Genomic DNA, 1,153,433 nt, shown 5'->3' on the forward strand with positions numbered 1-1,153,433 from the left:
ACTTTTAGATCTATTAAAATCATATTTTTGTCTTATTTCAAGGCCTACCTGCGACACACTTTTTTCCCGATACCAGCCACCCCAACACTCGTGGCACGGCGTGAGCATGGCACGTACGTCAGGGGCACGGCTCAAAACCTTTCAACCGAGAAACTTTCGACTCTAGAGCATCATCTATTAAACGGAGGCTAAGAGGCTGCGAGGCTGCACGTGAATGGCCTTTTGTTCCGTTTAATTAACTCTGGACACAGACGGCAAGTGAGAGAGTGCGAGCGAGAGAGAACGATGAACCCTTTGTTGGCCATATTTACAAGGTCATTATCCAGTATTTTGAGGAGCCTTCTGAGATGCCTTCAAATATTCCCTCCATTTTCAATTCAAACCATTGCCTTTTTATTTCTTTTTTTTAAGCAAACGCTATATTTTAGTTTCAGAGAGATAGAGAGAGAGAGAGAGAGAGAGAGAGAGAGAGAGAGAGAGAGAGAGAAAGGCGGCAAGGTGTTGTGCAGTGGTCGAGTGTGAGTTAATGTCGTGGCAGGTTGCAGGGTTGGGGGCGACGAGGAGGGGTGTGTTGCGCAGGGGGGCGACTAATGCAGAGTGGCAGTTGATAATGCCAAGGCTGTGATATCAGCCAACATCGGCCCTGCGGCACACCTCCACTGCCGTCGTCATCGCTGTCATCATCGAGCATTTCGGCACGCAAATAATGACACCCCCCACCCTCGCTATGCAATGTAATCAAATAGAGGTTGTCATGCGATGCCTTAAGGGTCTGTTTGAAATCATAGCCTCCCTCACACAGCTCTACTAACAAAATATCGATTTATGTATCTATCCATTGTCGAGTGTTGCCTTCTTGGACATTCTAAAAATCTTATTTTTTCTCACAAAACTGACCCGCTAATTAAATATCCATCCATTCAGACAAAGACCAGTGTTGCCCTTCTACCTCGAAGCTCTGCTAGGACCAAAAACAAAAAAGGAGTTCCGCCGCAAATATGCTTATTACAGCTAATGATAAACTTTCCCAAAAACGACAAAGGAGTGCTTATAAGGGATTTTTAATACACTGTTAGATGTGTAATGTACATATAACATGATAGGTTTGAAATGCTTAGCATTTAGCTGTCTCAAATTCTGTACACCAAATTTATACCATACACTCAGTACCAACTGTAGTTTCAGTTTAAGGATTGAAGTACATCCCTTACAAATAAGCTTAAAATGCATGTTAGTAGTATATATATATATATTTAGTAATAATGGGGAGGGGGCAATTATTATTCAATTATTCGATCAATAACCAATAGGAGAATCTATTCTAAAATAAATTCGATAGTGACAGCCCTACAACCAAACAACCAGCCATCCATTCATCTGTACGTCCATCCATCCATCCATCATCAAATGCTGCCTTCAGAGACAGTCTGAAATCATCAAACATCTATCTATGGTCTGACAATACGGAAAATGAAGAGTAAAAACATATTTGCTGGAGTCTGCAGGCGTCGCTGTGCACTTTTTAAATGACTCAGCTTCCACTTTGGTCATGTCGGCCTTTGTGCATCAAAATGGCCTCCGACTACGCCAAACAACAGAACTTAAAAAAAAAAATACAAATTTAAAAAAGAAAGAAAGAAAAATGCCCGGCTGACCAATAAATGAAGCCAGAAGGAAAACAGGCGAACAAAATGGCGGTGGCATGAGTCACAATGATTGACAGGCAACAGTTGTTTGTCAATCATATCAGAGTCAACAGACTACTTTCCTTCCCCACCTGTTGACGTACGCTTGCATGACTCTCATGGATGAATCAATACTAATTAAAAACATTTTCAAACAATACAAATCACAGCCAAGCTGGGTGTTGCTTTCAGGGACAGTCTGAAGTCCTAGCTTTCCTTGTGCAATTAAATTGCTAACTAAATAAGTACCCATCTAAAAATGGGTGTTGCCTTCAGGGGCGGTCTCAAATCATATCTTTGCCAGCACAACTGATCTACTAACTAAATAACTGTCTTATTTCTGTACGGTGGATATAAAAAGTCTACATACTCCTGTTGAATGGCAGATTTTTGTGATATTAAAAAAATTAGACCAATATTAATCATTTAAAAACTTTTTTGCATGTTCTCCCCGTGCCCGTGTGGGTTTTCTCCGGGCACTCCGGTTTCCTCCCACATCCCAAAAACATGCATGAATTGGAGACTCTAAAATTGCCCGTAGGTGTGAATGTGAGTGTGAATGGTTGTTTTGTTTGTATGTTCAAAAGCCAGCATCTGCGATGGTATGGGGCTGTGTTAGTCCCAATGGCATGGGTAACTTACACATCTGTGAAGGCACCATTAATGCTGAAAGGTACATACAGGTTTTGGAGAAACATATGCTGCCATCCAAGCAAGGTCTTTTTCATGGACGCCCCTGCTTATTTCAGCAAGACAATGCCAAACCACATTCTATACGTGTTACAACAGCGTGGCTTTGTAGTAAAAGAGTATGGGTACTAGACTGGCCAGCCTGCAGTCCAGACCTGTCTCCCATTGAAAATGTGTGGCGCATTATGAAGCGTAAACTACGACAACGGAGACCCCGGACTGTTGAACAGCTGAAGCTGTACATCAAGCAAAAATGGGAAAGAATTCCACCTCCAAAGCTTCAACAACTAGTGTCCTCAGTTCCCAAACGTTTATTGAACGTTGTTAAAAGGAAAGGTGATGTAACACAGTGGTAAACATGACCCTGTCCCAGCTTTTTTGGAACATGTTGCAGCCATAAAATTGTAAGTTAATGATTATTTGCTGAAAACAATCAAGTTTATCAGTTTGAACATTAAATATCTTGTCTTTGTAGTGTATTCAATTAAATATAGGTCGAAGATGATTTGCAAATCATTGTATTCTGTTTTTATTTGTTTAACACAACGTCCCAACTTCATTGGAATTGGGGTTGTACACAATGGAAAATATCCACTTAAATAATTCTTCATTTTTGACATTGAAAACAACACAAATAAATATCAAATAAAAAGTGTCTGCAATGTTGTGCACAGCTTTCCTTGGACAACGGATCTATTCACCTAACTTTCTGCGTACCTTAAGTTGCGTGTTGCCTTCAGGCACATCCTGAAATGACAGCAACCAACCCACCTACCTACTTGAAGTCAGATGTTGCCTTCAGGGACAGTCAGAAATTATAGCCTTCCAACCACAACTGATTTTCTGCCCATTCCCCCAACCATCCATTGTCAAGTGTTGCCTACGGCTACATTCCGAAATCATAGCTTTCCTCCCACAACTGATTTTCTATCCATCCATCTATTCATCTATCCATCTAAGTGTTGCCTTCAGGGATAGCCTAATAGTTCCTCTTGCCCAATTTAACTACCAACCTACCTAAATTCAGCTGTTGTCTTCAGGGACATTCCAAAATCTTAGCTTTCCCCCACACAACTGATTTTCATTCTATCCATCCGTCCATCCAAAGTCAAGTGTTGCCTTCAGGGACAGCCTGAAATTACCAAACAGCTCATATAATGTATTAATTTCAAAAAGCACAAAGGAAGGAGATGTGGCGATAGCAAAGTGAACAACGCTGCTTAAGTGCACTTAAAGTGAGCATCCACACACACGCACGCACACGCACAAGATCCACACACACACACAAAGGAGCACTAATTGATAGCTTGTTAACGAGGTCACCCCCCCAATTTTAGTCTAAACACTGGTGCAGAGGAAGCCGTGTAAAATGACTGCTCCATCCATCCCTCACTCACTCTCTCGTCATTGAGGAAAATTTCATTCATGCCATTTCCCTTCATTCATGCTGGAGGGAAGGGAAGTTGGGGTGGGGTGGGGGGGCGGTGGGTCGGTGAAGGGAGGGGGGCATGAGGGGGCGTCGGTGCCATCTCCACACCAGCGTTCTTATCAATGGACGTGACGTCAGCAGAGCGTGCTGCTGGGGGTGGGTATAGAGCAAGGCAAAGGGGAGGAGGACGTCGGCTGGTGGTGGGGGGGGGGGGGTCTCTGATGTAGTCACGTGGTTCCACGGAGGGTATATACAATAAAGTTGCGCTGGCCGTGGTGCTGAAAACATCCACTACAATACATTAGCTGCACGCGCTAAAGTGACATAAAAATAGTTTTTTTTTTTTTTAAAGTGTAACCTTGTTAAAATAATATTCTTAAATGTCGCGCATAGGCTGAGAAGACGAAGAAACAAATAAAGAAAGAGAAGAGTGTTCAATACCCACAAGTCTTGATGAGATTAATCTTTTTGGCTTTATTTTGACTTTTTTTTCCCTCCCCACAACCACCCCCCCCCCCCCCCTCCACAACGATTGTCCACCCACCCGCCACCCTCCCACAATAGTGGGACCCCAGGTAGGTGACAAAATTCATTCATCCATTTATTCATTCATTCATTCATCATTTTGTGGCATTATTAACGCTCTTTGTCAACTGCGCGTTTTATCGCCACACATCTCCTATTTACATTTTATTTAATTGGGAAAAATGAATTTGTAAATAAGCCATTGTATTTCATGTTTCCTCATGTTTTATAATAATGAAATATGAATAATAACCAAACGAAATTTGTTTCGTTAACCACTTTTAACCCGCAATGGCACGTGCCACATTGCGACAAATTGATTTTTTTCCCCAACACAAAATGACACCAGCTTATTTTTTTTCGTTTTTTTTTTTTTTTTTTTTTTTTGATCAGCCCAGCCACGACATTTAGTCAATTAAATCGTGTAGAACAAATGTTTATTTCTATTTTACAGTAACGGCTTTTAAATTCGATTAACGTGCCTTGATGACGTAGAGAGATGGGAATCGGGTGGGGAGGGGGGGCGGGGGGCTAGGATACGAAACAGGGGGGTGCAATTGTTTCGTTGCACGAAATAAATAGTATTGAGTTACCAAAAAAGAATCGGACGAAAATTGTGCTGCTGTGTGGAGCGGATAAAAAAAAAATTGGGGTTCGGTGTGCATTCCACAGCACGCAGAGGGAGAAAAAAACGGCGGGGGGGGGGAGACTAAGCATGTTTTTTCCCTCTCTTTTTTTGCAGTTGGCGGGCGGGGTGTGGGGGGGGGGGGGGTTCAAATGGATCATCCAAATAATTTGCCATTTGCTTGGGAGGAGGAAGAGGAAGGTGGGTGGACGTGGGGGGGTTAAAGTCACTCGAGCGTGATGCCGCGCATCTTTTTTACGCATGACTTCCACACTGCGTGGCGCCATCGCTTTGACTCACGGGACCTATGTAGGATTTAATTTTCTTGCTTTCTTTTTTTTTTTTTTTTTTTTTTAAATACAATTTTTTCCCCCCCTCCCATGCACTCGTAACAAATGATGGGTGGCCGGTGCGCACGACCTCCTCTCGGCTTTGTTGGTTCGCGTGAGGAGGAAGAGGAGGTGAGACCCGCATTTTACTAAGCATTTGCTCGGTTTAAAAAACAAACGTATAATTTGTACAACTTAATCCAGACCTGACGGCGATAAATAAAAATGGTGCTGGGACGTGGGCGCATTGGAGAGAGAAAAAAATGGGCTCCATTGCGTCAATTCCGTTAGTCAAAATAATTGCTTCTCTTGAAAAAGTGTTGGTTAAATAGTCTTAAATTGTACGTATTATCAAAGCAGAGGCGAATCTACGAAATAGAAGCAAATCTTCAAGTATCCAACGCACCGAGAATGAAAATTAAATATAGAGAGAAGAGAAATTGAGGATATTTCTGTGGGGGCTCTGTTAGGAAACGACTGTCCCCTTAAAAATATTTCAACATTGCCTCCTCATTGTGACAAGCTCAACTGATTTCGGAAAAAGGGTATTCATATTCGAGAGCTACTATTTGTTTTTCCTTCATTCTGTCATTTTAGTTAAGTGGAAATACATTTTTTTTTTAAATCCAGATTTAATGTTTTGATTGGAAGTCTAACTGTCCTGGCCTGCGTTTTGTCCCCCCACCCTACACCCCATCTCCCCACCCGTCCGCGCAGGTGTTTCACCTCACTCCTGTCTGCCCTGCATGGTCATGACCAGTCGTCACGCCCCTCCCTCAGCAAGCCTTGTCCTATTGGTCCTGCTCACCATCACTCTGTGGCTGGCCGCCGATGCCGCCCCCGCGTGGGCGGAACCCAGGGACGGAGGGGCGGTGGAGGGAGGGGTGGCGGAGGAGATTGCGCTCGTTCCGGCGCCCCGAGGTGACGACGGCGGTGGCAACAACGCGTCATGGAACCAGGACAAGCGGCCAGAGCTGGGATTGAATCCGGCGCGGGTGCTCGTTGTCCTCCTGCAGGCTCTGGATCGGACGGAGGAGGAGGATGCGAGCCCGGAGGGGGACACGAGACAGGAGGGGGATGCAAGACAGGAGATGGATGCGAGCCAGGAGGCATCCTCTAGCCAGGTGGAGGCCAATGAGATAAGGAGGGAGTCTGAGGCTGATAAGGTTATCCAAGACTTTGAGGAGGACCAGGCCCAAGGGCGCTCAGCCGAGGACCTCCTGGAGAAGGCATCAGTTGAAAGCTTCCTCGCTGCTGCCCCCCATGGGGAAGACAGCTCCCTGCAGCGCAAGATCCGTGGCTACTTCCAGAACATTGACTTGGGCCTCCAGGACAACGAGATCCTGCCACCCCTAAAGGGTTACAAAGCGTACAACACGCAGTTGGCCAGAGCCGGAAAGAAGCTTCACTGGCAGGGGAATTCTGCTACCCAAGCCGGCCCTGTCAAGGGTGGCAACTTCATGGACGACTTTGAGGATGAGGGCGGCAAGGTGGAGGAAGAGGTAGAGGAGGAGGACGAGAGTCTGACCCACGTGGAAGAAGAGGCGAGGGCCCGGGCCGAGAAGCAGGAGGTACTCCAGCAACAGGAGGAGGCGGAGCGGGCCCGCGAGGAGGAGCAGCGATTGGCTGACGTAGCCTCTGACATGCTGCTACAGTACATGGGCCGCAAGCAGCAGGCCTTCCTCAAGCCGCGGCAGAAGAGCAACAATGCTGCCGAGGACAAGCGCTCCGAGGAGGTCCTCCTCCCCGACCAGGACGAGGACGACCTGGACCAGCAGATGATCGACCGGCTCATCGAGATCAGCAGCAAGCTGCACCTCCCGGCCGACGACGTCATCGAGATCATCAGCGACGTGGAGGAGAAGAAGAAGAAGCGGAAAGAACTTCAGCAGCAACTACCTGCGGTTGCTGCTCTGCCTGTGGTACCCCGCTTTAGGCCCCTGGTGCCTCCCCCACTGCTGGGGGCGCCCGTCTACCACTACACGGCCTCCAAAAACCCCAAGAAAGCTCCCTTCAAAGCCCCCTACAAAGCCTCCTACAAGTCTATGAAGAAGTGGCAGAAGGACAAAGGCAAGTCGCGCAAGCAGGACTTCTGGTACCAGCCTCAGACACCTGTCGACTACTGGTACAAACCCCAGAAACAGTTCCTAGCCTTCCCTTCCTACCCGTACTACCAAAAGCCATATCGGGCGTACTACCCAGTGTACTTCCCCTACCCCAAGCCACAGTACTACGGCAAGGCCTCTCCCGCCCGAGACCACCCATTTAGCCCCCAGGAGCTCGACCCCCAGGGCCCCAGGCGCAGGCACAGGGGTCAGGGCAAGAACCGGGGACAGGGGTGGAGGCAGAGGCCGGTGACCCGCCTGCCCGAAGCCCCTTACATCTCTAACTATATCCTGCCCCACCCACGAACCTACCAGCCCCCGCCGCCCCCCAAGCCACTGGCCCCGCCCCGAAGAGGGAGGCAGCCCCCCTTCTATTACCCGCCGGCCACGCCGCGGGACGACTACGAGGAAGACGGCCTGGTGCCTCAGCTGGACAGTGAGGAGGAGCTGGAGAACTTTATCGAGAGGATCTACATGAAGCGCAGAATGTACTGAAGTACTGGTTTGGTTGGGTTTTTTTTCGGGGGGGACCCACGGGTGGGGGCATTGTTATAAAAAGGCTACAAATGTGTCATTTGGAGGGTCCAGGATGGAGATTCTGGTTTGTTTAATCCACTCAACTTGTTTTTTTATTTTGTTGTTGTCGATAGGGTTCGGTCAGAGGAGGGGACGAGACTGGCTGGGGGATGGGGGATGGAGGGGTGGGGGGGGGGTTACCCTGCACACCGCCATGTTTACATTGTGAACACAGGGGGGCATCCGCCTCCATTCAGGTTTTCTACAACACAGCGTCACGGGAACCATGTTTACAACAGGTCTTTGTACATCACATTACATACACACAAAATAAGACGACCGAGCCTTTGGTTGTATCGGATGTGTGCTGGTGCCTTTACAATTTGAGGGAAGGGGTGAAGAGGAAAAAAAAAAAAAAAAAAAAAAAAAAAAAGGTGCCACAAACACACATCCCTGCTTTTTTTCCCCTGAATTTTTGCCTTACACACACTAGTCTCATCACGAAGCCCCGCGGACCCCCCCAAAGCACAAAACACTTCCAGACCTGGTGGGCCGAGGTTTCGCCATCATTGTTGTGATCCAATTGGATGTATTTTTGGACATTTTATTTTGCATTATGATTCATTTGGTGTTTTTTCTGTATTGTATTCATGACCTTTAGGGCCTTCGTGGAATCTCTGTTTTCGTTGTTATTCCTCCGACCCATAAATCGGTTTCATGGGGACTTCGAAATGCTTGAGAACTCATGTATCCCGATAACCAAAAATGTATGGGTCCTGATTAAAGGTGACTGAGTGGTGCCCCCTGGAAAGTTAGAAAAAATTAGCCCCCGACACTTGTTTCACCAATCGACATGAAATTCAATTGACATTTCTATCATAACAGGACGGACACAAAAGTCTCAAGGACCCATGCCTGAAATTGACCAGGAAGTTGGCCATTATGGCCTGATTCCAGGACTCGTATTTAGACAAATTCCTACAATGGAATTCGTTCAATTGAGCCCTGAAACAATCGGCTTTTGAGGGACCACAAAATTCCCAAAACTTATACATTTTTAAGGCGCATCTATCCTAGTGAAAATGTATGGGTTCTCAACAGGCACCCTCAAAACTCACTTGGTAGCGCCCCCTAAAAAGTTAGAAAAAAATTATCCCCCGACATTGGTTTCACCAATTGACACAAAATTACGTGGACATGTCCATTGTAACAGGACACACGAAAAAGTCTCACGAACCCATGCTAAAAATTAAACATCAAATTGGCCTTTTTTGTTTGAAGTAGCCATTTTAGGGTGAACACCTACAAGGAATTTGCCCATGGGTGACATTAAAATGAGCACAGCATGGCATCAAAGGGTGATCATTTTGAAGGTTTACCATGCAAAAATTGCTGCGAGGGCCCGTTCATCACTTTATTTTTGTTTCATTTTAAAAATATACTTGAAGTCAGCTGCCACCACCGCCAGAGGAGTGGGTTCGGTGGGTGGGGGGGGGGGGGGGGGGGGCGACCAATTATTTTTGTTAATTTCCTGAAGAAATTCAGTGATGAGTTTGCAGTCGGGTGGGGGAAGTGTCAGGGATTGTGCTATTTAAGAAAAAGAAAACAAAACAAACAAAAAAACAACAACATGCACGTCTTTCTACTTGCATCTTCAAAAAAAGAACAAAAAAATATGGAAAAAAATAAAAGTGTGTAGAATTCAAGATGGCTGTCTTCTCTCATTAAAACTGTGAACATAAATAACAAAAAATAAACAACAACAAGGAGGAAGGCCTGGTGATGCCATCTGTCTGGATGAATGTTTGTCGTTGATGTCACCTTTAGCATTGTAACATGTACAGTGTGAAATAAAAACATGCCCGTGCAATGTGTACATAGTAACAGCATGATGATGATGATGACCACTAGTTTTGCTATACTATCCAAAAAAAATCATAAATAAAAGCAATTATTTTATTAAAGGTGAATTTTTTTCATGGATTCCTGCTATTTCAGCACAAAATAGTATTTAATCGTTAACGTGTGTATATAGGACCATAAAGATGGAAAAGCAGCACAGATGGGGACAAAGGTGGAAGGAAGGAAGGAAGGAAGGAAGGAAGGAAGGAAGGAAGGAAGGAGCCGTTGATTGACGAGTCACATGATTGGCCTATGAGTCATCCAGCTGCAGGACCACACACACACGTATTACTATAGAGGACATTGCCCAGACTTGCAGCCTCAACATCGCAACCTTGTCATGCTAAAATGAGTCATTTTCATGTCACTGTGACATGCATACACACACACACACACACACACACACACACACACACACACACACACACACACACACACACACAAGAATTACAAGAATTCAAATATACACACACATGGACAGTGGACACGCACGCACACACATGCAAAAATGTTTAAACTCAATAAGTCATGTTTTGTACATTGTGATTCAATTCGCTTCAATACAATTTTTATTCCGTAGGAAATAATGGAAACGAGAAATTATCTGCTTCCGGGTCAAACCGCGGCCACCAGAAAAACAAGCGCACAGACCAAGGTGCAAACAAACACACACACACATATTACTTTCAAGGACCTCCACATCACAACGTTGTCACACGAAAATTAATTATTTTCATGTCACAGTGACATGGCAGGCGCACACACACACACACACACACACACACACACACACACACACACACACGCTAATTACTATCTATTACTTGAGAACAATGATTACCCAACCTTTATAAGCCCAAAGCACGTATTTTACATTAAACAAGATTTCACGGCACACCACCAAATTAAAATGTTGTAGCCTTGCTAGCTTGTCCAGATAATATTAAACAAAACATCCAATTTGTGTTCATCCATCCATCCTTCCATCCATCTTCTGAGCCGCTTCTCCTCACTAGGGTCGTGGGCGCGCTGGAGCCTATCCCAGCTATCATCGGGCAGGGGCTGGTGTACGCCCTGAACTGGTTGCCAGCCAATCGCAGGGCACATACAAACAAACAATCATTCGCGCTCACATTCACACCTACGGGCAATTTAGAGTTGTCAATTAACCTAGCATGCATGTTTTTGGGATGTGGGAGTAAACCGGAGTGCCCGGAGAAAACCCACGCAGGCACGGGGAGAACATGCAAACTCCAGACAGGCGGGGCCGGGGATTGAACCCCGGACCTCAGAACTGTGAGGCAGATGTGCTAACCAGTCGGTCACCGTGCCGGCCAATTTGTGTTCATTAGGATGTAAAGCAAACCTACTTCCAGTTTACATTCGAGTGAAAACACATGGTTTATTGTGGGGCTTGGAATTGTTACCAACTGAAACACAAACCAATCATACCAAAATATGGGGGGAAGGGAGGGGAAAAAAAAAAAAAATAAAATAATTTATTAATCGTCGTAATTACTCGTAGCTACCACATACCCCTACGGACCTCCCCTAGTGTCGATTCTACACTGTCGCTTATCTAAAATGTACGCTGCCACAATTCCGCCATGAAATCCTCAGCGCTGAAGAGCTATAATTCAATAATAAAGAACTCCTTAACTTTCACTTCCTGCGTTCTTATCACAACAGCGCACCGCCTTACAGGCTGACACCGGCGTACTGTACAAGCGCAGAAGAATTGACAAAAGAAGATTTTAAGATTATTTAAAAAAAAAAAAAAAAAAAAAAAGCATATTACATTTTTTTTCCTCCAAAAGAGGGAGGGAAGCTCTTGGTCACATATTATTTATGCTAAGTGTAATTTATGTAAAAATATGCTATTATTACCTTTTTAAATGCAGAATTTTCATGTAAAAGCTCAATTGGATTTCTGGTGTACCTAATGTTGGGTCTAATGAGTCACATGTCAATACAAGATGTAAAATGATGCTGTTATATGTTGTAGTAAATAAGTCTTATACCAAATACGAGACTTTTAAAAAAATATATATCTGTGTGAAGGCTTGATTTTCAGAAGAAAAAAAAAACTTGCTAATGGTTTTTGGGTGTACCTAATTTTGTGTCCAATAAGTCTACATGCTAAGTGTTGTATACGAGATGTAAAAATATGATATTGTTACCTTTTTAAAGGCTGTATTTTCAGGTAAGCGTTCATGTATTTAATCTCGGGTGTATCCAATGTTGTGTCCAATGAGTCAGATGTCAATACAAGACGTAGAAAATATTACCATCCATTTAAAGGCTGAGTTTTAAGGTAAAAGGTTTTTATTGGATCTTGGGTGTACCTAATATGGTGTCCAATGAGTCACATGCCAATACATGATGTAAAAATATGCTATTAAGTTAGAATTATCACATAAGACCTCTATTATTGGGTCTCAAGTGTACCTAATGGTGTGTCCAATGAGTCTACATGCAAAGTGTTGTCTCCAAGATGTACACATATGTGATTATTATCAGTTTAATGGCATAATTGTCATATAAGAACTCTCATATTGGAGCTCAGATGTTCCTAATGTTTCGTCCAGTTGTTTTACGAGGTTGTGTGCGCTACCTACTTCCGATAAGCCGCGCAAAGAGGGAAAAAAACAACATCAAACATCTTTCTCTGCGCTATTTGGGTGTTTGGACATATTACGCCTCATCAAGCCAGCTTTCACCAACCGTTAAGTTGTAAGTTTTTTTTGTAAGTTAAAGAGTTTTCTATATTGTTATATATAAGTCGGGCAAAAATGTTTACAGTTTAAACAAGAGTTATTTATTCACTTTTATTTTTATTTACTTCTCAAATAGTGTGTGTGTGTGTGGGGGGGGGGGGGGGGGTCACGTTGCAAGGGGTGGCGTGTGAGACCCTGAAGAACATGATTTGCCGCACAAGAATAAAGTGTAATTGCACATCCACTGCAGTAGATGGCAGTGGTGCTCTCATTGCTCTCGGAGTATTTGCTCTATGGCGTAGTAGTGTTTATTGCAATAGTACGTGCAGTTAAACTTGGAAGACACCAGTGAGAAAAATTTAACGGGGATAAAAAGAAAGGCAGAGACAGACGGAGATTGTGTAACACATGAAAGTCACCCAAAAGCTAAGACGAGGAAGTTTGACGAAGCGTTTTTAGCGCTTGGCTTCACAGTGACTACGGTGGGAGACGAGGAAAAAACGGTGTGTTTAATATGTCTAAAAACGCCGGCAGCGGAGAGCATGAAGCCTAACAAATTAAAGGGCCATTTGAATACAATACACCCTAATCACGCTGATAAGTCCCTGGAGTTTTTTCAGAGAAAATGTGCTGAATATTTTCAGCAATGTGAATAGGTGGCGCACCAAATTGCTCAGTGCAAAAAACCTCACACCACAGCAGAGGAGCTGATACTCCCTGCACCAATTGACGTGGTCTCCGTCATACTGGATGACGCAACCGCTGCAAAACTAAAAACCATCCCGCTGTCCAACTACACTGTCGCCAGACGTATAAAGGACATCGCAAATGATCTCCAAGAACAGCTGGTGGATCAACTCAAAGACAAACGTTCTGTCTTACAATTTGATGAAGCAACCGACAGAAATAAAGACTGCTTGTTTATTGTACGTTACGTACAATAAACGTACATACGTATTGTACGTTTTCATTTTTCAAATTCCCTGTGTGAGGATCTACTTTTTTTGTAAATATGTCAGAGATAGAGCCACAGCTGAAGAGTTATTCAAAATGCTGAGCAGCTTCTTGTCTGAGAATGGGCTAAAGTGGGAGAACTGCATTGGTGTTTGTAGTGATGGTGCTCAGACCATGGTAGCGATGAGAAAAGAACTTCGAGCACTCATCAAGAAGGCCTCACCTAATGCTGAGTGGACACACTGTGTTATACACAGAGAAGCACTTCCATCAAGGCACCTTTCCCCTGAATTAACTGAGGTGATGACTGATGTTATTGCTGTAGTATATTTTATAAAAACCAGACCACTAAAAACAAGAGTCTTCTCTGCTATCTGCGAGGAGCTGCGTGCTGAACGTCAAGCGGTGTTGTTCCACAGTGAAGCAAGGTGGCTGTCACGAGGAAAAGTCTTTTCCTGTGTTTTTTGAGCTCAGAGACCAGATAAGAGTGTTTTTGGAGCAGGAGCACAAGTGTGGAGTCGCAGAGAAATTTAGCGATGAGAACTTCCTGGGAAAGCTGGCCTATCTGAGTGACATATTTGGAAAGCTAAATGAATTAAATCTACAGCTTCAAGGAAAAGACAAACACCTCCCTGAGGTCACAGACAAGATCAGCTCTTTCACTCGAAAGCTTGGAATCTGCTGCAAATTTGTTTCTTCTTCCTGGGGGGGTCGTAACAGAAAACAATTGAGAAGCACTTGAGAGGAGCAAAGGAGGCCTCCATTTTGCCTTGCCTTCCCTTTTGTCTCTCATCTGCGTTTTTTTCCACCACATTCGTTCATTGCCTATTATCCCGCCACTACCCCAAATTTACCGTCCTTTCCCCCCCCCCTCCTGCCTCCCATTTTCATCCTCTCTCGCCATTTCTTGTTGCAAAAAAAAAAAAAAAAAAGAGCGCGCAAGGGAAGGCGAACGGGGTGAAAAGCACTCTCACTGCTGCACCGCTGGCACAATAGACTGGTGGTGAGTCATCGCCACTTATGTTTGCGCCGTCGTCCTCCTCCCACCAAACACACACACATGTACAGGGAAGGGGGGGTCAGCGCCCACTCCAATTACTACCTACCTGCCATGCACTTAGAGGACACACACACATATTCCAGTTCTGCACAATGACCCTGAAAGCAGCAACCGGCTCACTGTGCAATTTAGTTGATTGTGCTTTGCAAATGGCTGCCTCGCTGCATCAAAGTGGAGACAAAAAAAAAAAAAAAGTGTGTGAATGTGTGCGTGTGTGTCTGTGTGTGTGTGATGAGGAGGGGGTTGCGGGGGAGGACGGGGGCAATGGGTGTCAGTAGGACAGATTTTTTTACTTCGGCAATGGTCAAATAATGGTGGTGGTGTGCACAAGATCGCACCGTTGCCAACACTCTTAAAACGCCTTAATGAGCATATGGGGCTGTAAAAAAATAGATTTCTTCCGAGTTAAACGAATCAGTCCTAGAAGGCTATCAATATATAGATAATTAATAATTAATAACTGAAAAGTCAAGTAGCCACACAGTTATGGAAACTCACACAACACAGTTGGAAAGAACTTTCTGAAGAATATTTTGATTTCCATTTTAGAGTTAAGATATACAATACATGTTTTTTAAGGCTGTTTTTTTAACAAAAGTTTTTTTTTATTATTATTACACTTAACTTCTATTAAGGTTTGTCAAGACTTAACGATAATAGGGAAATGGGTGCCAGGATGATAACAGTTAAGAACCACTGGGTCAGGGTGGGTTTGGGTAGGTGGTTTAATAATCAAGTGTGAAATTGTGCTGCATGCTTTGAATGGGGGAACGTGGCGCCATCTGGTGGACAAATATAAACAGAAGCAATGACAATGTTTTTCTTTTCCTGGTCTTTTCTATACATATTAGATTACATTCCTGTATCCTTTAACATGCCTGTCAAGTTTTTAAGGACACACCATTATCGAACATCTACAGCGATGCATGAATAAGGTGTGAAAACAACTTTCCCCTTTAAATGATGTCTTGGGATGGTGCCAAGTACTCCCCTCTAGATTGTTTACATCCAAAGTGGTAGGACACTCGAGCCTCGGCCCACTATGAGTCTTTTCAGCTAGCTGCTTGGGAGCCATTCGAACGCATCAAATATTGAACACCTGTAGTTTCCGTTTCACACAGTCAGGTGCAGGATAACTCTACAGACTTGCGGGAGAAGGCATGCAGGGATGCAGCGAGGCAGAAAGGTAGGCCACCTTGGCATCTGAACTCACCCGTCTGATAATCTTCTAATAGAACATTTTGTGAAGGGAGGATGGGGTTTAATGATTGTCTCTCACCTGAGCAGGACCACCTCCAACCTGGCTGAGACGACCAGAGGGGAGGAAGAGGGCGGCGGGTTCGAAAAGTTCTCAGAACCAGAAGATGGTGGAGGAGAACAAGTTGAGAGCGGGGCCTGTGATGGAGAGACGGAGGTCAGGTTTGCTCGGTAGCAAAAATACAGTGGGTGGGCATCAACATGGGTAATTTTGATTTATTATTTACAGAAAATGTTTTTCTAATAAACTACAGAGTAATTTATCGAGTAAATGATTTTTAAATAAACATTTCATTGTTTTATCATTAAGATGCATAATTGTATTCTTTATTTAAATTTAACATGTAAGTTTGACCAAACATTTCAGAAAACAATATTGGAAAATTCATTCATTCAGTCATCTTCTGTTCCGTTCAATAAATAAATTACATTAAAACATGATGCCCAATAAAATAATGCCAAAAACTAACAAGCTGAAAAATTGATGCAGTGGAAAACATATGCATGCCATGCCACAGATAAATCTGATTATTATTTTTTTTTAGCATTTCAATCAATGACAATAAAAGTTCAAGTCTTGTTCAGGTCACCGATCCAGAGAGCTCACAAGATGAAGTGGAAGGCACTGAAATGCAAAGTGGTGACCCCCTACCATGCACGACACCGACAGAGGCAGAGCTGACACCTATGGTACTGTCGTCACCTCCCTCCAACACGCATGGTAAAATCATAACAAACACACACATCAAAGTATAAACCAATAATAAAACGGTTACAATGTCATGAAGATCAAAACCAGTCGATTAGAAATCTCATAGTTGAAATATTATCAAATAAATTGGCTGAACTCACTTTTGGCTTTCCCATGGCCTGCAGAGGAACTGAAAGATGCAACTTCCGGTGGAACATGTGACTTGGAAAAATAACAATAATAAATTTAAAATATTTTAAACATTTACATGGGATCAACCTTACATACTATGCTGTGCATCCTACTTAACGTGGATTGTTTTCATTTAGGTTTTATTATTTATATATACACAAACAAATTCCGATTAGTATAATTCAAGATTCTTAAATTCCAAAACCAGATGTATATGCACATTTAGTTGGGTTTCTCCCTTTGCACTGCAGTGCACACTACTTACTGCAGGGGCACTCACTCCATGGGTAATTGACGCTAGAACAACTACCTCACAAACCAGACAAAAAAACAAAAAACATCAAAACTATTCAACTTTGTTCTAAGGCCAACCAGTAAGCAAATGTGTCTGTTTTGATTCTGTTTCCATGGTGACATTTGTTTATAGATGGCCCCTCAGAAGCGTGCTGGTACTGTCTCAGGTCCCTTGACCCAGAGTATCATCCCCCACCTCCTCAGGTTACCACACATCTGTAAAAACAAACAAACAAACAATTTTATTCAGGAACTAAACCGTTGGCTACGATACTTCTCTGCAGTTGCAGCAGGTTTCGGATTATTCGTCTCTACTGCCCTCTGGAGGATTGAAGATGAACTACCAGACGGACCCTCGCCCCCACTTCGGCGTGGCCTGGTCCTCGCACGCGCCGTGTCGCCCCCTGTGGGGCAGCGAGGGGCCAAGCTGGGGGTACAGGGTGCCCTCCGATGGTGAGCAGCAGCAGACGCAGCGAGCGTGCCCCCACTGCCACCTGGCATTGCCCTCGGACACGCTGAGCTGGCATGAGGTGGGCATCCGCACACGTCTCTTTACTAGGTCCACCTGCCCCTGAATAAAATCCAATACAAAAACAATATTAATTTGCAAGGTGTCGATCGTGGAAGTCACTTTTATAACATTGGGAAAATTTTAGAACATTTTCCTTACATTTTAATGGAATAAAGCACGATACTAGCCATGCACGTCATTAGGTGTTACACTTGACGCCGTGCGCAATGCGCATGCAACACACTGCAAATGACCGAATGTGTTGTTTCTCCCTGCAGACAAAGTGTCTCCAATTTGACGGACTGCGCAACCCCAACAAATAGGATTTTTTCATACAGCACCTGAATGTGTCAACAGTCGTGGAAATTAAAAAACAGTTGTTTATTGCTATGTTTTTCCGATTTTTGTTTGTTTATGTGAATTTAACTAGATGCACCTGAATGTATAACTGTTGAGTGACGTCACACTGTCTGCTGATGAACAGGCCAGAGCATCGCTTAAAAAAAATAAAAAAAATAATGAATCTGCATCCTCTTCCTCATTGGCCCACAACGGGAGCGCCAGGTCATGTGACCGAGCCGCGCCAGCCCAGCCAATGGCGTGGTCCCTTCACTGACCCACTGCCTTGCATACTGACACCAACCCCAGCCAGTCTGTTGTTGTTGTCGTTGAAGCGGCGCCTTCTCTCCAGCATGCCGCTCGACAAGCTCTCTCCCCCGGGTGAAAACGGCGACAGCAGCGGCCGGCGGCCGAGAGCTTGTGGCGGCTCGACGCCCTCGCCTCCGCCGGCCCTGAGGTGCTCGTACGTGGCCAGGAGTCTGGCGGCGGCGGCAGTGGGGGGTAGGAAGATGACGCATCCCGGGAAGGCCATCCTAGCAGGTCCGCTTTTTTTCCTTTTTATTTTAACGCTTCAATCTGAGCCGATTGTATTACTGTAGAGCTGCTTTGTGCACAAGCTGGCGCCTATTAAGGCGAACTGGGTCACTAAGGCAATCCAGCAGTGATGCTCATGTACTGTCGCGTCTACATCTATCCCAGTGGTTCTCAAACTGGGGGCCCCAAAATAATTTGCAATAAATTAAGTCGTATTATTTTCTTTTAAATGCGTATACAGACCTATGGAGACCTGCGTGCTAATAAATGGATGACAAAAACCAACAACAGAACCATACTCACCAGAAATTCTATTAAATGTATTAATGTGTGTAGATTGTTTTACAAGTTCAACTTACTCTGACCCACCAATCATCAGTCGGAAAAATGGTGACGTTATCTTGGGCCAGCTCGCAGGCCCTCTTGAGGTGAATTTGAAATCTGATTAGTTAAAGAAACAGTACTTGCAAGTCGCTTTTTTGAAAAATAGTCACTAATGCGGTGTGGAAAAGTCACCAAGTGATATAGCCAAATCGCCTATATTTAGCGTGACTGACTGCGCTTTTGTAAACTTCTTTTCGGAGCCTGTTGTTTGGAAGCAGTACACGTCAGCCTGCAACAATTGATACATTTTGCAATTTTTGCAAGTTCCTTTCTGTTAAACAGGGCATGCATATTTAGGTTGAAACCTTCAAAAACCAAATAATTCCCATAGCATTTAGCAGTGCACTTTGTAGTTATATGTTTAATAGGTTTAAGGATTATGAGGGGCTCCTTGGAAAAATGTCTCCCCTATAAGGGATCTCTGGAATGCATGACAATTACCAAATTTCTCACTTTAGGTGGGATTGCGGGCGGAATCGAGATTTGCATCACCTTCCCGACAGAGTATGTCAAGACTCAGCTGCAGCTGGATGAGCGAGCCAACCCGCCGCGTTATCGGGGCATCGGTAGGTTACAACTGGATGCCGTCAACTACCCACACCCTGTCTGGGCTCGTCTAAATGTCCATGTTGTTGGCAGGTGACTGCGTAAAGCTGACCGTGCAGGATCACGGTCTCAGAGGCCTGTACCGAGGGCTCAGCTCGCTGCTCTATGGCTCCATCCCCAAGTCGGCAGTTAGGTTAGATTTGTGTTCCAAGTGCATTTGATAGACCTCCGCCAACAACCCTAAATTGGATCAGTTTTCACACCCGGCATGTCCAAACAAACTGGGAATGTTTTGCACTCCAGAAACGTTCAGGGAGGGAATGGAGCCTGATCCGGAATGGATCCCAGTTTGGTTTGTGGTTCACTTAACTTGCAGTGTCAACACAAAATAATTGTGATTCGCAATTTGGTATCTCTGAAACAAACCAATTTGAGACCAAACTCAACTTGCTCAGCTCCTCTTAGGGTGCTCTGAACAGCAGTTCGGTCCTATTCAGGTCTGGTGAGGCCTCGAGGAACTTCACACACTTCGTCAAAGAGGACTAAGTGGTCATTTTGTCTCACTTCAGGTGTGATGAGGCCTCGGGGGAAGACTTAAATGTTAGACCTGCTACAGTTTTTAGCTTAGGTTAAGCAAACCAAACTGAAGTGAGACGCCCTCTCTGAGACCACCTCTCATTCTGGTTGACTTTAGGTCTGAGGCATCACGCAAAACAAGCTGATCCTGGAGAACTTTTGTGTGTTCACATTGCTTATGTTCACCAAATTAAAACGAGACTAAATCTCAATGTAATCCATTTGGGTAGGAAGTAAAAACAAGATCAAAACAGCAAACAAGTTGGAATACCCACATACTCATCCCCCGCAGATTTGGCACCTTTGAGATCCTCAGCAATCCAATGCGGGACGCCACGGGCCGGCTGGACAACACACGAAGCCTCCTGTGCGGCTTGGGGGCGGGCATCGCCGAGGCCATCGTCATCGTGTGCCCCATGGAGACTCTCAAGGTGGGTGGCATAGCAGGAAAGGGAGGAGCACATTTGTGACGGGACATTCGTGTGACTGTTGCGTGGCCCGCGATCCCTCACAGGTGAAAATGATCCATGACCAGTGCTCGATGAGGCCTCGCTACCGGGGTTTCTTCCACGGTGTCAGCGAGATTATCAGAGAGCAAGGTAGGACTTCCAAGAAAAGCCCTGAGGATGACTGTTAGCCATTAGCTTTATCCAGTTTTCACCCCTTTAGGTGTCCGGGGGACCTATCAAGGTCTGACGGCGACCGTGCTCAAGCAGGGAACCAATCAGGCCATCCGATTTTATGTGATGAACGCGCTACGCAATTGGTACAAAGGTAGGAATCGCACAGAAGTAACCAGCAAGCTGCGAAACGCACAATGATGGACAGGAAGGAATAGGGGGATTAATAACAACAAATGCGATGAACATTCCAGGATGTACCACACCTCTTGCTTGAAGTCAGGTGGGATGGCGACGTCAGTGCTTGTCTCTGGTCCTTGTCCTGCAGATATAATTGCTTTCAACACAGTCATCTTTCTGATATTTCCTAATACTACCTCCATAGCTGGGAAATTCACAGGTCAACATCATTCCCATTCACAAAGGTAGCCTACTAGCTAACAAAGGTTAAAGAATAAGGGCTAATAATTAGAAATCTGCTACGTATGACCATGGCTCTGACAAAAGCCCCTTTCACAGTTTTCAGAAAACTGGTGTAGTAACAGAATATCAGCCAGTGCCAGTGTCTGAGACTTCTCCGGCAGATACAATGGCTTTTAACACAACAGGAGTTTGCTTTCCACTCTTCCCTTTCACATGGCCTTCGATACTACATCCAGGAAATTTGCAGGTCGCTCTCATTAACAATTCCCCAAAACTGGAGGGCCACAGGGTTTCAGATACAAAGCGAGACAGGTGGTAGATCACAAGTTCAGGGAAGGAAGGGAGCTGATTTACCAGGAAACAACAAAAACTGATAAAGTCATAAGCCACAAGGACTGACGGGTCTTGCACTGACCTGGAAATCACCAAAATTTGGTTGGAAGATCAGAAACCTGACGGTCTTGTGCGTATTTACACTTACATTTTGGTTCTCGTCCCTAAAGGGGATGATCCCAGAAAGGAAATGCACCCGATCGTCACGGCCATGTTTGGAGCCACAGCGGGGGCCGCCAGCGTTTTCGCCAACACACCTTTGGACGTGGTCAAGACGAGAATGCAGGTTAGTTCCGACATTTGTTGTTTAACCTTTAAAGTGTTTCTAAAGACCATGTTTTAAAGGGTCTGGATGCCCATCGCTACAAGAACACGGTGGACTGCGCCTTCCAGATCCTCAAGCAGGAAGGACCCCAAGCGTGAGTTACCTCAGCTCTTCGCTTGACTAACTACTAGCTCAACTGTAGCTAATGTCTTCCTGTCCTGTCTCAAAAGGTTCTACAAAGGGACCATTCCCCGGCTGGGCCGTGTGTGCTTGGACGTGGCCATCGTCTTCGTTATCTACGAGGAGGTGGTCAAGCTGCTCAACAACGTGTGGAAGACCCAATAAGAGGACCTAAGAGGATCCCCTAAAAGAAGACTGGCAAAAACCTCTGGAAATCACCAGACCAGATATTTCCACGTCGCTTTAGGAACACTTTCCAGCACTAAAACATGGCAATGGAGGATTGTTAGTGCAAGAGCGAAGTTTATTAAAAAAAAAAAAAAAAAAGACCAATCACTTTAAGCGACCACAGGTTTTAAGGCACTTGAGTGGAGTCCAAAAAAGTGATAAATTGGTAGACAAAAGACAAAATCTCTGTGGTAAAGTTTTTTTTCACTTGAGAGATCAGAAGTGATGTTGGACCTGCTAGTTCATCGTTGAGGAATTCTTCCATACCAAACTCATCCAGGCACACCTTGATGGACCTTGTGCACTGTGAACAGTAAAAAAAAAGGGAGGGGGGGGGGGGTCTCCTAAACCCCACATGGGTAGATGCATACAATAGTCCATACCTTCTTGGTAAGAGGAATAATTAAGAGTCAGTGGTCTAGTTAATTCCTTTGACTGTCCCAATGCTTTGGTACATTATGTTTTTACCTTCTATTAATTATACTGTACGTAGGGTGGGGGTGAGCGCTTAGTACTGAAACCACAAATGTGTCTTTTGGTTTGGGAAAGACATAAAAAATGGTGGCACAGTTTTAAACACGCACACGAAGTCCAGCTGTCTTGCTCAACGCTAACAGACTTTTTGTCACAGCTAAATTGATTTGATGCTGCATTTTTGGTGAAATTGTTTTGTTAGCCACATGCTAAGTCAAGCGTTTGATGCTAACAGGCCTGTTGTTGAGACTTACATATGAAGCTTAACCCCAGAAGCTATTTAGCACACACAGCTTTAAGAGCTCACTTTTTAATCACTGGTAAGTTGATTCACGTTGCTTTTTTGGGGGTGCAAAACTGTCCGTTAACCTCATGCTAAGTCCATCTGTTTCGTTCATTGTCACGCTATTCTGATGAACTGTATCCTAGAAAGCTAATTAGATCCGACTTTTTGTCATCGAAAAGTTGATTGACATTGCAAAATTGTCAGTTAGCCACATGCTAAGTCCATCTGTCTCATTCGACGCGAATAGGATCATTGTAGTGCTGATCCGACACGTAGGCCAAATATTTGTAGTAGCCAGTTAGCACTTAGCGTTAAGATTTCACACCATTGACCTTATTATCATGGGTTTTTATGTTTTCTAAATGTTATCAATTTAACTGAATTGTTTTATACACTTATGATCCTCATTCTAGTTTCATGTATATAAGAACATCTAAGGGGTTGGGGAGGTGAGCACACATTTGAGAGGCTTACTGTGGAAACAAATTAGTATCGAAAACCACTCTGCCTTACACAGAAAGCCTTTTGAGTCTTTTTTTTTTTTTTTTTTGCCAAACTCCAAACATGAGACGCCATTATGCATCTGAATGTTGTTTCCAATTGTGTGTGTGAGTGTGTGACTAACCTGTGCAATCGTTTCGACTGTTAAAAAAAAAAAAAAAGAAATCAGGAAACAAACTGATGTTTTCACGGTGTAATAAACGTTGCTGGTGTGGAAAATCTGTGGTGTACATATTTATTTGTTGAGTAATTGGGGTTTGACTGTATGTGACAATTGGCTTCGCTGCAGTTCTGAGGAGCTCCACAGGTTGAGGCTTTGAGGAGGGAGGAGATTAAAGGCTGAGGGCGTGGGGGAGTTGTAAGCAGTCCCAACTGTTACAGACACATACCACCCGAGGCAAAGTCTTCATATTCTGACCTTGTTTGTGTCAGCGAGTCACCATGACGATGCTTTTCAACGCCAAATTAACTATGAAGCATCTTTACTCTGGCTTTTAGATCACTTGGTGGGAAGGAAATGGAGGTTGTGGCCATTATAGCTATCTTCTCCATCTGTAAAGACACACGAAATAAGTTAAAATGGTTGATTTGAAAAGACAGAAAGGTCTCTTGGTATTTTTACTTACATTCTGAGGCATTTGTCTTTACCACCGCTGGCCACTCGTTGTCCATCAGGACTCCAGTCCACAGCAAACACCTGAATGAGAGCAAATAGCTTTCATACACATACGCAGTGGTTAACAAACGTATTGGACCAGCACTCAGTCTAAGCTTTGCCACAGCAGCCCTAAGCGAACAGCACATGGCTAATTCTGAAGTATGTAGAATCTCTTAAAGATATTTTTTTATGCTGAACTAGAAGTTTCTTTATTAGAAAAAAAACAGGTTAAAAAAAATATTAAAATGTCAAATTTTTAAATCGTTGAAAGGTACGATTCGTTACAAATGCATTTTATTTCTGAAAATATATAATTATATATTAAAATCTAACAACCAATCTGGAAAAATAATTTTATACAGAGTATATTTTTCATCAAATATTAAAATCTAAAAACAAATTCAAATTGTTGATTAAATTTCCTTATTTATATTTTAAATAGATACAAATTGAAAATAGTTTTTAGTTTACAGGTTTTTCTAAAAACAAACCTCAGATAAAATATATTAACCGAAAATCTATATTTTGAAAAAATATATACATTTATTTAGATATATGCTTACTGATTTTCTAAATAGTATATATTTAAAAATGTAAATGTTCCCTCACCTCATCTGCATGGCCGGGAAGATCCATATTGAGCTTCCCACTCTTGACGTCCCAAACTTTGAGCGTGCTGTCGCTGCTCCCGCTCACCAGCAGCCGGCTGTCGGCTGACCACGCCACCTGATATACGGAGCCCACGTGGCCACGGAGGGACATCAAGTACCTACGAGGATCAGGTGCAAAGGTGTTAGCTTAGCAGACACCCACAGATCACCACATGGATAACAGCAGTATTACTTACTTTCCAGTGCGGCCGTCCCAGATTTTGACTGACTTGTCGAAGGAGGCCGAGGCCAGCAGCCGGGTGTCAGGGGAGAAAAGCACCTCGTTGACCAAGGCGCTGTGGCCCGTCATCCGGGCCAGAGGCTTCTTCTCCTCAGCCGGATTCCACAGGAACAAGGTGAAGTCGTCCGAGCCTGATACCAAGCGTTCCGGGTTGGAACCCTGCAGGACCGGCCGGAAAGTCACGTCATTTTTTCCAGGGATATACAGACTTAAAATTAGAAGAAAAAAAAAAACCACATACGAACCCGAACATTATTGTATCTCTGCAAGGCTTTGTCCTTTAGTTCCTCCACTAGGAGAAGACAATGTTAGAATTCAGACTTTCTCAAGCTTCTTAAAGGTCCCGTATTTTGGCTATTTAGACCTTCATAGATTGACTCTCTACCATGGACATTGTATAAAAGTGACAATTTAAAAAAAAATAATAATAATAAAATAAAAATAAAAAAATAAACCTTGGTTTTGTCATTGTGTCCAGAAAAGGACCCTCTGACAGCTCTCTCTGACAGCTCTGTTTGACCCAGTTTTGTATCTGCTTTGTCCATATTTGGCTAAGACTGCCCCCTTTCCTCTGATTGGTTGCCTCCGTGTAGAAGACCCACTTGTGAGGGCACACGTTTGTTATGTTGACAACGCTGGCTCGGGAGCGTAAAGGGAAGGCGGAGATCTTCGCTAGTGACGTAGATACGTTCGAGAAATTCGAATGACCTGATTTCAGGCCTCTTGGCAGAAAAACGTCTGCGTGGACGATTTTAATTAATATTTCACGTCTATTGAGGCACCACAGAGACAATATTACATCCCAAATACTAGAAAAAGTTTGGCAAAATATGTCCCCTTTAAATACAGGGTATTGGGACCGAGCCTTGCTGTGAATAATTGACAGCCCCCCCCATAAAAAGGTTTATACAGTACTATAATAGATGCCACAAGATGGCAGCAAAGGACTACTTTTGTCTAAATGTAGCGCAACTGACTTCAACAGTCCCTTGGCACCAAGATGCCACCAGAAGGAACCAAAGCAATACTGTTATTGATTTAGGTTTAAGGTTAGGGTGAGTTTTTCAACAAATAAAGAATGATTACAAAATTGACAATTGAAAAATGAAAAAAAATGACAATCTGGAAATAGGGGAACTAGCAAATGCCAAACCAAAAATATGCAGGGGTTGACAGTTACCTTCAAGGCATCCGGGGACTTTTGGTATTTGTGTTGCGAGACCGGATAGTACCATTTTTTTCACTTTTGTTACATGCCAAAGGGAAAATTAATTCAGGCCATTAATTCCTAACAACAAAATGTACGTTAGCTAACAAGCTACTTCCTGGTTCATGTAAGACGACTGGATTGTACCATTTTTCAAGACAGGAGTGCAGAAAGCGCTTCATTCCTCGAATAAACGTATGCACGTTCGTTAACAGGTTCCTTCCTGGTTCATGGAGAATGGTACAAGATGATTGTATTTTACCATTTCTTATTAAATGCAAGTGTACGGGTCGCGTTTGTTTTTAAAATGATTGACAAAAATAGAACACAAGTTTCCATAACTAAAAAATGTTTTATTATTATTAAAAAATATATATTTTTTAAAAATCATTTACTTCTGACATTTCTGCAACATTGCATGAAATTGACTACTTGATTTTATGTTGTAGACCAGGGGTGCTCAATGCGTCGATCGACGGTAGTATTGGTAGATCGCATGACATCGCGTGAAAAAAAAAAGACATCAGCCTATCATCCATCCCGTTGCTTGATTAATATACATTAATATTCGGCGGCCCAGAATTTTATCTCACTGGTAGCGAGCGCTCTGCGCTCTCAAACCGGAGACATGGTCGCGGCCCCCCCGCTCCCAAAAAAAGGTAGATCGCGGGAGGTTGGCTGCTTGAAAAGTAGATCTCGGGGCAAAAAAGTTTGGGCACCCCTGTTGTAGACTGACAAGTATGACTTTTAAGGGCATCGTGGGTGTCATTACATTTTTATTTTACTTTTTTAACTTAAATATAACATCTTTTGTTCTTACGTGATCCGGTGAGGTCCTGTGGGTTAACGGTGGCGCTTGCCGGTTCAAAGGCGCCTGTCCTTAGCACGTAGTCGGTGCTGAGAGCCAACGTGTTGACCCAGTGAGCATGACCCTGCAGCGTCCTGCACTGGACACCCTAAAGAACAACAAATCGACGCTCGTTCGAAGTCACATTTACCCATCATACCCAGCGGCGCGACTCACGTCTTTGGCCCGCCACACTTTCACGGTCCTGTCCTGGGACGACGTGTACAGGAGCCCGTCGCCGCCCCACTTGACACAGGTGACCGACTGCGTGTGGCCCGTCAGGATCTTGTCGCAGCGGCCGAGCACCACGTCCCAGATGCGCACCGAGCCATCTTTGGAGCTGCTCGCCAAGTAGCGACACTCGGCGTTGCTGGCGAAAACACAAGAGGATTCATCGATTGAGGTACGCATACGAACAGAAATATTCAAACACCTACAAGAAGATGGTGTAAGGATGCCAAAGCAGATTTATGGAATACGTGTCATTTTTTTAACCGGATTTCAGGAGGACGTGTCATTTTAAAGATTAAATATAATTATTAAATCAGATTTAGGGATTACGTATCTTTTTTATGGCATCATTAAGGATTCCATAATTCCAGGATTTTTAAGGGAAACTTAATGATTATATCTCATTCATTAGGTTTATTTAAGGTTTGTGTTTTTTTTAAGCAGGTTTAAGGATTACTTGACATTTTTAAGGCAAATTTATGGATTGTGTGTAATTTTTAAAGAAGATTAAAGAATTATGTGTCAATTATAAGGTTAATTTAAGAATTACATACAATTGCTAAAGTAGACTTAGGGTTAGTGTTATGTTTAAGGCCGATTTAAGGTTTACATGTAATTTTTAAGGCAAATGTAATTATAATTTTTAAAGGGATGACAACATTTCTCACAGGCTGATTTAAGGATTGCATATCGTTTTTATAGCAGATTTAAGGATTACTGACTATTTAAGATGATTTAAGCATTACATATCCCTTCTAAGGCAGATTTAAGGATTGCTTATTATTTTAAAAGATGATTTAAGTATTACATATAACGTTTAAGGCAGATTTAAGGATGCCATATAATTTTTAAGGTAGGGTTTAGGATAATGTGTCTTTTTAAAGTGGAGTAAAAGATGACATTATTTTTAATATGGATTTAAGGATTACTAATGTATTTTAAAGTGGATTTAATGATTACACATCATTTTTAAGGCAGATTTAAGGATTTAATGTCAACTTTAAGGATAGTGTTTGGTAAATTAAACGGAAAGATGTGGCCCAATACTTTCGTCCAAACATTGGACCAGTCGGGTGCACCGATACTTACAGGTGGAGAGGTTCCCAGCAAAGCCAAGTGATCCATTTGGTGTGTCCGGTCAAGGTCTTCCCGATTTGTGTGCCTGTCACTGGATTCCACAGAAAGATCTATAAAAAAATATATTACAACATAATAAACATATACGTGTGACAAGGTGAGTGGTAGTGCGTGTTGCCAAGTCACCTGACTGTTTTTGCATCCTGACGCAAGCTTCTTGCCATCAGGCGACCAGGCGATGCTTAGAACCCAATGTGAGTGCCCTGTCAGCATAAAACACGAGCCAGCACAAGTAAGCGTGCTTCGCTAATGGTTTATCTTAGATTAGCGTATACGGCACAGAGCGGCAAGCGTACCTTTGGCAGTGTGATGCGGTGTCTCGGTCATCAAGTCCCAAAAGCGCACCGTGGTGTCACCCGACCCGCTGGCCAAATATCTAAAAACACCCAAAACGCAAACTTGTTCCACATTTTTTCAGTATCAAAAACAGCAGAGAGCGGACAGGTCCTTAAAAAAGAGGCCAGGTTTTTGTGTCAAGACGTTAATTGCCATTTTCAGTTTAAGTTTACAGTAAAACTAAACATAACTGCATTGCATTCCCCTACAGCTTAGTACCAATGATCGTCTTCTGTGCTTCATCATCAAATCTATGTGTAATATGCCTGTCTGTATTATACTAAGCGCGACCCTAGTGAGAAGTGGTACGGAAAATGGATGGATGTATTATACTGCCCCTGGTGGCCCAGGCACACACTTCAGAAGGAGCCACACAATGTCCTTTGAATTCAAACATGAACTCATGACTCACAAACTGTTTATTCTTTACATTCGAATTAATTGTGATTATTGTATGTTTTTATAAAGAAGAATACTGTGGAGTGGTATTTTTCTTATTAAAAATCCCATTCCAAAAGATTTTGTTGGTGTTTTTTGGGAGAACAGATGAATGGCATTTGCATTCATTTTAAAGGAGAAAGATGATTTGAGACACGAATGTTGGCTTACGAGCGTGGTCACTGAACGAATTAAACTTGCGAGTCAAGGCACCACTGTACTATCTATGTAAAACGAGTCCCTCTTTTGTGACACTCACTTTCCGGTGGGACTGAAAGCGGTGGAGATGACGGCTTCGGTATGCCCCTGCAGCGTGCTGGTGCAGCGGGTGACAGCTCGCACCCGGAACACGGCCTGGGGCTGGTACATCACCGGCAGCACCTGCTCAGTCTCCCATGCCAGCTCCTTGACACAGACACTCAGACTGGACACAATCTCCGTATCACCACGGGCAAAAAACGCCAACGGCACCGCCTCCTCCTGAAAGGGAAGAAGACGACATTTTAAATAGTCTGCTCATTTGTGTGTGCAATTTTTGGGCACGCATACCTTCTGCAGCAACACATTGCAGACCAGCTGCAGTTTATCAGGAGTGATGTCGACAGGAACATCGAAAGGGGAGCCCAGAAACTCCCCGTTCTCATCCTGGAAACGGATCAGCAGCCGCTCCACCTCATCACTCATCTTCAGACGCCTTAACTGAGACCTTTAAGCCAAAGTGAACAAACCATGTCACTAGCGGTGCAACAATTAATCAATTAATCGACAATTTATCGATTATCAAATTAATCTACAACTGTTTCAATAATCGATTAAAGGTTTCGAGATCTTGTTTAACTTTAAATTGTCCAAATCATCAGAATTTAAGCCTCTCAACAGTAAATATTGTCAGATTTCTGTAGTCCTCCATGAGAGCAGACTGATTATCTTTGTGTTGAATCAAAACAATACATTTGCAAGCATCTGCTTTCAATGATCAACATTTTTGCCTATTTTCTTACATTTTACACCCCAAACCAGTACCTGAATCATAATAAATATATGTCTGTGTATTTTCTGTATTGTAATTTTAAAGTCTTTTTTTTTTATAAAGGGATTGAAATTATTCTTTTATATCCGATTCATTGATTTATTGAAAAGATAATCGACAGACAAATAAATTATTAAAACAATAGTTAGTTGCAGTCCTACTAGGCTTTACACGATCGGGATTTTTGGGGCCGATCACCGATCAGCGAGTTTAAAAAAACGATAACCGATCACAAGATGGAGGAATGTGTCTATATAAATCACCTGTTCATTTACTGTATATACGTGTGTACTTAATTGCTCAAAAAGTCTTTGTTCCTCTATTTATGCCAGTGAGGCATAGTGACAGACACAACAAATAAAGGGTCTTCTATTAGATGGCAGGAAGTAAATACAGTAATTAATGTATCCACTTTTTGTGACATTTTTGCTTGTTGGTGTCCCGTGAGATTTTTCAACTGTAAAATATGTTCCTTGGCTCCATAAAGGTTGGAAATCCCTGCTCCAGTCAGATCGTGTATTTTAATCAGTCAGGTCAAACCAACATTACATGACAGAAATAATGGGTGCTAACTTACTGTAATTAAATTACTTTATTTTTAATTAAATGACTTCACCCACACCGAAACTTTAGAGCATGATTCGACAGAACGGCGGCATGTTTACGTCCAACCGTTCGTGCTACCACTAGCTTGCTAGGCTACATCACATTTTATTGCCTGGTTGTGAGCCGTATCATATTAAAAGTACGTGAACATACCACAAGCGAGCCTTAAACGAACGTCCTCTCCTGTCCTGAGCACCGGTGACCACCAACACACGTTTTTCCTCATTTTGTCCTTATAACACAAAGTTGACGCGCTCCACGCTTGGTCGTCGCCACGGTAACGAGTGTATCCGGTCGCATTTGAGTTGACAAGATAAAGCCCAATGATCGTAAAAAACGGGATACGGTGGTATCGGAATACAAGATTTTATTGCAGTAGTCTGACAGTGCAATCGCGAAAGAGCAAATTTGTCTTGTAGTCTGATCGGGCATTACGTGTTTCCTGTCTCCGACGTGTTATTTGTCCCACACCGCCGACATTGTTTTTGTTGAAAAACTTAATTGGCCGCCAGATATTTACAGTTCTACGTCAAAAGACACACGACAAGGCTAAAAATAAATTAGCTTTTGGATTCAAATAGGCGGCACGGTGGCCGACTGGTTAGAGCGTCAGCCTCACAGTTCTGAGGTGCGGGGTTCAATCCCCGTCCCCGCCTGTGTGGAGTTTGCATGTTCTCCCCGTGCCTGCGTGGGTTTTCTCCGGGTACTCCGGTTTCCTCCCACATCCCAAAAACATGCATGAATTGGAGACTCTAAATTGCCCGTAGGCATGACTGTGAGTGCGAATGGTTGTTTGTTCCTATGTGCCCTGCGATTGGCTGGCAACCAGTTCAGGGTGTACCCCGCCTCCAGCCCGATGACAGCTGGGATAGGCTCCAGCACGCCCGCGACCCTAGTGAGGAGAAGCGGCTCAGAAAATGGATGGATTCAAATATACTGTGCACACGGCGACCCGGAGGAAATGTCTTTTGCGGAGCCGGTCAATGACGTCATTGATCGGATCAGCGAATTATGACATTAAAGCCGATCAGCATAAAATGCTAAATATCAGCCGATACCGATCAGCCCGATAAAATCTAAAGTAAAGTCTAAGTCCTACATGTCACTTTAGTACATTAAAATAAGAGGCAATAAGGGCAATTTTTAAAAATAAGTTTTCTAAAATAATAAAAAAAAGATTTTTGAATCACGTTTTTCCTCCTCACTTATACAAAATGACAATGACATTATTTAAATCAAGTTTTGCTTTTGTTTTGTAGCTCACTTCTAGGATTTGCTTTATTACTCCTGATACCAAACAAGCGTTGAAACCATTATTTATTTAATGAGTTATTCATTTTTCACCTGCGCATCAACTGGCAACAACTTCAACAAAATTAATAGATTTTTTTTTTTTGTATTATTCACAGATAATGTGACGATCCACATTATGTTGTCTGTTACTTTGCTGGAATAAACGTCGTTAGTCGCTATATTAATAAAGTAGTCACTAAACGGGTCACTGACTGCTTTTGTAAAGTAGCTCCTCTCTGTTCACGGTCATGTTATTAGTGCAAGCAGTGCACGTCAGCGGAGGCGTGCTTTGAACTACGGAAGCCACAAAAATAATAATAATCATCCTAATAAATAAACTCCATTTAATCAATTCATCTGCCAGCCCTACTTTAATGCGGCCCAATGTGTGTTAAAACAACACTTTGGTGATCTTCCGTTTAACGTAACAATAGAAGCCATAGCTCAGACTGTGTATTATAGAACTATTAGAAACTCAGTTAGCGCTAGCCCGTCAAGCTAGCTCGGTTAGCTAGCCGCGAGCCGCCACAGTGTTTTGGGCCAACTAAATGGTCAAAACGGCACTTACGGCAACAATATACTATCAACAATTGCTCACATTCCTCAGTCGGACTTCGTATAAAGCAACTTTAGTGTTAAAACTTTACCTTAGAACGAGGAAGCAATATGTTAAAACTCCACACGTGTGTACATGTACAAAGCTGTTATAAGGCGAAGAGGCCGGTCCATGGAGCTTTCGTGCCTGGTGACGCAAGGGCTCATGGGAAATTGGAATGCGGAAGTGAGCGCTCGCTTCGGTGGCGCATATGTAAAAGTGGTAACATCTCTGTTAAATCCTCCGTTACTACGTCAAGGCTCGCGAAAATGGTAAAATGATAAATGGTCAATGGGCTGCACTTATATAGCGCTTTATCTACACCACCACACTGCTCAGAGCACGTTACAAAGTCTCACATTCACCCATTCACACACATATTCATACACAAATAATGGGCAAAATGTCTAAAAAAATATATATAGTTCAAATGTTTTTTTCAACTCATTTTAAAAATATTTTTTGTTCCTACCGTCTGTTACATGACATTGAATTTAACAGTTAATAATAATAATAATAATAATAATACATACATTATATCCAATTCTCGTAACTTTCGCATCGTTTCCCCATTAATTTACCATGATTTTAATACGGGTGTCCCTATAATCTGCTAATTAGTTAAGTAACTCTTTTTGAATAATATTTGTTGTCGTGATCCTCTGTTACTTAATGTTGAATGTAACGTTAAATTGAAACGATAACGACAAAATTCAAACAAAAATATCCAGTCTTTTCCTGGTAATTTTGCCACTTAATTCTTGTAATTTAACTGTCATTTCCCCATTGATTTACCATATTTCAAATACAGGGTGTCCCTAAAATCTACAAAAGTAAAAATGCATATTTTCATAAAATGTACACTTTTAACATTTTATTCAGTTGGAATACGAACAAATAACCAATATGATTTCCAGCATTTGTGTTGCAAAGGTTGATGTTTTTGAAAAGATTCACATGAACTTGATGCAATATCTCCAAATTGCCTTCAATTGCTTATGAGGCCAGACTTTATTAACATGTGGAATGTAAAATAAACAAACATAATTTTCATATTAGTCAGTTGCCCAGTTTCTGCTTTAATTATGCACATGTGTAAGTGATTTCCAGCACTTTTACCGTCACATAAATTGACAAAGTAAATACAACGTCAGAATGTCATCAGCCACACAATTTGACTAAAACATGTCCACAAATAGGCATAATTAATTTGATTCATATTGAAAAGTAATATGAAGAGAATTAATTCAGAATACAATCACTGTTCTCCATCATTCCGTGCTAAGAATGTACCATTAAGTCCAAATAACATATTACTATCTCAGTTATTACATCCTTCTGAATTAACGTGGATAGCTAAATGTGAACAAGCCTTTCCACTGGACTATACTGACTTGTCATTATCTTTTCATTTTTTTATTGGCTTTTTTAGATTTCGTCTGAAAATCACATGATGAGACTTCTTGACGTTACAGTGCTTTGATCTCGGATCAAGTTTGAGGCTAATAAGACACAAGAGTTTCTTATTTTTATTTGGTGAGCCTGCTGATGTTGTCCGGCACGAGACCCTCCATGACGGCACGTTTTGACTCTAAGATCTGCAAAAGGGACCAAAAAGAAATCTTATAATCCACAATAAAATCCATAATAAAAGTACAAAATGAGCTGCATTCACCTGGAAGTTGGCGCTGAGGCCGATGATGTTCTGCATGTTGGTGCTGTAGTAGCCCAGTACGTACTGTCCGCCCAGCAGAGGGATGTCGTCCTTATCCACGGAGATCTGGCGACAAAAAAACCACATGCATATTTTCAATAAACAAAGATGAAACGTGTAGAATGGGGGAAATAATAATTTTATCTGTAAGTGTGAATATGTTTTCTCACTTAGTTCTAATTGTCAGTTGATTATGGTAATAGAATCAGTCAAAAATGCCTGAAACAGACAATATAAAAGTTGTAAAATTAGTATTTTATTGACCGCAAAATAAATTTGATCTCTTACAACTCAGCCAAAATTTTGGCTCCCACAGATTGGCTGATGCCCATGCGGCAAAATCACCCAAATACTTCTAATCTCAACTGGTCATGTGTGCAAAGCACAGCTGTTCTATGGATCAAGCATTGGCAAGAGTAAAAGAACTCCCAAAATATGTCAGGGACCAGACTGCACACAATGGTGAAGAGGCAGCCTCAAAGTACATAGCGATCTGAAGACAATTGGGACCTCAGTCACCAAATAAAAGTTGGAAACACTGCGCCGTAATCGCACATGTACAGGCCTGCCTTAGGATAGCCAGTGAACATCGAAATTACTCAGTGAAGGCTTGGGAAAAAATTGCTGTTGCCTGCTAAGATGTACAATTGAATCCATAAAAATCTTTATAATGGTGGGACGGTGGTAACTACTAGTGCCATTTTTCCAAAGTGGAAGATACACAAAATTACCATCAATTGCCCTCGTTCTGGAGTTCCGTGGCAGATCATGCCCCGTTGGGGTGGGGATGAACACGATAAAGATAAGGGAGCAGCCTCACAGTACACTTAACTTGTTAATGATCTGACGGCAATTGGGACCTCAGTCACCATGAAAGCAGTTGGTAGCACGCTGTATCTTAATCGCACACGTACAGGCCTGCCTTAAGTAAGCCAGTGAACATCGAAATGAATCGGAGAAGGCTTGGGAGAAAGTGATGTGGTCAGATGGAACCAATGTTATGCCGTTACGTATTAAAAAGCGTTAAAGTCCACTTCTTTCCTTGGCGTTTCGGCTCGTTTACATCGTCTCTGAGCATACACACTCAATTTCTGTGAGTAAAACATGCTAGGCGCTAATGAGTCACCTGAATGGCTTCGTCAATCTCTGGCAGCTCGTCCTCTCGAACCCACACAAAAGTCTCGTAATCGCTCGAGCTCTTAAAGCCGACCTGCGATTCAACAGCAAGGCATCTGTTTATTATTACCTCCGCCAAGCAAAAGGAGTTTAAATTCTCTCCTGGGATGTACCTTGTAGAGGCCGATCCAGTCCCACGTGGAAGACAGGAAGTCTTGCTGCACAGTATAGTTGAGGAGAGCGTCCTGGTCAGCGCTCCAGACGCCCTCAGGGGACACGTGAACCAGCGGAGTGTCAAAGTGTTTCCTCAGCTATGGTGACAAGAGCGTTAAAGTTTAGATTTGAATACGTTTTTACTTGTCATGATGGTTAAACTGGCCTTGGATAAAGCGATGCAGTCATCCGGATAGTTATTTTGAATCCCTCAAAAGTCAACAGGCAATTTTTCTGCTCCAACGTAATAAATTCCATAAAAGTACAACCCCAATTCCAATGAAGTTGGGACATTGTGTTAAACAGAAATAAAAACAGAATACAATGATTTGCGAATTATGTTCAACCTATATTTAATTCAATACACTACAAAGACAAGATATTTAATGTTCAAACTGATAAACTTTATTGTTTTTAGCAAATAATCATTAACTTAGAATTTTATGGCTGCAACACGTTCCAAAAAAGCTGGGACAGGTGGCAAAAAAGACGGAGAAAGTTGAGGAATGCTCATCAAAGACCTGTTTGGAACATCCCACAGGTGAACAGGCTAATTGGGAACAGGTGGGTGCCATGATTGGGTATAAAAGGAGCTTCCCTGAATTTCTCAGTCATTCACAAGCAAAGATGGGGCGAGGTTCACCTCTTTGTGAACATGTTTGTGAGAACATAGTCGAACAGTTTCAGGACAATGTTCCTCAACGTACAATTGCAAGGAATTTAGGGATTTCATCATCTATGGTCCATAATATCATCAAAAGGTTCAGAGAATCTGGAGAAATCACTGCATGTATGCGGCTCGGCCGAAAACTAACATTGAATGCCTGTGACCTTCGATCCCTCAGGCCGCACTGCATCAAAAACCGACATCAGTGTGTAAAGGATATCACCACATGGACTCAGGAACACTTCAGAAAATCAATGTCAGTAAATACAGTTCGGCACTACATCCGTAAGTGCAGCTTGAAACTCTACTATGCAAATCAAAAGACATTTATCAACAACACCCAGAAACGCCGCCGGCTTCTCTGGGCCGGGCGGTGTTAGTGCCAATGGCATGGGTAAGTTACACATCTGTGAAGGCACCATTAATGCTGAAAGGTACATACAGGTTTTGGAGAAACATATGCTGCCATCCAAGCAAGGTCTTTTTCATGGACGCCCCTGCTTATTTCAGCAAGACAATGCCAAACCACATTCTGCACGTGTTACAACAGCGTAGCTTTGTAGTAAAAGAGTATGGGTACTAGACTGGCCTGCCTGCAGTCCAGACCTGTCTCCCATTGAAAATGTGTGGTGCATTATGCAGCGTAAAATACGACAACGGAGACCCCGGACTGTTGAACAGCTGAAGCTGTACATCAAGCAAAAATGGGAAAGAATTCCACCTCCAAATCTTCAACAACTAGTGTCCTCAGTTCCCAAACGTTTATTGAATGTTGTTAAAAGAAAAGGTGATGTAACACAGTGGTAAACATGACCCTGTCCCAGCTTTTTTGGAACGTGTTGCAGCCATAAAATTCTAAGTTAATGATTATTTGCTAAAAACAATCAAGTTTATCAGCTTGAACATTAAATATATTGTCTTTGTAGTGTATTCAATTAAATATAGGTTGAACATGATTTCCAAATCTTTGGATTCTGTTTTTATTTATGTTTAACACAACGTCCCAACTTCATTGGAATTAGGGTTGTATAATACAAGTATTATTTGGAAAATAATGCTATGCTGTCGGTAGCTAGTGACCCAAAATGCTAACATAACAATGTGTAGCGCTGGATGAAGCTATGCGCTTGGCTGCAAACTCGTAAAGTCTTTTGAATCCCCCAGAAATCACAGTAACAGGAAGTTTGTCTGCACAATGTGAAAAATTTACTTGTATCATTTAAAAACGAATGCTATGTTGTCATTAGCTCATTAAGAAAAATGCTAACACTCTCAGTTAAAGCTCAGTTATTATCGGTGGATAAAGCTATGTGGTGCACCCATAGAACAAAAATGCTAATGTTATGATACTAATGTAAGGCCTGGTTATGATCGGTGGATAAAACTATGCGGTTGTCCGTCTAGTCTCTCACCTCCAGACTGAAGATGGCTATGACAGGCTTATGGTCGCTAACTCCATAGCTCATGTCGCTGGTGTATTTATCCTGGTTGACCACCAGGGGGTACTCATCCAGGCTGTCGTCCATGGCAGCCGACGTCTTGTCATTGTCGTCGTCTTCTGATGCAGAGTTTTTGGGCTTGACTCGCCACAGGATGCGGTCAGTCCAGGCCGGCTTCCTCTTCTTGCCGCTGTGTGACACAAAACAAGATTGAGGTCTATCATGAGCTTGTTATCCAATATGTTAACCTTATGCTACTAACATGAAGCCTACTACCTGTGGATAAAGCTATGCTGTTGTCTGCATAGTCATATGATTCCCTTGGAAATCAACAGCCACACTTTTAATAGCTGTAAAATAATGCTATGCTGATGTTAGCTCAAAACAAGATTGAGCTCTATCATGAGCTTGTTATCCAAAATCTTACCTCATGCTACTAACGTGAGGCCAAGTATCCATCCATCCATCCATCCATTTTCTGAGCCGCTTCTCCTCACTAGGTTCGTGGGCGTGCTGGAGCCTATCCCAGCTATCATCGGGCAGGAGGCGGGGTACACCCTGAACTGGTTGCCAGCCAATCGCAGGGCACATACAAACAAACAACCATTCGCACTCACATTCACACCTACGGGCAATTTAGAGTTGTCAATTAATCTACCATGCATGTTTTTGGGATGTGGGAGGAAACCGGATTGCTCGGAGAAAACCCACGCAGGCACGGGGAGAACACAGGCGGGGCTAGGGATTGAACCCCAGTCCTCAGAACTGTCAGGTAGACGCTCTAACCAGTCGGTCACTGTGCCGCCTGAGGCCTAGCAACTACTACATAAACTAGAAACGGGGTTCAAGCCATAAGTCGTTTGAGCTTCGACAATTGTGAGATAAGACAAATTCGTCAACAGATTGTGCCAGTGTACCTAATTTTTTTGTCTGGTTTCTAAGGGCTGGGGGAGGGGTTTGTTAGAGGAGGTTGCAATGGAGACACCCACCTGGGTGGGTTTACTAGCCAGACAGAGAGCAGTGCCCAGGTGAGGGAGATGAGCAGGAAGAGGAGGGTGGTGCTGCAGCGCTGCGGTGGTCTGGGCCTATATATTGTTAGGGTCAGCGCCGCAGTGCTATTGCTAACAGACACACACGCACACACACACAACGACGTCACAAAGTAATTAACGAGGGGGAATGTGGTGCTTGCGACAATAACGCTATGCTGTCATTAGCTTCCATCCATGCATCCATCCATCCATCCATCCATTTTCTTTAGCTTGTTAGCCAAAATGTTTATTTAATGCTACTAACGTGAGGCGCAGTGTGTGTATGTGTGTGTTGCTCGCTGTAGTGTGTGTGTCTGTGTGCTGGAGAATATCATTTGTCTACGATGCAAGGAACTTCTCCCCAACGTGGAGCCAGCGATCCCCTCCCGTAGGAGATATTTACGGGGACGAGAGCCGGCGCTGAAATGAAGTAAAGTGAAGTGAGACAGTGGACTAAATGGTACAGGAGAGTTGAACCATTCCTTCTGTACGTGTGTTATTCGCCGAAGTATGAACTAACAGCTGTTTGAAAACTGCAGCTGTTTGTTTAAATTCAAACTTCAGCTTGCAGCCGACGCAAGTAATGTCATGGCGCGAGATTACAACGCACAACTTCACACAACTGTGTGTGTGTGTGTGTGTGTGTGTGTGTGCGTGCGCATGTGTTACCCCAAGTCGTAAGCATCAGAGTTTCGGCTGAACTTGTAGGTGGGTTTGAAATCCAAGGGTCCCTCCTCAAACTCCTGCAGAAAGGCCTCCTTCTTCTTCATGGTGAGCAGCTTGAGGAAGAGGAAGTACTGTACATCAGCATGCGTGTGTGTTGTGTATTTGTGTGTGTGTGTGTGTATGTGTGTGTCACCTGGTCCTTGCTCCACAGCAGGTTAAGACGTCCACTGTTGATGGACGAGCGCAGGAAGTGCAGGCCGTGGTCGGCGATGCGGAAGTTCAAGTCTCCAAACCAGAACACCAGCCTGTGTGGTGAGACGTAAAGCGAGACGTTCCTAATATTTTGACCCTCTCGTAGCTAAAATGAGGTGGCCAAAATATTAGAAATTGCCCTCTCTGATATATAAGTTTCTTTCATTTTGTGTTTATTATTATTATCATGACATTTCTTTGCTAATTGGCTGGGTGAAGTCTATATGGAGGTGTACAATGAAATTTTAATGATTGCGCTTTGGGGGAAATTCTTTATTTTTGTATATATTTTTTTGACTGACTTGTGGTCCAGCACTCGGCGGGCGTCTGCCGTGTCAAACTCCTGTGTTTCCAGGATGTGCTCGAACTCGTCGACACGCTGCAGGGCGTTGCCCATGTGCGCGGCCAGGTGACAGTTGACAAAGCACACCTTGTGGCCGTAGAAGGAGAATCGCATCGACACCGCCCCTTTGTTACCCTAAAATAAAAATAAATAAAAATAATTCAACACATTTATTTTGTTTTAAATGAATCTAATTAAATTTTACGTCAATACCCAGTATCCGAAAATCCCAGTGCGGGTGTATGTGCTGCGGATGTCTCGGATGTAAGGCAGGTGCGACTGTTTGGCGAACACCAACAGCAGCAAACCCTGCATCCTCACTGACGTCACCTGCATGGACACAAGGAATTACACACATTAGACTACGCCCAAAAAAGGAAATAGTAGTATGTATAGGCCTATACTTCACCTTGACGAAGCTTCGTGGCGCCAGGGTATCCATGAAGACGTGACTCCACGAGTCCTCGACGATCAAGTCCGAAATGAACCGGACGGGCGTGGCGCATACTTCCTGCAGCCTGACACACGACAACGCATTTGAACTCACTTCTTTTTACAGGACATCTGCTTTTAAATCAGTTTCACATTTGTTTCTCACACTTTTACAAACATTTCCCATAGCTGTTCAGATCTGTTTACATTAAAAATCAGTTTCATGCTTCTTTTTTTCTTCTTTCTTTTTTTTTTTTGGTTATCTTATACATCACATCTGGTTTAAAATCAGTTTTGTGTTGGTTTCACATGGTTTTACATCCATTTTTCATTAACTTTTGCATGTTTACATCACATCTGGTTTCAGATCAGTTTCACCTTTGTTCTACGTTTTAAAATCCATTTTCCATTAATTTTCACGTTTACGTCATATCTGGTTTCAAATCAGTTTCATGATTGTTTCACGCATTTATACATCTGTTTCGCATTAATTTCCCACATCTGTTTACATCACATCTGGTTTAAAAATTGGTTTACTTTTGTTTTCACCTGTTTGTACGTCCCTTTGACGTCCATAAAAACATTCCTTTTCATTTTTTTCCCCATTAGTTTCACATCTGGTTTCAAATCTCTCTACATGTCAAGGTCAGATCTGGTTACATTTCTGCTTCCATTTAATCTGGTTTCACATCTGTTTTCAGATCTATTTCACAGTTGTTTTCACTTTTTACACCCCTTTTCGTGTCGATTTTAAAATGTTTTTTATCCAATTGCCATGAGTGATCACATATCGTTTTACATCTGCTCCCAGATCTGTTTTTCAATTTGTATTGATCTGTTTACTAGCCTTTCACGTTCACTTCAATTAAATGATTTGTGTAATTTCCACATAACATTTTACATTGCGTTCACATCTATTTGCATGACATGCGGTTTCACGTAAATTTCTCACCCAATCACGTAGATATCAGTGGGCGGTTGGATGTCGAGCTGCAGCAGCGAAGTAACGTCATCAGGAGGCTCTGCTGTGGCCACGTTCCATGTCACCATGTGTAGCCTATCAACATGATCAATATTCATAAATTAACAGTGTATTATTTGTAATCATACTACCATTAAAGTTATATTGGTAGGATGAGTTCAAGCAAATTAAACGTCCTCCCCTACCCCACATTTCATATCGTTTGTTGACACCTGTTTTTACATCCCTTTCACACCAATTGAATTTGTCCATTTAAAATGTTTTGACTTCTGTTTCATTTATTTTCCCATTGGTGTACACCACAGCTGGTTTCATATCTGTTTACATAATATTAGGTTATGAATTTTTCATTAGTTTTCATAAATTTTTACATCTTTTTCACATCCATTAAAATGTTTTTTGCATCCATTAGTTTTCACACACGTTTGTTTATACTCACCAGGCACTTTATTAGGTACACCTGCACAGTCTAATGCAATCCGATACAAACATCCTTCCCGCCGTTTACAAAATACAATCATATTAATGCTCATTTTGATTGAAATGTATTAATTGAATCATACACTTTCCACTTATTGTACTGTGTAGTATTTTGACCCAAAACAAAAAACACACGTGCACATATTGGAGCCTTGGTGGAGGTCCACCTGAAGGTGTGGGTGGGCGGTGCGAAGCGTGAGCATAGCTGAAAGGCATCATCCAGCGTGCGCGACATCTCCTCACTGGCCTCATCCTCTGAGCTCATGTCATCGATGCGGCTCAGAAGTTGAGCCAGCCTCTGGCGGAGAAGCATTCTGGACGACGACGATGACGTGGACGCGCTGCTTGCCACGCTGTCCGAGCGTAGCCGGTCCCCACCTGACAGGAAGTCCATCTCCGCAGGGTAAACTAACTTCCTGTTGTCCTCAAAGGTCCGCTTGGAAAGAAGCGTTGCGATATGTCCTCCGCGAGCTTCCTTCCTTACTAAAAGCGGCGGTGTGGTTTTGGCGAAGGAGGTTTAAGTGAGGAATGTGGAGGCTGGTGTAATAAGCGGTTTACCCGGGAGGCCGCCATTCCGCAATCACGGGCCGCCAACTAATGAGGGGACAATGGCATTAGGCTTCTTTTGGCCACGTTCCACTTTTCCACTCATGTGGGTGACAGGTCAAACAGTGTGCCGACATTCTTGTCGGGGTGCAAGCACAAGTGCTGTCCCTTTCACATCCATTTCAAATGGTTTTACTGAACTTAATTTTCCCATTTATTTTCAAGTCTGTCTACATAAACAATTTTGACGTTTCACATTTGGTTTCACGTCTGTTTCCATGTCATCTGATTTCAAATCTGTTTCACATATTTTCACCTCTTTTCATCCCTTTAAAGCCTTTTTAGATCAATTTCTCATTCATCTTCACATCTGGTTTCACACCTGTTTTGATAACATCTGGTTTCAAATCTGTTTCCAAGTATATTTCGCCTTTCTTATGGGCCTTTCAAATGTTTTTTACACCCATTTCAAATTCATTCCCACATCATGACATCTGATTTCAAATCTGTTCACATGATATCTGGTTTCAAATGTCCATCATGTTTTGTTCTTATTTTACATTCCTATCAAATATTTTGAGATCCGTTTCTCGTTTATTTTCACATCAGAAGATTTCAGCTCTGTTTACGTTACATCTGGCTTCAAATCTGCATCACGTTTTCAATTTAATGTTCTATTCAAATGTTTTTGACATCCATTTCTCATTCATTTTCATATGTTGTTTCACTTATATGTATACATTACATCTGGGTTCACATGTTTTCATGGCATCTGGTTTCAAATCTCATTATTCATCTTTTTACCGTATTTATGTCCCTTAGGAATGTTTTGATATCTGTTTCTCATTTATTTTCACATCTGGTTTTATATCCATTTACATGACATCTGGTTTTCACATCCCTCTCAAATAGTTCTACATCAGTTTTACCTTCATTTTCGCATCTAGTTTCACATCTGTTAATATAACAGTGTCACGTTTGTTTTTCGTGTCTTTATGAAATGCTTTAAAATCTGTTTTCCATCTTTTTACAGTACACCTGATTTAAAATTTGTGTAATCAATTTTATTTAATCAGTGTTAATTATATTAGGTCATAACAGCATGATCTTTCTTCAATTTTATTTATGTTTTTTATTTAGTACATTTTAGTCCATTTAATTTTTTTCACATTATATTGGTTAATTATAATGAAATAAAACACATGAAACTATTGAGTAATAATGGAAAAAGTGAATATTATATTTTCTATATTTAATAGCATATTTTCCCTAATACTGGAGGTGGGGCTTGAAGGAGAGTGCCTGGTGGCCGGGCCTGCACCCATGGGGCGTGGCCGGGCACAGCCCTAATGGGTAATGTGGGTCCCCCTTCCCATGGGCTCACCACCTGTGGGAGGGGCCATAGGGGTAGGGTGCAGTGCGAGCAGGGCCGATCCCCGGCTACAGAAGCTGGCTCTAGGTACGTGGAATGTCACCTCTCTGGCAGGGAAGGAGCCCGAGCTGGTGTGTGGGTTCGAGAAGTTCCGACTAGATATAGTCGGACTCGCCTCCACACACAGCTTGGGCTCTGGTACCAGTCCTCTCGAGAGGGGTTGGAGTCGCTTCCACTCTGGAGTTGCCCACAGTGAGAGGCGCCGAGCAGGTTTGGGTATACTTATTGCCCCCCGGCTCGGCGCCTGTACATTTGGGTTCACCCCGGTGGACGAGAGGGTAGCCTCACTCCGCCTTCGGGTGGGGGGACGGGTCCTGACTGTTGTTTCTGCCTATGCACCAAACAGCAGTTCAGAGTACCCACACTTTTTGGAGTCCTTGGATGGGGTGCTGGAGAGCGCTCCCACTGTGGACTCCATCGTTGTGCTGGGGGACCTGGAAGGGCATGATTGGGAGGAACGGCCCCCCGAGCGGTGTTCTGTTATTGGACTTCTGTGCTCATCACGGATTGTCCATAACGAACACCATGTTCTAGCAGAAGGGTGTCCACACGTGCACTTGGTACCAGGACACCCAAGTTCGCAGTTCGACGATTGACTTTGTGGTCGTGTCATCAGACTTGCGGCCACATGTCTTGGACACTCGGGTGAAAAGAGGGGGCGGAGTTGTCAACTGATCACCGACTGGTGGTGAGTTGGCTCCGATGGTGGGGGAAGATGCCGGTCCGACGTGGCAGGCCCAAACGTATTGTGAGGGTCTGCTGGGAACGTCTGGCAGAATCCCCCTGTCAGAAGGAGTTTCAACTCCCACCTCCGACAGAACTTTCCTCATGTTCCGGGGGAGGCGGGGGACATCGAGTCCGAGTGGACCATGTTCCGCTGAGGCGGCCGACCGGAGCTGTGGCCGTAAGGTGGTCAGTGCCTGTCGTGGCGGCAATCCCCGAACCCGTTGGTGGACACCAACAGTGAGGGATGCCGTCAAGCTGAAGGAGTCCTATTGGGCCTTTTTGGCCTGTGGGACTCCTGAGGCAGCTGATGGGTACCGGCTGGCCAAGCGGAATGCAGCTTTGGTGGTCGCTGAAGCAAAAACTCGGGCATGGGAGGAGTTCAGTGAGGCCATGGAAAAAGACTTCCGGACGGCTTCGAGGAAATTCTGGTCCACCATCCGCCGTCTCAGGAGGGGAAAGCAGTGCACCACCAACACTGTGAATAGTGGGGATGGGTCGCTGCTGACCTCGACTCGGGACTTTGTGAGTCGGTGGGGAGAATACTTATTATCTATATATCTATAATACTCCTATCTCTGGGGTTGATGTCACCGAGGTGGTTAAAAAGCTCCTTGGTGGCAAGGCCCCGGGGGTGAATGAGATTTCCCCGGAGTTCCTAAAGGCTCTGGATGTTGTGGGGCTGTCCTGGTTGACACACCTCTGCAACATCGCGTGGACATCGGGAACAGTGCCTCTGGATTGGCAGATTGTGGTGGTGGTGCCCCTTTTTAAGAAGGGGGACAGGAGGGTGTGTTCCAACTACAGGGGGGTCACACTCCTCAGCCTCCCTGGTAAGGTTTATTCAGGGGTTCTGGAGAGGAGGGTCCGTCAGGAAGTCGAATTTCTGATTCAGGAGGAGCAGTGTGGTTTTCGTCCTGGCCGTGGAACAGTGGACCAGCTCTACACCCTCGGCAGGGTCCTCGAGGGTGCATGGGAGTTCGTCCAACCAGTCTAACACATGTGTTTTGTGGACTTGGAAAAGGCGTTCCACCGTGTCCCTCGGGGAGTCCTGTGGGGGGTGCTTCGGAAGTATGGGGTACCGAACCCCCTGATACGGGCTGTTTGGTCCCTGTACGACCGGAGTCAGAGTTTGGTCCGCATATTCGGCAGTAAGTCGGACTCGTTCCCGGTGAGGGTTGGACTCCGGCAAGTCTGCCCTTTGTCACCGATTCTATTCAAAACTTTTATGGACAGAATTTCTAGGCGCAGTCGAGGCGTAGAGGGGGTCCGGTTTGGTGCCCTCAGTATTGCATCTCTGCTTTTTGCAGATGATGTGGTTCTGTTGGCTTCATCAAGCCGTGATCTCCAACTCTCACTGGAGCAGTTTTCAGCCAAGTGTGAAGCGGCTGGGATGAGAATCAGCACCTCCAAATCTGAGACCATGGTCCTCGGTCGGAAAAGGGTCGCGTGCCCTCTCCAGGTCGGGGATCAGATCCTGCCCAAAGTGGAGGAGTTCAAGTATCTTGGGGTCTTGTTCACGAGTGAGGAAAGAATGGAATAGGAGATCGACAAGCGGATCAGTGCAGCGTCTGTACTTTGTATTGATCCGTTGTGGTAAAGAAGGAGCTAAGCCGTAAGGCGAAGCTTTCGATTTCCCGGTCGATCTATGTTCCTACCCTCACCTATGGTCACGAGCTGTGCGTCGTGACTGAAAGAACAAGATCCCGGACACAAGCGGCCAAAATTAGTTTCCTCCGCAGGGTGTCCGGGCTCTCCCTAAGAGATAGGGTGAGAAACTCGGTCATCCGGGAGGATCTCAGAGTAGAGCCGCTGCTGCTCCACATTGAGAGGAGCCAGATGAGGTGCTGGGGCATCTGATTCGGATGCCTCCCGGACACCTCCCTGGTGAGGTGTTCCGGGCAGGTCCCACAGGGAGGAGACCCCGGCCACGACCTAGGACACGCTGGAGAGACGATGTCTTTTGGCTGGCCTGGGAACGCCTCGGGATGAAGTGGCTAGGGAGAAGGAAATCTGGGCGTCCCTGCGAAAGCTACTGCCCCTGCAACCCGACCTCGGATAAGCAGTAGAAAATGGATGGATGGATGGATGGATTTTTCCTAATAAATGTAGCAAAGAGTGTTGCATTGAGGTAAGCAAGTCACATGCAGGGACTAAAGCGAAGGGTTTGTAAGGGGATCAGTGAGGTGAAGAATGGCAGTTTTATTGCACAAACCTACCACAAAGCCTTTTACAATGGTCAGGGTCATGTGAGTTCCTAACATGAAGAACAAGAAGTACAAAAATCATGAACTCACCTGCACTTGTCTCTTCCTCCGCTTGGGAACCTAGCAGCACTCATGTTGTCCCCTGCGCACACAGACACACACACACACACACACACACACACACACACTTTTAAACCTCCATACCGGTCGCCATGGATACAGTCAAAGCTGCACATGTCATCTGTGAAAGTGATTTTGTAATCACCCAGAGTGTCATCGTCGTCAAAGAAAGCAAAGCCCACAGCAGGCACTGAAAACAAATTCATTCATTCATTCATTGTCCGTTCCGCTTATCCTCACTCGGGTCGTGGGCGTGCTGGAGCTTATCCCAGCTATCTTCGGGCGAGGGGCGGGGTACACCCTGAACTGGTCGTCAGCCAATCGCAGGGCACATAGAAACAAACAACCATTCGCACTCACAGTCAGACCTACAGGCAATTTAGAGTCTTCAATCAACCTACCATGCATGTTTTTGGGATGTGGGAGGAAACCGGAGTGCCCGGAGAAAACCTACGCAGGCATGGGGAGAACATGTAAACTCCACACAGGCAGGGCCGGGCTTTGAACCCTGGTCCTCAGAACTGTGAGGCAGATGTGCTAACCAGTCTTCCACCGTGCCACCCACTTGCAAATTAATAATAAAATAAAGTAATAATAAAGAAAAATGTTGTGAAAGTTACTGTTTATATCAGACGTGGATTCTATTTTGTGGTCCAACAGGATTATTATGAAATTATTATCAAAAACGCAATATTTCATTTATAGTTTCGATCAGGGCTCTTCAGAATAGCTCCATGTTTGTGTTTTAGGTCTTTACCCAATCTTGCTGACATTTTGCAGCCGATTGTTTTGATAGGTCAAGACATTTCACTGTACCACGGACAGATTCAAGACACCCCGTGCCGGATGCAGCAAAGCACCCCTACTGTATATTACATTCTGACACTGGGAGACACATTTTTGAACCAGAAATATCTTTTTAGGTCTTGACATTTCATTGTGCCATTCATTGAGTCCAAAAAAATCCTGCGCTGGAGGTAGCAAAACATCCCAAGAACATACCTTATCCATAGAGAGTCGATGTTTTTTTTTTTTTTTGGGGGGGGGGGGGGGGGGGTCTTGAGATTATATTATATCCCGTACAGACTGAAAGACACGGATGTGGTGAAGCAACCCCAGAACAGGCTTTCTGACACTGGGTAGCACATTTTAGTGCCAGAAATGCCTTGACAGGCTTTGAAATTTCATTGTACCATTCACAGACTCGAAAGCAAAGCATCCCCAGAACACAGATTGTCCTTCGCCAATCTTTGATGGTTTGAGCTTTGTATTTTGTGCCTTAACCCAAGATTTCTGACACTGGGCATCACATTTGACTCCAGAATGCCTCGATAGTCTTAATATTTAATTGTGTCCTGTATAGATTTAAAGACACTAAGTTACGGATGTGACAAAACAGCCCCAGAACATAACCTCGCCTCCTCCGTGTTTCACAGTAGGAAAAACAACCTGCGGCTGAGACTGAGCTTTCTGACACTGGCAGCACGTTTTAGCTCCTGAATGCCTTGGTAGGTCTTGAGATTTCATTGTTTCCAACACAGATTCAAAGACACCCCGTGCCGGATGCAGCAAAGCAGCTACAGAACATAACAAATCATTTTTAAGTGACAAGAGAGGCATCCAAGGGTATTTTCAGCACCTGTGTCTTGGTTACTGGTGTGGTGAGGCGTCCGGAAGAAGCTGCAGACACCTTGTGCGCAGATAACGAAGATCTCCAAGGAGGAGTCCAGAGTCTGGATCGGCGTACTTCCTGACACTCCCGTCGTTGGAGCCGTGGACTCGCTGTTCTCGCCGCCCCTGCTGCACACAACAACAGCAACCTGCTGTTGCTGCATGGGGGACTTAAAGGTGGGATCAAGCTTATGTTGTAGGTTGCTTGAGAAGCATTATGTCATTTGTGAATGGACACATTTGTTGAGTCAACATGACACATGCAGTTTGACGGGGAAGTTGAATGACTTTTCAGAAATCAGGAACACATTTTGAAAATTCAGCCCCCAAAGCCAGTTTCACTTAGCAACAACAGATTGCGGTAGACTCTCATAAGGAGACACAAAAAGTCTTAAGAACACATACCCTAAAATGAGGTGGCCATTTTAAGTTCAGTTTGGCGATATTCAAGTGTCCTTCAAAGATAACCTTGTCCTCGAGATTTTGTTCAATTGCTTCCAAGTTTGAACCTTGTATTTTGTTTTCAACATTTTGTGAGTGGAGGATTGTGGCGGAGTTGGTTGACTCAGCGTTTAAAAAAAACAACTAATGAGTTGTGTTTGAAAAATCAACCCTCAAAACCAGTTTAACTTAGCAACATTAAATTTGGTAGAAATGTATATCATGAGTAGACCCGTAAAAAAGTGTCAATAATCTATGACTTAAAAATGACAGGAAGGCAGGCCTTTCAGTTTGAAGCTGCCATTTTTGGCCATTTCCAGGTGTCCATCAAAGACAAACTTGCCCAAGAGATTTTTCCCAACTGCTGCCAAATTTGAACCATGTATGCTAGACAGACAAATAAGGCTAGGTTATGAACGAATTTAGTTTTCAAGATGTTGTGAGTGAACAGCATGGTCGATTGACTCAACATAAAAAAAGGCCAGTTTGACTGATTTGTTGAATGCGGAGCATGGCACTGAAGTTGGATAACTCACCACAAACAAACAAAACTGATAAGTTGTGGTTAAATTTACCACCCAAAATTAGTTTCACTTAGCAACATGAAATTTGGTAGACATGTCTATCATGAGTCGACCCACGGAAAGTAACCTACAGTATACCCTCAAAGGCACAGGAAGTTGACCATTCGAGTTAGAAGCAGCCATTTTAGGCTCGGTTTGTCCTTTTCCAGTGGTCCTTCAGTGGTTGTGAATAAAATCTACACTCCCATTAAATATATGTAAGATAGATATTTTCAGCTTCGAGGTCATGAACTTGTCACAAAATGTCTCTGTAAGCAGGATTTGATGTAATCTTTGTGGACCAAAGCCTGATTAATTTCACCATTAGTGTGCAAAGTGTGTGTGTGTGCGTGTGTGTGTGTGTGTGTATATGAGTGCATGTGTTTGTGACTGTGAGAAATAGAGATTCATATAGTTGGAATTTAATATTCACGCGTGGAAAAAAAACTGTAAAATACATTTCTTCACTTCTCTTTTTTGTTTTGTTTTATTCATTTTTTCAATTCACGTTTCCAATGTACAGTTTATGTTATTGGAAGATAACGATGACAACAAAAAAAAGGCACAAATCCACAAGAAAAGATCTAGAAAATGCAAGGGGCAAGCTAACACACGAGTGAGAGAGTTGAAGGAGATAAAAAATCATTTTGGGGGTGTTACTGTTACAATTTTGGCCTTTAAATGTGAAGTTTAGCTTGGAATGACAACAGCACGACGACAACATTTAAAACAACAACAAAAATGTTTTTTTTTTATGCCGTCCTGCAATACAGTACAATACTTTATGGAAGCCTGGAGATGGCTTGGAAGTCCGGAGAGTGGACAGCGAACGTGCTGATTTGTTACCTTAATCATCTTTTCAAATTATGTATTCAAATATTTTTAAGGGTTTTTGACATATTGCACAAAAATGGTATATCAATAGGCTTCTGGCTCGGACAGTTTGTACAAACGTACAACAAAAACAGTCACATCACTGAACGCAACACACACACACACACATGCACGTACGCTCATGCACACATCTCAAAAACAATAGGCCAGAGGTCGATCTAAAAAAAAATAAAAATGAAAAAATCCCCCGAAGCAGAAACAATGGAGTTGGGACTTTTCCGTCATCATGGCAGTTATTGCTATCGCTGGATAAGTTCGTTTATCCAGTGGAGAGAAGGTGACTCGCTAAAGCCTAGTTCCCACAGCGGTCCAGTTCGGTCCAGTCTCAATACGATATAATTTTGCCAACAATATCACAGTTTCACGATACAGCTATATTTTCATGACATCTATGTCACAAAAAAAGTTTATAGGCGTTATTAAATATGATAACACGTTTTAGTCCGACATATAGCTGATATTTTAGCATTTTGTTTTCTGTAGTCATCATTGTATTTAGTATGTGTACACATTTAATACGTAATAAATCGTGTTTTCACCAATTCTCATAAAATTTAAAGTTGTCGAAAAGTTGTCGGTCCGCTACGATAATGATATTTTTGATAACAATACTGTATTGCATGATACATCGCGATATTATTGTCGCGCCTTTGGTGTATAACCATAGCCCAGTATGGTACCCCATCATAAATGTGCCAAAAAATGCGAAAGTACAGAACATTTCTTTTGTTCAATTTACAATATTTGGCAATGGAAAATGATCTGTCCTTCACTTAGGAGTTATTGTGTTGACCAAATTTTCTGCATTAACTATTTACGAGAAGTGTACCCAAGGTGCTGAAGTACATCATTTTTTTTGATACCCTCACAACATCCTTCATGTAGTATCAAATTATTGTGTTGAAATCCAACTTCTCCTGTTTGGCATTATGACTCACACGCAATTTTGATCAAAATACCTTAACAATTATTGATGATGAAAACACAAAATGTACTTAGCCTGACATCAAAGAGTTGACCAAATTTCCCCTGTTAACTTTTAACTGTTAACTGCCAATGGAAACATTCTAAATTGCGTACCGAACTGTGCTTCTCGGTGGAAACGGGGCTTTAAAAATTGAATTAATTGGAGAGTAAGCATGTTTAGTCCTCATGCTAAATGAATGGTAATTCCTTCATTTGGAAAAACTTGTGAGATCACACACACAAACGCACGCAAACACACAAGGTCACAAAGCAGCAGAATATTACCAGGGCAAAAAAAAAACAAAAACAAAAAACACAACTTTTGACCTGGCGATTTGTACCACTGTAGCAAAAAAAAAAAAAAACAATGACGCTAAAGGAAAGAAAAGATGTAATGAAAAAATAAACACACAGCATCTGGTGGGGAGAAAAAAAAGTCCAGACTTACAGACAAAATCATTTTAAAAACCCTGTTGATATATTATCTATATATATTTATATGTACAGTATATAAATACTGCATTATTCAACACATTGACTCCACCCCACTCCCCACCCACCCAGCATAGTGTGTATATATGTACAATTTCGGAATAGCTTCAGTAAATCCTACATGGCAGAGATAAATAACTTTCTGTGGTTCTGGGAATGAATTGACAAATAAATGAATCTATTGATTTTCTACCGGACGCCTCAGAGCTGTCAGTGAACGGGGGAAGGACGAAGACTAGAGACGAGGACTTTACTGGGTCCAGCTACCTGAAAACCAGGCAGTACCGAGCGAAGGAATTTGGGACGGAGGGTCGTCACGTCAGGATTGGGAATTTGAAGGGGACGGCCAGATGTCGCGTCGGTTGAAATGGGAGGAGGACTTCAATCCGCTGGTGTCTCGGTATTCGGGTCTGAAAGAAAGAGAATGCAGCATTGAGGAAAATGCTCGATTTTGGCTCAGATATCATAAAAGACTCATCAAAGCCTACAACGTTGACCAATTTCCCCCAGGGTAGGTGGAGTCGGTTGGTATAAGCATTGGAAATTAAGGCCTGCCGCACACTGAGCGATGCGGCCGAACACGCCTGAACTGGACAATCGTGCAAAAAATTGGCAACTCACACCCGCACAACTGGCAATTGACCCTCGCACACATACTTACTGTTTCAACAGAACAACTGCTATATATATATATCCATCCATCCATCCATCCATTCATCCATTTTCAACACCGCGTATCCTGGTTAGGGTCACGGGACGCTGGAGCCTATCCCAGCGAAAGGCGGACTACACCCTGAACTGGTCGCCAGTCAGTCACAGGGCACATTCGCACTCACATTCACACCATCACTGAGTGGGAACTGAACCCACGCTGCCCGCACCGAGTGGCAAGTGTACCACTACACCATCAGTGACCATATATATATATATATATATATATATTTCAGAGGCCATTCATTGACTAGACTTGCACATTTTGGTGACAGAGACTCGCCCAGCTTCGCTTTTTAGTCACATGTACATATACAATTCTAAATATAGTTAAGTAAGTATAGTTAAGGCTTGGTCTCCCTTTGTATCCAGAAATAAAATATTTATTAAGAAAGCTCTGGTGCATTTCAGTGACAGACATATATGCCCGGGAGTATTGTCGTATGCTCTTTCTGCACGTGTTGCTACTGCTTGTGTTCAAATAAAAGTTTTTTTAAAAGACAATAATTACCGCTTCATCGATGCTACTTTCGTTAGCCCCTCTATGGTGTTTTGTATAGTGTTAGCATTAAGCTAGTGGATGTTCACAGACGAAGTTGTTAATGAGGTTTGGTTAAATACACAACGTGTAATTCTCTTTGGTATCTGTTTCGTTCTACAGTAAACTTTAACTGGAAGTGGCAATAAACAACTTGAATTGTTCATTATCTGCCACACTGCTCTTTTTTGTTAAGTTTGCTGCCACCATCTAGCCCTCGTAACTCAAATTGTTGCTCGCAACTCAAGACAAAAGATTGGCCCTATCTTGAAAAACCTTGTAAGTTGGGTTACTCGCAAGTCGAGGTACCATTTTCTTTTCTTTTCGAGAGGAATGACAAGTTTATTTTTATATTCGTCCACCAGATGGCACTAATTCCCCCCCTTTCAAAACACACCACAAATAGTGAGCGCCTCACTATTGAACTGATACCGTGATCTCTCACCTGATGAGCAGCAGCATTCACCGTGTTGGGGGGGGGCGACCTCAATCCTCTAACGCCACCATGCCTTTCACCGGATCCTTCACTCGCATCTACAAGACGAGCCACACTCAATGAAGATATTCCACTTCCTCGCGTCCTTCCCTTCAGTCCTTCCTTCGTTCCTTCCCTCCATTACCTCGTCCAGCTCCTTGCGCGTCTCCTCCTCCATGCGGCGGATGTCCTCCATGTTCAAGTCGATCCACTTGTCAATCCAGCAGAACAACTGACGGTGGAAGTTGGTGAACAGGCGCTTCTCTTGCTGCGGAGGCACGTAAAGGAAATTGAGTTGCTGCGTTGGGTGGCGGCCGACCCAAAACCACCAAAACGGACCTTTTGGATGAAGCTCTCCACTTTGTTCTGCAGGCCCCACCACTTGAACTTGACCGTGACCAGCTTGTAGGCACACATGTGTGGGCAGTCTTTCTTGTTAGGGAGCTCCTTCTGCAGGAACAAACATGTATGTGTCAATTCCTGCACAACGTTTAGACAGCGTTAGTGATCAAATATATTCATAAATGATGGCTGAAATACAGGTGTAGCGACCAAACCACTTAATGTCCTAGTTATGAATACTCTGCATTGAATTTCATTCTCTGTTTCTTTATTGTTTTGATTTCTCCAGCAGCATGTTTAGGTGGCAAACTTGGGCCAGAATTAATTGCTCTCTGCTGGGTTCTGCCAGGTAGGAAGCGACCATACAACATTATAACTTCGCAACTATTTATGTTTGCTATTATCTTGTCTTCAAAATGGTCCATAAAAGACAGGTTGAGGCAGCAAACTGCAAACCTCTGCTGTTATTAAATACATGTACAAATGTCACGATTGCTTCAAGACACGGCCATCATACAACATGACCTCATTATGAACATTAGATCGTTTTTTTTTTTTTTTTGTTCTAATTAGAAAAGGTTCAGCAACAAACATTGCGTTTAGCCTCAAATACAAGCCTTAGCGAACTTATACGATGTAAGTCCGTACCCGCCAGTCTGGTCCTAGTGGGCCTCGTCCCGTCTTCACCGACTTGTACCTGCAGGGATCCTCCTCTGGCTTGTAGTCCTGCCGAGAAAATACAAAGAACACTTCACATCAATATGGTGTGCTTCAAAGTCCACACCAGTGGTTATCGAAATAGATTCTCAACCTTGGGCTCCACTTGGGTTCTGTCGGCAATGTCAAGGTAGACCACATCCACCTTCTTCCAGGTTTCTGCATCCAAACTGTGCACCTGAAACAATGACACGGCTGCTTTACGAATGCATGGCTTTCTGCGCTCAGCTCACATGGGAAAGCAATTCACAAGTTCTGACTAGAACTCGGAGAATGGATCGAACAGTGTATTCCACGTCTTAGCCGCCATTCATTGGATTCCTGTAAAATCTAGAAGAGAATGTCGACTCAATTTCTGTGGTCAGTTCACTCATGAAAACAAGTCATGAGTGCTGACTAGACTAGACTCGAAGGGATTGTACAGTTTACTTCCTGTATTAGCTGCCTTCCATTGGTTCTCTCAATTCTCGACAGTCGACTAACACGGGAAAACAAAGGGTCACAAGTGGCGACTACAACTCGAAGGAGGGATCATACAGTTTGTTTCCTGTTTTAGCTGCTTTCCATTGGTTCCCAATGGAACTAGAATGTAGAATCGCGTTGTGATGTCAGATCACACGTGAGAACCAGTCACGAGTTCTGACTAGAACTAGGAGACAGGATCATACAGTGCATTTCCTGCATTAGCTTCATGGCATTGGCTCAAGAATTCAAATAACATGAAGACATTTCCGACAACACCAGCAGCAAGGACACTCATGCAAAGCTCATTGTTACGTTATCCTGGCGTCCCAGGTCGGGTTTGTGCCACGTTTCGATCTTGATCAGGAAGTTGTCCTTCATGTATTCATTCTGCCGAGGGAGAAGAAACAGCGTTGGCGGTGACGGTGAAGAATAATATGGACAGACTGACAGACAGACAGACGCACGCACGCTCACACACACACACGGTCATGGTGCCTGACTACCATTGCTGTCTCTATGAGATCAAATGTCTGTCGTCAGCGATTGTGTTCTCTCAAAGTACATTTGAACATTACATTTACATTATACTTACAGTGATAACTATGTATCCAGGTGGAAGAAAGCAGCCAAAGAAAAAGAAAGAAAAAAGAGAAGACGATTGAGGGATTTTGAGACAAACAGAAAACTTGACGATACACTGTATTTCTTTTGCGTGTGTCCGTCCGTGTGTGTGCATGTGTGTGTGTGTGTGTGTGTGTGTATGTGTGAGAGAGAGGATCAGGTGATTGCATGCCTCCTCTCTCTGGCTGGACATCCAGTAAATTATTCAGGCCCTCCATCAGGGTGCCGCAGAAGCAAGAGACTAAGCCGACGTTACATGTATTCTGTTTTTTCATGTAAAATGGACAAGAATATGTTAAACCACATCATTAACATTAGCCTGGAGTATACAGGAGTGCATTGGTGTATGCTCGTTAGGACAACTGTGCTGTGAAACATGATGCTGTGTTAGTGTGAGTGCATGTACATGTATGTGTGTGTGTGTGTGTTACCTGTGCGACAGTATGGGTACGCATTCCAAGCTTTCTCGTGGATGTTGAGGGCCGAAGCCGGAGCTAACATTCTGACGAAGGACGGCACTTTACTGCAAGACGAGAGTGAAATACTTTTTGTTTCGGGACATGGAAATCGGGGTGTCAGTAGCTGAGTTAATGGAGCTATATTTTTTAATAAGTAGGGATCACCTATGAATATCTTCAGAGTGTGAAATTAATCTCAGCTGTCTAATATACTAGGTTCAAATTGGGTAGCAATCAGAAAACAATCTGTAGGACAGGTTTGTCTCGGAAGGACCCCTGTAAATGGCCCAAAACACTAATATGGCCGCTTCAAACCAAAATGGAAGACTTCCTGTGTGTTTTCCGGCATAGCTTATTGAGACTTTTTTTGTGGGCCTACTAGTTTTGGATATTTCTACCGAATTTCGTATTGCTGAGCAAAACTGGCTTCGAGGGCAAAATTCTCAAAATTATGTTTTCTGGGGAGTCCTCAGGAAATACAATGGCAGACTTCCTGTGTGTTTTCTAGCATGGCTTTTGAGACTTTTATGTGGGTCTACTCATGATAGACATGTCGACCAAATTTCATGTTGCTAAGCAAAACCAGCTTCGGGGGCTGAATTTTCAGAGTTGTCATGTTTTATGGCGAATAATCAAACTACGCCGCCATGCTCCACCCACACAAAATGCCAAAAAACAAAATTCCTCAACAGCTAGATTCGCCATCTGTCTTGTATAAAAGGTTCAAGTGTGCTAGCTATCAACCAATATCTTTATGACAAGTTTCTCTTTGAAGGACCCCTGTGGAAATGGCCATTAGGAGCCTAAAATGGCCACTGCAGTACTTCAGTGCTAAATGGCAGACTTTCTGTGTCATTTCCAGTATGGCTTCTTAAGACTTTATTGTGGCTCTACTGGTGATAGACGTGCTACCAAATTCCATGTGGTTAAGTCAAATTGGCATTGGGGGATTGAATTTTAAACCCCTTCTCCCCCCTCCTCACCCTTCTGTTACAGCTGTCATCCTACCTTTTTTTGTGATTAACATGTACATGCACATCCTTACCTCTGCAAATGGTAGATTTTGTGCGTGTATTGCCCCTTCTCTCCATCTTTCTCATAAGGTTCGTTTTTTAGCACCTCCACGCCTTCGCCGCCTCCTGTCTCGTTCTTGCTGGCCTCGGCCACCGAGTACAGCTGGCCCACTTGGTACTGCCAAGGGAGACAAACGCTTGCATGTTATTTATTGCTTAATTTTTTAAATTGACTGTATTCTTTATCAAGCTCTTATCCCTCCACACACACCCCAACATCTTGCTGATCCATGTGACTGCGGGAAGTGCAGAACAATGGCGGCCTTTCTTTCTTAATCGCATCTAATCCACTGCGTGCGTAACCTCGGCGCAAATCCGGACACAGGGCTTGGCGACGTCTTTGTTAACGCGGGGTCACAATGCGTTCAATGACACCACCTGCAAGCGAGGACTGCTGTGTTGACAGTATGATTTGGTTTTAGAGTCAGAAAAGCCTGGTTTCATGCTGCCTTCCTGGAAAATTTGTAAAAGTAGAGTACAGCCCTTATGCCATGATACAAATGCACATCGACAGCCTTTGCAGCCACTGCGTCTTGACGCATTTAGATAATTCGATGCATGGAGACCTCAGCGCAACAATTGCTTGCAACACAAAAGTGGCGTAACATTGCGCATCTGATATTTCCTCAGAAATTGATGGATTTGTGGGTCAATTTTAACCCCATGTCCCACATCTGCACATTATATACAGTGACAGCGAGCCAGGAAAAAAGATTTTAAAAAGAAAAACTGTGTGAAAAGGGCTTGTGTCAAAGATTTTCATGTGAGGCAAACGCATCCAAAATGGCGGGTCAACTTCGAGGGGTAAAGGATTCAACTGTGAAATGAACGCAGTTAAATGCCTTTTTCCATGTTCGTTGCCAATACCGTTCTGCCATCAGGTCAAACTGTTGCCCCAAAGGCGTAATAGTAGTCAATATTTATTCGTCTGTGCAATTTCAGGTAGAACTCGCCGAAGTGTGTGTTCACACAGCCACTGTTGCTTCACGCATTCAGATACTTAGATGCACGGCGATGTCAGCGGGACGATGACAGTTGTTTTCAATATAATAGGGGCGTCCAATGTGTATTGTATATAAAATACTGAGTAGTGGTTCATCTATGAAGTTAATATGTATAAACAACACATCACCCTCTATTTTGTCACGGGTGTGACTAGCATCTCAGGAATTTTGCCTAGCAACATGCAGCTGCACCATACACACAGGACAATGAAATGGGGAAAAAGTGTGAATGGATGCTTGTCACTAGTGACAAGGGGGTACATCCAGTTTGTATCAAGTAGTCTGCATTCTTTATCTTTTGTTCCAATCTATATTTTGTGTTTAATACAGAGTAGTAATCCTTGTCATTTTTACCCCCACGGGGAAGTGATTGCGTCTCTACATATTCTGCCTAGCAACGAGCAGCTGAGAAAACGTGACCAAGAGAAATACATTTTGTTGAGTGAAAATATCACGCCGCGATGACGCTTTGGGGCTGAGCAATTGTTAACATTAACAGACTGGAAATGAAACACACAACCGCTTCTTGAGGGAATTTCAAATCGAGGCCGGGTACTGTCTTTGTGGCACTTTCTGCCCCAAGGGAAAACCGCTACATCGCACATTTGTGTATGACTGGTCCGAGTAGATGTGAAGGTCAAGAATGGAGGAGATGCATCTCAGAGTCCTTCAGGCGCTTCTAAGCTCAGCTTGGCGTTGGCACGAAAAGAAAACAGGACCGACTTTTACGAGCCACCGGAGACGGATTTAAAGTCTTAAGAGCTTGTTCGATTGAAGATGTGCGCTTTAACGAGTTTCTTCAACGCCAAAAATCAACAGAGGTTTGGATAGAAACAAACCAAACCACTTTCACTAAAAATGAAAGAGCCCGCAATAAAGCACTTCTCTAAGACAAATGGATAATGGTGGTCTTGTATATTTGGATATATACAGATAAATACTTGTTTGTCGTGTGCTCATTTAGTTATTGTGTCTACCTGTTCTCGTCAACCTTCTACCTTGTGTCGACCAATCAGCTCTCTCCAGCCACTCGTGCCTTGTCCAGGTGTTCCTAGTTGTCTCGTCAATCTCTTTGTATTTAGTTCCCTGCTTTCGTTCGATTCATTGTCATTGCAGTATGTCATTGTCAGGTATCGTTGTCTCTGTCTGTGCCACGTCTTCGTTACCAGTCATGTTTTGTTGACAGTTTTAGGTTTATTCAAGTGTTTCTTTGTTACTTTGGTTATCTGTTGTGGGACTTTGTTTAGTTTTCTTTATCCATGTCCCTTGTTTGCCCCTTTTTTGGGAAATTAAATATAATTTTTTGAGACTCCTGCCTTGCCTCCCTGCACTTGGGTCCGCCACGTTTTTGCCTTGCCTTCCTCTCCTTCAAATAACCTTATATATATATATATATATATATATATATATATATATATATATATATATATATACACACACACACAGATATAAAAATATCTGTAAATCTGATAAGCATTGTATATAGTACAGTAAATAAACCAAGCGGCAACAACCTCGGCTAATTTCGTTAACCGTGTTACGTATGATGCAAAAATTAGAAATTTTAACTTACCTCTTCCACTGAGATAGGAAGAATCACCCTACTGCAGGACAGAAAAGAAGATGGCTATTAATACAAAAACATTGACTATGCGTTTCATTTTACTGAAAGACACATGCTGACGAATATGATCAATAATCAGTGGGAGAGTCGATTCTAAAAAGATTTGATAGTGACAGCCCTAATCATGACGTACCTAATTTGTGACTTCTTACTAATTGAGCTAACCGTCGACAAAGTGTATTCTAGATCATCCGGGCCACTTTGTCCACGTAGTTGTCGCAGTGATCTTTATGAATTGGGCTGTGCCAAACTACAGGCAACATCACAATGTACCCCTGTACAATTGTAACGCATAGCGGCTTTAATTCTTAGTGAATGAGCTAACTATACAATAGTCACAGTCCCAGACAACATTGTATTCGTGACATGGACGAACGTGACAGCTGCGAACTACACTATAGGCAACATCATGATGTACCTAAATTGTGGCTTTAATTCTTACTGATTGAGCTAACTGTTGACATGGCATTCTCTCGACCATCCCGACCACTTTGTCCATCGGGTTGCATTTGTGACCTTGACGAATGGGACAATCTCAAACTATCGGCAACATCACGATCTACCGGTGTTTAAAACGTGCTACCATGCTATGCTAGCGCCTGTACGGAAATACACTGCCTATGCCCAGTTCTATACTGCCCAACACAAATTATTTTCAAGCTACGGTTTTACGGACACATTGCGGCTTTAACTCTTACTGATTGAGTTAACTGTATAATGTTTCATGTATGTCTAAAAAGAACCGCCCAGACAACTTTGTATCGGTGACATTGACGAATGTGACCATGGGCAACATTACGATGTACCTAAATTATAGCTTTATTTGTTACTGATTGAGATACAGTAACTGTTGATATGAAACAGTATGAAACTATAGGCAAAATCACAATGTACCTGTCTTTAAAATGCTATGCTAATGGCGGTACAGAAATAGGCAACATATGCCCAGTTTGGGATTAATGCTGCCTTCGCTGCATGCCACAAATTATTTTGACGATGCTGTTTAACGGTTAACCACGACACATTGCGGCTATAATTCTAACTGTTGACATGGTGTACTCCGATCCATCCACACCACTTTGTACCCTGTTTTACAGTACAGATTGAGTACACATTGTGGCTTTAATACTTACTGATTGAGCTAACTAACTATACAAGCCACCCATACCACTTGGTCAATGGGGTTCAATCTGTGACCTTGACGAATATGACATTCCCAAATGATTGGCAGCATCATATTGTCCAATAGTTTGAAACATGCTAGCGCGCTACGCTATAGCGAAGTATGTCGCCTTTGTCCAGTTTGGCATAATCCCACTTTCTCTGTTGTCTAATCTGTGGCCCGACCCCGAATTGACACAGCTGCTGCTTGCAGGATCGTCCGAAAATAACAGTAATAATCATAATTAAAGCCAAAATACCAAGAAACAAAGTGTCAGATCTTGATACCAGGACTTTTTGCATTAATTGTAACTCATTTGTTACGATGTTTATTTTTAATCCCACAACATATCTGGATTATTCTGACAGGTGTGAGCATGGCAGCTATCGCTATTAAGAGCATTTAACACTTTTTAATTCACTTCCAGGCGCACCTCCGAGGGCCAGACTGTACCTAATCGCTACATGTCACTTTTTTTCCGTGTGGCGGTGGTGATTTATTGATTTAATCCACGTGATCACGCCATTAAAAAAAACTAACAAAAAAAAACAAAAAAAACAGGGCGCTGTACTAGGTGTGAGAAGATGGCCTTGCCCTTGCTCCTAAGTAGGCCTCAGGTACTAACACTAATTTATAGCTATAGGATCCTGACAAGGGCTCTAAAAAACCTAACATGATCTTTTTTTTAAAATTATTATTATTGATTTTGCTTCCTAGCTGCACACATTCCTCCAGAGTGGCCCCGTGAGGGGTTTCACCTTCACCGTGCATCCATCAAGAACATGGGAGCTGGAGGGAGAGAAGGAGGAGTGGGAGTCATGTCTGTTTCGCATTCCTTATGTTTTAGCATGTGCACAATGTGAAGGGCACAGCCGCCGCATGCCTTCGCCGGATGCTGCACGTCAGGATGAGGAGGATGATGATGATGATGATGATGATGATGATGATGCAAGAGCCTTCATCATCTCCCGCGCTTTATGCGGTGAAAATATGACATCCAACCCCCTTCCTCCTCCTCTTCATCCTCTCATCCTCCATCCTCAATGTCGCGCGCACACACGCATACTTACAATTCTTTGATGAGCATCGTTGGGCAAGCTGCGGATGTACAAAGGCTTTAAAAAAAAAATCCGTCAAATGCCTGTTTTCTCCTCTTCCTCTTCCTCTTTTTCACCAGCTATGTCATTCTAGCTCCACAAGCCGCCGACAGGCTGCTGGCGTGGACGATGACTTCCTTCCTGCGCGCGGCCTGCTGCTGCAGAAAGGGGACGCCGTGCATGGGAGGGGAGGAGGGAGGGTGGTGGTGGAACGGGCGGGTCCATGTGGGACATAATGAGGGGGAGGGTGGAAATTAAATAGCAGTAATTAAGCGGAGAGTTGAGCCATTAAGTTCCAAAACGCACGCCACGAACTAATAATTCATAGTAATTGTAGTGAGAAGTTGTATGGCCTTGGTGACTGGCCCTTTAAGGATGTGCCGTGGGCGTCATCGCAGGTTAGCTGACGTCACGCGGCAAGGCATCGTCGGCGTCATGAGAAATGACGCCTATCAAGTTGCAGCTCGATGTGACGTCAATGTGACACGTCTGCGTGAGAGCTCGTGCACTCAACATGGACACAACATTAGGCACACCGCTTAAAAAAGAAAAAAAGTAATGAAATGAGGAATTTATTATGTCGTTTAAGCAAACAAATCTGCCAATCAAAGAGGAACATTTGACTTGGCATCATTTAGGTAAGCCTAATGAAATAGCAGACGTCTTAAAACTAGTGAATTTACTACTAATGCCGGCAGAATTGTGGTATTTCTTATTTTAGTGTATTTTATTTTAATTTCCTTATTTTAAGGGACCTTATTTTCTATCTATCTATCTATCTATCTATCTATCTATCTATCTATCTATCTATCTATCTATCTATCTATCTATCTATCTATCTATCTATCTATCTATCTAGTGGTGGCGATTACCTAACTTCATGGGGAGGTCGACCTCACAACTGTCAATCAAAATTGAGCCTTTCTACCATTGTGAAAAGCAGGCTATCGCATTCCATTTATGTTATTATATGGTGCAGGGTGTACCTAATATTTCGTGTGATGTGTGAGTAAGGGTCAAGTTTTACAAGGAGAGTGACCTCAGTCACACCAGGGACCTCCAGATGTCCCCCCTGAGTCGGAGCGTCTCAGGTCTTTTAATCGGCATCCCAGAGGTCAACGTGTGCGTGCGTGTGTGAGTTAGTGTGCGTGAGACTCGGCCATTATGTAACAGCGAGCTGCTGTTGTATTTATAGCGCATCTGCATCCACCGGCCAGCATCCGCTCGTCATCATCCTCGGCTTTGCTGTCAGGAAGCATGTCAGGGCCACCGTCGTCCAATGAATGAATGAAGGGAGCAATGACAGCCGATCCATTGTGATAATCCCGTGCCGGATGCAGGAAGAAAACGTTAGCTCGCTAGTTTGTATACAAAGTCAATTAAGACGGTACATTCCTTTTTAACACCGTCAGGTTTTAGTAATTGTTATACTGAGGATGCAGCCAACTCCTTGTGATAATCCCGTGCCCGATGCAGGAAAAAAAAAGTTAGATCGCTAGTTTGTATGTAAAGTCAAATAAGACTTTTTAATTCTTATTTGGCATTGACAGGTTTTAGTTGTTGTTATATTTGAAGATGCAGCCAACTCATATGCGGCAATCCCGTGCTGGAAGCAAAATAAAGTTTGATCACTAGTATAAATTATGTACAAAGTCATTTAGTGTGTGTTTAATGTTTGTGTAACACATTTTAGTAGTTATACTAAGGATGCGTCCAACTCTATGTGATAATTCAGTGCTGGATGCAAAAGAGTCTGATCACGATGTAAAAATTCAATGTGTATATTCTTATTTAACACTGCCAAGATGCAGCCAAATCCATGTGATAATCCTGTGCTGCGTGCAGGAAAAAAATTACTCTTGTGTACCTGTATTTACAGTCAATTAAGACTTTCTATATTTTGTCTTAACACTTTCAAGTGTTTGTGGCCATTGAAATCATGTGCCAGATGTAGACAAAAAAAAAAAGAAAAAAATCAATGTTTGATCACTCGCATGTGTACAAAGTAAATTAAAACTGTATATTATTCTTCAGTATTGTCAGGTTTATTATAGTTATACATTTGACGAATACAATTTAATGGGATAATCCCGTGCCGGGTAGAGGAAAAAAGTTAGATCAGTAGTCTATGTACAAAGTCAATTAGGACTCAGTTTTAAGACTGCCAGGTTTCTATACTGAACCAAATCAATGTGATAATCCCGTACCAGATGCAACTAAAAATATTTTTCCCTCACCCGTATAACTGCACAGTCAATTAAGACTCACTTTATTCTGTTTTTACACTGTTACTGTCTACTAGTAGTTAGTGGTTTAGTGCTAAATTAGAACCCAGTGAAATTTAAAGTGAGTCACTGATGGTGTAGTGGTACACTCGCCTGACTTTGGTGTGGGCAGCGTGGGTTCAGTTCCCACTCAGTGACGGTGTGAATGGTTGTCCGTGTCTATATGTGCCCTGCGACTCACTGGCGACCAGTTCAGGGTGTAGTCCGCCTTTCGCCCGAACTCAGCTGGGATAGGCTCCAGTGCCCCGCGACCCTAACCACGATAAGCAGTGTTGAAAATGGCTGGATGAATGGATGGATGGGTGGATGGATGAAATTTAAAGTTGCAGGATGGGCGTTAAACCAGCGGGTGTCACTGTACACACAAGAATTCCTGTACGATCTAGTGAGAACTAATACAAGAGAGGTGTAAAATTCTGCCTTGGAAAAGATAATAATGCTCACTATCACTGCACCTTTCATGCAAAATTATCAGTAAATTATAACTCCTGTGTCTCAGGCAAATAAGGTTCAGGACTCCAGTCCAACCTAGTCTTGTCTAGTCCAGGACACAGTTGGCCGTAACCTACATGGAAAATGCGAGTAGATATGTCATAACTTATAAGACCATTGGCTGGAAACAAACTCCTTTTCAATAGCCTGTTAAATCTGGTGTCAGATCTGCAACACAGGTGGGTCAGCACCTGTGTCTCAGGTAGACTTAAATACAGGGATCTAGTCCAACCTAGTCTTGTCTAGTCCATGACACAGGTAGGTAATCAACTACATAAACATAAGTAATAAAGTTGGAAACAAAATGCCCTTTTACACACCCTGTTAAAACTAGGATTTATCCGCCTTTACTCCGCATCATTTTCATACCCAAGCATCAGGTTGTTGCTATAAAAAAAAAAAAAAGCGGCGCAAAGTATGCGATTACTCACAGGGAACTGAATGTTTGGCATGTCACACATCCAGACACTCAGAAGCTAATCAAAAGAGCTAAACACCAAGCAGCCACTCACAAACCATGACGTCAACGTTTTACACAGGCGTCATGTTTTGGAGTGTCACACGCCTGTGTACCACTTATAGCCCCTTTGTGTTCGTCCCGAGTTAAACCTTTCCAGATGTTTCCAGCTTGTCCCGGCCCGGGTGGCTCCTGGAGAAAAAAAGTTCTGACTTGACCTGTGGCTGATTGAAGGTGAACACACACCTCCCACGTTTCGGGTTTCGCTCGTTTTTAATAAACGTCATTACGGCACAGGCGGCAGCTGTGCTGGATGCTGACTACAGCTGGTGAGGCATTACTTTCCAGTCCTGGTGTGTGAGCCTGGAGACATAAATCTGTCGTCACATTTAGCGACAGGCTACGAGTTCTATTTTTAAGTTAAGTTTCGGTTAGCGGTTACGGTCCCTTCGCAAGTTTCCCAAGCGATTAAAAGTCATTTGACGTGATGTCGTCATTGCAAAATAAAAAGGGAAATGGATGAGAGAGTATGATTCTTTCCAAAGATCCAAAGGGGGCAAAAATACCTCCCGAGATGCTGAGATTCATGGTGTGGATGCAGCTGTGCTCTGGTGAGAACAGAAGAGCTAGTTGAGATTTATTAAACTGACGAGTGGAGAAAAATATCTGTAAAAGAGTGAGTTACAAAAAACAACGCACACCAACACCAACAAAATTGAGCTGAGCAAAGCAGGTGGTTTGGCTAGAACGAGGAGCCTATCTGACATGGACTGAATTAAGAAATGATACACAGGTGGATCAACGAAAAATAAATACATAAATAAACAAACAAAGCTAATCACATAACAAATCACAGATGCGAGAAGCTAGAGTGAAGGTGATTGATTCAAAAAAAAAAAAAGAAACACAAAGATGACATGACATAGGGTAAAAAAAAAGTAATGACTCAATCTCAACTCAAGGAAGAATGTACGTCAAAATGGACAAAAATGTCCAAACACTCCCATCACAAATTATCTTTCCCTTCTGAGATGAATGCAAATGCCATCCATCGTTACAGCCTCCTGCCCCCAAAAAAAATATTGTAATGTTTTTTTTAATTTAAAAAAAGCACTGTATAATATTGTACTTTATACAAACATATTAATAACATAATTAAATACAGTGAAAAAGTTTGCGCATCAATAATTCAATGTGATGTGCGGCTCCTTCTGATGGGCATGCCTTGGCCAACAGAGGGCGGTATGATGCAGATTTAAGGATACAGTAACTAGAGAAGGTCACAACTCCTCAGTAAGATGCAGTAATTAATATCAGTACTTCTCAGACAGGATAATGAATATATCCTTGTGAGTATTGTTATATTGTCTGTCTACACGCGTTGCCCCACCATTTGTGTTCAAAGATGCATTGCTTAAGGGTTATGATACACGACACCGATGCTTCTTAGGCATTCTGTATTGTTTGTTAGCATTAGGCTAAGCGGACTTTCTATGCGGCTCTTTTCAATCCACAAAGTGTAATTCTTTTTGCTTTAAGTTTCGTTTGACACTAAACTTCAACTGGGAGTGACAATCAACAGCTTGTGCCTCTTTTTAGAAGAATCCTTCACTATCTGCCAAACTGTTATTGTCAGACAGTGAACAGACAGCAACAGCTGAAATGAATGACAGGTCGGCATTTTACGACCATCAATTCGTGAATGTCAAATGGTTGTAAAAAAAAAAAAAAAGCCCATAAAACAAGAAATCAAGCTGTGCTAATGGGTAAAAAATTTTTTATGTTGTGTTGTTTGGAAAATGCAGTGCAAATATTCTGTCCAGACAACAAACACCTGCATATTGCAATGGTATTTTACAAATAGACTGAATTTGCCAGAGGATATTCATATTCTTTTTTTAATTTGGAATTATCTTTTTTTTTTCTTTCTGTAAATTAGCCTTAAGTGTTAAAAAGACACAAAAATCGACACATTTGCTCGTAGCGAAATGTCTGAATAAAAATATCATTTTCTAATTCCACATTTATCTTAAGAGAAACTAATGTTTAGGTTTTAATTTGGACTACTGGCTATCAAGGTACACAAGACTCCCTCTATTCGCGGGGGTTAGGGAAATAGCAGGGATATGCCACCAATGAGCATTTTTACACGAAAAACAGGACTTGGTTTCTTTGGGGGGATGCTGAACCACAAATGTGCAGGGTTCCACTTTACATCTTTTTATAATTATCTACCAGATGAAGCTACTTTTCCCTTTTCTTGCCCATATTCAACGCATGCAGCAAAATCCTCCCTTTTACTCTTTTCTGTAAAGTTGTTATGTTTTTACGGGGGGATAGACTGGAATATAATTAATGCCATTTCCATCCATTCCAGTGGGGAAATATGATTTGAAATATGAGTGTTTTACGTTATGAGCATGGTCACGAAACAAATTAAACTCATCTCTTAAGGCAACACTGTAGAAAAGATTTTTATTTTGGGGGAGGTGATCATTTTTGTCGAAAGGGACAAATGAAGGTGACTGTCCAAAGGACCTCTCAAGGGTTAAGAAATATTCTTCTAAGGATGTTCTGATAACATTTTAAGGGAATTCAGACATTTGTGACAGCTCTAAAACAAAAAAACCCTGTAAAATAAAATGAAATTAGCAGGTTGAACCGAGTTTCATTAAGAGAGCAAATTAAAGATCCAGATCAGTGCAAATGCTCGTATCTCAAATCTCACTGTTGTTTTTCAATGTGGACTCTTATTACACAGTGAACAAAATTGGACAAGACAAAGCAGCTCAACTTCAGCAGACATTTCTCACTAGTTCGATTAATTTGTGTCATGAAAATTAATTCAAAATTCAAACAATTTAAAGGTTGAACAGTTTCAGTCTTCAAAGGCCCATTCTAAATCAAGAGATTTTCCTTTGAGTTATTAAGATCCCACTTGCAGATGTTCACTAACTCATTTTGAAAGTCTTGGGGGAGGGTATTCCATAATTCCTACCTCATAAGTGACTAATCATTGTCCTCCCTTGCGAGTACATCCCACAGAATGTGTTTCCACATGTCCTCTTTGACTAAAAGGCTGCCGTCACCGCAGCATTGTGCCACTGGCCGACACATAAACGCGTGACTTACAGCTTAACCTAATATTGACACAGCGAAATGGAGGGGGGGAGTCGGATGAGAAGCGTAAACAAGTTCTGGTCGTTCATGACTGTAAAAAGCAACGGCTATAGGATACATAAACACGGTCTGGTTCACAGTGGAATTTCTTTTTAAGTCTACGTTAGCTGATGATTGGGCCCTCGCTCCGAAACTGTGATGCCACTTGCCGCCAACATGTTAGACGGAATAATCAAAAAAGCTTGGTAATTTTGCATCACCCATCTGTTGAGGATACCTGTGTCTGATACATACAGTCGTGTTCAATTATGGGCATGGGTCCTTGAGACTTGATAGACCTGTCCACCTAATTTGGTGTTGTTCGGTGCAACTGGTGTCGGGACTACGTTTTTCTAACTTTCAATGGGGCGACTTCGCTCGTTTTCAGGGGTCTTGTTTGAAACCCCTAAGATTCATACATTTTCACAAGGATACATGTGGTTCTTGCACTGCTTGATACATCCCAAACGTGGTAAATCCCATCCGAAAATAGAAATCAAAATGACAAAGCAATGCCCAACCCTAAAAATGAATGCAATGTTTTTCAAAGAGGGAAGTTTATGGCCTCCATGTTTTCCCATGAGAGGAGCTCACCCTGAAGTCATGCTGAACTACACATCATGTACACAACACACCCCAAGTCAATTTATTGCACCAGTGACGGCCATGTTGGGGGAAGATCGGGCAAGTAAAGATAGGATCGTCGGGGGTTTTAATTCCTTGTCTACAAGAGGACTGGTGGCTTTGTCAGCCCACAGAAGGAAATGGAGCCTCTCTTTGCTCTTTAAAACATTTCCCGCAGTAGTAAAAGATTCAAATTTGAGGACACTCAAGAGGTTTATGGTCTGTCTTTGTTTGGTAGCGACCGAAGGAAGTTTCCTTTGATGGCACAACACTCGTTTGAAATAGACACGACATCTCGCTCTCGAGGAAAGTGTAGCATTAGGAGTTTGTTGTTCTTTCAGAAAAGTGGAACATCAATAATTTGAATTCTTCTTAGGAAAGTTCAACATCAATAAATTGTCTTCTTTTTAGGAAAGGGTAACCAGTAGTTTGTCTTCTTTACAGGAAAGTGCAAAATCAGTAGTTGGTCTTTTTATTAAGAAAGTGAAACGTGAATCATTTTTCTTTAACAGTTTTTTTTTTCAATTGCCTAAACACAATTTTGAAAACGGAGCCCATTTTCTCAAAACAATAATACAAATAATACAAAATAAATATGTGGTCGCTACTTCACCTATTGTGGGATAAATGAGGGATTACTGTACACAGAAAAAGTGCAAATACACAATACGTAAATTCACCAAACAGTGGACAAGACCAATGCTGCAGAGTGATGAAAATATCATTTATTTATTTCCATATACCCAAATCAGGGAACATGTCAACATGGAGAATAACAAAAAAACATGTCCCAAAAAAAAACACGAACTACTGTATCCGGCAGAGGTTACGATTACAGTAAAAAGGAAAAAAAAAATCTAAAAAAAACCAAACTGAAAATACTTTTTTTTTTTTTTTTTTTTTTTTTTTTTTAGGTATGTGCATAATCAATAGTTTGTCTTCTTTTTGGAACGCAAACAATGCAGACAAGTGCAACATGGAAATTTTGAACAGCGTGACATTTGTTTTGCCTGTACCAAACGAGACACACGTTTTGTGCTTTGAGCGACTTGACATCTTTCACACTCGTCATTTTCCTTCGTCTTACAATTCCCCAAACGCTCGCGCAGCTCATTGCGTTGGTTTCCGTCTCAGCCGCCCTCGTCGACCCCGTTTCCACTGACGGCAGCGCGTCTTTCGATCGCCGCTTAAGCTCTAACATGCCCATTAAATTCGTCAATCCGGCACCGAGCGGCCTTAGAACCCCTCGCTGCTCGGCCAAGCGAAGCGTGTGGCTGCCAAAGAGCTGACAAAGAGGTGAGACGTCGGTCAATTTGAGGGGAACAATGGAGACCAAAAACACAGACTGATGTGAAGTAAAATTCAAGAAAGAAGTCACTCAAAAACTTGTTCATTTCCCTCCTCGAGTTAGTGTCTGGGTTTGACTATTTAAGTCGATGAAACACTCGTTTGTGTTTTGAAAATGCGTGAGACAGATTTGCCACAACAAGCCGATTAGGCGCGAACGGTCCCTTTTAGCCCTCAGCTAAGTCTGTTTATGAGGAAGAATGTGAATTAAAAACACGCTCTTTGGATCTTTGCGAGTCGTTGGGATGTCGCGAGACATATTATGCATTTTTCTTCACAATTTCAAACAGTTCCCAGGCGTCCCAACTCATTCACTACCGTGGACGTTTATATTCATCAACTGGAATCCAACTTGTCACTGCCACCAACGAAGACAGTATATTTGTCATGCATGTTTTTCAACGGGCAGGTATGGAATGGGGTTTTGCCCAGCTTGTCTGTGAAATTCAAGTTTCTGTGAAACTGTCATGACTACACACTAGCGTCCCGGGAATACATCAAATACATATTTCCTTGTGAAGACATTCAGGAGAGGGTGCGGTTTCTAACTTAAGGGCGTATGCTTTGGACCAAAGCGTTCCCGCGAGGCGCCTAAATCCTCGATTGCAGTAACTCTAACGTTCGCCGGGGGCGGCGTAAACATGAACAGCTACCGGTCGGAGCACACGCGCGGTTTTTGTATAACACTGGATGAAAGATTGCATATCCGGTTGCCCTTATTTGAGTCGTAAGTATAACATTTTCCCAGTCCTGTGGTCTAAAGTTGGAATGTTCCAACAGCAGAAACGTAAAAATGAAAACCAAACCCATCCACCTCCATTTACTCAAACAAATGTGCACTCCCAGGAAAATGACGCGTCTGGCTTTTGTTACCTTTGTTTTTATCTCTCCATGGCTTGTTTGCCTATTCAAGCTAAAAACTAAACTAAACAAAACCAGTGGCTGTTAACCTTTCCTGTCAGTCCAAGAGCATTGATTACAATTGAGATTGGTTGTTTCATGTGACCAACTAAGCCCACGAATGTGATTTGGATTAACAGTTAGACAAATGGGATAGTTTAACGTTTTCATTCATGCTGGGTCACGTTTTTGCGGCAAATTTTCTACAGTTCCAAAATTTCTACACTACTAGTTATACCTACGGGCAATTTAGAGTCCCCAATCAACCTACCATGTATGTTTCTGGGATGTGGGATGAAACCGGAGTACCCGGAGAAAACCCACCCAGGCACAGGGAGAACATGCAAAATCCACACAGGCGTGGCCGCGATTTGAACACCGGTCCCCAGAACTGTGAGGCAGATGTGCTAACCAGGGTCCACCGTGCCGGCCATACAAATACAGTATATACAATATACATATATTGTGTTTTACAAAAATACTATTGATAATGTATCTGTGGTTGTGATTGCAAAGCTATCTGTCAGCAACATGTACGCGAGCAATGTACAGTATGTACCGCGCAGTACATTCAAGTAAATGGGATCAGAGCCTCTTAATATATCCTCGCCCATGGCCTCTCTCTGTAGCAACTCGCTTCTTCATTGACTGTTACTCTGTCTTTTATGGTTTAATAAAAATGCTAACGTGCAATATACTGTATATGCAGCCTCAAAAGCCTATACAGGATCACCATAGGCAAATCGCTCAATGTGCGGGTGTGAGTCGCCAACTGTCATTATTTTATTTTTTTGCAATTGTCTGGTCCAAGTCGGGTTCCGCCGCATCACGTGTTGTGGGCGGACCTTAGGGCCTTTCAGAAATAGCACAAAAAAAACATGAGGAGGTAAATTGTTGAAAAGTTAACTTTAAATATGGAGGTGATTACTGTAGGATTACTAGAGTGTAACATGCAAGATTCTCTGACAAACTGAATTCGGTATTAATGCTAATGCGATTATCTAAACTTTCATCACGGTATATCAGTAAACGGTTTCATTTTTGTCATTTTCATTTTTTCCAACTCTTGACTACAGAAATGCAAACACTGACACATTCAAACTGAACCTTTACGAACAAGTGCTTATCGCTCCTTGGTTTGTTTAGCATAGTGATTCACCTTCAGTTTATGCTCGCTGTGCCAACTTTACACTTGCGAGGCATTCAAAGAACCTGACTTTACAAGGAGCGGGGGACGGAACGTTCCTTGGCGTAATGACTTCCAGACGATTGTGTTGCGCTCTTAGGGCCGCATACCCCTGTCAGGTCATGTCATCGGTTGAATCTCTTGGCGAAGGCAAACGTTTACGACTCAGAGAGTTTTTAGATTCTTGAATTGACATCCCAGTCCAAAGTGGTGCCGAACCGCAAAAACGATCAGGATGTCGGTGAAAACGCAAAGTGTTTTTTGTTTTCTTTTGATTGAATGGCAGTCAGGACCTAAAATGGGTCAGCTGAGCTTTGGGTTTTCCGGCGTAAAACCAAACCCCCACCCACCCACCACCCACACCCCCACCCCCACCCCCAGGTGCCAAGAGTAAAAACATGCCTTCATTACGCCGGGCCCCAGGTGGACGGGAGCTGTCTTAAATTCCATCAAGTCCAAAGGACCTTTTGACTTGGTGGTATCACCACCAAAAGGAATGCCGATGGCAGAAATATAATACCATAAAAAGAAATTTTAAAAAATCCCCCACGAGGATCTTAACAATCCAACCACTGTGTAACTTAATTGAATCTCCGCTCCTCTTAAACACATTTTGCTAAATGCTTGCCAACCGGCGGCAATTTTCCTAGCTATTCCAAAATGGTGACATCACGTCTCGTGTGGAAAGGAATTTCGAATACCTTCGAAGGGTTAAAACCTAAGAATTACAGGAAAGTATTTCAAATCTATTGAAGCCGCTATCTGATTGGCACCGTTAGCTTCCCAGTTGATGTAAATCTTGTCGTGGTCTGTGTTTTGGTTTGGGTTGTGTTTAGTTTTGGTCCATGTTTTCCTGTGTTCCACGTTTGTCGTGTGCTCATTTGGTTGTTGTGTCCACCTGTTCTCGTCAACCTTCTGCCTTGTGTCGACCAATCAGCACCCTCCAGACTCTCGTGTCTTGTCCAGGTGTTCCTCGTTGTCTCGTCAATCTGTTTGTATTTAGTTCTCTGGTTTCGTTCAGTTCTTGTCAGCTCATTGTGGTGTGTCATTGTCTGTCTGTCCCACGTCCTACTCACCAGTCATAGTTTGTTTCCAGTTTTAGGTTTGTTCAAGTGTTTGTTACTTTGGTTATCTGTTGTGGGACTTTGTTTAGTTTGCTTTATCCATGTTTGACTTTTGTTTGGGAAAATTAAATATTTTTTGAGAGTCCTGCACTTTGGTCCTCCACATTTTTGCCTTGCCTTCCTCTCCTTCGACAACCCTAATCGTGACAATTCTCGCAGTAAACTGGATTTTTTTTGGGGGGGGGGGGCTAAAGTACCTCACGGGGGTGTTTTCTAAAGACGACCTAGGGGGCTGCACTCTTTCTGCTTAAGCTCCCCTTTGAAAGGGTGCCGCGTTCCCTGATTGCTTCAGCACATGTAAGGAGTGCATCGCTGGTCAACCCAACCAACCGCTCAAACCAGATGCAAACAAAGTGCTGCAGATGTCAACGGAACTTGACAGAAAGCAGCTATAAACTCGAGGTGATGCAAAACAAAAAGTGTGTTTTTTGTGGATTTGGCGGGATGGTAAATTACACGGTCAACGTGGAGTTTGAAGACTGCCAAGTCGTGAGTCGGTTGCGTTTCATGCGTCACTGTTAAATCATTTAAAGAATTGGTTTATTTAAACTGATTTGGGGGAAAAAAGACACTTAAAAGTGAGCAGTGGTTGTCTCTGTTTGCCACTTGCCATACTGCAGTATGGTAGGAAGGATTTTGTGGTAATGAAGAAAAAAAGCAAACATCCCTAAAGAGTCAAATATTTAGTGTATTTTCAGTCTTGGAGCATTTCATCACTAAACTCAAGAGTTGCAGCGTATCTGAAATTATATTGTACATCAACTTGTGGCTCACAAAGCAAAAAAGTCTATCAGATAGCAGCTCCTGACTTAAAAAAAAAAAAAAAAAAAAAGTTGGGGCGCTCTTAAGTCAAGGCATCACTATTTTAATTTGTTTGTGAACAACAAGTTCATAGTAGACTGTAGGGGCGAAAAGTTCAGTGGCGTAACACCGTACGACACATCAACACGACGATGACGTGTCGTATGGTCATGACGCAACACGATGGCGTCTCTTGCACGTACATTAGCGGCCGCAGGTTGACTCAGAACTTGAGATGGTCTCCCTGTTGTCAGAAACAGACGCCGCGGAATGTCTGAGATCATCCCTCCGCAAAGTAAGAAACTCAGTGACTCACTCATAACCCGACACGAACGATGAGAGAATCCAAAAGTGACGAATGTAAAATAATATACACTTACCGGCCACTACATTAGGTACATGGCCTACGTTTTTGAATGAGGTCGCCGTACTTGTTAGGGCCTGAACACTGCTTGAGATTTTCAGATTAAAATAAACTGGTGCATTGAGATATGAGGGAGTTTTTCTAGTCATTCGGATGATTTGTTTTTGTTTTTTTTGCTTTGACTTGTGAGCTAAAATTTGAGATACGAGCGCGATACGGTGGCAGTGAACTCTACTCACCTAACACGCAGCAGTTTAGCAGACAGAGAGCAATTCTTCAAAAAAGAGGCTTCAAACTGTTAAATGCCACTCCCAGTTGACGTTCACTGTCAAACTAAACACAAAACAAAGAGAATTACACGCGTATTTAAAAACAACCACATGACTTTGCCTGAAATTCTGCAGGTTTAATGTTAACAAATAGGATATACCATAGATGGGCTTTCAAATAGCATCTATGTGGCGGTGCTATAACGCTTTAAGGCATAGATATTGTAACACAAATGATGCAGCAACACATGGAAACAGACAATCTAACAATAATCGCAGGCATATATTCTTGAACCTTTGTGGAAAAACAACAAATACGGCAGGTGCCAAGTCACAGTCGTTAAAAGTCTTCATCGTTCGTGTCTGCGTAACAGTATTATACTGCCACCTAATGGCCAAGTCAATACATTAATCATGATGCAAAAAGTGTTTTATTACTATTTCATCTAATTAATTATATTATTACTATATGTTTGTTGTTATATATCACATTACAATTTTTTATTTTTTATTTTTTTTGGAGGGGGGGGGGCTGGAATTAATGCAATTTCCATTCATTTGAATGGAGAAAGATGATTTGCAATAGGCTTGCATGTCACGGCGCCACTTTATGTGCTCAATAAAGGTTGGGATTATTATTATGATGATGATTATTATTATAGATTTTATAATGAATGGAACAATAACATGGGAGCACATGATATGGAGGATGGACTTGTTGCATGACGCGAGTACCGGGAGTGTTGGAGCTTCCCTCCCCCGTGTGGGAGCCTCCCTTCCCGGTCGAGGGCGGGCTGCTCGGCCCCCGTCAAAAGGCGTCACAGGCGGTTCTCGTTATTTAAACTTGATTCTAGACCTCGGGAGAGTTTTTGTCAGGCGGGAGCGCGTCGCCTAGCAGCAGACCAGAGCGGGACTTTCTACCTTCCTCCCTGCGTGGATATTTTGTGTGGTCGCCGTTTCCAGGCCCACCGGCACCGGCATGCCCTACAGCGTGACTCTCAAGGGACCCTCCCCGTGGGGCTTTCGCCTGGTCGGGGGACGCGACTTCAGCACGCCGCTGACGATCTCCAGGGTACGTTTCACGCCTCGCGAAGCATTCATAGCCTCTCGTTTGTTTGCCAGGAAGTCGCCCTAAAGTTGAAAACGAAATATAACATTTGACAGACATTTGACCCTAATTAGTCATTAATTAATCGTATTTAAAGTACTTAATGGGTCGCGTGACAGCTGCCAGATGGCGTGCAGGTTTTCTTTCCAGTAGCTATCAGTGACGCAATTCATTATCCATCATGTTAACTTTTATTTGGAATTATTTAATATTGAAAAATATATTCTAAAGGGATGATTATTGGTAATCAGATTATGACGGTTTTTTTCTTCAATTAAGTTTTTAATTGTTGTTAGTTGCTTGATTTAATTTTAATTATTAAAAAAATACATTTTATATTTTTGTGTAATATTACCTCAGAAAAAAGACAAACACCTATTGGCATCTCATTAAACAGGGCTATTAAAAAAATCAAAAGGCATGATTATCATACATTTGGATATTTTTGTTTAATTACATTTTTAATTAGTCATTTTTATATATTTAATTTTGGTTTGATTACATTTTTACTGAGTAATTTATATATTTTATTCTTGGTTGGATTAAAATTTTCCAAAGTCACTTATGCATTTTGATTTTTGGGTTAATTAAAGTTTTAATGAGTTGTTACTATGTGTATTGTATTTTTTAGTAGTATTTATTTTTTATTTTTATAGTTTTGATTAGTTTGTAATTAATAATTATTTTATTTTATGGTTTAATTTTTAATGAGTATAAATCGTGTAGATTTCATTTTCTGTTGTAATTTTTAATGAGAAATTTTATTTTTTGTTTGTTAAAAATGTTGAGTTTTAAAAATATTTTCATTATTATAATTCATTCGGGTTATGTTTATTTATCTATTATTTTACTTTCATTGAATTTATGTTATGTTATTAAAATTTTAGTTTCATTTCATTTGAAATGAATATTTATTTTTTGTTTAGTTTTAATTTGTATTTATTTTACATATTTTTATTTTCAGATTTTTTTTGAAAAGTAATTTTATATTTATTCTTGTTTAGTGTTATTTTTCACCATTATTTTGTTTAATTCTTTGTGCTCAATTAACATTTTACATTTTAAGCAATTATATGTAATGTTTTTTAAAATAATTTTGGGTTGATTAGTAATTATTTTATATGTACATTTATTTTTTTGTGGAATTAAAATGTTAATTAGTAATCATTTAATGGTTCTGGAAAAAATGCTGTGCTCGTACATAAAAAGACCAAAGACAAAATAACAACGATACCACGGCATCGCCACAAGATCAGAACACCTTTAATCGTGCTCATTTGGAAATGGCTATGATATGCTGTGATGTTTGATTGGAGAAATTCAAAAAACAATTTTTCCCCACGCTAGCTCATCAAAAGATCTAAGACAAAATAGCGAGAAGGTCCAAATAATAATCCCATTAGCTGGCTCTCATCTCAAAACCACTTGGGGATTTTCTTGGAATTGCTTTGACATACTGTCATTGATGATAGCATATTTTCTTTCTTTGGTATTATTATCTTTAACTGGCATCTAAGCAATTATATGAACCTAATCTAATGCATTCATTGTGGTGCGGAACCTCCACGAACTCTCTGGAACCCCCTCGGAATATGGGTCAGCCGTCAGCGTGCTTGGCAACGGTTCCGCCAGTAGCCACTTGCTTCATCCCGGCCAGGGTAAACACATGGCGCTGCCGCTCGCTGCGGGGCTTGTCGAAAAGGCAAAAATGGAGTTAAGGGGAAGGGGAGGGTGGAGGGAGCGCTGACATTTGTTTTTCATCAGTGCTCATTTGTGCCGCTGAAGGATTCCAGGTGTTCCACTCCAGCCCCCCTCCCCTTAAAACCAAAGCCTGTAACTACAGGGCCCTGACATTTTGGAGATTTATGGTGCCCCCACTCCTGAGGGGAGTGGAATCACGCCCGAACGCCAGACGCATAATTGGAGCCCAAACGCAAAGAGTCCTGATTTCGCCTTCCTAACTTGTCCTCTACACTCCTCACAAAAACTTTGCGATTTGGGGCTTTATAAGTGAACCTACTTTGACCTTCTCTAAACTTTGAATTCAGTCCATGAATCGACCAATAAATACATTCCAAGGACGTCCACTTCTATACCTTTCTGTGGCTCTTCCGGTCTCTCTGTATCTCTGTTGCAACCAGCTGATGACACTATGTCATACTCTCAAGCTTTGATCCATAAATGGACCAATACATTTCCTGGTTCGATAAGAATTTTCATTTGCAAGGGAGACCTGGCAGAAGACAGCAGAGTAAAACAAAGCAAAATAAAAGAAAAATACAAATCCAAATACATTGACAACAAACCGGACAGTGGAATATAGTTACATTATACATTCCATTCCATCCATAGCGCGGTGAAAAACAGGTGCAGCGATCATGTACAGTATCTCTCACTAATTTTTAAAAGAATGGTTTTGGGTTGATGGTGGTGAGTTTTATCATTTGCTCATGAGTACTCCTGTCGTATGCGGTCAGAAAATTGAAAAGAAGATCAACCGAAACTTTGGGAACAAATGGGTTAATAAAAGTGATGGAATGGAGAGTGCGGGTGGTGGTATGCATGGTGAGCAGAAATCGAAGATAGGGTGGGGGCTTGCCAATGAGTGTTTTATAGATAAACATGGAACAGTGAATTTAACCGGTGCAGGGAAACCCTGGTGGATTTCCAATCCATTGAATATTCCACGGTTCGTTATTCATAATAATATCCATAATCCATTGAATATAATTGTCATTTAAGCAGTCCTCTTCATCATGTTGTTTACATTTTGACAATGTGTGACCAAAACAACACCTAACAACTCATCAACAGCGCGAGGCTTCAAACGGGAAGTGGCCACTGAGCTAAAGAGAGTCACAGAGTGTCATTAGCAGCTTGGAACAGAGGGACTGGAAGAGTCACAGAAAGGCATTGAATAGGACATTCTTGCAAATTAGAAGGAAAAAAAAAAAAAAGCACGTGGTGAATTTTGCAGTTTAGATCCTTGTTAGAAAGTTGTGCAAAAAGTACTGGAACATTGAACAGTTGGACATTCAAACGTTTAGAGAAGGTCAAATTAAGATTGGGGATGATCCAGGACACGCTGGAGAGACTGTCTGACCTGGGAATGCCCTAATCAATGAATGGATGGAGGGAAACTATGTATTGGGAATATGTAAGAACATTAACTAGCACAAGTGCAGATGCTAAGTGCAAAAATATGCGTGGCTGAGCAAGATTGTATGACTTGACTTAACCTATGTAATAACGTGAGTCGATTTGCTTGAATTTTAGTGGGGACTACACCTGACTTGCTTTATTTTTACCACAGAAACTTTAAACTTGCTTGAAACTTGTGCCTTACTCCCACCTCTGGTACTTAACAGTTTGTTTACAAACGTCAACGTACCAGAGCTCCTATTATCACGGCATGGCTGGAATTTATGAGGCAGCAATAAAAATAAAAATGCATTTCCAAGACTAATTTGGCTGAGTGGAACAGCAAGATGTCGTCCTGTAAAATGAGACAAGGGAGCAGCTGGTGCATGTGTGTAGATTTTGTGTTAAAAATCTTTTGGCAGCGTCCATTTCGCTACATTTGTTTGAGTATTAGCAGCTGTAGACGTCAAAAGAGTTCTGACAAAGAGGGTTTGAGACAGATATTTGGCTATTCATCAAATAATTGTGTTAACATACACAACAGAGAAGGCGACTTATTTAAAGGCTCATTTACGCTCTTAGTACGAAAATAGATGCTCTCATACGAAAATAGATGCGTGCATCCTAAACTGTGTCATTGTCCCTGTATTTCCATACGTCCATATCGGGATTAATATGACAACATATCGTAGAGGTTTTCCCCCAATATATAGATTATCGCGTAATCGTTGTGTTGTAATGCCGCTATTTCAGCAAATGTTTCAAATCCCTTAACACTGCCCCGCCATGGTTTCCGGCACTAATGCAACACTTCTCCGTAAGCTTATTTCAATCCTTAACAGACGTGCCTTCCGCGAAGTAACGTCTTTAAAACTTTTAAGAGAGTTTACCAGAAAGCTCGTCGAGATGGGGGCAGCCGGTTCATAGCAGAAGGTGCTAATATGCCGGGAGAAGCCTGTTAGCCTTGTGTGTGAGATTCCAAAGCGAGACAGCCGCAAACGAGAGGCGTCCGAGAAACATCAGATTTTGTCACTGATGTGACAGCCGAGGCATTTTGAGAAGACGTGTTAAATACGGCAGCAGTCTGCTGCTGGGACGCACTCGCACAAACACACCAGCCACAAATAATGACGTCAAATTTAAAGTCTATCAATCACAACTGAGCGTTATTACTTCTATCAAGAACTAAAGTCGAGAAGAGAACACGTTTCAAACAATTTTCATTTAGCTAGAAATATTTTGCGTAAAAACTACAACATTGCCACCTTCCCTTTACATTGTACACTGGCGGCATTCCACTTCTGATACTGCCTCGGAAGCCGGCAAATTCATGGGACAACTATGCAACTTTTGGGGGATTTACGGTTGATTTATTTTAACCTGTGCAACCTTTTGGGGATTTACAGTTGTCATATCTTAACCTATGCAACTATTGTGGGATTTGCGGGGTTATTATTTTATCCTGTGTAACTTTAGGGGATTTACAGTAGTCGTTTTTTAACCTACGGAACATTATGGACTTAAGGGCGGGCACCCCGCTGGCCACCCCCCTCATCCGTGGGCAGTCGTCAGAGAAAAAAATAATAATCAAAGCTAAAATATTACATGTAATGGATTGCTTCAGTTTTTTAAGTTATGCAGTGTTTAATTTTTTAGTGTAGTGAGCCACCAGATCCAGGAAATCCAGTATCTCCTGAGTCCTGATTTTAAATTTTTTTTAAGGTCCCATATTTTGGCTATTTAGAGTGTCCAGAAAAGGCCCCTCTGACAGTTACTTCTGGTTGACCTAATTTTGTATCCGCTTTGTCCATATTTGTCTAAGACCGCCCCATGGTTGCCTCCGTGTAGAAGACCCACTTGTGAGAGCACACGTTTATGTTGACAGCGCTGGTTCGGGAGCGGAAAGGGAAGGCAGAGATCTTCGCTAGTGACGTAGATAAGCTCGAGAAATTCAAATGACCTGATTTCAGTCCTCTTGGCAGAAAAATGTCTGAAACTCAGGAATGTGTGGATGATTTTCATTCATATTTCACATGTTTGCTGAGGCACCGTAGAGACAATACTGCATCCCAAATACTAGAAAAAGTTGGTTTGGCAAAATGCGTCCCTTTTTAAAATCAAACTAGTCAGATGGAAGGACACCTGTTTCACCAATTGAGACTAAATTGCATACATAACAAGACATCCCAAAATTTTTCAAGAATCCATGTTTGAAATTGAACTGGAAATCCTGCAAGAGACTTCGCCCAAATGAGCCCCAATGAGAAGGAGGTATCCTCGACAGACGGGCGATGCAATTTTTTTTTTCTACTTACGACGACTAATGTAGGTGTGTTTGGCCATCATTTTCGAGGATTCGCCACAAAAAAAAGGGCTGCAAGGGCCCTTAATGCAGTTTCTTCGAGTGTTCCTTTACTTAAAGTTATGTCATGATTTTAAATGATGATAAAAGAAACCGCAACAACATCTCATGAACTCCATGTCCTTCTACCTTTGAACTCTTGTCTACCTCATTCCAGAGAAAAGGACATACAGTATGACCCAAAGCCACTCTGGACATTTCGCTGACACGGCCGTTTAATACTCAGCTTTTGGAGGCTTGGCATTTTTTTTTTGTCTTTCTGGGTTACGATCATAGACTGCCACGACCTGCATGTCTCCTCTACGAGCTAAGAGAAAGAATTTCCTGGAGAACAATGTAAGGACGGTGGTGGTTTAGTAAATCAATGATTGAATGAGCAATTTATTAGTCTTATTTTATCCTGTGGAACTACTGTTGGTTTTATAGACTGATCTCATCTTATTTTAACTAGTGCAACTTTAGGGGATTTAAGGTAGTCTTTATTTAACATGCACAACATTTGGGAGTTTAAAGGTATAGTCTTAATTAAACCTGTGAAACTTGTTAGAGATTTGCAGTTTACAGATTTTCTTATTTCACCTTGGGCAACTTTTGGGGCATTTACAGTATTCCTGTGTTAGCCAGCAAAACGTTTGGTTGAGATTATCTATAGTCATATTTGAACTTCCATCATTTTGGCAGCTTTTACTATCGCCTTATTGTAATTGACACAATTTATGGGTGATTGATGGTAATTTTATTTGAACCTGTGCAACTTTGGGGGGGGATTTACGGTCGTTTTATAGCCTCCTGTAGTTTTAAACACGACCGTCAAAAGTTTTGTAGGATAAAAAAGAAAAACAAAAAAAAAAGGGGACCACCATAAACCCCACACAATTCAATGTGTTCACTGTATAATCAAATTCTCACACGTCATTCCCAATCCTCGTGGATTTTGGTTGGCTTTGTGTTTTCCCGTCACGCTTATGCTCATGGAAGATTATCACTTTGATCGGTGAACTCCAGGGCAGCCTTCTGGTGTGACGCTCTCATGCATCACAAATATATAGTATGTAATATAAGGCCCAAAGAGGAGGTTAAGGAGAAGAAATTCACAAGACAAGAAAAAGGGAGAAGGGACGTGGGTCTCAACATTAAGAGAAGCTTTAATAAGGACGACGTAAAGTGTCAATTTAGAGACAGTCGGGTGCCTCAAATTATAACGGAGACACATAATCGCGCAAAGTTTGTTTGTAGCAACGTGATGTCAACAAACATGAGCTCCAGATCGGACCTCGGCCCCTGGACAATCTGTCATTTTACAGCAAAGATTAGACCTACTCGATACTTTGCCCTGTGAATGATGTCATGGTGGTGATGTAGGATTTTGAGCCCATATTGCTAATTAGAGGTGTATGAATAGATATGCATCACTTTCCATCCCTGTTAGCAATGAGTGGCCAACGCCTCCCCCTGCGGCTGCTTGTAAAACAGCACTCTTGAAATTTCTGTTGAATGGATTGCCTTTTGGGGGGTCTTCAATATGCCTAAAAACTCACAAAACTTTTTCAAGCTCGTGTATCCTAGTGAAAATGTAAAAATTTTAGGGGTCTCGTACATGATCCCAGAAAACTAGTGAAGTGCCACCCTCTGGAAAGTTTGAACAATGTAACCCACAACACCAGTTTCACCAATTAACACAAAAAAGTCTCAAGGACCCATGCCCGAAATTGCACAGAAGGATGTCCATTTTGGTTGGAATTAGCCCCTTTGGGGGGAATTCCAAGGCTTTGACGAATTCCAACTAGGGAATTCATACAAATGAGCTCCAATCGTAGACAGATATCCGAAACAGATGGGCAACGCTAAATTGAGAGGCTTTTTGCCTGCGCCATTTAATTTTGGCAGAGCATGACATCAAACTTTGACTATCCTTTCAGAGATTCTTGATTGAAATGATGTAATAAACAAGACCATTGGACACTCAGTGTAAGCCATGATAATGGCAATACTAGGGGCAGGAATTGCGATACGATAGAAAAAAAGATTAAAAAAAAATATTACAGTTACTGTATGTGTTAATCAATATATTGGGAAATACAACATACTTTCTTTGCAGCTGGGTGTCAGTATTGAAAATGGATGTTGGTGTGCTGATACTATAGTTAATAACATTGATGATTTGATCCAAACCCTATCGAGGTGTCCTGTCCTTCCAGGGGACACTTCAATAAGTACACCTACACGATCTAATGTCTACCTAACAAAATCTCTGGCTGCTTCACAATGACATTACACACACACATACACACGATGACTGGAGGTGGTTAAATGGCGTGGGTAAACGGTGACCTCCTGTCGGGCGATTGTCCACTCATGCAAGACTGAGCTGGTTCTACTTCCACTCGGACAAAAAGCACATAGTGTTGCAGTGTTGAGGTTTCATGTTTGTTTTTACACACACTTACTTCCCACAATGACCTCTCAGTTTACTGGAACTGAGGCACGGGTAAAATGGCTGGGGGTGGGGGGTGGGGGGTTAGAGGGAGGGACCAGTGGGACGTGCGGTGCAGTCAGAGGCCGTAAATTAGGAATTCCACATCTGAACCACACGACTCAGCTATTAGCACTTCATGGAGCATGAACTTCAGCTCTTTCGTTCTTAAAACACTTAATGGCTCGGCGCGTAAGGGGGTCGCAGCAGGGACCAAATTGTAACCCATCATGTTGTTTTCGGGACCAATTTACACAAATTTACACATAGTTTAGTCAAACTGTGATGGAGACGTTAAATCTGACTACATGCGTTGTCCTCGTATATACAGTATGAGGTGTGTGAAAGGTACTGATATGGAGTGGGGGGCTGGAGTCAACCCACAAATCTTCTGGTTTCGGAGTTAGCACCAGAGGTTTAACTGAGGCTGTGTGGAAGGTACTGTTCTGGAATGGAAGGTTGAAGTCAACCCACAAACGTTAAGGAAGGTACTCATACGGAATGGGGGGGGCTGAGGTTGAGCCACAAATTTGACAGCTTCTGAGGTAGTATCCGAAGCGGAACTGAGGCAGAGTGAAAGCGATTGACACAAAATGGGGGGCAGAGGTCAAATCGACTTCAACCCTGTTATCAGTACCGTAGACATGCTGCAGTGCGTCACGGGGTGTTAATCGTCACCCTCCCTTTACATTGCACACTGGCGGCATTCCACTTCTGATTCTACTTCGGAAGCCGGCAAATTCATGGGATGACTTCAGAAGCCCGTGCCCCATTGGTATCTTAAACGTAAGGCAGCGAGCCAGGAAAAAGTTGTCTTACATGGCTACACTAACCCAATAATTTTCGAACCTTTTACTGGATTTCCTTTGGATTAGATTACTAACATTACTTAATTTCACAATTTCATGCCTGGGCGACAACACACAGATGAGAGGAAGAAGAATTGTCAGTACTTGACAAACAGGGCGCTTGTTAACTGCAACATCATACCAATTCCTCCACTCCGGGCACAATTTGGGGACGTGGGTAGTAATTTTGTGTTGGAATCGGATGCGTCTCAACGGCGTCTAATTTCCGAACAGAGATGACTCAGTCGTGGGGCCAAATCTCTCTGAAAAAGCTCACAGTAATATACTTGCTAAGGTTCTCTGTTTAGGTAGTAATGTTCAAGATTGGAACAGATTAATCACAAGGCCAGACTATGGTGCTGCGTAATTAATCAATTGATCGACTTTTGATTGTTCTGGTGTGGGAATTTATCCAACAACAGTGTCGAGGTTGGGTTGTGTCATTGCTCAATCTTGACACAAAGGAAGCATAATGAATTTCACAACTTTTCAGCAACCATCAAAGGCAGTGGAATTAGCTCGCTGCCTAAACGGCTTCTGTCGAAAGGGAAACCAGGGATAGCGTAAACACTGGTTAACCACTTTGAGTTTGTTGTAACCGCATCACAGACTGGTGGAAAGGGGATGGAGTGAGGTTGCCCAAGCTGGTAACGTTAATCACTTTCATATGCTCTTAATCCATTCAACAAGACATTCCTTTAAAATGCCCATCCCAATAGTACCCCAAGGGTACCCCCACTCCCTCAAAATTGAGAACATTTATATCACATATGGTTCAGTGTGTCCCACCTCACCCCTTGGCCTCCCTTGATTGGCATCGGATGTTCACGCTCACCGTCGCAAAGGCATGACGGATCACAGGGAAGCGAAACTTGCAGGGAACTAGTCCAAATTGATTCATGTATTACCTGGGGGGAAACGTTTTGCCGCTTACTATGCAGTGCCTAAAGCGGGGTATAGGACACATGTTCTTCCATGTGGCAAAAGCCTTAGCTTTCTCTGATAGCACGTCTAGTAAACAAACCTTTCATGTTATTTGACCAATGCAGAGTAATTGAGATAATAGGGGAAATGGCTTGAATGATGATTTTAGTCGTCTAATGTACTGCCGTAGTTCGAATGTGTGAAGTGTCAGTCGAAAAGATATTACATGAGGTAAACTGCTTATTAAGGCAAACGGAACATCGACTGCAAGTTACATTTCAACAGATAAGTTGATTAAAAAAATAGACGTGGAAATTCAGACATAGTTAACATGATCCGTGAGGACTTTTCTGTTGCTCAGATTAATGGCACCGACATGGTCTTTTGATTCTGAATTGGATTGCGTGGTGTCGTCTTCTAGCCGGCTGGACATTATGTTTTGCTAAATTACTCAAGGACAATCAAACCAAACATTTTATACATACCTTTTGAGAAATTGCCTTTGAGGTTTTGTTCCCTGTCTGTCCTTTTACAAGTAGCTGCTACGTCACTAGTCAGTCTTGCGATCTTCTCTCTACAAATATTAATGGCATCCATTTCTTCGTCACCCACAGGTTCCAATGGAAATTGTTTTTATTTTATTTTATTTTTCTTTTTATTTCTTTAAGGAAATCTTAAAAAAAGAAAAAATGTAAACCTTTTTGGGGCATATCTGGCCTCTCATCCCCAGTTGCCAGTTTTTGTCATCGTTTGAGTTCAGGTCAGCAGTATTCAATCACTTTTCTGCCACCCAGAGCTGGTACCTATTGTTTACATTGTTTACATTATATTTCAGATAGTGAGTGAGCCGAATGTACAGGGTGTTACTGTACCTCCCTTAACGCAACATTTAGTCGTTAGTTGAGTTTGTCCTCGCAAACGCAACTTATTTAACCTGATCGTTGTCTCCAGGTGACGGCCGGCAGCAAGGCGGCCCAGGGAGACCTGTGCCCGGGCGACACCATCCTGGCCATCAACGGTGACGTCACTGAGCACATGACCCACATGGAGGCCCAGAACCGGATCAAAAACTGCACTCAGCAGCTGTCGCTCGTCATTAGCAGGTATTTGCGGGCGCTCTTTAACACAGTGAACTCTCCAAACCCTGATGAGCATAGCGACAAATGAAAACCTCACCCTAAAAATGTGTATAACTGCCAATGTTAATGATTTATACCAGAAATATACCCCAGACTATGATCCCAAAACTTTATTTAAAACTCATCTTACAACAGTAAAGGTAAAATAAATGTATCACAGATGATTTGAGTTTGAAAAAAATGCAAGGATGTTGGCGTGTATGTTGCAACCCATAAAAATACCAATTACTAATTTCCTATTAGCCTTTGGATGTTGGATGTGTGCCTTTAAGGGGCGTGGCCTAGGGAGTGACAAGTGGAGGATAGTCTGCACGTGAGTTGTGACCAACAGCAGCTCCTTGCGAGTCTTCTCATTTTTTATTTGACCGTTTAGCCCGTTCGATAAACGGCTGAAAGTGCTCCAGCGAATGTGGCTCTCCTTGCCCACATGCAAAGGCATTACAGTACTTTAATTATGTAATTATTGTTCCGTTTCACTCGAGCAGTGGCTATTCTGAATCTCCCTCAAATTGTGGCTCGAAACACAAAGGACCGAGCTTACAGTAATTGTAAGTCAAGGTACCGCGGTATCTTGTAACTTCTACTTAAGTACAGAGTATGAGTACTTTGACAGCCTGTATAAATGGCGCATTGCGAACAGCAGGGGTTCCCTGTATGTACGTGTTGCGTGTTTAATCTGAAAGAGTTAAACACCGGAGAGGCAGGGAAAAGTTGCAACTTGAAGAAAAACTGTAGTTTATGACTCGTTTACAAGTAAAAACTGCCAACTGGCAGACAACAAGGACACTCTCTCGCTCTCTCTCTCTCTCTCTCTCTCTCACGCTCTAGCTCTAGCTCTCTCTCAGGTTGGAAGTTGACTGTGGAAAGTCAAAACCCTAAATCAGGAATTTTTCTTCCCATTGTACTCGACTTTGCTCAAATGCCTCCAACACCCTCTTCCGTCCAAGCAGCTGAGCATGAAGTGGTTGGTGGTTTGTCCACGTCGGAATGTTATTTTGGGAAGTGGGAAGCAGTGCTCGCTCACGACAAAGGTGCAGCTTCTGTGCAGCTGCAGCAGCTTTTCCTGCACTTAAGATAACGCTGCCAAAGTGTGGCTTTTTTTTTTTCCTGCTTATACGTCAAGAAGTGTTTTCATACCGCACAGAGAACGTGTGATTCAGCGTAATAAAACAAAATGGTGCATTAGGGATGACAAGCTTTTATACCATTAGGTTGCGATTTTACTTATTTGACTGCAAAAGGTTTACGCGAGAAGGAAATATGAAATTTCAATTGGGAATTGACGTCTTTCAGGAGTAGTCATTGGCGTTGCTTTGCGGGTCTCTTTGAGGGGTGGGGATCTCGGTAAACCACAATTTGACAGTTCTTCAACGATAATGATCAGTGATTGTAGGAGTGATTAATCAATTGGAAAAAAGTATTTGAAGATGGGAAAACTTGTAAAAAATGTAAATTTTTGTACTTTACATCGATACTTTAGCCCGCACCTAATCTCTTGAACCACTACCTGCTACTGTCATTTTACTTACATGATATGTTCAATTAGACTTTTTTGTCTATCGAACTTTCTCTTTATTTTACCAAGCCTGTCTGGTAAACTTGGACGTCAAACAACAATAGTGTCCATAGCTGAACTGGTGTATCACTATGGTATCAATAATTTGTCCCACCCCTAGTCTCTTCAATCAATCAGCTCCCTGACTGTGATCACATCCTGCAAACATCTTTTTACTCGCAGAGATTTGTCCAATTACACTTTTTCATCGTTCAAAATTATCTGTAGTTCAGCAGGCTTGTGTGGCAAATCCGGACATCATGCATAAACACAATCGATATCTGAAGTTGATGTATCACTTTGTCATCAATACTTTACCTAGTCTTTTGTCTCTTCTGACAATTAACTAACCCTACCTGCGATCATGTCCTGCCATCAGCTTTCTACTCAGTTGGACTTTTTTATCCTTTCAAACCGCTTTCACTTACCGGGCCTGTCTTACTTGACAGTTATTGGTCATTTAGTCTATTGTTTAAATTCCTTGTTGAAAATATAACCTCAAGTAAGTCACCCCACACCACAGTTTCATTCATTAATCACCCTGAAATCTTGTATAGTGGCTGTCAAGATAGCGGCTGGCCCGACGGAGGCATATCAGCTGGTGTGCGACATTGTGGCGGTATATTGCTTGAATAATTACAATGTGACTTTCCCTGCTGCTGGACAGGAAGGCGGGTGAGGCGTGCACATTTGGGATATTTAGCACCGACGTGAAATGAGCTGTTGGTTAAGTGGAAAGGACAGGCTTCTGAGAAAAGTTGCCTATGGATGGCTCTGTAAAGACAAGAAAAGATTCCCCTAAGTTTTCCCCAAACCGTATGTTGCAGCCACACTGATCCAGAATTTCTGGTGAAATGAATTCTCGCAAAGGAGGGAAAATAAGAAGAGATGCAGTTATTGCTGGCGGACTGGAGGAAAGCGATATGGCAGCACAGCAAGATTATGAAAAGCCAAGAAGAAGCGCAGTGAATCACAAATCCGCACATCACTGGAAATTCAATCAGACGCCGAATCAGCTATCACTGAAGGTTTCCATCATTATCAGAAGGTAAGTGAGGGAACAAATGGAGTAGCACAATAGATGGGTGGTAAAGGCCTGTGTTGACTTGCATTTTGAAGACATCTTGAGACTTTCTGTTTTCATGAAAGTATTGGTCTGCTGCCACATGAAATATTTAATGGTAAGTAATTGCAGCCATTAGCCTCCTTGTGCTGACTCACAGGAACATAATCCCAATGGAGGACAACACTTCTCAGCCCCCACCCAACCCACTCCTTTAAAAGCCGATGCCGTAAAATACTCCAAGTCAAAGTAGGAGAAATGGGAGACCTGTAATTTGCTGCTGCTGGACAAATATATGAGTGTGCGCGTCTGCCTGGGAACCCAAATTACAGTGTACTCCATGGATCTGAGGTCTACTTTGTAATGCAAGAATGTTTCCCTGGATGTTTCCGCATCCATTACCGTCACAGGCCGCATTCTTCAGAGCATTTTGAAGGTTGCCCCCCCTGGATTATGGGAGTTGGTGCTCAAAAGTCAATGACGGCTGCATGGTAACGTTATCTTATGTCTTATTATTCTTGTTTGCTGTAACGTCTTCCTTGGAGATCATCTCAAAGTGAAGTTGCAGTGTCTCATAATGAAGGAAACCTAAAGGGTCAATATTGATATCTACCCGTATGAATCCATTTTCCTTCAAGAAATTTACCAGAGGAATATCAAGTTGGCCTTGAACCTTGAAACTTATGACTAGTGACCAACTTCCACTACCTAACCCACCAAACTGACCCCGAAACGCACAAATCCTAACAACTAAACTCCCTAACCTTATGTTGACTATAATAAAATCATGAGAAAAAGAAGAAATTTATACCTATGAGAAAATGAGAAGAAAAATCAAGTTCCAGCTTCTGTCAGGCCTTGAAGCCGATCACCAGGGAACAACCTCCACTGCCTTACTCACTAAACTGAGCACCTAAACCCACAAATCGTAACCCTACCCTGCGTAATAGAAAATTACAAGGAAGAAAAAAAAAAACGTGTCAGCTTCTATCAGGTCTTGAACCTTGAAGCCCTATTACTAGTGACCAACCTCCACTCCCTTACCCACTAAACCAACCACTACAGATCCTAGTCCCTAAACTCCGCTTCTGGTTTCCTATTCATCCAAGTCATGTTAGTCAATGACGGTAGAATCGAAGGCCACAAGGCTTCCCCTTCCTTCTTGACGACCCTTTTCCTTATTTTCTGTCTTACACTAGTACCAAGGTTTTATACTTGTACTCCACATGGATTAGAGAGTCTTTTAGCTGTATGAGTCAGCTGTGGAGTAAAAACTCTTCCATTCTGAAGATATCGGTGGACTGCCTGATCCCTTGCTTCCCTCAACCCCCCCGTGTACCTGTTGCCCTTGTCAACCTCAAAACCACTCCCTCTTCTTTTTATATTCCCACCTCTCTCTCTCTCTCTCTCTCTCTATGCTGCTTCCACTTCTACCAGAGTTTACTGGCGAAAGCAGTGTGCTTGCAACGGCCTAAGAGGCAGATGGTGGTTGGGATAAGTACCAGGCCGTTGGGATGGAGTCCCCCGCTGATGGATGTGCTGAAATCCCGGACTGAAAGCATGTCTTGTTCATAAAAGGACATCCCTGCCGTGCTTCAATTTCACTGACATTAAAGAAAAATGGCATTATTCAGTCTAGACTTGGAAATGACAGGTAGAACACATCAACGGTACTAGAAGGGCTGTGAGTAGAGCACAGACCTCTAAGAAGAGCTCAGATCTATGCATTATTCCATGAGAATTTAAGGAAGGTAAAAATAAATTCCTGGATCTGCTGGTTATGTCTCATGGCCTGTCGCCCAAACCTCCACCATGTTCTGTGTAAATCTGTCAAATCATTTAGGCGTAATCCTTCTCCAGACTTGATGAAGTATATTAGCCGAGATGTTTTTTCCAGTGTTACAAGAACATTCATTTCCAGAGCTTAAGAATTACAGACAGCAGGCAGAGAAAAGACAGTCCGGGTTTCCCTACCGCTGGGGGATCTGACCCGTGACTCACCGCTGAGGAATTACGCACAAGGCTGCACCGGACCAAAGGAACACTGAACTCCAGCGGGGACAAAAGGCCCAAAGAAACTCACTTCTTCCCCTCCCCACTTCTCAGGCTGTCGTTTGTGGTCAGTAAAAACGCCATATCAATAGATCTTCGGGGCCAAAGTCCATCATTCGTTGTTGTCATTCCCATGATGCAGGACTGGCCCACAGTTACTCCCTCTCAGGTGCTCTCTTTATAATTGTCTCCACTTACCTACTAGGACAAAACCTTTAAAAAATACATACACTACTCACAAAAAGTTAAGGCTATTCAGCTGCAAACACCTATTGTGAATGTTGCTGTTCAGCTCCTTGTTAGAGAACAGCAAGTTGCGTAAAAAGCATTAAAGGTCCCGTTACATCATTTTTTCAATGGATCTTATAATCTTTGATGCCCTTTTATTGGGTTTGCAAGATGATACCCAGAATGCCCCTTTTCAAGCTATTCTAGTTGGTCTTTTCCGCCTAGCCTTTGAGGCGGCCGGATTTCTCATTAATAGCCAGCCATCCATTTTCTGTTCCGCTTAAACCCCGGAAATGCCGTGTTGCTGCTCAGCTGAGTTGAGTGGGTGGGTACCAACCACGAAGTGGGCAGGTACTTGAATAAATAGTAACTTTGTACACAAACACACTGAATCTGATCTGGTCGTATGCGAGCCTCGTGCCGTTTATTGCCTTTTGCATTCAATCGACAAACCGCATCGATGTCAAACTTCAACCATGTCACGGATTTATTTTGACCTATGTTCTGTTTATAACAGTGGAAAACGAATTTTGGTGTAAGGGGACCTTGAAAAAATTGAACAGTTGCACATATGTATTCAAAGATTTCGAGATGATCATATTCAATTGTAGAGTGCAATGCATTTTCTGTTTCTCTTGCAATTTCACCCGAAAGCCAAATATCCCTAACTGTTTGTGAGTAGTGTATTATGACTTGTGGAGACTTTCTCTCTCCAGAGCATGAGATGTTCACCCCGTCTGCTTCCAGACAGCAAATGAAGTCACTACTGGCTAATTTAACCATATCTTGAGTGCCCATAAATATTTGATTGCATTTTCACTTGTGGGGGCAGCACTTCTTCACCAAGTCGCCTAGTGAAACTGCAATTAGTGTCGTGCAGAATTTAAAAATAGGCAACTTTTTTAATTCATGTGGTGTTTAAAATTTGCACAGGGTAGTTATGTTTAATTGCCGTTAGGATTATGAGGGGTCCTTGGGGAAAAAAATCTTCCTTGTGAGAGGTCTCTGGAACCAACATGTTTGAGAACGCATCACATCGGACACATCGCCAACCACAAATACCCCCTCGCCCACATGTCAGCAACTTAGCTGAACATTTGAGCATGTTCCAGTTAGCAAAGTGTTAGAAAAATATATGCTCTCATATTTGTAAAATGTATTCTATGTTAACTATAAATTCATAGAATTTTTTGTTTCAGTGCGAGGATAAGAAAATAGACCTTGTTTCTCTCTCTGATGTCTCATTATAAGATGTCTTCGGTTGGGGGACGCCACTTGCATAATGCAGATCATAACTACCTGTCAGAAGCAGCCTTCAGATTGTATTGTGTCACATTGCACGTCAGTTTTTATAGAATTATTCTCAAAGTCCTTGTCCTGTCTCTTGTGTATTAAACATTTTTCCCTTGACACAAAGCTCTGCTTACCTTTAGGCTTTGACATAATAACAAAAGATTTACTTGTTTAAATTCATACTCGATGAGTGGGCAGGCCCTCTAGAGACCCAACTATTTGTATACAATCAATAACAAGTACATTTTCCATAATATATGCTTCCTTTTAAAACTCATCGCAGGTTAGCAAACAACCCTGACTGTGACAGACCGATGACCTTGTCCTTTTTTTGTGCAACGAGGATTTGAGCGGACTAGGAAATATTCCGTGAGACGACGCGTCTCAATTTGGGGATGATTGCTTTCTAGCCGTGCGTCTCATCCTCGGCATGGAGCGCGGCCTATCTTGAGAAGCCAAAGTAAACTTATCCGACCGCTGCAAAAAAAAAAAAAAAAAAAGACCCTCAGGAAATTAAACCTGGTCAAGGGGTGGAAAGTATGACCACAGGAAAGACAGGGAAACTCATCCTGGGAGTCTATGATGCTCCTCTAGAAATTGTTATAGTCTGTGTCCTTTTATGTCTTGTTTGTTGGTGATGTAAACAAGCTAAAAATATGAGGAGCTAATGGCTGGAGTGGGACAACCCCCCCATTCCCCAGACTCAACAAATCTGCTGCAGCCATCAGAGAGAAGGGAGCAAAAGGAGGTAGAAATAACAGGATCGTTCTTGGCACCAACAGCTGGATTTTGATGCAAAGTATCTTTGTTTCCATCAGCCTCAAAGATAGCAGTTACTGCTCAATGAATCAAGGTTTTTAACTTCCTTGCAAGGCCTTCAGTGCTGAGACGGCTTTAATCCTCGGGTCGGACGGAGCAAGATTTAAAGAATGGATGACGAATAGAAGCCGCTGTCTTGCCGGTCAGAAAGACCATGCCGTTCATCTTTGTAATCTCCTGGAAAGTCATCCGTCCGCCAGGTTGTAACTTATTGTTGACTTCGCTTTAAGATGTTTCCACTCTGGAAAAAAACACTACATATTGAAGATGTGTATTGTAAATGAAATAAATTGAACCGCCACCTATTTCACCAGTCACAAATTTATTTATTGTTTTTTTTTGTGTAGAACCTAACCTATAAGATAAAGCCCTGTCTAAATAGGAAACTAGTAATATGGAAAGCAGAAACAAAGTACTGTATGTTGAAGTGATACATCTCCGCTGTGAGACAAGCTTAGTATATCAGGGAAGAGTTTAGCCTGGGTTATTAGTGGAAGTTACAGAGAGGCTTTATTTACCGCATTTGCATGTACATGTGAACCTGGTGTATTTTTTTTCAAAATCACCTGTAAGCCATTTTTTTTAAGGGTAATGTAGGATGAGTTTGAAATTATATTAAAGGGTTTTGGGGTGGTGGAACACTGGATGACTGATTAGCACATCTGCCTCACAGTTCTGAGGTCAAGGGTTCAAATCCAGGCTCCGGCCTTCTGGTTTGGAGTTTGCATGTTTTCCCTGTGCCTATGTGGGTACTCAAATTTCCTCCCATATTCCAAAAACCTACATGGTAGGTTAATTGAAGACTCCAAATTGCCCATAGGTGTGAATGGTCATTTGTGCACTGTGATTTGCTGGCAACCAGTTCAGGGCGAACCTTTTGTTGTCAGAGTAAAATCTTGGAATTCTCTACAGAACTATTTGAAGGGTTGTACAGATATTTTTCATTTAAACAAAACAACAAACAAATGATAAAATATGCTTTGGAAATTTTCCAGGTTGAGATGTTTTACTTTGAGTTGATTCGGTCTTATAAATTCACCATTATGGGTTGTTTGGTTTGTAACAGGCGGCACGGTGGACGACTGGTTAGCGCGTCAGCCTCACAGTTCTGAGGACCCGGGTTCAATCCCCGACCCGCCTGTGTGGAGTTTGCACGTTCTCCCCGTGCCTGCGTGGGTTTTCTCCGGGCACTCCGGTTTCCTCCCACATCCCAAAAACATGCATTAATTGGAGACTCTAAATTGCCCGTAGGTGTGACTGTGAGTGCAAATGGTTGTTTGCTTGTATGTGCCCTGCGATTGGCTGGCAACCAGTTCAGGGTGTACCCCGCCTCCTGCCCGATGACAGCTGGGATAGGCTCCAGCACACCCGCGACCCTAGTGAGGAAAAGCGGCTCAGAAAATGGATGGATGGATTGATGGTTTGTAACATACCAGGATGCTTTAAATTTGTTATGATGAGACATGACTTCCAGCAACAACAATGATCTGACCAAGACTCAACAAACCCAGGCAAGTAAATCCAAACAAATTGAGGAGACAGTGAGGCACACCTGAACAAACACGAGTGGCTGGAGGGAGCTGATTGGGTGACACACGAGGCTTGTCGAGAACAGGTGGAGACAAAAACCAAAGTAGTCGACGACATGAACATGTGACAAAGGAAAACTTGTCAAAAAAAAAAGCAAAGCTAAATCTAATCAGAACCAAGTCAACAAAAACACAGCTCATGACCGTTTAAGTTAGTTGCAGACATAAATAAGAATATATTCTACTTACTATTACTTTTCAATCATGAAAAGCGTTGATTCAAAAGTTATGGATTTTTGTAACATAATTTTATATTGTAAACTCTACTTTCGTGAAAGGAAATAGATTAACCATTTACAGTTTAAACTATTAATATAGTAAATTATAAAAATTTGGGGGGGGGGGGGGGGGTATTCATTTCGTTGAAGTGTTTCGCTATTCGCTTGGTCCTTATCCCCTGTGAATAGTGGGGTTTTACTGTATTTGTGGCTATTGATCGAGAACTTCTTCCTGGCAGCGGTCTTTGGTCATACTATGAATCCCAAGCTGGTTTTCCTCCCATTTTACACATGTCTTTGTCTTCGCATTCCCATTATTATTATGTACAGGAAATAAATGCGCCTTCTTTGTACTCCCCAAAATGGCAATTCAAAGTAGCTCTGTCTCGGTACAAACAAACAGCGCTTGTGTGTGTAGTTGCCATCGAGAGCAAACAGTCTGAAAAACGACAGCAGTACTGGCCAACACCTTGTGAGAGCGCACTTGACGGCGGTGGTCCATATCTGAAGCGTGGGCGGACTGGCTGTTCCGTGATGGCGTCAACTGATAAATCTATTACACGTTGACTGAGCTTCTGTGGGCGAAAGGGGTCCTTACATAAAGGCAGTCATGTGTCTTCGCTCCAGGTCAGCTCCCGTGCTCGCCCCGTTTCTTCAATCCTTTCCCGCTTGACAACCAAGACCAAAGCGATGAAAAAAGCCCTCTGAGCTGACGACACGACAAGTTGTTTGTCACAGCACCCCCAATGAAACCCAAGATTGCGGCCATGACTCACGAGATTTTATTAGCTTGGACCTCACCGAAGGGTTGCATTTTCTGCCTTTCAAAAGGGAAGGCATAAATTATCCGACAAGGCCTGCTTAGCTCAGCAGCGTAGCTAAATGATGTATCTCGTCACAGCTGCCAGTCAGTGAGTCATGTTCTTTCTTGTCAGTTGACACAACTGGAGTCAATTACAAGCAACCTAAAGATATATGCAACAAGTTATCACCCCACTTCTGTAGAAGCCAAAGAATGCTTGATGGCTCATACTGTGGAGTATGACGTGCTGATGACTTTATCTAATGTATCAATCGGGGGGGGGGAGTAGATTGGTTCTCTGTTCCTGCCAAAAATCTGCAGACTGACACTTGAGAATTTCTCATTTTTATTAGCTCGTCACTCTACTAAATGACCACACTACAGGTATATCAGATTTGACTCTGGTTCATCGCGTCCTTAGAGGTACTAGCAGTCGTAATATCTCAAACCTTTACGTATGGCATGCACTAGTTTTGGGGTTGCCAAAAGACGTACTCTTGTGTCAAAATCGTCTTGACAGAATCAGGTCATCAAGACTCTCTCACTGGTATTGCCTTTCAGGTCAGGATCGGGAGAACGAGTGTGGTCGCCAGCAGTTAGCGAAGACGGCAAGACGAGCCCTTACATGGAGTCTGACTCGCAGGTAAACACCAATTTTCATTATTAAAAACACTTCCGTGAGATACATTTCCAACACACTTTACTAATCGGATGCCTTGAGTGAATTTTGACAGTTGAAGCCCTAAGATGAGAGACGGTACAAAGCCAGAACTTAGATGTCTCCCTAGACTTAGTATTTAGTGTTCTCGTGATCTAAAACTCAATCAAAGCAATGTCAAGTTAAACTGTTAGATTTTTTATTTTATTTTTTTTAACATTTTCAACCTCTTGCTGTGATTATGATTCCCCCAAACCCTAAAGACGATTGACTGGATACAGGCGCTTTCAAAAACTGTTGCGTTTTCAAGCATGTTCAGGCTCCCAAAGCCCATTCATTAGGGGTTAATTTGGGTAAAAGTGCCTAGTAGAAGTTCATTAAAATATGACCCTACCCAAAATATCTGCTTCCAACCAAAATGGCTGACTTCCTGGTCCATTTCAGGCATGGGTCCTGGAGACTTTTTCATGCATCCTGTTACAATACACATTTCTACCCAATTTTGTGTGAAAGAAAAACCTTCAAATTTTCCAGGTGGCGCAATGAGTGAGTATTGGGGGGGCGGAGGGGGATCATGTTTGGGACCCCTAAAATCCATAGAATTGGACCAGGATACACACACTTGCGAAACTTGGTGAGTTTTGTGAAGGTCCCAAAAAAGGCGATTTATTCGTAATAAATAAGAAATAGGAATGAGTACCAATTCTTAATTTTCTGTAGTCTTTTGGCAAATATGGCGTTTTATTGTCTTCTTTTCTTTTGTTCATTCAGTGTTCAGAGGTACTCATCGTGGGAATTGCTCTTTTTACTGCTTTGATTTCACAGCGTGTAACTTTGATCTTGATTCTAAAATCCATTAAAACTAGATCCTGGTCTTTTGATGGCCCCAACTTTCCATGTGGGGCTGTAAATTAAATGTGAGACTGTCTCTCACTGTTGATTATAAACAGCATCCATAGAAACAGACAAACCTCGCTTCAGGAATGGCGTGTCCCCGGATAGTGTATTAAAAATGAACGAACACATCCAGTGTTGAAAAAGTCGATTGTTCTCCGATTGTACCAGCTGCCAGGATATTCCAGGCACAATGAAGCCTATTGCAGATGGTTTTTTTTTTTTTTTTTAGTTTTCCACTGGTTTCAGAGCGTTTTGGAAGGAATGGGAGGTTTGCAAGTGCCTAAATGCGTACACATGTGGATGGAGCCTTTGAAAGAGACAAAGAAGACACTGTGAGAAGTGTCTTTTGTCCAGCTTCTTGGCTGTGGATAGACTGGGGGCAACCACACAAAGACCTGAGGTAGCATTTATTATTCGTCACCTCATCGATAGACGCTTGACGTCCTTCCAGAAGGGTATTGTTTTCAGCTCGGGAGACGCAATGAAAGCAGTCGTATTGTCTCGTGTCGTTCATCAGGAATTGCGGTAAAGGGGGATGAAATGTTTGGTCTTTTGCAGTAATGCCAGAGGGGCTTTTGCTTTGAAACAGCCAGACTTTTGAAACTCCAGTCAAGGTCAAGTCTCGTCTAGATTTCGTCATATCCGGACATCATTGATGGATGATCATCAATACACTTCAAAAAGGTGCCCTGTACCTTAAAACGTGAATGCCGCCGTTGTGACGGTTGTATTGGGAACTGTAGATTACGTCATATCTGGCACCATCGACAAATTACACATTATTGGATGTCTAACCTCCCTCGAAACTTGAACGCTACCATTATACAAGTCAGAAACAGTCAAAGATTTTCCAGACAGAGCGGCGTCAATTGCTAACATTAGCCGAATGGCTAGCTGCCCTTCATACAGGCATCAGTTGTTTTCAAAAAAATTATTTATTCAGTCCAGTATAATAGTCTTGCATTTGTGTCGGAAACTACAGTCGAGATCAAGTCTTGCATAGATTTCATCTGGTCTAAATTAGACATTTTCGGATGAAGATCAATACACACACCTAAAAAATGTACGAATGTGGTAACTCAAAACTTTGTACAAGTCAGAAACAGACAAAAACATTTGAGACAGAGGCAATGGCGTGCACTGCAATTGGGTCCGAATGTAGCGGCAGAGCTAATACTAACTTGTAATTCAATCCTGTGTTTGTGTCGGAAACTTCCGTCAAGATCACATGCGGCAAAATAAACAAATTACGTATTTTTGGATGACCTTCAATATGCCTAAAAGATGTATGCGGTACCTCAAAACCTGAACGCCACAAGTCAGATGCAGATCCAAAATTCAAGACAGAAGCACTAGCATGGATTGCAAACATTAGCTACTAGGGCTAACAGTCATTTTCATCGTCACTTATTATTGAAAGATGGCATGTTTAAGTTCTTTTTACAACAAGCCGTTGATTCGCAAAATCCAGTTGAGGTCAAAAGTTAAAACCAGCATAAATTTTATCATGTCTGGCTCCATAGACAAATTACACACATTTGGATGACCATCAATACATCTCAAAAATGTATGTGGTCCATAAAAACTTGGTACAAGACCGAAACAGACCAAAATTTGAAATGTAATTGTAACGTACTAGAGCTAGCTTGCATTTGTATCACAAGTTTTTTTTTTTTTTTTTTTTTTTTAACAAGCCGGTGGTGTGCAAAATCCAGTCAAGATTTAGCACTTTTGGATGACTATCAAGACACCTAAAATTTCGTACATTTAAGAAACAGGCCAAAATTTGGAGACGGGGGTATTGAGGTCAGCTGCTAACATTAGCTATTAGGGCCAACTGACATTTGCGTCATCACCTGTTATCAAAAGGTATCGTGTTTAAGTTCTTTTTACAATAACCCAGTGGTTGGCAAAATCCAGTCAAGGTTAGAAACAGACCAACATTTCGAGACAGAGGTTACTACTAACAGCCAGACTCGCTTGCTGCCATACTTATCACGTGTTCTCCAACTTGTGTCGTAAGTAAGGAAACTAGTAGAGGTCAAGACTCATCTAGAGTTCACCATATCCGGTACGCTGGACAAATGACACATTTTTGGATGTCTAACGTACTTCAAAACTTGAACGCCATCGTCTAACAGGCTCAATTGTAACAAATAATCAATGCGCTATTGCAATGGGACATTTTGACTGACATGCATATGTACTGCATTCATATTGGAGACCATGTTATTTACATTGGTGACTCACACTGAGCTAATTACTGGATGGAGATAACAGCACATGTGTGACTCTTGGCAAGCTGCTACATTTGTGTCATCATCATCATCATCCACCACAGTGTGTGACTGGCAAAGCTTCGTCTGCTTCCTACTAAAACACAGTTTATACTACACGAAACCAAAGACACATGCTGACACGCTTGTAGCCCGAAGCAAAGCTCATCTGGAAACAAAATGGTGTCGCTGTCATCCATCAGTGCTACTTCAAAAGCACCTCCCCTGGAGGCATCGTAATCATTCTCTCCTTTACTTTTTAGAGCCAAATAAAGATTTTAGACAGGAAGAGAAATGGAAACAATTGGAAGTCATTAAAATGCAGCAATTGAACAAATAAATGATGACCATTAAGACTTTTAGGACAAAAACATGGGAATGGAGAATTCCATTCACCGACAGGTGAACCTTTTCGAAAGCCTCGGAGGGAGAAACCAACACCCACAAATTCTTTGTTGTTGTTAAAAAGTCGCCTTTTCTTACTCTGTTTTTTCGTTTACTTTCAAACATTTGTTCTAACTGGATTTTTGTACAACCCCAATTCCAATGAATTTGGGACGTTGTGTTAAACATAAATAAAAACAGAATACAATGATTTGCAAATCATGTTCAACTTACATTTAATTGAATACACTACAAACACAAGATATTTAATGTTCAAACTGATTAACTTTATTGTTTTTAGCAAATAATCATTAGCTTAGAATTTTATGGCTGCAACACGTTCTAAAAAAGCTGGGACAGGTGGCAAAAAAGATCCCACAGGTGAACAGGCTAATTGGGAACAGGTGGGTGCCATGATTGGGTATAAAAGGAACTTCCCTGAATTGCTCAGTCATTCAGCATCAGAATCATCTTTATTTGCCAAGTATGTCCAAAAAACACACAAGGAATTTGTCTCCGGCAGTTGGAGCCGCTCTAGTACGACAACAGACAGTCAATTGACAGAGAACGCTTTTGAAACATAAAGACATTGACAAAAAACAGTCACTGAGCAATAAAGGGTTGCTAGTTATCTGGTAATGCCGGGCCCTTTCTTTTTTTTGACAATTGTGCAAAAAGATGCAGAGTCCTCTAGCACTTAGAGCAGTTCGAAAGACTAATATTGCAATAGTCCGGTGCAATGACCATTGTGCAAAGGGCGCCGAGACTTCAAGTGAGTAGTCCGATAATCTGGGACAATGTTGATTGTGCAAATGTTGCAGATACTCCTCAGTCAGTGTGCAAATAGAACAGATGCTACTATGGCATGAGTGGCCAGTATTGGTCAACAACAAATATGCAAATAGTGCAGCGTGGCGAGACTACTACAGTGAGTGCACAAGTAATGTATAATTGGCCCCACAGAAATGTGACAACAAACTCAAGTAAAAAAATTGCCAGGATGTTGGAATGGAATTATAGGTTAGGTGTTTAAGAAGTTGATGGCAAGAGGGAAGAAGCTGTTGGAATGTCATGCATGCTCTTGTCTTAGTTCTGGCAGCATGCAAGTCCTCAAGGGTGGGTAGGGGGGTACCAACAATCCTTTCAGCAGTTTTGAATGTCCGTTGCAGTCGGAGTTTGGCCTTTTTTGTAGCAGCACCAAACCGGACTGTGATGGAAGAACACAGGACTGATTCGATGATCGCTGTGTAGAACTGCCTCAGCAGCTCCTGCGGCAGGGCGTGCTTCCTCAGAAGCCGCAAGAAGTACATCCTGTGTTTGGCCTTTTTGAGGACGGAGTTGATGTTGGCCGCCCACTTCAGGTCCTGAGAGACTGTAATTCACAAGCCAAGATGGGGCAAGGTTCACCTCTTTGTGAACAAGTGTGTGAGAAAATAGTCGGACAGTTTAAGGACAATGTTCCTCAACGTACAATGGCAAGGAATTTAGGGATTTCATCATCTACGGTCCATAATATTATCAAAAGGTTCAGAGAATCTGGAGAAATCACTGCATGTAAGCGGCAAGGCCGAAAACCAACATTGAATGCCCGTGACCTTCGATCCCTCAGGCGGCACTGCATCAAAAACCGACATCAATGTCTAAAGGATATGACCACATGGGCTCAGGAACACTTCAGAAAACCAATGTCAGTAAATAAACTCTGGCGCTACATCCATAAGTGCAACTTGAAACTCTACTATCCAAAGCAAAAGCCTTTTATCAACAACACCCAGAAACGCTAAGATGGACTGATGCAAAGTGGAAAAGTGTTCTGTGGTCCGACGAGTCCCATTTAAAATTTTTGGGGAAATTGTGGACGTCGTGTCCTCCGGGCCAAAGAGGAAAAGAACCATCCGGACTGTTATGGACGCAAAGTTCAAAAGCCAGCATCTGTGATGGTATGGGGCTGTGTTAGTGCCAATGGCATGGGTAACTTACACATCTGTGAAGGCACCATTAATGCTGAAAGGTACATACAGGTTTTGGAGAAACATATGCTGCCCTCCGAGCAATGTCTTTTTCATGGGCGCCTCTGCTTATTTCAGCAAGACAATGCCAAACCACATTCTGTACGCGTTACAACAGCGTGGCTTAGTAGTAAAGGAGTGCAGGTACTAGACTGGCCTGCCTGCAGTCCAGACCTGTCTCCGATTGAAAATGTGTGGCGCATTATGAAGCGTAAAATTCAACAACTGAGACCCCGGACTGTTGAACATCTGAAGTTGTACATCAATCCAGAATGGGAAAGAATTCCATCTACAAAGCTTCAACAATTAGTGTCCTCAGTTCCCAAACGTTTATTGAATGTTGTTAAAAGAAAAGGTGATGTAACACAGTGGTAAACATGACCCTGTCCCAGCTTTTTTGGAACGTGTTGCAGCCATAAAATTCTAAGTTAATGATTATTTGCTTAAAAACAATAAAGTTTATCAGTTTGAACATTAAATATCTCGTCTTTGTAGTGTATTCAATTAAATATAGGTTGAACATGATTTGCAAATCATTGTATTCTGTTTTTATTTATGTTTAACACAATGTCCCAACTTCATAGGAATTGGGGTTGTAGTTTACAAAAGTACAGTCAGGTGCCAATTTAGAGATTAGGTCGCTATATTTAGAAATGTTTTCGACCCCTCTAACGGCAGTTTTTCCAAGATCCAAGGGTGAATTGTATTTTATTTTTTCAAATGTTATTTTTTTAATTGATTAAGGATCTTTTAGATTATAAGATGTCCTGTATTATACATATATTGTGTGTTTGCACACATTTTTTGACAAAAGGGAAACATTTTGCAAAGAAAAAAAAATATCATTAGCCTAATAGCATATTTGCCTGTTTATATTTGAACGTTTTCAGAAAACAAGAAAAAGCACAATTTTTAGTAAGTGCATTGGTATTTTTTTGATGTTGTTAGCCTAATAGCATAATTGGCAAAGTCATATTTGAATAGTTTTGGAAAAGAAGAAAAATAACTTTGTTTTAGCATTGTGACAGTAAATTAAAAATTACTTGGTCAACTATGCTATTCGGCTACTAGCATTATTTATTTATTTTTCTGTGGAAGTTGATGGAAGTTAATGTTTGGGAAAAACAAAAAAAAATAATTTGAAAGCCTGTTTGGTATCACGAGGAATGAAGCAAATTCCAGAAGGGTAAAAATGACCAAAAACTTCTGTCGTTTGCTTTTTCTACAAGCAAAGCGGAAATGTGATTTTACTTTAAAGCCATATCACCGACGTCAACGTTGGTCATACATGTAACCTGTCCTTACTACTGGACATATTTTCTACCATTACCTTTCAACAGGACTTTTGGTACAGTAGAAATATATTTGCGGTTATTGAAACCCACTGTGTACTGTATATGCTACATTTCTTTTAACCTTGAGAACACATGATGTTCCCATGTCAATAAAATGACTCAATCGGGTTTGACGTCACTACACAGTTGATTTTAAGAGCAATGTTATTAAAATAACATCATGTCTATCCGCCCCCTTATTTTCCAGTGAGAGAGAATTTTTCTGGGAAAGTCTTTTCCACCCTAATCTCTCGTCAGCAATTTAAGTTTCAAGCATCCACTTGTGCTGTCGGAAAAAAGCTTTCCACCGTAAACTGACATTTCCAATCCTCCCCTTAGCTGGAAGTTCTTGGGGCTAGCCTGTCGGTCGGCGTTAGATGATAATTCCTGGCACGAAACGTCGCGTTGCGTTGCGTGGCAGTTCGGAAGCCGGAGCGTGGAACTTTTCCAGGCTTGGCAGGAACTGACAGGTGAAGTCCTTGCAGGAATTTTTGATATTAGAGTTGCCCAAAGTCTTGTCCAAAGGTAATTTGTGACCCGCTGCGCATTTTCTGCCCTGACTCATGTTCTATCTAATACAAGGGTCCCGTGCTCTATCGAGCTTCACCTAGTGAAACCCTGCTATATCGCAGATTTTTTTTGGGTGAAATGTATCTGCTTGCTTATCACAGAAATCATCACTAAATATAGGACAATAATAAAAAACTGTGCTTAAATAATGCCATCCATCCATTTTCTGAGCCGCTTCTCCTCACTAGGCTCGCGGGCGCGCTGGAGCCTATCCCAGCTATCAACGGGCAGGAGGCGGGGTACACCCTGAACTGGTTGCCAGCCAATCGCAGGGCATCTTAAATAATGATGCAATTCAAATGTTGCACAAATATTTAAATAATACCTGCAGTAAATAAGTGTTTGAAAACAAACTGCTCGACAGATAAAATGCAATTGTATTGTACTTAAAATTTAAATACAACTGAACTGTTCTTAATAAATGTACGGTACGGGATTAAAAATAATTTTTATCCACTGTTATGCACAGTTTTAACATTGAATTTGGTGATTCTTTTGCATACCACTAGATGGAGCCTGCACTTTGATAATCACTGATATACTGTACGGTATATTGTATCTTTAAAAACATACTTAACTCCACAGTGTTTGCCCGCTATATTGCACTTCAGGGCACCATGGGAAAGGTGGTAGAGTGGTCGTCTCTCAACCCAAAGGTTGTGGGTTCGACCCTCAGCCGTTTGTGACCGTATCAACGTGTCCTTGAGCAAGCTACTGAACTCCAAGTTGCTCCTGATGCTGCATCATCAGTACGTAAATGAGGAGAAAGTGTTGAAGCGATTTGAGGACCTTGAAGCTAGAAAAGTGAAAACCCCTTTAATGCTAATAAGTTTGCTTTGTCACCGATAACGCCGAGATAAGATTTAGACAGTTTTTTTTTCTCCTTTCAATATGTTTACCTGTTTAGCATATGCTGACCTGCAGCATATTGTACTGGTTTTAGCATGTTTCATTAACCCAAGGTGAAGTGCCCCCCTTTTCCTCTCATATTTCTAGTGGCCTTCAGTGGAAAAGGTTTGGACGTTGCGCTCAGTTGTGTTTTATGAATGGAATGAGGCTGTGTGATTCCAGGAAGTGCAAGAAAATCAAAGTTGTAGTCATTCCAGCTGACTGGCTTGTAATAATACAGAATCACTTGAGGCTTTTAGTCTCGTGTGTTGCCAAAATGTGTTTACAGGGACCACCGGTGCTTAATCCCTTGCCAGGAAATCCGCCGAAGCATGATATATATATATATATATATTTTTTTTTTTTTTTAAAGAGCTCAACACCTGTGACCCGCTTTATTCGCTTGTTTGTGTTCGCCCTTAATCTGCTGAAATCTGCCACTAAAAAGTGTCCAAATCAGTCTATGGTTCCTCCTGATGGGGTCAGGGTGCTCTCTGCAGGGCGTAAGAAGGCCACAGAGGCTCGGTCATATGCGGAAGAATCATATTTTACGGTTTTATTTTCAAGGATTAATGCTGGATCTGGCTAAGATGGCTGGTGTTGTGTTGAAACACAGGTCTTCTGAGTCCGAGAGCTTCCTGTCACTGACCTCCACCAAGGAAGGTTGCATTTCCATTGTTAGTAGCCAGGCCCGTACAATATATATTATTTAAAAAAATAAAATAAAATAAAAGTAAGTTTGCTTATATGCTATTATTATATGCTTACTTATTATTATTCTGTTTTTATTAGTATTTAGTTTTTACTTTTTTGGTGATGTCATTCTTATATTTTCGACATAAAGAGCAATTTAAAAAAAAATAAATTTAAATTTTTAAAAAGCGCCTCCTATAACCTCCACCAAGGAACGTTGTGTTTGCTTAGCCTTTTGTTAATTTGTTAGGACAGTCTCACTTCCAATGAATTTTCTGGAGTAGTGGTGCACGGGCCAAGTGAGAATGTGGAAAATTTTAGTGTAGCTCTGATCTCTGATCTCACCAAGATGACTGCTGTTGTGTTGAAACATGGTTCTGAATCAGGGAACTGATAATCCTTAACCTCCACCAAGGAAGGTTACGTTTCCAAAGCCATTTCTTTGTTTGTTAGTGGATAAGCTTGTGCAAACACTCAACCGACTTCCACTGAGTTTTATGGAGGGTTGGTGCGTAGGCCGTTAGAATTTGTGAAATTTTGGTGTCGATCTGGTCTCTGATCTCAACAAGATGACTACTATTGTATTGAAAAATGGGCTTTCCAAATCCGGGACCTGATTTTCCCTAACCTCAATCAAGTAAGGTTACGTTTCCATAGCAGTTTGTTTGTTTGTTTGGTTGTTTTTTTAGTAGGCAGTCTCGTACAAGCCTTAAACTGACCTCCATTGAGTTTTGTGGAAGTAAGAATCCCTGAAATTTTGTTGCAGATCTGGTCTCCATTGTTTCACTCAGTAATCCAGCACCCAGATGCCGTGTTGTTTTCCTGTCTTTTTGACCTGCCCTCCCGCTCTGCCGCCCATCAGTCTGTCACCTCCTCTCCAGCCCGTCTGTCTCTCCTCCCCTGAATGGCTGGTTTGTGTTTGCTTAGCGGAGCAGAGCGCCATGAGAAGGGGCTTCATTTTGAGGGTCCGTAGGGATTAAACCTCACGGGAGAACTAGATTGTGTGTGTGTGTGTGTGTGTGTGTTTGGGTTTCCGGTCAATCAGGGCAGAGACAGGCAGGGGTCTCAAGGCACATGATTTCAATTATGGTCCCCCACCTTTACTCCAGCCCTTCCTCCCTTTCACACTGTGTCTGTTTGACCTGAGGTACCATCACTAACCTCTTTCCCACAGGGATCCTGCAAAATTCTTTAGCGCTGTAACAGAAGAGCCGATATTTTACGCCTTTGATTCAGAATCCGGTGAGACGTGAAATAGTTGTTAGACTGCGACAATTGCTTTCAACACAAAGGGGAAGTGAGTGTCAGGTGTTAAACTTGAAACCCATATTCCACTTTCCGGTATTTCCTTGCACGCAGGCGGTTTCTCGTCTCTGATACGACCTCAGAAGCTGGGGAATTGGCGAGTCGACATCAACCTGCCCTTTTTGTTTTGGTACCTTTCACACAAAACTGTGACACGGGGGAAAGCAGATTTTGAGGGCTTGTGTGAAAGGGGCTACGAATATGCATCAATCCACAGCCTCATTCCAAACAGAAAAATATTGATTTTGTCAGGTGTTAAACTTAACACACCAATCGCAGAATTGCGTAATATCTTTACTCACTGGCATCATTCTGCCTCCCGTTACGGCTCAGATACTGCGTCCAAAGGCCAGGTAGACTTTGTACCCCCATTCGGTATCTTTCTCACAGCGACTCCAGAAGCAAGCGGAAAATTCCCGACTGTAACAAGACAGTGTGAAAAGTGCGACAGAGAGCCATTTACATCTATTTCATGCCCCTATCCCGGCATTGCGGAACATCCTGATACACAGGTGTTGTCCTTTCTCTGTCACAGTTTTGAAACTACCCCCAAGCGGAAAATGGAGACTTTCTTCACCCCTTTCAATGTTGTTTCACGCAGTGACCAGCTGTAACAGCCGACCCGGCATTTCCGGGGGTACCCCCGCACCGACGAGCGGGGGTGGGGAATTCTGGAGTTGACTTTCACATAAACGACAATGCCTTATTGACTTTTTGACAGATATGTTTGAATTTGCAAAGGTCCTACTGAGTTCAACCACAGGAACCATATTGATTTTGAATGTGGTTATATCAGGTCACATTGGTTTTGAATCTCCTTACGCCATCCAATTATGACGACCTGGCCTGTCAGAATGATTGACGGGGTCTTCGAGTTGCTTTGGCCTATTTTATTTTTCAAAGCGTCCATCTGGAGAGCACCGCGCGATAACAGGGAATATTTTTAAAAAAAAATTTCCAAGATGTAAACTTTCCGATGCGGAGGAGAGAAAGCTTCCAGAAAAGGTCTGATTATGGAGGACCCGTGTGTGTGTGTGTGTGTGTGTGTGTGTGTGTGTGTGTGTGTGTGTGTGTGTGTGTGGTCTAAGCAAGTGTCTTGACAGGATGAAATCCATCTTTGTTGACGTGACTCATCTGAAGGAGCTGCGAAGCTACTAGTCCAAAAGTATTGGGACACGTGGTCGTTCCTCTGAAAACAGAGTTATTCTCCTCATTTTAAGAATTCGTTCTCAAAAAGACACGAAATGGACAAAGGTATTGGGACTTGGACGCGACAGGATCTTGTAGTGTCTGTGGGAATTCTTCAGATGACACCACGTGAACAGAAGCTTCGGGACACCAGATCGTTCACTGGAAATTGCGTTTTTCTCTTGTTTTTAGGAATTGCCTCTGAAAAAGTAACTACATGGACAAATGTATCGGGACAAGAAAACTACATGATGTTGGACCGTGTCTGGAAATTCTTCAGAAGACACTACAGTACTATTGGGATGCCTGGTCGTACCACTGGAAATGGAGTTGTTCTCTTCTTTTTAAGAAATCTCTCTCAAAAAGACACAAAATTGAGAAAATATTTGGGACACGACAACTATACGATCTTGGCCTGTCTCTGTGGGAATTCTGCAAAAGACACTGTCAACAGAAGTATTGGAACACCTGGTCGTTCCTCTGAAAAATGAGTTATCTTCTTTTTAAGAATTCAATCTCAAAAAGTAACAATACGGACAAAAGTATTGGGACACGTCAACGACATAATCTCAGAGTGTCTGTGGGAATTCTTCAAAAGACACTACGTGGACAAAGGTATTGGGACATCTGGTCGTTTCACTGGAAATTGAGTTGTCTGCTTCTTTTCAAGAATTATTTCCCAAAAAAGACGTCACATGTACACGATCTCGGTCGGAACGTGTCTGTGAGACGTCTTCGGAAGACACAACATGATTGAAAATATTGGGACAACTACAGGATCTGAGAGTCTGTCTGTAGGGATTTTTTTCTTAAAAATTCACTCGGTGGGCAAATGTATTTGGACGTTAGTCCCGCAGGAATTGAAAATGGAGCATTTTGTCCACCTGTGATGTCCTTAATGGACTTTGCTTGTTATTTTGTGGTACCAAGTCCAATCAGGAGTTAACCTCAACCTAAACACTTTGACCGTGGTTGTGTGTAGGCGCGTGTGCATCTGTGCCTCATTAGTTCGCCGCATTCCTCCAACCTGCTACAGTTAAGCGAGAATGTTCGAGGTTTGCCTTGCACCGCAATGGAGGATGACACATTTTCTTTGCCATCATTTGTTACAAAAAGGAAATATTAACCTATACTTGCAGTGTTTTTCTTCATTAACAAGTAATTTATTTCGCCGCAGAACTTCCGGCCCATCACCAGCGGCTACACCAACTACAGTCGCAAGCCCTCATACACCCCCGAGCCCCAACCCCCGCCGCCTCAGCTGCTCCCCCAGCAGCACCATCAGCAGCCGCATCCCACCAACCACGTGCTCAACGGCGACTCCAAGACCAATAACGGCCACAGCTACGTGTACGGCAACGGGCACGCTCAGTACAACAACCCGACTCCGCTGTACGCCCCCAACGGCAGCACCGGGGACCAATCCCTCCACAGCAAAATGGGAGGTCTCAGCCTGAGCGCCCCTCACAGGTGAGGACATGACCTGCACCTAACCCCACCATTTGGGATGATTTTCTTCACTTTTCACTTCCTGTAGATGCCCTAATCCTATGCTAATCATAGCAGTACCCTAACCGAAAGACTAATCCCTAGGACTAAACCTGACCTCCAACCCTACTCTAACATTAACCCGAACCCTTTAAAACCCAGTTAGGTGAATTCATAAATCTGTTTGTAGATATATTATCCATGTTTGAAGATAATTGCTGAACTTGTGCCAAGACTGAAAACTATGTACAATGTTGTAGCACTGAATTAAAACTGATCACCATTTCAGTTTTCCTCATTTTTGGGGTGTGGCTAAAACGACGGCGTGGGACGCACTTTGGAGTCCAGCATGAGTCGCCACTTCCACACTATTTAGGAATTTGAAGGAACTTCTTTCGCATTTGCGATGATCTGGCACAATTGCAGTTAGCTAGATTGCTATGCATACACCCTGAAAATACTTCTTCCCTTCAAATAGTCCGTTGGCACGACTGCTTTAGAGCGCCTTGTTGTCGGCCGTGTGTGCCCACACATCAAGCAGAGAAAGACGGAAGAGCGATGACGGGCAATTTTTTGGGATTTTCTTCTTTCAAGTCTGACTTGACAGACAGCGTGTTGAACGAGGCCTCATTTTCTATAACTGGCCATTTTTCACTTTCTTTTGATGAAACATGTATGTAAACACGATCGTTAATCAATTAACAATTTAAATGTTGAAAAATCAATACAAATTAATCCATAAAATGTGTTAATTGCCTAGCCTTGTGCTGCTGTTAGCAGTTAGCAAACATTAGTGTGATGGACACCAGTGCAGGACTCTCCAAAATAATGTCCCCCCTTCCCCATCTTGTCTTTTCTAGCCCCGAACCTCCCGCACCCTCTCCCGTCCAGAGCCGCAACGGCGTGGACATGCAGTCGCACGTCTACAAGATGCTGACGGACTATGAGGAGCCCTCCTCGGAGCCCAAGCAGTCCGGATCCTTCAAGTACCTGCAAGGGATCCTGGAGGCCGAGGATGGCGGTAAGTAGCTTTTTAACACAACAATTTTCACATATTAATACAGAATTTAAAAAAAAAAAGGTATACGAGTTTTGTCTCAAACATTAAAATAAATTTAAAATAAATAAATGTCTGTAAAAATATATATTTTCCATGGCAATCTTTGATAACATATTAAAATAAGTATAATTAAATTAAAAACTTCATTAAAATTAAGTAATTTATTCAATAATTAAATAAAAAAGGTAAATTAAAAAAACATTTTGGAAAAGACAAAATTAAAATGGCTGTCTTCCCTGAAATATAAAATGAATATTATTACAAAATCTAATTCAAATGCAGTCTTATCTTAAATGTAAACATCTTGAAAACATAAATGCAGTTAAAATGTCAGTATTTTCCCAAATAATTAAATTTAAAACGTAACAAACATTTTTTTTAAATAACATTAAAATTGTAGGCTTATCTGAAATATTTTTAAACAATAACTACATGGCAGGCTTCTCTCAAATATTTAAATAAATAAAAATGTTTTAAAAATCATAAACACATAAACATTAAATTTTAATGCAGTCCTCTCTCATATATTAAAATAAATCAAAAACATTCCACAACACAAATAAAATGCAGTCTTGTCTCAGATATTAATTCTTATAAAACCATTTGAATGCATCCATCTCTCCAATAATGACTTTCTTTTTAAATACAGAAAAGTGCTTTGCTTTTTTGTATGAAATTCCTGTAATTTCTCATGAGAAAGAATTCTTATGATTGTTCCATTACAATGCGATACCCGAGCTGCAGCGTTCGTCGGACGCAAGACGACGAGCACCTGGGCAAGAAGACCTTTTGCGTGTCTGGGCATTAGTCACATAACGACGTCGTAAATCCTCGCTTGGTTCATCCGTCTCGCTGACATAGTTTTCCTTTTATAGAAGGATGCAGTAAAGAGAGGGAAAACATGGAGGAGGAGGGGGGAGGGTGGGAGGAAGACGAGGGCTTTTCAAATAGCTCAGATAAGGAGGGGGAAACAACGATTTAGGACAATAAAGTGAGAAAAATGTCCTGTCTGACTGGAATTCCCACAGCTGCAAGCGTTTAATAATACCTATCTTTGTAAAGGCAGGGAGGATTTAGGACGAAAATATTCACGATGGAACATGAAGTGAGAAAAATGTATGCCGGTTCGGAATTTTCACTTGAGAGCAATTGATGGCTACTTACTACTACGATTTATTTTTTTCACCTAAAGTTCAAAGATGCAAATGCTTAATAATAACCAGGCGTTGCTATCTTTGTAAAGGTCGGAACGATTTAGTGCGAAAACATTCACAAAGGACAATAAAATGAGAAAAATTGCAATTCCCACTGGTTGAGTACAAGTGATGGGTTGTGCATACACACGACTATATTTATTGCTGCCAAAGTTTTAAATGTTAGATCATAACTAGGCAACAATATGTTTGTAAAAGTCCAATTTTTAACGTAGGTCTTGTGTTAGATCAGTCCAATGTGTATCTAATGAAGTTGACATACAGTAACTAGTGTGACTGCATTCGTGAAAACAGATACTATGAGTTCATAGTTTTACTAGATAATGCACATTGTGGCTGTCCGGGTGGTGGATAAAATCCGTCATGTTGACTGACAGGTTGAGACCCCACTGAGAGAAGGATTGATCCTTTGAGGGGCTTTTGGAACCAAAGCAAACACCAGTGTTTGATTTACTGGAATTCTACAGACTCCTGGAGATGACGGCTCCAGTTGGAGGAACAAGACTGCACCGAAAAAAACGGATCCACTCTCTATCCGGGAAATTATGAACAGTTCCAAATACCAGTCAGTGTTAGCACGAAACCTTCAGGCTTCTGCTAGAAAGCCAAACAATGTCAGGAAAAGCCTACTAGAACAGCTGAATTGGATTTGTGGTGAATCCCAGGCCCTTTAACTGCTGACTGAGTTTGTATGTGATTGGATTATACTGAACACAGCCGCATCCCTAGGCTGTAACCACGCAACTGCAACTGTACAGCAAACCAAGATTTGTATTGAATTGATTGATTGATTTAGTAACTGGTTGACCCTCCTTTGGCAGCAATAACCTCAACCAAACGTTTCCTGTAGTTGCAGATCAGACGCGCACAACAACGATCAAGATGAATTTTGGACTATTCCTTTTTCCAAAACGGTTGCATTATCAGCAAGATTCCTGTGACGCCTGGTGTGAATAGTTCTCTTGAGGTCATGTAACGTACTTGCCCTTCACGAAAAGATTTCATGAATTCATATCACAAAAACCTGGAATTTGAACAGGGGTGTGTAGACTTTTTGTATCCACTGTAGCGAGCTGACTCAGCTCGCGCCATCACGCTGCGTAGCACGCGATCGAAACACGGTTGACAAAGAATCCCACAAAAGGGGTTTTCCGTGAGAATGTGTTTTGACTTTCCAGACGTATCAAAGCAGCGTCAGCTCTTCAGACATAACGAGCCTCCCTTCTGATAGCACAAGCATAAAATACTCCCGCTGATAGGCGAAGACATTCATAGAGACTGGAGTGAACGCGGCGCAGTTAGCAAGCGCGGCATCCTGGCAGGCCTTTCCGCTGATTGATGGTCCGTTTCACGTGGCGTGCCGAGCGGTTTGGATGTCATTCGAGACGCGAAACCCGAGCATGCAGCACAATGTTTGCGCTCAAGGGCCACATTTTAATTTTGAAAACGGACAGATGGGCCAAGTCGTTTGTGCTACATATGAAGTCATCAAAAAAAATAACCAAACTTTAAATGTCTGTGTAAAATATGTGAAATGGTGTATTTTAATAATGAAACAAAAACAATTAATTCTCAAGTTTTAATTGTATTATTTATAGTCAATTTAATGATGTATATAATTCAACATTTTTCAATAAAAATGTGAAATGCATATGTACAATTGTTTTACCTACATTTATAATAATTGCAATGAATAAATAAACCAAATATTTCATAAAATAAATGAATAATAATTAGATGTTAAATTTATACAGTATATAAAATTGTTCAGTTAATGTTTTGTTATTAAATAAAATAACCAATGATTTAATACAACACATTTAAAAATGTAAAATCTATATGTATTTTTTATTTTACTATCATTTATTTTATTTTTATATTAAATAAAAAAGTTGATGTACTGTTACAGTATAGTGACATTGTTTATTATAATATTTTTTCTTGTTTTATTTAAAATGGAAAAATCACTTTAATTTAAAAATATATATTTTACTAATAGGTTTTTCTTGTATTATTTACAATAAATAAATTACCCAATTATTTACTCAAATCAATGTAAAAACATTTCAACTTAATGTAAATTGTTTTTACAATTAATTAAAAGATTTTTTATTTAATTTTACTATAATTTTTTGTTTTCTTTTATTAAAACATGTTTTTAGGCGGGTCCCCGACAGAGAGGATGAGGAACCTGAAGTCTCCCGTCCGATCCCCGGTCCCCAAGCTGGGAAGCCCCATCCCGAGTGGCGTGTCGGGCCTTCAGAAGCTCCCACAGTGTACGCGCTGCTCGAACGGCATCGTGTAAGTACGCTCACGCTAACCACATTAGCGCTCTACATTCGCACACAAGTGTAAAAAGAAGTGAACCTTTTTAATAGTTATAAAAAAATAAGAATAAAAGAGTCAAGTTTAAAGTTGACGACAAATTCCGACTTTTTTTTTTTAAATCACCTTCTTCCTTTAACCTCTTGTCCCCCCCCCCCCCCCCCCCCCCCCAAAAAAAAAACAACAACAAAAAGCACCCAAAACAGTGCAGTTAATTGCAGTTGTTCTTAATGTCCATTTTAATCCTTTAATCCATTAAACCAGTACATATCAAAGTGTGGTACATCCGCTCCCTCTAGTGGTATGCAAAATAATAAATGCCCAAGCACTTATTCAATTTTTAGTGCTTTAATCTTTAAGAACTGTTTGTTTTTTTAAACTTATATTTAGGCGCCATTTTTGTTTAGCTTTTATGTGCACTACATTTTAACGGAATTTTTTTTTTCAAGTTCAAAGCTAAGTATTTTTATTTGTTTTCGTTGTTGTTGGTACTTGCTGTGAAACCACTGCCTCAAACAAAGGACTTCACTCAGTGGGGTTGACATGCACCAACAGGTAAAACGACCCAGGAAGTTGGGTCTTATTCATCAAGGAAATCATGAAAACACACACACACACACACACACATACACATGTGAATACAAAAGGTGGTACCCAACCCTCCTGCTTGTAAAAGCTTGTGAGGTCCCGGGAGGCAGTGATGTCATTGCCGTGCATGAGCTATGAACAAGGAAGTATTATAACACACACACACAAAGGCATTTAAGCTACTCTAAGAAAAATGTCCTTAATATAGCAGAATCTTAACATTTATGCATTTGCAGGTAGGGGATGGGAAGAGTACAGTGGATATGAAAAGTCTACACACCGCTATTCAAATGCCAGTTGTTTTTTTTTTTCTTTTTTCTTATAATTTATAAAATAAAATCAAGATAAATGATTTGAAAACTTTTTCCACCGTTGTTACCGTTTATCTGTACAACTAGACTTTAAAAAAATAAAAATAAAAAAAAATAAAAACTTTTCAAGAATGGACGTAAAAATAAACAGCTGCAATAATGTGGTTGCGCAAGTGTGCACTCCCTCTTACAACTGGGAATATGGTTGTTTTCAGAATTAACCAATCACATTCAGTCTCATTTTAAATGGTAGTCAGACACACTTGCCACCAATTAAAGTGCCTTTGATTAACCCCAAATAAAGCTCAGCTTTTTTTTTTTGCTTTTTTTTTTTTTTTTCCCCCCCCCAACATTTTTTCACTTAAAGTTAGTTACTTAGTAACAGTTACTTCATTACAGTTACTGAGTTACAAACTGGTGATGTCCATAATTAACCAATCACATTCAAACTCAATTGAAATGGGAGTCAGAAGTTAAAGTGCCTCTGTTTACCCCAAAATAAAGTTCAGCGGTTCTAGTAGACATTTCCTGACTTTTTTTTTTTTTTTTTTTGCTCCTGCAGCATAAGCCTGAAAGTTTTTACCCCTCTAAATTGCATTTTGACATGTTTTTAAGCAGCATTTTGACATTTTTCTCACCCTCTACATTTGGATTTATTTTCATAGTCTCAGCTACTTTTTTACATATTTAACCCTCTCGACGTTCCCCTCCAGGGGCACCATCGTGAAGGCCCGCGACAAGCTGTACCACCCCGAATGCTTCGTGTGCGACGACTGCGGCACCAACCTGAAGCAGCGCGGCTACTTCTTCATCGAGGACAACCTGTACTGCGAGACGCACGCCAAGGCCCGCGTGCAGCCTCCGGAGGGCTACGACGTGGTGGCCGTCTACCCAAACTCTAAGGTGGAAATCGTGTGAGGCGACCGGATGAAGACACTGAGTACGCGTGTGCGCGGACGTTTTGGCGAAGGGCTTTCTAACACTCCATCGTACCTTCAGTTTGTATTTGGTGTTTGGGGAACGTCACTTTTTCCTCTTTGTAGCAGCGATGCATCACAGGTGTGTGTCACGGAGAGCACTGGCGGAATGTCAGCGTGTTGTTTGGCTGAACTCTAACCCCGGCTAAACGGCTCCATATGCAAGCATGCCAGCTCCACCTTTGCAAGTGTAAACAAAAAAAATCCACAGGAGAAAGAAAAGAACACTTTTCCTTTCTTTTCCAATTCTTTTTAGCCGCATTTCCCATGCTGTGTTTACCCGACAGGCTTCGAGTGACACCCATTACTAAACATGCGGAAAGCGATCCCGATCAAGACTGGAAAAAAAATTGTCAATTCTAGCAATGAAATAGTCATTGTAATACATTGGTGCCTCGCGTTTTTGACACATTTTTTGATTCACTTCAATGGACATTGCTGTTCCTTCTGCTGAGCACGTCTTGGTCATCTGGGGGCAGTATAATGCAGACATACGGATATAGAGCACATGGAGATGTCTTAGCTCCTCAGCCAGCAGCAGTAATATGAATGCCTCGTCGCAGAGGATAAAGAATACATGCCTGTGAGTATTGCTAGATTATCCGTGGACATCTATGACTCCACTGATTGTGTTCGAATAGTCATTGCTTAAAGGGTTATAACACCACAACCGTTAGCCCGTCAATGGCATTTTGCATTGTTTGTTAGCATTAAGCTGAACAGACTAATCTAAAGCAAAGCTATTTGGTTGTTTTAAATACATAACGTCTCATCGTCTTTGTTTTATGTTTTGTTTGACTAGTAAACTTCAACTGGGAGTGGCATTAAACAGCTTGAAGTCTCTTTTGTGAAGAATTGTTTTCTATCTGCTAAAGTGCTGAAGTTGAGTTCACTGCCACCATAAGGCGCTCGTATCGCAAATGTTTTATCACAAGTCGAAGCAAACAATCAGCTGGACGACAGCCTTTATATAAAAACACTCATAAGTCGGGTCACTCGTATCTCAAGGCACCACTGTAGATAAAACCGTACAAGAAATAAATTAATAACAAATAAATAAAAATAGTCAAGTTTGGGGACCTAACAAAATTGATGTCATCCATTTTTTTCAATGAAATCTACTTTTATCATAAAATATGAGAACTTTTTTTTAGAGTGCAATTGTAAATGTTGAAAAATGTATATTGTCGCCACACTACACTTTTTTGCTGTTGTATATATAACACCTTCTCCTCTACTTTTGTAGTTTTCTCTTCAGTACGTCTTCTCGTTTTGTTTATTAACTTATTGTTGTGCCAACACTCTCAACACACACAAAACTGTTCAAAAATAACAGTGCAAACATTTGAGAACCAGTTATTGTGCTGTAATAATTAGAATGTGAATAATAATACGAATAATAAGGCTTTATTATATGTGGAGTCCCTCAGGGTTCCATCGTTCATGTGCCTGAACGCGCCCCCTGTTGATGTCATTCACTTGCCAACTGTCTTTTTTTCTGGATTGTTTTGACTTCATTAAATGATTTGATTAAAAAGCGTGTTTCTTTTGAATACACAATTATTTAACAGTATGATCCAAGACTAATATGTGAATTTATATTTGTATTGTTTGTGTTTTCTGTTGAGTTATGTTTGCTTTTTCTCAATTCCAAAATGTTCATAAATTTATATTTTTATCTTAAAGTATACAAAAAATGTACTGCTTACCACAAATGTTTTAACTTTTTTAAATTGAATTTAAAAAATGTACACCACAAATTTAACTTCCTTAGGATTTTTGTAAATTATGTTTTTGTATGACCTGAGTTACATTTACTATTATATATAAAATGGTGTGATTATTTCCATAAATTCTATTTTTAAGAAAATATAAAGATACTCATTTTTTTCCACATTTAGGAAAGTAATAACTTTTTTTATTTAATTTACAGTATTTTTGTTCAAACTAGTATACTACAAATTGGACTTCTTTAGAATTTTACTTAGTACTTTTTTTTAATTGATTGAGTTATGATTATTTTCCAACATTTTCATAAAATTGTATACTTTTACTTTCAAATACACATTATATTCTTTCAATTATTTTTAATTGATTTCCGATTAGTTTTCTAAATTCCAGAATTTTCCTAAATTTATATTTTTCATAGCCATGTCCTTACTCTGTATAAGTGGCGACACTACCACAACTACGCAAAGTTCCAGAACTTATTGGCAGCTTGTCGACAAGCATCAGAAAGGACTACACACACACACACACACACACATTCGCACACACTGACACAGTGGGTCTTTTGTGTTTGTGTGCTGACATCTGCTTACTGGACCGTTTTATTCTCTCGTAATTCAAGGCAGAGCTGTCACCATGGTAACAGTGAGAAAGGAATGTTTACAACATTTTCCTTAATATTCCAGTGAATAAAACATTCATGCATAAGCAGGGGGTGGTATAACTTGAAAGTGTAGAATTTGGTGCAGATCTGTATCAAGCTGGCCATGAAAGGAATTTACCAGATATTTTCATTAATACCCCAGTGAATAATACGAGAATGTTAAAGACAATATGTATAAATTCACTGTGCATGAAGGAGGTGGTATATCTATGAAAGTGTACAATTTGAATCTTTCACAATTTTTCACAATATTTTCTTTAATATGACAGTCAGTGACTAATGCCATAATCATGGTGACAACATTTAAGCATATGCAGAGGGGTAGAGTGGTATATCTATGAAAATGTGGACAATAATTGTGGTGCAAAATTGTGTGAAAGGGTAGATACAATCTGTCTGAAATTGTGTGAAGACCTCGACAAAGGTGGGACAAAGGAACAAAGGATTTTTTGTTATCTTCCTTAATATGCTAGTGACTAATACTGCGAACATAATAACAACATGCATGCATAAGCACATGAGAATATCTAGGAAAATGTACAATTTGGAATTGGGTGCAGATCTGGATAAAGGTGCGCATTAAAAGAATTTTCCCAACATTTTTGACAACATTCATGCAAATGCTGAAGGTGTTTATCTAAGAAAGTGAACATTTTGGCATGTTGACCATGTAAAGTCCGCCAAGTATGGGTTAGTAGCTCTTTCCACTAGTCCATCTGCTAATGCAGAACCCCCGTAATTCCACCTACACATGTTCTCACTTGATGGTGGGTCAGGGGGGTCTTAGCAGCCCACCCGTCACCCCATTAAACACTTGAGGGTGTCACCTCTACCTCAGTGTAGTCATGTTCAAATCACATTTAGATGCCAAATAGATATTAATAAAAGCCACAGTCAGCTATTTCTTCTTTTATGATCAGGGCCCAAATCATGTATAAAGTGTAAGTCTAAAGCAAAAGTGCATACTGTATTAAAAGCACAAGATTCAAGTACAAGTACAGGTTTAAAGCAGGCCCATCCCAAAGAAACACTCATTCAAACTCATAACTAAAGAACATTTTACTAACACAATAAGAGTAATCTTGTGGTCATAATACAACCCGAAATGGTGTAATTTGACATGACAATTAAAATAAGTATTATTTTTAAAAACCAGCATTAACTCAAGAATTTCTATCAAAGCAGTTCAGGCCCATTACCATCAATATGGCTTTTTGGCGCCGCCGTGTGGTCAATAACGATCAGCGCATCACGGCACTGTTTTAAATCAAAACACGTCGTAAAAAAAAACCCAGAAAGCTTGACGTAGCTTTCTTAATCCTTACGCAACTGTTAACTTTGACAAAGATTCTGTGAAGACCGACACTCTTGTATGCACTTGAACGTTGAGCGATCGTGCCGTATCGCTGTCAGGGACAATCTGAAATTATAAACGTAAACACACAAACACAGATGAACACTTTTACAAAGTTAAGATGTTGATGGAATAACTGACACTTTTGAATGTACGTGAAGGTTTCACAATGCTTTATCAATTTGTTTTTTACATTTTTCTCTCCATCGACAACTGTTGCCTTCTGGGACAATCTGGGAAAAAAATGTTTACCTTTATTTATTCTATGTTTAAATTCGTTTGTACCGCCTTTATTATGTAGTACTTACTCATATCGCCCACTTTTGGAGCTGCTGAGGGAATGATGAAAATAATTGCACTGTTGCATGTACTTGAATGTCTCACAATGTTTGTTTTTCTATCCATCCATCCAGATGTTGCTTTCACCGACAGTCTGAAAAATAATACACACTGAGTGTGAAGTCATACCTCTCCTTGAACATTAGATCACTTTAACAAAGCTTTTTGGAAAATGCCTGAATGATTGACACTCTTAAATATGTGTAAACATTACACAAAGTTTTGTGAGTTTCTTTTGACATTTCTCCAAAGTTGGATTTATTCATCACCAGGTGTCGCCTTCAGCAACAGAGCTGCTGAGAGGATGGCGTAATGACCGACACTGTTGCATATACCTGAACAACTCACAAAGTTTTGCATGTTTATATTTACCTATTGTCACGTGTTGGCTTCAGGGACAGCTTTCCAAATACCCTTAATACTTGCATGTACCTGAATGCCTCACAATGTTTTGCCAGTTGGTTTTTAACAATGATCTATATCCAGGTATTCCCTCCAGGGTCAGTCTAAAGTCGTAGCTTTCCTCACAAATCTGATCAATCTGACGTAGCTGTTTCGAGGATATTCTAATCGCCTACACTCTTGCATGCACTTGGACACCTCACAATGTTTTCGTCAATTTGTTCCTAACACTCATCTTTCAAGTCGGGTTGTTTGCAATCGCGGATTTCCTAAAAAAAGTGATTGTTTTGATGCAGCTGCAGTGGCGGTTCTAGGGGTGGACTGGCAAGGGCGAGTATCCCCGTAACACTGTGCCTAGACCCCTTTGCGACCCCCCCCCCCCCCCCTTCCGTATAGTGACAACGCGGTACTGTCGAGAGATTAGAGTTACAATAGATGCTTGTTGCAAAGAACTCACTACACAGAGCACAACCTGCACTACAGTACAACAACACAACGACAATGAAAACCGACAGGTGAGTAAAACACACAGACAACTATCATTATGGAGAAACAAACGAACAAACAAAAACAGCGAACATTATGATTGACTCATAATTATATTAGATTGGTCTAAAACCGCCACTGAGCAGCTGCCGAGTGGGTGATAGGAAAAGGCCAACACTGTTGCGTGTACCTGAACGCCTCACCACCCATCAGACGCGCCTCAGGCTGTGCTCAACAAGCAGCTGACGTGATCTTCCTCCTCTTCCTCCTTCTGTACAGAACATGAGACGCACACTTCTTTTCTTTTTTTCTTCTTCTTCTCATTGCTGTCCACGCTTGGGCGTGTCCTCGGCAGTCACGAGACAGACTTCTTATCTTCATCTTATTTGGTTGTTTGTTTGTTTGGTTGTTTTCCTGCGGAGTCAGCACTTTGGAAAGAGGCAACTCGCTCACGCGCATCCTCGCGTGATTGACAGGCGCTGCCTCCCGGGCGGACCGCCGGAGCGTTCCCGGAGGCAGGCGGAGTTCGATTGGCAGTTTCGGAGGCATGTGGGGTGGATGACAGGGCGGTGGCTACTTAGCTTGCTCGTGACAGAAGGACCTAATTGTTTTCCCTAGCGAGATGGGGTCTATTATGTTCGCCGCTTAAATTAAAACAAATAAACAACAACAAAATAAAATAAAACAAAATATCAACTTTATCCCTCGCCATGAAGAGTTACCCGGAGACCGTCGCCTTCTTGGGGCAGTTCGGACGCTTCCAGCAGGTCGTTTTTCTTTTGCTGTGCATCAGCATCGTGCCGAACGGCTTCGGTGCCTTCACGCTCGTCTTCCTGACCGACACGCCGACACACCACTGCCGGGTGCCGGACGTCAATCTAACCGAGGACTGGCGCGCTGTCGTCATCCCGGTGCGGGTGAGTTTAGGCGACTAATGTGATGGGTACTACCGCTTCCGGGATGCTTCCATCCCTTTAAAAAAAAAAAAAAATCATTTAAACGCCAAAAACACAGCACCGATTGTCGCCGAATAGCGTGACATTTACAAAAATGCACCAAAAAAAAACGTATTTTAATAGTATTTTAGCACCTTCGCGTGGAAATGGCGTAAATGAGCTTTTTTTCTAACGAGGTTCGGCGGAAGGCTACGCGCGTTTGCTGCATCGGTGGAACGAAAAAGCGGGCGAGTTGCGACAAATTCGTAGCCCCGGATTGCGAGTTCATGTACTTGAAGCATGTTCGAATTTGTACTAAACTTTACAATGCGGATCATAATAGTCTTCGGCAGCGCCCTCTACTTGAAAGCGTGCACAAACAGATGTATTTAAAGAGACATATGGCATTCATTTCCCGTATTTTGCTATACAAGAGAAACTCACAAGACCCTCACAGCTGAAACCCATTTGCATGTTGCATTCTGGTTCCCCAGCCCAGTCTAACGGGATCCAACACAAAGATATTAAAAATGTTCAGTTTTCTTGCAAACGATCAATCTTCTTCTTATTATTTTCCTTTCGGCTTGTCCCTTTCGGGGTCGCCACAGCGCGTCATCCTTTTCCATGTCAGCCCATCTCCTGCATCCAACCTGGTCACTCCGAGAGCGAACCTCAACATCTTCATTTCCGCCACCTCCAGCTCTGCTTCCTGTTGTCTCTTCAGTGCCACTGTCTTTAATCCGTACATCATGGCTGGCCTCACCACTGTTTTCTAAACTTTGCCCTTCATCCTAGCAGAGACTCTTCTGTCACATAACGCACCTGACACCTTCCTTCACCCACTCCAACCTGCTTGGACCCGTTTCTTCACTTCCTGACCACACTCACCATTGCTCTGGACTGTTGACCCCAAGTATTTAAAGTCCTCCACCTTTGCTATCTCTTGTCCCTGTAGCCTCACTCTTCCCCCACCACTCCTCTCATTCATGCACATATATTATGTCTTACTTCGGCGAATCTTCATTCCTCTGCTTTCCAGTGCATGCCTCCATCTTTCTAACTGTTCCTCCACCTGCTCCCTGCTTTCACTGCAGATCACAATGTCATCTGCAAACATCATGGTCCACGGGGATTCCATTCTATCCTCATCTGTCAGCCTATCCATCACCACTGCAAACAGGAAGGGGCTCAGGGCTGATCCCTGATGCAGTCCCACCTCCACCTTAAATTCATCTGTTACACTTACAGCACACTCCACCACTGTTCTGCTGCCCTCGTACATGCAAACGATCAATAATATGTGTATTACATTAATATTACAAGTTGTTCCTATTATTTTGACTCTTATAAATATTCACAATGCAGCCACATACAATCACAAAGGTAATAAACATACAATATTGTTAAATGAAGCAAAAGTGAGCCGTAGTATCTTTGTTAGGGGCAAATTTTGTTTATTTCAAGTGAAAAGTGCATTTTTAGCTGCATTAAATCAACAGTCGATATATTCCCACAGGATGCATGCATTTAAAAAACACATTTTTCGAACGTACAGGTGATGAATGGCAAAGAGGTGCGTAGCAGCTGTAGCAGGTACCGGCTCGATGTAGTCCGGAACCTGTCAGACCAGGGCTACAGTCCAGGGCGGGATGTCAACCTCACCTTCCTGGAGGAAGAGACGTGCCAGGATGGCTGGATCTACAGCAAGGAAGTCTACCAGTCCACCGTTGTCACTGAGGTGATTTGTGTGTCACTGCACTGCCATGCTCCAGCCTACAGGCCAAAACAAAAACTCAAATGGTTTGAAATTTCAAAGCAAAATGGCAGCTTTTTTGTGTCTTTCCAGGCATGGATCGTTCAGACTTTTTAGTGGGTCTACTTGTGTCTACCAAATTTCATGTGCCCAGGAATCTGGATTCTGGGGCTGAATATTTTTGTAAATATTACGTTTGTATGGGGAGTCATCAAAGAGCCCTGAATTGGCTGCTTCAGACCAAAATGGCAGACTTTCTGTCTTTTCTAGCGTGGCTTCTTGAGATTTTATTTTGTATTTTTTTGGTGTGTGAGTCTACTCATATTAGATATGTCCACCAAATGTCGTGTGCCTAAAGGAATCTGGCTTCAGGGGCTGAATTTTCAAAGAAAATGTTTTTGCACCTTGAAAGTCTGTCGTCATAATTTGACATGCACGATGGGGTTGACCAGTCGAGTTGGTCAATGGTGACATTCCCCCCCCCCCCCCCCCCCAATAAAATCCAAGAAAAACAGTGCATTTGCACACTTCACATGGAAATGGTGGAAATCCGGCGTCTATGGTGGCTGCTCCCACTCCTGGCCACCCGCTGGCTCCGCCCCTGAATATATGATGCTAACATATGGCGCCAACAGCGACGAAGCAAAATACGACCAAACGTTCATCATTGCATTTGGTCTCTGACGCTCACATAGGAAACTAACATGCTATGACGCTAAGAAAGATGACAATCCAAATCCTGCATGTATTTCTCCATCTTTTAGTTTGACCTGGTGTGCAACAACAAATGGAAGAAACCATTGACTACCACCATTTTCTTTGTGGGCATCCTGGCCGGATCCTTCTTCGCGGGGCAACTTTCAGACAAGTACTGCAAGAAGATATGTTCTTTGTGTATTTAGCACTGTACATATGAGAGACAGTGTATGTCCCTAAACAGATTTGGAAGGAAGCCTATCCTTTTCATCACGCTGGCTCTGCAGACCGTCTTCAGCTTCATTCAGGTTTTCTCTGTATCCTGGTCCATGTTCACCGTCCTGCTGGTCATCAACGGCCTGGGACAGATGTCCAACTATATGGCGGCCTTAGTACTGGGTAACGTATTGGCAGTACAATAGAAATAAACACAATGACTAGAAATAATCCAGTCCAAAGAGTCCACGGCACACTCGCTCACATTTCATACAATGACTTTACTGTGGTCACTTCTTTTACCAGTTATTAATGATAAACGCCAAAATACACAACAGAAATAAACTGGACAGCCAGAAATAATCCACAGTCAAAAGTACACAGCGCATGCGCAACCTACTATTAAACAATTGGGATGACTCCTCTTGCCATTTGTTCATGATAACTGCCACCTGGCATTACACAAATCAAGGGAACCACTAGAAATAATCCATAGAGTAAAAAAAAAGTACACTATGTACTAGCGCTTGAATCAAGTAGTCAACATGTCGACTTTACTACTATGCACTGACAATGATAGTTTTAGGTCGATTAATCACCAGTCACGTGTTTTGGCATTAAGGACACGGAGGCCTCACTGAAATCAACAAGCAGTGGCGCCTCAAGTGTATATAAATATGAACTATTTTATTCAAAATGAGACCGGTTGAACAGCCACATGCAAAGGATGCAAATCTATTCTCAAATATAAGTAAAGCACCAGTGCTATAACCAGTCATCTGAAGAGGCATCCACTAACGCTGGCTGACGAACGGCGTAAAACTTCATGTCAGCCGTCAGCGAATTCACCAAACGCCCTCCTGTAACAGTCAAAAGGCAGACAATATATGTGCTTGAACGACCAAACGAAGACAAGCGGTGGTAGAGCGATAATTTCTTTATTGTGAAAATAAATGCTTAAAGTTGCCAACAGCTAATGTTTTGCTCAAGACTTCATTCCGCAGACACACAACAAGCTCTTCATCCTCCTTCTAGTCGTCCCACCCATCCAATCACAAATCCCATTCAGACACCTTCATGGTCTCACAACAAGTCGGATCTAATAAAGTTCTTACAATAATCCATGAAACACAACTGCAGGTTTGCTATGATACATCCTCCTGTATTTTCTTTATTATATACTACTATTATATACTGTAGAACCCTGCAGTCGTGTTACGTGAATTAGTTTATTGTTTTATAATTTCCTACTGGCTGCGAGGCCATGAAGGTATCCGATTGTGATTGGATGAACGAGGCGGCGGGTAGGGCAAGTCTAACCGGTGGGGAAAGTGAGTGAGCTAGCTTGCGCTTGCAACGAAAGTGCGCGGAGCGAGTTAATGACTGAAAAATAAAAACATGATGTCATCGATTAATCGACGTCGACTCGACTATCATCACCTTAGCGTCAACTGCAAAAAATGTCGTTTAACCCCTACGCTGTACGCTCCATTGTAAATTTGAAGCGATGACTCCTCTCGCCAGTTGTTCATGATAAGCACCACCTTGCACTAACCAACACAACGGTTTCAAATTTCCTCATTTGTGTCTTCACAGCACTTATTTATTTATTTTTTATTTTTTTTATGTGCTGGCTATTTCTGTGAGCAGGCGCAGAGATCCTCACAGGCAATGTGCGGCTGCTATACTCATCGCTGGGAACCTGCTTTGGTTTCGCAGCTGGCTACATGATCCTGCCTGTGTGCGCTTACTTCCTGAGGGACTGGAAGTCTCTCATGCTGGCCTTGTCCCTGCCCTGCCTGGCCTTGTTCCCCTTCTGGTGGTCAGTTCTAGTAGAATAGTGCTTCTAACTGGTCGGGCCTGACTTTGGCTTTTGTGGCGTGCAGGTTCATCCCGGAGTCTCCTCGCTGGCTCCTGTGCCAGGGACGAGTGGAGGAGGCAGAGGCCATTGTGAGGAAGGCGGCCAGGATGAACAAAGTGCAAGCCCCACAAGTCATCTTTGAAGACTACATTGTGAGTGACAATGGATGAAAATGTTTTTTTAATTTTCACATAATAATAATAATAATATTTTGCCGGGTTGCATTTAAAAAAAATTCATCCATCCATTCATCAGCGATAATACGGTTTCCTACAGGTGAGCAAGCCCAAAGATTCACAGGCTAAAGAACCGCACAGCATTCTGGACCTGGTTGGCAACGTGGAAATCGGTTTCATGACAATAATTCTCTGCTATGTGGCGTGAGTACGTTGTCAAACACAGTTTTTAGTGTACAATGAGATACTGATGTATAACTGATGATAGATGAGATAATTTGCTAGACGATGGATGGATGGACTCACATTTGTTTGTTATTAAAAAAAAATTTGAAATGTATCAGATTAAGCAATTAAACAAAAATAATTTATTTGTATTCCAAAAATAAATTGTTGTTGTTCTTTTAAAAATAATCTTAGTTTTAAAAAGGTATGTCCTTAAAAATATCCATCCATCCATCCATCCATTTTCTGAGCCGCTTCTCCTCACAAAGCGGGGGTGCTGGAGCCTATCTCAGCTATCATCGGGGAGGAGGCGGGATACACCCTGAACTGGTTGCCAGCCAATCGCAGGGCACATATAAACAAACAACCATTCGCACTCACATTCAAACCTACAGGGAATTTAGAGTTGTCAATTAACCTACCATGCATGTTTTTGGGACATGACAGGAAACCGGAGTGTCCGGAGAAAACCCACGCAGGCATGGCGAGAACATGCAAACTCCACACAGGCGGGGCCGGGGATTGAATCCCGCTCCTCAGAACTGTGAGGCTGACGCTCTAACCAGTCGCCCACCGTGCCGCCCCTTTAAAATATAATAATCTTTTTTTTTTTTGGATATCCCTAAAATGTGTTATTTTCTGTTATTTTTTTTCATTGTATCCCTCCAAAAATACCTAAATTGTATTCATTTTTTTAAATGTTATCAAAACATCTTAATATTCTATCTGAAAAGAGTCATCGTATTTTATTTGTTTTAATTTTTATCCCCAAAAATTATCTTCACTTTTGTATTCATATAAAAATAGAGTTTTTTTAATTTATTTAAATGCATCCCCAAAAATATTTGTATTTTCTTGATTTTTTAAAATTTTATTCACCAAAATACTTTTCTTGTTTTATCCCCCAAATATATTTTTTATGCTTCTTCATTTATATAAAAAAAGTTATCTGAAAAAAGTCTTTATTTTTCCAAAAACATTTATACTGAAAAAAAAATGTGGCTTGTTTAAAATGTTTGAAATTAAAGAATAGTACATTGGATTTTTGTTAGACTCTGAAAACATTTCATGTATCCATCAAAATTGCTCACAACCACAAATTATTCGTCTCTTCATCTCTATGACAGTACATCATACAAAGGAATTCTAAAGGGCGTTTACCTGCAGAGGTGACACCCTGCCACACTTGACACAAATACTCAGGTGTTATGTGTCCTGCTGTCTAGTGTTCACAGCGCTTGTTTATATTCCCTCTTTGCATTCAAAGCACCAACGTAAGATGAAACTGTCACACGTCCAGGAAGACAAACTGGTTTATGCGCTACACCAGCTGCTGTAAAAATGCCTTATGGTTACATAATGTTGTGCTCAAGAACACACTGTCCGAGACCAGAACTCACAAGACCAAGACAAAACCAAGACTTTTGGGAGTCAAGACCAAGACCGAGAAAAGCCTAGACCGTGACAAGACCAAGACCATAAAAACCTATTTTAAAAACCATGACAAGGTTGACTAGTTATAGAGCATTATCCTTTTAATTTACATTTTCTTTTAAATATATTTGACAGCCAAAACATGGTGACTGGAACTCTTTCAAAGCACAACATGCAAATCTCTCAAATTTTGACAATTTTTTTCCAACTAAATTCCTCAAAAGTATTTAAAAATGAAAATTTTAAGAAGAGCTTGGTTGCATTTAAGAAACATAAGAGACTGCAGCATTTTGTGCCCTAAATCTGCGCAGTAGGGTCTCACAATAATGCCAATTTAAGGGGGAATTATAACCTCTTTCCAGAAATATTAATCTCAGAAAGAAAAAAATGTATTTAGTTACTGGAGTTACTTCCCGTTAAGGTTAGCTTACCTTTGTTTGTTTTCTTTTGAGATGCTGCCTAAAGTTTGACATTGTCCCCGCCATTTCAGGGAGTTGAAGACCACATAATTTGCAAACCGCAGTGTTTTCTTTTGCATGTCGTTTTACATATGAACTATTTGTGGTTGAGGAGCCCAAATTTATTTACCACTGCGTTAGCCAAGACCGGTCTTGAGGTTTATAACATTACGGTTACTAATCGCAAAGATAAAGTACTGTAGCAGTCTGCATTCTGACTCAGTGCTCCTTCTTGTCTCAAATATCATAAACTTCACAATTACTGTACATTCAGGACTCAACACTGGACTAAAGTCTTTGGACATCGTCTGGGCATCATTGCTTTAATTGTCAGCGGCCAGCGAGCATGCTAATTTCATGTGGCAGGCTAAATCCTAAAAGTGCTCTTTGTTGTCACAAACCGATTCAGGACACAAAAGCTAAGATAACACTGGACAAAAGTTATTGGACACCAATCAGGCGTCTTTGCTGCATTTGTTGTTAGTGGCTAGTTAGCGTGCTAAGCTAACATTGTCTATTACGTCCTCACTTTTTTGTCACAGACAGATTCAGCATGCAAAGTCATTGCTAACACAGGGAAAAAGTACTCAGACTGGAGGGTTTATTGCTTAACTTGTAGGGGGCTAGCTAGCGAAGCTAACTATGACGTCACTCAATCAGTGCAAACAGCTCGCACTAAAAACAGGAAGTAGCAAGCTACCAAAATAACAAGTGACAACAGCATGGTTTAACAGAGGCATATGGCTGATAACTAGTCAGTGAGTAACTAGATAGCTAAGTTAACGTAGCAGTGTAGGTTCTCACACAGGGCTCCTTGTTGTAACATATCAAATAGGTAACCTATTAACATAACCTGCTAAAATAAAAGCAACAGTATGGCTTAAGCAAAGCATAGGGCACGTATTCGGTCGGCAGCTAGCAAGCTAAGCTAAAGTATCGGTCTACGTCATCACTGCGTGCTCCCATCTGCCAGGTTCACCATGTCCGCAGGCTACTACGGCATCTCCTTCAACACGACGCAGTTCCACGCCAACGCGTACGTCAGCTGCTTCATCTCGGGGGCTGTGGAGCTTCCGGCGTACGTGTCCAGCTGGCTTGCTCTGCGCTATGTGTCGCGTCGAATGTCCATTATCGGCTCCCTGGTACTGGCTGCGGCGCCGCTCTACTTCATACAGCTGGTGCCCGAAGGTGGTTGGAATTTGTTGTGTTTACCCCCTTAGTCTAACACCTAAACCCTAACCGCAACTCCTAACTCTTAATCCGAACCTCTTAATATCGAACCCTAACTCCCTAATTTATATCACCTAACTCCCTAAAAACAACCCATAACCCCTTATTACCATAACCTTTAAACCCTAACCTAACCCTTAAACCCCAACGCATGAGTTGAACACCCAGACATAGTGTAAGAGCGCCCGTGTTTGGCCACAGTTTACGAAAACCCATCCAGGACGTCTGAATCCCACTGACTGTCTTTCCTGGTCCGACAGGTTACTCTGGTCTATCGCTCACTCTGGAGATGGTGGGAAAATACGCCATCACCACCGGCTACGGCCTGATGTTCCCTTACACCACCGAGCTGTACCCGACGGCGCTACGAAACACGGCGGCCGGGATCTGCAACACAGTGGCGCGGATGGGAAGCTGCATCACGCCATACCTGCTGGAACTCAGTGAGTTCTTTATTTGGGGTTTTTTTGGTACCTGTAGGGTAAAAACAATAAAACATTCAGTTTTCCGTTTTATAAATGACAAAGGCATAACTCAAAGTTTGGGAAAATTCAGCCCCCAAAGTCTGTTTCACTTAGCAACATGAAATTTGGTAGTCTTGTCTATCATGAGTAGACCACAAAAAGTCTTGCCCAAAAAGACACAGGATGTCGGCCGTTTTTGTTTGATGCTCTCATTTCCAGGCGTCTTTCAAAGACAAATTGTTCTATTGCTTTTGAATGTTTTAAGAAAATTATGCCTTGAAAGCCCGTTTTCCTTAGCAACATGAAATTTGCGAGGCATTGATTACACCCACAAAAAAAGTCTCAAAAAGCCATGCCAGACAAGACACAGGAAGTCATCCATTTAGTTTTGAAGCTGGCATTTTAATCATTTTTGCTATTTCCAGTGGTCCTACAGATTTTGTCTGATTGATACCAAATTTGAACCTTATGTAATAGAAATATGGATAAAGCTAAATTATGAAGAATTCATGTTTATATGAATGCGTGTGGGCTGAGCATGACTGCAAATATTGGTGATTTGCTATTAAACCACTTCTTTAAAAGAAATTCCGTCCCCAAAGCCAGTATCACTGAGCCACATGAAATTCGGGAGTCGTGTCGGTCATAAGTCGACCCACAAAAAAAGCCTCAAAAGACATGCGCAAAAAGGCACAGGAAGTCAGCCATTTTGGGTTGATGCCACCACTTTCTGGTCATTTTGGCCATTTAGAGGAGTCATTCAAAGATGAAATACGGTACTACTACTACAAACGACTACACATACACTTGGATGTTGTTTACGGATGTCATCTGATGTTGAAACAGGGTCCTACTCGCCATTCCTGCCTTACATCATACTGGGCAGTCTGGCCGTTTTGGCGGCCTTCGCAACCGTCCTCCTGCCAGAGAGTTTCGGGCGACCGCTCCCTGAATCCATCCAACAGATACGCAAGAGAGAGCGGTACGTTAAGTGATCACCACGCACAGCAAACAAGTACTGTAAATGTAATATCAGTAATCTAGATGCACATGTGAAACAGACCAGGCCAATTTTAAGATTTTTAAAAGGCCACTTTGATTTAATTTAATTCAATAAATATGGCCATTTACTTGACATTTTGTGATGTTGATTTTTTATATAGTCCCATCTTTGTTACGTTAAACACTGATTACATTACAGTGAATGCTCGAGATGATCGTCAAAGTTTGACACCATGGTCTGCCCACATTAGAAATCGTAGGCAAAGCAATTTAGCATCGCCTGTCAGTCTCCTGTTATACTTGCTTCTGAATGGGGCTCAATTTAGCCAAATTCCCTAGTCGGAGTGTGTCAAAGTACGAGCTGTGTAATTCACCGAAAAATGGCTGCTTAATAGCAAAATAGTCCATTTTCTGTTAAATTTCAGGCATGGGTCCTTGAGACTTTTACATGCGTCTTGTTACAATAGACAATTAATTCCGTGTCAATCTGAGAAACTGGTGTGTGGGGCTGATTTGTTTATTTGTTTTATTTATTCATTTTTTACTTAGACACTATTTGGTATGTTTCGTGTTGTGTTGTGTGAGTTTTAGAAAATCCAATGTATTTCAGGATCCTGCAAAAGATGAAAAAAATTTGTAATTTTCCTTCACTTTCCCAGCATCAAGTGTCCGTGCATCCCGAAGGCAGAGACCCCCGTTGCTGTGGTTCTTTTGGAAAATCCCAAATCTTAGTAAACTGCAGTGTGTGGATTAAAAATGCAGTTGTTTACAGGGCTATATATGCAACTATATATATATATAGAGAGAGAGAGTTGCATGTTATTTTCCATTTTCTGGGGATTTTATTTGGAAATAGGTCATATCAGGTTGCTTTTTCAAGTGTAATTTCTACTTTACAATGTCATTGAATATAAATGTGAATACTGTTGACAAATGCTGATACTTTATGTGAGGACTGGTCTCACTTTACTATGCGCACATGTATGTATGTTCGTGGCATAATATTTTTGTTACTATGTTATCGTCATTCCGTATGTACGGTAATGGTGAGTGTACGTTGTGTGATGTGTGCATGCTTCTGGGCATGTGTCGCTTTGTATGTGTTTTTTTCCCAATGCAAACCATTTTAAAAAAATCGAAACCAAAATGGAGTGGTTTCAGGTGCGGAGAGCCTTAAAAGGTAAATACAATCATCTTATTATATAAACTGTGCAATCAAGCAATACACACTCAGTGTACACAAGTATTGTATGTGATTCTGTTGCTTTTAAAGTGACAATAAAAAGAACTGTTCTGTTTACCTTGAAATGTGCTGGTGTTTTTTTCCCCTTTGTGCTTATTTTTGGTTCTTTTAAACATTTCTAGCTGTTATACAAGTGAGTGTGAAATGCTGTGAATGGGTCAGAGTCAGAGTGGGGAGATTGTGAAGGGAATGACAGCGATGGTAACAGTATGGAGGTTAGGTGTGAGAGTGGAGGAATGGGAAGGAAGAGGACCAATATGAGGTAGTTGGCACTAAAAAACAAAAGATTAGGACAAGCAAAATAAGTTTTGGAGAGGGAATTGAAAGCTATACTTTGGTTCGGTGATGATAAAAAGACTTTTTTCTATGAACGTAGTCAAACTTTCCCCAATTGTACAAAATCAAGTGGGGATAGATAGATAGATAGATAGATAGATAGATAGATAGATAGATATGTTTGTGTTTATAGTGCCCAAGAGATAGCGTGTGATTATACAATTTTTTTTTTTTTAATTATTATTTGGGTTTGCTCTTTGTTTTGCTCCCAGCGAGCATATACAATCAGTGGTGTCAAACTCACAGTCAGGGGGCTAATTAAGGTCCACGAGATGATATTTTGCGGCCCACTAGTTGACATTAAAGAAGAAGAAGAAGAAGATGGGACATCTTATATAACATCGTTATATATGGTTATGGTACGGTTGCGTACAACGCCATGTAATTACGATAAGGGAACTGGGAGTAACCCTTTACATGTAACAATATTTTCTTTACCCAAATATATTGATATCGCACGCTTTCGCGTTTACAAAAACGTAAACATCATAAAACCCGGTGGAGAAATGAGCAAGTTTCAACGTCCATACGTTGCCCTTGATGGGAATGTCGACCTTTCCAACATGGCCGACATATAGGAACGTCGGTTAGCCGGGCTGCTACAGCGCGCTGTCATCTTCATATCGATTTGAGCAGAAACACCGACACCTGTCGGCCAACAGGTGTAACTACAGCGTAGACTTCCCAGGATGCTTTGCCGCGCCCGCCGACCTCGCACGCATAGCTAACCTGCTCCGATGCTAGGCTAGCCGCCTTAGCTACGAACGGCGGACATGTTGTGGTAACCCTCGCTGGGATAAACGTCGCCGGCAGCAGGTGCGAACTGGGGGGGGGACGTCGCCGGTGGGGGCCGCTGGACCACCATGGACGCCGTCAACGCCTTCAACCAGGAGGTAAGGCCAGCTTCCCGGTTCACTTGGGAGGCGTTGCAGCCGCTCGGGGGTCCGGCGGAGGAGACGTGTTTGACCACGCCGAGAGGGCCTCGCTTGTGGCCGTCGAGCTCTCTGATAATTTAAACACGCCTTAGCGTTTGTTGCTGTAAACTGGTGTTTAAAATAAAACCAAAAACGTTTGTATCATTCTAAAATAGAAAGAATTGTGCTTGCTTTGCTAACACTTGGCCCGCTCGGTGACGTTGCCCCACAACGCGTTAAACTCGCATGACCTAACATTGAGCCACAAAGCTAGTATCTTGACTTTATGGTTATGATGGCGAGATATGAGTGCATGTCACGAATCGTATGTGATATTATAAGCAGGAGATATTGCTGTAGGAGACCTAATAACAACATTAGCACGAATATATGCATGTCGTCCACCACCTTTTGTTGTCACGTCCACCAGCTAGAAACTCGTACTGTAGAGAAGCGGGACTGGGGCGTCATTAGCCGCTTAAATGCTGGCCACTTCCACACTGCCTTCCAAGCAAGTACTGTCATAGTAAGGCCTGCATTTGTGCGCCGGTCACTTTTTTAATGCAGAACTGCTTGAAGTGGTGTGCGTTCCCTCACGCAACCGATGCAGCTTCACACATTTAGATGATGAAATGCGTGGCAATGCCAGCGTCTGGCACCGCATTCAACACAAAGGGGCAACGCCAGCGAGTCTCAAGTGTTAAACTTCACACTGTGATGGTGGCCCCTCACAAACTGGCAATCTGAACTACCTTTTTCCCTGCTTGCTGCTCTGTTGTTAAACTTCACACTGTGATGGTGGCCCCTCACAAACTGGCAATCGGAACTACCTTTTTCCCTGCTTGCTGCTCTGTGTGCGAGATACAAATGCGGGACGGAATTGAAGCTGATCCTTAATTTTACTCAGGACAGTGAGCAAAAAGAAGGATTAAATGGCCTGTGTGAAAGGCACTGCTCATGCCATTACACAGGCTGAACACCACTTTTGTGGAAAGGGGTGTGAGCATGGTGTGAAATTTTGCCAGTGACCCCTTCACATTGTCCATCAAAGCAGACTTTTTCCCGGCTTGCTGCCCTGTGTGTGTAAGGTACCAAGTGGGGAATTTGGCAGGCTTCTGGCGTAGTGTCAGAGGCGTAAGGTGATGGTGGGAAGCCGCGAAAGCTGTTGTCACTGTCCCGTCTTAAATTGCATGGAATTATATGAATGCGCATGGCAACGTCGCATCTCGGTAATTTCTTATTGAAATGAACAGACTGTACCACTATGCCTCTGAAGTGCCATTTTATGATTTTATTTGTCAATTAGTCAGACACACTTCTGCACAAGTGGCTTTTCATTAGTTAGTGCTGATGTTTACTGATTAAATGGTTTAAAAGGTGCATTATATTTTAATTTCCTGTAAAGTTATTCTCCTTGATGGACTCTAAGCCGCCAATATCTCGCGCCAAGATGATCTCCATCACCAAGTCGGCCATTAAGGCTATGAAAGTAAGGACGCCACGTCATAATATAACCAATATGTACAATATAATATACGTACGATATGTTATAACTTGACTTCTTTGGTCAGCTCTACAAGCACGTGGTCCAGATTGTGGAGAAGTTCATTAAAAAGGTGAGACCAAAAAAAATTAAAACATTGGACAAAATGCTTAATAATAATAATGAAACGTGATCTTTTTTTGTGTGCAGTGTAAGTCTGAGTACAAGGTGGCAGGCCTGTATGTGGTGGATTCCATCGTCCGCCAGTCGAGGCACCAGTTTGGCGCTGACAAGGATGTGTTTGGACCCCGCTTCACCAAAAACATTGTGGGCACCTTTGAGAACCTTTGCCTCTGCCCGCTGGAGGACAGAGTAAGAAGAACGATGTTTTTTCTCTCCCTGTAGGAAATATTCATTCATTCATTTGTTTTCTGTACCGCTTATCCTCACTATTGGAAATGGAAAATAATCCATTCCTACTGAGTTCGTCAAGAGGAGAAGCGGCAGTAAAACAGGCCAAAAAACAGATTTCTTAAAAAAAAAAGTCTGTGAACGCTTTGGATTTACCAGGATTTCTGCATAAATTAAGTTAAACTTACTTATCTTAGTATACTTGGTAACAGGATTTCCTGTGTTGTTTTGACAGAGTAAGCTGGTGCGCGTACTGAACCTGTGGCAAAAGAACGGCGTATTCAAGAGCAACGTCATTCAGCCCCTCCTGGACATGGCCGCCGGCACCAGCAGCGGCCCGGCGCCTCACGCCGGCAGCTGCCCTGCGGCTTATGCAGAAGATCCAGGTGATTGTCTGCCACATGCAACCGTCCTTGTGTTTCTAAGTAGCACTGAGCTAATAATGGTGATTATGATTATGTTTTTCACGGCAGCTTCCTCCCCGCCAACCCCAACCAAAGACCAGGCGGCCGCGGCACCCAGTGCGCCGCCGCAAAAGCAGGACCCCTTCACCACCGTGGCGCAGCTCTTCCAGTCCACGCAGGGTCAACAGGTGAGTGTACTTTTTTTTTCCGAGGGTGGGGGCATGCAATTGACAGCCTGCCAGTGATTTTACAAAGAGATTAGTTTGAAACAATGTTGGTGTGGTCTGAGATAGTTGTTATGAAATGCATTGCTTGTATATTTGGACATACAGTCCTCTCCAAAAGTATTGGAACGGCAAAGTCAATTCCTTTGTTTTTGTTGCATACTGAAAACATTTGGGTTTCAGATCAAAAGATTAATATGAGACAAAGGTTCGGAATTCCAGCTTTTATTTCATGATATTTACATCTTACAACAGAACAACATGGTATTTACATCTCAGGACAGAACACCTTTAGTTTGAAGCCATCCACTTTTCAAGTGAGCAAAAGTATTGGAACAGCCATTATTTAATTAACTCAAAGTTAATAACATTTAATATTTGGTTGCATATCCCTTCCTCGCAATAACTGCATCAAGCCTGCGATCCATTGACTTCAGCAGACTGTTGCAGTACTCATTTGAAATGCTTTTCCAGGCCTTTACTGCAGCCTCTTTCAGTTCTTAATTTCATAGTTTCTCCCGTCAGTGTCCTCTTCAGGAGGTAAAATGCATGCTCTATTGGGTTAAGGTCTGTGATTGACTTGGCCACTTTTTATCCCTGATTAAGTCCTTTGTTGTGTTGGCAGTGTGTTTTGGATCATTGTCTTGTTGCATGATGAAGCTTCTCCCGATTAGATTAGGATGCATTTTTCTGTAAATTGCCAGACAAAATGGTTTTATAGACTTCAGAATTCATTCTGTTGCTACCATCATGAGTTACAGCATCAATAAAGACTAGTGAGCCTGTTCCAGAAGCAGCCGTGCAAGCCCAAGCCATGACATTACATCCACCATGCTTCACAGATGAGCTTGTGTGTTTTGGATCATAAACAGATCCTTTCTTTCTCTATACTTTGGCCTTTCCATCACTTATAGGTTAATTTTGGTCTCATCACGTCCATAAAACTTTGTTCCAAAACTTTTGTGGCGCATCTCTTCTTTGGAAAATCCAATCTGGCCTTCTGATTCTTTTTGTTGAAGAGGGGTTTGCATCTTGTGGTATGGCCTGTATATGTCTTCTATCAAAGTCTTTGAACAGTGGATTGTAATACCTTCACCCCTGCCCTGTGGCGGTTGGCAGTGATGTCACTGACTATTGTCTTTGGGTGTTTCCTCACATCTCTCACAATGTTTCTGTCATCAAGTGCTGTTGATACACTTGGCCGACCTGTTTGATGTCTGTTGCTCAGTACACCAGTAGTTTATTTATTTTTTGGGACATTCAAAATTGTTGCATCGGCTATGCCCAATGTTTGTGCAATAGCTCTGATTGATTTTCCCTCTTCTCTCAGCTTCAAAATCGTTTGCTTTTCTCCCATAGACAGCTCTCTGGTATTCATATTTTCTTAACAGAAAATGCAGTTTCTACAGGTGAAACCTAAATCTAAAAACAAGCACTATCTAATGTATAAGCAATCAATCTTAAAGGCAACACCTGAGCAACTAGAAACACCCATCAGTCACATGTTCCAATACATTTGCTCACTTGAAAAGTGGGTTGGTTCAAACTAAAGGTGCTCTGTCCTGAGTTGTTTAACACATCTAGATGTAAATACCATGGAATAAAAGATGGAATTCTGAACTTTTGTCTCATATTCATTTTTTGATCTGAAGCCCAAACAAAAACAAAGGAACTGACCTTGCACTTCCAATACCTTTGGAGGGGGCTGTAGTTTTTTACCCATTCCCTACTAGATTATATGCTTTTAACTTCATTAGCTCCAGCAGATGCTTCAGAACTTCCAGCAGCAGCCTGTGCAAGCAGAACCCACCCCTCAGCCTCCACCCGCACCCCACTCCGACACCTCAAGCGTCTCTCCCGTTTTCAGCAATGTCCTCACACATCCTTCCCAGGCCGCCCAGCAGAAGACGGCATTTGACAAGGTGTCATGCTTCACAACTGTTAATATATCCTTCACAACAGTTGCTAACGTGTTAAAAATAAACTACCTTTCCCCTAGACATTATTGGATCGTTTTGACTACGACGACGAACCTGAAGGCGGAGACTACGCCAAGGACAATGTCTCACAGGCCTTGTAAGTCCTCGATTGATTATATTACATACTCAGAAGCATGTTTGTCTTGAAAGTTAAACAAAAAAGCGAAGCTAATAATGATGATGTCGTTTTTGTTGTCATAGTGACAGTATGCAGCCGCCTCAAGCCTTGCAGCCACCTGTGATGAGCATGACTCAGGACTTCTCACAGCAGGTGATCCTAAGATTTGCTTTCTACAGCTGCTTGTTAAGCCAGAAAACTAGTTCAACCTGAAATAATGGTGTCATAATACTTGCTGTCCAATGTCCATGCTTGCCGTGTTCTGATTTCTTAACTTTCCTACAGCAGCCCTTTAACAGGGATCCCAGACTTGAGAAACTCAGTGCCCTTAAAGTCCTGCCTCCGCCACAGGCAGGGCTTCCGCTTCTAGTAACCCCCCACCCCCCATTGACAAATAGTTTTCAATCGGAAGACCCCATCCCCAACCCTCCTGTTGACAAAATTCCTAGCCCCCCCACCAACAAATACTTTCCTGTTTTCTGCAGCAGCCCGTTAAGATGGCAAACTACCTTGAATTAATGGCACCCTCTGGCGTTTACTTTCAGATGTTGAAATAATTTCAAAATGGTCGTGCAAATGACTGCCCTCTCCTCCTGTATACTTTGTTTTGATTTCTACACCAGCCCGTTTAGGCAACAATGAATTGCAGTCAAAAAATGTCATTTGTCTTCCTTAGGGTCCTCTCCCTCCCAACGGCCAGCTCCCGTCTTATGGACTAATGCCAGGACAAGGCTTCACAGGAATGATACCTCAGATGGGGCACGTTCCACCGGGCCAACCCTTCCCTGGTTCTGTGGGACATCCTGGATTCCCAGGAGTTTATCCTCCTCCTCCTCCTCACTCGGCCCAGCAACAGCAGGTAATGTGGAGGATGAGCAGCAGCCCTCTGAGCTTATGAGTGTTTAAAAGTTAGCAACCAACTCAAACCATCACCTCTTGGTGACATTTTTAGGATTCAACAGTTGATGCAGACCGGTCCTCCATGAGGGATGGCAGACATGGTCAAACGTCACGATCAGGCTCCAGGTAAACCAGTGGAGGATCATGGGAGATGAGGTTTCAGACACTAATTAGATGTAAATTATAGATGTGATAAAGTGTGGGTAAACCAGTTACAGACAGTGGGAAATGAGTCCCAAACACTAGTTAAGATTCAATTTTGTGTATGCTGGTGGCGTATCATGGGAAATGGAGTCCCAAACACTAGTTTTACATTTAATTACAATGGGTACGCTAATGGAGGAATTCTGGAAAAAAGAGCCCCAAGCACAGCTTTAGATTCAGATGTGGGTTAGCCAGTGGATGATTTGGGTTATTGAATTTTATTGCTAGTTTTTTGTGGTGGAGGATCATGCGAAACTTTAGAACAGCCGCCACAGCTGTTACAAAGTATTGTACGTAAAACATAAATCACAATAAATGCAATAATATAAGCAAATATAAAATAAATGTTATTTTCTCATTAAAGTTTACAGGAAGAGCTCCCTTGGCATTGGCATACAGGAGGACCAGAGTTTTATTCCTTCTTGTTGCACTGCCTACATGTGTCAAGCTGTTAGTAGATGAGAGAGCGGAACATGATTAACATCCCCAACCCCTGACCAGTGTGAGGGTGTGCATGACGTCACTTGCGATGGCTGCGAGCTGAAGTTTGATTGTAAACATCCATCCATCAATTTTCTGAGCCGCTTCTCCTTACTAGGGTCGCGGGCGTGTTGGAGCCTACCCCAGCCATCATCGGGCAGGAGGCAGGGTACAACCTGAACTGGTGGCCAGCCAATTGCAAGACACATACAAACAAACAACCATTCACACTCACATTCACACCTACGGGCAATTTGAGTCCTCAATTAACCTATGATTGTAAACACACAATTGCTAATTTTCCAATAGCCGATGTTGGACCGTTGGCTAGATGCTAGATTGCATTGCATGTGGATAAGTTAGTGTAGGATCAAGAGAATGTATTGGTAAACCATTTTTATTTAATTTGACCATCCAGGTCCCCGAAAAGGAGGCGATCGCGGTCCAATTCCCGCACGCGTCGTTCCCGTCACCGGCGCTCACGCTCGCGGGACCGACGCCACCATTCCCCGCGCTCTCGCTCGCAGGAACGCCGGGACAGGGAACGTGAACGGGAGCGGCGACAAAAAGGTCTCCCGCCGCCCAAAAATGAGACGCTGAGCAGTGAGTACCAATCCTTTAGTGTGAATGCTTCCGTGTTTGTTGTAACTGGGCTTAATTGTGTGCTCTTCAGTCTGCAGTACAACTCTATGGGTGGGCCAGCTGGACAAGAGGACTCAGCAGCAGGATGTGGCGTGTTTGCTGGAGGAGTTTGGACAGATCGACTCCATCAACGTAAGCAGACAAAAAGGGATGTGAATGTGCTTTAAAGGTCCTGTGAGTGGTGGAAACCTCAACTTTGTGCGTTATCTGTAGATGATTCCTCCACGAGGCTGTGCCTACATCGTCATGATCCACCGACAGGACGCCTTCAGGGCCCTGCAGAAGCTCAGTCGAGGCTCCTCCAAAGTCAACCAAAAAGCCATCAAGGTATTAAACACTATTGCTAAAGCTTCATCCAAGCGTTGACAATGGGAAAAGTGACACTTGAATGGCCGCTTCAAACTAATACGCCATCCGGGCCATGAGGAAAAGCCACTAGTCTTTTAGTGCTTTTCAAGTGCAGGACCCCGGATCTAGGGACCAATTTAGTTAGAGGGTAATTTTTCAGAGCTCTGTTAGGGCTAGTACTTTCTAAAGATCCAGGAACCTTTTGGGTGGGGATACACTGATACTATGTTATCAGGGCCAATACTGTGCACTGTACTCCTACTCAGACCCGAACAAATGCTCCGATACTACGCCACCAATACCACTTTACATTTTCAACATAAACATACATTCATTTTAAGTGGAATAAACACTTTTTTCTGGGTACAGATAGCATGGGCTCTGAACAAAGGCATCAAGGCTGATTTGAAGCAGTTCTGGGACGTGGAGCTTGGTGTCACCTATGTGCCCTGGTCCAAAGTCAGGGAGGAGCAGCTGGAGGAGCTCAAGGAAGGAGGAATCCTGGATTTGGACACTTTATCGCCAGGTAGCACACACATGTTACACAACTCTGCTATGCTTTTAACATGTTAATTGGTCTTACTTGTATGTCACTTACAGAGTGGAGCACTGTAAAGAAAGCTCTGGAGAACCCAGAGGAGCTCACCCACAACGGTGGAGATGATTCGCAGCAGCCCGAGGATGCCCACGTGTTGGCTCCGCTTCCTCCTACACAGGTTCTCTAGCTATCTAATGAGTTCTATACAAATCTGTTGAACTGTTCTATAATCGTGGTCGTTTTCCCCAGGTTCCTCCGATGCAGCAGCCGATGCTCGGCATGGGCTCGGTGCCACCACCCGGTTTCCCCACTCCCATGGGCATGCCGCCACCTTCCTTCCCACCGGGCATGCCCCCACCACCATTCATTAGACCAGGCTTCAACCCGATGCAGATGCCTCCAGGTATCTAAAACACTCCCACGTTAACATAATATTCAATAATAATAATCATAATAATTAAAGCTGTGGGCAGCGATGAAAAGGTCCTTGGAGGATTCAGTGCTACTTTCAAGGATGGTAATTAATTCATTGTATGGCGAGTCATATGCTCCACTCACACGCAATTACAAAAACTAAAATGGTTTGTAATTAAAGCGTCGGCCAAACTCTAGCCTTGAGGAGTTACTAGTTTTGTGTTGTATGGCAAGTCATCAAACTTTGCTGCCATGCACTGGGCAGAGCACACAATGACAAAAACTAAAATTGTTCTCACTTTAGCGACATCCATTTGTCTAGTATATGTGGTTCAAATTTTGGAAGCAATCGGACAAAATATTTCATGACAAGTTAATCTCTGAAGGACAGCTGGAAATGCTACGTAGCAGCACATCCGTGTGTGACCACCTGTACTGACGCTCGCAGCCTTTTCACATAATCACTTGCGTGGTACTTCATGGAGAAACACACCAGGGACCTACTTTAAAATGGCTGCTTTAAACCAAAATGACAGGCTAATAACTCTTCCTCTCGCCCCCAGGTTTCCCCCCACCAGGGGCCATGCCTCTCTCCATGCCGCCGCCGCCCTCCAAAGGCGAAGACATGCCTCTGGTCAGCAGGAAACATGATGAGCTCCTGGACGCTCCAAACTTCTACAACAACCAGATGGGAGCCATGTGTTAGTTACTCTTTCTTCTCTTTTCATATTTTTTTTTATGTTAACCACTTTAAGGTTGCTTTTGTCGTTTGCGTTCCCTGGTCCTGGGTTTGAAAACATTGGTGGCATTTATATAGTAAAAATCCCAAGTGTACCCAAATGCGTCACAACAAACAACATGATGCCAATATTATTATTATTATTAGTCACAAGAATGTAAACAGGAAGGTTTGCTCGTGAAGTGGTAAGCGAGTAAAGTGCACAAATAAACACAAAATGAAGGAAAACACAGCAAATAGCCAAATATATTAAAATAACTACTCAGGCCCATGAGGCTTGTTCGTCTGTGGGTGCTAAACGCAAACATGCCAATGACATAAGTTAAATGTCTACATTCCATTTGGAGTTATTACATCATAATGACTGTCTAGAGTGGCAGCAGCTTATCAGTAGCACCTCGCTTCGTCCTGTTAGTCGCGGACAGTCAGAAACTATTGCAAACGTTGTTGCGTGACAGTATGCTAAGAGCAGCTGGCTGCAAAAAGCCATTTCAAGTAAAAATCAACACTCTCATTTCCAGGTTGTGCTATGTTCGCACCTGTCCAACTTAGGCTTAGCATTGGTAGCCATCCGGATGCTAACTTTGCATATGTTACATACAATGTAAATGTTTTCGTTGATAACTTCAATCATGTGGACAAGCTACCAGGCTAAAAGTTGCAACACACCAGAAAATATCCGAAGGCGATTAAAAAAGATGACGTGTCGGTGCCAATAGGCTAACTGCTAAAATGATAAGACTTGTCCAATAAATCTTTTATGGCTTGTAACTCGAAAAGGTTGGGGCACTTGTAAGTCAAGGTGCCACTGCAATTGCATGAAATCTGGTTGTTTTTAGGCAGGATTGGGACAACTAAAGCCGCAGCTATCGAATATTTTTAGAAGAGAGTGTTCTACCAATTAGTACCAGTTAATCGAGTAATTGGGGAAAACATTATTTTGCATTATTAAATATGGTAATGTGGATTTCAGGTGCAGTTTTTTTTGTCCCCTTAGGGTTGCCATCCTCATGTACTATTGTACAATCTGGGACTTAGTGTGTATGGCTTTAAAAGAATCAAATTATTTAAATTAACCTGGAAAATTCCTGAAATTTTGCAACCCTAGTAGCATATGCTTAAAATGTGTTTTTATGTTCTCTGCAGGTAACCAGGTGGGCATCCCCCCAGGTGGCAGCATCCAGCCCCCGACAGGTGGTCTGCTGGGAGCCCGGCCCGGTTTGATCCCGCTGCAGCGCCCCCCGGGCCCTCCTCTGCTGCATGCACAGCGTTTCCCACTGCCGCCCGTCCCGCCTCCGATGGTGCCCAGAGGGCCCCACCACCCGCCCCTGATGCGCCACGACGCCCCTCCGCCCAAAGGAACCTTTGCGATACCCCACACCATGAGACCGCCCTTCCCGCCCCACGGACCGCCCCCTCAAGGTCCCCCCTTGCCTCCTTTCCTCAGACCCGGTGCCCCGCGTGCGGTCGAGGACGAGGAGGTCCGCCCTTTCCGGGCTGAACGCCCGGGATTCAGGGAGCGGGACCGCGAACCGGAGAGAGAGCGAGGATTCAGCGGTGCGGCGAGGCGCCCGTTTGGCGGTGACCGCTCAGACGCGAGGGACAGGCTGGACGGGGGCGGATGGGACCGAGACAGACGGGACTGGCGGGACCGGGGAGAGTGGGAGAACGGCAGCAGGGAAGCCCGGGAGAAAGGGAAAGAAGGGGAGCGGCCCAAGCGGCGGGAGAGAACCACCCGGTGGGACCGCAACGACCGCTTGGCCGAGCTGGAGAACATGGACAAGCTTCGGACCCCTGACGCCATCGCCGAAGCACCCCAAAAAACTGACGAGTCGGCGCCTCCTGCTGCCGAGTCCCCGGGGGCGCCGCCACCCCCCGTCGAAGCCAAACAGGAAGCTGTGTCGTAGTGTGCCCAATGTCTCCATCTACACAAACTGACTTGTGCGCCAAGTGAACATGTTGCATAATTCCCCTTTCTGTACATTGTGTGAATGCAGCACTTTCATCTTTTACCTATTTAATCATGTTTGTAGATTTTTTTTATAACTTCATTGTTTGCAACCACTCCATCCCAAATGACATTTTTTTTTTTTTTCCCATCCAACTTCAGTCAGTCATCTGCTCCCCCCCTCCCCCCGAGTCCCGGCTCCGAATGTCCGTTGTCGAAGTGTACTTGGGCAAGACACTGAACCCTAAATTGCTCCCACTGGGCCTGGCAGCGCCTTGCATGGCAGCAGCTATCCATTGCTGTATGAATCTGTGCATGAATGGGAGAATGTGAGCGGCTGTAAAGCGCTTAAAGCACCGATGGTGTAGACAAAAGCGCCATATAACTTCACTCCATTTACAAATTGGCATACATTTGGAGTACCTAACATGTATGTTTACCTTTAACCCTCCTGCAATTGACCCTGTAGGAAAACAAAATTTAAATGTGAAAAAATAGCACAAGATATCTTCTGCTGGCCTTTTTTCTTATTTGATTATTTTTTAATTCAACACTGGGGGCTAAAGGGGAGCAGAAATATACACACCTTATTTCACACCACTGGACTTCATGGTTTGCATACTCAGCAATGTGTGTAGGCCTATATTTTATTTTATTTTAAAAATTTCAACTTCAGTCTTTTTTTTTTTTTTTTTTTTTATACACTTTTGAGTACAAATTGAATATGGTTGACTTTTACCCTGCTGTTGGAATTACCCATTTTAAAGTTTAGAAATCTAAAAAAAAAAAAATGTATTTTTAATTTTTATTTTTCCCTTTTCCCCTCGGGCAGTGACATGAGGCTACATGTACTAATTTCACCCCAGTTTAACAAACATTAACCTTCGATAAATGTTTCATCAGTTTGTACATTTTTCCTGCATGGTTTGCATACCCAGCAACATTTTGTATGTATATTAACTTTTAACTTTTTTTGTTTTTTTTTTGTTTTTGTTTTTTTTTTTTAAACAGTTTTCTTCACTTTTACCTTTTAAAATTGAAAAATCTAGATTTTTTTTAATGTAAAACAATGCTTAGGTTAAACTGTCTTTTGATGCTCTAAAAGTGGTGCTCAGGAGGGTTAAAATATCACGTGCAAAATGTAACTTTCAGAAATTATTCATACTTTGATTCGATTTGGATTTGAGAGTAAATTCTCGTGAATGGACAGAACTTTATGCAAGCTTTTCCTCTGAGTTGTCAGCTTTAATACTACATAATTAATTTGCCTAATTGGATATTTTAACGGCGGACGACTGGTTAGCACATCTGCCTCACAGTTCTGAGGACCGGCTTTCAAATCCCGGCCCCACCTGTGTGGAGTTTGCATGTCCTCCCCGTGCCTGCGTGGGTTTTCTCCGGGTACTCCGGTTTCCTCCCACATCCCAAAAACATGCGTGGTAGGTTGATTGAATACTCTAAATTGCCTGTAGGTGTGAATGTGAGTGCGAATGGTTGTTTGTTTATATGTGCCCTGTGATTGGCTGGCAACCAGTTCAGGGTGTACCCCGCCTCTCGCCCGAAGATAGCTGGGATAGGCTCCAGCACGCCCGCGACCCTACTGAGGATAAGCGGTACGGAATATGGATGGATGGATAGTCTAACAATGGCTAAGGCAATCCCAACTATCAATAATTTTCAATTTATTCTCAAGTAGATTGCTGTTGTTTTTCCTCGCACTTTTTGTTTTGCATTGACAAACTACTGTAACATCCGGAATCCCCCCGACTTGAATCATTCAAATCCCGAAGGAAAACCGAGTCAAGCGACTGCCAGGGCTCTCCACTGTAAATATGCTTTTCACTGTCACTAGCGCAGTTATCATGATGATGCTATTCGTTTGTCATCTGAGAGCACATCTTATGAAGGACCCAGAAGGAATCTCTACTTTTGCTTTAAGCTCTTCGGCTGTGTGAACGTTTTTGCTAACCCTACAAAAAGACATGGATGTAAAATGTTCAACATTTCAGCCACAAAAAATGTTTTTAATAAACTATTTTTCTACCAAATTGTGTGTTTTCATTTGATGGTTGTAATCTCTTAAAAACCTGTCATACAAAGTAATGCAAGACTACAGTGCAGAAGGTCTACAGGGACGACAGATACAAATAGAAATCAAGTTGTTTATAAATATATAAGCAAAATGTTACTAATTTCAAACCTAATTTAAAAAAAACTACATATTGTTTAGAGAATACATTTTCAAATGTCTACATAAAAATAATAGAGAATAATACATTTAAAAAAATATACAATTAAAAGTACACGTTTAAATTTAGTGCAATCCCTCATGTGAATTACAATTTATTGACTTTTTGTTTACATTTGAATTATTTAATAAAAAATAGTTTTAAACTACAACTGGAAGGAAAAATTGACATTATCTTGTTTAGAAAATGTGTTTGACTTTTTATTTAATGACACCTGATTGTATATATGTTTATTTAAAAAAAACAAAAAACGTTTTAAACTATTGAACGAATGTAAATCAATGTGGGCACAAAAACAACTCCGGAAAGACAAATAATAAAATTACAAAGATTGTAACGAAGAAACATAAAGCATAGCTCGGGCTCATATTTACCAATTAACTAATAAATAGTTTTGCTGCGCTGTTTTGCTGTATGAATTTAAACTATTTTGTAAAGTATGCTATTTGCTACACAAACATAATTTGTAACGTTGATTTTGATGATATTCTTTTATTGCAACATTTTTCACAAACAACAATCACACAAACCCACAAGAATATATAGTACATCACATTTGTATGTTGTCAGCCAGGGGGAACGAAACACTTGATTATTGACACTACGTCACCGGTTTCTGGTTGCGCCTACGTATGCACAAATCGCCCAATCAGACATCGAGGTTTTGGCGGTGGTCTCGCTCTGATTGACTGGCTAGAGCACCCGCCCAATGAGAGCCACCGGTAGAAAAGCTAGGTTGCCTCCTTCTCTCTCTGTTAGTCTCTCACCGACTTTCTATAGCTTTAATCCGAGGTGGCTACGCTTCAAACTACTGCGAACAAAATGGTGCTTAAAGCTGTTTGTGTGCTGAAAGGAGCCGGCGAAACCACCGGGACGGTGTACTTCGAACAGGAGGTAACAGGTGTTACAGTTATATGGCGTAAAAAGACCATTTTGTCATGTTTTAAGGCACATTAACGGTGTATTGGAGCTCGTGTGCAAGTTAGCTCGCTAAATTCTCAATGTTAACTTCACTTTGTTTCCCCGCCCCAACAATATTTTTGCTAGTTACTTGCATAGCGAACACTTTCGTCGTTGCATAGCGAACACTAGCCGCGTCGTTCTAGCTTCCTAAAAGGACGTCATTTCCTTACATGTACAGTGTCCTTCAGTCGAACGCGTTAAAGTCAATGGTTGGTTATCATTGCAATGTGTGTAGTTTGTTAGTAATTAATAGTTAAGAAACGAAAAAGTAAATTGCGTCATAACCTTTGTACGCCGAAGGATTGATGATTAACGGGCATCTCCACACCTGTTGCGTAATTCGGACATTTTAGTCGCGTTTACGCTTAAAAAATGCAATTTTCGCCTTATATAAATGACCACGTCTCTTGCTTTAAATATAGTTTTGAGGTGTGCCCCGCAGAGTGAAAGTGCTGAGTCACGGCCATATCTTATCAAACTGTCCTGTTGACAAGTTACATCAGTGAATGGCATCGGGTCCAGCCAACCGTCGATAAATCCGATACGATTCGGTATAATAAACTCTGAACTTTCGGTTTTGCTCCTGTTTGCAATGCTTCTGCTTTCATCAAGCACAGTGAACCCTAGCTATCTGCAGGGGATAGGGACAAAGTCCTGAAACGAGCAATGGACTCCTTCCTGCTAAAAAGTTTGTCATGTCTGCAATTAAATTAAAGCCAGGGATTTTTATAAAGGTGACAAGTCCATATCGTGGTGCTACAACCTACTTCATCCCCAAACAAGGGGGAAAAGGCACCAGGCCACTTCCTGTCCGGTCACTTGGCAACCAGTGACAAATATGAAAAGCTTGAACCGGGCTGTCATCCTCCCTGCGCCTTACGATGCGTTGAACCTCACGCAAAACAAGTGAGGTGTCTGCTTTGGCTCTCGATGGTTTGGCCAAACTGGGACTAAACAAGCTTTTCTGTGGTGTTTTAAAAAAAAAAAATTTAAAATACGCCTCACCAATTGGTGCCTACGTCTGCCGGTGGAAGTTGTCATCTGGCCTTGACAGGTCTTGTGTTGCTGCTGTTCTTGACCCCGTCAGAGCGACTCCAGCCCGGTGAAGCTGACTGGAGAAATCAAAGGCCTCACTCCAGGCGAGCATGGCTTCCACGTCCACGCCTTTGGAGACAACACTAACGGTTGGTTATAATAGACAATCGCATGTGCTGTCTAAATAGGAAATGTCACATGAGGGCATTACTTGTTTGTCTTGGCTAGGGTGTATCAGTGCAGGCCCTCACTTCAACCCGTTCAACAAATCTCACGCTGGTCCAAAGGATGCAGACAGGTATGTCTTGTTCATAGTGGTGGGAATGAAGTACAAATATGTTGTTACTGTACTTAAGTAGATTTTTCCAGGTATCTGTGTTGGAGTATTTTTAAAACTTTTTCTCCCTAATATTGAATACATATCTGTACTTTCTACTGTTTATTGGAAAAGTCAGGCTTTTTTTTTTTTTTTTTATTATTATTTTTTTTTATAAACCCCCCCCCCAAAATTATTGTAAAGGCATCAGACTGCTGTAGACTTAGTTGGATCTGGAATAACTGTGCCCTTTGCTGATGTGTTATCAATCATTTGCTTAGGGAATTGTCTTTGAAAAATAGCACTCCTCTAGATTACTGTCTGATTTCTGTTTTTATGGCTCTTTTATATTTGATGTCAGCCCATTTAGGCAGCTGACTACAGTGTAGTTAGATCTGGAAAAATTGTGCCCTCTTAATTATCTTTATTTTTTTAATGGTAGCACTTTTCCGCAGCCTACTCCAGTAGTTGTGTATGGAAGAATTGCGTCATCTGCCATTTGTCTTGCCATCATGCTTTAGTGAGTTTTGTCTTAAAATGCTTGGACAGGCATGTCGGCGACCTGGGCAACGTGACCGCAGGTGCTGATAACGTAGCCAAAATTAACATCATAGACAGTGCAATCTCCCTCACCGGCCAGTACGCTATCATTGGCAGAACCATGGTGGTAAGTAATCTTTCATCTTTGCTCTTCCACAGACTTGACTAGAATTAGTATTAAAAGTCCTGTGTTTCAGATCCACGAGAAGGCCGATGACCTGGGCAGAGGCGGTAACGAAGAGAGCTTAAAGACTGGCAACGCTGGCGGACGGCTGGCTTGTGGTGTCATAGGCATCACCCAGTAAAAACACCACTGTGGAAAAGATAGAACCTTAAACCACTTAAAAGACCATCTTGGCTACTCTGTGTTCTTTTTTTTTTTACCATTTAATGAGCCAGCATTTATGCTATTCTTAAAGCACTTGACTGTCTGCTGGGACACCAAAAAGACGTTGTTGCGCGCAAGTTGTAACTGACAGCAAACAAACATAATAAAGAGTTCATCCTTATGCTGAATGTTTGTATGTTTAAATTGTTGTGAGGCTACTTTTTTGTTGTACAGTCAGCATGAGCAATATATGTGACTTTAATTACTGTATGTTTCCAGATATAATAATTTTTTTCCATACTTTTTCTGCATGGTTATCCATTTTACAACAGTAGTACTTAATTAGCCAATTGACTCAGCTTTGATGCTAACATTAGCTACTCTCTGACTCACAACACAGACTACGCAACTGCTCATAATGTTAATAAATTACGTTGTATTGAAAACTATCAATAGAATGGTCTCCTTTTAGAGTGTAATTCCTCTCCCAGAAGAGGGGCAAAGAATCATAACTCAAGTTCTTGCTAGTTAGCTTGGGCTTGTTGTTAAACTGCAAATGCCCACTTCTGGTAAGAACGAAACACCTTATTAAACCGTTTGCAACCGTCTAACTGAAATTTTGAGAATGCATTACTTTTTATTTTTTTAACCCCACAAAAAGAACGCTCAATTGAAATGGAAATATTTAAAGTTGCTTGGTGGCTGACATTGATGCTAGCATCAGCTATGATGCAGCAACACTGCCCAAGGTTTGCATCCCACCTCTCGCATGGACGAAGCATTGTAACTGAAGTACTCGTTCGCTAGCTTCATAGCTAACAATATTGCTGATATCAGCGTTGACACAACAACAGTGATTTTCAAATTGGTGGCTCAAATCATTGTTAGGGTTTCAAAGTAGGATTTTTCGCCGAGCAACGTGCCATTCATAGTGTATGTGCTGGGGGCATTTGTTATTATGCTGTCAACCACCCTCAAAAAAACATCCAAAAAAAACCCTGGTTGAGAGCAGGTAGGGTGGCCAACCCCCACGTGATTATTTTCGGCCCGGACGAGTAAGCGACGTGAAAATGCCTTCGAGAGTTTCTGTGGTTCAGCCACAGCAGCCTCGGTTCGGCTTTTGAACAAGTTTTAGGGTTTCAAATTTGTGGTTGGAGCCACAGCCTTCGAATTTGGGTTCTTGAGCCTCAGTTAGGGTTTTAGGATTTTTGGCTAACATTGATGTTGGGATTAGCTGTGGCGCAGCAAGACCGCCACAGGTAAGGAAGACATTTCATTTAGATAATTATATACAGCATAAATAATGACACACCTGGTAAACGAAATTTAAATACTGTGCATTGCTGTATACTGTATTATCGTTTGAGCAGACTTGGTTGCTTTTGTTTGGCCCGTTTCTGTTTTTATCACATTGCTTTTTATCTCTTAGTTGACATACTTATTGCAATGTTGTTGTTATAATAATAATAATAATAATTATTATTATTTATTTATTTATTCTCCAGAATTCAAACGTGTGTTGCACTACACTGTAACTTCCACTAGGTGGTAGTGGTGTCGACCCTCCCACCAGCCATCCCATGCTTCACCATCACATCATGGAGAACGTCTGCCTTTTTTCCCCCTCCTCATCCAAATGCATGAAGCCGTTTGCTTAGTAAGAGAGAGAGAAGCAGTGAGTACCAATGTGCGTACGCACGCACACACACAAACGTGCAGACAAAGATTGATGACAATTATTCACTGTAAAATATTGATGGCTGTTGCACACACATTGAAAACATTTCATGAACATAGAGCTGCTGAAATATGAATAAGATTTTATGATTGCAAGTTTTGGATGCTGGAATTGGCTCTTCTAGTGGTTATTACAGTGAACAGCTGTACCCTGCAGACTCACACAAGCACAGTCGAATCACTTACTGGCTTCACATTTCTATTATTGTTTTTGTTTTTCTGTCCTTTTTATGTTAATTGTCCAGACATGACTTTACTCTGTGTTTTGGAGAAATTTTAGATGCAGAACTTTGAGGGAAAAAGTCCAAAGTTTACGAGAATGAAGTCCTGTTATGACGAAAGTGTCATGATTTTAGAAGAAAAACCTTAAGTTGCGAGAGTGGGACATTTTTTTATATTGTTACACTAAAGTGGTAATAATGCAAGAATCAAATCTTAATGCTGAGAGGAAAATACATTGTAGTGTTAAAAGCATAAAAATTATAAAAATTTAATTTTGCAAGAAATAAGTCGTAATGTTGCAAGAATAAGGGTGTACCATTAAAGGTAAAGTGGTAATATCATGAAGAAAAAAAGAGACTCCCAATATTACGAGAATAAAGTTATAATGTTACGCATAAAAAGTGGTAATTTACGAGAACAAACGAGCAAAAATGGTAATGTTGCAAGCAATGGGAATGTTGTGATAAGGTGAGGAAAAAGTTCTTAATTCAAGTTTTTTTTCTTAATTAATCTAGATGGTGCAAGAAAAAAATATTACGAGAGAAAATAATGTTGCAAGGAGAACAAAGTAGTGTTTCGACAGTGAATTTGTTCTAAGAGTAACGCTACGAGAATTTTTTTTTATGTTTTGAGGAAAAAAGTAGTAATGTTACGAGAATAAAATCTGAATGTTGTGAGACAAAAATGGTAATGTGACGATGAGAACAAAATTGTCTTACGAAAAACAAGATGTAATGCTATGAGAAAGTTAAAAAACAAATTATGGCTTTTCTCTCTCTAAAATATACAACCCCATTACAATATTTTCTTATGGGTCCAATGCTCTTTTGTAATTTAATTATACCAATAATAACAATCGGGCTTGAATTTGTATTCCTTTGAGCTAGCACAATGTTAGCCCCTTTGGGCTCCTGCAGTGATGCTCATCAACTACAGTTGGAGATGAAGTGGCTTTACAGCCTGACTGAGAGACAGTAAAAGCTGTTATAAATAGCCTTACATGCTGAGGTGATGAAAAATGGAGGCTTAAGAGGAAGGCCTCTGGAGGTCTAAAAGTGTTTGGAATGTAAAGAAAGAATACAGTATTCCATTATTTGCCTTTGCGGAAGCATCCATCTGACCTCCACCATATTAGCGAGAAAGAGGTAAAAGTCACGCTCTCGCCCGATATTCATCACCCGCTTACACATGGAGGTGGTAATGGCAGTTACATAAGTCTGGAAAAGGAGCCTCTTGCTTCAGGAATGTGTGCCTCGGTGACAAGCTTTTATTGTGAAAGTCTCGACGAGAACCGGAGCGGTGGCATTCTGAGACTTGTCCCGGCGGGCCTGGCAGGCAGTCGAGTTAGGCTATTTAATTAAAATATGCCTCAGAAGTAAAAAAAAAAAGAAGAAAAAAATGTAAAACGTAGCTCTAATCATTGCGTCAGCAAATTCCGTGACACTTCGACTCAATTCTGGAAGTACCTACAAAACACCAGTAGTTGTAGTAGTACAGTAGTAGTAGTAGTTAAGTAGCACTTCCTGAAACAAAAATGTTATTGGGGTTTCCTGTTGGTGTTGTTTATTCCTGTAATCACCGTTGCTGCTGAAACGATACGAATGTCCCCATTGTGGTACTTATAAGGGTTCCAACCCCTGAGCAGGACCGTCTTTCGGTCCTGATAAATTACCCCAGAACTAAATTTTGAGCAGTTCCCGAATTCCGAACACACAAAGCTCCTCCAAATGTTCCTACCTCTGGTCAAGATGGATGCCAACACTGTAGATGTTTCTCATGTAGGAAACTACAAAGGGTCGAGATTACACCGTCTGCCTGATAATTGACCCCAGAACAAATTTGGAGGGTACTCTGCAGACTGAAGAGATTAAGGGTGAGAGGTCAAAATTGGTACTCAGCCGGCAGACTAATTACGAGAACCCTATGACCTGACCTCTGAACCATCAGCCGGGTCTCATGTGAAAGTGGAGCTCCAAGACTGGTCTTAAATGTGAACACGAATCATCTTATCACGTGACACTCTGCCCTCCATTTCGCTCCCAACCTGTTGTTGTTTCCATCTCCAGGATGCTTAGCGTGGCTATCGCCATGACAACAGGTGCAGACGGTGACTCAGTGCAGCATTCCGGGGATGATTTGGATGTCAGACTCTGGCGGGAATCGATCAAGTGAGGGAAATTTGTCAAGCATGCGTGACTTTTCACTGAATGCTCACCAAGAAATGGAGGGTGGGGGGGGGGGGGGGGGAAACAAACCCAAAGAAGTGACTTGCGGCTTTAATTCTTAGAAAGAAACAGACAACATACACATTTTTATTTATTTATTTATTTTTACAAGAAATGGTCAAATAAAGCCATATTGTGGCAAAACTAAGATGTTAAACAAAAATTGCGACGTTATGAGAATTTTTTTTACAAGATGACAGCAGTATAAGCAATTTCTGTACACTATAGTTTTTTCCTAGGAACAAAGCTTTCACAAATTAAACTGCTCAATATTACCTGCGGCCATTTTTCCACTTGCCCCACAAATGGACAATCGCCACTTGTCAACACAGCACCTGATATGAAAAAGTTATTTCAGCCATATACTGTACGTGCTTCATTAGCCAGCATCTTTTGTTCCTGTGAATCAGATGGATGGTTTTTTTTTCCCTGCAGGGAGTTCCATTATGTAAATGGTTCTCTCCCGCCCCCTTGCTCACTCGCATGTTTCCAAAGCAAATATGTAGCAGAAGAGGAAGTGGTGAGCATGAAAAATGAAGAGAGGAAGTCACTTTGTTGTGTTTGTGTATTATTTTTATCCCTTGGTGTATTTATTTTATTTTTTTCTCATCCGGGTGTGGGGGTGAGATTCTCCAGGCGGCCACTTTTTCCCATTGAAGTCTGTCGCGTGTGTGCGTGACATATGACGCTCCGGTGTCAAGTATTCTGCTGCTTCCCAGCACTCCTTACTCGCATATACTGTACATATACAGTAATTTTGATGATAAAATTATATTTTGGGGCGGTAATGTTCCGAGAAAAAAAATCGTAATGTTAAAATAATTATTTTGGAGAAAAAAGTTATAATCTGATTGCAATAGTCGTAATTCTAATGTAAACACAAGTCAAATATAAAAATATAACTATACAATACAAAAAGAGTCATAATGTTGCAAGACTAAAGCAGCAATATTACAAGAATAATGTAGTTTTATAGGGGAAAAGTCATAATATTGCGAGAGTAAGCAGTAATGTTACAAGTCGTAAAGTTGTGAGAAAAAAAAGGAAGGAAACTTTTGTAGAAGTCTTATGAGAAAAAATAGTAGTGGTTGGAGAAAATAGTTATAATGTTATTAAAAAAAGAAATTATTTTATGAAGGGAAAAAAGGTCACAATTTTGAAAGAAAAATATCGTAATGCTATGGAAAAAATTCATAAAGCTATAAGAAAAAAGTTTGAATGCTATGAGAAAAAAAGTTGTAATGCTACAAAAAGAATTTCATAATTTTATGAGAAAAAAAGCCATAACGCAATAAGAGAAAAGACAGTGTTACATGAAAAACGTTTGTACTGCTTTTAGCAAAGTGTCGTAAGCTTATGAGAGAAAATGTGGCCATGCTATGAGAAATGCTGTAATGCCGCAAAGCTAAAGCAGTTATGTTACGAGAAGAAAATAACTTTATGAGAAAAAAGTTGGATTGTTTTTCTGATTGTTTCTTTTTTCTTTTTTAATTTACAAACTATATTGACTGATGATCAAAAAAGTGCATGTCTGTGGACTGTAAGCCTCTGTCCCGCTGAAGCGTCCGCCTCCGTCATGCGAAATCTCCCAGGAGAATGCCACACCTTTTTCCCACAAGAACCCCCCCCCCCCCCCCCCCCCCCCCGGTCATCTACACCATCATCTTGCAGCGGAAATGGCCGAGACACTGAGTTAGCTTCATGTTCCTCAAGGCGAGCGATGTGATGAGACACAACTAGGCGACTTAACAAGATCCACTTGTGACTCTTGTGCTGTTTGACCCGGAAACTACTAACTAGGCCGGAATACTGACATTCCAGTCAGAAATAATCATATGAATTTATAATTATGACCAATAGTACAGTTGCTTTGTGGCTAAATTAGGATATATAGTGCTTAGTATAGTACTAAGTCTTCACGTTTAATTGGACTTTCTGTTCCTTAATATTGCGCTCTGAAATGCTTTTTGTGCATCCAGCTGTCTTGTTCCCCTTCAATCTGTGCTCAACCCAGACATAAATGACAAAATGTCTTAAATTAACAATGCCCTTTGAAATGCACGTTTTATTATTCATTTTGTGACATGATGAATTTGTTATGATTGATTTGCCATTCCTCATGTAATAAGGCATTCTGTGCATGCAGTTATCATGTTTCATCTCTATTTTCTGCTCAATGTGGACATATCGCTAACATGGTTAATTTGTGACATTACACATTTTTATGTAGTGTTCCTCTTCAGTGATCAGCACAGATAAATAAGTGGCATGATTCATTTGTGACATGTTGAATTTGGATGTATCCTGTAATTTGGCGATCCCTAATGTGCTCTAAAAGCCCCTTTGGGTATCTCATTCCTCCTCCCTTTGTGCTCAATGCAGCCATATACTGTAAGTGTCATGATTCATTTTGTGACCTTTTTAATTCAAATGTTTTAAATTTGACTTTACACATGTGCTCCATAATAATGTGCTTTGAAATGCACTTTTTAAATGCAAGTGTCATTATTACTTCTTAGTTTGTGCTCGAGGCAGACATACTGTAAGTGACATGATTAATTCTGGCGTTTCATGTGCTGTTCCTTAACAATGCCCTCTGAAATTCTCTTTTCACGTGCAATGAAGTGTATTTGTGTTTAATTATAGGACATACTTTTGAAATTGTTTTATTTTTTTGGTTTGACTTTTATAAATGTGGGTGGCGGCAGTTCCTTTGGCGTAAATCTTTAATTAGCACTCGCTAATACATGTTGGAATGGGTTGTTGCCGGACCGCTTGGTTTATATGTGGCGCACTGATGTGTGTTAGTGAGGCAGCGTGTTTGTGACGAGGTCAGGACGCTACAGTGTATGTGCGCATTAGCTCTCTTGCCATGCAGCTTTTATCTGTGTCACTCGTCTGAGCTCACACACTGCCCTTACACACGCACAATTTGCTGACACTCCTTGTAAATGTCTTTATAGAGCAAATGTGTCAGAAAGTGGAGCGATGAGAAGAACCGCGCGCTAATTGAGGTTGAAAGCGAACATTCCCGTTCAGCCCGTGTCTTGGTCTTTTCCACAGCTGGATCGTACCAGCAGTGTGCTTAGTTTTAATGCCATTTTTCGGAGCTGGGTGAAAAATCACTATTTGTGAGGATTTATGTAGAGGTTCCTTGAGATACGAGTTGAATTCGTTTCATGACCATGCTGGTAACTCAACACACTTATATATCTCCTCTGAAATTAATTGAAATGCCATTAATCTGTTCCAGTCCCCACACCCCCAAAAAAGTATAATGTGTTTTTTAATAAGAAAAATATCCGTTCATGTCATCCATCCATTTTCTGAACCGGTTATCCTCACTAGGGTCGCGGGCGTGCTGGAGCCTATCCCAGCTATCTTTGGGCGAGAGGCGGGGTACACCCTGAGCTGGTCGCCAGCCAATCGCAGGGCACATATAAACAAACAACGATTCACACTCAACTTTCACACCTATGGGCAATTTAGAGTTGTCAATCAACCTACCGTGCATTTTTTTGGGATGTGAGAAGAAACCAGAGTACCTGGAGAAAACCCACGCAGGCAAGGGCAGAACATGCAAACTCCACACAGGCGGCGCCGGGATTTGAACCCAGGTCCTCAGAACTGTGAGGCAGATGTGCAACCAGTCGTCAACCGTGCCGTCAATATAAAAATATAGAAGAAAAAGAGCACTCTATAATATTGTACTATAGCAATGTATTGTAATAACATAATTTCATAGAATGTAAAGAATTAAACAGTAAAGAATAATGTAATGTAAAGAATTAAACAGTTTGTGCATCATGATTAATTACTTGTGACTCCTTTTGGTGTGAGCGACTTGGCCACCGGGGGGCAGTATAATACAATCATGAAGACACAAATGACGAAGGCTTTCACAAGTAACTCAGTACTGTGGTAATATTAGTCATTTTTTGCAGCGCATAAAGAATCGAGTGTCGAGTGTTGTTACGTTGTCTGTCTACATGTGTTGCTCCACTGTTTGTGTTCAAATATCTGTTGCTTAAATCGATATAACACCACTATATAGATGCTATTCGTTCGTCTTTGTTTCATGTTTAGTTTGACAGTTAACTTCAACTATGAGTGGCATTGAAAATGTTGAAGCCTGTTTATTGAAGAATTGTTTTCTATCTGCCAAACTGCAGCTTGTTGTAAAGTGAGTTGAGTTCACCGCTACAATAAAAGGCTGGTATCTTAAATGTTTGCTTGCAAGCCAAAGCAAAAAATCAGCCAAACGACAGCTCGTATCTAAAGAAAAACTCGTACGTGGGATCACTTGTATCTCAAGGCACCACTGTCTAATGGTTCTACTAGGGCTGGGCGATATGTCCTTAAAATAAAATCTTGCAAGGCCAAACAATATGAAAATGATTTTGCTCAGGATGCCTGTTTCATTGAAAAAGTCGCTACTTTGGCAACACTGACTGTGCTTTTGTTAACTAGCTCAACATTGTTCCGCTAAAAAAAAGCTTTAAAAACATTTAGAACATCGATAAAATAGATTACTCGCCCAGACCTCGATCCTAAGATGAATGTTTAGATGGGACACGTAATTGAAATTTGTCTTTCAGTTGTTTGTCTGCGTGCTCACGTAGCTTGTCTGATTGCAGCATTCCTGGTTAGCGAAAGCCTTTTAATGAGCTAAGCGGCTCCCAATGAATATTCATGAGTAGCTGCAGGCTGCAGACGTGTGCGTTGTATGACCTTGCGCTAAAAAGCGTGTGTTGGTTGGTTAGCATAATGTTTGCAAAAAGAGCACCTGGTACGTCACATGTGGTGCTTTTATTTTTTTTTATTTCAAGTCACGGCCTCTAATACCACATTTCGACAGCAGGGACCCCAGGACTAGGAAGTTTGTTTGGACTGCTGGATAGAACTATTGTCTACAATTAGATCTGGGATCAATTATCAGGACCTATAGAAGACCATGCTAGGGGAGTAGTAACAGGAACCTTCGAAGTGGGGTCTGTAGCTCTGATTGGAACTTTTTTTTGTTTTTTTGTTTTTTTAAGTTCCAAGAAGAACTACAAAAACAAGAAAAGGTTTCTGGTATTTTTAGTTCAAATGTGGCTTTGAAAATTGTCCTGTTTTCCCCTACAGGTTGTCTTTGACTTACAATGGTTTTTACAAGTTTTCTGCCCCTAGCTTTACTCTTTTAATTTGTAACCTTTTTTACTTGCGCTATCGTATAGGAAGTACCAAGAACAAAAGGTTTCTGGTACTTCTGGTGAAAATGTGGCTTTAAAAGTTGTCCTTTTGGCGTACACATCGTTGATTTACGATAGTTTTTACGTGTTTTACTGTGATTCTTTATCCTTCTGTATGTTACTGGCACTATCATATGGTAGCGATATCGTCATCCTCAGGTGTCTCATTGTTATCTCTTCTGGTACAGTAACAATATGCCAACCTCAAACATCGATACTGCTATTTTTCGATGTCTCTGTATTCTTATTTAAATATTAAGACTTTTTATATTACAACTTTTACTGTAGTGCAGCGAGCCACAACACAGTCAAGAATGGAGCAGCTCCCTTTAGTTCTCCAATTTACCCCCTTTTCCTGTTACTTAGATATTGCAATCGTAGATGTTGTTTTTTGCATAATTGCTATATGATGATATCTCGTTTTGACTTAAGAGGAAAAAAGTGAGTTCAATTTGCCACTAGCTTTGGTTTTCCTGCTAGTACGGGGACTCACTGGCTAAGGAACAACTGCTACCGCTAAGAGTCGTTCAGATTTACGCCCCAAGATGATTTCATTTATTGGAAAACAACGTTGTTGTAAATCAACGACTTATAATATATGTGCCGTGATGGCGGGTGAAGTATTAAGAGCCTCCAGGTTTGTGGAACAGCTCCGTTGAGCTGCTAGCCCAAGTTAATGTTTCATCTTCTTTAATTGGCTCATTGACCATCGCTCCCTGGGGGTCATCTGCTGTAATGGCTCAGTGGCCTTGGATAACCTGGCATAATTTGTCTTAATATCGAGAAACGTTTCTGTGACACCGCTTTTAACTGAAAGCAATAAAAGGTTGTTGGTTTAGGCCCCGATGCAATGTTTGAAAACTTCAAAGCGCAAGTAAAATTTTTTTGGGGTACTGTTTCTGTGTAAATACTGAAATTGAACGACTGTGAAAATAAATGGAGAAAGTGTGTTACATATACAGTGTAGGCAGGCATGACTTACTCTGGTACTTCACCAAAAGAACAAGCCATAAGACAGCCCTGATACTAAACCTTTTCATCAAAGTGTAAAATAACACGACTGCGACTGTTGGCGTTATTTACATGCAGTATGTCAAATTGTAATCTCCCTGTTACGGCCCAAAAGAGTTGTAAAACTCACAAAAAAAAAAAAAAAGAAATGTCAATAAACATAGTGGGCTACATAGCCATCTTCACTTCTGTCTGTCTGTCCATCTTCATATTTGTCCATACTCTTGTCTGTCCATCTTCACATCTATCCATCTTTACGTCTGTCCATCTCGTTTGTCCATTTTCACATCTGTCGGTGCATCCATCTGGTCATCTTCAGGTCTGTCTGGCTTCACATCTGTCCATCTACAGTACATACTGTATCTGTCCATCTTCTCATCCATCCATCTTACATCTGTCTTCACATATGTCCATCTTTATGTCTGTCCTTCTTCTCTTATTTTCATCTTCTCATGTCTGTCTGTCTGTCTGTCTGTCCATCTTCACGTCTGTTCACGTCTCTGGGCGGTTTCCTTGCTCTTAAAAAATATTTTCCCTAGATTGTTGTCATGTAAACGTACCCTAAGATCCTCAATTTATGACATCCCAGGTCTCGTACAAGACTCTCTACCTGATGAACTCTCTTTCTTATCATACAACACCTGATGCCTGCATTCTCCGCTTTGACGTTGTGGCGGCAGCGTCGTGTGTCACTGAAAACGAACAATGTAGTGTCTGTAGTATTGCGTCCACATTAGAATGCACGGCGGTGTTCCACGCTAATGGAAAATATAAGTTGGCCAGACAGGGATTAGCTGACATGACACGGGGCGAAAGGCGAACTCGGCAAGCCGCCGTGTCGTACGAGAAGTCAAGCGCGCATGTGCATCCTGCTTGGCCCAGCAGTATATGAATACATATATTATGCATTCAGTCTACTCGCATGGCGGCTGATTAGAATTTTATCTGGCAAAGATGGTGAAAAAAACTGGGTGACGAGATAGTTCGCTGCCTTTGTTGATGCCTTTTACTTTGCCTATGACCCGGCACGATTGCTCATGCTCACATACAATGTAGAAATGTAGTTACTGCAGTGGCACCGTGCACATCACAGACAAACAGAATGACTAGAAATAATCCACAGAGTGAAAAAAGTCCAAAGTCACCTTGCGCATTACAAATAAGCAAAACAACTTGAAATAACAACTTGAAATAATCCACTGACTAAACCATAAGTCTATGGCGTGCTTGGTCACGCATGTGCGAACACAAAGTGCATGTCCTATAATTGAAGGGGGAGTTTGCAGTGTTGAAACTGCTTCCAAGATTTGAACATTGCCTCACTTCACTAATCCCTCCCTACCTCGAGTCTCTGACCAAAGCCGAGCCCCTCACTAACATGGACGTGGTTCTCAACCATGGGAATTCACAATTCCATGCGATTATGAAAGTGCGTAATCGGGATAAATAGTCACAGCGAAAACATATCCAGCTTCAACAAAACAGCAGCGCTAGCAATACTAAGCTAGTGGTAGCACTGGATACAAGCCGATGTTAGCCCGAGCGGCTACGGTGGTAGCATGACCTTATTTGTAATGGTGTGGGACTATAACATGAAATGTTATCGTTTGAAGTTATATTTTTTGGAATCTACAAGCAATTAAAAGTAAAAAAGAGGCGATGAAAGTACCTCTCGCGAAGAAATTTTGCTAATTCCTCATCACTTCTGAATCCTTTCAGGTGACTTAGATTCCTTCGCTCTGCTTCTGTTTGCGAGTCTTACAGTATGCCCAGTTGTTGGCAAACGAGGGATGGGCATTTTTATATTTTTTTTTCCGAAGGTAGATATTCCACCATCGTTTCAGCAAAGCTCCTAAAGCCCTTGGTAACAGGTCAGCGCAAGGCTGCTTGGGTTTGCCCGTGAGTGCATAGGCCATGCCTTCTGTCTCTGATTGGTTGTTTTTTTTCTTGGGTGCGGTGGTGTCTTAAAAATCAAATTGGAGGTACAAGATGGGGCCAGAGTGGGCTGATATTTTTCACAGATCATTTTTATTTAGATCATTTTTATTTCAAATTGAACTCATGCACAAAAGTTAGGAAAGTTGCAGTCATCCAGCATTATGTAATAAAGTGACGGCACGGCTAAAGGTAAGTGGTGCTGGCGGCTCGTCTCAGGTGTTGCGGGAAACCACAAACAAAGCGAACAGAAAACGTCTGCCTGGCATCTACTCTTATGTAACAATCCTCCACCTGTGCCACAGCTTGTCACGGCATGCCATCACGGCCTTTATTCCGCTAAATCGCTTCCACGCCACTCCTCGCTAATTCTATTACAAGCCAATAACGCCGTGTTTGGCTAGTGCTGTGGGAACCGGTCTTCTAAGCCCCGCTTCATCCCGCTCGATCGCCTACTTCCTGTTGAGCCTGGACCCCACGGAGGGTCGTGTTAGGGGAACGTACACGCGTACGTGCTGTGACGCTGTGGTATGCAACTGTCTTTCCCTGCACTTTGCAGCCGCCATGTTTTCCCTTCTAAATGTTCAATGCAGAAGTTTGGTGTCCGACTGCAGCTGACAGAGAGAATGAAGATCAGTATCCTGTTATGTAATTTGTCTCAGACACTTCTCGCAAGCAGCATCTCACTTTTTTACCCTAATAGTCCTCATTGAGTCTAGACCTCCAGGCAAAAAACAAACCAAATAAACTCAATCTTTCTAGTATACAAGCTTCAAATTTGGTAGCCATTGGACAACATCTCGAGAAAGCTTGTCTATTTTTGAATGACTCCAAACTGAGCCTAAAATTGTCGGTTCAAACCCAAATGACAGAATTCTCGTGTCTTTTCGGGCGTGGCTTTTTGACACGTTTTCGTGGGTCTAATCACGACAGCAACTCAAAATTTGGTAGGCGTGTCAATTTATCGATGTCTGTGTGTCAAAAACTGTTTCATATTTTACATTCTATTTAATTAAGTAATTACTGTATTTTTTTAAATAGTGTAACATTATAGGGTGCTATTTTCCATACAGGTATTACAAAAAGTATGTATTTTTTGTGGGGGCCGAAACGGATTTCCTTTCATTTCAATAAGGAATGATGATTTGAGATAGAGGTGTTTTGAGTTACGAGCGTGGTCATGGAACGAATTAGACTGTTATCTCAAGACACCACTGTACTTTTCGAAAAAACATTTTTGGGGTGAGCCATGAAATGTTTCTAATGTCAAATACCGTATGTGCCTTGGCTTAATAAGAGGCTGGGAAACACTGCCCTACATAACTTTTGACTTTGAAGCAAAAAAACAAACAAACCCCAAAACAATCATTTGTGTTGTGTGTGTGTGTGCACGTGCGTTCCTCTTGAGGCAAATGAGCAGCAATTAAAGGGAGGACAGATACACACACACACATGCTGGCAGTCCACTGCGAATTGAGGGAGGAGTGTAAGTGTGTGTGGGTAGGCGGGCTCTAGCACACACACAGACACACACTCACACACACACACTCCTCTCTTTCTCTCAACACACAGCTCTCAGTCTGGTCTGGGCGTGCAAGGAGGCAGGATGTGTGGGCTTTGATGTGTGCGGGACTACCGCCTGTATTCTCCCGTCTTGAGAAACCGCTGCACTGAGGTACCGCCGCATGCTTTTTATTTTCATTTTTACCAGATTTTGGAGGGATTTCGACCCATACGTGTGTGAGACATGAGCCCACGTGTGTGTGTGTGTGTGTGTGTGTGAGGGATAATCCCATCGTAAAGGCAAGAGCGCCACTACTCATTTATTTACGTGCATGCTCAGTGGGCCGAGCGTTTATCAATCATTCATGTTCAAAAGTGGCACACACACACATACATATGCAGACTACAATAACAACTGACTGACTGACAACCCTCCTGATGCACTTTGCATGTTTTAGCGCCAGTACAAAGCTCAGTTATGCTCAAGATAGTGAATTAAGATGCATTTTGAGTAAGAAAAAAAAGAAAGTAGGTTTGAGACACGCTTTTACCTCTTGTGCCCTCTCTTCTACCCTCATTCTGCACATATGGTCCAGAAAAAGTAGCAAAAATGCATCTTTGAACAGAATATATGTGTCGATAAATTCTAGTAGTTGACACTTTATATTACTAAGTAGTAGTAGCAGCAAGCTCATTTATGCTCAAGATGGTAAGTTAAGTCATGTTTTTGCATGGAAAAAAGGAAGTACAATGGTACCTTGATATGCGTTACCCGACCTTTTGTTTTGACTTGCTAGCAAAAACGATATACGAGCACTGTATGGTGGCACGTGACTAAACTCACTTCATAATGAGCAGCAGTTTGGCATATAACATTAGTAAATATTCTTCAAAAAAGAGACTTCAAGCTGTTTAGTGCCATTCCCAGTTGAAGTTTACTGTCAAACTAAACATCAAACAAAGAGAATTACAGGTGTATTTCAAACAACTACATATTCTCTGCTAGCTTATAACAGGAAACACAGTAAAACAGCACACGTAGACAGATAACATAACAGTACTCACAGGCATTTGCTTTATCCTCTGCGAAGAAGGACTAATATTAATGCGGCTTACTGAGGAAAGAGGAGTCTAGATGTATATTTGTATGTCTGTATTATACTGCCTCCAGCTGACCAAGGCGCACTTATGAGTAGGAGCAGCATAATGTCCATTGAATTGGAACAAAAAACGTGGCAAAAACTGTTGATTCTTTACATTTTATTTAATTCATTACTGTATGTTTGTATAAAGTAGATTTTTATAGTGCTGTTTCCCTGATCAAAAAACACTTCGACATTTTTTGTTTTGTTTTGTTGTTTTTTGGTTTTTGGGAGAGGCTGGACCTGACATCCTGGCCTGGCATTTCCATTTATTTCGATAGGGAAAGATGATTTGAGATAGTGTTTTGACTTATTAGCATGGTCACAAAGTGGATTTAACTCATATCTCAAGGCACAATAGTGTCAGATTTTAGACACATATTTACCTCTTGTGCCCTCTCCCCTACCTCCATTCCACACATATGCTCCAGAAAATGTTGCAAAACATCACTTTTGAACATTCTTGCCTCAATAAATCCTAGTATTTGCCGCATTTTACGCTATATTACCTGTTATGTAAAATATCTAATAGAGTAGATACTTGCTGTTTATTTTTCACACACTCTGGCTCCACTATCTGGTGTGTTTATATTGAAAATATGTCACTTCCTGGTCAGTTTGCAGTGGTGTCTTTCAAAAGAGGTGACCCGTGGAAGGATTTATAGCGGCGGATAAAACCGGCGCGTGTGTGTGTAAAAGTGCATGTGTCTAAAAGTGAGCGCAAATGTGTGTACTTTGTTTTTAGACTTAACTGAAGCCCGGGGCTGTGGAACGGAGGCAAAGAAGTCATTATCTCATTCACTCTGATTATCCCTGTCAATGTGTAGAAGTGTGCGTGTGTGTGTGAGCGCGCGTGTGTGTGCGCACGCGCAGTCGCACAACCATGTGCTGTGTGCGTACAGTAAAGCTAATATAGTGTGTGTGTATGCGTGCGTGTGCAAATGTGTGTGTGTAAAGGGGGATGGGACTTAGTGAGGCAAGCCTTGCGGCGTGTGTGTGTTTGCATGTGCATGCGCACTTGTGTGTGTGCGTGTGTGTGTAGTGAGTGACCCACTTTGATACTCTGCCCCTTGCTGCTAAGTCACCTATAGCGCTTATAAATACAGTAAGTGAGCTTGTTTAGGCTGACACGGAGGACAATGCCTTAAGGTACTTTTGCCTCTTCACAGATCAATAATGCATCAATAATCCCTCCGTTTGTTATATGTTACAATAGGCACTTGTTTGTACAGTGGGGATGCCCGTTAAATACACAGGTGTGCTATAAATACAAATCACCCAGTCAGCAGTGCATGAACGCATCATGTGCACGGTAGAGGGATGCCTTAAAATCAAAATATGAATATGGATGAATATGAATAGTAAATACTGTATATGTGTCATATTGAGGGAGGAACATGAGCTCGTCTTTCCATCCTTTCATGTTCATATTCCTCCTTTTTTTCTACTGCTAAGCAAATACGAGGCTTATGTACACCCCCCCCCTCGCCCACCGTGTGCACGTCTACACACATGCAATCAAGGAGTGTTTGTGGTGTGTGCGTGTGTGTGTGTGTGTGTGTGTGTGTCCTCGAGATAGTAGGCTTGACAGAAGTGACAGTCGATGGCAGTAATGCGCTGGAATGTTTCTACTCGATGTTCATTATAGCAAAGGTTTGAGTGCTTGTAGACAGATAGATATGGTAGACAGGATGGATGGACGATAGCTTGATAGATTTAGCTGTGGTATGACTGTTAGAAAGATAGATGGATGGACAGATGGATGGATTGATTGACAGATAGAATGACAGCTAGACAGAGAGATAGATAAAGATGGATGGAAGACAGACAGACAGACATACATAGATAGATAGATGGATAGAATGGGTTTGGTGGAGAAGAGAAAGCTGTAAAAGGCGGGAACAACTTAAAACTTTTGACCGTGTCGAGAGTGAGAGAAACATTGCGCAACACACGCCTCATGGACGTTGACGTGCACGCTCGTGCGTGTGTGTGCGCGCGTCGGTTTGCCATGCGACCCGTCCGGTTGCGCAGGTTGTCGTCTTGCTAGCGCGCACATGACTTGACGTGAGGAGTGACGAAGTGGGGAGGGGTGCGTTCCCTCGTTCATTTCCTCCCTTTTGTCTGCTCCTGATGACTGTGGACTTTTCCCTCCCTCTTTCCCTCATTCCTTCCTTCCTTCCTTCCTCCATTTTTGTCCATCCCTCCGTCAGCATGACAGTCCCGCCGTGTCCACTCATTATCTTCAATGAGTGTCGTCGCCTTACAGCACACATGTGTCCACATGCCAGCTGATGCGCTTGTTTGTGTCTACAATGCGTGTGGATGTGTGTGTTTGTGTGTGTGCGCGTGCATTCCTCTACCTTCATCTTCGAAGCTTAATTTGCATTTTTTTCAACGCTGATTATAATTATTACATGTAAAAACACCACAAACGTGTGTGTGTGTGTGTGTCTTTGTATGTGTTTCACTCTGCATGTCAAACTGGTGGGAGGGAGAGTTCGAAGTAGAGCTGCAAATTTTCCAGTTTGGCAGGTAATACCCAATACGCTACAGAGGTGGGATGATGGGCATGTGAAAGCCGGGATCAAGTGGTGAAGTTGGGCGAAAAAGATGAATCAAATAACTAAAATAAATAAGAATAAATTTGAAAAAGAGCGACGCTTCGCACTGAGCATTTTTCCACACAGACTAATTATACTGCAGACTCACGCACCACTCTGTGTATTAGTTGATCTTATGGCAACGAGCTGGGAGGAACAAGTGCATAAAAGACAGAGAATCTCTACAGTTTGCGATCATTTCTCACCTAAAAAAAAGAAGATAACAAAGAGTAATTTGTCTACTGCAAAGCAGAACTAACATATTACAACATCACGTCTACGATAGCCAACACAAGGTATCGATGTTAGCTACTTACTTTGATGAAGCCTGCCACCGCTAGTTAGAACATATTGTATTGCAATGGGAGAAATGATAGACACAGTCGCCGGTACACTTTCAATCGATTTCAAGCAGTAACAAAATAAACACGTAATAAGCATATGCATACATGAATAATTGATTGGGATAATCAATAGAATGATCGATTTTAAACATTTACGATAGTAATCGTATATGTCCATCTCTACTATTTTAATTGTCACACCAGATGCGACATTGTCCCATTTCGCTGGGTTCTGTGTGAAAAACACAATGGCTTTTTTACTGATGCCGCTGTTCTGTGTGAAAGGTTCTGCCCCGTGAAGTTCCCTGCTTCGGTAGTCCGAGCAGATGTGAGATGGCAGATGCATGTAAGGCAGTAATGGAACGCCGAGACCAGGAAGTTTAACACTCACTTGCCTTGTTACTTTGAAAGCATTTGTCGCTGAGTTTTTTTGTGCAAAACAGGTGAACTGATGCGCCAATTTTGCTGAAACCGTAAGGGGCTTTAGTCTCTCTCCTCTTCTGTGACGTCCACGGCGGACTAGTACGTGGGCACTTTCCGCTCCCGCTTGTTGACCTGGAAGTGATGCGAGGCACTGCTCTCCAAAGGCTGTGATGATGGCTCATTGTGGCGCATTGGCTTTCTATTCTTTACGGTGTTGTTTGATAGTGCCATGTAGTTTGCCTTTTAGGCACGTGTGTGTGTGTGTGTTTTGCTTATTTTTGTGTGTATATAGGGTCATATTGCCTTTGTCCTCCCCCCTACCCTAAGGCCCTGCACTCAGTGTCAGTGTCACATTGAGCTCATGCGGGTCACTAATGCACTGAGAGGCCAGGCTCCATTCAGCATAGTGACGAGGCCCAACAATAAGCAAGAGTGTGTGAGCGTGTGTGTGTGTGTGTGTGTGTGTGTGTGTGTGTGCGCGCGCTCATGCTCTCTATACCAGGAAATGGACCCACTGACGTGGATCCTATGCCATCCACTTTTGTTTTGGTCCCAAGACATCTTTAAAAAGCTGGCCTGCATGCTAACGGTGGTTGCTTTAAGTGAAGCGTTGAAGCAAAATTTTACTTTGTTGACTTGAGTGGGTAAAAAACAAGTTCCATTATAAACTTTTACCCCACGTAACCTCAAGTATTTTGTCTTGGATGGACACTTACGGATGGTACACGGAGTGAACTTTGGTGTGTCCAGTGGTTAGCACTCAGGCTCGCAAGAAGGTTCTAGGTTTGAATCTGTGGGAGGATTGCATCTCCTCCCAGAGTTAAAAGAAAATACATTGTTAGGTTCATTGAAGACTGTTTACAGAAACATGTTAAGTTTGTTCACTACTCCATGTAGTCTTCAATGTTGACGAAAATATACGTTAGGTTTGTTGACGGCAAAGCTGTCTTCAGTGTTCCCCAAAATAGTAAAACAAATATTTTGTGTTAGGTTTGTTGAAGAGTTGTTGTTTTTTTATTCAATCTTAACAAAAATAATTAAGTTGGATTGACTGTCCTTTTTACAAAGCACATGCTGACGACAAAGTTCTGTTCAGTGTTGACAAATATGTACGTACGTTAGGTTTGTTGCCGACTGACATTGACATTTGTTGACAAATCAAAATTGTCTTTGATGTTTACAAAAATACCTAAAAAAGGTTGATGACTTCAGTTTTTGTGACACATATGTTCCATTTGTTCATGACTCAATTGTCTTAAATATTCACAAAAGTACATACTTTAAGTTCCTTGACAACTCTTAAGTTGTCCTCCATTTTTTTATAAAAAGATTTGTTGATGGCTCTCTTTTTTTAAAACACGTGTTACATTACTTGATAACTCTAAATTGTCTATTTGATAGCAAAATGTTCTTTACTGTTAAAAAAAAAACACGTATGTTAAGTTTGTGTGCTCAGTTTTTTCAAAAGGTGTATGTTACATTCGTTGACAGCTAAATTTTCTTTAATGTTTATAAGAACATCTAGTGGAAGTAAGGTTAATTTACAACTGTATTTTTACAAAAACACGTACATTAGGATGGTTGAAGACTTTCAAGTGAACCTTAATTTTTACAAAACGCAAATGTCCTATGACTCTAAATTATTGTCAACATGTACACGAGGACTCCAAATTGACTCCAAATACTCAACACTAGGTCAATTGGTGGAAAATACGTACATCGACAATTTGATCTGTAAGTGTCATTGATCAGCTGGAATTGGCAGGAAAGGTCGTACAGAAAACCTGGATGAATTAGGAATAGGTACTATTTTCTTAGCTACAAAGTCAAAGTTAGAGAATGATCCGTTGTGTATTGTGTAAATGTCCTGTCACTCATACAAGTGCACAGTGACTTTGAGTGAAAGTGGGATCATGTTCAAATTACATCTGGAAGACAGGAACCCAACACTGAGTTTATTGTAAACGAGTGTTTACAGTATTTGGTAGAACCAGTATCATAATGATCTTGGGTGTAGGTGCACACTATTTGGCTGCACCTGACTACCACGCCCTGTGAACGCCTGTAAACGTACAAACAGAAAAAAACAAAAGCGGCAGATGTGCACTGAACAGGAAGGTGGGTGGCGTGCATGCGGGCATTCTCACATTCCCTTTTCTAAAATAAATCGTCAGCGTTGGCATCAGTGGGTTCAGAATAGCTCATTAAGTTTGTTAACAACGGCGCTGATTTGTGTTCAGGTCTTTCCAGTCGGAAGGCGTTTGTCTGCAACATTCTCGCTGAGAGTTCCTCGCCGTCGCGGTGTATTGTCCTCTGTCTCGGCTTCATTTTGTTTGAGAGCGCTGTGTTGACTCAGGTGCAGGGACGCGCGAAGATAACTTCCCCCTCTCCTCCCCCTTGTCCCCTAGACTTCTCTTTTACTGCCAAATACCACCTGCTTTGTTGCAGATAACAGCGGGCTTAAGCCCCTTTATCACAAAATTGGGGTATCAGAGATGTATACGCCTGTGCATTTTGCACAGAACCCAACGATACAGGTCACTGTCGTGTCTGTGGGATGGATAAAATAGTTGTTGGAAAGCCACAATTGCTTTCAGCACAACAAGGCAGGAGAAGTCTTAAACTTCACATTCAGGTCTGGCTTTTCCCCATTCCATTCCACACAACTGTCGTTCTCGCCTTTGTTTCGCCTGTGGTACTACTGATACAATATGTTTCACACAGAATAGCAACATAGGGAAGCTGGCCCATTTGCACAACGACTTCAACACCATGTTCCTTGGGAATAACTTTTATTCAGAACTGAGGCATAAGGGAGAAAAGCTAGCTATGACCGGTGGTGGGAAAGGGGCTTCTGGTATGCGTCCTGCACTACCGCAGAAAATTGTGGAGTGCGATTTCAACACTATGTTCCATATAAGTACCTTTCACACAGAACAACAATAGAGGGGAGGAAAAAGCAGGTTTTGACAGGCAGTGTGAAAGGGGCCTCTAATACTACCTCAGAAGTTGGCCAATTTGCACTTCTATTACAACCCCACTTTACATACCGGTACCAACATGGTCTTTTGTCTAGAAGTGACCATTCTCTGTCCAATAATCAACGCACTGCACTTCGCCGAGGTAGCCTGCCGTGCCTTTTATAATCCTCCTCATCCTCAGTAAAAGTAAAGCCAGGGCTTTTCGTTGTAAAGGTGACAAATATGTTGCCGAGCTGCAGCTTTTACTTCCAAACAGGGAAAAGGCACCAGACCACTTCCTGTTCGGTCACTTAGCAACCAGCGACAAATACGGCAAGCTTAAGTCCGGCCGCTGTTTTTGATGTGGTAAAGGTTTGGGGAACCTCCATCAACAGCTCTGCTATTAGCCGTTTGTCGTTGGTCTCTCCAGACTTGAGTTGGTCTTTCCCAGCCTGTGTCATCCAACCGTAGTTTTGTATGATGCACAATTGTGAAATTCACTACTTTCTTACACACCAGAAGTATCGTCAACATTGTTATTGTTGTTGTGACATCAGCTTTCTCTCAGCCCCTCCCTTCCTCCCTCCGTGTCTTTGCTGACCGTGCCAAAGCGTGGCATGCTCTCTCCAGTTGGAGAATTTTTTTCCTTTGCAAACCTCAGCAATATTTGCCTAATTCACTGAGCGCTAACAGTGTCGCCTTGTTGTATCGAGTTAACTCGCATTTCAACAAATGGCTCCCCTCTCCCCTTGGTTTAGGTTCTCAGCGTGTACAAATCCCACTTAATATTTCAGTTTTCTGTTCGGTTCCAGCAACATCGGATTCAGTTTCTTTAAAAGGGGACATAATAGCCAAAAGCTAAGCAGATCTGCAGAGATCTTGGATGCACAAATAAGCAGCACAATATAAAATTGTTGCTTTGTTTCATTTTCTCATTTTTTATTTGTGTTGTCTATGGTCTTCTTTATTTATGAATATTCTTTACATTGTTGTATGTAGGATCGCTTCGAAAACAAGATACCTTAAGTGTTTACTCTTCATAATAAAATAATTTACATACTGTATTATTATAACGTTACATGGAAGCAGTCACTAGTGGAACCACCACAGACAGGAAACCCCCCTGACCCTGTTACCTCATGGCTCACCTTCCCCCAAACATCATTCCTCAGTCTACCTGCGCACCTCCGTTCCATCCTCTCCCCTCTCTAACAGCCTCTCATCAGTCCATCAACACCATCTATCCCTCCACCCCGCATCCATCATGTCTACCTTTTTGCCTAAAACCCTCTTATCCCGGGCTTTCGCCCACTCAGCCTTCTTGTTATTTCGCCGACTCTTCAGAGGACGCCGAGTGGAACAGGAGGTATTACCCCACCATTTGCTGACATGCATACCTGTCTGGCTGGCAGCGGCGCGGTTAAACTGTTGTGGATTTGTGGAGATGGGCTCTCACGTGGGAAAATACGCTGGACTGTAATACAGCTTCCTTTTTCATAGCAATTACTCACCTTGGTCCTTCACGCAAAACCCAACAGAAATGGCAATTTTCTGTGTGCGCTTTCACATAGTCCAGACAGAATGCCGCATTCAGATAATTAGATGACAATAATTAATTCTGTCTTTCTGCTAATCCCACGCCTTTCCATGCCAATGTTTTTTGCCTTCGTATCTGGCAAATTGGCGGGTCTCCTATGTCCCCCACCATTCCGTGTCGGTATGTTTCCCTATTCTTTTCTTTTCTTTCCTCTGTTCCTTTTCACACAGCCACCGTTATACATCAGATACTGTCTTAAAAAACAGGAAATTGTTTTTGTTACTACCTCCGAAACCAGCAAATTGACAGGTCATCTTCGTCCTCCTATTCCCTCTCATTGTGTTCCGCTTTTCACTTTCACGGCGCCACCGTTACGTCTCAATAGCCGGGAAATTGATGGGTTGCATTCACCCCCCACTTTTGTATTGGTGTTTACGCTATTCCCTTTCACATAGCTACCATTGTACCTCCCATAAACATGTATCAGATTTTTTCATATCAGTGTGAACTCTACAATTCCCATTTTTTCATATCCGACCCGGGCTTTTTTCATATGTGGATATAAATTGGATAAGTATCTGACGCGAGTGCAGTATGGATGCTCACGCTGTGTACGTTATCAAAAGGCAACAAACGTCACAATTGTTCAACAAAACATACACACCACAAAACGGCACCGGTGGATGAAGCAGCAGAAAACAGTCAGTGGCGAAAAGAAGATGCTTTAGAATTGATAAATATAAGAAAATGTGGGCACTGGTTGCGCAAAATCCTTGAAATTGCCACAAATGCGTCATGACGAGACCTCTGCGAGGGGCTACATTTACTTCCGTAAACACGCAGTCTCACAGTTGTGTGCATGCATGTGATGTCACGGATGTGTTCCGTCCACAGTAGAAGCCGCATTTGTTTTTGTAATGTGAATGACTGCATAAAAAGATGAGATTTAACACAAATCAGAATTGGGCATCATGCCTTGCAGTGTAAACGTAGCCTAAACCGTTCCACCTTTGTTACTACCTCCAAAGCTGGAAAATTGGTGGTTCTCTCATCAGTGAAGGTTAAAATATTTGGTGTTTGGGATGTAGGATCTGTGCTTATGTAGCGAATTGTAAGACACACTCGTCCCCCCACACCACGTTCAACAGGGGTACTTTTGCCCGAGGGGATTTTATTTTAAATTATGGTAATCCCCGACTGTAACGTGGTACAGGCGGCAGTCGGTTGGACTGGGAAGCGTGCGGCATAATCTCCCGGCTCGACGGAGGAGCGTCTTTAATGAGGTTAGTGCCACTTGAGGAGCAGAGTGGAGGGAATTGGCAGTTAGCGGATCCCGCCATGCCGCTTATCATTGTACTTGATTCTCAGATACTTTGACCCTCAAGTGTTGTCATTTGGTTCCCCTTTCCAACTTGTTTGACTCTGTGGTTTGATCTCTAAAGACTACTAGCGTGCAGACCTCAGCCAAGGCCTAACATTCTCACATGCAGTCGGCGTGAGCTGTCCCGTTTGGCCACGAGCTCCCTGACAAGGGTTATGAGCGTCTTTAACACCACATGACACAGTGGTGGCAGCGGTGGCAGCGGTGGCATGTCATCACCGAAATGGCGTGCACAAACGATGCCACCGGGATTTAGGACAGGCTGTCACAATTCCCGTGAGATTGGCTTGGCTCGTTGACAGCAATTGGCAGCGATTGCGCGTCTCAAACTCTGTGACGGTAATCCCGACTCCCGCCTAGTGTTTTTGTACTTTTATGTGGAAATGGGAAGCTTTGTTGTGCCACTCATCACCGGACTGATGAAGCTTTAAATGCTGTTTGATTTAGGCAGCAGGGACGCTGTTTGTGCGTCGGGAGTCGAGCCTGCGAGGAAGGGAGGGTGGCTGATTTGCGCATGTGATGGTTCGTCAGATCCCGAAAGGATGAATAAGAACCTAATCTCCCTCTTTCAGGGAACCCAACCACTGATGTCTCAGATAGAGGGACTGTGGGTGTGGAGCCTGCTTGACTACATATCACTATGCTATGCTAAGCTAGAGCTAGTCTTCATGTATCTATTCCTGGGAAAGCCTGCATGCGTTTCTGATCTTGAATTTCTGTGTAACGCTGCAGGAGAAGCTGCTTCCCATATCCCAGTTTTGTTCATTCATTCATTCATTTTCCAAACCGCTTATCTTCACTAGGGTCGCGGGTGTGCCGGAGCCTATCCCAGCCGACTGTGAGCGAGAGGCGGGGTACACGCTGAATTGGTCGGCAGCCAATTGCAGGGCACATATTAACAAACACCCATTCACACCCACATTTGCACCTACAGGAAATTTAGTGTCTTGAGTTAACCTACCATGCATGTTTTTGGAATGTGGGTGGAAACCGGACTACATGGAGAAAACCCACGCAGGCACAGGGAGAACATGCAATCTCCACACAGGCGAGGCCGGATTTGAACCCGGGTCCTCAGAACTTTGAGGTGGATACGCTAACCAGTTGTTCACTGTGCCGCCCCAGTTTTGTTCCATTCAGGAATTCCTGCCCCCCCCCCCCACAGAGAGAGTGTTAACTTTAGTCACTTGCTGTAATGGACAGGGGTAGGTGGGGGAGTTAACTATGTGAGGAATGTCAAAGGTGCAGGAAAAGGCCCAAGGGCAGGGTAAACCCAGGGACGACGTCAGTGGCTTTTGGGTTTCGGAGGGGCAAAAGTGTCCCAAGGGTCCCAGGGGAAATCAGTCAAGCTGCCAAGGTCTCATATTACAACAGGTTCAGGACTGTTACTTGGAGTACTTTGCAGTTTCAGAACCGGTCTTTCTGTGCTCACCAGGTTCAGAACAAGATAATTGCACGATTGCCTCCCTGGTTCGGGATGCTATTGGATTTTGGGGCTTCGAGGGAGTAAACATAGCCCAAGGGTGCACGTGGAGGTCAGGGGAAATCAGTCAAGCTGCCAAGGTCTCATGTTACAAATGGTGCAGGACTGTTAGTAAGACTACTTTGCAGGTACCAGGTTTAGTAGTGGCTACTAGCGCTACAACTTACCAGCTGCTCTAGCTTCTGTAGTTTAGGACAGGCTACTGTCACTCCTACATTATTTACTTGGTCTACGAAACCAGGTAAATGACTACGAGTGCTACTTCTTACCAGTTTATACTGAATGCTATCACTGTGACTAAATAGCTTACTAGCACTTAGCAAATTTAGGAGCAGTCGCTTTCCAAACCACCCAGCAGGTTCAGAACTGGTTGCTAAGTTACTCCTTAAAACAACCATTTAGCAGAACATCCAGCCCATCAAAGCAATACATTTCTAATTCTTCACAGATGGTACAAGTTGTTGTTGTTGCTCCAGGAGGCGATGGCGCTTAGTCATGCGTACCTCTCTATGATGGATAATTTATGACTGTGGGTGGAGTGCAAAGTGTCGTTATACAAGAATGATTCACATTGGGACCACTTCTTCTTTTAAGAAAGCCAATGTTGTACACCAGGAAGCATCTCCACAAAAGACGTAACAATAATAATAATGATAAGTCTATGTGTTGGGGAAAAAAAAACCTTTCCTCACGGGAATGTTTGTTAGTGTTTTATCTGCCATCAGCCTTCTGACACACTGACAGTTTGACAGTCGACTGTGAGCAATTCATTAGCATCATTATTAAATGTCGCAATCTTTTTTTTCCCTCCAAAACAAAGGCCTTAATTATCCCTAATAATGACACATAATCTTAAATCAGGTGTTCAAAGGTCTTTAAAATGCCACATTGTCATCCAATCCCCTGTCAAGAATAATAAGGATAAAAGTCAATGTTTCCTTTTGTTGTAGTGGATGAGGTAGAGTTACCTTTACATGAATAAAAGCTGCTACCTGCAAAAATATTAATACAAAAAAATGCCACGTTGTTGTTGAACCAGCTGACAAGAATGATTACAATTAAAGCCAAGAGTTCTTGTTTTTTTTTTTAGTGTTGATAAGATAACTACGAATAAATGCTGCTACCTGATAAAAATGCCACATTCTCGTCCCTTTGTATTAAACCATCTGATAAGAAAAATTATTTTAAAAATGTCATGTTGTATAGATATAGGTTGAGGTAGTTTGCATTGATATTTAGTAAATCCTAGCTGACAAGAATAATAAGAATTAAAGCCGATATTTCATTTTCTTGTGTTAGATTTTGGTAGCTCTCACGATTAAACTGCGACCTGTTGGGGGTAAAAAAGAAAAACACATTGTCGGCCAGTTGTATTAAACCAACAGACAAGAATAATAAGAATTAAAGTCAATATTTCATTATGTAAGGTAGATATAGGTAGTTTGTTTGAAGAAATGCCGCAACCTCCTAAAAATGCCACATTGTCATCCAGTCATATCAAAGCAGCTCACAATAATAAGAATTAAAGCCAATATTTCATTATCCAGCCATCCATTTTCAACACCGCTTATCCCGGTTAGGGTCGTGGGGCGCTGGAGCCTTTCCCAGCTGACCTCGGGCGAAAGGCGGACTACCACCTGTACTGGTCGCCAGTCAGTCGCAGGGCACATATAAACATGGACAACCATTCGCACTCACATTCATACCGTCACTGAGTGGGAACTGAACCCACGCTGCACCAAAGTCAGGCGAGTGCACCACTACACCATCAGTGACCATATTTCATTATTTTGAGTTTAAATACTGTAGGTATAATTTGTTAGTTTGCATTTTTTTTAAATGCCTGTAATACTGCGAGTGAATACACTGCCAGGCTCAGGCAGAAACACTTTGATCCACTTAAAGCTCAGCAACAATAACCTCAACCACCCCCTCACCCAGTATCATCGTCTGCTTCTATCTCACACACCTTTCTATTCATAGCCACGCACGCACACACACACACACACACACACACACACACACGTACTTCGCTGTAGGGCAGATACAGAGAAAAGCCAATAAAAGAGAGTAAACACTGAGAGGAAAAGCAACACTTTTGTCAGTGCTGCTGTGTAGTCGGACAGCTTTACTACACAAAGCACACATGTTGGATAGATGCAGTATGTAAATAGCATGGAAATTGAAAGTCCTCACGGGGTCATGTTTTGCACAGGAAGTAGTTGTAGTTTGTTCAATACGTAACCTTCGCCAAAAGGTTTTGCCTTCTTGGTTTTGTTGGTGTGTTTCCGTTTCAGCCTCCCTACACAAAAAACAACAACAAAATCGTTTGTAATGTAATTTTTAATAAGAAAAATAGAACTGTATGATATTGTACTTTATAAAAACATAGTTTTGCCATTTCTTTCTTCAATTAAAAGAAGTCATTCTTCACAGAGGATAAAGAATAGATGCCTGCGAGTACTATTATATTATGTCTTCATGTGTTGCTCCACCATTTGTGTTCAAATATTCATTGATTAAAGTGTTATTATAACACCACTTCACCGATGCTATTCGTTAGCGGCGTGTTTGACATTGTTTGTTAGCTTGAAGCTAAATGCACTTTATTAAGCCAAAGCTATGTGTCTGTTTAAATGCACAATGTATTATTTTCTATGCGTTATGTTTAGTTTTTGCAAGTGACTTATGTAAGCTTTCCGCTCTTTTTTGAAGAATTGTTCACTATCTTTCAAACTGCTGCTTGTTGTGAGTTGAGTAAACTCCCACCATGCAGTGCTCATATCTCAAATTTCTCCTGTCAAAGCAAAAGAATTGGCCAAACAACGGCCACTCGTATCTCATGACATCACTGTAACTTCCTGTCTACTTTTTATTATACTGTACATACAGTAACAACTTATTTTTTTATTATTGTTTTGCCACATAACCTTCATTCAGTTTTTACTTTGATATACAACTACAGCTTGTTTGGTTGCTTCTTTTTGTTTTTGTTTTAAATAACCTACTTAGAGTAACTAATTATGTACTGTAACCCAAATATAATTTCTCCTTAATATCCCCCCCAAAAATTCTGTCATAGTTTATTCAGTTTGAATAAATAAAACAATTCAAAACAAATTGTTAACCTAATAGCATAATTGCCTAAGTCATTTTTAACTAATTGTCACAATATCAATAGAAATACCAATGTGCTTGCTAAAAATTGTGTATTTTCTTTATGTCAGTGTAGATCCTCAGTCATCCAGGTTATGGTATTCCGCAAAGGTTAAATCGAGGCAACTGGACTCTTCTTGTTTGTTGAATTAGTTGTTTTTTTCTTGTTTTCCGAAAACGTTCAAAAATGTCTTATGCAATTATGCTAGTAGGCTAATGGAATAAGAATCTTGTCAAAATAGGATTTCACATGTTAAAATGTGCAGCTGCTGGATGAAGTTTGCTTTGACGTTAACCTGAGCTGCATAAACAAAGCGGTATTATTTAACAAAATGTTCCTTTCAAATGTTTTTCTTTAATACGACACCACAAGGACTGTGCGTCTCAGTTACACAACTGATGTCGCACCCCGCCACTTGCATATGAATAATTAAGTTACCATTTGTCCACCGTGGTCTTTTAACTGTTACATATTACACGCATCACATAGCATCATACTCGCATATGCGCTTTCATCCTTTCATTCTGCTTGCCGTGCTTAGCTGTGCACGAGTGTTTGTATTTATTTTTTTCAAGATTGCAGGGCGGCCGGCGTTGGCGTGTGCACACATGCCCGAGCGGTTTGCGGTTGAAGCTGTGAGTTTCCAGGGTGTAGTTCAAAGAAATGTGGCTTGACGTTGGGACTTGATGTACTGCGTGCAAACGTCTCACTCTTGTCTTTACTTTTGACATGATTTTTTTCTCCCTGTGTTTCAGGTCATCCGAATAAGTCCAAGCAGGACTTGGAAATCCGCCGTAGGACACGCCCACGACTTCAACCTGAACATCCTGGAGGTGAGCACCTGAAGGATGTCTTTTAAGACATTATTAAGGCTCAGCTTCACTAAATGTGACCTCTAGAAGTATATGTGCTCAATTTCATATCACATTTTAGCAGGACATTTTTTTTATATTTAAGAGAAAAGTCTTTTATTTTCAGGAAGAAAAAAAAGACGCAATCTGCGTTGTGAAAAAAATTGACATTTTTTTTCTTTTTACAAAAGGTGCCACCATGCATTCATTCATTCATCTTCTGTTCCGCTTAACTCCACACAGGCGTGACCGGGATTTTAACCCCGGTCCTCAGAACTGTGAGGTAGACGTGCTAACCAGTTGTCCACCGTGCCGCCAGGTGTCACTATATACATCCATCCATCCATTTTCTGAGCCGCTTCTCCTCACTAGGGTCGCGGGCGTGCTGGAGCCTATCCCAGCTGTCATCGGGCAGGAGGCGGGGTACACCCTGAACTGGTTGCCAGCCAATCGCAGGGCACATAGGAACAAACAACCATTCGCACTCACAGTCATGCCTACGGGCAATTTAGAGTCTCCAATTCATGCATGTTTTTGGGATGTGGGAGGAAACCGGAGTACCCGGAGAAAACCCACGCAGGCACGGGGAGAACATGCAAACTCCACACAGGCGGGGCCGGGGATTGAACCCGGGTCCTCAGAACTGTGAGGCTGACGCTCTAACCAGTCGTCCACCTTCTCTAATACAATTTAATAAAAAAATAAAACTTAATTCTCATAAGATCATGACTTGTTTTTATATTTATATTTTTTTCCACAAAAATATAATACTCAATTGTTAAGAATAGACACAATTTATCCTAAATTTATACTATTTTAACCCAAAATTATATTTTTTTTACTAAAAAACTACTCAACTTTTTCTCTTTTTTTTGGCCGGCCGGGTATCGCTTTCTTAAAAACCGGAAATGTATTTTTTAGCGTGTGAAAGTTTAGATGCATTTTGATTGGCGGTAATCTGCTAGTTGCAACACCACACAACTGCGATTCAAATTTTGAATCGCTGCAAAGCCAGGAGCTGAGTAATCAGCTACTCGTGAAAATAGTTTACGAATCACGTACACTGCGTGGGAGTTCAGTCGGTCGGGTTTGGTCGCAACACTCAGTGTGCGGCAGGCTTTAGACTATTTTTGTTGATGCTTTTTAGGTCATCGTGATGTGTGCTTGGTCGTCTTAATATTCCCACCACAGCGCAACCTCGTGAGCGTGACGTGTGGAGAATCATGCGCTGGCAAGATGGTGAGGCCGAGATGCCGCTGAGGCCCAGACCTTGACAACAGGTAAACATTTTCCCCACAGGAAACAGTTGCCATAAAACCTTTAACCGTATAGGCAATGTTTTGAGTCGAATTTAAACATTCTTACAAGCGTAAAATTCTGTCAACCATTGTTAATTTTAAGAAAAAGAAACTGTAAAAGCCTGGATTAAGGGCACCAACATGAAGTACAATTTTTTTGCTTTTTGGTTAATAAGAAGATTAGAAAAAAAAGGGAAATTGAACTAATTCTGTTCCAGGGTCAAACTCTTGCCATAGTAATAAAGCCCAATCTTGTAAGTCACATACTGTTTTACAGGTGTAAAAATAAGTTAACCCAACATTTTAACCAGCACGTACTATAAACTGCAACAATTATAACACATACTAAGGTAAAAAAAATAATGTATTTCATTGTGTTTTTTTTAAGTCATATGTATTGCAAAGGTTATACATTTCAGAAAATTCATACGTAAAAAATCTATAAAAAAAGTTGTATATTTCCCCAAAAAGTCACATATTGCTGAAAAAAGTCTTACATTTCCAAAATGTACATTTATGACAAAATTAGTAAATTGTTGAAGAAAAAAGGCAAATATTTCCACAAAAAGTTATATATTTTCGAAATCAAAGTCACAAATTCCCGTAAAAAGTCGTATGTTTTCTCATTAAAAAAAGTTTTATCATTCTGAAACAAGTTATAATTTAATAATAATAATAATCTTTCTGGAAAAGTCATAGAAGAAGTCATGTATTTGTGAAAAAAGCCTTATATTTCCAAAAAGTCATGTATGCCCGTAAAAAAAGTTGTATATTTCCATAAATATATATTTCAGAAAACATTTTTACATTTCTGATTTAAAAAAATCTATTTTAAGTTATATATTCCTCAAAAAGTTGTATATTTCCCACAAACTACTATATACATTTCCAAAATAAGTAGCATATTTTTGAAAAACAATATATATACACAATATAAATATATTGTTCCGTAAACAAAAGTTGAATATTTTCAAAAGTTACATCTAAAAAAAGATCTATATTTCCAAAATGAAGTCGTATAGTTCTTAAAAAAAACCCACATTTCTTTTTTTTCTTCAGAAAATTTTTCACATTTACAGAAAGTTGAATACTGATACTGATAAACGTCATATATAATCTGCAGTTGCACGATGGGAAATGTGGAGAGCCAAAACGGCGAGAACGCCTTCCACGGCGTTTCGGCCGGCCACCTCTCCCGTAAGCACGCGTCATCACGCTCTCTCCGCCTGTCCTCCGCCGCCAAGCAGTCGGTGGCCCGCCGCCCTCGCCACTCCCTGTCGGCCAAGCAGCCGGAGCGGCACCGCAACTCGGAAGCGTCCACTCGCTCCTCCAGCACGCCCAGCATCCCGCGCTCGCTGGCCGAGAGCGGCCCGGAAGCCTTTGATGCCGAGGATGCGGGCGGCCTGACCGACTTAGGCGTCAACCCGCACTGGACGCAGCGCGTGGCCATGACCTTGAGGCCCGAGGAGCACGACGCCTCGGCCACGCCCACGCCCGACACGTCCGAGGCGGACACACTGGCTCACGATGACGAGCCCGCCGGTTTCAAGAAGATGCGCTCCAAGTCGGCCGACATGTGGAGGGAGGACAGCCTGGAGTTCTCGCTGTCGGATCTCAGCCAGGAACACATGACCAGCACGGAAGAGATGGTGGACGGAGGCGAGGAGGAAGAGGAGGCGGAGGAAGAGGAGCCGTTCAGCCGATCGCCCCGAGGACCCAAAGGTGCGACGCGCGACATTTATATAACTGTATTTACACAAGGCTGCACTGATTCATAATCTTTAGGTACTCAATTCGCATTTACTGAAGTAGAACCAATCAGATCATTGATCTTGTCTACCACCTCCTTGATGGGTGACTGACTGATTTCATTTATTTCATGCTGAGTTCAAGGATGCACTGTAATAAATTAATAAATAAATGAAAATGCCATTTAATAAATGTGAAAAAATACAAGATTAATTAAAACTGTAAATAAATAAAAACAGAATTTAAAATACACATCATTTAATTTCATTTTCATTAATATTAAAAATAAAAATTGCCATTAGAAATGCAAACCATCCGTCCATCCATTGTCTGAGTCGCTTTTCCTCACTAGGGTCGCAGGCGTGCTAGAGCCTATCCCAGCTATCATCGGGCAGGAGGGGGGGGGGGTACACCCTGAACTGGTTGCCCTCTAATCGCAGGGCACATATAAACAAACAACCATTCGCACTCACATTCACACCTACGGGCAATTTAGAGTTGTCAATTAACCTACCATACATGTTTTTGGGATGTGGGAGAAAACCCACGCAGGCATGGGGAGAACATGTAAACTCCACACAGGCGGTGCCGGGGATTGAACCCAGGTGCTGTGAGGCAGACGCTCTAACCAGTCGGTCACCATGCCGCCAGAAATGCAAACTTCATTCTTAAATATAAAAAACTGATGAAATGAAAGGTTTATAAAAATGTATGAAAATGCCATTAAATAAATCCAAATGAAATGAAATTTAAAACAATGTTTATTTCTACAAATTATATTAAATGCATAAATGTGGCATTAAATAATAATTAATTGAATACATTTGAAAGAATAAAAATGCGACGACTGGGGTCCCCCTCACAGTTCTGAGGACCTGGTTTCAAACCCGCCTGTTGGCGTTTGCATGTTCTCCCCGTGCCTGCGTGGGTTTTCTCTGGGCACTGCGGTTTCCTCCCACATTCCAAAAACACGCATGGCAGGTTGACTGAAGACTCTAAATTGCACGTAGGTGTGAATGTGAGTGCGAATGGTTGTTTGTTAAATGTGCCATGCGATTGGCTGGCGACCAGTTTATGGTGCACTCCGCCTCTCACCCGAAGATAGCTGGGATAGGCTCCAGCACACCCGCGACCCTTGTGAGGATAAGCGGTACAGAAGATGGATGGATAAATGAAAATGCCATCAAATGTAAAAAAAAAAATACATCAATAATTAAACATGTAAATAGATACCATTAAAAATACAAATTTCATTCATAGATATAAAAAAGTTATAAGTTCTAGAAAATTAATTCATCTGCTTGATTACTGCAAATTAAACATGGCATCAAGTAAATATAAAATATAATTTAATAATAACCATTTCAATAAATAAAAATGCCATTAAATAGATCATGTCATTAAATAAATACAAAAAATAAAGAAAACGTAACCAGATGTGTTTAAATAAATACAAATCAGATAAATTAATAGTCATCAATTGAATAAATTGTGAAATTATAGGAACTTCAATTAAATAGATAAACATCCCATTATATACAAATGTCATGTCATTTAATTTAAAATATCCACTGAATAATTACAGATTTCTATACAAATACCAATAAAAAAATAAATAAAAGAAAATATCAGCTAAATGAAAAAATTAGTTAAATGAAAATGATGCTGCCCGCGACCCTAGTGAAGATAAGCGGTATAGAAAATGGATGGATGGCTGGATTGATGGATGAAAATAATGCCATTAAATTAATGAAATTACCATTAAATAATTAAATACGTCATGAAATATGCATGTATCAGTCATAACAAATGATTATTAAGTTGAATGTAATTTTCGCCATTGAATTACTAAATGTACACCATATTTAATGTCTAGTCACCTCCAATATTCCATATTTTCGTCATATTTAATGTGACACTAATGAAGCATATTTACATCATTTATAATGCTTTATGGACTCCTCATGCGTGTGTGACAGGTGTAGCAGAGCGCGCCTCGTCTTTGGACCACCTGTGCAGCCACCAGAGTGCGGGCTTCCGGGATCAAAGGGTCCGCCGCAGAGACGTCGAGCAGGACGGCAGCGGCGGTCGCGATGTCAACCCTGAGACTGGGCCGATGTCCCCGAGTGAGGAGGACGGCGGCGGCGGCGGCGGCGCTTACGGAGCCTTCACGCTCCCCTGCCGACGCTCACACTGCCTCTCGGAGGGCCTGAGTGGGGTCGGCTTGGCGGCCCCACAGACGCGTCCTGTTTTTCAGGGACGCCGCGCGCAAACCACTCAGGTAAACACTGCCGAGCATTTTAACAAACGTCTAAAGAGTATGACCTCATCACTCATTTGCTGTTTAAATTCAAATGTATTTTTAGTTTTAGTATGCTTATTTTTATGTGAAGGAAAAGTCATTTTGCAGGCTTTAAAATAATTGTTTTAATTTAATTTAATTGATTATTAATTTTATTATAAAACATTATGAGGGAATAATGTATTTTTAATAATGCGTTGTTCCATCCATCCATCCATTTTCTGAGCCGCTTCTTGTCACTAGGGTCGCGGGCGTGCTGGAGCCTATCCCAGCTGTCATCGGGCAGGAGGCGGGTTACACACTGAACTGGTTGCCAGCCAATCGCAGGGCACATAGGAACAAACAACCATTCGCACTCAGTCATGCCTACGGGCAATTTAGAGTCTTCAATTCATGCATGTTTTTGGGATGTAGGAGGAAACCGGAGTGCCCGGAGAAAACCCACGCAGGCACGGGGAGAACATGCAAACTCCACACAGGCGGGGTCGGGGATTGAACCCGGGTCCTCAGAACTGTGAGGCTGACGCTCTAACCAGTCGTCCACCATGCCGCTCTAATGCGTTGTTATTTAATTAAATAACCTTTTAATTAAATGTGTTTATTTTCTAAAGCAAAATGTTTTATTTTAATAAATATTTGTATTAGATTTGTAATTATTGTACTCATTTCTAGATCGGGAGTCTATTTTTGGTGTCATGAAAAAGTATAACAATATTTTATTAATATAATTATTTAATTGTCTAAAATATATTTTAATATTATTATTATTTATATTATGATTCATAATATTTTTGCAGATGTTAAAGCTCCTAATTTATTTACACATTCGTTTTTATTAAATTCTTAAAATGTGGTCTTGTACAACATTTGTATTTTATTTATTTCTATGAGTAAAACATTTTTTATTACATCTACAATTAAGTTTTTTATATTCAGTTTTTAACGATGAAAAAGTAAATACACATGCATTTAGTATTTATCACAGTTGGTTGCGCTGGCCTTGTTTCCGTTCTCTCCAGACTTCTTGCACACACCAGACGAAGGCTGATGCACACTTGTGCTTTAAATATTAATTGAATTAGTCGTTTCAATTTAGCCAAAAGCTGATTGACTAAAAAGTCACCATGAGATTTGTTAAAACAAGAGTTTGTGTCTTAGTCACATTCAGTAGAAAAGTCCATAACAAGAGAAGTTTCCTTCCCAAGAACCACCAAGCTGCACTCAATAAGTGCACATCACAAATTCACCCGGCTGTGTTTGTGCGTGTGTTGGTGTGTCTGTGTGTGTCAGGGGGGTTGAGCAGCAGCTATAAATAGACGCACAAGGCGGCAAAACATGGAGGAAAATGAATAGAGTGTCTCAGTTTCTTAAAAGACGAACTCTGAGGAGGACACTGAACCTCTCGTGGAAAACTTTCCAGCGGAAACAGATGCCACACACGCACACACACACACACACACATACTAATGCTCTAGCACATACACACATTCTATATATAACGTAAATGACCACATTGTGTTTTGACCAACAAGCTCCGTCTATATGTTGGGTGACGTACCATCATCATTCCATTAGTGGGAAAGTTTCACCTTCAGTTGGCGCCCGACTCCCCCCCCCCCCCCCCCCTTTTTTTACTTTATATATCTTTTTATGTCCTTATACATTAGGCTATATGATTAATCGACTTCGACTTGATTTTCATCTTATTGTAATCAACAACAACAAAACATCTTTAATCATATTTATATTCCTTAACATATGTGTAGGTGTACTGTATATGCGAAGGTATAGCAATATGTGTATATGTATAGATATTCAAATCTCTTTGCTGTTAAAGATGTGTAGTTTTGGGTTTGTATTTATTTATTCATGTAGTTTTTGACGTCTTGAATGAATTAAAAAAAATAAAAATAAAAAATTTCTTTTTTTAAATCAACCCCTAGTTGGCGCACCATCTTGGGCAATGTAAATTTGTAATTGTTATTCCAGGTCACATATAAACAGATTAAAATGTTAGTCTTGCGTACCCCCTGGAGAAACCACACCCATTTTCAGTTCTTGTTTGAATTTTTCAACCAAAGGGTGCACTTTTATTGGGTTAGTCCAGGTGTCGGCAACCTTAAACATTCAAATAGCCATTTGTTTGTTTCTTGTTGGTACAATTTGAATTTTGAGGGTCTGTTTTATTGGGTTAGTCCAGCCTTTTCATAACATTGGCGTACCTCCTCCCACCAAACATCCCAATTTAAAAAAATGCTCCTTTTGAATAAAAATTTAAAAAAAATAAAAAATAAATAAATTATTTGTTGTACTATATCGCATATACTGATAACCAATGTAATTCTACGCACCCATTCGAGGACCCACACACATTTCTGCCCAAATTTTACTCAAAAATTTAGGTTAAATTCTGTACAATTTCAATTCCAAGGGCCCTCTTTATTGGATTATCCCTGCCTTTTCCCGAACAATTTCACCTCAATGTCCCGACTGAGTTGGCATTCCCACTCTGCCCAGCGCACACCCTTGAAAAATGTCCAGAAATTATTACTTTAAATATGAATTATGTCTTACATGTACCCTGTATAAGCTACACACAACATGGCGTCCTCCTCCCGACAGGACATTTCAGCCGCGTTGGGAGAGGGCAGTGAGTATGGCGACAGCGGCATTGATGGCGTGGCGGCCGAGCCAGATGTGCCGGCGGACGGTGAGCAGTTGTCGCGGCGCTGCAAGGCCATGTCGGCATCCTTTTCCGTGTACTCTGCTGTCGAGAACGCCCTCTTTCGCAACGGCAGCGACAGCGGTAGCAGCAGCGCGGCGGAGGCACGAGGAGGTGGCGGAGGTGTCTACGAGAACTTCCGCAAAGAGCTGGACAATCAAGTCTGGGTCAGTTACATCCATCCATCCAGCCATCCATCTTGTTTTACTGCTTATCCTCACTAGGGTCGGGGGCTGCTGGACTGCTGGAGCCTATCCCAGCTATCTCCGGGTGGGAGGCGGGGCACAGCCAATCGCAGGGCACATAGAAACAAACAACCGTTCGCACTCACATTCACACCTACGGGCAATTTAGAGTCTTCAATCAACCTACCATGCAGGTTTTTTGGATGTGGGAGGAAACCGGAGTGCCAGGAGAAAACCCACACAGGCACGGGGAGAACATGCAAACTCCACACAGGCGGGGCCGGGATTTGAACCCCCCGGTCCCCAGACCTGTGAGGCAGATCCAGAACTGTGAGGCAGATGTGCTAACCAGTCGTGCACCGTGCCGGCTGGGTCAGTTACAATTATACTTTATCACATTATAGCTAATTGTTCTGACTTAAAAACAATAGAGTATGTGGCGAAGCTTTGAATGGCTATGAAGTAATTTTTTCATTTATTCTTACTATTTTCTTTGACGTTGTCATCACTCAACCCCTTGTGATACGACATGTGCATAAGAGAAAAGCCCCAAAATAATAATTGCTATAATAGACAAAATAGACAAGGAGAATGATTCCTGTTCAAATTTTAGACCTAATTGTCCTTAAAATTTGAGGTTGAATTCCAAAATGTTGAACAATTTCAATTACAGGGGTTATGTTAGTTGTTCATTACTGAGTTGTCGCACCCACGCTCTCTCGCCCACACGCAAAACAAAATGTTTTTGACTTTGAATTTAAACAAACAATATTAAAAAAACAATGTAATTATACTTACTCAATTATTTGTATTGCATTTTATTAAATCGCATTTTTAATCTTGCTCACCCCTTGCAAGACTCTCATGCATTTTCAAGTCTTCCTTTGTGTTTTGGACAAAGTGTTGCATAAATATTTTGAAAAAACCTCCAAGAACAAAAAATTTAATTCCGAGGGTTCTCTTTATTGGAGCAGTCTTGTCTTTACCAAACTTTTTAAAGCGCCCACCCCCTTCAACATCCACATTGAGTTGGCACACCAACTCTCACCTGCAACACTCTCACGAAAACGTAAAAAAAAAGCTTATTTTTTGACTAAAGAGTTACATTTTTATTTTTTATTTTTTACATTTTAAAGAATGTAGTAAATACAGATTGCAAATTACACTTTAAAACATGTGCACCTCTGCAGGACCCTCACACCTTTATTTATTTATTTATTTATTTATTTAGGAAATGCCATTTTTTAACCTTTATAGACCTCATATAAACTTTGTTTTAGTGTGAAGATAAGAATGTTGACCTTGTCTCTATCTCTGGCATTGTACTTTTTTGTGAGACAAAATAAGATAGAAGAGAGAGAGAGAAATAGACAGAAACTTCTTAGAAAGCGGCCAGCAGGTTGTATTTAAAATGTTTATTAATCGTATCATTCTCCAATTGCTTGCCCTCTCTCTTATCAAATAAAGGATTCATATTTTGACAAAATAAATCAGTTTTTATCCCATCATTTCTCCCCCTTCAGGCGCACCGAGGCTGGGACCGCTCAGAGGAGGCGAGCTCGGCGGTCAGCGACGAGCAAAGCAGCGGCACACTCAGCAGCGCCTACCCGTCGGAGTCGGCGGTGGCGGCGAGCTGCGCTCACGGCACGGTGCGCAAGGCGGGAGCGCTGGCCGTCAAGAACTTCCTGGTGCATAAGAAGGGCAAGAAGGTGGAGCCGGCCGCCAGACGCAAGTGGAAACACTACTGGGTCTCGCTAAAAGGTCTGTGCACCCTCAAACTAAAGACAACACAGTCCCTGTGACCTTGAGCGGGGTTCTTTGCTGTGCCTCCTCCTCTGTGTTTTGCGTTTTCTGTCCTCTGCCTCGTTTAATTTCATGCCGGCATCCGTGTCTAATCCATCTCATCCCCGAGCGATACACAACAACCGCCTGCCTCAGGAAAATTGAGACTGCGGAGTATAACGCTGTACTTTCCGAGAGGAGACTTAGGGCCCAAAATGTCTTATCTACTGCAGAAAAGTCGAGACAGTGAATTATAATACAAAGGCACCCTAACAGGGTGCAAGCTAATGTATATGAGGGTAGACTGACGTTTCCTGCAGCAAAGTGGAGATTGCAGTGTATAATACTGTAGTGTCTGGAGCTAAGGCACAGCAACAAACGTATTCGAGGGGAGACTGCGGAGTAATATTAAGGAACAAGGGGAGGCTAAGTGCCACTGCAGTGAAGTGGAGACTATGGAGTATAACACTAAGACACAGCTACAATGTAAGACAAATTATCTGGGTTGAGACTGAGGCCCATAGCAGTAAAATAAAGATTCTGGAGTATTCACTTAAAGTAGAGATTTTCTTTCTTGATGTGATTTGTAAGGCATGAAATGAATGACCGGTGTTTGCGTGCGTTCCAGGCTGCACGCTGTTCCTGTACGAGTCGGACGGTCGCTCGGGCATCGATCACACCAGCGTTCCCAAACACGCGCTGTGGGCCGAGAACGCCATCGTGCAGGCGGTGCCCGAACACCCCAAGAAGGATTTTGTGTTTTGCCTCAGCAACTCGGCCGGAGACGCCTTCCTCTTCCAGGTCAGCGGAAGTGTAAATATGTATGATATGTACGGTACGTATGGTATGTTGATGTGTTTAAAGGGCGCGCTGTCACTGAGCATTGTGAGCTATGACAATTCGTCATTTGTATGCTGGCACCTGTCACGTTCGCAAAATGGAGGACAAAGATGCAATGAATACATTTTATTAGGGTGGCTGACTGCTTTGCTCTTATCACACGTCCTCATCCGTACCTCATTTACATACAACCTGACTTTTTAACAATAGATGTAGCTTAATGTTATTGGTTCACTTTTGTTATACTTTATATGTAAATTAATTTATATTCAATTAACTCTAGCAACAGTTCTTGATTGTTGCCATTATTATCAATGATATATTGTCAATAAATGTAAAACATTTTGTTTAGTTTTTGTCGGGGCTGACAATCTTAACTCTTGAACCCGTTAAATATTGAATATGAATTGTAACGTGAAACGTGAATGTAGCCAATCAAAGAAGCGACCTTGCTGACGAACAAGCCCACCGGCCACAACCGCTTGCCTCGTCAGTCACGAAAGGTCCGGCGGCAGAAGAACTCAATCAGCCCACCCCCCACTCGATGATATGTCCGGCAGCAGAAAAGGTCCATTAGCACGCAGTTATTATGTATTTGTATTATTGCTGTGTTGGCTCGTGTGGATTCATCCTCCTGTCCCAATGACAATGAAGATGAATGTATTCCGTCGGCACAGAACGGAGTCCTTAATGTGACTGTGCGCGTTCGTCCCTTCAGACGTCGGGTCAGACGGAGCTGGAGAACTGGATCACGGCGATCCACTCGGCGTGCGCCGCCACCCTGGCCCGCCAGCACCACCGCGACGACACTGTGCGCCTGCTGCGCGCCGAGATCCGCAAGCTGGAGCAGAAGATCGACATGGACGAGAAGATGAAGAAGATGGGCAACATGCAGCTGTCCACCGTCACCGACGCCAAGAAGAGGAAGACCATCCTAGAGCAGGTAGGCTAAAATGGTGTTTTGTCTATTGCCTTTGGCCTCCACATGTCGCACAAACTGCTTTTTCGGCCACAAAAATCTGACCTTTTGGAAAAAAACAAAACAAGATAGGGTAAAGCAGTTGGTGGGAATTTTTTTTCATTATTTTATTGAGGTTAGTAGTCAAGTGTGCTTTTCAGGAATAACTCTACGAGTAGTATGATTTTTCCATTCGCATTGTTGTTCATGTCTTTTCCCTAAATTAAATTATTCAGGCTGTACAGTTGGGGCTTATAGCGCCACCTGTTGGCTTTGGCATGCACCTGACAGCTTAGAAAATAAATTTTTTAAATTGTGAATTTTTCTATTCATCATACACAAATTGTCACAAACTGGCATTTAGGTCTTTAAAAATGAAACTTTTGGGAAATATTGTGACCATGAAAAAAAAAGAAAGAAAGAAACCCCACAATGGGCGATATATAAAATTAAAATATATATCTGTATTTTTTATTGTACCGTATTACGATTTTAATTTTATTAAGATTATTTCTATTTTGTTTTGCTATTATTTACATTTATTTTATTGAAATACATTACTATTTTTCTAAAAAAAAAATTATTTTACTTTATTTATTTTAATTAGTTTTTAGTCACTGATGGTGTGGTGGTGCACTCGCCTGACTTTGGTGCGGGCAGCGTGGGATCAGTTGCCACTCAGTGACGGTGTGAATGTGAGTGTGAATGGTTGTCCGTGTCTATGTGTGCCCTGTGACTGACTGGCGACCAGTTCAGGGTGTAGTCCGCCTTTCGCCCGAAGTCAGCTGGGATAGGCTCCAGCGCCCCACGACCCTAACCAGGATAAGCGGTGTTGACAATGACAATTAGTTTTTATGTTGTTTTTCTTTCATTTAATGTTTTTGTTATTTATTTTATTGTTTTGTTTTTTTATTTAAAATTGTATCTTTTTAGTTTACATTTTATTTATTTTAGTTTTAATTTCAATGAATGTTTTGCATTTAATATACTTAGCTTTAATTTTAAAATGTACATTTGCTTTTTTTTAGTTTTAATTATTTTATTACAATTGTATTTAATTATAATATTTTTATTATGTTTTATTTACATGTATTTTATTGCATTTTAATATCTTTTATTAATTTAATTTATTTTTAATTCATTATTAGTATTTTATTTATAATTACTGTTTTATTTTGTTTCATTTAATTCATTTTTGGGCTTAATTTAAATTTGTTGAATGGCATTTAATATATTTTGTTTTAATTTAAAAAATGTACATTTACTTTTAGTTTTAATGATAGTTTTTTTTGTTTGTTTATTTTGTTTTAGTATTATATAGTTTTTTTAATTATTGCATTCGATTTTGTTTGAATTTAAAAATCCTTAATACCATACAAATATTTCTCCCTTGACCCATTGTTGTTAATGTGTATTTTCCCGAAACAACTTTCTGCAGGCGTCTGATTGGCTAAAATAGCCTGACAGTTAGGTCTTATAGAGCACCGCCCATTGCTTGAAAATGTGGCTTTAGCCTTGTGAAATAACATCAATAAAAGACAACTACAGTACATTCTGTACTTTATTTATTTATTTATTATTGTTATTGTTATTATATGTGCTTCACCTCCCACGGCCCAGATTGTGATGCACCGCACAGTCGGGGGCTACGTCATCATCATCATCATCATCATCACTCCCACGTCTCACTTCTCGAGCAAGGCGGAATGTTCTTTTCTCGCCTCAAAACTGATCTGGCCTTTTGTCCATTCAGATCTTCTTATGGGAGCAGAATCTGGAGCGTTTCCACATGGACCTGTTCCGCTGCCGCTGCTACCTAGCCAGCCTGCAGGGAGGCGAGCCCCCCAACCCCAAGCGCCTCCTGGGCTTTGCCTCACGGCCCACCAAGCTGGCCATGGGACGCCTGGGGATCTTCTCCGTGTCCTCCTTTCACGCGCTGGTACCACTTCGAGACACAAAGAAATGACTCAATTGTACAGTATGTTTGTCATTGTGAGAGAATGGAAATTTACAATAACAGGCTGCTACACGTGATCAGATTATTACTTGGTGAAGCAGCATGTCGCTCATTACGCAAGGTTAGTCCCGTTTGTAGGCAATTGCACGTCTGTTATCACAAGGAAAATTAAATACAACCAAAAACGCTGCTACATTGGATCGCATAGTAATGACTTGGTGAAGCAGCATGTGGCTAAGTAGGCAAGGGTGTTCGCATACGCCATGTTCCAAGTTACTGTAAACAATTGTATGTTTGGAATCCCTAAAAAATAGAAATTTACCAGAGCAGCCTGCCACAAACGTCAGATAATAATAATCTTTAGAGTTGGTTTAAGCAGCATGTAGCATGTAGTTGGTTTAAGCAGCATGTAGCTCATTAAAGTTATTTTGAAGGGACCCTTTTCCCAAGTATCTGTAAACTATGTTTGTAATCACAAAGTCAGATTACAGACTATTTTTATGCCATAGTCAGAAGACTTTGTGCGTCGATGCAATTTCTCCTCTTTGCTAAAACCGCAGTTGTATGGTTGTAACCTCGCCAAGACGGCAAAGACGGAGTCAACAATTGACGTCAAAGCTGCGAGTTTTCCAGGAAGCGGAGAGTCCTGTCCAGGAAACAAAGAACTTGCACATACACAAACACACACACATATATACATCAGAGTTGATGGTGTTGATTGGCAGATCAATATGAACTGTCCCTGAGGCGCTTTCCCACAAAACAGGCTTAACTCTCTCCCCCTCTCTCTCTAACCTCCGTCTTTTCCTCCCTCCCGCCATCCTTTCCCCATGACTTCCTTTGTCTCCTTATCTTCTTCACACCCCCCTTTCGCCCCCTCTCTCCTCCCTGCTGTCTCACACTGTCAGACATCAACACACAATTGATTTTTTTCAACCATCCATTTTATTTGCAGACGTTATTATGAAGTCTTTAACAGTGCCAGTCCTCCATGTTAACATGGATATCTGAATTCAACAGCAGTCAATGGCAGTGAATGAGTTAAATCTTTATTGTCGCTTTACATATTAATGTTGACAATAGATTTTTATAATGCATTTTTTTTGGTGCAGTAATCTTTTAGTATACATATATCACCGTAGTTATTCAAAATATTCATCTCTGAGTGCAATACCATGTATAAATCTGTAAAAGAGCAATATTTCTAGCATTTGTACAGATACCATATATTTTTTATATTTGTATACAGAATTTTTAAAACTGTATATTTTTACAGACTATTTTTATTTCTCTCATAATATTTCAATTTTACATTTTTATACATATATATTTAAATCTTTTACACTATATTTTATTTTTATAGTTGAATACATATTTTATTGTAGTTTTTGTTTTTAGTATTACATAATATATATATTTTTTATATTATACATACTATTTTTTTACAATAGTTTTTTTATATGTTCTTGTAGAAATAATAATAACAATAATAATATTTTTTATACAAATTTTCCAGTTAAGTTTAATTTCCAATCAAAACATTTCTTTAGGAGTGTATATTTTTCCTTAATAACAATAACAGTGTGAGTAATGATAAAAATATTTTTTTATAGAAGATATTTATGTAAATGTATTTACATTCACAGTCCAAATATATCTTTGAAGTATATCCATCCATCTTCTGAGCCGCTTCTCCTCACTAGGGTCGCGGGTGTGCTGGAACCTATCCCAGCTGTCATCGGGCAGGAGGCGGGGTACACCCTGAACTGGTTGCCAGCCAATCGCAGGGCACATAGAAATAAACAACCATTCGCACTCACAGTCATGCCTACGGGCAATTTAGAGTCTCCAATTAATGCATGTTTTTGGGATGTGGGAGGAAACCGGAGTGCCCGGAGAAAACCCACGCAGGCACGGGGAGAACATGCAAACTCCACACAGGCGGGGCCGGGGATTGAATCCCGGTCCTCAGAACTGTGAGGCTGACGCTCTAACCAGTCGGCCACCGTGCCGCTTTGAAGTATATAGTTTTCTTTATAATAGTAACTATTTTTGTTCTTAGTGTTACGGGCACCATATACTAATTATAAAATAGTAGCTTTTTGGATGTTTATAAAGTTTCTTGGGGACTTTTTTTTCTAATTTTATTTTCTATTTTCTATAATTTTCTTCACGATAATAAACATAATGTGTTAACTTGTACACACCGATAATTGTGTCAAATTTGAATTTATGAAATGTACTTATGCGGTCTCACAGGTGTCTGCGCGCACGGAAATAGGCGTGAAGCGGCGTAGCCACGCCACGCCTTCTCGCACCTTCAGCAAACGCCGCAGTCGCTTCTCGTCTCTGTGGGGCCTCGACACCGCCTCCCGCAGGAAGTCCAAGGCGCAGCACCCAACCATCAGCCAAGTACACTGACAAACACGTACAAAACCTCCCTGCATCGTGCATCCTAGTTTTCAGTGCGCTCATCGTGAATCACGTATCTTAACAGGTGTTCGTTGACGGTGTCGAGCTGGCTAAAGCGCCCACGGAACCAACGTGTGAAGACTCGGCCAGCGACAAATCTGTGAGATTTTATTTGATTTTTTCTATACTTTGTCAAACGCAAATTCATCTCACTAATGTACAGTCATACAGAAGTTGAGTTTTTTTGTGAACAATGGACTGATTTGGATATTCTGTATCTGGTTTGGGGCTTTTATTGTGATAGGTTTGCTACTTCCTGTTTTTATTCCATTGATTTTGGTTTGATGGGACTTGCAACTGGGAGCTTTTTGTAAACAAAGGGCTTTGATTTGGATATTTTGTGGCTGTGGCTTACTGCTATTGAACGTTGCTATTTCCTTTCTTTGTTTAATTGCCGTTGACTTGATAGAACGATCAGCCAGCATATAGAGCAGCTTTTTGTTAACAAAAAGACTTTGATTTGGATATTGTGTGACTTGTTTAGTGCTAGTACGGCTTTTATTTTGGTAGGTTGCTACTTCTTGTTTTGTTACGTTGCCATTGGTTTGAGAGAACGCTGGTTTTTGTTCCCAAAAAAGACTTTTCTTTTTCCTCACTTAGCGTCTGATGAGTGTTTCTGTTTGTTTAATGGGTCACAAGCTTCTCCTCTGCCCCGAGGCCGTAAGCAGCAACATGCTGCAGTTTTCCACCTTCTTTCACTCAGATCCCTTTTGTGATTTCTTTTTTTTCTCTTTTTATTGTGTCATATTTTGGGAACCTTGGCTGAACCCTTCCACATCCATGAGCATTCCTCTGAGGTTCTGTCTTTCGCTTGACGCTATCTGCCGGATTAACTCTCTCGCTAACCACCCGGCGTCTGATCCACACGTAATGCAATTATTTCTATTCGCAGCCATCTTTTCAGCCTGTCAAACATCACATCCTCATCCCTCTTTGACACTTTCTCGTCTCTTCTTCTCCTTTGCTCGGGGCGAGCCAAAGTTGACGGGTTTCGGAGGCTGTCAACCGGACTTTGTCTGCCTGATAATCCCACTGAGGGACTATCTTCACTTTAATTTTAGGTTGAGTTAAGACCCCTGGGAATGGCCAAAATGAGCATTAAAGTGACAATGGTCACTTTAAAGCAAAATGTCTGAATTTCTGTGCGTTTGAGAACATAGTTTCCTGAGACTTTTTAGCGGGTATACTCACAAATTCCATGGTGCTAATTAAAACTGTTAAGGGGATGCATTTTCAAGACCTTGAGGAGCTAGCTTGTTAAGAGTTTCGTGTTTTATGGCGAGCCATCCAACTTTGAGTTCACCACCAAACTCTGCCAACACGCGAGGACAAAAACTGGCAGACTTGCTGTCTTTTCAGGCCGGTTAGGGCGTAGTACTGTAACACACCAATGCTACAGTAGTCCAAATGGTCACAGCTGACGGCTTTTTCACGTTTTTTTTGGCAAATCCTGCTGACGGCGGAAGCATCTTGCAATCTTGCCAGATGGTGCTGAGCTGCGTTAGGGGGAGTCAAGGACCAGGGGGGATTCCCCGATGCGGACCCCTTCGGCTGTTGAAAAACATGTATTAGCAAAGGGAAAAGGGAAGAGAAAATAAGGTGGTGGAAGCTGTCACGTAATATGATCAGAAAGATTTGCATGTGTGAGGTCCTGTTGATGCGGATAGGGCTGCCAGATCGGCTGCACTCACTCACACACACACACATGCAGGCTTAAAGCCACTTGGGGAGCTCAAGGGGATCACAAATGAGATTTTGTAATTAGACTTCCAGAAGCTTGAGACCACCAGCAGCTTCCATTGGCTCTTCGGTGAGATTATTATTATCTAGTATATCTTATAAATGACTGTATTACTATAGAGTGTCTAGAGGAAGTTGTCCTGTTAAACCACTGCTTGGTCTTCGCCACCATATTGCAGCTCAGTTTCAGGGTGTTGGCAGTCTTCTTATAACCTAGGCCATCTTCTACGTAGCGCAGTAACACAAACTTTTAACACACCTGCTCCCCATTCACACCTGAGAACGTGTAACACTAAAAGGTGACATGAGAGTGGAGGCAAAATAGCTAATTGGAGCTAGTCTTTTTTCACTCACTTTTGTTGCCAGCAATTTAGACATTAACTCATTCACTGAGCGATTTTTGACTAATCATTCATTACCCATAGAATATTGCTTTCGGTTACTATATACAGTCAGCACCAAAACTACCAGAAAAAATAGTTTGTTTCTAGCTTTTTCCATTCTTTGGTAGTCAGCAGTAGAACATGGGATGGTTCTAGCAAAAACACCAGTTTCTGACCAAAGTGGAGAAAACAAGCTTTTTGTGAAAAAAAAAGATTTTTTGCTTTTGTGAAACTCTAAAACAATGAAAGCAAGACTGAGAGAGGGCTTTTGATAGCAAAATAGTAATTTATTTGCAGCTATACAACTAAGAAATGCGCCGTGAACGACGCTGACTCACCGAATGGCTCGAGATTGGCTCGAGTGTGGCTTTTTTTACATGGTGTTTGCCAATCACTCCATGAAGTGTCTCATCGTTTCTCACGATCACGCCACACACTTTCTGCTACCTACTGCATCACATAACTCATTTTATACCATACATACACATACTCTGTTTGAGTATGAGATGCCTAAACTTGTCCAACTTCCGTGTCGGCATTTCTCTACCTCATAATCGTTGTTACAAGCCGAGATTCACCCTTTAATCTTTATCTTCGAGTATAAACAAATGTAAAAATCCATGGCAGTGAATGAGTTAATCAACAAAAATACATGTATATATTCATTGGCCTGTTTTCAGAAGGACCAGGAGAGCTCAGTAAAAAGTCTTCCCCAGTTGGCCCTGGACACTGACGTATGGCTCCCAGAGAGCCTGGCCCCCTCCTGGGTGTGCCTGCCCGGCGACCAGCCAGTCCTGGCCGTGGTGCAGCCCGGCGACACGTCACTGGAGGTTCTAAGCGCCGTCTGCAAGGTGATCATAAGAATCCAAAAGTTTTAGGATCCATGCATGTTACTTCAGAAGTTTTTCAATGTTGTTGTTCTCCTGCAGAAAAACAAACTGGATCCCTCCGGTCACTACCTGCGCTTGAAGGTGGCGGTGGCTGACCGCACACTCCTCTACGTGCCCAAACCTGACGAGGACGTGTACGATGTGGTGAGTTATTAAAATGGTACTCTATCACTGACTTAGTTATTTAAATATTTAAATAGAAACCCTTATGATGGTTAGGCATTCTTTCATAAATCTTTCCATTACATTATGGTGAAAATCCACACTTAGCATATAAAAATGATGACAAAAAAATTATACTCCACATCTGATTCAGATTTGGCATTTGTCATCAGTGTAACCAGTGATACTGTATATAGTCCTCTTTAAGACGCTTAGATGCTGATATCTTGGTTAAATGTCATCAGGTCATTTAAAGTGTGTTTTATTGATGCAATCTTGATTTTTACATCCCGTTACTTCATATTGGATTTTTTTTAAATATCCAAGTAGCCTGCTATTAGCTCTTTAACAATAATCATCTAGTTGAAAATGTGATGTTGTGTGATGGTGATCATTATTTTTAAAAACATTTATGGGCTATTTGCTGAATATTTAAACATTTTCAAAATACCACTGTCAAACATTATTTGATTTAGATAATGTGAAAGCAGGGCCAAAAGCCTGTAAATCCAAATTCAATCCATATCTGATCCAGATTTCTCATTTGTCATTAGTGTAAACATTAACATTCCAACGTCACATTTAACACCTTTAGACACTTATATCTTGGTTAAATGGATCTGAGACAGCTCCCTCATCAAAATTAATGCGTACTGTGTGTGATAAATTATGCAAACGAGCTTGTTGAGTTTGTTATCTGACAGCAGAACAACGTGAGCATCCATATTATTCAGTGCAGTTGTTGAAGCCCTATGACCACATAGCGACCTTCACCTGGAGTTCTCTTCATCCTCTATGATCAACATCCACGCTTATCACATTCTCATTTCACATCTTGACATACGGACGCACACACACACACCCTGACCTCGTGACCTTTGATGCACAGTTGCTTTGTTAAGGATGATGAATAAAACATAAATCTCAAGTGCGATGACCGTCACACCGTTGTTTTTTGTTGTTGTTTTCAGCTGTACCAGGAGATTGAGATCTGTACCAAGACCACCAGGCTGATCCAGTTCGACCGAGACGAGTCATGCACGCTGGGCTACGGTAGGCCGCCTTGACGCAAAAGACTTGTTTCAAAACTGCGACGACGGGGCGTGCTGAATTGGTTTTGTGACAGTGCTCATTAGTGAGCGCTGGTTGTATCAAGCGGATCTAATCGCTCCGTTTCGGCTGCCACGTGGAGCCTAATGGACTGCATGCCTCTGTGGTAGTTTCACACGCATTCTGAGCAAGGAAATGGATGAAAGAATGATTGGATGGTCAAAAGTTACATTACTGTTGCATTTTAAATGTGACAATAGAGGTTCAGTGTAAGGTTCTTAGCAATGATTATGGTTTTAAGGCTGTGTTATGGTTTCAAATGAGGGATCTAAGACTGTGTTAGGATTTTAAGTTGGGGATAGGGTATGAAGTTAGAATTTAGGGTTTCAAATTAGGGCTTCAAGTAAGGGTTCCATTTTCAAATTGGGGATTCAAGCCTTGGTCAGGGTTTTAAACAATGTTTAGGGTTTTAACGTCAGGTTTCGAGCCTGGAATAGGGTTTGAAAGTAGTGTTTTAAGCCTGGGTTAGGATGTAAAACAAAGGTTAGTCTCAAAAAAGGGTTTCAGTAGTTCAGTCATTTTTCAAGGCTGGTTTAGTTTAAATTAGTGCTTCAAGTCTGGGTAAAGGTAAGTAGGGTTCCAAGCCTAGTTTAGCGTTTCAAATAAAGGTTATGGGTTCAAATTACGGTTATAAATTATGTTTTCAAATCAGGTTTAGGGGTTTAAGCCAGGTTTAAGGTTTCAAGCCATGGCTTTTCAAGTTGGGATTTTGCGCCTGGTTTAAGGTTTCAAGCCGGGGTTAAGGTTTCAAATTAGGATTTGAAGCCAGCTTTGTTGTTTCCCATTTCCAGGTTTCTCTGTGTCTGTTATGGACGAGGACGGCACGCAGCGGCTTCACATCACTGACGTCAAAGCGGGAGGACTCGCCTCCGCTAAAGGTGCCAAGACCCTTCTCACTCCAGCTAGCCTAGCATGACGCTAACGTCGCATCCTGCTGTGTCACACGCACACACGCTCACAATGTTAGTGGGTCAGCCAGCATGTTCCATTGATCCACTGAGCAGAATGTGCGGAGACGGAACGAAATCACGTAAGAAAACCAGGCCAACACTGCAGGCGTTACCCCAACCCCGTCTCTCTTAATGTAGTCACACGCACAGAGCGGCCGCACAGTCGGGCCTGGGGGCTTTAGTTCTCTCAGTCCGATAAAGGCTCCACTATACAGCTGACATTTCACATTGCAGACAAGTAGGTCATAACTTTAGGCTAAATATGTCATTTGTGTACAAAAGTGTGTGTGTGAGCATAGGTGACCTGTCTGTCATGTCTTTCTTGGCTGCTAATTGGCTGTCAATTAGCAGTACAGGTGGCTGGAGGAGATGTTTGTGTTCCTGTGCTTTGTGCTTCCAAACGTCATGACCGACTGTTTTAAAAGTAGGATTTCGAGGCAAGGTTCGGGTTTCGATCAAGGGTAAGGGATTCAGTTTAGGCTTTCAAGCCAGGGTTAGGGTTCCAAGTTGGGGGATATGGTTTTACTTTGTTGAACGTATATGAACAGTCGGTTTCAAGCCTGGGTTAGTGTTTCAATTAGTTTCAAATTAGGGTTTGAAGACCAAGTTAGGGTTTAAAAGTAGGGTTTTAAGCAAGGATGAGGATTTTAAATAAGGTTTATAACCCTGACTTAGGGTTTTAAGTTGGTCGCCAAACGACATTTATGGTTTCAAGTCACAGTTAGGGTTTCAAACCAGGATTAAGATTTCAAGGCAAGGTTAGCGTATCAAAGAGCTTTGAGTGAGGGGTAGGATTTTAAACTACGTTAAACACGGTTTAAGGTTTCAAATTGAGGTTTCAAGTCAGGACAGGACAGGAGCCGTTTTAGCATCGACAGAAACAAAAGGTTCATTTTGAGGTAACGCCAACTGAGTCCTCTTCCCCAAACCCCCCCAAAAAAAGGCGTACGAGCTGGTGACGAGATCCTGCTGCTGAACGGCAAGCCGGCCGCCGCCCTGCAGATGGATGACATGCGGGTGGCGTTCGCCTGCCATGCCCTGACGCTGAGCGTGGGCGCCCTACCCCGCCTGGACCCCGCCGCCTTGTGCCCGCCCCCGGCGCCCCGACGGTCCGACGCCGAGCCCGGTGCTGCCACCACGGACATCTTCTCACAGAGCCAAGGTAAATATGTCTGTCAAAGGCATCTATTAGGAGCAAGCACCTTTATTGGTACAAACATTTTGAAATAATACTAAACAATATTACTGATAGGATAGATAAGGTTAGCTTTTCAAGTAGGATTTCAAGTTAGGTTCAGATCCAAACTGTGATATTTAGTGCTTTGATATTTCATATGCTTCTATACATGTACAAGTTACATGTTAAATTTTGTGACCTTATTAAAACCCCCTTCTAGATGGTCTCTTTAAAGTGGTATGTGAGCTAATACTAATTATTTACCTGTCCTCTTTATCCATGCACAAGGGCACCTCTTTTTATTTATTTAATAAATGACTTGCAGGACCCTCATTAATATTCATGAGGTACTGTCACATGTCAGGACAGATGGGAGTAAACTCTCCAGCTGGAGGTTATTTACTCATGACGAGGTAGACATATCCTGTGGGACCAAAAGTAGGGACTAACAGATGAAGGCCTTAATTATGGCTAAAAAAAAATAGCTTTAATAATGCCACAAACACAACATTTTTATATTTGTGTGTCCGCAGAGGACATCCTGGACGACGTGTCGGGTCTGACGGTGGATGAAAGTTTGGACGAGGGCACGTCACAGAGTCCCAGAGATCCTCCTGAAGAGAAGATCTACGTGCAGAAGGTACAATGTCAATTACCCCTGTTACACAAATGTTCTGGAAAATTATCTCATCAGACATGTAGAATTTATTCGCTTGTGTTTTTCGCACAGAACCCAGTGAGCAGGACATGGCCGTGTCTGTGCCAGTTCACACATGACCAAAGCTATAGAATTCGGAGATGTGACAGAAGAGACGTTAGTGATTTGCTTGTGTCTTTCAAGGAGAACCCAGCAAAAGTGGACATACAATTCTGTCTACAAGTTCAGTCACAATGTCTATATTGTCCCTTTCACTCAGAGTTTCTGTAGATTTGGCATATTACAAAAAGTAGAGCCAACATTTATTTACTTTGTGTTTCACACAGAACCCAATGAAGCAGGACATTGCCATGTCTGTGTCCGTTTGCATACATAATTTATAGCCCCTTTCACACAGTTTTTCACACAATTGTCACTTTATCGAGGCAACAGTAGAGTAGACATTTGTCTGCTGTCTTTAACACAGAACCCAGTGAAGCAGGACATTCTCATCCCTGTGCGTGTTTACATACAATATTTGAAGCCTCTTTCACACAGTTTTTTGAACATTTTAGCATCGAATACATAACCCATTTATTTGCTTGTCTTTCACACACACATCCAGCAGAGCAGGACCTTGCCTTTCCTGTGTATGCATTCACATACAAAATCTGTTGCCCCTTTCACACACAGTTTTTCCATAGAATTGTTTTAACAGGAAAAACCGGCAAATCTTCGCCACTGTTTTTTTTTACACAGAGACCCAGCGAAGCAGGATATTACTTTGTTTGTGTGCATGTTGACACACAATAGCTATATATTTCTACAGCCCCTTTCACACAGTTTCCAAAAGATAGCCATAATACATGTTACAGTAGACCCGGTGTGTGTGTGTGCGTGCATGTGAGTGTCAAATTTTGACAGACAGGTGAGAGATAGGTGTGAGACGAGCGTATGATTTAGTAATTAAGCGGCCGTCGCCTCTCATCAGCGTGTCTGCATTGTGATGGTTGCTGCTACCAGGATAGCAGCAGACCTCGTTGCCCCTTACCCCGGATACGCTTGTCACCTCTGTCACCATGGCAACAGCAGTTACCTTTGTGGAGGATTTTTTATTTTTACATTATGAGCCTGTTGGAAGGTTAGGCATGCGCAGAGGATGAATGACAAGACAAATTTTAGGTTGTAGTTTTGTTGGCTTGCTAAGGCTTATGCTGTATATAAAACAGAAGTGTGCTGTAATTGTGTTAGATGACTAAAGCTAACGCTGTGTATGAACGTGCCAGCTGGCTTAAGTTAAATATGTGATGTACTGTATGTCAAATAAAGGTGGGTCGTGGTCGTCTTACAAAGCTAAAGCTAACCCATGAATGAACATGTTCACTGACTAGCGCTTACGGTGTATGTAAAATAGGAGTGCACTTTGGTTATGTTAGATGGCTAAAGATAATGCTCTATAATGGTGTAAAACACATGTAAAAAAAATAAAATAAAATAGAGATGCTTTGTGGTCATGTTAGGTGGTTAATTCTAAAGCTAATGCTGTGTATGAATGTTAGCTGGCTAAAGCTATTGTTGTATTTAGATGAGATGCATTGTGGGTAGCTGGCTAAAACTAACACTGTAAATGTGTTAGCTGGCTAAAGTTAATGGTGTATGTAAATAGTGTGCATTGTGTCGTCTGTTTTGTTAAAAAGAAGTGTCATCTTGTTGTTAGATGGCTAGAGCTAAAGCCAACTAATGTTGTATGTAAGATGTGCGCTGTCATTGTGTTAACTGGCTTATGCTAACACTAACTGTATATGTATAAAAGAGGTTCCCTGTCGTTCTCTTTGACGGCTAAAGCAATTTTTATCTATGCAAGAAAATGTTAACTGGCTAAAGCGAATGTTGTATGTAAAATAGAGCAGTGGCTAAAGCTAACACAAGCTGTATGAAGGTGTAAGCTGGTTAAAGCTAAGAGTGTATTTCAAATGGAGCTGCGCTCTGATTGTGTTCACTAGCTAAAGCTAATGGTAGATGTAAAATAAATGTGTGTTGTATAAACTGGCGAAAGCTAATATTAATAGTTAATGTAAAATGGTTGTCTTGTCAGGTGGCTGAAGCTAACGTTAACGGTTTCTTTAAATTATAAATTTTAGCCCTTAAAATTCTACCTTCGCTGCTCATTAGGATACAGGATTTAGGAATTCGGATGCTGTCTGGGGACAAACTAAAAAAATCCTGGCAAATGTCTTTTTTTCTCCCCATTGTAATTTTCTATATCTTGTCCCTGCTTTGTCTCACCTCATCTCACCCGGTGGCGAAGGCGGCACCGTTTTTAATTATCCAGACATGGTCGTCACTTCATTGTCATTTAGCGCAGACAAATGAGTGTGTGGCGCGACGGCGAGCTTCATTATTTTAGACAAAAGCACCATCGCTGCCTACAAATGTGATAACCAGAGGGTGAGAAGAGGAGGGCTATGTAGTCGGGGAGGGGGGCTGATCACTTGGGATAACAGCAATCACGGAGATGATGATAGTGGTGATTGTCGTCATTCCCAGGGGAGAAAAAGTCGAACTGCTCATCATTTATATACTTCTTTTTTTTTTTTTTTTTTTTTTTTTTTTTTTATACCTGGAGGCTTTTGAAAAATGTGCTATTTAAGCTTTCAAGGGGTTAGGGTTTTCTTTGATTGACAGACATTGCTTGCTTCCTTTATTATTTTTAGCATCTTCTCAAATGTCACTTCTTTTTTTACATTTTTAATCTCATCATGTCTAATCATAACTGGTGATTGTACTGTCACAGTCTGTCCACTAGAGAGAGTCCTGTCCTCATGAATTAATTCAGCAGTAAATAACTAACAATTAATAGTTTTATTTTAATAATAATAACTTATATTTATATATAGGGCCTTTATTTCAAGATAAAAAACATAGAAGTTCCAAAATGATGGCCTTAATTATCCACTAGTGACACAGTATGCTCAAATCCTCCTTTCAAAATGTTTTAATAATGCCACACCCCACAATAAGAAAAATACTGCTCTAATTTTGATCAAAAATCCCCCCAAAATGTAATTCATTCAAAAATAATATTGCAGGATTTTCTTAAATTATTGTCCACCCAGAGTAGTCATATTTTAGGTGAATGAGAGGTCTTAAATGTAATCAGTAGCTTTAATAATGCCTTAAATTTCTTCAAAAAAAATAAATATACATTAGTGTTGCCACAGTTACCTTGACAAAGTAACTTGGTTACTTTACTGATTACTGTAGCTGAAAACTAATTTGGTTACTTTACTGATTACTTGATTTCAAAAGTAACTAAATTAGAAAGCAAGTAACTTTTTACTTACTTTCAGCAGCTGTCAAGTGGCAGGATTATCACTTGGCCACAGTACAAAAAAAAGCATTAGCATAACCGTACCCATTACTTGGTAATGTACGCCACACAAATTACAAAATGATGTCAGCAACATGGAAAAATAACTTAAATATGAGTGTAGTTGAAGCCACATTAAATGAGCAACTTAGTGCAGACTTGACATCCCAAATAGCCACCTAAATATAAACAAGCACACCATTCTCAGTAAACTTTTCGCGCGCATAGTATACAACGAACCTTAGTATTGTCCTCTTTGGAGAAACTCAAAGTAGTGACTGTATTTCCAGTTTAAGGATGCCAATCCCTCATCACCGTCCATTGTGTTTGCGTCGCTGGCTGCTTGGGTACACGTGAGTTGACTGTGTACGGAAAACGTGCAACACGTCACGTGACATCATTGACCCAGACGGCTCAGTCTATAAATATTTCGCCCTTTTTCTATATTGTAGTTAGTCGTTGTGTGCATTTTAGTTATGGATAGTTAAGAATACAGTATTTTTTTGTCTGTTTTATTCGTCATTACTAAAACAGAGGCTGAAAATTGGTTTACACTTACGACATGCTCCGTGACTGAATCAAGTGTCTTGGTTATTGACTTGCCTCATGTTCCCAAGCACTGTAGTTTGTTAATGATAAATATCTGTTGTCTAAGCAAAAATAGCACATTTTAATACCAAAAGCATATTAAGCGCTGCTTTTCATGAACAAAAAAGGTAACTATTGGCAGATAAATCAAAGTAACTGTAATCTGACTATAATATAAAAAGTAATGCGTTAGATTACGTATGATGTCACCAGTGGAGATTACGTATGATGTCACCGGACCACATGTTTTGCATCACTGTATAATTATAAAGAAAAATAATATCCATCCATTTTTTCTTCTGCTTATCCAAGGTTGGGTCGCAGGGGCAGTAGCGTTAGCAGGGAAGCCCAATACACCCACTTATTCACATTTTTTTAACCCAATACCCTCCTTTTTCGCGGTGTTTTGACCCAAGCCCCCACTTATATTCTTATTTTCTTAAATTGTTTTTTTTCATGCATGTTTTTTAGAATTATTTATTTCGCTATTTGCGGTCGGGCCCAGTCGCTATCCCTCGTGAACAGCGGGGGTCCAATATATCTAAAAAAGATATTTGTTAATAATAATAATAATGTCATCAATTTGCTATAGTTTGTAAAATGTTTAGAGTTCAAACACAAAAGCCGTGAAGAGCGATTTAGAGAAAAGTTCGTCCTTTTAGTGTAATTTTGTAAAATTTTGGACTTGTCTGTTTTTGAACAAAATTATTTGAGTTGTCTGATTTTTGCGATGAAATTACATGAAAGACAATAAAAAAATTACCCAAATTAACATCTTAATTTCTCATTGATTTAGAATACCCTGAGTAAAAATTAGCTTTAACCTAAAATCAGAAATGAAAGAACTCGTACTTAATTCACAAAAGATGAGATGTCTGCTTTTGCATTTAAACTCTTGATTTGTAAAATACAAATCATTTCATTATTTTAATCTAGGTGAGTCATTCTATAATTCAATGAAAAATATCAGTTCATCAACCAATTAAAATTTTATCCAAGTGGCTTTGTCATCATTGTCAAGTAGACACTTCTGAGCAAACATTCATATACACTGTATTTAATACATGTCAAGCCAAGAGCTATGATATGCTGTGCGTAACTAATCTCTTTTATCCCACTTTTCGCTGGCGGGCGCGGCGATCGTGACAGGTTGCCGCTTGCCTCCCAGCTCCTCCCTCCACACAACACTACTTCCACACTCACATATACACACATGCACTCGCTCCATAGCCAGAGGTGCAAGACCTGCTTTGGGGATAAGGTAATGCTTTTTTTTTTTAACTTTGAATTCATGTAATTTACCTGTTGTGCTTCACACATGGCTTTTTTTTTTTTTTTTTTTTAGGTTTTTGTAACATTTGTTTTCAAACGGGTGGTCCTCCAACTGCCTGTTATGCAAATGAGGTGTCATAAAGAGACACTCGGCACATGTGTGCATCAGTCAATTGGAATTAAGGCGTTAAGGTGTTGCATAACCGTGTATGTGTGAGAGAGGTGCAACGCCAGGTGCGGTCTGGTCTGTGCAGGTTTTGTAGACTTTGGAATGAAATTGTGCAGCCAGTGAGCGTAAAACCTCCACCAAGGAAGGTGTCATTGCAGTTAGTTTGTTTTGTAGTGAGCTTATGCAAAAATGACTGAGCAGACCTCTGCAAAAGTTTCTGGGGAAGCAGGTTGATGGGTCAAGGGGGGAAAATACATTTTTGGTGCAGGTCAGGAATGGAACTTTTTAGAGGACATTTCTCATAGAATTTTAATGAGACAATTCAGAAATATGCAGAAGGGGATGAATAAAAGGACTTGCTACCTGTTGGTTTGTCTGTTAGTGGATTAATATTACTGAACGGGCCTCTGGAAAACTTGCCAAAGTGGGGTGACAGGAAACAAACATGATTTTCTGATGCAGGTCTGGAATTGGGGCTATTTCTCATTTTGTAACACATGCATCCAAATGAAATAAATCAGATACATTATACCTCCACCAAGGAAGTTATCATGGCCGCTTGTTTGTCTGTCCGTAGGGCAAAAATTACAATACAGACCTCTGGAAAACATTGCCGACCAGTGGGGCGACGGATCAAAGGAAAATACATTTCTTTGATGCAGGTCTGGAATGGAACTTTTTAGATGATTGAATCATGCACGAATCATAATGACAGAATTTAGTGCTGATCTAATCAATCTTTCATCTTGTCTGTTGTTGCTGTCAGTTCTGCTTACATAACCAAGTGAGTGTATGCACTTCCTTCCTTTCCCTCCTCCTTTCCCTGCCTCCTCCTCTCCGGTTTCTCAACTCACAGAGGAGACGCTTCTTCTCGACTTGTTTGTTCCACCCCGGAGTGAGACGGGATTTCTTTTTGTCAGTCTGAAACTTGAAGGCTTATGAACTCATGTTCGGCGGTTTTGTTGAATACCCCTGGACGGAGGTTTTAGCTGTGATCCGACCGCCAGCATGTCTGTCTTCAGGAGGTCAAAGAGGAAGACGAGGATGAACTCCAAGTGGGCGTCCAAGTTGCTCTGTGATGTTTTACACCTGGTGAGCTGCCCTATGTTTGTGTTGAAGGCTCATGTTTATTGTTATGATGTGCAATGGATAGCATGCATTAGCACGTCATTAAAGGGGTAGCAGCAGCTCGCTTGTTAATGTGCTGGCGGTGAAGTGGCATCTCCATTTCGCAATGACATCTGTCTCTGCTCCACCATCCATCTGTCAGTCCACTGATGCTCATTCTTCTGAGTGACACCTCACTTAAGGGAGTCATACGCTCTGTTTAAGGACCTCACGGCAGTCGCACACTCTAGTTTCAACCTTGAGTATTTGAGGGTGTCATACACTTTTTTTTAAACTTCATTTCAGTGAGCCACATGGTCTTAGGGGTGCACGATACTGGGGAAAAAAATGACATTGCGATTTTTAGGTTTTTTTTGTTGTTGTTTTTTGTAACCATGCGTTATATATTGAAATCTAACAATAAAAATACAGGATAACATAACTGCAACGTGAAACCTAGCACACATTTCTCTTTTTCCCCTCTATCTGTTGTTTGGGCAGTTTATCATCCATTTTCTGTACCGCTTATCCTCACAAGGGTCACGGGCATGCCGGAGCCTATCCAAGTTATCTTCAGGCAAGAGGCGGGTTACACCGTGAAATGGTCACCAGCCAATCGCAGGGCACATATAGACAAACAGCCATTCACACTCACATTCACACCTACGGGCAATTTAGAATCTTCAATCAACCTACCACGCATGAGTTTGGGATATGGGAGGAAACTGGACTCCCCGGAGAAAACCCACGCAGGCACGGGGAGAACAGGCAAACTCCACACAGGCGAGGCCGGCATTTGAACTCCGGTTCTCAGAAACAAGTCGTCGTCTTTTTAAATGCACTGTAGTACAAAGCAGGTAAGAGTCCAGCCAGACATAAAGTTAAATTCATTTCTTTTCATGCACAGTTATTCTGTAGTCATTAGCACATTCCTAACACTATTCATGTTTACATAATAGGCATAATTATTTACATATTTCAGTGCATTATTTTAAACGACACGTTGTGTGCACCTTAAGTTTTTTTCCTTCAAATTTAGTCATAGCAATTTCACCCCCCCCACCCCCGGTGTAATCTGTTGTGTTCATTCGTTGCATTCTGAAGAGCTTTACTGCACATTAAATGCAGTCATGAAATTGTTTCCCATACAAGAAGATTGGTAAATAACACTCTGGGCTGTTCTGTGTGCAGTGCATGTTGGGTACCAGAGTTCTTTTGCCTCAGACATCGCCTGACCTTGCAATGTGACTATTGTGCATGGCACATTGCAACGACAATTCTCCAACAATACATCAGACTACCCGTCAGGTTTAGATCTTGCCTAAGGGAGTTATGCACTCTGCTTTGTGTCTTAGATTTGGTCTTTTCTATGAGGCTGGCTGTTTGTTGTGGTTTAGTTGAGAAGGAACAACAGTGGATGCATGGAAGATCACTATCTTTGTGTGTGTCCAGATGCGGTCGTGCTGCCAAACGGGTTTGAATGCCACTACGGAAAATGGGCTTTGTCATTAGCATAGCGTGAACGCAAGACGAGGCATGCAATCCGCTGAGACGGGTCTGTCTCCACCCCCGCTGCCCGTCTGTCATTCTTAATTGTATTCCACCTGGATACGTCTCGCATTTAAAACTCTACATTAGTAAGTGTGCGCAACGTGAGGCACAATTTGTACAAAGGTCAAGGTTGACACTCTGCTTTCGACCTTGTTTAACAGAGTCATACGCTCTTAAGTTTAGACCACATGTAAGGGGATCATGGATGTTGATGTATAATTTGTTTAAGGAAGTCACACAGACTGGTTTAGACCTCCCTTAAGGATATCCTACACTGATTTAGACCTTGTTTAAGGGTGTCATACACGGTAAACCATCCTTAAGGGAGTCATACAGTGGCTTAGACGTTGCTTAAGTGAGTTGTCCACTCTGGTTTAGATCGCACATAAAGGTCCTGTATTTTGCCAAACCAACTTTTTCTAGGATTTGCAATGTAATATTGTCTCGATGGTGCCTCATTAAACGTGAAATATGAATTCAAATCATCCACGCATTCCTGAGTTCCAGACATTTTTCTGCCAAGAGTCCTGAAATCGGGTCATTCGTATTTCTCAAGCTTATCTACGTCACTTGCAAAGATCTCCGACTTCCTTTTCCGCTCCCGGGCCAGTCCTATAAACATAACAAACGCATAGCCTCTCACAAGTGGGTCTTCTACACTGAGTCAACCAATCAGAGGACAGGGGGCAGTCTTAGCCAAATATGGACAATGTGATATAAAACTGTGTCAAATAGAAGTAGCTGTCAGAGGGGCCTTTTGTGGACACTCGTATGGTAAAACCAAGGTGTTTTTTTTTTAATGAAATTGCCCTTTTATGCAAAGTCAATGTTAGAGAGTCCCTTTATGGAGGTCTAAATAGCCAAATTATGGGACCTTTATGGGTGTCATACATTGGTTTAGACCTTGTTTAAGGGAGTCTTATGCTCTGGTTTAGACCTCCTTTTAAGGTTCATTTCATGCACCCTGGTTTCTACCTTGTGTAAGTGCTTTAGACTTTGTTTAAGGGTGCTATGCAATCTGGTCTAGACTTGGTTTAAGGGAGTCATTTGCATATTTTTTACTTTGCTAACTTTGGTTAAGACCTGCTTAAGGGAGTCATACACATTGGTATAGACCTCACTTAGGGTGTCATTCACTGGTTTAGACCTTGTTTAAGGGTGCTATACTGTCTGGTTTAGACCAAGAAAGTCATACACTTATTTTCAACGTGGTATAAAAATAAACTGGTTTAAACATATTTTAAGGGAGTCATACACTATGGTTTAGGACTTGTTTAAGGGTTCTATACAGTATGGTTTAGACCTCATTGGAGGGAAGCATAGCTTCGTATTCTTACTTTAGGCAGTCAGTCTTCTGGTTTAGACCTTAGGGGAGTCATACACTCTGGTGTTAACTTCGCCAATGGGAGTCAGTTCCCGTTAAGACCTCGCTTGAAGGAGTTTTATACCCTCGCTAAATTCCTTGCTTAAGGGTGTGTGTTTTTTTTTTTTTGTAATCACTACAATTCCGTTTGTCTTTGACATCTCTCAGCATGCCTGTATACTGAATGCATCCGCACCTCCCCTCAGAACACTGCACAGGTGTCCTCCTTCCACCACCGCAGCCTCCATGACGCTCCCGAGTGCCAGATGTTGTCTTCCTCATCCTCGTCTTCCTCCTCGACATCCCTGTCCCCCAGCCCGGTGTCGGCCCTGCCGCCGTCCTGCACTCAGCGTCAGCTCTCACACGCCGACAAGCTGCGCAAAGTAATCAGCGAGCTGGTGGACACGGAGAAGACTTACGTCAAAGTCGGTGGTGACTCATCCCCGTGTACCCTCCCTACTTGTTCCCCATTGGGGCGTCTGAGCTTGTTCCTCCTCATCTGTGCAGGACCTGCGTTGCCTCATCGAGTGCTACTTGACGCCGCTGCAGAAGGAGAGCTTCCTCACGCAGGACGAGGTAAGATCCGTCAACTGCTACCAGACCGTGATCATGTTTTTTTTATTTTTTTTTTATAACATCTGCAATCTTCTGTGGCAGCTGGACATTCTGTTCGGCAACCTGGGCGAGATGGTGGACTTCCAGGTGGAGTTTCTGAGGACTTTGGAGGACGGAATCAGACTGGTACCCAATCTGGACAGACTGGAGAGAGTGGAGCAGTTCAAGGTGGAGATAAAAAGAAGCTTAGACCTTGTTTAAGGGAGTTGTACACTAGTTTAGACCTGATAAGGGAGTCATGCGCTTGTTTACACCTAGTTAAAGGCTGTCATACACCGTTACGGCTCACTTAATGGAGTCATGCACTTTGGTTTAGACCTTTTTTAAGAGAGTCATACACTGATTTTGCTAGAACTAGAATCATGCCGCACACACTTGTCTAGACCACACTTAAGGGAGTCATACACTCTGGTCTAAAGCACGCCGATTGGAGTCATACACTTGCTTCCACAGAAAGTGCTCTTCTCCTTGGGCGGCTCGTTCCTTTACTATGCCGACCGCTTCAAGATCTACAGCGCCTTCTGCGCCAGCCACACTAAGGTGCCCAAGGTGCTCGCCAAAGGTAAACAAGCCTTTTTCCAGTCTGTAAGTGGTTTCTGGTTTTGAGCGTGAACATCAAAGGCATTTCTGTAACTCTTCTAGCAAAAACAGACCCGGACTTCAAGGCGTTCCTGTCCGAGCGGAACCCCAAGCAGCAGCACTCGTCCACTCTGGAGTCTTACCTGATCAAGCCCATCCAGAGGGTCCTCAAGTACCCTCTGCTGCTCAGGGAGCTCTTCTCTCTCACGGACCCTGACAGCGATGAACACTACCACCTGGACAGTGAGATTTGTCACACATTGCTTTATAGAACTTACTTAAAGGAGTCATGGATATTTAAGGGAGTCATACACTTTTCTTAGACCGCACTATACACTCTAGTTGGACCTTGCTTAACAGTCATACACTGCAGTTTACATTTGGTTTATATTTTGCTTAAGGGACCCATACTTTACTTTAGACCTTGTTTAAGGGAGTCATACACACTGGGTTAGACTTAATCTAAGGGAGTCATACACATTGTTATAAAGGATTTTAAGAGAATGATTCACTCTGTTTCAAACCTCATTTAAGGGAGTCATACACTTTGCTTTAGACCTTGCTGAAAGGAGTCGTACTCTGTGGTTTAGACCTCACTTAAGGGAGTCATACACTGCTTTAGACCCCGATCAAGGGAGTCATATATTGGGAACTTGCCTAAGGGTGACATACACATTTTTTTTTTTTTTTTTTTTTTTGTCCTGTTCGGCTGTTAGGTCAAGCAGAATTGAAAATCTGTATCACTTTTTTGCCGGAACAGTTTTACTGTGTCACAATGGAGTTTTTAAGCTTCCGCTGTGTTATTATAGTTGAGGTTTATTGAGAATCAGACTTGATCAGTCGAAAAGAACAAAGTTTCTAGAAGGGAGAGCGAAACAAAGACAAAAGACAAAGCACTAATTGTAAACAGGATGCGAAAAGTAAATCATTACATTATCTCCAACAATGCAACATTGAGTGTTGCATGGGGCTGTAGTGCTACACCCTGTGAGGGAAGGACAGGACAAGATAGAATAGGACAAGGAGAGGAGAAGAAGCATGAAGGACAAGGGTCGTGAACCCGACTGTACAACTGAAGTGTGGTGGCATTAATTATGTAAATTATAAAAGTCTAGAGGACGAGAGTATAAGTGAGGGGATACACAAGCGATTTGCATATTCATGAGTTATTTGTCGCAGTAAGTGCGTGACCCCACACCCAGTGAAAGAGTCCTCGGGGTGTGTGCCTGCGGATACATGCAAGTGAATTGATACCGTTTTACATGCACTAAGACTGACAGAAGTGTCCTGTAATTGCTGTGGCCGCACCGCGGCGGCTGAGGACCCCACCCAATCAATCGAGGGGCGGGATCAGGCCCAGGGGTCCACCCGAGAGCAGCCCAGCGGACGGCACACGTCCCACACCGAGGAACCCCGGGCCGGTCCGCCGGCCCCAAAGAGGCGCCCCGACAACCGGCCACCCAGTAGGGGCTGCGGGGACTCAATGCCAGCACCCCCAACCAACCACCCTACCCCACCTCATGTACCCTGCTTTAAACCTTGCTTAAGGGAGTCGTACACTTCAGATCCTGCTTCAGATCTTGCTTAAAGGAGTCAAACTCTGGTTTCGGCTCACTTAAGGGAGTCATACGCTGTTTCTAGTGTTGGCTCATTTAAAGGAGTCATACGCTGTTTAAGACATTGATGGAGGGAGTCATCCACGTTGGTTCAAACCTCACCTAAGCCAGTCAGAAAACTGGTTTTGACCCTACTTTAGGGAATCATACATTGCTTTAAACCTTGATTAAAGGAGGCATACACATTGGTTTAGAGCTCACTTAAGGCAGTCATAATACTCCTGGATTAGACCCTACTTGAGGGAGTCACATACTGCTTTAGACCTTGATTAAGGGAGTAATACACCCAGGTTTAGCTCTCACTTAAGGGAGTTCAGACACATTGGTTTAAACCTCACTTAAGGGAGTCGTACACTTAATTTAGACCTCACTTAAGGTTGTAAAGATTGAGGCCTACTGTCTGTTTTATACCTTGCTTAAGGGAATCATACACATTGTTTGGATCTCGATTAAGGGAGTCTACACACTGCTTTAGGGATTCACACATGACGTGTGTATGCATGTTTGTTCAGTGGCCATGAAGGCGATGAACAAGGTGGCGAGTCACATCAACGAGATGCAGAAGCTCCACGAGGAGTTTGGCGCCGTGTTCGATCAGCTCATCAGCGAGCAGAAGGAGGTGGGAGACCTCTCCATGGGCGATCTGCTCATGCACTCCAGCGTGGTCTGGGTCAACCCTCCGGCCTCTTTGGGAAAGGGCAAGAAAGACCCAGAATTGGCTGCCTTTGGTAATCTACACCTACAAAACTATAGAAACATGGTTCCATTTTCAATCAAGACGTCTGTGATGTACCCAAGTCCCCCTTCTAGGTTCACTATTCAAACTCTATTTTAAAGCTTATTTATAGAACATAATTACCCAAACTAAACTGGTATTTGGGTATGTTAAGTGCCCCATGCATTTTTTAATTATTTTTTTAACATTTAAAATTTTTACCATAATATATCAAAATATATTGTAGGGCTATATATTTAAAACAATATATTGTGTAAAATGTTTTTAAATTCTTTAAAAACTATATTTGACAATTATTATTTTAGTAATTTTGATAAAAAAAAGGTTAAAGCTATGTATTGGTTTTTATGTATATTATCTATTTTTATATTGGAGGGCGGGGGGCATAGTGGGTTAATGTTTTAAAAATAAATGTTTGCGTCTATATCTAACCCTGTATACATGAATAGTTACAGAAATACTTAAGTGTTTACAGTAGAAATGAGAACTTTGCACACAATATGATCTTTGCACTACAATTTTATCATGTCATAAAAGAGAGAGCCTCCCTGCGTTGCCCTCTTTTATTCTTTTGCACCCTGCTTGGCCTCCATACAGAGAATTAATATTTCGACTATTACATCATCGTCACGGCAAAAATGATTGTCCTGGCACGGCCCCGTGGAAGTGGATTTATTTCTACATGATGTCCTGACTCATATTTTTGGGAAATTATTTCTGTCCCTTAGTTTTCAAAACCGCTGTGGTGTTTGTGTACAAAGACTCGGCCAAGCATAGAAAGAAAGTGGTGAGGATCCATATTATTTTTTCTTAATATAAATATAATGTAAAAATGAAGTGTACTGCAGTGCCCCCTGTTGCCATGTTAATGTAGTACACTCCTCTTCCTCAGGGCGGCTCTCACCGATCATCCATGAACGATGACCGGGATCCATTCCGCTTCCGTCACATGATCGGCACCCACTCGCTGCAAGTCCGCGCCCTCACAAGTACGCTAACGCTGCAGCTGATAATAAGTTACATCATCACCATTAATTGTTTCGTCTGCTAATGGCCTAGCAGTTAGTGGGGAAAATAGATTAATGACTGCAATTGTTTTCCTTTGTGAAAGCAGGTTACATTTCATCTTTGTCTTTTATCTGTGTAGACTCTGAAGGCACAGCTGTGTGTGAAATAGTTCACACCAGGTCGGAATCCGAGGGGCGACCGGAGAGAACCTTCCAGTTGTGCTGCAGGTTTGAACTTTTATTAACCAATTAAAGACTCTTACTATGTTTAATCTAGTTGTTTTATTATTTAGTAATATATTTTTGTTGGTATTATTTCATCCCTTTTATCTTTTTTATTTTCTATGTATTTATTTTTCTTTACACGAAATCAAACAATTTTTACTTTTTAAATTGTATCTATATAATAAACTCATTTATCACTGATTCATTTTTGTTCTTTTGTTTTTTGTGATGCATCTTTTTTATTTTGGTCTTTTATTTTTTGTAATTTCTGTAGTTATTAGTTTAATTTCATTTGTTTTATTTTAAATACACTCATTTCATTTTATGGTTGTTTATTTATTTTTTGTTTGTTTTTAGGGAGAATTTATAACAAATGTAATTAGTAAAAAAAAAATTACATTTAAAAAATAATGAAATTAAATGGTACATTAATTCATACTTTGAAAAATGTGTTTATTTCATTATTTATTCATTCGTTCATTTATTTAGCTGCTATTATTTATTTTAAGTGTCCCAGAGTTCTTGACTCAATGTTTCGGCTTTAAGTCACCACTTGGATTTTATAAAAAAATTTTAAATCCATTTTTATCCATGTTTTGTTTTTCCTAGCCGTTTTGAATGCACCGATGCCCCGTTTTTTCTTTTTGTGATCAGTTCTGCGGAGAGCAAGAAGGATCTGCTGAAGGCGGTGCACTCCATCCTCAGGGAGAAGCAGCGGCGGCAGTTGCTCAAGACAGAGTCTCTTCCCCTCAGCCAGCAGTATGTGCCCTTTGGGGGCAAGCGACTCTGCGCCCTCAAGGGGGCACACAGGCCCGTCGTCAACCGAGCAGGTGACCTCAACACTTTTCAGGAAAATAAGCTGTTACGTTTGTATTTCGTTCAAATCAATACTTGATGTACATCCCTTGTCACTAAGTACAATACTAGCGCAAGATGCTAATGTAGCACTCTGTCAAGCCAGCAGCAATGGTACATCAAACCGAAGCAGCAACATACCAAAATAAAAGCATTAATACTGAAGCAATCACCATTTCCAATATATTATATATATATTCAGTCATTTATTTACAAAAAGCTACCTGAGAGTTGAGTTCAATCAACGGCAATGTTGATCACAAAAATATACTGAATACCAATAGGCTGACTGAGTGTCCTATTTAGTCAACAGCAATTGAACAAGGACAGGAAGTAGCAAACTTACCAAAATAAAAGCTAGTCACAGAATATCCTAATTTAAGTCAGTTGTTCAAAAAAAAGCTAAATGGTAAGAGTTCTAGCAAGCCAATGGCTATGGGAGGAGAAAACAGGAAGTAGCAAGCCTTCCAAAATAAAACGTGTCTAATCTTCCCATGTTTTGTGTACGCAGCTTCGGCTCCGTCCCGCTCTCTGGCTCGCAGGAAGTTGCTGCGAAACCGCTTCACTATCGACACAGACCTGGTCTTGGACACAGACCCAGTCTTCAACAACAACAACCACCACCGGGACCCGGACTCGGCCACCCTTGGCGCCCCCTCGCCGCCGTCCCAGCACGCACCTGTGCCTTCGGAGCTCTGGCTGGAGCAGCAGTTCGACCTGCGACCCTACGAGGACGCCGCCAAGGTGAAGGAGACGGACATTTTGAGCGACGACGACGAGTACTGCAAGTCGCGGCGCGAGGGGGCGACCGCCACGCAGGCCACCGAGCTAGACGCCAAGATGGACGCCATGGAGATCCGCGGCGTGCTGAAGGCCTGCGCGGCGCAACGGGGGCCCGAGCGCGACACCGTGTGGGTGCGCAGGGAGGACTACGGCTGCAACAGGGACGTGTTCTGACACCGCCTGTTGTTCGACCGCCAATGGCGCCTGACGGGGTGCACTGCTAGTTCATTAGGTACACCTGCGTCAATGCGGGTGTGCGTTTTATACACTTCTCCCCTCCATGAGGATCACCAAGTATCAGTCTAGCCCCTTTTTAACTTCACTGTAAGAATCCTCTTGATTTGTTTTTTTTAGTTTGCCACCTTGGTACTCAGAATATGCTCTGTTCGAGCCCTATTTATTTTGAAGGATAGACCCATCCTGTTGGTTTTTAACGATACATGATAGCCCAGGTGGCTGAGACCAATGTTGTTTGTCACCTCAAACTTACAGAATTTACTGTTACAGCAAGATCCCTATTGATTTTATGTCAGAACCTCACTGGCTTTTTTTTTTTTTTTTTTTCTTTTTCCGGGATATAAAATGCCAGTCCTCAAGGACTGTGATGTTGTTCGGCCCTTGCCCGATTGTAATTCTCAACACTATGTTGAAGCAAGAACCCTATTGCGTTTAAAGGATATGCCTAAATCCAGTTTACCAGCAAGAATCTTAGTGATATTTTTTTTTGTTGTTGTACAAAATTGCTAAGGTTGCTGAGATCAGAGGCATTTGTCGCCTCAAAACTTCCAGATTGCACTGTTAGAGCAAGAACTCTATTGATTTTGAAGGCTAGACCCAAATCTGCAGTTTACCAGCAAGAATCCTATTCATTTTAGCAATACAAGCTGGTCAAGATTGATGAAATCAAAGGCAGTTGTCACCTCTAACTTCTAGAATATACTGTTAGAATAAGAAGCCTATTTATTTTGAAGGATAGACTCAAATCCATAGGTTACCAGCAAGACTTCTGTTGGCTTTTAGCAATACAGGGTGGGCCAGGTAGCTGAGATCAAAAGCACCGTGATTCAAAACTTTAAAAATATAATCCTGTTGATTCTGAAGTGAAAACCCACATCCAGTTTACCAGCAAGAATCCTATTGGTATTTAGCACTACAAGATGACTTATTTTTAGGGCCCAAAAGTCTATTTTTCCATGCAAAACCTTTAAACTTCTCTATTTTTATGACTAGTTTTTTTTTTTTAGTTGGCACACAAAGGCTGCGAGTCGCTCACTTTTCCCCGCAGGAGGTTCTTGGCCACCGTTGATGGAGTTTGTAGTCAGGATGTTTGTATTTGTAAGTCCCAAAAACTCACTTTTGATGTAAAATTTTGTAAAAAGATAGTTAGGATTGACTTTATTCCCTTTCTGCTCTTGTTGTTTATCACACAGTCTGCTCTACAGTCTTAAACCACCCTAACATGCCAATCGGCATCCAAATCAAAGTAGTTTGTTCGCAAAAAGGCCCTTGATATGCAAGCAGAATCTAATTAAGCAAATGGCAATGGAACTAAAACAAGTGGCAAGGCTAACAAAATTGTTAGTACTAAGAGCTAAAACAAGGAATATCGAAATTTGTTTGCAAGAAGTTTGCAAAAATGTACTGATTTGAGGGTCGTGTCGAGCCAAAGGCAAAGGAACAACAAGAGAAAGTTGACAAATTCACAGCAATAACGGCACCTAACCTGTCACAAAATATCCAAATCAAACCTATTTGCTCACAAAAAGATGGTCATTAGCCAGTGGTAACGGACAAAAGCAGGAAGTTGATACCGGCTGAAAAAAGAACGCTAATTAACTAGTCATGGAAGATCTAAATCAAAGTCCTTTGTTCACAAATAAAGTTCTTATCCGCGGTTGAGTCCAATCAAGCTAACGGGAAGGAAATAGAAACAGGATGTTGCCACCCACCAAAATAAAAGTAATGCTAAACCAGTCAGTATCCAAATCAAAGCGCTGTATTCGTGAAAGGCCGGGTACCATGAACATAAACGAGGTAGCAAAACCTACCAAAATAAAAGCAATAGCGCTAAAGTTAGGGTAGCAACACTTGATGCTAGCTTACTATCCCCAATTGTGGGTGAGGCCTAATTTACAGTGAATGCCTCTTGCTAATGCCCGTCAACAAAATCGCGTCATCCCACAGGACATGCCCCCTTTGAAACCCTACTACCGTTCTACCACGATCCTAATTTACTTGAAGGTCATGCCTGCAGTTGCTCCTCTTGTCCACCTGGTGCCGCTGTTTCACTGCTTGTCGTTTGCACTTAAGAACAAAATGACAGTCACATGAAGACAGTGAGCTTTTGCTTGGATGGAGTTTCTTTCAATTTTTTTGTACAAATAATTGTGATGCAGTTTAGTTTTGGGACTGTGAGGCACAATCACGCGCGTGTCCCCCTTTGACTCGTCTTTGTACTTTTTGCTACACACGTGGAGTATTATCCTTTGTATGACACCAACAACAATAAACTTTCTACATTTACACTTTTTGTACGTGCAACTCCACTTTATTCTTTGGGCTCTATTGTATTTTTTTATTTTTACTATTCTTATTTGTATGGATTTCATATTTATTTAGAATGTTTTTTATTTTAACTTGAACACGTATTTCAATCGTGCGGCACGGTGGCCGACTGGTTAGAGCGTCAGCCTCACAGTTCTGAGGTTCAATCCCCGTCCCCGCCTGTGTGGAGTTTGCATGTTCTCCCCGTGCCTGCGTGGGTTTTCTCCGGGCACTCCGGTTTCCTCCCACATCCCAAAAACATGCATTAATTGGAGACTCTAATGTGAATGTGAGTGCGAATGGTTGGTTGTTTGTATGTGCCCTGCGATTGGCTGGCAACCAGTTCAGGGTGTACCCCGCCTCCTGCCTGATGACAGCTGGGATAGGCTCCAGCAAGCCCGCGACCCTAGTGAGGAGAAGCGGCTCAGAAAATGGATGGATGGATGGACGGACGTATTTCAATCTTAGTACACTGGACTTTGCGTTTATTTGTAAATATTTTTAATATGATATTGCATTTTAAAATCATTTTATAATTCTCAAATCTTATGAATTTATTCATTTTAAATTCTTTGACGATTAAAATTTTAACCCTACATTGGACACATTGTTAGTATACTCTGAAATATACATTTATAGATATACATTTTCAAATTATTTTAAAATACATTTTAAAATCAACTTTTGCATCAGCTGCATGTATCTGTTGTTTATAATTTAAAATACAATATTTTGTGCTTTTATTGCTACTATATATTTTATTTGTATAGCAAGTGTTTTATTTTTTAAATTGTGCCATATACTTAATATTCCATGTAAAAATATGACAGGCCACTTCTTATTATGTGAGACGTTCATGGGCCATTGGGGGGCGTTGTATAAATTTTGTGTGTGTTTTGCAGGAAGTGATCCAGTTGTGTTGCTCAGGAGATAATCTGACATCTGGCGTGTAACCTGAAGATTACTACAGCAGATCTGCTGCTTAAAGCTCAACACCAACAGGAGACAGAAAACACAAACGCATCACAGGATTTCACCTCACTATGCTACCTTCAATCGAAAAACAAATGGCTTATTTACTATATTTTTAATGCATTTGTCTCACAATATCATTTTGATGTAATTGATTATCATGACCCAAGGAAGAAGCCACTCAATTTTTCATTTTGTTTATCTCGTTAGTTAGCTAACTTGCTAAGTAGTTATTTAGCTAGCTGGCTGGTGAAGTGTTTAGCTAGTTAGCCTGCTAAGGTTTAGTTAGTTTGCCATGTAGTGTTTTCGTCAGTTGGCTAGATAGCTTGCTTGACTATGAGTTAGTAAATTAAAAATAAAGCACACACAATATAGACAGTTGTCAGTACAGTATTAGGGGTGAAACGAATGTTCGTACGATGACTTCCGGTTGTGTCTTATTTTGAAGAACTCTGCCGGATGTAGCTTGAACTCGCAGCGTTTGCTTTGTGCGATTTACTCAGCAGGAGTCAACTGTGTGTGTTGACACTTCGCCAATTTGTGGACTTTTAAAGACTTTATAAGGATTATGTTGGGCCGGGAATTGGGCTGACAGACATTTTGCACTTTATTCGTGCAGCTTCTCTGGTTGTTTTCAAGTTGTCATGATGGCTGTGGAGGAGATGGTGGAGGTGACCTGCATCATCATCATCATCATCATCGTCATCAGAGGAAAAGAAGAGGCTGGAGAGAGTTCCAAATGCTGACTGCACGGCATTATCACCATGGACATGATAGACCTCCTGGTTCTTGTGGTTCCGGTTCTGCTGGTCCACATGTGGCTCGCCGAGGCTCAGGTTCTGCGCATTGGTGAGCTCAACACACACACACAACCCACACGCACACACACAAGCGCGCGCGTGCGTTTCATTATTGCAATCTCACATTAGGACTTTATTTTTTAAATATAAGTATATGACTATTCGTATTGTATTGTATCTAAAATGTGTATTCCCACATATTTTCTTTTTAAGTCTACATTTAAAAAATTGTATTTACTTAATATTGATACTATTTTAATTGTATATAAATATTTTGATCAGTTCTTTTTTTATTTTCAAGTTTTCTGTTTTATTGTATTATTAACTATTTATAAGAATGATTGATGGCTGATGATTAAAAAAAATAATCAACAAGTCTCCTAAAGTTTTACTGTACAGTATTTCAATATTTAGAATTATTCATTGCTTAATTTTGTAAGTCTCTATTTTATTATTACATATTTCTGGTAGTTCTTCATGTTTTTTAAAAGTGCAACTCGATTGTTTTTTTTCATGAAAATAATGTGCAAGTCTCTTGTTTTTATTGTTAAATATGCATAATAGTTCAATATTATATTAATAATTAAGAATAAATATATTGTTAAATATGCATAATAGTTTTTATTTAAAGATCTACTTAGTCATATATTGCATTTATTAATTATTTACAATTGATCATATTTAAATTTTTGCAAGTCTGTTAATGATATTTCATTGTTTATTAATATTTTATAATTATTTAATTGCAAATCTGCTAATTGCATGATTTAATTATCAATTAATCAATCAATTATTTTGAACTATTAATATTAATTAACAAATGCAAGTCAACTTTTATTTACTTATTTTTCAATGAATCAACTGACAAAAAATATGCATCTAAAAATCGTTTTTAATAAATTTTTTCACAGGCAACCTTAAGAAATAGATTTAATTTGTTTTTGGACTTGTATGTTAGTGATGGTGCTATACTATATTCTGTGATACCAGGCGGGATCCTGGAGACGCGCGAGCGTGAGTTGGTGAGTTTGGACGAGTTGGCGTTCAAGTTCGCCGTTAACAACATCAACAGGAACAAGACGCTAATGCCCAACGTCACGCTCACCTACGACATCCAGCGCATCAACCCCAAAGACGGCTTTGAGGCCTCGCGCAGAGGTAACTACAAAAATATTTTCTTCTTATTGATTATTATATTTAATTTCACCACATCAGGGTACCTAACTAATTGGCAGACTAAGTGCTTAGATAGCTAAGTAATTGCAGAGTAACTATTTGCTTAGGATGCTAACTAGCTGACTACTTAGTTACTTAGCTAACGAGCTGAGTAGCTAACCAAGTGACAAGTATCTACTTAGCCTGCTAACTACATACCGAGCTAGCCTGCTAACTTACTACATAACAGACTAACTTACTAGTTAACCAACAAATGTAATACAAACAAACTCACCGAATAACTGGTTAATGTCTTCGAAAGTTAACTAACTAGCTAGCTGCCGACCTAATACACAATAAATGGAAGTCGTTATTATGAAGTGGACTATACCAATTGTGCAATACATTCTTACTTGGCCCATGATAGCCAGCTAACTAACTAACCAACCAACTAACTAATGAATTTGTCCCTTTGCTTTGTCCAGTGTGCGACCAGCTGTCCCTGGGCGTGGTGGCCGTGTTCGGTCCGTCTCACAGCTCTTCCGTGAGTGCGGTTCAGTCCATCTGCAACACTCTGGAGGTTCCGCATATCCAGACGCGCTGGAAACATCCGTCGGTGGACAACAGGGACACCTTCTTCATCAACCTCTACCCCGAGTACGGGGCGGTCGCCAGGGCCCTGCTGGATGTGGTCAACTTCTTCAAGTGGAAAAAGCTCACCGTCGTCTACCAGGACAGCACTGGTACATCGTGACATTTTACACGGGCAGCACAAACTTTATTAAGCAATGGATCAAACATTTGCAGTTCGCTATATATTTGGCAACTTATCTGTTTAACTAAGTATCATTACACAACGGCCTGGCGCTCCATTAGTGCTTGGTTGAAGTGAACAAAATCAACTGTTGTGTTTGTTGTTTAGGTCTGATGCGCATGCAGGAGTTGATCAAGGCTCCCGCCAAGCTGAACCTGAAGATGAAAATCCGCCAGTTGACGCCCGGCAACCAGGACGCCAGGCCGCTCCTCAAAGAGCTCAAGAAGGACAAAGAGTTCTTCATCCTCTTTGACTGCTCCTACAGCATGGCCTCGGAACTACTCAAACAGGTTTCTTTAGAAGACAATATTATTTATATACAGTCGTTAGTATTTGTTGTTAGCATGAGCTGTGAGGTCCTCAAGCAGGTCTCAGGTACAGTGTAACAAAATTGTTTACTGTATATGTATGTCTATATACTATATAAATATTTACTTTAATATTTTTGTTGCAATACGACAGCTTTCGTCCATGGGAATGATGACAGAATATTACCACTTTTTCTTCACCACTTTGGTGAGTAGCGACAAGGAATACCGATGTACAATTTACTGTAGCCTATGTATAGAAAATGTATGGAAGGAAGCCACTACTTCCTGCTTGGTGTAGGACTTGTTTGCGTTGGACCTGGAGCCGTACCGGTACAGCGGGGTGAACATGACGGGCTTCAGGCTGCTCAACATCGACGACCCCTGGGTAGCCTCCACCCTGGACAAGTGGGCCTTGGAGAGGTTGCAGGGGCCCAAGCAAGATGGCGGACTCATGGACGGCGTCATGACCGTAAGAAAATGCACTAGACTTTAACACGCTGTGCCCTACTAATTGCAAATGTTGGTAGGTAGGTAGGTAGGTAGGTAGGTAGGTTAGGGACAGGGGCAACAAAAGACTGGGAAAGTTGAGGAATGCTCAAAAAACACCTCTGGAAAATTCTACAGGTGAACAGGTTAATTGGAAACAGGTGAGTATGGAGATGGACTGACACAGAGTGGAAAAGTGTGCTGTGGTCTGACGAATGCACATTTCAAATTGTGATGATATGGAGTTTGCACATTAACCATCTTGTTTTCATAGTGCCTTCAATTGAATATAGGTCGGAAAGGATTTGCAAATCATTGTATTCTGTTTTTATTTACCTTTTACACAAGGTCCCAACTTCATTGGAATTGGGGTTTGTAATATTTGTAGCACTGTGGTCTCACCATGTGTCCGTGTTACAGACTGACGCAGCTCTGATGTACGACGCCGTGTTCCTGGTGTCTGTGGCGTCTCAGCGTGCTACTCAGATGACCGTCAGCTCTCTGCAGTGTCACAGGCACAAGCCCTGGCGATTTGGACCTCGATACATGAACCTCTTCAAGGAGGTACGGGACTCCAGAGACAACATGTTTACTCACTTTTGACACCGGACTGACTGTTAACTACCAGACAAGTAGAAACAACTACCACTAACTCCACTATCTAACGACATAGCTAGTTAACTAACTAACTAATCAATGCAAACTAACTGCTTCGGAATGCAGATAACTAGCCGACTGATTAACTAACTACCACTATTTAGCAGATTAACATCTTAAGCAGGCCAACTAACAAACTAAGTAACTAAGTACTACTACTGCACAACAAGTTAACTAATTACATGGTAACCCAGCTAGATAAATGACTTAGCTAGCTAACTAACTAATAACTATATAAATGACTAACTAAATAACTACTTACCGAGCTAGCTAGCTCACTAAGTTACTAATAAACCCACTATTTTAATCGTCATACAAGTGTAAAAGAAGTTAACCGCTGTCATAGGCACAGTGGGACGGCCTGACGGGCCACATCGTCCTCAACAAGAGCGACGGCCTGCGGCGGGAGTTTGACTTGGACATCATCAGCCTGAAAGAGGATGGCAGTGCCAGGGTGAGGGAGTCCACCTGCTCCCATGATGCATTGCACCATGTGAGCACAGTAATGCTAACCCATGTCTCCCCTTGTCCACTCAGGGTGTCGTGGAGGGCGTAAGTCGCCTCACCAAAAGGTGGATGAAGGTTTGTTTCCAAATATGGTCACCATCTTCCTCGTTTACAGGAAGTGAAAAGTGTAAGCAAGCCACTGATGGTGTAGTGGGACACTCGCCTGACTTTGGTGCAGGCAGCGTGGCCTCAGTTCCCACTCAGTGACGGTGTGAATGGTTGTCCGTGTCTATATGTGCCCTGCGACTCACTGGCGACCAGTTCAGGGTGTAATCTGCCTTTCACCCGAAGTCAGCTGGGATAGGCTCCAACGCCCCGCGACCCTAACCAGGATAAGTGGTGTTGAAAATGGATGGATGGATGGAAAAGCGAAATACCATAATCAATAACTAAACAATGAAGATTTACCAGAACATTCTGCTACATGTGACAGGTGCCGCCTCAGTTGTTTAGTACTAGTCAGACCGCTGCTGCCTCGCGTACTGCATTCTGTGTCTGCTTGGTACAATCTCACCTCTTTGGTTTGCATTGAATGATCTAGAAAGTCAAGTGTGACTTGATGACATGTCAAGTGTGCTTGTTTAACGTACGTAATATTTATCGCATCAGTGGCTTTGCTCTTTAGCAGCTGAGAGGGGGAGGGAGGGATTTGAGCGTCCAGCTGTCACATGCCTCGTCCACTCTGTGTATGTGTGTGCGTGCGCATATGTGTGTGCGTGTGTGTGTGTGTGCACGCACGTGTGCACGTGTGTGTGTGGATTACTGCTAGCATACGCTCATTCACAGTCTAGTGAACAGATGGCATGCGCACAATACAATACGCAAGGGCACAGGCACATGAATGTGCCCTATGATTAAAATGATGAATAATGTGACAACTGGCACCTTGTACTATCAAAATAAATAAAAAAAAAATGCTGTAAAAATAATCACTAGATTTAAAAAAGAATAAAGTCCATGGCACGTTCCGTCACCTGTACACCAGCGCCGAACGTTTCCGTCACGAGTTCCAGAGCTACCGGGAAAGCAGGGAGGATAGGTAACTTTTCAATGTAATCGCACGTATGATTGGCAGCTCCGTGGTCAGACTTGCTTGAAGTCGTTTTCATACTGAGGCAGATACAATGACATCATGTTATCGCGATCGGTCGATCGAGTGCGAATCTGTACCGTCGGCCAAATTTATAACGCCATCTATTTGTCTTATCAGCCACCTTGCATAATAGAAATAAATGAACACACTACAAATAATCTATAGAGTGATGAAAAAAAATCCACCTCTTCCCTCCAGATCGCCTCATGGAACTCGCTGAAAGGAATGAACCTAATCGAGAAGTCAACAACGAATAACAACAACGTGACCGACTCGCTGGCCAACAGGACGCTCATTGTCACCACCATCCTGGTGAGGAAGAAGACCAGGATGAAAGTGTAAGTAAGGAGAGAAAAACAGTAACGACTTTGTCTTTTTCATACACAGGAGAACCCGTACGTGATGTACAAGAAGTCCGACAAGGAACTAGCCGGGAATGACCGCTTCGAGGGCTACTGCCTGGACCTCCTCAAGGAGCTCTCCAACATCCTGGGGTTCACCTACGAGGTCCGTCTGGTGGCCGACGGCAAGTACGGGGCCCAGAACGACAAGGGCGAGTGGAACGGCATGGTGCGAGAACTCATAGACCACGTGAGTACAGGGCCAAATCCATTGGGTTTTTGCACTGACAATAAAATGCTAATAGTTACATGTTGGAACGTGAAGTGATATTTGACCTCAGCTACCGCCGTAGGTGGCCGACCTGGCGGTGGCGCCGCTGACCATCACGTACGTACGTGAGAAGGTGATCGACTTCTCCAAACCCTTCATGACGCTGGGCATCAGCATCCTGTACCGCAAGCCGAACGGCACCAACCCGGGCGTCTTCTCCTTCCTCAACCCGCTGTCGCCCGACATCTGGATGTACGTCCTGCTGGCCTGCACCGGCGTCAGCTGTGTGCTCTTTGTCATCGCCAGGTAACATCATTTATATTACATTACGTTACATTCCATTGTTCTGCTCTCTAGTTTTTGGTTTTATCCTTTTATGTCAGGTTTACCCCCTACGAGTGGTACAACCCACATCCGTGCAACCCTTCGTCCACGCTGATCCAGAACAATTTCACCTTGCTCAACAGCTTCTGGTTTGGTGTTGGGGCCCTCATGCGGCAAGGTCAACAAAAAACAACAAGCTAATGATCACGTTGGCGCTCTTGGTATTAGCTAGCTTGTTGGTTACTAGCTTTTGGATTAGGGTTAGTAGTTAACATTTAGGTTAGGGTTGGTAGAGTTCAGGTTAGGGTTAATAAGGGTTAGTCGTGTTTAGGTTACCATTTACTGTAGGTTATGGTTAGTTGAGTTTTGGTTATAGTTTGTAGGATTCAGGTTAGGATTGGTGTTTAGGTTAGGATTAGTAGCAGTTAGGTATTGATGAATGAAATGATTAAACAAATGAACTTTACATGTGTTTAGGTGTTGTTGTAGTAGTAGTAATAGTACTAGTAGTATCAACTTGTTGCAGGCTCTGAGCTGATGCCCAAGGCTCTATCCACCCGCATCGTAGGGGGCATCTGGTGGTTCTTCACCCTGATCATCATCTCGTCATACACGGCCAACCTGGCCGCCTTCCTCACCGTGGAGCGCATGGACGCGCCCATCGACTCGGCCGACGATCTGGCCAAGCAGACCAGGATCGAGTACGGGGCGGTGAGGGACGGCTCCACTATGACGTTCTTCAAGGTTTGTTTATTTTTACGAACAAACACTCTGACCTCTTGCAATTGGGATATGTCTTAGCTGCATCTGTATAGCTATGTAACTCTTATGTAACTTATAAGTAAGTACTCACCATTTAATTGGTGCTAGGGTTAATTAGGAATGTTACGTTGTGCGTTAGTTAGGATTAGTAGCGTTTAGATTAGGGTTAGCTTTTCTAGCAAAATAGTTAGGGTTATCGTTTAAGTTTGGGTTAGTCAGGTTTAAGGGGAGTACCGTTGAAGCTAGGGTAAGTTAGGGTTAAGGGTAAGAGCATTTCGGCTAGGTTTCGCTTGGGGTGGTAGTGTTTGAATTAGTGTTAAGGAAGAGTGTTAGTCGTGTTCGGGTTATGGATAGTTAGGGTTGACATAGTAGCGTTTCGGTTAGGGCTAGTGACGGTTAGGGTGATTAGAGTTTTGGTTAGGGTTAGTAGCGTTTAGTTTAATTGGGATAAGTGCTGTTAGTGTTTAGGTTACTGTTAAGTGTAGAAGCGTTGAGGTTAGGATTGTTCACAATTATTAATGTTTCGATTAGGGTTGGTTTAGGTTGGCAGGAATTAGGTTAGATTTAGTAGTGTTTAGGTTAGGGATAGTAGCATTTGCTGTAGGTTAGGCTTAGTTTGAGTTCTGCTTACTGTGGTTTATGTTAGTTATGGTTAAGGGGAGTTGCATTTAGGTTAGGTTAGAGGTCACTTTTAGGTTAATAGCATTTGTATTGTTGTTAGTGAGGGATGGGGTGGTAGAGCTTTGGTTAGGGTTATTATCATTGAATGTGTGGTTAGTTAGTTAGTTAGTTAGTTGGTTAATTAGTCTAGTTTAATTTAGGGTTCGTTTTAGTCAGTAATGGTTGTGTTAGGGTGGTTAATAATATGTCGTAAAATTTGTGGGTCCACTTCAACACCCCAATTCCTGATCGGTACCTCTCACACAGAACAGCGAAATGGGAAAAAACTGGGCTGGCATTGACTTCACCTGAGCAGTTTGGGGGTTCAGTATCTTGCTTAATGGTACATCAGCAGAGCTTCAGGAGCAAAATGTCTGTCCTACAATTAAAGAAATACTGACTGACGATACTGTATGATCTGGTGTCAGGTCTTTACCAGCGATAAATGTGGACTTGGTGTTCCAGCCTGCGTCTTCACATCCTTACTGACGCAGCACGAGCGAGTCCAGCTGGGTTTTATCCCAGCGGATTGCAGCCTGTGATTACCAGCAGTCGAATAAGACGCTGCTGCCCGTATTGACGGCTCTAACAAATTGAATCAGCCGGATGCGACTTAGAGCACAGCTGCCCCATTTTGTCTTAACAAACACACATACACACAGTTGTGCATATCTTTGTGCAGAAATCCAAGATCTCCACCTACGAGAAGATGTGGGCCTTCATGAGTAGCAGGAAGAACACGGCATTGGTCAAGAACAACCGGGAGGGCATCACACGTGTCCTCACCACCGACTACGCCATGCTGATGGAGTCCACCAGCATCGAATACATCAGCCAAAGGAACTGCAACCTCACGCAGATCGGAGGACTCATCGACTCCAAGGGATACGGAGTGGGAACGCCCATAGGTGAGGAAATACCAGGAATCCGGAAAACACGACTTCTCGCAAATTTTGATGACACGCCATAAAACATGTACATTTTTGGAAATCAAAAAGCCATCCCCGAAAAGACACAGGAAGTCGGCGTTATTTTAGAATAATTTCGATTATATCAGTGGATAGGTAAAAAAAAATTCCAAATAATGAACTTGCAAATCGCTGGAAACAGACCAAAACCTCCTATGTCCAAATTTGGTTAATTTTATATTTTATTCACGAATCAATTCTATTGATCATTCGCCACGTGTGTTGAAAATGGCTTAATGTCCTTTCTTTTGGTTTCATGGTAAGTGATGGTTTTGGCGATACCAGGCTTCTGCCCGTCGCCAACGAAACGCAAATCGCATTTGCACTACCTGCAAATGGGATTACTGTATTCTAGACAAATGGAGAACACTCAGTACATTGAGGAACTTTCTAGTCAATTAAAACTGCTGATTAACATCTTTCCAAAGGCTTCATTATTTTGTACAGAGCTTGCTTTATTGGTCCAGGCTCTCCGTACAGAGACAAAGTGACTATCGCCATCCTTCAGCTGCAAGAGGAGGGCAAGCTGCACATGATGAAGGAGAAGTGGTGGCGAGGAAACGGCTGCCCCGAGGAGGACAACAAGGAGGCCAACGCGTTGGGCGTAGAGAACATCGGCGGCATCTTCATCGTGCTCGCCGCCGGCCTGGTCCTGTCCGTCTTCGTGGCCATCGGCGAGTTCATCTACAAAGCTCGCCGCAATGCTGACATCGAGGAGGTGAGCGAGGCGGGACTTCCTGCCTATACAGGAAGTGTTCTATATAACAGCGTTGTTGTTTGTATGTCTTTGCATGACGGTCGCCCCGTCAGGCCTTCTGTTTCTTTTACGGGGTGCAATCCCGCCAGTTTCAGCGGCGCGGCTCCACCTCCTCCTCGGGCACGTCCTTGTCCACCGACCTGGAGAGCGGCAGGCTGCTTGGCGACGACACAGAGTAACCGTGGCAAAGCGGTGCAAATAAGAGGTTTGTAATACCTGAGAACAGGTGTTCTAATCTCTAATCGTTCGGACCTTGTTGACACCCTTGTCGTCCGCCACACAGCTTCCACTCTCCAAATGTTCCTTTTTTTGTTCATCATGCTACGCCCATATCCATATATGTGGTTGAAAATTGGACAAGCTCATTTTGGAAATGGCCGAAATGAGCCTAAAATGGCCGGTTCAATCCCAAGTGGCCGACTTCTTGTGTCTTTTTGGGCATGGCTTCTTGAGACTTTTTTGTGGATCTACTCATGATCGACTTGCCTACCAAATTTGGTGGTGCTAACTGAAACTGGTCTCGGGGGCTGAATTTTCCAAAAACGTTTCTGATTCATGGCGAGTAATGCTGCCATGCTCCACCCACACCCAATGACGAAAAGTCAAATCCTTCACAATTTATTGTTTTCCGTTTTTCTAATATACAAGATTCAAATTTGGTAGTGATTGGACAAAATCGCAAGGATGTGTTTGATTTTAAAGGACACCTAGTTGTGTTGACTCAAGAATCTCATTTTATGTTTCAGTGTGTCTTTCTGGGCCTGGAAGGACAAAATGGCCGCCTCCCAGCAGCGTCGCCAAACGGAGGACTCTCACTCTTAAAGACTGCAAACAACAAACAATATTTTTTGTACAGTTTTGGATCAATTTTCCCCATCAATTGTGTTGTTTTTCTTTCCTATATTTCACATTTCCACCATTAATGCCAATGGTGATGATAGTAGCTACTTTTCCTTTGGATGTAGTTTAGTTGTACTTGTACAATTGAAAGTCACATGATTGATCAATACACTAAAACTTAAAAAAAAAAAATAATAATCGTGTGTGTGCAAGTATATGATGTGTGTGTGTTTGTATCTGTTTGTTTCTTTTTCATACCACAGGATCCCACAGCAAGTAAGTAATCTTGCATTTTTTTCCCCCCCGTTTGCATTTCAATTGCTAATTTCAATTCCCTCACACGCACACGTGAAACGTTCTTCTTACATAGATTACTGGAACGCTTTCACACACAGCTGAACTTGTTTCGCTAGTGAAACACTCTGACAAACACTCCTGAAATCCTATCACACATCAAACTGAAATGTGCTCATGTAATATTGTATGTAGGAGAGTGTTTTGCTTGTGTATGTAAGAATGTTTCACATTTGTATGAGAGCGGAAATAGAATTTTCTCGTGTATGTGACAGCATTTCAGTGGTGTGTATGAGAGCATTTCATTTTTGTCTAGAAGAGCATTTCACAAATATGTGTTTTCATAGCGTGCATGAGAGGGTTTCACTTGTATATGAGAGCACAAAAAAAAAATGCAGTAGTCAAAGTGAGACCGTTACATTTGTGAGCATGACAGCGTTTCCGTATTGTGTTTTAGTGTTACACTCGGGGGGGGGGGGGGGGGGGTCACCTGTTTATATGAGAGTGTTTCAGTAATGCGTATGAGAGTGTCACTAACGTAAGAGCATTTCAATTGCATATGAGAGCGAAAAATATTTTAGGTGTTTCTCTGACAGCGTTTCATTAGTGAGTGTGAGTGTTTCACTCTTATGCATAAGAGTGTTTTTGTTATGTATGAGAATGTTTTAAGCAATGTGTCCTGTGTATGAGAGGTAAACTCGAATTATGTACCCCACAGCCCTTATATACCAACATACAGGTTAGTTTTCATCCTGAGGGATTCTGGTTAATCTCTTTATGTAATGACTTTTTTTTTTTTTTTATGTATGCCATCCAGATTAATTCTGGGATTGAGTATAATAGCTAGGCCTGTAATCTCGGTGATTCTCGATCAGAACCCCAGGCGGCTGTATTTCTTTTTTTTTTTTTTTTTTTTTTTACCTCCCCTCGCCCCCTCTCGTCAGGGTGTAATCCGTTATGAATGAGGGCAAGGATTACGCCGCTGACCTTGGCATTCAGCACGTCTGAGCGCGGCGCGATGACCTCACCTGAATGACACGCCGTCTATCTTGGGCCCCCCGACGCGACGCGTTCAAAAGCTTTTTGTGGCGCTAAACAGGCGGCGCCGTCCAGATGAGGCTCTCGTGTTGTGAAAAGGTCTTAAAGATAAACACCCGCAGTAAGATGTTTATTACCGCCGCAAAGGAGCTTTTGTTTCTGTTTATTAGAGACACCAGGTGCTTAAATACAGCAGGAAAACTAATAAAATAGGACTAAAGTAAATTAGTACATCATTAATATTTGTGTTTAATGAGTCATGAGAATTTAACAACTTATTTAAAAATGTAAAAAAAAAAAGAAAAAAAATCAAGGAAATTACTGGGATTCTTTTCCTGGTCAAGTTTGTGCTTTCACCTGTTGCTAGGCAGAATTATTAGAACCATAATGATAATACTTTAATAGTTTTTATATTAAAAATTGTAGAGAAAATATCAAATACATGAAACAAAATTATAATAAAATTGTACCATAATGTAAGTAGTTGAATTATTAATTGTTCACAACTGAAATGATAAAGTAAAAAAACAAAATCAAATCAATAAAATTGCTCAGATTATTTTCCCAATTGCCACCTGTTGCCCCGTAGAATTCATAAAATTCAATCGTCATCATAAAAACATTATCATTTCATATATAAAAGTGGTGTAGCATAACATAGTTTATGTAACATTAAAAAATATAATTATTTTAAATGATGATTTCTTCAAAACTAAACAAATTTCACAAAATATTTCCAAAAGCGGTAAATGGTAAATGGACTGCACTTATATAGCACTTTATCGACACCGTCACAGAGCGCTTTGGTTGTTGACTAGTTACTAGTTGGTTGTTGACTAGTTACTAATTGCTAGGCAGAATTGATTGGGCTCAATCATCATATCATTATAATATAAAATCTTTATTTGTAAAAAAACAACAATAAAAATGCTTAGATTATTGTCGTCGTCCCTTGTTGCTAGGAAAAATTTATAGTATATCAATTATGGAACATCCATTCATCCATTTTCTGTACCGCTTATCCTCACTAGGGTCGTAACATATCAAATATATAACATAAAATTACAAAATGACTGGTGGTCATTTCCCCAATTTATGTAGACACATTTATTTAGCCAGATTGAGTCTGTTTTGTTGTTGTTGTTTTTTGGTACAGTCCGTTTACGTTGGGATGAAGCAGGGCAGTGATCCAGCAGACGCAGCAGATGGCGCTGTGTTGCCAACAAAAATCCGTTTCGGAATAGCATGTACCGCTATCTATAGGCTCGTAGTGGAAGTCACGAAAGCGCTATGATGCAATCCTCTGCTGTACTGGATGTCATTAGGGAGTGTCCCTAATGAAGTGGCCCGAAGTGACCCAATGATGTTCCACGTCTTGATGTAATTCCATCACTTTTTTCCCCTCTGTCTGTCATCTTATCTTAGCTATCTTAGGCGTGAGCAGAAATGGGGTGAGGTGTTCAAGTCATGTCATCCGAGACATTTTATTATGAAGGGGAGAGGGGAGAGGGGGGAGGGCGGTGGGCACATTGCTGATGCTTTCGTGTAGTTTGTGTGTAGACGGGAGCGCGTTTAGACGAGACCCCCGAAGCGAGCGAGCGGAGCGAGGAGGAGGAGGAGGAGGTGGTGGTGGAGGGGGGCATGAGAGGGGGGCCCAGCGGCAGAACCAACCCTAAAACTCTGTGGATCGGACCTGCCTGATTAGACTTTTTGTGTGTGTGTTTTTTTTTATGGGAGGGGGTGGGGGGCGGGGCTGCTTCAGGTAATCAGTTTTTGTTTTGTTTGTAATGCATGGAAATTATGTCACGTTTGATTGACAGGAGTCAAATGTTTACTTTAAAGACTAGTAAAGTAACCCATGCACCTTTACATGCACGATTGACTGATTTATTTAGTCATGCATTTTTTTTATTTTTATAAAATTTTATTTATTTATTTATTTATCTCTTTATTTTGCATGTACTGAACACTTTTGTTAAGTGCACCGTCCAAAGGAATCCAATAGAAGAGACGTACCAGAAATTCTGCTGTTTTGATTGACAGTGTCATTGCTGTTTTATCGCAGGGTTATGAAAAAAAAAAAAAAAGTTTATGTGCATTTTCCTTATACGATCATAATCTTAAAAGCGATATAGTTAATAAGTTGGTTAGGTCGTGAATGAGTCGGATTGTCAGTTAGTGATTTGGTCAGTCAGTTAGTGAGTCAAACAGTAAATTGGTTAGTCAATAAGTTAGTTACTTAATTAGGTAGTCAGTCAATCAACCAGGTAATTAGTCAATAAGTCTGCCATTCAGTTCATTCAGCAGTCATTTAGTCGGTAAGTTAGTCAGAAAGTCAATTACTAAGTCGATCAATTAGTTGGTTAGTCAGTTAGTCATGTGTTACTCTTGTTACTCACCAAGCCAGTTAATTTGTCAGTGAGTCAAACAACCAGTTAATTAGGAAGTATGTCAATCACTTTGCTAGTCGGTCGGTTTGTTAACCAGTCAGTCAGTGATTCAGTTCATACATCAGTCAATTAGTAATTCAGTCATTTAGTTGGTTAGTCAGTCAGTTACTTACCAAGACATTTATTTAATTAGTCAGTCAGTCACTCAATCCACCAGTTAATATTTAGTAAGTTTGCCAGTCACTTAGCTAGTTGATCATTCAGTCAGTTTATCAGTGAGTAAGTTAATTTGTAAGTTAGTCAACAAGTCAATTATTAAGTCAGTCAGTTATTTATTTATTTATTTAAATAGCCTGTTAGTTAGCCAGTTAGTCAGTTACTTATCAACTCAGTTAATTCGTCGGTCGGTCAGTCAACCAGTTAGTAAGTCTGCCAGTCTCTTTTGTAGTCTGTCAGTGCGCTAGTTAGTAAGTCAGTCAGTTGGTTAATCAGTAGGGAAATTAGTTAAACAGCCAGTTAGTCAGTCATTTATTTATTAGTAGTAGTAGTTATTTAGTTAGTCTGTATGTCAGTCAGTTAGTACTGTAGTTCACTCTGATAGTACGTTGATCACTCAGTCAGTCAGTTATTTATCTAGTCAGTCTGTTATCAGGTTAGTCAGTCAGTTAGTAAGCCACGTAGTAAGTTTGTGGATCAGTAAGTCAGTTTGTTAGTCATGTAATTAGTCCATCAGTCAGTTAGTTACTTGGTCAGCGAGTTAGTCAGTTAGTGTGTCAGGTAGTCCATCAGTTTGTGGGTCAGTCAGTCATTCATTCACTTAGTAAGTCAGTTTGTGGGTTAGTAAGTCAGTCAGTCCGTTGGCAAACACGAAGAGTCGTCTTTCAAGTTTATTCCTTGCACGATAGAGGAAAAATTGCATTGCCGCTGTGGTGACAAACACACAATTGTTTTAAGTCGCAACAGTGCGTGCGAGAACAACATTAGGGCGGTGAGCCATATGCTGCTTCATCAAGCATAAGGACAATGATGTTAATGAATGCCAATAATTGTGACGCAGGGTTAAATGATCACGTCAACCAGAAGAGTGTCTCCTGATGCACCTGAAGTCCGGATCTCCTTCAGCCTTGACCACACATCAGGTTCATGCACACACACACACACACACACACACACACACACACGCACGCACGCACACACTCGCAGCTGTGTTCCACTCCCTCAAAATGCTGATAACAACTTATTTTAAGTGCCGTTTGATCATTTAAGACGCTCTAAAGCCCGGCTATGTTTTCAGCATGTCTGGAAAACATGCAGCGCATTCTGACTAACAAAATGGAGCCCGCAGGCCCGGCCCACCCCCACACGCGCCCTGCATTCACTCTAGCGATCTGCAGTGAGACAGGTGTTAAACCCCCCACCTCCACCCCGGCACCCGCCACCCGAACCCCCAACCCGGGTTCATCCTGCGGGCCTGTCATGTTGTCACGTCCCGCATAGCAGCACAAATGTTCTTGTTGTTGTTCCGCACGGCCGCGTGGACGCTTTTAGAAGGTTGCGTCACGCCCGGATTGTCATCGTGTGTTTGGCATGACTTCACGCACTGACCGCCTGTTTGATTCCCTCCCCGCTACGACACGCCCACTGCGGCTCCTTTACACCCAGCGGACACTTCATTAGGTACACCAGCACCTGCTTCGGGCCGCCACAACCACCAGGGGCCCCTAAGAGTAATTAAAAGCCAACAAAGGCTAGAGTACTATAACACTGCTATACTTTCTATCTGCACTTTTATTCAGATTTATGTGTGCATTTAAATGAGCAAATAAAGTAAGTAAATTAGCAACGTGTGCTAACCGAACGTGTTTTTGTTTTTCCTTCGACAGACGCACGAGATGCCGACGATATCGCTCAAACGTTCCCGGATCTCGAACAACGACTTCAGGTATGCGAGGCGCACGGTGTGCAGGTCACGGAGACAATATGAATTGTGATGGTGCATTCAAGGAAACTTGGAAATGAGAATAACCTGGTTTAAGCAATGAACACAGATTAATATGCAGTCACTTGATCTCAATTTTGTGGCACTTGAAGTGTCCTTTTCTTGGTGGGAAATTTCAGCTTTGCCATTTTTCTGGCCTTCGGCCAACCGAGCATTTTACATGGTCAAGAGTCGTGTAATATTAATTGCATTAATATCGCCGTTTCCCCCCTCAAATTGGTTATCATTATTTTGTATTCATTTATGCCATTAAACTATTGGGTCATTGATTTATTGTAAATAATAAGATTTAAAAAATAATATCTACATTGTACTTGCAAATGTGTTTTAGTTAGACATTTAAAAAACATTTTACGAATATTTTTGTAAAAAAAAAAAAAACTTTTAGAATAATTGTATTTACGCCTAAAAGTTACATAATTACATGTTTTTAATTTTAACTTCTTTTTAACAAAAACTGTAGTAAAATATTTTTTGTAATGATAAAAAAATTTAAAATATATAGAAAAAAATTGAAAATAAAATCGGAAAATATTTATTTAAAAATAAAAACTTCATATTTTACAAACATTTGTTTTCAAGAAATAGTCAACCTTTTTACTCGTTATAAAATATTTAACAATTTCAATGTTTTTATTTTATTATTTATAGTAAATAAATCAAATAACTATCTAATTTAATAAATTAATTAAAACATATAAGGAGTGCATTTTAAATAATTAATTTTAGAATTTAATTGGTGAATTGATTATAGTTAAATTAATCATACATAATAAAATAAACTCCATTCCATCCACATTTTAGCAACTTTTTCAAAATTGTATAACTATAGCAATACGCTTGTTTTTGTGTATTTTTTTCTTTTTCTTTCTGGTTTAGCCGGTATCGCCGTGCGTGTCCCTGAAGGAGAGCGTGCACGTGTACAAGGAACACTGCAGGATGGCGAGGGAGTTCCACCAAGTCAAACACGACATCGCCGCCCTGGAGGAACGCAAGTGAGTTTCGCCTCAGCCAACTTTGTCAACATTCACAGTAGACAAAAGGTGCTGCCTGCTTCGAGAGGAAATACATGACTCGTCCTCCAGATGGCGCATGTTTTCATCCCAAAGAGGTACAAGAATGTGGTTCAAAATCAATAGCGATCTTGCCGACACAGATTATTTATGCCAGCAAAAATAGTGCAAAACTTTTCATATTTATATCATTGTATTTGTATCATTTCAAGATTTTTCATGTTTTAATATCATGTTTGGATATTTATTGTGGCGGCACGGTGGACGACTGGTTAGAGCGTCAGCCTCACGGTTCTGAGGACCCGGGTTCAATCCCTGGCCCCCCCTGTGTGGAGTTTGCATGTTCTCCCCGTGCCTGCGTGGGTTTTCTCCGGGCACTCCGGTTTCCTCCCACATCCCAAAAACATGCATTCATTGGAGAATCTAAATTGCCCGTGAGTGCGAATGGTAATTTGTTTCTAGGTGCCCTGCGATTGGCTGGCAACCAGTTCAGGGTGTACCCCGCCTCCTGCCCGATGATAGCTGGGATAGGCTCCAGCACGCCCGCGACCCTAGTGAGGAGAAGCGGCTCAGAAAATGGATGGATATTTATTGTTTTTATTATAATTGATGCTGCTGTAATAATTTACACCACTTTAATGTGCATTTATACTCCATCATTAATAGTGCATTTTTTAATTGCTCCTGGGTTCTTAGTGCATTGATTGATGCCATAAAAATACATTTTATATATTTATATATAAACATTATTTATTATATATTTTTTTTAATATTTAGAGCATATATTGATGTCATAAAATATATTCATGTGTATTATACAGTATTCATAATTATACTTATTATATAATATTTAGAGCAATTAGTGGTACTATAAACCGTATATTTCTTTTTATATTATATATACATAAATGGTGCTGTAAAAAGTACATTCCTTTATATATATATATATATCAGAATCAGAATCATCTTTATTTGCCAAGTATGTCCAAAACACACAAGGAATTTGTCTCCGGTAGTTGGAGCCGCTCTAGTACAACAGACAGTCAATTTACAGAACACTTTGGAGACATAAAGACATTGACAAAAAACAATTGTGCAAAAAGATGCAGAGTCCTCTAGCACTTAGAGCACTTCGAATGACTAATATTGCAATAGTCCGGTGCAATGACCATTGTGCAAAGGGCGCTGAGACTTCAAGGAGTGTATGCGATTTAAAGTGACGAGTAGTGCGATAATCTGGGACAATGTTGGTTGTGCAAATGTTACAGATCCTCCTCAATCAGTGTGCAAATGGAGCAGATGCTACTCTGGCATGAGTGGCCAGTATATGCAACTAGTGCAACATGGCGAGACAACTACAGTGAGTGCACGAGTAATACATAATTGGCCCCACAGAAATGTGACAACAAACTCAAGTCAAAAAATTGCCAGCTTGTTGTAATGGAATTATAGGTTAGGTGTTTAAGAAGTTGATCGCAAGAGGGAAGAAGCTGTTGGAATGTCTACTAGTTCTAGTTTGCATTGATCGGTAGCGCTTACCTGAGGGAAGGAGCTGGAAGAGCTCCTTGTATATATATTTATAAATGTTTTTATAGAGTATACAGTAATCAGTGCAATTATTGAGGCCATAAAAGTACATTCATTATGTTATGCATATTGCATACGTGTATTTTTTTCCTCACAAATCATTCATTATGTTATTTCATTATATATAGGATCATTTGATAAAAATTGCTTCTTCAGTTTTTAGTCCATGGATTTATGCCACAAAAATCGCTATTTATATTTGTTTTATTTTTTAAACGTGTTTTTTTTCCCAATATATTTTAAAAAAATATTATTTACATAAACGTTTGTGTACACCTTGGCGTGGATGTATTAATGCAACATTAGCACAACACTGTTGCTACGTAAAATGCTAAACGTCCAATGCACAAAATAGACGCTGCTGAAAGTAACAGCCATCAATCATCCAGACGTAAACAACAGATTAGCCAAACAATCCGCTCTCGTCTTTTAATAGACACTTTATTTACAGTCCGCCGCAACCCGACACAGGGCGCGCACCCGACACACACACACACACATACGCGCGCACACACTCGGACACAATTCAAAGTCACATACTGAGTCATAGCGATGCCGAGCTTGTGTGAGAAACAATGTACTTTTCTATATATACCAATGGGTGAGTCATACCCGTCGAGGCGGGCCTGCCTACTCGCCACCTGCGAGCGTGAATCACGGCTTTCGACGGGATTGTAGCTCGTCCAACTTGTCGGGTGTCTCCTCGCTCGCGTCAGAATTCCAAAGATGACGAAGAGTGACGCTGGCGTAGCGAAAGCCATCAGACCCGTTTGCTATATGTACCCAAGCCTCGCTTGTCCTGTTTGTTGACTTAATTTTAAACGTTCCTGTCATTCCCCTTTCACTTGGCTAATAAGTCCTGATTGGTCACATAGTTTTGCCTGTCACGGATCATATCAAAAGCCTATTGCTTTTCAAAAATTAAAGTCTGCGCTTTAGCAGACCTATCTGACCATCTAGTCACAATTGTTTATTTTCTTTAAGATTTTGGTTTTTTATAACGTAAGAATCGAGATGGCCGAAGGAGAAGAGATAAATGGCAGCTCAATTCCTTGGCTGCACTTTAGTTTTTGGTTGTTATAGTCCTAATGCAAAAACCATATCAATTTTTAATGGCATGTAAGATTCCCAGTACAGATGAGATCAAAGACAGACCAGTTCCTTGTCTAACAATTAATCAGACCCATCTAGTCATGATTCTAGATATTCTACAAACTTTCAGCTATTATAGTTTTATATCTCGGCAGATTTTCAATCACGTATATGTAACTCAAGAATTCCAGGGTGGCTGTGATGGAAGAACAGATTTGTTCCTTGTCTGGGCTTGTGTCAGACCCGACCGAGCATCCTGAAATTGTCATCTTCAAGCTTTGTAAGGATGATACATCGGCGCAAGCCGCTGTTGATTTTGAATAACTAGTCAAGGTGAAAAGTCTTGTTGACGCCTCCCCTCACGTCAACTACAACATTATAAATAACAGGGATTTTTGTTTGTTTGTTTGTTTTGTTTTTAAAGTTAAAGCAAAAAGTCCACTCTTAGGAGTAGGAATGAAATACTGTGACTCTCTGGAGGCTTTGTTTGTTGTTGTTTATTCACGTTTTGTTTAACAAGGATCAATTTCACGGTGTGTAACTCAAAATGGTCACGTTAGATGAGATCAATGGGAGGTCGCGTCCTTGTCCAGGCTTAATCAGACTTGTCTAAACATGCTGGCACATCAGAGCAAGAACCCTGTTGATTTGTAATAACAATTCAAGGTGAAAGGTCAGACGTTAAAGGTGAAATAAAGATGGGTTTTATTGACGCAACGCCTCTAGTCAGAATTTAGTTCACCTTCAAACTACTAGGGATCACTTTTCTAGTACTTAGGAGTGCGAATAACATGCTGAAGATGTCTGGAGGCTACTTTTACATCTGCTAACCTGCTAGCATGTCCACGCTAACATTTTAGCACATTGATGCTAACATGCTAGCACGATGTTGCCTTCATCCGTGCTACCTGTTGTCGTCTTCAGGTGTCAGCTTCTGGCCGAGCTGGTGGAGGACCAGAAGGTGGCGGCCGAGATCTCCCGCCCCGAGGACGACGAGTTCCGGCGTCTGTCGGAGGAAAACCGCACGCTAGTGACGGCGCACGGTGAGCGGTCGCGCCAACTGCAGCGGCTACGCAGGCCCGACTCGTCCTGACCACACGCTCACCTGGAAACTAGAAAATCATTTTTTTTGTAACGATCTTGGCACAAATGCGACATTGTTGTCGGTTTGGTGCTGGGATGTCGGCGGCCATCTTTGTGGAAGCAGAGATTAGCATTTAAGCGCGTGTTAACCGCTAGGTTGTTTTTTTTAATGGGAGCTGCGTAGAGGCAGCCCGAGGTGCTGTGATGTGGTCCAAACAGAGTTTAAGGCGGCATTTGTGCAGTTGAAAACGGGCCTCGATTATATGTGTGTGCAGTATGTGCACGGTGCGTTTGAGGAAACTGGGATTTCCGAAGGTGTACGCCGCTCGAAGTCAGACTTCCTACTTGCTCCCTTTTATGCGTCGTTGTGTAGTTTGTCAGGATTATTGTTAGATTGTGGGGGTGTAGGGTTGACTTTAGGAGATTTGGCTTTAGGTTCAGGGGGTTAAGGTTAGGATTAGGTTATTTTATCATGAAATGGTTGTTGTTCAGGTTTAGGTGATGAAGGTCATGGTTAGGGTTGTTTTTAGGTTGTTATGGTTAGGTTTAGTTACATCATGCATAGGGGGTTAAAATAGGGTAAGGGGAATATTAGGTGCCAAAGAGTAGCCAAAAATTGTACTCATGTACTGTTACTTTACAGTAATCTGACTCAAGTAAAAAGTGGTCCGCCAAATAATTACTCAAATAAGAGTAATGTATTTATTTTAAAAAGTACTCAAGTAACTGGTGTGTAGTTTTAAGATTTTTATTTTTTTGTTTGTTTGTTTTTTATCACAGCATGAAAATCAAATTAACAAAAATATGAACTGGGCAGTGTTGGGAAAGTTCATTTTCTACGCAAACTAGTTCAATGTTCAGTTCACCGTTCCAAAAATGAACTAGTTCAGTTCATAGTTCACAATTAAATTTTTTTGAAAGCAATTCACCGTTCAAAAAAATGAACTAGTTTATAGTTCTTTTTTTGTTGCTGACGGGCTATTTCCCTCAAAATATTGCCATTTCATTTCCTCATTGTTGCCACCCATTCAGCCCAGACTAGTAGCCAGTAGTCTTTTTTTTCAATGGGGAAATAAAACAAAAACAGGAATGTTGTCCTTAATGCGAATAACAATAATACGCAACACAGTGTGAAAGGAACGATGGTGAAAGGACAATGATAACTGCATATTACTGACTGTATTAACATATTACACACTATATTAACAAAATATTTTTTCTTACAATAAAAACAAAATTAGTTCCATATTATGTCAGTGTGATCGTACAGTGTTTTAACTAAAGCATTCTGATATAAAAAATAATTTTCCTAGTAATCAATTTTTACAATTATGTACCAAAGAACACATTCACTCCCATTTACAGTGTCTCTGAACGCACCTCGCGGACTCACGGTGTGCACATGAATGGCGGCCACACTGACCGGGTTGCCCAATACGGCGTTTTTACCCCGACATATGAAGCCTCGTATATAGCTGGGTTTTGTCCTGGAAGTCCCAAACAAAACAGCGCAAACGGCTCCCCAGGCACAGATTATATAGAAAATCGCGAACTTGGAAGTAGAGCTCTTGTAGGCTGAAATGCGGACATTTTTAGGCAGACACAGATGACAACTCACATAGCTGTTGATGTTTTTTCTAGTTTGTAAAGTGAACATATATTGAATGTGAGGCCAGCACTGCGATCGTTGTTTCTGCCAAGCTTCACACAAAAATCTGTCACATAGTAAACGTTGCTTGTGTCTGGGGCCGTGGGGACTTCGCACGCGGTCATGTGACTTCCTGGCTCCGTTTGATGAGTGAAATGAAGTCAAATGTCGCTAGTGATTACGTTGGATTGGCAAAACAGTCATGTGCGAGGCGCCAGAGGCAGAATTCTCTTTGATGACCCAAAACCAATAGATCGCACGATAACAATAAGAGATAAATACAAATAAAAATAGCTAGGGGAATGTAGCTCAATGTAACCGAGTAAAAGTAGTGTTTCTTCTTCATAAAAATAGTCAAGTACAAGTTAAAAGTATGTTGCATTACAACTACTCTCACAAATAAACTTTATTCAAAAAGTTACTTCAGTAAATGTAACAGAATGTATAGCGTTTTGGTTCGGGTTTGGGTTAGGTTATGGTTAGTTTTAAAGGGATAGGGTTATGTGTGTGCATGCATGAGTACATTGAAACACAGTCGGATATGCGGAACTCGAGAGTAGATGTAAATAGTCGAATGGTCCACCCAGTAAGTCATAATCGGCTGCCTGAGTCACCCAAGCCCCTCCATCTTATTTGCCAGTCCACTTCCTGTTACGGCGAGAAGGAAACGAGGCGAGCTTGCCATTGGTTGTCGGATGAAGTGGATGCAAGCACTGATGTGTCGAAGCTGAAACGCTCAACAACAATCTTTGAATAAAGCGAACTTTATTCCAACACGCGCATGCTTAAAGTCTTTCTTCCATGGAAACAGGAAGTTGATTTAAAGCAGTCACCCGATTGGTCGCCGGGACACTTGTTTCACAATCTGACCACACTTCTGCTTTTAGTGGCATCTAAAACACACACACACACGCTTTATTTTTCTTGTTTTCAGCTATATTTAAAACATAAAATAACAAATATTGTTCTTTCAATAAATGTAGATAAGGTTCAAAAACGGAATTTACTTCAGTAGTTCAATTAGAAAAGTAAAACTCTTTCATTGCACACAGAATGATGTATTGTATCGTGATCTGTCTCTTATGATTACAGTTTACAGCTAAGAAAGAAAGAAAAATCCACCCAAAGTAGAAAATTACATGAGAAATAATTGAAAAGATTTTTAATACAGAAATTAGGTAGGAATTGGGAGTTATTTTCCTGTTTTTAAACAATAACACAAATGTTTATTATACTGTATGTATTGACTGTATTGATTAGGTGTAGTTATATTTATGATTATTAATATTAATATCATGATTTTCTTTTCATTATATATTTTGTTTTACTTGTATTTTACATTGTTACATTTATTGTATTTTACATGAATTTATTTATTTATTTATTTCAGCCTTTATTAAAATTGATGGTCATATTCAGATACATTTGTACAAATTATCTAGACTTTTTAAAATAAATTAAAAATTTTGAAATACATTTTGAAAAATTACAATGAAACCATTAAAATTCAGTTAACAAATTGAAAGAAATAACCCACAAAAATTAAATGACATTTAAATAATAACAAAAAAACTGAGAAATAAAAATAATAAATAAAATAATTTTCAATTTAAATTAGAAATGCACTTGGAATAAAATATAAAAATTCTAATAAAAAACAAAAAGTACATTCCATTTCAATAATAACAAAGACAAAAACAAAATGTCAAAAAATGAATCTAAATTGAAGTAAAAACTGCATTGAGTTTAAACAATTCTATTTCATTTTCAAATGAAAACTAAATTTTCTGCACATTTGGTGCGTTTATTTTAATATAGTGGAGTTAAAAAAAAGTGATATGATGATTATGATACAGATTCATGAATGGCCCCTATAGGAGGACTTCATAGGGGGGGGGGGGGGGGGGGGGGGGAAATCTGTCTGTGAAAAATGTAAGGTTTTAAATGTATGTATTTATTTGTATTATGCCTTATAGTTTGTCTTTCCAGGAAGTGTGTTCGTAGAGCGGGAGGGCGGGGGGGAATGGTGTTGGACGGGAAAACATGCTTGCTCATCTTTTATCAGCATGAGTCAGCGCTGTTGCAACACTCACACACACGCGCGCGCGCGCGCGCGCACACTAGCTCACTCCCTCACACACACTTTGACAGATGAGTGTGTGAAGCTCGCTAAGCTTATCTCAAAGTCGTCATAACCTCTAAAGAACCTGGACGAGCCTACGAACAGGTAAGCCTGTCTTATTATTAGCATTATTATCATCATTTAGTTCATTTCTAATGCGTGATAAGTTGCTGTGACACTGTTGTGTGTGTCCATGCGTGTGCGCGCGCGCGCAGATGCCGTCGTACACGTACGCGTGCGCGGCACACCCGGCGCGCGTACTGCGGCGCCTGGACGAACTGCGGCTGCGCGACGCTCTCTGTGACGTCACCGTGCAGGTAGACGGCCGCCGTTTCCACGCCCACCGCGCCGTGCTGGCCTCGTGCAGCGACTACTTCGCCGCAAGGCTCCCACGCACGCAGGCGCCCGAGGACGATGACGTCACGCTGCCACCCGAGGTGAGAGCTGCCTGAGGGCGACGTCACGAGTGATTACCCCTGAAGGACGACACGTGCGCTCCCTGGTCCACTTGATTAGGTACACCTGGATGTTGAGGGTGTAACTAATTAAGTGGCCAATGTAGAACGATGTTTGTTTCTGAGAATGACGCCTCTTACCGGACACCTCATTAGGTACACCTAATTCTTTTGTATTGGGTGTCTTTAAGGATTTACCTAATTAATTGGCCAATGTATAACAATGGTTTTTTTTCTGAAAATGACGTCACTATGCTGAGCCTACACGTGTGCGTTGGCTCGCTGGACACTTGTTTAGGTACATCTCCCACCTAATAACCTCAATCATGCTTTGAAGTTTTTTTTCTTCAAGTTGGAAGCTGTACCTAATAAAGTAGTGATGTTTATAAAAATGCTTAAACCTATGCATGATGTCACTTAACTTTTTTGTTTACGCTACACGTTGCTCACTGGACACTTCCTTAGGTACACCTAAAAAAATAAACAAGTACTATGAAGATTTTTTTGTTTTTGTATTAAATCTTATTGGAAGGTGTACCTAATGAAGGGGACAATCCATAAAAATGTTTGTTCCTGAGGATGAAGTCACATTGTTTATCCATTGGACACATTAACTACGCCAATCCTTTGGTGTATTGGATTTCGTTGGGTGGTGGACCTAATGTAGCAGCCACATTTATTCGGCATGTTTCACATTCCAAAAAAAGTGGCAGCAGACAACCATGATGTATATTTTCCTGTCTCCATAGGTAACCGTGGGCGGATTTGAGCCACTGCTGACATTTGCCTACACGTCCGAGCTGCTCTTTGGTAAACACGACATCCTGGAAATCCGCCAGGCAGCGTCCGTGCTGGGCTTCCGAGACCTGGACTATGCCTGTTTCGACTTCCTGCTCCCCAAGTTCAGCTCGGACCCGCCTCCGCCGCCATCAAGGAGGAAGAGGTGCTGTATAAAGAAGCAGAAGAGCCAGGACGATCACCACAAAGCTGTCAAACCGCTGGCGAGGGAAGCTGTTCCACCTGGCTGCATGGAGGGGAATGACAGGAGGGCCATATTCTCATTTTTTCCAGATGGGGGCGCAGGAGGACCCAAGTATCGCAAGTTCCAGCTGGCTTGTGGGAAAGAGATACCTCAAAAACATTGCGGATTAAAGGAGGCCTTTGAAGAAGGAACCAGGTTCTGCAGTGGTGCCAATCTAATACCAGAAATTACTGGATGCCAGGACGCAACGAAGCCTTCGGGAAATGGCAGCAGCAAGGGAGACAAAGTGGACAAGAGTCCCAGATCCAATTCAGGCCCCTTTCATCAGGACACAATATCAGAAGATGTTGAACAAGGACCAGGAACAAGGTCCTCAGGTGGTCCCGAGCTAGTACGAGGTACCACGCAGAAAGCTGAACTTCCCAGAAGACTTACAGGGCGCAAGGATCACGACCATCTTCCAAGAAATTATGCCAATGTGAGTCCCAGGTCCGACGCAGTCCCCTATTATCAGGACCCCATCACAGAAGACAGAAAACAAGGACCGGGACCCCTATTCTCTGGTGGTCCCAAGATGGTTCCAGCTGCTACCCAGAAAGATGAAGATCCTGGAAGCCAAAAAGAGGGCAAGAATGAAGCAGAACCTTCAGGAAATGGTTCCAAAAAGGGTCCCAGGTTCGACTTGGTCCCCTCATGTCAGAAAAGCATCATAGAGGAACAAGGACCAGGAACAAGGTTTTTTGGTGGTCGTGTTCTGGTACCTCGTGAAACCCGACTAACTTCAAGACTAACAGGATGCAAGGAGCTGGATGGGTGTCTCGGGTCTAATTATAGCCCCTATCATCAGAAAACCTCTACAGAAGAGAGAGAACAAGGAACAAGAAGGAGATTTTCTGCTGGTCCTGATCAAGTTGAAGGTGCCATCCAGAAAGCTGAAGCTCCCAGACACCAATATGGACCAGAGTATCTCAGGTCCGACTCTGGCCCCTCTCATCAAAACACTATCACAGAAGATGACAAAAAAGGACCAGGAACAAGTTTTTTTCGTGATCCCAAGCTGGTTCCAGGTGCTACCCTGAAAGATGAAGTTCCCAGTAGACTAAAAGGTCTCATGGACCTAGCCGAGGATTCAGGATATGGCACCAGCTTGGAACCCAGGTCCAACTTTGTCCTCTCTCATCAAAGCACTATCACAAAAGTCGAAGAACAAGGACCAGGAACAAGGTTCTCCGGTGGTTTAGGTCTGGTAGCAATTTCCGCCCAGAAAGTTGAAGGTCCCAGAACACTAACGGGCTGCAAGGACGTTGACATGTGTCCTATGTCCGACGCAGGCCCTTTCCATCAGGACACCATCGCAAAAGATGGTAAACAAAGTCCAGGAATGAAATTTTCTGTTGCCACATGGAGAGTTGAATGTCTTGGAAGACTGTGCAAGGATGGAGCAGATCTTCCAAGAGATCCCAAAGGAGACAACCTGGACACAAATTCCGTGTCCGACTCTTCCCAATTCCATCAGAAAATCACAGAACAAGAACAAGAACCAGGAAGACGGTTCTCTAGTGATCCCAGTCTAGTCCCAGGTGTCACCCTGAAAAGTAAAGCTCTGGGAGACGAGGAGGGAGCAGAGTACCATGGGTCCGACCCGAGCCCCTCTCATCAGAGCTGGCTCCAGGTGGACCTCAAGTACCCCTTCCGAGCACAGAATCAGGACCCGGAGCGAGGTGGAACTCATTGGAAAGGAGGCATGCTGTCCGAGAGTGAGGGAGCCTCCCAGTCGGGCCTGTCGTCTCTCAACTCAGGTGAGGATGGAGACTCGGAGACTGATGGCGACGGAGAATGGTGCCCCAGAGAACGGGCCAGACAGGTGAGTACTGACCAGTACAGGCACTATCGACTAAGACCCAACTAGTATGTTGTCTAAACGGGCTGCTGGAGAAATACTGAAAAGACCTACAATTACTGTTAGTCATGGATTTCTTGGAAACTCGTTTGCAAATGTTTGCATGGGGTTGCTATGGTGACCAGTTAATTATTTACTCGTAAATGTGTGTGCATATGTGTGTGTGTGTGTGTGTGTGTGTGTGTGTGTGTTCGCGTGCGTGCACTCACAGCCCTTTGTTTGTTTATTGGCTGGCAGAGCTTGGTTTGATGATGTCATTGCCAAGTCAATCCCCAATTTAATGATTGACAGTTCAGTCACAAATGTAACTGAGCTCATGCTAAGCTACCGTGTGTGTATATGTACCATAAATTATGTTTTTAATCATGTCTTAAGTGCACAAGACTGATTGTTAGAGTGCTAACAAGACTGTTCAAGTGTTAACCGTTAGAGTGCTAATAGCATTGTTAGAGTGCTAACAGAACTGATTGTTAGGTTGCTAATGGTGCTAACAAGACTGATTGTTAGAGTGCTAGCTGTGCTAACAAGAATGTTTGTTATACTACGTTCACACTGGAAGCAAAGTGAACTTACGCCTTGCGTTACTTGCAAGACTTTGATTGTGAGAGTGATTTATACTCTCATTTGCCTCATTTTCCCTGACGTCGGTGCGCTGTGAGTGGCCACGGCCAGTGCTACGCACCCCCAGGCTGGTTCCTATGATTTTTTTTTTCCTTCCTAGCTTCCTAATTCACTTCCAGCCTACGACCCCATGACCTTTGCAGCCGGCGACGATGTGCTCTGAGTGGCCATGGGGGCCAGCGCAACACCCCAACCGCCAGACTGGCCCTTTGCTCACCATCCTCCAAGTTGATTGGCTCTCGTGATGCGATTTGTGGCTTGAATTTCACATTTTCCAACCTGAGTGAATGGGCGAAGAAGCAAATTTTCATGTGCTCACCCCACTAGCATTGCGCATCATACGTCGCCCAGCACAGTTTTGTGCCTATTTATGCGTTTGCATTGACTTTATATGTAAGCATGTTGCTTGAATGGTTCAATTTGCGTCTAGCATTTGAGAGCTAGTAAGACTTATGGCTTGCATGCCAATCATTAGAGTGCGTGCAAGATTAATTGTTAGAATGATAGTTGTTAGAGTGCTAACTACACTATTATGGTGCTAAGTGTGCTTACAAGACTGTTAGTGTGCTAATACAACTGATTGTTGGCATGCTAACCGTTAGCATGCTAACTAAACTGATTTTTAGCGTGATAACAGGACTGATTGTTAGGATGCTAACCCTTAGGAGGCTAACAAAACTGACTGTTAAGAGTGCAAACATGAGTGATCATTGACACGCTAACAAGAATGTTAGCGTGCTAATGCGACTGATTGCAAGTGTGCTCACAAGAGAGACTGTTAGCCTGAGGGCACGACTGATTGTTAGAGTGCTGACACAGATAGCACGTTTGTTGTGGTGTTTGTTTATCAGGTTAATCTTCCATTCTCTGTGGATTACGCTGTGCGTCTGAACCGCCTGGACCTGCAGAATCTGCTAAGTCAGCACGCATTGACACGCCAGCAGCTAGATTTGATCCATGATATCCGGCGGCGTAGCAAAAACAGACTGGCCGCACAACGCTGCCGCAAGAGGAAGCTGGAGTGCATCGCCAACCTGCAGGAGGAAATCAACAAGCTGGTAAGAGCCAAACAGACACGAATAATCGATACGTCGGTCTTCAAGCAATAGAGGGAACAGGAAATGAGACAATGTTGTACAATTTTATAAGACAGAGTCAGGTGATGAGTTAGTTAGTCAGTCATTTATTTAGTTAGCCAGTTGATTGAGTTGAGTTAGTCAATTAATTTATTAGTTGGTAGATCTGACAGTTAATCAGTTAGTCAGTTTGTTATCTGGCTAAGTAGTAGTCAGTTGTTTGCTTGGTTGGTTGGTTGATCAGTGGGTTAGCTAATGAGTTAGTCATGAAGTCAGTGAGTTTGTCAGCGTGTTAGTTACTAGTTAGTTAATTAGCTAAGTAGCCAGTTGTTTGGTGGTTGGTCAATCAGTGAGTGAGCAAGTGAGTGTGTTATTCAGGCGGTGAGCGAGTTAGTAAGTCTGTCAGTCAGTTAGTCAGTCAATTAGTTAGTAACTCTGTGAGTGAGTGAGTGAGTGAGTTTGGTGGCTTGTTAAGTAGTAAAATGGTAAATGGAGTGCACTTATTTAGTGCACTATCAGAGCCTGTAGTAGTAGTAGTTGGTTGTTTGGTTGGTTTGGCAGTCTGTAGGTGAATGAGTGAGTGAGTGAGTTAGTTTTTTTAGTCAGCTGTTTAGTCAGTTGGCAGTTGCTTGAGTAAGTCAATCAAGTCAATCAAACTGCCCATTACACGAGTTCAGTACAATGCGTGTGTTTGTGTTTGTGCCTCAGAGGTGCGAGCGTGAGAAGCTCCTCGTGGAGAAGAACCAACTTCATCATCTGGAGACCACCACGCGCCTCAGCGTCACAGCACTCAGTGAGCGCGTCTGCGGCAAGGCCCGAGACCTCAGGCCAGAGCAGCTACGACTCCTTGACCCCCATAGCTCCCTCGTATCACACCTTGACGCCCTACTCTTGACGCCTCACTCATCTTCCGCAATGCCAGCCGAGACTCAAGAACATTTAGAGAACATGAGAATGGACATGAAGGATTCCTGATTTTTTTTTAAATCAGTTATTTCTTGTCTTATTTTTCTTTTTTTTTATGTCATAAATATGAACTTCCTTGACCATATTTGGAAGTGAACACCAGCATCTATATTTGTACGAGGCACAGTTTTGATCATTTAAAGCAGGGGTGGGAAAACGTTTGTGTTCAAGAGCCAAATTATATTTTAAAATACACAGGCGTCATTCGTAGAAAGTTAAACTGTTTATGTATGCTGTAATCATTTTGTTAAATAACAATTATTTGTCCTTTTTTAAATTGTATCATTCACCGAACAATTCAATTGTTTCAAAATATTAAATATTTATTGTTATTATATTATTTAAAATTAATTAATTAAACAAATATTTCATGAAATAAATGAATAAAACAAATTAACTAATTTTAGGAAAAGCGCAAATTACTGCAGCAAACATTACAAGATGTAAATGCTCCGGGCCGTACTTTGCCCACCCGTGCTTTAACGAGTACACTCACCCATTAATGTCCAGCCAAGAGTCAGGAATTGACAGATTCTAGTATATTTATATTCATTTCTTCAATGGTTTTTGTTTCTGTTATTTTTTTTTCTCCTGTAAATGTTTTACTACCAACTTTTCATCCTTGGCAACTTTTACATGTGCAAATATGTACGGATTTACTATCAAACACAGTATTTCCAGTTGGACCACTACAATGTGTGTAAAAGTAGCAACTCAAGTTGATTTGAAGAATTGTTGTGTTTTCTAACAACAGTGGTGCCAAAGACGTTTCTTCATTCTCTTTCCTCTCAAAACACACACAACACTTTAAATGTTCTAACTTATGACGTATATAGTCACCAGTGTTCAAGTAAAACAATTAAAATGTTCAGTTGGGCTCTTTTATTGGGGTAACAAAAAATCAACTCTTCGTTCTCATAGGGAGTCATTAAATGTCCGACTTTCCGTGTGGTCATTAAACGCGTCGCTCTGAAAAAGTTGTAAGGTGACCACAATGCCACCAGAGGGCGCCAGAGGTTTGCGAAAGGGGCGACAACGCGTTTAGTTGAAACGTTGTCATCTATGGGAAATGTTGCTGGTGCGTGAGAATGGGATTCTAATCCCTGTCAAAATGGTGGAGCAATTCAACAGGAAGAAGATCCCGAATGCGTTTCATGACTGTTTGCATGTTAGCATTGACTACAGGTGCAAGAGTATAAAATCCTTATTGAGCTGCCTTTGCACGTACTCAATCGTTGTCCGTTAATCTTGCTGTATGTTAGAATTTTAGTAATTCTCATTACAAATAGTAAACGACTACATGGTGAGAGATAAAAAAATCCTCATCAATCTGCGTTGGCATTTTCTATACTCAAACTCAGGTTGCCGTATGTTAGCAACTTTTAGCACGTTAGCAATTAACACTTGCAATAGTAGGCCTACTTGATTTTAGGGTTTGACGCAAACTCCTCAGAATCTGCCTTAGCGCTTTCCCTTCTCAGGTTGCTATCTACGTCTACATGTTAGAATTTGTGCAATTGACATCAGACATAATACACAAGTACATGGAAAGATGTCGAATCCTCGAGGACGCGTATTAGCACGTTTTGCATTTGCTGCACTCAAACTCAGGTTCCTAGCTTGTTGTTTTAGCATACCGACTGTTAACATGTAAACAAATGTCACGTGAAATACCCGTTCTACCGTTGTAAGATTGTAAACTTCTACTTGATCTGCCTTAGTGCTTTTATTTGTACTCGGATTTCTATCTTGCTATATATATGTTAGCAATTCTCACGACACACAGTACCTAAATACAGGTGTAATGGTGTAGTGACTTTCTGCAGTGAGGTGGCTATCTTGCTATATGTTTGCATAACAACTGTTAGCATTTGTAGCGATTCTCATCAGAAATAATGCCCGACTTCACAGTGAGATGTATAATTCTTATCAATCTCCCTTGGGAATTTCTGTAGCTATTTTTTTCTTTCTTTCTTTGTCCTGTTCAAATGTTCGGTCAAACAGAAAGGAGGATTTGTATTCTTTTTATGCCGGAAGAGTTTTGCTGTGCCACAGTGGACTTTTTAAACTGCCACTGTGCGTCTTTGTATTCTGATGGATTTTTTTTATTGCAATATTTCTGTCACGCAGAACAAAGTTTTAAAGGGGAGTGACAGAAAACAAAACAAAAGGGAGAGACATTCAAAAGATGACAAAATAATATTAGCATAGCAGTTTCTGTACTTAAACTCAGGTTGCTATCTTGCTATATCTTAGCATACCAACTGCAGGTTAGCATTTTAGCTATTCACATCAAATGTAGTACACAACTACACGGCAAGATGATTTTTTTTTCCCTGTCTGTCATCTTGCTATGTGTTAGCATACCAACTGTTAGCATTTTATAATTATTTTGCTCTATCCTTAGAGCTTTCTGTACTCAGATTGCTATCTTGCTATATGTTAGCAAACAAACTGTTAGCACGTTAGCATTTCCCATCATAAATTTTACCCGACTAAATGCACAAAATCTTTTCTCGCACTGCCTCTCATTTGAAATAGCAGCAGACTATAAGGAAAGAGGCGGCACGGTGGACGACTGGTTAGAGCGTCAGCCTCACAGTTCTGAGGTGCGGGGTTCAATCCCCGTCCCCGCCTGTGTGGAGTTTGCATGTTCTCCCCGTGCCTGCGTGGGTTTTCTCCGGGCACTCCGGTTTCTTCCCACATCCCAAAAACATGCATTAATTGGAGACTCTAAATTGCCCGTAGGCATGACTGTGAGTGCGAATGGTTGTTTGTTTCGATGTTCTCTGCAATTGGCTGGCAACCAGTTCAGGGTGTACCCCGCCTCCTGCCCGATGACAGCTGGGATAGGCTCCAGCACGCCCGCGACCCTAGTGAGGAGAAGCGGCTCAGAAAATGGATGGATGGATATAAGGAAAGATGTAAAATCCATATCCCAGTACATTCTCTACTCAGGTTGTCATCTTGCGGTTACCGTAGCAACTATTAGCACAATGTAATGTGGGGAGCTGCGCAACTGTACAATAAATAGAGATAACATTCTATATTATGTTTAAAAAAAATTTTTTTTTATTTAATGTAAAAAAAAAAACAACAAAATAAATAAATTGTATATTTGGAGAAATATGATGTGACTTAATGTATGTGTGGGACACGCATGACACACTGTTTTAGCCATTTAGTGTCCTAATGCTGCAAACAGTAAAACACACACACACACAGCAGCCATGACATTAGTACAACTGCAAAACAGTTTAAAGCCTCAGAAATTGTTTTATACTGTCTCAATTTTAAAAAATACATTTATATTAAGAAATGTAAATTATGCGGATTAAAATTATCACAGTTACAAAAACAATATTTAAGATAATTTATCTTGACATTTTCAGTTTTACAACAAATTCTAACCCATTAAAAAGTATCTTTTAACAATGACAAACTTTGAGTTAGTATAAACAAATTTTAAACTATCCCCAAAAATGTTTTATTTTATTATTTTTTAAACTTCACAATAAAGTATTATACTTCCTTTAAACAATCCTTATTTGCACATCTTCAAAGTGTTTCTTTTTATCTATTAAAAAATATCACTTCCTTTTCACAATATTGTTTTTTTTGTCTTGGAAATGTGTGACTTATTACTTGAAAAAAAAGTACTATATTCTTGTACTACTGCGACTTTTCTGCTGAAAAAAAGTGACTACATCATTGTTTTTAAAAAGTCCAAGAGAAATAATAGAACTAAAATGGGCATCATTGTTCAAACATTCATTTTTTTAAATGATTAAAATCTTCCCCTCTCTCTCTCTCTCTCACTCACTCACACACACACACACACACAGTTCCGTCAGCATTGTTTTTCGTTTTATGAAATTAGAATTTCCTATGAATTTTGATGTGACTAAAGTGACTGATGATTGAAAGACAATCGAAGAAATATTCTACAGTTCCGTCTGCGTCAGTTGTTAAAATAAGGCAAATAAGTAAAAAAAAAAAAAGAGGATTTGAAACTAAAAGGTGTGCAAAATGGAGTTTGTGAGAAACTTCTTCAGGTCACTTGAAGCATCCGGCGCATCCGTCTGACTGGCGGGGTTGTCGGTTGAGTCTCGGTGTGATTTCGGGCGCGGCGGCTCTCCTCAGGAAGGCGTGCTCGCTTGCCATGATGTGCTTCACCAGGAAGTTGGCCGCCTCGTCGATGTTCAGGTTGTCCTGTGACAAGAAGGAGGAGGAGGAGGATCACGTTACAGACTCATGTGACACTTCATTAGGTACACCCTCTAATGGCTGACACTTTTTCAGCTTTTTTTTAATTGAGAAAAAAGTACACGTTTACATTTTCAAACAAAAACTGATTAAAATACAAATTTACTTTTGTTTACAGACTTCAATTATTAATTATTTTTTTTTTGAAAATGTATATCGATTTTTTTCTAATTAAAAACACCTTGTAAAAGTGGCATTTTATCTAATTTTTGTTTAAATCTTAGTAATGACTGATTTTAGTTATTTTGACACAAATTACATTTTTTAACATTATCTACGGTCACTGATGGTGTAGTGGTACACTCGCCTGACTTTGGTGCAGGCAGCGTGGCCTCAGTTCCCACTCAGTGACGGTGTGAATGGTTGTCCGTGTCTATATGTGCCCTGCGACTGACTGGCGACCAGTTCAGGGTGTACTCCGCCTTTCGCCCGAAGTCAGCTGGGATAGGCTCCAGCGTCTCGCGACCCTAACCAGGATAAGCGGTGTTGAAAATGGATGGATTAACATTATCTACCAATTTTCTTTTTCACATTTTAACAGTGATGCAGATAAATATCTAAAAAAAACTTTTTTTTCTCTAAAGAATCAAGCAGATTTTATTTTTTTTTCCCACATTTTGATTTTTAATATTTAACAATTATTTTTTCAATTTATTTCCAAAATGTTTTGCAGTCTTTAAACAAAATAGCATTTAAACGTGTAATAATATGTAAAAAATGCTTTAAACATACCATTTATTTACATTATTTAAAAGCAACTTTCAAAGATCACACAAATTTCAGTTATTTTTGCATTTTGTCAACATAAAAAACATCTTAATCCATCCATTTTCTGAGCCGCTTCTCCTCACTAGGGTCGCGGGCGTGCTGGAGCCTATACCAGCTATCATCGGGCAGGAGGCGGGGTACACCTTGAACTGTCATCCATCCATCCATTCTCTACCGCTTATCCGGGTCGGGTCGCGGGGGCAGTAGCTTCAGCAGGGACGCCCAGACTTCCCTCTCCCCAGCCACTTCATCCAGCTCTTCCAGGGGGATCCCGAGGCATTCCCAGGCCAGCCGAAGGATGTAGTCTCTCCAGCGTGTCCTGGGTCGTCCCCGGGGTCTCCTCCCGGTGGGACATGCCCGGAACACCTCACCAGGGAGGCGTCCGGGAGGCATCCGAATCAGATGCCCCAGCCACCTCATCTGGCTCCTCTCAATGCAGAGGAGCAGCGGCTCTACTCTGAGATCCTCCCGGATGACCGAGCTTCTCACCCTATCTCTAAGGGAGAGCCCGGACACCCTGCGGAGGAAACTCATTTCGGCCGCTTGTATCCGGGATCTTGTTCTTTCGGTCACGACCCACAGCTCATGACCATAGGTGAGGGTAGGAACGAAGATCGACCGGTAAATTGAGAGCTTCGCCTTTCGGCTTAGCTCTTTCTTTACCACAACGGACCGATACAAAGGCCGCATCACTGCAGAAGCTGCACCGATCCGCCTGTCGATCTCCCGTTCCATTCTTCCCTCACTCGTGAACAAGACCCCAAGATACTTGAATTCCTCCACTTGGGGCAGGATCTCATCCCCGACCTGGAGATGGCATGCCACCCTTTCCCGACTGAGGACCATGGTCTCTCATAAAAGTTATGAACAGAATCGGCGACAAAGGGCAGCCTTGGCGGAGTCCAACCCTCACCGGGAACGAGTCCGACTTACTGCCGGATATGCGGACCAAACTCTGACTCCGGTCGTACAGGGACCGAACAGCCCGTATCAGGGGGTTCGGTACCCCATACTCCCGAAGCACTCTCCACAGGACTCCCCGAGGGACACGGTCGAACGCCTTCTCCAAGTCCACAAAACACATGTAGACTGGTTGGGCGAACTCCCATGCACCCTCGAGGACCCTGCCGAGGGTGTAGAGCTGGTCCACTGTTCCACGGCCAGGACGAAAACCACACTGCTCTTCCTGAATCTGAGATTCGACTTCCCGACGGACCCTCCTCTCCAGCACCCCTGAATAGACCTTACCAGGGAGGCTGAGCAGTGTGATCCCCCTGTAGTTGGAACACACCCTCCGGTCCCCCTTCTTAAAAAGGGGGACCACCACCCCAGTCTGCCAATCCAGAGGCACCATCCCCGATGTCCACGCGATGTTGCAGAGGCGTGTCAACCAGGACAGCCCCACAACATCCAGAGCCTTTAGGAACTCCGGGCGAATCTCATCCACCCCCGGGGCCCTGCCACCGAGGAGCTTTTTAACTACCTCGGTGACCTCAAACCCAGAGATAGGAGAGCCCGCCTCAGAGAACCCACACTCTGCTTCCCCATGGGAAGGCGTGTCGGTGGAATTGAGGAGGTCTTCGAAGTATTCTCCCCACCGACTCACAACGTCCCGAGTCGAGGTCAGCAGCGCCCCATCCCCACTATACACAGTGTTGGTGGTGCACTGCTTTCCTCTCCTGAGACGTCGGATGGTGGACCAGAATTTCCTCGAAGCCGTCCGGAAGTCTTTCTCCATGGCCTCACCGAACTCCTCCCATGCCCGGGTTTTTGCTTCAGCGACCACCAGAGCTGCATTCCGCTTGGCCAGCCGGTACCCATCAGCTGCCTCAGGAGTCCCACAGGCCAAAAAGGCCCGATAGGACTCCTTCTTCAGCTTGACGGCATCCCTCACCGTTGGTGTCCACCAACGGGTTCGGGGATTGCCGCCACGACAGGCACCGACCACCTTACGGCCACAGCTCCGGTCGGCCGCCTCAGCAATGGAGGCGCGGAACATGGTCCACTCGGACTCGATGTCCCCCGCCTCCCCCGGAACATGAGCAAAGTTCTGTCGGAGGTGGGAGTTGAAACTCCTTCTGACAGGGGATTCTGCCAGACGTTCCCAGCAGACCCTCACAATACGTTTGGGCCTGCCACGTCGGACCGGCATCTTCCCCCACCATCGGAGCCAACTCACCACCAGGTGGTGATCAGTTGACAGCTCCGCCCCTCTCTTCACCCGAGTGTCCAAGACATGCGGCCGCAAGTCCGATGACACGACCACAAAGTCGATCATCGAACTGCGACCTAGGGTGTCCTGGTGCCAAGTGCACGTGTGGACACCCTTATGCTTTAACATGGTGTTCGTTATGGACAATCCGTGACGAGCACAGAAGTCCAATAACAGAACACCGCTCAGGTTCTGATCGGGGGGGGCCGTTCCTCCCAATCGCGCCCTTCCAGGTCTCACTGTCATTGCCCACGTGAGCATTGAAGTCCCCCAACAGAACAATGGAGTCCCCAGCGGGAGCGCTCTCCAGCACCCCCTCCAAGGACTCCAAAAAGGGTGGGTACTCTGAACTGCTGTTTGGTGCATAGGCACAAACAACAGTCAGGACCCGTCCCCCCACCCGAAGGCGGAGGGAGGCTACCCTCTCGTCCACCGGGGTGAACCCCAACGTACAGGCGCCGAGCCGGGGGGCAATAAGTATACCCACACCTGCTCGGCGCCTCTCACCATGGGCAACTCCAGAGTGGAAGAGATTCCAACCCCTCTCGAGAGGACTGGTACCAGAGCCCCAGGTGTGTGTGGAGGCGAGTCCGACTATATCGAGTCGGAACTTCTCGACCTCACACACCAGCTCGGGCTCCTTCCCTGCCAGAGAGGTGACATTCCACGTCCCTAGAGCCAGCTTCTGTAGCCGGGGATCGGATCGCCAAGGTCCCCGCCTTCGGCCACCGCCCAGCTCACACTGCACCCGACCCCTATGGCCCCTCCCACAGGTGGTGAGCCCATGGGAAGGGGGACCCACGTTACCCTTCCGGGCTGTGCCCGGCCGGACCCCATGGGTGCAGGCTCGGCCACCAGGGGCTCGCCTTCAAGCCCCACCACCAGGCCTGGCTCCAGCGGGGGGCCCCGTGGCCCGCGTCCGGGCAAGGGAAAACGAAGTCCATTGTTTGTCGTCATCATTAGGGGTCTTTGAGCCGTGCTTTGTCTGGTCCCTCACCTAGGACCTGTTTGTCATGGGTGACCCTGCCAGGGGCATAAAGCCCCAGACAACTTAGCTCCTAGGATCACTGGGACACACAAACCCCTCCACCAAGACAAGGTGACGGCTCAAGGAGGGGCACCTTGAACTGGTTGCCAGCCAATCGCAGGGCACACATAAACAAACAACACATTCACACCTACGGGCAATTTAGAGTCTTCAATTAACCTACCATGCATGTTTTTGGGGCGTGGGAAGAAACCAGAGTGCCCGGAGAAAACCCACGCAGGCACGGAGAGAACATGCAAACTCCACACAGGCGGGGCCGGGGATTGAACCCCGGTCCTCAAAACTGTGAGGCTGACGCTCGAACCAGTCGTCCACCGTGCCGCCTAAAAAACATTTTAATGACGCATATTTCAATTGGTATTTGAAATTTTAAAAAAAGGCTTACATTAAAAATGTGTTAAACAATTACATAGACTTTAAAAAAGAAAACAAAATTACCCAATTTTTCAATATATAATATATAATGACACCGTTTTAAAAAGAAATTTTGTCCAATGCAGCATCAATAAACGAGCTCTCAGCGGACAACGGCTTGTGCTGGAAGATGTGCCTACAAAAAAATGTCAGGAAAAGCCTACTAGAACAGCGGAATTTTATTTGGGCTTAATCAGAGGCACTCTAAATGGTGGCAGGTGTGTGCTGATTCCCTTCTAACTTGAGTTTGAATGAGCACACAGCGACGTCCCCATTTATAAGAGGGTGTGCACACTTGTGCAATTACAGTATCCCAGTTATTTAGTTTTACTTCTCTCCCCCCAAAAAGTCATTTGTCAACTGGTTAGAGGTCACGCTAATTTTGGAAAAAGTTTTTAAATAGATTTATCTTCATCTTTTATTTTTAGATCACCGAAATCTAACATTTGAACAGGGGTGTGTAGACTTTTTCCATCCACTGTATGTCATCTACACGCATGGAAAAATATGAAAGGCGACCTTGGCGGAGGTCTCGAAGCAGCCGGCGAATCCGTGCTCCCTGCAGAACTGCTCCATCTTGACTCCGTTGGCGGGGAGCGCGTGGCCCTGCTCGCACTTGTTGGCCAGCAGCACGGTGGCGACGCCGCGGCCGTCGGCCAACGTCAGCTTGGAGTCCAGGTCCTCCTTCCACTTGAGCACCGCCTCGAACGTGCTGGGACGCGTCATGTCGAACACGATGAACGCCCCCGTCGCCTCGCGGTAATACACCCGCGTCATGTTGCCGAAGCGCTCCTGGCCTGCAAAACATTACGCCATAACACGCACATTTATTAACATGTTCGATCTGGGTGGGGTGGAAAAAAAAGTAATTTTAATCATTAGTTTTTACTTTGGAAATTTGAATTTTATCGACTTTGTATCTGAAAAATAATGCAATCATAAAAAGGGCACGCATTAAAAAAATAGACTTAATTCTATATAATATTACCACATTTTCTACAAAAATAAATCTAGTTTTTATCCCAAAAAAATACTACTTGATTCACTTCATATGATGATTCTTTTGGGGGGTAAAATATATTTAAAAAGATTTATTAAAAAATTATTATTTTTTGTAATCTGACATCTTGGAAACATGCTCACTTATTTAAAAAAAAATACTCATTGTCACTTTTTTAAAATGTTTTTTTCTAGATAAAAATAAAAAAAAATACTTTACTCTCGAAATATTACAACTTTTTTCTTGAAAAAACATTTCTTTTAAACTTTTATTTATATATTTTTTTATTTTTGTTGGAAAAGATAACATTTTATTGCATACCATAATTGTGTAATATAGGGTTTTGTAATATTTCTAGTGTTTTGTGTTGAAAAAAGTGAGTTTTTATCAAAAAAAATTTAATAGTTTAAAAAAAATCTAAATATTAACAACTACTTAATATGACTATTATAATATTTTGAGTTTTTCTTTAAAGTATTGATATTTTATCTTGAAAAAAATACAACTTCATTTTTAAATTATGACATTTTTATTGAAAAAAACCCCCAACGACTTAATAGTAGAACTAAAAAATAAAATAAAAAAATACAACTTAATTCTCGGATTATTAAGGTTTTTTTGGTTTATTTTTTGTTTGGTTTTTTTAACTTTCCTGGAGAAAAAAATATAAATTCTTGTCTAAAATTAAGATTTTATTATGCTAATAATTTGACTTTTTTGTCTTTTAAAGAATATATTTTATCTCATAAATATACAAATGTATTTTTATTATGAATGTAAGCTCATTAAAAAATATATATAAAAGTTTATTTCCTTATTTAAATTTAAAACATTTTTTTTAATTCAAATTAAATTGATATGACTTTTTTCTTGGAAAAAGAGAAAGCTTTATTTAAAAAAAAAAAACTTATTCTAGCCAAATTACAAGCTTCAAAAAAAAGAAAAATACGGCTTTTCATCTTGTAAAAGTACACATTATTTGACAAAATCTGACTTCATTCTCATGATTTAAAACTTTTCCCCCCCAAAGGTACAATTTGATTTTGGGAATATTCCGACTTTATACTTGGAAAAATACAATTTCATTTTGGTAACATTCTGTTTTCGTATAACAATGAAGGCGCCCATTGCAGTTGTCATCCGTCACGTTACCAAATCGCTCTTGATTACACACACACACTAATGGACATTGTTGTCGTGTTGATGGTTTAGTTTAAGACGTGGCAGCACATTCCTGCAGTGCACACAGGCCACGCTTGTTGATGCCAACAATGACTATTTACACAAGACCTGCTCGTGTGTGTGTAAGAGCAGGTTTTAGCTGGCGTCGTCATGACATTTTCCATCTGCGAAACAAATAACCGAGCAGCTGAATGACTGGCAGCCATGTGACAGGATGTGCACCCTGCACTTCCTCCTTTGCGGACAAAAAATAAACAGCTACCGTACAGACTTTTTGCCACTGTTAGCTGATTAGTGGTAGTGGTAACAAAAAATAATAAAATAACTACATAAATATATATATCTTTTTTTTTTTTTTCTCATCATATTATGACATTTTATCATTATAAAACTACAACTTTATTCACAGAATATTCCAACTTTTAATTTAAATTAAAAAGAACTTTAAATCCAGACTATTACTCTTTTTCTTCTTAAAAATCATGACTTTTCGTCTTGACAAAAAAAAAAAAAAAAAAGACTTCATTCTCGTAACACTGACTTTTTTTCCAGTCAAAAAAATATGAAGCTAGTCATGTAGAATAGTTTTTCTTGAAAAGAAACATTACTTTTAAACTTCAAAAATAAGAACGTATTCTCATAAAAAGAAAAAGAGAAAAAAAGAGATTTAATAATTTAAAAAAAAATGTTCTGGTAACACTGCAACATTAAATAAAAAATATATATTTTTAAAAATAACATTTTATTCTTATTTTACAACTTTACCTGAAAGAAGTTTTATGTAAAATATTTTTTCTTGAGGAAATACAACCTTTTAACTCGAAAACCCCTCAACTTTATCTTCGTAATACTCGGCTATACTTGGAGTGTGCCTCATTGTGTTAAATGGCGCTGGTCACATGACGGGCACGCAGCCAATGAGGATGTTACGCTCCGTGCAAGCGGGACAAAGAGCGCATTGGTAACCTGCTGTGTATGTGTGTTACATCAATTGTTTCGCAGTGTCCACGTGAAGGACTTTTCTTGACGCTGACAAGCCTCACATGAGCGAAGGAGGCCGACGTTCGTTTAGGAATTAATTACACTACAATTTGAGTCTTGTACTATTGCCACTTCTTGCAAAAGTATCACTTCATTCTGGTTACATTGTAACTGTCTTTAAACAAACAAGCAAACAAAAACAGCTTTTTATCTAAATAAAATCTCTATTTGTTTTCTACTACTACTTTTTACGTGAACATGACTTTTTATTTTAAAATTTTAAAATTCCAACTTTTTATCTTAAAAGAATGAGTTTTGCCATGAATGAAAACACATTTTTATTCTTGTGATATGACTTTTTAATTCATTTTTTTCTTACAAAAAAGGACTGATTCCAAAAAATACAACTATTCTCTTACTTTTAAAATATGATTTTATTTTGACACAAAAATATTTGTTTTTACTAAAAACTATGCTTATTTTGAAAAATAAGCACTTTATACTCATAGTGTTTCTTTTTTTGGGTGTGAAATATGACTAAATAATAATAAAAAAATATAAAATCAATTATTGTAAATGCTAAACTTTTTTTAACACAAAATACGACTTTATTCTTTTAATATTCTAGTCATATATACTGCAGTAATATCTTATCTTACTTTCTGTAGAAAAATGACTTTCTATCTTGAAAATTATGAATATTCACAAATTTAGATTTTTTTAATAGAAAAAAATTAACATTTTATCTTGGAAAATATGATTTTATTCTTGTAATGCTATGACTTTTTAAAATTTTCTTTCTTTACAAACATTTTTTAAAATCTCATATCGTAAAAAATAGGTATTCATTCTTAGCACTGACTTTTTTTTTTTTTTTAAACAGTGCGGCGTAAGGGTGATGCAGCATCTTTTTTTGCATGCTTGTCTCACACTTATTTCCCAAAGAGCCAGAATTTAAAAAAGAGACATTTCTGAGGAAGTCAAGTGAACAAACACGTTACTTGTGTTTGACGGGGATTAAACTAACCCGCAACGCCATTTAATATGTCCATGAAACTCACTGGTGATGTTCCACAGCTCCAGTCTTATACTACTACTACTACTACTACTATTGCTACTTTTCATCTTGAAAAAAGATTTGGTAATATTACAACTTGAAAAAAATAATAATAATAAATCAAAGCTATGACGTTTAGAAAAAAAAAACAATTTCGCTTTGAATCTAAAAATGAAATTTATGTATCTTAAAAAAACTATTTTGTCATATAATTATTAAATAGAATGAAATTGTATTTTTTGAAATAAAAATCTAGTTTTCATTTCAGTGCATTATTTATTTATTTAAAAAAAATACAGATTCATGAAAAAAATACTACATTTATTCTGACAATATTATGACACTTTACATATGATCCTTTATCAAAGAAAATATCACTTTTTATCTTACAAAATATATGTAAACTATTTCTTGTTGACTTAATTTTTTGAATCTTCAAAATGACTATTCTTGTAAAATTATATATTTTTTTCAATAAAAAGGTATCAGGGTCTTTTATCCCCCAAAATCTGACTTTTTATCTTTAAAACAAATATGTATTAGGTATTTATTTTAAAAATAACCTTTTTTTCTATTTGTTTGTCTCAAATAATTACTAAATAATAAATATATATATATTTTTTTTTTTTTGAAAAAAACGAAGTTATGCTTGTAATAATGCGCCCCCCCCCCTAATTGTTTGTCCAAAAAAAAACTATTTCGACTTTTAATATTCAAAAAATAATAATTGACTTTGTATCCCTAAAATCTCCCTAAAAAAAGTCAACATTTGAGGAAGTGAAGTGAGCACACACAATTTCCACGTGTTCGACAGGAAATCATCTAATCATCTAGTCACAAAACTTTTGGTTGATGTAAAAAGTGTGTGTGTGGCGTGGGGGGGGGGGGGGTTGGTCTACTCACCGGCTATGTCCCACAGCTGTAAGCGCACCGTCTCATCGGCGTCCCACTGCAGCACCTTGAGCGCGAAGTCCACGCCGATGGTGGCCCGGTAGTTGTTGGAGTAGGTGTGGTGCACGTAGCGGCGGATGATGGAGGTCTTGCCCACGCCCAGGTCGCCGATCACCAGCACCTTGTACAGGTGCTCCTTGCCGGGGCTCGCCATGCTCCACCTCGCACGAACGCAACTCGCTCTCTCTGTAACGCGCGTGCGTGTGACACGCTCCCGTGGGCTGTCGTGAGCGCGCAGGGACAGCCTCCACCGAGCGCGCAAACTCGTGCTTCCTGCTGGCGAGCTCATTATGGTCATATGAATAATATGGGAATAAGCATGCTGAATAAACATCAGTGCGCTCGAACTCATGTCCTTACAACTTGCATCTTAAATGTCAACTTATCGAAACCCTAAACTTGTGAGCAACTGCAACCCACCCAGGCTTCAAACCCTAATTTGAAACATGAACCCTGTCTTGAAACGCAACATTAAAAACCTAGCCCAAGTCTTGAAACTCTACTTTGAAGCCCCAAACCTTTGTTTGAAACTCTAAACCAGACTTGAACCATTATGCGAAACCTTAACCTATCTTGAAACCCTAATTGGACAACTTAAATCCTAGTTTGAAACCCTCACCTTTGTTTGAAACCTAACACCTGACCCTGTCTTGAAACCAGGGGCTGTGCACAAATGCGCGGTGACACAAATGTATCTACGGCAGCGAAGTCCAACGGCGCAAAAGCAAATTTTGGCCACGGTACGGCGAGGGATCCCGGTTAAAGTAAGCCATTTTAAACTAAAAAGAAAAAAAAGCTTTCGGAGGGGGAAGAGGCAGTCAAAATGCACCAGCGTACTACTCTTTCCTGGTCAAGACATAGTTTTCAAATAATACAATTGGATTTTTCATTTGTTGGACTATTATTTTGGAATGGTACAAGGAGTAACGATTCAATTCTGATTTGGAAGTCATTCGTTACCTTCAACGTGAATAGCGAATCGGCATTTAGGGGACAAATCCAAGCACTACTTGAAACCATAATTTAAAACCCTAACAATTATTAAAGTTCTAACATGTATTTGAAACTTAAAACTAAAAATGAAACCCTAACATTTGTTTGAACCCATGGCTGAGACTTGAAACCCGAATTTGAAACCCCAATATGTAACTCTAATCATAACTTGAAACACTATTTTGAAACTCTGATGCTGGCTGGAAACCCGAATTTGAAACCTTAACCCAGCCTCGAAATCCTAACCCTTGTTTCAAACCTTAAAACAGACCTCAACCTAATCCTAACCTGGACTCGAGACCTTACCCTGACAACCAAAAGGTGATAATTGATCATAACTAAATATACTTCAAAATAAATTGTAAAATGTGTCCATTTGCACAGGAAACAACTCATTTCAATTCACTTAACTTTATTTACACAATGACTAATCACTCAGTGTAAACTAGTATGCTTGAAATAAACAAGTTAATAAACGATTAAAGGTAAACTGCTTTTGAGCTGAGCTAACTCATCAGTGTATAAATAAGATTATAAAGAGTGTCTTTTGGCACAAAGCTACATGCTAACATGGCAACACTGCAGTCAAATTGCACCAACGTGTGCGTGTAAACATGCAGCAAACACACACACTGTAAATCTTAAAAATCACCTCATCAGAAAAAGAAAAACATTTCACTTACGATCAATAACATAAATCATTCCCACCCATCTGGTGTTTTGGGGCTGAATAAAAAAAAAAAAAAAAAAAACATTTTAGTCTGGCGCTGCTTTTACGCCTCATTTGTAAAATGAGCCCATAGTGTACGTACAGGCGGGTCACGTTGCACAAAAAGGTAAAAGTTAACATTTTCAGGTAAAAGACAAAATCTTAAAAAACAACTTCTCATTAATTATTAACATAATTTCAGCACTCTGCTACACTATCGGTCCTGAGGTGGTTTTCGGTCCACTTTAAACCACGCTGACATTCACGCTAATATTTTTTTTTCTTTTCTTTCTTAAACTGCAGCTAAACAAATGTTTGCCTGTGAGCTTGTATAAACTTTTACAAAGTACTAGTCCATAAGAAAAACATACACAAAGATGCAAACAGCACAGCATATTAATATTATTAGCTAAAGTGGAACGTGGGATAAATCCGCTTTTAAAGTTGCACGTAACAAACGGTCAGGAGTCCCCGTGTGACCTCAAATTAGTGAGCATCAAGGCATTAACTCGAAAAAGACACGCAGGAAGTTACGCAAAGTAAACAGATGCCGTCACTTGTTGCTAAGGTCAACGTAGACTGTTTTGTTATTTTTACATTTGACAGGGCTTAACGTTCACATATGCATTGTTTCCAATGGGATTAATAACAAATCTGAATATATCAGATCAGCATTTCAGATTTCAACCTTGGAAATTTTGCTGTAAACACTTCCTGGTCCTCCGAAAAAGTCCCCCTAAATAAACAATAGTTAACAAAAACAATTCTGAATATTAAACTGTACAAAAAAAAAAAAAAAAAAAAGTCTCAGTTAGTTTCATATTTCTTTGGAATGTGAAGCTTCAAAGTGGGGGAAAAAAACATGAATGCGTATGGCATCTTTGCTCAGCTTTCTTTTAACATTAGCATCTCATCTTGACGTTTTCGCCGCCTGTTGCAGTGAATTCATGTCGGATTCGGAACAGGACGTGGAAAGTTCCTGGAAAAGCCGGCATCTCTTTAATTCCCGCTTCAGCTTCCATTTAGTATTAACAAGTCTTCAATGGATGGTTTTTTACATGAATACATGTAGAATCAGGAGCAGGATGAGGGTATTTCCTGGACATCTCTGAAGTGATACATTCACAGTACAAAGTGATGAGGATGAAAGGAAAACCTGCTCTCGCTCAATAGCTTCCTGTTAGCATTAACATGTCGTTTTGAATTGATTTAAAAAAATATCTATTTTACTCCTTGATGCAGTGAACCCATTTTGAATTAGGAGCAGAACATGGAAAGTTCCTGGAAAAATCTATTTGCGCAGCGATAGATTCACGTTCACTCTTTCGCTTCCTTTTAGGATTAGCATTAGAATGGCAGCTTTCAAGTTTTCCTCAGCTTCATATATTCCGCCCCGCGTTATTAGGAGTCCCACGTGGTTTCCAGGCAGGACACGCCCCCCCCTGCAACATAATTGGTTCCTGCGTCGCGGGAAGGGGAGGCTACGCAGATGTAACGCGATAACCATCCCAAACATGCATCACATTTGTACGAAATAAAAAGAACTTTGTAATGGTTACGTTTAGGACTAGGATTTTGGCTAAGGTGGTTTAAAATGGGTTAAGGGTAGGATTAGTTTCCAGGCAGGACACGCCCCCTCCTGCAACATGATTGGTTCCTTTTTTTCCCGTCTGGAAGGAGGTGGTCATGTTCTACCGGGATCCATCAGCCAATCACAGTGCAGGAGCGCGTGTCCTGCAATATTAGTAATGTTGGAGCAGGGTGCGTCCTGCCTGGAAACTATGTGGGAATCCTAATAACGCTTCCGCCCCACTGCATTTCACAATGTCCTTTGAGCAGCAGGACATGGCTAGTTCCTGGAAAAGCTGCCATGTTCTAAAATTCTAAGATATGAGGCACAAGGAAAACACAAGCCTCTCTTTAAATAGTTTCCTTTTAGGTTTAGCATTAGCTTGTCATCTTCCCCGGATGTGTTTCTCAGCCTGATGTAGGATAAGGAGGAGGATGTGGATAGTTCTTGGAAAAGCTGCCAACTTCTAAATTCCAAGGAAGGAAAGCTTGTTCCCGCTTTAGCTCCCTTTTCATGTTACATTAACATGTCATATTCACTTGTTGATTTATTATTATTATTATTATTATTTTTTTTTACACACCTGATTGCGGTGTACCCATGTCAGATTAGGAGCGGGACATGGGTTGTTCCTGAAAATAAATGGCAATTCCGCAGCGATAAATTCACATTCACACTTTCACTTCCATCAGCATGTCCTCCTCACTTGTCCCTTAAAAGTACTTTTCCATGTAAAACTTTTCCCCTGTTTTGAAGGCACCACAAGTTTGGTCCACGGGAGGGGGTTTACAGAGAGGATGCGCTCTGGCTGTAGTGTCTCGGCAGCAGTTGCCCGTATTCCGCTTCGGAGGCGCCGGATAGCGAGCGAGAGGAGCTAGCGTCGCAGCTAGCCTCGGAGCTCAGCGAGGCATCCCGGAATGGCGACGGCGGCGTGAGCACGGCCAGCTCCTCCGTGTCTCGGACACGGCGTGCCAGGCGCTCGTACAGCTTTCCGGCGGGGCTGTCGGCGTGGGCGGCGGCCGGAAGCACCGCGACATCCAGCTGATTGAAACTGTTGACCACGCAGTTGATTTGTTCCATGACGGTGGCGCCCTCTACGGGGCCGCCCATCATGCCGAGCTCGCCCACGGCGACGACGCTGATGTCACTAACAGGGGGCTCAGAAGGCAAAACTTGTGCGTCGTCTCCGTCTTGGAACCATCGAGTCTCGCCACCTGTCGTCACCTCACCCCCGCCGCCTGTGGAGAAAGGCTTGATGATGGCGGTCTGGTTGGCTTCTACGGTGTCCTTCTTCTTGACGTGGAAGGTCATCCTCTTCCAAAGGTTGGGCCTGTAGCTTCGCTCGTTCTGCTCCCAGGCAGCGGACTTCCCGTTGGACCTGAGAACAAAACTCTGGTCACAATCGCAAACTTCAATGCTCCACTTCCTGGCATTACTCCCACCATCCCCCCTTCCCTCTCTCCTTCCACATAATTGTACATTCCCGTCCGTTATCCCTCATCTTTCCTCGAAAGAAAAATCCTGATGAAATTCCCACAGGACCAACCAAAATGAGGCCGTTTCTCAGCTCAGGGACCCCCCCCCCCCCCTGTATGTACTTTGCCTGTCGCTGCAATGTCAGATTAGGATCAGTCCGTGAGTAGTTCCTGGCAATGCTGATATTTCTGTGGCGATAAATTAATTGTACTGTTTTTTTTTTTTTACGTTGGCTCGGACTTATTTTTGTCTTAAATGGTGTGTGCGGGGAAAAGGGGTGTGGTATCTGTCATGATGTTGAAGTGGTTTTAAACAGACTATTAACATTTTTAGAGCGTGTGTGTGGGCGAGACATGGTGTGTGAAATCTGTCAGTTTGTTGAAGCGGGTTTAAACGTGTTTTGGCAATTTGTTTCAGGGTGTTCTTGGTAGTAGGCCAAGTGTGTCAGGATTTAGAAGGGGGTGCAGTGTTTTTAATCTTTTTTAGACTATGCGCTGGAGAGGGGGTGTGCCAACTGAGTCAGGATGTTGAAGGGTGGTTTTTTTAGGGTGCGTGTGGGACACAAGAGTAAGCGCACCTAACTCTTGGTATGTTAAATGGGGGGCATGGCTTTAACCGGACTTTGCTTTGATATTTTTTTAGGATGTGTGCAGGGGAGTGGGGGTGCGGCGACAGGCGCCGTCCACGTGGAACACCCACCTGACATTGTCCTGCGCGGACGAGCGGCGCCTGAACAGGTTGGCCATGCTGCTCGACGGCTTGGCTGCCTTGGCGGCCTTCTTGGCGTCGCCCACGTGCATGCGCACCACCGTGGACGTGGTGAAGGCGCTGCGCACGTTCTTCTCCGGCTTGGCCAGCATGATGTACACCTGATGGCGCGGAATGCAAGCTCAAAACGGCGGGGGATAGTTTAGTGAGGAGCGGCTGCGGTGGTTACCTTAGGCAAGAACATGCAGCAGAGCGCCACGGTGGCACTGAGGCTGACACTGAAGCACATGGTGATGATCTTGTAGTTGGAGCCAAAGTAGATGGGCACAAAGGCCAGCCAGATGATGCAGGTGGTGTACATGGTGAAGGCGATGTACTTGGCCTCGTTAAAGTTGGCCGGAACGTTACGAGTCTGCGCCGAGAAAAGAAGAAACCCTGCAGAGATCGTATCGACTAGACGTAGTTCATGTGCATTCGTACCTTGAAGGCGTAGAAGGTGCAGCTGAGGATGAGCAGGCCGTTGTAGCCCAATGGCGCCACCACCCCGAGAGTGGTCAGGTTGCAGATCAAGTGCACTTCACGTATGCTGGGGTAGTCATGAATCACCTGAGGAGCGCATTTAATGTTTTACATCAAACTTTTTAATACAAACGCCCGCTTCAACATTTGGTGCACCCCCTCTTCCTCTCAAAAAGCCCGGGAAAAAAATGGCAGAGCAAAGACCGTTTAAAGCCACGCACCACCTTCACCATCATGACAAAGTCGCCGCACAGCCTCTCTTCATCCCCGGTGAAATTGTTGAAAGAAATCCACACACCTCCCTTTGACATCCTGCACACCCACCTCTGGGGGCTCGATGACAAGCAGCGCCACAATGATGGCGAGCTGCAGCAGAATGAGCAGGAAGGCGATGACCAGCTGAGCGCAGGCGGACATGAAGCGAGGCTTCTTGGTGCAGATCTTCTTCTTGCTGCCTGCCAGGATGCGAGCGATGCGATTGGTCTGCGTTCCAAAATAGATCAAGTGCTTATTGAGCGGTTGAGCACAAAGATATAAATGCATATATATAATCCCCCTTCCTCACTCCCACTACAACATGTACCCCAGCCAACATAGAACAAATATAATGCAGTCCATGTCGCTTTCATCCTCACATGGCCTCCTACAGTTTATTCTTCACTTTTAGACAGAACTGGAAATAACATGCATCTAAAGGATTAACACCACAATGCTTTTTCATTAGCTTCAGTGTGCTGCTACAGCAGCGCAGATGGTTACCAGCGTTGGCAAAAAGAGGGAAAAATGTGATGATCCAAATAGAAGCAGAAATGCAGATGCTGACGTAAAAAACCCGAATTATCTACTACACGACAGTTGTGTCGATAATGCATCTTGAATGGGTGAGTGGTTTTACTTTGTTATATTAAACTACTTGTTTACGCTTTTTATTTGATGAGGAAATATTTGAATACAAGATCATTTTAAAACTACATATTTTTATCCATCCATCCATTTTCCGTACTGCTTATCCTCACTAGGTCCTGGGCGTGCTGGAGCCTATCCCAGCTTTCTTCGGCCGAGAGGCGGGGTACACCCTGAACTGGTCGCCGGCCAATCGCAGGGCACATAGAAACAAACAACCATTCACACTCACATTCACACCTACGGGCAATTTAGAGTCCTCAATTAACCTACCATGCATGTTTTTTGGGGCGTGGGAGGAAACCGGAGTACCCGGAGAAAACCCCCGCAGGCACGGGAGAACACGCAAACTCCACACAGGCGGGGGCGGGATTTGAACCCGCGTCCTCAGAACTGTGAGGGAGATGTGCTAACCAGTTGCCCACCGTGTCACATATTTTCATATAGTATCTCATTAAAAAAAAAAAAAGAAATATAGTTTTACTCTAGTTTAGTTGCATCTATTATTCTTATATATTTAAAACAAACATTAAAAAATGTAAAATATTTAAATACAAAATCGAAAAATTCCAGCATATAGTTTTTTACATTATTTTGGTTATTTTTAAAATGTATTTGTTATGCAGGTTAGATTGTTCAAATGTTGTTTAAAAACTTAATACAAGTTTTATGTTGCCGATGTTTTGACCCTGGAAGGGATTATTTGTCAGGCTTTTTTTTTTTTTTTTTTTTTTAAAGACTGAGTGGTTTTATTTCATTTCAGTTTTATTATACAGGACTTCACCTATTTCAACGTTAAGAATGTTTAAAAGTTGATTAAATCACATGCACGGTACCACTTTATGATGGTGACAGATTAACGTTTCATTTAGTTCTATTTATTCTAATTACGCAGTGGTTTAACATTGTTTCCTGTGGGAAATTAGAACAACTTGCAATATTTTGTTCAGCTTTGGAGGTGATGGCGGATAGGTAAACAGGAAGTGACACTTTGCACCTTGGTGACCAGGGCGGAGTAGCTCATGGCGGGCGACAGGCCGATGCCGAGCCTCTGCAGGTAGCAGTAGACGAGGTGCGGCTTGGCGATCAGGCTGAACGTGCATGCGTAGCCCAGACAAATGCCCGCCAGGATGATGTAGCACAGCTCGCGGCTGGACGACTTCACCACCGGCGTGTCCCAGAACCTGTCGGCCAAGCGGATGACGGCGAGAGTCACGTGACTGCTCTGGAGTTGCTGGTACCGTATGGACAATGTTGTGTTGGTCATTCATGTGGCCAGGCTTGTTAGCAACCCAGCAGTTTAAGAGAGGAGCAAGACTTACAAAACAAACGGGCCCTTTTGACTTACTTGATGAAGACGGCAGTGACAAAGAACGTGGCCAGTAGGCCCAGACAGGCGAACACGACGGCGGCGATGGGTTCTGGATCTCCCCAGCGCACGTACTGCACCGGGATTGGCTCGCAACCTGTGCGCAGAAAAAACCCGGAAAATTCCATCATTGGGTTTTTGTGCATGTGATTTAAAAACATTTTTTTGGGTAGTATTTTAAATTTTTTTTACCACGCAAGTCGTCAGTGGGCCACGAGCCCAGCATGCAGGCGCGACACGTGTACTCGTCGAAAACAAACTCGTTGTCCTTGCAGGGCGTGCATGTCCAGCAGCAGCTCACCTCACCTTTGCGGATCACCTGCCAACATCGTTCAAAATCGGCTACACAAACACTTTAAATTCTGATTTTGAAAATTGGAAACAAAAAAAAGTCACTGAGGCTTTCAAGATGAATTGTGACGACGAGCGCAGCTACTGCGGTCACTTAAAATCAACAGTTTGCTTGTTTTTATCTGACATAAAGCAGTTAATTACAAATCAACAGTGTTATTGTTTTGATATAAGACACAAATGCAGTGTTGCCTTGAGATATGAGTGTAACTGATTCTGTAACCATGCTTGGAGCTCAAAACACCATGGAAATTCCATTAATCAGTTCCAGCCTCCCCTGCAAAAAATAAATACAATTGTGATGCTACTTTATATTTTGGACTACTGTACTTTACAAAAACACTTAGTAATACCGCAGAAATTTAGAAGAGTTTCACAACTACTTTAAGTTACTTAGCAAGCTGCAGTAATATTAGTCATTATTTGTAGAACATTAAGAATAAGTATTGTTATATTGTCCGTTCCCTTGTTTCTGCTCTGTTTGTGTTCAAATATCCGTGGTTTACAAAGTTACACCACCGCCACATAGATGCCATTTGATAATCCGTCTATGGCGTTTTGCATTGTTTCTTAGCATTAAGGTAAGCAGACTTTCCTAAGGCAACATGGTTGGTTCTTATGACGTTTAAGTGACAAGGAACCTGTTCACATTTCACCATTTTGTGGCAGAAGTGGTTGAAAACCTCGAGTATTCTTGCGGCGGTCTCACCTTGATCTGGGCCTTCTGGCAGGGCTCGGAGCAGACGGAGCGTATGAGGTCGCTGTCGTTGCTCCAGATCTCCTGGTCATTCATGCGCAGGCCGCCCTGGTCCCAGCTGCCCACGTGCACGTAGGCGTACTCGTCCTCGGACATTTGCTTGAAGTTCATGATCTCGTACCTGGGACGAACGCGGCGTCAGTGCGCCGCCGCGTGTGTGGAAAGCGTCTTCCTCGTTCTCACCTGCCAGGTGAGTCTCCGTTCTGGTCAAAGTGGATGACTTCTCCCGACACGCCCGTGAAGTTGGTTTGCATCAAGAAGTCGAGAAGCTGGCGGCCGTCGATGGGCCGCATGGCCTCACACAGACCCTGCACACAGGAAAACCTGAACATTCCTTAAATATACTCGTATTAAAACCCTACTTTGAAATTGAAAAAAAAAACTAAAAAACTATGGCCTGAAATCCAAATCCAGGCTTGAAACACTATCTCTTGTTTGAAACCCTAACCAGAGATTGACAGCCAATTTTAAAACCCTAGCACCCTAAATTTGAAACCCTAAACCTATCTTGAAACGCTAACGTCAAACCTTAATCCATGCTTGGAACCCTACTTTCAAACCTTAACTCAGGCTTGAAACGCTAATTTCAAAACTTGATATATTCTATTCAGTAATTTGAAAACCATAACCCTTATTTGAAACCCTACTTTAAAACTCCAACCACTGTTGAAACCCTCACCCTGACTTGAAACCTTAACCTGAGATTGACAGCCAACTTTAAAACCCAAGCACTTGCTTGAATCCTAAATTTGAAACCCTAAACCTAGCTTGAAACCCTAACGTCAAACCCTAACCCCTGGTTGAAACCCTACTTTCAAACCTTAACCCAGGCTTGAAACGCAAATTTGAAAACTTTATATATTATTCTATTCAGTCATTTCAAAACCATAACCCTGATTAAAAACCCTACTTTAAAACTCCAACCACTGTTTGAAACCCCAAACACAATTTGAAACCCTAACCCAGGCTGGACAACCTCCTTTCAAACCCTACTTTGAAACATCACCAATGGCTTGGCACCCTACTTTGAAACGCTTAACCCTTGTTTCAAATTGTAACTCAAAGACTTAAAATCGTATTTTTGAACCCCAACCATAGTTTGAAAGTATAACATAGCCTTGAAAACCCAATTTCAAACCCTACAGTACATTAAAACCGCACCACTGACTTGAAACCCTAACCCTTGTTTCAAATACTAACTCAGGCTTTAAACCCAACTTTAAAACCCTAATCCAGGCTTAACATCTTCACTTTAAAGCCTATTTTGAAACCCGACTCTTGGCTTGACACCCTAAATCCTGTTTGCGATGCTAATCCAGACTTGAAATTCTGAAATGAAACCCTAGCACTGGCTTGACACCTAACCATTGTTTCAACTGCTAACCCCGGCTTGAAACCCTTCTTTTTAAAGCCCAACCCTAATGTAAAACCGAAATCCAGGCTTCCATTCAAATTCTACTTTGACACCCCACCCCGGGCTTGAAACCTTATCCCTTGTTTGAAACCCTAACACAGACTTGAAATCCTACATTGAAACGATAACCCTAGCTACAAACACTACTTCAAAAGCCCAACCCATCCATCCATCCATCCATCCATTTTCTACCGCTTATCCGAGGTCGGGTCGCGGGGGCAGTAGCTTTAGCAAACCGAGCTTCAAACCTTAATTTGAAACCATAATGTTGCTTTGAAACCCAAAACAAAGCAGGTAAAGAATCTGCATTAGTGTTGGAAATGGCAGAGGGGAATACGAAAAGCCAATTGACGTTTTATGATGGCCACAGTTTAACACATTATTCCTTTCTGTATCATTTCCTATGGGACGTCCATAATCCAATTGTGTTCTAGAGATAGACCGACGTGTTTACTTTCAGGGCCGTTTTCGCTCGGTCGATCCCGATTGTGTTCGTCGTCAGAGGTTCAGCTCTCGTGACGTTCTCTCTATTGTCACGTAAACGTTCTGATCTGGTTGCAGTCCCTCCAAGGATCTACCTTATAGCCCGGGCAGAGGTCCTGCTGCATGGCGTGCAGCCCGTACGCCATGGAGTAGAGGGCGTTAATGACGAAGCCCATCTTGGTGTCCTGGGCGTACTGGTGGCGCAGGGACTCCCTCCCTGCACAGAACAAACGCTCTTACCGTACTGTCACCTGCTGGCACGGGCGGGAAGAAGACGTCTCACAGCTGCACGTGCGGTTGTAGGCGGTGCTCTCCTGCGGGACTCCCCTCAGCTTGCACTGGAAGCGGTGCTGCCAGAATTCGGGGAACCAGGGGTTCCTCGGGTTGGCGTCGGGCTTGAGCTTCAGGTAGTAGTCGTCGAACCACGTCACGTAGGCCGACTTGAGCTTGATGGTGATGCCGCCCGCCGCCTCGCGCTCCAGCCCGTCCGTCACGTCGTAGCGGTCCGCCCAGCCGTCGCTAAGCACGAAAAGGAACGCAATTAGAAACATTTAGTCACTTTTTAAAAAATTATTATTCATTGAACTACACTTACTGAAGTTTACTTATTTAGTTTGGACACACTTTTGAATCTTTTTAACTGTCATACAAGTGTAAAATAAAGATAACCAAAGCAAATAAATAAGAAAAACCTTCTTAACCTTATTAAGGAAGGTTGTTAAATATATTTTAGAAGTTATCATTTATTTGCTTAGCTTGCATTAGTATTATGGACGATTTTAGAAAGTTGGGTGCGATAAATCCAACAAAGGTGTATTGTGAAAATAAGGGTTTCAAGCCAAGGTTAGGGTTTGAAGGCTGGGTTGTGGTTTCAAGCTAATGTAAGGGTTTCAATACTGGGTTGGAGTTTTAAAATGAGAGTTTCAAGCCAGGGTTATGGATTCAAATTGAAATTTGAAGCCAGGTATTAACAATCAGTATAGTATATCAAGCCAAGGGTAGGGTTTTAAATTAAGGTTTGCATGCAGGATGTGGACAATTCCTATCGAGTGTGCTCCTCAATTGAAACAAGCGGTTTCCTATTTCGGTTCATTTCAACAGCATGAGATGATGTTTGTTCTTCTGTAGTAAAAGTGGCTACTCGGAAAAAGATTCGCTTCAAAGTTCAGTGTTGAGCTGAGTATGTGTGCGGATGTGTGTGTGTGTGTGTGTGTGTGCGTGTGTGTGTGTGTGTGTGCGTGCGTGTGCATTCGTGTAGGTGGTGTAGGAACAGGCGGTGGCGTGGTTGCTGCTGCCCCGAGCGCTCGTGTGCGTGGGTTCTGGTTCAGAAGTGATTCAAGCTATCAGAGTCAGATCCCCGCGTGCTTTCTAGCACGAGCGTGTAGCCTCTCTGAGGACGTGTTACAAAATGGACGCCCACGTCGGGCTTGTGTAACTCCAGGACACCGTCGTCAACTTTTTTTTTTTTTTTCAAATTTCTTTGAACAAGTGTGCACGTGTGGAGATGTAATCAAGCGGCGTCCGGCGGGACCTATGAGAATAGACGTGATCTTATTTGGCTGCAGTCCCAGGATGGTCCTCCCTTAACGTGTCAGCTCATGTGCTTTTCAGTCGGCTCGCGCTGGACGTTTCATTAGGGACAACTCCAACACAATAGCAAGATACAAGCGCTCTATCAAACATGCTAATAATACTCAGAAAACGTATTTAACAACTTGAAACCCAAATTTGAAACCTTAACCTGGGATTTCAACCCTAATCTTGGCTTGAAACACTAATTTAAAACCCTAACCCTAGTCTGAAAGCCTAACCCAGATGTGAAACCTTTATTCGAAATCCTCACCCTAATTTAAACCCTAATCGTGATAGCTGAACCCAGGCTTGAAAACCTTATTTGAAACCTTACCTTGAAAGCACAACTCCGGCTCGAAACCCTAATTTGAAACCATAACCCTGATTTGAAACCCTTATTTGAAACCTTAACCTTAGCTTGAAACCTGAACCCTTTCTTGAAACGCATTCTTCAAACCATAAGTTAACGCCCTAACCCAAACTTGAAACTAGAGGCGCAGCAAAAAATCGATTAATCGGATCGTTTAGTGACCTTGTTTAACATCAAATCGCCCGGATCCTTGGAATTTCAGGCTCTCAACAGTAAATATTCTCTGATTTCTGTGGTCCTCCATGAAAGCAGACTGATTAGCTTAGTGTTTAATCAAAATATATATATGTATTTTTTTGTGTGAACTTTGGAAAGCAATGATTAACATTTTTGCCTATTTTCTGACATGTTAGCGACCAAACCAGCAACTGAATCATAATCAATTTATGTTTAAATTTGAAATAATGTGAATAAAGGGATGGAAATTTAAACTTTAAAAAAAAATCCAATTCAACACTCGGTGTGTGCGTTACCATACGGCGAGTGTCGTGTTTTGCGATATGTAGTTCAAGGTTACTTTACATGTTTCTTCTCCTCCCACTGCAGCCCACATGTGCGTCTCCTAATGAGAAGAAGCATTTATAGAACACCGGGCAACCTTAAAATAAAACACCTTCTTGGGAGACGCGGCCAGTCGTGCGGCTCCGTCAACCCCCTCGCTTGCCGCTTATTCCTCCGCCCAACGGCAGCTGCAACCCCCCCCATCATCATCATCATGATCCTTCCCTTCCACTCCTGTGCATGCTTTCCTTCCATCCAACTCTTGAACACATTTAGAAAAAGGGCAACGGAGCGAGCACAAAGAATGGAAAAAGATGTACCTTTGGTTTCCATGGCGACGATGAAGGATGGATGATGGGATGTAAATGATGAGAACGAGCTCTCGTCCCAGTCTCACCTCCCCACCAGCAGGAAGTCGCCTACCAGGCGCTGGCGGCGCATGGCGGCGAGGATGCCACGCACCGTCATGCCCTCGCAGAAGCAGGCCACCACGCGGGCTTTGGGCAGGTGGGCCCGCAGCTTGTGCAGCAGCCGATCGAAGGCGCGCTCGCCGGCGTTGCTGTAGATCTTGTCCGAGTGCGCGATGCAGATGCCCTCCTTGGCCGCCATGTCCTTGAAGGCCTCCATGCCGCTCTCGCCGTAGTTTCCTGTGGGAGGAAAAGTTTGAAGTACAGGAAGTTGACAGTTGAAAAGGTTCAAAAATGCCTCAGGAAGCTTGAAACCTTAACCCAAACATCAAACCTTAATTTGATACCGTAACCTTCATTTGAAACTCCAACAGAGGTTTGAAACAATTCTTTGAAACCCTAACCCTAACTTGAAACACCAAATTGAAACCCAGGCTTTAAACCCTCATTTGAAACCCTAACTCAGGCATTAAAACCCTAATTAATCTTAATCTTTTGAATTCTCCCTGCAAAGACAATAGGGGGCGCTACCGAGCCACGGTCTTACCCTCTGTGTGTATGGCAGAAACGTAGCTCCAGTTGTACCTCTTGACAATGTCCACCATGGCTCTGGCCTGCTGCATGTCCGACGGCACCACCCTCATGAAGTACTTAAACAGGCTCTGGAGCAAGGACAGTCATTAAGATGGACGTGCATTTGGTCTTCAATTAGTGCAGTAATACAACCCCAATTGCGATGAAGTTGGGACGATGTGTTAAACATAAATAAAAACAGAATACAATGATTTGCAAATCATCCATCCATTCATTTTCTTCTCCTCACTAGGGTCGCGGGCGTGCTGGAGCCTATCCCAGCTATCATCGGGCAGGAGGCGGGGTACACCCTGAACTGGTTGCCAGCCAATCGCAGGGCACATACAAACAAACAACCATCCGCACTCACATTCACACCTACGGGCAATTTAGAGTTGTCAATTAACCTACCATGCATGTTTTTGGGAGGAAACCGGAGTGCCCGGAGAAAACCCACGCAGGCACGGGGAGAACATGCAAACTCCACACAGGCGGGGCCGGGGATTGAACCCCGCTTCTCAGAACTGTGAGGCAGACGCTCTAACCAGTTGTCTACCATGCCGCCTAGTTGCAAATCATGTTCAACCTATATTTAATTGAATACACTACAAAGACAAGATATTTAATGTTCAAACTGATCAACTTTATTGTTTATAGAAAATAATCAAATATAGCAAATAGCAAATAATTTTATGGCTGCAACACATTCCAAAAAATGTGGCAAAAAAGACGGAGAAAGTTGAGGAATGCTCATCAAACACCTGTTTGGAACATCCCACAGGTGAACAGGCTAATTGGGAACAGGTGGGTGCCATGATTGGGTACAAAAGGAGCTTCCCTGAATTGCTCAGTCATTCACAAGCAAAGATGGGGCGAGGTTCACCTCTTTGGGAACAAGTGCGTGAGAAAATAGTCGAACAGTTTAAGGACAATGTTCCTCAATGTACAATTGCAAGGAATTTGGGGATTTCATCATCTACGGTCCATAATATCATCAAAAGGTTCAGAGAATCTGGAGAAATCACTGCATGTAAGCGGCAAGGCCGAAAACCAACATTGAATGCCCGTGACCTTCGATCCCTCAGGCGGCACTGCATCAAAAACTAACATCAATGTGTCAAGGATATCACCACATGGGCTCAGGAACACTTCAGAAAACCAATGTTAGTAAATACAGTTCGGCGTAAGCCAGCATCTGTGATGGTATGGGGCTGTGTTAGTGCCAATGGCATGGGTAACTTACACATTTGTGAAGGCACCATTAATGCTGAAAGGTACATACCGGTTTTGGGGAAACATATGCTGCCATCCAAGCAACGTCTTTTTCATGGACGCCTCTGCTTATTTCAGCAAGACAATGCCAAACCACATTCTGCACGTGTTACAACAACGTGGCTTCGTAGTAAAAGAGTGCGGGTACTAGACTGGTCTGCCAGAAGTCCAGACCTGTCTCCCATTGAAAATGTGTGCCGCATTATGAAGCGTAAAATACCCCAACGGACACCCCGGACTGTTGAACAGCTGAAGCTGTACATCAATCCAGAATGAGAAAGAATTCCACCTACAAAGCTTCAACAATTAGTGTCCTCAGTTCCCAAACGTTTATTGAATGTTGTTAAACATGACCCTGTCCCAGCTTTTTTGGAACGTGTTGCAGCCATAAGATTCTAAGTTAATGATTATTTGCTAAAAACAATCAAGTTTATCAGTTTGAACATTAAATATCTCGTCTTTGTAGTGTATTCAATTAAATATAGGTTGAACATGATTTGCAAATCATTGTATTCTGTTTTTATTTATGTTTAACACGTCCCAACTACATTAGAATTGGGGTTGTCGTTCACCTTTAGCTACAACACGACCCCCCCCCCCTCCTCGTAAAGCAGACTGGCCAATCGCAGCGCAGATAAATGTACAGAAAATAATTTTGTTCAGGTTTTTGACACATCTTTGCTCTTTTAAAGGGTATTTCTTGAAAAAAAAATGGAGCGACGACCTTCCGGGTAAGCCCAGGGGCGGGGCTAATTCCACGCCCTGATAATTAAACCTTTATAAACTGGCATCCGGGTGTTTCGGGGACTTTTTCGTTGTCCTGGCTTTGTAAGCAGCTGCTATGACACTAAGGCTTGTTCAATAAATCGAATTAGCCCAAAAGCCAAGTGTCTCGAAGTCTTCATTCATTCCTGCCCAACGGAAGCCGGAGTTCTCCCGGGGGACCATCGACTCAGAACCACAGGGGAAAAAAATCCACCTCACTTGCAAAGCTAAAAAGGCAAGCCATGCACGCTCTTGGTTGCAACATACAGTACAGTATGTATCCTTGTAAAAAATGCATTTAATTGTTAGCTTGTTAAACAAAATGGTAATGCTAGACTACCGTGTTTAGCAAAAGGTGACTTAATCATTTAAGCCAAAATCTTTCCCTAACTTGGCCGACAGGTTAGAGCGTCAGCCTCACAGTTCTGAGGACCCGGGTTCAATCCCCGTCCCTGCCTGTCTGGAGTTTGCATGATCTCCCCGTGCCTGCGTGGGTTTTCTCCCGTAGGTGTGACTGTGAGTGTGAATAGTTGTTTGTTTGTATGTGCCCTGCGATTGGCTGGCCTCCTGCCCGATGACAATTGGGATAGGCTCCAGCACGCCCGCGACCCTAGAGAGGAGAAGCGGCTCAGTAAATGGATGGATGGATGTTTCCCTAACTTTGTCACTGAGAGTCATGCTGGTGGCTGAGTAGGCGATCTGCGGGATGTTGAAGAGCTGCAGCAGGTTCTGCACTTGGATGGCCACTGAGCTGGACCCTGGGCCGATGAGGCCCACGATGGGCTTCTTGCTCTGCGGCAACGGCGCAACGCCATCAGGTGCGGTGCACCTGGCATGGCTCTCCTCCTCCTCGGTGGACACCAACGTGTCCCGGATGAACTCGATGCTCTGCTCCAGGGCCACTGCTGAGTGCCAGCACGAGTCCCTGTGTGGGCATACAGAGGTGTGCCTCAGGGGTCTGTCCTAGCACCACTCCCATTCACTCTTTGTATCAATAGAAAAGACAGTTTCTTTCTAGTGACGATTCAAGTAAAAAGCCAAATTGGATCTTTAAGTGGACTACTTTATACTGTTTGTTGTTGTTGTGCCTTTTCCGGAAATGACTTCCTTTAGATTTCTGATTGGCTAACATTGACTTAGCCTGAATTTTGTTGTTGTTGTGTTCATTTAAAAATAATAATAATATAATAATTGATTTAAAAAATATGTATTATTTGTGTGGGAGGAGATTCCTTTAAAAAATTATATCATTGGTATGGATAAGGCTTTTTAAATATCGCTGGTGTAGATATATATATTTTTAAATAATATCTTTGGTGTGAGGTGGCACGTGGATGACTGGTTAGAGCGTCTGCCTCACAGTTTTGAGGACCGGGGTTCAATCCCCAGCCCCACCTGTGTGTAGTTTGCATGTTCTCCCTGTGCCTGCGTGTGTTTTCTCCGGGCACTCCGGTTTCCTCCCACATCCCGAAACCATGCATGGTAGTTTGATTGAAGACTCTAAATTGCCCGTAGGTGTGAATGTGAGTGCGGGGATAGGCTCCAGCGCTCCCGTGACCCTTGGGGATAAGCGGCTCAGATAATGGATGGATGGATAGAATAAATAAAGTTAGAAAGATGCCTGCTGGAGTAACTATTTGCCATTATACTCCTTTCCACCAAAGCTGTTCAGTCCATTTCTACTGTATTGTAGGTTGATTGAAGACTCTAAATTACCCGTAGGTGTGAATGTGAGTGCGAATGGTTGTTTGTTTATATGTGCCCTGCGATTGGCTGGCAACCAGTTCAGGGTGTACCCCGCCTCCTGCCCGATGATAGCTGGGATAGGCTCCAGCGCTCCCGCGACCCTTGTGAGGATAAGCGGCTCAGATAATGGATGGATGGATGGATGGATGGATCTTTGGTGTGGATAGATTTTATTTTTATTTCATTGGTGTGGATGAGGATTTTCTTTTGATTATTGTTTATGTGGATAGATTTTCTTTTCTTAAACATCCTTAGTGTGGAATAGGATTTTTTTAAATGTAATTGGTATGAAAGGGGGCTTTTTAAAAAAAATGATTTGGTATATGGACAGCGACTTTTTAAAAATGTTGTTGTGTGGATGTTGCATTTTTAATATTGGTGTGGAAGGATAACTTCTCAAATATCATTGGTGTCCAGATTTTTAGGGTATCATTGGAGTGTATGGAGATTGTTTTTTTAAAGAAATAACACTGGTGGAGATGGAGATTTCATTAGTGCGTAATAGTGATTTTGAAATATACTGTATATGTATATATCATTGGCGTAGATGGAGATTTTTTTTAAAAACTGTAATAGTGTGGATTGATTATTTATTTGAAATATTGTTGGTGTTGAATGTACTTTTATTTTCCTTTTACCTGATCTCACAGCCCAGAGTGATATTGGGTAGGATGTTGGGGTCAGCATTGATCCGATCCAGCGTGTGCATCATGGCCTCCACCCTCTGGATCCCATACTGCTCGCGCACCGCCCCGCACTTCCTTTCGTGCACCTGAGAAAGGTCACCGTGCAAACGTCACGTCATACTTAATGCAGACAATCAACAGCACCCACCTTGTCTGCGGGCGGCTGGTGATGGATGGAGAACAGGGCTCCGATGATGATGTCGCCCGGGATGCGAGCTAGCACCCGTCTCTCGTTGTTCTGGGCGCCGACCCCGATCTGATCCCTCCGACCCAGTCGGTTCAACTCGGCTCCCAGTAGCACGCTCGTCGCCAGCAGCCGTGCGTAAACCCCCAATCTCCACACCATCCCGGCGTTCCTCCTCATGCCTCCCGCCATCTTCTCAGAGCTGAGGTCCACATGAGCGCCGCTCGCTGGTATCGGTTAGAGTTCCTGAGGAGAAAGAGAGCAGAATTTTTACATTTGTATAACAGTTTAATATAAACGTTGCACAAATGCAGCAACACACTGCTGTCCATGGTGCTGAAGGCAAACAAAATGAAGCTGGAGTGTGGCCAAAGGGGGCTTGTGGGTGGCAAACGCACACAATGCTCCCTTTTTATTGCCTCCCCCCAAGGAGGTTTTGTTTTCCTCTCCTTTGTTCTCTCCCCCCAAAATTAACTGACTAGCAATTTCCATGGCATTTTACAAGTATATTCTTAATTGCGACAAACCTGTATTTTATCGCAATATATTTTATACACATATTATGCCTTCATTTTCCAAGATTTTCTTCTTGTCCTATTACATCTTTATTCCTGTAAAGATAAGACTAAATGATAGACTTTTGTTTACGTTCCTGTAGACATCCTTCATTCTTGTACATTCTGACTTTTTTTCCGAGCAAAAATATTTTCCTGTGATATTGCAACTAAATTACTGTCATAAAATTACTTAATTCTTGTAAAATGACCATTTTTTCCCTCATAATATTACAACTTTAGTCTTCTGAAAGTAATACTTGTTTTTTAATGGAATGATATTATCTCATCACGTGAAGACTTTATTCTCATTAAATACGACTTCATTTTATTTATTTATTTTCATTTAAAAAACAACAAAAAATTGTGCAAAATATGACTTACTTTGGCATGATATTACAAAACAAATAATAATAATTAGCTGGCGACTTCCATGCAGTTTGGCGCATATGAAGATAAAAGGTGCACATCGAGGAATTTATTTGCCACGTTTAGTTGTTACAGTCTGCTTGCATTGGGGCCCAGTGGTGCAACCAGATCTATTTATCTATTTATTTCGTAATTTGATTTATAAAGGTCCTGATTTTTATTTTTTTACCTTCATACACAATGCAAAATAGGAGTTGTCCCCCTTCCAAATGAAAGAATGCATTCATTTCCATTCTAGTGTGTATTGTATTTATAATCACATTCTAGTGTGTATTGTATTTCTAATCAGCTTTTCGACATATTTATTTATATTTCTTGTCATCTAAAAGCCTATCTGGATTTATCGACGAATTACTTGAGATGAACAATGAGGATACATACTGCATGTTAGAAGCCTGCTGGCAGACGTCCAACTTTTGTGTGTGTGTGTGTGTGTGTTTTTAGACAAGCTTGTTTATGATTTTGTGGAAAGTAGCTGAATATTCAACAATTTGGTCTTTTGTTATTTTAATAGTGCAGGTGCTAGGGGTCGACTACATCTAAATGCAAATCACAAGTGAAGCACAGAAACACGTTGAGCCTTCTGAAATAGCACGCTATATGCTCTAGGGGGTCGATTTATAGATAAAAACATATTACACAGAAAAGAGCTGCTCTGAATTCAGGAATTAGCCACACTCAAAACTTCCTTTCAGCCTACCTGCTGTCCTCCAGCATCCAGGAAGAAGTCCACGGGGATGTGAGGATCTTCATCACAGAGAAATCTTCTACATTCTTAACGCTGATATTTCATCCCGTTTTGTTGGACCATGTTTAGTAAGAACATCTCTACTACCAGCACCTGCAGCACCAGCAAATACCCGTCGCAGCAGACTCTCGGTCTGTCTCTGAATTCACCGCCCCCGTCCCCTCCCACTCACGGACGGCTCCATGAGCACAGCATCACTGAGGAAGGAAGGGTTCGCTCTTGAGCACGGTGAAGGGTGGGTGCCGCACACATTTCAAAGCAAATCAGTAACAAATGCAAAATATTTACACCCAATCACAAAGTTAGCTTATAGTATTATTCATATAGGAATATGCTAATGAAACATTAAAGAAAATCGTATGAGTGATTTGGTTCATCATTTTGTTTAACTGAAGTCAATGGTGCCAACGCACAATAAAATGTAGCTGAAGGCACAACTTGTTGTATGGAACATTATAATGTTGTGATAGGAATTCCGGCTCTTTTTAAGAGAACCGCTTCTTTCGGATCGGCTCACTAAAAAGCTCTTTCGGCTCCCGAAATATGTAAACATCTGCATTCAGATAACTTATCCATAGTCAAGACTGCCGCCGAGAAAGCGAGCGTCTCAACTTTTGAGGAGCTGATCTGCTTTCTTCTGTCGGAAATGATTTAGCAAAATAGGAGACGACAAAGGGACTCTCAGAAGGGACTGTGCAGCCAGCCCGATGAGTGAGATTTTTTTCCCCCCCTCCAGACTTTACACTGCCTTTGTATTGTCAATAATGTTGAAATGTGTCCAGATTTTACTCCTTTTCCTGCTATCGCTCATTTCCTTACCAACACGTTTGTGCTTTCTCTTATGACCACTTGCTGTTTCTCACTCGTCTTCCTTCCTCGTCTGTGTGCTGCTGAGTGCATCCCACACTTCCTCACCTCTGCTCCGCGCAGTCAGAGAGACAAGAGAGCGATGACATTTGACCAATCACGTGCGGGCTGGGCTCTCTCTTAAGTGAACGATGAAAGCGGTTCCCAAACATGAACCGGCTCTCATCGTTCGCTTCATATTCACCTCCTTTATTCGCTGAAAAACTACCCCAAAGCCCTGTTTAATAAAAAAGTATTGCTTTGGCGTCATCTTGTGGTATCTTAGTATAAATGAACTAAGTTTAAGTGAGTAGAGGAGCTTAATTTAGTGCTTTACTTCCACGTTGTGGCATCTAGTTGCCAAAGAACTATGTGGACATGAGCCGAGGAGCTTCGTCGAGTGCTTTGCTGCAATCTTCAACCTTTTGGGCGGGCGTCATTTACAGATTTTTGCCCTATCAGCTGTAGGGCTTGGACCCTACACTGGTTATTCGATAGTGTTTTGGCTTGATTGCAGTGCTTATATTAGAGGTCAGATTGACAGCAATTATCATTTTGTAATAACGGGTGTCCCATCTCCAATGACTGTGTCCAAAAAGACAACATTGGCATTAAATGTCAAATGTAAAATACCATTGTCCCATCTGCCATCTTCCCTTGCTTGAGGTCATTCTGTCCCATCTATTGTATAGTTATTCAATAAAAAGCTTATCGTTTTTGCCTTCCCATTTGTCATGAGACCAAATGAAAATACCTAAAAAAAAATCATCCAAATTATTTAGGCCAACGAAAGCAGCTGGCTCACCCTTGCCCCTTTCTTTTAGAAATGTTAAGATTCTCAGATAAGTTTCTGTGAACAGACACAATGGACACACAATTCGCTCTCACGGTATTGCCTGGATTAATAACTCCTAAGTTAGGATACAATGTGAACTCCTTTGTTCATTATGCCCTTAAGAACATTTTGTCTGTGTGGCATCACTGTTTTTTTGTTTGTTTTACCACAAAAGCTTCCAGTTCAATGGCTTCTACTGTGACTTCTTCTTAAATTCCTGGTGTGGTCATGGGTTACAGTTGTTTACTCAACTCAATTCAACTGTATTTACAGAGCATTTAAAAAAAACAACAACAATACTACAGCAAACATCATTTAAAAAAAAATATATATATATATATATATACTTTAAAAACAAATACAGTCAGTTACAGGCCTACAGCACCTCCGCTGTGTCTTTCGACTGAGTCACTTGCTGTTTTGCCAGCAGCCCATCGGTGGTATCAAAGTGTATAGGAATGAAGTACATGTAGATTCCCCAGAGAAGGAAGGGAAGAAGTGCTCCCTTCACATTGGCATCTAGCGTACAGGAGCTCACAACTTAATTCTGGGAGAAACCTCATAAATTCTCATCAAATGAAAAGAAAACTTGTTTTTTCTAGTGATAGTACAGCTTCAATCTTCCAAAATGACAATGTTTTCTCCGTGACATGAGTTAATTCTTGTATAAATGTGACTTTTGCTCTTGCCGAGTTTAGGCTTTTTTCCATATATTATTACAACGTTTTCTGGCAAAAATGAGAATTTAAAATTGTGACGCAAACAAGTTTTGTTTCGAGATTTTGAGTTACTTGGAAATGGACCAAGTTTCATTTTTTTTGCTGTATTGATTATCATAACAGTCACTGATGGTGTAGTGGTACACTCGCCTGACTTTGGTGCAGGCAGCGTGGGTTCAGTTCCCGCTCAGTGACGGTGTGAGTGTGAATGGTTGTCCGTGTCCATATGTGCCCTGCGAATGACTGGCGACCAGTTCAGGGTGGAGTCCGCCTTTTGCCCGAAGTCAGCTGGGAGAGGCTCCAGCGTCCCGTGACCCTAAGCAGGATAAGCGGTGTTGAAAATGGATGGATGAATGGATGATTATTATAACAATGAGTGGCTTTGTTGCTCATCATTTCTGTCTGAGTGGTTGTAAACTCTCTATTGGCTTCAGTGAAAACCCTACCCTGAGGTAATAAGGCGATAAATTAACTTTCTATATTGATATCATACACACTTTATAATTGTAAAAAAAAAAGCTGTTTTTTCATTTTTCTTGAATTACTTTTTGTTTCTTGGAAATCAGAATTTTAGATAGCATTCAATTCATAAGATTAGCTTTATTCTTTCACAATTCTTATTTTCCCTTTTATTATATATTATTAGGATATCGAATTTAATATAAAACTTAATTCTTATAAAAAATCTTTTTCCTCATGATGTTACGTTATAATCCTAAAAATATTAATTGTATCTGAGAAAAACAATGTTTTCTCATCCCTTTGCTCAAGGAAAGACTCTCTCTCCCTGTAATGTTAGAATGATCATAAAAACCCGACTTTTTCTTGCAACTTTTTTTTGTGATATAAAACCTATGTTCATGTAGAAATGTAGTTTTATGAATGCAAAATTACAACTTTCCCCCTGTGATATTATGTTCTAATTAGGGCTGTAACGATACAGTATCGAAAGAGCCAATCACAATACTCTTAAGATGCGAACCTGTGTCGCGTTTGAAATGGCAGAACCACAACATGCCTCTTCCAAATCCCCCAGTGTGTGCCTCTCATTGAAGTTAGTTTAAAAAATAAAAATAAAAATAAAAAAACCATAAGCCTGGAATGAGGATATATTTCTTCAGCAAGCATACTCCAACTGCGTGTCATGTGAACACATTTTCTCATCATCTGCAAAACTCTGGCTACCGCAAATGGTCGTTTTGTTCAACTATACATGAGGAGAGCTGATCGAGTGGGGGAGCGGAAGTAACATGGCAATTACAACGAGCAGACAGAAATTGCGGACCCTCCAGGCTCACATGACAGCAGTATGGGGGCAATATGGCTAGAGAGGCAATATGCCTCTTTAGAGCAGAAACGGTAATTGTGTAGTTGAATATTTGCCGTAAGTGCATTAAAACATTTCTCAAAGTCACATGCAACATGTCGAACATGTTAATGCATCTTCAAAGACACTATCCCAAAATGTATTTAAGCGGGACACGGACGAAACCACAGGCATTCATTATAAATGATATTTTTAGTGGTGCTTTGAGATACGATATACATTTTTTGCTTTGCCTTGCGTGCAAAGATTTGAGATACAAGCGCTGTATGGTGGCAGTGAACTCATTTCACAACAAGAAGAAATCTTTAAAAAAAAAAAAAAGCCTTTAAGCTGTTTATTGCCACCACCAGTTGAAGTTTACTGTCAAACTAAACACAGATAATTACACTTTGTGTATGTAAAACAATCACATAACATTGGCTAACAAACAATGCAAAATGCCATAAACGGGCTAACGAATCGCCTTGGTGTCACGGTGTTATCTAACCCTTTTAAGTAACGGATATTGGAACACAATTGGTGGAATATTACATGAAGACAGATTGATATCAAAATACTTACAGGCATATCTTCTTTATCCTCTGCAAAGAATAACTAATATTACTCTGCAACTTGCAAAATTTAGACATTTTTTTGTAACATCGCAACTTTGTGTTCGTAGAAGTAGGATTTTTATTCTTCCAAAATGAGGACTTTTTGCGATGATTTTGCTTTAGTTTCTGTGTTTGGGTGGGTCTATAAGTCATTGTTTCAATTTTGATTTAATATGTTTTTTAAGGCGCTCAGTCCTGTTTTTTAAGGTGCTCCTTTTGAAGTTAGAGCAGCTTTTGTCTTTTTTGCTGCATTGATTATTTTCAAAATGTTCAACTTCATTGCAAATCATTTCCATCTGAGCGGTTGTGAGCTCCCTAATGGCATCAGTGAAAGCCTCATCTTGAGGTTAAGCGGCATGTGACCGTGCTCAGCGAGGAAGGAGGGGTCTATGCAGGAAGGGCTTTTAAGGCCTGAAAGTGTGGAGGTTATTCCAGGAATTATTTTCACGCCTGGTGTGATGTGGCGTGTCGTTGCCGTGGGTTTCACGCTCTTTTGGGCGCCGGCCTTTCAGCAGTTCCCGCGCCCGTGTGCCACCAGAGAGGCCCTCCTGGCCAAGGAGTGCTGCCCTCCTTGGGAAGGGGACGGCTCGCCGTGCGGGGCCAGCTCCGGTCGGGGCTTCTGCTGGGATGTGGTGGTACCCGACACCCCTGACGGGACACAGTACCCCTTCAGAGGGCTGGACGACCGGGAGAGGTGGCCCTTGGTGTTCTACAACAGAACCTGCCAGTGCACAGGGAACTTCATGGGGTTCAACTGTGCCGACTGCAAGTTCGGCTACTTCGGGGAGACCTGCCAAGAAAGGAGGGAGTCCCTCAGGAGGAACGTTTTCCACCTGACCCAAGCCGAGAGGATCCAACTGGTGTCCTACCTGAACCTGGCCAAGCAGACGCCAAGCAGTGACTATGTGGTTGCCACGGGAACCTACCTGGAGATGGAGAACGGCTCCAACCCCACTTTTGCCAATGTGTCTGTGTACGACATCTTTGTGTGGATGCACTACTACGTGTCCCGTGACGCGCTGCTCGGCGGGCCGGGAAACGTGTGGGCCGACGTGGACTTTGCCCACTGGGCACCCGGGTTCCTGCCGTGGCACCGCGTCTACCTGTTGCACTGGGAGCGTGAGATCAGGAAGGTAACCGGGGACGACAGCTTCGCCATCCCCTACTGGGACTGGAGGGATGCCCAGGAATGCGACGTCTGCACTGACCAGCTCATGGGGGGCCGGAACCCCCGGGACCCCAGTCTGCTTAGTCCCGGCTCTGTCTTCTCCTCTTGGAGGGTTAACATTTTATTTTTTTAATTACCTCCAGCAAGGAGCTTGCTTTTCTTTTAATTACTGTTATTTTAAAAAAAAATTACTTTCAACACATGCCAGTTTCGTTGATGAAAAAAAAAGTCTGTTTATAAAGTGAACTTTACGTGAGGTTTGTTGAAGACTTTAAATTTTCTTTGTTATCAAAACATTAAATGTGCTTTAAGTGCATCTAAAAACATGTACACAAGAATTGTTGAAGTCAAAATTGTAAAAACGTAGATCTTTGAAAGCTCATGAAAAATGGGAGCAAAAACATCCATCCATCCATCCATTTTCTGAGCCATCCATTTCTCCTCATTAGGGTCACGGGCATGCTGGAGCCTATCCCAGCTATCATCGGGCAGGAGGCGGGGTACACCCTGAACTGGTTGCCAGCCAGTCGCAGGGCACATACGAACAACCAACCATTCGCACTCTCAGTCACACCTACAGGCAATTTAGAGTCTCCAATTCATGCATGCACCGGAGTGCCCGGAGAAAACCCACACATGCAAACTCCACACAGGCAGGGCCGGGGATTGAACGCGGGTCCTCAGAACTTTGAGGCTGACGCTCTAACCAGTCGATCACCGTGCCGCCGGAGCAGAAACAAAAGCGCTGAATTGTTTTTGCTAATGAAAGCACGTTCAATTAGCTGTACCTTAAGACTATTCTAAATTATCTTTCATGTCGACTCCTACTTGTATGTTAGGTTCGTTGAACACTTTAAATTGTTTGATGTTTACAAAGTCTTTAATTTTTGTTTTAGCCGATTTAAAATGGATGTATTGACATTGTCTGCCTCCGTCCTCAGTCCCTCTGCTCCCAAGTGCAAGACTACAACGCTCGCGGCGTCCTGTGCAACGCCCTGGCGGAGGGCCCTCTTCGCCGTAACCCCGGCAACCACGACCGCAACCGGGTGGAGCGTCTGCCCACCTCCACCGAGGTGGCCTTCACCCTCAGCTTGGCCAACTACGACACAGGCACCATGGACCGCACCGCCAACATGAGCTTCCGGAACACCATGGAAGGTTGGAAAAGCGCACGAAAAAAAAAAAAATAATTTTGTGTAAACAATGTTCTAATAGATCATGTTTGTCACTTTCCAGGATTTGGGGATCCCCAGACAGGCTTGGGGGGCAGCCCCCGTATGGGCATGCATGCTGCTCTGCATGTCTTCATGAATGGATCCATGTCGTCAGTGCAAGGCTCGGCCAATGACCCGATTTTCCTTCTCCACCACTCCTTTGTGGACAGGTGAGACACACACACACTCCTAAATGCAATCACACATCTTTAATTAATCCATCCAACCATCCATTTTCTGAGCCGCTTCTCCTCACGCGGGCGTGCTGGAGCCTATCCCAGCTATCATCGGGCAGGAGGCGGGAACACCCTGAACTGGTTGCCAGCCAATCGCAGGGCACATCGAAACAAACAACCATTCGCACTCAGAGTCACACCTACGGGCAATTTAGAGTCTCCAATACATGCATGCTTTTGGGATGTGGGAGGAAACCGGAGTGGGCCGAGAAAACCCACGCAGGCACGGGGAGAACATGCAAACTCCACACAGGCGGGGCCGGGGATTGAACCCTGGTCCTCAGAACTGTGAGGCTGACGCGCTAGCCAGTCGTCCACCGTGCAGCCATCTTTAATGAAATTATGGGAATTAAAGTTTTATCATGTTATCTTATTAAGGGCTGCAACTTGCGAATATTTTTAGAATCGATTATTCTATTGATTATCTCATCGAGTAATCAGATATATATATAAAAAAAAAAAGGTTTTGCATTGTAAAGTGTCCAAATCTGCATGTGAGGTGCAGGTATTATTGTTGTCCACTTGGGGTCGCCATCCTCATGTTCCACACTAGCTGTGACTTTGCGTGTGTGCGGCTTTAAAAGGTGCGGCCTGGCCTGAGGGACGTGGGAATTAGAGAATGAGAGTTTAGAGTTGGCTGTTGTGAGCTCAGGTTAGCGGCTGGCTGTAATTTAACAAAATGTGGAAAAAGTGAAGCACTGTCGATACTTTCTGGATGCACTGCACACTAACACACATTTTCCCATGTCAGTCTCTATGAAGAGTGGCTCAGGAGGCACAGACCTGACCCGTCCCAGTACCCAACTTCCAACGCTCCCATTGGACACAACGGCGAGTACCACATGGTTCCCTTCCTGCCCCTGCACACCAACAGAGAATACTTCCTAACCAGCAAAGAGCTGGGATACGAGTACTCACGTCTGCTGGGCGCCAGTAAGTTGTTGCCTTTCCTCATGTCCAACAGTCTATATTGTCTTTGATGTTTACAAATACATGCACGTTACATTCTTTGAAGACTTGAAATGTCTTGGCTTACAAAACAAAAAAATCCCCCCCCCCCCCCTAAAAAAAAAAAAAAAGACTGGACTGAACAGTTAATTAAACACTAGAAATTGTTTAGCATGTGTTTGTTTGAAGACTAATCCTTGATGTTTACAAAAGCACCATTTGAGAAATTAACTTTTTGTTTGTGAAAAAAACAATTCTACAAAATCTTCTGTATGATTACTGTCAAAGACTAAAAATTGTCTTTGATATTAACTAAGCACCTATTGAGAACTAAAATGGTCTTTGATGTATACGAAAGCGCATACGTTAGTTTCCTCGAGGACTAAATTGTCTGATGTTTACGAAAACGCTTATTGAGACCGAGAAAGACTTTTTACGAAAACCCGTAAGTCAGTTCAGCATTAACATGAGAATCTGTTCACGGTTGCCTTACCTGGATAAATGGTTATATAAAATCATTTGTTTAAAAAAAAAAAAAAAAAACTCTCCGGAAGGTCAAATTCTCATTGTTTACCTGCAAATTTGTTTTGACGACAATAAATTGTCTTTGGTATTCACAGAAACAGATTGAGAACTCCATCCAAATTGTCTTTAAACACACGCTAGTTTCGTTGACTACTCTCAATCGCCTTTTGACGTTTATGAAAAATGTACTAAGCGAGGTTTGTTAATGACCACATTGCCTTTTAACATTTATTGAAAACCTATATGTTCATTTTCCTGGGAAACGAAATTGTCTTCCATGTTTGCTCCTTTGAATTATTAAACCTCCTTACTTGAATGCCGCCGACCTGTGCGGCCACACATATTGCTCACACCACAAAGCGCCACCGATGTGAAGGAAAACGCCAGTTGAGAAGACGAAATTGGGTCTTGTTTAGGAATCCATGCACACAAGCTTCTTTTAAAAGCTGTCTTTGATGTTAGCAAAACATTTTATTTTCTCAAAATCTTTGTTGTTGTTGAAGACTCTTCAGTTGTGTTTGACGTGAACAAAACACCAATTGAGAACTAAATTGTCATTCCGTTTCCTCCTCGCCTATCCAGACCAGCGTCTGTCCGAGTCCTTGCGTCCTTACCTGGAGGGCGTCGACGCCGTGTGGCCGCTGCTGCTGCTCGCCAGCCTCTGCGGCGCCGGGCTGGCGCTGGGCGTGGCCGCGGCCGCCGTCAACTTCAAGCGGCGAATCCCGGCGTGGCCTCCGCGCCAGAGAGGTTTCTCGTCGCTCCTCGCCGCCCCGGAACAGCAGCCTCTTATCGGGAGGGAGGACGAAAACAAACCCCGCGTGTACACAGCGACCATGTGACGACGTGTCAATGTTACAATAAAGACTTTCCTTTCTTTCCTCAAATGTCCCCTACCCCGATATAAACAATATTGTTCGCGCGCACACTGACTCGTTAATGGTGCAGTACCTGTACTTCAGAATCCTCGAGGTTTCCTTTGGCTGTTGTTAAAAACTGCATTTTCTTGTCTTCACTGCCACGAGGAGGACAGAAACACAATCACACGAGTAAAAACAAACAATCCTGATTTCAGATGCAGAAAATAACTTATTCAGTTCCTTCAACACATTATGCAGGTAATTTTTTTTGGGGGGGGATCATTTTTCAAAAAGTTATTTTAATATTTCAGCATCCTCACAAGAACATTGCAGTACGTCATTGTAAATACCTACATTTTCTTGTCTTTACTTCCACCCAGAGGACAAGAGAGACAATTACATAACAGCAACAAAAAATTCAAACAAAAAACTCACAGGAATCCAACGTATTAATTCAAGTGCAAAACCTAATTTTCAGTTCTTGAACATTTTGAACCATGATTGACTGCTGCTTAATCGGCACTGAAATCTGAACTGGAATGAGAGGTAAAAAACAAAGTGGGCTAAAAGTCAAGTGGAAATGTGGTCATCCAGCATTATGAAGTCACACCTGGCATTTTGTGGCTATACAAGTTCAGAAATAGTGGAATATTCCTGCAGAAGTTCCAAGGTGTCTCCCTTCGTATCATTCGTTCTCCTCCTCGTCACTATCGCTCTTCTCCTCTCCTTTATTCTCGTGGTCCCGCGTGGTTGGAGCCACAGGCGGCGGAAGATCCAGGCGAGCCCACGACATAGCCCCCGACTTCCTCATGGCCACCTCGATCTTGGCCGCCATCATGTTGACGGCGCTATGGCTGACGTCGATCACCTGGAAAGACGGCGATAAAGGCGTCAACGGTGAGGTTCGTAGCGACCTTTTCCTCCATTTGTGGACTTACTCCCCACAGGCTGATCTTCTGCTCAAACTCCTTATCGCCCTCGAAGACCACATGGATGTGCAGCGTGGTGCTGTTGGCGTCCACGAAGCTCAACTCGGGCAAAGCGTTCTTGGCGTAGATGGAGATGATGACCTGCGAGCCCGTCTGGTGCCAGTCGAATCGACAGGGCACTACCTTCTTGCCCTGAGTCAAGCAAAATTTGGACTTGGAATATAATCATCCCGTCACTAGAAAGCTGAAGCGAACTTCAGAACATCCAGCCACTACCAGTTTACAAAAACTTTAGTGCTTGCATTTTCATTTTTTTTACAAAATGATAAAACTGCGGACCTCGGTCAGAGAAAAGATGGCGCGTGGCAAAAAAGGTGAAGATCAAGTGCATTGAAAGTGAAGTGAAAACAAGTTTATTCACATTCCATTTTTGTATGTTATTACTAAATGATTTAATACTTAACAATACAGCCCAGTGCTATTTTTCTTAAAAACAACACAAAACGTTACGTAAAATGTTGAGTCTTCTGGGGGGCTGGAACAGATGAATGGCATTTCCATTCATTTAAATGTGGAAAGTTGATTTGAGTTGCGTGATCTGAGTTACAAGCATGGTCACGTAACGAATTAAAATCCTAAATGAAGGTACCACTGTATTTTGGGGGGTGATTTCACAACACACCACACGGTGACGCCAAAGCACTGTTTCTAACTACCTACCTCGTCCTTTTTCCTCCACAGGTGCTGGCCCTTGGTACAGCCCACCTGGGAGAGGAAGGAGTTGAAGTCAGAGGTTTTCTTCTTGCAGCAGCTCCAGTACTTCATCCTGGACACGGAATTAACAACATGTACTTACTTCTTTTCACAATAGACAGATAGATGTACAAAGTGCAACCCGACCGACCCTTCGTGGAAGACGGGAAAGCCACAGTGGAAGAAGCACGCGTCAGAGTCACTGGAGGGGCCAGCATAGCTCTTAAAAAAAGAAGAAAAAAATAACACTCATCTGTAGTTTTTCGCGAAAAAAAGTCATTTCTTTTTAGATAAACGCTCGTAAAAAAACATTTTGGGGGAAAGAAATTGTAATCATGGGTCTAACGCAATTCTCATTATATTAGTCTTATTTAAAATTTTGGATAAAATATTTTTTTTTCTTAAAAGACCAAAAAAAAAAAAAAAAGAAAACCTAACTAATATTCCAGTTGTATAGTCCCCCCCCCCCACCTTCCCGTATCATAGCCCAACACACTTTGGTACTCAATTAATAGGAAAATGCAGATAATTCCGATTACTTTAGTGCATCCTCTGTTTTTGCAGGACATTCCGATTTTGACCTCATCGCTGTCGTCCTCTGCGGGGATGGAAAAAAAAAAAACACACACACACACACACAGTTAGTGCTGTGAGAGACAGTTATGATCCATCAACGTCAGCTTTGACTGCGCTACAATGACATAAATGGAGGGCAAATTCCCAGTGGTGGTCTTTTAACTTTCCAGCTGCGGTTTACTTCCTGTTCTTGGTGAACTGAGTGACGCCTCAAAACAAAAGAGTTGCGCTCTCACCTTGTTTGAGTGCATGTGAGTTGTCTGTCAGCTTGAGCTTGTCCAGAGCTTGCTTGAGAGAGGACGACACGTTGTGCTGTAACCTCACCACAGGCTCGTCGGCGCTGACGCGGCACAAGGGAACACACCTTGTTAGCCACGTGGAATTTTCAGAATTTTATGGCTGCAACACTTTCCAAAAAAGCTGGGACCGGTGGCAAAAAAGACTGAGAAAGTTGAAGAATGCTCATCAAACACCTGTTTAGAACATCCCACAGGTGACCAGGCTAATGGGGAACAGGTGGGTGCCATGATTGGGTATGAAAGGAGCTTCCCTGAATTGCTCAGTCATTCACAAGCAAAGATGGGGCGAGGTGCACCTCTTTGTGAACAAGTGCGTGAGAAAATAGTCGAACAGTTTAAGGACAATGTTCCTCAACGTACAATTGCAAGGAATTTAGGGATTTCATCATCTACGGTCCATAATATCATCAAAAGGTTCAGAGAGTCTGGAGAAATCACTGCATGTAAGCGGCAAGGCCGAAAACCAACATTGAATGATTGTGGCCTTCGATCCCTCAGGCGGCACTGCATCAAAAACCGACATCAATGTGTAATGAACCCCGGACTGTTGAACAGCTGAAGCTGTAAATCAAGCAAGAATGGGAAAGAATCCACCTAATGTAACACAGTGGTAAACATGACCCTGTCCCAGCTTATTTGGAACGTGTTGCAGCCATAAAATTCTAAGTTAATGATTATTTGCTAAAAACAATCACGTTCAAGAGTTTGAACATATCTTGTCTTTGTAGTGTATTCAATTAAATATAGATCGAACATGATTTGCAAATCGTATTCTGTTTTTATTTATGTTTAACACAACATCCCAACTTCATTGGTATTGGGGTTGTACTACTGTGAACTACAAGCACAGTAATACCTACACAGTGGCAGCCGAGTGTGTCAATCAAAAAGGCATCGCTTTTCTATTCTTTTTAAGTTCCTCTCGAATCAATAGAGAGTGCCTCGGACGTGAACGCTATTGATTCGAAGCGAAGGTGTTGGACAACCTGGGTCTGCAAATGGCCTCCTGGGGCTTCGGCGCCGAGATGATGTACTCGCTAAATTTGGGCTTCTGTTCGTCGCCGTCTTTCTTCTGTCCCGATGAGGTCATGTCAGGCTTCACCGGCTCGGGGGGTTTCTCTTTGTTGTGGGGACCTTTCGTGCAGCCCTGCGAGCACGAGAAAGAGCGGCGTTAAAGCGACACACGCATGCGTGCACGGATGCCCTGAGCAGGAACAAAAGCTTACCGCAATACCGAGGAAGTCGGAGAAGTCGGTGGTTCGTCTCTTGCAGCAGGACCATCCCTGTGGGAGGGAGAGAAGCGTGTTAGGGCGGGGGCGGGACACGGGGAAGATTTTGAAAGGGCTTTTACCTTTAATGCATCATGAAACACAGGAACGCCGGGGTGGTACGTGCAGCCTCCTGAAGCCACAAAGAAAGAAAAAAAGAATAATAAAGTGTTCCAAATAAAAAGTCAGTGTGTGAGAATAATCTTACTTTGCCCAAATAAAAATATTTATTTTTTTAGATTAAAAAGTTAGAATTGTACAAAAATAATTCAGAATATGTAATATTTTACAATCTTATTTTCAGAGTCATGATACTATGAAAATCAAGTCCCAATATCCTTCCCACTCTTCCCCTTGTGAAATTACAAATTTATTGTCTTATTATTCCTTCTTTCTTTAAAAACAAAAACAAAAAACATGGCGGCGGTGTGGGACAGACAACACATAATGCCTGGATCAGACGACAAGACTTTTGCTCTTTCACGATTGCACTATCTCAGACTACTGCAATAAAATCTTGTATTCCGATAGCACCGCATCCCGTTTTTTACGATCATTGGGCTTTATCTTGTCAACTCAAATGCGACCGGATACACTCATTACCGTGGCGACGACAACAGGAGTGGAGCACGGCAACTTTGTACTACAAGGACAAAATGGGGAAAAACGTGTGTTGGTGTCACCGGTGCTCAGGACAGGAGAGGACGTTCGTTTAAGGCTTGCTTGAGGTATGTTCACGTACTTTTAATACGATACGGCTCGCAAGCAGGCAACAAAAACGTTATGTAGCCTCGCAAGCTAGCGCTAATGGTTCTACGTAAGCATGCCGCCGTTCTGTCGAATCATGCTCTAAAGTTTCGGTGTGGGTAAAGTAATTCAATTACAATAAAGTAATTCAATTACAGTAAGTTAGCACCCATTATTTCTGTCATGTTGTAATGTTGGTTTGACATGACTGATTAGAATACACGATCTGACTAGAGCAGTGATTTCCAACCTTTATGGAGCCAAGGAACATATTTTACAATTAAAAAATCTCACGGCACACCAACAAACAAAAATGTCACAAAAAGTGGATATTAATTACTGTATGTACTTCCTGCCATCTAATAGAAGACCATTAATTTGTTCTGTCTGTCACTATGCCTCACTGGCATAAATAGATGAACAAAGATACATTATTTATTGTAAATATAAGTTTTTGAGCAATTAAGTACACAAGTATATACAGTAAATGAACAGATCATTTAAATAGACACTTTGCTCCATCTTGTGATCGGATCGGTAATCGGTTCTCGGTTTTTTAAACTCGCTGTGTTTTTTAAAGATTGTATTTAGAAATAAAATATTTTTGGGGAATAAAATCTTATTTTTCTGAAACGTAAAAATCGTATTCTTGGGAAAAAGTTGTTTTTTTAAGAGTCAGATTTTTTTTGCAAAGTCATAATCTTATAAGAAGAAAGCATTTTTTGAGGGAAGTGCTAATATGAGAAGTCTTTTTGTTACGAGATGCGCCATTTTTTTAAAGAGAAAAAGTATGTTTAAGAAAAAAATTCAGAATATGTAATATTTTACAATCTTATTTTCAGAGTCATGATACTATGAAAATCAAGTCCCAATATCCTTCCCACTCTTCCCCTTGTGAAATTACAACTTTATTGTCTTATTATTCCTTTTTTCTTTTAAAATGTTGACTGTTTATCTCGAAAGAAATACCACTTTGATTTTCCCTTTGAAACTTTTTGATTTTATTGTGGTAACAATACTTGGTGCTACATGCAGCCGACTGCAGAAACCAAAAAACAAAACACACCTTTAACTAAAAGTGACAAAGAGTAACAAATTTCCTGGGTAACCTTAGAAAGCAACAATTTCCTCTCAGCCCAGTCCTCCATCAAGCCTTAAGGTAATGGCACTGCAATGTACCGCGCTGTGATGAAAAGTGACATGCAATTAAAATGGAAATTAGACTAGTCCTGCCCGGAATTGCTGCAGATGAAGACGCAGGACGACGTGCGCAATGTTTAATCACACAAAACTAGGCAGACACTCGATTGAATTTCAACTACAACAATAAGCCGTCAAGGAATTGCATTCAGATGCATGCAAAACAGTCACTCTTAACTGCCAAGTCTTAGTATTACACTCATTTCCCTTCTTAACATCATCCTCACTGAGTTTGTTTTTGGGCCACACTGAAAAGAAATAAATTATACTATGATGATAGTCTAAGATTTTTTTGCAAAAAAAAAAAAATACAGTTTAAAGAAAAAAGTTGTTTTCGTTAAATGGTAATCTTACATAATAATTTCAGTCTTGGAACAAAAAGTCATGTTGGCGAGGGTGGGGGGGCATATTACCAGAATATTTTTGTTCGAAAAAAATTGCAATCATAACACAGATTGACATACATGAATAAAGGTTGCGTGCTCTTTTTTTTTTTTTTTTTTTTAAACACTGACATTTATGGATGGCAGCGTTGCATCGCTTTGGATTGTAAAATCAGCACAGCTTGAGTAGTATACAAAGCCTAGGTGGTGAATCTGTGTTTATCACAGATTACGAGGGAGAGAAATGCCAACACGTTGGAAGTTGGACAAGTTTAGGCACCTGACACGCGAATAGAGTATTTATATGTATGCTATAAACAGAGTATGTGTCGTGGTAGGTAGTAGAATGTATGTGTCGCGATGGTGGGAAAAGATGATGCAGTTCATGGGGTGAACAGCAAACGTCACGTACAAAAGCCACCGAGCTTCAACTCGGGTCATGTGGTGAGTCTGCATCGCTCGCGGCGCATTTCTTAACTTTCTATTTATAAATAAATTAGTGTTTTGGCATAAAAAGGACTTTCTCTGTCTTGTTTTTGTTGTTTTATAGTTTGAGGCGTCACAAAAGCCTAAAATATTAGCATCCAAATCCCTGTTCTGCTTGACATGTTTCTTCTCGCAAAAAAATGTTTTTCTTTGCTTCTTGGTCAAAAAACAAAACAAAACAAAAAAAAAAAAAAAACAATTTTGAGTGAAACCAACCCATGTTCTACTGCTGATTACTAAAAACATAAGTCAGAGACTTGTGTTTTTTTTTTTTTTTTTTATTTGCTGGTGAAATAAGTGAGTGAACTTTTTTTTTTTTTTTTTGATTGGTTCGGTTCATATATTGTCACGGTCCCCAATAATCTTTGGGTCTTGAAAGATCAGTCAAAATGCTCTAAAATGACTGGCAATATGGGGAAACTCTTTGCTGAAAACTTGCCAGCAATGAATGAGTTAATGTTGACAGAGGTAACATTCTATCGATCAAGGAAATGCTAACAAAGAACACTTTATTGATCCTGGAGGAAAATTGATTGACACTGTCAGATGAATATTCACGCACATATTTATAAGATTTTCACCCCTCGTGTGGCTAAACTGGCTGAAAATTAGCAACAACTCTCAAACTACAACCAAAATCATCAACCTATTCTTAAATGACAAGACAAACTGAGCCTTATTATTATCTCTGTAAAGGCATTTTTTTTGCACTGGATATCATTAAATTATTTTAAAAGTATATTTAAGGTTTTTAGCAACATAGCGTTTTAAATGTCATTTATGGAAGCGTTCACCCTTTCCCAATTCTTTTATGTGCACATGTATGTGAGGCAGACCATAAATGACGAATTCGAACTATAAACGTAAAAATGTCCAGAAATGGTCTTTTCTGGAACTTTAAGCAGAGGCCAACCACCACCCACACCACGACAGTCCGGCAACCACATGCTAACATCGGTTTCCAAAGTTAATAACCAAGCCTAAGCTTAATTAACCTGTGTCGTCAGCTAAAATAACTTTTACAGTGATTTAGAGTGTGACATTTTGGGGTGAGCTTGCTTGAAATCGTGTCAGTTAGCAAGGCTCATTTGATTTTGCCTCATAGAATTTTCCAGATGATCTGCTAGCCTCGCTAGTCACATTAGCTACTCACCATCCGGGTTGTTTTCCGGATCGAACCGCTGCCCGCAGGCCTTGTTGTAGCACAAAGTAGACATGGCGACGAGGAACTGTACTTTAAATGTGGAAATGAACCCGTAAAAGGCAGCACATAGAAAACGAGAGACCAGTGCGGGGAGACACAGCAGATGCCGCACACGAAGCTGCCCTCGCTCACTTCCGGGTTTGCTCGGCTTTTCAAATTAAGTTGGATTCTCACGCGAAATTAATATTCTGAATAAGAATTCGCCATATTACGATAATGTTTATTTATGTATTTATTATTATTTTTTTTTTAGAAAGTCGTATTTTTTATATATAAAAACAATTTTCAATACAAGAATAGTTTACTTTTTCCTGAAAAACGTCAGAAAGAAAAAAAATCGGAATATTATGAGTAAATAGTTTTATTTGATTTGATAAAACTGTCGTAATGTTACGAGAATATTCATTTTTTTAAAAGAAATGTCACTCGGACAATATTAAAAAGTATTTTTCTGTCAGTATTATTGAAAAAAGTTTTCGATAGTTAAACTTTCAGACATTTTTTAGTTTTTTTAGAGAAAAAAAGTAGAATCTTTTAATGAATTTCTTCGGAGAAAAAAAATCAGAATATGCTCTTAACTCAAGTAAAGTTTTATTTCTAGAACACTTACAAACACGGCTGTAAAATATTACTGTACATAATAAAGCTTTAACATCAATGATAAAACCCCAATAAGTAAAGAAATATTATTTTTCTAATTAAAATATACTTATTTAACTTACTTGTGTTGGCCTGCTGCAGTTCCGCCAGCGACCTCTTGGTGGTCTCAAGGTGTATCAAATTGTGGTCAGATGCCCCTAAGGGGCAGAGAATTGCTTCCTTAACATCTTGCAAGAGTTCGAGAGATTATTCCTTATCGTTTCACAGTCTAACTATGAATTTTCTACAATAAACACTCGTATGCTACAAGATGATTTTTTTTATTTTAGATAGTCATCATAATATTTCTTTTTTATAATTTTTTTTAAAAATTTTGTAACGTAAGACCATCCCTCCACCCCCCGAAAAAAAGTCTTAATAGCCGAAAATGCCCTCGTTCACTTCCGTGTTTGTTCGGTTCCTTTCGGCAAACATCGGCGCTCCCTCTCTCGCTCGCTCGCCCACTGACACCCACCCTCAACCCATTCGCGGTCCCAAAGCGGCGGCAACTGATGCTGCTGGCCGGTCTCTCTCGAAAAAAACTTACACAAAGCCTTTTTCTTCCCCCTTTTTCCCTCCCTGTCGTCTTTTAATTATTTTTTTTAAATCTCCAGTTAATGCAAATGAGGACTCGGGTTCTTTTAACGTCCATTTTGTGTCGCGCTCGGCAGGACGCAGGTGCGTGAAAACTGGGACAATTGGCGTGTTCTTTGACGGCGGATTGCTGCGGCTCGAGACGAGTGCCTCCTGGCGGGATGTAACGTGCTCGTCTGAGTGATTTTGAAGACTTTTTCCCTCCTGGGAGGATGAGAGAGGATGCACTTTTGAGTGATTCCGCAAAAGAAAGGTAGGACAACCTGAAATTTGTGAGTGACAGTCTATCCAGGGTTTTGTTTAATTAGGCTGCAGACTATTCTCAACCATGTAACCGTCATATTGCAATTAAAAAATATTGCACGCCCTGGCCATGATCAGTCTGACCAGTATTATGAATTATGCATTTTAACTCCCCCCCCCCCCCTCCACTCTACTCGAAAAAAAATTGGCTTATTGTTAAAAGAGACAGATTATGCATTTTTTTTCCATTTAAAAAATAACAGTTCCCAGTTTTCTTAAAGGGAACATATTATGGAAAATGTACTATTTAATGGCTTGTATGCAAATAGTTGGCTCATTGGAGCCCAACTGTTCAGTGTCAAATTAAACAACCCATTTTTTTGTTGCCTATTTCTGAAAATGTGTCTGTGACGGAGTTCCCACCACAATTTAGCTGAACAATAACCTACCCCACACCGAGTTCCTCCGGTCATGACCTGCACAGCAAGGCTGGGCAAAGATCCAGAGCAACTTTCAAGCCACTACATTGTCTGAAACACTGTGATGTGGAACTGCCTTGGGTTTTGTTGGACGAACAGAATTGGCTTGTGATAAGCAGCAGATACTTGATTGCTCTGTGAAGTTGTCGACAAGGTGGTGGTCGGGGCGTATTTGTGTACACTGCATGTACCACGTCCACAGATCCGCACAATAAGTGTAGTGTATGAAGTGCTGGCACCACTATTAAAAATGTTTTGTTTTCTTTACAGGCGCTTGCTCCCCCCCACCCCCATGCAAATGCAAAGTATGGCTTTTCGTTGCCATGACGACCAAGGGTGGAGCTAGGGTGTTGCGTGGAAGCGAGGGATACTACTAGCTCGGGGTTTAAAGAAAAAAGCGCGCGTCCAAAATTCGTTTTATAGTTACGCTTACGAATTACACTTTACATTTTAAGTGAAACTTCATTAGCGTTAAAGATCTGTGCGTGTGGCACATGCAGCGAACATGTCGGCAAAAGCAAATACATCCTTGTCCCAATATTAACAACTTAGCCGAATGTTAGCGTATGTGCCACTTATCAGAATTTAATGCTAAGCACTGCAGCTTGACTTATCTTTTTGTTTTGACACGATAGTGCTTCCATGTCCATCACTTAAAAATGGCAGATCTTCACTCAGCCTAGCTTTCAAGTTGTAAGCATAAACACTAAGTGTGGATGTGGGAATGGTGAATTCATAAAGGCTCTCTCAGAGATGCATTCTGGGAAATAAGCAGCAAGCAAAAGATTGACTTGGTTGTTTAATTTCACACTAGATGGGAGTGCATGCCCTCCAGAGAACCAACTATTTGTACACAAGCAATTAAAAAGTCAATTTCCGTTTCAATTTTATCAGTCTTTGCGTTAGAAATACCGGTTAGAGGAAGAGAGACTGCTGAATGTTCTGATATAGTTTGCTCTTTCTTTGCTTTTGGGCTGCGTTTGGATGGAAACACGTCATAGAGTAAACTTCAATATGCAGTCACATCCCTGTAATATTAGGGAGGACCCCTGAAATGTCTTTGTTACCGCAGTTCTCTATGAAAGTTGTAAGAAGCAGTGAGAATTCCAGCCCATGAAAGAGTTGCTTTCTTCTTGCAGGATGACTTGGTGATGTAACAGCCATGAAGCCTAATCTGTGGGGAATTATGATGCGCTTCCCTTTTCTTTTCCGTCGTATTTGCTTTCTGCTCACCTTCCCCTTCCTGACGCTACATGGCCAGTTGATGCCGGAGGCGAGGGCCGGCCAAGGCCTGCTGCTCTTCACCCAGCCTGCCTACAACGCCTCCATCTTTGAGAATTCCGCCGCCGGGACCTATGCCAAAAGCCAGGTCAAAATGGGCATTGTCCTGGTCCCATCGTTTGAGATCAAGTTCTCCATTGAGCCCGGCGACAGCGAGGGAATCTTTCAGGCGGAGGACTTTACGATGGGGGATTTCTGCTTCCTCCGTATACGAAGCAACAGCGGCGCCATGCTGAACCGGGAAGTGCAAGACAATTACACTCTGACGGTCAAAGCCTCCGCCCAAGGAGGCCTGGAGGCACTGGCCACCGTGTACATAAACGTCCTGGACACTAATGACCTCCGTCCTCTCTTTTCCCCGACCTCCTATTCCTTTGTGGTGTCAGAGCGTGCCCCTTTGGGTGCCAGCATTGGCCGGGTGACGGCCACCGACGCCGACGTCGGCGCCAACGGTGAGTTCTACTACTTCTTCAAGAGCAAAGTGGACCTCTTTGCCGTGCACCCCACCAGCGGCGTGGTCACGCTGACCGGCCAGCCCAGGACGGACAAGCAGGACCGCTTCGAGCTGGAGGTGCAGGTGGTGGACCGAGGGATGAAACTCTATGGAAACAATGACATCAGCAGCACGGCCCGGCTGGTGGTGAGCGTGATGCAGATAAATGAGTTTGCACCCGTCCTGAGGGCGGTCGCTGTGGTCCCATCGTGGACTGACGAAAATCCGGTCTTTGCCAAAGTGACAGTGGAGGATAAAGACGAAGGGGTAAGCGGGTACATAGAGTGGGTGTCCATTATTGATGGTGACCTACTTGAACAGTTTGTGATTGATCTATCGCCTCTTGTTGCGAATGAGTATTGGGTCAGAGCATCACAGCAGGTTGACTGGGACAAATACTCCTATGGCTGCAACTTAACCCTCCAGGCTAAAGACAGAGGCGTCCCTCCTAAATTGTCTAACACTCAATTGCTTCAGTTGTTGGTCACGAAGCCCAAACCGACACTGAGGAGTTTCGAGAAAGACGTTTATGAAGTGGTGCTGAGTGAAATTGCTCCCCCGGGCACTGTTGTTGAGGTGCTGAGAATCTCCCCAGCTCCCACGAGTGTGAATTACAGCTTCTGCAGCCTCTCAGAACTAATGTACTTTGATATCAATCCGTCGACCGGCGTTATTATGACCTCAAGGAGGCTGACAACGATATCACAGATTTTCATGGAGATGGAAGTGTTAGAGGCTGTCAGCCGGCTGAGAGCAAAGGTCCGGATCACTGTGGAAGATGCTAATGACAACTCTCCAGTCTTCAGCAGGCCGTTTTATGAAGTTTCCATCAATGAACGCTTGTCTGTTGGCAGCGTTGTTCTCATCGTGTCAGCCGTGGATGAAGACAAAGGAGAGAACAGCTACATCACGCACACAATTAATGGCGATCCGTCACTTCCTTTCACTGTGGACCAAGACACGGGGGAGCTGAGGATCACGCGAGACCTGGACTTTGAGTCGTCAGAAGAAATCTACATATTTGCCGTGCGAGCCTCAGACTGGGGCTCGCCCTACAGAAGGGAGAGCGAGGTGAACGTAACGGTCCGTTTGATAAATATAAACGACAACGCACCTGTCTTTGAGAGGGTGTCCTGCAGAGGGATGATAGGGCGGGATTTCCCCATCCGCCAGACCATCATCACCCTGTCCGCCGTAGACATGGATGAGCTTGGAATGGTGAAGTATGACGTGGTTTCCGGCAACGAGATGAACTACTTTAACTTGAACGCAGAGTCCGGCGCCTTGTCGCTGAAGAGATCATTAGTGGGGGCAAACTTAAAGAATGGGATGTTCAACTTGAAAGTCGTCGCCACTGATGGAGAGATTTTCTCTGAGCCTATGTTTGTGAATATATCAGTCGTGAGGGGTTCGATACCGCCCCGTGGGCTCAGCTGCAAGGACACACAGGTGGTCCAGTTGATGGCAGAGAAAATGCTCTCAAAGGCCATGGCGATGGCTCGAGTGAGGCAAGATGACAGAAGTCCAGATGTCTTCTCTGTGAACAAACAAGCGCCGCAGTTCGAGGCCTTGCCTACGAGTATCCTGGTTCGGGAGGACCTCCCAACCGGAGCCAGCGTCTTCCAGGTGAGGGCGCGGGACGGTGACACCGGCTTCAGTGGCCGACTTCTCTTTTCCATATCTGATGTCAGCAAAGAGAACTGTTTGACCGTGGACATGGAGAGCGGCTTGCTGACCATTCTGCGGCCACTGGACCGCGAGCGAACCGACCGCTACTTCCTCAACATCACTGTCTATGACCAGGGTGTCCCCCAGATGTCCAACTGGAGGCTTCTGACCGTCATCGTGGAGGACGCCAACGACAATGACCCGCAGTTTGCCCAGGATTCGTTCACTAAGCTGGTCGCCGAAAACGCCCCCTTGGGTACTCAGGTGGTCACCATCACTGCCTTTGACAAAGACGCCGGTCAGAACGCGCAGCTGTCCTACCTTTTGCTGAACGGCGTCCCTCAGTTCGGCATTGACAGCGAGACCGGCGGTGTCTTCGTGGCTAGCCACCTGGACCGCGAGAGCTTCCCGACGTTCACGCTGACGATCGAAGCCAGAGACAAGGCGGAAAGAGGCAACCGGCGATCGGCTGTGACCACGTTGAACATAATCGTGGAGGATGTCAATGACTCCGCCCCATCCTTCATCCCAAGCATTTACACCACTCGAGTGCTGGAGGATCTCCCTCCTGGAGCTGTCATTACTTGGGTGCAGGCCAAGGACCCGGATATCGGACCAAGCGGACAAGTCCGGTACTCCCTCTTCAGTGACTTCAACGGCACTTTTGAGGTCTGTAATGCTTTATTTTATTCTTTGATTATCTGACATAGATTTGTAAAAATTGTTTTAGTATGATAAACCCCTTGAACTGTATCATCTCCTATTTGATTGGGTACTACCATACGTTATAAACATCACAGTAACTGCAGAACAAAACAAGGCTGCAAAAAGGCAGACCGAAACAAGCCAAAACAAGACAAGAGCGAAACAAAGTACATAAATAAAATACAGCACAACAAAACACAATCAAGAGACTAAGAAATCCTTCTAGCCACAGGTAGGCCTGAATGGAGTAAATTGGATTATTAAATACAATAGATATTAGCACAGCACAATTAAACACAGATAGAATTATTTGGGAATAGCGAGTACTTGACGCCTCCCCAACATGTTTGTAATTGCCTATTTTAATAGTTTAAATCATATATATACACTACAAACTATGAGTCCCAAACTCATCTTACGTTACCTCTAAAAATAAATAGCTTTGCCTACAGGTGATTTGATTTAGAAAAAAATCTAACAAGCTACTACTTTCCTATTTAGAGACTTCTTTAGGCAGAATATTGTGGCATCTTTAGGCGTTTCCGGGAAAAGGTTTTTCAGCGAATAGTAAGGGATTTGTTCAGCAGGAAAAAAAAAAAACATTTGTGAATAGTAAACCACGAATATGCTGGGAATTATTGCACAGCGTACAGTATCATCAAATCTTACAACCACAGGTAGACCAGAATGGCAAACAGAAAGTACATCACAGCGTGAACTGGGTCAGCAAGTACATTTTAGCACAACATACACAGATACTACATGACCATCAAGTATATTGAAAGCAAAGGCAATGACAACAGATTGGTTTAAAGAAAAGTAATTGGATTAAGTCACCGATGGCATGGTAGTGGTACATTTGCCTGACTTGGGTGCAGGCGGCGTGGGTTCACGTCCCACTCAGTGATGGTGTGAGTGTGAGAGTGATTGGTTGTCTGTCTGTGCTCTGTGACTGACTGGCCACCAGTCTGGAGTCAGCTGGGATAGGCTCCAGCTCCCTGTGACCCTGAACAGGATAAGTGGTACAGAAAATGGATTATCCGTCCTACATATGGCCTACATATTTAAATGCTGCTTTTACTGACTCTTGTACATGTGTGTGTGGGCGTGTGTGTGTGCTGGGCAGATGGACGCTGTGAGCGGCGTGTTGAGGATCAGGAAGGAGCTGGACTTTGAGAAGCAGCCGTTTTATAACCTGACCTTGCTCGCCGAGGACCGGGGGATGCCCACCCTCAGCAGCCTGACGTATGTGGAGGTGGAGGTGCGCAACGCCCATGAACATGAGATATGAGTTATGTTAAGGTGGCAAAAGTACTCACACTCTGTACCTAAGTAGAAATACGGATACGTATGTAAAAAAATCCTCTGGTAAATGTAGAAGTACTGATTCAACTCCTTTACTTAAGTACAGACTCTTAAATGTACTCAAGTATGAATGTTAAAAATAAAAACAAAAAATGCCCATTTTGATAACTTGGCACAAGGCAAAAAAAAACAACAACCTTGTTTTCGGACAAAATAGTTTCCTTCTTTTATTAACTTATATATTATTGCTCACACCGAGAAGAAGACAAAAAAAAAAAAAAAAAACTCCCAGGACACAGTTTTGTTGCAAGTTAAGAAAATGGAGTTTAAAAAAAACTAACAAGCCTATTTTGACAAAGTAAGGAGTAGAAGGTAAAGATGTCTGTTTTCAAATGTTGAGAGTAAAAGTAAAAACGTAAAAAATAAATACCCAAGTAAAGTACAGATACCTAGAAACTCTACTTAGGTACAGTAACAAAGTGTGCGTATCATGTTAATTGAGTCAATATCACCATATGGTGCATTTGGGACTTCCCCATTCTACCCAAAGAAAGTTAAGATTTTCCAATCAACTTCATATTCATTGGAGATACTATGTTGTTAGAAATACATATCAGTCAAGCTCCCACATTAACAAAATAAAATAAAAAAGAACAGCAAGTAGACAATATACATACAAACAGTAAAATATATGCGCATGCTGACAGTATGGATAATGACAGGGTGGACATTTTTGGCCAATGTTAGCATTTTATGAGTTTCATTTTATGGACTTTCACTTAGCAACACGAATCAGTTAGCAGGTGGACTGTGTACTCTTTAACAGCTATATTTTGAATTTCTCAGTTTTTTTAATTTTTTTTTTACATTAATTGTTATTTCATACACAGGGTGGATATATTAAGCTTGATAACATCCAAAAACACATAATACGATGAAAATTACTAAACATTTGTGTAAATGTTCATTTTGCAATGTGTCAGCCTCCACTGAAGAAAGACAATATGCTTGTAGTTATGTAGTAAATGGGTTTCTAAAGTCCATAATGACAGGGCAAACAGCAATTTTAGGGATGTGTGCAAAATGTTCAATAGGATTATGAAAAAAGAAGATACAGTACATCATAAAAATGACTCCTATCAAATAACGTTGTGGACACAAAACCATGTGAAAAAAAAATGTTGATTTAGTTTCATTTAAACAATTATCACGCACACTATTTGTGCGGAAATCACGTACATCCAATGAAAAAAAAGGCATTGAATGAAAACAACTGATTTTAAGAGAAATTTTACAGAGAGTTTCATTACTCTGCTACATTTTCATGATGACACCAAAGGCACTTTATCGTGATATTGACCCAGTCGTTCTATTGGTTTCCAGGTGGTGGATGTCAACGAGAATTTGTACGCACCATACTTTCCCGACTTCGCCGTGAGAGGCTCGGTGAAGGAGAACTCCCGGGCTGGCACCAGCGTGCTGGCGGTGGCTGCCAAGGACGATGACAAGGGAAAAGATGGCACCTTGAAGTATTCCATCCAGGGCGGCAGCGGGTTGGGCGCCTTCATCATCGACGAAGACACAGGTTTGATGCACCAAACCCAATTAACATCCAATACAAGTCATGTGCTTCGCGCCGGATGTTTCCATTTATTCGTAATTGGTCTTCTATTAAACTCCTGTTGTGTTTTGGAATTCAGCAGCTGTGAGATACAAGGAATCAAACGATGCATTATTACTTGGGTTATATGAGTGGGACAAAAGTATCCGGACGGGCATTTGTACAACATTTGGGAGTATAGTCACTGATATTATTCAGTGGCGTTGTTCTTCAACACCAAAAATCCAAGCATGGTTTTATGGATCTATCTGTGTGCACTGGAACACAGAAAAGGGCCTTCCCCAAGCTCTTCCCACAAAGTCGGATACGCACAATTATTTCACAGATCATTAAAGGCTCAAGTCAAACTAACTACCTACCTCTTTGGTACATCAAAAATGTTAATGAGTCAATGTGACCCGCTCCATGTTTAATATGAAATAAAATGATCTAGTCAGTCATTATTGGAAAGGGTCAGAAATGGAAGCAATACATTTTATGTGACAGTTGATAGTTTTATACGGTATTAATTTGTTTTTATATTTTAGATTGAAAAAATTCAAATTGGGGATGAAACACATATCTGTGCTTTTTGTTTGTTTACTAAAGTGGAGTGAAATAAGGTGTGTGTGCATGTGTGGAAGATTAATATAGAAAATAATTTAAATTTGAATCAGGTCAATTTGACCAGCAGCGTAACAGCAGAGTCGGTAATGTTCGCTTCTCAGCAACAACATTAATATTCCTGGGTCAATTTGACCCGAGCAATTTTAGTTATCCAAAAATGACATCCATTTATCCATCCATTTTCTGTACCGCTTCTCCTCACTAGGGTCACGGGCGTGCTGGAGCCTATCCCAGCTATCTTCAGGCAAGAGGCGGGGTACACCCCGAACTGGTTCCCAGCCAATCACAGGGCACATATAAACAAATAACCATTTGTACACACACCTATGGGCAATTTAGAGTTTTCAATTAACCTATCATGTATTTTTTTGGGACGTGGGAGGAAACCGGAGTAAAGCCACGCAGACACAGGAAGAACATGCAAACTCAACACAGGTGGGGCTTTGAACGCCAGTCCTCAGAACTGTGAGGCAGATGTGCTAACCAGTCATGCGCCGTGCCGCCCCAAAAATGTCAGATATAAAAATAAGTGTATATCTCAACTTCATTTCCTGTATGTGGAATTTTCATTGTAGATACAAAAGAAGTGGGTCAATTTGACCCACAACATAATGTTTGTTTCGTAGCAACAGCAAAAATCTTCCTGGGTCAATTTCACCCAGGGACATTATCCAGAATTGTCAGAAATGAAAAAACAAAAAAAAACATAAGACTGTGCCAATACCCAAAAGTTAAGATTCGATTCATACTGTATTTACATTTCTGAACCACGGTTCGATACACAATTAGATTTTTTATAAATCTATCCATCCATTTTCTGAGCCGCTTCTCCTCACTAGGGTTGCGGGCGTGCTGGAGCCTATCCCAGCTATCATCGGGCAGGAGGCGGGGTACACCCTGAACTTGTTGCCAGCCAATCGCAGGGCACATACAAACAAACAACTATTCGCACTCACAGTCACACCTACGGGCAATTTAGTGTCTCCAATTCATGCATGCACCGGAGTGCCCGGAGAAAACCCACGCAGGCACGGGGAGAACATGCAAACTCCACACAGGCGGGACCGGGGATTGAACCCTGGTCCTCAGAACTGTGAGGCAGACGCTCTAACCAGTCGTCCACCGTGCCGCCATAAATAATGCATTGTTTTTATAAATACATTAATATAATAAATATAATATAGTAATATTTCTATATTTATTATATTAATTGATTTATAAAAATATGTTTGTTATATTATGTTATATTATACTGTATCAGCAATTATATTCACGCTCGGCTTACGTAATTAAAAATTATAAGAATAATACTATTAATTATATTGAGTTTGTCACTGTGAGTTCATATGGCTGTATTTGGATTGAAGTTTTATATTTTATTATCCATTTCAAATACAGTTTGTGAAATGTAAATATTAATGCACTTATTAAGCCAAGCACAAGTTCCATACAGAAAAAAATTGGGTCTACATGATGTTTAAAAGGTGTCTCTCAATACTTTCTTGTCCTTATAATGAAGCCAGGTGATGAGGGTGACGTCAGAGGCGTCGAGTTGCTTGTTCGCGGCGTGTCGGGAGATCATTATTTTAATGAAGGCAACATGGCAGCAGTACTGGCAGGGCCTGGGAGTGTGCCCTGCAACTGATCGCCAACTCGGATCAAGCCTTTCCTGTATCCGTGTAACTCTGTGTCGTCGAACAAAACAAAAACAAAAAATGCCAAAAGGTGTTTGCGCAGTGCGATGGTGTCACTCTCCGCATACAGTGTTGACATTTGCTATACACGACCTCAGTCGGCACATGTGGATTAGATGAAATCCCAGGCTTTCCCACTGACTGACCGCTGAAAATGCCACGCATGTCTGCACATTCCATATTTGCATGAAAGTTGAGTGTGCAGTAACGTACACTTTGCTATCAGAGTTCATTTTATTTTCTGTCAGCTCTCGCTGCAATAAATTACATTTCCTTGTCTGTCTTTGTGATGTGCAAATATTCAAATATCAAACATTTTACCTTCACCTTTTCACTGTATGACATGATTCTACTGTGGTGGCGTTGTCTCAGCCTTGATCCACAACGCTACACAATATATAGTAACAACATGAAAGACGGTACAATACACAAAATATAAACACAAGATACAATCCATGAGAAACAGAATATGGTGCACCTGATGATCTATGATATGATACGATAAGTTTCAGTATGATACAATGCGGTAACATTCTACTTATATGATACGACATGCGATACAATACAATAGGATAGGATTCAATAAATCACAATGACTAGAGCATTACAATGCGATATTATATGATGCGAAACGATACACTATACACTACATATTCAACATAATATGAAATGATGTGATATGACACATCACAATATGACGTTTCTGTACGATACAAGACTAACTTTCTATATTATTTGATACGATGCGATATATACTATATGTACTGGATGTTGTGATATGATACAATGGAATAGCATTCGATATGTCACGACATGTTGCAATGCATTACAATAAGATATGGTTTGGTAAAATATATAATCCGATACATTGTGCTTCAGTATTATACATAAGATTCAATATGATATGACATAATGTAATATAATACAATCTGATGATTCGACATAATACGATATGATGAGCTATGACGTGTCAGGATATGATCTGGTACAAAATGAAAAGATTCAATACAGCACGATACGATATGCTGTACAAGATATGATACACACGAAACGATATCGTGCGATACAATATGATCTGCTACTATATTACACCATATGATATGATATGTGACAGGATAGGATGCAATCTACAATGCGATACAATATACAATACAATATGATACAGGCTACAATACACATTATATAAAAGATTATTTATGATGTGGTACGATACATTACGATATTGTATGTTCAATAAGCAAAAATTTGATACAATCCAATATAATAAGATTTGATGTGATAGGAATATGATGCAATATGATTGAACATTATACAATGCAATACAGTATAATACAATACATTTTATGACGTATACGATATACGATATGACACACAATATGATGATATACAAAATACATACGATAAAAAAAGAGACAACATGAATACGAGAAACATACAACGTGACATGATTCGATACAATATTACACCATATGGTAATGTATTGATAAGGTATGATGCAATGTGATACACGATACAATACCGTCCGATACAGTACTGTACAGTACTACAACATTACAACATATGATATCAGATATGATAGGATGTGATATGACACAATATGACAAAAAATAGCTACTTAATAAAATGTACAATTTGATCAAATATACAATGATTCAAGATATGATACATGCTATGTAAAAATCTAATATGATTAAATACAGTATGATACAATACAATATTACAATTTGATGTGATATGGCACGATCTGCTATAATCTACCGTGATCTACAAAGCACAATATAAAATGACACACACTACGATACACAATGTACAATTAATGATAAACAATTAACTGCAGTAGGATACGATACACTTTATCACATTATATGATGACATACGATACAAAATTATCTGCACTAATGAAAGGCCTTCACAGGTCCAGTAATACACACATATCTACAGTTATATATATACTTGTGTAATATACACTTAGCGCCGCTCTCATTTTGACACTTGCCCAAGGGCAAGGAGAACTTTATTATCCCCGCGGGGGGAATTTTGTTGTAGCAGCCGCACAGCACAGAGCCATCAAACAACCTCACACAACAACAAATAAAATAAAAGAATACATAGCTAGCTCGGTGCTATTTATTGGTTTGCCACCTCACGTAAAACTAGCAGCCGTAAGCGAGCTTCGTGTCGGTGAAATGATAACAATCATCGTTAATAAAATCAAGCCTGGCAGGGATGGTAAGCAGCTTCTCTCATCTTGTGCGCTCTTCAGTGTCCACTGAAGGCCCATATTGACCTTTAACTAGGCTAATTAGTATTGATTGGCCAGTCAGAGGAGAACGATCAATTGACAGTCACATACAAGGCCTGTTGGCTCTAGTCCGCATTCCCTTTATGCCCACCCTCGTTGTACTGTATGCACATTGTACACTCGAATGATGCAACGTTAGATACAGTTGAGGAGCCTTATCAGGTCCAATACAAAAATGAGGAATGCTCAGTTTTGAGAGGTGCAAAACAGCAACACCGAAGCACGTGAAGTCTTTAAGTGCATGTTTTGCCTTATTTTACATGGATATTTATTACCTTGAAGCAGACCGCATAGCTTTATTCTGAGCCTGCATTTGTCTTTTCTTAAATGCAAAAACATTTGTATAAATTCTCATATTGAGCCTCATTATATGCCGCAGTCAGCCGAAATATAAAGTTGCTTTTGAAGTTAAAGATGTTTCCACCGATGCAATGCCCTGCAGTAATGTGTAACGATAGACAGCTCCATTAGGTACCTTAACATTACAAAGTCAGCGAAGCGCAAAGCTAGCTGGAGGTGAGGCCAAGATTATTCCGGGGTAGGTCCAAGTGAGCGCCCGTCGGAGCAGAAAGTGAAAGAAGATTGCAGGGGAGTGCGGGAAAAAAAGACACCTTATTACATTTTTTTTTTTACGACTGTTTCACATATTTCATAGCCATCGTCCAACTTTATCTCGAAAGGACACGGTCGGCAGTAGTTAATGTCAACACTCCCAGGAGAGATACTGTATTGTCTAGTTGTTTATTTATTTCAGACAGGCTTTTGAAGTTTGCCTTTTAAGTTAACATTCAGTATATCAACGTGACACATGGAAATCATGCAGAACAAAACAAATCAGGATGCTAAGCTAATGTAGCGTTGAGATCGCACAGCCCACTACAATGGTAAGCAGTAAAGCCCTTAGCGCTCTATTTACTATTATAAACATTCAAAGGCAAAAAAGCATTAAGGCTCATTCAAATGGTGAAAGCTGGAGCACCTAGTTAGCATCGTTAGCTAAGTTGGTTTAGGGCCGGTACACACGTAAAGACAATGGACCTGATTCTTCTCGATTTTAGGGTCCGAAACAGGTCGGGGCCGACAGTCTCAAAGGGGACATATTTGGCCAAACCAACTTTTTCTAGCATTTGGGATGTAATATTGTCTGTATGGTGCCTCAGTAAAAATATGACTTAAAATCGTCCACGCATTTCCCAGTTCCAAACGTTTTTCTGCCAAGAGGCCTGAAATCAGGTCAGTTGAATGTCTCGACCTTGGCTATGTAGCTAGCAAAGATCTCCGCCGTCTCCTTCCGCTCTCGAGCCAGCGATGTGAACTTAACAAACACGTGTGCTCTCACAGGTGGGTGTTCTACAGGGAAGCAACCAATCAGAGAAAAGGTGCCAGTCTTAGCCAAATATGGACAAAGTGGATACGAAACTCGGTCAAACAGAAGTAGCTGTCAGAGGGGCCTTTTCTGGACACTCGTACGACATAACAAAAAGTGTTTTTTTTAAATGAAATTGACTTCGTCCATGTTAGAGAGTCACTCTATGGAGGTCTAAATAGCCAAAGTATGGGACCTTTAAATAATGAACGTGTTCAATATTTACGACAAAACCCCCGTTAGTGCCGCCACCCAGCTGGATGCCGCCCTGGGCAGCTCCACCCATGGCCCGTATCAGAAACCGCCGCTGGTTGCAAGGTTTTCAGTTTTATTTCAAATAAGTTAACAAGTTTGACGTACAGCTGATAGCCAGAGGCTGAGCTGCACTATGTTTGTTTACAGATTAGTTAGCATGTCTGCACTGAGTTCATCCATTGATGCTTGTTGAACTGAGCTTTTTTTTTTTAAACTTGTACATTCCCAGAACGATTTGTTCAAATTTGGACTTTTTTACGATGTAGACTTGAATGCTTATGTGGTTAAAAAAAAAAAAAAAAACTCCTTTTCATTCTGCTGTTACGTTGCGGACGTATCGATTGAAAGCAAATAGCACATCCCTCTCTTCCTCCTCGGCGTCTGCTCACGTCGAGGCAATTTCCCAGAGTATTTGCACCTTTTTCCCCCTTGTGGAAAGGCCGGCCTTATCGTTCCCCTTTGGAGATGACTCACTCCTCCCATGTGTGTGCAATGCAAAGATCTTCCTCTCGTCTATCAGTAATAAGCCACGTCCTTGCCGCTCTTAAACCACTGGGCAACGAGAAAATTGATATTCACATCATCTGGTGTCTCTCGCTCCTCCGCATTAGTGAGCTGTTTTAATGTGCTCCGAGATTGGTCACGGAACATGTTCTTGGGAAATATGATGCGTGACGGATGGACACCTTTTGAGATGTAGGGAGAGGGGAATGCATGTGGCGACACCTCGGTTTGGTGTGGAGTGTGTTGTTTATGGTGAAAATGAAGGTTGTCAAGTCACATTTGTAGGAAATTGGCACTGTGCTCCTTTACCAGTTCAAAGAGCTTTTTGAAAAAAGCCGTGTGTGTGTGTTTCTTTCCCCCACACCATCTCGCCTTTCTCTCGACAGAGACGGACGGATGCACTCTGAAAGGGACAAAGTCAAGGACGAGCTAACAAGAGTGCGTCGCCGCCGCAGACAAGAACACTCTTTAAACATAGCAAGAATCTGCAAATAATTGACATCCCCCTCAAAGGGGTTTTGTAATTGCGCTTAAATGCCAAAGAAATGGCAGCAAAACACTCCAAACGGAGAGTATTATAAAGCATCAACACCATGCATCTACCATGTACCAAACCGTGAACCCATGGTACATAAATAAATGTATTCAGCAGTTTAATTATTCAACATAAGTAAATACCTTCATTTGAGGCCCATCGATAGTAGAGTGGTGCCTTGAGATGCGAGTTTAATTTGTCCCATGACCACACTCGGAACTCAAAACATCACAAATCATCTTTCCCCATTGAAATTAATGGAAATGCCATTAATCCAAAAAACATTTTTTGTAATGTTCTTTTAATAAGACAAATATCACTCTATAATACTGTACTTTATAAAAACATACTGAAATGACATAATTAAATAGAATGTAAAGAACTAAAGAGTTTTTGCCACATTTTGTGCTTCAATTAAATGCACTTTGTGATGCTCCTTCTTGTCCTACTTGTCCAATTAGGGGCAGTATAATCCTGACCTAGCGATACATGCAAATTAGTTTTTCACAACTGACTCAGTAAGCTACAATAGCATTAGTCATTTTTGGCAAAGGATAAAAACAAACTTTCACCTTCAGTTTCACTTTACTGTGCATGAGGTGCTTTCAAGGACCGCTCACAAAGCAGGACATCTCAAAGGCAAACTAAAAAACACTATAATTCGATTACATTTTTTCATCGAATATTTTATTGTTCATTATTTTTGAACGTGAAAAGATGTAGAGAAGTTTACTAAAAAGTCTTCCTTCTTCTATGGCATAAACTTTGTGTCACTAATAGCTATTGAAAACACTAAAATGCATTTAGTGTGTTGAAGAATGGGGCCCATTTTAAAGGTCCAGTATTGTGGCTATTTAGACTTCCAAAGAGTGACTCTCGAACATGGACTGAGTATAAAAGTATCAATTTCATTTAAAAAAAACACCTCGGTTTTGTCCAGAAAAGGCCCCTTTTGCAGCTACTTCTGTTAGACCCAGTTTTGTAACCGCTTTGTCCATATTTGGCTAAGAACGCCCCCTTTCCTCTGATTGGTTTCTTCAGCCTAGAAGACCCACTTTTGAGAGCATATATGTTTGTTATGTTGACAGCGCTGGCTCGGGAGCGGAAAGGGAAGGCGGAGCTCTTCCCTAATGACGTAGATAAGCTTGAGAAATTCAAATGACCTAATTTCAGGCCGCTTGGCAGAAAAATGTCCGGAACTCAAGAATGCATGGATGATTTTAATTCATATTTCACATGTTCACTGAGCCATAGAGACAATATTACATCCCAAATACTAGAAAAAGTTGGTTTGGCAAATTATGTCCCCTTTAAATGGCGAATAAAATCAATTGTAATTTATGCAAAAGATATTAGTTATTAAGTAAGTCTACTCATAATTTGTCATCAACTGCTTGCACAAAATTGTATTTTGTGCTGAATTCATTGCATTTGAGTGTTTGAAATACATTTTCATCCAATTAAAATGCTCCCAGAACATAGTTAATAGATTCAAATACCTAATAATGGCACACAGGAAGACATTTTGGACTTTTCGATGATGAATAATTCAGATTGCGGGGGAATTAAGGGCTCCGTGCAACTTTTGAGTCATCGATTAATTAACTGGAATCAGACTCAGACCTCAACAATCCTCAATTGGATCCGCATCGGAGACACAAACCTTCTTGCATATGAATGTATTTCAATGCTAAAAGTCATGAATTATTCGTAGAGAAATTAAGGAAAATGCGATGTTAATGGATTTTACAGAAGTGCACTGACACTTCCCTTTCAGCCCTGCCTAAAATTCTCTGTAAAGTTTTTTGGGACTCATCCAAGTTGTTTTTGGGTAAGCCTGCTACTAAAAAACTAGACAGCTATTGTAATGGATGCTTACATTCCTTGGGGGAGTCCATCAGGAGGCGCGTCTAAATACTTTTGTCTACACTAGCCTATGCAAAGGCTGTCAGTCAGTGGACTTGAATTCAATGCAGTCTGGCATGGAGAACAGAGCAGACAGTCCATTAAGGGGTCAAACCAAAGCTGTCAGCTCCTCATCTTACTTGGGGCCACTGACACATCGTGTGTGTGTGTGCGTGTGCTTGTGCGTGTGTGCGTGTGTGTATGTGTTTGTGACTTTATTGGTGTTGGCACAAAAGTGGCAGCAAGCAAGGGGCGAGCCATGATTGGCTAAAGAGCTGAAGGTGACCACGGAGGCGCCGCTAATGGCCGTGAATATCACTGCAGCCGCCACTGTCAAGGGATTTTCATGGGCATATAAATGTAAAGGCAAATAAAATGCATCATTAAAGTGAAATAATTCATTTGAATGAGAAATGCAAAATATTGAAACTGTCTATTCATTAACTGAAATGTAAAAAAAGAAGAATGTGTGAAAATTAAATAATACATGTACTGAATTACTAATATAATGAGGGTTGTCAAAATCGCTGCCATCACTGAGTATTTTACATCATGCCCTGTATTTATGTTGTATTTCTTATGGGAATTGCTCAAGTGATTACATGCTAATCACATGCTTGAATTTCAAAAGCAAGTGTCCTGAATGAGCTGAAAGATTTGATGTTGGAGTGGTTTGAATCGGGCGCAAAACATGGAAGGAGGAGGTGAATATGTCAAATGGAAATTTTTGTGTGAAAATGTGAAATAAAAAATTTTTTAAAAGTGGGAGTTTGGGTAAAATGCGTCCCGAGATGTCCTAAATCGGTAGAACATTTTGAAGTTGGAATGGTTTGAATCGGTTGAGAAATGTGGAAGGATTAGGTTAAAATTGTAACATTTCTGCATTATTTTGGGGAATTTTGTCTTGGAAGATGTGGAGTGGGCAGCACGGTGGCCGACTGGTTAGAGCGTCAGCCTCACTGTTCTGAGGTGCGGGGTTCAATCCCTGTGTGGAGTTTGCATGTTCTCCCCGTGCCTGCGTGGGTTTTCTCCGGGCACTCCGGTTTCCTCCCACATCCCAAAAACATGCATTAATTGGAGACTCTAAATTGCCCATAGGTGTGACTGTGAGTGAGAATGGTTGTTAGTTTCTATGTGCCCTGCGATTGGCTGGCAACCAGTTCAGGGTGTACCCCGCCTCCTGCCCGATGACAGCTGGGATAGGCTCCAGCACGCCCGCGACCCTAGTGAGGAGAAGCGGCTCAGAAAATGGATGGATGGAAGATGTGGAGTGCGGGAAAAAGTGAGAATTTGGGGAATGTGAAAAAAAAGTTCCATAGATATCCGGAATGAGCTAATTTAATTAGGAATAGATCTAATCAGTTGAGAAATGTGGACGAATTAGATATATTCGTAAAATGTCTCCATTCATTTGAGATTTTAAATGTGAAAATGTTCAATTCTAAGAAAGTGAAAATGTGAGAAATTCCAATATGTCACAAATGAGCCGAACATTTTGAAATCGGAATCGTTTGAATAATGGGTGAATAAGTAAAGAAATACGGAACGATGAGCTCAATTTGGAAAATGTCTCCATGAAAGTTTTGCTCTTCAGCAATCACACATTTATATATTTTGTGAATTATTTAATGAAATTTTCATTTTATTGATCTAACACAAATGCAAAACAGTGTCAAATTTACATTATACAAACATATTGCCAGTTAAATAGATAACTGAAATGTGACATAATTTAAATTAGAAATAATTAAATAGTCCTTTAATAATTTGCAATTGTGAATTATAATATTAATTCAAATACTTTATTTCAGGAGCAATTTCATATATCTCACATTTTTTTCAACCAACAAAAAGTGGCAGCGAGTCGTGATTGGCCGGTAGCGCTAAAAGTGACTACAGCGGCGCCCCTAATGGCCGTGAATGTCACTGCACGTAAAGGTCATATATAGAAATTTACTGTTTCTGATCGGTGAGGATGGGGGCTACCAGTTTGCGTCTTTTGGGAAATGACACTCATATTGTTTCCCACACACACTCAGACACATACACCTGATTGTTATATGTTCCCGCTGCTATTAATATGTCCTCCTTCTCACAGGGGTGATTTACACCGCAGGCATCCTGGACTGCGAGAGCAAGGATTCCTATTGGCTCACGGTGTACGCCACAGACAGAGAGGTCACGCCGCTGTCGGCCTCCGTGGAGGTCTTCATCCAGGTAGGATGCACACGCTCTGCATGACAATGGGAGCCTTCGCATTCAGGCTGCACTCTTTATGTATGGATATACTGCACACTCACTGGCCACAACATTACAGTACAACAGCAAGACATTCATCTAAAAATTCATTCATTCACCTCGACATGGCGAAGTACATAGCAACAAGGTGCCTCACCAGGTACTTTATATGTACAGCGGTGCCTTGAGATACAAGTTTAATTTGTTCTGTGACCACGCTCGGATCTCAAACCACCTAATTCATATTGAAATGAATGGAAATGCTATTAATGCGTTGCAGCATTCCGGAAGAACAACAAAAATTGTTGTAATGTGTATTTTAATCAGGAAACATAGCGCTCTATATTATTGTACTCTCTCTCTATATATATACAAAAAGTAATAGCACATTGAGACAGAATGTAGAGAATTATACAGTTTGTGCATCATGATTTGACACTGCAATCCAATTAATTGTGCTGATCCTTCTGGTGTGCCTGCCTTGGCCACCGGGAGGCAGAATAATATTACAATCATAAAGACACAAACAAAGAAGAATAGTACCGTATTTTCACGTATTTTCTCCAAAATGGACGAGGTGCCTCACAATGCGGCGCGCCTTATGTGTGCACCGAGTTCCAAAATCTGTAAATGTTGTTGTGTGACTTTAATGAGCGCTCCGCTTGACTGACTGGGAGCATTTCCTGCTGACATGCTGCTTATATAGAGGAAGGCAGATAATGACTGAGGACGCTAAAGACACGCCCCCCAGTAGGTATATCGTTCTGGTATGTGCTTCGGTTTAGCTAAGGACCCCCAAAAATGGCACCTACGAAGAGACACGCTTACAAAGCACAGTTTAAACTGCAAGTATTAGTTACGCCGAGGAACATGGGAATCGAGCAGCCGCGAGAGAATTCAAGATCAACGAATCCATGGCTCGCAAGGGGAGGAGGCAGGAAAACGAGCTTCGCCAAGTCAAGAAGACGAAGCTGAGTTTCCGCGGAAACAAGGCGAGGTGGCTCGAGTTGGAAGAGCAACTCGAGCAATGGATTAATGAGCAAAGAACAGCCGGGAGAAGTGTCTCTACCGTCACCTTTCGACTGAGGGCAATAACGCTTGCAGAAGAAATGAAAATCGAACATTTTCAAGGAGGTCCGTCTTGGTGCTTTCGTTTTATGAAACGACGCCATCTATCCATCCGGGCAAGGACTACCGTGGCGCAGCAACGTCCGGCGGATTACAAGGAAAAGCTGGCCATCTTCCGCTCCTACTGCAGTAAAAAGATTGCCGACAAACACATCCAGCCCAACCACATCACCAACATGGACGAGGTGCCGCTCACTTTCGCTCACTTTCGCTCACTTTCGACATCCCGGTGAACCACACTGTAGAGAAGAAGGGGACCACCACGGTAGCGATACGCACAACGGGGCACGAGAAGTCGGCTTTTACTGTTGTGCTTGGTTGCCATGGTAATGGACAGAAACTGCCACCTATGGTGATTTTTAAGAGGAAGACGCTCCCTAAAGAAATGTTTCCAGCCGAAGTCATCGTTAAGGCCAATCAAAAGGGCTGGATGGACGAGTACAAAATGAGAGAGTGGCTGAGTGAGGTGTACGTAAAGAGACCGGATGTTTTTTTCCACGCGTCACCGTCCCTGTTGATCTGTGACTCCATGCGCGCCCATCTCACAGCCGCTGTGAGAAACCAAGTGCAACTAAGACTGGGAGGCAACGGCGGGCGAGTTACGCCACCATATGTGAATGGATTGTGGATGCTTGGGCTAAGGTATCTGCTTTGACTGTTGTCCGAGCTTTCGCGAAAACCGGCATCATTGATGAACAGCCCCCCGACAACAAGACTGACTCTGACAATGACGAGAGGGAACCCGGCGTGTTTGCTGGAGAACTTGCCCAGCTGTTCATTTCGGATACAGAAGATGAGGACTTTGATGGATTAGTGGATGAGGATTGATAAAAAAATAACGTGAGTACATTGTTAAATACTTCAATAAAGTACAACCGAACTCCGTTTTGCTCCCGCTGCCTTTTTAAAAACATTGTTTTAGCGTGCATGCATGTTACCGTATGTTTTAAGCTAGCGTATGTTTTACCATGCCTGCGCCCAATAATACGGTGCGCCTTATGTATGTGTTAAATACAGAAATAGACCCCGTAACTGAGACTGCGCCTTTTAATACGGTGCGCCTTATGGTCGTGAAAATACGGTACTTCCTCTACTACTACTGTAAGTGTGTGTGTGTCTGTATGTTTGTGTATATATGAGTATCTGTGTATATGTGCATATGTTTGTATGTATACATGTACATGTGTAACAGTATGTGTATGTACAGTATAAGGGTTTATATGTTGAGCTCAACCATAAGAGCATCTGCATATGTATATAGAGGGTTGTGTTTTGTTTTGTTTTCCTTTCTTTTGGGACACACTATATGAATAACCTACTATTGTATTAACATGATTTAAGTAAAAAATTTGAAAAAAAACTATGCACAATATTCTTTTTCCATTCATGGAGATAAAAATTCACTAATACAAGAGCTGTATTAAAATCTGGCCTTTGAAAATATAAACATCAGTGTCAAAATAAAATAAAAAAATAAAATATGAAAACAAAAAATAATACATTGTGTAATAATAACAAAAAATCTGCTCATAGAGGTACAAAAATAGATCTAAACCAGCTGCTGTATTAAAAAAAATTTCTTTGACAATATTATAATTGGTAATAAATATTAAGCAACTACTATTTAATATTATTCAGAATAATACAAAAAAAGAAAAAAATTGTATAAATAAATAAATAGTAAATAGTAAATAGTGAAACACATTCTTTTAAAAAAAATTTTGCTCATGTAGGTAGTAAAAAAGTCATCAAAATACACCACAGTATGGTGTGCTGAATGAGTGTCCATCAAAACTAATCTATTTTTTCAAGTAATAATAAAAAATGTTTTGCTTATTTTTTTTTTATTCATTTGAAAAATGGAATCATTTTCCCAATTTAGTAATTCTTCATAGAGTATCGGATGTAAAGTGAAATCCAACAAGAATAAAAATCACAGAAAACTTCGTTTTATATCAATTTTATGATAAATAATTTCTTTCCATTTTTTGTATTCTATTAATTTTAAAATATAATATTTTAACAAATGTTTATTATAAGTAGTATTAGTATTAGATATCATTAGAGTGGGCAGGTGTATCTAACAGAACGGTAATAAAAAAAAACACTATCAATACTTGTCCATTTCATCAGGTGGAGGACGTGAACGACAATGCGCCGCTCACCTCGGACCCCATCTACCACCCGTCGGTGATGGAGAACTCGCCCAAGGACGTGTCGGTCATCCGCATCCAGGCGCAGGACCCCGACCTCACCGCGACGCCCAGCCGCCTCAGCTACCGCATCACCGCAGGAAACCCGCAGAACTTCTTCTACGTCAACCCAAAGACAGGTCAAATACATTTATATTACAATATTACATTATAGATCGATCGATAGATAGATACGTGATAGATAGACAGAGTGAATATAAAAAGTCTACACACCCCTATTCAAAGGCCAAGTTTTTGTGATATACATAAAAAAATGAGACCAAGATGAATCATTTTCCTGATGTTTTTTATTATTATTGCTTAACATATAATAATATGAGATGATTGAAAGTTAAACTGAAATGTGAAATAATTCCTCAAATTAAATCCTTAAATTGTGAAACATAATAATAGTAATTATTGAATAATTATGAACCTTTTCAATCATCATTTATTTCATGAGTGACTTATAGATCTCATGCCTATTTTAAAGTCATAGAATGGTGTTTTTATGTATTGCATTTTTATTTATTTAATTCAATTTTTATTTTTTTAAGATCTCAGTCGTTTAATGAAAATATGATATTATTAATTAAATTGCACATTATGTCATTAAATAGTAAAACAGACTTATTTACGGATGCTTTTATTATTTATATATTTAATAGATGTGTTATTTACTTGATGTTTAAAATTTAATTACATTTGTTATTAATTCATCAAAATATTTATTTGACAATTTTTTTTTAATTCAACAAGATTTCAATGTATTTAATTACTTATTTAGGCGGCACGGTGGACGACTGGTTAGCATCTGCCTCACAGTTCTGAGGGCCAGGGTTCAAATCCCGGCCCCGCCTGTATGGAGTTTGCATGTTCTCCCCGTGCCTGCATGGTTTTTCTCCGGACACTCCGGTTTCCTCCCACATCCCAAAAACATGCAGGGTCGGTTGATTGAAGGCTCTAAATTGCCCTGGGGTGTGAATGTGTGCACGAATGGTTGTTTGTTTATATTGGCTGGCGACCAGTTCAGGGTGTACCCCGCCTCCCACCCTCAGATAGCTGGGATAAGGCTCCAGCACGCCCGCGACCCGAGTGAGGAGAAGCGGAACAGAAGATGAATGAATGAATGAATAAATAATTACTTATTTAATGGTGTTGACACCATTAATCTGTAATCTGTCAAAGTCCCTCCATCACGGAGGTGGTGGGTGGGATCAGCAATCTGATTGGTCAGCAGGGAGCAAACACAAGCACACAAATAGTCTGATCCAGGGTCAAACTGTCACCGCCATGAAAACCTTAACTGAACAGGGAAGGTTTTAAATAATTTTTTAACACTTTTGATAAACATACAGAAGTTAATATTAGTCTGCATGTGGTGTGGTGTGGTTTGTCACAGGGGTTGGACTCCCCCCCCCCCCCCCCCCCCCCCCCGTCTGAGCACCGTCTGTGTTGTTGCTGCTGTTATATCTTGCTCATTCCCGTCCGTCCGTATCGACGACCCTGTCTCCTGATAAATGGACTTTTACTGCATCCAGCGCCGCCTCCCGAGCAGGATCATATTAAAGCGGCGGATTGATATGATAGGCGTGTTATCATTGCGCGATGGGACTGTGTGTCAGGAGTCCTGGAACTTTCCGTGTGTCCTGGGCGGAACTGATTGATGTGCGCCGTTCGACCCCCACATTTTGATTTGTTGTGTGTGTGTGTGTGTGTGTGTGTAGCCAAGCACAACATAAGATTGAAGCGCTGCTCTTTGCTTTAGGAGCACTGACAATCCCCCCACCCTCCACTACCACCCCAAAACCACTTATAACCCCCGCCACCTCCACTCCCACTCCCACTCATCCTCCTCCTCCTCGTTTTTTTCCTCGGCGGGGGAGCAAACACAAGAGATGAGTGTTGACACAAGGTCGAAGACAAGGGGAAAAGCTGCCATGTTTGTCCTCCCCATATGCGTGAGATTTTTTTTTTTTTTTAAATGGACCGTCCAACTACTTTGTATACAGAGATTCATGTCACAAAATGTTGTGGTACAAAAAGGAATTATTGTAATGATAGTGTGTTTGTGGAGTGATTGTTCAATGTGTGTGTGTCACCTTTGTAGTATTCGTTGTGTGTGAGATGGCGTGAGAACAGGCGTGTGACTGTTGCAAGAGTTGTGTATGCATGTGTGTGCGTGTGTGTGTGTGTGTGTGTGTGTGTGTGTGTGACTGAAACATGCACATTTCCACCTCATAACACCCAAAAACACAGGCGCGCGCACAGAATGCTACTAATCCTTGTGCCTTAATTCCGCTGCCATTAAGTAAATGAATCGACTTTCATTATAGTGTGACGTTATTTAGCCTGCATGTATTAATTATTGACACGTTTTTATGCATATTCATGAAAACAAAGACACTACTAAATACGTCTAAAAGTGAAGGAAGGGTCAATGTAGTGTAAACTGACTTGATTACATTTTTGAGGAGGATTAGGAAGTACATTTTATACTTAGTATACGTGTACGCCATTAGAATCCTAACGTGTTCTCACACTGCTGCAACATTGCTGCAGTTAAGTCTAACATGTATAATTTTTGTTATGCATTACAGAACGACCAGATCCATAAGAGGTGCTTTTTCTCACTAGTATTTCTTTTATATTCAAAATGTGAATATTATAATATGCAAATGTGAAATTATTGCATTTGAAAAAAACTTGCCATATTATACTCATTTTCCTTAGTGTTTGACGTCCTGTTCCTGTCAGTTGGGGGTGTGGCTGCCATATGCTAATTTCTTCCGTAGGGCAGTAGTCGCGCTCTACGAACTGCCTTGCAACAAGCAAGAGTGTGTGTTTGTGTGTGTGTGTGTGTGTGTGACGGTTTAAGAGCAGGCATGTGTATCTTTGTATAGGGTTTGTTGTGGGTGCAGCTATGTGTGAAGGCAAGTGTGTGTAGTGCATGTTATCAGCTTTGTGTACGTACGTGTGTTTGTGTGTGTGTGTTTTAGTGCTGCATAGGTGTTTGATGAGTCTATGATGATATACTGTAGGTGTGTATAGATCTTTGTGTCGAATTTGTTGTGTGTGCAGGTTTTTTGTCTTACTGTATAACAAGTGTGTGTTGTGATAATGTAAGTGTATGTGTATACTTTGTGTTTTTGCATGTGTGATTGTGACTGTAATACTATTAATAAACATATTTATATTTATATTAAAGGGCTCCGTGGGTCAGTTATGACTGCGTCCACATGAACTCTGTCAAGCAACAAGTGACGTGACATTTTTTGACTTGAGTTCGTTGTCACATTTCTGTGGGGCCAATTATGTATTACTCGTGCACTCACTGTAGTTGTCTCGCCATGCTGCACTATTTGCATATACTGGCCACTCATGCCAGAGTAGCATCTGCTCCATTTGCACACTGATTGAGGAGGATCTGTAACATTTGCACAACCAACATTGTCCCAGATTATCGCACTACTCGTCACCTTAAACCGCATACACTCCTTGAAGTCTCAGCGCCCTTTGCACAATGGTCATTGCACCGGACTATTGCAATATTAGTCATTCGAAGTGCTCTAAGTGCTAGAGGACTCTGCATCTTTTTGCACAATTGTTTTTTGTCAATGTCTTTATGTCTCCAAAGTGTTCTGTAAATTGACTGTCTGTTGTACTAGAGCGGCTCCAACTACCGGAGACAAATTCCTTGTGTGTTTTGGACATACTTGGCAAATAAAGCTGATTCTGATTCTGATTCTAAAGATGATTCTGATGTGACCTGACCAAGCAATTCTGTTAAAAAAACATTTTAATTTCACTCAAGAACTACAGTGAGCCCCTGTTTATCGCAGGTTATACATTTCAAACCCACCCACAATCGGTGAAATCGATATATGGAGACCATCCATCCATCCATTTTCTGAGCCGCTTCTCCTCACTAGGGTCACGGCGGGATGGAGCCCATCCCAGCTATCATCGGGCAGGTGGCAGGGTACAACCTGAACTGGTTGCCAGCCAATCGCAGGGCACATAGAAACAAACAACCATTCGCACTCACATTCACACCTACGGGCAATTTAGAGTTGTCCATTAACCTAGCATGCATGTTTTTGGGATGTGGGAGGAAACTGGAGTGCCCGGAGAAAACCCACGCAGGCACGGGGAGAACATGGAAACTCCACACAGGCGGGGCCGAGGATTGAACCCCGGTCCTCAGAACTGTGAGGCAGACGCTCTAACCAGTCTTCCACCATGCCGCATATGGAGACCATATAATTATTTTTTTTCATAGTTTTACATCTCCGCACGCTATTAACACTATCAAACGTATTAAAACATACTTAAACTTATTAAAACATACATTTTAAAATATTCTTTAGTGCCTGTGCTCACTTTGTCGCTGTCAAGGAAAGGGAAAAAAAGACTCCAAATAAAAGGCAAAGCATGCTTACTTCAAATTGTTTATTTGTCACCTCCAGTTGAAGTTTACTGTAAAACTGACACTTAAAACAAGATAATAAAATATTGAATATTTAAACATAAAATGTCCAAACAATGTATTAAGCCCCTTAGCTTAATACTGACATATACTCTGGATCCACGATGCTAGCCGATCCTATTTGTTTCACGTCAAAGAGGGAAACCGCAAATAGTAAAAATCTGTGAAAAATTGATGCCGCCCCTAAAAGGCTTTGTCATTGCCTATTGATGTCACTAGATGGCAACAAAGCAATACTGTTATGGGTGAGTTTTTCAGCGATTAACAAAGGATAGGTTCCCCCAAAAAAGATGTGAATAGGTGAATTCGCTAATGCTAAACTGCTATGGAAAACGCCATAGACAGGATAACGGAAATTAGCATCTGTGATTATAAAACTTCAAACAACAGCTACTTTAAAACACACGGAGCAGCAACACATACAAACAGCAGACAAATATACTGTGGAGTATATTTTCTCTGCGCAGTGGGAACAATGACTTCTCCTGGAGTACCTCAGTGCTGCCCGGCATGTTAGAGCACAACACGGTTTTACACTAAAGGCTCTCAACTCTAAATTCGGACTTACCTGTATCCTGTGAAAACCCATAAAATTGATTGCTTAACATTCTGCGAAAGTTGACAGCGTATTATACTTTCTCTCTTCTGTCTTATGGCTGCCAGGCTTGATCACCACGACGGCGCGGAAGCTGGACCGAGAGCACCAGTCGGAACACTTCCTGGAGGTAACGTATGACCGGCGCGGGGGCTCAGGGGTCCACTGGTTTGTTTATCTTTGGGAGCCACCTGCCACGCCGCTAACAGAGCAGACTGGCTAGAGGACAAGCCAGACACCAAGCCCCTCAAGGCCCTTCTGAGACGCTGATGAATGCCTGCGGGTTGGGGCCCGGGCGTGGGGATTTCTTCAATGTAATCGTTCATCATTGGTTATCTCCTTGGCTCGGGCTGGCCAGGACTTTGTGTGTGAGTGAGTAAGTGTTAGATAAGTGCAGACACTTGGCGTCCGGATAGCGCCACGATTAGCATTAACTCAACTCGCGCTCCATGCAGATGAAGCGGATAATCGCAGCGTCTCCACTTCACAGGGAAAACGTCATCCCTGTCGAGACTTTGCACGCAACTTATTAACCGCAGCATTGAAAAGAAATAACACCCCTGAGTGACCCCCTCCGAGATGTTTATCTGTCACCTAACGATGTCACAGCGTCTGGACACGTTGAGAGGACACAGGGGAAGACAATAAAATCATGTACACTCACTTCATTAGGTAGGCAATTTAATGAGATCCAATACAAGAGCTGGAGCAATCATTCTGCCTCGCAAAGATAACTTTAGATCATTTTGTACAGCCAGGAATGATTTAAAAATCCAGCCCCAGGAGCCCATTTCACTTAGCAACTTGAAATTTGGTAGATATGTCCATCATAATTTTAACCATAAAAAAAAGTCTCAATTAGCTATGCCCAAAAGACTCGAAAAGTCTGGGGAACATGGCGGTGCAGAGCATGGTGCTGAAGTTTGATGACTCACCATCACCATCAAACCCAAACATTTTATTTTTTTTGGGGGGGGGGGGGGGGAAATTCAGCACATGAATCCAGTTTAACTTAGGAACATGAAATTTGGTAGGCATGTCAATCATGAGTTGACACATAAAAAAAGTCTTAAAAACCATGCCTGAAAAGACTGAGAAAGACAGATATTTTTTCATCATTGCATTTAGGAAGAAAAAGCATGGCAGCGAAGTTAAATGACTTGCCATAAAACACGAACATGCAAAAGAAAATTCAGCCCCGGAAGCTACTTTCCCTTAGGAACACAAAATGGGGTTATTTTGTCTGTCACTGGTAGACCCTCAAAAAAGTCTGAAGAAACCATGCGCCCCAGAATCTCAGGAACTCAGCAGAGCATGGTGATAACGTTTGGGCGTGTCGGCCATTTCTCGGGGTCCTTCAAAATTGAACCTGTTCGATAGATATTGTCCAATTGCTACCAAATTTGATCCACACATACGAAACAGATTAGTGATGTCAAATTGTGCAACATTTGAGTGTTTGTCTTTATGGCCAGAGCATGGCAGCAAAGTTTGAGGACTCACTGTTGAAATATAACTAGTTTTTGAAAATAAAGCCCTCAGTGCCAGTTTTGTAATTTGACAGAAATTTCTATCATGAGTTGAGCCACAAAAAAAGTTTCAAGTAGCTCTACTTGGAAATGCACTGGAAGTCTTTCATTTTGAATTGAAGTGGCCATTTTACGCACATTTTTCAGGGGTCCTTCAAAAGTAAACTTATCATAGAGGTTTGGTCTGATTACCATGCAATTTTTAACCTCACATACTAAACAAATTTGTAACACTAAACGGTGAAACATTTGAGTTTCCGTCATTGCGTGTTGGCAGAGCATGGCTGTGAAGTTTGATGACTCGCCATAAAATACGAACAGGGAGGCAGGCATTTCTGTTTGAAATGGCACCAAAGTTTAATGACTCACCATCGAACTTGTATTATTAATTCAGCCCCTGAAGCTACTTTCACTGAGCAACATGAAATTGAGTAGGCTTGTCGATTATGAGTAGACCCCAAAAAATGTCTCAGGGAACTCATGCTTAAAAAGACACAGGAAGTCAGCCATTCTGGTTTGAAAAGCCAGTAAAGTTTGATAACTTGACAGTCAGTGTTTTGTTTTTGAAATTCAGCCCCCAAAGCTAATTTCCCTTAGGCGCATAAAATTTGGGAGCCATGTCAATCATGTCTATCCAAAAACTTTACGGAAATCATGCTCGAAAGGATACAGGAAATCTGCCAGTTTGATTTGAAGCGGACACATAAAGTTTCATTTTGGTCAAAAGACAAACTTGCCCTCGAGATGCTCTGACTTCCTTCAAACTCTGCATGCTCACTTGAAAGTGGGTGTAAATAGACAGTCGGAAATGGGCTCTCCATTTAAGACCTGCTGTGTGAGTACTGGTGTGTGCGACTTTGCCCGGCACAGAGTGTAATTAAGAGTCCAGTCAGCAGTCAGGCAGCTCGCACTAGTGATGGGATCCAATCGATGAGACCTTTGCCTCCACCGCAGGCCTCGCTATTACAAAGAGATTTCCCATGAGCTCGACTCCTCACCGCTGCCAATGCGTGTCCGCTAAAAGCGCACAAAAATATTTCACATCCACGCAGCCGTGTCGGTTTCCTAGGTGACGGTCATCGATGGGCCGGTGACCACCCGCCAGTCCACCGTGTGGGTCATGGTCCACGTGGAGGACCAGAACGACAACCCGCCTGTCTTCCCGGAGGTCACCTACCGCATCCGGCTGCCCGAGCGCGACCGCAACCGTCGCGGCGATTCCGTCTACCGTGTCTTTGCACACGACCGCGACCTGGGCGCCAACGCCAACGTCAGCTACAGCATCGTGGACGGCAACCAGGACGAGACGTTCAGCCTGGACCCACGCACCGCCATGGTGGTGTCCAGGAAGGCGGTGGCGGCCGGCAGCTACCACATCCTCACGGTAGGTTGGACTTGCTTTTTGGGCCATTTTTCATCAGGCATAAATCCATATTTTATCATCCCAATGCATTTTTATGAGTTGGCAAAGATAAATTTGATAACCCGCCGATGGAATTGCTTTTATATTTCAGTTTGCTTGCTCTCAATCACGTCAACACAAAGCCTTCATATAAAAAACAAATGTCATCGTAATAAATGACTCGCTTTTCTTCTTTTCAGACCACTTTACTGCAGACATTAGCTTTACATTTTCTTTGATTGGTCAATGCCATGTTGAGCCTGAATCAGAAACGAGTTTAGTCAGTGGAGCGCAGACCTCCGCCAAGGCACATCTATGCATTTTGCATCAATTTTGGTCTAAGGAGTTTTGAGAAGTTATTCAAAGATGAAATTTTGGTATGAAGCATCCATTTTAGCCTCATTAAATGCAATAAATCAGTACATCCTGGTAGAATCCACTCATGTGACATCATTTCCTGTGTCAGATCAAGGCAGAGGACGGCGGCGATCCCCCGCTGTGGTCCACAGTCAAACTTCACGTGGAATGGATCAGCAGGCCCACACCCTCGGCGCTGCCCCTGCTGTTCACCCAGCGCTGCTACAATTTCTCCGTGCCCGAGACGGCCACTGTGGCTCAGCCCGTGGGAGTGGTCGCCGTGGGCCAGTCCAACACTCCCGTTTGGTTCAACATTGTCGGTAAAAGCACTTTGAAGAGTTAATGCTGGAAAATACCGTGACCATTTTTATAAAAGCACAATGGTGTTCCAGCCCGTCAACATCAATAATGCTTTCTATTTTTACATACGTAAGCACTGTGTTCAATTGTATTTATTTATTTTGTACAGTGACATCATGTAATTGATTTCGATGACCTTTCACTGCGCTGGTTGTTATCTACTGCTGCTGTTGTTGTTCAAAATAATCAACACTACGCCGACACATTAATTAAAAATAAGTTGATTAGCTGGTGCAGGGGAAACATTGCAATCGTTGCTTGCATCTTTCATGCTTCAGTGGCCACAGTCTTGTTATTAGAACTTATCAGACTCAACTAGTGTCTAATCACATCATTATAGATCTTACAAAGTTGCTTTAAGTACACTGTTTGGACTTAAGTATTAGGACACTTTGTACAATTGGATGCGGCCAACTTTTGTGGGAACTGTTTTAGGAAGACATTTTTTTTCCCGCTGCCAGGGTACAAAGCAAGGCTTAGATTAGATTCAATTTTATTCTCATTACACATGCAGAGAGTAAGAGTAAGTACTCAGTGAGGAAACTACTCAAGTACTGTGTGACTGGTGAGTTACTTCTGCTTTATTATTTTGTTCAGAGCATCATGACAGTCAAATCAACAAAAACATAGAAATGTGTAACTTCAAATGTTACCCAACAATATCACTTCAACTGAAAAAATAATATAGACATTTTAGGAGACACATACAGTATGACAGTGCATGACATAGCTGCTGTAAAAAGTATGTTGCATTAAAACCACTCTGACAAGTAGAATTTACCAAAAATGTACTCAAGTATATGTAAAGTAAATGTAATGCATTACTATCCACCACTGTAAAGCTCACAAGTACAAGGCAACAAAATGCAGATTGCATGTAAGAAATTCCTAAGCAGTCAGTCCCCAAGTTTCTTTTGACCTCGCAAATATTAGAAAAGTCCTCCAAACATCTTGTAGAAACTCTCAATTTTCCTCACATTTCTCTTCCCTTGGGTGTCCCAATACCTTTGCCAAAACATCACACTTTTTAATTCATGCCATTCTCTGCGTGCAGGAGGACGCGTGGCCAGAGAAATGTTCTACATTCCGCAGAACGCGTGTGGGAGGAACTGCTCTCTCGACACAGGTAAGACGAAAAGCAAATTAGCCACGTGAAAAAAACGAGCAAAACAAAACAAAATGGTAAATTCAGCACAGCAGCTTGTGTATAGCCAAAGGGAATACGGATTGATCTCAATTGGAAGAAGCATCCACACACTCTGACAGTGTGTGGAGATGGATTAGGCCTGCAAATGGGAGAGTGGTTGATGCAACATCAATACGCTCCATTCCAAATCAAAACATGAATAAAAATGCATCACAATGCGTTTTTCCTTGACAAAAAGTAAACAACAATCAAGAGTGGGCTCTCCAAATATTGCAAAGATTCCCTCAAACTCAAATATTCAAATATTCATAACTGAAAAATTCTTGAAGATTTTTTTTTTCTTTCCTGTGAAACACTGGATAAATACAGTATTTTACTGTTTCTGTGAACTGCTTCACATCTGTGTTACATGAACCAACGTTTTGCACAGCTGAGCTGCAGCTCACAGCCCAGTCCATTGGACTGTATATGGTCATTATAGCCTTAAGATCACTGAACTAATATAAAGTTGTATAAACACAGTTTCTGAGAACTGCTTCACATCTGTGTTGCATGAAGTCACAGCAACTTCTGGCAAGGACCATACTCTATATACAGTCGGGGGTATCCTAAATATAATTGAATTGAATTAATATTTCCTTATAAAAAAAAAACACTGTTTTGTGAACAATTTCACATCTGTGTTGTATTGAATCCATCATAAATTATTTGTTCCCCAAGCACTGTTCATGTTAACTGTTTCACGTTTGTGTGGCATTGAGTCCACTGATATTTAGTTGGCATTGAGTCCACTGATATTTAAAGCACTTTGTCTGAGAACAGGGTCCCATATGGGTTGCATGGAAGGCACCAATGAATCTTTAGATGGATAAACACTTTTTTTCTGCTTCATATCTCTGGTGCATGTTTGGTGTCCTCCAATTAATATACTAGTTGCATCAAGATTATTTTTCTGTGAAATGCATCACATCGATGTGTCCTGGAGTCTACCAACTGATATTTAGTCGTATAAGTACCATTTCTGAGAACTGCTTCACATCTTTGTTGCTTGGAGACATCCCAACTAATATTTAGTTACATAAGTAGGCTACTGTTTTTGAAAATTGCTTCACACCAGTGTTGTATGGAGTCCACAAAGTAGTATTTAGTTTCACTGTTTCGAGGAACTGCTTCCCATCTGTGTTGCATGGATTCCAAGTACTGTTTAGTTTTATAAGTACCGCTTCCGGTGGCCGACTGGTTAGAGCGTCAGCCTCACAGTTCTGAGGACCCGGGTTCAATCCCCGGCCCCGCCTGTGTGGAGTTTGCATGTTCTCCCCGTGCCTGCGTGGGTTTTCTCCGGGCACTCCGGTTTCCTTCCACATCCCAAAAACATGCATGAATTGGAGACTCTAAATTGCACGTAGGTGTGTGAATGTGAGTGTGAATGGTTGTTTGTTTGTATGTGCATATGTGCACTGCGATTGACTGGCAACCAGTCCGGGGTGTACCCCGCCTCCTGCCCGATGACAGCTGGGATAGGCTCCAGCACGCCCGCGACCCTAGTGAGGAGAAGCGGTTAAGAAAATGGATGGATGGAAGTGCCGCTTCTGTGAACTGATTCTTGGAGTCTGCCAAAAGAATTTAGTCCTATGAGCACTGCTTCACATCTGTGTTACAAGGAGTCCACCAACTAACATACACTAATATGCATTGCATATTCACTGTCTTTAACTGCTTCATACCAGTGTTGCATGGAGCCAACCTGGTAATATTTCGTTGCAGTCACTGTCTCGTAAATCTTTCACACCTGAATAACAAAAGTCACCAATTAATATTTTAGTTTCTGAGAACTGCTTCACATCTGTGTTGCATTGAGTCACACCAGCTTCTGGCACTTATGAGCTGCTATTCACAGCCCAGGGCAGTTGGACTGTTGGACTTTCAGACTGCTTCACATCTGTGTTGCATGGAGTCACACCAGTTTCTGCTACTTACGAGCTGCAAGTCACAGCCCAACTGTGTATAGTCATTCGAGCATTGATTCTGACAGTTGCCTCACTTTTATGTTGCATGGAGTTAAAAGCTGCTTCTTTGAAGCCTTTAGAATTTTGATATCTCTTTTCGGTAATACTGCGAGACAGCTCACCCCTGAGTGTAATATTGACCATCTTCTCCTCAGGGGGAAACAGCAACAACAAGAACCCCCCCCCCCCCCAAAAAAAGGGAAAAGTAAGCCAATTCCTGCAGTGAGCATCAGTATTCATGTGCTTGCGTATGAAGCGAGAGCCCTCAGATATGTGCAGGGATGAGAGCGAGGATGGCGTTGAATAGCTAAGGCATATCAATTCTCTTGCTCTGTGTGCCTCTAATCAAAGATTAAGCCTATAAACTGTACACTGCCCTGGGCCGTGAGGTGGCTGGTGTTTGGCGAGCGATAAGGCAGATGTTGGCAAGGATGCTAACGGCTCCCGGGCTGACCGGCGGTGCATTGACGCGTTTCACTTCACTTTACTGTGCTCAGTCGCCGGACCCAGATGGAAACAATAATTACACGGTGAGGTCTAGACGTAAATGCTAACTTGCTCGTGTGCGTGTGTGTGTGTGTGTGTGTGTGTGTGTGCAGGTAGCTTCGATATGCAGTTTGACCTCCAAGTGGGCGTGGGCACCTTGGTGGTGGCCAGGGCGCTGGACGCCGAGGTGCAGGCCGTATACAATATGACGGTGCAGGTGACGGATGGGACCAATGTCGCCACCACACAGGTACACACACACAGACATAACACACGCACACACACACACACACACAAACGCTCACACTACACACAAACTACATAAACTTATCACAATGTTTAGTGAGCTGTGAAGAACATCTGATGAAGGACCAAAGAACAAGTTCTTTATGGCTATGGCAGACTTCTTGTGTGTTTTTAGGTCTAATCATGATAGATATTTCCACCAAATTTCATGTTTCTCAGGGAAACTGGATTTGGGGGCTGAATTTTCAAGACGTTTAATGTTTTATGGCGAGTCATCAGAATTTGCTTCCATCGTCTGCCCAATGCAATTATGTAAACGAAAATATTTCACAGTTTTTGTCTGGTGTTCAAGCGCTCACATCTTAAGGATAACTTAAACCAAAATGGATGAATCTTTTGTCGGTCTTCTCATAATAGACATACAGTACCTACCAAATTTTGTGTTGCTAAGGGAACATAGTTTCAGGGCCTGAATTTTCAAAAATGTATTTATTCTCGAATATGTTGCTCTGCCATGTCAGGTGTTTATCCGGGTCCAGGACAGCAACGACAACCCTCCGGTGTTCTCGCAGCCGGCTTACGACGTCAGTGTGTCGGAGGATGTCGCGGTGGACACAGAGCTGCTGCGTTTGCGTGCATCAGACATGGATGAACGGAGCCGCCTCAGCTTCTCCATCTACGGCAGCGTGGACCCGGCCAGCATGCGGCTATTCCGGCTCAACCCGGGCACCGGGGCGGTGTACACAGCCGACCGGCTGGACTACGAGGCCCGGACGCAGCACATCCTCACCGTCATGGTGAGCTCTTGACAGCATTGTTAGCATAAGTGATTTGATCTTGACTACCTTACCTCATGGCTTTCGTCCTTCAGGTCAAGGACCAGGAGTTTCCATTTAACAGGGACCTGGCTCGGATCCTGGTGGCGGTGGAGGACGCCAACGACAACGTCCCCTACTTCACCAGCACTGTTTACGATGCAGTCACCTACGAATCTTCCCCCGTCGGCACCTCGGTCCTGCAAGTCACAGCACTAGACAAGGACAACGGGATTAACGGACAACTCACCTACACCATACAAGCAGGTTGTGATTATGTGTAGTATCTGTTTCTGGGTTTCGTCCATCTGTCTGTGGTGTCCTTGAGCAAGACACTGATACCCTGAAATGCTCCCCGGGCGCTCCAGCTGCCCCCTGCTCCAGTGTGTTCCACTAACATGTGTATCTGTATGTGTTCACTGTGATGGGTTAAATGCAGAGAACACATTTCGTGTGCATGCATGCATGTTCATGACAATAAAAGGTGATTCTTCTTCTTCTTCTTCTTCTGTTTTGCATACGAGGTTCAAATTCGATAGCAGTCGGATGGGTGCTTTAAATCAAAATGACAGACTTCTTATGTATTTCTGGGCATGGCTTCTTTCTATTTTTTGTGGGTCTATTCATGATATACATGTCTACCAAATTTCATGTTCCTAAGTGAAACTGGCTTCGGGACCTGAGTTAAGAATAAAGATAGTTTACTGTCGAGTCATCCAACTTTACTGCCGCTGCAAACCAACATGGCAAAATATCTGTACATTTTCGGTTATGGCTTTTTCAGACTTTTTTGTGTCTACTCATTATAGAACTGTCTACCAAATTTCCTACTGCTAAATAAAACTGGCTCCGGGGACTGAATAAAAATAAAAAGTTTTATGGTAAGTCATCAAACATTCAAACCAAAATGGCGGACGTTCTTTGCATTTTCAGGCATGGTTTCTTGAAGCTTTTTTGTGGGTCTATTCATGATCAATAAGTTTACCAAATTTCATGTTGCTTGATGAAACTGGCTTTGGGGGCTGAATTAAAAAAAAAATTATAGCTTACTGTTGAGTCATTAAACTTTGCTGCAGTTTCAAACCAACACGGCAGACATCCCGTTCATTTTCGGACATGGCTTCCTGAGACTTTATTATGGGTCTACTCATGATCGAAATGTCTACCAAATTTCATGTTGCTAAAGAAAACTGGCTTCAGTGGCTGAAGTTTGAAAAATGTTTTTGTATTTCATACAAGTAATCAAACTTTGCTGCCATGTTCCACCCACATGCAATGACAAAAATTAAAAACTTTCCCCTTATAATGTCACCCAGGTTCAAGCATACGTGGTTAAAATCTCATAGGAATTGGACAAAATCTGTCTTTCATTTCATTCAAGTGTTTTTGTGTGCATTTGTCATTTCTCAGGCAACACAGGTGGCATGTTCAGCATAAACAACAACACGGGCCTCATCTTCATTGCCAAGGACCTGGATGTCACTTCTGTGGGCTTTTACACACTCACTGTGCAAGTCACAGATGGCGGTTTTCCACCGCTAATGGCCACTGCTTCCGCCCGTGTATCCTTGACGCTCTCCAACTTATCCAGGCCTAAATTCTCCCAGAAGGAGTACCAGGCTGAGGTAAAGCAAGTGCCGATCTGAAAGACCCGGAAAACAATAACTTATTGATGTATTGTTTTTGTTTGTTTTTTCGTTTTTTTGCAGATCATGGAAAACAGCACAGCCGGCGCTCACGTGACCACAGTGAGCGCCTTGAGCCGCTCGGCGCTCATTTATGACATCACCAGGGGCAACGAGGAAAAGTACTTCTTCATTAATCGCCACACGGGCGTCATCACCACACGCAAACGCTTCGACTTTGAGGTCAGTTAATACTTTGTGGACCTGTTTAATGTAGATCATATGGTATCATGTGGGTTAACTAACTCAAAATACAGTATAACACTCCAATGAAATATAGAGGAAAAATAGATTTTTTTGTTGGTATGTTGTGATCTGGTTAAGACACCAATCACTTTGCTACCAATCATCCAGATTTTTAAGAAAAGACATGATTAGCAGATTTATTTTTTTCTTAAATTCAGGCCCCAAAGCCAGTTTTCTTGAGCAACCCAAAATTTGGTGGGCGTGTTTATCATGATGACGCCCACAAAAGAAAAAGTCTGCAGAAACCATGTACAAAAAGACACAGGAAGCCGGCTATTTCTGTTTGAAGTGGCCATTTTAGGCTAATTTGGATTTTTAAAAGTCAAAAGACATGATTGGTAGGTTCTTGATTTGAAAATGTAGCCCCAAAAGCCAGTTTCCCTTTTAGAATTTGGTAGCCATGTCTATCATTAGTAGCCCTACAGAAAGTCTCAAGAAGCCATGCCTGAAAGGACACATCAAGTTAGTCATATTGGTTTGAAACGGCAGCGAAGTTTGATCACTTGACATTAAATGTTTTGGTTTCGAAAATTCTGTTGAAAATACCGGTAGTTGACTTTAATCTTTCTCAGGGCATTAAATCAATCGCAGTTGCCCGAAAATTAAATTAAATGGATGGATGACAATACTCAGAGGCTTGCCTTTAATCGTTTTTTAAAAAGAAAGGCAGCTAATCTCTGGTGTCTGTCCCATTTCTTTGCTTTGGTTAGAAAACGTCATCCTACTTCCTGATGGTCCGCGCCTCCAGCATGGCAGGTGCAGAGGCCAGCGCCCCAGTCGTGGTTCAGGTGGGCGACGTCAACGACAACGCGCCCGTCTTCCAGCAATTAAGGTATCAAAACCCTTTGGCCACTGTTTAGACCGTAAGTCTTGACCCTGCTGTCGGAACGCTTGCGGCAGGTACTCAGGGGCCATCAGCGAAGCGGCCCCAGTCAACAGCGTGGTCCTCGGGGACGACGGCGATCCCCTGGTCATCCGGGCGACGGATGCCGACCGCAATCACAACGCCCTGCTGGTGTTCCTGATTGTGGACGAGACCGCTCGGATGTTCTTCAGTGTGGACCCTGGAACCGGATCCATCCGGTAGGTGCCAGGTTTTTTAAAATTCAGCCCCCGAAGGCAGTTAAACTACACACATTTTGGTCGGCATGTTTATCATGAGTTGGCCCACCAAAATTTCTCATAGGGTTAGATTGTCATTTTGGTTTCATGTAGCCATTGAAGGCTTGTTTTGGCCATTTCCAAGTCTTCCTTTAAGATAAACTTGGTCCGAAAGATTTAAATTTTTAACAATATACTGTATATTACACAGACGAGTAACGGTAAAATACAAAGCATTTGAGTTTTCGTCATTATACGTGGGCAAAGCATTGTGGTGAAATTTAATGACTTGCCATTGACCTTCTGTTGAAAATTCAGCCCCCTAACATGAGAAAACCCCACAAAAAAGTCTCAAGAAGCCATAGCCAAAATGACACAGGAGGTCTGCCATTTTGGATAGAAGCAACCATTTTAGGTTCATTTTTCAGGCATCCTTCACAGACGAACTTATTTCTAGCAGTTTTGTCCGAATGCTGCCAAATTTGAACCACAGAGAAATTAACACATCATGGAACAGGAAAGACAGCTTTACAAGGTTGGAGCTTGACCAAACGGTCCAGTCCTTGAGCTTCATCGTCATCTTCTTGTATTTTAGGACGATTGCCAGTGTGGATTACGAGACCTTCCCAGAGTTTGTCTTCAGGGTTCATGTCCGAGACAGTGGACAGCCACCTAAAAGTGCTGACAGTCCTGCTGAGGTGTTTATCAAGGTGAGTGGTCCCTTGTTTGTCTTCTTCTCACAAGCCAATCTACTCACCCTGGTTTGTGAATCTCAGGTGATCAACATCAACGACTCGCCACCAAGATTCTCCCAGGACATATACGAAAGCATCCTGCTGCTGCCTACCTATGCTGGAGTGAAGGTCCTCCACCTGGACGCCTTCGATCCTGACGTGACCCTGGACCCTGAAAACGAGGCTCCCCAACTGGTGTATTCGCTGGTGGACCGCAACCTGGAGCACTTCTCTGTGGAGCGCAGCAGCGGCGTGGTGACGGTCATCAATCAGAACCTCAGCAAGGACCGCTATCGATTCAACGTGAAGGTCAGCGCATCGACACAAAGACAAACCCAGACACTTCATTAGACACAAGCTAATGGCCACAAAATGGCCGTAAACACGCTCTGCACGTTCGTGTTTTCGCGTTGCAGGTTTGGGACGGCCGTTTCTCGAGTGTGGCTTTGGTCACGGTGCTCGTCCGCCAAGCCATCAGCAGTGATCTCTCTTTCGTTGCCCCGTTTTACATGGCCACCGTCCGGGAGAACACCCGCAACGAGAGCGTCCTAGCAGTGGTCCACGCTGCCGGCCAGCGCCTGAACGAGCCCCTGATGTTCACACTGCTCAACCCCGGTGGGTTCTTCGCTGTGAGGCCCACCTGTGGGGCGTTGCTCACCGTCGGCGTCCCGTTTGACCGTGAGGAACGGGACAGCTATGAGCTTGTGGTAGAGGTCCGCAAGGAGGAGGAAGTACTGAAGGTAGCCAGAGTTACCGTCAGAGTGCAGGTGAGAATGAATCTTAGCCTTTCCCACAAAAAGGTCTCAAGAAGCCATTTTCCCAAGTTTGATGACTCGCCATACAACCCGAAATTTTTTTGAAAATTCAGCCCCCGAAACCAGTTTCCTTTAAAAACATTAAATTTAGTATGCATATGTATCTTGAGTAGACACAAAAACTCTGAAGAAGCCATGCCTGAAAAGACAGAGGAATCAGAATCAGAATCATCTGTTTTTACCGTGTATGTCAAAAACACACAAGAAATGTGTCTAGCAGTAATTGGAGCCGCTCTAGTACGACAACAGACAGCCACTGCGACAAAATATACTTTTAGGACATAAAAACACACTATGGAGAGTCACTGAGGAATAAAAGGTTACCAGTAATGTGGTAATCCTGATACAATAACAGTTGTGCAAATGAATCAGTTCTCAAGCAATTTAGAGCAGTTTGAAGTGACTAGTAGTGTGTTTTCCGAATATACACAGGAAGTCAACCATTTTGCTCTGAAGCAGCCATTTTAGCGTAATTTCTACAAACTTGTCCTAGAGTTGTGAATGCGATGCTAGCACTTGGTCCCACTACCTTCGTCTCCTTCCAGGTGGAGGACGACAATGACAACGCCCCCGAGTTTGTGAACCTCCCGTACTACGCCACAGTGCAGGTGGAAGCAGAACCCGGCTCATCCATTTTCACGGTGACGGCCACCGACCGGGACTTGGGTGTCAACGCTCAGGTGACGTACCGTCTCAAGGAACCGCACAGGAACTTTCAGGTAGGAGTCACTCCTGATTTTCAGTGGCATCCTCTTAAAGCTACAGTACATTTGTCCGACCAAGCCCTGTCACGAGTAGTGAATCGAAATCTTTTCCTCTAGACAAAAAAAAAACAAATCTGGCTTTATTCTTATAAATTAAATTTTTTTGTATAAAAAAATGGGATTTAACAGATTAATGGCTTTGAAATTCATTGTGGAAAATTGATTTAATATACCTTACGAGCTTGGTCATGAAATGAAACTGTACTTTCTTGCCACCGATTCGCATTTAGCCAGGTTTTTGGCGGTTTTGGGCATTTCAGAAAAAGCAAAAAATAACATTGAAAGGTCATTTCGTAAATAATTAACTGCAAATACTCTCCATATTCGTGGTTCGGTATTTGCAAATTAGCATATTTTCAGATTTTATTTAATTTTTTACCATCCTGTATTTTTCGCTGATAATATCATCTATTGTCTATTTTTTGTGCTCATCCCAGAGTAACAAAAGTTTTCCTTTGGTGCCATCTGATGGAATCTTGCTGTTTCTGTGAGGTTTAATTCAGCGATAGTGTTTCGTCTTCTGCGTGTGAGATGTTTCTGCTTCTCTCCCGATGCAGCTACTACTGATAGCCTGAGTATTCCACTTTTCCATTACAATTCCTAATATATATTATCTTGTGTAAATGCGAAAAAGTGAGTTTAATGACTCAGTACCATTTGTCTGAAGTGCTAATACGCATTTTTGTTTGCCCACGTGTAATGTCACGTCAGTTTCTGCTGGTGTGTTATTTTTATGCTAGTATACTCGCTAACACTATTGAGTAGCCTCACGTGACGGTGGTTTGTTTGTGTCAATTAATTTAGCTACTGAATAGTCATTTATGTAACGTGTTCATGATTGTGTACATGCTAGATGCATGGTGTTGGTGCTTTATGATCCCCTCCATTTTAAGTGCTTTGCTGCCATGTTTTGGCACCTCTACGCAATTACAAATGTCTTTTGGAGCTGCGTCAATTATTGGCAGATATTCGCTACTCGTAGCAGGACTTGGTCCCCATCCCCAGCGAAAAGCGTGGATCACTGTATGTAACCTTTACTCGTGAACCCTCTTACTGTGTAGGTGAACCCTGTGACAGGCGAGCTGACGCTAAAGCGAGCCTTTGAGGCTGACTTGTCCAGCGGCGAGTTCAAGGTGGTGGTCGTGGCTTCCGACGGCGGCACCCCCTGTCTGTCCAGCGAGGTGGAGCTTCCAGTCAGCGTGCTGAACAAAGCGATGCCGCTGTTCGACAAGCCCTTCTACGGTGTCACCGTGCCCGAAGACGTGGCTGTGTCCACCTCGCTGCTGAGCCTGAACGCCAGCAGCCCGACAGGCCAGCCCATCATTTTCACGCTGGCCGGCGGTGACCCGTCACTGCAGTTCGACATCGGCTTCGACACGGGCACGATCAGCGTGCTCTACCCACTAGACTACGAGACGGCGCCGTACTACCGCCTCACTGCCAGGGCCACTGACACGCTGACGGGCGCCAGGTCTGAGGTGGACGTGGACGTCGTGGTTCTCGACGTCAACGACAACCCGCCTGCCTTCCAGAAGTCAGCGTACTGGGCCGTGCTTCCCGAGAACGCCATGATTGGAACCAGTGTCCTACAGGTTCCCAATTTCTTTTTTCAATGTAAATCTAAGAGTAGAGAATAAAGTCGTAATTTCATGTGAATAAAGTCATATCTTTTCTTTTAACTCTTAGAAATGTAACTTTTTTCTTAAAACATAGACTTATTAACTTCCCCAAAAACTACAACTTTTGAGAAATACCATCTTTACCAAGAAATAAATGAAAAGTTTTACTTTTTTCTTGAAAAATACCACATTTTGTCAGAACAAATCTTTTCCTCTAGAAAAAAAGCCTTTGAATTTTGTAAAAAAAAATGAAAATAAATTAAATTTTGAATGTATATGTATACACATTTTTTCCACAAAAAAAAATCTTTTCATCCTGAAAAAAAACGGACTTTCCTCTCAATCCATCCATCCATCCATCCATTTTCTGAGCCACTTCTCCTCACTCGGGTCGCGGGGGCGCTGGAGCCTATCCCAGCTATCATCGGGCAGGAGGCGGGGTACAACCTGAACTGGTTGCCAGCCAATCGCAGGGCACATACAAACGAACAAACAACCGCACTCACATTCACACCTGCGGGCAATTTAGAGTCATCAATTGCATGTTTTTGGGATGTGGGAGGAAACCCGAGTGCCCGGAGAAAACCCACGCAGGCACGGGGAGAACATGCAAACTCCACACAGGCGGGGCCGGGGATTGAATCCCGGTCCTCAGAACTGTGAGGCAGACGCTCTAACCAGTCGTCCGCTGTGCCGCTCCTCTCATAATATTATATAATATGAAGACTGTTTCTCAAAACTAAGACCATGGGTTAATTCTTGTCATATAATATGACTGAGATGAAAATATGACTTTTAATCTGAAACAAAAAAAGTGACTACTGCTGTAGGTTATTTTTCTAAAAAAAAAAAAAAATCTTGAAAGAAATCTGACTTTTAATTGTGAATAAATTCAACTCTTAAACTCAAATAAATCTTACTTTTTATCTTGAAAAATAATGAATTTTCTTAATATTATGATGTTTTCTAAAAATAATATACCTTTATCTTTGAAAAAATACAAATACTGTATATTGTTGTTACCAAATGTTATGACTTTTAGAATTTATTCTTGAAAAAATAAAATTTAAATCTCATTATTACTTATCTAAAAAAACTGCTTTTTTTGTCATGAATTTTTTTCACTTAATTCTATTTATTCTAAAAAAAATATGAATTTTTATCTTAATACAGACAATATTTTGATCTCAAAAGAATACACCTTTTTCGTATGGAAAACGTGACATATCTAAAAAGATCAAACTTTTTATTTAAAACAATTGACTTAATTCTTGTTATATTAAGACATTTTAAAAATGTATATGATTTAATCTTGAAAAATAAGAATTAATTCTTGTAAAATTCTGAAATTTAACAATATCTAGAGTTTGAGTTTGGCTAATCAGTCACCACGTTATTCCGAAGCAGAGCTGTGCTCGTTCCCTCGGGAAGCTCCCTGAGAAAGAGTCTGACCTTCTCTGAATAATAGAGCGGCGCTGTGGAAACATTTGCTCAAGACGATGTGTAATTAAACTGTCTGGACTCACAGAGACAATGTAATTATATTGGATCACGTCATAAATCATTAAAGCTCATTATTATTGTTGTTGTAATGGAGAACATTTGACATCTGCCACTAAGAATTTATTTAATCTTTCCTGAGCTTTCCAAGCTTGTGTCCCAATGCCAAAACAAGAACTGTGTTGATTTCTTATTTTTTTTAGGGAAATGAGTGCATCAGGAGCAGAATTATTTCAGCTATAAATTTATGCCAGAAGTAGGTGCCTGTTAATCTCTTCAGGGCAGGACCTTCATCACACGCATGTTTGATCAAGACCTGACCTTGTGAAGTTGACTTATTACAGTTTGGTGATTTAGCATCGCCCATCTGTCTAGTGTATGTGGTTGAAATTTGAAAACAATCAAACAAAATCTCAAGGAGGAGTTTGTCTTTGAAGGACCCGTCGAAATGGACCAAATGAGCCTCAAATGGTTGCTTCAAACCAAAGTGGCAGACCTCCTGTGTCTTTTTTGTCACAGCTTTTTGAGACTTGAGAACTCGAGATCGGCATGCATGCCAAATTTCATGTCGCTAAGTGACACTGGCTTCAGGGACTGGATTTTCAATATGTTGGATTCAGCTCTAAAATCAGTTTTGTGTTTTATAGAGAGTCATGGAACATGCTCCATCCATACACAATGACAAAAACTCAAATCCTATGTAATACAGCGTTGTCCTTCTGTCTATTATTTGAGTTTCAAATTTGGTTGCTATCGGACAAAATCTAATTTGTCTTTGAAGGACTCCTATAAGAATGGAAAAATTAGCCTAAAATCGCCACTTCAAGCGAAAATGGCCGACTTGCTGTGTCTTTTGGGTAATGACTTCTTCAGACTTTTTGTGGGTCTTCTCATGATAGACATCCCTCCCCAAATTCATGTTTAAATAAAACTGCCGACTGTGATCTCATTTCCAGGTGTTTGCTCAGGATCAAGACTCGGACAAGAACTCCAGGGTGAGCTACGAGATCGTGTCCGACGTGTACAACAGCAGCGATTACTTCCACGTGGAGCGCGACAGCGGTCTGCTGTTGACGGCGCGGCTGCTGGACTACGAGCTCGTCCAGCGCTTCAATTTCGTCGTGCGGGCGACGGACGGCGGAGAGTCGCCGCTTAGTAGCGACGTCAGCGTCACGTTGGCCGTCGCCGACACCAACGACAACCCGCCCGACTTCAGCCAGACGCTGTACGAGGCCTTCGTCAGCCAGCTGGCGCCCCGAGGGCACTTTGTCACCTGCGTTCAGGCCTCGGACGCCGACATGGGCGATGCCCAGAGGCTCCGGTCAGTTTGAAGTTACAGTGCGTATAAAAAGTCAACACACCCCTGTTCAAATGCCAGGTTGCATGATAAACTATGACTCTACTTGTAATAGCAGCTCCCCCCCCCCCCCCCCCAAAAAAAAATACGACTTAATTATTTTCATATATTAAGACATTTTTTCTTGTAAAATTCAGAATTCTTATCTCTGAAACATGCCACTGTTAATCTAGAAAATTATGGGTTAATATGAAAGAAAATGACTTTTTTCTCATATTGAGCCTTTCCCCCCCCCTTGAACATATTAACTGATGCATACTTAAAAATAATACTACACCATATGATTTAATTCTCAGACTATTAAGAGATTTAAATAAATATTTTCAATCTTGAAAAAATATGAATCAGAGAGTAATTCTGGTAATTTTAAGACTTTTTTCTCTAAATATGCAAATCTTGAAACTGTATGACCTAATGTAACATTTTTATCTGGAAAAATAAAATTTAAATCTCATAATAAGACTTTATTCTTGTAATGTATATTTTCTATATATAATATATATATTTTTTAATTTCTAATTTCTTAATTCCCATACAATTAAGACTTTTATTCCAAGAAAAATCTGACTTTTTTTTCGCTCAACAAAATACAAAAAAATACAACTCAATCCTTCTAATATTCTGACTTTCATCTTGGAAAAACAGACATCAATTTCCAAATTGTTTTCTCCAATATTAATTTGTATCTGAAAAAATAAAAGATTTTACCTTGGAAAAATACAACTTTGTTTATTTTATTTCCTTGAAAAAAATACACATTTCTTCTTTTAAATTGAAAAATCTAACTTTTTATCCTCCAAAAATCCGATTTATTTTGCAAATTTTTTCCTTTTCTTTTCAGTGTGGCCCTAATATGCCATATGTTTCAGTGATCTTTGAGGTGCAATTATCATGAGAGTTGTTGACTCCCCATCCTTTCCCCAGGTACAGCATCCTGTCTGGTAACGAGCGCATGACGTTCTCCATGGAAGCGGAGAGCGGCGTTCTGCGTCTGTCTAACAATAGGCGACAGGGCATGAAGCTGTCGTATCAGCTCAACGTGTCTGTGTCTGACGGCGTCTTCACAAATACGGCTCAGGTGACGCCGCCGTCCCGACCCACGCGCTCGCTCAATTAGCGGACGCCCGACGTTTGGGGAGCGTTTTGACCCGGGTGCGCCGAGGTTAATGCGTGTTCGTGTCACGTCGGATTTACTGACGGGAGCGGCTGCCAAGTGGAACGCTCCGTCTCGTAGTTTTTGCTGTGTCGGCTGTTTTGGAATTGCTTACGTTAAGTGTGAACGCTTCTCGAATGGTAATAAGAGGAACAACTGAGCTTTATTGCAGCAATAGGCCAAAAAGAAAGGCAAAACATCCCAGGTGGATGTTGGCCTTTGATGACAAGGCCAACAGTGTAGATTTATCATGTTAGCAGTTAGCTAGCATCCACATCAACATACTGTACATGCTCAGTATTATCCCAAAACTGGTGGTGATCTTGATGCTGATTTCCAGGTGGTGGTTAACATGTTGGGAGCCAACCTGTACAGTCCGGTGTTCAGCCAGAGGTTCTACCTGGCAGAAGTCCCAGAGAATGCGCCGCACGGTTCAAAGGTCATCCAGGTATCCGTTCATGTTCATGGTCATCTTCCGTAATGTGACCTGCACAAAGTGTTTAAAATCTATGCGTGTCGCGTGCATCGCAGGTCCGCGCCTCCGACGAGGACTCGGGTCTGTTCGGCCAGATCACTTACTCCTTCATCAACGACTTTGGGAAGAGTCGCTTCGCCGTGGACGCTGACGGAATCATTTCTACCACACAGAGACTGGACCGAGAGGACCCTCTCAACAAAGACATCTTGCTCACTGTCATGGCCCTGGACGGAGGAGGTACCATCATCAGGTTCATGCGCATCATCATCATGTACAAAACCTTCTGCCAAGTAGTCCAGTTGGGTTCAGCATACGTTCATTCCTAGGCCGGGCGTCGTTCTGCACGGTGCGAGTGGTGCTGGCGGACGAGAACGACAACGCACCGCGCTTCCGTGCGGTGGAGTACCGCATGAGCATCAAGGCCAACGTGGGCAAAGGCTCCCTGGTCACGCAGATCCAGGCCAGCGACCCCGACGCCGGCTCCAACGGCAGGATCGTCTACTCGCTCTACAGCGAGGCGCGCTTGTCCCTGGTCGACGTCCTCGAGGTCAGTCTGAATTATCAACTGTACACAATTATTAATATCCATGATGTGACAATCCTCTCATAAACTCTGTAGATTAACTTCCATCTACATTTATGTTTGTTTGTTTGTTAGGATTTTCTCTTTATTCTGCACTCATTCTTGTAAAAAACAAAAGCATAAAACCCCCAGACTCAAAACCAACATCTAAACTAAAGCCTTTGGCAAGGCAATTGAACAAGAACAGGAAGCGACAAACATATCAAAATAAAAGCGGTAACAGCGCTAAACCAATCTGAGAACAGTCAAATCAATGTTATTTGTTCGGAAGAAGCCATTGGTTGAGAGTCCTTTTCAGCCAATGGCAATAAAACAAAAACAAGCAGTGTTAAGCCTACCAAAATAATAGTAACACAACCAAAACAGTCACAGGAGCGACAAATCAGTCATTTGTTAACAAAAAGTTCCCATGGGCAAAAGTCATACTAATCCAATGGCAATGGAACAAAAATTTGAAGTTGCAGACCTACAAAAATAAAAGCAGTTACACCACTAAATCAGTCAAAGGAGAGACAAATCAGTTATTTGTTCACAAAAAGCCACTGGCTGACAACCCGATCAACCCAATGGCAATGGAAAAAACTTGAAGTAATGACCTGTTGCCAAAATAAAAGCAGTAACACTGCTAAACTAGTGGTAATATCCAAATCAAAGTCATTTGTTCACAAAAAAAAAAGCTACAGCCTGAGAGTCATACCAACGTACTGGCAATTGATGAAAACCCTGAACTGACGAGCTGCCAAAATAAAAACTGCAACACTACTAAATCAGCGACAAAGTGCTACTGGTTGAAAGTCCTATCAAGCCAAAAGCAATGGAATAAAAAACGAGAAGTGGCACACATACCAAAACAAAAGTGGTAACCCTGCTAAACTAGTCACAGATTCCAATCAAAGTCCTTTGTTTACAAAAAGCTCTTAAATGAAAGTACTATCATGCCAACGGCAGCAGAACAAAAACAGGGAGTGCCAAGCCTACCTAAAAAAAAAAAAAAAAGAAGCAACACTACTTAACCTCTGATTGGGTATCCAAATAAACGTCATTTGTTCACAAAAAGCTACTGGCTGAGAGTTCTATCAAGCTAATAGCAATGAAAAAAAGTGCCAAACCACCAAAATAAAAGCAGAAACATTCCTAAACCAGCGATAGGAGAGACAACTCAGTCCTTTGTTAACAAAAAGCCGTCTGCCGTGTGTCACGTTGCGCAGGTGGAGTCCGACAGCGGCTGGATGATGACCAAGAGCTCGGTGTCCCACCTCCAGGGTACGGTGCTGTCCTTCTTCGTCAAGGCCACCGACTGCGGCTCCCCGGCCAAACACTCGCTGGTGTCGGCCTTCATCCACGTGGTGCCTCCCGACGCCTTCATCCCGTCCTTCAGCCAGCCCCAGTACTCCTTCACCGTCCCCGAGGACACGCCGGCGGGCACGGCGCTGGGGTCCGTCTACATGGGCCCGGGCAAGAGCGCCGCCTTCTCCGCTGTGGCCGGAGAGACGGCCGACAGCAACCAGGGTGGGACCTTCCTGGTGGAGGCCGACACGGGGCTCGTCCGTCTGGTCAAGTCCCTGGACTACGAGCGCATCCCCGTATACCGCTTCAAGGTGGCCGCCGCCGCCCGCAGGGACCTCATAGAGGCCATCACCAGCGTGGACGTGGAAGTCAAGGTTGGCGGAAAGATCGGCGTTGAGTTTTAATCTGTTATGGCAATAACACTATCCATTTTTAACACATTATAGCAAGAAAACGATTGATTTTTCATTATGTAGCAAGATCACTGTTGCTTTTGAATGCACTATAGAAAAAAACTATTGATTTTAATGCTTTGTAGCAAGAACGCTATTGATTTTAAATATGGTTAAACAAGAACCCTATTGATTTTTAGTGTGTCATAGCAAGAACCCCATCAATTTTTAATGTTACAGCAAGAACACTTTTAATTTTAAACACTATAGATGAGCCACACAATGAAGTTATGGGAAAGAGTAGTGGAGGCTAGACTCAGGACAGAAGTGAGTATTTGCGAGCAACAGTATGGTTTCATGCCTAGAAAGAGGACCACAGATGCATTATTTGCCTTGACGATGTTGATGGAAAAGTACAGAGAAGGTCAGAAGGAGCTACATTGTGTCTTTGTAGATCTAGAGAAAGCCTATGACAGAGTACCCAGAGAGGAACTGTGGTACTGCATGCGGAAGTCTGGAGTGGCAGAGAAGTATGTTAGAATAATACAGGACATGTACGAGGGCAGCAGAACAGCGGTGAGGTGTGCTGTCGGTGTGACAGAAGAATTTAAGGTGGACGTGGGACTGCATCAGGGATCAGCCCTGAGCCCCTTCCTTTTTGCAGTGGTGATGGATAGGCTGACAGATGAGGTTAGACTGGAATCCCCGTGGACCATGATGTTTGCAGATGACATTGTGATCTGCAGTGAAAGCAGGGAGCAGGTGGAGGAACAGTTAGAAAGATGGAGGCATGCACTGGAAAGAAGAGGAATGAAGATTAGCCGAAGTAAAACAGAATATATGTGCATGAATGAGAGGGGTGGTGGGGGAAGAATGAGGCTACAGGGAGAAGAGATGGCAAGGGTAGAGGACTTTAAACACTTGGGGTCAACTGTCCAGAGCAATGGTGAGTGTGGTCAGGAAGTGAAGAAACGGGTCCAAGCAGGTTGGAACGGGTGGAGGAAGGTGTCAGGTGTGTTATGTGACAGAAGAGTCTCTGCTAGGATGAAGGGCAAAGTTTATAAAACAGTGGTGAGGCCAGCCATGATGTACGGATTAGAGACAGTGGCACTGAAGAGACAACAGGAAGGAGAGCTGGAGGTGGCGGAAATGAAGATGTTGAGGTTCGCTCTCGGAGTGACCAGGTTGGATAAAATTAGAAATGAGCTCATCAGAGGGACAGCCAAGAGTGAGTATATTGGTAGAAGGATGATGAGGATGGAGCTGCCAGGCAAGAGAGCTAGAGGAAGACCAAAGAGAACGTTGATGGATGTCGTGAGGGAAGACATGATGGCAGTTGGTGTTCGAGAGGAGGATGCAGGAGATAGGCTATCATGGAAAAGGATGACACGCTGTGGCGACCCCTAACGGGACAAGCCGAAAGGAAAAGAAGAAGAAGATAGCAAGAACACTATTAATTTTGAGTGTTATTACAAGACCATTGTTTTTGAATGCGATAGCGAAAACCTTATTTATTTCTAATGCAGCAAGAAGGCAAATTTTATGCTTGGTGTCTTGAGGTACCGTTGGTTAAAAGCCGTAGCAGGGCAGTTTCCTTGTCATTTTTCAGACAACATCAAAGTAAATGTTTGAGGTGAAGCAGCATGTGGCTCACTCCCCAAGCCCTTGTATTTACCGCATTCTGTGTTTTTCTGCTCCACGCAACATCTCCCCTTCCTTGCAACGAATAAAAAAGAAAACTCCTCTGTGCGGCAGGTCCTGGACGTGAACGACAACGAGCCGGCGTTCGAGACAGACATGTACGTGGCCACGGTGATGGAGGGCATGCCGGTCGGCACCCGGGTGGTCCAAGTGCGGGCGCTGGACCCCGACCGGGGCTCCAACGGTCAGGTGGGACGTGCTGTAACAGATACTACCAAGTAAAAGGATAGAAAATGCATTGATCAATACAAATTCATTGGCAATATCTTGAATAAAGGGTTATAACACTGCAACTATTGATGCTACTTGTTAGCCCGTCTATGACATTTTGCATTGTTTGTTAGCATTAAGTTAATGAAAAGCAAAGTTGTGTGGTTGTTTTAAAAGCACAGTGTGTAATTCTCGTTTTATGTTGAGTTCACTGCAACCATACTGTGCTTGTATCTCAAATTTTTTATCCCAAGTCATCCATTCATCCATTTTCTGTGCCGTGCCGGCCCCAAGTCAAAGCAAACAAAAATAATTCGAACGACTGCTCATATCGACTCATAAATCGGGGAAACTCGACTCTCAAAGCAGCACTCTATCAAAATATGCACCTTGTCTTTCCCCGCAGGTGACTTACAGTCTAGAAGAGCCGACGTCCGCCGCCACTTCTGTGTTCTCCATTGACAGCAAGACGGGCTGGATCACCGCCGCCGCCGGTGTGGACCACGAGGAGCGCTCCAGCTACAGCTTCCGCGTACTGGCGTCCGACCAGGGCGAGTTGCGCTCGCTGCGGGCCGCCGCCGCCGTCACGGTGGCCGTGTCTGACGTCAACGACAACCCGCCGCGCTTCCGGCGGGAGCTGTACCGCGGCGCCGTCAAGGAGAGCGACCCCCCCGGCGAGGTGGTGGCCGTCCTCAAGACCAAGGACGACGACGGGACCGACCAGAACCGCATGGTCAGCTTCTACATCACCGGTGAGGGAGTCTTCTGATGCTGCAAACCTTTTACACTGAGGAACAATTGGATGTGTTTCACCTTTGTGTTTATTAAACACATTGAAACCAATCCAATATAGGGTAATGTGTTAAGATGCTGTATGTGAAGAGACAAAACAGCCTACAGATAACAAGGAAAAAAGGAAAAAACTAAAAAAAATTTAATATTTAACTACTACTGTTCTATGCATATAATATAACATAGATAACCCTAACCCTAACCCTAACCTAACCCTATATTTAAAATTAAATCTAACAAATACTTTTAATTTTAAAAATGCATTAAAAACATACAGCATCGACAAAATTTTTTAGTGCAGATCCTGATGAAAAAATATTAAATTATATATTTTAAATATAGCCAGCACAGTGGAGACTGGTTAGCACATCCGCCTCACAGTTCTGGGTACCAGGGTTGAAATCCTGGCTCCGCCTGTGTGGAGTTTGCATGTTCTCCCCGTGCCTGGGTGGATTTTCTCCAGGCACTTCGGTTTCCTCCCACATCCCAAAAACATGCGTGGTAGGTTGATTGGACACTCTAAATTGCCCGTAGGTTTGATTGTGAGTGTGAATAGTTGTTGGTTTCGTGTGCCCTGCAATTGACTGGTGACCGGTTCAGGGTGTATCCTGCCTCCGGCCCGAAGATAGCTGGGATAGGCTCCAGCACGCCCGCGACCCTAGTGAGGATAAGCGGTAAAGGAAATGGATTTGAAATACATAGTTTAAAAGCTTTAATTTGTTCTTAATGGCAACAATATAAAAGAATATATTCAGCATAGTGAAAAGCTGATCTAGTTGAGATAAAAACACATTTTGGGGAATTTGAACTTTTAAAAAAAAAAACTTCTTGCGGACAAAGGTGCAGATCCAAGAATGAGTTTGCTTTCCTGCTTTAGTGCCTTAACTTATATTCTCTTCAATCAATTCCTATCTGCTTTGAAACTACATCATATGAAAGACTTTCAAGTCCTTCCATTATTCTCATTTATCCTCATTTGTAACTGCAATGTGATTTCTGATTTGCTCATTAGTCTCAGCCTCCCTTTCTCGTGTACTTGATTGTTATTCGGCAGTCAGGCGGACTCTTTAGGAATAGGAGAAGTGAGTTTTAAACTGTTCCTGGGATTGTTGTTGTTATTCTTGGCGGGACGTGTTCCGTATTCCGGATGAAGGATGGCATCATGCCGCCTTGTTTTTCTGCCATTTAGTACACTCATTGGCCTAATGGACGCATTGTAATCAAAGGTCACACGCCCAAATGGCGCGTATGCGTCGTTTCCACAGTGACGTGACTGACGCTTATCAACCGCCGACAGCTCTCCTCTGACATCTTGTTTACGACAAAAGTTCCACTCCAAATTTTAATACAAGTTTACCAAAGCACTTACGTAAAATTTTTTGATGTCTTTATTAACACACGTATCTTTGCTGATGTTTATGACAACATTTAAGTTGTGTTGATGAAAGACACTAAATAGTTTATTTTGAACAAAATTTACATTGGATTCAAAATGGACTCTATGGCCGCAACACTTCCGTGTTTGGCGTACGGCGGCGTGCTTACATCTGGTCGCATAGTGACAACTTGGGAAACGTTTTGAAACAACCAAGTTGACGTTTATGAAAGTGTTTACTTTAGCTTCTTTAAAAAGCATTTTGGAACTATGTGTTAGCTTTGCTGAGGATTTTAAATGGGTCTTTGATGCTTATAAATGTTGGTTGGATCAAAGACACACAACTTTTAATGTTTGCAAAATCATGTTAGCTTTCTAAAAGATTCTAAATTGTTCTTGATGTTAGTGACCATATTTAAGTAAATGAAAGAGTCCAAATTGTCAATGATGTTTTCGAACAGCTGTACATTTGCTTCTTTGAAGACTTAAAGAAATTTACAAAAACATTAGCGTTGTTTCTAAATTCTCTTTTTTGTGTACAGAACAATTTAGTTTTAAACGTGTACAGGTATGATACCTTTTTTAAATATTATTTAAGGACTCTAATTTATCTTCTATATTTATAACACATTTTATTTAGGTTAATCAAAAATTAAATTTTCTTTCATTTTTATGAAAATGTTAGTTTCTTTGAAATGATTAACAAACACGGGTGTTTAAATAAAATTTAAAAAAATAGGATAGGCTTATTAAAGAGTAACGTGTTAGCTTTGCTGAAGATTCTAAATCATCTCAAAGAATAAATTGTCTTTACAAAAAGATGTTCGTTCGTTGTTGTTTGTGAAAACACGTGCGTTAGCTTTGGTGTCAATTCTAAAAGGTCTTTTATTTTTAACGTTTATGACGAAATTTAAGTTGGGATAGTACGAGACTCGATTTTTTAGCGGTACCGACTCATTTGCTTGTAATGTTTGTAACAAAATGTAAGATTTGTATAAAATGGTTGTTTTTGTTGTTGTTTGTCAGGGGGTAACGTGGGCGGTGTGTTCGGTCTGGCGCTGGTGCAGGGCGAGTGGAAGGTATACGTGAGCGGGCCGCTGGACCGCGAGCGTCAGGATCGTTACCTGCTCAACGTCACGGCCAGCGATGGCCTCTACGTGGCCCGCGCAGCTGTGGAGGTCACCGTCATAGATGCCAACGACAACAGCCCCGTCTGCAACCAGGTGGGCGAGGTGGCATTAAAACATTGTTATGTCCACCGTGGTTAGAGTTGCACTGTCCAAATTTAATCAAAAACCGCATTGATTATAAATATTTTTTCAATATGATAAATAATAATGATCTTTTTTTTCATAATTAAACAACACCTGGGCAGCATTGTAAAAAAAACTAAATAATAAACCTGTTTATTTTGAATACTAATTACTAATTTATTAATATAAATTTATTAACATATATATATATAACTAATAAATGACAGTAATATATTTTCTATATTATTTCTATTTAAATAATACAATGTATATATACACCTTAGTTTAAAAAAAATGTCCAGTAATTACTAATTGTATCTAAATCATAAAAAATATGAATATTTTATAAACATAGTCCAAAAAAAAACCTCCCTTAGCATTACAAATTAAAATAATAACGATTAGAGATTTTTTTTAAATTTGGATACAATATTATTTGTATTTATATATTTTTAAAAAATGGATATGTACAGATGAGTGAAAAGAGGTATGAAATATTAATATTAAATAATGGCTCACTCCCCAAGCCCTTGTATTTACCGCATTCTGTGTTTTTCTGCTCCACGCAACATCTCCCCTTCCTTGCAACGAATAAAAAAGAATATTAAAAATATTAAATAAATTGTGTTAAATTGTATTTATTGTTGGTGCAGATTAGAATGAGATGACAAATTAGATATATCATATTTTTTTGTAGCAGATATTATTTGTATTTAAATAACACAAATGTAAACAAAGATAATGAAAAGAACATTTTTTCACAGATAAAAATGAATAATACAACAATAATAATAATAATAATAATGAAATATTTTTGGTGCAGTTCTGAATAGAGTCTCACTAGGGTCGCGTGCATGCCAGAGTCTATCCCAGCTAACTTTGGGCGAGAAGCGGGCTACACCCTGGACTGGTCGCCAGCCAATCGCAGGGCACATATAAACAAACAGCCACTCGCACTCACATTCACACCTACCAGATCTGAATAATAGTACATAATTAATTTAGATGCATAAGTTTAAATTAATAAATTATGAGGCTGAATTTTTGTCCCCCTTACACTGCATGATTGATTTTGTGTTTATCCAAACTAGGATAGATAGACCATGGCGTAGATTTACGCTCCACTGACCCCCATTCTAGCTTCCCATTCATTTGTTATCTAATCAGTTCTCACCTTCATGCATTTTTTTCCCCACATAATACAAAGTAAGCGGTACAGAAAATGGATGGATGGATAATGCAAAGCTTCCGTTGGGGCGGTTTACGTTTCAAAGACATTTATTTGTGTAAATGTGCTTCATTACCAACAGAGGATGTTTTGTTGCGCTCACATTTGATGTTTCTACTCCTCACTAACAATGTGTAGCCCTTTAATTTTCTTTCAAAATGTCTGCAACCTAAAGCACAGAATATCTTTACAATGCGTAAAAGCCCCGAGATATGTTTGTGTCACATCGCAGCGGCCTTTTTGGGATGCGGTCGATGGAGACCACTTAAATCTTGTTTTCTTAGCTTTTGTCAGCTGGGATGATGGATGCACGTGTCTCTGTGCGTGTGTGTGTGCCAGGCGGTGTACAGCGCCTCATTCCCAGAGGACGTGGCGGCCAACAAGGGCGTGCTTACGGTGGGCGCGTCCGACAGTGACTCGGGTTCCAGCGCCGAGATCCAGTACTCGCTCTTTGGCATCGGCGTGGAAGACTTCTACATGGATGCCAACACTGGTACTTCACAGCAGCAAGGATGCGTTGGATGACAGACATGTTGGCTTTGTCTTGATGTTTATGACAAAAGTCAGGTTAGATTCAGCAAAGGCAGAATTGAGCTTCAATGTTCGTAATAACAATTAATTTTGATGGACTCTTTTAATTTGTGTATAAAACAAATTAATTGAACTGTAAATTGACTTTGATGTTTCAGAAAAACGTATACATTAGTTTCTTTGGAAATTATTTATGAAAACGTAGGTAAAATTGAATTGACTGATGTTTCGAAAATACGTATGTTAGATTTGTTCAGGCTTCCTTGTTGTCTTTGGTTGCAAAATTCAAGTTAACTGAAGATTCGTTCATTGATGTTTAGTCTTTGATGCTTCTAAAAAAAAACATTTTTAAAAGCCCTGCCCCAAGACCAAATTTCCTTTGAGGTTGAAGAAAAAATGTCAGGATTTGAAGATTTTCCTAAATTGTCTTTGTTTATAAAATAATTGACATTAGATTCAAGACTGCATTGTCTTTGATGTTTTTAATGTAAGTTCGAGACCAAATTATCTTTGATGGTTTAATTTTGGTTTCAATATAAGTCCAAGACTAAATGGTCTCTTTTTTATGAAAATTAAAAGTAGTTACACAATCGAACTGTCTTTGATAAAAAAAATAATTGAAATCAGGTTCAAGACTAAATTGGCTTTGATATTTAGTAAAACTGTAGCATTTTTGAAGATTCTAAATTGTTTTTGATGTTAAAAAAAGATCGTTAGTTTTAAGTTTTTTTTTTTTTAATGTTTTTTTTCTAAGTTCAAGACTGAATTGTCTTTCAAGGTTTAATTTTATTTCAGGTTCAAGACCAAATGGTCTTTGTTGTTTATAAAAAATAAAAGCTTAGTTTCAAGACTGATCTGTGTGCATAGAAATTGATAGCTTGAAGAGTGAATTGTCGCTGATGTTTGTCGCTGATGTAAGTTAAGACTAAATTGTCTTTGATGCTATTTGTTTTCAAGTTAAGTTCAAGACTAAACTGTCTTTGATGTTCATAACAATCGGAAGGAAGTAGGTTCAATTTTTCTGGTAAATTGTTGTGTCTTTGATGGATGTAAAAATCGAAAGACAGGTTCAAGTTTGAATTGTCTTTATTTCAGACAACACGTTAGCTTTTTTGAAGATTCTAAATTATCTTTGGTATTTCTGGAAAAACATTAAGTCAGGTTTAAGACTGAATTGTCTTTGATGTTTATTTTGTGTGTTTTTGTTCTAAAGGCGAGCTTCGCACAGTGGCGCCCTTGGACCGCGAGAGCCGTCCCTCCTACAAGCTCATCGCCCAGGCTACGGACGGCGGGGGCCTCTTCTGCCGCTGCGACGTGTCGCTGAAGCTCCTGGACGTCAACGACAACGCGCCGTCCTTCGCGTCCTCACGCTACGTGGCCAGCGTATACGAGAACGCTGCGCCCAACGCGCTACTCACGCGCCTGCAGGCCACCGACCCAGACCAAGGCCTCAACCGCACCATCATCTACTCCCTGGTAGACTCGGCCAACGGGGTTTTCTCCATCGATCCCGTGTCCGGAGTGGTGGTCCTGGAGAGACCCCTGGACCGAGAGAATCAAGACTCATACCGGCTCCGCGTTCGGGCCACAGACCAAGCCGGGCTGCAGGGGGCGCTCTTCTCACAGGTTGGTGGCCACAAACTTTAAGGAGGAAAATAACACATCTAGACACAAATAAATTACATTAAAGGGGACATATAGCTGAAAATTGACTTTTTAAATGGCTTTTAACTCATTCACTGCCATGAACATTTATATTCGTTATTTGGAATCCAAGCGTTTTCTGCCACCAACCGATACATTTGTCAGTTACGTTTTTCATCGGGTAGGTATGGAAGAGGGTCAGCTTTTGAAATTTTGGTTTGTAAACCACTGTAATGACTGACAGATCCCCGGCAAGATGACGAGAGACAGCCCACGGACACTGTCTAGTCGTAACAAAAGCCAGACTCGTCATTGGTCCAGGACTATGTAGGCCTTGGACAAGAGCTGGCTCGCTTTCATGAGACCGCCCCTTCAAAACAGGCTGTTTTCAGCAAGAGAAGAACCGAAATTAAGCCTGTTTTTAATTATTGATCCTTAGGGATCAATTTTGACACCTGGGAACTGTTTTAAACTATGAATAAATATGAATATTGTGTCTCATTGAAGGCTCAGACCAGCACGAGCCTTGTAGATATACAGTATTTCGGGATTAACGGAAGAAATAGATGGTCTGTCTTCTTTGCCTGTACGCGCCTCCCATCGAAAGGAGGCCACCCCAAGGAGTGGCGATAACAAGCCATGTAGATTTTAATTAAGATCAATGCTTATCACATGAGCACGGAGATGGTAAAATGACGAGAGTTGACACCTGAGGGACGAGCGAATCTCTGGCGCCCACTGGTGTAAATGCTGTGGAAAATCTATATTAATATTTGCAAAGAAAATACACAAATTATGTCGAGAAGCAAGGCTGCATATCAGAAAAGAAACTTCTTTTTGAACAGTGTACGTTCAATATGGTGAAGATGTAAAATTGTCTTTTATGTTTACTAAAACTTGGGTTGGGTTCATTGAAGACGATTGACAGAAACACCGATCTGAGCCCTGTTTAATTTCTTGATGTTTTTGTTCCTTGCTCTTTGCTTTGTTGTCTTTGAAAAGACAAAATTGCTTTCCATGTTTACAAAAACATGTACATTATCTTCATTGAGGACTCGACTTTACGAAAACATGATTGTTCGTTAGCGTAATTTCTGAAAACACATACCTTTGCTTTGTCATTCACATTTGCATTCTTTCATTTTTTTGTGTTGTCTTCTCAGACAAATTTGTTTTATGTTTACTAAAAATATACATTAGCTATGTTGAAGCTTCAAAATGGTCTTTGATGTTAAAATAAACTTGTATGATAGCTACATTGGAGGTTTTAAATCGTCTTTGATGTTTATCAGAATACGTATATTAGCTTCCAATTTCTCCAGGACATTTACAAAAACGAGTTGATTAACAAAAATACATATTGTAGCTTTATGTTCTTTGCGCTTTTTACAAATATTTTACATTTTTCATACTTAAAACATTTTTCAAATTCTTTGATAATTTTGTGTTCCCTGAAACAACATTTGTTATCGTCACTGAAGATTTAAAATTGTCTTTTGATGTTTACTAAAAACACAAAAATTGTCTTAAATATTTACAAAATATTACAAAAACACTTTAGGTACACTGGAGAATCCAGATAGTGTATTAGTTGTGTTAACTTCGCCGAGCACTCTGAATCTGAATTGTTGTGGCTTGTGTCCACCAGGTGGACCTGACCGTGCTGGTCCTGGATGTGAACGACAACGCGCCGGTGTTCCAGCGGCGGGACTACACTGTCACCGTGCCCGAAGACGTTGCGGTGGGCACTGAAGTGCTGCGGGTGCTGGCCACCAGCGCTGATATTGGGCCCAATGCCGAGATCTCCTACAGAATCCGCTCAGGCAACGAGATGGCCAAGTTCTCCATTGACAGGAACCTGGGTGAGCTGTCCAAACCGATATCTGGAGGTCTAGATGTGGTTCTAGAGAGTTGTGGAAGGCTCTGCTCTTACCACCTGGCACTGGGGCCTTTGCATGTTATCCCCATGCCTGGATGGATTTTCTCCAGATTCCACTTCGACTTCCACTTTCCTTTGACCAAGGCAGATTTTAGGTTTAATTATAGTGCATTCCACAATTCGGAATCTATCACCTTTAGTTTTTAATAAAAACAAACAAACAAACAAACAAAAACAACGCATTACTTTCTCCTGCCTCTGCCTCATAGGTTCCCTCTTCGTGGCTGATGATCTGGACTTTGAAGTATGCAAGGACTACTACCTGACGGTGGAGGCCTGGGACGGAGGCAGCCCGCCCCTCAGCGCTGCCACCATGGTGACTATCCAGCTGATGGATATCAACGACAACGCCCCTGTCTTCAGCCAAGATGTCTACAATGTCCTGGTCAGCGAGGACGCCCCGGTCGGCCAGTCCATAACTAGGGTAGTGTGATTGCGTCGCGAGAGGTAACCTGTCGGAATCTCGATGACTGAACGGGCATGTGTTTGTCTAAGGTGCTGGCAGAAGACCTGGACAGTCAAGTTAATGGACGCATCACATACTCCATCCTGAAAGGCGACAGGAGCAACCACTTCTGGATCGACCCGGTGGCGGGGCTGCTCAAAGTCAATAAGCGTCTGGACCGGGAGCTGGTAAAGTGGCCTACACACATACTAATTTTTAACATTTAAACTGATTTTTAAAATGTGAGAGACCCCACACGTGATGGGGGGGGGGGGGGGGAAATGGTCATGTATGTGAGGAAATATCACTCTTAACACATGAAACACACAGCAGCATTATCTTTCAGAGACATATGACCGATAATCGTGCCTTTGCTGACTTTGATCGAAACAGAGGACAAATCTTTTTCAACACACACCACTGGATAATCACTTTGAATCATCTTTTAGTGACATCCGATAATCGTGCCTTTGGTGACTTTAATCAGAAGAGTGGAAAGGTCACTCTTAACACACCCCACACCACTGGATAATCACTCACGATCATCTCTAAAATCACTCTTAACAAACTCCAAACGTGATAATCGCTCAGGATCACTTCTTAGAGTCATCCGATAGTTAGGTCTTTCCTGACTTTGATCGCAAGGGAGGGAAAAATCAATCTTAACACACACACCTTTGGATAATCGCTCAGGATCATCTTTTACAGACACCAATAATTTGACCTTCCCTGACTTTGATCGGAAGGGAGAAGAAAAAAAACAACACACTACACGATAATTGCTCAGGATCATCTCAGGGACATCCGATAATCGGACATTTGCTGACTTTGGTTGCAAGAGAGGAAAACTCACATCCCTCACCGCAGGATAATCGCTCAAAGATCATCTTTTAGAGACATATGATAACTAGACCTTCCCTGAATTTGATCGGGAAAGACAATAAAAATTACTCTATACACACGCCACACTACAGTATGATTGCTCAGGATCAGGATTGCTTCAGGGACATCCGATAATCGGGCCTTTGCTGGCTTCAAATGCTCAAATGTGGCTGGATTGCCGGTACGTGCAGACCCATCTTAAGGACACACCTTCAAGTGCAAAATAACTCATAAGGAAATCGATAGTCATTTTCTGAGTCAGCGCAAGGTCAGCGTGCACTCGCATTATGCGGCCGTAACGAAGCTTGTCGGCAGCTTCGCCTCATGCATAAAGATGCGCTCACTCCCGCCCCGCACAGGTGTCCCGCTACACTCTGTCAGTGCAGGCCTTCGACAGTGGCTCGCCCGCCATGTCTTCGGCTGTCGCCGTCAACGTAGACGTCGCCGACGTCAACGACAATCCGCCCGTCTTCACTCCGCCCAACGCCACTGCCGTGGTCCAGGTAGAAGATCCTATCACTCACTTTTTCGGGTCACCTATTTGTTTTACTGCTCCTGCAAAAGGAATAAAAATATTGCTTTGCTTTGCTGCCATCTTGTGGCAACTTGGTGCCAATGAACTATGTTGAAGTGATATGAGGAGCTTAATGTAGACAAAAGTCGTGCTTTGCCAGCATCGATAGGCAAAATAATATATATATATAATATATATATATATATTATATAAAAAAAATAATTAGGGTAGGAGCATCAACTACTTGCATATTTTCGCTATTCAAGGGCAGTGTTTGGGCCCTAACCTACTGCATGTGATTTTCCAGATTAAACATAATTTTTGAACACCAGATGGTTGAATATCAGCCGTGGAGTTTGAAAAAAAGTAACCATTTTGACAAAGGAGTAGAATGTACAGTTATCTGTTTTCATATGTAGAGAGTAAAAGTAAAACATCATCAGAAAAATAAATATGCACATAAAGTACAGATACCTGAAAATGCAGTGTGAACTGTGAAGTATTTGTACTGCGTTACTTCCCACCACTGTTCTTCATTTTTCAAATTTACAGCTGAACCAAGCGTCCGGCAGCGTCCTGCTCCGTCTGTCTGTCAGTGACAAGGACGCCCCTAGGAATGGCCCGCCCTTTGGGTTCAGCTTAGTTTCCGGGAACGAGGGTGGTTTCTTTACGCTGGACCAGACGGGAACGCTAAGGTCTGACCGCGTGTTTAGCCCGGAGTCTCCCAGGGAGTTCACCCTCGAGGTCCAGGTCAGAAACAATTTAAAAAAAAATGTTTTATGCCCTGTCTAGCCCTGTGAAAACTCAACCATTCAATAATTGACAGAAAATGCAAACTATTTGAAACTGGAGCCTTTATTGCAGGGATTCTCAAACCTTTTGAGTTTAGGGACCACTTAACGGGGAGAATGTTTTTGCAAGGATCCCCTCATCATCACAGTGCCAAATACATTACGACCATGGATACCCCTAAACGCTATGCTAATTAAAGTTATACCTTCACTAATGAGTGCGTATGCATATGTAGGCAAATTATTTTCCAGACCCCCAAGTTATGCCGCACGGACCCCTAGTTTGAAACCACTGGCTTCAGAATTGTCCTTTCGTTCGGCAGGCGAGCGACTCTGGCCGGCCCCCTTTGGTCTCGTCTTCGTGGGTTTTTCTGCGGGTCATCGGGAACAGTCAGTACAAGCCGGCCGTCTCGCCCCTGGAAATCTTTGTGGTGACGGCAACCGACACATTCCAGGGCGGCCCAATCGGTCGCATCCACGCGACAGACCGCGACCCAAACGACGCGCTGTCCTTCACCCACACGCCGCAGGACAAGAGCATGTTTAACATCAACAGGCAGGACGGCAGTGTTATGGTTCTACCGGGATTAGAGCCGGGAAGGTAAATATACTTATCCTTGCTTCGTTCTTTGATCTTTTTGAGTATTCTTTGATCCTTCTCACATTATTTTATCTTTTTTTATGTTCTCAGGTATCAGATGAACGCTACTGTCAGCGACGGTCGTTTTGCTGTGATCGCTGACGTCTCAGTCCGAGTGGAACAGGTGACAGATGTGCTGCTGCGTAGCGCTATTGCCCTGAGGTTCCGCTCCCTGTCACCCGAGGACCTACTGGGCCGCTACCTAAGCCAGATCCGGCTGACGTTGCGGGCCCTCGCTGGCTGGAAATGGTCGGCGGGACAACAGGACCCGCTCCACATCCTCGGCGTGCAGCCGGTGGAGGGGACGTCCGACGTGGACCTCCTCGTGGCAGTCGAGAGGCCAGAGATGTCAGCTGGTGGTGGTAGTGGGCGAATGGGGGGCTTTTACACGCCCCAAGAGGTGGCCGCCAAGCTACGGGAGGCAAGGGGGCAGCTCCGCGGGGTCCTGGCTGGAGCGACTGCAGTGGGTGGCGTCTGCTCCGGGGAGCTGGCATGCGGCGACAAGGTGTGCGAGCAGACGCTGGCCATGGAGGCTGGCTCGCTACTGACGTACAGCACAGAGAGGGTCAGCTTGGTGTCACTGCCGTTCAGACGCATTGAGACCTGCACCTGCCCTCGTGAGTTTTTGAGTAGATTGCAGTAACCCCTTGTTCATCGATCTCTCTTGGGGTACCTAATGTTCTATCCATCATTGTGATTTGCCAATGCTCCAAGCAGGTGGGGCTTGCTCTGCTCCTGTGGAGCTGTGTGAAGGTCAGTCGTGTCCAGCAGACATGCAGTGTGTACGCTCCGGCCCAACCGCACCATCTGTCTGCCAGTGTCTACCTGAGCGTCTGGACGAGTGTGCTGGTAGGATCTTTTTAAGACTTTCTTTAACTTCCTGAACCTATAAGAACCATGTTACAAAAGTCACAAGGTCTGACATCCGTAACCTGGTTCTACATTTGGTACTTGACTTGGTTCATGACTTGGTTATTGTCTAACCCTTTCACACTGATCTGGTGCCTTTGGAAATTGGCTACTGGGGTTACTACCAGTTGGAACCATGTCAAGAACCATGTTAGCAGCTAGACAGAAAACAAGTCAGGAACAAGTCAAAAACTACATAGCCATGTCAAGAAACAGTTGAAAACCAAATCAAGAACTATTTGAGGACCACATCAAAAAACACATTAGGATCCCATCAAAAACCAGTGAAGAAACATTCAAGAACGACGTAGAGAACGATGTCAAGAACTAATTTAAGAACAAACTTAAGGACCAGCAAAAAATTAAATGAGTCAAGAACCAGAAGCAACTTAAGAACTAGTCAAGAGCCAGTCAAAAACAAAGTCAAGAACCATTTCAAGAACCACCAAAGAACCAATTCCACCCCTCTCACACTGAGCTGGTTCTTGAATCGTTTTTCAACTGGTACTTGCTATGTGGATTTTAACTTGGTTTTTGCCTGGTTCTTGATGTGGTTCTTGACTGGTTTTAACTTGTTTCTTGACTGGTTCTTGACTTGCTTTTTTTTTACATAGTTCTTCACTTGATTCGTAATGAGATTCTTCACTTGCTTCTTGACTGACTCGTTCAAGATTGATGATATGGTCCTTCACTCAGACTGCTTTTGACGTGCTTAACTGGTTCTGGACTTGATTTTTGACAGATTGTTTCATGGCTGATGTGGTTCCTGACTTTTGACTTCTGACTGGCTTTAGCTGTTTCTTGACTGGTTCTGGGCTTGATTTTGACTGGTTGATTGAAGACTGAGATGGTTCCTTGGTTCATTTACTACAACCCCAATTCCAATGAAGTTGGGACGTTGTGTGAAACATAAATAAAAACAGAATACATTGATTTACATTTACATGTTTGACCTATATTTAATTGAATACACTACAAAGACAAGACATTTAATGTTCAAACTGATAAACTTGATTGTTTTTAGCAAATAATCATTAACTTGGAATTTTATGGCTGCAACTCATTCCAAAAAAGCTGGGACAGGGTCATGTTTACATCACCTTTTCTTTTAACAACATTCAATAAACGTTTGGGAACTGAGGACACTAATTGTTGAAGCTTTGTAGGTGGAATTCTTTCCCATTCTTGCTTGATGTACAGCTTCAGCTGTTCAACAGTCCGGGGTCTCCATTGTCGTATTTTACGCTTCATAATGCGCCACACATTTTCAATGGGTCCAGACAGGTCTGGACTGCAGGCAGGCCAGTATAGTACCCGCACTCTTTTACTACAAAGCCACGCTGTTGTAACACGTGCAGAATATGGTTTGGGATTGTCTTGCTGAAATAAGCAGGGGCGTCCATGAAAAAGACGTTGCTTGGATGGCAGCATATGTTTCTCCAAAACCTGTATGTACCTTTCAGCATTATTGGTGCCTTCACAGATGTGTAAGTTACCATGCCATTGGCACTAACACAGCCCCATATAATCAAAGATGCTGGCTTTTGAACTTTGCGTCCATAACAGTACTGATGGTTCTTTTTCTCTCTGGCCCGGAGGACACGACGTCCACAATTTCCAAAAACAATTGGAAATGTGGACTCGTCGGACCACAGAACACTTTTCCACTTTTCATCAGTCCATCTTAGATGAGCTCGGGCCCAGAGAAGCCGGTGGCATTTCTGGGTGTGTTGATAAATGGCTTTTGCTTTGCATAGTAGAGTTTCAAGTTGCACGTATGGATGTAGCGTCAAACTGTATTTACTGACATTGGTTTTCTGAAGAGTTCCTGAGCCCATGTGGTGATATCCGATATCCTTTACACATTTATGTCGGTTTTTGATGCAGTGCCGCCTGAGGTGTCGAAGGTCACGGGCATTCAATGTTGGTTTTCGGCCTTGCCGCTTACATGCAGTGATCTCTCCAGATTCTCTAAACCTTTTGATGATATTATGGACCGTAGATGATGAAATCTCAAAATTCCTTGCAATTGTACATTGAGGAACATTGCCCTTAAACTGTTTGACTATTTTCTCACGCAGTTGTTCCCAAAGAGGTGGACCTCGCCCCATCTTTGCTTGTGAATGACTGAGCAATTCAGGGAAACTCCTTTTATACCCAATCCTGGCACCCACCCGTTCCCAATTAGCCTGTTCACCTGTGGGATGTTCCAAACAGGTGTTTGATGAGCATTCCTCAACTTTCTCAGTCTTTTTTGCCACCTGTTCCAGCTTTTTTGGAACGTGTTGCAGCCATAAAATTCCAAGTTAATGATTATTTGCTAAAAACAATCAAGTTGATCAGTTTGAACATTAAATATCTTGTGTTTACAGTGTATTCAATTAATAGGTTGAACATGATTTGCAAATCATTGTATTCTGTTTTTATTTATGTTTAACACAATGTCCCAACTTCATTGGAATTGGGGTTGGACTTGACTTGACTCATGTACACTCAATCCTGTCACACTTTTTGTGTCTTTTGTCTCCACACAGGTCAAAGCTCGCTGAGGTTTTCTGGTAACGGCTACATCAAGTACAAATTGACAGAGAGCGGTCAGAGCGGCGAGATGAAGCTGGGCCTAAGAGTCCGCACGCTGCAGACAAGGGGAGTCATCATGTTCACCAGAGTCAACCCCTGCACCATGCTCAAGGTAAACATTAGCTCTTTAGACTGAAGTTTTGTCCTGGGTGCATGCCATGGCAAAGGATGCTGCTATGTTCTAGATTCAGCCAGGAGCCAACTCTACAACCATGTGAAGAATCAGTCTTAATCAAAGTCAAGAACAACATCAAAAAATAAATCTACTCCTTTCGCACTGAGCTGGTTCTTGATGTTATTATTGATATTGATGTTAACGTCATGTGGCTCTTTACATGGTTCTTGACTTGATTGTTGACTGGTTCTTGACTTTGTTTACGACACAGTTTTTTTCCCCGCTTGATTCTGTTCTTGCACTTGTTTTTGATATGGTTGTCAATGTAGTTCTTAACTTGATTCTTGACTTGGTTCTTGATCTGTTTTTTTTAGCCTGGTTCTTGAATAGTTCCTGACTTCATTTTTGATTCTTGACTGATCATTTGCTTTTTGACGTGTTCTTAACATGGTTCTTGACTCACTTTTTGACTTGGTTCTTGTCTTGGTTTTTGTCTCTGTACACACTTAATCCTCCTGTTCCAGATCGAAGGTGGCCGCCTGTGGTTCCAGTTGGACTGCGACAACACGTTGGGCATAATGGGTATCTCCGGGCGACAGATCAACGACGGGCTGTGGCACGCCGTGGCCTTGGAGCTGACCAGCAACTACACCCTCCTGTCATTGGACGACAGCTACGTGGAGCGACGACGGGCCGCCAGAGCCCCCGTCCGCCTTTGGCCAGTCGCCCCGGAATCCTCTTTCTTCTTCGGGGCGCAGGTGAGGCCCATGACGGTGGCCGGCCAAGGGGCGAGGGCCCAAGATGGCTTCCAAGGCTGCCTGGGCCAGCTGACGCTCAACGGCAGAGAGCTGCCACTGCAGAATAAACGCAGTCGCTACGCTGAGCTCGCCGGGCTGAGTGAGGTAGAGATGGGCTGCGTCCTTTATCCGGACCCCTGCGTCAGTGCCCCCTGCCTTAACGGAGCCATGTGCACCAGCCTGCCCTCTGGAGGTCGGGTCCACTAATTTCACCAGTTAAATACATTTTAAAAAGTCATATTCGATCGACAAGTCATTTCATGTTGAATTTTTGTAACAAACATCTTACACAGAACACGGCAAAGGTGGTAGATTGCTGTATGCGTATAATAGCCTTTTTCAAACAGAGATCCTGCAAATAGCCAATATAGTCGGAACAGAAAATCTGGCATTTATCAGCCTTTTCACACAGAGTCCAGGAAAGACGGTACTGCCATATGTCTACAGCCTCTAGCCTCTTTTATGTAGAAACGCCCCAAAATGTGCCATAACAGCTAGTGAAAAGGCGTTTTCTGCCATTGTCTTTTTACACGAAACCCCAAAAGGCAGGATATTTTCACCTCTATAGCTTTTTTCACACATATAGATCCTGAAAAAAATGTGTCACATCAGAGTATCACAGAAAACCAAGCTGTTATCTGCCTTTGACTTTACACAGAAGCCACCAAAAGCATCATCTTGCCCTATGGTCATCGGCTCTTTCACACTGAGATCCCACAAAATTGGTCTATTAGAGCTATAATGGAACATCCAGCATTTATCCACCTGTGCCTTTTAAACACAGCAAAGGCAGAATATTGTTGATGTTGACAGCGTCTTCCATGCAGAGATTCTGCAAAATTGCTTATTAGAGCTGTAACAAGCCTACCACTTATTTACCTTGGCCTTTTCATGCAGAACACTGTAAATGTTATATATTGCTTTATGTTAATAGCCTCTTTCACAAAAAGATCCTGTGAAATTAGTATATCAGAGTCGTAACAGATCACTTATTCACCCTTTTTACACAGAACACAGCAAAGCAGTCTTTAGCCTCTTTCAAACAGTGACCCTGTAAAATTGGGGCATCAATCATCACACAAAAAAAGCTGGAATTTAGCTGTTTAGTTGCCTTTTCACACAACTAACAGCATAACTATGGCTGTAACGCTTATGTTGTCTCTTTGACAGGCTTTGGGTGCACTTGCATCTCTGGTTTCACCGGAGGACGCTGTGAAAGCCCAGTGATGCCCTGCACACCAAACCCCTGCCAGGCTGGCGGCGAGTGCCAGGCCGTGGGCAGCGGCGGCTTCGTCTGCGGATGCCCACCGGGACTGGGGGGGCTTATGTAAGATCAAAAAACTTTGGACCTTAATGGAGCACTGGCGTGGCTTGTTTACAACTTGATGTGTGATTATTACCGAGAGTTGCCACTCGAGGGCAGCAGCACTCCTTTTACACACTTGTTTTGTCTGCTAAATAATTTAGAGAGTAAGGACCCGATGTTTGTCCGAAAAATGACCCCCACGAAGACCAATTAGCAAGAAAAAAAAAACATATGCAATACATTTTTAGAAAAATGATGACTATGTTGACCTTCACAAGAAGGACATGATTTGTCCCATAGTCGCACAGTGGGAGACTGGTTCGCACAGCAACCTCGGAGTTCTGACGACCTGGGTTCATATCCGGCCTCGCCTGTGTGCATTTTGCATGTTCTCCTTCTGCCCTGCGATTGGCTGGCGACCAGTTTAGAGCGTACAGCGCCTCTCACCCAGAGTCAGCTGGGATAGGCTCAAGCACACCTGCAACCCTAGTGAGGATAAGCAGGACAGAAAATGGATGGATGGATATTATTGTATAAAAATGACAATCCCCCATTAACCACATGGTTTGTCCCACCCAATCCCAAACCATTTATCCATCCATCCATTTTCTGAGCCGCTTATCCTCACAAGGGTCGCGGGAGTGCTGGAGCCTATCCCAGCTGTCATCAGGCAGGAGGCGGGGTACACCCTGAACTGGTTGCCAGCCAATCGTAGGGCACATAGAAACAAACAACCATTTGCACTCACATTCACACCTACAGGCAATTTAGAGTTCTCACTTAACCTAGCATGCATGTTTGTGGGATGTGGGAGGAAACTGGAGTGCCCGGAGAAAACCCACGCAGGCACGAGGAGAACATGCAAACTCCACACAGGCGGGCCCGGGGATCCCAAACCATTAAATAAAATAATTCATACATAGTTTTAATATAAAATATGGATAATAAAATAATATGAAGAATAATCAATGCTTTTTGAAGTATTGACCCCAGTGAACCACACAAATTGTTTCAGACCATTTGTAAATAATAATAATAATAATAATAATTAATTTAAAAAATAAAACAAAATAATACTATAATGCAATTTTATTTTATAATTTTTAATAGACTTTTCCAATTTTAAAAACATATATTGACCCCGATGAATCATGTACCAGCTATTTCACAAATATAAAAATGTAATAAGTAGCACACAATTCTAAAATTATATTTTGTAATTTTATTTTATTCTTATTATTCAATTTTAAAAAATCTATTGGCCCCCATGAACTGTTGTATAAATAAGCAATCACACAATTTGAATAAAAACAATTTAAATTACATTTAAAATAATCCTTAGAATAAAAGAAATTCAATTTAAGAAATGTATATTGTCCCAGCCCATCAGCAAAAGCAGTAAAAGAAAAAACAATATACTGTACAAAAATATTTTCTTACATTTCCTTTTCATTTCAAAACAAGTTACATGAAAGACAAAAATGTAAAGGAATATGATTGCTTTTTTAAAAATTATTTTTTCAGTTAAAACATATATAAACCACAGGATTGATGAGACAATACATTCCATTATAATAAACAACATTTATATATAGAGATACAGTGGGTACGGAAAGTTTTCAGAGTTTTCTCCTTCAATTTTTCACTCTTTGCTATATTACAGCCATCTGTTAAAGTCATTTAAGTTCATTTTTTTCCTCATTAATGTACACACAGCACCCCATATTGACAGGGAGGAAAAAACGTAATTGTTGAAATTTGTGCTGATTTATTAAAAAAGAAAAACCGAAATATCACACAGCCATTAGTATTCAGACCCTTTGCTGTCTATACTGTCTTGTCACCTGTCTATATAAGACCTTACAGCTCACAGTGCAAGTCAGAGCAAATGAGAATCATGAGGTCAAAGGAACTGCCTGAAGAGCTCAGAGACAGAATTGTGGCAAGGCACAGATCTGGCCAAGGCTACAAAAAAAGTGGCCTCCATAATCCTGAAATGGAAGACGTTCGGAATGATCAGAACCCTTCCTAGAGCTGACCGTCCGGGCAAAGTGAGCAATTGGGGGAGAAGAGCCTTGGTGAGAGAGGTAAAGAAGAACCCGAAGATCACTGTGGCTGAGCCTCAGAAATACAGTCGGGAGATGGGAGAAAGTTCTAGAAAGTCAACCATCACTGCAGCCCTCCACCAGTCGGGGCTTTATGGCAGAGTGGCCCGACGGAAGCCATTCCTCAGTGCAAGACAAATGAAAGCCTGCATGGAGCTTGCTAAAAAACACCTGAAGTACTCCAAGATGGTGAGAAATAAGATTCTCTGGTCTGATGAGACCAAGATAGATATTGTTAGCCTTAATTCTAAGTGGCATGTGTGGAGAAAACCAGGCACTGCTCATCACCTGTCCAATACAGTCCCAATAGTGAAGCATGGTGGTGGCAGCATCATGCTGTTGGGGTGTTTTTCAGCTGCAGGGATAGGGAGACTCATTGCAATCGAAGAAAAGATGAATGCGGCCAAGTACAGGGATATCCTGGACAAAAACTTTCTCCAGAGTGCTCAGAACCTCAGACTGGGCCGAAGGTTCACCTTCAAAAAAGACAATGACCCTAAGCACACAGCTAAAATACCGAAGAAGTGGCTTCAGAACAACTCCGTGACTGTTTTTGAATGGCCCAACCAGAGCCCTCACTTAAACCCAATTGAGCATCTTTGGAAAGACCTGAAAATGGCTGCTCACCAATGTTCACCATCCAACCTGTCAGAACTGGAGAGGATCTGAAAGGAGGAATGGCAGAGGATCCCCAAATCCAGGTGTGAAAAACTTGTTGCATCATTCCCAAAAAGACTCATGGCGTTATTAGCTCAAAAGAGTGCTTCTACTAAATACTGAGCAAAGGGTCTGAATACTTATGGCTGTGTGATATTTCAGTTTTTCTTTTTTAATAAATCATCAAAAATATCAACAATTCCGTTTTTTTTCTGTCAATATGGGGTGCTTTGTGTACATTAATGTGGAAAAAAATAACTTAAAGGATTTTTGCAAAGGGCTGCAATATAACAAAAGAGTGAAAAATTCAAGGGGTCTGAAAACTTTCCGTACCCACTGTAGATACAAAAATATAAAGCGGAAGTGTTAATAATTGTATTCCAGTGAATCTGAGGGGTTAAATGTGTATTCAGCATTTTTGCAAAATGAGTTGTTGTGTAATTGTTCTGAGGCTGCAGCTTGTTATCAGTGCATAATAATCAGGCGTAAACGCTCACTCAGCAGATATTATTCAGCGTGATGACATTTCCAAGAGTTGCTGCACACGTGTCGTGTAGCACAACCCAATATCAAACAAATATCATAATCAGAAAAGAGGACGAGGAAGCAGCACGCGAATGCTAATGAGGATGAAGACACCGGCGAGCGCGCGTGATGGAAGTCATCACAAATGAGTGTCATGCGTGTTGGCGGCTGGTCGAGCACCGAGCACGCCCCCACTAAAAGTGTCTAAAAACTTGAATTCATCTACAAAGCACATGCTGTTTTGGTTCATTAAAACTCATTCACTGCCAGCCTTCACTGTTGACATGGATATTTGACTTCTAAAACCGTCAATGGCAGTGAATGTGTTAAATACCCCCTTGATAGTGTTGGAATCTCCTCAGCTCGCGATATTGCCATGTCTATAGCATCTTTTCACACTGAGATCCAGCAAAATTGCCACATCAGAGCCGGAACGTGGGAAAGCCGAGCCACAGTTATAACCCCGAAAAATATTTTCGATAAAAATGATCGTCGATTTTCCAGATGCGATGAAGACGTGGACGAGTGCGAGCGGGCCCAGTGCGGAGATAGCGGCGAGTGCGTCAACACGCCAGGATCCTTCTTCTGTAACTGCACGCCGGGATATGAGGGCGGGGCCTGCGACGGTGGCAGTGAGGCGGGTGATGACACGCAGGTGCGACCCTACAAATTGTTATTTTTAAAAAGCATTTTTATTACAATTTATTATCTTACATTATTTGAGGTCAGAATTTACAGCTGTAGTAATAATGTTTTATGTGTAAAAGATTCGCAATGCCGTCGGTATGATTCAGTGTCAAATACAAGCACCGGACATCTTAAACTTTGTGGCAGGTGTTGATCATCTGTGTCAAGTGTCACTCACGTATGCGGATGTCTCCCAGGCGGAGCCGCTGTCGTACGTCGGTCCCGGCGAGATCATTGGCATTGGCGTTCTGGTCTTCGTCGTCATCCTGCTCCTCATCCTCTTCGGAATCTTCCGGAAGAAGATCCAGTTCCGGAAGGACTCGGCGGGGGCGGCGCCCGCGGGGAGCGTCGCAGTCGTGTCGGCTATCACGGAGACCAGCTACATGCTGCGCAAGACAGGCATGGGCGCGGAGGGCATCGAGTTCGAGGCGGTGCGTGTGCCGGGCTCGCCGGGGAAGGTGAGCGCCATTGGTGGAGGGGATGGCGGCGGCCTGACGGCAGCGCCTCAGGTGGTGGTGAGACCTGACGCGCACTCACCTCTGATGGGGGGGAGATGCAGCAGGGACGCGGATGGAGGCAGGGTAAGTCAGGCATACATACGGTACATCCATTCATCACCCGTCCATCCAACCACATCCACCCATCTCTATCCATTTCTATCCATCCTTCCACCCAACCCTCATCCATCTCCATCCTTCCAACCACCTTCATCCATCCAGCATCCATCACTATGAGTCATACTACCCTCATCCATCCATACAACCCTCATCCGTCTTCACGAATCCATCTCTATCCATCCATCCAACTCTCATTCATCTCCATCCATCCATCCACTCATCTCATGTACCCATCCAACCCTCATCCATTTCATCATCTCTATCCATCCAACCATTTCCATCTGTCTAACTACCTCCATCCATCCAAATACATTCATCCACCTCCATTCATCCATCATCACGATCCAATCATCCATCATCCATCCACCTCCATCTATCAATCCATCCAACCACATCGATCCCTATACACCATAATCCATCTAGTTTTCTCCATCCAACCAAGCACCATCCATTTCCATCCATCTGTTCATATCCATCCATTCATCATCATCCATTTTCATCCATTTGACCATCTCAAATGATCCATCATCCAGCTACATCCACCCATCGGCCATCTCCATCATCCATCCAACCATCCAGCTGCATTCATCCAATAATCGCCCACATCTACATCCATCCAACAAGTATTCATCTCATCCATTCCCAACTATCTAGCATCTCAATCATCCAATCACCTCATCAATCTCCATCCTTCTGTCATCTCTCCACCCGTCCATCCAACCATCATCCAGCTCCATCCATCCATTCGTCCACACAGTTTTCCCTGTGAAAGGTACCAAAATCAACATGGGATGGGTGTAAGGGGATAGCGAAAAGCCATGCAAACTTCAGAGAGAAAGGCCTAGCCCAGATCCAAACCCAGAACCTTTTGATGCAAGGCAAAAATGCTATCCATACCGTGATGAGAGGGATCTGAGTTGGCGGGACATCAGCAGCTGTTTAACATTTGCTCACTTTGTTTTTTCTTTTCTTTTCTCCCATCTTTTCCGTCACAGCTGAGCAGCTTCCTGTCCAACATGTCAAACATGCGCGGCAACTGTCGGGGCGTGGCCGTGTGCAGCGTGGCACCCACCAATCTGACTCCGCCGTCGCCCTGCCGCCGCCTCCACCAGCACAGCCCCGCTCACAAGGTGTCCTGGGAGGGTGGGGACGCCAACACGGCGGCGGAAGCCAGCCGGCAAGAAGAACGCGAGGACCAGTGGAGTCAGAGAGCCTTTGAGATGGAAAGGACAGACGGCAGCGACGGTCAGACTGAACGCGCACACACAGACAAAGTAGGGTTTAAAGCCAAGGTTAGGTTTCAAATTAAGGTTTTATGTCTGGGTAAGGGTTTCAAACGAGAGTCAGGCTTTCACATTTGTGTTTTTAAACCAAGGTTCAGGGTTCAAAGTCAGTTTGAAAGCCTGGGTTTGGGGATCAAAAAAGTGTTACACTTTCAAAGTAAGGTTTCAAACGCGGGTCAGGGTTTCAAACACACAGGCGCGCTGAGGCCACTTTTTGTCTGGCATGGTTGCCATGGAGACGGATTGCTTCCGACTGACCTCAATACACTCGAAACGTTTTCATTGACAATTCTAATGAACACATACGATGAATAAATATGAATAATGAATATGATGAAGAATGTTTGCGTTTCGACTTTGTCCTACTTTGGAGCAAAAGTGCTCCAGTTGGAAACAAGTACCAAAATACAGTAAGTGATCCGTACCAGTTATTGATACTCTGCTGTTGGTGTACGGTTGGCGGTAGGGCAACGGAAGGGCGGGGCCAGACAGCAGTGCCGCGTGTTGATTGGTGGACAGAGTGATCGCTTCCACAATGGCAATGGCTAACAAGTAGCTGAAGACCCTAATTTGAAACTATAACCCAGGCTTGAAACCCTACTTTGAAAGGATAATAATTATTTAAAACCCTTTTCCTTGTTTGAAAACATTAATTTGCAACCACAGACCTGATCTAGTTTGAAACACTAACCCATGTTTAGAAGCCTGTCTTGAAACATAATCACTGGCTTGAAACCCTACTTGGGAACAAAAACCCAGGCTTGTAACCCTAATTTGAAATCATTTGCCTGTCTTGAACTCAAACTTATGTTTAAAACCCTAACTTGAATTACCCCTGGTTTGAAACCCTACTTTGAAGCCTAACCCTGGCTTGTAAACCAAACCCGGTTTGGAAACCCTAATGTGAAAACGTAACTCAGGCTTGAAAACCTAATTTCAAATCTTAACACTGCATTGAAACCCTAACCCTATCTTAAAACCCAACTTTGAAACCCTAATCTTGGCTTGAAACCTTAACGAGATTTTAGATCCTACTTTAAACTCCTAACCCAGTTTTAGAAACCATGCTTTGAGAATCAAACCCAGGCTTAAAACCTTTGCCTAAAATCCTAATGAGACTTAAAACCCTACTTTGAAACCATAATCCAGGGATGAAACCCTAACCCTATTTTATAAGACAAAACTCAAACTAGGAAACCATTACCCTGGCTTGAAACTCTAATTTCAAACACCTTACAACTGTCTTGAGCCACTAACCCAGGCTTGAAGCCCTACTTTAAAACCCTAACCTTTGTTTGAGACCCCGTCCCAAGCTTGAAACCCTCCTCTGAAACCTGCTGGTTTGAAAGAATGACTACGGTTTCAAATTGTGCTTTTGTTGTGCTTGTAGTGCATCTTGCCAGTGTTATTTGAAGCTACCGCAATCCCACATGGTTTCTTTCCAGTCCAAGGAGCCAATCAGAAGCGTTTGTGTTTGTTGTGCTCAACTTGCTGCTCACCATCATTGATTTCCTCCGTAGGGATCAGGATGCGCTCCCCCGCCGAGCAGGGAACGCACGCTGCGGCGGGGATCCGCTCCCGCTTAATTAGCGCGTGATTGAGATGCTTGAACACCCTCGTTAGCGACCGCACTTTGTTTATTAGCGCCGAGCTAAGCGGCAGCTAGCGAATGTGGCGTCACGTGCTGGGAGTTGACGGAGGTGAACGGAGCCAGCTGATTGGCCAGTGGTGCAGCCTGCCAAAACTTTCAATCATTAGCATACAATGAATCATTTAGTAGCAGCAACACTGAAAAGTCACATTAATTCCCCTAAAGACTGTCTCAAAACCCTAACCCAACCAGAAACCATAACTTGAAACTCTCATTTAAACACTGACCCTGACTTGAAACCCTACTTTAAAATCGTAACACAGGCTTGAAACCCTACTTTGAAACCCTAACCCTGGCTTAATACCATAATTTGAAACCCTAACCCTGGCTTGAAACCTTTGTTGGAAATCTTTACCCAGGCTTGAAACCCCTTAACTATTGTTAGAAACCTTAACACAGGCTTGGAATCCTATTTTGAAACTATAACCCCTGATTGAAACCTTGATCCAGATACAAATTTGAAACCCTACCTTAGACTTGATATTCTAGCCCATGCTTTAAACACTAGATCTCGTCTGTATTTGTGCGTGTGTGTGTGTATGTTTGTGTGTTATTGAAGCGTCTGGGGTGTATACACAAGGCGCCCAGTGGCTGCTTGCCTTACTTTGATTGACAACCGGCCTGGGTCCCACGTGGCGGGGTGGGGGGCAGGGGGTGGTCTCTCTCTGTCTCACACACACACACACACACACACACACACACGTTGTTCAAGGGCCTCAGAGCATGACGGATTGTTGAGGATAACAACGGCTCCAGTTGAGGAGCTTCATGTCAACCTGAGTCAAACTTACATGCTAACCACACTGCTAACAAGGCTAATTGTGCAATGTTTTTGTGTGCGTTCGTCTGTCCAGGTGAGCGGTCGCCTACGCAGAGCGACGCGATCGGTCTTTCGTCAAACTCCACGTTAGAGGATCTCAGCTCGTACACGTCAGAGTCCTTCGACGACAACGGTACGTCAACACCGCATTTTTACCCGGATATGCATTTTTCATTACTCTAGATTACAGCGCACCTTGGATTGCGTTAACGTTTCAAAGTAGGGTTTCAAAGGAGGGCATCAAGCCACAGTCAGGGATTCAAGTTAGGGTTTCAAGCCCTGGTTAGTGTTGCAAATGAAGGGTTAGGGTTTCAAAGTAAGGTTTCAAGAGAGGGTTGAGGTTTCACATTAGGGTTACAAGCCTATAGTTAGGGTTTCACAAAAGGGGTATGATTTAAAAATTGGGTTCCAAGCTAGGGTTTGAGTTTAAAAATAGGGTTTGAAGTCAGGGTTTTGGTTTCAAATGGGGGTTTCAAGCCTGTACGAGTTTGAAACAAGGGTTAGGGTTCCAAGTCTGGTTAAGAGTTTCAGGCCTGGGTACAGGTTTCAAATGATGGTTTAAACTGCACCAACATTTGGAATTAGTGGAGTTGTGCTTGTGTCGTTTTACAGAAATTAAAGTATTTTATGAGTAATCTCAGTTAAAAAAAAAAAAAGAAGAAAAGCAAAAAAAAACTCCCTGGTGGAGATAGCAATAATACCACTGATGAGTGAGCCTCACACCAGATTGATAACAGCGACACTTAATTAAGCAAAATGAAGTCATTAAGGAGCCGATTAGAATTGAGAGGTGCAAGAAGAAGGAGATGAAGAAGAAGAACTTTTTTTTCCCCACAAAGAACTCAATAGCATTGATCCTCCCTCTGCTACCAGGAAGGCTAACACGCCAATAGCATGTGTGTGCGTGGCGTGTGTCCTCTCTAATTACTGTAGCAGAGCTGACAACCTATATAGTACACACGCATGCCATACACACACGTGTACAAACGTGATCCTGCGCTCTTAGCACATGCACGCACACATGATATGTTAACCTATTCAAGTTAGTGGTTGTGACATTGTGTGTGTTTGTATTTGTGTGTGTGCGTAGCCTCCATCGTGACAGTCATCCGTCTGGTCAACGACACGGTGGACCACATTGAGAGTGAAGGTAGGAAAACACAGTTTTATACACAGTTTGATATTCAAAATTATACTGTTTACATAATGTATACATAAATCTGTAATCATTATTTTTGTAGTGTCCAACATGGACAATGAGCAGTGGCAGGACAGTCCTGGTAAGTGTCACATTATACATACTGTACAAACTGTATTTAAACAGCTGTGTTCACATTGACCGCTACTGTGCACGTTTAGGGAACACATGTTCGTGTGAAAGTTGAAAGGTCAGCGTTTGGATCAGTAGGTAGTAAGGTCGGGCCGGTGGGTGGTTGGATGAGGAGGAAGGTATGTAGGTGGCTAGTTGGTTTGGTAAGTAGAGAAAGGTAAATGGGTAAGTACAATAGGTAGGTGGATGGGAAGGTAGGTACATGATGTGTAGGGAGGTAGGCATCGGAAGGTTGGTAGATGATAGGTAGGTGGGTGGGTCAGAAGGTTGGTAGGTCAGCAGGTGGGTGTGATGGGTAGAAAGATTGATAGGTAGGTTGTAGGTAGGATGATAGGCGGGTAGTTGGATAGGTAGGAAGGTGGATAGAAAGATGCAAAAGTAGGCACATGATAGGTAGGTAGATACCTTAAGGGGGTAGGTTGACAGGTAGAGGCTGTAATGCCAAACCAAATTTGATCCTGATCTGATCCAGATTACAGTATAAATTCAATTTTAGTCAATTGAACATGTTCAGACAGATCCTAGCAGGTAGACACATTTCTTTGTAAAGGTTTGGTGGAGCTTTTGTAGTTCTGTGCGTGTTCTTGTTTTACAATAGCTTCAATGTCTTGATCGTGTGCATCTCCACACGCGTGTGCATTAAAGAGCGACCAATGATGAAGTGTATCTGCTCGCCTCCTCTCAGTAGCTCAGCAATATCACATAGACTCTACTTCACCTCATCAGTACCATAACTTCTGTATACATCTTACACTCTCTCACACCTCATTAACACCAACCCTCAATTATTCACAAGTAGACCATGTAGCATTGTTGTTAGCGGGAGTCGCTCGCACGAGCAAGGACCTTCCCCAAGCTAGTTAAACTGGATCCGCAGCAAATTGTACAAATTCATAAAATCGGACATTGGCTAATAATTATATGCTAATTCTACAACCAAATGCTAATAATATGTAACTGCATCTGTTGTGTTGCCTTTAACTCAACAGGGCAGAAGAAGTGTTAAACTTCATAACATTTGCAGAATACTCTTAACACGCAGATGGTCTCCTGCTAATGTTACGGCTCTGATACTACCTGAGATATGGACCGGAAATATGCTTACAGTTCTGTGCCAATTCTATGATCAAATGTGAACAATGCTAATTATATGTTAAAGATGCGTGACTACGTGTGTGATGTCACTTTCAACACAACATTGCGGGAGAAGGGTCAAACGTCACACCACTGTGGAAAACTCATACACAGATGATGTTTCACCGATGTTGCGCAACATGCCAATAATGCTATGCTAATGGGTGATGGCAACTGTTATGTTGCTTTTAACACAAGAGGGCGGGAGAAGTTTTAAAGTTCACATCACGGTCTTGGTATCGTGGAATACCCTGAACACACAGATGGTGTTCCGGCTCCTCTGAAACTGAATATATATGCTAGTGATGCAATGCTAATGCTGTAATCAAATGCTAACAATGCAAATAATGCCAATATGAACTTTTAAAAGATTTCTTGACGACATCTGTTGCGGGCAGGAGATGTGTTCAACTTCAAATCGACGTCCAGACATCAAGGAATACCCTTAACACACAAATATTGTCCTGTTGATGTTATGACTCTGATGCTACACTGTACCTCCAAAACCGGACATATGCTAATGCTAATAATTTGCTAACGATGCGTGAGCAGAATACCATTTAAACAAAGATGGTTATGGGTCTGATACTACCTCTAAAATTGCCCCCGCTTTCTGAACCCTCCGAGTCTTCGGCTGTTGACACAGAACAGTGAGAATAACTTGAATTTACAGATGGGGGCTTTAAATTTCATCAGTGGATTGGTCCATCCCGCAGAACCCCAAAACTGGTACCGACCGTCTGTTAGCAAATTAGACAACAAGTCTTACCGCCAGTAATATGAAGTCAACTGCTAAAATTCTCCCATCAGGTTCAGGAAGGTGTGATGGCCCTAGTCGAGACATCGGTTATTGACTTTTATGTCTTGTTCCCTAGCAACCGATGCCACTTCTCCTCATGGCGCATCTTGCGGAGCTCTGTGCCCCCCGCGCTGGTGCAAACAAAAGAAAGAAAAAGAGACTTGAGGGTGTTAAACTTCAAAGATATCAGAGAAACAAGTCTTGACTTCTTTTGTCACAAGGCATCTCTTATAATAATCATCAGTTGCATGATTCCAAGCCATAATCATTAACAATAACAAATGTAATCATCATCATACTCATTCATTACGAGGGAGACTTTAGGTAGAGGGCGAATGTGATAAAACGGTAGATTCTTTCACACTGAGATCTTGCAGAATAACCGAGGATCCAGCATGTACTCCCCCTTTTACTGTGACCGTGACAATTGCTTTTGACACAGGAGCAGCAAAACCTCACACTCTTACACTACCTCCAAAGCAGAAAAATTGTCAGGTTTAGTTTGTCCCCCATTTCGTATCAGTATCGCCCAGAACACGCCGAGACTGAAGTGTCTTTCTTAACGGCAGCTCTGTAGTCCTCAGGAATCAAACTATTTTTTTTTTTGGTATTTGGTACCAGTAAAGCCAACCGTAAAGGTTCCTGGATCTCTACCCCCTAAGCAGGGTCCCTCCCAAAGTTCCTTCATCCTGCATTGAAAGGTTTTTACCTGTCCCTGCAGTCTACCACTGGGAATCCGCCAGGCAGAAATCCATAATTGCTTTCAATGCAAAATGGCTGGAGTAACATGAGTCGGGTGTTAAAATTCACACCAACGCCAAATACCTTTACACACCGGCAATGTCCTTCATAGTTTATAATCCTGATAGTACCGCCACATCTGGTAAATTGTCAGGTCGACGCCCTCCCCCCCCCCCACACTTCATGTTGGTGCCATTTGTACAGCGACACTGGAAAAGGGGTCTGAAAGGGGCTCGTCTCCCAGCCCAGGGGGGTCTAGCTTGGTAGTCCTCACATTCTCTGCTGCTGACCACACCCCAAATGTTGCTAGATCTCTTGAAACTATTACCTCCCAACTAGGGTCCAAATGTGAATCATTCTGGGTAAAGTTCCACAGAGTCTAAAAGTTTCATCCTGTCCCTGCAGCTTACCACTGGGACTCGTCCAGGCATAACTCCAGCTGGTTCTCGCCAACACGCCTGCGTCTGCCCGAGATGGCATCCCACTATGACCTGAGCAACTCCCACCAGAACATCCGCCGGGGAGGCAGCACCCGCTCCCTACAGCTGGACTATCCGATCCAGGTCCCAAGCACCAACAGAGGCCAAGAGTCGGTGCCAGAGGCCGGGCGGAGGGCCTTCCAGTGGGAAAAGAACCAGTCGGGCGAGTGGCAGAGGAAGAGGTGGCTGGATGGGGAAGGGCGGCAAAGGAGCAGCGAGGAGTCGCCCGTCTACGAGGAATACCGGGAGCCCCGGCAAGACTCGGTACACAGCGAAGACTCTGAGGGTCTCTACGACACCCTTCCCCCAACCCGAGAAGCCTACGACGGGTACCCATCCAGCCCACCGGGCCTCAGCTTACACCCGGCCCAGCTGTTGCCTCCCTTGCGGGCTTGGGCCTCTGGGTCTCGGGAGGACAGCGGCGGACCTCTAGGCTCTGGTGCTATGACCGCTTCTGCGGATGAGCTGGAAAGACTGTTGAACCTGGTGTCACTGCGAGCCAGGAGGGCTACGAGGGCCAACAGAACCTCCACTGGGTCAGAACCCGCAGCAGGTTGGCACGGATTCAAATGACCGTCATGACTCTTGACACAAAATACACCACAAGAAAAAAGTGACGCCTCTCTCATCTCGTTAGCGGGGCCTGTTTTTCCAAGGAAAGGACTCCTTAGCCACATGCGGCACGCCGCTTCAGAGATGTTATTAAGATTAACGGCATCTTTGTTTAATCATTTCATTACTCATCAATTATTTATTTCATAAGAAGGTCGTTTGGCGGCCGAGCAGCACGAGCTTCAAAGTGAAAGATAATTAAAAGTGAGACATTTTAAGACCACACACACACACACACACACAGACACAGAGACACACACCCTGCCTCCGATTTATCGCTGTGTTTTCTCACTGTGAATAAATTGTGTACACTAAGTGAAACTCGTTCTTGTCATTTGTGGCTGCACTTCACCTCGCACTAGACCTCCGCCAAGCCTTAATAATTCGAAGCACTTCCTACAAGCCAAGAAAGCAAATGGCAGCTGAGTTCTTCCGTCTGTCTCTCAATCTGATAAATGGATTCTCCATCCCTTCACACTTCACTGGTGTCTCTCTGGCCCGTCAATGTTCCGTGTTGATTTCATGTCAAAGCAAGAAATGAATTGATTTTGTTGACATGGACCAGCATTTTAATTGAAGGCGTTTCTAATAGCTGACATCAAAGTTAAGATTGTCTGCTCTCTTCTCACGCATCTTCATTGTCAGACATTTCTGTGCCACCGCAGGAATGAATGTAATCATATATACGTACTGTATACACACAGTACATACACGTGCATATACAATAATTATTTATGCACGTATACATATATATATACGTCTATGTGTCTGTATATGTATATATTCATATATTGATATACATATATATTTAATGTCACATTGGGCTTATCGCAGTCATCCTCAAACCTCTTTGTCATGCACCATTACAGTATGACATATGACCCTGCACCTGATTTAAGATGTTTCTAATTTTTCTCATCTCCTCATTTGGACAAAATAGGTCTAAATAGACATTTTTTCTATATTAGGAACAGCTCTGACTCTGGTGATGATGCAGGACAACATGCTAAACCAATTAATTACATTACTGCATTTGTATCATCAAATAGGTACCATAGCGCTGTACTGTAAGTCAATCAACATTGAGTGCACCGTATTAAAAAAAATGGGATAAATCACAATATTGCATGGACTGTAACAAACATTGATATGGTACGTTGCAATTTTGGTACTCAATGCTGGTGTATCGATACTGTACCGTGACGTACAACGATAGCATGTCATATCGATATTCGAAAATGTATCGATACTGTGTTGTAAAAGACAAAGATAGTAATCAAAATATCGATTTTTAATGTTGGTTTGTTGATACTGTAATCAAAAGGACAATGAATGATCAAATTATCAAATGTTTTTTTATACAATATATCAGACGGTGCTGATGTATCGATATTGTATCGCAACAGACGGTACCTCACATCAAAATATAAACATTTAATAGTGGTGTATCAATATTGGAGCATAACAGATATTGTTAGAGTACATCACAATGTTGATCTACATTGTTGGTGTATTCATACTGTATCATAACATCAGTGATAAGGTATGTCACAATATCATTATTTGATGCTGGTGTGTCAGTACTGTATTGCAATAGACAATGAAAAGAAACTTCACAATATTGATATTATGTGCTGATGTTTCGATGCTGCATTATAATAGATAACATTACGTTACATCACAATGTGGATAGAAAGTGTTGGTGTACTAATACTGCATCATAATAGGCTGTGATATGGTATATCGCAATATCAATATTCAATGCTGGTGCATGGATTCTCTCTAGTAAAAGATTACATTTCAATACACCACCAAATTGATATTCCATGCTAGTGTATTGATACTGCATCATAATAAATAAAGATCTGATGCAGCAGAATATCAATATGCCGGTTTTTCGATCCTGAATTAATTGTAAGAGATGATAGGATGTGCCAAAATATCGATGTTCAACTCTGGTGTATCGATACTGTATCGTAATACGCAGTGATACGCTTGCGTATTGGTACTGTATCGCAACAGACAACGATAGGGTATGGCGTGGAATCGATCTTGGATTCCAGTGTACTCTATTGTAACAGACAGCAATACATCATATCAACACCATATTCGAAGTATTGAAACTGTATCGTAAACAATAATATACATTGCAATATCATTATCCTGGTGTAGCGGTACTGAATTGTAACAGACAATAGAATACATCAGAATGCTGATACCGAACAATATATAATATTGACATTTGATGCTGGTGTATCGATAAATTATTGTAACAGACAATGACAGGTATGAAATGTCGATTTTAGATACGGCATATAACAATGATATTCAATGCCGGTGTATCAACACGGTATCATAATAGACAACGATACGGCACCTCACAGTATTGATTTTCGATACTGTATTTATTTGTTTTTTTTAAACGATGATAGGATACGTCACAATATCGCCACTCAACACTGGCCTATCTATAACGCGCCGTAACAGACAGCCATACGTTAATCTACTTAAGTACTGTGGGGAAGTCTTTTTGACTTAATTGCATCGCACCATTGGTCCACGGCGATGTTGGTTTGAGTTCGCAGAGAGCAGGACGCATGCTGAGAAATCACATGAAGCAAAGGGGGGGAGGAAGAGGAGGGTTTGCTCTCACTAACACCGGGATTACACACACAGGGCGCAACCTAATCCGTGTGGCCGACATCTGCCTGGCACACACGCTCACATGCGCACACACAGGCACACACGCACAGCTGGAACGGACACAAACAGCATCTCACGCAACCGCTGCTCATGTATTATTCACCAATGCTTTAATTTCAACAGCGTAATCAGCTGCAGCGAGGCATGCCAGAGTTTGTGTGTGCGTGTGTGTGCGTGTGTGTGTGCGTGTGTGTGTGTGTGTGTGTGTCAGATGATTAGCGGGACAATCCTCCGACATATGCCAGGAGCACTGCCGCTGCTGCATGTTTGTTTAATGCGCACTTGTGTGTACTGACTCCCAACCACGGTCAGCAAATTCCATCATGCACTAGTGTTATGTTAGCATGTTAGCATTTTGTTTTCACCAGAAATCACCAATATGCAGTAAAGAGACAATTTAGTCAGAGCCTCCAAAATTCATAGGATTCTTGCTCTGACACGCAACAACGATGCTTGACATTTGGAAGAAGAACACGTTTATTCTTGTAATTCATTTTGTAATATTGACAAGGATATTTTTGTGTGCGTGTGTGTGTGGGGAGGGGGAGTTAAACAAATTGTAATCAGGATTGCAGTTTATTTGATATACTTTTTAATATGACTTTATTACATAACTGCAACTTAAAAAAAGACAAGACTACCAATTATGAGGTAAAAAATATACCTTCATTATTCTTATGTTATGATTTTCTTTTAAACAAAACATTTTTCTTTTATGACTTTAAAATTACAGCTATTCTCGTTACGAGTTACGAGTGACTTTTTTTGCTAATATAGTATGATTTTTAAAAAATTCAACTTCATCATTAACTTTTAATATTAAGCTTATTAAAAGACACATTTATTCTTGTATTTTTTTTACTTTGAAATTTGAGGATCATTCCCGTTGCTTTATTTTTTTTCATAATTTTACTATCAACAATCAATTAATTGTTATGTTTTAAATACAATTGTATTTGCATAACTGAGACTTTAAATAACGTCAAATAAATGTAAAACTAAGAACAAAATACATCTTTAAAATACTTACACAAAAAAAAAAACAATTAAAAAATTTTTTTTGTGTGAAAAAAGACATCTTATATGGTGATATTTTTTCAAATTAACCTTAATCATTGACTAACTTTCCTTTTTAATAATAAACTTTTTTTAAAAAGAAAGATGTAACTCAACATCTTTTTTGGCTAATGACATTTTTTTTCTTTTGATAATATCCAAGCAGTTTTATGATTTTTTTTTCATATTTTACTATGGCTAATCAATTCAATTTGTCATATAGTGCCCTGCAGTTCCATTATAGTAGCCTGGAGGGCTCTTTATTTTTGTAGGCTAATGGCTAAAAATTGGTTTTATTTTTGTTCTGACTGTAATTAGACTGACTAAAAACAAAACTTTATTTTTCCCTTGTTTCAGACTTTTTGTATTGTTTTTTTTATAATACAGAAATTATTTTAATATTATGGCTACACAAAAAAGATTGTTTTTTTCTTTGTGTCGCAAACTATTTGAGTGAATCAACAGTGCCTCTACTCAACCAAGTAGTGCCCTCCATTTTGCCACCCCAGTGATTTCAAGACATGATTAATCAATCAAAGAATTATTCAAACGAAGTTCATTTGCCATGTAATGATCTTATTGGACGTGTTTGACGGGTATGTTAAATTAACGACAAGACAGACGCCCCTAAAACACTCATCTTCATTTTTTTTTTTTTTTACGGGTTTTTTTTTCCCCCTCCAGCAAGCGTCACAAAAGGTTAATGGCTTCCTCTGGTTTTGTAATTATAAGCAGCTGTTTCATCCTAGCCAAACACTCAGCGGCTTGGATGTAAAAATGATGCATCAGTCACTGGTGGAGCGCTAAGTGGCCCAGCGCTTCGTTAGAGCAAACAAAAGCAAACACATTAGCCGTATAAACACAGCGAGGATGTCAGCACTCCAAATGATCAGCAGTGTGCATAAGGAGCATATTGTTTTACTGCATTACACTTGCACTATGATGCTAAATTTTCAACTAAGCTCAACTTTATTCATAGAGCACTTGAACAACCAACCAAAGCTAAAACAGAGTCGTACATACATAAAAAAACAGACATAAAGCTAAAACAATTAATTGCAAGACAAAAACAAGAACAAAGTTAAAAATAATAAAAACAAATAATTCACTAAAACAAGGGCAGCGTCGCATGCTGTGCTACAAGCTAAAGAATAAATGCTCCCTCTTACGTGTTCCAGGCAAACAGCAAACATTTCGGACCAACTGGAGACATAGGAAACGCAAGAGAGGATTGTGAAAGGATTGTGAACATTTGCCAGCTGACAACAATAAAGTTTATCCCTCCATCCATCCATTTTCTGTACCGCTTCACCTCAGTAGGGTCGCGGGCATGCTGGATCTTTTGGCAATACCATGTCGTCATTGTACATCATCTTGACTTCTTCTGATGGTGTTCCTTTCAACGACAAAAAGAAAAATACATTTATGTTAAAACAAAAAATATCCCCAAAAACCCTAAATATTGTCCCCTCCAAAAATGCTGAATTTTGTTATTTGATTTTTTTTTTTTTAATAAAAAGGACCAAAAGAAATATATATAAAACTCCAAATGATTTCTCTAACTTTTTTGTAAAACAAAATACAACTTTCTCACTGGAAAAAAAAATAATATCACTTTTCTGTTGGAAAAATCTTTTTGTTGAAAAATCTTTTTGTGCCCCCACCCCTGTTGTTTAAATTGTTTAAATATTAATAATAATAATACAGGTGATTTCTACAAATGCAACTTTTTGTAAAAAAAAAAAAAAACAACAACAGTGTAACATTCTTGTTGACCTTTGTGTCTAAATACAGTACTTTTTTGTTGTACAAATTCAACAACTTAACATCATATTAACAGCTTTTTTAGGGGAAAAAAAACATGTTTTGATGAAACAAAATCCACATATTTCCCCCCGAAAAATAAAATAAAACAACTTATTTTGCCGAGAAAAAGGTAGCTTTCTTTTTGAAAGTAACACTTCTTCATGATAAAAATATTCCTTTTTTTGTTTGTTTGTTTTTTGTTCAATCTTTTTTGTCTGAAGATTTGTCAACTTTTAAATTTGTATTGCCAAAAGCGACTTTTCTTTTGAAAAATTGCAGTTGTATTGTAAAAATAAAAATAAAATAATTTTCGAGTCGAAATACCACGTTTATCAAAATAAGCCTTAAGAATACAACATTCAACAATGAATAACAATGAACTATTTATACTGTGTATACATGCACAAACTAGTATTAGAAAAAAAGCTTTGTGCAGTGGTGGTCTAAATCAAAACATCCGTCAACTCAATCACTATCTCATGAAAGATGATCAATAACATTCCCATATACTAACATAAAAAAGAAAGAAATGAATTACAAAAACATCTAGTGCAATAGTGGTCTAAGTCCAAACATCCAGCAAATCTATCAATATCTCATGAAAGATGATAAATAATTTTCCCGTATACTAGCATACAAAAGAAACAAACGGATTAGAGAAAAAAATTGTGCAGTAGCGGATCATGAAAGTCATGATTGATGATAAATAACATTCCCATATACAAACATGCATTTCTGCACTTAACTTAAAAATGACAAAAAAGGTGTTAACCCACTTTAGTTCTCAGCGGCTCAATTGACTAAAATTATTACATCCGGCACTTTATTCCTATCTGGCATTGATTACCGCCGTCACTTCTGCTGGATATCCCCCCCACCCCGCTCTCATGTCATCCACATTTCGAGCGATGACACATTGAGGCCGGCGACACCCGGCCGTTGGCGGATGAAAGCGTCCTGACACACATGAGGACGCGAGGCGCAACCAAAAAACCAACACAAAAAAAATGCTTGCAAATTGTGCGTGCGTCATAAAGGTCCAGGGATCAATGACAGCCGTGATGATGCAATTTGTCCGCCCTGACTGAGAGCTCCGTAATGACGCCCGAGAGTGAGTCGGCACGCTTTAGACAAATTGGACACGGGTTTTTTGTCCTCAAATGCTTGTGAAACACAATCTATTGCGGGCTACCCTCAAAGGAACCAATATGACCTCAAAACAGCATTTTGCCTCAAATCAAAAGGATCGTTACGTTTCCACCACAGAAAGTACTCTTTGCAACGCTTTTTGTGTTTTTTATAGTCTGAGAATTGCTTTGCGTTACAACAGAGTCGACAAGCAAGAACGTGCAGTTCAAAACGATTGCGGATCGCGACGTGAGAGTCGATTACGCACGGAGAAGTGCAGCAAAACTCTGAGCTACAATAATTGGCCAGCTAAACTTTTTGTCAAAAAAATATTCCTTTTTTTTCCCAAAACTTTGTCATGTGTTTGTTGAAAAAAAAAAATTTGTCAAAAATTAAAGAGAGTCAGGAAAAAAATTAATTACAGTCATTTCTCCCCTTTTTTGTTGAAAAAAAAACTGGTTTTCTGTCCCCCCAAAAAGCGTCTTTTTGGAGTAAAAAAAATGTTTATTTCGAATAAAAGAAAATACAAAAACAAAATTTTTTTGTTAGGGAAAACTACTTTTTTTTGTCAAACAATATTTTTTGTTGAACAAGATACTACAATAATAACAACAAACGTTTTTGATAACAAAACAACCTTTTCCCCAATATTTTGTTTGTCAAAAAACAATTTTCTTTGTCAGTAAAAAAAAAAAACTTATGAAAAAATATTCCCATTTTTGCTTAAGATGTTTTTATTAGTAGAATAAAAGTAAAATAAAACATATTGTCAAAAAACATTAATTCAAATTTATTTATTTATTTTCTATAACTAATTATATTATATTGTAAAAACGTTATTTTTTTCTATTGTAAAATTTTTTTTTTAATTTTACTTATTTCCTGAAAAAAGAATTCTGAAGAAAATGTTTTTTTTTCTTGTTAAAACGTTTTTCCTGTCACAATATTTTGGACAGCACTCTTTTTTGGAAATAAATACATATTTTAAATTTATTTATTTATTTTATTTAGGTAAAAAAATATTTTATTTTTTTCCAAAGTGTTCCCATTGTGTTTGAAAATAAAAGCTGATGACACATTGCTGAACACATTCACTGCCATTGACGGCTTTAGAAGTAAAATATCCATGTTAACTGGCTGGCAAAAATTTTAAAAGGCTGGCAGTGAATGAGTTTTAAACAAGTATATATAAATGAATGTAAAAAAATATATATTACACAACACAGAAACATCATCTTCCTGTCAGCACGCAGGCAGTTAACATCAAGTAGTTTGAGTGGGAAAAGGTGAATGAATGGCGTCAGTGTGCTGACATGCGTTGCAGATGTTTGCACGCATCACTCGGCATGCTGAGATGGAGAGAGCGAGCGAGTGAGTGAAAAAGAGAGAGTGAAAAAGAACATTAGAGAGCACAAACAAGATGCCTGGGAGGAGGGGATGTGTTAGTGTTACTTGCTCCGTGCACGCCGCCACTTTGTCGTCGTCGCATTCATGACAAAAATGACAAACAAAAACAATAAAATTTAAAAAATCTAAACTACAACTTTACACTTCTCTTTGAATGAAACTTTCTCTTTCAAAAATATACATTTTTGTCAGTATTTTTTTATTTTTTTTTTAATAAGATGGGTCAAAAAATGTTTTGGATGGAAAAATATTACTTTAGTTGTTTTTGTTGTTGTATTTTCTTTATTTTTGTCAAAAAAGACCTTTTCCCCATGAAAAATACTAAATTGAAAATGTATGTGTCAAAACAAAACTTATTTGTGAAAAAACAGTTTTTGTCAGACAAAAAAATTGTAAAAACTAATTTACAAACTTTTTCGTCCCAAAAAAAAAACGTTTTCCCCCGAAAAAATACAAAATTGAAAATGTATTTATTTGATGATTTTTTTTTTTTTTGTGGAAAAACAAACTTTTGTGAGAGAAAAAAATTGTAAAAACAAATTTACAAATTGGCTGCACGGTGAATGACTAGTTAGCACATCCAACTCACAGTTCTCAGGACCGGGGTTCAAATCTGGCCTCGCCTGTGTGGAGTTTGCATGTTCTCCCCGTGCCTGGGTGGGTTTTCTCCGGGTACTCCGGTTTCCTCCCACATCTCAAAAACATGCATGGTAGGTGAATTGAAGACTCTAAATTGCCCATAGGTGTGACTTGAAGTGCGAATGGTTGTTTGTTTGTATGTGCCCTGCGATTGGCTGTCGACCAGTGTAACCCGCCTCCCGCCCGAAGCTAGCTGGGCTACGCTCCAGCACGCCAGCGACCCACGTGAGGATAAGTGGTACGGAAAATGGATGGATGGAAATTTACAAACTTTTTTTGTCAGAAAAAAAAGTCAAAAATACAACTTGTTTTGGGGGGAAAATACTACTTTTTGTTGAAAGAAAGGTATTTGTGGAATAAATACTACTTTTTTAAAGAATTTTTAAAAAAATGGAAAATTACAATTTTTTTTGAATTGTTTTTTTTTCTCTTCCCTGTCTCTTACTCAGGGAAAAGATATTTGCATACGCATGCGCGGCAAAAAAACAACAACAAAAAAAACAATGTCATAAAGGTTTTCTTTTAAATGCGTTTTCTGGGGGAAATGAAATTGTTTTTGTTCAAAAATACAAATTATTTTTCTTGTCCATTAAAAAAATCTATATGTAATAATAATCTCTAAAAAAAAATACGCTTTTTTTTTTTTTTTCTCAATTTATCCCATCAAAATATTTGGGACAGAGACAAATGAAAATCTAATCAAAATATGTTGATAGGTTCAAAAGGTAGGAAACGGCGCCAATGTGCTGCGCTGCGTTTCTGATGTTTACTGAGCATCCCTCAGCATGCCGAGAGAGAGAGAGAGAGAGAGAGAGAGAGAGAGTGAGAGTATAGACCTATAAAGGCGCGTGGGAGGAGGTGATGTGTTAGTGTTACTCGCGGGGTGTCTCCATGCGCGCCTCACCAGGGGGAGTGTGCGTGCGCGTGAGGTGGGCTGAGGGTGGCTGTGTGATGGGGGGGTGCAGTATGAAGGCATCATCGGGTTGGGCGGGCGTTCCTCCGGGATGTTGAGCACATCGCTGCCGCTCTGCTTTGCGTGCAGAGGCGTCACAACGGCTTAGAGCAGACGTCCCCGGTTTGCTCCCCCCCCGCCCCCCCCCCCCTACCCCCCTCCCCGTAATAAACCAAAGAGAGGAGCGGAAGAGAGGGCGCCTCAAAAAAAATGAATGACTTTTTGTGAACAAAAGACGGGTGTAACTTTATGTAGGTCACACGTGAGCGCCTCCCTCTGCCGATCAAGTGTCTTAGCAAGAACAACAACAAAAAGCAGCAGCAGCGCAAGAAGAAGAAGAAGAAGAAGAAGAAGAAGAAGGCTCAGCAGAGGCGCGGCGATGCTCCGCGGGACTTGATGCCCGACACGCTGGCGCTGCTCCGCAACCGCTCGGAGGAGCCGCGAGCCCTGACCGGTGCCGGCGGCGGCGGCGGCGGCGGCGAGGAGGGCGGCCGGCCCGCGTGGGTCATCGGCATCCTGGCCAGCGTGCTCATCTTCACCACCGTGGTGGACGTGCTGGGCAACCTGCTGGTCATCATCAGCGTCTTCCGCAACCGCAAGCTGAGGAACTCCGGTAAGACACGTTCCCGTTGGCATGTTCTCCTTGATTGACTTGGATTTGTCTGCTTCAGAGGTTCCAAAACTTTTTACGCCAAGTACCACCTAAAAAGGTTCTTCAAGTGCCAATCAACGTGGCCAACATTACTATAAAAAAAATATATATATATATATATATATATATATATATATGTACCTAAAGAACTGTTTCTTAAGAGGAAACAATTCTTAAAGATGGAATGCAAATGTATTGAACTTAAAAGTTAAATACAACTGAAGTGAACCGTACTTGGGCAGTGATTTTTTTCTTTTTCTTTTTGCATACCACGAGGAGGAGTTTGCATACTACTACCACTTCGAGAATTGCTGATCTAGGTAGCAAGTTGGTCAGATAAAGGAGGGCGGATGATGCCTTGCTCAAGGGCGCAATTACACTATAATGGAAATTTTGAAGAAGTAATGTCACGTAGTGTTTTTCAAGAAAAAGTCGTAACAAAATAAACCCGCGTGCAAAAAAAAAGTATTTCAAAAAGAGTTTGTTAAGCGAAAATCCGGTTTTTTTTAACCAAAAGTAAAAATGTTCAAAGATTTTGGGGAGAAAAAGACATTCACATTTTACAAGAGAAAAAAGTCATTTTTTTATCGGAAATAAATAACTTTTTAAATTGATTTAAGTGAAGAAAAAAATAATTTGATGAAGTTTTTTGGGGGGACAACAATTACAGTCTCATTTTTAGGGGAAAAAACACTTCTTGGAGAGAAAAGAGTTGTTTTTTAATCCCCCAAAATATTTTTTGCCCCCGCTAGAAATCGGTGTTATTTATTTTTTGAAAGCAATTTTTTGGGCACGGGGGGAATTGTATTTCTTACACAAAAGTTAGTTTTTGGGGGAGGAAAAAAAGTCTATTTTTGCAGCGGGGGGGAGGTTTTGTTCTTTGGAATGCATTTCGCAAAGAAAAAAGTCATATTTTTCCAGGCAATTATTTTGTAAATTAAATCATATTCTTAGATTAAAAAAAAATGTTGGAGGATATTCTTTTCATGAAGAAATTCTTCTTTTTTTTTTTACATAAAAGTAAAGTTATTTCACAACTTTTTTTGGAGAAAATATGATCATTCTTTTTCTGGAATAAATTGGCCTTCTTCAAAAATGATGCTATTCTAATAATATGTTGGTTTTATCTAATAAAAAGAAAAAGTCTTCCCTCTTCTTGAAAAATAATGCTTTTCCCCAAAAACACAAATTATTCTCATATTTCAGTGTTTACCGAAATAAAATGACTTTTTTCACCATTTTTTTAAAAAACAGAAAGTCTTTTTTTTCCTGAAAAAAAAATACTATTTGTCTCAATTAATAAAAAAAAAAAAATGAAAATTATTTCATTGTTGTAACATTACAAATTAGTTCCAAATTAGACGAGGTGAGGGTCCAAAATGTAATTTTCTTTATTTTATTAAAATTTTTTGAGGACCGGTGTGTGTGTTTGGAGCATGTGGGAACTTACTTGCGGCTATTTCTTTGGACCGACCTGGGAACCTTCGGGTCTCATGTTCCACATCGTACTCCCACGCTCCGTCTATTTCTGCCTGTAACGTGTGCATTGCATTGTTACATAAGAAAAAGTGCTTGTAAATATGCAACAACATGAGTGTTGTTTTTTTTTTTATTATTTGTGTGCGTGTATCGAGTCTGTCAGCCTGCAATCAGGGTAAATCGTACTGTCGATTTCAGCGGTACGCATGCACGCACGTTCACTAACACACACACACACACACAGGGTTTGCACCTGTTATATCCGAGGACTGGCCGCAGGCTAATTAAGCCTTGAGCCGCTATTATGATGGCGTATTGACAGCATTGATTGATGTCCGCCTGCACTCCCAACAGCTCCGTTTCTTTTTTTTCCCCCAGCAGCCACTCGCTCACTCACTTAGTGGAGAGAGCATAAAATGATTGCCAGGTAAAATTAGCCAGGAAGCTTAATGACATCCTGGACTGAGTTTTTACGGAATTATCACGGCAGCTTGAAAATGAATAAAACGCCTTTCCTGACTCTTTTAGCATAATGTATATATATGAGAAAAAATACCACAATATAAAAGTCTACTTTGTGAAAATATACAGCAATGGCATTTTCGCAACATTTTTTCGCTTCAATTCATTGGGCATTGTGCTGTTCCTTCTGGTGGTGTGCGCCTTGGCCACCTGAGGGCAGTATAATACACACGCTGCAGTAACATCAGTCTATTTTTTTTACAGATGATAAAGAATATACTGTATGCCTGTGTGTATGGTTATACTGTCTGTCTACATTTGTTGTTCCATCATTTGTGTTCAAATATCCGTTGCTTAAAGGGTTTCAGCACTGCGGCAAAGATGCTATACGTTAGCCTGTCTATGGCATTTTGGATTGGTTGTTTTAAATACACAAAGTAGAAATTTGTTGTTGTTGTAAAGTGAGTTCAGTTCACTGCCACCATACAGCACTCGTGTCTCAAATTTCTGCTCGCAAGTCAAAGCAACAAATTGTCCGAATGACAGCCCGTATCTAAAAAAAAAAACACCCGTATCTCAGGGTAAATTATTCTTTGTATTTTAGCATGTTGACTGCTTTTGTACCCTGGACTAAGTTGACTTTTAAAATTTGGGTCTCATTCTCCCAGGGGCCCGTGCGGCAGGTTTAAAGTGAAAAGGGTTCTGGTGTAATAATGATGATGACCTTCATAGGTAAAATGGGCTGCAAATTGGTGAACGCATAGTTGGAAGCAGGGACAATGGGGAGAGAGTGTCAAATATGGGAGGTGTGAATTTTCAAGGGTAAAAAAAAAGAGCTCGTATTAAAAAATATATATTGAGAGTGAATGGCTTACAACGATTACCTGCGTCACCGCCCCCCAGCCCTACTTTAACTTGCAGCCCCCCACTCCATCTACAAGGTGAGGAAAAAAATAATTATTTTATTTTTATTATTATTATTTTTTTGTTCCTCTCGCCATCGCCTCAGGTGATCGAACGCACGCACGGAAACAGTGGAGGCTCCATTTGTGCATCAAAAGAAAAGAAAAAAAAAAAAAAACACGTCAGTGTGTTTTTTGAATGGAGGGAAGAAAACGTGTTTGCCTTCACTACTGTCATTCAACTTGAATAGAGACTTTCAAAAATTGTGGAAACTTTAATGAAAGACCGCGTGTGCACACACACACACACACACAAATTCACATTCATCCAAGACTTTTTGCTGATTTTGGTTGCTGATTTGGTTCACAACATTGTTCAAACAGCCTCATCAAGAGGTTAACTCCTGTGATCCTGTGCAACTTTGTTTCATGAAGTCCTCAGCGTCTGCCAGCTGTGAGCTGTGACTCCCAGCCCACGTCCATTTGGAATATATATGGTCATTATAGCAATAATATCACTCAATTAATATTTAGTTGCATAATCACTGTTTCTTGGAAGTGCTTCACATCTGTATAGCATGGAGTCCACCAACTAATATTTGGCTCTACAAGCACCGTTTCTGTGAACTATTTCACATCAGAGTTCCATGGACTCCACCACCTATTTATTTGTACAAGCATCGTTTGTGTGATAAACTTCACATCTGTGTTGCATGGAGTCCAGCAACTAAAATCTATATGTATACATATTATTCCTTTCAACTGCTACACCTGTGTTCCATGAAGTTTAAAAGTAATATTTAGTTGACTAAGCACCATTTCTGTGAACTGCTTCACATCTGTGTTGGATGCATGGAGTCGGACAACTACTATTTAGTTATACAAGCACCATTTCTGAGAACTAATTCACATTTTGTGTTGCTTAGAGTCCACCATCTGAAAACAAGCTATATACGAATTATTCCCTTCAACTGCTTCACATCTGTGTTGCATGGAGTCCACGAACTAATATTTAGTTACATCAGCACATTTTCTGAGAACTGCTTCACATTTATGTTGCATGGAGTTCAAATGTGCGTACCGTATTTTCACGACCATAAGGCGCACCGTATTAAAAGGCGCAGTCTCAGTTACGGGGTCTATTTCTGTATTTTACACATACATAAGGCGCACCGTATTATTGGGCGCAGGCATGGTAAAACATAAGCTATCTTAAAACATACTGTAGCATGCATGCACGTTAAAACAATGTTTTTAAAAAGGCAGCAGTAGCAAAACTGAGTTTGGTTGTATTTTATTGAAGTATTTAACAATGCACTCACGTTATTTTTTGATCAATCCTCATCCACAAATCCATGAATGTCCTCATGTTCTGTATCCGAAATGAACAGCTGGGCAAGTTCTCCATCAAACACGGCAGGTTCCCTCTTGTCATTGTCGGAGTCAGTCTCGTTGCCGTGCGGCTCCTCAGAAATGATGCCGGCTTTTACGAAAGCTCGAACAACTGCAAGCAGACACGTTAGCCTTTCGCGTCCTCCTTCACGCGCACTCTTTCCCCTTTAATGGCCGCACGCTGTCCTCAGCCACATCCGCCTTTCCTCTGTATAAGCAGAGTGTCGGCAGGAAATGCTCATCACACAACAACATTTTGGAGCTCGGTGCACACATAAGGCGCGCCGCATTATAAGGCGCACCGTCCATTTTGGAGAAAATTCAAGACTTTTAAGTGTGCCTTATGGTTGTGAAAATACGATATTTATATACGCATTGTTCTTTTCAAGAGTTCAGATCGGCATAGCATGGAGTCCACCAATATTTTGCCATACAAGCACATTTTCCGATGAGTACTTCACATCTGTGTTGCATGGAGCCACACCAACTTCTGGAAAAGTCCAGCACCATATATGGTCATTACAGAATTAAAATAAATTGTACCCGCAATCTGGAAAGAACTGTTTCACATCTTTGTTGCATGGAGTCCACGCCAACTTCTGCCACCCATAAACTGCTATTCACAACTCAGGACTATTACACTTTATTCCACAGCCCACATTGTATTTTTTTTAAGAGGTATTACAGTGGGCGGAGGAGCGCTTTTAGCCACACGCACTCTTCGTTACGTCGCGGCCCACTCATCCGCGAGGGTGAAGCCCTCCGCCCTCCGCGCGCTTCAGGTGGGAAAACACCTGTTTGAAGGCCACTCGCTGTTTACGTGGGCAAACGGCATTTGGTGATGACTAAATATGGGCTTCGCTCTCACCTACATACAGTAGGCTCCACATTGTCATCATAAGAATAGCTGAAGGGAGAAAGTTAAGTAATACACAGCAGGCCACTTTGACTGGAGGTCTACTGTCAATGAGCCAATTGATTTTGAATGATAGCTAGCTTGAACTGTTGTTCTATGTCGGAGAAGGCATCCAATCGGTTGTGAATCAAATAGTCAAACTGCAAACTGTTCTATACTGTGTCAAGCAAGCAATCCATTACTTTTGACTGATATCTGATTGAAGGGCACGTCTTACTCTTAAATGACCTTTTCAGGAACGACTGTTGTCGTTGTTTGTTTGGGCAACCTGCCGATTTTGAACGACATTACGATTGGCAGTTCTCAAAAGGTCTTGAAACTTCCCCCAAAAATATTGCATCTAGCATCCTATTGTTTTTTAATCACACGCTAACTAGACATTAGCATTTAAGAACAAGCCTTGGAAACTATATTGTACTAAGTCAGAGGGAGAAATCTCTAACCTTTGAGCAATTTCTGATACAAGACGCACTTGTTTCATCGGAATTATCAGGGGATTGCTGTTCTCCGCGAAGCCTATTGATTTTGAATGCTATCCAGAACAAGATAGCTCCAGTGGTCATGTCCTCTGTCAGCCACTTTACAGCAAGAAAACTATTGACTTTAAAGGATTAGACCAGAAATTGGCTGCTGCTGCAAACTTGAAATCGTTAACATCAAAGGAAAAATCAACTTTAGAGGGAATACAATTGTCGGTCACGACAAGAACCCTATAGATTGGAAAAATGCGACATCATAATACACTATTGTGGGCATACCAGCTTGGGTGCACCAAAGTGTGTGCATGTACAAGCACCCCGCATGGGTCAGAAGTTTTTTTTGCAGCACTGCCTTTGAAGGGGATTAGCGTCAAAGCGATCAGACGTAAGTCGCTTCAAAGAGACTATTTATTTCAAATCTACAACTCCCCCTCCTCCTCGCTGCCCACCACAGCTACTTTTCCCCAAAGCTCTTATGCGTCTGAACATAATGCTTGAAAAAAACAACTTGAAATGAGGCGCACAAAAATAAACACATTGTAAAGACCGATTGGGGAACAGCGTCTGTTTTTGACCGGGGTATATCATCAAAATCGCCTTTGTTGTCAGTTATTTGCTCAAAACCTTGCATTCATAGTCCACGCTTTTCAAAACTCGGGTCATTAAGACAAAGTGTGTCGTATATCCCTTCACTGGAGATGTTATTGTTATTGGAATCAAACAGCGGAATGCGCTAAAAACGCCATAAAAACTTTACTTAAGTTGAGACCAGTGAGAGGACTTCATCAGGTCAAAACCCCAAAGAAACTAATAAATTGAGGATTATAAGGCTTGCTAATACATCATCACTGCATATTACAGAAATCCTCAGATCCACACAGCTTTTCTGTCGGATATCCTTATGAATCCAGATAGTTTCTGCTTGGATATTGGACCAAAATTACAGAGGAGGAGTAGGGTATATTGCATACTGTTAATTGTCAGTCTGAACAAACATTTGTAATTTCAGAACTTGGTTCATTAAAACAAAGTGGCAGCAATTAGCTGTCCTTCGAGCTTTTGTCAGATATTATTATGAATCCAGATAGTTGCTTCTTGGATATATGACCAAAATCACAGAAAATCAGTACAAATCTAAACTGCATACCTTTTATTGTCAAACTGGTCAAAGATTCGTAATCCAGAATTTTGTTCCCTAAAACAAAGTGCAAGTGATTGGCTTTGCTTCATGAATCCAGATACCGTAGCTTGAGCTTGGATATTGGACGAAAATGACAGAGGATCAGAAAACAACGATATACTGTTTATTGTCTTTTTGTATGTATTTTATTTATTTTTTTGTCCTGTTCTGCGGTTAGGTCAAGCAGAATGGAAAATCTGTATCCCTTTTATGCAGAAACAGTTTTACTGTGTCACAGTGGAGTTTTTAAGCTTCCGCTGTGGTATTATAATTGAGGTTTATTGAGAATCAGACTTGATCAGTCGAACAGAACAAAGTTTCCAGAAGGGAGAAAGAAACAAAGACAAAAGACAAAGCACAAATTGTAAACAGGATGAGAGAAGTAAATCATTACATTATCTCCAACAATGAAACGTTCAATATGAGTGTTGCGTGGGGCTGTAGTGCTACACCCAGTGAGGGAAAGACAGGACAAGATAGAACAAGGCAAGGACAGGAGAAGACGCATGCAGGACAAGGGTCGTGAACCCGGCTGTACAACTGAAGTGTGGTGGCATTAATTATGTAAATTATAAAAGTGTACAGAACGAGAGTATAAGTGAGGGGATACACAAGCGATTTGGATATTCATGAGTTATTTGTCGCAGTAAGTGCAAAGAGTCCTAGGGGTGTGTGCCTGCGGACACGTGCAAGTGAATTGATACCGTTTTCCATGCACAAAGACTGACAGAAGTGTCCTGTAAGTGCTATGGCCGCGCCGCGGTGGCTCAGGACCCCACCCAATCAATCGAGGGGCGGGATCAGGCTCAGGGGTACACCCGAGAGCAGCCCGGCACCGAGGGACCCAGGGCGGTCCGCCGGCCCCACCGAGGTGCCCCGACAACCGGCCACCCAGTGGGGCCCGCAGGCACCCAATGCCGTCTCCCTAGCCAACCACCCCACCCCACCCACTGCCCACACTTAAGACCTTGATTAAGGCAATAATACACCCATGTTTAGCTCTCACTTAAGGGAGTTCAGACACATTGCTTTAGACCTTTATTAAGGGATTCATACATGACGTGTGTATACATGTTTGTTCAGTGGCCATGAAGGCGATGAACAAGGTGGCGAGTCACATCAACGAGATGCAGAAGCTCCACGAGGAGTTTGGCGCCGTGTTCGATCAGCTCATCAGCGAGCAGAAGGAGGTGGGAGACCTCTCCATGGGCGATCTGCTCATGCACTCCAGCGTGGTCTGGGTCAACGCTCCGGCCTCTTTGGGCTATATTGTTGGGCTATATATTTAAAACAATATATTGTGTAATTGTGTAAAATGTTTTTAAATTCTTTAAAAAATATATTTGCCAATGATAATTATTTTAGTAATTTTTATTTAAAAATGTTAAACTATGTAATGGTTTTATATATATATGTATATATATATATATATATTTATATATATATATATTCATTTATCTATTTGTTTATTGTCAGTCTGTTCAGACCATTGTTATCAGAAGTAGGTTCACTAAAACAAAGTAGCTGTGATTATACTTTTCTTCTGTCTTCGATGAATCCAAACGGTCCATGCTTGGATATAGGCCCAAAATTACCAAGGACCAATCAAGAAGCAAATACCTTTTATTGTCAATTTGTTCCAAAATTCGTAATCCAGAACTATCCATCCATCCATCCATCCATCCGTTTTCTGAGCCGCTTCTCCTCACTAGGGTCGCGGGCGTGCTGGAGCCTATCCCAGCTGTCATCGGGCAGGAGGCGGGGTACACCCTGAACTGGTTGCCAGCCAATCGCAGGGCACATACAAACAAACAACCATTCGCACTCACATTCACACCTACGGGCAATTTTAGAGTCTCCAATTCATGCATGTTTTTGGGATGTGGGAGGAAACCGGAGTGCCCGGAGAAAACCCACGCAGGCACGGGGAGAACATGCAAACTCCACACAGGCGGGGCCGGGGATTGAACCCGGGTCCTCAGAACTGTGAGGCTGACGCTCTAACCAGTCGGTCACCGTGCCGACTAAAACAAATAGGCAGCGATTAGCTTTCCTTTTATCTTTTATGTCGGACATCATTATGTATCCAGATTGTACCCGCTTGGATATCGGACCAAAATTACTAAGGTTCAGTAAAACTATGTGCTGTTTGTCACTCATCTGCCAAAATCTTCATGATCCAGAAATTGCTTCAATAAAAGAAAGTGGGGGCGATTGGCTATCCTTTGCTTCTTTGTCAGATACTATCTATTTTAAATCCAGATAGTTCCTGCATAGTCGAAATTTCCTGAGCATTTAAGGAGGATCAATGGAGAAGTACAAATGACAACAAGAATGAAAAATCCCGCCTGGTTTCTTCACAAATAGGTTTTTCCTCCAATCCCCCCGCCCGATCAGAAATTTCCCGCCAGACATTTTTGTGCTGCCGAGACGCTCTGCTTGACGCCGTGTTTCCAAATGGCTGCGTGCAGCGCTGATGTCTGACGCACCGCGGGAAGCTTTCGCCCCAGTCGACATCGATGCATTCCTCAAATTCACATAAAAAAATGAGAGTGAGAGAATTACTTTTGTAACGCAACGCAACTTCTCGGTTAATTTGACACCGGAGCAGCTTAATCCTCTGTGTTTCTCCGGTCCAATGAGTACGCAGGGACGGAGGGTAGGCAGTTAGGATGTTGGCATCTCGTTCAAAGAAATGTTTGCAAGGAATCCTCCTGAGCTCCCGCACGTCCATACCAATTATATATGTCATTTGTCATCCCGCTACGTGATGCGCTCGATGGTTTATAAACGAGCGTGCTAAGACAGGAGGGAGCTCGAGTTTGCTATCAGGCCATGGAGCGCAAACAACAAACGAGAGGCAGGCGGTGTTTCAAATAATCAAAAAGGAAATGAAAAAAAATGTGACACGCATCTGACAAAAAAAAAAAAAGACAAAATCAATTTATTTCAACATGAACGCGAGACATGCTTCTCTTGAAGGTGTGTTTTATCTCGAATGGGATTGTCTTAGCGTAGCAGTGCACAAGACACAATTTGGGGTGTTTTTATTGCACAATATCTGTGAGTTTAATGAAGCCAAACGTAAGAGTTTGTGATGAGACCGTCGTGTACAGGGAATCGCTAACCTACGCTGCAGTACAGTGAACCCCCGTTTATCGCAGGGATACATTCCAGACCCATCAGCCATTGGTGAAAGTCTGCTAGAGAGAGATTATATAAAAGTGTTTTTAGTTTTATCCCTCCCAAATGCTTTAAATACATTCAAACTTGTTAAACACACTTTAAATAATTCCTTAGCGCCTGTTCTCACTCTACCGAGGTCAAGACTTGTAATGCCTAGATCAGACTACAGGATTTTAGCCCCGATATTGCCCCGATTAGCTATCGCAGCCGATTTCCCAGATCGGGCCCGACATATTTTGTCGGGAACAACAAAAATTCTTGTAGTGTGACAGAATCCATGACCAACGATTTGGCCCTACGATAGCCCTACGACGCCAAAATGAAAAGTCAAGCAAGTTTGATTTTGGGGATTTTTCACGTAGTGTGACATATCAACAGCAACTCTCCGACAGCGCACCTTGACATCGACCAATAGGATTGCGCATTGTGACCGACGCATCATTTATTCACATGCACAAACCAATGTTTACTGACGTTTTAGAACATGATTCGACAGAATGCCGGCATGTTTACGTACAACCGTATGTGCTAGAACTAGCTTACTAGGCTACATAATGTTTTGTTGCCATTAATGAACCTTCTCTCCCAATCACCAGTGACGAAAACCACATGTTTTTCCTTATTTTGTCCCCCCACACGCACACACACAGAAACAATACATGGGCGCGGTGCATTGTTGTTGTCGTCACCATGGTAACGAGTGTATCCGGCCGCGTTGACCGGTGACACGTTTTCTGCTTCCACCTCGCCGACAGTGTTTGATTTGACAAGATAAAGCCCAGTGATCGTAAAAGACGGGATACAGGGCTATCCGAATAAATGTCGTGGAGTGTTCCCACTGTCTGCCCGAGAAACGGCAAGATTTGATGGCAGCAGTCTGACATAGTGCAATCGGGAAAGACCAAATTTGTCTTGTAGTCTGATTCAGACCTAATCGTGCTTGCTGCAAGCTGTTTATTTGACACCCCAGTTGAAGTTTACTGTGAAACTGGCACATAAAAGAGAATGAAACATTGTATACTGTATTTGAACACTAAAATCTTCAACCAAAATTTCCTCTAACGAAAGTGCGCAAGCTTAACGCTAACATATTAACTGAAATGCCATAGGCGTTCGAACAACTGCGACTTTAACACACATGGAGCAGCTAACACATTCAACCTGCACGAAAATAGGGAAATAAGAGCTCAAATCAGAACAATTTCCTGTACTTTCACTTTCACGACTGATGGTCACCGGGTGTTGTGAAATTTATAAAAAAAAAAAAAAAACAGCAAATGAGGCACAAAAAGCAAATCAGCTTCGTCGGGATGGCCCATGCGTATACTGTAAAAGTTTGTGATAGAAAGGTTTTGTCGCGTCCTCAGGGGGACAAAAGTCGGTTGCTACGTTTGCAGGCCGTCGCGGGGCAGGTGCCGGAAGGCCAAATGTTTTCCAAATGCACTCTGGGAACTGAAATGTCACCAGGAGGTGGGCCTGCTAAGTGCACTAGCTATAAAAGAGACATCCCACGACCCCGCTTCCCAGCCTCACTTCTCCACTCTTTGCTTTTAGTGCTTTTTAATATTCCCCTCATCAGTTTTTAAAAACGTACTTATGCCCTTCGTTGCATTACTTTTTTTTTTCTCCCCGTCGCGACCCGGCGGGCACCGCAGAGGGGGGAGAGCACCTCCTTCCCCGGCTAATGTATTTTCCCGACCTAGGGGTTTTTCGCCGCCCCGAGGAGGGAGGGGTGGTTGATTTGAATCCATCGGAATCTTGAAAAACGCAAATCAGCCAAGCGGGCAAGTTGTCAGATCAATGGGATCCCGTTTAATCCAGGGGAGATTTGGCCGAGTGTGAAAAAGGCTTCTCCTGACATCCGAAGGCAGGGACACGATTGGAAGCTCTTTTGAAATGAGATGAGGAAGAGTGGAAAAGGAATGGAAAAGGGGGATTTTAAGAAGGGTGGGGTGGCAGATTTGCCGCAGGGCCTGATGAGTATTAATTCATTTGAGTTGAGATTGAATGATTTGGAGCTACACGTGGAAATTGCATGAGGCACCCCCATTATATGTCCCATTGTGACAAATATCCGCCGCTCGCCTTCCTTTTTATCCCGTCCCATTCATACGAACTGCGACTGATCTATAATGCATGCTGCAGAGGGTCCGCCAGGCTTTGGAGGGGATTCTCTCCATCATACAATTCTTTCATCTGGTCTTTGCAGTATTTAGCCACACTGGTATGGCTGACTGACTGACTGAGTGGGACGGTTCCAGTGGCTTTAAGTGCTCAGGGAGGCGCCCACTTGGGCAAACAGGAAGTGCCGAGGACAATGATTCCCAAGCACTTTGTTCATCTTTGTCAGCAACGTATAGTGACAGGCAGATTTGTTAAATACTTTTCCACTAGATGGCACGAGATGCAATTAACCTGTGTATCTACCTGTTGAAATTCATGCAACAGAATAATAGCTTTGTGTTCAAATAAAACAGGCCAAGATTTTACACTGAATAGCGAAGAAACATGAGTAATTGATGCCCCCTTAAATGTTTAGAATTGCCTTTATTAATAGTTTAAACTGTAAACAAACCACAAACTATTACCTTAAAGCACTTTCCTATCATTTCAACCTCATGTTACATTCAAAGTGTACATTTCAATATTGAACTGCCATTAATGCATTCCAGTCTAAGGCATTTAGGAGTGTCTTTGAAAATTCAGCTGGCAGCCTGGATGAATATACGGACACTGTCACATCCTATATCAGGATCACACAGATCTTCAAAAGATCACCGGAACTGTGAGAAGTACCATCCCGTTTCAAACGCTCAACCATCATCCCAGTCCCCAAGAAACCTGCAATCTCGGGTCTGAATGACTACAGGCCTGTCGCCTTGACATCTGTGGTCATGAAGTCCTTTGAACGCCTCGTGCTGGACCACCTCAAGAGCGTCACAGCTCCAGCTCAGCGTCTCGCCTGCCATCTGCCAGCGGATTTATAGCTTTCTGACGGGCAGGACACAGCATGTGAGGCTGGGGGAGGCCACCTCATCCCCACGCATCATCAGCACCGGGGCACCCCAAGGTTGTGTCCTCTCTCCGCTGCTCTTCTCTCTCCACACAAACGACTGCACCTCAACGCACCCGGCTGTCAAACTCCTGAAGTTTGCAGATGACACCACAGTCATCGGCCTCATCAAAGACGGAGACGAGTCTGCATATCGACAGGAAGTGGAGCGGATGGAGCTGTGGTGCGGCCGACACAACCTGGAGCTGAACACGCTCAAGACTGTAGAGATGTTTGTGGACTTCAGGAGGCATCCTTCACAACACCTGCACCTCACGCTATCCAGCTGCCTTCCTGGGAATTACAGTCTCTCAGGACCTGAAGTGGGCAATAAACATCAACTCCGTCCTCAAAAAGGCCCAGCAGAGGATGTACTTCCTGCGGCTTCTGAGGAAGCACGGCCTGCCACAGGAGCTGTTGAGGTAGTTCTACACAGCGGTCGTCGAATCAGTTCTGTGTTCTTCCATCACAGTCTGGTTTGGTGCTGCTACAAAAAAGGACAAACTCCGACTGCAACGGACAATCAAAACTGCTGAAAAGATTATCGGTACCCCCCTACTGACCCTTGAGGACTTGCACGCTGCCAGAACTAAGACAAGAGTGTGCAAAATCCTCTCGGACCCTCCACATCCTGGTCACCAGCTCTTCCAGCTCCTTCCCTCAGGTAGGCGCTACCGATCAATGCAAACTAGAACTAGCAGACATTCAAACAGCTTCTTCCCTCTTGCCGTCAACTTCTTAAACAGCTAAGCTACAATTCCATTGCAACATGCTGCCAATTCTTTTGTCTTGAGTTTATTCTCACATTTCTGTCAGGCTAATTATACATTACTCGTGCACTCACTGTAGTAGTCTCGCCACGCTGCACTATTTGCATGTGTTGTTGACCAATACTGGCCACTCATGCCAGAGTAGCATCTGCACCACTTGCACACTGACTGAGGAGTATCTGCAACATTTGCACAATCAACATTGTCCCAGATTATCGCGCCACTAGTCACTTCAAACTTGCATACACTCCTTGAAGTCTCGGTGCCCTTTGCACAATGGACATTGCACCGGACTATTGCTATACAGGTCATTCAAACAGCTCTAAGTGCTAGAGGACGTGCTAGCATCTTTTTGCACAATTGTCCAAAAAGAAAAAGAAAATTGTACCGGCATTACCCAATTACTAGCAACCTTTTATTGCTCAGTTTTTCTCAATGTCTTTATGTCTCAAAAGCGTTCTCTGTCAATTGACTGTCTGTTGCCGTACTAGAGTGGCTCCAACTACCGGAGACGAATTCCTTGTGTGTTTGTTGGACATACTTGGCAAAATAAAGATGATTCTGATTCTGATCGTGTGTTAGCATTAAAATAGGATTTTTCCAATGTTAAATACTGTCATGCCTCGGCTCAATAAAGATTGGAAAACATTGGCCTAAGAAGCCAGGCGCAAGGCCGACATAACTGTACCACGACGTAAGGGCCGCCTCTACCGATGCTGTCATGTGTCATCACAATCACGCGCCGCTCGTGTGCACTTTGCCGCCGACTCGGGGGGGAAGTCGGGGTGATTCAGTCTTTCCCCTCGCCGAGTGCACCCCCTCGAATGTCCACAAGCGCGGACGGCTGACCCCGTATCCCTCGTCGTCATCCTCCTTACCGAAATCGGTCAAACGCGTTGCGTGCGAGCCCGTATCCATAATAGATGAGCGGCGGTAATTTGAAGCGAGTTACGTAACGGCTCCTGCCAACCTCCAGGCGGCCGTGGGTGAGGAGGTGGGAAGACGAGGGAGGGAGAGGGAAAAAATGAGAATGGAGGAGGAAGAGGAAGGGAGGATAACGATGATGCGATGCCGCCGCGTGCGAAACAAATCCGTAAACAAGGTGAACACAATGTTTGCTCGGCGATGGAATGTAGATGACTGAAAGCATACCTGGAATGTGACTGTGGGAATCCGGAGAAAGCCAAGCATTCATTCACATTGGTGTTGCCATGCATTAAATGACACATGCTGTATTATGCTTTTTTTTTTCTTTTCTTTTTTTTTCTTCTTCACCATTTCAATCCATTCACAGATGTATGACGAAAAGCTCTCTGACATTGGATAAAGAAAAATATCAGTATGATATTGAATTCCATTAAAATCATACGGTAATGACATTAAATAGAATGGAAAGAAAATACTTTTTGCATCAATTCAATGTACAGTGGAACCCCGTATTTTTGCAGTTCAGTATTCGCGGATTCAGCTAACCGCAGATTTTTTGGGGAGAACATATCTGTCGTTATTCGCGGAACCACCTGCTTATTCGCTGTATTTTTTTTTTTTTTTACTGATCCCCCACATATTTGTGCTTTTTACATAGGGAAAAAAACTGATTATTTTTTCATAAAGATTATAATAAGCATCAATCATTCGTTGAGTTGCGCTATTCACGGTCAGCCTGGTCCCTTTTCCCCGCGAATCGCAGGAGTCCAATGTACAATGTGCTGCGTGTTCGCCCTGGCCACCTGGGGGCAGTATAATTCAGACAAACAGATACGTGGAGACGTTGGCAACTGAGCTCAATAAGCCGCAGTAATATTTGGCATTTTTCGCAAAGGATAAATAACATATGAACTTTGAATATTGTTATATTGTCTCTCTACATATGTTGCGCCATTATTTGTGTTCACATATCCGATCATCCAATTTTTCCGTGCAAGTCAAAGCAAAAAATAAATTAATTAAAAATCGACCGAAGACGACTCTGTACTTTCTACTCCTTATTTTGCCAAAAGACAAAAGTTTGGGGAAGGCCCCCTTCTCTTTCCGGTGCATGCTTGGAGGAGTTTGGAGTAGAAGAGCAAGAATGCAAAGCCCATAAAAAGCATAAAAGCTGTACTTCCTGCCAAATTTGCAACACGTCCCACTACTTTTGTCCATTCTTTTTTTTTTCCGTGTCTGATGATCAGCTTAGAAGGGACACAATCCACATTCTTCAGCAGCGGGAAAACAGGGAAGGAATTCCTAATCCTTTTTATTGCATCTGTGAGAATCCAGCAATTCAGAGCTCCCTGCGGAGGAATCAAGCCATTGTTGTTTTCCTGACAGCTGCCATCTTTGTTTGTAAACACACGTCAGCTGTTTTCAAGTTTGCGCGCATCTGTCGGATTTCCTTGTGGTGCATTGTCAGTCTTAGCGGCTTTGTAATAAGGCGACACGTCATTGGGTACGCAAATCACAGCCATTCATTTAACAACATAGCTGAAGTCCAAAAGTTAAACATTTTGGAGTTCAAAGCACATCCTTATGCAAACTATACCTCAAAAGCTCTCAAAAGGGGAAAATGTGATCAAAAGTCACTTCGTTATAACACTCCAGGATCGTAGAAAAAAAAATCTAATCGGATGCCAACACCAGTTTCACCAGTCAATACAAAATTGGATGGACGTCTATCATGGCAGAGCGCACGAAAAAGATCCACGTTTTAAATAGAACAGGAAGTCATACGTCATAAGTTCGTACTTTGAAATAATTCGTACTACTAAATAATTCGGTTGAATGAGCCCCAATTGGAAGCAAGGCATCTTAGACAGATGGAAGACACTAAATTGCAAAACTTTAAGCTAACGTCGTCTAATGTGAGCAGTGCATGGCGTTAAAGGGGAACTAAACTCAAATTTTAAACCCAAACTTTGCTATAATTTTGTTCAAACCATCATGTCATCCACCCTTAGTGGGTACTGGTGATCACAGCATAATTTATTTGACTATTTGCCCAAATGGGCGCTAATCGGAAGCAGCTATCTTAACCAACTTTCACCACTGCCACAATAATGTCAAATAAAATTTGCACAAAACTGAGCCGTATTATGGAAGCAAAATATATGTAACAGAAACCCCGAAGCGATCCAAACATCTTTCACGCAAAAGCAATGCGATTGATTGCACACTGAATATTTCATCAGCTGGCATTCACGCCAAGCGATGCTCACCCAATCTCTCGTCAGCAACGTAAAATGGAAAATGGCGTCTTTCATTTAAATGAAAGATTTGGCCGCTAAGCTGTTTTGGGAAAAATATGAGCACCGGCGTTTTGGCGGGAGTCGGAGCGAGACGGTGCATCGGTGTCGCTGACAATCACGCTCGGGCTGAAGTGCAATCATCAGCTCATGCGAGTAAACAAACTGATTTAAAGCAAAGTCACTTTTGCCCCCCCGAGGGCCTTCGAGTCCTCTGCTGTCTGTTCTCGCCTATCACCAGCTCTGATGGCTTGGCACGGCGGACAGGAAGTCGATTATTTAAAATATTGTCCAAGCTCCACATGATATTAAAGCTTTTTATCACCTGTAAACACAAAAAAAGTCAGAAAATGATCATGAAGTCTGGTAATTTGTTTTAAAAAGGCTATTTTGGGCTCATTTTTGCAGGGGTCCTCACAGACAAACTTGCCCTAGAGAATTTTGTCTGATTGTTACCAAAATTGAACCATGTATACTACACAGATGCAAAACATTGAATTGCTAAGATTTTAAATTTTCATTATAGTGTATGGGTGGAAATTGAAGGAGAACTTTGATGACTTGTTATGAAACAATTTCCATTCATACATATTCTACCCTCACTTGGGTTGCAAGAGGCACTTTGCAAATTCAGTCTTTTTCCCTTAGACACATTTGGTAGGCATGTCTATCATGAGTAGACCCAAATTTCAACTTCATATACTAGACAGATGGGCAACACTAAATAACTATTATTTTTTTTTAAGTTTTCATCATTTTGTGTGTGTGTGTTGGGGGGAGGGATTTGCATAAAACTGGGGAAAATAATAATAATCAGCCACTGAGGCTCGTTCCCTTTCTGTCACAAGAAATCTGGAAGGCATGTCTATCGTGAGTAGACCCAACCAAAAAAAATATCTCATGAACCCATGACCTAAAAGATACAGGACGATGGCCATCTTGGTTTAAAAGTGGCCATTTTAGGGCCAGGCCAGGGATCCTTTAAAGACAAAAGTGTACCAGAGATTTTGTCAGATTGCTACCATGTCCAGTCACCAGACGGGGGCAAAGCTAAAATGAGACAGAATTGAGCTTTTATCATTGCGTGTGGCCCGGGGATGTCAGCAAAATGTGATGACTCGCCATAAAACATGAATCTCTACTAACTCGTCTCCTCAAGGTAAAGGTCGAACCCAAAGCCTTTTTGAGATTCATAGTCTCCACCCCCCCCTTCACTGGCATGAATGCATTTGAACAATTTGAAACCGGTTCCCCATTTGTTCTTTTGTTTGTTGGCATTTCAGCCGGGCATCTCTCCGCGTTTGCACGCCAGAAACTGACATTTCTGGTCGAGTGCAACTCGTCACATGGGGCCTCGAGGGCCCCTCATCAGCGTACGCCTTTAATCCAGATTGTTATCTCCGACGCTATAGCGACGAGCCACGACAGCCTTCCGACTCGATCATCTGCTTGGTTCTCAAAGTTCAGAGGGCGTCTGGCCTGCTCGCGTCAGCATTAAAGTCAGTCCAGCGCAGATGGACGTTAAAAAAAAACGATGTGCGCATACATTCTCCATACTGTAGATTGCAGTGTGGAGACAATCCCAACGATGGTGACACCAGCTGGTGTCTTAAAGCTCCCAGAAACCTTAAAGCTCCCAGAGACCCAGCGCTGGCCTCCTGCTCGGCTTTGGCATTCTTTTGAACAATTCAAGAGGTCCCAGCGTCATAATTGTGCATCTTAAATGCTCAGCATGACAGAACGCAAGAAAAGGTCTCAAGGACTTACCCCTGTGTCTTTTCATTTTCTTGTTGTTATCCGCACTAGACAATCACAATGGGTTTTTTTTCTTTTCTATTCAAAAATGTAATTGCAATTCAGACAAAAAAAATCTGCTCCTACACCAGTTTGACCAATGGATTCCCATCTTTATAATAAAAGTCTCAAGATCCAACCTGAAAGTGATGAGCATGGTGTCAAAGTTTGATGATTAAATAAAGGATTGGCCGTGAAAAAGGGGAGGTGTCTAATGTGGATGACGCATGGTGTTAAAGTCTGTTCACAATTTTGTGCATTTAAAAAGTTTAAAAAATATCATTTAAAGGAGCTCTTTATCTAAGCTCGCCACCTGCTCGACTTTGGCAGCGTTTTGCACAATTCAAGATGTTGTTCTTGTGCGTCTAAAATGCTCGCCAGGTACACGGGAACCGGGCCGGCACTCCCCGGGGCAAAGAGCATGCGGAATGAGCGCGGCCCTGACCCGAGATCCTCTTTGCCCTCGGTGCCAAAGACCATCATTTATTTAACCGTGGAAAGCACACAATTAGCAGTTGGAATGATGCGCCGTAACACATTCGGAAAGATTCCATCTGGCTCGAGGGGGGCACGCAGTTGGCACAAAATGCCCGCATGCTTCACTTGCTTTAGCACAAAGGCAAAGACTCCAAGTGGAGCCTCCAGAGGCAAGTAAGAGCAAGCTTAACAGACTCCCGGCAGCCACGTCTGTCGCCCTCTTTAAAACGCCCTCTTTAAAACGTTTCCACTTGACAGTTCATTTGCGTTAAATCACGACTTGAGGCAAAAACGCGACAAATTGACCAATCCTGCATGCCAGCAGGTAGCAGTAGGCTACATTTACGATTCTAAAACGAAACATAAAAAACAGCAAGTCTACCTACAGTGCAACAATTTAAATTGTGTATGTGTTTTAAATGAAAAATAATCTTGCGTATATTTAATCAGATAAATGTGGAACGTCTCCATCACATTTCAAGTCTATCAACAATATTACAAAAAAAAAAAAAAAAAAAACTGGAGCTACATGGGAGACTTTTCAAACATATTTTCATCCCCAATGTTTTTTAAATATCTACTTTTAATGTTAAAAATGTGTATTTTAAAAATAATCATAATATAATAAAAATAATAGTAAAATATTATATATATATATATATATATATATATATATACACGATAATTTTTGCATTATTTTTTAATCAAATGTGTTTCTTTTTTTAATGCTGACAATTGAAAATGTATAAATTTTGAAGTAATTTTTTTAATTTAATTTAGAAAATATTACACTATTATATTTTTTAAAATAGCAGCTGCCAACTATTCCCTCTGGATTTTCTTTTTTTTTTTAATAAAAGAGGAGCAGTGCGAGGGCTGCGTTTTTTTATTTAGAAAATAATATATAGAAAACACAAAAATGTATTGTAAAAATTCATAAATATATATATTTTTTCATTTAAACAGAATGTTTCAAAATGTAATCTCTGTTATGGTTTCCCTCTAAAATTGGGATAACATATTTTTATTTAAATGTAATGAAAAAAATACACATTATACACGTATCCTTCCAGTATTTGCATATATCAGACTGCTGTTTTTTTGGTTTCTTTTATTACTAAATAAATAAAAATATTTTGAATTTATTTTTATTAATTAATTTATTTATTTTTAAATATGTGGGAAATACAAAAAAGACAATATATAAAATACATAAAATATATTAGAAGTATAACATTTAAATATATAATAATTACACAATAATACAAATACTACAACTGTAAAATTCTGATCAATTGTTCCGATTTCAACTGGTTGATAACAGGAGTCCACGTATTGGCCTGAACTCACACACAAAAAAAGTAGTGCATTCCTACTTTAGTTTTATATTTGTTTGTCAATTTTAAAGCCTGCCCATGACAACATTTTGTGTTCTGGAGCAATCAAGATGAATATTGACTCTTGCAGTTGTCTTGTTTGGTCCATAAAATATTAAGAGCACTTATGACTGCAGGGCTGTGCGATTATTCTGCATGAGTTCTATTTAAGCGTAGCAAATAAACTGGCGAGTGAATGCACACATTTGTTTGCCAGTGACCCCACGAGCACATCCAAATATCCTCAACCTAACCCGACAGCCGCTCACGTGGATTCCTTATCCGTCGGGAGGCAACGAGAAGCCCGTGTCGGCACCCGTGCATGTCGGGCCGACAGGAAATGCAATCACGCCTGATAAAAAAAATAAATAAAAAATAACAAATTGGTTTCGTCTGAGATTCGCTGACGGACGAGGCTTCTTTAGATGTAAGCCTAGAGATGTCAGATGGGAATAAAGCCGCGCGGCCTTTAGCGTGTTGCGCGCTAGAGGCACGAGTAGTCACTTAGAATGAAGCCGATTGAAGTTTTAAACATGCGAGAGAAAGACAAGGAACAAAGGTAACCATTCCTAAAACTAGGAAAGATAACAAGTCCAGTGTTCCCCCACTACATCGCATTCACCTTACAAACATTTCGGACATACAAATTTGTCTTAAATACCTCCCAAAGTCCAAATTTAGAGTTGCGTGCCTACAGTGTAGCTGAGCTCAGCTGGATGTAAATGCAGCGTAATTAAGACCAAGAAGAAGAGGCACAAAAGGTCCCCTACCGAGCCACAGTAATAGTAGTTCATCTCACTTTTTTAATTAACGCAACATCGATGCTAATTTCCATGAGCCCATCTACGGAGTTTGGCATTGGACATTAGCATTAAGCTAGCAAACATCCATCCATCGATCAATTTTCTGAGCCGCTTATCCTCACTAGGGGTGAGGGGCGGGCGTGCTGGAGCCTATCCCAGCTATATTCGGGCGGGAGGCGGGGTATACCCTGAACTGGTCGCCAGCCAATCGCAGGGCACATAGAAACAAACAACCATTCGCACTCACAGTCACACCTACGGGCAGTTTAGAGTCTCCAATCAACCTACCACGCATGTTTTTGGGGATGTGGGAGGAAACCGGAGTACCCGGAGAAAACCCACCCAGGCACTGGGAGAACATGCAAACTCCACACAGGCAGGGTCGGGATTTGAACCCCGGTCCCCAGAACTGTGAGGCGGATGGGCTAACCAGTCGTTCGCCGTGCCGGCCTAGCAAACTCCCGCTAGATGAAATGATAAGTTTGAGTTGAACATTTTGGTATTTGAATATACAGCGGACCCCCATATACTCACGGTTCGGCACCTGCGGATTCACTTGCTTGCAGATTAAAATGTTTTACAATTTTGTTTTTCTTTTCTGTTTTTTTCTTTGTTGGGGGGGAACCAACACTGAAAACGCTTATTGGTGGACCACTTATTGCAGAATTTTTGGGGTTTAAAAAAAAAAAAAAAAAAAAAAAAAAAAGGCAAAGTTTTCTTTTCAATTATAATAGGCACCAATTTTCACCATTCCAAGTGTTAACAACACTCTTCTCTGTGGTGTGTCAAATTTGCAAGACATTTATTATCTCTTTAAAGGGACATACAATGAAATCAGATTTATTTCTCCCAGCACACCTGATGACGTCTCACGGCACAGTGGTATTAAGGACATTTCTAAGTGACCGCCAAACGTTTGAACAGGTGTATTTTCAATTTTCATATTTTCAACAGTATTGACGCTAAGAAAACAGATAAACATTCTCCCGCTTGTGACCATAAACCCGTCAAGGGGCTTTCTTAGGAAGATATTTGGATGAACGGCGCTGGGTACGCTATGACGCAGTTATTGTATCACCAGCTGACCCGATGAGCCCCGAAGATCCGCTTTAATCTCCGACTCTTTGATTACATCTCAGAACCGCCCACCCGCCCCGCACGCCCGCCGCAGTCCATTTCGGAGAGGTCGTAGCGGGAAAGAGGGCTGTACTTACCGGAGATGTCCTTGAAACTTTCCAAGAGTCTTAAATGACGACCCTGAATGAAGGCTGATTTTGCAAACGGCTTTGACATTCCCTTATGGGTTTTTTAGAGATGATGTGGCCCAGCAGAAACGTGTTAATATACAGCACACAGCATATCAACCAATTTACAAGTCGTCAAATGTAGTTTTATGGTGTCATTTTCGTCCTCATATTCCATTTAGTTTACAGTGGACCCCCGCTATTTGTGGGGGGATAGGGACCGGGCCAGACCCCAAATAGTAAAAATCTGTGGATAATTGACGCCCACTATAATTGCATTGAACATTTATTTTTTTTAAACACGAAACATTTTTGAATAAGTGGGGATAAACCACCAATAAGCACTGTTGATTGATTAAGTGAAATTGTATCATTTCGCATGGTTGGGAATCCCTAATTTATTATGTACCAAATGTTCCGGACTGAAAAATCTAAATACATGTCCGTTACACCCCTCATGGATAGTGTGAATTCACAGTTTTGACGTCCCTACTAAAGCTACTGCCCCCGCGACCCGACCTCGGATAAGCGGTAGAAAATGGATGGATGGATGGATGGACAAATAGCAACAGTGTGACTGTTTATGTATGCTCACAGTGGCATCCTTGGATCCTCCATCCCGAATGATTAGCATATATAGTAATATTTATGTGACACCTGGATGGATTTATTTTGCATTAAAACTGCCGCTCCAGTTCCTGCGTATCCTTGGCTGCGAACGACACTAATGTCGAACACTGGCACGGCCGCCGCTTGGACCCGCTCCAGTGGCGTTATGCAAGATGCTGCTCTCTTACCCGCCGTCTTCTTATCCAGCCAATTTCTCATTGTCTTTCTCAAGTCATAAGGAAGCATTTGGCAGTAGCGATAGAGAGAGAGAGAGAGATGTTCTCTCGGGTTTGGCTCAGGAAAAGACAAAAAAAAAAAAAACACAGCAACAGATCAGAGAGAAAGAGAGTACATTTCAGATAGTGAGGTGACATTTCAGCCTTGAATTCTCTCAGGATGAGTGGGGGGGGGGGGGCTCTTACAGCCCGATAACAAATTACAACCACGATAAGGCTTTTAATTACCTTGAGATGTGACGGGGAGGAATTCAAATTTTCCAGGAGAGGATCGAATGACACTCAGTGGAAGTATTTACTGTGGTGCTTGCTCATGTTCGGGGGCTGCTTCGCTGAATCCGGCCCACGGTGTCTTGAATCTGTGCAATGTACAATAAAATGTGTTTTTAAGTAGTTTGGTAGCACACGTTCGATATTAAAGACTCCCAGTTGAAGTTTATTGTCAAACTAAACATAAAACAAAGAGAATGATATGTTACATATTTAAAACGACATAACTTTGCCTTAATGATGGCTACCTTAAAGCTAGAGTGTGTAACTGTTTTTTTGTTCAACTACTCGAGAAAATTGCACTATCCTGAGTTTGTAGGTAAATATAATCATAAAATAATTACTGTGTAAACAAAAAATAATAATTCCCGGAAACTTTGTCTCGTTGCCTGTTTTTTTTCTTTTGTAAGTTGAATATGTTCAATAAATATTAAAAAATGGGTCTTTCCGAGGACCCCTTAGCTGCCTGCGCAATGCATGCGCAAAATGCAGCAATCATAAGGAATGACTCATTCTGTGCGATATCTTCATGCTTCAATGATAAAGGAAAACAATAACAGTCGTCTGCCGCCAACGAAATCCACACATCTTCTCGGGGACCCTTGAGCTGCCCAACAAGGTGCCTGACGTAAAATGAATGAAGCTCAGCACCGTCCGAGCGACGCATGAAACGCAGCAATAATAGGGAACTTCCAACAATTGCCTCTTCCGAAGAATCCACCTTCTGTCCTTCAAAACAGAATACAAATCTTGAAGAATGTTGTAGAATCATCACATAGTGACGTCAAAGCGACGCAACGGTTCTGTTGTTGCAATACTGAATTGCAGCCTAGAGGGCGACAGAATTTAGACATTATAGCTTTAGACGCTAAAACATAATGGGAAATGGCATAGACGAGCCAACAAATAGCGGCTGCTTTATTACATCTGGCACAGGGCGCCTTGACTCAATCTTGTTTATCTTATATACTTAAATACTTTTATCTTTCCCAAGGTTAGGAGCTTCATTTGCATATGTACGCTGTTTATCATACACACTAGATTACACTGATGCTCGCAAAGATGAGCGACTGTGAATAGCTTGCGCGACGCAACCTTGCATCTGTGTTGACTTTTCAGTTGAATATGTAAATGACACATGCCACATGTTTGCATAAAAGATCTATCGAACTGTATTTTGTTGTGGCATTCACCCAGGTGGGCTTCAGCAAACACAGGCGGGGTAAAAACTCCATGTCCGCACATAATGGGGTTTCGAAATCATCTGTGTCCACATAAAAACACATTTGTTGAGAATAGGTTACAAAAGGTAGTGTTTCAAGCCTCAATTTGGGGTTTCAAAGCCTGGTTTAGGGTTTAATCTCGGATTAGGTTTCGAATTTGGGTCAGAGTTACAAGATAGGGATCGGCTTTCGAAGTAGGGTTTCAAGCCTGAGTTAGTGTTTCAAATGAGTGTTTCAAAAAAGGGTTTTAAACAAGAGGTAGGATTTATAATCAGGGATGGGGTTTCATGTTAAATTTTCAAATTATTGCTTTAAGCCTCTTCAACATTTTACACTCATGTATTGTTGACATACTGGATGTTGTACATACATATTCGAGCAATTCAAGCAAGTACGGTGATAATGTGATTAGACATTTTATTATGAAATATAGTTTTGTTCCACGAGATAATGTTGCTCAAAGAACACGAGCCAGAAAGGTTTGAAGCGTCGACACCCGTGTTTGCAAAAGCTTTGTTTTTAACAACAAAAACAAGCTGGCCTTAGTTCCACATTTATATAATACAAAAAACAAAAAAAATGTTTTTAATCCAAAACACATGAATTGTGTCACCTCTGTGGTTTATTCAGCTGGCATTTGTGCTGGTCAAAAGAAAAAAAGAAAAAAACTCCCAGCAGCCCTTTAATTGGCTCCAGAGTTTTGTGGTGAACACAACACGACTGCAATGGATTCTAATAGGAAGGTGATATGCTCGATACGCTTTCTGGACACAATGTGAGCTACATGCTGTTCTTATGAGCTTTTGTTTGGGAGCGCAGATTGACACAAAGTAAAAAAAGAAATAAATAAAATACAAATCCACCAGATCCTGAGAGACCAAACACGATCCACGCCAGGAGGCTTTTTGATCTTCTATTTGATTTGTTTTCTCACCCATAAGAAATCATGGAAATAGAATTTTTTTTGTTCCAGCAGTTGGACTTTCCGGTTCCAAAAAAAAAAAAAAAAAAAAAACTCCCATGAGGTCGTACAATCTGAAATATAACACACATGAGAAAATAATAGGGGGAAGGGGTCCTATGGGTGAGCGGATTGTAGTAGAGTTTCACATGAGTGTTTCAAGTTTGGGTTAGGGTTTCAATTAAGGCTTTCAAATTATGGTTTCCCATAGGGGTGTAAAACAGGGTTAGGCTTTTGATGTAGGGTTTTTAAGCCTAATTTAGGGTTTCAAAAAAGCGTTTTAAACCTGAGTAAAGGTTTTAAATAAAGGATTTCAAAGTAAGGTTTCAAGCTTGGATCAGGCTTTCAAAGTAGGGTCTCAAACCTAGGTTAGTGTGTCAAGACAGGGTTAAGCTTTCAAAATAGGGTTTTCAAGCTGGGGTTGGGTGTTCAAGCCTGGGTTGGGGTTTCAAACTGGGTTTCAAGTCGGGGTCAGTGTTTCAAATGAGCATTAGGGTTTCAAAGTAAGATTTTAAGGCCAGGGTTTACGTTTTAAGTTCGGGTTTCAAATTAGTTAGTTTTTAGTGTTTCAACCCCAGGTCAGGGTTTCAAATTATGGTTCCAGGCCTGGGTTAGGGTTTTAAGGTAGGTATCCAAGTTTGAGCTAGGCTTTCAAAGTAGGGTTTCAAGCTTGGATTAGGCTTTCAAAGTAGGGTTTCAAAACTGAGTTTGGGTTTTAAACCTGGGGTTGGGTTTCAAATTTGGGCCTGAAGCCTGGGTTAGGGTTTCGAACAAGGGCTACCGTAGTGTTGATTTTACACTTGTATAACATTACATGTTAAAAACATTGTCGTCATTGTAATTTTCCCACAAACCCACTTTTGGAAAGTTAACGCACCATCTCGCCACATATTTACTTTTGAGCAGATTTCTCTTGGAATTGTAAACGGTCGGACCGTGCGAACGATTCCGATTTCCGATAATTTGGGCTCAGCTTGTGAAAAGTGATGAGCAAGAAGCGTGGACGACCGCGACACCAGCAAGAAAATCTCATTAGTTTTTTTTTTTTCCCACAGTATTGCAAAATGTCAAGCTCTCCTCCGTTGCTCTCGTCTAATCCCCTTTTCTCCACCGTCTTGAGATTCATCTTTCTTCAAGTCAGCACTTCCTAGATCAACACTTTTTCTAATTAAAACCTAAATTTGTTGCCAGCTATTAACTGGAGCACACGAGGAGGCGGGCGGGGAGGTCGATGTCATTGTCCAACAGAGCAGTTCCAAATTATTTCCCGTCCAACTTTGGATCCTTTTCTCTCTATCTGCAAAGTAAATGCGGCTTTTGTGATTATATTTCTGTCTGCGAGTAAATATTTTTACACACCGCAGGCGATGTTGGTCCTCGCCACACACGCCGGCTTAAGAGTTTAAACCTTAACACCGAGGCTCTGGATTGGCCTCAGGTGGAAAAATATGATTTTGCATACAGTATTCTCCAAGTCCTCACGATGTGATCGTCAAATGTAATCGGAATTTTAAACACTGAAAATCGGACGGTGCGAGTTGGAATTAAAAACTCACACTGTAAAATTGCTACAGTACAATTTCAAAGACATGACTAACAAATGTAAAAATCACGCAGAGCTGGTATGAACACGAGACAAAAAAATACAATTTTAAACTCAAATTGTATATAACACATTTGAAAATGGCAAGTTGGAATAAAGAAAATAATAATAATAATCGGATCATTCGAGTTTGACTAAGACAATTAAAAAAAAAAAAAATTGTACCATGTGAGTTGAAATTCAAAACACTTTTAAAAACCATCTCATGTGGACTGGAATTCAAAACTAACTTCTTGCCTTGCACGAAAATCGGCATCCGCCGGCATTTGCGCCCCGCCACAGATGCGCTGTTGATGAAAATAGAACCCTAATTCATTGTAAAAGTCGTACAGTGCGAGTTTAGAATTTAAAACACTTCATCATACAGTGCACATTTAAATATCACTGTAAGAATCTCATAGTGCAAGTTGGAATTCCAAATTTCGAACAGTGCGAGTTTGAAATTTAAAACAATTGAAAAAAAATGGCACATTGCGAGTTGTAACTTATAAATAGCACGCAACATAACTCTGAGGTTCTTTCCTTCGATGAACGTTTGCTTTCGAGTTCAGAATTTAGAAGATACGTGGAAAAATACAAGACTATCAATCAACCTACCATGCATGTTTTTGGGATGTGGGTGGAAACCGAAGTGCCCGGAGAAAACCCACGCAGGCACGGGGAGAACATGCAAACTCCACACAGGCGGGGCCGGGGATTTGAACCCCGGTCCTCAGAACTGTGAGGCAGATGTGCTAACAAGTGTACAAATCGGACAGTGAGAGTTGTAATTTTCATTTATTTTTTTGAAATCACGCAACATACTGTAAGTCTGGGCTTCTTTGAATGAAGTTTACAATACTTACTTCAATTTAGTCATGAACTGACTTTTTAAATTCAGCCCCCCCCCCCCCCCCCCACATGATGTCTTTGGCTTTCACGAGGAATCATCACGCAAGAAGAAGCAGACCATAATGAATTATTTCGTGAGAGTTTTTAATGGCTCGGGGGCACGTTTGTTTGGACTGAGGTGTTGACATGAAAGCATTTCTCTTTGTTTTTGGTTGCTTTGAATAGAATATAAATGAGGAGATATTTGGTTGGCAGTAAAAGCACCGCTGGAGTGAGGGAACGGCAAGAGGGCAGAGGAAGGCAGACTTTGCCAAGGATTAGTGTTGTCGAAAGGAGGGAAATAATTAAAAAGCACCTTATTTCCTGAGTTTGAGGGTACACTTGCAGGGGAGGGGCACGTTTGGGCAGTGATGTATAGCAACCATGATAACATCATTTATTGCTTTGGCTGCTCAAGCAATGTTTTCATTTTTGTTCCTTGGGCTTCGTGGCAGGCTTAGGGCTTCAAGCAAGGGTTAGGCTCTTAAATTGGGGTTTCCCTCTTGGGTTAGGGTTGCAAATTAGTGTTTCAAGGCAGGGTTTGCCTTTTGAAGCAGCTTTCAATCTAGGGATTTTCCAACTTGGTTAGGGTTTCAAGCATGGTTAGGGTTTCGAGCATGTGTTAGGGTTTCAAATTAGGGTTTTAAGACAGTTAGGCTTTCAAAATAAAGTTTCAAGGCTGTGATCAAGTTTTAAACTGGGGTTAGGGTTTGTAAAATGGGGTTTCAAGCCAATGTTAGGCATTCAATGTAGAATTTCAGGCTTACTTAGGATAGGTTTTCAAATAGGGTTTTCAAGCCTCGATAAATTTAGGCCTTGGACACGCTTTCAAACTTTTTTTTTCAAATTAGAAATTCCAACTAGGGTTTTATGCCTGTGTTAAGGTTTCAAACCCAGATTAAAGCTCTAAATTAGGATTTTTAAACCGTGGTTAGGGTTTCCTTAACCTTTAAACCTGTTTCAATGTAGGTTTGAAAGACATGATTAGTGTTTCAAATTGTAGGGTTCGGCCTTCAAAGTTGGTTTTCAAGCCTAGGTGTGTGGTTTCAAACTCAGGTTAGGGTGTCAATTTATGTTTTTAAACTTGGGTTAGGGTTTCAAACCAGGTCAAATTAGTAAAAGTAGGCTTTCATGAGAGGGTTAGGTTTTCAAATTATGGTTTCAAGACAAGCGGCACGGTGTCCGACTGGTTAGAGCGTCAGCCTCACAGTTCTGAGGTGCGGGGTTCAATCCCCGTCCCCGCCTGTGTGGAGTTTGCATGTTCTCCCCGTGCCTGCGTGGGTTTTCTCCGGGCACTCCGGTTTCCTCCCACATCCCAAAAACATGCATAAATTGGAGACTCTAGATTGCCCATAGGTGTGATTGTGAGTGAGAATGGTTGTTTGTTTGTATGTGCCCTGCGATTGGCTGGCAACCAGTTCAGGGCGTACCCCGCCTCCTGCCCGATGACAGCTGGGATAGGCTCCAGCACGCCCGCGACCCTAGTGAGGAGAAGCGGCTCAGAAAATGGATGGATGGATGGATGGGTTTCAAGACAAGATCAGGGATTCAAGGTATTGTTTAAAGATGGGATTGTTTTTTCCAATGTAGGTTAGGGTTTGATTTAAAGTAGGGTTTGGAGCCTGTGTTGGGAATTTTAGTGTTGGGTATGACTGCGTCTGTTTTCCCCCCTCCTGGATTTCCTCCATCGTTGTCTTTCCATCTCTCTCTCTCTCTCCATCTCTTTCTCTCTTCCCACAATTCCCTGACTAAAAACACATTTAAATGCAAACAAGGCTCATCCTCCCACGGGAAAAAGGCATTCAGTAAAAGAGGGGGGGAAGAAACCAAAATCCTCGCAATCTCTTTCCGGTTGTGCGGCGATAAAGAGACCAATCGAATCGCTTGTGACAGGAAGGATGCCCCAAGTCTGTCCGTCCGGCCGGCTGTCTGGAAATCCAAGTCAGTGTCCATCGAGGCGTGTAAAGTAGGATTGTAAAAATTGCTGTTTACTGCTCATTTCCTGCTCCCAGTGCTGAAGCTGAAGTAAAAAATTAAAAAATTAAAATTAAAGTCAACACTTCAAAAGGACCACTTAATCCCCGAAGTTAGGAAGAAAAAAAAAAAAAAAAAAAAAACATCCCAACAATTCAACGTTTACATTGGAGCAGATTTCCAAATAGGGTTTTGGGCCAGGGTTGGGAGTTTGAAGAGTGAGGTTCGAGCCAATGTTCGTGGTTTAAACAAGGGTCATGAGCCATGTTTGAAGCCAGAACAACAGTTTCAGGGTAGGGTTTCAAGGGAGCATTAGGGTTTCAAATAAGGGTTAGAGCTTCATATGGGGGTTTCAAGCCTGGGTTACGGTTTCAAGCTTGGGTCAGGCTTTCAAATTAGCATTTCAAGACACGGTTTGGGGACTCAAGTTAAGGTTTCAAACTAAGAATTCAAGCCAGAACCTAAAAGGTTTTGAGCAGGGTTACGGTCCAATTTAGAGTTACAATCCAGGGTTAGGTTTTTAAATTAGGGTTTCAAACCTGAGTGAGGTTCTCAAGCCAGGGTTACTCTTTCAAATTTTAAGGTAGGGTTAGGATTTCAAATTGGAGTTTCAAGTCATAGCTAGGGTTTTAAACCTGAGTTTAAGTCAATGTTAGGCTTTCAAATTAGGGTTTCAAGCCACCATTAAGGTTTCAAGTTAGGGTTTCAAACTTGAGTTATGTTTCCAAGCCAGGGTTAGTGTTTTAAATTAGGGGTTGAAGCCAGGGTTCGGGTTTCCAGTTAGGCTTCAAGCCTAGTTTGCGTTTCAAATTAGGGTCTCAAGCCTGGGTTAGAGGTCCAAGCCAGACTTAGGCTTTTAGAATAGGGTTTCAAAATGGGGTTAGGCTTTCAAACCAGCATTAGGGTTTCAAATGACAGTTTTAAAGTCTAGGTTAGAGTTTTAAACTAGGGTCTGGATTTCACATTAGAGTTTCAAGCCGTGGTTAGGTTCTCAAAGTGGTGTTTCGACAAAGATTACTGTTTAAAATTAGGGTTTCAAGCCTGCATTAGTGAGTCTTTCAAAGTAGGGTTTCTTGTCAGTGCCAAATAAGTGCTAACTCCCACTTTTTTCAACACAGTTCCATCTGCTGGACGTGGAGGGTCTCCGCCCCACTAACACAAAAAAAGAAAAAAAAAAAAAAAACTAACCAACAAGTGATTAAAAAGTAGCCTACTGCTCTCTTTTCTGTGCTGATATTTTGTAAAGATTGCCGTTAGCGCCTCTCTCTCATTGTCGTGCCTCAGATGTCAAAATGAAACTAATAGAACATTCCGGCTCACTACGTCCCAAAAGCAAAAAGCGTTTCACACGCGTAACTGCCGTGGCGTCTAGACCCGCTTGAGTTAAATGAATGACACAAGAGTCACAGAGGAGCTTACGTAACGCTCGCCGTCCCTCGTGCCCGACGGGACGCCGCAGCCCACTGGGTCATTTTCTAGGTCAGTGTTGGCATTAAAAAAAAAAAAAAAAAAGCACAGGGAGCTGTCGGGACATGACATGTCCGCTGTGAGGAACGTGTCACTTGAATTCCTTCGTTTTGCTGACTCATTTTCAGGTCATTTAGACTTCAAATGTCATTTCTACCAAGCTACAGTTTTTGATAGTTGGTGTTAGGGTTTCAAATTGGGGTTTCAAGCCTGGGTTTAGGTTTCAAACAAGGGTTAGAGTTCCAAAGTATGGTTTCAAGTCAAGGATGGGGTTCCTAAGAAGGGCTCTAAGTCAGGGTTAGTGTTTCAAATTAGGGTTTTAAGACAGGGTTAAAATTTTTAAAGTTGGGTTGGGTTTTCAAAAGACGGTTAGGGTTTTGAGGTAGGAATTCAAATGTTCAGCTTTAAGGACAGAATGAGGGTTTCAAAGTATGGTTTGCTAGGATTAGTGTTTCAAAATAGGGTTTCAAGACAGGGTTACAATTTCAAGTTAAGGTTTCAAGCCAGGGATCGGGTTTTATAGCAAGGTTTCAAGCAGGGATAGGGTTTCAAAGTAGGGTTTCAAGACCGGGTTGGTGTTTCAAAATAGGTCTTAAAACATGGTTAAGTCTTCAAAACAGGATTTGATGCTGGAATCTGGTTTTCGCGACTGGGCTTGGGTCTCAAACAAGGGTTAGGGTTTCAAGTAAGGGTTTCAAGCCAGGGTCTGGCTTTCAAAGTAGGCTTTTACAAGTTTGGCTTTCAAACAAGAGTTACAGTTTCAGATTCGGGTTTTAAGTCAGGATCAGAGTTGGGGTTTCAAGTTAAGGTTTCAACACAGGGATAGTGTTTAAAAGTATCTTTCAATACAGGGTTAAGGTTTGAAATGAGGGTTTCGGGGCAGGAATAGTGGTTGAGGTTACAAGTCTAGGCTAGGGTTTGAAGCCAGGGTTCAAATCAGTGAGTTTGTGGGCTTTAAAGGACTATTGTAGAGATGTCAATTAAAAACACATCCTAAATAAAACACGATTTCATTGGTTGTTTAGCTAGCACAGAATGGCACAATAAATGTCACTTTTATAGCCGAGAATCAGTTTGTTAACATACTTAGAAAGGTAGTTTGAAGCCTTTACTTAAATTTTTTTTTTTTTTTTTTTTTTTTAAACACGTCTTCTCGAGCCAGAGAAGCACAATTACTCCCATGAACTTTAACCCCAGAGGCCATGGAAGGTTTACTTCAAGTGATTTTCACCGCTAATCGCCAGGGAAAATCTCCTGTCGGTGCGTGACCATGGTAGCCCGGAAGGGAAATTATTCTCTCTGCGCACAAAAGCAAACTTAATGAACAGGAAGCCAATATAATTGTGCCTTTTAGCCAAGCGGCAATAATTAAAAAGAGAGCCTTTTTTTTTTTTTAAGATACAGAATAAAATGTCCCTTTTCATTGTCCCCCGTTGGTCTAACTGCCCATTCCGCACTTATACTGTGTTCAAAAGGACGTACTCTACATTTAGTCTTTTTTTTTTTTTTTTTTTCAATGAAGACATCTTGCTAGAGTAGAGCTGTGCACATCAATCAAGTAACAAAAAGTAAGTTTATAAAAAAAAAAAAAAAAAAAAAAAAAAAAAAAACTTCCTTGTCAATGTCTATTCAAAATGGTGCGACGGCTGCAAAGATTTATTTCTTCATTTTGGTGTGAAGAAAGTTCAACAAAGAAGTCATGACGAGTTCAGAGGAAAGTTGGGAGACTTGACAAATTTGGTTCTCAAGCCAGAATTACGGTTTAAAATTAAGGTTTCAAGCCAGGGTTAGAATTCCAAGTTCAGGTTTCGAGCATGGGTTTGGGTTTCAAACTAGGGTTAGGGTCTCAAGCCAGGTTTCAGAGTTCAAACAAGGGTTAGGGTGTCAAGCCTGGGTTAGCGTTTTAAACTAGGGTTAATGTTTCAAATTATTTTTTCAAGTCAGTGTCAGTGTTTCAAGTTCAGGTTTCAAGCCAAAGTTAGGGTTTTAAAATGGGGATTCAAACAATCATTTATGGTAAGTTAGGGTTTCAAGCCAATGTTAAGGTCTCAAACCAAGGTTAGGCTTTCAAAGTAGGATTTCAAGCCATTCCAACTTCAGGTTTTAAACTTGGATTAGGGCTTCAAATGAGGTTTTCCGCTTTTAAAATGGGTGACAAGCCTGGGTTAGGGTTTTAACTTTGGTTTTCAAGCCAATGTTAGAGTCTAAAACCAGGATTATGGGTTTAAATTAAGGTTTCAAAGAAGGGTGAGTGTTTCAAAGTAGGGTTTCAAGCAATGGTTAGGGTTTTAAATTAGGGTTTTAAGCCATGGTTTAGGTTTTAAGTTAGACAATCAAACCTGAGTTAGGGTTCAAAGTCATGGTTAGATTTTCAAACAAGGGTAAATGTTTGAAAAGCCTCCACTTCCTTGGGCAGCTTGGTGTCCCTCAAGGTAGCCTCCCGAGGCCTCTCCTGTTTTCACCTTATCTTCTACCTTCAGCAGTGTGGATGATTTCAAAGGTGATATGTGAAAGCTATCTCTGCTTATTGATCCGCTCAATGCCGTTGGGGACTGGATGGCTGCAGACCCCCCCCTGAAAATAATTCATCAAAGATTAGCTCCTTTCACCCCTGAGAAAGTTGGAGGTCCTTGCTTTAACCAAAATTAAAGTTTAGTATTTCAACATTAGAAATGCTCATCCATGCATTTCTCTTCTCTTATATTGACTGAGCTGTTTTTTTGCCTGACTCAGCAAATTTTCCCTCGATGGATGCTGCTGCTGCTGCTGCTCTGCCACTTAAAAACTTATTTTATGGTTTTATCTTTTATTACCTTACACCTACCACCCACTGCAAGCACTGTAAAACTTTCAAAACATATTTCACATACACATTGGAATGCATTAGTCAAATATCACCGGTGATCGAAATCACAGGGGGGAAAAAAACAATTAGTCTACTCAATGCAACACGAGCATTGAAGCAGGAGCTCAAAATGTTGAAAAAGAAATTCTAGCATCACATTAACTCTTTTTTTTTTTTTTTTTAAATACGAATCAATTCATTATTATTTTTTTCCAGAGTGGATCAAGCTAATTTTGTCAAATTGTTCATCCCTTAAGCAAAACATCAGGTTAGGGTTTGTCTTTGAGCTAGTTAGATTACTTTGGGGAAAAAGGACTCTTCTTACAAGATTACTCTTTTTTCCTTGAAAAAGGAAAGGTTATCTCTAAAAATAATTTTTTTTTACTTTTTCTCATAAATTTACAGCTTATTCGCATAGTAAAAACTAAATGAAGCTCCTCCCCTCACTTCAACATTGACACCATGATAGCGCCAAAGCACCCCAAAAATTACAAAAAGTTATGTTTTCTTAAAAAGCTGTATTCATATGACAAAAACGTTGAGAACATGTGGAATCTTAAAACATTCATTTTTTAAAAGTTGGTATTTTTCGTAATCTTACTAGCTTTTTAAGAAAAAAATCTTATGATGACAAAAGGTCACGTTTATATTAGACAGCACTTTGGCTTGAGCACAAAGTTCTGATAGTTCTGATAGTTCTGAAAAAAATGCAAGTATGCGGGATAACACAATATCACATTTTATTCTTCGAAAAAAATATGCCTGGTAAGACATTTTTCTCAGAAAAAATGTTTTGTTTCTCATGATACTAATACTTTTTTCTTGAAAGAAATAAAAATGTAGGCTCCTAATTACATTGGTCTGACTCACAGCCTGCATAGAACCCAGCACATTCTGAATGTCTGACAAAGGTTAAAATATGATTTTAAAAAAGCCCTGGATGCCGAGTAGACACACACGGCGCTGTGCCCAACCATCATCGTGTCCTTCCACACTCACACAGCAAATGTGCCATTTCCCGATAAAAGTGTCGCGTGTGTCGCAGGGGCCAGGAACCTTTTTTTCAGCCTCCCCTGCCAACGCGTTCACTCAAACTGGATGCGTTCCCGGCACACGTCGAGAGCGGCGGTGGTGTCCCGTAGAATGAGAACGGCTGAAGGTGCGATAATGCAAAGTAAGCAGCACCTCGGTGCAAAAATACACCACCGCGGACGGATGTGCCAAAATCAACAGCAGGCGAGGGACGAGGGGACAGGGGTCAGTCATTTAAAAATACTTTTTTTTTTTAAAAAAAGGAACTTCAAGGCCAAAGAGGATTTTTCTTGTGATGGCAGGTAACGTGTTTGTGGTGAGTTTGGCCTTCGCCGACCTGGTGGTGGCGTTCTACCCGTATCCTCTGGTCCTCTACGCTCTCTTCCATGATGGATGGGCACTAGGCAACACTCAGTGCATGGTAAGACCTTTAACAAATGTACACTATTCTTGTATGATGACTTTTTTCAATTTAAAAAAAGTGTCTTGTTTTTTGTTTTTTTTTACCAAAAACATTTATTTTAAAAAATGTGAGCAACTCTATTCTCATTGGATAGCAACCTTTATCTTGAAAACTAAGACTTCCTAAAAAACAATAATTAAATAAATTAATTAACAAATAAATAATTATAATAATAATTGTCAACAAAAAAACAGTTTATTCTTGTAAGAGTTTGACTTTTTCTCAAGAAAATCTTTTATTCAATATTATTTTAATAATTTACACTTTTTTCCTCAACAAAATTACTTAATTCTCATATAATTAATACTTTTGGTCCTGAAAAAATGTAACTTTTTATCTTGGAAAAAAATTATTTTTATTCTTTTCAGATTATAATCTTTGTCTCAAAAAAAAATACAATTATATAATTATAATTGTTGTTAAAAATATAGATATTAAATTCTTAAAAATAAGACTTAAGTCTTGAAAAATCAGAAATAAACGTTTTTACTAAAAATAATTTTGGATTTTTTATCTTGAAAATATGTGACTTTGTTTTCACAAGATGATTTTATTTCCTTACAAATACGACTTTTTTTGCAAAAACAAGTACTGTGTTAAAAAACAAAAATTCTGACTATTCTAATATTTCAACTTCTAAAAATAATTTTGACCTTTTAATAGTAGCATTTTTTTAATGCTACTTTATTCTCGCAAGATTTTTTCCCACAGAAATGACTTTTTTTTTTAAGTGACATAATTCTTGCAAGATAACCACTTTTAATATAAAAATATAATAAAAAAGAAAAAGATCAGAGTCCTCCGCCTTCTAAAAATTATTTTGACTTTTTAATATTGAAAAAAAATTATTATTCTCAGAAGCTTCTCCCCCTCCCCCAACAGAAAAAGACTTGAAAAAATGTGACTTCATTCTTGCAAGATTCCTTTTTTTTCCCCACCAAAAATGAAACCAATGAACCAAAAAAACAATGAAAAAAAATCTCACTCATCTCCTAACATTCTGACGTTTGGTTTTCAGTGTATTGCTAACACTTCCCGGTCCTGTGTCCATTTTGTGGTCAGGTGAGCGGCTTCCTGATGGGCCTGAGCGTGATCGGTTCCATCTTCAACATCACGGGCATCGCGGTCAACCGTTACTGCTACATTTGCCACTCCTTCTCCTACAGCCGTCTGTACAGCTACCGCAACACGCTGCTGTTCGTGGCCTTAATATGGCTGCTGACGGTAGTGGCCATCGTGCCCAACTTCTTCGTGGGCTCGCTGCGCTACGACCCGCGCGTCTACTCGTGCACCTTCGCCCAGAACGTCAGCACCTCCTACACGGTGGCTGTGGTGGTGGTGCACTTCCTGGTGCCCATCGCCGTGGTTACCTTCTGCTACCTGCGCATCTGGATACTTGTCATTCAGGTCAGTTTGTTGTTGTTTTGGTGACCTCACAGGCAGCAAATGACTAGAAACGTAACAGAAGCATCCAGAAAAAAAAAGTAATCCTGTGAGGATCAAGTTGTATTTTTTTTGACCAAAGTCACAATCTTATTTTGCAAAATAGGGGCATTTTCTTCAAGAAAGAGAAAGTCGTCTTTAAGAAAATGTCTAATTTCAAGAAGAAAATCACAATCAATATATTTTTAGAAAGAAAAGGCATAATCTTATGATCCAAATAAATTGGATTTTTTTTCATAAGCCGGCGAGAAAGTTGCAGCCTTTCAAGAAAGAAAGGTTTTGTAATCGTACGGGGGAAAAAAATGTAATCATACTGTTCTTACCACAAAAAGTAATTTGAAATTGAATGAATGAAAGTCACAATCCTTTGAACAAAAAAAGTATTTTTTTTGTATTTAAGGAGAAAAGGCGTAAGTCTTTTTTTATTTACAAAAAATATATTTTTTTTATTAATCTTACAAGTTGTAGCTTTTCAAGAAAAAAATCTCATGATACAAAGTCATGTTTTCATACAACAAAAACCTGACTTTTTTATTATAATGTTCTTACTTTTAAAAAAAAGTCATTTTAAAAGTCACAAACCTACGACGAAAAAGTCTTTGCTTTGGAAAAAAGTTCAAAAGAGGTTTTTTTGTTTCAAGAGAAAAGTATTTTTTTATAGAAAACAGTTGTCTTTTTTTCATAATATTACGAGAAAGTTGTTGATTTTCAAGAGAAAAATAATTCATTCAAAATTTAGGTTTTTGTTGTTGTATGATTGTAACAATCATAGAGCAATAACTTTCTGTGGGGATTTGTAACATTCTTAACACAAAAAGTAATTTTAAAATTCATAATTCTATGACAAAAAGTCTCTGTTTGACAAAAGAAAAGCCCTAAGAACTTTTTATTGCAAGAGAAAAGGTGTAATCTTTCGACAGTCTTTATTAGGAATAACCGTTGGAATTTTTCGTAATATTCTAAGAAAGTTGTAGCTTTCCAAGAAACAAATCTCATGAAAAAAATTGGGGTTTTTTTTATTTGAAAATATATATATTTTTTTTTTTTCTATTATTTTTAGTACCACATAAATTACTTTTAAAAGTCCTTGAAAAATAGGTTGTGATGAAAAAGTCCTAATCTTAAAAGAATAAAGTTGTATTATCTCATATGACAAAAAGTCGTATGTTGTTGTTTTTTAATGTAACCTTATGATAAAAAAGTTATAAACACATGGCAAAAGTCAAATTTGAATGTTTTAATTGTTTAATTTTTTATTTTATATTTATGTTCAATATAGATTTTTAGGGAGGACAAAAGTCCCTATCTTGTAAGAAACATTTTTTATTATTTATTACAGTTTTTGTTTTTATTTTAAAAAGCCTGGAATTCTAAGAGGAAAAAAAAAAAAAAATATTCATTTTATCACAAAAAGTCCTACTATTTCGAAACAAAAGTCATGATGTTAAGACAATAAGGCATTTTTGAGCGGGAGAAATGATTCTGAAAATGCTAGCATCTGTAAATAATGCTCACCTCAGTGGACCAAATCATAACAGATCCAAACTGCTGTTTTTTTGTCAGAATGTGGAAATAACGACCTTTAAATTTGTGACCCAACCGCCGCACGAGTCAGGATAATTCTTTAAATGCCACAACATGCCGTTTAAATCCTTCCTGACATATTAACATTTCAGCGTGACCACGTTGATCTTTAACAAGCCAAAATTCAACGCTTTCCTATACCTGTGTTTCTGGGCACGTGCGCCAATGCCAGCGTACGTGTGCACAAGAAAAGGACATTTTCTTCAATTACACTATTGGCGTAGTCAAAATATGATCAGAGATACAATACAGTAACACCAAGATCGATATCGTACTAATAAAATCATACATGACTGCACTTAGCTTATAGTGACATGTACACAAGCTTGTGATAACCTGGCATGAACTGGTCAAAACACCCACAAACAATCCTAAAATGCTCACTGAACTAAAATCTCTGGACATTTGCTAATGGTTCGAAAACAAAGTCGAGAGCAATTTTGAAAAGGAAGTGAAACGTGTTTTGTTTTTTGTGGGTTTTTTTTGTTTTTTACAAAAACAGTAACAATGTTACTATGAAAAAAGTTTTATTTTGGGAGAAAAAAAACATTTACCTCAACAAATCTTGAACAGAAAAACTTACTTTTTGGGGGCGGGGTTGATAAAACTTGCAATCGTAAGGAAAAAAGTCATACTTTTTGAACAAATGTTGTAACCATACCACCTGAAAAAAAAATTATTGTCGAAACATTGCACTTTTTTGAGAGGATTGGATCTTTCTTGACAAATAAACAACTTTTTATTGTATGATTACAAGTTTTTTTCTAAAAAACTTTTTGAAGGTTTTCTAAAATCCATCTCTATCATAAGAGTATGACTTTTTAAGTAAAAATAAAATTATTTTCTAAATATAAAGTATGACTTTTTGTCGTAAGATTTTTTTACAGAAAAAATTTGGGGGAAAATATATATTTAAAAATATATATTTTTAGAGAAAAAGTCTGAGGATAAAATAAATATTTTGTGAGAAAATAAAATATGTACAGTAACTACTCTCGTAACATTACAACATTTTACCCGAACAAAATACTTTTGTACTTGTAAAAGATTATGACTTTTTTCTTGAAAATATGACATTATTCTCATCAGATTCAATTTTTTTTCCTCAACAAATATGACTGTTTTCCCTGAAAGAATAAAACATATTTTACGAGCAAAATTCAGACTTTTCTGGTTGAAAGAAATACAACTATTGCCCTAAGATTCCATTTTATTTTTCAAAAAATTCAACCCTTTTTTCCACACAAAAAAAATGATTTTTATTGAGATAAAATAAATGATTGAAAAAAAAGTAAAAAATTTGTAAATAAAGTTGTAATTGTATGACAATAAAGTCCTAATCTTCTGAGAGTTAAGTAGATTTTTAGAAAATTATTTTTTAGAGAAACAAACAAATGGTTACGAGAAAAAAGTCAGCATATTTTCCCAACAATTTTGTAATTGTGAAGTTTACGTTTTTTTCCTCTGGTCCATGCTTGCAGGTGCGTCGCAAAGTGAAGACGGAGGAGAGCCCTCGCCTGCGCCCGAGCGACTTGCGCAACTTCATCACCATGTTCGTGGTGTTCGTGCTGTTTGCCATCTGCTGGGCGCCCCTCAACCTTATCGGGCTGGCGGTGGCAGTGGACCCGTCGCGCGTGGTGCCACTAATCCCAGAGTGGCTCTTCGTGGTCAGCTACTTCATGGCCTACTTCAACAGCTGTCTCAACGCCGTTATCTACGGCCTGCTCAACCGGAACTTCCGCAACGAGTACAAGCGCATCGTCACCTCCGTGTGGGTGACGCGCCTCTTTGTCACAGAGACGTCGCGGGCTGCTACAGACGGCCGCAGTCTGCGCAGCAAGCAGTCACTGCCGCCGCCGCTCAACAACAACGAGTCGCTGAGGGACCGCGCCAACAACAAAGACTGAGCGTGTTAACGTGACGACGCACAGATTGGTCGCACGTGAACTGCCTGATGAACTTCCAAAGCCTCAAAAACGTCCGACTTGCATCTCTTGAGTGCCACTTTAATAAAAACCAGAGATGATAATCAGGGTATGTCAGAATTTAGTAGGAAACGCAACGTTAAAAAAAAAAAAGAAGAAATAATAGAAATTGCTACAAATATAAAATCCAGGAACTTTTCATTCTTGGTACTTCCTTTGCCAACATTTGTGACAGACTACAGTATCGCTCTGTCAAACTATATTTTTTAAATGAAACAATAAACAGCTAGGATGCTAAAAGTAGTTAAGATAGCATATATCAAGATAGCACACTGACTACACTGACTTAAAAAAATGCACTAAGACGGAGTGATAAAGATTTACATCATGCCCTGTGGTCGGGTACTATTTCAAATGAGTGCTAAATATTTCTAATTATGCCCTGTGGTTGGGTACTATTTATTTTTAAGTGAGAATTGACAAGAGGCTAACAGCTGGCATGCTAACAGCTAAGAGTCATTAAGATAACATACCGTATATGGCAAGATAGCAACCGGAGTACTAAAAGCACTGAGGCAGATTGATATTTTACATTGTGGGCTGTGGTCGGGTACTATTTCGAATGAGAATTAATAAAATACCAACATGCTAATAGTTAGCATGCTAACTACTGCTTTGGACCCCTAATGTTCATTTGGGAACATCCCGTGCCTCAACGGATTACATGCTAGTGTGCAAAAGCAGACTGAAATTGGGAGTTGACTGCTTACATGTTACCAGTTTGTATGCTACAATATAGCATGCTAGCAACCAGCGTTGGAACCATAATGTTCACTTATCAAATGCTCCTATTCTCTTCACTTGAATGCCACTTAAGTCAAACCAGAGATGATAATCAGGAAGTTGCTGTGTGCTCACACCAGAATTTAGTCGGAAATGCTACAAAAATTTCCAGGAACGTATTATTAATTAATTATTATTGTTTATTTATTTATTGTTAATATTTATTCATACTGTATGGTGCCACTAGCTGTCGCTAGCCTGTAAGCTGACAATTGTGACCGACTATAGGCTTGCTTGCCCAGTTTAACTTTTTTTTAAAATAACAATTCTAACAAAACTAACAGCTAGCACAATGGATTATAGGTGCTAATGAAGCCGCAAAACCATCAAAAGCCTACTGAAATATATATGAATGCTAACATGCCAACATTTGTTATGCTAGCATGTAGCAAGGTACCATTTTGAGTACAAAATATGCAGACAGGTTGATAATGTGATGTACCTCTGATTGCACAGGAAAGTATTTCAACTGAGAATTGAGAAGATGCTAACATGCTAACAATTAGCTTTCTAACAACCTTCATTGGACCCCTAATGTTCATCTGGGAACATCCCCTACCTCAATAGACTACCGCCAATGTGCAAAAGTACAGCTCAAATGCCAACATGCTAACATGCTATATGTTACCATATAGCAGGAAAGAAGACCTGAGTACAAAAAGTGGTAAGGCAGATTGATAAGGATTTTTTTCATCTACTGTGGTTGGGTACCATTTCAAATGAGAATTGATAAGATGCCAAGAGCAGGCATGCTAACAACCTTCTTTGCGCCCTTACTGTTCATTTGGGAACATCCCGTGCCTCAGTGGACTCTGTGCTAATGTGCAAAAGCCTACTGTGAATTGATAAAATGCTAACATGCTCACAGTTGGTGTGCTAACATATAGCATGACACCATCCTGGGTGAGCCAACTAGTTTTTGGCACTTGTACTTCGTAGAACTCAAATTTTTATATTTTATTTATTTTATTTGACTTATTCCTGGAACTATAATATTTATGTGGAATTATGTGGGAATGTTAGGGTTTTTTTTGTTGTTGTTTTTAATAATCACCGTGCACTTTTTGTACAAAATTTCTCACAAGAATGGGAAATGAGTTTTCAACATGGCCTGTTCTGATGTATACAGATGTATACTGAGCCGAAATGTAGTCAAACTTAGTAAATAATTCCCAATCAGGAAGTTGTTCTCCACTCACAACGTGTTAGCAAACATGGCTGCTCGCTCGCTGCGTGTGATGTAGCACCTTGAGGATGCCTCACCATTGGACAATCTGTTTCATTTAATTGTTATATGTAGATTACATTGTTCCTGCTTTGAGCGGCTGAAGCATTTTATTTCAAATGTGGAAAATGTAACAATGAAGCAAAAAAAGCTACAAACGAATCAAATTTAAAAATATATTTTGTTTTTGTTTATTACATTAACATACATTACTATTTTGTGTATTTTACTGGTTTTCTGGTTCTATGTAATTTATTTATTTCAATGAATTAAGGACTAAAATTAAAACAATTAAGTAATCCACAAAATATTTTTTTAATGTAAAAATGTACTTTTTATATATATTAATTTAATGTAATTAATGTCATTATTTTTAATAAATCAACAACTCAATGAAATTCAGCAAGACAACAATTACATTAAAAAAATTCTCATTAAAAATAAAATAATTAATTTATATTTCTTATGAATAGAGAAGGAAATTTGTACTAAATTACTGAAATAAATTAACAAAGATAATTATTTTACATGTATTGCTTAATAATGAATGTACAATTTATACATTTTAAAATAATAATAAAAAATATTAATTAAATAAATTTTAATAAATGATTTAGGTAAATTATTCGATTTGATTAAAAAGGCTTACATTTTAAATTAAATCAATCCTACCGCTTCACTTTTTTATTTATTGTATTTTATTTATTATTAAGTAAATTAAGAACTAATTTAAATACTAATTTAAATTACATGACTTTTTTCTTAAAAAATATCAACTTGCATTTTTTTTAGCCACGTTTATTGTAATTCATTAGATTTTTTAAAATAAATTAAGAACTCCATTAAACCAAATGAATTTAAATTCATATTAATAAGGTGTTTTTAAACAAAAATACAATTTGGACATGCTTTTCATTGGGCATAGCCGCTGTGCAATTTACTGTAATAAAGTTCATAGTGTTACGGTATATGTAAGAAAAATTTTAAAGAACAGCTGCTCTACCTTCCACATCACACACAGTCGCCTCATATCTACAGTATATTTTTTGTGGTTAATTTATTTTCATATCAACAAAATATTCAGTGTAATTTATAGTGTCTCTTGTTCTTGTTGTTATTCAATGACATTCATTGCCGCTTCTCTCGCCATCTCAGGGCGCCTTTTCTTGTTTTTTCCAAAATCTTACGAAAATATTTTGTAAATTAGTGTCAGTGTGGACTTTTAATTGTCGTCATTGGACGTGTTTTTTGAAAATGTTGTTTTTAAAACTCTCACGCCGGTGGGAGTTCATGTCACGCAATTAAAAGTTTGCTCTTGGTTTCTGTTTGACCTGTGCTGCCCGAAAGCCGCCCCAACTGCAGGCCTTCACCGCCGCCTGAGCGCTCTGTGCTTTAATTGACCGCTGTGCGTGTCGCCTTCGCGGCGCATTTAACAAATCGTCACGTCAAAGCGTTTGGCGTTCGCGCGTGAAATGGACAAGGCCACATTAAAATCGGGGTGAAAATGTAAAAAAGTCGGATGTCCTCGAAATGCTCAGTGGGCGAGAGAGGAATGCTGGGAAAGGGAAGCTAACATGTCTAGACTGAATAATGAAAAATAGTCCTGCAGCTAATACGCTAACATTTGCTATTCTAGCATATACCAAGATAGCAACCTGAGTACAAAAAAATTAATAATCTGCGGATGACAATTGGTCAAATGCTAACATGTTATCAGTTCGTATGCTAACATACAGCAAGATACCAACCCAGGTAAAAAAGTGATAGGTAGATTGATAGGGATTCTACACCATGCCTTTTACTCACGTACTTTTTCATATGTAAACGGGTAACACGCTAACAGGCTATCAGCTGCTATACTAACATATAGCAAGATGGTAACCTGAGTACAAAAAGCATGCATCGTTCTCTTTAGTCAGGTGCTTTTTAAACAACAATTGATTAAATACTCACATGTTATCAGTTGGTATGATAACATACAGCAATATACCAACCTTGGTACAAAAAAGCATTAAGGCAGAGATCAACATGGATTTTACTGTACATCATACCATGTGGTCAGGGCCTACTTCAAATAAGAATCGATAAAAAGCTAGCATGCTATTAGTTGGTCATCATACCTTTTAGTTGGGTAATATTTCACATTATAATTGATTAAATGCCAACAAGCTTTCTGTCGGTATGCTAACATACATCAAGCTAGCTACCTGCAAAAAAAAAAAAAAAAAAACATTAAGATCCTCCATCATTCAGATACTAGACTCAAATGACAGTTGATGAAATTCTAACATGCTATCAGTACTATTTCAAATTCGAAGTAATAAACTGCTAAAATGCCATCAGTTGCTATGCTAACATAGCAAGATAGCAACCCAAGTACAAAAAGAGCTATGGCAGATTGCTAATCACTTCACATGGTGACATTCATACTATTTTATCAGGACAACTGATAAAACGCTAACGTGTGACCAGCTGGCATGCTAAAATATAGCAAGCTAACACCCGGAGTATAAAAAGTGCTAGGCAGATCAATAAGCACTTTACATGGTTATATTTACACCATTTCAGATGACAATTGATCAAACACTAGAATGCTAACAGCTAGCATGCTAAATATGATGTGACGATCAAAGAAACATTGATATTTTAGTCCCTTTACAAGAATTTGAAGTTCCTTTGAGGTGTGTTTTGCTTTTAGAAGCCAAAGTAGAGACTTTTGGCTAAAGGGATTAGCATTTCATGGAGTAAACTTTGCAAACACCTGAGGTCTTTTTTTTTTTCTTTTTTTGTGGCAAGGTGATAGCTGACACTCAACACAACACTGTCACATTTCAACGCCTTCCCTTTCACTGCATGTGTACAAGTAGACGTGTTGCGGACATTTACACAGTAGCAGTATGAACAAACGTGGAGTAATCATGAGCTATCACTCTCTTTCTCTTTCTCTGGTCTGTTGCTGTTAATGCAGCTCGCCCGCGGCCAAAGTGATGTAACAATGCTCATTGACGCCGCTGCAAACAAATAGGCCACAATGGATGCCTTCAATCTGCATGCCGTGAGTCAAATGTTGCTTATGACGAGCAGCACAAGACGCCTACTGTATAATTAATGATTAATTATTAAAAGCCACACGGTGGAGTTTATGAAGTGGTTATAGAAAATTACTTATTATTGATTGTCCTCAGGCTATAGAGCAACAATATTTAGTTCAAGTCTATGCATTTCGGCCACATGGAAACAGAATAGGTTAGTGAAAAATGATTTGATCCAAGGGGGAAAATGATGACATTTTTATTTATTTTATTGTGTTAAGTTTTCTATTTTACTGTTATATATTAGGCGGAGTGGTGGCCGACTGGTTAGAGCATCAGCCTCACAGTTCTGAGGAGTGGGGTTCAATCCCCAGCCCCGCCTGTGTGGAGTTTGCATGTTCTCCCCGTGCCTGCGTGGGTTTTCTCCGGGCACTCCGGTTTCCTCCCACATCCCAAAAACATGCACGTTAATTGAAAACTCTAACTTGCCCGTAGGTGTGAATGTGAGTGCGAATGGTGGTTTGTTTGTATGTGCCCTGCGATTGGCTGGCAACCAGTTCAGGGTGTACCCCGCCTCCTGCCCGATGATAGCTGGGATAGGCTCCAGGACACCCGCAACCCTAGTGAGGAGAAGCGGCTCAGAAAATGGATGGATGGATGGATATTACATATTATATTTATTTTACCTTATTTGTTTTATATTATTTTTGTCTTATTTTATTTTATTACGTATGGTTTTGGTTTGTTTGGGTCATACATAACAGAACCGCTATTAAACATATAACATGAATACACTTCCATTTTTTTACATCTAAATCCACCAATTTAATTAAAATGTTGCTTTTCTCGCTGTGCCTTTTCCTAAAAAGGACTTTCTTCCACCTTCTAGTTGGCTAATTTGGTAGAGAAGTTAGGGCGGTTACAGCGCCACCTGCTGTAAATTTCTGCCAACGCCTCATCAGCATTCTAGACCTCTCCTTGTTATTCAGTTTTTTGGGGGGATAAATGTTTGCTGCTGTGGAGGAAGTATGTGGGGGGAGGGGTGCTTGCGTCACGCTCGACTGCCGCCGCTCACGGCTGATGTTCACTGACACGAATTCTCCGACAGGTGCGGCACCCGGATGCCCGCAGGACGCTCTGAGTGAAAACATGGACCAGAAGAGGGACGTGTGGAACGTGATCCGTCCAGACATGTGACGGGTGCAAAGGCTCGCCTGTTATTGCGAAGCTAGTCAGAGCCTGGAAAAAGATGTGTGATAATAAAATCAATCAAAGCCTTGCCTGCGGTTCATATGGAATATTTCACCCACTTTTGCAGCTCATGATTCATCTTGAGACTTTGACAAAGCTAATAAAACAATTAAAGACACACAACTCCATCCATCCATCCATCCATTTTCTGAGCCGCTTCTCCTCAGTAGGCTCGCGGGCGTGCTGGAGCCTATCCCAGCTATCATCGGGCAGGAGGCGGGGTACACCCTGAACTTGTTGCCAGCCAATCGCAGGGCACATACAAACAAACAACCATTCGCACTCACATTCACACCTACGGCAATTTAGAGTTGTCAATTAACCTACCATGCCAGTCCCAAGCCCAGATAGGAAAGGGGAGAAGGAGACTTGGTGGTGGAACCTCAAAGTACAGGAAATCACACAGGGAAAGAGGTTAGCTTAGAAGAAGTGGGACACTGAGAGGACTGAGGAGAGGAGAAAGGAATACATGGAGATGCAACATAGGGTGAAGGTAGAGGTGGCAAAGGCCAAACAAGAGGCATATGATGACATGTATGACAGGTTGGGCACTAAAGAAGAAGAGAAGGATCTACACAGGTTGGCCAGACAGAGGGATAGCGATGGGAAGGATGTGCAGCAGGTTAGGGTGATTAAGGATAGATATGGAAATGTATTGACTGGTGCCAGTCGTCTGCTGGATAGATGGAAAGAATACTTTGAGGAGCTGATGAATGAGGAAAATGAGAGAGAAGGAAAAGTAGAAGAGGCAAATGTGGTGAACCAGGAAGTAGCAATGATTAGTAAGGGGGAAGTTAGAAAGGCACTAAAGAGCATGAAAATGGAAAGGCAGTTGGTCCTGATGACATACTGTACTTCCTCTAGAAGAGGTGACTGGAGTTTTTGACCAGCTTGTTCAACAGAATTCTAGCGGGTGAGAAGATGTCTGAGGAATGGAGGAAAAGTGAGAACAAGGGTGATCTGCAGAGCTGTGGGAACTATAGAGGGATAAAGTTGATGAGCCACACAATTAAGTTATGGGAAAGAGTAGTGGAGGCTAGACTCAGTACAGAAGTGAGTATTTGCGAGCAACAGGATGGTTTCATGCCTAGAAAGAGTACCACAGATGCCTGGGGTGTTGATGGAGAAGTACAGAGAAGGTCAGAAGGAGCTACATTGTGTCAGTGTAGAGCTAGAGAAAGCCAATGACAGAGTACCCAAAGAGGAACCGTGGTACTGTATGTCTGCAGTGGCAGAGAGGTATGTTAAAATAATATAGGACATGTGTGAGGGAAGCAGAACAGTGGTGAGGTGTGCTGTTGGTGTGACAGAGAAGTCTAAGGTGGAGATGGGACTGCATCAGGGATCAGCGCTAAGCCCCTTCCTGTTTGCAGTAGTGATGGAGGAGGATGCAGAAGACAGGCTTACGTGGAAAAAAGGATGACACGCTGTGGCACCCCCGAGCCGAAAGGGAAAGAAGAAGATACATTATTTTATAGTAAAGTAGCATTTAGTTTAGTTTAGTTTATATATATATATATATATATATATATATATATATATAGTACTTTAAAATGGATGGATGGACTTTATTATACATAAGAATATATTATCATAATATTGTCCCATTGTTTTATTAATATTAATAGTCTCTTTAGTAATTGGCTGGGAGTAAGAACAGACGTGTACCGCTTAACAGCGTTGCATTTGTGTTCCGTCGGGAACTCTGAGAGAGGAAAAAGAGAACGGTTAGGAGCGAGACAGAGGATGAATAATTCATATCTCTTACTTTAATTGCATCTAACGCGCAGATTAACGACTTATTCGACGTATTATACGGACACGTTTTAACCCGAGTGTTCATTTAGTCCCCAAACAATATGACAGCTATTCATTTGATGGAAAGGACACACATTTATTAAAGTGACCTGGCCTGCTTTATATAACTGCGAATATGATGAGGTAAATGCCAGGCAGATTAACATTGATGTTGGATTTACTTGTAATTACTGGATTCATTGGACACTTCATTAGGTACACCCAAACACCTTTTTTTAAACTCTTCAAGTAACCCTGTATAACCACAAAAAAACATTTTTGGGGATAGAGTTGCACAATTCCAACTCAAATGTCCCTTTGACGTCTCCTCTCTTTAACATTCTGGTCTTGTTCGCACTGGCTGCAACCAGAGTGAACGGCGTGGAATAGGCTATGACTTTATCATGAATCGGTGCAATGTTGAAAGAACGTGTAAAGTTCACCCGGGTTTGAGGGACGCTGAATGTAATGGAGAGGGATTGGCCTTCGCAAAGTTGTGGCAGAAAATAATTGGACGTCAATACCCGATACGGTATTGCTGTGATGATACCAATAGCGATTTTGCTATAATTGTTTGCCTACTAGCATATTTGCCTAAGTCATTTTTGAACATATTTCAGAAAATACGAAAAGAGGCAAGAGTCCAGTTGCCTCGATTCACTGATTCTGGATGACTGAGCATATATACAAACGTAATGAAAAATCTAAATTTCTAGCAGGGCACGTCGAAATTTTTTATTGATATTTTGACAATAATGCGATTAGGCTAATGATGTGCAAGCTGCACTACCATATTTGTGTAACTGAGTAAATGTAAAAGGAAATGAAATTATTGGCTCACAAATTTTACCACGAAAATAAAGCTGGTTATGTTTTTAATGTATTTTATTTTAGAAATATTCGATCGAGTTGTATCAATAGCGTATCTTGAGAGATAACGATACAAGTGCACTTTCATAAAAAGTAGATGACCGGAGCTTGTTTTTGAAGTTTGGCTTTTTATTTTGGGCTTAAATTAGCAAAGCTTAGCCGACTGTGTGTTTTGCTCACAGTGGTTGAATCGAAGCATGGGCCCCCTTTAATGTTCTTAAGAAAATTAATTAGCAATGTGGACTGAATTAATACGCCTGTCTTTTGTCCCGTGCATCCTTTTCACGTGAAATATGGATGAACCTATGAAAAGCGGCCACTCTGAAGGGCCCTTCACGTTGGCACCACCACGCTCCTCCGACGTGGACCCGATGATGTCCCTTTTCAGTACATAATCATTTTCTGGGGGGGGGGGGTTCATTGTGTGGAAATGTCAATAAATAGCCATCTCACCTCCTTTTTGTGTCGCTTCAAATTCATTTTTTTTTCTTATACTCATACAAGTCTTGTTTTTTTCAGTGTGTGTGTTATGAGCTGTTTCTGACTGAGCAGCAAAACAAGATTCCTATTCATTTTGAATATATGCAAAGCAAGATGGTAGCAATTTTTAGCAAACCTTCAACCTTGAATGAATTATTGTCCAATGTCAAGGCGAGAATCCTATTGAATTTTGACTACATGTGACAAGATAGACATAGCAGCAGATCAATAGTGCAAATTGTTTCTAATGTGGAGCAATACGTTGCAACTGATCTTCGTCTAACTTTCTGGAGTTGTAGTGACATTTTAAAGCAAGCGTCCTATCAATTTCGAACAATAACGACAAAAACTTCAATGATTCACTCCAAGTGAGCTTCATCTATACGTCTAGTGAGGTTCAAATTTGGTAGCAATCAGACAACATTTTGTAGGACAAGTTTATCTTGGAAATTAGACTAAATTACTTTAAATGGCAACTTCAAAGCAAAATGGCATACCTGCTGTGTCTTTTCAGGCATGACTTCTTGAGACTTTTTTGTGGATCTACTCATGATAGACGTGTCGACCAAATTTCATGCTGCGAAGTAACACTGAATTTCTTTATTTATTTGTATTTTTTTTTAATTGTGGAGTCATCAAACTTCACCACATTTGTCATTGAAGGACCCCTGGAAATTCAACCAAATGATTCTAAAATGGCCACCTCAAACCAAAATGGCGCGCTTCCCGTGTCATTTGGAGCATGGCTTTTGGAGACGTGTTTTGTGTGTTTACTCATTCGAAAACTACCTCCCCAAAAATCCTGTTCCTAAGCTAAACTGAAACTAACCACAATAATAAATTGTACATGTATTGTTACATGAATTAAAATGGCTGAGTGTAATTTCAATTTGCTTGCAGGTGAAGTTCTGCGGGCCGTCTGGGCGTTGAAAAGAAAATTAAAAGTGAAAACATTGATTTACGTCAAAGGAGGATTGTGTGACTGCAGGTGGTGCGCAGCACATCAAATATGAGCCATAAAAGCCGCGAAGATGACAAATTGTGTATGGAGACGATCAAAAAAGGTAATAATTGATGTCGGTGCCCCTCAAAATGTTTCATTTCTGACGCGTCCCTATCACAAAAGGGGGACGCTTTAATTATTTTTTTTCCTGACCAGCATTAAATTTAAATGTGAGACTTACCCCAAGTGAATATCAAAAAGTTTTCATATGAGAGTGAATAAAACTGGAAAGTGTTATTGTGTAGACAGAAGTCATTTGGAAATTGACACATTTCATTGTGATATGGCGACTGTGGTTTGGAATCCCAATGAATAGTTCTTTTGAAAAATGAACTCAATAAATTTGACTATAAAAACAATGGGGAGAAAAAAATTATTATCATTACATGCAAAATTTTAATCATGTCTTATATATTGTGTGTGTGTGTGTGACAATAGAATAATAATAGAGCTTGGTTTGATTAAACAGGCCTTGACTTATTGTTTGTAGACCTTCATAGAATGGCATACATGCAAAGCTTGTCTGCCATTGATTTTGCATACGTCACATCTTACATATTCTAAATCGTATTTGTACAGCTGTGTTTGTACGCTTGTCAAGGTGACAAGTTTTTATATGAAGAGCTCAAAAGAGTCAATTTTCAACCCCATTTGGTTGCAGTCGGTCGAAAATCTTTTGGACACTGGCTATGGAGGCTATGGAAAGAAGACCCTGAAACAATTTTCTTCCGTTGATAGCAGACTGTGCTTGTCTTTTGAATGGAATCATGTCGGCATTCATCTCAAGTCACCACTGGAAAAAACACAAACATGGTCCAAATGTGCTTGCTATTACTATCATTATTATTGGTATTATTTGTTGTTGTTCATCCTGATGTGTCTTGCCTGTCATCATAAAGTGCATTTTCCACATAAATAGAGTAAATTGTACACGTTTGACAGATCGCAGTAAAATGTGGCACAAAATGTCATTCTTTTGCTTCTGTTGTACTCAAAGGCTCTTATTCACATCTTATACTGTAGATGAATCAGAATTTCTTAAAAATACTGAATGAAAAGACTACTCGACATAAAAATATGGATGTCCTTTTAATGTTTTCCTCATGGCCTTTATTGTTTGTGAATGATCTGTGTTTTAGTTGAAGGTTGGCCGCATTATGGAGATGTATGTGGGGTCGCTTTATTCACCGGCTTCTGAATCTTTTCCACAAGTTACTGCTGTGTGGAAACAGGAAAAAAAAAAAAAAAAAAAAAAAAAACAGAATGAGTGAGTGTATTTTAATATCCCACCCGCCCCCGAGGGACTTTTTTTTACGTTGTGTTTTTGGGACTTTTAATTCTACTTGTGGTCCTTAAGGACAAACAAAAGCGAGTTGTCCTTAAGAGCTTTCGGCGCAGTGTTTGCAAATTGATTGAGCTGTAAAAGCTGTCGGGAATATAGCCTATTATTGGCTGTAATAATACTGTACTTAATAATTATAATGGATGCATGGAGAGGGAATAGTTGTTAGTAGTAGCAAATATACGAGCATAAATAATGCATGGATTCCTGTGACAAAATGAGGACGAAAACACCTTGTATTCATGTTAAATAGTGTAGATTATGTGCGGCTCGAGTTACACAAAGACATTTCAAACCAGCACATGATCCTTTCCCAGAAAAAGAGAATGATGCTTTACGGGTTCTGAGAGCGTGTCGGCACATAAGATCTTCCGCTCGTCCAGGAGGGTTGCCTGACTACTGACCTATGACTGATTCTGATTCTGATTATGACCTATGAAGTTGTTGAAAATCACACTTTTTCATTAGGTGCGCCTAATGCAAAAATAACAATTTCTCAAGCCGTTAATAGAAATAATTGTTTTGCTCAGAGAGCTTCGGGACACCTTCGGCAAAGACATCGAAATTCCTGGTAAGACCCAAAAATATGAAAGAATTGCACTTTCGAAGGGGGGCCATTTTCACAAGTTACGAAAAGTGCGGCTCACGCGAAAACTAACATTTTTCAAGTTGTTAAGAAAAACACTTTTTTGGTCAGGGAGCTTCGAGAAACCTTCTACAAACACATTTGGATTCCCAGTCAGACCAAAATAAGAATTAAAAAAAAAAATGTAAATCACTTTCGGAGGGTGTCTGATGACTACCTGATGACGTTGGTGAACACACAAAGTGAACACATCATCGAACGACAACATCCATTCTCTTTAGCGCTTAATTTTTCTGCAAGGAAGAATCTCAATTAAGTTCTTCTCATGTCCTGTAGATGTGAAAGTTGCTCCTCCAGGAACACGGCATCTAATTAGGAACAACATTTCGGTACCGTCTGCCGGATGCACGATCGATAACGAGAATGGTCAATGCGGACGCAGCCTTTGAACAAATTAAAAAGGCGACGCTCCTTTAAGACAATATCAAAAGATCCAAGAGTCTGCCTGCATTGACTTTTCCCCCCCAAATTTGGCTTCGACCTCACGTCCACCACAAGGAGACTTTTATCCCCTTTTTTCTCTCTCTCCCACACGGGAGAGTTGCAAAGAAGAGAGAATATTTTCCGCTCGGGGGGGTCGGACCACGACGTGTTTGGAAAGTGTGATTGTGTGCTTGAACATGTTGTTGTGTTCTCACGCCTTCTGTTTTTTACAAAAACATAAAGTGTACCATGCTGTAATGGTCCTCAGCATCAGTATGTGGCAACCGATGGAAAATAAATATTTTCCATTGTTTTTCAAATATTCTTATTCAGAATTTTCTCAAATTTTGTTTGTTTTTATTTTATTCATTCATATTAAATTACTGTATATTAAACAGTTATATTATTCATATTTTAACATTTCACAGAAAATACCATCATGTTTTGGATTTTAAAAATATGAATTCATTTTTTTTTTCATTTTATTGATTTATTGATTTTTATAGTATCTTATTGTATTTGTATTATTCCAGTCCATGAGAAATATCAATATTTTCCAAATACAGTATTCTATGTAAACTATGAACATATATAAGATTTCTAAATTTTATACACTTTATTACAGTTTCTCATTTTTCAACTGTTGTTGTTGTTCTAATGTACATGTGTATGTAATGTATAATTAACATTTTATATTATATTACATTACAAATATTAACATCTCAATTGTTTTGTTTTTTGAATGTATTCATTTTATTTTTACTGATTAACATTTTATATCACATTATTTACATGATTTTATTACATGGAAAAAAAATCTATCTAGATTTTATTCAATAAATTTGTATTCTTTGTTTTTTCTTTTTTTTTAATCTAGCTTTTTATGTTATGATTATTACCGTTGATGATGATTATTATAATTGATGAAGATTATTATGATTGATGATGATGATGAAACGAGGTCTTTTCCGAGTTACAAAAATTTCAAATGTAAAATTAATACAGTCTTATGAATTCATCTGCTCATAAGATTCCAACTTGTTTCTACCTAAATTAATACGTTATGCACGTAAAATCACTTTTTTTTTTTCTATTCCTCAGAAGATCGCAACTTCTCTCAAAAATTCTCGAAAAAAAATGGATTTTAATTGTGTGAGGCACCCAATGATGATGCTATAATTTATGCATCCTGTAGGAATGCATATTCAGTCCTGTACAGTACATACATGGCATGACGGATGTTGCTCTATTTGGGTTACGTAACGCTAGCCGCGATGTGGGCAGAAGAATCATCTGCGACATGTGTAATCGCCTTTGACGTCGCTGTCTGGATGCTGCGTGTGTGTGTGTGTGCGTGTGTGTGCACGCGCCCAGTTATATAAGTACAAAACATTAACAACTTCCTTTGTGGTTGTCGCTGGCCGCAAACGCAACAAACGACAAAAGAAGAAGAGAAGGAATGTTGGGGAGGAGGAAGTTAGACTCAAGGATTTTTTTTTTTAATGAAAGCCATTTGATTCAATCCTACGTATGGACAAGGTTCACAGTCTCAATGCATGAAGTCTGACTTTGGAAAGATGATCCTCACTTTTGGTTGACACCGTCACGGACAATTTCATTTGGGTTTTATTAATTTTGGGTTGGTTTTTTACAGTGTAAATTTACTCTTGTCAGATTTCCTCCTAATTTTTTTTTTTTTTTTTTTTTTAAATGATTACTTTTTCTGAAAGAGCGAAAAATCACAATTTCTAAAAAATAATCCAACTTAATCCTTCTCACATTGCGCCTTTTTTTAATGAAATATGAACATTTCCTCATACGAATGACTTGACTGTTTGTTTAAAAAAAATTCAAACATTTTGTCATAAAATTGTGATTTTTTTTTAATTAAAATGATTTTAGAACTTCTGAAAGAAAGTCCTTTTAGTCTCATAAGATTACTTTTTCTCAACAAAATGTTTTGTCGTAAAATGACAATCATTTTCAATTCAATTTAAAAGGATTTCTCAGAAGATTTCAACTTTTTTTCTGAAAAAAAGATGATCGTTGTAATGGGACGTCTTTTTCTCGTAAGATTTTTTTTTTTAATCTTGACAAAATACACTTTTCTATCATGACATTATGATTTCTTTTTTAAATGTTTCTGTAAATTTTACTTTCTTCTAAAACAAATTAAGACTTTCTGTCATACTTTTTTTTTCTCTGAAAATCTCAGCTTTTGCTCAGAAAGACAAAACCTTTTCTTTTGTCAGAACTTTGTGAATTGTTTTTTTAAAGTGAATGTTCTCCAAAAACAATGCTTTCCTTAATTAAATATGGCTTCAATCTTGTTAGATTAAGATTTTTTCCCTTGGTAACAAGCCCACTTTATTTTTGTAGTAGACAGAAACAGAAATTCCGTCTGACTAGCGTCTTTTGCGTAAAAACATGAAGATTTGTTGCCGTAAAACCAGCCATCCTCGCCACATGCTCCACATGCTAGTGCTAACACGGCTACATGGCAAACACAAAGTAGGACACATCAGCAGCTAATCAGCCCAAAGCTATCGCCAAGCCAGAGCCGATGTGGCGGAACAAAACGCGCCTCTATTAGGTCTGACGGGTTGAAAAACATATGTTGAAAAACTACACAGAAGTAGGTTAAGCTTCTCGCGCTAACCTTTAGCACGCAAGCCAGTCCCGTGCTAATTGTCAGACATTAGAGGGGATAGTGAATCAAGCCTTAGCACTCCGGAGCGATATTAGTTGCCCCACGGAGCTTTTTCCTTTTTTCTCATAAAATTACTCCTCTTTTACCCAAGAAAAAAAAATACCACTTTATTCTAATTAGCTTTTTACGTTAAAAAAAAAGGATGACTTTAGTTTAGTAAGATTACAATTTTTTTTCTCTAAAATATACATTCAAAATTAATCACATACAAATTCTCTAAAAATATGACGTTATTGTTGTAAGACTACAACTTTTTTTTTTTTAAACGCAAAATAATACTTTTTCCACTGAACATTATATTTTTCTTGAAAAATATTCTTACATGACTACACATTTTTTTCAAAAATTCCTAATTCATTCTCATGTACTGTAGTTATGACTTTTTGTTTAAAAAACAAAATTGCTTTTTTTCCCCACGAAAGATTACTTTCCATACAACAAAACTTTTTCAAGTAAGACTTTTTTTGTAAATATTGCTCTCTTAAGGCTATGATTTTTGTATTTCAAAGAATGGAAAATTGTGTTGTAAAAGGGATTTTGACTTTTTCCTCCAAAAATATGACTTCATTCATATGAAATGTTTACATTTTCAAGATAACACAATTTTCTTTTTTCATCACATTAGTCTCATAAGATTACAACTTTTTCTAAAAGAAACATCTTTTTTTATAGAAATATATTATTTTTGTAAGATTGCATAATTTTTTTAATGAAACAATACAACTTTATTCTCATAGTTTATTTTTTGTTGTTTTTTTTCTTGTAAGATTATGACTTTTTCTTGTAGGACTATGACTTTTGTATCAAACAAAGCAACTTTATTCCAGACTGTGCATTTCTTCTTTACAATATATATTACCGTAAAACTTCACATTTTTCGTTAAAAAAAAGACATAATTCTTTCTTCTACAAAAAAATACGACTACTGTACATTCTCGTAATATTCTTGACTTTTTTTAAATTGAAAAATACTACTTTTTTCATAAAATTACTTCTTTTTTTTTTAATCTAAACTATACGACTTCATTCTCATTAGATTAGGACTTTTTCCCAAAGAGTAAAACTTATTTTCTGAAAAAACAAATCTGACTTTACGCTCATAAGATTATGACTTTATCGAAAAAAAACTTCTTTTTTTTTTAATAAGATTACATTTTTGTAAGAGTGAGACTTTGTTACTTTTATTGTGGCTCTCAAATTCAAATCTGAAAATCTTCCATGAAACCATTTGTGTAATATATTTTTTTTAATTGTTTTTATTTGTAATGAGACTAGACAAAGTTATTTCGGTACAAACTGATAATGACATGTACAGTATTCTTTTTGTTTAATAAGTTACAGTTGATGGCGCATGTTGGGTAATTGTATTAATCCGCACGGCAGCTCATTTTGCCATAGCCGCTTTCCATTTCCTTCCAGGCTTATTAATAAAAGCAGCAGAGCTTAAGAGGTCCTTTGGTACAAATGTCCCTCTTGATGGAATAATCCACCTTCATAAACTTATTCCACTTTATTAAACTCCTCCTGAGGGAACACAGTCCAAACAATCAAAATATAAAAATCAGGGCTTCAGGGTAATTTGGCACGCGATCCGAGCGTCTCGGCGGAGGAGGACGGCCGTTGGCAGAAAAGGTGGCATGGAGGATTGAAGAGTCGTAGCCCGAGGTTGTCAGCTGTTCATTGGCTTCTTCTTCAATGAACTCGAGACTCTCGGGAGACTCGAGAAGAAACAAAAGCGTCCAGACTTCACCTTTTCATCTCAGGGAAATAAAATAAAAAGCTACTCGTTCTAATTAAAGATGCATTTTTACAATTGCAGACAAAGTGCGCGATTCCAATTCAGCGCCTGTATTTGATTTGGAGCTTTTTTTAATTCAAAAAAATAATTCTTGTTCTTGTAAAACTGATTCTTTTACTCAATAAAAAATGACATTTACACTTGTGAGATTACAATTTCTTTTCATAAAATAATGTTGTTTTTTTAGGAACAAATTAGGATTTTGTTCGCATAAGATTACAATGTTTCTTCCCGAAAAAATAAAACTTTTATTCAAGTATGCTAGCTTTTTCCCGGGGTGTGTTTTTTTTTTGTTGCAAGATTACAACTTTATCCCATATGATTTTAATGTCTTTCTTTTGTTGTTAAAAACTATTTTCCTGGTAAAATAAACTTTTTTTGATTCCCCAAAAACATGACATTAATCTTTTAAACTCAAAATTATCTTCAAATATATGTTTTTGGAGGGGTCTTTAAACATTTCCACTATTTATCTATTATATTTTGGGTGAATAATATTACTTTATTCTTAAGGTTATGACTTTTTTCTATAAAACTAGACAATGAATACAAATTTATTCTAGTAAATTCCAATTTTTTCTAAAAAAATATATATATATATATATATATATATATATATATAACTTCATCATCATAAAATTTGGATTTTTTTTTTATTATAATTTATTGTCGTATGACCATTTTATAAAATTTTAACTTTTTTCAAATGTGTTTTTTTTTCTCATGCACATATGACATATCTGGAAAAAAAATGTATACATAAATAAGATCCAAAATTATTCCTGTAACATGGCGGGGGGTTCACAAAAAAAAAATAAAAAAAAATAAATATTAAGGATGAAAAAAAGAAAAAAAAACTTTTTTGTAACATTAAGAATGTTTTCCTCATAACTATACAGCCATTATCTTCATAACATTTTATAACTATTCTTGTAAGGTTATTATTCTTTTTCTTCATGAATACAAATTTATTCTTAGAAAATCAGATTTTTTTTTCTCGGAAAATATTTTGTTTTAAGAAAACGTGACTTTGTCTCACAAAACTACTTTTTTTTCTTAAAAACTACAAATATTTTCTCAAACGATTTTTGGGAATGATGGTGATAAATGTACAGATGGATGCATGGTGGACAGACCACCGGACGGACAGATAGACGGTTTTACGTTTTCTCCCTTAAAGAAAAAGGGGGGGAAATAAAGATGGTCATGATCTCTCTACCCCATTCAACTCAATTATTAATTCATTTTCCGTACCGCTTATCCCAATGAATTAAAAAAGATCAATCGTGTTCTTGCTTTGTCTACTTTTTCTGTGATTTTGCCTGCACCAGGACATGAAAGTCAGTAAATAATTGAATAAATATATTTGATATATTATGCAACGTTGCTGTCGATTGCATCACAGCCACTTCACATCCTGCACGTCATTCGCACAAGACGGCGCAGGGAAGGGGGAAAAAATAAGAAAAATATCACAGACAGACAGCTTTATTAGTTTATAACAATATGAATCGTAATATATGAACTATTTCATAAATAACACGTTTCAACTCATTTACGCTGCGGATCACTAAAGTGTAGGTTGTCTGCCCCCTGGTGGTAGTATGGCACTAATGTCATTCATTAATGATAAAATGCATAATAAGCATAAACACACATACGCGTGATGTTTCAGCGAAAGAATTCATTTAAGTTACGATAAACTAAAAATTTTGACTATTGACCACCTTATTAGGCACTTCAAAGTAGGGTCTGTTGCAGCTTTAATAAATGGGTTAGGGTTTCAAATTAGGGTTTCAAGCAAGGATTAGGGTTTCTTAGCAGGGTTTCAAGTTCGATTTTCAAACGAGGGTTAGGGTTTCAAAGTAGGCATTTAAGTCAAGGGTGTCAAGTTGGCGGGTTAAATGCGGGTTTCAAGCCAGGGTAAGGCTTTCAAACAAGGGTTAAGGTTTCAAAGATGGGTTTCAAACCATGGTTAGAGTTTCAAAGTAGGGTTTTAAGACAGGGTTAGGGACTCAAATTGGTGTTTCAAGTCATGGTAAGGGTTTCAAATATGGCTTTTAAACTGGGGTTACAATTTGAAAGTTGGGTTTCAAGCCAAGGATGGTGTTTCAAAGTAGGCTTTTCTAGGCAGACCTAGGGTGTCAAAGTAGGGCTTCAAGTCACAGTTTGGGTTTCAGTTTAGGTTTTCAATCCTGGTTTAAGGTTCCAAAGTAGGGTGCTAAACCAGAGTTTCAGGCCGGAGGTTGGGATTTCAAAGTAAAGTTGCAAGACTGGGTTAGGATTTCAAGCAAAAGAAAGGGCTTCAAATTAGGGTTTCGAGCAAGGGTTAGGGTTTGAAAGGGTTTTTCATAATACCAATTCAACTGCAAGGACAATACTAAAGTTGAACTGTGCTGTTCAATGAACACCGCTGAAAACACACTTTTGTGTGTGTGTGTGTGTGTGTCTTACAGCAAACTTTTTCCCTCTACGGAATAAATGCACTGTCCTTTATATCTAAAAATAAATAATGAAGTATAGTGGCTCTAAAGCATAAAATAATCATCAATATTTGTTCACACCGAGAAGCCACCAGGCCAAAGAAGTGATCAATACATCCTGTATCATAGCAACGCACTACACACCTTTCATCTTTGTTATGGATCGTGCTGCTCTCGCTTTTGTTGCTTTGTTGTGCTGCCAATGAGACAATAATCACAGAACAGGAAATTGCATTTTTATGTTGTTTTTTGATTTTATTTATTTATTTATGTATTTATTTTTGTAATTGTATAAATTGGATCAGTGGAAAGTTTTTTTTGGGGTTTTTTTCTCAAATCGGCTGTGTGAGGCGGTTGCCCAAGTGCACGTTTGTGCTGCGACGTCCTGCCGGGTTTGAACCACATCCCGTGTATGTGCGCGTGTGTAGGTGTGTGTTTGTGTGCGTGCGTGTGTGTGGCCAAATGCAGACAATGTGCCGCACAACAACACAACAACGACCGAGAGCCATCATGAACAGCAGAGAAGGTAAGAGAAAAACAGTATACACACCATCAGCATACAGTATTATGCTGAATTGTATTGTATTCTGTTTATGTTATGCATCCATACTTATATATGTACAGCGTTGTTGCTCCTTAAAACGCTGCCGACTATTATTGCTGCTGTTCACATTCAAATCTGCATATTGTGTTTCTACAGTATTACTATGTATAGCTGTGACTCCACTGCTTCTTTTTTTTTTTTTTTTACATAACGTTCATATAATTTTGATTTAATATATACTTCTTATGTATATACAATTGATTGATACACGTTTAGTTGTTTAGCTGCCTTCATGTAGTTAGTTATTACAGTTGTTGTCAAAGTTGTTAATATCGTTTTTGTTACAGTTGTCGTTGTGACTGTTGTTGTTGTTACAGATGTCATTAGTTGTTGTTCAAGTTGGAAACACACTTGTCATTGTTACAGTTGTTGATATTACATTTGTTGTTTTTTAAAGTTGTCATTGCAGGTGTTACAGTTGTTACAGTTGTTCATACTGTTGTTGTTGTTGCTGCTGTTGTTGACATTCTTATCATAGTTGTGAAAGTTACTGTTGTTGTTGCAGTTGCTGTTAAAACTGTTGTTATTGTTTTTGTTGTTATTAAAGTTAGCATTACTGTTGTTGTTGTTCAAGTTGTAATTACAGGTGTTTTTACAGTTGTTATTCCAGTTGCTCTTTCAGTTGATGTTATATTTGTTGTTGTTGATACATTTGTTGTTGTAACAGCTTTTTATACCGCATTGGTTGTGAGAGTTGTCATTACAGTTGTCAACTGTGTTATTACGGTTGTTGTCATTACAGCTGTTATTACAGTTGTTGCTGTTAATGACTAGTTGTTTGTAGTTGTTGTTATGGTCGTTATTAGCGTGTTTATTATTTCAAATGTTGCTGTGGTGGGTTAAGATAAGATTAAGTTTTTGTTGTTGTAACAGATGTTTGCACAGTAGCTTTTGCATTTGTTGTTTATTTGCTAGGCAGCTCACATCGTTATTGTGTGACACACAAAAGAAGTATTCTTTGTCTCTCTTGGAATAAAGGTATGACCATGGAAAAAAAAGTTTTCATTCTACAGTATGTCTTGTTTCCTTCTTTCTCAAGATTGCTCGGATACACTAGCTGCACTGCTGCTGCTGTCAGTGGCCTTGTTCGTGTCGTTGTGCGTCAACGCCACATGTTGCGTCACACGGCGGGCGTCTTTGTGTGCAGGTATGGTATGAAATATGTAGCGCTTAATGAGAGTAGCCCAACATCCCAAAACTAACTCTTTCTTCTATCAAACCAGACCGCTGCTGTTGCGCATACATTCACGCAGCAGACAGGTAATACATTTTAGTTCCTACTTCAACAGCAACAAAAAGAAGAGCTGACAATCATTCCTTTTTTCTTTTTTTTTTGTCAAAAGGCCTTCACAGGAGGGGAGGTGGCATTTTGTTAACGCCAATCGACCCGAGGAGCAAGACAAGGCTGACCACAACCACCAAAATCCCATCTACGGAAACATCAAAGGTTAGCGGTGCCTGCAATTACTTTTTTTTTTTTTTTTTTTTTTAACTCGTCTTTGTGTGACTTAATGAACACAAAGGTGTTTTTTGTGTTCAGGTTCTGGGGATTTTGACACATTACGAGTACCACATGTGAACCCATACTTCAATGCAACACTGCAAGCACAAAAAAAGGTGTTCTTCTGGTCATTTATTTGTGTCCCTTTGAGTTGTTACTATAAAGTTTTTCCATTTTTATATATTTTATGTTTATTAAATGTTTCAATACAGATATTTTACAGACTCTGGTTCACGTCTGGAAAGGAAAAATATTGATATCAGTCCTCAGTGAGAATGTTGGTGTTAAATTAAATTAAAACCCAACCAAAAATAATTTATCACATGACATTGAAATACATTCAATAATAACAATAATAATAATAAAAATACAATAATTTCAACATGAGTATTATTTAATTAGATTAAAGTGACTGAATTCTTTTTTGATAAATAATTAAACATATCATTAAACAGTATTTAATTGAATCTAAAAAATAAGTTTTATTAAGTGATGAAAAAATTCAGAAAAGTGTTTAATTCATTAAACTAAGTTAGAAAAATATTAACTACATACAGTCATTTAAAACAGTAGTAGTAGTAGCTGTGTAAATAATTGAATACATAATTGAAAAACGTTTTAAAAAGAATTACATTTCATTAGATGATCAAAAACATATTCCCAAAATAATTTAATTTCATTCAATTAAGTTACAAACTAATGACTACATGCTGAAATTTTAAAAATCTATTGAATTAAAATAAATGTATTGTATACATTAATATCTGTTTAATGGCAAAGCAATAAATAAAATTAAGTAAAATTTCAAAAATATTTTTCATTTTATATTTGTCATGTTAAATTACACTCAAATAAATTGAATGATTAAAAATATATATTAAAAAATAAATACTATAAGAAATTATCATTTTAAACCAACGAAATTAAAAGTCTAGTGTCATCTACATTCCCACTAAAATTTCTATCAGGCTCGTTCATGCCTGGGCCAAGGAATAAAAGTGCAGATGGAAGAATGTATTTTCACTTCCATGAACCAGAAAGTAGTCTGCTTACTAACAAACATTTATTTTTAACCTGAATTAGCACTTCAGGCTTGCTGGAGGTCTGTGATCTACAGGCTTATTTATTTTTAAGTGTTTTCTAGGGCACTTACACAGGTCATATAGCTTGAATATAATGTAGGGTTGAAAGCAGGTTGATGGAGCAGATTTCATGAAGCAGAAGATTTGATTTCATAGCGGAAAGTGGGTTGACACATTTGTGGTCAAACCTCAGGCAGTTATGAAAAATGAAGTTTAAAAAAAATAAAGTGTTCCAAAAAAAAGAAAAAAAACATGCGGAAATGCGTCAAAAAGCCTCGACAACCACAAGCTGTTCATGTGGCACAATCGTACGTCAGTGATGCTTTTCTGATAAAAGCACATGCATTGATCCATGCCATGTCTTCTAACACACGAAAATGTATCCATGCCATGTCTTCTAAAATGCTAGCATACAGTGCGGTCGTTTAAAATGCAAGCACGGGTTGAACCATGTATGAACTGCAATACAGTATTTTAAATGCTAACATTAATCCAGGTGATGTGTTCTAAAAAGCTAACATACCATAATCCAAGCAAAGCCTTTTATAATGCAAACAGCATGTGATATCTTTTAAAATGCTAAGATAGATCAAATTATGCAATCTTCACCCAAATGCAAACACATGCATTGTATCATGTCACGTCTTCTAAAAATACTAACTTCAGCTGCGTCATGTGATGTTGTCCAAAATGCTGACATGCAGTGATGCCTGCCTTGTCTGGAAATGTCCTGGAAAAAAATGCACCCAATCTTGCAATGTCATCTCAAATGCTAACAAGCATTGAATCGTGTGATGTGATTTGCAATGCTAAAATGCACTGACTCGCCTGAGGTCATCTAAAAAGGAACAATGATCATGCGATAACTTCTGAAATGCAAATGTCAGGTGATGTCTTCTAAAATGTTAACATGCATAGAATCATGCAATATTTTATCAAATGCAAACATGCTCTGAATCATGTGACTTCATCTAAAATGCTAGCATGCACTGATCCAAGCATTCCCTTCTAAAATGCAAACACCATGTGCTGTGTTCTAAAAGGCTAACATGCATTAAATTGTGTGATATAATCTAAAATACAAACATGCATTGAATCATGTCACGTCATCTACAATGCTCACATTCATTGAATCGTGACGTCTTCAAAAAGGCTAACATGCAACAATCCTTGCAGCAGATGTGGGACCAAGTCATTGCTTTGCAAGTCACAAGCCAGTCTCAAGTCTTTGCCTTCAAGTCCCAAGTCAAGTCCCAAGTTGAGACACGCAAGTCCTAGACTTTGAAACTCAAAGTCTAGGACTTGCAAATTGACTTTTGCGTTTCAAAGTCTAGGACTTGTGACGTGAGTTTGAGTTTCGGGACTTGCCTGTCTCGACTTGGGACTTGACTCGGGACTTGAGGGCAAAGACATGAGACTGACTTGTGACTTGCAAAGCAATGACTTGGTCCCACCTCTGCCTTGCAGTATGCTACCATGCAAAGATTCATGTGACATCTTTTTCAGCCCTCAGAGGACACCCTGATGAACTACGCCTCTCTGGATCTCAATGTGGCAAAACAACGACAGCAGAAGCTCCAAGGCAACCGGTCAAAGCAGCTGTCAGTCCATGTGACGGACACCAGCCATGGCCCCCACTTCGGATCAGTGGATTCTCAGAGCAGCGTCTATCTGAACAGCGAGTATATCGCCCAGGAGACGGACACCATCGAGAAACGCGGGATGTGTTCCTATTCAGAAGCTGTAAAGCTCGACCGAGTTTAATCCAGATCTGATCCAGATTCCACACATGCATACAAGTATTCCTAGTCTACTGTGGGAGAAAACCCGGTGTAAAATCTTATCCAATTTAAAATAAAATCTGCTATTTTGTGCATATTCAGAAGCTGTTATTTTTGACCGAGTTTAATAAAAATCTTATATAGATGGCAAAAATGTAAATTCAGCAGGGAAGATCCTATTTAACATCTTTACATGCTTTTGTGTATTTCTATATATTTATACATTCTTCCACAGTTGTTTTCCTTGTGCTCAGATTCCAAATCTGATTTACATTGTACCCTTGGCAACAATGTTCTCATCAGGGAAAATCCTATAATATTTATGTTCTTCCAATGTATTTCTCCCAACATGTACTTCAAATCTAGATCTGGTCCAGACTGCACATTAAGCAACATCCATCCATCCATCCATTTTCTGAGCCGCTTCTCCTCACTAGGGTCGCGGGCGTGCTGGAGCCTATCCCAGCTGTCATCGGGCAGGAGGCGGGGTACACCCTGAACTGGTTGCCAGCCAATCGCAGGGCACATAGAAACTAACAACCATTCGCACTCACAGTCATGCCTACGGGCAATTTAGAGTCTCCAATTAATGCATGATTTTGGGATGTGGGAGGAAACCGGAGTGCCCGGAGAAAACCCACGCAGGCACGGGGAGAACATGCAAACTCCACACAGGCGGGGACGGGGATTGAACCCCGCACCTCAGAACTGTGAGGCTGACGCTCTAACCAGTCGGCCACCGTGCCGCCCATTAAGCAACAATGTACATAAAATGATTAAAATCCTATTAAACAATGTCTTTTACATTGTTCCCCCCACCACCACCACCACCACCACCACCACACACACACACACACACACACACACACACACACACACACACACACACACACACATCACATGCTCTGAATCCAAATCCAATCCAGATTGCACATTTGCCCAGTGTAAACTCTACATGGAAGGTTGCTGATATGGCCATTCTAGTCGATATATATCGATTAATTCTATTCGATATATATCGATTATTCCAAGGTATTTTCCCCACATGTGCGCTGAATCCGAATCCAATCCAGATTTGTCATGTAGCAGCAAAGTAAAATCAACAGGTAATCATTTTTAACATCTTCAAATGCTTATGTGTCTATCATATTAGATGTATATATTATTCCAAGGTATTTTCCTAGTGTGTTCTGAATTCGGATCCAATCCAGATTGCTCAAATAGCAACAATGGAACTTCAAGAGTGTGAATTGCTTATGTCAACTATATTATATATGAATATTCTTTCAATATATTTTTCCCAATTGTGCTCCAAATCCAGATCCAATCCAGATTGCACAATTGGCACCAATCTAAACTCAAGATCAAATGTCTGACAGATCAGGTTGCAATTGTGCTCATGTAGAATCTTAATAGATAAAAGGAATAACATGGAAAAGTTTTGTGTCGCTATGATGTTAATTCTAAGCCATGGGGGAGATCTGCTTTTTTGTTTGTTTTTGTTGTTTTAAACCTCATCTAAACAACAAAACAAATAGAAAGGGCTGCAACAGAGTTGTGAGCACATCCAGTCAGCGTGGGCCGACAGCTCATCAATAGCTAACGTTGGCCTCTGTATGGATCCTCTGCTGGATTTCGGCCAACTGGTGCCAACATTCAGAGACGCTACACACATAAGTGAACTTTTTAAGTGGACAAACAAAAACAAGGACGTAAGCAGAGCTACCACTGATTAGCAATGCTACAAGTTGCAAATTGTACAGCCAATATAGTACACAAGGTCTTCTGATTAGCTGCCGTCAAACTCATACTAAACATGGAGCCGCCTCGTAGTCATCACAAACATACAATTGTTTACTCGGAAAAAGTTCCACATGGTCCTTAACGAAGTCTAAAAACATTATGTAGGAGCCCACTCTGGTATATTACCACTGCCTCGTGAATCACAAATATACACTTGTTGACAATGACTTATTTACCCCCACGTGTCATAATGATCATCGCCAAACATCACAGCCCTGTCATCCCTTATGAGACAGGAAAGTAGTCATCGACAAAGGCAGGAAAGTCTGGAATTCGCCGGAATGAGAGGAGAGAAAAAACACAACTCGTCAGGAAGCAATGCGGTGACCCGATCGCGTCAAAGAAGAAGAAGAAGTCTCGTTACGACGGGCAGCAGCGTGACGCAGAGTCACGCCAAATGGAGAGTAAAATTAAGCTGCAAATACGCTCCTGCCTGTCGAGCCTGCAACCGCGACGTTTCCGGGAGATTTACCGGGTGGGAGAACGCCGACATCACGCGATTTGCATCCGTGACGGCTGGCTGGAGTTCTACCTGACATGTGTGGAGGAGGCACAGCGTAGAATATTTCCCATTAATTCCAATAATTCATTGAGAGACTCAAAAGCCCCAGGAATGTCTGGAAAGGACACAAACTGTTTGCTAAAAGGAGGTAAGAGGGAGGTGAAAGAGAGAAGAGCAGAAGAGAGACATTTAGAAGTGATTGGCATAGGAGGAAATTATGATGAGAAGGAGAATGAAATCGACCTTGAAAAGAACAAGGTGAGTGGTCATGAAGAGGAGGAGAAAAATCACCAAGAGGGGAAAAAAAGTCACAATGTGGAAAAGGAGAAAATGAATCACCAAGAAGGAGGGATTGGCAGGGTGAAGGAGAAGAAATGGGAAAGAAATGGTGACCAGGAGAGTAATGACGAGGAGAAGAACAACAAACAAGAGAAAGAGGAGGAGAAAAACAGTGGTCCTAATGAGGAGAAACAGGGTGACCAGAAAGAGGAGGAAATAAAGGGTTACAATAAGGAGAAAGAGTGGAAGGAGGACATTAACTGGATGAAGGAAGAGAAAGTGGATGATCATGTTGAGGAGGAGAAAAAAGGAAACCAGAATGAGGAGAAAGAGAAACATCACGAAGAGGAGGAGAGAAGGAGCAACCACAAGGTAGATGAGAAAAGGAATGACCAAGAGGAGATTGACTGGATGAAAGAGGAGAAAGGGAGTGATCAAAATGAGGAGGAAAGGGGTGACCAGGAAGAGGAGCAAAAGGACAAAGAGGGTTATCATGAAGAAGAGGAGAATGAAGGAGATGATGTGGATGTGATGAAGGAGAAAGGGGGTGATTTTGTTGAGAAGGAGCAGAGGGAAAGTAGTCATGATGATGAAGAGAAGAATAACCAGGAGGAAATAAGGAGTTACAATGAGGAAAAAACAGGTGACAAGGAGCAGCAGGAGGAGAAAGCGAGTAATCATGAAGATGCGAAGATTAACGACCAGCAAGAGAAGAAGGAGGAGGAGATTGACTGGGTGAAGGAGGAGAAAATGTGTAACCAGGAGGAGCAAGAGGAGATAGAGGGTAATCATGAAGAGGAAGAGGAAGACAGAAACCAAGAGGAGGACAAAAGGAATGACCAAGAGGAGGAGTTTGACTGGATGAGCCATCATATTGAGAAGGAAAAGAAGGATGACCAGGAGGAGGAGCAGGAGGAAAAGGAGAGCTGTGGTGAAGATGAACAGAAGAAGAACCAACAGGAAGAGTTTGACTGGATGAAGGAGGAGAAAGGGAGTGATCAAGAAGAGGGTGCCAAAAAGAGCAAACAGAAGGAAGACGAGCAAGCGGAGAAGATTGACTCGGGGAAAGAGGTAAACCGAGGTCATTACAAAGAGGAGGAGAAAAGGGATAACCAAGAAGAAGAGCAGGAGAAGGAAGAGAGTGATCACAATGAGGAGGAGAAAAAGAGCAACCATGAAGTGGAGGAGAAAAGGAATGAACAAGATTGGTTGAAGAAAGAGAAAGGGAGTAATCATGTCGACCAAGAGGAGGAACACGATGAGAAAAAGGGTGATCGTGAAGGGGAGGCAAAAAAGAGCAACCAGGAGGAGAAAAGGAATGACCAAGAGGAGGAGTTTGACATGGTCAATGATGAGAAAGGGAGTGATAATAATGAGGAGGAGATGAAGAGTGACCAGGAGAAGGATGAGGAGGAGGAGAATAGTCATGAAGACAAGGACAAGAATGACCAGGAGGAGGAAGAAATAAAGAGTTACAATGACGAGCAAGGGGGTGACCAGGAGATGCAGGAGGAGAAAGAGATTAATCATGAAGAGGAGATGAACGAACAGCAGCAGCAGGAGGAGGGGGAGAAGGGTGATCATGAAGAGGAGAAAAAGGCTGACAAGGAGGAGGAGAAAGTGGATGATCATGATGAGGAGGAGAAAAGGTGCAACCAGGAGGAGGAGGAGGGCAGGAGTTACGAGAAGGGGGAGGAGAAAAAGAATGACCAAGAGGAGGAGATGGACTGGGTCAAGGAGGAGAAGGAGAGTGATCATGAAAATGAGGAAAAAATGAATGACCAGAAGGAGGAGGGAGAGGAGAAAGAGAATGGGCAAGAGGAGGAGACTGAGTGGGTGAAGGGGGAGAAAGTGAGTGATCATGTTGAAGAGGAGAAAATGGCTGACCAGGAAGAGGAGCAGGAGGGTGACTCTGCAGACCAGGACAAAAGGAGTAAACAGGAGGAGGCGAAAGGGAGCGTTCAAAATGAGGAGAAAAAGGATGACAAGGAGGAAGAGAAAATGAGTTGCAATGAGGAGGAGGTGAAACACAATAACCAAGAGGTGGAGATTGACAGGGTGAAGGAGGAGGAAGGAAGTGATGTTGTTGAGGAGGAGAAAATGGGTAACCGGAAAGTAGAGGAGGAGAAAGTGAGAGATTATGAAGGAAATGAGAAAAACAGCAACCAAGATGAAGGGGAGAAAAGAGGTGATCGAGAGGAAGAAGAGAAGAAAGAGAGTGTTCATCAAGAGGAGAAGATGAATGAGCAGGAGGAGGAGAACAAAGGGAGTTACAATGAGAAGGAGAAACAGAATGACCAAGAGCAGGAGATTGACTGCATGAGAGAGGAGAAAGAGAGTGATCATGGTGATGAGGAAAAAATGGGTGATGGGGAAGAGGAGAAGAAAGAATATAATCGTGAAGAGGAGAAAGAGAGCAACCAGGTGGAGGAGAAGAAAGGGAGTGAGCATGAAAATGAGGAGATGAACAACCAGGAGGAGGAGAAAAAAGATGAACTGGAGGAGGAGAAAATTAGTTGCAATGTGGAGGAGGAGAAAGAGGAGAACAGGAAAAATGACCAAGAAGAGGAGGAAAAAGCTGACTTAGATGAGGAGAAAATGAGTTACAATGAGGAGAGAAAGAATGACAAAGAAGAGGAGGATGTAAACAGTTGTTTTGTGAAGGAGCTTGAGAAGGAGGAGGCAGAGAAAGATGAGGAGGAAAAAGAGTGTGACGAGGAGGAAGAAAGGACAAACCAGGAGGAGAAAGCGAGTGACCATGATGAGCAGGAGGAAATGAGCTACCAGGAAGAAAAGGAGAACATAAATTACTATGAGGAGGAGGAGGACGAGGAGAAGGAGAAAAAGAGTGACCCTGAGGAGAATGGCCCGGAGGAGAAGAAGGACAAGGAGAAAGAGATTGACCCCAAGAAGGAGGAGAGCAACGAGGCGGGGGAGGCAGAGGAAGGGAGTGACAAAGAGGAGGCAAGCGACCAGGAGGAGGAGGAAGGGAGCGACGATGACGAGGAGGAGAAAGAAAGTGACAACGAGAAGGAGAGTGACCAGGATGACGAAGAGGAGGAGGACAGCGATGACGATGACGAGGAGGACGAGGAGGAGGAAGACACTGACAACGAGGAGGAGCACACTGACCAGGGGGAGGACGACGACGACAACGAGAGTGACAGTGAGGATGAAAGTGACAGCGGTCAGGACAGTGGCAGTGAGGAGGACAGTAACCACGAGGAGAAGACAGATGGCGGCCAGGAGAAAGAGAAGGAGGAGGACACGGACAACAAGGAAAATGAGAGGGCCAATGAGGCGCAAGAGGAGGAGGAGGCGATGGATGTGGACGAAAGTTACGTGCAGGAGGAGGTGGGACGACAGAGCGACGCCAAGGCGATGGGCGACCACGACAAGGAGAATGACCTCGAGGAGGAGGTGCCGGAGGGTCGGTGGAACGAAGCAGTGAGGAGGCTCTGGGTGGAAAGATGGATACGGGCAAGGAGAGAGAACGGGAGGCGCTGGGTGGTCATGAGGGGGAGGAGGTACAGAGCAATGAGGAGGCGCTGGATGACCACCAGGAGGAGGAAGAAGGCGAAGAGGAGTTTGGTCGCAATGAGGAGGCGGGCCAATAGAGTGATGGAGAGCCCACGGATCAGTGAGGCAGGAGGAGGAGAGTGGCCAGGAGGAGAACCAGGGAATTAAACGTGAGCGGTGTGACGAGGAGGAAGAGGAGGAGGTGAGAAAGAGGGCACCTAAGAGCGACCACAAGGAGCTGCTGGAACAACGGGAAGGTGAACAGTGAGGAGCAGAAGGAGCAGGAAGAGGAGGCGGCCTTACCATGAGGCACAACCATTACAACATTGCCTCAGAGTGGAGTAAAATATGTGTAAATATTAAGAGTGTATGATAAACTACTGTACTTGTCATGTGTATATGAACTTGTTAGCAAATATGAATAATTTATCGTGTATCGTCAAAACATAAACAATAAATCCATTTGACCAAATATGAACGATCACAAAGAAAAGCTCACTCATTGTAATTCCATATAAGGAGACTTGCATTATGCTGGCTCGGTATGTGTGAGGTAATCGAACAGTGACGTCGGCGGTATGCAGGCACCAGGGGGCGTCCGAGGTCCATGATTCCGGACCGTGCCCATCCGCCGGCAACAGCCTGGATAATGACCGCCGGGCGGGGCGAACTCGCGCCCGCTGCGCTTCCTCACTTATGGGGAAGAACTTTTTAAAGACTGGGTGGGAAAACTGAAACGGAGCTGTAACGGTAAGCTCCTTTAATTTAATGTTTTGTGCCTCTTGTTTAGTTTTTACCAAAGTTTAGGTACATTTCAGGTTGCGGTGGGTTTTTTTTTTCGTTTTTTTTCCTAACTACATTTCAGGCTGCACATCCCACAGTCCAAACGAAATTTAAAGGAGTACCCAACTGTAAACATGGATGACATCTTCACACTGTGTCGAGAGGGCAACTCCGTGGCGGTTCGACTGTGGTTGGACAACACGGAAAATGACCTCAATTTAGGGTAAGTGGAAAAAAATACACCGGGGGGGAAAAAAAAGCCTGATGTATGTGTGCGCGCACTTCAAATAGTTTCCATACTGATCATGCTGGGTTGTGCCGTTTTAATGATGTCATCGCCAAAAAATTGAGAGCTCAATATAATAGCAGCATACCCAGAAAGGAAGCTCATTCCAAGGGTCTGGCCGGCCCATATATGTATGTTGACAGCCCTCACTTCCCGTGTGGGCGGGGCTACACCAACACTAGGGGGTCTGGTCACTATGCCATGTTTTCCTTCACTGCAACTGGAATGCAATCACGATGAGCTGCTTGGGAATATTTCAGACCCTCAGCCGCTCCTGGATTCTTTTTATAGCTCAGGAATCCACAGACGGTGACGTCACTTTACGGCAGGGATTCCCAAAGTGGTGGTGCGAGGGGTGCGGCGGATTCTAAGTGTAATGGCAAAATAATCTACAGACAACAAAAAGTCCACAGTGCTTGAAATCCACGTTCATACAATTAATGCGATACAGGTACTCATAGCCCGCAGCATGCACAATAGAAATAAACAAAACTAGAAATAATCCACAAAAAAATAAAAAAATAAAATAAAAAAGGATGTGACAGGATTGGTCACAAATGATTATTGTGAACCTTGCCCAAGAGAAATAAACCCAGTGACTAAAAATAAACCACAGTTAAAAAAAAACAAGAAAAAACAATGGGTCCTGTAAATAAACTACAATTCAAATTGATACAGTATTAAAAAAAATCCACATTCTGTCACATGCGTGCATGTAATGTACATGATCACTATAATGCAATATCCACTGCCACTTTGCACAATAGAAATAAACACAATGACTAGGAATAATAGATTACCGTAGATAGAACGCTTAGTCACGTCATGTGAAATGTACTACAATATAGTGTGATCACTCCTCTCATCAGTTATTCATGATAACAGCCACCTTGCACATTAAAAACAAACACAACCACTAGAAATAATACACGTCAAAAAAATTCACAGCCCAACGTGCAATGTATGTCGTATAATCAATGTGACCACTCTTCTCGCCAATAATTCATAACAGCTACCTTGCACAATAGAAATGAACACAACAAGAAATAATCCACAGAATAGAAAAAAGACCATGTCACGTGCACATGGGAAATGTACTATAATACAATTCGTGTGCTCGTTTCCTCTCGCCAGTTATCCATGAAAACAGCCACCTTGCACAACAGAAATAAAGACAACTGGAAATAATCTACAGTGGGAAAAAAAGCATATACATATGAAATGTACTATGATATAATTAGTGCAATCGCTCCTCTCACCAATTACTCATGACAACCGCCACATGCAGAAGAGAAATAATCCACAATAATCCGCCTAATAGTCTAGTGTGAGTGCGCCATTAAGAGTAAGATCGTCTTCTTTTAGCGTTGAATCCTGGCAGCTGTCCAGCTGGCGTAAAATGATTGACAGTCATTCCCCTTTTTCACAGGCGTGTTTATCAGCGCGCCAGGCGTCCGGTGGGCTTCAGACCACCCACAGCGCAAGGAAGCGTGCACTGGAGTCTAAATAAAGATTAGGGAACGAGAGTCAGAGAAAGTCAGGAAGAGCATCAGCTGACCAAAAGAAAACAAGCACCCATATGTATCTGCCTTTGCCTTTCACACAGAACCCAACAAACAGGGGCTATTGCCACAAATCTGTGCGCTTTCAGACAGAGAAGTCTGCAAGTGAGAATATGGCAGAGACTGCACGAATTTCCGGCATTTACCATTGAGCCCCTTTCACACAGATACAAAAAAATTGCCGCATTGAGCTCTTTTCATACAAATTCCGCACAGATCTTAACAGATCTGGGAGGTATCCGCCTTTGCCTTTCACGCAGAACACAACAAAGACGGAATAATGCTGCGTCTTTACGCACTTTCACACAACGACACGGCACCCTATGTGAAAGGGGTGATGTTTCACATAGATCACAGTGTCTGTTGTGATGTATAAAATAGTTGTATGACAGCGACAATTGCTTTTAACACAAGGCAAGAGAAGTGAGTGTCGGGTGTTAAACTTGACAGAACCCGTTCCCGACTTTTTGCTATTCGTTTTCACACAACTGCCATCGTGTCTCTGACACCATCTGGGTTTGCTAACAAATTTGCCGATACTCTGGCCCTTTCACACAGAGCAGCAATATAATAAAAGCTGGTAGCGTGAAAGGAGGCTTAAGTTTGGACGTATAAAACAATTGTTGGATGGCAACAACGGCTTTAAACACAACTGAGTGGGATAAATGAGTGTCAGGTGTTAAAGTCAATACACCCCTGTCCCAGCTTTCTGCTATACCCTTTCACACAGACTGACATTCCACCTCTGATACATAAAAAGCCAGAAATTTAGCTTTTTGTATCTATCTTTCACACAAAAGGATGACATGGGAAAAAAGCTGGGAAGAAGCCGGCTTTAAGAGGCAGCGTGAAAGGGGCTTAACATTGGATTGTCTCAGCTTCCCGCTACATTCTTTCACACAGACTGCCATCACACCTCTGATACGTCAAAAACTGGGAAATATTCATTTCATATCTGTACCTTTCACACAGCATGACACTGGATACGGCTGTCTGTGTTAAAGGGGCTTAATGAGGAAGTGTAAAATAGTTGTCGGGAAGCAACTATTGGTTTTAACACAACAGGGTGGGAGGAATGACGGTCGACTGAGTGTTAGTGTATTAAACACACCCCGGTCCCAGTTTTCCCCTATACCCTTTCACAAAACCACCATCCTGCCTCTGATACTCCCACGGTAGCCGAGAAATTTGCAGATCTACTCCGACCCCCACATTGTGTGTCGGTACCTTTCACACAGAACAGCGACACACGGGAAAAGTTGAGAAAAGGCCAGCTTTAAAAGCCTGTTTGAAAGGGAGTTAACCACACACGAGGAGTTGAAAATGTCTGACATGTGACACGGGCTTTGCTCTACCCAGGGACGACCATGGCTTCAGCCCGCTGCACTGGGCGTGTCGGGAGGGTCGCGGTGGAGTAGTGGACATGCTCATCATGAGGGGCGCCCGCATCAACGTTGTGAACCGCGGGGACGACACCCCCTTGCATCTGGCATCCAGTCACGGCCACGCGGACATTGTGGCTAAGGTATGCTATTGTCACATGCTCATTTTGATGATGTCATAAGTGTGGAGTGACATCATCATCATCATGTTGTGCGCAGCTGATTCAATGTAAGGCGGACCCCAACACGGTCAACGAGCACGGGAACACGCCGCTGCACTACGCATGCTTCTGGGGACAAGAGACAGTAGCACAGGTACAATATATAATACATTTACAGTAGAGTGCACATGCTGTGCATGCCCCTGCTGAAGAAAAATGGATACAACACATTTGTTTTGTAACAATAAAAGCACTTAGAGTCAAATTATTGATAAATATCACTTGATCCTTATAGTAAATGTATTTATTTATTTTTACTATAGCATGTTATTGGTATATTATACTTTTATTTTTATATTACAGTACATATTTATCATTATATATTATTATTATTATTATTATTGTGATATATTTTCATATCGCTTGATCCTTATAGTGCATACAAACTGTTTATTATATATTTGTTACATTTATGTTGTGTATTTTTACAATTGTAAATTTTTTATTATATTATATTCTTCTTACTATACAGTTTCATATCATATTATAATGTTGGTTGATCCTTACAGTGTATCCATAAATATTATTTATTATATACAGCATTTTTATTTTGTATGTTTATAATTTTTAAAAAACATTTTTAATTACAATTTATTATTTTATACTATTAAGTTTTTCTATTTACATTATTTCAATCCCTGAATTGAAATTCAAATTCCACACAAGGTTGATGCTATAAAAATTATCCCAAATAAAAAGTATAAAATAAATTTAAAAAGACTAAATCCTAATTATGGATATTTACAAATTTTTATATAACTATTTTGCCAAATAATTGATATGTCATGAAAAAAAATGTGTGAGAAGCTGTAAATCATTTTGCAAACATTTTTTCCAAACCCATATTCCGTGGACATAAGATAGTCTACACACCCCTGTTCAAATGCCGGTTTAATGTGATGTAAAAAATTAGACCAAGATAAATCCTTTCAAAAGTTTTTCCACCATTAACTAAATGTGTGTTTAGGACCTGGTGGTGAGCGGGGCTCAGGTGTGTGTGTGCAACAGGTACGGACAGACGCCTCTGGACAAGGCTAAGCCTCACCTTAAGCAACTGCTTCAAGGTCAGCAGTGCAATCATGATCAAATATTATTATTATTATCACTGTTATTATTATGAAGCACTGACATATGTTACATATTTGTGGGTGTTTGTATGTTTGATTGATTCAGAGAAAGCAGAAAAACTGGGCCAGAGTTTGACCAAAGTTCCTTACAAGGAAACCTTCTGGAAGGGCACCATGAGGACCAGGCCTCGTCAGTCAGCATACAATTAACAAGCACACATTTTTGTCTTGATAACGAAACGAATATTGTTTTTAAAATGTTGCTTTCAGGTAACGGCACCCTCAACAAGCAGGCCGGTATTGATTATAAACAACTTTCACTGCTGGCAAAAATCAATGAAAACCACTCAGGAGAGGTTTGTGTCCCCCAAACCGCTCAAACCGCTCTCGCGTGTGCGTGTGTGTGTGGGTTCTTAGTTGTGTGATATTTTAAGGTGTCTATATGTGCGTGTTGTAGAGTTGGCAGGGTCGCTGGCAGGGTGACGACGTGGTGGTGAAGGTGTTGCAGGTGAGGGAGTGGAGCACCAGGAAGAGCAGAGACTTTAGCGAGGAGCATCCCAAACTACGGTAACTGACGCAACATCAGTAACCTCCCAAACTACAGCGCTAGACTTAATAATGACATCAATTCACGCGTTTTCAATAAGAAACACGAAAATGTATGCTGGTGGTAGACAACTGCAACGTATCCCACATCTTCAAACTTCACACTAAACATACAACAAAGAGAATTACAGTACCTGTTGTGTATTGAACCAAACCACATTAACTCTGTCTTACAAAGTCCACTTAGTTTAATGCTAACAAACAATGAAAAACGCCATAGATGGGCTAACGAATGGCATCTATGTGACAGTAATATAATGCTTTAAGCAACAGATAATTGAACAAAAACAGCGCATTACAAACTAATTGTTGGGTTTCTGGGGAGGCTGGAACTGATTAATAATTGCATTTCCATTCATTTCAATGGGGAAAGATGATTTGAGAGTGTTTTGAGTTACGCGCCTAGTCACGAACGAATTAAACTCTTAAGGCAGCACTGTACTTTAAAATGAAAGCATAATTAAATAAACATGAAAATTTGGAGTTCCTTTCAATTCAATATATTACAGTTCAACCAAATAAATCAAAATTGTAAGGAAAAATCTAAATTCAAACAGTAATGATTACAATAATCATAATAATATGTTTTAATAATTGAAAAATAAATAAAATTGACCTACGCAATAATGGTCATTATTTTTTTAACAAATTAAAGTAAAAATTTAACAAAAGGGGCCAAACATGAACATGATGTTTGCATTCTAAAAGCTGCGATGAGTTGTCATGGATAACAGGGAGTAGAGTTTATAATATCATGTCATGCTGACTACGATTCGATATTATTTTTGGGTTCAGGATCTTCTCTCACCCCAACATTCTCCCTGTTCTGGGAGCGTGTCAGTCACCCCCGGCCCCGCACCCCATCATCATCACCCCTTACATGCCGTATGGATCTCTGTTCAACCTTCTCCACCAGGGCACCAGTGAGTCTTCTTCCTCTCGTGTGTTATAAATAAAACAATGCAACAAAGAGTAGCCGTGCATCTTTCTCGTGTGGTCTTCAGCTCTGGTGGTGGACCAAAGCCAAGCGGTCAAGTTCGCCTTGGACATCGCCAGTGCCATGACCTTCCTTCACACGCTGGAGCCCATGGTGGCACGTCTGTACCTCAACAGCAAACACGTCATGGTGAGCCGGCCGAGCGCACGGGAGCTCGGAAGTCTTGATTATATGTCAGCTCTCTATAATTCGAGCGTATAGAGCTGTCTTACAAGGGGCCCAAGGATAATTATAATGCATATTGAATTAAATACTATATATTACAAAAGTATAATTATAAATATAGAAAATGTATATTTATGCTTTGTCATTTGTACGTTATCTTGGAAAACACTATTAAACTACTACTATATTTAATTTAAATGTAACATTTTTTAGTTCTATCAAGTAAATTAAAATTAATTCATCAATTGAAAATAAATAAAAACAAAAGCATATAAATGCAAGTGCATATACATAATTTTTATTGAAATATACATTTTGAATTAAAAATTTAAGTTCAAATATTTAATTCAATTCAACATATTTTCAATTTCACAGAGTCAAGTCAATTATCAATTAAAATGTTTACATTTTAAATTCAATTATAATTTGACAATTAATTAAATTTAAATTCAACATATTTCAACTAAACTAATTATTTTTTGAATTACAATGAACACATTTACAAAACAATATTTGTGTTCAACTAACTAAATTACGTTACATTAAACAGTTTAATTACACTAAAATTAAACAATACATTTTTATTCTGCTAACATTAACATATTTATGTTTAGGTAGTAAAAATGCAATTTTATGGAACCACCTGATAATAAAAATATGAATTTATCTTTCAATGTATGTATATTTAGGTAGTTTTTCAATCACTGTAAAAATAATCCATGCTGATGTGATTATAAACTACAGATTGACGAGGACATGACAGCCAGGATAAGCATGGCGGACGCAAAGTTCTCCTTCCAGTGCGCCGGGCGCATGTACTCTCCGGCTTGGATGGCCCCGGAAGGTATATTACTACCTTTCACTACCCACATATAAATACATTATCTAAGAAAAGACATTTAAACACCTATCTTGTGACATTTCAGCCCTCCAGAAGCGCTCCGATGACATCAACAGGAGATCAGCAGACATGTGGAGCTTCGCTGTGCTCCTGTGGGAGCTGGTCACCAGGGAGGTGCCTTTTGCCAACCTCTCGCCCATGGAGATAGGCATGAAGGCAAGCACGTTCACAAGAAAAATTCACCCCTGTTTTCTATATGGCTTGTAACGGTGTGGCCTATTCGCAGGTGGCTCTGGAGGGCTTGCGACCGACCATCCCGCCGGGGATCTCGCCTCACATCTGCAAGTTGATGAGGCTTTGCATGAATGAGGACCCCGCCAAGAGGCCCAAGTTTGACATGATCGTGCCTATCTTGGAAAAAATGCAAGACAAGTGAACCGCGCTGCGATTGGCTGGCAACCAGTTCAGGGTGTACCCCGCCTCCTGCCCAAAGATAGCTGGGATAGGCTCCAGCACTTGTGAGGATAAGCGGCTCAGAAAACAGATGGATGGATGGAAGTGAACCGCGCTCACCTATCTGCACAGTCGCTGTACATGAGGTCTCTTAAACCACACATTTTTCAGTAAAAATATGGCCGTCACTTTTCGTTTGAGTCTCGGATGCAAGCTTGTGCTTTTTTTTTTATTATTTTTATTTTTTTTAATTGCTAGTGGTCACTGTAATATCTGCTTTTAAATGCATAGTAGACTACTCAGTGACCTATTAGCCCCAAAAAAAACAAAGAAATGTGTACAAAGATAACGCTGTAACTCCGCCAATGCAATAAAAAATATATATTTATGACAAAACGTTTACTTTGGTATTGTGTATTTCCTTAATGTCACTGCAATGGTCAATGTGGGTTCTATTTTCACATTTCTTTATTCAAACATGACAAATGAGCCTCATCGTAGCCATACACCGAGGCTGACGGAGCAGCCAATGGGAGCCAAGCATTTACATGACCGTCAGATGAGTTCCCAAAATACTTCCGATAAGAAACAACTTCAACAACCTAAGTTCCTAGATATGGTCAAAATTTGCCCTAATTAAACATAATTTACTTCATACAACTCACACAACTTATAGAAAAGATTATGAAGATTTAAAGCCATTACCTTAACCAAATGTTACATCGTCGTCTAGCCAAGGGAGAAAAAGCGCCGGCATGCCCGATCTGTCCTCTGTGTTCGCTGTTCCGCCTCAGGCGGCAGATCGGTGCTAACTTATTATGTTAGTTAACTCTCAGTGACCCATTCTGTGTGTGGGGAGGGGGATATCTATTTTTAAGTTATTCAGAGCGTAGACTACCACTAAAGTGTGACTATTTCTCGCCAAAATATCGGATTTGTTAGCTTGTCAGTGCGACGTTTTGCAAGCGGCTACTTCCGGGAACACCCGGAATCCTTATACGGTAGGACTCATAACAGTCTGTAACGCTGTTTGGCGACAGACGTAGATTTTATTTTATTTTTTTATTTTTTTATATTGCTATGATGATGAAATTAACTAGAGTTTTACTTTAAGCAAAAATAAATACAATTCATATTTTTTGTTAATAAATAATAATGACATACAGTATGCAGAAATTTACCAGCCATGGAAGCAGCTCATTCACACTAGTGTGATGACGCAGCATCATGACCAAAATAGTCTGGTCTGTGTTGTGGAAATTTTACAATTGACTGTGATTTGTTATTAATAGCGTCGTAGCTTACAAGGTTAAAAATAGAGCAGCGCTGGTAAAACAACACAGATGACGACTACTCTTTCCCACCTTCATCGGGGATCCATCCTCATCTCTCTCTCTCTCGCTCTCTCTCCCTCTCCCTCTCTCTCTTTCTCTCTCTCTTTCCCCCCATCCTCCCCCAACCCCCCACCCCATTCAGTGTTTTGCTCTGCAGTGCTGAGACTTGCTTCATCATCCTGCACCGAAGCACAGGTAAGTCTCCTGCAAAATGTTAGATTTGACTATTCTAAGAGAAAATAAGGGATATCAGGGATGATAAACAAACATTGAATGATTCCTGACTGTGGATAAGATGTGGTGATGATAACACAATCCTACGTCATCTTTTCATCTGATTTATTTTAAAAACTTGCTTTGTATTAAAATTGATGGTGTATGTTTTAAAATACCTCAAAAGTAAAGTTAGAAAAAAATTGCAGCTGACACCAGTTTCACTGATTGACATGAAAATAGGTGGACATGCAAGTCATAATAATGCCATAAAAAATATAATAATAAAACAGGATACATCAAAAAGTCTTAAGGACCGTGGGCTATGCCTGAGATCGAACAGGAAGTCATACATTTTGATTTGACTTCCATGGCTCATGCTTTGACAAACATCTCTGCCCAAATGAGCCTCATTTGGTAGCATGTATCCGAGACAGATTGGCGACTCTAAATTGTGAAGCTTGTTTTGCCTAAACTGGCTAATGTGGGCAGAATGTGGCAGCAAGTTTTTGTTTGATGTTTGATTCAACCATGAAAACGCAGTGGCCTGTTCTTGCAAATATCAGCCCCCGACACCAGTTTCCCCGATTGACATGAAATTGGGTGGACATGTCTATCATAACAGGATGCACGAAAAAGTCTCAGGGACCTGTGCCTGAAATCGGTCAGAAAGTTAGCCTTTTTTGGTTTTTTGAGGATTTGTCATGAAAATGTTTTTTGGTTTTTTTTTCCCAGTTGGATGGAAGCTTTCCATCATGCTCCAGTGTCTGTTTGTGTTCGTCATACTAGGAGGTGAGGAAAATATTTCCACAGGTGTGTTTACATAGTTTAAATGCATCTTTTTTGTGTGTGTCAGTGTTGCTGACGCCGGTACAGTGCGACCTCATCACAGTGTGCAAGGAAGACGATGGCGATCTGCGGGTGGACTGCCTGGTTAAGGCCAAGCCTGACAAGACCAGCAGCTATGAGTTCTCCTGGTCGTCGGGCTCCAAGCAGTCACTCATCAATGTCAACGTGTCCGGACTGGCAGCGGAGGCGCAGTTCAGAAAAGTGAGCCACGTGACGGAGGTGGAGCCGCACGGCTACAGGCTGACGCTGAGCGGCTACCAGGACAAGCTGCCGCACAACACCACCTACATGTGCAAGATAACCGGGGAGGGAGCCAGCATTAATGTGGAGAGAGGTGAGTGGAGGCAGGGAGGAAGTTTTGGGTGAAACTTCTTCATCTTTGTCTTCTTTTGCAGATCAACTTGTCCAGTGCAGCGCTGTCAGCATGTTTCTGCAGAGGTCCTGGACTATTGCTGTCCTGCTTTTCTACCATTACATGTAAAAACCTAAAGTAATGATTCTCAAAGTGATTCTCCCTCTCGTGATATGCAAAAGAGTCACTGAATTAAATGTTACATAATGTTACAGTGGTTTAACTTTTTTTTTTTTTTTTTTTTTTTTTTAAATCCAGTGCAGGACATTTGTTAAGTACAGTTTAGTTGTATTTCACTGTGAAGCCACACACATAAAGCATAGTCTCACAACCACAAAGCTCATCACTAGCACTCATCAATAAAGTCATAAAAATCAAAAATAAAATGTTGACCTGTTTTCATAATCTAGTTTTCATGCCAACTGTAATATATATATATATATATATATATATATATATATATATATATATATATATATATATATATATATATATATATATATATAGCTAGCTAGCACATCCGCCTCACAGTTCTGATGACCCAGGATCAAATCCGGTCTCGCCTGAGTGAAGTTTGTATGTTCTCCCTGTGCCTACGTGGGTTTTCTCCGGGTACTCCGGTTTCCTCCCACACCCCAAAAACATGCATGGTAGGTTAATTGAAGACTCTAAATTGTCCGTACGTGTGACTGTGAGTGCAAATGGTTGTTTGTTTATATGTGCCCTGCGATTGGCTGGCGACCAGTTCCGGGTGTACCCCGCATCTCGCCCGAAGATAGCTGGGATAGGCTCCAGTACGCCCGCAACCTGAGTGAGGATAAGCAGTTCGAAAAATGTAATTAATTTGATACATTGTACATTAATTTAATTTCAACGTCAAATTTACACTGAAGGTTTTATATATTTCATGATAAATGTTTTTATATTATGGCAGACAAAATGATTCAGTTTTTAAATAATTTATTGGATTTACATCATATTTAATTCAAGTTCAACTTCATTAAATTCAAAACTAGCCCTAACTCGATTAAGGTCTAGTAGTAGTAGTAGTAAATACACAACAAATGTTGCGGTTTCTCCACATTCCTTTAACGTTCTCGAAATGGGGAGCGCATGACACTCCGCAATTTACGTAGTTGCCCCACAGCAAGATGGTTGCCTCCGCTGGCCAATAATATTAAAGAAATGCTTATTTCACAAGCTGAATCTTAGCATGCTAAACAAAGATACGTTTATGTTTAAGCAAAATGTATTATTTTATAGTATAAAGTAGCCAAAGATACGCACCAAATGTGAAGATTCTCCGCGGTCATTCGGTATGATTTCCGAACTGATGGGTCGGTGTTAGGACACTCCGCGCTTCCGTAGTTGCCCCAAGTCAAGATGGCTGCCTCCGGTGCTTGCATTAAAGGAGCAGAATTATCCAAAGCGGAGTACCTAAAACGCTATTTGTCCAACGATGATGACGCCAAAAAATCTAAGGGGAAACTTAAAAAGAAGCATCGTAAAGTTCCAGGAAAAGGGTGAGTTCTAGTCCTTTTACGTTGAGCTGTTTCTCTCCGCTTATGTGTGTGCGTGGTTAGCAGCTAGTTGCTAACCTACGGTACCTTTTTCTCTATGAATGGCATATGGTGGCTTCTAACTCCCTTTTCGTCTCTCTTATGCAAGACTTAAAATAGTCGATGATGATATAGATTGGAGACAGATGGTGGCAGAAGAAAATGAGGTTGAAGAGGACGACGAGGAAGCGCCCGTGGTAAGAAATGATGGCCAGGTTGATTTGGCACGCTCGCACAGTTGCTGTTTATATACAAAAATAAACATTTTTTTCGACGTCATTCATCTATAGACTAGGGGAAATGACAACATATATGTTGGTTCCAGGTGTCCCTGGGTTGATTGATACATTAATTTAAAACCCTTACCCTGACGGAAACGCTTTACCACGGTTTGACACGCTAACACCGTCTTGAAACCATAATTTGAAATCCAAATACTGTCTTGAAACACTAACTTGAAACCCCAATTTCAGGAGCTAACCCTGTCTTGAAACCTTAATTTCAAACCATAAAGCTAGTTTGAAACTGTAACCCAAATCTGATACCCAAACCCTGTCTTGAAACTTGAACTGCAACCAAATTAAATAAAATGTACCACTTAATTGCACTTATTTTCTTGGCTTTGAAAAAAAACAAAACATTTAAAAATATATGTATTTTTTTCTAAAATACACAAAATAGTGTAAATAACATTGGTGCCGATGTTTTGGACATTGGAATTGACCCACCGACCGCTTGTTATCATCCAATCAGATCGCTGAAGTGATTGACGAGCGCCCCGATGATGTGAGAATGCTGGAAGCCTTCAGAAGCAGCTCCAGGTGGAAAGTCATTGGAGGTCAGCTATTTTGATTTTGGGGGAACAGACACATAATATGTGAAAGTATACATTCTGTGTTGTCTTACATTATAGAAGACGAAAATGAAGAGGAGGACATCCAGTCAGAAGATTTAGCCAAGCAATCGTCGGGCAGAAAAACCCGACACGACTCACCAGACGCTTCCCCTCCAAGGAGAGCTCGCCACGATTCTTCCGATATTTCACCACCCAGGAAGAAACGCCACAATTCACCTGACATTTCACCTCCCAGGAGGAAACGCCACGATTCTCCCGACATGTCGCCTCCCAGGCAGCGTTCAAGGAAGTCGGGAAAAGTGCAAAGCACACCTGCCATCAGACAAGGTTCAGATTCCGACCAGTCTCCACCGAGGAAGAAACAGCAGAAGGGACGGCGAGATTCCGACTCAGACCAGTCGCCGCCCAGACGGGGGCAGCGCAGTGGGAAAATGTCAGATGACAATCTGTCGCCCCCTCGCAGGATGGGACAGACAGAGGTGAAACACTTTGTCAGTTTGTCATTTGGACTTGAAACCAGTAACCTTTGATTGAAACTCTAATTTCAAACCTCAATTATATCTTGAAACCATAATTTGAAAACCTATTCCTTTAAAACCCTACCCCAGGCTTAAAACATAACTTAAAACCCTACATTTGCCTTGAAACCTGAATTAGAAACCTTAACTCTTGATTGAAACCCTAAACCTGTCATGAAGTCCTAATTTGAAAACCTAACCCTTGTTTGAAAGTCTAACCCAGGCTTGAAACCCTACCTTGCAACGCTAAACCTGTCTTGAATCTCTTCTTTGAAACCCGAACCCAGACTTGAAACCCTATTTTGAAAACATGACCTGGGCTTGACACCCTACTTAGAAAATAGAATGTGCACTTGAAACATCAGCCAAGGCTTGAATCCCTGAATTGAAACCCCAACCTATGCTTGACACCTTACCCACTAGGCTTGATCCACTCCAGACTTGAATCTGTAATTTAAAACCTTTAATCCAGGCTTCAAACCGTGATTTAAAAGACAAAGACGTATGTACTGCGTTCTTCCGTCACAATAAATTCTACTTCCTGTCTGAGATGAAGTCTCGTGAGATATGTGGAGTTCTTATGTGGCACGGCCATTCTGAAATATTGTTGTTTCCAGGGCAGCAGTATGCTCTCGGGCGGAAAGGCGGGTCTGATATCCTCAGATGTTCTTCGCAAGGAGAAGGAAGAGGCACGACGCAGGGACGGAAACAACCGGGAGCTTGAGAGTGAGCATCATGTTGCTCATATTTATTACATATTAGTTATCTGTACAGCATGCTGATGACATGATATCTACACGTGTGTTCCCAGATGCATCCCGCCACGCTCAGACAGTGTTTCGAGACAAGAGCGGCAAAAAACGAGATTTGGAGTCAGAGCGGGAGGAACAGAAAAGGAAAGCTGGAGAAAAGGCTGTAAAGGATGAGAAATACGCTCAGTGGGGAAAAGGGTGAGTGAGGGGCCTTGAAACCCTAACCCAGACTTGACGCCCTAATTCAAAACATGTTTGAAAGCTTGAACCCAGGCCTCAAACACTAACCCAACCTTTAAACCCTGACACTGGCTAGAAACCCCACTTTGAAATCCCAACCTTTGTTTAAAATCGTAAACTATGCTTGAAACTATCATTTGAAACCCTAATTTTGGCTTGAAACCATTAGTTTAAAAGCTAAACCCAAATTTAACACCCTAACCCTGTCTTGAAACCATAATTTGAAAATCTTAACCTTTTCCTAAAACCTTAACATAATCTTCAGACTCTTAACGCTGCCTTGAAACCCTAATCCAATCATGAAATCCTAACCTTGCTTTGAAACCTAATTCTGAAACCACAAATGAAATCTCATTGACATGAATGAAACATTTCGTAGGCTGGCTCAGGGTCAGATGCAGCAGCAGCGTCTGGAGGACGCCGTGCACGAGGCCCAGAAGCCGCTAGCGCGGAACTACAACGACGAGGACCTGGACCGCATGCTGAGGGAGCAGGAGAGGGAGGGAGATCCCATGGCGGCCATGTTACGGCGCAAGAAGGAGCGCAAGACGCACGGGGTTAAAGGTAACGGCAGAGATTTTTAACAGTGTTTTTCCATACATAATTTTGAAAACATTTTTGATTGTTTTTTTTTGTCAGAAAAACCTCAATACAGAGGCCCTCTGCCACCTCCCAACAGGTTCAACATTTTACCAGGTTATCGCTGGGATGGCGTTAACAGGTACAATGTGTGAAAAATAAGGCCAGCAGAAGTGTTAGCCGAATTTCAAAAAGAACATTTAAATGTCCATCATATTGTTGTCATTGGTTAACACTTTAAACTGTTACTGAATGCATGTGTGTCTGTCCCTGTCCTGGACAGGTCCAACGGTTTCGAGCAGAAGCGCTACACAAGGATTGCGGACAAAAAAGCACTTCAGGAGGAAGCTTATAAGTGGAGTGTGGAGGACATGTAGACAGAAGACTGTTAGGTTTAACAAAAGAAACAACCTGTACATAGTTGTCAAGTGAGCATCATTCACTGATGTTGTAAATAGTTATTACACAATGTGGAGCGCAGATATTTTTCAATGTTTTTATTGATGATTAAATAATTTGATTTTTGTAAAGAAGTGTCTTCCAGATTGACACCAAGCAAAATCTTTATTTAAAATGTATCTTTTGCAACTAATAAATTAAAAACACTGAATGAAAACATATACATAAACATACATACATATATACACACACAAAACTTCATTTTTTAAAATTGGAATCTTCAATCAAAGCAAAAATCAAAACAATGAGCTTTTTGCTTAACATGCTAAATAAGGTAACTAAAACACTAACTACAACCACAATTATACAAATATTGAAGTAAAACACTCGGCAGCCTTATTTGTTTAAAGGCAGCTCCTTTTAGGGATTACAATCACAAACAAACTAATGCTTCGGGTAAATTTAGGAGGAGGAAACTTCCGGCGAATTATTTGTTTCCCATCGAATTGTTTTTGTAGGTGCACGCTACAGCAGAATCTGAAAGCTACACGGTTGTTTGACTAGTTGGATTCCGTTTTTAAAGTAAGGTGCCGGGGGAAAAAAAGATACGAAATGGCGGACTGGAGCCCCATCGCCAAGGTGTACGATCCGCTCAAAGCCGGGAGCATCGACGGGACCGACGTGGAGCCTCACGACCGGGCCGTGTGGAGAGCAATGTGCGCCCGCTACAAGCCCAACAAAGCCGTCGAGGGAGACCCGCTGCTCACCCTCTTCGTGGCCCGACTCAACCCGCTGACCACCGAGGAGAAGCTCCACCAGGTCTTCTCCAAATTCGGCGACATTAAGCTGCTCAGGCTGGTTCGCGACGTGGTCACGGGCTTTTCCAAGCGCTACGCCTTCATCGAGTACAAGGAGGAGCGGGCCGTGGTGCGAGCCCGCCGGGACGCCAACAAGCTGGTGGTGGACCAGCAGGAGTTGTTCGTCGACTTCGAGCTAGAGCGAACCCTCAAAGGCTGGATTCCCAGGCGGCTCGGCGGCGGGCTGGGAGGCAAGAAGGAGTCCGGGCAGCTGCGCTTCGGGGGCAGAGATAGACCCTTCCGGAAGCCCATCAACCTCGCGGCCGGGCCCTCGCAGCAGGAGTGGTCGGGTGTCGGTCGCAGAGAGTGGGAGAGGCCCGGAGGGAGAGACCGGGACAACCGGGTTAACCGGGACCGTGGCAGGGACGAGAGGGGGAGCAGGGGGAGGGAGGACACCCGCTACCAAGACAGGAGCAGACACCGAGACAGGAGATGAAACATGGCCTTTTTGTTGCTTTTTTTTTAAATAAATTTAATGCTGTGTGGCTGAGCCAGATGCCTTTATTTTTCATGGACCTAGCCTTTTTGGTTTTCCCCTTTTACTTTTATGTAAAAAAACAAAAAAAAACTATTTGTAACACTAGGTGTGTTTACAGACATTAAAAATATTTATAAAATTTGGTGGCAATCATCATTGCTAATATTTGATGCCAATATGACCCCTTGTGGCTGTGGGCAGCATAAGAATGACAGAGCAATCTGATTGGCCAATGAGTGACTGCTTTGCACTTTTGTCTATGCCATGACGCCGTCTTGCATAAAAATACTCTTCCCAGGTTTTGTAATCTTAGTTTCTTAGTACATTATTACCTTGAATTACTGTCCCAATTTACAAGCTCTTGTGTTGTCCTTTTTGTTGGGGGTTCAAGCAAAATGATTAATGCATTTCAAAATTATTTGGGGAGGCTGGAATGTATTAGTGGGAAAAAAATATTTGACAAGTAAATTGAGTTACGAGGTTGGTCACAAACTTGTAAGTCTAGGTACCACTGTAGTATAATATTCCAATATTTTTGTACCTAATTAAGTGTCATATTGGTGTTACTGGACGGACATTTGGCGATGGTGGACGGGGCCCCTCCCATATCAGGGTTGGGCCAATTGGGATACGTCGCCCCGTGGACAGTCCAAAACTCGATCCTGCACCAATCAAAAAGTTTGGAGACAGTTTCTCATTCGCTAGCATGGTCAGGTGTTTCCAGGCATTTGACAGTGGTCCTCACCTGAAAGCCGGGTTGATCTTGATGTTGTCCGGCTGCGGCAGCGCGGGGGTTCTCCTGCGCCAGGAGGATAGAGGAGGGAAGTCCTTCTGGTACTGAGACAGCATCTCTGGATCTTGGTTTGGATCACAGACATTTGGTTGCTCATCTTCCTCTAAATGCCTACTCTTGCCACTTCCTGTCTGTCTCGAGGATGCTGGATGGAAATGGCGGGTCTCCTGCCGTGAGGTTTGGGCACCTGGAATGGAAATGTGACCTTTTCCGCCGTCTCGTGGCAGGACTCTCCTGAAGCAGCAGGCCTCCCGTGATGGAGTCTCGATCTTGGCAGGGGTTTCGGGGTAGAGGAAAAACCCTACAGGTGTGGAAGGTGTTAAAGTAATTACGTTTGTTCACTTTGCCCAGTCTTGGGTCAGGAACTTAAATTTTCAGGGCAATGTTTGGTTTGAGACGTTCTACCGATCACAATTCTCTACCAATTTCATCTTTAAACTTTTAGAAACTGTTGTTCACCTTGTCTGCTTTGATGGGCATCAAGGTAGCTGCAGTATGCTCGTCTGTCTCCAAGTACTCAACCCGTCACCTTCAATCTTGATGACATCAGACGGGTACTTTACCACATCCAACCCTCCTTGGGTCTCGATTTATGTGATTATTCCACAGTAGCACAAGAGTAGTATTGATTTTGAATGACATCACGCTGGTAGAGATATGATCGACCAACTTTCAATACTCAATCATATCCGCGTGCACAAGATTGTTGAGATGTCCTTCACCAGTTTGAGCCCATATCCAATCTTCTGGGCACTATTATTCCACAGCAGAACAATAACTTTACTGGTTTTGAATGACTCAATATGCTCAAACAATCAGTTTCCACTAACTCAATCGTCTTCAAACTTAATGTTATCCCAAAACCACAAGATTGCTGGGGTACCCTGTACCAGTTCCTAAAAAGCTGATATCCTGTTTCAGATCATTGTTAAATCTACTTTACTGGATCCCGTTCTCAGACAATCCTTTTCTAAGTTTCCCTGACTAATAAAGAACAAGAATGTTACTGGTTTTGAATGGCATCCAGGTATGCTTAACTGACCAGCTTCCAATACTCATCCAGTCGTAATCAAACCTAACTTGGCGATATCCACCTGATTGTTAAAGTCTGCTTTGCTGGTTCCAGTTCCTAGAGAATCATTTTCTGTCCTTTTCCTTCATTATTGTTCCACAGCAGAACAAGAAAATTACTAGTTTAAATTACATCAAACACAATATGGTTCAGGTATGCTCGATCGACCAGCTTCCAATTCTCAGTCATCTTCCAAGGCAGGTTGACGATATCGATACTGATTGTTAAGGTCTGCTTTACCAGTTCTACTTCTCAGACAATCCGTGATCACAGTTCCTTGGTAGAACAAGAACATTATTGGTTTTTAATGAGATTTGACAAAAGATGGCTCAGGTACACTGGACCAGTCGGTTCTGAGCACAAATCCACTCAGATGTTATTGTTCCGTGGTCGAACAGGAATTTTTTTAGATGAAAATCCAGCACAAGACCTGCTATTCTCACCTGCTATTGTGCGACGCTCCCCCCTTTATGGTCGAGCCCGGAGAAAAAAGTTGCAACGGTGCTTGGCGGTTTTTCAATGAAAATGTTGTCTGATGGTTCCATATCGTATCGACTGAACCCTTTGTAAATTAATACACTACTGACATGAGTTACCATCTCAGTGGCCCACATATGGGTGTTAGTAGATCTCTATAAAACCTGTTTACTGCAGTCGTCATGGCGTGATACAGTAAGACAATCAAACAGCTTTGTCATTGCTATGACAGCTGTAGGGTAGTGTAGGACAGTATAGTGTAGTTGCGAGTCAGGAAAACATTTAGCAGTTTCCTCAGAGGCTTTGGCCGTCAGTCAGTAATTTCTTTCTTTGCCTCTGAGGAGATGGCATGGATCCAGGCTCAGTTTATTTATTTACCACAAGACCTGTTCCTGCCTGTCGTATTTCTCTAGCCTATCAGTTTAAAAAAAAAAAAAAAATTCTTGAGTTTGCATGGAAAATGGCTGGTTTTGGACTAACAACAGTTCGTGTGTTGTACTTGACATCTACAATTACAGGGTACATGTTTGTGTTATGTGTGAGGTGGACTTTGACCAATATTGCAGTGAGTACACTGACATGTGACATTTTATTGAAAGATAATACGATATCAGAGCAAACACATGTCATGTTACTGTTTTTACACTCATAACATTTCACGATGATGATGATGATACATTTAGTCGGAATTAGATAGACAGCATTATATTACAACTATGGGAATCTAACAGGACTTAGCAGTACTTGGGCTACTAGTTCCCAAAGCTACATGGACAACTACTATTACTGTGAAGTGATCTACTACTGCAATACTATTTCTGCTACAACTTTTACCACCACACCTAATATTACTCTGAGTAAAATGAATACTTTTACTATCACCACAACTACAACATTCAGCCCTACAACTAACATTACTACAACTTGTAATTTTAGTACTACAACTAATACTAGTATTGTACTTCCCAGTACTCAAAATGACTAATAATTGTATTACTAGTAGTAGTAGTAGCTAGTATTTTTCATATAATAGTGAGTAGTGGAGCAAGAGGGAATTGTAGTAGTCGTTTCCATATAATAGTTAGGCGTGAGTAGTGGCAGTTGTAGTAGTTTCCGTAACATAGCGAAAAGTGGTAGTGGTGTGTATTTTGCTCAAATTTCACCGGGCGCCAGCAGGAGTCTCTCGTCCCCATAGTAACCAGCCGCCCTCCACCAGAGGCTCCTTTAGCTAGCAGCGTCACATTCTTTGCCAAGCGATTCTTCTTTGAATGATTTTTCACCAAAGTTGCAACCTGCGCCTCCCTCACACTTCCAGCATCTGCTAAGTTGTGAGCGAGGAAGCCTGTTAGAGCTTCCGCCACCGGAGTTTGTCGTTCATTTCCATTTTTTTTGTTTTTTTTTGTTTTGTTTTCAGGGTCTGTCAACGCCGCTCGAGTGTCCGGAAGTGGCGAGCGGAGCGAGGAGGGAGAGGAAAGAAGAAAAGAAAAAAAAGCGGAGAAAGGCATGAAAAAAAGGGTCAAGCGCAGCACAATTCTTACCCGAGCACTCACAGCTATCCTCGGCGCAGTCTCGACCGGCGTCCTTTTCGGCGTAGTTTGTTTCGCGTCGCCGTCCGTTTAGCCAGGATGGGTCTGCCGACGCTGGAGTTCAGCGACTCGTTCGTGGACAGTCCCGAGTTCCGAGAGAGGCTCCAGTGCCATGAGATCGAGCTGGAGAGAACCAACAGGTTTATCAAAGACCTCATCAAGGATGGAAGCATGCTCATATCGGCCCTCAGAAGTAAGATTTAGCCACAATAAACTGCATCGTATACGATTTGGATTTCTTCAAAGCCTATTAACAGCCGTGCCGACGTTTACCGTCTCTTCTCTTTTACATTGTCATTACATTGTCTTTTTTATTATAATTATTATCATAATGCTGTTTAATTGAAACGATGTTTTTCAGTATGTGGAAGGGGGGCCACTGGTGGTACCAGCGAAACCGTCGTGGTCCGTGAATGGATTTTTACAACACTGCCTCAAATTGTAATACTCAAATAATACTTCAACTTTCTCCAGTTAATTTTACGATAACTACTTTTGCTTTTAAGTGCTTCGTCAAATTCTACTTTTACTGCAGTTAAAACTGGCACATTTAGTACTGCAACTAATAGTACTACTTTTGCTATAGCTACTACTTATACTTTTAGTACTGCTACAAGAACTTCTACTTTTACTTATAAGATATCGTAGTGCTGACATAACAACTGATTTTACTACTTTTACTATCGACCCAAGTAGTACTTTTAGTAGTATTGTACTTTTTTTTATTACTAGAATATATATACGACTCTTTTACTACAACTACAGCGTTTATATATTTAGAACTACAACTAATACTACTTTTACTTTTGGTACAACAGTCAATATTACAACTTTTAAAATAGCCACACCACAACTGCTATGTTTAATATTAAAATGTTCTTTCTGCTTTCACCGTAGCTATTACTTTGATTTCAAATACTACAACCAATGCTACTACTTTTACTGTAGCCACAACTACAGCTTTTAGTACAAGAACTAATACTGATTGCTGGCACAACTACAACTAACACCTCTACTTTTAGTGCTACAAGTGATTGTTGTTCAACTGCCGCATACTGTAAGTTATTTTACCCGCAAAAGAAGAAAGAAGACAATTCCAGGGGCCCTCCATTCAGTAGTTGAAGTTTTCCTATCGGAGGTGATGAGAGATGTTGCTAATATGGTGGCGGCCCTGTTTGTTGTGCTGCTGTCAGGCCTTTCTCAGGCGGTGCAGCGTTTCTCTCAGTCGCTGCAGGAGTTCCAGTTCGAGTGCATCGGAGACGCGGAGACCGACGACGAGATCAATATCGGTGGGTCTGACTCCATCGCGTGTGTTCATTTCGTCAGCTTTACAGATGCCACATCTACTCCGCAGGCAGTGTGTCTACCTCGATATATGTGTCGGATGTCATATTGAAAATAATTTGCCAGGCTTGAAACCTTAATGTGAAAACCAAACCTGACACTCTAACCCTGACTTTAAACTCTAATTTAAAAGTGTAACCCCTTCTTTAAACCCTAATTTGAAACCTTACTCCTAGTTTGAAACCCTAACCCTTCGCTTCACTTCGCGCCTGCTAGCACACCGGAAAGAACAAAGCGGAAATGACACATTTTACTGAGCAATGGGCAAAGTGCCGGAGCACGGTTCCTTGTCTCCCGTTTGTAAAAAGCTAACTAAACATATTATTGTATGTTTCTGTAGCAGAAAATAATCATACAATAATTACCTTTTCCAAAGAATCCGTCTTTTCTCCGTACCTGCTAGCCTTCAAAACGGAATAAAAGCGTTTTAGAATCACATGGTGCAGAGGTGGGGGCTAGGCATCGCCTACATCATATCAAAGCGACGGCTTGTTGTTGTAATGCAGAATTCCAGTTTAGGAGGTGACAGAGGCTACGCACTGCACTTAAATGCTCAAATAGTGTATAATGTTACAGCGGCTTCAACTTTTTTTTTGAAAACCAGAACAGCATATTTGAAGTACAGTTTAGTTTTAGTATTTAACTTTAAAATACAACACATTTGCGTTGAATCATTTAGAACATGTTGTTTGAATTTATTTTGGTACCATTTATTTAGTTTTGTTTTATATGCAAAACATTTTTTATTGAATTTAAGTCTAGTTTTTTTTTACATTTTGCTATATTGAAACAGAGTGTTAATGTTCAAACTGCATAATGTGACAGTGGCTTACAAGAATATTAAATACACTAAAACCTCTGGCTCGTTTTTGATGAACACTTGGGCCTATTGCGCTACTTTTAATGTTGGTCTTTATAGATGTACTTGAGGTGGGACTTGGTATGCAAATATTTGGGAAACACCGTTAGAGCATTCGAAAGCCCCGCAGTTTCAGAACCGATCATAACGCAGCGTCGTTTCCATAGCGACACCCTGACATGTATTTGCACTCTGCTTGCAGCTCAGTCTCTGAAGGAGTTCTCTCAGCTGCTGAGCACCATGGAGGAGGAGAGAAAGCGTCTGGTGAGTAAGAAGCTCTCTTCACGCGGACCTCTGCGCATTTTGGTCCACCTGTTGTGTCTGGACCCGGACTTCCTGTTTGAGTCCAGCGTGAAAGGTTTTGTCTGGAACCATGACTGTTCGCTTGAGTTCCCTCCACACACACACACATTAGCTCACACACACTTCATCAACCTTTGTGTGTGTGTTTTAGTGTGCTACCTTCTCTACAGGATCCCCCTTTGTGTGTATGTGCGTGTGTGTGGGGCTTTTGTGAAAGTGTGCATGGTCTACTGGTCGAGGAACCATGTGGAATCTATTCCGACTATTCCCCAGTGAGAGCCGAGCCCCTCGCAGCCTGGGAAAGTCCATAAAAAAACGTGTGTGTGTGTGCGCGTTTGTGTGTGCATGTGCTTGCGGGTGTGTGTGTATTTAGTGTTCCACGCTGCACACGGCTCCATTTTCCACGGCTAACGTCGGGTATGGGCAGCCCGGTATTGAGTGGTTAACACATCTGCCTCACAGTTGTGGGATTCTGGGTTAGAATCCGGGTTCTTCCTGTGGCATAGCAGTGAAAGCGACACAAAGTGTTCCTTTCACACAGATGACCTCATGATGTGAAAGTTAAGATCGCGACATGTGACCGGAGAGTCATGTGGTCGTAAACACAAAGTCGAGTGTGGACAACGGCCATCTTCGCACAAAGCACATGCTCCTCGGGCATACCACAGACTCTCTTTTTATGGCTTTTACGACATCATCGCCCATTTTGGGTCCGATAAGTGCAAAGTGTCATGGATGGATCAGAAAGCCTGAAATCTAATTATTCTAGTTGTAAACACACAATTCTGTGTCGACCAATCAACACACATGTCTACTGAAATGATTAGCAATTAGCTACGTCAGCTATGTTAAATAGCGTGACATCATGGGGAGAGGGGGGGACTGGAATTTTACACTGTAAATGACAATGGTGGACATCTTCAGAAGTTTTTGGTCTTTGGGTCGCATTCTGGGAGTGACCATTTTCTGTCCACCAATCAACAAGCTGTCCTGTGTGTAGCCCAGCCGCTTTAAGGACCCTACTACTATGGCTCAAGGAGTTTGTTATTACCTACTGGTTCACAATTACAGGTGCATCTCAATAAATTAGAGTAAGAAAACTTGACAATGTGTTTCTGTAGTTCAATTCAAAAACTCATACTCACTACACAGCGCAAACTACAGTATTTTATGATTTTTTAAATGTTGATTATAGCTTACAGCTAACGAAAACCCACATTTTACCATCTCCAAGAAATAAGAGTTACATAAGAAACAGTAATGAGGTTGAAATTGGCCTTCTGAAAAGTACTTTTGTGTTGAATGAGTGTGTATAATTGATGAGTGTGTATAATTGATGAGTTTAACTTTTGGAATTGCAATGCCTATATACAATGAACTCTCCTTCTCCTACAGTCATTTGTTGAGATGCACCAGTAAACCTTACTAGTAAACTACTGTGCTGTACTAGGAACACATAATAGCCATGTGTCACCCACTAGTAGCCTCTTAGTAGCACCATGACAAGCCGGCGCTATCTTGGTGGTTTCAAATGCTTGAAAATAGCTTGAAAAAGGACATTTTGGGCATTTTCAACCCAAATTATCTTGTAAACCTGAAAAGAGGACATCAAAGATTATTTTTTTCTTTTTAAAAAATGATGGACGGTGACCTTTAAGATGGATATCAAGTATATCGAAAAAATGCTGAAAGGACTTTCCACATGTTATCATTCTCTCTACCAATTAATCCCAACGACTGTAATTGTTGGGTTCTGGTCACCGAGTTTAATGGAGCTAATTTTGGTTATGTCCATGAAATGCTAATTTTGCTACATTCCATGGCCATGCTATGACACTCCCATGATGACAAAGAAGCTTCTATGTCTAATTCTGACTGTGACAACTCTTCTCTGTTTGATTTATTTATTTATTTTTTAGCCTGTGAGCCGGCAGATAGTCTGGCTTTTAGCGGGAATTAGGCGTGTGTCACCGATGACCATGACATCTTACTTCGGTGTTGCGACATGTTCGCCTGACCGCTGTGGCGTTTTGTTTTTTCCTCCCGTAGATCCAAAATGCTGACGACGTGCTAATCTCGCCGCTGGAGAGGTTTCGTAAGGAGCAGATTGGAGCAGTGAAGGTGCTTTTTTTATTTGTAGTTAAAAAACTCACTCAGACGTCACCTCCTGTTGAATTTGAAAAACATGGAAAGAATGGATAGCCCGTGAAGCCAGTTTCACATAGATGGGTATGTGAAATTTGAAGCATGAAAAAGTCTCAAGAACCCATGCCTGAAATTGAAGAGGAAGTCAGCCATTTTGTTTGAAGGAGCCATTTTTAGGTTCATTTTGGACAGGGCCTGGGATAAATTATGATTTATCCCCCGAAGCCAGTTCCCCTTAGTAGCATGAATTTTGGTAGGCGTGGTTATCGTAAATTGACCCACAAAAAAAATCTCAAAAGACACAGAAAGTCTGCTTTTTTTAATGAAGCAGTCCTTTTTGGCTCATTTTGGGCAATTAATCCCAGTATTCGTATTATGCCTCGTATTTTAACAGGGTAATTTGCCTAAATGAGCCCTGAACAGAAACAGGTAGCCTAGACAGATTGGCGATGCTAATTTGCCAAGCTTTTTGGGCTGCGTTATCTATCGTGGGCGGAGCATGGCGTCACATGTTTGAAAACCATTGTGAGGATTCGCCATGAATTACAGGGGGTGAGGGAGTGTTCATTTAAAAAAAAAGAAATCAACCCCCAGACACCAGTATCATTTACCGATCGGCATGTCAGTCATAACAAGGCACCCAAAAAAACTCGTGGACCCATGCATGAAACTGAACAGGAAAACGGACATTTTGGTCTGAACCCAGGGGGAACTTTTTTTCTACCGTAGTTAAAGCCCCAATAAACTGGCCAAAAAATGTCTTGTAAATTTGAAACACCACAGAGAAGAGTATTGTTAACAAGCCTGGCAAATTTGAATGAATATAAAAATTGCAAAGTAAGTGAAATCAGGCTTCAAAATGGTCAAGAACTAAAACGTTCTTGCAGCTTCCAGACACTGGGCATGTCGCTGAATGCTCTGAAAAAAACCGCCCCGCGGAACTTTCAGGTGTGACTCAAATACGAGCCTTCTGTTTTGGCTCCTAAGCCGGAAACTTCCCAGCGATGCACATTGCACACACGCTCATGGGCTGGCTGCTGAGAGGCACTTTGTGGTGGCCAGGCAGCTTCTGAGCCCCGGCGTAATGACCGGCAGCCACGACGGGACAGTTTTCCCTCCTTTGTTTCTATTAAAAGTCAGAGGGCTGCTGTAGCCCCTCGAGATTTCACCATATGTGGCTACAGCAGTGGATGATTTATTTCTCTACTCCTTCTCACCCCGCAATGTCGCGGTCGGCAACTGCGAGGCTGACGGACCTAAGGCCCTTGCGCTGGCGTCGGGCCGCCGGGTCAGCGGAGCCGTCCGCCTGCTCGTCACGTGCCGCGTGTGGGGGCAACACCACGGCAGAGACACTGTAGCCTAAATGACACAAACGACATTACACTTCAGAGAAGATGTATTTTTTCGAGTTGGAGGCGTACTTTGATTGCTAACTGTACGCTGTAGTGGTAGAACTAGGCCAAGTTATTATGAATAAGGAAGTGGCAATTACGCCGAATGGCCACTGCATGGAATAGCCTTTGGTAAATATGTAGTGGGGGAGGGGCGACTCATGCTGTTCCCTGGTTGCGTTAGAGCGGACGCGTTTTAGCCCCACCATAAAATCTGGACAACTGAGATGGTGAAAAAGGGTTTAATGCTGTATCTCAACAATTCAGTTCTGAATAGTTCTCAGTCTTATACGTTTTCAGCACTTATCTTCAAGCACATTTAATGTATATATATAAAAAAAAAAAAAAAGACTTTACTTGGTCTTTAATCAAAATTAAAATCCTTGCGCATTTGTTTATGTCTGATTCGTTATTTAGAGCATTAGGGGTCGGTCCTGAAGCGGCTCAGTCCCAGTCTTGAGTGTATGGCTTTTTCAGATAAACCATAAATGTGTCAGGACGGAGGTCATGGGAACGGAAGCTGGGAGGCGCGTCACAGACTTGAAGCGAGGCGGCGTAAACATGGCCCGGGTCTGGTTTCAGCGGGGGTCCTCTGATTCACATTATCCTCTCTGCAGTCTGCATAGAAGCAGATGACTAGCAGCCACCGTATATGACATCCCCTTGGGGCCTTGCTCAGATATTGAACAATAATCTATGAGTTTAAATAAACTGTTGCCAAATTGAGATAGAAACGTACTAACCCGACCTTTTACCTCGGAGAGCCCAGCCATCTTGTGTCAAACCTCGGCCATATTGTGTCAACACAGGTGTCATTCAAAAATAGAGCTCTTGGAACAGCAATAAAAACAGTAATCTTTAAAGTTTTGAAGAAACTGAGACAGGTAATCTGTACCCACTGGCACTACAAAAGCCATCTTGTGTCAAGACGAGCCTCGGTAACCTCAGGCCTCAAAATCAATAGTGTTCTCGCTGAGAGACATAGAACAGAGATACATAAGGTCCTTGCTCAGGCATAGAACTAGGAGGGTAGAAACCATTTATCAAATACAGTCATTTGAATAATAAAATTTTTAAAAAGCCTAAGCAAAATATCTGTCTTGAAGCTTCGCAGGGAACATTTTTCCACACTGACTAATGTTACTGCTGACTTATGGATTGCTTGCATGTAGAAATAAGTTGTGGTGATGTCGGTGAGCCAGAAGGAAAGAGTGCGTAAAAGACAGAGGATGTCCAAAGTTTATCATTTCACACTTTAAAAAGAAGATGGTGTGCAATGTGTCTACTGCAAAGCAGAACTAACGAATGTACCGCAAAACAGAACGTCTACGATCGGCAACACAAGGTATCGATGTTAGATAATTCAGTATGTACTACCACCGCTAGTTAGAATGTATTGTAATACCCCCACTAGTGGTCAAGGATAGACACAGCCGCCGGTGCACTTTGATTGGTTTATTGAACGAATAGTAACAAAATAAACACATACTGTAATAAGGACATTCATACACTAGCTTCTACAGCCACAACTGACGCCCAGGCACTCACTTAACACACAGATTGGCTAATGGCTAGCCAGTTAACAGCTGGCTGCTAACTTGAGCTCACAACAGCCAACTCTACACTCTCATTTGCTGACTCATACGTCACTCGCATGGCCAGGCCCCGCTTATTAAAGCCACACACACTCAAAGTCAAAGATATTATACTGTGGATTGTGAACATTTTGTTGTTTAATGATGCAAAATAATTTTTTTGCCTCAATTTCTGAATAGTCAGTTCTAAAAGTATTCGATAGCTGCAGCTCTACAAAAAAACAAGCACTGGGAGTTTGAAGACATTTGGACAAGTGAATCGACCAAAACGAAACATGTACCTACTGGTCTAACTGTTTAACTACTTTTTGCCAATTATCCAAAATATATATATATATTTTTGCCCAGATGAATAAAAATAGCCACGTTCAGACTGTTCCTCTTCAGTTATGTCCGCCATCTCATGTTGGGTGCCATTTATAAAATGATCAGGGTTCTTGCTCAGATGTCATTTATTGCCAGGATTAATAGAAATCTGGCGGGTAAAAGAGAATGAACAATACACTGATCTTAGCTTTTGTCCCACAATTACCTCAGCCATCTCGTGTTAAAGGAAGTGCCATGTCAAATATAAATAAGTATTTTCCTCAGATGTCATTCGAAATCACTAGTTTTCTTGCCAGGATGAATTGGAATAGTCATTGAACATTTCCCTTTCTGGAAGTAAAAAGAGGTGACCATGAATTGTACTGATCTTAGCTTTTGACCCATAATTCCAGTACCTCGGCCATCTCATGTTAGGTTCCATTTAAAAATAAGTAGGGTTCTTTCTTAGATCTAGAACAACAACACTGCAAATGGTGTGCTATGAAGATGTGTAGCTAGGGCCTGAAAAAAAATGCACTCTTGTGTGCTGCTTGTAGAATGTAGCACCACCATGCAAGTCACAGCTGGACTCAAACATCTCAGCCTCGTCATTTTTGATTAATTCTGTTTAAGCAGTGTGGCTAAATATTGACGCTTGTCGGGAACAGGAATGTAGCATGGACAATGTCATCTTTTGCTTGCATTTTTGTAGCATCTTATTGTCCGTTTGTCTCACGTAGGAGGGCAAGAAGCAGTTTGACAAGGAGACGGAACGGTACTACTCTGTGTTGGAGAAACACCTTAGCCTGTCCTCCAAGAAGAAAGAATCGCAGCTACATGAGGTAACACACGCACACAAACACTTCCTAACACGCACACACACACACACAGATCTCTGATTGCATTGTTACTGTCGCAGGCTGACTCGCAGATGAGCAAAGATCGGCAGGTGTTTAACGACGCCTCACTGCAGTACGTCTTCAAGATCCAGGAGGTGCAGGAGAGGAAGAAGTTTGAGTTTGTGGAGCCGGTGAGGACACACAAATAAAACAAACAGTAATTATAGTAAAAATGTCCTTTGTTTTCGTCTTTGTCAATTAATTCCATACTTGGGCTTTTTGGGCTGATTTTAAATGTGCTTATTTTGGCTCTGCCAGTTTTACAACACCTGAACAGCCGTACGGCACCTCGACGTCTGACTGTGACGTGAAATGTTGACAATTTGGCCTGATGTGTAAGAAGAGAGACTAGCATGATGTGGACGAGGAATGGCTGGCGGATGAAATACAGTATGTCGATATGTGTCGAATACCTCTCCGGGAGAATTACACCCACAAATCTGAAAGTCCACTTGAGAAGTTGCCAGATTTGCACAAGAAGTCTAACTGCACCCCTCCTCCGAAAGTGAAGCTAAATCCAGACCAGGCTCCTCAGGGAAGGAAAGCAAGACTGACATATCTGTACTGGACATGAGTACTATTTGCGATGACAACTATTATAACCTTGCTATGAACTTGTGGTGACGATTGACTCGAGGAACTCCGTGTAGGTTGAACAAACAGATGTCGTGGAAGTATTTTGGAGCCTATTCCAGCAAGATATCGACTGCACATGCACCAACACCTGTCCAATGGATCAGTTGTTAACGTGTTTATATGAGTTGATAAGATGAACGTTACATGGATCGACCAATACTCTGATGAAGGGGGAAGGTCCAGGGAACTTGTGAAGATGAAATGAGGAGAAGTCGTGGAAAGGCTTTTGGAGCCTTTTCTAGCAAGATACTGACTTCCAACTGTAAAAGCACCAACTCATGTCCACATAATTGTACATGATGTGAATGTTGCATTAAACGTAGCATGGGTCAACCAATACTCCGAAGAATGGGCAAGGAACTCCCAAGGAACTCATTGAAGAGCAAAGAAGACGTTGTGGAAAGTCTTTTGGCACAATTCCGAGCAAGATACCAACATCCAACTGCAAAAACACCAACTCCTGTCTAAAGGATCAGTTGTTTGTATAAGTTGACTATGTGAATGTAGCATGAAAAGATTGTAAACTGAATGTTCCCTCTGGGGGACAATTATACATTCTCTTTATCTTTATCTCATGTAATGACTCTTTAAAAGGGTCCTCTATGTCATCGCATCACATTGCTTGTGAACATAAGTATCATTATGATCACAAGAGGAGCGCCCAAAAAAAAACAGCTGCCAAACACTCTGTTTTGGCTGGCGATAAACATGTTTTGAATGATCTATATCAGTGAAGGCCAATTCCTGTTTCGGCCGCCCGCTTCCTGTGTGGTGATTTCTTCAGCTGGCAAGGGAGCGAAAATCTGTTGTGAACGTAAACAAGAACAGTGACCCAAACAAGCAGCCTACGGGCTTTTTGTTTTGTTTGCTGTTGTAATGATCAATCTACGTTTGTTGTTGTGCTCTTCAGCTGCTGGCTTTCCTGCAAGGCTTGCTGACATTCTACCACGAAGGCTACGAGCTGGCAAGCGAGTTTGAGCCCTACAAACAGCAGCTGCAGTTCAACCTGCAGAATGTAAGTTAAACACCTGCTTCTTCATCATAAAGTACACTACAGTGAACCCTCACTATTTACCAAGCGGTGATGCAAATAGCATAAATCCATGAATAATAGAGACCCTCCCCCCAAAATGTTTTAAATTGCTTGATAAGATTCTTAAAATAAGATCTTGCATCTTAAAACAAGTCTTTTTGTCTCGCTGAAAATTTTGGGGAAAAGATGATCAACGTCGCCATTGCGATGCTTCAAACAGGATCTGGCCACTGTCATCGGCATTTTGCAACAGAGATACAGAGAGACTGGAAGAGTCACAGAGAGACATAGAAGTGGACCTCCTTGGAAATGTATTGGTCAATTCATGGATTAAACACCTGTTGTGAATTTTGCCCTTCAGCTCTTTGTTAGAGAACAGAAAGTCGTGCAAAAAAGTACTGAAACATTGAACATTGGGTGTGCATTTAAAAGTTCCATAATGAGCATAAAGAGTCATTGTTTTTGTGGCTCTTTTAGGCCCGGAATAACTTTGAAAGCACGCGAGCTGAAGTGGAGCGGCTGATGAAGAGGATTCGTTCGGCCGAGGAGGACTTCAAAGCCCCTGGTTGCTTCACCATGGAGGGCTACCTTTACATACAGGAGAAACGTGAGCCAAACCAAACGATGACCTCCCACTTGCAGCCAAAATGGCATCCTGGATGTAGTGTGTCCTTTCAGGTCCGTTGGGAAGCGTGTGGACTAGATACTACTGTACGTATGAGAAGAGCTCCAAGATGTTCACCATGAGCAACACTGAAGCCCGACCGGCCAGCAGACAGGTGAACTGCCGTCCATTTTTATGGATTTGTTAGTTTTTAGGCTGTACTAATGTGAGTCGTTCTGTTTATTTCTCATGTGCAACGTGGCATTTATCACGAGCAACTGGCAAAAAGAGTGATTGCAGTAAATATATCATCATACAGCGATACCTTGAGATATGAGTGACCCAACTTATGATTTTGTTGAGATACGAGCTGTTGTCGGATGTTTTTTATGCTTTGGTTTGTGTCCTCTGTAACTCCTAACCCCAAAAATAACAATAATAAGAAAGATAATATAACAACACTCACAGGCATATACTCTTTATCCTCTGAGAAGAATGACTACTATTACTGCGGCCTACTGGGCAATAGTGACCGTCTCCTTCATGTATATCCGTATTGTCCGTATTGTACTAGATCCAGGTGCCCAAGGTGCGCACGCCAGAAGGAGCAGAACAATGTTCATTGAATTGAAGCAAAAAATTGGGCAAAATCTGTTTGATTCTTGTAAATGATTGTCATTACTGTATGTTTTTATAAAATACAATTTTAAAATAGAGTGCTATTTTTCTTATCAAATAGCACTTTGTTGGTGTTTTTTTTGGGGGGTGGGCTGTAACCGATTAATGGCATTTTCATTCATAGCAATGCATCTGCATGGTGCCAGTTGTTACGAATGACTGGCAAGTAATGATCGGATGACGGTAACTGTGCGACACATTTACATTTATAGAACGGCGTGCTGAACGGGACCCCAGAAATGTTCAAACTTCGCTCGTGCGTGCGAAGAAAGACCGACTCCATCGACAAGCGCTTCTGCTTTGACATCGAAGTGGTGGAGAGGTAACAGAACCATACTAGTCAATAGCGACTATGTATTGTCAACTCTCCTTTTCCCTTTTTGCAGACACGGCGTCATCACTCTCCAAGCCCTCTCAGAGGCCAACAGGCGATTGTGGATGGAGGCCATGGATGGGAAAGAACCTGTACGAGTCATTGTTTCACTTTGTGTGCTTTTTTTCCTTCTATTTATTGATAATGTGTTGACATGTTTGTGGCTCCTCAGATCTACACTCTGCCGTCGCTACTCAGCAAGAAGGAAGAGAGTAAGAAACCAGATTTCTCAGTTCAAGGGCTGCCAGTTTACATACTTTTTGTGTCAAAAGGGCTTTTTTTAATTTGTGTTTTTTTTTTTTTTTTTTTTACAGCGTTCCTCAACGAGACAGGCTTCAGCTTTGTGAGGAACTGCATCGAGCTGGTAGAAACCAGAGGTATTGAATGAGGAGAAAGATTTCACAGAGTTAAAAAAAAAAAAAAAAAAAAAACATGCACAGCCACACTCAGTTATTCACAACCACCACCACTGTGCACAATAAAAATAAACAGCACGACTAGAAATAATCCAGATGTACATTACGCATTAAATTAACAAGTACTAAATCCTGTTTAAATGTGTGCACAGGCCTCAACACTTTGGGCCTGTACCGGACCGGGGGAGTCAACTCTAAGGTTCAGCGGCTGATGACGAGCGTGTTTGGTAAGAAGGGGGCTCGGTCTGATGTTATTTCCCGCTCTCGTGATGACAATGACGATGATGTTGATGATGATGCATGATGCATCATCATGAAATGCTTTTCCTGCAGCCTCCACTTCTGCTTCAGATGTGCGGCTTGACGCAGACGCTTGGGACAACAAGACCATCACCAGCGGACTGAAAAATTATTTTAGGTAACATTGCATATGCAGTGGCTGTTTATGTAGCACATTTAATTAAAACAATCTTATACGCCTGTAATGTACTACATTGACATCTTATTTAATTGTTTATGTACCATTTATATCATATTTAATGTCTATACACTGCTAATGTACCATATTTATATCTAATTTTCTGTGCACCATATTATATTAAATGTGTATACACCAGTGCTGTGAATAATGGGTCATCATGTGTACACACAGGTGCTTGGCAGAACCCGTGCTGACGTACAGACTGCACAAGGAATTCATCAAGGCTGCAAGTAAGTTGGCCTCTAAACAACAATATACACACACATATTTATTATTTTATTTTCTCACAGAGTACGATGACCAGAAGCATCGCGTGAGGGCAATCCATGCGCTGGTCCACAAGCTACCGGAGAGAAATCGAACCATGCTGGACCTCCTGACGAATCACCTCCTCAGGTTTGTACACAGGAGCATACACACAAACGTCTACCAAGGCTAGACGATCCTAACACGTGAGGTGAAATAATACTCCAGTCCTGTGGGTGGCAGTACTGCACATTAAGTGCTAACCACCAAAAACAGCAATGTTTTTTGTTTTGTTTTTAATAGTAGCTCTATCTGCTAGATTGGCTGGGTCACTGCATCACAGTTTTTGCAAGCACACCCCAAAAAACGTCACTCAGTAGCACCCATTGGATAATTAAAAAAATAATAAAAATAAGCCTCCAACACCAGTGTCACTGATTAGCATGAAATTGGGTGGACTTGTCTACCAATTTTGACAAGAAAGGTTGGTGTGAGTACCTGTTCCTAAAAGAAACTGCCACTAGCTTCTCTAATCAACACCATATTGGGTGGGCATGTCCATTATGGACATGGTATTATTAAGTACCCATGCCTGAAATTGAACAGGAAGTCAGCCATTTTGGTTTAACGTTGCCATTCTGAATAAATTTCATGGTTGAATGAGCCCTAACTGGAAGCTGGACGCTAGATGTGGAACGACTTAAGAGTTTTTTGTAGTTGACACTAAGGTGATGATAGTCGAGTCGATGTCAGCTGATTGATGAAGTTTTTCTCAAATCACACATAAATGTTACAACAACAAAAAAATCGCTGGGCACTTAAACCCTCTACCTCACTCACACACCCCACCTCCCTACACGTTCATCCAATCACATTTATATATAGTTCCGGTACCATCGGAATTTATACTCCTCTAACGACAATTCATGTAACACAACAGGATTAACACAACGGGATCACTACTTTCTACAGTATATAAGAATAGTATGAAGTTTAAAACTAAATAAAAGAGAAGGCAACGGTTTTCAACAATGTATTTTAGCAAATCTTCAGCTGTGTGGTACAGGGGATGTTGTTACTTTATAAAATCCGACTTTCTTGTGCGGTCCCTGAATGTATCAGGGAGAGGTCCTGGCCAGAGCAGAGAGCAGACACACACGCAGACACACACACACACACGCAACCTGCAAGTGAGTTAAGACGCAAGGGGAGGACAATCTTTCTTTGACACATTAAGCGTTCATCTTGACAATAAACAGGTTATTAATCGACCGTGGCTTGCCACCATGTCATTCTGAAAGCAAATGCCACAGTGTATTGTGAGACCGTTTAGTGGTGAGAATTTATAGCTCGTCAAATAGGATTCGCTTAGACTTTTCAGCGAGCCGTCGGTTTTAAAAACAGTGTCAAAGTCGGCATGTTGATGAGTCAACTAATTGGGTCAACCCCTACTAGATCCTTCATTTAAGAAGCATGGTGTCACAATTTAGAATCATTTTGAGGATTTGTCATGAATAAGTGGTTTATCCAAGTGCTTGGTGGAGGTAATTAGTAGGCGTTTGTTTTGTTGTTTTGTATGCAGGGTGTCATCCCACTGCGCACAGAACCTGATGACGGTGTCCAACCTGGGCATGATCTTCGGTCCCACACTGATGAGGTCGCAGGAGGAGACGGTGGCCGCCATGATGAACATCAAGTTCCAAAATATCGTGGTGGAGATCATTATTGAGAACCACGACAAGGTACACAAACACAGTTACGTCAACCCAAAAACACACACGTTAACATTTTTTGTTGTGTTTGGCTGTCAGATATTTGGAGAGGCTCCTGACCTGTCGCTGCCATTACCTCCGGCGCCATCCTCTCGGGCAACCCCTCGGCGCAACAAGGCCATCTGTCTGTCGTCGGGGAAGAGAAAGGCCCGCCTCTACCCACCTGCTCTCTGCCTGGCAGACAACGACAGTGAGTGCTCAGCCGAGGTCGCAGACAGATAAGTGTACGATGTAACTGTTTTTTTCTGCTGTGTCTATTTGAGGGAGGCATTTATTTGTCATAAGTGGATGATCATCTATGATTTAAGAAAATAGGGTATTGATGTAAATATTTGTGTTCATGCCTTAGGCGACTCCTTCAGCAGCAGCAGCCCGGGCACTACCCCCATGGGCAGCCAGGAGTCACTGTCCTCGCACTCCTCGGAGAAGAACGGCGCGTCACAGACGTCTCCTTTGTCCTCACCTCCCGCCCAGCTCAGCTCCTCAACTCAAGTCCAACCGCCTCCTTCCTGTTCCTCCAACGGAGACGATAGAAAATGGGCGACAGACAAGGAGACGGCGCCCGTGGCATTGTCCGTGTCGTCATCGGTGCCGTCTCTTCACTCCGCGGCTGAGCGGACGGAATCCACGGTTTCCCTGTCCTCCGCCAAAGAGTCCAGATCTCTTTCCTCCTCATCCACCGTGCAGCTCTCCTCCTCCGGATCCCCGGCCAGGGAGGCTCGATCGGTTCCCAGAGCGTCGTCCGTCTCGTCGCTGAAGAGCGCCCAAGACAAGACGAAGGAATCTTCGTCGCCTCCTCCTCAGCAGCACCAGACAGCGGCGTACAGGACGGCCTCCTCATCTTCGTCCTCCTCTTCGTCCTTGTTCCCATACCCGCTGTCCACCTCATCCTCACTCACCTCTCTGCATATCTCAGAAGGTATGCAACATCCCAGGCTCACACTTGGAAAAGGTAGGTAGGTAGGTAGAATTTAATGATTGGTAGACAGGTAGGCCAGATGACAGTTGATTTGGTAGGTGGATGGTTAAACTGTGAGGTTGGTAGGTAGTTGTGTAGGAAGCCAATGAGGTAAGTAGGTGGATGGTAAACGTAGTTAGGTATGCAGGTTGGTAGATAGGTAAGGACACTTACACTATAAAAAGTATCTTTAACTCATGTGTCTTTGCTTGCTGTTCTAGACTACAGAAGCTGCCACGGCTCCGTGCAGAGTTTAGCGTCGCTGGATCCGCGAGAGGCCACACGGACGCGGAAGAACTCCCACCTACGACGAGGCACCAACGTCCTGACCGCACATTCCTCGTCCACTAACGGCTACCAGAGGCCTGGATCAGTGTAGGTATCCTAAGGGTGTACTCACACTTGGCAAGGTGGTGGTTATCATGAATGACTGTCTAGAGGAGTGGGTATGCCCTAAGTAGTGTTACCATGGCAACTCGGCTCACGGTGACAATATTTGTTTGTTTGTTCCAGGTTGTCCATCCAGGCACAAAAACACCAACGTGAAAGTTCTCTGTTCTCCTCGGCTTTGGACATTTGTACTTCCGGAAGGTTTGTGGAGTCTTGAATTCAAGTTATCACTTTGTAAGATGGCTAAAAAAAAGTAACTGCTTTTAACTTTTTTACTGGTCTCCAAGGGACGCGAAAGCTTTGTACTCCTGCGAGGCCGAGCACAGCCACGAGCTAAGCTTTCCACAGGGGGCACTCTTTTCAAATGGTAAGGAAAGACAGCTACAACATCAGAGAGACTGTTTTGGTTAGCAACTGCAGTGAATCACATACTGCTCGTTTCCTCCACCAAGGAGGCTTTCATTACAGTTTGTAAGCAAATTAGCAGCATTACTCACAAACCTGTTATCCTGGTTCTATGAAGCAGGTTTCTGGATCTCAATCACTTTTATTTACATGGTTGCACATTTTATTTGCTGTTGTTTAATTTTTTTTTTGGGGGGGGGGTCTTGCAGTGCATCCGTCGGTGGAACCGGGCTGGCTCCAGGCGACCTACCAGGGCAGGACGGGCCTCATACCCGAGAACTACATCACATACACCTGACTGTCTGTGATGGTATTCCTTCGCATACTCCTGAACGTCTGTGATGTCATCACTCCGCTGCCTGACTTGAAGAAATCCATGAAGCATATTTGGTTTATATTGAAACACGTAGCTGAAATCACTGAACAGTGCGTCTCGACTGATTCTCATGCATTTACTGAATTCGTCTCACTGCAGTGTTATGTTTTGTTTTACAATTAATTGTAATAATTTAAGTGTTTCTATTGGTCCGGAACACTGTCAATGTTCACACGTGGGATATGTGGAAGTGAACTGTTGTGTTGTCTTCCTACTGCTGCCTGACGTTTTTTCAAGTCCTAATAAAGGACTTGGACGTTCTTCATCAAGACTTTGTGGATTTTTTTTTTTTATCGTTGTCTTTATTTCGCTTGTGCATGGTGGCAGTGATTGATCTGTCCTCTGTATTTTTTTACTTTGTGGATTATTTCTACATCCTGTGATTGACAGTCATCCAGCCCACGGTGTACCCCACCTCTCACCCAAAGACCACTGGGATATGACACAGTTTACCCGTCACACAGAAGAGGATAAAGGCCATTCCACCGAATCAGTGCCGTTTGCTTATTGTAACTCTCTCAAAATAAACTTGAATTTCTGTCTTTTCAAAACTCGAAATCTGATAAAATGCCTAATGAACTACTCAAACTTTATGTCATTGTTTTATTGTGCTGAAACTCCTATTTGAGTAACGAGTGAGTTTTTAGCGTAGAATTAGCACTAAGCACATGACTGATCAAACAAAAAAATTATATGTTCAAAATAAACCAATAACATAAAAAATGTATTCCGGTAACAGGACTGAGACGGAATCTAAATGATGCAACTTCCTGTGGTCATGTGGCTTGTGGAATATTCCACAATTTTCAGAGGGTGAAGGACACGACTAAAGTGTGAATTTAAACTAAATTATTTTCAGACATCGAGAAAGAAAATAAACCTGAAGTATAGTTGGGATGATGACTGACACAATTATGGAAAAATACTAATACTATGTATACTATTACAGGGCTGAAATTATTATATTTAAAGGTAAAGGCTAAGGAAAGTCAAACCAAAAAATGAAATGAAAGATTACTGGCAGAAACTGGCTTACATACATTTTAGGAAGCGGGGACATGCAATAAATGTTATTTTTTTCCCCACTCTTCAAGGAAGAATACATTAATCTTTCAAATTGTATTTATTAAATAGACAATCAGATGGTGTGCAGGACATTTTGCCTGATTAAAAAAAAAATTACATTTAATGTTATGCATATTAATTTGAAGGGACGAAAATGGCACAGATTGGGTGGAATGACACATAAACAGTAGAAAATAGATGGATGCTGACCGAGCTTGCCATGGACTTTTTATTGTTCTGTGGTAGTGCTGGGCTGTATATCTGTTCACACCGAATACCGGTGTATATTCCCGTTATGATGTGTTTTTTTAATATACCGCCATACCGGTGTACAGTATTTTATTACAACCGCAAGGAACTCTGAACCGCGCGTCACCGTTCCAGGCAGGATCCTTTTCAGTGTTACTCTCATTAAAACGCATGGTGAGACTGCGAGGTGGAGGAGTGGATGTAAACAAAACACTTTACAGTGAAAATGGATATGAAAGACATTGAATTTTCTGAAATTGAAATTTCAGAAATAGTAGAAAATGATGACACGGAAGAACTTGTGCCAAAGAGAGGAGCCATGTCTCTTGTGTGGAGGTATTTTGGTTTCAAAAAAGCAGACATAGACCAAACAACAATTTTGTGCAAGATTTGCCTTGCTAAAGTCGCCGCCGGAGGGGGCAACACGAGCAATTTGCTCCACCACCTGAGCCGCAAGCATGTCTCGGAATATGAAGAATGTATGAAGTTAAGGTCGGCGGCAGCACCCTCCACATCATCATCATCATCAGCAGCAGCAGCAGCAGGAGCAGCAGGTAGCCCGAAAACACCCCAAGACGCGTTTTCGAGAGCGGCTCCCTACGACAGAAAAAGCAAACGGTGGATCGACATTACAAACGCTATCGCTTGCCACCTTGCAAAAGACATGGTCCCGCTTAATGCCGTCGAAAAAGAAGGCTTCAAGCAGATCATCAAGACGCTCGATCCCAGGTATGAAGTACCGAGCAGAAAGTACTTTAGCCATGTAGCGATGCCCAACTTGTACCACAAGCACAGAGCTAAGCTGGAAACAGAACTGGCGACCGTCCGCAACTTCGCAGTAACGACTGATATGTGGTTTAGTCGCACTATGGAGCCCTACTTTAGCATGACGGTTCACTTTATAAGTGACGAATGGGTGTTGCGAAGTCATTGCCTGCAAACGAGCTACTTTCCTGAGGACCACACTGGGGAGTTACTTGCAGCAGGCCTGCAGGAGGCACTTGATTCCTGGGGGCTTTCAGAGAAGAAGCTCGTGGCCATCACCACTGACAACGGAGCCAACATTAAGAAGGCTGTGGAACTGAACAATTGGACAGGACTCCAGTGCTTTGGTCACAGGCTTCACCTAGCCATAGGTAAGCATTATATTGTTATTAATATGAACTTTATTGTGTCGCTTGTAAAAGTATATTATCTCTTTTCATCACCATCATCATCATTTGTAATATTATTATTATTTTTTGGGTGTTGTCATAGTACCAAAATATGGGCTTTGATACAATACCTGCATAAAGTAATTCTTCAGTACTTGTACTGAAACGATACCACAGCCAAAACTTAAAACATCAATAACAGCAGCAAAATAATAGCCGGCGAAACAACTTCAAATTCTTTGTATTTTTATTCATTCAAAATAATATTCCGATATTAGGTTACTCATCATTGATTTTTTTTTTTTTCAGAAAGGGGGGAACATTTTTAACAACTTTTGAACACATATTTAACATTTTTAAACACTATTAAATATTTGATCGAGACATTTTGTATCTTATATACAGTATATGTATTATAAAGGTATGCAGGGTGATTGAAAAGTAACTCCCTATTTTAAAATATACGTTGTTATATTTTGCTCAATTTCTTTGTGTATGTTCCATGATTAAAGGAGCAAGTCTATTCTACCAAACCAACGACTTTGGAAGAACCTGAAGGGCGAATACGAGAAGTTATGTCTTCCATCCCACAAGGGTTCCTTGTAAAATCAGTTAATGCGGTTCCCAGGCAGCTTGAGAAACTGGTGGCGAATGCTGGCGCCCATATCGAATTTTAAATAAAACTCCATGCAATACACTTTCTTCTCATCTTCATTTATTGTAAGAATTATTGTTCAGAAATAAAGTACTTAAAAATAGGGAGGTACTTTTCAATCACCCAGTGTGTGTGTGTGTAGCACTGTACCTATATTAAGTGGAACCTTAGTTTTCATAATCTTCCAAAAAGTCTTACTACTAAAACCAAATCAAAGAAAAAGCAAAGCAATATTTCCCATGGGAATTAATGTAAAACCAATTTATCATTTCCAGACACACACACATTTGAACAAAGAAAATACGTTGTAGAGAATAACTATAACAGAAAACAATGTGAAATAAGCATAAATGACTAAAGAAATGAACATTAAACGTCACTTTTACTGAACAATCTTTTATCTTAATGTCGGCAATAAAAGTCAAGGTCCATGTAACTATCTCCGAGTTTGCTGGCACCCTCTATTGTTAAATGGTTTATTCTGTAGCAAAGCAGTGAATTTGGTAGTTCAGTCAGTAAGCGATCAGCCGTGCAAAAGCTTGACTTGAGCAAGTGTGTAACACAGCAACGAGAGTAGGAAAAAAAATAAGACCAGAAAGTGTCTGTGATGCACTGTGGCATGACAACGCGTTCACAAGCCTTACAAGAAAACGCTGCATTTGATTTCTTCCATCGTAACATCACATGTATACGTTTGCTAATTAACATTAGTATAAGTGAACTAATACGATTGTTTTGTCGTTTTTACAGAGAGCGGTGTGAAAGACGACCGCGTACAACGCGCTATAGATGTGTGCAAAAAAATTGTGTCGGCCTTTTCGTACTCGAGTAAGAAAAGGAGGGACCTGGCCATTGTTCAAAACTATCTGGGTCTTCCAAACCACGGTCTCACAACAGAGACGCCAACCAGGTGGGTCTCACGTCAAATGATGATTCAAAGAGTGCTCGAGCAAGAGAGGGCCATTAGTCACGTTCTAAAAGACGACAAGAAATCAAGGCAATTGGTCCCTACCTGGCAAGACGTGGAAGTCCTAGAGGCTGTCAACAAGGTGTTGAGCCCACTCCAGGACTTCACAGACGCCTTGTCTGGAGAACAATATGTCAGCGTCTCCTACCTCAAGCCAGTGCTCAGTCTCTTCAACACGTCCATTTTTGCTGAGGAAGAGAGCGACACTCAGCTGACGAAGGACTTGAAGAGAAACATCCTAGGCGACTTGATTGAGCACTATTCCGATCCGGTCACGCGTGACCTGCTTGAGATTGCGTCTCTCCTCGACCCACGGTTTAGAAACAAGTATATAGATGAAGAAAAGGTGGACCGAGTTTTATCAAGAGCAGTCGAAGAGATAGTGTCGCTAATAAAGACTCAACAGGACACGCTCCCAGGGGCTGCTGGTGCAAAAGCAGAAGCGGAGCCCGATTCTCCTCCTAAGGCAAAAAGAAAAAAGACTTTGGCCAGCTTTTTCAAAAGTCAGAGCGGCACAATGTCAGAAGAGGAAAGCATAAGAAAGGAGCTGACAGTCTACTTACAGACCACAGAGGTTGACAGTGATGTCGACCCTTTGGATTGGTGGAGATGCCATCAGACAAATTTCCCTCGCATTGCCAAGCTAGCGCGACAGTATTTATGCATCGCCGCTACCAGTGCTCCGTCGGAGAGAGCGTTCAGCACGGATGACAACATCCTCCCTTGTCACAGAACCGCACTCAAACCAGATGCTGTGGACCGTCTGGTTTTCCTGGCGCAAAATTTGTAAATGTTGAAGTTAGAATTTGAATTCATTTGGACATTGTGCGGCTCCTTCTGTTGTGTGTGCCTTGACCACCTGGGGACAGTATAATACAGAATTACATGGAACCGTTCAAAACTCCTCAGTAAGCTGCAGTAAATTAGCTCTTCATAGAGGATAAAGACTATATATCTCTTGAGTATTGGTCTGTTGTCTATCTAAAAGTGTTGCTCCACCGTTTGTGTTCAAATATCTGTTAATACCACAGCACCCATCCTATTCCTTAGCCCATTTTGCATTGTTTGTTAGTTGTAAGCTAAACTGACTTCACTAATGCAAAACAATGAGGTTGTTTTAAATACATGTATAATTCTCTTTGTTTTATGTTTTAGTTTGATCGTAAACTTCAATAAACAAAAAGAGTGGCTAACCTCTTTTTTTGAAGTGTACACTGTCTGCCAAACTACTGCTTGTTCTGATGTGAGTTGAGTTCACTGTTTCCATACAGCACTCATATCTCAAATTTGCAAGTCAAAGCAAAAAAAAAACTGTTGAATGATGGCTCGTATCTCAAAAAGGATAAAGCAGAGGATAATGAGAGTGCTTATAAATGTTATTTTTTTATCTAGGTGTTTTGCGCCACCATTTGTGTTCAAATATCCTTTGCTTAAAGCGTTATAACACCGCAACACGCTTTGCTATTCGTTAGCCATTCGATGGCATTTCCCAATATGTGTTAGCATTAAGCTAGATGTCTTTGAGGCAGTTATGTGGTTGTTTTAATACTCATCGTGTAATTTTCTTAGTTGTATGTTTTGTTTGACAGTAAACTTCAGTTGGGAGTGGCATGAAACACTTTGAAGCCTTTTTGAAGAATTGTTCAGTATCTGCCAAACTGCTGCCTGTTGTGAAGTGAGTTAAGTTCACAGCCAAAATACACGCCGCCTAGCTCAAGTTTTTGCTCACATGTCAAAGCACAAAAAATCATCCAAACGACAGATCATATCTTGAAAACTCATAAGTCCTGTCACTTGTATCTCAAGACACCACTGCATTTCTATTGCACACAGTGGTAGTTGCAGTATCATGCATCACTGGCAAGAGGAGGTTTAGTTATATGACAAGTAAATTGTGCATGCATATGACCGAGCTTTGCTAAGGACTTTTTTTTTAATTATTATTATTTTTTTAAATATATATATAGTGGATTATTTTCATGGCCTGTGATTGACTGATGACCAACCCACCCCGTCACTCGCTGGAACAGGTTCTAACTCGCCTGTGACCATAAACTGAATAAATGATAGAAAATGTATCGATTTATGTATGGATTATTTCTAGTTGTGTTCATTTCTATTGTGCAAGGTAGCTGTTGTCACTAAGAACTGACGAGAGGAGCAATTGCCAGTACACCAGCAATGATTTTCAACCAATCCTTTAAATTTTATGGATTATTGAAATTGGAAATTGGGTATGTACTGCATATATTATCACTGTAGTTCACTGTCTCATGTTTATTTGTTGCACTACATTCATACGAACTGTGATCCATTTAAATACTTTGCAGATACACCCGCTGGACTGCACAAGTCTTTACAAACCGCACAAATATAAACAAACTCAATTACAATCATAAAAATAAAGTATAATCAGGATGTTGTGGTGATATCGCCGAGTCTCCTCATCAGCTCCTCCAGTGTCTCTGTGTTCTGAGACTTCTCCTCCAAAAGCTCGTAGCGGAGACTGGAGATGTCCTGCTTGATTTCCTTCAACTCGCCTAAGTAAAATAATATTTTTGTAAAAATATGGACATAGCCTTTCAAATCTGTTTAGTACAATGTGAGCTCACCTTCCGTGATCTCGTCGCTCTCCCGGTCGGCTCGAGCTTTGATGATGTAACGCTTGATCAGACGCTTCATGATCTTCTAAAAAATGTTAAATATGAGCCTTGTAAAAATTTCCCAAATAATAGAAAGAGTTCTAGGGATGACACCTGGTATCTGGAGGGACGGGTGGAACCACTGAAAGCTGAATTTTTCCCTTCTCCCATCTAAAAACAATATGTAAACATAAAAAATATTATGTCATACATATACAGGATGTAGGATTGTTGAATAGTGAGAAGTGACCTTGTCAAGTTGCGTCTCATGTTTGTCGTCGCTCTGTCTTCTCACATACTGCAGCACCAGAGACTTGACGCTTTTGGACAGGCCCATCATAGATTTGGGACTGGGGACCAGGTTAAAAGGCACCGGTAAGGTTCGTCCCTCCTCAAAGTAGGAGAACCAGAGTTTGGCCCGAGCGAACTTCCACTCTACATCGGCATCGTCCTGGTGATGAGAGAGAAAAATGACAGGTTGGTGGCTGCACATTCATACCTGTATTCCTAACCCCATGTGCGCAAATATCGACTCGAACCTCCAAACCTAGCCTCTAACTCTATCCATGAAAATCTATCCCCTAACCCCAAACCCTTACCCCTAACATAAACTGTAATTCTAACCTTAACCCTAAACCAATGGCTTAAGGTTCACCCGTTCGCCTCCCCTTTGCACACCACTGCCTGCTTGCCCCCCCCCCCCCCCCCCCCCACACACACACACACCCACACTCAGATAACAATTGAGTTTTAACTTCCCTTATGATTACACCCTACAGACTATAAGTCATGCATAAATCTCACTAAGTTTGTGGAAATTAACCCGCCTCTAGTTGGCCTGTGCACCGATGACTATAGGTCCTCTTTCCAAAAAAACATTCTTTAAAACCCCTTACTCCTGAACTCTTACACAAATCTTTAACCCAAACCATAGCCCTTAACATGCTAACCTAAAAATAATGCTGATTTGACATTTTTGGGAATGTTTTATCCTAGATGCCATAACAACTTTGACTAATGACACTATCATGTGTTTTGTCCTTTTTTTCCTCCTTTACAAATTCTTCTACTTCTCCGAAGCATAAATATTAGTAAGTGTGATGCGCCTCAGTGATTTGGTGTCTGATCCGTCAAACCTCGATCTCCTGGAAGGAGCTGTTGATCATGGCGATGAGCATGTTGAGCAGCACAATGACCATGGTGACGTTGTAAACGCCATAAAGCACATAGCCGATGTTCTCGATGAATTTGTGCCCGTTGTTGATGACCACCGAGCGGACTTCGGACAGTCCGAATATGGCCCAGAACAGTGTCTTGAAGCTCTCCTCCAGGCTGTTGTGAAATCAAACCACCACAATCACAATATTTAACCTGAATCGCTGTCTGCTGTGAGAAAAATGCAAAAGTCTCACGTGGTGAAGGCGTCGTTCTGCTTGACACCCAGGTAGTAGGAGTACAGGTTGAACATGCCGATCATGAAGGCCAGAAACACCAGAAGGAAGATGACCATGAACTTGAAAATGTCCTTCACCGTCCTGCCCAGGGAGATCTGCAGAGGCCCGAAGCTCTCGTTGGCTGGTAGGATATACGCGATTCGGGAGAAGCTTAGCACCACCGCCACCGCGTAAAGACCCTCGGAGACCAGCTGGGGGTCTGACGGTAACCAGTGGATCCTCGCTGCAAAATACAGGGTACCATATTTGTTTGGAATACTTAAAGTCTGCATACCTGGCTGGCAACGCGATTTTATTTTGCCTACCCAGCGTAAAGTAGAGTATCTCTGGAGGCAGTGTGACGTTTGTCAGGTTGGTGTAATGCGCATTTACGAAAGTCTGAGCATAGCTGGCGTGTCTCAAGGCAGAGAAGCGGCAACTGAAAGATGCCAGAAATATCGCCAGCATACCAAAGTCTAGAAAGTTCCACGGTTCCACTAGGTATTCCCCAGGCCCCAGACTCCAGATCTCCTTCACCTCGGCCCAGATCATTCCTGCAGCAGGAGGACAAGAGGTGACAGTCCAGCTCCATCCATCCATCAATTTTCTACAGCATTTACAATATGCTCACTAGGGTCATGAAAGAGCTGGAGCCTATCCCAGCTGATTTTGAGCGGTACTCCTTGGATTGGTCACCAGCCAATCGCAGGGCACATATAGACAAACAACCATTCGCACCTAAGCTCAATTTAGAGTCCTCAATGAACCTAACATGCGTGTTTTAGGAATGTTTGAGAAAACCCACGCCAGCACGGGGAGAACATGCAAACTCCACATAGAAAGGCCAGAGCCTGTATTCGCACCCTAGTCTGCCGCCTGTCTTCTAGTTCTGCATTGTCTTATTCTTACCTATAACCCACGAGATGATGAGGATCTCCATCCAAGTGAATGGTGTTGTGGTCATGCGGTAGAGCAGCATTGGGTCCGTGCCCAGTCGGGACGTTTCTGGTACATGGTAGTGGGTCATGTTGGGCAACAACGTCGTCCCTCCAAATCGGTCTGCAGCGTTCAGTATCAGCAGGCCCAGGAAGATGGTGAAAGATGAGGCGTGGGCCACGAACTTCATGAAGGGGCTGCGCATCACCTGCCCCACCTGATGGGCAAAGACGAGTCAGGAAGAAATATGGACGGATGGACGTTTGAGATGATTTGTGGAACCTACTCTACTGCACGGCGCAATCCAGTAGGCCAAAGCCAACCCTGGTAGCCCCATCGCCACTGCCAGGACCACCAGGAGTTTGATAGCGGTGGTCTGTTGCCTGAGCCCAGGTAGATTCTCATACCAAATACTCAGTAGCTGCTGCTGGCAGTTGGGATGGGCCACAAACTGAAAAAGAGAGATGATTGTAAGTATAGTTAGCATAGCGGCAGCAAATCAAGCTCAATCCCTTCCAGTCAGACCTTTTTCAGTTCATATTTGATAGCTAACTTAAGGCGTGTGAGAGAAGGGCGACCGGGCGGGTCGTAGCTATCTTCGCAGTCGGTTTCCCCGTTCAGTATGGCCTCCACCTCCTCAGTGCTGCGGCACAGGTCCAGGAGGCCCACCACAAAGTCCTTACACTGGCTGGACAAGCGACAATAGTCGTTCTATGCAAGACACCATGTGGGTTGCATCAATAGATGACCAAGTTAAACACTCAAATATATTTCTTATACACACGTCAAGCTAATGTCACTCTTGAGATAAGATCGAAGCCCTCATCTTTGTTTATGTCTCCCATCTGTGTCATAAAACATCTTGTTTTTACTCGAATCTTTAGTTGGCAGTCAGTTTGGCAGTAGAATGTAAAAAATGTAGATGTTTATATCCTTGGGGATGAGATAATTTGAATGTCACGTGGGCTGTAGTGAACCTCTGTTTATTGCAGGTGATACATTCCAGAACAACCTGTGATAGGTGAAAATCCGCAAAACAGACACCATATGAAAAACCTATTTATATAGTTTTACCCCTCCTACACATTTTAGAGACGTGTACTTATTAAAACACACAAACCTATTAACACTCACTTTTTAAAGTATTTATTAGCACCTATTCTCACTCTCTCTTGCACAGTTCTCCAAATAAGAGGCAAAACGTGGGTGCTCGAATGGTGAGCTGTGATATAGTGGGGGTTAACTGTATTATTATTTAAAGGTACCTTAAACTCCTTCTCAATATTGGCCAGCATGGCCAGCTCGTTGCTGAGCTCCAGGGCAGCCAGCACCGGATCCTCGCTGGACAGAGAAAGGTAGGCCGGACTCGCCAGTCCCCGGTAGGCATTGATGCGGGAGCGCGAGTGGCTGAACGAATCAAACTGCTGCTGGTAGTTGCACGAGTTGCAGCAGCAGAAGTAGTCGTGGGGCGGGTCAATGCGAGCCCCTTTATTCAGCAGGGTGTGGACGATCTCGTATTCTTGGCAGTGTGCCGCCAGGATCACGGGAGTCACATCGTGGGAGAACCTCGGGTGCGTTCAAAGCCATGCAGAGCCAGGTTAGAAATGAGTTTCTTAATGGATTGAGATGACAGATCAGTTGCGAGGACCAGGAACCAACTCCAATCTCAGTGGCGGGCTGTGCATTTGGTACCTTGGCCTTCGGTGATACTTTCCCGACTTAATCTACCTCTTAATACCATCACGATCACATTTACAGAAACCATCAATACTATACCAAAACCCAAATAACAGCATGCAATTGTGCCACATACATCATCTGTCAGCACTACTTGTTAGACCTGGGCAGATAAGATTGACATGGTAGCACATAGAGACTGAAATCTTCTGATGTTTGTGTTGCGGTGTTAAGGCCAGCAGCGAAGGCATTGCCTGACAGCCCACCACTACCTAATCCTAACTCAAGACTCAAATGTCAAGACTCACACCTTGGGAAATGGACTGAGTGTCTTTGACTGACTCCAATCGACTTGAGCAGGGTTGGACCTAATCATGGAAACCCTGGTCCAACCAGAGATTTTTCCCACCTACATGGCTTACCTTCTCCCGTCCTCATCATAAGCGTAAAAGTCATCCAGCATGTCCACTTGAGCAGGGCTGGCCGTCAGACGATGGGCATCTCGGAACGAAGGGTGTGCTAGCAGGGCTTCGGTGATGCGGATGTAACCCTTACCTGCAATGTCCACAGTGTTATTTGGTCTACTTGTATCCTTCATGTGGCTGGAAATGTAACAAAGACGTACTGAAATTGAGCCACCTTAAAATAAGCAACGAGCTTTGGGGTGCAAGCAAAAGTCAAACTTGAGTCTTGAAAATAATAGCGTCCCAACTGTACATTCCTAACATCATTCTCTGTGAACCAAGGTCATAGCCTAAACCAACAAAAATACAGCATTCCACCTTTTTTCATTTTTGTTGGTGGTATCAACTATCTCTTTTTCAGGGGTTAGGGTTATAGTGAGGTGTTTATGTTTGTGCTATTGGGTCAGGTTTTCAGTTAGGGATAGCAGTTTCGATTAGGGTGTCAGTGTTAGGCTAATGCGGTTTGGGAAAAGTCAAACTCGATATTTTGCAAATAGTAGCGTATAATCCTACCGTCATCCTTTATGAACCAGGGAGTAGCCTGGGGGAAAAAACTAACTAACAAAAAGTGCTGATTCCACAAGTACTTTAGTTGGGGATTGGTGTTAGATTTGGGTTAAGGGTCAGGGTGAGGAAGGGGGTTAGGGTTAGAGGTTAAGTGTTTGGGTTTAGGGATAGGGGTCAAGCATTAGGGATAAGGGTAAGGGTTAGGGGATAAGTGCTCGGGTTTAGGATTACGGGGTTAGGGGATTAAAGTTAGGGTATAAGATTTAGAGTAGGGTTTATATTGGGGTTAGGTACTACCAAGAATGAAGCCTGTTATCTTACTGATGGCCAACAGGAGGGCGTCTCCCACCCGAGCCAGGTCTTGCCTCCCCAGGAGCAGCTCAGTCACCTCCAGGTGCTCGTTGGCCACAGCCAGCTGCAGGGCGTTTTGGCCCATGTAGTTGACCGTGTTGACGTTCAGGTGGGGGACATGCAGCAGCATGCGGCGCACCTCGGGGATGTTGCCGTATTCGGCCGCCTCCAGGAAGCGCTGCTCCACCTCAGAGGGGCCCACGGACGGTGCGGTGAACATGTGGGCCGGGCCCCGCAGTGCCTGGCGGCGCTTGACAGTGCTGAGACGAGCCACCAGTTGGCTGTGGCTGTCAGAAAGTCATAAACACGCCATATCTATTGGTCATATGTTTGACTTGTAAACACACGGGATACCTACAAGCTGCTAAATTTCACTTCAAAAACGCCTAAAACAAAACTGAACTTTGTGAGTTTTAAGATTTTACCCATACAGTTTGCATGGTAGTGTCTACAAATGGTACGAAACACAATGGTACAAAAGGGGTAAACTCACCCAAACCATCGGCTATCCTCTGGGATGTCATCGTATGCCAGCAGGTTGTCCTGGCTTCTGGCCCGCGGGTTGTCCGGGCTTGGAGCGGTTACCGTCCCCGCCGCCTGTCTGTGGTTCATCCCGGGAGGAGATCAGACGGACTGAACGGATCATCTCACCAGCAAGAGTGTGGTAGTACTGTTTTCCCCTCCCTCTCCTCATCCCTTCATCCCTCCCTCCTTCTTCACTGTTGGACTCCTTGAGAAAGAATGCATCCTTCATGGTCCTGCTATACTTTTAGTTATTTGGATACTCCTTATGATCCTTGTATTCACAAGGACAGTTTATTAAATTATGCAGACGTTGTTTATGTTCCGTGGTAAAACTTAACCTATCCTTTTCTAATTTAACATGACATCACTCATCGTAACGAATTGGAATAAATCTACCCTAACGTTTGGAAACGTAACATACTGTAGCAAAGCTACATAACCAAAAGTAACATATGTAACATACCCTGACTTTATGTAATAGGTAACCAACTTTCATTCATTCATCTTCCGTTCTGCTTCTCCTCACCAGGGTTGTGGGCGTGCTGGAGCCTATCCCAGCCATCTTCGGGCGAGAGGCGGGGTACACCCCGAACTGGTCTCCAGCCAATCGCAGGGCACATATAAACAAACAACCATTCACACTCACATTCACACCTATGGGGCAATTAAGAGTCTTCAGTTAACCTAGCCTGCATGTTTTGGGTATGTGGGAAGAAACCGGAGTGCCTGGTGAAAACCCACGCAGGCACGGGGAGAACATGCAAACTCCACACAGGCGGGGCCGGGCTTTGAACCCCGTTCCTCAGAACTGTGAGGCAGATGTGCCAACCAGTCGCTCACCGTGCCGCAACTAACCAACTGTACGTTAAAATAACATAGCACAACCTAACATAGTGTAAGGTAAAATGGCATGGCATAACAGTGCAATGTAACACAGAATCAAGTAGCATAGTGTAATGTAACATATCTTAACGTAGCATAGCACAGTGTATACAGTACATAGTGCAACATAGATGAACGTAACATAGCATAGTGTATTGTAACGTAGTGTGACATATACACAATGCAATGTATACATAGCTTATCGTACCATAGCGTAACGTAACATAACACAGCGTAACATAATTAATTGTAACTGACGAAGCTAATTCAACCTAATTGTATATATTATAATTTAACTAAAGGTAAGCAAAACTAAAATTGCCTAATGTAACGTAGCATAACTTAATGTTGTTGCGATTTTCAGCTTATTACATCAGCGAGGGCCACAGCGAGTCACTTACATGATTTGTTTGGCACAGGTTTTACGCCAGATGCCCTTCCATACGCAGTTATTTTAATTAATTTCATTTGATGTGTGTGTGTTGTATTCTTTTCTATTCTGTTCTATTGCGGTCAATTCACTCTTGTGCTGTTCTCAGTCAATAGTCACATTGATGAAAACGTGTTGATTGGCAAAAATATCCCCTCAAATGTTCTTTTTTTATGTTCAGACATTGTACAGCTATTTTAAACTGCACTTCAGTGTGATTGTGTGTGTGTGCGTGCATGTCTGTGTGCGTGCATGTGCGCGCAAGGGTTGACTGATGGCTGATGAACAGCAGATGAGATTCCTCGGGGTCCAAATTCCCAGCAGACTTTTGCTTCCTGTGTCTTCCCTGCACGGATCCTTGTCCACTGTGGGAAAACGGCTTCCCACTTTGCACTACACATATATACATATAAACTCTCATTGAAGACATAACACCTCATCACATCAACATGAGGAGATCTGATAAGGCCTCTGGGCCGCTGATGTGCAGATTGTGGCACCAGGTTGCCTTTTAAGGGCCTGATTGGTAAAGATGACACATTTTGGACTTTTTTTGGCATCGATCTTTATTTGAGGAGTGGTGTGAAGTTGTAGGGAGTGGGGAGGGAAGGGTTCCAAGCGGTGACAAAAGTCAGTGATGTAAGTTTTTGGTTAAAAGTGTGAGCAGAACGTATGCCGTGTGTCAATGTAAACACTGTAAAAGTCAAGCATATACATTGTTAATGGGCGGGCAAACACCTGGAGAGTGGTGGAATGTGTCATCACTCAATAAGTAGTTAAGGTCTTTAGGGTTCCATCACCCAGCATTCAAACCGTGCTGACTGCACAGGAGTCGTGTGTACTGTAGTAATGGAACATACATGATGTTGAACGTAATATAACATAGTAATTAAATCAAACATAATATAGTGCAACTTGACAAAACAATGTAACAACCTAATGAAACATAACAATATCCATGCATCCATCCATTTTCTACCGCTTATCTGAGGTCGCGTCGCGGGGGCAGTAGCTTTAGCAGGGACGCCCAGACTTCTCTCTCCCCAGCCACTTCCTCCAGCTCTTCCGGGGGGATCCCGAGGCGTTCCCAGGCCAGCCGAAGGATGTAGTCTCTCCAGCGTCGTCCCCGTGGTCTCCTCCTGATGGGACGTGCCCGGAACACCTTACCGGGGAGGCGTCCGGGAGGCATCCGAATCAGAGCCACAGCTCGTGACCATAGGTGAGGGTCGGCTTAGCTCTTTCTTTACCACAACGGACCGATACAAAGTCCGCATCACTGCAGACGCTGCACCGATCCACCTGTCGATCTCCCGTCCCATTCTTCCCTCACTCGTGAACAAGACCCCAAGATACTTGAACTCCTCCACTTGGGGCAAGATCTCATCCCCAACCTGGAGAGGGCACGCCACCCTTTTCTGACTTAAAACATTACATAACAATATAATACAACTTAATGTCATCACTTAATGTGACTGTAGTGATGTAATGTAATATAATGTACTGTAACTTGATTTAATGACAAAACAGCTAACCGCTACTGAATGCACAGTAATCTGTTACGGTACTCCTGTATCATTACACAACGGAACATAACATTACCTAACCCTAATATAATTTATTGTAATGTAATGTAAAATAATGTAGAGAAATCAAACTTCATGTACCATTGCTTAGTACTCACCACAACAACTTAGTGTACTTAACTTAAAGGTACAGTTTGCAGTGTATGACCTGACAGTAGAATATTATTAAAAGGATCTTTAAAAAAATGACCCCTCTCTGGCCCCATTTTATGCCAAATGTAATTGTAATTATTGTGGAATCTATTGTAATGTAGCTTAACATAACGTAACATAACATTGCTTAATGTAACATAACTAACAGCTGTCAATCAAATGATGCTGAGTGCACAGTAACCTGGTACTGTACTAATTACACCAGTTGTGAGAGCACAAAAGTTGTTTTTTAGGCAATTCAGTTAACAATATCCTGTATTTCAAACTAAATTTTACATGTTATAAATATATGATGGCTTCTCATTCAAATCCATCAATCATAGGTTCATTTATAGAATAATAAATGTAAAAGAATATAGACACTGAAGTGTGAGGCCATTCATTTGGTTGCTGCAAGGTAAACAACACCACCTGGTGGAGAAGGTTTACTCTAAACAAGCACAAAGTATTTTTTCGCGTATGGACAAAAGTACTGGGAGCAGTCTAAAGTGTTTTATTACTTGTATGTGCAAAAACATCCCGCTATTTATATATATATATATATATTTTAATTCAGTTATTGGTTGGCATCCTCCTGATCTTCATGCTGACTGACTTAATGTTGCGGGCCACTCCCTGGTGCCTCCAGGTGTCCCACAGGATTCATGTCCGAGGCCCCTGGTTTTGCTCACCATCGCCTTCCGGAGATCCTTTGAGGTTGGCCATGCCGCACTGGTTGAACCACCACCCCGTGTGGTTGTGCGGGCACTGCAGCTCTCCACATTGACGTCACCCAGTTCACAGGAGGGATTGCAGCCATCGTTGCCCACGTCTGAGGCGCTGAACGGGGCCGTGTCCTGGTTCTGGTCCTGGTCGTAGCTGCGGAAGCAGTCTCCTGCAAGCACATGATGACAGACGTAGCTATTTATCGGGGGCAAAAGTAGGTATGCACTTATTTAAGGGAGGATAGAAGGTTTGAAGAAAATATGGATTATAAAGGAATAGAGGATGGAAGGAAGAGAGTGACTATAAACGGTAGGAAAAAAGAATGAGTGTTGGATACTATGAACGAAAGGAAGGGAGTGAGGGAGGGAGGAAGGATGATAGGACAGACAACTAAAATGGTATGAAAGGAAGGATGAAGAGTGGAAGGTATGAAGTTAGTGAATGAGGGAGGAAGCAAGGTATGTAGGAGGGAAGGTTGAAAGGAAGCATAAAGGAAAGGACTAATTTGGTTGGTATTAAAGGAAGGAATATTGTAAGGAAAGAAGGGCTGAAGGAGTGAGGGAGGGAGGAATGTATAGTGTGAGGGAGCAAGGTAGGTAGAAAGGATTGAAGGGAGAAAGAAGGAAGGATGGATGGGAGGTAGAAAGTAAGCATAAATCATTCCTTCCTTTCATACTATCCAAGTAAGTTCGAATGAAAGAAGGACGGAATAATGGATGGAAGAAAAGGAAAGAAGGAAGGGGTGAAAGTAAGAAGGGCGGGAGCTATAGGAATAGAGGAATAAAGAAAACTAGAACATAAGGAAGAAGCAAAGGAAGTATATGGAGGAAGGGAGGAAACTAGAATCTTATGAAAGGATTGAAAGAAATATGGAATGAGGGAAAGCAGGGATGAAGGAAACTGCTCAACACCCATTTTGACTTGAAACTGTAATTTGGAACCTTAAACCTTGTTTAAAACGCTAAGCCTGGCTTGGAAAGGTGATTTAAAACCCAAAACCTGGCTAGAAATCTCAGTTTGAAACGCTATCCCTATCTTGAAACCCAAATTAGAAATCCTAACCCTGTTTTAAAACCTTACTTTAAAACACAAAACCTTTCAGGAAAACCCTTACCTTGAAACCTTATTTTGGAGCCCTAACCCTTTGCTTTTTATTGAAATTGATGCAAATGAAAATCTGTGTGGTGTTGCAGTGTTTGTGTATACCTACTTTTGGACCACCCTGTGTTTGAAACCAAACTTGTTCATATTTTGGGGGGTTATTGACCTGCACTACCTGCGTATCGGCCCAGGTGTATGCTGAAGAAGTGAGTTTCATTATCCAGTCTGAAATCATCATAGGATGCATATGACGCGACGTCGTCATGTGACACCAAAGCCACGTGCAGCTGGAAGCGGGTCTCCTTCTGCTTCACGATGTTGAGTACTTTTCCCAAGCCCAACCAGTGTTCGCCTGCACAGAGACACACAGTGCTTATTGGGCCTGAAGAGACGTCCTGTCTTGTTTTGTCTCATCCCGTTCTGTGCCGTCCTGTTGTGTAAAGTACCATTGTGTTGTGCCCTGTGTGTCGTCCAATTTTGTCTTTGAAGGCCTACCCTGCCCGTTCTATTACGGTCTTGTTCTGTCCAAACCTGTCCTGTCCTGCTGTTTCATTTCCTGCCCTGTCTTATTGAATCTTGTCTTGTCCTGTCCATTTCTGCCTTGTCTTTAGTCCTGTCTTGTGCTATCCTGTCTTGCCCTGTCCTGTCCTGTTCTGTGTTGTTCTGTCTTTTCATGTTCTTTCTGTACCTGTCCTGTCTTGTCTTGTCTCATCCCGTTATTTTTTTGTCCTGCCCTACCCTGCCTCCTCTTACCTTCTATCATTTGTCCTGTCCTTTCCTATCATGTTTTGTACCATACTGCCATTTCCTCTCCTATCCTATCTTGTGCTATCCTATCTTGTCCTGTACTGTTCTCCTGTCATTTCCTGACCCGTCCTTATGTCATGTCTTGTGCCATCTGTGTTGTCTTGTAATTTTCTTTCTTTTCCTGTTGTGTCTAGTCTTAATATGTGTCTGTTTTATCTTAGCTTATCACGAGGATCCAAGAACAAGACGAGAGATAACCTGCAAGGTGTTCAAATCCGTCAACATGATCGGCCCAAGTTCTTCTGAAGTCTATCAAGCCTTCTGTCCTGCGCTGCATCACTGTCCATCCTCCATCCATGTAGTCCATCTCACAGAAGACCTGAGGGGGGCAGGTGAGAGGCGATTGTTGCTGGGCGACAGGAGAGGAGTGATCCGTGGGTCGTGACAGGTTAGGGACTATTGGTGGTGAGCAACAGGTGAGGAGTGATTGGTAGTGGGTGCTATGTAACAGGTGAGGAGTGATTGATGGTGGGTGACTGCTGTGGGGCAATTGGGGGTGGTTTACCTCAAATGATGAGTCAGAGTTTTCTGGGTGGATGATATAAATCCCACTGGGAATCTTGGGAACAACGAACAATAGACTGTCCTTAATGTCACTACAGTCTCGCCCTGAACAAATCCATCATTCAATCAACCAACTGATGAACCAATCAATTGATAGATCAATCAGGTGTGTGTGGTTACCATGCAACAGTGATGGTTTGACGGGGTACATCTCCGTGTTGCTCCTCTGTACTTCATTGCTGAGTGCTTGCAATTTATTCATGACCTCATTTACCTTGAATGACATCATGTGTACAAAGTGGATCACTAGAGAAGGAAGTTAAGGGTTGTGGGTAGGAATCGTGTCCTTACCTGACTGCTGAGGACGTTCAGGGCCCTCTGCTGCTGTTCCATCACGTCCCTCATCAACTTCCTGGTGCTGTGGCCAAATGTCAGCAACGACTGATGCAACTGGCCTACACACACATGGTGGGTTAGGTTTATTTAAGGGTTGGGGTTAGAGTGGTTTAGAGTTTAATTTCGGGGCTAAGGTTATAGTTGGGGTAGGGCTTAGTGTTAGACCTATGATGGGTGAATGTTTTGGTTAGAGTTGGGGTAAGGGTGGGTTAGGGTTTTGGTAGCTTCAGGTTAGCCTTCTTCTGGGGTAGAGTATATTATGTTTAAGGCAATGATGGGTTAAGGTTATGCGTTATGGTTGGTTAGGGGTACTGCGGTTCTAGGGTTATTGTGGTGTCTGGTTATGGTAGATAATGGTTTTGTGTTTTTACCACAGATGGAATGTTTTTCATCTCGTAGTAACTTGACAGTGATGTCACAGGGAATAGAGCACGATTCGCCACTTTTGCGCCTCCCCTGTCTGACACGCCGGTCATTGGTCAGATAGATACCAATGACCGGCGTGTCAGACAGGTCCTCGTTGCGCACCTCTGATTGGTCCAGCTTCTTTACTGTGTCCTGAACAAGTATATGAATTTATAGTGCTGTAAAAATGTATTGGCCCCCTTCTCAAATTCTTATTTGTTTGTTACCCCACTTTAATATTTAGGATCATCAAACACATTAATATCAGAAAAAGGGTAAAAGTAAAAATGAAATGCAGTTTTTAAATGGTGATTTTATTTACTAAGGGGGAAAAAATATTCAAAGCTATCTGGTCCTGTCTGAAAAATTGCACCCTAAACTCAATAACTGGTTGGGGCACCCTCAGCAGCAAAATTGAAATCAAGTGTTTTCTGTAACTGGCAATGAGTCTTTTACATCTCTGTAGAGATCATTTAGCTAACACTTCCTTGAAGAATTGTTTTAATTCCGCAACACCGCAGGATTTTCGAGCATAAGCAGTCTTGTTAAGGTCATCCCACAGCATTTCAATCAGATTCATGTCCGGACTTTGACTAGTCCACTCCAAAACCTTTATTTTGTCAGTCATTCAGAAGTCCACTTGCTGGTGTGTTTGGGAGCGTTGTCCTGCTGCAGAACCCAAGTGTGCTTAAACTTGACCTTAACTGAGGGAAGAGAGGCCTGCAGTTCTTTAGATGTTGTCCTGGCTTCCTTTGTGACCTCCTGAATGAGTCATCACTGTGCTCTTGGGGTATTTTTTCTTGGCCGGCCACTCCTGGGAAGGTTTACCACTGTTCCATGTTTTCTCATTTGTGGATAATGGTTCTCAACATGGTTCGCTGGAGTCCTAAAGCTTTAGAAATGGCTTTGTAACTCTTTCCAGACTAATGTTTGTCAATTACTTTATTTCTCTTATGTTCTTGAATTTCTTTGCATTGTGGCATTTTTTTGCAGCTTTTTGAGACGTTTTGACTAACTTCATTTTGTCAAACACATTCTAGTCAAGTGATTTCTTGATTGAACAGGCTTAATCAGGCTTGGGTATGGTCAGTAAAAATGAACTAAAAAATGAGATTAGCCACAGTTAATTAGTGATTTAACAAGGGTGGGGCGGGGGGACATTATTTTTATTTTTTTTACACAGGGCCAGGTAGCTTTGATTAGTTGTATTTTCTTAAATAAAACCACCCAAACAAAATTTTATGTTTACTTGGGTTATCTTTGTCTGATATTTACATTTGTTTGATGATCTTAAACATTTAAGTGGGGTAACTATGCAAAATTATAAGAATTTGAGATGGGTGCCAATGCTTTTTCACGGTACTGTATATGAAAACTATGAAATTCAAAAATCTTTATTTGTCCCCCTAGAAGCAATTCAAAGCACGCCAAGCAAACAACAATCAATATTGTATTTATATATCCTCGTGATGTCACATGATTGCATGGTCTTGTGTTGCTAGAGAGAATAGTATGCCTGTGAAGGTCCTTGCATTGGAGGACAGCGGATGTGTTAAAAGGAGGAGGAGGACAGTCATCCACATGTTTGTCCTGTTTCAATTATTCCCAACTCTTTTCCACTTTTATTTCCCAACAAGGCTGCTCCTTTTTTTCCCCCGTCACCTCCTTCTCACATCAAGTTTTCTTCTCTCTTCTTTCTCCTTGCACCACAACCCCCCTCCCCCCTCCCCTCGTAAATTCCCATGTTGGTATTGTTGGAAAGAGCCATGCTGTGAAAGAGCTGGCTCAGGGCTAGGGATAGGGTGTCATAGTGAATGATTTGGATTAGGGTTAGGGTGGGATTTGTGTGTTAGGGTTATGATTAGATTTATGATCGGTTGGGGTTTAGGGTTATGGTTAGAGATCAGGTTTAGGGGTTAACCGTTATGGGGTTGGGTAATGGTGGGTTATGGTTGAGGGCGTAACGATATGTGACTGGTCAGACCCCAAAACAGAGCGTGTTAAAGGAGTGATACAAAGTCTATTCTAATAAAGTACAAAAATGAGAATTTTTAGTTTAGTTAATAAAAGTGCCACAAATTAGTAGGGGAAAAAATACATAAAGTAAAAAAGAAAAGATTATGAACAAAACACTACATACAAGTAGAGAGAGATAACAATAAATCAAATTAAAACAAACAGCAACTAAACTAGGAAGGACACTAGGAAGGACCAGAGCATGGAGGAATACCAGGAAAACACTAGAACTTACTGGGAGAAACAAAGAGTGCAAAAAAAACATCCAGCTAAGACCAGAATGCAGCATGACAAAGACAAAGAAACAATTTATGGCCTTCCTGGTATGGCCTAGGGCAAATGACTGGGAGCTGATTACCAATTGCTCCGCACAACCTTGCTTCCTGCACCGCCTTGGGGCAACAAAGAATAAACATAGGGAATAGCCAAGTGACAGAAAAATAAAAACACAACTCAGAGGGGATCACGACAAAGGGTTTAGGATTATGGTTTAAGGTTATGGTAAGGGGTAGGGTGTTCTGGGTTTGGCATTAGGGTAAGGGTTTAGGGTTGTGGTTAGGTATATGATCAGTTGGGGGTTAAGGTTCTAGTTTAGGGGTTAGGGTTCGTTTGGGTTTTGGTGGTTTAGGGTTAGTGTTATTCAACAGTTTGTCTTACAGTTGTGGTGGATTACAGTTATGGGTTAGGTTGCTAGGATTTTGGTTAGGATTTTTTGTTTAGTGTTATAGTGTGTTAGGATTGACGGAATTCCCTCGAAAGACTCTTCCACTCTGAATCAGAGGTGCAGACAGTTTGTGCCGATGTGCACATTTGCCAGGAGCGAGACCTGATCCTGCTCATGGAAACCAGATGTGAAAGGGAAACATGGTGGCTTAATTATAACACAAAGCCCCCCAACCCCCCGACCTTCCTGCTCTCGTTTCTTTCTCTCTCGTCCCGGCGTCCACGCGTCACGTTTTCTCATTGTGACGGAAAAGACTTCTCTTTAAGGGTCAGAAGAATTTCTTCCGTTAACTGGGCTATCAAAATGGGAAGCGGGAGAACATTCCAGAGTCCAGATGGAGACGCTCACCTCCTTGGAAAAGAAAACAACTGAATGAAAGATGGGGAACACTGTGGAATGTGCAGTGCAGTCGAAAGTGGCCACACAGCCTAAGGAGCCCCTACCAATCCTGGGGGGCACAGGGGTACACAACCACGTGTCCTATGTTATATGCTAAGTGTGGTGGATGAACTCTGGCTGTTAGCTTAGCATTAACACAAGGATTGGAGGCAGTGGCAAACATCTAGAATAGCCTTAGCTTTGGCTAAAACTAAACTAAACCCAATTTTTAACATATTTAAATCGGCATTTTTTTTCTATTTTAGTCATGTTAAAGACATATAGAGGTCCACTTATCCAGTTTACGTGAGCTATCTTTCCAGTCTTTATTATTAACTACACTAGTTGGCTAAAGCTAGCAGGGTAAGCTAACCCAATTGGTGTTATCACCTATTAACACATTTGAGCTCACGATTTATTCTTTTTAAATTATTATTTTTTTTGTTCAGATTAGTCAATTTAGAGGTGCTTGAATGCAGATTTTGACTCCCTAACCGAGCTCTGTTTGCTAAACCTACTTTTAGCTAACTGACTTCTGTTTGCTAAGCTAACTGGCTAATATCAAGTTTTATCATATTTAGAGATTTTACATTTAATTTTTGCCTTCTTTTAATGGGAATGAGTCATTTTAAAGGCTCACTTAGGCCAATTTGTCCAGTTTATGTTTAGTTTTTATTATTAACTGAGCTAGTTGGCTTAGCTATCAGGCTAAACTCAGTCAAGTAGCATTAAACTCACCTTTCAATGCCTTCAAACTCCAGTCATCCTATTTAGATTGTGTTTTTGTACAGATAAGGCACAGTCAATTTAGAAGTGTATGCAAATTTTGCTAAACCTAGCCAAGTAGCATAAAACTCACCTTTTAATGCCTTGAAACTCACAATTCATTAATTTCCAATTGTGTTTATGTACAGATTAGACAGGAAATTAATTTAGAGGTACACATATTTTGGCTCGCTAGTTTTTACCTTTCATTTTTAGTCTTATTTTCATCAGAGTGAGTCTTTTTATGGTGTATGTAGGTCGATTTGTAAAGTTTATGTGAGCTGGCTTTGAGCTTTCCCGTCTTTATTATTAACTGGGCTAGTGGGGTTAGCTAGCACGCTAAGCTAAGTTTAATTAAAAAAACATCCGTCCCAAATGATTGATAAGATTTCTGGAGGAAATATCTCAGTACAAATGTCCATCCAGTTTTTTAATCCAATTATCTACATACATAAATAAATTAAAACTAATTAAAGAATACATTTAATCCAATCCAAAGAAAAATGTCTATATGTATATTATTGTTTGAGATTCTTTTTTTTACATATTTAATATCTCTAGCCAGTTGGAGGAAAATATGCGATGAGGATAAAATAAATGATAAAAATGTCAGGTTTTCTTTAGTCAATGGCGCGTATTTTCCACTAGGGGGCGCCCACCGTCTGTCTGATTCACCCAAACGGGGCGGATGGTTTTGTTTTTGTACAACTTATTCCAAATATTAAACATGAAATAAAACGCATGAAGATTTGACATTGATGTAGTTCAGCGTTTAGGATGACGTTAGGAGGGCATGTTGGAACACTTTCAAAGATATGTCTTGTCTTTTCTTGTAACTTTTCACACATAAATGTCCCAAACATTTACTTGTAACGCAGTAATTGTTGTGTCTTTTACGTGCAACTTGAACGAAATTGTAGGTTTTTATTTTTCGTGCGAGTGGCTGCACAAGCTAGATGCAGCGGCGGCTTTAAAGGCTGCAACCCCGCCCATGCGCACTATCACAAGAACGTGGATGTGCACACGCACACACGCACACACACACACACACGCACAGACACGCACACACACACACACACACAAAAGTTTGGGCTTCTCGCCGTGATTTGCTCCGCGCACTTTGTTCCACTTCACACTGAGTGGATTTCTTCCTCGAGGAGTGGTGGGATTCGGTGGTGGTTGTTTTGTTTTTAAAATTCCACCCTTAAGAGTGGATCTTTGACGAAGGGAGTGGGGGAGACGGACTGTCTGCGTGAAGGTATGTGGGAGGCATGTTGTGTTGTTTCCAAATTTTTCCACATACCTACGCACACTTTCTCGCGTGTTGATTGCGCGTTTGTAAAGAACTTTTAGGAAGTTCCGATAAAGTTTGGATGGGTGGGGAGACGAGGAAAGTGGGGGAGTTGTGTAAGCAATCAGATCACGTCACGCAACTCCCCCCACGACGTTTACGCGTTTTTTTGGTAATTGTGACGTGTTGTTTTGCAGCTTTTTGTTGTTGTCAATTGTGAGGCACCCCAGCCCCGTCAAAAAAAACAAAAAAAATAGGCCCCCACATGGACGCGCACCGCGGCGGCGGCAGCGCGCCCCCGGCCGGCCAGCAAGTGGTGCACGTCCGCGGTGACTCCCAGAGCGAACTGGAGGCCCTATTCAGCGCCGTCATGAACCCGACCAAGTCCGCCCAGCAGCCCGCCTCGCTGCCCATGAGGATGCGGAAGTTGCCCGACTCCTTCTTCAAACCGCCGGACCCCCGCACGCACTCCAGACAGGTAAGGAAATGGTCTGTTACCGGGTCAAACGGTCAGTGTGATTAAACCCAGATGTTCTTCATTGTCGTTCAAGTGTAAAAATAAGTTGTCATAACAATTGGCCCTTTGAAATTTCCCGTAAAAGTTATGCATGTATGGCAACAATATGGAAATGGGGGGTACAAACTTGACCCCTAATTTGAAACCCAAACCGGTGGTTTGATCCATTGAAACCGTAAATTGAATCCTTAACCCTGTCTTGAAGCCCAACCATGGTTTTAAACATTAACCCTGGTTTAAAATTCTAATTTGAAAAGCCAACCCTGGTTTGAAACCCTAACTCACATTTGAAACCGTGACCTGAGATCCTAGCCCTGTCTCGAAAGCCTAATTTGAAATCTGTGCGTAAGGGAATTCTGCACTGGGCTGTGCGAAGCTGTCCTTTTCCACATTTTATATAAATGACACAGCATGGAGGATGTCAGTTTTCCACTTTTAGAGGTGGTATCAGAAATGGGAAGCCGTCTGTGTGTAAGGGTATTCCACAGTTCAGGGACATGCATTCACTTCTCCTGCCCTGTTGTAAAACCTGATGTCAAATTTGATCCCTCTTTTTTCTTCAATAAGTGTTCCAGAAAACAGTCTAAAGTGTTGATGTTTCATGTGTTTGTGTTGTTTCCCCCCACCCATCAGGCCAGTTCGGACGGCGGCGTGTGCGCATCCCTCACGCCTCACCACGTGCGCGCCCATTCCTCGCCGGCCTCGCTGCCCGTCAACATGCCCGACGCGGCGGCCGCCCCGCCCGTCATATCTGACGACGTGCCGCTCCCGCACGGATGGGAGATGGCCAAGACACCCACTGGACAACGATACTTCCTCAAGTAAGAGGAAGTTACTTCAAGTTTCAAACTTGGATTGAAACTCTAATTTTAAACCCTAATCTAGTCTTGAAAATATAATTTGTAACCCCAACTCTGTCTTGAAGCCCAACTTTCAAAGACTAATCCTGTTTGTGAAACCTGTCTTGAAAACATTACTTTGAAACCCCATTGATGGCTTGAAACAATACTTTGAAACCCTAATCTTGAAAACCCCTCCTTTCAAATCTCAACCCTGGTTTAAAAAAACAACAACAACAACCTAGTGTGAAACCCTAACCCTGGCTTGGAACTGTAATATAAAACCGTAATCCTGGTTTGAAACTCTAAATTGAACCACTAATGCTTTTTGAAACCCTAACCCTGGTTTGGAACCATAATATGAAACCCAAATGTTTGCTGTAAACCCCAATTCAAAGCCCTAACCCTGTCTTGAAACCCTAATCCTGTGTTGAAAGCCTAAATTGAAACCACAACCCTGTCTTAATGCCCCTCATTTAAAAGCCTAACCCTTTCTTAAAACACAACTTTTAAAAAAATCTAACCCTGGCTCTAAACCATCCTTGAAGCCCTAACCCTGGCCCGAAACAAGACTATCATCTTTAACAAAGTAACACAACGTTGTTAGTGCAGAGACGCTCACACAACGAAAATGACAAGTTGTCATGTGAGTTGTTGTGACTTGTGAATTTCACGCATACGTTGTCGTACTGGTCAATCCAGTCCTGCGCCTTCAAGTCATTGTTCTAACTTGCTCTCTGTGTGTGTGTGTGTGTGTGTGTTTGTGTGCGTGCGTGCATGTGTGTGTGTGTGTGCGCATGCCTACAGCCACCTGGACAAGACCACCACTTGGCATGACCCCCGCCTGGCGCAGCTCCAGTCGGCCGCCCTGCCGCACCCCGGCCCCTCCCCCGTCCACACCCACTCCCTCAGCAACCCGGCCACGGCCACCAAGCCGCCCGGCTGCAATCCAGACGCAGGTATTCTTCATAATTCATTATAATTGATCAAAATGAATCATTGAAATGACCCTCCAGTTGTCCAGTTTGCACTCATGAAGGAAAAGATATGACATAACATCTTCCAATTAAAGAAAACAAACGGGGACCGATAAGTAGGTATACTCTGGCCCTTTTATCCTCTAAGATGTAGTTGCTGACAACTTGGCTTGGGGCTGCCATCTTGAAATCATGTGAACGGAGGATGTGTTTTGATTGGCCACCCGAATTTATGCCTTCAGCATGTAGCAGTGCCATTAAAAAGAGTATTTGCCCTTTTCTCAAATTCTTATTTTTTTGCAGTTTCCCAACTTTAAAGTTTAGGATCATCCAATAAATGTAAATATCAAAGGTAACCCAAGTAAACCTAAAATGCAGTTTTTAAATGGTGGTTTTATTTATTAGGGGCACAAAACTGAGTTATTTTGCCCCGTGTGAAAAAAGTAATGGCCCCCTAAACCTAATAACTGGTTGGCCTACACTCAGCAGCAACAACGGAAATCAAGCATTTTCTATAAGTGGCAATGAGTCTTTCACATCTCTATAGAGATATTTTGGCCCACCTTTCCTTGCAGTTGTTGTAATTCAGCAACACTGGAGGGTTTTCGAGCAAAAACCGCATTTAAAAGTCATGCCACAGCGTTTCATTCGGATTCAAGTCCGAACTTTGACTAGGCTAATCCAAAACCTTAATTTTTTATTTTATTTTATTTGTTTAAGCCATTCAGAAGTTGACTTGCTGGTATGTTTTGGATCATTGTCCTGCTGCAGAACCCAAGTGCGCGTCAGGTTGAGGTCACGAGCTGATGGCCGGCCATTCTCCTTCAGGATTTTCTGGTAAAGAGCAGAATTCATAGTTCCATCAATCACAGCAAGTCGTCCAGGTCCATCACACTATCACCACCATGTTTGACTGTTGGTATGATGTTCTTTTTCTGAAGTGCTGTTACTTTTCCGTCAGATGTAGCGTGATACACACCTTCCAAAAAGTTAAACTTTCATCTCTTCAGTCCGTCAAATTTTATCCCGGGAGTCTTGGGAATCATTTAGATTTATTTTTTTGCAAAAGTAAGACGAGGCTTTAAGTTCTCTTTTGTCAGCAGTCATTTTCACCTTGGAACTCTGCCATGGATGCCATTTTTCTTATTGGTGAGGCATGAACACTGACCTTAACTGAGGCAAGGGAGGCCTGCAGTTCTTTAGATGTTGGCCTTGGCTCCTTTGTGACCTTTGTGATAAGTCCTTGATGTGTTTTTGGGGTAATTTTTGTAGGACGGCCACTCCAGGGAAGGTTCACCACTGTTCTATGTTTTTGCCATTTGTGGATAATGGCTCTCAGGGTAGTTAGCTGGAGTCCTAAATCTTAAAAAAATTACTTTGTAAACCTTTACAGACTGATAAATATCAATTACTTTATTTATCTGTTCTTGAAATTCTTTGGATTGTGGCATTTTGTTGCGGCTTTTTGAGATCCAGGTACCTTTTGAATATTTTTTATTCATAAAGGCTCCATGCCATCAAAATCCTCCCCCCCCCCCCATACTGTTTTATGCATACCATAGGTCTAAATGAGACTGTGACTTGTTTTAAGTTTGACATCTATGTGGTTTGTCGATTTGAATGTGATAGCCTTTAAACACGAAAACTGCTTGCAAACAGGATTTGAAATTGCCAACATTGTGACATAGTTACACCTGTTGATATTGAAGTACCTGCCCACTTCATGTTTGATACTCAACTCAGCTGAATGGCAACGTGGTATTTCCGGGTTTTAATCGTGCAAGTCTCAGCCATACAAATATACATAATCATCTATAAGTATACATAGGTTGTGTTTTACAACAGTACTTCACTGTGCTTTAATGTAACTGGTGGATGCAATAGCAAAGTTTGCGATGATTGTCGCGGCAGGTTCAGTTCACATGAATGGGAGGGGACGACAGGCATAACCTCAAAATATCCCCCTCTCTTCTAATTTTCACCCATGTCCCAGTCAGATCATGTTCCCTGTTAGTGGGCCAACAGTCCAACACTTGGTGAATTGTGCTTCACAATGATAGGAAGATATCTAAGGACACGACGTTGCTATGAATGCTTGGCCACCCCAAGTTTCTAGACTCTAATGGACGCTGTGATATGGACCAGTCAAAGCCAAGCTGTTTTTCGTATTTCAGTCGGGAAAGATAAGCAATCCAATCACAGCAAAGCTTATTTACATTTCTCGTATTAATGATAACGCCGTCTGTTTCGACTGCCAGGTGTTAAAGATCAACAAGTATAGCTTGAAAAGGGACATTTTGGACATTTCCAACCCAAATGATCTTGCAAACATGATGAAAGAACATCAAACATTATAAAAAATTAAAAGAAATTTTAATACCATTGGACCTTTAAATAAAATCACCATGTAAAAACAGCATTTTATGTATACTTGCGTTATCGTTGTATGATATTTAGATTTGTTTGCTGATCTTAAACATTCAATTGGGGAAACTGCAAAAAAATAAGAATTTTAGAAGGGTGCAAATACCTTTTCACGGCACTGTACCTCAAGTAGTGCGCACCACTTCAGTTTTCTACTTTGCGAGGTGAAAAATATCAAATGTTAGGTATTTGTCTCAAGGCCACGTGAGGCAGAAAAATTATACCCACACAGCGCTTAGCAAATGGTCCCAAATAAAAACATTTGTTCAGCAGAAAGCTTAATTTGTCCTTCTCAATTTTTGTTCAGCTGTTTACGGTTTCAGTACTTTTTGCAAAACTTGGTGTTTTTTTTTTTTTTTTTTTTAAACAAGCAGCTGAACAGCTGAAGGTGTTTGAGCCATGAAAATTTCCCACAATGTCCACTCCTTTGACTCTTCTTTTGGGGAAGTCGAGTCAGAAGTCTATTACAGTAGTCAAGTCTACTGAAAATAAGCTTCTTGGATGCTTCTCCTGATCTGCTTAGGACAGCAAGAGGGTAGATGGAGAGAAAGAAGATAGAGGCACACCAACTGCCATATCATCAACAGTAAATGTCCAATGAAGACAACGACGACGATGTTACTGAAAGGCATAGAATGTTTATGGATCAGCCATTCAGCTACTCCTCCTTCGAGAGAAGCAAGTTGTGTAGAAGTTGAGTGGTTTAATGAAGTTCACCTGTAAAGGTTATAGTGCATTTTAGGGTCATCCTGAAATTTCACCGAAATATTCTAAACTTTATCTGAGTAATGTGTATGGTTTTACGTAATAGCGGCCATCTGAGGGAAACCATAGCAACGACGCGACTGCAACAAAATGAGTCTGACACCGCTGTTCTATAGATATAAATGACTTGAAATAGCTTGTGATTTAGTTTATGGGGTGTTTCTTTATCCACAATCCTTTGCTCAGAGGAAAGAAAAAAAAAAAGGGGGGTCATCTGGTGCGTCTTCTCCTGCTCATCTGTGCTTTCGCTGCTGTTCAGGTGGGCTGCCTGAAGGCTGGGAGCGGGCTGCCACTGCCGAACGGGAGGTGTACTACATCGATCGCGTAAATAAGAGCACCACGTGGCTCACCCGCGTCGAGGTAGCGCCGCCACAGTCCAGTATTATTTGGGGGGGTTATGGGGGTCTGCAGAGGTGCTTATTTGTCCACCACCACCAATGCAACCAGAAAGGTCGCCAAATAAAGTTGTTTGAATCTCATGGAAATTAATCTTTTTTAATTTTTTTTCCACTCTTAAGTTATTGTGCTTTGTGTGTGTGTGTTGCAGGCCTGCTGAGCTTGGCCATGCAGCAGCGGAAGGAGAAAGAGAGACTGCGATGCAAGCAGCACATGCAGCTCAAGACACAGGTATAATATAATGTATTACATTTGATTTATTCAGATTCCAAAAATGTTATTAATCCCTGCGGATTTACCATGTCCCTGCGCATTTAACACAAGTTTACAACATAAATACATAATAAGGGCATAAATGGGTATGAAGGGTGTGGTGGAATCTTTGCATTGCTACAGTATACGGATGTATTTACATTACTCCACTGATAAGCACTCATTACATGTAGTAACCGTCCCATTAGTGATACACGAACTCCCTCTAGTGGAATGCAAATGAATCACTGCCAAAGTACAGTTCAGTTCAGTACATTTATTAAGGTACAATTTAACTTTTATTTATGTTTGTATTTATCTATATCCTTTCCAGACCCACCCGAAATGGGATAAAATCTGCAACATAAGTAGACCAAAAAAAAAAAAAACTTTTTAAAATAGTTTGTCTCCTGCCGCATGCTGTATTATAAAATAATAATTCAAATTTAAGACACACTTTAAACACATTGAAAGATATTTGAACACCAAAGAAAAACCAATTGCAAGCATGAAATGCAGGAAACATGATATATATTTGTGTGTGTGTGTGTGTATATATATATATATATATATATATTATATATAGATAGATAGATAAAATTTGTCTGTGTACATGCATGTGCCTTTAAGAGGTGGGACATGCAACGTCTGTGTGTGAGTGTCCAGGTGAGCGCTATAGCAGCTTAAAATAAATGGTACAATTTTAGTTTGGGATCAATATATGTATCGTATTGTAATGTATCAATCCATGCACCCATGTGCATTTGTTGTAGGAAACAACCAGAGGAGGGAGAAACCAGATATCTGCTGCATTGGATCATGATAGGAACACACTTGCCCAGTCTGTGGATGTCAGGATCCGAGCTCCCACCCATGAATCAACGCTCAACGGGTGAGTGTCATCATCAAAAACATCGTCGTTCATATCATGTGACGCATTTGTTTGTTCCCATGCAGCGGAGCTCACTCCCGCAACGAGAGTACCGATAGCGGCCTGAGCGTCAGCAGCCTGCCACGCTCGTCTGACCTGACGCTCGCCTCTGTGGACCACATGGAGACTGGTAAAGCTAGTTACTAAATGCTAACATGTTAACATGAGAGAGGTAGAATGCTAACAGTTGGTATGCTAACATGTAGCAAGATGGCAACCTGAGTACAGAAAATGCCAAGATAGATCGATAAGGATTTTACATCATGCACCTGTAGTTGGGTACCATTTGAAATGACAGTTGCTAACATGCTAAAATTTGGTATACTAAAATCATAGAACGATAGCAACCAGAGTAGAGAGAGTGTAGGACAGTTCGATAAGGATGTTAATTCATGCTCGTGTAGTTGGATACTCTTTCAAATAATGGATAAAATGCTAACATGCAAATAGTTTGAATGCTAATATTTAGCAAGGTAACAGCAGTGTATTCAGCTGCTGTTTCGAATTACAAAATTCTAACAGTTGGCATCCAAATATATAGCAAGATGACTGTAGCACTAATGCCTAGATCATTTTACCCCCGATTTAGCGATTTACCAGATCGGGCCCGACATATTTTGTTGGGAACGGCAAAACCTCTTGTAGTATGACATAATCCACGATCAACGATTTGGCGCTACGATGCCAAAATGAAAAGTCTGTTTTTTTGGGATATCTTCCGTGTAGTGTGATATATCAACGACAACTCTCTGACAGCGCACCTTGAAGTAGAATTGCATATTGAGACCGGTGCATCGTGTCCCGTGCTTGCCTTTGTCAACATACTTGCATGCTGTTGTCAACATTTATTCATGTGCACAAACCAATGTTTACCGAAGCTTTACAGCACGATTCGACAGAATGCCGGCATGTTTACGTACAAATGTTAGTGCTAGCACAAGCTTGCTAAGCTACATAACGTTTTATCTGCTTGCGAGCCGTATTAAAAGTATGTGAACATACCTCACGCGGGCCTTGAATGGGCAGCCCAAAACATCCTCTCCAGAGCATGTTTTTTCCCCAACATTCCTGCGGCGATCCATTGTTTGACAACAACTTGTTTTCGCCATGGTAACAGTTATATCCAGTTGCAGTGAAAGGGGACACGTTTCCTGGTTCCCCCTCTCCGACAATGTTTGATTTTGACAAGATCAAGCCCAGTGATTGTAAAAGGCGGGATACGGTGGTATCGGAATACATGTAGTGTACTGTTGCCACTGTCTAACCGAGATACGGCAAGATTTGACGGCAGTGGTCTGACATAGTGCAATCGTGAAAGACCAACTTTGAAACAAACAAGGGACACTCTCCCGCCCTCGGGCTGGGTGGGGACTGGCGGCTTCGCGGGCCCTGCGGGTTGGCGGGGCGTGTGGGGTGGAGGGTTTGGCTGGGGGGGTGGCATTGGGTCCCTGTGGCCCCCACTGGGTGGCCAGTTGTCGGGCCGCCTCGGTGGGGCTGGCGGACTGCCCTGGATCCCTAGGTGTGGGACGTGTCCCGTCCGCCGGGCTGCTCTCGGGTGAACCCCTGGGCCTGATCCCGCCCCTCGATTGATTGGGTGGGGTCCTCAACAGCCGCGGTGCGGCCATAGCAATTACAGGAAACTTCTGTCAGTCTTTGTGCATGTAAAACGGTGTCAATTCACTTGCATGTATCCGCAGGCACACACCCCGAGGACTCTTTCACTGGGTGTGGGGTCACGCACTTACTGTGACAAAAAACTCATGAATATGCAAATTGCTTGTGTATCCCCTCACTTATACTCTTGTCCTGTAGACTTACAATTTACATAATTAATGCCACCACACTTCAGTTGTACAGCCGGTTCATGGCCCTTGTCCTGCATGCTTCTTCTCCTGTCCTTGCCTTGTTCTATCTTGTCCTGTCTTTCCCTCACTGGGTGTAGCACTACAGCCCCATGCAACACTCATATATAATGTAATGATTTACTTCTCTCATCCTGTTTACAATTAGTGCTTTGTCTTTTGTCTTTGTTTCTCTCTCCCTTCTAGAAACTTTGTTCTGTTCGACTGATCAAGTCTGATTCTTACTAAACCTCAATTATAATACCACAGCGCAATCTTAAAAACTCTACTGTGACACAGTAACAAAACTGTTCCGGCATAAAAGGGATACAGATTTTCTATTCTGCTTGACCTAACAGCCGAACAGGACAAAAGAAAGAAAGAAAGAGACCAACTTTGTCTTGTAGTCTGCTCTAGGCATAAGGCAGGTCGATAATGTTTTGTACACATATGTTCCTGTTGTAGGGTCCCCTTTCAAAATGTGACTTGATAAAATGTTAGCAGTTGTTGTGCTAAAATATAAAAAACTGAGTATCCCACAGAAAGTGCTAAGGCAGGTTAATAAGGATTTTACATCATGCACCTGTAGCTGGGTTCAATTTCAAATGAGCATGGATCCAATGCTAGCAAAATACCAGTTGGTATGCTAACACATAGCTATCTTGCTACCCGAGGATAGAAATTTGATAAGGATTGTAGCACTCCCCTCAAGTCTGGTACCATTTCAAATGAAAACTGATCAAATGCTAGCTTAAGAATGTTACATTATTCCCATGTTAGTCAGGTACTGTTTCATATGAGAGTAGTGTAGTAATGCTAGCACTTGGTAATAATCGTAACCAATCCTCTGCTGTAGGGGAGTGCGGCGAGTCGTCGACTTTACAGGACTCGTTGCCCGCGATGAGCGAGGGCGAGGAGTTGATGCCCTGCATTCCGGAGGGTCTGAGTTCCGACCTCCTGATGGACATGGAGACGGTCCTGTCCGGCTCGCACATGGACAGGGACAGCCTGCTCACCTGGCTATAGAGACGCCATTTTGTGTCAGCCTTAAGAACACTTGGTGTGGATTGTTGACACTAACATGAGAGGGACTTCATCTCCCCACACGTGATGGAAGTCCAAAGCTACCCTCCTTCGCCCCCTTCAAATAACCTCACCTCAGGTGATAAAATGCTGGAATTCTTCCTTTTGGGCGGCTTCTGACAGAATCCACATGGTAAAGACACTTATCTAAGGACACATTAGGCTATTTGAACCGGGTTTGAGCCCACTTCAAAGTCAGTTCTTCATGATTAAGCCACCTTGCACATTAGAAATCAACAGAACAACAACAAATAATTCACAAGGTCAAAAACGTCCACAGCACTCTCAACCACGCACGGACACGTGTGCTACGCGTGTCATAATTAATGCAATGCCCATCTTGTACAACAGAAATAAACATGATGACTCAAAATAATCACTGTAGTTAAAAAAAAAAAAAAAAAGAAAAACAAGTCCATAGCGCACAAGCACATAGAGGTCTTATAACAAATATGATGGCTTCTCTGGCCAGTTATTGATAACCACCACTATGCACAATATAAACCAACAAAATGACTTGATAGAATCCACAAAATCAAAAAATCCAGTGAACTCCTTGGTTATGCACGGGCACGTGCGCAACGTCAATTTACAATCATATAATGAATGCGATCAACACCTTGAAGAATACAAATAAACAAAGCAACTCAAAATAATCCATAGAGTAAAGAAAGTCCACAGCACATGCATGCATGTGCAAAGTATTTGCCATATAGTTAATGTAATGCCTCCTCTTTCTTGCCAGTTGTACATGATAACCGCCACTTTGCACAACAGAAATAAACACAACACCTAAAATATTCCAGAAAGTACAAAAAAAATAAAAAAAATCTACAGCACACAGGTGCTCCAAATGCATGTCATGTGATTTATATATGATGGCTCCTCTCACCAATCATGACAATCGCCACTGTGCACAAAAGAAATAAGCATAACTAGAAATAATCCACAAAGTACAAAACAAAACCTCCACGGCACACGTGTAATGTATTTGTCATATAGTTCATGCAATGGCTCAACCACATTGAACAACTACAAATAATCCACAAAATCAAAAAAGTCCATGCCATGCACAGGCAAGAATTATTACTAACTGCCGCCGTGTAAAATAGAAATGAACAGAACATCTAGAAATAATCCACATAATAAATGCTCAGTCAGTGTTATGTAATGCAATGGCTCCTCTCGCCAGTTATTCATTATAACAACCACATTGCACAGTAGAAATAAAACTAAAAGTATGCCACAAAGTCAACAGAGTCCATGCCATGCGTTTGAATCATAACTGCCACTTTGCACAATACAAATGAAAAGAAATCTTAAAAATAATCCATAGCCAAAAAATATCTCCAAATGAAGGGAAGGTGTTAAAGCTTTAATCAAGTGAAGTAATTATATGCATTTGACGTAAAATATGTTGTTTATTGTGGTTTCTCGTACCAATGGCCATTCCTCATATTTTGCTCGTCCGATTGAGCAACTCCAGCGGGTCGAAATATTAGGTACGGCAGTGGAAATCAATTCACTGAGTGAAGTACTGACAGCTGTTCCTAATATTGTGGTTTAGGCTTTTAGTGTGAGGTGGCCATTTTAAAGCTGTTCTTACTGTTAAAGGTGCAGTTCAGCTTTTTATCTTGGCAATAAACAATAAATGAAGACTTTTAAAGGCCGCTTAAAGGAGCAACGTACTAATTGTAGATGCTGCGGGGTGTTTATGATTTTATGTGTATCGCTCATACCCCCTCAGTGCAACACACTAGCTTATTTATCTGAGGATGATGCATGACACTCCCTGTATGGTATATAAATATATGTAACAATGCATTGTATGATTACCATCTATTTAGAGTTTTGTACCTTTTTTTTTTAAATGCATGTGCTTTATATCATTTATTCTCACTAATCTTTTGAAATGCATAATAAACATTTAATAAATACAAACCATGGAAGTCGGTTATGTGTACGTTAAGAATATTTACTATAACTGTACAATATTAACTGTCATGGAATTATAGAGACAAATAAACCACTATATGATCAAAGTCAAAGTCTGCCATTTTAAGATAACAGATTGCTTTTTAACTCCCCACCCTCCCCCTCCTTCCCTTTTTTTTTGTTTTTAAACCATGCTTGTTTTATTCAGATTGTAATTGTTTATTCTTCTCAGGGATATTACAAATATTTATTAACAGTTTAATATTGTAACAATTTTGTTTTTGTTTCAAGTCATTTAGATTGTATTTATTTTATTCACACCACACTGAAAAGTTCCAGGTTCCGCCCCTGGTCTGAACCTCACTTTCTGGGATGTTTTTGCAGGAGGTGAAGGCCTGGTTTCACAGGCGTGGCCATCTTGGAAACGGGAGTTGGCCCACTAATGAATCATCAAGTGCTGAGTGCAGTAATGGGGTGCCCTGCATATGTCAAAATTGAAAAGAAACCTTTATTTAGACTGTTCTGCATCTGAAATATATGCGTTTTCTCTATTCATTTCTGCATGTAACTTAAAAAGTCACCTCTCGTTCTCTGTGGCTCATTTGTAAGTGCTGAAATATTCTGGCCTAATTTATTTTTAACCTTTGGGAACCAATAGCAGGGATTCTTTCTTTTATGTCAACAACTTAAAAGGAACAATAATTCTCATCAGAGGATAACTTAAATGACTAGTAGGGGTCACATAAACACGTGCTTACTTTGATTGACACGTGATAACTAACTTATCGTTGAGGAACTAATTCAGTTACCCTCACAAGTGCCCAAAGTGAGACACATACGGCTCTTTCGTGTAAGTATATATTCATAAATATAACACTTTCGTGTAAGTATATATTCATAAATGTAACAAGACAAGCTAACTACTTGAAAATACTTCGTTTTTGTAGCTAAACCGCCTCCCTCGTGATTTATTAAATTATGTATTTTTAATACGATAATGATGATAATACAATTCTACAGACAGTGCGTGACTTTAAACGGCGCTCATTGTGTCGCGTAGCGTCAAGTGTTTTAAAAAAAATCGAAATATAAGCGTTGGTTTCCTTAGGCCCGAACCCGGAAGTAGCGATGGGCGGAGGAGTGGCTCAGTTAGTTGTCAGCTAGCGGCTATCGCTCGAAGACGGGACTTTCCTCCGCCGCTTGACTCATTACATTTCCCCGCGGTGAGTGTGCCGACAGCTGTGGGAGTTTTTTTTTGTGTGTGTGAGTGTACAAATGCTTCCTTCCTTTAAAAAAATTACAATCTTGACTATTATAACGTCATTAAAGCGTTTGCTGTACTCCCCGTGATAAACCCCGTGAGCTTACGGGAGCTAGTAATGTTAGCAGGCTACTTTCTCGTTTTACGGCGAACGTGAGTGTTTTTATTTTATTTTTGACGTTTTAATTAACTGTGCAGTTAGTGAGTTTTGCTTAAAATGCCACAAAAGATGATTTAGCTAATACTACGTGATGGTTTGTTAACAACAGGAAGCGTTAGTGTAAAGAACCCATCAAAGTAGGGAAGAACCGAACATTTATAACGAAAATGTGACGTAATTCCGATCAGATTTGACGTTTTTTTTTCCATTCTAACTATTTACACAAAATATGGTCTTCAAGCGGTGTTAATGTGACACGTTAACTCAACTCTGTTGAAGCGGCTGGTTCAATATGGACGTTTATTGTGCAAAACTAAATAATTTAGAGTTCCTCTTTCATTTTACTCTTAATCTTAAACCGTCCATTTGCAATACTACTTCCTCTTGATAAAATAATTTCCCTCAAATTTAGCATTCCCCCCCCCCCCCCCCCCCCCCACTCAAACTTGTCTTGATACGAAAAATGATTTTCAAATGGTCTTAATGTGTAATTCTTTAAAGACGAAATTAAAAGAGGAAATCGTTTTTTAAAATTATTATTAATCTTGAACCGTCCATTTGCAGTACTACGACAACTACTTGATACTTGAAATCATGAAATTCTCTTCAAATTTGGGATTTCTTCCACTCGAGCTTGTATTGGCAGGAAATGTTCTTCAAATGTTATTAATGTGATGCTTTGGTCATTACATGTGAAGTTGCTGGTTAATGTTTTATGTTATTATGTTTCTTGTGTTCCTTCAGGTGCAGCTCAGACCAAAAGAACAGGAGTAGCTCTTACTTTTAGTAATTTTTTACATTTTCTCACCGCGGGTTTCATCTCGTGACATGGAGGGCTAGACCCCGCCAAAGGAGATGCCTTGAAGGAGGGGGAGAGGTTTGAGATGTTTGTAGTCTGTATGTGTGTCTGGGAGTGTTTTGTTAATGCTATACAGTGGCGCCTTGACTTGCGAGTTAAATGTGTTCCGTGACTACGCTTGTTACTCAAAATGCTGTTAATCTTTTCCACCAACCCAAAAAATACTGGTAACAAATTTTTGAAACCTGTTTTTATAAGAAAAAATAGCACTCTACATTGTTGTAACAGTGGGTATTGTGCTGCTCATTCTGGTGTGTGCACCTTGGCCACCAGGGGGGTCAGTATAATATAGACATACCACATAGATTTGGTAATAAAAGAAGACTGTCGCAACTAAGATGCAGATTCTGTATTAGTCATTTTTGGCAGAGGATAAAGATTATATACCTGTGAGTTGTTTATGCATGTTTTGCTACCGCTTGTGTTCAAACATGCACATGACAAATGTACAAGAATTTTACATTGATCCGGGCTGATTTGGCGTTTTTAATCCCCTTTTATTTGTTTATTGTAACCTTTTTTTAATTTATTAATTTTTTATAATTTTTTTAAATTTATTTTTGATGGGGATAGATGGGTGCTATAACTTTTTTATCCCTTCAGTTTCCTTTTTACTGTCTGCTCTCAGTGTGTGTGAGTGACACATCTCAAACATCTCCCCCTCATGAGGGGCATCTTCTACTCCTCTTCATCATCCAAAAACATGGAGACTCTCGTTCAACTCAAGAACAATCCATTTCTCATGGGTCTGTGTCGCAACGGACCCCCGCCTGACCTTCACTATGACAACTCCTCAGGTAGCCGTCATTATTTGAGGTCCAACCTCTTGACATGTGCTGTTCTGTATCTAATAATGTCCTACTAGTATGCCAAAGTTGTCCTAATGTACAGAAATGTCTCACAGTAGCGGAGAAAAATATTACTAGTAAGATGCAGTTCTACTTGCGCACTGATTTGTCGTGCTAAAGAGGACAGAGCAAACTAATACGTAGATCTGGTTAGGATGCCTCCACGACGCATCCCACGTGGAGGAGACCCCGGGTAGGACCCAGGACATGCTGGAGAGACTACGTCTCCCGGCTGGCCTGGGAACACCTCGGGGTCTCCTCCGCGTAAGAGCTGGCTGAAGTGGCTGTGGAGCGGGAAGTCTGGGCTTCCCTGCTAAAGCGAAAGAAAATGGATGGAGGATCTCAATATGAAATAAGACTTTTGTGTCTTTTATTCTGACTTTTTTTCTCTAAAAATAACATGTTAGAGAAATGAGACTTTTTTTCAAATGCCTTTAAATTTTTTTTATTGGAAAAAAAAAGACTTTTCTCACAAATTCTTTACTTTTGTCTCTTAAGAATGTTATTTTATTTTTACTGAAAAAATGACTTTCTCAGAATAAAATTGACTTCTTAAAAAATGACTTTTTTGTTACAAAAAATGACTTTTTTTAACTACAGCCTTTTGTTGTTTTTCCTACGTTGCCCCCCCACCCCACCCCACCCAAAAAATTTAATGTGAAACCTATCTTGAAAAAAGAAAAAAAAATTTTTGAGAAAGCTAGAAAAAACTTTTCTTACAAAATTGTATTTGTCTAGGTGAAATCCGCCAATCAGAAAATCACGCGGATAGGCTTTGCGTTTCGGCCATCAGTTTTTATTCTTTCTTAAAAAAGGTACGTCTTGTTTCCAACGTCCTCTGCAGAGCTGTTCCGCATCTCCACCTTCGCCCGCTTCCCGCCGTCGCCCGTCACCGAGCGCAGCCTGGCGCGCGCCGGCTGGTTCTACACGGGCGTGGGCGACCGCGTGCAGTGCTTCCGCTGCAATGTGACGGCCGAGGGTTGGCTGGCGGGTGACTGTCCGGCCGAGAAGCACCGGCAGCTGTCTCCGTCCTGCTCCTTCGTGCAGAGCCTGCCGTCCGCCGCCAACCTGCTCTCCTCCTCGCACTCGGCCTTCTCGCCGCTGCGTGTCGCCCCAGCTGTGCCGGTAAGGTTTTCCCCAACAAAAGAGAGAGCTTGGGCTGATGTCGTTTACTAATTTCTTCTCGGGGATTAATCAAGTATGGTCATTCATATTTGTTTTTCATTTTATTCATTTTAACCATAATTGTTATTAGGCTTTATGATAATTGTCATCATATCTTTTTTATTTCTCCCCCCATTCTATAGCTTCCTGGTCCAGGCCCGGCCGCCCTGAACCCCGCGGGAGGTCCGGGCGAGGAGCCGGCGGGCTACCTGAACACGGGCTTCTCCGGGCCACCGCCACCCTCCAGCCCACTCAGCTCTCGCGGTGTGGAGGACATGTCGCACCAGCGGCCCACCTGCCACAACCCGGCCATGCGGCGGGAGCAGGACCGCCTGGACTCATTCCACGCGTGGTCGCTGTCCATCATCACACCCACCGAGCTCGCCAAGGCCGGTTTCTACTTTCTGGGGCTGGGTGACCATGTTGCCTGCTTCAGCTGCGGCGGGCAGGTGCAGTAAAAATACTATTTTTTTATTTTTATTTTTTTTTAATTCCAAAAACTTTTTTTTTTCCACCCAAAAATTAAGCTGTTATGGGGGAAAAATACTTTTGAAAATACAATTCACAAAAGTATCAGACTTTTATTTTTTTTTGGAACCCACTAATAAAAGTTGTTGGTTTTTTTCTTTAAAAAGGGCTATTTTATATATATTATTTTCTCAAACCAATCTGTTTTTGGAAAAATATACAAAATTATTTTTGGAAAACTTTTTGCTTTTCTAGAAAAGAAAACTTGAAAAATCAATTTTCAGACTTTCTGTGCAAAGAATACAACTTTTGTTCGTAGCCTTGCGCAATAGGAGACAACTGTAGTATCTTGGTCGGATTACTTTAATTATAAAATGAAGGGTTTCTGAAAATAGACAAATTTAAAAAAATAAAACAATGATCAAACAGACTTTTAGCTGGAAAAAAATCCAACTTCCATCCAAAAATACAATATAAAAAAAACAAACTTTTTTTTTTCTCAGACAAATTACTTTTTTAAATTTAAAAATTGTAAAGAAATACGGAAAATAAAAATAGTAAAGAAATGCAACTTTTTTTGAAAACATTACTTTCTTTAAAAATAGTTTAAAAAAACGTTTTTTTAAGAATAAATACAACAAATTATCCAAATAAAAATTGTCTCAAAATAAATACAACTTATCCTTTAAAAAAAAGAATTTTCTTTAAAAAAAATACAGCTTTATTCTGAAAAGATGACAACCGTATGTATCTGCAACAGCTGAGCAACTGGGAGCCGGGCGACCGCGCGTCGTCGGAGCACCAGCGCCACTACCCCAACTGCCGCTTGGTGCGGGGCGACCGCACCGACAATGTGTCGCTGGCAGGCGCGCCTCCCGCCTCCTCGTCCTCGCAGCTCTCGTCCGCTGCCCTCAACAACGTGTCCAACCCGTCCATGCAGCAGAACGACGAGCGGCTGCTCACCTTCGTCAACTGGCCCACGCGCATCCCCGTCAGGCCCGAGCAGCTCGCCAAGGCGGGATTCTACTATGTCGGTGAGCAATTAACATCTCTGTTTGCTACGATAGTGGCCCTCCTCCCTCCACGTTCTAATGGATGCAGCATCTCCATGAGATTAAAACTTGTTTCTCAAAGAGCACAACTTTATAGTTGTAAAATTGCAAGTTTTTCCCCCCTGTGGAGCCAATTTGAACTCTTTTGTTAACCAAAAGAGTTCAAATTGGCTAAACAAATCTCTCAGAAGAATAGTGTGGTTGTAAACAAGTTGTACTAGTTTTTTTTGTGTGTGTGCTAAGGTCGCAATGACGACGTGAAGTGCTTCTGCTGCGATGGAGGTTTGCGCTGTTGGGAGTCAGGAGATGATCCCTGGGTGGAACACGCCAAATGGTTTCCACGGTAACAGAAAATAAATAAAGATGAATTTTGTGCAAACAAATGAGATGTTAATTGTTTTTTGTTGTTGTTCAGGTGTGAGTATTTGCTGCAGGAGAAAGGTCAAGAGTTTGTGCACCAGATTCAGGCGCGCTTCCCCCGACTCTTTGAGCAGGTTTGGTTCACAATGCTAAAATGTCTTTTTTTCATTCTTCTCAAATTGATATTTAAAAAATGCTCATAGTCAGTGTCTGTCTCCCAAAAGCTTCTGACAAATGGGGACAACAGCTCCAGAGAATTTGTGGATCCACCAGGTGAGTTTGAGTTATTATTGAATAGACTTTAGAATTTTTGTTCGTGAAGTGTATTTAGTATTATTGTTAGCCACTGTAGCATTATGCATAGTTTAAACACTGGGAAATAAAAAAAACTGTACTCAAATAATGATTCAATTAAAATGCATTGCACATAAAAAGGGTTCTATTTTAGAGAAAAAAAAGGTTTACAAAAAATTAAAATTGTTGTTGTTGAGTAAGTTGTAATCTTAGGTCTTTTTTCCAAAGAATTAATGTTTTAGTTTGGTTTTTAAGAAAAGAGGAGTTTTAAGTCTTGTGAAAAAATGTTTTTAAGAACTAAATCATAAGAATATATGTATTTTTGGCGGAGGAAACATTGAGTGCTTTTAAAAAAATAATAATAATAAAATGTTTATTATTCTGTGTGCTCCGTAGTAGTGCACCTTGGACCAGGCGACGAGCGCTGTGAGGACGCGGTGATGATGAACACACCGGTCATCAAGTCGGCCCTGGAGATGGGCTTTGAGCGCGGCCTGGTTAAGCAGACTGTGCAGAGCAAGATCCTCAGCAGCGGCGAGAACTACCGCACCGTCCAGGAACTGGTCTCAGACCTGCTTAGCGCCGTGGACCAGAAAAGGGAGGAGGAGCGGGAGATGATGGCCGAGGCCATGGCGTCGGGTAAGACGCTCGGAACGCCATTTTGTGTCTTCTCGATTGAGTATATGTAAATGTACGGTTGTGTTGTTCTTCCAGATGGTTTCACGTTTGTGAAGCGACACCAGGCAGCTCTGGTGCAGCGGCTCAAAAGCGTGGAGCCTGTGTTGGAACATCTCCGAGAGCAAAATGTGCTCAGTATGTAAACTCGCACATATTCACATAAGCCTCCGGCTGCTGAGCCGTGCACTTGAGTGATCTTTTGGCTGTTTTTCCAGAAAAATATCATAATCTAACAAGAACAAAGTCACATTTTTGCTAGGAAATAGGTCTACAATACTCATCTCGAAAAAATACCACTTTTCTAAAAACTAAACAAAATAAATTTATGACTTTCTTGAAAATGACTGAAAAAAACCCAACTTATTTTTTATTGTAACTTTAAAAAAATATGACTAGTCTTTAAAAAAAATCCCTCTTAAAAAACAAGCCTACAATTGTTTTTTGAAAGACGTTTAAAAAAAAAAAAAAAAGTAATTCTAACGTGTTGTATGATTGCTTTTTTATTCTCAAAAGTAGGACAAAAAAATACTACTAAGATAGTACTACTATGATTTTAAAAAAATCTTAATTACCTCAACTTTTTTCTGGAAAAAAAAAAAAACTATTGCGCCAAAGAAAGATTCTTAAAGATGACTTGATGACAAATTTTCTCATAAGATAAAAAAAATAGTGACAATGTCTTGGGAAGAAAAACAATTCTAAAGGGAGATTGTCATGAGTACTTAAAAAATAAATCCTTGAAAATATGACTCCAATAAGATTTGAACTTGTACTATTTTTTTTTTTTTACCAGAAATACTTTTGCCCGTTCCAAAAAAAACACAACATATCTAAAATATCAGACTTTTCTCATATGGCGTTCCCACAAATATTATTGCCATCTGTGAAATGCCGCTAACGATGCGCTTACTGCGCAGGCGCTGAGGAGTACGGCGGGCTGCAGGCGCAGACGTCCGCACAGCAGCAGACGGCTCGTCTCATCGAACTGGTCCTCACCAAAGGCAACGCGGCTGCCGAAGTTTTCCGCAACTGGATCCAAAAGAATGACGTGCACCTGCTAAGAGAGCTCATGGGTACAAAAAGACAACAAAAAGTCTACACTCCCCTGTTCAAATGCAAGGTTTTTGTGATATAAAAATGTCAGGAAAGGTTTACTAGAAAAGCTGAACTTGGAGGTGAGAGGCAGTTTAATGGTGTGTGCTGACTCCCATTTAACATGAGTTTGAATGTGATTGGTTAATTCTGAACACGGTGGCACCCCCCGTTAGTAACTGAAGCAAAACTGTGTCAGGAAAAAACAATTAGAACAGCTAAACTTTATTTGGTGTTAATCAGAGGCACTCTCAATGGTGGCTGGTGAGTGCTGAGACCAATTTAACATGTTTTAATTAGATTAATTCTGAACATGGCAACATTGCTTTTGTGTGCGCGCACACTTGTGCAACCACGTCTCAGTATTGTACTTCCTCTCTGTAAAATATTTGGACATGATTAAACTACCTGGCATTTGAGTAGGGGTGTATAAACTTTTAATATCCACACTATATATATATATATACATACTATTATACTATGGTGATATCTTTTCAGCTCAATCCAACGAAGCAGCATCCCCCAGCCAGGACCTGTCTGGTCTCCCCATGGAGGAGCAGCTGAGGCGTCTTCAGGAGGAGCGAACGTGCAAAGTGTGCATGGACAAGGAGGTCAACATTGTGTTTATCCCGTGTGGACATCTGGTGGTGTGTAAGGAGTGCGCACCGTCCCTGCGCAAGTGTCCCATCTGTAGAGGCCTAGTCAAAGGCACCGTGCGCACCTTCCTTTCATAAAATGTGCCCCACCGCTATCTTGTTCTAACTTCACTGAATGTAACTAATAGCTTTCTACAAGAGCCCCTTTCATACTTACCGTCAAATAAAACACTTGACTCGCTACCCACATGCTTTGTGTTGAAGGCAATTGTCATCCCTGCGCACAAACTTATGTGAAAAGCACAGATGGATTCATTCACCACCTATTTGCCAAGAGGACATCTATTCACCTGTGCCGTACACTTACTCTCGTCCCATTTCCTGGCGCAGTCATGAAAGACCTGGCTGAGCCGACAATTTGCTGCCCGTGTGTAATTGACAAGTGTCAAGAATTAGCATTCGTGCTTAAACAAGAAACAATGCATGTCTTGTCCAATGTTTTTGCAATGTGCATATCAAATAAAAGAATGTGACTCGCAAAGGGGATGGCAGGAACCTGTAACCAGAGGAGATTTAGCATTTCCACTTTTGTTGGAAGCTGCTGTCACGCATCTACTTATCTCAATATGGAAAGGTGCAGCAGCTGAGTGAAAACCCAAGGCAGTCAGAGATCACTCAGCTTTTTCAGCATCACACATTTGGCTAGGATACATGCGGTTATCTGGGACAAATGTTTTCAACAAAGTGGTGTGGGCAGCGAAAGCACATTTAACTTTGATGTGACACCAGCAAGACTGGACATCTCACAGTAATGCCTTTCACTAATGATTAATAAATGAAAGGCTAGTCTAACAATGAGAACAGTCAGCATGTCACAACAATAATACTCAAAAGAAAATGTATGGATTTCTGATTTGTATAAAGGAAATAAACTTTTTCTGCTAACCCTTGTGTGTTCCAAGTTGTAAATACAAACAGCAGTACATATCCAGGCTTGGTTTATACAAATATTTATTAGCCCACAAGTCTCTTCCACCATTTCAGATGATTCCAATCTGTAGAAAAGCAAATAAAAAGGGAAATGTTAGATGGGGAAATAAAATGGTTATTGCAATCTCATCACTTAAGAGTCCTGGCATCAGTGGTTCCTTTGAACACATCACTAACATTCAGACGGAATATTTTGACATCACATGCTCAGAACTGACTCACTATTTATTATTTTTGTTTTAAATCGTAGACTCACCTTGTTTGCGACGTCCAAAGCATCATAGTCAGGCGCCAGGCGGACGTACGCCTTCTTCTCGCCGTCCGGCCTGAAAGCAAGCCCCCGGGATTAAAACTCCGGGCAACTTTTGGTGTCATTGCCCAAACGGCATTTGAACGTACGCACCTGATGAGCGTGTTGACTTTGGAGACGTCGATGTCGTACAGTTTCCTGACTGCGTGTTTGATCTGGTGCTTGTTGGCCTTGACGTCCACGATGAACACCAGCGTGTTGTTGTCCTCGATCTTCTTCATGGCCGACTCGGTGGTCAACGGGAACTTGATGATGGCGTAGTGATCCAACCTGGAGACGGGTCATTTATTTTTAGTCAAAATCTCTCTAATTACATGTTAAGCATTACCTAGTTACTGTTATAGTTAAGGTGCATCAGTCGTATAAAAAAAATTGAATCACAATGGTCATACTTTGATCGCTTTAAAGCATCACTTGCACCACTTTTTCACCATCAGGGAGGGTCTTACTTGTTCCTGCGGGGGGCGCTCTTGCGGGGGTACTTGGGCTGTCGGCGCAGGCGGAGGGTCTTGGGTCGACGGAATGTTGGAGAGGTCCGGATCTTCTTCTTCTTCTGGCTGTGGACGCCCTTCAGCACGGCCTTTTTGGCCTTTAGAGCCTTCGACTTGGCCTCCGTCTTGACGGGGACGGCTGGATGTGTAAAAAAAAACAAAAAAAAACAGGATGTCACGCTACCGTTAATTGGTAAATAATAGTAAAATTAGCAACTCCATTTACAGTTAACATTTTATTTAATTGGTTAACTTCTAATTGTTAATACAATACAAACTAGAAATTCTGAGGGGTTGTCGTACAGAGTTTTCGTTTGTTCGCAGCTATAATCGTTTTTGTTTACAGAGTAATTATTGTATGTTTATTTTCTGCTAAAGAAATGCAAAATGTTTAGTGAGCTTTTTACAAAAGAGAAGGTGCCAGCTCCACCCATTGCTAGGTAAAGTGCATCATTTCCGTGGCGTAATTTTCACTACATCATTTACGGTGCCCCACAAAGTGGGCCAGCGTGAGAAATGAATCGGGCATTCACTAAATATGAAAAACCAAATGTTGAAAAATACAGCAAGATGTTAGAGGAGCTTAATCAATGCTTAAAAGTAAGACTTAAAAAAAGTTACATACTGCAGGTGAAAATACAATTGTAAACATTTGCACATATTTTATTTGTTTGGAGCCTTTTTTTCCCCCACTAAAATTGGTCAATTGGAACACTCCTTTTTACTTGCCTATCATTGAATGTTAATTTATTGTAAATACTAAAAAACTTTTCTTAATTTGACAACCGAAAAAATGCAAATACAATTTTATGAAGCAGCATGAATTCTATTTATTTGATGGAGCAATTGTTCCTAAAATTGGTTAGTTAGAATTTTTCATTTCTATCCGAATCAGAATCTTAATTTGCTGTCAAAAACAAGGAATTTGTCTCTGGTATAGTTGGAGCCGCTCTAGTACGACAACAGACAGCAATTTGACAGAAAATACTTTTGAGACAAAAAAAAAAACACCGTACAGAGTCACTATCATTAAATAACTTGTTTATTGTAAATTCCAAAATTAAACATCAGTAAAATACTTTAATTTTATTAAATACTTAGTTATGTTTTTTAAAATACAATTTTAAAAATTAGCACAAATTTTGTTGGATTAAGTTTTTCCTGAAATACCCTAGTGTATTAGTGTATTTATTCATCATTCATCCCGATAATTGTTTGAGTCCTACCTTAAACTATGAGGATAGACAATTATAAACCTTTTACAGGTGGAGGGCCACCTATTATTTGCAAGCGTTTGCTACTTGTGGTGGATCTTGGTCACTAAACCCCCACGAATAGACAATACTAATAATAAATGTTATCCTAACAGCGCAGAGGTGGGGGACTCCAATTGAACAACTTGTCTTGTTTTAATTTTAAACACAAAAGCTATTTTTTGGTGCCGCTTACGACCAACCCAGCAGTAAGCTATGAAGCAGAGTGCCTTGCTGGACTGTACTTGCTTGAATTTCGAATTTTAAGACTTCAAACTTATAACAGGCACATAATGTTAGCCTAAAGCATAACTGTCCAAATCATTTTCAACTTACTATCTCAATTGCAAATACAAAATACCAATTTGCTTATTAAAAGTTGTTTTTTTTCCTCCTTTATATTTGTGTAGCTTCACAGTTCATTGTAATTCACTAAGGTTGAATCCAGAAATCTTGACTCATGCTTGTTGAATGTTTTTTTTTGTGTGTCTTTTTTATATTTCAGAAAACTTTCACATGACTTAGGCAGCTATGCTACCAAGCTAACGATATGCGACTTACTCCCACCTGATACGTACACACGCAACGTTTCACGATTGTAAATATGTAAAAGACGTGACATGAAATAACGTTAAAGAACAGGAACTATTTAAAAGGAACGACACGTAACAGTTTACAGGTGCTTAGCAAATAAAATTGCTCACATCCTTAGCCTTCGCGTGAAGCTAACAACCTGGCCTTCACGCGAAGCAGCCATTACTGCGGCTAACGGCTACAAACAAACAAAAAGCAGTCGGTGCAATTATTGACCGTTTTACATAACTGTCAAAGTTGCGACAAACTAGTCAAATTGCGGAGCAGCACGAGCGCCATTAGCTAAGCACAAGCAGCATGTACACACGCCGGTGGACTCGCACGCGTCGTTCAACAAGACTGGGGGCCTTTACATGGTTAATTTTGATGTTATCGTGAAGAAGTATGCTTTCACGTTATCTTTTGTTCTTCGCGATGACAATAAAATAAATAAACGTTCATATGTGTCGAAATTGGAGCGTTCAAAGTGTACAGACATACGAACCTGCCTTTTTCACCTTCGGTGCCATGTTGGGGAAAGGAAGACCGGATGGGGTTTCCTCGGCTATAATGCAAGGGCTTTTAGATGAATTATCGCGATACTTGGCATGTGACGTCTCTCCGAGCATAGGACTCAATGTTGCGTTTATGTAGTGAGGGAATGTTTTTCAATCCTTCATAAAAGCTGATTTTGGTTTTTTTTGTTTTGTTTCCTTGTTACCATTGTATAGTCTTAAACTTAAGACTTTTCCTCTATTCGCTCACAAATGTATTCTTATCTCTACAAATGAAACAAGACAGTATCACTATAATGCATCACATTGATAACTTCTTGATTCGTTGACTACCTCATTTAATTAGAGCCATTGTTTTTTGGTTTTTTTTTGCGGGGACGTTATAACACGTTTCCAAATGCAGCACAATGTGCCAGCATCCTCAGTCTTTTGGATTTCTTGCAGTCCACACATTTAATGTCCTGACAACTTTTACCCTCCTAGTTTAGCGTTTCTGTAGACTCAGCTCTAAAGGGGAGTGTCCTGTCTATTTCTACATCTATTCTGTGTACTAATACTACCAACAGCCACTAAGAGTCAGAGAAATACCCAGATTATAATACAGTTTTTTCTTTATTTAGATGTACAAAGAACAAATAATATTGAAATGTTTCTAAAGTCCATCTTCTACTCCTTCTGTAGCTTGTTTTTTTTTCTGCAGAGATGACAAAACATTTAGTGCACACGAGAAAAAAAATAAAGTCACACATTTGTCTCACCTGACTTGTTTTTTCAGAGAACTTGCGGTTTTGTTCTTGCGTTTTTGCATGTTTCCTCCACTTTGCTGCATTTTCGGGACTTTTTTGGGCTGCTTCTTCATGAACTGCGGTGTGGTGCAAATGGTGCTCCGAGTGGGAGGCTTCTTCTCCAGCCTCCTCTTCACTTTGCTAAACACCACCAAAAAAAAAACAAAAAAAACTCAAATTCAAATGATGAAGTGCGAAAAACAAAAACTATAAACTATTCTTTGTACCTGTGTAACTTCTTGAAGCCAACCATGTAGTCCGGTACGGGACAGCCGGCTAGTTTGATGACGTTAGCAATGCTAGCGGTGAAAGATGACATTTATAAAAAATTAGCAACCTGTAACATCTTTGAACGTAGCCTATCATTTACTGAATTTATCATTGTGTTTGTACCTTCGCAGGAGGGGTTTGTCGTTCTCTGTGAAAAAAGTGATGGCTCTGCCTCGATGTCCCGCTCGGCCCGTACGACCTGAGGAGATTGGGTTTGATTAGTGAGCCATTATGCTTGAACGGCTGGCTAAAATGTTCATAAACATTTTTCCTTTACTGACTTAATTTTTCCTCATATTCATTTGAATTACTTTGAAGAATCGTATTCTTTTCAGTATGATACGAATGATTACAAAACATTTAAGAACAAAAACGCTACATGTACATAAGATTTACTGTCTTTAATGTCTTTGTTTTTTTTTATTTTATTTTATAACTTTTTTTACACTTTTATAATTACATCGTTTGAAAAATAATCTTAATTGATGATGAGGTCAAATATATTGACATTTCCAGTATCTTCCCTTATCTTTTGTGAGTGTGGAATTGAAATACATGTGAACTTTGCTGACCGATTCTGTGAATGTATTCGACGGCACTGGTGGGGAAATCATAGTTGAGCACCAGGTTGACGCCTTTGAAGTCGATTCCTCGTGCCAGCAGCGCCGTGCAGATCAGCACCCAGATCTTGCCGCAGCGGAAACTCTCCACTACGTTGTCCCGCTACGAGGAGACGAGGAGGGTCGGCGCCATTTTGTCACGTAAGATAATTTTTTTTTCTTTTTAATATTATACTTGTTGCTGTGTGCGCTCGGCGTGGATGACGTCCACATTGATGCCCTCGTAGACGAGCTCGTGGAAAAGCTCCCGCGCTCGCTCGATGGACTGGACGAACACCAGCACGGGAGGCAGGAAGCCCTGAAAACACAACGATCAGTCTTTTCTTTACGACATTATTTTATTGATGATCACTTTGACAGCAGGAAGCCACATTCAAACCTTCTTGATGATGTCACGCACTGCCACCAGCTTGCCGTTTTCCGTGCCAACAAAGAGCAACTCCTGCTCCACAGAATCCACTGCCGTGTTCCTGAATAAGATTCAGGTCAATTGCATTGACAATAAATTCTATAAAAAATAAATAAATAAATAAAAATACATCTGCAATGCGTTTTAAAAAAGCATGCCACACCACCTAAAAAAAATATAAATGCATAAAAATAAAATGTTAAATATATTACTGTTATCATTAAATGTTCTCGTCTAAAGGCAGAGGCACTGCAGGAGTGTTTTTACAAACAAAATAAAAAATGTTAAATCCAAAAAAGAAATAATATAAAAATACACCTCAATAATTGTGAAGAGTGAGGAAAAAAAAGCTACATCTCCAGTAAATTTAAAGGGAATTATTTTTTTAAATTAAGAACAAGATATCAAGATAAAATAATAAAATAAGATGCAGGAAAAAATAATAAAAAAAATACAACTAAGAAAAATATAATAATTGACAGATCCCGGCCCAAAAAACCGTATGCAAATACAAGGATTAAAAAAATACCAATACAAATTTGGGAAATGGGTTTTAATTATAATTATGAAAAACTTAAATACAAAAATAAAACAAAAACTACAAAAACATACCATATTTTCACGACCATAAGGCGCACTTAAAAATCTTACATTTTCTCCAAAATGGAAGGAGGGCCTTATAATGCGGCGCGCCTTATGTGTGCACCGAGTTCCAAAATCTGTAAATGTTGGTGTGTGACTCCGCTTGACTGACTGGGAGCATTTCCTGCCGACACGCTGCTTATATAGAGGAAAGGTGGCCGTGACTGAGGACAGCATGCGGACGCAAAGGGGGAAGGGTCCGCATGACAGAGGACACTAAAGACGCGTCCCCATAAGGTATATAGCGCCGGTATGTGCATTGTGCAAAACGTCATCGGTTTGGCTAAGGAACCCCAAAAAATGGCACCTACGAAGAGACACGCTTACGAAGCACAGTTTAAACTGCAAGCTATCAGTTACGCGGAGGAACATGGGAATCGAGCAGCCGCGAGAGAATTCAAGATCAACGAATCCATGGTTTGCAAGTGGAGGAAGCAGGAAAACGAGCTTCGTCAAGTCAAGAAGACGAAGCTGAGTTTCCGCGGAAACAAGGCGAGGTGGCCCGAGTTGGAAGAGCAACTCGAGCAATGGATTCATGAACAAAGAACAGCCGGGAGAAGCATCTCTACAGTCACCATTCGACTGAGGGCAATGATGCTTGCAGAAGAAATGAAAATCGAACATTTTCAAGGAGGTCCGTCTTGGTGCTTTCGTTTTATGAAACGGCGCCATCTATCCATCCGGGCAAGGACTACCGTGGCGCAGCAACGTCCGGCGGATTACAAGGAAAAGCTGGCCATCTTCCGCTCCTACTGCAGTAAAAAGATTGCCGACAAACACATCCAGCCCAACCACATCACCAACATGGAGGAGGTGCCGCTCACTTTCGACATCCCAGTGAACCACACTGTAGAGAAGTAGGGGACCACCACGGTAGCGATACGCACAATGGGGCATGAGAAGTCGGCTTTTACTGTTGTGCTTGGTTGCCATGGTAATGGACAGAAACTGCCACCTATGGTGATTTTTCAGAGGAAGACGCTGCCTAAAGAAATGTTTCCAGCCGAAGTCATCGTTAAGGCCAATCAAAAGGGCTGGATGGACAAGGAGAAAATGAGTGTGGCTGAGTGAGGTGTACGTAAAGAGACCGGATGATTTTTTTTCCACGCGTCACCGTCCCTGTTGATCTGTAACTCCATGCGCGCCAATCTCACAGCCGCTGTGAAAAACCAAGTACAACTAAGACTGGGAAGCAACGCAGGGCGAGTTACGCCACCATATGTGAATGGATTGTGGATGCTTGGGCTAAGGTATCTGCTTTGACTGTTGTCCGAGCTTTCGCGAAAACCGGCATCATTGCTGAACAGCCCCCCGGCAACGAGACTGACTGATAATGACGTGAGGGAACCCGCCGGGTTTGCTGGAGAACTTGCCCGGCTGTTCATTTCAGATACAGAAGATGAGGACTTTGATGGATTTGTGGATGAGGATTGATCAAAAAATAACATGAGTACATTGTTAAATACTTCAATAAAGTACAACCGAACTCAGTTTTAAAAACATAGTTTTCGTGTGCATGCATGCTACCGTATGTTTTAAGATAGCATATGTTTTACCATGCCTGCGCCCAATAATACGGTGCACCTTATCCATCCATCCATCCAATTTCTGAGCCGCTTCTCCTCACTAGGGTCGCTGGCATGCTGGAGCCCATCCCAGCAATCATCGGGCAGGAGGCGGGGTACACCCTGAACTGGTTGCCAGCCAATCGCAGGGCACATACAAACAAACAACCATTCACACTCACATTCACACCTACAGGTAATTTAGAGTCTCCAATTCATGCATGTTTTTGGGATGTGGGAGGAAACCGGAGTGCCCGGAGAAAACCCACGCAGGCACGGGGAGAACATGCAAACTCCACACAGGAGGGGCCGGGGATTGAACCCCAGTCCTCAGAACTGTGAGGCTGACACTCTAACCAGTCGTCCACCGTGCCACCCAGTGCGCCTTATGTATGTGTTAAATACAGAAATAGACCCCGTAACTCAGACAGCACCTTTTAATACGGTGCGCCATATGGTCGGGAAAATACAGTACTATATGAATAAATTACAAATGTTAAAATTACAATAGTAACCAAAAACATACAATTAAAAAAAATGACAATAAAAAAAAAAAAGGTACAAATAAATACTTTGGAAGAAAAAAAAAAAAGTATCCTAACTGTTGCCACTATCAACACTATGTCTCTCAGCTTGTCAGCGTTGATGTTCCTGCAGCCTTACCTGTGCCCGATGTTGACGGAGACCAGGTTGTCGAGGTTGAGGCGGCACCACTGTTCCACGTCCTGCGTGCAGGTGGCACTGAAGAACGCCCTGCGCACCTTAGCGCTGGAGCACGCCAGAAAAATGGCGGCCAGCTGGTCCCTGAAGCCCGTCTTGCCATCCTCGAACAGCTTGTCCGACTCATCCACCACCAGCCACTCCACGCTGACCACACACAGAGAAAAAAAAATTCATTTCCGGAAAAGACAACATGGTTAGTTGGGGAAAAAGGGAATCATACATATCATACTTAAGAATTATAACCATTAGACTTTACATTGATTTGATCGGGCTGATCGGTATCGGACGATATTTAGCATTTTATCCTGATCGGTTGATTGGCTTTAATGTCATAATACGCCAATGACGTCATTAATCGATGATTAACTCCGCGTCGCCGCGTGCACAGTATATTTGAATCCAAAAGCTAGTTTATTTTTAGCCTTGTCGCGCGTCTTTTGACGTAGTACTGTAAATATCTGACGGCCAATTAAGTTATTTAAAAGAAATAATAATAAAATAAAAACATGTCGGCGGTGTTGGACAGACAACACGCCAGAGACAGGCAACATGTAATGCCCGGATCAGACTACAAGACGAATTTGCTCTTTCACGATTGCACTGTCAGACTACTACAATAAAATCTGGTATTCCGATACCACCGCATCTTGTTTTTTAAGAACATTGGGCTTCATCTTGTCAACTCAAATGCGACCGGATACACTCGTTACCGTGGCGACGACAACAAGAGTGGATTGCGCCGACTTTGTACTATAAGGACAAAATGGGGGAAAAAACATGTGTTGGTAGTCACCGGTGCTCAGGACAGGACGTTCGTTTAATGACGTCATTGATCAGCACCGCAAAAGACATTAACTCCACGTCGCCGCGTGCACAGTATATTTGAATCCAAAGGCTAGTTTATTTTTAGCCTTGTCGTGTCTCTTTTGACATAGTACTGTAAATATCTGACGGCCAATGAAGTTATTTAAAAAAAATAAAAACATGTCAGCGGTGTGGAACAGACAACACGTCTGAGCCAGACAATACGTAATGCCCGGATCAAACTACACGACAAATTAGCTCTTCCGCGATTGTAGTCAGACTACTTAAATAAAATCTTGTTTTCCTATACCACCGCATCCCGTTTTTTACGATCATTGGGTAGACGAATTTGCTCTTTCACGATTGCACTGTCAGACTACTACAATAAAATCTGGTATTCCGATACCACCGCATCTCGTTTTTTAATCTTGTCAACTCAAATGCGACCGGATACACTCGTTACCGTGGCGACGACAACAAGAGTGGAGCGCGCCGACTTTGTATTATAAGGACAAAATGGGGGGAAACGTGTGTTGGTTGTCACCGATGCTCAGGACAGGAGAGGACGTTCGTTTAAGGCTTGCTTGAGGTATTTTCACGTACTTTTAATACGATACGACTCGCAAGCAGGCAATAAAATGTTATGTAGCCTAGCAAGCTAGGGGTAGCACGAACGGTTTGACGTAAACATGCCGCCGTTCTGTCAAATCATGCTCTAAAGTTTCGGTGGGGGTGAAGTAATTTAATTACAATAAAGTAATTTAATTACAGTACGTTAGCACCCATTATTTCTGTTATGTAATGTTGGTTTGACCTGACTGATTAGAATCCACGATCTGACTAGAGCAGTGATTTCCAACCTTTATGGAGCCAAGGAACATATTTTACAATTGAAAAATATCACGGCACACTAACAAACAAAAATGTCACAAAAAGTGGATACATTAATTACTGCCATCTAATAGAAGACCATTCATTTGTTCTGTCTGTCACTATGCCTGACTGGCATAAATAGAGGAACAAAGATACATTATTGATTTTAAATATAATTTTTTGAGCAATTAAGTACGCAAGTATATACAGTAAATGAACAGGTCATTTAAATGGACGCATTCCTCCATCTTGTGATCGGTTATTGTTTTTTTAAACTCGGTGATCGGCCACAAAAATCCTGATTGTGTAAAGCCTAATAACTATATAATAATAAACATATGCCATGTATAAGAATTTAATGAATGAAAAAACTAATTTGGAGTTAAATAGAAATAACTAAAAAAATACAATATTGACTTCCCTAAAGTGCTCGCACTTCGATATGATTAAAAAAAACTATTTAAAAATATAATTAAAAATGAAAAGAAAAATCTCTATCTTACATAAAAAAGCAAACAAACAAAAAAGGAATTAAAAGATAAAATAAATTATTAAAATTGAAAAAAAATTAAGGAAATTAAAATGACCAAAAAAATAAATAAAAATACAATATCGGTGAACATGATAATACATTCTGGAATATAATGAAAATTAGAATAAAATTTGGGGGGAAAATGTAGTTAAAAATATATTAAATAAAATAACATGTTTAATAAAAAAAAACTAAATTACAAATAAATTAAATATTTACAAAAACAAGTTAACACTCATATTTTGAAAAGTTTAATTACATTCATAAATATTTTAAAAATAAATAAAAAAATTAATCAAGCCTTCCAATGAACGCAAAATGCAACAAAACGGCTGCCGTTTCAGGTGACGCATTACCTGCTGAGGTCGATGGCGGGGGGCTCCTGCTTGAGCAGGAAGACGAGTCGATTGGGAGTGCTAATGAGGACGTCTGCACGGGACGGACAACAAGCGAGTAAGAGAAACAACTCTTCAAGTTCCCGCGTTTCCACCATTTCAACAATGAATTTACCAAATTTTTTGTTGGACTGAGGTCCAAATTTGTTGGCCGTCACAGCCGCTTTGTTTAGGATGTGGATCCGGAAGCTGGAGCCCTCGGACAGGCGCAGCATCTCCCTGTGGGTCTGACAAACAAACTTGGTTTTACTTTGACTTTTTTCAGCAGTTCTTAATGGAACTGAATTTGTATTAAAGCAGCTAATAAATACTCATGTAGTTATTGATTGCTATGATTATGACGAGGTACCTGGCTTGCGAGTTCTCTGGTGGGCGAGATGATGACGGCCCTGAAGCCGAGCTTGGCGGGCCGTTTGAGGTGAGCGAGCAGCGGGAGGCAGAAGGCCAGCGTCTTGCCCGATCCCGTCGGAGCGCACGCCAGAAGCTCGCGACCCTGAAGGACACGCCCGTTGTGATGTCACAGACGCACGTACGCTAACATATGTACGTGTGCGTGTTTGTACAGACGTGCATCATGAGCGGGATGGCCTGCATCTGAATGGGCGTGGGCGTGCTGAGGCCGGCATCGCGCAGGTTCTGAAGGACCCGCGGATGGAGCCGGTACTCGGACTGCAGCTCCTCGAAGGTGCACACGGGGTCCGGCGTGTCACTGCCGTGCACGTTGATGCGGTGACAAGCGCGTACGCGGTTCACCTGAACCCCAACACAACGCAACGTTAGAATTTGTTAGTATATGTAGAAAATTCATTTCAAATAGTACAAATAAACTCTACAGATGCTAAAATATAATTCACAGAAATACCATTTTAAAAAAAAAAAATTTTGGGGTGGAAATTGGGCCCAAATTAAATTCAAATATTAAAGTGAATAGTGACATGAATTCCACAAAAAAATAGAAATATATTTTTTTCATTTAAAAAATAATAGAAAAAAATGATTATAAAAACAAAATTGTAAAAAATAATTCATGAAAAATAGACTATAAAGGACATAATATAGACAATTAAAACAAATGCTAAGAATTAAAAGAATTAGTTTAATTATTATACCAGTATACTACTTAAACATTGCCTGACTAGTTAAAATCTGCTGACCTTCTCCTGATGAAGCTGCTTTAGCCTTTTCAGCGACTTCTCCTCCTTTCCGTCACCCGGATGGCTCTGGATCTTCCCATCCAGCGAGGAGGTCCAGGCGATCCTGTCAGGCTTTGATTCCTTCTGTACGTCAACAGTGCCTGGAAAAAAAATGTAACCTTAAACATTAAATTCATGAACAAGTATGATGTACAGTGGTAGCTAAACTCAGGAGCGACCCCACGAATGAGTTTTGAGATATGAGGCGTGGGGGTGGGGTTGTAATGGAGTATTGGCATTTCCATTTATCTTAATAGTAAAAAGCTGATTTGAGATACAGTATGACCGTTTTGAGTTACGAGCGTGGTCACAAAACTAATTCAGCCAAAGTCACAGCACCGCTGTACGTTAAGCGGTTCTGCAAATCATTTTAAGTTAATGTGACCTGTTAACTTTCTTGTCGACTTTTTCTTCACACTTTTCTCTTCATCCCGTCGCTTTCTTTTTTGGGCCACGGTGTCCCTCTGTTCATCCTCCTCGTCTCGATCCTCAGCTGTGCTCTGCGCTCCACTCGTCACGCCTGCGCCGAAGTAATCAATCGCAGAGAGCTGGTCAGACGATGCGTCTCCCGCATGTTTCCTGACAACCTAGAAATACAACATTTGAAGTCGGTATGTGTACACTTGGGTGTTATATTGAGTCATCCACCCCCCAAAAATAAATAGCGAATGATAATCACGCCGCTCTGACACGTTTAACCCAAATGGAACGAATAGTAGCTCTTTTCATTCACCAAATCACTTTTTCCGTTTAACAATTCAACAAATGCACACGATACACGTACCTTGAAGCGAGAAGCGTCCTGGCCGAACCTTTTCAGGTCGAATTTAGCTCCAGCTCCGAGTTTCTGAAACAACTCGAAGGCGTCCATCTTGGTCTGTCGGCGAAGCAAGTGCGCCAACTGCGCATGCGTGGTACGTATGTTCTTATTCTGTGGTATTTAGTGGCAGTCGCTTAATGTTGCATTACTGCCATCACCTGGACTGGCCTAGATACACTTGGGGGGTTTCTTTCCAAATCATAAGAATCTGAATCATTTTAAAAAGCCGAATTGCTAGTTAATAAAAATGAGGATTATTGCCATTTTACATTATTTTGAGTGCATGATGAATATTTGAGGTTTTGTCGTTCAAATCCCAGATTCGACTTTCTATGTGGAGTTTTCATGTTCTCCCCGTATGCCTGCGAGGTTTTTCCTCTGGGTACTCTGGTTACCTCCCTACACTCCAAAAAGCTTCAGTGAAGATTCTGAACTGTCCATAACAGTCCATTATTTGTCTATATGTGACCTGCAATTGGCTGGCAAACAACCCCGCCTTTTGCCTAAAATCAGCTGGAAGAGGCTCCAGCTCAGCTACCACCCAAATGACAACAAGCGGTATAGAAAACAGATGGATTGATGAATATTTGAGCTCATATCAATTAAAAGTCATGTCAACATGTCAAACGTGATTTTGGTGAATGTTTTTTAATTGAACATAAAAGGCAAACGTAGATGAGCTAGTAACTTTGTTGAAATGATGAGTAACAAAACGTCTCATGAGATTCTGAATTAAAAAACAAGGCAGGTGCTTTATGGAATACTATAAAAAGGGTCCAATAAGGCACGAGGGTTTTGTTGGGAGTTCTTCAAGGTTCCTCGCAGTCTTTCAGCAAATCCCCCAGGAAGCAAATCAGCGCTTCTTTCCCGCGCTCCTCCTCCTCTGTGTCAGTGTCCATCATCTTGAGTCGTTCAACAGTCTGCTGCAGACTTTGGACTCTCTGCTGTGGGTTCTTAGCATCTCCCGCTGCCGCATCCTTCTCTTCCCCCATCCCCTCGGCCCGCAGGTACTTAATCAGGTGCTCCCTGACGCCGCAGTCCTCCTCGCTGACCAGCGAAGCGGCGATCGCGGGCACGTCCAGCGGCAGGCCGAGGCGCAGCAGGTGGAGCAGGGCACGCGAGAGCGTGTGGCGCAGGCTGGCGCTGTACCGGTACTCCAGGAAGTCATGGGTGTCCTCGCTGCTCTGAAGCGCCGCCGCCAGCGACCGCCACACGCGGCCGAAGCGCTCGGCGTCGCCGTAGCAGCGCCGGTGGCCGGGCTCGGCGAGGGCGGCCGCCGATTTGATGCGCACCTTGAAGTTCTTGCAAGAGGCCACAACGTTGCAGAGGGCGGCGAAGGCGTCGCCGGACCAGCACGCGGACTCTACGGGGTCGGGAGGCAGCGTTTAGGCAATGTTGACATACAGTGGTACCTTGACTTACGAATGCCCCAATTTTACGACCGCGCTTCAGAAGCACTGCCACTCGAGTGGGGGGGAGAAAAAAAACCAAAAAAACAACTGTGCTGTTTATTGAACAGGAAAAACAGTCGAGCACACAAATCGAAATTAAAACACTCGCACGGAGCATGAAGACGAGCTGGAGTCATTCAGCTATTCTTTGTGTTTTTTTTCCACAAATACATTTATTTCTATTAAATAAATGTAATTCATAACATTTTTATTTTACTATTTTTCATTGTACCCGTTGCAATAAATACATGAACCAATTAAATAAAAGACAAAAATAAAATGTTTAACATGTAAAATTATTATTTTATATTAAAAAAGTTATTTTTTTCAAAATATTTTTGACAATAAATCAACCTACAATTTAATGAGCTAAATCAATTTAAAAAAATACATATCACAGTAGTCAATGAAAATTTATGTAAATGTGGGGTGCATAAAAGGTATTTTTGCCCTTGTATTCGTTTGCAATTTCCTTCGTGTTTGATATTTGTCTTTTGCTTTGCCTTTTTCTCATTCTGTACTTATCACCTTAATATCTATAAAAGTTACCCAAAAAGGGTAACTTTGCTCACCTCGCTTGATCACATGTCAATCACAGGACTGACACATGCGCAAAGGTGGTTCGCTGTGGTCTACTTACCGAGCGGCAGGTCTGGGTTCCGGAAGGCATTGCCCAGAGCGTAGCAGGCGTTCCAGCGGACCTTCATGGTGGCGACCGACTGCACGGACATGACCAGAGCTCTCACGGCATCCTCCAAAGGCTGCCTGAACAGTGCGCGGCTCAGCTGACCATCGCGCAGGAAGTGCAGCAGGTTTCCCAGGGCTCGCACTGCGTTGCACTTCACCTGGGCGGGCCAAAAAAAGCAAAACAAAACAAAAAAAACATTGAATTTGTGAAAGTAGTGTTGGCATAATGTGTGCAAGAACATCTGAGCTTTATTTGGGGTTAATCAGAAACACTTCAAATGGTGCTTGGTGGAATGTGACTTCAAAGTGGAAATAAAAAGGGGTCACACCTTGTCTTTGTCGGCCGCCGCCCGCGTGGCCGCTTGCAGCATCTTCAGCAGCAACATGTCCGACATCTCCTCTTGGAAGTCCACCTCCATGCAGTCCCTGGAGAAGACGGGGAAACAAAACTTCACTCACTCAGACTCACTCACACCCAAGTTTGATCAGGTCTTACATGTTGACGAGGAGCGTGTCGGTCAGGTTGCCGAGAGACCAAGCGGCCTTGGCGCGGATATTTGAGGATCGGTCGTCCAGGGCGGCGAGGATGACGTTGGCTGTGTCCGCCACAAACATCAAGTCCTCAAATTAAGATAAAACCAATGTGTCGGTTAATTGTTTAGAATCTCATCAATTCAGTGTTTTTTGTTTTTTTAATTATTTTAATTAATGATTAATTAACTATAAATCTGTAGTTGAAATTAGAAAAGAGTATTTCCTTCACTGATTAATTGGGAAATTTTAAACTATTTATATAAAAAAATATGTATTCATTTCAATAGAAATGTAAAATATGTATACAAATATTTAATTGAATTATGTTTCAATGCATAAAAAAATTTTTTGCCAGAAAAATAAACAAAAATAGCAGATCAATCAATTAACTCTGAAGTTAAAATGTATATTATATATTTTTACATATGAATCTACATTTTAAAAATTTATCCATATTTGTAAATATACGGACTAAACTTTCTCACAATTGATCAATTCTTTTTGTGATCCTTTAATCGATCGTTCCGGCCGCCCTTACCTCTCTCAAGCAAGGGAAGAGCACGTAGACGCCTAGAGCCCTGACGGCCGCCATCTTGACCAGGTCGCTGTCGCTGTAGGTGAGCCCCAGCAAGACGGTGATGCACATTAGCTGCGTCTTTTCCTGCGAGCAGCAGCAAATTCTTACACACAAACTAGCGTGACTCCCTTGCAGTCTGGATGTGAAGGGGTGAACCTCTGCTCTGGAGGGAGACGCAGAGTCTCAAGAAGTCTACAATATAACACCGCAAAAAGTCACTAGTCGCTTTTTTATAGGATAGTTCCTAGAGGGATGGCAAAATTCATTAAACTGGACTCACCGACTGTGCATTTCTAAACTAGCTCCTCTCTGTTCGCAGTCACGTCAAATTTAGAACTCAAATTAAAGCCATAAAATCCACGCATCGCCCAGGCGTAAGAAACAAAAAAAAAAAAAAACGTGGAACTCACGGGCAGCTGAGCGAAGGCCTGCGGCAAGATGGAGCTGAGCGTATCGCAGGCACTGGTCTGCAGAGTGGGATGCTGCTGGTTCTGCAGCGCCCCGTTCAGAGGCCCGCTCAGCACCTCCTTCCAGAACTGCACCACCTTTATATGAGAGGCCATTATATACATGTGGACATAAATCTTTCACCATCACTCAATCACTTTACCATAATGAACTACTCACGATATTCGGTTTTATGGTGAAATTTCAGTATGAAGCTAAAATGCACGATTACTTATACACCTTACTTTTACTTAACTTTGACCTTCTCTAAACTTTTGAATGCATGTCCCAAATCTTCAATGTTTCAGTACGTTGTATGTATTATTGTGAATGGCAAAGTTCACAACAGGTATTTGATCCATGAAAATGTATATAACCTATATCTTTGTGTAAAGTTTAGTAAATTTTAGAATCATTCTGAACCGAAAGGCGAATATCCCAAACTATTTGTGAGTAGAAGTGTATGTGCCTTTAAACGCCAACGTACTTGGCTCATGGGGACCCTCGTGCTCTCGGAAACGTCGCTCTCCGACTGGTACTGCTGAATGATTCCGGTTCCGAGCTCCTCCAGCAGCTGCGGAAACACGACTCTTAACACACTCAATGATGATAACATTTCCCGCACCGATGGCAAAAGACATGGTGGTAGACGATCACAATGCAAAGGGTCTATCGGGATGTTGAATCTCAGATTCAGGAGGAGCAGTTTGCTTTTTGTCCTGTGTTCAACTGCAGACATGCTGCTAATACACTGAACAAAAATACATGCTCCTATTTTTCATGAGCAGAACTCAAAGATCAAAGACTTTTTCTATGTACATAAAATATTCAAATATTCTGCACAAATCTGTCTGAATCTGTGTTAGTGAGCACTTCTCCTTGGGGGGATAATCCAGCCACCTCAAAGATGTGTCATTCCGAAATATTAATTAGACAGCATGATTATTGCATAGGCGTGCCTTAGGGCGCCCACAATAAAAGGTCACTCTAAACTGTGCAGCATTACTGCAGTCAGGTGGGAGCTATACTGTACATAAGCTATAAAATACAGAACTCCTTTACTGTGTACATACTGTAGCTAATTTTTTCTAATTCTATATATTCTATTCTATGTATATTTTAGGTTTTTATTATCTATAAAGTGGTACATCTTCCTAGAGAGAAACGGCATTTTTATTCTTCTGCATGACCTGGATATATAGACAAGTGGCAATAAAAATGCTAGTATAATTGAATGAACTCAAAGCCCAAATGTGAAGTGGTACCTTAGCGCCGTGGAGCTGTATGGATGGGTCGCTCTCGGCCAGGCAGCGAGCGCTGAGCTGCCCGATCTCGCACAGGCAGGCTTGGGTCAGCGAGATATAACCTCGCACCAGGAGGGAAAGCACCTGCAGGGCCTCCAGTCGCACCGGCGACGGCTCCAAGGTCGAGCCTCCTCCGCCCTCGCTGTCCGACGGCTCGTCCCTGGGCATCGTCACCAGCGCGGCGCACAGCGTCAGCAGCCAGGGTGGGCCGCCCTCCGTCTCCTTGGGTGTGCGAGGAGCGCGTGGCGAAGGCGTTTCGCCTCCTCGTCGCCAGCTGAGGGCGCGAGAGTCCTGTGGCGTGAAGGAGCCGCAACCGTCACCCGCGCCGCTGCCCTCTGGCTGCTGGAGGAGGAGCTGCACCTCGGGAAGAGGCGCCTGAGTCGTCACCAGAGCGCCATAGAGCGTCAGGGTCGACACTCGCACGTTCGCATCCGAGGACACAGGACAGAAAATGGTTTCAGTCACATTAGGAGCACATGTACAAACAAATGGCATCAAATGGAGCCTAAAATGGCCACTGTGTCTTTTCAGGCATGGCTTCGAGAAATTTGTACACACAATAACAAAAACTAAAATGGTTCACAATTTAGTAGGCTCAATTCAGCCGTCCATCCGTCTAGTATATGTGGTTCCAATTTGGAAGCAATCAGACAAAATCTCTCGGACAAGTTCACTTTACAGAACCCCTGTAAATGGCCAAAACGAGGCTAAAATGGCCGCTTTGAACCATGGGTCATCGAGACTTTGCACATGTCCTAGTACGGAATTAAATAATTACCTCTATGGCGCACATATGGTCGGACCTGCTTCCATAGCGAGCTGAGCAGGCCGGGCCTCAGGCGATGGTATGGCGCGTTGGACACCAGGTGGGCCAAACACTGACAACACAGGAAAGTCTCGCTATTACTCAGTCACACCAGGAGGCAATCTTTTCTATTTTTAACTAATTGACGAGCCCCTAAAAAGGTTTATAAATGCCCATAACTGCCACATGATGGCGCAAAACACTACTTTTTTTCTAAATGAAGCTGCTCAATTAAACATAGTTCCTTGGCAACAAGATGCCACAACATGGCAGCAAAGCGCTACTTTTGTCTACATGAAGCTCCTCAGCTCCCTTCAACATAATTCCTTGGCATAAAGATCCCACAAGGTGGCGCCAAAGCAGAAAAAGTAGTCATACCTTTATGACCTGCGTGAGGGTATGAGGAGACGTCTCGGCCATGAGAACCAGGCTCAGGGAGCGGTGCAGCTCTCGGACGGCAGTGGCCAAAGTGAAGGAGAACGGCGTGTAGGAAGTGCGCGGCGACGCCATATCCTCTGCCACGGCCAGGAACTGCCGGGAGCCATCCAGCATGGCCGACAGCGCTTGCAGGGCGCACGCACGAACCTAAGAAACAGACAACAGGAGTAGAACCAGTTTCTTCCTGGTGGAAGACTATCATTGAGCCTCTCAAGATGAACACTGCTAAAGACATTCAACATTGCAAAATAAGTGATTTACCCACATTTTAGAAACTATAAAAAATATTTTTGCTAATTTTTTTGTTTATGATGTTAAAATGTTCATTTGTTTACATACACTACCAGGCGGCATGGTGAAGGAGTTGTTACCACATCTGCCTCACAGTTCTGCCATATCGACAGCCTAACACGACGCCATACGGCCGAGGTGGAGTGGTGGTCTTGGTCTACCTTGGGCGAGGGGTCCTTCAGTATGATGGTGAGCAGAGTGAGCGGTGGTGCTGTGCCATTTCCGACAGGAGCTTCCGGAATAAAGGAGGACCAGTAGCCGTACAGAGTCCGCTTCTCCACCCACTTGACCACAGCCAGCAGGCAGTGCAGCGCCCCCTGGCGGACGCGAGCGTGACTAAGCCTGATGGGGAAAGAAAAGCGTGATCAAAGACAGTTCATTAGCTACACTCTCCAATTAAATTCAATACAAGAGCAGCTTGAAGATGTGGCGTTACAGTCCACTTGCATCGGGGACTTGTGAAGTCAGTCCTTCAAAAAAAATTTGAGCGTGCCAGTCGGCACTTGCTTTGGTTTGTGAACAGTGAAATTTTATTTTATTATTTGCCATAAAGCAAATTATTTTTTTTTAAATATTGCAGCACTAATAACTATGAATAAATGCATTAAAATATATATTTCTTTTTCCTGTGCAGTCGCCACATTTTGTTTGGCATGCTGTCACCTACAGGTTTGAGGTGGTTTAGGATTCTTTGGCCTCCATTTAATTTTAGAAGAAGAAGAATCACCTTTTATTGTCATGAACATGCATGCATGCACACGAAATTTGTTCTCTTCATTTCCTTTTTAGCATAAAACATTATTAATAGCTGTAAATTAATTAATACATCAAATTAAAAACACCAACAAACAAAATCTAAAAGTTATGCACAATTGTTGCACACTTTGACCTACAAGAGCAAAGTTATTTCGAATTGTTCAGGCTTAGTGGAGTTTCATCAACCTTGAAGCTCAACTCATTACAATTAATCCTCATTTAATTTTACTTTATTTGAACTATTTAACGTAAAGTAAATTATTTCACCAACAGCTATAAATAAAAAAATAAATGAATACATGAGATAAAATAAAAATCAGGAAATCTGGTGAGCACATCTGCCTCACAGTTCTGAGGACCCGGGTTCAAATCTGGCCTCGCCTGTGTGGAGTTTACATGTTCTCCCCGTGCGCGTGTGGGTTTTCTCCGGGTACTCCGGTTTCTTCCCACATTCCAAAAACAGCCATGGTAGGTTAATTGAAGACTAGATTGCCTGTAGGTGTGAATGTGAGTGTGAATGGTTGTTTGTCTATGTGTGTCCTGCGATTGGCTGAGAACCAGTTCAGGGTGTACCCCGCCTCTCTCCCAGGGTCAGCTGAGATAGGCTCAAGCACGCCCCCGACCCTCGTGAGGATAAGCGGTACGGAAAATGGACGGATGGGAAATGAGAAACACAATAAACAAAATTTAAATGTCTGCAATTGGCAACTACTTTGTTTGGCATTACCACCACCTACAGGGCTGGAGTGGAACAGTATTGCATGACTTGGCACCATTTTTTATGGAACAAATCTAATCCTAATGAAAGTCCCATTGGTACACTTAAATAGTAAGATCACATATTTGAGTACCTCAGCTTGCTCTGCGCGCTGCCTTCAGGGTCAGAAAACTCTGAATCAGACGTATTCCGCTTCCACGAGGGGTTGAGAGAAACCGCAGGTTTGGCTTCACTTCCTGTTTTGTGAGGCGCCAACGCCGCTGCCTCTCCGTCGTCCTCGTCGTCCCGCCTGCTCTCCTCTATGCTCGTCTTCTTCCCCTTCCCTCTGGACCTTCTCTTCTTGTTCTACGAGAGGAAACATTGTGAGTCATCACATCTGAAGAACCGTACTGGAGGTCACCGCCTTACCGCGGACCCTTTCCCCCCGCTGTCCTTTGCCGCTTCTGTCGGTTTTGTGACTTCGCCGTCGGGTTTGCGCTCCAAGGGACTCTCGTAGTGCGGGAGAGGAGCTGGGTTGAGAACGGTAGGCCACTCCACGCTGACGCCCGGAGCTCCCTGAAACATGAGCCTCTGAGAGAAAATTTAGTGCATTAATGGAAGAGCTGGCTAACTAATAATACTAAGTCTACCCCAACTAACCCTACCAACTTCACTAATCCTAACATTTAATTAAACCGTAACTAACCCCAACCTTAATCACTTTTAACTAACCCCAGCCCAAAGCCCACACGCTTAACCCTATGTTGGAAATGTGAACAGTTCAAACCGTAATGGAATCCAATGCTAAGAAAGGAACTATGAATTTAAGCAACAAGGCACCACGCCTTAAGCAACGAGGCACCACGCCTTGACTTACAAGTTTAATTCTTCTGCCACGCTCAGAATACATCTCAAATTATCTTCCGCCATTGACATGAATGGAAATGCCACTAATCAGTTCCAGCCCCCAAAATACACCAACAAAAATGTAAAAAAAAATGTGTTTTTAAAGAGAAAAATAGCACTCTACAGTATTGTACTTCATAAAAACATACTGTAATACCAAAAATATGATTTATGATGATGATTTCATGCTTCAGTGACGAATTGAGATGGTGCTGATCCTTCTGGTGTGCGCACCCTGGCCACCAAGGGGTAATGCATACAAAATACACAAAGAAGGCGGTCTCTTCTAAACTCAGTAAGCTGCAGTAATAACAGTCCTTTTTCGCAGAGAATAAATAATATATGCCTGTGTGTTTCCTCCCACATCCCAAAAACACGCATGGCAGGTTAATTGAAGACTCTAAATTGCCCGTAGGTGTGAATGTGAGTGCGCATGGTTGTTTGTTTCTATGTGCCCTGCGATTGGCTGGCGACCGGTTCAGGGTGTACCCCGCCGCCCCCGAGAGATAGCTGGGATAGGCTCCAGCAGCCCGCGACCCTAGTGAGGATAAGCAGTAAAGAAATTGGATGAATGGATGCCTGTGTGTATTGTTATATTCTCTGTCTATGTGTGTTGCTGCACTTTTTGTGTTCGAATATCTATTGCTAAAAGGGTCAGATCTACCACGGCATTGATGATAGTTTCGTTAGCCCATCTACGACGTTTTGCATTGTGTGTTAGCATTAAGCTAGCCGACTTTCTACGACAAAGCTATGTGGTTTAGCTAAATACACGTGTAAATCTCTTTGTTTTATGTTTAGTTTTACAGCAAACTTACACAGGGACTGGCAATAAGCAGCTTGGCCTCTTTTTTGAAGAATTTTTCACTATCTGCTGTTTAATAACAAACCGAGCCACGGCTCGTATCGCGAAAGACACTGAATGGGGGTCACTCGTAAGACAAGGTACCGCTGTATTATGTTCTAACGTATTATTACGTTCAATTTGTCACCTTCAGAGCGGCCAGCACAGATCCGACCACTTCACCGCCGCCAAACTTCCACTTCCCACCCAGGAGGCAACAGTGGAGTCCTTTCAGCGCTGCTTGGATCACCTGCACATACAACACATGCTTAGTTGGGGGTTGAAGGTGAATTCATTTGTGCGCATCCTGGTATAAAAAGCAGGCGAAAACAATCCTTACAATGCAGTAAAAGAGCTCGTCACCATCGTCCGGTCGGGCCGCCTGCAGAGTTTGCAGGAAGACAGAGAAACACACGCTCTTGTGTCTGTCATCCAGCGGCGGCTGACCAGAAATCCTGGAAAGAGAAAGCACTTTTTTTTTAATACAGGAGGTATGTAACAGAGACATTTTCCATTTTAGGTCTATTGCCACCAGTTGCACTTCATTTTAGACTTGTATTACCGACTATGTATGAAATCATAAAGCATTCATTCATGTTGATATGGTGATTCACATTGATGCGGGTACTTTTTTTTTGTGGTCATTTTTGTCCTGAGGCTAAGTGTTTCAAACTATAATTTACTGCAAAAGGGGACAAAAGTTAGCTTTTGTACTCACAATGTGAGTTATATTTTTATGAAATTACCCTTTTTATTGCAATTTTACAATAACTATTTTATAACTTTTTAATATTATTTTCTATCCATCCATCCATTTTCTTTATCGTTTATCCTCACTAAGGTCGCAGGGATGCTGGAGCCTATCCAAGCTATCTTTGGGCGAGAGGCAGGGTACACCCTGAAGTGGTCGCCAGCCAATCGCAGGGCTTATTATTTTCTATTAGTATTTAAATATTGCATTATTTTATATAATTATAAGTTTTATCTCAAAGAATTTGAACTTCAAAACTTCGTCTTTCTGTAGTTCAATTAAAAAAACTTATTCACTACACTGAGTAAACTATTATATGATTTTATTTGTTATTATTCCGATGATTTTAGCTTACAGCTAACGAAAACCAGAAATTTTACCATCTCCAAGAAATTAGACAGTTACATAAGAAACAGCAAAAAATATTTTAATAAGGAAATGAGATTGCAATTGGCCTTATGAAAAGTATTTTCGTGTGCTGAATGAATCTGTGCAATGAGTTTTATTTTTGGAATTGCAATGCTGAAATACAACAAACACGCCTACACTATTCAAATTTAATGAGATGCACCTACCATATATATTTTTGGTAATTGATTTACGATTTTATTATTTATAATATATAATAAATTATTTTAAAGTATTTCCATCCATCCATTTTCTGAGCTGCTTATCCTCATAAGTTGTCGCGGGAGTGCTGGAGCCTATCCCAGCTATCATCGGTACACCCTAAACTAATTGCCAGCCAATCGCAGGGCACATACAAACAAACAACCATTCGCACTCACATTCACACCTACGGACAATTTAGAGTCGTCAATTAACCTGCCATGCATGTCTTTGGGATGTGGGAGGAAACCGGAGTGCCCGGAGAAAACCCACGCAGGCAGGGGGAGAACATGCAAACTCCACACAGGCGGGGCCGGGGATTGAACCCCGGACCTCAGAACTGTGAGGCAGACGCTCTAACCAGTCGTCCACTGTCCCGCCTATTTTTAAGTATTTGCAGATTATTATTGTTACTTTAAATTATATTTCACTGTAAATTTGATGTAAATATATTTTAATAAATTTTATACTATTATTATTTTATGAAATATTCTATTTAGAATGATTTTATTTAATTCAAAATATGTTTTGTGCACCATGTTATTATATTATCAATCTATTTGCATCACATTGTTACTTTTTTTGTTCATGGATTCAGGATATAATGTTGCTTCGCCAAGTCCCATTTTGCTCAATTCCCCGTTAGTGTCTTCTTTTCTTCTTGCTTCTTATCGGCTAAAATGGCCTTTGGGTGCGTGCGTAAGTGTGAGTGTACGCATGATTATAGCGCCACGTGTTGCTTTGGCATGTACGCAACAGCCTGCAAATTTTCGATATTTGTACCCTATAGTTGGGGATATAAAGCCCACCTGACACAGATGTTGGCCATACAGGTGAGGGCCATGTGGCGTAGATCCATATCGGGCTGTGAGGGGGCGCTGTAGAGCAGCAGGACTCCGCCTTCACCCAGCAGATTATTGAGGTGCTAAAAAAAAAAAGTCAAATGTTGAGGTTGTAGAAGTTGTGGTCAGGGAGCGCGTGAGAGGCATGGCACCTGGTGGCACTGCGGTCCGTTGCCGTAGACGACGGTAGCGAGCGCCTGCAGGACGCCGAGGTGCGTCCACGTGCTGCACGCTTCCAACACTGACGTCATGTACTTCAGCATTACGTCCAGCGTGTGCTCGTCCATTATTACCTTACCAAAAAAAAAAACAGTGTCCAAAAGAACAGGAGGCCAGTTTTTTTTTTTCTGATGAAAAAAACTTGTTTATTAGGGGAGAGGGGTTTATTTCTTCAAGGCGACTAATTGAGAGTGTTTATTAAAGCAGAAAGGCACCTACTTGAGGAACTACACTAAAATAAAATGTGTTTTTTTTCTCTTTAAAAAAGGAAATTATTGTCATATTTTTTTCAATATGACAATAATTTTGCTAACAAAAAAAGGGAGGCTTCTATTTGGGGAGTGGCATTTATTTGTTTAGGGCAATTAAATGAGACAGGACAGGGAAGCCACTATTTGATGGTAAATTAACACATACTTGTTCCTTTTCCTGACAAGAAAAAGGAGGAGTCTATTTAAGGAGAGGCATTTATTTATTTTATTTATTTTTACTGACGAGAAAAGCGAGGATTCTACTCAGGGAGAGGTGTCTATTTCTTTAGGGCAACTAAATGAGACACAAAGTGAAGCCAGTATTTGACAGTCGAAAAAGGAGGCGTTCATTTAGTGAGAGGCATTTATTTCTTCAAAGGAGACTAATTGTGACATTTATATTCCACTGTTTGACGACAAGTTACCACTTACATTATTTTCCCGATGAGAAAAATGAGCCATTTATTTGGGCAGAGGCATTCATTTCTTATTATTAGAGGAAATACGGTCAATTACCTTAAGCTGGTTGAGGAGGTGATGTACTAGCTTGCAGAGCTTGACCACCAAGTGTTCTTGACTCATCGGCACAAGACCGCTGGCATTCACGAGCAGGTGGCACACATCCTGAGATTAAGAGATTTTTATTTCATTTTTATTATTACACCACCGGGAAATCATTTATTTCCTGTACGAATGTAGAAATGGATGCATGTACATGTCCTCGCCATTTCATCACGGCCCAAGAAAGGGGAGCGCCACGCAGTTTGAGAAAGTCCCGGACAAGCGCACTGTTCACTGGTAAAGCCAGTGGGGAAGGCTCGGTTCCTCTCAAGGGTCTGCTACGACTTTAGCCCCGGAAACAAGACATTTAAAAACGCCACAAAGTGTCCTCGCCTTACCTCCGGTCGAATGTTTATGTTGGGCTCCAGGCTGCGGTTGAAGTTCTCGGAGATGAGCTGGTCGAAGAGGAGGTTGAGCTCCTCCCGCAGCTGGCTCGTGTCCGCCCGCAGCCCTCGGAGTTTGGCGGCGCAGCGGCAAAAAAGCCGCTCGGCGTCAGTCTGCTGCCGAGCGCAGCGCTGCCGCACGTCCGCCCCCTGAGGCGTGAACGGAGCGGCGTCAGCGGACAGAGCCACCGCGGGGAAAACGGGCACACCACGGCAGATGACGGGAGCAACTGACGCCGGTAACCCGCTCGGCGCCGCCATATTGCTTTGGCTTCCTGAACTTCTTCTTCGTTGGTTTTAAAGTATTTACGCTGGTAGACACTGGTTATAATACCGCCGCATGAGGGCTTGGCGAGTAAATGCAGAAACGAGAGAAGAAATCACTGAAAACTTGGTTTAATTACTTTATTTTAAAAATATACTATGAAAGATATGTCAACATTGTGATTTCTAAAATTGTTCAAGCAAATATTTTGAGATACATTTGATTTGAGAGAGAGAAAGATTTGTGTGGGGTAAAAAAAAAAAAAAATCACAAAGGTGGGAGAAAAAGGCTTTTTCGAACATACCTTTATTCTAAAAACCTAGATCTTAAGGGTAGAAATAAAACAGTTTATAGATTTTTTATTGGTTATTCTAAAATGAATATATATTTGCAGGTAAAAATATAAATCACTCAATTTGCTTTATATTTCTTATGTAAACATATATACCTGTATATTTGGGGCTAACAATAGAAAGAGATACATGGTTTATGATATATCTGTAGTCAAAAACTGGTTCAAAGTACAAAGCTCTATATTATACAAAACATTTTGTCTGAAATACATTTTGCGATACAAGTTTCTTGTCTAAATGTACTTGTTATAGCTTAGATATATCTTAAATCTTTTTTTACTTTATATATTACAAGTTAAGCAGTGTAGAAAATTGATTTTATTCTATTCTAAATTAAGTACTTATTTGTATCATGTGCCTGTGGGGAGTTTGCATGTTCTCCCCGTGCCTGCATGGGTTTCCTCCCACATCCCAAAAACATGCAGGGTAGGTGAATTGAAGACTCTAAATTGCCCACAGGTATGAATGTGAGTGCGAATGGTTATTTGTTTATATGTGCCCTCCGATTGGATGGCGACCAGTTCAGGGTGTACCCCGCCTCTCGCCCAGAGATAGCTGCTATAGGCTCCAGCACACCCACGACCCTAGTGAGGATAAGCGGAGCGGAAGATGAATGTGTGTCTTGTTGATTAATCCCAAAGAAAGACAGAGACAATTTCCAGTAAACATAAGACAATATTTAATTCCAACAGTGTTAATGTGCAGAATGTAAAAAAATTACACCATGCACCGACACAAACAGCAACAACAGTGAGGGGGAAACATGTACTATAGTTGGAAGTGGGACATTTTATTCAGCATAGAGACAACAATCCGGCACAGAAAATGAAGGCTTTTACAACAAAAACACTGCCACTCCTTTTAAGTCAGTGACAAATTAAACATCTATATGAAATAATGTACATACAAGCGTTGGTCACGGGACAACAAAAATACCTCCCAAAACGTGGTGAACACAGCGCCATATTCGCCTTCATTCGTTAACAAAACCTCCCGAGGGAGTCCCCGTCTGCAGCGGGGCTGATGGACAGCATGGACTTGTTTAATGGACAGGGGCATTTCAGCCCGACTTGAAGAGCAGGATGGCCACTTGGCCGAGGTAGAAATAGATGAAGTGCTTGGTCTCGTGCGTCACGTAGCTGCCAAAGTTCCGGCCCACGATACAGTGCCACGTGGGGTTGTACTTCTTGTCAAATTCCTGCCAGAGTCCACAAAAGACAGTTCAGCGGGGTACACACGCTGCGGTAATCAGGCAGAATTATTATTTTTTTTTCTTCCCTTGCGAGCCAACAGCACAGGCCTGATCATCAGATGTCTAAAAATTACACTGAATGATTATCCTATGGTTTAAGGTGTGTTAAGAAGAGTGATTTAACTCTGTTCCGATTTGCTCAGAAAACAATCGGGCTTGACAATCGTAAATGTTGAACCTGTTCTACATCTACAATGGTAAATCCTTGTGTGGTGAACACAGAGTTGGGCAGAGTCACAGACTGCATGACTGGGACGTAAAACAGAATGACAGCCAATCAGGAAGCTGTTCTTCTTTGCATTTTGGTCTGGATGCAGCATGGCACCATACTGCCTCTCACGGGTCAATCTTGGTACTACGACAGACATGGATATGTGCGCGTCGTGTGTTTTGGTCATCTGGAGCACACCGCGCATATAAAATAGCAAGACCACACTTTGCTGGAGTCTCGCACATTTTAAAGATCGGTATGTGTGTATGCAGTACGCACCTTTTTGACATAGGCGGCAATGTCCTTCTCGATGTTGTACTTTTCCATGGCCTGCATGGCGCAGTCCACGGCGTCCTGCTGCATTTCTTCGGACATGTCCGCGTTCTTGATTACAGCCTTCTTGTCAGACATGTTGGCTCTAAACTACAAAAGCAAAAAAAATAAAAGATCAATACAAGACAATGACTACATTCTCCAATTTTCTATAGCACTTGTCATTACAGTCACATGTGCGCTTGAGCCCATCTCAACCGACTTTGGGAGAGACCTTGGACTGTTCACCACTCAATCACAGGACACTTATAGACAAGCATTCACACTCACTGTTACACCTATGGAGAATTTAGTATCTACTAACATACATGGTTTTGGAATGTGGGAGGAAGCCGCAGGAAACCCACCAAGAGAACACGCAAAGCTGAGACTTCAACCCAGAACCTTTAAACTGCGAGGCACACGTGCTAACCACTACTTCACTATGCTGCCTGACTATTTTCATAAAGGAGAGGGGGGGGGAAATGGCTTTGTGCACCACACAATTCAAAAGTGTATGTGGCCAGAGTATAGTCATAAATTACCTTGGAATGTGAGGTCTTTAAAGTAGCTTAATGGCCCGGAATAGTGCGTTTGAGTGCACGACTAACAATATTCACACTTAACAATTAGCATCATTCCACAATCACAGGTGAGCTCTTTTGTCACGTGAAACCAGACTTTAAAAAAAAAAAAAACAACAACAACAAAAATTGAAAATGCCCTAAGATGACGTATAACCTAAGAGGTAAATTGGCATTAATCATCAACCAAACACACAAACAAACTTACCTTTTCCAAGATAAGATGTATAAACGTCACGAGAAGCTGCGAAGTGAGTCGCTTGTCTGAACCACAATGTGCTTTCTTTCCCAGTACCGCCCTTCCCTTCCTGTTTGCTCGCCGATTGGCTGCTGTCCGCAGGCTTTTTCCGGGTATGACGGCCGCATCTTGTTTCCTCCCACAATGCACCGCGCTACCTACTCCCTATTCTCCGAGCGTGATTGGTTAAACCGAAACCATCGGTCCCGTTTGAACATTATGGCTACGCGAGTAACCGCATTCGCGTGATGTACAACATTTTTGTCGCGCTAATGCCACCGCGCTTAAAACGCACGAGAAGCTAAATTACGTTTTTTGAGTAGCGCAGCTATATTGTGACGCCATAAAGAGGCGACAAAATGAGCACGTGACAGCAGCGATATGCCTGTCGGTTCTCTCCAAAGAATATAAAACATCCGTGAGTGTTTTGTCTACTGGAGAGTGACTTAAGAAGGACCTCGGACCAAACATTTAATCGAAAATTGGATTATGTATTGTACCATAATTAGACTATTCATACCTGGAGAGGCGTGAGTACGACGTCACAAAAAGGCGACGACGTTGCACGAGATATTAACGTTTCATGTAGTGCAGAAATTGCAACCTCATTAGCGAACATTAGTTGATACAAAATCTCAAAAGTTAACGCACTAGACCAGTGGTGAATAGAGTAGCCCCAAATTTTTGTCGAGTACTGTTACTTCAGAATACTCCAGTAGTCATGTTTGCAGTAAAAATAATAACCTTAGCTGTATTTATTTTTCAAATCAGTGTTTGAACATCGAATAGACAAATATACGCAAATTCATAAATGGACTAAGTGTCTATGGATAGGTCTGAAGCTGCTGAAAAGTTTGAGGGATTGAAAGCAAATAAATGACAACACTTAAGAGCGGGTCCATTTTGTGCTAAGTTTAACTGCCTTTAAAATAATGCGTTAAAAAGTTATTGAAGGCTCTAATTACCTCATTTCAAACAGATTTTAAAAATATATTTAGTTTTTGTCATAACACAATACTACTTTTCTCCAAAAATAGCATAAGTTAAAATATTTTTGCCTTAAGACAACTAAAATTACACAAAAATGTCACTGCTAGGTTTAGACTATAAACATTACTTGAATTATGTGGATTTGTTAACAGTTCGGTTTTGCAAATGTGCACACTTGTAAAGAGAAATGAAAGTGTATATTCAAGAAGTTGCAGGTTTCATGACACATTCACAACAGAGAACATTCCAGACAATGCATACATTTTAAATTTTTATTAAAAGAGAATAAAGCTCTGATGACACCGGAGACTAAAGAAAAAAAACAGAAACCACCTCGTCAGGAAAAAGCGACCAAGAAGATACAAACCACATTCCCTCCCTCCATCCCTTTCCCCCTCCCTCCACCACCTGGAAGCCCCTCGTGGTTTTGATCAGAGCTCTTCCTTTTCCAACAATAAAAAAAATAAGATGAAAAGTCACAACACTGTTGCTAATTCAGAATTTCCACAAAGAAAAAAAAAAAAAAAAGTCAACACTAAATGTGTTTTTTTAAGGGAACACCGAATTAGTTTGACTATGGAACTACAATGCTTGAAAGGTTGGACGTGGGAGCTTCTCCTGGTACAAACAACAAACAAACACACGAACAAAGAAAAAGCTCCAATGATCCTGCTCCTTGTATCCATCCTGATGCCTAAAAATCCTAAATCCTGATCCGGCTCCGGATGGGGTGACAATGAGCCCAGTCCAAACCTTCAGAATACCAGCAGAACCAAAGAGAAGGAGTTAGAATCACACCTTCGCATTGAACTGAAAAATATCTACAATTTGATGTCATTTAAGTGGGTGCAGGGAAAACCACAAAGAAATTTAACAGAAGAAAAAAAAAAGGGGGGGGAGCCACCACCTACAAACAAAATGGATGCAGTAGCTGTTTTTTTTTTTATGGTGGGGGGGTTGAGTATTGAGAAACAATGGGGCGCCATTTTAAGTGTAAAAACATGTGAACAGCCTCACAATTAGATGTTTGTAAAGGCACAACCATCATACCATTGCGTGCCACATTTGTATCCTCCTCCTCCTCTCCTCCTGTTTATCCTAATTTGAACTGTTTCCTTCTCTTCCCATCCTATCCTGCTGCTCTGATCTCTACAGAGAGACACACAAGAAGATCAGCGGACATAATGCTTTGAGAAGCCAAATAAAAAGCACAGCAATAGCGGCAGCATTTAGGGTGCAGGGAAGAGGGGGGTGGAAAATGGAAATAGGAATGTGAGTAAAATGAAGAAAAAAAAAAGACCCAACTCACAGTGAAAAAGGGGGGAGGGTGGGGGGGGGCGAACGGGGTGGCGACAAAGCACAAAAAGGCGGGGCTAATGAGAAATACATGATAAACGGGATCCGACGCCGAGGTTTCTGTTCCCTCTCTCGACACGGCGCTCTCCGTCAGGGGAGGGCGGCGACGACGACGGCAGTGGCTCTAGGTGCGGGAGCGGGAGCGAGAGCGGGAACGGGAGCGCCGCGGGGAGTAGCGCGGCGAGGCCCGCCCGCGGCGAGCGGGGGAGTAGCTGCGCGACCGACTCTTGCTTCGGCTGCGGCTGCGGGAGCGGTCGTAGCTGGGGCTGCGGTGGCCGTCCATCCTGACGCGGATGTACGCCGTCTCGCCCTGCGCACAAACCACACATTTGGGTTCAAGATACCCTATTGCATCAAACACCCACTTTATAAAACATTTACTACAAAACATGTAAATAAAACGGCTCTATTTTTTCAAATCTTTATTCCAGCCCACTGACAAATTATATATATATTTTGTTACATCATCAAGTGCAATGTAATATTTCTAACAATATAGATCCTAAAATTGGTTAATCCACGAGGTATTTTTCATCCATCCATTCTTTAATTGATTCACTATAAGTAAGAAAATGATAAAATAAAAACAAATTAAACTAATTGGCTAATTATTTAATTCAACTAAAAATGAGAATGAATTATATTTTTAAGAAACCATCTATCTTCCACTTATCAGGGGTATATTTTTCATACAAAAAAAATTGGATAAAGAATTGCTTAAATTATAAATCAAATAATTTCTTATTTTATGACTAATTTATATCTTACACATTCAACCCCCCCCCCCCCCCCCCATTTGTCCATCAAAAAAAAAAATACTTCACCCACCCCCTCGAAGTTACTATTAAAATGTGACTATTTTAACTAACATCCATCCATCCATCCATTTTCCGAGCCGCTTCTCCTCACTAGGGTCGCGGGCGTGCTGGAGCCTATCCCAGCTATCATCGGGCAGGAGGCGGGGTACACCCTGAACCGGTTGCCAGCCAATCGCAGGGCACATACAAACAAACAACCATTCACACTCACAGTCACACCTACGGGCAATTTAGAGTCCTCAATTAATGCATGTTTTTGGGATGTGGTAGGAAACCGGAGTGCCCGGAGAAAACCTACGCAGGCACGGGGAGAACATGCAAACTCCACACAGGCGGGGCCAGGGATTGAACACAGGTCCTCAGAACTGTGAGGCTGATGCTCTAACTAGTCGTCCACCGTGCCGCTGGTGGAATTGTACTGACAGTAAATTACATTTGAAAAAAATCACAAACTTACTTTCTCATTCATTAAATTGTCTCAATGAAAACATGAACAGGTTTTGTAAAAATTTAACATTTAAAATGTGAATATATCTGTTGTTCTTAATGTGAAATTGTAATTTTTTTAATTATTGAAAAACAGAGTACTTGAAAAGTTAATATATGAAATAAATGGTCCAATTAATCATTCACTTGCTGATTCATTCATTAAAATGTGACCTCTATTTGCCAAATTCAAATACATAAAATGTTTTGTGTCCGCTATTCGGGGTTTCCCCCCTCCGCCTCGCCTACCTCGTGGGAGCGGAACTTGCTGTTGTCCAACTTGTGCACAGCGTAGGTCATGTCCTCCTTGCGCACAAACTCCACCACGCCGCTGCCGTCGCGGTTCACGTCAGCGTAGCACACATCGCCCGCCTCTCTCATGTGGTCCTTCAGGTCCTGCCAGCTTCCACTAGGAGGAAGACCTAAAAAAATAAATAAATAAGTTAAGACTTTTTTTTTTTTACACCAATCCGGCAAGCTGAGGAAGCCGCAGCTCACCTGACACAATGACCCTGTACTCGGAGCGTCGAGACGGGGGTCCGTATCGGCCCCTGGGGGCACCCGCCGCTCCGCCTCGGCCGCTTCGGGGGAACTCCACGCGAAGTCGGTAGCCGTCATAGTCGTAGCCGTCGCGGCCGTACACGGCATCGTCCGCGTCCCTGTGAGGAGAGAAGAAAAAAAAAAAAAAACACAGTCGAGTTACATAACTACTAAATGTACAAATTTTGCATGAGTAGTTTGTGTAGATCTGTTTAACAGTCATAAATGTTTAACTTCAAGCATTTTAAAAGAAGATAATCAAACAAAATGTGCAGCTTACTTGTCTTGGTGGGATATACTATCAGCTCGAAGCTATTTACACTTCTATAAATTTAAACACAATTTACTTCCTTATAACTTTTATGGTTGGAACAATAACATTCACTTGCATAAAGGACCGACTTTTTGAGAGCTAAACTCTTCCGGCGTTGGTCTGCCTCATCTTAATTTTATAAAACGTGCATTTTGAAGCATTTCAATAAAGATATCCCCCAGAAATTAATATTTACTTTTAAATTGTCTTTGTTTGATATGTGTAGCCTGACACTTGATTTAATGTATTTAAGCGCATTTTAATAAGTTGTATTTTACAGAAGCAACTCTTAGGGGTAGGCCCATTCTACCTCTTCCAAGTTTACTGTAAACTGTATAAATCCTTAATCTTAACGCCCGATTTAACCAATTAGGCTCATTTTAATGTGATTAAAAAAAACTCGCATTTTTAAATATATACCCTTGAAAGTGCTGAACATTTGGTTTTCATAGGCAAATCTTTCATTTGAAAGCATTTTAAGTTAGACAAGCCCGAGAAATGAAGTAATGTTAAGTTAATTGGTCTTTGATACATTTGTAGACTGGAGCTCGATTTGAGCGATTTAACCTTAATTTAACGTGAGACGGTGTATTGTACAGAAAATAATTGTTCGGGCTAAACCCAGTCTGAGTAGATTTTTGTTGTTTTAAATTTATAAGTCCCTCAATTTGAAACATTTTGAATAAAAATCACAAAAATTACGTTACTCTAAGTGTAACGGTCTTTGTTTGATCCATTTGAAACCTGGAGCTCGACTTAAGCCATATAAGCTTGTTCTAATGTTATAACGAATATGTACATATAGTTTAAAATATATGTTTAATTGAATAAACACCCAAAAACCTGAATTGGAGCCCAATAAAATGACACTTCATGCAAGCTAACTCCATCGCGAGCGTGTGTTGCGCGCTCACCTCGGGTCCTCGAACTGCACGAAGGCGAACGGCGGTCCCCCTCGTCGGTTCTTCAGATCGATGTCGCGGATGGAGCCGTACTTGTAGAACAGGTCTTCGACGTCCTTGGAGCGGATGTCGGGCGGCAGGTTGCCGACGTAGATGCGGCAGTCGTTGCTCCCCGCGGGTCCGCGTATAATGCCTCCGCTAGACATGCTAGCTAGCGCACAATGGACGAAGTGGTGTGGTGGTAGCGTGGAGTAGCTAGCTAGCGTGAACGCTGGGTCCTTCCTTAAGCGAATAAGAAGCGCAGTTGCGGTTCAACTAGACTCGCCTCGCCGTTGGGAACAACGCGGGGAATATTGTGGCACAACTTGGTCGCCGTACAAGTGAAGCGCCTGAAGGTATTAAAGTGGAAAAGACCGCGCTAATTCCCTGTAAGTGCTCGCCTCTCCACTCTCCGCCAACACCGACGTCTTCTTCGTTGGACTATTTGAAGGCAGCTGGAAGGGCGCGCACACTGCCACCTACAGGAGAAACGTGTGAACTACTTCAGCGAGCTCGCCTCCTGTTTCCCGCCAACATTGACTTCTTCGTGGGAATATTTAGCGACAGCTGGACTTTGCTTACACCGCCATCGACAGGAGAAGGATGTACATTGCACGTATCTAAATGGCAATTTGGAGTCTTTCAGTTGTTGTTCTTTTTTAAATTATTATTTATTGATATTTTAGTCACCAAGGTTAAAAAAAAAATACTGACATAATGAATTGGAATTAAAGCGAAATAATAATAATAAATAATTTAGATAATAAACATTTAAAATGTAAAATATGTGAAAAGATTTATTCAATAGTTCCTTATTCCATTAAGATGTGAAAAGGGGGTTTGTGCTTAAAGCTGAAGTCTGTAACTTTTCAAGTCATTTTCACCCAAGCCACGACTAGTGAAAATGACAGTGCTGATCAGCTCCTCTAACCCCTTGCTGTACTTTTCAGTAGAGTATTTGCAGTGACGTGCGGTGAGGTTCATGATTGGTGCGGTACTGACTTGTCACGCGACGTCTGGAGCTCTATGAAGCTCAACTCGAGACGGCCACATGCTGGTTGTGGCACCGTACATACCAGACTCCACTGTGCACTTTTAGTGGCTTTTCTTGTCGATAAGAATGACAAAATGTCACACACTTTCATTAACTATATTAGACAGTCTGTTAAACGTCAGTAAGTGCAGTACATGTGTGATAAAACGTATATTATTGGCGATGTAATGAGGAAACACCAATGTTGCTTGTGTGAAGCCACGGACCAATCACAGCCTGCCTGAATGGATGTGTGCGTGGTCTCTTGAAGCATCATGCGAGCGATGTCTCAACGTGACTCGTAACTGCGCTTCCTATTCATTTAAAAAGGAAATATGGAAATTCAGCTATTTTAAGGATGAAATTATTGAAATGATTTGATTGAAATAGAAAATCAATGTAAAGCACAAACCATAGAACTAAAATGGAACAATTTAATTTAATCATAAGGTTTTTTTTTTTACTGCGTCACTGATGGTGTAGTGGTACACTCGCCTGACTTTGGTGCAGGCAGCGTGGGTTCAGTTCCCACTCAGTGACGTTGTGAATGTGAGTGCGAATGGTTGTCCGTGTCTATATGTGCCCTGCGACTGACTGGCGACCAGTTCAGGATGTAGTCCGCCTTTCGCCCGAAGTCAGCTGGGATAGGCTCCAGTGTCCAGTGACCCTAACCAGGATAAGCGGTGTTGAAATTGGTAATGTTTTTTTTTACTATTCACATGCAGTGGAAAGGAAAGACCACCAGGGGGCAGTGAGGCTCTGCCTCCCTTGCCTACCCTGACCGCACGTCAATGAGTATTTGTTCTTTGATTTTTTGTGCCGAAAAGCGACATTCCCGCTCTCTCCGCTTGCTGACGTACCGGAAATGACTACGTTTGCCTAGCAACGGGCGATGCGCGGGGCTTTTTCTCCCGTTTGTAAAAACCTAACTAAACATATTATATTGCGTTTCTGTCGCAGAAAATAATCATACAGTAATGAATTCTTTCAAAGAATCCCCCTTTTTTTGTCTGTCCCTCAAAACAGAATAAAAACGCAGATTTGGTGGGGACGTGGGGGCTAGGCATGGCCTACCAGTGGTGTGCTGTGAGGCCCTTCAGACCCAAAAGCACTGACCAACAATTACAACTTCATTAAATTATTTATTTATAGTATTTATTATACTATTATTAATTGCAATGTGAATTAATCACAATTTGACATTATTTAAAATGTGAATTTATTAACTTGGCTCTTAACCTAGTGAAACGTGAGGAAAAACTGTGCCAAAATTCAACTGATACAAACCAAATAAAATATGTATTAATTTATCAGAATAATATTTTTAAATGCATTATATTTTCCATTAATTAAAATGTGAAAGGTTGACATGCCATAATGAAATAACTTCAAAGTAAATGGAATAAATATGTTAACATGGGGATGTATTAAATAAAGTGAAAGTGAAAGGATATAACATTATATAAAATTAACTAAATTAATTTGATGAAAATTCATTTTTTTGCCAAAAATAAATTTATTATACACCTTATTACAAAATTCCAAATTAACTGACTGCCTGCAAAAGCCTCAATATCCCTTTTTACGTGAAGCAAACATCAGTGTGTCTCTACAAAAAAACGTTTTCCTCATGTTCTTTGTTTTTTATTATTACTGTGTCATTTGTGGTGCAAAGCATCAAAGAGTCATGAGATAATCAGGCTCATCGTAAGTCATAAGGATGTGGGAAACAAACGCTTCACATCCCTAAACGCTTGTTTCCAATGTCATTAAAATATCATATAAAGAGCATGTTTTTCTTACAAAGCAAAAGCAGATGTAATCTTTCAATTCTTTGGCTGAAATGCCCCAAATTCCTCCTTGTGATAACGGAGAGAGACGGGGTGCGTCAGGTTTTGATGAATCGGGGTTATTTGCGGAAGACATAAAACATGTGTCTCCTTGAAATGAGGAATCCAAATGGACTGCCAACCCCCCTTTTAAGGCATTTTCCTTAGAAGAGAGGGAAGGAGGGAGGGGGTCTGCAAAGGGAAAGGAAGGGCTAGGGGGGTTGGCCCTGCAGGATGTTCTCACAGGATGCTGGAACAAGCAGTCCAAGCCAAGCGGCGTGAGGAGGAACAAGGGCAAAGAGTCAGCTGAGAGGAGCATTGGCGATTCCAGTGGTCGCGCGGTCGCTGTCGATCTGGTTTTGAGGTGTCGGAAGGCGGGCTTGCGCGCACGAGCGGCTGAGGATGTGAAATCGATGTGGTCAGGACACGCAGCAAAGACTGGTCGTCTGCTGGGAGTCAGGTACATGTTAGTTCTGAAATGTGTGACATAAGAATGTAAAACGTAAAGTATTGATAACTTATCATAAATACAGGTCGATAATATACAATGTCTAAGATTCGTGCTCAATAAAGAATTAAAGGGTCAAAGCAAATTGACGGATACTTGACTTTACTGGGACTCCAGCCCAGAAACTTGACTTTGTTCGTGGGCAGGTCTTGGACTTGAGTGAGATTCAATCTCCCAAAGACCTGAGACCTGTCTCAGCATCCAGCTCAAAGACCACTCGACAGATGCTCTGAACTGTTTTAAAAACCTGAAACTGCAGTTAAAAGACTTGAGGCACAAGAGTCGGAACTTGACTTGGACTTAAGCGTAAAGTCTCACGACTAGATTTGGAAGTGAGTTTAAGACTTGAGCTTTGACATGGACTTCGTACTTGACTTTTGACATGAATGCAAAGATTTGTCTTGACTCCAGCTTGGAGAATTAGGACTTGAATTTGACTCGAGTTGAACATTTTGAGACTTTATCGCGACTCCGCTGCAGAGATTTGATGTTCACTCGAGACTCGACTTTGACTGCACCTCAAATATGGTTCTTGACATGAACTTGAAAGACTTGAAACCTGACAGGTACTCAAGCTTGAAGACCTGAGACTTGCCTTGGGCTCTTCCTCAAAGACTTTGTTGAAGGTTTTGTGACTATTTGGACTCCACTTCAGAGACATATCGGACTTCAAGTCAAATATTTTATACCTGACAGGTATTCAAGCTCATACGGCACTTATACTCTGATACTCTTAACTTGTTCTACTCTGTCTCGCTGCTTATTTTATTGCTCAATAGTGCAATTACAATTACTACTCTACTGTATTTTAATGTTGGTCATGATGCTGGTACTTTCTGAGCTAAGTATTTTTTTAAGTGTTACTTGGCATTAAAAGTTGGAGAACTACTGCTCTACTGAACTTTGTGAAAGTCCGCTTTGCATGAAGCAAATTTAGTTTTTAGGCAAATGAGCAGTTTTGGTTGCATTTTGTGTACACGTGCACCTCATGCCTACGGGCATGGACTGCAACTGCGGAATAATGACTCGCACATTGGCAAACGTGAACCTGTTTCAGAGATATTTTGTTCTGTTTATCACTGAGTTACAAAGTATATTTTGTCAAAAGAAGACGTAACACTGTTAGATCAAATAACAACACAATGCTCTTTGGTTTTATTTGCAAAGTCACTGGCTTTCTGTAGAACCAGTTTTTAACAAGAAACCCCCCCAAAAAAGACTCTGTTGTTCACGAGGGTATAAATAGCTCAGTCATAGGTCAGCGCAGGTTTACTTCCTCTCGGCTTCCTTTGCGAGGGCCATAACACTTCCAGTACGCATCCTGTGCCTGTGGATGTGTCCACTGATGATGTCCTTGTCCCATAGCAACATGGCTGCCTTCCCGCTGCTCTTTCCGCTTCTGGCCGGCTGCGTGGCGGCGGCGGTCCACCCTTCCCGCCATCATCCTTCGTGCCGCATCGTAAGTAAAAGTTACTCCCTTTCTAGTGTGTGTTCAGTAGAAGCACATTCCTTATGTTTTAATATAAATAAATAGCGAGGGGTGGGTTTATTTGGACAGGTTGCGCATGGCAACGGGGATGAAATTCCTAATCTTCTTGAGCGGTTTCATTTATTGACTCCACACTAGAGATACTCCTGGTGGATGGATCACGTTTGGCTTTTTGGCCCAGGTTCCCAAATACATACACCCCTTAAATTAGTGACACTAGTCGAGTGGTGTTGTAATTGTGTGACTACTGGGAATCTAAGTCAGCCCTCCTCCTGTTTTATTCATGTTCTAAGGAAATACTCAAAAGATTTTCTGATAAGTGACGAGAAATTGAATCACGGGTGGGTCATAAGTGAAACAAAAGTTCATGTTGAGTAACTTAATCATGAGTCAGGGTGATAAAAAGAAAGTAAAAAAGTTTTTTTGAAAGGTTTCTGGTAAAGAAATGGCAATGACAGAAGTTGGGAATGACACTGCAAAGAACAGTAGGACAGTGCCCCAACCCGAAACTAAACCCTAACCCCCTAAATAACCTGAATAATAAATAACTCAATAATAACCCTGATGACTAACCTAACCTTACAAACCGGAACACGAAACCAATGCTGACCCTTAACCCCCACCCCCCTAAACCCTATGCACTGTCAGGGGTTAGGGTTACGGGGTTTTACATTGGTACAAACACTCGTATATTGTGTATATTTTTAATAGATATTATTCTAGATATTAAAATATACTTACCATCCTCCTGTGCATAGTAGAGTTTCAAGTTGCACTTACGGATGTAGCGCCGAACTGTATTTACTAACATTGGTTTTCTGAAGTGTTCCTGAGCCCATGTGGTGATATCCTTGACACATTGATGTCTGTTTTTGATGCAGTGCCGCCTGAGCGATCAAAGGTCACGGGCATTCAATGTTGGTTTTCGGCGTTGCCGCCTACATGCAGTGATTTCTCCAGATTCTCTGAACCTTTTGATGATGAAATCCCTAAATTCCTTGCAATTGTACGTTGAGGAACATTGTCCTTAAACTGTTCGACTATTTTCTCACGCACTTGTTCCCAAAGAGGTGAACCTCGCCCCATCTTTGCTTGTGAATGACTGAGCAATTCAGGGAAGCTCCTTTTATACCCAATCATGGCACCCACCTGTTCCCAATTAGCCTGTTCACCTTTGGGATGTTCCAAACAGGTGTTTGATGAGCATTCCTCAACTTTCTCAGTCTTTTTTCCCACCTGTCCCAGCTTTTTTGGAACGTGTTGCAGCCATACAATTCTAAGTTAATGATTATTTGCCAAAACAATCAAGTTTCTCTGTTTGAACATAAAATATCTTGTATTTGTAGTGTATTCAATTAAATATAGGTTGAACATGATTTGCAAATCATTGTATTCTGTTTTTATTTATGTTTAACACAACGTCCCGACTTCATTGGAATTAGGGTTGTACTAGAAAAAGTTGGCTTGGTAAAATATGGGACCTTTAACCCCTCACACCCACTTTGAGACACATTTTCAAATGTTTGTGTTTGAAACTCCAAAAACTCTATAAAATGGGCACTCTGAAATTCACTTGCTTGTTATTTTTGGAAGTTACCCACCCCAACCACTCATCACCTTTGGTTCAAAATAAAGTAAAAACAACCAATCAATGCCCTGTGATAGAAAATGCAGAACAGAAAATGAGTGAATGGGTGGAAGGAACAAGCAATCAATGAACATGCTAACATAATCCACTTAAGAATCTTTGACCTTTTAGGTATTCCATAAAGTTCACTCAAATGCAGAGAGGACGTTTTACACGGTAGGTAGTCTTTGTTTACATCAGCCTGTAAGCAATGAGCAGCTTTTTATCTAAACCGCAAGTATGCGGAGAATCTGAAAGTCCTTAGTGAGAAATCGGAGATGGAGGCAGTTTTATGGGCGGTTTTTGGACCAAAGGGGGGCGACGGGTGGGTGGTGGTGGTGAGTGGCGGATGGTGGGGTTCCTCTGGCCATATGTTTCTGATTATAAACTCAATAGGTTTAAAATATATATCTTGTCCCAAGGGGTAGAGAGTTATCAACAAAGAGTTACTTTTTAATAATAAAAGGTACTTTCTTTTGTCGGTACTTCTTACTGGAATTTCCTTCTGGATTTATCTGAGAGATCTTGGCTCAAGGAGATGAGAAGCAGTCGTATGGTGTTATGTCTCTAAAGAGCAAAATAACAGATTTAAAGAGAATTTAGGTTTTCAATGGACCGATGGCCTCGTAAATCAAAAGTACACTTTGAACATGTTTTGGTATTTTCTCAACATGATCCCACCAACACGCTGTGTGTGTTTGTCTGCATCGGCAGGTGGGCACGAGCGTGGTCTGCAGTGATTTGAGCCTCACCAGTGCCCCCGCTAACCTCCCGTCAGGTGTCCAAGTGATGGACCTCTCACACAACCAGCTGCAGAATCTCAGCCGTGACACTCTGGCTGACCACATGGGCCTCCGTCACCTGGACTTGCACTCCAACAAGATCCACTTCATTCAGCCGGGACTTTTTGAAGCCATGAGTGACCTGAAAGTCCTGGATCTGTCCGGGAACCGTCTCAACGTGTTTGCTCTGGCTAAAATTAAAATCGGAACGCTTTCAGCCGTGGAGTCTCTGGATCTGTCCAGTAATGGCTTATACACCGGGATGTCTGACTTTTTTCTCAATGATTCTCCTTCGCTCGTGGAGCTGTCACTGAGCAGCAACAGCATCACCAAGATTGCACAAAACACTTTCAACGGCGCGTTGTCCCTGAGGAAGATCAGCCTCCACAACAACATCATTTTGGAGATCGAAGACGGCGCCTTCGACTCTCTTGATGGCTTGAGCGAACTGGACTTGTCCAAGAACTCCATCGCTTGCATCACCGACTTCAATCTCAGTCATCTGAGAGCATTGAACCTCAGCAGGAACAGCCTGGAGCTCTTCCAGAGCTCCAGATCGGCTGAGCCGTACCACCTCGCCTTTCTGGATCTGAGTGAAAACAAATTGCCTTACTTCCCGCTGCTGCCCACGAACAACGCTATCCGGCATCTGGACCTGTCGCGCAACCGCCTGCAGAGTGTCGACGTAATGGACATGGCTGACACAAAGATGTCAGAGACAGTTTTGAAGCACCTGAGACACTTAGACTTAAGTTTCAACCAGCTCACAGGCTTGCCACAGTCCTTCTTTAACACTATGACGTTACTGGAGGTCCTGAATGTGAGCAACAACTGTATTGTCTCATTTTCTGTCACTGACAAAGACCTCCTTCCCACAGTGAAGATTGTCAACTTCAGCTATAACTCCTTACAGAGACTTTCCCTCAGGGAAGGCACTCTGCAGGCGTTGGAGGAGCTCTTCCTGCAAGGGAACGACCTTAGCACCCTGGCACATCAAACCTTCCAGAGACTTCCTAGTCTGAACCTTCTGCAGCTCCAGGTGAACAATTTACGAGTGTGCCCCTCGGAGACAAAACCAGACCAAAATCCTTCAGGTTGTGTCTCGTTCTCTTCTGTTCCAAAACTGAAGTTCCTTTACCTTTCTCAGAACAATTTGAAGATTTTGCCGTACAGGGCATTCGCCAACACCCCTCTCAGCCTGCTGGACTTGTCCCTCAACCCCGGCTTGGAGATGCACCAAGACTCCCTGGTCGGTCTAGAGCACTCCCTGGTCCAGCTCTTCCTGAGGGAGAATAACATCTCCATGCTGAACAGGGACATGTCGTCACTGAGGAGCCTGAAACTTGTCGACCTGTCCACCAACCACCTGACCAGCCTTCCTGCATGGAACCGAGAGTCGTCCATCGAGACCCTCAACTTGCAGAACAACAGCCTGGTCACACTGGAGCATACCACCATGGCAGCGCTAGAACGCTCGCTGAAGACACTCTATGTGGGCGACAATCCACTCAGCTGCTGCGGAAACCTGGACTTAGTGCGCCTGCTGCAGCACTCAGCTGTGGTGGTGCCCGACATTGAGGCGGCGACATGCATTCTCCGTGAGGGCTTGGAACCAGTCAACATTGAGAAGGTGACTTGGGAAATGTGTCAAGGGCGAAAGAAAGCCAAATACATCGTAGTCATCGTCGTGATTGTGTTCTTGGCAGTGATCGCCTTGGGACTGCTGGTGAAATACTGCAAGTCAAGGAAGCGGAAGCGCATCCGAACATTTCGTGCATGAAAGATAAGTCACTTTGACTAAAGCGGTGTACACACATAGCGATTCTTAAGATCTTAACCGAATTTTAAAATGCGAGAGACGGCGTTCACCACACACATAGGGATTTGTGGTTGTAAATATTTTTAAACATTTACGATCGTGTCAAGATAATATTTTAGACACATCCAATAATCAGGATTTAGCTTACATTGATCGGAAATGGATGAAACATTTTTAAATTGTGTGTGCCCCACTTAAATTATGGTGGAAAACAATTTAGAAGGTATGTATTTTTAAAAGTCCAGAATACTTTCAATCTTGTGTCAGCACCTACTGGTCATTTGAGTTTACGTTTTTTTCTTACAAATTTAACATAGCACAAAGACTGGAATTGAAGGATTGATAAGGAATAGAAGCGTGCCACGCAATTTAGAGCATGAAGGATAATTTAGTTGGCATTCAAACTCAAACTTTGACTATAACGGGGTACACTCACATAAATTTTTAAATGCGAGAGACTTCAAATCAGCCAAACTTAGTGTCGACCCCACACAAGGATTTGTGGTCATAAATATTAAACAGGTTTAAAATTTACAATTGACAGCCCCAACTGTCTTCCGAGTAGATCAGGAAGGGAAAATCAATCTTAACACTCCCACACCACAGGATAATCCCTCAAGACAACCTTTCAGAGTCATCCAATAATCAAGCCTTTGCCGACTTTGATCAGAAGGGAAGAAAAATCATTCTTAACACACCACAGAATAATCAGTTAGGATAACCTGTTAGAGACAGCCGATAATCAGTCCTTTGATGACTGTAATTGGAATGGGGCAGATTGCTCCAATTCGGACCGATTATCAGTACGTGTGTAACCCGCATAATAGATTTTGACGGAAAATTTTACTTTTAACAGTCCAGAATACGTAAATTTTCTCCCAACATCTCGCGGTTATTTGAGCGTTTTTGAACTATATTGAATCCAAATATGAAATCAGTTTTATGGTTTCCATTTTAATGGCGACTCAGAAATGTTCGCTTTCTTATTGACTTAGCATAAAGAATGGAATTGAAAGAGTCCCTTGCCCGGCGTTGTTCAAAACAAATGAAAAAGAGTCATCAAATTGAACACTTGGAGAAAACGAACGCCTGAGTGGACGTTTTGAACTAGCGGTTAGCTAGTCTGGACTCAAGCTTGAAAACAAAGCTGAAAACAAAGTTAACAACACTACAAAATATCATGAAAAAAAAATGAGTGGATGAAGTCTGATGTCATAATCGGACTCCGGCAACCCATCCTCTTAAGACTCTTTAAGTAGTTTTGCACTTTACGCTTCCTCTTATTTTTTGTGTGATCTGTGAACACTAATGACAAATTTAAAAAAATGTTGTATAATTTATTTTTTATAAAAGTCAAGATGGAGATTTTAATATACTACTACTGGACTGAGCACTCGCAATAGCCCAATAACTGTGACACTGTTTTACAATGATGGAACACTTTTGTACCAAAGATTATGATGATGAAAATAAAAGATATTAATGTATACACTGACAATATGTGATTAAACGTAAACGTGCACACTTTATTCTTTTCTAGTCAGTTACTGAGACAAACTAGCCCGGCTCGTACGACAACGCTTGGTGCTAATGTTAGCTCTGGTGTCTGTGCTTGCTTCAACATGTTTTGAACGAAGGTAAAAGTGTTTAGCATTTTGCACACAACCACGCTCTTTGTTTGTGGAAGCTATCATGGTTGCTAACTGACTAACTGTTGAGTAAACAGAAGTGATACTACGCGCTACGCCAACGTAAAAAAAGGCTCGTTTAAGGAGCTGCTTCATCATAGGGAAGCAGAGATGGAATCTAGTCTATTTTTAGCCATAATGAACACAATCAAACGTCTAGACTTTTTTTTGTTTATGTCGCTCTCACAAGTGGTTTTAATCTGTATATACGATCTGTAGAGTAAACACACAACTGTGTTTATTAGCAACACAACAATAAGTAATAACGCTAATAATGATAGTTACAATGATAACAAGAAGAAATGTTTGAGTCAAAATCCAGCAACGTGTTTACGGGATAGTTCGAGGAGGTTTGGAAGAGGCCCTGGGGGAGGTTAATTGGAAGCAGGCCACACTCACTCACTTTCCTGGTCCATGTTGTTCTCAGTAAGCTTGCCGGTGACTCATGGTGACGCTAAGCAGTCCACTTAAGTCCTACTGAGATAATTTAGAAAAAAAAAAAAAAAAAACAATTAAAGAACTGTGACTACAAAAGAACTTACAAACAAACAGCAATCCAGAACAACTGAGGGTAAACTTTTTAGTTGGTAATTATAAGGTCGATGCATGGGTTATTCCAAAACTGGAAGACATTATCTGTCCCACCGTGACATTTCAAGTAGACCTTGCACAAAAATACAGAAACATGTACGCTACTTCTTTTGTAAATTATAGTTGTCTCAAGACAAAACGTATTCAAAGTATATAGGTTTTAAATAGTACTAATTATACTCTAAAGCTCTGTCTCATGACATATACGCAACCGTGTCCCGAAAACCTTTTTAGCTATCTAGAGGAGAAACAAAGGAAGGGGTAGGTAGACCTTTCTCGCTTCTATTTTTCGTATCTTTTCAATGTTTTTAGTCTTAATGGTGTGTGTCACGCAAACCAACGTCACCCTTTTACTCATATTATCAGAAACAGTCATAATAACCTCCTTTTTTTTAATTAGCAAAGCTTTCTCTTGATCAGTTAGCATAGCAGCTAACACAGCTAGGATGTACTCTTTCTTGAGCTAGAACTCTAGCATTAGCATTGATTTTAAACCCGTTACTTGCAACCCTGTTACTGCGCAATACTAAAATTACGTTAACTTTCAAAAGTGGCAGGACGGATTCTGAAGTGTTTCTGGCAATATTATCTGCTCATATTCAGCCAAATGCTTTCAGAACTCATTGCAGATGGACAATGACCGGAAGTAATTTTTTTCTAAGGCAAAATACAGGGAGTGTTATGCACTGGCTAACCTGAATCTGATTGAGCATTATTTCAAATCCATTGCTGTGGTGTTTAACCCAAAAAGAGGAGAATTGTGCCGATGTCCCAGTATTTATGGACCTGACTGTAGGTCGGACCGTGGTTGGTAGATTAGGTTGGTACACTACTAGGTAACAGAGGTAAATCATTACTTTGTAGGCAGTTTTTGAGTTAGGTAGGTACTGTAGGTAGAAAGAAGGGGAGGTAGTTAGCTGGATAGGAAGAAACTTGTTAGACATCTGTCTAGGTTGCTGACTAGATAGGTACTGTGCTGGATGTTTGGTACTGGTTCGGACTTGGTGTAGATCAGTGAACATGCATCCACCAGGGGGCGCTGCTTTCCATTTAAACAATGGTCAGTTGTCCACGAGCGTGTCCTCGAGTCTCCACTAGATGGCGCTCGATACATCAGTGTGTATTTTTAGCAGAGATAAGCAGATCAGGAACAACAATGACTTGAATGACTTCAATTTCACACCGACAGGCTTTTAGCATTCAGCACAATTGCACTAACACAAGCACGCACGCACGCACATCCCCCCCTTCCCTCCACCACATACACAAAAACTTAATTGGCTTTACATGGATGTGTATTTACTGCTAAACAATGCACGGTACACTACCAGGCTCATCATTTCTTTTAGCAAGGTCTGACAATGCAACAATATTATAATACTTACAGTTTTTAACTATATAGTTGACTTTCCTGGAATTGGCTGGTGACTATGCCCAAAGTCAGCTGGGATAGGCTCCAGAATCTCTGCCGCAACCGTCATGAGGAGAAAATGGACAAATGGATAACAACCTTTAATATCTATTTCTATTTGTTTAGGTTTGGATTTTTATCTAAATTATTTTTTCTCTGAAGTTTGTCATTTTGATCAAAATTATTTTGAATGATTTGTTTTGTTTAAGTTGCAATTTTATTTTACATTTTTAGTTGAGTTGTTAATATGTGCACTGTGATTGGTTGGCAACCAGTTCAGAGTGTACCCCGCATCGCATCCAAAGCACCTCGCGACCCTGATGAGGAAAAGTGGCACAGAGAGTAGATGAGTGGATGGATGGGTTTTGAAGTAAGTGTTGTTAATTTTATTTAAATTATTTTGAAATATATCTAATTAATGTTTTTCATTTTTATTGAATTATTTTAAATGAAGTTTGTAATGTTATCATAGTTATTTTTATTTTATTTATTATTCTAAATATTTGTACATGTTTAAATTATTTTAAAAGAAGCAGCTCAGAAAATGCATGGATGGATGGATGATTTAAAAAAAAATAATATATATATATATATATCCATTTTAAATCGAACGTGTTTAAAATGTAACCTCATTTCATTAAGTTCATAGTTTTAATTTTAATACTAAATATGATTGAGTACAGTATTTTATTTTTCATCCAAAATTGATAGTCACATGAATGAACGCACAAACAAAAACTGATAAAAACATAACCACCTTATTTAAGAACTTTGTGAAATATAATTGGAAGAATGGAAAATAGAAAAAAAATGCTGCAAAAACAGTTAACGAGATAATAAGCAGATGATTGTGTGTAGACGCACAAAGCAGCGTGTGTTAACTCAGCATGCATGCCTGTGTGTGCGTGTGTGTGTGCGTGCGCTACCCATTGAAGGTGACTTTGCCTCCCTTGCTTGCCTGAGCCTCTCTTAAGAGCACACCACCTCAACAATCTGACTCGAGGAACCATTTCCCGACACAAAATGGTGGCAATTATCTGTTCCTGGGTCAAACTGTCACCATCGTTATACATTTTTAAGTAACTGCATGGGATTTCAACTCAGATGTAAACACGACGGTAAAAGTAAAATAGAGTAAAACTACTCACCCCTGGAAAACACAGACAGGAAATGGCATCTTTTAAACATAGCAGAAACAAACACAAGCTTTGTGATATTTACGTCATTGCATTTATTAGTCTAATAATCATTTTGTAGAATACTAATAATGTTAGTTAACAGAATTATTATTTTAATTATTAAAAAAATGAAATAGAAACAAATATAAAAAATAAATGTAATAGAAATATATTAGTTAAAACGTTCTATTTAACAGAAATTAAAAAAATTACTGATTAAAAATATATTTAAAATGTTACCATTTAACAAAATATATTAAATATTTAAAAGCATTATTTAACAGAAATATAGTGATTATTAAAAATATGTAATAAAAATCATATTAAAACTATAAAAGATTAATTTAAATATCTTATTTTAAAACAGACACAAACGTATAGAATAAGTAATATATTATATATATATATATATAATATTATGTATATTATTATAATATACACATATATAAATATATATATATTAATAAATATGAAAATATATAGTTTATTATTTTTTATCAAATATAAAAATATTATTGAATAAAATATGAAACATTTAAGAATATTATTCAATATGAATATATTGAATATTTAATTAACAAGGCGGCACCGTTAGCACATCTGCCTCACAGTTCTGAGGACCGGGGTTCAATCCCCGGCCCCGCCTGTGTGGAGTTTGCATGTTCTCCCCGTGCCTGCGTGGGTTTTCTCCGGGCACTCCGGTTTCCTCCCACATCACCAAAACATGCAGGGTAGTTTGATTGAGGACTCTAAAATTGCCCTTGGGTGTAATGTGTGCGCGAATGGTTGTTTGTTTATATGTGCCCTGCGATTGGCTGGTGACCAGTTCAGGGTGTACCCCGCTTCTCGCCCAATGTTAGCTGGGATAGGCTCCAGCATGCCTGCGACCCCTGTGAGGATAAAGCAGTACAGAAAATGGATGGATGGATTTAATTTAAAACATTTTTACATTTTTATTTAACAAAATATATTAAAACCTCATTTGACTATTAAGGGGCACATCCGCAGACGGCACGCACCTCCACCTTTTCGAGCTAACATCGTATATGGACAAATACATGTCCATAAAGGTGTGCTCGGATGAGTGCGGTGCAGAAGAATGTCAGGGTAGGCGGTGTGGGAGTACACAGAAAGCACTGCTTTTATTGGACTGCAATGGACCAGACCGGGTGGGACGCCACCAGGTAAAAGGGGGATTGAGGGGTTGGGGGCCAGGGAAGATTGGCAGCCATGGTTAAGGCAACACACAAAGAGCATGCAGATATACAGTCACAGAGAAAGGACATTATCATATTGCTTGTCAAAGTCTCGCTCCAAACATCCAAATTGTACAAAAAGGAAGAAAATAGGCTTCTCGCACTAATGAAAAATACACGTTTGTTTGTTTTTAAAGTTGTCCCTCCCTCCTACAAAGAAGACTCTAATACAAGAAAATAAATATAGCAAAAAAAATGTCAGAGAAAAATAAAAAATAATTTAAAATAGCTCTTTTTTCTTCTTTTCATATATGTTCAATAGTTCTCTTTGCTATTCACAAATGGCACAACATTCTTTTGAAACAAAAACAAGACAGAAGGATAAAACCCCTGCGACATTCATATTCACGTGTTGAAGAAAGAAGATTTTGATGCAACAGATTGATAAATTATTATGATTTTTTTTTAAGAAGAGTCAGATGCTGATCTGGATTCACACCCGGTTTAAACACAATCTGGATTCTGGTGCTGAGGAAGATGACACTTTCAATGAACACAAGGAGAAACTCTGCTTGTTTTAAGCCAATAAATGCTGAGAAAACATTAAAACCCTCCTGTTATGTTTTGGGTCAAATTGACCCTTTTGAAAGTTTGACAATACAACCAAAAAGCAGTTTTTCATTTTGAAACACCTGCTTGGCTTAAAATTACTATTAACATATCACTTTAGCATCATAAAACACTTTTAAAGGCAAAGAAAAGTATTTTTTAAACAATGTCTATTGTGACTTTATTTTGGTTTGTGACACTTTTGGATCATTTATCGCACCTTGGGACAAAATAGTCCATTTTAAAATTGAACAAATAAAATAAAAAGAGTTTTTTTTTTTTTTTTTTTTTGGATACTTTTGGATAGGTAAAACTTGTATTGGGTCAAAATGACCCATTTAAAAATCAACCAAATCCAACTATAAAAAGTTAAAACTAATTTTCCATCAATGTTTGGTGGAATTTTTTTTTCCATTTTTGACACTTTTGTATAATTAATAATACTCTGGGTCAAAATCACCCATTTTGAAATCTAACAAATACAACAACAACAAAAGTTAAAATTAATTCTTAAATAGTGTTTGTTGGGACTGTCTTTGCTGTTTCAGACCCTTTGGAAAAATCTAAAGTGGAAGAGGTCAAAATGACCCATTTAAAAAACAAACAAATACAATGAAAAGGTAAAATTAATTTTCAAACAATATTTCTGGGGATTTTCTTACTTTACTCGGCACTTTGGGATCATTAAAAGCACACGGATCAAATTTACCCCTTTTAAAGTTGAAGAAATACAATTTTAAAAAGTTGAAAGTAAGTTCATTCAGTTTCTGATACATTTGGATCATTTATGGTGGCTTGGCTTAATATGACCCATTTAAAAATCAAACAAATTCAATAAAATATTGTTAAAATTCTAATTTTAATCAATGTTTATTGGGATGTTTATTCATTTTGCACACTTTTGGATCATTAAACATGCCCTGGGTCAAAATGACCCAGGAGCAATATCACTGTTGCTGAGAAACAAACGTAACAGGAGGGTTAAGTGCTGTTTTAAGGGTTTACTTTAGGTGCTCTCACACCTGTAGTTGGCTTTTTCTGGTCAGAACCAGTCAGTGGGTTTGTAAACTTGGTCCACGGTCCCCCAGGGTTCGGTTCGTACAAATACTGAGTGTGCTAAAACACATCCTTATGTCGCTGTCTTCTCTGATTGGTCAAGAAATTTAAGAGGTAGCGGGGTTCGTAGTAATAAGTATAACACAAATGTCGTGCCGTTTGTTGAGAACTTTAATAACTATGTGGACAAGCTAGGCTAGGCTACAACACACCAGCAAATAGCCTCATTCGCTACCAAAACGAGGCATAAAATAATAAGCATGCATGACAACATGCTAACTGTTAATATGCTAACCCAAAGACACACCCTTAAGTCTATGGTCTAATCTTGGTTTACATGCCACCTTTAGCTATGTTTTTGGTAGGACCTTATCAATAACATCTAATCCATCATCCTGCTAGCCGCTGATGCTATTGCTAATGTTGTTTGTAACTGGGCCGAACTAGCTGATTTGGTCCTGCTGAACCGGACCCAGGGGGAAAGCCAACTGGATTAAAGCAAAGGGTGCTAGTGGTAAAAGCACCTTTAGGCTAAACAGTGCTGAACCCTTTATTTTAAAACCTGAAATTTTTAGTTGATTAAAGGTAAAATTATGCTAAAGTGAAAGGCAAAATGAACTTATAATACCACTTTGTGCCTCGGGGGGGTGGGCGTGTGGGTGCGGTTGAATCACCAACTTGGACCAGTTGATGTAAAAAAGCTTAAAATAATGACATTAGCGTTTCAACCATAGACGTGAACAGTAGACAAGCCATCGCCCTGTAGCTGCCCGACTAACCAACGTGCCTAGGTAGCGGCCACTTTAGGGAGGTCGACGTTCCGATAGAAGGCAATGGCAAGGAAACTGAAATTAAATCGAAACTTGCTCAATTCTCAACCGATTTTCATGAGGGTTACTCCTTTGTCAACGCCAACCAAAGCGTATGCTATCAATACACAATATATGAAAAAAAAAAAGCACATCAAAAATGTTTTCATGTGAAAGGGACTCCCAGTTTCCTTGTCGTTATTGTACGGTGTTTTATGCAACCGTATGCAGTAAAATGTACCGACATCCTTGTTCTTTTGATTTTCTTGCCATCTACGCACATGGAATGCGCTGTTAACTTCGACCTCCCTAGCTTAGCGTAGCCGTCAGGACGGAGCTCAAAATGGGTGTCGTATCTACCAATACATATCTGTGGCATCAACAGTGTGTGTGGGGGACATTTTCTGGCAAAATGCTGCCCCCTACTGATGACAGGGTGAAAATGCAATTGTATATTCAGAAGTGCCATCAAATCATTTATCAGTCCACATGTATTATACCTTTTTTCCCTCCATTCACCATTGTTGTGTCTATTCCCAAAATTACTTTCTTTAGGTTTCTGATTAAATTCTAGAGCGCCACCTGTTGAATGCGTTTTCTATCATGTGGACTGAGATTTCCGTTTTTAAAAACAAGTGTCCCATGTGGAAAACTACGTAAAAATTGAAACTGAACTGAAAAAAAGATCGGAATATGATCCGAACTTCAAAGCCAACAGCGAGTCCAAAGTAGCTCACGACACATAGCTTAGCATCTACTTCACACAGAAGGCAAACACCCCCTGTCTACATTACGCTAGGAAGCTAGGATGCTAGGAAGAAGAGGGCGTGGTCGCCACACTGTAAATATTGTATGATAGCGGTTTGTGTACACTAAGAAGACAACGCGCTGGGTAAATTCGACTCTATTGACCGCCTACCCCACCGTGTCGCCTCGCTACTACGAAGTATGATCTTTGCCGTCTACTTGGAAAGAACAAGCAAACGTCTCAGGTTGTCGTTCTCGTTGCTAGCAGTAATAGTAATAACAATCGCCTCCTCTTGGAAGGACTGCATACCGGAGTGTCGGGCGCGCACACGAGAGCGTCAGGAACGCACACCGGTTCTTCAGGAACGCATTTGGGAGTGTCAGGATCGCATTCGGAAGCGTCGGGACCGCATACACGAGCATCAGGAACGCATACAATACGCAGCACTCATGGATATGCTGTTGACACGCATATCCATGAGTGCTGCGAGCATATACGGGAGCATCAGGAACGCATTTGGGAGCATCAGGAACACATCCGGGAGTGTCTAGAGTATACGCTCTATAGCCGACGCCTGGTCGCATATTCAAACCCTGTAACACCAAACCTGCTTTAAGTGAAAATGTATGATCAGTTCAGCAGCAACGTGACGATAACCGCGTCGGATTAGTGGAGCGACCAAAAAAAAAAAAAAAACCAGGAAGTGAAAACTGGGCCGCGCAGCTGATTGGTCTCGGCGTGGTGGTCATCTGACCACACCGAGCGCTCAGTAGTTGTCCAAACGTGGAAGTTTCTCGACATACACACGTTGTTTTCTTTATATATGTATATATTTATTTATTTATTTATTTATCTATTTATATAGCGTTTGCTAGCTGAACCTTAATTTCTATGCAAAAAACAAAAACAAACGTAGGTCGTTTTATCGAGACATTTTTTTAAAATTATTTTTCTTAAAACCCCTGAGATAATTACAGACGGCCTTCGGTCCAAAAACAGCAAAGTCTTTTTTTGAACGCACAAATTGTTGGACAAACTTCTTCGATGGTACATGGGAGTTTAGCCGTATTAGCCTAGCCACGTCATCTGCTGGCTAAAGTAATGGAACGGGAAATCGGATATGCTAAATGCTGCCCTCTAGAGGCTGCTGACTGGCACTGCTTAATGTTGAAAACACAAAACTTTGTCCGTACATCCTTCGTTCAGGCACTCTAAAAATGATTAAGGTGACACATTCGCATTGATTGTTATAAGTCAGATTGGGCGACGGCTGATTGGTTGGTGATTGTTTGGCTTGGGGGGGGGTGCGACAGAAGGCACAGAGTTTATTCCAGGCAAACAAATGGAATTTCGAATGAGGAAGAATGTTTTCGTTCGTTCTTTGTTTTTAACTCCAACTGCTGTTCTATGCGGAAATGACAAAGCATCTTTTTATTTATTTATTTTGTTTTTTTGTAAACCAGCCAGTGCTAATATCGCTACTTGCTTGCTAGTTGTGCTTTCAGACGCCACCTGCTATTCAAAGACCCTGAAACCAACCTCGGTAAAGATATTTAGAAGAATGCCCCAAAGACTACGATGACTAAGTCTTTTAACGCACAGAAATTGGATAAAAAAACGGACGCCTGTTTCCTATTTCCGCGGTGAGACGCAAGGAGGCTAGTAGCTACATTCAAAGAATGCTCAGGGCACAGGTGGAGCGAGAGCGCTCACGTGTGCGCGGGGCGTTCAGGTTCCTTAGGACGCCATGACGCTCCGCCTCAGCAGGTCCTCGTTCCCGGAATGCAACTGCGCCAGGCGGAGTTTGCGTGCTCCGCCAGGGCGCCTGTCCAAGTCGCTCTGCTCGCCGTCAGAAAAGTAGCCGTCGGCGTGGAGCAAACGCTGTTCCTTTACCTCGGACGCCGTCCCACCGCCGCCTCGCCCTCGGGATTTTACTTGGCGGGACATGCGTAGCCGCGGGGACGGAGCGCCGGGCGTCCGCCCTGACATGACACCGTTGCTGCCCCACGGCTTGCCGTCCTCAGAGATGTGGCAGGAATCCATTTTGGAGATGGGCGGCTGCAGGTCTGAACTCCTGGTGTGGTGAGGGTGGTGGTGGTGGAGGAACCTGGAGGAACCTCTTGACCCCTTGCGGGCAGCATGCTTTTCCTCTGCCCCGCCACCCACCCACGGGCTCTTGACAGTAGAGGCACCAGACCCCGAGCCGGCAGACAGAAGCGTCTGCGGCGGTGGCATGGTGCCAGAGGCGTGCGGGTGTCCACGGGCGCGGGGCTTGCAGCTGCCCCGGGATTTGCGGCCTAGCTGGGGTGTCTTCCACGTGGACTCCATGGAGTTTTCCATCATCAGATTGAGCAGGCTCTCCTCGCCCTGCAGGAGCTGCAGGACAACCAGGAAAGCGCTGTCGTAAAATGAAAATGGCACACTTCCTGTCTTTTCAGGCATTGCTTCTTGAGACTGTTTTTGTGACTCTATTCATGATAGACATATCGACCAAATGTCATAATCCTAAAGAAAACTGGCTTTGGGGGATGATTCATGGCTTTTGAGGAGCATTTCTAGTCCATTTAGGGATACTATTGAATTGTTACCTGGTCGGAGAGCAGGCTGGCGCTCTTGTCCTGGTGCTGTGAACCCAGAGCCCACTTGCTGAGCATGTCGTCGGCCGTGATCTGCACTGACTCAGCCAGCCAGCTGTCGAACAACGAGTTATCCAACGGGAAGGACTTGGACAAACCTACAGATACAAAACAACATTCAATATAAAAAAATAAAATAAAAAAAACCGTGCAGTGAATTCTGCTTGCGCTGTGTAAATCGTCAGGAATGATGTGCCAAGTAGGACAGCAGGAGGTGCTGTTTGGGTGCCTTTGACACCACTGATCCTCCACACAAACAGATAAACACACACATTTGTTTCCATGACGCAGCATGCCGTTGCAGGAGGTGAGGGAGGAGGAAAAATGAGGAGGAAGGGAAACACGCCACCGTGGAAATCATGTGATGCATGTTTTTCTACCACATTACATAGTTACAAATAAGTAATGAATGAAAATTGACAGGGTGTTACATGATTTTTTGGAGAACTGCAGAGCTATGTGTCTACGCTTGCTGGAATTTGTGCCTGCCATAGAGGGGCATCAGCTACCACACTCATGCTTACCATGCTTACCCCACCCCCTCTCCGAAAAAAAGAAAAAATAATTTCTGGCTCCTTTTAAAAAAAAATTGTTATTATGAAAGCTCCAGACCCAAGTGCAGAGACTGGCTGGTACATTTATGTTCACCAAGACATTCCCAAAGTCTCATTCTTTGAAAAAATAAATAAATAAAAATTGTGAGCATTCCAGAGCAAAGTGCCCATACCTACTCAGATAGTTGCCTGCCCAAGAGGGCCCTCAGGTGGGACACTCTTGCTCACCAAGACCCCCTGAAGTCTGGTTCTCATGCGAGCTCCAGACCAAAGTGCTGAGGCCCACACTTACCTGGATTTTTACCTGCCCAAGAGGACACTTTGGGGGGGACACTCAGCCAGACACCTCCAAAGTATGGCTCTTTTTTAAAGGACATTTTTTTTCTTTCTTTTTTTTTTTTTTTTTTTTACAAATGAGAGCTCCAGTGCGACGGGCCCAGGGTTAGGGGCCTTGAGGGGGACACTCATGCACACTCAAAACCCCAAAAGTCAGATTTTTGTGAGAGCTGCACAGCGACCCACTTATGCTTGCTCACCCAGACCCGCAAAATCTGTTTTCTTTTTTTTTTTTTTTAATGAGCTTTATGGCAAAGTGCCCAGGCCGGCTGGGATACTTATGTCCACCAGGACCCCTCAAAGTCTTGTTCTTTAAAAAAATAAAAATAAATAAAAAACAATTTTGAGAGAGATCTCCAGAGCGATGTGCCAAGGCCTGCACGGATTATTGCCTGCCCAAGAGGGTGCTCAAACTGGGACACTCATGCTTAACCAGACATGCCCAAAGTCTGGTTTTCTTCTAGATTTTTGTCAATGAGCGCTCCAGGGTAAAGTATCCAGGCCCACTCTGACTATAACAAAAATAAAAATAGTATTAAAATAATTCATCAATATACAGTGCAGACGTAGAATGTACCTAGCTCTTTAAGCAGAGGGTCACTGTCTGACTTCCATCTCTCCTTTCTCTTGCTCTCCTTTCCTGCACTCTGCTTCCTTTTTCCTCCTCCTCCTCCACCTTTCTGGACTCTCTCTGCGGGAGACACATATAGATATACTGTATATAAATTATAGTATAGATCTTGAGTTAGTTTTTGGCGGTACGGTTGACGACTGGTTAGCACATCTGCCTCACAGTTCTGAGGACCCGGGTTCAAATCCCAGCTTCGCCTGCGTGGGTTTTCTCCGGGTACTCCGGTTTCCTCCCACATCCCAAAAACATGGATGGTAGGTTAATTGAAGACTCTAAATTGCCCGTAGGTGTGAATGTGAGTGGGAATGGTTGTTTGTTTATATGTGCCCTGCGATTGGCTGGCGACCAGCACAGGGTGTACCCCACCTCTCGCCCGAAGATAGCTGGGATAGGCTCCAGCACGCCCGCGACCCTAGTGAGGAGAAGTGGTATGGAAAATGGATGGAGTTTATTATTATTCATCCCTATAAATTAGTTGCTAAATGTTTGTCAAGTCCTGTACACTAGTTATTGATGTGCACCTTTGGAAGCTTTTAAGGAGAGGAGACATAAGGGGAATGTGTGATCAAAAACATACAACTGTTTACTTGGATCAAAGTGGACGGTAATAGCCTTGAGCCACATGCTGCTTCATCAAGTTTGAAAACATTGTTTCTTTTTCTCCATTGTAACAGTCTCTAATCTCCTGTAACCGAATTTGGTCAATATTCTCCCCATTTTCTTGCTCTTTTAATTTCCCTAATCTGATCCTTTTCTTTTGTGTGCATTGCAGCTCAGCAGGAGGAGGGGGGGAAAAATTGTCTTTTTGGGGTTTTCAAGGACAAGAGTGGAAGATTTCCACCCCCTGCGGCTTGTAATCTGTGAACACATCCAACCACATCAGCAGTGCTTTAAAACACCATTTTACAAGCTTTTATGTGCATTATTTAAGGCCCCAGCAAGCGGTGCAAAGTTCCTCTATCTAAGGACTCATAAATCCCTGTTTAGGGTGCTTTCCCATACTCAAAAATTTGCAGGCGTGTTCAACCTGGTCAACATGTACATTTGGCAGGGCTTGCATGGCGTGATTGCCTATAATCGCTCCCCTGGACTTTTTTGAAAATCCAGCCCCCCGAAGTCAGTTTCACAAAAAGCTTCGTAGACACGTCTATCATGAGTAGACCCACAAAACATTCTCACAAAATCATGTCGGAAAAGACACAGCAAGTCTGCCATTTAAAGCAGCCATTTTAATCTCATTTTAGACATTTCCAGGATCCTTTCATAAAACGGGTTTTGTCTTTAAAACAGCCCCGAGGCCACCTTCACATAGCAACATGAAATTTGGTAGAGATGTCTATCATAAGTACACCCAAAAAAAAGAAACCATGCCCAAAAAGACACAGGAGGTCTATCATTTCAAGATCATTTGGGCCATTTCATTCATGCATTACTTCCACTCCTGAAGCTTTGTTTGCTTTCAAACTCTGTATACTCACCTCAGATTTCATTCTTATTATTTATGCTCTTAGGACCTCTCACCTCTCTCTCACTATGCGGGAGATTCACATTATGCACAGTGATTAATGACCTCGCTTTCCAGATGCGCTCAACTGCAGCACAAGAATGTGTGTATTTGTGTGTGTCCTACTTCTTACCTGAGCTCATTAGCTTTTCTTCTTCACTCCCCCCAACCCCTCCTTTCCTCTCTCTCTTATCTTTACTCAGACCGCCATCCCATAAACCTTCCCGCCCCTCTTCTTCCTCATTTCGCCTGCCTTTCTCGTCCTCCGTCATACACACATGCGCGCACACACACACACATACACACCAGGCGAGAGCAGATCAGAGAGGCCAAAACTAACCGCTGTCAGCTCGTCACAGTTGGAATGTAAATGTACTGCACTTCCTGCATAACAATACTCATACTCATACTAGTGTGTGTGTGTGTGTGTGTGTGTGCGTGTGTCCATCCGAGAAAACTGTGTCAGATGATAGTGGCCATTTTGTATTGGATATTGCCCCAAAAAAATCCAAGAGGGCTCTTGCCTGGATCTGTAGGCGGATCGCAATAGATTTGAATATCGTGATAAACTATTTCAGTACGTTGAATTCAAAAAGGTCACTGATGGTGTCGTGGTACACTCACCTGACTTTGATGCAGGCAGCGTGGATTCAGTTCCTACTCAGTGACGGTGTGAATGTGAGCGCGAATGGTTGTCCGTGTCTTTATGTGCCCTGCGACAAACTGGCGACCAGTTCAGGGTGTAGTCCGCCTTTCGCCCGAAGTCAGCTGGGATAGGATCCAGCGTCCCACATCCCAAAAACATGCATGGTAGGTTAATTGAAGTCTCTAAATTGCCCCTAAGTGTGAATGTAAGTGCGAATAGTTGTTTGTTTATGTGTGCTCTGCGATTGGTTGGCACCCAGTTCAGGGTGTACCCCGCCTCCTGCTTTGAAAAAGAAGACCAGCTGAGCTTTGTAACTGGTATAAAAGCATGGACAAAAGAGCTAGAAATGGCGGTGAATGGCTGCAAAGACGAAGCGAAAACACAATGTAAAAGAAAATGCAGGGGACTTAAAAGCCGACGCTGGAGTACAACACAGAGACAGACAGATGCCTAAATGCGTGAAACGTTATGGGCTGTTTACCTCCGGCCATGTCCTCTTCCAGCAGCTGTATTTGTAGGTGGAAGATCTTCTCCTGGAGGTCACACAGACTGTGCTTCATCTTCTCCCGCCGCGTCACCATGTAGCACAGGTTACGCACCTGGAAGCAGATGAATATGCTATAAAAAATGACAAAATGACTGTCAGCTGGCCCTTAGAATTAGAATCCGCTCCAATTTCCAAGGACAAGCTTTTAATGTCGACGAGTAGTTAACTTGATTCATCGGTTCAAACCCTAATAGCCCGTGTAGTCTACTTTGTTATTACAATTTGCCAATATTCCCTACCATTTATTATTGTGTGTAAATGCCAAAAGGTGACTTTTATGACTTAATACCATTTGTCTTAAGTCTCTAGAGCGCATATTTGTTTGCCCATGTGTGATGTCATGGCAGTTTGTGCTAGCGTGTTATTGAGGCTAGTATGCTAGCTAATACTATTGATGAGCCTCATATGAAGGTAGTTTTTATTGAATGATGTTATCTACTGAAAGTTGCCTGTGTAGCATAGATTCATGATCGTGTGCATGCTAGATGCATTGGGTTGATCCTTAATGACCCTGTCTGTTTTAAGTGCTTTGTCGCCATTTTGTGGCATCAATAGAAGGATTTAGTCTCAATTATTCGCACATTTTTAGTATTCATTGCAGGGCTCGGCCCCTATCCACTGCGGATAGCGGTGGTGCACTATTAACGTATATACTTTATGTGAAAATTTTAGTTAGGAGGTGTTGTGTGGGATTTTTCCAATGTAAAATATATGGTTTAGCTCAATAAATGTTGCAAAACACTGCTTTTGAGTTAGCTTTGAAGCTGTAACATTTGAATGCTAAATTTGTCCATTTTAAGCTCTGGATGCAGGCCAGAACACTTGCACCTAACGCAACAAAAACTGGACACTGGCCAGCTGGATAGTACGCTAACTCGATTATTATGTGTCTCTAACCACATCTGTGTGTGTGTGTGTGTGTGTGTGTGTGTTTGTTGGCTGAAGGCTGACTGTTTATCTGTTGATCTTGATTGATTGGTCTGCTCGACCTATCTGGCCTGTTCCATGCCCACGAGCTAGCGTGCTACGGATAAAAATAGCTTCTCAACCGGGACACAATGTGCGGAACCTGCCTTTGATTAGGTTGCTAAAGTGTGTGCGCGCGTGTGTATGTCATTTAGCAAAACAGGAAACCTAAGGGACAGGGAAAGTATCCCTTATTTACAATATACAAGTAGACCCACAAACAAGTCTCAAGAAGCCATGCCCAGAAAGACACAGGGAAGTCAGTCATTTTGGTTTGAAGCTGATATTTTAGTCATTCCATGTGTCCTTCAAAGAAAACGAAATTCAGCCCCCCAAAACAGCATCCCTTAGGCACATGGAATTTAAAAGACATGGCTACCAACAGTAAACTCAAAGTCTTAAGAAGCAAAGCCCAAAAAAACCACAGGAAGTCTGCCATTTTGGTTCAAAGTGGCCATTTTATCAATTTCCATGGGTCCTTCATAAGCATACTTCTCCTAGAGATTAAACCAAATTGCTATCAACATGAGATTTGGTAGTCATGTCTATCATGAGAGGAACCAAAAAATATCTCAAGGAACCATGACCAAAATTTCACAGGAAGTCTGCTATTTTGGTTCAAAGCGGCCATTTTAGCTGTTTCAGTGGATCCTTCAAAAGCGAATTTGTCCTACAGATTTTGCTTGACGGCTATCAGCGTTTTTTGAAGATTCATCCCCCGATGCCAGATTCCCTTAGAAACATAAAATTTGGGGGTCATGTCGTCAGTATCATGAGTGGAACCATAAAGTCTCAAGAAATCATGCCCAAAATCTCATAGGAATTCAGCCAGTGGCCATTTTACCAATTTCCACGGGTCCTGGAGATTTTGTCCAATGGACCATATGCATGGCAAAACATTAAGCATATCAAGGGGGAAGGGTTAGGTGGCACACGAGTTTCCTCTGTCCATTTGTTTCAAGCTCCTGGGACACCATCTCACAGAAAAATAACCGCATTCTTTAAATGTGTCATAACGTGGGGTTGTGTAATATGTATACTTAATAGCTCGGTGCTGGTACTTTTCATGGGGGAAATTTCTTACTTTTTTCCGTTTTTACTTTTTAAAGGCAAAGGGATAGCTCTTCCAGCCAACACTGCAGTCTGCCGCCTGTTCGTTATTTTGAGCGATTCAACTCGGCTTTTTATTTGATCATGTTGAACACTACAAAGGAGATGGGAAGTTAACTTTCGCTGAGACAATTTCATCATCACAACACCAAGAGTCGGCGACGTCTGAAGGGACCTGCGGATGTAATATATATACGCACTATGAAAACGCAAATGGCTCATTAAATCAGATGAGGATCCTTTAATCGTTTTGCTGACACTTGGAAAACTAGCAATTATAAAGGTAACACATCATTCTTTGCAACTTAATGTAATTCCAACAGGCAGCGAGTATACTTTGAGAAGTTTGATACTGTCATTGTTATCGCTATGCATTTGGCTGGCGAACGAAAGTTAGCACACCACCGTACCCCAAACACGAACGTGGTGGATGCACAGAGTCCATGGCAACCATTTTTTGCACATTCAGCCCCCAAAGCCAGTTTCACTTAGCTATATGAAATTTGGTAGGCATGTCTATCATGCGTAGACCCACAAAAAAGTCTCAAGAACACAAGGCCAAAAACACAGAGGAAGTCTGCCATTTTGGTTTGAAGCCACCGTTTTAGGCTCATTTGGATTTCCCATTTCCAAGGGTCCCCAAAGACAAACTTGTCTTAGAGATTTTGCCTGATTGCTACTAAGTTTGAACCTCATATATTAGACATCCTTTAAACTCAATAATTTAATCGACTATGTCTGTTGGCCCTGAACCATCTAAATATCACCACTATTGATCTCTAATTGGCCTGCTATCACTGCACGGACATCCGGCGTTTAAACATAGATGGAAGGTTCCCAACGGAGAACAGTGCCAGCGAGAACATCAACAAGTCATTTGTCAAAGGTTGAATCAGCCATTAGTCACACATCCACCATGTAACAGCCATACATAATCACGTCAACGTCCATTAAACAAACACCTGCATTTAAATTAAATCTCAAGGGAGAAAATGCCTTGTTGGAACGGCCTTTCCTGACTTTTCAAAAGAAAAGTCATTTGAAGGAGCTTTTGGTTTGTTTTGTTTTGGTGGCATTTGTGCTGCAAAGTGAATTAAATTGAGTGATGCAGCACTTTGTGACAGTCTGGGCATCCCCAAGGCTTTTATTGAAATAACAATTTGGCAGCTGATGCTGTTGTTTTGACTGGCTTTTTGTTTTTTGTTTTGTTTTTTTGTTTTAATCATTTTGTGCCGGGAAAGAAAAAAAAAATAGACAATACCAATAAATTGCTGTCCACTGATGTGCACTTTGACATCATAGCTATAGAGGAAAACAACTTTGGAAAAGCTGTCCACTGTAATGACTGACGCACAACTTTGATATTACCTGTATTACAAAACTCACACCTATCGTAGAAAACTGCTTTTTAATAAATGTCCGCTGTAGTGATTTGTGATTTTGACATCAAGACTTGAGCATGTAGAAGAAAAACTTTTCTAAATAGCGGTCCACCGCAGTGGCTGATGAGAAACTCTGACATAAAGACTCATGCGTCTTGACAAACAAACAAAACAAAAACAAAAAAACAAAAAAATTAATCTTTTGAATAGTATTCTAGTATAGTGACTGTTGTGCACCTTTGGCATCAAGACATGTATGTCGAATAAAACAGGTTTTGAATAGGTATCCATTGTAGCGCCTGATGAGCTACTCTGACACCAAGATGCGTATATATATTTAAAAAATTACTTTTGAATATCTGTCACTGTAGTAACTGATGCACAATTGTGGCATTGCACACACATTGTAAAACACTCAAAGCTGCAGGTTAGACTGTGAACATTTCATCTCGTACATGTTTACACGCGGCTGTAGCTCAGCGACACGCAATCCGTATCAAACTTGCGTTTACTAGCATGTGCGCAGTGACGTGTGCGTGTGTATGTGTGCCCGTCCCCCCTATTGTCTTATCAAAGTCGCGTAAATTTAGGGTTTGACTGGCCGTGAATTATTTATCTCCGCCGAGGCCGTGGAAAGACACAAGCGGCAATCAATATTTATATGCAGCCTCATATTTATTTCATTGCGGTATCAGAGGGGCAGCTAGCGGGATGGCGTGAGGGAGGAGGAGGTAGAAATAAAAAACAGGTGAAAGAAATTGAAGAGGGTTACCATTACAGTACAGCATAGCCATGCTGCAGTACATGTGGGAAGTAGGGCAGAGGGAAGAAAGGCTGAATAAAAGATGTTAAATGAGCACAACAGGCTCACCTTATTATCATATTACTACTTAATATGCCTAAGGACCAAGAACTAATACTAACTGGAGAATGTAATTTCTATAAAAATATTGTGTGTCAATGCGAAAAATCTGACACTGAACTTGAAATGCTGTGCAGTTAAATGAAACTGGAAGAATGTTATATCGGAGACTGAAAAACGTTTTTTTTTTAACGATATAGAGGGAACAAAAATATACAGTCATTTGGGAATTTTTGTCATGGAAAATGTGGAATACTCTATTTTGTGGAATATGCAAAATATTTGCAATGATGTTCTGAATGAGCTGAATAGTTTGAAGCGGGAATGGATTGAGAAATGTGAAAAGAGGAGGTCAATATGTCAAATGCATTGCTTTCGGAATGTTGTCAGCAAAAAGGTGGAATACTGAAAAAATGTCGACATTTTAGAATGTGGAAATGGTTAACAAGATGTCCTGAATTTTGTGAATATTTTGAAATTGGAATGGTTTGAACTGGTTGAGAATTGTGGAAGGGTGAGTTAAATTGTTAAAATATGTCATTCATTTCAAATGGGATTTAATTTCATGGAAAATGTGGAATTCGGGCAATTTGTAAAATATGGCTTCCAAGATGTCCTGAATTTTGTAATAATTTGAAGTTAGAATGGTTTGAATCGGTTCAGAAACGAAGGCAAGAGTTGACTTTCAAAAATGTCTCATTCAGTTTAATTTTTCTGTAAAAGTAGGACTTTTGGGAAGGTGAAGATATCCCCATAATGTCCTGAATTTTGTGAATATTTTGAAGTTGGAGATTTTGAATCAGTTGAGGAAAGTGGAAATGGTAGCAAGGAAAAAAAAAAAATCCTGGGATAATAATGATAAATATGCGGTCACTTCTCGAGGTTTCTTATTTTTTCCCTAAAAGGGGTTTTGCGTTTTTCCTTGCCTTATTGGGGTTTTAGATTAGGGGATGTCATCAATCTTTGTCGAACTGTGGGCCTGTGAATCCCCGTAAGGCTCTTTTGTGATTAAGGGCTATACAAATAAAGTTGACTCCTCTTCAGCAATCACACAATAGTAACCTTTAGAACACACACACACACAAAAATATTTTTGTTTTTGTTTTGTTACTACATAATCACATCAGGGTGCACTGACAAAATAATTACACATCTGAAAAACCCTCATCCAGGGGTTTAATTTGAGATACGACTTGATGCAGTTTGTCACCATTTTTTTTTACCTTAATACCAGTAAACGTTTAGGCCATATTCCTGATGTTGTGACAAATAAACAGTTTGATGCAGATTCGCCTTTTATTGGGAGAACTGTGCGAACAAGAGTCTTCTTTTCAATGACTCCAAGTTATATGTTAGCTTCCTAGTTCTTGAGCTTGAGAGAGTGAGAAAAAAGGTGCTAAGGAAAAAAAGTGTTGTAATAAGTTTTGTGTTTATAGCGAGTGGGGGTAAAACTAGAAAGAAAGTAGCAATAATGTTAAAGGGGTATGTAGCATCATAACTGGAAAATGATAACTATTACAATCCAAGGTGTCTTCATTATCCCGAAGGGGCACTTTGTTGATTTTGTGTCTTGTACAACTTCAAACTAGTGCACTATTGTGTGATATTGTTCTACATTTGTTGCACTGTTGAGTGAAAATTAAACTTACATTTTTCCATATTTATTTTATTTGCTTTGTCATTTGCTTTGTTTACTAATATAGTGTTGGGTTTACTGTTTTACATATTGAGCATGAGGAGTATTGTTGTTAGCAAAAAAAATGTGATCAGCGTATTGAGTCCTGCAAATTTTTAGATTGTTACATGTCTTGTGTATTGTGTTGTATTTTAACTTGGAACTATGTAACCAGTATTGTTATTAAAGATGCATGTTTGCAAGTAGCAATGTTAACAGAGTATGTAGCATCATAACTTGAAAATTATAGTATTCACATTTTAAGGCATCTTCAATATCCTCGAGGAGGGCAAAACTTTAGAGCATGATTCGACAGAACGGCGGCATATTTACGTACAACCGTCAGTGCTAGCAGTAGCTTGCTAGGCTACATAATTATTTATTGCCTGCTTGCGAGCCGTATCGCATTAAAAGTACGTGAACATACCTCACGCAAGCCTTAAACGAACGTCCTCTCCTGTCCTGAGCACCGGTGACCACCAACACACGTTTTGCTCATTTGTTTTTATAATACAGTCGGCGCGCTCCACTCTTGTTGTCGTCGCCACGGTAACGAGTGTATCCGGTCGCATTTGAGTTGACAAGATAAAGCCCAATGATCGTAAAAAACAGGATGCGGTGGTATCGGAATACAAGATTTTATTGCAGTAGTCTGACAGTACAATCGTGAAAGAGCAAATTTGTCTTGTAGTTTGATGCGGCCATTACGTGTTGTCTGTCTCAGACGTGTTGTCTGTTCCACACTGCCGACATGATTTTTTTTGTTTTGTTTTTTTAAATAACTTCATTGGCCGTCAGATATTTACAGTACTACGTCAAAAGACACGCGACAAGGCTAAAAATAAACTAGCTTTTGGATTCAAATATACTGTACACGATGGGGACGCAGGGTAAATGTCTTTTGCGGAGCCATCGGCGAATTATGACATTAAAGCCGATTAGCATAAAATGCTAAATATTGGCCGATACCGATCAGCCCGATAAAATCGGTGTAAAGTCTAATATATATATATATATATATATATACACATATATATATATATATTGTAGATTTTCACCTATCGCGCTATCCTGTTTCCATTATTTCCTATGGGATTTTATTGTGATACACACAGCTGATGATGTCATGTTTACTGAAGAGCCAAAACATACATTTGTTTGTATGTGTTTTGGGGCCAAAGGCGTTAGCTTTTGGAGCAGTGTTGCATGCTGGGAGCCATTTGATGCCGATCCAATGGGGTGGGCCCGTCTGCGGACCGCCCCAGCGTCTGGCCCCGCAGCTCCAAAGCACTCTTGTAAGCTGTTTCACTGTATTTGTGTGTGTGTGTGTTTGTGTGAAAGAGCAGGCTGAGTCATTGAATACCTTTTTTTTTTTCCCTTGCCTTGTCCTCTGCCTGCACCCGAAGCAAGTTATATAACAAGACAGTTGATGGCAGACATGAAGACGCGAGATGGGCTTCACTAATACATTTAACCACCAGAGAAATCAACTCAGTTGTCATCTGGCTTCTCTTTCTCCGCTCAGTCTTTTTTCCATAGCTAAAATACGGTGCATCATAAAAAAGCAGCCCTCCCCCAGGGCTTGTAAAAGGAATGAATTGACCAGATCTGGGGTTAGGAAATGGTTGAATAACGACAGTAAACATCACAGAAAATACGGAGTATGAGTTTGACAAGACGGATGCGAACAGATATGAATGGGAAGTTGTATTTCGTTTGTTTGAAATAAAAAGAAAAAAAAGAAGAGTAAAGATAATAAGTGCTCTGCGAATGGCTAGCGACAAGCCAAGGGTGTACTTGGCTTCTCGCCCGAAGTTAGCAATCCTGATAAAGATAAGGGGAACGGAAAATGGATGGATAAATAAAAAACATAATAATAAAAAATAAATACAAATGTTAATTAACAAATTAAAAATATTGACTATTATAATGAAAAATAGTGGACTATATGGGCAGAGATGCATGATATATTATTCTACATAAATAAAAAATAGATTGAAAAACAATTACAAAAAATATTAAATAAAAAAAAAAAAGCCAGAATGTCAAGGCCTTAAGTAATGACAAAATTTAATTTAATTAAATTTCTTCATTTTTTTAACTTCTGGACTCGAAGCATGAACTCTCAATAAACTACACTAGTCAACAACGTCAAGTATCAAAAATTTATTATTCAACCTTTATCCGGGTAAACCCACTTCATGCAAAACATGTTGCAACAAGCACGGACAGCAGACCGCTAACGTTAGTGTCAAGGGTTCTCATACGAGCAAGTCTAGTTTGTCTCGGTATCTGGCTGCAGAAGAAATTCGGTCAGTCAGCCAATGAGATGACTGCTGCTTTGTTGTTAGCTTTTAGCATGAACATCCATAGGCCATAAACAACAGTAATCCCTCCTTCTTGAATTTTTTTGACAGTCACAGTTAGCCAGCGCACTAACAACTCATATAGGACTCAACCAACAACTGTTGTCTACCACTCAGGAGCGGAATGCAGACTCGGCGAAAAAGCTCTCTGATGCATTCGGGGACATCACGGAGCAATTCGTTACAATGGCAGCACTTCAAAGACCAAGAGAGGAGGAAGGGGGGTGTTTAATCCGGGTCGACATTAGCCCCCAGAAATTTACACACACACACACGGATGGTGAATGGAAGGGATTTTTCAATTTGCCAGGAAATCATAGTTGATTGGAAACCTCTCTTGTGGCAACACACACACACACACACACGCACACACGCACACACACGCATGCACTAACAATGGAGACACACAATACAAGACATGCAACACTTTCATCTTGACAGATGCTCTTCAGGGCAAAGAAAAGACAAGGTGAACGATGGAGCGAAAAAAGACGACAAACTGAATCTTGTCACTTGTCAACAGAACAAGTGAGCGGAATAGGTAGTGAGCCTCGCTCATACTAGCTCGATGCTAACATTAGCGCTGGTGTCAAAAAACTAAAGTTGCTTTGTTTGGTCATTTGCTTTTTATATAAGCGAATGGGAAAAATCAATTGAAATCATAAATCAGATTTTTTTTTGAAAAAAGAAATCAGTTTATTTTAAAGTTTATTTAGTCTCCTTTTTTCAGCCAGTTACAAAGATAAACTCGCATCACTTGTACTTGCTTGATGCTAACTTTAGCTCTCCATGCTCTCTGCAACATTTTTACATTTTGGTAAAGCCGGATGGGGCAATTAATCAATTGTATACATTAATTCTAGTTTATTATTGTTTTTATTTGTTATTTAAAAGAGTGGTGTGCAAGTTTTCAAAATGATAGCAAGATTTGAATCTACCCTAATTTCAGTCCCCGCCCCCACTCCCATTAGATGGAGCCAGACAGGGATGATTTTTCAAAAGATGATATTAATAATATTCTGTTGTCAGTTCACAGAGACAGTTTTAACACACAGTATATGAAAAATGTGTTTTTTCTTTTTAAACAGCAAACTCCAGCTTTAAGCAGCTTCCGTAGTTTGAAGCACACTGGGTCTCATTTTATGATGTTAAATTGCTTAACATTTCAAATGTTCATTGACTAAGGATCATGTTTATATGCATGATTTGACAAATAGGCCATTTTATTCCACGAGGAAGCGCTTATTTTCACAATATCTGTCAAAGAATAACATTTCTTTCAAGTTGGAAAAAAGCTTGTTCGGCATCAGGAGAAATAACGCAAACGAAAGAAGGAAAAATAAAATAGAAGCCAAACTTGTTTTGAATAACATCATTGTAATTTGCTATTTCTAAGCAATGGGGGGAAATCAAGTCAAACTGGAAATTGGATTTATGTAAAAAAATGTAAGATTTTGTTTTGAGGCTTATTTATTCTCCCCTATCAGCCAGTTACAAAGAGAATCTAGCAATGCTTGTCCTAGCTTGGTGCTAACATTAGCTACGTTAGTTACGTTTCGCATGAAGTGCTTTGTCACCTTTTCACACACGACAATTTGATCCATTGTGACTTATTTCCTAGTATGGATTTCGCCCCCCCGACCGCCAAACCACCATTACGTCGGCTCGTATAAACAACTCAAATGCATCGATAACAGGGGCTGGGGAGGAGCTGGCGAGAGGCGGGTGGTGCTCGGGAGAGTTCGGTAGCATGTGAGATCGCGACGCCGGCCGTGAATCAATAGACTCTGACTTGTGGGCCACGTCGCTGTGATGAACCCGAGCGGAGTTAATCTTGGCAACGGTGTGAAAGGAGACACTGGAGAGCACTTGTTAAGGTCCCGCTTCCTTCTGGAGAGCTATTGGGCACTTTATCACGATAAGAGTTAAGAAACTGTTAGAGAAAAGATAGATAAAGACTGTAAATCACCCCTTCTACACTCCTTAAGTCAACCGGTTGAGGCTATTTCGTTGCCTGTGTAAGATGTATTTTTCTGCCTTTTTCCCACCATGTCACTGTATAAACAGCACCGGCTTGGGGGGAACAACGTCAACGTGGTAAAATTCCCGCATGCTGAGGTAGCATCACAGGCGGGACAATGCCTGTCTGCAATGGATATCAAAAACATAATGGGAAAGGCTGTGAAGTTTAACACCTGACAAGTGCGCATTCACACAGCTGCTGCGTGTTCGGTCATTGAGATGATTTGATGTGTCTGGGAAAGCGAGAGTTGTCTCACACTCTAGTCGCAGCCCAATTAAAAACACCGACTTGTCCCATTTCGGCGAGATCTATCTGAAAAGCACAAGCGGGTAAATCTAACGTGATGACAATCTTTCCACTTTATGAGCCTCATTGTTGCTTGTCGGAAATAAGTTTCTCCCCCCGCCCCCCCACTCACCCTCTCCAAGTCTTGCCGGAGGTGCGTGAAAAGCTTGAGGCGTCGGTAGAGCACGTCCTGCTCCTGCTGGGCCAGGTTGTCTACCTCGTCCCGCTTTAGAGTCACCAGAGGCTGGTTGAAGTTGGCCTTCCTCTTCAGTTTCCAGAACTGGTACAAGAAGTCCACCTTAGGGAGGAAGGAATACAGTGGTACCTTTCGATCCATGGCCAAGCTTCATTTAATCGCGACCCTTGTGAGGACAAGCGGTACGGAAACTAGATGGATGGATGGATGGATCAAATAAATGTTCGACATTGAAATAAATTGAAATGCGTTTAGTGTGTTAACTACTACTGTAGTATTTTGTGTTAGGTGTGTACCTTTAAACTTTTAACAATCAATACAAAAAAAGTATGCATTTTATATTTCCTTTGGGCAGAAAACGAATAAAATTTACTTTTTTTAAAAGAAATACACAGCTCAAAGATTTAGATTCAGTGTATTTTGTACAGTACAAAGTTATTGTACTTTAGCATTTTTGGATACATTGTTCAGTCGCGAGGGTCCATTTTATCCGATATCCGTTATACCAGTGTCCGTTTTATCGAGGTTCCACTGTATGACCATTGTGACTATTTCTAACTTCATATCATCTGACAAAGTATTAATAACTAAAAAAAACTAAGTTGGGGCACTCGTAAGTGAAGGTGCCACATTACTTCCATTAGCGGGTTCTCCATGATATAAAATAAAAGTTGTTATTCTGCAAGTACCTGTGTGATGGGCAGCGCCATGTTCTCCGCCACCTCGCTGGGGTCCACCAGTCGGTAGAACTCGTCTTCCAGCTCCTGGAGTTTCTGCTTCCTCTGGCTCACCTTGTCTCGTTCTAGCTGGTCCCGCTCGGCCCTCTCGGAAACAGAGTACGATACCGATCTGGGCTCCGGGAGATCGGGCGTCCACTCGGCTCGGGCCACTCCGCCGCCGCTGTGCTCCAGGCAGAATGACTTGAAGCGGACCTCGTCGTTCTCGGCCAGGATGGTCCTCATCTCCAGACCGTGGTCGAAGGCGCACGTCACGTGGAAGGCCACAATACACGAGGGCATCGAACACTGTCGGGATAATAGAACCAGGAAAGAACCTTAGGGGTAATGTCCTTGAGCTTTATCATCTTCATCAAACACAATCTGTTTTGGTCAAGTTTCGACCTCGTGAATTTGACTTTATAGTTTATTTTTTATGGTAAGTCTTCAAACGTCACCATCACGCTCCTCATGCATGTAAAGACAAAAACTAAAATTCTTTGCAAGTTAGAATCATCCATCTGTTCAGTATACCTAGTTCAAATTTGGTTGGTGGCCACTGGACAATGGCCATTGTCTTTTCAGGCATGGCTTCTTAAGACTTTTTGTAGGTCTACTCTTGACACACACGCCTACCAAATTTTAGGTTTTAAGAGAAAGTGGCTTTGGGGGCTCAATTTTCCAAAAATGTTTTAGGATGAGTCAAGACACTAAATGGCTTCTTCATACCAAAATGGCAAGCTTACTGAGTCTTTTCCAGCATGGCTTCGTGAGGCTTTTTTGTGGATCTACCAATGATAGACACAACCAAATTTCATGTTTCTTAGAGAAACTGGCTTTGGGGGCTGGATTTTCAAAATACTGTTTTATGATGAGTTAGACCCTAAAATGGCTACATCAAACCAACATGTCAGACTTCCTGTGTCTTTTCAGGCATGGCTTCCTGAGACTTTTTCGTGGGCGTACTCATGACAGACCATGCTGACCAAATTTCACACTGCTAGGAAAAACTTCAGTCACCAGTACCTGTATGCATGTTCCTGTGTGCTCTCGACACAGGCTGCAGGATAAAGCCCATCGGCTGGCCGGGATGTGGGACACCTTGGTGATGGGCTCCATCTTCTCCGGACAGCCTATGCTCACCTAGGACAAACATTTGGAGCATTTGAAACACAAACACCACACTTTTTATTTCATCATAAGACTGCAATGTTGTTTTTTTCCAGTTTGTTGCTGTGCCGATCCATGACAGATTATCAGTGCCGCGACAAATTGATTTGTATGCTAATTGACCCTGATGTGTCACACACATACGCACACACACGTGCACAAATTGAGACAAGTTACATTACCCAGAGGCTGTAGCTTTGTTTCTGTGTCTTTCCCAGCAGGAAAACAGGAAAAACCTCATAAAAATTGCATTGATGGAGATGCTAGAAGCTTAGCTTGCGTGTGTGTGTGTGAGATTGTGTGCACGTGCGTGTTAAAGTAAGCCCTTGAAAGCTGCCACAAACACAATGCTGTAGGGGGCGTATAATTTGAAAGCTTGACACATACACGCGCACGCACGCGCGCTAGTAAGCAAACACACACACACACACATACAAGCACACATTCCCCCTCTCTCTCTCTCTCCCTCTCTCTCTCTCTCTCTCTCTCTCTCCTGGAAGCATCCACACACATAAGTGGGTCAAATTCCACTAGTCAGACATGAGATGTGTGCGTGTGTGTGTGTGTGTGTGTGTGTGTGTGTATATACTACGTGAGTGGTGTCTGTGTATTTGTGAGGAAACATTGATGTGTGAAGATGTACACGAACAAATACACTTGTAGCTAAAATACTGTATTGGAAGAGACTGAGGGCCACTGCAGCTACTGTAAGTGGAGACTGTCGAATTTAATAGTACAACACCCAGAGCTGAAGCACACCAACAGGGTAAACTAACGTATTGAAGAAACTGAGGGCCACTGCAACCAACGTGGAGACTGTGGAGTAGAGTGAAGAGAGGTAGGACAGTTGCAGCCAATTGGAAACTGTGGAATATAAGAGTGTAGTGTCCAGAGCTTAAGGCAGGGCTACAGGGTAAGCTAAACTATCTGAGCGGAGACTCAGGGCAACAGCAGCTAAGTGGACTCTGTGGAGTAATACTTCAACGTTCAAAGACAGCAACATTAGCTAACATTAGCATTTGTGTTTATTTTGCGCAAGTTTATGTAGTAGTAGCAGCGAGGCTCACCTCGGGGATCCATAAGGCACAGCTGACGTGGACCCACTTGGTTCCACTGCGGGTGGGCTTGAGGGCACCGCCCCGCTTGGGGCACAGCAGACATTTGGGCTGCACGCCCAGGGCACACGTACGACAAAGCCAGTTGCCCTGCGGAACCTTCACGATGCCGTAGCAGGCCTGCAAACCAGAGGTGGAGGTTAGCCAGCTAAACTAACGAGGCCAAACACTGTACATGCTCCCGGTTGCAACGTTTATACATAGTAAACAACAATAGTAGCCCAAAAAAAAAAGGACCGCTAACAAAAACAAGTTGAAAATGTGGGACCTGGTGCACGCAGACGTTGCACTTGTCGCAGAAGACCATCTCGTTGCCGTCCTCGCCTTCTGGCGAGCGGCAGACGTCGCAGACCACATCTTCGTCGTACTCAATGCCCAGGCCTTCTTCTGCCTCGATGGCCTGCTGCATCTTCTCCTCGCACACACGCTCCAGCTCCACCAGGACGCACTCCATGGTCAGCTCATCCAGCTCAGGCAGCGCTGATGAGAGATGGTGGGGGACATAAGCGGCTAACGCTCACTAATTAGTAGTTAGACACTGCAGTTTTTAAATTAGTGGGTGACAGTTTCCACCAATGCTACTCCAGTGAGCCCCCATTCATCACGGGAGTTACGTTCCAGAATTTAGACTCACACGGCAAACAAATGTTTAACAGAAAAATCTGTGATGTAGTGGGGCTGCTATCGATGAACAGCGTTACATTAGCTGCTAACATTAGCGGCTAAAGTTAGCTTAAGTTAATATAAGTGAATTCGTTAAATAATCACAGACTTTTATATTTTTTCCCCTCACTATAATACAATGATAAAGGCAACTGCTAACACTCACCCATTTGCACAAACTCCAGGTTGACGAGTTCCAGCCAGGCCACGTCCGTGTCGTCCAGGTCGTAGCAGCTGTAGACTTGGCCAGGGAGACGTTGGGAGTCCGTCTCGCCCTCGCTGGAGGTTCTGCCTTTTGACTCTGGCAGTAACCTGGACAAAAAAAGAAGAACAGTTCAACTGCCTGGTCCAAATTTTGGTACAAGTGGGGAAAAACTGTAGGACGTAGGATTTAAGTTCGCCAATGGGAAATGGCCAAAATGACTAAAATGGCTGCTTTAAACCAAAATGGCAGACTTCTTGTGTATTTTTGGGCATGGCTTCACGAGAGTTGTTTGTGGGTTGAGTCATGATTGACATGCCAACCAAATTGCATGTTGCTGAGTGAAACCCGGTTTGGGGAATGAATTATGAAAAATGTTTGTTGCTGCCATGCTCGGCCGACACGCGACGACAAAAACTAAAATGTTCCATAGTTTAGTGTCGTCCATCTTTCTAGTATAAAAGTTTCAAATTTGGGAGCAATCGGACTAAATCTCTAAGGCGAGTTCACCTTTGAAGGAACCCTGGAAGTTATCCTAAAACGGCCAAAATGAGCCTAACATGGCCCTTTGTATTTTCAAACATCACTTTTTGAGATGTCAACTTATGAATGACACACATACCACAATTTATGTACCTATAGGAAAGATACTGTCCATCTTTTGAGTATAAGAGGTTCCAATTTGGAAGCAATTGTACAAAATCTCAAAGACCAGTTTGTTTTTGAAGGACTCCTATGAATGGTAATAAATGACCCAAAAATGGCTGCTTTGAACCAAAACGGTGGGCTTCCTGTGTCTTTTCAGGTATGGCTTCTTGAGACTTTTTTTTGTGGGTATACATAATAGACAAGCTTACCAAATTTGATGTTGCTAAGTGAAACTGCTTTTGGGGGCTGAATTTTCAAAACTTCATGAAGCACAACTAAGCCAATTTTTGAGTTTCTGATGATGGGAACACCCTTAGAAGTGTCATTTATTTGGCTTAAAAAATGATAATGATAATGAAACAATGTCAAGATGAGTGCTCGGACCCTAACGAGTGAAAGTGTGTCAAAGTGAGCGGTCGTGGAGGGAAAGCAGGGGCAGGAAGTTCCTCTAGGCACTGTCTGCTCTGCAGCGCTTCCAGACTGGAACGTCGCCGCAGTCGACAAGAGCGGGAAATGGGGTCGGGAACTCTGCGTGACCCAGTGGGAGCCAGTAGCCCACGACTGACATTAAATTCATGTGACATAACAAACACAACAGACACGCAGAGGGAAAATGCACACAATAAACCACACACATACCGTTTTATGTTGTGGTTACCGTTGACACATGGTAAACTCACAAGTTAACATTTTGAGAAGCACTGACGTGTTAAAACAACGGAAAGCACACTTTAGAGAGTATTTTCCGTGGTATAAAAATAATATTCCATATTTAACTTCATGAGATTATTTGGACACTAATTTTTGCCCATGGTCCATCAAGGGAATCCAGTCAAACATCCCTCACCAAAACAACATACCTTGAATCTACCAAATGTCATGTTGGTAAGTGAAACTGGCTTTGGGGGCTAATTTAAAAAAAAAAATGTTTTTAACTGTTTCATGAAAGCTCCCTGGAAATGGGCAAAATTAGGCACATGGGTGCTTCGAATTAAAATGGCTGACTTCCTGTGTCTTTTCGGGCATGGGTTCTGGAGAATTTTTTGTGGGTCTACTCGTGACAGAAATGTCTACTAGATTTTATGTTGCTAAGTTAACTGGCTTTGGGGTTGATTTAAAAAAAAGGTGTTTCATGAAATCCCATGGAAATGGCTAAAATTAGGCACATGGGTACTTTGAACCAAAATGCTTGACTTCCTGTGTCTTTTCAGGGATGGCTTCCTGAGACTTTTTTTGTGGGTCTATGCATGATAAACATTTCTACCTAATTCCTTGTTGCTAAGTGAAACTGGCTTCAGGGGCTGAATTGTGTTTGTGCTGGATTCAACCATTTTTTCAGTTCTGATAGGAATAAACTGTGTAACATTTTGTACAATTTTCTACTAAATTCTCCCCCCCAAAAATAATTTGGACCAGTGAGCAATGATGCCCGTATTAAAACGTGCTTTTACAACTTCCTTTATTAGCTAAAATAAACAGACTGTTCTGATCAGGATCATAATTAAATAACACTGCAAATGGATACCTCACTCTAGGTACACACACACACACACACAGATGAGAAAATGGTCTGTTATGTAAGGTGCAAAGCAGCTTGAGTGTCTTATTTCATCAGTGTGTTATTGTGTGTGTTGTGTGATTTTGTGTTCTATTATAAGACATTTAAGAGCGCCATGTCCACTAGAAATGTGAGGCTTTCTATTCAATCTGTCACTTTCATTGCTTCCATGACTCACCTCCTACATAATGATCACCACGGCCACGCTTTTACTTTGCACACACACACACGCACACGTGCATACACACACACATAATAAAAAAAAAAAGTAGTTTATTTCTATTGTGCAAGGTTGCAGTTGTGACGAATAACTGGTGAGAGGAGCCATTGCATTAACATGTACACTGCAGCGCGTGTTGTTTTGACTGTGGATTATTTGCACTTGTGTTTATTTCTACTGTGCAAGGTGGTGGTAATCATGAACAACTGGCTTGAACCTTTGTCTGCAATCAAATTGTTCCAGTTCTTCGATTAATTGTTAATTGTATAATAAAATATTGTGTGAGTGCATGTGCCTGCCACAGATTTTTATTTTACTCTATGGATTTGATGGATGGATTATTTCTACTGCGATTGGCTGGCGACCAGTTCAGGGTGTACCCCGCCTCTCGCCCAGAGTCAGCTAGGATAGGCTCCAGCACGCCCGCGACCCAAGTGAGGATAAGCGGAATGGAAAATGGATGGATGGATTATTTCTACTCTTAATTTCTATTGTGCAAGGTGGCAGTTATCATAATTAACTGGTGAGAGAAGCAAGCTCACTTTTTTACCACCTTGTAAAACAATCATCTTTTGTCAACTTGAAAGTGTTGACATAAGAGACGTTTTTCCAGCGTGGGCTGAGCTCGGTTGACACTCGGGATGCTTTTGACACGCACAAGCTCCTGAAGAGTGATAAAGTCTCAGAATTTAAAAAATATATATAATTTTTTTTTTTTTTTTTTTATAAAGTGTGTATGTAGCAGCGGGAGTTAGGTATAACAAGCTGGGAATAACATTCGAGAGGTAAGAGTGTCAAGTGATGGATGTCGGACTGACGGAATTAAGGGTAAAAAAAAAAAAAAAAAAAAGAAATTTTACACCTTCAGTAAAGCAGAAGCCACAAAAAGCTCTTTTATGTGCTCTTATTAATTTATGGCTTCATTAAAAGTGCGGCGCAGACGCACACTGAACCAAATAACAACCTTGCGCGCCAGTAAATCACACAGTGAAAAAAAAGAAAGAAAGAGAGCAATTAGAAGAATCCTCTGCCAAACGCAGACATGGCTTCAGAGGAAAGGCATGCACAGAAACAGAAAAAAATGTGAAAGAAACCAACAAGAAGACAAAACACAGCAAAATTCAGCCACTGAGAACTCGAGTGGGCCACCTCAATCTTGTTTGTTTTTTAAATTTTTGCAGGACAGTGATTAAAAGTTTTATTACTGCAATTATATCTGGGGGATTCAGAGCTTGGCGATTTGAATTGCGTCACCTGACTTTCGAAGCCTGGTTTCATCTTGGAAATGGGAGTTGGCCCCGTGTTGCACTGATGAATCAGGAAAGTGCTGAGTGCAATAATGGACTGTCCCCTTTATGTCAATAGTGGAGCTAAATCTTAATTTAGACCAGTATTCATTTGAAAGAAAAATGGGAGATAAGAATTAAATTGATATATTACAAGGTAAAAAAGTTTTTTTCTTTACAATGATTATGTCGTAACGGTATGACAATCAAGTTGGAATGCCACGAAATATTTTGCAAAAAAATGTCATAATGTCTTTTAGCATTCACTTGTTAATATGTAAACTTTATTTTTGTTGTTTCTTGAAACAAATCCAATTTTATTCTTGTAATCTCATAACTTTCTTTTTATTTTACAACTTAATACTCAAAACAATTCAAATTTGTTCTCGTTAGTTATTTTCATAATTTTACGAAATAATTTTCGTGATACTGTAATATTATATTTTTTATTGTATTATATTTTGTAATATTATGACTTTATTCTATTCTTTGATCACTGATATTTTTTTCCCTTCTGTCTTATGAAAACGTAATAGTCAGTAAAAAAAAAAATAATAATTTAGGCGAAGACCTAAAAGTAGATGGATAGATGAAATCATTAAACACACCGGAATACACTGGCAACAAATTGCAAAATGTCGTAGTAGTTGGAAACGTGAAGAAGAGGCCTTCATCCTGCAGTGGATAGATAATGGCTAATGATGATGATGATGATGATATCTATATATATATATATACATATAGAATACAATCACTTTTTCCTCATAATATTACAACTTAATTCCATACCAATACAATTATATACAAATAACATTTCCACTTTTATTTCCCGTAACATTACAACATTTTCCTTGTGATATTCCAACATTCTTACTGACATTACTTTATTATTACTGTCATTAGCTCTGTGATATTACAATTTCAATTTTGGAAAAATTATGACTCGCTAAACCCTGAATTGATCCTCACTAAGTTACAATAGTATTCTCATCATAGTCAGACTTTAATCTGTTACTTATTCATAATTATTCCCCGCAGGCATTCACAGGCATCAAAGCCAACAATGAAATTGCAAACGACAGAAAAATGTGATGTTTGCACTGGAAATTTTTTTATTAACGTCATTAATGTGTGTGTGCGTGCGTGTGTGCGCGCGCGCGCGTGCGGTGTAACAATGTCATTCTTGGAATACCTCTCTGACACAGCCTGACTGAGAAAACTGCAATTCCCCTTTCTTCCCCATAATCCCCCCCTTTATGACCAAACCTTTCACACCACCACAATCTCCCTCTGTGTGTGTGTGTGTGTGTGTGTGTGTCTGTGTGTGTGCGTGTATACCAACAGCCCTCCACTCCATCCTCTGCTCCCACACCAGCATGCAGACTCAAGCAAACTAAACGCAGTATGGCTAAAATACTGTATGTTGATATACCGTATACTGTATATGAGTGGTTAAAGCATTAAACAGCAACATTTAAACATACAGTATTAACCCTGCAGTATTTTTCTGGCCATACGGGGGCGGTAAGAAACAGGAGCGACCCAGCACGGAGCTCGGACGGTGCCCCCGGGATGCTGCACCGTGCTGGGCCCACCAAGCTCCATGCTGGTTGTCCGAGCTCCGGGCCAGTCAGAGCTCCGGGCCGGTTACCCGGCCGTCGCCTGCAGTTTTTTCTCAAACTCCGGGTCGGTTGTCCAGCACGGAGCTGGGTGTCAGAGTACCAGGCTGGAAGTCGGGCGACTCGGGCCAATTCAATTCAGCTCTGATAATTTGTTTTTTGATTTCTTTACGACTTTAGTTCTGTAATGATCCTAATATTATTGAAAGTAAGTCCTAATAATGTCTTAAAATGACATTTTCCCCCCCGAAAATAAGGTTTTAATATTGAGAAGGGATAACCCTTCTCAATGTTAAAACCTTATTCTCATAAAAATTATGATTACGTTTTTATAATATTCTGACTTTATTTCCATAAAATTACAACTTGATTTTTGTGATTTTTTCTAATTTTTTTACATAACCATACTGTTTTCTCAAAAAATGACAATTTGCTAGTAAGAAACCGACTTCAGTTCCTAATATTCCATCCAGCCATTCATCCATTCATCCATTTTTGGTACCGCTTATGCTCACTAGTGTCGCAGGCATGCTGGCGCCTATCCCAGCTGACTCTGAGCGAGAGGCAGGGTACCCCCTGAACTGCAGTCCAATTGCAGGGCACATATAAACAAACAACCATTCACACTCACATTCACACCTACGGGCAATTTAGAGTCTTAGATGAACCTACCACGCATGTTTTTGAGATGTGGGAGGAAACCGGAGTACCTGGAGAAAACCCACACAGGCACGGGGAGAACACCGCACAGGCGAGGCCGGATTTGAACCCCGGTCGTCAGAACTGTGAGGCAGATGTGCTAACCAGTCGTCCACTGTGCAGCTTTAGTTCCCAATATTAAGACTTAAATTTAGCAAAATTACAATTTTTTTTCGTTTTATGACAACTTTATTCTCAAACAATGCTTCGTTTTTTCCCCCCCCCTCAAACAAATTCAATTTAAAGAATTAGAATTTGAAGTTTATTACAGAAAAATTGTGACTATTTACGTATAATATTATGCATTTATTTCTATAATATTTCAACTTCAATTTCATAAAATCCACCCCACTACCTAAATTTACATCTTGTAATATTATGACTTGTTTGGCTCTTAATATTACAACTTTATTATTGAAAAACGACAATCAATTGTTTGTAATATTTCAACTTGAGCTTCATAATATTTGAATTGAGAGTCAGCTGCCATTTTGTGTGCTTTAGATGCCAGTACAGTGAGCTTGTTGTCATGGATATGAGTGCGACTTATTAACACTGCTACTCTAGAGGAGCTGCAGCCTGTGCAAATAATGTTTGACAAAAGGGTGAGGGGGGGAAACCAAAGGGGGAATGAGGAGAGGATCTGGGAGGGAGAATGCGGGCACCATTTGGGCAAACAAGGCCGGCGGGAATGTTTTCATTCATATCTTTCGCTCGGCTAGTCGAGGAATGAGACACAGGAGGCTATTGTACTGCAGTGTCCAGAGATTAAGCCACAGCAACAGGATAAGCTCGTGTATCAGAGAGAAGTGGGCAACTGCAGCCAAGTGGAGACTACGGAGTGTTAAGTTTGGAGCATTTGGACAGCAGTAGGGTGAGCTCACATATCTGCAGCCAAGTGAAGCATCATGAGCTATTACACAGCTATAGGGTAAGATAACATATCCAAAAGCGAGACTAAGGGCAGCAGCAACTAAGTGCAGACTGTGGAGTAGATAACCGAAGCATCCAGATCTTAAGATACAGCAACTGTGTAAGCAAACATATCTAAGAGGAGACTAGGGGCAGCAAAGTGGAGCTTGTGTCGTATAATAGGGAAGTGTAGAGAGCTAACATACCTGAGCGGAGACTGCAGGCAACTGCAGCCAAGTGGAGACTACGGAGTGTTAAGTTTGGAGCATTTGGACAGCAGTAGGGTGAGCTCACATATCTGCAGCCAAGTGAAGCATCATGAGCTATTACACAGCTATAGGGTAAGATAACATATCCAAAAGCGAGACTAAGGGCAGCAGCAACTAAGTGCAGACTGTGGAGTAGATAACCGAAGCATCCAGATCTTAAGATACAGCAACTGTGTAAGCAAACATATCTAAGAGGAGACTAGGGGCAGCAAAGTGGAGCTTGTGTCGTATAATAGGGAAGTGTAGAGAGCTAACATACCTGAGCGGAGACTGCAGGCAACTGCAGCCAAGTGGAGACTACGGAGTGTTAAGTTTGGAGCATTTGGACAGCAGTAGGGTGAGCTCACATATCTGCAGCCAAGTGAAGCATCATGAGCTATTACACAGCTATAGGGTAAGATAACATATCCAAAAGCGAGACTAAGGGCAGCAGCAACTAAGTGCAGACTGTGGAGTAGATAACCGAAGCATCCAGATCTTAAGATACAGCAACTGTGTAAGCAAACATATCTAAGAGGAGACTAGGGGCAGCAAAGTGGAGCTTGTGTCGTATAATAGGGAAGTGTAGAGAGCTAACATACCTGAGCGGAGACTGCAGGCAACTGCAGCCAAGTGGAGCCAGTGGAGTGTAATAGTGAAGTGCCCAGAAAGCGACAGAGTAAGCTATTGAATCCAAGAGGAGACTAAGGGCCACTCCAGCAAAGTGGAGACTGTGGAGTATAATCGTGCAGTCTGGAGCTTAAGGCACAGCAACAGGAAAAGCTAACATATCTGAGCGGAGATTGCAGAGTATAATAGTAAAAGGTCCAGAGCCAAGATAACATACACAAGGGAAGACTGAGGGCCATTCCAGCAAAGTGGAGACTGTGGAATTTAATAGTGCTGCATACAGAGAACCACAGGGTAAGCTAACATAATCAAGAGGAGACTGAGCCATTTCCTCAAAGTGGAAAAAAGCAACAGGGTAAGATAACATATCTGAGAGGAGACTGAGGCCCACAAGAGAAAAGTGCGAACAAGCAACAAGGTAAACAAACACATCCAAAGGGACACTGGGTGCAGCTGCAACTAAGTGGCGACTATGGAGTATAACCGTGTAGCACCTGGAGCTAAAGTGCTGCAACATAACAGTGCAGCGTCTAGGGAGCAGCAGGGTTAGCTAATTTATCCGAGGGGGAGACTGAGGGCCACTGCAACCAAGGGGAGACTGTGAAGTATAACTGCAACAGGCTAAGCTAACGTCCGTTAGATTGTGGCTTTATTTTTGTCATTTCTAGCCCTCTGTCATCAAATCTTACAATACCTACTCAAGTGTGTGTTTACGTGTGTGTGTGTGTGTAGGTGTGTGTGTGTGTGTGTGTGCATGTCAAAGACCCAGAGAGAGATGGAGAGCCCACAATTCCAGGTAATCAGACACACACTTCCTGGTCAGAATGATGTCACCACACCCTTGTGTGTGTGTGTGTGTGTGTGTGCGTGTGTGTAAATTGCTTTTATAGCCCATTGTGGGAAGAGTATGAGTCATGCTGTTGTTCCAGGAAGCAATACAAAATGTATGTGTACACTATGAAGTATAGATGACGCACACACGTTTGCATGCAAACACTTCCAACCCTATGCCGTCACCTTAATGCAAACATGCAAACAGCCAGCAAAGACACCTGTGCTAACATTAGCACCAGCGTTAGCAGGAAGCGTTCTAATCAGACACAGTTAAGAAGAGAATATTGCTTTGTCGTTAGCATTGTGTTTAGCATTAGCACTCAAAGCCTATATACAGCAGAAATGCCTTAACAGGGAAAGCTAACATATCTGTGACAATACTAAGGGCTACAGCAGTAAAGCGGAGACAGTGGAGTATAGTACTGAAACGTCCAGACCTAGGTTAACATATCCAAGGGGAGACTAAGGGGCAATGAGGCCAAGTGAAAACTGTGGTGTATAACAGTGAAGCGTCCAAAGCTATGCTAATATACCTGAGAGAACACTCGGGCAAACCGCAGCAAAGTGGAGACTGTGGAGTATAATCGGGAAGTGTTAAAAGCTAACGTAGCAGAGTGGAGACTGAGGGCGATGTGGAGACCGTGAAGTGAATGCTCCACATCAAAATGTCAGACTTCCTGTAAATAACAAACCATATTTTGCATTATTTGTGCAGTTCTGCTGCACATATTTTGTTGTATTTGTGGTAAGAACCACCAGCAAAGGTGGAGACTGCATCAAAAGCATGAAAATAAAAAATTCTGGCCACACAATGTTCTACCGCAACTACCCACAATGCAACAGTCGCTCTCCATTGCAGCGAAGTGACAAGCAGGTTTGTCTCCAGAGAATTGGTGGCTTCCCTCAGGGCTGCTGATTTGGCGAACATCCTCAAAAGATGAAAAAAAGTGTCTGCTAATAACCTTCAGCGAGCTTTTATTCTCTTCTTTCTAATGCCAGGCGCTGTTTTGAAGGACGCTTTTGGAAAATCTCTTAGTTAGTCAGGCCTAGGGGAAAGTGGGATGTTTGCATGGTTTAGAATGTTCTCATGACAGTTGTCCTTTGAGCTAAAATAAAAAAAAAAATAAACCGAAAAAATCCCCACTTAGCGCCAGTGATTTGCTGTAAGACACAGAGTCGGTGCACTGCTATTCCCGACAACCCACCAGAAAATAAATAAAAACAATCCGAGTTTAGCTCTTAGCTACACTGGTTTGATGTCGTAGAACAGCCATTCCCTCACTTTTTAAGCCGCGCACCCCTTTTTCAAACCCCCAACAGAGTTAGCACAGCACTATCCTGACAACCCACCATAAAAGAAACATCTAAACAATCATCATTTGGCACATGGCTACATTGATTTTTATGTTGTAGAACAGTGTTTCATGAACCTTTTAAACCGCAGACCCCCTTCAACACCCCAGCACCATTGGCGCACCCCAGCACACCTATACGACCTACCCCCCAAAAAAACATACCTGTTTAGCACTTAGCGCGAAGGTTGATTTCATGTCATAGAATAGCCTTTCCTTGACTTTTTAACCTCCTGACAGTTGGCACACCCCAATCCCCGGCACCACAACAACCTCCCACAACCCATTAGAAGAAAAAAAATAACCCTCCAGTGGGTAGCTATGTGGATATTTGTCGAAGAACAGCATTTCCCAAACCTTTAATGCCACGCACACCCTTCAACGCCCATTGTCAGGGTTGGCAGACCCTTATCCCCAGCATGACTGCAGACAAAAAAAACAAAGCCTCATGTCGTTACCTGGTTTGCCTTCACAACCTTTTGAGCCTCACAAGAAGCTGGCCTGGCAATGAGCGTTCATTTTTGCTCCTGACATATTAGTTGGATGGTGATGAGCTCACAAATGCAGGCTGCGGTCCTCTTTGGCTCTCAAAACTGCAGTTGGATTTGAACGCAGCAGCGCTCAGACCGGCCAAAAGGCAAACATATCAAAGTGGAAGTAGACCTGCTGACCCTGCATAACAAAGCACTGAGGAGGACCGAGATTGACTTTTTCATGCACTTCAGTCGCACCAGTGACACATACATCCAATCAAACCCACCCACCCAAAAACCAGGACAATTCACGCACCAATTTGATTCTATTTGTCCCAACCAACAATCCACTCAGCCACTCATCAAGCCTTCCATCCAACTTGTACACCCACTCATCCATCGAAACATCCAATCTATCCATTCATCCTATTAACCAATCTGTACAGGATTAATCAAACCATCCATCCACGGAAACACCCACCGATCTACCGGTCCTATCCATCCGTCTGTCTGTCCATCAATCCACCCCTCTGTCTGTCCACCAATTTATCCAACTATTCTACTATTCATCCGACCCGTCCAGCACCCATTGATTCCACTGATCTATCACAAGTCGTACTTTCACCCATCCAATCAATCTAACATCCATGCATCCACCCAAACACTCAGCAATCTATCGACCATCCATCTATTCATCCAAACAGTTCAGCATCTGATCATCCACTGAAACACCGACTGATCCAGCCACCCATCCAATAAGTCTATACATCCAATCTGTTTGGAATCTCGCATTTCACCTAAATACCCGGGTTCTGTCAACCCATCCATCCAATCCATCAACTGAAACCAATCAGTCTATCCTACCATCCAACTATGAATCCATCCATCCATTCACACAAACACCCACTGATCTTTCCACCCATCTGAGTCCAGCAACCATCCATACATACATCCCTCCGCCCAAACATCCATCCAGCTACTGAAACATGATCAATCTATCCACCAATCCAACCATCCAATCGATTCAGCATCCATCCACCCAAAAACCCATCATGGTCAACCCCATCCATCTATCCCCCAATCCTACCATCCATACATCCAATCTGTCTAGCATCCATCCATCGTTTCAGTTGACCACCATCAATCAGTACTATCTGTGTGATTTACTAAAGTGTCAAACAACTATAAAATCGCTGAAAATAGTTGGGGGTGCGAGCGGGTCAAAGACTGCTGCCTCATTAATCCCCTCAAAGATCCTCTGCCCGCCTGTCATTAAAAGGACGACCATGAATCCTCCTCCCGGGCAGAAGACATTGCCCTTCTACCATTGGACGACATCCAACCAATCAAGCCAGCCAGTTGGATCGCGCTGGCTGACTGGCTGCCTGGCCGACCTCGACGGAATGACAAGCGAAGCTGGATCTGTGGATGGCGCTGGCTTCCAAAGAGTGAGTCAGAGTCCCAGCTAAACCCATTCACCTTTTTTCAGACAGAACCAAACCCCAAAAACCTGGAGATGAGTGCGAAATTTTTGAGCCTGATGAATCCTGATCAGGTGTCCTTGTCCAACGGTCATTTGGCACCGTGCTCTGGTTTTTCGCGAATGACTTGTCTATCTTGATAAATGAATGCACTTTTCCCAAATAATGTCGCAAGGGAAACAAGGCCATTCCACAATTTATTTTAATCACAACACAGTGGTACCTCGACTTATTTGTGACACAACTTGCAGGTTTTTTGCATTACAAGCCAATGCTCAGCCGATTTTTTTTGTGGAGTTGTGAGCAAAAATTAAGAGTTACAAGCCGAGTTATGAGTTGTCATTTAACTTCAAACCAAGCAGCAGGTTGGCAGATAGCTTACAATGCTTCTTCAAAAATGTTTTATTCCCACTGTCAGCTGAAATTTACTTTAAAACTAAACACAAAATAAAGAGAATTACATGTTGTGTATTAAAAACAAACATGTAAATTAGTCTTACAAAAGACCACTAGCTTAATGCTAATACACCATCCATAAAATCATAGACAGGCTAACAAAACTAGCACCGATGTCACGTTGTTATAATCCTTTAACCCCGGATATTTGAACACTAACAGTGCAGCAACACATGTAGACAGACAACATAAGAATACGAACAGGCATAAATTATTTATGCTCTGTGAAAAATGACTAATGTTACTGCTGCTTACTGAGTAGTTGTGACCGCGTTATTTGTGTATATATGTAAGCATGGATTACACTGCTTCCTGGTGGCTAAGGCACACACACCAGAAGGAGCCACACAATGAATGTATGCAATGATATTGGACAAACTGTTTAATTCATCCATCCATCCATTGTCTGTATCGCTTATCCTCACTAGGGTCGCGGATGTGCTGGAGCCTATCCCAGCTGACTCTGGGTGAGACGCGGGGTACACCTTGAACTGGTCGCCAGCCAATCGCAGGGCACATATAGTAAACAAGCAACCATTTCGGACTCACATTCACACCTACGGATAATTTAGAGTCTTCAATTAAATTAACATGCATGTTTTGGGGATGTGGGAGGAAACCGGAGTACCCGGAGAAAACCCACGCAGGCACACGGAAAATATCCAAACTCCATACAGGCGGGACCGGGATTTAAACCCCGGTCCTCAGAACTGTGGGGCAGATGTGCTAACCAGTTGTACACCATGCCGCCCTGTTTAATTCTTTACATTCTATTTAATTATGTTATTACTGTCTTTTTTTTATAAAGTACAATACTACCTTGTATTGAGTGCTATTTTTTTAAGTGTTTTTTTTTTTTTTTTTTTTACATATCAATTTTGGACTTGCCTTTGTCCATGAGTCATTTGTCAGCATGTTCCTGCTTTTCGGGAAAGACTTGGTTTGATAACTGAATGCGCTTTTCCCCAAAATGATGTCGGGAAGAAAACAAGGCAATTCCGCCGGTTCACGACCCCGCGCTTGTGGTTTTTGCGGCAACCAATCTACGTGTTTATATACCGCATCTCGTGTCTTTTGTGGTGTTCTGTGAACTGGGATGGATCCATCCCTAACTTATTTGAGATGTGAGCCATCCGCGGATGTGCAGCATTCCTTCGTCCCTGCTTCAAAGTGAAAGCAAAAACCACAAGTGGAAGATGCTCCGGGACGTGAACTCTGGGACGTTTTATGGCCTTCAGCGTTGGGCATGTGATTACACAGCAAGCCAGAGAACAAATCATATGCTGGAAACCCAGAAAAAGCTTATCGTGTCAAAACAGGAAGTGTCCAATGACTAATACTGAACCTGCAAGCCCCCCGCCCCCCTATGATGAGGGTCATAGTTCACCCTGTCCACAAAACAGCATGCCGAAATAGCTCAGTTGGGAGAGCGTTAGACTGAAGATCTAAAGGTCCCTGGTTCGATCCCGGGTTTCGGCACACGGCTTGCTGTGCTTTTTATGGTTAAACCAGGTTGCAAACCACTTCACAAATGACTTTGTGTCATATTTACAAATGTTTTCCTTCTAATACTAAAAACGTATTCTCATAAAATCACTACAATTTTATTCTTGTAAAATAAAAATAAAAACAGTCTTATAAAATTGCTTGTTTATTTTCACAATAGTGCTGCTTTACTGTTGTTAAACTATCTTTGTCAAAAAATTAAAAAGTATGACCACTTTTTTTTCCCTCATAAAAATAAAAACGCACTTTCACAATATCATCAATATTATCACTCTGCTTGTGAAACTGCAACTCTTTTCCTGCAGACATCTCATAACATACCCATTTTATTCTCATAAAATTATTACTTTTTTCTTTTTGATATGACTACTCTTACAATATTACCAATTTGTTCTGATAATTTATATTTGCAATATTACATAGATATTCTTATCAAATCACAACTTTTTAAAGTTTTTTATCTTGTAAAATTGCATTATTATTTTAATAATTTTTCCCCTTAGGTCTTAAAAAATGACTTTTCCCCTTGTAATATTACATTTTTATTCCCTAAAATCACAACTTTATTGTAAAAAAAAATAATTGACATTTGTTTTGGTAATATAAGAAATCGACACTCACAAAATCACCATTTTACTGGGGTATTTTTCCCCTGATGATATTAGAAATCAACTGTCATAAAATCACCAATTTACTATCATAAAATTATATAGTTTGTCTTGTAAAATTGCAGATTTATTCTCACATTATTACCACTTTATTCTGATAAAATGACAAAGCATTCCTCTTGTTACAAATTTAGTCCCATAAAATCTCATAATTCTGACCAAATTAGATTTTTTTTAAATTGCAAATTTATTGTCACAATATTGCAACTACAATCTCTCACAACTTTATTCTTATAAATTGAATTATTTTATCTATTATATTATCTTTGTATATTATATATTACATTATTAGATCATATTATTTCTGTATATTTTAATCACTTTTGTGTAAAATTACATATTTATTTCTTGTAAAAATAAAAATATATTGCGACATGATTACCACTCCAATCTTGTAAAATAACTTTTTTTTTTTTACACAAATACATTCTCAAATTATTAAAAATTATTCTACTCTATTTTTTTTTATTATTATTTTTTCTCTGAATATGACATTTATTTTGATATTACAACAATTACATTTTCGTCATAATATAAATGTATCCTTGTAATTCCATCGCTTTTGTTTTTTTTTAAAAACAATACAACACTCTCATGTTAAATGTATTCATATAAGACATCTGCTTACACTTGTGGGAACATCAAGAATGTCACAATGTTACTTTAAAGACTTTCTATACAGTTAATCAAAGTGTTGTTTTTTTTTATGACCGCTCCAAACATAATTGACATAAAAATGGTCCGTTTACGACTCAAAGCAAACACAAGACGTGGAAACTAGGAGTTTGACGCCCACTATGCATGCTTGCACTGCTCTGTGTCATTTTTCTACGTGATAAAGATCGAAAAAACAAAGTTTCATCTTTGGGGGATGCCCATGCATTGTTGCTGTGGAGCAAATAAGCAAATGATTCTGGAAAAGACAGCAGCTGCGTCGGTCCCCGAAGGCCTCACCACTCATTTCTACTCTTTCATTTTGATTTTGGTGCATTTATGTTCCCTTCTGACCTTTTACTAGACTGACTACTTTACAAGAATGTCACCATATTGCAACAACATGACAACTTATTGAAGCTATAATGCAATAGAAGAGGGAATTATATAAGGTAATTGTAGGTTGAATAATGAAGAAATCTGATCAAATGTAATAAATCAATAAAATAAATACAACTGGGGATCATAAAAAAAATAGAGAAAAAACAATATGGCGCTTGTAAGAGATAAAAAGTCAGCAAATATAATTTTTAAATAAATTTATTTTGAAACCTTCTGAATACAAATTTATATATATTATTTATATATATATAATTTATATATATTATATTGTATACACGTTTTTCAACATACAAGCCCTCGTTTGGCCAAATTTTCGTTGCGAGTTGTGAGCAAAAATTTTATTTAGGAGCACTATACTGTGTTGAAGTTGAAGTTTACTGTCAAACTAAAGATATAACAAAGACTTACACGTGTATTACACGTAAAATAAAATAATTTCAGACTTTTAAAAAATATTTCTTTAAATGACAATAAACACAAGTCAACCATTTTGTTTTTAAATTGTCATTATTAAAACATTTTGGGATTACAAATGCATTTAAAAATATAATCAATCGATTGAAATAATATTAGAAATCATTGGCAAACAACTCTAAAAAACGATATCAAAAATTTTGAATTGGCACCTTTTTCCCCCGTCTAAATATGCAAAGCATAATTGTAAAAAGAAGTAACAAAGAAATAGTGTATACCGGTATATTTTAGAATGTTGAAGAGCTATAATCAGAACAAATGAAAGCTTGACTCTATGTCAAAGCTTCTCTTTTTTCCCTTTCATTGCTCTCACTGTATTTGAGCCTCAGGCGCAGACATATTTTCCTCCTCCTAGTTTTTTTTTTTTCCTTGCAATGAATGATGACATCATCGCTAAAAATTGTTGGAGTGGAGAGTAAGAAGAAGGGAAAAAAAAGGAAGGAGCTGCGGGCGCGTCTGGCTTTGACAAAATACTCGTCTACCTCTTTCACTTTTCTCCCTCAGCCGTCGCTCTTCATTCCTGGATTAAGTGTTGCAGGCAAAGAGCGAGCTTGAGTGCAAAGTCAAGAGGAACAAGAGGAAGTCTGTACTTCTTTCATTCGTGTTTACCCAACCAAATTTTAAGTTCATGTGGAATTTTCCACAATACTATGCCAATAAATCTGTCATTTTATGAGGGGAAAAGTCATAATTTTACTACAATAAAGTGAGACTAAATGTTCGAATACTAAGAGAAAAAAAGTTGTAATTTTATAAACAAAAACAAGTAATATTGCCAGAATAAATCTGTCATTGTATGAGGAAAAGAAATATTGATTTCACGAGAATGAATTAAAAATCTTATGAGGAAAAAACAATTTTATTTAGATTTAGGTGAGTCTACATTTTTAAGAAGGGGAAAAGTAACAATTTTACAAGTATTAAGTGGATATATGATGAAAATAAATTTGGAACAGTAAGGAAAAAAATGGCAATATCACAAGTTTAAAGTGTCAATTTTAGGAGACCAAATTTGGGATATGACAAAAAGTTTTACAAAAATGTAAAAAAATGGTAATATCGTGAAATACATTTTTTTAATATGAGGAAAACCAATATAATCGTACAAGAATAAAAGTCGCGATTTTAGGAAAATACATTTGTGATATGAGAAGACAAGTCACAATTTTAAGAACAACATGATATAAAAAAATTGTATGATGATTAAAAAAAGTTTGAATTTTCCAAGAATTAAATCGTGATTGTACGAGAATAAACTGAATATAAAAGTAAAAATAAATAAAATAACATGTAATAAATGAATTAAATAAATACAAATATCTGGGGCTTTTAATGGAAAAGTGGTAAAATTGTGATTTGAGTTTTGAGAAATGTGTGTTACAATAAAAAAAGAGGTAATATTATGACTGTACATTTCTAATATGAGGAAATGGTTAATTTGGAAAAAAAAAAAAAAAAAAAAAAGGTAATATTGCGAGAAGTAATTTGAAATATTACCTGAAAAAAGTGGCCATCTTACAAGAATATAGTGGTAATATTTTGTAAAGAAATTTGTAAAATAATAAGAAATAAAAGTCATACTTTTATAGTACAAAGTGGAATTGACTTTCTGCTGCTCCTGACTGGCGACGACAAACTTACGGCTGTCGGCTACAGCGCCACCTGCTGCTCTGGCATGCTCACGATATGAACACAGTTAAGGGATGATTTCCAAGAGGAAAAGGGAGGATGTGGAGGAGCGACGTGAGAGTGACGAACGCTGAATGAAAGACGAAAAGCGTGTGTGATGTGAGTCTACATCCATTCACACTGTATTGCTTGTTTTATCTGGGCATCCTCCATTAGAAGCTGTCATCACATACAGAACATCAAAGGTTCGCCTTCATTCGCACGCACGCTTATCTAGACCATGTGTCTTTTTCTTGACAATCTGCTTCTCCGTCGCTGCCTTCGGGTGCAAATCCATCTGCTCAAACGTGTGTGTTTGTGTGTGCGTATGCGAGCGTGTGCGTGTGTGAGGGAGATGTGAGCCCATTAGCCAGTGTAAAACACTTGGCAAGACATTGATCTCTTCCCGTGTTCGCCCCACAAACGATCATCTATTGATGTCGTCTTTCACCCTGTACTGCTTTTTATTCTTGGGGATCAAATGCACTAAAAATCGCTCAAGAAGACACAGGAATTCGGCCATTTCTAATCAAAATGGCCATTTTTGCAAAGTTGGATGAAACACCATAAAATGGCAAAATAATATTTTGGGCAAATTCAAGCCCCAAAACCCAGTTTCATTTTACATGAAGTTTGGTGGGAATGTCCATCATGATTATAACCAAGAAAAAAAAGTCTCAAGAAGCCATGCCCGCAAAGATATTGGATATGGATATGCTATTTTTATTCAAAGTGGCCATTTTAGTGAGGTTTGATGTCTTGTCATAAAACACAAACATTTCTTGAAAATTCAGCGCCAGAAGCTAGTTACACGTAGCAAGATGAAATTCAGTAGGCTTGTCTATCACAAGTAGCCAAACAAAACCCACGTCTGAAAAGACACAGGAAGTCTGCCACTTTGGCTTAAACTGATATTTTAGTGACTCACCATTAAACAATTGTGTGTACCAGCATGTTGCGTTGGTGTTGTCTTACCTGACCACAGGCTGCGGGATGGCCTCCAGGTTGGCCGGCACCTGGACTCCTTTCTCCCACTCTTGCCTCCAAGGGTCCGACAGCACGTAAAAGTCATCCAGGCCCAGCTGCGCCGAGTCGGGAGCTTCATGGCTGTGATGAAATCGGTGCGAAACACCTGAAAAAAACATGAGAAATGTGTTATTTTCAACCACGCTTGGACGAAACCCAACAAAAAACAAGGAATATGGCACATGACAGCTTTAATCAAGTTGTCAGCCAAGTTTTTTTTACATAACGCTGTGAAGTCGGACCGCTTTCCGACATCCTAGCAGCCTTGAATACATCATGAATACAAGCCAATGTATATTATTAACTGTATTGTTGAAGTGATTTATTTTAGGACAGGTTTTAAATGGAAACAATACTATATATAAACATACAGATAAAATAAAATACAAATACGCGATGAACAATAAAAGTTTATATAAAAGGAAAAATATTACATAATATATATAGGAAATACAATTTTGAATATATAAACTATAAAATTAAGTATATTTAAGTATACATATATGTATATATATATGTATATATACATATATAAAAGAAATAATGTAAAATTTTAATTTCTGACTTCCCAGCAGTCTTGAATTAAAACAGTATATAAACATTAAAAGAATGTTTTTAAAAAGATGCATTTTTGAGAATAAATAAATGTGATGATTAAATATAAACAGACAAACAGTAACAGTATACAAAAAATAGAAATGTATAAAATAAAATACATACAAAATAAAACAAAGTAAAACTAAAATTAAATAATTCAAAGAATAAATATAAAATAAAAAATAGAAAATATATATTTTTTAAAGATATAACTATATAATACAAACTAAACCATTTCAAAAAACAAATAAACTACAATCAAATAAATATTCGAAGAAAAAAAAATGTAACAAAAATATCAAATGAAACCAAAAATGACATGAAACAACTCCACGATTGCCTGGTAAACCCGTGGTTCCCTACCACCACGGGAAACGATCCAGTTTTACTTAATTGGTCGAAGAATTATTTATTAACTTACTACAAAGAAGTTATCTTTTTTATTATGATCTATCTATGCCAGCGACAAATAGTGACAGGCAGAACAAGCAAATGCTCTTCCACTAGATGGCAGAATGTACACTTAACCTTCGTATCCACCTATTTCCATTCATAAACAGAACAATAGCTTTATTTTCAATTAAACAGGCCCAGATTTAAGGCAGTTAGCAAATTTATCAGAAAACTGAGACAGGATCATCATTACACTATATGTACTTTTTGTTACATGTTTTCTTGTTGGTGCGCCCTGATATGTTTCTAATGTAAAAATATGGGCCTTTATCAACAAAAGGTAGGAAACACTTATCGAAGCAATACAAGCCTAGGTTCCAAATTGAAATATGATGGACATTGCTACTTGAAATGATGCAATCATTGCTCATCCGACCACAAATACTTAAAGCCAACAATGAAACCAATACTGCAAGAACACAAACATTACACAAACAACTTCTGCATTTCTCTCACCCTCTGTACATGTGTGTGTGTCTGCGTGTGTTTGAGGGAGGGGAAGGGTGACACTTAAAACTAGGAAGTGCTCACATCCAAATTAATGCACCACGACACACAACAGTGACACCAGGTAACACGCCCACGCAGATACATGCGCACATACACACACACTTTATTCATATGCATGTGTGTGTGTGGTGTGTGTGCGTGTGTCGCTTGCGCACTCGCGCTGACTACACTGCTGAGTCACTTTCCCACAGAGCAGTGACAAAGTGCTCTAAGTGCTTTTAAAGGCCAGCTGACATCACACACACACACACACACACACAAAATTTCCCTTTAACACAGGAAAAACAAAAACTTTGACATACGGCACATAGAGTAATTAATTTTAATGCCTGTCTGCGGCATTTAGGGAGTGCTGTTATTGCACCCATACTTCTCTGCCAGTAGGAGGTGCCTAGGAATTTCTTCCCTTCAGACATTGGGTCAACTCTGACCTTGTGTAGCTGACTTATTAGATTTGTTTGATAGCACGTTATCAAATTTCGCCAAACATATTCCACCCACATGCAATGACGAAAAACACTTTTCCGCAGTGTCACTCATCTGTCGAGTTGACAAGGTTAAAATTTGGTATAATCGGACAAAATCTCTTAGAAAAGTTTGTTGAAGGACCACTGGAAATTGAGGCTAAACTGTCTGCTTCAAACAAAATTGGCAGACTTCCTGAGTCTTTTCAGGCATCGCTTCTTGAAACTTTTTGAGCAGTCTACTCATGAGAGACATGCCAACAAAATTTTATGCCGCTAGGTGAAACTGTCTTTGGGGACTGAATTTTAAAAAAAAAATTTAAAAATAAAAATTATAATTTTTTTATAGCAAGTCAGACTAGAACGTAACCGCTTCAAATCAAAATGGCCAACTTCTTTAGTTTTTCGGGATTTTGCTTCTTCAGACTTTTTTGTGGGTCTACTCATGACAGACATGTCTACCAAATTTGCTGTTGCTAAGTCAAATTGGTTTTGGGGGCTGAATTATTTAAAAAAAAATTAAATAAAAAAAAAGCTAATATTTTCTAGCGAGTCTGACCCCAAAATTAATGGCTGCTTCAAACCAAAATGGCCAACTTCCTGTGTCTTTTCAGGCATGACTTCTTGAGACTTTTTTTGTGGGCCACCTCATGATAGACATCCCCACCAAATGTCATGTTGCTAAGTGGAACTGGCTTCGGGGGCTGAATTTTCAAAACATTCCAGAACGCCGAAGCCAATTTTGGGGGTTTAGTACCGGAATCCTTACCAAATGTCAATTTTCACCGGGATGAAGGCACCTGCCAAAGTCTTCTTAAGGCATTATTGGGAAGGATGTGGAAGCATCATCGCCATGGCGACCCAACAGTACGTCACAGCAGATGTCGCCACTCACACAGAGGAGACTAATTTTAGCACAGGAGCTTGGAAGGTCCACAGGAGGCGAGTGTGTGTCTGTGTGTGCATGTGTGTGATGAAAAAGATATTAATCACCACCATTCAAAAGCACAGTGTGGTGCCGTGCATCTTTTCATTTGGCTTTTTTGCTTTTAATTTGAAACCCTAAACCAGGCTTGAAATTCTAACAAGGAACCCTAACCCGGGCTTCAAACCATAATCATTGATTTTAAAACCCTACTTTGAAAACTTTAAAAACAAATTCCACACATTCATCCAGGATAGAAACCCTAATTTGAAACCCTATCCCTATCTTGAAACCCTAATTTGAAACTAATCCATGTTTGAAACCCGAACCACGTCTTAAACCTGAAATTTTAAACCCTACTTTGAATCCCAAATCCAATCTTGAATCCCTAATTTGAAAACCTAATTGACATATCTTGAAACCTTAATAATTACTTGAGTCCCTAAATAAAAACCCTAAATCAAGTTACTTTCAAAACCTAACCTTGTCTTGAAATCCTCATTTGAAACCCTACTTTGAACACAAACCTTGTCGTGAATCCCTACTTTGAAATTCCATCCCTAGCTCAAAACCATACTTTGAAACTCTAGGTTTCAAGGTAAAATGGATGAGCTAATAAATAAAGTAATAATTAATTATTTACTATTACGGTCTCACTCAAACTTGAAACCCTCATTTTAAACCCTAATCCAGGTTTAAAATCCTAATTTTCAAACCTACTTTGAAACTCTAACCCTAGCTCAAAACCCTAATCCAGGTTTGAAACCCTGACATTGTCTTGAAATTCTAATTCCAAGCCCTACTTTGAATCTCTAACCCAAGCTTGAACCCCTAATTTTAAAACCTAATTTGAAATCTCAACACTTGGTTGAAACCCTGCTGTGATAGCCCAACCATGACTTGAAACCCTAATTTGAAACCTTACTTTGAATCTCTTACCCAGGATGGAATCCAAAATTTGAAAACCTAATTTAAAACCCAATTTAAAAACCAAATCCTTGTTCATAACCCTATTTTGAAACCCTACTTTGAAACCCTGAATTAACCCAGGATGGAATTCCTAATTTAAAACCGTACTTTGAAAAAAAATCATATTTGAAGCACACTTGAACCACAGGATGAATTTGGTGTGAAAGAAAAAGGCCATCAGACATTAGGATCCCATAAAAAAAAAAAAGTCATCCAGAAGGGTGGAAGAAAGAAATGTTTTGGTTTTTTTTCTTGGCTCCTGTTAGCATGAATGAGTCACAATCAAGATGGCGGCTCGTCCTTTTGATTTCTTTCCCCACCGGGACGGATAATCGGCAGACGTGAGGCGTAAAAGCCGTCAATGGACATAAAAAGATGCGATAGAAACATGAATGGGATTTCCTCCTCGGGACGAGAAATGGTGTCACATCCTGCCACTGGGGCGACGCTCGCTAGCGACGCTCCTTTTGGAAGACGCATTGAGACGAAAGACGCGGGGAAAAAAGTCCACGGATGTGTCACTTGCTCAAAAGGGATCATGCTCGCAAATGGAGGCTGCACCTGTCATTATGTGCAATTCATAAGGGGTGCGCATTAGCTTTAATGTTTGAAACCCAAATTTGAAAGCCTTACACAAGATTAAAACCCTAATGCAGGCTTGAAACCCTAACTTCGAACCCTATCCCTGTCCAAAAACTCAAATTTGAAAGGTTAATTTGAAACCCTAACCTTGTCATGAAACCCTTAAAAAAAAAGCTTAAAATCCTAATGAAACTAACTAGAAACCCTTACCGTGTCTGGAAACTCTAATCAGAAACCCAAACTTGAAACCCTAATTTGAAAGCGTAACTTGAAATCCTAACCCAGGTTCAAAACTGCAATTTGAAATTGTTTTAAACCCTACTTTGAAGCCCTAATCGAGGCTTGAATCCCAAAATTGAAACCCTACTTCTATACCCAAACTTAAAACGCAAATTTGCAACCATAACCCTCACTTGAAACACTAATTAAAAACCCTAATTCTTGTTTCAAACCCTAAACCAAACTCGAAATTCTAATTAAAAACCCTAATCCTTGTTTAAACACTTTGAAACTGTAAGCCTCGCTTTGAAACCCTGATTTGAAACACTTACTGAAACCCTAATCCAGTTTTGAAACACTAATTTTAAATCCTACATTGAATCTCTAACCCAGGCTTGAAACCCATACCCATGTGTGAATCTCTAAATTGAAATCATAACCCGTGCTTGTAACCCTAGTTTTAAAAGCCTAACCCTGGCTTGAAGCCTGGCTAGAAATCCTAACTTAAAACCCCAACACAGGCTTGAAACCCTAATTCAGGAAAGCGTGCCTGCCTCCCAGGTGTGAAGGCTGCGTGACAGCATGAATATGAAGCAGAGTAGAGTAAGAGCGTAACAGTGGGTGTGAGGCAGCAAACATGCTCCGAAAACCTACAAAGAAAAAAAGTGGGTCACTGACAGGCTCGAGAATGAAGGAGACTTTAGAGACCCCCCCACCCCTTCTTCTCCTCTCACTTTTTCAGTGGGGTGTAAATAGATGAACGTGCTAACAAACGTCTGCGAGGAAGAAGACGTGACCCACTTATGGAAACCACTGCTTTAAAAATAAAAAAAACAACAAATACATGATTAATTGCTTGTGGGGTTAAAGGCATGCTGGCATCATATCTTCAAGATATCACCAACACTGTCTGATACATAACGGAAATACTTGACATAAAATATCAAATTTTTCCATTCTTAGGAAATGCCATCTGTTCCAGAACGCTGGTCAACAAATGTTCCCTTTGGAAATAGAAATAATAACTTAAATTTCTTCAAAGTGTCTTTGTGACTCTGTCACAGTTTGAAAATGTTTTACTAGCACTCATGTAGTATGGCGTATACTGTAACTGCCTTCAAACTTCAAATGTCATATGATTTTTCACCTCCGTGGGGCACTGTACTTACTACCCCCCTTTAGTGTGTGGATCAAGAAAAGTGCTTAAGGCCCAGTATACACCTAAAGACAATTGGCCCATTGTTGTGCCGATTATGCCTCTTCCCGACTAAGCATGTCAAACGCCAGACAATCTTAAATCTTTTAAGGTTATCCTATAAGATTGTCCTTACGTCTGATGTGTGTCAAGAGTGCATTCGTCCCATTTTCGATTCCGAAACACGTCAGGGCCGACAATCTTAAATAATGAATGTGTTCAATGTTTACGACGAAGTCTTCATGTGTGTGGGGGAGAGCCTACTTCTCCGACTTATGATGCCGTGAATTGTGACATGGAACGGAATATAGCCAATCAAGAAGCACCCTGACTCAATAAAACGAAACCACCGTAATATGAATAAAAACAAGCATGTCTTACCCTAAGTAGTTTTTTTGGGTAAAACCGGATTTCCCAGACAGCAAGATGTATTTTCCAAAGCAAGTTGTTTTTTGTGGACAACGCCATTTTACAAGGCTCCGGGCTCCGGCAACCTTCGGGAACGTTCGGTAAACATTGGCGCAAAGCCGGAAGCATTTCTTCTTCTTTGGTTATGTGAGCTTACACGTGATCGCGCAAGATTTCGAGGTTGGCATTTGAACAGAATCTTTATGTCTGTGTTGATATTATCGAAGCACACCACACAATAAAAACCTAAATGCCATTTTTTTTTATATCTTTACGTGTGGGGTCTGTGACAGATCAAAGATCTTTAAGATTTGAAGTCTTTATCTGTGTATCAGGCCTTAGCTAACTAGCTCACTCAATAACTAACAACCTAACTAACTAAACACTTAGCTATCTAAGAAAGTAAGTACCCAACTAATTAGCTCGCTAACTCGGTAATTCGCTATTTAGCAAAGTAACTAACCACTTAACTTGCAAGCTACAAGTACCCAACGACTTTGAAAGACAAGGTAAATAACTGAGTAACTACTTAGCTAGCTAGATAAGTAATGCAATAACTACTTAGCAGACTAACTACCTAGATAGCCAAGTAAGCGAGTAACTATTTAGCAAACTATTAGTAAGACATAACTAACAAACTGACTACTTAGCGAACTGACAAACTGACTAAATAACTAAGCTAACTAGTTAGCTTGCTTACTAATTTAACACTCAGCTATCTAAGTAAGTACCTAATTGGCTTGCGAACTTAGTAACTAATTGACTAAATATTTAGAAGGGTAACTAGTCACTAACTACCTAGTTAGCTAAATAGGTAAATAAGCAAGTTTCTATTTAGCAAGCTATCAGTACGAAAATTAACTTACTACTGGTGAACCAACTGACTAGCTTGCTAAGTAAGTAACTACTTAGCTAGCTACCTAAGTAAGAATCTAACTACTTAGCAAGCTTACTAACTGCTTAGCTAGAGAGCTAACAAGTTCCTAGTAAGTGACTAACCACTTAACTAGCTATCACACGTGGCTTTGAACGTGTGGTTGTGTTTGTCTGTGTTTGTTAATGAATGTGTGTATGTGTGTGTGTGTGTGAACGTTAACGTGTGTGTGTTAACACGTGAGTGCGCATTTCTGTGTGTATGTTAATGTGTATGTATGTGTGCGCATATACACATTAATGCATACTGCATAACAGCTATTAGTTATTGGAGCAAATACAGATGTTTTACACACACACACACACACATTTCTGTTCCTGTGGTCATCAGGTCACCATGGCGTTGCACAGCTGTTTCTACCAGACCATCATGAGATAGAACAGCTGTTGGCCAGCTAGCACACACAGACACACAGATTTTTTTGTATGGTAAACAAATAAAAAGTGTTTGTTTTGTATAGTCAATAAAGTTTACACAAGCACAAGCTTGAAACCCTACTTTGAAATGCTAACACAGACTTGAAAGTCTAATTTGAAATCCTAATGCAGGCTTTAAAACCTAACCCTGGTCTAAACCCCCAACTCTGGCTTGAATAACTAATTTGAAACGCTAAACTGGCCTTAAAACCCTAAATCTTGCTTAAAACCCTAACTCTGGATTGAGCCCTAACGTAAAAGTAGAGCTTAGAATGAATGCATGCATACACTCCTTGTTCATACTAAAAGTCCACCTGGAACAAATGTGTGTTTTGGGAGGTTTGTGTTTCCATATTGATTTGCACCTTACAACAAATGCTCTATCTTTTCGTGTGTGTCTGTGTGTGTGTGTGTGTGTGTGTCCTGGGGGTATGATGTTGCCATGTTTTGACAAGTGTCAACGGTTCCCCGCGGGCTACAAGCAAGCAGGCACATTTCCCCAGACGTGCTTGAAGCCACTTTGTACACACGTACACGCCGCACACACACACACACACACACACACACACACACACACAGGAAGTTGTTGGGCGGTCTCAGGATGCACACATGCTCCTTTTAAAGAAAAAACAAAAACAAAAAAAAAACAGTGCCAGTAAAAGTGTCGGCCACAAGAACCGAACTCTGCCTTCCTGTAAGTTTCCCGAACGGTCAAAGCTGCGAGGCGGTCGGCCTTCGAGGAAAAAGCTACAGCGGAGGATGAGCAATAAATAGACACGCGGCTCTCTATTTAACTTATGCGCGTGTGTGTGTGCGTGTGTAATAACAGGCTGTCAAGTGTTTGATTCCCACATAGGAACAGAGAAAGACACTCTCTCCTCACTGTTCACACACTCAACGCTGTGTCCCAATACTTCTGTCCCTATAGTGTAACTACAACAAGCCTTATCCTTGTTTGAAACACAAAATTTCAACTCTACTTTGAAATTCTATCCCAGGCTTGAAATCCAAATTCAACACAGTAACCCTTGCCTAAAACCCTAATTAAAAACCCAAACTGGAAACCCTAACCCTGGCTTGCAATTTGAACTATCAAGCCTATCTTGAAACCCTTATATGCACCCTAATCCATATTTGAAAGCTTAACTCCGGTTTGAAACCTTAACTCCCTAATTTGAAAAGCTAAATCCATTTTTACAACCAATGTTGAAACCCTATTCGTAAACTTGAATCTCTGTTTCAAACTCTAATTTGAAACCCTACTTTGAAATCCTAACCCTTGTTTTAAACCCTAATCTTAAACTCTTAACAAGAAACTCTTACAATAGTTTAAAACTGTAACATGAAACCCTAACCCTTGTCTGAAATCCTAACTTGAAACCCTCACAATAGCTTAAAACCCTAACTTGAAAGTAGAAGTGCAACGATTAACAGACAACTAGTCGAATATCTAATGAATCAATAACAATTTGTGATAATCGATTCATAGTTTAGAGACTTTAAAACTTTAACTTAAAATTGTCCAAATCCTCAGAATTTCCGCATCTCAACAGTAAACAGTAATACTTATTGTTATTATAATAATAAAGCAGACTGATTATATTTTTGCTCCATCAAAATAAGACATTTGCAAACATATTTTACTTTGGAAAACAATCAACTTTTGCCCATTTTCTGACTAACGTTATGGACCAAACCAGCAAGTGAATCCTAATCAATTTATGTTTGTGAATTTTCTGCACTGTCAATTTGAAAATGTTTCTTATTTTTAATAAAAGAATGGACATTAAAAAAAAAAGGTTTTTAATCCAATTCATCGAAAAAATAAATCGACAGATTCATCCATTATTAAAATAATTGTTAGTTGCAGCCCGATTTGAAAATGTACTTTGAAACCTTAACCCAGTCTTAAAACCCTAATCGTTGTTTGAAATCTTCATTTGAAACCACAACTTTGAAACACTCACCCCCTAACATTTGCCCCCCTACATAACCTTCAGTTCTTCTTTAATAAGGTTATGCGACTTAAAGCCAATCTGCTGTTGCGGAAACCTCCACCTTCCAATTGCGTGAATGACTCGAGTCTTCTGCCCCATACTCTTCATCACCGTATCTCCGTAACTTCTCAGGCGTAATGGATCTCTTGTTTTAAACACCCTCGGCAGGTGTTTGTGTGTGTGCATGTGTTATTTTAATTACTAGCTCGTGTGGCTGTGGAGTTTTCCATTGTATGCCTGATGGGTCTATGTGGTTGTTTCAAATACACAATGTGTAATCATCTTTGTTTCATGGTTAGTTTGACAGCAAGCTCCAACTGCTAGTGGTAATAAACAGCTGAATGCCTCTTTTTTGTTGACGAATATTTACTAATTATGCAGTGGACCCTCGGTAATCGCACGGAATAGGGAGCAGGCCAGACCGCCAATGGTGAAAATTCCCAGATAATTGACGGTCATTATAATTGCATTGGAAAAAAATGAATAAATCAAATTAGTGTTTTGTTTTCTAACCCAAAAAAGGATGCCAAGGCATTGCTGGAAGAAGCTAGACTTTAGCTTAGTTGATCTTAGCTTAGCAACTGCTAATTGCTTTCACCACGAGATAAAAGTTTCCAAAGAGCAGATGAGTTATTTTTGTAAAGTACGACAAACTTTGTCTCCTTCAACTGGGAGGAATTTGCAAGCCACAAAGCGTCCTTCGGAGCGACCATTTTTTCCGCCAGGGTAGTCATTTGAGAGTCCTCGGGGATCGCTTGAGGCGACCGCTCATGGCGACTGCTCACTGCGACCGCTCATGCAACCTGCCACTTTGTCCGACCGCACTGTGGCGTCCGTTCCAGCGGTTGGTTTAGCCGCGCTGGTGTCAAGAGATGAATGTGTTGACTTTGGACACACCGGGCTAGTTCAATTTAACACACAGAGAGTTAATGTGTGCTTGAAACCCTTATTTGAAACCTTAACCCAGGCTTGAAACCCCAATTTGAAACACTAACCCAGACTTGAAACCCTAATTTGAAACACTAATCCAGGCTTGAAACCCTCATTTTTAAAACTAACCCAGGCTTCAAATCTTAACTTGGAAACAATAACCCAGATTTAAAACCCTAATTTTAAAGGTTTACCCAGGATAATACCGTAATTCCAAACCCTAACCCTTGTTTGAAACCCTAAACCACGTCTGAAATCCTGACCCAGGCTTGAAACCCTTACTCTTGTCTTGAAACCCTAATTTGAAACCCAAATCCAGTCTTAAAACACTAATTTGAAACGCCATTACTGTGTTAAAACCCTAACCATGACTTTAAACCGAAATCTTTGTTTTGAACTCTAACGTAGGCTTAAAACTGTAATTAGAACCCTATTTCTAGCTGCAAACCCTAATTAAAAAAACCCTAACCTGTGTTTGGAACCCTCACCAAGGCCTAAAACCCAGATTTGGAACCCTAATCCTGGTTTAAAACCCTAATTAAAATCCCTAATGCTTGTTTGGAAACCCTAACCAAGTCTTAGAACCCCACTTTGAAACCCAAACCTTGGATTGAAACCCTAAATTGCAACGCTAACCAAGGCTAGAAACCCTTACCTAGGCTTGAAACCCTAAACCAATTTTGAAGCCTTAACTCAGTTTTAAAACCCTAATTTGAAACACCAAACATGGCTTCAAACCCTAATTAGAAGCCTTAATTCTGGCTTCAAAGCTTAATTACAAGCAGTAATACTTGTTAGGAACCCTGACCAAGGCTTAAAACCCAAATTTTAAACCCTAACCTTGTCTTGAAGACCTAAACTGAAACCTTAAGCAAGCCGTGAAACCGTAATTTCTAATCATAACTCTAGTTTGAAACCCTAACTCAGTCTTAAAACCCTAGTTTAAAACCCTATGCCCGCTTCAAATCGTTATTTGAAATCGTAACTCTGGCTTGAAAGCCTTGAAAATGATTAATCATGTGAGTGTTCCTCACCTCTGAATGCTTCTTGTGCTGATGTCGTACCCACGTGATGCTGGTTCCCGCGTTCTTGGATGACCTGGACCACGATGTCACCTGACCTGCAACAATCACAATGACAAAAATCAATACATATATGAACTAATGCCAGGAATAAGGATAAATAAGGCCACAATACACACGCTATCCTTTTGTTCACAAGCGACAAACATAATGCTGCTAACTATCTTCTAGCACGAAAAGCTAACCTAGGAGTCTACATCTTCACTTAGTGCCGATTCTTGGCAAACATGACAAACAAACAGATGAGCTCAAAAGCCCGAAGGCAATTATAGAACATTCAAATAAATCGAAATTTTTTTGTTCACAAAAAGCAACTTTCAACTCAACTTACCAAAATAAAAGCTGTAACAGCGCTAAATGAGTCACAGACTACCAACATTGGTCCTATGTTCCAAAAAGCTACTGGCTTGAGTGTTCTGTAACACCAACAAACAACAATAGAGTAAAAACATTAAGTATCAACCTACCAAAGTAAAAGCGGTAACAGCGCTAAAAAAGTCATAGAAGATTCTTTGTTCACAAAAAGCTACTTGCTGAGCATCCTATCAAGCCACCTACGATGAAGTAAAAACAGGAAGTAGTAACCTACAAAAATAAAATCCGTGACAGCTCTCAACCACTTCCCTTTGTCCCTTTGTTTACAAAAAGCTTGTGGCTGAGATTCCTCCCAAGCATATGGTAGCTAACCGGTAGCTAGCACAACAAGCTAACGTAGCAGTCTGCAGGTTTAATCGGTGCTGATTACTATTAACGTGAAAACGGACGAGCTCCAACGCACCTCACTAGTCACAGGGGATTAAAATCAAAGTTGTTTGTTCACAAAAAAAGCTACTCGGAAATAGACACATATTTGCCGTACGGAGGCCGTGTGTGTGCGTGATGATAAGTCTGTTCAGACTTCACACGTATAACTAGGGTGGTTGCAGCAGTGGAGTAAAATATGTTGAGTGGGAGGCATCACACACACACACACAGAGGCTGCTAATGATCACCCACACACACTCTGCCTCCATTAAAGTCACTGTCTCCTCTTTTCAGAATCGCACATTCCAGTTGAAAATAATCCTCCACTCGTCGATGCTGTCAAAGTGTGACCCTTGCACACTGTGTAATGTGTGTAGCATAAACCCATAACTGAAGCGCGTGTATATACAGTTAGTGTGTGTGTAAGTGATTATTGTCGTTCTTGAGCTCCATCACAACACAGCTGTCGTCAAGATGTGTGTGCACGCAGTAAAAAAAAATTTTGCAAGAGGAGCGCACATGCAATTCAAGTCATGTATTCAGATGAACACAAACAGTTGTATTTTTTTTATTACAATAAAAAAATCATAATAAAAATCATTTGAATGGCTAAAGACTTTTGTCAATAAAAAAACTATTACAATAAAAGACTACACTAAAGTAATCATTACGTCAAACATTTTAACAAGTACTAAAGTAAAATTTTATATTTAAATGAAAACAAAAAACTATGCAATTAAAATAATAATGATCTTAATTAATTTCAACATTAATTTTTTTAAAAGGTGCTGAAATTAAAAAAAAACATTTAAAGATAAACAAAACAAAATAATTACAAATTGTAAAAAATATATTTCCTAATTAATATTAAAATTATGCAAAAACATTAATACACAAGTCATTTAAAACATTTTAAAAAGGACCCCAAAAATAAAGAAAAAAACCTATCAGTAAATAAATAAATAATAGTATTTTTAAAAATACAATCAGAATGGCTATAGTTTAATGGCTGTGTGTTCAGGAACGTTTTCAAAAGCACTACTACATAACAAAAATGGATGTACAAAATGAAGGTAAAAAGATTAAAAATTGAATAAAAACATTGTAAGGAAAATAAAAATGTTTAACAATTACCTTCCACAAAATAAACAAAAGCAACAATCCTAAAATTGGACAAATTTGGAGAAAAATAATTAAATTAATAATTAACACTTTAAAAAATGTAAACAGTTGAAAAAATACAAAGAAACCAAAATACACTTGTGATGTTTTGTATATCGTGTCACGGCTGTGTGTTCAGACAGAAACTTAAATGCCAAGTATGGCTATTTACTGTATGCCATGCGGCCATCTGTTTGGCCACCCTATTTTACATCCCGAAAAAAACAAACTTACTGTCGGTGGTGTCCGAGTCGTTGCTGCTGGTGGAGTATTTCCTCCTCTTAGTCTCGCTCTCCATCTACCACAACACCACCAAGATAGAGAGGAAGAGACAAAAAACATCGGTGAGAAGATGTCCATCACGAAAACACAACAAATTAACTTATTCGTGGGAGACTGACAGCATGTTGCTATATGTTAAATAGGGAGGCACTGATACCAATATTGGGGCCAATATTGTATGTATATTGACGGCTGTTACGGACGAAACCAGTAAATGAATCATAATAAATTTGTTTGTGCATTCGTTGCACTGTTAACTTGAAATCATGTCCTATTTTTGATAAAGGGATGGAAATAAAAAAATGTTTGTTCCCGATTTATTGATCAATCAAAAAAATAAAAGATCAATTGTGAAAATAATCATTAGTTTCAGCACTAACATGGTTGTTTTAAATATACAAGGTGTAATTCTCTTTATTTGATGTTTAGTTTAACAGTAAACTTCAACTGGGAGTGGCATTAAACAGCTTGAAGTCTCGTTTTTGATGAATGGCTCCATATTTGCCAAACTGATGTCTATTGTTAAGTGCGTTGAGCCGAGATCACTGCCACCATACAGCGCTTGTATCTCAAGTCTGCACTCGCAAGTCAAAGCAAAAAAGATCGGCTGAAAAACATTGATGATTGCACATAATGTATGTAATATGTGGAACATTACTGCACAGTGCCCAGGAACATACATAAAGTAAACAAACAAACAAACAAACACACCCACTAGGTAAGAGCTAGGGTCGTCATAGGATACTGACAATTGCATCCATGATAAGCACACATTAAGTAAGTACCGGCAGATGCACAAACAGCTACACAACACAAGCTGTTTGCCTGTGAACACACACACATCTCTACACACACACACACAGATGAGGTAGAGGTCAGTCAGTTTGATAGAGAATCTTTGCATATAAATTGCTTCATAACACTAGTGCAGCTTGAGTGTGTGTGTGTGTGTGTGTGTGTGTGTGTGTGTGTCCTCTTGCCTTGCCATCCTTGTTTTCACCTTCACCTGTCCCTCATCTCTCACTCTTAAACAGGATAAGGAAAAGAAGTATTGGGACACGGCCCACCCACCAAGGCATGCTCAGATGAGTGGGGTGGAAAAACATGAAGCAGTCTTGAAAGCTTACTTTCAAACCCTAACCCCAACTTGAAACCCTAATTTGAAAGCCTAAACTAACTTGAAACCATAAACCCTGTTTGGAACCCAAATTTGAAACCTTAACCCTTGCAAAGGTGCAACAGTGAATCGATTAATCGACAACTAATCGATTATATAATGAATTAATTATCAAGCTAACCCCTTGTTTGAAATGCTAATCATGGCTTGAAACCAGACCAGATAAACAGAAATGTACACCGTGTACATTCCATCATGACGCACCACCAAGCCCCTCCCTTTCCCTTCCCTTTCCTCTTCGTCCTCCTCCTCCTCATCCTCAGCACGTCAGTGCACCATGTGGTGGTCCTTACCCCCTTTTTCAACCAATCACGCTCCAGCACACACATACACACGCACACACATGTACATTGTATGTACACGTGAGTCACGTGATGATGGAGGGATGATGGAAGAAAAGATGAAGGCTTATAAACAACACCCCGCCACATAGGACCCTCAAGGGGCAGTGAAGATATGAAACACACGCACACACATCATGACTCATCTCCTGTTTCATACCCAGCGGGAGGAGGGTGTGTGTGTGTGTGTGTGTCTGTGTGTGTGTGTGTACGTGTGAGCGTTTGAAGAGTGGGTGCGTGAATTTGTGTGTGTGATGATGGGAAAAGGGGGTTGTGGTGGTAGATGGGGGGGCTCGTGTCACAAATGGGAACATTTAACAAGCCTCCAGACGATTGTGCTTTAATTGATTCAAGAGTGCGCTTTACTGTAGAAGAAATGTAACAGCGCAGACCTCCCCCAAGGCACAACAATCCTCATTTGGATGAGCATCGAAATGTCTGCATTTTATCGTTAACTTTCATGCATTACTCACTGAAGCCTTAATCCTGGCTTGAAACCCTACTTTAAAACCATACATTTTACTTACACTCCTAACTTGTAGCCATAACACAGGTATAAAACCCTATTTTGAAACCGTAATCCTCAAACCCTAGCTCTGGTTTGAAACCCCAAACTAGACTTGAAACACTACTGTGGAAGCTTAATCCTGGCTTGAAGCCCTAACCAGAGTTTTAAAACGTGACCCTTGCTTATAACCCTCATTTGAAACCCAATCCCTTCTTTGAAAGGCAAATTTGAAACCCTGCCCCTTTTTTTTGCAACATCAAACCAGGCTTGAACATTTAACCCTAGCTTGAAACTCCAATTTAAAACCATAACCTTTTTCTGAAACCCAAACCCAGGCTTGAAACCCTTCTTAGAAACCCTTACCCTTGTTTGAAACCCTAACACTGCATTAAAACCCAAATCCTGCCTTGAAACCCTACTTTCAAACCCTAACCTGGTGCCACCAAAGAACCACACATGGCCTACCAAGCCAAATGTTGCCCACTTCTGCTTTGCCTTCACACACCCTTGCTCTGTATTAACTACCAAAACCATGCATTCCAATCCATTGGTCATTTTGGCTGCTGTCGCTCTGTTGACGTGGAAAAGGTGCTGCAGTCACTTCCACAGAAGAACCGGAGGTAAACACCCACCAGCCTCCCCACAACAACACCACCCTCTCTCCTCCTCTTCCTCCTCTTCCTCTTCCTCCAAAGCCTGCTAGATCTGCACAGCACGAAGAAGCAGCAGGAGGAGGTGGTGCGGGTAGAGGGGTTGCTCTAATTCCTAGCTTTTGTGTGTGCGTGTATGTGTGTGCGCGCGCGCGCGTGTCGTAGTGTGTGTGGTGGCGTGCTCTGCCTTCCTAAAAGCAAAACTGCACCGCCAGCCCCTCCCTCCTCTGTGCATAAGAACCTGCAATTCCTCCGAGGGCTGTGAAGGTGCACTTCTCAAACACCCACTACCGCTCCCTCAAATGCGCATGCTCACCGCATCCGGTTCACTACCAGCAAGTTTGTGTCGCACGCCACTGCGAATCGTGCACAATTTGTTGCCATTTTCGCACCCTCCACCACCCAGAGACACTTGCCACCGCGCGCCTGCGCACTACTGGACATGTGCGTTTCCTATTTAACCGTGTAACTTCCATCATGCACACACGGAGGATGCCAACAGACCCACAAAGTGGACCGCAACCGTTTTCATGACGTCACTATGAGTACTTTAATATTATATCAACTGTAATTTATAACAAAGTGCCGCATCGGAACTACTAAAGCGCAAATCGAACCGCTTCTCATATCATTGTATGCATTTGCTATTATAATATTAATTATTATGTAATTTAATAAAAAAGGGGGTGTTTACCTTGTTCTGCGGCGGGGTTCCGACGCGCCTGCGTACTACCAACATGTGCATTTCCTCTTTAAACGTGTTATTTCCATCACACACACGTACTACGGATGCCAAAGTGCTGCATCAGAACCACCAAACTCACTGTATTCATATACTGTAATACTAATTGTAATATAATTTCATGATAACGGGGTGTTTACCTTGTTCTGCTGGGGAGGGGGTCCCACCGATTAGGAGACCATCGGGATCCAAGCACATGTAAATGTTGTTCCTCTGGGTTAACTTCCACGTTGGGTTGACAGGACCCTTCCCCCTCCCACCCACCTTGACAGCTTAAAAAAAAAAGCACACAACAACAAGAATTCCAAAGAAAATCCACCCCCAAAAAAATGAGGGGGAAAAAAGTGCGATGGAGGAGCTTCGGGTCACGGAGCCGAGGGGCCGGGGTGTCGCCGAAGCCGCCTTTCAGTGCGCGACGAGCGGCTTGCGGCGCGCGACATGCCGCTCACTGGAAAAAAGCATGTCGCATTTTTTATTTTTTTGATTTTTTTTTTTTGCACGAAAACACACCAGCGTCCCAAAATGGATTGGGAAAAAATGGATGTCCTCCAAAAGATTACAATCCAGTTTGTTTCGCAATCGTCCACCTCTCTTCTTCTTCTTCTTCTTCTTCCAAAACACACTACCAGGCTGCTACCACCTCCTCCTCGTCCCTCTCTGGCCGGGCCGCACGGTGCTGGACGCGGCTGTGCACAAGACAAACGTCCCCCTCCGTCCGGCAGACCTGCACGCTCCTCCTTAAAAAAAGAGAGAGACTAAACAAATGTTGAGGAGGAATGGAGCAGGGGAACCTCTGCTTGAAAACTCTTTTGGCGCCATATTTATGGCGTACTTTGAATTGGGCAGCACGGTTGTTGCACTTCCTCGTCACGCCGAGGCTGAGGTGCGAGCGCGACCTACTGGAAAGCGACGGTACTTCCAGTCAAGTACGTCATACTGTATAGTGGAACAAAATGTTCCATATTTGTCATATATAATCCATGTATAATTGTTAGAATTATATATTTTTACAGTAAAAATCTATTCATGCCTACTAAAAAATACATATTTGTTCGTATATTTCCTAACATTTTTCCTTGTCGTAATTATTTGCTACGTGTCCATTTGTGCCATTCAAAATTATAAATTGTCCATGTTTATTGTATTAGTATTTTTACTATTTATGTTTATTTTTAAGCTAGGTTCTATAACCAAATACAGAGCATAAATAAAATATTGCATAATAATGTAGTTGCAAAAATGTGTACACCCTCATAACTGGGGACGTGGATGTGTTTAGAATTAACCAGTCCCTTTCAAGCTCATGTTAAATGGGAGTCAGCACACACCTGTCCCCATTTAAAGTGCCTCTGATTAACCCTAAATAAAGTTCAGATGTTATAGTAGGGTTTTCCTGACTTTTTTTCTTTTTGCTTAACTTGCTTTAGTTACTTCTAACAGTTGCTTATTTACCATTACGGTTACTTAGTTACAGTTACTCACTTACAAACTGGGGATTTGGCTGTGTTCAGAATGAACCAGTCACATTCAAACTCATGTTAAATGGATGGCAGCACACGCCAGCCAATATTTAAAGTGCCTTTGATTAACCTCAAATTAAGTTCAGATGTTCTTTTCCTGACTTATTTGCTTACTTTACATTGCCTTGATTACTTAGTTACAGGTGTGGCTGTGTTCAGAATTAACCAATCACATTCAAACTCATTTAACGGGAGTTAACACACACCTGCCACTATTTAAAGTGCTTTTGACTATCCACAAATAAAGTTCAGATGTTTTAGTAAGCTTTTCCTTTTTTTTTGGGGGGGGGGGGGGGTTCCTTGAGTTACAGCTACTTAGTTGCAGTTACTCAAGTTACAAATTCGGGATGTGGCTGTGTTCAGAATTAACATATAGCAAATTCAAATTCATGCTAAAGTGGAGTCAGACACACGCGCCACCATTTAAAGTGCCTCTGAATAACCCTAACTAAAGATCAGCTTCTTTAGTAGGCTTTTCCTGACATTTTTTCCTGCTGTGGAAACTTTCTGGGAACCATGTCTTGTGTTGTAAAATGTGACTACACAAATATCCAGAAAAGCCCACTAGAACATCTGAACTTTATTTGGGGTTAATTAGAGGCATGATTTTAAAATTGATTTCAAAGTTAACTTTAATTATAGTTCATTGTGGAAAAGATTGTGAAATTACTAATCTTTTCTTTTCTCTTTTTTTTAATACCACAAAAACCTGGCATTTGAACAGGGGTGTGGAGACTTTTTATATCCACAGTATGTATGCCCTCCCACAGTCCTCTAAGGTTTTGCAGTCACAATGACGTGTTACATTAGAAATATGTAATGTGTTAATTTTATGTCCATATTTCACCTTGGGAAAGGCCAAAGCTGGACAAGCATCCAATCAGATTGCTCCGATGACATCCGCCATGCTGGTATGCTATGATGTATTTACCGTCGCTCTCGTCCTTGGCACCCTACAAAATATTAGGAACAGCTGTGATGATGCAGAGAAAATCTCAGGAGATCTCAGCTCAGCAAGTGCAATGATTAACACCACAAGAATGCTTAGATTTTTTGGGGGGCTTTTTTTTTTTTTTGTAGCACACAAAGTCATTTTAGCAAATGCGCTTAAAAAACAACATTTCAAGCTGTACGATATAAAGGTCCACTTGGTGATAGCATTGCCCTGCAAACACCTTCCTGTCAGGCATCTTCGGAGTGTGAGTAGTTTTGTTTTATTTTTTTATTTGACAATGGTTAACTGTGTAATGGCTTTTTAGTTTTTGCAATAATACAACAAAATGGCGGCAAGGCGGCCGACTGGTTAGCACATCTGGCTCACATTTCTGAGGACCGGGGTTCAAATCCCAATCCCAATCCCAAATCCCGAATGGTTGTTTGTTTATATGTGCCCTGCGATTGGCTGGGGACCAGTTCAGGGTGTACCCCGCCTCTCGCCCGAAGATAGCTGGGATAGGCTCCAGCACGCCCCCGACCCTAGTGAGGATAAGGGGTATGAAAAATGGATGGATGGACAACAACAAAAACAACAATAATAATAATAATTATGGAATGCTGAAGCCTATCCCAGCTGACTATGGTCACGAGGCGGGTTACACCTGAATTGGTCGCCAGCCAATCACACGGCATATATAGTAAACAAACAACCATTTCGCACTCACATTTACACTTATGGGCAATTTAGAGTCTTCAATTAAACTACAATGTTAGTTTTTGGGATGTGGGAGGAAACCGGAGTCAACCCATACAGGCACGGGGGGAGAACATGCATACTCCACACAGGCAAGGCTGGATTTGAACTCGGCTGCTCAGAACTGTGAGGCAGATGTGCTAACCAGTCGGACATTATTTTAAAGATTTTTAAAAAAATTATTCATTGTATAAGTATACCTCCCCCTCCTTTCACTTTTTTACATATATATATATATATATATATATATATATATATATATATATATATATATATATATATATCATCTACCCAGCCATTTTTTATTTTATATTGGAAATGTTATATATTATTTTATTAAATATACATTAGTGGATTTTGATCTATATATACTACTGACAAAAAAAATGATGATATTGGGCTTTCGGGTGACATTTTAGAAGGAACATAAAATGCACCGAAAGAGCAGTACTTACACCCACCAGTGTGTGTTGCTGTGTCCCAACGTGCATGGTGGAAAACAACATCTTGGTTACGCTTGCCCAAACCGGATACCGCCTTCCTTTCCGCCGACTGTGTGTACTCGAGTTTCGAGCTTCTTAAAACCGCATGAGGGAGCAGGAAGATGTCCTCCGCGGACGTCAACGATTTTATCCGGCAAAACCGTGCCGTGGCCGACCAAGTGGAGACGTTCCGGGGACACTGGGAGAGCGACAAGCATTGGGTGCCCAGGAGGGAATTCATACTGCGGAATATGAGCGAGTTCGAGAGCGAGCTGCAAATGGACCAGCTGCTTTCGCTGTCGATGGTGTGGGCCAACAACGTATTCCTCGGCTGCCGGTATACAAAAATAACGTTAGAACTCTATCGACAATACAATAGTATTCCGTAGTTATGCGGATTATATTATATACTATTTCGCTTGTTGAACATAACGAGTCGGCGTTTTGGACCGGTTTACGAATGTTTGTTAGTCTTTAAACAATTATCGTCTTTAAACAGTCTTTTTTTTTTTTTTAAACAAATGCAACCCTTTAATGGTTTATAAATTAAGACTAAGATATTAAATATGTTCCAACATGCTTCACTCTTCTTTCTTTGGGCCACTTCCACATTGACTATTTATTATAAGGGGGAGTAGTCTTCTTCGTGGTCCACCACCGTAACGACGCCACGTCCTGGACTCCCTACTGCCCCCTGATTGGCGCCAGAATTCCAATCAATAATGAATAACAAATCAACTACAGAATTGAAAATAATTAGGGAATTTTTGGAATGTGTTTTGTGGCAGTCATCATGAAGCTCCTTGACATAAAAATTATTGAGTTAAGGGTTGTTGTGTATGTTTTATGGAAGGTACAACAAAGTTCCTGGACATAAAAATGACTACCTAAAATAATGAATACATCCATCCATCTTCCGAGCCGCTTCTCCTCACTAGGGTCACGGGCGTGCTGGAGCCTATCCCAGCTATCATCGGGCAGGAGGCTGGGTACACCCTGAACTGGTTGCCAGCCAATCGCAGGGCACATACAAACAACCATTTGCACACACATTCACACCTACGGGCAATTTAGTCTCCAATTAATGCATGTTTTGGGATGTGGGAGGAAACCGGAATGCCCGGAGAAAACCCACGCAGGCACGGGGAGAACATGCAAACTCCACACAGGCGGGGCCAGGGATTGAACACCGGTATAATGAATACAATTGTTTTTTAAATTGTTTTTGTGTGGGAAGAGCATGAAGCTTATGTACTTTAAATAATGAATTTTAAAAAGTAATTTGAATGTTGTTTTTTTTTCATTTTGTGGCATGTGCAGCACAAAGATGGGCCAGATAATACTTAAAATGAGGGTTTGCTGTGTTTTGTGGCAGGCATCGCGCCTCTGGACAGAAAACAACAAATACATCCATGAATTAAATTGAGTATTTTTTTTTCTGAGGTAAGGTATAGCACAGAGCTCCTGGACAAAGTGAAGGAAATGGCCGAGGGCATTGAGGTGGAGGACGCACCCGTCTTCAAGACAAGAGATGAGATCATAAAGCAGCAGCAGGTACAATCCAGTATGCATATTAAAATACTAAATATATTATGTAAAATATCCAATGACTCGAGTGTTCTTGTGATTTATAGGGCAGATGATGGATTCCTCTTCTTACTCTTGGGAATATACAGGCTGTGCTTGTGTGACCACGTTTATGTGCATTCTCATCAATAGACTTTTTTTTTTTAATGAATCAATGTATGATGTCAGCAATGTGGGCGTTTTACAGTGTTTTATAGTGTCATTTTTAAATAAATGAAAGATGATTCAGCAGTCTCATCTCTTTAGTTCAAAGTAAGATGCCTGCTCAGTAATGAGCGGAACCAGGGATGGACACACCCACTCAGAAAAAAGGGAGTGCCCCCCCCTTTTTTTTCTTGGGGAAAAATGTGACTCATAACTGGGATGTTTTTGAGAAAATACAAAACTACAACTAGTCATGCACAACTTCTTTTTTTTTTTGGTGGATAAAATATATCATTGTGGTAAGATTAACTTTTCTCAAATGTTTTGTGTAGTTTTTAACTAATTTGATGTAAAATACAATTATTTTGCCAGACTTTGTTCTCATTGCAATTTTTCCTACAACTTAATTCTCACACATTTAGTTTTATTACTGTAAGAACTCAACCCTTGCATCCACTTTATCTAGCTTGTCTTCATGAGGGTGTAAAAACAAAATTCATTTCGCTACACGAGCACGTCAAGCAAACGCACCCAAGCCGTCTGAAAAAAAATTTATTACGTTTTTTATACCGTATATTGTTATAAGTATACCTCTTTCTTTGACAAATGTAACACATCCCTTCTGCTCATTCTGAACAAATCCTACATACATGATGCCACAAGGCCAGTCTTTTTCTTTTTGTTGTCTTTTTCATTTGGATATAGGAAGTGACAGCTTTTTTAGTATTTCAGTCTTTTTACATCCGACAATGTCCAAGAAGAAATTTCCCTCCTGAATACAAACTGTGCCTGACTCACCGCACTTTGTCCTTCGACGCGCTGCTTCTTCTATGTCGGGGGAGGAAAAACCTCCGCCATCGTGAGACTAATCTTAAAATAATAGATTGTTCTTTAGAGATTCAAAAAAGAAGACTATATCCAATCAAAAGGCTTTTTTGAAAAACCCCGTTAGGGAGGGAAAAGAAAGAATACAAAAATTAAAAGTTTTGGTCATGAAACTGCCATTTCCAAACAAACCAAGCAGCAGCACAGTGACAGCTTACCAATCAAACAAAATACCCACAGATATATTACAAGTTCTGTTAGCAATAACTTATTTCACAACATGCAATTATAAAAATTCTAATTAAAAGAAAACAAAAACGATTCCTCCTCACTCCCTTGATATAATGTCCGCAGTTCTTTCTTTTTTTTTTTTTTGCAGAGTGGCACTTGTTGAGTTCTTGTGATATGCGCATCTCCACACGCGTGCGCACACACACACACACACACGAGGTAAAATGAACGAGTGGGAGTGGGAAGAAGTGAGGGTTTGGGTCTCACACGTCCACCCAGCTCTGCTCCACAATGGCTGTCACTCGTTTCTCGTATTCACGCTTGTTCTCCTGGTAGAGCTGCGCCGCCTGACTGTTGGCCGGGCTGTTGGGGTTGGGCTCGTCGAGCAACGACTTGGGAAGGGAAAAAAAATTTGATTAGTTCATTAGCGTGGGAGAAGGCGGTCAAGGCCCGTCATTTTCTTGTGGCCCACTAAAGCAACAAAAGGTGTCTACTTTAAGGTTCTTTGTATTTTTCTTCTCATTTTGGTGTAAAATCAGTAGCAAAATCACAAATTGTCTTCACTTTTCATTGTATTTTTCACCAAATCCCTTCAACATAAATTGAACAATAGTATTTGCTTGTCACTATTTTCCATGACTTCTGATTTAAAATTCAATGTCAAAAATACAGTGGTGCCTGGAGATGTTGAGTTTAATTTGTTTTGACTGTGCTTGTAACTCAAATCATCTGTTCCCGTTGAAACAAATGGAAATACCATTAATAGGTCCGAGCCTGTCCAAAATAAACCTTTTTTTTTTTTTTAAACGTATGTAATAATACAACTAAGAGTAACAGCTAACATTGAAGATATGAAAAAAAAAACATTGATTTGTTTCATATTGTGATATATAACATTGATGAGAAAATTGAGATTAGGATTTTTAGTGAGGTTAGTACACAGTGGGTCATACATGCAAATTTACTAATAAGTGGCATTTATTTTGGTGTTTTGTTTCCTTTTGTTTCCTCATTTGTGGTTTCGGCCAAGACTTTATATTTCGGTACATCACTAATCTAAACAACAGTTGAGCATCATGATTAATTCATTGTGTGCCTTGGCCAACAGGGTCCAGTATAATGTACATGGAAACATGAAGAAGATGCTCACAACTGCTCAGCAAATTGCAGTAATTAGTCATTTTTCACTGATCACAAAGAATATATGCCTGTGAGTATTACTGTATTGTCTGTCCACATGTTTCTGCAAAGTTTTAAAAATTAATTAAAAAAATAAACATGCGATGGTTCAAAACTTGTACGTTGGGGCACTCGTAAGTCAAGGTACCACTGTATATGATTTTTACAGTCATTACATTAGTTTGAGGGAAAGCACAACTATGATGTGGCCTGCAATGAAAATGGGTGCGACACCCCTGAATTAGTCGGTCGGTGTGTCTGATGGAGGACAGCACCCACCTGGATGGAGGTGAGTATGGACGAGACGTCATACGTGGGGCTCCAGCGGTTCTGGAGGATATCTAAACATATACTGCCATCTGCGTACACTATAGGAACACAGCAACAAAAAAACCACAACTTTTCACAACGCAGGTGTTATAATGGGAGAAAAAAGTTATTATTCTAGAAAATTCAAGAATGAAGTCATATAGTATGTTTTTAGAAAAATAGCACAATGTTGTGGTTTAAAAAAAAAACAATTCTTACGAGAATAAAATCATCATTCTTTAAGAAAAAAGTCCCAATCTTATGAGGAAACAGTTATATTTCTCGTGACAAAAAAAATCGTAATGAGAATAAAGTCGTAGATTTGAGAAAAAAGGTGTGATTTTATGTCAATACAGTCACACCCGTTAGAAAAAAAATTGTCATATCATATTGGCCAAAAACCTGAGAGAAAAAAGTCATCTTTCGAGAACAGTCTTTTTTTTTCAAGAAAACTTTACATTTAGGGATAAAGTTTAATACTTTTTTATTTAAGTAAAAGTTGTAGTCTTGTAGTCAAGAATAAAGGTGCCGTTTTCTGAGCATAAAGTGCCATTTTGGAGGGGAAAAGGCCATATTTTGAGGAAAAAAGGCAGACTACGTAAAGAAAAAAATAAGAATGAAAAAAGTTCTTTTAACTAGTGAATTACAAAATACATTTAATAAAAATACTTAATGTGTTGAGCATCATCTTACCATTGGGGTGAAACATTCTGGAGACAAAGCGAACCGTGGGAGGCTTGTTAGGGTACTCCTCTGAAAACTCGATCAGAAGCTTAAACGTTCCTGCAGAGACATACAAGATTTGAAATTTTTCTTTCCAATACAGACATTATTGATAGAGAAAAAGTCAAGAGAAAAGCTGCAATTTAGTTAAGTCATAATTTTCAATAATTATTATCATGAATGAAAGAAGTCAGAATCTATCGAGAATAAAGTTGACATTTTTCAGAAAGAAAAACACGGCAAAGAGACAAAAGTTGTATTTTTCCAATAATTATTATTTTTTTTAAATTAAAACAGTCAGTCTTACTAGACAAAAAAAAAGTTAAAAAAGAAAATCACAATCTTATGAGTATTAAGTTGTAATCTTACCAGTTTAAAGTAATATTTTTTCCCAAAATAATTTATTTCGTAAAAAGTCAGTTTGATGACAAAAAAATATTTTATTGTGAAAAAAGTCAATCTTTACAGGAATAAAGCCATACTTTTCAGGGGAGAAAACTCAATCTTACAAGAATAAAGTCAAATTTTATTGTGAAAAGTTTTACGGGAACAAAAATTTTACTTTAAGAGAAAAGTGGTAATCTTACAAGAATAATTGAGCCACTGAGAACTAGTGTGGGCTAACTCCAGTTTTCATTTTGTGGGACAGTGACTTTTATAAATGCCGCCCAAAGGCGGCCATTAAAGGTTTAATTCAACAGTGGTCTAAGTCCAAACATCTGTCAAATCTATCAATACTTCATGAAAGATAAATAACACACCCAAGCCCAAAAAAAGGTGTTGAGAGCAACAATGGACTGCCCATTACATGTAAAAATTGGAACCTAACCTTGATTCAGACCAGTAGTCTGCAAAGTCTGAAAGCAATGCCTTCTATCGATTAATTTCTGCACCGAACTTAAAAATTACAAATATGGAGCGAGCCAACTCTTGTTCTCAGTGACTCACTTGATGGTTAATTTTTCCAAATGATACATTTCTTCAAACATTAATTTCTCGACACATTTGTCAATGAAAGGGCACAAAATGAAGGAACTCACCATCTTCAAATGGCGTGCCCACGGGCCTGTGAAGACAAAAGAAATCAGTCATTCTCATCAATAACGCTGCATGTGACGGAAGTCCAACCTCTGCTGCTTTATTTCTATGTTGACTGTGAAAACAAGGCGCATCCACTATGACATAATTAGTATTTATTATTAGAAGCTGGGGTTGCCGGCTGGGTGAAACAACAACAAGGGAAAAAAAGAATGCAGGGCGGTGCAGAACACGAGTGTGACTCACCCAAAAATGACAGCATTCCAAAGCATGATATTGTTCTCCGAAGGCGCTCCGCTCACGCCGGTGGGAGGGTCCTCTTGAAGTCTGCAGGGGACAAACAAAAGACGTGAACGTCGGCGTTAAAATGTCACAACAGGAGTCAATCAAAGGAGTCAAAATGGAGCTAAAATGGATTGCGAGGAAGCCATCCGTCACTTACGGCTTCCCCAAAGACCAGGGCGCCCACATTTGATGTTTGGTTTTGAGAAAAAAGCTGTAATCTTATGAGAATAAAGATATTTTTCAAGAAAAAAAAAAAAGGTATTAAATTTTTTTTTGGGGGTATTCCCCCCCCCCCCACCAAAAAAAAGTCGTGAGAGAGAATTAAGTTGTATTCTTTCAAGGAAAAAATAAATTTTCCAAGAAAAAGTCCAATTCATTAAATTTAAAAGTTGTACTACTTGAAGAATAAAGTTGTATTTTTCCAAGAAAAAAAAAATTTTTTCCAAGAAAACATCCATCCATTTTCTGAGCCGCTTCTCCTCACTAGGGTCGCGGGCGTGCTGGAGCCTATCCCAGCTATCATCGGGCAGGAGGCGGGGTACACCCTGAACTGGTTGCCAGCCAATCGCAGGGCACATACAAACAAACAACCATTCACATTCACATTCACACCTACGGACAATTTAGAGTCTCCAATTCATTAAGAAAACGTCTTATTCATTAAGTATACTCTCATGAATCGAGGATAAAGTTTTAATTTTCCAGGGAAAAAAATAATAATTTGAGAAGTCATCTTTTTTTAATCAAGAAAAAAGTCATATTCTTACGTAAATAAAGTAAAATCTTTGTGAAAAAGTCCTCAAAGAAATTTTTTTGAATCTTTCAAGAATAAAGTTGTAGTTTTCTACAATAGAAAAGTTGTATTCTTATGGGAATAAAGTCATCTGGCTTAAGAGAAAAATTGCACTCTTACAATAAAAAAAGTTGTAATCTTACGAGAATAAAGTCATTTTTCCCAGAGAAATGTTGAAAATTAGTGATGCACCAAAATGAATATTCTTGGCCGAAACAGACAACCAAAAGAAGAACCCAAGGCCGAAAACACCCAAACAAATTATAATAAATTAAAAACCTACGAAAAAATCCTCAGCTGGATCATTTTGTCCAGTTTGCCAAATTTGTCTAAGCGCTAGCTCTCTGGTTCCTACCAAGTGATGTGCACGCTTTCGCGGTCACCGGAGAGGCAGCCCTCGGCGGCCAGGCAGCCTTCTCGCCCCGGGCCAATGGCCGGCTGCCGCGGCGGGGGAATTTTGGGCTCACCACCCACAGTGGCGCATGCGTGGCCGACTTGGTCCACCGTGAGCAAGCACGGCGAAGTGAATCAAGAATCAAGTCATAAAATATAAGAATAAAGCCGTAATATTATATGAATAAATATAGATTATTTTCAGGAAAAAATGGTAATATTATAGGAATTATGTTCTATTTTGTCGAGAATAAATAAGTATTTTTTTCAGGGGGGAAAACTTGTAATCTTACAGGAATAGAGTCATGTTTTATTACGGAAAATAATTAGGAAAGAAGTAACACTCCTAAGTGAGTAAAGTTGTATTTCTTCCGAGAGAAACGTAATCTAACAAGAATAAAGTCATTATTTTACAAAAACAAACTGGTAACCTCATAAAAAGTCATATTTTTGCGAAACCGGTTATACTCTAAAGAGAATAAAATCATTTCAATAATTTTGTTTTAATCTGCTGAATAAAGTTGTGTTTTTACCATAAAAATCATACATTTTTGTGAGAAAAAATTCTTAATCTTGAACACCTGATGTTAAATCGCCACAGCGACCGCAACACCATGGATTAGGTCAAGCGTCGGATTAATAAGAGCTCTGATCAGAATTTAGACGCCAGGTCCATCTGTGTGTGTGTGTGTGTGTGAACGCTGACGCACTGCAATTAACCTCATTAACCATAAGCTCTATCGAGATCTTCTCTGGCAGACAGACACTGTGCTCGTCCACAAAATGAAGGATTACAAAGTAAAGCTAACAAACTATCAAATTAAGAGGGTAAAATGTACATTTTCGCATATTTAATTGAAATAAAATGTTCCTTATCAAATTTGACATCACGCAAGATGTCATTTTATTTATTGGCATTGCTTTAACCTTTATTTATCCAGGGAAGGCAATTGAGAACAGATTCTCGTTTGCAATGCCAACCTGGCTGTAGAATGTTGCTGTTGAGTGAGATGCATGTATATGCACATTTCTTCACTACTGAATAAAAATGTATATTTTTTTCCTATGGGGAGAACCTCCAAATACAATTCGGACATGGACTAAGTGTATCTAATGCTGTGGTGAGCTAAAACAGACTTTAGGTTGATTCTACTCTACTGAGGCTGACTTTGTGAGCTACGTGGAGAGTGAAACCAGTCACCTGTGTGTTGTGTGTGCACACATACACACACAGGCCAATCCAGGAATGTTGCCATTGTTGACCGTGCTTCAGCAGGATACGCTTTAGCACCTGGGGATGAGCATAGGGTTACACGACACCTAATCTGGTGTCCTCTTGCTTCAGCGGCCTTCCACAATACTATCAGCATCCTCACAACACAATACACACACATGGTGATGGCATATGGAGCATGGCCGCGGGTTAGGTATTGGGGATACCGATGTCATGCATGTGTAAAAATACCAAATAATATGATAAAACACTCAAATGTATGACTCTCCAAGCAAGTCAAGTGTGAGGTTTGAGTTAGCAGGATGTTACTAAAATTACATGACTGATTACCACAAAAATGAAGAAACCATTACTCCCCCTGCAAACCTGGAGTGGAACAGCATCAAGCAGACATGTTACAGAATGTTCTAAGTCTATGTTCATTTTTTATGCCATCTGGACCGATAGACTGTTTATTTTTAAGTTAGCTAGCCAATTGGCTAGTCAGTTACACAAAAAAATATATAACAGATTTTTACTTTCACTTCTCTGTGCTCCCTTGGCGGCACTGTGGAGTCTTGCAGGACAGCCTACTTGTATTATTACACATAAAAAATACACAACCCAACAATCGAGCGGTTGAACGACTAGAATTTTGTTGTTGTCGATGCTAATGTGTTGAAAGTCAAGTCAACCTTGATTAATCAATGACACCATTATTTTTTTCAGCACAGTACGGCAGTCCCTAAACCTTTTTTCGCCGCTGGCCATTTTCACGTAAAGACATATTTCGACTGACTGGCATAGAAACAAATAAAAACAAATTATTAAATATACAACTCACCATACGTTGAATGTAGTTGTTGTAATTAGTGGTAGTTTGCATGTTGCTCAGTTTCACCATGTGTTTCAAAGCATAGTATTGTAAGACGGGACATTGTAGGCAGGGTTATTTAAAAAATAAAAATAAAAAATAAAAAAAATTTACTTGTATTGTAATTGAGAATGGACTTGTATATTTTGAAAGTGACAGTACTATGGATCATGTTGGTTGGTGTTTCTTGTTCCCATTATCACTCAGTTAATGTCCACGCATTACTGGACATAACATTTTGGTGATCAAGATGGAGCTTCATTGGATGGAGCCACTTTTTTCGACACCAAAAACTCAATTTCTCCAATTTCTTTTATTATTATTGTTCTTGGTGTTGTACTCAGGTTTTTGTGACGTGAAGTTCCAATCAGAATCAGCATTTTGACACACTATTCTTTTTCAGAAACGTCGTGTTACTTGTTATAGTCCTGAGAGGGCAACAGACAGGCGAGTTGAAAGTCCTCTGTAAATTGTCCGATTGGAAGACTAGATGCCAAAAATGATTAGTTGACTTCAAGCTTTAAACGTCAATGCAAAGGATAGTCGATCGGTCGACTAGTTAACTATTCGATTCAACTCCTAACACACAAGGGTGGCGATGGATCCCATTGGAGAGATTCAGGAAAAAAAACACAAACCCTCAGGTAATCCAACCTGGGAGCCACATTTCTGCCCAAAATTGCATTAAAACACACGCAAGGATGACATATGGAGCGTGGCAGCAGATTGGGGATTGTAAATACTAACCATATAACAACCATTGACACTCTCAGCCGTTTTAAAAGCAAGAAACCCCTCACGAAATCTATCCTGTAAGACACACTGCTACCCAATATTACCATTAAAATGTAATGTTGTGGCACTGAATGCTGCTTGTCGTCGGACAGGACAGCAGACATAATCCCATTTTGTTAGTTTTGCGAGCAATTCAACTTGTTTCGGTTGGTAGTTCCTGTAATGGTCATCTCATCACGAAACAACGACAAACTGGCACACAAATGCTAACCAGCGGCGTCCCCAAAACAGCTCCGTTCGGTTAAAACTGAGTGGATAATTTCAAGTGTCACTACCAATACAGCACCAAACGCAGTAGTTTATCGCCAAAAGAAGACATTTCGCGTGATAAAAACCACCCTGCGTTCGGTCTGTTCGCCGGTAGCGCTAGCTAAACTATGTTAGCTGGCATTAGCTTCGTCGGCTAACCCTGCTAAGACATACACACAGAAGGGATAAGAAAGGACTGCGGTACCTTTTAAAATCCCTCATAAGACGTCTCCTCGCCGGGGTGGACATTATTGAAAATTTTAAAAATAATTAATGTGTATACAGGAAAAGCAGGATAATCAATCGATTGACGTGCGGTGTTTTTCTTCCGCTTGGAGCCCCCCTTTCCTTCACCCTTTTTCTCGTCTCTCTTTCTCTCTTTCTGTCTTTCTCTCTCTCTCTCTCTCTCTCTCTCTTTCTCTCTCAAAACAAGCGTCTGGCAGGCTCGCTCCATGTGATGACGTCACCATCTGACGGCGCTCACCAGCAGAGGCCCTGCCCCTTTAATGACGCACACGTGGCCATGTAACAGTGTGCCATGAGCACGCTTAAAGCCCACACAATATTAGGGATGAAGATATGATTTATGAATATAGTTTTGGATTGATGGTTTAGGCCGCACTCCATCGTAGACAGTCATCGGTGAACCTTCAAACAACAATAAAGGTCACCCGGCCATTTGATTTATATTTTCGGTTATATTTTTAAGAACAGCAGGTAATAAACCATCGCACAAAGTGATTGGTTCAGCTCAACCATTAAAGGGAATGTTTACAATTGCTCCCCAACTTACTTTTTGTCGTATTTGTTAAAACTGTCAGTATAAACTGACAGTAGTACTTGAGTGAAATGATCTGTGGGGGGGTGTCTCTGGCCCCATTTTGTACCTCTAATTTGATTTTTAAGACACCGCCGTGCCCGAGGAAAAAACAAGTAATCAGAGACCGACCCCGCTGAGAAAACGACTAATATTAGTTCACTTGTGATCCTGTTTCATTATAAAATGTAGGTGTAGTATGCGTGAATTGTAGTGCTCCCTGGTGGCTAAGGCATGCACACCCAAAGGAGACGCACAATGAATTAAAGCATGAAATCATGATGCACAAACTGTTCATTTATTTACATTGTATGTATGTTACAATTGTATATTTTTATTACGTACTACTTTTATACTGTAGAGTGCTATTATTCTTCATAGAAAAAAACACATGACAAAACTTTTTTTCAAATCGACGAAGCGACGGCTCATAGCTCAAAAAAATCGTAAAACGGGTCCCTTGTAAGTCAAGGTACCGTTGTACTAATGATAAACCCCAATTGTTAATAAATTAAAAACGATTCTAATATAAAGTATTTACATTGTAAAGACAAATATAAAATACATTGATTTTTATTTTCACTTTTCACTGTTACAGTCCACTTGCATTGGGGCCTGAGTGGGGCGGTGAAGCAGCAGATCGATCAGGTAATAAAACGATCCAGCTTGGCACCCACTTCATAATGAGCATTATCGCCACCTAGAGGACTGGAGGAGGACACAAATAGTGGAAATGTCTTCACTTCAAAGCTGGAGCTTTTACTGTACCTTACTGGGAAACATGGCGACGTTAGCGCTAACGTTAGCCTCAAGCTTTCTGGTAAAAGTGAGGTTAATAGGGCCTCACTGCGTTGCTTTGTCGTTAGCATTGTTTGTAGCTTTAGCATGCCACTTGTCAACAGACAGCAGAAACGACTTCTTGATTTGTTATGACAGTCGACAACAGTTTGAACTCGGTTTGCATTTCGTGGAACTCTGTAGGTTCAAATGACAAGCACCTCTCCACATGACCTACATTCTCGCCGTGCTAAATGCCTCGCCTTTCTATTGATAGCCTGAAACTCCATGGAGGGAACGATGAAGACTGATTAAACGGACAGATGTATTTGCTGGAGCTTTGACTGGGATTTCACTGAAGTCACCCGCGCCCCTCAAAAGTCATCTCTCCTAAAAAGTGGATGCTAAGTATAGCTTTATCTGATGGATATGCTTGGTTACAGTACTAAAAATGCCCCTTTTCAAATTGTGTCACTTTTCCAGTAGAAGTCAAAATATGAGCCCTGGAATCAGCCCAAAATGGCTACTTCAAACCAAAACTGATGATTTCCAGTTCAATTTCGAGGTTATGATAGACGTACATGCGGAATTTTTCTGTCGCTTGGTGAAACTGGGGGCTAGTTTTTTTTCGGGGTGAATTTTTCCAATAATAATTAATCGAATGCCCTTTTTCATTGGGGAATTCTCAAAATGATCAAACTTTGCTTCAAACCAAAATGACTTTGACCTTCTGTTCAATTGCAGGCATGGGTCTTCGAGACTTTTTTTGTACAACTGGTTAGGGTCATCATGTCCAACGAATTTTGTGTTGATCGATAAAACTGGTGCCGGGCGTAAATTCTCTGAGAACGAATGGGCCATCACCTTCCCTTTTCATTATCAATCTTTACTTCAAACCAAAAATGCCCGACTTTCTGTTCAATTTCAGGCATGGGCCCTTGAGAATTTATCCTCTGTTGTGTCGTGATAGACATGTCCGCCGAATTTCGTATTGATCGGTGAAACTGATGTCAGGGGAAACGATTCTAACTTTCCAGGGGGCGCTACTGAGTGAGTTTTTTTGGTGGTCGTGGGGTCATGGGGGACTCCTAAAATGAATACATTTACACCAGGCTACAAGCGAATCAAACAAATGGGTAACCCCGATCCAGATCCTGAGGTCACTCACTAGGCCACGCCTCTTAATGGTGCACATCCAACCCGGATATAGATATATATATATTTTTTTCAAATAATGTGACTTACATCGTGTTGTATTCCATAACAAAACCTCCATAATAAACCCACTCGTCGCCTGTCCTAGCACGTGACGGGGTGCGCGTCCAGCTCGTCGGCAGCAGGTGGCGCTCGGGGGCCGAGTTGGAAATAGCAACCGGCTGTTGTCATGGTTTCAGGTTTCCCGGAGACGCAGGGCCGCCTCCTAATTGGCGGAAAAAGAGGAGAAAAAGCGGTAGAGGTTAGTGTTCCCTCGCTTTCTTTTTGTTTTAAGACTCCTCTGCTATATTTAGACTCAAGCATCTCATGTGGAACACCATGGAGCTCACTGAACACAAACGGAATAAAATGTGACAAAGAAAAGACTATCGAACACTCACAAATGATAGTGTTGTTTACCTGATCACTTGCAATTGAAAGTTTATCATCCACAGGGAGAATTTAAATCCAGCCACTGTTCCGGAATTAGGTTTTTACGAGGACAATAATTTTGCGGCCATTTGATTGGCCACAGTGATGAAAGCGTGGCGCCTGCACCGCAGCAGCTGACGTTTGTGTTATTTTAGGTTAAGCTGAATGTATTCTTTTGTCTCCGGACTGTGATGTAATAATCGTCCCCATGTCAACACTGTTGTGTGCGGAGACAGACTTTTAGCCTCATGTTTGTCATCACTGGAGATGAAACGAGCCAACCAATATCTACAATGACCTTCAGCATGGTTTCTTATTAAAAGCGCTCACAGGAAAACTCCCTTAATCAAATCAAGTCATCCCATGAGGATAAAGTAAGTGAAGCCAAAAACATTTGAAGAAGAAGAAGAATCGTCTTTTATTGTCATGAACATGCATGCATGCACACGAAATTTGTTCTCTGCATTTAACCCATCACAGTGAACACATACATGTTAGTGGAACACACTGGAGCAGGGGGCAGCTGAAGCGCCCGGGGAGATGGCTTAAAAGTGACCCGTGACATTCTATGTGGTAAACAACATTTAAAACAAATCTCTGTATAAAATGGAACTGAAATGAACATAACAGGATACAAAATATAAACAAACATGATAAGAATCTATGATAATATTATACCTTGTCAGGATTAGAGACTAGGATATGATAGGATGGGCTAGGCCAGGACCGCATACAATAGTATAGGACAGGACAGGCTAGGATAGCCTAGGATAGGATATCACAGGTTAGGCTGGGTCAGGACAGTGAAGCACAGGACAGGAGAGGATAGGCATGATAGAACAGGATAGGATAGCCTAGGCTAGGATAAGATAGTATAGGACAAGGCAAAATAGGATTGGTTATGATAGGATTGGATGGAATATGATAGGATGGGATTAAATAGTATAGGATGGGCCAGGCTAGGCCAGTCAAGGCTAGGACAAAATAGGACAGGATAGATAGAATAGCTCAGACTAGGCTAGGTAGACTAGGTAGTACTGGACCAGGGTAGACAGGCTAGGCTAATTAGGTTAGTTGTCTAGGATCAGAATCAGAATCCTCTTTATTACAAGATTCACAGCATCTTTGATCACAAGCAGCTGAGTTTGCATTTTGAGGCTCAAATGAAAGCAGAACACAACTCTTGATCAACCTCAAACAATGTGACTCCTCCATCTGAATATAATTCTGCCACATGAATACACAAAATTAGCACAATTGTTGCATAATGCATAATATGGTTTTGCAGGTGAAAAGGTCTTCAAGAGAATCCGGGCTGAGAAGTTTTGCTCTAACCGGCTGTGAAGTAGGTCACTTAAGTATACCTCATGAATGATTAACACCGATGTGTCACCAAAGGGGGAGCGCAAAACACAACTCCTGTGATTAGGTTAGGAGGAGAAAGATAATAGCGGCCATACATATTTATTAAACTGGCGCACTGGCCCTGTGGTGATATTCAGTATGTGGTATTCCCTTGAGAAGCACTGACGTAGAAACTTCAAAGAGGCCACGCTTGCTGACGTCAGCAATAAGATAAATAATACCCGCCTGCAGCCTTAGATGTGTGCATCCTGTCTACATTCAAGAGCTTAGACCACAGGAAATTATCAGTGCTCAAAAATAAGTTTGTTAGTGGGCGGGGGGGAATGCACCAACTGAGGCTGATGTGAATCAAAACAAAACTGGATAAGCTAAGATATGACATGACAGGCTAGCATAGAATTGGCTAGGCTAGGCTAGGCCAGGACAGCACACACGTCACAACCCAGACTAGCCTAGGAAAAAACTAGGATGTGACAGGCCATTCTAGGACAGCCACAGCTATGGTTGAATAGGATAAGATAGGATAGGACAGGACACAACAGGCTAAACTAGGGTAAGTTAGCCAAAAATTTAGTTTACTGAGGGGAGTGATGCACTGACTGAGGCTTGTGTGAATAAATACAAAACTGGATGGGGTAGGACAAGATAGTATAGGACAGGGCAGGACAGGATAGACCAGGCCAAAATGGAGTTTGTTTTTAATGTAGTTCATGTAGCATTAAACATTCAGAAACATATCTTTTCTTGGATTTATACATGGTTCACCTATCAGGGTTCGAATAGCTCAATACATCTTGGCACCCGGTGTGGCACAATTTGAGCAACAGAAAACAAAAAAAGCATTTTATTTGAATCTTGCAAAGCACCATAATCTTCCAATGTAGAATTAGAAAATGAATTACACATTACACATTACACAAAATTACACATTATTTTCAAAAGTCACAGAGAGCCACAGCAGAAGGATGAAAGAGCCAAATATGGCTCTGGAGCCACGGTTTGTAGACCTCAGGGCTAGCCCTGGACAGGACAGACTAGGCTAAACACACGGAAAAATGTCTGCTGACTCACAGACTGTAAACAATCTCTGGCGATTGTGTTCTACTGCTTGTCCTACTTCAATTTAGGTGACATCATCTGCACAAAATCACAAGTTCACAGTGATGATGTATTATTGCTGTGTTTGCCGACGTCTCTGGGAGAGGAGCGGGATAAAAAGTAGTGTAAAGTTAAGCATAATGAGAACAAATTTACACAGGAAGTAGTCTGATTCAGTGGAGTTTTAATCTTTAGCATGGATTTTGTTTTGCAAATTAAACCAATATAATAGCCAACTAAGTAAATATTTCTTTAGTTGGCGTTGAGCTGCTGAAATAAACGCTAAAATACATCCACTAAGACTGTGAGAAATACTTTTACTTTCTTTTGCTTTTATTTTGATGATCAAACCCGGACGTATGTGAGACATTCGCTGTTAGGTTGGATTTACCGCTGACGTCTCCTCCTCTCCCCCTCCTCCTCATCGTGCTTTTAATTGAACCCAAGCATCGCCCCCTGGCAGCCGGGAGAGGGGGGAACGACGACGCGGAGTGTGTCGACAGATTAGCAACTGGCACTCGCTGTCGCAGTCTGCTCAACTCCGGGAGAAAGGACTAGAACATCCGACATTCCCTCCTCAAACCCTGTTTCAACATACAGAAAATGGACGAAAAGGCGTTTACAAAGGAGCTGGATCAGTGGATCGAGCAGCTCAACGAGTGCAAACAGCTCACGGAGGGACAAGTGAAGAATTTGTGCGAAAAGGTGAGTTATTTATCTTCACATCCCCCCTTGTAGTTCACTCTTGCCGCCCCTCGCCGCTGCTGCCTTCCACACGTTCTTACTTAAAATGGCGTCTTCGGTTTATATTTCACCGGGCCTTCCCCGGCTACGTGCCTCTTAATAGGGCGGCTTCATGCGGACGACTGAGCCGTCGCATGGCTGGCGTGTTTTGTGGGTGTGTGAGTCGCTGAAGAGGTAGTTATCTACGGGCGTCCTCTTGCCGGGGACCTGTGTACCTCTGTCCGCTAGATGTGACCGGCAAGTCTCGCTGGTGTTCCGACCGCATTTATGGATGAATGTGTGGCTGAAAAGTGGACATACATGCACCTTAACAGTGGCGTTAGCTGAAATGTGAAAGGGACATACTGAATAATGAAAAAGTGACCTTTAAATTTATGTATACGTGTGTGTCTTTAAACCATCAAGTAAATCTTTATCTGGCTATTTCTGAAAATGTGTACGAGGAAGCCCTTTTGGCCCCAGTGTGACGCAACAGTGGGGCTAATTAATTAGCAACGTGAAAGATTTCTCAAAAATGACAGTCTGTCAAAATGTTGAGCCTGGTTGGAATGGCCACTTAAACCCGAGTTCAACACGCCAAGAATTTTGAAAATCAGACGATGGTTCCGGGGAAATAGATTATTTTTTTTCTATGGGGTGCTTTTTAGTGAATGTTTTTGTGTGACATCGCTTATACAAAATCTGGTTTTAAAAAAGAATTAAAATTAGAGTGAAATAGTATAACTTCATTTTTCTCAACATAACTCCTCAACCCTTTGGTGTCGTCTGCTTCTCTGGGAACCCCTTTTCTGATTGGCAGACAAGTTTGAGTGAAAACCACCAATAGCGCGGAAAATATCGAGTTGGCCGAGTCCTTACAACGGAAGTGTGTTGCATATTTGCAATTTACAATTCTAATTTGGTGGCTTGGTGATGAAATGCTGCCATGATACTGTAATTAAAGCAGTAAGCGTGCTGGCTTTAAATGTGTTTGTAATGTATTGTTCAATGGTGGCTTCGTGCACAGTAAGAAATTTGGCACTTGATGGCTGCGTGAAGTCAGCAATTGCTTGAATGTGGTTGAACTTTGAACACCATCTGTCATTCACTTATTTTCTGATTGGACATGACATCACCAGTTACTATTGTAAAAAGTTTCCAAATCAAGTCTGTAAGAGCACACCTCAGTTGTTGTTTTATGAGGTTGCTCAGCATTGTATTGAACATCTTTTTTCGAGCATCGAATTGAGTGCGTGGTTTATTGAAAATATAATCAGGAAATGTTGTTTTCTTAATATGATAAAATTTTCACTTGTTTTAATGCATAATAATAGCATCGCCATTCGATGTGATGCACAGTATTTACGAGAGTTTTCATCTCAAGCGTTTTCAAAGTTTCAAAATATTGAATTTCTGGCAAAAATTTGCATATTTTAAAGGACTTAGACACAGCCCCATTTTGGATTCCGCTCTGGTCTGATCTGGTCTTGCTCTGTTGCTGGGTAGATTGCAGAGTTGTTGTCACCGCAGCGTGGGTTTGACCTTTTAAACACTGGGTTGTTGCTGAGGCAGGAGCTTGATGTTACAGGGCTGTTAAGTCATCTACAGTATATGGATGCCGCTGAGCGCTTCCATTTTGCAGTAACCCCTCTCATGCCACACTTTATGAACGGGGCCGACGATTTGGCTGACTTTTCGGGTCTAAACTGCAGCTTCACCTCGATCATCTCCAACCCCATGGATTTCAAAACTATTTCTGCTTGGCAAATAGAAGGCCGCCGTTTAGGCTTTGGAAAAAGCTATCCTGTAATGTAGCGAACGCCGTTGTAGCTGCACGCTGTCAATTCGGCAACCCACACTACATCCTCCCCGCTGTAAAAACAGTGGGTGGGTTCGATTGATCGCAGGCTGCATCGCTGTCGAAACCTTTTTGTTGCTGGAAAAGGATCAAGCGCATGACTCAGGCTAACGCAGTGAATCACAGGAGTGAGCGTCTCTGTTTTGGGATTCGTGGAGGATGAAGAGGAGGAGGATAGCAACGGGATGTTTTGGTTCAGCCTTACCGACAGTCTCCAGTCGGATGGGTATGATTGACACAGCAGCTCTTAATCAAGATCACATTTATATCCATTGACAAGGTGGTTTTTGTGTGCTGTGTTGAAGCAATTTAGGCCTGATGACAAAATGTGTGCATTTAATTCAGGCCTAATTACATGCCTTGCTGGCTGAATGAGCTATCGAGGTGGATTTTGGTGCAGTGGCATTCCAAATCAACTTTGAAGTTAATTGACATGATTGTACATACAACATAGAGTGGTAGAAAGTGGATGGAGTCAGGTTCCCCAGGCCGGCATTTACAGTAGATAACGTTTGTACCTATTAAGAGTTTTTTTTTTTTTTTTTAATCCAACATTTAACGTTTACAATGATTGCATCTGTGGTCGAACGTGAATAGAGTGAGGTTCTGAAGACTGGCTAAGTTAGCTTGCTGATAAAGTTTGTACCTTTTAGGGCAGGTGTTTTTGTTTGACTTTTATCAAAGCGTTCTTCATGACATTTGAGAGAATGACATAAGGTTTCAGGGCTTAAAGCTTTTAAAGCTCAGGTTTACCTCCACTTTATTTGTCTTGGTGGACTCAGTGTTTGTGTTGCTAAGGCAACAGTTGGGAATGGTTATTCCATTTCCTCTGTGCGATGAGCTCATGGGTGTAGCGCATGATGTCATCATTTTCAAAGTAATTTGCATGACCAGTTTTGGCAGCTAGACATGGTTTCTATTGAATTGTGACACTATTTTCACTCTTGTTTAATATTAGCAACCACTGTCAAACTAAAATAGCCCGCGCGAGGGTTAATTCAGGGGTGTCATGGCGGTCAAAAGCAGCTGGCAAATCTGCTGACTGCGGCACTTCTACCCCTCTAGTAGATGTTCAACCTCAAAGGGCCATCAGGCAGCAGCTTTGAGGGAAGTCATGGCCTGCGGTTGTAATGTTTAATTAGCCCCGGGTTGTATCCATGCTAGGACCTTTGGCCATGTAAAGCTGTCTTTTATAAGGATTATGTTAGTGGTGGGGAAAAAGCGCTGAGTTTGCTTCTCGGCACGGGAGTTTGTTTGTTGGTCCTGTGGGTTAAAATGGTAAAATAGTGGCTGTGACGGAGGTTTGATGCCTTTTTCATGGCGAATCCCAACTTAGATGGGACAAGAAAATATGTATGAACCCTGGAACTCACCTGATAGCTGCTTCAAGCCAAAATGGTCAACTTCCTGTTCAATTTCGAACATGGGTCCTTGAGACTTTTTCATGCATCCTATTGTCATAGACTTAAACAAGGACATTATTTTTTACATTAAACAGGAGTTGAGAATTTTTAAACATTTTTGTTCTTGTTTTTTTGTTTTGTATTTGATTTGGTCATTTTTTATTATTATTTTTAACCTATCCTCTGTTATTCAATGAAAAATTTGCTTTGTGCTCCATCATGAGGCATCTTGGTGTCAAGGAGCTGTTAAAATAGTGTGGGCATTTCATTTCGACAAAATTACTGCTTTTCTGCTATCTTGTGCCGTATCTCTAGCCACGTTTAGTATGTAGTGTGTGTTAAATATAGGTCAACAGTCTGCAGGGTTCTCCCATCTGGCACAGCGATGGGCCAAGTCGAGCGCTTTGTCAACATCAACTCGATGTTGACCTATTTTGACAAATGCTCTTTTCCAAAGGTCTGCTGAATTTAGTGAACTACCACGCAGAAACTTTGTCTATATCAGTAATGATCTCGTTTTATACAGTTTAGTTATCCTCTTATTAGATACACAATGGATGTTCCGAGGATGAACTAAGTTGGCGAAGAGCACTTGTCACAGTTGTGCGCTTGGTCTTGAAAGATCGGTCGCCTTAATGGTCCTCCCTAATGTCCCGACTTGTCTTGCAGGGCAAATGTGAGCGAGGCATTCCAAAACTAGTGAATGTGTTTCCTGGACCACTGCACTAATTGATTTTACAGAAACTAATACACACACATTTCTATGCAGCGGTTGTGGCAATTATGTCTGAGGCAGTGCATTTGTATTTATTTTTTTTTAAGCCATAGCTCCATTTAAAAACAAATAAATAAATAAATTTAAAAAAATAAAAAAATAAAAAATATATATATATTAAAAAAAATAAAAAATTAGGAGCTAACGATCCCACAACGTTGATCAAATTGACCTGTAGATTGCTACAAGACAGCTGCCAACTTTAATTTTCACCATAGCTTTATTTGGAAGATAAGTCACACCAGTCCTGTAGTTGGTGGTAATGTGCGTTACAAAATGGCTACCAACTGCATTTTTTTATTATTTTTTTTTAATTTATTTATTTTTTTTCTCCCCCCAACACAGCTCCATTTTCTCTTTGGTGGGTCAATGTCCCCACTTGGCCCTAAAGTGCAAAAAAAAAAATCCTTGTACCTTCATCCAGAATTCTGTCGAAATCGACTCGTTAACTAACCCACAACGTAGATGAAACGATCTGAAACTGGTGGTGGAAATGCATGTCACGAAAAGGCTGCCAACTTTATTTATTTATTTATTTATTTATTTTCTCACCAAAAGTGAAAATAAATTCCTTGTACCTTTATCCAGATCTGCTCAAAAATTTCATAAGCATAATGGCCGACGTTATTCATTAACCCATCCATCCACCCATCCGTTTTCCGTACCGCTTATCCTCACTACGGTTGCGGGCGTGCTGGAGCCTATTTCAGCCGACTCTGGCGGACTCATTCGGTCATGTTTTTGAAAAACATCTAACAAAAAATATATATAAATAAATAAATAAATAAAATCAACTAAGAAGAGTCGAGTTGCCTTGATTCAACCTTTGTGGATTACAATCGCTTGGATGACCGAGAAACTACACAGACATAAAGAAGAAAAAACATTTTTAGCAAGCACATTGGTATTTTTTATTTTTTTATATTGTGACAGTATAGTACATTAAAAATGACTAATGGCTAACTACACCATGACAAACAAACTTCTTGATCTTGTCTATTTGTTTAGGCCAAGGAGATCCTGACCAAGGAGTCCAATGTGCAGGAGGTGCGATGCCCCGTGACGGTGTGCGGCGACGTCCACGGCCAGTTCCACGATCTCATGGAGCTGTTCAAGATCGGCGGCAAATCTCCCGACACAAACTACCTGTTTATGGGCGACTACGTGGACCGGGGCTACTACTCAGTGGAGACGGTCACTTTACTTGTAGGACTTAAGGTCAGTATACCGTAGGGCTGGCAATATGGCCTTAAAATGCAATTTGTGACTTTTGTCACAAAAATATGATTTCTGATTTTAATCTATTTCTTTTCCCATTCTTATGTAAAAAGAAAATGACTGACATTATTCAAATAAACTTTTTTTTTTTCTCTTTTACCCTTCTTGGTAGGGCTGAAGCTATTGAATATTTGTAGAATCGAGTATTTTACTGATTGTCCCATTGATTAATCAAGTAAATGGATAAAGATTGATTTTGCATTATTAAACACTATTACGTGTGTGTATTTTTTTTTTATTAATTAAACTTGCTAGTCACTAAAGAGGTCGGAAAAGTGGCTGACTATAGTGAAAAAGTGGCTAATTTATCAGCACCGGCTGTGCTTTTGTAAAGTAGCTCTTCTTTGTTCGCAGCCATGTTGTTTAAGCAATGCACGTCAGCAGGAATGTGTGTTGAGCTACGGAAGCCGCAAAAAAAAAAAAAAAGTTCAATTTGTGCCTTTGTATAATGATACTTTGGTGTTTTTGTTGTCATTGATGGGATTTTGTAAACCTGCTTGTACGGTAGGTTCGTTTCCAGGAGCGCATCACCATCCTGCGCGGCAACCATGAGAGCAGACAGATCACGCAAGTGTATGGCTTCTATGACGAGTGCCTGCGCAAGTACGGCAACGCCAACGTGTGGAAGTACTTCACCGACCTGTTTGATTACCTCCCGCTCACCGCCTTGGTCGACTCTCAGGTGAAGGGTGGGCAGGAAGTAGAATTTGATGCTGAGGGGGGGGGGGGGGGGAATGTAGAAATGATACTAAAATACTGATGTTTTTGCAGATTTTCTGTCTTCACGGCGGCCTCTCACCATCCATTGACACACTGGACCATATCAGGGCGCTGGATCGGTTACAGGAAGTTCCTCATGAGGTAAAAAAAATATGTTTGGGGCATTGTTATTATAATTATCGTATATATTTTATTGTACAATATTGTTATTTTGGGGGATAGGTAACTAAGGAAAATCTGCAACTAACTGATAACTTCCCAAAAAGGGTTTATGATTGCCTACGGATGTGGTAAATCACTACTTTTCATTAGACTTTTTGGACTATGCCTGTCTAAATGAAGCTCCACCCCTCACTTAGCATAGTTCCTCGGCACAAAGATGCCACAAGATGGTGCCAAAGTAATACTTTTTTTAATTAGATGAGGCTTTAGCCTCAGCACAAAAACAGCGAATAACGGCTGTTTCTCCCAGCAAAAATCAGCAAATAACGCAAATATTCTGTACTGTATTCATTTTTACATTACTGGATCAGATAATTACTATACTAGTCATATATTGTAAATACTTATTTTAATATTGTTTTGGTTTATAGTTTTGTTTCGTTATATTTTATTGAATTTATTTACAAAATTGTCACTCCATCATGCAGTTCATTTATACATTTTGGTATATATTTTTTCTGTAATTAATAATTAAAAATTAATGTTATCCAGCCCTAATGAATCTATTCTATCTCTAAGGGTCCTATGTGCGACCTCCTGTGGTCGGACCCTGACGACCGCGGCGGCTGGGGCATCTCACCGCGGGGGGCCGGCTACACCTTCGGCCAAGACATCTCGGAGACGTTCAACCACGCCAACCGCCTCACCTTGGTGTCCCGCGCCCACCAGCTGGTCATGGAGGTGAGGCTAGAAATGCTAACGTTGGCAGTTCTGCCATTTCTCAGGATATTTGGCTAAAAATGCTGACATTAGTGTGAATGCTAACCAGACACACTTGTGCTTGCTGTTAGGGCTACAACTGGTGCCACGAGAGGAACGTGGTGACGATATTCAGCGCACCAAACTACTGCTATCGCTGCGGCAACCAGGCGGCCATCATGGAGCTGGACGACACCCTCAAATACTCCTTGTAAGTGCCATGAACACAACTTCCAATTTTTTTTGTACATATCCAGTGAAGCCTATTTATTGTTGTGGATACGTTAGAGACCATGTAATGTATATATATATTTTTAATATTATTATACCACCCCCCCCTCCCCCGCGACAGCTTGCAGTTTGACCCGGCGCCTCGCAGAGGGGAGCCCCACGTGACCCGCCGCACCCCAGACTACTTCCTGTAACCTGCTTTGAACCCCCACCCCTCTTGTACAGTCAAGTCCAGTGTTGCCATGTAATGCTGTGTCCTCCAGCAGCAGCAGCAGCACCAGCACATATTGTACATTCACACAAAGACCTATTGAAGCATTTAGCAAGAAATAATCATGTGTGCGCGTGGCTGTGGACGGACCAAACGGTGTGTGCCATAAATCATGACATTATGAATTGCTGAGGACTTGTATTATGAAATATTGCACCCAGAAGATCAATCAGTCAAGTTCACTTGATGGTTTGGACTGACAATGAGTTTAAAAAATAAATAAATATATATATAAGATGGGAGGATGATCTGTTTGCACTTTTGTAAATCTTAACTGTAACATAAAATAAGGCTGAAGAGAATATTTACATTTTTTTATGACAAAAAAAAAACAAAGCCCCAAGAACAAAGTTTTGTCTTGTTGAATGTGTGAAAGTGTGTGTGTGTGTGTGTGTGTGTGTGTGCGTGTGTGTGAGATCATCAACGCACTGAACCACAAGCTTGTATTAACTGAAACGTGAATAATAATAAACAAAGGTGGCTCCTTCATGACATGACTGTTTTACTGTCATTTTTGTGGGATACTTAATATTTCATAGCTTATTTTACCTCTGAATAATTTCATGAGTGTTTTACATTGTTAGACTTCATAAGGTAAGGAACCATGGCGAAGGTTTATAGTAAATGAACTGTAAGAAAGAGTTACTGTTTGAAATTATAGTAAATGAACTGTAAGAAAGAGTTACTGTTTGAAATATATTTTGGTGATGAATGTGTGTTTTGTTACTGCTCGTGGTAATAAAGTGACTGCACTGTATCAGCGCCTATCATCCTTGACCACATCTGAGGGCATTATGTATGAATGTTATATATTTTTTGAAAGTTAATTCAATGTATTAATACAATTCTTTGTTAATGCTAAAAAGTATTTTAATGCGTGAATGCAGTTTAAAAAAATAATTTGCCCCTATTGTAGCGAAGAAATGGTAACCCAACCATTGGAAATGACACTACTGTTCTAAATCATTGGAAATAATTCTTCTGATCTGGTGAAAGTAGTCCTTTGAAATTATTTAAGAACAAAGTTCACAACAAGCGTTGTTGCCACCCGGAACCTATTAACGAACCCCCCTCATAACCATACATTTTCCCATTTATTTTATTATTGTGAATTCCTTTCTGCGAAATTGTAACTAATATCGTAGTTAAAAATAAACGCTTATTATTCATAATTACATACGAACATTTGTCATATTTTAAAAAATTAACAGCGTGCGTTTGGTCCCTCCCCTCCACAGACAGCGTTACTGACAAAGCAAGCGTCATAGTAGCATACTTCAATAAAGCGTCAACGACTCCTCCATTTTCCCACTAAAACTGACAACAGAGGATAGAATTCCAACTGCGGGTTTGGAATTAACATAATCACGGTACGTATTAACTCTTCCACAGTTAGCTGCATACGAATTGGGCTCGAATGTCGTCCTTTTTTTTTTTTTTAAACTCCCTATCCGCGGGGACGTCCTACTTTGCGATTGCAAAGAGGCCCTTGGCGACTTAGCTTTGAATGCTAGCCTATGCCAAGCTCTTCTATTTATGACGTTTGCGTGTAATATTCTTTACAGTGAGCAACACCAATGTGTCAAACCTGAGCTTTTCATGTTCATATTTACGTATAGTTGAATGTATCGCTGCGGCACAAAAGCCGGTACGCGGTTAGCAACACCAACGCTGGATCATGCTAAATGGTCGTTGGCTGCGAGGCGCTTATCGTTGATATTCTTCAAGGAAGACTCCAAAATGTTAAGTTATAATGAAGTTGGTTTCTTGTTTTATTGCTAAACGACGTCTTAACAACATAACAGAGTGGTCCTTCCTCGCCCTTTTGTGAGAAAAATTGACATCATGTCACAGTGGATAACGTGAGCTAACTATTGCTTCTTGTAGGTGAGTCTAATGTCTAGTCCACTTCATGGACAAAAAAAAAAATAATATATATATATGTATATATATAGTAACAAACCAAAATAAAAAAAAAATAGATTCATTTATTTAAGTGTGTGTGAGACAAAAAAAACCTCAAAAGGACAAAAAATATACGGTAAAGTTTTAGTTTGACTGAAAAAAAAAAAGATTACTTGGATTAAAAAAATAAAAAAAAACCCTACATAAGTTTATGGGACAAGATTGTTGCCGTGTCTAGCCAGCTAACTGAAAATAGTTTTTTTTTTCGCACAAATATGTCGTGTCTAGGCAGCTAACTGAAATAGTTTGTTTTTTTCACACAAATATGTCACTGTTGATAGATTTATGTCTTTGTATTTTTTTCTTTTTTCTTTTCAGAAAATGCCCACAATAAAGTTACAGAGCTCGGATGGGGAAATCTTTGAGGTAGACGTGGAAATCGCTAAACAGTCTGTTACCATCAAAACCATGTTAGAAGGTAACCAGATTTATTTTCAATACCTCAACTCATCATTTAAGTGACGGTTGGAGTGTAATGTCTTAACTGCACCTCTGAATTGACAGATTTGGGGATGGACGATGAAGGAGACGATGACCCAGTGCCGCTTCCTAACGTCAACGCAGCCATTCTTAAGAAGGTAATGTGTCAAGATCATTTAAAAAAATATATATATATAATGTAGTAGTTTTAAAAAGAATTATGTATTTGAATGAGTTTTCTTTTTAATTTAAAATATTAAAGTAAAAACATTAAAAATAATGGAAATAAAAAATATATTTTCACTTATACTGTATTTAATGTTTTTAACCCAGCATGTTTTATGTAATTTTAATTGTACTTGTATTTTTTGTATTTTATAATTTGTGTTTTTGTATTTTTAATTGTATTTTTACTTATAACTGTCATTTTATTTTAATTAATTGGTATTATTTAAGTTTATTTTATTTTTATTTAACCTTTATTTATCCAGATAAGGCAATTGAGAACAATAGTACAAACAAATGTAGTTATACATTTAACTTTTTATTTTCATAAATTTTTATTGATTCATTTTATTGCTCCTTTTTCTATTTTCATTGTTTTTACTTTTATCTTTAAATTCTAATTGTTTCATTTTCATTTTTGTATTTTTTTATTTAAACTTGCTTTTATTTTAATATAGTGTTAATAGTTTTTAACATTTTATTTGTACTAATTGTATATTGTTTTCTTATTTTATTTCACTTTTGAATTTTAACATTAATTTACAATATATGTTTTGTATATGAATTCATTTGCTTTTTATTTTATTTTCATTTATTTTAGTTTTTTAACTTAAATGATTTAATTGAAATTAATTTGTATTGTATCGTGATGTAGACAGATAATCTTCAGACAGTCGTGGCAGAAAAGTGTGATGATAACCACAGAACAGGAAGCGGAACTCAACCGTGACGTGGGATAGCTACTATGAATATTTTCAAAATACACAAATGAGTTTTGACAGAGCTGGCAATGCCAGGGTGTTGGATGTCTTCAAAGACTTGCGCAGTATTACTGTAATTTGGTTAAATTTTTACGATGGCCACGGATTTGACCCGGGAACGGATTGCGTGTGCTTGCGTCAGGTGATCCAGTGGTGCACCCACCACAAGGACGACCCGCCTCCCCCCGAGGACGACGAGAACAAGGAGAAGAGGACTGATGACATCCCCGTGTGGGACCAGGAGTTCCTCAAAGTGGACCAAGGGACCCTGTTCGAACTCATCCTTGTAAGCAACAACAGGTGGTCATGTGACCGCACGGTAGCCCGCTCATTGGTCAGTCAGCGTGTGTACAAAGTAACACAAGCGTTTGGAATGGAAGTTGTTGGCAAATCAAAGATTCCTCTGTGGAGGACTGCCGCCAAGTGAAACAGGAATGAGCTTTTTATAAACATCCAAATTGCTAAATTTGGATTTGGATTGCTAAATAATATAATAATAAATGTTGCAATTCTGTTGGAGGGCCAAGTTTCATTTTAAGCTACATGAGAACATTTAACAAACAAAAAAGCACAAGTCCACAATTGGGAGTGTAGAGTTGAGTTCACTCAAGATTTCTTTTTCAAAGTAACAAAAGATGTTTATTTTAGTTTTGGATAAACATACAGGATAGCAGGAAACGTTCCAAACTAAGAGTACATATTTTTAGTTGTTTTTCAGATAAATTATTCTTATTTTGTGTAAAAAAAAAAAAAAAGGTTTTTTAACAAAATTATACCATCGTACAAAATGTATTAAAAAATGGTAACAATAACACTTAGGGAAACAAAATCTGCACTACAGCGGGAACAAGAAGTGTGAACCGTGATATAGAGGGGGGGGGATTACTTTATCTTGAATACATTTATGTAAAAAAAAAAATGTTGGGCAAAAAAACATACACATGGGATTTTTAAGTTGTTTTAAATATGGTAAGTAAAAAAATGTACCTAGAGAAAAAAAAGCATTAAATTTGATTGCCACAAAAATCTTAAATGTTTAAGGAGTTATTTTTTTTTAAATGTTGGACAAAAAATCTTTTAAAAAATATTTTTCTTAAAAATATATTTTTTCTTTAGAGAAAATTGTGACATCACATTTTTTTTGTAAATCTGAAAAAAAAATTCATTTCCGACACAATAATAAAGAGATAATTGTCACTCAGTAGCACACAGACCTCCACTAAGGCCAGTGATCATGTCTGGCTAACTTTTTGTTTGAAATATTCTTATTTCCAATTATTATTATTATTATTATTTTTATTGTGCCTTGGCAGATGTTGACTCTTTAGCACTCGCCATATACACGTTCAACTTCCGTAGCTGTTTGTAATATATTGCTGCTGTGTCAGGCTGCCAACTACTTGGACATCAAGGGTCTGCTGGACGTGACGTGCAAGACGGTGGCCAACATGATCAAAGGCAAAACCCCCGAGGAGATCCGGAAGACCTTCAACATCAAGAACGACTTCACGGAGGAGGAGGAGGCCCAGGTAAGCAAACGCAAAGATACACAATACACACAAACCTTGAGGTGAAAACAAAAATGGAGCAATGAGGTACTGTAATGCCCTCGCATGCGGGCAAGGATCACTAGAGTCTCCGTTTATAGAACGGGACGGTCAAACGCATGAATGTAAAATGAGAGGACTCGCAAGCAGCTGCTGTAGGCCACGACTCACGCCCCCATGCTCACGCAGAATAACCGGCCACCCTAACTAAAGATCTTGACATCACTCAGTAGGCCACACCCCTTAAAGGCACAGCAAATACAACAGTATGTACAGTAATTACACTATAAAACTGGTTCAATGCGTTACAATCTGTTTTAATACTATAGTGTTATTTTTCTTAAAAACGTGACAAAAAAGCTTTTTGGTGTAGCAACGGATTAATTGCATTTCAACCACAGGTTCCAGGTACCACTGTATTTGTATTAGTGCAATTTTCACAATTGCATACAAATGCCACAAGATGAAGCAAACCATTCTTTTATCTAAGGAAAACTCCTCCACTCACTTCAGCATAGTTCCTTGGTGCTAAGTTGCCACAAGAGGGTACCACTGTAAAACAAAAAAAAGTAAAACAAACTATTCAGTTAAACAATGAATAGGGGATTTTTTTAGCAAATAACTTAGGATAGGTTGCAGAAAATATTTTTTTGCGAATTCACTTGTGGGATTGTTTATCACCCCCTGCAGGTCCGCAAAGAGAACCAGTGGTGCGAAGAGAAGTAGTGCATCCCGCCAACAACAACAACACACACACACACACACACACACACACACTGAATTGAAATGTGTCCGCTTTATTGCTTGCACTGGTCTTGTTCATACTTTAATATTGACTTTATAGCTTACTTCCAAATAATAGAGTACAGTGCACCTCCCCTCTCCTTCTCCAGTCTGTGTATAAAACTAGCATGAGATTTTTAACGCACGTGTCATTATTTAAATAAACAAGACCCTGTCCCTTTCTTTCCCTTGTAGTCATCGAAAGAGAGATTTTGATGACTTTTCCCCCCTTGTGTTGGGATGACTTTATTTTCCTTTTTTTTTTTTTTTTTACTAGACATGTTTGTTGTCTCTTAGGTTGCGAAATTAAAAAAAAGGCTTGGGAAGGGGAATAATGTTTTTAAGGTGGGTTTCAACGTGCACCAATGATGGAAGGAGAAAATAAAATGTTTCAAAAGAGTTTGTTGTTTTTTTTTGTGTCACAAGTCTTCCCAAAGGGCAATGGGTTTTTTTTTTATTTTTTTTTTTATGAAAGCTTGTATAAAAAGATATTTGGTGGCATCTTTTTGTAATAAAGAATAAAAGCAATACAGAAAAAATGGGGGGGAAAAAATCAACCTATTTTTTAATGCCCTTTAACATGTTCACAATAGATATAAATCCCTTTAAAGTATAACAATTCTATTTAAATGTGTGTGTATATATACAGTGGGTATGAAAAGTTTTCAGACCCCCTTCAATTTTTCACTGTTATATTGCAGCCATTTGTTAAAATCATTTAAGTTAATTTTTTTCCTCAATGTACACACAGCACCCCATATTGACAGAAAAAAAACGGAATTGTTGACATTTTTGCTGAATTATTAAAAAAGAAAAACACTGACACTCATATTTAACTCTGGTGGTGTCCATTTCTTCTGATCATCCTTAAAATGGTTCTACACCTTCATTGGAGTACAGTTGTGATTGTACTTGATTATGAAAGCCACATTGTCCTTAACTCTTAAGTGGCATGTGTGGAGAAAACCAGGCACTGCTCATCACCTGTCCAATACAGTCCCAATAGTGAAGCATGGTGGTGGCAGCATCATGTTGTGGGTGTTTTCCAGCTACAGGGACAGGGAGATTGGTTGCAATCGAAGACAACATGAATGCGGCTAAGTACAGGGATATCCTGGATGAAAACCATCTCCGGAGTGCTCAGAACCTCAGACTGGGCCGAAGGTTCACCTTCAAAAAAGACAATGACCCTAAGCACACAGCTAAAATACAGAAGGAGTGGCTTCAGAACAACTCTGTGACTGTTTTTGAATGGCCCAACCAGAGCCCTGACTCAAAAGAGTGCTTCTGCTAAATACTGAGCAAAGGGTCTGAATACTTATGGTTGTGTGATATTTCAGTTTTTCTTTTTTAACAAATCTTCAATAATTTCAACAAATCCAACAATTTTTTTTCTGTCAATATGGGGTGGGGGAGTGCAGTCTGTACATTGTGGAAAAAAATGAACTTAAATGGCTGTAATATAAAAAGATTTTTTTTTTAATTTAAGGGGGTCTGAATCCTTTCCGTACCTTCTGTGTGTGGGTGTGTTTGTATATACTGTATATGTCCAGCTTCCAGTATTATTCATATTTTTTATTGTCCAATCATATTTTAGTTTTCCTGTGTGTTGCCATGTCAATGTAATCTCCCCTGGGCCTTCAAAGTCCCAATCACTGATTGAGGACCAACATGCACCATGAACAGTGGCTGGCTTTTGTTAACCAATCAGATGTCATTCAGCACACGCACGTCACTTTTGGCCTTCGCCCCAGGTTTCGCTCGCTGCATTTTCCGATTCGTTGAATTTCCCGTCCTCTGATTGGTTGATCGTTGTCCTGCCCCCAACGCAATGGGTTCATTGAGTGTCTCGCAGGTGTCAAGACAAATGCTTATCGAACATGATCAAAAATTCATTTTCAAAGTTGACTTTTCAAGAAAAAGTGGACGTTTTGAGGGCAGGGCGGCTGGCTTCTTTGAACCCGGAAAAGGGTTTATTCCCTTCACTTTATTTGCATCACTCCGAGAGCAGCAATAACTTGCTAGTTGTGACTGCTAGCTACAGGTAGCTCTGGCAACCCAAAACAACTCTGAGGGGCAAAGGATTATGGAGGTTGTCTATAAATAATACGCATATTTGGTGAGTACGATGTATTTTATTTAAAGTATTTATGCGTTTGTCATGTTATTAGACGATAGAACTAATATATTGTAGTGTAGAGGTTTGTAATTTTTTTGGGAGGTGATGTTGGAAGATAAAGGTTCAAATATATGTTTCTTGCTTTTGTAATAATGGTAGAGACATCAGGGGTCACCAACCTTGATGAAACGCTGAGAGCTACTTCTTGGGTACGAATAAATGCGAAGGGCTACAAGTTTGATACGCACTTCTGAAATAACATGACTTAAAATGTTATTCATAATTAATTATCTTCATTTATGTAAAGACACAGATGTGGTTAATAATGTAATAAATATCAATATGCACTTTATTTCTATAAATCTCTGCCATTGTTTAAATTTTTTTATATATATATATATATATACTCTATTATATATATATAAAATATATGTATGTTTGCTCTATCAGACCGATTTTCTATCGTATATTTTTTTAGATGAAAAATCCATTCTATTAAAATTGAAAGATTTGAGATTATTTGTAAGTTTTTTTAGGGCACACAGAAATGACAAGCGCAAGATGTTTATTTAACAATTTAATACGTCAACTAAACAAGAATTGATGAAATGTGTATAAAAAACAGCATTAGAGTGAATTCTGGTGGGACATTTAAAAGTAACACTGCAGAAATGAGAACTTGCCATGTGAATGCAAAAGTACAGTTAAGAAAACATACAATATTGCTTTTAAGATACAGACTCAACTAAAATTTTTTTTAAGCCATTTAATTTTTTGTTTTACATAAACATATTAAAGGTAATTAGAACAATGGGAACTTTGACATTTATAAAAAACAAACAAAAAAAAAACACCTTTACAACATGTAATATAATAGTACCCATTTGGTCGTCTTAGAGATTGTGTACAAAATACTCAGTCAAAACAAAGGAAGAAAAAAAAAAAAGACAATTGAAAAAAATAATGATATAAATCCCTCTCAGGTTTGGCCACCAGCAAAATTTCTGACCTTAGAAATAAGCCAGAAGAAAATATGAAACACGAGTGAAAGTGCCTAAAATAGTTGAAAGATTGGATCAAATGCTCGCAGAAGGATGAATCCTAACGTCCACACAGACGCTAAATATTTCTTTTAAAACACATTTGTTCCTCATCTAGTCATCTCATCGAAACTACCCATTTAGGCTATCAGGCCATAGCACTGGGAGGCGGCATAACACCTCACATTTAGTTTTGAAGGCTGAAAAAGGGAATTGCTGGTATAAAGTTGTTGTCCAATAAAAATTATTAGTTTTTTAAATATTTAATTTAAAACACACAATAAATATATTTCGTTTAACTTATCATTTATTTCATTATTTTTAAATATTAAACTGTAAGACTAAGTTCTTGTCTTTTGCGAAAAATACCCAAAACATTTTACTGTCAAAAATCTATTGTCAATGTAAAAGGTTATTTCGAGAAAAGATGTTTAATTTGATTTGAAACCTAACACATTTTTTTATTATAGTTAATTACTATTTTTAAATAATTTAAGTTAAAAAACTCCTAAATATTTCTTGAAAGAAATGTTTTTTTCTCTTTCCCTATTTTTTTACTTTTTTTTAGCTCAAGACAAAAAAAAGGTTTCCTCTCTTTGTGCAAGTATTAGGAAATACAGTTTCCTGATTTTATTTCTATGCACTGTTTTATTATTTCATCACTTTCAGTGGAAGACAAAATCAAATAATCTTTCTTGTCAATGCGCAAAAAATGGAGGAAAAAGATTTCTAGATTTTATTTCATAATTTTAGCTACAAACAAACAAAAACAATTTCCTGTCTACATGGGGAAAAAAAATCAAAGGGCGTGTACAGATTTTATTTACATGCAGTATTTTATTATTTTATCATTGTTTTGCTAAAATGTTAAATCTGTTTCCTGTCAACGTGCAAAAAAGGGTAAACTGTTCCAGATTTTATTTATAGACAATATTTTATTTTTAGCTACAAATAAAAAAATCTGTTTCCTGTGTACATGCAAAAAATGTAGTTTTCAGATTTTATTTATTTGAAGGATTATATTATTTTATAATTTTTGAAGACAAAAAAAATCTGTTCCTGTCTATGCACAATAATAAAAAATGGTGTTAAAAAGAATATAGAAATGTGTTTTTAAAGAAAATTTTGTTAGCCTAATAGCACAATTAGCCTATGCTATTTTTAATTTATTGTCACAATATAAATAAAAAATACTAATGCGGCTTCGTAAAAAATGTGTTTTTTTTGGGGGTCTGTATAGATTCTCAGTCATTGAGTTGCGCAAAAGTTGACTTGAGGCAACTGGAATTCCTTGTTGAATTATTTTTTTTGTTTTCCACAAACATAAAAAAAAACAACAGGCAATTATGCTGTTAGGCTAACAATGTGTGTTTGTGTGGACTTTTTTTTTGTTTTTTTGTTTTAAACACATCTCCTTGGATTATTATTTTTTTGTTTAAATGCAACATATCCCTGCTGTACACATTTTGATATGATTTTCTTCCCCCCCCCTTGGTTGCTGAGGAAAGCGAGCGAGCCGAGTCACGTGGCCAACAGTGGCTGCTCCGGGCGCTTGCGTTTGCCCAGGGCTGTGGAAGAAGGGGGGCGAGATGGGCGCTGATGCTGCTGTTGTTGTAGTTGGTGGTGGTGGTGGTGGAAAGGGGGTCCGCGAGCCACGGTGCCGGGCGAGGGCGGCGGCGTGGAGTCTACGGCACTTAAATGTGAACAAGTTGGGCTCGCGCAGCCTCCTCCTTGAAGGTAGCGAACGCACTTCTTCTTCCTCCTAAGGACAGTCACAGACAGTTATCTGGGAATAAACCCGGATGGCACAACGTCAATAACCAAAGAAATACACACCACACAAAACATACACAAATACAACACACAGCCATGTGGAACAACTATATTAGTTATATATATTTTTTTATTTTTATGAGGAACTACAACTTTGTTCCATTTTACTATGTATTGAAAAAGATGAAAAATGGCAACAGCAGATCACCTTTTTTCTTATTTTATTTTAAAATAAAAATAACTGTCAATGAAAACCTAGTTATAGCAATTTGAATAAAAACAATTCCAAACATTGTTTTCTATTTTTTTATTATGTATGACTGGTGAGTTTTTTTTTTATTTTTTTTTTTAAACATGTTCACAATAAAATCCTGAAGGGATAAAAAAAAATATATATATACATTTCTTACTATATATCTATAGTCCCATGTGTGTGTATATATATAAACATCTATATATATATATATATATATATATATAGATATATAGATAGATATATAAATGACTTTCTGAATTAGAATAGTTAGCATAGAGGCTAGAAGTGTTAGCAAGGAGTTAGCCGTCAGCACCAACAAACATGGAATCGAAGTTAGTCTTCGCCTTGTCAGACAGGCTGAAAAAGGGGCGTAGGGGGCGCTGTGGAGCAGGTGGGGGGGTGGTGTACATGGTGGTGGGTTTTACACACCTGCAGGGACCGCACCAGTCTGTCTGCTGCTCGAGGCCAAAGCGAGCTCGACATTTCTTAGGGGAGCCAGGCTCTGAGCCGCAACAACAACAACAACAACAACACCAGCAAAGACACACAAGAAGAAGAGGCATCAAAATGGCTGCCATGCGGTGAAAACGTTAGTAAGAAACACACACTGTTAATACACACGAGTTAGTCAGACCCTTTCACGCAGAGATCAGAGCTGTAAAACAAGATTTAGCCAGCCTTTTACAGAGAAACCTAGCCAAGCAAAAGTTTCACAAAGCAACACTGCATCCCATAATTATAATTAGGTTTGTGTCTGGTGTAACGGATATTTCCCTTTTCACACAGAGATCCTGCCCAAAAAAACCAAAAAAAAAACATTGAAGCTATAACAGAAGGGCTGTAATTTCACAGGATAACCCAGTCAAGCAGTTTTTTTTTCACAGCACCGCATTCCATAACAACAGTAGTTGTTTTTTTGTGTCTTGATATTCGCAAATCTCTTTTTAATCGATCCCGTCGAAATGGCAGCATCTGCTTTCAGCACAACAGGGTGGGAGGAGTGTCAGATGCTACATTTCAGAGCCACCCCTTTTACACAGATAGAGAACGGTTCTGTCATGTCTTTCACACACAACCCAACAAAGATGGAATCTTCCTGTGTGGAAGGGAATAGCTAAAAGACAAGAGCAAGTCTAAAGTTTCACCCAAAACCCACCGTCTTGTGTGATGTGTTGAAAGCAATTGTAGTCGTTCAACAATGATTTTACCCAACAGCGAAGTGAGTTGCGAGCTGGTTGGCCTCGGTTACCGGACTGATACTTGAGGCTTAAAATTTCCTGATCGGCTTTGGTGTGACAACGACTATTGCTTTCAACACAAAAGGACGGCACAAGTGAGAGTTAGGTGTTAAACTCACGGTTTTTGCCGCTATCCACTTTCACAGATCCGCCGCCCAAACTCTCTTTCAGCTCTGATGCTGCCTCCAAAGGCGGAAAATTGCCAAATCAACATCGGTTTTTGTGTTACAATTGCTTTCAACACAATTGGGCGGTAGAAGCGAATTTCAGGTGTCAGACATTCACTATTCACATTCACACAGGTGCCATTCTATCTCTGTCGCTACTTACGAAGCCGTAACATTGCCCTGTTGACATTGATGGTGAGAATTGCTTTCAACAAAAGCCCAGGATAAGGTGGAGTTGTTACATCATGGTAAAATTCCCTTAACGTAGGCTCTGCTCCACTTTGTTATGGTGCTGATACTACCGCTCAAGGCGGAAAATGACAGCGTTGTTTTTGACGTATGAAATAGTAGTCAAAAGGTGACCACGACATGGGAGGAGAAGCGAGCGTTGGCGTTTAGAGCCCATTAAGTGGAAACCCTGATACTAGCTGGGAAAATTGCTCGGTCAAATCGGTACCTTTTATATAGCACAGTGAAGGATAACGGTGGAAAAATGGTGTCTTTTACAGGTTGCGTGAAAGAGGCTTCTTTTACTTGAAAGGGCACTTTGCTCTGCAGTTGAACTTTATTTTGAATTTTTTTTTTTGAAAAACCATGCTCATCTCAAAAGTATTCTGTTAAATTGCTGCTATGCTGCTACATCAATTTTCTAATTGTACGCAGGGTTGATGTTTAAGATGCAATGTTAGCGTGGCATTAGCATTGAATTGTAGTATCCATTACATAGTATTATATCAGCAAGCTAGCAGTTACACTCCTGGTACTAGCAGGGTTAGAGGTAACGTTGCTAGCATAGCGGGGTCAGCGGTTACTCTGCTTGCGCTAGTGAACTGGCAGCTACGCTGTTAGCTCAATTTTCTATTTGTACTATGCTAACAGTAACGTTAGCATAGTATGGTAGTAGATATATATACATGATAGTATTATACCAGGAAGGTAGTGGTTACACTACTAGCACTAGCAAGATGGTGGCTATGCTGCTAGCACTAGCGAGCTGGCGGTTACGCTCAATTTTCTATTCGTATGCGTATATGTTTAAGAGGTGGCATTACTGCAACGTTAGCATAGTATTAGCATTTGTACCTGTGTTGGGGTCCTGCTGCTTCTCCCTTTTCCTCCTCTTCTTCTTTCCCTACAGGACGACAAACACGAATTGACACACTGGATGATAATTCAAAAGCATTAGTAAATATGAAATTTAGAAATAATAGTACAAATATGCTAATTAGCTTCTGTCACATTTGTAGCGACTGAAGCTCGTTTACAGGACGACACGCTCCGGTCATTTCATTAGGTACACCTGCACAATCTAATGACATCCAATACAAGACACTTTATGTAAGAAATTCAAAGAATAATGATAATCACTTTTGAAAAATATTTTTGGGGCAAGTTTTGTAGGGCATACTTAGTACATTTTTCAACACAAGAACTTTTCCTACACTTTATAAGTAAAAATTTTAAATGTAAAAAGAGTAAATAAGTCTTTTCTCACTATTCATTTAAAAAAACTAATTTAAATTTTTAATTGTTGTAAAAAAGTCTGATTTTATATTAAAACCTTTTAAGATACAATTGACTTAAACAGTAATTTAAAACGGTTTTAAAATAAGTTAACGTTCTCAATAATTATATTTTAAATGGAAAAATAAAATATTAAATACTTTCACCATTAAAAGGAATACTATTTCATAAAACATAAATAAATAAAAAATAAAAAATATTAGTTCATTTTATTTGTACATATTTGATTTATTTATTTTAACCCAAAAAATAATTTGTTAAAATTGTAACTAAAAATAAAGTTTTACTTTTTAAAAGTTTATTTTGAATGTGAAAAAATATATTTTAAATATAGTAACCATTTGTTAAAAATGTAATAAAAAAATTATTAATATAATTTTTCCTGTTAAAAAAGAAAAGGTAATTCATTATTTTTTGTTAAAATGTAAAAAAAATGAAAGCATAACATGACTTTAAAAAAAATAACCCATGAAAAATTATCATGATGAAAATTTTGTATTGGAGATAATTAGACAGAGCAGCGCAGGCGTCCCTTCGTGTCCCACGAGCATGAAGACATCATCATCATCATCATCATCATCACAATCGTCGTAAAAGTGTTTGTGGTGTGAGCTGGTAACCATAGCATCATGCAAGCCGCCGCCGCCCCTCGCGAGGAAGGAAGCATGCGGAGGGAACGTCGTGCGGCCGTCGTTCGTTTTACCCACAATCCCTTTCATGCATGTTGGCGTATTGGCCCCGCCCCCCCAGCACAGACAAGACGAGTCCCTACCCAATCGGCTTTACTCTTTTCGCCTGCCGCCTCCTGCAACAGGTCAACAGCACACTTAAGGCAACAAGTGCTGTGCTGCCATGCGTGTGTGTGTGCGTGTGTGTGTGTGTGTGTGTGTGTGAGGAAGAGGAGGATGATGGAAATGACGAAGCTGTAATGGGGGTCTTACGTAGTTGTCGCGTGCAGACCAGGTGGGGTACAGTTGCATGTGCAGTTGTCTCTCTTTGCGTGCCAGCTCGTAGTACTTGGCCTGCTCCTCACGTGTCAACGCGTGCCACTACACGCACACGCACGCACACACACGACTCATGTCAGACACAGCAATCACCCGTCACTATGACGACCACACATGCACAGAACAAGGGCTTTAAAAGGTAGCGTTTGAAATGAAATTATTACATGTTAACAAGAAAAAACTATCATTAAAAAAAACATTGCAAACAAAATACATTTTTTAGCTGAAATAAAAATATTGAATTATTACAAATTATTATACTAAACTGTGGGGTGGCACATAGCAAATAAAATTAAATTAATGAATGAACTGAGCAGTTGTGACCGTCTTCCTCGTGTATATAAGGTCAAGGTAAAAATGATTAGATGACTCTTTTTTTCTTAATTTCGTTGAAATTCATTTTAATGCCTGATACGACGAATGGTATATTACCTGAAGAATAGAATGAGCACAACAAAATACATCTGATTTCATAATACTTTGTCCTATTTGACATGCTTAAACTTAACTGTATTCCTTGTGATTTTGGTCAAGAAAATCATGGAAAATGGCTATAAAGTATATCAGCTCTTAAATCCCGCTATTATGATCTATTTTTTTTGTTATCATTATATTTGTTCAAACAAACGTACATTTACAGTAGTTGTACCAAGCATTAAAAATGAACAAAACCCTAAAGAGTGGGTGTAATAATTCTTTCCGTGGCATGTATTACACTGCCCCATGGTGGCCAAAGCACACACACCAGAAGAAGCCGCACAATCAATGCATGAAATAATCATGCAAACTGTTTAATTCTTTACAGTCCATTTAATTAAGCTATTACTTGAGGCAGAATAATTCATCAACAACTAACTGATGATCAAATTAATCGCTAATGATTTTTGATAATTGATTAATCAGTTAGACCTTGTTTAACTTAAAATAGTCTACAAGTCTACATAATTTCATCCTCTCAACAGTAAATATTAATGCAGTAATTATATTTATTACAACAAAGGCACTAAATATTAATAGCAAAGCAGAGTGATAATCTCTGTCTGTCTCTTTTACTTCGAAAAAAAAAGATCAACATTTTTGCTGATTTTCTGACAGATGTTTTCAGTAACTGAATCATAATCAATTTAATGTTTGCACATTTTCTAACCTGTTAAGTTGAAAAATGTTTTAGAAGAAAGGGATAAAAAAAAATCTGATTTATCGATTAAAACAAGAATTGATAGACTAATCGATGATTAAAATACTTGTTAGTTGCAGCGCTAGTTATTAGTTTATTGTTATTAATTGTGCTACTGTAGAGTGCTATCTTTTCTATCTTTTCCTCTCTATCCATCTGTGTGTATGAATGTGTGCGTACCCTTCTTCCGAGTATCTGGTTGATGGCGGCGCTCTCCTTGAGCGTACACTCCGCGATGACTTTGGCCCTCATCTCCTTCATGTAGAGCATGAAGGCGTTGAGCGGCTTCTTGATGACGGGCTTCTTGGGCTCCTTCTCCCGCTTGGCATCCATGTGCGGCTTCCTGACCGGAGGGGAGGAGGATGGAGACTTGCGCGTTGGTTTTTGTCTGCTTAAGAGCGCCCCCTACAATTGTAATGTCGAAGTAGTGCTGCTATTTCATAGCCGTTTGTTTGCTAAGAGGTGTCCTGGCTGGGCCACTATTATAGGGAAGCGTTCCAGGTTCAGCATGGCAACAACAGAGGTATTATTTGATTTTTTACAAGTTGACATAGCATCAAAATTACAAACAAACAAACAAACAATTATTACATAGTTCTTAGGTCATAGTTTGTCTTTAAGTTGAAGGAAGGGAGACTGTCACTCTCATATGTCTCTGAAGAGTAACATTAGCACTGACGCTAGTGCTAACACAAAACACGTATAAAGTAGGTGAACCGGGTGTGCAATGGCGAAAAAAGGGATGACATTCTGCTTATGAAAAGCAGTGCAGGGTTCATGAGAGCTGTTTTATGAATCATTTACTTATTCATTCATTTGTTTATTTATACAATTTTTACCAATAAGTTAAGGCAAAAAAAAACAGCTTTAAAGTTGTTTACTCATGTTGGAAGAAGGACAAGATAGATAGAATCATGATCTTAGAACTGGCGCTAGCGCTAACAACAAACAGTGGTGTCCTGGCTGGTCCACCAATATTATAAAGTTTGGTGATCCTTCTACTACTGGCAATGGCATAGCTGTGATTATCCTTATTTAAAAACGAAATAATGATAATTTAATAAAATCAAAAACACACAAAAACAGTAGAGCATGAATGCGAGTTTTCGACAACTGACTGGTACTTACGCATACATGCCTCTGTCATAATGCTCGTGTTCCTGTTTGCCTGAAGGGGGCACTATGGCAGGGTGTGGGATGCCTGTGGGGTGCATGCCGGACGGGCCCAGCATCAGAGAATGAGAGAACCTGTACAACCACACACACAAACAAACCAAATATATATATATATATATATATATATTAATTATAATCATAAGCTTTCATTATGAAAGCTAAAGAGGAGCTAAGCCAAATAGAGTGACGAGAAGGTGAACAACAATCAGGATAACTTCTATCATTTTCTGTCCACCAATCAAAATCTAACTCAGCCCATTTGGTATCCTTCCACTGGCCAATAGCGGAGGGGTACCAAAAGTGGTAGAAATCATTCATTTTGGTCACTTTCACAATGAGGAGAAATATGCTGGCTATGCAGGTAACACTCCACTAGAGGGCGTGCTAGCCTAATGATGTTAGAATAGAGCAGCAACATCAACAATGAAGCGCTACAGAGCCAGACAACCATCCATTTTCTACACTGCTTATCCTCACTAGGGTCGCGGGTATGCTGGAGCCTATCCCAGCTATCTTCGGGCCAGAGGCGGGGTACACCCTGAACTGGTCGCCGGCCAATCGCAGGGCACATAGAAACAAACAACCATTCGTACTCACATTCACACACATTTAGAGTCTTCAATTGAATTATATATATTATGTATTTTTTCGACTACAAAAGCTAACAACTAAAATAAAAATTAAAAAAAGACAAATAACAATACAAAAAACGAATAAATTTTAAAAATACATGTTCGTAATTAAAAAAACAGAAATTAATACATTTTACAAATCGTCTTTAAGCGGCACATGGGTAATTAATAAAACTATAAAACCAAAAATGTAAAAAATACATTTTTAAACTGTATAAGCTATCAACTAGCAAAAATAAAAAAAAATCTAAATCACTACCTTGTTTTATATTTCCCTTTTTAAATGACATTTAAAAAAACACTTACTTTTAGCTAGCAACACGGGGGGGGGGGGGACTGAATTTAAAAAATGACAATAATTGTTTTAATCGTTTATACTGCATGAGCTGGCAACTCCAAACAAAGTGAATCAAATAAATAGATTAAGAAAATTAAAATAAAAAACAATTTAGTCTGTTTGAAACTGCACAAGCTAGCAGCATGAGGGAAACATTGCCATTGGCGTTACACTTTTGCCATCTTATGTTTGTGCATCAAAAGTGGATTAAAGGAAGAATTTTCACAATGAAATTTGGTCTTTTTTTGGGATGCTTTCTTTGACTTGTAGTAAACCCTTGAGTCATTTTTAGTTATCTGGCCTCATGCACGTGTAAAACGAAACAGCAAACAGGCAACACTTGCAACAAATAAGCACTTTGGCGCCACATTTTACCGTCTTTAAAAATGAAAGCAAAATGACACATCAAAGCGGCTGTGAGGGACTCGCACACGGACGCACTTCAGCAGAGGCGAAGCGAACTGTTGCCATTTTTGGGGGAACATTTTTGCACTTTTTTTGCAGCAGCACGTGGGCGCAGCGGCGCTGGCTAACTGCTGCGGTACCTGGAGTAGGGCGAGGCAGCGGGAAGGTTGGAGGGGAAGGACTGTCGAAACCCGGACGAGGACAGTGCGGCGGGGTACACCGTCTGCTTCTGCCTACCACAGCACAGCACAACCACAAACGTGCTTCACTTATACCAGACTACACAACCTTTTAGTGCAAGAAAAACTAAATCAAACACTTATCCATCCATCCATCCGTTTTCAACACCGCTTATCCTGATTAGGGTTGGGGGGCGCTGGAGCCTATCCCAGCTGACTTCGGGCGAAAGGCAGACGACACCCTGAACTGGTCGCCAGTCAGTCGCAGGGCACATATAGAAATGGACAACCATTCGCACTCACATTCGCAAAACACTTAAATACACTGAAAAGAAAAACATAGAACAGGAATCGAATACAATTATAAAATAAAATGTTACAGTAATTGAGTGAAGTAAATTTCATGAAAAAGTACATCAAAAATGTAATAAATACTAAATAAATGCACTTTTATAATTAAAAATCAGTAAACAAGACTATAAAATGGCAAATCCATAAAATAGTAAATACAATTATACAGTAAATAAACAATAAAATATAATCATAAATGAATGAAATAGTAAATAAGAAATAAAGGGCGGAAAAAATGAAAAAGTACATGAAAATGAAGGAAATATAATCCTAAATATATAATACTAATTTAAAATAAGCAATTAAAATAAAAAATGGAAAATAAATAGTAAGAATAATATAATTAAAAATGAAAGCAGTAAAATACTAAATATAACGAATAATGCAGTTTAAAAATTAAATGAGTGAATAAGATACCATTTTAAACAAAAATAAAATAAAAAGTAAACTGGTGACTAGTACAATAATCACATTTTAAAGTAAATAAATGAATGTAATAAAATTGTAAATACGAAGAGACATTTTACAAATAAAATTGCAATGTCAAAATAGGGAATAAACCACAGTTGTACGTAAAAATAAGTAAATATAATAGTGAATAGATAAAAGACAAACAAAAGTAAACTAAATAAAAACAAACAAAATTAAAAGGTAAATAAAAACAAGATACAAATTACATAAAATACTCACAAAATGAATAAACTATAAATAGTAAATAAAACATCTTGATTCGATGGTAAATAAATAAAATGACAAAATAGTAAATCAAATAAATAATACATGTTTTTCAAGAGTACACGGAGAAGAAAAAAGAACACTAAGAGAGTAGGTTGTAGACTTGCAAAACAGTATAGCTGTGTAAAATTACAAAAGATAAAAAAATACATATAATTATTCTATTTTCATCCACACAAATTTATAATCTCTAGGGTTTTGGTTTATTTTAGGTGTTTATTTATTTATTTTATTTTTTTGCTTTCGCCTTGCTCACATTACAATGCTAGGAGTATTATGTCGACAAAAAGTGAAAAATATAAAAATTGTAACACATACTAACTGGAGGAAGTAATTTTTAATTCTTTTTTTCATATTGTCTGGGTATGTGAATGAAGCAAAATAAACAATCGCTTAAAAAAAAAAGGTATCCAGGGAACAAACCGCATGTGTGAAAGAATCTTCTGGAGAATCTAATTTGAAGCTGTGAGGCATAGGGAGACCCTGTAGGGAAGTCCGAGGGGCGTCACCATTGACAGCTGTGTGTCACTATGAGGCTCACACGCAGACCACGGGGGGTGGAGGCGGTGGGTGGGACACACGCCAGAGAGCCTTTGATATGTAGTATGCCCCACCCACCCTTACAAATCTCCTTTTTCTTTTCCAATGAATGCACTCACACATAACGTCACACACCACCAAGCTAATGACATACAGCGTATGTTCAAAGTTTTGTTTGGGACCGACAGCGGAAGCTAAAACTCGGGTTTCAATTGGACTAACATGTCTCGTGCACTAAAAGTTCAGATCTGGACTAACATGTTAACATGGGTCTAGTGGCACGTTTACACATATGATATATATAAATAAAGAGACAAAAATGAAACAACCTGGATGAACAAGAATATTCACACGCATATAACAGAATGGATGGATGGAAAAAATGAACTAAATTTAAAAAATATAAACAGAACAAAATATACAGTAAATAAAACAATAAAATACTATATAAATAGAACGCGTCTGCTAGAAGTTCAATTTCGGTTGGACAGACTTGTTTATGTGAATAAATACAATTAAAATGAACTAAATAAAAAATATACGAAACAAAAACAAATCTATAAAGTGCAATCGTAAATTTAAAAATACAAATGAAATAAAACACGGCGTTGTGGCGGGCGACTGGTTAGCACATCTGCGTCACAGTTCTGAGGACCGGGGTTCAAATCCCTGTGTGGAGTTTGCATGTTCTCCCCGTGCCTGCGTGGGTTTTCTCCGAGCACTCCGGTTTCCTCCCACATCCCCAAAACATGTATGGTAGGTTGATTGAAGAGTCTAAATTGCCCTTAGGAGTGAATGTGTGCACGAATGGTTGTTTGTTTATATGTGCCCTGCAATTGGCTGGCGACCAGTTCAGGGTGTACCCCGCCTCTCGCCCGAAGACAGCTGGGATAGGCTCCAACACGCCCGCGACCCTTGTGAGGATAAAGCGGTACAGAAAATGGATGGATGGATAAATACAACACGTATGCTCTGACTCCAATCTTGGTTGGACTAACTTTTTTATGTGAGTCACTACAATTAAATAGTGAATAAATACCATAAAAAAGAACTAAATAAAAAAACAAAATGAATTTAATAAAAAAATAAATAGACTCATTCACTGCCAGCCTTCCCAGTTAACGTGGATATCAGAATCAGAATCAGAATCATCTTTATTTGCCAAGTATGTGCAAAAAAATGTCGGGTAGTTGGAGCCGCTCCAGTACGACAACAGACAGTCAATTGATAGAACACTTTTGAGACATAAAGACATTGAGAAAAACAGTCACTGAGTAATAAAGTGTTGCTAGTTATCTGGTAATGCTGGTACAGTTTTTTTTTTTTTTTTTTTGACAATTGTGCAAAAAGATGCAGAGTCCTCTAGCATATTTGACTTCTAAAGCCGTCAATGGCAGTGATTAAGTGAAATTGTAAATAGAAAATTAAAATACTAATTGAATAAAACGAGTATGCTTCAAGTCTGATTTTGGTTATGCAACCAAAATCAGACTTGAAGCATACTCGTTTTATAAACACAATAAAAATAGTGAATAAATCAAATAACTAAAAAAAATAGAAACACTAATTAAATACAACAAACCTGAGTCAGATTTGTCTGAATAACTTGTTTATGCAAATAAATACAATAAAATAGTAAATAAACACATTAAAATGGTAAATATATAAATAAAAAAACAAAAAGAGTGACATAGTAAATTAAAAATGAAATAAAATATAAATTTAAAAATGTGTATAAAAATCTAATTGGACTAACATTTACATTTGCCTGTGTAGACTAGCGTGTTCAAACACATGCTAAAAATCATGTTTAATTCAATAAATGATGTGTTTTGTTCTGATGTGATGCGTTCCTTCAGTGCACAAAACGACAATATGCTAAAACCAAGTAGCTAATCCCGGCTAATCTGTCAAACACTGGCGACTACGCGAGTGTCAAAGATAATTGTCGCAAAATAACATGCTTGACATTTTCACCGATCCTTCGCCTTAAAAAGAAACATCATTATGAGGGGCTGGAACAAGTAGATCATCCGGATTAAAGCAGATTAGCTGTTAATAATTCCTCAGTGAAGACTTCTTGTCCGACAAAGATAAAATTGTTGCCATTCGGAAATATCGGGACAAAGACTTCATTTGAGATCCGTGTGACATTTGACGTAATCCCTGAACCGCTCAAATCGTAAATAATCCGCATCAACAGAGGAATGATTTTAAACGGATTAAACCCCCCCCCCCCACTCCCATCTTTTACTTTCTTTTTTAATGTTAACCGTCTAGGTGCAAAAGAAACATTTTAACGTAAAACTGTATTTGTTTGAGGAAAATAAAATCAAATACAATTATAAATGTAATAAAGTCGAATAAAATAAACTAAATACAAATTAAAAAAGGAACATAATAAATAATGGTAAATCAAAACTAATTAAAAATACAAAGTAAATGAATATAAAATAGTAAATGAAATAAAGAAAAGAACATTTAATAAGTAAAGAAACAAAATAGTAAATAAATAGAATACAAATTGCAGTAAATAAATAAAATGTAAAAAGTAAATGATCAAATGGTAAATAAATACAATAAAAAGATATAGTAAATAAACACCGTGTAAAAAAAAATCTTAAAATGGTATAACTTATTTTTAATTTAGTATTTTAATGTATTCACCATTTTATTTGTATTAAACAAATATGTTGTATGTTATAATGTTTCTCTGATGTTGAACGTGGTTGGTTTGCATTCGAGAAACTTTTTACTTAATTCGGTCTTTCATTTCGTATCAAGACTGCAACCTGAAAAAGATAAACATACGACATTTTTCCGTATCATGGATGTTACAAAAATTGCAAGTGCATTGCCACCCTACTTTTGGCTGGACTAACATGTTCAGGTGTTGCATATGGTAAAACTTCAGTTCCGGAGTTATATGTTTACATGCGTTAACTAACTCCATTGTGATGGAGATTTTTAACTAAGCCCCATTTAAAAAAAATTTTTTAGCAACTGCCAAACAAACAACAACTTGTCATTTAAGATCAAAGAAAATCTTCTTTGGCGATAATTCGATTCTTGGCTAGTGAACGATCACAAGACTTTCTTTTGCTCTGCTAGTGCCGCTCGAGTCGTCCACATTCCGGAGATCACAAGTGGAGAGACGAAATGATTTGAACGGCCACGGGACCTCGGGTTAGCAGTGGTGACAGCAGGTGAAGCGCTGATGTAAGGATGCGGGTTATATTAAAAGGGACACTTTTCATGTGTTTATGCAAATCTATTAACATTTTGCAGGAAAAGTTTAATTTTGGTAAGACAAAGACATTGACACATAGCTACTAAAACATTTACTAACACCTTGAAAGTCAAATTTCGCGGTTCATGTGTATCAACTAACAATTTTACATTGGCAGCAAAAGCCAAATTTAGGTCGAACTAACGTTTATGTAAAACCTGAGTATTTACAGTACACGTATGCTACGAATTTATTTTTATTTGGAGTGACGCGTTTACGTGGACAACTAACATATTTACGCATCTCTAATAAGGCTAAAACTAAAATTTGGGGTGGACAAACGTACGCACAATTTATTTAGGAAAATCTATTAACTTTTTGAGTAAAACTTTAATTTTGTCAGGACGAAAACACTGACGTGTAGCTACTAACGTCCTGACATTCACGTTAAAAGTCAGATTTTGTTGTTTATGTATATTGACTAACACTTTTAGATGTGCTGCAAAAGTAAAAATTCAGTCGAACTAAAACATTTACGTAAAACCCAATCTCGGACTAAACGGTATTTACAATACATTTATGCTACAAATGTAATTTTGCACTTTACCGTAAATCTTATTAGAGATCAACTACTTCTTAAAGTAAAATTTTCATGGGAATAAAAAATGTACACGTATGTTTTTCAAGCTACGAGTCATCGTTTGGTCGATTATTTTTATTTTTTTTGGCAGGCTAGTTAAAATTACCATTAGATGTTACAAGAGGGATTTACCTTCAAATAAGGAATATTCACAAACAAACACTGTCGTAACACATACAGAAAACAAATATAATAAGACTCACGAGCATATATTCTCCCCTAAACTTTGGAAAATCGAGTGAAATGAATAAAGTTCAATCGCAACTTTCTTCTACACACAGCAAGAACAGCAGGTATTTATTTTTATTTATTGTTTATTATTGGCACGGTGTCCGACTGGTTCTGAGGACCCGGGTTCAAATCCCGTCCCCACCTGTGTGGAGTTTCCATGTTCACCTCGTGCCTGTGTGGGTTTTCTCCGGGTACTCCGGTTTCCTCCCACATCTCAAGAACATGCATGGTAGGTTAATTGAAGACTCTAAATTGCCGTAGGTCTGAATGTGAGTGCCAATGATTCTTTGTTTCTATGTACACTGCGATTGGTTGGCGACCAGTTCAGGGTGTGCCCCGCCTCTCGTCCGAAGATAGCTGGGATAGGCTCCAGCATGCCCGCGACCCTAGTGAGATTAAGCGGTACAGAAAATGGATGGATGGATGAATGTTTATTATTGCTATTATTTTAATATATTATCATTTTACTTCTTATTTATTTTCTGGTTGTTATTCTAAGTTATATTTAAAGTTGAGTTTTGGTAGTTGAAGAAATGCAAAAGTTTTGAAATCAGTGAATAATCGTTTATTAATCTTGATATCATCCATCCATTTTCTGAGCCGCTTCTCCTCATTAGGGTCGCGGGCGTGCTGGAGCCTATCGCAGCTATCATCGGGCAGGAGGCGGGGTACATCCTGAACTGGTTGCCAGCCAATCGCAGGGCACATACAAACAAACAACCATTCGCATTCACAGTCACACCTACGGGCAATTTAGAGTCTTCAATTCATGCATGTTTTTGGGATGTGGGATGTGGGAGGAAACCGGAGTGCCCGGAGAAAACCCACGCAGGAACGGGGAGAACATGCAAACTCCACACAGGCGCGGACGGGATTTGAACCCGGGTCCTCAGAACTGTGAGGCTGACGCTCTAACCAGTCGTCCACCGTGCCGTCTATCTTGATATCAATATCAGTCAAAAATAATTGTGATTCTTATTTTTTTTCCCATAATCATTAAGCTCAAGTATCTATTTATGCGTTCACGTGTATGGTCAATTGTGGGGGAAGTCACATTTATCTATCTCCTAAATAACGTGTTGTTTGCTAAAATTCTGATTTGAGCGAGATTAGCACTTTTACGTTGATCTACTGAAGCATCAAAGTACAGGACAAGGTCACATCACAGCCAAAGGAGCATAAATAAGCACTTTTACACTTTGTACAAGGTCACCACAAGTTCACACAGGACTCACTCACAGGTGGTTTGTGTTTGTGTTATAATGCATGTGCGTGTGTGTGCTTGCATGCGTGTGTTTACATGACACTCACCAGCCCATAGAGGGCGTAATCTGTCCGACACCGCCTGTAGGGAGAGGGTAGTAACCTGAAAGATCCTGGGATTGATGCCTGTGAACACCTGCAGGCAAACACACAAGTACACGGTATACGTACGTACGTACGCACGCACGCACGCACGTGCACACACACACACACACACACACAATTATGACAACTGCACACGTACTTGTCGTTTTTAAGCACATCATTAGGTCGCTTCAGTGGCCCCCTGGCCATAGAGTCCATTAGGGCAATTAGCGCTATTAGCAGTGTGGGAACCTCATATTAAGGACACACAAAGACACACAGGGGTCACAAACTACCATTACGTGTATTACTGTGTGTGTGTGTGTGTGTGTGTGATTATACAGTGCTTTGCATCTAGGCCTACAGTATCTTAAACATGCACTAGCAACTGTTCGACAAAGACGTTTAATTGTACTGCAGCGCTAACAATTACATTTTCTTGTGCTCTGCAACCATAGGTGGCGCTAGGCCTACTTTCAGCCTCTTGTGCAACAGCCCAGATGAAGGAAATATTTCTTTTTGGGACTCTTTCAGAGACATTTTAATCTCTAAAGTTAGAGTTCCAAGAATGCAAATGAAAAATAATTATTTTCTTTTTAGGAAAGTGTAAGATCAATTAAGAAATTGCAACATCAAGTGTTGTTGTTCTTTTTATGAAAGTGCTACATAAGTAGCTTGTCTTTTTAGGAAATTGTAATAGCCATTCGGGATGCGCAACAGAAATAGTTTCTCTTCTTTTTGTGAAAGTGGAACATTAATAGTTTGCCTAGTGTGTAGTGTAACGTCAATAGTTTGTCTTTTTAGGAAAGTGGGATGTTCTAAATCAATAATTTGACTTTTTTTTTTTTTTTTTTTAGGAAAGTGCACCATCCACACTAGTTTGTCTTCTTTTTGGGAAAGTATTACATTAAGTTTGTGCAGTGTAACATCCATAGTTAGTCTTTTTAGGAAACTGTAACATAAATTAAGGAAGTGCTAAATTAATAGTTTCACTTCTTTTTAGGAAAGTGCACCATTACAGTTTGTCCAGTGTGTAGTGTAACATCACTAGTTTGTCTTTTTATGAGAGTGCAACATCAATAATGAGTCTTCTTTTTAGGCAAGTGCAACATCAGTAGTTCGTCTGGTGCAAAATCTATAGTTTATCTTCTTAGGAAAGTGTCAGATCAATAAGGAAAGTGCAGAATCAATAGTTTGTCTTCTTTTTAAGAAAGTGCAACGTGAATAGTTTATCTTCTTTGTAAAGAAACGGAATAGAACAAAAACATGAAGTATAAAATGTAAGTCAAGCTTTTTATTATTATGTATTTTCTATACAAGTGTTATTTGTTTCCTGACTGAGTTCGTAACTTATGTTACAAGTATCTCAAATTGTGAGTGATTAAAGCTCGCTTGTACCTCAAATTTTGGCTCTCGACACAGAGCAACAACAACAAATTCGGCCAAGCGACGGCTCATAATTTGAAAGTCCAGGTAGCACTGTATTTTTTTTTGCTTAGTTTGTGTGGGTAGCGTAAGAAACATCTACAGCTACAGTTGTGCAGGCCGTCTTCTTGTTCTTGTTCAGTAAATAGTGTTGGGTGTCAGCGCGGCTCTTCAAAGAAAATCATTTGTCAACATGGAGCAGCTAGCGTTTAGCTAGGCCCCGCCGTGTTCGCTAAGCAGTGTTTGCCGCGCAGGAATGCCTGCAGATGACTGTAATTTGGAACTCGCCTCTGGGGAGAGCTCCTTTCGGGACCCCGAAAGAGAGACAATAAAACCGGGACAGCGGCTGTGTCAGTTGTCTCCCGTCTAGTCTCTCCACCGTCGACCTTTTCTTACGTCCGTCCGCCTGTCTGTCTGACCGCGCCCTTCCTCATGCCATCATCCTCTTCGTTGCACTTCCACTCATCCCTTTATTTCCTCACCCACAAAGTAACTTTAAAGCACTTTTTCCCCTCGAAAAGATCCCTGTGCTAGTGTCTTCGTGTGCTAATGTGCTAAATGCTAAACACTCTATTCATGCCGTAAAAAATAAAATAAAAAAGAAAATCACGCCTTAACAAATGCTCACTTTTGATTAACACGTTGGTACAGCGCTGCAGTGTAGTTCTTTGTATTAGAGAAAAGTAGTTAAAATATTAGAAACAGCTCCCAGGATGACGTAGTGCATTTCTATAGTGAAAACGACAATAATACAAATATTGTTTTTCTAAATAAATTACACTGACAGTGGGAATCAAAACAGAATATAATGAAATGACAATATCTCAAGTTTAAAGTTTTTCTGCGTTTTTTTCTGCAGTTTTCTTCATAAGGTTGCCTATATATTGTTTTGTTTTTGTACTGTATTTCTTTTTAATGTTTTTTGTATTAATTTGAATGTTTTTCTATTTGAATTAACAGGATTTTAGTAGTATTGTTCGTTTTATGAGAATGTTATCACTGTAAATATTTGATACAGTACGTCTCATTTAATTTTTTTATTTGTTTCTGTTAATAGGTCTTTGTATTATTGTCGCTTTTTAAATGTTTTTATTTAGGAATTTTGATGGTTTTTCCCATTGGTTTTTAAAATATCCTTTTTTGGTTTTGTTTGCTTTTGGCAATTGTTTTTTTCATTTTTTATATATTGTGTTTGTATTCGTTTCGATTTTTTTCAAACAACTATAGATTGTTTTGTATTATAATTATTCAGAATGTTCGATTCATTTTGATGTTTTTTCCCCCCAATTTGTGTTGGTAAAAAAATATACAATATAAATAAAAAATATATAAAATATATAAATATCTACTTATTATTCTTGTTTCATTGTCTTCGTTGCATTCAGGGTGCAACTTTACTCTTAGACCAAATAGATGACATCACTGATGATGTACCAGCAAGCCTGGACCAGGTGGCGAGTGATACGAGGCATGAGGTAACTAGCTAGGTGTGTGCGCGCGTTGATTGACGACAATCCCGAGTAAAAACATTGTCAAAAAAATCATGTGAGATCCCGTGAGAAAGGTCAGACATAGCGTCCAGGTGTAGCGCTGCGTGTGTTTGTGTGTGTATTTGTGTGTGTGCGCATGAGTGTGTGTGTGCAGGTGTCTCAGTCTTTCATTAAGCACTGAGTCACTATGTTAGTCAACCATACACAAGGTGTGAGTGTCTTTTTTTTTTTCTTCGTAAAAGTGTGTTTCTATGGAAAAAAAGGGGAATTCCAGACATACAAAGTGGTCGATTCCTGAGGTGCATTAGTTTTATCTCCTTGCCTTTTTTCATATGAACGTCTTTATTTTGTCATACTTTTTTGTTTTTGTTTTTTTGCTATGGAATTTTCTGAAAATTTAACAAAAGGTAAAACTGAAATGATGTTTTTACGATAAACTACAAAAGTTGTAGGATGCTTTTTCCAACCATTGACCAAGAGAGGGAAAAAAACAAACATTTGCGATAGCAGCACAAAAATCCACCAAAGCCGAACAATGAAAATTATATAGATATACAAATACTTTTACTTTAAAATGCTAAAGTATAGCAGCAATGTTGGAGTCCAAACAGTAAGTGAACTGAAGAAAGAAAAAAAAAAAAATTATTTTGTGACGTTTCCCTAAATTAGTATGAAAAAAATGTTTTCAATTGTAAAATTTTGCTGTAGCACCAAAATTGTCACAACGCTTTTTAAGCAAAAACATAGATGCCAGTCCAAAATGGTGACCAGCCTTCAGTATTTAAAAGTCAGGTTGTGTTTGTTTATAAATGTATATATATATATATATATATATATATATATGTATATATATATATGTATATGTATATATATATATGTATATGTATATGTATATGTATATATATATATATGTATATGTATATGTATATGTATATATATATATGTATATGTATATATATATGTATATATATATATGTATATATATATATGTATATGTATATATATATATATATATATGTATATATATATATATATATATATATATATGTATATATATATATATATATATATATATATATATATATATATATATATATATATATATATATATATATATGTGTGTGTGTATGTGTGTGATTACCACCCTAATTGTTTCCATCTTGTGTGTACATGAGGTTGGTGGCCCCCGTCAAAGTCACAGTGGGACCACCCCACACATTGCGAATATACACGACTCATAAAAAGTTAGTGATATTAGGTTTTGGGGTGAAATTTCATGATGAACCGAAAATGCACTTATAAGTGAACTTAATTTGACCTTCTCGAAACAACTGACTGTCCAATTGTTTAAAGTTTTCGTACTGTTTGTCCATCTTGCTGTTCTCTAACAGGCAGCTGAATGGCAAAATTCACAACAGGTCTTTGATCCATGAAAATGTTCAAAGAGGTCCAATTCTTTGCCTTTCTGTGACTCTTCCAGTCTCTCAGTATCAACCTGTTGGTAAATCTCTGTAACATGCAACCACGGTCATTTTAAAAGTTAGAGGTCAAATTGCACCTGTAAAGGTTGTAGTGCATTTTAGGCTCATCCTGAAATTTCACCCAAAAGCCCAATATCCCTAACTTTTTGTGTGTGTGTGTGTATGTGTTAGTACCCGTCTTCTGGCTCATGTCAGTGGGCAGGTGCGGGGGGCTGGTGCCAAAGTGCTCGTTGCCGTAGGGCAGCAGCGACGTGAGCGGGTGCATGCCGTGGGGCTGCTGCACCACAGACACCTTGTTGGACTGTAACAACGCAAGAAGAACAAGAACAACTACATGAGCTACTGGTAAAGTCATAACGTCACATGATGACAGATAATGTTGGTCCCACCGAGATGCAAGCAGACTGTAATGGCGGAAAAGTGATGGTAACCCCTTAAGGTAAGTTAGGAAAGATCAGAGCAAAGAAACTTTAGTAAGTAATAAAAAAAATGATGTAAAAAAAAGAAAGAAAGAGAGTAGCTAAAATGTTAATTTGTAAAAAATACATAAAATTTATATATATATATATATATAAATAGAATTATATATATATATATATATATATATATATAAAGAAATATACATCTAAAATTGGTTTCATGAGGGATTAAAAACATAATACAAGAGTAATAACATCATATCACATAACATATCGATAACATCAAATCACATAGAAAATAATATCTCAAATAAACTTGATAAAAGATTAAAATCAGTACAATAAAAATAAATATAAATATTTATAATAAGAAGCAGCACGGTGCGTGACTGGTGAGCATGTCTGCCTCACAGTTCTGAGGACCCGGGTTCAAATCCGGCCTCGCCTGTGTGGAGTTTGCATGTTTTCCCCGTGCCTGCGTGGGTTTTCTCCCGGGAGTCCGGTTACCTCCCATACCCCAAAAACATGCCCAGTAGGTTAATTGAAGACTCTAAATTGCCCGTAGGTGTGAATGTGAGTGTGAATGGTTGTTTGTTTCTATGTGTCCTGCGATTGGCTGGCGACCAATTCAGCCCAAAGATTGCAGGGATAGGCTCCAGTGCGCCCGTGACCCTAGTGAGGATAAGCGGTACGGAAGATGAATGAATGGGTTTATGATTAGTACATATTATACAAATCTAAATAATCTCCCACATTTTAGATATAATAAATAATTTTGATTTGATTAAATTAAAATGATTGTAACAATATATATATTATTCTGCATGCTAACTTTAGTGCACACAGACGCACATCTGTCGCTGCGGCTTCTCTTTCACGTGTTGAGCTCGTTTTGCCGAAAAAGAGGGTGAAAAAAAGCATCTCGTCTGTGCGTCCTCGCTTCCTCGTCGTAATTAGCCACCCTTGAAGTGGCTTCCAGAGCGCCTTCCGCCTTTTCCGAGCGCGCTCGGGGGGAGGCGCTCGCCCCAACCCCGTTATTATCAGACCGCTCTGTAGTTAAGCGAGGAGGAGAAATCCCCCACTCCCCACCTCGCACACACACTAACACTTACACACCATACACACACTTACCCCGGCTAAAACAAGTGTGCACACGTACTATACTTGCAGAACACACACAATGTACTTTATTCACAGAACTCTGGCCATATTTAAAGAACAGAGAGCTTTTCGCGGAATATCAAGTCACAAAATGAACAGGCTTCATGTGTTGACTAGCAGAGGTGGGAGTGAGTCACATACAGTATGTGCAAGTCATAAATAAGTCTTAATGTTCAAGTTTCAAGTCCCAACTTAATGTGGCAAAAATCGAGCAAGTGGAGTTTCAAGTCAAGTCTTATGTCTTGAGTTGCAGAGGTGATGATGTCTGGGGACTTCACAACAACCAGCAGCTTGGCGGATGTAAACAGTTGTTCAAAAAAAGAGGACAAGGACTCGCTTTGGCTGTTTTTTGCCACTTATAGTAAAAATAAAACAAAGAGAATTACACGATGTGTATTTAAACAAACTACATAACTTGGCCTTACAAAAGTCTGCTAGCTTAATGCTACCACACAATGCAAAACGGCATTGACGCGCTGATGGAACGAGCATTATTGTTGCAGTGTCATTACTCTTTAAGCAATGGCTATTTGAACAGAAACAGCAGCAACACATGTAGATAGACAATATAACAATACTCACAGGCATATATTCTTTATCCTCTGCGAAAAACGACTATTACTGTATCTTACTGAGTCTTCTTTGTGTGTATACTGTACCTGTCTATGTATTATACTGCCCCCTTGTGGCCAAGGCCTGCAGACCAGAAGGAGCCGCACAATCAATGCATGAAATCATGATGCACAAACTGTTTAATTTATCACAAGCTTTTGAACTATGCTATTACTTTATGTTTATATAAAGTACAATACTGGAGAGTGCCATTTTTCTTATTTAAAAAAAAGTTACACTTTTTTGTTGGTGTTTTATGGGGGCCTGGAATGGATTAATGGCATTTCCATTAATTTAAACAGTGAAAGATTATTTTAGATACGATCCTTTTGAGTTACGAGCATGGTCACAAAATGAATTCAACTCAAATCAAGTTAAGACGCCAGTGCATTTTCACGAGCCACTTAATATAGGCAATTACAATTTTTGCTATTCGCGTCGGGTCTTGGTCCCTAAATCCTGAGAAAAGCAAATGTTCACTGTATAGTATACACAGTATATTCATTTTTATTTATTTTTGCTTAAGACATTTTTAGAATTTTTTGTTCAGGTGACAATGGGGGGCAGCACCCCCGGTCTTTTTCTTTTAATGTTTCATCTTTTCTCTAAGGTGAGATTAAAGACACTCGGGCCAGTGGAGGAACAAAGAGACGAGTGTTTTAATTTCCGCTTTTAATGGAATAAAAAGACAACTAAAGAATATATTAGTAGTGTGTGTGTGTGCTCCTGAGCATGTATCTTAGCATGTGTGTGTGTGTCGCATCAATACAAACAAGTGCAATGCGAATTTTCATTAAGTGTCACACTGAGCAGAGTGCACATAAAACACTTGCGACAATACCAACATGACTCAAAAAGGCCTTTCAAGTACAGACACGCGCGCAAAACACACACACACATCCAACACATGTATGCATTTAGCTGACACACTTAAACCAATTGATCAAGTAATTGCTCCTTTGAAGTCATTAATCTTTGATGTCATCAGCGAGAAGGAAATGCATTATTTGCACACTTCCTGTGACACATTTTGTGTTTTATTTTGAAGGTGAAACGTAGACTTTCAGAGGTGTAGAAAGCAGATTTAGGACTGAAACAAGATGGCTGAGATTAATGCTCATAACGGCACATATTCGTCAGGGGACGAAGGTGGGCACACCAGGAGTTTTTCCTCGCTTTACAGCAATCACAGCTAAAGCATTACAAATTAAATGGATTGCTGGAATAATCCCCCCCCCTAAAAACACATAAGGATCGGTCCAGAATTGTGACCAGTGGAGAGTAAAAAAACAAAAACCTGAGCTTTAGACCTAGCTGCATTGGCCATTTGCTTCCATTAGCATTCTAAATCAAATGGGTTCTTGCAATAATCCATAAATCTTGAGAATCAGTCCAGAATTTTGACAAGTAGCGAAAACAAAACAATAGAACAATAAAATAGAATTTGAACAAAGCTCCACTGGCCATTTGCTTCCATTAGCATTCAAAATCGCAATAATCCATGAAACCCATAAGAATCAGTCCAAAATTGTGACCAGTCGAACATAAAAAAAAGAAAACGGACCATTAAATGTAGCTACTGTACATGGGCCATTTGCTTCCGTTAGCATTGAAAATCAAATGGTTTCTCACAATAATCCATAAAAGATTATCGGTCCAGAATTGTGTCCAGTGGAAAGTAAAAAACAACAACAAAAAACAGACCTTAAAGCCTAGCAACTGTACATCAAACATTTTCTTCTATTAGCATTTCAAATCTAAGAATTATAAGGAATTCATAAGAATTATTCCAGAATTGTGAACAGTACAGCGGAAAAAGCAAAACAAAACAAAAAAAGACCTATAAGCCTAGCTAATTTACAGCTGCCATTTTCTTCCGTTACCATTCACAATCAAAAAGGTTTTTGCAATTATTCACAAGAATTATAAGAATCTGTCAAGAATTGTGTCCAGTAGAGTGTGAAAGACAAAAAAATGAAAATAAAAAACAGACTTTTGCTTTCATTAGCATTCAAAATCAAATGGGTTCTCGCAATATTCCATAAACGTTACACGAACCAGTCCAGAATTATGAGCAGTAGAGCGTAAAAGACAAAAACCAGAAAAAACTGATCCTTGAACGCAGGAGTCCTGCCCAACCCATTGGGTTGAGTGGTTCTTGCAATAATGCATAAAAGTTCTATCAACTTAATGCTAGCTTTGTTAGCATAGCATTAGCTTGTTGCTGAAGTATAACAACACACCAGCGAGAACACACCCTTTGCCCCACTTTAACGCCCCCTTCCAAATCTGGAAGTCATTGCCTCGTTCAAATGAGAGCTTGGTTGACATCAAAAGCGGGACAGCCGTAACAGTGCAGCCGTGTTTAAAAAAAGCAACATCCCCTCACCACAGACCCCCAAAACCAACCAACCCCCCCCAGGAAAGCCCACCCACCCAAAAAAAAAACCTCTCACTGTTTTTCACTTCTAAAGCCTCTTTCACACAAAGACCCCGCAAAATTGTCACATTAGAGGGCTAATGGAAGACTTTCACACATAACCCAGTAAGGCGGGGACAGTGCTGCAATTTGTGGCATCCTGCAAAAAGATCATTTGATGACATGTGCACCAGTGTCTGGTATAATGGGTAAAATACATGCTGGGGCAATTGCTTTAAACACAACAGGGCGGTAGGAAGATGGATGAAAAAATGTAACAAAAATGACCTTTGAGGTAGGGATTGTTCTCATGATTGAGATGACTGAGCTGTCAGTCATAGTGAAAGCTGTCACTCTTAATATCAGACTCTCAGATTTCCCGGATGTTAAATGCCACCACACGTCCGGAAAACGGATAAATAAAACACCCACTCTGATGAGTTTCGAGAGTGCCAGTGTCTATCTAGCTATTGCACTAAGTACAAAAACCACTAAAAAAGAAAGTATTGTTTTAAACAGATCAAATAAGAGCAAAACCAATTGGTTCTTTGTAATGACCACTATTACCTCCACCAAGGAGATTGATTATGTTGTCATCTACAAGGGATCTATCGACAGTTTTTATTTTGGTGGTAAAATACTGTCTACAGTATGTATATTTATTGTATTGTACCGTCTCCTTGACTGAGACAGTGAATGATTACTGTTGGCCGAAAACAGCCAAAAACATCAAACCAGTTGTCCGCTCAACCAAACTTGTGTTTTTGAAGCTCCATGTAGCAAATCACTTTCCCAAAGTACATATTAATTTAACAAACCAGAATTGACATTTACAGGTGTAAAAATTCTTCACAAGAAGTTTGTGATCTTGAAGAAAAACAGGAAAAGCAAAGCATTCATCAGGTTGGGTCCTAAGAACTTTGTCCTTGTCATACTTTAAGGGCAAAACATTATGATGATAGATCATCATCATAATGTTGGATCGAAGGGCGGATGGATGGGGGGCCTCCCGGCCGCCCTTTGCTTAACAATATTATCGCAATAATTAGCATTGTGACCTGCAAAACATGCCCAAAGTGTGAAAAAAAGTAAAACATTACAATTTCAATAAGGCATTTTCTTTTTTTTTTTTTTTTTTTACACTAAAAAGTTTTAATTAAAAAAAATAACAATTACAAAACAAAGTCACCAGAGGTTAAGTTGCCCCAATGTAGTAAAAAAAACATGAAAAATGTTTGCTTTTTTGAAGGTTTTCATGTTGGGTAAACACGATCCCTGTTCATACAGATGATTGTTAAAAAAACTACTAATATACAGTATGCATTGCAGGCCAGTAGGTGGAGATGTCACTCGGGAAAAGAATAAGCTAACGTCCGCTGTCAGTAACTGTAGGCTGTTTTTTCTGTTTTTGTTTTTTTTGGGTGGCGGGGGATTGGGAAAGTTTACCCAAAGATATGAGCGAAGTTGACCTGACGTGGTAAGAAATAAAAAAATTTTGTGTTTTTTTTTAGAACTTTTACATACGAAGTCACTTTGCAGTTAAAATTTATATAAATAATGCATCTTCACAGGAACACTTAACACACTGCAGACGTGCAGACTGTTATGCAACTGCACACAAACCGTAATGATTTGCGTTTCCGTTTACGGTACCAACGTAATTTTCAACTGTTTAAATCGCAACCCTGTAGCAACTAAAAATGCTTGCTAACAAGTGACATCAAGTTTACCAACAAACCGTAATAAACTGCAATGGTTAGAATTACCGTTTCAGATTTTAATGATCGTCACTACTGTAATTCCCTGAGAGCAGGTCCTCTGGTTTTGACGGTCCCGACATAGGACGTTTCGAGGTTCCGAAAAGGGCATACATGCTTAGTTAGTTCGTTGTAAACCAAGGACCCACTCTACATGTTTATTGGTTTATCCCAACCGGTGTCGGAAGATGTGAACCATAGAAGAAGATGCAACATCACATGTTGAACAGATGTAACGAGGATCAGAATTGCAAAACCTTAACTCTGGAGTTGACTCCAAAGTCCAAACACCTGGAAAAACATCTTTAACATTCATCGCCTCCAGTTGGTGGTTCAAAGTTGCCACAAGTGGTTTTGGCATGTAGCCTCGAGGGGGATTTGACGCTTTTCCCACATAATGGATACCGTTTGCTCACAGTTGGTGCCGGAATATGACTTTAATTCATTATTTGGGACCTTACTCGTCAAAGACACTACTTGCAAAGAGTCCTTGTCTCTGCCGTGACTGTAGTTGGACTGGCTTGAGTTACAGATCACAAATGGCTACTTCATGTCTCGGATCAAGCAGGCGGTGAGAGGAGATGAAAAGGGATTAGAGCGCAGACGCAAGATTGGCGAAAACAATTAGCTCTCAAGTCCCAGCGCCTCCAAATTCTTAATTGTTTGTAACTGAGGGCCTTCCTCGCATCCGAGGGGGGAGGAAGAGGGTGAGGGTGTGTGGTGGTGGATTTCCTCAGCCCATCCAGATCGCGTTACACAGGCCCCAAGGCTCTGATGTGGCTACAGACAGCGAGTGCAAAACCAAAGCCTGCAACCGCGCAGGCCGGCTCGGCTCTCGGCCTCGTCCTGCGGTCGACTCTGAGGAATATTTTTGAAAGCCTGAATGTATTCCAAACTACACCCCCTGTCCTCCTCCTCCAATGTCCCTGCAGGGATGTTGCGCTGTTTGAATGTTGGCAGTGAACTGGTGAAAAGTTGTTCCGAAGGGATAGCACGCAGGATTTAGATGGTTTTCATTTACGTACGGAACGTCTGATGTAAGAGGCGCAAACAGTTTTCAGCTCAGAACTGGCTCAAAATATTTTTCTGGCCGTGTTCGTAGGTGGCCAGTCAAGTAAAAACTGCAGGCTTTTTCCTTCTTTTGGAAATGTCTTTTTCACACATTGCTGTTCTGTGTGAAAGGTACAGTCAAGGAATAGGCCAAATTTGGTTGAGGAGTAATGCGTCACAAGAAATTAAGCTTTAGCAAACTCATCATCTTGAGCGGCACACACACAACATCAGTCACGAATTAATGTGATGTATTCCATTCGAGGAAAAAAACTTTCCCTTTTGACGCAACATCTGGTGTGCTATGTACAGATGCTAGCTTAAAGGTTTGCAAATGTTTTTCAGTTCAGAACAGGCCCTAAAAATCTTTTCTAGGCCATGTTCATATGGTTACCAATCAAGTAGTTGAGTTTGCAACCGTGCCGTATACAACTCCAATTCCAATGATATTCCAGATATTTTATGTTTGAACATTAAATATCTTGTCTTTGTAGTGTATGCAATTACATATAGGTTGAACATGATTTGCAAATCATTGTATTCTGTTTTTATTTATGTTTAACACAACGTCCCAACTTCATTGGAATTGGGGGTTGTAGTTTGTATGTACTACATCTCTGCTGGACTTATTAGTGGTGTTAGAGACACATAACCGAGTGCCAACTGAAGAACTTATTGTCTGGTCAAGATGTAGAGGTTCTTTTTACAAACAAAAAATAGCTGTTGTGTAAACAAGGGGCTAATACGTCAATGTCTTATGATGTAAAGTGGGCTTCAGATTGAAAAGCTGGAAAATTACAAGTCTCCATCTTAGAAAGATACTGGTCTGAGTATGTAAAAGGGGTATGCACACAAATGGACTCAATGGACTAAAGATGCTAACTCATAGCAAAAAAGAAAAAAAAAAGCCCATTAGAACATGTCCACCTTTTTATCCGTCACATCAATTAAAGCCCTTTCCATTGACATGCTCTTGTTCTCTATTAGTCCGCCACGTTCTCGGCTCTCTCGTGGAGTTTCTCTTTAATCTTAGCGAAACGCTGTTACCATTGATGCGCCTATTGATTTGATGTTTGCGCCTGATCCTTTTATCGCCGCCGTCTCAAAAGAAAAAAGCCTTGAGTTCGAGGTGCTAGAGCGTTTCGGCCGATGACAACTCCTGATGTTTACTGGATATTTACGAATTTGCGACAGCGACATATGTCTTTCCATAAGTCATCAGGCATCGGTAAGGAATCCTGCTACTTAAGTGGGTAACTAGAATAGTGTCGGTTGACATTAACGTTCATTAGAACGTCTGTTTTAACAATTTCAAAACCCGAGGCCTTGTGATTGGGTTCCTAGTGTCTTTCAGTCGATGACGATTGAAGATGTTTTTTTAGACATTTACGACTCTGTGAGGCTTTGTGATGTCCACTACTAGATTGTAGTGGACATCAAAGTGATGCATCTTTTATAGTACTTAACATTTGTTTCCTTGGGAACAATGTCATACACATTCAAATCAATAATTTTAAATTATTTTTTTTTACATAGAAATGGAAGTCGTTTGCATAGCGCTTTTCAAAGTATTCACTCATTCTACATTGCGTAGAGTAGGAATAGACTTTGTCTAGTCGCATTTGGACTCAAAATCAGGTTATGTCGTCCCTGTAGTTACAGAACTCCTTTCTAAACATCCATCCATCCATCCATCCATTTTCTGAGCCGCTTCTCCTCACTTGGGTCGTGGGCGTGCTGGAGCCTATCCCAGCTATCATCGGGCAGGAGGCGGGGTACACCCTGAACTGGTTGCCAGCCAATCGCAGGGCACATACAAACAAACAACCATTCGCACTCACATTCACACCTACGGGCAATTTAGAGTCTCCAATTCATGCATGATTTTGGGATGTGGGAGGAAACCGGAGTGCCCGGAGAAAACCCACGCAGGCACGGGGAGAACATGCAAACTCCACACAGGCGGGGCCGGGGATTGAACCCCGGTCCTCAGAACTGTGAGGCTGACGTTCTAACCAGTCGTTCACCGTGCCGCCCTTTCTAAACAGTGGATGTAATTCAGGGAAGATTAGCATCCAACTTGCCTACGATCGCATGTTTCAAATTAATGTTAAAGCTTAAAATGGAGGTATTCACATTAAAACCTGTAAGCAACCTGCTGGCCTTGTGTTTTTCCATAAAGTGGCGTCTCAGAACCGGACCGCAAGCGTACTACTCCAAGAAAATCCTCTGCCATCTGTCTATAAACCCCAAACAAATACACTTGAATCTAACGTCTTAGCCAGAGGGCAACGTTTTCGTCGTGGCAGGGCTCCACCGGACTAATCCAAGCGGGATGGCAGGAAAGGGGGGGGGGGGGGTGAAGCAAGAGCGCTACCATCCAGCGGACCACGAGTGGACTCAATCCAAATCCTTTGGGAAGGCTTGCTGCCGTGTGTTCGACCGCAAAGCTGCACGTCGGAGAGGTCATCTGTCAACGCTGGCCGCCATGCGTATTTTTATATTTTTACCATACGCGTTTGTGTGTTTATAAGACATTTGTTTTATTTTGATTCTCGGAGGAATGTACCATTCGACAAGCTGAGACGTCTTATTTACTTGAGTGTTCTTGTTAGATAGCATGCCACTTTTTGGGGTTTGTGTCCAAGCCCGGTCGGGTGGCAGCGTCGGTTCTGCTATCGATCATCTGTAATAATGACGCAGTGGCCGACTTTAGCGTGTAATTATGGTCCCAAAATAGAAGTGGTAGACTCCGCTGCAAGACCGTTTGGGACCTTTAAGTACACATTTTACGACAAAAACACAACTTGGTCCATCTTTATCTGTCACTCTTCAGAGCGTGGAACAAGAGACTCAGGTAAAACTGTCTTAAACTTCGCTGACATCTCATTTATCATTTTCGCAAAATCACTGCAATACAAAAACATTGCATTTTGTTTGTTGAGTTACTTTGTTGCATGGCTGTAAGTAGATGGGTAGAGGGTTGGTTCAAAAGATGGACAGGTGCAATAGCTGGGTAGAGGGATGGTCTATTAGTCAACTGGAAGGATGGATAGGTAAATAGGAGAGTACATGTTTGGTTGGAAGGGTAGTCAGAGGACCAGATTTGGTGTTTAAGAGTTCATAGAGTGAATAATTGCAGGGATGGGTCTCTAAATGGAAAGATAAATTGTTGGTTGGTTGGAAGGATGGTAGCGATGTAGCAAATTTGCTAGGAACAAGGTTGGATGGTTGATAAACAGAATGGTGGCATGGATAGGTAGATAGAAGGGCATATAGCTGGTTAATTGAAAAGATGCACGGTAGATACAGTAGATGAGATGGTTTATTGGTTGATTGGAAGGATGGATGATAGACAGATGGCACATTTAGCAGGTAGATGGTTGATAGAATGGATGGTAGAGTTACCTCTTTATGGGGTAAAAATAACAATGTGTATATTAATTAGTATGTACGCAAAGTATATTAGTGGCCAGTTTTATTCCATCACTGGCTTCCATCCATCAATCCATCCATCCATCCATCCATCCGTCTGTGCGTCTTTAGAAACATCTGCTGTTTGCATCTGCGGCAAGGGGAATTGTGTGCTGCTGATTTGTAATGTAAATATGCGGTATTAGAGCACACAAATAAACACACACATTGCATTTTTAGCTGGCGGGCTTTGCGTCGTCACTGATTCGTAATTGTTACCACCCGTGCCGAGCGACTAACCGTCACCGGCAGCTGATACAGGAATAATCAGAGACAGACGTGCACACTGCATATTTACATATATGAGCTACCAAAGTGTGTCTATGTGTGTGTTAGCCTCGGCTGCGTACGTCCACTTAGCGCCAGTCCAAAAAACAAACATGGTGGCCAACCAGAAAAATCCAGCGGATTCCCGGCGGGGTGTCGGAGGCCAAACCCACAACAACATCCTTCTTTCTTTCTTTCTTTCTTTCTTTCTTTCTTTGTGAAGCCTTTTCTGTCACTTGTAAAGCATGAGCTATTCTGTTATGTAGAAATCGTGCTCACGGGTCAATTTGACCTGTACCATATTTAATTATCGAAAAGCTATACAATCGTTTCACATTTTTCCAATGATTTTTTTTTATTTTTATTTAAATGTATTTTTTTCATTTTTATGGAGTGAAAAAATTAATACCTCTTCTGTTACGGGTCAGACTGACCCATTGACTTTAAATTCAGATAATTTGTATTGAAGCAGTTTTTAACCCAGAAAGGAACAAAAGAAATCAAAATTCAATTAATGAAGTCAGCCAAGCAGAAGGCGTTTCACCCCCAAAAAAGAATTTTAAACAATTATTTTTACTTCAAGATGGGTCAATTTAGAGCATGTTTAATTAACCCCAAAATTGTTTTACATGACATTGATTTAAAAAGAAAACTTTTTTTTGTTGTTTTTTTTACATTTTTTTCTATGGCGTGACATTAACACGACACAACTCTTTTGTTCCAGCTCAGACTGACTTGCTGACTTAAAATCGAGATGATGTGTATTGCAGCACCTGTTTCTGAATCTGAAATGAACAAAATAACTTAACAAAATACAATTTAGCAGTTTCATTCACCCAGGGCTTGTTTAATTATCCCAAAAATAGTTGACCCCCCCTCCCCATTTATGAAGTCACAAACTAGCAAAACACACCACTTTTTCTTTGGGTTAGACTGAAACGCTGACTTAAAATTGACAAGACTTTTTGTATTGGACTGCTGTTTCAGAACCTGAACAAAAGAAATAAATTACAATTAAGTCAGCCATTCAAGCCAGCCAGGCAGATGTGTAACACCCAAAAAACACTTTTAATTAATAATTTTACTTAAAGATGGGTCAACTTCACTCAGAGCGAAAATGTTTTACATGACGTTAAAAAAAATCTTTCATTTTATATTTTGACTTTTTTTATGGCGTGATAATTTAACAAGACGAAGAGAAGACGATTTGAATTGGAGCACTTATTTTTTTAACCCCCCAAAAATGTACCAATTAAATCAAGCCAAGCAGAAGAAGTTGCAGATACGGTTTCTTCGATTAAAACTGGTCAATTTGACCTGCAGCAGTAATTAAGATTACACAGCCTCACAATACTACAGGAACTAGAAAAGATACCATTTTTTCTTAGGGTGACATTTTCCCCTGTAGCTCAGCAAGTTAAAAAATCCCACTCGTACACATCTGTGTGTGTGTGTTTGTGTGTGTGTGTGTAGTTCAGGTGAGGCTTGTATTTTCCGTGGTGAACCACAACAAACTGTACACAGCGAGCTGCACCTCAGAGAACCCTTACTGCCAACAAGTAGTCAAACAGAAAGAATAAATGGCTACAAGTAGCTCTCGTCGCCGCTTACGTTTGTGCTAAAGTCTTGTCAGGGGATAATGGTATTGCTTTTGAGATGATAGCATTGACAAAAAAAGTTAAAAAAAATGTCTAAGTACAACTACATTCTAGGCAAACTTACATTTTCTTTTTATGTTAAATGATTTTTTGCAAGTTCTTTCCAGTTTTTCACAATAAACAAAATAGTAAAACAATTGGACTGCAAGCTTTTCATCTAATTGGAGAGTGACAAACTAGTCTACGTGGTTAATCCACTAAAATAACATTTTAGCTAGTTAGAAGACGCAGCAAAGTAGATGAACAGAATCGTTCGTCCATCTTTTTCTTTGTCACGTTTGAGTAGCTACTTGCTGCTCCCGAGGCAAATTTCATGAGGCAAGACAATTTGGGACCCTAGCTCCATAAAAAATGTCCAATATATTAATGTCCTTTCAAAGGACAATTGTTTTCGATTTTTAGACGATATATTTACATAAATATTTAGTGAAATGAGACGGAATAAAACATACGGCTCTTCTTCTCTTCCTCCACTGGGGAATATGACCACAACCTCATACACCTAGAGACCACAAACAGGCTGCTGCTGGAACAGCAGGCAGCTCATAATTTGTCTGAGATAGTTTGGTCTAAAGACACAAATGAGGCGCTGCAGGAGTGCCCCCATGTCACCGACTGGGTTTGTCTTTAAAGATGACGGTTTTCAATTTTAATTCAAAGTGAATATCTTGTGATCTCATTTGTCTATATGTAAAGCTTTTGTTTCAGCTACAGTTTCTTTTAAAGTGCTATGTAAATAAAGTTGAGAAATCTTAAAAAGTAAAACAAAAAATAAAAAAATATACCCCCACAAAAACAAAGTACAGGACTGTCCGATGTTCCGCATATCCGACTTAGTTTTTTTTTTTTTTTTGCCTTAAACATGAACACATGTTTAAGGCAAAGGTTAAGGCATGTTTCTGTGGGGGGAAAAAAACTGAATACAGTGACATAAGTCAACACAATTAAAAAACAGAAAAACATTTAACACAAATGACAGAAAAAAGTAAATTAATTGAAAAACAGCAGCATAAGTTCACAATTTGTGTACATTAATTACCTGTTAAACACAAATTTTGCATTTAACTGACTACTAAGTAGGGGGCACTGCACTCCTTGGCCCGACTGCAAAGTCACCACTGAATGCGTGGCCCAAAATATTTGGTACAGCTGTGATGCTCTGTTGCGAGTGTGCTGGTGAAATGGTTAAAGGTGTTGTGAAGGTGTCAGAGAGTGACTTTCGACAGAGGCTGTGGTTTTTGTTGTCGAAGCACTCTGCGGTTAGCTGCTAGCGTTCTGATTGTTTTACTTCCGACTACTCTCTGACTGGCCTTCGTTGTACCCTGGCGTCTTCATCCCGCTCTCTTTCGACACTTTCTCCCAAAGTCTTTTTCTCTTTTGTTGTGCACTTCCTGCCTGCCCACTCACTTCTTTCCTTTCATCTGAATACCGTGTTAGCGCCCCTGAATGTTAGCGTGTGCGCCACCTGCACCTGAACACGCCTCACCACAAAGCATACGTCACAGTTGCTCCAGTTTTTCATCCGCCCTAAAAGTGCTCACTGCCCCAGCACACAAACACCAAAATAATCTAAATTGGCAACATAGTCAAATCATTATTTTTTTTTGTTATTATATTATTAAAAATGGCTCCCATATGCATTCCAGGCCAGTACTTGGCAATATGACGGGCGTTTACTGAAGTGCATCCATAATAACTCAAAATAAGTCTACATAATGTAGTAAAAAAACAGAGTGAAAAATGCGTTTTTGAAAAGTTTTGCACCATCACAAAAAAATGACTGAAAAGGGTGTAATATGCATTCCCTGTAAAATAAAGTTAATAAATCCATGAAAAGATGGTAGTTTGGCAAGGACAAAAAAAACAAATGTTTATATTATTATTACTACTAGATTAATGGAATGTATGTATGTTAAGAAAAATATTCCAATTTAATTTTTAAAATGAAAAAAAAAAAAAGAAAACTTATCCCATGAATAAATTCAACAAATCTGGAAGAATTTGAAGAATTGCACTTTGGCAGAAGAAATGTTGAATGACCCTCTTAGCGTAACAAGTAATTTCATGCAATTTATGTTATATATTAGATAATTAACGAAGTACACTTTAATGAAAAACAAATAACAACTGCTTGCTTCTGTATTGTTTCCGGGGATTGCCAAAAGGTGCACTTTTAAGATACCCTAGTGGGTTTTTTTTCTTCTTCTCAGCCCTCTCTGGACACAATGAATGTATGTTAGTGTGTCACAGAGAGGAAGGAGCGTGGCGGTAGATGAAAGAGGACGCCGCGGTGGCCGTGCGTGATCACAGCCATGTGTGGCGGTGCGCTTCATGCGGCCGCCGAGGCTCCGGCCGGTCTGCGACGGCCACGTGGGCGGAGAGCGACGACGACATGCAGCAGGACGAACAGGAGGAAGAGGAGGTTTGAGTTTCATCTGGTATGGACTATTTTTAAACGAGAAAACTTTAATGACACGAGCGATGAGGATGTTTTGGGCGTGGAGGCCAGATGATCAATTATAATACATCACGCAAAAACTGGTTTTGTTTCATCCTTTTTTTGTTTGCCTTTTGTAGTTAAGTCAATAAATCCCTAAAAATATTGCCTTATGGTGGGAAAAACGTTGAATTTTTGCACTATCAATGACTTTAATATACCAATGTATGAACGTATGACTAAAGTCAACAAATCCATAAGCAATATTGGAGTTTGGCACAAGAAATGTTGCATTAATCTTTTAGTAATATAATTCAATGTATATAATCAATGTTGGAAATTAATTATTACAAAATGTATGAAAATAACTGCTTGCTTCAGCATAGTTTTGTGTAATCCAGTTGCCAACAAACAAACATACCGGATCCCAACATTTCATTGACGTTGGTTAATCATCATCATTATGCCACTTTTTATGAAAATATAAAAATAAGAGCCACTTCCACAACACACACCAACACCTGTTTGCCCCGCCCTTCTTCCGGAAAATGAATAATTACAGGTACAAACACCCGGGGGCCGTCTCAAAGGGGGCTTTTCCCCTCTGTCTTTTGATATCCATTTAACATGTTTTCCTCCTCTTCTTCAGGAGATAGTCGGAAGCCTCGGCCACCCGCCACTTCAAAGCCCACCCCACCTTCATCTCGCTTATCTATAAGGCATGTGTGTTTACCTCTCGGGTGTTGTTATCATTGTAAAGGCAGGATTTTGTGTCCGTATTAATGTGCAAAACACCACCGCGTTGTCCTTTAGCAAGGAAGAGGAGAGATTATACAGAGCAGACACGTGGAATGCAGGATACAAGGTGTTCTGACTACAACATGGCTGCTGGTGTCACATTTGGGAGCAATCGGAAAAAGATCTCTAGGGCAAGTTCGTCTTTGAAGGACTCCATGGAAACGGCCAAAATGACCGTAAGATGGTTGCTTCTAACCAAAATGGCTAACTTCCTATGTGTTTTCAGGCATGTCTTCTTGAGTCTTTTTAGTGGGTCTACTTATCATAGAGATGGGTAACAAATTTTGTGTTGTGACTTTCGGGGCAAAATTTTCAAATATATGTTTCTGTTTCATGGCAGGTCATCAAACTTTGGCCCCACTGCGTCAAAATGATTGCCGCGTCAAATCAAAACTGCAAGATTTTATCAGACTTTACACCGATTTGATCGGTATCGGCTGATTATTAGCATTTTATACTGACCGGCCGATCAGCTTTCATGTCAGAATTCGCCAATCCGATCAATGACTTCATTGATCATTGACTTCATTGATCGGCTACGCAAAAGACATTTACTCCGTGTCGCTTATGAATCCAAAAGCTAGTTTACTTTTAACCTTGTCACGTGTCTTGTGGTGTCGTACTGTAACTATCTGACGGCCAATAAAGTTTTTTTAATCTTGCCGGTGAAAAAACACGTCGTCGGTGTGGGACTATTTTGCGGTGTCTCAGACAAACAACACAACACGTAAGTTATTTGCAGTCTGTGCACAATTGAAGTACGTCGTGGGGAACATCATCTAAATGCTTTAACACAACAAATTTGATCGAGCACCTGAAGAATGTACACAAGGAGGAGCATGAGTAAGCATGTCATTAACAGGATTTGTTAAAGTAATTTAATTGCAATGAAGTAATTTAATTCCAGTAACTTAGCACCCACTATTTCTGTCATGTTGTTATGTTGATTTGACTTAAACTTATGTCAGTGGCCAATCCTTGAATGCCCCCTAGAGGTCACTGATGTTTAACTTTTGTCTAAAAAGGTAGCGAATACTTGAAGATACTCAGTATACAGTACACAAGTATATACAATAAATGAACAAGTCATGTAAATAGACACATTGCTGGTGATTGGTTATCGTTTTTTTTTTGGCCCCCAAAAATCCTGATCGAGTAAAGCAGCGGTGTCAAACTAATTTTTGTCGCGGGCCACACTGCAGTTACGGTTTCCCTCAGAGGGCCGTTATGACTGTGAAACCATAAAAATCTTTAATCGCCTCATCATATTTACACACGAAATGTGTGAACTAGTTTTGGAATCAGAAATCAAGGGTAATGGGTTTTTCAACTATTATTAATGTTGGGTAACACAAAAATGCTTACAATATCGCAACGTTATCATTTATGATGTATGACAATTTGAAATTTTGGTACAGATTTTAAAAAGAATCATGGAAGTTGACACACATGATTTTGCCTTTGCGGGCCACATAAAATCATCTGATTTTCGGATCTGGCCCCCGGGCCTTGATTTTGACACCTGTGGTGTAAAGCCTGGATTTTATGTCCATTTTTGGGCATGGCTTCTTGAGACTTTTTTGTGGGTCTACTCATGATAGAGATGGGGAACAAATTTTGCATTGCTACGTCAAACTGGCTTCGGGGGCTGCATTTTGAAAAATATGAATCTTCAATCGTCATAAATCTTCGTTGCCACTGTGTCAAAATGATAGACACGTCCAACCAAAATGGCTGATTTCCTGTCTTTTCGCGCATGGCTTTTTGAGACTTTTTTTGTAGGCCAACGCATGATAGACATGCCTACCAAAATTCATGTTGCTAAGTGGAACTGGCTTCGGAGGCTGAATTTCCAAAAAGCGTGTCTCATCTCGACGCCCCTTTGGGTCTAAATGAAGGTGATGAGGGGTTGCATTGTGGGGATAACAGAGGCCTCAGACAATATTGTCGCGATTGTTTACCGCCAGACTAAGTCACCAGAACCCCCACAAAGCAGCATTACAAAAGGGAAATGAGGAAGTAGGACAATCCGGGGGTGGTGGCAACTTTCCCTTGATCCTATTTGGACAAGGAGCAGGGAGGAGAGACGACACAAGGAGGAGACGCTTGGAAACATGGGATAAAAACACTGAGGTTATGTTGACGTGACAAAAGTAAGACGGTGCTGCAGTGTGCATGCCAGGCCAATAGTAGGCGATGTTGTTAATGAAGACCAACAAACAAGCAAATATTACGACTGTACAACATATTTTTTCCTTTTTATTTTCGGACGACTACTCCTCCTGAACTGCTGTACACCGACATGCAATAAATTACCAAAAATATGCAACCCCACTTTGTGAGCTGTGTTATTATTACCTGTCAAATGGTGGCGCTGTTCAGAAAGTGTTTATAACCTGATGTTATAATTCTATTCTTTACTTCTAACAACACCTTTCTCACACTTCTCCTCCTGAACATACAGAAATGCAAAAGTTTGGCAAAATGTGCAACTTGACTTTGTGACGTGTGCTAGTACTTGTCAAAGAAATCTGTCAAATGGTGGTGCTGTTCAGGAAGGACCTTGGTGAAAACAAGCATATCACTATTCAAACTTTTATCATCTACGTTCTCTTTAATCATAATAAAAAATTTATTTCATACAGTTATATTTTTTATTAAAAAGACAAATAATTTTACGACAGTATTTTACTTATTATCCCATCGATTAATGAAATAATCAGATACAAAATCTATTTTGCATAATCAAAACAATACCAACGCATAATACAATAAAGTGCAAGTGAGGTGCAGGTATTTTTTCTGCTCACTTGGTGTCACCATCCTCACGTTGTACATTGCAGTATTAGTGACTTTAAAAGGAGTGAGTGACATGTGCATCAGCGAATGAGGGTGTAGTTACCTTGTGTTGACGATCTAGAGGTGCTGTCGTGTAAAACAGTTCTGCATTTATCGGCATAAAATAATAATCCCAAACTGTGCACATTCTCTATCTGTTTCCTCCTGACTCGCTGCCATCGTGCCAACTTATTGTGGTGTGTGTGTGTTCGCAGTACCATTAGTCTGTGTGGAAAAACTATCCCCGCTAAGCTTCAAGGTAGAGATTTCATGTCGACCTTTTGTAATCGAATTTGAGTTCCAATTAATTGTTTCAGCTCTAATTTCACTTCATTTCAATGAAAAGAAATTGCGCACAGAATCCCGTTGCCCTATCAAGTCTAAATGACGAAGTTTTTTTTCTCCGTTGTCACTTGGGGATTGTATATCATTCAAAATCAATAGCATTCTCACTTGGCCAACTCAAGGATTGCAGCCTTTGTAGCTTTCGTAAACAACATTCGCTCAAAACGTCACATGCGACCTCGGCCGAAGCCGCAAACAAACAAACAAGATCAAAGAGCACGCTTGATAGCGATTAGCAGCGGCGGCAGACTTCCTCGCGACAACACACACACCTACGCACACACGTACGCGTGCTATCATACAATCTTGTCACAATTAGACAGAAGCAAAACAGGCTTGTCCTGTTCTTAAAAAGTGACATCATAACTGTCCGTGACTTATGACTGCCGTTTTGTTTTTGTTTTTGTTTTTTAAGTCCTCGCTAACCTCAACTAAAGAATTGCAACGTCTTTACAGACATGTAATTTGCATTTAAAAAATATATATCTTGCATGTGTCCACATATGTACAACAAAGCAAAAACAAAAGATCACAATGACAGTCAGCTGAGTACAGACCAGCGCCAAGGCCCAGCAAACTGAATTTGGATCAACACCAAATTGTACGCACACATAAAACACAATCTGGATTTGGTCATCAAGATTCTTGCATTATTTACACAGGCATTAAGGAGAATTTAAGTAAAATATAATGCATTATTTACTAATTTACTAAAATGATTACTTACTGATGAATTTGGCAAAATAGAAAAACAATACATTAAAATGCATTCAATATGTAAGGAAAAAGTTTTTTTAAATTACTGTAAAATTAAAATAAAATCTTAAAACGAATGCACACTAACTAAGAAATCAAGGAACTTATAACATAATATTAAAATACATGCTTTATTTACTGAGAGTTTAAGGAAAAGAAAGAAAATGTACTATAAATGAATGCATTTACTGAGAAATTAAGGAACATTTAAAAAATAATAATATCAAAATGCATCCATTATTTTTTAGATATAATATCAAATGTTATATACACACAAAATTTACTGATTAATTGGGGAATATTGTTCTAAAATGACATTTGTGTATAATAAAAAAAAATGAGGCAAAGGTAAAAATAAAATCATCCACCATTTACTGGAAATGTAAGGAAAATGTATATATTATTGTTATGAATTATTTACTGAGAACCCTATTAATTGAGAGAAAATAATTAAAAGCTGACACAGAATGGCTGTGTTAGCGTAAACAACCCCAATGTTACTGAAACTTTTAAGGATTACCTTTATGTGCGCAAGCAAGAATGTTGTTCAATTAGAACCCAGCACAAGTCTCTCGAGGCAGCCATCGTCAAAGCAAGAATCCTATTGATTTTGAGGAGAGCGGACGTACCGTCGGTGACACGGAGCCGTTGGGGAGGTAGGGGTCCGGCAGCATGAGGAAGGGGTACCCGGGGTACCCTGGGGTCTTGTACACGCCGCCATCTTGCTGCTTGGATGCTGAGGAACAAACAAACAACAACAAGTTAGCAGAAATGCTCATCAGGTTGTGACCCAATTCCGACTTTTTTTTTTTCAGTTACAGATATTACTGTTGTAACACTTGAGACCGGTCTTGGTCTCATCTCGGACTCGACTCCCAAAAGTCTTGGTCTCGTCTCGGTCTCGGACTGGCCGGACTCGGGATTTTCCGCCGAGACCGGTCAAGACCAGCACTGATCTATTATTCTTCAACCACATTAATGTGATAATAAGGAGAAGTGCTTAGTAAAAACAATAAATACATTGAATTCATGTGTTAATAACTTCACACCACTCACGTGATGCCCGCACCATTCGCGGTGTTGTGACTGATGTGAAGAGGAACTTTTTTTCTTCTTCAGTTCTTCCAAATAAAGCATCACGGCTGCCCAACAGCCGCCAACTCAGACAGCAGTTTGAGCACTTGGCAATATATTGTAAAGTATATACAGTACTTATAATTAATCTATGTGTCGTATACATGTTTATTATTGTATTACAATATCGCTATTTCCCCCACCACACAATGGCAGTTGCAGCACTGTACTGTTAGTGGCCAATCAATTTATGGGTGTTTGAATGCATAACTTTGCACGTATACAAACACTTTTACTTTTAAGCGTGCTTTTGGTGTACACGCACTCTTGACGAAAGAAAATTTTATGAAAGACATGTTGCAACGTGCGGACACCGGAGCTAACGTTAGCGTCAGGTGTTTCAAGTTGGAGCACGGCTGGTTGGTCTCACTAACTAGTAACACACTGTAAAGAGATCAGTTTCTGTGTTGTTCGCGCAGTATTCCGAGTTCACAGATGGCATTAATGCCTTCTTGATTTGTTTTGACAGTTGGTAAATGTTTGAAGAGATCGCTACAGGACTTCAGTGGAACAGCAGCGCTGCTAATGTCTATTGGTCGACCAAAATTACAATGACGCCGACACCAAGATCTGTTTTCCAAGTGTTCCATGTCAACAGAGTTTACCCTTTAAAAAAATTTAAAAAAAAAAAAAAAACACGACTTCTGATGCGGTGACCAGCGTCACATTCAATAAAATAGGAAATATCCCAACTGGTTCCGTTTTCACAGTGTTCTATGTTAACCTAGTGGAATCTCAAAAAACAAAACATGGCTGCTGACCATCACCACCATCAGTTCTACTACTCTTGTGTTGCTTTCAACAAAATAGGAAATATCACACCTAGATCTTTAAGTGTTCCATGTCAACCTAGTTTGACAACAACTACAACAAATATATGAACACCTTCCACTAACCTTACACTGCATTCAGTAAAATAGGAAATACCCCATCAGGTTCAGTATTACAAGTGTTCCATGCCAACCTAATTTAACTCTTGAAAAACAAAAACAACAAACATGGCTGCTGACCACCACCACCCTCAATTCCACTACCATTATGCTGCATTCAATAAAATAGGAAAGATCCCACCCCATCCAACCGTGATCTGTATTACAAATGTTCCATGTCAACCTAGTTTAACCCTTAAAAAAACATGGCTGCCATCAACTACGTTGCATTCAATAAAGTAGGAAATATCCCACCTTGATCTGTATATCAACTGTTCCATGTCAGTTTAGACCTTCAAATAATAATAGTAATAAAATAGGAAATGCCCCACCGAGCTCTATATTCCATGTCAAACTACCTTAACACTTGAAACAACAAAAACATGGCTGCTCACCACCATATCCACAACCCTTATGCTGCATTCATGAAAATAGTAAATACCCCAACAGGATCTTTTTTCCCAAGCATTCCATATGACAACTCAGTTTAACTCTTAAAAAAAACAAAAACAAAACATGGCTGATGGGCATCACTTCCACTACACTCATGCTGCATTCAATAAATTAAGAAATATCCCAACTGGATCTGTATTCTAACTGTTCCATGTCAACCAAGTTGAAGGCCAAAACAAAGTACAAAACAACAACAACAGGGCAGCGACATGACATACGTCAACAAACATAATAAACATTCCTTATCGTGTAGTTTGATCCTTTCGTGTTATTTGACGCATTTTGTCACTTTCAGCCACGTCGTGTAAATCCTTAAAGATGCTCCCGAATGCAAAGCGTGTGTTTACAAGTGTTGTTAGTTTGGGCGTGTTAGATCCTTCGACGCGTTACAAGCACCACCGGGCCTCCTCCGTCCTCAAGCCTACGTGTTAATTTTCTAACTTTATACCCAGAGACAAAGACGCTGGATGATTATTTTACTTTTTTTTTTTTTTTTTTTTTTGAGGCCATTGTTTGGTATTAGTCACCCCAAGAGCTTAAGTCCCAGTTGACTGAAATAATTGTGTTCAGATGGGGAATAACGTGCAGAAAATAAACAATAAATACAAGTTAGCAGCTTTAAAGCCATTCATATACATTTTCTAAACGCTTAATTGACTAAAAAGTGGATTTGGGGTCAAAACCTGCCCCTGTTGACCATGTAACCAAACATCTCAAAGTTTGTCCAAATATTTGCATCGAGACTCATTGTGTAGCCACCTTAAAATAAGTATTTTATCCTTCATAGGAAAATAGTACAAAATGCCCAACTAATAGCAATAATTAATAAGACTTCTGACCTCCTCATCATATAAAGCACTCAAAACCTCTAAAATGTAGTCCAAGCAGTGACACTCATTGTGTAGCCAGTCTAAAATTAGCCTAATAGCTTTAACATGTAAACTGGAAAAATGCCCATAGAAAGGGAGGTTTTGTCAACTGTCACAAAAAGGGGAAGGTTTACAATTTTAAAACTCTAACTCATTCTTCATCATTGCAAATGTAGTCCAAATGTGTGCATCGAGACTCATTGTGTAGCCATTCTAAAATAAGCCTATTATCTTCAGTGTATATGCTGTAATAAATAAATAATAGCAATTATTAACAGGATTTCTGACTGTCATTTAAACAACTTAAAACCTCCTAAAGGTAGTCTAAATGAATGCATCGGGACTCATTGTGTAGCCATGCTAAAAATAATCCCATTGTAGTAAATACAAAATGTGAAAAAAATGTCCAAATAACTCCAATAATCAACAGGATATTTCACTCCCTCATCACGGAAAGACCTTAAAACCTGTCAAATGTAGTCCAAATGTGTTCATCAACACTTTTTGTGTAGCCTTTCTAAAATAAACGCCTATTGCAGTCACTAGGTAAACTGGATAAAATGCTGAAATAATTAATAATGATAACTAAAAGGATTTATGTACAAAATTCAAGAAGCGTGGTTTTGTTCTTAATCTTAATTTTAAAAAGAGCAATACCTGACTCCCTCAATATGTAAAGAACTTAAAAACTCTCAAAGTTAGTCCAAGTGTGTGAATCGAGACTCATTGTGTAGTCATTCTGACATGATTAATATGTATACAGTAAGAAAATGCCCAAAGAAGAGCAATAATTACCGGGATTTCTGACTCCCTTGTCATGGAAACACCATAAAAACTCTCAAATGTGTGTAACGAGACTTATTGTGTAGCCATTCTGAAAAAAAGTTAATAGGTAAACTCTAGAATATTCCCAAATAATAAAGATAAGATTTCTGTAATATGTCAACAAGGGGGCTCTTTATTCTTTGTTTTAATTAAGAAAAAGTCGAAACCTGACTCCCTCAATATCTAAGCAACCTAAAACCTTCAAATTCGAAACTCACTGTGTAGCCATTTTGATATTTTTAAACAGTTAACTAACTGCAAGAGATGCTCGAATGAGAGCAATAGTTAACAGGATTTCTGTACATATATGATACACATATTTCCACCTATGACATTTGGACAGACTTAATTTATATGCCATCAATGTGTAATCATTAAAAAAAAAAAATGTAGCCTTATTAAAAAAATAAAAAAAAAAGTGGCCATTTTTTACAGCGGGCACCTGGAAACACAACTCTTTGAACCCGCCGCCGACCAGCACGTGCCCCCGTGACCAAAATACTTTGACACGCTCGTTGAAAAAAAACAATAACATTTTTATAGTCACGACAAACGTATTAATAGTCTTACTCAACATAGAACGTCTTAAAATAAACATTCAACGTGTTTTGGGGGTCTCGTTACCGGTGTCGAGCTGCGCCCTGTGCTTGTCCGGGAAGCCCCTCTGCTGCTCGGCCAGCTGCCCTCGTCTCACCGCCTGGAGGTTGGAAGAGTGAAAAAGTAGGATGTGGCGTGGTTTTAAGTGTCTTAAAGTGTCGAGAGTGAACAAATGCATGTTTCGCGGTACTTTATAGTGGGTAGATGTCAAAAGGTGGGGTCAAATGGTTGCAAATTAGATAAAGGAGCACCAACCGAGGAGGCGCCGCCGCCGCCGCCGCCGGGGCCGCCCGGGCTATGCTGGTGGATCTCGGACTCGTTGACCAGTGACGACTTGAGGTCGGCCAGGTCCTGCTCGGTGAAGGCGCACTCTTGGTGGACCTTCTCCTCCTGCTCGCCTTCGTCCTTGAAGGCGATCATCTCGTCGGTGGCGCCCAGGTCGTCCCCCCCATGCTGAGGCATGTCGACGTGCGCGATTCCGTGGACACTTTTTATTTTTTTTCCGTGTGTCCAATAAGACCAAGAAAAAGTAAAAAAATAAATAAAAATAGACGTCAAATCTGCGGGTCTGTCCTCTTCAAAAGTCCGGAAGAAGAGGGGGAAAAGTTTTTCCGTGGCGTCCCGTGGCCGCCTGGAGGAGGACTAACGTTCTCCTGCAAGAGTGAGCACGACCAGACGAGGACCCCGACATCAAAGGGCGCCGCCGGGGTGATTGACAGGTCCGATGACTCGTGTGTGTGTGTGTGCGTGTGATTGTTTCTACAGAACTTCTTAAAGAGACATCACCACCACCACCAACACCACCTCCTCCTTCAGCATTATTCATGACTACCAGGGGCGTGTTCACACCATCCGTGGCTAGTAGGGCTGCCGCCACCACCGGCCCATCCGCAGATACAGCGTTCATGAAAACGGGTAATAATGTCCCAACTGCTTTTGTATTGTTTCATGTCAACTTAACAGTCGTTTAATGCCAATAATTGCTAATGACCTCCACGCTGTGCTGCTTTCAATAAAGTGGGAAATATGCCACTTAGATCTGTATTGAAAATGTTCCATGTCAACCTAATCAAATGCTATAACAAACAAACAAAAAATATGGGTACTGCCCACGACCACAACTTTCCCAACCCCGATGCTGCATTCAGGAAAAATGGGAACTATCCCCCACCTGCACATGTATTCAAGTGTTCCATGTCAACCTAGTTACATGCTAAAATAAAGAAAACAACACCAAAAACATGGCTGCTGACTGCCATCGTCACTTCCATTACCCTTATGCTGCTTTCAACAAAATAGGAACTATCCCACCTGGAACTGTACTGCAAGTGCCATGTCAACATAGTTTCATAGAAAAATAACAACAAAAACAAAAACATGGCTGCTGACCACCACTTCCACTACCTTTATGTTGCTTTCAACACCATAGGAAATATCCCACTTTAATCTGTATTGCGAAGGGTTCCATTTCAACCTAGTTTTTGACTCACAAAAATCAAATAAAATCAAAATTAAAAACATGGCTACTCTTATGCTGCAGTCAATAAAATAGGAAAAGTCACGGCCGGACCTGTATTGTAAAAGCAGAGTACAAAACAACAACAAAACACTTCCACTTCTCTTATATGCTGCATTCAATAAAATAGGAAATGACGTGTTTCTAAGTTTCTCCTGTCATCCTGTGCCAGATTGACAGTAAATAGCGTTCTTGCGTTGCCAAAGCGTGTCGCCAGTTGTCTCCTTTTTGGTCCAAAACCGTTCATTTACAAGCGCCGGGCAGGAGGACGGACGCCATGCGGGACGTTCTGTGCCAAACAAGAGGGCGTGGCGTACCCAGCATGGATCTGGCTCCCATTTTGTATGATGGCTGACTCGATGTCGAGGAGGGAAAGAAGACAGAAAAACACACACGACAGTTGAAAGTTGCGATGTCGTCCCTTCCCCTTTTTGTTGCTCCCTGTGCCGATGCATTTTTAATGCGCTTGTTAATTGAGAAATATTCATACGCGTCACTTAATCGCAGGCCGAGTGACGATCTTCAGCTGGGGAGCGAAATTAAATACAAACAGAAAGACAGGCGCACGGCCATTTGCATAAAGCTGCATATTTATACAATATCGGCAGCGCATATTAATACAAAGATTAAAAGGCGCACTTGCAATGTATGCAAATCTAAATTATGAATGACTTGTTTAAACTCCTTGTTTATTCGCCTTGATTAAATATAGACAGATGTTTCCATCCGTGGAAACCCTCTTGCGCACTTTTTTCCACAATACGCCCCCTGGAGTGTTGGAAAATATTTGCACCCGGCACCAGTACGTCTGATTATCTCGAAATCCGGCACGGATGTTTAACGCGACAGGACGCATGAAAATCAACCTAACCTAACCTAAGCTCTGAAACTCACAGTTATAAGAAGTAGGCCTTGGCGAGGAATCAATTTTCCTGATAAATATTTTTTTTGGGTCACGTTGATAAAACCAAAAAATGAAAAAGTTTCAGGAAAAAAAATCAATTAAAAAATAATTATTAAAAAATATTTTTTTCCCCCCGTTAGCAGCTCCCATATCTTTTTAACACACTTTTTTACACTGAAGACATTGTAGCGAACAGAAAGGCGCTAGCATACTTAAGCTTTGTTAATTTATTGATGTTAAACTGTCATACAATTCATGTTTTATCAAAATGTATTAAGGCTTGTGTTTTAAAGGGCCACTTTCTCCAAGTTTTAAATAATATCACTGTCCTTAGACAGGGGGAACAAAGTTAATCGATTAAATAAAAAATCAGATTCTTTTTTTTTGTAAATTGTTCAATACAAATCGGGGATTTTTCTTTTTTTACGGCCATGTCGGCCATCCCTAGTTTGAAGGTACCAGGTTTCTCGTAATCCGGCACGTGTGTCCATCATAACGCGAAGCATGGATATTGATTAAGACTCTATGCTGCGAAACATATAGGTTTAATTAACGGTGCTGTTTTTCAGGGATTTTTGCCATTTTCAGATTTTAATGGAAAACAACATCTGGGATTTGCTTTTTTTTCCTCCTGATACTAGCCAAGCTTTGAAACAAGTACTATACTTTTTCCCAGAATTGCCTTTCAAGAACTTCCCATAGAAATCAAACTAATGTTATATGTAGTTAATTACAGTTAACTCGTGATTTTACAAACAAATCTTATAAACAGCTCTCAGTAACATGTTAACAAGCAAAAAATTTAAAGCACGTTTAACTGCCCTCCAGTTCCATTATTGGAGCTGGGAGGGCGCTTTGCGTCCCCCCCCCTGTTTTCAGCACCTGTCTCCAATCAGCCTCATCACCACCGGTATATAAGCCTGCCTGTTCCAGGAAATCCTCGCCAAAGTATTGCAGTTACTTCCAGCGTGTTTTCCCCCGTGTTCCTGATCCGCGTCATTCCTGCCACCTGTCCACGCCACTGCCTGACAACCCACCTCGGACCACCGCCATTACCTTTCATCACTAAACTGTTCATCATTTTACATCTGCTTCCGCCTGCTCTTGGATCCAGCTACTCCCCATACGTGACAACAAGCTTGATTTATTTTAATATTCTGGAAACCTTTCACGTTATGTTTTTTTTTTTCTAAAAGATGAATCACAGTGGGTTCATATATACAAAAAAAAAAAGATTACATACTGTAGTGTGCCGTGCCTTCGAAAGCAACATCAGGCGGAACATTAAGGCAAAGTAATGAAATCATGTCCTCTCATTGGGGTTAAGCCACATCCAAGGCAAACAGCTCTTAACTGGAACCACTTGTGTGCCTTTTTATTGCCTACTTTCCTGCGATGGAAACATGTCCTTGAAGGCATCACGCAGACAACAAGCACAACACATGGAACAAGCACTGTTTAAACTTTTAAAAGTGCAAAGGTATTGATTTGATCGACGTTAGTTAGCATGTTTACATCCCCCTCACCTCGTCAGAATAAAAAAAATAGACGGTCCCATCATCTCCACAAACCAGGAAGTGGTCTGCTAACATACGTATGGATAAAAAAAATACGGCGTTCAACAAGAAATGTATTTATTTATTTTTTGTTTTGATGTTTCGATTGAAAATAAACTTCAACTTGAGTGTCAATAAACAGCTTGAAGCAAACACTTGGCCGTCTTTTTCGAAGAATCATTCACTATTCGCCAAACTGTTGCTTGTTGGCTGAGTTCGCTGACATCATAGCTAGCGCTTGTAACTGAATTTTTTGCTCGCAATTCAAGGCAAAAAATTGGCCAAGCGAGGTACGCGGAATTTGAGGTTTTTAAGCTTGAGTCAACTGGAATCAACTCCCCCCACCGTAAAACAAATGGTATGGTCCTGTTGTTTGACATCACTTCCAGTAGGTGGATAGACAACGTGTCCCAATACATTCGTCCATATCTTGTACACGCACGCAAAAAGTTGCTGTTTTATTCTGGAGAGGAGTTGCTAACGAGGCTGCATGGACCCTCAGCGGGCGTGTTTGTGTTGACGATGCGATTGATTTGGTCTCTTCACCTCCTCGTCGTTAGCAGCTTATCAAACATTTATGAGTTGCGATCGCGGATCTGTGCGGGGCTTTGGGGTGGAAAACAACAAACAAACACGAGAAGAAAAAATATTTGAAAACATGTTGGTGATGCTCGAAGAGCCGCACATGTATTTTGGGAAATTTTCAGTACAACTCAGACTCTCAAAACACGCTTGTTAACGTAAACTATCCAGCGTAATGACGGTCAAGTTTCATACGTCAACAAATAGTTTGGTAGCAGTTTGTGTAGATTATTTATATTCTTTAAAATGATAGCTATACATTCAACAGCTTCACCATTGGTATAACATTGTAACATTAACTTATTTTTCACTTGTATGGCAGTTACTGTTTAAAATGTGACTTAAAAATCATCTGTAAAGGTAATAAAGGTTTTATGATCGTGCTGATTTGATCAACAAACAGACTATTTTCATTCCTATGACAAAAAATTGTTTTTGACGAGCATTCTGGAATTTCCACTTTAGTTTTCTCGATTAGTCATTAATTTGATATAATTGCATTAACTCAAATGTTTTTTAATACTTTTTGAATTAATTTTAAAAAATCGATATTTTAAATGTTATATCATTTTTACATAAATTGAAAAATATGTATTAAAATGTATTTTTATGTATTACAAAATTGAAAAATATGTATTAAAATGTATTTTTATGTATTACAAAATAGTAAAAAGCAGTGATCTGCTGCTGATGTAGCCAGAGAATTGAAGCAGCTGGATCCAAAGAAATCTGCTGGTCTTGATCAGCTTGAACCCTACTTTCTCAAGTTGGCTGCGGACTTCATTGCTCAGCCTTTACCATGTGTATAATCTCAGTCTTCTTAATAGTGATGTTCCAAGCATTTGGAAGTCTGCCTTCGTTCTTCCCCTGCAAGAAGGAGAAGAGCCTTCAATTGGGAACAATTACAGGCCGATTTTGAAGCTGTGCATTTTTGCAGAGGTCTTCGAAAGACAGCAATCAACTCAACGATTTTCTTGACAAGAATAGCATCTTATTAAGATACAATATGGATTTAGCGGGGGAAAACTGCAGTTTCTGCGGTCCTTAAGGTGTTAAATGACATAATGGAAGCACTGGAACGAAAGAAAGTGTGTGCAGCATTATTTATAGACTTAGAGTCTCCAAAGGGTTTGATACTGTGGATCATAATATCCTTCTTGATACATTGCACAAAATAGGCATATTCAAGCATGTGGTTTCATGTTTCGGAAATTATTTACTGGGTAGATCACAGTGTGTCCATTTGGCAGGGTCCTCATGAATATGTCTGAGAGTTTTGAAGGGGGTACCACAAAGGTTAGGGCCCTTTTTTCCCCTATCCACATAAATGATCTTTGCAACAATTTGTCAGATGCGTTTTGACATTTTTTTTTGCAGACGACACAATGTATTGTTTTGTGTCGTCTGTTGTGCAAGCTTTCACTCTTTTACAGTTGGCCTTTCAATGTTGTTCAGACCTGTCTGCAAAGGCTGAAGTTGGATTTGAATATGGATCAGAAAACACTCATTCTGTTTTCCAGAGCTACTTTACTGTCAAATCCCACCATTTTAATTTGCCAAGGTACAGCCATTGAGCTGGTCTCGTGTTGCAAGTACCTGTTTCCAGGTTGATGATCGTCTTACTTTCAAGTACCACATTTCAAGTTTAGTTTCTAAACTTAAAGTCAAATTGGGCTTTTACTTTAGGAATAGATCTTGCTTCTCTCATGGAACCGGGAAACGCCTCGTGTCAGCAAAACATCTTGCATTACTTGATTATGGTGATGTCCTGTTCATGTACGCACCAGTCAGGTCTTTGTTCACTGGATACTGTATATCATTGTGCTTTGAGGTTTGGATGCAGAATCAGATTTGTCATTGGGCTTAAAGAAAGGGGGAAAAAAACTAAATGGTCATCCCTGTCTGTCAGAAGATCCACTCATTGGTTGACTTTTATTCGTCAGGCTCTACTAGGTTTGGTCCCATCCTATCTTGGAATTCACCTTGTTAGGAACGAAGGACAGTATAATCTACGATCCGATGACTTCCTTACTCTAACTATTCCATAATAAAAAAACAATTTAAATTTCATCCATCCATCCATTTTCTGAGCCGCTTCTCCTCACTAGGGTCGCGGGCGCGCTGGAGCCTATCCCAGCTATCATCGGGCAGGAGGCGGGGTACACCCTGAACTGGTTGCCAGCCAATCGCAGGGCACATACAAACAAACAACCATTCGCACTCACATTCACACCTATGGGCAATTTAGACATTTTAAAAAATAAAATAGCTTTAATAAATTCCAACTACAGTCATTGTTTTATCCATATTGGATTAAAAATCATTTAAAAATGCAAGACTTCAGGTTTGAGGTGGGCGAGGACTGCCTATAAAACTGTAAATACTTGAATTTTGAACTCCATAAAAGCAGACTACTCTCATTCTACAAAGGGTTGCATGTGATGTCAGTCAGTGGTTTCCAACTTTGCATGGTGCATATGGAGTATATGCAAAAGAGAACCATCACAACTTGGCCTTTCGGTGCACAGGTTAACGTGCCTTGCACACACACACGCGCACACGAGTACACAGCGGTACACGTGCACACAGAGTGGAGGCTTGGGGGGTGTCATGCAGTAATCTGTGAGGCAGGAAACAAAGGGCCTCGTTAATGCAGAGACTAGCTGGGGCCCTTTGATGTGGATCCAAGCCATTCACACGCACACACATTTTAAAGGTAAAGTTGCTAAAGTGCTATCTCCTAGCATATGATGCTATTTAAAGCAGCACGACTCTCTTGGCTGAAAAGACGTTAGTTTGTGTTCCAGTCGTTAAAGCTAACATAAAAATCGACACGTTAGCGATTGTTCTATGCTAATTGTTCGTCATTGTTTTTACCGTTAGCCTACATGCTAATTGTATCGTAGCATATTACGATCCAGCATGTGGCAGCCACATATAAGGATACGAAACTCCCCTTTTGAGCTGCGTGCCTACGGTGACGCTAAGCTAGGAGGGGCAAAGTTGTCAGCGCATTCCATGTGCGTGGACTGCAACGAAACCAAAAGACTAAGGATTCTGGAACATTGTGATGCTCTGATTTTTGGGTTCTCAAAAAAACAATCGGCAATCTTGAAAATCACCGTGGTGGTTTCCACTCCTGTCATGGTTTCCAATCCCGTACACTTGCGGTGACTTTCAACCCCGCTCCTGCCCAATCCAGTAAAATTAATTCCCAAAAATGTCAACCTCTACTGCGTGCTGGCGTATCGAATCTTCATATCTACGGTGGCAGCAGCTGTCTGGTTCGTGTGTTGATGTTCTCCTCTTGCCCGACAACCTGATATTAGCGGTTAGCGTGACAGCCGCAGCCTCGATTCTGATGGCGCGCCACTTCCCACAAAGCAACAGACAGATTTTATTTTATTTTTTAATTTTTTTACTGATCATAATCTGAAACTCCAAATGAAAGTGTCAATAACAAACAGAGTTGAGGCTCATGCTAATATATTAGCATATGCTCAACAAAACTCATTGACTCAAACAGGAACTGTTTTGGCAGTAACTAATAAAAATGGGATTCATGTTTATTCGCGCATTGACTCAAAGGTGAAATTCAGTACAGCGCTTTATTTAGCTCTTGCGGAAATGAATTCTGCCATTTTTGTTTGAAGCGCCCATTTTAGCTCATTTTCCAGGGATCTTTCAAAGACAAATTCATTCTGCAGATTGCTACCAAATTTGAACCATGTATACTAGACAATTGGACGACGCTAGGTTGCGAAATATTGGAATTTTTATGTGGTTAAACACAAAACTCTAGTTGCTGATATTTAGCAGCATGACAAACATTGGGAGTTGTAAGTGCACTCAAACCCAGCCTCCTCCACTCCGTGTCGGAAGCCGGGCGGCTCTTATTAACTGTGGCGTCCACAGTGGTCTCTTTCTAGTGGCGAAGGGGCCCGCACATGACTGTCGACCGCCTGATCTGGAATCAGTTTTTTTTGCGGCAAAGTGCCCTGATGTGGCCCATGGGAGGATGTGGATGCCGATGATGGATCATTGTTTGGCTTTTTGTGTGTGTGTGTGTGTGTGTGCGTGTACGTGCGTGTTTGCGTGTGTGTGCGTGTACGTGTGATTGTTTCCATGCCTCACAGTAAATTGGCAAGATCAAGAATTAACACACACACATGCTGCACACACTGCCATCCAGACAACCGATGAAAGCACAAACATTCAATTGTTGCAAAAAATAGAATCAATCATAAAGTAATACAATGCTGAATGCGTCCCATAGGCGGCACTAGCAAGCTCAACGTGTCAATATCAGGCTAGGACGTCACACATGACTGCCAGGGGCGACTTACACTGCTATCTAGAGGTGGAACGTGGTAATTTCAAGGTAAAATGTGTGCGTATTACAGAGTGTAAATGGTCTGAAAAAGGTTAAAAATCAAAAGGTTATATCTTTTAAGATATATATATAAAATTAAAAATTAAAAATAATAAAATGATTATTTTGTCCCATTAAATTTGTAAAAAGGTAATAAATAATGACACAAAATGTTTGAAGGGTGAAAAGTACTAGTTCTACACTCTGGAAAAAATAACTACCTTTAATGATTTCATTTTCTCTAATTAAATTAGTTGTTTTTTTACTACATTTATATTGTAAGGTTTATTTTTATTTAGTTTCATATATATATATATATATATATATTCTACATTGTTATACATATTAACTGCCACATTGAGTCAATTCAAGAGCTGTATAAAAACTGTCTTTTACAGATAAACACATTTGAAAAATATCCATCCATCCATTTTCTGAACCGCTTCTCCTCACGCGGGTCGCGGGCGTGCTGGAGCCTATCCCAGCTATCATCGGGCAGGAGGCGGGGTACACCCTGAATTGGTTGCCAGCCAATCGCAGGGCACATACAAACAAATAACCATTCGCACTCACAGTCACACCTACGGGCAATTTAGAGTCCATTTGAAAAATATGAATACAAAAAAAGATTTTGTTAAAGATAAAAATATTACAAAATGGCAGTGAAAAGTAGTTTGTATTCCTTTGACCAATATTTTTTATGGGTGTTTAATTTATGCCTTTAATAATTTAAATTCATTTTTAATGTATTTTTTTAAATTCCTTTTTTATATATGTATTTGCAACATAATATGAGCACACAATGAGATCCAATACTACAGCTGTATAAAAAAACATCCTTTTAAAAATAGTGTCTAGAACTTTATACCAAAACAAAACAAAACTGTTACAATCAGAAAAATATGTTTAAAAATATAAAACTGTATTTAAAATGACACAACTTAAAACAAAATTCGTCCTATTTACCACTTTTTTGTATTTAAAAAAAGGAAACAAAAATATGGAAATATTATCATTGTAAAGACAGAATGTGTACCGAATCAAGTGTCCAGTGAGTTTCCACAGCTATCTTAATGCTTTTAAATCTGTATTTAATGTTATTTTGGAAACAACCCAAAGGCAGCTGCTCGGCCGAAAACGGCGCGCCCGCACAAAGCACAAATATAATCCAGTGGTGCTACTGGGATGTTTGTTGAATCTTCACTGTGTTAAAGGGGGGGCTGGGCTGGTTCGGTTCGGGGGGGTTAATTACATTAATCCAAAACAAATAAAATCTTGGCAGACCTTAAAAGACGACACAAGCATGCATCTTCTTCTTCTTGTGTCCTCCAAACCAAACCTCCAGCTTTGATGTTTTTTTTTCTTCCTCTCGCTAGTGTCTTCGGGCTCTTGACTTCTTTTTTTGTTTTTTTCCATTTCTCACCACTCGGTCTCCCCGAAACATCTATCAACGCGACTCAAAATCAATAAGGTTCTTCAAAACTTTGAAATCAGTTGCAGATCGTGAAGCACTGAGAAAAGAACGTGTACAGATATGACTTTTAAATGACTGTTGAGCCCCAGAACCCAAGCCGTCGATATGCAATGTTGCCTTGACATACTAGTGACCTGACTTACAAGTTTTTGGAGATACAAGCCGTTTTTGTTGTTTGTTTTTTGCTTTGACTTGCTTGTAATAATTTGAGCTATGAGCGTTATATGGTAGAAGTAAACCCAATTCACTTCACAACAAGGGAAATTAGTGTTTTGTGTTAGCTAATGCGTTAGCATTTAATCAAAGAGGAAGTTAATACTCATTAGCACACAAGCCCTGCAGTTCTGTTTTAAAAATTCAGCCCACAAAGACATTTTCACTTAGCAACAGCAAATTGGGTGGGCATGTCTATCATGAGTAGACCCACAAAAAAGTCTCGAGAAGCCATGCCTGACAAATACAGGAAGTCGGCCATTTTTGTTTGAAGCAGCCATTTTGAGGCCACTTTCAGCAGCAAACTCGTCATAGACATTTTGTCCAATTACTAACAAATTGAAACCACGAATAATAGACAGATGGATGACGACGACAAAAAACTCCCTTTGGAGAGGAAGAAGACAGCTGGTCAGCGGCGAGAAACATCCACTTTGTCCTACATATGGCTCTTCTCACAGTATGTCCTTCGACCTTTGAGGAGCGGTGTTGCCATAACGACGACGATGATGATGATGATGATACATTGGCTAAGTGCTGCAATTGGCTCTGATTATAGGCAGCGGTGGAACGGAACGTAATGACTTAAATACATGTTTGAGGTACTTTTACTTGGCAAATTCTAGCAGCTAAAACTAGGGTTGGGTCATGGAAATGACCGTTTCAAAATAATCCATCAAACCAATGTGAAACTAAATATAAAATTCTTCCATTTGGACCATTTTACGAATTATAATATTGATACAATTGTGACTCCCCAACTTTTTCTTTATACAAACACGAAAGACCACATCAAAGTTTCACTGTACAGTGTTACCTTGACTTACGAGTACCCCAATTTAGGAGTTTTTCAAATTACAAGCCGTCGCTTTGGTCTATTTTTTTGCTTTGTGTTGAAAATGTTTTTGAACCTTTTAAACATTTAAGTCCAAGAAGAATACTAGCTGTTGCAGAAGTGCATTTTTGATATCGTTATATATGATTGTTTTTTGTTTTTTTTTAGTTAAAATTCAAATTTTATGGGGGAAAATTTCTAATTAACATTATTTTATGAACAAATTATCATGCAAGACCAAGTTTTCGCCACAGTTGTAGTGTACCTAATGAAGTGGCCAATTTTAGACGCTTCGCGTCCTGAAGCCGAGCTCTCACCTGCCAGGTGTAGCGGCGTAAAGTCGAGTCGTGAAATCGGAAATTTCCTCGGCTGCTCCATGTCCCCGGGCGGGGCGTCTTGGGTCGAGATACCACGCCGCCCCTTTGATGTCACCAGGGCACCCGAGGGGGGCCTAAACGGAATAAATTGCTCGATTATTCCAGGACCAACGGCGAGAGGTTGCACGTGGCGGTTTGATAGTTTGTCGTGAAAAATACAAAATACAAATTAAAAACCCTTTGTGCGCCAAGGCATGAGATTTCCATGCCGCGATCAATGACAGAGGCGCTGCTAATGATCAAAAATATGTAAAATAAACATAATTAAAGCCAAATCTTGGATGTGACATTGGCGTGAGGCACAGTAGAAGCAGAACACCTACTTTAGCTAGCTATAATATCGGTGTGGACCGGCCTGGACAATCCACATGTTGTGTTAGCGTCCATGCTAACATTAACATTCAGAGTTGTGTGCTGTTCTTTACAAAACAAACAAAAAAAACAATGCAATTGAAAAGAATTGTTTATTTCCAAACATATTTTATAACACAGCTGAGTTCTGTTAACATGTAGCAAGTAGCTTCCGACTTCTTTTGCAACTGCATACGTTTTTTAATGATCATCTTGGGTAAGAATCAATTAAAGCTACAGTACATAACATTTTTAGCTAGCAGTCTATGATAATGGTTCTTGTGTTTGCAAGAACGTTTGTTAACGTTACCATTCAGAGTAGTATGGACTTCTTTAAAAATGCACTAATTCTCTAAAAGACGTTTATTTACAAACAAGAAAGAACAGAGTTATGTTAGCATGTTGCACATAGCCGCAACGGTCTTACTAATAATCATCATAGGTATTGATCCTAATTAAAACCTACAATACGTAACCATTTTAGCTTTTAATAGCTATTCAGCACACATTCAAATGATAAGACAGTTATTGTTTTCTAACGCGATGCTATATAACAATGATGAGTTCTGTTAGCATGTAGCACTTAGCTTCTGAGCTCATTTTGTTTTGTGGCTACAAATGCACAGCATATATATATATATATATATACTATATAATACCTATCACTATGTAATACATATGAATACATACACATACTGTATACATACATACTGCATATACAATTTTGTTCTCCCCCTCAGTCCAACTCAGTTAAGTCGTGTTTGTTTTACACCAAGTGAAAATCAATAGTGGAAGGCAGCAGAGTTTGGGCGCAAAAAAAAACAAAAAATACAAATCTTTTATTTATTTGTTTAGCTCAGTGTGGTGTTGACGTGCGGTCGACACTGCCGGGAAAAAGAGCGAGAGCGGCCTTCTTCCTGTCGCTAAATCAGACGCCAGTGAAAATGTCACGGCGGTCTGAGCTGCACCGACTCCCACTCAGCTAGCGGGAGGTTTTCATATGATTGTATATTGTAGATATGTACCTTCCATTCACGAAGGAAACATAGCTGGTTAGGTAGAGATGTAAAGATAAGCGCAGTTGCGTTACCACTGCACACACCTGTAGTGTTTTTTTTGTTTTTATGGAAAGTGAGGTGGTTGCGAAACGAAATTAAATGTCATAGTTTATTTCATAAACGAGAGACAAAACGTCATTTGGGAAATATCTCGTATTTATATTTCTTCCAATTTTAATAGCAGAGAATTTTTAGGTTTGCGCCAAGGCTCCCCCTATGTGTGTACAATGAAATTGTGTTGAACAAAAAAGCAAAATGCTCAAACTTTAATCGCATTTTGTGTTTTTGTGTATGTGAGGGTTTTTTTTTCAGAGAATTTAAGAATTTCCAAAATACCGAACTTTTTCCACAATGTGTGACCAAAGGAATTTTGTCACGGCATTGCCGAAGAATCGTAGCAGTCAAGTGTCCATTTAGAATTTCGAATGTTTTTTTTCTTTGCAACTTTTGAATGAATTCAACTTGGTTAAAGAATTAAATCCATTCCAAAATAATACAGAATTGACATCTCTCTTGAATGTTTTCCTTCCAAACATTCACGGATGGGAAATATTTGCCATATAGCGTTAAATCTTTGCTGTCGACGTGATGCCATTTCTGCAACACTCTGGTTTAAAGACTTCGAGTACGGATGGAGGGGAAAGCTGGGAAGCAGTTTGGCCTCATCGTGAACCGTCGCATGTGTGATGAGGAAAGAAAATGGAGGTGATGACACACGACCGCATTTATCTCTACAGGCTCGAAATTTACAGTACACATCTGCTTTATGAATTGATTTTAAAACTGTATCATTTGGGTGGTTTCCCTGGGTTACTAAAATGCAGGGGTGGGAAACATATGGCAAATAGGCCATGTATGGCCCCTAATCCAGCCAGTCATGTAATTCTAAATGTAAATAAAAGCTCAGAAGTCATAAAAAATTCTAACGATTGTTAGCCTGCCAATGCTCCTAATATGCAATAATAATTTGACATTTTTTTAACTGTGTCATTTTTTCCATAAATTCTGAATGGCGCTCAGGGGACTTCATAAAGTAATACAAAATGATAAAATAAATAGTTATAAAGACATACAGTGGTACCTCGATTTATGGGTGACCCGACTTACGAGTTTTTAAAAATTGGAGCCGTTGCTCAGCCAATTTTTTCCTTTGACTTGCAAGCACAAATTTGACATGAGAGTGGTAGATGGAAGCAGCGAACACCACAACAAGGAGCAGTTTCTCAGATAGTCAACAATTGTTCTGAAAAGAGCCGAAACATTTTTTCCCGCTCCAAGTTAAGTTGCCACATTGTGCATTTAAAATATAAAAGTCCTTTGGGTTAATGCTAACACACAATGCAAAAGGCCACAGACTGACTAACAAAACCAGCATTAATGTCACTGTAGTTACAACCCTGTAAGCAAGGGCTCTTTGAACACAAACAGTGTAGCAACACATGTCAACAGACAATATAACAACACTCACAGGCATACATTCTTTAGCCTCTGCGAAAAACAAGCAATAATACTGCAGCTTACTGAGCAGTTGTGACCGTCTTCTTCTGTTTATATCCATTTGTATATATTATACTGTCCCCTGGTGGCCAAGGCACGCACACCAGAAGGAGCAGCATAACGGCACAGTTTATTTACATTATATTTAATTATGTTATTACATTTACATTGTTTTTATAACGTACAATACTGTATAGTGCTATTTTTTTATTATTAAAACGCAAGCTTCAAAATTATTTGTTGGTGTTTTATTGAAGGATGGATTAATGACATTTATATTTATTTCAATGGGGAAAGATAATTTGCGATCAGGCTTTTAAGTCAGGAGCATGGTCACAGAATGAATTCAACTTGTGAGTCAAGCCCCCATCCATCCATTTTCTGAGCCGCTTAACCTCACAAGGGTCGCGGGAGTGCTGGAGCCCATCCCAGCTATCATCGGGCAGGAGGAGGGGTACACCCTGAACTGGTTGCCAGCCAATCGCAGGGCACACATAAGCAAACAACCAGTCGCACTCATATTCACACCTAGGGGCAATTTAGAGTTGTCAATTAACCTAACATGCATGTTTTCGGGATGTGGGAGGAAACTGGAGTGCCCGGAGAAACCCACGCAGACACGGGCAGAACATGCAAACTCCACACAGGCGGGGCCGGGGATTGAACTGTATTATTATAATCAATCATATTTGTGCATACTCTTGAGGAACAAATACAACCAATGTATCAAATACATACACAAAAAAATACTAGAAATAAATAAACACTCATTTTAAAAACTGAATCATATTCAACATCCAGTATGGGCCTCTGAACACTAAAATATTTAAAAATAAAAACAAGTGGATATAAAGAGTTATCAAAAGTAGGAATTTAAAATAATACATAGATATACTGCAGCGTGTTTTGACAAATAGCATGGCCTTCTCTGGAAAAATAAATATATATACAGTATAGTATTGAACAAACCTCTGATAGGAAAATGGTTTCCCTTCCCCTTTTGTGGCTACTAGAGCATTTGCAGTGAAACAAGGCGATGAAATACAGATGGAAGCAGGGATCGAGGATCAATGACATATTTATTCATCATATTTACGTAACGACGACAAGCTGTGTACTCTGGGCAAAGACTAAAGAGAAACGCATCTTCAAATCCATCAGGCCGTAGCTGCCTTGTGACTCACGCTGTTGGCCGCTGTGCAACTTAAAACCGCTAATAAATCACACACAAGAGCATGGCTTGGAAATAAATAGACAGCACGTTTGAAAATGTGAAAAAAAAGTTAAGCAATCAATAAAGTAAAATTGTGTCAACAAAGTTGAAAAAGCTGATGAGGGTTGCGGCTTGTCGGCGGTGCAAAACAGTACATTTGACTTACACAAGTTTGCAGAAATGTCGCTTTTCCCTCCAGTGAGAATATTTGATATTCAGTGTATTAAAGTAGCATGTTAAATATAAAAGCCCCCCACAGGCGACAGACAACACTTCTTCTTAATCTTATGAATGTTTGCGTTGTTAATCCTTCTCCAGAAAGAATTAAGTCCCGTGGACAAAACGGAGCACGGTGCTTAGTTCGCACTGATCAGGTAAATACATTTATAAAATAAATATAACAAAGTAAAACATTTGACATTTGTATTTTTCATTGAATTTAATTTAAAAAATTAAGAAATACAAAAAGTTGAAATTGTCTTGACTTTTTAAAAAACAAGTATACTATTATTCTAAAGAAATCACATTTTAAAGTATTTCTTTTGTGAGAATTATTATTGAGTATAAAAAATAGTATTATTTTAAAAAATTTGCATTTTTTAATTTTAGCTCAACAGACGTTTAAACAGAACAATCTGATATTGGATAAGATAAAAGTTACTTTCTTCATGCATGTTGGTTTAAAGAAGTGTTTGTTTACTAATAAATGTAAAGAAAGATTTATATTTAGAATACTATTTTGTATTTTTTTTATCCACGTCTTTGATGCAACTAAAAGCTTGCAAAATTATTTTCTAAATATTTTAAAGTATTATAGTACAGTATATAGTATTGTATCGGACATAAATATCACGTTTTAATATTGCAGCGAATTAAAGCTAAAACAACTTTGTCAGTGAGTTGTCAATCCTGACATCTGGTGGTCACAACTCCAAAGTTCACAAACAGCATCCACAACAATAATAATAATAAAAAAAGAAAAATAATTCCAAATTTTCTTCCTAAAAATACTGTATAAAATCATTCAAACCTTTTTTTAAATAAATGTGGTTGTGTTTTCATGTAGCCAAATCGGCCACCAAAATATTCAAAACATCTCTTGGAATGCTGCCGAAGCACCATAATAAACATATTGGTGAATGAATACCTGTAAAATGGACCAGTAAAATTATATTTGTAATATGTGAAAAACTATACATTTTTACATCAATTTTGGGGGTGAAAAGAAGCCACAGTGCAACTCACCGTGCGGGTTCTTCCCTTCCAGCTGTACCCGCTGCAAAGGACTCCACCGAATGGTCTTGGCTCCGTGTGGCTTTCGTTTCTGAGAAATCCTGCAAAGACGAAAAAAAATATATACATATAAAGTATATACTCCATCACTGTAGACACCATCTTGTGGCATCTTGGTACCAAGAAACTATGTTGAAATAAGTTGTGGAGCTTCATTTAGACAAAAGTAGTGTTTTGTCTCCATCTTGGAAACTACAATCTACAATTCTAAACCTTTTGGGTGGGGGGGTCAAATACTCGCGGTATTTAATGCTGTACAATGTTGACCCTCAACATTGCGGTTCAACTCTTTTTTAAGTACCGGTAGATGTTTTTTTTTTTTTTTTTTTTTTTTTTTTTTAATGGGTCCTATAGTGGCGGCACGGTGGTCGACTGGTTAGAGCGTCTGCCTCACAGTTCTGAGGACCAGGGTTCAATCCCCGGCCCCGCCTGTGTGGAGTTTGCATGTTCTCGCCGTGCCTGCGTGGGTTCTCCGGGTACTCCGGTTTCCTCCCACATCCCAAAATCATGCATTAATTGGAGACTCTAAATTGCCCGTAGGTGTGAATGTGGGTGCGAATGGTTGTTTGTTTCTATGTGCCCTGCGATTGGTTGGCAACCAGTTGAGGGTGTACCCCGCCTCCTACCCGAAAATAGCTGGGATAGGCTCCAGCACGCCCGCAACCCTAATGAGGAGAAGCGGCTCAGAAAATGGATGGATGGATGGGCCTTTATAGTTACTGTAATACTCTTGCAAGTGTGAAAGGAAATCCACGCTCGCCGATTCATTTTTCAGCCATTTACTGAATGCCGGGAGTACAGTAAAACACAATAAGCACACTCACCCGGAAGCTGCTGTCGGCCACAGCACAAGCCCAGACACTCACACGTAGATTCACTGATGTACTGAGGTGAGATGGAGTTTCCCGATCGGAAACTGTTTGTGGACGGGCTGACTTTTTACAAACAGGAGACCAGCGGCCGCCCATTGCTAATCACTTCATGGTTAGGATGCCTCCTGGATGTCTCCCTGATGAGGGTTCCGCCGTTGCAGGAATGTCCCACTGGGAGGACGCCTCGGGGACGACCCAGGACACGCTGGCTTGGCCCAGCGTGTCCTGGGCTGGCTTGGAAATGCCTCTGGATCCCCCCTTGGAAGAACTGGACGAACTGGATAGGGAGAGGGAAGTCTGGGCATCCCTGCTTCAGCTGCTGCCCCCGTGACCCGAGCCTGGATGAGCAGAAGAAGATGGAGGGGTGGATGTGTCATTTTGGGTGCACAAGGCTGGAGAATGTCGCTGTTCGACACGAAATATAGTGCCGTGAAAAAGTATTGGCCCCCTTCTCAAATTCTTATATTTTTGCATAGTTCCCTCACTTTAATGTTTAAGATCATCATACAAATGTACTGTAAATATCAGACAAATATAACCCAAGTGGCGGCACGGTGGATGACTGGTTAGAGCGTCTGCCTCACAGTTCTGAGGACCGGGGTTCAATCCCCAGCCCCACCTGTGGCGAGTTTGCATGTTCTCCCCGTGCCTCCGTGGGTTTTCTCCGGGCACTCCGGTTTCCTCCCACATCCCAAAAACATGCATGGTAGGTTAATTGACAACTCTAAATTGCCCGTAGGTGTGAATGTGAGTGCGAACGGTTGTTTGTTTGTATGTGCCCTGCGATTGGCTGGCAACCAGTTCAGGGTGTACCCCGCCTCCTACCCGAAGATAGCTGGGATAGGCTCCAGCATGCCCGCGACCCTAGTGAGGAGAAGCGGCTCAGAAAATGTATGGATGGATGGATATAACCCAAGTGAATTTAAAATGCTGTTTTTAAATGGTGATTTAATTTATTAAGGAAAAAAATATATTCAAAGTTACCTGGCCCTGTGTGAAAAAAGTAATAACCCATCTTGTTAAATCATGAATTAAATGTGGTTAAACACAACCTTTGGTTCATTTTCACTGATCACACCCAAGCCTGCTTACCTCCAGACCTGTTCATTCAAGAAATCACTTAAACAGAATCTGTCCCGACAAAATCAAGTCATGCAAAAGATCTAAAAACGCTGCAACAAAATGACACGATTCAAAGAAATTCCAGAACACTTGAGAAATAACGTAATTGACACCTATCAGTCTGGAAAGGGTTACAAAAGCCATTTCTAGAGCTTTAGGATTCCAGAGAACCATAGGGAGAACCATTATGCTCACATGGCGAAAACATGGAACAGTGGTGATTCTTCCCAGGAGTCTACAAAGATTTCCCCAAGAGAACAGCAATGCCTCATCCAGGAGGCCACAAAGTCAGTTAAGTGACAACAATAAGGAAGAGACTAGAAAAATGCCATCCATGGCTGAGTTCCAAGGCGAAAACCACTGTTGACCAAAAAGAACAAAAAGGCTCGTCTTACTTTTGCAAAAAAACAAACAAAAACAAAAAAATCATCACAATGATTCCCAAGATTTTTGGGAGAATATTATATGAAGTGACGAGAAGAAAGTTGAGCTTTTGGGAAGTTGTGTTACAACTGTGTTTCAGAAAAAGAACATCATACCAACAGTCAAACTTGGGCTGCTTAACTCCTTCAGGACCTGGACAACATCCTGTGATTGATGGAACCACGAATTCTGCTCTTGAACAGAAAATCCTGAAGGAGAATATTCAGCCATCGGTTGCGGTTTGTGACCGCAAGCTGACACGCACTTGGGTTCTGCGGCAGGATAACGATCCAAAACACACCAGCACGTCAACTTCTGAATGATTTAAAAAAACAAAATGAAGGTCTTGGAGTGGCCTAGTCAAAGTCCAGACTTGAATCCCATTGAAATGCAGTGGCATGACCTTAAAAAGGCTGTTCATTCCTTAATTTTTGCTAACAATTCTGCAAGGAAGAAAGGGCTTAAATATCTCCACAGAGATGTGAAAGACTCATTGTCAGTTATAGAAATGCTTAATTTCAGTTGTTGCTGCCGAGGTTGGCCCAACCACTTATTAGGTTCAGGGGGCCATTACTTTTTCACATAGGGCCAGGTAACTGAATAGTTTTTATCCTTAATAAATGAAATTACCATTTACATTTGTTTGATGATGATCTTAAACATTAAAGTGGGGAAACTACGCAATAATATAAGAATTTGAGAAGGGAGCCAATACTATTCACGGCACTGTATAAAAGATGAAATACTGAAAAATACAGCAAGATAATGAGAAAGCTGGTTGGCTTTGTTAGCATTGTGTCGTTTGCTCGAGTAGTGACTTTAAATGTTTCGTCAAAACGTCAAAATCGCTATTTAAAAAATGAGCTATTCGAGTTCCCAAAAATGGATATGGAGGCCAAAACTTAGGCACTAACATAGAATGTCAAAAATGTAAAATGTCGAATAAATGAGACCCTTGCTGGAGAGCTGAGAGACCAAAGAAGTGCAACGACGAGGGGAGTCATCTTGCCCTTCCATAGCCCCCTCCACCACGGTTGAATCTTTGCGTGACTTGTAACGTGCCCTCCGTGGAGCCGCCTCCTCCTTTTCTTCATCCTTTCTCCGCCCTTTTCGCCGCGCCAGTCCACACACTCCGGACGGGAAACCACACACCGAGGTACGGATTTCGATATCCTAAAACGCCGGTACAGCTCTTTACATGCCCGTTGTGTCTCATACGTGTTAGCTCGTAGCTTTAGCATTTAAAGTCGTAGAGATGAATGGGGCTACGAGGCTAGGCCCGCTCTTAGCTTGACGGCTAATGACTTACGATTCGGTCGTTTGTCACTTTCAGGCCTCACGTATCTCGCGAGATAGAAACAACAAAGCTTAGTTCTCCGATAATAGCACATTTGGACTTGTTATCCACTAACCATTGAATATGTAGCTCCTACAATGAAGCGATAGGGTGGCGTTTGCCCGCTGTCCACCTTGGAGACTAGTAGCTAATGCTAATAGACACAAAGACTCCTCACCTTCTCTTTATTTGGGGTCATTTGACATGCCATACTTAAATCTACAATACTTTTAACACCAAATGCGTGTTTTTAATTGTAATAGTAAGAGTAACAGAGGGAAAACACATTTTGGGATGCTGTGGGCAAGCTGTAACCATTGGCTTGATCCTATATATCTCGAAGCTCTTAGGACCTTTATTACAGTCAAGGTTCTTATTACACCTCAAGGCCTTTTGACATGCATGCAGTCCAGTATGACAAGGCAGACAGAAGCACAAGTTGACTAATTAGTTGAGGAACTCAAAAGTTGGATTTTGTCCATGCTTAGGCAATAACTGGAGGAAAAGGGTGCAGCTGTTGGCTAAAGGAGAGGTTTAAACCTGGAATGGTGATAGGTGTTCGTGCATTATGATCGCTCTCGCCTCCCCATTCAGTGCTGAAAATCGTGGAGAAACAGATTGCTGTTCAACCCTAGAAACGGTCCACATTGTCTGCATACTCGCTATCAGAAACACATCATAATGTTATCACATAGCCTGCGTGACTGTTGAAGTGCGAAAACTGCAGCGCTGTTGTAACTCTTTACATTTAGCGGTGAAAAGCTTGCTCACAAGTGACATTTTTATTGATTCTACATGGCGCATAAACATAGAGCCAGCTTTTTACACAATTATGTAAGGAAATCAAATTTCAACAACTAAAATGCTTGTAAAAAGTGGAACGGAAAAGTTAAGGCTCACAACTTAACCTGTTGACATTCAAATGTGTAAGTGTCACAAAAAGAGCTAAAGTTATTGATGTGCAAACTTTGTCAGCCTTGGGAACCCCACTCCTTCACTTTCCATCAGTTTGTGTTGTGAGTTTATATAGTTACAGTATTTACGGCAGGGCTACAATGATTCATCGCATAATTCAGTTACAAAAAAAGCCAAATCTCTATCTCGAAGCTTCGCAGTGCTAATTTTTCATACAGACTGATGTGACTGCAGTCGCACACACCACACCGTGTAGAGGTCGGTGCGATGACGGCGAGGCGGAAAGAAAGTCCGTAAAAAACAGTCCATAGTATGTGATCATTACATAGTTCCATAGTTTGTGATGAATACACACTTAAAAAGGAAGATAAAATTGAATGTGTTCCACAACAGTGCATATACAATCACCAATACAAGGTATAGTATCATTGTTGGCTAATTTAATATTGCTAGTTATAACATATTGTCATGCCTCCGCAAGTGGTCATCGATCGACACAGGCGACGGTCTGCTTTCAATTGCTTTATTGAACAAACGGAAAGGAAATGAACACGTAGTAAGCACATTCACACCCACACACGAATTGTCGATGGCCCAAACATACATTGAGTCACTCAACAAAGCCAGTTAACAGCCAGTCTTCTCCACACTCTCAATCGCTCACAAGAGTAGGCCCCACCTTTCAAAGTCATCCACACACAAATCCCAGACACTACAGTCGAATGTGAGGATGGCGACCCTGGGTGTACAAAAAGCACATGTAATTGTTTATTAATGCAAAATCAGTGTTTACCCAATTAATCATTGGGATAATCAGTAGAACACTCAATTCTAAATGTACTCGATAGATTCATCTGTAATATACAGCGAGATATGTTTTGAGTCCTACAGTAGCCCGTTGAGTCAGCAAACTGGTTGGGCCTGAATGAATTGCAGCCCTTATAGGGACTACACGACATGACCTCATTGAAGTGACTGATACAAAAGGATTTTAATACGCCGTTTCTTTCACTTAGTGCCTTCCTAACGAGTCCCATTCCGTCGTTGCAGAACATGGCCGTACCTCCAACCTACGCCGACCTGGGAAAGTCCGCTCGGGATGTTTTCACCAAGGGATACGGTGAGCAGCAAGGGTGTGGTGCGAAATGACGCCTTGAGCTTCAGTCGGGGACGTTTACTTGTTGTTTTCTCTTCAGGCTTTGGGCTCATCAAGCTGGACTTAAAAACAAAGTCTGAGAATGGACTGGTAAGACCTTGGCACCCCGATGAGATTATCTTGCTCTGCCACCACAAGCTGAGCGGACTTAAATGTTTTATGGATATTTGCTAATCCCCATACAGTAGTATAGGGATTGTAGCCGCATTCACATGATAACATTTTTCCCAATTCGCAGGAGTTCACCAGCACTGGCACGGCCAACACCGAGACCAGCAAGGTGGCCGGCTCACTGGAAACCAAGTACAAGTGGGCAGAGCACGGTCTGACCTTCACAGAGAAGTGGAACACCGACAACACGTTGGGCACTGAAATCACCATCGAGGACCAGGTGGGTGCAGAGTTGATGGAGAGGTGCAGCGTTACCTTACATTTGTTGTTGTTGCTGTATCCAGGTGAGCTTATGTATTTTGTTTTGTGACGTTCTCTGCAGTTGGCCAAGGGTCTGAAGTTGACGTTTGACTCCTCCTTCTCACCAAACACCGGGTAAGTTTATTTTAGCAAGCTGTTATATTTATTTTATGTTTTAATTGATTTGCATTTATTTGCGATTTCATGATGTATATCTTATTTGTATTATAATTTATTCATATTTATTAAATTATTTATATTATTTGTATTTTAAATTGTATTTGGAATTTTTTAATTATTTATTTTTATCTTTTATTTTTGCATTTTATTTTTCTTTATATTGATTGTAGTTTACCTTTAAATTGTATTAATATATTTTGTTTCATTTTTCTTTTTTATATATTTTAGCTTTATATTTCTATATGCATTTTTAATTGAGTGCATTTTTTTAATTAAATGTATTTTATGTATTTATTATATAATTATAGTTTTGGCTGTTATTTTCTTAAATATTTTCATTTTGTATTTAGAATTATTTATTTTTGATTTCAGGTTTGGTTTGTATTTAGTTTTCAATTGTATTTTAATTTTGTGTATTTCAGTTTGTTTGTTTTATTTTAAATTAGTGTACTTTTAAATAGTTTATACTTTATTTTAAAAATAAATGTAGTTTTAAGAATTAATGAAATTATTTATTTGTCTATTTCATTTTTAAATCAAATGTTATTTTTCCATTTTCAATTTTATTTATTTCTAAATTGCTCAGAAGTGTCATTTTTAACTTTCGGCTTCTTGTAGCAAAAAGGGCGGCAAGCTCAAGACGGCCTACAAGTGCGACCACATAAACCTGGGCTGCGACGTCAACTACGACATCAACGGCACGGCCGTGCACGGTGCCGCCGTGGTGGGCTTCGAGGGCTGGCTGGCCGGTTATCAGGTGACCTTCGAGGCCGGCCGCAACCGGATCACCCAGAGCAACTTTGCCGTTGGGTACAAGACGGACGAGTTCCAGCTGCATACCAACGTGTAAGGTCGAAAAGGCATACACCTTTATATATTAGCTAATGTGTGTATCCGACAACACTGCGGCTCTGCTTAGTGTTTGGCATTGACGTGATTGTGGTTCCGTGGCTGTGTTTCTACCTACTAGTACCGCTTCATTCAATCCCGCATGGGAGGCATATTGAGTTACTGCTGGGTGCCTTGTACTTATTTTTACGTGGGTGGTGGGATTTAACACACTGTCGGGGAAACGAGCTAGTTGCCTGATCAAAAAGGAGCAGAAGTCCCTTGACTGGAAGGGCAAGACAGTTAATGCCGGTGAGGGGGTGAATGGCCAAGTACGCCAACAGCCCCCCCGTTGAGCTCACGGCTAAAGGCCTCTTTATTGGGCCCCTCTGCATCACTTCACGCGCACACGGCAAAAATTGTTGCTGCGCGTAGAAAGCCGCGGAGATCATCTCTTGTGATTGTTCCGTTTTAGTCACATGCTGTGATGACGTACTCGGCGTTCCTCTCGGTTCCACATACCACCTACGTCGCTGCCTTCTTGATCGATTTTGCAGCATAATTGAACGTATCATCTGGTCATCTAGGTCCATTAGTTCTAGCAGACACTGTTCCACGGTCGCCACTGTTGTTGCTTTGTTCCTTGTTACGGAAAGGAAAGGAAAAACTGCTAATGGCCGAAAAATGCAGAGGAAACCCTGTGGCGTCCTAGCTAATACCAGCCGTAGCAACACCCCCGACTTGGAGGAGAACTGTAGTACATTTTCAAAACTGCGCGCGTGGATTGCGCTCGAGTATAAAGTCAAACTGTGCGCGGGATAGCCGGAGTGACGTAAGCGCGGTCGCCGCCCATGCGAGTATAAAGAAGCCTTAAGCCTTGTGTCTTGACGAGGTCAGCTTTACCGTATCCCATTTGTACAACCACCTGTTGCTTAAAACCAGTATTACTTCTTGAGATCTTTACTTAAAAGTCTGCTTCCCCTACTCATCGCAGAAATGACGGCACAGAGTTTGGCGGCTCCATCTACCAGAAGGTGAACGAGCAGCTGGAGACGGCCGTCAATCTGGCCTGGACCGCTGGCAACAGCAACACCCGCTTTGGCATCGCCGCCAAGTACCAGATTGATCCCGACGCGTCTTTCTCTGTGAGTGCCGTCGCCCACTTTGTTTGGCTAAGTAGCCCTTGAAGCCAGTTTAACTTAGCAACATGAAATTTTGTAGGCCTGTCTATCATGGGTAGACCCACAAAAAACTCAAGAAGCCAGAAAAGAGACATTAAGTCTGCCATTTTGGTTTGAAGTGACCATTTCAGGGTTAGTTTAGCTTTTTCAATGGGTCGTTCAAATACTAACTTGTACTACAAATATACTCTATTTGCAACCAAGTTTGAGCCTAGTTTTCTAGACAGACAACATTAAATCACGAAACATTTACATTTTTGTCATTGTGTGTTGGCGGTGCACATTGAATTTGATGATACCCAAAAACAGGAAACTATAATAAGTCATCTCTAGGTACCTCCTCCTGGCAGAAATATCAAGATTCAATTACACATTTTCTCGTCCCAACATACTCTTGACATGCTTGATTCATTCATATGTCATCTCTCGCAGGCCAAGGTAAACAACTCCAGCCTCATAGGCCTGGGATACACTCAGACTCTCAAGCCAGGTGAGAACACTTATTTGTATTCGTAATACAGTGAAACCTCTAAACTAGCAAGTACCGAGTAACCCAAACTCAACAGTGATGGGACATTGTGATTTCTTAGGAATGTTGGAGAACCGATGATTTGAAAATGTTTATAGAAATAGTGTTGCATCTTGATAATTATCTGTTTCCTACCTTGTTGAATAATAATTAATAAATGCGAGATCATTTCCATGATCAGTGCAGTGTCTATACATAGATAATAGACTTGGACAGGAGCAATGAAAATCAGTTAGCCATCTCACAATTTGCAGTGTTGAGGTAAAACAAAGAAAGCATACAATGATCAAAAAGATCATTAATCGTAACATAAAGGTAATTGAAGCAAATTTGTTATTTCAGAAGTATTTATCAATCTGGTAGCCTTTTATATTAATCAATACTCAAGAAGTAGTAGCTCTGCTTTAAGAAGATTGGGACCCCTGCTCCTAACACATTAGTGGAAAACAAAATTCTCCATTACAAAGTCCAGCGTTGCCTTTTAAGGACCGAGCCCTCCCGCGAATAGTTAAAATTTGTAAGTAATTGAGTCCCCTCTCAAAAAAGGTTTACAATTTCCTAAAGATGCCACAAGATGGCGGCAAAGCACTACTTTAAATGAAGCGCCTTAACTCACTTCAACATAGTTCCTTGGCACCAAGATGGCAGCAAAACAATGCTGTTGTCTAAATGAAGAACAACTCTCTTCAACGTAGTTCTTTGACACCTTAATGCCACATGCTTCGATGCGTAGATACTCGCTGAATGTCATGGTACTGGTACAGAATTTGTACTCACTGTGAATCTGTGTGGTCTGGTTCAGGCATCAAGCTGACGCTGTCTGCCCTCCTCGACGGCAAGAACATCAACGCCGGCGGCCACAAGCTGGGCCTCGGCCTGGAGTTTCAGGCGTAAGGCGGGCACGCACATCTCGCTGACGCCGCCCCCAATCCGCTCCCAGCATTCCCCAATTTAAATAAAAACTTATTTAGCCCTCACGTCTTCCCCCATCCCATCCCACTACCTCTAGATGTGCCACATCTGGAGGCAAGCCGGTCGGCCACCAAACTGCGAGAGGCAAAGACCTCCCACTTTAAAAGGACCACTTTTAAGGGAACGTTTAATATTTTGACACTGCTGAGAACAAAGCAGGAAATTTGAAGTGTGTAGCTTGCAAGGGAACAAGTAGCCTTGAGCACATCATAATTTTCAGTTGTGTGTGTGTCCATTGTGTAGCCGTTCAGAAAGAACAAAGCTAATTATGACACAAATAAGCATTTCTCGCTCATGAGGACAAGATGGAAGCATCCCCATGCACACCCCAATGTGGACATTCTTTGTCTTGTCTTGTTACATATAGCATAACAAAATGTTATTTTATGACCACACCTGTGTAGCGTTATCCACCTGTTAAGTCTTAAGAACCGCTTGATCAAAATGGACACTTGTGGATGAGAGTTACTGGATCTAAACAGGAAGTTGGCGGTCTTCCGTGGATGCTTAATAGGGTTCCTGACGGTATTGTCATTTCCTGAATAAAGAACATCTCGAACCAGCAAATGTCCAAATTTTTTTTAAACACCGTTAAACTATCGGCCTCATGTCTACAAAACTGAGAAAGACAGAACTTCATCTTTGCAATGATGTTGACTGTATTGTAATAGTGATTGATATATTAGAAGAAAGCCATGTACGATACATCACAACACCGATTTAACTAAGAAAACAGCATTCTTTCCAAACCTCTCCAAAATTTATGGGATCGAGATGGTTCAATATGTTGCGACAACTATGAAACTAGGAAAGAAATCTTTCTTATGATATCGATGCTTTTGAGAGAAAGCTTTTGTGCGATAATTTCTATAAAAAAAAAAACATCAGAAAGATTAGACTTTAGTCATATATCCAATGTACGTCCCGCCGTCACAATACAGCAATTGTGCAATAATCCATATATTTGAAGAAAATTGTATGGTACATCATGATTTCTACATAACAGACAAAACATTTATCCAATTGTATTGATAAAATCGCTATGCAACAATTGTGCGATATTCCCGATGTTCCCGGAAAAAAACCTTATACTTCACATAATTGTAATTGAGAAATCACTATTATATCTGTATTGATAGCATATCGTAATGGATGACATCGATACTTGTCATCACAATAGCAAGCCTCCCGTACCAAATTGAGTTAGTATTTCTGAGTCACGTTCATGTATTTCCAACATTGCGCCACTGAAAATGTTTTACAATTCACCAGACATTACGTTTGTATGAGTAATTCCTCACCTTTTTTTTCAACATCTTTATTGAAATTTTCACATATAAACATACAAACAGTCATACATAGGCAATTTGTTAATATAACATTGTTTTGTTAGTAAAGTACAAAACAATCAAACACAAGAAACAAAAAGGATGAAGGTTATGAAGCACAGTAGACTACTTTTCATTCATGACTTATTAATGATAAGTCACTATAAGGTATTGTAACGTATAAATACTTTTTTAAATTATTTGTTAGTTTTAAGGTATTTGTGTACAAATTAACTGTACAATAAAGATTTGAAAATTTGGAAGTGATTTGGAGATTCTCTCTTCAAGTAAAATGTACCGTATAGTAAACTAAGATTTATCACAAAGCACAGAGATTTATCACATACAAATCTTGTAATAATATCCTTTAGACCAACTCTGATATGTCCAGTTTTTTCATACATCTAATTTTCAAAATCCCTCCAAAATTTAGATGACACAGGGCAAATTGTTTCTGACTCAGTCCCATGAGAGTCTCATCTTTCATCCAAGTGAGTGAACCTGGAAATTGTGCTATTGCAAGGGTAAATGTGAAGTATGTTAAATTGAGGCTCTTTTACTTTATTCAAAATGCAGATCTGGTAGGGGCATAATCATGTTTAACGCCAATTTATATAATCTAATTGTGAATCCCAGAAGAATTTTCCTCTGCATGGGTGAAAAACTGTTATAGCTGTGAAGTGTATTCCTAACACGTTTTATTTGTACATTTTCTATCAAAAAGTATAAATTATTCTAATCGTGAGAGGTGTTTGTCTCAATATTCTGATAAGATGGTTGACATTTCATTAACTCAAGAATATTTTAAGGAATAGCCTTTGAGACAAAGGAAAATTCTTTGAATTTAACTGGAAACTATTTTGTTTATAAGAGATTTTCCCAACTGTAAAGATTGCCATTGTCTTCAAATAAAGAAATTAAAATTATGCCCCTTTCAATCCAGCCCTCGTTGTATAAAGTGTTGTTTTTGATGGTGAAATTGCCATTGTTCCAAATTGTTTGTTCATGAGGAGAAACTTTATACACATAGTACAATGCCCACGCAAATAAAGCCTGTTGCTAAAACTTTAAAAGTTTAACTGGTAAATTTATGACAGCAAAATTGAAATTTAGTATGAATTCCAGGCCACCTAGCCTTTTAAAATCCATTGTGAGTAACCCTTCACATTCAATGACGACGTCTATGACGCTTAACGTTTTACGTCTCCGCGTTACGTCACAGCCTAAGCCACGCCCCTTCATCGACACAAACCAACATGGCGACGATGGGACGAATCAGGAAGAGTAGCTCTCTTTGCCTACTTGTTGTTTCCCTCCAACTTATGCTTCACGGCGGCGTCTTGTCAGCTCCGCCGAACTTAACCCCGGAAGGTAAAGTCGTATACTTGTCACACGACGACATTTTTAAAGGAGAACTGTTGAGTTTCCCCATAATGCTACTTCGCTAGCTGGTCGGGGCTAGCTTTTCAAGCTCGTCAGCTGACGCGATTGACAGCTCACAATCGCATGATTTTACGCTCATTATTTTTTTCCTTTATACTCGAGCGCAATACTTATAATTATAATTGTGTAGCAGTGTAGTGCTACCTCCACCAAAATAGAACTCCACCGTGGCGCGTTTGGACATGTCACCCGTCGCGTGATAGTGCCACGCTTATGTTATTTATATTAAGTGTAAAAACTTTGCATTAATGTCCCTGGGCTAATAAGCGTCAATATTTATGCTTTCCTTGGGCCCCAAAAAAATGTACCGGCATTACCAGGTAACTAGCAACCCTTTATTGCTCAGTGACTGTTTTTTTTTTGTCAATGTCTTTATGTCTCAAAAGTGTTCTCTGTCAACTGACTGTCTGTTGTCGTACTAGAGCGGCTCCAACTACCGGAGACAAATTCCTTTTTTGAACATACTTGGCAAATAAAGATGATTCTGATTCTGAAATGCACGTTTAAGTGGCGTCAGTTTGGTCAAACCCCAACCAATAAATAAAAGTGGAATTGCGGCAAATTATACACATTGGTTATTTTAGGGTTTTCCAACTTTTATTGAACGCAACACATCTATTCCATGGTATATGATGTTTACTCAACTGCATAGATGAGAAAATGATAGGTATTTGTTCCTTTATTTTATTTTGTCCAACTTTGTGGTAAGTCCTTGATCGCAATTATTCTCCAGTACCCAATATCCTTATTTGGCATCCAGGACCTTTCATTTACCCAAATGCAGAGCGCAGCGGGGACATTTATTTACGCTTACCAACTTGGTGGTAAGCAGCAAAACTATTTTTCAGTATGATATTTACCCCTGTAATGTCCAGAGGGCGTTTAATTGCTTAACGGCAGAAAGTAGTAGCTTTTGCGGCAGTAGGACTGAAACGATTAATTGAATAACTCGAACAATTCGATTACCAAACAAATTTGAAGCAAAATGTCTTCCTCGAAGCTTCGCATCAATCATTTTTCCACACTGACTAATGTTACTGCGGACGCACGCACCACTCTGTGTAGAAATATGTTTCCGCGATGGTGCCCAAAATGATAGAATGTGTGACAGAATAGGCAAAGTGTGGGATCATTTCACGCTTAAGAAGATAAAGTTCAATGTGTCTACTAAGTAATGCAGTTCAGTAGTAATAGCTGTTATCTAGTCGCCGTGTGCTTTTTTTCTGAGGGATCGCGAAAGTGATTTGTGCTCTTCATCTGGATGGACTGAGTCCAGATGTCCTCATCTTATGCGTGTTGCTGATTAAAGCCTCGGCGTGAAAAATAATTCTTTGAAGTAGGGTAAAAGCTATAAAATGTCTGTCATCAGTGGCCTCTGTAGCGGGAATGGACTTTAAACGCCCCCGAATCACAAACGTGATGTAAAGTTTTTAAATTAAAAAAAAATAAATATTTTCTAATTCTCGTTCCACAATTTGGTGCTTATTTGAGAGCCAGACTGACACAAAAAGCGTACTAATAAAATCATGTGATGCAGCAGAACATGGCCATTTGGAATGCTAGCTTCTTTGAGGTAAAATGGAGTGCATCACTTTACCAGAGGCAGTTGATTAGAAATAGTGTCAAACGTATTCAGTAAAAAACGTATTGAATAAAAACGTAAAACATATCATCTTAAAATGTAAAATATATGAAATTGCAACTTTTCATGTTGTAATGTAAAGTCTATCGGGTGAAAAGATAAAAATAACCTCTTTCTATCTTTCTGACGCACATGATTCGTTGATGTCAAAATGCCACAGTGTAGCGCCAACTACTGGCAAGGAAGACTTACTTGATGTCAGATTATTATTTTTTTTTTCTACTTAAGTATCGGTGGCTGGTACGTGCAGCCTTCACGAGTACCCAATACCTTGAAATAAGACCGGTATCGGTCCGATACCTGGTATTGGTACTCCCCGAACCCTAGTAATTTTAATTAGGCTAATAGCAAAGTTTTGAAAAGCTGCTGATTGTAACGTTAAGAGGAAAAATGGGCTTCTGCTGTAGCCCCATTACTAAACATTTAATCATTGCCATGTGCGTGAAGGTTTAGCTTGTGAATGCATGTAGTCATGAGGTTTCATCATGCTACAAAGCCCTCCTGTTCACAGACTGTTTATGCTGTGTGTGTGTGTGTGTGTGCGCGTGTGTGTGTGTGTGTGTGTATGAATAGATCCTTTTTGCTTCAAATCCCCAGGAAGCTCTTTCCTCCTGGGCGACGCCTCTACATGGGCTGATATTCATTTACAAGCTAAGAACAAACGTATTTAGCAGTCACAGTGTATGAATGGAGGTTTGTGGTCGTAAACATGTTCGGGTAGATGACGAATGCCACCACCCGGACCGTGCGCTGTGTCAGATGTAAAAAAAAATAAGTACAATTTACTGAACAATTACTTTCTACTTTTTAATGTGTTCGATGACGAATGCCACCACCCGGACAGTGCGCTGTGTCAGACGTAAAAAAATAAATACAATTTACTGAACAATTACTTTCTACTTTTAATGTGTTAAGTTTCTACTGAATATAAATTGCCTGTATTCATGGAGCCTTCCATGGCATCTAGTGGATCAAAAATTAAAAACACAACATATTTAGTAGAAGTGGAAAATTTATGAGCAATGTAAAACATCTTAAGAAAAAATGTATTACGTTAAAATGTAAAATGTACCAAGTAAAAAAAGTAAACTTATTTAGTCAAAATAATTAACAAAATAAAACATGACGTTAAAACTGAAAACTTAAAATCATAAGTAAAAAACAAAAACCCTAAAATGTATGAAATAAAAAAATAACTTATTTCGTGAAAACATCAAAATGATGTAACATAAAACAATATGTTAAACTAAAGCTAGAGTAAAATCATATTAAGTGAAACAGAAAATTTGTTTGTTCAAAAGCAAAAACAAAACCTGTTAATTACAAAAAAAGAAATAAACCAGGTAAAAAAAAAAGTAAAACTTGCGTAAAAAAACAACAACAAATAACTCAGTAAAAATAGTGATGACATATTTTTCATGGCAACTACAGTAGCTTTGCTGTGATTCAATATTCGAATCGCAGACGTAATGGCCAACGAAAAATGCCATTTTTCATGAGTGACCAACCGTTGGCAACTACAGTAGCTTTGCTATGATTCAATATTCAAATCGCAGACGTAACGGCCAATGAAAAATGCCATGTCGTAACACATGCTCTTCCATTAAAAAAAATTAAGTTTCCAGTAGGCTTTACACGATCAGGATTTTTGGGGCCGATCAGCAAGTTTAAAAAAACGAGCCCATCACAAGATGGAGCAATGTGTCTATTTACATGACACATTGACATGTATACACTTGTGTACTGTATGACTTGTTCATTTATTGTATATAGTTGTGCACTGTATACTGAGTACTGTATCTTCAAATTTATTCTCTAGCAATTTAGACAAAAGTAAAAACATCAATGACCTCTAGGGGGCATTCAAGGATTGGCCACTGACATAACTTTAGTTCAAATCAACATTACAACATGACAGAAATAATGGGTGCTAACTTACTGTAATTAAATTACTTTATTGCAATTAAATTACTTTAATAAATACTGTTAATGACATGCTTACTCTAACTTTCTCACTGTCCCGGCTATATGGACTGGTGTTGTCCAGAGTTTGCGTCCATTTGGCTTTTCCTTTTTTTCCCCCCACGCTGCATTGTTTGAACGCGGCATGCTCCTCCTCGTGTACATTCTTCAGGTGCCCAATCAAATTTGGTGTGTTGAAGCATTTAGATGACGTTCCCCGCGACGTACTTCAGTTGTGCACAGACTGCAAATAACTTACGTGTTGTTTGTCTGAGACACCGCAAAATAGTCCCACACCGATGACATGTTTTTTTCACCGACAAGATTGAAAAAACTTTATTGGCTGTTGAATAGTTACAGTACTGCGCCACAAGGCATCAGCCGATACCAATCACACCGATCAGATCGGCGTAAAGTCTAGTTTCCAGCTACGAAGCCAAATCCAGTCGGCCGCCCCCAAGCCCTACAAATACAGTATAAACGGTACATATATTGTTTTACCATAACACTTGACTATAATTTTATTGTACCTGTGTTTAATGTTATGCTATTTTGTTTGTTGTTCAATCAAATATAATTCAGTATATGGGGTGCCTCAAAATGTTTCCCTATTAGAAACGTTGCAGCACATCAGTAGATGTATGGCAGGAGTCGCCAACTGTAATTGATCCGCAGTTGTTCAGTTCAATCGCGTCGCTCGATGTGCGGTGGCCCTAACATGAATTTTTTCATCTTTCGATTCATAGATGCAACTACCAAGAAAGCCGGGTTACACTTGCCATCGAGTCCTCCCCCGACCACCGTTAACAAAGTTGCTACTCAGACGGACACAAAAGTATTGTCGACGCAAGCGGAAGCTGTGCCATCGACCCACCACAATATTCCTGACAAGGCGCTTGTCCAACCTGATGCTCCGCAGATCAAAACTGTCCAACCCCACACCCCCCAAGTCAAGCAGACGAAGGTGAGTCAACCCGAGACAAAGGAAAACGATGACGACAAATCTTTGGTGGTCATCGGTTCCTCGGCCAGCGACCCCAAGGAAACGCACGAGACTAAAGGTGCCACGCTCCAGGTGGTGAACACCACGTCGTCACCCAATGCTTCTAAAACTCCAGAAACCGCCCACATCGCCAAAACCCCGGAACCCACCAAACCCGGTGCGGAGGAGACCACCGCCTTCGACGTTAAACCCTCCGAGGCGCAGACCGCGACCACCCTGCAGGACTTAGAGTCGGACCTGCTGCAGCCCGCCGGCAAAGATGTGGCGACTCACGTGGACCCGGACGACGACGACGACGACTACGACGGTGACGATGACCAGGACGCCTACGGCGACGGCTTGTATCGCCTGGAGGGCAATGAGGACGACGGCAAGGACACGGACCAGACGGAGATCCGGCTGGAGACCCCCGACGTCAAAGAAGACGTCAGCTACAAGCTGCCCGGTGTCTACAACACAGAGGACGAGGACTCACATTTCTTCTTCCACCTGGTCATCCTGGCTTTCCTGGTGGCCATCATCTACATCACTTACCACAACAAAAGGAAGGTCAGTGGCATCTTTGCTCTTCTAGCCTGTTCGTGTCAAATCATTATTAGAATTAATCGGATTGCGTCTTAATTGGAGTGAATCATATCTAATCGCATTGTATTTGGATGGAAGTATTGGAAACCACATTGAAATTGAAGTGAACCATAGTGAGTAGCATCACAATTGTAGAAGATTATTTTGAAACGCATTGTTATTTTAGTGAATTGTATTGAATCACATTGTGAATGGAGTGAATTGTATCAAAACACGTTATCTGAGAGATTTGTATCAAATCATATCGAAATTGGAGTTAATTGTATCAAGCCGCATCGTAACTGGATTAAATCAAGTGGATCAAAATTTAATGCTGCCGAATTGGAATTGTAGTGACTCTGATCAAATCACATCGTAATTGTCATGTATCATGTCACATTGTAATTTGAGTGAATTGTATGAGAACGGGCGGCAGGGTGGGTGACTGGTTAGAGCGCCTGCCTCATAGTTCTGAGGACCGGGGTTCAATCCCCAGCCCCGCCTGTGTGGAGTTTGCATGTTCTCCCTGTGCATTCGTGGGTTTTTTCCGGGCACTCAGGTTTCCTCCCACATCCCAAAAACATGCATGGTAGGTTAATTGAAGACTCTAAATTGCCCGAAGGTGGAAATATGAGTGCGAATGGTTGTTTGTTTATATGTGCCCTGCGATTGGCTGGCAATCAGTTCAGGGTGTACCCCGCCTCCTGCCCGATGATAGCTGGGATAGGCTCCAGCGCTCCCGCGACCCTTGTGAGGATAAGCGGCTCAGATAATGGATGGATGGATGGATGAGAACGCGTCATAATTGGGAGCCATATGAAATTGTATCCTAATGACAGTTGATTGAAATGCACTGGATCACATTGTAATTGAAGTATTATAATTACAGTGAATCATATCAAATCCCATTGTTATTTCTATAAATCACATCGTCACGTTATAATTGGATTGGTTTGGATAATGTTGTAACTGGAATGAATCGTATCACATCGTAATTGGAGTGAATTGGATCAAACCGTGTCGGAATTAGGGGGAACTGTATGGAGTCTCTTCATAATTGAAGTGAATCGTATCACATCGTCATTGGAAGGGATTGTATTGAATTGTGAAAAGTGAATTGTATCGAAACACGTCATAATTGTAGAGATTCGTATCAAATTGTAATTGGCGAGAATCCCATCAAATCCCATTGTTATTGCCATAAATTGTAGCGAATCTTTTTGTATGTACTTTGTTTCAGAGCGAATCTATCATGTCCTATCATTATTTGAATGAATTCTATTGTCACATTGTAATTGGGGTGAATCGCACCAAATCCCATCATAATTGTATCCGATCACTTTTTAATTGGAGTGAATCAAATTGCATCGTAATTAGTTAATTGTATCGGGTCAAATCGTAATTGGAGTGAATTTTATTAAACCGGTATGTGCATATATTTTGCAATATAACACGTAGTACAATATTTATGGTATCAATTGTGGTGATATTCCTGTGCTTCCTGTCAGATCTTACTGTTGGTTCAGAGCCGCCGCTGGAAGGACAGCCTGTGCTCTCGCAGCACAGTCGAGTACCACCGGCTGGACCAGAACGTCAACGAGGCCATGCCGTCCCTGAAGATGACACGCGACTACATCTTTTGAGCCATTGCGCTCAGAACTCTTGCGCCCTCTTGCATCACTGGGCCCGCGCCGTTGTTGGGTTGCCGTGTTTGACCCCCCCTCTCTGCCTGTATAGAAACATTTTATTTTAATTATATTTCTTCCGTGTTTTTTCTCTCTCGCTATTTTCATAAGTAAATTTTTACAGGGGTGTTTATTTAAGATCTTTTGGGTGAGTTTCCACTTTATCCCCTTGATTTGTTCCATTGGAGTGTAACATTCCAACAAATGAGTGATTACTTTCACGCATGCATCATTTTCCTACGGTTCTGCCGCCTCCCGCCCCCTACTGGCCAGATGCTGCCGTGCAGGACTCCTGGTTGGCCTCCTCTTTGTTTTATGACTTCGGTGAAGTCCCTGTCGATCACCCGCGCTCACAAAATATACTCTATTGTTGCGGCAACACAAAATGCGCCCAGAAGTAGATTTGCAGCAAAATTCGAACAGCGACTCCACTTGGGAAACTTTGTGCCACAAGGATGCAAATTTAAATAAGAAAAATTCAAAGTGTAAGTACAACAGTATGTGTTTCCTATTTTCATCATTTTCCACATTGATGTTGAAATAATATAATGATGCTTTTTATTTAGAAGCACCTTTAAAAGCACACAAGGACACCGTAGAATCAAACAGTCAAATCAAGGTAAAAACAATTTTAAAACAAATAATGTAAAAAACTAGACTTTTCTAAATAGAAAAAAAACAAACAGACTTAATACCTTTACTTAAATAAAATGCATTAACTAAACTATTACGAAAAGAGGTAATGTTATATATTTGAATTCCATTTGAATGAATTCCATTTCATTGTGGCAATATGTTACATATCATTTTTGCAAATATGCATTTTCATGATGGCCGGCCACTAGGTACGCATGCGCAGTATGAATTGTTGCCTGCACTACTGTTTTCTTTTTTTGGGGTAATTACATTGTCCAACAAAAAGCGCATAGCTCCACTTTTTAAAAAACATTTTCCCCTCTATAAAACACAAAAATCTTACAATTTTTAAATAAAAAACACATTATACGACAATTTTTGTTGGATGTTTTCATACTGTTGTCGGACATGTTGGTGTGGCTACTACAACACTCTTTTTGTTGCCTTGTTGCCACACGATTACCTTTTTTAAATATCACCTTTCATGGCCTTTTTCTCTCTATATTGTAAAAAAATATACAAAGGCACTCTTTAATTAAACAAACGGGCGGGTACTTATTTTATTTGCCCCGTCGAAGATCAACCCTGCTCTTGCAATCAACTGTAGAATCACTTGTTTTTGTCAATAAAGCACAGAAGACGTCATACATGGCGCTTGTGTTGTTTGCCAGTTTTTGTCAATAAAGAAGAATTGGAATAAAAAGATGACTGTTTGATGATTGTTTCCTCGTCAGGAGTCGACCAAGTGGGTTTTCGCCACTTAGGGGCAGTGTTTCCACACACAAGGATAGGTGAGCGCAACCAGTTAGGATGATAACAGAAAGGTTTTAACCGAAGAAACAATCATTTGCTGCCCGTGTCATAAAGTCCAACACCGAGAGGGGACTCATTTTACTAAAAAAAATTAAATAAACAAAACAAAAAAACTAAACACTAAAATTCACACATTATTTTTTTTTAGATTAAAATTAGATGATTTGAGAGTTTTCTTTACATTTTTTTTAAGCACCCGGAAGTATTAACTCAACGTTGGCAAGTGGCAACTAATTTAGCTCCAGAGCCTTCCACATTGTGTTTGAAAAACTGTTTTTAATGCCTTTTTTTTTTTTTTTTTTTTAATACACGCTTTTCACAGGTATTCCAATGATAAGACAAAGATTGCAATGACGACGAGAGAAGTAAAACGAGGATTGTCGACGAAAGCGGAGTTATTAAACAACGGTAAACTAAGGTACACATTTTGTTTACGATTAATAACTTTAGTACAGTACTGATTAGAAGTTTTAAAAACTGATTAAATTTCCATGACTTCTTATGGACAAAAAAGAAAAAAAAAATATCGAATCAAAGACTTAAAAGCTAGTGGTTAGCCAAAATGTATACTGTGAATCCCAGTTGGAATTCACCTGTCTCCCTTTCTCGCAAGGAATTATGTTGAAGTAAGTTGAGGAGTTTCGTTTCGTCAAAAATAGTGATTTGCCGCCATCTTATGCCATCTTGATGTGAAAGAACTATGTTGAAGTGAGTTGAGTGTTTAATTTAGATAAAAGTAGTGCTTTGCTACCATCTTGTGGCATGCAAACCTTTTTTTTGGAGGGAGGGGGCTTCAATTACTGGCACATGTCACTATTTGCAGCAGAGCTCATTCCCTATAATTGAACTTTATTGACTTGTTTAAAACTTTTGACACAAGGTATGCATTTCCAAGCTGCAAATGTTTCGCTGAGGTCTTACCTTAAGTATCCAACTCAACATGACAAAAGACTGAGAGCCCTGGAGGGGATGCAACGTTAGTCTTCAACATCCATGCAATTTGACAGCACATTTTATGGTATTAAATTGTTGAGCATTTAAAATGTTTTTTTTCTTCTTAAGGATTGTGATTACATACATGTTTTGACAAAAGGGACATTTTAGTTCCCAAAAAAGTGTCGATTTTCACATTACCTGTGAAAAGAAAGAAAAAGCTACACTTTTTTGTTGTTGTTTGTTTTTTGCTTTGACTTGCGAGCAAACATTTGCAATGCGAAAGCTGTTTATTGGCTATTCACTGAACAAAAGGTAGCAGTTTGGCAGTTAGTGAAAAACTTAGTGAACAAGGCTTCAATCTGTTTATCATCACTTTCAGTTTAAGTAAACTAACTAAAAACTAAACGTAAAGCAAAGACAATTACACCATGTGTATTTACCGGTAAAACAACCAAACAACTTGGCCTTAAGAATGCCCCCGCTTCGCATGTCCGGGAGCTTAACGCTAACACGCAATGGAAAAGGCCGTAGACGAACACCAATAACAAAACTAGCATCAATGTGGCGGTATTATATCCCTTTTAACAACGGATATTTGAACACAAACTGTAGCGAAACATGTAGACAGCATACGACAAAAACTCACAGCCATAAAAACTAATATTACTGCAGCTAGTTGTGACCGTCTTGATGTAAATCCATGTCTGTATGATGCTGGCCACGGTGCACACATCTGAAGGGGCCGTACAATAAATTAAAGCATGCAATCATGATACAAAAAGTGCCTAATTATTTACATTTTATTTAATTATGTTATTAGTGTGTGTTTTTATGACGTACAATACTATAGAGTGCTATTTTTCTTTAAAAAAAAATCTGTTCCAAAATTATTTTTTTTTTTTTTTTGGGGGGGGGGTGTTGGAGGCTAGAACAGATTAATGGCATTTCCATTCATTTCAATGGGGAAAGACAATTTGATATGTTTTTGGTTACGAGTGTGGTCATGGATCTAATTTAGCTCATCTAAAGGCACCACTGTATCTGCATTTTATTTGTGGTTAATTGGGTGTGACCATGAAATTTTCTGTAATTTTAATCTGTTTTTTTGTGTGTGTGCCTAATGTGTACGAGCGGAGTTGACTTCCAACTTCCTGGAATTGGATCATGGTCAACTTCTGGTCTGCTCTAGTTCAGATAATTCCCAAGATTTTTGCCAATGAGTGAGCCTTTCCAGTGTTATAGCACCTCTTGAAAATCCATCTTCATCCTTTTACAATCTTCCTTCCTTTGGAGACGTTTTGAACGAGAGCTCTGCCGTTTTGTGTCATTTTTCTCCCTCCTATTGTTTGGCCTCCTTGATGGCTGTCCCCCGTCTCGTCGTCTCATCATCATCAAGCGGTTTCATATGCCTGTCCGGCGCCGCCTCTTCCTGGCTTTGATCACCTGAATGTATGCGGCTATCTTTATTTTTAGCCACCTTTTGCATTTCATCGTCGCCAGTCTGCGTCCTGTCGTGTTCTGGAGGGAAATGTTTTTATCTCGTATCCTGCCGCGAGGGAGCTTTTGTTGAACGGATTCTTGACAACGAGGCAGCAAGACAGTGATGTTTTTATTAAATATATGCATATATATTTTCTGGGGGAAGATTTGATATACTCCAATAACTCTAAAGCCGCTATCCTCATTCAAAGCCGTTTATATGTTTGTTTCCACAATAACTAATATATAAGACAAAATTAACAAAACTTTGTGGAAGGGCCAAAGAAGTGACGCTAAAATAAAAAAAATTGTGAAATTAAAAAAAAAAAAAAAACATCACAAAAGATGATGGCCGTAGTTGCTTCTGCAGCCAGTTTGTAATGCACACCACTGCCCCCTCATGGACTGGAGAGGAATACATTGACCATTTTTAATAGGGCTGTAACGATACAGAAACGTTAAGATTCGATTTGTGTCTCGATTTCTGACTTTGATGCGTGATTTAATTTTGATAAATTAATAAATATATTCAATATAATATTGTTATAAAAAACATTTTTGAAGCACTTACGGCCAATTGTCTTGAATCTTGTTGACTACTTGATTTCCATCTATGATCTCAACCAATTAGCCGAAATGCTCCCGTGCTGCTGCTTGGGTGGTCCATAATTTCAGAGTTTTTAGTACCATTAGCCATGCATGTCTTTCCTTCTCGTCCACACTCAGCAGCATTAGCATTAGTCTAATTTTTGCTCACTCTGGTCACATGACTGTTACTAGGGAAAAAAAGTAGTCACATGACAAACAGTTGGAGGAGACTGAATGAAGAAATGTATCTTCAATATAGGTTCACATTTATTTAACTTAAAATAATAATAATAATTATTATTATTTTAAATTTGGTAGCACTTTGAGCTCTTATGGCTATATCTAGGTTGGCAGCAGAAACTGAGAATTCGAAGGATGTGTCACAGTTTTGCCATTTTGCAGGTCACACAGGTGAAGTACAGTATCTCAATTTTTGGTTTCGATTCTATATCGTTACAGGCTGAATTGTTAGAATAAAAGACTTCATTACTATCCTTGTATATGGAAAGGCCTAAAATAATACACCACAATGTAACGCATGATACATTACCACAATATTTCGACAATATCGTGATACGGCGCTAATCGATATAATGGCTGACACGATACATCACAATACACATGGAGAAAAAAAAGCAACAAACAGAAAAATACGTTTTTTTGAATAATGTCAAATTGATCATAAAATCAAAAATCTGATATTTTATTGTAAGGCCATATTACCTAGCCCTAGTGCGGGTTATTAACACAGCTAGGAATCTTTATAATTGTGAACCAGTTTGCATATGTCTCCTTTAATGTGTAGCTTATGATAATGTTTTTATTGAATTACAAAAGTGAGACGAAGTCATGGGTGTCAGGCGGGTAGGCGCCACTTCTTTTATGCTCTGTACTGAACTCTTCCCATTGCCCTTTTACTCTGGCTTTGATGAGGACACCGCCGCCGCCACATTGGAACAGAAGGCGCGGCGGATAAAGCCCGCTGTTGAAAAGAATCGCAGAGAAGAAAGAAAAGAAAAATCTGAAAGAGAGTTATTGATGCACAGCACCATTTTGAGCTGTGAAATTGGAAACAAACAAGCGGCTTTAGAGACGCACAAGTTGTTACTCGGTTGTTTAGTGGGTAAATAAATGTCTCGAGTCGCTGTTGTGTGCTGGCTTTCAACACTTGTGATGGGCAGATTGATCAAATATTGATATCGATGGATACCAGAATGCAGTGCGCTATCATCAAAAATAGGCCAATATTTCTCAAGTCAAAGCTTTGGGGAGCTTTAGTTATTTACTATATTGACCTGGTATCGGATGAATGCCAACATTGGATGTGAAATCAATCGATACTAGCGTGGTATTGATATCGGTTGATACCATTCTAATAAAATCCATACTTACGTGCTGTAGTTTCTTAAAAAATAGGCGAATATTATTTGTGTTATTTGCAGTACTGGTTGGGTATTAGATACCAATCGACACCAGTGTGATGAGCACGATACTTTCGTTTCTTTCCTGGGCTTTCATTTGATAATAAGAAATGTTTTCTTTGAAGTCAAGGTTTTTGGGAAGTTTAGTTATGTACAATACATGCCTGGTATCGAAATAATACCAGCATCAGTAGCGATATCAGTCGATACCAGTGAGACGAGAACAATATTTGAGTTTCTATTCTGCAGGTTCATTGTTTGTAATTGAGGCTTTGGACAGGTTTCGTTATGTAGAGTACATACCTGGTATCGGATCGATAGCAGCTTCGTTATCGATATCAATTGAAACCAGTGTAATGAGATCAATAATTTAGTTTTTTTCTCTGATTTCATCAAAGATTGGCATGTTTATATCAAGTTAAGGCTCAAGGGGAGAGTTGTTTAGTTAATTACTGCATTTGTATCAGATCAATACCGACAATATTGACACTGATTGATACCAGTGCAAAGAGATGGATACTTCAATGCTGTGGTTTCATCAAATATATACTGTATGTTTCTTTGAAGTCAAAGCGTGGGTGAGTTGTTTTGGCATATTTGTATTGGATGGAGACCATCCATGGTATTCATATCAAATGATAGTAAAGTAATAAGAGCAATACTTTAGTGCTGTGGTTTCAAAAATAGGTGAATATTATTTGTTTGGTTATTTACAGCATTGGTATCTGATATCAATCGATACCAGTGTGAAGAGATTGATACTTTAGTGTCTCACCTGCTGTTTCATTGAAAATAGGAAAGGTTTTCTTTGACGTCAAGGGTTGAGGGTGATTGTTTATTTATTTGCTATATTGGTATGGCATTGATACAAACATTGGAATTTATCTTATTAATCAATACCAGTGAGATGAGATCCATACTTTGCATCCTCTGCTGCAGTTTCATCGCAAATAGGCAAAAATTTCTTTAAGATCAGGGCTTAGACTAGAGATTTACTGCGGTATTTACTGGTATTGGATCGATACTGGCATTGGTATTGATATCGATCGATACTAGAGTTAGAGTTGGATAGTTGAGTATCTCTTCTGCAGGTTTCATCAAATTGGCGAATATTTCTTTGAAGTCAAAGCTTTGGGGAGGTACGTCACTAACGTTTTTTGGCGTCAAGGCTTTGGAGGGTTTCCTTATTTACTGTATTGTTATCGGATCGATTTTCTTTCTTTGAAATCGCGGCGTCGGGGAGGTTGAGAAGGTACTTATGGTCCTTTCACGTTAACACACCAGCTGTTGCTTGTGGACCACCCCACCGTTGGCCCCTCCAACTGACTGATGCTAATAAGAGTGGACAGCGGGTGGAGGGGACTGCGCTAACAGCTGTGAGCGAGCGCTTTTACAGCCAGATATGTGGTACACAGTGAAGGACAAATTAAAATAACAGATATTTATGAGAGCTGAATACGTGCTGGATTTCCTGAAACATGGGAGCTTTCAACCAAAATGTCTGACTACCTGTGTGTTTCACAGTGTACTTTCTTTGTTGGTTTTCGTGCATCATGTCACGGACATGCTTGCTGGAAAATTCACAACCGTAATTGATTGTGCTAATGCTTTTTTGGAGGGGGCCCAAGTAAAAGTAGCAATGAAATCTCATGTCGGTAATTTGGTTAATGTTTCCCGAAAAGCATACGCCCCCCCCCACCCCCGCGCGATCTGTAGATTTACGAGCGCTGCGATAAGTGTTTGCCGTGATGAATGGTCCCCTTCTGACGTCCCGCGGTCGGCTAAAAGGTGAGCGCAGGAATCACAGGTGGGAAGGACGTGAGGGAGACGCATTTTCATCTGTTACTTGGGTGTGTGGACGAAGGAGAGGCAATCGTTCATAACTGGAATGTCACTGAACAACGCAGTTCTCTGACAAGGCCAAACACGTCTCCCAACTTGGTGACCTTGTTTAGCTACAAGAAAGGGCAAAATTATTCAAAACATCTCTCAGTTCGATGTAACATGCAAACTACAACCAGAACAATTAACACTGATTTTGAATGACACCAGCGCTTTGTCAATACAACGTTACATTTTTAGAGTGAAGAGACTTTAGACCGCAACCTTTTATACAGGTAAAGAAAGGCACTAACTCCAAAACAACTACAAACTAATTGAGGAGGATCAGAGAACAAAGTAACTCACAAACTAATAAAAGATAAAGTAACAAATCCAAAGATCAAGCTAACAAACCAAATACTTAACGCACAGTTGAAAGATCAAATAGCTAACTACAAATCCAAACTAAAGATCAAACTAGCGAACAAAATGAGCTAAAGATCCAACTAATAAACTAAAAACTGAATGCAGGAAAGAGCTAACAGGCTAACAACAACAAAAATAACAACATACGAAACAAACTGATGAACCAGGGACAAAAAATTTAAATGAAAACAAACTGAGAACGAGTAAAAGCTCAAACTAACCAACAGGTGAAAATATTGATCAAGCAAACTACAGATAGAATGGAGAACATATCGAACTAACGACAAATACTATGCAAACAAACAGGAGCTCAAAGAACAAAATCCCATACGAGGGAAACGTCAAGAAAACAAATGTCAAACTAATGATTGAACAAATGGCAAAAAATGAAAAACTGAAACGCAAAATAAAGATGTACTAAACTAACTTCAACTACAAAATAAAGGATGAACAAATACATTAACGAATGAATGATTAAAAAATTACTGTTACGATAACAGATCAAACTAACGAAGAAGTGAAAAACTGAACTGATAAAGCTCTAACAAACTAACTACAACTACCAAAATAACAAACAGAGAAATGAGCCGTAGATCAAACGAACCAACGAAAGATCAAACTAACTAACCGCTGAACAAAGTCAAGATCAAAATGATTAAACATACGAAGGTTGTGAACGTGAAAAATGTGAGAAATGGGATTTAACACGACCATGCTAGCTAAAGTCGTCTTGCTCTTTGCATTCTTTTGGGGCACATATCCTTCACATCCTCGGATAGAGTCGACTTAACAAAAAGTCAAAATCCTGTGTGGTGGGAAGCTTCCCCCCCCCCCCCCCCTCGTCAGACGTGTTTGCGTTTGTGACATTTACGAGATTACGTTGATCTTTGGCAAATCCCGTCATTCGCCCAGCTCCTCGCTTGTTTCGGTAAATCCGTCTTTTCCGTCGAGTGCACGCTAACCTACCAGCCTGCCTGACATGGATATTCCTCCAGATGCGCGCCGTGACGAGCTAACACGGCTAACGGGATTAAACACTTTTGAGCGCAGGTGGGCTAAAACTGCATCCTTGATGGAGTGAATGTCAATGTGCTGCTCTTTTTAAATAAAAATGTAAACGAAAATCACTGTGAAGATACAGCGTCATTTAAGACCTATGAAAAGAACCAGACAGTTAAAAAGAATAACTTAAAATTACTCTATGTAGTGACTTTTAAAAAAAAATATATAACGAAATTTTAAATATGAATGTCAAAAACATAAATACATCAATTTAATAAAATAAAATTCAACAGAAATATAATGAAATGAAATTAATATATTCATTTAGTTAGATCAAAACTTCCATTTAATGAAATGAAATAAATCAGTTTAATTAAATACAAATGAGAGTGAAATAAAATAGGTAAATTAAGTAAATAAAATTAAGACTTCCATGTATTCAAATAAAATGAGGATGCCTAATCATGTATAAATGAAAAGATAAACACATTAAATGAAATTGAAAATTAAACTAAAATGTAACAAAATAAATACGTTCATTAAATAAAAATAAAATAACTAATATAATTACTATTGTAAAATGTAAATACAAATTTAAATCATACAATAAAAACATTTAATTAACCAAATAAAAATAAATTGAAATGTAATCAAATATGACATAACAGCATAATTCAATTAATATTTTAAATACAATTGAAATATAATCAGATAAATAAATTAATCAAATACAATTAAAATGTAAGAAAATAAAAAAACTTTATTTAAATATGGAAAAAAATATTTATTTTAAAATATAAGTAAAATTTAAATGTAATAAAATGAAACAAATAATCAAATGAAATGTAATAAATAAATACGTGAATAAAATGAAATATGATTAACAACTACATGTAATAAAATAAACAATTTCATTAATATTTTACTGTGTAAATTGAATGAAAATGTAATAAAATAATTAAGAATGTAACTAATGAAATAAAAATACATTTAAAATGTAATAAAATAAATTGAACACATTAATGTAATAAAATAAAAATAACAATATAATTAAATAATAATAATTAATATTTCAATACAATTAACATGAAAATAAAAAAAATGAATTAATAAAATCAAATCAATTAATTAAATAAAATTTGCATTTTAGATAATGTCAAATGCAAGCAAAATGTTTGTCACAAAAAAACCCCGGCTTTTCTACTCTTTTAATTGTTAATTGTTCTTGTATAAATTATACAGTATGGTAGTGTGAGAATTATGTTTTTTTGGAATGGTGTTAGCGGTTGACAAACAGGCTTTGAGCGACACACAACTTCATTAATTGGATTCGTTCACTGGCGCGTTGGCTGATAAGAGGGCGTCTGCGCCCACAAAAACCTTTTTAAAAAAATATTATTATTATTATTATTCTTATTTTTTTTTTTACTGGTGCTGGCTTGGACAATATTCCCTTGAAGGCACCGTGCACCACAATGACGGATGACAGATGCAGAGATAACAAAAATAATAATAATAAAAAAAAAAAAAACACGTATTAGGAATAAAAGCAGTTCCAATTAGAGGGAGGAAAAAGTCATTAGAGACAAGAGATACTGCACGTTTTAAGACATTGTTATACAAATATACGTGTGGCCAACATTATTATAGACTACTCACCGGACAATTCAGTAGGTACCCACGATCTCTATACTATGGTACTATTCGTACTACTACCACCATTACTTCCTGTGTGTACATTAATGACGGAAAAAAAGAACTTCAATGATTTTAGCAAATGGCTGCAATATAACAAAGAGTGAAAAATTTAAGGGCGTCTGAATACTTTCCGTACCGACTATATATTACTATTGCCATAACTACAACTATCGCTTAGACTACTATTACCACTATTACTATTCCTACAACTACAACAATTAATACTATTGACTTGTGAGTCAAGTAAGTAAGTTTGTTTTCTTTGGGGGAAAAAATGTTTTTACCTGGAAAAAAAAAGTTTGTTTTTCAGAAACAAAGACAAACTTTCAAAGTTAGGAGATGCAAGCTTTCCAGCGGATAAATTGTTAGCCTAATTGCATAATTGCCCAAGTCTTTTGAACATTTCCGCAGAGCAAACCGAAGAAACAAGAGTCCAGTTGCCTCGATTCAACCTTTGCGGATTATCGTTAGCCGGATGACCGAGAATCTACACTGAAAAAAAAACCAAAACATTTTTAGCAAGCACAGTGTTTTTATTGATATTGTGACAGTAAATTGTCTTTTATAAGTACTTATGCTGGCAGCACGGTGGACGACTGGTTAGAGCATCAGCCTCACAGTTCTGAGGAGCGGGGTTCAATCCCCGGCCCCGCCTGTTTGAAGTTTGCATGTTCTCCCCGTGCCTGCGTGGGTTTTCTCCGGGCACTCCGGTTTCCTCCCACATCCCAAAAACATGCATGAATTGGAGACTCTAAATTGCCCGTAGGTGTGAATGTGGCTGCGAATGGTTGTTTGTTTGTTTGTATTTGCCCTGCGATTGGCTGGCAACCAGTTCAGGGTGTACCCCGCCTCCTGCCCGATGATAGCTGGGATAGGCTCCAGCACGCCCGTGACCCTAGTGAGGAGAAGCGGCTCAGAAAATGGATGTATGTAATGTCATGTAATGTGCTACAGTGATCCCTCGTTTTTCAAAACCCCCCGCGAAAGGTGAAAAACCGCGAAGTAGGTCTGCCCTCTTTGATCATATCTAGAAGTTTCACTTTTTCGCTGATAGTCATCATCTTCTTCTTCCTCTTGGGCGCCCCGGAGGAAGCTTTCGCAGGGGCACAGCGCTTAGGCGGCATTGTAAGGGCTTAACTAATCAAAAAAAGTTATCGCTTAAAGAAAAAAGGTTATCACGAACACAACACTAAGATACAGTATGCGAGACAGTCAACAGCGTGCACGAGACTGGCGAGACGCAACAAGGGAAGATGCTGGGTGAGCCTGCGATGATGATGCGCAGCCAATCAGCTCACGGGATAAATCCTCTCGTGCTCTCATTGGTCGATGTCGCGCCGGGAACCAATAACTTGTATGAGTGCCCGTGACATGTACATGTACAACCCGTCTTTCCGCAATATGGCTGCTGTATTTTTTTTCATTTTTATTTTTTGATGAATTATTATATATATATTTTTTTATGAATATTGTGGAAAAACCCGCAAAGCACTGAAGCCGCAAAACGTGAAGCGCGACGTGGCGAGGGAACACTGTACTACTACTACTATTAGTGTTACTAATTACTCTTGTTTCTAGTTCTATTTTGACTACTACGACGACTACCTTTTTTATTTACAATTACTGTTGCTATTACTATGACTACTATTACTATTCCTACTAATGTTACTGGTGCTATTACGATGTTGCTTTTACTGCTGCTACTACTACTACTGGTATTACTCCTGCTTTTACTATGACTACTGCTACTATTACTATTATTCATTGTAGTAGTATAAGTATTACTAATATGATAATAATTAGTATCACTACAATTATTGGTAGTATTTTTAATATTGTTACAAGTAGTCAGTGTTAAGTTTTCTAATACTGTGTTTTGGCTCAAGGTAACCAAAATATTACAAACTGTCCTCGATGCAGCATAATATTCAACAAAGACGTTCTCGTTAATTTAGTGTTTTAAATAAGAAAATGTCCTTTATCATAATGAAATTTTGTTCTCTAGCAAAGCACCAAACACTCTACTTGTAACATTTGTCAAGAATAAATTCTCCCTTAAAAAAAAACCAAAAAATCCAAGCAGAGTGAGTGAGTAATGCGTGTACATTCCCGTGGACATCAAGCTCATATTTCTTCCCCCCCACCCGAACCCGTACGTCCAATTGAAGGCCCGCTTTCATGTTGACGTTAAATATTGAAGCAACAGCCATATTTCACGGCGGCGGAAGCGGGGTTGGAGGTCGGCGGGACAAAACATTGGCTCTGGAATTGCGCCCGGAATTAATCTCTCTTTGCCTGCGAGAGGTCGCCGCCTCCCGTAATGCAGCCCCGCCAAATACTAATAGTGTCATCATCATCATCATCATCATCATCATAATCATCATCATCATCATCATCACGAGAAAATCAACACATTCAGAAAAAGAAGCGGATCGTTTCGTTTCGTTATTGGACACTTTGTAAGCTTTTAAGGTGCGCTTAAGTGGACACCAATCAGGATTCGGATTGGTGCTTATCTAAAAGACGAGATGATGAGCGTTGGAACCAAAAGTACAAAAACAAAAAGAGAAAAACGCTTTTCAACAATTACTGGTGAAAAAAAACAACTCAAATAGACACAAACGGCAATATTCAGTGGGACTATTAGTTAGTATTACTACTACTATTATTATTGATACTATGACAGGACTACTGCCATGATCATAAAATACTGTCATGACATGACATGACATGATACTTATAATTTTTCATGATTTGGATTTGGATTAGATTGATTTATTTCTTTTTTTAACTAATGTTTTGTCTAGTTTTGTTCATGACTTGCTTACTTGTTTGGTTTGCGTCTCCACCTGTTCTCGTCAGTAGTACTACTATTATTAGTAGTAGTACTACCACCATTATTAATAGTACTAACAGGATTACTACTATCACTACTACCACCAGTGCGCTCAGTACTACTACTGCTGTTACTACTACTACCACTACTACTATGGCTACTATTACTCTACTACTACTACTGCTATTGCGTTTGGTAATTGTGTACTTATATATATATTTTTTTACCTCAACGCTGCAAACTGTGAGATTTCTAACTGATTTTCATTGTTCCTGTGACAGTGACAATAAAGTTGTATTGTATTTTAGTCCATTCTACTACTGCTGCTATTACAACCCCAATTCCAATGAAGTTGGGACGTTGTGTTAAACATAAATAAAAACAGAATACAATGATTTGCAAATCAGTTTCAACCTATATTTAATTGAATACACTACAAAGACAAGATATTTCATGTTCGAACTGATAAACTTTATTGTTTTAGCAAATAATCATGCGATGATGTCACCCTGTTTACTGCGGCACGTTGTTTTTAATTGACAGCTAGCGTCTAACTTTGACACGAGCGCCCGTTAACAGAGGCGGTGGCTCATCCCAACTTGACCTATAAAGTCTCACTTGACTTAATTGAGGATAAAGCGCTCCTTCCTGTCACCGTCAATACACAATCTCCTGTCTAATTTGCCATTATCGTCGCGCAACGTCACTGAATTATTCATGCAGACGTCCTCACTTTGCCTCGTCTCACTCGGGGAATGAAGTGGGAGGCCGAGTAATAAAGTCAGAAGAGGGACTGCATGCGCTTCGGCGGAATCGAACCGGCGACAATAGGGAGAGGCGGTTCCGAATTAGCGGAGCCTTCATTGGGCGTCTGTCACGTCCGCGAGGAGCCCGGACTTCCTCGCCCGCCCGTAAAACGTCTGAATATTCATGGGCATCGTCGGCGGCTGCCGCAGATGGAAGGAACAGATGCTCGTTACGGCGAAGTGTCACTTTCACCAGAGAATTTGCTTTGGTGACAAGGCAAATAAATTTGCTTGGGAGGATGGAGCATCGCAAAGACGACTGGCCGAGACGCAGCAAAAACGCCAACGAGCATGTTCATTAATGGCATGTGAGACAACATCCTAGTGGGAAAAGCATGTTTTTTTTCATTTTTTTATTTTTTATTTTAGAGATACGAACAACATATTAGCTGTTAAAAATTATACGATCTTAACCGTTTTTTACCCACTACGAGGATTACTACGTCACACTGTCGACGATTTCAAATCCACCCGTTTTGCATGCCTTATGCCGTTTATTGATATTTGCATTCAATCGACAAACCGCATAGAACTTAAACCATGTCACAGACTCATTTTGACCTGATATACATAAGAGTGGAAACAAGTACACTCCTTTAAAGTGTAATTTACAGGGTGTAGACAACTTTAATTATTGGCTCATTGTCATTCCCGTCTATTAGGCCGACTTATTGTTGTCAAAGTGTTGCTGTCGACCGGGCACATTAGTTGTGGCGCGCCGGCAGCAATTTGGCCAGCCTTCCTCGCGCCGCAGCCAACTTGTCTCCGGAGCGCGAGTCACCGCGTCGGCTCTGCCAAAATATTTCCACCATGTTCTCAATGCTGCCTCTTCCCATTTCCTGCATCAGTTGATACAGACCATTTAGAAATGTGACTTTTTGGTCAACGAGCTTCGGGTTTTGGGAAATTTGGGGTCTTTTGAGGGTCCCCGTTGCTCTGCTCCAGTTATTTTGCTCCGCTTTCTCCACCTGCCGGCCACTTAACACATTCACTGCCATTGACGGCTTTAGAAGTCAAATGTCCATGTTAACTGGGAAGGCTGGCAGTGAATGAGTTAATGAGGACAGCACCCGGCCACCGAAGAGGCCCATGACTGAAAGGGAACACATAACACAGTGGTACCTTGAGTTACAAGTTTCATTGTTTCCATGACCAACCTCGTAACTCAAAGCACTCGTATATCAAATGCCATTAATCTGTTCCCAAATAAACAAGACATTTTTGTAATCATTTCTTAAAAAGTTGAAGTTTGAAAATTATTTTTATTTTGAAAATATGGAAAAATGATTATATGAAAAGAGAAACATTTTATAAAACATGGATATATTTTTTAATTGTTTTATTTTGAAGCTGTGTGATATTTCTTTTTTAAGTTAATGTAGAAAAAAGTTTTTGAAACAAAACTGTTGTTTTTTAAAATTATCAAGATTATTTGGTAACTATTTCTTTAACTTTCAAAAGTTGAAGAAAATGTGTTTTTCAAAAAATTTTTTATTTTCAAAATATATTTTATATAAAGGTTTTTCTTCTGAAAATATGAAGATTTAAAAAAATGTTTTACTTTTAAACAATGATAAATGTCTTTTTGAAAGGTATTTAGAACAACAAGGTTTTAAAACAAGTATAAGTTATGAAGACTTAAAATTATAAAAATGTTTTTATTTCTTTTGAAAATAAGAATTTTTCTCGAATATCTGCTTTTATTTTTGTTATTTTCAAAAGTTAAAGTGATTGGTCAATGCCACTGATCGGCTTGGGTTTCATCTCCCGGCCCACCCTCCCATCCCCCGCTACCGAACAGGTCACCTCGAAACTCTCACGTTGGGAAATTCCACCATAAAACCATAAATCCTGAAAATGATTCATCCACCAGAGGAAGGCGGGAAAAGGAGCGCTAATTCCCGCCGTTAATAAGGACAAAATGGCTGTTCATTTGGTTTTATGGCGGAAGTGTGGGACAAAACGGCGGTGGACGCTGGATGAAAGCGGCTCTTAAAGAGCGCGTCGTCTTGACAGCGTTTCTGCTCCCGAGAGGACGCGTTTGGCTATTTGATGCTCTTTTTTAGTGGCAATGATTTGAAATTGGTGCACTGATTAAAAGCGCGCGTGCGTTACGTCCTTCAAGTTGGACAGCAAACGGTGGTCCGCGCTGTCTTTTAATAGCACCGCGATGAGGATCAATAGAGTCCATACGACGCGGCTATTAAAAGCCGCTAATGCGCCGTCACGCTTTGATGCAGATGGCTTGTCATCAGCTCGCGACGCGCGCTCGTCAGATGCTTTATTAGCTACACCGACAGAACCATTTGTAAAATTGTTTTTTACTTAATTTTTTTAAAAAGGAAATTGCTTTTTTTTCCCCCTTAAATTTTTTGTTTTCAAATTGTGAAGAAATATTTTGTTTAACAAAGTTGAAATATGAAGAAAATTGTTTTTTAAATCAATATTTTTAAAATATTAAGAAAAAGTGTTTTAATTAAGTGTAATTTTCAATATGAGAGAGAATTCATTTTCAATGCATTAAAAAGATTGTTTATTTGTTTTCATTTAAATATTTAAATTTAAAATTTGATATTTTAATTTAATTTCATTTTATTTTTAAATCAAAAGTGAAAAGTATGTTTTTAAATGGTGTTATCAAAATATGACGTATTTTGTATTAAAGTTTTGTTTTCAAAATATGAAGTAACATTTAGTTTAAAAATATTCATTTTTAAGCAAAGTAAAAAAAATAATTTTTTGGATAAATTATTTTGGATTATTAAAATAAGTTTTTTTGATTGTGTCATGAAAATATGACGGAAGAAATTTATTTACACATGTATTTTTTCCCAAATTTAAAGTCAAAGGTTTTCAAGTTTTCAATAAAGGAAGTAATGTTTATAAAAAAACTATATATTCTTTTAAAATATGAATATCAATTTTAAATATGAAGATAGAATTTTTTGGTAAATTATTTTGGGTTGTCAATTTTTTTTCAAATTATAAATAAAATTAAAAAAAAAGATTTCACTTTATTCTGGATTTTAAAAATAAAATATTAGAAATACTGTGCTTGTTTTTAAAAAATATTGTAAATATAAATACAAAATACATAAAGTGAGCATTTATTTTCAGATTATTTTAAAATTATCAAAATATGAATAAAACATTTTTTTTCCCACTTTTGTTTTCAAAATATGAGTCTTAATGACTCATGCCTGAAATCAAACAGGAAGTCGACCATCTTGGTTTGAAGCAGCCATTTGGGGCGAATTCCAGGGCTCGTGAAATGCCCAAATAAAAAAAACAGGTGTCCTTGACAGATGTGTGACGCTAAATTTAAAAGCTATTTTGAAAGTTTGGTGATCATTTTGAGAATCCTCCCATTCTGAGTGCTCCTTTCCCCCCCCATGAGCTGACACTAGTATAACATGACGCAAAGTCAACTTTTCACATCATAGACATTTTTTTCCCCTCTCTGCACATACTCCAACTCTGCTTGAGGTAAGATGACGCGAAGACTTCTGATGACCCGTCAGATCATTGCCTTGAAAAAGATGGAAGGAAAAAATTGCAAAAAAATGCAAAGTCGTCTTGAAAAAAAGCAGAGCAGCACCATTCCACTCATGCAAATGGGGCAGAAAAGCGGGATGAGAAGATAGCGCGGCGCCGGTATCCTATTCCCACGTGCGCTCAATTGATCCTCCGACGAAATGGCCCGCGTCGTTGGAGCTCACCGCCTCGCTCTCCCAGGCTCCTTTTTGTGCTGGACCACCACGTGAAGATAACAAAAAAGCTTCGAGGCCTCAATTTCACCTTTAAGAAAAACATCCTTGTAGTTACTCTAACTTTCCCCCCCCCCAGCTGCATTCTTCCGGAGCGGATCTGAAATCCACTTGCCCGAGCGGTCCTTTGTGCCGCCTTGATGGAGTGGCGGCCTCCGAACAAAGGCGACTGCTCTAAAACAAATAACATCCTTTTGTGCTTCTTCATCACCGCGCAAGAAGAAGAAGAAGAAGAAGACGAAGAAGAGAACGAAGAGGTGATGTTTCTAATAAAACAGCTGTGTGTTTTGAGGGAAGAATTCCACCACCGAAGCAAGAGATTTTTTTTTTCTCATCGCTACCAAATTTGAACCGCGTATAGAAGACTGTCATTGTCTGGGTGGGAATGGGAAAGTCTGATGATCTTTCGCCATGAAACACGAAACTCTTCATAAGTCAACTCCACAAGATCAGAGCTTGACCAAATGTCTTGTGTGCAATACAGAGCAAAAGCAGCAGGTAACCAAGGGTTACCTGAGGTCATTTCAAATGCAGACGCTGACTTGCTAATTGCCCCCCCCCCCCCCCCCCCCCCCCACCCTGTCGAAGTAAGAGCGCTTCGATGGAATGAACTTACAAACCTTGGCAGGCGTTCATTTTTGGGCAAACAGGGAAAATATAAGTGGGAGACCAGGGGTGATAGTTTCCCATGTTCCCCTTCCTCTCGTCTAATGAGCGAGTCAGACCTTTCGCAAGGTGACTTTGATTCATCCCTGTAACACTCCTTTTATTTTTTTTCGCCCCTCTTCATTTTGTGTTTATTTCTAAAGAGGAGCGGCTCTAAAGGGAATGTTTACACACCCTATATCCCTATTAGTTTTTTATTTTTATGGTGGGTCATTAAACTTAAGCTGCCATGCTGCGCCCCCATGCAATGAGGAAAATTCAAGTATTTCACAAGTCAGCGCTGTCCATCTGTCGAGTGGTCGAGGCTCAAATACGGTAGCAATTGGACAAAATATATGTGAAGGACCCTTGGAAAAGGCCAATACGAGCCTAAGATGGCCACTTCAAATGGAAATGGACAACGTCTGTCTTTTTTTGCCATCGCTTCATGAGACTTTTTTATTTTTTTGTAGGTTTACTCATGATAGACATGTCTACCAAATTTCATGTTTTTCTTCCTCTGGAGTTTGATGTGTGTTATATAGATTTAAAGTCACCGCTCATCCTCGTGTACAATTTGTCAATGAACTGTCCAACCCCTTCGCCCCCACGCAAGTATCGATTCAAACAACAGCCTGTAGCGCCCCCTCGGCCCGCCTGTCTTTTATTCAAAGGACCTCTATAAAGAATCTACATCTCATCTTAATTGGATATTGAAGTCCATTAATTAAAACATTATCTCTGGCAAAACAGCCTGACCACTTAATCAATTCGGATGAAAGGATGCTGTCGGCTGAGAGCGACGACAGTTCAACAAACACACACAAGTCCAATTGAGCTGTTTAAGAGGATTTTTTGGGGGGGATTGCTGCCCCGGCACAAAATCGATCAACTTTCAAGTGCCACTTTGTTGTTGAATGTCATCAGATGAGCAACATGGACACAGGGAAAATGACAGGCGGTTGTCAGTCAAGGTGTGATGTCAATCCAAAATGGCAGGACCCCATGTCTTTTTTCGGTCATGTTTTCTTGAGACTTTTTTTTGTGGGTCTACACATGATAGACATGCATACCGAAGTTCATGTTGCTAAGGGAAACTGGCTTTGGGGGGGCTGAATTTTCAAAGAGATTTCACGTTTTATGGTCAGACCCTAAAATGGCCTCTTCAAACCAAAATGGCTGGTGTCCAGTGTATTTTCGGGTATGGCTTGAAACCTTTTTGTGGGTCTACTCATAATAGAAATGCGTACAAAATTTCATGTTGTTGAGAGAAACTCTGGCCTGAATTTCCCCCCAAAAATCCAGGATATGTATTTAATTACATTTGTAATTATTTAGTAGAGTTTCTATTCAATTGGAGGACACTGTTTATTAGTTCGACAGCATTTTCAATATTTAATGACATTTATTTATTTTTTGTATTATTAGTTTTGCATCATGACGCTGCGCCACATTGAAGTCCCATGAATGCAGCATGCAATACACATATCAGTCTGTGATTGGTTGGACTGCATCCAGATCTGGTGGGGCACTGCCCAATTGGCTCTATTGGACTCTAATGAGCTGGGACTGCAACTAAAAGTACGTAAAAAGTTTGTTGTGTTTGGTGGTTACACCAAAAAAAAAAAAATAAAAAAATAGAAAAGGCTTCGGCAGGTCAATTAATCAAAAATATTCCTGTGGGTTATCCCAACTTTGGCAGATGTGCTTTTGGAAGCACCTGCAGCTTTTTGGCCTCAGCGGTCCTGACTCCAGGATGCGGAGCAGCCTAATTGCATGCTGCCGACGCCTTCAAATATTTTCTTTTATTAATCTATAATTCATCTCAACAAATGATACCATCTGCTCCCGATCCAAATATGGATTTGTGCATCTGCGCCCGGCTGATGAATAGGGTGAATATTGGTTGTGGCCCAACCGCAAAGTGGCCTGTCGTGTTCAGCAGCTAGATCAGATGGTGATGTTTTCTAATTAATACACAGTACAATTGTTTAAAATTGAAAAAAATAATACCAATAATCTGAGCAGATGCCATTCTATTTAATACAGAGTACACATTTGTAAATTCGCAAAATGAATGTAATGTGTGTCCCATTACTAACAATTTCACTGACTGCTGTTCCTGTTGGGGCAGTTTTGATTGAGCCCAAAGTAATCTGCGGAGCAACGATGGAAAAAACAGAAAAAAGAACCTTTAAATATTATTTTATTTAATACAGAAATAAAATTGCTAAAATGAATGCGTATTAATATATTAGCCTCATAACCTGTTCCCTTTGGGGCACTTGAAACGGAGCCCTATGTAATCTGCCTAGCAACAATCGAAAACAACTTTTAATATTTTTGGTCAGTCTAAAATTGCGAACTTTTATAATGAATCAATATTAATAGCGTCTTAATCATCTCCTGCTAAATGCTGAATGGCTTGATGGTTTTAGATGCCCCGCCAGTGGTGCTATTTTCCAGTTAATACAGAGTAGAAATTCTTACTATTGGTAGAAGTGCTTAAAATTGGAGCAAAAACACACATGAAGCTTAGGGAGAATTCAGAACTGTGATCCAGATGGGCTAAACTCACCCTTCCCCAACATTGCTTCCTTCGACAACTACAGTTTGAGCCTTTTTACCCTCAAGGGCCACCATAGTCCTTAATTATGTTCTAAAATGAAGAGCAAGCCACACGTTACCTCTTTTTTTTCCCATCTTGTTTGTGTCTTCTGGTCTCACCAACGAGACAAAAAGCGCACAAAAATGTTGCGGCGACGGACGGGGGCAGGAACACAGTCGTTGGGAAAATGGAGTCGGAGAACATCAAAGGCGGGCAAATATCGTAAAAAGGCCCCAGAGGTATAACTTTGCTTTATTTTATTTATGAACACACACACACACACACACACACACACACAAAGGGCACTAATCATATGTAAAGATCGTCTTTAATTTATCACGTTTAGCAGCGTGGCGGTCCAATCCATTTGCCTTGAGCTACATTAAGTACCCTGGGGACACACACATACACACTCACATTTATGTCACTTTCATTACATGCTAATAGCGGCTACGCTACGTGGTCGTACCTCAAGGCCCCCGTTTGTCTTATTACTCCGTTTGGACAAAAGTATTGGGAAAGAGATAAGAAGACCACCAAACTCATCCAAGCACGTCTTGATGAACCTAGCGTTGTGGTGTGTTTCAACATTTTTTTCCCATTTAGTTGCTGCCATAGCGACACCACCTACTTTTTTTTCCCAAGTTGGTGGACCAGCCAGGATCAGCTATGGTTACACATGACTGTTGAAAGTTAATTTGTAACATTTAGATAGATTTTTGTTTTATTACACCACTAAAGATGCAATGAACCCAAATAAAAAAGGATACAATAAATGAATGCAAGTAAAATGAATTTAAAATAAAGAAAAATACAGACAATGCAAATAAAAAACAAAGTAAAAATACAAAATAATTAAATACATTTGATGTAAACACTACAATTAAAGCTAAATAAATTATAGAACTAGTAAGTAATAAATGAGCTGAAAATATTTACATACATCCAAAATAAATACATCAAAATGAATCAAAAATAAATTATTTATAAAATAAAATCTCAAAATAAAAATGAATTACAATATAGATAAATTACAAAAAGATTAATAAATAGAATAAGAATAAGAAATCAACTGAAAATACATGTATAAAAATACATTCTAAATAAATACACTAAAATGAATGAAAAAATATATAAAAATATATGAATATGAAAATAAATACAGTACAAATAAAACAAATCAGCTGAAAGTATATACATTAAAAATTATGTTAATAATGCACATTTTAAATGAATTAAAAAATATTAAATACACAACAACAAAGAAATTATAAATAAGTACACTAAAATTAATTGCAAATAAAGTAAAAAATGAATAGAAATAGCTATGAATGAAATAAACAAATAAATTACATATAAATACAATTAAATAAGTTTAAAAAAATCTGATTAGATAAATTACAAATAAATACAATTAAATAGAAAACAACTGTTTACATAAATAATTTATTTCATAATTTATTGTATTCTTATAATCTAAATCAGCACGTCTGTCTGAATTTATCATTTATTTTTTTTACATTTATTTTATTGATAAATATAATAATACTGAAAATATTAAATCGATAAAATTAGAGAAAAATACTAAAACTAGAAATGCTTTAGCACATGTACCATGTTATTCTATAATGAGCTCCAAAGGCAGGTGACTGTAAAGTGTTTTCAGTGCTTTCAGGTCTATACCCTCGTGTTGTTGTTATCCTTATTATTATTATTATAATTTTTACTATTGTCTTGTTTACGTGAGGCCGAAACCCCCGGGGCGACAGCGTGAATTATGAGTGGCCTCTGCGCGAACATTTAATTAATTTCATCTCATAAACGCTCTCTCTTCTTTCCTTTGTCTCACCTTCTGCCCCCCCTCCCCAACCCCAAACACCACGTATTTGTCGGCCTCCCATGTTTAATTTGCTCGCATATCACTTTCTCGTTAAAGCTCGCCCAGCGTAACTGCGGTCGTTTTGTTTTTTCTTCCTCTTTTGACGCAGTAAAATTAACGCTGACACAGCCACGTCCAAGAAGGGGGAAATAAATCATCAGTCATTTGGCATCTTGTTTATACTTCAGGCTTCATTTAAAGGGATATTTCACCCAGCTACTGGAAATAACAGGATTTGTGTTGCAATTACACAAGTGGAGTCACGAGTATGCAGCAGGTGGTCTTTACTCTTCTTTCCACGCTAAATTCATTCATTCAATGAACATGGATCCAAAGGAAATAATATATTACATTTATAATTGGGAAACTGAGAACTAGAATGTGCTAACTCCATTACTGTAATTTTTAAGTTAATTGCAGGAAATGAATAGAGAACACCCATATCTTTTCGAGGAATACTGGTCAAAATCAAGGTTGAGTTCCAATTTTGACATGTAGGGGGCGGTCCTTTATTGCACGCAGCACGTTTCTTGAGTCATCAGTGCAACACTGGGCCGACTTCCCATTTTCAAGATGGCCACACCCACGGAACCAGGCTTCACCAACATCCCCCAAAGTGAGATTCAGAGATTGATAGAAGACCCAGAAAACTACATATTAGTACAGTGGGGCCTTGAGATATGAGTTGAACTCGTTCCGTGACCACACTCGTAACTCAAATCACTCCAAAATTATGCTTCCCCATTGAAATGAAGGGAAATTCCATTAATCCATTCCAGCCTCCCCCGATTTTTTTTATGAGAGAAATAGCACTCTATTATATTGTACTTTATAAAAACATACAGTATCCGCGTACACAATTAAAAAGAATTGAACAGGTCCGGCGTCAGTATAACAGAGACAGACGGATAAATTGTACATGGACTTCTGTACAGCATTGACGTCTCAGCTCCTCACAGAGGATAAAAAACATAACTGTGAGTTATATTGTCTGTCTAAATATGTTCCTGCATATTTGTTTACGTTCGTTTGTGTTCAAATATCAGTTGCTTAAAATGTTATACAGTGGATCTCCGCTACTGGTGGGGGATAGGGACTGGGCCGGACCGCGAATAGCGAAAATCCACAGATAATTAGCAGCCATTATAATTGCACTGATTTATTATATATTTTTTTTAATCCCCCCAAAATCTTTAATAAGCGGGAATAAACCGCTAATACCCGTTTTCGGGGTTGGTTCCCCCCCAAAAAAAGAAAAATCAAACAGAAAAAAAAGAATTTAAAACATTTTAAATAAAAAAAATAAACAAATTGAGGGGAAAATAAATAAATAAATATATATATATATGCATGTGTATATCGTTTCCCATTTTGTCTTCAGATTAGCCTTAAGCTAGCGGACTAAAGGCTAAACTTTGTGATTGTTTTAAATAATAAATGAATTCATAAAATAATAAATAATAAATTAATTCTCCTCGTTTTCTTCAGTTTGACAGTGAATTTAAACTGGGGGTGGCAATAAACAGCTTGAAGTCTCTTTTTTTTTTGAAGAAGAACTGTTTACTATTTACAAAGCGCTGCTTATTGTGAAGTGAGTTGAGTTCACTACCGCCATAACGTGCTCGTAGCTCAAGTTTGCGCTTGCGAGTCAAAGCAAAAAAAAATAAAAAATCAGCCGAATGACAGCTTGTATCTCGAAGAACTTGTAAGTCGGGTCGCTTGTATCTCAAGGCACCACTGTATAAGTGAGTGTTATTTATCGACATTCAGACGCTCAGCTTTCTGTCTCGTGTGTGTCAGTGTTATCATTTTGTGTATCCTCACGACTAGTTGAGGCTTTCTGCTCGTTTTGTAACACACACTCAGCTCCCGCTTCCTGTCCCGTCTTCAGGCCGTGCTCTCATTTGCTTCTCTATTAACCCTCGGCCGTCCCGTCACCCTGTGTCTCCGTGACTCGCTGCCCTCCATTTGGGGAAAAAATAAATTCTTTTTAGGCCGACATTCCATTAAGCATCTCGTCCAAACAAAATAAAAAGGGAAGAATGTTCACAAAGGAAGAAGAATGGCAGCCGAAGTAGTTCTATTGATTGCGGACTTGCCGTGTCAGAAATCAATTTAGCCTTCAAGGAGGAGAAGCAGATGGTGTAAAAACATGAACACTATTTTTGTTTTTCTCCTTTCTGAACACAAAAGGTGACACGCGTCTCGATAGTCAAAGACAGACCGAGGCTGTCAATCAACAGTATCCTTTAAAAAAAAAAAGAATTATGGGTATTGCCTCTTCCAAGTCCTTCATATCCATCCATCCATCCATCCATCCATTCAGTGTGGAGTGTATGTACTTCTGTTTGTCGTTGTACAAATTCTCCCTCCTCTTTCCCTTTGCGATTGAGCTCAACAACCTAAATTCAAGCCATCCCTCCATTGTCACCTTTATTATGACTCAATCAATACACCGCTCCAATTTGACAAGCATCAACATGTACACGCACAGCGCCGCGTTATGTTATTGACCAGCAGATAAGGCTTAGCCCATTCAATCAGCCTCAGGAGATTGGAGCAGCCATCTTGAACGCTGGAGCTCATCCAGCATCCAGCGCGGCCACTCCAGTGAGGACTGCATTCATGAAGAGCACGCACACACACACACACGCGCACACACTTAGGTGTAACACAATGCAGCAAATACCTGCATGTGACATTGGAACTGAAATCGCATGCTTTGTGTTACAAGCTTTCACATGCCAGGACTCTTAAGAGAATATCTTCAATATGCTGGAACCAAAACTATGTAAAATATGAAAGCAATGCATTTTCTACAGTCAACGTATTGGTAACCCAATTTGTATATTTTTATGTGTAAGACAGACAAGCTAAACATTAAAAATTGCATACAGTATATTTTAGCTCTTACGTAACATACATAACATCCCAGCAAAAAAAAAAAAAAAAAATCTCTTCAAATGTATTCAAAGTCAACAGTTTTTGCGCAAATTTTGTATGATTTCTGTACAAAAAAAATAAATGAATGCCATGTCATGACTTTTTGGAGGGGAGACACATTCTTTTAAATTATTGAACCTTATCAAAATAATGTAGTGATTGTTAAAAAAAATCAAGATTATCTAAAAATTCATGCGTGTTTTTGACAAAATTCAAGTACATCTCAAAGCATTAAAAAATAAACTATTTCCTTCATACATTTTGTGTAGTTAGCGGGCAGAGAACAAAATTTTGAAAAAACAATGTTCACGTTATGCATTTGTTGCTAGGCAGAATTCACAAAATCTACAATACATCACTACGTAAATTCTAGATGTTAGTTGTATTAGTTCATTGTTTTTGTGTATACAGTATAAAATACAGTCCAGTAGTGCCTTGACTTACGAGTTTAATATGCTCTGTGACCACGCTTGTAATGCAAAACACATATCACAAATCATTTTTCCCTGCTGAAATGAATGGAAATGGCATTAATCTGTTCCAGCACCCCCAAAAAACACCAACAGAAATGTTTTAAGATGCTTCTTTAAACAAGAAAAAAACAGCACTCTACAGTATTATACTTTATATAAAAAAATACAGTACTAACATAATTAGAGTGTAAAGAATTAGTTTTTCCATCATGATTTCATGCTTCAATGCCCATTGACAATGTCGTCCCTTCTGGTATGTGCGCTTTGGCCACTAGAGGGCAGTATTTTACTTACAAAATAATACAGGAAAAAGACGGTCTCTTATAAGCTCTTTAAGCGGCAGTAATGTTCGTCGATTTTCGCAGAGAATAAAGAATATATGCCTTTAAGTATTGTTATATCATCTGACTACTTGTGTTGCTCCATTTTTTTGTGTTCATATATCAGTTAACCAAAGTGTTATAACACTGCGACATTGATGTTAGTTTCGTTAGGCCATCTATGGCGTTTAGTATTGTGCGTTAACATTGAGCTAGCAGACTTTTAAGTGGTTTGTTTAAATAACATCTATTTCTCTTTGCTTGCAACGCCAATTTTTGCTTGCAACTCAAGACAAAAAAAATAAAAATAAAAAATCGGCCAATCGATGGCTCGTATGTCATGAAGTCGGTTCACTCGTAAATTGCAGTAGCACTGTATGAATATATTTTTTAAAATGTCTTTGTCTTTCCTGGATAGTGCCGCAATTTATCAGGCGGTGTTTTAAGGAGAATTTGAATGTGACAAATGAAAACTCAGCAGATGATATAGTAAATGTCACATGAGACTCATTGTTGACTTATCACGTCCTCTTAAAGGACCACCCCAGGGGGATGGGAAGGGGTTGGACAGCCATTAATCTCCCCTTGCGGATTATCACTTCTTATCAGTCAGCCCGTGCGTCTTCTTCCCCGAGATACGCCGCGCGTTCATATGCATTATGAATGAACGAGGATGCTGCCTCGCGCGACAACAACGATGGGGAAAAAAAGGTCACTCACTCCACAGTGGTCCGACAAAGTGCAGACTCAGGGAAAAACAAAGGAGACCTTTCGGTCACCGTAAAAAGAAACCTTTGTTTTATGGCACACGGTGTCGCACCCGCTGGAGCGTCCGTCAAAGGTAGCAGCTAGCCTGTAGACGGTAAGCTAGCTGGATAGCGGCTAGTGTGAGAAGCTCATGTAGCAGTGTACATCTCCACTCACTGCTTCCTTTTGTCAAACATCACAAACAAATGGGCTCAAAAGACAGAATTACTCACATTGAAAATCACTCTGAGACCCGTTTTTAAAAGTACAGTGGTGCCTTGAGACACGAGTGACATGAATCGCAAGTTTTCTGAGATTCAAGCCATCGGTCAGCCGATTTTTATTTAATTTTTTATTTTTTTTTGCTTTGACTTACGTGTTCTACCTAACTCCGCGCTTGCTAAATGATGTATGCCGTGTTTCATTCCACTTGGACTAACGTTAAGGTTTGACCCACTTTTCCTCCCCAGTAAAGGTCTTCGCAAACATGTTAACACATTTGCGCTTTGAATATGGAATCCGCTTATATCACTTAAAACTGTCATAAACTGCTTGTTAGTTGGTACGGTTTAGTTTTGTAGGCAATCATTTACGTATTTTAAAGCTATGCTAGGCTGCTTCATAATATTTTGCTAGCTAGCGGAGTGCAGCAAAATCATGTCAACAGAATCGCTAGTATTTTTTTGCTTGGTCACATGTTTGTTGCTAGGCAGAATTTATAGTGCAGCAATTTGTGGACTATGGGTAAATAATTGGGACTAGACTGTTGGGAGACAAGTTTGGCCATGCTGTATCTGGTTAATTTGAAGATGAAAATATTTGTTGTTTAAAACAATAATAAAAAATGCAAAAAAAAAATGAAAAAAATAAGATACAATTATTATATTATAGTTTAGGATCTTTACATGTTTTTAAATCTGAAAGATGCTGTCGCTGCACATCTTGTACCCATGAAATAAAGAATGACAAAAAAGCGTGTCACTAAAATGAGGTATCTTATTTTAAACATGCTTCCTCCTGGCTTCATGACGAAAAACAGATGGCGGCATTCAATCACGACAACTGCCGCAGATAAACGTAGTTATTACCGTTGTGCTCTTTATTTATTTCTCGCCAGACTCTACCATTTTTATTGTCGGGGTTGAGTCGTGACTCAAATACCAACACTAGAAAAGAAGCTCTCCCAATGAAAGTGGAAAGAAAATGCGTCCATTTTTAGCTAGCAGGCTATTTCCTGGATATTGGACAGGACTACCACTTGCATTCCGGGGGAGGTTGTGTGTGTGTTATTTGAATTATTAAGGACATTTCAACCCCCTAAAGTTAAACCGTGTTCTGTTTTTAATTTACATGAATGAAGAATTAAGTTAATTGACAACTCTAAATTGCCCGTAGGTGTGAATGTGAGTGCGAATGGTTGTTTGTTTGTATGTGCCCTGCGATTGGCTGGCAACCAATTCATGGTGTACCCCGCCTCCTGCCCGATGATGGCTGGGATAGGCTCCAGCGCGCCCGCGACCCTAGTGAGGAGAAGCGGCTCAGAAAATGGATGAATGGATGGATGGATGAATGACGAATTTATACATTTGAATAATTAAGCATTCGTATTGCATTGAATTTAAAATGGAGGACGGTGAACTCCAAATGGAGGATGCTAATGAAATGCTTAGCATCTCCAGTATTAAAACTGAAATTGTGAAGTCATTAAAAGTGAAGGCCTTCTTCTGAAGGGAATTGTGTTTTCCGCTCGCTAATTAACCTTTAGGAGACACGTCGTCAGTCAAGTGCCTTCTCAGGCCCATTTTACACTCTCCCATTGATCCGGCGGAGTCGCTCTCCTCGGTAATAATAACGTCTGCGGTCCAAGACTCATCCTCCAGGATCTTGGCTTTCATCCCCGCCGTGGTTTCCTCTTTTTTTTTGTGTTAACAGGAATTTTGTGAGTGCTTTTCTCGTTTATGGTCACAGAGAAGCTTTTTCAGGCGGACTTTGGGCGACAGGTGGTGTACGCCCTGGACTTGTTGTGTGTCAATCGGTCACATGGAAGTAGGGCTACACAATATTGGGAATTCTTTTTTTTAACCTGGCGATGCAAAAAAAAAAAAAAAAAAAAAAAAAAAAATACAGGCAAACGTTTCCATTTTCAAGTGTTTACCTTGTTTATGGTCACCTGGAAACTGGAGCCTATCTCAGCAGACTTTGGTGTAAGAGACAGGGTACACCCTGGATTAGATGCTTGTCAATTAAAGTTGAAAAAAAAAATACAATAAATAATAAAATCCCACATGTTTGGGTGTTTATCCTCTTAATGGTCAGTTTTTTTCAGGCACGGTAAACCTTGGACTGGTCTTCAATCGCAGGGCAAATAAAAAAAAAAAAAATTACAAAATGTCATATAAAACAAATTCATTCACACAAAATAAAATGATGCCAAAAATAAAATTAGAAATATCCAGTAAAAATAAAGAAAAAAAATAAAAGAAAAAGTAATATTATTACCTAAAAAGAAACTATTTTTTTATGTGTCATTCCACTAGTCCCTCACAATTTTGAAAGTCCAACCCACTGGACAGAGACACAAATCAGCATGGCCAAAAGCGTAACCTCTGTGGCGGGGGTGATAAATTCCAATCAGGGTGAATTGATTCATGACGCCGGCCAAGTGCTGACTGACCCGAGACGTCGCCGCTACTTGCAGCCCATGACGTTTAATCAGAGTTCAAACTGCATACACGCGGCAACAGTTAAAAAAGCATCTGCATTTAAAGAAACACACTAACTCTTTTTTGCCCAAAGACATTTTTTATACTGTAAAATACCACAAACGTTTTTGAGAAAAATTTATATATATATATTTTTTTACTATCCTTCCACACTACTGTACTATTTGATGACGTCTCGCAGCCGCACTTCGGCTAATTAGGCTGCTTTGATTGTTAGCGCACTGCCAATTAGACGTGGCAGGCGTCACCACGGCGACGCTTGACAGAACCTCATTCAAAGCGATAGTATAGATTTCATAGTGTGTGTGTTTGTGTGTGTATGTGACTTAAAAGGCAGATGTAAATGAAAGTCCCGGTTATCGTTCAAACATTCCACTTCTTTCAGGTGACAGAACTCCTTAAGGTGCCACCCCTGAAATATAGCAATTTGATGCTGTTTCTCAAAATAATTCCTTCCCAAAATCACATTATCAGCAGTTCGGTGACAATAGAGGCACATTAAAATGAACATCCCTGTTATTGTTCAACCATTCCACTTCTTTCAGGTAGCAAAACTCCTTACGGTACCACCCTGGAAATATAGCAATTTGATGCTGTTTCTCAAAACAACTCCTTCTAAAATTACTTTATCAGCAATTTGTTGACAATAGAGGCACATTAAAATGAACGTTGCGGTTATCGTTCAACCATTCCACTTCTTTCATGCAGCAATATTCGTTAAGGTACCGCCCAGGATGTGCTGCAGCAATATGATCCTGTTTTTCAATATAAAACCCTTCCAAAAATCACATGTAATCAGTAATCTGTTGACTTTAGAGGCACATTTAAATAAATGCACCCATTCCACTTCTTTCAGGGAAACAGAACTCCTTAAGGTGCCATCCCGGAAATGTTTCCGCCCCAAATAAACATCTTCCCTCGTGGTCAGTCAAAACCTTCCATTTATTCACATGAACCTCAGCCAAGGAGCCCCCCGCGGCACAGCGTACACCTGAAGCATGTCTTTGAAGCCAGGCACCACTAATCAGAGAAGAGCTGATGTCGCCTGCAGTTTTACCTTCACCTTGGCACACGCAAACACACACACACACACACACACACACACACAGAGGTATTGTCGCAAGTGAGTGATTGAACAGCTCGGGGTGGTAACACAAGGAGCTGAGGTAATTCTGTCCTCCATGTAATTACTAGCATTGACCCACTTGGGAAATGCTATTTATGAGCTAAAATGCTAGAATTGATAAATAATGCTGAACTGGAATTATATCTAGTATATCAGATTTCATAGCATGGAAATGAGCTCCCCCCACAGCTAGAAATGACAAAAACACACATGCTAATGTTTGCGTACCCTTTTGCAGCGCCTTAGTGCTGGATAGTATAGCATTATATACCCCACAGTCTCCAAATGGCTGCAGCAGCCCTCAGAGTCTCCTCTTGGCTACCTTAGATTATCCTGTTGCAGTGCCTTATCGCTGAACGCTGGAGCATTTTATACTCCACATTCTCCACTTGGCTGCACCAGTCCTCAGTCTCACCTTGGATATTTTAGCTTAAACAGTTGCATTGCCTTAACTCTGAACAATGCTGTTTTATGTACTCCACGGTCTCCATTTGTAGCCGCACCAGTCCCCAGTCTTCCCTTGGATACCGTAGCCTACCCTGTTGCAGTGCCTTCGGTCTGAATGCTGCAGTACGATATAGTCCGTAGTCTCCACTTAGCTGCAGTGGCCCTGCGAAATAAGAAATGAAACTTTTTGCTGTGCCTTAGTGCTGGTTGCTTACTTGGCTGCAGCGGCCCTCGATCTTCCCTCGAATATGTTAACTCACTCGGTTGATGTGCCTTAGCTCTGAACGATGCTGTGTTATACTGTATCCTCCACAATCTCCACTTGGCTGCATTGGCCCCAAGTCTGGCCACGGCTATGATAGTGAACACCGTTGCTGTGCCTTAGCTCTGGACGCAGCGGTATTACACAGTCCATAGTCTCCACGTGGCTGCGGTGACCCTCGATAAATTAACTTTGTGGGGCCTTCATGCTGGATGTGTTAGTATTATATACAGTATACTACACTGTCTGCACTTGGCTGCAGCGGCCCTCGATTTCCTCTCGAATAAAAGAGAGTATATATGGGAGATAAATTGGACAGTTTCCATTGTTAAGCAGCGATGTACAGGTCAAATAAAAATTCCCCATTTTGGTGAAATGGTGAAATGGACATTTTCCATTGTGCTGTAAGTAAACCTGACATTTTTCATTGCATCCTACTTTTTCTATGATTTCTTACCAAATTCCATCGGGTGTCACTGTCATTCTCCCGCCGCGTGCGGTGGAACGAACGTCAGTTGCTGTTAGCGTTGAATTAGCAATTAGCGTCACTGTGACAAGAGGCCTGTGGTCACGCACACAAGGAGCTTCGGTTGAGCCTGCACCTCCTGCTCGGTGTTTGTCGCCCCACCGTGCAACATGCTCGGAACTCCCCTGCCACAGACCCCCCTGCTGGGCAAACTCTCCAGGCCTTCCTCTTCCTCCTCCTCCTCCTTCTCAGCTCGGAGATGAAATCTTCATCTGTTTGCTTCTGTCGCTCTCAGCACAAACAGTCGAGTGTTCATACACAACATGAGCTGCACGCACGGACACAGAAGCCACTGTATTTTACATATTGCATGAAAGAAATTGTGATTATAGGTAAAATGAGACATTTTCCATTGTGGTAAGATCAGTGCGCTGGTAAAATTGACATCTTCCCATCGTGTTAAAGAGCTTTAGTCGGGATAAAATGGAGATTTTTCAAAATTCTGAAGAGCAGTGTGTGGCTAAAATTGACATTTTCCATTGTGTTATAGTAAAAAAGAAATGTTTTCATTGTGCTTTAGAGGATTGAGCAGGTAAAAGAGACATTTCATTTTTGTTATAGAGCAGTGTAGATACTTAAATCATCCCGTGAGGGAATTTAAATAATTAGCTGGTAGTTTTCCTTTGCGATGTGGGTCAAATTGACACTTTTCATTCAGCGTGCTGCTAAAATTTGTTCCATTTTTCATTGTCGGTAAAACGGACATTTTCAATTGTGCCAAAGAGCAGTTTGAAGATAAAACGGACATTTTTCATTGTTTTAAGGAGCAGTGTGCGGGTCAAATTGACATTTTCCGTTGTGCTGTAGATAAAATGGACAATTTCTCGCGTGATGTAGATAAAATAAACATTTTCCACTGTTAAGAGTGGTGTCTAGGTGAAATGGGCCTTTTGCATTGTGTGGGTAAAATCAACATCTTTTTCCCATTGTGCTAAAGAGCAGTACGCTATCCATCAGGGGACAGAAGCTGCTCCACTCTGTCACAGTTCGAGGCCTTTTAGCCTCGATTATTTTCCGATTGTGTTTTTATGAGCTGCTAATCTAAGAACGAGTCGCGACTGGCCATTAGGGTTCATCGACGTCGCGCGCTCACATGAGAACAACGGCGTAATTCGTCGCCTTTTAACCTTCAAAGACGCCCAAGGTTAAGGAGCGCGTAAACACCCCAAAAGTGACGCCGCAGCGCTTTTTAAACACGCCGGCGTGTTTGAAACGTTCACGCCGACGCCTCGTGTGCGCTATTTATTCAATGAGGAATTAATGGCGCCTTAATGCAGACTTTCTCCCCGAGGGGGGCGGGGAAATGGAACTTTGTATTTTCCTGTGCTCGCTCTCTCCGGGGACTTGAAAAGGCAACATGAATAATTTGTCAAAAAAACATTAAAAAATAAGAAGCGTTTCTTTTTCTGTATCTGTGGTATAAATTGTGCTGGCTAAGCATGTGTTCCACTTTGGAGGAGGAGGTTGTTGAAAGGTGACTATTGATTAGCAATTAAAAAACAAACAAAAAAAAGCCTTGGTTTTTGCTTGTGCAAATATGTTCAGGGGGAAATGAACAATAAGGATTGTTATGGCTTCGCTGTACGTTTTATTGCACCAAATGCACTTGTTTCATACAAAAATGACCTGAAGAGGAAAAAAAAAACAAACCCTGCATTTCAACAGGCCATAAAAAAAGGCTTGAAACCTTATTTTTAAACACTAACCCTGTTTTAAAACCCTGGTTTAAATCCTTAACATGGCAACCTGGCTTGAAACCCTAATTTGACACCTTAATACGATCTTGAAACCCGAACCCAAGTTTGACAGGTGAACTTGAAACACTCTCCCGAGTTTGAAAGTGAACCTATCTTAAAAGAGTTTACACTCAAGCCAAGGTTTGAAACCCTACTTCTGGAAATCCCCAAAAGGCAACAAAACACGTTTCATTTAGTATTTTAACGGCGATTGGACGCCTTTGATCGGTCACTTTTGACAGGACGCCTCCGCTGGTTGTCGCCGTTTGTCGCTCCATAGTCCTCCTGGCTTAACCCGGCTCACGTGCGTGCGGGCGGGCAGCCTGCAGGCGCGGCGTCGACAGGAGCTGGCGTGATGACAAGCGCTGACAAGTCCATCCATCATGTTTACCCGCTGGTCGCCGCAATCAACAAGGCTCACAATGAGCCCCACCCCCTCCTCCTCCGGGTGGTCCTGACCTGACGTGAGCACCCCCCCCCCCCCCCCCCCGCCACTCACCCGCACCTGAGGGTAGCGCTGACATTTCCAGATGTTTTCCTGGTTGTTCTGGCCTCACTTTGGGCTTGCTGACCTGGAAAGTCTCCTCTGGCAGGTGCATTCACGGGGAGGGGTGCGGGTGGAGGGGCTCTCTTCAGGTGGGTGCAGGAGGTCTGATGGATCCATAAAAATAGATCACTGTCACACAGATTCTGAGGCTTGTTTGGACTGGACCACCGGCCCCCGACCGGGGGGCACAGGCGGTTACAAGTCCCGACCTGCTGAGAAGACTCGTCGACGCTCGACCGGCTGATGTTTCACTTGGAGAAACGTGTTAGCATCATGTTAGCATAGCGAATGTGAAGATCGCTTACGTTGCATTCAGCCAATTAGATTCCAAGGTTACAATTGACACGTTAATATTGCTTCAGTGAGCATGACCATGGCTTGAAACCCTACTCGGAAACTACGAATGTTCCATACCACTTAAAAAAAAAAAAATCAATACGAGTATTCACTCTTGAGTCGTCACTGTTACCGATACCGAGTACCGATACCCCCAGTTCTTTTGATACATAAATGATCAATGAACACAATAACAGATAATCGTGAGCAGACCTTTCTTTCTTTCTGATGCACACAAAGATCGAAGTGTAGCGCCAACTACTGGTGAGGAGGACTTACTCAATGCCAGATTTGTTTGCCTTAAGTATCAGCGGCTGGTATCGGCACCCTTCGCAAGTACCCGATACCTTGAAATAAGGCCTGTACTCGCCCATCGCCATTTAAAACCCTGACATTTGCTTGAAACCCTAACTTGAAAGCCCATCTCTGGCTTGAAACCACTTCAAACCCTAACGCTATTTTAAAACCCCAATTTGAAACTGTAACCTTTGCTTGAAACTTGAACCCTGTCTTGAGACCTTAATTGAAACTCTAATCCTAAATTGAAGACCGCAAACCTAGTTTTAAACCTTAAACCAGGGTTGAAACCCTACTTTGAAATCCGCACCCTGTCTTGAAGGCTTAATTTAAAAGCATAAACCTGGTTTTAAACCCACTAGTGCTGTCTTGAATCCCAAATTTGAAATCTAACCCTTGCGTAAAATCCTAATTCTGCCCTGAAACCCAAATTCCAAACCCTGTCTTGAAACCCTTTCCAGTCATAAAACCCTACTCTGAAAACCTAACCCAAGCTTGAAATCCTAACTTGAAACTCAAACTCTTGCTTGACCCACAAACTTGAAACCCAGTTTCAAAACCACACCCAATCTTGAAACCCTACTTTAAAACCCTTAACCAAACTTGAACGCAATCAATTTTCAAACACTATAACCCTGCCCCGAAACCCAAATTTAAAACCAAAACATTTTCTTGAACCCTTAACCCTATCTTGAAACCCTATCTAGTCTTAAAACCTTACTTTGAAACCCTAACCCCAGCTGAAATCCTAACTTGAAGCCTTGCCGGACGCCCAAATTTGAAATCCTAACCGTTGTTTTAAACCCCATAAACATGTCTTAAAACCCTACCTAAGCCAGGCCTGAAACCTTTGTTTGAAATCCTAAGCCTTGTTTCAAACCCTAACAGTCCCTTGTGGGACTTTCCCGTAGTGATCATCCAGCCATCCTTCGCACCGCTGCTCTCCTGCGGTAACGAAAGGATGGAATTACGAGCAAGATGGCCGCCGCCCGGCTCCGGAATGGCCGTTTGGGGCAGTTTAGCGTGAGTCGGTGTTGCATGGGATGACCTTCGGACGCGCCATTGTCAGGCCGGCCCATTTCAGGCTCCGGTGGACGCCTTCAGCTGGAAAGCCGCAAGTTTCCTGGCGGAAAAAGGTGACGCCGTGAGTCCCGTGAGCGCCGTTAGTGTCGCTGCCTTACCTGTAAATGCGTGTTCGTGGTTGACTGCCGTCCGAAGTGCAATGAAGGCACCTGCTGTTCAAGTGGGGACAAAGGAGTCGTCAACACACCCCACTCGATGCACGGCTACATGAAAAGATGGCAAATTTTGTTACAAAATATAGTCCATTTGGTTGAAAAAAATAGTGGATTTTTTTTTTTTTTCCTCAAAGGTTGTTACGAGAAGTGATAAATTCATTTTGTTCAATAAAAAAAAGAACAAATCTCGTGACATGGTGGCTTTTGTCACACTACATTACTGTAAATTTACGTATTTATATAAAATTTTGATTTTTTTTTCACAAAATATAGTGTATTTTGAAATTCTGTTACATTGGAGAGTACATTTTGTTACAAAATATAATGGGTTTTGTTGTATTGTTGGTTTTGTAAATTATAGGGAACATTGTTTCAGGATATGGTGCATTTGGAGCAAAATGTGGTGAATATCGTTACAAAATATCATAATTGCAAAATGGAGTGGATATAGCGTCAAGCCGGTGAATTTTGTTACAAATTTAGTGAATTTTATATGTTCAGTCAAGTTGTGTAATGAACTATAGTCAACTTCACGTCCCTTTTGTTCAAGAGTAAATGTGTCACCAAACAAGCAAAGAGTCACCAAGTGATGTGAAGCGCGAGGTCGCGCAGACTCTGGCCTGCAGTAAGTCCCACCCCCAATTACTCGGCGGCGGTCTCAGGGCCACTTAGCTCTAATTACAGCACTCCGTCGGTGAAGTCGATCACCGGCAGGTTAATTGTTTGATCCCCGCCATATGTGGTCGCCACCATGGTGCGAATCTGCTTTTCTGCGCGACCGCCAGGCCGTCGCCGTAAGGCAAAGCAAACTTTGCGTGACCAACACCAAGGTCGGCGTACTTCACATTCTTTCAGTCAAGTAAGGAAGAACCTCAACTTCCTGTCAGCCCAAAATGAGTTGGACATTACAAAGTTGCAGAATTAAAAAAAAAAAGTCATTTGCGTCCAACACAACATTTTTTCACAAAAATGTATTCCTGTTTTCTCAAAAACACAACATTCCGTCAAAAGATTGACTTTTTTTAATCATGATTTTTTTTTTTAGTCTGTGAAAAATAACAAAAATACATTTTTGGAGGAAAAGTAAAACTTTTTGGGCAGCTTAAAAACCACTTAAAGGATTTATAGAAAATATATTTTTTGGAAAATTAAAAAAAAAATTTTGGGTGAAAAAAGTGCTACATTATGATTGGAAACAAATAGGACTATGACTTATTGTTTTAAACATCTGACATTTTGGTATGAAATATTCACATTTTTAGACTTACCTTTGGTGATAAAATGTTACTTTATTTTTGAGTAATTCTTGTGTTACTGCAAAGGATCACTTTCCCCCCCTATAATTTTATCAAAAATTCCCATTGGAATACGATGCAGCCAACCAAAAATTGACTAGTCGTGTCCTTGTGTGTGTGTGTGTGTGTGTGTGTTGAGTTTGTTGTTTTCCAAGGGTCATTGCTATCATTTAGAAAAATAAATGACACCCACGCCCGCGTCCAAACCTGACGTGGCGGTCCAAATAGCCCGGCCGTGATTGGGGACGCCACATCCAAGACGAAAGGAGTCATATTACACGCATCATTAGGCAGAAATATAAAACGGGAGCAGCGCGGTGGCGCGGCAGACGCCTAATGACGCTTTGATAAGCTCCGTGCTGGAAGTAAACATAATCTGTTGACTTTCAATTCTTTTTGAGACACAATGAAGCGTTCTGTTGGAAAAGAGGGCCTCAGATAGCAGATGCTGGACTGCTGAAAATGTAAATACAGTTGTTGTTTTTTTTTTTTTTCCATTTTCTTCCTACTTATCACTTTTAGTAAACGCACGTTGGCACGTTAGTGGGGAATTATACATGATGACAAGGATGGCATCTTCCCATCCGAGTCATTTGGCCGGAATCTTGTGGGGCAGCTGGACGGAAATGTTATTACGGCCTCACTGGAAAGATTAAAAAAAAAAAAAAAAAGGTCATGATTTTTAGAGAAAAAAAGTTTGTATTTTTCAAGAAATTGTTGTAATATTAAGCATTTAAAGTTGTATGCTGGGGGACAAAAGGTGTGAATTTGGAAAGTCACTGATTTAATTTTTTTCCCTTGTCATTCAGAGTTTCATTTTGTGAGAGTACACTTTTTTGTTTTGTTTAAAACTTTCCCACTTTTGGCAGGAATAAAAAAAATTTTGTACAAAAAATGTCAGAAAAAAAAATCTTTTTTTCCCCTTAAATAAAATGTGACCCCCAAATATGTATTTTTTTCTCTGAAAAGTGTGACTGCACTTCTCCAAATAAATGCACTTTTTTAGCTCAAAACAAACTTGAAAATAACTTAAGTAATCCTTTTTTTTGCTCTAAAAAATGCAAATCTAAATAAAATACATTCCTCCCTAAAAAAATGCATATTTTGTCTTTCAGAATATTGCATTTTTTTCTCAAAAAGAAAACCGTTCTTGCAAGAACGTTTTTTCTCAAAATCTGATTTTCATTTTCTGAAAATGCTTTTTGCTCTCAAGAATGACTTTTGTTCCTGCCCCCCCCCCCCCCCCCCCAAAAAAAATCACAATTTTAGTCTTGAATCTTCCCCGAAATTTTTTTTTTCTTGGAAAAAAAAAAACTTTTTTGCAAATTGTTTTCCCTTGAAAAATATTACATTGATCTCTAAAGAACATTTACTATTTCCTAAAAAATCAAAATATATTCCACCCCCTGAAAAAAGGGGTTAAGTTCCCCACATGAAAATATGTTGATTTATTTTATTTAATAAAAGTTTTTTTTCCCTCAAAGGTAAATTTGTATTGCAACTCAACTTGGATAAGATAAATGCCCGTGTCAAAAAGAAGAAATTTCCAGACAAAAACTAAACAGAGCTGTCGTGTTGTTGGATGCACCAGTGTGAAAGTTTGTTGGAAACACGGTCTTATATTGTCCTCGCGACAACCAAAAAGTTGATCAAACAGTCGTGACGGATGATGTGATTTCCGAGTGCGTCCGATCCAATCGGGACAAGCCATCAACGCTCACTGTCATGGCCGCCTTTGACCGATTTAGCGACCGCGCGATGTCGCTGGGCGAGAACAATTTGAAAGGAAACAAATATGAAAAGGCAACGCGCGTGACATTCCGGGAGAAACTCGCATGATCTAACGCGCTAATGTTTTGATGTGCTGTGAAATGTCAGATTAGCGCGCACGGATTGTGGTTATTGGATGGCGGTGTGCTCGGGAAGATTTAGATTTGTCCGTCTGTGTCAGCCCCCGCGGCAATATGCTATTTGTTTTATCTCAATTTGCTCGCCGCTGCCTCGCAGCTGACACATGAGTGACATTTCATCTGCTACCAGTCGACTCCCCGCGACACGTGTTCCATTTTAGGGAGGAATTTTTGGGATACTTTGAACCGAAACACTCTAAATGCGACAAGATGATTTCAAATTGAAGAACTGTGATATGTGAACATTGCAATATTTGATACATCCAGGCAGTGACTTGACAAAGAAAATAAAGCTCACTTTTGATTGACACTGTCAGACAAATTCTATTATTGTAGTCTCGTCAAACCATGTGTTTATTTTAGTTTAAATACAGTGTCTGTAATCTACGCTTGTGGAGTTGAATTATCACAGTTTTGTCTTTCAGGGTGAGTCATTAAAATTCAGCGCCATGCTCTGCCCACACCAAAGGATGAAAACACCAATGGTTCACAGTTTTGCATTGGCCATCTATCTAGTATACGAGCTTCCAATTTGGTAGCAATCGGACAAAATATCGAGGAGCAGTCTGTCTTTGAAGGACCCTTGGAAATGGCCAAAATGACCCTAAAATGGCTACTTCACGCCAAACTGGTCGACTTCTTGTGTCTTTTCTGGCATGGCTTCATGAGACTTTTTTTGTGGGTCTGCTCATGATAGACATGCCCACCAAATTTCATGATGCTGAGTGAAACTAGCTTTGGGGGCCTGAATTTTCAAGTAAATGTCTGTTTACTGGCAGTCAGGCCCCAAAATGTCCACTTCAAACCAAAATGGCTGATTTCTTGTCTTTTTGGACAAGACTTCTTGAGACTTTTTTGTTGGTCTACTAGTTATAGACACACCTACCAAATTTCACGCTGCTAAGTGAAACTGGCTTTGGGGGCTGAATTAAAAAAAAAAAATATATATATATATATTTTTTTGGCAAGTCAAGACTCAGACTCCAAAATGGCTGCTTCAACCCAAAATGGCAGACTTCTAGGGTGTTTGGGGACATTACATCTTGGGACCTTTTTGCACAGCCACTGATGGTAGACATGTCTACCAAATTTCATGTTGCTAAGTGAAACTGGGTTTGGGGGCTAAAATTTCCCCAAATTCCATTGAGCGCTGACGAGCGGAAAAAGGCTTGAAAAGGCCCTATCTCGTATGCCCAAAGTTGTCACCTTCCTGGTAGTCCTTCAGCGGGCGTGATCGTTTGGCCGTGGTGGCGGAGGAGGTCGAGGGATCTTTTCAGCTCGTTTTCAGAGCGTGACCGATCACTCGGATTGGATGAAATCCATCATTTTACAGCGGAGCGGCTCACGCGTGACGCGCACCTCGCCGGTGAAAAAAATTGCCCATTCCACTGCCAGCCCTTTATTAGATTAACCTATTTAATGCACTTCATTAACATGTCAATGAAGCATACCGTAAAGCCATCAAACGTGATGAGATGACGAGAATTGGATTCTTTTTTTCTCTTTTCTTTTTTTTTTCCCCCCCACAGAAATGAAGCACGTGTAATTCAGACGCCCAGGAGAGTGTTGTCTTGTGTCAAAATGGCGTCATGAGCACCATATGAACTTTTTAGAGTCCAAATGATCAGGAACACCTGTATTCTTTCTTGACATTTTTTTTTTTTTAAATAGTTAATACAGTGGTGCCTTGCAATATGAGTGACTCGACTTGAGAGTTTTAAGAGATACGCGTCGCCGCCAAGCGCTTAGCGGCGGCAGCGAACCCAACTCGCGTCACAGCAAGCAACAGTTTGCTAGATCAAATTAGGGAGCGATTCTTGGGAGCCTCCCAGTTGTTTATTGACCCTCCCAGTCAGTTTACTGTCAGACTACACAAGACAAAGAGAATTACATCTTGGGTATTTTAAACAACCGCATAGCTAAGCCTGTCAGCCTGCTGGCTTAATGCAAATGCTAAATAGCAATTATGGTGCAGTGCTTTAACCCTTTAAGCAATGGTCTGAACACAAATGGTGCAGCAACACGTGCACAGTCAATATATAATTATTTTTAATTAGAATTAATTATTCATAGTCATATATTGTTTATCCTCTGCATAGAACAACTAATATTAGCGTCGTACTGGTGAGCTGGGAGAGGAGTTAGACATCTCACCGAGCAGTATATCTGTCTGTCGTTGTGTCTCAACTGTGAAATAACTAATTTACTAATCTACATCTCATAATCATATTTCCTCGCGCGAGCCGCTGACTAGTTAGCTGCTGGCTAACTCGATGCCGGCTAACTCCTTTTCACTTATTGTTTCTTTTCAACATGTATTTTATATTTAATACAGAGTAGTGTTTGGACTCCTTAGTTCCTGCACCTGTCCAACTAGTGGTTGTCATATAACGTTTTTATGGAGCTCAACTGTTGTTGCCCAGTGAATTCCGCCTAGCAACAAGTGACCACAGACATGTGACATGAAACACGCAATTTTGTCGCTATACGCATGCTAGAATACAAACAAAATTTCCTTCAAGATTAAATATTACAAAATAAAATTCTAAATTTAGTTTTGATTTAGTTTGATCTATTTTCATTCAAAAAAAGATTACATATAATAGTACCACTGAACATAATAGATACACACACTCAAACATTACATAAATTTGAGATTAAAATAGTTTTGATAAAAACATTAATACGTTAAAAAGTACGTTTTAATTTAAAAAATAAAACAGGTTTTTTCATTTTAATATGTTTTATGACCTCTTGTGAAAATTCACTTTAAACTTGAATTTCATTTTGTCCTAAAAACTAGCTATAGTATCAGATCTATGCTAACAACAACTGGTAAAAAAGAGATGCCCGTGAATAGTTATAAATAAAAACTGCATTGCTGCCAGTCGCGTCAAAAATAGCCGCTTGAATTGAACTTGCAAACCGCTTCTCGCCCGACGACAACTGATCTACAGTGATGAAACCGGATGGCGGCGAATTCATCACGTTCACGTATTAATTACGGCGAGGTGACGAATAACTAACGAGGATGGTCGCCGAGCGAGCTGCGGGTCAGACGTAATCACCGAGATGCACATCAGCACTATTGATCGCCTTCTGGGCTTTTTGGCAGGGACGCGCGACGGTGGCGTTTATAAACCACGGCAACGCCAATCGTCATCAATCCCATCAGTGCGCTTCGAGAATTTGAATTGGTTAAAAAAACAAAAAAAGCCACGTTTTTTTTCACAGAGATATCCCAAAAAATTGCAGCATCAGGGGTGTAACAAATACTGCACAACTAGTACTGTAAATAGTTAATAATTAATATTATTTTTTGGTTTGTTTTAATATTTTAAAGTTAATAATGAATAAAACATAAACAAACAAAACAGTAAGAATAAAATAGTTGTCAGACACTGATGTTCCGTCTTTCAAACAGTGCCCAGCAAAGGCAGGAAATAGCCGCTTTCACACAGAAACACAGCATCCTGCAAGCAGTACACAATGCCATAAATGTCAGACATCGAAGTTCTGAGTTTCACACAGAACCCAGTGGAAATTATATATATATATATATATATATATAGCCACTTTCGCACATAAACACAACATCCTACAGTTGGATAACATTAAATGACGTTAAGAGTCTGGCATGACATGAAATAGTTATCGGACAGCGATGTTTCGCGTTTCACGCAGAACCCAGCGCAGGGGATATCTAGCCACTTTCACCCAGAAACACAGCATCCCACACTCAGATAACGTTAAATGACGTTAGGTTAGCGTTAGGTGTTTATACAGAACACCGACCTGCAAAAAAGGTATTTTAAGTGCTGGCTTCGGTGTGACATATGAAATAATTATCGGTCATCCCGGATTATGATCCAACTTCTTTTTTTCTTTATTAAATGGCCTCAGGCCGATTGTCCACGTCGGAGGTATTAAGGCGCTAAATGGCGACGGCGTGAAATGCCACAGGGACTCATCATCATCCTCAGCCCATCAACACTTTTTACTGCTTTCCATTTGGTCGCTTGAGTGGCGGATGAATATTCTCCTGTCATTTGGAGACACAGTCAAAGAGATAAAAATGATCAAGTTTTTTTCCCCCCTCATTTTAATAACGTATTATTATTTCTACTGTCCGCTTAAAGCCTTTTATAATAGCTGCGGAACATGTGGACACAGCAGATATGAAATATGTGAATTACGTCTTTGTCTGAAACAATCTGACAAATTGATTTGTGATCAGCTTAAACAAGACGATCATATGCCGCATGCGTAGCTAAAACATTAAGCTCACAAATTCTGCCATTAGATTTAAAACTATCATTTGCGTGCGTTTGTGTGTGTGCGTGCATCGGTGTGTGGTTTTGTGTATCTGCATGTTTTTGTCTGTGTATGTTTAGTGTTAGTGTGTCTGTTTTTTTTGTGTTTCTATGTGTCCACGTGTTTGTGTGGGTGTTGTGCATCAGTGTGTGGTTTTGTCTGTAACTTTTTGGCTGTGGTTTTTTTTTGTGTTTCAATGTGTGCATTGTGTGTATAAGTGTAGGTGTGAGTGTGTGTTTTTGTTGTGTGTCTGTTTTTGTCTGTGTGTTTTGTTTGTGAGTTGCGTTTCTGTTTTTCTGCACATCGGTGTGTGGCTTTGTGTGTCTGTATGTTTTTGCTTCTGTGTGTGTGTGCATGTGCATCGGTGAGTGGTTTTGTGTGTCTGTATGTTTTTGTTTGTGTGTCTGTTTTCGTGTTTTATATGCGTGTTTCTGTTTTTGTGTGTGTGTTTTTTTGTGTGTTTCTCTGTGTCTGTTTGGGTTTTAGTGAGTGTGTGTCATTGCGTATGTGTGTTTTTGTGTCCGTGTATGTTTGTGTGTCAGTTTCTTCCTTTTACTGTGTTTGTATGTTTGTGTGTGCGTGTGTGTTATTGTGTTGCTCTTTTTGTTTTCTGCTTTGTGTACTATTGGGTTTGAGTTTTTGTCACTGTATGTGTTTTTGTCTGTTTTTATTTGCACATGGGTATGTGTATTGTTATGAATTGTAAAAGAACAAATATTCCCTTAAAGTTGAAGTAAAATATTCACATACATTCGATGCAATTCAGGAGACAAACTGAAAGCAAAGTGTTCATCTCAATACACCGGTATCAATACCAACATTTGTATGCGTTATCAATTTCCGTATTGATCGATCCATCCACCACTCGCGTTGCCATTTTGAGCGCCCTCCGTCCGCGTGTCACGTTTCACGACCGCACAGCGGTGACGCTTAGCGCTAATGTCACCGTTCTACCCGCGTGAATCACGCGCCCTGGCAGCAGGTGCGAGCGCATAAACACGAGTTACGACTCGCCGTCAGCGAAGAAGCGGCGGATACGATATGCCAAGGAGACCTTTTTAGTACCCACATATGCCTCGGAGACTCGCAGGATATTATGTTTCTGATGTATGGCCGCTAGTGCAAACACTGCTAAGCACATGATGACCGCTAGCTGTTAGCATCCGGATATGGGAAATCTCGTAGCCTGCGGCGACGCTCCGGGGAAAGCCGACACGCTTCGTTCCTCGGCTCCCCTGCAGCGCGCGGTCGTATTTGCTCCATTCAGGTGTGATTGATTCGCTACTCGGGGCGTGCCTACAGCCGTCTCCTCCAGCTTGTTTGCTCTTATGAGTTGATCATGTGCGCTTTTGGTCAATAATAGGGATCGCTGCTTAAGGAGTTTGTGTTGTTTCTGTGTGTCTGTGGCAATATTTTCGATATTACTGCTATAAACACAGGGCAAAGGATAAGAACAGTATTCTAAAGAAACAGATATGTTTTGTTTTTTTAGGGCCGATGATTATTAGTAGCCAAAGAGGCCGATAACCGATATCTGGAGCCGATATTCATTTGCAGTAAACGGGAAAATGTTGGCGTCGAATTTTCAAATTATACAAATGCCAACACTTAACTTTGCTTAAATACCTTTAATCATGTGTTTATTAAACTGTTTTTAAAGTTAAAAAAAAAAAAAAAAAAAAAAGCAATGTTGATATGTGTCAAAATGGTGAATATCGGTGCCAAGAGATAATCGGTCTATCCCTACAGTATTCTAACAGATCGGTTGGTGATCATGCCTCCTGATCACCAACATGCTGTTGGCAGTTACTTGGGCGTACGGGAAGAACATTGCGCGATGAGCCACATGCTGCTTCACCAAGTCATATCACGTGTAGCAGCCCACTCTGGGAAATTTCCATTTCCTGGCGATCATAAAACCTAAAATTGTTCACAGTTACTTGACGCACAGATGGGGGTCTTGCGCAAGGCGAACCCCCCCAGTTTAACTGTCGCGCCGACCGCGTGTAAACGAGGCCGTTAAACACAACACTCCCGCTGTAAAGTCCGTTCACGACCACTATAAACTTCTTCTTTTTTTATTTTTTTTTTATTTTTTATTTTTTTATGGTTAACGCAGAGAAAGATGGACGGAAATGTGCGCAATGAGCGCTATTTTATTTGATCGGTATTTTACACAGCAACTATCACAAGTTCCCTAATTGACTTTCCTCTCATTGCCTTGTCTTGATAAATGTTGTATTAAGTGTCAATGATTAATGACGTATGTCGGTTTGATGGAGGGATCCTTTTTTAGGAGGGGGAGTTGGTGGTAGCACACTCTTGTCCAATTTAGTACTTTTCTGATGAGTTTGAGATCAAAATAAATGTTCTGCCGAGTTGTTTCTTACATATTTTCTCCATGCTAGTCATTTTTATGTTTTTTTTTAATTCCTCTCATATTTGACGTAAATTGTCATATGCCACTAATAATTGTTTTGAGAGGTTTGAAACATTTCATGATTTTCTTAAAACAATTTGGAATCATTTCGTTTTAATGAAAAGCACTAATTTATGATTTAATATGCTGACTGGAAATTAGATGCCCCTGTATTCACCCAAAGTTAAATTGAAGCAAATAAACAGAATGGTGAAAAAATAAATACATAAATAATTTTATGATGTATTTTATTTGCATTAATTACATTTTTATAAAGATATTTTCTACAAATTATTTGTGTATGTCCCACATATATTAAGGCCTGAAAATTAAATGGGACCATACCGTATTGTTTTATAGTTCTATTTGATTTAATATAATATAGGATTTTGATTTATTTTAGTTTATTATATACTGTATAATTTTCCTTTTTAAATAATTATAAATAATAATATGTAATATAAATAATAATAATATAACTATCATATTTGTATACTATTGCTCCTATTTATGAATTATTTTATTTTTATATGTATTATAGTTTTATTTAATTTGTAATTAGTTTATTATAAATATTATACATATATATATATATATTATGTTTTAGTGATTTTACTATACATCCATCCATCCATCCATTTTGTGAGCCGCTTCTCCTCACTAGGGTCGCGGGCGTGCTGGAGCCTATCCCAGCTGTCATCGGGCAGGAGGCGGGGTACACCCTGAACTGGTTGCCAGCCAATCGCAGGGCACATACAAACAAACAACCATTCGCACTCACAGTCACACCTACGGGCAATTTAGAGTCTCCGATTCATGCATGTTTTTGGGATGTGGGAGGAAACCGGAGTGCCCGGAGAAAACCCACGCAGGCACGGGGAGAACATGCAAACTCCACACAGGCGGGACCGGGGATTGAACCCCGCTCCTCAGAACTGTGAGGCTGGCACTCTAACCAGTCGGTCACCGTGCCGCCTTTTACTGTACATATGTACAATAATTATTATCTGTTAATCTAAAAATAATTTACGATATTATGTATTAAATATAAATAATTTTTATAAAGCGTATGCATTTGTAATTTTTTTCTATAATGTATTTACATTTTTTTTTTACTATATTTGATGTTTTATACATTAGTTTTATTTCTTCATGATATGTATTACAGTTTTGTTTATTTTATTACATACGGAATATATTTGTTGTCGTTTTGTATTATGTATGTACTGTACAGGTAGGTATGTACTATATTGTTTGTTTAAAATTTTATTTTCTCATTTTCTTTAAAAATATACTGTATTATCTATCTTTAGTAATTCAAAAAAAATATGATATTACAGTATATGTATACAAACTGCTCTTTGTTTTTCCAATTTTTTCCCTACGTTTTTCTCCAGCCCGGCATGCGCTTGTGTTGCCCCACGTCCCCCCCGTCCCCCCCCCCCCTGCTGCTGACGTCAGCACGGCAGCACGCTTGAAATAGGGCGGCGGAGGTGCGCGGCGCACTCAGATGAAGACGACGAAGAGGAGGAGAGAGAAGCCCGCCACCGAGAAGAGCAAAAGAGAAGAAGCTGCAGATAGAGGAGCTCGGAGGATGGCGAACCACCGCTGACACTTTGGGAATCCAAATCACACACACACACACACACACACACACACACACACACACACACATTAAAACACATGCGGAGCTGCGAAGCAGACAGGAGTGTCACATTTGGACTCTTTTTGCCTGCTTTTTTGCATCTTTTTTGCCTCGGGAGTAAGACAGGTAAGTTTGTGACATATGTATGCGCAAGTGTTTGTTCTGTATGATCCCTGATATGAATGCAGAGATGTGAGCTGTGTTGCATTCATGTACGAATAGTGACAATCTGCACCAGCGTAGCCAGTTGCGCGGCTCAGTTGCACGCCACATGTTATCGTACACACATGGGCACACGCGCACACACACACACTGCAATGGAAAGAGATGGAGATTATAGATCAGCATACTTAACTAATATTATTATTGGATTTAGATTGCAAGATCGGTATTTGGTCCCATCACTGACACTGAAGGGGAAAGTGCTGACAACACCTAAAAATCATTCTCCTGTGGGACTAAATGTCAATATCAGCATGCATCGCATCACAATTTGTTGCAGTGCAGTATCAATATTGCATGTTGGTGAATTGATTCTGTATTGCGATCCCGATTTTGTTACTCCAGGATCTCCAAGGTTTTTAAAAACAGAACCCCCCCCAAAAAAAAAAAATCGTTCTCTGGAGTCTGATTCTTTACGAACATGTACGTATCGCATCGTTATCTCTTGTGGGACAGTGCTGATACTTGATGTTGGTGTATCGATACTGTATAAGGAAATCATTATTTTTATCTCCCACAACGATTGAGCTCTCCTCGGTCCTGAAAACAATAATATCACCAAATGTCTTGGTAAAGTAATCGATAGATATGTGTTCGTGTGGCGATACTGTGTCATGATTTAGATATTTTGTCCTAACAGTATAATGGCACAAAGGTCTTGAAAACACCCTAAGAAATCATTCTCTGGTAGAACTAGATTTCAATATCAGTATGTATGACATTATTTCTTGTAGAATACTATCAATATTTGATGTTGGTGAATCAATACTGCATTGTGATATCAATTTTGTTACTCCAAGATCTCCAGTGTTCTGAAAACAAAATGAAAAACCAGTTGTCTTACGCAGTAGGACAAATAACTATTGCCATGTTTCGCATCGTTATCTATTACATTACAGTATCAATATCTGATGTTGATGAATCGTTACTGTATCGCGATATCAATGTTGTTACTTCCAGAGCGCCACCGTTGTGAAACTAAACAAAATCGCTGTGTCGTCGTATAACAGTGAGACCAAATATAACGATGTAGCCATGCATCACCTCATTACCCATTGCAGCACAGTGTCAACGTTCAATGTTTATATCAGTATGGATACTGTACTGCAACATCAATGGTTTTCCCGCCACAACAAGTGAGGTGCTCTCCAAGGTACTGAAAAGTTGAAACGATGATCTGGGGGTGCAACAGTAATCATATCGCCATGTATCACGTCATTATCTGTCACGGTGTGGTATCAATCACACCTAATATCAATGTCAGCATGCATCGCATCATCATATCTTGTGGTATAGTTTTCATTTTTATGTCGGTGTAACGACACTGTAGTCAATATTTTGTCCGGCCACGGCAATTCTCTGCTGTATCGTGAGTTTAATAGTTTATCCCATCACTCCAACTGATTTTATTATTAAAAAAAGTCTTTAAAATATAGCAATAACGCCATGTATCGCTTCGCTATCTGTCCTAGCACAGTATTGATATTTGATGTACTGTATCGTGATAGCTCGTCTCAAAACTACCATTGAGATCCTGGTGATTAAAACACATCGTCCTCGTGTATATTTTGCGCAGTGTGGCGAAATTTCACCATATAGCGTATTGTCATGAATCCATATTTGATGTTGATATAATGATACTGTATCGGGATATTGCTTCCCACGCCGAATACGGCGGATCTCTGCAAGGTGATGGAAAGAAACATAAAAAACATTCCCTGGTACATAAATATTGTAACCACGATATCGCCGTGTATTGATACCGTCGCTGTCAGACAACAGCATAATGCATGACCATCATCACATTATCTCGACTTTTGTTTCCTATCACAGAAGAACATTTCCAACCAGCACAACGCGATGGCCTAGCACATCATGTCCTGCTTTAAGCTTTTTTTCAGGCTGCAGCCCATAATCATAATCATAATCATAATCATCACATATAGTAACAGTGGAGAGCACGTATTGTATTCTGCTGTGTGACTTTATGAGCACAGCGGGTTGTCGAGTTCAGAAGGCGGCTTGAATTGTACCATGAGTCACATGGATGCGTGTTGGCGCTTTGTGCACCGTACGCGCTATGTTTCTGATTGTCTACATAGCGTACACTCCAGTATTACCTCGGCCAAGGAGCTGGAATTATTGTACTCGACCGTTTGCGACCAAACTTTGTGTCGGTGGCTAGTACGCATTCAATTTTTTGGGGGACGGTTCGTTATTCTAAATTTCTCAGTGTTGTAATACATAAGTTATCATACGACAAAATGTCCTTTATGCATCTCCAGAAGAGGAATTAAGGTGCTACAGCAATTAAATGGAAATAAAAATCTAATGAAAAATACATGAAAGCAAAGGAAAAATTAATGAATGTGCATTTTTAAAAATGAAAATTCAGAATCGCAGCATTTTGTTTTCGTTAAGTGATTTTTCTCCAGACGGCCGATGTTCCCTCCTCGGTAAAATAGCGTTTTGTCGCATTTAATTTTGTAACTGCTTGCAGCGCTTTCTGGTCCTGACGGTGTGTGTGTGTGTGTGTGTGTGTGTGTGTGTGTGTGTGTGTGTTTTTTTGTGTGTGTGTGTGTTTCCAAGCTGCTGGCTTGATCAAAGAGCAACACAGTTTTTGCCACGCAACACAACAAGGAAGTGAATCATTAATGTACGCTCAAGTAAACAGCCACTTACGCGGCTGTTTCGAAATGACTTGCACTTTTTTGGGGGGGGCTGGGGGAGTTGTTTCCTGACTGTGTGACTAGCCTGTCCATGTTCCGCTATGTGGGGCAGTGCCCCAGGTTGCAGAGGATACGACATGAATGAGCTTGACTGACATTTAGACAATTTTACTAAGCTTTTGGGGGCAGTAATTCTTCAGCCCTTTGAATCCTGCCCAGCAACGGTAGACCGTGACCAGTAAAACAAATCCGAACAATTAGAGCTAAATGCTAAGTTTGTTGTCTGTCTAAGTGAACTTGACTGGCACTTGCACAATTTTACCAAGCTTTTGAGGGCACTCTTGCTTCAGTTCTATTAATTCTGCCTAGCAACAGGTGATCATAACTAGGAAAACAAATCCAAGCTTTTCGAAGCTAAAACCTTACATTTGTTTGAACTAAAATGTAAAAATAATGCAGTTTCCTCATTATGTAGCCCCCCTGAATTGGTTCACTCCCCGTTCATGTCGACTCTCCCTGTCCTTTTCTGCTATGTTGGGCAGTGGGGACCTTTATCGGGATACTAACCCTTCAGGCCCTGTGACTTCTGCCTCGCAACAGATGACCATGAACATGAAACGGGGCTTTTTAAAGCAAAATGTTACACTTGATAACAAACCACATTGACCTCTTTTAGTTTTCCCGTTATGTAACCCTCCAAAGTTGTGCGGACTCCTGTTCCTGCCGTATTTCCCTGTTCTGTTTTCCTATATGGGGCAACTGAGCTAAGGAAATAGCGTAATAGTGAGTTTGACTGGCACATGTTTTGTTGTTGTTGTTGAGCTTCTAGGTTCATGATGGATTCTGCCCAGCAACAGGCAACGAGGAAGTTAATCCAAGCAATTGTAGTTTGGTCGTACTCCTGCCGTTTGCCCCTGTCTTTTATCTGCTATTTTCTGCTTAAAAGTTGCTGACTATGAGCAGGAATTTCATCCCTTTGAAACAAAAATAAAAATAATAAAATAAATATATATATATTTTTTTTATTCCAGTTCTGAAGTTTTAAAACCCAATTTCATGTCTGTTCGTACTAAAAAAGTATTGTAGTTCCTCCCCCGGTTGTTGATTTTGATGGAGGGCGACGGCACAGCAGCTCGTGCAGCAACCTGAGATGATGGCAGGCCCGTTTTCTCCTTGTCCAACTCATCTTATATTTACACACCTCGCAGCCAACTCGAAATGCGCTTTTGTATGACGCCAGCCAAGATGTGACCCAGTCCTCATTCAAGCCCACAGAGCCAAAATAATACTCCGTTATAGACTGGAAGCTTGTCATATCAGTGATGATGCATCATGTTTCCCAGTCTAATGTGGAGCAAAAAACAAAGTTATCCCCTCCGGTGGACCAAAGCCTACTTCCTTGCCGCCTTCATGCTTCCTGACTTTCAATTGTCTGGTTTTGCAAAAAAACAAACAAACATAAAAGTGGAATATAATGAGCCGTACTACACGTTAAAAACAATAACACATAGAGAGAAAATTATAGATGATGAGTCACGCTGTTTAACTACACATTCTGATAAGCCTGGCGTGAGATTATATCGAAATTTAAAGGGACACACACACACCAGGACTATGCAGAGCCATTTCCCGATAACGTTTTGCATTAAAAAACTGCATGAAATACACTTTTGTCCACATTTTGCTTCATTTCTCAATGAACAATGCATGGATGTTAATGTCTCAAGACATTCAACATGATTGAAAAAAAATCAGCCCCCGTCACCAGTTTCATCCATCGACATGAAATCGAATGGACGAAAAAGTCTCGGGAACCCATGTCCGGAATTCAACAAGGAGTTGGCCATTTGGATTTGAAGCAGGCATATTCCTTTAGTAGCTCCCCCTAAAAAGCTAGGAAAAAATTAGCCCCTGACGCCAGTTTAATTGGGTGAAAATTATAACACAACGCACAAAAAAAGTCTCAAAAACCCATGCCCGAAATTGGACAGAAGGTTGCCCAATTTGATTCCAAGCAGCAATTTTGAGTGAATTCCAGCCCGTTTGACAAACAAAGATTTGTTAACAGTGCATGAATGGACGGTACGCCTTTTGAACGTATGCTGTTGATTGATTGATTGATTGATTGATTGATTGATTGATTTTCAATGCAGCTTTTCATGCTCCTTGAAGTCAGATTTTCAGCATTAAAAGCAATAACACACACAGTCAATTCCGGATGGTGAGTCACGTTGTGTAGCTATACACACCCTGATGAGCCTGCTGTGAGATATACAATTGTAAAGGGAAACACACACACACACACACACACACACACACACACAGCTTCATGCCCAGACAGGCCAACCATAACACTTGGTTTGAATAATAATAATGATTCTGCGCAGACCACAGGGATACTGGTGACTTTTTTTCCCACCCTCCCGCTGTCCCGCTGTTTTCCCTGTAGCCACTTGAAATTCCGCTCACTATAGTTGAACTTCCACAAATGACCTTTGCTGCCTCGGCCCGCTCCAGCGGCTCGGGGCAAACAGGCGGGTGACCGAGAGCGAGGAAAAACACGGAGGAGACGTGAACCGAAAGGTTGCCTCCCAAATATCGGAGCCGTGTCGTCAAATATCATTTCAAAAAAAACTTTTTGATTGTCAAAAAAATACTACGCATGTGTCAATAGTCTATGTAAAATCGGCTGACTATACATGATATGGAAACAGAATGATTGACTATATATTTAGATCTGAACGTGAACACCAGCAAGCATAGTCAGTAGCATTGTATGCGGCAAGAACAATATACAGCACATGTATCAATAAATGGTATACACACAAGCAGTTGAGTTGCAGATAATTAATATATAAACAGAGTACTATGCTATCCAGATATAACTGAGGACAAAAAACGGCAAGCGTAGTCAGCAGCATTTGTATGTGATGACAATAAATGCATCTGGATGCTCTCATCTGCACATTTTCAAAGGATCACTCTTTGGATTTTTGACACTTTTTGTCAGCCAAGACAAAATATCCACGAGAGGTTCCTGTGGTGTTAAAAGTACCGTTGCTTTCAATCTGGGATGTTTTTGGTCTCTCAGCCACAGCTGGTGCTGACTGGCTTTTTATGAACACATTTCTTTCGGATTCTTTCTGCTCTTCTGTGACTGGTGTCGTGCATTTGGGTCACCGCCAGTGATGATGTTGTGTTTTTATGTCCTAAATGTATGCATATTTTGTCATAGAGGCTTGTTTGCTGTAGTACTAGAGGTGCTCCTACTACTGGAGACAAATTCTTTGTGTGTTTTAATATACATGGCCAATAAAGATAATGGTGCTTCTGATGTAGACTGCTACGTTAGCTTTTTGAGCGAACCGCCGCCACTTGCGTGTGGTCGGTGGTACAGTCCAGGCCCTCCGGGGACCCTCCTCGCTGCCACAGTCTTTATCCCCCCTGGGGGAATCCTGGATTTAGCCCTCGTGATGGTGTTCCCCTGACGAACGGCAACGTGTCCGACTTACACCTTCGAGTAGCTGCCAGAATGTCGACGAAGAGCAGTCAAACGAGAGTCCGCGAGGCGAGGCTTGGAAAAAAGAAAAGAAAAAGAAGAGGCGCAACACATAAAGCTGCTTCTTCTTATCCAGAGAAGAGATGGACAGTGTCTTATTTCTGTCGAGACGCCTGACGCTAGATCCGCCGTAACGGCGAGGACAGCGTGGCTCTCAGGCGATAATGAATTCTCAGGCAGCTGATAAGAGAATGCGGCCTTGCTCGAGCTCGACCTGGGCCGCGTCCTTTTGTGTGTTGCGTGGGCGGCGGAGCATGAGCCAAATGAATGCGTTCGCTTTGTGTCACACTTTTTTTTCATGGATTTCAAAGTCCGATCTAACGTCGGAACATGAAGTCGGCCGTTTTGGTTTGACGCAGCTGTATTCAGTTAGTAGCTGCCCCAGAAAAGTTGGGGGAAAATAAATAAATCAATAAATCAGCCATGACGCCGGTTTCACCGATTTCCACGACATTGGGTGAACATCGTTATCATAACAGCATGCTTCAAAAGGTTTCAAGGACCAATGCCCAGAATGAAACAGGATGTCCGCCATTTTGGTTTGAAGTGGCCACATTTACTAAGTAGCTATCCTTGAAATGTAAAAAAAAAAAATCCAAAAATCAGCCCCCGACACCAGTTTCACCGATCAACATAAAATTGGACACGTCGATCGTAACTGGATGCACAAAAAAGACTTGAGGACCCATGCCCGGAATTAAAAAGGAAGTCAGGCCCTTGAGAAACTCCCGACTCGGGAATTCGCCCCCAAATGAGCCCCAATCGGAAGCACTTATCCTAGAAAGATGCTTAACCGGGGATTTTGTTATGTACCTTTTTGTTCTATTTTGTTTTTATTTTGTACATAAAGAACCCTGCAGACAATAGAAAATAATCATATTTAACACTGAAATTTGTCTCATTTTCCCTCTTTGGGTTAACCACAGAAACAAGTACCAAAAAAACTACATTAGCTTTTCTGAACCAAACTCCTTAATGGGGTAAACACATTTTAGACAGATATTGACCAGATAGAAGGCAAAAAAAAAAAAAAGAAAAAAAAAATCATGATCTCTAAAATGTCTTCACTGTCAGCGTTTCAAACTGACACACCGTCAACTTTCCACCCGTCCTCTTGGGGCCGGCGTGCCACGCCGGCGCTTCCATTACGTCGAGTGACAGTTCATAACCTTATCTTTCTGCCCGGGAAAAAAGCGCCAGCGCTCATGTGAGGTGTGGGGAAGATAAGCAGGAGTATAGAACATGCGATCCCAAGGCTGACGCTTACCTGTCACTACTTTTGCTTTTTTTTTTTTTTTTTTTTTTCCCCCTCCACCCCCGCCAAAAGCTCAAGATGAATCCAGGGGGCTGATATGAGATGAGTGCATGGCTGTCACATCCAAGTCGAAGTGTTAAACTCCATCCTCCCCCGTGTCTCTATTTTCTGTCACGAAGGCTAACAGACGTAGCTTCGGATGCACACGGATAGTCAAGAGGTTACAGTAGTTTTTGTTACGACAGTATTAATTCAGCATTTTTAATGTAATATGCTAAGCGAAACAAAAAGTAGATGTGATTCATTATCTTACCACTGAAATCATATACACAAGTAGCCAGCTAGCGACGTTCATCAACAGAATGAAGATTGTGTTCGCTGGTTACATTATGTTTGCGCAGTTACTTGTTGCCTGACAGTACATCTACTGTGTATAAAAGGTGTTTCATGGCGAATTGTCAAATTCTTGCCGCTGTGCTGCGCCCACGCACAAACAATTGAACGTCACATAACCTATTTTACGTTACTTATATTTGGTAGCAATCTGACAAAATCTCATGGATGAGTTTGCATTTGAAAGACACCTAAAAATATTCCGTCGTGACTGAACAGGACCACACCTGCAGTAAGCAATAAGCTGTTCGCGTGTGTGTGTGTGTGTGTGTGTGTGTGTCCTTCCGTGGGCTCCCTGAGAAGCCTTTGCAGGGTAGCGAATGAATATTTTACATTGACCTAAAAAAAAAAAGTCAGCAAGAAGGCTGAAAGAAGCTGATGCATCTTAAAGGCGTGTCCGATAAAGTCCTCTTTTTTTTTTTTTTTTTAAACCCAACTCCCTGTTGGAGGTAAACAAGCCAAAAAAAAAGAAGAAAATCAATATTTTTAAAGTTTTGATGGCCATGCACTGGTTTAATAAGACTTTTTCATGGACTCACTGCCTTCGAATGAATTTAAAAAAAGTGTATATATGTGTGTGTGTGTGTGTGTCTCACACATTAGCAGACAGTGACTGGCAGATCTCATTTTGCCACTTAATTTTCAAGAGCGAGCGCCCGTCAGCCCCGCGGCGATTACGGCTGCCGAACGACGTCGGCGGTTCCTCGAAAGAGTCCGACCCGCACTTCCTGTTCCACTCTTGGTAGTGTTTGATTGGTACTTATTTCACAAATTCTTTGATTAGCTCAATTTCGTGTGCTTTGTGCAGGGCCAACAGGAAAGGCAGGCCAAATTGACACCGATTGATCAAAATGAGACTTAAATGGCTGCTTACCAATGAAATTGGCTTGACTTCCTGAGCGTTTTTGAGCATGGATTCTTGAGACTTTTTTTCTTGGTCTACTGATAATACACCTGACTTTCGAAATTTCATGTCGCTAAATGAAACGGGCTTCAGGGGCTGAATTTCCCCCCCCCAAAATTTTGTCTTTTAAGGAACCCTCTAAATGGCCAAAATTAGCCTAAAATCAAATCTAGGACAAAGATTGTCTTTGAAAGATCCCTTGAAATAACCAAGATGACCCTAAACTGGCCAGTTTGTATCAAAAAGTGCAAACTTGACATTTGTTTTCAGGCATGGCTTTTTCAAACTTTTTTTGTGAGTCTACTGGTGATACACATGTCTACCAAATTTCATGTTGCTGAGTTAAATCAGTTTTATGGCGAATCTTCTAATCTTGCCACCCGGCTTGGCAACACATAAGTAGAAAACTTTTTTCATTTTTTTATTTCGCATGGCCTGTCGGTCTATTATGCTGTATGTGGTTCAAATTTAATAACAATTGGACAAAATCTCGAATACGTTTGTCTGTAAACGATCAAATGACAAAAATAAGCCTGCAAGGGCCTCCTCAAATCATAATGGAAGACTTTTCAGGCATAGTTTCTTGAGATTGTTTTTGTGAATCTCGACATGATAGAAATGTCTAACAGATTTCGTGTTGCAAAAATTAGCCAAAATCTGAATGGCGTGCTTACAAGACACATTTAACTATCATCCGTAGATGCGCTATGAAATGCCCTAAATCGCATGACACCCAAAAGCTCTAAGCATGTGTGGATTTTAGCGTACTAGCATGTTGGCACGCTGCAAGGTTATCTGCATTATGAATCAAACATTAACCGCAGGCATTGGGGTGGTAATGGATTTACGGATTGACTCAGACGATCAGTGATAACGAAGGATTCTGCGTTGATTAATCATGTCTTGAGATGAAACAAGTGCGCTACTTGGCTGCCACCAGCAGAGGTGCTGTTGAGTCGTTAAGATACATCCATTCTACGACCCCCCACCCCCCCAAAAAATCCTCCCTTTTCTGGTCAGTACACCACCTTCAAGGAAACAGTTTAGGACAGCGGACAATGAAGTGGTTGTTATTTTTACCCGCAAACGAGTCAAAAGTTAGAATACTTTGTTTAAAGTGTTTGCTGGTTCAATGGCACCATTTTTGTTGGCACATAAATCCTGAAAGTACATGCAGCTATCAATCGAATATTCAAAACGTTCTCGCGTTGGTCTTCACAGGGAAGCCGCCGATGGGCAGCCTCGCTGTTTGGGTTGCGGTTCTGGCCGCCCTGTCGACCTGCAGCCAGGCCGCAGGGCACAAGAGAGGCGACGTGGACACAGCTAGCATCCCGCAGACATCCTTGGAAGCGCCATCCATGGTAAATAACAACACATCAACATTATTTGTTTAACCCTCAGGCCTCGTTGGATTTTCAAACCCTTTCAGCTTGTTATTGCTCATTTTTGGCCACCAATAATAATTTGAAAAAAAACATTCTTTCTTGCTTCTTTTACCGTTTAAAGTTCTGATCTAAAATCAGATCTTGTCATTAGCATAACATACCCATTAATTGTTAAGTTTTAAAGGCCTTTTAAAGTGAATATAAATGTCTTCTAAATCTGACACACCACAGAGTGTTGCTAACAATCCTGCAACAACTGTCAATCAAATTCCACTACTCGTCCTGGAAATATGGATGTTACTTTGTCTAGCATCATTCTTATGCGTACACATAACTATACATTTGAGATGTGAAAATATATCCGCTTAAAGACTCCGGAGGCTGGTATATTTCCAACCGGGCCGTCGTGGGGCTTTTTCACGCCGTGAAAACAAGGCGCTCTAAAGCCAGCTGACTATGCGAAAGCTGTCTTTTCGGGCTGCAGGCATAGCTAGCTAGCTAACTGCACATCACAATTGTGCCAGATAAGCGCTGATGCGAACGAAGGTGCTCAGTTATGATATAGTGGGGGGGGGGGGGACTCATGTGCGTCACTGAGCCCCGTTTGAGCCACGCCCCAACAGATCTGGAAAAGTCATCGCTGGGTTCACTTTACACGGTCTTTAAAGAGATGAAGTTGGAAATTATGAAACCACACCAACGCTGTTATATAAATGTAAAAAAATATATATTGATAAAGTATAAGTGTGTTTGGAAGGAGGATCCTGGGCCGTAGTCCCGGAATAGAGCTTTTTCCTCACCACTATGATAATCTTGAACACTCAATTTACAACAGGTCGTATATTAAACCTGTTAGAACTCTCAAGCTAATATCATAAAACTGAATGTGAGGAATGAGAATGGACTTGGTTGTCTGGTAAGGAAACGATAGATTATTTTTTTTACATTTCTGACAAGGGCGATGTTTGTCATATGCGCTCGCAGCAAAGCAAAGCAAAGCGCCGTTTTATGAGCGTGAAATGCGCCGGACACGCTTTGATCAAAGAGCTCTGACCTCTGTAGCACCTTGATTTTACTTAATAATTTCTGTTTTTACACCGCGTTTATCTGCCGGAAGGTTTTACGGGAATTGAAAGAGTCAGCATTGAGGCACTTGATGAGACTGGATGGTCTTTTCTAGTTTTAATGGCAGGTGGTCTAATAAATGTGTTAATCAGTATTGCTGCAGAGGTATTTTTGCAGGTTTTCTGTCCATATGTTGGCAGACTGCTTTCTGGTTCAGAAAAAAATTCAAGATAACTGACTGTTCCATTTTTGTTTCTGGGGCTGCTGAAAACGGTTTAATCTGCCCCCCCCCCCCCCCCCAAAAAAAAAACAATTAAAAATCCTGTCCATCCATGTTTTTCATTGGTCTGTTTCTTAGGAGACCATTTTTAGGTTCTTGGAGAATGACCGCAAGGCGACAGACCATTCCATTTTTGTTTCCAGGGGTGTGGTAAACGGTTCCAGCCATGACTCAAATGGCCCAAAACTTCCTCGTAACTTGTGAAAAATTGTAGACCACCAGGTTTTTAGTCGGTCTGTTTGTTTCTGATTCACAGAGAATGACGCAAGACTACTGACCATTCCATTTTGGTTTTTGAGGGGTGGAAAACATCCATCCATCCATTTTCTGAGCCGCTTCTCCTCACTAGGGTCGCGGGGGTGCTGGAGCCTATCCCAGCTGTCATCGGGCAGGAGGCGGGGTACACCCTGAACTGGTTGCCAGCCAATCGCAGGGCACATAGAAACAAACAACCATTCGCACTCACAGTCATGCCTACGGGCAATTTAGCGTCTCCAATGAATGCATGTTTTTGGGATGTGGGAGGAAACCGGAGTGCCCGGAGAAAACCCACACAGGCACGGGGAGAACATGCAAACTCCACACAGGCGGGGACAGGGATTGAACCCCGCACCTCAGAACTGTGAGGCTGACGCTCTAACCAGTCGGCCACCGTGCCGCCGGGTGGAAAACAGCTCAATATTTTACTCAAATAACCAAAACAAAAAACAACAACAACAAAATCTTATAACTAGTTGAAAAACTTGTCTCATCTTTCTGTGACTCAAATGGGCAAAAAAATGACCAAACTTAAAAATAGTAAATTTGTAAAAAAAAAAAAAAAAAAAAAAAAAATGTAAACAACCATGTTTTTCGTTTGTCTGTTTGCTGGCAGACGGCTTCTTGGATTACAGAGAATGACTGTATGATGATGGACATTTCGGTTTTTGTCTATAGAAATCAGAAAATCGTTCTGTCCAAGACTCAGGCGGACAAAAAAAAATACAAATATCCTGCATATTCCGTATAAATTGTAGCCCACCATGTTTTCGGGCCTTTTGTTAGCAGTCTACTTTTTAAAGAGTTCCAAATCTGCAAACGTTTGGAGTTTATGCGTGACCCAACTAAAACTAAACACAAAGTAAACTTATAAACGATACATTTTTGTGTTTATGGTAATCAAATATTTTGATCCGACTTTTCCGTAAGATGCGATTTGTATCCGTTACAATTATTCAATAGAAAAGCCAGGCCAGTACCCTCGTTTGGGCTCCTCCTCACGCCTCGCACGTTTATTCCCGAACTAACCGTCGCGCGTCGCTTGATGAGCTCTCACCTGGAGAGAAATTGAGGCCAACCGAGCGTTGCCCTCCGGATGATTGCTGTGTTAAAATGGCGTGGCGTTGTCGGCTGGGGAAAAAAAGCGGGGAGGGCAGGGTCCGTTCAAGCGGCAGGTGCCGATGCGGCGGTTCTCCTTTTCAGAAGATCCCACCTCCCCGCTGCTCATTTTGCATCCCGCGTTTAAATTTTCCCACAGTGCACTTGAGGTGCACTTGGAGGTGCTTGTGACTGTGACCTGCTATCTATTTAAACACTCAGCTGACTTTGAATTGGACCACGAGAAGCTAACGTAGCAGTGTCAACGTACTAAACTAGCCACGGACGACGTCAATCCAAGTTTTTTGTTTCCCAAAAGCCTCTCGTTTTACCACCTGAGAGTCCTACTAAGCAAACTGCAGAACTGGAAGTAGGAACTGCGGCCCATTTAATGATCTCCACGACGAATTCTGGGATGTTTTTGTGGGAGGGGAAGTCTGTTTTCATATGCGAGGCCATCTTGGAAATGGGAGTTGGCTTCGTCTTGCGCTGATGAATTAGGAAAAGTGCTGAGTGCAAAAATGGATTGCCCCCTAAAGGTCAAAATTGGAAGTAAACCTTTTCCATCAGTAATTTCTTTTTTCATTTTTGAGCTTTAAAAGAAAGAAATGTTAGCCCATTCTAATTCTCAGTGGCTCAAATGTTGCATCGATTATTAAACAGATGTATTCTGTCGCGCTGCGCATTGATCTGTTGATGCTCGGCGAGATATTTATACTCAACGCCGCTCCTCCTTTGGCTCCTTTTCACTCAGCTCATTAAGAAGCCCGTCGGAGCCCAGACGAATTAGATAAGCGACGTTCGGACGACGTTTGGAGTAAACGCCACCGGGGGAACCGCCACGGGATGGAGATAGATTAGCTCGGTGAAAATAGTCCATGATTGATTTATTCTCTTTTGGCAAACCTGTCAGACGGCGTACGTGAGGCTGTTTATTTCCCGGCACTTTGGAGGCGTTTTGGGAAGTCCACTGTTTGATACGTGGGCAAACAGGGGTGGCCCATATGTCAACAGTCCAATTAACAGTAAGCAAAGTGACGCGATGCGGTCTTTGTCTTCCAGCTTGTCCACCTCCTGGCACCGTGTCACCATTTTGGGGGGCAGGGGGGGGGGGGGCACAAGTTGTTAGCCTCTTGCCTCTGTAATAACAAACCCTGTTGTGTGTGTGTGTGTGTGTGCGTGCATGCGTGCGTGCGTGCGTGTGCTCTGTTTGCAGGACAGGGTCGAGGCGGCCAGGAGCATCGATCAAAGTGAGTACACGCGTTGTGTTTAAATCAAACAGCAGTTTTGCACCTGGCGACACCTCAGCGCTCTATTATTTTGCTTCATCTCACTTGTGCCGCGACGTTCACTTCGCCTTTTTATATTGCTGGGCGTGAATACAAAACGACCTTCATAAAATGGAGCAGATGTTTGATGAGCTGGAAAAACTCACATTTCTCACCTGAAAGGTGTTCCAAGGTGAAGTACACAACAGTTCCTCGGATCTAGTCGATTGTTGTCTAAGTTTAGGATTCAGGGCAAATGATGTTTGGTTCTGGTTCTGTCCACAGTGATGACCGGAAGTCGTTCAAGCTGTTTCTCACAAGAATTTTTAAACAACTGTTAATTGCATACTTTTTGTACAATTTCACACGAAAATTGCTCACCATATTTATAGACAAGTCATTCAAAATTGTCATTCTATAGTTTTTGTGTGATTTCCCACTGTGTCTCATCTAAATTGGTCACTGAAGCTGGGATTTAGTCTGATTTCTTACGAAAAACGAAACGTACTTTTTTGTATGATTGCTCACAAAATGTCTCGACAAAAGTGGTCGATAGTGAACTACCTCAAAGTCATTCTAACCTGTACTTATGGAGTTAATTGTGCCTTATTTGGGTCACTTTATTAATATTCTGAGCACAAATTCTCATGGGAAATCAGATCTCCTCTGTTGTGCATTCCTTTTTTGCAATGTCTGCTTCTTTTTTTTCCTTCCGTCAAACTCATCTGTCGACTTTTATTTGTCGAGTTTCACCAGTTTCCCGTTTCTTTTACTGCATTGACAGTGAACAGCACAATTGTGTGCATGTGCTTATGAAAGCCATCATTTTAGCCTTTGTCAGGTGACTTTTATTGATTTATTTTTTTGTTTCCCGGGCGCTAATTGCTCTCGTTTTTCCTCGCAACAAACACCTGCCTGGTAAGATTTGCCGCGAGTCGCGTGAATCCCGACAGGAAACAGGTGTCTCTTTGACAGACGTCAACAGGCAACAGCGTGCGAATTTATAACAAGCACACACACACACACGCACACAAGCACAAAAGACGACAATAAATAATGCCCTGGAGGTGAAACTCGGAGACGACAGTTTTGTGTCACTTCGCTTGCATTACTTTTATTTCCCAGTGATTCACTTTTGGCATGTTCATCAACATCTCCAAATATTTAATACCAGTAATACGGAAAGCAAGCTGTTTATATTGTAGCTTGTACACCGAAGCACGACTACGTCAAAGTCAAAAAGCTAAGCAGAGCTGCAGTGTTGTTGGTTGCACGGACGAGCCCCAGAAACACACTGTGACACCCGAATGAATTTTCTGTATACTTTCTCCAGCTGCCTTGTTTCTCTAATTAAGGCCAACGCAAAGGTGTATTCATGTTGACACAAATTAGCTATTGCTTACGCCACTTCCCTCTACTGCGGGGTGTGCCAAGACAATGTTTTTTTCCCCCCTTACTCAATGTTATATGTTAAGGATACCCAATATGTTTAAACAGAAAAACATTTTTCAGAAGGCCAAGTCGCCCTTAATTTTTACATGAAAAATCATTTCTTCATAGTAGAGTTGGGATTTTGGTTAGTTGTAAACTATAACCAGTGAACTAGATGATGAACTAGATGACAGCCCCCCCTAAAAACCATTTGTAACTGACTTTAGCTGCCACAAGAGGGAGGCAAAGCACCACTTTTCTTTTAGACAGGGCTGCGACCTGACTAAATGATGCTCCGCCGCTCACTTAAACATAGTTCCTGTTTAGCTCTATCTAGCAAGATGGGGCCGAGCAATACTTTTCACATTAGACAGGCATTTGGCTTAAACACACAAACAGTGAATAGGTGACTTTTTCAGTGAATAAAGGAGGGAAGGGTCCCCATAAAAATCTGTGAATCGATTCATTCACAAATACTGATATCACAGATATGGAAACACTGTTTTTTTTTTAAAATCCAAATGTTTAATGTTACTGTGGATTGTTATCATTATTGTTGTTATTTAAGATTTTAAATCATATAGTCATGATTTTCCCCAAAAATATTTATTTAAAAATATTTTTGAATTTTTGTTTTCTGACATTTGCATGATTTTTACAATGTCATGGGCTCATTTCCAACATGTATTTAACGGGAACACACCGAGCCAACATTAAAATATGAAAGTGTATCCCGCCAAGTCAGCATTATTATCTTTTTGTATAAACAGATTTTTTTTTTTGGGGTGGGGGGCCGCAGCTCTCGTAGTGGCTTTCATTATCTTGTGCAGGTGTCGCTAATGTTAATAGCTCGCTAATAACGTGTGTGGCATCATCATAATGAAACCAAACGGCTGACTTCATTTTTTTTCCAAGCCTGTCCTGTCATATGAGGCCAAAACAGACATTTCGGAATTTGCCGATTTCCCTTGTGGGACTAATTACCTCGGCGGCTGTTTGAATGCCGAGCCACATCCTCCTGTCGCCGCCGCCGCTGCTGCTGCTACACTTTGTGCATGTTGAGTTTCCCGGTTTCGCAGCTCTTTGTATTCCCTTTCTACCTCTAACTTGTTTGCGTCACGTGGCAGGGATGGCATAAATCACGCTGGCCCACTTTTGCAGGAAGACGCTCTTTTTCACCATGCAGATATTGTGACATTTCAACGCATTCTCTTGAAATGTCACCCGCTGTGCAGCACTTGCGTGGGGGGGGGGGGGGAAGCTACGTATGAATCATTTATATCGCAAATGCTGATTCATCCGAGCAAGGTGGCGTGGTTTGAGCTCAGAGGACTCTATTTTCGTAGACGTCGCACAAAAGCTGGCGTATCTCGACTTTCGTGAGCGCGTTTACCAATTTGGCAGACCGGTCGGTCTTCAACGAGCTGGGGGTTCCACCCATCAAGTTTGAAACTAAACGACCACTTCAAATCTTTAGTTCCCTGTCTAATTCTGACAATTTGTGTGAGCGAGCGCTTTTGCACATCCACAAAAAGTGAGAAAATCTTTTCAGGATAAAGGCAAAATGTAGCGAGAAAAGTCACAATTTCACAACAAAGGTGTGATTTTACAAGGAAAAAGTTGTCATTTACGAAAAAAGTTGTCTTTTTTGTGTCAAGCGAATATTTTGTGACAACATGGTTAGTTATACATTCACGAGAAAAGTTTTAAGGCAGTTGAGAATAAAGTTATTTTGAAAAGAAAATACCGAATTGATTTTGATTTTACGGGAAAAAAAGTTGTGTTATTAACTCATTTAATGCCGGCCGTTTTTCAGAAATTGGGAGAGCCATTTTTGACTATTTTGACAGATTTTTGAAGGCCTACAGAAAATTGGGTTCTATACTGTAGCTGTCGAATAGTGGAACCCACCAAAAGAAAGATTTAACCCTCCTCTTTCATCTATATTTCTTTATATCGAGCAACTTTTTTTAACGGGACGTTAATTTAGATCACTTACGACTGGTTTGGTGTATTCAAGTCCATCTGCTTGTCATATTTGTAAAGAAAGAGCACCGAGTAAAGCTGAGTCCGTGTGCTACATTAGCTCCGGTGCGAGCCGCTAGTTCATTTTGTCAATTTTTCTCTTGTCGACACAAGGCACAACAAGGTGGAGCAGGCTTTGAACAAAGCCTCATTTCATTTTTACGACTTTGATAAGGTCTCGGGATGTCAGGGTGATCTTTATGGTCGCTCCGCTTAATGAAATCACTCCTCCTCTTCCTCTTCTTCTTCCTCCTCTTTGGCGAGATTTACGACGGAGCCTCGCAAAACTTGTCTGAGCTCCAGTGGTGAAAATGAATTCTTCGAACGCAGCAGGGAGGGCGGAAAGGAGGGTATCTTAGTGGTAAGCGGACATAAACATTAGAAATAACATTATTATTTACTCCCTTTTGCGCATTTCCCCAATGTATTTAAAGCCATGTGATTTTTCCCAAACGTACCACATTGCTGACTTTGAAAAACTTTCGGTGCATACATGAACATTAGAAATCACGCTCATTGCTAGCAATTTACTCCTCTTGCTCATCTTTTTGTGGCGCATGTTTCTCACTGTATGTCTATTTAAAGGCCCAAGGTTTTTCCCAAACGTAGCATATTGCTGACTTTGAATGGACATGAACATTAGAAATCAGGCTCAGTGTTCGCTGTTTACTGCTGTTGCTCATCTTTTGGGAATACATTTAATGTTACTCATGCATAGCACAGTGCTGACGTTGAATGTGCATACATGAACATTAGAAATCATTCATTTGTAAGCAATTTATTCCACGTGTACTTATTTTTGTAGCACATTTTTATGTGTATTTTAAGGTACACGATGCGACCCAAACATTTCAACGGCAGACGTAAGTTCCTGTGCATACATGAGCATTAGAAATCACACAATTTTTCGACAGCTTACTCCCCCTAAAGAGTATTTCAAGTAGTATTAGTAGTAATATAGGATTTTAAGACCCAGAATGTTGCCCACACAAACCAGCATCGTTGACTTTGAAAGGCAGGTTAGAATACATACTCGAACATTAGAAATAACACACTTTAGAGGAGAAGAAATTTACTTTTCGCGATAAACATTAGAAGTAATGCTGTTTAAAAAATGTATTGAAAATGATTATTTTTTTAAATATCTTTGTATAGAACATTTTTACGTGTATTTAAAGGCCTCTGATCTTACCCAAACATTTGAATGGCAGATTTAAGTTATGCTTACGTGAACATTAGAAATAATGCTATTTTTTATTTATTTATTTTTTTTTTTAGCAATCTGCTCCTTCTGCTCATCTTTTTAAAACACCTGTTTCTTCATTTACACGTATTTAAAGGCTCCCGTTGTACCCAAACGTAGCACATTTGCGACAACGATGCCGCCGTCTTCGCACTAACGTCGCCAGCTGTCACGCCTGAGACAAGCGATCTCTATTAGGCGGCTGGCCCGCATCCAGCCTCGCCACCTGTTTGCCGCGCGCCGCTGCAAACCTGACAGCTCATTAATTGGTGAATTAATTGTTTTGTGGTGACAACACTTAAGAGGTGATCTCACATAACTTCCAAGCAGGATGTTGTCAGTGTGTTCAAAGCCATGGTGACATGAAAGCCATGTTGTTTTTTTATTAAACAAAAAAATAATAATCATTGGTTGAATTTGCTTGCTTGCTTGCTTACTATGAATCACGTACTGTGTGCGCTGTTTTCTGTTATTGAGAATTAAGTGTTTATTTTAAGAGCGTAAAGTGAAAATAAGAGAACATAGTTGTATGTTTACCGGGAAAAGGTGGTCATATTTTGAGAATAAGGTTGAAATATTAAGAGAATTAAGTGGTCATTTTAATGGGATAAAGTCTGGATTATATGAGAAAAAATTTGGAATTTTACTTTGATTTTAATTTTATGAGGAAAGAAGTGTTGTTGTTTTTTTGATAAAGTGTGTCATCTGTGTATACAAAAGATAATAATGCTGACTAAATTTAATATAATATAATGTTATAATAATTTAGAGAATAATAATAGAATAGAATAATAATTTTACAACAACAACATTTTTATTTTACAACAATAAGGTTTTTGAAAAGGTTGCAATTTTTTCGACAACATTTCTTTGATAGTGAAGTTCTAATATGAAGAGAAAATATTAGATTTAAAGCTATTGATGAAGTGATATTGACAGGGAAACAAGTCTTAACTTTTTTGGAGGATGATGTTGTGATTTTATTTTTTTCAAGCTATTTTAGGAGCATAGCATTAAAAAAAAGTATTAACAGCATTTAAAGTTGTTGTTTTCTGACATTAATGGCATGATTTTTACAGGGGAAAAAAGTCATTGTATGAGAAAAAAGTCATCATTTTTACGAGAGTGAGGTTTTAATATTAAGAGGAAATGAAGTTTTGGTTTTAAAACATCTTTAAAAGGATGAAGTTGGGATTTTGTCTTTTTTTTAAGCATAACATAAAATGAAGAGGACACAGTTGTACTTTTGAAAGAACAACGTTGTATTGTTACGAAAAGTTAAAGTTGTTATTTTTTGACAATAATGGCAGACTTTTTACAAGAATTTTTTTTATTTTTAAGGTATTTTACAAGCATAACATAAAATGAAGAGGACACTAGAAATGTTGAGAGAATTATGTTGTTGTATTAAGACAAGTTAAAGTTGATACTTTCCAACAATAATGGCACAATTTTTACAAGAAATGTTTTTTTTTACTTTTACGACAATAAATTGACATGATAAAATTGTGTTACAGGCAAAACAAGCGTAATTTTGGAGAACATTAATTCTGATTTTACAAGAATACAGAGGTAATTTTACAACAATAATAACACAACCATTACAGGAACAAACGTAATTTCACGATAATAAAGTCGGGACGATCATGAAATTTACGACAATAGAATGAACAGACATGAAAAAGGTTTAATTTGAAGCGAACGACGACTGTGATTTTACCAGTATGATAAATAAAGCCATCCGTCATCCAGTCCAGAAGCCTTTTGGAGCCTTGAGGGCCACCGTTGTTCTACTGGTCTACGGAAACAGTATGGTGGTGGTTTGAATTCCGAAACGATGTGAACTTTTTTTTGCGTTTGGTATTTACGTTCGTACGTGTCATTTTATGGCTTCCAGCTTGCGCCGTTAAAGCGCACAGCGAAACGCGATCGCTTTAACCACGTGCGTAAAAACCTGCCATGTCGGAGTTAAAGACATTAAGGCCATCTGCTTTGTTGCCCTGCACAAACACACGCATACACTTCATCGCACAATCAACACAAACAAACAAACAGCAGCAGAAGGCGGGCTGATTACCTTGTTATGGAAGTGGCGCTTTTTTCCCCGGAGATAACGAGATCAATTAACCTGTTAGCAGCAGTCTAATAATTGCAGGTGCACGGCGCTGGTTGTGTAGCACCCTGATAAACTGTGTGTGTGTGTGTGTTGGGATTTCTAATCATTTGTCATCTGGTCGAAATGTCTCAATACAAATGTAAAAAAAAACCGCGAGAATAAAGTGGGGGAAAAAATAATTGAATTTCCCCCACAGATTATTCTTTTTTTTTTTTGTCAAAAATGTTTTATTTATTTTTTGGTATTACTATGAATTTGTTGTCAAAGGAAATATTACAACTTTATTTTTGTAAAATTAAACCAGTTTCCTTTCAAATGTATGATTGTATACCTTTAATTTCACATGATTCTTGTAAAGCTTTTGTAAATTAAAAAATAAATTCCAGTAAAATCCCAAATTCATTTTCTTAAAATTATTTCTTTTGGTAAAGCTCTATTTGCCTTATTTTATTCCGGCAATATTCCAACTTTATTCATGTAAAATTACACCTTGTTTTCCTTTCAAATGTATCACTATAGTCTTTTAATTTTACATGAAATGTAAGACATAAAGCCATTATTTACCCCCGCCCCCAAAAAAACCCCAAAAACAAACAAAAAAAATATTCTTGAGAAATCACAACTTTATTTTATTAAAATTTTGTTTTTTTTCCTGCAATACCACTTCTTAATCCTTTTATAATTCTGGATGTTTTTTTTGGTGGTTTTTCTCTTGATTTTGTGTTATTCTCACAAAATTACAATTGTATCCTCATAGAATTATGACGTTTTACCTTATACCTTTTTTGTTTTTGTTTTTGTTTTTATTGGAAACATACAATGATACTATCTTCATTTTAGAGCTTTGTTTCCTGTAAAATAAATCACTGATTCATCCTCTCATAATTACGACCGTTTTTCTCAGAAAACAATATTCTCTGAGTTACAGTATTCATGTAAAATTACATATTTTTTCTAAAAAAGGTAAGCCTTTATTTCTTGTAAAAATACAACTATGTTCTCTACATTTTAGAAATGCATTTTATTAAAAAAATAAAAATAATAAAATCATAATTTAATTATCGAAAAAAAACATTCTTGTAAAATCATGAATTTACACTCTCAATATTATGTTATTGGCATGAAGTGACGACCTCAAACATAAGCGCAACTTAGAGTCAGTAACAATGACTGTGATTGACCTTAATGAGATCCAAATAATGCCATTTGGATTTGACCAGCGGTCGCTATTGACCGCGTGTTGGCAGCCGACTTTCAACTTAAAAAAATGTCCGCCCCCTCTCACAATTTCACATATTTGTTTCCTCCTTTCAAGCGACGACAAGAAGGCGCATCAAAGGCGTGATGTATACTCTTGAGTGTCCGAGAATAACTTCACACTGGCGGCATGTATACGCAAATCTATTTTTAAAAGTGTGTGATCTTGGGAGCTGTTTGCAAATGCATGACGATTAATCAGGGAAAAAAGGAAAAACTATGCAGGTGCCGCTTTCTTGGGAATGAATTGGTTGAATAATGTATTATTGAATGCCTGGTAAATAACATCCAGATGGAGGCGGGCGGGCTGCAATAAAAGCGGTTCAACAAAACTGGTCACACTTGGCAGTAGAGTTGTTTTTTTTCACTGATGTTTTACCATAGTCGGATTTGTTATTAATCTTTGCTTGCTTTGCCCTACATTAAGGTCAACTGAATGTGGTTTAAACTCCAACCACTCATTCTACAGTACCTGGTCCTTTTTAATTATTGCAACACATATGACGGAGAGATAATCTTTTGATGCTGGCTGAAGTGAAGTGTACTGATGATGTCATGTTTTTCAACAAAATGTGTGGTTTTTTTCTTTTAACATCATAGGTAAACATACCAAAACAAAAACAGCGTCTTGTTTGATGTACCAAACACCGCTTCATACAAGTTGGTGTAGTACCTTATATTGCTGTCATGTGCCATTGAGCATTATCATCAACACGATGCCGCCGCAAAATCATGTTCAATTGCTAATGTTAAGATATCGCCACTAAAGCAAACCACTGTGGTACATCATCTTCCCCAATTCCTTTTTAAAGGTCATAAATAAATGGATGAGCTGACTAAGTAATGGAATAGGCGGAAATTAATCTGTACGTAACTGACCTTTGTGGCTGACCTGTTCCTTCTGCACCAAAGAATTACAGCGATCCATTTTTTTTTTAACAAAACAGGATAATTCTAATATATCTAACCTATTTAAAATAACAACATTTGACCACAATTCACAGAAAGTTCAAGAGAGTTGAAAGATTTGTTCTCAAGCTATTTTCTACAATCCAAATTGGTTATAATGCTTAAAAACAAGAGAAGACGTGGGGACAGACCAGTAGTATTGATTTGTGGAAAAAATAAGTAATTGACCATATTTGGGCATACAAGGTTTCTGCCCGACAACGACGATATGATGTGGAGCTCATTTTTGTTGGCTGAATTGAGGTTGTGCGAGGGCGTCTTGTTTTTCATCGAGATTTGAGTTCAAATCCAAATTGTTAAAGTGTTGGTGGCATTTGAACTTCAACGGTACCACTGTGCAGTACCTGGCTGTTTTGAATTATTGCACCACATATGGTTCAGAGCTAATCCTTTGATGCTGGCTGAAATTCACTCAGTAGTTGTAGGTAGTATAAATACACTTGCTTTAAGACATTGATGGGGGTTTGGAGACTGACCCTATGCCGAAATCATGCCAAGTCAAATTTTCATGTTCTATTGGCAGATCATTTCACTAAAATCACGGTACAACTGTACAGTATCGAGTTGATTTTAATGACCACAATGTGTAATCTCACAGCGACACATTCACATTCACACTGGAGCAAATATCTGTTTCACAATAACAACACCACACTTACTGTAGCAATGGGATGGTTCCTTTTCCACCCGAGCGGCGGCCATTGCAGCAAAGACCTAAAAGGCTCCATTAAGGGCCGACGGATACGATCTCCCGGAACGGTATTTGGTATTCAAACGCAAATGGAGCAATTTGTGCAAACAGCAATAGTGTGATGGCGGCACCGCAGGTGCGACCGCAGAGAATCCTCACGAGTCGAGGTGGCTGTCATCGGTTAAGGACGTCAGCGTTGGGGAAAAACAAAAAAAAGACAAATGAAATTGCAACTTGCCACACTAAGCAGTGGCAGTTAGGATGCGCCGGGAATCAGATGGTGGCTAGGGCTAGGGCGCTTATTTTGACACGACGGAATGAGCTGTCTCCCCGCTGAAAGAACCGATAATTCAGCTGTCATTCCCAGGAGGGAGAGGTGGTGACGGATAAGGGGGTGAACCAATTTCTGCCGGGGACGGAAAGAGCGTGACGAGGTGAGAGCCTTCAGCGCCACTTTTGCCTACCGCCCCGAAACACCAAAAAAGGCGTGTTTGTGCTCACTTGTCAGTCGCGTGTTACCACGTCGGGGAAGAACTCGCTGAAATGCTGCCGTAGTTCGGTAGTTTAACTGCTAACACGGAACATGCGCCACACGTCTGCTCCGTAAACAAACACAGCGCAGCTCATCCTCTGCCGAGCGGACGCCGTGCCTAGCGCACAGTAGTGCCCATGTTTGGCACCTACGTATTTATTATTTCGTCAACAAAAATTACACAAAAAAGTCTAAATATTTTTTTACAAATTCTACAAATTAATATACTTTATGTGGCAAATCACAAATTACAGAATATTTCTCCCCTGTTGCTCTGTTTTATTACACACGTATTTGCAGAAAAAAACACAAAAATTGTTAGAATATTTAAAAAAAGAAAAATTAAGCCATATGGCAAAACATGCTGAACTGAATTTTTGAAAACAATTTAACGATTTTTTTTAAAAATTATCTTTACCTAGACTAGAACAGTACTCAACAGACACTTTATGCAGTACCAAAATTCTCAATTGTAAAAAAGAAATAAGTGTCTGCAGCCAAACAATATTTATAAAAATAGAAAATATAAAAATATATAAATATTTCCTTACCAACTAAAAGTGGTAGTAGTGGTAGTTAGTGTATCTGTATTTTTCTCTCATAACTTTAGTACTGACTCGACAACACGCAACGTAGACTTCATTAGGTACACGATATATATATATAATCCGTGAGGGTAGTTATGTGCTAAAACACACTTTATGGAATATTTTATTGCCATCTAAAATATTTGAAAAATGTAATGCATCTGTATGTTCCACCCTGAGAACTCAACCACACTCAACTTCATTGGGCACATACCTACTGTATCCAATTTTTTTTTTATTCTTAAAGAATAATTCTGTGTCAAACCACAGTTCACTTAATATTTTCGAGGCATCTAAAATGTGAAAAAAATAAATTTGATCAGTGTTTTTCTCTAGCATATCATTCAAATGTGTCGTGTTCAACATACTTAAATAATGACACACCTTGAGGTGTCATGCAGTCGCACCCCGAAAAAGCGACTTCTACGAGACATGAAACACTAGAAGGTTCCATTAGGACGTCATAACGATGCGATGCCGCTGATTGAAAGACACTCCACCGATGTTTATACCCGACAAGCTCCCCCGCCTAATTGTCCCATCATTGTCTTTGTGGCAATCATTCACTTTGCCTTCTCGCACTGAAAAAAATTAATGCGACTCCCTTTCAAGCGCCTGCGAGAGACACAGAGGCGCTTTCAAAACTAACTCCACTGACGGATGGAACGTTATACGGGAAAAATGCAAAGTCATGGCTTTAGCCGTTATGTTTTATTATCTCCCAGCTGTGTTTTTTTCCCATCTGCACATCTTGTCCTTAATGTGAGATTGACTCTTGATTTGTTTTCTGCGTGCGACGTCGTAAAAGTTAACGGCCACCACAGCCGCTTGTAGACGAGCCGTAAACGCCAGCGCTTACGTTGACACCTCGTATTTCACAGAGGCCACGAATCATGTTCGTGGTGACTTGGGTTTAGCGTTAGCCCGCTGAACACAATAATCTAATGCTAACCCTAACCCACGGTGGTGTGACGTTAATTTCCCCGCAATGGTTACGAACATCATGTGACCAAATCCGGGGAACAGGGTCTCAGACTCCCTTTAGATGCTGCGGATTGCTGACATGATAGTTCGAACAGCATTTAGCAAGTTCAGGTTCAAACTATCATGTCAGCGAATAAATATAAAGGGAGTCTGCGAACCGGTTTTACTTCAATGATGTACATATTTCGGCACGCCAGCAGAGGGTGATATTGCCTGAAATGGTGGCGCCCTGAGATTGCTGTAGATTGATGAATTGTTCTGTTTAATTCTTATTCCATCCATCCATCCATCCATTTTCTGTACCGCTTATCCTGACTAGGGTCGCGGGCGCGCTGGAGCCTATCCCAGCTATCTTCGGGCGAGAGGCGGGGTACACCCCTGAACTGGTCGCCAGCCAATCGCAGAATTCTTATTCCACGAAATCAATATTAATCAGAAGAGCGCGTTTTGATTAGTGGCGACACATACCATGTGGAAAAATTGTGGATTTACTTCCCTTATGGTTCATCTTCCTTCCTTCTCTCTCCTCTCTACTGTTTACGTTTGCGAGCCATTAAATCACGCAGGCGAAAATGCACACTTTTATTTGCCTGAACACCATAAAACGATGCCTGCTCGCCACGAGAAGCTTTAAGTCTTTAATTACCATGTGTTCCCTCATCCTTCTGTGGGCCTATTAGGCAAAAAGCGCTTGCAGAAATGTAATTACATTCATGTATCATTAATAGCCCATCTCACTGTTATTTCGAGAGTGGAGGGTGGGTGGATGTGATGGTGGTGCATTATCTTTGGATATAGTTGTAAATAGTTAATCTGGGCCCACAGGAGGTCCGCTGACATTTGCATTCAACGCACTTTGTCTCCCATTAATTCCCTTTTAAGTCCCCCAAAAACTTTTGATCCTAAAAAAGATTAAAAAAAAAAAAAATGAAACAGCATTAATTTTGTTGCCTTGCTGTCAATTTTTTGGGCAGTTTTAATAAAAAAAAAACAATTTAAAAAAATCGAATAATTACCAAATCAACCGATCAACCCAAATGTTAACATTGTGCCAAACTCTGCATGTAAGCTGTTGTCGGCTCTACAACCAATTTCTCACGTTACGCTAATCCTAACCTAAAACCTGTTAAATCCTGAACCAAAATGCTAACGACATGCTAATTATAACCCACAATCCCAAATAAAACCTGTTGTTAACTCTTTAACCGAAATTCTCACATCATGCTAACACTAACCTGAACCACAACGTAAGGCCTATTGATGGCTCCTGTAATTAAAATGCTAACGTTATACTAACCCTAATCCCTGATCTCTAAACCTAACCGTAAACCCAACATAAAACCTATTTAACAAAAAAAGCTAATGTTATGCTAGCTCTAACCCCAAGCTAAAACCCTTTGTTAGCTCTCAAACCAAAATGCTAACCCGAATACCCTCACCCCAACACATGGCCTGTTATTAGCTCTTAAACAAAAACGCTGCACCTAATGTAAAACCTATTATCGTACCCAAAATGCTAAGATTGTCCTCACCCTGTAATCCTAACCCTAACCACTTAACCACCACACAAGATCTAATATTAGCTCTTGTACCAAAATGCTAACATTATCCTAACCCAGTCCCTACCCTTCACCCTAATGTAAAACTTGTTGTTAGGTCTGCTAACCCTAAACGTAACGTAATACCTATCTTTTCAACCAAAATGCTAGATTTACCCTAACCCAAACATTAAAACCTGTGATTAGCTCTTTTACCAAATTGTTGAAGTTATGGAAACTCTAACCTTTTATTTAAAACCTGGTTGGTTGAAGAGACAACTACCCTAAAGTAAAACATGCCCTTAGATCCCTAAACTAAAACTATAACCCTGTAACCCTAAACCATATTTAAGCAATTTAAGACCTGTTCTTAGCTCCTTAACCAACATGCTAATGTTCTGCTAACCCTAACCCTTCAAAAATCATACATTTTGAATACGCTGTTTGCCTTTTTGCCTTCATGATAGCACTTCAGTCCAATCAGTATTTTTTTTCTATTTTTTTTTTTTTTTTGTTAGTTGTTGTTTGCTAAAATCAGACACTCCAGACGTCTTGCTCCAGATACTTCGTGATGGCCCCTGCAAGCAAATATTTGCCTTGAGTGTAAAATGCACTCTAGAAGACACACACACATACAGTGGGAGTAATTCTACAAGCTGTCACGCTGCACCAACAATTCACCATGTCAGCGTTTGACCAGGATTAAAGAAAAGACGGACTTTCATGTTAATTAGCAAGCTAATTGCATCATTGTCCGAATATTAACCGCCAGAACATCAAATGCTGGATTGATAACTGCCGAAAGCTAACGTTATGTTAACCACTAGCCCTGATTCCAATGTAAGACGTGTTGTTAGTGCCTTGACCAAAATGTTATTGTTATGCTCACCCTAACAGTGACGTAAACTGCCTGTTAGCTCTTTAACGAAAATGCTAACAATGTGCTAACCTTAACCCTAATCCCAATATCAATTGCCCTGTTGCTAGCCAGATAACCAAAGTACTAAAATTATGATAACCTAAACGTAATCCCTGACCTCAACATAAAACCTATTGTTTGCACCGTAATCAAAATTCATTCGAAATATTATGCAACTAACATCAACCTGAGACCTATTGTTAGCTCTTTAACCAAAATGATAACATTATGATAACCATAACCTCCACCTGAAACCTCTTATTAGCTCCTTAATTAAAACGATAACCCACAACCCAACCACTAACCCCATTCTAAGACATGTTGTTCACTTATATAATGAAAATGCCAACAATATGGTAGCCCTAATAACACCATAAATCGTGTTGTCGGTTCCGTCATTAAAATTCGAACGATATGCTTACACAAACCTGAGACCTATTTTTACCTCTTTAACAAAAATGCTATTATGCTAACCGTAACTTACACATAAGACCTCTTATTCGCGCTTTAATTTTCAATTATTAATTAATTCATTCATCATTAATGAATTATGCTAACCCTAACCCCAATGTGAGACCCGTTATTAGCTCAAATGCAAACAACCGCAACGAAAGAAAAGAAAATGATAACGTGACTCCTACCCTTCCTCGACTCAGTTGGGGGACAAGCCAAGATGTTATCGATCTCAGGCCGGACGACGTACTCGCATTTAACCCGCGGGTCAACTCCCCGAGGCGCCTTTGAGACTTGTGTGAAGTTGATAGCAGCTTTGCCAGGCGAGAGAGTCACAGCCAAGGAACTCTCCTGCTTCCCCAAGCAGCCGCCCAAAGCCTACCCCAGGCTGGCCGCTCTGTGGAGGATTACCTTTGAGAGAATTGGCTGCCTACTTTCTCGTCTTCACTGTCGAGCACAGAGCCTTCAAGATTAAAGTGGAAGGATCAACTTTTTCCTTTTTTTTTCCCAAAGTTTTTTGCAATACGATATCTTAATTATGTTGCAGTCGATGAGCATAAATTCCACAAGAATTGCGCAGGTTCAAATAAAACTACCGCAAATACCCCCAAAATTGCCCAGATTAAAATAAAAGTACCATAAATCCGCAAAATTGCATGTTAACAAAAAAAAGTGCCATAAATCCTCAAACAGTGGTACGGATTAATAAAAATAATTACTGTAAATTCCCCACAAATCGCCCAAATTAAAATAAGGCTACCATTAATCCACCCAAAATTGGGCATGTTAACAAAAAATACTCATAAATCCTCTAAAAGTTGCGTAGACAAATAAAATTAACAAATTGCACAGGTTAAAATAAAACTACCATAAATCCTCCTTAAATTTCCTAGATGAAAATAAGACTACCAGAAGTCTTCCAAAAATTACCCAGATTAAAATAAAACTAGAATGAATCCTTCAAAAATTGCACAGGGTAAAATCAGACTACCGTAAAATTCCCCAAGATTTTACAGATTTATATAAACTGCAGCACATCCCCCCAAAATTGTGCAGGTTAAAAAAGGATTACTGTAAAGCACTTCAAAAATTGCCTGTATTCAAATAAGACTAAAATTAATCCCCAAATTGTGCATGTTAACAAAATAAATATCGTACCAGCAATCCTAATTACTTTATCCTTAATTACCGTAAATCCCCCACAAACTGCACAGAATAAAATAAGACTACCATAAATCCTCCTAAAATTGCTCAGATTAAAATAAAACAACCAGAAATCCTCCAAAAATTGCACAGGTTAAAATAAGACTACCGCAAGTTTTGGCACATTATTATATACAGTGTAGTGTCAGATGAGATATATTGTGGTCAACCACATGTATTTGTACTTTGATGACATTTGTTTAAAAAACAAAAACGCGCTAATTTAGCGCAAAAGCTGGTTCAGCATCCGTACGAAGCCCAATGACCTAAATGCAGAAATGTAATGACGCTGTTGTCTGCCAGCCTTTTTTGTCTCTGTATTTGCTGATAGAGATACCGTGTTCCCCATCGACAGCATTTGTGAACATTTCCCGCAGTACAAAGTGGATTTTGACAGATGAGAAGCTGCTTTTTGCAGATGGATTTCAGTCGCCAGACACGTTTCCAGCTGGACTGGAGCGATGCCACGCTCGTGTCTTCAGGGCGCCCGGCAAGCGTTGCCAGGATCATGCTGAGGCATGCTGGGTAGGCCGGTGCGAGGTGTCCAAGCGCGCCGACTTTGTTCACAGTGGGCTGCCAGCCAGTAGCTGCAGTTTAATGGAGTGATGCTGCACCGGAATGGAAATGGCGACCTTCGTTAGCCTCGCTTACCCGTTAAGCAGTTACATTGATTGGACGCAGAGGTCCAGCGCATGACTATTTAAAACCAGTAAATCATGCATGTTAAGTAAGGTAAGTGTATCGTTGTTGTTTTTTTGTATTACTTTGCATTAATTAGACCCCTTTTAAATATTTCAAACCCGCTAGAATGAACGAGAACAATTAGCTATTGAGTGAACGAAATGCAAAGAGCACATACATTTGGGTTGTGGAAAAGTCTTAATAGAGTAGAGAGAATAGTAAAAATGAAAGCCAAGTTATATTTCAATGAAACTAATGCACTTGCATTTGTAAATGTCAAAGGCAATTTCTTCAATGAACCTAATGTATGTGTTGTCATTAACACTGAAAAAAACTGTTTTGATTGATCAGTGTACATAAAATATGTATGTTAGGTGAAGATAAAATTGCATTTGATGTTTACGAAAATGCGGTTGTTAGGTTTGTTGTAGACTTAATTGTCTTCAATGTTTATTAAAATATGTATTGTAGGCTCTTTGAAGACTAAATTCCCTTTGAGTTGATGACTCTAAAATGTCTTTGATGGTTAGGAAACATGTTGGTTAGGTTCATTGAAGACTAAATAGTTTTGATTGTTTACACTAAATTGCCTTTGATGTTTACAAAAACAAATACGTTAGATTCATGAAAGACTCCATTTTCTTTGATGTTTAGGAAAACTCATACGATGATCGATGATTCGAAATGGTCTTAAATGCGTAGTTTACGTTTGGTTCGTTGAAGACTGACTTGTCTTTGATGTTTATTGAAAACAGGTTATTTGTCTTTGATGGTTTTTTTTTTGTTTTTTGGGGGGAAAAACATTCTGCTCGCTTCACTGTTGCATGTAAACTGCAGGATTTCCCGTTAATTTATGCCTTGGAGGTCGGCGGGATGAGTAAGGATCTCTGGTGGTCGTTGATGGATGTAGTTTGTCGCGTCGAGCAATCGCACTTGTGCCGATGTTGGTCTTGTTGTTGTCCCCCATAGCTCTCTCTCTCTGCGCCTCACTCGCTCTCCAGAGGCGGCGCGCTTGATAAGTGATATTTATAGCCGGGCTGTGCGTCGCGTAGCAAGGCAGCGGTGGGGGAGTCGATGATTCCTGGACCACGATGTTTTGGTTAATTGCCATCTAGCGTCCTATCCCAAACATTCAGACCGCGAACAATCGAAAATATTGGAAAAGGAGAAGATGATTTTATGTTTTCCAGGTCAAAGGTGGGAGGAGGGGGGAAAACAACACCTTGATTTGTGAGAGCGACTGATTGCTTGGCTGCACGATGAGTCGCAATCACCGGGCTTGATGATGGTGACAGATCATCAGTGAGAACGGTCCAGTGTCTAATCGTCTTTGATCGGTCATCAAAAACCTGAATGCTTTGCTTATTTAAACACACAAATATGACGCATGGATAAATCTTGATTGCAAACAATCAATACAGACAATAGAACATGTCCAGAATTTTCCACGATTAGCTTTTCTTTCATGACTAGGCCATATAACAATATCATGATTCGATTATCATGGCCAAGATTGAAGGTGTTACTCATTTCATTGGTCACTACAGCAGTGTCTACCAAAGACTTAATTGTCTTCACTCTTTCCGAAAACACGTTAGTTAGGTTAACTGAAGCTATATTGTCTTTGATAATTAGGAAAACACGTAGGTTAGGCAAATGTAAATTGCCCTTAATGTGTAAAACAAAATGTGCATTTAGGTTAATTAAAGACTAAATTATTTTCAATGTTCATGAAAACACATATGTTCAGTTCACTGAAGACTATATTGTCTTGAATTGCAAAAATACATGTGAAGTTCATTCAAGGCAAAATCTGTCTTTGACGTTGGGGAAAACACATACGTTCCGTTAAAGACTAAATAGTCTTTGATGTTTAGGAAAACCAAAACCTTATGTTAGGTTCACTGAATAGAGTGCTCTGGTAATTTAAATACACAAATAAGACAGATGGATGCGTGTCCTGATTTTTCTGTGATTAGCCTTTATTTCATCGCTGTCCCGATAAGACTGTTTGCTCATAAAAATGGCCAAGACCGAAGCTATTAGTCATTCCCGCAGTCATGTCTGCAGCGATAACATCTGTGTAGGAGTGATCATTGATTTCAGAGCGGGTCGTTGGCCTTTTGTGGGCCAATTAAATTATTAATTTTTGCATATTTTCCAATAACTGCGCTCGATATTGTTTGGCTTCTCCCGAGAGTGAAACCAAGATTTACTGCTGATCGTCGACATTTACGAAGCAAAAACATGTTAGGTTCGTTGTAGATTAGATTGGCTTCACGTGTTTGTGAAAACCACTTTATGTTCATTGCATTAGGTTCTTGGGGACTAAATAGTCTTTGACATTTACAAATACATATTGATATGGTCACAAAAGACACTAAATTGTCTTATGTTTACAAAATGATATTTATGATAATTAAAGACTTAATTGTCTTTGGTCTATTACAAAATGAGTTACATTAGGTTATTGGATGCTAAAAGTCCATTGACGACTCATAATTTACAAAAACATTTATGTTCCCTAAAAACATGTATGTTATGTTAAATCATGACTACATTGTCAAATGTTTTTGAAAATGTTTGTTGGTTCCAAAATTGTCTTTGATGTTCACGAAAACACGTTATCCTCATCCGTGATGTTTACAAAAACATGCATTGGCAACTAAATTGTCTTGATGTTTCTGTTAGGATCATTGATGATGCTAAATGGTCTTTCATGTTTTTAGAAATGTTCATTGGTGACAAAAATGGGTCTGATGTTCACGGAGACACACACATTGACGACAAAATTGTCAGTGACGTTCACGAAAACACAAGTTCGGTTCACTGAAGACAAAATTATCCTTGATGAGCTGCACGATGAATCTAATTTGAATCGTGATCGCAATTTTGCATGAGCCTGATGGCCTGCCGTTTTTTACATATAAAATGCGAGCACTGCTGCATATGAAAAGTGCTTCATTTGCAGCAGTGCGCGCAACCTAGTCAGCCAGCCACCAGGGGGCGAACGCATGGTTAAGGTTTCATTAAGCTCCGGCACGCTCAGTTTGTGACCGTGCATGACTGAGCAATGGTCAAGCAGAACAACGGAGACGTACCGTCCTTGACAATTCACTATATTGACGACGGGGATTTTCAAATGAAAAGTCGGTGCTTGCAGCCTAATGTTATTGGCTTCTATGCATTAAGTGTATTTGTTTCCATTAAGTTGCAATTTGCACATTTTGTTTGTTCAAAATTAGTGCAATAAAAATAACGATTTTTCCCAAACACGAGGAATAATCATGATTAACAATTCTGATTACAATATTGATCAAAATAATCATGATTATTATTGTGGCCATAATCGTGCAGCCCTACTTGATGTTTATGAAAATAATGTTTTGGTCACCGATCACGATTGTATTTGATGTTTATAAAACCATCTGTGTTTGGTTGATTGGACACATTATCTGTTCATAGCCGTAGTAATGGCATACAGAACACATTGATTTTAGAGCGGGTCTCCGGCCTTTTGTGGGCGTCCACCAGCTTAATTATAATTTTTGCACATTTTCCAATAACGGCACTCAATACATTCCCCCTTTTCTTGAGATTTACCAACTTTTCCATCTTTATTCAATTTCGTACATAGCGTACTCATCGTAGGTTTATACACTGCTGCGCTCTGCTTGCTCTGTATTAACTATCACTTGGTTATGTGGCCAGATAAAGCTCCCAAGCTGGGTCGACTCCATTAGAATGCAGACCAAATCACCCAGTGGCGTCTTTTACAGCGCAAACAGTGCTCCTTTACGGCATAATTAACTTCTAAAGGACCCGTGTGCAATCTTCAAGCCCTTTGGGAAGGTCCCGTTATTGGAGGGATGAAAGGCGGTGGTGGTTGGTGGCTGGTGGGGCGGTGCCCTCGGGCAAGCGTCGAACAAGGACACCTCAAGTTGGTGGCACTTTTCACTATTCCCCATTCAAACTTTTTGCCCTGCCACAATAAAAAAAAAAGTGAAGCAACCGCAATAATTTTTTTTTGTCTTTGAAAATTGTCTTTGATGTTGACGAAAACACATGCCTTCGTTTCATTGAAGGTTGAAATTGTCGTCAGTGTCACAAAAACATGTTTGTTACTTGGCGCCTCAATTGTCTTTGCAAAGCACACAGGTTCATTCAATAGTAAATTGTCTGAAGTGTGTATGTTATTGTATAACTGAATTGTTTTTGCTGTGAACAAAAAAACCCATGGCGGGTTTATTGTAGACTAAATCATCTTTGATGTTTTTGAAAACAAGCTCATATTCACTGACAACTATTGTCGTTGATCTTACTGTATGTTAGGTTCTTTGCCAAATAGATTTTCTTTGACATATCAAGTACTCACCAATGGTCCTGGTCATTGGCTGCCCCAAAAAATGTTGTCATCAATGAACCGGTTTGTGTTCCTAAACGTCAAAAACAATGAAGTCTCAAGGAATCTAACATATGTCTGTGTTCATGAAAAAATGTGTGAGGTTTGTTGAAGGCTAGATTATCTTTGATGGTTGTGAAAACATCAATTTTCATTGATGACTAGTTTGTCTTTGAAGTTTGAAACGGTCAATATATTGCTCCTGCATCTGAAATCGCCAAAGAATGTTCAACTAACCCAAAAATATGCCAGTTTTCTTCTTGTTCCATACATATTTTTTTCTTGGTCGCCAGTTGAAGGGCACTCGCCATGTGTCGTAGGGAAAGTGACAAACTGCTTCCACCTTTGCGTGCCACTCGGCCCATGTCGCCATCATTCAAAGCCAAAAGTTGCGGGGCCAGATTGCTGCTTTTTAGGGTGTATAAAAAGAAGATTGAACGCGTCTTGCGCGGCGAAAAGAGAAATGATCCCCGCCATCGAGCTCCGCCGGGGGGACGCAAAAAAAGTCTGGAGGGCGAGTACATGGGCTTTTATCACTTATTATACGGCTGAGCGCATCCTATATTGTTCGGGGACCCCACACCCATCCATCTCCTGCACTGTAGGCAGCTGTATGGATCAGGGAAGCGTTATCAGACTATAATGTCATCGGGATAGGCTGTGCCATTTAGACTTTTTAAGGGTACAGTGCTGTTGTTCTCTGTGTGCACTTTTTCTTTTTTGACACAGCAGTACTTTGGCTTGTGTGTGAAAGTGCTCTGCAGGTGACAAAACAAACCGTTCGCACAAAAGTGGCTATCGACAGGTTGGCAGAATGGGAAAAGACTTTCCACTGCATTCTGGCAGGCATCTGCCTCACATAGCAGATAAAAGACAAAGGAGAGGCGGCAGAGGGGTCCTCGCAAACCAGGCAGTGACACATTAATATCATAATTGAATCCCTCCTTTGTATTTTTTGCTTGGCAGAATTTGTGGGGCACAATCACTTTTTCCCCAAAGTCTACGGCAACTTGGGGCAGAGGGCTCGCTGTCCCACAAAGTAGATAAAGGACATGGAAAATGGCAAAATACAAGAAAATGCTTGCTGCTCCACATCGTAGGAGAGAGTCAGCAAGAGTACAGCCAAAACATGAAATGACAATTGAATCTCTCCTCTGTATTTGCTGCTCAGCAAAATTTGTGGGGCACAATTACATTTGCCCCAAAGTCTATGGCAACTTGGGGCAGAGGTCTCCCACCCTACAGCAGATAAGGGACAAGGAGAGTCTGCAGGAAACAGACAAACTAGAAAATTACTATTGCTACAATGTCAAATTTGAATGTCTACCCTGCATTTGTTGCTAGGCAGAATTTGTGGGGCACAATCCCTTTTGCCCCAAAATGCCATAGCAACAGCCAAAGAGAAGCATACAAACGTGCTACGCTAACAACAATGAAACAATGAGCGACATCCTTGAGCGGCGGAAATCACAAATGTTGTTTGTTAGTGGTTTCAGCGACTGCTAATGATTGGCTGCATTAATCCCAATCCAGCCCTTGATTTGTTTTTCTTTTCTTCTTCTTAATAAGAACCGCAACCGTGTAATGATTAAGACGAGTCAAGCGTGTGCTGTTACTGATGATGTGGAGATAAGCCGTCATGTGGTGCGGAGTCTCTTCATAACTCTCTGCAGGGTGTGTAGGCCCAAGTGGAGCCTGCTGGCTAAACAAATGATGCTGTTGCTGGGCGGGTTGGAGGTTATGTGTGTGTATTTGTGTGTGTTTGTATCTGATTGATTGCTCCAATTATACGTTTACGTGAAGCAGCGTAGGCGTGCTGATGAAAAAAACAACAACAACAACAACATGCGAAGCCACCCGTAATAATCTCAATAATAATAAAGTTGTAGGTTTTTTTTTAATTCATACATGATTTAATTAACTTCAAGCACTCTTCTTTTCATCCGTAATTAACTCCCATAATCACTACACGGCCATTAAATACGACCAAGTGTGTGCTGTTGTTAGGTAGCCTCAAACATACAGTACAGGTGAGTGTGCAGCACAGCCTTACATGTAGCCTACAGTGGATATAAAAAGTCATTCAAACTTATGTTAAATGGGAGTCAGCATACAATTGCCACAATTTAAAGTGCCTTTGATTAAATCAAGTTCAGAAGTTGTGGTCGGCTTTTTCCTGACATGTTTTGCTTTCTAGCTGAAGCCTGAAGGTTTTGAGCTAACACTAACTGCCACGGCTATGAACGAATAGGTGTTGATTCAAATTCACTCGTTTTTGTTACAGCTGCCGCCATTTTGACTTGCTGCACATGCGCATATGCAGAGTTATACATTCAAATGTATTCTAAACATGCAGCCAGGCTTAGATAGTTTTCTTTACAACATAAGACCCACCCTACCCTATAGCCCATACATGTGAAGAAGACAGGAGACTGTTAGTTATATTGATATTTAGATGGTTGTATGAGTCATCTATTTTTTTTCCCACTATAGCCGTAAACCATAGTATATATAACTGACATTTTGGAAATGATTGGGTGTCCACAATAAGGACCTTGAAATGTCCGACCACACACACACACACACACACACACACACACACAAAAATCATCTTAAATGATTGCATTTTTTCTCTCCGATGAATCCCAACTCTTAAATCGGTTAATTTCTTAATCAAAAGGAACGTCAGGCTCAGCATTCCTGCTCGCCCTCGTGTCCATTAATCAATTTGAGCCCATCAGCGATAACGCAATGGAGCCATTGAGTGCTCGTTGCCATTGTGATGCTGCTACTCCCGTTCCCTAATTAACGTCCCTATCTCCTGGCTCGCATGTTCACACAGAGTTAAGGGCGAGCCAAGGCCACCGGAACTCCATAAAAATGCTAATTTCAGTCACGCAAAATCCCCCCGCAATGCCGGACGTGATTGAACATCTCTAAGTTACTTTTTATTTGTGTTGCTGTGTGAAGAAGGAGAGTGCGCAAAATGTGTCCTGTTAACATGTCTTGTGGGAAGTCGGGGTCAATTCTAAGTGCCTTGCTCAAGGGCAACTTGGCTACGAGTAAAGTGGGAAGCTGCCCATACCCTTATACTGTACCAGTCATGAAATTGAACCAGGTGTCCTTTGATTGCAGGCCGCCTTATAGTCACAGATGATGTCTGGGAAGTCTATGGACTCAAACCTGGAACCCTTTGGTGACAGTCTTATCGTTGTTCTAGTTGACAGAATTCAACCTGTTGCTATTTTGGTGACCGTTTATATATATATATATATATATTTTTTTTTTTACTGATACCAGTCATTGGTATCGAACCGAGAACCCTTTAGTCAGAGCTTGCATTCTCGATTTGAATCAAATCTCGGGAAACTGGGATCCTTTGGTGACGGTCTGCCCTTTGGACACAGAAGGTAGTTGCTGGAATCAAATCTGGGACCTTTTTGTCACAGATGATAGTCAGAATCAAAGCTGTGACCATTTTGTCACAGACTCTATTCTTATCCTTGTAGTTGTTATTGGAATGGAACCTGGGAACCGTTGGTGAGAGTCAGCATTCTTATCCCAATAATTGTGGGTGGAATCAAATCTAGGGCCCTTTGTTCACATTCCACATTTTCAATTTTAATCGAACAATGCAAAATAATATTGGGGAGAAAAAAGGGAAACTAGGGTCCGCTGGTGAGAGTCTGCCCTTTGGTCAAATGATCCTCGGTTTGAATCCAACTAGCTCTTTGGTCTTATCCCTATGCCAGTCATTGGAATCGAACCTGGGGGAGTTCAGTCAACCTGGGGCTCTTAACCCCTAAATCGTAGATAGACATCGACCAGATCCTCCATTCTTAACAAACTTGAGTCAAAGACAGCCTTCTTATCCCGATGCCAGTCTCTGAAGGGAAACCAGGTTTTATTTGGTCACAGCTGCATTCTGCTCCTCATCCCAATCGGTGAGATTGTACCTGGGGCCCTTAACCCGAACACTGACTGACTGGAATAAAACCTAGGGCACTTTTTGTCAGACACAACATTGTTATGCCGATACCAGTCGGTGACCTCAAACCTTGAGCTGACCGGTCACTGTTTGCATTTCTACCCCTTTCCCCCCAGTCAGCAAGGTGCTTTTGATCGTGGACCTTGTTTTCTCCGCTGCTTGCTCCCTCCCGAGACTCCCTTGCCGCACGTACTTGGTAGTCGTAACTCAAAAGTACAGGTAACCTTAATCGAATTCTATTTGCATCGATCTGGCATTCTGAGCCCCCCAATCCCCCAACTGATGCCCCTCTTTGGTTAGCGTGCTGCCATCCGCGCAGGTAACCTTGGCAACTGTGGCAGCCGTCCCGGTCGATGGGCTCCCCGTCGCCAGCCCTCCTTTTTCTTCAGGGGTAACGAAGCTAATGTTGGTGGCCGACGAAACGGCCCTACGCAAACTTCATGACGGCGGCGGACGTTGTCCCGTCGGCACGCCGTATAAAAATGATGGTGCACTTCAGCTGACCCTGATTCTTCCTGAATGATTTATAACTCCCTGTCGTGGAGGGTGGTCGGGGCTTTTAGTGGTCTCTTGTGAGACCTCACGGGGGCTCATCATATCATCGCCATCCAGACAGCGGAGCACATGTCACCAAATGTTTATTTTAGTAGCTGTACTACAATACAATAGCAACAATAGGACCTGGCAACTAGCCTTCGCGTCTGAAAACTGTGTTAACTCTTTGGGAAAGGTCCCTGGTTGGCGTCACGTGTTTCACTGCCTTATCCTTGAGCTTCAACACTAAGTGGCTACATGCTAGCGTTACTTACGTCAATAATTGCGTCAATTACTTAATGTTGAGAGCTTAAGGTGCCAAAAGGTTCAGCTTTAAACAGATTTTATAATCACGTAATCTTGCTTTAAGAAAGGACATCAAGCTGACTGACAAAAGAGAGAAAAAAAATAGTAAAAGAAAAAATATCTTTGAATTCGAATAATAAAATAAAATAAAATAAATACAAATGCATACTAAATCTTAATAAATAATACAAGCAAAAATACATATTGTTGCTTTGAAAAATGAATAAAAATAGTGTAATGAAATTGCAAGATAAAATATGAATGTAGCTTAGTTTCTTATGTATTTGTGCTTTCTTTTTTATTAAGAAGAAACTGATGTGAGGTCAAGGTGATGACAATGATCAATATAATTAAATAATTAAATAAATACAATTAAATCTATTGCTAGCTCAAGTTATTACATATTGTTACTTTAGGAAGAAATGGGTGTGATTCAGGGTAAAAATACAACAAAAAAACAAATAAAATCTATACAGTACAATAACTAAGACAATGTAATAAAATAAATCAATGCATCTTAAGGTAGCTCAATGCATTAAATATTGCTGAAACTAATTTAACAATTATAAAATAAATGATGATTTGAATAAAAATACAGGTTTAGGCTAACACGATTGGCAATATGAATATCCATCGATCCATTGTCAACATCGCTTATCCTGATTAGGGTTGGGGGGCGCTGGAGCCTATCCCAGCTGACTTCGGGCGAAAGGCAGACGACGCCCTGAACTGGTCGCCAGTCAGTCGCAGGGCACATATAGACACGGACAACCATTCGCACTCACATTCACACCATCACTGAGTGGGAACTGAACCCACGCTGCCTGCATCAAAGTCAGGCAAGTGTACCACTAAACCATCAGTGACTCCAATAAGAATATCATAAAACCTAAATCAAATTAATACAATTCCTAAAATACAAATGTAATAAAATTCAAGATCTATTCCAAATGTAGCCCGATTTATTACATTTGGTAGCTTTTGGAAGACACAGACAAGATAGTTGTTGTTCTTGTTAGCCACAAGCCAGGATGTAAAATTACTCAGTAACAACAGTTGATGAGTGTGTATAATGCAAACTAGGCACTTGCAAGGTATTTGTCTAACATCCTGCTGATACTGCCTGTGGCTTTAAATATTAAGTATTTTCCTCATTTGAGTTGCGACCAAGCCTGCAGAACTTTTTGTGTGGTGTTATAAACTAATATATATATATATATATATATATATATATATATATTTTTTTTTTTCCATTTTAAGAAAGGAAGTCAATAAAATGTAAAATGCCAAGCTGTCCTGTTTAAGTCGAGACAAACTGCGGGAGTAAAAAGACATTCACACGTAGCATCCATTAAGAGCATTAATATTACATATACACTCACTGTGTGTGCGCATGTGTGTGTGTCCAACCAAGTACAAACTCATTTTCTCCATAGCGCGCCTTCATGAGATATTTACATTGGGCATCTATTATGGATTGTGATGTGATTGAAGCTGAGCGTTCTCGTCGTGGCCCCTGGCTGAACCCACCTGGACTTTTTTTTAAAATTTTTTTTTATTTAAACTGCCGATTCTTACTATTTGTTGTGTTTGTTTCTATTGTGCAAGGAGGCGGTTATCATCGTGACAAACTGTCGAGAGGAGTTGTCAGGTTAATTATTTGAGATGTTCAAAAGGTAACTGAGCACACTTTGGACTTTTTGACTGTGTGGATTATTTTGAGTCGTTGTGGTCATTTCTATTGTGCAAGGTGGCGGTTATCATGAATATACTGGCGAGAGGAGCCATGGCATTAATCACATGATATGCTCAATATGTAACAGTGGACATTTTGACTTCATGGATTATTTTGAGTCTTTATTAATGGCCAAGCGCGCCTGGGAAGTTCTTACTTTTTTTTTTTTTTTTTTTTCCAAACTCTGAATTATTTCTATTCGTTCAGTTTATTTCTTTTGCGCAAGGAGGTGGTGATCACGTCTCCTGTGGCATTTTCCACTGTAAACAAGTTGTTTGTTTGACTGCGTCCATCGAACGCGCCCCAAAATCTCCATGAGGCCCGAGCCTTGTTGCTAGCCGGGTTTAATAAACGCGGCGGCTCTTCCGACATTGCCGTAATCCTCGCAACACTTTTTGGAGCACATCCAGGCCCTGCACGCTGTCGCTTCATGTCGCCAAACACGCACACACGCACATGCAAACGCACGCACACACATGCCCAAAAGATGACCGCTCAGTGGTGGTCCCTCAGAAGCTCTCTGCATCACGCTTGCGGTCTCGTAGCCTCTCTTCCCGCAGTGATGACCTGTACTTCCACTCCTTCTTCTCTGTCCTTCAGCTTCAACCTCAATCTCCTTGAAGTATACATTTTTTAATTGACATTTATTGTTTGCTTTAATTTATATGAAGTGTTTTTAATGCCCGAATTAAATACATACTATATAAAGGCAATTAAATTGATAGTTAAAATATGAAAATGTATTCAATTTAAATAAATGAAATTGGCTTTGCTTTTTGTCCCCTCCCTCCCTCCAAAAACTAATCACAGTGCATATTTTAAAGGCTTGATTTACAACCCCAATTCCAATGAAGTTGGGACGTTGTGTTAAACATAAATAAAAACAGAATACAATGATTTTCGAATCATGTTTAACCTATAGTTAATTGAATACACAACAAATACAAGATATTTAATGTTCAAACTGATAAACTTGATTGTTTTTAGCAAATAATCATTAACTTAGAATTTTACACGTTCCAAAAAAGCTGGGACAGGTGGCAAAAAAGACTGAGAAAGTTGAGGAATGCTCATCAAACACCTGTTTGGAACATCCCACAGGTGAACAGGCTAATTGGGTATAAAAGGAGCTTCCCTGAATTGCTCAGTCATTCACAAGCAAAGATGGGGCGAGGTTCACCTCTTTGTGAACAAGTGCGTGAGAAAATAGTCCAACAGTTTAAGGACAAGCTTCCTCAGCGTACAATTGCAAGGAATTTAGGGATGTCATCATCTACGGTCCATAATATCATCAAAAGGTTCAGAGAATCTGGAGAAATCACTGCATGTAAGCGGCAAGGCTGAAAACCAACATTGAATGCCTGTGACCTTCGATCCCTCAGGCGGCACTGCATCAAAAACCAACATCAATGTGTAAAGGATATCACCACATGGGCTCAGGAATACTTCAGAAAATCAATGTCAGTAAGTCAGTAAGTGCAACTTGAAACTCTACTATGCAAAGCAAAAGCCATTTATCAACAACACCCAGAAATGCCGCCGGCTTCTCTGGGCCCGAGTCCTCTGGGCCAAAGAGGAAAAGAACCATCCAGACTGTTCTGGACGCAAAGTTCAAAAGCCAGCATCTGTGTTGGTATGGGGCTGTGTTAGTGCCAATGGCATGGGTAACTTACACATCTGTGAAGGCACCATTAATGCTGAAAGGTACATACAGGTTTTGGAGAAACATATGCTGCCATCCAAGCAAGGTCTTTTTCATGGACGCCCCTACTTATTTCAGCAAGACAATGCCTAACCACATTCTGCACGTGTTACAACAGCGTGGCTTCGTAGTAAAAGAGTGCGGGTACTAGACTGGCCTGCCTGCAGTTCAGACCTGTCTCGCATTGAAAATGTATGGCGCATTATGAAGCGTAAAATACGCCAACGGACACCCCGGACTGTTGAACAGCTGAAGCTGTACATCAAGCAAGAATGGGAAAGAATTCCACCTTCAAAGCTTCAACAATTAGTGTCCTCAGTTACCAAACGTTTATTGAATGTTGTTAAAAGAAAAGGTGATGTAACACAGTGGTAAACATGACCCTGTCCCAGCTTTTTTGGAACGTGTTGCAGCCATAAAATTGTAAGTTAATGATTATTTGCTAAAAACAATCAAGTTTATCAGTTTGAACATTAAATATCTTGTCTTTGTAGTGTATTCAATTCAATATAGGTTGTACATGATTTGCAAATCATTGTATTCTGTTTTTATTTATGTTTAACACAACGTCCCAACTTCATTGGAATTGGGGTTGTATTTCAAAACGTCCTTTTCCACCAGCTAACCTGTTTTCTTGACCTCTTCGTCTTCTTCGCATCCTTCTGCTGCCCTACTTTTGTTCGCCGTCGTCCATCTTCCCTTCTCTTTTCCTGACGCACGCACGCACGCACGCACACCCACAAACACAAACACTCACACACACACACACATGCGCACGCACACAAGAAGGAAGCTACTGAATAAATGAAAGCCTCATGTAAAACAGAAGGCGAGTGATCTCATCAATTGAGCCGGTGGGACGTTGACAGGCGGATCCCGGCGCTCTCTAAAGTCTCTCTCTGTGTGTGTGTGTCTCTGTGAGCGAGGGTGAGTTTGTGAGTGTGTGTGTAGTTGTGTGTGTTTGTGTGTGACGATGATTTTAATCCAAAAAGACAAAAAGTGTACCTGGCTGTTTCCTGTCCTAACTGTGTGGCGACTCATCATTTAAACACAAGCGCTGTCACTTGAATGGGAGGCGAGCAGCAGCGCTAATGAATTATTCACGCAGTCTAATTCCGGCCTGTTTTCTGTCTCGGCAACATCGTATTGATGCTGTCAGGTGCGGGATGAGGAGGGAAGGCAGCAGGGAGGTTCACCGACTGCGACCGGAATGTTTGATGCATTTTTATACATTTGTGCTTAATCGTGCAAGGTCGAAATGTTGCAGTTTGTTGGTATTTCCCCATAGGAAACAATGGAGACAGAGAACTGTGGCCATCTTAATTTAATTTAGTTTTTGACATTCTTAACTGTCAAACTGTCCGCAGTCTCCTCTTAGATAAACTCCAGAGGAAACCGACAAAGCTGCAGCTTTAGTATACTCCACAGTCTCCGCTTTGTTGCACCACCCCGTTTTTTCCCCTTTTTCCCACTTTCCCAACACACAAAAAAAAAAAAAAAAAAAAAGAAAACAGCCTCATTTTACTTATTTATATGTGGAATTATCATTAGAAGCTTTACAGAAGTGGGGCCTGAGTTAAGATGAGGAGTTGTGCTGATTGCCAAGGTCGTCACATGAATCCCCCCCCCCCCCCCCCCCCACCCACACTTTTCACAGTCTAATCACATTAGCATGCAGTAAAAGTGCATCCTCAATGATGTTAGCGGCACATTTGTCTTGAAGCGAGAAACATTCTCAGAGAGACAGCTTTATTTTGATATCTTCCACCCCCGCCTTTCACTTTTCGTCTTTTGGTTTCAAAAACACAAAGATTTTTTTTCTTAATTTTTTATTTTTTTTTTGCTGACTGAACTTTGCCTGAACTTCCTCTCCCGTGCTCCGACGTGAGCTACTCGCTGAACTTTGAAAGACTTATTGGAGGAATCCCAAGGACGAACTAGGCAACACAGATTGTCCAAACAAACATATTGTGTTACATTAAATAATTTCTGGGAAAACAAATATCTTACTAATTAGTCGTAAGGGCAGTTTGGTGGGAAGGGGAGCGTTAATTCCACTCAAAATGGAGTCCTTGACTCAGTAATAGGACGGTTTGTGCGTGTTATCCACACAAATGCAGCCCAAAGAGATCCTGATTGGATTCTAATGCCATTTTCCACTGCAGTAGGGATGAAACAGTTCATGCCACAGGTTAAGGTGCTACAAAACAAGGCGGAAGGCTGCCCCGTTTTTTTTCTTCCCATGACAGTATTTGTGTATTTTTCTGTTAAATATTTGTGTTATTTTGTAATGTTTGTATTTTTGCCTAATATTTTGTAATATTTTCTGATATGTTTGTATTTTTTCTACTTTTTCTAGAATGGTTCCCCCATAATACTTTTTGTAATACTATTTTGTATTGTTTCTGAATATTTTGTGTTAAGAATATGGTTGCCATTTTATTTACTAGTACTACTATACCCATTTTTTCCAAATAAAGTTTTTTTTTTTTTTTTTGGTCTTACTTTTCCGCTTTGGGTGGGGGGTGGTGGTATCCATCCATCCATTTTCTGAGCCGCTTCTCCTCACTAGGGTCACGGGCGTGCTGGAGCCCATCCCAGCTATCATCGGGCAGGAGGCGGGGTACACCCTGAACTGGTTGCCAGCCAATCGCAGGGCACATTCAAACAAACACCCATTTGCACTCACATTCACACCTACAGGCAATTTAGACTTGTCAATTAACCTACCATGCATGTTTTTTGGGGGATGTGGGAGGAAACCGGAGTGCCTGGAGAAAAGCCATGCAGGCACGAGGAGAACATGCAAACTCCACATAGGCGGGGCCGGGGATTGAACCCCGGTCCTCAGAACTGTGAGGCAGACGCTCTAACCAGTTGGAAGAAATGTGGTGGCACAGTGGTGTGCCGCCACATTTCTTCCAAATAAAGTTTTTTTTTTTTTTTTTTTGGTCTTACTTTTTAGTAAGACCAAGAAATACGTTTGTATTTCGGGTGGGGGGTGGTGGTGGTATACTTCCTAATTGTTTGTACTTTTAACATTTAAAAAATTCAAAAATATACTTTTTGTCTAATATTTTAGATAATTTTTTTTTCTACTGAACACTTTTGTACTTTTCTAATATATTTTTGTCTTAATATTTTCATACATTATTTTTGTAACAGTATTTGTGCACATTTTTAAAAAAATGTTTATATTTTTAATTTCTATTATTTTTGTAGTTTTTCTATGTTTTTGTATTTTTTTTGTAATTCTGTTGTTCTTCACCCCCTTAATATTTTTTTTCAAATATGTTTGTATTATTTTTCTAATATTTTATGTTTTGGTAATATTTTTGCATATTTTTTTTTAATATTCGTAATAGTGATTCTCAAAATAAGGTCTGGGTACCCGTAGTGGTATGTGGGCTTCCTCCAGTGGTATGTGAAAGAATCATTGCCAAGTACAATTCAGTTGTATTTAGCTTTAAATTAAATACATTTCCAATTCCTCTTTAATCTTTACTTAGGTATAATACATTTTTACTTAGCCCTACAGTACATGTAAGCTTAGTAAAAATGTTTAAACTCTGCAGTACTGTATTTTATTGTTGGTCATGATGGTAGTACTTCGCAAGCTTCGTACGGGTTAGGCTTTACACGATCAGGATTTTTTAGGCCGATCAGCGAGTTTAAAAGAAAAACGATAACCGATCACTGATCCGATCACAAGCTGCAGCAATGTGTCTATTTAAATGACTTGTTCATTTGCTGCATATACTTGTGCCGATCATCATAAAATGCTAATTATCGGCCGATACCGATCAAGCCCATCAGATTGGTGTAAAGTCTAGTATGGGTGGTCCTTGGTGTAAAATGTTTGAGAACCACTCGTCTTCCTGTACATCGGTTTTCCATCTTTAAATGCATTCCCTTGGCCATGAAACGTGAGCTTTTGCTATTTATTGTATAAGGATGAAAATTGAAATGCATCGGGCATGTCTACTGTACGTTTGTGCAATCTTCCCACGCTCTGCGGGACGTGTTGACTTCTCATCACGTTATTGGAAAATCGAAGGCACGTTGTTAGCGATTTATGTCAGGAGATTCCCAGTCCTTGAGTTTATCATTTTTTGTTGTTTTCAGGAGGCACCACAACTGTATAAATATGTACTGAGTGGGCGTTTGTGTGCGAGTGTGTGTGACACCGCAAACAAGCTAATAAGTCACTTGTTTATCTTTTGCCCTTTCTAACTGCACTGACATCCGGCTAATGCTGCCTCGCTAATCGCGTATGAAAGTGCTTTTGTCTCCATAATGTCAAGCCAAAAAGGACCCCACAGACACTTTAGTTGCTATTGTAATATTTCATTTATATCACGGGGCACAATCCGGCATGAAAAGCTGCCTGGTCGTCAAGCCTGCATAAGATGGAGCGGAGTGACTCCTCTCTCGGCGTCGGGCTAATGCCGCCTCGGGGACGTGTTGTGATTTGTAATCATAGCCTTGTTCATCTGGGATTTTTTTTATCTTTTTTTTTTTTTTTTTTTTTGGAATCATTGTCTTTTGTGATGTAAATGATGTATTTCTTCCACCCACTTGAGTCTTGCATGGGGATAGGATTAACATAACTAGTCAAATAAGATTCAAGATGGGGTTTGGGTTCTGAATCAGGGTTTCAAGTCAGTGTTATTGTTCCAAATTAAGGTTTCAATTTAGGGTTTAAAGTTTGGTTAAGGTTTTCAAGGTTAAGGGTTAAGGTTTTGAAGTAGGGCTTCGTGTCAGGGTTGGGGTTTTAAATGAAGCTTTTAAGTCAAAGTTAGGGTTTCAGTCCTGGGTTAGGGGTTTCAAGACATAGTTACAGTTTTAAACTGAGATTTCAAATTAGGATTTCAAGACAGGGTTAGGGTTTCAAAGTAGGTTTGCAAGACAGGGTTAGGGAGTTAAGTGATACTGTCAAGACATGTAGGTTTTTGAATTAAGGTTTCAATCAAAGTTTTAGTGCTTCAAGCAAGGTTTAGAGTTTCCAGTTGGAGTTTCAAATTTGGGCTTGAAGGATGGTTTACGGTTTTAAATTTAAACTAGGATTAATGTTTAAAACTAGGGTTAGCGGTTCAAATAAGGGTTTCAAGCCTCACTTTGGCTTTCAAATTAGGGTTTCAGGCCAGGGTTAGTTTTTCAAGGCAGGGTTATGGTTTCCAGTTAGGATTTCAAATTAGATTTGAAGCCGAGGCTATGTTCTTCAAAAAAGTGTTAAGCTTTCATGTGTTGAAGCTTTCAAACTAGGGTTTCAAATTACGGCTCCAACCTCGGGTTAGGGTTTTTAGCCTGAGTTAGGGTTTCAAATTAGCGTTTTGACCATTTTTTTCCTTGTCTTTGTGGTCTTTGTGCAGGCAGAATTGTTATATTGCATCGTATTTGTCAGTGTATTTTAACGAAGTATCCCAAGGAATCCTCCTGTGTTGAAGCAATAGTCTAATTGGACACCAGGGGGGGTTGCTGGGGTTCACGTGCAGCTAAATCCCACCAGCGTGAGGAGGCTTTGGCGGACCTTGTAAGCGAACGTGACCCCCCCCCCCCTCGTCCCAGCCCCCGCCAGCCCCGTAACCTCTGCTCTCCTCGGGGGACGTGAATTCAGGGGGAGGCGTTCAGGGGCGTTGAGAGGCATCAGCGCAAAGATGGAGTCGATAGATGAGCGCACTCAACAACGCCACAGAGACTCCATCTATTTGGAACAAGGAGAAAACTAAATGGTCTCCTGAGATTTGCCAACTACCCCTAGGTTACCAGGTGTTAGCGTAGCAATTGATAGCATGTTAGCATTTAATCACTTCTCATTCGAAATAGTAGCAGACGAAAGTGCATGATGGAAGAGCCTTATTCATGGAAATGATTACTTCTATAATGGTTAAACTAAAGTTCAAGTCTTTCTGTGTCTTTTTTTTTTTTTGAGGCAACTTTGTAGGCTGAGATCAATTCTGGAAGAAAAGTGGAATAATGCAGGAGAAAAATCTTTCAACAAGTAAAATTCCTGTAGGACCAACAAGAGCACACCTTTTTTATAAAATTTTTTTTTTTTAGTTCTTCTGCCCTCTGGGGTACTTGGTGACGAAAAGTATCAGAAAGCATAAGAACTGGTAATTGGTGTAAGAAACATGAGCGAGAGCAGGTGAAGTATGCTTAAAAGCACATTAATGCCATGTATTTATAGAAGGCAAAATGAGCTGATTTCACTTGCATTTTGAGGCAATGAAACACTTTTCCCGACTTAATGAGAGTTAAAACAAGCAGCGGAACATATTTAGGATGCAGCGTTAAGTGCTCGTGCGCCCGCTTTTTGCTTTCATTTCCATACGTTTAATACAACATTCATACGGCCGATAATCCACGCTGAATACAAGTTGTCATGTTTTTGCTGGGGCAAACAGCTGCGCGCCATCTGCTGCGTCTCCACGGGTGATATTTGTCTTTTTCTTCCTACCGTATCTGCGCTCGGGGAATGAGGGATTTTCAAGCATGAGAAGCCGTACCGGCCATATTTGCTATCACCCAACAAACTGTTGGGATTTGTGTCGCAATTTATCAAGGAGCCAGACACAGACGCGGAAATATGTAGGAGGGGAATCTGGGAATTGATGAAATAATAACATGTTAACAGTTGCTACGCTAAGATATGACAAGATACCAAAACGGAGTAGAAAAGAAAGATAAGGAATTCACATCATGCGCTGTAGTTGGATCCTAAAATTAGAAGTGCTTTAATACTCACATGCGGAGTTACTACAGTGTGTTAAGCTACGGCAAGATAACCTGAGTAGAGAAAGCACCAAGACAGATATGGATTTCACATTTTAACATGCTAACAGCCAGTATGCTAGCACAGAACAGTTAATATCAGCCGTTTATTTTGAATTTTGCATCCTTGAGCCATGTTTGCCAGTGTCCTTGCTGCTTCTACATCCGAGTACATTGAGGCTGTAATGTGCTTAAAGTGCCATAGAAATCAATTTCACGTTTTTCTCCTTTATGATATCATCACAGTCATATTATTTCCGACAATTGTGCTTTTTCACTATCGTTCCCATTCTTTTTTTGTCGCCGCAAGGTGTACTGCGCGTTCTTATCTATCTCGTCTCAGCTTGCAAGTTTTTGTTGTTGTGTTGCATTGATATTCCATCGCAGCAAGCACGTCGTGTCACAAGCGCTTTGTCGGGTACGAGACGCCCATCGACGGCTTTCCCCCCGTCAATCTAGTTATCGGCGAGCCGCTTCCGCCCGCTAATCGAATAACGCGGCGTGTCAGCACATTTTGACACGACGACAAAAGCCGCCCGCCGAGTCAAAATGTCACGCGGATGCCCCTGGAGGTTTTGCGGGATGAGCGCCAGGTTTTGGGTAGCTCGCGAGTGTCTGCGACAGGGGACGTGTATCAAAAAACAACAAACGATGCCCCTGATTAAATACAAAAATGGAGTGGGATGCCGCTTAAAGGCTTGAAAGAGCCGGAGATATCGCTCACCCCGGGTTCAAGTCATTCCAGGCCTGTGAGTGGCTAAATGCGGCGAGGCTCTGAGGCTTTTGGCGAGTCGAGTGTCGGGCGCACTTGATGACCTCCTACACAAACACATCAGTTCAACTTCTTGAAGTAATACAATAACATTCAAATGCACACTTTTTTATTATCCAAGTTTTTCAGCCTTTTATGTACACACAAACTCGAGTTTTGGTCACTAAAAATATTTCAAGCTAGGGTTCGGGTTTGAGAATGGCTTGAGTTAATGTTTGGGTTTTAAGCCATTGTTAGGGTTTCAAACTATGATTTCAAATCAGGGTTGGATTTCAGGACAGGTTTCAAAGAGGTGTTAGGGATTTAAATTAGGGTTTCAAGATGGTGTTTGGATTTCAAGTTTGGGTGTATAATTAGGATTTCAAGTTAGGATTGGGATTTCAAACAAGGTTTATGGTTTCAGTGTAAGGTTTCAAGACAGGATGGGGTTCATTATCATTTCAAACAAGTGTTAGTTTCAACGTAGGGTCTAAGACAAGGGTCAGGGTTTCAAATTAAGGTTTTAAGCCTTGGTTAGGGTAGCAAAGTCGGGTTTGAAGGGTCTCAAGTTAATGTTTCAGATCAGGGTTCCACGCCTCGGTTAGATTTTCAAATTAGAGTTTCAAGCCATCAGCGGTGCCTTCAAAATGTTCTGTGGTCACGCAAACATTCCTATCTCAAATCATCTTTCCCCATTGAAATGAATGGAAATGTGTTCATCATCTGTTCCACCCACCAATAACACCAAAATTCAGTTTTAATCATACAAATTGCACGCAAGATTATTGTATTGTAGAAAAACACAGTAATCAAATTTGCTCACCAAACAAACACGGCAAATGCGAGCATAAAACATGACTGTACCTAATGTATTGTCCTATTGTTCATCTGTGGGGTCTATTGGCGGTTGGCAAACCAGCGTAATGGCACAATAGCGCCACCAATTGATATTGTCCTTCCACTGCAAGGAGCCCCATGTGAATTAATGGCGGCTGGATGTTGAGAAGTTTGCTGAAGCCCATTCGTATCTCAAATACAAGCGGCGGCTCGTATCTCGAAGAAATCGGAACGGCTTGCATCTCGAAAAAATCGTAAGTCAAGGCAATCGTATCTGAAGGCACCACTGTAATAACAGTGACAATAATAACAGTTACAAAGTCTAAAAAGTGTTTCGCTGTCTTTCGTGCTTGGACCGTCTTGCTCGTCTCTTTGCCAAAACTGGAAACTGGCGGCGCTCCTCGGTCGTCACGCTCTTATCCTCTTAAAAGCTAATAAACATGTCAGCTAGTCAAAATGTCAGACAGATAAGACGGGTGAACAAACATGCCGCCATTGTGCCGGAAATGGATCATTACATTCCTCCGGTTGAAGCCCCCCGGGGGGGAGATGTTTTGCGCGGCAAATAAAAGAGAAGGACAACACTGGAGTCTCCACTCGGACCTGCTTAGGATTTTAAATTTTAGCTTGCGAGAGATCGCAAATGTCAAACATCTTGTGTATTGTTAGCGACTTTTGTGCTCTGTTGTTGTAAGTGGGGGTGCGTTCAGGGACGGCTCGTAGAAAGAAAGAGAGCTGGCAGTGTGCTCTATTGTTGTAAGTGGGGGTGCGTTCAGGGACGGTGCGTAGAAAGAGAGCTGGAGGTGGGCGACTACGTGTTTTAATCTCTCACACCTCGAGACCGCAAACCGTCTTGGAATCGACCTTGGCACGAGCGTATAGGTCGCCAAGGGGTGGCTGTGTTTGTGTGTGTGTTTGGGGCTGGGGGGTATCTTGCATTTCCCACAGATGCTTCAGAGAGCGAGACACGGCGGGCAATTAGGACGACGGGATGAGGAGGCAAGTGAACGCCTCTCCCGGGCGGATACGATAGACCGTATATAATTATGGAATAAATGCTTGGTTATGATAAAAGAGAAACAGCCTGCGGACTGCTGCAGCTGCTTATTGTTTTAGTTATTTCCCAAAGGAAATAACGGAAAAAGACGTAATCTCTTACGTTTATTCACTGTATGGGCACAGTTGCGCTTTCAAAGTAGGGTTTCAAGACAGGCTAGGGTTCGCAATGTAGGTTTCCAGAGTAACTTGGGGTTTCTTAAAAGGTCGAAGGTTTATAATTAGGGTTTCAAATTAGAGTTCGAAGCCAGGGTTAAAGTAATAGTCGTAGTAGTAAGTCAGGTGTATGCTTTTAAAGTATGGTTTCAAAATAGGGTTAGGCTTTCAAACTAGGGTTTGAAGTCAAGGTTAGGGTTTGGTTTGCAAATTAGGTTTTGAAATCAGGGTTAAGAGTTCAAAGTAGGATTTCAAGACAGTTTAAATTTCAAAGTCGGGTTTAAAATCAGGTGTAGGGGTTTTAAAATAGGGTTTCAATACAAGGTTAGGGTTTCAAAGACGTGCTGGTGTTGCAAATTAGGGTTTGACAGCAGGCTTAGCGTTTCAAACTTGGCTTTCAAGTCAGGTTTAGGGTTTTGAGTTGGCATTTCAAGACAAGGTTAGGGTTTCTAGTCTGGGTTAGGATTTCAAACTAAGGTTTTGAATTAGGGTTTCAAGTCAAGGTTAGAGTTTTAAATTAGGGCTACATGCCTGGATTAGGTTTGCAAAGTAGGGTTTCAAATTAGGATCTCAAGCCAGGTTTAGGGTTTCAAGACCGAGTTAAGGTTTTAAAGTCGGGTTTCAAGACAGGGTTGTGGTTTAAAATGAGGTTTAAGCAGTAGTTGACTCATGGCTTAACAAAGTTCCATAGACTCGCATTGTTTGAAACAACTTCTGTTCTTAAAACCTCTTATCGTTCCTTTCTGTTCCAGCCGTCTCTGAACCGGACAGCGCCCCCTGCCGGAGGACTTACTGCGGCCGCGGCCGCCAGTGCGTGCTGATGGCGGCGACCGGTCGCGCGGAGTGCGTGTGCCAGGAGAAATGCCGTCCGTCTTTCGTGCCGGTGTGCGGCTCGGACGGCCGCTTCTACGAGAACCATTGCGAGGTTTACCGCACCGCCTGTGTGGAGAGGAGGCGTGTGTACGTGGTGCACAGCAAAGACTGCTTCTTCAAAGGTAAACACCGTACTCGGTACGCCATTATAGCATTAACATAGAGATTGTTGTTGTTGCTTTAGTCATGACATACATTAACGAACTGTAAAAAGATACCACAATACGATTGAGTCCAATTGCGACGCGATACGATTCAGTTGAGATACGATCCAGACAAATTAAGTTGTGATACGATACAACTGACTCAGTCCAATTACGATGCGAGACAATTTTGTCGTACTAAATTGCAATCCAATCCAATTGACTGTAATTACGATGTAATACAAAGCAATTCAGTCCAATTATGAAGCGAGTTGATTCAGTCAAATTAAATTGCGATACGATATTATTGACTAATTACGATGTGAAACGGTGTAATTCAGCTGAAATACGATCCAATACGACTCACTCTGATGAAGTTGCAGTACAAGATGTTTGACTCTAATTTCGATGTGATACGGTACAATTGCCTCTAAATATGATGTGATATAATTCTGTCTGACCAGATTGACTTTAATTACGATGTGACACAATGCGATTCCCTCCAATTATGATACGATTAACTTCAATTATGATTTGAAACGATTTACTCACACCAAGATGCCATACTATACAATTCACTCCAACAAAATACACTTGAAAGAAAATCGTTTTTTTAGCTATTGGAATAAAGCAATTAATCGCGGTTCAATGAAATTACAGTATATCTGTGAGAAAGTTTGGTATAATCCCAGTTGACGTGCAGTAGCCTCGACATGAACAGACTGAAATATCTCGTTAATGTGCAGCAATCTGCTCCGATTTTTCTTTCAAAGGCATTTTCTCTGCTTTTAATGGAGAAGCAATTGCCTACAGCTCTTTTTGAGTCAAAGGCAAGGCATTGCTCATCTGTCGAATCGTTTTTAATTACCGCCGTTGCAAAAAATAGCGCAGGCTGTGTCACCAACTATAGTTTTTTTGTTGTTGTTTTTTTTAAAAATTCTAAATCATTATTACGAGTTAAAAAAGATGGCTTTGCCAACAGAGGCAGACAACAAGAGCTCTCTAAAAGCTCTCTCGGGAGAGACTGACCCAAAATGAAGAGCGTGTACTTATTGACTTCAATTTAATGTAGAAACATTTCCACAGAAACAAAACAATTGTTTCTTTGAGGCACTTGTCGGGCCTGCCGCCTGCAGCCGCCAGTATCGCCGTGGCAACCGTGTCGTCTGTAGCGGATAGCCATTTATTGGAGATGAAAGAATCAAATTGTTTTCGCAGTCGGGAGCTCCATGCCGGTGCTCAGGGTTGAGTTTGTCGTCTTGGAAACGATAGCCTGACAAGTACTGACAATGGCCCTTAAATGCTACGCCATTCACTCTACGATGACAATTGAAGGCTATGTACACAAAGCTTTTTCTCACAAAAGTCACATGATAGAAGATATGTACTGCTTCATGTATGCGGATTTTTCAGAATGGAGCAGAGGTCCTCTGTAAAGAAAGACAGTGGAGCTTAGCCTCTGGCTGGTGGACATTGTGGCTAGAGAAATACTTTTGGATGGATAGGATGTCAAATTTCTTCTCCCATTTAAAATGGCGCCCTGGCAATAGAATAGGCCACCGGTGCCATTTCAGACTGTTCCAACCGTCACTGTCCTTTATTTCCTAGAAATACTGTTGTCGCTGCACTTTACCAAAAAGAAAAGATTTAAGATGTTATAAAGACATAAATCCATTTGATATGTAATAGTCTAGGCCAGGGGTGGCCAACTAGTCAGAGACTAAGAGCCACTTTTTTTCCTGTGTTACTGCAAAGAGCCACATACACGGGTACACATGAACAACATCTTTTAATCATGTATGCACGCATACACAGACCTCTGCTCAGCCAGATCTAATGAAAATAACCACACCAACATGATAATATCAGTAATTTTCAACAGTTAACATTGTGTCTCACACACACAAACTCTCAGTTCAAGCAAGTCCACAAACAATAAAAGAATAATTTTCAATAACATCTTTCTCTTACTATGCTGCTTAGTGAGACTTCTGGCATTCCTTATCTTGAACAATCCTCTTCAAATCTGGCTTGTATTCTGTTGTTGCCACTCTAAGCAATTCTTTCAAATGAGTGTCAGTCAGAAGAGATCGATGCTTTGATTTCACATGTTTCAGGGTAGAAAACACAGACTCGCAGACGTACGTTGACCCAAACATGGACAGTATCTTAAGCGCAGCTCGTTTGATGTTGGGGTATTTTTCAATTGGCACACTTTTCCAGAACTCAACGGTCCCTTCCCTTAAAACAGTTTTCAGTTGATCCTCCTCACAAAGGTCGATCATCTCCAACTCAGCCGCAGCCTCATCTGTGACGAGCGGGGCTTTCAAACAGTCTGGCTTCCAAGCCAGCTGATATGATGCAAGCGTTACGGTCTCTGAGTGTTTTGTAATTTTTTTGAAAAACTGCACCTGCTTTTCAAAGCGACCAACTTGTTCTTGCGAAGTTCAGTCCCTTTTGGAAATTCCTGTTCGATGTTAGGGTGGAGTGAGCTGAAGATTTGAAGCTTTGAAATGCGCTAATGCTGCGTGACATATAAGGCAGATCGGCTTGCCATTACGTTTAACAAAAAAATATAAACTCTCCCACTCTGGCAAAAACGTCCTGTGTTCTTCTTCATATTTTCGTTTGGATGTGCTTTTTTTCCCTGCCATTTCAAGAGGTAACTTGTCGGAAATTGTTTACAACACAAATGATGTCACACCAAAGATTCTCTCGTCGCTCGTTTGACGTCACTCAAACAGGCTTACATGGTCAGTGTGCCATCTAGCTGTAGGGGAGTGAATGACAGCGCCAGCCAAGAATTTTTGACGCATGTCATGTTACAGCTCCTGAAGAGCCGCATGAAACTAGTTAAAGAGCCGCATGAGGCTCGCGAGCCGCGGGTTGGCCACCCCTGGTCTAGGCTAATCAAACTCCCACGATTGCACTAGTCCGCATCGTTCATTTTCTAAAAAGAGGAAAAACTTTTGAGATTGGACTTTCCGAAAAAGAAAAGATTTAGTCTACTTCATATTTATTGTTAAGGCCATTGGGGTTTTTATATAGCATGGCTCTTCAAACTGCTACTGTTCCACTTCTCTGCATCCTACGTTTCCTCCAAAGGACACAAACTATTGACATTGTGGTTTTCTAAAAAGATTTCATTTGTCTATTATTAACGCAAACGGCATTTTTATAGCTTTATATTTAAGACTCTTCAAACAGGAACTGTTGCAAAGAAAAGATTGAAGCTGTTACATATACTGTACATTGTTGTTTTTAATTACAGACTGATTGATTCAAACTATGACCATTGCACTGGTCTGTGTCCTTCATTTCCTAAAACGATTTAAGATGCTTTATGTATATTATAAATTATAAACCCATTTGTGTTTCGATAGCATCATAATTCAGGTTCTTCACAATAGTACTGTTGCGCTTGTCTGCATCCTCCGTTTCCTAAAAAGACGACAAAACGATTGCACTTTCCTAAAAATAATCAAATTAAGCTGTTACTGTAATTTGAAAAATCTAAAAACACAATTAAAAAGAAAAACCAAAGTACGTATCAGACTGTGGTTTTTGGCATGCAGTTGTTTGCATCATGCCAACTTAACAAGTTAGTCGTACCGCCAAAAGCATGTCACTAGCTATAATATCTGCTGGCTCCACTGTTTGCTTCCAGTCCCAATATGTTACACCCTGCTACATCAACATAATTACTCCTATTTAGTTTCACAGCAAAAAAAAAAAAATGTACGTCACGTCAAAGTCCACTTCATCCCGACTCGTAACGCCGCTCCCAGATATTCCCGTCCCTTTCTAACATCTGTTGGCGGCGTGTCTTCAAATCGTCTTTTCCAGGTCAGATTACAATATTTTCTCTAATCCCCTCAAGGTGCGGACGTGTAAATAGAGAAGCTCGAGCTTTTTGGCGTCATTCACATGCGTACTCACACATGCGATCGTGGCGGCGGTTTTAATCGGCGAGTTAAGCCCAGAGGGATTCCTGGCCCATGCCGGCGTGCATAGCTAATCCACATTAGCCACGTTGGCTCCCCACATTAGGCCTCCGAAGCCAGACGACGGAGAAAGAGAGCGGCGGGAGATCGAGAAAAGAGGTCTCGGCGATTAAGACTGCCGGCGTAGGAATAACATCAGGAAGGCGAAGGGAGTTGAGGAGACGTAACGAGTGGTGTCTTGCCAAATATTTCCAAAACAAGCTAATTGACTTACATGGTCACTTGTCTGCTGGTGAATGTGGCTCAAAGAAAAACAACAGGGGAGCTTGAGCCCCAGTTGTCATGGTTACAGTGGTACTGAGGAGACAGATTCGGGCATTTTTTCAAAAGTTTGAAGATGTCCCCGTAAACTCTGTGCAATATGTTTTGGTCAAGCGTCCAGCCATTCTCGCTACCGCTATCCCAGCTGACTTTGGGTGAGAGCCAGGGTACACCCTGAACTGGTCGCCAGACAATCGCAGGGCACATAGGGACAAACAACCAATCACACTCACTTTCACACCTACGGAAAATTTGGAGTCTTCAATTAAGCTACCATGCATGTTTTTGGAAATATGGGAGGAAATTGGAGTACCTGAAGAAAACCCACGCAGGTACGGGGAAAACATGCAAACTTCACACAGGAAGCCCGGAGCCCGGATTTGAACCCTTGACCTCAGAACTGTGTGGCAGATGTGCTACCCAGTCGGCACCATGCTGCTATGCATGGGTGAAAATCCAGATAATAATAATACAACGTTGTAGATGCAACAACACAGCAGCTCTGTTTAGCTTTGACAGAAGTTTCCGTGTCGTTGGGCTGTCACTGGCAAGACAAGACAATGGCGGATCTTCAACCAGGTAGCTGCCAAGGCACTGGTTGGTACCAGGGTTCCAAAGGGGCGGTATTGTTTTTGACGTGGTAACGGTTTGCGCGTAATCCGACAGTCACTTGCAAACAAATAAATCTTGGACTAGGTAGCTACCAACCGTGATTTGGCTAGCTAAAGCTAATCTCTGCATCCAACAACACAGCAGCTCTGCTTTTGGCTTTAATCTTCATTTTCTTCGGTTTTCTTTGAAGAACCGCAAGTCTTCCCCACTTATTGACATCACAGTAAATAGAACCACATTCTTCCCCTAAACCCTGTCAGAGCCTTTCAAGTGTCCCCCAACCCCATGTATAGCCATTGGGCCGTGCACATCTGCTTTGGCTTTTAAATTTTGATAAAATCCTAAACGCTGTGGCGTGAGAGTCAATTTTGCTTCCCTCCAGGCCACGGCCCAAAAGTCACGGTGTCGGATTTGGCCGCTTTCATCAGGACTGTCGTGACCAATTGAAATGCTCAGAAGGAAAGAAGGGACGGATACTTTCTGTCCTGGCGTTAACGCCATTGCCTTCGTAGAGATGAATAGGAGACTTTTACTCTTTGCTATTCGTCTTTTTAAAAATGGTAGAAATTGGAGTAAGTACAATGGAAGCACGACGCTCAGTCCTCAATGCGCTAATTTGATCGTGCCACTTACGACCCTCCCGTTGATTAAAAAGGGTCCCAAAAGCATCAGTCGTGGCTGATTAATCATCTCTGTCTTTCCTGATTGAATGCAGATCAGAGAGGCGTCTGTTTGCGCCTGGGTTCAAGGGGAGTTGCTCGTCCTCAGCAGCAGGAGACTCCTCTGATGCTTCCTCCAGCTTGTAGCACTTCATTAGGGATGAGTGTCGCAGCCGCTCGTACTTAGACGCCTCGCTGGTGACTTCGGAGTCAAACTGGTGGTTTGTTGGGAGCCAACACGCGTGTTTGGTATTGGTTAATTTCCCCAAGGTGGTAAAAGCTGGAGTTAAGTTGGATTGATTTTTGTCCCGGTTGTACCCCCCTTTTGGGTCTTTATTATTTAAGAAGTTGCCCAGTCAGAGTCCGAGCTAACCTGAGCAATGGCGAAAAAAAAATGGAAAACCTGCGTGAGATAGAGGATTGGTGTTTTAGGCCAGGGACTGTATTCTTCTATGTTGTCAGGAATGAGTTTTGGGGGGATTTTTCCTTGAACCCAACGAGGTGTTATTCGGGTCTGGGTTATGGAGTTACTGTTGGAAAAACCTTGAATTATTGCGCTGTCCCAGCTTAGCTTGTAACATGGCCTGTCTGAGCTAATGCCAAACACCTTAAGAGTTAGAATTTAGTATTAAGGTTAAATGGTTGGTGTTAGGGTTGGAGATTAGGTTTTTGAGGTCATGGTTAGGTTTCAAAAAGACATTTTGAATTGTAGCACTCTCCCAGTTGAACTTGTACACGCACCGTGCTCAATCAGATTTGTTTGACATTGTTTTTACTCGCTCCTTGTTTGTCGTCAGATTACTGCAATTGCAAAATGCTTTTTGCGTCATTTAGGAAATGAGTTTTAGTGCGTCCTCTTAGCCGGGGGAACAAATTCCTTGATGCGAGTTTGGAGTGGATGACTTGCGGGAATTCTCCTCCGCTTTTAGCCGTCCATTATCCTTCTAAGTTGGCTGCTGCACTTTACTCTTGACTCTTTATCATTATTGCGACTCGCGTTGCGCTGTCGCCGCTTATTGCATTAGCCGTCAACACTTGGCCCTTTCGGACCGTCTTTGCAACGGTCGGTGTCATCGCCGGCCCTGCAATTTGGAGTCGTCCACACTGAGAAGCTTTTAAAGGCGGTAAGTGCTGCGTGTTGTCCCCTGAAATGGAGTTAAAAGTTACCAAGGTCGTGTCGCCGGAAAGTTAAAAAGTTAAAAAGTTACCGTCACCTCGGTGAGGGCTCGCTTCGGTCCGGGGAACCAAGTGTGACACATCGGAGCCAGGGCAAGTCCTCCCCTGACAGCCCTTTATTTGTTAACGCCAGCTTATTAACGAGCCGCTCCACCAGCCGGCTTCCTTTCTTTTAAACCTCATTTAGTCGCTCTCCTCCCCGCTAATTCATTACGGCGGACATATTTGCCGTAGAAAATGGATGTTCTGTCCCAGATAGAGATGTCCTGCAGTTTGTACGGCCAGTCCCTCACAAATCCCTCTCAGGGCAAAAACAAGAAACTTTTCTTAGGACTGCCCCCGCTGTTGTGGATGGTAGACTAGTAGAAAAACAATGCAGATAATTGAAAATAACTGTCTTTCTATGTTCATCACTTATTCATTCCGTGCGCTGCTGTAACAACTGCAAACCCTAGTGAAAAATAGACATACATAATTTATGATCTGCTGTATGTGCTACAGACTTCTCTATCGTGTGGGAGAAACGTCTAATCTAAAGCAAGCTCAAATCATAATTAAGATGATCACCTTTTGCATACGTTGCTGTTACATCCTTATTCCAAAATAGATAACACATTTTAACAAAGTAAAAAGCCAATTATTATTTTTTTTTTTTCAAATTAAATGAAAAGAAAAAAAAAACCTCTAATATTACAGCGGAAAACGTATTCATACCCTTTAATCAACAGCAATGACTGTTGCGGCGTCATTCCCACATGGATTAATTTTTTTAGACCCTTCAAAAATCTACGCAAAATCTTACATACTGAAAAAGTGAAAATACAATTATTAAAATTATATGACCGATGCAATCGTATCCCTGCCCTTCACTCAACATCAATGAATGTTACAGTTAATATGGCTGCACGATGTAGTTGTGTCGATCAGCCAAGATGTTATTACTTAAGTAACTCACAATTGTGCCGAATAGCCACCGACGGTGCTCGGTACTTATATAGTAGGGAAAGGGCCGACTCATGCCAGAAAGCGTACGCGTCATTGGGTGAATTTTTAGCCCCGCCCACCCAAAAATATGGACAACGGAGATGGTGAAGAACTGTTTAATACTATAACAATTCTCCACAATTCAGTCCTAAATTGTTGTCAGTCTTTGCACGTTTTCAGCAATTACCTTTAAGCGTATTCTATGTATTTAGAAAAAACAAAACAAAACACAAAATGACTTTACAGGCACTTTAAGCAGCAGATATTTAAACACAAACAGTCCATCAACACGTAGACAATAACACAATACTCATAGGCATATTTTCATTATCATCTGCGAAAAAAACTAATAATATTACTGCATCTTACTGAGTCACTTAGAGTAGTTTTGAAAGTCTTCTTCCTTTGTGTCTTCATGACGGTATTATAATGCCCCCGGTGGCCAAGTTGTGCAAAGCAGAATGAGTCACAATGAATTCATCATGATGCACAAACTGTGTCATGCTTTACATACCATTTGATTATGTTACTACTGTATGATTCATAAAGCATATATTATAGAGTGAATTTTTCTTATTAAAATCACTACAAACAAACTAACTTTTTTTTTGGGGGGGGGGGGGGTAGGCTTTCACGGATTATGGCATTTCCATTCATTTGAATAGGGAAAGATGATTGGAGATTCAGGTTTTTGGAGTCACGATCGTGGACACGGAACAAATTAAACTTGCATGTCAAGGCAAAACTGTATGTACACGAGATAATAAGCTAGATATGGGGATTTAGGTATGAAAGTAGGGAGACAGATTTGTAGATTTGATTAAGTCGATAAATATCGAAGTCTACAATATGTAGGTTTGGGTGGACAGATATGTAGTTAGGTTTGTAGATTAAGTAGAAACATAGGTTGCTTGTTCGAGACAGTATATTGCTATCTGGATCAATTCAGTGATAGCTTCACCCCATAGACATTCACGGATTTGCCCTTCTAAGAGATCAATACTGGACTGCAAGATTAATAGCATCTGTTTATAGACTACACACATTGTTTTACTAACAATATTTATACAAAGCACTTAGCCTTACTATTTTTATAACATGCTGTGCAGTAAAAAGTAAACAAGCAAAAGTTTTTTTTCCTTTGTTTTTAGTCTAATAATGCGATCCAAAAATGTAATAAATTGCAGTGGGACCCTCGTTGGTCTGTATTTAATTCATCTCCACGGGTCTCGTCGCAGATGTATCATTAGAATCTGTGTCTCTTTGTTCCCTCTCTGGCTTTATTAAAAAAAAAAAAAAAACAGACGGGGGGGGAAAAAGAATTTAACTTGGCAGCAATGGATGTCCCACTGTTAAGACATATTTGTGCCATATGTTATTAATTAGAGTCATTATGTTGTCATCTTGTATATTTTACTTTTCTTTTGAAGCTTTTGACCAACACTCATGCGTGCCCTAATGTAGCTTTTAGCGCTTGTTAGCCAGCCTTCTCATTAGCGGTCGTCTAATTGTGATTTATTGAAGGTCGTGCGTTTTAGCACTCAGTCACATCTGTCGCAGCGCTAACAGGTGGTAGCGTATGATTTTGGGAGCCGTTATGACGGATTCAAACGCCAAAAACGAAGAAAAACAAAGCTGCTGGCAGCCGAGCGAGGAATTGGAACGTGATGAATGATTTCATCTGGCTCTGCTGCTTAGTTTGCTGATGTTGTTTTTATCAGTTTAATAGCAGCATGAAGGCAAAATGCATAATATGGCTGCCAGTCTTTGTTTTGTCAAGGTCGGCATGTAATAACTGTACATGAGAATTCTACGGTGGCGGAGAAGTCCAAACAAAAGTACAAAGACAAATGAAGAACGACAAATTAAAAAAGTGAAATCGGTCTGTAACAAATGAATGTTACAGTTATATTTCAAAATGGATTCATTTATTTTTCCCCCTCAAAATTCTACCCAAATACCCCATGAGGCCAAAGATGAAAAACGATTGCAATTTTTCCCAATTTACTAAAAATTTAAAAGTCTCCTATTCCTGGTGCAACTGTATTCACACCTTTTACTCAATAGTAGTGCCATAGTCGCCATATTTTAAAATGGGTTTAATTCATTTCCATTCTCCAAATTCTACCCATTTGAGATACGAGCGCTGGATGGTGGCAGCTTCGCAACAAGCAGCAGTGGGGCAGGTAGCAAAAAATTCTTCTTCTTCTTCTTAAAAAAAAAAAAAAAGGCTTCATGCTGGTTAAAGCCACTCCCGGGTTAGAGTTTGTCAAACTAAACATAAAACAAAAATAATTCCACACTGCGTATTTAAAACATAACATAACTTGACCTCAAAGTCTGCTAGCTTAATGCATAATGGGAAACGCTGTGTCAGGTTAACGAATTGCATCGATGTGGCGTTAGAGTTGAACATAAACAGTGGCGCAACACACGTAGACAGACAATATCACAATACTCACTGTCCCTGGCATATATTCTTTATCCTCACCGGAATTAATTAAACTCGTATCTCAAGGCACCGCTGTACCGCATCATATGATGCCCTCTGGGATTCATTGCAGTCTGAAACCATTCATTTCCAGTAAAAACATGGCCAAATGTGCTTTTTATTAGTTTTTCAGCACCCTCATTAATTCAATTTTGGGTTTAAATTGACTCCTGTACAGTTTGTCATCCGCCCGGCTCGTTTGTCAAGCGCCGCGATGACTGTCGCTCGTCTCGCTCGCCTCATCCCCACGTCAAGCCTGCGGGGAAGCTTTGCTTGAACATCAGGGCGGCCGTGTAATGGGTGCTGTCAGATGTATAAATATACGAGCGCTCTCCGCCTGCCGAGATGGCAGGCCAGAGGGCATACGGCTCGGCTCGATTGACACCTCGCTAACTCGCGAGCGGACTGACTGATCAGCCGAACGGACGCCCTGCCACTCAGTTCACTTTCCAGATAGATTGAGACCTTAAATACACCAGGAAAGGGCCTGTGACATCATTCCTTCATTTTCAATGCATGTTTCAGTATTCTTCCAAAATGCTTTGAATTTATTTTTCTCCCACAATTTCTGCACAAAATACCACGCGATGACTACGTGAAAAAAATTGCAATTCAAATTTTTCCAAATTTGATAAAAATGAAAAACTCAAATTTTACAGGCGTGACCGTATCCACACCCTTTACTCAACATCAATGAATGTTTCAGCATTATTCCAAAATGCATTCAATCCATTTTTTCCCCCTCGGTATTCTACGCAAAATACCACGATGACAAAGTGAAGAAACTGTCATTAAAATGTTTCCAAATTAAAAAAAATAATAATTACAGGCGCAACCTTACTCACACCGTCTGCTCAACTAATAAAAAAGCAATAGAACTATCCATCAGTTCTGAATATTTCTTAACCTGTTTCGGGTCACGGCAAGCTGGAGCCCATCCAGACTGACTTTGGCAAGAGAATAGACCCTGAATGGTCGCCAGGCAATGAAAGTAAGCCAAGCGTACTGTTTTCGTACCCCTTCACCTTCCTCATTTTTCTAAATTACAGCCTTATTCCAAAATGGATTAAATTCGTTTTATTTGTCAAAATTCTGCACAAAGTACCAGAATAAAAAAAAACATAAAATAAAAAAAATAAAAAAAATATTATAATAATTTTGGGTAACTTAATAAAAATAAGAGTCAAATATTGCAGGTTCAACTATACGAGGGAGTATACTCACCAATACTCAGCCTTTACTCAACAGCAATTAACGTTACAGCCTTACTCGAAAATAGATTACATTTGTTCTTATCTACACAAAATATTGCATAATTCCAAAGTCAGAAAGAAAATATTAACATTCTTGCTATTTTAATAAAAATAAAGTTAAAAATGATTCTTTACGCAACAGCTACGAATGTTACTGCCTTCATCCAGGATTGATTAAATGCATGTCTTCCTTAGAATTCTACACAAAGTATCTCATATTTTAAAGTGAAAGAATAATTATGCAAAAGTGAAATATTACAGTTTCAACGGCTTATCTTTTACTCAACAGCAATGAATGTTACAGCCTTATTCCAAAATGGAAAATAATTTTTTTCCCCCTCAAAATTCTACCAAAAATATGACATAATGACAAAGTGAAAAAGCAATAATAAAATGTTTTGCTATTTTAATGGCAGTAAACAAGTCAAATATTATCCTTTACTTAACAGTAATGAATGTTACAGCCTTATTCCAAAATAGATTCATTTTTTTTCATCAAAATTCTGCATAACATATTGCACACTGACAAAGTGAAGAAGCAATTTTTGTTGTTAATTAAATAACAATAAAAAAATATATTATCCGTAACGCAACAGCAATATGTTTCTTGATGATTGATTGAAAATGTTTTTTTGCAAGATGCTTCCTAAACACAGAAACTGTTAACAATTAAGTTAGACTTAAATAAAAATGAGAAGAATTGAATAATAATTTTTAAAAAAGGTTGCTCTACAGTCTTGTGTGCCATACTTGTGTGTCATGTTTAAAGTGACTGAACTAGCCTCGTCTATTTCTCAGCCTGCTTTTTCTCGCAGGACGGGAAATTCACTCGAGGACCGAACATTTTCAATGTCCCCATCAATTTCCCCAACGCAAAGTATAGCGCGGCGTGTCACGCTGCCCTTGGTGCTCGTTGTTAGCGAGCGCAGCACCTCGGGGGGCCAGCAGGCCTATTTGCATCACGGAGTCCCGCGCAAGTTGCTGACTACGTAACGCCGTCTAATTCGAGGACCCACAGGGAGGAAAGAGGCGACCCCGACAGCTGCCTGAACAAAGTTAGCTAGCGGTGCGTGCTATTTTCTTTTTTTTTTTTTTTTTACCCCCAAGCTCATCCCTCATGATTTCCTTTGAGAACATGACTGCCACGGATGGATGCCGCTGACCTTTTTTTGTTGTTTTTAGCGTTACAGGTGGCGCTACCGCTCGCTTTCTCTCTGGAGGTCCTGAGACGCCATCTGCCGAAACTCTGCCTGCTGGCGACATGCACAGCCTTGCTATCACCTCGCTTGTTATTAATAAATCATAATTCATTTAGGGCCTTTTTATTGGGATGGTTAAATTCAGTGTTATGGCATTTTGGAGCTGTTTTGTCACTGCCGACAACACCCTATGTGCATAATATGTATAAAATAATAGCTATTAAATCAATCATTAAAGCTGCAAGTACTGATAAATGGGCCCACGCGTTCCCTTTTTCCATGGTGAATACTCACTGATCAAACTCTGACACCATGCTACGCCCACCTTTGACGGCATAGGCTAAATACTTGGCAATTTAGCAACTCTCCCATCTGTCTGGGATACCTGCTTCAGCTTTAGGCTCATTTGAGCGAATTCTCTAGTTGGACTTAGTCAAAGTACCAGCTCTGGATTTTGGCCCAGATGGCTGCTTTAAACCAAAATGGCCGACTTCCTGTTCTATTTTGGGCATGGGTCCTTGATACTTTTTCGTGTGTCCTGTTGTGGTAGACATGTCCTCCCAATTCTGTGTGTGTGTTTTTTTTTTTTCCTCACACAATATGTTTGGGCCAAAATTGCTACTCCAAACCGAAATATCGGACTTCCTGTTTGATTTCGGCCATGGGTCCTTGAGACTTTTGTGTGTGTCCTGTTATGACAGACGTGGCCATTGCATTTGATGTCCAACAGTGAAACTGTCGTTAGATTTTTGCCCTTAAAAATATTTCGCCCAAAATTGCTACTTCAAACCAAAGTGGCCGACTTCCTGTTCTATTTTGGGCATGGGTCCTTGAGATTTTTTCGCATATATACTCAATTCCGTGTCAATCGCTGAAGTTAATGTTGAGGGGGTAGCATTTTTTTCAGATTTTTATTTTTTTTTTCCCCCTTAAAATGTTTCACCCAAAATCGCTACTTCGAACCAAAATGGCCGACTTACTGTTTGATTTTGGGCAAGGGTCCCTGAGATTTTTTTCGTGTGTCTTGTTTTCATAGATATGTCCACCAAATTTCAGGTTGACTGGCGAAACGGGTGTTGGGGGCTCATTTTTTCTAACTTCCAAGAGGGTTATACTACCCGTGCCTGTTAGCTTTTAGACGTAGCGTTGTGGTCAGTGCTTATCATCTCCGGGACGTGTGTGTGTGTGTGTGTTAGTGAGTGAGATAATAAGTGGGGTCTAGAGTGGTGGCGTCACTTCCAGTGCAAACAAACACTCGGTTCAGCTTTCGTAATTGCTTTTTCAGTGTGCTCAACGCACACTCACACACAGACATATATCTGTACGTTAGAAAAAGTGTCATTTAGCTCTTGCCAGTGGGGTCATTCGTCACGCTATACGGCCACTCTAAGAGAATGGTCTCTTCCTCATGTGATACGCACACGCACACACACGCACGCACGCACACACACACACACACACACGCACACACACACTGATGTCCTTTTCTAGCGCAAAGCAGACAGGCAAGCGAGCATCCCCGCAGCTAAACCCGTCTCGCTCCCACTTTCTTCTCCCTCGCATTATCACCTCAAGTCTACCCTTTTGTCCTTGCGAGAAATTGTAGAGAGCAGACGCAGACAGACCGCAGTATGCAACGTCTACGACAAATATACATATATTTACAGTCACTGGGGACGAGGCTCGCGAAAATAACCTTGTGCGATGAGCCTACATGTTGCCTCACAAACGCATTATCATCCGATTACGTGCCGCAGTCTCTTCTTGGCGACAATTGTATGTTTGCGAACGCAAGGTGGCTCGCGTTAGTCAGAAGACGTATTGTATGTTTGTATGTTTGCGAACGCAAGGTGGCTCGCATGTGCTGCGTCTCGCGTGTCTGCTCTGCTTCCTGGCGAGAAACGGGAGACGTTGTGTCGGGCAGATGCACAGAATGCAGGTCACGACGGGCCTCATGCACTAACCGTGCACAGATTTGACGCAGAAATTTGTGATTCATCAATGTGTTCGTACTTGTATTTACTCGTACTCTGCACAAATAATGCAGGGTCTGATTTTAAAAAAAAAACAAGAAAAAAACATCAAAAACATTTTTTACCCAAGATTCACTATGTATTGGGAATATAGTAATTTGTAAAAACAATAATAACTTAAGCGATAATAACCCAACCAGGAATTTGCTGATGAGTTGGCTAATGTCCTAAATAACCGTGAAAAGGACACTTCTCATCACTTTGACTGTTGTTTCTGTTCGTGTTTGTAATGTGCATGAACGTGCGTGTCCCGCTGCAGCTGTCTGCGTGCAGTACGACGTTGTCGAAAAGCGATCAGACTGCTCGCATTCCCTGGTTTCTGCGATAATGTGATTAATATATTTTGATGTGATTCTGCACGTGCAAAAGTGATGTCAATGGATCGATTCGCACACACAGCGCCGCCGATGTGATGGCTTGTGGCGCACTCCGATCGGCATATTTGTATGTCTCATATATTTTCTGTTGCTCCCAATGCTCATTTCATGAACTTTATCAACCATAAATGCCTCTTTGATATACTATATTTATGTCTTACTATTTATTTTTACAAACGTATGCACGTCAATTTTGTATTTATTTGTAATTATTTGTAATGTTTTATTGTATATTCCCAATGAATTACAATGATTAACATTATATGTTCTCCGTTTCTGTGTTTAACAAACTTTCCGATGATTACTTTTTGAACGTAGGATAACGATTAAGAACGTTATTAAAGTTCTGGAGCCATCTCTTGTGACTTTAAAGCTTTGCACATTGGCTGAAATGCATCAGACGGACGTCCTTTTATAGGGAAGTGGAGTGGAATGGTTTATGCAGATTGCAGCTCGCGGGCACGAACTCGTCATTTAGAATGAATTCAGATTCACTAACATACGCAGCAGTGCGAAGAAAACTGGCACGTGTCACGAATGTGACAAAGATTTTCTGACGCTCAATTTGTGCAGAGTAAAAACATTTCTACGTATTTATTACTGCTTCATCAAGCGCGTTATTACCCGATCACGCTTGTTGTGATTAGAAGTGTGACGTCAGAAAAAATCCCGGAAATGTTTGATACCGTCGCTGCAATGTCCTTCTGTTCAGTTTATCACACTTCTTCCTCGCATAGCCTCCAGTTTTCATGTTTTGGCCACCTTTTTGTGCATAGAAACAGCTGTGTACCTAACAAACGTGTTTGTAAAGGCACATTGGCGTACCTAATGAAGTGTCTGCTCAGTCTGCCTGATTTAGTAAGCATTAATGTGTAATCACACGCGATGCACCTCTTGTAGTGCGTAACACACACACACACAGTTCGTCATTCTTCATGCGTCTAATCCTCGTCGTCGTCTGAATACACAAGATGCTCCATTACTCAAAGCGGGTCGCCTGCTTGAAGAGCACTCCATTAACCATAGACTATTAGCAATAAGCGGCTGTAATCTGCGCTTCGCAACACGCGCGCGCACACACATGGATCAACACCGTTAATTAATTAGACGTGTCTCACACACACACACACACACACACACGTGAGCATGCACGCTGATTCAGAAACCAGGAAATAATGTGACATTTACATGTACAGTTTCCCCCACATATTCATGATCCGCTATTCACAAATTCCCCTATTCACTGATTTTGAGCTCAGGCCAAAGCCCTGTCTAATCGAAATGCATTGCATCTTGGTGCCAACGAACCATGGTAAAGTGAGTGGAGGGGCTTCATTTTGTCAGGTCATAGGGTTGTATAGTAGAAAAGTACTACTTTAGAGCTATTTTGTTGCATACGTTGACAATTACAAACCTTTTTGTGGGAGCGTCAATTACTTGTTTGTCATTCTTAATGGCCAGGCTGGTCCCTATTTCTTGCAATTTGAGGTTATTACAGTGTTCATACAATGTAGTTACAATGTTGTTAGTGTTTTAGTTTTGTGTGTTATTACAATGTAGTTAACATTGTGTAATTACAGTGTAGCTGTAGTATGTAATAATAGTGTAATTATTACATAGGGTTACTGTTACCGATTTTACTGTAATGTTTTCACAGCATTGTTACAGTGTAGCTGGTGTTTTTACAGCTTTATTACAATGTAGTAACAGTGTTGCAAGTGTTATTACTGTGCTTTTACAGTGTTATTACAATGTTGGTGTTTTGCTGTGATTACAGTGTAGCTAGTGTTCGCATTATACTGTTATTACAATGTTAGTGTATTTAAAGTGGTAGTATTTTTCAGTATTATCACAATGTAGTTAAAGTGTCAGTGTTACTTCAGTGTTGTTAGTGTTGAAGTGTAATTTCACTTTTGTTAAGATAGTGTTTCTACAGCATAATTTCTTTGATTAAAGTGTTATTACTGTGTAGCTACAGTGTAGTTAGTGTACTTTTTGCTTTTACAGTGTAGTTAGTGTTATTACAGTGTTGTCATATTGTAGACAGTGTAGTTAGTGCTATTGGTATTGTCACAGTATTGTTACGGCATTAAAATGTTTTAATGGCGTTATTACTGTGTTATTACTGTTATTGTTACATTCACGCAGCAAACTAGTGTGTGTTGTTATGGATTTGCGGTCATAATGTCCCATTGTCCCCTTATAATGTTTGTATTGCATGACCACGACGACTGCATTCTGCTCTGCTCACTCGATCCTCTTTTCTTGCAAGGAATAAACCAGAAGGAATAAACTAGAACAGTGTAGTTGTAGGCGGGCTCACTCTAGCATTACATGAAGGAATCACTGAATCAAATGTTCAAACTGTGGTTTAAACTATTTTTAATCTAGTAAGTGCATTTATTAGTTAGAGATTTCATTTTTAAGGACAATACATTTACATGTACTTTTTTTTTTTTTTTTAGAAATTTTTGTTTTACACCATTTGTTACTTAAATTTTATGTGCAATGTATTTTAATTGGATCATTATTTAAATATTTTTTTATTTTTTTAATATGTAAGCAGAATGTTTACCATGTCAGAGGACTTTTGTCTACTGCTTTCTGTGTGTCTACTGTGTACAATTTCTCCTCTTCCTTGCCATGAAAACAATGTTGTAGTTTTTATTTTTTATTTACGACACTTTTTCTTCTCGCTGGCCTTTTCTCGTGTGCCAATTACGATGTTGACACTCAACGCAGTTGTCTGAGCCTCTTCCTGTGAACCCCCGCTGGTGTGAACCGCCGATCTCCCGCCCTCCTCCTACCGGGATAAGCAATGACGAGTCTTATCATCATCTCTGCATTATTATTTTTTTTTGGGTCACAGCAGCTTGTCGGGCGTGAGAACTTGATGTGAGAGGTTTTTTTTCTTCGTTTTAAAGTCCCCTTTGCACTCGTTAACTTCATTTTGCGCTGCGCCGGTGTTAATTAGCTCCAATCTGCAGCGGCGACGTACATGCACGCAGTGGCGGGTCAGCGATTAAGCTTTGTAGAGGGACGGCCACCGTCACCGTCCTTTTCTTGCCTTCATTGTGGGCTTGTTGCTATGGGAACGGGTGAACGTGACACCTCAGAGTACGTGTGTGTGTGTGTGTGTGTGTGTGTGTGTACATATATATTGTAGATTCAAGTGCAGCTGCTCCCCCACGTGCTATATCGACTACAAATAGCCTTCACGTTGGAGCTATTTCGGTAGTCGGCAAACAAACAAAGAACCTGGTAAATTACAGACAATGGAGATTTCATTGTGTTACGACATGCAGCATTTCATCACCAAGCCACTGAAATACACTGATCAATTGTTATAGCGGTGTGGCGCATGATATGGCCAAACACAAGTACTCTCCACTCCCTCATCTACAACTCATTCGAACATTATTATAACATAATACGGCTAACTACTAGCCCAGAGTTTTTTTCAATGCACTTATAATGGGCCTCAATTATCGGAGGAATTTTGCTTTTTGCGTCGGGCCCAGTCCCCCTCCCCCACGAATAGCGAGGGTCCACTGTACTTGGTTGTTCAATTTCACACTTGATGACATTAAAAGGTCAATTTTCCATAATATGTCTCCTTTAAGACCCTCAGGAACCCCTGGTATTTCTCCAACAACCCCCCCACGCTCCTCAATTACCCCCATTCCCGAAGCTTCAATTAGCGCCCAAAAGCTAGCAGCACCAGTCATGATGTAAGTAAGCCGAATTAATCCCCCGTCTTCAAATTCTGCTCCAACATCGGGCATGCCGATTCATCTCGGGACCCTCGAGAGGAAGCGAGTGGGAGATTGCAGGCGCCCTGGTAGATCAAACGCGTTGCATTTAATCTCGGCAACGGCGAAATAGGAAAATTAAAAATGAAGTAGAAGAAACCGGCTGATTGAAAGGGAATTTGAGAATCGGTTAGCATTAGCGAGCAGCCGGAACTTTTTACTTGTCGCACTACAAGAGTCTTTAGTTGGATACACTTAAATCACTCATATAGTGTCCTGGAGTGTTCACTTACTCAACTGCAGAGGGTACGAGGCATCTATGAGGGGGTATGGCATTTAACAAGGATGAGGGTCCTGTCATAAAACATAAATGCATATTCAAATTAGGGATGTGAGCCATAGAATCAATTAAGAGTGCAAACATGAGTGGCTACTGATGAACTTTGGCGGGAGATGATTTCAGTGTCAAGAAAAAAAAAATCCCTTTCTTTTCCTGTTTTTTTTCCCCCAGCATTTTTAATAAATGACGTGTAGCGTACCATCTTGTGCGTCCCGGGAAGATGTAAGACGCACCAGTCATTAGACGGACCGATGCATTTATTCATGGCGGTAATTGAAGACGGGAGAAAAGGGGGATGCGGCCAGGGTGGGGTTAGGGTTCATCAATCACGCCGTCACGTTTAAAATTCCCGTTCTCGCCGCGGCGGGAGAACGCGTGACTCGGCGGCCGACCTAGTTTAGCGCGCGAAGACCACCTCTGCCGCCTCCCGTCTGCTAATTCACGGGAGATCTTCCGTCTTTTTTTCCGTGTCGCTGTTCTCGAAAATGGCTCCGACATGGAACGGTGCGACGATGTGTATCGGGTATCAGAGCCATAACAGAGGGACAGAGATTTAGTGATTATTATTATTTTTTCTGTACCATATTTAAACATATTTAGATTTTCTTGGATTTGATTGTAGTTTGTATTTGTATTATTTTATGTCAGAAACTTTCCATTTTGTGGATTATTAGCATTATTTTACTGCATTTTAGTCAATTGTATTTAATTGTCTCAATTTCCATGCGGTCATCTTTTTAAACTCGCAGCCGTTAATTTTGTCCGTCAACGCGAGAACCCGAATGTTTTTCTAACGATGTCCAAGAAAGTGTATCTGAGGTCAAAGCTGAATTAGCGCTCGCGTAAGCGACTTTTCAGGTCAGCAAGATTTTTTCCCGCTGTCTTACTTTTTAGAGGCGGCCACGTCGGCGCATTAATAATAATTAAAAAAATAATAATAATAATAAAAAGAGACAGACTTCATCTTGTCTGAGAGCGTAGAAATGAAAAGATAATTTCTATTTATTATTTTTGAGGTTGGGGAATATATGATGAAGTATGCCGGATTGAACTAAATTAGTAGGCTTATTTTATTGCTTGCATGCAGACATGGACAAAAATAATAACTTTTGTCTTCTTTTGGGGCTGGGGTGGCTCGTTATGAACGTGAAGATGGCGGTTAATCCTCTGTTTGCGATGCAAATTACTTATTATTTCCTGTCCTTCCTTCCTTCCTTCCTTCCTTCCCCGTTGGTTAATTGCTCCCGTTCCATTCATTATTCCGCGAATCTCCAGAGTTTTTGCAATAAACTCTAGCGTTGCCCCGCGACACTGATTTTTCATGGTTTAAGCTCCGCCTCAAGTCATCCTGAGGGTTCAGACATAGTTGAATGTGAATGGTTTGCTGCTGTTTGTTTGTTAGCTTCAAGCTGAAGCAGCCCGACTAGTTAGCTGTCTCGATGGACTTTTGTTGAAAGAAAAATTGGAAAGGGGGCAAAGTTTAGCGATAGATGTTGTGGACTAAAAATAATTAAATACATTTTTTTCCCTCAAATTCTGGCCTCCCATCCAAAAGATACTGCTGATCAATTAATTCGATTTTAGGAACCGAGGTATGTTAAAATGTATGAAAAAGTATAGGTATCGATCATTGTGGACTAAAAAGAATAAATACTGTATTTCCTGGAATTATGACCTTTTTACAAATAAAGGCCTCTAATTAAAAGATTTACCTCTAATAAATGTCTGCTTAAAAAGTCAATTGTACAAATAAGGTATCTAAGCCTTAAAAGTACAAAAAAACCAAAAACAAAAAAAAAACACGGTACTTTCTGCAGTTCCTTTTTTTTTTTCTTATTAAAATTGTACAAATAAAGGCCTCTATAAATATTTGAGAGGCAATAAATACGTAGAAAAGTTAATCAACACCTTACCTCTAAAAAAATACCTGGTACTCTCTGCAGTGGAGTTTTTTTCCACATTACTGCAGAGAGTACCAGGTATTTATTTAGGTCAAGGTAGTCATCACAGGTCTTTATTTTAAAATAAATAAATAAATAAATAAATAGTAGAATTAATAGTACTAAATATATGCTTATCTGTTCAATAAAAAAAAAAAAAATTAAATAAAATTAAAATTTAAAATAAAATGACTTAGAAATTGTAATACAATTACTCTGCAGTTGTGTGATTTAAAAAAAAAGCATTTTAAAATTTGAAAATGTATTTATTATTAGAATTAATATTAATCGTAATGACTTAAAAATTACAGTGAATACTGGGTACTATTTGAACACGTATATTTTTAACAATTTAAAATATTATTATGAACGTGCTTTTTTAAATTTGTTCCCCTCCCCCCCACAAATAAATACATGCTTAATTAAAATTACAACAAATACCGAGTAGTAGCACTCTTTGCAGCTGAGCGAATTTTGAAAAACAAAAACTTCTTAAATTAAAAAAAACGGATTTATTAGAGGTAGGTAGGTAGCTAAGAGTCCTTTATTTCTATATAAATAAATCAAGATCAGTAATTGAGTTAATGTTGAAGTGTGGTAAGTCGTAAATGGAATTGAGTTTATTGTGAGCCTGCTTAGTTTGTGACCCAGTTAGCTGACTCCAAATGACCAAAAAGGCACGGACAGGCGATGGCAAGTTAACGTGTGCTTGTACATGTACACGTGTTATTTGTTGTTTTTGTGCTTTGTTAATTTGCCCCTTCATTAGCTCCCTTTTCTTGCTTAATGGGCCCGTTATTCAGTCTTCCTTTTTTTCTACCTGCTGCCAGCAACAACAGCACCGCCACGCCTCTCTAATGGCGACCTCGTTTCAGTGCTGCCAGTGAGCCGGCGAGTGCGCCCGGGGCTAAGCAAAACCATATTTCACACAGGGCGGGGAATGGCAAATCAAAACGAGTCTAGGTAAGGTCAAAGCAAGACGCCTGTTCATTGTTAACGGCCTCAGATTGCTCCCATTAGCCACAGTGGACGCTTGCTAATTATTTCCCAGCTAAATCAGCTGTATTTATATTCTGGCGTGATTACGTTGTTTACCTATGTGCGTGCGGTGCTTCAATTTTACACTTTTGATTGCTTTCGTGATGTACATTTTTGCTTCTATAACAATGAAAAAAAAGTTAGTCCGGCAAAATGTTTAAGCAAAATGTTTTTAAAAAGTTACAAAAAAAATCTTACAATGTTGAAAATATGCTAGCTTGTTTAAAATCAACAGTGTTTAAAATCATTTATCCTAGCATGCATGTTTTTGGGATGTGGGAGGAAACTGGAGTGCCCGGAGAAAACCCACGCAGGCACGGGGAGAACATGCAAACTCCACACATGAATATTAAGGGTCAGAACAGAAGCTGTGAATCCAGATCTGATCTAGATTTTGCATTTGATGTGCAATCTTAATGTAGTACTTGAGTCCTCTTGTCAAATCTCTTTTTGTATTTTGTTGTGTTTATATAGCATCTGTTTTATTGTGCACCTCGAACGCCACTTTTCTCCTTCAGTGCACAATCGAGAACGTGTGACTTCTCATTGAGTGGCCGCCAAGCTGCATCAATCCTGATAAGACTTCTTCGACCCCTGAATATCTATCCTCCTTCTATTTATGATATGTATGCATTAGTACAAGAAAGTGAGAGTCACCATGAACCATTACTTTGGAGCTGTTTGGGATTATTTTATGGTAAAATGGCCACTTGGGACGTAACATCAATCCCCCACCCTGCCTCTGCTCCCTCTGCTAAGATGGATGCCGTTTGGGAATAAAGTGCTTGTTTGCATCCTTGGAGGTTCCTTGAGGGCATTCAAAGCAATCTTCCAAGGCATATTGTCATTTATCGAAGCAAAAAATAATAATAGCAGAGGTAGCCCCTCAGCTGTATGTATGACTGCTAACATGTTAAACGAACCAATTAGCATGTTAGCTTGGCCAACTTTTCTATGAAGGTGAATGATCTTACTCTTTGATAAAAATGCTCGTCTCTCTAGCTATTTGTATGACAATTAAGCTGTAAATAATAATAATAATAATACTTATCTACTTTTCTACAATACGGGTGAACTTTGTCACTTTTTGGTAAAATACACCACCACTAGCTATATAGTGACACTGGTAACTTATAATATAATAAGCAATTAGCATGTTAGCATTACTGACGTTTTCATGACGGGTAAATATCCGTGCTTTTAGATAACATTCTCTTCCCCCTGGCGATATGTTTGACTGCTAAATGCCAACTGTTAAAAATACTTTAAAAAATAAGTTAGCGTCACTTGCTTTTCTACCGTAGTGGCGAATGTTACGAATATTTGGTGAAATGCTAAACCATTAATAACCTTTTTTTCTACAATAGCAGTGAACATCCCTACATTTTGGTCAAATACAGCATCTTCCCATTCACGTTTGCTTACACTTTTAAGCAGCTAAAATAATGGTGGTAAAACCCACTGTTGATCCATGAGCCATATGAATGACATGCTAACCTCCACGTTTCCCACCTTTTGCTATTTTATTTTCAAACACTCCACCTGTGTCGTTGACATAATGAAACGTGACTTGTAATATGTACGTTTAGGTGTTATTTTGACTGCTAAATGGCTTGGCAGGTGGCAGATTTGATGCCAGGTCACCCTGAGCTCGAGTCACAGCAGGGGGGAAGCTTTTGTTTGTCAGCTAATGCACGCTTTTGCATAAGGGTAAAGATATGTGCATCTTTTATGGGTATTTCACAGCGAGGGTCGCCAGTTGCTCTACAGTGACATCGCTAAATATGCATTGACATTTTGCTCAAACGCTGCGTTTAAATTTTGGATTATTGTGAAATGATTTGAAAGCAGTCATGTTGCCAGCAGACGTAACCCGGGCATTTATTCCCGTCAAAAAGTATAGTGGGTAAAAATAAAAACGATTTAGAAGTGTTTAAAATTAACCTGGCTTTTAAAGAATGATTTCAAAAAAGAATATTGTCCTTGTCGTAGTCAACCAAAAATGTGAAAAAATAAATACATCTCAAAAACATACTCCAAAGTTTATAAAATCAATGTTTCTTTGAAACAAAAATTGTTCAGAACGGATTTAAGCGAATTAAAAAAAATTTAAAAAGAAAGAAAAAGAAAATGATCAAAACATATTCAGAAGTGAAAAAAAAATCTGAAATAAAAAAAAAATATATATATATAAAATGATTCAGCTAGGAGGCAGTCGTCACATAGCAGGAGGTAGTCGTTATGCTTCCGTGACATCACAAATTTTCCGATTATTGCATGCTGTTGTTTTCCGTTGATTGGCTTTGAAAGTTGTCGCAACGCTAGCAGACGGTGAGTTATACATGTCGGACAATCTTTCCCTTTTTCCTGTCAAAAAGCTTAGCGGGTAAAAAAAGATTCCCGCCACCACCACCGTCTGCCGTTTATTTACGCATCCCTCCGCCGGCATCAAGGCCCTCTCTTAGCGTGCAGCAGACGTGTTTGGCGTCCTAATTGATTTTGGAAGCGCTTGTCGGGGAAAATAAAGCCACCGCCGCCCACGATTAATGTCGGGCCTCTCCATTTCTGAAAAGCTTCGTATCGTCTGGTTGCAAGAAGGCGGTGTAATCCACACTCCCCCAAACAATAGGAGGACGAGGAGCTTGAGCCGTTCTAAACACAGATGTTTACCTTTTGTCTTCATGTGGATTACTCGTAATTAATTGGAGCATACATGCTGTCAAATTATGCAGATGAGTTAGTGTTGTTGTGCAAAATGTGCCAAGAGTATATAACCACACAATATAAACTCAAATCATCCAAGCCCGTGGTAAATCCATCTACTCGAGTCAGTCAGCAGAATTACAGAATCTTCATAGTTTGCTTTGTTTAAGGTAAGTTTGCGCATTTGAGTCGGTGACCAGATTTACATCTTTTGAGTCAGTTGTTTTTCTGGTGACTCGGCTTACTTGGTGTTAGGTAACCAATGAAGCAGAGTCTGCTGTGTTTCCAGCGGGCTGGTGAACAGATTCCCTAAACCTTTTGAGTCTGCTAACATGAGCAGTGAACAGATCCAACCCAATCATCTTAAGTCTGCGGTAAATCCGCTCTCAATTTGGTCTCCGGTTAACGGATTCACTACATCATTTGAGTTTGCTTACTCAAGTCTGGGAACAGATTCATATGAATCATCAGTGTCCACAGTGTAAATTAACAGATTCAAACAAATCATCTGAGTCCACTGACTTTCTTGTGAACGCAAGTCAGTGAAGAGACTCACCAAATCAGTTGAGACCATTAACTTGAGTCATTGGAAATCTTAAACTGAATCATCTGAGTCTGCGGTGTTGCTGGTGAGTCAGTGAACAGATTTAACCAAATCATCTGAGTCAGCTGTGTTTCCAATGAGTGGTGGGGATTCCGCTAAATGGAGTCAGTGAAGAGATTCTGTGGATTATATGAGTAAAATGTGTTTCCGGTGACTCTGTTAATTCGGATCAGTGAAACAATAGACCTACATCATCTACCGTGTGTCTGCGGTGTTTTCAGTGAGTCAGTGAACAGATTCAAACAAATTATTTGAGTCTGTGGTGTTGCCGGAGAGCCAGTGACAGATTTAACTGCATCATCAGACTCTGTGGTGTTCCCTGTGAGTCCGCTTGCTCGAATCACTGAACTGAATCCAGTCAGTTAACTCGAGTCAGCAAACAGATGCACTCAAATTGCTTGAGTCAGCTATGTTTTCAGTGAGTCCACTAACCTGAGTTAACGAGCAGATTCAGCCGAATCATCTTAAGTCTTCTCTTGCTGCAGGTAACGCATGCACCATGTCGGAGTACAACCGTCTGAAGAGCTTGCTGCTGGACATTAAAACCACCCCTGGGAGCCCTGAAACCGAACGCAACCAGCAAAGGGACATGGAGACTAGGCGGGCGCTGGTGGACACCATGTTCAAATACCTGGACGTGGACCAGGACGGACGACTGGTTGGCGAGGAACTGGAGAAGGTGAGCGGCGCCCAAAATTAATTGATAGTCAAGCTACAATTAGCATCAATCATTTCGGTTGTCTTTAGCATTGTATTTACAATTTCTCTCCAACAGATGTCAGAAATATTCTTCTTTGTTTGTTTTGAGTGCTACCAGTACCTACAGGACATTACTGGAACAGCAACAGCTGGCTAAACTTACTTTAAGAACGGTGTTGTTTATAGGCTCCTGTTTTAGCGTTATGGTTAGCATAATGAGCACACCAATGGCAGGAATGCCTTCTTGCTTGGTTTTAACAGTTGGCAACACTTTGAAAGTGCACTGCACATTTTTTTTCTTAGAAGTGCAATTAAAAAATTATAATATTTCTTTATATTGAATCGTGGTAATTTTCTCACTGATGATTACTTTGTGGTGCCCCACTTCATGTCACCAAAGATTTTGAGATTTCACAATATTTAATAGAATAGAATGTCATCCTTAGCAATATTTGGTGTTTTCTTCAATCACCTCACTCAAAGTTAATAAGGGCCAAACTTTGTGGTGTCCAACTTCATGTCGCCAACATTAAAAGTATGTATCTATTAGTTATTAGTATATAATAGTTTGAATTCCCTCACAAATGGTCTTTTTTTATATTTGTCTTAGTCACATCACTTTAAGTGAGCTACATCACACCAATAAAAACAGCCAAACTTTGTGGTGCCCAACTTCATGTTGCCAAATTTAAATACAGTGTTAACAGTATTTGTACGGTACAGTATTTACGTCAACATAAAATGTTTGTTTCAAGTAAATTAGCTAAACTTTGTGTTGCCCAACTTCACACCACAAAGGTGAACAAAATATACAGGTAAATACACCAAAAACATTTCCCTTTTGGTTGTCTGATGCAAAACAATCCCAGAGCTGAAATTAATAAGCGCCTGCCAAATCTAAATAAAACATTGCAAGTAATTAATCTTCTTTCACCTCTCCGCCATTGTTGCCAACGCAGCGCTCGATTGTTTAAAATTAAAAACTCCAGAGTGATTTATGGCTGACTTTTTACAGGCACAAATAGAAATAATCTTCTTCTTCTTTTTTTTTTTTTTTTTTTTAATTAACGCTAGTTTATTGTGTCGAGATGCAACAAAAGATTACGACGAATGGCAGCTACTAATGCCGACATGTCTCTGAAAAGGCTTTAAACAGTTTAGCCACGAACCTGAAATCATAGACACAAGCGCGGGTGGTCTTTGTAGCAGAAAGAAATTCCCGCACTTTGGTCGGGGGGTGTGTTCAATGCGCACGCTCATGGTCAGATCCGACGCTATCAGTGGAACACACGGCTGCAGCCTGCCGGAGGCCCTAAAATATATAAATTAAATTTGCCACGTCCCTTTAATCGGCCTCGACACATGCGCTGTAGACAGTCAATTGGAGGAGATAAACCAAAATGGGGGCCATTTTTAAGGCGGCAAAATCATAGCTGCAGGACTGTGAAAAGGAACATGTAAGGCAAACCACAAAACGTCACTAGAAAATCTAATAGTACAAACTGTTTTCAGCTGTTTTATTTGCCATTGTAGTTGATCTGTCACTTGATTTTTAACTATTTTTTTATTTGTATTATTGTCATTTTATTTTAGTCATTCATTGTTCTAGTTGTTAAACTTTTTTTGTGTTTTATTTCCTGTTTTTTCCTTTCGTTAGTATTGCATAATTTCTTTGAATTGTATTATTTTAATTTGTTTTCCTTTTACGAAAAACATACTTAAAGAAGATGAGCATTCGACAATACGACAATAGCAAAAGTAATTCTAGATCTCTTTGCCAGCCAGCCTGGTGGTGTCCAGCTTCATGTCAGCAACGTGTAAAAAAAAATCTTAACGAACTGTGTTAATTTCCTCACAAGTCATATTTTCTATCTACCCCAATTATGTCACTCAAAGTTACAAAAAAATAGCTAAACTGCGTGGTGCCCCATTTCATGTCGCCAACTAAAAAAATTATATTGCGAATGAATAATGTTTATTTACTCAATAGTGATATTTTGTGTTTACCTCAATCATGCCACTCAAATTAGTAAAAGCTAAAGTTTGTGGTGCCCCACTTCATAAGCAGAGTTTTTAATGTACAGTGGGTCCGGAAAGTATTCAGACCCCCTTAAAATTTTCAGTTTTTTTAATTTGTAGCCATTTGGTAAGATCATTTAAGTTACATTTTTTTTCCCACATTAATGTACACGCAGCATCACATATTGACAGCAAAAAAAACGGAATTGTTGAAATTTTTGCAGATTTATTAAAAAAAGAAAAACTGAAATATCACACAGCCATAAGTATTCATAAGTGCTCAGTATTTAGCAGAAGCACCCTTTTGAGCTAATACAGCCATGAGTCTTTTGGGGAATGATGAAGTTTTTCACACCTGGATTTGGGGCTCCTCTGCCAGATCCTCTCCAGCTCTGTCAGGTTGGATGGTGAACATTGGTGGGCAGCCATTTTCAGGTCTTTCCAGAGATGCTCAATTAGGTTTAAGTCAGGGCTCTGGCTGAGCCATTCAAAAACAGTCACGGAGTTGTTCTGTAACCACTCCTTCGGTATTTTAGCTGTGTGCTTAGGGTCGGGTGGACTCTAGGAAGGATTCTGATCAGCTCTAGGAAGGTTTCTGATCGTCCCAAACGTCTTCCATTTCAGGATTATGGAGGCCACTGTGCTCTTAGGAACCTTAAGTGCAGCAGAATCTTTTTTGTAACCTTGGCCAGATGGAGAGTGTAGAACCATTTTAAGGATGATCAGAAGAAATGGACAGCACCCGAGTTAAATATATGAGTGTCACAGTAAAGGGTCTGAATACTTATGGCTGTGTGATATTTCAGTTTTTCTTTTTAATAAATCAGCAAAAATGCCAACAATTATGTTTTTTTCCTGTCAATATGGGTTGCTGTGTGTAAATTAATGAGGAAAAAAATGAACTTAAATGATTTTAACAAATTGCTGCAATATAACAAAGAGTGAAAAATGTAAGGGGGTCTGAAAACTTTCCGTATCCACTGTATACAGTTCATATTATCACTGGTGATATTTCACATTTACCTTGAACACGTCGCTGTAACTTATACATATATATATATTTTTCTCCACTTCATGTTACCATAGTTTTCATTTTTATAAAACAATCAACTTTTTTCTGTATTGTACGTTAGATCTCCATGAAAGAGCACTTGGACGACGCCTTGTTGCATTGCACCATGCAGGACCTGCTGCGCTACGACGACTACAACAACGACGGACACCTCAGCCTGCACGAGTTCTACACCGCCTTCCGTGAGTCATTTATCCGATTATATTATTAGTTACTCATATTTTTCATCGTCCTTATGTTTTGTGGATAGTAGAACAAAATGCGTCAAATAAATTGGCGCTAAGATAGAAAAACAGCAACACTAACAAGCACATTTCTTCTTCTCTTTCGGGGCCAGTGGCTGAGACAAAGGTACCTCGCTTGTACTTGAAGTGCTTGACGCTAGTGCTAATGTTAGCTGACAAAATTTAGATGAAAAATTTGTTTAAAAAATGAAAAATAGTCAGAAAAATAGTGCCTACAAAATCTGAGGTTCCATGTACTCCCAGTATTTCCCAACAAAATGGAGGTTGACCAGCTTCCCAAAACACATTGTGTTTTGCTGGTCCACTATAACGCTGTACTCTTACTGTTAGCGGGATGTCTGCTTTGTTAGCATGTTAGCATCAGACCGAGAAAACGCAGCCAAGTATGTCTCAAAATGTCCAAATGGTAAACGTTGACAGTATTATTCAATAATGCTCAGTCGGAAGTCTGCATGGCGTTCGTGACAATAAAACGCATCCGCCAGACAGCCGGAGGAGGGCCGCTCGGGAGCGACGCTAATAGTATTATGATGAGATTTAAAAGGATGACATATCTCCTTACTGACGATGCACAAAGATTGTGTGCTTGGGCGGACCGGTCCTATTTCCTCCGCCGAGGCACCTGCTCACCCGTCTTATCTCCCGCCGCCTCTGAATCATAGCACCTCTGACACAGAGCCCCTTGTCTAATTACATCTACGCTAATTCCCCGACAATGTAAAGATGCAAAAGCCGCTGAAAGCAGACATGGAACCTATTTTACAAAGCCATTCACGGGTTGTTTTTTTTTTGTCCTTGAACGTGGTCTTTTCCACAATAGCTTTACAATTGAAGCAATTCCCAGGTATCTATGACAGGCTTTTGTCAAACTACCCCAAGGATTGAGAATGATAGCACATTTACCACACTATTTTCTCAAAAATTAGCTGGTGTTGAGGAGGCGGTCCAGAGTCCTGCAAATGAGCCACTGCTCACCTTGTCTCCCATACAGCAAGGCCAATGGCAAGTAGGGCTTTTATTACCATGACAACCAGGGTGGAGCTAGGTCTAGTTGTTCTCAATCAGTCCAGAGTCTGATAACAATAAAAGCACGGCTTGCATTTTCACTGGTGGACGCAGCACTTCATTACCCAGCCATCTAATTAGTTTGCAGACAAGTATATGTGGCGCCTGCAGCGAGCACATCGTCAAATCCACCCCCACCTTGACAGCAATCAAAATATGTGCTGCTTGTAAGTTGCGAATACTAATCTGTGCATCCAACAACACTGCAACTCCGCTTAGCTTTTGTGTTTGATGTGAGTTTTTCCCGTGTAGACACTAATGAGGACAGGCCAAAGAAAATGGATGCATGGACAGGTAAATAATAAATTGAATGAAATGGATGAAATCGGCCTGTTATGAGGGGGCAGTCCTGCCCATGCAAATGAGCTCACCCCACCCCCTCTACTGCAGGGCCAATGCTGGTCAAAGCTACCATGACAACTGGGGTGGAGCTAGGGCATTGAAATGAAGTGACATAAAATATTTGATTGTATTTTCATTGGTGGAGGCAGCACTTCATCACCAAGCCCCACCACCGAAATTCCGAAGGGCTCACTCATTTTGGGAAATAGGCAGCTCAGAAAAGATTAACTTGGTAGTTTGATTTCATTTTAATTTCCTCAAACCCAGAAATGCACTTCCAGCTTTGTGTGAAAGCAAAACCATCTGCCACAAAAAGGGCCCGAACACAGCACAATTCTGGTACCTAAATGCTTAGGAATTACTTGAATGGATTGAATGGATTGTTTCCGCAAGAAAAGTTTGATTCTGATGAAAGGGGACCTTTAAACATATATTTATTGTGCTTGTGAGTTATATGAGGAAGAGGCGGGGTACACCCTGGACTGGTTGCCAGCCAATGGCAGGGCTAATACAGTATAGACAAACCCGCATAAACATTCACCTTCAATTAAGACACAGGAAAGCCGGAGCCGAGATTCAAACCCTGAACCCCAAACGTGAGGCAGACCTGCAAACCACTCGCCCCATTTTAATAATTTAAAGTGAATAGGCTGTGAATAGGCTGTTTTTCGGGAGAAAAACTACACGAGACAGAAACTGGCTTTCCTTTTCACCAGAGGCAATTAGCCCTTTGCTGACAGATAAGTAACTTAACTACTTAACTGGTACTGCGAACTTAGCTACGCGAGGGAGTTAGCACAGTGTATCTCGTTGCATAGTTATTAGTCGAACCTTTTCACGAAACCTTTGGTCAAATTCTGACGGCGAGAGAGAGTGGTGAATTCTAATGCTGCTGACTTGATTCCAACGACTTTGTAAGCCACTTTCCCAACTTTCCCATTAGAAAGAGCTGGGCAAGCTTTTTAATTAGGAGTACTTTTCCCCCCATTCCTGTTGTTTTCTCCTTTTTTTCGTGCTTGTTTACTCCCGTCTTAGGGTGGAGTTACACAGGGATGGAAGCTATGCTGCGGCGGCGGCATATTAGACTAATTAATCAACAGAGTGGAGCGGCAGAGGATGGAAGAGAAAGGAGAATGATGGCCAAGTAGGTGGAAGGAGAGGGAAAATGCAATGTTATTTGGACAAAACTATTGGGACACCTACAAGAAGTGGATGTTGCAATAATTGCTGCAAGGGCCTTTTTTTTGACATGAATCAACTTTTTTTATTCTAATATTGAAAATCTTCGAGAAAGTAAAGGGACTTTACATGCTTCCTTGCGGAACGTCACCTTATTGAATGATGGCTGATCTGAACAATGGAAGCGAACAAGTGTCTTCTGTTTTGACGTCAGCTGTCATTTTATCCAAGAGGAGACTGTGGGAGCTGCAGCAAAGCGGAGACCCGAGTGCAGTATATAGGTACCGAGTCCAGAGCTAAGGCTAACGTTAGTATGAGTGCTAACCCACAAATATTACTATGAAAGATCTCCTGCTAAATGTGTCTTCATAGCAGGTAGAGCTGAGTAGGTACTGTGCAGTGGAAAAGGGACCTGGGCTGTGTTCCAAAAAACAGCTACGAAGCTACTATTAGAGTAATAAACATAAGAATTCCGTCAATGCGGCGCTGGTCCGGAAGTCTGCTCGCTATACAATTGCTGGGGAATGGCTGAGCCTGGTTGTCATGGTAACTGCTATCTGTCTGTTTAATATCTGAATCATTTATTTAGTGCAACACACACCATTCCCCTGAGCAGGAGAGGAACCATAAAGAAGAGTTGCGGTAAAGGAAGTACATGATCAACAATTAGGGGGTGCAGGAAGACAACGTCATGCCCTCCCCACCTTCGCCCGTGTTCTTCCCTCCAGTGCGCACATACTGCAGGCGGATGGAACACCCGAGTCTTTATGTAAGGCGGAGACGAGCACAAGCGGGGCAGGGAAGCAGTAATTTACTGCGCGACTGAATGAAGAAACACAAGCTCCAAACCTCTGCGGCCATCAATTTGTTTTATGGCGGCAATACACTTATTGTGCAGCCACTGTGCAGCGCGGCCGTGCGGGATTTATACACTCAAAACACGGAGAGTCTACCTCAACGGAAGGAGGGCGGGGGTGACATTACCTGACCTCACTGCAAGGGTTTGTTATGCTCTTTGTATGGAAAATATGGATTTCCAGTCAACCCTCACCGGTTGACAAACTCGACCATTTTTCTGTACATCATAACTCAAGTGATTCGCTGAAAAACGCACCATCAGTATTCACACCTATCCATGAGGTTTTGTGCTTTTTTGCCATTCGTGTCCCACTGCCCATTATTTCTTGACCCACAACCTAATCTAATAATAACATTATTAAAACGCACACATTCAGTTTGGTGGCGATTGAGTGAATTCCCTAATCGGAGTACGTTCATGTACGATGTGCGGAAGTGTCAAGAATTGCCCCAAAACTGCAATTTTAAACCAGAATGGTCAACTACGTGATTGACACCATAAGTTCTATATTAATTTTCATGCGTCCAGCCAGGTTTCCTGTCTATTGGATGTGCTCGTAATATATTCTTTAACACTGCCCAGGGGGCAAACCCTGTTTTGTTGCAAATGATCAAACTTTGCAACTAAGCTCCGCCAACACCAAATTATGAAAACTCACAATTTTTGCAATTTAGTGTCTAGTTGTCGGTTCAGATTTGGTAGCAGTCGAACAAAATCTCTAGGACAAGTTCCCATTTGAAGGACCCTCGAATTGGCCGAAATCCCTTGGAACATAAAAAGCCGCTTACCTTTGCATTTTACAGCATCGTTCTTTGATTTTCATACATTTCATGATGAGCACAATCATTTTTTATTTTTTTTTAAAGATGATTCATTTCATGTCAAAGTTTGCCTTGAGTTGAAGGTCCTCATCTAAATTTAGAACCTTAATTGAGGGTCGACTTTAATCCTTACTCGAGACACGCCGAAGTGACTAATATCAGCTCCGACATGATCTCCTTGAAGACAAATTGCTCTTGACGATGGGAAATGCGAGCCTGGGATCATGTAAAATCATCGTTCTGACCTCCCGGCGGGCGATGCGCTCGTCGTTGGACAAATCTTCCACTATCTCCCGTCATTACGCTGCGACTAATCCCACCCGAGCCTGCTCCCTGCGCTGCTTGCCTTTTTTCCTTTCCGCCAACTTTTCGTGTCTAATTAGCCGCAGACATGCAAATCCGTGCAGGAGCTCGGGAGGCTTTACTTCGACCCTGATAGCCTTTCTTCTACTGCGCTCTTATTGTTAATAATTTCACTTCCTTGTTGCTTCACTATCAAGGGAGTGTGGTACCAAACTCACCCTATGGTGTATTTACTGAAATCAGGCATTACGTGTTCTTTCTTGTCATCATTTGTCTGTTATTAGAGGAAGAAGACGGCTATTCTCTGTCCACCAATCAACACCCCCTCGGTACTCGAAAATGAAATCAATTTTGGGACAGTACTAAGTAATAAGTAGGTAACTAAGTAATTTTGAATGTACAAATCAGTACCTTTGGTTCCAGAGGTGGGAGTAAGTCATATAGGTACATAGGTAATAAGTCATAAGTAAGGCTCAAGACGAAGTTTCAAGCAAGTCCACATACTGCGACATAACTCAAGTATATCGACTTCCCACTCATTTTCAAGCAGCTTGAGTCATTACTTGGATTAAGCGAGTCAATAAGTCACGTCATACATTCTTGCTCAGTCATTCACATGTTAGCCCCTTTGCATTGAGCAGCTGTACAAACACATTCACAATCACACATTTTGTCTACGACTTTATGGTCTTCGCAGTTAAAGATCTACTTTTTTTTATAGTGACAGATGAAGGTTTGATGTCGGAGTTGTTGTCTCTTATCTTTGACTCGCAAACTTTGCATGTTGTCGTTCTCGTTTTCACGATTTGATTAAAACTAGAATCCTCGAATCCAAGTGTAATAATCTTCTGGATCTCATTCAATGGCACTTGCTTTATGAGGCCTCTGTACTCCGCATTATAGTGTACTGGTGGGTTGCCAGGTTTGCATGCATCCATCCATCCATCCATTTTCTGGGTGTGCTGGAGCCTATCCCAGCTATCATTGGGCAGGAGGCGGGGTACACCCTGAACTGGTTGCCAGCCAATCGCAGGGCACATACAAACAAACAACCATTCGCACTCACATACACACCTACGGGCAATGCACTACACTAAAATAACTTTTTCACAAACAAAACAAGTGGCACACTATCTTAAAAATACTGATTTGTCAAGCCATGTAGTTCAAGTCTAAGTCCAGTTGAATGTCAAGAATACAGAGTCGAAGTGAAGTCGAGTTTTAGCCAAGCAAATTCCAAGTCTTGAAATTGGCGACTTAAGTCTGAGACTCCCAGTCTCCCACCTCTGCTTGATACTCTTGACAAATCTAGTCAATGTGAATTGTAACAAATAGTCCTAAATTTCATTCCGGCACAATACTGTCAGTTTTTTTCAAAATATTTTGCTGTCACAGCAGAGAAAGTCATATTTCCCTGCAATGCTCTCAGGGGAACTTTTGTTCCCTTCAAGGAAAACATCTGCTTGCCGTGAATTGTCAGCGAGTTGGCCAGATGGCTCAGTTATAGTAGTGCAGTTATGTCTTGACTAAAGTATGGTATTGAATCGGCGGAACGGGGCTCTTATATAAAGCCAGTGAAAAAAGTCGAGAGGCAAGACGACTCTATTTGTCGGCTTGCAGCTTTCTGAACGGACAACTCGTCGCTCGCTTGGTTTCAGCTACTCCATATTCAGTAGGATGAGGGCACCTTTTGATCAGGGTAAGGATTACAGGCGGTGCACAGATTGCAGCCTGGTGGGGCAGAGGAGGATTTAGGTGTAGGGCAAAGGTGTCGACGTTGAGAGGAGAGCATAAGATGTTCTTACAAAAGCAGTCTGCTGACAATCACCTGTATTTGCATTCATGTTGCAGGTACTTTTGTGGCCCCTCGACCGCAATGGCAGGGTTAGGGTTCAGGTTGGGTTTAGTCGTGTTGGGGGAGTTTGAGTAAGAGTTAATGGGATTAGGGATCAGATTTTGATTAATGTTGAGGTTCAGTGATGGGGTTTGGGTTATGGTGGATGGGTTAGGTTTTGGTTAGGCTTTAGGTTGGGGTGTGGTGTGCGGGGTAGGGTTAAAATTAAGTTTGGGATTGAGAGTGATCTTCGGTTTACGGGTTGTGGTATGGGTTATGGTTAAATATATGTTTGGGGTTGGGTTAGGTTCAATTAAAAGCGTTGTCTCTTTGTTGTCCCTTCAAATTGTCTGCCTTCGGTATGCTCCTTCCCTTGGTTACAGTGGCTTTGAGATAAGCAGTTGTAGCACCACCTGTTTCTTCAGCGTGCCCTCGACAGCTCATAAATGCGTTATCATGCGGACAGAGATTTTATCCCCGCACCATTGGTGAACATAGCCCGGGGCGATCACTCTGCTAGGGGGCGACATAAAAGGCCTACAACTCATGAAAAATGCTGGCGGTATACTGTAAATTTCCCACTCTCTCTACAGATTGTGACCCATTGGTCAGGTGAAACCCCCTCTGACACCTACCGTAGGCTTTTATATCTCTTACCCAGCCCTCCCCTCACAAGAACATGAAACACCACTTAGCTGGGCCTGTCAGAAAGAGGCTGGGTGTTGTGGGGGTTTGGGGGTTGGTGCGCCTCACTGTAAAGATGAACGATTATCAGGATTGTCAGAGATCTTGTGTCACGTTCGCAAGAGAGAGATAGAGAGCATCACTTTAATAAATGGATTCTCCTGCTGCCAAATGAGAGATGAGCTGCAGAAGCACGTTTAAACAAGACCTTGAAGATTTTAGGGGATTCAAGATTTTTGCAGTAGGAATAGGGTTGGGGTTAAGGCTAGGGTTAGCTAACTAGCATCTTACCTGGTTTCCAGCTCTTACTGTAGATACTGCAGGATAAAAGAAATGAAGACCCTATTGTCAAGCTATTCAAGGCTTCCTCCCATGTCTTGAACCCATTCTGACACAACGAGGGGACAAATTGCGTATCCACAGGCGGACGCTTTTCAACGCGCCGCATGGCCGGGCAAGGATGCCATGACATTATTTTTAAAATGATGCCCCCGTTAGTTTCCCACCCTTTTCTCCCGGAATAGCCCCGGCCGCACACAAGCCAGTAATTGACCATCCAGGGACTCCGGGAGCGCCGCTAATCAATCAGCATTGCTAACGGAGAGAGAGAGAGCGAGAGACAGGATGGAAGCATTCCTAGTTCCACATTCCAGGGAATGTGTGCGTTTAAACTAGTGGTTTTCAAGCTGAAGTCGGCAAGATCTAGATTGCGTGTCGGCAAAATAATTTGCACTAGATAAATGTGTCGAATCATGCTGTGGGATTTATTGAGTTATTGAAACGTAGAATGTGAGACTTGAAGTTGGAATGATTTGAATTCCTCAAAATGTGAAGCAAGAAGGTAAATAATTCTCATTAATTTGGGAATTTCATTGCGAAAATTTGGGAATTTTACTGTGAATCGTATGGAATTTTGGGAAAGTGGGAATTATTGGAATGTGAAAAATAGTTCCCAAGACGTACTGAATGAACTGTTCAATATGAATTTGGAATGGAAAGATGGGTAACATTTTTGTTTAATCTGTCATAGACTTTAATGTTTATTTTGTGTGGTGGATTTCTGGAAGAAGTGGGGCTTTTTGGAACATTGACAAATGGTTCCAAAGAAAAATGGTTGCTGAATTTGTTTTTTTTATCTTGATTTTCGAATGGTTTAAATTGGTTGACAAATGTAGAAGGACTACAGTGGTGAAAAACGGATGAGGAGGAGGATGTGAAAACGGAAGTATGAGTCAGAATCCAAGCGACACACTAATGCCGAACGATTGACCGAGGCGGGAATGCGCGAGCGTGCCTGACAGGAAGTGAGAGCGATGGCAGGCAGAGCACGTACGAGGTCTCTGGAGGAATTACTGATGCAGCGAGCCGACGACTCTGTTGTCCCCCTTTGCTACTTTTACGAGGCAAAGCAGAGGAACGGACGATGCTACTGAGGCCAATAATTTCCTGCATGGGCAGCTGAGTAGCACACATTGTTAATTTGTGGCTTAAATGTAATTGCTACAACCCAGGAATCCAGACTGGCTAATCACAGCACATAACACAGTTCTGATGTTTTCCAGGTGGAAACTCTTGAATCCCGATCGCCAACCTTAAAACGATACCCTAACCAGTGGTCGCTGGCCTATCACTCACCACTAAGCACATTACCTTGAATAAGACGAAATAAAAATGAAACAACAGAATAAAATACTTATACTTAATGCAGCTGGATTTACATACCACACGCCTCATCACATCCATCTGTCATAAAGTGCGGCTGATTGACAGGTTGAGTTGGAGGAGTTGGAGACGACTTGATAGAGATGCAAAATGGAGGAAGAGAAATTCAATAATTCAGTGAAGTCACTTAATACAACACTGTTTGACAGGAGACTATCAGGGGAAGCTTGATGTGAAAGTGCGCGGACAAGATCAGCTGAATATGGCAATTAATTTGCAGTCCAGAGACTTTTTCCAAGACCTGTTTGAGGAACAAGGCGAGGCTAACGTCGCATAGCGAGGCTAATGCTTTAGTCGGCTCTCTCTGCCTCCTTTTTCGAACATCAGGATCTGACCTAGCATGGATTAAGACAGGTACGACTGATTTTAAAAGTAGGCGTTTGAGCAAAGCCGATAGCTTTTTTTTTTTTTTAGCAAAAGATTGTGATGCGAAACAACCTGAAGGATCCGCTGAGTGAATCGAGTTTTTGTTGATGCTGAGTTCCAGTGCCGCCGTCCAGATAGACCTTCCCGCCTGCTCTAGAAGTTTGGTGTTTTCATCAGTGGCGGTAGTCCCTTCCGCTGCATGGTTTGTCAAGAACAGATCAAGTTTCACGAACCTTGCCATGGATAGCATAAATTTTACGTGTTGGAGCAATCTGATGGCCATAAAGCTTCTCAAACTGGTGTTGAACTACAGTTGGGGACAAAAAAAAACTTCTTGCCAGGTAGCAATTTTGGAACGGACAGGCGAATTATATGCTTACAAAAACGGCAAAGCCTAAACTGTCAAATACTGATGGCCTGACGTCTGTTCAAATCATACCTGAAACCAAATGGAAAAAAGGCATATAGTAACTTTTAGGACACTTTGTATTTCCTCTATTTCGAGCCTTCTGTGAGAAAGCACACCAGCCGCCACTAACCCTAAGCCTGCTTGACCCCACTGCTGCTCAATGAGCGGCAACGAAAGTGGAGAATAATTCCTGGTTTCCCCGCAAAAGGTGAAACGGAATGATGCGTGACCGCTCCGATGAACATCAATTTTCCTTAATGAGAAGAATGATATTTAGTCCTCGGCCACGTGCTCTTTTTATTCCCGAGCTGAATCACTCCGGGACAGCTGTTTATCCTCCTCGCTCCGCTGGTAATGAGACGGACCCTGGAGATGTATTAAGCCTCGGCTGCTTTTCTGCAGCATCAGCACATTTCCCTACTTTTCCATGATTTTTTTCCCGCCTTCGTCAAACAATTATTTCCTCCCTAATGGCGGAACCGATCCGCATCCCTTTCCTTCTCCTGGCAGAGGTGGTCCAGCTGAGCCTGGCGGAGGACCAGTGGGTCAGCGTCTCGGCAGTGACGGTGGGCCTGAGCGCCGTGCTCACCTGCGCCATCCAGGGGACCCTGCGGCCGCCCGTCATCTGGAAGAGGAACGGCGTGGTTCTCAACTTCCTGGACCTAGAGGATATCAATGTGAGTTGCCTTTTCATGGATTTTGTTTTACATTTTTTTATTTTGTGTCAAACTATGGTAGCGTCCTAAGGCTTTCTGTGTGTTTGATCATAATCGTTAGGTGGAGCCCTTATATATATATATATATATATACACAGTAGAACCTCAATAAAATGCACCCCGATATAACATTTATCGGATAAAACGGACCGTCGGGACTAAACAATGTGTCCAACAATAGTTTCCATTTGCCACTTAGACCGGCGTTGACAAAGTCTGTTAGTTCCAGAATTGGCCACTGTTGTTTAAAAACAACTAACAACAAACAGATATGCCTATGTGGCAGCCATATTGAATGTGGCAACATTTCCACGTGGCTGCTATGATGGCAGGAGGTATCCATTATCTTAGCATATCTAGCAAAGTGCTCTGCAAAGAAGAATACGACACACAAGTCTCTAGAGTCTGGAACATGCTATTTTTAGTAACGTTTTTTTTTTTTTTTTTTTTTTTTGTCAAGCCGTTTATCTATGACAACGGAGTTGAAACTAGGAAGGACTTATTCTACGCGGCTCATGAAGGCGACTAGCTTATGACGAGTACGTCAACAATGCCTACATAAAGCACACCAGCGGTAAGTTTGGATACATTTTGAAACTTCAAATATTTTCAAGGTTTTTTATATTTATTTACAATAACTTTGTACTGGACTGGGCATTTTAGGCAACAAAAAAAAAATACAAAACATAAATTTTGTACTATAAAGTAATATGGGTGCATATGGCCACAAAAAAAAAAGTGCTTCAATATATCGAGCAATCGGCTGTAATGGACAACCCCTCTGACCCTATCAGTCCATTTTATCGAGGTTCCACTGTATGCGTGTGTGTGTGTGTCCCTCATAATCTACATAGGTTAAAAAGAACATAGGGGAACATGTAATTTTCTTTCAGTTTTGGTTTAAGTGTTTTCCTTGATTGATTTCTTCATGTGTTTAAATTTTTTAAATAATGGAAAAAAGAGAATTTCCAGCGGAAGTTTTCAGATTGAAATCCCAGCTGCTTTGCATATTAACAACACAAGATGGTCTCAGGAAGCCGAGTGGACATACGATGTGGCAAATTGCCACTCATTATAAAAGTGATGAATAATGTATTTTGATTTCATTACTGTGCAACTATTTGTATTTGCACGTAAGTGGCAGCAACATGATGAACGACAACAAAAAGGTGAAATGAAGGGTGTGTTGTTTTTTTTTTCCTCATGATGGTTGGGGAAAAACGCAGCAGTGACACTTTAATGCTTCAGTGTGGGAAAAAGAAAAAAAACTGATAAATTTGAATTTAATTATTTGGAGTGCGACAGCCCGCCACCTCCAATGTCCTTAGCCGCACAAAAGCCTTCATAGAAATAACGAGCCCACTGTAATTTGCCATGTAGCACATTTGATGAAATAAAAGGTTAACATCCCATTATGCCGGGTGCCATTTGGAATCCTCCATTTACATTTGGCGCACAATGCCAGCGAGTCTCGGCGAATCGCTCGGAAACCATTAGTCGCATTCCGGCTGTCCTCCTTCGCTTTTTCCGCGGCTTCTGTCATATTTGTGACTTGTCTTTCCAATCAGATGACAGGAGAAATAAGGTGTTAAGAAATTATCTTGTTATCTTGCAACAGCTAACTCCCAATCTCTGTTGTGGAAATTACTTGAAAGTAAAGAATATGCGTTTGGAAGACATTGAAAGTCAACAGAAACGTCCTTTAAAAGGTTGAATACATACAGAGAGCTTTTCAACTTTTTGTTGATGTTTATTAACCCTTACTAATCCTCATTTGTTCCTAATGACCAAAAATGTGTCACCGAAATGCTGCTACTTACCTCTTAACTGGAACACGTAAGAGGGAGCATGAAAACTCAATTCTGGCCTCGCTGCACTGGCTGTCTTTCCACTTTTAGAGTCTGTTTGAAGGTTCTGCTGTTTGCTTTCAAATCTCGAAACGGTCTCGTCCTGCGTACCTCTCTTAGCGGCACAATCCTTAGGCTCCTCCCCGGTGCCTCAGGTCAGCTGACCATCGGCTTCAGGAGGTACGGAAGTCTAAGCGGAACCTCTGAGTGCATTGAGCTTTTTTTATTGCTGGTCCAAAACTCTTAAATGACCTCCCTGTTCACATTAGACAAGTATCCTCACTGTCCATTTTTTTTTAAAAACCCGCCTTGGAACCCAAATTTCTTTCTTTGGCTTTTCAGTGCAACGACTCTGCCCTTGTTTTAGTGTGATAGCGTTAATTGTTTTTAAATTATGTTCAATTGTTTTATGTTGTGCCCTGTAAATAAAATTGTTGAGTTGATTGACGTGGATTTCTGTTGTAGAAGTCGCGCCTTTCTGCTTTTCAGCCACCGTTGACACGCCACTGGACGCATTCGACGTCTATTATTATAGCAGCACCGCACGGATTGGTGGGCCCATTACTTGTAGTTTTTGTTGTGGTTTTTTTGTTGACGTCATATTTGAGAATTTCAATGTCTTGATGTGGTGGCAACTGTTGACCGCCCTCGAACGAATCGGTGACAAAGACGGGCGGGTAGTGCCACTTGGCAGGACAAGAAAAACCGTAATGCCTTAATCTGCCCTTAAGATGTGTGTCGCAACCCCCGAGGCGCGCGCCACCGCCACCGCCACAAACAAGCGCCCCCATTCGTCAAACTAATGGCTGTTATATTTTTAACCCTTGCAATTTGTCAGCACCAAGGATCAAATTCCCAAACGCCGGCTAGAAGTTGATTCACGGTCCCGCGATCCCTTCGCTGTCCCGCCGCGTTCTATCAAGCCGCCCGGGTTTCTCCCGCCTCCCGTCCCTCGGCCCCCTTCGATGGCGGCATCCCATTCTTCTCCCGCTATTCCCCTGTCCTCCATTTCAGCCTGTGCGCTCCTTCCATTCCCTTTCGCCACTTAATTTCCCATCTGCCCTCCTATGTGTGTCGAAGGACTTTGGGGATGACGGCTCGCTGTACATCACCAAGGTGACGACCATTCACATGGGGAACTACAGTTGCCATGCCTACGGATACGAGGACCTCCACCAGACGCACGTGCTGCAGGTCAACGGTCAGTCGGGACCACTTTCTTATCAACTAATTCCTACTTTGACATGACATGTCCTTGTTTCCTTTGCGTCCCTTGTTTTCTTCCTTATCTCCTTCCTTGTTTCCTTGCCTCCTTGTTCACTTGCCCCCCAGTATCCTTGCTTCCTTCCTTCCTCATTTCCTTTGCTTCCCTGGTTTTCTTGCTTTATTTGCATCCTTATTCCTCGTTTCTTTGCTTCCCTTGCTAAACCTTGTTTCCTTGCATCCTTGTTCACTTGCCCCCCTTGCTTCCTCACTCCTGTACTCTTGTTTCCTTTGCTTCCCTTAGTTTTCTTGTTTACCCTGAATGATTTCCTTCCTCAATCCCTTGTTACCTTACTACCTTTGTTTCATTGTGCCCTTTTTCTCTTCACCCCTTGCTTCATTACTCCTTGTTTCCTTTGCTTCTCGTTTCCTTGCTTCATTCCATTTCTTACTCTCTTGTCACCTTGGTCCCTTGTTTTTTTGCAAACTTTGTTTCCTTACATCTTTTTTGTAATTGCCCCTTTGTTTCCTCAGTCCTTTTCCTTGCTTCTTTGTTCCCCTTCTCCCCTTACATCCTCACTCCCTTGTTTCCTCGCTTTATTGCTTCCCTCGTTCCTGTTTTTCCTCCCTTCCCTTGCATCCTTATTTTCATTGCATCCTTGCATCCTAATTCTTCTGTTGTTTTCTTGCGCCACTGTTACCTTTCTTATCTTGTACTTTGCTATTTCCTTGTTTCCTTACTCCCTTAATTCTTTTCTTGCTTTGCTGCCTTGTTAGCTCGTTTCCATCGTTTTCAATGTTTCCATTTTTTCCCTTGTATTTCCTTAAATCCTTACCTCCCTTTTCTTTTGTATCCCTTTCTCCCTTGTATCCTTGCTACCTTTCATTTTCCTTTTTTTCTAATGCAACCTTACTCGATTGTTACCTTACACGTGCCTTTCTCCTTGTGTCCTTGGTCTCTTTTTTCATTACTTCCCTTGTTGACTACCTTCCCCTGTGCCCTTGCTCCCTTACGTTCCTGCTCGTCTTGCTCACTTGTTTCCTTACTTCGGACTGACTGCACGGGACGACGTCGGAAAGCTGAATATTTCCAGCACCACTTTGTCCCCGCATTGCAGCAACAGCCAGATTTAAAAATGTTCTGTTTTCACAAGCACTATAAAAGAAGTCGATAAAAGCGGCATGAAGACACATTGGGGTCTCGAAGATTATGTCGTTGGTGTATTGCCAAAAGTACTGTGGTCATTTTTGTTGGAGAGTCTTCTTTGCTTATTATAGTTGTCGATCCTTCCCTTGCATAAGTGTCAACGCTCTGACGAAAAAAAGGCAGGAATTTGTCAGGCTCTGAGGTGCTTTTGCAAACTGCAGGTGTCATTCATCCACCACCTTCTCTCACAGCGTTTCTTCCCTCGGGCGCCGCCAAGTAGTCCAACGTTTTTTTCATGCAGCAACCGCAATAAAGCCGCCCCTGAGCTCTCGGCCGTGTGAATCCATTCCACGCCGCCGTGAAAGTAATTCCACGTCGCTGGTGGTCTTACTCCCTCGCCCCCTCCCTCCCTCCCTCCCTCCCTCCTCTCCCTTGTTTGTGCGTTCCAGTGCCTCCGGTGATCCTGGTGTACCCGGAGACGCAGGCCCAGGAGCCCGGCGTGTCTGCCAGCCTGCACTGCCACGCCGACGGCATCCCCGATCCCAAGCTGGTGTGGCTGAAGAACGGCGTGGAGCTGCAGCTGCGCTCTGCCAAGCAACTTTCTCTCAAAGGTAGGATAATACCACTTCCAATACCAGTTTTTTTTTTCCACAAGACTCCACTGTTGGCTTTTTATGGCCAGCTTTTTTATGAATAAACCCTCAGGCCTTGTTTGATTTTTACTACCCTTTCAGCTTGTTAGTGGCCAACATAATTCGTAATTCTTTAAAACATTTATTTTGCCTCTTTTACGGCATAAGGTTTTGAACAGTTCTTGTCATTAGTATAAAAGAATGTATTTTTTTAACCCTTCAATTTCCCTTTTTTCCCCACAAAGTGCAGGTTGAAAAACATTCCAAAATGTTGTACATTCTCAGTACCACCATTTTTTTCCTCATACAGAAATACCTTGACTTACGAGTGACTTACGAGTTTTTCCAGATATGAGCCATCACCCAACCAATTTTATGCTTTGACTTCCGAGCAAAATTTTGAGATACGAGCGCCAGACGGTGGATGGAAAGTTTACTGTCAAACTAACAACAACAACAAATAGAATTGCACATTGTGTATTTAACGTAACTTTGCCGTAGGAATGTCAATTTATCTTAATGCTAACACACAATACAAAATGCCATATATGGGCTAACAAACAGCATCAATGTTGCAGTGTTGTAAGGCTTCAGGCAATGGATATTTTAACACAAACAGTGCAGCAACACGTGTAAATGGACAATAGAATCAGAATCAAAATCATATATATATATATATATATATATTCTTTATCCTCTGCGAAAAATAACTAATATTATTGCAGCTTACTGAGCAGTTGTGATCATATTCTTCATGTATGCATTTGCGTGCATTTGACTGCCCTCTGGTGGCCAAGACACACACCAGACGGAAAATGAATACATGAAATTAAGATGCACAAACTGTTTCAATATTGACATTCTGTTTAATTGTTATTAGTACTGTACGTTTTTATAAATTACAATACTGTAGAATTATATATTTTTTTTATTAAAAAAAAAACGTTATAAATATTCTTTTGATGATTTTGGGTGGGTGGGCTTTTGCATACATTTCAACAAGGAAAGATGATTTGAAATGTGAGTGTTTTTAGTTACAACTGTGGTCAAAGAACAAATTCAACTTCATTTTAAAACCTAACCCTGGTTTTAAATTTTAATTTAAAGCCTGGGTTAGGGTTTTAAACAAGTGTGAGGGTTTCAAAGTGGGGTTTTAAGTTCAGGTTACAAGCCTTGGTTGGTGTTTGGCACAAAGTTAAGGGTTTAAAAGTAGTATTGAAATACTACTTGGATTTCAAGCCTAGGTTGGTGTTTTTAATTAAGGTTTGAAGCCAGGGTTATGGTTTCAAGTTTGGGTTTCAAGCCTGTTTACATTTGTATTCTAATAATGTAAGGTAACTATACAGATAATTACATGAACATGAGCATAAACAAATCAATTAGATCCCAGTAGCAGTCCCCCAAAGGTCCTGCAAGGTCCAGCACACATTATTTGTCATACTGAATTAAAAGCTCAATTAAAATCCCTTGCAACCACCTAGCCTGCAGAGTGTGTATAAAAAAAACAACAACAACCTACTAATTTAATGAATGGTTCATTCAAAATGTTGCCAGAAAAAATGAGAGCGTAACTGCTTTGTATGTAATTAAAGCGCTTTTTCTAGCGCGCGTTATTGCATGCTGTTATCAGGATGTCTACCAAATTTTATGTTGCTCAGTGAAATCAGCACCTTGGGTCGCTGATTTTTTATTTCTTTTTTTAAAATGCACTTTTTATTGTTTTATGGCAGGTAATCAAACGTCACCACCATGCTCCACCAACACACAATGACGGAAACTCAAATCCTTTACAAATTTAGCGTCGTCCACGTTCCTAGTATACTGCGTTCGGATTTGGACGCAATCGGACAATATCTCGAGGACAAGTTTGTCTTAAAGGTTTGTCTCAAATGCAGACAATTGGCGGACATCCTGTGTATTTTTGCCATGGCTTTTTGAGACTTTTATGGGTCTACCAATGGTAGACTGACTCACTGGTCAGTGTTTATATTAAAAAAAAAAACCTATCTTCACTCTCTGCTCACCATGCATACCACCACCCACACTCTCCGTTCCAGCAGTTTTATTAACCTCCTCCTTCCCAAAGTCCGCACTACTTTTGTTCCATCCTCTTTTCAATTTTCTGCTCCAAACAACTGGAACACTAAAACTCACCTCATTGACCCCAAATTCGTTTTGAGTTGGTCTTTGATTGACACTTGTAATTGGATTGACACTTGCATTTGCCTAAAAATGGCTGCTTCCAACCAATATGGCTGACTTGCTGTATTTTTGCAGGTGAGGCTGTTTGAGACTTTTTGTGGGTCTACTCATGACAGACACGCCTAGAAAATTTCATGTTGCTAAGCGCAACTGGTTTCAGGGGCCGAATTTTCAAACATCTTTCGTGTTTTACAGCAAATCATCTAATTTCTCTTCCATGCGCCGGCTGCACACGATCACAAAAATTGGAAGTCATCGTAATTTTGCATCGTCCATTTGTCTAGCCTACGAGGCCCAAATTTGGTAGCAATCGGATACAAATTTCTAGGACGAGTTTGTCTTTTCGGGCATGGAACGTGGGTCTTTTGTGCCTTCAAATGATGAAGGCCTGTACCAGACAGAGGCAGGATGGTAAGGGTGAGAAGTGAGTAACGCTTCTGAGAGAGTTCACTCCATAGATGTTTCTAGAAAAGTACGAAAGTGCCGGAGCTGCGTTTCGATGATCCCGGCCGGCCCACACGCGGCCGCCGTCATCAGCAAAGAGGTCCTGTGATGCCCCTGCTGTGTGGCGTCTCGTCATCAAAGCGCCACTTCGACGGAAGATCAGAGCATAGCTGTGCATCACACGGCCTCTGATGATGACCTACCCCTTCAGACGTTACCATGACTAGATTCAAAGGTAGCCTATGAAAACGCATATGCTTGGCAATTGAACATCGTCTATTATACTCAGTCAGAATATGGAAGCGATCCATTATTTCTCCTGTGAGAAGGTTGCTGAACGTTGCCGTCCAGCTCAGCCCACACACTATGGTGGAAAATCACGTCGTGCAATTTAGCTTTGCCCATCTGTTTTCGTATACTGGGTTCAAATTTGGTAGCAATGAGACAAAATCTCTTGCCTTTCTTTGGGTTGGGTTCTGCTCATTGGTTGAACGTCGTCTTCGGTTTCCTTTCTCTTAGCTAACGGCAGCGAGCTGTTCATCGGCAGCGTCCGCTACGAGGACACTGGCGCCTACACCTGCATCGCCAAGAATGAGGTGGGCGTGGACGAGGATATCTCTTCGCTGTTTGTTGAGGACTCCGCCAAGAAGACGCGTAAGAAAAAACTCGAAGTGACCTGATAAGAAGTGGAATATTGTTGTGTACAGTGTACCCTTGCTATTCGCAGGCGTTTGGGACCAAGACCTGCTGCGAATAGTACGTTTAATATTCATAGTTTAAACCCTAACTATGATCCCAAAATACTTTAATATCATTCTCCACTTATCTTACAGTACCCTTGAAAATAAATAGCTTACAGATTATTTGAGTTTGAAAAAAAATGCAAGGTGCAAGGCGTTTTGATTTGGAAAGAGACAATTAAATGCATTTTTTTAGCCAATAGCTGTAGTTAGGTTCTACAGAAACAAATTGTGAGTCGTGAGTTTGCGAATGCGAGGATTCACTGTAGTTGTCTTTTTAAAATGTTTTCGATACATTCGTCCTCAGTAGACAAGCCAACTCAGTTTAAAGTTGATGTCTTCCTTTTGTCTTACAGTTGCAAATATTCTGTGGCGAGAGGAAGGTAAATACATCTCAACTCCTTTTGTATTCATGTGATTAAGTTGGCATGCGGCGCAGCACTCCTGGGCCTGTGAAAGCAAATTACAGTATACGTGTTCTGTTGTGTTGTCCACAAGAAACACCAGCTCGCCAGCTTTTTTTCCTCCCCTTCGCCTCGTACACTGCCCGGGGTGCGTTTCATCAACTACCGCTCGCACACAATCAGCCTCTTTTTTTTTTTTTTTCTTTTTCATACCTACCGCTCGCAGCTCCACTGTTGCGGAAACCATCCAATCCTGTCTGGATGCTGTGTGTATATTATAAACACAAAAACAACAACACTGCCGGTCTCCCTGTTTCGATATGAGACTTACTGCTGTTTATGGCGCGCTAAAACGTGTTTTACAGTGTGCCAGCGTGAGTGCTTTGTGGACATTTATCAACGGGAAAACAGCATCCACCGCGGCTTATTGTCAGTTTCGGGCCGTTAGGCAGCGTACACTCGCTGTGTTCTTACAAATATACACTTGCTGTGTTGTTATAAATGTGATGTGTTGACAAGCTGACAAGCGAGCATACGGCATGGGGTTCTATCTTCTGTACGCATCGCCGTGTGTTTAAGACGCGCAAGATCCTACTTAATGATGCTCGTACAAAAGCCTTTGCATCGTGCCACTATTTTCTCTTTGCATGAATGAATGTAGAGAGAAAGATAGAAGTCGCAAATGAACACCCACCTGGGGGGCGAGCTGATGGACCCGGACGACGCGGATGTCTGACGTCATCAAAACAATGGTGGCACCCATTGAGAATGTTTAATGTCAATAAAAGGATTCAATGAGTTCCAAATTAGCCTGGATTTATTGGTGCACCAGATGTTGGCTTTTAGAACCTGATCTTGGTGTGAGGAAATGTGTCTTAAATAGTTGGGTTAGGGTTTAGGGTTCAGGTTGGAAGGGTTAGGATTGGGTTAGTGTTTAGGAAAATGTTCTCTCCACACCCACTAGCTTTTGGGACTAACGTGCTAGCACACTAACGCACATCTTGTCCCCCGGCACCCTGTTCTCAGGAGAACTTGGAGTTGAATTTTAGAATGAGGCGACTGAATCGATTTTGTTCGGTTACTTACAGTACCCAGAAGCTTTGGTGTTAATTAATATGACCTAATCCTTCCCCCCCCTTGAGCCACTTGCTTCATGTTCCCCGCATTGTTCTCCAGGTCTGAGCGTGGGCAACATGTTCTACGTGTTTTCCGACGAGGGCATCACGCTGTTGCAGCCCAGCCAGTGCGAGATCCGCCGGCAAATCAAGCGCACCGACAGGATCGTCGCCACATACGTAATTCCTGTTTGTTTTTTGGATCCAAGGTGACAAAAGTACTCACACTCTGTACTTAAGCAGAAGTACTGATATTTTTATATATATATAAAGACACTGTTGAACGTAAGAGGTACTTGTAGCTGTTTCACTAAGGAGTAGGAAGTACAAATAAATGTTTTCAGCTGAAGGGAGGAAAAGTCAAAAGTTGTTTGAAAACTAAATACTCCAGTAAGTATAAATATTTCTACTTCTACTACTTCCCATCATTTTAAACAAAACTACTACCAGTGATCTTGAACTTTGTAACAGGTCTTGATTTGCTGTCCCTGCATCCTGACAGGATTATCTAATGTTCAGTGCAACGTGTCACCAACCTCTCTTCATGTATTCAGAGTGGGCCGCTGCCTAACACCTCCAAATTTAATAGGATTACTCGCATCCTTTAGTATCGACTGTACACAGTCGATACTCGGGCGGTTAGTGGAACAATGGGCTTTATGTGGTAAAAAGTACTTGTTCCGTAAAGGGATTGGGGGGGGGACGCCTGTGATTGTATTAGAGATCAATAGAAAGTCAATAAGCCGCACGTTAGCGAGTTGCTGCCGCAAACGGCGCCCGCTGCACTTTAAACGCTCTCCGCGCACAACCCCAATGCGCGCGCGAGGGAGTTGGCTGTTGGCGGACAACAGCGAGGACTCCACGATTACACTTGCAAGTGTTTACATGTGCACTTAAGATGACAAGTCGCGGCAGTAAAACGCTACTGTGAAAATGATGAGGTCCAAATTTGAAATGCTCAAATTTGACTTCGAAGACTACGAGAAGGATGAAAATGTGAGGCGATAGGTTACGAGAAGAGAAACGGTTAAGTGTTACGTCAAAGATTACGAGAAGAACAGTGGTAAAAGGTTGTTTAAAAGATTAGGAGAAGCGAAACGGCAATGGCTTACTTTGACATCAGAAGGAGAAAAAAAGGTTGTGAGAACAGAAAGAAACGCGCTACTGAAGAGAAAACAATCACCCTTGCCTGTTTTCCAAAGAGTTAACAGTTAACATGTAGTGTAAAGTTTGAACTATTTTTGCACTAAAAATGACAAGCAACTATATTGAAATGCTACTTATAAGATTACGAGCGGAGAGAAAACAAGCACACGGTGTGAATTTGTCATAAATCTGCAGTTGCCTGTGAATTCTTCGATCTTTCTGTACACTACGACTGAACAAAAGACAACAGTTAGCTGCTATATATACAGCATAACTTTTTATGATGAGATTATGTTGAGGAGAAAACAATAACACCATGTGAATTTGTCATGGCTCCAATGTTGTTACTTGCTGATTTTAGCCATCTTTCATCAACACTTAACTCTTAGCATTCAGTTGTACTTTTTTGCACTTAAAATGACAAGTATCAACAGTTGAAATGCGACTTCGACTACGACAAGAGAAAACAAGCAGACTTTGCGAATTTGTTATAAATGTGGTTACCCGCTATTTTCAGCCGGCTTTCTGAACATTAGGACTGTCGACAAGACAACCGCTAACACCAGTGCAACTTTATTTTCGAGATCATGAGAAGAGACAACAATAGAACGGTCTGAATTTTTCCAACACGGCTGCTTGCTAATTTAGCCAACCTTCCGAAAATACTATTATTGAAGAAAAAACAACCGTTTAACTCCTAGTGTACAGCAAAACCTGTTTTGAAAGATTACGAGAAGAGAAAAACAAACCCGCCAAGGGAGTTTGTCATAAATATAACATGCTAATTTAGTTGTTGTTTTTTTTCCACTCTCCTCCACCTCCCTTCACGTCCGACGCCCCTGGCAGGAGGAGATGTGCCCCAAAGGCGAGGGTCCGTCACCCCAGCGCTGCGTGTGGTCGTCGGCGGTCAACGTCCGCGAGAAGTACGTCTACGTAAGCCAGCCCCTCCAGAGCCGACTCCTGGTGGTGGACATCCAAGCACAGCGGGTGGTGCAGGTGGGTCGGGAAAAAAAAAACCGCCCTCCGGGAGCAGTTCTCCTCCACGAGTTGATTTCAAAGCCTCCCTGGGAGCTGATGCATGATGGGAAGTGCAAAAGGTTAAATTGATGGGGAGAGAATTCCATTTTTCACTTAAAAGCTTTTTTCCAAAATGTATTAAATAACTTTTTTCCCCCTTCAAACTTCTCTATAACTATGACAAGTCATCAAAATTGTTTTAGAAAATGTTGCACATGTATTAAAAAGGCAAATACTGATTAAAGTTCGTGCTGCATTTAAAGCACCGGTACATACACACATGTAATAATTGAGTGTTTTATTGTTAATACATTTTTTAAAATTTTCAATCATCATTTAAATCATGTAATATTTTGCACCTAATTTTGTGACAACATTTTAATTAATTTAATCCATTTTGGAATAAGGTTGTAAATCCATCATTTTAAAGATTTATTCCAAAGTTAATTTAAAAAAAAAATATGTACAATATTCTACACAAATTTGCCATCAATGACAAGTTCTTAATGTTATTTTTAAAAGTTTTGCAAATGTACTTAAATTAAAAATATGAATTAAAGTTCAGTTATCAGGTTCCAGATGTGGAAATGTACTGTACATATGCACATATAATATTTGACTGTTTTATTTTTAATTAATTTTCCAAAGTGGGTTTTTTCCCCCCCACATTTACATTGTGATATTTTGTGTTGAATTTTGAGGCGGAAAATTGATTGAATCCATTTTGCAATACAAAACACAACTGCCAACCATGAAAATGCATCAGTCATATTAAAAAAATGTTTTGAAAGTATGAAAAATCAAAGTTGCGGAACGAGTGAGTTATGTAACATTTGAGTGTTTTATTTTACTGCGATCGGCTGGCACCCAGTTCCGGGTGTACCCCGCCTCCTGCCCGATGATAGCTGGGATTGGCTCCAGCACTCCCGCGACCGTTGTGAGGATAACCGGTAAAGAAAATGGATGGATGGATGGACGTTTTATTTTAAGAAATGCACAAAAAAACTTCGATTGACTTTTTGTCACATTGTCATCATGTGGTATTTTGTGTCCAACTTTGAGGCAAAAAGTGGATTTAATCCATTTTCGCTAGTGGGTGTCAGCAACTCTCTGTGCAGCCACGCAGAAGCAGGTTAATGGATTGTGTTATTCCTGCTTGCTGACCCTTCTTGTCTCCTCTCTCGTCTGCCTTTTTACTGTAATTCATTCTCCATCCTCCTTCCCCCCCCCTAGTCTATATCGGCTCTATCCATCACCGTCCCGACTAGCTGAGCACGTTTAGCACGTCCGTGTTGGCATGATGGGACATCTGCTGCCCACCAAAATCAATTCTTTCCAAATGTCAGGCAAAATGTTAGATGGACGCTAGTGGCTCATCCGGTCAACACCTTACTGAAAGGCCTGGCTGAGTTTTTCTTGACCTTTGTATAACTGCTCAACCAAAACATATAAATCGTTAAGTACTCAGAGAGAGAGAGAGAGAGAGAGAGAGAGAGAGAGAGAGAGAGAGAGAAAGAGAGGGAAAGAGAGAGGGAGCACGAGAGAGAGAGAGAGAGCAGACCTCCCCCAAGGTTACCGTCGACAGTAAATTTTTGTTGTTATTATTTTTATGAAGGAAAATGTAAAATAATATATATTTATGAAAATGATAACTAACATTGAATCAAATCTGAGATTTGGCATAGATACACGCTGTTGCTAACCATCTTGTTAAATGAGATTTGATGTGTTTACATCCCGTCCCAGCTGCTAACCTTGCATGTCGCAAATTAGTCCGAAATAAGTATTTTGTTTATTCATCGTTCATCATTATGTTGGTATGTCATAACCTAATTCTGAAATTCTGTCATTTACATTGCTGCCAAATGTGCAATTTCATCATCATGTTGTTATGTTACGACCTTATTCTAAAATTAATGTTGTTTGTATCACTGCCAAATGTTCAATGTGGATCAGATCCGGAGTAAACTCGGTACAGCTTTTGACCCTGCATACAGTCAACATTTAGCTCAATTACAGTAGTACAGCCTTATTCTAAAATTAGGTTATGTTTACATTGCTACCAAATGTGCAGTCCAGATCAGATCCAGATCAAATTTAGCAACAACCTTGGAATAATGTCCACCCATCATAAAAGGTTAATGTCTCAAAAACTGCCGATGAAAACCTCCTTGGTAGCAGTCCTAAAATCCCCAAATCAGTATTAAAACCAGTCCATCCTTTGTGGTCTTTGTTCTCCAGGCAGTAGCCACAGATCCGTTTCCTGTGAAGATGCTCTACGACAAGTCACATGACCAAGTGTGGGTGCTAACGTGGGGCGACATGGACCGCACGCACCCAACATTGCAGGTAGGCCCCGCTTTTGGGGAAAATCGGCCTCAGAAGCCATTTTACTTTAGGAATGTGACATTTTAGTCGAAATGCTTCATGAGTCGACCCACAAAAAAGTCTCAAAGTGCATAGCCTGGAAAGACACAGGAAATCTGCCGTTTTGGTTTGTCGCAAACATTTTAGAAAATGTGAATGTTTTTTTTTTGTTTTTAATTTAGCTCCCTAAGACAGTTTCACTGATCAGCGTGAAATTTGGCCAATAACAAAAGTCTCAAAAAGCCATGCCCCAAAAACAGAAGCCAACATTTTTGATTGGAAGTGGCAATTTTAGGGTAATTTTGGCCGTTCAAAAAAACCATTTAAAAAAAAAAAAAAAAAAAAAAAAAAACCTCAGCAAACTCCGAGAGAACGATTTTGTAAAATTGCTACCAAATTTGAGCCAAATATAGAGATTTGCCACACCTTAGCAGCAAAAAAAATCGGTATACATGTTTATCATGATTAAGGCCACAAAAAAGTCTCAAGAACCCATGCATCAAAACACACAGGAAGTCTGCTGTTTTGGTTTTCAGCAGCCATTTTGGACTCATTTTGGGCTCCTACAAAGACAAACTCCTTCTGGAGATTTTGTCTGATCGCTGCCTAATTTGAACCTCGTACACTAAATTGATGGGTGACAACGAAACTCTACAGATGACTGCAGGTGTGGTGCAAATCCTTCGAGGATGAGCCAAGGGGGACACCGTTGTTATACATGTAATTGCCACAAACATGTTTACGGTTGCGCAAAGGAGGCAAAGATCCAATTATAACTACAGCGAGGCGTCGTGTTTACTGCCGTCTGCATGGTTACAACGCATCGTTAAGGGGTGATACTCCCCCCATATGACTCTTTAGAGGAGCTTCGCCGCTTTTTTGCATTCGGAGAAACACGATAAAGCTACTGTCACTTTTTCACTTCGTCGTCAGTCATCTTATAAGACATGAGGCCTGGTACACACGGAAGGATTTTTGCAAATCTTGTGAGATTTTTTTTACCTGCTACAGACCCCACACCTGAAGACAAATAAATCAATAAATCTGGCATTTATTTAACAGTTTTGTGTGTGGTGTGCTCCAATAATCTCAACATAGAAAAGCGCACACATAAAGATTCTGTCTGATTCTGACCGCTGATCCCGGAACAAGTTCCCCGAGCCATAAATCTCATGTGATCACACCAAACGGAAAAAGAAGAAACACGTCCGGGTTTGCGCCGATGTATGCCGAGTGTTTCCGAAGGTTGCTGAAGGCGGGACCGTTGTAAAATGCCGACGTCGTCTCAAAAGGTCTTGCTCCGGGAAATACTTATTGCCGTCTGGCGGTGTTGTAATAATATAGGGAACGGATATTTGAATAAACGCGGTAGCAACACGTGGACAGACGATATAACAATACTCACAGGCATACTGTATATTATTTGTCCTCTCTATAAAAAAAAAAACACTGTTACTACTACTTATTATTATTAAATACCATAATATTACTGCAGATTATTGAGTCACTGACAGTAGTTGAGTAAAACTCTTCTTCATTTGTTTGCATGGATACTGTAGTGCAGCTGGGTGGCCAAGTCACACACACCAGAAGCCGCCACAATGCATTAACCATGATGTAAAAATTCTTCACATTGTCAAACTATGTTATTACTATATGTTTTTATAAATTACACTATTATATAGTGCTATTTTACGCAAAAACGCATGAAAAGCGTTTTTGTTTTTTGGGGGGCGGCTAGAACAGATTAATGGCATTTCCATTCACTTCAGTGGGGAAAGATGATTGTGCACTGTAATTCAAATTGAACTGTTTTATGTAAATAGTTGCATTAGATCGTGTTGAAACAAATGCAGAGATTTTCAAAAGAACATTTTTGGTCACTTTTAGACACTATGTGTAGGCTAATTCAAGGAATAAAGATTACAATTGTGAACATTTTTTAAATAAATATACTCTAGCAAATTATACTTATCCGTGACCTTGAACAGGATGAGTAGCACAGAAAATGAGTGGATAGAAATGTCACATCACACTGCATAATTACATATTTTAATGGTTTACTTACGCACAGTTGTTGTTTAGAACTCAGAGCTTACGGTCCCAAATGAGGCGTAGAACAATTTTTTTATATATTTTTTTTAATGACAAAACAATTCCTTTCCGTGTAATTAAAGTAAATCCGAGAGTAGCTTTGCATAACAATCACGCATCTGTTTTTTTGCAACATTTGAACCATCTTCTACTGGAGGACTGTTTAAATAAAACAGAGGATTTCCACCTGCTTTGGATGTTTTGATGGAAAAAAGAGACACTAGTTAGTCAGTTGCATTTGCAGCTTTGTTTTCATGTAATACAGACATGCTAGCGAGTGAAGAGCAGTTAGGGTGTCACATCAACTCAACTTTATTTAATCGTCTACCTCTTTAATGCGGTTTTAAAAAAAAAAATATATATATATATATATATATATATATATATGCTTTTCATCTGGTTTTTGGTCGTTCTGATGTTTTGATAGAAATTGAGAGATGCTAACAAGCGAGTGAAGAGCAGCTAGCGAGTCGGTCACATTTTCACCATCAACTTCTGGAGTGCTGTTTTCTTTTTTATAACTGACAATTCGAAAGGTTTTCATCAGTCTTTTGACGTTAAAGAAACATGCTAGCGAGTAAAGAGCAGCTAGCGAGTCAGCTGCATTTTAACCATCAACTTTTGCCGTGCTGTATTTTTAAAGCGGACAATTCTGTAGAGTATTTCCATTTGTTGTGATCTTTTGAGCAAGTGAAGAGAAGTTAGTGAGTCAGTCGCATTTTAACTATCAACTTCTGTTGCGCATTTAAAAAAAAAATGAAAATACAGATGATTTTCATTAGTTTGCGATTGTTTTCATCTCTTTTCGATAGTTTGGATGTTATACTGGAAAAGAGCGATGTTAGCGAGTGAGTGAAGAGCAGCTAGCGAGTCAGTCACATTTTAGCTTCTGGAGTAGTTTTTTTTTGTTTGTTTTTTTAACTGACAATTTTGAACAAGATTTTCATCTGTGAGAGTGAGTCATATTTTAATTATCCTCCTCTGGACCTTTATTTTTCAAACCTGACCATTTTGATGAGGATTTTCATCTGCATTTTAAAAGAAAGACGCTAGCGAGTGAGTCAGTCACATTTGAACCAACAACTTCATTATTGATGTTGTAAAAGCGATTAGAGATGATTTCCGTCGTCTGTTTTTAGCCTCTGTTGTGTTGAGGTAATTGAGAGATGTGAGTGAGTGAGTGAGTGAGTGAGTGAGCGAGTCAGATGAAAGCCCAGGATGAAGTCGCAAACAAAGAGAAGCGAGTGGAATGAAGCTTAGCGCACCTCCGTCGCATGATAATACTCGCCGAAACCGCATTAACTCCCAACATTGTATTCCGTCACCTGTTTTTTTTTTTTTTATGCTTGGTCGTCTCGAGTGCTGCTGAGATGTTATTGAAAATAAAAAGACAGGTAAGAGTGGAGGTGTTTGTTGTATTTTGATTATTTGTCAGTTCTTTGCGGGTTTTTCAGGAGCGAGCGCAGCCAGAATGGAGGCCCCCCCTGCTGGGCTATGGCGAGATGCTCCAGTGTGTTTGATACCTTGTTGTTGTAAAAAATAATGAAAAAAAAAAAAAAAAAGGCAGAATAAAAAGCTCCGTGTCTAAATATAGCAGTGACAGGATGATCCAAAATCAAAACAATAAATTTTACAGTGGAAGTAGCAAAAAAAAAAACAACAACTGAAAACTAGGGTATTACTTTTCAAACACAGTATGAGTCAGATGTTCATTATGAGCAAGTCATTTATTTGTACACATTTGTAAAAGATAGTCATACTTAATATTCTATATCCAACATGTTTTTGCCACTAATAAATAACAAATCTTCAAATAGTGGCTTTCACGTCATTAAACACTATGTACAAAAAGGCCTCTGCCCTAATAAATCCATTATGGTTATCTAGTTTTAGTTGTGAAAATTAACTAACTAGGTATCTAACAAACTATTATTTTTTTCAACCGTTTTTACAATTTTCGATTAACACCCCCCCCCCCCCAATAAATATCTGGATGCCTAGTACTATGTGCAGTTGAGTAGATAAAGACCCTTGGATAATATATAAGGATAAATAAGATATTATATCAAGGACCAAGATGTTGCGTCAGGTACTTCCTTGCTGTACTTCAATAAACAGTCTTTAAAAAAGTGATGACTTTGCAGCAGGGAAAGTGAAAGATGTCTCTTTTTTTCTGCACCACGTTCCGAGACAAGCATCTCGAAATGAAACGCGTTATCGGGTGAAAACGAGGCAGGGTCGCATCTCATACGGCGGCGGCGGAGACCTTTACGATGTTTATCGCCGCCGAGATGGACGAGGACGTCGCCTCGGGGCGCCACGTCCTTATCTCGCAGGCAGGAAGTGGTGACGTGGACGTGTGTGAAAATACATAGGAAAAAGAAAAAAAAGAAAAATCTGGGACAAAAGAAGTGTGGATAATTAAACCCTTCATTCGTCATTACAGGTGTATGAATGGTCCAAAAAAAAATATTATCACCAAAATGACAGTCCTGTACTTTTTTCTCATATAAATGCTGCCTCTTAGTTTGCCTTGACGTGAATATTTCAACATTGTTTTTAACATTAGCGTTTTGATTCAATGAAGTCAGCAAGGTAAGGCTAGCCAATATAATAATAAAAAAAGAAAAACAAATTGTAATAAAAAAAAAAATATATATAATTTAATTATATTTGTATTTTTTATTTCTTAACATACGGTGCATTTTCTAAGTGCCAAGGCACATATTTTTCCAACACTACTTTTTTCCCGGTTTCCGTCCAGGTAATTCCTCAAGCCAGCGTGGGTGAAGTCCATCACGCCGTCCGCACCTCCTTCCAGCGTGTCAGCGACTTCTTCATCCCGCCAACCAACCTCATCATCACTCACGTGAGGTAAAAGCCCAAGCCCCTCCACACAAATGAGAACGCTAATGACACGTATTAATCACCGCCAACCATTCGTGAGGCAGGCCATTAACCTTCCGTCGTGAACTTTGTCCGCCAAGGTTCGCCTTTGTCTTCCTCCAAGACGAGCCGGCGCTGCACAAGGTGGACCTGGAGACCTTCCGGCGCGTCAAGACCATCAGCCTGAAGGACCACAGCTGCGTGCCAGCCAGCATGGCCTACACGCATCTGAGCGGCGTCTACTTCGTCCAGTGCCGGGGCGGAAAAGCCCAGCTCCTGGTGGACGCGGTGACCGATGCGGTGGTGGGCCCCAACCGCGACGTCACCGGCCGGGCTTTCGTGTCGCCGGACAGCCGCTTCATCGTGACGCCCGGCGGTGGGGGCGGCGGCGCTCGGCTGACGGTGCAAACTGTCTCCTTCCAGGGAGAGATGCGCATCCGACAGGAAGTCGAGGACCCCGTCGCCGCCTCGGACCTGGTCTTCCAGCCCTCCTTCATCACGGCCAACAAATACGTGGCGGTGGCCGCCTCGGACTCTTCTGCAGACTTGCTCTTCGCCGACCTGTCCTCGGGACACACCGAGGTCCTCCGGGGCCTCAAGGAGCCGCTGGGCCCTCGCAGCTGGCCCTGGGGGGCGCCTTATCGGGTGGTGGTCTCCAGCGGCCCGTTCGGACAGTACCTCCTGACGCCGTCGGCCGAGTCCCTCTTCGTCCTGAACGGCAAGCAAAGAACGCCGCACTGCGAGGTGTCGGACGTCACGAGGGGCAATACCGTGGTCTGGGTTGGCGAGGTATGAGTAAAAAAAATACAAAAATAAAAACAAGAGTATCAGTAGGACTTAACTAAAAATGAAAGGCCCGGACGCTGGTATTTAATAACAGAACAAGGAGGATTCAGTGTGTTGGGTTTCCAATGTGTTTAAAAAAATAATTGTTGTGATAGTCTCGCTGGGAGAAAGTGTCAATGGTGTTCAATGCGACACAATTGTCCACGATTGCACTTCCCTTCCGTGTTATCACAGCAAGTTAGGTACCTGACCAGGGGTTACCACACGACGAACTATGCACAATGCTCACTTTTTTAGAGTAAAAAAAAGCTTTCCGATTGTTTTTTTTCCCGTGTGTGTGTGTGTGTGTTGATCGTCTTCACCAGTGCTAACCACCAACTGTTCTTCAGTCAATGTCCGCATTTAGTGTCTGTGAGTCTTTAGACGCTGTATTACCCCACGCCGCCTCACCTTTCATAGACTGTCACCCGATTCTGTTTTCAGAAACGATGTTAGCAACTCTCCTGTTTACGTCATAGCTGCAGACCTCTGAAATTCTACTAAAGGCTGTGAGCATTTGAATGCACTTTTACTCTGACATCGAGCTAGAAAAGTAGCAAATCAAATCAAAAGCAATCCTTGATTTATGTATTCCATACATAAATCAAGTAAAAAAAATTAAAAAAAAAGTCGTTTAGGGGTTGAACCTTTTAGTGGACGAGTCGACTTTACCACAGTGATGTTTAACATTTGAAGTCGACTCATCGCTAAGCACGTGTTTTTGGCGTCTCGTCTTCCAATCGGCCAATTTACAGAGGACTTTCAACACGCCCGTAAGCTGCCATCGCAAGACCAAAACGCACTGTTGACGCAGAAAATATCCGTTCAACAAGGCGACAGTGTTCATACGTCAGCGCGGGTCAGAGAGTACAAAAATAAGCTGGTTGTGGAAAAGCAGAGCAGTTAGCCTTGCTAGCTTTGGCTATTACGCTCGCCGCTAGTCCTAAAAAATGTATTGTGGTACCTCGGGACCGTCGGCGAGGAACGAGGGCAGCGGCGTGAAGTGAGACGACATCATGGTCACCAAAATGTAATAAAGCACAGACAACAACTGTGTGCTAACGAGAACTTTAGCCATTATAGGTCTTGTGTCTCACAAGACACAACGATATCGCTTACTTGATCGCACGCTTGCTTGGGTTTTATGATTTGCTAAAAAGACATAAACTTTTCTACAAATACTCACAGCCTCACGTTTTTTGAATTTGAGCAACTTATCAGCAAGACGTTGTCCAAAAAGAAGTCGTGATTATTACCGACAAATTCTCAACAATGTGTAAACGGCAAAGTGTGTCCTAACTGAATCTTGAGTTGGGGCTCTCGTGGTTGATTTAGGCTGCTAAGCTTAGTCTGAGGGTTCACTCTTGGCAGCTAGAGGTAGCGTATATATATCTCTTGATCTACGAATTCAATTCTGCGTATGGAGTAGAGACAGCTGTGAGACATGCATGCCATCGAAATCAGTTGTCCGCCATATACCTCTCTCTCAGTGACCTTCATAGTCGTTTAACAGTTAGTCATGTTAAAAAAAAAAAAAAAAAAGAAAAAAAAAGAAAAAGTGTCACGTTTGTTTTTATCTCGTATGTGTCGCCACCGAGCTAGCTAGCCTAATTGTCTCAAATGTCCGAACGCGAAAGATTATGATACCTCCCCACGGTTGTTGTAGATAACATGTTTAGGACACATGACAAAAGTGACTGTACAGGTTTTTTTTTTTTCTGTATGCATTTTTTGTGTTCTCTGGTTGACCAGGACAATTGTTTTTTGTAAGAAAATTGTCAAATAAAACACATTAAAAAAAAAAAAAAAAAAAAAAAAGAAACCTAAATCAACGACTCATTTCATTCATACCAAAGCCAACTTAAAATTCCAAACGAGCGCTGTTGCTCGCAGGTCCTTGTTTGTTAGTTTTTTTTTTGTAAAGTTGTGAACTTTGCTTCAGCTTCAACTCCCGGGCATAGAAAGTTGCATTAGACTAGATGACATGAAGGTGTTTCCACAGGCGGCTGGCAAGTCAGCGACGTGTCATCACGTCACACAAGCGCACACGCAGCAACACAACAACAAAATATGCCCCCCTCGACTTTTTCCCACATTTTAAAATTCACTTCACTTTTTCTCCATCATCTGGCATTCTGTATGATTTAAAATGAATCGTGGGGCAGGGTTCTTGTTTTCCAAAGCATACCACACCATGTGTCAAACATTCCTGCATCCACTCAAGATCAACAGGGTTGTAGTTCTCAATAGCATACTACACCAAGTGTCAAATACCGATTCATCTATTGTTTTCCAAAGCATACCACATCATGTCAAGCTTCTAGCCAATTATCAATTCAAGATCAATAGGGGTCTAGTTTTCCAAAGAATACCACATTATGTGCGAAGCACCGACTGCATCCATCCATCCATCTACTCAATATTCGTAGGGTTTTAGTGCGTCAAACATCTCTTCATCCATCTTTTTTAAAACAATAGGTTTTTTTTTCCCCAAAGCATCACGTCAAATATTCAACTACACCATATATGAATATGTTCCATCTCGCCAGCAATGTTGTCAAGAATGAGATTCTTGTTTACCGAAGCATACCACACACCATGTGTCGAAGCGACTTTCCATTCCTAAATATGAGAAAAAAATAGTTGCTAGCAAACAAGTCAACATATCTGAAGAGGGACAATTTCAGTAGCTGCGATTGTATCTGTCAAAAAAATGAAATCCAAATCACCTCGTTGAAGTGTTGAACATTGTGGGTGCAGAAGTGCATCCATTCCAGGTGAACAATCATCACCTCCGCCATCCCACTTTTAATGGGATGTAACGATGTTTCCACCTTTTGTTGACACGTGTGGCTAATTGACCTTGTAGCCATTAGCGGCGCGACACCTCAGCCGCTGACTCGCTTTTTTTGCAGGTGAACGGCAGCTGTCACCAAGAGCTAACACGCTAAGCCTCGTTATCGGTCGTCACCGCCGATTAATTAGCGGCGCGTTGATGAGGCGCTTCCGGCGTTTGCTGTTCGCAGGGTCGCACAAAAATGATGTCAGGCGGATCAACTTGCTGTTCATTGTAATTTAATCAAAGAAAAGAAACAACTCAGAAGATGACGGAGAAGTATCAAGAAAATTAGAAGACAAAGAAAGAATACAATCGATAAAAGAGGAAGAAGAGAAAATATATATACATATGACAATAATAAAAGATGTCGATGAGTAAAATAGGAATAGTAGTGGAACAGTAGTAGTAGAAGAATAGTACAAGTCAAACAATAATAGTACAAGAAGAATATTAGCAGTAAAACAAAAATAGAAGACAAATAATACTGGAAGAATATTAACAACATATAAAAAGAATAGTAGATGAAAATGGAATAGTAGAATAGAAGAAATGGAGTAGACGAAGAATAGCAAAAGTCTCCAGAAAAGTAGAGGAAGACGAGAAGCTGAAGAGGAACAAGACACAAATAATCGATGAAAATGGAATGATAGAGGCATAGAAGAAGATGGAGGGGAAAAAAGTCAAGACAAGAAAAAAAGTAGAACAAACTGGAAGTCTAAAAAGAATAGTATAAAACAGAATTATATTCTAATTCTAATTCCATTAGAAGAATAAAAGACAGAATAGAAGTTGAATAACAGTAGAAGAATAGAAGAAAATGGAATAGTAGAGGAAGTCAAAAGACAACAGCAGAAGAAAAGAAGAAAAGTCTAAGCAGAAGTCCAAGCCAAAGAAGGTCGAGTCTTGAGTCAGGTCAGGTTAGGAGTCGGCATGTGATGAGAAGAATGCGGGGGTCAGGGGGTCACCGGGCGGGGACGCACACGGCGTAGCGTGAGGAGGACGAGCGCTCGTAAAGTTGAACCGCAGCCGTGACACTATTCGATAACTGCTGCTGCTCGTCAAATGGCAAAGGCCATCAAATGTGAACGAGGGACCAACAGTTACTTGAAACCTTAACTAAGTTGGAACCCGACCCTTGACATGAAACGCTCGTGAAAGTCTGACTTGAAACCTTAACCTCATCTTGTAAAACTCATTTGAAACCTTAACCCAGGCTCCAAAGGCCTACCTTGGAACGATAACCTTGATTTCAAACACATTTCAAACCCTAATATAAAACCCCAACACTGTCTTAAAACCCTAATTCAACAGCCTAACGTCACACGTTACCCCGTTTGAACCTTTAACATGGTTTAAAACCCTAACCCTGGCTTGAAACCCTGACACAGGCTTGAAACCCTAACCTTCGTTTGAAACCCTAACCCAGGCTTAAAACCCTACCTTTTAAACCATAACCTTATTTTGTAACATTAATTCGAAATCTTAACTTCAAACCCAAATCCTAATTTGTAACCCAAACACAAATTTTAAACCCTACCTCTTGTCTGAAACCCTAACTTGAAAGCCACTGGTACCCCACTGTGGGTCCATTTGTCAACATTTAGCTCTCCCTAAATATTTTGCACTCACCCGGGATTACGGCTGTGATTGACAGCTCGATGAGACGAGATAAAAAATAAAAAACAGACTCGCGGCCCACGAGTACGGGACGTGACGGCTTTTCCATCTGAAGGCGCCCGGGATGACAGACGGCGGCGGGATCTCCGGGCCGGGCGGGGTACGGCGCGTGTTCACCGCGACTCCCTCCCGCAATGCGCCGATGTGATCTCGCCGCAGTTTTTTTCTCTGTGACGGCTCGTGAGCAATGAGTCAGCGTCATCCTCCTCACTGTCGCAGTCTTCCTGTCACAGCGGCGAATAGAGGACTCTTGACGCCGTACCATCGGGTACTCAAAAGGTTCCAATCAGGTTTCAAATGTTCCTATGCCTCTTCCTAACCCTGCCCCTAGAGTCTAAGTTGAAACCCTAAAGAAGATTCCAACCCTGGCTCAAAACCTTCATGTAAAACGCCAGACCTGGCTGGAAACCCTAACCTGTCTTTGAAACCTTATCCCAAGCTTAAAACCCTAAACCTGTCCTGAAAATCTAACCTTGTCTTGAAAGCCTCAAAACCGAATTTGAAGCCCATAACCCTTGCTTAAAACCCTAACCTTGTCTTGAAAACCTAATTTGAAACCCAAACCCTAGCCCAGGCTTGGAACCCTAATTTAAAACCCTAACCAGAAACCCTAATGAAATCCCAAGCCTGTAGTATTCAGCCTGTAGCCTGTCTTAACGTCAAAGTTGAGCATCAGTCAAAAGCTTTACGCTATTGTGTTGATGTCACTGTCATCGCAGCCCACCTAATTATCTAAATGCGTGAAGCCGCAGCGGCAGTGGGCAAGGGCACTTCCGTCATTGCTTCAGCGAGTTGCATATCAAATCAATTTCCGCTAGCAGACGGCAAACTTTTTCAACTCCTCAAAACAGGTTTGTTTTGTTTGGCAAAATTTCCCCGACTTGGTGTTGGTTTCTTCTCCCCCGTCGCACCAACGCACCCTGCGCCGCTAATCCTCAGTAGATTACGCCGACGAACACCTGCCACCGCGACGAAGTGTTTGTCGCGGCTGTCGTCCGTCTGCAGGTGCCGAGCGGAAGCGGAGGAGGGGAGGCGAGAGCAGAAAATGGAGAAAATGAGGAGAGCGTAAGGCATCCCTGCGGAACGCCTGCTTGTTTTATTTCAGCGTCAACGTCTTGATCTCGTCTTTAGTCAGCCGGGAAAAAGAAGGAGGAGGAGAAGAAGAAGAAGAAGAAGAAGAAGAAGAGGAAGAAGAGGAAGAAGACATTGCGGTTTTCTCTCTGCAATGCAACCACTGGTAGAAATAAAGCTGATTCTTGAACTATAAAGGGCAGAGGTGGATGGAGTAGCCACAAATTGTATTCGAGTAAGAGTACTGTTACTTTGAGTAATGAGGTATTGAGTGGGGGGCGGGGGGGCTATTGAAGCACCAAGTACTCAAGTGAGTAACTTCTGATTCATTTTTTTTAACCAAAGCATGATGGTCAACGAGACAAAAACATAACATGGGAATGTGCAAATTGAAATATGGCCCAGGAATGTCACTTGACCTCAAACAATAACACATGTAATCTTCATAACATAACAAATGACGGCAAACAGCCGTTGTTTTCTCGACTATTTCAACAGGTTTGGAGAAAAATGTGTCACTTGGCATGAGACTGTCCGCCTACGTTTGGATTGGTCAAATGGAGTCGTTCTGTTGGATTTGGAAATCAGAGTCATGTGACAGCACCCGTCTCTCTGCACTTCCATTTTTCCGTCCATTTCCTGAGCCGCTTCCCCTCACTGGGGTCGCGCGCGTGCTGGAGCCCATCCCAGCTGCCAATCGGGCAGGAGGCGGGGTACACCCTGAACTGGTCGCCAGCCAATCGCAGGGCGCATACAAACAAACAACCGTTCGCACTCACATTCACACCTACGGGAAATTTCGAGTTGTCAATCAACCGACCCTGCATGTTTTTGGGATGTGGGAGGAAACCGGAGTACCCGGAGAAAACCCACGCAGGCACGGCGAGAACATGGTTTCAAATAAAACATTTTTTTAAAAAAAGCTAAATTAGGGTTTCAAGCCTTGTCTGGCTTTTCCAGCGTTCCCACTTCGGTTCCGGCTTTGATACTGCTGCCGAGGTTCCCAACATCGCACACGCTGCGTGGGTACAAAGCAGCAACCTGCGGGGAAAAAGATGGAAAAATCCTGTCATTTTCCAATGATTGCCTCCCCATTACAGGAGGCAAACTTTTCAGGCCCAAAGTTTCTATTACAAAAAAAACAACATTCATAACTCGTCCTAAATGAATCCGACATTGAAAAGCAGGATTTTAGCGAAAAGCCGGATTACATTCAAACTCTTTTCTTCCTTTTCTTCTATTTGGAGAAGTCCTCCCAACGGCATGGACATTTATATAGAAATATATAAGCGCTTCAACGCCTATTAATAATGGCCCCGCGGTTCTCTTTGACGCTGGGGTAAGTCGCAATTTGACAGATTTAAAAAAACCAAACAAACACAACAATCATTGCATAATTGCACGTCTTTTTCACTGAATACATTATTTAGCGGTTCTCTTCTGCGCTCGAGCAGTCGCAACTAACTAACCGAACTAACTTCTCAAAGGCAGGAAACCTAGCAAGATCGTAGGTCGTGTTAAAACCTCGTTAAATAGCAAAAGTATGTTCTTTAAGAGTTCTCTTCAGTGCTAGAAACTCTCAATAGGTCCTAAAAATACAAAGTTCTCCAAGGCACGAAAGATTGCATCATCTCAGGTCGTTTTGAATGCGGTGTACTTCGTTAATTAGCAATGGAATGAGCGTGTTTGTTTGCAAAACTAAGTTCTCAAAGGCAGGAATCATTACAGGATTGCAGGTCATTTTCATATCTAATTAATGAGCAAAGGTGTGTTATTAAGGGGCTCGAGTAGTCGCAACGGCAGATCTTTTTGGTTTATTAAACAAACGTTCTTTACAGGCAGGAGTCATTGCACGATTGCGGGTTGTTTTGACTGCGGTGTACTTCATGAGTTACTTCAAGTGTGTTAGTTGAGCGTTCTCTTCGGGGGTCGAGTAGTCACAACTCTAGACAGATCTTTACATTTTTCTTTACAATTTTCTCAATTCTCAAAGGCAGGAATCATGGCGGGCTTGCAAATCATTTTCACGCCTCGTTAATTTGCAAGTGTGTTATTCAAGTGTTCTGTTCTGTGCTCGAGTCGTCGCAATTCTCAAGAGATCCTCAAACGTACGACGATTGACCTGCATCTGAGAAGTAACCCTATGCATTTATAATTCCTCAAAAAAAAAAAAAAGAGTGGCACAACAGAGTGGCGGGGAGTACATCATCATCATCATCATCATCATCATCCTCCTCAGCTTTTCTTCTTCTGCAAGACACTTGTGAAAATGTTGAAAGTGTGGCCAGCAGGCCTTCAGAGGGAAGCAAAAAGCATCATTCAACACAGAGAGAGAGAGAGAGAGAGAGAGAGAGAGAGAGAGAGAGAGTTCTACAGGCTGAATTTCAAAAAGCTCTGAAATGAAAGGCGGTCGAGATGGACGGAGGGCAGGACAACCACAACAAGTCAAGGCCGACGAGTACGGTGGAGGTTTGCTGGCATTCGGGAGCACATTTCTGCTCCAGAATGCCTTCCAGATTCAAGACACCGCACGCTACATGTAGCAAAGCGGCCCCAGAGCATACTGAACTCTCTTGACACTGGGCATCACATTTCTTTGGTCCAGAATGGCTTGATAGTCTTGAGATTTGACTGTACCCTCCACAGATTAGAGAGACTCCGTGCCAGATGTAGCAAAGCAGCCCCAGAGCATACAAAGCTTTCTGACACTCGGCAGAAAACAACTCCTAATGCGCTAACAAAGCATAAAGGTTTACAGCTGTTTAACAGGCTTTTATGGACTATATAGTCGATTGTGAGGTTGCTGATGTTCCTGGTTGTCTTTTGCTTATTGGCCAGGGAAGCAAAACTTTTATATTTGATTTTATTTTTTGGGTACATTTTACTGCACCTGGAGAATTACCATGCTGGCTGCCAATAGTGTAACCTCCAAAGACCAAAAGTGTTGGTCACAAAACACAAATCATCTCAATGAAAATCGAAAACTTTTGGCCTTTTTGGTTTACTTTCTTCATTTTTGTAATGTTACCCAAAAAAAAAGTGAGGGCAAAGTACTGTGTATAGTAAGATGCTAACATATATATTTAAAAATAATAATAATAATAATAATAAATGAAATTAACAGATTTTTTAAAATGCCGGACAATTTTAACCAGCTATTTTTTTTGTAAATGTTAAAAATATTAAATGTCCCATGCCATCAAACTCTTTTTTTTTTTTTTTTTTTTTCAAAACTGAGTCTATTACCTGGTTGAAATCTATGCGCTTTGACTCAACTCAGCTGAACGGCAACATGGCATTTACCATTATTCGAACTGTATAAAGGCAAGAGTGTAATTGATTTTAATGAGGAGTTATTTATTTATTGATGCACTTATGCCCTTAAAGTTTGAAGGGCAACACATAAATCTATTCTTACACAAATGTCTTTAGAGTTATTGATCAAATGACATGAAAATGACTCAAATACATAAATAAAGTCAATATATTATGTTATTATACACATTTTGTTCCATTTCCTTCAGTTAAAAAAAAATATTCTAATATTTACTTTAACAATTCCTTTTTGTTTTAGCATCTTTAGCATGACGCTAGCTGGCTTGATGTTATCTTGGTACCGAGTTACAATGTGAACGATCAATATGAGATTAAATGACTAGCAAAGGGCGCAGAGAAGCAACAATTTAGCTACGAGGTGTTTTTTTCCCCCCTCTATCTTTCTGTGATCTTTGTCTCGACCTTTATCGCGTACACTGATTTGACATTTCCTCTCCAAAGGCCACACGGCGAGATCTTAGATGGACATCGGCGCTAGTTTGTCTCGGTAACTGGCTGGAAGACGACGACGAAGATGAAGAAGAAGAAGAAGAAGAAGAAGAAGTACATTGCCAGCGACAAAAGTATTGGGTCACCCCTCTTGATCAAGTACTTAAAGCCAGAATTCGGATCGGGGTTTCAAATGGAAGTGTTTGAAGCCAAGGTTTGCATTTCAAGTTAGAGTTTCAGGTAGGAGTAGGATTTCAAATTGGGGTTTTAAGACAGTGTTAGGGTATTAATAGCTAAGTAGTGACGTGTTATGTCGCAGATATGCAAAACAAACACGATTCCCTCCATTTGCTTTTGCCGGCGCGCTGCGGAGTGTTTGCACTGCCAGATGAGCGTGTGAGCGGGCGTCAAGTGGGTCTGGAGTGGAGCGCTGCCGAGTGTAAACACGGCGCGCGGCTACCTGCGCGCTGAACCGCAACACGCCGTCACCGCTGCGCCGCATCCTGCGGGAGATTTCACGCCATAACGTAAGCGCTCGAAGCCGTTCTTAGTATACTACACTGCTATTACTCACAGTGGCGACGATGCTTTAATGTGGGGAAAGCCTTTGATAAAACGGTGCATGGATACAAGAATTTGTCGTGTTAAAAGGGAAGGTTTTAAGCCATGGCTAGGTTTTGAGACAAGGTTCGGGTTTCAAGCCTGGGTGAGGTTTTCACTTTAGGGTTTGAAGCAAAGGTCAGAGTTTCAACAAGGGTTAGAGTTTTAAAGTTGGGTTTCAAGTCACGGTTGTGGTTTCAAACAAGGTTTTGGGTTTCAAATTTGATTTCAAAGCCAGGGTTTTGTTTTCAAATTTGGGTTTAAAGCCAAGAAAAGGGTTTGAAATTAGGGTTTAAAGCCAAGGTTAGGGTTTCAAGTAGGGTTTAGGGTTGGGTTTCACATTAGGGTTTGAAGCCAATGGTGGGGTTTTAAGTTTAGGGTTTCAAACAAGGGTTAGGGTTTCACATTAGATTCAAGCATGGGTTAAGCTTCCGCCAAGGAACAGGCTTTCAAATTAAGGTTTCAAGCCAAGAGGCGGGTTTCTAATTTGGGTTTGAAGCCAAGGTTAAGGTTGCAAATTAGAGTCCAAAGCAAAGAATAGGGTTTGAAGCTAGGTATTCAAATTAGGATTTGCGGTTTTAAAGTAGAGCTAGGGTTTCAAGCTTGGGTTAAGGTTACACCAAGGAACAGGGCTTCATATTGAGGTTTCAAGCCAAGAATAGGGTTTCAAATTTGGATTTGAAGCCTGTTTTTTGGTTTCAAGTTAGAGTTTGAAGCTAAAGTTAAGCTTAGAGGCTTTTGCATGTGCTCCTGTGACACGACAACCAATCAGAGCTCTGCGGTGGCCAACGTGCCAACCCTTCAAGGCTGAAAAACAACATGGGTGATGATGAGGAGGAGGAGGAGGAAGAGGAGGAGGTGGAGTCGCAGTTTCCCCTTCATCTTTTCCCGCTCTTACACAGCAGGTCCTCCATTTTCCTCCGTGTTTCCACCATTACGCGTCCTCCTTTTTCTTCGGAGCTCTCACCGTAATTCCCGCGCTGGTTAAAATCTCCACCTCATTCCGTCCAGCTGCAGTTTGGCAGGCCTTTGATTTTCTTTTTTTTTTTTTTTTCTTTCCCCTCTCTCGTTCCTAGCTGTGCACTCAGGGCGCTTTTCATGTCCGGCCCGCCCCTTCCACTGCCACCACGACACAATGCCACCCATTCATATTACATCAAGAGACAGTGACACCAATTACTTGCCAAAGGCAGATAGAGCAAAGAAGGTAGAAGAAGGCAGATGATGATGATGATGATGATGATGATAATGATGATGATGACGATGAGAGGGCTTCAAAAATCTTGGCTGCACGAGTTTGGAGCAGCAGGTGGTTGTGGTTCAGCAGGGAGGTCCGTTTGAAAGCGCCGGGCCAGTTCACGAACACGTGGACTTCAACTACTTGAGGGGCGGGGGGGGGGCGTCTGGCGGTGGGAATCTAAGGGGTGTCAAACACAGCCCTCACTCAGCAGCAACCCATTGGGAAGATAAAAAAATAAATCAATAGCTCCCCGACACAAGTTTTGCAGTGCAATGGGGTTGACATAGAACGACACGGTGCTGAACACATGCACCTCACGGTTCTAACGTTGGGGGTTGGAACCCAGGCAACGGTTTGTATGGTCCGCCCGTGGGGTTTCTCCAGGTACTCCGGTTTCATTCCCACATTCCAAAAACACGTTATGTTCATTGAAGACTAAATTGTCATCAGGTGCTTCTCACGCAAAGACAGCCGGCACGCCCGTCCGTGGCCCTAATTAGTATAAGTGTTGTCGAAAATGGATATAAGAATCGAGACCTCAACATCTTGGTTTTGAGTTGGTCTGGACTCTTCAAAGTCTTCGACTGAACTTGGTCTCAACATCTTAGACTTGCCTTTGGTTCAAGTCCTCTGACTCTTGGTCTTGATTTGGTTTCAAGCCCTCCGTCTTTGTCTGGACGTGGTCTCAATCTCTACCCCTGAACAATTTGGTCTTGATTTGGTCTTAAGCATTCAACGTCTTGGTCTTAATTTGGTCTCAACTCCTCAAAAGTCTTAGATCTTTAGTGGGTCTTGATTTGGTCTCAACCCCCTGAAGTCCTGGTTCTGACTTATTCTTAACCCCTCAAAGTCTTGGTGTCAACATTTCACAGTCTTATTGTTGACCTGGCCTCAATGTCTTGGTCTTAACTTGGTCTCAGCCCTTCAAAAATGTGGTTTTGACTTGGTGTCAAACCGTCAAAATCTTGTTGTTCACGTAGTCTCGAACCCACAAAGTCTTGGGTCATAAGTTGGTCTCAAACCTTCGTTTTGGATTTGACTTGGTCTCGACCTCTTATAGTCTTGCTCTTGACTTTGCATTCAGACCTGACCAAACGATCGCACCACGATCGGGGGTAAAGATAACTTTTTGGGTTCAATTCAAACTGATATTAGTGTTAAAGTTACGGTGCAACCCCAATCAATGGTGGGGTGTCTTTTGGTAATGGCCCTTGAAGCGGGTCGCTATCAGACCGCCAAAAAGCTTCCGCCGCGCATCATTTCAAAGACGGCGTTCATTCTTCTTCTCCTGTCAATCCGTGACACTTTCATCTCTCAAAATTTGCTCTCCCCGCTCTTTTCTCGACGTGCCGCTCCATTTCTTCGGCGAGATGACTGTCATCGTTTTCCATTTGGGACAACTCGATGCTCTTCAGGGATCTCGGGGTAACATCCGACCAGGAGATTGGGGTGTGTGTGTGGGGGGGGGGGGGGGGGGGATAAAAGCGGGAACCAAACAGCCGTGGCATCAATCTGGCGCACGAGCGGGAGTGGAGCCAATCTCCTGCACATTCAGCTCCGATTGGCACAACACAAGTCATTTTTTACATTAGACTTCAACTGACACACGCCATGAATCTTTTAAGCGTGACTCTTTCCTTTGACAGGGCACACGCCAGAGCGTTATCAAGAGTTCGCTTCGGTGTTAATTTAGCCATTGTTTCCTAAAATGCCTAAATTAAAATGTTTTTTCTTTTTCTTTTTTTTATTTTCATAACTCATGTTCGATAATTGGTATGAAAAAAAATGTAAACAAATGTATTTTTTTCATTATCTAAATAACTGAAATATATAAGAGGTTGATTGATTTCAAATAAAATAAAAAATATTAACAAATACTAACATTTACACATTATATATATATATATATATATAAATAATTGGTTAATTGATTATAAATAATTATTACAAAAATACAATTTAGATATGACAATTAGTATACTGTATTATTAAAATGAATTATTTTGTTTTATATACACTTTTTTTACTTCATCTTTGTTTGAGGTAAATATTTACATTTTAAACATTTTTTATTCCATTTAAAAATGTTGAAAAATTTATTTATGTACTTTTATTCATTGCTTGTTCATTTATCTCGTAAAAAAATTGGTTGACTTATTTATTGTAAATAAAATGTAAAACATTGTAAAATAATAGATTTTACATATACATGTAACATTTTAATTGAATCATTGGTTAGTCCATTATGATTAAATTAACTTGAAATTATTAAATTAAAAAAAGAGTATTAATTAATATTGTATTATTAAAATTAACTATGTGACATATTTTCCGTAAACATTTATTTTTATTACATAATTGGCTAAGCCATGATAAATAAATAATACATAAATAACAAACAAATAAACTATATTAAATAAATTATTGTTAATAGATTTTAAAAATGAGAATGAATTAGTTTTACTGCTAAAATGAACCATTTTACATACATTTTTGTATCTATATTTATGCATCTATATATTTAATGATCTATATTTTTTGACCTTTTAAAAAAACTCAATCTATAAATGACCTGGCCCATCTCTCCTTTCTAAAAATCATATGTGGCCTTCGAGCACAAAAGTTTGCCTCGGCTTGTTATAGACAGATATCCTTAAGTTACATTTCATACAACTTTGAACACTTTAAACCCAACCCTGACATTGAGTTGCAACTAAAACGCGTAACCACAGCCCAATTGTGGCTTTGATTTTTCCTCTACGTCGCTGAAGCACAAAATGGAGGGACCCCCCCCCCATGCTGTTTTGGGTCATGTTTGATTTAACCACGGCCAGGTTTTTGGAAACACTCTCCCAGTCGGCAGACGCAATAGATAAAAATCATAGATCAAACACAAATTGTCTACCCCCTACCGTCGAGCGGGCCTAGAAAACCTAATAACAGGCTATTTAATGGGTCGACAGTGCCATGGCTTTTATGATGTATTGGGCCAATCTTCTGCCCACGCCCCGCAGCGATGCAGACCGTTTTAGTTTTTTTTGGTTAACCCTTTCCTGCCTTGCTAGGATGCGACGTGAGCATCTCAGCCGCAGGTAGACTACAACCGGGGAAACGAAGATGGAGGCTAAGTGACAAAAATGGAAGCACGAAGACAAAAGTGCACGATAGCTTTGCATCGGGTATTCCTACGAACGTTACAATATAAGCCCTATCCTAATCTTGACTTGGTCTCAACCGCTCAAAGTCTTGGTTATGAGTTGGTCTCGAGCACTCAAAGTCTCAACCTGCCAAAGTCTGTGTCTTGTCTTGGCCGCAACCTGTCAAAGTGTTGGTCTTGTCCATGAAAATCTTGGTCTTGACTTGGTCTCAGCGCCTCAACAACTTGGTCTTGACTTTGGCTCAAGCACTCAAAGTCTTGGTCTCAACGCTTCAAAGTCTTTCTTGTCTTTGCTGTCATTTGCCCATGGTCTTGTTCTCAATTCACCAAAGTCTTGGTCTTGACTTAATCTCAACCCCTCAAAATCTCTATTCTGACTTGGTCTCGAACCGTCCAGGTTTTAGTATGGACTTTGTTTCAACAACTCAATAGTCTTGGCCTTGAGTCATTCGTAACTCCTAAGTCTTGGTTTTGTTCTTATTAGATTATTAGATCTTGTTCTTGACTTGGTCCAAAGCCCTCAAAGAAGTTCCGACATGCACTAAAAACAGTCATAGGGTGGTCTGCAGTAGTTGCAAGGCGTTGCGTCATAATGCCCCCTTGCTGTTCCTCATGTTTAAAACACCCATCCTCTAACCTAACCTCAAATTAGTAATTGATCACAAAAAGCCATGAGAGGAATTCTTAACAGCACCGTCTTGTCCGTGTGCAAACTTTCTTGAGGATTCATGTGAGAGGTGACGCAAGGACAATCGTACTAGGAAAGAGCCCAGCATTCAACTTGTACTTTTCTGAAAAAGCGTGGATGCTTGAACAAGGACACAGCGCAAACACAAAAAAAGACAATATTTATCCCGCTCTTGACCTTCGTTGAGGCCTTTGCAGACCGCCATTATTCCGACACACTGATGCGTCTTAGCGTCGGCTTAATTTGATATAGCTAATCCAGCCTGTCAGAGGAATACAGAAGATGAAGCTTATTGGATTCACTGTTGACAATATCAGAGAGACTTTTCAATTGAACTGACGGTGACAAGTTGGCAGCGGTCGGTCAGGTGGTCAGTCAACAAAAAGCAATCGGAGGATTGGGGTCATCTGCGACCATAACAGATGGGAAAAGGAGATTTTGTCTTAGTTGACAATAAAAAAATAAAAAATAAAAAAAACAACAGAGGGGGCTCTAAAGCAGAAATGAAGTCTAAGTCTTGATTTGGTCTAAACCCCTCAAAGTGTGTTGCTCTTGACTTGGCATTTACTCCTCAGTCTTGATCTGGACTGGGTCTCAAACCCTCAGAGTCTTTGTCTTTAGTTGGTCTCACCGTATTGGTCTTGACTTGTTCTGAACTCCTGGAAGTCTTTACCCCTCAAAGTCTTTGTTCTTAAAGTCTTAGTCTGAACTTGATCCCATTCCATCCAACCAAATTTTGGTCTTGACTTGCCTATAAATTCTTGGTCTGTATTTTGTGTCAACCCCTCAGAATATTAGTCTTAACATGGTCTCAACTCCATAAAGTTTTGCGCTTGACTTGGTCTCAACTGTACAAAGTCTCTGTCTTGACTTTATGTCAACCCTCTAAAGTTCTTATGCTGACTGTGGTGTCTTTAATTCTGCTATGCTGTCGTATTCATTAACCTAAACTTGACACAATGCCATCCAGTGAAAAGCATTTATCTCCAAACAAAGTGTTTTGATTTCATCTTTTTATTATAAAAACAAAAACAACTCTTCTGAATTGAAACAAAATGTAAAGAAAACTGCAGAAACATGCTTTTCGCTGGACAAACATTCTGTATTTGTTCTTATTTAAACAGGATAGCTGGGTGGATTTAGGCGTATATACCGTATGGATCTGGGGGGAAAAAACATCCGGAAAACAAATGCAAGACATGCTGGTTGCTTTTTCCGGATAAAAAAAAATGACAACGGACAAAGACCATAATACTCGTATTAAACGTCACTGCATTCCCGTTAGTATAAAACAAAAGTGACTTATAGAGACCCAAACAGCGCCTACATCTTTTTCCCGCTTCTGCTTTTCCACACACTGGACGCTCGGTGATGTATGAGGAGGGTCAGCGCACTTAAAGACTTTTTTTTCTCCCAGCAGGCTGCAGCCGCATGCTTTCTCAGCACATTCTGAAAAGTGCTCATCTTTATCAACACAACTCTTTCTCTGTCCCCACCATGTAACTTTTTTGACATAACTCCTTATAACTGCTAAACAATGCCCGCACAAGCGCTCCAACAGCGCTACATTGAACACTGAAGTTTATTTTTATTTTATTTTATTGGTGTCATTGTCAAAACCTTTTACTCAGAGATTCCAAAACAATGTTCTAAATAACGAATGGCCAAAATGACACTTTTTTTTTTTTTTTTGGGTTAAACCATTTTTTATGTGTTCAGTCAATAATTTTCAATTTGCACATTTTTGGGGAATCACCTCAAAGATTTTGGGGTCTTTGCGGCACGAGATGGTTGAAGCTAACAACATCAAGACTATGCGGCGTACAAGAACAAAAAACATTCGGCTTTGCGGCAATCGAAGTTGGAGGTTCAAATTAGATCATGTTTCCTTTCAGTCACAATTTTCAATATGCAAACAAATGGAGTATTTTCTTTCCCGGAGCAATAATTTTAAGAACTCTTAATGCTATGCGGTAGAAGATAGCTGAAGCTAAATAAAATCAGTGCTCAAAATCATTGCATGTTCCTTTTTAGTATTCAAAAAAAGATCTAAACGTTTCTTTGGATTTTATAAGGATAAGTCAAATATACCAGCGCAAGAACCTTAGGCTATGCGGCTCACCAGAGCAAGAACCCTTAGGGCTATGCAGCACCAGATGGCTGGCACTCAAGTTCAAATCAGAGCTGGTTTCCTTTCCATCACAGTTTTCAACATGCACATTTTCACGGAATACGGTCTTTTTCAGAGCAAGAATCTTTTCATGCTACGCGGCACAAAATGGCTGAAATTAACGTCACAGATCAAATCAACGCATGTTCCTTTAGAATACTGTAGTTCACAGGCTTCTGCAAACTTACAAGGATTTATGACGTTTACCAACAAAACACAAGATGGCTGGCTTTCCCTGGCCAAAAACAAAACCAGTTTTCACCCATTTTTCTGCGAATAGCGTGTAGTACATCGCGATGTTTATTTTGAACGTCCCCGGCTTCAAACGAGCGCTCCCCCTCCCCGCTAATCACTAAAAACACTTGGGCTACGTGAGGCGTTTACAGGCAGGTAATGTGAGGTGTAATTGGAAGCTTCCTGTTTGCCTCAGTCTATTAGCACTGTGGTTAAAAAAAAGCAGTAGTTCATCATCTCAAATTAAACAAGAGGAGACGGAAATTAAAGAGATGGCAGGAAGCCCGTCAGAAAAAAAAGGTGAAAATGAGGCAGAGCGCTTGCGTAGGCGACCGGTTATTATCGAGCGGTCGGCGTGTTGTCGCTGCAATGGAGTGGAGTGGGAGGTCTGGAGGCATGATGGGAGGAAAAGGCATTATGGGTAAATGGAGGTGTGAAGCAGCTGGAAAGGTTGAACAGAAGGGAAGGGCCAGACAATCTAGACGCATCCAAAGTTGTCTCCTGGGAATTACTTTCTTAGTGGCTCATAGCAGAGTGACACGGTTAAGGCCATGGAGCACAAGATGGTTGATGCCGAAGTTCAAATCAGAGATGTTGCCTTTCAGTGTTCCAACAGTCAACAATTTTAATCTGCAAATTTTACAGGATTATTTGCCCGAAAAACACACACACAAAATGGCTGCAGCTCACTAGCGTCGTAGAACGAACTAGTGCAAGTACTTTTAGAATGTTCTGAAAGTCACGTGTTTCTTCAAATTGAGAGAGACTCTTGTCCTGTACCAGTGTTAAGTATGTGAGCAAGTTGCTTTATAACATTTTGAAAGTCACAGGTTTCTTCGAACTAACAGGGATTCGCGTCCTATATCAGAGTCAGATGAGGAAGGACATGCGGCGCAGTAAAGTAGCTTTAAGGCTACGCGGCAAAAGATGGCTGACACTAATGTCAAAGTTAAAATCATGGCGTTTTCTTTAGTGTTCTAAAAGTGGCACTTTAAAAAAAAAAAAAAAAAAATACAGGGATTATTGGCCTCCTGTACCAGAGCAAGAACCTTAAGGCTATGCAGTACAGTAATGTCGTGGGTAAAATGAGTGCATATTCCTTTTCAACATTCTAAAAGTCACGTTTCTTCAATTTTGCAGAGATTACAGTCAAAACCAGAGCAATAATTTTCATGATTTCAAATGCTAAAAAAAGCATTTTGCGGTAGCTGAGTTCAAACTTCAGATCGAGATCCTATGTTTTTACATTTAGGCATAATTTTGAACCCAAAATTTCAACGACTACTTCAAGGCAAGAATCCTATTGACCCCCCCCCCCCCCCCACCCCCAAATTAATCCAACAAAAGATCCATCTTCGATTGTTTTTACAGCCATAAAATCAATTCCTCGAAACCCACCACAATGTCACTTTTAGATTATTGTCCAGAAATGAATCAAACGCTTTCACCGCAGGGAGCTACTAGGAGAGAGAAAAAAACAAATAGGATTCTTGATTGAGAAGACTAAATGTTAAGGTCAGCCTACAGGTGCTTTCAACATTCAGTCTTTCATCAGTGGGTTAGCCAGACAAGGTCAAAGATTATTACTTTGACAGGCCCCACTGCTCAAACCTCAGAAAAAAAATAGCACCACCATCAAGCGTGTGTGTGTGTGTGTGTGTGTGTGTGTGTGTGTGTGGCAAAGCAACGATTGCACAAACTCAAATGCTGACATCACCAAAAAGAAAACAGCTCCCACGGTGGCCTAAAACTGCCCCAAGGAAGCTGTAGCACAGAATTCTGAATGCATGGGTGAAAACGTCCCAGACATTCAGCCGGAAAGGTCGCCATGGAAACACAAATTATTAGGTACTGAGCAATCCACTGGCATTGATGTTTTCATGTGCAATTTTTTTTTTTTTTTTTTTTTTACTGGCTGCTTGGTAAACTCCATCTTCCAGTTGCCATCACAAGTATTGTTTACAGAATTAGCAGCAGGGACATGTTGGTATTGATCGGTCATCCATTAGCCAGGGTGACTTGGAGGCCATGATTGGCCGCCGCACGTACGCATCTCTGTGTGTAGCGTTTCAGACTGTTGATCTTTGTCATCCATTTATTTTTTTTGGTCAGTCATTTAATCCCTGAAAGTTTCAAGACGATACGTGGACACAAATAGGTCAAATGTGAACGAAAATCAATAGGGTTCTTGCTCTGATGTGGCGAAATGAGGCCCAAAATTTAGCAAATGGGCTGAAAGACGTTTTGCAGAAAATGACCAGTGGTAGTGAAAACATCATGCTCTGCCCACATCCAATGATGGAAATGTGAAATACTTTTCAATTTAGCATTGTCCATTTGTCTAATATACGTGACTTAACACTGGTAGCAATTGGACAAAATTTCTCGGACAAGTTGGTCTCAGGACACCTGGAAATGGCCAAATGTTCTCGAAAATGACTGCTCCGAACCAAAATGGCTGACTTCCTGTGTATTTTCAGGCATGGCTTCTTGAGACTGTTTTGTGGATCGACTCATGATAGTCACGCCTACCAAATGTCATGTCGCTAAGTGAAACTGGCTATTTTCAAATATAGTGTAATTTGCTACAGTTCAAAATTGGTACACTCCTAAAACTCAAAATCTCCAACAATCTTTGTCCTCTTAAAATAGGACTCATCGTGTGAAAACTAACTTGTTTTTAGACCATTTTTACTTGTTTCAAGCTAAGTTTTACTCGACATGAGCAAAAAAAAAAAAAATTAAATAATTACTCCACTGGCAATTTTCTAGTTTTATTGATGAGTCTCATTTTAAGTGTAATCAGATTAGTTTTGACAGGAAGTAAGACAAAGATTCTTGGTAAGATTTTAATTTTTTGAAGTGTAGCAGCTGTACAAAAATTGTTTCAGGGATGCCTGGAAGTGGCCAAAATGAGTAAAAAAAAAAAAATGGCCGCTTCAAACAATAATTGCATACTTCTTTGTGAGTCTACTCATGATAGACATGCCTACCAATTTTCTTTATGGACAATAGTTGGTGGCTAATAATAATCCAAGCACGCGTTTAAAACTATTATGACATTAAGGTGACAACGTCCGTCACAGCTACTGCGGCAATGCGACACGTCCGCCGGCGTTTTTCACCGTCAACGAGCGTGACGCGAAACGCCGCGTCAATTCAGCAACGACGGTGACAAATAGACAACACCGAGAAGCATCCTTATTGCGTTTGTCTGGAGTCCATCTTTTGATTCGCATTCAATTAGCTGTCAACGCTGTCACCGCCTTGGCTCGTTGTTTGATTCCGCTGCTCGCTAAGCGTCCTTCCTGACCCAATCCCCTGTCTGCTCCACTGAACACCGGCAAATGCCAACTTTAATGTGGATTGCAGGCACTGGAACGTGGCCAGATGGGGATGTTGGGAATATCTACGGACTGGCTCGATGTCTTACTCGGACATTATCGCTAATTTAATGACTTTACTGACCCCTCGAGGGAATATTTTTCAAAAAAGCAACTAGCGACTTTAATTCCTGCTTAGAAACAGATAAGACGAGTGGAATAATGTTCACATTATGTTCCGTTTGACAAGAAAGCTGCCAGGTGCAAGGCAATCTCGAGGTCAATTGAGCTGAACGTTGCGAAAGATGGAGCGGCCATTTTATACGTTGCAAAAGCATGGATTTATCAGCATGTTGACAGGCAACTTTTGACATGAACTATGCGCTTGTGAGATGAACTATGTTGCGGTGCTTGCCTTGCCTCACCTTTACAACTTAACATGAGTTAAAAAAGGCCGTGAGAGCTGGATGGGGTTCTGTGTCAGACAGCTTGAAGCCTGGCTTTATTATGTAGAAATGTTGAACATTTAAAATGTATATTTACATACATGCTTTGACAAGAGCCATTTTTTTTAAGAGGTAATGGCATTTTTCACATTAGCACCCAGCTGTGTACCAAACCAACACTCATTGCTCACAGCATCAGGAAAGTGCTCGATTAACTTCCAACATCAGCAGTAATCAGCTGTTGTGGATAATTGCGTTAAATCCACTTGATGACACGTCTGAGGAAACATCTCCAGGCTTTGACGAGTGGAGAAAATCGGGCGCGATTAAGCTCCTGCCACCTGAGCCCCCTTACGAGCGTCCGCCTCCGCCACCGCCATCCGTCCTCATCAAAAGTAAGAGCCTCGTTCTTAATCCGTTTTTGCGCTCTGACCTTTTCCGCCGTACTGAACGCGCAAATGATTCTTGATTTTGTCGCCAGGAACTCCCCCCCCAATCTTTATTGTCATCCTCACGAAAAAGAAAACGCACCAAAGCGCCAGTCAATTTCGCGTCGACCGAGTCATACATCATGTTTGGAGTGTATGGATTTCTAATATTTCGCTACAGTGCTCAAGATGATGTCATGGTCTCTGAGCATATATCAAATACACTCCTTAAAGGATATGCAAAATGGGCACCGAGAGACTATTAATAAAGATAACCTCTTATACCTTGGAATTGCGCTGCAGGGGATGAAATGCACTGTTGAGGATTATAGGTAGTGGTGGGATATCTATTAACAACCAGTGTAAAAGCCAGTGAAATAATCCATAATAGCCATGAGAATGGCAGACATCCACCAAGGGCGAACAATCTTACTTTGGATCTTCATTGATACACACATTCTGTATTGGAATGAATTTAAACCGGTTCGGGTCATGGTTAGAGTAAGGATTGGTCTGGGGTTAAGGTCCGGGTCAGATTAGTGGACTTTAGGGTTAGGATTCTGGTCCGGGTTAGGGTTGGTGCAGGGTAGGGTTAGGGATCAAGTATCAAGAATCTATTGGAACCGGGACTAACATTCCGATTTTCTCGGGATCGTTTGCATTTTTGAATTTTGGTTCCTAGTTTTGATGTTTATTGTCCACCGACCTGAAGAAAAATGTGCCGAAAACCAATGAAGAAGTGAGCACGTGCGCCCAAAGGCGTATACGGCAGCGATCGAAAGTATGTCAAAATTTTTTTCAAATAAATGACCGGCGAATCTCAGATTGAGGAGGAGCAGTGTGGTTTTCGTCCTGGCCGTGGAACAGTGGACCAGCTCTACACCCTCGGCAGGGTCCTCGAGGGTGCATGGGAGTTCGCCCAACCAGTCTACATGTGTTTTGTGGACTTGGAGAAGGCGTTCGACCGTGTCCCTCGGGGGGTTCTGTGGGGGGGTGCTTCGGGAGTATGGGGTACCAAACCCCCTGATACGGGCTGTTCGATCCCTGTACGACCAGAGTCAGAGTTTGGTTCGCATATCCGGCAGTAAATCGGACTCGTTTCCGGTGAGGGTTGGACTCTGCCAAAGCTGCCGTTTGTCACCGATTCTGTTCATAACTTTTATGGACACAATTTCTAGGCGCAGCCGAGGCGTAGAGGGGGTCCGGTTTGGTGGCCTCAGTATTGCATCTCTACTTTTTGCAGATGATGTGGTTCTGTTGTCTTCATCAAGCCGTGACCTACAACTCTCACTGGAGCAGTTTGCAGCTGAGTGTGAAGCACCTGGGATGAGAATCAGCACCTCCAAATCTGAGACCATGGTCCTCAGTCGGAAAAGGGTGGCGTGCCCTCTCCAGGTCGGGGATGAGATCCTGCCCCAAGTGGAGGAGTTCAAGTATCTCGGGGTCTTGTTCACGAGGGAAGAATGGAACGGGAGATCGACAGGCGGATCGATTTCACAATGTGTAGGAGTGACAGGATGCCGTCTTTTATCCGATCCCCCCCACTCCGAGCATCAGCCTACAGCGCAGTGATCATCATTTAAGTCATAATTGGGGAACTAAAACTAAATGTCTAATGCCAACATTGAGGCAGCTAACGAGTGAAACTGTGACTAAACCAGTGGGTCAGCTCCAAAATGTACACTGCAGGAGAATTTGTACATATTAAAATGGGTAAGTAACAGTAAGTTATTGTTTATGTCCATCCATCCATTTTTTGAGCCGCTTCTCCTCACTAGGGTCGCGGGCGTGCTGGGGCCTGTCCCAGCTGTCATCGGGCAGGAGGCGGGGTACACCCTGAACTGGTTGCCAGCCAATCGCAGTTATTGTTTATGTGTTGCTGTTTTTCCACTATCCTGCTAGACCCTGCTTGATGCATGAAACTACATCAAAGACCTGCTTTTTGGATGTCTCCAACCCTTTAAAAATGCCTTCCTTCCGCAGAAAAAAAGTGCTAACCTCCCAAAGTAGAACAAACATTTGACTTTGACGCTCTCGCAGCGTTCCCGTCAGAGCGTCTTACTGGGGTTTTGCGTGCGTAAGCCATCGCAGCGGGGTAGCGACAGGTATGTGAACCGCTCACAATGCCAGACTTCCTCTGATAGTCAGCAGCAGCTATGGGGAGGGGGGCACAATGGAGCGACAAGGCCCCAGCTGGAGGCCTTTCACTAGGTTAGACTTTGAGAGAAAGAGGTGGTGGAAAAGGATGATGATCATAAAAAGGTTTCTTTCATTACTTTTTATATGTATAGCTTCTGTGTGAATGCGGTTGTCCTTGCAAATGTTCCGCTTACCTGTCATCTCATTTGCTCCCACTCTAAATAGCCAATTCAGCAGCTAATACGTTGCCGCGAGGTGCCGCTGAGTACAGCGTTCTGTTTGTTTGGAAAAGGTGACGCGGGGGAGGGAAAAAAAAATTTATATATATTTTTCCCCAGTTCACGAATGCCATCAACGTGGTAGGGGAGAACGTGAAGGACGTAAAGTGAAAGCGATATTGAGAAGATGGGATGGCGGAGGAAGGCGAAAACTCCCGCTGGCTGCTGGCGTTAGCCACAATGCTATTAGCAACGATTAAAAAGCCATCACGCTAACAACTTGAGAGCTCAAATAATCACCAGGTCCTCTCTTACCGATGACGCCCTGCCATTTTGTGATGAGATGGGAGTGCAGGTACTTTTCCGCTGTGGTCCCAGAGGAGCCTGCATTGCCATTAAGGGTTCCTTTGGGGAGTCGCATCATCCGACGAATGATCTCAGTTAGTGCCTACCCAACTACTTCCCAGCCAGACTGTGACTTTGTCCCGCTTTCAACGTGACCCTCAGACATCCAACCGTCTATATAGAAATGGATGAATGGATGGTCATGAGTTTATGAAATTGGGGTTTGGTTTATGTTTGTGTTTCAGTTAGGTTTGGGAGTAGGGCTAGGGTTAGAGCTAGCTCTAAGGTAAGCCAAAGCCACATCTCCAGTCCATCAATCATTTCTTCTTTCTTCCATAGAGTCAATGTCTCTGCCCCATACCAGGCCACATTCTAGACCAGGGAGGGGTACAACGACTTCAAGATTTTTTGTAATCGACTATAACATGATGAAAGTCGAGTTCAAGTTGATGAATCTATTATAGATATTATTTCAGCACAGTATCACAGTCACCAACCGTTTTTGAGCCCTGAACTGGTTTCATATGACAACATAGCGGCATAGAAAGAAAAAAATAATAATAATTATTATTAAAAATACAACACACCATGACGCGAAATGTAGTTGTTGTAATTAGTGGGAGTCCTCGACACCTTTCTCTTCATTGAGCCGGTCTCATCTCGTGTTCCAGAGCACACCGTCTTGCTTTTATTGTATTTGGGGATACATTCGCATATTTTGCAAGTAACCGTGCTCCGGGTCTCGTTTTTGGGAAAATATTTCCACACGCTTGTAGCATAGTACAGCTGAATGCCATAGTGCGACAAGTGTCCTAAGGTGACAAATGTCATGATGTTGGTGCGTGTTGTATGCAGAATAAAGTTATCGCTATCAAACAGTTGTTGTCCGTGCATTACTGTACATAATACTTTGGCGGCAAGATGGAGCTTCACTTTGCGCCGCTGCCCTTGTTTCTCGCCACCCCCATGGTCCTGTTGGTATGAATATTTTAAGAACAGCGGTGATCAGAATAGCCGAAGCAAGTGATGCGAGGCTAACCGCTTTGCTCACCTCCGTGCGGATGGATGGAAACTGTGTTAACTTTTGGGTCAGACATTTCGCTGTTCCGCAGCACGTCATAGTCAGCAGACAGGAGAGTCGAAAATCACCTCTGAATTGCCCTGAATTGAAAAGACGAGTTACCAAAAACATGTAATTAGCGATGAGTTGACTTCAAGCTTTAAAATTTGACTAATCGGTTCAACCCCTCGTCCAGACCGTTTTATATCATGGAGTCTAATTTTTTGTTCTTTGGCAGTGACGTGCGGTCAGGGTAGGCAGAGCCTCACTGCACCCTGGTGGTCTTTCCTTTCCACTGCATGTGAATAGTAAATAAAACCATTTCCATTTTAGTTCTATGCCGTGCTTTATGCCATTGACTTTCTTTTTCAATCCAACAATTTCAATGATTTCATCATTAAAATAGCGGAATTTTCATGTTTCCTGTTCAATTGCATAGGAAGCGCAGCTACGAGTCACGTTGAATCATCGCACACATCCATTCAGGCAGGCTGTGATTGGTCCGTGGCTTCACACAATACATTGGTGTTTCCTCATTACATCGCCAATAATATACGTTTTATCGCACATGTACTGTACTTACTGACATTTAACAGTCTGTCTAATATATTTAATGAAAGTGTGTGACATTTAGTCTTTCTTATCGACCAGAAAAGTCACTAAAAGTGCACAGTGGAGTCTGGTATGTACGGTGCCACAACCAGCATGTGGCCGTCTCGAGTTGAGCTTCATCGAGCTCCAGACGTCACGTGACGTAGTCAGTGCCTCACCAATCATGAACCTCACCGCACGTCACTGTTCTTTGGATAGTCCTTTTGAAACTAGTATATTTCTGTTTATTTCTGTTTTGGTTAGGGTTGGGTCAGGGATAAAGGGTAGAATCGGGGAAACTAATGAAGCTTAATGCTAATGCTTAAGTTAGCATTAGAAACTAATGCTAACTTAAGCATCAGTACTTGCGCGCTGCCACATGCACACTGTGCAAGGGTAGTGTGAAAAGGCCTCTAGCTGTAAGTTTGGGGTTTGGTCCTAGAACCGGTTAAAAAATTCAGATGTTGTTGTTGATGTCAAATGTGTGTGAGTGCAGAAAAGCAGCAGACTGCTAAGTTTTATTTTGAAGAGGCTGACGCTGAGGAATTCCAGACCTTCGCTACTAAAGGGGAAGGTGCACAATATGTCAGACATTTGGCGTATGTCACGGAGGACAACATACATACCTTGGAGGCGTCGCGTGACACAAAACGGCTATGTAGAAAAAAGATGGAGTGAGTCATCACACTGCAAGTCTGCTCTGGGAGAAGATCGTGTAGGCTAATCGATGAAAACACACACTGACCATCTCATTAGGAATACCAGAACCATCTAATGAGAACTGTGTCGCATAATTCCTACAGAAACAGAGCCTGCCACACACACACAGAGAGAGAGAGAGCGAAAACAACTTTTATTCAATGGCTGCCTTGTGACTGACAGGCTCAAATTGCATTGCCCCTGACCTTGGACGACCATGGAGGAACACTGCTGCTCCCACTAAAGTCCTCAACACTTCATGTCAGTGCAACTCAGCACATTTCTGCCCTTTTTTTATGTGATGCTACATGGTCAAATAAATAAATAAATACATAATGTCCTAGCACTATCTAGAAGAAGGACACAAACAACTCATAGCCTTTTTCATTCTGCTACCTCACTTATCACTTAGAAAACTGATAGCTTGACTGTAGCGGCTCCTGGAATAGAGCAAACCATACCTAGCAACATGTATCTATCAGAATAAGAAATATATGAATATTTATATTAATTAGTCAATAATATTCTTGGCTTTTAACCCAAGAATGACACCTGATGGGGAACCTTGGAACACGGAACAAGTGGGGATTTCTCAGATATGCCAAACTATCATTGATGGAGTTAAAGCCCTTCGTTAATGCTTAATGCTGAGTCAGGGTGAATTGAATTGATGCATATTGGTTGTTTTGTGTTGTGTGGAGTGCATCTTTGCATTTGTGAGTGCGTACAGTGTATCATTATGTTTATGTTTACAGCCGTGCCTTGAGATACGAGTGCCTTGACTTATGAGTTTTTTGAGATATAAGATAGACGGCGGCAGCAAACTCCACTACATCCTGCCACCATCGATTCACATTGGTTTGGCACCACTGTAGCTGTGTTAATGTGGTTTTTATGTTTGGTTTTGTGTGCGGTACATTGTGATCGTGTGGAGTGTATATGTGTGTGGGGGGGGGGGGGGGGGGGCAAGTGACTGTTGCGCAGACTCAATTAATTGCTCCCATCAACAAAAAGAACACATGTCTTTTGTGGAGTGGATCTACTGTATGTCTTCGTATGGAGAATTTTTGCATCTGCGATTATGTGGAGTTAATCTTGGAGTTTGTATGGCGTGTATCGTTCTGTTTGTGTGGAGTATATCCAGGGAAGTATTCCAGAAAGGAGGTTCAACAACACTGTTAGGCTGAAGCTGAACTCTTGAGTTGACTAACCCTGAAATGGGAAACTGAGTATCTGGTCGCAGAACAGAAACCAACCCTAATTATGCTCACCTTGAGTTAAGCGCATGCAAAAAGACGTCATGCCCTGATATCTTGATTGTCCATGGCAACAGAGGGAAAAAAAGGTGAAGTTGCTTCTCCCCCATGGACTTGGAGGCGCTAATACGGGTATAAAGGAAGTATAAAATACATTCCATGAAAACAAATTTTTTAACAAATAAAATAAATCAACACTGCTACAGCAGGGAAGTGAATGCAGAATTTTGAAGGCACTACTATTTGATGCACTTACTGAAAAGGCGGTGTATTGAATAATATCTGATTTTCTTTTGGGTGCAGTCCGGCGTCGGAGAAACGTACAGAGTTGAATTTGTTCTAAGACCACGCTTGTAACTGAAAAACACATCTCTTAAATCATCTTTTCCCCATCAAAATGAACAGAAATTCCATCAATTTGTTCCAGTCCCCTCCCCAAATATAATGTAATGTGTTTTACCACTCTATAACATTGTACCTTATAAAAACATGCATCCATCCATTTTCTCTACCGCTTTATGCAGATGTGCTCACCAGTCATCCACCGTGCCGCCTAAAAACATACAATAATGGCATAATTAAATAGAATGTAAAGAATTTGTTTTCTTGCCAGATTTGTTTTTTTTTTTTCAATTCAATGGACACTGTGCTGCTCCTCCTGATATGCACACAATGGCCACCTGGGGGCAGTGTAATACAGACAGAGATATAGATGGTGACGGTCACGTCTACTCAGTAAGCCACACTAATATTAATCGCTCTGAGGATAAGAAATATATGCCTGTGAGTGTCGTTGTATTATCTGTCTACAGGTGTTGCCCAACTATTTATGTTATAACATGGCAACGCCAATGCTATTTGATAGCATTTCTATGGCATTTTGCATTGTTTGCTAACATTAAGTTAACAGACTTATTTAGGGCAAAGCTATATGGTTGTTTTAAATACACAAGGTGCAATTCTCTTTAAGTTTGACAGTCAACCTAAAAAGGGCGTGGCAATAAACAGTTTGTAGCCATATTTTCAATACATTTTCCCTATGTGTCAAACTGCTGCTTGTTTTGGAGTGAATTAAGTCCATTGCCATACAGTTCTCATATCTGACATTTTTGTTTGCAAGTCAAAGCAAAAAATAAAAAATAACAAAAATAAAAATTACAAAATAAAAAAAATCAATCATCTCTCAAAAAGTGGGGTCACTCCCATATCTCAAGGCACCACTGCACTTGGAATTGTTTCAAAATAAAATCTAAAGACACCATTCAGAAAAGCTAAATATATTTTGCTCGCCCATGATTGGACCTAACAAAATGTAATTCATACTAATGGCAAAATATTATAATATAGTGTGTATCTTTGTGTTTGCTTCGAGTGCATTGTTGCATATCTTTGCCTTTGTGATGCAATAGCTTCTGATTGCGCAAAACCAAGTTTGCTCAAGGTCCAACTACTTTTTATGTCGTTGCCTTTTACTTTGATTTACTGACATCTGCCAACCTCTACCTTTGCGTCCTTCCCTTTCTGTTCTTCCTTCCCCACTCACACAAAAACACACTCACACACACAAACACACACACACTGCGGTGCAAACCCATGGAGAGCAAGTCCCGCCGGCGTCTGCCAAGAGAGTGCGGGCTGATGAGGTGAAAGTAATCTATCGGGCATGGCATCATCACACCGCCATGGTGGCATATGGCAACTATTGCGCTAGAAATATCCAGAAACATGAGATGCGGTCAGCGAGCGGTCGTTCCTTTTTTCTCCCCATCATAATTGCAAAACTGAAGGAGTCAAAACAAAGTCACCAAACTGTTTTATGTTTTGTTTGGGTACAGATGAGCGGGCCAGAAGGTGTTTGTGTCTCCATGTTTGCGCATGTGTGTGTGTATGGGAAAGATGCCCCCACCCCGAGCTGGTTGCTTGGCAAATTTACGGAACTCCCGTGCCAGCTTGTACTCATCCTCAAGGACAAGCTGACCCGGTCGCCACGGATGCTAAATGAAGCGGGTCCTCCTTTTGGGAATTTTAGGAAGGCGGCAAGCAGGCATTGTCCCGTTGGCGTGGATGTTTGATGCTGGAGGATTCTTTTGATTTTATACACATATATTAGTGATAGATAGACACATAGACGGACGGACGGACGGACGGACGCGCGCACACACACACACACACACACACACACATACACACATACACACATTGCTTAATGTGAACCCCAAATAAATTTCAGATGTTCGAGTAGGCTTTTCCTGATGTGTTTTTTTTTTGTTTGCGCTCTAGAAGAAGCCAAAAAGTTTAGTTTTAACACTGACTGCTATTTAGAACTGTTCATAATTCCCTCTACCTAGACTAAAGAAAAACAGCCCTAAAGCATGATGCTGCCATCACCATGCTTCACTGTAGGTAGGTACAGTGTTCTTTTCGTGGTCACATTAATGGTGAAAAAAGTTTTGAAAGTATTTATTTTGCTCTCGTATTTTTATATCACAAAAATCTGGGATTTGAGCAGAGGTTTGGAGATTTTTAGATCTATCTATCCATAAGCAAACAGTGTTTTGGTCTTATTTTTTAGGCAAATATGACATTTTATAGAGGAAATGCTCATAGTTACCTTTTTTTTTATTTTCCCATGCGTTTTAGCCATCGGTCCTAACGTTTTTATCTCAGTAAGAATTGTGGATTTCATTTGGTTTTTCATTCCACATCAAAACATAAATGTGAAGGGTCATGTGGAGAATAATTCACATCATATTTGATGAGATAGAAAAGGAAATTAAAAAAACACAGAGATCCCGCTATCAAGGTGAGCAAACTATTTATCTTTCCCCCAAAGACAACAAGTTGGAAAGTTCTAGAAGGAAAAGATGTATCTGGAGATATTGTATGTCATTTTCACTTAGCCCTTTTGCCCAACAATTTTCTTTTGGCTTTATCCTTGGCCGGGTGCCACGCTGATGTATTCATAGGAAACAATAAGCGCTCCTCCGCATGCTCACAATGAGACTCTCGGCCAGTAACCTCCCCTCTGTCACTCCCTCCCCCAAGGCTGTGCAGTATCTACACAAATGTAATCTGTGCGTCTGTATTAAAATTCATGAGGGACAGATAAGAAGGGACTTTCATTAGTGTGGAGTTAGCGCTTTTGGATAAAGTTGACCTTTTTTTTTTTTTTTTTCTCCACGAAAAAACTTTCATGGAACCCGTTAAGATTACAGGTGTGAGGTCATAAGAGTGACGTCACCGGGGGTAAAGTCATAGAAGTGAGGTCGTCCAAGTGAAGGCACAGGAGTCAAGTCAAAGAAGAAACGCCGTAAGAGTGAGGGCATGTGAGTGAGGTCATCGAAATGAGGTACTAAGAGTGACCTCAGACAATAGAGGTCAAAAAAGTGAGGAAATGGGAGTGAGGTTAGAAGTGAGGTCACAAGAGTGAAGTCTTAAGAGTCAGGTCATAAGCGTGAGTGGATAGAAGTAAACTAATAAAAGCAAGGAAAGCAGTCATAAGGGAGAGGTTATAAGCTTGAGGGCATCCGAGTGAGGGCAGGGGGTAAAGTCACAGGAGTAAATTCATGGGAGTGAGGGCATTGGAGTGATGTGAAGTTATACAAGTGAGATTTTAAAGGTGAGGTCATACGAGTGAGGGCACAGCAATGGGGTCACAAGAGTGTGGTCATCAAAGTGAGGTTATGAGAGTGAGGGCATAGGTGATAGTATAAAGAGTAAGGCAATAGGAGTGACGTCTTGAGTCACAAGCTCAACATTGCTGTGCTCGTTTGCTGCTCAGACAGATGTCTCTATTGTGGATATTAAACGACTCAAATCTGATTACAGCCAATGAGAGCTCTGCACAAGTCACATTAGTTCTATGGGAAATATTCCTCCATCTGTTTGTATTGTTTGACTGTGAGTCTGTTGCGCTTAGTCCAAACTAAACAAAAGTTGTTGGTGAAATGTGCCGAGTCATGCTTGAAATGTTATGCGCTTAACGGAAAACAACGTTTGACGCTCGCAGCTCGCAAAGCCAAACATGGCAGACGAATGAACAAAAGCCATTAGTGCGAGGCAGCGGGCGCTAAGGAGGACAATGCCTTTTGCTTTTATGCTGTTTTTTCTTTCCATTATCTCTATTAACATTGACCGCCCGACGCGCTGTATTTCACCACTCAAGTAAAAGCTTTCCACTTGAGTAAGTCATGTTGTTCTTGTAAACTGAATGAACGTTTTCTTCTGTGACTATATAAAGAGACATGATCTGTATTTACTGTGGAAAATAAGTCGCGTAAAATAGGAAATACTCCCGCCTCAACGTGACACTTTACCTTTACCGCACTAAATGAACTTAGCAGCGAATTAACAAACGAGACAGTAGAAGATGTCGATTTTTTTTCTCTCTTTTTTTTTTTAAGCGGGGCGAGACTGTAACGGCCCACTTCCTGTTGACGCCTTGGGTCACTGTTATTAGCAATGGCGTCGATTGTCAATACAAAGCTAATGGAGGGAAAAATGCGCCACCGTCGCGGGGTCTGTAGCTGACAGTTACACTTCATTAAAGGACCAGCCGTCGGTCCTTACCCTAACACTAACAGTAACCCCCAACTCGAACCCTAACTCTTAATCTTAAACCTACCCTTACCGCTGACACCTACTGTATACTAACCCCTTATCCTAAAATCCTACAGCGCTTGGTTTTGCGCACTCACGTCTAGCAAAGGGGTATCCCAATTCTACGTAAGGTTAAGGGGACGGGGTACACAGCCCATGAAACGAAGACAAACCGGAACCTCGCTTGAAAGGAAGGTGGATGAGAAATTTCCAATGATACACCTCTCCCACTGACAAGATGGCTAAACGGAGACAGAAGAACACAAATGTAAGTAATTCAGCATAATTATTCATTTTCAGAGTAAAGACACTGTATAGTAAAGTATATAAAAAGTATAAATAAGTATAAGTATAATTTCATAGTAAATATTTTTCAATTCTTTGCTGTTCCATGTAAATATTAGCCAATATTTAGCATTTTCAAATTGCTTGTTATCACGAGCTAGCTAAAGCAGTTATAGCTAATAATAGCGGCACCTCTGTCAGACGAGGATGACATATTCACAGCAAACGCACTTCACTAAAATGTACTTCATGAATGATTACACGCTTAGACAGCGAAGCTACAATACAGCTAAGCTACATTCAGAAGCTACATTATTTAATGTATATACACACAGCTGTATACTTTGACGTTCACTTTTCATAGTTTAGCCTCGTCTAACCACGTATGTAATGCAGCAGTTCGCAGTGAAGTCTGTTTGCTGTGAATTTGTCACCCTCGTCTGACATCGGTTAACTCGAGCCCTAACTCCTAAGCCAAACATTAACCCTAACCCATCCCTAACACTAACCCTACCTTGACCCCTTAACACTAGCTGCTAAACCTAACCCTAGCAAAGCACATTAACCTAATTGGACAGTTATTGTTATTGTCCTTTACACGGCTTAATCAGAGCCTAGTTTGTTTCATCCCTTGCACTCCCCCCCCCCCCCAAAAAAAGCACGCAATGTCAGAAAGCGAGTGTTGGAGAGCATCAGGAGATAAACTGAGTGACTCTACGTGACGAAGAGAGAAGAACAATCAAAAAGTCACATCTTGCGTGTGAACCGAGGTTTGTTATCGCATTAGAACAGTGTGTGCGGAAATGTATTGCTTTTGTGAAGAGGACGCCGGCGGGAAGCACAGTTGCGCAAAAGATATAGAATAAAAACAGCTTCCCATGCGTGAAATTGGAACAGACTTTGTGATACCAATGTGATACGATTCAGGGATTTAAAAAAAAAGATTAAAAATAAAAGTATTTGTCTTTTGTTTCATCGAAGTCGACCAAAGTTACTAGTTCTTGGGAACTGTATGACTTTTGTTTGCAAAGAAATTCAGAGATTCAGTTTGGTTTTACAGTTTCTGTATAATGAGTATACAGGTTAGTCAATAGACTGCTGACAAGCAGCAAAAATTGAATATAGTGTAGCTACATTAATGGTGTACTTTTCACGATGTCTGAGGTGTTCTCGCTAAGTCTCACGCTAAAGCTAGTTAACTAGCTAAGAGTGGCTACACCGGCTTCTTGTGACAATTTTAATATGTGTAAGAAGAAAAAGTGTAGTGTTATAGTGTCGCTACATAAAAGGGTGTGTCTTTTTCCCCATGTCTGTAGGACTTGAGCAAAGTCAGAAGCTTAAGCTAGTTAGCTAGGTAGGACTGCTACACCATCTTCTCGCAACAATTTTACAATGTGTAAAAATAAAAACTTTGATAAAAATAGATTATAGTGTAGCTACATCAAAGGTGTGCAATGTTCACCAACTCTGTAGGATTTTAGATAAGTCTGAAGCTAAAGACTTGCTCATAAACCAGAGTGGCTACGCCAGCTTCTCTGTACACTTTTACAACAATTTACACGAGTTAAGATTCAATATAAACATTGTATGTAAAAAGAAAAAGAAAAAGTGAAAAATTTACTTCATCAAAGGGGCATTTTGACTAAGGCCAAAGAAGTACACGCTAAATGGAGTGGTTACACCAGCTTATACCAGGTTTACTACACTTTACACATTACATATGAAAGATGGGCAGCACAGTGAGACTGGTTAGCACATCCACCTCACAATTCTGAGGTCGGGGGATCAAATCCGAGCACCGGCCTTGCAGTGTGGCGTTTGCATTTTCTCCCCGTGCCTGTGTGCATGTTCTCCGGGTACTTCAGTTTCCTCCCACATTTCAAAAACATGCATGGTGGGTTAATTGAACACTCTACATTGTCCGCAGGTGGAAATGTGAGTGTGAATGGGTATTTGTCTATTTGTGCCCTCCAGTTGGCTGGCGACCAGTTCAGTGTACCCCACCGCTCACCCCAAGTCAGCTGGGATAGGCTCCAGCATACCTGCTACCCTACTGAGGATAACCAGTAGAGAGAATGGATGGCTGAATATGAATCATCATTTACAGTAAAAAGAAAAAACAACAACTGAAAACTAGACCACGGATACATTAAAAGCATAGTTTTGTCTTAAGATAAGGCAATGCGCTAGTGCGGATACAGCAGCTTCTTGTGAGGCGTTTATTGTTTTCACACTATCGCCAATTCATTAAATCAATATAAACACTACACTGTAAACAAAAAAATGGTGTAGATACAGCAAAGACAACTATCTTAGTCAATAGATGATAAACATGATCGAGAGATAGATCGATGTGTGTTGTTCTAATGGCCAAACTGACCTGACTGTGAATCCTTTAATACAAAAACACAATAAATCATCAGCATCTGTGGCACGCCTGACTGGCAGCATCTGCGATCATTTTGTTTGTCAGGAAAATTGATATTTTTTTCCTCCCACGCTTCACAATGCAGCAGATTATTTAGAACAAAAGAAATGCCAAGACACACACAATATGCGGATCTAAACCTGTTGCTCTTGGTTTCGGGGGGAGAAAGATGCTGTGTCATTGGCCTTTACGCCAAACAATAGTCATGCCAGGAATAGGTACAGAGGCTTTTAAGAGTTTCAGAGACAGAACATTAGAGCCTTTCAGGCAGAACCCAGCAAAGCAGAGCGTCGCCACGACTGAGACAGTTCGGTGTCGACTTGGTGTGACGAGTTCAATAATTGTTGGAAATTTGCTTTCAACACAACAGGGCAGGAGAAAAGAGTTTTGCGTGTTAAACTTCACACCCCTGGTGCTGGCTCTCCGTAACTCCCTTTCACACAGCCACAGTCCTGCCTGAAAGCATGAAATTTACGGTGTCGATTTACGTGTTAAATACTTGTCGGACAGTGACGATTGCTTTTAACACAACATGGCGGGAGAAATAAATATCGCGCGTTAAACTTCACAGCACTGGTGCTGGCTTTTCGCTATTGCCTTTCACACAGCTACTGTCCCACCTCGGACACTCGGTGAAAAGCCAAGAAATTTGCAGTTTTTACTTTGTGTGATGCGCTTAATACTTGTCAGACTGCGACAATTGCTTTCAACGCGAAAGGGTGGCTGAAGTGAGTCTTGGGTGTTAAAATTCACAGCCCTGGTACTGGCTTTCCGATATTCCCTTCCACACAGCCACCATCCCACCTCAGATATACTCTACACTCTCCTACCCATATTCCATGTTGGTTCTTTTCACACAAAACATTTTATGCCACGTCCCCACAAAGCAAACATGTAGTACACAGCAAAATAATCTAATAACTCAATCTGTCGATCTGTGAATGTCAGGTGTGTCAAACGGGCCACATCGTAGTCACGGTTTCCCTCAGAGGGAATGTGGGACTTGACTGTGAAACCATATAAATGTTTAGTCACCTCATTATTACATACACACAACAAATTGATTGATACCTAGTTTAGAAATCAAAAGTCAAGGATAATAGTTTGTTCAACTATTGTTCAAGTTACCATTAACAGAAAATGCTTGCAATGTGTCAACGCTACTATTTATTGTTATTTTATGAGAATTTGAGCAATAATCATGGAAGTTGACACAGAGGATTTGCTTTCGCGGGCCACATGAAATGACTTGGCGGGCCAGATTTGGCCCCCGGGCCTTGAGTGTGACACCTGTGGTGTAGGTGAAGTCTTGACAGAATTATTTTAAGGAAAACAACCGGGTGGGCTTGGGGGGGTTGGCACCAGCTCTGCATTCATTTGAATTAGAAGAAAAGTAAACGACTTCAAATTTTCAATGCGCCCAAAGAGATTTTGAGAAATGGTTTCTCAATGCAAACGACTGTCTTGAGGCTTAATGAGGTTAAGGCAGAAATTCGGATCAAATACGGGAACACTGAGTCTCCCCCGACATCCATTCAATCAAGGTTTCTAATAAAGGTCTCCCCTCAATAACGAGTAAGTAACACCGCTGTTCATTTATAACAAGACTGTCAGGTTAGCGCAATTGACCACAGGCCCACCGATCCTGCGACATTTCTACCTCAAGGTCGTGGATTAATTTCCTTTTTTCCCGTGGCCCCTCGAGCACTCCAGCATTTGCGCCATAGCTCAATCTTTAAAAGGCTGCTTTCAGAGACTCCACCACTATGTCTGTAATCAGCGGGTCACACCGAGAGATTTCTTGGGTCCGGATCACTGGTTACATGCCCAGTCAGCGCTGTTACATTTTCAAGCCATTCCAAATTATGGACTTCTTGCAAATGTCACTCACAATAACTGGCTATTGATTGCTTAGAAATGTCACATGCGACCTTGCGGTCGTAAACATGTGGCAAGAAAGTAAGAGCGTGGATTAAAAAACTGCCTTTGCCTGACCTCTTTTGACTTGCCGTTAAAGCTAGTTTTTTTTCATGTTATTGATTGATTAATATCTTTGTAAAAGAATTCATTTTGGCATGCACGATATGGATCCATACACTGCCTGAAGACATCAATCCAAAGATGACATCTTGGAGGCCTTAAATACTGGAAGCCTGGCAGCTAAAACCTCAGACCTTTGTTACCAAAAACTCCAACTGGGAGGAGGGTGGTTGACAAAAGTCAAAATGGATCAATTCAATCAGTCATTGAATGACAACTAGTCCTGGGTGTACCCCACCTCTCGCCCCAAAATCAGGTGGTATAGGCTCCAGCTCATCCGTGACCCTGAACAGGTTAAGCAATAGAAAATGGACAGACTAAGGAGACTGGAGTAACCCAAGAATGGTTTCTGGACTATTGGAGCTCAGGGTCTCCAGATCCGGGAAGTTATGCGACACAGGTGCACAAGGGTGGTTCTTGGAGGCCACCGACACTCCGGACTAAGTCCTAGAATAAGAATAAGAATACTGAAGTATCCCAAAAATGGTTTCTGGACTCAATGACTATGATTCTGCGAAAAGGGCGCTAAAGAGACTGTGGTCTATAACAGGTTACTAATGTTTGCATTTATACGTGGCGATGGGAGGGATGGATTTTTGTATATTTCCTGCTTTTTAATTATCTATTTTTATCTATGTGAAGCACTTTTTGTTGCATTTTTTTATGTATAATAAAGTGCCATGTGATTGCTCGATTGATTGATCAAGCCAAAGGGTGCGCACGTGGTGAAGGTTTGATTCATTTGGTGAGTTGAGAAGGGTGTGGAGTCTGTGGACCAACCAAATCTACTGGGAACGAGGTCTCGGAATGTGGTCCAGTATAAGTCAACCCATGAATTTCCCAGTTTTTGGAGGTATCTGAGGCAAGACAGTGGTGAGCGTGAACAGGATAAGCTTGTAGAAAACGGGATGATCATAGACTATGCAAGCAGTTTCAGAAGACTGGAGGAAAAACTGTTTCTGATTCCCAGTAAGGAGACTAAAGAAACCCAACAACAGTTTCTAGACTCCAGAACTACTAACATCTGCAACACAGGCAAGGTTGCTCCTTGGAGACGAAGGCTGAAGAATATTTACGAGGGGAAACCCTTTATTCCGGACTAAGTCCCTGTTCTGACAACCAAGGTTACTCTCTCTGGCGAATCCCTATGGTTCATTTGGTCATTTGAGAAGGATGCTGGGCCAACCAAATCTACAGGAACCAAGGTCTCTGATGGGGGCTCGGCACACAGATACACCAATGTCCCACAGAACCACAACAAAAACAGAACGAGGGGTGGAAACCCTTTGACGGATTCTGGCTAAAGAAGGCAAACTATCTGTGTGAAACAAGTGGTTGTTATGAGAACAAGGGTATCTGTGGAGTCCAACGATCAAAGTCACAGGTCCTCATTGGATGCTACAATTTGCTTCGCCGTTTATTGGCGACATCTTTGCTATTGTAAGCCGTGCTATTGGAACAGGTGCTGCTTAAAAGAACCAGTTGGCCTGTTAAAACGCAGAGTCAGCGGGCTGGGGCGCACAGTCATCATCCCGTAGGGGGTTTGCTTGCTTAGGTGGATCTTTGTCTGCTTGTCAGCCCGTGAAAACGCCACAGCAGGTGCAAGATGGAGTATCTATTCCGCAACTCAAATTATATTAATAATTGCGTCTCGCCCTTCCAAGATAGCAGAAGTCCTCGGCGACACGGGCAGAGTGCTCATTACCTGCTAAATTACCCAGGATCCTTTGGGAGGCACAGGCTGGGGAGATGTGGAAAAAGTGACATTTGATAACTGGACTGTGCTCACAGCTTTGACTCTGGCGTGAAAATGTCCTGACAGGATCGCAATTAATTGGCAGATCATGAGGCCCAACAGAATCTTGATGCTCACGCCGTACTCGCCACGTGACCGTCAACGATCCACTTCTAACTCGATCATGAAGAGTATCCATCCATCCATCCATCAATCTTCTGAGCCGCGTCTCCTCACTAGGGTCGCGGGCGTGCTGGAGCCTATCCCAGCTATCATCGGGCAGGAGGCGGGGTACACCCTGAACTGGTTGCCAGCTAATCGCAGGGCACATACAAACAAACAACCATTCACACTCACATTCACACCTACGGGCAATTTAGAGTTGTCAATTAACCTAGCATGCATGTTTTTGGGATGCGGGAGGAAACCGGAGTGCCCGGAGAAAACCCACGCAGGCACGGGGAGAACATGCAAACTCCACACAGGCGGGGCCGGGGATTGAACCCCACTCCTCAGAACCGTGAGGCTGACGCTCTAACCAGTCGGCCACCATGCCGCCTCATGAAGAGTATTTTTCTTCAATCTAAATGTTGCATGCACTTAGAAAAAGAATTGTGATTATAAGATAAGGACAAAAACAGAAAATCCACCAACAGAACCTAAAATGGAGCTTAACGCCCCCAAAATTTGTTTTACGATTAAGAACATTCACTTATTTTTGCACTTGTACCAAGATAAATATCGCTAATAGTATAACAAGTCGAAAGCTACGATACTCAAAAATACTTAATGCCTAAATACTTGCATGTTTTATTTTTTAACTTATTGCTTCACTACTTAGAACAGTTACTTTTTACAGTGACGTGGCACTTAATTATGATCAATTTTACGACCTGTACACTATCATTTCCACTGCAGGCACGGATTAATCGGACTCTCAATATTATAGGAAAATTCAGCTAAAGTCAAATCAAAAGGCGGATTGTGCTCAGTTTCCGAGTGTCAGCACCATACATCACGTATCCTACAGTGACATCATCATCCTGTGCCCGGACCCAGAAAAGTTCAAGCGTATATTGATCTGAACAAATCCCGATTTAAGCGGTGAGGCTGTCATTTAAAGATTTACCGATTAATCTGTTGATATTTTTGAAGCGTGAAAACATTTCAGCAGCATTTCAGGTTCGCCAGGAGGCCAAGGTGACACCTCGCTACAGACATGGCGAGACGCACGCACGCAAAAGTGGCACACACGCAGACCCGTCGAAGCGACTCGGGTGAAAGGTCAATGTATGTGATTATAATATAGAAAGAAGAAAGGGAGACATGGAATGGGAAGACAGGATAAAGCAGTCCATCATAACGCTACTGTAATCTATATTGCCGCTGCATATTAAGTGCTAACACACACACACACACATATTCACACGGGCAGGTGTTAGCGTCTCTCCACTAACATGAGTCGACAAATAGCTGTCCATCTCGCACGCACGCATCCACCGTAGGGCTGGGAGATACGGCCTAAAAAAATAATAAATCAAATTTGAAAAATACGTTTTAAAACTAACAGAAGTAATAGAAATACAATGAATCCTCACCTATTTGCAGTTCTCTATTCACAAATGTACCTATTTTTTTTTTTTTCTGTAGAACGTATCCTCAGCTATGCACTGAAAAACTCACCTATTCACATTTCTGGTGCTCTTTTCATAGCACTTTAAAATGCTACAAGATGGTGCCAAAGCCTTGGCTAACAGGAAAGTAGTAAGTGGTGTCAAGCGGTTCAAGCGGTGTCAAGCGGTTCAGAAGATTGATGGATGGATGATTGGATGTTAGTAATGCTAACTAGAAAATACTTTCCCAGAATGTATGATGCAGCAACATCAAAGAAGGGCAAAAAAAAAACAGTGGGATTAATAATTCATTTTGTATTATTATGTTTTAGACCACTTTGTGTTTCACATTTGACCAATCCAATCCAAGATCACATTTGACCCAACGGCAGTCGCGTTCGACCCATTTTGGGGTAGACAGCCCCAACCCAACACACAGGGTCAAATCCCCTAACGCAGACCTGCTGGTCTAAAACAACTCGTCGGGTTGGTCTAACTTTAGTAACGCATTGGGTTACCCAAATAACCAATTTTGGGTTGTTTTTGACCCAGGTGTTTTTAGAGTGTAGTCTGATTTATCAAGGTTTTATGACACCAGATTTACAGTTTCCGATGGGGGGAAAAAAATGTCTTGGGGATAGAAGAGTCTTTTAATCATGCCATGAATAAAGATCCTCCCAAAGTCCGGTATACCAATAGCAAAAGTACACAAATTACAAATTGCGTTGTTCCACAAATGTGAACGCTCATTCTTCAGCAGTGTTTCTGGAAAAACAGCACTGCCCCTTAGTGGTCGCCGGTGGAACTACATAAGAAAACTACAATGTATTGTTGTTCATAAAAAACCTCTCTCCTTGCTGACAGCAGCAATAAAATTAAGATAAAAAAAAGGAATTACAGATTGTGTGATGTGCAAGATTCATAGGGTGTTTGAAATGTTTAACTCTAATTTAAAAAAAAAAAAACGTGCCTACCACCAGTGATAAATCAGGAGACGAGCGCAATTATACATACGTCTTACTTATTTCTTATTTCTTTTTTAATTACACTGGTGCGAGCAGTGCTTACCTCGAGACAGCGCGTCCTTGAAGGCAGCCTGTTGTCGTCTGATGTCGACATGTAGCTCAGCTTCGAAAAGACCGAGCACGTCTGAAGAGCACAAACAAGACTTTGGGCTCTTTCTACTCCACTCTGTCAAGGTTTCGTGGGCGCAAATATGACTTTTAGAGATATAAAATCACATGAAAGTTGCAAAATGAGCTGTCACGGGCAAGAAATGAGCTACTCTATTAGTCTAGTTGAAGTTCTTGTGTATACATTATTACATGCACATTTATAGATATATATTTTTTTATACATAGTATTTTATATTGGTGGTATGGTGTGACAAAGTTCACCCCCGCCCCCCCCTCCCAATTTTTTATTTAAAAACTGCTCAAGTTAAATTTGTAGCCACAGCCAGCATATACAACCATTATTTGGAATCGACAACATGCTAACTTCCTTAGCATTAGCTCAGGTTTTTTAACTCCACATTCAAGTCCAGGTAATATTAACTTACTAGTGCAACTTTTATCTTGTTTTAGATGTGTAATTTGTTTTACAACAACAACATAAATGTGCCCTTGTGGCTCTGCTCCAAACTCACGTCGTTAAAAACCGTCGACTTTAAAACACTTACGTTGGCGTAAATGTGGGTAAAAAATCAAATGGGTGCCATAGCCTACTGATGATATAGATAGATATAAACACAAGATGGCGCCCATCTTGCATCGATGGCAGAATCAGTGTAACTGCACTTATGTAGTTTTTCCAGACAAAATATTAGTCTAATAGGATTCAATGCAACAACTGTTTCAAATCCCCTTATGAAGTGGCCAGTGAGGGACTATTTAACATAAATATATCTCCACTTTAAAGTCACAAACACAATAATGAAGCCATGTTTCCATTTTAGAATTTTATTCACTGTCCAAGTTCTTATCAGTAGACTTAAAAGGAAATAAAATGTCCTTTCTTCTTCTTTGTTTAAATCCTTTGTTCACATCCTCTTAAACAAAAATAGAACAACTATGTACAATCCACCGGTAAAAAATATACATATACAAAGCGTACAAGGCCGAAATGGAGTCGTCTTTGTAAAAGACATAAAAAAAAAAAAAAAACAGCAACAAGACGAGTGCCACTTAAACAAACACGGGACGTTATTTGTGCAGCAAACACTCACCTTTACATCTTATTGTGCATCCTCATCATCGCTTCTCATTCACATCGCTTGTTGTATCTGAGCGGGGGACTAAAATGGAGGGGCAGGAACACTAAACCAAGGTTTGAAAATCCTTAATTGACTGTACAAAACGAGTTCACACCTGAGGAGAGTTATTTAATACTGACACATGGTTTATAATGTGAGGAGTGAAGTTGTGCAAAAACAGACGACCAGGGGACCTACTCAAAGATATCTATGTGACAAGGGTTTTGCCAAGGAAACTCAAAAAATGGGTGTCGAGACACCCATGGTGGGCTCCCAGGAGGTCCGAGAACACCCTTGAAAGATCTAGGACAGTGGTGTCAAAGTCATTTTTATTGCGGGCCACATTGTAGTTACGGTTTCTCTCAGAGGGCCATTATGATTATGAAACCATCTAAATGTTTTATTGCTCACAGCAAATTGATGGATAACTAGTTTTGAAATCACAATTCAAGGATAATAGTTTGTTCAGCTATTGTTCAAGTTAGTGTAAAAGAGGGGTTTGGTAACCAACAAAATGCTTGAAATTTTGGTGCAGATTTTAAAATCATGGAAGTTGCACCTAATTTGCTTTCGCAGGCCCCATAAAATGACGTAGCGGGCCAGATTTGGCCCCCGGGCCTTGAGTTTGAAACATGTGATCTAGGAGATCAGACAGATGACTTAAACAACTAGTAGGGGCCAAGAAGGCACGCCAGAGGTCCAGGAGACCCACATTGGGACCATGTGGAGTGCCATTGTGTAGATACACAATGGATCCAAATAATCCTACGGAAACAGACTACTAGAGACCCATTAAACAGAGGAGGTCCAGGAGGGGATCCAGTAAATCTAAAGGGGCTCGTGAGGAGAACCAGGAGTGCAAATGAGAAAACGGAGACAGGAGAGACCCACAATGGATCCTTGGAAACAGCGGGACGGAGCTCCAAAATATGTCCAGGAGGGTCCCTTGAGACCAAACAGAGGTAGAGGAGAATCATGAGGGGCCCAGGAGTGCTAAAACGGTGGTGGCGGGTTAGAATACCCACAGGTGGCCAAGGAGACCCAAGAGACCCACAAGAGATTTTGTGAGATACCCAAATGGGGCTGTGGAGACCCAGGAAACCAGGCAAGGGGGTCTAAACCTTCACGTATGTGTTGTGGGATAAACACACACACACACACACACACAATAGCAGCAGCAGCATCTGCACAGCTACTAGAAGCATAAGCGAAGAGCCAGCAAAAAAAATAAAAATGCTTTTTTTTTTTTTTTTTGGTAACAAAATATTCTAAAATATTCCACAGTCTGTAATCTATACACCATCATTAATTTACAGCAAAAACAACCACAAAAAAGTATATACACACGTTCGCATTCACTTATTTATACATATGCCAACACGTTAGCATTTCAAGTCTTCCCAACGGATGTCGGGAAGACCAATCCTTTTCTGTACAATCAACACGAACTGGAGATACACTTCCCGTTTGGCTTACATTTAAATAAAAAGGGGGCAGGGCTAGCGCTCTCATCCAATCAACACTGTAAACAAAACACACCTTTTTTACCTCCATTCGTTTGCGCCTTAAAAAAAAAACATTGTTTTTATCCCCTAAAAGGTCCAGGAGGTAGCACGGCGCTCGACTAGCTAGCTTCTTGAGGCGGCCATTTTGTTTCCTCCAAGAACAGTAAGTGCTCCACAAATCACCTTAACTCCTGTTGGCGGTCTTGTCTCGAGGAAAATGTGGTGCAAAATTCAAATGATTAAAAAAAGCTAAAATCTTAAATAGCATAAAACTTTTCTCTCTCTCTTTTCCTGGTCTGAAGTTTCTTATTTTCAAGTGAAGCAGGCACGAGTTCCAAGGGGGCCTGTGTGGAGAGCCACATGGGGTCTTGTTAACGGGACTGGTGATCCATGGGTGGCACCAGAAGACCCACAAGTGATCCTGGGATCCTTCTGTTGGCCATCATGTCCCAAGGAAAACGTGGCGCTAGCTCCGAGGTGCAAAATTAAAATGATGAGGAAAAAAACAAACAAAAAGAAAACGTTAAAAGCTTAAAAAAGTGTGAAACTATTTTCTTTTTTTTTTGTCCTAGTCAGAAGTCTTTTAAAAGTTCTTTATTTTCAAGTGAAGCAGGCACGAGTTCCAGGAGGTGGCAAAGATCGTGCCTTGGTGTGGAGTCCACGCGTCTACACGGCCGAAACTTGTTCCTCTGCAAGAGTGAAGACAACAAACAGGAAGTCACAACAGAGGTACATTTTTTAATTTATTTTACCGTTAAGTTAGAAAAATAATCCTTTTGATTTTAGAAGGGTGTGTCAAACAATCTAAATTTCATTTTTCAAAGTTCACGTTATTGATTTTGTCAATAACGTGAACGTTAGAGCAGGAACACTGTTGATTTTAAGAGGGTCCATAACTCAAAGAATGCATGTATAAGTATAACATGCCAGTCAACAAGAACCCTATTGATTTTGAGAGGGCACATGAACCAATGTGTTATTTTTAATGTCAGTGAGAATTATTCGAGTTATTCAGTTAATCGTTGTAGTAATTACTCATTTTTCCATGTTAGACCAAGAACCTTATTGATTTGGCTAAAAGACATGAAACCTTCAAGTTTGGCAAAGATGCTTCACTTCCACATCGCATCTCTGCGAAAGGACCGCTCACGCACCGTCCTCGCTGTCGGCCACGTCGCATGTCCCGAGGCGGCTGCCGGCAAGCCTCCGGGCCTGCGCCAGGCTGCCAGCGGCTCCGGGGCTCTGCAGGAGTTTGCTCCTTTGCATGGCCACGCTGTAGTCAGGCGGTCTGAGGTGGGGAGGCCTCCCGGACGCCCCTGCCGCCACAGTCCCACCACTGCCATCTTTGACGTCCCCCAGAGCCAGACCCTGGTAGCCTGGAGGGGTGGGAGGAGGGGCTCGGTAACGCTCGTCCTTGGTGGGGGAGGTGATGCAGTAAACTGGATGGAGGCGATGGAGGAACAACAAACAAACAAACAAAAAAGCAGCAGGGAAGGGAGTGAAGGGGGGCAACACAAAGAAACCATGGTGAAATTAAATGGTGGTGACGACTGGGAAAACACCATGAAGCAAAACATGACGAGAAGCAGTGAGATGAATGATGGCAGCTCACATGTAAACATTATTACGACGAGCGCTAGCTCGCTATAACTACAAGCTAATATTTTGTTATCATGTTTAGCGGCAACTACCAGTGAGGCTCACACAAATACTAATTTTTACAACTAGCAAACCTCATTAAAACTTTCCATAATTTTCCATTTAGCCATAACTAAAAGTTAGGCTTGCACAAAACCTCGCTTTAAGCATTAACTCGCTCATCTCACCTATCTCGCAAAAATCACCCTCAGCGCTAAATACAAGTGAGTCTTCCACAAACATGCATGTTTCAACGAGTGCTAAATTACTTAACTTCTCTACCAGCATCCCTGACATTCAGTTACAAGTGAGGCTCACACAAAGCTATTTTTGCTAACCTTGCTAAAACTAAAAACTTAAGTTTAGATTGCATCTTTAGCACTAAATACAAGTAAGGCTCACACATTGACACTCATTTTTACAACCAGCGCTAACTCACTAACCTTGCTAAAACTACGAGCTAACATTTAGTTAGCATCTTAAGTGCTAATTAAACACATTTGTACCTTTCTTTAACTTTTTATAATCTTGCTAAAACTTCTCACAAGGACAAGCTAAGTTTCAGTTAGCATCTGTAGCGTTAAATACATTTTTGCAAATTGCACTAATTCGCTAACTCTGCTATCCTCGCTAAAACTTCCCATGAGGATGAGCTAAGGTTCCGTTAGCATCTTTAGCTCTATCAGCCAGCCGAGCTCTCACCTATTAGTCCTTTCTCCGTGCTGGATGTCACAGTTTTGTAGGCGGGGTCTGTGCTCTGCACTCCATCGTCATTGGTCGGCGAGGCAGAAGAGGCAGAGCCAGGCAGCCCCCGCTGCTGCTCGGTGGCGTTCCTCCGCTTGACGGTGCCGTAATTCCCCTCATATGTGTCCGACAAGGATCCCGACGATGCCCAGCTCTGCCGCGACTGCTTGGCCAGCTCAGAGTCGCGGGCGGAATCCGCCTCGGCGATGGGGGCGCCGGCCAGCCGGTGAGCGAGCGCCAGCGGGTGCCCATGTATGCCGTGGTCCCAGGGGCGGCAGGAGGAGGTGGGCAGGCTCTGGAAGGAGTCATGGGAGTTGGAGGAGCAGGACGTCCAACTGCCGCGCCCGCTGTCAGCCACCGAGTCCAGGGAGGCCAAGTCGGGTGTCAGTTCCTCCGTGGAGATGGACGACGTGAAGGTGGAGCCTCGTGTGGCGTAAACCCGAAATGACGCCGGCACCGCCGCGGAAGAAGGACAACTACGTCATGGGAAGGAGACAGAAGGGAATTACTTGCGGCACCCTTACAAAATCAATACATTTCTGAATTGGTCGCCAGTCAATCACAATGGACTGGCAAACCAGTCAATCACAGGGCACATATATACAAAAAATGACTGGTTGCGACTCGCTAGTCAATCCCGAGGCACATGTAGGAAAACAATAGAATGAGAAGATAAAAACAACGGCCCAAATGCCAATCAATAGCAGGGAACATACATACATATAATGGCATGCTTGGGCATACAGACAAATGGTGGCCTGGCCTCCATTCAAATCGCACGGCAAATCGAATACCGACAAGCTTGAGTGGACTTACCTGGTGCCGGGCTGGCTGTAGTCCACATTTAAGTGCGTGGCCGCCGCGCTCTCGGGCGTCGGCACGCCAGCCGGCACGGTGGGGCCGGCAGTGGCGGATGCGACGGACGTCCTGGCGCCAACGCTGTTACAGCGCTCCTCCAGACCTGGGGCAGGCACCGAGTCCACGGAACAGATGCTGGAGCGAGACGAGATCTCGCTGTGACTGGAGTCGGACAGGTTGTCCGCTTTGCCCGGAGGAAGCAGCGCATAACCTGCATAGTGTAAACAGGGTCTAGTTTGAAACATAGCCAGTGTGGATGATGGAGAAACTGACTCAACTACACTATACAGTACCCAACTAAACTTCTCTGTTGGAACAGGGCTCTAGCTACCGCAAAACTACAGTTGGTACCACCATGCTTAGGTTGGTCAACCGTACTACTGCAGTTGGTACCCCCATGGTTTGATTCAGTTTGTCAGCTGTGCTACTGCGGTGGTTAATCCCGTGTTCTGGCCAACCGTACGGTACCATTGTGGTTGCTACCCCCATGGTTCGGTTTGTTCAACTGTACTAATACGGTTGGTACCCCCATGGTTCGTTTGGTCAACTGTACCATACTACTGCTGTTGGTACCATTGTGGTTTGGTTCAGTTGGTCAAATGTACGGCACTTCTGCAGTTGGTACTTTGGTACTTCCGTTACACTGTGGTTGGTATCGTAAAATGGGGGAGCGAAAATGAAGATTTTTTTTTATAGTCTTCACCATCTTTGATTGGAAACATTGTGGACTGTAACAAAAGCTTCCAAAAACTACTTTGGTACGTTTTAAAAATGGAAAAAAAAAATGCATACCGTCCAAAACTGGAGCAAACGTACTGCTTGGTAGAATGCAACTTGCTGTAGAAGGGCTTTAAGTGCTGTACAACTATGAATGTAACCCCAACACTCGGGTGACAAAAATCAATGGTTTGTTTAGGTTGGCCTACCTATGCCGTAGCTGCGCAGGCTGATGGTGCTCGCTTTGGTGCTGGCGTCGCTGGTCAACGACGACGAGGAGCCCGACAGGTTTATCTGGCCTGAGCAGGTCTGAGCTTTGGCCGACGGGCCTTTGCGCGGTGAGCCCTGCGGCGACACGGTGGGGCTGGAGTGCCGGGACGAGATTGTGTACACCGTGTCTTCCGAGGCTCTCTTGGCGGTCCACTCGTCTGCTGAGCTGGCGGGGGGCTTCTTGACTACCTGAGGGGAACTAAAGTCTGCAACGAAGAAAACCACCAGGGTCTTAATATTTGGTAGCTTGATGCGGATGAATAAGAGACTCGGGTACTCACTGGGCGGGCCGACGTCCTTGGCGGTGCTCTTCTTGCGTAGCGGGTTGAGCGGAACCTGCACCTGAAGGACCTGCGACACCCGGTTCTGGGTCTTCCCCGAGGGCAGCGCCGACCGTAGCGACACAGGCGACATGTCCGACTTGGTGGACCGCCGGTCACTCAAATTCTTAGAAACTAAAAAAAAAAAGATACCAGTGACCATTTACATGACCAGATGCATTGTGGGATTTTTTTTTTTTTTTTTTTTTTTTGTGTGCACTCACTGGTGGTGTAGGCGGGCTCGCACTGCAGCGACATGATCTGGTGCTTGTCCTCGTCCGTTTCCACCGCCAGGTTGGACAGGTACTGCTTGACCTTGCGCGCCATTTGCGCGTCCTCGTACAGCTTCTTGGCGTTAAGCAGCGAGCTGCGCCGCACACGCTTCTTGTGCCCGCCGCCCTGCACGTCCAGCATGTTGGAGTTGGTGCTGCCCTGACTCAGAGATCTGAAAATGATTTTAAAATGGTTGTTATGGTCCGTTATAGCCAATTATTACATAGTCAACAAAATTACAACACCACTTATAATAAGTCATATTACAATAAAAAGATAATCATTAAAAATCTATATATACATACATGTATTACAAAATACAATATTACAGATTTAATGTATGTACAAGTTTTAAATATAAAAATTTACAACAAAAAACTGGCAAAAATATTAATATAATGCAGAAATGTAAATTACTAAAAATGTTTTGTACTACATTAGATTATAATTAAAGATTATAACCATGATAAAAAATATCAAAATACAATGTAGAAAATATCATGCAGAAAACAATGTATGTGTAAGACATTTGTAAATATATTTTTTAAATAAAAAAAAAATGATACATACAAACAAACAAATGACTACAAAATTTTCATAAAAAATGTGTCTGATTGACTGATTTTAAAACATTTATTTTGAAATATTAAATAATTTTAAATATAACAAAGATTATGATAAAACAATAAAATTTTTAAATAATTTCATGTTTTAAAGTAACGGTAATAGAATGAAAAAAAGTTGTATTATTTTCAAAACAATACAATACTTGGGAAGGGGGGGGGGGGAATTATACAAATAATGACTCATTATGCAGGTGTACTAAATGCTGCATATACCTCAGATGAAAGTTCAATAAAATGTTATTTTTATAAATATTGCTATTATAGTAGCAAAACAAGTCCATGCAGCTAGCCGCGCCATGCTGTAAACGTCAAGAGGGTTAGGGCATTGGTGACAACTGGATACGGGAAATATTATGGGATCCAGAGTCCATGTAGTACCTTCCAATGGTTCATTTATTAGCCTGTTAGCATTTGAAGCTACTATAGGACTCGGACACAAGGGATGGCTCAACAATGATGGATGGACACCGTGAATGAATCATGTTAATGATGCACAAGCACAGGCAGATATACACTCAAGTCAGTCTCTTTGCATGCTTTGTTTTATGCAACGAAATGGCGCCGGGAGGTGGGGGGGGGGGTACAAAAACTTACCCTAAACTCTTCCACCTCTTCTTCCTGCAAGCGAGAGGCGCGGAGATTGAAGCGTGAGGACAAAAGTTGTTCTTTTCGGAGGAGGTTGGGTTATGAAATGGAAGTGAAAAAACAAATGCAAAAATGTGGCGGGATGTGACCACAGACCAGGGGTGGGCAAATTTTTGTGCTCAAGGGTCACATTTGATTTTTAAAACGGATAGAGGGGCTGTTCAAACATGATTAAGTGTATGTAAAAGACGTCTGCCGGTTTATTTTAATATCAATTCATTTGCATTTCAATAATTATTTAGAACTAATCAATCAACTATTCAGTTAAAAAAAAGTACAGACATATGTACAATTTTTCATTATATTCACATTCTTTTATTGTTTACAATAAATCGACTAATTATTCAAGTACATACATTAATGACAAATAAAACAAAAAAATCCATGTACATAATATAATATTTGAATGAAAGAATTAATTGTCATGTTTTATTGCATTATAATTAATTAACAATTGTTTAATAAAATAATTGTTTTATGAGTATGTAAAATATGTTAGTTTATTTTAATATATTATTAATGTTATTTACAATAAATCAATCCTCCAATTATTTGATAAGATAATTACATTTGAATATAATTATTGTAAAATTGGTTTATTCTTGTTTATTTTATTAATTATAATAAATACAGTAAGTATTTAACAAAATTAATACAAATGATCAAATGTTTACATAGAATTATTTATTTTATAAATATTAGTTTTAATTATTCCAATACTGTAAATCAATTACTTAACGAGATACATGAATTTAAATTCCCGAAAAAAACCCAAAAACAATAAATACACTTAAATTTACCCGTGACCCGGAATAGGGAAAAAGCGGAATAGGGAATGGATGGATAGATTTTAATTGACCAATTTGAGGGCGGGGGAAACACCCAAATTAATGCAAATAATTATTAAAGAAAACATTTTTATTATATGACTCTTGATAATGTAAATACTTTGCCCACCACTGCTACAGACTGCATGGACAAAAGTATCGGGACACTTTACGAGGAAGCGTAATAGTGAAGAAAAAGTCACAAGCCATGGGTCCCAATACTTTTGTCCATTAGTCCATCTATTTTTGTAGTACACCATAAGGGTCTGCGGGGGGCAGTGGCGCGCCTCCACTGCAGACCCCCGCATGCTGACATTATGTGACAGATAGTGGTTGAATGCGGGAATGGTGATAATCACTGAGCTTTAGCAAATGTACCCCACCCCGACATGATAGGACTACAAAGATGGCTGACCGTTGTCTGAACATCAGGGCGGGGTCCATGTTGGCCGACGTCATCCGGACGACGTGTCGGATCTCCTTGGCGATCATCCGCAGCTTCTCGAAGTTCACCAGGCCATCCACCGTTGAATCGTTGCCTGGTGGACACACAGAGCTGGGACGTAGTATCGATATGTCTTTTGGCAACGATTAGTGGTGGGAAACAACTATAATTGTACTTTATATGTATTAAATTGATATCTTGTGGTTTTGATTGGAAGTGGGACAAATTATGGACATCCGGATGTATTGAGTAGATCTCTTTTCGTAAGGTATGATTATGATATATCGATATCGCAATGTATTATGTTTTCTCTTTTAGTATTGCTTAGGGGTGGGACAAAATAATGATATTCCAATATATAGTATCGTTATCACTTTTGGTGATAACGGTTTTGAGTCGATAATATTGATACGTATCGTGTTGTTCTCGCTTGGTACAATAGCGACTCAAGGCAGATCAAATATCAATATGCTGATGTGTTGTCATCTATTGTGGTACATTACATTCAATGATACCATCATCTACCATAGATTGCTTTTCTTATCGATTATTGTGGAATAACGGTACGTGATACCGTACTGTTGTATCATCATAGGTGGGTTTTTTTTTATTATTATTTTTTTATCATCATCACAGAATCACTGCATTATGATACTCTTGTATCGTAAATCTTTTTATTATTTTATTTGTTGATTATCACGGTTTATATTGCTGTATCGTGATACTATGTTTTGCGGAATATCATGATACCACTTTATAATACAAATTCCTTCATAAGCTGAAGCGAGCCATTGCTGGTTTTGCGTTGACTCAGAGTGAAATGTAGAGCGGTCAATGGAGGAAGCCTTTAGCAGAAGTAAAGCTGCTTGAGTGAGCACCAAATGACAACAAAGAGGAAGTCCATTAGCAACAATGACAAGTCAGACCACACACGTACTTCTTGTTTGACAAAAGAAGGGCACCTTCATGCAGGAACGTGAGGTCCTTCTTGACCACGGGGAAAAGCGGGATGACAGGTGGCTGCATGCTCTGGCCGCTCAGGACGTTGCGGTATTTGGCCATGTTGCGTGACGGGTCAAAGACGTCCTGCAGGTCCCCGGAGAGTTTCTCGTACTTGCTGGGCAGCTTCTCCCACGAGCTGCGCAGGCGAGCCACCGGGGCCAAGTTCAGACCGCTAAACCGGGAAGAGAAATTGGGGCAATATATCGATATTGCTCGGACTGCTACTTTTTGATTTGTATACTTCCGTCTGTCTGTCCCTACCTGATGATGGCAAACATGGAGTTGAAGTTCTTGCACTCTTGGCAGTGCAGGGCGATCTTGATAAAGTGCTTGACGGTCTTCATCCTCTTGAGGGCGTTGGGCTCTTTGAGGATCTCGGTGGCGACCCAGAAGGTCTCCTGGTTGATGACCTCCTCGAAGCGCTTCAAGTGGCCGCCGCCCGCCGCCGCCGCCGAGTCCAACTTGAACAGGTCGTCCACGTACTCTGTGGACTCGATGTTTCTGAAGAGCTCAAAGTCCCTCATGGAGAGCTGGGCGGCCACCTCCATGGTGCTGAGCTGCAGCAGCGAGATGTGGCTCTCGCGCAGCAGGTCCTGGGCGTCCTCGTCCGAACACAGAGTCTCCGTCTCCATGTTGTTCTTCAGGTAGTACCTGCAGATAGCACAGTACAGGTTACAGATGCCATTGATAAGCCCTAACCATTTATAGCACAATGTAAGCGATCTCCACAAATTATATGAACTCTACTGCAAATGGACCCCAGAAAAATCCCTGAATAAAACAATGACGGGGGGGAAAGGTCTTCCAGAGTTTTGGTTGTAAATAAAGTTAAAAAACAAAATAAATGAATTGTAAGAATTGAATTAAATTATTTAAATTCAACCACTATTCAAAAACGTACAAACACACACAACAACTAAAAAACCCTCAAAGAAAAGAGTGAAAAAGCAGACGTGAAGGTTGGACTGTCATTGCCTGTTTAGATGAAGTGCTTTCTGAAAAAGTGCAACCTTTAAAAAAGAAAAGAGAAGATGGCACACGGAGCAATGAGAGTGGCTTCACCACGGAAAAAGCAGTGAAGCAGAACCGTGTGAATCACTGGGACCGAGGCCAAGGTGTGCGTTTGTGCGAGCTCCACTGTTTTGGCGGGCTAAAACATTTCAGGCCGTCTGCCTGACTGCGCCCCGACTGGACCCGCTTGCCAATCATCAGCCAAATAGGAAGCGATAGCAAACTATACCGGTCCGATTATTCCACACTTGGTGCCTGTCCCACTCCTGACACCAAATTTCTTCTTTGAATTTGTTAAGCCCCCAAAGCCACTTTGACCTGCAAGTATGAAAATTGGTAGACATGTCCATCATGTGTAGACTCACAAAAAGTCTCAAGAAGCTATGCCAAAAGACAAAATAAGTCTGCCAGTTTTGGTTTGAAGCGACTATTTACTTATTTTGACCATTTCCAGGGTCCCTATAGTCAAGTGACTTAGAAAAGAGGTCCACGCAGTCTTACCTGCCGTTAAGCTGAATGCGGTCAGCCAGCTTGGAGAGCTGGTCGGGCAGGCGGCGCTGCTTGATGACGCCCTCGGGGCTGACGGACACATCGCACAGCGAGTAGTTCTCGGCGGCCGGCGTCAGTCCGAACTCGTTGACGGCGTGCGCCACCACGTCCTTGGCGGTGGTGTCCTTGCTAATAATGATGTAGCAGCTCTGCTGGTCGGCCTTGAACACCCGGATCACCTGGTCTGGAATGTCTGGAGCGGGTGGCAGAGGGATGTTAGAGGACATTTGACCATTCAAGTGTCACTGTTATTTATTTCTTTGATTTTTTTTAGGGCTTCAGCATGCGGTTGAAGGACCTTTTGCCATTTTTGTTTGAAGCAGACATTTTAGGTACATTCTGTTAGAAGCATAGTGGAGAGGTTGGATGACTCGCAATTAAACATTTTTTTTGAAAATCAAACCCCCAAAGCTAGTTTTAGTTTTGGTAGACATGTGTATCATCAGAAAGTCTTAAGAAGCCATACCTGAAAAAGGCACAGGGCATCTGCCATTTGGGCTTGAAGTAGCCATTTTACAGGAGTCTCTCAAACATGAACTTGTTCTAGAGATTTTGTCCCATTTCCACCAAACTTGATACCTTGTATACTAGTCAGACTGGCGAAATTGTGTCAACTGTTTTAGGTTTGGAGTATGGCAGTGATTTCACCATCAAGTCTTCTCAGACTCATTTTGGCCATTTCCAGGAGCCCTTTAAAGATGAACTCATCTTAGAAAGTATGTCCCAATGCTACAATATAGGTGAGCTCCACACGGTCAGAGCTCGACAAAACGCCTTGTTAACTTCAACTGGACATATGAAATAAAACAACCTCAAGGACTGACATTGTTTTCAGACGGACGCGCATGCAGAACACAACTGTTTAGACGCCACACATGGACAGAACACAGTCAAGCGTCCATACTCACAGTACAGTCCTAGTGCTGGACCAGTAGAATGAGAAAAGGATGACAAGGAGAAGAAAACAACGTGAGAGGAAGGAATGAAGGCCGCAGAAAGACAACAGGGTGTTGGAAAACCTCAGTCTCTTGTATTGTATTCATATGTAATGGTCTCCGTCCTACCTGCCGGGTTGGAGAAGTCCAGCACACTGGTGGCGGGCTGGAGGAGGTCCGGGCTGCTTGACGACAGGCTGCCGGGGATGGGCATGATGGCCACGCTGTGCCGACACTGTTTGGTACCCACAATGCTGTCGTCCTGAGACTGACCCATGCCGCCGTCACTGAGGAGGGACGTTATTAGGACAAAGTCCAAACCTTACATGTCGAATAAGATCAATCTGCAGTTCATACGCAGTAGATATCCATAGTGGTGAATGGAGATGCTCCATCACATGCAAATGTTGCATTCAAAGACCTGGTTATTTGGATTTTCATATTGTAATAGTGGGTCATCATAAGTGGAATTACATGCACTATGTATGCAAACTTGAGCCAGATAGAACTAAAAACATTTTTTTCCAGTCTGGGTTCACCTATTGCAAAGTTTTCTATTTATCATATAAAATAATTTGTTTAAAATACATTAACAATGTGTTCAAAAAGTGTTTTAACAAATTTTAAATGTGTGTTAAAAGAGTCACGTAGGGCTATATTAAGACATAAACTACTCTCCCTCCTTGAACTGGGTATCACTGTACATGTACAGTAGATTTTGCGCAGCTCATTTAGGCAGCAAAGTAGTTAGTAGTCATACTATGTATGATCTTGGCCATCTTGTGCCGGATGAAAACTAAAAGCTATTTCCCGTTTCTACTCTCTATGGCCTTGGCCATCTTGTGCTGGATTTAACTCAAAGTGCCCTAGCTAGCCTTGAACAGAAGAGCGATAATAAAAGGAAACAGGCTCCAATGGGATTAAGTAAGTCAATGGTCTTTGATCTAAATGCAATCTAGATTCAGTCATCCTTTTGACAGTGTGAATTTGAACAGTGAACGCTGCCATGTGCATGATTCAATCAGGAAAATTTGAAATATTATATAGGATTTATTTGTATTTATTCAAATTTGCTTTATGTCAAAAAATACTAAAAGCACTGTTTTTACACATGGCTTGTCAACCTGCAAGCAGGACATGACTCAGGAGAATCCTGGAAGCAGCTGAAGGGGGAAAAAAATGAAAAAGAAATGTCCCTTGGAATATTGTGTGTATGGCCAAAAATTAAAGTCTAACAATAAGCTTGTCTCATAATTTTCATAGTGTTGATTTTGGACTTATGTCCAGCACAGCGCCCCCTAGTGTGTGATTCCAACAGCCCCGTGAATTCCGCCTAGCGACCAGCGTTCAGGATAGAAGAATCAGTGGAATTTTGTGTGTGTGTGTGTGTGTGTGTGTGTGTGTACTTGCACTGAACAAGAGGTCTTACCCAAACAGGCCCCTGAAGCAGCAAAGCAGGGGGAAAAGAAACACAAAATTTTAAATTAAATTGAAATTTAACAGAAAAGAGGAGCAGCGCCGCTATATTCCAGGATAAAAGCATAGCAAGTGCGACAATATTTGTGTTTGTGTGTTACGTGTGAAAAGTACATACACGTGCACCAAGAGGAAAAAGTGATGTTCCTCTTACACACATGAAGTTTACTGAGGAAGTGAACTCACAGCGACTGTTTGACCTCATCCGAAATAGAAAAGTTACGCTGAGTCAGCACACTGCAGACGGAATGTTGATTAAAGCTTTTTTTTTTGTTTTCCCTCAGTGGACCTATGATGTAAAATTGACTTTTAACTTGCTTGCAGACAAATAGTTTTGCCTGCCCACCATCAAGTGAGAAATTAAATATCCAAGTCAATATTTTGTTATGTATATATTTCTGAAAATGTATCAGGGAGCAACCACGGATCGGCTAAGGTACATGTAATTGGCCAGGTCGGTAATGAAGTGCTGTCTCCACGAGTGAAAATACAATACACGTGTTTGCCGTCATTATTTTTTTTGTCACTCTTTGGGCTCGCAATAGCCGCTTGCCTTGTCGCCCAGGTTGTCATGGTCACGAAAGTAGCACTGGGTGTTGGCCAGTTCATGGTGCCATGGTGAGCAGTGGCTCATTTGCATGAGACAGGGCCGCCCTCTAAAAACAGGCTAATTTCAGCAGTTTGATACATTTCAAATGGCAAACACTGCCATGTGTGCGAAAATGAATTGCAAAGATTTACATTAACTGTTTTCATTGAGGCGGCACGGTGAGGGACTGGTTAGAGCGTCTGCCTCGCAGTTCGGAGGACCGGGGTTCAATCCCCGGCCCCGCCTGTGTGGAGTTTGCATGTTTTCCCCGTGCCTGCGTGGGTTTTCTCCGGGCACTCCGGTTTCCTCCCACATCCCAAAAACATGCATGGTAGGTTAATTGACAAGTCTAAATTGCCCGTAGGTGTGAATGTGAGTGCGAATGGTTGTTTGTTTGTATGTGCCCTGCGATTGGCTGGCAACCAGTTCAGGGTGTACCCCGCCTCCTGCCCGAAGATAGCTGGGATAGGCTCCAGCACGCCCGCGACCCTTGTGAGGAGGAGCGGCTCAGAAAATGGATGGATGGATGTTTTCACTGAATTTTTCATATTAGTTTCAAATGGGACTTTCCTTGTTAACCTTAATGCGCTAACATTAGCGTTCTAGGACAAACAAGGCTAATTCTTATATAATATATAGACTCAGAGGTATTACGAGGCCAATGGGGTGGTTGTTCCTATTAAATGTAACCCCTTCCTGTTAGCACCCACGTTAGCCTAGCGCGGCCTACCTGAAGGGCTTGGGCGGCAGGATGCTGAAGCGCGTCTTCTCCAGCATCTTGCGGATCTTGTTGCGGCCGCCCGACACCGTGTTGGCCTTCATCTTGCGTGTGGCCTTGTGGTCGGTGGCAAACTCCATGTCACCGGGCAAGTCCGGGATGGAGAAGCGGTTCCCCTTCTTCTCCTGGATCTTGGGAATGTGCGGCCCGCCGTTCTTCTTCTCGTGCACTATTCGGCTCAGGAGCTCTTTGAAGACTGCGTCCACAATTGATGGGCAAGAGCGTATTATTCACATGTTAAGGGCATGTTATGGAAAAATTACTTTACTGTCATGCCTTTGCCCGTGGAAAGGAGAGCTACAGGTCCAGCTGCATTTTTAGCCGTTTATTAAACAAGACAGGTCAAGTAGACAAAAAAAAATGAGAACACTCGCAAGGAGCTGCTGTAGGCCACAACTCATGCCGAGACGCTCACAAAGATCTATAACCAGACAACCCAACTTCAACTGCTGATGTCACTTGCGAGGCCCCGCCCCTTAAAGGCACACATCTAACCCACATAAGTACACTTCATCAAACCAGTTTATTTCTTTATACTGTATTCTCTTGTATTATATTTATTATTTATTATTTTTGTTTGTATAAAATACACTGCTCTCCCATGGGGACTGAGCCCTGCCAAGAAAAGCAACAAACTGTGAATAACTGACACCCCCCCAAAAAAGTTTATTATTGCCTATAGATGCCACAAGATGGTGGCGAAGCACTACTTTTATATTAGACAGGGGTATGGCCTGTCTAAATCAAGCTTCTCCCCTCACGTCAATATAGTTTCTTGGCACCTACCTGCCACTAGATGGCACCAAAGCAATACTTTTATATCAGACGGGGCTTTTGGCCTGAGCACAAAAACGAATAGGTGAGTTTTTAGCGAATAAGCAGTTATCCAGATCAGTCGCCCACCCCCCCAAGATAAATCTGTGCTATTTTTCTTAATTAAAAGCACATAACAGAAAAAAAATGTGTTTTTTTTTAAGGGCTGGAACAGTATAATGGATTAATTTCACTCACCAAATATGTTGGTCTTGACCGTAAGGGACAAATGCGTGTTGTTCCTCAGGATGTCCACGGCTTTGGAGAAGGAGATGTTCTCAAAGTTCTGCCCATTAATCTCCATGATCTGAAGTAAGACATTGAGATGTCACATTTTAGCAACATGTGAACTGCACAAAAAAAAGGAAAAAAAAAAAAAAGAAAAAAGGAAGTGTTTAGTGATGCAGTATGTAGTTCCAGTTGTGGTTTTAAAGGGTTAAAAAAAAAAAAAAAGAAATAGCACTTAGCTAGGTTAGATGGTAGCACAACTGGGTTACAATCAGGTGTTTTTTATTTTTTTAAATTTTTTTTTACAATTGATTTTCTAAATCAGTGTACATCAGTAGTGCCAATTTTGGGAGGAGGGAGTTTCCCTAGTGTCTCAAATCTTTCACTTGCTGACCCCAAATAACAAAAAGGGACAGGGAGAGGAACAGAAACCAGAAATGACACCAGAAACAACACTATAAGGATAGTGATGTATGTGACACAAGTCACCATCATGACAACGCGGGGGTGAAAAAAACATTAAAAAAATAAAATAAAAAATGTAATTAAAACATCACAACTCCAATATCAAATATCCAAAAGCCCCTGAACAATTCTTCAGAAAATGAAAATGCAAAAATCTTTTTCGCCATTTATTTTTGTAAATGGTGTCTATCCCATATAATGTTTAAAATAACTGGTGTCTGTACTTTCTTACTGTTTGCTTGACTTCCTGTTGCTGCCGATTTGCCCTGTCCTTTTTCTGCTATGTTGTGGCCACAACTCAATTAAATTCATTCAATAATTCACTGCCTAGCAACAAGCGACCACATGTGAAATAACCAGGAAAAAAAAAACAAATTATTTTGAGTTGTCCTTTCTTTGCTATGTTTGGCAGCTCAGACCATCGGCCCCCAAAGGTATTATTAATTTATTTATTTTTTACGGAATCTGAATTCTGCCTCGTAACAACGAACCATGCAAACATGATGTAACCACAGGTTGCTGCCTCTCTCTGCTATTGTTGGCAGCCCCAGATTTTTTGGGGGGGGACGTTTTTGACAGTGAGCCCCCCCCCCCCCCTCACCTGGTCTCCACGTTTAAGCCCCGCCTCGAACGCCTTGCTGCCATCCTCCACTGACTCGACAAAGATGCCAAAGCCGCGCTCGCTGCCACCCTGGACGCTGAAGTAGAGCGGCGACTCACGCGACGCCTTCTGCAGCGTGATCTGCCGCCACTTGGCCTTGGCAGCGCACGCGATGTTGAGTAGCCGCAGGTGGCCTTTCATTTTCTAAGAACAACGCAGATTTTAGGACGTGTACCAAGATTTCGAGATGGCACGGTGAGATGGGCGGTCTTACTGTGGCTTCCAGCAGCTTCTCAAAGTCTTCCAGGAAGCGCGTCATGGCCGTGTCGCCCTCAAAGTCATTGAAGTGGTTGTTGACCCACAGCAGCACAATGCGGGTCACCTGTAAAATCAAAGACAACCTGTGTTGAATACATTTAATTTTTTAAAAATCCATTAAGATTAGACAAGATGCCCCATAAAGACTAAGTGAAAAAATATTTTTCGACATTTTTGCAAATTTGGATATACAAGGTTTCCACCCCACAGCGACGATATTCAAAAAGTCAAGAGGATGAAGCCTGTATACACACACACTGACCGTGTCTCGAAGCGTGTCCATCTGGAACCAGTGCAGCAGCTTCTTGCCCACCTCCAAGGGGCTGGACACGAAGGTGCGGTAGGTGAGCAGGAAGTCCTCGATGTAGGTGGGGTCCACCACCGAGGGCTCCTCCACCAGATGCATGATCAGACGCTCCGGGGTCCCCTGGGCGGGTGATAAGCAGCGCGCATGAACAATAGGGCAGGCGGCCAGGACACCACATGTCAATTAATGATTAAATCTACAGGCAGACGCGCAGTCTGCCTTTTTATTGCCTCGGTGATGTGTTTTTAAATTATTATTATTATTATATTACATCTTCCAAGCAATTCTATTTTTTCTTTTTCATATTGAAATATGTTTTTCTAAACTAAAAATGTAATGTTTACTGGTTCAATTTTTTTTAAATAACTTCATCCACAGAAGCAATGTTTTTTTTAAACGCCTTTTTAAAAATAAAAAATATTTTTAAATAATTCTAAACGTTCTTTTTCATGTTTTTCATTACTATTTCATCACTAAAGACAATAATACCTTTAATCGGTCTTACTAAATACAGTATATATTTTTTTATTTTATTTATATCATGTATTATAAAACTAAAGACATTATTATTTGTAATTAGCCTTACTAAATTATACAGAGTATATATATTTTATTCATACATATTATATGATCTATAAGACAATAGAGAAAGTATTTTTACATTTCAACTGTTTTAAATATGAAATATAATTTTTGTTTTTCACTTGTAGTTTCAGTGTTCATTATTTTTCCTATCAACAATATTTCTTTGTAATTGTGTTCTTTATTTATTAATGTATAATTAAAATCTCTTAGTTTGATCTGTTTTTGTACTGTATGATTTATTTTTTAGGTTTTTCATTGGTTTGGGTTTGTTTGTGTTTGATTTTCAATCTACATTTTTCCATATATGAAGGGTCGGTATTTTTACTTCTGCGATCCAAAACACACTGTAAAAACATTTTTAAAAAATATACCTAAATTGGGTATGGTCTCTGAATAAAATAATCTTCTAGAAGGAAACAATTCTTTTTTTGGTGAGGAAGCAAAAGTAGCAGAGCACATCCTCTCTTCTGTCCGACACAAAAAGAACAAAAGAAAGAGAAGTGGAAAATAAAAAAATAAAAACTAAGAAACACTCCAAAATCGACTGGTCTACACTGGTGTTTTTGGATCATTGAGGCCCATTACACGATCAATACCTTACTGCCTTTGGAGAGTCCCCGAAGAAAAAAAACAACAAAAGATCAAAAGGAGCCTTGGCGGACAAGAGGAGTGCTAATCGCGCTAACGCTTCCTCTAAATTAGCAGCAAAGAGCGCTGAGCCAGCGCATTGATGTTTCAGCAAGTAGCTGCCGATCGATCGGCGATAACCTGAGAGACGCTAATTAGCTCCCCCGGGCTAACAGCCTTGGATTCTTCTGGTGAACGAGTCCAAGGTCGCGATCAGTGGCAGAACTTGACCTTTGAACTCAAGTGGGAGGTTTCACACATTCACATTTAGTGCGAATGCTACGAAACAATCAGCGCTAACTTGGTTATGTTAGGGTTAGTTATAATTTGAGTCTGGTAAAAATCTGACCGGGCGTATACTGTAAGAATTAATCGTACCCTTTGATTGCAGCTAAATTAGTTCAGATCAAAAGAAAACCCCCTAAATTGGGTGAGGTAACTAATCGTATCCTTTTTTGAGCTCATTTTCACCTGAGGTAACCTTTGAACGCCGATCAAAAGACACCCGCTAATTTGATTTGGATATTACTTAAAAATCAATAGCACGATTGCTTGGAGACTGAGCAGCAATCCCTGTATATTTGAAGGCAATCCAGCAATCATCTGGGTTAGTAAAGTAAGTAGAAGACATTTTAGCTCAGTCAGCTCAGCTCAAACGACACCCCCTAAATTACCTCGGCACAACAACTCCAGTTAGCGGCATTCCAAAAATTAAATCAATCAAAAAAATCCAACCGGCACTGCGCTTCGCACCTTGATGACGATGTGCCCCTTGCGGGTGCCGCTTCGATCCAGCTCGCGGTGCTCCTTCACCATGACGATCTCGCCCTCCTCCTCCACCTTGTGCGTGTTCTTCTCCACGTGGTTGAGGATGCGCCAGTAGTCCTCTTGGGCGATGCACACCAACTGCGGGCGAGAGCGCAGGTGGCAGGGCGGCGGGCTGACCAACGGGTGATGACAAAGTGTTGGCGCATAGTGACCCGTGCAGCACGGGGCTAAAACAAGTCAGACGACTTTGTAAAAAGCCAGCTTCCCTTCCTACTAAGAACAACCTCGTTGACTTCCTCGAGGTCCGACGACAGGAAGTGTGATGCGTACCGCACAGGAAGTGGGCCTCCGATGGGTCACGTTTGACGTGTATTTGAATTCAAATGAAATGTCTTTTAAGGAGACATTCTGTATTTTTAAAAGCACATTTGACTTATCTTGGCTATGCTGGGTCGGATGACGTTTAAAAAAAAAAAAAAAAAAAAAAAATCAAACTGGACGACTTTCAAAACGAAAAGTGTTCTCGCTGTTACCTGGCAGTCGTCCCCTTTGGTGCGCACCTCCCCGTTCATGAACTGCTTGTCCAGCGAGGGCGAGATGCCGAAGCTGTTGCCCATGCACAGCGTCTCCGCCCGGCCCTCGTGGCGACCGATCTCCACCGCACCGTTCAGGATGACGTACCACAGGTCCAGCTTGGGGAGAGGGAAACGCGGATGACGTCACTGTCCGTGTACGGTGGTGAGCCGCCATTTTGTTTTTCGAGTGCGGTTCTGACCTCCTGCTTGTCGTGCAGAATGACGGTGCCCGCCTGCTCTACCACCTCGAAGACCATCACGCCGCACAGCTCACGACGCACCGACATGGTCATGTTGGCGAAGGCCGGCAGCTGGTGCATAAACTCCAGCAGTTGCTCTGAGGACAAACATTCAAACATAATGCAAATATTAGGGCTCGACCAATATGGATTTTTTTTTTTTTTTTTTTTTTTTTTTTTTTAGGCAGATGCCGATTCATTAAAAAAATATATAATGAATAAAATGACTTCTTTTTTGTTTCCTCAACACGTACAATAACAAAGATATGAATTACAGGCAGAAGATTTGACTGTTTTACAATACTTTGTCCTTTAGTTTTTGTTTAACTTTACAACAGAGAGAAAAATCTGCAAAAATCAGCTGATTTTTTTTGTTTTTTGTTTGAATGTCATTATCTTTATTTTATGTTGTAATGTGTGTAATGTGTTAATGTGTAAAATGGCAAAAATCGGCCAAAGAAGTGGCCGATTTTTGTCGATTTAAAAAGGGCTAAATAAATCCAGTGGCCGATTAATCGGTCAGGCCCTTGTAAGTATGGTAGGCATATAGAACATTTAACATGCTACATTAGTGTTGGATAATGCATTATATGTAATGTAAATAGTTAAGTAACATTAACATTAGTTGTATAGAGCAGAAAAATATGGCACATTAGAGTTGAGTAGAAAATTAAACGAGTATATTTTAGTTGTTAAATAAGCTACATTAGAGTTGTATAGCATGTTAAACATGCTATAATATGGTAGTTGCAGGAATTTTGTCGCACACACTGACCAATGTCGTCGTCGTTGCGGTCGGCCGGGTCCTTCTCCAGACACTCGCGCACAAGGTCTCGGGCCAGCAGCGCGTCCGAGGCTCTCTCCAGGTCATCGTCCTCCTCTTCCTCGTCCTCGCTGTCCACGGGAGCTTCGGGAAGGCCAGACAGGTCCACGTCGCCCAGCTCGCTCTCCGTGGCCTGGGTAAGGAAAATTGCCAGAGTGAACGCTAGAAAACACATTTGTCCTCCATGTGCTTACTCTACTTTTTTTTTTCCCCCCCCCCATTCAACTTGAACTCTGCCTTACAACAAGCGTCCAAAACTACGTACTCCATGACCCCTTCTTTAATCGCAGCTACAATTAGTCCATCCATTAATCCATTAGTGACAAGTGGGGCAATGCCCTACCACGAACATCAGATGGTAAAAATAAAAAAAAAGTGATTGCTTGACTTCCTGTTTCTGCCAAATCTGTTTCTGCTATGTAGGGGCAGAGTTTATTTTTTTATTTATTTCCAGAATTCTGCCGAACAACAAGCGAGCGTGCAAATGCATGATATAACCTGGAAGACTAGGTAAGACCATGGGACTGTAACTTAACCCCTATTTCTTTCTTTTTCTGCAAAGTTAAGGCAGCAATTTGGACATTTTTTTATTTTATTTTATCGTACTTCAATTCTGCCTAGCGACAATTACTCTTCTGTAATATGGGGTGGGGGGAGATGAATAAAAGTATCTGCTTGACTTCTTGTTCCTGCCCTTCTTCCGATCCTTTTTCTGCTACGTTAAGGTTGCGGCGCCTGCAAAAGAAAGGCAACTGAAAAGCCTCCCTGGTGGCGGTAACAACCACTATAACGATGCCATTAACACCGTTTACGTCCCTTGATGGGGTTTCCGCATTGATCACAGCATCTCATCGGCTTGGAAGTTATTAGCCGGCTAAAGCGCAACCAAGATGGAAAATATTTCTGCCGTTAATTTCAGGGGGAAAATGGCTACGCTGAAGGGATTTCAATGATGCAAATGACGTGTTGCTTGATGGATGATTGATTTGGATTAGCCGTGACAACGGCGACGCTGAGCAGAGGCTGGAGGACATTCTGTACGCCGTACGAAGCTTCGAGAGGCGTGGACCCGGCTTGGAAAAGGTCAGGGTTATTTCCTGCGTCAGACCTTTGTGCCGCCACAGGAAGTAGCGAGCGACGCGCCGCCAATGCCGCAGCAGGAGCAGCAGCGAATATTAGTCTGATGAGGGAGGATGACACGGGCAGCGCCCACACCGGACCAATGGAAAACATTGGTCCGGTGTGGGTGCTGCAAACAACAAACAAATATGATGTATTAAACATGATACTTTCACTTATTGGAGTTGTATAGAATATGATGTATGGAACATTTAGACTTGGATAGAATGCTGGCGTAAATATTAGAGTTGTATGGAACATTAAAATGCGATATAAACATTTCTATGAATAGCATGAATAGTCGCATCGCTCCTAGGAATATCCCACCTGGTAGATGTCCGACAGGCTGCTGCTGCCCGAGTCGCTGGCGATGCTGCAGCCCGACTGGCTGGCGGGCACGTGCATCACCTGCTGGTGGGCGTGGTCCGTCAAGTGCATCTTGTTGAGGTCGGCAGGAAGCTGCGCAGACAGACGGGAAGGAAAGGAAGCAGGCGGCATGAGACGATGATCGGGTGCTCTCGGTTCTTATTATTTTTAAATGCGCTATAAACACAACACGCAAGCCACAATAAGAACAAACTTCTTTTCTAGCATCGAGCTAACACATTTCACCATAAACAACGTACGCTGCATTCACCTCTATGCACTCTCTCGCAGAGAGCTGCTCCTAATGTTTTGACCCTTGCAGTGGCACTAAATAATCTGGTCCAAATATTACAAAAAACTCTTCTTCCTCCTCATTCATAAGTGGCACTGTCGCAGGAAACCACCTATTGAGGGAATTGTAAGGATTATGATTGAATTCTTTAAATCAATGATTTTACGTCGACATTTTAACCTTATCTACGAATGATCTGTCCATTTTAAAAATCAAATAAGCGCAAAAGTTTGCCCAGCTGTGGCTTTGAGGATCGACTCCACCAACTAAAGTTTTACCAATTTGGATCGCGGCAGCGCCAAGGTGAGCGACGACGTCCTCCGGCGACACCGCGCCAACCCGCACCACGCATCCTCCATCGAAACGCCACCCAAATGCTCGCCAAACGCCGCCGCACAAAAGCACGTGATAGCCAACATCGAGGGGAGGTTGAAGTGGGAGGAGAAACCACTGTGCCAACATGAAATATTAAACACACGGCATCCCCCCCCCCCCTTTCCTTCAGCGCTCCCCTCTAATAGGCCCGTTGTAGTGCGGGACCCCCGAACCCGTGGGGGACCCTGGGAGTGCGGGGTGGAGCTTTGGGAAGCAACGACCCGTTGCTAATGCGCCTTTATGACCAGGGAAAACATTCAGAATGTCAAATGCAGAAGTCGTAGAAAAAAAAAAAGAAAAAGGACAAAACACTAATTGTATATATGCGCCGAGCTTTGACCTTGCGGCAATTTTAAGCACAGCCTGACCATGTGTGTCAAGACATGGGTGCCATTAGGATTGGCACGTGGTCAGGAAAGTACGACCACGTATTCATGCCAAGAACACGCTGATCATGAGAAGTCAGTAAGACTAACACATGGTCACGGTGCTAATAAACTTGACATGTGGTCATGGTGCTGTTAAAGGTGTCACATGGTCAAGACACTATGACATGTCAATCTTAATAGCACCATGATTATGTCGGTATGCTATAAAAAAAATAAGTCAAACTATTGTTATAGTGATTGCAAACTTGTTGACTTGATGTTTATTGTGTTGGTGGCCCTTTTTTTTTTTTTTTTTTTTTTTTTTTTAGACCTTTGAGATGTGAATTTTATTGAAGAAAAGTGTTATGTTTACTGATAATTAAGGCCTTATTTTAAATACAAATAAAATAAAGTAAGAAAATAAATAGTTTTGTCCTAACCAAAATCTCAACGAGGTTCTGGACAGATTCTGATTTTGGTTAAGGTAAAAATAAACCGTCACGGTTTAGGTTAGGGATGTTTTTGAAAATGTAAGCATGTCCCGGGGGTGTTTTCCGACTCTATTTCACACTCCTTACTTAATCCCACCTTAATCCCGCCCTGCCCCCCCCCCAACTCAGACACACACACACACACACATACTTTCTCTCCCCTCCGAGATTGAGCTGGCAGGTGGCTGCGTGGGGGCGGGGGTCTCCCAATCTCCTCATGCATTACGGATGAGAGCCGGCAGATGAAATATAAATGTGTCATCTTCCTTCAGCTGTACAATTCCATTAAGTCAACACGTAGGATGGACAGACGGGGCGTGGAATGTGTCACCCCCAGACCCAGAAAAACACTACTGTATGCTCTTATGACGATAGCGTTTTAATTTGAGTCAAGTATGTTTGTCTGTCGCTGATGTATTTAGGTTCATGGTAATAAATTACAAGGATGAGTGACAGAACTAAAGCGCCAATAAAACTAGTTTCATCCAAAAGTCTTCATTCCGTTGTAGCATGTTAGCGTTTGATTTATTCTAGTCTGTAAGAGGTTTAAGGGATTTTCGATGTTGCTGGTACCAGACTGCAGATACAAGTGACGAAATTCTATTCCACCCAAAAGTCTTCAATCACTCTCATGATGTTAGCATTTGATTTAGTCTAGCATCTAAGCGCTTTAGGGGATTTATCACAAGTGCTTATGTCACTGGTTATAGAACTGAACCAGCAACAAAAACTTTACATCTTTCCATTGTCACCCTGAAGTCTTCGATCGCTCTCATGATGTTAGCGTTTGATTCGGTCGAGTATGTAAGAGTTTTTTTTACAGGAGTTTGTTGATGGTTATACAATACTAATATTCTATAAAAAAAAAAATCTATAAATCACTCTCATCGTGTTAGCACTTCATTTAGTCGGGGGGAGAAAGAGGTTTGAGAGATGGGTTACAGGTTTTTATGGTTATAGATTACAAATATTCTAGTTCCACCCAAAGGTTTTCAGTCACTCTTCTTATGTTAGCGTTTGATTCAGTCGCATATGTAAGATGTTTAAGGGATTTTTTTTTTTTACGTGTGTTCATGTCACTAGTTATACATTACTAATATTCTAGTTTCACCCGAACGTCTACAGTCACTCTTATGATGTAAGCGTTTGAGTCAATTGAGTAATTTTTGTTCCAGCTGTTTATGTTGATTTTACAGATTACACATATTGTCGTTTCACCCCCCCCCCCCCCCAAAAAAATCTTCATTCATTCTCCTGACGTTAGCTTTTCATTCAGTCGAGAGTTGTAAGCAGTTTAAGGGATTTGTTACAGGTCCTGTTTCAGTGTTCCAGCATGAGGTGCCAACACAGCTGAGTCAATACGGGCACGGTGACAGACGGTCGGGTCACTGGCTGGCCATGTGCCATGACCACACTTGGCCTGTAGGTGTCAGTGCACAGCCCACTAACATCCTTAAACAGTCTAAAATTGATGGACTCTGGCGTCTTTAGCGCTTCGGCACGAACACTCAAATCAAACCCCCCGCTTGAATCAACATTGTGTCTACTTGACTATTTCTCCCGCGTCTTCCATCGTCGCAACGCTTCGCCGCCTCCGTCGGTCAGTCATTGGACTTCCTCGCCAGCTTTCTTTCAGCCTGTCTTTCCACCCCTTCCTCGCATTTTCCTTCCTCCCCCCCCCCCCCCCCGAGAACATGAATTATGGATGAAGTCTGACGCCGGCGACGTGCAATTACGCATCAAAGACGGCAGAGGAGGTGCGCTGCCAGAGCAACCGAAAGACGGCAAACGGCATCAAAGCGAACGTGTCCGAGGCTTGATGATCTCTAGTGCAGAGATGAGGGATGCGGCGGGAATGGTATGGCACGTATAACTCTGCAAAAGAGGCAGTAGATTCAAGACGTGCTGCGAGAAATGAAGACAAAAACATCGCAAAGAATCCAATTTCCGACCGCAGTCGAGAGCTGCCTCGTATATCTGCGCGCTCGTGTGAAATTGAGTCGTGAAAGGCAGCAGAGGAGGAGATGAAGTTCTGAACGGCGCCTCTTATCAATGCATGCAAAGTATCAGCTGAAGCTTCGACAAGATGGACTGCTTTGTGTATGGCTTCGTATATGGTATTTTTGTATGATTCATATAATAAAGCATTGACTGGGATCTGGATCCAACTGGAAAATCTTTAGTATCAGATCTTAAGGTATTACAGTATTCCCCAGCCGCTCTGATATTTTAGCAATGCAGGGCTCAAAGATATCTTGGAAAGCAACCAAAGATGATATTCAAAAGCGCATGAACAGGCACGGCATGTTTTATGGCCAGTCGTCAAACTTCGCAGGCATATTACGTGTCACTACAAAAACTCAAAAGATTTCGGCAATATTATATTGCATTGTCAATTTAAAGCAGACGTTTTAGGGTGCATTCTAGAGCTCATACCTCACCTGGACTGTCTGTGCCCAGCCATAGGGCTTTACATTATTATCATTATGTTTATTTGTACCCGTGTGTGCGTGCGCGTGTGTCTGCACGAAATGGCGGCTGATTGGCGGGAGAGGATTGATTGATTAAACTATGTAAAGCACTTTGTGTTGCATGTCATTGTATGGAAAGCGCTCTAGAAATAAAGTTGGATTTGATTTGATACCAGGACACACGAAAAAGTCTCAAGGACTCATGCCCAAAACTCAACTGGGAGTCAGCCATTTTGCTTTCAAGCAGCCATTTTGGGCGCAAATAAGAGGGCTACTGGGGAATTCGCCCAATTGAGCCTTAATCGGATGTAAGTATCAGACAGACAGATGGGCAACGCTACATTGTTCAGCGTCAACGTTTGATGATTTCATTTTGAAGATTCACCAGAACAAAAAGGGGCGCGAGGGCCCCGTTTCTTGCTGCGTTAATTTACACGTGTTCTGGCATGCGTGGGGAAGAAGGTAATCAGCACGGATCAGCGAGACCTCGTGGAGTCAAGTGCTCGTCTTTGGCAGACGAAAGGAACAGGGAATTCCTTCCATTTGGCAATCCCGACCGAGTGTTCGTCGTGTGTGGCAGCAGATGGCGGCGGTTACCACCCTACCGAAAGTGTCTCTTTTGACGGGAATAGTCGCAGCCGAAATTCCGCTCGGGGGAGAGGAGCTTTTAGCAACAAGGGAGAGAGAAGAGAGAGAAAAAAAAAAAGCCTGCTCGGGGTACAAAAGCATTTTTAGATGTGATATGTCAGACGTGGCGAAGCACTGCAGAACGAGCAACTTTAAACACTCGGTTGTGCTGATGTGGCTTGGGTTTGTTTTATTTTGGTTAAGTTTGTTTGACCTTTTCAGCATTCCCTTAACTATCCGTCACCACCTTTTTCCTCTTCATCCCCTAAAATCTGCTGCTTTTGCAAATGAGGACCGAACGTGGCGGCACGATGAATGGGATTCAGGTTTGAATTTATCAGGAGAACGCCGCAGGTTATAAAGATGATGCTACGTTTCGTGCTAAACGGACCGGATTAGCGATCCCAGCGTGCGGGTAAATAGGAATTGCAAATGGGTGGGTAAATCCCCAGAGGAGCCAAGGATCACCATCAGAATAAATGGCTCCACCTGTGGAAAGGGTGAGACGCAAAAGGCACAACAGGCACAAATTTGAGCGTGTTTGGGCCCATGAGGAAGATGGGCAAGCCTGGTACTTAACCCACCATGAACAGATGCTTCCTGCTCTACACAGAGAGGCTGGCACTGATACGGCAAAGAGCCCAGGGGTCAGCTGAGGTTTGTTGAGGTCTGTTTTTATTCAAAATATTTCCCAAAAACTCAGCCCAGTCTGGGCGGATGATGAATCACGAGCATGCATCAGCAGGACAGGAAATTATTTTTTGGTGCGCCGAGCAAAGTTTGGAGTTCATCAGACATTTCTCCGCCACGTAAGTCAAATTGACGAGAAGATAAGAATCTTATGTTGCTATCGCAAATGCAGCTAGAAGGTGTTCTTGTGTTATTGGACTGCTTTTGGTGAGTTCTAGTTCAACGTAGATTGCGCCATTCACTAATTAACAGGTGTGTCCTGAGACCTTTGTCCAAACCACAAGTGCGTTGCCTGGTGCTAAGTCTCGTGGACAAGCCCACGTATGTCCACAACGGCTTGAGAAGAGAACAAATTAAGATTCAGGGAACAGAGAGTTCTAGTCTCACCTAGGCTGACTAATTTATTAAATCATCTTTGTCTACAAGTGTATTGGGAGGTTCTAAGTCACTTGGGCGGGGCAAAGTTTTTCGCAATGTGTTGATAAGAGGACAAATTGAGATTTAAGGAGAACAGAGGGTTCTTGAATCCAACCTTTATAGATCCATACATTTAATTAAGAGGTGGGTCCCAAGACCACAAGTGCATTGCCAAGTTCAAAATCACTTGGACAAGCCCAAGTTGGTCCGCGTCTTGACTCTTGATAAATCGACAAATTAAGGGGGAACTAAGAGTTCTAGCTCAACCACAATTGATCCATCCGAACATAATCGACCTGTCCCATCTCGTATTCGTTAACGGCCTTGAAAATGATCCACTACAGACTCTCTCTCGCTTTCTGGCTGCGCAGGGAGCAGTGTTGAATCAATACAAAGGAAATAACGGGACCATGTGAAATTGAGGGGTTTGGGGTGGGGGCGGGGTGTCATCATGATGTGTCAAGGTCAAAGAGAGAGACAGTTTTGAGAGGGTTAAGGTCGGGTCTACAAATGCCATGGGGGCGGGGCTTGATTTATAAGTGCATGTACTGCAGGTCTGCTTCCATTATAACCACGTCATTTGATTTTAGAGCCCATCGAGGACCCTTTTCCCGCTGTTAGAGTCTACTTGCATCAGGGCAAAGTGGGGGGACACAGGGCGGAAAAAAAGCTCGTTCAGGGCATCAGTTTTAGTTTTACTGTTAAGACCCAAGAGGCATTTCTAACTGTGGATTTAAGTATTGTGTGTCATTTAAACGTAAATGAATGGTTATTATGGAATTTTTCAAGGATGTCACTGTGCAAGGCTTCCTGGTCTACGCAGAGAGGCTGGCACTGATACGGCAAAGAGCCCAGGGGCCAGTTGAGGGTCTGTTTTTATTCAAAATGTTTCCCAAAAACTGATGCATCACGAGCATGCATCAGCAGGACAGGAAATTCTTTTTTTTTATCAGACATTTCTCTGCCACGTAAAGGGAAGTCAAATTGACGAGAAGATAAGAATCTTATGTTGTTATCGAAAATGCAGCTAGAAGGCATTCTTGTGTAACTGTGGTTGCCGTGGTTACCACTGCATCACTGCCACCTACCAGACTTCAGTGGAACACTATGTCCCGGGACAGTCAAACGGGCATCTTTTGAGTTGGTTTTGGCCTTGGCGGAGGTCTGTTTGTGGTGTAAAATAATAGAATGAAAGCCTAATCAGTTCTGTGATCTTTACAGTCGTAACTGATGACTTATAGAAGGCGATCTGAACACGGCCTGGTGTAACGTGACCCCTATCGATTGTCTTCGCTGCGACTTCCTGCGTGTTTGAGCTTCCAGACGCTCCCGCGGCAGGTCTTAAAAGCCCTCAGTCGCAACCCCCCCCCCCACCACCCCCATTTGCTGCCGTTGTGTCAGTCTATCAATCAGGATGTAGTCTGACCCGAGGGCGACTCCAGGCCATGACATCATCTGGGAAAGATCGCCCTCTTGTGGCACCCCATCACCCCAAAAAACATACAGTGCAATTTTCAATCCACATGATTGTTGGGCTCACTTATCATGAAAACAAACACAAACCTGTATGCACCAGCAATTAATGTATGGACCATAATGAGGTTCTTTTGGTAACATTTTTGAGGTTTTTGTTCATCCTAGAAGTGTTTCTTCCACACCAAACTCGTTCACGCATGCCTTTGTGGACGGAGGCACAGTCTCGCTGGGACAGAAAACTGTCTTCCCCGGGATACAAATGTTCAAAATTGCAAAGATGATGAACGATGATTCAGGTGGAACGAAGGATTCTAGTCAAAACTAGATTGATCCAGTCATTGATTAAGAGGAATGTGCCCGAGTCCTTCCGTGCGCAAGTCGCTTGGACAAAGTTCCTCGACGATGCCTGGACAAGATGACTAATTAGGACTCAAGGGGAACAAAGGGTGCTAGACCCACCTAGATTGATACATTTTCTGATCAAGAGGTGTGTCCCCAGGTCGTTATGACAGTTGTAAACAAATGCTTTGCCGGGCTCAAAGTCACTGACACAAAACCAGTTCCTCCAAACAGTCTTAATTTGATGCAGAATTAAGAATCAGGGGTAGGTAAGGGTTCGAGTCCAAACTATACTGATACGTTTTTTTGATTAAGATGTGTGCCCTTTGCACACAAGTCCATTGCCGAGCTCGATTACTTGCACAAGCCCAAGTTTCTCCACAATGTTTTGATATTAGGAAAAATTCAGATTCGGTGACAACTAAGTGTTCTAACCCAACCTACGTTGATCTATTCTTTGATTAAAAGGTGTGTCCAGAGACGTTTTGATCCACACTTCCCTGTATTCCTACTCTGATATGCCAGACACTATGCCCACGTGGCAGTCCGTCTATCACGCCGACTCGCCTGCCCTGGCACTGAATCTATCAACCTGTCCAAGTGTGGCTCATTAGCGGCCAGCGAAGCCTTTTTCCTATTCATCACGGCTCGGACACAACAGACACCCAACGCTGATTGTCGAGGGGCAGCCCCCGAAGCTAGTTTACCTTAGCGACTTAAAATTTGGTAGGCGTGGCTATCACACAAAAAAAGTCAAGAAAAACTAAAAAAACAAACGAGGCAGGAATCCACTATTTTAGGATTATTTGGCCTTTTCCAGGGGTCCTTCAAACATTAACTTATCCAACAGATTTTGTCCCGATCGCTACAAAAATTGAACCGAATAATTTGCGAAACATTTTAGTTTTCCGCATTGCTTGTCGGCAGAGCACGGCGACGACTTGCCGTAATACACGAAACTAATGAATAAACGCTACGAGGTCAGAGCTCTGCCACACATCGTGAGTGTGTGAGATGAAGGATTCAAACTGCGGTATTATCATCATGCAGTATGTGTGAGATACAAAGCTTTACCTTAAATAATTTTGCCGTCCGTCATCTGATGCCGTGGTTGCAGTCAATATTTCAGTCCACATTATTTCATCTGACCTTAAGAGCGAGAGTGGTACGCGTTTCACTCCAAGCAGCTGCATGGCAAAACCAGCCATTAAACGTTCAATGGGTGAGGAGCCTGAAGGCATCTGCGCCGGTCATGCGGGAAAGACAGTTGTGTGAAAGGGAATTATTTTTTTTAAATGACTTACTGTGGCTTCAGCTGTCATAAGCAAATGTTTCCAGTGGTTAATTGAGCCAAAATCCTTCGGGGAGATGACTTGAGTTTTGTCTTTTATGAAGTTTATCAAACTTCATCAACATGCTCTTCCCATACGCAATAACGAAAACTCAATCATTTATATTTGTCCATCGGTTTTGTATACGTGGTTCAGATTTGGTAGCAATAAAAAAAAAAAAAGAAATCTGTGTTTGTCTTTGACCCTGAATATCGGCAAACTCTTTCAAACCAATATGGCCGACTTCCTGTGAGTTTTCAGGAATGGCTTCCTGAGACTTTTTTTGCGTCTCCTAATGATGAACATGGCTATTAAATTTGATGTTGCTAAAGAAATCTGGATCTGAATTCAGGGGCTGAATTTTCTAAATATTCCATTAGGAGAAGTTGGGCTTTAAAAGAAAATGGGCAAAATGACGCAACAATGGCTGCTTCCAACCAAAATGGCAGACTTCCTGTGAGTTTTCAAGACTGGCTTCTTCAGACTTTTCTGTGATATTTTTTTCCTGTGACACTCATGACAGACATGCCTACAAAATTTCAAGAAAAAGAAAAAAAAAAGACAAAAAAAATTGGGGTGAGGCGGGGGGGGGGGGGGTTGTTGTCCTCATCACAAGGTATCCTCCTTGCCTGCTGCTACTGAAGCGGCAGTTAGCATCTTAGGTAATGTCAGACAAATTTAATTAACCTTTTGTGACAATGACACAGACCAATTAAATACGGATTTTAAACAGGGCGCGCTGTCAGAAACCTTCGTCAAGTTCAGTGAAGGCTTTCTCTCGTTACGTTGCACTTAAGACTACGAGGTGGCTTTGAAGTGAAGTGACTTAAAAGTCCCCAAATTATTGAATGACGTCTGCTCTTGCAGCCAGTGACTGTGGCAAACTAGCCTTGCGTGTAGCAGAATGCCTGATGGCTAATGTTACCACAATTGTCAATGCTCACTGTGACATGTTTGCATCAAGGTGAAGGGGTAGGTCTAAAATTGAAGTCATTTACAAGTCGCTAAATTCTAGAATTAAGTATATTTCTTCTCGTTATTCAGCGAGACAAACTAACTAGTCTAAGGTTAGCGCCGGGGTCATTGCAAGATGGTGGCAAAGCACTACATTTGTCTAAATGAAAATCCTCAACACACCAACATAGTTCCTTAGCAACAAAATACCACAAGATAGCAGAAAAGCACTACTTTTGTCGAAATGAAACTTTTCAAGTCACTCCAACATAGCTCCTTGGCACCACGATGCCACAAGATTGTGACAAAGTAATAGGTTTACTGCTTTGGCCCGAGCACAAAAATAGCAAAAGTTTTTCAACAAATAACAGTGGATAGGTTAAAAAGAAAACTGAAAAAAAAAACATCTGTGAATTTGCGAATGATGAACCGCAAATATGCGGGGGTTCACTGTATTTCAATGACACACTAAAAGGAAAGCTAACCCCCCCCCCCCCCCCCCCCCACACACACACACAAAACACACACACACGCAGTGTCAATGGGCATTACGACATGGCTTACTTTGGTGGACCACGGCTGCAAGCAGTTGGCATAGCAACGGACCAGGAAAGCCATCTCTCCGACCGAGAGGAGGAGGAGGGAAGTTTCCCCCTGTTCGCCCAAAGATGGAGGGGGGAAAAAAAGCAAGGAAGAAGAAAACCCCCTTCCCAAAAACAAAGCCGCCGGATTGGATCGGATGCCCACAGAAATCCTCAACTGAAAATTCAGCCGAAAAAGACAAGTAATCCCAGTTTAGATGAGTTTTTGCCAGTGTGGCATCCAAGTTGTGCCGGTTTTCGCTGTTGGAATTTTCCCCGAAGAAACCCCCAGTGGTCAAGTCATTTTCAGAGTGCCCCTTTCTCGCCGTCAAACTCCTGCCGCAACTCCGCGAGCCCGCCGGTGAGTCTCCATGGCCGGCTGCCGATCCCCCACTAGGCTACGCCAGGTTCCGCTCCTGCAACACTACCCTCCGATAAGTCCCCGCCGGCCCCCTTCACGCCGGCATTCCTACGCTTTTTTTGGAGGGGTGGTTTGAGACACAAGCCGAGCCAGGTTGGGATGCTGTGCAGCCGTGCGCCGGGGTCGCTAATGAGCTAGCGGTGGAAGGAGGGAGGAGAGGGAATCCAGCTGAAAAAGAATGACATCACCTGTATAGAGAGCGAGTGAGCGAGCGAGCGAGAGAGAGAGGGAGAGAGAGAGCGAGAGAGAGAAAGAGACTGCATTAGATGGATTGGCTGGCGAGGAAAAGAAAGGGGAGCATCTTTATTGATCGGCAACATAAAGATATTGGGTCTATTGAGCCCCCCCCCCCCCCCCCCCCCAACCACCCAAATGGCCACCGCTGCTTTTGTGCATAAATTACAAAGAAGAAAAAAAAGGAGGGGGGGGGGGGTCTGACACCCACCAACACCCCCTTTCCTGCCTCCCTGCGAGGACAGATGCAGGCACAATAGAGGAGAGCGAAAATGGGCTTCCCCCTTCAAATCAACCAACGTTTTTGTTTTTAGCATTAGCATTAGTCCGGTCATTTAGCAACGAGCACCAGCGACTGACGTTTGTGTGGCTAGTTCGTGAGAAGAAATGCGCTCGATGACACACACAGTGATAACAAGCTTCGAGTTACTGGTTTTTAGAATTAGCACTAGTCCAAACGTTAGCGTCAAGCGTTGTCCTATGTACCAGGCTAGTTTGGAGAAGAAGTTTGCTTGGAGTTAGGAGAAGCGAAGCATTACTAGTCCACATACAGGTGGAAATGTCATTTTTGTCATTTGTTTGGACAGTTGGCCAAAATTTGAAAACTACCGACGCGAGACGGCTCAGAAAACCGTCATTGAGAAACTGTATGGTATTTATTTCAATAATTTAAATGTATTCCATTCTGAGCATTTTACAGAGGGTAACACTGATTTCATGCTGTGTGTTGATGGCCAACACTAAAAAGATGGGGAATGTTCTACAAGGATATATATTTTGTATTTTATTTTTTTCCCTTTACCAGAATCCGTGCATCTCCATTTGTACTCCAACCGCCCCTCCCCAACGCTAGGGTATGACATCATCTTTTTAGCGGGCAGCCAATGGGGGGCGAGCACATGGAGGCCTGCCTTCGGAGGAGCCAGTGTACACAAGAGAGGCCAAGCAGAGGAGGGATGGAAATAGATGAAGGGGGGAAAAAAAGATGAATAGACACAGAGAGAGGAGGGGTGGGGGGGGGTTTAAAAAATAGATCAGACTTAAAAAAAAGAGAAGACATAAGGGAGGGGAGAGGAGGAATTATTATTCAAATGTGCCACTCAAAAAAGGCAAACATTTACATTAGCTAATCCGATTATAACGCACTGACTGGATGAACTCATGGGAGCAAGAGGCTGTACCGTCATAGCCAATGAGCGCCATCAAAATGAATAGCCTTCTTGCGCTAACACAGGACAATAACCCGGGAGAGTTTGTAGAAGGTTGCGAATTGCGACCGATATACCGAGGGGGTGACAAGAAATATGTCCGATTTGGAATTTAAACAACAAAAACAACCACTGGTGCAAAGGAGGCTCGTGGTCATGTGCTACTGTGCAGTGTGGAGGCAGCTGACTGCTTTTAATTAGCTTGATAGCACTGATTAACACACATGAACGTACGCGCTCGCTCACACACACACACACACACACACACACACACACACACACAGTACGGCTGAAAACGCAAGGAGTCGGTGGGTGACAACAGTCACACAAGAGACATCAGACATGACAGCCAGGCTTCACTAAGCACACACACAAACACGCACACGTCTGAGTTCTGTCTTTCAATTCAACCTTGAAACTTTCGACCAAGTTACTAGGGCGGATACACCAAGTTTAAGATTCAATTACTATCTCAATTTTTGACCCAGGGTTCGATATATACGATAATAGATCTGATTCTGATTCGGATTAATTTTGAGATGGTGTCTTTGAAGGTGCATTAACATGTTCGGCATGTTGCCCGTGACTTGGGGAGGTTTTTTTGAAGTTTGAAGTTTGGTAGCACTGTCAGTGATGGCTGTGTGTGGACTGGAGGCGACACAGGTTCACGTCCTCAGAACATGGCGATGTTCAGTTTCAATACGGCATCGTCCTAGGCGTACAACTTAACGTTATCTTTTCATTCTTTGTGATACATTCAAACGCGCACATACGCTTGCACAAAGCGCTCCAGGAAGTGTTTCCTGTACGAGCTCCATCCTGTTGCGAGGTGGTGTCGGTGCTCTCAAAATAAGTCGCCTTTTCTTCCTCTGTCCTATTTTTGCGTTCAAATTCAAAACATTTGACACAACACCAAAAGCTTGTGACGAGCAACATGACAAGATTTTCCAAAAAGTCAAGTCTGTCACAATGCTGAGTTTGGTTGGAATGTTCAACCTGAGTACAACGCATCAAGAATTTTGAAAATCAGATGAGGTCTTCCAGTGAGGTCTTTTTGTGTCATAAAAAAATGGCCTTTTTGATGGATGTTTTCGTGTGGTATTGCCGGTAGAAAATCTGGTCCAAAAAGGCCTTCAAACTACAGGAAAACAGTATAGCTTCATTATTTCTCAACATATCTCCTCAGCCCTTTCATTTCGTCTGCTACTCGGAGAAACCCTTCTACTATTGGCTGCCAAGTTTCAGTTAAAAATATCCACTAATACGCTTGTAGAATAAGCTTGGTTTCGCCAAGAAAACGCCCCAAAATTACCGTGATGTTTGAAATGGTGTTACTTGCCGTAGAACTCCACTTAAATAGCCTAAATGGAACGATATTCGCAGTATAAAAGGCCACGTACGGAATTTATCAACAGTTTTCTTTTTTTATATATATAAATTATTTGCTATGGACGCCCCTGCTTATTTCAGCAAGACAATGCCAAACCACATTCTGCACGTGTTACAACAGCGTGGCTTCGTAGTAAAAGAGTGCGGGTACTAGACTGGCCTGCCTGCAGTCCAGACCTGTCTCCCATTGAAAATGCGTGGCGCATTATGAAGTGTCAAATACGACAACGGAGACCCCGGACTGTTGAACAGCTGAAGCTGTACATCAAGCAAGAATGGGAAAGCATTCCACCTACAAAGTTTCAACAATTAGTGTCCTCAGTTCCCAAATGTTTATTGAATGTTGTTAAAAGAAAAGGTGATGTAACACAGTGGTAAACATGACCCTGTCCCAGCTTTTTTGGAACCTGTTGCAGCCATAAAATTCTAAGTTAATGATTTGCTAAAAACAATCAAGTTTATCAGTTTGAACATTAAATATCTTGTCTCTGTAGTGTATTCAATAAAAATATAGGTTGAACATGATTTGCAAATCACTGTATTCTGTTTTTATTTATGTTTAACACAACGTCCCAACTTCATTGGAATTGGGGTTGTATGAAATAACTACTGCTTGGTGGAAAGACGAAGGGGGCCATTACGTGTTACAGTACAGATTGTATGCACAATCTAAGTCTTTGACTTCCTCAGTCTCAACCACAGCCATGACATGGCCCAGCACGGGGAATTTTTTTGTCTTTAAACCGAAAATATGTTAATGCGGCAACAATAAGTCATACATTTTCCCCTCAATTGGCAATCGAGGGGGATCTTGTGAAAGCATTTGTTCCGTCAGAAGCAATCAGGGAAAAAAAGCACGTAAACACGCCGTCAGATGTTGCGGGTTTTTGGCGTAGAACAGGAATTCCTGCCATTTAAAGTGGGCCCTTCCCTTCCTGTCGTCAGCAACAAAAACAAAAAATGTATCCCTGGCTCACAGTCGCCATAAAGCAGGTGGAGGTCCTTTTAAACGGGAAGATGGAGGATTAAGCAACCAGAGACATGAAGAAGAGGAGGCTGGAGAGAAGATGGAGGACGAGTTCACCAAGGTTGTCATATCAGTGCTGCTGATGTAATCCCTAAAATTAGCTGCAGCAACCCTGCGTACTGTACAGGCTAAAAACACTCGGACGAGCAGGCCGCAATGCCATGTGAGATACAACATACATTTCTAATGCCACTTAAGTGCCAGCGGAACACTTCTCGGGAGGAACGGCAACGGAACGGATGCTTTGCGTGACAGGAAAAAAAAAAAAAAAAAAAAAACTTGCACCGACTTCAGCTGTTGAGTCAGATATTCAAAATCGAGAGTTATCTTGCGTTGGGAATTCAACAAGGCGATATATATCGATTTTGTCTCTCCGCCGAGTTGAGAACTTTGGCCAGATCCGATAAGAAGCCTTCGTACCGGACGGGGATCCTTCTTGACCGCACCCTAAATCTGACTCACAGCCCATCAAGACCCTCTGTCCTTCCCGCAACCTTCACCTTCCGAGTGTTCATCCTGATCCATAGGCGAGTCAATCAATCCAGTCAGCAGTCTCTTTTCCATCTCAGTCACCTTGGTTTCTTCTTGGGCTTTCGCACTTTACATATTTTTCCAGCCTCAATTATTTTTCTTAATAGTTTTTCTCATCCCGCGTTTGTCGCACTCCCTTTTCCATCGTCTTCGTTTGCACTTCAACCTTCAATTTGTCCTTTGAGGCGTCCTTCCTCATTTTTTTCCAAAACAAGAAGATAACAGGCCGCAAAGTTCTAAACGTAAAATAACAGGCCAAAGCAAGAAAATGATGGGCCAAAAAAAAAAAGAAAAAAAGATGAGCCAAAGAGAAAAAAAATGACTATCCAAACATTAAAATTACAGGCCAAAATAAAAGTGAAAATAAAAATGATGGGCCGAAATGAGAAAAATAATAAAAATAAATAAATTTTAAATGACGGCCCAAAACAAAAATCTGACGGGCCGAAACGAGAAACGGGTGGGCCAAAACAAGGAAATGACTGTGTCAAAATGAGAAAATCACGGTCCAAAACAAAAACGTGACAGGGCAAAATGAGAAAAAGGGCCGAAATGAAAAACAAGATAAGCACCGCCATGAGAAAATTATGGGGCAAAATGGGAAAATAACAAGCCAAAACGAGTGTAAAAGGAAGGTACTGCAAAATCTAAACAGTCAAAAATCAACTACAAATAGCAAGACTTTCTTTGTCTTTGCATATTCTTTTACGCTTGGTTTCAAAGGTTTTACGGCACCCTGTTTTTGTTAAGTCTTGCAGGGGTTCGCTCTCGTGCAACCCTGCTCTCCGGCTCTCCTGCGGGTCCCGCTTTGAGGTCCTTCCGGGGCTCGGCTGGCTGACACCAGATGAGTGACTGGATGGACTGTCCCTCAGGCTTTTAAAATAAAGCCTGAAAGGTCCAGGATATTACATTTTTTGTAATAAGCCTCAACCATATGTAATAAAACCAGTAACGTACTGGTAAATCAGGTGTCCGTTGCGTTAACATTCCCACCAGTGACTTTCAAATCCTAAACGTTGACAGATGACGCAGAGGTTGTGAGTCACACGAATGCATCATGAACCTGAAGTTTAATCTCATGATTTCTAGGTAACCTGAGTCTTGGCGCCGTGTGACGAGCTCAAGCTAAATGTGATGGCTCGCCCGTGTGAGTCAAAAAGGGAAATGTGATATCCGAAGAGGTGAAGTGCTAAAATAATACAAAAATGGATTGCTAACAACAACAACAAAAACAGAGATTCTTCTGGAACTCCAGGAAGTTGGTCGAGCCAGTATTTATTTGACTGTAGCTTTCAAACAGCACATTCGGGCTACTTCCCTAGTACTCTGTCTAAGTACAAACTCTGGAATTTGCTTCAAAAATGTCCGCTTCAAACCAAAATGGGTGACTTCCTGTTAATTTCGGGCATGGGTCCTTGAGACCTTTTCATGCATCCTGTTACAATCGACATGTCCATTGATTGTCGTGACACTCAGTGAAACCAGTGTCGGCCAAACTGTAGGCCAAAACGAGAAAATGGGCCAAACACCAAAATTCAATTCAAGTTCCCATGTGCAGACTTCAATTAGATTTACGATCCCGGGAATGAAGACCCCCTTCCAGCCTGTTTTCCCCCCCCCCACAGGCAAACGAGCTGATGGCTTCATCCATCTGGCTTTAGCTCGCTCGCTCTATTGAACGCTGTAACCCGGTAAGGTCCACAGTGTTTTAATAAAGTCAGCGTCTGTATGTTAAACTCAAGCAAGTGGAGCAAGTCGGAAACTGGCGTAAAAGACGGCGGGGGACCGTCACCTACTGGAATTGAAATGATGAGTTAGCGGTTTTCAAAATGACAGGCCAAAATGACAAAATAAAAAAACTGACGGGCCGAAGGGATGAAAGGGATTTAAATGAGAAAAACTACAGTTAAAAACAAAACAAAAAAATGCAGGTCAAAATGTGAAAAGGACGAGCTACAGCAGGAAAACGACGGGCAGATATGAAAAAACAAAAATGACTGGGCAAAATGAGGAAATGACAGGCCAAAGTGAAAAAAAGGATGGGCTCGGGAGGAGAAAATGAAAACATAACAGGCCAAAACGAGAAAAGGAAGAACCAAAATGAGAAAATCAGCCCCCGACACCAGTTTCACCAATCGACACAAAACTGGGTGGACATGTCTACCATAACGGGACACTCGTAAAAGTCTCAAGGACCCATGCCTGAAACTGAGCAGGTAGTCCGCCATTTTGGTCTGAAGCAGAAGTTAGAATTTATTGGGCGGATTCCGGAGCTTTGACGAACTCCTACTCGGTTATTCGGCCAAATGCGCTCCAATCAGAAGCAGGTATCCTAGACAGATGGACCACGCTAAATTGAGAAGCTTTTTTTTTTTTGTTTATGTCATCGAATGTGGGCGGACCACGACGTCAACATTTGAAGATCAATTCGAAGATTCAAAATATGTTCTCCGGCAGCACATTTAGGCCTCTCCTCGTTGGGGCCGTTTTGAAATTCAACACAGCGAAGCCATGGGGATATGATCAAATTCCTCATCCATTAACAAAATTCTTAACAAAGATGGATTCATTGATTTATCATACCCATCCAGTCATGAGACATTTATCTATGATAACTGAGTTCATAAGACGCCAGTGAACGCAACACAGACCAGAGAATATCCTTGCCAAGAAACAAGCAAATTCCTGTGCGTGTCTTGTGTTATGACAAGCGTCATTAGCGAATACAAGAGGAGGCTCTGCCAGCATTCCCGGCCCGCTGGAGCACCAAAAAAAATAAAATAAAATAAAAAACCTCAACCAATTCATACATTTAAGGCAAGAAAAGATGAGACATTCCTAAAACTAATTTGAAGAGTCAACGCTGGAAAAGCTTCAACAATCCCTTAACTGATTCATGGCTGGAAAAGTGGCAACAAATTCATGTATTCAAATTTGGAAAAGAGCTAACAAATTCATAGAGTCAAGGTTGCAAAAAGGTACAACATTCCCTTAACTGATTCAATATAGTCAAGGCGGAAAAAGACGCAACAAATTCTTACAAAAGACAGCATTCCCTGAGCTGATTCTGAGATTCAAGGCTAGAAAAGATGCAACAAATTTACCAATGTAAGGCTGGAAAAACACACAAATTCACAGATTCAGGGCTGGGAAAAAAAAAAAAAAACATTTCCAAAACTGATTCCGAGATTCAATGTTTGTCGACATGCACCAAATTCATCGAGTCAAGGCAAGAAAAGACAACATTCCCTAAACTGATTCAGAGATTCAAAAAGTGACGACGAAAAGCTGCGATTCATGGCCGTAGCATCTCCATTGAGTGCAGAGAGCAGAGACATTAAGCAGACAGCACTGCTAATGGAGCACTGATGTTATTATGTCTCAATAACAACATCCTGTGTCTTTATCCACCACAGCGTGGACAATAACATTCACACTGTACATTCATACATACATTCAGTACATAGCCACCATTAGACCATAATGAGCATCCATTTTACAATAGGCAATCCCCTTGAAAATTAAATAGTCACAAATGGAGAAACCTCTTCAAAAGCCATCTCTCAGCATGCATGTGTTCATTCTAAAGATAGTGCCCCCCCCCCCCCCCCTTCCTATGTACCACCCACATTGGTTTCCCAACAGGTGTGCGCACACACACACACACACACACACACACAAATACAGTAGCACCTCTTTAAGTCCTGCAAAGTTGGCCAACATCAGAGACAGTGTTTTGTTTTTTCAATACGAACAAATCTGAGTTAGTGTGTGTTCTCCTATACAACAGCTAAAAATGTGATTCAAAACATTGACTACACAGTTAATTAACGTTTTAGTTTGGCCACGGTTCGACCCAGCAACGGATTATTTCCATTTTCATTATTTCCAATGGGGGGGGGAAAAAAAAAAAAAAAAAGTTTTAAAACCCTCAGACATTGATGCGGATTGTGCTCGGCCTTGAGAGGTTCCACAGTACTGAAGAATGTCGTAAATAAGTTTAGGGTCCTACCTGGTTGTTGACATAATCCTGAAGGGGGGGAGGAAAAAAAAAAAGAAAAAAAAAAAGAAGAAGAAACAAAATTAAAGTCACATTCCAGTCTTGTCTTATAGCCCTTTTTATGTAATAACAATATTTTGATTAATGTAAAAAAAGTTAATTTGAAATTAACCATTTGGTTGAAATCACATCTTAATTTAAAATACCTAAAAACAAATAAAGTATAATGTTATATACTTCCATCCATCTGATGGGTTGCCAGCCATACAGTGTATAAGACAAAAGGTTTGCACAGCACCCAGAGAAAACCCAAACAAGCACGAGTCCAGATTTGAACCCGGAATCTCATAACTGTGAGGCAGACATGCGAACCACCGGGTTCCCGTGGTGTCGCGCCACTTGATTAAGAAGTGTAATGGAGCAGTTGGGCTTTTACAATAAACAAATAGTTCCGCACCAAGTGGGCATTGGCCCCGCAGTTGAGGGGATGCTCATTCGCAAGAGACAGGACTGCCCCCTCAAAACGGGTTAATTTAATTTCAGCAAGACAAACATCCCCCGATACCTCAGTGAGGTGGCGTGTGCGCGCGTGTGTGTGTGTGTGTGTGTGTGGTAAGTGGTGATTAGTCAAGCAGCTAACTGACACATTGATCCTATCAGAGGGAGGGAAAGTTACACACGCCTCTCACGAAAAGGAAACAAATATCTTCTTTTTTTTCCCCCTCCTGAATAAATTGCTGAATCATGATAATAGTGTGTTGTATCACAATAATAAATGTAGTTAATACCTCAAAGCTTAAGAAAAAAGCCAATTGTCATTACCTTTAAATATACTTGCTCAACAGATATGGATGGATGGAAATATCGGACTGTAGAGATATTTTTCGCTCTTTTGGAATTATATTGCTTTATGACACAACAATAAACATAGGTCATAACTCAAAAACTACAAAAACAGCCAATCAATGTTCCATTCATCCATCCATTTTCTGAGCCGCTTCTCCTCACTCGGGTCGCGGGCGTGCTGGAGCCTATCCCAGCTATCATCGGGCAGGAGGCGGGGTACACCCTGAACTGGTTGCCAGCCAATCGCAGGGCACATACAAACAAACAACCATTCGCACTCACATTCACACCTACGGGCAATTTAGAGTCTTCAATTAATGCATGTTTTTTGGGATGTGGGAGGAAACCGGAGTGCCCGGAGAAAACCCACGCAGGCACGGGGAGAACATGCAAACTCACTTTGTTTTAATAATGATTGTAAAGTAGATCATTTTTAGCCCAATATATGAATGAATGCCTTATCGTGGGACTCACCAAAAACCCTGGTGGCAAGGTTGTTTCATGTACTTTTACACCTTAGCATTTAGCCTCAGTCCTACCTTGTACCCATCCGTGATTTTTTTTTTATCCCCATAATATATTGCTATATATATTGTTGTACCGCAATAATATCAAATCTTCCATGATAGACATTTTGCTAATACCTCAAAATAAAAATAAAAACCACCAACTGCCATTACTTCGTTTGAATAACTATTATTCAACAAATACTGTTATGTATTGTGGATGCTTTTTTTCACCACCATGTACCTGTTATTGTCGTATCGTACTCTCAAACAAAGAAATCATTTTCCTTTAATAGGTTGATCAATATGGTAGATGTCTTTTATCCCATTGCATTGATTATAGCTTTATCATAAGAACAAATTGTTATACGACCACAATAAAGATAGACAAGACCGAAAAACTTGACCACACAGCCAACTACCATTACTTATAAAATTGTCCTAATCATATGGTTGATGTGTTTTAATTAATTATCGCCGTATCGTAGCTCGCAATAATGTTATGTTGTTACCCGTAGGCATTAAGCAAAGTTTGACACCTTAGCATTCATCTTCAGTCTCAGTCCTACCTTGTAAGCAGCGGGTTCTTGCCCGTCCGTGATCAACTCCCGCTCCCCTTTGGGGTTGATCCTGCGGAAGCGCCGGCGGGAACGTCGCTGCGAGCCGTCCCGGTGCAGGAACCCGTCGTCCCCCTCGCCGCAGTTGTCCACCTGCAACACACAGGGTGCACCATCCTCAGAACGCAAAATGGACTGATCCGGACTCGCTTCAGAGCAGCTGCGCTGGAGAACTTTGGACTTCTGGATGTACGGAGAGGAATTCCGAGGCGAGGGATCAGAGTTCTGCTTGGTGACTTTGACTTTTGCGGGCTTGTAATCCTCATTTTGGTCCTTTTCCTCAACGTATCTTGGTGCGTCGGTGGGCTCCTGGTTGAAGATCCAGCTCTTCCAGAGTGCCGACAGCCGGTTCCAGCGCAGCCCACTCATCCGGACCACGGGCAGTTTAAAAAAAAATAATACAAAAAAAAAACTAATCCGAAACTTTCAGGAAAAAAAATCCCGCGTTTACATCAGAGTTCCGTCTGCTCGACACGTTGCCGAGCATGCGAGTGGCTCACACGCTTGAGGCCGTTTCCTCCAGGAAACGACGCAAACATCCTACTCACGAGGCGTAGCAGCAAGAAGAGGAAGAATAAAGAATAAAAGGGCAGATTCCAGCAATACACTGAAAACTTCCCAGGAGAGGTTTTGTGTCGGCTGTTGTTGCAGCAGGAATGTGTTTTCTTGCACTGTTGCGTCAGTCAATGGTGTCACTGTGTCACCATGCGGGAAGAATTTGAAAAACACAGCGTTGAAATGTTGTTTTCCTCACCGTTTAAGGAAGATGTCGCTTACTTTGTTTATTTAGCTTTTCGGGGAATCATTTTGGAATTTGTTACGGCTTGCAAACACATGAGTTTCCTATATTCCTATCTTATATACTTTACACAAATTTGACACTTAATTAGATACACATTCTTATCAGATTTAATACACATGTATTAATTGAAAATGTCATATTTTTATATTTCATATTTTTACATTTTCTTATCATATTTATTATGTTATTATTATTATTATTGTCTTTAATTATTTTAGTTTTTAAATGGAATTTGTAATTCAACATCATTATTTTTTTTTTATCATAGTTGTACATTTTTATATTTTTTACTTTAATATAATTTGTGTTTTTTTTTGCATTATTTTGGAACATAAGTGTTTTCTTATTGTATTTTTATTACAAAGTTTTTTTAACAATGGTTTTTTTTTAATTATTTTTATTATTAAGCTCATTACTTTAGTTTTATATATGTGTTTTCACTATTACATTTTTACTGTAAATATATATATTTTTTATAATTACTTTGGCTAGTCATAAGGGCATTACCAGTATTATTGCTGTTAACACAGCTCTCAGTCTGATAGTAAATCTAAACCGCTGCAAACTACAATCACAATAACTATATTATTTTCATGACTATACAGGATTTAGTGACTAACACTCCAAAAGCATACAACGTAAAAGAGAAGAGCAATAATCTGTGATAAAACTCGTCCAGTGTGTCATTTTAACGAGCCTCATGGGACAAACTGCAGATAATACACGTGACACACACACACCACACAATACACACACTTCTGTTAAATGTGACCGGACGACAATCTTTCTCTCTCTCTGCACAGTACAAAACAAACGCGTCACGAGACCACCGGCACGGTTGAAATGTGACCACACTTCCTGTTTCCTCACTGAATACGTGTGTGTGTGTCCGCGCGCATGCGTGTGTTTGGACTATTCCCATGTCGCTAATTAGTTGCTTGGAGATTTTGCAGTGCAACAACGAGCTAGCTTTCTCCCCGACTCCCAAAAAAAAAAAAAAAAAAAAAAAAAGGGAAAAGTTTTGAACTCATGTTTTGCGTACTAAAGCAGTGTGCAAAATAGGGCGCCACAATTAATCTAACTTTAATCGAGATCGCGATTTTGGCTGCCGTGATTAAATGAGCCTGATCGACGGCGATTTTTTACATTTAAAATGCGCACAGTGCTGCATATGAAAAGTGTTACATTTGCAGCAGTGCCCGCAACCTAGTCAGCCAGCCACCAGGGGGCGAACATATGGTTAAGGCTTCATTAAGCGCTGGCACTACGCTCCAAGGCCACCTTCAAAATAAAAGCCTAAAATGGCACTGATGTCCAATGTAGTAATATAAGAAGCTTTTATTTTGAAGTTGGACCTCTCAGCACGTTGGCGCAGAGGCGGCGTGTCACGGTAAGACATTAACAATTTTGTAACAGCTGCCTCGACGTCAACTTTTCGGCTGGCCTGTCCACAAGAAAAAAACACTGGGACTAAGTAAGAGGGAAATCACTACTGTCGAGTTCTTTGCAGTTTGTGACCGTGCACGACTGACCGATGGTCAAGAGGAACAACGGAGGCGTACCATTCCTTGACAATTCATTATATTGACGTGGATTTTCAAATGAAAAATAGGTGCTAACAGCCTAATGTTATTGCGTTTTATGCATTAACTTCCATTATGTTGCAGTTCGTGATTGTATTAAGTTAGCCCTTGCTAAAGCAGAATTTTTTGGGGGCATTTTTTATTTTTTTTTAAATTAGCCATCGTTTATTCTTATTTAAAGATTATTCTTGCAGTGAAAACTGTTATATATCATTTGTTGAAAAGTAGTGTTATAAAAATAAATATTTTTCCCTAACATGAGGGATAATCGTGATTAACATATTGATAAAAAAAAATTGTGATTATTATTTTGGCCATAATCGTGCAGTCCTCGTGCAAAAGTTACAAGGAAACATTACGGGACAGCATAATAAAGGTTACGCTATAAAGATGTGTCACAGTTAATCACACAGCAAATTTACAAAGCAAAGTATCACTACAAAGTTATGCAACTTTACCGCATCAAAGTTACTCTACATTATTATGTAATCAAATTATGCAACAGCTACACAGCAAAGATAAGCAGCAAAATTGCACTACGAACATATGCAACATTAACTCGGCAAAATTATGAGACTCAAACCCAGGACCTTTACACAAATGCTAAACGATTTAACAAAACAACTAACGCACCAAGGTTACACTACAAAGTTATGTAACAAAATTTGCAACAAACTTAGTTACGCTGCACGCTACAAAGTTACAATGCTACGTTACGTTGCAAAACTACGCTACAAAATTATTTAACAAAACAACTAATGCAGCAAAGTTATAATACAAAGCTATCGAACAAAATTTGCTACAGAATTACGACTTATTACAAATTACCACTACAAAGTTACACAACAGTTAAACAACAAAGTTATAGAGTTACTGTTTTTTGTCCACCTTTCTCCAAGAAATACGACTTTCTATCCTGCAAAAACAAAACGGACCTCAGTCTCAAAAAATATAACGATGGTTTTTCTGATCGGGCTGGAATTTTGTTTCAGGGTTGTTGCTTTTTTTCACACCGATCAGCATCTCCGGGAGGAATTTGACTAACATTCGTGGTCTCAGGTAGAGCGAGATAGCGAGAAATAGCGAAAGAGATAGCGAGAGAGAGAATCTAGAGTCTAAAGAGTGTGTGTCAAAGAGTTGCGCTGTCTTCTCTTACCACGATCATTTCTGACGGCTCCAAAGTGATGCATTCACAGCCTCGCCTGCCCCCCAGCTGCTTGCCGAAACTAAAGATGAGAGACACACAGAAAGAGAGAGCGAGAGACACACACGAACATAAAGTGTGAACATGAGAAGCAAAACCCAGCTGGAGACCACATACTTGTCAGGCTTTCACGCAACCAAAAATAAAAATACTCCTTATGGACTAAAGTATTGGGACACCATTCTCCCGCTCCCAAAAAAACAAAATACATTTTTTTTTTTTTAAATCTTGACTTTTTAGTCAAGTAAGTGAGAAAAATTTCTGCTGAAAAAATTACTTCTAAGACTAAAGTACATTTTTAAACTGACTAAAATGTTACTCATAACATTTCAACTTTTCCTCTAAAAAAAGAAAACTTTCTGACATTCATTTTAAGAAAATCTCACTTTATTGTTGAAAGACTATTATATTTTTTACTTCAAAAAAAAATCTGCATTTTTTTTTTTAAATGTTAACATGAGATTTCTGCTTTGTTCTAAAAAAACAGTAAAAATCAGACTTTTTCATACCCATATATGTCTTAATTCAAAAAGACTTAATTCAACTTTATTCTTGTTGAATTGTTTTTAAGTCTGTCCCTAATATACAGTATATATCCTTGGTGGTATGCTCTTGTGGGCCGGATGGATGTAGCACTACTATCTGCAGTTTTTTTTTTCCGCAGTTGAGTAGCAATGTACGAGTGTATGAAATGTTACTTAAGCGCTTTGTGTTAGCAGTAGCCACTAGCCACGTTGCTTTGTGTGGTAAGAAAAGGAGATGAAGGGGGAGGAGGAAGGCGGGAACAGCTGAGCCCATGTGATTTGGTCCCCGACGTCATCTCGGACTCAGTCAAAGTGCACGCTAGGTGACTGGAGAGCAACAATAAAAACGACATAATATACAATACTATATTTTATATAATATAAAAACAACGTGTAGACGACCACAAGGTATCACGGCAGACAGTTATGAGTTGTCCTACCTAGTGGGGAAGTTGTGAAATTATAGTTTTATGTAGTCTTAATTTCTGTCCATGTTAAGATCTTGAGTACAAACACAGTGAATTCAGTGTATCTCATTTATGCAATATTACCAGACTAAAGTAGAAATTTAAAGCTGCAGTCCATAGCTTCTGTCGTCCCCTAGACTGGAATTCTGCATTACAGCAACAGAGCTGTCGCTTTGATATGACGTGGCCTATGCCTTGTCCCCGCCTCCCCACTGTGTGATTCTAGAACATTTTTATTCTGTTTGGACAGCCGGTGGGGAAAAATGATGGATTCTTTTATAAGACATATTTATAAGATTATTTTCTGGGTTTTTTTCTCAATCATTTTTTTATTTTTTACAATTTCTTCCTTGGAAAAAATGTGATTTTTAATTGAACATTTTGACTTTTTCACAAAAATGTTTTTTTTTTTTGCTCTATAAAAATAAGTATTTTTCAAAAATTTTCTTTAAAAAAAATCTAAATTCATTTCTCAAAAAAACTTTTTTTCCTTTTCCATGGAAATTATGTTTTTCCATGGAAATTATTTTTTCAAACATTGCTTCTAAAAATTTGATTAATTTTTAAATTGAAAAATCTGACTTTTTCAAGAAAAATAAGATTTCTTTTTCTCAGCTAAAATATAACTTGGAAAAAAACAAAAAAATAAATCAATTTTTGTAAATTGGGTTTTTTCCTCCCTAAAAATCTGAATTCTTTTATCAAAAAATTTTACTTTTGAGGAAACCCTGAATTTGTTCTTGAAAAAAAAATGAACCTTTTTTCCCCAAAAGAAATTGACTTCATTCTTGTAAGATTACCATTTTATTCAAGTATTTTTTTCCCATTTCACTTTATCACTCCACACAACACTGATTCAACTACGAGCAGTGCGCTCTGACAGCCAGAAACATGACAACGTCATCATGGGAAAAGCCCTCAAACAACCCCAAACATTCCTAATTTCAGCCTCTAAAAAATGCGCAATTTGTCCACATCCTAAAATAATAGCAAGCCTCTGTCGCCGTGTGGCTAAGCTAATTATAAACACACCGGTGGTTTTCCCGCCTCGCCATCCACCAGTGTGCAGAGGATTCCCTACGAACAGATTGCGCACACACACACACACACACACACACACACACACACACACACCGCGCTGCCTTGGCGAGCTGGAGTGGCGACTCAGCATTGTTAGAGGAAGCATGCGGGCGGCGGTTGCTTTTAATTACGGACGTGTGTTGAGCCGCGGGGACGGCCGACTCCGTCTGATTACGCGCTGACACTTTTCTGTCCACAGTATGGTCTCGTCTCTTGAAATAGTTCCACATTCCGTCCTCTCCGCAGCTACCGGGAAACTAGACCTACATGACAGCGAGCCAGAATATAGCGTGCAGACCTCCGCGCCAAGCCTCAACAATCCTAATTTGGATCAGCACCGAAGGATTTTTAGCCTGGCACGTGAACATTCGAAATTACAAGTGTCACCTTTTTGGGCCGTCTTTTTGGATGTACTTTTGTCCGAAAAAGCGCAAAACGTGTACTTTCTGCGTTTGTTTTCACAACAATATGCACTGATGCTCTAGGGTGCTAGGCATGCGTACTGCACATGAACATTTGAAATGACTGGCAAGACATGATTTGTTTGTGTAGTTTTGTGAGAAAAGTCCAAAAGTGCACTTCCAACCTGCAACGAAAACGTCGGAAAGTCTCGTAATGGCAAATTCTTCTTTGTTTTCGACCGGCTACAAGCTGACGCTAAGCTGGAGTATGGCATTTGAACACTTGAAATGACCCAAATTACTTCGAAATCTTTTTTTCATTTGGTCAAATTCCTTATTTGTTTTTGGCTGGCTACATGGCTATGCTCATAGCGGTTGGGGCTTGAGTATTTTTTTATGTACTTTTGCGTGAAAAGAAAAACATTAAAGTGTACTTTGGGGTAACATACCTGCTACAAATATGTCAAATTGTTCTTCTTTTAGTTAAATTCATTGTTTTCAGAAGACTACGCATGTGAACAATTAAACTTACCTGCTTTTTTTTTTTTTTTTTGCATCGTTGGCTTAAAACACATAAGAGTGTACAATTTTGAGTTTCAGTCAAATTATTCATAGGTTTGTTTTCACCAGGCTATGTACAGACGCTCCTGGCTTGAGTATAGCACTTTAAAAATAGAAAGTACAAAATAAATGTTTTTTTTATTTTTTGTTTTGCTTAATCTCTATGCAGGGAGTCGAACCGGTGTAACCCAAAACTGAGTTGTGTTTCCAGTCAATCAGGAGACCTTTTCGTCAAGTATGGTATTTGAGAAATGCCCCCTGAGCGTGAACATTCCCGAGGCCACCTGAAGGTCTCGTCTTACCCTTGCAACTGATGCGATCCGCATTCAAACTCAAGCACCCGTGTAGGAACCCCTCCACTACACGTTATGGTGACCACCCAGGAGCGGCGCGGACGCTACCCAGCGACGCCTGCGGTCTCGCTGGACTCGGGACTTGTCGGCGAGCCCCTCCTCCTGGAGGTCAGGCCGGCTGGTGACAGATGTCTGCGCTCTCCAGTGAGGCGAGACTTTCAGAGTTTACAGAGCTTGTCGGCCAGGCGAGTGACAGATTTGAGCAAACTCGTCCTCGAGACTTTCTCCGATTACTTACAAATTTTGTATACGGGATGGATAGATGATGCTAAATTGCAAGAATTTTTAGTATTCGTCATTGCGAGTGGGTAGAGCATAACGGCCAGGCTTTATGAATGAAATATTTTGGGGAAAATCCAGCCCCGAAGCTAGTTTGACCAAGAAACATGAAATTTGGTAGACATGTCTGTCGTGAGTAGACCCACAAAAAAAATGTCAAGAAGCCAAGCCTGAAAAGACCCAGGAAGTCTGCCATTTTGGTTTGAATCAATCATATTTGGCTCATTTTTCCAGGGGTGCTTCAAAAACAAACTCATCCTAGAGATTTTGTCCCACTTGCTCCCTATTTTGACCCTCACACACGAGACAAAATTGCAAACCATTTGGGATTTTGTCATTATGTGTTGGTGGCACATGGTGGCAAAATTTGATGATTCACCATAAAACACAAAACCCTCATACTACAGCTACTGAAACCAGTGCAAAAAAAAAAAAAATGACTCGTTGCATTATTTTGAAGAAGCTGAATTTTTTTTTTTGAAAATTCAGCCCACAAAGCCAGTTTTGCTTAGTAACATCAAATTTGGTATGTTGATCATGAGTAGACCCACAAAAGTGTCTCTGAAAAGACAAAAAAAGTTTGCATTTTCCAAGTTGCCATTTCCAGGGGTAATACACAAACTTGTCCTAGAGATTTTGTGCGATTGCTACCAAATTTGAAACTTGTACACTAGATGGATGGATGACGCTAAACAGAGAGATGTTTTAGTTTTGGTCATTTGATGACTTGCCATATAAAAACAAATCTTTTTGAGAATTCACCACCCAAAGCTAGTTTCACTGACAACATGAAATTTGGTAGGGGAGTAGATCCACAAAAAAAGGTTAAGCCACACCTTAAAAGACAAAGGAAGTCTGCCATTTTTGGTTTGAAGCGGCCATTTGAGGGACACTTTGATCATTTCCAAGGGTCCTTCAAAGACAGACTCCCAACAGATTTTGCTCAATTGCTACCAAATTTGAACCTCGTACACCAGACAGATGGTCGACGCTGGCACTTGGCACTGCGTGTGGACTGAGCATTGCGGCAAAGCTTGACGACACGCTTTAAAACCCAAGCCGCTCATAGCTCCCGAAACTGAAACAAAGGACAGATATTTGTTTTTGCTGTTTCTTTTTCACCGAATGGTTTCATAGAACCAGCTGTCAAGAGCAGTCAGACAGAACCCAACAAGAGGACACCAATCCTAATCCATCATGTCTTCGAAGTTTACCAGTCTGGTAATGGTGGTTGTTGATACAAAGTCCACATCTTTGACAACCTTTTCAGTCAATCAAACAAAACAAAAAAAACACTTAACATAACAGTTCCAACTACAACCTGACTTTTCTAGTCCATAAACATATATATATTGTCCTCAAAGCACTTAGCCTTGGCAGGGGGAAAAAAAAGCATGGAAAATGCTGGATTTCAGCAGGTGATGATTTTCTGTGCCGCCACCCATCTTTCAGCCTTGCTCTTAAGAAACAAGTGTCTGACTGTGGGGGAGGGTTGCAGGTGGGTTGGGGAGAGGTGGTTGCAAGGGGGAGGGGGGTTCCAGACAGGTCCACTGACAGCTGCGGTGCCACGGGGCAATAAACTGTGACAGGCGGTAAGGAAACCAATGCCACACACACACACACACAGACAGAAACAGACTGCAACCATGTTCAGAAGAAAGACAACTATTGAGGATGTCAAATAGTTTGGATGAGAGCGACAATAAAAGTCTTTCAAAGTTCTCTGTGCTTGTGCCGTAGACTTTTTTTTTTTTTTTTTAAACTCTGTGGATTACGTTGAGAAAGTCTTGCTCACTTCTATTGTACATGGTGGCGGTTGTGAATAACTGGCAAGGAATTATCGGATTTTAGTCATTGAGATTTAGTAGGTGAGGGTGTGTGGGATTGAGCTCGTCGTCGATATTGTCATTTAAATGTGGATTATTTCTTGTCAATTTGTTGATTTCTACGGTCCAAGGTGCGATGTGGATGATTTCAAGACGTCCTGTTGATTTCTATTGTGCAAGGTGGTGGTTATCGTCCATAACCAAAATGTAGCCATTCCTCTCCAGTCATTATACAACTATATGTGAACGTGTGTGATTGAGTGCGTTGTGGACTTTTTGAGTGTGGATTATTTCTCGTCGTCCTGCTCATTTCTATTGTGTAAGGTGGTGGTTGTCGTGAATGACTGCCGACTGGGGCGATTGTATTAATTAAATGACATGTACGTTGCCTTATTTTCCCCCATTGTGTAACCAAGCACACGGTACATTTTTGACTCTGGATTATTCGGACTCCACTTGTTCATTTCTATTAGGCACAGCAGCAGTTATCATTTGTGTGTGAATAACTGGCAAGGAATAACATCTTTACAGTCATATGACAACACCTACATGTGCCTGTGGTACAGTTTTTTTGTTGTTGTTTTTTTACCTAAAGACAGGGTTGGTTGATTGAAGATCTAAATGGACTTTTTTGACTTTCGATTATTTCTAGTCAACACTCACAATAGTCAAACAAACTAGACTTCGGGTGTCAAGTTGGCCTCAAGCACGGTTCAAATGTCAAAACTGGATTCATCTGTAAAAGTGTAGACAGCATTCTATGTAGGGGGGGGCGGGGTCAACAGCTCAATCCAAACAGAGCTGCGGGTCCATTTGATAACCCCCGTTTCCATAGTTACCAGGACCAAGCGGAAAGGCAACAGAAACAAAGGATGGACACACACGCAATAACTTTATGAGTCATTTGCAAAACGTGACGTTCCCATTTTTTTGTAACACTTATTAACCGTGTTGTTAATGTTTCACTTGAAACAAAGAACATTCCCAAATTTGGGAATGCCATCATTGTAATTTGTATACTTATATTTGACTTATAGGTGTGTTTGTGGGGGGTTTGGGACCTAAACATGAACATTTCTGTCCTTTCCAGAAGCACAAGACGAAACACGCCAGGAAAAGTAGAAAGAGAGCGTTTTGAAACACCTCAAGGTGGGAGGGGGTGGGGGGATAAGGAAACGGCGGTAAAGAGAAAGCTTGAAACTCACTAACCGGGAATTTTACAGGTCCGCTTGTCGGGATTCCAGGGAAGAAGTGAACGGAAATCCAGCATGTTATCCACGAAGGCGGAAAAAAGGGACCCAAAGTTACTCCGCCAAAAAGTTCCAGAGGGAGGAGTGTGTGCGTGTACGTGTGTGCTGTCTCCCGCTTGATACTGCTCTGTCTGTCGGCTGCCTTTGCGTGCGTGCGTGTTTGCGTGCGTGCGTGTTGCTCATTTCCTGCCTGGGATGTGCTGGCGGGCTCCAGGCGGGCAGGCTGCACAGGAACACATGGCCAGCCACTGTTCCGCCCAAGTCTACACATTCCGCACGCGCACTATGCACACACACACACACACACACAATACACTTTGACCTGCTCCAACACCCCCTGCTGTGACCACTAACCAACACACAGCCTCCGGTCATTTTGCATTTCCAAAAACCTCTCCCATACATTTATGGGCTAGGCACGCGCACACGCACGCTCACCGTGTATGTGGAGCTCATGCGAGCTTCACTGACTACGCACATTGGAAATCAGTTACACTGATTTTATGTTGCACTAGAAAACGGACTGGTACTTTTTTTTAAGAAATTGTAATTTGCTATTTATTGTGTTTTTGGTTATTGTGCTTTCTTACATACATTTTAATTGTTTCATATTTTAATGAATTACATTTTGGGTGGGGTTATGGGCATTGGGGGAGTACCCTAATTTTTTTTTTATTTGCCAATTTTGGGTACAATTTTTAAATTGTTAAAATTTTATTGAATTAAATCTGTGGGGTGTATTTTTAGATCAATTATATTTTGTAATTGTAATTGAACAAAATATTCATTGTGTGGTGGGTATTTTAGGGACCATGGTTTTGAAAATAGTACATAATAATTTTTTACTATTATCACATATATTTTGTGAGGGTTTTTTCTTTACAATAAATTCAAAATGAATTGAGGTAAATGTTTTGGAAATGGTCAAATTTGACCTTTTTATTGTGTGATTTCTTTTTTAATATTTAAGGTAATACACCCCCCGGGGTTGTGCGTACCACAGTCTGGGAATCCCCGTTCATCACAATAGATGGCAGCGGAAAAACAAGCGCGCGCGACACACACACACACAGACACACACACACATTGTTAACATAGTTGTGTGTCGATGTGATACACTGTGGTCATTTCCATGCCTCTTCACCTTGTTATAAGCTTGTGTGTGTGCGTGCGTGCGCGCATGTTGAATGTTGATGTACACTTACCAGCACCTGGCCAGGTACATGTGCTCCTTGACAAAGACGGACCCAGACAGCAAGATGTACCAACAGCTGGCGATGCTGTCGGGACTGCAGAAGAAGAACGAGACGAAAACAACCTTGGTGAAGTTCTTTTTTACGAAAGAAGAAGACTGACTGCTTTAATTGTTTTCTCTAGTTTACAACCCCACTTTGAAATCATAAAATAGGCTTAAACCTTGATTGTAACCCCCCCCCCCCCCCCCCCCAAACCTTGTTTGAAAACCAAATTTAAAAACATTAACCCCGTCTTGAAACTCTACTTTGAAACCCTAACCCGTGTTTGAACCCTAAAATAAAACCCTAATCTTAGTTTGAAACAGGGGTGTCGCTAGGTTTAGAAAGCATGGGGTGGTTTAGCCCCCCCCACTAATGCGACTTCAAAATTCTGCCTGTGCAGTTAAAAAGCTTTATGATGGATCCAGTTTGATCCTGGAACAGAGGATTTTCACTTCCATTAGCTGGTATATGGGCCTCCACCAGCCTCCTTTTTTGTCTATTCCGGAGTGTTCCGAGTGTACTCACTAGAAGAGGATGTGGTTGGCCTCGTGTCTCTCGTACCTGGCTGAGGTGCACATGGACCTGAGGGAGGAAACAACCAAAACACACGTTCAAGTGAGGGGCACGGTTTTACGAATTATCTTTGTTTTGTTTTTTTAAGTCACAGTTTGGATCCCATTCACGCCTTCGGGGATGTTCAGAAGTTATTGCTTATCATTTTTAATTGCCGTCACCTGACTCGAAGCAACTAAGGGAACATTCCGGACATGTCGGGCATACTTTAGCCACATGTTTGAAAACCTGTTTGCCATGTGACTCACCTACAAACAGGCAACAACTTGCATCTAGCGCGGGGGTGTGCAAACTTTTGTGCTTGAAGGCCCACATTTGATTTTTAAAGAGGACAGGAGCCCAGTAACCAATTATTTAAGAACAGAATGTATTTCACGTAAAATGTTTAATTTTACAGATGTTTGTATTTGAATGTTTATTTTTTTAAAATGAACTAAATCGACAATGACTAAGCAAATGAATATATTTTAATTCACACATTTTAGGAATATAGTCAGAATTGCTATGCATTAAGGTGTGTTTATTTTAATAATAAAGTAACAATTCATTCACATTTGTTCATTTTACTGTTTATTAATTTACTTTGGACTAATTATTTACTAAATTACATTTAATAAATGGTTAAATCTATTTGTTAAATTGTTGATATGACTAATATTGTTTTTTTTATTGACAATGAATTACATTATGCAATTCAATAAATGAATAAAAATAGAGAAAAAACATGTAATTATCCAATTTTAGAAGAAAAAAAACAGCTAAATTCATGCAACAAATATTCCAGGACTCTTGCTAATGTAAATGCCTGGAGGGGGGTAAGCGGGATTAAAGAGCGGAGTGCGCCGTAGATGCCCCGTGGGCCACACTTTGTCCAACCCTGATTTAGCGGCTATCGTTAGCATTGTGTGTTAGCACGGCGGACCTTAGCTGGTGCTCCCTGAGGTGTGAGAGGACATCCATGTGGTAGAGGTGGCAGTAGATGGTGTGCAAGTCCTAAAACAGAGAGAGAGAGAGAGAGAAAAAAAAACGTAAACGCACAAGAAAAATACATCCAGTTCATATTTTAAATGTTAAATGGTGGCATTTTGGAAGACAAAAAAACGAATGTTCTATTTTTCATTAACTTGGAAATATATTTATAATAAAGATTTTATCAGATTTACATATTTTTAGTTTTTCATTGTGACAATGCACTGGAAAAGTGCATTTGTAAATAATGTGATATTTCAATTTAATGAATTTATATACAGTACATTTTCTATATATTTAGAAATATAGCTATATAAAAAAAGTACTAATATTATTATAGAATTTTAATATAGGCACACAACAAAAACAAAAGATAGACAGTATGAGATTTCGACAATCTTTTTACTAAAATGTTTAAAAATACATTCATAATAAAATCAATAAGACCAATATTTACGGTATAGAATTCAATTTCAATGCAATTTATTTTTTTCTTAAAAAAAGATGAAACAAATGTTTTCAATTATTAATTCATTTTACTTCAACAATAGTATATTTCTGTACAGAAATAAAAGTAGATAAATGATAAACTAGCCTCATAGCATAATGGCCTAAGTTAATAAAGAAAAATTGTTGTTTCTTGTTTTCCAAAAACCTTCAAATATGACTTTCACAACTATATTATTATTACTATTAGGCTAACACAATAAAAATAATTATATATAAAATATTATTATTTAGAATGATTTAATACATTTGACTTATCAGAATATCAATGTAACTGGGTTTTGACCCTTGGGGAAAAAATATTGATTTCCAATTTAAAAAAAAAAAGAAAAAAGAAAGAAAAGAATTTTTTAAAAAGCATGACATCCAAGTCGAATGTTCCAGACGCGAGAACGGCGTTGGCCACATTGATGCCGACACGCGGGTGACAGCATCCACACGTCGCGCTCCCGAAATAGCACTCGATCGGGGCCAGCTGTCAAAGCGCTAAGAGGCTGACAGGATGCGGACATTTAGCAGATCTGCGCCTGAAGGGAGCCCACCTAATTGATCGCTGTCGAGTAATCGTGTCTGGAAGAAATTGGTGTCAAAATAGAGCCCACTACTTTGTTTTATGAAGAGTCATCAAACTTCCTAAATGACACTAAAATAGCAGACTTCAAATCAAAACGGCTGACTTCCTGTGACTTTCCAGTCATGGCTCCTTGAGAATTTTTTCATGCCGAGCAAATCTCACGCTGCTATAGGAAACCGGCTTGGGGGGTGAATTTCGAGGTGCGTGATAGCAGTTCGGCGGCGGCGAGGAAGTGGAAGCGTATTGACTTGCATGAAGTGGGTTAGTCAGCACAATCAAGTGCTGCAGTGAGCACCCCCCGTTGTGGAGTCAGCCCGAGCCCGAGGCGAGCAGCCGTCATTTGTGAGGCGTGGGGGCTTGGATTGCTCCACTCCCTCCTATTGAGGCCCCCTTTCGCACTTTCTATTGCTACCGCAGCCCGTAGATGCAGCAACAAAAAAGGTTTTCGTACTGACGTTAGGAAATCGCCACGCAGGCTTTGAGTTTACTTTGCTGCCTCAACAGGCTATTGTAGAAGTCAAAGGAACATTCTATCCAGTAAGAATTACTTTCTTCAGTAAATACGTTTCAATTTCTACCACTGCCCGTTGAGGCAGCAAATAATTTTAGCCTTCTGGAAAGTAAGAAAAAAAAAAGCTTTTCCTCATCATGAAACTAGAAATCACGTCGCTCATTTCAAGTTTTTGGATTTCCAACGCAGCCCGTTGAGGCAGCCAAGTCCTTGGGACCACTAGAATGTAGTTTTTAATTATTATTATTATTAGTAGTCGTTTCTTTTTTGAACAGTAAAGTTCGGCTATTGCCTCTCTCTCTTCAATTTGGCTTAGGATTTCTACCGCAGCCCATTGACGTGGCAAAGTCCTTGTTTTTTCCCCCCCCCAGAAACTATAAAAATGAAATGTGCTTTCAATACAGTTGGGACATCGCCTCTGTCTTTTGCAATTTCCAGCCAAGCCTGGTAAGATTTGGTCCTATGAGAAATTACTTTTTAAAACGTGTTCTTCTGCAAAGAAAAAAAAATTAAATAAATTCATCTCACTCGCTTTAAGTCGACTTCAGATTGCAATCGCAGCCCATTGAGGCAGCAGCGTCCTCTACCCTCCCAGAAAGCCTCTCAAAAACACACAAGGAATTTGCAGCCGCTAGTCGCCGGTCCGTGTCAAGCAGGAAGGAGCGTCAATGCATCAGAAACACTTTTTCATGCCCCCAAAATAGCAGCACTTGAAGTCGTTGCTATTTGTGGCCCAAACGCTGGTGAGGTCTTTCGTTTGTGGCTGTGCAACGTGTGTGTGAGGAGCTCTGCTGCAATGATGCTGCCACCTGCTGGCAGACACAAAAGTGACACACTCAAGACGCCTGCACTATAAGCAGTTGCCAACAAACAGTCCAATTGAACCACTTTGACCTTTTCCCCAAAGTGGAATCCAGTCTTTGTTTTGGCCCACACTAAATGTTACGCTAGCAGAGTTTATGCATTTTATTTTTTTATGTGCGTCACTGGAGCTCGCACAAAAAGCTACTTGTTGCCATAGACGCCCACCCAACGCATTTCTGATGTTCAACATCAAGAGGTCGCCTTCTATTCCCACGCTGGATTTGAATGAATAAATATGGAATAACTGTTAAATGTCAAGAACACTCAGCAATGTATGAACCTTTGATGGATACTTGATTTGTCAGAGTTGTGGGGAAGTTTGAGGTATTTTGGGTAACTTTGTTGGACAGTTTAATGAGGTTCGTTCGATACTTTTGGAGAGGTGTGAGGAGACTTACACGGCGCTCATATGGAATTTTTCTGGACAATTTCAAGGCTTTTCAAGAGCTTCGTTGGACGCTTGGTGCCAATGAATATGCCACACAGAGGCTATTGTGGACACAAGACACAGCGCGTCCCTTTCAAAATGTCTGAACAAACGTCTCGGCCGCATAGCTGACCCTCACCATTTACATCAACCTTCGACTCCTCCAGGTTTCAGGCCAACATTGCACTTGGCTGAGGACAAACAAGCCTGCGCAATGTGTTTGGACAGAGCAGTTTAGCAGGTGAATGCGAAATGAAAAGGCAAAATAAAGTCTTCATTAAGGATAATAAGCCACAGACAGCAACACAGTACTTGGGGCCTCGAGAAAGAAAATTGCTTTGCTTTCTTCTTTCAATTCCTACAGCGGTCCGTTGAAGTAACTTTCACTCGGTCTTTCGAGAAAGTACTATTCTTTCCCGCAATAGAGTTCGAACCTTGCCTTCCTCCTTTCAAGTTTCGTTTCAATTTCTACTGGAGCCCGTCGAGGCTGCAAAACGGTTGAGCCTTCTCGAATAAAGCTAGGGACAAAAGTCATCGTATCTTATCCTTGCTCACTTCAACTTCACGTTTGATTTCTACCGCAACCCATTGAGGCAGCAGCGTACTCGGTCTTACACGAAAGCTCGAAAATCCAACATCACTTATATAAATTTCCTGTTCAAGACAGCCTGGAAAGAGATGATTTATTTATTTTTTTTTTTTTTTTGCAACATTACCTTGCTTGCTTCATGTTTACATTCGGTTTCTACAGGAACCCATTAAGGCAGCAAAGTACTGCGTCCTAATCGAAATCTCTAAAATATAAAACGATTCGTCTTTATCCATTAACTGTTTGAGCCCGAAGAAAGGGATTTATTTTATTTTTTGCACTGTAAAGTTAGGACATTGTCTTGCTCTCTTTACGTTTGCTTTGGATTCCTACCACAGCCTGAGGCAGCAAAGTAGTTGCTGTTTTTTTTTGGGGGGGGGTTTTTTATGCAATGAAATGAGGACATCGCCTAGTTTTCTTCAAGAGTCTGAATTCCTTAAGGCCGACGGAGGCGTTATCACAGGCAGCATCAATGCGGGGTTACAAGAGCACTTGTAGCACTTACAGCTAATTCCCCTCTCTGGGCTGTACAAAGGCGCTATTCTTAGCAACAAAACTCACTCACACACACGCACACGCACACACACAGACCCAAACATCGCTCGCTGGCTGCCCGGCGATACGGCGTAATTGAAGACACATGAGGGCGATCGGCCGGCAAATCGCTTAAAAAGCGGCACAAAAGCAGACGCGTGGAAAGAAATATGGCAAACGCGTATGATTTCCATACGCTGGAAGTCGGCGGTCCTAGCTGGGTAGCATCATCGAGAAAAACAAAAACAAAAAAAAGTGTGAAAAAGTCACCTGGAAAGTCTTTGCAACTGGGGAAGGGCCGGCCGGCGACCGGGCCTGGAAAGCGGCCGCGTCACCCGCCCAAACCGCGCAAAATCCACACGCCACACACACTCCGGTGGAAACTATGACCCTCCGTGTAATTTTAGTATTATGCTGGAATGAATGAAGCGGCAGGAGGATGTTTCTGACGAGGACGAGGCAGTGGGCGTCAATGAAGGGCTTTAGCGTAAAGAAAAAAAGAAGAAAAAAAATAAAGAAAATCAGGGATCTTTGCCCTGTTAACAGCCATTTAGCTCCTTGTGTAAGTTAGCAATTTAACTTTAGGAAGAAAAAAAAGACATACAACAATGACATAATTTTTAAAAATGTAAAGAAACGTATCAGTTTTACAACATTTTCTTCAATTTCTTCAATCTTCTGGTGTCCGCCGTGCCTTGACGACCTGGGGGCAGTATAATGCAAACATGCAGATATGCTGCACATCTCAGCTCCTCAGTACAGCAGTGATATTTGTCGTTCTTCGCAGATGATAAAGAATGCATGCCCGAGTATCGTTGTTATCTTTCTACGTGCGATCCGGCACTGTTTGCGTTCAAATATCCGTTGCGCAAAAGGTTATAATACCGCAACTCCAATGCTATTCGTTAGCCCATCTATGGAGTTTCCCATTATGCGTTAGCATTAATCTCGTGACCTTAAAGCAAAGTTATGAGCTTGTTTTAAATACAGCTTGTGTACGCTTTGTTTTTGTGAAAGCACTTTGTATTGTAGGCGACAAAGTGGTGACATTATACATTTGGGTCACAGGCTAATTTTACTTGTTACAAGAGATACTGGCATAATAATCACACGTTTCAATAAAATACATCCACAAATTACATTCAAAGGCACTCAAATTGCAGCAATTTGGGGCAAACGGGACTGCGCTTTCATGCCTTGAAGATGTGAAGTTGAAGTGTACTAAGTAACGTCGCCATGTTTAGTCAACTTTTCATCATCACAGCTGTGAAAAAAACCACGACTGAGTCAGGACCTTTCACTTCCTGTTTGCCATCCAATTTAAAAAAAACAACAACGACAGCTTTTTATATTCTCTCCATAACAGCTGCGACAGGAAGCTTTACTTTTGTCTTCTGTGCTCATTGTTTTGGGAGGAAACGTTCCGGGAATGCAGCTGTCACATTCCTGGCGTTCCGGAGGCGACGCGGGGCGCATTCCTTTCAAACATGTCAGGTTGAGCCTTTGAGTAACTAAAACCACGGAATGACGCGGACTGAAATCCATAGAATTCTCGCACCGACTTGCCCCAAGAACAACGATGGCGCAAAGTTTGAAGGAGTGTCCGCTGGGAGTTGTGGATTCATTCTGAATTGCGGCTGCCCGAGAGTCAACGAGAAACATTGCACTGATTGGAGCTTCTTACCAAAATTAGAATTATCTGACATTTTCAAATAATAATTATCTTAAGAGTAGTAGTTTTGCCATGAGCCTATGTTTTTCTTCCAATGTAATCGTTGTATCGCTGCATAAAATATCATGAAAGTTATTTTTTTGAAATAGTCTGATATACTCAAAGCATGAAACATCGATATTGCTTCAGTCATCGAATGTGGTTTTCTTCCAATTTAATCGCTGTATCGCGACATCATCGTTTATAAGCTATTGTGATATCATCGCATCGGCTGGTGACGTTACAGTATCGGCACATGGAACAATACCACAGCATAAAATATCGTTAATGTTCCTCTCGTCCTAAATAGTTTTCTTCCAAATGAATCATTGTGTCACAGTCACGATATCTTTTTAAAAGTTAATATCATCATTGCAGTATTAATACTGCAGAATCAATTATGGATATTGATGCCGTAGTCGTGTAAGGTTTTCAATAAAAAAAAAAACAACCTCTGTTCATCTCCACCTCCAGAAGCCTTGAGGGAGGTATTCCATCTAGTGACCCACTTTGCATCACAGGTGGACGTGAGCACCTGGGGTGGGGGTGTAATGCATGACAACACGCAGCAACAATCTAGGACACGTCTGACGAGAAAGTGACACTTTCATTGCGGGGTGGCGGCACTTTCGGGAATGTTTGACACCTTACAGCAGCTCACTTTGGTCTTTACACAGGCAAAACAAAACAAAAACTGGGTTATGTTGGATCAGTGCAATCGTATATGTTTGACGTTGCTGTTGGCTAACGTTAATCTGCACATCCGACAACACTGCAGCTCTGCTTAGCTTTTGACGTTGATGCGATAGCAATTGGGTATAGCCCGGCGAGACAGGAAGACGCCGGATCTTTGTTCACCATTCATTGGCGGCAGCTACCCATTATCTTAACGTTAACCTGCGCATCCAGCAACCTTTCGCCTTTAACGTGACAGCGGTGACTAAACGGGCTGCGGCAGCCATCACTGCGTCACATTCACTGCCATTGACGGCTTTAGAAGTTAAATATCCATGTTAACTGGGAGGGCTGGCAGTGAATGAGTTTAACTAAGGAGGATTATATCTGCTTGCTCAGCTACATGGACACAAAAAAAATTTGCCTGTGTGGAAAAATGTACTTCGGCCACGCCCCTTTACTGTGATTGGCTGACTAAACTATGTGAGGTGAGTCCACCTGTAGCCTCCTTGCGCATTCCATGCCGAGAGCAGTGTGCTTGTTCACGCCTGCTCTGCTGAATGGAATGTACGCACACAAATGCACACATGCGCCAGCTATGACTCGCGCTAGCGACAGCGCGGCGGGCTGAGACCGCGTGCCCGCAGGAAGCGGCGGCGTGTTTACTTTTAAACAATAGCCGGCAGGCACGGCGTTGGAGCGGACGCTTCCTGATGCTTCAAAACAGGTTTGCTTTTCGGAAACAACAACATGAGCTAACCACAGAGTCATAAAGCCTAGTTGCTTGGAACGTGAACTTTAAATGGACAAAATTGTGGCTAATCAAGAGTGGATAACAATCAAGTACTGATTGATTTGGTGATTGAATCCAGCCATCGTAACCTCTATCCAAAATTAACATGATTTAGGCCATGGGATTGAGCAGAAATCCACTATAACGAATTTTGGCTGCTCGAGAGTGGACGAGAAACATTGCAGTGATAACACGCACACATCTTGGATTGCATATCATACGAAATCAACAGGATCTTAGTGTAACTTTTGGATGAATTCCGAATCTTGGTTGCTCAAGAGTGGATGAGACACTTTGCAGTGACAACGAGCGCGCAACAATAAAAATCAACAGCGTTCTTGCACTGACATGACTGAACATGAATCCCCAAAAGATTGGGAGTAAGATTCACTCCGATCTGTGATTGCTCGAGAGTGGATGAGACAGATTGCATACCTTTTACCTTTTAGCTAGGCATCATGGGCTGTGTACTGTGTATGTAAAATCAACAGGATTCTTGGTTTGAAATCAAAAATCTACTTGAGAATAGTAAGGGTTCGAGAGTGGACGAGAAATATAAAGTGTTTCGACACATGGTGATCGGCTACCGTGACCGCTTCAGAAAAACGTTTCGAGCAAAAGTTTCAAATTTAGAACTGTGACTGCTCGAGAGTGGACGAGAAACATTTCAGTGATTGGATCGTTGACTCCAGCTCCCTTTAATATCTTGCATTGTTCCTCCTTGTGTCAAATTTTGCCAGGATTCTTGCTCTGATAGCAAACAAAAGCCCCCAAAGGTTAAAAAGTAAATTCAGTCCGAAATGTGGCTGCTCGAGAGTGGACGAGAAATGTGGACAGATTGCACACACCTTTGACCGCAGCCTACTTGAGCATCTTGGACTCTGCTTATCATTCAAAATCAACAGGACTCTTTCTCTGATATGAACAATAATCCCTGAAAATGGTAAATTTAGAATCGTGACTGCTGGAGAGTGGATAAGACATTTTGCTGTGATTGGACCTTTGACCAGTGCTAACCTGCACATCTTGGATTGCGTGTCGTTCGGTCTCAACATGACTGTTGTTATGTCTTTGAACAAAAAAAATAATAAAAATAAAAAATAAAAATCCCAGAAAGTTTGAAATTTAGCATAGCGAGTGCTCGAGAGTGGACTAGAAATTTACAGAGTGGATCACAATCCAATAATTTTTATCTTTTTTTTTTTTTTTAAATCACACTTCCTTTTTTTTAATTTCACACTTAGAAATTACACGGTGGACCGGACGAGAACGCCCGGATCGGCCCTTCTGGCGTTCATTGGCCGACGGAGCGCGCTTGTTATGGTTTGTTCATGTGTGCACAAAAGCGCTCTATGGACGGCGTGAAAGAGGCTTTCTGGCCGGCACGCGGACGCAAACAAACAGGGGATCAAGAGGCGTCAAACAGGCCCTTTATGAAACCAAAAGGGGGGGGGGGGGGGGAAACGAAAAAAAAAAACGCTTGCTCCACCATTACTGCGCTTCCATGGAGCAGACATGAACGCACCAAAGGTCACGCTTGCCGCTGTCATCGGACCCACAATGCACTGGGGCTGTCAAGATGCACGCTGAACACTGTTGAATGGTTTGGACGTTGCGAGCATCTTGTATTACATTTCATCCAAAATGTCTTACGATAAAATGGCACATTAATCCCTGGGAGTTTCACAATTGCGGCTGCCCGAGAGTGGACGAGAAACATCGCCATCTGACCTGCTTGGGTTTGGATACCGTTTCAAACTCTTTCGGATTCTTCACACATCTATCCATTTATCTACTTCAGAGTCAGTCATAAAAGAAAAGAACAAAGGCAAATTCAACACAAGTTACCAACTATATCTATTGACGTTCAGGTGTGGCCTTCAGGGACCTTCAAACATCATAGGGTTCATCCCATTTATCGTTATAGCTAGTTATCAATCGATGGTCAGGTGTGTCGTTCAGAAACATTCAGAAATCACAAATCGCCTTTGACGTATGTAACGTTCGCGGTTCGCCGCAGCGTGCCACTCAGTGTTTGTATTAGTAGTTTAAATCATTTCACTCGCCATTATAGAGCACGTACTGCGATTTATTCATGTAATCTGGTCACAAAACAAGTTAGTAGCCGCGAAGTTGTGAGCTAACTTTTGAAGGGAGGGTGAGAAGGAAAAAAAGAAAAAGAAAAAAAAGCCGACGTGCTACTTTACAGGCGCGATGGCTTCACGTACCTCTGCCGTCCGCAGGGCGGGCGGCTTCCTCAGCGCCAGTTTGAAAGCACTTTCCATAGCTCCGGTCATTTTCATAACGTCGAATTCCACCCAGGAGGGACTTTTCCTTCCTTTTTAGTCGATCTTTAAGCTTCGGGTGGTGTCACATCCCCCGCGGTGGAGCTCGTCCTCGCCCGGGCGTGCATGGACGGAGAACTTTTTCAGCCAACTCCCCACCAACCGGGCAGTTAAAACACGCCCAAATAAAAAAAAAAGATAACTAAAAATGCACCCAAAACAGCGTCGTAATCCGTTTAAAAGTGCCACAAAGTTGTATCCGGTGCGTCATGGGCTCCGTACGTCCATCTCGACCGCTGCCGCCGCGAGTTCCATCCGAACGGTGGAGATTTTGGTCCCCTCCTCCCGGAGAAAGGAGCAAATGTGGCGAGTTGACGACATACATCTGTTTGCCAGTAAAGGGGCGCTGCGTTCAAGTACACCTGGACGGGGAGGAAACCGGTGGCGACGAACAGCGACTTGGGTCGGAAAAAAAACCCATAATTTATAATTCGATCTACTACTACGGATTTAAGCCATCTTAATAAAATCACTTCACCTGTTTTAACGTTTTAAAATATAAATTCGGCGTGTAGTACTGGTAAATTGAAACGCCACGTACTTTGACGCAGTCCCTGAAGGCATCACTGGCTCCTGACACTTTCAGTAGCTGTTAAAAGTGGAGCGAAATCTGACTACCGGGATAAAAGCCAAGACGTTCATAAATAACACAATTTTATGTGAGTAACTTTATCCTGTATTCAGACGTCGACATACTGTGTTATGTAATCGTGTTATGACAAGAAACGGAACTTATTTTGAGTCACTTTTTTGGACACTCCTTGCTACGCTGGTTTATTGCATAACGGCGGCGAGCGCGCTCGTTTTGTCGACATTCTGTGCCGCGGTGGGGGGCGGGGGGGGGGCGGAGGGGCGGCATTAAAGGGGGCTGGAAAGGTTCACATGGTGACCACACTCGAACCATATGATTACTTTACCATTTACACTATTTAATAAAACGTGCAATAATATTAATAGAGTATTCAATAATAAGTCATTTTAAAATAGTATATATGTATTTTACAAATAAGACATGCAATAATAGACACTGAATCATTTTAGGAAATAGTAAAAAGCTCAACTTTACAGTTACAATAGTGGTCAGTGTTATTTAAAACAAAAACAAAAACGACAATATCCATCCATCCATTTTCTTTACCACTTATCCTCAATATTTCATTTTAATCATTTGTATCGTAAATATTTATTTTTAAATTGTAACTTAGTCATACAATAAATCTTTTGCTAGTTAGTGTAATTATTTTAGAATAATTGTAATGAAAAGACACAAAAGTTAGTGCTTTTGTTTTTTAGAAAATTACAAATAAGATGTGCAATATTAATAACTCAAATGATTGTTTAAAATATTGTAGTTGATAAAATAGCAAAAATATCTACCTTTAATAATATTAAAAATACTTTATACTTGCACTGCAATATTAATGTAGCAATTTGATTTCTGGAAATTATTACCAATTAAAAAAAAAAGTGCATTTGAAAATGTTTTCTAATTTAAATATTCTATATTAATATACTGTATGAATTTTTAAAATCATGGTATCAAAATAATTTAGTTATGGTTTTAAACAAATGCAATATTTAAAAAACGAATTACTAAATGTATGCTTTTTTTAAACAAAAAAGCACTACAGCAAATTTGAATACATTTTAATCATCACACTTTATAGTGCTTAGTTAAAAATCAACAAATATTCAATAGTATGCCAACATTTAAAATAGTATTTTATAAAATATATAAAAGTTGTACTTATAATTAAAATCAGTTTCCAAATTTTTATGCTAATTAAAAAATATAGTTTACACCAAAGTTTGTTGTTTAAAGAAATGCATGTAAAATGTGCATGTTATTGTGGCAAAGGTATCTAAAAATTGCAAAAATATAATAAACAAATAGAAGACCTCTTTATGTCCAAATGTCTCCATCTTTATTGCACATTCCCATAAAATTGGGAAAAAGATCTATTTCTGAGTAGACAATTGTTTAAAAGGTATAAATACATGGAAATGAATTGTACAGTCCACAAAAATAACTTAGTCATAAACAAAGGACACCTTTTAACACGCAAACAACAAGCGCTAATCAACGTTAGCGCCTGTTTGGAAGCCTGCGACTATGTCATCATTACCCATTAAGACAAAAACAATGAAAGCACTGTTAAAAAACAAAGAAGAAGAAGAATAACCCTCCATGGATTTTCCTACATCGTGTCGCAGTTACTCCTCATCGTAAACATGGTAGAAAAGTGTGAAAATATTCAGCATTTTTTGTTTTGGTTGTAAAATGGACACAGCGATGATTCCACAACAGGAGGAAGAAAAAAATAAGCTAAGTGTTGATTTAAAGAGTTAGAATTCCCTTTTTAATAACTGACCTCAGGGTTTTGTTGTGACTGGTGCATAAGAGGATCTGAGGTAGTGTTTGGAAATTTTCTGAACCGGTTTGTCGCAGTAAATTTGAGTACGAACAGAAGGGGGGAAAAGATCAAAATTTGGCTTGTAAAATTAAGTGGCATCCTTTTCAAAAGACTTACGACACGACTGGCTTGTTGGAGATTGTACAGAAAAAAAAGCACAAAATCGATTCCTCAAAACGTCTTTCTCGGCATTTAAAGTTCATCAACTACCAAGGGGTGTTAGGGCCACGTTATATAGAAATAAAAAAAAAAAAGATTCAAGTTGAAATCTTACAGGAATTAAATAAACAATTAACTAGAGAAAATTAAGTAGTAAATTCTAGAATAAAGTCGCTGATTGGAGAACTTAAAATAAAAAAAAAAAAAGTCATTTTCTCATGAGAGAAAAAAGAAGTGGTAATGAGGATATTTTTTTTCTTTAAAAAAAAAAAAAAAAAGAAGTCACCAATTATTGAGAATAGAGTTGCATATTTGAGGGAAAAGGATTAGTATTTTTTTGCGGGGAAAAAAACCTACATATTTCGAGAAAGTAGTCGCTAATTTTCGAGAAAATGAATGAGTAAAACTCCATCTTATGTGAATACATTAACATCTTTTTTTGTGAAAAAAAAAAAGTGCATATTTTGTGGGGATAAAAAGTTGCCAATTTTTGAGAACAAAGTAACATTTGAGGAAAAAAAAAAAAAAAAAAAAATCTGGATCTTGTGAGAATAAATCATTTTTTTTAATTATTTTTTTTTCTTTAAAGAAATACAATCGTATACCACTTGCATATTTTGGTTAAAAAAGTTGTATATTTTCTAGAAAAAAGTTTCAAGTTTCATATTTGATATAATAAACTGTTATAATTAATATCACGAGAAAAAAACGTTTTGGCTTTTTTAAAGGAAAAGTGGAATTTTTTTGGGGGGGGGGAAGTCCTATGATTTCGAGAAAGAAATGTGATATTTTAGAGAAGAAAATTTGTATACATTCAAGAAAAAAAAGAAAAAAAACTGAGAATACGTTTTTGAGAAAAGAAAATTTTCTATTTTTGGAGGGGGAGAAAAAGCCATAATATCACAAGAACAAATTCGGAAATATAAGGAGGGGAAAAGCCTCCTTTAGATACAATCATCTGGTATTATTCTTGAAAGATTATGATATTTTTATTTTTTTTTCCACAAAAATATACAATTTATTTTTATAAGAAAAATATGTCTTTACTTCACTCTCGTGGTGTAACATTCAGTTTCTTTTCAGCGTGATCCTAACACCCCTTTGGCAGTCAAGTCTTTGGCTTGGTGTCCAAGAAAGAAAAGAAAAACATTCAAAGATTCTTCCTTTCTTGCCCAATAGTACCCTCCTGTGGTACGATCGGACACTGCACCTGTCAGCAGCAACAGTGTGTGAGGTCCATCCACAAAGAAAATGGAGGAGAAAAAAAAAAAGGAAGCCCAGACGCGTTGTCGCCCTCACAGCAGGATCTGGGCCACGTAGGGCGAGTGAGTGCTGGCCACGGCGGCCAGAAGCGGAAGGTCGCTCGATTCGATTCTGAAATTAAAAAAAAAAAAAAAGGGACACGTCATATTATGCTCCCAAAAATACATTTATATGATAATAATACAAGGTGGGCTAAAAGTGGCTACTCACTTGACTTTTTGTTCATTTGAGTACATTTACAAATGTTTATTACAATGACATTTGTTAAACATGGTTTCATCAGGTAAATTCAAATGAGGGTTTTAAAATAGTGGTAGGGTTTCAAGTCAATCCTTCCTTTGTCGTTCCTTCCTAAAATCCTTCCTTTCATAACATCCTCCTTCATTTCTCCTCCCTTCTTTCGCTACATCCTCCATTCTTTTCATCCTTTCATACCATCCCTCTTTACTTCCTCCCTTCCTTCACTCATCCATTTCTTACCTACAAGAGACATCCTCAGTTCTTCCTTCCAACCTCCCTTCTTTCCTCCCTTCCTTCCTTCTGTCCCTCTTGACTCCATTCCTCCCTCACTCACGCCTATCCTTCTTTTCTTGCTCCCTTAAATAGGTTAATTTCAAGTTAACTGTGTACCTCATTTTGTACCCCCTTGTATAACAACAACAAAACTGGGTGCTCACCCTAAAACCATGCCCAGTTCTTTGACGTGGACTCTCTTTTGGCCCTTCAGGTACTCGGCCAACATCTTACTCTTGAAGTAGATCTCCTGCAGGCGGTCCTCCAGGTGCATGATGCACTGAGGAGGAACGAGATCAGTTAAAATTCACGCCATCAAAACCTTGGTAGCCAAGCTAAAGTCTCATGGGATTTGGTCAAGTCGCACTAGATTTTTTTTATTATTATTATTTTTTAAAGGTTTCACAAGTTTTGCTGAAGTATCACAAGCTTATCTGGAATCTGACAAAAAGTTTCTAAATTCTCATGAGATTTGCTGGTCTCAAGTTTTACTGAACTGTCACAAGCTTTTCTAAAGTCTAACAAGAGGTGCTGGAGTCTCGTGAGATTTGCTGAAGCCTTTCTACGTTTGCTAAAGTCTCGAGATTTTTTTTTTTTAAAGGTTTCGTGCAATTTTCTCAAATCTCAAAATTTGTTCAAGTCTCATAAGATTTTCAAAACTAACAAGGTTTGCTTGAGTCTGACGACATTTTCTGAAAACTCAGGAGATTCAAAATCTCGCGAGATTCACTGAAGTCTCGCAGGATTTTCTTACAAGAGACACTGGCTGGACTCGCTTGAATCTTGTGAGATTTTCTAGGTGGCACAAGATTTGCTAGAGTCTGAGATTTAAAAACGTCTCACAGAATTTGTCGACATCTGAAGAGATTTGCTGGTCTCACTAGATTTGGCAAAGCCTCAAAACATTTTCTAAAGACTCAAGATGTTTTTTTTAGGTTTCACAGGATTTTCTTAATTTTCACAAGCTTTTTTGAAGTCTCAAGATTTTGGGGAAAGTCTCATGAGATTTTCTAAAATCTTACGAGAGACACTATCAAGATTTTCTTAAGTCTTGTTAGATTTGCTGACGTCACAAGATTTTCTCAAATCTCGCAGGATGACTGTTCCACTTCCGGATTTTCTCAATTGAATTCTATGAATTTTGGCGAAATTACGGATTGTACAAATTGGAATTTGGAGGCGTCAGTGTGTTGTGTGTTACGTACAAAGTTGGGCGACATGTTGAGCTTGTAGAGCTGCTGCGTGGAGTGCAGCAGTCCTGACACCAGGCTTGACACCAGTACCTCCTTGCCCAGCTTGCCCACATCGGTGGCTCTTCTTTGGCTGCTGGCCACCTGCACCGTCCACTTGTCCGTGTCGGCCACAATACACACGGCCTCGGCAATGGGCTCGTCCAGTACCGGATGCTGCGTACAACAACACCGGCTACCATTACACCATTGGTTTCCCCTGGTGTTTTTCGTGCTTTTTGGGTCCAAGGACCCCTTACAAGGGAGACATTTTTCCAAGGGCCCCCTCATGAATGCAACGCTCATTAAACATAAATAACATGTATCCCTGAATAAAACAGGAATTAAAAAGATGACATGACGATAAATTCACATATTTTAAGAGACAAATAGACATCATTTATTGCAAACTATTTTGTGGACCCCAGTTTAAGAACCACTTCCCGAAGGTAATAAAACGTATTCCTTTACCTGGACGGCGTGCGTGAGTTCGGCCATGAGGCTCTGCCGTAGCTTGTCGTCGCCGGGCATCCCGTGCAGTACAAAGTCTGGCACATAGGTGGGGCAGTAGCCGCCGAACAGGGAGCGGCCGAAGTTGGCGATGGTCGGCTTGGAGTAGTTCTCCACTAGCTTGGAGCTGCCAGTACAAACAGCACGTCATTAGGTTTGGATTTGCAATTGCTATTCAGCCTACTGATTGTCTGATCAATGAAAGCATCCATTTTTGATATGGAAATTCAATCAAGGGAAATATTCACGTCAGTAGGCGCATGGTAGCAATCGGCACGGCGCACCAGTAATTCAGGTTCAACTCGTTTGCTGCCAAAAGTAAGCCACAGGTTTGAATTTCAAAAATGCAAAAGAATGATGAAATGCAGATTATATATATTATTTTCTTAAACATATTTACCTATCCAACTATATATAGTAAAAATAAATTCAAAAAAATATAAATTACAACGTATTATACATTTTTATACTTTTTAAATACGTTATATAAACTGATTTTAAATATTGTGGATAAATAAATTAACTTATTTAAAATATATATTTTAATTATGTAATTAAATTGTGTAATTGTATTCAAAAAAATCTCATTTAACATTTTGATATTGTATTTATCAAATATTGATTCAACAAATTAAATACATATCTAAAAACATCTACATTTTTATATTATGATCAAACTACTTCAGTTACGTTTAGTAAATATGAACATATTTTGATACAAAATGGAAATGTACTTAGCGTTTTCTATTTTTAAATATATTTAAATAATTCAATATATTTTGTTGATCATTTTTTCAGAAGACATTTAATTTTGTGTTTTCCTACTTGCATGTAATATTTGTAAATACCTTCAAAAATTACATAATACGTATTTCTATAAATTAATACTTACTGTAAACTCATATGTAGCTATAAACAAAATTGAGTATGAATAAAGTTTTCTAAATCTGAATCAAGACGCATGGAAAGAGAATGAAGTGAAGTTTTCCCTGTGCGCGTATGAACACACACACGTATTCACAAAACGTTAGGGATTTTTTCCAACGTATAATTTTGTCATACATCTGTACCGTACAGCGGACCCCAGCAATTCTTGGGGGAGAGGAACTGAGCCCGATAGCGAATAGCGAAAATCCGCAAACAATTGCCATTAAGAAAAAAAAAAAAAACCTGAAAAAAAGCCTGGATTCCCATGAATAACGAGGGAATGCATTCCCCCAAAAATCCACTGACAGGTAAAGTTGCGAATGCCGAACCGCGAATATGTTGGGGTCCACTCTATTCCACTTTTTACACAAGATGTGCTTTGAGTGGAGTGAGACTCGCACTCACCCAGGGAAAGGCACCAGCACCTCCTCCTGCCAGTCCTCCGTCTCCTCGCTCTCGCTGTCGCCCAGCGCGCTGTCTGAGCTTTCGTTGCGTGGAATCTCCCAGTCGTTGAGGGGCGCCACCTTGCACTTTTGGTCCTCACCGCCGCCTCCGCCTTTGCCTGCGCAGTGGTGGAGGACGGGCACGGACAGGACGAGTCCTTTGTCGCACGAGTCCGTAGAGGCGCACCTGCACCTCCTGTGCGCGTCCGACGAGTCGCTCGCTTTGTCGATGCCGCCCTGGACGTGACGCCCGACCCCCGATGGGTCCAGAAGGTCTTTACGAAGACCGGCCACGGCGCCGGCGGCCTCCTCCCGCTTGGCCACGTCGTCTATTGTCCTCGTTTCCACCGGGTTCTCCGCGCAGAAGTACTCGTCGAAGTGGCTAAAATCCGGAGCATCGGTGTTCCACGGGGGAAGTTTGCTGGACACCCGCTGCAAGGACGGGGGGTCCTGCGGCGTAGGCGGCGGAAGATGGTGGAGCTTCCTGTGCTTCTTCATCTCCTCCTCCACCTTCCTCCGCCGGCTCTCGGTGTCCGACTCGGGCGACATTGAGTCCCCGATGAGGAAGGTGACTTTGCTGGCCGCCTCCTCTGGCAGGATGAGAGACATAGGGCCCGACGCGCTGGTTCCCGGGGGGACGTTCTTGTCCGGAGGCTTTTTCTCCAGGGGGAAGCCCAGCAGGGGGTCCCCGATGGGGTCTCCGACAGGGTCCCTGCCCAGGCCCTCGTCCGGTCCGCGTTCTCTCGGGGAGCATGAGCCCACGGGCAGCACCGTCTCCAGCCGGGCCTCGGCGGTCAGCGGGCTGCCGGACTCCTTATGAGGCCCCTCGAGTTCCTCCGAAGTCCGGCAAACGTCGTCCTGGAGAGTCCCGGTCGCTTGGCACCGGTCCTCGCCCTCGTCGTCCTTCTCCGCCAAGTAGTCGCCGCCGGGCTTGTGCACGGTCACGAGCACGTAGTCCGACTCTTCCACTTCACCCTTGCGCAGCGAGGTGGTGATGAGCGAGCCGGGCATGACGATGGCCTCGTCCTCAGCGCCGTCCAGCATGTGCGTCTCCAGCAGCTCTGAGCAGCGGATGAAGTAAGTCAGCACGTACAGGAGGCGCTGCACCAGCTCTTGACGACGGCCCACGGCCACCGTGCGGGCCAGGCGCACCGGAGAGCCGATGGCGCCGTACAGGTCGCCTGCGAACAAAATGTCAGTGGCTATTTTTTGAGCTGCTTTTTTTTTTTTTTTTATCTTCCCACGTAACACACACAATGTCAGCGTCAATTGTTTTTACCCAAACATGAATGTAATGCAGTTCTTGGCTCTGACCACTTGGTGTCCCCATGATCACAGTTTCAGAACATGCAGCTTGATTATTTTTTTTTTTTTTTTTTTTAATTGTACTAATTATATAGCAACTGTATCGCTAACAATACCAGCTTTTTTGGTATTGATATGAACTGTTTTCTAAAGTAAATATTTTTGCAACAGTATTCACTATATGTTCAAAAAAAAAACTCACAAAATGTACCATTTTTGGCAACAATATTCACTATATTGTAAGGAAAACCAGCCATGCCTTGAAATATTTAAAAGAATTACCATATTTTGTAACAAAAGTCAACACATTTGAAACAAAATGTAATATATTCACAATATTTTGAAACAATACTATCCAGTATTTTGTAATTTGTCACATTTTATAACAAATTTCACTGTATTTTGTGACCAAATTTGGCACATTTTGCTACAAATTTTAACAAAATCTTGCAAAAAAAGTCACTATATTTTGTCACATTTTTACCTGCACATCTGAATAAGCTATATTTTTCATTTTTCAAATTAACTAATCTTTTCCTTTAAATTATAAAAATATGTTTTTAAAACTACATTTCCCTTAGACATTTCTTTATGTAGGAGTGAATTAAAGGTGTTAATCCAGGAATTAAGTTTTTTTTATGAGACAAGATTAAGTAAAATGTTTTCATATTTAATGTTTTCCTAACTAGGCTAGTTTGAACTTGGCAGAGGTAGGAAAAAAAAAAAAAAAGTACAGATGAAGTCACTGAATTTATTTTTTGGCCTTTAAAGTCTGCTTGCATTGGGGGCACCAACTGGGGGCAGTCGCCCACCATATTCAGCAGACTAAGCTTGTTGTGGCTTTGAAATGTGCTTTAATGCCAGCCACTAGTAGAGTGGAACGGTCACATTGACGTTTTATGAGGTCTGTGCGCTTTTGACTGGCATTCTCGTATTTTGATGATCTTTATGCATGATTATATATATTCTAGATTCACATTTCTCACCGAGCTGCGCCCACAGCGGGTTGTAGGGGTGCGTCTTGGCCAGCATGTCCACGCTGGGCGACGAATGCTTCTCCAGGAAGATCTTGATGGGCGGCTGGCCGTTGGGCATGACCGTGGGCACCCAGGCCAGGTGGTTGGTCAGGACGGCCGTCAGCAACGCCGGGAGGAACCTGCCGACGTCACAAGATAGATGAGTGAGCAGAAGGGAAGGGAGCGCCCACACAAGCGGGCGCCAGTGGGGCTTTATCACAAATTGAAAAGGTCGAAAGTGGACAGTGAATACACACGCGCATAGACACATTTTCTCTCACTCTCACACACACACACAAACACACATTCTTGCAGCATGATTCACTTCTCATTTCTAAACAAGCGGCTACTTCCCCTTCCTGTCTCATGACTCCACTCCGACACGGTGGTCAGTCAGTCACGTGCCGCTCATGTCGACAACACAAATGGTATGAAGAAGACAATAAAATTGTATAACTTGATTAAGGTTGAGGGAGGAGAAAAAAAGCTATTTCCCTTCAGAGATTAAAATTTGCATCAAAAATGATTTTTAAAAGAAATCTGATGCAGTAATTTTCCAGTGAATGTGTAAAGTATTTCCACTGACAAATATTTTTTTAGAAAGTAAAAAAAAGGATTAAAATTGATTAATTCATCTACTAGTGATTAAATGGGAAAAATATCAGGGATTAGATTTTTATCTTAATTTATTTAAAAAAAACATCTTGAACTACAATAATTTCCTGGTGTTAAAATGTGAACTATTTGCATAAACTATTTTTTAACTAATCATCTTTTTAATTATGATTAAAAAAAAATAAAACATTTTGAACTAGATTATAATTTGTGCAAGATCACCTACATTTACTGTAAATTAGACTTTACACGATCAGGATTTTTGGGGACGATCACCGCACAGCGAGTTTAAAAAAACGATAACATCACAAGATTAAGTTTTCAGTCAGGTCAAACAAACCTCACAACATGACAGACACTTAAATCCTCTCCCGAGCACCGGTGACCACCACCACGCGTTTTTCCTTATTTTATTTATTTTTTTTTAAATAAAAAAAATTTCCCCCGTCACAATAAATTTGCGCGATCTATTGTTGACGAGATAAAGCCCAGTGATCGTAAAAGACGGGATGTGTTTGTATCGGATTGTTTTTATTGCAGTAGTCTGACATAGTGCAATCGTGAAAGAGCAAATTTGTCTTGTAGTCTGAACAAGGCATTACGTGTTGTCTGTCCCACACCGCCGACATGTTTTTTTTTTGTTTTTGTTTTTTAAATAACTTTATTGGTGGTCAGATATATACAGTACTATGTCAAAAGAAACGCAACAAGGCTAAAAATAAACTCGTTTTTGGACTCAAATATACTGTACATGATGGCGACGCGGCGCCAAGATCTTGCGGAGCCGATCAATGACGTCATTGATTGGATCTGCGAATTACGCCAAAGCGCGCTGGCATCTTTTGTCAGGGCGACAATAAGCAATTTGTGACCGGCGGGGACGGGGCGGGCGTTAAACCGGTCGGACCGAATAGAGCGGCGCCACTCAACTGGTTTTTGGAGGCCTGCTCCATCAGCAGCGAGAACTCTCTCATGAAGAGGCTGCACAGGTGGTTCTTCTCAGACGCGCCCGACATCATGGTCAGCCACACGGGCTCGGCCACGCGGGGCATGCTGTACAGGTCGCATATGGTCATCCTGAAGGGAGAGCGAGAGAGAGAACAGGCGTGTTATTGTCCGAGAACAAGACCTCGCTGTGAAGACCCCCCCCGCCCCCCACTGCAAGAAGGCCAGGAGTTTCCAGGGCGGGGACGGAGGGGGTTCGTGCACGTCTCGGCTGGACGCCAGGCTTGGACGCGGTGGTGGGAATCTCTGTGGGCCCGAGGAATGTCAGGCTGGAAACACGGGGCTGCCTGAGACCCACTGCCCGTTGAAGTTGATTTCATGCAGTCTGAACTGCCACGTGGATGTTAAAAAAATTAAAAATAAAATAAAAAAATAAAAAAAATTTAAAAAAATCAAGCCCTTCTCTCTGCTCTCAAACGCTGTGGGCGTGTCCGCCGAAAATATATACGGTTAAAGCTGCCGTTGCCTGGAATATATCCCACTGAATCGTCGCGGGACTTTTGCACATCACGAGGACGACGTGCTCGCTCTAAAGCGACTACGTCAGCCTGAAGCCCCGGTCCACACACTGACTGTGCCGTCGGCCTTTATTTTTCTCCCCCATGCTCTATTGCCTTCTCTCTGTCAGGGGCGTGCACTCAGAGCAGACGACGTGGTGCTCTAGAATATTACTGAATATACAAAACAAGCAAAATAATTTTTTTAACGTAGAAATTTGGTAGGAATTGGCCTTTTTTTGATATTTATTTTCCGATGTGTCATTTTGTTTTCATGTTTTGTGTACATGACAGTTCAGTTTGTTGTATTTGTACTTGCTTTTAATTTGCCTTGATTTGCTCTGCTGTCTCCAGTCAGGCCGGCATTGGGAATGAGAAACTGTTCTCAATTGCCTTACCTGGTTAAATAAATAGGGTTAGAGTTACAAATGTGCAAAGGATATGGGTTCCACTTTTGGAATTGAACCACAGAAGTAAATGAGATGAAACCTGTAATAACAAGCTTGAGTGATTGGATGGTGGCTCAATCAATGCTTTATTACTACACATTATAGTATTATGTACGTAAAAGAGAATATTTAACACCTCGCCACTCACACTTAGCCCCATATAGACGCCTTTTATGTGCGTGCGCTTTCGCCAAGTGTGCGGCTTATCTTTGTCAGCATGCGTCGGCGCATGTGTACCCACGTCACGGCAGCGTGGGCGTGAGACGGTTGAGGCGCAGTTTTGTAATGCTCCATGAAGTCAAAGACACCCACTGAAAAAGGCAAAGGCCAGCACAATTAAATTTAGCCGAAGCCTGAAGGTGAGATTGTGCAGCTATTTTGTTTGTGCCCCGCTCTACTATTCTGGAGCTCGGGCGGGGGCTCCGCTAGATAGGGTTGCCACTCAGGTGGGCCGGCTGCCATCGGGCATATGACTATGGCACGCAAGGGACCTCAAGACATGCTGCCAGCGTGTGTGTGGCAATACATTAGATCCACTTTAACCCACCTGTTATGTTGTGGGTCAAACTGACCACTTGTAAGTGATTTTTTTTTATTTATTTATTTATTTTATTTTTTTAGCATAGACAGACAGACAGACACACACACGCTCGCACAGATTAGGTCCACTTGAGCCCTTGTTATGTTGCAGGTCAAATTGACCCGTAAGTGAACCTAGTGTGCGTGTGCATGTGTCAAATCAAAGTACTTTTCAGCAAACGCCTAACAACACACAGACTTTGTCCACTTTAAACCTCCCGTTACTATATTGCGGGTCAAGCTGACCCGTTGTCCCATTGTGTGTGCAGGACAGACATTCACATACAGGTACACGTAGATATTAGGTTCATTTTAACCCTTCTTTTATTTTGCAGGTCAAATTGGCCCGGTGTCACAATGTGTGTGGCACAGACACAGATTAGGTCCACTTTAACTGTTCTGGTATTTTGTGGGTCAAACGCACCCTTTTTAACAAAATAAATAAAGACAATCTTGAAAAAAAATATATATAAAAAAAAAATTTAAGTTTATATATTGTATAAAACTTTTCAAACAAACCATTATCACAACTCCTTTCACCATTTCACCTTGGGTCAAAAACTTCCAATTTGGCTAAATCCTTGCTTTTGCAACATATAATCATGCATAACAAATAAATGATTCCGCTCAGGTTGTTTGTTTCTTCACGGGAATTAACGTCGCCGGTTACTTTTTTTCTTTTTAAAAAAGTCACGAGAGGGGTCGGAAAAGTCACAAAATGGGCAACACTGACTGACTGTGCTTTTTGTAAAAAGGCTGCCACGTCGTTAGTGGAAGCAGTGCACATCAGCGGGGATGCACTTTGAAATGACCGGAGCCGCTAAAAGAAGATCAATTCAAAATCATCTAAAAGGTCCGGCCGGACAAACTGGAATGAATCTGCAATGAATGAATGAGCGCTGTGTGTAAATGACGGTAAAACTGGTACCTTACCTGAACTCGTTGAGCCCCTCCACCATGCGGCTGTAAGCCAAGGCCCTCTGGCTGGCGTCAGCTGACCGCCGGCTCATCTTCATGGCCTTGCGGGAGGATGACATAAAACACACACACACAGACACACACTTTTTAGAAACGTGACCCTCTGGAATTTAGGGGAAGGCAGGGAGCGAGGAATGTGATGTGACAATGATGCAGAGCAAAAGTGCTCCGTAAATGCCGCCAAGTAAACAACATTTATGAGTTACGGGCGGTCGTCAGTCACTGCAATATGACAGTTTACCGTTTCGTTTACAGGGCACTGGACACAACATTAGGTACACCTGCACAAGATAAGGACTATCCCAGAATGAAGTCGATGTCGTCTTTTGCATTTGCTTCCTTTTCTGTCCTTGTTCATCCAAGACCGCAATAGTAGTCGTCTTTTATTGCTTTTCACATTTTTCTGGTGGTGTTGTCACTTGTTGTTCTTTTCGCTCTCTCTTCTTTCCTTGTTTTAGCCCCCGATTACTCAATAGGTGATGTTGTTGTTTGTTCTTGTTTTTTGCTCACTTACCTTCGCTCGGTTACCTAACCAGGTTTCAGAAGGTGTTGTCTCTTGTTCTTGCTGACTGATCTCTTTTCTGTTGTGTTTTATTAGGTTTTGCTCTCTTTTCTCTTTGTTCATTCATAGGTTCTCGAACCAGATTCCAAAATGTTATCATCTTTTGTTCGGGCTCGTTGTTCTCTTTCCTCTGTTGTATTTTTGCAATTGGTTCTTGCTCTCGTTTCTCTTAGTTTATTCCTAGGTTCCATGACGACACTCCAAAATCTGTTGTTGTTGTCGCCCTTTGCACTTTTTTCTCATCTTTGCCCCGGTTTCCCAAACGGTACCAGCAGGTATTATCGTTACTGGTGTTGCCTTTGATCACTTTTTCTCTCTCTTTTCTTTCCATCTGCTCCTTCTTAAACCATCAACAATCCAGTGCGATTCTGCCTTTTTAATGGAATGCATGTAGCCACTAACATAAAAAAAACATTTTGGAGTAAATAAAAGGGCATTCACCTGTTCGATGGCGCTCTTGAGCTTGTTCATGTGGCTCTCGAAGAGCGGAAAGTGCGAGAAGAAGAAGTCCTGGAAGCGGCTGTTCTCATCCGGGCTTGGCGACAGCGTGAAGATGACGCCGATGGCGATCTTCTTCTTGCGCGCCGCGCCCAGGCTCTGCCCGCCGCTCTCGTCCGACATGTTGAAGCTCTCCTCCACCGACCTAATGGTAAAAATATGCCTCTCAAGTCCAGAGTTCAAGTTCACCACCGCAAGTCACGTGAGACCTCAGCAAATCTCGAGACCTCGTTTTAACGAGCACCAAAAGGATTAACGACAGACGTGTTTTGTGCTTTTCCTTGCAACCATAGAGGCTTGACTGTATTTTTGCATTTCACAATGAGTTCACAGTGTCGGACAGGTTCAACTGGCCTGATTTTGTGAACGAGCGGCAATCTCTCACCAGCGTGGGAAGACACCGTTTTCTAGGCTGGTGGTCTGGCTGCGTCGCCACCGCCGCTGGTAGCTGGACGCGCAGCTGCTGGTCAGCGAAGAGCCCGGCGAAGGGAAGGGCGTGATAAGGAGGCTGCTCAGGGACGCTTGAGGAAGAAAAAAAAAAAGAAAAAAAAAAACGTAAAATATTTATAAACTGTATTATTTATCATGAATTTACTTTATTTCATGAAATAAAAATATTACATTTGATAACCAGTTTATCTAATATTTTTCATTGTATTGACAATTTATCCATTAACTAATGATTTAATGAGAAATGAATAAAACCATTTTGGCAAGGTCACACGTAGATAAGGAATCAAAAAATAACCAAAATTTAAATGTACATGTAAAATATGTGAAATTTTTTATTCTGATAAAACAATTCATTTTCTATTTGTATTTAATTATAAATAGGTAACCTATTGTGTAATAAAAGAAAAAATGCAAATGTAAAATGGATTATTTCACCATTAAAAAACTAAAATAAATCAAATAAGTGAATGAATATAAATGGAGACAAATTTTCACATACATTAGCATTCATTTGTAGATGAACCAGTAAGTACTGGAATAGTACATTTTAATTAATTTGATTATTGATAACTATGATTAATAAAACAATTATTTAATCAATTTTAAAAGGCAATAATATTTGATGTTTTCCTTTTTTTTTTTTAATTGAGAATAAATCAATATTTTTTAATGACAAACAAAAATGAATAAATACACTGTAATTAACCCATTTTAGGAAAAAATCAACAGACATGCATCAAAAATTACGGGACTCTTTAACTGCTCGGTGGCCTGTATGCTGCCCGTTGGCTGCACCCCTCTGTTAAACGATATCCAAGTTAACCCTGCCTTAAATCCACTCTTAACATATTTAAAGATGGATATCACGGAGACGGCAATTAGGGTTCACATGTGATCCAATACAGTCACATGCTTATCCTATTGACAGACGCGCTGGCTCGGCACCAGGCTGGCACCACAAACGACAAACGCTGAACGTCAGCCCATCACATGAGGCCGTGTAGGATTCCTGCGTCGCTGAGGGGACCCAATAAAAAAGACCAAACCATGCTGTGGACTACAGGCATGCGCGTGCGTGTGCAGTGATGAGATGGGGCCTGAATAAGAAGCTCAATTACGAGTAGCGGCTTTTCAAAAACGCTAAATTTAAATCCGGCGCGTGTGACTGGGCTTTGGGCAGAACGCATCATTACCACAGGCCATTGTGTATGTGTGTGCGCGCATGTGGGCAGATCAGCTGATTTCGACTGTGCATATATTTTTTTGGGGTAATATGTAATATGATACGAAGATGTACGTGTTTTAGTATAATTTGCTGGCATAAGCTTCACATACTGTATATCACGTGTATGTGTGTATCTGTAGATCCAGGAACTGGAACTACAGCTGATTTCCACTGTGTGTAAACTCTACTAGTATGCTGTAGAACCTGGCTTAATGTACTTTTTTTTGGGGGGGGATTTTTTTTTTAAACCACATAGTACGCCTAAAATAAAAAGGGTTACATACGAGGCTTTGCCTACAGGGTAAAGGAATTAACATCTTAGCGCAGCAGGTCCAAACATAGTCGTGCTTGTGTAACTGTTTTTGAACTCTGACCTCTTTTTGTCTGGTGAACCTACCTGAGCGGGCGATGCCGCTGTCCCGCTCGTCGTACAGCCCTCGGCCCGGCATGTCCATGGGGTGGCTGTGGCCTGGCGGCGGAGAGCGAGGACAGTGACAGGAAATATGAGGGGGGGGGGGGGGGGAAAGAAAAAGAAAAATTGAAATAGGTGCATATTACAATACAAATGTGTGGAAAGGCCCGTCCTTGATAGTCATTTTCTGTCAGTCTCAACCTGTAGTAATGCCCAATTCTGTTTAACTGCCTAGATACATTTGTGATGACTCTTTCCCCCATAGGGTCAAAAGACAGATGTCCTCCATAATATAGTATCAATTATTTGCCTATTTAATGCTCAATATACCTTTGGATTACATTTTATGTTCTATGTAGTTCATATATACCACATTTAGACCACATATCTTTGTTGTTTTTGACCATATTTAATATGGTTACTAATACGCCTTTGTACCAAATTTAGACTATATTTAATGCATGTTTTGGTACATGCACCTCTAATGAACCAAATGCAGACTATATTTACTACATTACTATATGTATCTTTAGACAATATCTAATGGTCATAGTACTACTAATGTACCAAATTTAGAGCATATCTAAATGGCTTATGTAGCTGTAATTTAGACACTTGTAGACAACGGAATTGTAGCACAAATCCAGCCTGGTACAATCTGTATCTTTGTGTCATCACTTCCACGACAACGCATCATGCAACGCTTCACACAAACTACATGCAACAAAGAAAGAAAAAATAAATGAATAAATAAATAAATCACTTCCCGTCTTGTACAATGTTATCACAGGAAACAGGGCTGATAACGCAACAGGCGCTGCTGGTAAAAGGCAGTGCTTAGTGGAGGGGACGTAATAATATGGACTTAATGCTTCTACTACTGTAGTCATGTAACATAATACACAGCGGGTGGTAAAGAACAGGTACACGTGTTGTTTGGTGTAATAATAGAAACGGGCGGTTCCCCTGACATTCTAACGAGTGGCGGCCCATCGCAACGTGCTAGCGTGTTTATGTGCGCGGACGCACATGATGGAGGATGCAAAGCATTGCTCGGGTGGATGCTTTTCCATGCGAGTGAGGAGAAAAATCTTTCATTGCCCACAAAAAAAAAAATCACACAATCATCCGGTTAGTACAAGAATGTGAGTTAGTCAAGACTACGACTAACACCTGTACACACCCATGCGCACTCGCGTGTATTCCAGTGGCGAGAGAACACATGCGAGCCCGGATCAGACAGACGTTGTCACAGTATTTTGTCATTAGTTTTCGTTATGTCGTCATACACTTGACAGTAGGGACTGAGAAACACATAAATTAACCCTACGCTTATGTCAAAATGACCCACTTTGAAGTTTAAAACTCTTGACAAATCATTGAAAGTTTCTTAGGGAAAAACTTCTGCGTTCCCCCCCTTCTTTTTATATATTAATCTTTAAAATTCTCAGTATTAGTGAACCCTCCTATTATATGGCAGGTTAAAATGACTTTTGGGGGGGGGGGGGCAGAAAAACATTTCAGAACCAAAATTTCACAGGGATTTTTCAGTTTCTTTTTACTTACAGTATACACATTTAATATATGTTTAGCATTTGAGCAACGCATGACTCACCCTTCCGGTTTTGTGGCCGCTTTGACGTTTAGAACTTCCAAAAACACTTTATTTATTTATTTATTTGTATTTGAAATGGAAAATGTTACGATGTAATTTTATTTATTTCAATGATTAGCATTGGTGTTGGCTACATTCTGCCAAGTAATGCAGGAAATTACCTTCCTGTTACGTGGTAGGTCAACATGACCTGAAAAACTATTTTTACAATTGAAAAAAAAAATGAAAAAAAAGGCAGTTATTTTTATTGTAAGTAGTTGTATTTTTTAATTATGTATAAATATTTGACACAAAATTCCAATAATTAGTTTTTTTATTAACATGTTACAGTTTGTTTTTCTTTTGTACACTACAAATGTCTAAAGTCAATGTGACCTATGGCGTGTTTGAAAAAAAATTCATTTCTTTATTCTTAACATTGAAATATTTTTCACATATTTTTTTAACTTTAAAATGGGTCAATTTGACTCGCAACACAACAGGCGTGTTAATCCTGTCCGCAAACCCGTCTGACCCGAAACCCGCAGCCAAAAAATGGTCACATGCTGCCGTCAAGTGTGCAAACACAGCAAAGGAGTAAGCAAAAACATGCAAATTGTGTACACTGGTAGCCATGTTCTGTTTTTGTTTTCTTTGTTTTTTAGTTTGCTTTTTAAGCGCCAACCTGAAAAGAAAGATGCGCTTTTGATGAGACGCAGCGGGCCCTGCTCAGAGAAGGCCCGTCGAGGGCTGCAGAGCTGAGAAAATCCTGCGCAGCACAAACACAAAAACATGGGAGAGAGACAGAGAGGAGAGAGAGAGAGAGAGAGAGAGAAAGAGAGAGAGGGCAAGAGAGAGGGGTGGCGGGAATGATGGGAGGGAGGGAGATGGACAAAAAAGAAGAAAAAAAATGCTTGTTAGTGAATGAATAGGGAGGAAAGTTGGCGGCCTCCTGTCATGATAGCAGACCTTACAACAAGGAGCTTTTTAGTCGGGCATGATAAAAAAACAGCACGAAGATCTGTAGTCTGTCCCATAGGAAGGCTGCGATCTCACAGAAAAACAGTGACCACCTCATAAATAACATTTCTTCATGTAGTGGCCCATTTTGGATTTGAACAACTAGACTACTTTTTGTATTTTCTGTGAAAAAGCCAGGGAGAGGGCGCACAAGAATTTGCCAACAGCTCTTCGTTGAGTCCTCGTACTCTGTACGTCACTTATATCAAAAAGGCTCAAGACTGAGTTTTGGAAAAAGTGCTACGAGCAGAAGGGCTGGCAAAGTCTTGAGAGTCAATTTTGCTGTTAAAAAAGTATTTGAGGGTTAGAGGGAGAAACGAAGGCTGCTGCAATCCTGCACAAAATGACGAGTCATCAAAGTTCGCTGCCATGCTTCACCCATACGCAATGACAAAGTCTAAAAATCCCTTGAAATTTAGCGCTGTCCATCTAGTCTAGTACACAAGGTTCAAATTTGGTAGCAATAGGACCAAATATCAAGGACGAGTTCATCTTTAACAGACTCTTGGAAACGGCCGAAATGAGTCGACAAATCCTTCATGGTGTGTCTCCTCGTGATGAGAAATGGCTACCAAATTTCATTCTGCTAAGCGAAACTGGCTTCAGAGGAAGAATTTCAAAAAGATTTTGCGTTTCTTGGTAGCAATTGGGACAAAATCTCTCAGGCAAGATCATCTTTGACAGAACCTAAAATGGCGGCTTCTAACCAAAATGGCAGACTTCCTGTGTCTTTTAAGGCATGGCTTCTTGAGACTTTTTTTTTTGCGGCTATACTCCTGATAAACATGACGACCAAATTTCATGTTGCTATGTGAAAGCGGCTTCAGGGGCTGAATTCTCCCCCGCCGACAAACACACAAACACAAAACACACATTTTCACCGGGATAAAAAACGCCTCAAGGTGACTCGGGGCTGCAGGAGGAGGGGCTGTAGGTGTGTTGTTGCTACGGTTACCTATGTTCCCCAGGAGATTATTTGGCACGGTGTTTTGATCGGGCCGCAGCGTGTTGCCGCTGTCCTGAGTGATGAACTCCAGACTGTCCTGTAACCTGTGGAAAAAGCAGATAATCAGGAGAATGACGGGTAATGATTTTGATGACAAGACAGATGAGGGATGCGTTTGTGCGCGCGCGCTTATGTGCAAGCGCTTACGTGTTGAGGCTGCCGTACACGCTGCCTCCCGTCCTGGCTGTGAACACCTTACTCAGCATCAGCTGAGACGGCGACCTGACGTGACGAGGGACGCTCGTGAGCCACATTATTAGGTACACTCTCCTATCAAAATGCATGGTTTCGCCTGACCTGATCTGGTGTATTTTCAGCGTGGAGCCTTTGTAGCTCATGGCCACCGATCCAAACATCATCTCCCCCAGCATGACCACGTCAGACGAACACCTCGAACCCTGTGAATGTACACCGCTTGAAATGACTGCGGAGGAGTTCATTCAGGAAGGGTTATTTATTTTATTTGATTTTTTACCTGAAAGCGGAGGCCCTGCTCTTTGGTTTCCCTGGCGGTCTCGGAGGCGCAGGAGGACGAGGAGGAGCTGTCCAGGGAGCTGCTGCTGCCCCCCGTCGGTCGAAGCCGGCAGCATTTGCCAAACATCTTCACCTGGCCCTCTGTGCCCTGTGGAGATAAATAAGGTAGTGGTTGAGAGAATTACTGTTACCGTAATTTCTCGTGTAACATAAAATATTTTTTTATAGAAAAAAAATCATTCTAATTCTATAAACCGTATTACACAAGGAAATTTATTTTTTTGGGGCGGAGTTTAAAAACAAAATCACATTGTATTAAGGTATACCAGTACCATAGGGGGTTGTGAAAAATGTGTACTTTCATTCCAATATCCTATATAATGTCATATAAAAAAATGTATGCAATATTGCACTCTGTGTGCAGTGTATCTCTATGAGTTTCACTTTTTAAGCTTTCGACACGATTCTAATTCATTGAGACGTACCTCATTACTTTCATTGCAATATGATCGTCCGTCACCTTGTACAATAGAAATCAACAGAAAGACGAGAAGCAACCCAGTCAAAACTGTCCTAGGCACCCTCGATCACAAAATGGACGTGTCGTGTCATGTCGTACAATCCGCTATATGCGGAACGTCACGTGACCAAGCCCAGAAAACGGGTTAGTGGACTTGCTGTGTATCCTACGCTAACAAGCATGACTATGTTTTGATTACGATTATTTGAAGCCAAACTCGCTAAAAGTTACCTTTCTTTATGGCTGGTGTCTTCGGACCAAAGTTAAATACATGTATAGCGTTTATTTATACAAATGTGATGTATGTAAACACGGACGAAGCCTAATCATCGAATATTGTAATCTTTGGGTGGCTCTGTGGTGACATCTTGTGAAGTCCCTACGGTTCCTTTGTCACAGTCCACTTCGCCATTCACCCAAACTGGGGGGGGGGGGAAATGCTTAGACCCATTTTGCCGAATGCGGAAAGAGGTTTCGTATTTACCGGATTAAAGCGATCGGCCCTCTCGGTAGTTATTGACGATAACCAGCACCTTGCATGATAGAAATCATCAGAACAACTAAAAATAATGCAGTCAAAACAGCATAGACGCACGTAAACAGCCGACTGAAAGGAGGCTGTGTCATGTGCTTCTTGACTCTGCTTGTTAGGAGAGGAATGTGTGTGTGTGTGTGTGTGTGTGTGCGCGTGAGATTTGTGTACACAGACGCCAACAGCATGTGACTGCCAGTCATATGACTCTTGCGGGAACTCGTGAGCGAGCGAGCAAAGCTGCACAACAATCACCGCTGCCTCCCTCACTCAACATCATCATGATCCCTCTTGTCCTTCCTCCTCCTCTTCCTCACTTCGGTCATGTGATTTCAGGTAACAACGCAGCGTGGCAAAAACATCCGATTATTGCAGTTGGCAGCGGCTCAAGACTGCAGTTTGCCAAGTCTGGGTGGCCTTAGCGTCTGTTACATTGATTTATTCTATAAAACAGAACTTGCACAGCTGAAATCAACATGCCGACTGATGCCTTTTGCTGCAGCATGTGACTGCCAGTCACAGAATGCAGCTGCCCGCATTCTCTTCTCGGATAAAAAATGTCTCCTTATTTACATGCCGTAAATACAGGCGACTCTCCTTGTTGTCCAGTACTTAATGCACCTGATTACCAATGACAGATGCATGTGCGGCACTGTTTTTCATTTCCTTTGCAGAATTATACTCCATAGTCTCGCCTTTGCTGCAACTGCCCACAACTGCTTTGCGTGCCACATGCAGACATAAATAATCCTCCAGCATTGTTTGTCGACTTAAGACTGATGAATTCAATGGAGCATGTTTTTTGGAGTTTCCAAAATTCTGCACTATCCTCCAGTTTCTATTTTGCAGCAGCTGCCCACAACTCCTTAGCATCCCACGTGCAGAGACAAATACAGGAGACCCCTATTCTCTTCTCTGCTATTATTGGCTCGTCTTATTACAACTGATGCTTTTAATGCTGCGGTTTCCCCCCCCCTTTAGAAAAGACTGACAGTAATTCAGTAAAAAAAAAAAAAAAAAAAAAAAAAAATCCACAGACTCCACTTTACTGGAGGTGCCTACATCTCCTTACCGTACCACAGGCAGAGACGTAAAAACGATTAATGCATGCAAGCGGCATTTGACATCACCGCATCAAAAAACAAACATACAAACAAAACCCAATCACGTGACTCACGGCGAGGTGGGCGTCTTCCGTGCCTCTCTTCTTGGCGTTTGAGTCGAAGAGGACGTTGCGGCCCCGCCTCTCGCAGTCCTGGTACACGATCAGCCGGATGTGACTGGGCTCCAGCTGCGGGATTGGCCAGCTACATGGACAGAAAGAGAGCGGTCATTAGGCCATTTTACAGTGGAAAAAAAAAAAACACCACCAGAAAGTGCATAAAAAAAAGCACAAAACAACACCAAATCCTATCTAAAACCACAGACTTGTCGTCATAAATCCAAGCAAAAAGAGCGATACAACATCCTGATTAAACTAAATCAATCAATCACTTCAGGCGGGAAAATCTGAGCGGTTTTTAACCGGTCTGGGGCTGTTGCCAGGCAACGGGGGGCTTTATCGGGCCGCCTCGGTTGATCCGGCAATGGCTGTTGCTGCTTGCTTTAGAGACAAATGCTGCTAAACTACAATCGGCGTGGCTGGTGGCTGCCCTTCGCACAGTCCGGGTAATCCCAGCGCTTTTGCGGAACCTCGCTGTGTGTTTCTGTATGAGAGTTATTTAGGAGCAGCTGTACAGATGACAACAGGAGCCTACACCGACACTCAAAAATAAGTATAGCATTTTGGCCCCGGACTGGCATCGTTAACCTAAAAAATTAGTTACATATTTGGTTAAAAATGACGAGTACAATGTGTTCTTGTGTGGATTTATCAAGAAATAGTACAAATAGGCTCAATGATTCAACAACATATTGACAAAATACAAACGTTTACGAAAAACAAAAAGTTATTATTTGAGTTGGCACCAGCCCGAATCAAATATGACTTGACTTTGGCTGTTCTGTTTTTACTCTGCTACTGCGCGGAACCCTTCTTCAACCAGGAAAAGTCGACAGTAAGTGCCGAGTGTTTAATATAGAATGGACTACTAAATACTTTTTCACTGAAGTCCAGTCAAAGGCTGTATGCCTAATTTGTTAAGAAACCATTGCGGCTTTAGAGGAATGTAACATCAGCCGTCACACAAACATGCTGATTACGCCAACAGCCAATCAACGCAAGAACTGATGGCTACGGCTCAGCGGTTCAAATCAAGCTTGTAGGCTCAGCAAAACACCTTTATCTGACAAACTGCCATCAAAGATTGAGTCACACGAGAACCTGAAACAGCGCCACAGGAGCTGCAGATGGAACTGATTGATCTCCAATGTGATACTGTCTTAAAAGAGAAGTTCAACTCTCAATCTGAATGAGTTTTATGCTTCATTAAGCGCAGACAAATTTCCAAAAATCCAGGAGCTGGCAGAGAGAATGCTGGTGGTTTTTGGCTCTACATGTGTGTGTGAACAGACCTTTAGTGTGATGAAGACCAACAAAACATCCTACAGATCCCAGCTGAGTGATGAACACCTCAGATGTGTTCGGAGAATTGCCACAACAAAACTAACACCAGATTTTGATGCACTGGCAAAAAAGGTGATCAACAAAACAACACTGTTCCCATTAAAGTAAATCTAAGTATTAACACTATAATGCCTTTTTTTTTTTTGTGATATGTAGGCATCTGGTCCTGGCTTGGCCCACCTGTCAAATTTTAAAAGTCAATGTGGCCCCTGAGCGAAAAAGGTTTGCCCACCCCTGGTCTAGACAACACACACACACACACTGAGGTCTCTGCAAACACTCGCTGGGAAAGGGAGGGTCATGTGATGCAGTCCATGTTAGGATGTCAAAGCAAAATCATTTGTCATACTCAGGCCTCGACAAGGAAGTCATACGTTGAGCACTTTTTCTTCTACAAAGTCAATCATGTGCTCATTCACCTTTGCTTCAACTTGCTCGTCGACTATAACGCTTTGTTCTCCGGTCATGTGATCAAGCGCCTCGGCCAAAGCTCGGACCTCAGCGGCTTGCCGGGTAGCTACGCTGCCGCATTAACACATCGCACTCGCACTCAGGGAAGATTAAACCACTACGGGGACAAGTTGGCAGCACAACCTCAATTAGGTGCAAAGCTTAAAAGGCCAAAACTACACTACAACATTGTCCACGTGTTTGTGGGGAATACGGACATATGTTGGGAATGCTCTTCAGCTCATGCTAGTATAACTGGGATTTGGAACGAGGGATGTGCGTTGATTTACATATTACTCTTAAGTAGTGTCACCCAAACACTAGCCAAGAAAGCTCTCAAGACAAGAAAGAACCAGACTTTTGAGTGGGTGAGGTAAGCACAACTGTCTCAGTTGAGGCACCTCTTCTCTTGGGCGGGTAATAATCTGAGGGGGCCTCGTCAGTTTGCTCTGGAGATCCGAAGAAAGAAAGAAAGATCCAGACTTTGAGGGAAGACGAGGTAAGGACAGTTCCAGCCAAGACTTCTCTCGGGTGTGCAACAATCCAAGCAGGTCCCAGCAAACAAAGAACCAGACTTTGGCGGGGCCTGAATAACGCGGAAGGTAATTAACTTGTGCAGGCAATAATTTGAGCAGGGCAGGGCGATTCGCTCTAGTGTTCTCCAGATTTGTATAGATTTCTCCTCCTGATCTAAGTCCTGAGAGTGCTAAGTGTGTGGCATAATGCCTGCCTGGCCTACATAATGAGCTCAAATAACGCATTACGGGCCGGGCCGGGCCACCCCCCCCCCCCCCCCGCAGGTCGATATCCAGCTCTTGTGTGTAAGATTACACATCAGGCGGTCATTTTAGTCAAGTCACATGCCTCCCTGCAACTTGGCCACCGCCTGCCTGCGTGTTTGGCTCTAGTCACTGCAAATGTACAGAATGTCCATTTGCGTTCCAAAATCCAAATATTTTAAAATTTTACACTGAATAATAGTTAGTTAGAGCCACAGTTGCTCAAGCAAATGCCCATCCCTTGTTTGGATCTTCAGCTACTAGAGTTAGCTGAATTACCTTAGCGGAAGTCAACTGTCCATCCATAGTTCCAGATACTCGCTAATAGTGGAATATCAAATGTCCGTACCTAGTTTGAAATTGTAGCTAATAGTGTTAGCTGAATAACATTACCAGAACGCCAAACATCCATGCCATGTTGCAAATTTTAGTTGCGAGCATTAACGGAATGTCAACCAAAGTTACAAATCTTAACTATTAGCAGGATGTCAAATGTCCTTCCATCATGCCAATTCATAGCTTCCAGCATGAATAAACAACATTTAATCAGATGCAACATCCAATAAGGTCGCAATTATTTGCATAGCTTGGACACAAATCCAGTCTGTTCTCACGAGAGTAGGATGAAATAGAATACAGACACATTTTGGGGTTGTTTAAAGCTAATTAATAACAAATGCATTCTTAAGTATTTCAACTTCAAGCATGCTAAGCTTTCCTACTAAAACCTGGTAAGTGCTACACGGGTTGTTTACAGATTCGGCCCGATTCTGTGCACAGTGCGGAGACGGTGACTTGACTGCCGCCTTTGTTGAAGATGACAACGAGAGAACGGAGCCAAAGGAAGACACAAAGACATTCTGTCAACGACTGTAAACAACAGCCCACCAAAATTTGATAAAAACTCGAGAAAAATAGAAGTAGACAAAGTTGGGTAATCAATTTTAGAGATTATTTCAAGTGTATTTGTCATTTTAAATTGTTTTGTGTATGTGTGTCTTCCATAGCTGCTTACACTAATAACATGGCTGCTGACAGAGAGAAGCTACTTTACAAAAGCAGCCAGTGTTTGATCATTTGCTCACTATATTTAGCGACTTTTCCGACCCCTCGAGTCACTGCTTTTCAAAAAGCGTTCAATTGCACTGACCATTTCAAGAGACATGGTGCCCATCTGTACGTTGCAAAAGCAGTCATGTATCCAAGTTGGGAACTTTTAACCCAAGGTATGTGCTTTCCAAGCTGCAAATGTTTTGCCGTGGTCACCTTGCCTCACCTGTACAACGTGTACATGAGAGAAGGTGTGGGGGGGAGAAAAATTGAGAAAAATCACATTTTTGTGCAAAGAAAATCAGAAATTTAGTTTCTTTTAAGGCCATATCACCCAGCATGTACTAAGACAAAGTAACAGGACGGGAGGTCACCAAAGTACACAAAAAGCAGTACTGGAAGCATGCGAAAGTGAGGAAGCGGCGATGTGGCGGAAAGCTTGTGACTGTCACAGAGCGGCGAGTCATTCATAAAAGTGGCACATGACCTCATGAGCGTCACATACTTGCACTGCTAGCTCAAAAAATGACTGCCTTGTCCCCCTCTGGATATAAAATACTGTACATCCAAACCAAATGATAGACGCCAACCATGTACACGAGGCTGACTGACAGTCAAGACAAAACAAAGCTGATCCGCATCTTAGCTGCTCCTACCTGGGCATCGTTGTGGCTGTGCCAGTGTTTCCCGTGACCGCTCTGGCCCCCTTCGACGCTGCCTCTCTGTGCTCGCTCAGCCTCTAAGAATAACGGCCGACTAAATTCGCACAACATGAGACAAGTCAGGTGATTGCGGCGCGAGCGGCAGGCACATAGTGGCGGGCTAACGACGCACTGCTGACTGCCTCTCCTCCCTCTCCCTTGTTTACAGCCCCTTTCACGCTGCCCGTCAAAGCCACCTTTTTCGCTGTTATGTGTCAAAGGTACCGCAGTGAAAAATAAACAACGGAACAGGTGGGTGTCAAAGTGGCCATGTAAATTTCTCCAGCTTTGGAGGCTTTACAGAGGTGTAAAAACAGAGGGTGTGTGAAAGGATTCAACGTAAAGCAAGGAAAGCGGTGTCAAGTTTGACACCCAAAACTCCATCTACTATTTCTCCAATGTCGTATGTATGTACACAGTTGCTTGCTTGTCTAAAACACAGATGCGGAAAATTGTTGGAAATTCTTCACTCGCAGCACTGCAGTAGAGCATTCAATACGGATGCACCAATACCTAGTTCTGCACTCGTGAAAAGGCTCCGAAACTATGACACCGATACCACTTCACCAGCCTGACGTAGGAGCCATGTCAACCGCGTGAAGATACTTTAAGGTACAGATGACAACACCTTTACCCAACTGTAACTTATGCGTTGCAAAATGGAAGAACCAGAGGCGGCCAGTGATCCGCGTCGCCCTCTCCGCTCCACGCTGCCCTGCTCCAGCCGCACTCACGTCACAAAGGCGGAGGAGGCTGGGCCGGCCGGACAGGCGTGGCACACCCTCTGTCGCCGCTACCTGGTTTGATCCTGCCAGTAGCATATCTAAATAATCTCACAAATTCAATCATACAAGTAAATACACACAGACCTGTCCTGTACTGTGAAAATGCGAATGACACATTAAAATAAATGGTTCCATTGATCGGTCTGCCATTACTTGGATAACTGTGGCAATTCTAGAGCGGATACAAAAGACTCTTCATAGAAAAGAAAATGCCCCTCACTTTTTTTTTTTTTTTTTTTTTTTAAATAGAGTACAGAGGAAGGAGAAGCAAGCGATCATGGTCTGACAATGTATCACTTCGGCAAGCCTGCCGGTTTTATTTTAGTACTAAAATACCCTGCGTTACAGCAGTTGTTGTTTTTTAACAATATATGATTAAGTAAAATCCACTTTCATCACAAAGGCAAGACGTACTGGCATTATCAAGTGTCAGTTTTCAGTATTAGTGACTTCTCAAATGCAAGTACTTGTACTCAGTCTGAAAATAAGTGATAGCAGTGAATCCCTAGTACTGTATTCAACTGAGCCTTTCAGATAGACCTCAACCCCAAACAAGGGTACTTTTTTTCTATTTATTGTAAGATTATATGCCTATTTTTTTTTTAGAGAATTACTCTTTAAGAACAGTCTTGATAGTCTTTTCCAGAATACAAGACGTAATAACCGGCCCATGCCACCATACCAATTATTGTTAAACTTGCATAAGGATTATTAGGGGTCCTTGGAAATATTTCTCCCCTGGAGCCCAACAACTAGAGAACCCCATGCCTCGAAAAGCCACGGGCCAAGAAACTGTGGGCCTGTTTGCAAGCCAGCTTTCCTCCGCTGCTCTGACGTCAGCAGCAGCCTGCTAACTGACCGCAAAGTGCCTTCACGCCAACGCCGCCACTGCCACCCTGCCACACTTGTGAGTGTGCATTTGTACTGCTCGGGCGGTTACATAAATACAACCTGCGACATTCCTCCACACATATCGACCTCGTCTACAAACTTGGCCCATCAAGTCGACTTTGTGGCCCTTTGTGCACAAGTTTGCCCAACCCCATTAAGAGGCACTCCAATGCCACCGTAGGCTACAAAAGGAATCTCCCCCCCCGCCCGCATGGAGTTGAACTCTTCCCGATTAGCCTGACTTGCCTCGAGGCAAAAAGCAGAGCACCTGACTGACTACCTGCATATCTGCCGCCTTTGCCGCTGTTGAAAGACTTTCCCATGAAGCGCGTCTGCATTCCTGCAATCACGAGTATCAGGGGGGCAATGACCGACTTTACTACAATGCACTAAAGAAGCACCCAGCCGACTTTTTATTGTCTTTTGGATTTTTTTTCGTTATCTTTCTATATTTGTTTGCTATTAAAAGCCAAAAGATGACTGCTACTCTCAGAGATTCTAAAAATGGTAGTAATGATCATCAAAAATTTAAATGTAATACTAAACATGTGCAATGTTATCACAGTTTCATGAGAAACTGTGTTATTACGTCAAAATAAAAAATATATATTTTCTGATCGTTACTACCATCTTACTCTTTCGACTAATAAATCACCTTTCGGAGGGATTTGTTGTTGGTAAATCAGCAGAGAGAAATTGCGACATCCATTTGGTCCAAAATAAAATCTCATACCTTTGTCAAAACAGAGGACAGAGAAAATGTGCAAAAGTTGAATGTGTTCCGAGTAAGACTGTAACCTGAGCAGAAAAAACACAAATGTCTATGAAGTCAATGTATTTCCATTAACATTTTGACATCCATTTTGGAGCACTAACCTAAAAATAGAGACACCTGGATCATTTTTAGTTCATTTTTACCCAAGGGTTGACTTCTCTGGTCGGGTGTGAACACGGTCATCGAAATCAGAAAATCCAACAATGACAAACGACTACAAATCCAAAGGTATCTCCGTTAACATTTTATCATCGATATTGGAGCTCTACTATACCTGCAAATAAGATATACTCAAATCGATTTTAACCAAACTGTAGTTCATTTTTACCAAAGGGTTGACTTCTCTGGTCAGGTGTGAACACGGTCATCGAAATCAGAAAATCCAAACTGTAGTTAATTTTCAATAGAGGTGCGACCTCTTTGGTCGGGTGTGAACAATGTCATACCACAAGCGACATTTTAATGTCCATTTTGGAGCACTGACATACCTAACAAAAAGGTACACTAGCATCCATTTTATTCAAGTTGTAGTGCATTTTCATCCCTCATGCGATTTCTTTGGTCAGGTGTGAACATTGTCATCATATTCAGGAAATCACAAATGACTGTAAATTCAGTGATTCCAAATTAATAATTGGACATCCATTTTGGAGTGCTACAATACTAATATTTAATCAGTCAAACCCTAGTTCATTTTTGGTGCGATTTTTTTTTGGGTCACCAAATAAAATTGATCACCATGAACATTTTGACGTCCATTTTGAAGCATTCCTTAAAAAAAAAAAAAAAAAAAACAGTGGCATGCATTTTAATCAAACTCCAGTTTTGTTTTTTTCATTCGATTTTTTGGGGTCAGGTGTAAAGACAGTATTTGTATAGATTCATGACTGTGTGTATACCTTTAGTACGTTTATTATTTTTTTTAAACTACATCTTTACCATGACCCTGAACTTCTGAGAACCCCTAGCACAGCAAGTTTAATTACCCCTGAAAGCAACTTGACAGCCGCCATAGTCCACATAAACACGCATGCCGTTTGTGTTGTGACGCGCACGCACGCACGCACACAAAGTTGACAAGCCTGTGATTGATGAAAGCCTCAGATGACACGCGGAGTTATGCAAGTATGTACGCAGTTCGGGAACCAGAGACTTCTCTCCGGTCAACTCTCGAGGAGGAAAAAAAAGGACGCAACAAATAAATTGCATGCAGGTTTTTTCTGTAAGATGCAAAGTCATGTCAATCACATGACCGCCCGTTTCATTTATGATTTATGGCAAAGCTTCCTCAGCAGTTAGCAAATTTGAGACCGGACTGAAAAAGATGATCTGTCGGGCGGGGCCCTGCTCGGTATGCCGCCTGGGGTCAGGTGCCTCTGCCAGGGAAACGGGAGAGGCATCAGGGGTCGGCCAAGCCACCGCCCCGGCTGGTATTCCACAGGGCTTGTGCTGGAGACATGGCTTTGGGTGACGCCCCGTCCGACGGCCATCAGTTTGCGGTGGCAATGACGGCGAGAAAAGTCGCGAGGATAAAGGACTGCTGTTGTCCCCAGAAAGTCGCCAATACTCAGTGTGATCATGTGGCAGACAATAACACACATATTATAGCTTCAATTTCTTAATTATCAATACTGACATTTTTAGCGTCACAGGAGTAGTTGTCTTTCGGCTTCTTCACTGTTTTCATCTTTCTTCATTTGTTTGCTATTGCCAACAATCACTGTCAGAGAGGGTAAATACAGTGGTAGTGATAATAAAAAATCTAAATGGTAATACTACACCTTAGAAATTGTATCCCAGTTTCACGATAAGCGGTGTAAAAATTTAAATCGGGAAATGGTAATACTACGCCTTAGAAATTTTATCCCAGTTTCACGATAAGCTGTGTTAAAATTTCAAATCGGGCGGTTTTACTATTTAAATTTTTAATTAGCATTACTACTGTGTTTAGTCTATTTCAAAGAATGAACTGCCTTTTGGGGGTCCTGAACATGCCGGGGAAAAGGGCAATTTTTGCAACCCTGGTGAAAATGTACGCGTTTTGGGGATTCCAAACTCAACCCCTCAGGTAACTATGAAAGTTAAAACTATTTAGCCCCCGACACCAGTTTCACCGATCAACACGAACTTCGGTGGATGTGTATATTACGACAGGACACACAAAAAATGTCTTAAGGACACGTATCCCAACTTAAACAGGAAGTTGGACATTTTGTTATGATGAAGAAGCCATTTTGGGCAAATTTCAGGGCTAATACTAGCGGCTTCCTACACCAGGGGTGTTCAGACTTTTGCCTGTGAGGGCCGCAGACAGAGAAACCCAAGGACCTTCCCTTGAATTTATTAAACACGCTACGTCAACGCTGCGTCAAGGTGGGCGTTTACCATTGTGGCGCTGCGCCTCGAGTTGAAATGCTTTGGGGTTCCTTCCCCCCCCCCCCCTTTTAACAATGATTTTGTGTGCAACTGATGTGCTGTTCATTTTGTATATGACCTGGATGACTGAGAATCTACACAGACAAAATATATACCCGTTTTGAGTTGTATATATTATTATTATATATGATTTAGTTATATATCATTATTTATTTATATTTATTATTTTTCAAATTAGGATGGGCTCAGTGAACTCCAGCTGGAACTAACCCTAACCACTGTTCTAGACAAACGGGTGACAGTAAAGTGCTTTTTTTTTTTTTTTTTGCCTTCACCTTCTAATGTGGACCGACCCTGCCGTCAATATTTAATGGTCATTAAGATCGTGAGTAAAAGGGTGCAATGGCCCCTTTATTACCTTTCAGATGCAGCAGAACTAAAAGGCGAAAGTAAACATGCTGCAAGTGCACAACTTCAGCTACTATCGTGACAAGCGGACGGACGCAAATAATGTGACGTCACAGGCTTTTACATTCCAACGGCGCCCCCGCCCCCGGCGCTCGAGACGTAATGACGTCACGCACGCCAGTCGAGGGGGCACGTTCCGCACGTCGTCGACACCCAAAGAAAGACGGCGGCGCGAAATGCACTTTGAACCCGAGTTTATATCGTCACACATCGCGTGCAACGACAACAAAAGACAAACACGGGCGCACACAAGTGGGGGTGTTGAGACAAAAGCGACAGTTTGAAGTCTCAACTTTTCGAGTAGTATTGTACGTGTGACGTTGAATGGCGATAAACACGCTGGCTTTAGGGTTAGCCCAGCTAGCTGCTAGCGAGCTAAACACGGCCAAACACACCAAAACGCGTCGCCCACTTCCAATGTCGTTTAACCAAAGCCTCCCAGTTATAAATGAACAGCACGGAGCGTTAAGCGGCTGTTGAAGCAGTTGAGGTAATAAAATGCGTTACTGTACTCATAAACCACACACACGCGCGCGCGCACGTTCACATGAGCTACCTGAAAGCTGGCTCCTCTTTGTTACCTCTCTGCGGAGGCGGCGAAAAAGCGCTCCTCTTGTTGAAAAGTTTCTGAAAGAGAGTCGGAGGCATTTTGTACCATGTAAGGGGGGGGGGGGGGGAGAAAAGAGTCCCCTTTTCTTTTCTTTTTTTTCAAATCCACGAGCGAGTCTTGTTCCTTGTAACTGTCTCCATGGGTCTCAGTCATATGACAGGCATTAGTCACGGGAGCCGCTTGGCAACCGACCTACCCTTCTTTTTTTCTGACTGGCCGAGCGAGCGAAGGAATTATCTGATTGGCTGTCTATTTTTGGACACGCACCACGTGGTCAGCGGGTGCCCCCAGTGTTGACGTTTTGTCAGTAGTCGAAACGCACGTAAGCGGTCATCGTTTTGTCTCGTTTATTCACAGAAAACCACCACAGAGCATCGCAAAAATACATGCAATATTTATTTTACAGCTATACATTTATTTTACACAAAAGACTCAAAACAACACAGAAACGAGGTAGTTTGCCCTACTTTGGACGGAACCCCTGGCTACAAGTGACTAAGTGAATAAAACAACTAATGGATATTTCATGTGAAATTAACAGCAACCAGGAATTTATGAAGTTTTATGTCTGACATCTACAGGCTATGTCAAGATGCCTGCACCATCTGCGGTACGCATGTGCAACTAGCTACATCAAAAACACTAGGACGAAATACGTAGGTAGTACCCATCACTAGCCCTGAAACTAATTTTAACCATCACATAATTCTAATCCTAACCTTAACCCTAAACCCTTTTACGAGCGGACTGATTCATGTAAGGTATCCACGTCAGTACCCATGTATTTTGTGCTTTTCGTCCTTAGCTAGCTATCAAAGATGGCCACCCTGTTGCGAATGCGCACCGCAGGTAGTGCGTTGACAGCCTATTCAGCAGCATAAACCTTCTTAAAAGTAGTCTAAAACGGTCACAATTTATTTCTACTTGAGGAGTACTTGAAATAAAGTAACACATTTTCTTTAAAAAAATATATATATATATTTCAAATTAGGCCACTGTGCAACATCCTATATTTACATCCGATATTTGGCATCACAGGACGCAGGGTTGTACGTACAAGCGTTAACCTGTGAGTTTGGCGTGCCGCTCTCGGGCTTGCCGAAAGAACTCCTTACGGATGGAGTCGTCGTCAAAGTGGAAAAACGTGGCTGCGCCGTCCACTTTGGGAGGCTGCTTCTTGCGCAGACTCGAAGCGTCCTTCTGCTCGGCGACAAAAGGACTTTTGAAGCGCTGGACCTTCCTGTAAGAGAGGGGCCTCCTGGCGAGGGCGGACTAAAGACAGGGGAACACAGTTTATTCGTCAAATCGTACGTGTACTATTCCTCCTGCTTTGAAAGGAGACTTCCATCCATCCATTTTCTGGACCACTTATGCATTTTTTCTCTGCATGCGCCACATGCACAGACCTGCTTCACTAATTTCACAAAGTGCAACTGGACCACTCGGTACTTAAGTGCCGCCTCCTCCAGTGAAAATATGATCCATGCTTTCGCCGCCTTTATGGGCGCGACCCCCCTAGCGCCACCACCGGTCATCATGGTGACAAAACCGTACTCGACGTTGTCCCCGCAGTAGAGGGTTGACCGGTGGTTCATTTGTATGAGACAGGACCGCCCCTTCAAAACTGGCTGATTCCTGTGCTGTAATTGTTGATCCCCTGGGGTATTTAATTTCCCTCAGAGGAAGAACAAAGGATCCATCTATCTACTGTATTTTGATGAAAGTGTGTCACAGCCATGTTATTAAGACACCTAATTAATTAAGTAATACGGTACAGAGAGATGGATGGATGTCTTTTTTAAATTAGTCATGTTGGTGTGAGTCGCTTACTTTCCGTGAATTCCCTTTCAAGGATTCGTCTGCAGAGTGGATGACAGAAATTACACAAAACGACAAAAGTATCGATTTGTGTTTATTACGGTTATTAATATGACGATGGTCATTTACCCGAATGAGTTTGGGGATTGTCCGCAGTCGCTCCCTGGTCACTGCACAAATTAGATACCATAGTTGAACAGTGCATATTAGTGAGTTAATTGTGAACTCACCTCATCTGGCCCTTTGTGTTTACCAAAATGGAGGGGGCATCTGAAAACACAAGTTAGAAGAATGGCGAGGGATGACAAAAAAATATTTTGAATCCCTACATAGGCAAATATCTGTCAAAATCTGAAGATATTTAAATCAGATGTACTATATGTAGGTCTACGTAAAGGTCAGACGCTAAAAGAGTTAAATTTGGATCTGATCCAGATTGGGCATTTGCCAGCAATGTAAACCAAAACATCCCATGGAACCTGTTCAGACATTTCAAATGTCACCAGATGAAGTTCTCGTATCTTCGTAAATTTGTTTATATTTGCGTGTTTCACTTTGTAAACACTCTTAATTGTCATGCAAGTGTAAAAACGTAAACACTTAACTTTGACCATAAATGATGACACGTTTGCTGAAGCTGGAGTCTTACTGTTAAGAGGATTTCAACAAAGTGTACGACAGTGTTTGATGGGTCACATGCTCAAAACAAGTTTAATCTGGATCTGATCCAGATTAGGCATTTGGCAGCTATGTAAACGCAACGTGGAAAAGCTCAGGGAACATTTTTCAATGCATATTTCTCATCAGACAATTGCAAAAAATAAAAATAAAAAGCCAAAGAAAACCGTTAATAATATGATGCTCCCTGAATTGAAGCTAACTTTACTCACATAGGACGGTGGAGACGTTGGGGTGCCGGTGCCTTTGGATGCTCTCGACATGGCTCCTGCCCAGTAAGGTGGAGTTCTTCACCCGGGGCTGCCGGACATCCCCTGGCGTGGCGGTGACATCCTCAGAGAAGAAATCAAACATACCTGCTGCCGATGGGTGGGGAGATTAAATTCATGAAAGCAACTTTTTGTTTTTCGCTAGGCAGACTTTGAAACTAACGTAACTGTCGTGTCTGAAGATCTCCGGGGAAGGAACACTACTGGAGGTTAAGGAATCCCAGAAGTCATCATCGTCTGAGGAGTCACTCGAGTTCTCAGATGTCGTCCCCGTTGGCCCTGTTTGAGGTGGGCTAGGTCTCACCTGACACCCGGGATGACCTAAAGTCACAGCGCCGACTCTCTCAGCCGCTGCTGCTCCTGCTGATGGTATAGGCCAGATATTGTTGGAGCTTGGTGGAAACTGGGATTTACATCGCAAAGCCCTACCGCTGGTCTGTGGGGAAAAGCGACAACATGGCAGACCCTCACCAAGGAACAACAAGACACCCACCCTTGCGTATGCACGCATTTTGTCAACACATACAGAGAAATTAAGGACGATGAATGGAGAGCATAGCGCAGTGATTCTCAAAAGTGTGGTATGAGTATCACTAGTGGTATGTGGGTTCTCTCGAGTGGTACACAAAATAATTGCTTCCTACCGTTCAGTTGTATTTTACTTTTTAGTACAATACAATTGCATTTAACCCTTAAAATGGCCACGTCGTCATTGTAAATGAGAACTGGTTCTCAACTGACCTTCCTGGTTAAATAAAGGTTAAGTCATATTTTTAAAAAAGAACAGTTTGTTTATTTTAACTTTTATTAGATTACAATTTTTATTTAACTTGTATGTGCAATACATTTGAATCAAATCAATGAAGTAATTTTCTTTTCCTATATTTAAGCAGTGTTATGTTCAAACTGTGAATAAAGTTTACAGTGGTTTATACATCTAATTTAAAAAAAAAAAATTCTGCCTTGTTTTTGATGAACACTCAGATCTACGACACTAAATGTACTTGTACGTTTTTTTTTTTTTACCTGGCGATGGTTCAAAATTGAGTCCTTTTAACATACATGTACCTTTTTTTGACCCAAAGAGGGTCCAAAATGAAGTTCATTAAATATAATTTTACCCTTTTTGGACCTGGAAAAGATACAAAATGGAGCCCAACATATATACTTGTACACTACTCCTTTCAGACCTTAAAGTAATGTACAAAATTGAGCCGAATAAACACCCTTCTCTCCTTCTGGACCTTGAAAATGTATAAAATGGAGTTCAATGATTAGTCGTATTGGGTGTAGGGCCTATTCGTGTTTAATTTTGGCCCTGAGGGACAGCAATGTAATCAGATGACTCACCCGTACGTGGGCAGGCCCGGCAACGGCGTCACATTGAGGTTCCTCCTCGGGTAACGCTTGGAACTTTTGACATGGGTGACGTCCCCTACCTTCGAGGGAATTTCAACGTATTTACGGGCGATGCTTCGTCGTGTAATTCACGAGCAGGTTTTTCTTACCGTGTCGCCGTTTGAGAGGCGCCCTCAGAGGCGTGTCTGCCTTAACTGCTCGCCTCGCTCCAAACATTTACCCCCCCCCCCCCCCCCCCGCGCGCTCTTTTTAAAGCGAATAATGAGCTGAAAACGTTGAATTTAAACGGTCAGGATGCTAGCTCAACTGGTGGCTAACGTCAACCGCATAACGTTCAGTCATGACTCGGTCGGCGTAGCTGTGAACGAAAACACGTGTAATAAACGTAAGGTCACATTTTGTTTGTTTGTTTGTTTGTTTACTTAACAGACTTGTACACACTGGTCTTTAAATACCCATGCGAGGTCTCCCCACATTTCCTTTTTACGGCGGTTGGCAGCCAATTTAACGGAGCAATACCGCCTCCTGCTGTTGCAATTCTGCAACAGACAGACCTTGATTTCATACAAACTACATTTTCACCGAAATTATTGTAAACCCGGTGTCCCTTAAAAATCCTGCCACAATTATAACTTGTTCCCTACTACCCATTCCCAGTACACCTTGTAAAACTAACATCCCTCACCTCTATTTTCCTTAATCTCATGTCAAGTCAGAATCAGAATCAGAATCATCAGAATCATCTTTAGTTGCCAAGGATGTCAAAAACACAAAAGAGTCGAAGGGCTTCACAAAGCCCACAGTCGACGATTATAATCTTTTTTTTTTTTTTATCAGTTTCATATCTCTTAGGGCTCATTAATACATGTTCCACAGACTCCTCACATAAACCTGACTCATTTTTTTCCCTATCAACTTTCGAGTTTTAGTCAAACCACAGTGTCCAAATGTTAACCTTGTTAAAAAATGTTCCTCTTTCCTCTACCTACCCTATTAGCTTTAATATACATTTTAATCTTGTACAAAAGTCTTCCATTTCCTTCTCTATCCCTATCACATGCCATATTGGATTGATTTTACACCATATACAACTTTTGATCTCTGCTTAACTAATATTGACATATTATAATATTGTCATTTCTACTTTTTTTCCCTCCCCCTTTGCCAATGTACCCACGCTCTCATTCTGTTTAACCCCTTCGAGTGCCAGAACCCATTAAAAATGTGACTTGACTAAATAGTTTTTGCTACTCTTGTGATTGACGGAATAACTTTTATAGTTGACGCTGCCTCATATGACAGCGGTCCTTTTTAATTTTCACAGAATAAGTGTCACTAAAAAATGTGTAAAAAAAAAAAAGCCAAAGAAAACACTTGCGTACTTAATCTTTTAGATGTTCACCGACTTTAAGTCTCAGTTTAGTTTATTGTGACTTTAGTGGCATATTTTTTTCTTACAAAAATTGTGCAAAAAATTTCAATTCATACAATTTCCGATGCATTTTACTTTATAATCTGTAATTGCACATTATTCATTTTGATTTCCACATGAAAAAAACAAGCGGGACAGTGGTTTAAAATCATTCCAGAATGTTATTTTATTTCCTGCCCCCAGTCATCATCATTATTATTATTATTACAAGGATATGCTGCTGATTCGACTGCAGAAAAAAAGAGAGAAATAAATACATACAATTTGTCCCACTACACACACACGCAATGAAAAGAACAAAATGTAATAAAAATCCCATTTGAAACGCCGACTTGAGTCGTCAATAAATAAGCTTACATATATAGTGTAGCTGTCCTCGTGTATGTACATACATCATTCATGTTCACGCTTTGGGACAAGAATCAACCTTGAAAAGCTTCTACATTACTCGTGTGTGATAAAAAACAAAAACAAAAAACAAACAAACAAACAAAAAAACTTAATAAAAAGCTCTTGTTTAATTAAAAGTGAATGGTCGCTCTGTATTTTCCCTGCAGGGCAACTTCATGCACTGCCCCACCGAGTCCTCTTTGTTGTTTGTTTTGTGCAAACAAAACAAAACAAAACGGGTAGAGAAGAGTGAGGGGTGTGCGCCTTGAAATGACCGCCATTACTGGTAAGGCAGGAGGTAGCCTTGAGTGAACCTACAAAAAAAAATAAGTCCATGTCTTTGATGTTTAAATGAAACTAACTGCATGTTGAGGTCTATCTGGATGGACGGAGGGTGACTTGTTTTTTTGCTGCTTGTTCCCCCAATGTGCGTTGTTGTCGTTTGTGGACGTCTGCCCTCACATGGAGATGGCGCTGTAGAGCTGCTCGATCTTCTCTTTGAAGAACTCCCGCAGCTCGGGCCGCTTGGCCTTCAGCGTGGGTGTCAGCAGGCCGTTCTCAATGGAGAACATCTCACTGTGGATGTAAATGTTCTTCACCTGGTTTGAGACAATAGAAGAGGATGTAGTGAAGGTCTAAACGCAATTTGACACCGCTCGTGCTATGCTCGGAAACAATATACACTCAATGAAAGGTAACAAAACAAAACAAAAAAATGTGCATGTAAAGCATATATTCAGAATTGTGTTTGATGTTTACCTAAACGTGCAGTATGTTAGGTTCTTCAAACACTACATGTATGAAAGCATGTACGTTAGGGTCATCAAATTCTCTCTTGAATCATCTTATTGTTTCAGGAAAATACATCTACTAACTGTGTTTGATGTTTACGGGGAGGAAAACAAAATGTTCAGTTCCTCAAAGACTCAAAATTGTCTTCGATGTTTGCAAAAACATATGCATGCTCAGTTTGTAAAAGACTAAATCATCGAAGATGTTTACGAAAACATGTCACTTTGGTTTATCGAAGACTCAAAATTGTCTTTACTGTTTAAGAAACCACATAATCAAAAGACTCTAAATTTATCATCCTCAATTAGGAAAGTACGTGGACTAGGTTAATTTAATCCAAAACTCGAAAATGTCTTTGATGACAGAAAACCAACACATTTGTTCAGAGATGACTACAAATTGTCTTCAGCATTTACAAATTAATGTAGAATATATTGTGTACATCCAAGACTCAGGAATGTTTTTGATGTTTAGAAAAACACATACATTTGGTTCCTCAAAGACTCAAAATTGACTTTGATGTTTCCAAAAACATGTCCCTTTGTGATTTGAAAAACTCTATAAATTGTCTTCACTGGTTAGTAAAACACGGTGAGCTTCATCAAAAGACACAAAATCATCTTTAATGATTCTGAACATTACATGCAGCAGGTTAGGTTCATCAAAGACTCGGAATTGTCTGCAGGTTTTCAAACAATACAAACGTTCAGAGCATCAAAGACTTAACATTTTCTTCAGTGTTAAGGAAAACATATGCAGAATGTTATTACATCCAAGACTTTATTGTTTTTTATGTTTACAAAGACACGAACAGTATATTAGGTTTATCAAAGACTCCAAATTTTCTTTGACGTAGTATGTAGTCTCAGTTCTACATAGACGCAAATTTATCTACAATGTTAACGAAAACATGTACGTTTAGTTCATCAGAGATTCCAAAATGTTCTTAGATGTTGATATTTGAAAATACACACATTCATTTAATGAATGACTCGAAATTATCTCCATTGTTTTTGTTATGATGGGTTATCTTAAAATACTTGGAATTGCCTTTTTGTTCATGAAAACATGTTTGTTCAGTTTATCAAGCGCTTGAAATGGTCTTTGATGGTCGCAAAAACGTACATTAGGTTCATCGAAGACTCGAAATTATCTTCTATGTTTCCGAAAACAAGTTATAAATGAAGACAATTCTGAGTCACTGATTGTTAAATAAATAACTAAGTACATCCCCAATTCCAATGAAGTTGGGACGTTGTGTTAAACATAAATAAAAACTGAATACAATGATTTGCAAATCTTGTTCAACCTATATTTAATTGAATACACTACAAAGACAAGATATTTAATGTTCAAACTGATAAACTTGATTGTTTTTAGTAAATAATCATTAACTTAGAATTTTATGGCTGCAACACGTTCCAAAAGGAGCTTCCCTGAATTGCTCAGTCATTCACAAGCAAAGATGGGGTGAGGGTCACCTCTTTGTGAACAAGTGCGTGAGAAAATAGTCCAACAGTTTAAGGAAAATGTTCCTCAACGTACAATTGCAAGGAATTTAGGGATTTCATCATCTAGGGTCCATAATATCATCAAAAGTTTCAGAGAATCTGGAGAAATCACTGCATGTAAGCGGCAACGCCGAAAACCAACATTGAATGCCTGTGACCTTCGATCCCTCAGGCGTCACTGCATCAAAAACAGACATCAATGTGTAAAGGATATCACCACATGGGCTCATGAATACTTCAGAAAATCAATGTCAGTAAATACAGTTCGGCGCTACATCCGTAAGTGCAACTTGAAACTCTACTATGCAAAGCAAAAGCCATTTATCAACAACACCCAGAAAAGCCGCCGGCTTCACTGGGCCCGAGCTCATCTAAGATGGACTGATGCAAAGTGGAAAAGTGTTCTGTGGTACGACGAGTCCACATTTCAAATAGTTTTTGGAAATTGTGGACGTTGTGCCCTCCGGGCCAAAGAGGAAAAGAACCATCCGGACTGTTATGGACGCAAAGTTCAGAAGCCAGCATCTGTGTTGGTATGGGGCTGTGTTAGTGCCAATGGCATGGGTAACTTACACATCTGTGAAGGCACCATTAATGCTGAAAGGTACATACAGGTTTTGGAGAAACATATGCTGCCATCCAAGCAACGTCTTTTTCATGGACGCCGCTGCTTATTTCAGCAAGACAATGCCAAACCACATTCTGCACGTGTTACAACAGTGTGGCTTCGTAGTAAAAGAGTGCGGGTACTGGACTGGCCTGCCTGCAGTACAGACCTGCCTCCCATTGAAAATGTGTGGCGCATTATGAAGCGTAAAATACGCCAACGGACACCCCGGACTGTTGAACAGCTGAAGCTGTACATCAAACAAGAATGGGAAAAAATTCCACCTTCAAAGCTTCAACAATTAGTGTCCTCAGTTCCCAAACGTTTATTGAGTGTTGTTAAAAGAAAAGGTGATGTAACACAGTGGTAAACATGACCCTGTCACAGCTTTTTTGGAACGTGTTGCAGCCATAAAATTCTAAGTCAATGATTATTTGCTAAAAACAATAAAGTTTATCAGTTTGAACATTAAATATCTCGTCTTTGTAGTGTATTCAATTAAATATAGGTTGAACATGATTTGCCAATTATTGTATTCTGTTTTTATTTATGTTTAACACAACGTCCAAACTTCATTGGAATTGGGGTTGTATAAAAAAATACTTCTTAGTCACCTGCTCAAATGAGTGCAAAGAGCTGGCCTTGCCCAGACGCACCAGATCCTCAAGGATGGCCTTCTTAAGTTCCTAATAACACAAGCATTAGAGTATTTGAGGTCCCCCAAAAAATGGTACCTTGCTGTTTGTCTAAAATTGCGCCACCTACAGTGTTTTTACAAAGGTCCTTGTAGGTGCCTAAGATGCCTTTCTTCTTGGCCCACATGGGCATGACTTCCGTGTCGGGCACAACAATCCCCACCAGGCAGGACTGCACACAGGGACCATGAAGATGATAACAAAAAGTGAGTGGGGACCATAAATGAGGTGAAGCAGTAAACTGACCTGAAGGCTGTCTCCGTGCACGTAGAGCTGGGCCACAGGCTCGCTCCGGATGTAAATGTTCTCGATCTTCTCGGGGGAGATGTACTCGCCCTGCGCCAGCTTGAAGATGTGCTTCTTCCTGTCCACGATCTTCAACGTGCCGTTCTGCAAAAAAGGACAAGCGCGATCAATCGACTATAAATCGGTCACAACGGTGTCAATTTACTTGACGTACGGGCAGCCATTTGCCGATGTCGCCGGTGTGCAGCCAGCCGTCCGGGTCCAGCGTCTCGGCGGTCCTCTCGGGGTCTTTGAGGTAGCCCATAAATACGTTTGGTCCCTTCACACAAACCTGACCATTGGAATAGCGTCAAATACAAACAATACAGAACTCATTTTATTAGTAGATTTTTTTTATTATTTCTTGTACCTTTAAAAAAAAAAAAAAAAAAAAAAAGCTTTTTGAAGACTTGCAGTGAAAAAATAAGTGTTGTACGTATGTACTTTGAATACACACAATTATCGACGCAAACACATACATGAGTTTCCTCGTAGACTTGATACGATGAAAAACATGCGTATTAAGTAAAGACTAAAAAATATCTACATTAGGTTCATCAAAGACTCAAAATCATTTATGATAGGTACGAAAACACGTATGTTAGTTTTGGAAAACACAAAATTATTGTCATTAAATACAACCCCAATTCCAATGAAGTTGGGATGTTGTGTTCAACATAAATAAAAACAGAAAACAATGATTTGCAAATCATGTTCAACCTATATTTAATTGAATGCACAACAAAGACAAGATATTTAATGTTCAAACTGATCAACTTTACTGCTTTTAGCAAATAATCATTAACTAGAATTTTATAGCTGCAACACGTAATTCCTTGCAATTGTACGTGGAGGAACATTGTCCTTAAACTGTTGGACTATTTTCTCACGCACTTGTTCACAAAGAGGTGAACCTCGCCCCATCTTTGCTTGTGAATGACTGAGCAAGCCAGGGAAGCTCCTTTTATACCCAATCATGGCACCCACCTGTTCCCAATTAGCCTGTTCACCTGTGGGAGTTTCCAAACAGGTGTTTGATGAGCATTCTTCAACGTTCTCAGTCTTTTTTGCCACCTGTCCCAGCTTTTTTGGAACGTGTTGCAGCCATAAAATTGTAAGTTAATGATTATTTGCTAAAAACAATAAGGTTTAACAGTTTGAACATTAAATATCTCGTCTTTGTAGTGTATTCAATTAAATATAGGTTGAACATGATTTGCTAATCATTGTATTCTGTTTTTATTTATGTTTAACACAACGTCTCACCTTCATTGGAATTGGGGTTGTACGAAAACAAGTTTCATGTTCATCAAAGAGTTTTACAAAAACGTACTTTACATGTAGGACTAAAAATTGTCTTTGATATTTATGAAAATGTACATTAGGTTCGTCAAAGACTAATTGAAGTTTACAAAAATACGTAGAGTAAGTTTGTCAAAGACTAAAATTATCTTTACTGTATATGAATACATGTACATTATGGTCATAAATCAGTCTAGATCACCTAACATATTTACAAAAACATGACAGACTGGAAAGGATCTACAAAAACTTGCACATTAGGTTAATTAAAGACCCAAAATAATTTACAAAGTTTACGAAAACAAATTTTTTGTTCGGCAAAGACTGATGAATGATCTGCAACGTTTACAAACGTACAAAAATGTCATCGGACTCGAAATCATGTCGGATGTTAACAAAAAGCACGTAGGTTGTGTTCATCTTCAGTGTTTTACACTTATTACCTCGCCCTCTCCCTTGGCGGCAAAGTAGTTCTTCTCGGGAACATCCACCAGTTTAATGAGGTTGCATGGCAGCGGTGCGCCGACATGACCTAAACATCAAAAACCAGAATAAAAAAAGACGTTCTGATATAGTTATTCTGCACTCTCGAGGCTTTTAACTCGGATATTCACATTGGAACTGCTACTGTAATATCAATACTGTACAGCAGGAGGTAATGCTGGACTACATTTGGCTACCGAGCTCAGCACGTATCTGATTCAGTCAGATTGTCAGTTACATGGCAGAGTGCAAACACGCGTGTTACTCCACGACTTGGATCCATATTATGAGAATATTTAAAGAAATGATGCAAATTTTGCAGTGATAATTTTCATCATAAAGGCGTGCAAAATCCTCTCGGACCCTCCCCACCCTGGTCACCAGCTCTTCCAGCTCCTTCCCTCAGGTAGGCGCTACCGATCAATGCAAACTAGAACTAGTAGACATTCCAACAGCTTCTTCCCTCTTGCAAATCAACTTCTTGAACAGCTAACTTACAATTCCATTACAACAAGCTGGCAATTTTTTGACTTGAGTTCGTTGTCACATTTCTGTATTATGTATTACTCGTGCACTCACTGTAGTTGTCTCGCCGTGCTGCACTATTTGCATATAGTGGCCACTCATGCCAGAGTAGCATCTGCTCCATTTGCACACTGATTGAGGAGTATCTGTAACATTTGCACAACCATTGTCCCAGATTATCGCAGTACTCGTCACTTTAAATCGCATACACTCCTTGAAGTCTCAGTGCCCTTTGCACAATGGTCATTGCACCGGACTATTGCGATATTAGCCATTCCAACTGAGGACTTTGCATCTTTTTGCACAATTGTTGTTTGTTGTTGTTTTTTGTCAATGTCTTTGTCTCCAAAGTGTTCTGTAAATTGACTGTCTGTTGTACTAGAGCGGCTCCAACTACCGGAGACAAATTCCTTGTGTGTTTTGGACATACTTGGCAATTCTGATTCTGATTCTTAGTCTGTATTTTATATATTTTTTTTAAATGTGTGAAACCACTGTTTTTAAAGCGATTGCAACTTGGAAGTAAGCGGCATTTATTAACGCGTAATTTTGTCACACAATAATAAACGTGAATCACTGAACACAGAGCAGTATAGTCTTTGTGAAGGCAGACTTTTTATGTATAAATCCTATTCTTCAGAAATGTGATTCTTTGTCTTTGTTCTTTGTCTGCGATTTTCATCGCCAATAAATTCATGCTTGAGTCATCATTGACATGTTGACGCCGTAATGTGGCCAGACCACTCTTTCCTTGTTTGGCAGTGTTTGTGACCTCATTCCAGCACTTGTTTATTATTTTCCCGACATCATCACCGCCAACTCGACACTTTTATTGCATCTTTACGACCTAATGGACTTTGGATAAGGATCGAGTCCCTTTGCATAACAGACTAGTGCTCACCTGGCGTCCAGTCGCCGGGCGTGGTGAAAGTGCAGCCGGCCGTGCACTCAGTCTGCCCGTAGGCCTCGTACACCTGCAGGAGGAAGCAGGGGTCAGTCTTGTAGTGTATTGTGAACACTAATGAACTTCTTTTTACACTTACGCAAAATGACCGTGGAGCAGGTTATTATTAGAGGCCGAAACACTATCGGAAGCACTGACCTACATTTACAACCTAAAATTTTGGTTGTAATGTTCATGAAACAATTGTTAGATTTTAGGTCTGTATTAATTGATTCCCAACAGCATTTTTCTAGGCTGCGCTGCTCCCAATATATGTATGTGGATGTTGGACTATTTTGTCCAATCAAATTTCAGCCTTTTGTGTTGCCATGTCAATCTAATCTGGCCAGGGCCTTCAGATTCAGTAATGCTGGCCAATGCGAAGCTAAACGATATTAGCATTGGAACTGTTTCTTAACCAATCAGATTTCAAAGTATCCTCACAGGTACAGACGGCTGGCAGCATTTTCCCTTACGCAGATTGGTCGATCAGAGCAAAACTTGTTACAGCCAACTTCGACTAGCAAAACACACCTATAGTGATCTGCATTCATGAGTACATTTAACAATCATCAACTTGGGTGAGTATGATGTCTTTTATTGAATTTTGTAATGCCTATTGTCATGTTATTAGATCAATATTGATTGTGAAGTGCTGCGATTGGCTGGCAACCAGTTCAGGGTGTACCCCGCCTCCTGCCCGATGATAGCTGGGATAGGCTCCAGCACTCCCGCGACCCTTGTGAGGATAAGCGGCTCAGAAAATGGATGGATGGATGATTGTGAAGTGCTCCAGATGACGTACAGTTATGTGCTGTTGTGTTTTATTTTAGGCCATATCGCCCATCCCTTAGTTTTCGTCACACTTTTTCAACTGTATATTCTATGGTTTTCATCACACTTTACATACAGTGTGTATATAAGTGTGCGCGTGTGTGTGTATTTGTGAGAGACCTGGCATCCTAAAGCTGCTCTGAGGAACCCCAGCACAGTGGGCGATGTGGGAGCTGCCCCTGTTATGATCATCCTCAGCCTCCCACCCAGGCTGGCCTGTAACACACATACACACGCACACGCGCGCGCACACACACACACACACACACACACACACGCACAAAGGTTAGATTCACATCTGACAATGAACTTCTGACAGAGATTGACAGCAACCGACATCAACAGTTTATCTGCAGGATCGCCTCGAACCTTTTGTTATCTTCGTGCTCGTTGACGCATGCAGAAAGACGTTTGGCAAGTTTTTTGTTTTTGAAGTCAGTGAAGAAGTGTTTTAAAACAAACTAAAGTGCTACCTGAATCTTGCTGAAGAAGATTTTGTCCCAGACGCTGTTGCTGCGAATGATGCCGCTACTGACTTCGGCGCCTTTTCTCTTGGCGGCAAAGTTGAGGAGGCAGCGCTTCAATGGACTGTTGGCCTGGCTGAAGATCTGCAGACCAACACAGAAACATCTCGTTTAACCTAGGGCTGGGCAACTGGGACTTAAGATAACATTTGATCATGTTTTGTTCATTTTCTTTTATTTATTATTATTTTTTTAAAACATCTGATTTCTGATTCGAGTCTCTCTTTTTTTGGGTCTCCTTTGGTCATAGAATTCTGGCATCTGCTTTATTTCTCCTGATACCAATCAAGCTTTTAAAGTACGTTTTTTCTAAGCCTGAATTGCATCAGTACTGACTTGCATCAACTTCCACAGAAATTAGTTATTCCTCACAATATCTAGGTTTACCTACTGATATCCTGCTATATTGCACATTTTTTATTTAACAATATTTGCTTGAAAAATATTTACAATCTAGTGTATTCAAATAATCATGTGTAATCATGCAATTACAGTGTGTGGGAGGGGTATTTTTAGACAAACTCCCAAATTATATTTTGTAGTTTTTTTTAATTCCATTATTATTATGCATTTTCTATACATTTTATGCTTGCTTTTTTTTGTATGCGTTAAATATATTTACATTGTCTTTAAAAGTGTGTTTTAATGAGTTTAAATGTCTTTAAAGTGTGTGGGAGTGGTATTTTAAGGCTTAAAGTGGATAAAATATATTTTTTATAGGGTCTCTATTTCTCAGGTGTGTCTGTAATCTACTGTAACTCCTGCGATGAACGGGGAAATCACTCGAATGTGAAAATAAGTGCTTATTGGAAAAAAAGTCCCTTTAGTCAAAACATTTATTCACAAACAACGCTTAATTAAATACCATTTTAAAATGCTGAGCAATTTAAAATCGTAAAATGAACCATCAAACTGCATGACTCTATCTAAGAGTGTGAGTAATGTTACATCCCCTCCAGCTCTGTCATGCTCTTACAGGTGAGGCAACCGGCTAAATATTCGGAAGCAAATGCCTCAGGTCAAACGTTTCCAACATGTGGCTAAATCACGGCTTTTGAGGGCACCATGTATTTGCTTTGGTTTCAGAGCCATTGAGTCCGTGATTTCCTTCCACACGGCTCCTTTCTTGTCATACGCAAAGCAACGCGAAAATGAGTCCGCTCTTGTTGTCTTTTTCTTAGCAGGAATTAAAAAATGTGACCAGTGCTTTCATCATTTATTTTGAAAAATAGCCAATAGAAGAGTCAAAACAGTCACTAATTATAGTGATCAAATCTTTAACTGGCACCCATCGCCCAACCCTAGTTCAAGCATTATTGTTTTTTTTTTTTGTTTTTTTTTTAAACCCGGTCAAATGGGCCGGGAGTCTCGAACGCACCTTATCGTACATGCGGTTGAGCAGGCGGGGCACCACGGGGAAAATGGTGGGCCGGAGGGTCTTCATATCGTCGGGGAGCTGGCGGATGTCGCCCTGGTAGAAGCCGATGCGCCCGCCGTGGCAGTAGACCACAGACTGGGAAACGCAACACAACAGATCAACGCTCATGAATGCTGGTTAGCCTGTGTGGCTGTGGCCTTTTCCATCGTATGCTTGATGGAGGCTATGTGGTTGTTTGAAAGACATAGTGTAATTCTCTTTGTTTTGTGGTTAGTTTGACACTAAACTCCAACAGGTAGTGGCAATCAACCGCTTGAAGCCTCTTTTTTGAAGAATATTTGTGAATTATATCAGCCAAACTGCTAGCTTGTTGTGAAGTGAGTGGAGCTTCCTGACGCCATACACCACTCGTGTCTCAAGTTTGGGCTCGCAAGTCAAAGCAAAAACCTTGTAAGTCAGGTCACTTGTAGCTCGAGGCACCACAGTACATGTTGTTGATTGCAGTCGTTAAAAAGAACAAAATTTGACCATGGATGTGGTTTTCACGATTGTCTATTGATGATTGCAAAAAAACACACGCACACACACAAACACACACACACACGCGCACACACACACAGAACTATTCAGGCATTTTACTTAGCTGAGAATGACATTTCTCTTCCTCAGGCCAAAGCCACACATGTGGAAAGCGCCCATATATGGACTTCCATCAACCCACTGTTGCCAGGCGGAAGTTCAGTAGGTGGGGGCTTAGGAAGACAACAAGGCGCCATAATAGGACCACTTCCTGATTGTGTGTGAGGTCGTCTGAGGACACGACTGAAGCGCCACCCTCTTGAGACAGCGGAAGTGTGTGTGTGTGTGTCTGTGTGCATGCATGGACACATGCCTGTGTGTGGCAACTTTGCGGGGATGGTAGGTACTTTCTATGAGGGGCCATCAGGGACAAAATTACCAATCACACACACACACAACTGTAACGATCTCACACACATTACTTAAATTCATATTTCAGTAATGGGTCCAGTCACTTTGGCATTGCTTCTGTTATAAATAGGCCTTCGTTATCAGGCTCTTGGAAAATGAAAGTTAGGAACGGTTGGAAATGGGCCGCTGACTGGCTGACTCATAAAAACATAACAGCCACAGATACAAACGCATCCATCCTGCTTACCTCGATAAGCCTCTCGAACATGTGAGCCAGCGGCAGGAAGGAAATGAGGCAGTCGTCTTGGTTGGGGAAAATCACTTTCTACAAAAGAAGAAGAAGAAAAGGAATCAGAAAGAGCCATGAGAATAGTTGAAAAGATTCAATAAATCCTGTTGACTTGTTGACTCACATCGGTCACTTTGAGGAAGCCCGAGAAATCGGCCACCACGTTCCCATGGGTGAGCATCACTCCCTTTGGGTTTCCTGAGAGGGATGGGTAAGAGAAGTAGGTCAAGACACTTCATTAGGTACACCTGCACAAGTTCATGACAGCCCATACAGGAGCTGTATCAATATCAATGTACATAATTTTACTGTTCAACTGATCATTTACATATTTAAATTTATTTACATATATATTAATTTAATGTAATTGATCCTTTTATTGATCATTTATCTTTTACATTTAGCATTTATATATTTTATGACTCTATGTTTCTACTGGCTAAAGCTATGCGGTCGTCCGCATAGAACCATTACGCTAAAGTTATGCGACTAACATGAGACCCTAGTTACTATCTGTGGTTCTGGATAAAGCTATGTGGTCGTCCCCTAACGTTATGCTACAAATCTGAGGCCTATTTACTTTTGTGGATAAAGATATGTGGTCGCCTGCATATAACCAAATTCCTATTATTATGCTACTAACCTGAGATCTAGTCTATCAGTGATCGAGCCGTGGTCGTCTGTTAACGTTACCCTGCTGATCTGAGGCCTCGTTACTTTCTGTGGCTTAAGCTGCTGTATGTGGTAATGGGCAGCGAACCAAAACAGTCATTCCAAACTGTGGCATTGTAAGACATTCCATTTGGTTGAGGGCAAAGTTTAAAATAATTGTAGCTATTATTTTGATTGTTGTTTTATCATTCCCATGTCATGGTTTGTAGCAGAACTGTGGTGGTTGTTGATCACCTGTGGTTCCACTGGTGAAGCACACGATCGAAAGGTCGTCCGGTGAGGGCGGCTGTGCGGAGAAAAACAATTACGCCATCATTTCATATTCATAATTGCATCATCATCAACATACTAATGAAATCATATAAGATGTTTGATAAGGGAAATGTGTGTTTCTAAACCACCACAGGACAATCTTTCCTTGTGAATATATATATACATGAAGGGGAAAAAGGTTAATTACATTTTTGCCAATGTTCTGACAAAAAATACAAGTCTCAATTTAAAAAAATGTTCTGTACAAAAAAAAAAGAAAATGTTCGGCAAAAACTAAAATGAAAAGAGTTCTGCAAGAAAAGTAAAACAAAATCTGCAAAAAAGTTCCCAAAAATTAATTCAAAAAATAAAATGAAAAAGGTTATAAATTATTTTTAAGACAAAAAAAGGAAAATAAAAATGTTTAAAAATAAAATTTGAGTGTTATTTGGGAAACAAAACGGAAAACAAATGTGCAAAAAATTAAATAAAAATTGTTCTAAAAACAAGTCTGCAGTTTTGTAAATGATAAGTAAAAATGGTGTAAAAACGGTAAATAAGAATCTCTGCAAAAAAATAAGACAATATGAATTCTGCACAAATTTAAATGGAAAAACACAAATGCCTGTGTCACAAAATTAAAAGATAAAAAAAATAAAGAAATAAGAAATTGTTAAACTGATGTTGGGATCTCAATAAACAAACATAATACATAATAAATGTTGAGACTTAAAACAAACTGTGTTCTACTCGTGTATTTTAACTCATTAGATTGTGTACCTCATGAAGTGGCAAGCGAGGCGAAAAACATACAGTTGTTGGTACTTACTAAAGGTTTCCGATGGTAATCTCTGCCCAGCGCCTGAGTAACAGATGAGCACATATTTATTTTTAACCTGTTTTTTTTTGTGTAAATCGTTTTGCAGACACGCATGTGAGAAGCGACAGACTAGTTTGTCGTGTTTTGACAAAGCCGATGATGCAGTAACTGTGGAACCACAGAAATGCTATTGTTTACATAGCATGAGGCGTTTTTTATTATGCAAATAGACTGGACGCCATCATTCTTTATCCAACAAACTTACAACATGCGTGTCGAGCTGTGGAAAAAATGTGTTTAACTAAGGTTTGACAAATGCTAACATGGCTAAGTTTGTTTACCACAATCACATTCCACTCATCACAATACAGTTTGACAAATGCTAACGTTGCTCAGCTTTCTGTTTGTTTACATTACCAATCAATGATCACAATACTGTTTAACAAATGTTAAGGTTGCCAAGCTTCACATTGTCCTCAGCACAATAAAGTTTGACAAATGCTAATGCTGCCAAGTCTCCTTACGTCAAGCAAACCTGACTGTTCATAATAAGTTCTGACAAAAGCTAACATTTCTAAGCGTTCACGTTGTCCTGAACGCAGTAAAGCTTGACAAATGGCAACGTTGCTAAAATTGTTACTTCAATCAAACTCGGCTCATCACTCTAAGGTTTGACAAATGCTAACGGTGCTAATCATTCACTTTGTTGACATTATCTTACATCAATTAAACCCGACTTAGCACAATAAGGTTTGACATATACTAATGTTGCTAACTGTTGTCCTGATCACAATAAAGTTTGGCATATGCTAATGCTACTAAGTTTGTTTCCTTCAATCAAACGCGTCTCATTGCAATAATAGTCGACAAATGCTAACGTTGCTAAGTTTGTTTGCCTCCATCAAACTTGATTCATCACAATAATGCTAGAAAAAATGCTAACGTGCCTAAATGTTCACTTTGTCTGTTCACCATCAAGTTTGACAAATGGTAAGATGCTAAGTGTTCATTTACATTAACATACGCCCCAACTCAACTGACCACTGCATGTTCTGACAAATACAAATGTTGCTAATCGTAGCGGCCGTGCAGCACCTCCACTTCCTGCATGGCCTGCACGTGGACCCCACAGCCGTGTCCACGCTCCACCAGGGCAGAATCCAGAACATCCATGAGGACGATGCGGCGCAGGGCCGGTGTCTCCGCACGTTCCACATTAGCTAGCAACACCTGTGCCTTCTCTACCTTGTCACAGATGACCGTGGAGATGTCAGCTGCAGGGACACAAATGACAGGCCAACGTTTTTTTCATTGTGAAGAAGTCCAAAGTCTCACAATCAAAAATCTGTTTGCAATAAATCATATTGACCGATACCTCATATTAAAGCTTGTGACCTGTGCTTCTTAGATCTACAAATATTTGTCAACATATCTTCATGGGATAACGCAATGACCAAAAGTAGTCTTTTTCTTTGTCAAAATGTCCAAACTCTTACCATCAAAAATTTATTCTCAACAAACAATATTGACTCATACCTCATATTAAAGCTTGTGACCAGTGCTTTCATCATTTATTTTGTTAACATGTCCTCATGTAATGATGCAATGGCCAAAAGTTGCCTTCTACTTTGCGTAAAAAGGTCCAACTTCTCACTGTCAAAAATCAGTTTTTGACAAACTGCATCCAATCATACCTCATATTTAGGCTCAGTGCTTCCCGGGTCTATAATTTTATTGTCAGTAAATCATAATCCTGTGTACATCTGCTCCTGTCCAGTTAGAGGACAGCCTCGACATGCTACGATAGCGCGGAGGCTGACGATTGTCTTACCCGTGTTGATGATGAAGCGTATGGCATCAGGACCCAGCGTGTCGTAGAGGGGCACCACCACCATGGAATATGTGTAGCACGCTAGCTCCGAGATTATCCACTGCAATACAAATAATAATAGTTTCCTGCAGTTGAATACTTTGTTGTCATGAAAAATGCTAACATGCTAAAGGGAGTTTGTTTATAGTAGCTTCCGTCAATCAAATGTTATTGATCACATTTAAATTGGACAAAGGCTAACATTATTAAGTGTTCCCTTTGTTTACATGTTCTTATTCGAACAAACCAAACTGATCACAATCAAGTTTGACAAATGCTCATATGCTAACGGCTGTTTCTGTATAAGCGGACCAGTCAAACTTGATTGATGAGTAGTTTGACGATTACACGTTTGACAAATTCTAATACAAAGACAACAAGAAATGCTAACACTGCTGTTCATTTTTTTTTTATTATAAAAAAGCATTTCGATTTGTTAAAATGAGTATAAATACTATCATTGCTAAGCGTTTGGTTAGCATACATAAAAATCAAACTTTACTGATTATAATAAAGTCTGACAAATCCTAACATTGCTTGTGGATGTTATGACATGAGCTTATGCCACCATTTTGTGTTTTTGGTGTTCTTCATGTACTATTTGTTGTTTAGTTTAGTGTTTGAGATTTTATTTTGCCCAGACAGGTGGGGCACTTTACATCTTGTTTCAATGAAAATAAACCTGTTCTATTCTATTCGTAAACGGCAATATCTCGGCTTTAGGAGGCATTAGAAAAAGTTGTGGGGGGTAGTGTTGGAGGGGAGGATAACCTCAGGCCGGTTCTGAGCAAAGACTCCGATGAACTGGTCTGGACTGGCCTTGCAGCCCTGGTACAACAGGCCCGATCCCAGATGCTCAGCCCGGGACGTCACCTGCGGGACCAAAACAGAATGGAAATACGGCAATACAAAGGAATGTGTCATACCACCCCCCACCCCCCACACACACACACACACACACACAAACGTTGAGATGACATATTAAGATCACAAGTTCACTGTTACATCACTCACTTCTCGTGCGGCTTCAGTCTGACTAGAAGTCACGTGACTTCTGTTGAGGAAACCTCGATGTGCTCGACAGGATTTTTCCACTAGCAGCCAGAGTGTAGCATTATTGTGTTTAACTCATTCACTGCCAGCCTTCCCAGTTAACATAGATATTTGACTTCTAAAGCCGTCAATGGCAGTGAATGTGTTAAACATTCAGGATGGGACAGCTACAAGGTTCGAATTTGGTAGCAGTTGTCAAAATCTGGAGGACAAGTTTGTCTTTAAAAGGACTCTTGAAATGGCCAGATGGCTAAAATGTACGCTTTAAAACCAAAATGGCAGACTTCCTGCATTTTGTCAGGCATGGCTTCTTGAGACTTACATGCCGACCAAACTTCATGCTGCTAAGTGAAACTCGCTTAAAGGGCTGAGTTAAAAAAAAAAAAAACTTTTCGCATTTCATGGCAAGTCATCAATATTGGCTGGCATACTTTGCCCATACACAATAACAAAAACTAAACTCTTTCGCGAGTAAGCGTTGCCCATATGCCTAATGTATGAACTTCATATTTGATAGCAATCCGAAAAAAAAGATCTCTTGGAAAAGTTCGTCTTTAACCGAACCCTGGAAATGTCCGCTTCAAAACCAAAACGTCAGACTTGCATCTCACCTCTTTGTAGGACATCCACTTGTAAGGCTGATTGGGGAGTCGCGAGCCCAGGCAAGGCCCATCACCTGTGACGGAAGAGACGACAGCTATGTCACCGCGGCAACCAAACCACAACATCGATTGCATCGATTTGGGGGATTGGTCGTTTTGAGAGACCTATCCCCGTGTACCTGATATATGGAGGCCTCGCTGGAAGACCTCGTACATTGTCCTAGCGTCGTCATGGTAATGTGTTAGCAGCTTGGAATGGTCGCACATCATGGACCTGCGACCCCCGCCTTCGTGCTTCATGAAAGCACACACAAAAGACAGATGACAACCACTTTTTTGACGTCAAAAATTATTTTGCACCAAAAAAACATGTCGACTTGGATGTCATATTAAAGGTCTAGCTGAGTACAACCGAGGCCTGAAATTGGTTATTAATATGTCATAATATGATGATGCAATGACCCAAATGATCTTTTTTCAATCAAAAATCTGTTCGCAACATACATCGACTTATACGTCATATTAAAGACTTTGATGGCTGCTTTCCAGATATGCAACGATTTTGTCAATGTCTCCTCATATGATGACATTCTGACCAAAAGTTGTCTTTTTCATTGCAATAATGTCCAAAAGAAACAATTTGCAGCAAACCATCGGGTCATATCTCATATCAAAGCTCTTGACCTGTCCTTTTTTAATCATTTCGTCAATATATCCTCTTATGATGAGGATATGTTCCAATGTCCAAAATCTGTCGAAAAAAAATCGATTTCCAGCAAACCACACTAACCCATACCTCATATTAAAGCTCGTGACCAGTGCTTTCCAAATCAACAATTACATTTGTCAATATCTGTTCTTGTTGTGATGGAATGATCAAAATATGTCTTTTTGGTGCAAAAATATCAATAATTTCACAATCAAAAATGTATTTTCAACAAACCATATCAAATCATACCTCCTATTAAAGCTCTTGAGTGCTTTTCAGATATGAAATTGTTTTTCAATAAGTCCTCATACGATGGCTCAATGGTAAAAATGTGCTTTTTGTACTCAAGCTAAAAAAATTATCCAACCACATCAACTCATAGCTCGTAGTTAAGCTTGTGATCAATGCTTTCTAGATCAGTAATATTTTTGTCAATAAGTCTCAATCTTATGTACGTCTTGAGTCTTACCGGCACTTCCTCGGACTGATGCAGGAGGCTGCATGGCGGTTTGATAGGACGAGGCCTCGTGGCCAACCAGTACGCCAGCACTGCAGCGAGGGCGCCGATGCCCACCAACGTGGAGGTAGGCAGCGAGCTGAAGAAGCGGCCCAGATCGTCCATGTCTGGCACCCTCAGGCCGCTCAGCATCTCCTGGGCCTGCATCTTCTCCATCAGCGTCGAACTCAGCTCTGTGGGACGACAGGTAAAGCATCAACATCACTTACGTTCGGCGTCGACTGAGGCTGCGGGAAATCATGTTCAGTTGTGTTGCCTTCAGTGTCAGCAGCAATATTTTGTGTTCACCATCTAGGAAAATGTCAAAAAAGGTAGCACTGTGTTATGTTCAATGTCCAGCCGCGCATCGATGTGTTAACAGTGTTCAAAAGAGCAGCATAGTGTTGTGTTCAGGGTCCAGGACACCGTATCATGTTCCACTCTGTCTAACAAATTTGCATTGTTCAGTGTTGAAGCTGTCAGCATTATGTTGCTCACATGGAAGCACTGAGCTTTTTTACGTGGCTGTAGTAGTGTTGCATTCAGTGTCTCAGGAAGAAGCAATATATTGCGTTCAGGGTCCAATGCAACATTTTGTACATATGGCAGTATGGTGTGTTCTGAGCATAGTGTTACGTTCAATACCAAAAAAAGAAATAAATAAAATAGCAGCATCGTGTTGCATTCAATGTCTGACAAATGAGCATTGTGTTGTGTTGTTGTCCTACATAGGACAATTTTGTTGTTTTCAGTAACCAAGGAAACAGCACAGTGTTGCATTCAGGGTCTACTTGAAAGCAGTGTGTTACGTTCAATGTCTGCGGTGATGACAGAGCTCGAATGGATTAATCAGCGTTGGAGAACAGGGACAAGCAAAGGGGTAAAAGCTGGCCGCCAAATCTAAATATAGACCCGCTTCATAACCTACTGCAGGCATGCACACACACACACGCACACACACACACACACACACACACACACACAATAATGACACTCTCCATTCGTTGTGACAACGATCTCCCACTTGGTGTCTTTTTAAAGCAACAATGAAATGCTTCCATGAAGCTGAAACTGCTGACTAAACAGAACAAATAAACATTTTGCTGCAAGCTGAGTGACAAAGTGCGCTCAGTGCAGCAGACATGAACAACAACTACAGAATATTGATAATGTACTGGAACCTGTACAGCAGACGTATCTGAAATGAAACATTACATTTACGGCCTTGTTTTGCATTTACCAACAAATCAACATTAACACAATGTTGAATCAGAGTCCAATACTGTGTTGCATTCAAAGTCCAATAAAGGAGTGTTGCCTTTATTTCCAAAGAAGCAGCACTGTGTTGCTCTCAGGTCTTCTGGGAAACATAATGTTGTGATCAGGATTGTTCTGTCGTTCTGTGTTCAGTGTGCTAGGAAAAACGTCTGACGGCGTTCGCAGTCTCTCAAGGACCATCATGTTGTGTTCAAGATCGAAAACAAAGAAGCACCATGTTGTGTTCAGGGTCTACTGGGAAGCAAGGAGCTGCGCATTGATCATCATGTTGTGTTCATGGTCTAAAACGAAGCAACATTGTGTCGCGTTCAGTTGCAAGGCACGGCACTGTGTTCAGCATGAAAAGAATCAGCATCGTGTCGTGTTCACTGTCTATCAGGCAGCATCATGTTGTGTTCGGGTCCAAAACAAAACAGCATCGTGTTGCATTCAGTGTCTACTGGGAGTATTGGACATAGTGTAAAGAAGGAGCAGCATTGTGTTGCATTCAATTTAAAATGGAAAAACACGTGTGGTATTCAGTCTCCCAGGAAGCAGCATCGTGTTGCATTCAGTGTCAGCTGGGAAGGATTGTGTTACGTTTGTATCGAACAAATTATGTTGCATTCAATGTCTATCAGGCAGCTTCATGTTGCGTTCAGGTAAAAAAAAAAAAAAAAAAAAAGAGCATGTCTTGTACTATTTGGGGTTTACTCAGCTGTTGTGTGTCTGGTGTAAGTGTCCTGTAGTAACTTCGTTGGCTCCCTGGAGTGACGCGCAGAGGTTGTGGAGTTCTTGAACGTCCCCCGCTACAAGTTTGTTGCTCCAGCTGGGGCCACGGTACCAACGCAACATCAGCGGCCTCTCAGAAGTATTCAAAATAGTTCCTAATGAGAGGTCTCTGGGATTCATCCACATTTTTCCTCATAGAAATAAAACATCATTGTATTACGTTCAATGTACATTAAATCAGCATCGTTGTCCTACACAGGAGCAATTTGTTGCATTTGGGGTCTACTTATTGCGTTCGTTCAGTGTTTAAGGAAGCAGCACAGTGTTGCGTTCAGGATGTACTTGGAAGCACATGCTGTGTTCAAGGACTGCTTGGCACACTGAGTTGCGTTCGGTGGCCAAAGAAGCAGCCCTGTGTTGCGTTCATGGACTACTTGGTAAGACAGTGTTGCGTTCAGTGACTATTTGGTAGCACAGTGTTGTGTTCAGGGTCTACTTGATAGCACAGTGTTTCATTCATGGGCTAAAAGGTAGCCCTGTGTTGCATTCATTGTCCAAAGAAGCAGAAAAGTGTTATGTTCAGTGCACAAGCAAGCAGCAGTGTTGCATTCAAAGTCAACCTGGTAGCACTGGGTTGTGTTCATTGTCCAAGGAAACAGCACAGTGTTGCAATCAGGGTCTCATTGTAAGCACAGTGTTGCGTTCAGGGCCTACTTGGAAGTATTGGGGTGAGTTCAGTGGCCAAAGAGGCAGCACAGTGTTGTATTCAGGGACTTCAGTGTTACAACCCCAATTCCAATGAAGTTGGGACGTTGTGTTAAACATAAATAAAAACAGAAAACAATGATTTGCAAATCATGTTCAACCTATATTTAATTGAATACACTACAAAGACAAGATATTTAATGTTCAAACTGATAAACTTGATTGTTTTTAGCAAATAATCATTAACTTACAATTTTATGGCTGCAACACGTTCCAAAAAAGCTGGGACAGGTGGCAAAAAAAGACTGAGAAAGTTGAGGAATGCTCATCAAACACCTGTTTGGAACATCCCACAGGTGAACAGGCTAATTGGGTATAAAAGGAGCTTCCCTGGATTGCTCAGTCATTCACAAGCAAAGATGGGGCGAGGTTCACCTCTTTGTGAACAAGTGCGTGAGTAAATAATCGAACAGTTTAAGGACAATGTTCCTCAACGTACAATTGCAAGGAATTTAGGGATGTCATCATCTACGGTCCATAATATCATCAAAGGGTTCAGAGAATCTGGAGAAATCACTGCATGTAAGCGGCAAGCCCGAAAAACCAACATTGAATGCCCGTGACCTTCGATCCTTCGGGTGGCACTGCATCAAAAGCCGACATCAATGTGTCAAGGATATCACCACATGGGCTCGGGAACACTTCAGAAAACCAATGTCAGTAAATACAGTTCGGCGCTACATCCGTAAGTGCAACTTGAAACTCTACTATGCAAAGCAAAAGCCATTTATCAACAACATCCAGAAACACCGCCGGCTTCTCTGGGCCGAGCTCATTTCAGAAGGACTGATGCAAAGCGGAAAAGTGTTCTGTGGTCCGACGAGTCCACATTTCAAATTGTTTTTGGAAATTGTGGACGTCGTGTCCTCTGGGCCAAAGAGGAAAAGAACCATCCGGACTGTTATGGACGCAAAGTTCAAAAGCCAGCATCTGTGTTGGTATGGGGCTGTGTTAGTGCCAATGGCATGGGTAACTTACACATCTGTGAAGGCACCATTAATGCTGAAAGGTACATACAGGTTTTGGAGAAACATATGCTGCCATCCAAGCAACGTCTTTTTCATGGACGCCCCTGCTTATTTCAGCAAGGCAATGCCAAACCACATTCTGCACGTGTTACAACAGCATGGTTTCGTAGTAAAAGAGTGCAGGTACTGGACTGGCCTGCTTGCAGTCCAGAACTGTCTCCCATTGAAAATGTATGGTTGCATTCAGGGTCTACTTGATAACACAGTGTTGCGTTCAGGATCTACTTGGCAGCGCTGCGTTCAGTCGCCAAAGAAGCAGCACAGTGTTGCATTCAGGGTCTACTTACTACCACAGTGTTGTGTTCAGAGTCTGCTTGTTACCACACCGTTGCATTCAAAGTCTACTTCGTAGCACTGGATGGCATTTAGTGTTTCCGGAAACAGCGTAGTGTTGCGTTCAGTGTCTACCTAGTAGTTAATAAGTGTCCTGTGATAACACACTTAATAAGAGGTCTGTGGTGTTTTTTTTTTTTAAAGAATGCCCAGTTTTGGACTTCCTACTGGCCTCATAGACAACGTCCCGGAAGTACCACAGGCCCTGGTCCTGGAAGGCCCGCCCCATCAGGCCATCTAAAGGCTGCTGCGGGCGATTAGCGTCCAGCTTGAGAACGTCAAAGCCTATTAAAGCTGAGACGCATGGACAGCGCTAACCTGGATCTCTCTCTTTCGCTTTCTATCGCTCTTTAGCTCGCTCTATCACCACTTGACAGCGTTGTGAACAGATGCCGAGGCTTTAAAAACCACCGTGTGACATCAGCAATAGCATACGCGTCACCTCCTGTTCCCTCCCCGTGCAGACGCATTCAAAGGTCGCGTCCTTCTATAGACTGCTGTGGCGTGCAGTCAATGTGGGCAACCGCCTCTTCTTAAAGGGACACTAACCCTATTTCCTTTTCTATAAATAAAGTATTTTATGTTTAAAAAAAAAAACAATCTTGAGAAAATAACATTCAATTTTTTTCAAGAAAAAATAAAAATCCCAAACCCCAACATCAAATTATCAATTGAAGATTTATAATTACCATAACATTTATCCCAATATCAGTTAGACCATCAATACCATTTTGTATTATATGTTTGTATTAAGCTAGCGGATTTTGGTTAATGAAATTATATGGGTTGGTTGAACATTTTGGTGTTTAAATAGACAATGTTTAATTCTCTTTTGTTTTATGTGTCAGCTTTACAGTAAACGTCAAGCGGGAGTGACAAATAAACAGCTTGAAGCAAGCACGCTTCGCTTCTAATTTGGAGAACGGTGCGAGTCTTCTTTTCACTTTCCTCAAAGTGATGCTATATTACTATTTGGTGACAGCAAGAGAGTGAGAAAAGGCGCTAAAAAAGACTGAAAGCAGGTTTTAATAAGTTTAAATGTTTTTCAAAACTGAGCCATATTAACACAGCAAAATCCTTTTTGTGTGTGTTTTAACAGCTTAAAGCAGCAGGAGGACATCTTTAATTAAAATTTAAAGAAAAGGGTGACGGTTACACGCATCGTGCTAAGCTGAGTAGCATGAATTTTTAATAACAGGCGGCAGCAGCCAGGTGACCGGACGCCACGCCGTTACAGGTGTCGGTTAATTTTATGCATGAATAAAGTCCTTTTTTTGTTTGTTTGTTTTTTTTTTAACAAAAGGAGCATTTTTTGGGGAGAATATGCTAGTCCAATATTTATGAGTAATGACATGGACTCTCTTTAGTGGTATGTGAAATGACCACTGAAATACATAAATGTTCAAACTGTGCAGAAACCATTTTTTTTTCCAAAAAGTCCAAAAAATTGTCTTGTGTTAACTTGCGACAAGATGGGTTTTCTTAAGTACACCTGCCCAATTTATTTCAACTTAAATAATTAATATAATGGGTTAATTAATACTGTATTAAAATTATGATTTCACATATCTTATATATTATAAATTTGATAATTTTATTAAATTAATTTAATCAAAATAAAAATGAACAATAGCAATAACCAAAAATAAATCATATTCAATAAGGCTAAGTTCTGACTGAGTTATGAATGCAAGTCAGAAAGATATTACTTTAACAATATGTTGCTGTTCCTAATATTTTGAAAAGGGTTCCAAAAATCACAAATGAATAAAAAATGAAGCACGTGTCGGGAGGGGGGTCCCTAATAGACTGTCTCCCGGTCCACATGCACGCATGCTCTCTCTCCCCCCTGACCCCTTCCCGGCTTTCTTTTCCAGCACCACCTCTCGCGTGGACAGCTCCCGGCTCTCTTGTCCAATCAGCTTGCCTCTCGACGTCATACTTTCACCCCCCTCATCACCCCTCCTCCTCCTTCCATCTGTGTGAGGCATGGCGGAGGACATTCGAACGAGGGCAATAACCTTACTTGTGCACTTTTTTTTAACACACACACACACAATCTGCATTCATCCATTTCTATGCAGTACCAATAAGCATGAATGGACTTCAATGACGCATGCTACACCCAATGTCACTAGCATCTCACCTAGCTTAGCATCCCACCATAAATCCGTTCAATATGACTCACAGTCCTTGTCGTTAAAACGAAAAAAAAGGAATCAATGGTATTAAATGGAGAATGGCAATGAATGATGCTCACGGCTGGCCTTGTGCGTCACCCTGCACCCCCTCCCCCTTAAAAAAAATGATGAAGGTGAACGAGGGTGGGGGGGTACAAAACAATTGTAAATCCTAATATAATAATGATGATTAATACTGACCCAAAAGGATCCACAGCGAGCCGGACACCAGCACGAAGGCGAGCATGTCTCTCGCATGTGGACGCGGTAGGTGGCGTCCCGGGTGCAGCGGCCGTGGACTGGACTGGATGCTTGCTTGCTTGCCGCAAAGAGGCACCGGCAATCTGGAGATTAGGGAGGGAGGGAGGGGGGGTGGGAGTGGAGGCGGTGGAGTCGAGGCAAAGCAATGGACCTCCTCTCTTCTTTATAAAAAAAACATCATGAATGGAATATAAGTGTTAAATGTCACCCAAAAATATAACCATCATTTGGTATTGTGAGTTTTTATTCACGGGGAGTAAAAAGGGGGGAAAGGGAGGGAGGGGATGGACGTCACTGATATGGGGCAATGTTGCGTCACGGTGATCTGGCCACGCCCACTGAACTGAAGTAACCCCTCCAGGTGGGCTGATGTGTGGATGGAGACAGGAACTCAAAGGGCGGATAAAGACGTACCTCCCGAAATAATTGTTTGATAAATGGTTAATTTTATATTGAACTTGACAATAAAATAATAGATTGAACAATAGAAACATTTTAAATGAAAAATAAAATATTGAATAAAAAATGTTGTGGGACTGAATACACAACTAAAATATTTTATGTATAAATATGTATATTTATTTATTTTATCAAATTTAAACATTTCATTGGTTGTTTGTGGAATTTTAGATATAATGCTGAGACTATTTATATATCCATCCATTTTCTGTACCGTTTATCCTCACTAGGGTCACGGGCGTGCTGGAGCCTATCCCAGCAGACTCTGGACGAGAGGCGGGGTACACCCAGAACTGGTCGCCAGCCAATCGCAGGGCACATATAAACAAACAACCATTCGCGCACACTCACACTTACGGGCAATTTTGAGTCTTCAATCAACCTATTATGCATGTTTTTGGGATGTGGGAGGAAACCGGAGTGCCCGGAAAAAACCCACACAGGCACAGGGAGAACATGCAAACTGGCGAGGCTGGGATTTATATCTATTTATATATAATATTGTATATTTATTAAAAAATTGTATGCGAACTTAAACAAAATCTAAAAATACAAATAAATGTACACTCATTAAAGAGGTCAAAGTTTAGCACGTCCCATCTGTCACTTGTGGCGGCGGACCACGCCCACTAAAGACTGTCAAGGTTGCTGTGCAAGTGTACCTAATCCAGTGCAAGGGTGTAAATTACAGATTACAGCGGACCCATCATATTCACGGTTCTGCACTGGCGGATTCACCTATTTTCGCATTAAAAAAGAACAAAAAACATTTATAATTATTTTCTTTTGCCGGGGGCGGGGCTACCCCCATTTTTTGCTGAAGCCGTTTATTCACAGATATTCGCTAATCCCGGTCGTACCGAGTCACTCCCAATCCCCTGCAAATAGCAAGAACCTGTACAGGCAGTGGTTTATGGAACATTTTAAAGGGGACATATTACGAAAATTTTACTTTTTTATGTTTGAGTACAAATAGTTGAGTCTGGAGTCCCTGCCATACACACCAAGTGCGAATTGCCCAACTGTGACATTACAGTGGTGCTAATTAGCATAATAACCACCCCTACACCAAGTTTCTCAGCCAATTACTTGGCAAACAGGCTGGCCGGAGTTCCAAAGTGAAAGAACCACTATGGCGCAACGGTGAAGTACTATCATGTCAAAGTCATAAGGTAAGCAGAGCTGCAGTGTTACCAGCATTAGCTTCTGATGATAATGTTCAGCTAAATTGTTGACATCGGGGGTATAAATAAGAAACTTTTCTCAATTTTCTTAAACAAAGGAAATTATTATTATTATTAGTTGGGCTACGTTAAGCGCGACTGCTACATTACTTGACAAGCGTATTTCGGTGGCTTGTTGATGAAATGCTGCATGTGATAATGCAATGGAATCTCTATGGGTGCTCGCTTGCTGTATTTGTTTGGGGAGGTTATCTTTACTTTAGCCAATGTTGGCTTCACACAGGAGGCAAATTTGCATTGAGTTACAGCTTTTACTTCTTTAATGCGGCACTCACTTGATTGCATCGTGAAGTAGTACTTGCTTCTGGACAGTCAAAACTATCCAGCCCGCTGGTTTTCTATCAAACAAAAGCCTGGCTCGCCATTGGCCCGGCAGTCTGTGGGGGCGGGTTGAGGGCTGGCGCACTTGCACGAGACAGATCCGCCCCTAAAACGAGCCAATTTCACTGTAGTGAGAAAAAATATGTCAAAATATGCCTATAATTCTAATCCTGATAGTTATCATCACACTCTCCCACTTTGCCGTCCCGTCCGTGTTAAGTTTATTTACGAAGGGATAAATGCTATTCAATGTTAGTTTAATCAGCGACAGACAGAAGGGTCCATTTGCCGATATGATTCGCTGTGAGGGGGCGAGGGACTAGTTGCATACTAGGTGTGGATAAACCAAATGTGAGAGTGCACCTAGAGCAGGCGTGTCAAGCTCATTTTTGTTGGTACGGTTTTCCTCAGAGGCCCATTTTGACTGTGAAACCTTATAAATGTTTCATCGCCTCATCATATTATTTAGTGGGGGCTGGGCAATAGAGGGCGCTAGGGTGCCATCCCACCGCCTCTGAGTCGCCTTGAAAAGGACAAAAGTGGCATAATGAAAATTAATAATTGTAAAAAAAAATAAAAAATAAAAATCAAGGTTTTATTTCAGAAACCGACGAATCACGCGCCCTCACGGGAACACTTTCTCACCCACCCTCTTACACTCATACACACACACATGCACAAGCAGTTGCACACACTCGCAGTTACACTCTCTCACACAAATACACAAACTCATATACACGCACACAAACCCACGTGTTCTCTCTCACACAAAAACAAATTCACTTCAAGAGGTTCTGGAAAGTCATCTGACTTCCAGCCCTCCTTTGTTCAGCCTCGCTCCCTCATACACGCGCACACACACGCAATCAAATACACGCGCACAAGCAGTTGTACATCTACACACACTCACACGAACTCACACTAACATGCTCTCTCTCACACACACACACACACTCACAGTTTCACAATCACGCACTTATAATACTTGCACACACAAACAGTTGCACGTACATACACACACGCGCGCACACACTGTCTCCTTTTCACCAGTCAAGAGTTTTTAGGAAGTCACCTGACTTCCATCCCTCCCTCTTCACACACCCACACGGACACACACACCCAAAAAAAGTGGGAAAATCGGGGATGATGTCATGGAGAAACCACCAGGAAAAGTCCTGGATAGCCCCCTACCTCACGTGGACGCGCATGTTTACGGGCACTGGACTCTTGCCTCCAAACGAGAAGCCCCTTGGACACACACACACACACACACACACACACACACACACACACACGTGGGCGCGTTTCAATATCCATCCATCCATTTTCTGAACGGCTTCTCCTCACTAGGGTCGCGGGCGTGCTGGAGCCTATCCCAGCTGTCATCGGGCAGGAGGCGGGGTACACCCTGAACTGGTTGCCAGGCAATCGCAGGGCACATAGAAACAAACAACCATTCGCACTCACAGTCATGCCTACGGGCAATTTAGAGTCTCCAATTAATGCATGTTTTTGGGATGTGGGAGGAAACCGGAGTGCCCGGAGAAAACCCACGCAGGCACGGGGAGAACATGCAAACTAGATTGAACCCGGGTCCTCAGAACTGTGAGGCTGATGCTCTAACCAGTCGGCCACCGTGCCGCCCCCGCGTTTCAATAGTCATGCAGTTCTACCGAGCTCATGTCACGGAAGCCAGCGCCTCTTCTTCCTTTCTGCCGCCGACGTCACCACGCAAGCACGCTAGCGCCTTACAACCGGCACATGGGCTCCCTCCAGCGGCCGCTTTAATCACTGCACCATTTCAGCGAAGGCGCTCGGCTTCTCGTCGCCGGACTTGTTTACGCCGAAAAGGGATGATGATGACGACGAAGATAATGCCATAGCGTGGGCTAAATTTGGAATCTTGCTTTTGATGGGATTAAAAAAAACAAAACACGTTGCATACTTTGGCATTTTCATGGGCGGGAGTGAGGAACGATTGCTATCATGGAACCTGATGCTTTTATTTGCAAATATGCTTTCGAAAAGGCTCATTTTTGATTGATTTCTATTAACGGCAAGTGCACGTGGTCACATGGGGTGTTTCTTTTTTGTAATTGCTTTGTTTCATTCTATAAACTACCGGCAACATATTACAAATCACCAAATAGTGTCATTTTTAGAGCATCTATTTAAAAAAATAAAAATGGTCAATATAGCAAAAAAATATCCAGTGGTATTTTTTGTCTCAATTTTTTCCAGAGCTGTATTTTTTATTTTATTAGTCATTTGTTACTACAGAGAGCGAAACGGCATTTCCAATCATTTACATGATTGCATATAGTGTTTTGACAATGATTAAAAAAAACAAAAACTTTAATGCATACTTTGACGCTGCCATTTGGTGGGAAAAGTTTAGCCCTGCAAACCCCTAAACCCAATATAACAAATTCACTGATGAATTAACACCATGCATTCAGAATAATACACCTAATCGAGTGTCCACACGACGACGTGACATGATAACGTCACGCATAGTTCTTAATTTAACAATGTATAATAAAAGGATAATTAACTCCTAATCAGAAGTAATAATAGGCCCCAAAGACAAACCACGCCTGGACCGATGTCAACTTCCTCGTCTCTTCAACCACATGACTTCATAGAAACTGCCAGGGCCGTTGATGGAAGCGGGTGCTAGTGCGCATGCGCGATGCACTGTAAAAAGTGCTCGGGCCCAACGCGGCTCCAGAGTGCAAAACATCAAATAAAATAAATAAATTTGCCTTTTTGAGACTCACCGTTGATTTTTCAAACCAAGCCTTCAAACAAGGTGAACATATTATTTTCCCCAAGCGTTTTGTAAAATAAACAAGATGGAACGTACTTGGTTTTTTTCTCGAGCCAGGCGGACACTTCTTGCAGCGCACTTGTCTCCTCGTACTGCAGGGGGATTACCAGCCAGTCGCCTTTTAAAAGCGAGACAGCCGCTGTTGCAGGACACACTTCTGTTTGGCTTAGACAAGAGCAGGACAAGGAAAAGAAGAAGAACGAGAAGAAGCAGGAGAAGGAGAATAAGGTGCAGGAGAAACAGTTCTGGAAAACAAACGTTCGTCGGGGGATTATTTGCCGCTTTTCCTTCTTGGATTCCAAAAACCTTGTAAGTGAGCACACAGCCTCGAAAATGACACTTGATTGTAATTGTTATTAGTTATATGCCCCCGACCCCTACGCAAAGGTGTTCTGGTGCACTTTGCATGACTTTTAAATGTTTACAATGCGCTTTTAAGACGAAAAAAAAAAAAAAACAGAGAGCGAGAGATACAATTATCAATAAGTGCTCTATTACGAAGTCATACATTAGCTATCTGCCCTGCTCGTCGTGGCCGTGACCTGCCGCTGCACTCCCACGATGGCAATAAATTCTCAAGTGTGCGTGGGTGCGTGGAAAGGGATCTCGCCGCTTTGCTCCTCTCGGGCAAGCCTATGTACACAATGTCAATTCAAACAAAAAATGTGGGTGGTTATAGGTACCAACATGCCGGTGAACAGGATGAAGATGCGGCCTTGGTTGGAGAGGATGATCGAGTCCAAAAGCATCCCCGGTCTGGCCTGGCTGGATAAGGTGAGGTTTTCCTCTTTTTCTCCTTGCATAAAAGTTTCCGCTGCTGTTGACAAATCCTGCCGTTCAATGATAGCAGACTACACCCTGGACAGGTCGCCGGTCAGTCGCAGGGCTCATATAGAGACGGACAAACAGTCAAACTGAGGAAAATAGCCCAAAATAGTCCCAAAATATTGTAACATAATACAACATATTAGAACAAAAGGGGGGTGCAAAGCACTTGGGGAGGAGGTTAGGTTGGTGCAAGACAGATCTCAAACTCAATTATGAAATTGCAATTTATATAAAATCAATCAATAAATAAATACATTTAAAAAAAATGGGGCTCCATTAATGGCTTCTTTTAAAATTTTGCAACCCCTAAAAACATGCAGACCTGTGGCAAATCCTTGTGCCACTCCATGACTAAATAAATGCTCTTCTATTCCAGGAGAAGACCATGTTCTCCATTCCTTGGAAGCACGCGGCTCGCCACGGCTGGGACATGGACAAGGACGCCTCCTTGTTCAAGAAGTGGGCCATCCACACTGGTGAGCCGGCCGCCCGCCCGCACCCGCACGTTGGCCGGAGCGGCAGCATGTGAAGCCTGACCGTGGGTAAAAACTCTTCTGTAGGGAAATACATGGAGGGCGACACCCATGACGCCAAGACGTGGAAGGCCAACTTCCGCTGCGCCATGAATTCCCTGCCCGACATCAAGGAGGTGAAGGACAAGAGCGTCAACAAGGGCCAGTCGGCCATGCGCGTCTTCCGGATGCTGCCCCAGAAACAAAGAGGTGGGTCCATTTGACAGCATCCCCTCACCTGCGTTTCCCATTGAGCGTAAATTAACATGTCGACTACTTTGTTCCCTTGCAGAAAAACGAGGCAAAGCAAAGTCCAGGAAGCAGGTAAATCCTTTCGCTAAAGTTTCATGAGACAGTTTATGACACTAAAGCAAAGACGTTCTGTCAGTGAGGTGATTCCCTCAGTGATTGTACTTTTGACCACAACACCTGTTTTGGGCCAAGGTCGCCAATCACCCATGAGTCAACAAACTAGTCCCATATGGTCCACGCACTTTCGCAGCAAGCAACTTCTGATTCCGAATTAGCCCGCATCTACTTGCAGCCTTGATACTTTATCAGACTTTTTAGACCTCAGACCCAAATGACTATGAGTCAACAATCTAGTTCCCTCCCATAAATGAAGTTATACTACACACCAGCCCGGATTTCATCTCCAACTCCTTGTATCGTTGATCCTTTTATAGGAACATCCCCGCACCTTTTTGACACCAGAATAGGTCCAAATGACCAAAAATCAACAACGTAGTCAATGACTTTTACAACACGTCAGCACGGATCTCACCACAGATTCCGTCCCGCAGGTCAAGAAAACTGTGGCCGAGGACTCAGACTACAGCGATACCCAGTCGCCGCCTGATCCATCGCGGCTGAGCGAAGACCAGCCGTGCGCTCAGGAGAACGTGGTGGACAGCACGGTGTGCATGGACATGACAGAAGGTGAGGGACGGACGAGGAGTCGGGACCCGGCGGCATTGAGGGAATCTTTGTTAAAAAAAAACGCTTTGCGATTCCTTTTCAGATTTAGTTTCCTTTGGGTTCGGGAGTGACCACCTGTCCGACAGTTTCAAAGACCGATTCCAAGTTTCACCCGAGCGCACCCCCGGTAAGACGACAACTCGAGCACTTTTGGGCAGAACGTCTTTGCCTTTCGGCTTGTCCCTTTCTGAGTCGCCACTGTCAATTCTTTTTCATCTACGCCGATCTTCTTCTAACACAAACTGCCCTCACGTCTTTCCTCACAACATCCGTCAACCTTCTCTTAGGTCTTCCTTAAGATTTCTTGCCTGGCCGCTGCATCCTCATCACCCTTCTACCAATATTCTCCCTCTCTCTCTCTCCTCTGGATGTGTCCAAACCATCGAAGTCTGCTCTCTCCAACTTTGTTTTCCACATCCACCCCTCTTTCTTTGGCTAGCCTTCATTCCTCTCCTTTCCAACGCATGCCTCCACTTTTCTAAATATCACATTTGGTTCTACTTTTGGACAATCTTAATAAAATAAAAGTGTATGCTCATTCCACCTTCTTTCTCTCTCCACCCGCCCCTCCATGACCGGTCGCCCTCCAGAGTACGAGTACGACATAGTAGAGGTGAGCAACATACCAGGCACGTTTTTCCATCGCCCGCGTTGGTCGAAGACAGCCCGGCTGAAGACAAACGGCGTGATCGCGCTAAACTCTGGTGTCTCTTTGCTAGATTTGCAAGCAACTGGAGAGAGACTCGCAGAGCTTCAAGACCAGTTATGATGTCAAGGGGATGCTGAGTACGTGCACCAGTCCAGGGAGCCAGTGGAGCGAATGTTCAGGTAAACAGAACTCGCCAGTTATGGCCCCGTTCGTCCTACTTCGCAATGTGAGAATCGGTCCAAAGTCCCAAAGTGTATTTTTTTTATTGTGGTTTGAACACTCGTTATTAAAGAACAATAAAACACATCAACACAATGAGCACACTCAAGCAGGAGCTGCTGACGGCCACAGCTCACTCCCGGACACTTACACGCAGACGTCCACCGCCACGCTACCAGGCCCCGCCTCTTAAAGGCAAATAACACACAGACACAACATTGGTACAGTATTTTTTAAATACATTTTATGGTTGCAATTTTACTTTTTTTGTTTTCAGATAGATTTACAAAGTGTTTAAAAAGTATCGGAAGGGATAACAGTATAGGGGTTCACTGTATTGAATGGAACTGGCGTCATAGTCCTCGATTGTTTTCAATTTGGAAATTTCAGGCGCCATCTCTGAGGTAATAATGTGTCCTTCAAGATCCTGATTGTGCGCCTCCTCTTCTTTGAACAGCCGACGACGCGGACGAACTGCGGCTGTCGCCACAGTACACAACGCTGAGTTCGGAGTTCACCATGTCGGCGGACAGCCACTGGAACGACCTCCATCTCCCGACATTCGGCGGCTTCCGTTCGGGTCTGGATGACAGTCACTTTTTGGACTTTATGGGCTCTTCGGTGTTCAGCATGTGAACCCCCACCCCCGCCTCCACCACGTTTGAAGAACACTGTCTCTCCAACTCGTGACCACTCTGGAGCGCACTCTCAGGAATCGTTTGTTCAAAATTGCATTGTTAGGCCCACAGTGTCTCTGGTGTCTGGTTCTGGGTGCAGTCATAACCCTCAAGCTCCTTTTCCAGCCGCACACAGCTCTCTGGTCTTCATGTTGGTTCCGCCTCCAACTACTATAACTGCAATGTTCATGGACCACATCTGAAGCAACTTTGTCAATGAAGGGACACCAATGGACTCATTTTCAAATGTTCCCTCTGTTTCAGACAGTGCAGCCAGTTCACATAGTAGTTTTTCCATTTACTTTGTTATTACCGTGGTAGCCACACATTTAACCATCGCGCTACAATCCCAACCGTACACTTTTCCCAACAGTTGTAAATGTATGTATATAGTTGCCTATTGTGTTTTTTGATAATAAAAAGGAAACAAATACATGCGAAGAGTACATTTATTTATTTATTATTTATAACATACAAGAAACCATGCACTAGAAACTAGAAGAAACCAAATTAATCGATCATTAGATTGTTGTTTGTTTGTTTGTTTGTTATAAAAGAGTAAGCCCAGAAAATCTACATATATGCTTTTCTAAACAATTTGTAGTCCTATCCATTGGTAAATTATGTTTAAAAAGGAATGATATTTAAATAACGAATGAACCTACATTAGCGGTACGTCAGCGGACAATAAAAAATATGTAACGAATTGTGTGAGTAAAAAATTAAGACATTTTAATACAATAAAAGGTAAGTCCCTAGAATTTGCACAACTTCAATTTTTTTAATTACGATCCTGTACGGTCTACACTACAGGATCCGATACTATGCTACCGATACCACTTCGCCAGCCAGACATCTCTTCTGGGCAGGAGCCAAGTCAGCTGTGTAGAGATATTTAAGGTAAACACGGATGACAACACATTTAGCCGACAGCAAATTATGCTCTTCACGGCGACTGAGGCAGCGGCCCCGCAAGCCGCCTGATTTCCAGCCCTGTTATCCTAACCGCGGCGAGTAAGGAGAAGTCACTGATGATGTGATAAAGTTGTACTTTAGTTGTCCTGTCACAGTTTTCTTTCATAACTTGTGGTATTCTCAAGATGCAGCAGTCTTACATTTCTTTTTACTCACTTCATTTTGGAGTTGACACATACTGTAGAGATAACAGGGCATCAGTATTCCTACTTGTATATCCACCAGGCTCTCTGTTCTTCTTTGTCTCGGAACTATATACTGCTTTTACATGGTACCCACTAGTGGTCAGACTGAGACATGACATAACTGAAATACCTTGTGTTACAGGCTACATTTTACTGAATGTGTGGCAAGCAGCTGGGTGTTAAAATGTCAGAAATAAGCTATCACTCTAAAAAGTGTTAGATTTGTGTGAAACCTGTGCTATGTTCAAAAAAGGTTGTGTTTTGGAACAATATTTGATTAAAAAAAAACATTTTCATCACAATTGCAAGACATAATGCCATTATGAAGTATTAATACTCGTTATCGGCAGGTACTCAAATGTAACCACTTATGCTCGTACTCATACTCAATCTGAAAAAAAAAGTGGTATTGGCGTCGCCTTATTTTTTGTAATGATTTATACTTATATAGACACATAGTAAATTATAGTTTAAAAACTACGAACAGAACCCAAAAAGACGTTAAAAATTGGTCAAAAAATGTTTTTTTTGAAACCATGATTTAAAACTAAACGTACAGTAAAATGTGTTTAAAATAAATAAATGAAGATTTTACATAAGGAAAAAGCCTCACAATTTTCTATAATACTACTATGAAATGCATTCCTTAATATTTTACATGCTTTTTGAGAACACACAGGTCACACTGAGCAAATACATCGTTTGAGGTTTTAGTTCCACAGTTCATTTTAGACCATATTAAAAAAATTATTTACTTGTACTCCATTTTCTCAATTGCATTTGCCCTTGACCATTAAGCTCTTCTCCTTTTCTCAAGTCACTTGGAATAGCTGATGTCCAATTCAGAGTTTTACCTGACAGAAAAAGAGACAAAAATACTTACATTACATTTTTAAACAAAGAAGAAAGACACAACAGTGTTAATAAAATAAAGGAAGTTTGGACATTTCTTCATCCAGCGATGTCAAAACGCTCACACACTGTATGTTACTGTGTTATTGTTTTCTTTATGAATCATTGCCATTATTTTGTATTTAGTGTAGTGTATGTTTTAACTTAGACAATTTGGTTTATTTGAAAGTACATTATTATTTTCCACAGTAAATTATTTAAAAAAATAATTACATTTAATAGCGCTACACGACATTTCTCCTACCGGATATAAAATCTAAAATTAATCCATACTCAAAGATGAAAATTACATAGTAAATATAATAACAATAATATCGAATTACAAAATGAAATATTTGATTGCACATTTTAAAAATGGGCATTGAAAGGTGTGATGTTTGATATAACCAAAATGTGATTTGAAAAAAAAGAAAATTTCAACAAATATTTTATATTTTTTGTCTAATGTTTGTGTCTATACATATAAAATGTTCTAATATTTTCCATAATAATTTGCATTTCTTCTAAAGTTTTATTTTTCCCATAAATATTTTTTTTCTCGTATTTGCATATTATTTGTGACAAGCCTAGCCAGGTCAAAAAATAAAGAAGTAAAAAAGAAGAGCAATGTTTTTGGTGCTTTCCCAATGGATGGCGTAAATTTCACGCTGTACTTCCCCAAAGATGCAGCTTTTTAATTTTTTTTCTAGCTAATACTGTATGTATTCTTTGGCAAATATTTATGTATTGAGAAAAAGCACGCATGGATGGGGAGAACATGCAAACTCCACACAGAAAGGCCAGAGCCTGGATTAGAACCAACGGCATCTAAACTGTGAGTCGGATGTGCCGCCTTATATTCTAATATTTTTTATTTATTTAATTTTTTAAAATATTTGTCTTAGTGTTTTTTTTTTTTTTTATTGTTCAAGGGCTACAACTAATGATTATTTTAATAACTGATTTTTTTCAATTTAACCAATGAATCAGAGCTTCCATCCTTTCATTCAAAAACAGGATTTAATTTTTTGAAATTCAAAGTGCAGAAAAATGTGCATAAAACAGGTTAGTGCATGGACATTCCAGAATAAATGATAAATAATAAAGAAAAATAACAACTGTTGAGTCAAAAACATACAATTATCTGAAAAATGACTTGATTACTTACATTTCAGGAGATGTAAAATGTTATTTATCCATGTATAAACATAATCTGTCGTGCCTCACTCTCTCATACAGTACAGTTATTATTATTAAATTTCTCTTTTTTTTTTTTTTAAAAAAGTGTATTTTTTTCATGCATTTTTACCAAATGTTTTTGGTTTTCAAATATATCTTTTTTTTTTTAAATCTTATTTTTTGTTACTTTTGTGAGGGGACCTTTCCCCCTATAACAATAATAACGTATGTGTATTTGTGTGGGTAATTTTTGTCTATTTGAATCATTTTCAAATATTATGGTGTTTTGATCTGATATTTTTAAATTTCTCATCTATTGTTATGAAATGTTAATGCATTTTAAGCTCTAATTGAGTCACCACTGACTGTACAGCACCCTTCTAAAAATAAAGAAGTGAAGAAGAGCATGTCTTTGGTGCTTTCCACACGTATGGTGTACACATCACACCAGTCATCTTTTTTCCCTTTTTTTTTTTTTTTTTTTTTAAATAACTATTGTGAAACATTTGACTTCCATCCCAAACAAACCTCCGCCCCCTCCTTTACCCACGCCACTAAGTCAGCATCCTGGTATTTCCCACAGTCATACTCAATGATGATGAGTTACTTTTTTAAAGATGAACATCATATTAGAAGATACAAAACGAGAAATCCGTGGGTCGACATGTTGGTAAACCCACATTTCCACTCTCACAAGTCAAGACGCAACAAATCCTCAGCAGCGTACGGCTTGTTTTACAAGCTAATTCGATTTTGTTTGATGAATAGACATAATTAATTAAATGTCAATTTTTTGCCCCAGTCAGGCCACAAGCCAATTACTGCCAACTTCCAACAAAGTGCAATTATTGGAATACAATTTCAAGCTGAATTTTGACCAGAAATATTCAGAAGATTCCAACTCTTAAATTCAATTTGTCTGTATTTAAGCTTTTAAGGGACTTTTTGTCAAGTCTTGCATTTTGACTTTGTTTTTTGTTTTTCCCCCTGCTTGAAGTACTAGACCGAGCTCTGTCTGCTACTCCAGGGCTGAAGTCAGAAACACCTACATTTCAGGGAAAATTCCCCATTTTCCCTACATTGCAAGAATGAGTGGACATAAACCAGTGTGTGTCCACTTTTCTCTGTGGATCCAACGACAAAGGTCTACAATAACACCCGAAAATCCGCTAGATTCGTTACTATTTTTAAAAAGAGTCACTAGGTGGGTCTGAAGACTCACTAAATATAGCGAGAAAGTCTCTAAATATGCACAACGACACCGAGCCCCTTTCCTTCAACACATTACACGAAATACGGTAGCAACGATAATTACCATTTGAAACGGTAACGCTTTGTGTAACTTTATCCCGGATAATAAGTAATCCATTTCATCTCTACTGTATTCCAGAGTCGGTGCAAAAAAACATTTTGAATGTTGTTTGATTGATTTACTGCTGTGCCAAAAGGGCGGGACACACTTTCGTTACCATGACGTCGAGCATTGGACAAGAATTAGTGGCTTCTATGTGCGAGACCAGAGCCCAGAGTGGGGGGTAAAAAGCAAGCGGCTGCAAAGACAATAAAAAACATTTGCCCTCATACAGGGAGCACTACATCATTTTTTATGGGGTTTTACAGTATACAGTAATTTTCTAGCATGGTGAAAAAGAGAGCGACATTTAGCTGATTGACTCTTCTGGCGTATATTGAACGTCAGGAGAACAGTAAAACACAACCACCATGAGCACAAAAGCTGATGTCAGCCACAGCTCACGCCCAGACGCTCACACGCAGATGTGGGCCAGTGGTTGGGAATCACTGCCTTGTACCGCTTGTGAATGCGAGAAGTAAAAATGAACAGCCGCATTTACTTCTAGGCACGTTTGTGCTTGCGGAGAGGGAGCCTCACGCTACATTGGCTGCAGCTAAGTGAAGTGACAAGAACGGATGTGGGGACGCCACGGCAGCATACCGCCTGCACTGTGTTTGACACCCGAGACAGGAAGCGACGCCGGTCGGTGTCATCTCGACATTTTGCAGCAAAATTGCGTTCAAATTCAAGCCCTGCGTTACGTTGTACAGTCACACAAGTAATCTTAAGCATCTTAAATCTTTTCTCTTAAGGAAAGTTGGTGAGATTCTTGACTCAGACTTGAGTTTTAAAAGCCACCTAAGAGACCTAAATATATTCAAGACCATTTACAGGCGCATGAGAGTTCCAGACCCCTCAGGTTGTCATGTGTTAGCATGAGGCTAACAGACTTCCATTAGCTGAAATTATATGGTTTGGTTGTTCATTTTGGTGTTTAAAAATATTTTTTGTAATTCAAGTTTTTTTTTTTTTGTGAGAGAGTCTTCTTTTTGACTCCTCAAAGTGAAAGTCACTCATTCAGTGGCAGTCCAAGTTTTCGTCCCTGTGCAGCCACACATATTGCACATCCCAGAAATTCCCACTGCTCTCATTTTTACATATTTTACATTTTATATCGCGGCTGGGTTGAGAATGTATCCTCCACAATAAGCTGGCAACAAAGTAACATCGTAGCTAAAATCTTTTCTTTTTAAGAAATTTCAACATGAATCGTTTGTCTTCTTTGGAGGAAATTAAGGCCACAGACAAGTGTGATGTGTTATGTTCTGCAAAAAAACTAGGAGGGCTTGACTAAAATGACGATGGCATGATGTTACGTGACTAGCTGAAGCTTTATTGACGCAAACCACTCGTTAGTGGTTGCACATTAACTTGCACATGAAACCATGGCAGACATCTTGGGTCGTATCCTGGTGAAAGGGGACACGTCATTCCACAAGATTCTCGCCTGACCTGGAGACAATCTGCAGGCACAATTATTAGCTTTGTTTCTTTAAACTAACAATCAGCACACACGACACAGTGATGCCGATCGAGAGCGATTCAACGACAACTGCGACCCGCAAAGTATATCACAGAAAGTCAAGACTTGGATGAGGTCCAGCAGGAAACTGCACTGGTGAGAAATCTGGCATAGTTTGGCCTAGCTGAATTAGTCACTCAACTGTCATCTTTTTTTGCAAGCAGTCACACCTAAAAAGCTTAAACAATGGCCAAAGAAGCATACCTGTGGGCAATCAGGTGTTTAATGTTGACGCAAAGTAGAAAATATAACTTGAACTGCTCACTGCTGGAATCAAAGTTTGCGTGGGTGTGTCTTTAGGGTGCGTGGGTGTGCGCTGTGAGAATGGTCAGCTGGTTTACGGTAAATGGCAAAGCTGTTGTGGAAAAAGGACGAGAGACACTTTGCGGGGTGGTAGGTTGATTCCCTGTGGCCAGGACACGCCGCATGTTCTCCTGAGAAAATGGACACGTGCATCTTCCTAAAGTACGATTGCGAGATCACTTCAAAAAGTCGGCACCATAAACAAAACAAAAAAACAAAACAATCATAAAATAATCCTGTGTACAGTTTTCTACTGAATGACATTACTTTTTATAGAAATGGGCACAAAATTCTCATCACAACAGAGCGAATGGAATTCCATTAGCTTTTGTACACATTTTGACAAATTTCATGAGAGAACAGCAAATTACATTGCATTACTTTTTGTGCAAATTTATACTACATTCTCATAAGTACAGACTAAATTGCATTTTTTTAAAAACTTTTTGTCCATATTTTTACAAATTGTTCATGACAATTGTGAAATACAAAGCATTACATTTTATATGAATAGTTTTTTTTTTTTTTCAAAAGCTTTTTTTTTGTCCTGTGACTATAGAGCAAATTGCATTGTCTGACTTTCAATAGGAACTTTTATGGAATTCTTCTGAAAACTGTGGTAATTACAGTGCATCAATTTTGTACAAATTGTCATGAACATGGTGAGGGCGACGGCGAGGAACGCAAGGCAAGAACATGGTGGACCCAATTGCAGGGAAGCAGGGAGGCAAGGCAGGAGTGCGGGAATCTCAAAATAATAATATTTAATCAATGATAAAACAACAGGCGACTATGACAAAAACAACTGGCGACTATGACAAGGCAAGACATGTGACAACGACAATGAACCGACAAGGACTGAAAGAACCCAGGGAACTAAATACAAACAAATTGACGAGACAACGAGGAACACCTGGACAAGACACGAGTGGCTGGAGAGAGCTGATTGGTCGACACAAAATAGACGAGAACAGGTGGACACAACAACCTAATGAGCACACGACAAACATGGAACACAGGAAAACATGGAACAAAACTAAACACAACCCAAACCCAAAACACAGACCATGACAGTACCCCCCCTCTAAAGGAACGGATCCCAGACGTTCCCCAAACAACAACCAAAAAGTCACCAACCCAGGGTGGGCGGAAGGGGGCCTGGAGGAGGGTACAGAGTCCACCCCTCAGGTCAGTCTGGTGGCCATCCAGGCCACCCGAGGTGAGGTGCTTGGCTGAGCGGTTCAGGAGGTCGTCCAGGACGCCAAGCACCAGGGTCTTTACAGGGCCATTCAGGCGGACGGCCACGGTGCCGAACCCAATGGTAATGCAGGGGCCAGGCAATAGGGTTGGGTGGCGGCCGCTGGACGAGCGCCGCCGGAGCGTGGTCGGGTGGCGGCCGCTGGACGAGCGCCGCCGGAGCGTGGTCGGGTGGCGGCCGCTGGACGAGCGCCGCCGGAGCAGGGTCGGGTGGCGGCCGCTGGACGAGCGCCGCCGGAGCAGGGTTGGGTGGCGGCCGCTGGACGAGCGCCGCCGGAGCAGGGTCGGGTGGCGGCCGCTGACGAGCGCCGCCGGAGCAAGGACGGGTGGCGGCCGCTGGACGAGCGCCGTTGGAGCAGGGTCAGGTGGCAGCCGCTGGACGAGCACCGCCGGAGCAAGGACGGGTGGCGGCCGCTGGACGAGCACCGCCGGAGCAGGGTCAGGTGGCGGCCGCTGGACGAGCGCCGCCGGAGCAAACCCGGGTGGCGGCCGCTGGACGCGCGCCGCCGGAACATGGTCGGGTGGCGGCCGCTGGACGAGCGCCGCCGGAGCAGGGTCGGGTGGCGGCCGCTGGACGAGCGCCGCCGGAGCAGGGTCGGGTGGCGGCCGCTGGACGAGCGCCGCCGGAGCAGGGTCGGGTGGCGGCCGCTGGACGAGCGCCGCCGGAGCAAGGACGAGCGCCGCCGGAGCAGGGTCGGGTGGCGGCCGCTGGGCCGCTGGACGAGCGCCGCCGGAGCAAGGACGGGTGGCGGCCGCTGGACGAGCGCCGCCGGAGCACGGACGGGTGGCGGCTGCTGGACGAGCGCCGCCGGAGCACGGACGGGTGGCGGCCGCTGGACGAGCGCCGCCGGAGCACGGACGGGTGGCGGCCGCTGGACGAGCGCCGCCGGAGCAGGGTCAGATGGCGGCCGCTGGACGAGCACCGCCGGAGCAGGGTCAGGTGGCGGCCGCTGGACGAGCGCCGCCGGAGCAAGGACGGGTGGCGGCCGCTGGACGAGCGCCGCCGGAGCAAGGACGAGTGGCGGCCGCTGGACAAGCACCGCCGGAGCAAGGACGGGTGGCGGCCGCTGGACGAGCGCCGCCGGAGCAAGGACGGGTGGCGGCCGCTGGATGAGCGCCGCCGGAGCAAGGACGGGTGGCGGCCGCTGGACGAGCGCCGCCGGAGCAAGGACGGGTGGCGGCCGCTGGACGAGCGGCGCCGGAGCAAGGATGGGTGGCGGCCGCTGGATGAGCGCCGCCGGTGCGGGAGCCTGGCGCAGCTGCCGAGGAGCCGGAACGGGAGCCTGGCGCAGCTGCCGATTAGCCGGAACGGGAGCTGCAGTCGCTTCCTCAGCCTGCCGCCATTGAGGTGTGGGAGTAGAGGGTACGGGAGTGGAAGAGTGCACAAGGTCTCGGGAAGGTGAACTAGGAAAAATGGCTGGTACTGAACATGGCTTGGGGGCAGGTTTGACTAGACGTGACTTAATTGGAGCCGTGGAACAACGTGTGGGAACAGGTGAAAAATCTAGTGATTTGTGAACAGGGGGAAAAAAACGAGGGGGCAAAATTTGACCCTTACTTGGTCGCCGCCGTTGGCCACCACGCGGCGGTCCCGGGTAGATGGCCAAACGGGTGCCCAAGAAAAGGTCAGAGGGAAAGGATTTGGACTCACTGGGGTTGGAAACGTGGAAACGTGACAAAAACTGACGAGGACGGGATAAACTAGGGAAGGAACCAGAAAAATCTAAATCTGTGTCAGAGTCAGAATCAGACAGGAGGTTAACTAAATCAGGGCCATCTTCACAATCAGAAAAATCTGAATCTAAAGAAACATGTGGATGTACAATAGTAGGGCATGGTGAATAACTAGGACAAGTGGGGGGACCCGAGGAAAAGGACAGAAAAGACTGAATGATAGGGCTTACTGGAGGAGGGTAGGTATGGATGGCAGGCTGAGGACGGTGGGAGGCAGTTTGGTGGCGTCCAGGGTGACGCCATGTTCTTCCCGCTGGGTCCTGTTCTGGTCGGTTCATTCTGTCATGAACATGGTTAGGGCGACGGCGAGGAACGCAAGGTAAGAACATGGTGGACCCAATTGCAGGGAAGCAGGGAGGCAAGGCAGGAGTGCGGGAATCTCAAAATAATAATATTTAATCAATGATAAAACAACAGGCGACTATGACAAAAACAACTGGCGACTATGACATGGCAAGACATGTGACAACGACAATGAACCGACAAGGACTGAAAGAACCCAGGGAACTAAATACAAACAAATTGACGAGACAACGAGGAACACCTGGACAAGACACGAGTGGCTGGAGAGAGCTGATTGGTCGACACAAAATAGACGAGAACAGGTGGACACAACAACCTAATGAGCACACGACAAACATGGAACACAGGAAAACATGGAACAAAACTAAACACAACCCAAACCCAAAACACAGACCATGACACAAATTCATATTAAGTTCTTGTGAGAACAGAGCAAATGGCGTTTCATTACTTTTTCATACAAATTCGTACTGAATTCTCGGTAGAACAGCAAATTACATGAGGTTTGGGACAAAACCTTACTGCATTTGAATGAGAACAGAGGGAATAGCACTGTATTACTTTTTGTACAAAGTTTTACAAAGTTCTCGTGACAACAGCGAATTACATTGCATTGCTTTTTGTATGAATTCTTACTAAATCCATGTGAGAACAGTGCCAACTGCATGGGCTCACGAACAGAGCAAACTGCACTGCATTAATTTTTGTCCATTTTTTTATGGCGAATTGCTTTGCGTTAATATTTGTACAAATTCATACTAAATTCTTGTGAAAACACTTAATTACACTGCTTTGCGTTTTTACTAAACAAAACAAAAAAATGATCATATTGCCCAGCCATACCAGGGACACAACAATTTTAGCGCTATCATCATCAGGGCAAGCCACTATTACTGTCTCAATGATGTTATTCTAACTTTAGGAGCCATTTTGTGTCGTTTAAGCATTCTGGTCTCGCCAGACAAACACTACGCTCTAATCTCAATGTCTGATGTCATATACTATTCGGTGTTGCCCGCAGGTCTAATATGCTACATGCAGCTGTGTATGTGTGACAGAAAGCGCAAGTATGTATGTTTGTGCGTGAGAGAGAGGAAGTCGAGGGGACGAGTGGCAGAAAGTCAGGTGATTTAGCGGATGGCCAAAGCTGCGTGGGATGAGAAAGACACACACACACACGCAGTTTTCGACGGCTGCAACCCACTCCCGCCCTTTTATTGCCCTTATCAAGAAAGCCACGCTGGAATGAACACACACACACAAATGGAGGGCGTGAACAGCGCCTCCAGGCGGGATGGCAGGCTGCCAAGGTTTGGGGGTGGGGGTCCGCACAACACCAGAACCAGGCCACCCATTGGTAAAATTATTTCTGGTTGTGATAAACGGATTACTGTAGCACACACTTTGTTTAGTTTTTTGGAATGTCGTATCTCTTATTCCATTTGCAGCCTGCTTGAAAGTGTTAAGTCTTAAGCAACCCACTGTGTTTAAGATGATGTAACATTACACCAAGCTAGAGGCACACGTCACCCAGGCCCACCCGGACTAAAAACATTTGCGGTATAGGGAGACCATTTAAAAAAACTAACAAAAAAAAAAACTTCATATCTATAGTTTTACCGTATTCATGCGCTATAAACACAATTCAACCTATTTAAAAACATTTGAAACACATTGTAAACATACGAGGCAAAAAAAAAAAAAAAAAAAAAAACAACATGCATAAAATGTATATAAAATACTGTAGGTGTTGTGGTGTCTTTGTTCTATATAGTGGATAATAAAAAGTCTACACACCACTGTTTCAAAGTCAGCCACTTAACATGGGTTTGAGTGTGATTGGTTGATTCTGATCACAGCCACATTCCCAGTTATCAGAGGGTGTGCACCCTTGTGCAACATTGCCTCAGTTGTTTATTTTTACTGCCCCTCTCAAAAGTATGTTTTTTCCCCCCAATAGCGTTGTACAGGTTATAAGTCCCATTAATAGTGAATTCCCCCCCCCCAATTATTTATCTATGTTTATTTTTTACATATAACAAAAAACAGGCCTTTTAACAAGGATGTGCATACTATATAGCCAATGTATTTGCATTTAAGACGCATGGTGAGGTGTCGTGTGACCTCAGCAAGTCTGCGTGTGAGTGTCTGGGGGTAAGCTGTTACCCACAGCAGCTCCTGTAGGAGTGTGCTCATTTCTGTTGATGTATTAATCTGTTCTCTCAGCATTCAATAAACAGCTGACAAGTGCATCGGCGACTATGACTCTTCTTTCCCACATGCAAGGGCATGACAGTAAGTATACTACTGTAAAAAAAACATTAAAAAACAAACAAATGATATAGCGGCAGAACACTGTATTATTGTTATCGTCGAACCCTGGCGTAGTACCCGGATTTTTTAAAATGTAATTATCTGTAAGCCTTTTACTCAGGAGTGCAAGGTTGATAATGAAATTTACAAACATTTTTAGGAGCTGTCCATTATTTGCCATTAATGTCAGGGCTTGATCACTAACCCCCCACCAACAGTGAAGGTTGAGGGTGTGTTATATAAGGCAACTTCTGAATTCGTCTGTTATTCGCTTCCTTCCTGAGTGGGGGGGGAAGCGTGTCTCTAAAAATGATCCGGTGTGTAATCGCTTACAAATGTGAAGCGAATGTCCTAGCGGCTCGTCGCTATCCAGCTCGGGGAATGCTTGAGTGTGAAGGACAATATTTGGACGCAAGTCTTACGGCGTCCAGTTCGAGAAAAACGACGGCCTTGTTTTGCTGGAATCTTCTTCTTCTTCAGGGTATAAGGGTCACAGTGCGGTTATCGCAGGAAGTAAATTGTTCGCACAGCTGACAGCGCGCAGCGCACACACATACACAAACACACGTACACAAACACGCAAGAGAATTTACGAGTCAAATGGCACTCAAGTAGAGCACAGCAGAATATCCACTGTAGATACAGTACACCCCCCCCCCCCCCCCTAAATGGGTGATGTTCCCAGATTGTGATGTAATGACAATAAAAGTGATTACAACAAGACTACAGTTGCACCTTAATCAGACCTTTTGCCTAATTACATTAACAGAAATACCAAGAAGAAAAACGTTTGAGGTTATTAAAAGTGTACTTCTACAATGGTAACGGCTTTTTTTTGAACGATCGAAAACTACATTCCGGTTATGTATATTTTTAAAATAAGAAAAATAGTAATAATAGGAAAGAAATCGTTTTTGCATCTTGATTTCATGCTTTAATTCAATTGACCTCCTTCTGGTGTATGCAGCTTTGCCACCAGGGGGGGCAGTATAACACAGACACAGACTACACAGATTTGTTGGGGTAACGTGAAGACTGTCGCAACTAAACTGCAGAAATATTAATTGTTCTTCGCAGACTATAAAGAACATATGCTTGTGATCATTGCTGTATTGTCTGGCTATATGTGTTGTTGTACTGTTTGTGTTCAAATATCCGTTGTTTAAAGGGTTATAGCTACAGTTACATCCATGCTAGTTTCGTAAGGCCGTCTGTGCCATTTTGTAATGTGCGGAAGCATTAAGCTAGCAGACTTTAGGAAGACAAATTTGTGGTCTGGTTAAATAAACAATGTGTAATTCTCATTGTCTTATGTTTGGTTTACAGGAAACGTCTACTTGACGCGGGGCAGTGGAGGCAGTCTAGTTCGCCCCGCGTGAGGCCCCACAACGGAAACACTTCAGGGAAAAACAACTGTATATGATGTGCGCTAGCTCGCAAGGTAACTCATGCCAGAGGCCTGCTTGCACCATCTGGCCTTGTTTTGGACCTGCTCCCAAAAAATCCGGTCAACTGAGAAAGTCAGAAAGAGTTTAATGCAGTATCTCAGCAATTCAGTACTAAATAGTTCTTAGTCTTTTCAGCACTTCAAACGTATTTAATGCATGAAAAAAACATGAAAATGACTTAACTGGGTGTTTAAGGACAACAAAGTCAACGCTTTGGAGTGGCCATCGCAAAGCCCTGATTTCAATTCTATTGAAAATTTATAGGCCGTCCTGAAAAGCAAGCAAGGTGGCCTACAAACTAGGCTCCTTTACAGAAGTTCTGTCAGGAGGAATGGGCCAAAATTCCTGATAAAAATTGTGGAAGCTTGCTGAAGGATATCTGAAACGTTTGACCCAAGTCATACAGGTTTAAGCCAATGGTACCAAATGCTAAAGAATTGTAAGTACATTTATTTGAAAAAAAGTAATGAAAAATTGTCTTTAAAATAATCCTTATTTAGCAAATAGAAATAATTTTGGTAATCCTAACTGACCAAAATCAGTCTGATTTCATGTCAGACACTTGGGGGGGAGCGAATGTGTCTTTTTATATAGTGCATGTAAACTTGTGATTTGAACTGTATCTGGACCTGTGAACCAGGTCAGAGCTCGGTTGCAAACAGGATCCCAAATGGAATTTTTTTCCCACGTTGTCTCGCCTGGCCATCAACCCAGGGTGTGCCAGCAAGCATGTTGGCAAGCATGTTGAACCCCGCACCTCAGAACTGTGAGGCTGACGCTCTAACCAGTCGGCCACCGTGCCGCCCAACTACAATATTATTATTATTTGTTTTTTATATAAGGAAGACGGACACAACCCTGCAAAACCAGTTCATATGCGCCAAATATGTTTGGTTTTTTTCCCAGTTTGACTCAGCAAGTTTAAGAGTCATTTTATGACACTAAACAATCATGATCTATCTACTCTCAGTGGTGGCTCATGCATGCGCACTGAAACACAGTGGGGAGGAGTGGGGGCAGCATCAGGCAAGGTTCAGGCTGCAATGGGATTTAGGAGAAGTCACATGACTTGCAATATCCAGTACTGCTATTCTCCAGTTGGGGGCGCCTCATGGCATGCAATATCCAGTACTGCTATTCTCCAGCTGGGGCACCTCACAGCAGGAAAGTCAAAGCCATTTCCAAAGAAATGCTCCTCGGAGCTGGGAAATCCGACCCTGGATGATTGGCTAACATCTGCCATCTCGCTGCTTTTAATTCATCCCCCACAAACATTGTAGAAAAAAACTACTATTCATTGTAAAAATACACATTAGGTACACAAAATAATCCTCAGTTTTGAGAGCATTTCATTATATAAACAATCTCACAATAGTTGTATCCGAATAGTAAACATAAAAAATAAACAATAGTAAAATAAGAAATGTGTAAAATGATAACAGTTGATTTTAAAATGGTAAAAATAAACATTTTAAAATGGTAGTATATTAATGCTCAGTTTTGATTGACACGGTTAAGAGGCCATTTCATTTAATACACCAAAATATTCCCCAAAAATAAAAAAATCTTTTGAATAAGAATCAAAATGCTTAGTTTTGATTGACAGGAATAACAAGCCATTTTGTTAGGTACACCTAAAGATTCAAAGAAACAATAAATTTTGTAAATAAAATTTTTATCAAAAAATAGATTACAATATTAGAATATAATGCTCAGTTTTGATTGACAGGTTCGTGAGTAATTTTAGTAGTCACTTTATTAGGTACACATGCACACTCTAATACAACTGTTGGACCATTTTTAATGGTAACAAATACATAAAATGATAACTTTAGATTACAAAATAGATAATAGCAATATGATAATTAACCTAAATATAACGTTTTGATAAAAACTAAGATGACAAATATATAAATTGCCAACGTTCCATTTAAAATTGAACTCCATCCATCCATTCTCTTGAACTGCTTATCCTCACTAAATATATATTTAATATATTTATATTTAAAATATAATCATGCTCAGCTTTGATTTATAACAAATCCATATTTTTGGATCCCATTTTATTAGGTACACCTGCACAATCTAACACAGTCATTAGAAAAAAATATTATTATAATAATATTACATATATATAATGTATTATTATTTTAATATAGTAACAAATATATGCTAAAATAATACAATTGAATAAAAAAATCTAAATAACATTTCATCTTTTTAGAGTTTTTAAGTTTTGACAGGCGTGTTTATACGCTTTGATGAGTATTTTTAAAATTTTAAAATGTATTTAAGAATTTAGCAAAAAAAAAAAAATATATATATATATATATATATATATATATTCATATATAACATTGATTTGCTATTACAAATAAGCTCAGTTATGGTATTGATTTGACTGATGCGGTTCTAGTTTCTGCACTGCATCACACAGAGATGTTTGACCTACTTGAGCTCCATTGAACATGTCAACAGAATATGACAAACATCTCTACAAGTACAACAAAGCATTCTTGTCTTTGTAAGTCGGACACTTTTGTATTGGGTGTCATTAGATAAGCATAAGATTAACTTTGTTTTGATGACTGTCAAGTTTATTATTGCAACCTCGATTCCATTGATGCTCACAATGAGGGACTTTTTATGAAGGTGGTGTTACAGTATCACGGGGCTGATTTAATTTTGTAAAAAAAAATAATAATTTAAACCTCAAACACACCTGCCGGGTTTGTAAATCCCATCTAGTAACTTTCCACTCTGGGGGGGGGGGGGGAAGCAACTGCATGCAGGCGCAGATATTTGCATGGCGGGATTGTGACACGCATACGGGCCACGCTCGGCAGCAGCCTTAACGCCTAAACGACATCTGGGAATGTTTGCGTGCCAAAAATTACAGGAAAAACTTGCAACAGCCACCAGCTTTGTTGCTGTTTTCTTCTTTTGGTAGCCTGGCTTGATTTTGAGAGTTTATCCGTACTCTTGTAGCAGTCGACACCAACGCACACTGCTAAGCATGCACGAGATAAGGTGGGAAATCAGATTAAAAGCACATAAAATGTTACTTTGGGGTTGTTGGAACAACATGGGAGGCTGTAAAAGAGACACTTCCTGAATCCACATTCTTTTGGGGTCAAGTAGGGACATTGGCTTTTCTTCGTACTCTGGCGCCATCTAGTGCGTTACTCGTAATACATCTTTCAAATGTTGAATTTTCGACCGGACCTGAACGTAATCAAGGACCGAGGAATTGATAGCTGGATTCTTTGTGAAGAAAACTGTGATTTCAAACCGTCCCCAAAGGAAACGTCTGACTTAGATGGTTATTTATTAGTTAGTAAGATCGGTTGTGTGATGAAAGCTATGATTTCAGACAGTCCCCATAGCAAATGGAAAGGGTAAACATATATCTATATAGTAGATCAACTGCTTGATGAAATTGATAAATTCAGACTGCACTTAAAGGCAACACTGGTTATAAAGGATAGTAGACAGTCAGCTTCCTCACACTGTCCGTCCGTGCGTCTATATGAGCGAGAATCTGACAGTATGTAAATAGGCAGGTAGGTACTGTGGGTAGGTCGGTAGACCAATTGGGTAAGAAAAGCTATGATTCCAGACTGTCTCTGAAGGCAACACCTGACGAGCATCAAGGACAGACTGATAGATGGACACATACTGCAGATAAATGTGTGGTGAAAACTATGATTTCAGACTTTCCATGAAGGCAAAAGCTGACTATAAAGGATAGCTTGATAGATAAGAGAGACGAACAGACACACAGTGTGAGGAAAGCTACGATTTCAAACAGTCACTGAAGGCAACACCTGACTGACAGACAAATACAGACACATGATGGATAGTTATTTAGTTCGTTGATCAGTTATGTGAGGAAATATATGATTTCAGATTGTCCCTGTAGGCAACACTATGGGGTGCCGTTTGTAAAGCGGCTCGTTCTGAAAATAACAGCAAAATTTTTTCACATTTAGTCTCAAACAGTGTTTAAAAAAACTGCCATGAATTTTCAAGAGTCACTTTTCTGCACATTTAGAACTACAACCCCAATTCCAATGAAGTTGGGACATTGTGTTAAACACAGATAAAAACAGAATACAATGATTTGCAAATCATGTTCGACCTATATTTAATTGAATACACTACAAAGATATATACCCATCCATCCATCCATTTTCTGTACCCCTTATCCTCACGAGGGTCGCGGGCGTGCCGGAGCCCATCCCAGCTATCTTCGGGCGAGAGGCGGGGTACACCCGAACTGGTCGCCAGCCAACTGCAGGGCACATATAAACAACCATCCACACTCATATTCATACCTACGGGCAATTTAGAGTCTTCAATCAACCTACCATGCATGTGTTTTGGGATGTGGGAGGAAACCGTAGTGCCCGGAGAAAACCCACACAGGCACGGAGAGAACATGAAAACTCCACACAGGCGAGGCCGGGATTCGAACCCCGGTCCTCGGAACTGTGAGGCAGATGTGCTAACCAGTCGGTCACCGTGCTGCCCAAGGATATATATATTTAGATATCTATTAACATTTATATTTATTATTTATATTTAAATTTATATTTAACATTTACATTTATAATTTAGGTGCAACATTTAATATTTGGATTGAACAATAGAGTTGACAAATATAGTTCTAAATGTGCAGAAAAGGGACTCCTGAAAATTCACAGCAGTTTGTTTAAACACTGCTTGAGACTAAATGTGACAAAATGTTGCTGTTATTTTCAGAACGAGCCGCTTTACAAACGGCACCCCATACAACACACCAACTTTAGAGATATAGTTATTTAGTTACTAAATCAGTTGTTTGAAGAAAGGCATGATTTCATAGGTTACAACTCACAAACGCATAGATGGAGTGGTAGATTAGTTGTCTGAGAAGAGGTGTGATTTCAGACTGTCCCTGAAGACAACAACCCGACTTTACATAATGTTTAGTTAGTACTTGGATAGATCAGCTGGGCAAAGAAAACTGTCCCTGAAGGCAACGCTAAAGGAAAACTATGACTTCTGACTGTCCCTGAAAGCAACACTCAACTTTAGCATATTGGTACATCAGTTGTGTGAGGAGAGCTATGATTTCAGACTGTTTCTGAAGGAAACAACCGAGGCTAGAAAGATACGTAACTAAATAGGTAGGTAGAAAAAAGGTGTTCCACGTTTAAACTTGTCTAAACTTATTTTTAACTTTTTCAATAATGTACTGTAACCGTACAGTAATTTAAAATCATGCTCCTTCGCATGTCAACACAGTGTCGGGACGTAAAAACAGAACTAACATCCAACTCCGCCTAAAAATATATATATTGTCTTACGACACAGCGCCGTAAGTTGGGTTACAAAAAACTTACGACATCTTGTTTTCCGCCAAAAATTCGAAAGTAACGTTGATAAGTAATTGCATGTGAAAAACTCACCTTGAATCTGGCCAAGAATTCCAATTGGAGGTCAAAATAAATAGTAATAAATATAGTATACTACTAGCTACGAAAACGATATCCCACAGCTTTCCTTCCGCAATATTGAAACCTTTACACCCTGTTACCTACTGTACATTAACGTGACGCTCCTTATAATTTGATAAGTAAACAAACAAAAAACACACGATAGTTCACAAATGATCAGTTTAAAAAGACCCAGGTCCATTCTTTCGCATTGTAAAATTGAAATGTTGCCGATATTTCGTAACGTGGGCGGTTACCCAAAAACAAACAATTGTTTTCAAGCCGTAGCCAATCAGAACGAGGAACACTGGTGATTGACAGATGAGAAGCCGAGTTCACCAAAATCCTTCCGATGGGGAAAACAACGCTTGAAATTATGTTTCTTCATTCCAAATAAATTTGGTCGACTTAAGTCAAAACACAAAACTTTCAACAAAAAAATCTACTTATAAAATGTATATTGATAAAATAAGGATGTAATTAGTTCTAACCGTCGAAATTGACAGTTAGTCGTCGGGTCCACCATGCACCATTTGGTGGCTCTATGGCTCGTCTTAAGCAGTTGAACC

General features: G+C 41.1%; 50 protein-coding genes, 7 long non-coding RNA genes and 2 other non-coding genes across 141 annotated transcripts; 32 read left to right on the top strand and 27 right to left on the bottom strand.

The window, feature by feature from the left end:
- Positions 1-15,259: 15,259 nt before the first annotated feature.
- Positions 15,260-32,611, bottom strand: nle1 (notchless homolog 1 (Drosophila)). Of its 5 annotated transcripts, none has more exons than XR_009785037.1 (16): positions 32,493-32,611; positions 29,466-29,622; positions 29,176-29,396; positions 28,439-28,518; positions 28,269-28,345; positions 28,095-28,192; positions 26,952-27,144; positions 26,748-26,883; positions 24,966-25,012; positions 24,677-24,879; positions 24,439-24,598; positions 23,798-23,868; positions 23,590-23,723; positions 16,647-17,542; positions 15,817-15,932; positions 15,260-15,319 (listed from the first exon to the last, which is right to left on the bottom strand). XR_009785037.1 is itself a non-coding variant. In XM_061750802.1 (13 exons), the coding sequence occupies exons 2-13, from the start codon at positions 29,598-29,600 to the stop codon at positions 23,711-23,713; spliced, it is 1,434 nt and encodes a 477-aa protein (XP_061606786.1). In that variant the 5' UTR covers positions 29,601-29,622; positions 32,493-32,611; the 3' UTR covers positions 23,393-23,710. The 5 variants fall into 5 exon arrangements, 1 of the variants encoding a protein (XP_061606786.1); XR_009785039.1 differs by lacking the exons at positions 15,260-15,319; positions 15,817-15,932; positions 16,647-17,542 and adding exons at positions 20,533-20,664; positions 20,748-20,803; positions 21,386-21,494; XR_009785038.1 differs by lacking the exons at positions 15,260-15,319; positions 15,817-15,932; positions 16,647-17,542 and adding an exon at positions 20,681-21,494.
- Positions 18,083-23,392, top strand: slc25a1a (solute carrier family 25 member 1a). Its single transcript, XM_061750803.1, has 9 exons — positions 18,083-18,361; positions 19,198-19,305; positions 19,379-19,478; positions 20,154-20,292; positions 20,376-20,460; positions 20,531-20,635; positions 21,408-21,523; positions 21,583-21,656; positions 21,733-23,392. The coding sequence occupies exons 1-9, from the start codon at positions 18,175-18,177 to the stop codon at positions 21,845-21,847; spliced, it is 1,029 nt and encodes a 342-aa protein (XP_061606787.1). The 5' UTR covers positions 18,083-18,174; the 3' UTR covers positions 21,848-23,392.
- An 805-nt stretch (positions 32,612-33,416) lies between the features above and the next one.
- inpp5kb (inositol polyphosphate-5-phosphatase Kb) lies at positions 33,417-48,626 on the bottom strand. Of its 2 annotated transcripts, XM_061752824.1 has the most exons (13): positions 48,443-48,626; positions 46,774-46,825; positions 41,266-41,370; positions 40,291-40,399; positions 40,095-40,211; positions 39,841-40,016; positions 39,480-39,591; positions 39,290-39,399; positions 37,563-37,779; positions 35,444-35,581; positions 35,281-35,364; positions 34,116-34,220; positions 33,417-34,038 (listed from the first exon to the last, which is right to left on the bottom strand). In XM_061752824.1, the coding sequence occupies exons 2-13, from the start codon at positions 46,815-46,817 to the stop codon at positions 33,970-33,972; spliced, it is 1,386 nt and encodes a 461-aa protein (XP_061608808.1). In that variant the 5' UTR covers positions 46,818-46,825; positions 48,443-48,626; the 3' UTR covers positions 33,417-33,969. The 2 variants fall into 2 exon arrangements, with proteins under 2 accessions (XP_061608808.1, XP_061608807.1); XM_061752823.1 differs by lacking the exons at positions 46,774-46,825; positions 48,443-48,626 and adding an exon at positions 41,943-42,330.
- A 1,320-nt stretch (positions 48,627-49,946) lies between these two features.
- pitpnab (phosphatidylinositol transfer protein, alpha b) lies at positions 49,947-62,320 on the bottom strand. The gene is made up of 12 exons (XM_061752418.1): positions 62,091-62,320; positions 59,808-59,838; positions 57,203-57,348; positions 56,131-56,222; positions 55,671-55,678; positions 55,391-55,465; positions 54,708-54,791; positions 54,545-54,622; positions 53,894-54,004; positions 53,700-53,822; positions 53,525-53,613; positions 49,947-52,240 (listed from the first exon to the last, which is right to left on the bottom strand). Exons 1-11 carry the CDS (start codon positions 62,105-62,107, stop codon positions 53,566-53,568), a joined length of 813 nt encoding a protein of 270 aa, XP_061608402.1. The 5' UTR covers positions 62,108-62,320; the 3' UTR covers positions 49,947-52,240; positions 53,525-53,565.
- A 13,564-nt stretch (positions 62,321-75,884) lies between these two features.
- Positions 75,885-118,441, top strand: pdlim4 (PDZ and LIM domain 4). The gene is made up of 7 exons (XM_061751983.1): positions 75,885-76,197; positions 86,933-87,084; positions 97,301-97,382; positions 110,119-110,411; positions 111,290-111,450; positions 114,866-115,004; positions 116,641-118,441. Exons 1-7 carry the CDS (start codon positions 76,105-76,107, stop codon positions 116,843-116,845), a joined length of 1,125 nt encoding a protein of 374 aa, XP_061607967.1. The 5' UTR covers positions 75,885-76,104; the 3' UTR covers positions 116,846-118,441.
- A 1,749-nt stretch (positions 118,442-120,190) lies between these two features.
- On the bottom strand, positions 120,191-122,209 carry LOC133466965 (uncharacterized). Of its 3 annotated transcripts, XR_009785089.1 has the most exons (4): positions 122,068-122,209; positions 120,959-121,083; positions 120,844-120,883; positions 120,191-120,716 (listed from the first exon to the last, which is right to left on the bottom strand). It is a non-coding gene; the product is annotated as an uncharacterized LOC133466965 (long non-coding RNA). The 3 variants fall into 3 exon arrangements; XR_009785088.1 differs by lacking the exon at positions 120,844-120,883; XR_009785087.1 differs by having other exon boundaries at positions 120,191-121,083.
- LOC133466963 (organic cation/carnitine transporter 2-like) lies at positions 122,156-133,635 on the top strand. Of its 4 annotated transcripts, none has more exons than XM_061751246.1 (11): positions 122,181-122,794; positions 124,368-124,550; positions 125,330-125,433; positions 125,506-125,660; positions 127,128-127,299; positions 127,364-127,490; positions 127,615-127,718; positions 130,605-130,819; positions 131,122-131,304; positions 132,172-132,307; positions 132,987-133,635. In XM_061751246.1, exons 1-11 carry the CDS (start codon positions 122,588-122,590, stop codon positions 133,057-133,059), a joined length of 1,659 nt encoding a protein of 552 aa, XP_061607230.1. In that variant the 5' UTR covers positions 122,181-122,587; the 3' UTR covers positions 133,060-133,635. The 4 variants fall into 4 exon arrangements, with proteins under 4 accessions (XP_061607231.1, XP_061607233.1, XP_061607230.1 ...); XM_061751248.1 differs by having other exon boundaries at positions 122,186-122,422; XM_061751247.1 differs by lacking the exon at positions 132,172-132,307 and having other exon boundaries at positions 122,156-122,794.
- A 952-nt stretch (positions 133,636-134,587) lies between these two features.
- On the top strand, positions 134,588-147,700 carry scaf4a (SR-related CTD-associated factor 4a). Its single transcript, XM_061751245.1, has 19 exons — positions 134,588-134,799; positions 136,226-136,309; positions 136,392-136,436; positions 136,514-136,675; positions 136,950-137,100; positions 137,188-137,306; positions 139,100-139,264; positions 139,342-139,418; positions 139,523-139,592; positions 140,116-140,298; positions 140,392-140,465; positions 141,442-141,626; positions 141,697-141,797; positions 141,879-141,992; positions 142,383-142,539; positions 142,614-142,729; positions 142,801-142,954; positions 143,529-143,666; positions 144,851-147,700. Exons 1-19 carry the CDS (start codon positions 134,770-134,772, stop codon positions 145,609-145,611), a joined length of 2,886 nt encoding a protein of 961 aa, XP_061607229.1. The 5' UTR covers positions 134,588-134,769; the 3' UTR covers positions 145,612-147,700.
- Positions 147,701-148,632: 932 nt separating this feature from the next.
- sod1 (superoxide dismutase 1, soluble) lies at positions 148,633-151,271 on the top strand. Its single transcript, XM_061752360.1, has 5 exons — positions 148,633-148,795; positions 149,952-150,048; positions 150,128-150,197; positions 150,765-150,882; positions 150,953-151,271. The coding sequence occupies exons 1-5, from the start codon at positions 148,724-148,726 to the stop codon at positions 151,058-151,060; spliced, it is 465 nt and encodes a 154-aa protein (XP_061608344.1). The 5' UTR covers positions 148,633-148,723; the 3' UTR covers positions 151,061-151,271.
- Positions 151,272-164,985: 13,714 nt separating this feature from the next.
- Positions 164,986-222,506, top strand: LOC133467396 (rho guanine nucleotide exchange factor TIAM1-like). 4 transcript variants are annotated; one of them, XM_061752230.1, is made up of 29 exons: positions 164,986-165,122; positions 180,736-180,813; positions 181,979-182,111; positions 183,253-183,851; positions 185,858-186,159; positions 188,803-189,069; positions 190,611-190,848; positions 191,498-191,670; positions 192,428-192,652; positions 194,421-194,606; positions 196,884-197,036; positions 197,122-197,196; positions 199,900-200,070; positions 200,149-200,253; positions 201,243-201,324; positions 202,173-202,259; positions 203,275-203,493; positions 204,042-204,148; positions 213,772-213,990; positions 214,073-214,141; positions 214,223-214,348; positions 214,634-214,742; positions 214,823-215,002; positions 216,888-217,103; positions 217,840-217,898; positions 218,004-218,100; positions 218,259-218,346; positions 218,998-219,173; positions 219,710-222,506. In XM_061752230.1, exons 4-29 carry the CDS (start codon positions 183,260-183,262, stop codon positions 220,153-220,155), a joined length of 4,767 nt encoding a protein of 1,588 aa, XP_061608214.1. In that variant the 5' UTR covers positions 164,986-165,122; positions 180,736-180,813; positions 181,979-182,111; positions 183,253-183,259; the 3' UTR covers positions 220,156-222,506. The 4 variants fall into 4 exon arrangements, with proteins under 4 accessions (XP_061608214.1, XP_061608216.1, XP_061608217.1 ...); XM_061752232.1 differs by having other exon boundaries at positions 182,023-182,111; XM_061752231.1 differs by lacking the exon at positions 164,986-165,122 and adding an exon at positions 180,562-180,615.
- A 1,233-nt stretch (positions 222,507-223,739) lies between these two features.
- Positions 223,740-234,330, top strand: LOC133467402 (glutamate receptor ionotropic, kainate 1-like). Of its 5 annotated transcripts, XM_061752240.1 has the most exons (18): positions 223,748-224,346; positions 225,288-225,455; positions 225,938-226,195; positions 226,375-226,556; positions 226,729-226,782; positions 226,876-227,046; positions 227,484-227,627; positions 228,067-228,174; positions 228,258-228,302; positions 229,519-229,632; positions 229,708-229,911; positions 230,015-230,238; positions 230,316-230,434; positions 230,783-231,000; positions 232,361-232,586; positions 233,114-233,364; positions 233,457-233,608; positions 234,150-234,286. In XM_061752240.1, exons 1-17 carry the CDS (start codon positions 224,262-224,264, stop codon positions 233,580-233,582), a joined length of 2,697 nt encoding a protein of 898 aa, XP_061608224.1. In that variant the 5' UTR covers positions 223,748-224,261; the 3' UTR covers positions 233,583-233,608; positions 234,150-234,286. The 5 variants fall into 5 exon arrangements, with proteins under 5 accessions (XP_061608227.1, XP_061608226.1, XP_061608223.1 ...); XM_061752242.1 differs by lacking the exon at positions 233,457-233,608 and having other exon boundaries at positions 223,741-224,346; positions 233,155-233,364; positions 234,150-234,285; XM_061752239.1 differs by lacking the exon at positions 233,457-233,608 and having other exon boundaries at positions 223,743-224,346; positions 234,150-234,330.
- A 51-nt stretch (positions 234,331-234,381) lies between these two features.
- Positions 234,382-247,161, top strand: map3k7cl (map3k7 C-terminal like). Of its 3 annotated transcripts, none has more exons than XM_061752269.1 (6): positions 234,382-234,519; positions 239,023-239,104; positions 239,849-239,907; positions 240,844-240,959; positions 244,581-244,699; positions 247,028-247,161. In XM_061752269.1, exons 2-6 carry the CDS (start codon positions 239,029-239,031, stop codon positions 247,084-247,086), a joined length of 429 nt encoding a protein of 142 aa, XP_061608253.1. In that variant the 5' UTR covers positions 234,382-234,519; positions 239,023-239,028; the 3' UTR covers positions 247,087-247,161. The 3 variants fall into 3 exon arrangements, with proteins under 3 accessions (XP_061608253.1, XP_061608255.1, XP_061608254.1); XM_061752270.1 differs by lacking the exon at positions 234,382-234,519 and adding an exon at positions 237,196-237,337; XM_061752271.1 differs by having other exon boundaries at positions 244,581-247,161.
- A 1,250-nt stretch (positions 247,162-248,411) lies between these two features.
- Positions 248,412-255,380, top strand: LOC133467401 (uncharacterized). 2 transcript variants are annotated; one of them, XR_009785215.1, is made up of 5 exons: positions 248,412-248,614; positions 248,725-248,946; positions 249,714-251,810; positions 252,568-252,860; positions 253,319-253,455. XR_009785215.1 is itself a non-coding variant. In XM_061752237.1 (5 exons), the coding sequence occupies exons 2-5, from the start codon at positions 248,725-248,727 to the stop codon at positions 254,516-254,518; spliced, it is 2,793 nt and encodes a 930-aa protein (XP_061608221.1). In that variant the 5' UTR covers positions 248,413-248,614; the 3' UTR covers positions 254,519-255,380. The 2 variants fall into 2 exon arrangements, 1 of the variants encoding a protein (XP_061608221.1); XM_061752237.1 differs by lacking the exon at positions 252,568-252,860 and adding an exon at positions 254,252-255,380 and having other exon boundaries at positions 248,413-248,614; positions 253,319-253,525.
- A 2,184-nt stretch (positions 255,381-257,564) lies between these two features.
- LOC133467413 (ras-related protein Rab-38-like) lies at positions 257,565-272,363 on the bottom strand. 3 transcript variants are annotated; one of them, XM_061752265.1, is made up of 5 exons: positions 272,244-272,354; positions 268,341-268,664; positions 263,737-264,014; positions 259,083-259,242; positions 258,585-258,721 (listed from the first exon to the last, which is right to left on the bottom strand). In XM_061752265.1, the coding sequence occupies exons 1-4, from the start codon at positions 272,260-272,262 to the stop codon at positions 259,120-259,122; spliced, it is 744 nt and encodes a 247-aa protein (XP_061608249.1). In that variant the 5' UTR covers positions 272,263-272,354; the 3' UTR covers positions 258,585-258,721; positions 259,083-259,119. The 3 variants fall into 3 exon arrangements, with proteins under 3 accessions (XP_061608248.1, XP_061608247.1, XP_061608249.1); XM_061752264.1 differs by lacking the exon at positions 259,083-259,242 and having other exon boundaries at positions 257,565-258,721; positions 268,341-268,661; positions 272,244-272,363; XM_061752263.1 differs by lacking the exon at positions 259,083-259,242 and having other exon boundaries at positions 257,565-258,721.
- grm5a (glutamate receptor, metabotropic 5a) lies at positions 269,777-289,623 on the bottom strand. Its single transcript, XM_061752235.1, has 18 exons — positions 289,400-289,623; positions 287,681-287,962; positions 287,485-287,618; positions 285,761-286,025; positions 283,038-283,152; positions 282,481-282,730; positions 279,924-280,159; positions 279,736-279,857; positions 277,927-278,051; positions 277,696-277,864; positions 276,828-276,954; positions 276,615-276,732; positions 276,264-276,450; positions 274,688-274,846; positions 274,325-274,450; positions 274,074-274,256; positions 273,836-274,005; positions 269,777-273,038 (listed from the first exon to the last, which is right to left on the bottom strand). The coding sequence occupies exons 2-18, from the start codon at positions 287,906-287,908 to the stop codon at positions 272,447-272,449; spliced, it is 3,306 nt and encodes a 1,101-aa protein (XP_061608219.1). The 5' UTR covers positions 287,909-287,962; positions 289,400-289,623; the 3' UTR covers positions 269,777-272,446.
- LOC133467422 (uncharacterized) lies at positions 273,025-277,298 on the top strand. Its single transcript, XR_009785223.1, has 2 exons — positions 273,025-275,244; positions 275,383-277,298. It is a non-coding gene; the product is annotated as an uncharacterized LOC133467422 (long non-coding RNA).
- Positions 289,624-294,213: 4,590 nt separating the features above from the next.
- Positions 294,214-298,968, top strand: LOC133467407 (tyrosinase-like). The gene is made up of 5 exons (XM_061752254.1): positions 294,214-295,047; positions 295,877-296,093; positions 296,172-296,319; positions 297,137-297,318; positions 298,441-298,968. The coding sequence occupies exons 1-5, from the start codon at positions 294,226-294,228 to the stop codon at positions 298,695-298,697; spliced, it is 1,626 nt and encodes a 541-aa protein (XP_061608238.1). The 5' UTR covers positions 294,214-294,225; the 3' UTR covers positions 298,698-298,968.
- A 26-nt stretch (positions 298,969-298,994) lies between these two features.
- chordc1b (cysteine and histidine-rich domain (CHORD) containing 1b) lies at positions 298,995-306,705 on the bottom strand. Its single transcript, XM_061752259.1, has 10 exons — positions 306,510-306,705; positions 302,624-302,673; positions 302,499-302,555; positions 302,259-302,419; positions 301,210-301,313; positions 300,937-300,995; positions 300,549-300,619; positions 300,365-300,470; positions 299,654-299,836; positions 298,995-299,583 (listed from the first exon to the last, which is right to left on the bottom strand). Exons 1-10 carry the CDS (start codon positions 306,571-306,573, stop codon positions 299,401-299,403), a joined length of 1,038 nt encoding a protein of 345 aa, XP_061608243.1. The 5' UTR covers positions 306,574-306,705; the 3' UTR covers positions 298,995-299,400.
- LOC133467395 (protocadherin Fat 3) lies at positions 303,142-390,874 on the top strand. Of its 9 annotated transcripts, none has more exons than XM_061752224.1 (51): positions 303,142-303,268; positions 307,871-308,046; positions 309,655-312,626; positions 313,789-313,923; positions 315,351-315,552; positions 326,854-326,972; positions 330,255-330,453; positions 335,466-335,527; positions 337,996-338,310; positions 338,795-339,005; positions 340,100-340,171; positions 342,798-342,934; positions 343,452-343,727; positions 343,802-344,012; positions 345,156-345,370; positions 345,455-345,613; positions 346,387-346,508; positions 346,577-346,759; positions 347,373-347,820; positions 347,928-348,278; positions 348,872-349,045; positions 350,152-350,682; positions 353,166-353,530; positions 354,491-354,644; positions 355,060-355,167; positions 355,251-355,434; positions 355,524-355,744; positions 356,989-357,441; positions 359,215-359,349; positions 359,777-360,122; positions 362,564-362,760; positions 364,358-364,511; positions 365,763-366,175; positions 367,842-368,055; positions 368,342-368,556; positions 368,628-368,765; positions 369,819-369,962; positions 370,526-370,723; positions 371,088-371,365; positions 371,456-372,021; positions 372,119-372,253; positions 374,848-375,005; positions 375,533-375,998; positions 376,976-377,132; positions 380,903-381,053; positions 381,283-381,666; positions 382,698-382,947; positions 385,491-385,589; positions 386,547-386,606; positions 386,698-386,736; positions 389,866-390,874. In XM_061752224.1, the coding sequence occupies exons 3-51, from the start codon at positions 309,678-309,680 to the stop codon at positions 390,510-390,512; spliced, it is 14,100 nt and encodes a 4,699-aa protein (XP_061608208.1). In that variant the 5' UTR covers positions 303,142-303,268; positions 307,871-308,046; positions 309,655-309,677; the 3' UTR covers positions 390,513-390,874. The 9 variants fall into 9 exon arrangements, 6 of the variants coding, with proteins under 6 accessions (XP_061608208.1, XP_061608210.1, XP_061608212.1 ...); XM_061752226.1 differs by lacking the exon at positions 303,142-303,268 and having other exon boundaries at positions 307,695-308,046; positions 347,373-347,487; positions 347,554-347,820; positions 389,866-390,873; XM_061752228.1 differs by lacking the exon at positions 303,142-303,268 and having other exon boundaries at positions 307,695-308,046; positions 347,373-347,487; positions 347,554-347,820; positions 372,122-372,253; positions 389,866-390,872.
- LOC133467420 (uncharacterized) lies at positions 381,644-482,315 on the bottom strand. Of its 3 annotated transcripts, XR_009785221.1 has the most exons (7): positions 482,178-482,315; positions 424,704-424,834; positions 402,345-402,426; positions 395,623-395,706; positions 395,480-395,513; positions 388,690-388,850; positions 381,644-382,915 (listed from the first exon to the last, which is right to left on the bottom strand). It is a non-coding gene; the product is annotated as an uncharacterized LOC133467420 (long non-coding RNA). The 3 variants fall into 3 exon arrangements; XR_009785219.1 differs by lacking the exon at positions 388,690-388,850; XR_009785220.1 differs by lacking the exons at positions 388,690-388,850; positions 402,345-402,426.
- On the top strand, positions 400,195-444,331 carry LOC133467410 (melatonin receptor type 1B-B-like). Its single transcript, XM_061752258.1, has 4 exons — positions 400,195-400,855; positions 437,023-437,141; positions 438,246-438,590; positions 441,692-444,331. The coding sequence occupies exons 1-4, from the start codon at positions 400,639-400,641 to the stop codon at positions 442,115-442,117; spliced, it is 1,107 nt and encodes a 368-aa protein (XP_061608242.1). The 5' UTR covers positions 400,195-400,638; the 3' UTR covers positions 442,118-444,331.
- LOC133467415 (uncharacterized) lies at positions 462,409-467,103 on the top strand. The gene is made up of 6 exons (XM_061752267.1): positions 462,409-462,564; positions 463,682-463,789; positions 463,866-463,902; positions 463,986-464,089; positions 464,183-464,259; positions 466,732-467,103. Exons 1-6 carry the CDS (start codon positions 462,501-462,503, stop codon positions 466,987-466,989), a joined length of 648 nt encoding a protein of 215 aa, XP_061608251.1. The 5' UTR covers positions 462,409-462,500; the 3' UTR covers positions 466,990-467,103.
- On the top strand, positions 467,597-473,958 carry LOC133467397 (golgin subfamily A member 6-like protein 25). Its single transcript, XM_061752234.1, has one exon. It carries the CDS (start codon positions 469,207-469,209, stop codon positions 473,275-473,277), a length of 4,071 nt encoding a protein of 1,356 aa, XP_061608218.1. The 5' UTR covers positions 467,597-469,206; the 3' UTR covers positions 473,278-473,958.
- LOC133467408 (integrin-linked protein kinase-like) lies at positions 473,733-481,872 on the top strand. 2 transcript variants are annotated; one of them, XM_061752256.1, is made up of 13 exons: positions 473,733-473,859; positions 473,975-474,115; positions 477,100-477,265; positions 477,342-477,437; positions 478,311-478,407; positions 478,517-478,600; positions 478,681-478,766; positions 478,868-478,977; positions 479,812-479,939; positions 480,021-480,142; positions 480,923-481,022; positions 481,105-481,235; positions 481,306-481,872. In XM_061752256.1, exons 2-13 carry the CDS (start codon positions 474,027-474,029, stop codon positions 481,453-481,455), a joined length of 1,359 nt encoding a protein of 452 aa, XP_061608240.1. In that variant the 5' UTR covers positions 473,733-473,859; positions 473,975-474,026; the 3' UTR covers positions 481,456-481,872. The 2 variants fall into 2 exon arrangements, with proteins under 2 accessions (XP_061608240.1, XP_061608239.1); XM_061752255.1 differs by having other exon boundaries at positions 473,825-474,115.
- Positions 482,316-485,519: 3,204 nt separating the features above from the next.
- bud13 (BUD13 homolog) lies at positions 485,520-489,257 on the top strand. Its single transcript, XM_061752257.1, has 9 exons — positions 485,520-485,743; positions 485,889-485,976; positions 486,533-486,617; positions 486,693-487,114; positions 487,771-487,879; positions 487,965-488,103; positions 488,525-488,709; positions 488,785-488,866; positions 489,008-489,257. The coding sequence occupies exons 1-9, from the start codon at positions 485,604-485,606 to the stop codon at positions 489,099-489,101; spliced, it is 1,344 nt and encodes a 447-aa protein (XP_061608241.1). The 5' UTR covers positions 485,520-485,603; the 3' UTR covers positions 489,102-489,257.
- A 56-nt stretch (positions 489,258-489,313) lies between these two features.
- Positions 489,314-490,468, top strand: snrnp35 (small nuclear ribonucleoprotein 35 (U11/U12)). Its single transcript, XM_061752266.1, has one exon. It carries the CDS (start codon positions 489,736-489,738, stop codon positions 490,414-490,416), a length of 681 nt encoding a protein of 226 aa, XP_061608250.1. The 5' UTR covers positions 489,314-489,735; the 3' UTR covers positions 490,417-490,468.
- Positions 490,469-490,608: 140 nt separating this feature from the next.
- On the bottom strand, positions 490,609-492,984 carry LOC133467419 (uncharacterized). Of its 3 annotated transcripts, none has more exons than XR_009785217.1 (4): positions 492,767-492,984; positions 491,711-492,599; positions 491,204-491,552; positions 490,609-491,120 (listed from the first exon to the last, which is right to left on the bottom strand). It is a non-coding gene; the product is annotated as an uncharacterized LOC133467419 (long non-coding RNA). The 3 variants fall into 3 exon arrangements; XR_009785218.1 differs by having other exon boundaries at positions 491,711-492,004; positions 492,767-492,969; XR_009785216.1 differs by having other exon boundaries at positions 491,711-492,955.
- A 42-nt stretch (positions 492,985-493,026) lies between these two features.
- On the top strand, positions 493,027-512,184 carry arhgap42a (Rho GTPase activating protein 42a). The gene is made up of 25 exons (XM_061752236.1): positions 493,027-493,319; positions 494,215-494,579; positions 495,580-495,675; positions 496,792-496,853; positions 498,942-499,013; positions 503,070-503,171; positions 503,249-503,359; positions 504,775-504,879; positions 505,375-505,504; positions 505,576-505,676; positions 506,392-506,501; positions 506,566-506,644; positions 506,725-506,764; positions 506,867-506,929; positions 507,121-507,195; positions 507,302-507,386; positions 507,621-507,679; positions 507,740-507,845; positions 509,278-509,437; positions 509,507-509,657; positions 509,817-510,386; positions 510,647-510,800; positions 510,939-511,016; positions 511,103-511,182; positions 511,430-512,184. The coding sequence occupies exons 1-25, from the start codon at positions 493,150-493,152 to the stop codon at positions 511,516-511,518; spliced, it is 3,213 nt and encodes a 1,070-aa protein (XP_061608220.1). The 5' UTR covers positions 493,027-493,149; the 3' UTR covers positions 511,519-512,184.
- LOC133467421 (uncharacterized) lies at positions 493,371-496,763 on the bottom strand. Its single transcript, XR_009785222.1, has 3 exons — positions 496,096-496,763; positions 494,351-494,509; positions 493,371-494,217 (listed from the first exon to the last, which is right to left on the bottom strand). It is a non-coding gene; the product is annotated as an uncharacterized LOC133467421 (long non-coding RNA).
- Positions 512,185-512,888: 704 nt separating the features above from the next.
- Positions 512,889-517,764, top strand: LOC133467406 (E3 SUMO-protein ligase ZBED1-like). The gene is made up of 2 exons (XM_061752251.1): positions 512,889-514,046; positions 515,470-517,764. The coding sequence occupies exons 1-2, from the start codon at positions 513,137-513,139 to the stop codon at positions 516,474-516,476; spliced, it is 1,917 nt and encodes a 638-aa protein (XP_061608235.1). The 5' UTR covers positions 512,889-513,136; the 3' UTR covers positions 516,477-517,764.
- A 184-nt stretch (positions 517,765-517,948) lies between these two features.
- Positions 517,949-524,331, bottom strand: LOC133467403 (short transient receptor potential channel 6-like). Of its 2 annotated transcripts, XM_061752244.1 has the most exons (14): positions 524,190-524,331; positions 523,667-523,983; positions 522,797-522,929; positions 521,963-522,263; positions 521,223-521,408; positions 520,984-521,148; positions 520,671-520,914; positions 520,088-520,315; positions 519,741-520,005; positions 519,465-519,660; positions 518,579-518,779; positions 518,443-518,499; positions 518,299-518,374; positions 517,949-518,226 (listed from the first exon to the last, which is right to left on the bottom strand). In XM_061752244.1, exons 1-14 carry the CDS (start codon positions 524,306-524,308, stop codon positions 518,099-518,101), a joined length of 2,616 nt encoding a protein of 871 aa, XP_061608228.1. In that variant the 5' UTR covers positions 524,309-524,331; the 3' UTR covers positions 517,949-518,098. The 2 variants fall into 2 exon arrangements, with proteins under 2 accessions (XP_061608228.1, XP_061608229.1); XM_061752245.1 differs by lacking the exon at positions 521,223-521,408.
- Positions 524,332-527,821: 3,490 nt separating this feature from the next.
- angptl5 (angiopoietin-like 5) lies at positions 527,822-531,767 on the bottom strand. The gene is given in 9 exon segments (XM_061752679.1): positions 527,822-528,012; positions 528,015-528,143; positions 529,242-529,427; positions 530,081-530,201; positions 530,388-530,491; positions 530,567-530,660; positions 530,738-530,841; positions 531,154-531,340; positions 531,702-531,767. Coding segments are annotated over 9 exon segments (1,182 nt in total).
- A 1,278-nt stretch (positions 531,768-533,045) lies between these two features.
- On the top strand, positions 533,046-548,338 carry LOC133467412 (transcriptional coactivator YAP1-like). 2 transcript variants are annotated; one of them, XM_061752262.1, is made up of 9 exons: positions 533,046-536,328; positions 536,559-536,839; positions 537,512-537,699; positions 538,525-538,676; positions 542,143-542,262; positions 542,431-542,510; positions 543,305-543,423; positions 543,489-543,592; positions 546,160-548,338. In XM_061752262.1, the coding sequence occupies exons 2-9, from the start codon at positions 536,627-536,629 to the stop codon at positions 546,327-546,329; spliced, it is 1,146 nt and encodes a 381-aa protein (XP_061608246.1). In that variant the 5' UTR covers positions 533,046-536,328; positions 536,559-536,626; the 3' UTR covers positions 546,330-548,338. The 2 variants fall into 2 exon arrangements, with proteins under 2 accessions (XP_061608246.1, XP_061608244.1); XM_061752260.1 differs by lacking the exon at positions 542,143-542,262 and having other exon boundaries at positions 533,074-536,328.
- Positions 548,339-548,996: 658 nt separating this feature from the next.
- On the top strand, positions 548,997-558,098 carry birc2 (baculoviral IAP repeat containing 2). Of its 5 annotated transcripts, XM_061752249.1 has the most exons (13): positions 549,276-549,544; positions 550,487-550,619; positions 551,230-551,398; positions 552,294-552,574; positions 552,757-553,062; positions 553,842-554,115; positions 554,377-554,476; positions 554,549-554,627; positions 554,718-554,766; positions 555,184-555,426; positions 555,502-555,600; positions 556,383-556,538; positions 557,056-558,098. In XM_061752249.1, exons 3-13 carry the CDS (start codon positions 551,266-551,268, stop codon positions 557,289-557,291), a joined length of 1,956 nt encoding a protein of 651 aa, XP_061608233.1. In that variant the 5' UTR covers positions 549,276-549,544; positions 550,487-550,619; positions 551,230-551,265; the 3' UTR covers positions 557,292-558,098. The 5 variants fall into 5 exon arrangements, with proteins under 5 accessions (XP_061608232.1, XP_061608234.1, XP_061608233.1 ...); XM_061752248.1 differs by lacking the exon at positions 549,276-549,544 and adding an exon at positions 548,997-549,171 and having other exon boundaries at positions 550,487-551,398; XM_061752247.1 differs by lacking the exon at positions 549,276-549,544 and adding an exon at positions 549,566-549,584 and having other exon boundaries at positions 550,487-551,398.
- A 49-nt stretch (positions 558,099-558,147) lies between these two features.
- On the bottom strand, positions 558,148-561,412 carry rpl23a (ribosomal protein L23a). Its single transcript, XM_061752268.1, has 5 exons — positions 561,276-561,412; positions 558,903-559,083; positions 558,547-558,723; positions 558,400-558,469; positions 558,148-558,208 (listed from the first exon to the last, which is right to left on the bottom strand). The coding sequence occupies exons 1-5, from the start codon at positions 561,397-561,399 to the stop codon at positions 558,194-558,196; spliced, it is 567 nt and encodes a 188-aa protein (XP_061608252.1). The 5' UTR covers positions 561,400-561,412; the 3' UTR covers positions 558,148-558,193.
- LOC133467759 (small nucleolar RNA Z17) lies at positions 558,802-558,874 on the bottom strand. The gene has a single exon (XR_009785312.1). It is a non-coding gene; the product is annotated as a small nucleolar RNA Z17 (small nucleolar RNA).
- Positions 561,413-561,878: 466 nt separating the features above from the next.
- Positions 561,879-571,037, bottom strand: ddx52 (DEAD (Asp-Glu-Ala-Asp) box polypeptide 52). The gene is made up of 15 exons (XM_061752614.1): positions 570,881-571,037; positions 570,482-570,683; positions 570,058-570,197; positions 569,471-569,656; positions 569,253-569,396; positions 569,019-569,130; positions 568,865-568,937; positions 566,240-566,443; positions 563,340-563,430; positions 563,136-563,258; positions 562,913-563,063; positions 562,464-562,539; positions 562,298-562,369; positions 562,044-562,211; positions 561,879-561,979 (listed from the first exon to the last, which is right to left on the bottom strand). The coding sequence occupies exons 1-15, from the start codon at positions 570,965-570,967 to the stop codon at positions 561,952-561,954; spliced, it is 1,857 nt and encodes a 618-aa protein (XP_061608598.1). The 5' UTR covers positions 570,968-571,037; the 3' UTR covers positions 561,879-561,951.
- Positions 571,038-571,545: 508 nt separating this feature from the next.
- heatr6 (HEAT repeat containing 6) lies at positions 571,546-584,567 on the bottom strand. The gene is made up of 19 exons (XM_061752191.1): positions 584,225-584,567; positions 583,842-583,949; positions 583,008-583,148; positions 582,823-582,938; positions 580,994-581,108; positions 580,802-580,903; positions 579,333-579,494; positions 579,058-579,269; positions 577,612-577,792; positions 577,100-577,306; positions 576,695-576,794; positions 575,878-576,347; positions 575,100-575,186; positions 574,576-574,710; positions 574,127-574,249; positions 573,551-573,675; positions 573,384-573,480; positions 573,008-573,212; positions 571,546-572,279 (listed from the first exon to the last, which is right to left on the bottom strand). Exons 1-19 carry the CDS (start codon positions 584,528-584,530, stop codon positions 571,726-571,728), a joined length of 3,546 nt encoding a protein of 1,181 aa, XP_061608175.1. The 5' UTR covers positions 584,531-584,567; the 3' UTR covers positions 571,546-571,725.
- A 975-nt stretch (positions 584,568-585,542) lies between these two features.
- LOC133467159 (dynein light chain 2, cytoplasmic-like) lies at positions 585,543-587,614 on the bottom strand. 2 transcript variants are annotated; one of them, XM_061751687.1, is made up of 3 exons: positions 587,455-587,614; positions 586,630-586,773; positions 585,543-586,085 (listed from the first exon to the last, which is right to left on the bottom strand). In XM_061751687.1, exons 2-3 carry the CDS (start codon positions 586,759-586,761, stop codon positions 585,948-585,950), a joined length of 270 nt encoding a protein of 89 aa, XP_061607671.1. In that variant the 5' UTR covers positions 586,762-586,773; positions 587,455-587,614; the 3' UTR covers positions 585,543-585,947. The 2 variants fall into 2 exon arrangements, with proteins under 2 accessions (XP_061607671.1, XP_061607672.1); XM_061751688.1 differs by lacking the exon at positions 587,455-587,614 and adding an exon at positions 587,208-587,341.
- A 1,118-nt stretch (positions 587,615-588,732) lies between these two features.
- On the bottom strand, positions 588,733-593,383 carry LOC133467158 (serine/arginine-rich splicing factor 1B). 4 transcript variants are annotated; one of them, XM_061751686.1, is made up of 6 exons: positions 592,902-593,383; positions 591,633-591,793; positions 591,384-591,556; positions 589,862-590,140; positions 589,525-589,623; positions 588,733-589,227 (listed from the first exon to the last, which is right to left on the bottom strand). In XM_061751686.1, the coding sequence occupies exons 1-4, from the start codon at positions 593,093-593,095 to the stop codon at positions 589,955-589,957; spliced, it is 714 nt and encodes a 237-aa protein (XP_061607670.1). In that variant the 5' UTR covers positions 593,096-593,383; the 3' UTR covers positions 588,733-589,227; positions 589,525-589,623; positions 589,862-589,954. The 4 variants fall into 4 exon arrangements, with proteins under 4 accessions (XP_061607670.1, XP_061607669.1, XP_061607668.1 ...); XM_061751685.1 differs by having other exon boundaries at positions 589,784-590,140; XM_061751684.1 differs by having other exon boundaries at positions 588,733-589,623.
- A 2,545-nt stretch (positions 593,384-595,928) lies between these two features.
- Positions 595,929-603,544, top strand: lrrc32 (leucine rich repeat containing 32). 2 transcript variants are annotated; one of them, XM_061751681.1, is made up of 4 exons: positions 596,054-596,250; positions 597,664-597,757; positions 600,129-601,235; positions 601,344-603,544. In XM_061751681.1, the coding sequence occupies exons 1-4, from the start codon at positions 596,204-596,206 to the stop codon at positions 601,974-601,976; spliced, it is 1,881 nt and encodes a 626-aa protein (XP_061607665.1). In that variant the 5' UTR covers positions 596,054-596,203; the 3' UTR covers positions 601,977-603,544. The 2 variants fall into 2 exon arrangements, with proteins under 2 accessions (XP_061607666.1, XP_061607665.1); XM_061751682.1 differs by having other exon boundaries at positions 595,929-596,250; positions 600,129-603,544.
- Positions 603,545-603,840: 296 nt separating this feature from the next.
- Positions 603,841-607,058, bottom strand: LOC133467393 (uncharacterized). Its single transcript, XR_009785211.1, has 3 exons — positions 606,632-607,058; positions 605,680-605,759; positions 603,841-604,180 (listed from the first exon to the last, which is right to left on the bottom strand). It is a non-coding gene; the product is annotated as an uncharacterized LOC133467393 (long non-coding RNA).
- Positions 607,059-608,000: 942 nt separating this feature from the next.
- jade2 (jade family PHD finger 2) lies at positions 608,001-669,868 on the bottom strand. The gene is given in 15 exon segments (XM_061751527.1): positions 608,001-613,677; positions 613,890-614,035; positions 615,405-615,518; positions 618,090-618,207; positions 628,958-629,122; positions 629,710-630,045; positions 630,763-630,879; positions 631,974-632,141; positions 632,290-632,501; positions 632,851-632,996; positions 651,650-651,773; positions 651,776-651,806; positions 663,334-663,419; positions 665,521-665,584; positions 669,127-669,868. Coding segments are annotated over 14 exon segments (2,466 nt in total). The 5' UTR covers positions 669,127-669,868; the 3' UTR covers positions 608,001-613,038.
- trnaf-gaa (transfer RNA phenylalanine (anticodon GAA)) lies at positions 646,709-646,781 on the top strand. The gene has a single exon. It is a non-coding gene; the product is annotated as a tRNA-Phe (tRNA).
- A 2,858-nt stretch (positions 669,869-672,726) lies between the features above and the next one.
- Positions 672,727-674,493, top strand: cdkn2aipnl (CDKN2A interacting protein N-terminal like). The gene is made up of 3 exons (XM_061751988.1): positions 672,727-673,015; positions 674,127-674,232; positions 674,313-674,493. The coding sequence occupies exons 1-3, from the start codon at positions 672,801-672,803 to the stop codon at positions 674,319-674,321; spliced, it is 330 nt and encodes a 109-aa protein (XP_061607972.1). The 5' UTR covers positions 672,727-672,800; the 3' UTR covers positions 674,322-674,493.
- A 452-nt stretch (positions 674,494-674,945) lies between these two features.
- Positions 674,946-683,756, bottom strand: ube2b (ubiquitin-conjugating enzyme E2B (RAD6 homolog)). Of its 2 annotated transcripts, XM_061751987.1 has the most exons (7): positions 683,522-683,756; positions 681,387-681,476; positions 678,961-679,041; positions 678,717-678,742; positions 677,647-677,736; positions 676,924-677,012; positions 674,946-675,857 (listed from the first exon to the last, which is right to left on the bottom strand). In XM_061751987.1, exons 2-7 carry the CDS (start codon positions 681,407-681,409, stop codon positions 675,729-675,731), a joined length of 438 nt encoding a protein of 145 aa, XP_061607971.1. In that variant the 5' UTR covers positions 681,410-681,476; positions 683,522-683,756; the 3' UTR covers positions 674,946-675,728. The 2 variants fall into 2 exon arrangements, with proteins under 2 accessions (XP_061607971.1, XP_061607970.1); XM_061751986.1 differs by lacking the exon at positions 681,387-681,476 and having other exon boundaries at positions 683,522-683,752.
- Positions 683,757-689,383: 5,627 nt separating this feature from the next.
- Positions 689,384-697,673, top strand: ppp2cab (protein phosphatase 2 catalytic subunit alpha b). The gene is made up of 7 exons (XM_061751780.1): positions 689,384-689,704; positions 694,767-694,976; positions 695,545-695,718; positions 695,808-695,897; positions 696,498-696,659; positions 696,770-696,888; positions 697,030-697,673. The coding sequence occupies exons 1-7, from the start codon at positions 689,603-689,605 to the stop codon at positions 697,100-697,102; spliced, it is 930 nt and encodes a 309-aa protein (XP_061607764.1). The 5' UTR covers positions 689,384-689,602; the 3' UTR covers positions 697,103-697,673.
- Positions 697,674-698,390: 717 nt separating this feature from the next.
- skp1 (S-phase kinase-associated protein 1) lies at positions 698,391-703,279 on the top strand. Its single transcript, XM_061751781.1, has 6 exons — positions 698,391-698,549; positions 699,463-699,562; positions 699,649-699,722; positions 700,693-700,836; positions 701,939-702,079; positions 702,788-703,279. The coding sequence occupies exons 2-6, from the start codon at positions 699,466-699,468 to the stop codon at positions 702,821-702,823; spliced, it is 492 nt and encodes a 163-aa protein (XP_061607765.1). The 5' UTR covers positions 698,391-698,549; positions 699,463-699,465; the 3' UTR covers positions 702,824-703,279.
- Positions 703,280-705,563: 2,284 nt separating this feature from the next.
- On the bottom strand, positions 705,564-752,929 carry tcf7 (transcription factor 7). 12 transcript variants are annotated; one of them, XM_061752804.1, is made up of 13 exons: positions 752,433-752,928; positions 752,205-752,277; positions 748,000-748,106; positions 727,554-727,680; positions 722,948-723,035; positions 715,872-715,964; positions 714,310-714,429; positions 713,362-713,524; positions 711,939-712,046; positions 711,770-711,802; positions 710,557-710,605; positions 708,498-708,570; positions 705,564-707,801 (listed from the first exon to the last, which is right to left on the bottom strand). In XM_061752804.1, the coding sequence occupies exons 1-13, from the start codon at positions 752,637-752,639 to the stop codon at positions 707,561-707,563; spliced, it is 1,482 nt and encodes a 493-aa protein (XP_061608788.1). In that variant the 5' UTR covers positions 752,640-752,928; the 3' UTR covers positions 705,564-707,560. The 12 variants fall into 12 exon arrangements, with proteins under 12 accessions (XP_061608788.1, XP_061608790.1, XP_061608789.1 ...); XM_061752808.1 differs by having other exon boundaries at positions 707,660-707,825; positions 752,433-752,929; XM_061752806.1 differs by lacking the exon at positions 715,872-715,964 and having other exon boundaries at positions 752,433-752,926.
- On the top strand, positions 752,683-756,322 carry LOC133467683 (uncharacterized). The gene is made up of 3 exons (XR_009785276.1): positions 752,683-752,838; positions 752,943-753,092; positions 755,426-756,322. It is a non-coding gene; the product is annotated as an uncharacterized LOC133467683 (long non-coding RNA).
- Positions 756,323-772,849: 16,527 nt separating this feature from the next.
- On the top strand, positions 772,850-779,910 carry vdac1 (voltage-dependent anion channel 1). 2 transcript variants are annotated; one of them, XM_061752818.1, is made up of 9 exons: positions 772,850-772,991; positions 775,137-775,206; positions 775,283-775,332; positions 775,481-775,633; positions 775,736-775,788; positions 776,452-776,679; positions 777,656-777,806; positions 778,275-778,332; positions 779,174-779,910. In XM_061752818.1, the coding sequence occupies exons 2-9, from the start codon at positions 775,140-775,142 to the stop codon at positions 779,263-779,265; spliced, it is 852 nt and encodes a 283-aa protein (XP_061608802.1). In that variant the 5' UTR covers positions 772,850-772,991; positions 775,137-775,139; the 3' UTR covers positions 779,266-779,910. The 2 variants fall into 2 exon arrangements, with proteins under 2 accessions (XP_061608802.1, XP_061608803.1); XM_061752819.1 differs by having other exon boundaries at positions 772,893-772,991; positions 775,103-775,206.
- A 1,973-nt stretch (positions 779,911-781,883) lies between these two features.
- Positions 781,884-790,311, top strand: c17h5orf15 (chromosome 17 C5orf15 homolog). The gene is made up of 3 exons (XM_061752817.1): positions 781,884-782,042; positions 786,465-787,270; positions 788,794-790,311. The coding sequence occupies exons 1-3, from the start codon at positions 781,928-781,930 to the stop codon at positions 788,926-788,928; spliced, it is 1,056 nt and encodes a 351-aa protein (XP_061608801.1). The 5' UTR covers positions 781,884-781,927; the 3' UTR covers positions 788,929-790,311.
- Positions 790,312-790,618: 307 nt separating this feature from the next.
- fstl4 (follistatin-like 4) lies at positions 790,619-951,730 on the top strand. Of its 4 annotated transcripts, XM_061752799.1 has the most exons (18): positions 790,619-790,837; positions 809,273-809,425; positions 837,388-837,761; positions 847,859-847,998; positions 851,940-851,973; positions 891,614-891,856; positions 917,789-917,982; positions 921,155-921,275; positions 931,433-931,599; positions 934,566-934,686; positions 936,285-936,446; positions 939,633-939,767; positions 940,210-940,236; positions 941,434-941,552; positions 943,365-943,514; positions 945,777-945,884; positions 950,761-950,870; positions 950,984-951,730. In XM_061752799.1, exons 3-18 carry the CDS (start codon positions 837,674-837,676, stop codon positions 951,675-951,677), a joined length of 2,613 nt encoding a protein of 870 aa, XP_061608783.1. In that variant the 5' UTR covers positions 790,619-790,837; positions 809,273-809,425; positions 837,388-837,673; the 3' UTR covers positions 951,678-951,730. The 4 variants fall into 4 exon arrangements, with proteins under 4 accessions (XP_061608783.1, XP_061608784.1, XP_061608785.1 ...); XM_061752800.1 differs by lacking the exon at positions 809,273-809,425; XM_061752801.1 differs by lacking the exon at positions 809,273-809,425 and having other exon boundaries at positions 790,619-790,827.
- A 24,858-nt stretch (positions 951,731-976,588) lies between these two features.
- LOC133467533 (uncharacterized) lies at positions 976,589-979,769 on the bottom strand. The gene is made up of 5 exons (XM_061752498.1): positions 979,669-979,769; positions 978,444-978,510; positions 978,325-978,352; positions 977,099-977,208; positions 976,589-977,019 (listed from the first exon to the last, which is right to left on the bottom strand). The coding sequence occupies exons 1-5, from the start codon at positions 979,761-979,763 to the stop codon at positions 976,618-976,620; spliced, it is 702 nt and encodes a 233-aa protein (XP_061608482.1). The 5' UTR covers positions 979,764-979,769; the 3' UTR covers positions 976,589-976,617.
- A 14,525-nt stretch (positions 979,770-994,294) lies between these two features.
- rapgef6 (Rap guanine nucleotide exchange factor (GEF) 6) lies at positions 994,295-1,062,029 on the bottom strand. 12 transcript variants are annotated; one of them, XM_061752479.1, is made up of 32 exons: positions 1,061,364-1,062,029; positions 1,051,904-1,051,974; positions 1,050,934-1,050,990; positions 1,050,376-1,050,459; positions 1,042,382-1,042,451; positions 1,038,793-1,038,933; positions 1,036,884-1,036,901; positions 1,017,611-1,017,742; positions 1,016,117-1,016,297; positions 1,015,303-1,015,439; positions 1,015,061-1,015,219; positions 1,014,513-1,014,665; positions 1,012,503-1,012,667; positions 1,012,197-1,012,304; positions 1,011,923-1,012,126; positions 1,010,827-1,010,935; positions 1,009,768-1,010,011; positions 1,008,402-1,008,413; positions 1,007,102-1,007,259; positions 1,006,946-1,006,960; positions 1,005,990-1,006,230; positions 1,004,739-1,005,128; positions 1,004,438-1,004,649; positions 1,003,446-1,003,569; positions 1,002,153-1,002,176; positions 1,000,884-1,001,104; positions 1,000,621-1,000,794; positions 1,000,279-1,000,545; positions 999,311-999,563; positions 998,453-998,970; positions 997,267-997,551; positions 994,295-996,801 (listed from the first exon to the last, which is right to left on the bottom strand). In XM_061752479.1, the coding sequence occupies exons 1-32, from the start codon at positions 1,061,436-1,061,438 to the stop codon at positions 996,779-996,781; spliced, it is 5,025 nt and encodes a 1,674-aa protein (XP_061608463.1). In that variant the 5' UTR covers positions 1,061,439-1,062,029; the 3' UTR covers positions 994,295-996,778. The 12 variants fall into 12 exon arrangements, with proteins under 12 accessions (XP_061608463.1, XP_061608466.1, XP_061608465.1 ...); XM_061752482.1 differs by lacking the exon at positions 1,036,884-1,036,901 and having other exon boundaries at positions 1,061,364-1,062,028; XM_061752481.1 differs by lacking the exon at positions 1,006,946-1,006,960 and having other exon boundaries at positions 1,061,364-1,062,028.
- Positions 1,062,030-1,063,382: 1,353 nt separating this feature from the next.
- On the bottom strand, positions 1,063,383-1,095,298 carry fnip1 (folliculin interacting protein 1). Of its 5 annotated transcripts, none has more exons than XM_061752491.1 (18): positions 1,095,076-1,095,298; positions 1,084,856-1,084,985; positions 1,082,628-1,082,774; positions 1,082,450-1,082,550; positions 1,082,300-1,082,374; positions 1,082,102-1,082,196; positions 1,080,812-1,080,895; positions 1,078,518-1,078,589; positions 1,076,828-1,076,963; positions 1,076,386-1,076,587; positions 1,075,338-1,075,423; positions 1,072,805-1,072,951; positions 1,071,230-1,071,399; positions 1,068,901-1,070,119; positions 1,067,530-1,067,695; positions 1,067,035-1,067,235; positions 1,065,994-1,066,109; positions 1,063,383-1,065,427 (listed from the first exon to the last, which is right to left on the bottom strand). In XM_061752491.1, exons 1-18 carry the CDS (start codon positions 1,095,165-1,095,167, stop codon positions 1,065,349-1,065,351), a joined length of 3,318 nt encoding a protein of 1,105 aa, XP_061608475.1. In that variant the 5' UTR covers positions 1,095,168-1,095,298; the 3' UTR covers positions 1,063,383-1,065,348. The 5 variants fall into 5 exon arrangements, with proteins under 5 accessions (XP_061608475.1, XP_061608479.1, XP_061608478.1 ...); XM_061752495.1 differs by lacking the exon at positions 1,095,076-1,095,298 and adding an exon at positions 1,093,312-1,093,390; XM_061752494.1 differs by lacking the exon at positions 1,095,076-1,095,298 and adding an exon at positions 1,089,180-1,089,301.
- Positions 1,095,299-1,095,512: 214 nt separating this feature from the next.
- On the bottom strand, positions 1,095,513-1,099,782 carry LOC133467605 (uncharacterized). 2 transcript variants are annotated; one of them, XM_061752647.1, is made up of 8 exons: positions 1,099,403-1,099,782; positions 1,099,245-1,099,333; positions 1,098,063-1,098,330; positions 1,097,838-1,097,984; positions 1,097,178-1,097,217; positions 1,097,077-1,097,117; positions 1,096,960-1,096,988; positions 1,095,513-1,096,401 (listed from the first exon to the last, which is right to left on the bottom strand). In XM_061752647.1, the coding sequence occupies exons 1-8, from the start codon at positions 1,099,467-1,099,469 to the stop codon at positions 1,096,192-1,096,194; spliced, it is 891 nt and encodes a 296-aa protein (XP_061608631.1). In that variant the 5' UTR covers positions 1,099,470-1,099,782; the 3' UTR covers positions 1,095,513-1,096,191. The 2 variants fall into 2 exon arrangements, with proteins under 2 accessions (XP_061608631.1, XP_061608633.1); XM_061752649.1 differs by having other exon boundaries at positions 1,097,838-1,097,981; positions 1,099,403-1,099,779.
- Positions 1,099,783-1,100,641: 859 nt separating this feature from the next.
- acsl6 (acyl-CoA synthetase long chain family member 6) lies at positions 1,100,642-1,130,223 on the bottom strand. Of its 5 annotated transcripts, none has more exons than XM_061750762.1 (23): positions 1,130,094-1,130,223; positions 1,127,182-1,127,333; positions 1,125,144-1,125,286; positions 1,118,621-1,118,841; positions 1,117,622-1,117,736; positions 1,117,452-1,117,516; positions 1,116,559-1,116,660; positions 1,115,749-1,115,848; positions 1,115,013-1,115,191; positions 1,113,927-1,113,959; positions 1,113,080-1,113,131; positions 1,112,298-1,112,371; positions 1,112,132-1,112,209; positions 1,110,955-1,111,089; positions 1,109,526-1,109,660; positions 1,109,173-1,109,268; positions 1,108,177-1,108,249; positions 1,106,711-1,106,799; positions 1,105,141-1,105,245; positions 1,104,927-1,105,070; positions 1,104,751-1,104,852; positions 1,104,600-1,104,671; positions 1,100,642-1,101,674 (listed from the first exon to the last, which is right to left on the bottom strand). In XM_061750762.1, the coding sequence occupies exons 3-23, from the start codon at positions 1,125,187-1,125,189 to the stop codon at positions 1,101,534-1,101,536; spliced, it is 2,157 nt and encodes a 718-aa protein (XP_061606746.1). In that variant the 5' UTR covers positions 1,125,190-1,125,286; positions 1,127,182-1,127,333; positions 1,130,094-1,130,223; the 3' UTR covers positions 1,100,642-1,101,533. The 5 variants fall into 5 exon arrangements, with proteins under 5 accessions (XP_061606746.1, XP_061606745.1, XP_061606749.1 ...); XM_061750761.1 differs by having other exon boundaries at positions 1,105,141-1,105,257; XM_061750765.1 differs by lacking the exon at positions 1,110,955-1,111,089 and having other exon boundaries at positions 1,105,141-1,105,257.
- A 4-nt stretch (positions 1,130,224-1,130,227) lies between these two features.
- On the top strand, positions 1,130,228-1,134,355 carry irf1b (interferon regulatory factor 1b). The gene is made up of 10 exons (XM_061750767.1): positions 1,130,228-1,130,366; positions 1,130,737-1,130,831; positions 1,131,262-1,131,361; positions 1,131,446-1,131,607; positions 1,131,690-1,131,721; positions 1,132,201-1,132,336; positions 1,132,419-1,132,502; positions 1,132,966-1,132,988; positions 1,133,095-1,133,203; positions 1,133,701-1,134,355. Exons 2-10 carry the CDS (start codon positions 1,130,745-1,130,747, stop codon positions 1,133,877-1,133,879), a joined length of 912 nt encoding a protein of 303 aa, XP_061606751.1. The 5' UTR covers positions 1,130,228-1,130,366; positions 1,130,737-1,130,744; the 3' UTR covers positions 1,133,880-1,134,355.
- Positions 1,134,356-1,153,433: the final 19,078 nt, after the last annotated feature.

Source organism: Phyllopteryx taeniolatus, chromosome 17, assembly GCF_024500385.1.
Source record: "Phyllopteryx taeniolatus isolate TA_2022b chromosome 17, UOR_Ptae_1.2, whole genome shotgun sequence".
In the NCBI taxonomy this organism is placed as follows: Eukaryota; Metazoa; Chordata; class Actinopteri; order Syngnathiformes; family Syngnathidae; genus Phyllopteryx; species Phyllopteryx taeniolatus.

What these genes read in the sequence shown, in the direction of transcription:
- slc25a1a (XM_061750803.1), top strand. Translation starts at nt 18,175, where the DNA reads ATGCCGCTCGACAAGCTCTCTCCCCCGGGTGAAAACGGCGACAGCAGC. An exon ending in GCTACGCAATTGGTACAAAG is followed by an intron (nt 20,636 to 21,407) that starts GTAGGAATCGCA and finishes TCGTCCCTAAAG; the next exon opens with GGGATGATCCCAGAAAGGAA. An exon ending in AAGCAGGAAGGACCCCAAGC is followed by an intron (nt 21,657 to 21,732) that starts GTGAGTTACCTC and finishes CTGTCTCAAAAG; the next exon opens with GTTCTACAAAGGGACCATTC.
- nle1 (XM_061750802.1), bottom strand. Translation starts at nt 29,600, where the DNA reads ATGAGTGATGAGGTGGAGCGGCTGCTGATCCGTTTCCAGGATGAGAAC. An exon ending in AGAGATACAATAATGTTCGG is followed by an intron (nt 24,880 to 24,965) that starts GTTCGTATGTGG and finishes CCGGTCCTGCAG; the next exon opens with GGTTCCAACCCGGAACGCTT. An exon ending in TTCCCGGCCATGCAGATGAG is followed by an intron (nt 23,869 to 24,438) that starts GTGAGGGAACAT and finishes GCTCTCATTCAG; the next exon opens with GTGTTTGCTGTGGACTGGAG.
- inpp5kb (XM_061752823.1), bottom strand. Translation starts at nt 42,169, where the DNA reads ATGGACTTCCTGTCAGGTGGGGACCGGCTACGCTCGGACAGCGTGGCA. An exon ending in CGCCGAGTGCTGGACCACAA is followed by an intron (nt 39,592 to 39,840) that starts GTCAGTCAAAAA and finishes CTCACCACACAG; the next exon opens with GCTGGTGTTCTGGTTTGGAG. An exon ending in GCCTCAGCGCCAACTTCCAG is followed by an intron (nt 34,039 to 34,115) that starts GTGAATGCAGCT and finishes TCCCTTTTGCAG; the next exon opens with ATCTTAGAGTCAAAACGTGC.
- pitpnab (XM_061752418.1), bottom strand. An exon ending in ACCTGGGACGCCAGGATAAC is followed by an intron (nt 54,792 to 55,390) that starts GTAACAATGAGC and finishes TCATTGTTTCAG; the next exon opens with GTGCACAGTTTGGATGCAGA. An exon ending in CACTAGGACCAGACTGGCGG is followed by an intron (nt 54,005 to 54,544) that starts GTACGGACTTAC and finishes TTGTTCCTGCAG; the next exon opens with AAGGAGCTCCCTAACAAGAA.
- pdlim4 (XM_061751983.1), top strand. Translation starts at nt 76,105, where the DNA reads ATGCCCTACAGCGTGACTCTCAAGGGACCCTCCCCGTGGGGCTTTCGC. An exon ending in AGCCTGAGCGCCCCTCACAG is followed by an intron (nt 110,412 to 111,289) that starts GTGAGGACATGA and finishes TGTCTTTTCTAG; the next exon opens with CCCCGAACCTCCCGCACCCT. An exon ending in CCTGGAGGCCGAGGATGGCG is followed by an intron (nt 111,451 to 114,865) that starts GTAAGTAGCTTT and finishes ACATGTTTTTAG; the next exon opens with GCGGGTCCCCGACAGAGAGG.
- LOC133466963 (XM_061751246.1), top strand. Translation starts at nt 122,588, where the DNA reads ATGAAGAGTTACCCGGAGACCGTCGCCTTCTTGGGGCAGTTCGGACGC. An exon ending in AGTCCACCGTTGTCACTGAG is followed by an intron (nt 124,551 to 125,329) that starts GTGATTTGTGTG and finishes TCCATCTTTTAG; the next exon opens with TTTGACCTGGTGTGCAACAA. An exon ending in GCGGGGCAACTTTCAGACAA is followed by an intron (nt 125,434 to 125,505) that starts GTACTGCAAGAA and finishes GTCCCTAAACAG; the next exon opens with ATTTGGAAGGAAGCCTATCC.
- scaf4a (XM_061751245.1), top strand. Translation starts at nt 134,770, where the DNA reads ATGGACGCCGTCAACGCCTTCAACCAGGAG. An exon ending in ACTCGGCCCAGCAACAGCAG is followed by an intron (nt 140,299 to 140,391) that starts GTAATGTGGAGG and finishes TGACATTTTTAG; the next exon opens with GATTCAACAGTTGATGCAGA. An exon ending in TCAACCAAAAAGCCATCAAG is followed by an intron (nt 141,993 to 142,382) that starts GTATTAAACACT and finishes TTCTGGGTACAG; the next exon opens with ATAGCATGGGCTCTGAACAA.
- sod1 (XM_061752360.1), top strand. Translation starts at nt 148,724, where the DNA reads ATGGTGCTTAAAGCTGTTTGTGTGCTGAAAGGAGCCGGCGAAACCACC. An exon ending in CGGTGTACTTCGAACAGGAG is followed by an intron (nt 148,796 to 149,951) that starts GTAACAGGTGTT and finishes TGACCCCGTCAG; the next exon opens with AGCGACTCCAGCCCGGTGAA. An exon ending in TCATTGGCAGAACCATGGTG is followed by an intron (nt 150,883 to 150,952) that starts GTAAGTAATCTT and finishes CCTGTGTTTCAG; the next exon opens with ATCCACGAGAAGGCCGATGA.
- LOC133467396 (XM_061752230.1), top strand. Translation starts at nt 183,260, where the DNA reads ATGGGAAATGTGGAGAGCCAAAACGGCGAGAACGCCTTCCACGGCGTT. An exon ending in GGAAGACCATCCTAGAGCAG is followed by an intron (nt 192,653 to 194,420) that starts GTAGGCTAAAAT and finishes TTGTCCATTCAG; the next exon opens with ATCTTCTTATGGGAGCAGAA. An exon ending in AGAAGATCTACGTGCAGAAG is followed by an intron (nt 204,149 to 213,771) that starts GTACAATGTCAA and finishes ACCTCCCCTCAG; the next exon opens with AACACTGCACAGGTGTCCTC.
- LOC133467402 (XM_061752239.1), top strand. Translation starts at nt 224,262, where the DNA reads ATGGACATGATAGACCTCCTGGTTCTTGTGGTTCCGGTTCTGCTGGTC. An exon ending in CCACTATGACGTTCTTCAAG is followed by an intron (nt 231,001 to 232,360) that starts GTTTGTTTATTT and finishes ATCTTTGTGCAG; the next exon opens with AAATCCAAGATCTCCACCTA. An exon ending in CGGAGTGGGAACGCCCATAG is followed by an intron (nt 232,587 to 233,113) that starts GTGAGGAAATAC and finishes TTATTGGTCCAG; the next exon opens with GCTCTCCGTACAGAGACAAA.
- map3k7cl (XM_061752269.1), top strand. Translation starts at nt 239,029, where the DNA reads ATGATCACGTCAACCAGAAGAGTGTCTCCTGATGCACCTGAAGTCCGG. An exon ending in CAGCCTTGACCACACATCAG is followed by an intron (nt 239,105 to 239,848) that starts GTTCATGCACAC and finishes TTCCTTCGACAG; the next exon opens with ACGCACGAGATGCCGACGAT. An exon ending in ATCTCGAACAACGACTTCAG is followed by an intron (nt 239,908 to 240,843) that starts GTATGCGAGGCG and finishes TTTCTGGTTTAG; the next exon opens with CCGGTATCGCCGTGCGTGTC.
- LOC133467401 (XM_061752237.1), top strand. Translation starts at nt 248,725, where the DNA reads ATGCCGTCGTACACGTACGCGTGCGCGGCACACCCGGCGCGCGTACTG. An exon ending in ACGTCACGCTGCCACCCGAG is followed by an intron (nt 248,947 to 249,713) that starts GTGAGAGCTGCC and finishes CTGTCTCCATAG; the next exon opens with GTAACCGTGGGCGGATTTGA. An exon ending in AGGAGGAAATCAACAAGCTG is followed by an intron (nt 253,526 to 254,251) that starts GTAAGAGCCAAA and finishes TTTGTGCCTCAG; the next exon opens with AGGTGCGAGCGTGAGAAGCT.
- LOC133467413 (XM_061752263.1), bottom strand. An exon ending in ACAGCTGTGGGACATAGCCG is followed by an intron (nt 264,015 to 268,340) that starts GTGAGTAGACCA and finishes AATGTTTTGCAG; the next exon opens with GCCAGGAGCGCTTCGGCAAC. An exon ending in GCTTCGAGACCTCCGCCAAG is followed by an intron (nt 258,722 to 263,736) that starts GTCGCCTTTCAT and finishes TTCTTGTCACAG; the next exon opens with GACAACCTGAACATCGACGA.
- grm5a (XM_061752235.1), bottom strand. Translation starts at nt 287,908, where the DNA reads ATGGCGGGAGGCATGAGGAGGAACGCCGGGATGGTGTGGAGATTGGGG. An exon ending in AACGGAGACTCACCTGGCAG is followed by an intron (nt 277,865 to 277,926) that starts GTGAGAACGAGG and finishes CGTTCGTCCCAG; the next exon opens with GTACGAGATCATGAACTTCA. An exon ending in GTCACTGCCGTCTTCATCAA is followed by an intron (nt 276,451 to 276,614) that starts GTAAGTCAAAAG and finishes CTTGGCCGACAG; the next exon opens with GTTCTGGGACACGCCGGTGG.
- LOC133467407 (XM_061752254.1), top strand. Translation starts at nt 294,226, where the DNA reads ATGTGGCGTGTCGTTGCCGTGGGTTTCACGCTCTTTTGGGCGCCGGCC. An exon ending in CTGTCTTCTCCTCTTGGAGG is followed by an intron (nt 295,048 to 295,876) that starts GTTAACATTTTA and finishes CTCCGTCCTCAG; the next exon opens with TCCCTCTGCTCCCAAGTGCA. An exon ending in CTCACGTCTGCTGGGCGCCA is followed by an intron (nt 297,319 to 298,440) that starts GTAAGTTGTTGC and finishes TCGCCTATCCAG; the next exon opens with ACCAGCGTCTGTCCGAGTCC.
- chordc1b (XM_061752259.1), bottom strand. Translation starts at nt 306,573, where the DNA reads ATGTCTACTTTGTGCTACAACAAGGCCTGCGGGCAGCGGTTCGATCCG. An exon ending in TGTTTCATGATGCATTAAAG is followed by an intron (nt 302,556 to 302,623) that starts GTAAAAGCCCTT and finishes TCCCTCCCACAG; the next exon opens with GGATGGTCCTGCTGCAAGAG. An exon ending in CCGACTTCCTCGGTATTGCG is followed by an intron (nt 302,420 to 302,498) that starts GTAAGCTTTTGT and finishes TCGTGCTCGCAG; the next exon opens with GGCTGCACGAAAGGTCCCCA.
- LOC133467395 (XM_061752224.1), top strand. Translation starts at nt 309,678, where the DNA reads ATGAAGCCTAATCTGTGGGGAATTATGATGCGCTTCCCTTTTCTTTTC. An exon ending in CATCATCGACGAAGACACAG is followed by an intron (nt 315,553 to 326,853) that starts GTTTGATGCACC and finishes TCCTTCTCACAG; the next exon opens with GGGTGATTTACACCGCAGGC. An exon ending in CTACATGGATGCCAACACTG is followed by an intron (nt 364,512 to 365,762) that starts GTACTTCACAGC and finishes TTTGTTCTAAAG; the next exon opens with GCGAGCTTCGCACAGTGGCG.
- LOC133467410 (XM_061752258.1), top strand. Translation starts at nt 400,639, where the DNA reads ATGCCCGACACGCTGGCGCTGCTCCGCAACCGCTCGGAGGAGCCGCGA. An exon ending in CCGCAAGCTGAGGAACTCCG is followed by an intron (nt 400,856 to 437,022) that starts GTAAGACACGTT and finishes TTGTGATGGCAG; the next exon opens with GTAACGTGTTTGTGGTGAGT. An exon ending in TAGGCAACACTCAGTGCATG is followed by an intron (nt 437,142 to 438,245) that starts GTAAGACCTTTA and finishes TTTTGTGGTCAG; the next exon opens with GTGAGCGGCTTCCTGATGGG.
- LOC133467415 (XM_061752267.1), top strand. Translation starts at nt 462,501, where the DNA reads ATGCAGACAATGTGCCGCACAACAACACAACAACGACCGAGAGCCATC. An exon ending in CATCATGAACAGCAGAGAAG is followed by an intron (nt 462,565 to 463,681) that starts GTAAGAGAAAAA and finishes TTCTTTCTCAAG; the next exon opens with ATTGCTCGGATACACTAGCT. An exon ending in CACTGCAAGCACAAAAAAAG is followed by an intron (nt 464,260 to 466,731) that starts GTGTTCTTCTGG and finishes CATCTTTTTCAG; the next exon opens with CCCTCAGAGGACACCCTGAT.
- LOC133467397 (XM_061752234.1), top strand. Translation starts at nt 469,207, where the DNA reads ATGGAGAGTAAAATTAAGCTGCAAATACGCTCCTGCCTGTCGAGCCTG.
- LOC133467408 (XM_061752256.1), top strand. Translation starts at nt 474,027, where the DNA reads ATGGATGACATCTTCACACTGTGTCGAGAGGGCAACTCCGTGGCGGTT. An exon ending in ATGAAAACCACTCAGGAGAG is followed by an intron (nt 478,767 to 478,867) that starts GTTTGTGTCCCC and finishes TGCGTGTTGTAG; the next exon opens with AGTTGGCAGGGTCGCTGGCA. An exon ending in GAGGAGCATCCCAAACTACG is followed by an intron (nt 478,978 to 479,811) that starts GTAACTGACGCA and finishes TTTTGGGTTCAG; the next exon opens with GATCTTCTCTCACCCCAACA.
- bud13 (XM_061752257.1), top strand. Translation starts at nt 485,604, where the DNA reads ATGGCTGCCTCCGGTGCTTGCATTAAAGGAGCAGAATTATCCAAAGCG. An exon ending in CGTAAAGTTCCAGGAAAAGG is followed by an intron (nt 485,744 to 485,888) that starts GTGAGTTCTAGT and finishes CTCTTATGCAAG; the next exon opens with ACTTAAAATAGTCGATGATG. An exon ending in TACGCTCAGTGGGGAAAAGG is followed by an intron (nt 488,104 to 488,524) that starts GTGAGTGAGGGG and finishes AACATTTCGTAG; the next exon opens with GCTGGCTCAGGGTCAGATGC.
- snrnp35 (XM_061752266.1), top strand. Translation starts at nt 489,736, where the DNA reads ATGGCGGACTGGAGCCCCATCGCCAAGGTGTACGATCCGCTCAAAGCC.
- arhgap42a (XM_061752236.1), top strand. Translation starts at nt 493,150, where the DNA reads ATGGATCCAGGCTCAGTTTATTTATTTACCACAAGACCTGTTCCTGCC. An exon ending in AAGAATCGCAGCTACATGAG is followed by an intron (nt 503,172 to 503,248) that starts GTAACACACGCA and finishes TTACTGTCGCAG; the next exon opens with GCTGACTCGCAGATGAGCAA. An exon ending in CGAGCTGGTAGAAACCAGAG is followed by an intron (nt 506,930 to 507,120) that starts GTATTGAATGAG and finishes ATGTGTGCACAG; the next exon opens with GCCTCAACACTTTGGGCCTG.
- LOC133467406 (XM_061752251.1), top strand. Translation starts at nt 513,137, where the DNA reads ATGGATATGAAAGACATTGAATTTTCTGAAATTGAAATTTCAGAAATA. An exon ending in CAGGCTTCACCTAGCCATAG is followed by an intron (nt 514,047 to 515,469) that starts GTAAGCATTATA and finishes TCGTTTTTACAG; the next exon opens with AGAGCGGTGTGAAAGACGAC.
- LOC133467403 (XM_061752244.1), bottom strand. Translation starts at nt 524,308, where the DNA reads ATGAACCACAGACAGGCGGCGGGGACGGTAACCGCTCCAAGCCCGGAC. An exon ending in GGATTGCGCCGTGCAGTAGA is followed by an intron (nt 520,915 to 520,983) that starts GTAGGTTCCACA and finishes TTTGCCCATCAG; the next exon opens with GTGGGGCAGGTGATGCGCAG. An exon ending in GATACTCTACTTTACGCTGG is followed by an intron (nt 520,006 to 520,087) that starts GTAGGCAAAATA and finishes TGTATTTTGCAG; the next exon opens with CGAGGATCCACTGGTTACCG.
- LOC133467412 (XM_061752262.1), top strand. Translation starts at nt 536,627, where the DNA reads ATGGACGCGCACCGCGGCGGCGGCAGCGCGCCCCCGGCCGGCCAGCAA. An exon ending in CCCGCACGCACTCCAGACAG is followed by an intron (nt 536,840 to 537,511) that starts GTAAGGAAATGG and finishes CCCACCCATCAG; the next exon opens with GCCAGTTCGGACGGCGGCGT. An exon ending in GGTAGCGCCGCCACAGTCCA is followed by an intron (nt 542,263 to 542,430) that starts GTATTATTTGGG and finishes TGTGTGTTGCAG; the next exon opens with GCCTGCTGAGCTTGGCCATG.
- birc2 (XM_061752248.1), top strand. Translation starts at nt 551,266, where the DNA reads ATGAGGGGCATCTTCTACTCCTCTTCATCATCCAAAAACATGGAGACT. An exon ending in AGAATTTGTGGATCCACCAG is followed by an intron (nt 554,767 to 555,183) that starts GTGAGTTTGAGT and finishes TGTGCTCCGTAG; the next exon opens with TAGTGCACCTTGGACCAGGC. An exon ending in CCGAGAGCAAAATGTGCTCA is followed by an intron (nt 555,601 to 556,382) that starts GTATGTAAACTC and finishes CTTACTGCGCAG; the next exon opens with GCGCTGAGGAGTACGGCGGG.
- rpl23a (XM_061752268.1), bottom strand. Translation starts at nt 561,399, where the DNA reads ATGCTCGGAGAGACGTCACATGCCAAGTATCGCGATAATTCATCTAAA. An exon ending in ACCGAAGGTGAAAAAGGCAG is followed by an intron (nt 559,084 to 561,275) that starts GTTCGTATGTCT and finishes TTACACATCCAG; the next exon opens with CCGTCCCCGTCAAGACGGAG. An exon ending in AAAGTCAACACGCTCATCAG is followed by an intron (nt 558,470 to 558,546) that starts GTGCGTACGTTC and finishes GCTTGCTTTCAG; the next exon opens with GCCGGACGGCGAGAAGAAGG.
- ddx52 (XM_061752614.1), bottom strand. Translation starts at nt 570,967, where the DNA reads ATGGACGCCTTCGAGTTGTTTCAGAAACTCGGAGCTGGAGCTAAATTC. An exon ending in CGAATACATTCACAGAATCG is followed by an intron (nt 562,540 to 562,912) that starts GTCAGCAAAGTT and finishes CAATCTCCTCAG; the next exon opens with GTCGTACGGGCCGAGCGGGA. An exon ending in TCTCTGAAAAAACAAGTCAG is followed by an intron (nt 561,980 to 562,043) that starts GTGAGACAAATG and finishes TCATCTCTGCAG; the next exon opens with AAAAAAAAACAAGCTACAGA.
- heatr6 (XM_061752191.1), bottom strand. Translation starts at nt 584,530, where the DNA reads ATGGCGGCGCCGAGCGGGTTACCGGCGTCAGTTGCTCCCGTCATCTGC. An exon ending in CTGTGCTGGCCGCTCTGAAG is followed by an intron (nt 579,495 to 580,801) that starts GTGACAAATTGA and finishes ATTTTCTCTCAG; the next exon opens with AGGCTCATGTTTCAGGGAGC. An exon ending in CGGCGGCCGACAAAGACAAG is followed by an intron (nt 573,213 to 573,383) that starts GTGTGACCCCTT and finishes TGGCCCGCCCAG; the next exon opens with GTGAAGTGCAACGCAGTGCG.
- LOC133467159 (XM_061751687.1), bottom strand. Translation starts at nt 586,761, where the DNA reads ATGTCTGACAAGAAGGCTGTAATCAAGAACGCGGACATGTCCGAAGAA. An exon ending in TTGCCGCCTATGTCAAAAAG is followed by an intron (nt 586,086 to 586,629) that starts GTGCGTACTGCA and finishes GGACTCTGGCAG; the next exon opens with GAATTTGACAAGAAGTACAA.
- LOC133467158 (XM_061751686.1), bottom strand. Translation starts at nt 593,095, where the DNA reads ATGTCTAGCGGAGGCATTATACGCGGACCCGCGGGGAGCAACGACTGC. An exon ending in GTGCAGTTCGAGGACCCGAG is followed by an intron (nt 591,794 to 592,901) that starts GTGAGCGCGCAA and finishes CTCTCCTCACAG; the next exon opens with GGACGCGGACGATGCCGTGT. An exon ending in GCAAGTTCCGCTCCCACGAG is followed by an intron (nt 590,141 to 591,383) that starts GTAGGCGAGGCG and finishes GTTTGTGCGCAG; the next exon opens with GGCGAGACGGCGTACATCCG.
- lrrc32 (XM_061751682.1), top strand. Translation starts at nt 596,204, where the DNA reads ATGTGGTCAGGACACGCAGCAAAGACTGGTCGTCTGCTGGGAGTCAG. An exon ending in GGTCGTCTGCTGGGAGTCAG is followed by an intron (nt 596,251 to 597,663) that starts GTACATGTTAGT and finishes CTTGTCCCATAG; the next exon opens with CAACATGGCTGCCTTCCCGC. An exon ending in ATCATCCTTCGTGCCGCATC is followed by an intron (nt 597,758 to 600,128) that starts GTAAGTAAAAGT and finishes CTGCATCGGCAG; the next exon opens with GTGGGCACGAGCGTGGTCTG.
- cdkn2aipnl (XM_061751988.1), top strand. Translation starts at nt 672,801, where the DNA reads ATGTCCTCCGCGGACGTCAACGATTTTATCCGGCAAAACCGTGCCGTG. An exon ending in AACGTATTCCTCGGCTGCCG is followed by an intron (nt 673,016 to 674,126) that starts GTATACAAAAAT and finishes TTCTGAGGTAAG; the next exon opens with GTATAGCACAGAGCTCCTGG.
- ube2b (XM_061751986.1), bottom strand. Translation starts at nt 683,565, where the DNA reads ATGTCCACCCCGGCGAGGAGACGTCTTATGAGGGATTTTAAAAG. An exon ending in TGGAATGCTGTCATTTTTGG is followed by an intron (nt 678,743 to 678,960) that starts GTGAGTCACACT and finishes TTGTCTTCACAG; the next exon opens with GCCCGTGGGCACGCCATTTG. An exon ending in CCATACTCACCTCCATCCAG is followed by an intron (nt 675,858 to 676,923) that starts GTGGGTGCTGTC and finishes TCCCTTCCCAAG; the next exon opens with TCGTTGCTCGACGAGCCCAA.
- ppp2cab (XM_061751780.1), top strand. Translation starts at nt 689,603, where the DNA reads ATGGACGAAAAGGCGTTTACAAAGGAGCTGGATCAGTGGATCGAGCAG. An exon ending in CTTTACTTGTAGGACTTAAG is followed by an intron (nt 694,977 to 695,544) that starts GTCAGTATACCG and finishes CTTGTACGGTAG; the next exon opens with GTTCGTTTCCAGGAGCGCAT. An exon ending in GACACCCTCAAATACTCCTT is followed by an intron (nt 696,889 to 697,029) that starts GTAAGTGCCATG and finishes CCCCCGCGACAG; the next exon opens with CTTGCAGTTTGACCCGGCGC.
- skp1 (XM_061751781.1), top strand. Translation starts at nt 699,466, where the DNA reads ATGCCCACAATAAAGTTACAGAGCTCGGATGGGGAAATCTTTGAGGTA. An exon ending in CATCAAAACCATGTTAGAAG is followed by an intron (nt 699,563 to 699,648) that starts GTAACCAGATTT and finishes CTGAATTGACAG; the next exon opens with ATTTGGGGATGGACGATGAA. An exon ending in ACGCAGCCATTCTTAAGAAG is followed by an intron (nt 699,723 to 700,692) that starts GTAATGTGTCAA and finishes TGCTTGCGTCAG; the next exon opens with GTGATCCAGTGGTGCACCCA.
- tcf7 (XM_061752804.1), bottom strand. Translation starts at nt 752,639, where the DNA reads ATGCCTCAGCATGGGGGGGACGACCTGGGCGCCACCGACGAGATGATC. An exon ending in CAGGGCGCAGCTCGACACCG is followed by an intron (nt 748,107 to 752,204) that starts GTAACGAGACCC and finishes TTTGTTCCTCAG; the next exon opens with CATCCAAGCAGCAAGATGGC. An exon ending in AAAAGAGTAAAGCCGATTGG is followed by an intron (nt 710,606 to 711,769) that starts GTAGGGACTCGT and finishes GTCGTCCTGTAG; the next exon opens with GGAAAGAAGAAGAGGAGGAA.
- vdac1 (XM_061752818.1), top strand. Translation starts at nt 775,140, where the DNA reads ATGGCCGTACCTCCAACCTACGCCGACCTGGGAAAGTCCGCTCGGGAT. An exon ending in TCCTTCTCACCAAACACCGG is followed by an intron (nt 775,789 to 776,451) that starts GTAAGTTTATTT and finishes GGCTTCTTGTAG; the next exon opens with CAAAAAGGGCGGCAAGCTCA. An exon ending in ATCCCGACGCGTCTTTCTCT is followed by an intron (nt 777,807 to 778,274) that starts GTGAGTGCCGTC and finishes CATCTCTCGCAG; the next exon opens with GCCAAGGTAAACAACTCCAG.
- c17h5orf15 (XM_061752817.1), top strand. Translation starts at nt 781,928, where the DNA reads ATGGCGACGATGGGACGAATCAGGAAGAGTAGCTCTCTTTGCCTACTT. An exon ending in GCCGAACTTAACCCCGGAAG is followed by an intron (nt 782,043 to 786,464) that starts GTAAAGTCGTAT and finishes TTCGATTCATAG; the next exon opens with ATGCAACTACCAAGAAAGCC. An exon ending in CTTACCACAACAAAAGGAAG is followed by an intron (nt 787,271 to 788,793) that starts GTCAGTGGCATC and finishes GCTTCCTGTCAG; the next exon opens with ATCTTACTGTTGGTTCAGAG.
- fstl4 (XM_061752799.1), top strand. Translation starts at nt 837,674, where the DNA reads ATGCGGAGCTGCGAAGCAGACAGGAGTGTCACATTTGGACTCTTTTTG. An exon ending in CGAGTTCTACACCGCCTTCC is followed by an intron (nt 921,276 to 931,432) that starts GTGAGTCATTTA and finishes TTCTCCTGGCAG; the next exon opens with AGGTGGTCCAGCTGAGCCTG. An exon ending in AAGCACAGCGGGTGGTGCAG is followed by an intron (nt 943,515 to 945,776) that starts GTGGGTCGGGAA and finishes TTTGTTCTCCAG; the next exon opens with GCAGTAGCCACAGATCCGTT.
- LOC133467533 (XM_061752498.1), bottom strand. Translation starts at nt 979,763, where the DNA reads ATGGGGGAGAAGCAACTTCACCTTTTTTTCCCTCTGTTGCCATGGACA. An exon ending in TTGCATGCGCTTAACTCAAG is followed by an intron (nt 978,511 to 979,668) that starts GTGAGCATAATT and finishes TGTGTGTGGCAG; the next exon opens with GCTCTGTTTCTGTAGGAATT. An exon ending in CTGGTATTCCTAATGAGATG is followed by an intron (nt 978,353 to 978,443) that starts GTCAGTGTGTGT and finishes TTTTCTACATAG; the next exon opens with CCGTTTTGTGTCACGCGACG.
- rapgef6 (XM_061752479.1), bottom strand. Translation starts at nt 1,061,438, where the DNA reads ATGAAAATGACCGGAGCTATGGAAAGTGCTTTCAAACTGGCGCTGAGG. An exon ending in GCCAACCACATCCTCTTCTA is followed by an intron (nt 1,050,460 to 1,050,933) that starts GTGAGTACACTC and finishes CTTCTTCTGCAG; the next exon opens with TCCCGACAGCATCGCCAGCT. An exon ending in AGCCGTCAGAAATGATCGTG is followed by an intron (nt 1,038,934 to 1,042,381) that starts GTAAGAGAAGAC and finishes TGTGTGTTGCAG; the next exon opens with GTGGACAACTGCGGCGAGGG.
- fnip1 (XM_061752491.1), bottom strand. Translation starts at nt 1,095,167, where the DNA reads ATGCCTCCGACTCTCTTTCAGAAACTTTTCAACAAGAGGAGCGCTTTT. An exon ending in GAGGGGCTCAACGAGTTCAG is followed by an intron (nt 1,072,952 to 1,075,337) that starts GTAAGGTACCAG and finishes CTCTCCCTTCAG; the next exon opens with GATGACCATATGCGACCTGT. An exon ending in AACTCACGCACGCCGTCCAG is followed by an intron (nt 1,067,236 to 1,067,529) that starts GTAAAGGAATAC and finishes TGTTGTACGCAG; the next exon opens with CATCCGGTACTGGACGAGCC.
- LOC133467605 (XM_061752647.1), bottom strand. Translation starts at nt 1,099,469, where the DNA reads ATGTTTGGAGCGAGGCGAGCAGTTAAGGCAGACACGCCTCTGAGGGCG. An exon ending in CCGGGCCTGCCCACGTACGG is followed by an intron (nt 1,098,331 to 1,099,244) that starts GTGAGTCATCTG and finishes TTTTCCCCACAG; the next exon opens with ACCAGCGGTAGGGCTTTGCG. An exon ending in CAACGTCTCCACCGTCCTAT is followed by an intron (nt 1,097,218 to 1,097,837) that starts GTGAGTAAAGTT and finishes TTGTGTTTTCAG; the next exon opens with ATGCCCCCTCCATTTTGGTA.
- acsl6 (XM_061750761.1), bottom strand. Translation starts at nt 1,125,189, where the DNA reads ATGCTCGCCTTCGTGCTGGTGTCCGGCTCGCTGTGGATCCTTTTGG. An exon ending in GCTTCCTCAAAGTGACCGAT is followed by an intron (nt 1,112,210 to 1,112,297) that starts GTGAGTCAACAA and finishes CTTCTTTTGTAG; the next exon opens with AAAGTGATTTTCCCCAACCA. An exon ending in TGCACGGAGACAGCCTTCAG is followed by an intron (nt 1,104,853 to 1,104,926) that starts GTCAGTTTACTG and finishes CCCTGTGTGCAG; the next exon opens with TCCTGCCTGGTGGGGATTGT.
- irf1b (XM_061750767.1), top strand. Translation starts at nt 1,130,745, where the DNA reads ATGCCGGTGAACAGGATGAAGATGCGGCCTTGGTTGGAGAGGATGATC. An exon ending in GCTGCCCCAGAAACAAAGAG is followed by an intron (nt 1,131,608 to 1,131,689) that starts GTGGGTCCATTT and finishes GTTCCCTTGCAG; the next exon opens with AAAAACGAGGCAAAGCAAAG. An exon ending in TTCACCCGAGCGCACCCCCG is followed by an intron (nt 1,132,503 to 1,132,965) that starts GTAAGACGACAA and finishes GTCGCCCTCCAG; the next exon opens with AGTACGAGTACGACATAGTA.